At 42.6% G+C, this 1153433-nt stretch overlaps 6 protein-coding genes, 3 non-coding genes and 2 pseudogenes across 24 annotated transcripts; 2 read left to right on the plus strand and 9 right to left on the minus strand.

Moving 5' to 3' along the window:
* Positions 1-1669: 1669 nt before the first annotated feature.
* On the minus strand, positions 1670-66471 carry AASS (aminoadipate-semialdehyde synthase). 2 transcript variants are annotated; one of them, XM_075558614.1, is made up of 24 exons: positions 66308-66471; positions 52004-52228; positions 48687-48863; positions 41207-41291; positions 39517-39584; positions 39273-39419; positions 38022-38100; positions 37765-37892; positions 36355-36503; positions 33918-34040; positions 30194-30305; positions 21841-21900; positions 21604-21671; positions 19921-20042; positions 19633-19759; positions 16323-16433; positions 16118-16226; positions 15278-15418; positions 9222-9389; positions 8217-8312; positions 6599-6714; positions 5238-5326; positions 4403-4579; positions 1670-3607 (listed from the first exon to the last, which is right to left on the minus strand). In XM_075558614.1, the coding sequence occupies exons 2-24, from the start codon at positions 52211-52213 to the stop codon at positions 3489-3491; spliced, it is 2781 nt and encodes a 926-aa protein (XP_075414729.1). In that variant the 5' UTR covers positions 52214-52228; positions 66308-66471; the 3' UTR covers positions 1670-3488. The 2 variants fall into 2 exon arrangements, with proteins under 2 accessions (XP_075414729.1, XP_075414728.1); XM_075558613.1 differs by lacking the exon at positions 66308-66471 and having other exon boundaries at positions 52004-52243.
* A 94346-nt stretch (positions 66472-160817) lies between these two features.
* On the plus strand, positions 160818-160924 carry LOC142457492 (U6 spliceosomal RNA). Its single transcript, XR_012786220.1, has one exon. It is a non-coding gene; the product is annotated as a U6 spliceosomal RNA (small nuclear RNA).
* A 9118-nt stretch (positions 160925-170042) lies between these two features.
* On the minus strand, positions 170043-172316 carry FEZF1 (FEZ family zinc finger 1). The gene is made up of 4 exons (XM_075557374.1): positions 171528-172316; positions 171143-171277; positions 170805-170937; positions 170043-170398 (listed from the first exon to the last, which is right to left on the minus strand). Exons 1-4 carry the CDS (start codon positions 172314-172316, stop codon positions 170043-170045), a joined length of 1413 nt encoding a protein of 470 aa, XP_075413489.1.
* Positions 172317-194958: 22642 nt separating this feature from the next.
* CADPS2 (calcium dependent secretion activator 2) lies at positions 194959-715466 on the minus strand. 15 transcript variants are annotated; one of them, XM_075557691.1, is made up of 32 exons: positions 715125-715466; positions 576232-576345; positions 529755-530087; positions 512592-512672; positions 505703-505939; positions 495709-495830; positions 455190-455301; positions 423903-424042; positions 374736-374802; positions 364535-364643; positions 362412-362612; positions 357964-357972; positions 350051-350187; positions 348084-348271; positions 334549-334650; positions 325596-325659; positions 321514-321637; positions 319381-319401; positions 300921-301024; positions 298656-298664; positions 290595-290751; positions 273645-273786; positions 273400-273519; positions 268009-268164; positions 265508-265655; positions 264723-264737; positions 254994-255068; positions 242648-242731; positions 242507-242539; positions 227013-227120; positions 201169-201273; positions 194959-195239 (listed from the first exon to the last, which is right to left on the minus strand). In XM_075557691.1, the coding sequence occupies exons 1-32, from the start codon at positions 715464-715466 to the stop codon at positions 195069-195071; spliced, it is 3930 nt and encodes a 1309-aa protein (XP_075413806.1). In that variant the 3' UTR covers positions 194959-195068. The 15 variants fall into 15 exon arrangements, with proteins under 15 accessions (XP_075413806.1, XP_075413812.1, XP_075413808.1 ...); XM_075557697.1 differs by lacking the exon at positions 273400-273519; XM_075557693.1 differs by lacking the exon at positions 264723-264737.
* Positions 374048-374154, minus strand: LOC142457496 (U6 spliceosomal RNA). The gene has a single exon (XR_012786223.1). It is a non-coding gene; the product is annotated as a U6 spliceosomal RNA (small nuclear RNA).
* LOC142457511 (U6 spliceosomal RNA) lies at positions 408636-408741 on the minus strand. The gene has a single exon (XR_012786236.1). It is a non-coding gene; the product is annotated as a U6 spliceosomal RNA (small nuclear RNA).
* Positions 544035-545138, minus strand: RNF133 (ring finger protein 133). Its single transcript, XM_075558371.1, has one exon. It carries the CDS (start codon positions 545136-545138, stop codon positions 544035-544037), a length of 1104 nt encoding a protein of 367 aa, XP_075414486.1.
* On the minus strand, positions 547699-548610 carry RNF148 (ring finger protein 148). The gene has a single exon (XM_075557690.1). The coding sequence runs from the start codon at positions 548608-548610 to the stop codon at positions 547699-547701; it is 912 nt and encodes a 303-aa protein (XP_075413805.1).
* Positions 607944-608573, minus strand: LOC142456555 (U3 small nucleolar ribonucleoprotein IMP4 pseudogene; annotated as a pseudogene).
* LOC142457025 (thymosin beta-15A pseudogene) lies at positions 621343-621524 on the plus strand (annotated as a pseudogene).
* A 250468-nt stretch (positions 715467-965934) lies between the features above and the next one.
* On the minus strand, positions 965935-1064605 carry SLC13A1 (solute carrier family 13 member 1). Its single transcript, XM_075557375.1, has 15 exons — positions 1064507-1064605; positions 1039415-1039543; positions 1025019-1025155; positions 1022802-1022989; positions 1021980-1022037; positions 1021850-1021898; positions 1004131-1004282; positions 989788-989907; positions 986154-986252; positions 984871-984972; positions 978283-978389; positions 972889-972998; positions 970333-970494; positions 968381-968518; positions 965935-966072 (listed from the first exon to the last, which is right to left on the minus strand). The coding sequence occupies exons 1-15, from the start codon at positions 1064603-1064605 to the stop codon at positions 965935-965937; spliced, it is 1788 nt and encodes a 595-aa protein (XP_075413490.1).
* Between the last annotated feature and the right edge of the window lie 88828 nt (positions 1064606-1153433).

Here is a 1153433-nt window from a genome sequence, read left to right on the forward strand (position 1 = left end):
AACTCAACAGCAATGGACTCCTGTTTCTTTAGGGAGCAGATGCATATCTGGTCTGGGCGGCATGATATGGAAAAACCTCAGTAACCTTTACATCAACCTCAGGCCAAAAATACGTTCTATAAAAAAAACGGAAGACCTGATGCTTTTTATTTATGGTATTAGCAAGGAATATTGAAAGTGTCATGGACTGCCAAAAGAGCAACTAAACCCATCTTCAAGAAAGTACAGTTGGAATGCTCCTTCGGAAGGAGGATGGCAAGACTTGTACTTTGAACACACTATCAGGAGAGACCAGTCCCTGGAGATGGCTATCATGCTTGCTGACGGCCTGTGAATAAGAGGAAGACACCCAGCATGGATTGGCACAGTGGCTGAAAAAATAGGCACAATTGTGAAGATGAAACAGGACCAGGCAATGTTTTGTTCTTTGTACATAGTGTCGCTATGACTTAGAGCCAATTCAACCACATCCCAAAACAATCGTCAGCTATTCCTCAATCAATTGGATAGCCATCTTGTGAGGTAGTTTTCCTCATTTTATGTCGAAGGAAACCATATCCTGTCGTACCAGTCTTACTGCCTCTCAGAGAAGAGCTTTTAAATGTCTCAGTTGTCTAGAAAAAGGGCCTGGGATAGTAGTCTTCGGAGACACACAGATCAGTTAGCATAATTTTACTTAGACAAAAGACAGTGTTCTACTTTACAATCCTATTTTAGTGAGTAGCACACTGGGTCTTAAACGCTGTCAGCAATCTCCGAAGGTGCTAGTATTGGTTTCTCCCGGTCCCGTGGAAAAAAGAATAATGGGAGTGGGAAGGGGTGGACATGAAAGCATACCTTATACTTATGGAGAATGGAACATCACTCTTCACAAGCCTGGTACTGGAAGAACTTGATGGTGTCCATCTTCTACTACTGACTACTCAGAAAGGGATCACATCTGAAGGTCCTCGGTAAAGTGGGGGAAAATGTGCAAAAGAACCCCAAAACAAAAGACACCACACTTACTGGTCTGATAGAGACTGGTGGGACCCAAAAGTAGTCCCTTACCCTCTAGGCCTGGAATTAACATCGCCTCCATGTTAGTACATCAGCCATTCAAGATCAGAATGGCAGCATTTACCCAGGGGTGAAGTATGAATTATTGAATGTAAAACTATGATTTGCTCAGTAAGTCCTCAACAAATTTACAATAAAAATTTGGGAGTTTGGAGGTTGTTGGTTTGTTTTTTAAGCATCTAGGACATAGAAAACTAGAAAAGGCCAACATTGTTGTCTGGAATAGGCTGAAGAAGTAGAAAGAGATCTGACAGATGTAAGTATGATGTCAAGATCTACAAACTGTGACTTGAGGGTCAAACCTGCCCACCTTTTACTTTTGAGAAATAAAGTTTTATTTGAACACCGTCCTGGCCATTGGCTCACGTATTAATTGTGCGATGGCTGCTTTCCCACTCAAAGACAGAAAGGAAGAGCTTCGCAGGAGACCTGTTGGCCCCCAGTCCACAGCGTTTACTCTCTGGCCCATCACAGACAAAGTGTGCTAGCTCTTTAGCCAGTGGGTTCAAAGCACCAACCTTTCAGTTAGCAGCTCCACGTATAACCCACGATGCCACCAAGACTCCGTCCAGCCCACAAGGAGGAACAACAACAGATTAGGTGTCATCATTTTTATATAACAACTTGGGACAGAATTCATAGTACACAATTGATACACTTGAAGCATACAATCCAATAGTGTCCCGTATATGCCCAGAGCTGTACCTCTATTACCGTCATCAACCTAACACATTTTCATCACCACACACAGAAACTCGATCCCACTCGGGGTCCCTCCCTATTTTCGCTCGGCCCTCCAGGCATCAAATCCAGTCCAAACCCACCACGTAGCTCTGTCCTGTCGCTACAGATTCACCTTCCCCGGACATGTCACGTGATTGAAATCATACAACACGGGGTCTTTTTGACTCGCTTCTATGTTAGAAGGTTCAACCCTGGTGCAGCATGGGTCACATTTCTTCTTATTGTCACATAGCACTCCACGGCACGCTTATAGCATGTTTTCTTTATTCACTTGTTGGGGGAAGGCCACTGGGGCGGGCCTTGGGACTATTATGAATCTGCTGCTACGAATATTTGTGTACAAGTTGTTGGTGGGAAGACATTTTCAGTGAGCAGCATTGCTAGGTTATATGATACAGGTAGGGTGAACCTTTTGAGAGACACCCAGACAGTGTTTCCCAAAAGGGCTCTATCACTTACATTCCCGCTCCCAGTAAACTATTTTTTTACCTGCCAACCTGTCTTTGTATGTGGTCATCTGGGTTGGTGTGAAGTGGTACCTCACCGTGGGTTCATTTTGCATCTCCCTGATAGTTAATAATGTTGGGGGCGTTTTTATTTAAGGTTCTCATTGATTATTTGTCAATCTGTTTGAGAGATACGGCTCTTCAGATCCTTTGCCAATTTCTTAACGTTTCACGGATACTTCTTATGAGGAAATCTCCTTCTAGCCCTGGTTTCTCTGGTGCTTTGATCAAAGTGGTTGCCACCTAGTCTAGTCTGACTCGGGATGCCCCAGTGTTTTGCAGAAGACGACAGGCCGAAGGGTAGTCGATGACTGTGATCCATCGCTCATAAGTCGACTGCCAGGGCTTCCTTCTGAGATGCCTCTGGATAGACAGAAACCTTCAGCCTTTCAGTGAGAAACCAAGCGCTCCCCAGGGACTCCTTTTTAGCATGAAGGGGGTTGCGTGTTGCCAGATGCTTATTCTGCATCACTTGCTGTGCAGTGTAATTTAAAGCCATTCCCTTTTCCGAACAAGAAGTGATATTTACTAAATAAATCATAGCTTTCCAACTTTGCAAGGCATCGTTGCAAGCACTTGTAGATAGATAAACTAAAGGGATCTAAAAGTACAAAAATACAGCTGTGTAAGGACATTCTTCTGCCTCAACAGGTAAACTTCACTGGCTGATTATACCTGGTGGCGTGCTCAGGTGAGCGTTACGCTGCTAATCGTAAACCCATTGGTTCAAATCCACCAGCGGCACCGAGGGTAACATAGGAGACTGTGTCAACGTAAAGGTTTACCCCGCTTACCCTCAGAAACCCCATTGGGTCGCTATGAGTCGAAGTCGACTCCATGGCAGTGGATTTGGTTTGGTTTGTGCTTTCTTTCTTGTCTAAAAAATTCTTATGAGAAAAGGGTGGCACAATAAATTAGCAAATAGCATCATCATGATCACTTTTACAAACATGTGAAAAAATACATGGTAGAATTAATAAAGTGCTCTGGTAGTTACGGACATCTCCTTTTCCAAACGTTTTCATATTAAAATAAAACTATCTTAAAAAATATCACCACATCAGTTTAATCAACATATACTGTGCCTTTGCACTTTCAAACCGCATATTAGCGAGCATATCTGTCACAGGAATGTTCGGGGCCAGGCTGCCTGTCGGATAAATCAAAGGTGACTTCCAGTCACGCCTGGATAGTGCTCTGCGTAGTGTAGATGACACCTTCCGCTTGAATACGCTTGAGGATGGGTTCATAGATCGCCTTTGAAAAGGGCCCTATCAGGCCTTTGGCTTGAATTTCACCTGGAAGAAAATTAAGCTGCAATTACTATTTTAAAAGTAGTGTGAAAAGTTCATTTCCACAGCAAGACTCACCACGCAGAGGCCACCACTCCAGAAATAAAACCCGGAGCCAGGGAACTGCGGACAGCCCGGGCATTTAAAAATAGCTGCTTCCATGACCCCTACGAAATGATGACTTAATCACTACTCTGTATGCGAAGGGGATGGATTTTAGATCAAAAGCACAGCTGGAGTGGCAAAATTTGTGCAATTAACCCCATTCGCTGTGGCTAACACCGCCAGAAGAGAAAGTAGGCAAGGACAGCTGGTCTACCTGGCTAGCAGAGAGTGGTTTTGTTCTCCTATGCTTTTTCCAGAAAGGCACACCACTCAGGGGATGAATGAAACCAATCTGATTATTTGGGGGCTGGCGCCTGATGGTGCTGGTGGCTGAGATCTTAAATATGGGTGCTGTGCCTCCAGGCCACCAGGACCCCATCCCCCCTCCCTTCTTGACTCACTAACTCAATAGGCGGCTGACTGTGTCCCAGGTTGGCAGGTATATTCTGGAAGGTGTGCCTTTTCCTTCGTTCACTCATATATGCTTTGATGTCTCCTGCTTCCCTCTTGTTTCCACAAGGGCTAAAGAGCATATTCCAATCAGGGGAAAGCTGGCTGCCTGTCTATGTGACTTCCCATCACACTGGTCCTGAATGCCATTGGTGTGTCTCTCAAGAGTCATCACTGGCCGCCCTGGCACTGAATGGCTGGGCGGTGAGACGGAGACAGACCCAGCCTCCAAACGGATGGACTTACCATCAAGCAACATCTTGGCTGCCATGGCCGTCGGTAACCCCACGGTTTTTGCCATGGCCGAAAAGCCATTGATGTCCCCATAAACCACAAGATCAAGGGTCTTGTTTTCTAAATGTCCCGAGGGGTGTCGGATCCCAAAGCTGTCTCTCATCACGATCATATCTCTCTCTCCGGGGCCTTAAAATAAACAAGACATTTTTAAATGCCCTGATCCTGACCGCTCCCACTGCGCATTTCATTTCCACCGCTCCTTTTGTCCCCACAAGTTTCCCTTCTCTTTAGCTAAGCTCATCTGGCCACTGTCTATATTGCTTGGTGTCCCCACACCGTATTCCCTGCCATCACTTGATGCCGACTGAGAGTGACTCTATAAACCGGACAGAACTGGCCCTGTGCGTTTCTGAGGCTGTAACTGTTTAAGGGAGTAGAAATCCCCAAAGACCGGGTGAAGTTATTAAGGCGACTGTAGTTCAGGGGATGTTCTTTGGCCTGGTGGTACCGTTACGGATAGGCTACTAACAGGCCCCTGCTGGCGAGACCACACACCATTCGCCCTAAAAAGCGTCAGCAGCATTCTCAAGAGCATTCCAAGTCAAAAATAAAACCAATGTTCTTGCTTTGTCAGTATCGTATCACCCAAGTTCATTCTTACTGATTCGTCTTCTTAGTCTCCCCTTGGGAACATTTGCACCAGTGTCATTCCCGGTGAGCATGCCTCTCCCCTTCTACTACTTAGCTCCAGCTGCCCCATCCCCTGCCTGCCCCAAGCTCACTCTCAGACGGCACTGCCTGCGTTCTAGGATTCTTCTTTAGGGATGCTTAGCCAGTCGCCTACCATAGGAGAGCTTCATAGCCAAATGCTTGGAAAGCGCGTCCACAATGGATTCTGCCCGGGGCACATGTTCATCCCCAAGTAAGCCCAACCTGAGAAGCACAAAGATGACTGTGTTAGTTCAAGTCTTGCCCATTCTCACTTGGGAAGCAGAAAGGGGTTCCTTAGAAGTTTGTCTTCAAGGGGCAGAATTCACAAGGTGATAATCCAAATGGGAGGACTCCCTGAAATTGAACATCTCACAATACTATCAAAATCCTTTACCCTTAGAATCACTCCGGGTCTCGGCCGCGATGCCTGGAGCAGAGCGGAGCGTTGTCAGGGAGAGTTGCTGTGCAGCTTTCGTGTGAGGTTCATTTATGGGTCAATGGTCTCACATGAAGGACAGCAGCACAACACGGCCTGGCCTTGTCTGGCTAATAGGTTTCCACCGTGCCATGAGAAAGAATATACGGAAGTACAAAGAGAAGACTCCGAGAATCTCGTGGGCTGCTTGTTAGTTGCTGTCTAGTTGATTCCAACTCATGGCGATCCCGTGTGTGCAGAGTAGAACTGTACCCCATCGGGTTCACAAGGCTGTGACCTTCCAAAAGCAGAGGTGCAGACCTTACTTCCAAGGCATTCTGGGTGGGTTTGAACCACCAACCTTTTGCTTCAGCACTTAAACATGTGTGGCACACAGGGACTCCTGACTCTCCTATAACACCACCACCCCAAGCCCACTACCAGTCAGGGAATGGCCCTGTATGGTGGAAGCAAACCACCTCATCGGGGTTTTCGCGGCTACATGTCTTCGTGGCAGCAGGCTGCCTCGTCCTCCTCCGGCAGACCAGCTGATGGATTCTAACCACAGATGTGTGGGTCAGCAGCCCAGTGCGTAACAACTGGAGCCACATGGGTTTCTCGAAGTTCCCATCATTGTTCTCTCACTGTGATGAAGTCAATTCCAACTCATAGTGACCACCCAGGACTGAGCATAACTGTCTTTTAGGGCATCTTTCCCCTGTGGAGCGGCGGGTGGGTCTGAATCGCTTGTCCTTGCGGTTAGCATCTCAAGCTGAAACCACCAGAGCTCCTTCTGCATCTCTTACAGGGAGCCAAAAATGCCCTTTCACTGCATTTAAGTGGTAGTGCTTCAAAACTAGCATTTCCCAGATTATAACGGCCATACGATCTCTCTCTTTACTTCTTACCGCCAAATGAATGTGGTGGATAGTCATCTCTCTAACCAGATCAATATTGGAGCAGTCAGTTCATCCAAGGCAAATTTAAAGGGTTTCTACCTTGACCCTTCCTTAGAGAAAAAGGACTAGAGAGCCATCACTCCTTGATTTCGCTCTAAATTCCCCCACGTCGGCTCCTACCCTTCAATGGCCTCAAGCTGGATCTGGTCTCCGCCTAGTTTTTGATGGACTGCTTCCTTAAGCTCGTCATACTTGGAGGAGGGTGGAATCCCCACCAGGTCACAGAAGAGTTCTTTCTGGTTGGGGAGATAAAACGTAAATTAGAATGTGTTCCCATTAAGATGCTGAACCTCAAATGGCATTTCAAATGGGAAATAATGAATCAGAAACAGCCAACGGCCACACGTTCACACAGAGGTGCACGCACGCGCACTAACAGGTGCCTGGTGCTGCAGCAATGAAAGAGCCCTAGCATCAGCTGGCGCTAGACAGAATGCTGCCTCATGCACCAGGACATTGCCCCCTTTTCTGTGCCCTGTCCACCACTTCTTGCACCCAATCTCCTCCACCTAGCAGCAGTCCATTTTGGGTGCGGACCAAGTGAAAGAGATGTATTGTTCTGGTTGCTAGCAGCAACCAGAGTCCCTTTGAAGATGAGATGAAAATAGTCTTGCAGATAATAAAATGATCAAAGTAAGAAGACATTTTTGAAATGGTCAGAGCTTTTTTTCCACTTTCCAAAGAAGACTTGTTCCTGGCACCCATGGGAGGCATTCCGTTTTAGACCCAGGACGGCAGGCATAGCCATCCAGTCGGTTGCCTGTTGATATCGATCAGGTTTTGCTGGAACTCAGTCGTGCCCCGTTTCCATATTATTATCTACAGCTGTTTCTCGCTGCGGTGGCAGAGTTGAAGAGTGTGACGGACACATTGTCTGGCTCCTAAAGTCCAACATATGTATCATCCAGTCTTTACAAACGTGTTCACGATCCCTGTTCCAGACTGCAGCCACTATGCCACAAGGGCCACCTCTAAGCAGGCCCGCCCCAAACAAGTCTCACTCTAGAAATATTCACTCCTGTCCATCAAGGAAACAGAGGTGGGAAAAGCTCTCAAATACACAGAAAACTGGATTCATTGGCAACTGGCCAGCAAGAGTACCATGTTTCTCTGGGGGATTTAATGAGGATCAACAATATCAGTTCTTTATGCCTTCGGATACATTTCTAGCATTCCTATCAAAATCTGAATGCATGTTGAATGAGAAGCTAGGAATAACTTAATTCCTGGTCATTTATTAAAGTTCTTAGACTTAGTTCCAAGCTTCCAAAGTCCCTTCCAACCCCCAAACTCTAAGATTTTGGTGCACTAAATCAAGATAGGGGCATGAACTTCATACCTAAAAATTCAAATTACTGAAGGTTATAAATGGCACAGTGAGAGAACTGACGGAATGAGGGGGTTGAGGTTGCAGTTCTGTGGTATCCCCAGCATCCCTCCAAACTGATCACCTGTAGGAGGTTTAAAAGATGACTGGCTGAGGCCAGAGTTCAATACAGAGAGAGAGGCCATCTATTCCCAGGGCCAAGGAGCAATCAGAGGGCCACAGTGAACAGGCTGGGGGTCGGCCTCTCTGTCCTATCCATCCTCCGACGAGGAGGAAGCTCCCCATCTGTAGCTGTGGGGACTCGATTTCCCTCCCTGCACATCGGCTATCAGGTGGGTTCCTTAGCTGAGGCCCAGCAGTGTTGCTTTGAAGGTTCACAGGTTTCTACAGGGCAGCAGGCAAGTCACTCACCCAGCTGAGAGGCTTGGCCTCGGGTCGGAGAGCAGGAAAGGGGTCTCGGTTTAGAAGGCCCAGTTTGATAAATCCATTCAGGACTTTGGCATATCCCTGAAATAAAGATCAATAAGCAGTACATTTAAGTTTCCTTTGGCAAAGAAAGCAAAACATCGAGTTTTGTTTGGAAAGAGGTTTTTATCGCCATCACTAATTTTTTTTAAATGTGCTGAAAATGAAGTCACTTGTAGCGCATGTATGCATGTAACCCCCTTGGGGCTCAGACCGTATTGCCAGTGCCGTGCAATCACACTGGTTTATGTAAGAGGCACAGGAAACTTTGGTCTTGTCTGACTGTTGTTGGGATGCACAGGAGTGCGATTTCCTGGCATCATAGGGGCAAATTTCTTCCTGTATTATATGTACGGTCCATTGAGCAGAGTATTTTTTAATAGTCTTCTCTCTTAAAGTGGAGAAGGTGTTTCTGAGACTAGCCCCACAAATCACATTATCACCTCTTATTGGTTAAGAGTCACCATCCTAATTCTTCTGGGGGTTCTCCCAACTCCACAGATGAGAAGGACAGAAGTGGGAATCGGAGAAGTTTTCCTAAAATGGAGATCTGATCATGTCACCACGCTGATAAAATGTCCTCCTGTGTCAGCTGGTGAGGTCACTTGCCCCCAAATCCTACTAAACCCGAAGCCGGGCTTCTACCTGACACCTACTTTTCTCTTCTTTTTAATAATTTTATTCAGGCTCATACAACTCTTATCACAACCCATACATACATCAATTGTGTAAAGCACATTTGTACATTCATTGCCTTGACCCCTATTTTTCATGAGTCGATAAATCCCCCTTTTTGCATGTCCTTTCTAAGTCTCCAATACGTTCAACAAAGTCTGAGAAAACAGGTTTCAGCCTTGTTTTATCATCTTAGTTGCTTTCGATTATTACCCAAAAAGTCCTGTGAATCTGTCCACGCAGGCAATGTAACTGATCAAAAACACAGCTACTTACGTTGTATCTCAGTGTCCCCCGCAGCAAAGTGTGAGCAGACGAAATGCCGTAAATCTCAGCGTATTTCGTACTGTCCCGGTTGGGGTACCCTTCCAAATTTAGTCCTGGGAAATAATTCATGGACGTAACTGCATCAAGGAAGGACAAGCCCCCTTCGACGTTCACCACCTGAGGAGCATTGGAAAAGCACAGGTGGGTGTTAGAGGTGACTTTCTGTCTGGAAAAAAAAAGTTGTGCCGTGTGAACTTGTTTGGGAATTAGCAATTTCTGAATCATGTCCCATGAGAGTTTGGTGCCCAGACATTGAAAGTACTGTGGGCTGCCAGAAGAACAGAGAAGTATAGCCAGAATGCTCCTGAGAAGCGAGGACAGTGAGACCCCACCCCACGTGCTTTGGACACGTTCAGGAGAGACCAGTCCCTGGAAAAGGACATCCTGCTTGGTCAAGTAGAGGGGCGGTGAAAAGAGGCGGACCAACACGGAGATGGATTGACGTAGTGGCTGGAACAATGGACAGAACAGACTGAACGTAACAACAATTGTGAGGCTCTTGTTCTGTTGTACGTCGAGTCCAGATGAGTCAGAATAGATGGGACGGCATCTAACAACCCAAGTTTGGTTGCTGTTTCCTTCCTTTCTAAGTAATAAGCAAAAAGCAACAGATACTCCTTTCCATGGCTTCTCCACTCAAAAAGCAACAGCCTCCTCTTCCATTTCTTGAGCCCCTTCCTAAGGTCACATGCCAGTCTTGGGCATTTCATTCACATGGATAACACTTATTGTGCTCTTACGAAGTGCTAGGGATGACAAAAATTGTGGCGTGCATATGAGACTGTTACAATTCCTATCTCGTTGGCTGAAAGCATAGTTTACCAAATGTCTACAAGTGCCTGAACCTGGGCTAGAGAGTAACTGCTCATAGATAGCCACGACTCCGACACCCACAGATATGTGTTTTTGATGGTGGGGAATCTCTCTTCACAACGGCACCAAGCCATGAGCCTGCTCAAATGAGTGCTGCCTGGCTCTTACTACAGGTGACAACTTCAACGTGGATTCTCTAGCGTTATTGACTTACCTTCCTAGCATGCCTCTCATCCACACACGTGCATCATACACACCCAAAACAGAGTGAAGCCTTTCTTTTTTCCCTTTAGTTTTTGCTGAAGGACTACGCTTTCTCTTAGCTGGGATAGTTTATGATCGTGTTTGGATCACAAAATGTTCAAGGCAAACTTCCGGCTGTCACGTTGATGCCTAGAGAACCTACAGTACCCTGGGTTACAACGTCGGGTCTAGAACATTCGCTGGGGCTGCTGGTAGAAGTGGAGTCTGTCTTGGTCGCCCTCTACTGGAGAGGAATCCCTGGTGGCACAGCAGTTAAGCACTTGGTTGCTAACTTAAGGTCAGCAGCATGAACCTACCAGCCTGGAGAAAAAGGTGCGGCATCTCTTTCCAGGAAGATGGCAGTCTTAGAAACCCTCTGGGCTGTTCTGTTCTGTCCTGTGGGGTCGCTATGGCTTGGAATTGACTCCATGGGGCACAACCAGGGAACCGCCCCAGGACGGACTCAGAATGGCCTTGGAATCCCCCACAAGAATCGGGGGCCCCATGTAGTGATTCCTAGAGCTCATCAGGAGGCGGGGCCCCACATAGGCCTCAGTGGAGCAGAGAATGGAATTATATTTCCATCTGACTCAAGAACCAAAGGGGAGGGGCTGCATGAATTGCCCGGTGGTAGTCTTCCTGTAAAATGGACCTGTACACGGTGGCAAGCCCCTCTAAAATGCCCCAAGAATCTGCAGGGGGGGGGCGCGTTTTTTTGTTTAATTTTCTGGTGAAACTCTTCTAGCCTGCTCAGGAAACATCTCCAAAGAGGTGAGTTCTTCATAATTTTTTGAAAGAAAATTTTGTTTCTTTGTTTCCCTACCATTTTATCGGGGGTTCATACAACTCATCACAATCCATCCATCCATCCATTGTGTCGAGCACATTTGTACATTTATTGCCATTGTCATTCTCAAAACATTTGTTTTCTACTTGAGCCCTTGGTATCAGCTCATGTTTTTCCCTCCTTGCCCACACCCTCATGAACCCTTGATAATTTATAAATTATTATTATTTTGTCATGTCTTACACTGTCCAAAGTCTCTCTTCACCCACTTTTCTGTTGTCCGTCCCCCAGGGAAGAGGTTATACATACATCCTTGTAACCAGTTTCCCCCTTCCACCCCATTGTCCCTCTACCCTTCTGGCATTGCCACTCTCACCACTGGCCCTGAAGGGATCATTTGCCCTGGATTCCCTGTGTTTCCAGTTCCTATCTGTGCCAGTGTACATCCTCTGGTCTAGCCAGATTTGTAAGGTGGAATTGGGATCATGATAGTGGGGGGTAGGAAGCATTAAAGAACTAGAGGAAAATGAAAATTTCTTCAATCCACAGGATTCTAAACATTTTTATTAGCCTACAAAAAAGGCAAATAGGAAACCCTGGTGCCATAGTGATTATAGACAACTTATAGAAAATTCAGAAATTATAAAAATCTTACTTAAGAAAAAATAGAGTGTTATGCCAGCCAGAGCACCCATGAAACAATTCTGTGGGCACTTGATTTCTCTGAAGCAATCCAATCAAGAGCCAATTCCAACAAACACCGCCCTCTTTAATGACAGCCCATTTTCATGATACCAGTAAGGCCCACCTTGTCGGAAATCACATTCCCAGCCAGTAGCTGGTGACGAAATGCAGTCTGGGCCAGCTTCTCCACCACGAACCAACGTGAAAGTTGCCCTCAACTCAAAAGGAAAACGTTCCCGGAACTCTCTTCATTGTCGGAGCTCCAAAGCTATGAGCAGGGCCTTTTTATTTTTTTCAGGCAATTTCAGAGCTCAATTTTTTAGTTTATCTGTTTACTGTTAATTTACTGGGCGCTTCTGGAGTTTTGCAGCCAGAAGTGAGATGAAAAGATAATGGCGTTTTGAAAGGAAGTCAAGACTCGAGCTCAGTGTCCTTTTGCTCTTTGTCTTTTTAGAAGGTTCCGCCCTGGCGGCAGAGTGGAGTGCTCCTAGAGCTACAGGGCAGCCGTTCAAGACCACCAGCCACTCCAGGGGAAAGACAAGGCTTTCTACTCCCATGAAGAGTGACAGTCAGAAAAGTGGGTAAGGGAGACGTCAGACAGTGTAAGATATGACAATACATTAATAATTTATAAATGATCAAGGGTTCATAAGGGAGGGGGAACAGAGAGGGAGGGGAAAAATGAGGAGCGGATACCAAGGGCTCAAGTAGAAAGCAAATGTTTTGAGATTAACGAGGGCAACACATGTACACATGTGCTTGAGACAAGGGATGTGTTTATGGATTGTGATTAGAGTTGTACGAGTCCCCAATAAAGTGATTTTTTTTAAAAAAAGAGTGGCAGTCTGGGAAACTCAGAGGCAGTTCTACCCTGCCCGATAGGGTCAGTGAGTGTGTGTGTGTGTTTATGTTGGCCTTAACGCTTTCCACACTCACCTCACTTCTGAGACCCATGACAATGGTAAAATTGTATTTGCCTACTTGAAGGCCAGGAATATTTTTAGAGAAAATTTCAATAGATCTCACCATCTTCTGGCACGCTATCGACCATAAATCAATCAGTGGAATGGTCAGGATTCATTTAAAGAGGCAGAGAGCTGGCCTGACCCCAAATTACCGGATCATCGCCATCATCTGCTATCAGCAGGGCAGCATGCATGTTGGGAACTCAGGGCCACTGGGTAGCAATTCAGATTGGTGTTGCTCAGTGGGGTCCCACAGGGTTCACTATGGAGCCTTGTGAAGCTTATTGTCTTATTGGGGACTTGGATGAAAACTGAAAAACCTATCTCATCTATTTTGCAGAGAACACACTCCCACCCCCACCCCAACAATGCTCACATCTAAGTCCTACTCTCAGCGGTGAGCGTGTCTCGGACCTTGTTCCCCAGCTCTTTCCCCACAACTCGTTCCCAGATGTCTCCCAGCAGTTGAGAATTAATCGTTGCCACATGCGTGAGAACCCATAGCCAAAATCATCAAGACCAGCTGGAGAGTTGAACAGGAAGAGATGTAACATCAGAAGTATCTAGACCAGCGATTCTCAGCCAATATTTCTGTTCTTTCTGCTACATCCCCCTGTCCCCTCCTCCCCCACTGTACTGGCAGTGAGGAGGACAGCGACAAACTAAGGAGCCAGGGCAGTGTAATGGTTAAGCGCTGAACTGCTAATTGAAAGGCTGGAGGTTCAAATCCGCCTTATCGCCATAAGGCGGAAAGATCTGGGATCTGCTCCTGTAAAGATTCCTGCCGAGAAAATAGGGAGCTTAAGGCGCCATGTGCAGTCTCCCGCATGGGCTCCCGGCTGACTCAGCATGTTCCGCTGGGGGAGGGCTGAGCGGGATGATAGGACATGACTGAAGCTCCGCCCACCACTCTCAGATGCCACCTATGTGAGGAAGCAAGCCACCACCCATGGAGAGACCAAATGTGAGAGACGAACAAGGCCCGTTCTTCAAAGATGTGGAAGAAAAGTTAAACTTGCAAGGAATCGGCATTAAAGTTTGAAAACGTCGCAAGCAGACCGCATGCACTCTCACCGAGTAGATTCCAGCTCATAATGGCCTGCAGGATGGAGAAGAATGGTTTCCAAGGGTGTGAGGTATCACAGAAGCAGGCCGCCTCTCATGAAGCAGCCGGTGGGTTCAAACCACTGACCTTTCAGCCAAGGTGCCCCTAGGGCTCTTGAGCACCAGTGGTTGAAAGTCACAGCAAGGACACAGGAGCATGAGGCGTGTCCTGATGCACTGGTCCCATCTAATTGCTGGAGAAGGTTAAGCCTCCTACTTGAAGCAGAAGCCAAAGAGGTCACCTCGACTCTTTTTATGATGCTGTGAAATCGTGAAGGTCAACGGGGGCATGGAGAGCAGAGAGACAAGAATATAAGAGAGGGTTTTATGAAGTTTAACAATTTGCCTCGGGAGACAGACAGATGCACTCGGATTACTGAGTGAAGAACACGGCGCCGGAAAGTGCTCAGAACAGACAGTCCAAGTGTGGGAGTACAGAGAAAAGCGTCGTGAGTGGGGGCTGGAGTGGCCAGGAAAGGCTCCACTCACAAGAGGAAACTTGAGCAGGACCTTGAAAAAAGTATCATTCTTGTGAAGCAAAGCTTCCCGTTTTCTCTCGCTGTCCTCCAGTGTCAGGGAGATGCAAAACAGCACTCTGGTGACAAAAGGAGTTCAGGAGAAAAGGGGAAAACTTCAAACTCAACCAACACAGCCTGTGCTGCCTGGAAAGAACCTCTTGCTTCCCCTGAAGTCTTGTCTCCATTCATTCCTGCGGGGAGCTAACATGTTCTGGAGGCTCGGGATGTGCCCCACATGCTGTCGGGCAAGTGGGAAGCCAAGCAACCCCACTGAGCTACATTGCAGGAGCCCTGCAAGGCGGGTATCATGGTGCACGCATCCAGGCTCGGAGTGCAAATGCAGAGAGTGAAACGATTCCTTCCGGCCCTCCCAGCTATCAATGACAGGGCTGGAACGCATAGCCAGGTCCAGCAGCCATCCAATCCTGTGCTCCTCTGTCATATACGCTCCCTGCTGTTTTACTCTTTCGCTGTTATCATTTTCCTTTTTCATTTATGCATCCTCCTGAAAGTAAGTATCTTGCCCAAATTGAAGCAACCGTTGGCGCCTTGCCCGAAACACAGCAGACAGTTTATGTTTGTCAAGAAGAAATAAGTTGAAAGTTGACCCGTATCTAAATATGTCAGCAAGTCGATTCCGACTGGCGGTGACCCATACATTACAGAGTGAGGTTTCCGCCATGGAGAAGCGAATTTCCAGTTGCAGAAGCAATGAAGCAAGCAAGATCAGAGACTTTGCTGGGTTCGGGGAGGATCCTTCTTAAGGGAAGAGAAAACATGACCGTGGGAAATCCTCAGGGGGGAAAGTCACAGTGAGACAAGCTGCCTAACCACCAAAGGGAGCGCGCATGCCCAGCAGGTCTGTCTCTAGAGCTGGAGCTATTCCCTCACCTTTCCATTGAGCAGGTAGGTGGCAGATTGCATCATGTTCATTAGAACGCCCACTGGGCTCCAGCTAAATTTGTATCGCAAAGGATTGTTGGAATGTTCAGGGGCTGGAAGTCCACCGCAAAAGGAAATATACGATTCAATCTGGAAAAGAAGGAATCAATATATTAGGGGGATGCGTTATGATACAGTGACAAAGATGAACTGAACTCGCTGGTTTTTCATCGCTTTCATTGACTAAGGCTGTCGAACATCACCCTGTCTATGAGGAGGCTTCTAGGAGTTTGTGGAAAAATGGAATTGAAAGATAATGAAATTTCTCCACAAACTCTTTGAAGCCCACCTCCTACCATTTATTTAAGTCATAGGTGGTTATGTACATGTTTATTTCAGTATTGACACAGGTTTTCTATTCAGTTAAAATCCAACCGCCAGGTCAATTCTGTTTGGTCAGTTACTACTTCTGGGTTCAAATGATACAATTTCCAAGAAATTCAAATGATTCATTCGATTCATCAGATTTACCATACTCCATGGTTTTTTTCTCACATGCAAAGGACACTTTGTACACCAATAATTAATACAATTTTCAATCTTAGAGAATCTCCAAGGACACCTGAAATCTTTTATTAAGCCAACAAATCGTAGTACCATCTACTTCTCTAAAAAGCGGCTATTGCTGAAGGCTTGGGTATTGTTCGACTGCAAATAATTCTGTGGCCACAGAATTTTACCTGGAATTTCTAACATCCTCCAAAATACCAGAAGTATTATTTCACGTACGCCATCACCTGAACCCCTCAATATTTCCTTAATGGGCTTTTGGGTCTGAGGTGGGCTTACCGCGGCTCCAACTTCTTTAGCCTTGTCTATTGTTTCCATTGCCAACATATGGTCAAGGCCAGGGTCCAAACCCAGTTCACCAATGAGTGTGATGCCGGCTTCTTCCACACTGCCACGGATGGAAAGAGGAAGGAGGAACAGTGAATGTGAACAGAAAACCAACGCCATGGGGCCACTTTCTTGGTTGAAAAAGATGGACGCATACCTCTTTTCCAGTTCCTTGAGCGGGGGTGTAATGTAGCTCGCAGTGACCATGTTAACTTTGCTTGCAATGCATGCCTTGGCCACCAGAGGATGCAATACATAAGGCAGCAAGCTTAAACCAAGGAAGAACATAGTCAGAAACTTTTCTTGTCAACCCGACCTCCCAGCACACTTGGAATTGTACTACAGCACTGCTCTGCTAAAATTACTATTTCAGTAATGATCAATGACTCCTTATGGGCCACAGAAACCAAAAGTCATTTTGCTACATTTACAGCTCTTGTCAGTGACTTCAACTAACCTTGTCAGTGACTTCAACTAACCTTCCCTAATGACCTGCATAAATGATGTATGTGAACCGAAGAAGCTATTGTGATCGCCCTTTTACATACGGTCTTTACTTCTCTCCCCACGCCTGCCGCCTGGAATGCCCGTTACACCCAGCTACCCTTAAGAAGTGCCTGCAATGGTATCGCCTCCAGGAAATTTCCCCAGGCTCCCGGAGAGCCAGCTCTTCTTCGACTGCATGTACCCCGCGGTTTCTCTAGAGCACTGTACGCAACTTCTCCCGTGCTCCCTCATATGTCTAGGCTCCCCTATGTTGGGTCCCCCGTGTGAGGTCAGTTCTTTCCAGCTTCACACCTCTACACAAGGCCACCAGGACGGGCAACACGGCCCCTGGGCCAACATCGGAGAGGCCCTGGCAAGGTCTTGAGAAGGGGAAAGGTTGGTTACGACCGCGGCTGTCAAAATGCCTTAAAGAATCTACATGGTGAGCAAAACAATGACGCTGCTGTGAAATAGAAACCAAATTTGACGTGGCTTCTAAGTATATGGTCCTGGTATTTTAAACCGGTGCCGGGACAACACAATCGCATGCAAAAATCATTTCCGTAGATGTCATTATTGCTGAGTGTAACCACATGCTAGGCAGGGAATAGCAAAAGCTGACGACCGCATGGCAGCCTTCAAGTTCTGTTAACTGGTTGTTTATTTGGTAATGTAATCTATGCAGAACTCCACTGCAAAAAACCTCTAGGTATAAACTTGTAAACCTTTCTCACTGTGCATGTCAAATGTATCCTGCATAATTGATTTTTGGTTTCACAACCTGTGCACACATTCTTCCTGATGTCAACTGAGCGGAGTAATACTACTTAGATTTAATATTGTGTAGAATTAAATTGTGTACATGGCTTCTCTGTATTAGAGCTCCTAAAAAAGTTCTTGATCTCTTTGCCTCTGGCTTTGTTAGCCAAAACAAACACATTTTTTTAATGACTGCCAGATTTGGTAGCTTTTTTGAAAGAACGCTAAAGTATGAGATGGCATCATTTTGACGGTCAGATGGAAATTTTTTTAAATTACATTTTTCACCTTGAAAATATGACAGATGAAAAGTTTGCCTGATAATACGCCACACACAGACTGAGAGGGTTCGAGCAGTGGGGTTTTTGTGAGAAAGGGATTGAATTTCTCAAGTCTTATTTGTGCATTTGATGTAGTGAGCACTCAGTGGGACACAAATCGTTGGCTTAGCTAAGGTTTGGGCTCCCGCCAAATGGGTCTGGATGTCAGAAATGTGGAAAGCATGTGTAAAATGCAAATGAAACTGACAAAGAACCTCATCAAACTTAATTCCATGCAATTTCTACTTTACTTTTAAATCACCAAAAACTGAAATTGGAAAATTTCAAAGAGATTTGGACGCGTGCTAGTTTTATCAACAACCTTTTCCTGGGAAATGCACTCTTGACTCGATTTACTTTGAATTTCTCTCCCTGTTATTGTGTTTACATCAAAACATCCCTACTCCAACTCAAAAAAATAAAGTAAGAAGCCTGCTCTCTGGTGCTGAGAAGCGACATCAGCCCGATGCTGCATCGGAAAGAAATCAACGGAGGAAAAATAAACATAGAAGAGACTTAGCTCATGCCAAATCAGGCTGCAGGCTGCCACTGTGCTAGCTATTAAAATTTGCATATTAACAGACTATTCTCTCTGTCCATTATCTTTTCAAAGTTTGCTTCTGATGTAGTTCCAAATGTGTTATGTTGTTTTATTTTTGCTTTATTCTTTTTAACACAAGTTTTGTTTTAATCAGGTAGGAAACTTGAGCATTAACTTAAGAGCCCGGGGTTGCGGCCATATCACTGCCTGACACACATATTTAAATATTTAGATCTTTGCTGGCTAAAAATTAAGGTGCATCAACTTTGTATACACTGAGTAACATCTTAAGTGTCCAGGGCGAGACTGTATTTAAAGACCTCCAGACAGAAAGTTCCATGTGTCCGTGTCATCAGAGTCAGCTTTCCTTGTATATGCGACTCTCAGTCTGTCGGGTCGGAACTTGCTCCAAGGCTGTCTTTGGAATCACAGTTTACTAGGAAAGTGATTCAATGATTACCGAGTGAGCAGGTACCTTTCTCTCTCCTCTCTTGGAAAAAATGTTCTCTAAGAATTAATAACTGCTCTCATCACTTTGATCTTTCAAATCAAGTTTCAAAACCAGCCATAAATAGCTCTGCCTCAAGACCGTGGACCTTATTTTTTATTGGACAGTAACAGACGCAATATATTAAGAGTTGTCCCTCTGATAACGCAGGAAGAGTCTAAATATGAAAGAAACCGAGGTCCTGTTTCAGTTCGGCTTCAATGGTCCAAAAGGATACCATGGCCACCACAATGTGTTACAGCCCACCCGTCCCACCGTGAGGCGCACACTCAACGGAAAGGTCCACCAAGAGAGTTACATTCAAAACACTCATGGCAACACCTTCACAACAGCCCGAGCAGAAGACAGCCTAAACATCCAGGCATGGTGACAGGAATAAACGATGGTACCCTCAAATGAGGCCATACATGAAGGAGTAGAAATGAATAGACCAAGCTGACAGACAGTCACAATGAGGGGAGGAAGACAAAATCCAGGACATGCTCAATTGTTCCAACGATGCAGTTTTAAATAAGCACACTAAACTAACCTATGTGTTGTTAGGAGCCAAGATGGTGTTGCCTCTTCTTCAGGAAGAGGTATTAGTGAGTGGAAGGGACCACAGGAAGGGTGGCCAGAGTAATATGAATATTCTGCTTCTTGATTTCGATGTTGGCTCCGCAATGTTCAAAATATTCAAGATGTCAAAATTCATCCAACTATACACAGCTAGGAACTTTGATGTACAACATTTCTTTGTGCAGACTGGAGTTATACATTTACTTCAAGAGAAAGAGGAGAAGAAAGGAGGGCAAAGGAGGAGAAAAACAGCCACAACCAAAAGCAGGGCACTCATTCCTTGGCAGGTACTGACCTGATGACCAGATCCTGCGCTGCCACCAAGGAGGCCAACTTCTCGGGCTGTTTACCAATGTCCACACAGACAGAGTGAATATCATACTTCTTACTTAGCTTTTCCATTTGATTCTTCATGTCAGAGCCTATGTCAAGAATTTCAAAAGTCCGTTTTTAAGATTCCCAGGCACTCGTCGGAGATCTTAGCATCTCCAAGGACAAACGTTGCCAATTTAGAAGCCCGCCAGTCATCACAGATTCATGTGCTATGGAATTCATAGTTTTGGTTCTGTTGGGGTTTCTTTACCTATTGTGATTTCAATGTTGCTGTCTCTCCGCAGGTATTCCAATACGGGCTCTGAGACGTAGCCAGTGCCAAGAAGCAATACCTTCTTCTTGGTGCCCATTGAAACCGACTGAGCACGTTCCCTATGGGGAAAAAAAGTGGGGTGGGGGGAGAAAAGGGAAAGAAACTAATTTAATCTTGGAAAGAAAGACTCTAGCTGCCTTGCAAACAAAATAAAGCCTAGACATCGAAGCAAAGAATTTTCCACATTGCTAACAATACAAGCCTCAATGGGTCTTCCCTACACCAACATTCTTCAGTCATTATTTTGTGTTTGTAGAATGAAGAGCAGAGGAGTCATCAGCTGAGCTGTTATGTCCGTAGACCTTCAAGATGTCCTAATGCTACTCAAGTGGTGCGGGTGCTGAGCCACTCCTAATGGTTCACTCATAACTGACTCACTTGCTCCTTTGGAGGGACACGATTCCAATCATGGAAGGAGCTCTACATTCAAAACCTTATTTACTCTGCACAATAATCGGAGGATATCCTTATCAACCCACATTAAAAAATGATCTTGCCATTTATCTCTAGGGTCATTAGAGGATAGCTGGAAACATAACTAAGTTCATAAATTCCACTGATTATACATAGAAAACTAGAGGCTTGTCCCAAGGGAAGATTGTGATTCTTGATCAGCTACTCTGTAGAATTTGTATCTTCCTGATGATTCAATCCTGTGTCTTTCTCGGAAACAAGGACTAAATCTTAACCACCTTCATAAGCCCATTAAGTGCCCAGTACATTTTGTCCTGAATATGGATCATTCTCATTAAATATCTTTTGAATCTTATCCCAGTTATGTTGCCAACATGTAATTACGGAAGTATCCCGCTACCAAGGTGTTAACAGATTCTGCTGTTAGCATGTTTAGGCCATAATAAAACCAAAACCGTACTCACTCACTGCCCTGAGTTGGTGCGGACTCACGGTGATCCTACAGGCCAGGCCAGAACTGCCTGAGAGTTTCCAAAACTATCACTCTTGATGGGAGTAGAAAGCCCATCTTTCTCCAGTGGAACGGCTGGGGATTTGAATTGCTGACCTTTCGGATCACAGCCCCAATTTGTTTTTACAAAGACTCTAGCTTCCCTGAAGACAAACTAAGGCACCGAAGCAACAACTTTTCCACTCCACTCCCAGGGCTCCTTTCTAGGCCATGATAATACTTTTTATTAATTATAAATGGAGGGAAATTTTATATATATACAAAAAATGTGCCTGCCACTCTTCCATCTACAACACACATACATATTGCTGTTTGCAGAGCAAGAATGCACAATTGGTATCAGCCAGCCTCAGAGTTTGGCTTTCTATGTATATAATCTAGACCTACTTGATTATCAACATGTTCATACTGGATAAAGCTAGTATCAAGAATGGACGAAGTGCCCTCTCAAAGCCAAACTCGCTGCCAGCAAGTTGATTGCGACCCATAGCAACCCTCTAAGGCGCCTATGGGTTCCCAAGGCTGTAAATCGTTACGGGAGCAGAAAGTCTTATCTTTCTCCCCTGGAGTAGCTGGTGGGCTCCAACTGCTGACATTGCAGTTGACAGCATAACTCGTAACCCGTTACGCCACCAGGGATGCTTTCAAATACAAGGTGTACATAATAAGTAAATAAGATTGGAACAATACTTAACCTGCTCTCTCGGAGTTTCTGGATATATTTATACTTATCAGTCAATGTACCATTGGATGCGATCACTGCCTAAATGTGTACAAACACAAGACATTTTAGTATTCACAGTTTAATCCAACAGGCATGAGCTCCTGAACTGATAGAGAAGGGAAGACCAAGAGCAAGGGAAGGGAGGTGAGGGAGGGAGAATGCCGCCTGCAAATCACCTTCTTGGAAAGGAATTCTGTTCAGAACTTACGTCTCGCACTACAGCAGAAAAATGTTGGTTTTCTAGTGGCTGTGTCGCATCTGATAATATCTGGAAAGAAAATGAGGTTGGTAAGGGGTCAATGGTATGGTGGAGAAGGTTTTTGTGTGTGTTTGTATCTATAGTACAACGTTAGTCAAAGGAAAAATATCATTTGGGCCATGCCTTTCTTAAGATCGCTGAATATAATAAACATTTGGTAGTGAAGCATTCGACTAGAAATCAACCCTGCTCCTACGTGTCATTTCCGCACCAGCTCTAATTTTAGAACTGATATTTGACGACAAATATCTTTGCTTGATGGAAACAAAAAGTGTATCCTTTCAGACACATAACACCCCAAACTTTATAGCCATCGACTTCTATGAGTGCTTCCTATCCCTTTCCAAAGGTTCTGGCTCTGGCTGTCTATTGAGAGGAGACGGGGAGTCTTCCAAACACCCAATCTTCAGTTCATGTCGGGGAGAAGGAGTGTCTCTTACAGGTCAATATCGGGTGCACCTATACGCAGATCAACAAAACTGGTAGGCAAAGTGACATCACCAAGTAGACTACAAAGTCATCCGCCACGGAACAACAACAACAAAATATTCTAGTGTCTTCCAGTTATCTCTCAAGAATGAGTCATATGGCCAACCACAAAATTCACAATTCACAGCTCTCATATAAACACTGCAGCACCTGTCTTGTTCTTCTCCTTCCAGTGCGCCCAGCCCTTGTACAAGCCGCAAAAGGGTACAGGCCAGTCAGTATGGTTGTTCCTGGCGGACAGGAATAGGCTAATTTTAAGATAAGGTCTAGAGCATTCATTCAACTAAGAAAGTACAAAACATATGAGCTGCTTATTACCAAAGACTATTAGAAAAAATTTTTTAAACTTTCATGTACTAAAGCACAAGAAACCTAGGCTATGCTTATGATAGCAGTTTTAAAATATCTGTAAGCAAGGTCATTCTTTGGGAAATGCATGGAATTGACACAGGTCTTGTCCTCAGGCTGCTGCTTTTTCCCAGTCACCTTTGGGACAGGTCCTTTCTGAAGCAGACTCTTCTAGCTCCAGGACAGAAGCCATTGGGGTTGTATGTTACAATCAGTCAGTTCCAACTCACAGTCATCCTACATACAACTGAACAAAGCACTGACCCATGCAACACCATCTTCAGATTTATTCCTGTGTGTAAGGCCACTGTTGCAGCCACGGCGTCAACCCACCCCATTGATGGTCTACCTCTTTATTTCTGGTTGGCCCTCCATATTTTGTTTTGTTTTGCTTTTGTTTTTCATTGGTGTGGTTTTTTTTCCAAGCAAGCCGTACTTCTCCAGGGGTTGGTCCCTACTGCTGATAGGGCCAAAGCACATGAAACAAAGTGTCAACATCCTCCCTTCCAATGTGCATTCTGAGTGTGCTTTTTCCAACACAGATTTTGTTCACCCCTCTGGCAGTCCATGGTATATTTAATAATATTCGCCAGCACTATAATTCAAAGGTATCCATTCTTCTTCAGTCTTATTCGTTGTTTACCTGTCAAAGGCATATGAGGTGATTAAAACTACCATGACTTAGGTCAGGTACATCTTAGTCCTCAAAGGAACATCTTTACTCTTTAACATTTTAAAGAGATGTTTCACAACAGATCTGCCCAATTCAATATTTTATTTCTTCTATGGACATTGATTGTAGATCTAAGTTTTTTACATGCCTTAGCAATTTCAGCCTTTTCTCCATTTCTTGCGATGTTGTTGTCTATTGGTTCAGTTGTGAGGATGCTTTTTTAGTTTAAAGTATAATTTGCACTACAATCTCAGAATATTTGTTCAGTATACAAATTAAGTATGCTGAAAGGATACAATGGTGGCACACACCTTTGTTGCCTTTGAACCACACAAGATGCATGTGAGCACAAGTCAGTGTTGTACAATTCATTGCAATGTTATCTCTCACTTGTTATGATCCACACAAAGCCACAAATGCCTTTGAGCAGTCAGTGAAATACAAGTAAACAGTTTCCGCTATTCTCTGCTTTCTGCCAAGATCCAGCTCATGTCAGCAATGATAAACCTTGTTCTGTTACACACGAGCTCTTTAAAGCATTGACAGAGCAAGGATGCCCCTTCAGGATTAAGATGCACCTGACCCAAACCATGACAGTTTCAGTCAGCTCAGATTCATGTGAGGGTTGGACATTGAACAAGGAAGACCTGAAGTAGAATTGACACACTTGAATTATGGTGCTAGTGAAGACGATGTAAAGTACCATGGACTGTCAGAACAAGACACAAATCTGCCTCAGAAGATGTACAGCCACAATGCTCCTTCGAAGTGAGGATGTGAGACCATCTAACGTACTTTGGCATGTAATCAGGCGAGATCAGTCTCTGGAAAAGGAGTTCATGCTTGGTAAAGTAGGTCAGTGAAAAAGGAACAGGGTCAAGGGCATGGGCTAACAACAATGGGCTCAAACATAATAATTGTGAAGAAGGCAGAGGGTCGGGCAATGTTTGGTTCTGTGAGGGTCACTATGAGTCAGACTCACTAGGTCGCTATGAGTTGGAATGGACTTGACAGCACCTAACAAACAACAGCAATATCCTCTTCTGGATCCTGCTAAATTTCTGGCCATTCTTGACTGATATACTGCTAAGAGAGTTGTTGGTTTTCTTTAATTGCCTTCAGCAAAATGTGACTTGAGTATTGTATGAATGATACTGTCGAATCGTTTCCAGTCTGTTGAATCAATTGTCTTTGGAGTGAGCACAAATATGGATCTCTTCCAGGTAGTTGGCCAGGTCAGTTCTGAATTTCTTGTTCTAGACCACTGAAACCCCCCAGTGCTGCACTGTCTGTTTAAATATCTCATCTTAAACGCTGGCACTTCCTGGAGCCTTGGTTTTTTTTTGGTCTTTTTCTATCGATACATAAGTTCTTGATCAAATGCTGCCTCTTGAGATGTCTGTACTTCCATCTTCTTTTGATGCTTTCGGAGTCATTCCATTCTTTGTTCATTGAACCTTTCAATGACAACGCAGGGCTTGACTTTTCCTTAAGTTCGTTGAGCTTGAGGAATGCAGATTGTGCTCAACCCTTTTGGTCTTCTAACTCAAGTTCTTGGTACATTTCATCGTGATACTTTGTCTTCCTGAGATTCCCTTTGAACTCTTCTGCCCAGCTTCTTTATGTCATTATTTCTTCCTTCCGTTTTAGCTACTCTATGTTCAAGGGCAAATTTCAGAGTCTCTCCTGACATGGTCTTCTCTTTATTTCCTGTCTTTTCGGTGACCATGTTTCCTTTATGCCTGATGCCCCTGATGCAATGACTCATCAGATCTTTAGCCCTCAGTGTTCAATAAATCAAATCTATTCTCGAAGTGGTCTCTAAAATAAGAAAGGTATACTGAAAGTAATATTTCTCTCTCCTGGACGGTTTTTCATTTTCTTGAGCTTCAACATGAATTTGTTTGTGTATGAGCAATCAATGGTGTTGTAATGTGGAGTGAAATGTCTCAATGTGGCGCTTCTACCCAAGTCTCTGTAACTCCCATCCGATGATTAGGCGGGATTATGCAAACAGGGCATGTATCACCCTAATAGAGCCATCTCTAAGGCAGCAGTAGAGAAGAGAGAAACTAGGGAGATCTTGGAAATGCATGTTCAAGATCTCTGTCTGGAGCGGCAGTGGCAAAGGCCACTGAGACCAGATGTTTCACAGGCTGTGTGGCACAGAGACTCAAAGGAGCAGCATGGAGACTATGGGGCCCCTTCTCTTTCTCTGGCTCAAGACCGTGGAACTGTGGGACAGAGTGATAGAGGTGTTGGCTTCTTGGCCATGGAGGCAAAGGGTCCAGGACCGCATGGATGAGAGATGAAACCCAGAGAGTTAGCTGCAGGCAGAGGAGAACAATGACTGTCCGCCGATCCGAACTTGTGAAAACCTATTGACTTCCCCAATAATCCCTTAATTATGAGTACTGTCTGGGAGTTTTGTGTGGCCATGGCAATGAATTATCAAACCGAGCACAGATGTAGAGCGGTGGGAGAGGCACCGTTGGTGTCCAAATAGGCAAAGAAGGACAGGCCGTGGAGGTCAGCTAGGTCCACCTCCAGCGCCACTGACTGCAGATCTGTTCTGCAGTCAGTGCCTGGCCTTGTTCTGCCTGGCGCTGTAGAGGTTCTCCACACTCTCTTACCATTGATGTAGTCAACTTAATTCTTATCTCTTCTCTCCACTGAGGCCCGCCAGTGACAATCACTGTCTATGTTGTGGGAAAAGAAGACTGGCCGTGAGTAAGTTGGGGAGCTTGCAAAACTCGATCCCGTGACTCCTGGCATTGTTTCAATACCAAGCCCATATTTTCCAACTGCTGGTCCTTCTTTGCTCCTAACATTTGTATGCCAAACATGATTAATTATCAAGGCATCTCGATTACACGTTTGATCCATCTCAGACTGCAAACGTTGGCAAAAATCATCCAATTCCTTCATCCTTGGCATCAGTTAATACAGAGGCCATCAGTCGGTGATACAACGAAGTGCTCATTTCAAGTGGCATGTGATGAAACAACGGAATGCGTGGGTGTCTTTTTACTCTGTGCTCCTTATCTCTAGTACCTCCCTTCATGTGGACTTCCCCTCTCTCTTCCTTCCACTGATGCCCATCTAAAACACAAGTCTTCTGTAGTGACTTATTTAAAATACTTTCGTAGCTTTTCATTGGCTTCACAGTATTGGCCTGCAGGAGCCACTCTACAGGCTGGATCTGCCGCTCTAATCTCAACTGTCCCTTCAGTTTCCTGCCCCAGACGTCAGTACCTTTAAGAACCTGGAGAGCCCTCCCTGGGCCAGTCTTTATCCTATATCCAATGCACCTATATCCCATCTGGACGCCTCGTACGGAATTTACTCTCCCTGGTTGATCACCCAAAGAACTCTTCCTTATCCTAAGAAGACACAGCTAAAGAGCTACCTCGTCAGTAAAGCCTTTGCCCCAAACTGGCCCCAACAGCTGGCAGGTAGGTATTACGCTTGGCATCTTACGCTGTGACTGCCACGTGAAAAGATGGTAAACAGTCGATAATTGGATACAGATAAAAACTGGACATATAGGTGTTGAAGTCGTTTGAATCAAATTAATTTTTCCCTAGAACATTGAACTATTGCCCCGAGTCCACGTAAAGGAAGGCAAACAGAGAAAACAACAAAAGGCTGCTCAATTCCAGCTTCCTCCCGGCTGCTCTCGCTGGAACTCGACCACCGGAAGAACTGCCAGCTCCTGGAACATATGGTCTGTCTTGTATATGACACCTCTGAGGGCTCATCGCGATTCTCCAAAGTAATTAGTCAAGCCATTAAGACCGTTTTGTGACATGGTCCCAACAAACTTAGCATCACTCAACTGGATATGACAAGAGATTCTGCCTGGGGTCCACCCCCACATTTGTCATGCTGTTCAAAATACCACAGATGGTCTTTTAAATAACCATGCAAATGTGCCAACCCCCCACAGCTATCACAAGGCAAATCCTTCACTTCTTTCAAAAAACCCTCCCAGCTCTTACCAGCAAGGCGAGATCCTCCTTCCCTAACTGTAGCGGAACCTTTCTGGTGAGTGCCACGGCCACCTTTGGGGGCATCCCACACCTCTCTCATGCCCTTCCTGGATCCCACGCTTCTCAATTGGGCCTTACTTCATCCTTACCTGCATTTTGCCGCAAGAGACCTACAGTAAATACTTACTGAATTCCCCCTGAAACAACCTGCTAGATTGGTGGCAGTGAGAGAGCTCATGTCCTGAAATGCTGTGAGATTGGTTTGAAACTCACAGTTAGAGAAAAAAAAAAGTTATTAAGGAAAAAAAAGGCAGGATATATACTTTTAACTATCGTTTCTATCCAGTTACCAGGAAAAAAGTAAAAGCCATATACTGAGCTTGTCGGTGGTGGGCAAGCACGCCTATATCAAGACTATTACATAGAGAAATAGAGACCGTCATCAATCTTTACAAATGCCCAGTGCCTAAAAATACCCTTAAGAGATCATTGTGATCAGTCCCCACCACTAATGCCTGAAAAAAACATTATACTGTCGTCAAGAACAACAACAAAAATGAACCATTTCTGGAATGAGGCCAAATCCCCAGGTACTTAAGCAACACTGTCTGTCTCAGGACTGACCCCCCTAACCCCTCCCCCCCACACACACACACAAAACTCTCACAACTCACTGTTTCTCCCTGTGACCTTGTCACATGCCCTAAAGTTCTTTCGAATGGTCTTATGAAGGTCAAAGCACTATTCTGCTGTAGATGAGCCTGTCTCATCCGACACAAAGATGTTAAGAATAATCCTCCCGGTTCTGGATGGGCTTTTGTCCCTCATCCCTCAAATGTGTGCGGTCAATCCTAACTCCTAGGCATGTGTTTATGATTGCATTTGGGAATGTGGTATCTTTGTTAAGATAATTAGGCAGGATTCGTGTGGGGTGTGTTTTCAATCTCCCTTAAGATCTAAAAGTGACTAAACAGGAAAGTAAGCTGAGAAGGGGGTGCAGGAAACCAGGAATGGGGTGTCATAGCTGACCTCCTCTGGCTTCCTCAGTGCCAGGCCTCCCCCCTTCTTTACCTATTCTGACAGGGACCATTCCTCCTATGCTGCTCTGTATCTATGCGGGTCCCCTCAATGGTTGAATGGCCACACAGAACTCCATACAAAGTAACAGTGCCAGAAACCCAGGGGCAGTTCTACCCTGCCCTCTAGGGTGAATCAGAATTGACCTGCTACTAGTAAGTTTGCGTTGGGGTTATTAGGAAAGTGAATAGGTCACTGCTAGCCAGGATCCACACACAATAAGGATTCCGTCATTGGCTTCTTCAGTCGAAAGTCAAGTGTCTCTTGGCTCATAGTCACGTGGTCCCTTGGCCTTTAGTTCCACGGGCCGGGAAGCCAGCCTCATGTCACTGTGTGCCACCCTTCCATCGTTTGGGGCCAGATAAGAAGTTGTTCACAGTCTCAGTGCTGCTCCTCTGAGTGTCTGTGACACAATCTTGGTGCGTCTGGTCTCCGAGGCCTCTGCCACTTCAGACGGAGATCTTGAATGTGCTCTTCCAAGATCTCCTGGGTTACTTTCTTCTCAACAGTCAGTGGGGTGGGACGGAAAACGGACCAACTCTCTCTTTCAACATTATGCACACTCTATTTGCATAGCCCCACCCAATCATTTGGTGGAAGTTACAAAGACGTGGGTCAAGAGTCATATTATGAAATTTTATTCCAGCACAGGGGTTAAGATCAATGCCGAGACACATGAGGATTTCTATGGAGTTAGAAAGCAGAAGTGAAGAAACAAGGATGTTACTTGTTTCTTGAAAGAGGAAGCCATCCCCTAAAGTCAGCACCCTGAATTTGGACTTCTAGGGAACTACAATAATTGGTTTGTTTACCCGCCCTCTGTGTGGTATTTCTATTATAGTGACACTGGATAACTTAAGACAATTCACAATGAGTAAAAGAGGACAAGACATAAAGTCTATTTCTAGTCTATCAAAGCAACGAGGCCCTGCATCATAATCCCGGAAGAAGCAAAAACGCAGCTTTGATGACTAGGTTGCTCTTGACCCAAACCATCAACTGTCTTTCCAATTGCCTAATATGCTTATAAAAGGTAGGCCAAGAAAAAAGGAAAACAGAAGAGTTGATGCGTTCAAATTGTGGTCGCATTGAACAACATTGACTATACTGTGAACGGCCAAATGAGGGAAGCTACAAATGAAGAAGACTAGGGCCAGGACTTATATCTTTAGAATCACTGCCACAGGAGACAGCAATCAGAGCAGGCTATGAACACAGGGAAACATTGAAGTAAGAAGTGTGTGTGAAGAAAATGGAACGAATAACAAAATAATTCATAAGTCAAGTGCTGATCATAAAAAATACCTGATCTCAACATAAACCATCATTCAGCTAACCATTAATGGCTACAATCCACTATCATTTTCTAGATTTCTGATTTTTCAAATCTGCTCATCACAGCACAGTAAGAATGGCCCAATATGAATTGACCTAGGTAGCAGGGAAAATTAAAAAAATGAAAATCCCACCCTGCTAGTTAAGAATATTCTTCATAAAATAAGAGAGGAAAGGTAATTGCAATTAAACCGAGTTAGCCACGTGTTCACATTCCCAGGAGACAATAAACAGAAGTTATACAATAAAAGAGTAAGTACGTTAGGGAAGAGTTGGCATTTTATTTTACAACAGATTTCTGAGATGCATTAGACCAGAGCATTCATGAGATTACCCCCCAACTCAACTTAAAGCCGCAGAGTTGCTGTGATGCCACCATGTTGCTTACCATTTCTTCAACGTAAGGGTAAAGCATATCCCCAAAACACTCAGTAGCTTCAATTGGAAGCTGTGCAGGCAAATTGTCAATTGAACACATCAGAATCCCAGAGCCTTCCACACTAGGAAAAGCAATAAACTTTATTCAGATATGCAAAATTATATTTGTAAGCTCTAACTTTTCTATATGTCGATTCCATTATCTTTGTCTCACTCACATTTGGAATTCTATACAAAGCATATAAGAAAAGAGACAAAACTTTAAAATCAAAATGCATTCATTTATCAAACCATCTTAAACACTGTATGTGTACCTCAAAAAAGGCACTTCAAGAGCTACATTAGAGGCAAGGGTAGGAGACTTTGTCTCAAGTATTTGGGACATGCCAGGAGTGACCAGTTTCTGGGGAAGGACATCATTCTAGGTAAAGTAGAAGGACAGTGAAAAAGAGGAAGGCCCTCAACAGGATGGACTGGCACAGTGGCTGCAACAATGGGCTCAAGGAGGGTGCAGGGCCGGGCAGTGTTTTGTTCTGTTGTGCACAGGGTTGCTATGAGTTGGAGCTGACTCGATGGCACCCAACAACCACAGCATCTGACAGTATGGTGCTTAAAGAGAGACAGGATAATATCTAACCACATCCAGGGAAATCCAGTCATTACAACTAGTATTCATATTTATGCATCCACCATTAAAACTAGGTGAGATCGTTAAAGTTTATTGTGCCAACCTGGCCAATAAACACATGTGGGGTTAATTGAAAGGAAGAGAGATAAATGGCTTAGTGAGCCTCGCCTTTCTAGTTCTCTAGTCTCTTGCTCTTTGATGGTCAGACCAGGGTGCAGCTGCCTTAGCCAGTTCCCTGCTTTAGCTGGCAAGGATCACTTCCTGCAAGACATCCCTGAGAAGCCACATGGACCTACCACAATGCAGCCCTGGGTGCTGGAGCACCCGTGTGGAGACCCTTGCCAGTGCTGAGATGCTTACACATTCACTGATTTGGCTTTCCTCCTGCAGTTGGCTATCATTGCATGTGTTTTGTGAGATGGAGGAGGATTTTGTGGATTGGTGTCGGACATATGGGCTATTGTTGGACTTGTGAGCTTGGGCAGCACTGGGTTGGGATGTTTTCTTGATGTGCATTTACCCTTTATATAAAACTCTCTTACACATATGAGTTTGTGTGGATTTGTTTCTCTAATGTACCCAGACTAACACACTAGGGATGAAGAAATTGGAGCATTCTGCCAATGCCTTCAGTCTGAAATTGATCAAATATGCAACCAAGATGCATTGAAATTATTGGTGATTGGGATGCAAAAAATATATATAAGCAAAGAGGAAGGAACAGTAGTTGGAAAGTCTGGACTTGGTGATAGAAATTAAGTTGGAGTTCACGTGATAGTATTTTCAAAGCCAATGACTTGTTCATAGCAAATACCTCTTTTCAAAAACACAAAAGGTGACTATACACATGGAACACACAGAAATCGAATTGACTGCAGCTGTGAGACGAGACAACGGAGACACTTCATATCAGGAGCCAAAATCAGACCAGGGCCAACTGTGGAGCAGACCATTTGTTTTTCATATGCAAGTCGAAGCTGAAGAAGATTAAAACAAGTCTACAGGAACCAAAATATGACCTTGAGTCTCTCCCACCTGAATGTGGAGAACATCTCAAGAACAGAAGTGATGCATTTAACACTAATGACAAAACACCTGATGGGCTGGAGAAGACATCAGGAACATCACACATGAAGAAAGCAATGATCCTTAAAAAGAAGAGCTCAAAGTGTCTGTCGGAAGAAACTCTGAAACTTGCCCTTCATCCCAGAGGAGCCAGGGAAGGGATGATGAAGTCAAAGTACTGAACAGAAAATGTCAAAGGCAGCACAAGGAGACAAAGTAAAGTATTACGATAAAATGGCAAAGATTTAGGGATAGGAAACCAAAAAAAAAAAAAAGAAAACACTCAGCGTATCTTAACCCGAAAGAAAGCTTTGAATTGCAATCTTGAAAGATTTCTATGGGCAAAATATTGAACAACGCAGGAAGCCTCAAAAGAAGGTGCAAAGACTACACAGTCACTGTGCCTAAAAGAACCAGTCAACAGTCAACCAAGAACCAGCTGGAAGAAAAGAGTAAGCCCAAGCTGCACAGAAGGCGTTCGCCAACAGCGAGGCTCCAGGACGTGATGGCACACCTACTGAGATGCTTCACCAGCTGACGAAGCACTGGAAGCACTCACTCATCTATGCCGGGACATTTGGAAGACTCCTGCTTGGCAACGGCCTGAAAACAAAAGTTCTGCGATATCATTTACATCACACGCAAGTAAGATTTTGCTGAAGATCATCCAAGGGCTGCCGTAGCAATACGTTGACAGGGGGCTGCCAGAGATTCTAGCTAGGTACAGAAGAGGACGTGGGAATAGAGATCTCATTGCTGATGTCAGGTGGCTTGGTGAAAAATAGAGAATACCAGAAAGATGGTTACTTGTACTTTATTGACTATAAAAGTAATTTTGCCTGGGTGGACCATAACAAACTATGGATAGCTTTGAGAAGAATAGAAATTCCAGAACATTTCATTTCACTCGTGCAGAACTTTTATATGGATCAAGAAGCAGTTGTGAGAACAGAACAGAGGAATCCTACGTGTTTGAAACTCTGGGGATGTATACCCTCACCATCCTTATCCTGGATGCTAAACAAATGATCAGAGAGGACGGTTTATACGAAGAAGAATGTTGCATCAGGACTGGAGGAAGGCTTACTCACAACCTGCCACATGTAGGTGGCTCTTGCTTGCTGAGAGTGAGGAGGACTTGAAGCTCTTGCTGATGAAGATCAAATACGGCAGCCTGGACAACAACTCAATGGAAATAAGACCAAAATTCTCACAACTGCACCATGACACGTGGAGAAAAGATTGGCGATGCCAAGGATTTTGTCTTGCTTGGATCTACAGTCAACGGTCATGGAAGTACTGGTCAAGAGAGCAAACAATGGCATAGCACTGGGGAAATCTGCTTCACAAGCCCTCTTTAAAGTGCCGTGAAACGAGCAGGTTGCTTTGAGAACTATGCTAAGCTGACCCGAACCATATTTTCAATCTCCTCATCTGCACGTGAACATTGAAAATCGAGTAAGGAAGACCAAAGAATCAATGCAATTGAATTGTGGTGCTGATGAAGAGTGCTGCAGGTACCATGGACCACCAAAGAACACACGAGTCTGCCATGGAAGAAGTGGAGCCAGAATGCCCCTGTGGCGCAAGTAGAGGGAGACTTCATCTCCCGTGCTTCGGGCGTGTATCGGGGGAGATCAGTCTCTGGGAAAGGACAGCATGCTCAGTAAAGTGGAGCAGCAACAACACAGAGGACGGCCCCTGATGAGGTGGACTGACACGGTGGCTGCACCAATGCGCCCAACCATAAGAACAATTGTGAGGAGGAGGTGGCACCGGTTGGTGTTTGTTCTCCTGCACAGAGGGTCACTGTGAGTTAGAACCGGTTCAAAGGCACCCAGCAACAACAAGGCATGGGGATGTAAAGATTTGAATATGCATGTGGTTTTGCTACCAGAGTTTTCAAACATATTTGAGCACCACTTCCTAAATTTGCACAGCCTTGGTAAGATGTGAAATAGTACTTATATGAGTATATCGTGGTAAGTAATTGATATGGTATTACGCATCTCTAGCTAACAACTTCAGCCAGTTAACTCACCTGTCATGAGTAATATGTTGGTCTGCATCATACATGCAAAAGGGGTGATCTATGGTTGTGCATTCAGTCATAAACTCTATAGATCCTCCCGTGTCTGCCGAGATGTCACATATTGCCACAAATCTGAAAATAAAATCAATACTTAGCCGAGAGCATGAGATTCTAAAGTTTTCAAAAGTCTACAACAGAATAAAAATGGGACTCCTTTCAATTTGGAAGCTAAATATTTTCCTGGCCCTTAGCTTCTTTTCCCTAACAGCCCATAGTTCAAACCATTGTATCCTTCTGAGAGACAAGTTGTAATGACATACGTTTTATTCTCCTCTAGCAAAACTACATAAACAAAAATGGAAAATCATTTCACTAGGGAGATCATGGGAACAGGCTAGGTATAATTAGCCCTGCTTTCCATCTCTAAATAACTTATGAAGGTTTGGTTACTCCACCTCCACCTTGTTTTTAATACAATAAAATGTCACATCGGGACACTAAAATCTCTAGAATTATGAATAAAATTATTATCAGCCCTTCACTCAAAAACCACTGGAGGCTGATCACAAGTTTCTTTCTCAGTCTCTAATTACCACTTGCCTTTATAAACCCGGGAAGCCAAAGGGTCGGAAGTTTGAACCCACCAGCCGCTCTGTGGCAACCGCTGTGGCCGCTTCTGCGAGGGTTCCAGCCTCAGAAACCCCAGGGCAGCTCTACTCTGTGAACTGTGGGTCAGATCAACTTCATTATAAGGGGTCTACACACAGCCTATACTATAACCAAATTGCCCCTCTTACTGGGTCTTAAATGGTGCCTTTGTGACCCTACACTTTACCAAGCACCATTCCCACCACCTGAACTTCTGCTTTTCTTCCACTCCACCTATCTAAATCCTTCATGGATTTACTGGATCCCATGTTCCCACGGTCTTCTGAACTCTCTGAGACGGTTGGTTCTATAACACCACCTTTGCATTTTTAGGCTGCCTCGTGGCTTTGGCTTATGTTCTGTGTGAATGTCTTTTCCCTCACTACATCCTGAAGGCTGCAACCATGTATTTTACTTTTCCCAGTCCTTTAGCTTAGCAAAAGGGCCCTGGTGGAATAGTGGTTACGCATTGGGCTACAATCAACCTAAAGTTCAGCAGTTCAAAACCACCAGCTACGCCTCAGGAGAAAGGGCTTTATACTCCCATAAACAGTTACAGTCCCAGAAACTCAAGGGCAGTCCTACCTTGGTCTATAAGGTCACCATGACTCAGCATCGACTGGATGGCAGTGGGTTTGAGGGGTTTGGTTTGGTTTGGTGGAGGGAGGGAGGGTGCTAGCTTAGAGCTGGCCGTGTAGACCAGGAAGTCCACAAATATTGATTGGTTAATTAATTCAACACTCAATAAATATTGGCTTCTCTATTTATATCAGGCAATATACTAGGTGCCTGTGACCCAAATAAAAAGAGGCCCCTGAACTTAAGACAATTTCATTCTAGTAGGAGGGGGAGAGAACTCAGTGATTAAGACTTTCAGGCGGGGTAGGGGGTGGCGGGTGTTAATAAAACAAAGCAATAGGATAGAGAGGCAGGTGGAGTTGGAGAAGCAATAAGAGGTCTCTCTGAAGGAGATGATGCTGGTGAAGGTGGCATGCGTGCGACATGTAGAATCCCAGAAGATAAGAGAATTTCAATAAGGAGGCAGGTTCACTGTGTCGGTGCTGCCAAGAGGTCCCATAAGTAAAGGACAGCCAGTCGTGAACAAACACCATCTGTGGCGTGGGGGGGCATGACACTGGGCCTCTCAGAATGGACGCTGCACACCAACAAAACACTGCCTTCCTCTAGCTGTTTAATGCTCTCCACCCCCCACCACCACCAATCATGACCCCAGTTCCACCTTAGAAATCCGGCTAAACCAGAGCATGTACACTGGTACAGATGAGAGTGCTCAACCCATGGAATCCAGGACAGTGACAGATAACCCCTCGGGAACAACAATGGAACAGCAATCCCCTGAGCACAGGGGACGGTGGGTGGAGAAAGTGGAAACTGATGACAATGCTCAATGTACACCTCCCTCCCCCACCAACAACCCAGGGTGATAAACTACAGAAACATGGGTGAAGGGAGATAGTAGACCGTGTAAGTATGAAAATAATCATTTATAATTTATCAAAGGTTCACAAGGGTGGGAAGGGAGGGGAAGTGGGGCGGGGGGGATGAAGGGATGAAGAGCTGATGCCAAGGGCTCAAGTAGGAAGAAAATGTTTTGAAAAAGATGATGGCAACATATCCCAAATGTGCTTGACACAATGGATGGATGTATGGATTGTTGTAAGAGCTGTCACACACACACACACACACACACACACACACACAACCCTTGCAATCAAATGATTTTTTTTTAAGGCGCTGCAAGTAGAAACGGCCATCATTGAAGATTGGAAGTCCTTACTTGTGTGGCAGGGAGGGGCAGCCTTCAACGGCAACGTCTGTGGACTTGACAGGAGCCAGGAGAGTCTGCGCATCCTTCGGGGTTAGCAGACGGGGGGAGTTTTGTTCCCAGTAGATGCCATTAATCAGACAAGTTGTATAAGGTGCAACCTGGAAAGCAGTTCCAAATGGAACGCGCGTCAGAGGCCGTCTTTCGAAGCCAAGACGCTAGACAACCACCCAGATCTTGGTGAAGTTTCCCCCTGACAGAGACGTGTCTGAATATGGATCTCTTAACTGCACCACCAAGGACAAGGAAAGGAGAGTCCAGTGACCCAGCACTGTGCCTACGTCAACCACAGGAGGGCATGGTCTACATCAAGCTAGCTCCATGTCTCTGAGCTCTGTTTTCCTTACCTGCCCGATGGGGATAATACGTACCCCACTCCTCAAAGGGAGGCTGTGAAGATTAAATCAGATAACATCTGTCAGATCCATAGAGACAAATGCTACAGACATGCATACAAGGTAACTAGGTCATTAGTACGTTTGAGAATGCATCCAATCACCCATAAATAGTTCTCTGACTGGGGAAAGGGACGGGGTGGAAATTTACTGGCTCCAAAATGTTTTAATTATACTAGCTTCATCGCCGATGCATCTCAAAGGATCTCCAGCTACAGATCAGAGTCTCCTCCAGAACATGCATCCCATGCTATCTTTCCTAACGGAATCCCCCACATGCTCTGGTGGTCACACATATTTAAAACTATGTCCAACATTCCTTTTCATGGTAAATGCATGCATTTCTGTTTCTGAGTCCTGCTTGGCTGTCTGGTTGGGGAAGGGCTGATGCAGGCCCAATGGCTACAGAACCCGACAACACACTGGGATGCACGGAAGACGGTGTCCGTGTGTCCCCAGCAGAGGGATTGAACATCCAGGATGCAGCTCTGCCTTCCTTCAGGCAGGCGTCTGCTTCGAGACAGCCCCGCCACTTCACCCTGGCCCCCTAGAACCAGTCGTGCGGAGTTCAAGCTGCTGGCCGAGGTCAGGCTTCTATTGGTAAGTAGCCTATGTTCAGATAAAATTTTATTGACACTGTGCTTTGCCAATATGGCCAACCCGTGCAGGGTCAATATGGAAAAACAAACACCCCGGAGAAAAGTGGTGCGGAAGCTACGAAGCACATGCAGAACTGAGGCAGAAAACAAGACCGCAGAGCAGATGGCAAATGGGTAGCAATGTCCCAAACCATGAAGGAAAGGTCTCTTGAACAAGAAAAGCCAATGAATCCTATGGGCGATACCCACAGGCTCAGGACAAGTCAGGATGGGAAGCTAATTTAAAATGGGCTCATTTGTAACTTCTCTCCTGGAGAAGATCCTAACAAAAGCAACCAAGTCAGCAGCTGAGCATGATCCTCACTCACCTCAGTATTGAAACGACTTATGTAGCGATCAGGATATTTGTCGTATTCTACGGGATCATATACACCATCTGTTTTCCTGACAAGATGATGATGGCGACTTAACACCGTCCCATACACTTTCCTGAGGTCTTGCGGAGGAGAAAGAAAGCAGGAAAGTGGCTGACAAAATGATAAAGCTTTGCGGTGATAAAATATTATAACACGCAGACTGTTAACCACAAGAAAGCATCCCCTCACTCCCTCCTTCCCTCTGATACCTCCAGTTTGGGAAACTTCTTTTAATTCATGAGGCTCCACATATTCACAAGGTAGTTCGTTGAATATTTCTTGGGCTCCCTATAAATAATGTATCGGTAGAAATCGAAAAGTCAACAGGAGGGAATCAATATGGTCTCCTACGAAGATTCCTGCTTATTTTCCCTGCAATCACGTGCTCCGCTTGTCTGACCACCAAGACTATGAACGACATGGATGAAATTCCCGCCCGCAATCTGCAGGCCAGCTTTCATTTCTGTTTCAAGAACACTCACTCGGAGGGGTCAATTGATCTTCTAACATAAGTTATGTAGCATCACAACAAGATCGTGGGTTCTATTTTCTCATTTTTTGTTTATGTATGCATGTATGTATGTATGTATATTGCCCCACTGGATAAATTAATGCTAGTAGGCAATCCCTCAATGCAATACAAATAGGGTCGCTATGAGCTGGGGTTGACCCGATGGCAGTGGGCTTATATGTCAAAATATTTTGTTTTCGCTGACAAAAAAATCGATTTTACAAGCTTCTCTGGGGGGACCCAATATGTATGCTCAAAACCATCCCCAAAGAAAGGATTCATTCCAATCTGGAAGGGAAGGCTCTTCATAGTATCTTATTGGCAAAACTCTCCGTTAGAAGCTTTGAATGTTTCACCCTTGCAGTCCTGCCAAGTTTGTGGACATCCCAGTGGTGGAGGTAAAACAGATCGCCCCAGGAAAGACCTTCATGCCAACTCAAACACAGTGATCCCTCTCAAACTACAGAAAAAAAAGTCAAGCTTCGAAAAACCAGCTAAAATCAAGTTTAAAATCTTGGAATCACTTCCTTCACTATGAGAAAGTTGCATAGGTAAGAAAAGTGACAAACAATAGAAACCGCGGGGGAAGGGAACCTGGCCGGTGTAAGATATGAAAATAATAATAATTTATAATTTATCAAGGGGCCACCAGGGTGGAGGGGGAGGTAGAGGGGCCAACAAAAAGGAGCTGACACCAAGGGCTCAATAGAAAAGAAATGTCTAGAAAATGATGACAACACATGTACAAATGCGTTCGATACAATCGATGCAGGGACTGTTACAAGAGCTGTAAAAGCCCTCAACAAAAAGTAAAAAAAGGAAAAAAAAAAAGTTGAATGCCCACCAGAGAAAAGCGGAGCTCTGGGATGCCTCCCAAAATGCCCACCTCCTTTGGGATGGCTTCAGAGTCTCCAGCTATTTTACAGAGAATGAGGCAGGTGGAATTTACCTTCGATACGTTACCAGTCCCTGTGAACACAAATGTTAAGGGCCCTATCGACTTTGGCATCAAACCCAAAGCTATCTCGTAGCCAGCATCTCGGACAGCTTGCACAGCCTGACTGCTGTTTCTGTAGTTGTGAGCCATGCCAATGTGCTGGAAGCAAGCACACAAGTCCAAGTTAGTCTACCAGCTGAGACACTGTCAGATTCTAAAAGCATGGCATGAATAATAGTAATAATAAACCTCTTACCATAAAAGGTGTATGATGTCCCAGAGCAAGGAGCCTTACCCCCATTCCGTGTAAAATGTTGATCATCCCTATGACAGAATCAGACAGACAACAGAAAGGCCATTAGTTGACAGGAGCTGAGGCTGTTGGAACTGTCCATTGTTCAGCCTGCGTGGCGCTCTGAGAAATCACAGACCACAGCATCTCAGATCTGGAAGGGGCCTGAATCCCCTCCTTAAGGACCTTCCCTCCTCGTTCTCCCATCAGTTGTACCTACTCAGCTGCAGCCCCTCCTCTGTCTAAGCTTCTCCCTTCCCTGCTCCATATTCCATCCCTGCCTGCCTGCCCATGAAGCCTCTTGAAGGATTCCCTTCACAATCCCTTTCTATGGGTCCATTCTTATCAACATGTTCATATGCTCGTTGTTCCCAAGCCTAAAACACATCTGTAGAAATAAAATTGAAGTCACTGCTAACCGTAGGTCACCCCCACCAGAAACGCTCTCATCTCAACATTCCTGATCTGAACACCTTCAATTTATATTTCTGTGGGTTCCCCATCCTCTGCCCTTTCCTAACACATTGATCCTCCTCAGGATCGTGCCCCACACCCTATTCGCTTCCATCTCTACTTTTCTGGTCTCTCCAACGTATCTCTGCCAGTCCTAAATTTCAAATCCTGCAAGACTGCAAATTTACATCCCCAACATCGATTTCAGTCTTTGCGATTTGTCTTTTGATTTCAAGATCAAACCAGTCACCTCACAGTCTCCAATTGAATGCCCTCCAGGTTGTAAGACCTCAGCATCCATCCCACCCTTAGTTTTTGGAGGACATAGCCTTGCCACCCCGGCCAAGGGTTGTGTCTTAAATCTACTTTTGAAGGAATATTTTATAAAGGATAAAATGCACCATGCAGGTAAGTCTCCGACTTATGATGGGTGGGATGTCTCAACAGGACTAAAGGAGCACCGAGTTGGGCTGCTCAAACTTTCCTGAGCAAACAATTCACCCCAGAATCCTGTAAAATGCAAACTCTGCTTTAGGAGGTCTGGAGTGGGATCTGGGATTCTGCAGAGTAAAAAAAAATGTGCTCATTGAGACAAAGCCCATCTGAGTTGGGTGTTTTCCCCCCAATACTCTAGCGCTGGTTCTTTCTAGATTACTATTCACTGCTACCCTTGTGCCTTTTTAACTTTTAATCCCTCTTTTCCCTGCCTGTTGTTCCTCACTGCCTCATCAACAAATGGAGCTCTGCTTCTAGACATCCAGGAGACTTAGTGGCAGAGTGGGTTACACGTTTGAACCCTTTAGCCTCCCCCAGAGAAAAAGATGCCCCCGGAAAGACTGACAGCCTTGAGAACCCTAGGGAGCAGTTCCACTGTGTCTTACGTATGGAGTCACTATGAGTTGGAATCCACTCGATGGCGGTGGGTGTGATTAGTTTGGGATTCTAGCCTTCCAAGCTAGCTACATAAGATAGCAAGATTTAAAGCCTCATGGCCTGTCCATTGTCATCTTCTTTTTAATGTTTTTGAAATATATGTTTTCCAATGAATTATCTGACTCCATGCCTCTGATGATGTCTCACCCTTAATCCTGCTCTGTACTCATTTCTATTGGTAGGAATGAACAGTCCCATCTCCCTACCCTGAGAAAACAAAAGCAAATGGTTACTCCACAGGCAGAAGTAAACACCCTGGCACACCTACCTGAGACGCCGGCCCATTGTCCAAATGCCACTACCCGTGTTCCCTTATCATCCACCATTTTCTCGTAATCAATAAGACGAATTTCCTGAAGAGAGGATCAACGTATCATCAAATCAGACCCACCAAGCTTGGTGTCAATGAGTAAAAACCCATATGATTGCTATGACTGGAATTATGTCCCCCAAAAGTAAGTGTTGTAGCTATTAATCTCTGTCTGTGGCTCTCACCTCATTTGGGATTGGGTTGTCTTTGTTAAGTGAATGAGGCAGGGTTGGTGCAGGGTGTATTTTGCGATAACCTCTTTTGAGATAGGAGAGTAGGCAAAAGCAGCAGCTCTGAGATGGGGGCAGAGATGCCAAGCCACGTGAAACCCATCTAGAAAGAAAAATTTCAGAGAGATGGGGTGCTCCTCCAGAGACAACAGAAAGACGCCTTCCCCTAAAGCCACTCTGATGAGTTCAGACTTCTAGTCTCCTAGGACGGTGAGGAAATAAATGTTTCTGAAAGCCATCCACTTGTGGCATTTCTGTTACAGAAGCACTAAATAAGGCAACGAGCAAGCAACTGCTTCACGTTTGTTTTTTCCTCCTACAAGCTATATCTTCTCATACTAACGTGTTACTATGAGCAGTCCATGAACTCTGCAGACAATGTCAGGTCACAGCCAATTCCAGGAATCACTGAGCAAATAAGATAAATGAAGATTCCTAGCAAGATGCCAAATACACTTGGATAGACAGATATCATCACTGGCCAACACACATTTTGATGCCTCAAATGTTAGATTTGTTTCTGAGTATATCTGACATGCTGATTCAAAAAATGGGGTCAGTTTTCCCCTATCAGCTCTAGTTTTTGAGAATCAAAACATATGCTATATACTTCTTTCTCCCTGGTGATCAGACCAGTGTGCTGCTGCTTGAGCTAGTCCTTTGTATCAGGTGTGTGCTGCACTACCGATGGGCCCAGCCAACTTGTGGACTGTTTCACTGTGCCTGCATCACTAGAGCTGGAGACTCCGTGGGGGCCTGCTTCACTATGCTCCCATGCTACGGGTTGTTGCTACCCCACCCTACCCTCTGCTGCCAGCAAGTAGACTTGCCTGAGGGCAGATGCTTCCTTGACCTTGAAATAGCAGCTGGCAGTTGAAGAAAATTCACTATATTCGCTCTTCCACGAAAGTGACTTGAACTGAGCTTTCTGCATTACTCTGTGGACTAGTTAGCTGTTGCATTCCTTCTCTCTATATAAACTATCCTTTCATAGATATGTAATCATAAGTGTCCTGGTTTTGTTTCTCTACAGAACCCTGCCTAACACTGTGTCAGTGAGTTTCTTATGTTTGGGTGGTGGGGTAGCTGTTTTGAGTTAGTTTTCCTGAGACAGAGGAAGTGCACCCTGGCTTTATTATGTAAAGTAGTTAATGCTGTACTAAATATTTAAGTTAAGGCACGCTTCACATTGTATCTTTGATCCAAAGATATAGTTGAACAGTGCAAATTACATGAACTTGGAGTTTTCCCCAAGGATCCTTTCACCTTTATTAGGAACTGAATAGCAGGCAGTTCCAATTTGTTATCTTTAAGAGGGATCAGAAATTAGGGTGCTGTGCAGCAGACAAAGCGCCTTGATGCTCTAGTGGGTTATGTGCTTGACTGCCAACCACAAGGTCAGCTCTTCAGGTCCACCAGTTGCTCTGCAAGCGAAAGATGAGATTTCCAGCTGCCATGGAGATTCACAGCCTCGGCAAAGCACAGAATAGTCTCCATCCTGTCCTAGAGGGTCGCTATGAGTCCTAATAGACTGGTGGTTAGTGGGTTTGATGTAATAAACAGAGAGAGATTCAAATGTTCTGAAACCCAAAATTGGTCTTTCAGAGTTCAAACTCCCTTACTAAAATGAAAACGGTCCAGGTTCATTATAAGATGGTATAACTTCTCCACCTGTATACAGAAAGTCATAAAAGTTAGAATTTTTCTTATAAAGAAGCTTGGATTCAACCTCACCTGTGAAACAACATGAATTATCTATTGATTTCTAGTTTGGAAACGTTTCTTGCAAAAGTGGAATAGGGAAAAAAATTAGTTCCTCAAAATATTTATGGAAATCGCTACAAAGTCTTACATTTTCAGCTGTTAAATTTCCCTCACACCTTCCATAAGTGTGTCTTTTCCATTTTAGTTTGTCTATTCTCATTCTTCTCAGGCTATGGTCTGGCTTTGCAGTGTCCGACTTGTAGTCTCTGTATATATCGCACCACCTCACAAATCCCCTAGGAGAACGCACTGCTATCTCATCAACTGAAGCGCTTTCCAGACGGTGGAAGGCTGCCCCTCAAGGGACTGCCGGGTTCCAACCACTGACCTGAGGCGTGGCAGCTCAATGTGCAAACAACTAGCCACCAAGCTTCCCTTGGAAGACCCTTAATATCTCATCCTTTTTCAAATATCCCTCCTCTAGTTTGTCTTCACCTGGAATTTGTGACTCTGAATTCATCTCCAACTTAAAAGGAGGGGATACGTGAATAAATTAGTATCATTCGATAGCTGAAAATACGGTGGAACACCATATCGAAGAAACTAGAGCTGATGAGGTCTAGCCAACGTCATGTTCAGAATCCGCACCTCGAGTAACCCCAGGGCAGGCCTACAAACCAAGACACCAAGAAAAGAAATGGTTTGTGGTTGGGCGGTGTAGTTAGTGAAATAAAAAACGTTGAATCTTCTGCCCTCAGACTTTTTTATGTCCTTCGAGACCATTCACCAGCAATGACCACCTCCCTCCTGCATCGGCATCCGTGACGCTGACCCCACTCTCTGCCTGAACAAGCCAAGGGCTCGTCCCCCTTATGATCAGCAGCGCTCTGTCCCTCTCGTCTTTACACAGAGCTCTCCCTCTCTTGCTCTGTCTCACTCGTGACTGCCTCAGTTTACCTCTCTCTCTCCAGTTAAACTGCTGCAAAAAGTAGCACAAGCTTCCTCTTCATGTCCTCCGCTACAGCCTCACCCTTCCTTTTTCCTTGGGAAACTTCTCCCAGCTCTCCTCTCTCAGGATGCCTTGATTAAATTCATGTTTAAAAGCAATTGAAACATTGTAATGATTAAAGGTTTTTAAAGTCATTTGATTTCCTCAAGGGCCAGACCGTTTTTACTATGGGCACGAATTTAACGATGTTATTTAATATCCATGGAACTCGGAGTAATTGGGTACAAAATGCTGCCAAAAAGCAATCCTGCCGGGTCTGTTGTTATTAATTTTCTTGCAATGAACAAAAGTTCACTTAACAAAAATGTTCTAAGATACTTTTAAAGAGCTTATTTGCTTAAGGTGAAACGTTCTCCTTACAAGATGATTTTCATTAATTACTTTTCAAATGTGTTCTTCAGAAACACAGCAAATTAACTCCAGTCCAGGTCTGGTGTACTTGAGACTAATATAAATGTATGCTATATTGCTATAGAAAATATATTTTCCTGCATGGTGAGCTCCCCTACCGACCCCTTGACTTTCAGCTTCTAGTCTAGCTTCTAGTGCTCCGGCATCCTCAAAATAAGACTGTGACCTTGGACGTCCTCTCTTCCTAGTCTGCATTCTCTCACTACTTTATGATTTCGCTCAGTCTCGTGGCTTTCAATATTATCTAGTCTCTAACAATTCCAATCTCTAGCTCAAGCCACCACGCTGAGATACAGATTCATGTCCAACAGTCGTCCACTCGGCATCCTCCCTCCAAGGCTAAATGGGCAAATCAAACTCAACAGGCCCCAAACTCAACTTTCCACCTTCCTATGCATGCCTGCTCTTCACGCATGCCCAACTCAATCTAGGCCAGTACCTTCTTTCCAGTTGCTTAGGCCCACACACTGGAATCTGCCCCGATTCTTCCCTTTTGCTCATAATCCACATGTATTCTACCGAGGCGTTCCACAGGACCCAATATCGGAAGACACTCGGGATTCAAATGGCAACTGCAGTGTGATGAATTACTTAATATGCCTCATGGAGCCATTGCTTTGTAACGTTCACCACAAATGGGAGGTGCTTGTAGCCCACCAAGGGGACTGGATAACTTTCTAATAACACCAGTCAATTAGATTCATGGCATCCTTGTAGGGGGTGAGACCATGCAAATAAGAAGTACAGAACCCTATCAAGGGAATTGGTCCATTTTGCCTACCTGCTAGGCCTAAAATGAGCCCTCCCAAAGGTGGAAAGGGGATCTCACAGTCACCAAAAGAAAAAGAAAAAAACGGCCAGGAATGGAGATCAACCTCTGGGCCCAGATTTCTACACTGAGAACATCCTGGACAGAGGAACGAGACAGAGAGAGCGGTAATGCTTGCCCAGACAGTTAGAGATAGCAAGACATGATGGTAGACAACACAACAGTTGAATCAGCCAGACGGGAAAGCGGGGTGCCTTTGGGTAGACTTGCTGGGAGGGTGAGGCATATCTGTGTACCTGGTGGAGTCAGAGTTGCCAAACCAGAGAGGTAGAACTGAACACCTTTGGGCTAAAGCTTTCTGGTGTCGTGGGTGCTCTTGGCTAATCAACAGAGCAGAAAAAGAATGTGTAATACTGATCCAAGCAGGGCAGAAGCCAAGAAGCTAAGAGGCCAAGGGTCAGAGAGAAAGATGCACCTGGAGACAATGCAGAACAGAGGCTGTCCTGGACAAAGCACTGTCCCCTGGATGGTTTTCCATCTTGGAATGGAATCTGTGATACCCTAATCCACTCCATCACCTGCAGTATGATGTATGCGTTCCGTGAGGCCAGTGCAATGAATGATCAAAGCCAGCAGAGACGTCTCCTGTCCTAGAGAGGAAGCCCAAGGGAGAACTGGTAAAAAAGGTAGGAGGATGGAGGCATGTCTGACCTCCAGGTATAAGAATCCACTTGGGCTGTTGACCTTAATTTCTCTTCCCCCTCTTCTTTGTCAAGTTAAAGGAGGCCAAAGGCTCCCTTTTTCTGTTTCCATCCCCCCACCACAGCCTCCATTCCCACAAGCTTGGTGCAAGCTACCACCTGTGGCCCGGGGTCCACCCTAACCCAGTAGACTAAGCCTCTTCTAAACCATGTCATCCCTCCCTTTGATCCCCAGGGTGGGCAGAATGGATTCTTCTTTGTCGTTGTGGGAAAATATCCACATATAACACAACCTTTGCCACTTTAACCATGTTTCAGTGCACAATTCAGTGGCGTAGAGCTATGTAGCAGTGCTATGCATACATCAGGGCGACAACGTCTCTTCAAGATGCCAGAAACCCTTCAATCACAACTCCCCATTTCCTCCTCATCCCGGGAAGCCACTAACAATCAACTTTTGTCTTTGTAACTGCTTCCAAGTAAGCCTTTCGGAGCATCAGCTACCTTCCATTCAAAAGATGCTCACCCTCGGGACCACTATTCCTCCGCTTGACATGCTTTTGACCAGATGAAAGGGGCTTGGTCCTTCACCTCCTTCAAATCTTCTCCATGAGGCTGTCCGTCTCTGGCCACCTGATGCAAACCAGTATCCTCTCTTTGCCCACTGCCCAGCATGCCTTCTCTTCATCTGTATCTATTATTTCCATTACGTCTCTCAACAAGGAAAGGACACAATGTAGGACTATCCCATCGGTCTCAAGTAGAATGAAAACTCGGTGAAGACAGAAATATCTCGGCATCTCACCTCCCATGCCCTGAACAGAGCTAGCCACCTTGCGGGCACTTATTGGAAGAATCATCTAAACTTTAAACGGCTACTGGTCTTTCCATAGTATTTGTTTCCCAGGCAGTACTTTTTTCCCCATTACGGATATTGCTATGAAAATGGTTTGCAGGCTAGTTCTGGTACCACTGAGCTGTGCAAACTCAGCTAAAGTGTTTTATGTCTCTGGCCCCTGTAGTGGGTGATATGGTCCTTACAGTTCTTTTGGAGCTTTGGTTGTACAGTGGAATAAGCCATGGGCTGCTAACCACAAGGTTAGTATTCAACCCACCAGCAGAACTCTGTGAGACAAAGAAGAGGCTATGTGTTCTCATAAAGATTGAGTCCTTTTTTTTTTTCGTCTTCTTAAAAAATCATTTTATTGGGGGCTCGTACAACTCTTATCACAATCCATACATGCATCCATCATGTCAAGCACATTTGTACATTTGCTGCCCTCATTCTCAACACATTTGCTCTCTACTTAAGCTCTTGATATCAGCCCATTTTCCCCTCCCTCTCCCATCCTCCCGGCCTCACAAACCCTTGATAATTTATAAATTATTATTTCTTGATGTTTTACATTGTCCAATGTCTCCCTTCACCCACTTTTCTGTTGTCCATCCCCCAGAGAGGAGGTTATATGTAGATCATTGTGATCGGTCCCCGCTTGCTCCCCCACATTCCCCTTATCCTCTTGGTATCGCTATTCTCACTATTGGTCCTGAGGGGTTTGTCTGTCCTGGATTCCCTGTTTTCCAGCGCTTATCTGTACCAGTGTACATCCTCTGGTTTAGCTGGATTTGTAAGACAGAATTGGGGGATAGCAGGGGAGAGGAAGCATTAAAAAATTAGAGGAAAGTTGTATGTTTTATCGGTGCTATATACTGCACCCTGACTGGCTTTTCTCCTCCCCATGACCCTTCTGTAAGGGGATATCCAGTTGCCTACAGAGAGGCTTTGGGTCTCCACTCTGCACTCCCCCTCATTCACAATGCTATGATTTTTGCTTTTTGATGCCTGATACCTGATCCCATCCACACCTCATGACCACACAGGCTGGTGTGCTTCTTCCATGTGGGTTTTGTTGCTTCTCAGCTAGATGGCCACTTGTATATCTTCAAGCCTTTAAGACCCCAGATGCTGTATCTTTTGAAAGCTGGCACCACCAGCTTTCTTCACCATATTTGCTTATGCACCCGCTTTGTCTTTAGCAAACGTGTCAGGAAGGTGAGTATCACGGAATGACAGTTTAATAGAACAAAACATTCTTGCATTGAGGGAGTACTTAAGTAGAGGCCCAGTGTCCCTCTGCTACCTTAATACTAAACCTATAATATATGCACAAGTCTCAAAAATGCAATGGTGCCATTCTACTCTGCCCCGTTAAGGTCACTGTGAGTGAGACTTGACACAATGGCAGTGGGTCAGGCTCTAAAATTTTAATTGGTTGTTAACAGAGAAATTGGTTTTATAGATTGATGGTCCTTTGGTAGAGGGAAAGCACTGATCATTTTTTTCATCTAAGAATATACAAGGACTGGAATATGCTTGGCGCCTCTCATTGCAAACTCTGGATTTGCGTAGCTGGGATGCTCTCAGGAGCAACAGAACTCTTCTGGCACCGACTTGACCACTTTTCCAAGGGGCGTGAACAGTGGAATATATTTCCCCGATGGTGAAAGAAAACTAAAGCTCCAGGAGAGTTAAAAAGCAATAACTATATGAGTCAAAAGCAATCTTATGTGTATATTATGTCACCAAAATTTACCAATATTGATCACAAATTACCTGTTTTAGAACCTCGTCCAACAAGCCCATATTGGCCTCTTGTGCCTTTATCGTGTGAGAGAAGAAGGCATAGGTCTTCCTGGGTATTAATTTTTCTTCTGGGGGTCTCTTAACTCCCAAAATCAGACATGCTTCAGAAATGTCTTCCTGAAGGATACCACCAGCTTGGACATATTCCTGGAAACATAATTTCAATGGAAGTTTATTCTCCTCATTTTCTAGATTTCTGTTTTCTTCAAGAAGAAAAGGCATAACCTTCAGAGGGGATGAAAATTCTGTACAGATTAAAACAAACACTCCTAATGCTTTTACTTGCTAGTAAGGTAATCTATCATCCTTGAGGTTTGAATATATTTTAGCACAAATTCATAATTAAGATCAGTGCAGCTTGATCATAACCAGGAGCACGAGTAACGCTATGCTTGCGAGGTGTACATTTTGTACCAACAATGCACTGAAAGGTCAGTTGCTAAGTAGCGATTCACTGCTCAGTTACATTAATGAGAGAGACTTCAGTCTCTTTGCTATCTTTTTTTGCATTCAGATATGATATGATGCTTCAGACAAATGGAGAAATCTTGTTGGGAGGATAATGACAAGAGAAAGCTTCAGAATGTAATAAAATATCCAAAATATAATGGAATTTGAAGCCTTTTCATATTCAATCTGGTCTCTCTGAACTACTGGAGGGATGAAAAGAGCAAATGGCTGGCATACAAAACTCTTTAAAAGCCTTGATTCTACCAAATCCCCTAATTCTACATTTGAAAGGCTAATTGCAGACTTCCAATTAGAGTTTTCATCTGAATCAAAGTGAGTTACACTGAGGTTACTCAGATCATTTGTACTTGCAAAAATACTGACCCTAGATATCTTTGCAGTAAGACTTCAGGTTTAATTTAGCAGTTTTACATGTGGATCATGACGACACCTGGGTTACAGCATTAAGGTTTCTAGGTCATGATGATATCTGGATTATACCATTAAGTAATTTTAACCAAAATACTGATAGTTCAGGCAGGGGTGAAAAAGGCATAAAATATACCAAGATCCCTACTGTACAAGAATTTACAGAATATTGTACATTATTGTCCAAAATATTGTAAAGAAGCCAGCATTGTAGTAAAACAAGGAAGAATTGAATGATCACTAGAATCTAAGGGATGTAGAAGTTGAATGAACACTGAAATTCATCCCTGGGTGGGATGGTCAAGGACATGTTGAAGTTCTGATTTCCCTAAAACACAGAACAGCAGTTGGGTAGACAGAGACGGGAAGTCCACAGTGGTAGCATCAGTGAGAGGCACTAAAAGCACGTACACAAATTTGGAGGCAGGAAAGGAGATATCCTGCACAATTTCAGGTTGGAGAAGGAGACTAAACATCATCCTGGAATCCAAGGGTAGTATGAATTTCATTGAGTAATAAATAAGAGGAATAGCTATAACCTTTGATACTTATTTTGAAACCACTATGAGTATTGCTAAAGTCTCTGCATGAGTTGTTTCCTTCTCATTAGACTCCCACGCTTGCTTCTGTTGGGACCCCCATGTTATCAGAGGGAACCTTGAGGCTTATGAATTTGCTCAGATTGGGCAGGCAATGCATGGACGCAAGAGGTGGCCATCTTCGGGTTTCGAATAATGGGTGGCTTGATCAGGACAGAATGGAAAGAGCATCAGTGGGACAGTTGGGAAGAAGTAAGATAAATCGAGTTAGAAGGTACAAGTGGATGGGATGTACTGTTAAGGTAGGAATTTGTATGTCCTACTGGTCTGGCTTCTTTGAAAATTGTCCATTTACTTATTTTAGAATTGCCACCAATACAATGGAATACTTACATACCCCTCAATAGAAAAATAACAGAACGAGGACTTTGGAGGGCTGCACACAGGGGCTGACAAGGACAGCTCCCAGGAATAAGCTCTGCTAAGAGCAGCATTCCCTGGAGACAGGTATGGAGCTCTGTTTACCACAGTCTTCCCAATACCAGGTTGCATTAAATCGGCACTAGCAAACATTTTCAGAACCCTGTTGGTGTATTCACCTGACCACAAGGTCAGGAGTTCGAAACCACCAGCCACTCTAAGGGAGAAAGAGGCTTTCTACTCCCATAAAGATTTATAGCCTTGAAATCCACAAGGGACAATTCTACTCTGTCCCCTAGGGTCACTGATGTGTTGGAATCGACTGAGGGGAGTGAGTTTGGTTTTAAGAGTTTGAGTAAACAGTTACTTTGCTAAGATGTTCTTTCAATTTTCACAGACTGGCTCTTCTAATTCCCACGTATCCTTCAAGTTGTCGCTTAGTGTGTTTTAGGTAAAGGTTTGCCTGGAAAATTGGGTTTTTGACAGACTAATTTGAATACAGATGATTCCATGGCATTTGTTAGAATCTTCACAGTGTGTCAGTGTTCTCCTTATTTCCTTTGTTCTGTTCCCTGCCTTGCTGTCTCATCTTTGCTACCATTGACCATTTGGTTTCGTAGAGTTGCCTGTTGAAGGGAGCACTTTACTCATGGGTATTTTTAAGCCAATCTCTTATTTGGCTGAAAACTGACCTCCAGATGGGCTTCAATGCCAAGGTCAAAGGGTATCTCTGTGTAATGATCTCAGGGGTTCCTCTAGAATCTATCAGTCCAGAAAGGCCAAGCCATTTTTTTAGAAATTTGTCGTTCAGTCTACATTTTCTCCCAGTTTATCTAGAACCTTCTATTGAGGCCCTAATCAGAAATATCCTCAGGGGTACCCAGGCACCACTGTCTAGTTCTTCTAGTCTCTGGTTAGAAGAGGCCATGGTCCATGGGCTCCTTTGGACCCATTTCTTCCTTAAATCTTTGGTTTCCATGTGGGACCAATAGCTGTATCCTAGCTGGCCAGGCATAAGCTTTTCAGAAGGCAGATGATACTCACCAAACATGGATACAGGACATTATCTTTATAAACTACATTATGCCAGTGAACTAAGTTCTGCCCTGGGACCAGGGTCCTAATGGTGAAGGCATGTCTGACCCCTGCCTTGTAGTAATAGGGAGGCCAGAGAAAGTCAGATACGACCAGTCTACCACACCGTTGACTACAATGGCTATATATGCAGTGCCCACCAAGGGGCGCTACTCACAGATGCCTTCCTTTACACATATATGCACACACCTATCTAACTACTTAGCCCACACACATGCATTTTGGTCATTGTTACAGACGTGGCCAAAGTGGATGTGCTATCACATTGACCCAGAGTGTCCCCTTTCCTCCGGATTTCATGGAGCCTTTTACCTTGGTCCAGACCCACATGTGTGAAAACTCAGAAGTATTTACCTGATCGTGAATGGCCCGTCGGTTTGAAGGCTGGATTAGGACCTTGTAGCCCAGATTGGTGATGCTTTTGATGTGTCTGGGGGCGAGTGGAGCCCGTCTCTCCCAGGCGTTCACATCCTCTCGCCGGAGGGCCACCACTGCTTTGTGGGTAAGGCCTCGGGCGAGGCTGAATCCCCACCTGCCACGTGTGGTCTTGGGGACTCGCAGCATCTTCAAGCCTGGTGACTGTGAAAGCAACATCAAGGCAGGATGGGGAGAGAGGCCCTGCAAGCCAGTTCTGGTCTCTTTAGAAATCTGTTGTAAAATTCAGCCAACTCAAACATGAGCAGATGCAGCATAGAGGAGGGGAAAATGTTCAGGAAGTGCTGTGTCACTCACAGAAACCCAACCTAGCGCATGCCGTTCCAGAGAAGCACAAGCTGAGTTTTTATGCGACACTAACCAACATGTACTCAGCTACCGCTGTTTTTTCAGCTGTTTCTATCAAATATATATTCAGCCCAACAGTCTTAAAAACCTAATCTTCGACACAAAACCAGGGGAATGACAAAAGGCGGCCCATTCAGATGAGTGCTAATTTTGATAGCAGAAAGTTTTGACAATATAAATCAGTGGTTCTCAACCTGTGGCTTGCGACCCCTTCACAGGGGTCGCCCAATTCAGAATAGCAGCAAAAGTAGCAACGAAAATAATGTTATGGTTGGGGGTCACCACCACATGAGGAACTGTATGGAAGGGTGGCTGCGTTAGGAAGGTTGAGAACCGCTGACATAAATGCTCAGAAGATTCTTCACACTCCAGCGATACCCTCTGTCCAGCCTCATCTCTGACTGCCCTCGAAGCCCAGTGCTGCTCAGTGATCCGTGACCCAGTGCTGGTCGGTGACAAAAAGTGCACAGACACAGGAAGTGAGCGTGTATATGGAAAACAGTAACAGCGCTTGTTTTTAAACATGGGAATAGAGATACCCTACGATACTCTTTACTCGGTATATACCCTACCCCCCGCCCCCAAATTAAAGAATAAGACATGAACAGATACCATATATACTTGTGTATAGGCTGAGTTTTTCAGAACTTTTTTAATGCAGTCTTTGTGGTAAAATTAGGTGCCTCGGCTGATATTCGGGTCGACTTCTACTCGAGTATATCCGGTATATGCCACCTATGTTTATCCCAGAAATTCCTATAGTAGCCAAACAACCTCCACCACAGCGAAAAAGAAACCCCCTTTGGAGAAACAGATAAGGAAACTCTGCTACCTACACACATGGAATATTACTCATCTTCTAAAAATAATCATGAGACTGTCAAATACTTCATGACTGACAAACTTGGAAGACGTTACACTCCACAAAATTGGCCGAACTCATAAAGAAATATCTCATGGTAAAGGAAACGGCAGTAAGAAGGCCAGGGGCAGTGGGGAAGGGGCTCGGAGAAGAAGGGAGAGATGGGAGAGGAGGGGAGGAGGGGCGAGGGTGGGAGTAAGAAAAGAGGAAAAGCCACAGAGGACAGGGGGTGGGGAGTTTGACGGGAATATTGTCACTGTCCAGACGTTGTTCTTTGTATTATACTCCACAAAAGGAAAATAATTTTCTAAAATAAAATTTAAATTAAAAAAGAATGTTTAAACAAAACAAAAAGAGAAAGAGAGAGAAGGGCCACAGGCTTAAAAAAACACGCCCAGTTGTCTTGCCCATCAGATCTAAACACTGGTCTGAGTGGGTATAAAAGGAGGACACATAAGATAGCAACTAACCTCAATTTTTTGTGGGACACACGAGCTAGTTTCAAAGAAACAAGCAAACTAAAAGTGAGCCTTTGGGCACCTTTATACCTCCCGATCCTTTGTCTAACCATTAGTCATGGCATTTTGCAAAAGCGTCATCTTGCTTGGATCCACAATCAGCGCTTAGGGAAGCAGCTGCCACGAGATCAAACGGCACGTTGCACCAAGTCAAAACGCGGCACGTCTTTCGGCCTCTTTAAAGGGGTTGAAGGGCAAGGATGTGACTTTGAAGAATAAGGTGCACCTGATACAAGCCGTGGTACTTTCACGAGAAGAAGAATCATGGAAGAAGAATCAATTCATCTGGATGATGGTGCTGGCGAAGAAGGTGGAAAATATAATGCAGCCAAAAGAACAAAACAAACTGGCCTCTGAAGTACAGGGGCAGCGGAAAACAGAAAGACCGTCAACAAGATAGACTGACACCGTGGGCTCAAGCAGAAGAACAGCTGTGAGGATGGAGCTGACCGAGCAGTGTTTCCTTCCGTTGTCGCTCTGGGTCAGAACCCATCGGTACTCAATAGATTGGAAATTTGGGAAAGCAAAGCAAGCTAACAAACGCACCGGGTCTCTCCTCGGGGTTGTTAGGAGGTTGCGAAGCACTGCCCTAAAAGTCACTCTGTCCCCAAACAAACCCCACTGCAACCCCTGTGCCACACAGCCTCATCCTCGCCATTGCTCACACATCTTCATCCTTTCCATTGCTCCACCCCCAGAAGTTCCCTCCTCCTGCTTTCTCCCTCTACCGCCTCCTGCGACATTCCACTGAAATGCCAAGCTGCCTAAACCAGTTCTCTAACTACTGTTCCAGATGAACAGATTCCCACTCATTGACTCCATCGAGAAATATTTCCAAATGACTTAGGATCGGCCCAACAGAGAGTAAACTTCTCATGCATTTCCAAAGCATAAGCATCGTGCCTTTTCATAACCTGTGGGATATATATCTCCCACCAATATTTTCAGCCTCTCAGTTTTGTGGGGAAAGCTACTCTTCCACTTAGAGTGCATGCTGACACCGACACAGAAACCTGTATAGCTGCATGAATCTAAAGAAGCAGGGCTCACCCCACCACGCAATTGGATCAAAGTCTATGTTGCCTCAAAATCTTGCTTCCTTTATTTCAGCATGTTTTTCTTTAACAAAAGAGACCCTGGTGGTGTAGTGGTTATGTGTTGGGTGGCAAACCGCAAGGTCAGCAGTTCAAAACCAGCCACTCCATGGGAGAAAGAGGAGGCTTGAACAGTGATGGCCTCAGAAACCCACAGAGGCAGTTCTACCCTGAATTTAAGGTCACTGTGAGTCAGGATCAGCTCGATGGCAGTGAGAGTTTGGCTTCGTTAACAACAACAACAAAATCTCCAAGTAGAAATTTAGTCATTAAAAGGTTAAATTAGTAGCCTGTCTCTTGATGTTCCCTTAGACCAGTGGTCCTCAACCTTCCTAATGCCACGACCCTTTGATACAGTTCCTCATGTGGTGCTGACCCCCCCTACAACCATAACATTATTTTTGTTTCCAGTTCATAACTGTAATTTTACTACTGTTATAAATAGGGCGACCCCTGTGAAAGGGTCATTCAACCCCCAAAAGGGTCACAACCCACAGGTTGAGAACCACTGCCTTAGACTTTGGTCCTGGGCTCCCAGGTCCACCAACTCATTCCTTGAAGGTATTTGGTAATATCTAAAGAGTTTTTTATAACTTTGTCCCTTGTGTGTGCAACCATATTCAGGGATATAGCTGCAGTAATGGTAAAAAAGACATACACAAACATCCAGGGGGAAATATATATATATATATATATATATTCATGGGTGTCCTCCCTCTCTGCCTCCCACACCTGTCCTGTTCGGTCTTCTAGCCTATCTGCACCACTCCTCTAGGATGGTAGGTGTAACAGTATTTGCCTCTGTTGCCTATAAATCTCACAAACTTCCCGGGTGCCTCCATCATTTTCCATCAACCTCCCTCTGAAGGTGCAGTAGTACCTTCTCCTGCACTCGGGCCAACCTGAGTGACTTCGCATCTTTTTCGAAATCTCCTCCCAATCCCGGTTGACATACAGCAAAATGTTATGGGACATATTCCTGTCATATCTGACCCAAACTGGCAGTCACCACTGTGCTGTCAGCGGAGTTTTCAAGGGCTGATTTTTCAGAAGCGGATCCCTGTGGGATATAAAAAAGGCTTTTCCCCACCTTCGTCTCCCCCAAAGATATGCCAAACATTAGAGGCTATCTGCTAGCACATGGTGGGAAGTCAGATGCTTAGAGATAGTCTCCCTGAAGGAATCTGGTCCAGTGTAGGTGGGGCTCATACCATATTGATAAGGATAGTAATTGTTTCCATGGAGAGCCAGAGAACAGGTCAAACCTGCTCAGGGACATCCAAAGTTAGGCTGCCACCCTGAATCTAGGATCTGCCCATCTTGTCACATGTGTGCCCCAATCCCTCCCCTTCTTATTGCGTGTATATCCCTAGACCATCCCCTCCCATTACTGTATTACCTATAGTACAACCCCTTCCTGTGACATATGTATTTAATTAAGGGACTTGCATGTCTCACAAATATATATAAGCCTTGGTTGGCAATAAAGAGTTTTCTCTCCCGGTCCTCTCTCCCCACTCCTTGCTCCCCTGTCTCCTCTCCCCTTGTTGTCCTTCCCCTCTCCCTCTCTCCTGTTCTCTCCCCTGCCCTCTTGGCCCATGCTGTTCGTAGACCTGGCTGTTGAGATCATGGCCGTTCAGGAGGTGAGCATGCTACCATGAACTGTGTCTGACTCCATTATTTCAATCTCTCTTCTATCTCTCATGTTCTCTATTACTTTATTATAATCTTTACTTATTATTGTTGTACAATTGTGCCTACTGGACCTGTATTGATTGTTAGGGGATGGCTCCCCTGACACATCCCCAAGCTTTTCTTTGGAGGTACTTGTGGGTAGACTTGAACTTCCAACTCTGGAGGTAGCAGCTGAGCACATTTATCATTTGCACCACGCAGGAGAGGTTTGAACAAACAGTTTAGCATGCAGATAACATTTCTTTGGGCTGACCAACTCCTTGCCATCCTACATATTGAATTTCTAGGACACCTCGCAGTAGGCTCTGAGAACAGAGCAAACAGGAAGGGATCGGGCTCAGAAGGCACTGGGAAGAAGGGGAGCAAAACAAGAAAGAGGTACACCCAGCAAGCAAGCTCCCTGATCACTAGGGAGTTCACAGTGACTTAACTCTTGGCCAAATATCAACAATACACTCATGGCTATCTTCCCTGTGTGTCTCCAAGCGTGTAACTCTTTATGGGAGTAGAAAGCCTCATCGCTCTCCTGAGGAGCAGCTGGTGGTTTCAAACCGCTGAACAACCACGTGATTAGTAGCCCAACTTGTACCCATCATGCTCTGATAAGCATTTCAGTTCAAAACAAAATAATCACCCTGACTATATTTGCTTTACTTAGTTTTGTTTTAAAGGAGCATTCATCACATACCCAACTCCCTAGCATTCCATGTTTCTCCACGCCAATGAAAAAACTGTAATATCCCAAGAACACAAATCTGTTTCTAAATAAAACCAAGTCCGAAGGCAGCGCCAGCTGGATCTGTATCCACTCTGTGTTCTGAGAATAAATTCTTAGCACAAGAGAGAAGTTCGGCAATGTAATCCTTCTCACTCCTGAGCAAGCCCTCCTCTCCGCATAAGCTCACTGCCATTGAGGCTATTCCATGAATCACGGTGACCCCACAGGACAGAATATACTGTCCCTTGGGAGCCCAAGGCTGTCGATCTTTACAGGCAGGGCCAGAAAGCCACGTCTTTCTCCTGGAGAATGACTGACAGTTCCAAACTACTGGCCTTACGGCTAGCTGCCCAGACCATAAGCTCCTCCTCCTCCTCCTCCCCTCCTCTCCTCCTCCTCCTCCCCCTCCTCCTCCTCCTACTCCTCTGCACAAACTGGATTTATAACCATAACTTCTCCCTCTCCCCCTCAGTGACTATCCCTCCCCTCGGCCTCGCTGCCCCCTCGCCTTGGGGGTCAAAGAGTCACAGCTCTGTGAACCGTGCAGAGACACATTTGCAAAGACAGATTTTCTAGACTCTAGATTCTAGAGGAAGGAAGGAAGCATAGGGGTTAGATTCCTCCGCATTTCCTTTAGGGATTCGCGTTGGCTTTTACTGGTTATAGGAGGGGAATTCTGAAATCACAGTTTCTGTTTCGTTTTCACAGGAGTGTGACCCTGGCTACCACTGATTGGATGTCATCCACCCAGCACTAGACAGACGGGCCTTCCCGGCCTCCTGGCAACAATCTTGGAGGAACGTGCTGTGGCATGCTTATCTCCAATTTACAGATGAGGAAACTGACCCAGCCTCTATCCAACTTAGGCTGCTGGCCACAAAACAGGATTCCTGGGTGAGTGTTTAAATAACACCAGGATTTCCTTTATCAAAGCTCACCGGTTCCGTGTGTCTATCTGGGATGAATGGTGATGGTAGCGGCTCACCACAGGAGGGAATCAGAGGCATTTGACATCGGCTGTCACGGTCACAGCCAATGCCTGGCTTCCCCACCCAGTAAAGGTGCCCCCTCTCAAACCCAGCCTTGTGCTTCACCAAAGGCCATTTCTGTGCCCCTGCCAAGGTAACCTCTACCTGGAGTTTAAGCAAGAGATGCTAGGGAGATAGACTCAATTGAGAGCAGGTATTTGCATATTAGTAACTACTTTAATCTTGAAACGTGACCTTAGCAGAGAACTTTTCAGATCCACTATTCATTTGATTGTAAGGTCACAAAGAAATACCCAGCGGGGAGGACTGTCTGAATTGTAACCAGGTAGGGCATTCCCTGAATTGCTCGCAGTAGGACACTCCCTGTACCTGGTCACTCGTGGACATGCCGAAGTCAAACAAGCCTGGATCCTGTCGTCTTTTCAATATCAGGACATCAACCAGGTGGGTATTTCAGACTTCAGTAAATTAGACTGGAGGCTGATGGCTTATCCAACGACTCCAGTGAGGCTTCTCGGCACTTCTGAGTGCCGATCTCAACCTCCACAAGATGGACCGAGCAAACTCAAGAGGAGAAAGGGGCGAGGGGAGAGAAAATGGTCACTAGAGGGTCACTGTGAGTTACAATGGCCTCAGTGACAGGGAGGTTGAGCTTACAAGATAGAAAGGAGAGTGGTCAGCAGGCAGGAGTGGGACACGGGCCCTTGACAAAAGCCAGTCAGTCCTTCCTTCCACCAAAGCAAGGTCTGTGCGTCAAATGTCACAACAATGCAATTTAAAAGAGTTTTTTTTCTTCATGTGTTTTATTACGCAAGAACAGCGCAAAGGTAGACATGCTGACTTGGGTAGAAGTGGACAGGAATTTGGACTGTCTCCAAACAGTACTGTCCTGGACAGTACCTGGTCTGCTAAAAGAACAAACTGATGTGTCTTGGGAGAAGAACGGCCAGAGTGCTGCTTGGAGACAAGGATGGCAAGACTTCACCTCATGTACTTGAGATGTGTTATTAGGAGAGACAGTCCCCGAGGGGCAGGGAAGGAGAGGAAGGCCCTCTGGGAGATGGTCTGTGACATAGTGGCTGGAACAATGGGCTGAGGCCGAGGGACAATTGTAAGGATGAGTTTCGCTCTGTTGTGCACAGGGTCGCTATGGGCCGGGCACCTACCAACAATAACTAAATGCCCTGGGGTATGTCCCTGTGTTGCCGACAGATGTCCTGAGACAGGAAGGTGATACGAGGTGCACCCTTTCAACAGTAAACGTCAACACATGGTCGCACCTGAACGTTTTCCCTCTCAAAGGAAGAAGGGCTTCACAAGCCACTTAAGGAAACACCGCTCGGCCCTGCACCATTCTCCTACTTTTTCTTATGTTTGAGACCATCTTGGGTCTCGATCCATCTCATCAAGGACCTTCCTGGTTTTTTTTACTGGTGTCATTCTCCAGAGACTGGTTTCTCCTAAAGACGTGTCCAGAATACGTGAGACGAAGCCTTACTATTGTCTTTTCTGAGGAGCGGGCTGGCTGAACTTCTTCCAAGACAGATTTTCTTCCTTGTCAGATTCACAGCCACCGAGACAATTTCGACCCTTAATCACTTATTGGACAGATCAGAACTGCCTTTATGGGTTTCCGAGGCTATTTAAGCATAAAAGCTGAAGGGAAAATATGTGATTATAACAGGTGTCGATGAATAAATAACTACAGAAATCTTAACACTTCGTTCAGCACGGTACGGGGACAGAAAGGCTCATCTTCCTCTAAGGAGTTGGAACTGCTGAATTGCCGGTCCGCCACAGCCCAGGTCGTTTGTTCTAGCAGTCCACGACATATTCGATATTCTTCACCAGCACCATAACTCAAAGGCACCTACTTGGTTGTGGCCCACCCCATTCATAGTCCACCACATGACAATGATAATACATATAAGAGAATCAAGAGGGAAATCCTGCTTCAATGGTCTTGGTATTTTCTATCTCTTTCTAGAGGAATTAGGAAGAAAGGCTGTAAGAGAGAGAGAGACAGCTCAGTCTACTTTGAAAACCCCACCATCTTCCTATAGTCACTGAGTGCATATACCACCTAAAAAAAACAAAGCAGACTTAGTGAAGTATCTTTCAATTAGATTATAGCTGATGAAAAGTCACCCTCAGGCCAAAGGCACACATGCATTTGGGGATGTCTTTTTGGATGGTGGCCAGACTGATCTCTTGAACAACTAGACATGTTAACTTCATAGGAGCTAGTTACTCATCTCAAGGACGGCTCCCTGGCAGTGTCATGGTTACGTGCTGGGCTGCTGGATGCAAGGACAGAAGTTTGAAACCACCAGCCACTGCAAATGAGAAAGATGAGGATTTCTTCTCCCATAAAGATTTATCATCTTAGAAATCCATAGAGTTCTACCCTGCCCTATACAGTCCCTAGGAATCGGAATCAACTTGATGGCAGTGAGTTTTAAGTTGGTTACTCATATTGAGCATGTGTAGCTTCTATTATTTAAATGAAAATATAATAAAAGCCGAAATAGAATCAGTTGCCAATTAATTCTGGGTGGGGTGCTGTTGACCTTCCTTAACTTACACATGGGAGAAAGATGAGGCTTTCTATTCCATAGAGAGGTAGGCTCAGTAATCCACAGGGCAGTTCTACCCTGTCCTAAGGGGACATTGTGATTCAGCATGGACTCCATGACAGTGGATTTAACTTACAGTATATCTTTTATAGACTCTTGATATGCATAACAGGGTGTAAGGTATTTGGGAACTGGATAAAGCAGCAGCAGTCCATTTCCTTGCCCACTTTTGTAATGAGGTTTAACAGGATGAAGTATCAGTATGTAATTCGATGTAATGAAATCATTGGTTATGACTCGGTGTTAGGGTCAGAATGGACCTATGAGAGCATCATCTAAAACCTGATGCCAAAAATTGGGTATTCGAAGGTCCAGAGAAATAAATGATTGTCTAGATTTCATAAAAAGCATTTCCCAAGCCCCTAATAATAAGCCGTAATTGCTCGCTGCTCGTGTGGGTACATCTTTAAAGTTCGACATGGCTTGGCTTTCACAAATACTGTTTATATGGCATCTATGTCAATAACCAGTGGGATTAATGTGTGTAGTTTCCAAGAGTGACGATGGAGGGCGCATGAGCACAGCTGAGATCTTCCGAGAGCTGTTATTTCTCCATCACACACCAACGGTCCTCTTTCTTCAACCCTTCCTTCCCATAGCATCAGTCTCGCTGGAAAAGCTTGGAAGCTCACAAACCACATAACCGACTCAGAAGGATGCACTGCTCAAAGGGAAAAAGTGGCTTCTCCTAATTTCTTCCTAACTACTTGCTTCCATGAAGAATGTAGGAATTCATTTTGGAACAGATGAGCATGGCAAAATGTTCCATCCCAGCCCCCCAACGTTAGGAATGGGATCCTGTATTTTAGGCCTTTCACATAACTCCTCTACAACCTAATGTAATGATTCCAACCATCAAGACCATCAAGCCACCGGAGAATATTTCTCAAGGTCAACTAATCAGGCTTATGAAGGGGCTTCAAAAAGTCCATGGAAAAGTTCTCTCATTTTATTTTTTCCACCAGCTCTTGGAAGCCCCCTCATATCCACTTGGGTTAACTATTAAGGGACAGGGATGGTTAAAGTATGCTTGAGTTAAGTTCATAATGAAGAAAACAAGTTAATCAACAACGAGTGCAAATGATTTCCACCTACCTTTGCAGTACGTTCAACTGAATAAAAAATTAATGAAGTTTTCCCAACACATATCGGAAGCCCTCTAGTATTAAAACAAAAACCAAGAAGCCTGGCATCTGTCAGTTATCCCAAGTAGCTCCCTGGCTCTGGGTCTTGGCCCACACTACTTATTTGATATCCAGACCACAGGCCCAGAGAGACTCAAGAGTTCCAGAATTCACAGAACACGTGGTGAGATGGCTTGAAACGAATTCAAATGCCTCCTAACCCCAAGGCTTGCCAGAACATGGCTTGAGAATGTAGCAACACAGGACTTCATGCTTTCGCTTCTTGTTGCATCTTGTTCGTTCTTCTAGTGATCCCGTGATACCAAGGGCACATGAGGGAGGGGGGAAAGGAGAGGGAGGGGGAAAAAAAAAGAGGACCCGATGCAAGGGGCTTAAGTGGAGAGCAAATGCTTTGAGAATGATTGGGGCAGGGAATGTATGGATGTGCTTTATACAATTGATGTATGTATATGTATGGATTGTGATAAGAGTTGTATGAGTCCCTAATAAAATGTAAAAAAAGAAGAGGAGAAAAAATGATTAGGGCAAAGACTGTACAGATGTGCTTTATACAATTGATGTATGTATATGTATGAACTGTGATAAGAATTGTATGAGCCCCTAATAAATTGTTAAAAAAAAAAAACTTCACTGAATTCTTAGCCAGACAGGAAAGGAGGAAAGAATAAGGCTTTGGGGGACGGGTGATTATTGTCATTAGATTATCTAGTCTAAGAAGGTGCCTATCTGCTCAAGAGCATCATCCACTCAAAGTCATCCAAAGATGTGAAGCCCATGACCTTCCTGATCAGGAGCCCAAGTATTTTGTTTCACTGAAAGGGAACACGAAAACTGGTCCGAAATACTTCTCCAGTCGCTTGTGTGTCACTTTTTGAAAGTGTCAATCAATGGAGGTGGGGATCATCCTTTATTCAGCTCTGTATTCCCAGTCAGGAGCCCTGGTGGCACAGTGGATTACACGTTGGGTTACACGTTGGGTTACACGTTGGGTTGACACCCCCAAGGTCAGAGATGCACACCCACCACCAGGGCCTCCACCCTCTACCAAGTGTATAGATGTAAGCTCTCTCACTCACACACACACACACACACACACACACACACTGCCATCCTGTTGATGCCAACTCACAGCAACCCAACTGGATGGTACCTAACAACAACCACAATAACAACAGTTGCTGAGGAGAAAGATGGGCCTTTCTGCTCCCATGAGGATTTGTTGTCACAGTCGTGGTTGGTGTTAAGTGCCGGCGACTCATTGTACAACAGACTGGGGCACCGGCCGGTCCTGTGCCATCTTCACAATGTTCTTATGTTTGATAAAAGCCTTGGAATCCTGAGGAAACCGTTGTACTCTGCCCTGCAGGGCCGCTCTGAGTGGGAACCGGCTCCGTGGCAGTAGGTGGTCTCCCCAGTGACTGGCACACAGTAAAACCTCAATACAACAGAATAATTAGTGAGCAAATTAAGCCCCAGGACTGTGGCAGAGAAAATAAAAATGGCACACAGATGAGGAGAGGGCTCATGTCCCTCATAAAAGATGAGGCGTCTACCCAGACCTCAGAAGACCTTTCCATGTCAGGAAACACAGCAGAACATGGTGCGACGGCCAGCTCTGGAACCTGGCTCCTTTGCTTGAATTCAGTTTTCTCATAAAGACCGGAAGATAATCGTAAAGTCTCATTGTGCTTAACATTCTGATTCAGCACAGGAATGACTTGGGCAATGTGGGGTTACAAGAACACTCCCAAACCGAACTCACTGCCATCCAGTGGACACCAACTCAGAGAGCCTATAGGACAGGGTGGAACTGTCCCCTGGGGGGTTCTGAGACTCTGACACTTTACCTCATCTTTCTCCCCGTGGCTTCCAAATGCTATCTTCCTAGTTAACAGCCTAGTGTGTGACCCACGCCACCACCGGGGCTCCTGTGGATGGCAAGAGCAGCATTCATTTCCAACCATTTATGTCCGACAGTACTGAACAGGGACACAAAGCCCCCAAATCCACTGTGGAGGGAGGATGGGCCTTCGCCTGCACTACCCACAGTGCCAGGAGCTCTGGGAGGAGCGTGCCTGTACAAGACGGGCCAGCACTGGGCTGCGACCTCCCAGAGGAAGACGATGCCATCTACTCTTGCCAAGAGATACAGTCGCAGAGACCCGTCATTGGGTCCCTACGAATCGACATTCAGACCTCAGACCCCTGAAGTCTTATTAAGTGACCTTGGCCTGTAACTGAATCTCTCTGTGACTCATCTGCAAAACAGGAACCATATGAGTATCTATGACACTTTCACTGAATTCACCCTGTGGTACACTGAAAGCACTCAGGAAATGCTAATGAGGAAAGGCTTCCAACCTGCCCCAAGGCTGACCAAAGCCCCAGCCACTCACTCAGCCCCCGCAATCCTGTCCTCTCACATTGTGGAAAAAGTCCAACTTGATGTCTCCTTCCCATTTTCCTGGAAAAATAGTTACAGCCCAATAAGCCCTCACTTCAATTTTGTCCTTTCGGCAAGGATGTTCAAGATGAAGGCATACTTTCCTTAGTGTCTTTCCTCCAGCTTCCTCGGACTGTGACCATTTTTATATTGCTTTTCCTTAGGCGCCCTGGTGGCATAGTGGGTTAAGGGTTGGAGTGCTAATCTTAACCATGGTCAGTAGTTTGAAACCACCAGCTACTCCTAGGGAGAAAGATGAGGCTTTCCAGTAATACCCACAGGGCAGGTCTACTCTGTCCTAGAAAGTTGGGATGAGTCAGAAGTCAATGGCCATGAATTTGAGGGGGGTTTGTTTGTTCCCCATACCTTAAAACTGGTTGCATGTTCAATTCGGTGAAAATGGTGGTAGGGTTTTGGGCTCATTCCCAAACCAGAGTTTCCATGACTGTGAATTGCATAGATTTTTTTCATAGGATGACCTAGGAAATTTCCTGTTTGTAATTTTGTTTCTATGGGAATATTAATAAAAGAATATTTGGAATTTCCAAAAACTATTTTTAAAAAATGAGTACCTGCACACCAAAGCTCATCCAAACACTTGAACCAACATCTGTCCGCTTTAAATACAGTATTATGGCACTTTAAGCAAGCGTAGGCCTGCTACCCACAAGTCGGAGGGTCAAACCCACCAGCCGCTCCATCGAATAGAGATGAAACTGTCTCCTCTGATAAAAATGTGCAGCCTCAGAAACCCCGTTTATGAATGTTTGTCAACTCGATGGCAGAGAGGTTTGGGTCTTTTGGTTGAGGAGTACTTTAATTACAAATAAACTACATTTCCGATCATTTTGTCACTTTAAGACCGGAGGACTGGGGCTTAGGGAAAACATTCGGAAACGTTGGCCCCTGAATTCGCTTTGCAAAGAGGCTCAAAGGGTTGCGAAGGTCAGAAGGTTATGGGGAAAAGTGTGGGGGGGAGGGCAAGTGACAAAACACACACAAAGCGCCACCCCTGGTGGGAAAAAATATGTAAGGCATTCCAACGTGGCCACCCTCTGACTCCAGGACCCTTCACCCAGCCCTGAGCACAGCAAAGTGGTTCACCCCTACCCCTTCCTCACCTTCCAACCGCTTACGCTGTCGCCCGACGTGGAGCCAATCCGGTCTCCCTTCTGGGACGTACTCCACCCCCACCCTGCCCCAGGCCCCCCAGCAGAGCGGGGGTCTACCCCGCGCCCGCTTCCTCTCCGCGTCCTGGCAGCTTTGCAGGCGGCCTCGAGCTCGGAGCCCGAGACGGGGATGGACGCGACGTTTCTGCACACTTGAACCCAGCAGCAGCCGCTGCGGCGAGGTCACTTTAACCAGAGGTGCGCCCGCCACGGCGCCCGCGGCCGGGCTGGGGACCCGGTGGGGGATTCGGCCGGCTGGGGCGTCACCCCGACATTTCCAACTACCCCAAAGGCCATGCAATCCAGCCCCCGCCGTGCCCGTCCGCCAGCGTCACCACCAACCGCCTGCTCCCCGACCAGCACCCCGAGCCCCCGCCACCCAGAGAGGAAAGAACTCCCATGTGCAGTCGGCTCCGGCCCGAGGCAGCGCGCCCGCGAGCCGGCGGGAGCCCTCCGGAGCCCAGGCCTGCGGGGCCCGCCCGGCCAGCGCGGCTGCGGGGACGGGCGGGGCAGCGAGCCGAGGCCGCGCCCGTGCCGCCCGCCGCCCGCACCCAGCCCGGCCCAGCGGCCTCGCAGCGCATCCTGCCCGGCCCGGGTCCCGCTCACCTAGACCTCCGCGCGGCGCCCAGCCGTCCCGGCGAGGCCAGCTCCGAGTTCCCGGCCCAAATTGGGATGGGGCCGCGCTGGAGTGGGTGTTTGCCCAACTTGTGAGGACGTCAGGCCCCTCCGTCCCGCAGCCAATCGGTGGCCGCCCTTCGGGAACAACCTTCTCGGTGGCCAATCGGCGGCGCTGCCAGGTGCTGGCTCGAGCCCTGCCCCGGCTCCGCCCCCCGAAAAGGCTGCTGCTCCCTCTGGCCCTCCGACCTGCTGAACTCCAGTGGGCCATCACCTCCTCCCAGGACAGTTATTGACCCGGTTTGTCCCGGTAGGAGAGGAGGCGGGGCGCAGAAGGACGTCACGGCTAACTAGATGAGCCTATGCCAAACGTCCGTGGGAAAATTCCATTTTCGGCCAATTCCAATTACTCCACGAACTTTTTGAAGTTCCTCTTTACTGGAAGAAAGGATAGCGCTTGCATGTCACTTCACTTAAGTTACAATCTTTCCCACGTGTTCCACAGCCTGTGAAGTGAACCAGGTGACAGCTTTCCAGGTGAGCCAACTGAGACCATGTGGAGGTAAGAACAATGCAGCCACAGAAAGCACTTGAAGAGTCCATGGTGCACCTGGCAAAGTCCGGCGCTCTCAGGAGAACCGACTAATAACCCGAGTCTCTAGGACACAGAGGCACAGGGGGAGATGCAGTTTATACAGAGCCGCTCTGAGACCACAGCCACCCTATAGGGCAGAATAGAATTGGCCCCGCCCCGTCGGTTTCAGAGGCTATAAATCTTTAAGAGAGTGGAAGAATGCTCGTGGTCTCGAGTTAGCAGTTAGCTGACCTTGCAGTGATTGGCCCAACTCACCCTTCGTCCTAGGGGTGTAATGAGTTCGGATCTACTCAATGGCAGTGAGTTGAGCTGAGCCACAAGATCATAACACAAAATGAAATGTACTCTGCTTACGTACACACACTCATCCACATGCCACCCTCTCTGGGACCCTTTCCACTGAACAAGGACATTAAAGAAAAACATAGGCACACATGCAGACACGTTGCTGCTGAAATTCCCCATGGAGCCGATTGCAATGTACGAAGACCCTATGTGAAAACTACAGTCTCTGAAACCCACCAGGCAGTTCTACCCTGTCCTGTGGGGTCGCTAAGAGTTGGAATTGACTCGAGGGCAGTGAGTCTAGTTTGGGTTTTATGTGTAAGGGTCGAACTGACCCCTAGGTCTTCTTGGCTTTAGTCTTTACCAATCACCAGACCTCTTCGATGCCTTTGCATCTCTGCCTGAAGGCTGTCTGCCATCAAGAGTAATCAGACCACCCCACTCCAAGTATGGCTCACTCCGTTCTAATAAGGACCATAGATTGCTCCCCTGACAAAGAGTTTGGGGACACCTATGGTCAAGCCAGCTCAGAGATGACCAAGGTTAGGCCACCCTCTGAACTCTAGAACTGGCCCATCTTGTTATATAGGTACCTTCCTGTTCTATATATGCAGCCAGCATGTCCCCGTCGTGTTACGTGTCTGCATGATGTGACTTGCCTAGCCCAGGATTATATAAGCCACGTGGGAGAATACATTCTCACACTCTGTGGTCATAGATTCCATGGGAGAGGTGAGCACTTGCATGTCTTGTCCGATGTCTCTTTAATCTACCTCTCAATACACAACTAGGGAGGACCTATTGCTTGTAGAGGCCCCACACAGGGGAGAGCTTTTAAAATGTTTTCTCATCTGGGAATCTCAGTAAAGTTGTGTACTTTCTCCTCTAGGAAAGTTGTTGCGGGGAAAAAAAGAACAGAAAATTGTTGAAGAGTCTAGACTGGCATGTATGTATGCAATTGCCAGATAGGGTTACTAGACATTTTTCTAGTAACAGGGAAAAAAATAAAGAATGCCCTCAACAAGATAAATTGGCACAGTGGCTGCAACAATGGGATCTCCACAAAAGACACACTACCCTGTCCTGTGTCATCCTCACAATTGTCTTGTACAGGACAGGGTAGTGTGTCTTTTGTACCTAGAGTCGCAGTGCTTGGCAGCACCTACAGTCAACAACAAGCCACAATTAAAAGTTCTAGGTGGAGACAGTAACACCTTGGGAGACTATGATGGTGCTGTCAGGAAAGTTTTAAACTAGCAATCACGAGTTTGGTGGTTCAAACCCAGCAGTTGCTCCAGAGGAGACTGAGGATTTATAACCTCCGAAACCACCCTGTACCGGGTCACGATGAATTGGAATCAATCCAATGGCAATGTTGTTGACTTTTTTCAGTTAGATGAATGAAGCAGAGCAAACAAATCTGTAGTTTGCTTCTGACTATTCACAACATTTACAGATACTTCCTAAAATTGTGTGTGTGTGTGTGTGTGTGTGTGTTGGGTTCCAATGTTCTAAATGTGTCAAAGTCTTTTGCCTTCCCTTGAGAGGTGAGTATGGTGTGGCTAACCAGGACAGTTTCCCTCCCCATCATACCTACTTACTAAGATTCTACCAAAGTTTTTTTTATTAAAAAGAACCCCAAGACTTTACCAGCTTCAATTATACGTCATTGTATTTTTTATACGATAATTGTATTTTATGGAGTGGGTGAAACGTAGAACACTATACTCACAGAAGCAACCTTGGGACATATAGATATTGGCATCTTCTCCCTGAAAGATGATCCATCTCATATGCTCAAACCAAGGAAGAAATCCCAACATTCCTCCCCTCACCCTCTTCTGAATGAACGTTGAAAAAGAGGAGATGCTTACCTTGAAGGACCGAGCACAGATCGCGGGGAAGAAGAGCATGGGCATTGAGCAAACCTCAAACACATTGCGTCTTACAGCACAAATTCTAAGCATTGGGCTAACAGAAGGCTATGGGTAACACTGAACGCCCAAAATCCATTTGCAGAGTCTCCATGGAATTCCTGACATGCGAATGGTCTTGTGCTCAGCAGAGTGCAGTGGAAAGTGGATCATCTACGCCCCGAACAGTCTCTCCGAGGGGCTTACCCGGGCGTGTCCTCATTGGAGGCTGCCATGCTGGGGTTGCACAGTCATGAGTCTTGCCCAGACTTTCTTGGCTAGAAGGAGCTGGATGGGCCTTTTTTAGAGCTCTTTTGCCTAACATAACGCACCTGTCTCAATTATGGTCCCTTTCTCCAGCTTCTGTGGTTCTACCTGTAACTGTGATGTGTTGATCTGCCACAAGTCATGCTTTTGTGACATTTTTCCTTTGTTCCCTGTCCCAATGTCCTGTTCAAGTCTCTATTATCTCTACACACCATTATGGTCTCTTGTCAATGGTCTCCCTCATCCAGATGTTTTGTCTTTGTCTTCTATTTTGCTTTTTAAGACTTAACAAATTTCCCCCTTAAATTATATATGAAGGAGCACTGACGGTGTAGTGGTTGTTAATTAAGCTGCTGACATAAGGTCAGCAGTTCAAAACAACCAGCTGCCCCTCCAGAGAAACACAAGGCTCCCTGCTCCTACCTAGAGTTTCAGTCTGAAAAACCTACAGGAGCAGTGCACCATGTCCTGTAAGCTTGTTATGAGTCGGAATGCCTGGAAGGCAGTCAGTGAGAGCCAATTATATCTGAGATTTGGGGTCCCTTATGAACCCTAAAACAAGTGTAATTTTCAGGGAGGTGGAAAGTGATCTTGGTGAAGCTGTTGGGTAAGTTTAGGACTGCTAACCTTAAGGTGGGCAGTTCAAATGCCCAAGTCATTCCTTGGAAGAAAGATGAGATTGTCTGCTCTCATGAAGATTTGCAGTCCCGTAAACCCTGCATAGGTCTCTATGAGGCAGAATCAACTGAGTGAGAGTTGGTTTCGGTTTGGTTTTTTGGGGGGTGGGACACAGTCTGGGTTTAGAAGATAATGAGTCAGGACCTTAAATTTCTACCCACAGCCTGGGTCAGGCATTGAACCAGGTCAACCTTTTAAGATTAGCCATTTCCCTATAAAGAAGGCTGGGGGGTGGGGGTTGTTTTTCATTTGTTTTTGCAGTGGAAGGCATAGTGATAATAACTCATTAACGTCAAGTTGATTCTGACTCAGAGCAACCTTGTAGAACAGAGTAGAACTGCCCCTGTGGATTTCCTAGACTGTTAATCATTACAGGAGTAGAAAGCTTCTTTTTCCCCCCTGTGAAGCAGTTGGTGGTTTCAAACTGCTGACCTTGAAGCTAGCAGTCCAATGTGTAACCACTACACCACCAGCTCCTCTGTGAGAAATAGTCGCTCTTGTTGTTAGGTGCCATCCAGTTGGTTCCCACCCATAGCAACCCCATGCACAAGAGAGCAAACCACTGCACTGTCCGGCACCACCCTCGTCATTGTTCTTATGTTTGGGCCATTGGTGCAGCCACTGTGTCAATCCATCTCGCTGAGGGCTTTCCCGTTTTCGCTGCCCCTCCAGTTTACAAAGTATGATGTCCTTCTCCAGGGACTTATCTCTGGATAAATAACAATATTTCCAGAGCATGTAAGACAAAGTCTAGCTACCCTTGCCTCTCAGAAGCACGCTGGCTATACTTCTCTGGAGGCAGGTAGCAGGCCATGGTACTTTCACTGTTCTTCTCCAGCCTCACAATTCAAACGCACGGGGTCTCCTTCGGCCTTCTTTATTCAACATCCAGCTTTCACATGCACTTCCGGTAACGGAGAATACCATGTCCTGGGTCAGGCTCAGGAAAAGCGGGAGCTTGGAAAAATACTCTGCATAAACTCACAGTAGGAGACAGAAAGGAATGTGAAGAAAGTATCCCTAAAAGCGAGTTGAGAATTGACTCTAGGGATGACCCAGTGAGTGCCATCTGAATGGCTCCTCAGGAACAAAGGCCAGGGAGATGGAAAGGGCCAGAAAAGAACATCAAAGAATGCTGTCCACGCCAGATAGCGATATGTGGGACACCAGACCATAACAGATAACAAGCTTTTCAGTTCTTATCATTTTAGTATCTTATCATCAGAATGGATTGGACAGCAATGCATTTCTTGGTTAAAGTCCATAGAGCAAAGCAAGGGTACAAATGTCAAAAGCCAAGGGTTGACTCAATAACCAGAGGAATACCTTGGCCCAAGTGCATACAAGGGTGCCAGCCAGCATCTGTGCTGTTTTACAGACACAGCTAAGAAAATCTCCCCTGGAAGAAAGTAAATGCTTAAATTGCTGACACAGACGACATTCACTGCCTTGATCCCTGCCAGACCTTAGAGGACAGGAGAGAACTGCCCCCGTGAGTTTCCTAGACTGTAATTCTTTTTTCCCCTATCACTTTATTTATATTACTGTGTTTAAGTTACATGGGACAAAGAAAGACTACCAAGCAATTCTGCCCCTGTCAGGAAAACCTTCCAATCCAAACAACACCAACACATGGTGACAGATAACTGGGAATGGTGATGTGTCTGGGTCAAGACTGACAAAGAAGAATGGGTACTTGGTTCATCTCCAACAAGATTACCGCCCAGTGCCCAGCACAGGCCATGAGCACACTGGACCTTCTGCGCAGGGCACAAATTCAGATTTCTTTCCTGAAGCCAGCAAATCAGGTGAAAGAACTGATTTTTTTTAAGGATGTAAAATGAAGCCCAAATATAAGTTTTAAAACCATGTTCTTGACATTGTTTTCCTTTCAAAATTTATGTGAAATACACTGATCTTCACTCTATAGTGCAGGTTTTTTTTCTTCACTTAGCCCACAGATCAGACTATTCTGCCTCAGATGTAAACAGAAAGAAAGAAGTTAACGACATCTGCATAATAGTCTCCCTACACATTGCTTTGGAAGGAGGAGGAGGAGGAGGAGGCTATGTAAGTAGACTTTTGTTTGCAGTGAAAGAACTGGGAGAAGAGGGTCTTTATCTCTTTTTCTTCAGCAGTTATCAGAAGGTACCTGCTCCTCAAAGGCCCTCCGTGGACGGAGAGCCGGCCCCCTTGCATGGCCCGCTGTCTCCCTGCCAGCTCGCAGGCCCAGACCCGTGTGCTGCTGCCCTTCTCGCTGCTTGCAGCTCGCCCCCCACCGCTGCCCGTGGGCATGGCCCGGTCTTGCCCGGTCTCCCTGCACGGCAGGTTGACTAACTTATCAAGAAGAAATACTCCGCCAGTGGCACCCGTGAAGCAAGTGCTGATGAGTTCTGAGCTTTTAGGTAGAGATTGTATCGCATTTGTGCAACCACACAGGCAGCACCACCAACACTGTCAAGGAACATCCGGCCCGTTTCCGTGGTTAACGTTCTAAACACCTGGAGGGGCTGTGAGGTTCGCTGTCCCCTCCTTTCCTGTAAATCGTTACAGGAGTAGAAAGCCTCATCTTTTTCCGGAGGAACGGCGGGTGGTTTCCACTCCTGCCTTTTCGGTCAGCGGCCCAACGGGTAACCCCTACGCCACCAGGGCCGCCCTCAAACGCCGAAGCTGTATCCAAACAAGAGCTGAGACGTAGACCCCTCGAAGTCCGGCGCTTTTTGGTCCGTGTCTTTGGAATCCAATGGTGTTCATGACCTGCCCGGCGCCTGCTGCGGTCAATCATTTCTGGGGAGAAAGCAGATGGGGGCTGTCATCTTAAGAGATCTGAATGAAGAGTAGGAAAAACAAGGGTCAAGGATGGGCTATATGGATGTACAACTCTTCTTGATAAAATAGAACTATTGAATTGTATGATATGTGCATTATGTCCCAATAAAACTTTTTTTTAAAAAGAATGGAGTAACTAGGGAGTTGGGGTGGGGGCAGGAACTGAGGGGCTGAAAGCCAGGGACTAAGGGAGAGTTTTCTCCTGATGATGAAAACTCTCGTGTGGAGGCACACTTGGGGGCCCCACTAGTCTTAATCAACTGATGGTGCATAGTAGTGGTTCCTGAATGGAGAGGGTTCATCCCCTTCTGTGGGAAACAGAAAGATTTCCCCCAAGTTGTCTCCCCCAAATATATGCCAAACTTAGCTGCTTGCTACAAGTGGCAAATGACTATACACTTGGAGGTCAACAGAAGTAAGTAAGGGGTTATTCTCCCTAAGGGTTATCAGCCATCCAGAGCAAGCAGTCACCACTGTTCATCCCACAACTTCTGATAGGGATAGTGGTAGATTGTTTCCCTGAAGGAGAGCCCAGGGAGGTCAAGGCCACTCAAGGGTGACCAAGGTTAGGCCGCCATCATGAATCTAGGGTCCGCCCTTCTTGTCACATGTATACCTTTAGTTCCACCCCTTCCTGTCATGTGTACACTCCTAGCTCATCCCCTTCCTGTTACATTTATGCCCATTGTATCTCCCCCTCCTACTGCTTGTATTGCCTATTGTACAGCCCCTTCCTGTGACGTGTGTGGGTACTTGTAATCCCGCCCCCTAAAGAGATAGGTAAACCTTGGTGGGCAATAAACGTCTCTCTCCTGAGCTCTTTCCCCTGGGCCCTCTCAGCCCATGCTGTGCTCCGAACCTGGCTGGGAAGATCATGGCCTTCCAGGAGGTGAGCATGCTACCATGAAATGTGTCTGAGTTCGTTATTTTCTTCTCTCTCTCATATCCCTCTCACGCTCTATGACTTTATTGTAATCTTTATATATCTCAACTGTACAATTGCGCCTATTGAACCCCTTTTTAGTTGGGAGGGGCTGCCCTTCCCCCCACCCTTCCTCATTCTCCCACAAAGCTGCAGCCATCCCTTTACCGTCCAATGAGTAAATTCAAGGTCAGCTGCCTTCCTTTTGAACCTTGTAGGCGTCAAGCTTTGATCAACCCTGGGGAAGCTGTGTGTGGGGTGTGCTATAATTTATTGGGGTTTATCTCAGATGTGTATGTCATTGGGGACCACCTTCTTGAATTTGTGTTATATGTTTTTTCTGTTTTTGGTATATGTAACCCAGGATTGATGAGTCTATAGGGACAGCAAGTAGAATGGGGGTTATGAGGGTTTGGGGGGAGGGGTGGGGGAGAAGAGGTAAAGCGGTGGGGGTGAGGGTGGAGAGGTAAAAGGGAGCTGATGTCAAGGAGTCCAGGAAGGAAAAGACTGTTTGGAAACTGATTGTGGCAGCAATTGCACAATCCTGCTTAATGTGATTGAAGTATGGAATGACATGATGATAATGTATTAACTCCCAACAGATAAATAATAAGAAAACATCCTGTGGTTTATCCTGAAGCATAAATTATATTACTGTTATAGAGTAATAGAGAGGAATATGCAAAAATGTGGGTGAAACTCTGAGGTAACGTGGGGTTGTTGAACAATATGGAAGAAAAGAGGCTGTTTGATCCAATGAGGTAACACTAAGCCAACTGGTTGCCCTCCAGTCGATTCCGATTCCTAGGGACCCCAATGTCTGTCTCTTGTTCTTCTTTGTAGATGCCATGGTGTCGCTTCCAACGCACAGCGACCCTGTGTACACAACAGGATGAAGCACTGCCAGGCCTGCGCCGTCTTCACAATTGTTCCCATGCTGGAGTCCACACTTGCAGCACTGTGTCCGTCCGTCTCACTAAGGACCTGCCTCTGTTTCGCAGCTCCTCCACTTCGCCAAGCAGGATGTCCTTCTCCAGGGACTAGCCTCCCCTGACAACATCTCCAAGGTACGTGAGATAAAGTCTGACCATCTCTGGTAGTTACATATTCTGGTGTCAAGGGGGTACTTGGGAGGATTAAGAGTGAAGGGGTAGAGTCTATTCTGGCAATCGAGTCATAGCCAATGAGGCCTCTGCATGGGCATGGCCTTCTGAGTATCCTGGGAACTCCTGTGTTTCCTCCTTGGAGGTGGGAGAGTCTCTCTCTGCTCACTACCTGAGAGATGCTCTACTGACAAGACACATGGCACTATGCTGATAGACCCCGTTCTCTGAGAACTGGATAAGCCATGTGAAGACCCCTGCCAGCACTCAGTACTTACAACACCACTGGATCCACAAGACTTCCACCCCACTGGCCTATGATCTTCTTGCATTTGGCATCATTGCACGTGTTTCATTTGAGTCTGAAGAGGATTTTTTTTATTGGTATCAGATATATGGGCTAATCAGATTGGTATCAGATATGTGGGCTAATTGGTATCAGATTTATGGACTTGATCTGGACTGGGCTGGGATGTTTTCTCAATATACAATTGCTCTTGTATCTAGACCTCTTTCTTATACACATATGCGTGTTTATGAATTTGTTTCTCTAATCAATACAGACTAATACACCATCCTTACCTCTTAGGAGCACTCTGGCCATACTTCTTCCAGACAGACTTGTTTGTCTTTTGGGAAGTCCGTGATACTTTCAGTGTTCTTTACTAGCACCCACAATTCAAATGCATAGATTTGTCTTCCGTCTTCCTTATTCCATGTCCAACTTTTATATGCATGTGAGCGGTGTCAATGATGAAGCCCTTGACGACTACCTGAGACATTTGTGGTTTGCACTCACCCCTGGGCACCTCCGAAGAGAGGTCTGGGCATCTGGGTCTCCGAGGTCACAGCCTGAAAATCCCTATGGAGTGTAGTTCTACAAGCACTGCTACTTTGAGCCTCTGAGAACCTTTTCCGAGATGCACCATCTCCTCTTGCATAAGAAACACAGAGGTTGACCAGTCTCTTCAATATCTTGGCTAATGATCAAAATAAGGGGGGCAATCCTAGACTTTCACCAGTCCTCCTTAAGTCAAATCTGACTCGTGGCGACCCTGTCAGATTTGGCTGTCTTCTTTGCCTTTTATTTTATTCCAACTCATAGCGAACCTACACAACAGAGCAGATCTGTCTCGGTGGGGTTCCAAGATAGTAGCTCCTTATGGGAATAGAAAACCACATCTTTCTCCCAAGGAGCTGACCTTAGAGCTTCAATTCTGAGCCCTAGGTTTGCAGAAGGCTATTGATAATGGTTATAGGAGCCCTGGTGACATATTGGTTATTTGCTGGGCTGTGATCCACAAGATCAGCAGTTCAAAACCACCAACTTGTCCCAGGAAGAAAAATGAAGTTTTATACTCTCATTGCCAGTTACAGTCGTGGAAACTCACAGGGGCAGTTCTACCCTGTCCTATAGGGTCTCTATGAGTCAGCATCAACTAGATGGCAGTGAGTTTGGTTTGGTTTTTGGTTTATGGAGAACTGTGAAAGCCCAAACTCCATGTGCAGTCCCTTCATGTGGATGAAGCCACCATTGAATTCCTTCTGAATCAACCAGGACCTTGACCATAGATCATTGTCTCCAGGCAGAGTAGATTAGAAAGTGGGCTACTATCACTCCCACTAACCAGCTGAGGGAGGGGCAACCTCTCTTGGGGGCTTGCCTGGGTTTGGTGCTGCTGGAAATCACCTTACAGAGGTCAAAAAGCCAAGCCTGACTGCCAGGGTCAGAGGACCCTTGGGCTATCTTGTAAACTCTGGGGCATACTATAGGAGAGGGTATGCCCCCCAAAAAAGGGAGTTTTTTCTCAAAGCTATGTGTTTAAATTATTTTATAAAACAACCTTATAGCCTTCAAAGTACTCTCCATTATTCAATACCTTTGTCAAATCTGTGATTCCATTCTTGGAAACATTTTTCAAACTCACCTGTTTGGATGGCAGACAGCACCACCTTTGTCTTTTTTCTTCAGCTCTTCTATGTCATCCAATTGCTGTCCTTTCCTAGTCTTCTTCATTCTCAGAAACATAAAGAAGTCATGCGGAGTGAGGTCAGGTGAATAAGGTGCATGGGGCAAGAGAGGCATGCTGGTTTTGCCCCAAAAATGGCACACGGAGTTGGCTTCGTGAGCAGGTGCACTGTCGTGGTGGCAAAGCCAGTTGTCCTCCTGCCACAAATCAGATCTTTTGTGTCACCCACTGTTGTGTAATCTTTTCAGAACCTCTACATAGGAAGCTTGATTAACAGTCTGACCTGGTGGCACAAACTCTAAACTCTCCTCTCACATCAAAAAATGAGCACTGTTGTTTGTTTTGGGGGGGTAACCCCTTCGTATATGTCCCAATCATGGTCCCATTCCCATTTCTGTAGTCACACATGCTACTGTGGTGTATTGATCTACCTCAGTCATGCTTCTGTGGCAGTTTCCTTTGTCCTCCCATGCCCTATTTCAGTGGCCATGTCTCTCTTTGTAAACCCTTAGACACCATTATGACCCATGCTAATGGTCTCCCTCGTGCAGGTGATCTGTCTTTGTCCTGTTTAAGACTTCATGAATGCTCTCCTTAATTTCTATCTGTGTTTCAGGGTCCCTTCAGTGCCCTAAAACATATGTCAGAGTAGAACTGTGCTCCATAGGAATTTCAATGTCTTTTTTTCATAGAACACCAGACCTGTCTTCTGAGGTGCCTCTGAGTGAACCTGGACTGCCAACCTCTCAGTTACCAGCTGAACACATTCATCATAAGACTAACCAAAAGCTTCACAGAGAGCTCTGAATTCAGTTGGAGATATATTTGCACATAAGCCATTAGATTTTACTACTGAGCTGTGCCTTCTAGTGACTATGGTTTTAGAGAAACAATTTTTATCTGCAATCTCATTTTAAATAAAGAAGAAGAAGAAAAAGAAAGAATGAAAGAAAGTTGTTTTAATCACTTGATCGCTCAGACGTCTGTCACAATTCAAGGCACTACATTGTCTAGGCTAACAGAAAGCCTATCTGAAAACTGGCAAAAAAAAGAAGACAGATCCCTGCATTTTTCCCCCCGAGATAATGTCATAGCTACACTATAAACAGATATGGAGTGTGGAGAAGAGGAGGTGCGTAGAAGGAGATGTTAGCTCCATGAATTTTAATTTGAGATACTTACGTTAGAAACCCAGATAAAGATGTGGTTAGTAGGTGACATCAAATTGTTTCCGACTCAGAGAGACCCTATGTACAACAGAACGAAACACCACCAGGTCCTTCCTCAGCCTCACAACTGTTGCAGTCACTGTCTCACTCCATCTCATCTAAAGCCTTCCACTTGTTTGCTGTTTCTAGAAAGATGTCTATTAAGTGTATATGGCAATGACATACATACCTGTCCACTCCTCCTTTCTGTGAGCCCATAGCTGAGCCACCTGTATACAGCTGGTGCTCAACCCAAGTGCTAGAATGCAGAAGAGGCTCAGTAAATATTCTGATGGATGAGTCAGCAAATCAGATGGAGGGACTTACTCAACATCTGGTAATCAATCCAGAAACGTCATCGCCTAGGCTGAAGCGTGACTGTGGACTTGGCAAATCCCCGAGACAAGCATTCTGGTGCGTGGAACCCTGACATCTAGAATCCCTGGTTTCCTGGTACTGTCTCATTGGCTTCCTAAGGTTGTCCAAACATGACCTTCTGCTGGATTTTCTGCATTGCCCAAGCATGGCCTTCTTTGGCCTATCAACTCACACTGCCAACCCTTGCTGTCACTCTTTGATGTTCAAATGGCAACCACTTCCTCTGTCAATTTCCCCTGGCTACTGTGTTCTATTTACCGAGCTGTAGCTGCACCATCACTTGCAGCTGCATCCCAATCCCCATGGCTGCCCTCAACTGGCCACTCTCAGCTGGGTGTCCCTTCTGTGGCATATCAGTCAATGTTTCAGCAAGAAAGAAATGACAAAGGTAAAGGGTAATGAAAGTGTTATCTATAGAAGGTTTAGAAAAAGTTGCTGTAATTTAAAATGTATGTTGAGACACCCAGAGACCAGCCGTAGTTGCGATTCTTGCCGACCCCCAGACTGAAGTGACAAGAATGGGGAATAGTGTTCTCTGGGGCAAGGAGCCTTGGTGGCATAGTGTGTGATGCATCAAGGTCAGCAGTTTGAAACCATGAGCTTCTCAATGAGGAGACAGATGAAGTCTTCTGCTCCCATAAAGATTTCTAGTATCGACACCGGGAGGGTGGAGGGAGGGTGGGCTGGAAAGGGGGAACCGATTTACAGGGATCTACATGTGACCTCCCTGGGGAATGGACAAGAGAAAAGTGGGTGAAGGGAGATGTTGGACAGGGAAAGATATGACAAAATAATAATTTATAAATTATCAAGGGCTCATGAGAGAGGGGAAGCGGGGAGGGAAGGGGAAAATGAGGAGCTGATACCAGGGGCTTAAGTGTAGAGCAAACGTTTTGAGAATGATGAGGGTAATGAATGTACAAATGTGCTTTACACAATTGATGTATGGATGGATTGTGGTAAGAGTTGTATGAGCCCCTAATAAAATGATTTAAAAAGATTTCCAGTCTCAGAAACCCAACCTCATTCTCTTCCCACCATCCAATACCTTGCTACTACCTCTGTTTGGTCCAACTGGAATCCCGAAGACAAGAGAACCCTAATCATGGAATTCACAGGGGTCAGTGTCTCACGTGACACAGAATAAAAGGCAGGGCATGGATCAGGGCAAAGGGATGAACACATGGAGAATAACCATCACCATCCATCTGCCTCTGCCCTTCCATATCCACTCTTGACTTTGCCAGGATGAAGACCTTTACCCACAAGGGAAACACAGGTCCCCATCAGTCATAACATCATTGTTAAGAGATGTCAGTGTGATCGTGTTTCCCACTGGGATGGAAGTTACAGCCACTCATTGTGCTCTTAGTGAAAGGAAAAAGGCAATTCATCAATTTAAAATTAGCCACCAAACACTCTCACTCTCCTAAAGTTGATTCTGACCCTATAGTACAGAGACTATAAATCTTTACCAAATCAGACAGTTTCATCTCCTGCGGAGCAAATACTGAGTTTGAACTACCAACCTTTCAGTTTGCAGCCCAATGCCTAACCCACAGGGCATGAGGTCTCCTTAGTTGGTCGCTAGCCCTCAATTAATAACAATCGCTTGCTGCTTTCATCACTCATTCCCTTACCCTCTACCACCACCTTGACTGAACAGGCCTCTTTACTGGGTAGAATTACACAGACCTTTCAACTCTGAGTTCTCGCTTGTCCTGAATTTATTGAGTGATTACAGCTTTCCACCGACTTCAAGTGGGAATTCTAGACGAGTCTGCAGATCATCTAGACTGGTCCACACCACCCTACCTTCCATCTAACTGCAGCAATGACAACTAAATGCCACAGCTCTCTGATCTCTCACCAATGTGTCCTCTACATGAACTGGTGCCTGCGCCCTTCAATGATAACGTGAGTATTGGGATGTTACTGCACTGCACTGATTCTTGGTTTCCCACTTCCTTCAGAAATAAACTCACCCATGCATCAGTCGGGATCTCAGCAGGAAAGGGGTAACCCATTCAAGGGTCTCTTTCACCCTTTCCTTCCTTGTGCCAAACTTTTTTTTTTAAGGAGCTCTGGTGGTCTAGTGGTTCTAGGTTGGGTTGCTAACCACAAGGTCAGCCGTTCAAAACCACCAGCTGAGACTTTCTGCTCTTTTAGTAAGTTACAGTCTCTGAAAACCACAGGGGAAGATCTGGCCTGTCCTATAGGGTCACTATGAGCCATAGTAGACTTGATGGCTTTGAGTTGGGTTGGTTTGGGTTATGGTTATACCAACTTTGGCCAGCGTACATCATTGACCCAATGCAACCAAAATTTTTAGAACAATTCCTGGGAATGCAATCCATAGAGGACAACTTCCTAGGAGCACAGAGCAAAGCAAAGGATTCTGGGTTATGGATCTGAATGAGCACTCAAAATTAACCAAAATACGTGTCCAAATTGACATTAAGAACTTCTTTTCTAATTTATATCAATATTAAATAATTCCTAGATGATAATATTTGACGTTGAGAAGGCTTTAAAATCTTCTTTACATTGTAAGAATGGCTCTGAGAACAAAAAACAAGCTCACTGTCCTGGAATCAACTCTGACTCATAGCCTGTAGATCTGGTCATGTAAGAGGTTATCTGAACTTGACTCTGTTAGGCACTCTGTTGAAGAGTCCTGGGGCCACACTCTCTGAATTTAAGAGAGGGCAGATTGTTCAAAAAATGCTAATATGCCTCAAGATTATTTTTCCCTTGGAGTTTTAATGAATTTGGGTAATTTGCTAATAGAATTTTATTAAGATGTAATTTATCGGTTTGGAACCTAACTCATTAAAAATTGTCTGAACTAATTATAACTGGCAATATTCCCAAGTAACCCTGTACATGTTTGCTGACATCATTGATTTCAAGCACACAAAATTACCCGAGTATGTGCAGACTTGTCTCACACACTGTCACTAATGAATGCTCAAGTTTTACCCTTGGAGTAGGAGTCTGCCCTAAGAGTCATACTCTTCTCTTGGTTGAATTTTGGGGCCCCGTCTTGATGGCAGGCAAAACCAGAAATCACAAGCATGCATGATTCCTGCAAAGAACCAGGAGACCAGAAAACCCTAAAGGATGATTATGGATGGTGTGTTATGCCGGGTTGACTAGAGAAGCACATCCAGAGACTATTCATATATGTGTAAGAAAGAGCGTTATAGCAAGAAACAGTTATGTGTCACAAAACATCCCATCCCTTGTGGATAGGAGCCCACCCTGTAGCCACCAGACCACCAGGGACCCTTTTTAAAAATGTTTGGCATATGGAAGAAAAAGGGTGAAAGAGACCCTTTGAATGCGCCTTTTCCTGCTGAGATCCTGACTGCTATCGGTACCCATTTCTAAGACAGGAAACTCACATAGTTGAGTGCATGGAATTAGGACTTCCAACTCAACTCCATAAGTTCGGTGCTAGGTCCCTCTTCAGACTCAGAGTCATGTGCAATGTTGCAGACTGCTGGAAGATCACAGCCTGATGAGTGCAAAGTCATGTGGATCCAATGGTGGTGGCTCTGGCAGCAATCAGGGCCTGCCAGCAGGAAGGGGGAAGCAGAGAGAGAAGGGGAGGTTCCCAGTGTCCTCTTTATGAGAAGACCACGCCCACAAGGAGGCACCATCAGGCTGTGACCTGACTGGCAGGTTGACTACCACCCCTACACTTTGCTATATTTTCCAGTTGACATGAAATTATGTAGCTACCACAGGTGGTAATGGGTTTCAGTGGGGAGCTTCTAAGAGCTCTGTGGCTGGTGAATAGAACTTATATTTAACTTCACCCTTGCCTGGATGAAGACCTTTAGACTCCAACACAAAGGTGGTGTAGTGGTTTCAGATTGGGGCTGCTAACCATCAGGTCACCAGTTCAAAGTTCCCAGCCATTCCTCAGGAGAAAGATGGGGCCTTCTACACCCTTAAATAGTTGCAGTCTTGGAAACTCAGAGGGGCAGTTCTACCCTATCCTGGAGGGTCCTTTGAGTCAGTATTGACTCAGCGCTAGTGAGTGAAGTTTTTGTTTTCTGATGAGTGCACTATAGAATGGAAGGGAGGGAGGGAGGGAGGCTTGGAAAAATGGAATGTTGGAGCAGACACATGAATGCTATGATTGGAGGACTTCTGTGAGCATCAAGACAGGAGCTTTTTTTCTCCTTCCTTCCTTCCTTCTTTTTTTTTTTTAACATTTTTTAGGGACTCATACAACTCTTATCACAATCCATACATACATCAATTGTGTAAAGCACATCTGTACATTCTTTGCCCTCATCATTTTCAAAGCATTTGCTCTCCACTTAAGCCCTTTGCATCAGGTCCTCATTTTTCCCCTCCCTCCCCGCTCTCCCTCCTTCCTGAGCCCTTAATTTATAAATTATTATTTTGTCATATCTTGTCCTGTCCGACGTCTCCCTTCACCCACTTTTCTGTTGTCCATCCCCCAGGGAGGAGGTCACATGTAGATCCTTGTAATCCGTTCCCTCTTTCCAACCCACTCTCCCTCTACCCTCCCAGTATCTCCACTCACACCACTTGTCCTGAAGGGATCATCCACAGGAGCTGGAGGCATGGGGAATCCAAGACAGGATCTTATTGAGGGTCAACATCAGGGCCTCGGAACTCAGCTCAATGCCATCTGGTCAATGCCAATGAAAGCTTCATAGTCACAGTCTCACTAAGTTCATAGCAGAGACATCAGGAATAAAGGTACTCTGATCACAGGACGTCTGGAGTTCCTTCACGTAGACCAGCAGTTCTCAACCTGTAGGTCGCGACCCCTTTGGGGAGGTCAAACGACCTTTTCACAGGGGTTACTTGAGTCCTAATAGTAGCGAAATGACAGTTATGAAGTAGCAATGAAAATAATTTTATGGTTGGGCGGGGGGAGGGGGGAGTCACCCCACCATGAGGAACTGTATTAAAGGGTCACAGACTTAGGAAGGTTGAGAACCACTGATGGAGACAATGCTCTAGAAATACACCAAAGATTTTCCCTAAATATTTTTATTAACGGTTTCTTTGTACTCTAAAGTGAAAGCTAGAAATCATTCATTTTAATGGAAACAGAGAGACTATCTCAAAGCTGGTGCTCTATCCAGGTAGGCGATGGATAAGATACCCAGATTCCCAAATTCACCCCACTGCCATGTAATCCATTCCAGCTCCCAGCACACCTAGAGTTGCCAAGGCGGTAAATCTTTCTGGAAGCAGACAGCCTTTCTCCTGTGGGCTTGCTTGCAGTTCGAAATCCAAAACCTAAGCCACAGTGTCACCAGGGTAAGAGGATATTGTGTACATTTCACAGCGGCCACACCTGCCCTCTCTGGCTACACAATGGAGAGGAATCCTGCTTCACGTCTGCTTTCTTTACCTACTGACATCAGCCGTTCCTCCCTCCACAATCCCCATATGCTGCTGGGTTCGGTCAGCTGAGAGTTTATTAGGGAAGTTAACAGGTAACCCCAGCCAGGAGAAGAAAACAGCAAGGGTAGAGTCTTTGAACCACACAGTGCCTCTCCTTAGCCAACAGCCAAGTCGCTCTGCCTCCCTCCCCTCTCTTCCCTACAACCCCAGAAAACTGAGGATGAGCTTTCTAGTCCTGTGGTCTTTTGGCCTCTGGTCTCCATGGGCCAAGCCGTCTGCCCACTGCTCGGCCTCACAGTCTCATCGGCTCAGTGGAGCTCCTCTGCTCTGTCTTTTGGGCTCTGTCTCTTGGCCTCAGGTGCCTCTGGTCTGGACTGCTGACACTTGAGGTAGGGATTTCAGACCTCCGAGTACTGCACTGGCTCCTCTTCTTTGAGGGTCCTGGGGACTCTCTCTGCTCCTCTTTCTGAAGTGTCTCACTGGCATAGTCAGGGGAGGGACCCAGCTCCTCTATCAGTGTTCCACACGCCCTATCAGCACTAGCCCGTCCAATCATTTGGTGGAGGTTATGTAACTGAGACTTGGATAGAAGAGACCTGTGAAGAAATTTCACTTCACCACAGATGCATATACATACACACACCCTCCCCTCCAAAAGAAAAGTCTTTCTCTTAGTCATCTCTGTTTCATAACTGGTTGCCTGGCAGCCATCCAGTTGCACAAGACAAAAACAAAACACATGCACAAAAAAAACAAACCCTGGGCAAAACTTCTGATTCCTTAAGCTCACTGCATTCAGTTCCACTCTGCTTCACATCAACTTGATAGGACAGGGTAGAACTGCCCCCGGGTGTCCGAGACTGAGCCGCTCCCGAGCAGACAGCCTTGTCTTCCTCCCGAGGAGCAGTCGATGTTTGCAAGCAAGCCGCCCAGTGAGTAGCTGGGACACCCTCAGGCCTCCTCCTCGATTCCTCAAGTACAAGAAGATAGAGAGCCTGTGATACAATAGCCAAAGACTGAAAGGGTGGAGGCAGACATGTGACCTGAGGCGATTTCCACTTTTTTTTTTCATTCTGGAAACTTGCTGAGATATTGTATTAAGTAGGCGAGCATGAAATTTGGGAGACCCCCTCTAACTTCTCCAAAGTAACTAGCTCCTGCCTGGCACGGCTGTCTCGCCTGTGGTCACCATCCTCTTTGCCAGTCATCGGTCAGGCCAAGCTCCTGCTGGCCTCGGACCCTCTTTCCTGTCCCACCCAAACACCTCTCCCCCTTCATCTTGCACCTCCCTTGCCCAGACACTGCCCCACGCCCATTTTATTGGTCACTGCTCATTTCCCTTGTTACAATATCAGCCTAGGAAGATTGGAGCCCCCTCTATTATCTTATGTATGAGATCCCTAGCACATAGCACGTAGAAGGCACTCAAGACACATTCATTAAACATATGAATTAATGAGTAGATGGATGTATTCATGTCGTTGTTGTTGGGTGCCCTTAAGTTTTGACTTTTAGCAACAGAGTGACACACTGCCCCATCCTGCGCCACCCCATTGTCAAAGCCACTCTGTCAGTCCATCTTATCCAGGACCTTCCTTCCCCTTCTCCCTGCCCCTCTATTTTACCAAGCAGGATGTCCTTCTCCAGGGACCGGTCTCTCCTGACAACATGGCCAAAGCATATGAGACAAGTCTTATCATCCATGCTGTACTGCTTCCATCACAGATGTGTTTGTTCTTTTGGCAGTCCCTGGTACTTTCAATATTCTTTGCCAGCACCATAATTTAGATGCATCAGTTCTTCTTCAGTCTTCCTTATTCAATCTCCAACCCACATACTATTAGAAGACTGAAAATATGGCTTTGGTCAGGCACGCCTTAGTCCTCTGTGTTAGTCAGGGTTGACTAGAGAAACAAGTACACATATGTATCTAAGAAAGAGCCTTATAGAAAGAGTAATTATATATTAAGAAAACATCCCAGTCCAGTCCAGATCAAGTCAATAAGTCCAATATTAGCCCATATGTCTGTTACCAATCTGGGGACTCCTCTCCAGACTCATGCAACACAGGCAATGAAGCAGAATCCGGGAAGATCACAGGCCAGTGGGTGGAAAGCCTTGAGGATCCAGTGGGGATGGAGCATCTTACGCTGGCTCCTCCAGCTTCAGGGCTCTGGCTCTATCAGCACAGCTCTGAGTGGTGTGTTAACAGGAATGTGTCACAGGGAATGTCTATGTGTCCCACCTCCAGTGAGCTATTTATCTCTGTAGCACCTCCAAATAAGGTCATCAAGCTGCGACCTGTTTGACAGGCTAGACTCCACCCCTTGGCAAATTGACAGATTATATAACTGCCACATCCTCAAAGTAATCTCCTTGCTTTTCAACATCTGGAAGAAGTTTCATGTAGTAGACTTACCCAATGCAATGCATTTTTTGATCTCTTGACTGCTGGGTTCCATGTGCATTGATTGTGGACCCAAGCAAGATAAAATATTCGACAACTTCAATCTTTTCTCCATTTATCATGATGTTACATGATGTCCAGTTGTGAGGATTTGGGTCTTCTTTACATTAAGTAGCAACCCATACTGAGGGCTGCAATTCTGATCTTCATCAGCAAGTGCTTCAAGTCCTAATCACTTTCAGCAAGTAAAGTTGTGTCATCTGCATATCACTGGTTGTCAATAAGCCTTCCTCCGATCCTGATGCTGCATCCTTCTTTATATAATCCAGGTTCTCTGATTATCTTCTCAGCATACAGATTGAATAAGTTGGGTGAGAGAATACAACCCTGATGTGCACCTTTTCTCATTTTCAACCATGCAGTATGCCCTTATTCTGTTCACACGCCACTTCTTGATTCGTGAACAAGTTCCACATAAGCACAATGAAGTGTCTGGAATGCCCATTCTTTTCAAGGCTATCCATAGTTTGTTAGGAACACTCAGACAAATGCCTTGGCATAGTCAATAAAATACAAACATTTTTCTGATATCCTCTGCTTTGAGCTAAGATTCATCTGACATCAACAATGACAGCTTTTGTTCTATGTCTTCTGAATTCAGCTTGGACCTCTGGAAGATCCCTGTCAATGTACTACAGTCACCATTGTTGGATAATCTTCAGCAACATTTTACTTGCATGTGATATTAATGATACTGTTCTATAATTTGAACATTCTGTTGAGTCACTTTTCTTAGGAATGGGTACCAATATGGGTCTCTTCCAGTCAGTTGGGCAGGTAGCTTCAAAATTTGTTGGCAGATGAGTGTGTGCAACTCCTTAACTCCCCAGAATCCTGCAATGTGAGAAACGGCATATTCAGGTCGAAGGGTTTTATGAGAACCATTAAACTTACTTAGTTTCACTTCACTGTAAATCCCCTCATGTTTAATAAGATTCTGTGTTAGGCTGGGTTGTCTAGAGAAACAAGACCAGTGACACTCTATGTGCATAAGATTGGGCTTTACATTAAGAAGGTATCCCGGTCCAGTCCCCTTGAAGTCCATGGGCCTGATGCTGCTCAGAGCCCTCTTCAGACTCAGACTCACGTTGCCAAAGGTCAGTGACACATGAAGGTGAGATGCAGGGAGCACGCTTGCCAGGAAGTGCAGAATCTTAGGGGTTCGAGGTCAGTGGAAACATGGCATGTTGCCCACGCTCTCTGGGTCAGGTGGCCCAGACAGGGCGCCCTTGGAGGCAGACACAGAATGTCAGTAAGCAGGAAGGATGAGGAGGCAGAAAGAGAGAGAGGGACCATAGGTCCCCAGTGTCTCTCTTATAAAAAGGCTACACCTCGTAGGATAGATGATCTGAAAGTGACCTGATTGACTAGACTCCACCCCTCCACAGGTGCAAGTGACACAACATCAAGCTACCACAGACTCCTACCACTAGTTTCATCTTTAGAGGCTAGGGACTGGAACTACCTTTGTCTTGTGTCCGCAGATCGCCCCCTGGCGGTCAGGCTGGGCACTCCATTCTCAGGATATATACTGGTATCCAATGACATTTTCCCCTTCGTTTAATCTTGAGACATTTTCCCCTTCATTTCCCTTTCTTTAAAAGGGACATCTTACTGACAAGGATACTAGGAGGGAGGAAACTGGGTTACAGCATATAACAACTAATCCAAATTGGGGAGACAACAACTTTTCCTCCACTGTTTTGACTTGTCATCATATTCTCTCTCCCACGTCACTAAATAACTTGTATACCGTTTCTCTTCCCTCAAACCCCAGTCACTGTCCTCCTCCTTTTCCTCTCTGACCCCGTCATCCAACTGACAGCCATGCTTTCTATGACACGGAAAAGCGAATCGCCGTCAGCTTGTGTGCCTTTGACTCGTGCGTGGCCTCATTTCCTTCCACATCCAGCTCTATGTCAGTGCTGCTGATTCTTGCTTCCAGAACATCTGCATCCATCGGCTTCCCTCCACCTCACCTCATCCCCTCTATCCAGGAACCTCTGCCCTTCACTCGGGTATTGCCATAGCCTCACAATGGAGCTCCGTTCCCCCCGTGGTATTTATTGATTCCACACAGTGGCCAGAATTTAGAACGTACACCAGCTTCTGTTACTCTGCTGAACAAAATTAGCTTGTCTTCCTCCTTAGAGGGAAAGCTAATGACTTTGCCTTGCCTAGTAAGGCTGCCAGGAGCCCTGGTTGTTAAGTGTTGGACCACTAACCTTGAGGTTAGCAGTTCAAAACAAGTCAGTACTTCCAAAGGAGAAAGATGTGGCTTTCCCCTCCCGTAAAGAGTTACAGCCTCAGAAACTCACAGGAGCAGTTCTAGTCTGTCTTCCAAGGTGACTTTGAGTCATACTTGATTCAATGGAAGTGATTTTGCTTTTTTGTTTGTTTGTTTTAATTTTTTAATTAATTATTTTTTTATTAGGGGCTCATACAACTCTTATCACAATCTATACCTACATCAATTGTGTAAAGCACATTTGTGCATTCATTGCCCTCATCATTCTCAAAACTTTTGCTCTCTACTTAAGCCCCTGGCATCAGCTCCTCATTTTTCCCCTCCCTCCCTGCACCCCCCTCTTGAACCCTTGATAATTTATTATTTTGTCCTATCTTGCCCTATCCGACGTCTCCCTTCACCCACTTTTCTGTTGTCCATCCCCCAGGGAGGAGGTCTCATGTAGATCCTTGTAATTGGTTCCCCCTTTCCAACCCACCTTCCCTCTACGTTCCCAGTATCAACACTCACACTACTGGTCCTGAAGGGATCATCCTCCCTGGATTCCCCGTGTTTCCAGTTCCTATCTGCACCAGTGTACATCCTCTGGTCTAGCCAGACTTGCAAGGTAGAATTGGGATCATGATAGTGGGGTGGTGGGGTGGGGAGAAGCATTTAGGAACTAGAGGAAAGCTGTATTTTTCATTGTTGCTACATCACACCCTGTCAGGTTCGTCTCCTCAGTGAATTTGGTTTTGAGTAAGGCTATCTGTGGTAAGAGCTGACTCTCTCTCTCTGTCTCTCACACACACACACACACACACACACACCCACACACTATGGAGTCTACGAGCATCTGTCAAACTTATCACATGTCGGGGTCTCTTCCCATGCTTTTCTTTTGCCAGAAAAGATCTCCCCTAAAATGTTTGCACAGAACTCTGCTCTCACTCTGATGGATTATCTCCTCACCACTTGTTACCATCTGAAAGGATTTGCTTATCCATTACCTAATGGCGTAATGGCTGCATGTTGGGCTGAGATCCACAAAGTCAGCAGTCCCAAACCACCAGCCACTCCTTGGAAGAAAGACAGAGATTTCTACTCCAGTAAAAAGTGACAGTCTCAGAAAATCAGGGGTCCTTCTACCCTGCCCCATAGGGGGTGCTGTGAGTCAGCATCAAATGAATCACAGTGCGTTTGGTTGAGTTTTATCGTGTATCACTAGGCTATCAGATCCACATAGTAGAAACCTTCTCTATCTTGCTCACCATTTTATTTCCATTTCTAAAAAAAAAAACCTGTGCTCAATAGCTATTTCCCCCAAATAATGAAGAACATAGACAGAGCCCAATATTTCTATAGAGTGGAATATTCGTATCACTTGAACCGATTCCCACAGAGATGGAAATGCTAATCAGAAAATAGGATTCTTAAAACCCTCACTCAACTCCTGACTCAAATTGACAGAAATGCTGTCCATTTTTGAATCAAGGTGTCTGGAGTAACAGAATTAATGAGTAGGCAGACAGCAATTTATTTTTCAATAACATAGCTGTGCATTTGTACAATTTGAGAAATCTGATATTCATAATTTATCTGCTCCACGGGCCATTACATTTTACTGACTGCCAAACAGAGGAGCAACTTGGCAGGGGACAGGTCCATCTTAAAATTGTCAGTGGTTCCAAGCTGACTGTCTTTTTCTCATGGTCACTTTGGGGTGATGCAAGAATTCCTTCACTTGGACGGAAAATTTCTCAATTGAATTTCATCAAAATTTAACATGCTTGCTCTTTGAAACCTTAAGAAAATGAAATGACAAGCTTAAGTTGGAAGATAATGTTTGGAGATCACATATATGATAAAAGAACTATTGCTTGCTAGGATATCTATATAAAGAACTCTTAGGATTTAGTAGCTAATATACACACCAAGTATTTAAATGGACAAAAGATTTAAACACACATTTCACCAAAATAGATACATGGATAGAAATAAACACAATATCACTAGTCATGGGGGAAATTCAAATTAAACCACAATGATATACCACTAAACACACAGAAAAATTACAAAACTAAGACACACATGTGTTTGTTGATGTTGTGTGTGTATATATACATTTCTGTAACTTGTAAAATACCAACCCTTCTCCTCCGCGCCCTAAGAGATGCAGGAATCTGACAGACAGAAGTCAAAGCATTACATTATCACTGACACACAGCTACAAATGTCCATGTTTGGGTCACAGAATCTATTTCAATTCCTCGAGTTGCCCAGTCCTCAAGCCACCAGGGGTCGCAGATTGATGTGAGGGACCTAGGAAGGGAACAAAGCAGGCACTTACGACTTCAAGGCACAAGAAGCAAGCTAGCAGTGTATGGTGGCCTCAAGCCAACCCCCTAATTTTCTCTCCGTGGGTCTCCTTACTCCCTAACTGCAAAGGATTACCAGCCCATTTGTTGGCGCTGTTTAGAGGCGTCCCGGCTCATAGCAGCCCTATGACCTACACCAATGTCACCTCATAATCATTCGGCACTGGAGCCCGTTGTTGCAGCCACTGTGTCCATCCATCTTGCTGAGGGCCGTCCTCCTGTTTGGGATGAGTAGCTAATTGACAGTGTCCTTCTACTGAGACTGATACGAGGGAAGTCTCGACATCCTCAAGTCGAGGGAGCTGTCTAGCGGGACTTCCTCCACGACAGACTTGTTTGTTCTTCTGGCAGTCCGTGGTCCTTTCGTCATTCTTCAACAACCCCATGATGCAAATACAGCCTTGCTTCCTTATTCGTTGTCCAATTTCCATGTGCATAGGAGGCAATGGAAGAACACGTTTAATATTCTTCAACAACACCGTGCCCCAGGCTCCAAGATCAATTTCAGACAACCTATTAAGGAAAGGAAAGAGATCTCCCCCTATCTGCCATGTTGGCAGGGGAGGGTCACCGTTCAGGCTCCATTTATGCCTCCCATAATTCTATTTATTTCTTTTGCACTAAGGGTTCTAAGATAATGAGTACTTCTATAGCAACAAAAGTCTGACAATAATCATTACCTTGATTCTCATATTTTCAAAGAAATATCTTCAATGGAAACCCTAGCAGAAGTCTCAGCACTGCCTACACCATAGTGGCTACAAGGAGAACAGTCTTTCAATCCACTTTCTTAACAACATCCTTGATCAATTTTCCTGGAAAGGAAAGGACTCTACACTAGATTAGATGATCTTTCCTTTCTTCTTTATCTTTTTAGTTGTATAGCTTGTTATTAGCAATTAAAATATGCAGTCGCTTTTGAATAATACAGGTAATAAATGTCTTCCATAGAGATATAGATTCTGCCTCTGATGCTATTTTAATGGAGTCATAGTTTGAAACGTCCACCCAGAATGTTCCTCTGCTTAAAATTACTAAAAGTGTGAAAGCAGAAACTATGCACCTCCATTTTAGAAAGGAGTACAGACTATTTCAGCTACAATAAATATGGTTCCGGTAGACTTCAAAGGTCTGTTATTGCTGCATCTTTTCCTATCAACCTCCTATCTCTTATGCAAGACTATTTGGGGGACCACCTCTCTTTCTGTCTCTGAAACCAGAAAGCATCTTGTAACGAAGTAAAATTCAACAAGGACTCTACTCTCATCAAGCAGTCCTGGAAGGGCAGTGGGGGGCAAGCTGTCAATGGCTGGGAGCCAGAAAGCTGGGGTGGGGCTGTCTGCTTCCATGCAGTTGACAACCTTGGAAACCCCATGAGGTCCTTCGACTCTGTCCTGCAGTCTCTATGAGACAGGATCCAATCCAGATCTCAGATCTGGGGTTCTATACTTATTAGCCACAAGAATGTGTTCTAGGGCTGGGACTTGAGCTCTAGCCATTTTGAGCATCCAAAGCTCCCAGACTCCAGCAGCTAAGGATTCGTAAGGGCTCAGCTGGACTGGGCCCCTGGGTAAGACAGAGGGGGAACTCCTGACAATGCAGAGCTTCCATGAACTCAGTATATATGTATGTAAGTCCCAAGTGTCTTCCCTAAACGTTTCTACCTTGGCTTCCCTGGGTCTAATTTCTCAATGAAATATGAAGGTTTCAATTGGACATCCCCTTATGGAAGGGTCACAAGGAAGAAATGAGTCAGTTAAGGTACAGTAGAGCACTGATGAAACATACAACTTTCCTCTAGTTCTTTAATGCTTTCTCCCCCTACTATCATGACCCCAATTCTACCTTACAAATCTGGCTAGACCAAAGCATGTACACGGGTACAGATAAGAGCTCAGGGAATTCAGGACAGAGAAACCCTTCAGGGCCAATGAGAGTAGAGATACCAAGGGGGTAATAGTTAGGTGAGGGAGAAAGGGGGAACTGACCACAGTGACCTAAAAAAATTTTTTTTAGAACTGATCACATGAAAAAAAATTGCCAAGGGTTCCTGAGGGAGGGAGCCAGACATGGCCAGGGGTGGAATGAGAAGCTGATATCAACAGCTCAAGTAGAAAGAAAATGTTTTGAAAATGATGATGACAGAGGCTCATTACTAAAATCTATAACACTTCCATGACCTGCAAAAAGAGGGAAACAGTTAACCCCCTAAGGAAATGGGCAAAAGAACTGAAAAGAACTTTCACTAGAGAAGAGAACCATATGGCCAACAAGCATATGAGAAAGTGCTCCTGGTCATTAGTGTGATCACAAGGTGTTGAAGGGATCAGGTAGCAGACAATAATAATTTATAAATTATCGAGGGTTCATGAGGGAGTGAGAAGCAGGGAGGGAGGGGGGAAATGAGCTGATTCTAAGGGTTCAAGTAGAAACCAAATGTTTTGAGAATGAGGAGGGCAACAAATGTACGAATGTGCTTGACACAATGGATGGATGTATGGATTGTGGTAAGAATTGTACAAGCCCCCAATAAAATGATTTGGAAACAAAAGAAGATGATAATGGCAACATATGTGCAAATGTGCTTAATACAATGGATGGACGTATGGATTGTGATAAAGAACTATAAAAGCTCCAAATAAAATGATTTATTTTTTAAAAAGAAGAAATATTCATGTTTCTTCCATTTTTTTCCTGTAACTTGTAATTATAGCTTCTTTTTGTAATTATGGATTTAAGGAGACAAAAAAATATTGTCCCTCTCTTCCCTACCCTGACACAGGAATATGATAGGTGGAAATCAAAGCACTACATTATCACCGATAAAAGCTAGAATTGAAGAATGTGACAGAGGTTCCGAGTCAATGGACTTCCTAAGACTTTTCCCCAGGATGGAATTTACCCACAGGCAGCGCTGGGCACTATCACCACTTCTGCAGAGTCAGCAGAACCTACACAGGAGTTGCATGTTTGGTTGAGGAACCATTGTGGAGATGCTGCCAGTTGCCAAGTATGGCTACCCTCATTATACATTCCAACATGGCAGAAATGCCAGAGGAAGGTTCAGGATCCCAATCGACCAAATTTCCATCGATCACCTGACCTGATGGTATAGTGAGTCAAAGTGATCTTTGAGTCTCTGCAGAAATTGGCATCCGTTTCACAGAAGCAAAGGGAACTGATGATGAGTTTGGAAGAAAGGAGCATTGGACATCGGAGGAGAGACCAGAAGGGATGAGCTGATCACCTAGGAGAATCGGAATGAGGAAGACTGAAGAAAAGTGGCAGAGGCCTCGCTGAGAAGAATTTGAGCTTTGTGTCCAACCACATTGTAGAAATAGGACCAAGTCACACCTTCGTTTTAGCACAGGAAGATCTGAAAAGGAAAAAAGTTCTCAACAGGTGGAGCCCAAAATATTCAACTGTTCCTTTGGATCGACAGAGGGTGCATGGCTATAACAGTAAATTCATAGGTATTTACCTTCACTGCAATATGTCCACGAATATGGTGGAGCATACAGGCATCAAAGTTCTGTAAACTTCTTCGATATAAGCAGAAACCAGGAGTGAATGAGTCACTGGGTTTGAGAGCTCAGGATCATGGTCTTGGGGGATGTCAAGAGCAATTGATATAACATAGTTCATGAAGACTATGTTCTTCCCTATACTTTGGTCAATAGTGACTGGGGTCTACAAAGCTCTTGAACAACCAGCAAAATTACAACTATTGGTCTCTCACTTTACACAGGAAAGACGAGTGATGACAATCAAAGACACACGGAAACAACGAAGTCAAGGGACTAATGGACCACATGACTATCAGTAGTCACAGCCCTGAGACTAGAAGAACTGGATGGTGCCCACCACTACTATCAACAATTCTAAAAAAGATCACATTAAGAAATCATGGACACAGTGGGAGAACAATGTAGTTGAAAACTCAAAACCACACTTTCAGGTCAGATTAAGACTGGTAGAGGCTATGGCCTTAAGTCGACCTTCAGGTCTAGAATTGACATCATTTCCATGGCTCAATTTTCAGCCAAATGAGGTTTAAAAGAAGTGTAACCCTAGTGAGGTACACACACCCTAGAATAATCAACCATTTCTGATCACAAAGGCAGTATTTAATCAAGGACACAGTTCCGAAGGGTAAAGAAAGGAACCAGGAGACACAGGGAGGAAGTTGGGAAAGTGAAGCTGCTTTGAAACAATTGTAATGGATGAGATGAAATGCATATGAGTTGTTGAATTTAAGGTTGATTGTCTGCTCTGTAAACCTTTCATCAATTCATGATACAAATTTGAAGAGAAAGATAAATACCTCACCAATGAGATAAGTATATCCTTCTCCATGGGAAGGAAGAAGGAAGGAGCAGGGAGAACTTAGAAGTCTTCCTTCTATGTTTCTCTCCTTGGAATGAAATGAAAATACCCTCCCCCCAACTTCCTAAGAAAACACAAGAAATACAGGTAAGTGCTCCCGCCACATGCAGCCTCACTTATTCACACCCCAGCGGAGTGTGCATTCTACACACCGTACCACAGAATTTCCTTGAGGAATTTCTTGAAGAACCAGGTCATTTTTATCAAACGATTGAATTGATATCCCTCCTGGGATTCATTGTAATTAGTGTAATGGAAAAACAAACAAACAAACAAACAAACAAAACATTTAAACTCACAATTGTAAACCATGGACACACACAAGTTAGAGCTTCTAGTGGATATTTTCGAAAAATGTCTCTGAACTCCTGCTCTTTTGACACAGAATGACCCACCCCATCAATCATTAACGAGGAACTCTTCTCGTGGCCTTTTAGTTTGCAAAGGCTTGCCCTCACACATTCCATGAGACATGCTTCCCTCCATGAGATGGTCCTCTAGAGCCAGAACTAGAGTTCAAGGAGATTGGACAGACCAGCCTAGAATTGAAAATCCAACCGATGAAAATGCTCCAACCAAACCCAGGGGTCAATGTGTACGTAAGATTGCAGAGCACACTCTCCTCAATAAATTCTGCATGGAGTAAAAGGGTGGCCGGAGGTCAGCTCCTGATTGTGCAAACATTCTAGGTTGACGACAGAGCGATGACACTGCGTGTGTACCACCTGGTGTGTAAAACTAAGGAAAGGGGAGATGTGAACACAATTTCATTGCAAACATCTGGAACGCTTAATCCAGGTTAGAAGATCTGAGGAGCTGGCAGTGGGAAGTTGGCAATGGAGAAGGCTAGAGTCCCTTTTTCTTCCCCAACAGTTTTATTGGCATATAATTCAAATATTATGCAACATAATATTTCAATCACTTCAAGAAGAGTTGTAGAATCATCACCACGATCAGTTTTAGACCATTTTCTTCTTCCATGTACACATTGTTATTAGCTCTCCATTTCCCCCCAACCTCCCCTGCCATACCATCAAGGGACCATTCATCCGGTTAATGTCACTGCAGATTTACTTCTCCTGGATTTCACAGACCCTCCCCCCCGAAAAAAAAAACACTTAAAAATAAATAAATAACAATAACAAAGTGAAACAGATAAAAATGTCAATCAAAAAGAAAGCAGATGTTAAAGACTAGATCAAATTTAAATGGATCATAAGGGAGATCAAATGATAGGGTGCTGAATTTTAATCGAACTGCTTCTGCAACAGTCTACTTTCCAATGCATTCTGGACGACATTGAGGCTATTCATATACCTAGTTCATGGTCAAAGGGGATTCACTAGGGACTTCCCTAATGAATAGGTGGGAAAAGAGACCAAATAATATGATATGACATTTTGATCTAACTATGTCTGCTATAACCAATTTTATGATGCTCTCTGTCTGATAACAAGGCTATTTACAAGCCTCATCCATGATCAGAGGAACTTACCGAAGGCTTCATCCATTTGTGGACTCTGCAAACGGAGTCGGGGGCTTCCACTGTCATCTATAGCCTTCAGCAAACCAGCTGTGCACAATTTTAACATTGATGCCATCCCTCCTTTTTAAATTATATTATTTACAATCCTTGGATCACACAGGCTGGTGGACTTAGTTGACTCCTCACTTAGATGGCTGCTTGTTTGAAAACAAGTCTTTAAGACCTCAAACACGGTCCTTTCCGGTAGTTAGGAACCATCTGGCTTCTCCACCATACTTTGCTATTGCACCCATACCTTCAGTGATCTCTTCATGAGAACAAGGGCCATGTCATAAGAACTAATTATTCTTAGATTGGGGCTAGAGTTAAATTCAAGCCTCAAACCCATTCATGCAAATATGCTTACATATGTCTCTGGTTCACCTTAGAGACATCATTGTCTTTGTGTGTTAGAGGACATTACAATGATCCCCCTGGGGAATCATTTCCACTGCTACCAAGTCAATGTTGACTCATGGCCACCCTATAAGCAGGGAAAATTGTTCCTATGAGTCTCTGCACCTACAAATCTTCACAGGAGTAGAAAGCCTCATCCTTCCTGTGGTAGTTACATAATCTGGTGTCAAATTGAGGATTCAGAGTGAAGGGGTGGATTCTAGCCTATCAGTCAAGTCATAGCCAATCACGCTTCTGTGTGGGCATGGTCTTCCCTGAGGATTCTGGGAACTCCTGTATTCTTTCCTGGAGGTGAGAGACACTTTCTCTCTCTGCTCACTTTCTGGGAGACATCCTGTGGAGAAGACCCATGGAGAGAGGCTGATAGAGCCAGCATTCTGGAGTCAGAGGAGCCATGTGGAGACCCCTGACAGTGCTGAGAAAGATGCTCACAATATCACTGGATCCACAAGACTTCCCGCCCACTGGCCTGTGATATTCCTGCATTCAGCATCATTGCATGTGTATTGTGAGTCTGAAGAGGACATTATAGATTAATATCAAACATATGGGCTAATATTGAACTTAGGGACTTGATCTGGAATGGGTTGGGATGTTGTCTTAATATTCAACTGATCTTGTATATAAAGCTCTTTCTGGTACACATATGAGTCTCCCTGGGTTTGTTTCTCCAGTCTACCTGGACTAATGCACCTCCCCTCCAGTGCTGGCTGGGGACTTTGAACTGCTCACCTTGCAGTTAGCAGCCCAACGTGGAACCACTACACATGGATAGTATCATTAGTTTATCCAATAGTATAGGATTTGAAACACGGCTGAGAAGAAGATTATACGAACATAGGCCAGCTATGGACCGGAGTATATGAATTGTTGACATACAGATTAAATTCCTAAGAGAATGGAGACTATCTCACATAAAACAAGGGTTGATGATAGGACACATCTTCCAATACTATTCATCCTCAACAGCAGAGCCATGACTACTGGATTACTATATGCCATAATGAAGCAAGAAGGGCATTAAAATAGTAAGTCTATGATAGTTCCAGGTCACCATCCATTGGAGATCCTCAAGACAAGAGATCAAATCAAAATCCAAAGCCTGTCCGTTCCATGCCTGTGGTTTAGCAGTCATCAGCTTCTCCTCATATTTGCACAAGTCTTTTAAAGTTCTTTTTAAATCTTTTAAAGTTTTCCTACACTACCCAAGTCATGATATACTCAATTGTCTCATAGGCATTGAATAAAGAAGACTGTAGGAGAATCAATGTATTTAGATTGTGATGCTTAACTAAAAGACCCAAAACAAAAACATATTGCAGAGAATAATGGGGGTCGGAGCAGAGATCCCAAACCATCTGTAAACAATGGGACATCCCCTCCCTCACAGAAGGGTCACAAGGAAGGGATGAGTTAACCAGGGTGCAGTATAGCACCAATGCAACACACAATATTCCTCTGGTTCTTTGAGGTTTCCTCACCCCCTACTATCATGACCCCAGTCCTACCTTTAAGTTCTGGCTAGTCTGGAGCATACACACTGCTACAGATAAGAGCTCACGACACACAGAATCCAGGTCAGATAAATCCCTCAGGAACAGAAATGGGGGTAGAGATACCATGAGCGGGAAGTGAGGAGAGAAGGGGGAGAAAGGGGAAACCAATCACAATAACCTCCTGCCCCCCCCCGCCCCTGCCAAGGGCATGAACAACAGAAACGTGGATGAAGGAGACAGCGGTCAGTGTAAGATATGAACATAATAATAATTTATAATTTATCAAGGGGTTACAAGAGTGGGAGGGAGGGATCTGTATGATATGTCAATACTATATCAAGAAAAGCACGGGGGAGGGGCCGGGGGGAAGAACTCAAACTTGACCAGTGGTTATAGTAGGTGAAGGGGAAAGGGTTGTTGCTTAGAGGGCATTGAGTTTATGTCAACGGTGGTAGAATAATTTAGCAAAAGAATATCAAAAATGGTTGTACAGCACGAAGAGTATAATCAATGACACTGAATTATACAAGCAGAAAGTGTGGGATTTGGAAAAATAAAAGAAAAGGGGAAAAAATGAAAGAACGAGAGTGGGGCTCAATGGGGGTGGAGATATATTTTGACGTCAGCAGCACCCTAGGGGAGTGATGTGCGCTGGGAGTCTCCAGCAATGGTCTGCTTTGCTGCCCTCAAGGACCCGGGGAACTTTAAAGCATTGTCATTGCCCAAACCAAGCCAATAATCCTCTCTCAGGACTGGATCTGGGCTTTGGCTTTGTTTGTTTTCATTATAACTATCATTTTAAGAAAAAAAAATTTTTGCTTCCAATTAACACTCAATTTTAAAATACTATTTAGGAATGTATCTTCAGAGAACCTGCTGTTACTATTACCCAAAGGTGTGCTTGTTCCTAGTTGCTGGTCAGTCCATAACAATTTATAGCGCCTCCCATGCAATTACTGAGTTTTCATGGTTGTGACCTTTTGAGAGCAAATTGCCAAACCTGTCTCCAAAGGCACCACTTGGTGGGTTTGAGCTGCCAACCTCGGGGTTGGTAGTCCAGCACTTAGGCATTCGCACTCACCTGGGACTCAACATCCAAAGTAGAAAAAGAAATCTTGAATGTATTTTTTTTAAAGATCTGGTGTGTATTTAGTGTTTAAAAGGACTTTAAGCTGTTTATTGCTGGCATACGCAAGACTCTTCTTATAGTTAGGTTCTCTTAAGTTGGTTCTGACGCTTATTGACCTGTACAACAGAATGAAACACTGACCGGTCCTGCACCATCCTCACAATTGTTCCTATGTTTGAGCCCATTATTGCAGCCACTGTGTCCGTCCACCTTATTGCAGGTCTGCCTCTGTTTCCCTGACCCTCTACTTTACTAAGTGTGATTTCCAGGAACTGAGCTCTTCGGATGACAAGTCCCAAGTACGTGAATCAAAGTCTCACCATCCTTACTTCTAAGGAGCAAGAGAGGTGATTATTATTAATTTTTTTGGCTAATGATTAGTATAGAAAAACACTGGAAAAAGTCCAGCCATTTTGCTCAGTTAAAGCAGCTCAGCTTCCTTTTTCATGAAGGATGGTGGTCAGATTCAGCAATAGTCTCGCCTAGACATTACGATGTTGTATTTTGATGTTATTTCTGTTCCCTTCTCCCCTTGAAAATAACTTGTCGAGATATAGACTGCTTCTGATTGGCAATCCAAACAGAGGACAAGACATGGCTAACCATTAGTTGCTATTGATGGTGGGCTGCCAATCCAAATGTTTGCATAAAACTCAACTTCACCAAAGGGGAAGAATTGCCCCCAGTGGGTGGAAAGTCTTGTGGGTCCAGCCTATGATGTCTTGCATTCAGTATCATTGCATGTGTTGCATGAGTCTGAAGAATCTATGGACTCATATTGGGCATATGGGCTAATATCAGATTTAAGAACTTTATCTGTACAGGGCTGGGATAGTTCCCCAATATACAATTGCTCTTTTAATAAAGCTTTCTTTTATTGTGTCAACCTGGCCAATAGGTGCATATGGGATTAATGAAGTCTCAATTTGATTAGAGGGCAAAGAGATAAATGGCTTGCTGAGCCCAGCCTCTCTTTCTCTTGCTTTCTGGGGATCAGACCAGTGTGCAGCTGCCTGAGCAAGTTCTCTGCCTCAACTTGTGAGCGATACTGCCTTTGGGACATCCAACCTGTGGATCCTGTTGCTAGAGCTTCAGGTTCCTTCGAGACCCGCTTCGCCACACTGCTGGTGTATACATCACTTGAGCTTGGGACTGTTGAATCCTGTCATCTGGCTGACTGTTGGTAACCAGCCCAGCTGTTTGCTGCCTGTGGTCCGACTGCCTGCATTGCTCTATGGAAGACTCAGCTGTCTGCTTCCTTGACCTTAGACGAGCAGCCCTTGTGAACTGAAGGACTTCCAGTATATTAACTGTTTCATAGAAGTGAGTGGAACTGAGCTCTCTGTACCGCTGCGTAGACTAATTAGCTGTTATATTACTTCATGATACACACACGCACACACACATGTCCTGGTTTTGTTTCTCTAGAGAACCCTGTCTAACACAACATATATGAGTGTCTATGATGTTTCTCGAGTCCAGCCAAATCAACACAAAGCTCTTCAATAAGATGGATTGACACCATAGCTGTAACAATGGACTCAAACACAGGAACAATTTGGAAGATGGTGTAAAATTGCTAGTGTTGCATTCTACTGTACATAGGGTTGTTGTGAGTCAGAACCTAACAACAATAACAAGTGTCCATTCATGAGCAAGATTTCTTTCGTGTCTTAAGAGGTTGGCTCTCAGCGGCCAAACGCTTGGGGCTGCACACCTGTAATCAGGATATTTCTCCCTGTATTTCTCTTGAGAATACCTTCTGTCTGAAGGGATCACACAGGCATTCACAAGGTTGGTGCTCCCTTCTGTTTGAAAGGCGAGTGTAAACTCAACACTGAGTTTGATAGTCTTGGCCATCTCATTCGGATTGTAAGATTTCTGGAAGAAAGGTCACTGGCTCCTTGGTCACACCAAGTCTCTCAACCACAGAGATCCGGACACGAGTGAAGTTATCCTTTGACTCCTTCCACAGGGCTCCAGCACATGTAAGGGGAATGAAACGCACCCCATTTTCTTTCTGCTTGAGGTGGGAGCTTGCACAGATAAACTCGTGCAGTCTTTCATCACACAAATGGCTGAGGGTTTACTAGCCAAGAGACAGGGGGGAGGGGGTGAACTCATCCAGAGGTGTTTTGAACCATAGGAGACCTGCTTCCCCAAAGCCCAACTTCACGTTCACTCTGATTCATAGCAACCCTGTAGGGCGGGTGGAAAGTCCCTGTGGGTTCTGAAGCTGTAAATCTTCATGGGAGTAGAACGTGTCATCTTTCTCCATCAAGGAGGCTGGTGGTTCTGGGCCACCAACAGGCAACGCACTTCACCATCTTGCAAACCTATGGGGCAGCTCTCCTATGCACCACATGGGGACATCAAGAGTCAGAATGGATTCGGGGGCAACTATCAGCAACAATATAATTTACATTATCACAAGAGTGCATGACATTCAAAGCTTGAATAGCTCTGGTTAGAACTCAGAGACACCTTAACCTGAATCCTCATTATTCCCTCACTCAACCCAGGTGTTAATATTTTTGAATCTCCTAAATTGATGATAATATTCAGTCAAGCATGGGAGCGAGGGCTTTAGAAATATCTGGTCCAGTGGAATCAATCCCATTGGTTTACTTCCCTTCTTAATATTGGAGTGAATAAATAAAAGAATGAGTGATTTATTGATATTACTGCATCATTGATATTATTGAACCAATATGTTGGTGGTATCTTGATGCATTTTTTTCTTGTACTAGTTATTCTATCAGCTGCAGAACTTTCCATTTTAAAAAAGCACAAACTTGTCAGGTAGAGTCAGCATTGAGCCACGCAGCTCCCAGCACCCTCCTCTGCTCATTTGCCCTTTATGGCTTCCAAGATGGAACCAATTTTGAATGAGAAGATGCACAGATCAGGCCTGATGGCCCCTAAGAGATTCAGTGAGAAGGAAGCTGAGCCCAGGACAATGGTGGAGCGACAGCACCAATTGTTGATTCAGACTTTGACCTGAGAGAGAGCCCAGCTCACCGCCATTGAGGCAAGCACACTCATAGTGACCGTATCAGACAAGATAGAACCGTCTCGTGAGTGCCTGAGCCGGTAGCTGTTTACAGGAGTATCAAGCCCCATCTCTCTCCTGTGGAGGAGCTGGTGGTTTCCAATGGATGACCTTTGGGGTCAACCAAACTCGTAACCACTCTGTCACCATGGCTTCCCTATGAAAGAGAAAGATACTTCATATTTTAAAAAGCCACTGTTATTAGTTGGTCTAAATATGCTTACTTCATTGTTATATTTTTTATAGTTTCAGTTTTATATTTAGCAGCTGAGTCATCTTCTAAGGAACCACTATAAGTTCTGACAAGCCAGCTATGTCAAGAACGTGCTTTGAATACAGATGGTGGCTAGCCTACCTCGAGGACCCCAAACTGGCACTTCAACAAAATGCATCCGGGAGCATCCTGTCCTCAGTGATGATTCCACCCCATTTGCAGAGGAAGATCTGCCTTGTGAACAATTTCCAAAGGTTCAGATTTTTGCAAGTGTGTTTTAAATGCGACAAAACTTTCTAAGAAGCCAAATGCATCCATATAGAAAGGCATTTCGTAATACAGCATTATATAAAACGTTATGTAATGTAGACGATGCCAAGGTTTGGTCTATAGGTAAGTTGTGACCTTTAAGAAATCTAACATTCCCAGTTCCCAGCCACTGTGTGTGTGAGTAGCATGTTCCGCTTATTCCCCTTTGTCTGTGCGCCAGAGCGCGGGCCTCCAGGCGCTTAATTCCATGTTATTTGGTATTATATGATCTCACGTTACAGAGAATGCGAGTCTCACTTGATATTGTTTTCCTTTTGTGATGTCTGCATAAGAATCGCAGGCTACAGTGAGAAACCAAGGAACACTGTTAGTTCGGTAGTTACAAACTGGGCCTCTAACTGAAAGGTTAATGATTCGTAGCCAGCAACTGTTGAGAGAGAGAGAGAGACAGACCCCGATGTTTCCGTAAAGATGGCAAGGTTGGAAACCTTGGGGGGCAGTTCCACTCTGTCCTGTGGAGACGCTATGCGTCAGCATCAAATCAGTGGAGAGAGCTTGTATTCTTTGTTGGTAAGAAATCCATGGACAGTTTAAATGGGGGCGCGTTTCCCTGACAGTTGGGCATAGGCTGCAATTCAGAGATTTGCCACTGGGTGGCAACAAATTTTATCTTTTAAGGTCGATTTTCATTTGAACTGGAAGCTGAGCACACAGCTGTAAAGCAAATATTTACGTTACGGGGAGTTAGTCAAGAGCTAAGCATTTTAATCGGGGAAAACACACCCTAATCCCCAAGTCAATGCTAAAAATCAACATTCTTGCACCACATGTTTGTAACTGAAGAAACCAAATACGTGTATAAGTGAACAGGGCAATTCAAAAGTGCTGACTCAGAGTAAATAGTATGTAACAACACCAACAAATGTTTAAACTTGAAATGAGATTAACCCAAAGGGAAACCGTTCAAATGGGTAAGTCACAATAAACTCTCAGAACCTGGCAGTACAAAGGCACAGAAAGCAAACAGAAATAAGTTCTAATTCCATGAATTCAGGCTAGAAACTCTCTGTAACTTACAGATCATCACCTATTTTCATAGACAATCTGCTTGGAAAGCTCATGTTGGTGTTTCCTACCTTGGTGAGTTCCCGGAGCCCGGCATGGTCTGGGAAGTCGTCTTTGGATTTCCATGCCAAGGTGGCCGCCTCCTGAAGACAGTAACCGCCATCAGCCCCTGCTTCTATTTCCACTTCCCTTGGCTGATCACATGGTCAGATCGACACGCCATCTAACGCTGTGCTGCTGACCATCAGCAGCTTGTCCATCGTCGCCTGTCCTCTAGAGAATGGAGAAAAGGGAAAGTAGGGTGCTGGACCCCAGAAGGGACACAGGTGCAAGGCCTTTCTCATGGGAGAAGAGTAGGAATTTGTCCTTCTGTTTCTCTAGTTCCCCCCTTTTGTTCTTCAAATTCATACTTAGGAGTATATGTGCAGTGGATTCGGAAGTTATCCTATATAGTTAGTGGTCAGTGATTCTCACATTTCAATGCACTGATAGAACCACGTGGGTGCTTGATGAACATTGGATCTTGAAGCCCCATCCCAGGAGTTCTATTGCTGAAGGAACCGCCCCCAACTCACTGCCCTCCAGTCGATGCTGACTCATAGCAACCCTATAGGAACCTATAGCAGAACTGCCCCTGTGGGTTTCTGAGACTGTAACTCTTTACTTGAGTAGAAAGACCCATTTTTCTCTGGCAGAACAGTTCATGGTTTCGAACTGCTGACCTCGCAGTTAGCAGCCCAGTCTGTTACTGCCACCACCAGGTGACACAGTTAGGTGCATGATTACTAGCCAGAAGGTTCATGGTTTGACCCTACCCAGAAATGCCTCAGAAAAAAAAAAGGCCTGATAAGCTACCTCTGAAAGATCAGAGCCTTGAAAACCCCACTGAATTCTACTCTGTAACAGCCGGGGTCATGATTCACCAATTCCACAGCTATGGGTTTGGATTGGGGGCTTTAGGGGGAGAGGATGCTGTTTTCAAGCGAAGTCCACTAAAGAGGAAGGGGATCGCGGGTGACAACACACACCACATAAAAGATGCAAGGATGGGTGGGCTGATTGAAAACCAGGAGGGTAGAGGTTAGACCATTCAGAAAAGAATGCTCATCCCTAACAGCCAGGCAGAGATGAGCCACTGCCTTGAAATAGCATCAGACGTAGCAAACACAACTGAGCAGAGAAGGAAGATGTGCAGAGGGTGACCACGAGCCAGTGAGAAACTACCACGGCAACCACATGTCATGACGGACATTGAAGGAGTATTACATTGGCAATTGCTTACAGGTTAAGACACTCACCAGTGCGATCTCTATTACTGTGAGTGTTTTAATCTATAAATCTCATAATACTTGTCTATATATAATTAATACAACTACTAGTCAAGCTTACTCACTAGTCACTAGTGCCAAATATATTTTTAAATGGAAGTCTTCCCCCCCTCCCCAAACTTTTAGAGTCTGGAATTGATCAAATATGCGATCATGATTGCTGATAATTACTAGTGATTGGAATGAGAAAGTTGGTAACAAAGAAGAAGACTCAGTAGTTGGAAAATATGACCTTGTTGATAGAAATGATGCTGGAATGGTGTAGAACATTGCAAGACCAGTGATTTCTTCATTGCAAATACCTCATTTTCAACAACATAAATGGAAACCACAGATGTAGACGTCACTGAATGGAATGTACAGGAATCAACAAGACTACATATGTGGAAAATATGATGCAGAAGCTCAATCTCATTACCCAAAACAAGATTGGGGAACATACTATCAGTTGTTCTTATTCAAGTTCAAGTTGAAGCTGCAGAATATTAATAGAAATCCAGGAAAACCAGGGTATGACCTTGAGTATATCCCACCTGAATTAAGAGACTGACTTAAGAGCAGATTTCATATACTTAGCACTAATGACCAGGGAGCAGACAAGTTATCAAATGTCATCAAGGACATAAAACGTGAAGAAAAAAATATCATTAAGAAGACAAGGAAAAAGAGAACAAAAAAGTAAGTCAGAAGAGATTCTGCTATTGTCTGTAAAGTAGCTAAACATGAGCAGAGGCATAGCAAAATGAACGGAAGAAATAATCAAATCAATGAGTTGAACAGACAATTTCAAAGGGCTGCTCAAGAAGACAAAGTAAAATATTATAATTAAATGGGCAAATGTCTGAAGTTAGGAGACCCAAAGGGAAGAATGCACTCATCTTTCCTCAAGCTAAAAGAACTAAAGAAAAACTTCTACTCTAGAGTTGCAGTATTGAAGGATTCTATGAACAAAAAAGTTGAACAACATAGGAAGCAACAAAATTAGATATAAGGAACACACAGAGTCATTGTACCAAAAAGAACTGGTAAATATTTAACTATCTCGGGAACTGATAGTATTGAGGGAAATTCAAACTAGGCCAGGGATGCCGATGAAAAGCAAGAGTTCCGGAATTGAGGAAATCTCAATTGAGATAAGTCAACAACAGATGAAATGTTGGAAGGGCTCCCTCATCTATGCCAAGTAATTTCAAAGAGCTACCCGGTCAACTGACTGCAAGAGCTCAGCCTCTGTGCCCGGTTGAAAGAAATGAGGTTATGCAAAATATGGAAATTATCAAACACTATCAGTAACATCCTATGTCAATAAAGTCAGGCTGAAGACAATTTTAAAAAGTGCTTGCAGCAGGACAGCAATAATAACTGCCTTAACTTCCAGGTGGATTCGGGAAAGGCAAGAAGGGTACACTGCGGAAATTGAGAGCACTAAGAAGATGCTTCCCTGGGTCTTATTGACCATGGAAAGGTCTCCAACTCTGTGGATCATAACAAAACATGGATCGCATTGCTAAGCTGGGAAATTTCAGAACACTTAACTATGCTCAGTCAGAACTTGTACGCAGCCGAGGAGTAATTGTTCAGAACAAGGAGAGTCTACCTGGTTTAAAATGAGGAAATCTGTGCACCATCTCTTCACCACACTTAGCCAATCTAGCAAATAATCTGAGGCGCTAGACTACATGAAGAACAGGGCATCGAGATTGGACGAAGGCTAGTTAACACCCTGCAATACACAGCTGGCACAACCTTGCTTGCCGAAAATGATAAAGACGTGAAGTACTTAGTGATGAAGAGCTGAGACGACAGCCTCCCATACTGGTCACATTTTGATATAAACCAAAAACTCTCACAACTGGACGGATGTTGCTGACATCATGACAGATGGAGGAAAGATTGAAGGTGTCGAGTTTTCATTTTACTTGAATCCACAATCAATGCCTCTGACAGGCAAGACTTTTAAAGTATTAGCGAGCAAAGCTACCATTTTGAAGACTACGATGTCCCTGACGCAAGCCAAACGGTTGTCCATCCCCTCACATGCATGTGAAAGCTAGAAAATACATAGAAAGACTGAAGGGGAATTTATGCCTTTCAACTGTGGTGTCTGTGATGTGTTGAACACACCACAGACTGCCAGAAAAATGAGCAAACCTATGTTGAAAGAAGTAGAGTCATATGCTTCTTAGAAGCTAGGATGGCAAGACTTGGTGTGGGCAGTTGTGGGGGAGGTCAGAGGTCAGTCCTGGGAGAAGGACTTCATGCTTGGTAAAGCATAGGATTAGCAAAACAGCCAATAAATGCGATGGGTGCGACACTGGGATCAGGCACAGCAATGATTATGAGGAAGGTGCGGGACCGGGCAGTGTGTCCTTGTGTGCATACAGTTCATATGAGTCATGACTGATGCATTGGCAACTAACAAGAACAATATTTTTGAGGGTTTTAAAAAATCTTTTTTATTGTATTTCCAGTGAAAAGTTACCCAGCAAATGAGGTTCTCATTCGACAAATTCTATACAAACTGGGCAGTGACATTGTTCCATTTTTCCCCCAATGACTTTTGTTTTGTTTTAAATCATTTTATTGGGGGCTCATACAGCTCTTGTCGCAATCCATACATACATCCAGTGTGTCAAACACATTTGTATTTTTCTTGCCATCATCCTTTTCAAAACATTTTCTTTCTATTTGCATCCTTGGTATCAGCTCCTCATCTTTTTCTCCCCTCCCTTATGAACACTTGATAATTTATAATTATTTTTCCATGTCTTACTCTGACCAATGTATCCCTTCACCCACTTTTCTGTTGTCCGTCCCCCTGGAAGGGGGTTATATGTAAATCATTGTGATGGGTCCCCCCTTCTCCCCCACCTTCCCCTTCCCTTTCCCCTCCTGTTATGCTACTCTCATTATTGGTCCTGAGGGGTTGATCTGTTCTGGATTCCTGTGTTTCCAGCTCTTATCTGTACCCGTGTAAATGTTCTAGTCTAGGTGGATTTGTAAGGTAGAATTAGGGTCATGATAGTGGGGGTGGGGGGTAGCGAAGCATTAAAGAACTGAAGGAAGATTGTATGTTTCATGCACCCTGACTGGCTCATCTCTTCCTTGTGACCCTCTGTAAGGGGATGTCCAATTGTCTACAGATGGAATGACAAGGAGGGTGTAGGCTGCCTGGTAAGGCTTGATCAAGGGCAATGTAACCGAGGGAAATTACTGAAACCCAAATATAATGGTAGGACAAGAGGAAAGTAAAAGAAAATAGAGGAAAATACTAAGAAGCAAAGGGCACATATAGAGGTCTAAATATAGGCATGTACATATGTAAATATATTTTATATAATGATAGGGAAATAGATCTATGTGCATATATTTATATGTTAAGTGTTAAGGTAGCTGATGGACATATTGGGCCTCTACTCAAGTACTCCCTCAACGCAACAACACTGGGTTCAAATAACCTGGCATTCATGATGCTTAGTTTCCCAACATGATAGCTGAAGACAAAATGGGTGCACAAGCAAATGTGGTGAAGAAAACTAATGGTGCCTGGCTAACCAAAGATATAGGGTCTTGAAAGCTTGAAGATAAACAAGCAGCCACATGGAAGTCCACATGGAAGAAGCACAATAGCCTGTGTGATCAAGAAGCCCACATGGAAGAAGCACACTGTGTGATCATGAGGTATTGATGGGATCAGGTATCAAGCATCAAAGATCCAGAACAAAAAATCATATCGATGTGAATGAGGGGGGATGGAGACTCAACAACAATATTTAGATCTTCAATCCAACGAAGGCTAAAAAACATGGGTGCTGTCAATGAATTTTAAAATATTAAAATTAGATGGGATTAAGATTGAGTGGTCTTTTAGTACTAGAATGAACAGAACCGAGTGTATCGCACACATACCCATCCCCGTGGAGACCAGTGGGATAAAGTCCTCAGACAACTTGATAGGATGGCTCTAGTTTGTGTAATTTGAAACAGTAATATTTGTTGTACATTTTATGTGCCAAGTGCTACTGTCAGGGCTTCACATGTACGCACCCATCTCTATATCTTAACCCTTTTGCATGTGATACGTTATTTAATACTGTCTGTCTCAAGTGACACAATGTTGACCCTTTATATTTATATATTTATTTTAAATAATTTTATTGGGGGCTCATATAACTCTTATCACATCCATCCATCCATCCATTGTTTCAAGCACATTTGTACATTCCTTGCCATAATCATTTCCAAAACATTTTCTTTCTACTTCGTATTGGCTCCTCATTCTCTCCCCACCCCCGCCTTCCTCCTTCATGAATCCTTGATAATTTATAAATTATTATTATTTTGTCAAGTCTTACACTGACTGATGTCTCCCCTCACCCACTTTCCTGTTGTCCGTCACCCTGGGAGGAGATTATATGTAGATCATTGGGATCAGATCCCCCTTTCTCCTCCCACCTTCCCCTTCCCCTCCTGGTATCACTACTCTCATTCACAATGTTGATCCTTTTTGACAAAATAAAACTGTTCAATAAGGCTTTCTAGCCTGGAATCTCGACATGAGCAGGTCGCCAGGTTCTTTCTTCCAAGAGGAAGCATGGGTTCACGCCATCCACCCTTCGGAAACAGCTGGGTGTTTTACTATCGCACCACCAGAACCGCTCCATGATTTCATACCCCAAAGCCCACTGCCAACGAACTGATTCTGACTTACAGCAACTCAGAGCCAATTCCTATCCATAGCTCTATAGACTTCCAGGACATTGAGGTTAGCAGCCCCATGCTTACACAGTACTTCCACCCGAGTTACTTAATCTATTGCATAAACTCAGACATATTCAACCTACTGCCACCAAGTCAATTCCAACTAAGCATCACCCTGTAAGACAGAGTAGAAATTCTCCTGTGGATTTCTGAGGCTATAAATATTTAAGCGAACAGAAAGCCTCCTCTTTCTCATGCCGATCAGCTGGTGGGTTTGAACTACCAATTTATGATTAGCAGCCCAGTATGTAACCCACTACACTACCAGAGATCCTTTTATTTAATACCAGTAATCCATTCCTTGATCAATGCCCTGCAGGTATCTTCCTAGTCCCTCTTCAATCATAACCTGTTTGGAGGACGTTGCTGAAGGTCACAGTGGGGGTAGGTTCACACTCTAAAACATTTTAATGACGAGTGGAAACTCAAAGCCCAAGGGTAGCCAACCGGACACCCCTTGCTGAGGGGTTGTAGGGAGGAGATGAACCAGGCAGGGTGCAGGGTAGCAACGATGAAACATATAACTTTCCTCTAGTTCTTGAATGCTTCCTCTCCCCCACTATCATGATCCCAATACTACCTTGTAAATCTGTCTAGACCAGAGGATGTACATAGGTACAGATAGCAACTGGAAACACAGGGAATCCAGGACAGATGACTCCTCCAGGACCAGTGGTGAGAGTGGCAATTCCTGGAGGGTGGAGAGAATGTGGGGTAGATAGTGGGAACTGATTACAGGAATCTGCATATAGCCTCCTCCCTGGGGGAGGGACAGCAGAGAAGAGGGGAAGGGGAGACGTCAGACAGTGTAATATATGATGAAATAATAAAAATTTATGAGTGATGAAGGGTTCATGAGGTAGGGGGGAGTGGGGAGGGAGGGGGAAAATGAGCCGCAGATATTAAGGGCTCAAGGAGAAGGCAAATGTTTTGAGAATGATGATGGCACCAGATGTACATATGTTCTTGACACGATGTATGTATGTATGGATTGAGATAAGAATTGTACGAGCCCCCAATAAAATGATTTAAAAAAAACATTTTAATGACGGCCCAAGTTTGACACAGCTTGAACTGGTTCTTTCTACCTCCCTGCCTTTGTTATGAGGAGCACTGGTGACGTAGTGATTCTACTGTAATAGTTGGTGTAGTGGGTGGACTGTGATCCGCATGGTCAGCAGTTTGAAACCACCAGCAGCTCCCTGGGAGAAAGACGGGGCTCTCTACTCCAAGAGGTCACCATGAGTCAACATTGAGTGATGGTAGTGAGTTCGAGCCCCTGTTATTTTTAAAAAATATTTTATTAGGGGCTCATACAACTCTTATCACAATCCATACATACATCAATTGTGTAAAGCACATCTATACATTCATTGCCCTCATCATTTTCAAAGTATTTGCTCTCCACTTAAGCCCTTTGCATCAGGTCCTCTTTTTTCCCCTCCCTCCCCACTCCCCCTCCTTCATGAGCCCTTGATAATTTATAAATTATTTTGTCATATCTTGCTCTGTCCGATGTCTCCCTTCTCCCCTTTTTCTGTTATCTGTCGCCCAGGGAGGAGGTCACATGTAGATCCTTGTAATCGATTCCCCCTTTCCAACCCACTCTCCCTCCACTCTCCCAGCATCGCCCCTCACACCCCTGGTCCTAAAGGTATCATCCGCCCTGGATTCCTTGTGTTTCCAGCTCCTATCTGCACCAATGTACTTCCTCTGGTCTAGTCAGACTTACAAGGTAGAATTCGGATCATGATAGCGTGGGGGGGGGGCGGGGGGAGGAGGAAGCATTTAGGAACTAAAGAAAAGCTGTATTCTTCATCAGTGCTACGTTGCACCCTGACTGACTCATCTCCTCCCCTATATCCCTCTGCAAGCGGATCTCCAGCGGCCAACAAATGGGTCGAGCCCCTGTTATAAGAACGTTAATTCAGCACTAAGCAAATGAACAACACAAACTTATTGAGTGGACACATATCACCAGTAGGATGTGATCCTAATAAAGCCATCGTCTGAGAGTCAGCTCCAAGTCACAGCAATCTGACAGGGGAGCATCCTGGTTGGACTTCATCCAGGACACATTTGGTGGTTCTTCTCGCGGTCCACTAGCAATATTTGTTTTCTATGCCATAATTCAAATACATCATTTCTTCTCCAATCTTCTTTAGTCACGGTCCAATCCCCCATGCACATGAGGCGGACGAAAATGCTATGACTTGGATCAGAAGCACGCCAGTCCTCAAAGAGCCATCTTTAGTCTTTATCCCTTTAAAAGCGTAAACAGGTTTGCCCGCGCCATCCATGGTTTGATTTCTAGACCGCTAGTTCCATGAGCATTGAACACAGATTCCAGTAAAATTAGATTTTGACAACTTCAATCTTTTCTCTGTTTATCACGATGTCCATTGGTCTTTGATCTTTATCAGCAAATGCTTCCAGTCCTTCCTTGCTTTGAGCCATCAAGGTTTTATCATATGCATTCTCCGGTGGTAAATAAAAGCCTTCCTCCAGTCTTGAGGCTCAACTCTTCTTCATGAAGTGCAGCTTCTAAGGTAATTTGCTCAGCATGCTAATTGAATAACTATGGTGAAAGAATAAGACCCCGACATACAACTCCCTGATTTAAACCATTTTAAACCATTCCCATGTCCTGTTTGCATGATTGCCTGTTGGTTTGTGGGCCGGTTCCACGTGAGCACAATAAAATGTCCTGGGACCCTCGTTCTTCACAATGTTAATGGCAGTTTGTTATGATCCACATCGTTGAGTATGCTTGCATAATCATAAAAGACAAGTGCACACTTTTCTGGCATTCTCTGCTTTCAGCCAAGATCTGTCTGACATGAGTTTTCGTAGCCCTCATGCTACCGCCTCTTCTGACATCAGGTGACATTTCTGGCAGATCCCTGTTAACGAACTTCTGCTACCATCTTTGAACTATCATCAGCAAAATTCTACTTGCATGTGATATTAATGGTATTACTAGATAATCCCCTCCCATTCTGATGGGTCACCTTTCTTTGGCATGAGCACAGATATGAATCTTCTCCTGGTGGCTGACCGAATAGCTAGCTATCTTCCAAATGTCTTGATGTAGACTAGTGAATTTTTCCAGAGCCGCATCAATTTTTCAGAGCCTTGTTTTCACTAATACTTTCAGTGAGACTTGGATTGTTGCTTCAATATCGTCAGTGCTTGGTCATATGGTACCTCTCGCAGTGGTCGGATGTCGACACTTGCTCGTAGTTCATTGACGGCGTGTCTCTTCCCGCTTCTTTTGATGGTGCTTCAACCATTCAACATTTTACTAAAGAATCCTTCAACGTGATAACTCAAAGAACTGAAGTTTTCATTACATTCTTTTGGCTCAAGATATGCCCAACATGTTCTTCCTTCTTGGTTTTCTAACTCCAGCTCTGCACTTTTCAATATAACACCTTCCTTTACCTTCTCCAGTGACCCTTAGAAAGAGATGTCGGTTTCGTTTCTTTACTTCAGCTTATTTTCCAGGGACGCTAGCTACCCCACATTCAAGAGTGTGTTTCAGAGTCTCTTCTGGCACCATCTTTATGCTTTCTTTCTTTCTTGTCTTCTTAATGACCTTTTGCTTTCTTTATGTATGATCGATCTTCTTGATGCAAGCCCAGCTCATATGGTGTTCAGTCATTCGTGTATGATGTGTCAAACCTTTTCTTGAGATGGCTTCTAAATTCAGAAGGAATATATTCAAAGTCATATTTTGGCTTTTCTGCGTGTGGTTCAGTGGCCTTCATCTCAAACGGGATGTTGCATTTGTGCAATTGATGTTCATAATCAGCTCCTGGTGTTATTTTGGCTGATGATACTGACCTTCTATGATGTCTACTCCCACAGATATAGTTAATTTCATTCCTGTGTATTAGTCTCTGTTTATGTTGTTGGAAAAAGACAGCATGAAATCTCCAGTATAATTTCTATCACCAAAGTCATATTTTCAAACAACGGATCCTTCCTCTTTATTTCCAGTGTTCACATTCCACCCATCACTAATGATCAATGTATCCTGAGTGCATATTTGATCAATTTCAGACAGAAGATGTGGGAAACATGCCTCAATTTCTTCATCACTACATTTAGTCATTGGTGTGTAAATTTTAATTATAGTTGTGTTTGCTGATCTTTCTTGTAGGCATATAGATATTACCCTATCAAAGACACCATTGCACTTTGATATAAATCTCAAAATTTCTTTTGAAGATGAATGTAATCCCATTTCCCTGAATTTATCATTCCCCACATAGTAAACCCTATGATTATGAAATTTAAAGTGACCAACTTGGGCATTCCTTTCTATTTTTGACAACTTCCAACTTTCCTGGCTTTATACTTCATCCACTCTGCATTCCAACTATGAATGGATATTGGAAGCTGGGTTTTTGAACTTTGAGTCATGCCCCATCAGCAAGCGAAGGTCCTGAAAGCGTTGGTCTAGTCCCATTATTAGCAATCAATCGAGTTTGGATAGGCCTCTTGACCACAGGTGTACTGTGAGTGCCTCCCATCTACCAGCCTGACATCAGACCATGGGCCTCTGCTACTCTGAAAGTTGTTAGTAGCTAAGCTCTCAGAAGAAAACGGTTTCTTTTCCCTGATCGCTTATTATTGGCCTAGAAGCAAGGCTGAGCTCCACAGATGACTCTGCTGGTATTTGAAACACTGGCGGCATAGCATCCAGTGTCACGGGAGCAGGCGACCCATCACAATGCAGCAAACTGGCAGACAAGTAGGGCCTGACCTGGGCAGATCCAGGGGATTTCTTATATTCTCTAAGCCTCAGCTTCCCATCTGCAAAATAAAGCTCACGACATATTCCACATTTGGGCCATTGTTAGCGTTAAATGACCTAAATCTTCTAAACATCAGCACGAAGCCTGACAAAGACAAAGTATTTGGTGCGGAGTATAATGGAAATTATTTCATCTTGTACTTAAATATGCTGTTGTCCGTATCCTGATCATGGTAGATTTTAGTTATAGTTCAAGAACACCTGGTACAAGTATACAAAATGTTAAAAGTGCTATTTTCAACCTTATCTTTTGTACTACAAAAATAATTTATTAAATATTTCATGGAAAACCATTTGGGGCTTTAATTTTTTCACTCACTGTTTCTCAACATGCTAGAAAGTGTCATGCCATTGAGTATGAAGTCGTGGAATTTCCTTCACACTGTTCTCAGGAATTGTTACCTAGGAGAACTGATGAAAATCAGAATCATGCATCTTTCTTATCAAATCTCACTGCTAACTCCATCTCTGATGGTTAATCACATTAAGGACAAAAGTGGATCATTATATTTCGACCTTTAAATGGCACGATCTTTTTATTTTAAAAGTATTACTTACTCAGATGGCAGCTGAGTGCCCAGAGGCCTCTGCCACTTGTGGCAATTTCTTCTACAGGACATTTTCTTCCCTGTCGTGCAAGAGAGTAGACCGGGTACTGGAATGCCCAACAAAGCCACACAACTTTGACGGAAATAGAAAACTCGGTCAAGGACAAAGTCAAAATTGTTAAATGGCATTACGAGCCAGCATCATCCTCCTCAGTACAACAAAGTTTGTGGAACTGTTGTCGTCAAAGTTAAGGACTGAAAGTTCCGCTTGGATGAAGACCATTGCCATTCGGTGAAAATGAACATGAGAAAATTTCAGGAGGATTAAAATTCCTCGTGTAAGTCAATCAGCTTATCAGCCCAAAATGCTGTATCTCAAGTTGTTTTTAAAAAATAGGATTTATATTTCCAGTTAAGACTTCAAATGGCAAATGCGACAAAAAAAAATCAAGGTTTAAATCAGGAGCTGTCAAACACCACATTATAGTTAACCGCGGAGTCGATTTTTTAAAGCATTGGTCATCCATACAGAGGACTCTAACTTAACTGAGGGCTCAAAGGGGGCATATCCCACCAGGAAACTGAGGGTTAGGGGAAGCAGCCTTTTCCTACAAGGATAATAAATCACAAACTCCTACTCTACTCTTATTTGTCCTGTGTTTGAGTTCTATCTAATCTATTTTGTGAAAATGATCCCTCCAAAGAAAACTCTGACATGTTCATCTGCATTGACCAAAGTGACTGAACACTGCGGTCTTTCAAATTAAGGACTCACTCTGGTCTCCACCTGGGTTTCGTATGGTCTCCACTAAACAGTACATGTGGACACAACTGTTCTGGCTACTTCTGCAAATTGGCCACGGCTCGTCTGGTCTGAGTGACCTATCTCTATCTCAAAGCAGCACAAGGAATAAAAGCAAATGGAAACATGTGGGTTCATATAACCCAGGGGAAACGATAGGGATGACTTAAAGAAAACTGAATCAAAGTGCCTTAAGAAGCTTCTTTGGGCCACCCCTCCTTTCTCTGTCTCTCTGTGAGGCGGCTGCTTTCCCTCGTTCCTTGTCTCCAGATGGAGGAGAGTATGGCCACTACACATTTATGGCTTTGTGGTGTCATGTGGATATGAGTCATACACTCATTTTAGGGCCAATTTTGGAAATTATAATTGGCTCAAGTCAGATCTCAAACTCCTCACTCTCTTACACGTGTTCAGCAGGTCCACCCCAAGGTGAGCGGAGATGCCTTACAGCCTGGTTGCTATTGCCATCATCCACCAGTCCATTTGTCATCCTGGGATGGCTTAGGAGGTACTTTGATGGCCTCTGAGCCACTGGTATTTCAAATATCTCCAAGGTTCATTGGAGATTAGAAAGGCCAGCCTATCTACTTTCAAAACAAAGCCCAGGAAAACGTTATGTGTGACAATGGAACATTTTCCTCCCCTGTTGCTTTGGATACCTCCGCAGGAGCGGCCATTGCTGGAGGAGGAAGGAGGACAACATCCGTTGTGAAACAGAACATGAGGGTGAGGGAGAATCGGTGCAATGGACTGACAGTGGACTCAACCATGCTACCGACTGTCAGGATAGTGCGGGACCTGGGAACGTTTGCACTGTTGCACACAAGGTTGCCGTGGGTCAGAGTCAACTCAAGGGCAGCTGAAAATTAGAATTTGCATTGGCATCAGTAATATTGCTCAGAATCTGCAAAACAAGCCCGTCTGGGGTGTCTACTTTAAGGGACCTGAGTTCCCCAAATCCATGACAAAAGAAAGTAGGATCACCAGACTGGAAACACCATGGATTTGGTGAACCACGGAAGAGAAAGGTAGGGCATCAAAAACAGTCCATGAGGAAGATGCATACGGGAAGTCCCTTGTTCTCAGTCTTTGGTCATGACACTGATGGAAAAACTCCTGAAAATGATTCTTGAAGGAGATAAGTGAAATTCATATGGAAATTTCCCTGAGTGTTTCCTGTATTAACCTATTTTGAATTGGTACTGTGGAGCTAGACACATCTTTTATTAAAAGCGTAGATGGAAGCATAAATATTATTCGTAGTATCTGCATAGTGAGATGATAGATGACTTTCCCAGAAGTGCATGCAAATTAAATTAACATTTGGAATGAAGTTCTTCTTTTTCAAAAGAATCCCACACAATCTACTATGTTCCCCCTGCTGGGAGTGCTAATTTATTTTTTCTTAACTACAAAACCATGAGAAAAGATGTCGAATGATTGGGCTTTCTATTTATTAATTCCCTTCCTTGATTCTAAGATTCTTAAACAACAACTATGCATCCAGGGCTACAGTATTTTCTATCTATTTAATGTAATGTCAGACAATATGTTTCATAGTATAAAGAAAATTCATTTGGAGTGTTACACAGTTTACCTCCCAGTATAAAACATCAAAAATGAAGCAGTTACAATCATTTATCAAAAATTCCAAAGACTGGGTGGAATTCTTTCTGCCACAGCATGGACAGACAGAGTAACAGTCATGTTCCAACTACTTTATTTAGAAGTTACATATTCAAATAGACTATTTGTTGTTAATGGTGGTTGCTAGATAACTTTCCCCTCTCTTTGTAGTAGCTCACATTTTAGGGCTCAAAACACGGCTCTGCTGTGACAGGCTGGTCATAGCATGACAACTCCACACACGTAAAGTCTTCATTGGCTGATTTGCTCTGGTTTCTGTGTTTCACCAGCAGTTTTGCACTATTTTCTTTGTCACTCCTTAAGAGGTGTCCTATGTAATAAAGCATACTTTTTAGTCAAACTCAGTCTCTATCTTTTCATGATGTTGTTCAATCTAGTCTCACTTATTGTAACGCATATTATTTCACTATAGAACCCTGATTAATATAGTGGTAAGTTTATGATAGCTGGGGATGGGGAGCGGGGAGGAAGTGGGTGGGCATCAGGTTCTCAATGTTTGTAGAAAGTAGAAGAAAGGAGAAGAATGTCTGGATCAGGTAACTGGCAGCACTGGCCTCAGGGAAGTTCTTAGTTCAGAACAGAACTAAGCAGTGAGGCAGACTCTCAGAGAGGGTTAGAGTATTTACACTAAGTAAACTCAGTCTGTGTCTACATAATACCAAACAATTGAAATGTCAAGACCAAAAGAAAAAAGGAGTCAGAGAGAAAGAAAGGGTAATAACCAGTTGAGTTTTTCTGTCTAAATGTTTCATTTTTAATTGAATGCTAACTTAACTTTTGCTTTCAAAATGTAGATGTCAAACCAACTGTAAAATATATTTGAAATGCTATACACCCACAATGAATCATGAAGAGTCTGTGAAACATCTTATAGCATGGAAGAGTCTGGAAGCTATTACACTGAGTGAAATCAGTCAATCACAAAAGGACAACTACCACATGGTTCTACCATCATAGAAAGCCATGAACAGTTGTACACACTGAAAGAAGTGCTCTTTGACAGCTCCCAGGGGTGGGAGGGGAATCACTTTCTAGATAGGAAAGACTTGTTATTTTTGGTAACCAGAAAGGCCACACCAAAATATGGGTGAAATCTGAACAATTTGATCAAGGTTAATGAAGACACTAAGACGTACCCAAGAAAAAGAGAGAACCACAATAAATGATATACAGAAACCTATACATTTTTGCAACAAAAGTAACAACTAAAAACATATGTGTGGTTACACATGTAGAAAAGTCCTCTGCAACAGAGTTGATTCTGATTCAACAGCAAGCCTACGAAGGGTATCTGAGACTAAAGCATTACAAGAGTATCCCAATCTTTCTGCTGGATCTAGACCACTCACTTTGTGGTTAGCAGCCCAACGCTTATTCCACCATGCAGCTATGTATGCATTTAGAGGAAGGCACATGTGAAGCATACATGTGCATGCTTAGGTGTATCCAGGCATAAGCGCATGCACGCCGGGGTCTACTCCATTTATATCCATAGCTATAATACAGTACATAATGGGCGCAGTTACAAAGATTTTCTAGACATACCCAAGCAACTTGCAGGGTTGATTTACTGGGCTAAAAGGCTTTGGACCACAACCCTGTGAGATAACTTAGTCAATTGGCGTAACATAGTTCTTAAAGTTAATGTTCTATATCCCAGTTTGGTGAGTAGCATCTGAGGTCGAGAAAGCTTCTGAGTGGCTGTCTAAGATTTGACTATTGGTGTCTACTGGTATAGAGCGAAAGCACATGTAGAAAATAAAATATGAAAAGAAGAAACTAGTCCACAGCACTAAAGACGGCACAAACCACAACTTCTTTTAACCCAAGACCAGAAGCATGAGGTGGAGCCCAGCTAGTGCTACAAAGAACTGACAGAATGAAATAGAAATGTAGTGCCAAATTCCAAGTCCTCTAAAAAGGGCAGACCTACTGGACACTCACAGACCAGAGGCATTCCCTAAGACTAGCCCTCTAAGATACTCTTTGGTGCTCACGTCACTCCTGGAGGTAACTTTTTATCCAAATACTAATGGCTTATAAAATAACAGTGCTGCTTACAAGCATTGTGTTCTTTAAACAATCAACCCCATGAGGCCAAATGGTCAACCTTTACCCCAAAGCAGAGATGAGAGGGTAATAAGGGGAAGGGAGACTAGATCAATGGAATCAGAAGGAACAGAATGGAAATGAGAACAAGGACACGCTGTGGAAAATGGAACCAAAGGCACAGATTACTTTGTAATACATATTGAATGGGAACCTACGTCTCCATTGAAATCATCTTTGGAATGAGGACCTAAGTTGTGGTGCACATGTTCACCTCAATTACAAAAAAAAAAGCCCCACCTGTTTTCAAATAAAGTATGATGGAAATTATTTCATGATTTCCTTTGTCACTAAAAAAGGCAAACAAAAATGATGTTTATAAGTGCCACGTAACTGAGAATAGAGTGAAAAATGGCGCTAAAACAATAGAGTGAAAAATGGCGCTAAAACATGGAGACAAGAGGTTTGGTTGAAAAGAACAGCTCGTTGCACAAGGCACAACTCTCAAGAAGTAACAAAGTTACAAATAAGCAGCTGGCGGGTCACTAGCAGCCCAACAATAGCAGCAGTCCAAGGAAAACAAAAATCAGGACGGTAAGTACTAAAACCCAAAACTATGTATCCCTGGGACTTCCAATGAGGTCATATCCCTAAACCTCCAAACAAAAGACCTAAACCCCCTGAGAGGACTGAAGGGGGATCAGCAGCCTCGGCAGCTACTCTCTTTCCTTCCGTACTACACGCGGCTCTGTCACTGCCACACGATTCCCAAACTGGGCTGCGAACCGCAGGGTCAGCAGCTGAAACCCGTCAGCGGCTCTGCCTGAGAGAGATGAGGCATTCTCCTCCCATAAAGAGCTTATAGATGTATGTGTGACCTTGCATAAATACAGAATATTTTCAGAAAAGATACATTGTAAAGTCTCAAAATGGTTCTTAGAGGTTTAAGAAGAGTACATGGGTGTAGGGAAAAATGTTAACCTCTTTAGAGTTGATTTGGGGGGGGGGGGTAGAGGGAGGCAGTAAAAGATGGGTATTAATGTGATACTGGATCCATAACAAAATAATGTCCACCACACACATCCACACTGTGACGCAGAACAGCGTGAATCTCGGTGACCCGTGCAGCTTATAAACATGGACATTGTCAGTACCATCACATCTAGAGTGTCATTTAACTCTCTACCCATGTGGTTCTGCTTCTTTTTCATGTCAACTGGAGGTGTTGGCTCCTTCAGACAAAGTCTCGATATTTGGGGGAATAAAGCCAAAGGAGGAGACGGATGGAAATGTTCAGTTCTCAAAGTGTATCTCTTTGGGCCGCAACCCATCAGACAGAGCTGGACCCTTATTCAGCCCACGTGCGCCTCGCTCCAGTCAACGTGAGACTTTATTGAAAAATCTAGTGGAAGTTTTACAAAACAGGCTATTTTACAACCTCTCATAGAGAAAGAGGATTCATGTGGCGGGGGGGAGTGAGTTTCTGCAACTACTTCACTTAAAAATAATAAGTCTATGAAAACATTATCCACATCTAGAGACTCTTATTACTTTTACGGATAACTTAAGAACCTGTCTCGACAGGTACCATCTGCTTTTGTCACTTTACTCTTTGTCTCTGCCAACATCACTTGGTGTTTTTATTTTTTAGTTTTAAAAGCCCCTGAAAACCTTGAAACTCAATCGTCTTTCCTACATGATTCTGGGGTGAACAAACACGTATTGTTCAACTATTCCATAATAAGGCTCAGAAACTTTAATAATGCGTCCGGCACACTGACAATGCTGTCAACGCTTTATTCTGGTTCTGAACACACAGGCAGCGGAAACTCTGTTGTCTGGGCTTCTCGGTACTCTTTCAGAAATCTCTTTTTCAATTAATCGGGTCCCTCATAGAATCTCCCGCACTTCACCAAGAGGTTTCATTTCTTGAGATGGCTACTCACACAGAATGCTTTTCACGGGCAAATTGGGCTCTGACACAAAACAAATTTTCCAATAAATTCAAGTTTCTTAGAAATGTATGTGTTGCATTATTTTCAAGTGAGAGTTCACTTCTCTCATGGAAAACTGCTGAATGTGAAGATGCTGTTGAAAACACTATTAAAACAAAACAAAATACTTCAATATTTCAGCATAGTCCCAGTATGGCTGGCACACATGTGACGCTGGCAGAAGAATCTAAATATATGCCCTGTTCTCAGAATCAGCCCTGCATGGTTACCATCGTACTTAAGAGTACATTCTGAATACATAGAACAATTCCTTGAAATTATTAATTCTTCCAGTTTCCCAGAAAGTCCTTATTGTTATTTTTATTATATTGTCATTGTTATTATTATTGTACTGCAAATAAAACTTCTCAAGGTCTATCATAGAGCCCCAAGCCCCTGATGGTGCAGTGCTTATCCATTGAGCTGCTAACCCCAAGGTCCCCAGTTCAAAACCACTTCTCGGGAGAAGAGATGCAGCTTTCTACTCACCTAAAGAATTACAGTCTTGGAAACCCACACGCACAAATATACGGAGGTCACAATGAGTCAGCATCAACTCGATGGCAGTGAGTTTGGTTTTTGATTTTGAAACTTGTTCGGATGGAAGTTCTCACTTATCTACAGCATACACAGAACGAGACCACTTTTTTTCTTTCTGGAGGATATACGTGTAAGGAAAGCTGACGTCGTAGAATGGTGGAAGTAAATACTGGATGGAGGGAAAGCCCTTGAACCTGAGGAGGGCCTCCTGGGAGAAAGCATATGAATTAGGATAAAGGGTTGAACGAAACAGGATGCACATTATCAAGGCAAGAAGGCTACCGACCTCCTCACCAATGAGAGTCAAAAGTCGAATCACTAGGGCAACCCGATTTCCCTGTTCTCAATATCATCACATGTGCACCGGGAGCAGAAGCCAAGGTTTCTTTCACATAAAAAAAATGAGCGTACTGATGAAGTTATTAACTCAGTAATCGAGATGCATTGATAATTGAATGCAAAGGAGACACTGATACAAAGTATTATGTCTTACCTTTCGGCAGATGTGCTACGTGCAATGTTTGTGCTATGTACGATCATTCTCCTATCTTTTTCTTTTGGTGACTACCATTAAACGGTAAATGGTTGGAACAGGTGTGTTTAAATGTGCCCTGAAACTCTGAACTACTACAAATAGGCTTTCTCTTGGAAACAGAGAGCGTGCTGTTCAAACAATAACTCGCTGTCGTGGAGTTGACTCCGCCTGACAGTGTCACGCTAGGACCGAGCAGAACTGCCCCTTGGGGTTTCCAAGGCTGTAGGTCTTCGTGGGAGCACAGAGTTTCATCCATCTCCCTAGGAGGGGCTGGTGAGTTTGAACTGCTAACCTTGCAGGTAGCAGTCTATTGCATAACCACGATGTCATGAGGGTTCCAGGACCCTAGGTGGACACTTAAAATATATGACAAGCTTTAATGAAGTTACAATACCACATCGCTAGTTTGACTGAATGAATATTCTCTTAATGGTGAATATTTTTGCAGAAAATTAGGTTCCTGCTTGGCAAATTTTACTCGTATTGTTCTGTGACCTTGACTACTGTCTCCCCACTGAGTCAGCACTCCCACTGCTTCTGCCTGACTGTCCCGTTTCCAGCTTCTCGGACGCACTGAACCTTCTCGTCGCTGCTGTAGGATAAAAGTTGCCCATTGGGCTTCTGATGGGTGATTTTTTAAAGATGCCCAATAGTCAGGGAGGAGACTGTTTATTTGGTGAGTCTATCTCAGGTTTGCTGAAAGGTCACCTACAGGAGTAGTTCCAGTTGCGAGTGTAAAGGGGGTCTTTCGGGGCAACAGTCAGTTCCTCTCATCCCAGCTGGTCCAGCAAGTGTGGCATTTCTACAAAGACTCTTACCGTTTTGTTCTACAATTTCTCTCATTCTGGCTAGGACCATCGTGGTAGTTCCTGGCCAGATGAAGATGGGGTATCCAGATACCACTGGGTTCTTCTAGACTTAAGGGAAGACCAATTGTTTGATAATTTTCTCACTGTCCTTGAGTCAATTCCAACTCACAGCGACCTTACAGGGTCTATGGCTCTCCATGGGGCAGCGTAGAACTGCACCTGTAGGTTTCTGAGACTATAACTCTTTATGGGAGTAGAAAGCCCTGTCTTTCTCCTGAGGAGCAGCTGGTAGCTTAGAACTACTAACTTTGGGGTTAGCATCCCAATGTGTAACCACTATGCCACCAGGGCTTCCAGTTCATCCTTGGGAGTCATAGTTTTCCTCCATAAAGGCTCTTCCAGTTGATACGCTTTCCTAGAAGTAACCGGTTGTTGTTAGTTGCCGTTGAGAAGATCCAGACTCAGGGTAACAGTCAAAGTAGAACACAGGCAGGTCTTTCTTTCTAGGTGCCTTTGAATGCCTTTGAACTGCCCACCTTTTGGCTAGTCCTGCAGGACTTAGACATTGGGACCATCTAAGCACTCCTTCTTAACAGCTTGATCAAGTAAGCAGTGTGGTTTGCTGCAACATAGATGGTTCTTCCCTTTTTCCTGGTTTTTAACACCTTCAAATCGCTCACTGGTGACTTCTAACACCACACCACACAGTGCAGGGACGCAATACAATGTCTGGTTCCGAGCCCCTACAAGCACTTGCTCTCCTGAATATGTTATCAGCATTACTTCTGCCATCCAATTAGGTCCATCCCAATTCCTGATTTCCGTTCTCCTTCTGATAAAGCTAATTGGTAACAATTAAATCTCACCAGCAGGGTCACTCCATCTTATTTAAAAATACGCCATCCCCACATCCCTACAGGTACTGGATGCTGTTCCGTAAAGCACTCTCAAGCACGAGGTGACTTTGCAGGACAGCATGAAGCTTCCATCTGTCTGCCCTTCTGTGTTCAGTAGCCGCTGTCATTGGGTTTCAGCCAGCTAACAAGACAATAGATCGCTGTCCTTATTAGGTAGTGCTGTTGGCGGTACAGCAACCCATGTATGTGGGCAAGGCTGAGAAGAAGGCAAGTGAGCAGAATTCGCGGTCACTCAGCAAGCCTGTGAGGAATGTTATTTAGATGTTGGCACAAGGCGCTGTCCTACGAGCAGCCTAGCCATGGCTCGGCGTCTGCACTGTTCACATTGAACTCTCTCTCCAATAGCTGTTTTATATGTTTGGCCTTTGGCCCTGTCCTCCCTCCAGGCTGCCAGCTTCTTCCCAGCAGGAAATCTGGTGGGAATGCCTTCGATCCCTCCGGGGCCTGGGGATCTTCCTGGAGCAGTAGGTAATCAATAAGGACTTGTTAGGCTAATTTGAATGCCACTCCTGTTTGTCAACAGTGCACAGCTATATACTGCATCGCTTGATAGAGTGCTTCAGTTGTTCCCCATGAGGCCTGGTGTCTTAGTTATCTAGTGCATCCCATGGAAATATTACAAGTGTGCGGATCTGGAAAATCCAAATGAATGTTTCCCCATGCCATCAAGCTCGTTCCAACTCAGAGAGACCCCGTAGGGTTTCCAAGCCTGTAGGCCTCATTTCTACCCTAGAAAGTCGTGGGTAGGGGGAGGGGGAGGGTTGAACCATTGAACTTGGAGCATGCTTCACAAAGGGCAAATCTTTCCTTCCGCGTCTCCTCACTGGACCTCAGGTGCACACACCGCATTAATCCGAGTGACTCTCTGGGGTGCTTGGAGACACTGTGTCCTTATGACACTTCCCCACATTCTGAGACACAGTGAGTACACTGAGACCACAGCTGTTTCTGTTAAGACTAGATTAGCCCCAAGGAATTGTTTGTGCTTATGGCAATTCTATCCCCATGTTATTGTTACACTACGCGTGCTATGCTCACTTGTCTCATTACTATATAAAACTGGACGTTGGAAATAAAATTTGCCTGGGATCATCAGTCCACTGGCCACTCTCTTTCTTCAGGTCGCCACTCCAGCAGGTTCACACTGCTGGACGGTCATGAATCATTACCCTAAACTCCACAGAGGCTTTCATGATCTGCACCTACATAGGGGTTTTCATCATCTGCACCTAAAAGCTTCGCTTTTACTTATTAGTTGTTCATGTGTTGGTTTTAATGCTACAGTAAATGACTGTGGCGTCACCATCCAACAGGACCCTTGAACCAATGACCATCCGCCCCTCCTCCCTGTGCGTCTCGCCCACCCCAGACCCCTGCCACACTCTTGGGAACTTTTGTTCATTCATCATTTCCTTTGGAAAGCAACTGTTTTTCACTTATTTAATAATAGTTGTATTAAACTTATATGTATTTGTTAATAATGCTTATTATTGCTTCGATGTTTTAAAAGTCGATTTTAACGGTCTCTGTCTACAGTCAAGATGTCACATTTCATAGCTGGAAACGGAGTGTTTAAATGCACACAAAACTCAATCATGGAGAACTTTTTCAGTTATCATCGGATTCCTAAGGTTAACCCATCTGGGTATATGTAGTTCTGGGCATTCCTCTTTATCATGGACTTTCTTTGTTCTATTTTAAAGATGATGTGTTAATGCTTCACTGCACGAAGGTCTCATCACCCGCTGCTAGAAATGCACCCATAAACACTGGCTTTTTAAAAAAATGTTCTTAATCCAAATCTGAAAATTTGACTCAGGGAATACATAGGCTGTCAGAAATAGGGGAGGGCACAAACTCAGAGGAGGCACAAATGGACAAGTGGGATACATTAAAGATAAAGCACTTATGTACACAGAAAGAATTCTCCAAGAGAGTAATAAGAGAGACCACAGAATGGGAAGACATCTTTAGCAATGACACCTCAGACAGAGGCCTTATTACTAAAATCTACAATACTCTGCTAAACAGTTGTCTCCTGAGGAGGTGAGTAAAGGACCTAACAGGAGTTTCTCAAGGGCAGAAATCCAAATGGCCAATAAACGCATGAGAAAATGTTCCAGATCCCTCACCATAAGAGAAATGCAAATTAAAAAAAACTATGGCATACCACCTAACACCCTCAAAGATAGCCCAATTCAAATAATCAGAGTAACAAGCATTAGAGGGGCTGTAGAGAGATAGGAACTCTCATCCACTGCTGGTGGACCTGTTGGTATGTACAGCCATTATGGAAATTGATTTGGCAATATCTAAAACAGATGGAAATTGAGCTACCACATGACCCAGCAATCCCCCTACTGGGTTTAAACCCCGAAGAAATAAGGAACAAACCACGGTCAGACATCTGTGTTCCCATGTTGATCTCAGCGCAGTTTACAATCACAGGGAGTTGGAAACAACCCAAATTTCCATCAACAGACGAATGGATTAAAACACTGTGGTACTTACATACAACGGAGTATTATGCATTCCTAAAAAGCAGTGATGAATGCATGAAGCACATCACCGCATGGGAAGAACTGGAGGAAATTATGCTAAGAGAAGTAAGCCAAACACAAAAGGACAAGTACAACAAGAGCCCACCGAGGCAAGCTCAAAAATGCAAAAGGGGCCTAGGGAAAAGGTTACTTTATACATACATTCCTGAGGTGAGGTCCAGATAATATGGCCAGGGCCAGACGAAACCCAGGGATGCATAAAAGGAAGGGGAAACAAAGACATGGGTGGCCGGGGGCACAGGACACTACCCCACCCAAGGGGGGGGTGTTGTCTATATCTCCCCAGGGAAAGAGGGACCAGACTTCAACGCAGTGCTCCAACGCAACATACTGGCATGAAGGAGGAAACCAATAGAGAGGCCCGAGGGCCCCATTACCAACTACATGGACAGCCACGCTTCCCCCCAGAAGAATTCATTTCAGAGGACAGCACTGAAGCTACCGTTCAGGGAGAGGGACATGTCTTATCAGAGCACAAGGGAGCAAACAAAGGGGAAGGGAAAAAGAGGGAAGCACATCCTGGCCCACCAAGCCCGGAGGACAATATTTCTGATCCGAGCAGCCAATGCAAAGAGAGGACCATAGGGCCGGCCCCACCACAAGACACAACATCCCTCACTGACCCATAGCACCATGGGGGACAACACTGGAGACACACTGTGGGAATTGTGCCCGATCTGATCCCACCATACCGAGGCAAAACACTAAAGGCATACAACAGAACTACAAGGGGAGTAGAGCAATGAATTCCCCTGGGAACACCAAAAATAGTCTGTGTGGCCAGGGCACAGCGCCCCATCAGACTCTACTGGAAAACACTCATAAGGGTAAGCAAATAGACCTTGAAATATTTGTAGGAATTTTTTTTATTCGTTGGCTATTTTGTTTTTTTGTTGTTGTTGAAGTTCTTGTTTTATTTTCTATTGTTGCTTTGTTTTGCTCAGTCTTGTCTTTATGCGTATTATTATCACTGCATGTCCATCTGGATAAGATAGGCGGGATAAACAAGCCAGAGGAGAAAACAACAGGATGACACTTCCAGGGGGTACATGGAAGAGGGGAAGGCAGGGGAAAGGAAGTGGGTATTAACAAACCCAGAGACAAGGGAACAAGTGACTGAAAAATCAATGGCGAGGAGGGTATAGGAGGTCTGGTAGGGCTTGATCAAGACTTGATCAAGGGCAATGTAACTGAGAGGAATTACTGAAACCCAAATGAAGGCTGAGTATGATAATGGGACAAGAGGAGAGTTAAAGGAAATAGAGGAAAGAACTAGGAGGCAAAGGGGATTTATAGATATCTAAAAATAGGTATGTACATATACAAACATATATATGATGATGGAGAAGTAGATCAATGTACATATATTTATAGGTTTAGTATTAAGGAAGCAGATGAACATTGGGGCTCTATTCAAGTACTCCCTCAAGACAAGAACACTTTGTTCTAATAATCCAGCATTCTGAGATGCTCACCTTCCTTATATGATCACTGAAGACAAAGCAGGTGCATAAGCAAATGTGGTGAAGAAAGCTGATGGTGCCCAGCATCAAAAGATATAGTATCTGGGTTCAAGGCTTGAAGATAAACAAGGGGCCATCTAGCTCAGAAACAACAAAGCCCACATGGAAGAAGCACACCAGTCTGTATGATCAGGAGGTGTCGACGGGATCAGGTATCAAGTATAAAATATCCAGAACAAAATATCATGTCAGAGCAAAGCTTACTTGTGCTCAACTCCCAGTTGTATCTGTTTATGTGAGGGGTGGTGGTGGAGCTGGAGTGTGGAGTGGAGGCGCAGGCCAATCTGTGGGCAATTTGGACATCCCCTTACAGAAGGGTCACCAGGAGAAGACAGGCCAGTCAGGAAGCAGTAGAGCAAAGATGAAACATACACTTTTCCTCTGGTTCTTTAATGCTTCTCACCCCCACTATCATGACCCTAATTCTACTTTACAAATCTGGCTAAACCTGAGAATGTACATGGGTACAGATAAGAGCTGGAAACACAGGGACTACAGAACAGATAAACTCCTCAGATGCAATATTAAGAGCAGATATCCCAGGAGCGGAAGGGAAAGGTGGAAGGAAGAAGGGGGATCCGATCACAATGATCTACCTGTACCCCCCTCCCAGGGGGATGTACAACAGACAAGGGGGTAAAGGGAGACATCTGATAGTGCAAGACATGGAGAAATAATAATAATTTATAAACTATCAAGGGTTCATATGGGAGGGAGGGAGGGAGGGGAAGGGAAGGGAGGGAAAACTGAGGAGCTGATACCAAGGACTCAAGTAGTAAGAAAATGTTTTGAGAATGATGATGGCAACAAATGTACAAATGTGCTTGACACAAGGGATGTATGTATGGATTGTGATAAGAGTTGTACGAGCCCCAATAAAATGGGTTTTTTTACGTTCTTAGTCATCCCTTAAAAATGTTTTGAATTCCCATCTCTTTTCCGCTCTCCTCTTCCACAATGCACTCATTTCCTGTGCCCAGTGCCTTGTCCGTGCCTGCCTATTTCTCTCCCAACACACGTGAATCCTTGTGAATCCTTGAAGTAGCTTTCCTCTAGGAGGAAGCATGCCTCTTTTTCTAGAAATCCCAAACAGAGACGTTCACAATGCCTTTCACATAATGCTGCATCTGAACAGACCCTGTGCCCCCCCCCCACCCCGTGGTCTTGTGGGTCTCTTCAGCCCACCTGAGCCTTCCACCAGGTGAGCTCTGTGTAAAGACGCATTTGGCTGGGCATAAAGAAATCTCCTGTGGTCTCAAAAGCACATCCCTTGGAGAATAAAGGACCAAGCTGCTGGGTATAATGAAAATCAAGTATTAAACCTCAGCCATGCAGGCACTTCCCACACCTGGAACAACAGCCGATGCTTTGGAGAGACAATGGCAGAAAATGAATCTCATGTGTATTCCAGATGGTTCTAAAGGATCACAGACAAAAACACACACAGAAGTCTCCACCCCCTTCTCAGAGCAACCCTGCGCTGAATGTCCTCAGGCTCTCAGCTAAACATGAAGGGCTAATCGACAACCTCTTCACTTGATATGGGACACACTGTCCATCGGCTCCCAAGTTGTCTGTGAAAGGGAAATGACCTTGAAGGAAAGAATCGCAGCTACCTATTTAGATTGTCCTGACTCCTTAGAGGATGGCATGACCCAGAGACGACCCCTCACATAAACGGATACAACTGGGAGTTGAGCACAAGTAAGCTTTGCTTCCCAGTGGCCAGTGGGGTTGCACGGGAGAGTGACACCCCCCACCCCCTAACCCCACTCCCACCAAGGGATCAGCAGTGGTGGACGGCATGTCACCTGGCAGGCCCTGCGAGAACACAGTCCCACCATTCACCACAGCTTTTAAAAGAGCAAATATTTTCTATTCATTCCCAAGAAAATTATGTTTGTGAGACTAGAAAATTGTGTGGATGCAAATTCTCCAACCTAGTAATTATCTCTGATCCATTTCAATAAGCAAAGGTTTGGGGGAATTATTCATGTATGAATCATTTTCCCTACTTTTGTATTTGCAGAATAGATTGAAACCATCTGAATAAGAGACCTTCAACTCCTATTAACATTTTTTTGCAAGCAGTTGGAGGCCCTTCAGAAATTAAAAAACAAACATTGATAAATCAATGAACGAAAACGTCATTTCATTTCACCTTGGGCTCAGCCACCCACGGCAGAGCTTCTAGCCGTCCTTGGGTATATGTCTCCGGAGCTGACCCAGCCTGCTGCCAGGTGGGCAGGTGGAGAGGGGGTGGGGGGCTCTGCAGCAGAAGGAAGGGAGCTACCTTAAAAAGGGGAGACAATACAGAAGGGAAAACAAAGGGACTCCTTGGGCTGGATTGGAGCGTTCAAGTGGAAGAAGTGGCTGTGGCCAAGGAATTAGAATGCCAAGAGAGCTAGAAGCCCCAGAGGCCACTGGGGTGAAGGGGTGTGTGTGTGTCTACACTCAAGGGGCACATGCTGGTTCTCCCACCTGAAGAGATGGGTGTTCCCCAAGGATTGTAGGATAACAGGGATCACCAGTTAGAGACAGCAGATCATCAGTGCACCACAATGAAAGCTGAAGAGCTTTGATGTCAAAACAGACCTTGGCTAAAAGTGTAGCCCCGCTTCTTAGTTCGTGCGTGGCCTTGCCTTGCCTTGGGTAAGGCAAAATTGGAACGGGAGTTGCCACCCGTTGATTCTGACTCATGGAGACTCTGTACGTACACCGTGGAGCTGCTCCATGGGGTTTGGGGAGCAGAGGGCCAGGCCTTGCTTCCAAGTGCCTCCGCATGGATTCAGACCATTAGCCTTTCGGTGTGTAGCAGAGCCTGTCGCATCAACTAGGGACTCCAAGGCAAAGCTATCTGCTCTCCCAAATGGGGGTGAGAGGAAAACAACTCATGGAGTGGTCGAGGGGCTCCAATAAAACCATCTCTCCAAAGAACCCAAAAGGAGCCCTGGTAGCTTAGTGGTTAGGCTTTGGGCTGCGACCTACAAAGCCAACAGTTTGAAACTGGTAGCGCTCCTCAGAACAAAGACAGAGATTTCTACTCTTGTAAAGAGTTACCCTGGTCTAAGGGGAAAGAGCTGTTGCTTAGGGGGTCATGGAGTCAATGGTGATAGAATAATTTGGAAAAGGCTATCGATGGGGATTGTACAACACCAAGGGTGTAATCAATGGCACTGAATGATACAAGTAGAAGTTGTCAAATTGCAGAATTTTTTTGCCACAATTAGAAAAAAGATAATAACATGAATAATGAGTACAAGGAAGAAGTAAATGTTCTAGAATTGAATATGGTGACAATTGTACAACTCTTCGTGATAGGGTTGAGTCACTGAATTGTATAGCATGTGGATGAAGTGCTAATGAAACTTTCTAAAACAGTTGCCGTCTCAGGAACACCCCGGGCCAGTGTTCACCTGTCCTAGATGGCCGCGATGGGTTGGCATGGACTTGATGGCAGTGAGTTTGGTTTTTTGGTTTATCCAAAGTATCCAGTGTGCTGTAAGGTTAAGGATAACTGTTAGGCACTATCCTCATTAACATCAGTAGCATCATTCCTATTTTGGGAAAATGAGATCTCTATTGGAGATCCCTCCATCCTGTATGGCACACAGCCAGGACGATAGAAGGAATTCAACTGTCAGCAATATTAGAAAACTAGGACTTGAGCCTGTTTGCAAACTGTACTTGAGTTTCCAAGCTGTACCTTTCATGAAATAAAGCATTGTACATTCCTCATCAAAATGTCCCTAGGGCACAATAAACGTCACCTCTTGAAAGGACAAAGAACAAACATGGGTGACCTCCAGCTTAAGTTTTTCTCAACATGTTCTGGGAGGGTGGAGGGATTAGCTCAAGTCTAGAATAAAAAGTGGGTTAGCTCCAACCCTAAAGGCAAATCCATGCAGAGAGCACACAGTCCTGGCTGCCTCCGCTGGGAACCATCTCCCTGGGGCGAAGTAGGGCAGCTCCAGATTGTCGCAGACGGGGATGTGCTGTCTCTATCTGACTTTATGGGACCGAGGCACCCACGCACCATGGAGTTACTCAATTTCAGTTCGGCAAGTCCAGTTTTCTCTTTATTGAAGGAATGAGGAAATTCAAAGGAAACGGCATGCTCGTTTTTGAAATAAGCTACTTAAAAGTCAAGGAAGCCAGGTTTATGTTACCTGTTTAAGGAGGTGGCTGTGTGAGGCACAAGGAAGCTTAATGATCTTCAGATGGGGCATCTGAGGTCGAAGCCCCACTCCCTCCTTTGTAAGAAAGGGGAAGCATCTGACTTACATAAGCCAGAGGTTCCCACCCAGTTCCTATTCCAAATTCACTACCATTGAGTTGATTCCAACCCAGGGTGACCCTACAGGACAGGGGAGAACTGCCCCCTGTGGGTTTAGACATGATAACTTTTAATATGAAATCATTTTATTGGGGGCTCTTACAGATAACAATCCATAAATCAATTCTATCAAGCAAACTTGTACATATGTTGCCTTCATCATTTTCAAAACATTATCTTTCTACTTGAGCCCTTTGATATCAGCTCCTCTTTTTTTCTCCCTCCATCTCCCACCCTACCACCCTTGTAAACCTTTAATAAATGATATATTATAATTATTATTATTTTATAGAGGTTATAACTCTCTAAAGGAGGGTAGAAAACCCCATCTTTCTCTCTCAGAGTGGCTGGTGGTTTCGAACTGCTGACCTTATGGTTAGCAGCCCAATGTCCTGGATCCTGCATTAGCCACATTTTAAATACTAAGCCAAGGAGTCAACTCCAACTCACACGTGTCAGAGCAGAAGTGTGTCCCACAGGGTCTTCAATGTACAATATCTCAGTAGATCTCCAGAGATCTCTTTCGAGGCACTTCTGGGACGACTTTAAACTCCAGCCTTACAATTAGCAGCCGAGGTCTTGAGGTCTTTAACGCCTACACCACCAGAGTTTCCACTTTATATCGCGGTTTCTTCTCACGCCTCCTACCCCCTCCATCTAGCTTCTCCTCCACTAAAAACCTGCCAAAAGTTTCCTACTTTTTGAACAACAGTTCTGCATCGCCCTGATTTATACTTAGGTGTGAACTTATATCAATCTTTTCCTCTAATTGACTACAAAATGGTTTAAGGCATAATTTTTTCTATTTGTACTCCCAAATTATTTCACAATACATGTGATCCAATCATGTACTCCACAGAATTATACACAATGATCAAGTGATATTTATTCCAGGTATGTAAAGCTAGTTGGACAGGTTAAAGAGAAAAAAATGTACATGACTATATCCATTGAAAGGACCACGGGCTGTCAAAAGAGCAAACAGTTCTGTCTTGGAAGAAGTGCAGCCAGAGGGCTCATTGGAAGTTAAGATGACAAAACTTAGTCTCGCGCACTTTGGGCAGGGTATCAGGAGAAACCAGGCCTTGGGAAAGGATATCATGTTTGGTAAGTAGAGGGGCAGCACACACAAACACACACACAAAACAAAATAAAAAGAGAGAGAGAGAGAGAGAGAGAGAGCTTGAAGGCCTTAGACAAGATGAATAGACACAGTAGCTCCAACTACGGGTTCAAACACGAGAACGAGGTGAGGAAGGCACAGCCCCGGGCAGTGGTGTGTGCTGTGTACATGAGTCACTATGGGTCGGAACCAATTCAATGGTCCTAACAAAAACAACTTCTCAATGACCGCAGAAAAAGCCCTTGGCAATGTTCTACACCCATTCATGCTTCTACATCCCCCAAGAAAATCTCTCAGCAAACTAGGTAGAGGAGCACGTCTGCAATTGGATCATTAACACCTGTAGAGCAGCTACGGCGCGCCTCATAATTAATGTTCAGGTAGTGTTTCCCCTAAGACTCAGACAGGGCAGGGAAGTCCTCTCTCTCCACGAGTCTTCAGCATCACCCTGGAAACCCTCGCGTGTGTGACAAGAACAGAAAAGAAGCAAAAAGCTATGCACACTGGAAAGGGAGAAATAAAACATTCTTTATTCAGAAATATCATTATCTAGAGAAAAAAATGTCTAGGAAACAAAAAACAAACAAACAACCAAGCCAATTGCTTTCATTTAAATCAGCAACGAACAAATGTAATTTAAGTTTTAAAAAAATTAAACAGCAACCATAAAAGGAACTGAGTAGCTATAAACTAACCAAGCATTTATGGAATTTGGAGGTACAAAGCTATAAAACATTGAGAAATTTGTGATGAAAGAGGTTTAAATAAAGGAAAAGATATTTGGGTTGATGATTGAATACAATCCAGGAGTTGCCAGGGGTGGGGGTGGGGTGGGAGTGCGGGGTTAGAATGGTAAATGAATTCTGCAACCACAAGAGGAGATGTTTCAGAGGGCGAAACTGTCCTTGATCGTCCTGTAAAGGGGACACAAGGCGTCCATATCCGCTTCTGGGCATTTTGGTGGAGCAACCTCAGCGACAGGAGCCCCAGCGTTCGGGCTGTTCTCATTTTGGCTCCCCTCCCCGTTCCCTTATTTGGAAGACTTCTGGGGACGGGGGTTCCCCCACACCCTACAGTCCAGGACCGTCAGAACCCAGAAACAGGAAGAGAAGAGCCCTTCAGAGGAGACCTTCGAGGTGAGAGCCGAGGAGGTCAAATGACCAAGGAAGAGACCCCAGAAAGGGCAAAAGAAGACCACAAGGCAACAAGGCCAAAACCAAGGGGAAGAATAAGCAGCTGCCAAATACAGGGCCAGACAAGAGCCTGGTGACCAGTGCCCACATACATCCCCACCCTCCTGGATCTGCCTCAACGAAAGTCCTTCCTCGTTGTCTTGAGCAAACTTAGGGGCGAATGACTTGACTGGTGCTGCCCTGCTGGGCCCTGTGCGGGCTCCTGCCCTTCCAGGCTCCTGCAGCCTGCTGCCAAGATGTGGCTCGGTCAAGAGCTGGAGAAGCAGAAGCCTTGTCAGTTGGTAATTCGGTGCACAGAATTCCTTGGACGAAGCACCAAGACCTTAATTTTGTTTCATCTTTTATTCCAAGGAACCATTGGGGGAAATCTCAACAGAGAGCCTGGGGGTGGGGCTGAGAGGGTGAGTAGGCTGGAAGGCTGGAGGACGTGTGAATTTTGGCCTTGAATGAACACAAACATGCCTGGCTATCTCCTTTTGTCACCGTGTGGGCATGGGTATCAGGGGAGGAAGCAGAGTGGAGTAAAGAGGAGGGCTTCGGATTCCGTGCTGTGAAAAATGCCTCGTTTGTCTGGAAGGTGCTGGGGACCTGGTGTCAGATAAAAGAAGCTGCCCATCTAAATGTGACAGATGCAAACAGCTCCCCTGGTTCTGCAGAACAAGCTGAGGGTCCATGTTAATGGTTCTGTCCCCTTGAACTAGATTTGTGGTAGGAGGAGGGCAGTGAGTACAGAGAAAGGGGGCCATGGGCATGGGAGCCCCTCAGAGCCCAAGGGGAATTTCTCAGTAAGTATTTGAAATAGAAGAGACCCAAACATGGTGGGGTGGGGGACCCAGAAATAAATAAATAGCAATGTCTGTTCATTTTCCCAAAGTTTCTTAACAGAGTCTTAGGATTCCCAGGGGGAAAATGCAGACAGTGGCAAGAAAATCTAGCTGTAGTACAGATGAAACGACTTTCTTGAAACACGTGTGGGGCAAAGTGTTGACCTACGTAACTTGGGAGGTGGGAAGAATCTGTGAGTCTTAAAGCCAAAGGAACTGCCCGTAAGCACTGTCAACTATTCTAGTTGACTTAGTTCATCCAGCAGGATTATGCCTTAACAACTCTGAAACCTCTATCCAGGAATAGTGGATGATGGTGGGAACCAGAAAAGACTTGGGTGGTCCATGTGGTACTTGATTTACATTTGAGATCTCGCCGTTAATTCAGGTTGGGCTTACTATTTATATCGATGTATACCTAGAGAAACATTCATAGATATACATATGTACACGAGTTAGTACATTTGCATCCTATGTTAACTGAGGGCCTAAAAGTGATGAAATCTTAGTAGCAACAAGCACAGCTAGAGACCAAATCTTGAATTCAAAAATCATTTTCCAATAACAGGAATCCGGTCCTTAAGAGAAATTATCGATTCCAGGACTAAGGTAGAAAACATATAGTGTGAGTCTAGAGCATCTTGTAGTGTCAATATGTAAGAAAATGCTTAAACAAAAATGCAGTAACACAAAACGGAGGAGGGCTTCAATAATGATTGTACAACATGAAGAGTATAATCAATGGCAGTGAACCATACATGCAGAATAGTCTTTTGCTGTGTATATTTTTTGAGTGTTTTGCTGTGTATATTTTTGCCACAATTAGAAAAAAATGTTCAAGTATAACAATGAGTACAAGGAAGAAGAAAATGTACTAGAGTTGAATGTGGTGATAATTGTACAATTCTTTTTGATATGATTGAATTATTGAATTGCATGACATATGGATGAAGTGCTAATAAAACTATTAAATATAAACGTGTACAGGAGCTAACTGAAAGAGAACCCAGTAGCCCAAGTTGAAATAACTTGAGCCACAAGGTAAAGTAGCAAAATAAATGGCAATGAATTCACACCCAAACCCACTGCCATTGAGTTGGTTCCATACCATAACTACTCCTCAGGATAGAGGAGAAATGGCAAGCGTTCCTAAGGTTAAAACACTTTACGGAAGCCAAATGTCGCCTCTTTCTCTAGCTGAGTACTTTAACCACTGCAGCCCACGAGACCTGGGACAGGTAGATTTTATGTCAAATTGCCCTTGTGTTAAGAGTAGAGTCCAATCTTTCCATTAGGTCACAAGCTGATGATGTCTCTTGGAAACTTTATGAGAGACCTATTTATTTATTTTTTATGAGTCAAAGCATAACTTTCATATGTCCAGGTAATATTTTGAACAACAACTGTCCAAAGACTTAATTGTATTCATGAGGGATTGAGATAGACACAGGGGAAGGCGTTTAAAGTGAAACCAAGGGAAAGGTATGCACCACAGTTGTATCATTTCACTACATGTATTAAATTTGCACGCTGAGCACATAATCTGAGAAGCTGGAATGTAGGAAGAAGAACTCAGCCGTAGGATACTTGCACTGCAAAGAACTTGGACCATTTCCTCATTAAGATCAAAGACTATCGCCTTCCCTATGGGTTACACTTGAACATAAAATAATTGCCCCTCCCCCATGCACACACTTACAACTGGACCAATAAGCACTATCATGATAAGTACAGAAAATATTTAAGTTGTAAAGGATTTCACTGTACTTGGATCCCCAATCGATGCCCAAGGAAGCAGCACTCAAACAGAATAACGATGCACTGCATTGAAAAAATCTGCTGTGAAATATTGTTGTAGAGTGTTAAAAGCAAAGATGTCCATTTTGAGGACTAAGGTTCACTTGACCCAAGAGAGGGTGCTTTCCACCACGTGTAGGCATGGGAAGAACTCTGGGGCATAGGGGTCACCTGCTAGGTTGCTAACTGAAAAGTCAGCAGTTTAAAACCATCACTGCTCTGTGGGGGAGAGATGAGGCTTTCTGTTCTTTTTATTTATTGTTTTGCTTGTCAACACTTTATTTATTTTTAATTTAATCATTTTATTAGGCACTCATACAACTCTTATCACAATCCATACATACATCAGTTGTGTCAAGCACATCTGTACTGTTGCCCTCATTATTCTCAAAACATTTGCTCTCCACCCAAGCCCCTGGCATCAGCTCCTCATTTTCCCCTCCCTCCCCACTCCCCACTCCCTCATGAGCCTTGGTAATTTAGACATTATTATTTTGTCATATCTTGCCCTGTCCGACGTCTCCCTTCACCCACTTTTCTGTTGTCCGTCTCCCAGGGAGGAGGTTATATGTAGATCCTTGTAATCAGTTTCCCCCTTTTCAACCCACCCTCCCTCCACTCTCCCACTATCGCCACTCATACCACTGGTCCTGAAGGGATCATCTGCCCTGGATTCCCTGTGTTTCCAGTTCCTATCTGTACCAGTGTACATCCTCTCATCTAGCCAGATTTGTAACATAGAATTGGGATCATGATAGTGGGTGGGGAAGGCTGCATTTAGGAACTAGAGGAAACTTGTATGTTTCATCACTGCTACATTGCATCCTGACTTGCGTGTCTCCTCCCTGAGACCCTTCTGTAAGGGGATGTCCAGTGGCCTACAGATGAGCTTTGGGTCTCCACTCCACACACCCCCACCTTATTCACAATGATATGATTTTTCACTCTGATGATGCCTGATACCTGATCCCTTCAATACCTTGTGATTGCACAGGCTGGTGTGTTTGTTTCATGTGGGCTTTGTTGCTTTTAAGCTAAATGGCCACTTATTTACCTTCAAGCCTTTAAAACCCCAGATGCTATATCTTTTGATAGCCAGGCACAATCAGCTTTCTTCACCACATTTGCTTATGCACTCACTTTGTCTTCAGCAATTGTATCGGGAAGGTGAGCATCAGAGAATGCCAACTTAATAGAAGAAAGTATTCTTGCATTGAAAGAGTACTTGAGCGGAGGCCCAATGTCCTTCTGCTACCTTAATACTAAACCTATAAATAAATGCACATAGATTTATTTCCCCATCCTCATATATAAATATATTTACATATGTACATGCCTTTATTTAGACCTCTATAAATTCCCTTTGCCTCTTAGCTCTTTCCTCTATTTCCTTTGACTTTCCTCTTGTCCCACTATCATGTTCAGTCTTCATTTGGGTTTCAGTAATTCCTCTTGGTTATATTACCCTTGATCATGCCCTACCAGGCCTCCTACACCCTCCTCACCACCAATTTGGATCACTTGTTGTTCCCTCGTCCATGGGTTTCTTAACACCACTACCTTTCCCCCCACCTCCTCCTCTCCCATGTCCCCCCAGAACTGTCAGTCCCATTGTTTTCTCCTCCGAATTGTTCATCCAGCCTACCTTATTTAGACAAACCTGCGAAGATAATAGCATGCACAAAAACAAGACAGAGCAAAACCAAGCAAAAATCTACAACAAACCAATAACAACAAAACAAAACAAGAAAGAAAAGCTTGTAGTTAGTTCAAGGACTTTGTTGGGAGCGACCCTTTTATAAGAGACTCCTTCGCTCTTTCTTGGCCCCTTCACCATCCTGCTTGCTGAGGCTCTGGGCCTGCCTCTAGGGGTGGCCCATGTGGGCCACCTGACGCTAAGCTCTGTCAATGCCCTGCCATGTTTGCACTGACCTTGGATCCACAGAACTCCGCATGCCCTGGCCTGCTCTTCCTGCTTCCTGCTCCACCTTTCTGCATCCTCAGCCTGCAGCAACATGGTTCTGTAGAGAGCTCCAGTTAGCATCGGGCCCATGCACATAGTTGGACTGGGCTGGGACGACGTCTTGATAAAAGGTAACTTCTTGATATAAAGCTCTTTCTTATACATATGTGATTGTCACCGGTTTTGTTTCTCTAGGCAACCCAGTGTAACACACATCCTAATGAGTCTAAGTGGATATAAAAATTACCAAATAAATAAATGAGTGGGGGAGAAGAGACGTCACCTATACACTAGACTGACAGCGTATTTAAATAGATAATCCACCTTCCTGGAGGCAGACCCTAACTCTCCACTCTGGGTCTGCACACAGTGACTTTTCCCCAAAGAATATAGCATGGGAAGAATGAAAAGGGGAGTAACTTTACAGTGGGGTAGGGTGGGGACCAGGTAGACTATCTCACCCAGGAGATGAAAGTAAATGTCAACAACAACAACACGACATATTAATAACAGAAGGTATGCTTGATGTAATCTGATGAAAATGGTCCTTTAGCTCTGTGATTTTGCTCCCCCAAACCCTGAACTCAAGTCTAATCATGGAAGAACAATAGACATATTCCCAAATGGGATCAATCTGCAAGATGTCTGATTGCGACACCTCAAAAATATCAAGGTCATCCAAAACAAGGGAAGTCTAAGATCTTATAAAAGTCCAAGGGAAGACATGATAGCTACATATGACTATATTATCCTGGATGGGAACTTGGAGCAGGAAAAAAAATGCATTAGGTAAAAACTAAGGTGCTCTGAATAAAATTCGGACTTCTATTAATCATGAAAACCCAATATTGGTTCATTCATTGTGACAAAACTTCCATAAACTCACCAACTAGAAGAATTACGTGTGGTGTGTCTGATAACTCTCAGAGCTAGCTTCATGATTTTCTGTAAATCTGAAATTGAAAGTTTACTAGCAAACACAATGAGCTGTGTGTACCCTTAGCCATTCAAAGGAACCCAAGACTTGGCTTGAATTCTGTCATTGGCTGGTTTGTTATTCTTCTCTAGTTGTGCAGTATGCAGCAAACGACCTGACCTTCCCATCCCGGTTTCTTCATTTGTGACATGGGGACAATAAAATGTCTCCATTTTAAAAATGCTTGCCTTTTATATGCAGACTCTGTATTCCAAAGCTAAAGCAACATGAAGCTGTCTGTTCCTGTAAAGATTTGCAATCTCAGAAACCTTGTACAGGGTTGCTATGAATTGAGTTTAAATCAACTCAGTGACAGTGGATTTATTTTATTTGTTTGCTTGTTTTTTGTATATATGCAAACTCTTTAGCCCAGAGTCAAGGACACAGTAAATATCGTGTAACTATTAGCTGATTACTGGGGTAGTGGTGTGTACTTCAGTATTGCATTCATTAAATTAAAAACTGAAATTTACTGAGACCTCAAAAGCTATAAGGATTACCATAGATCAAACCATGTACTGGTAAGTCAGCTAGGAAAACTGTTATTCTTTCTAAGCATAGATTGCCTGATTGGCAATGAATAGACACAATATATTTACCATAGTTTCACATAAATCAATGTTGTTCAAAGCCATTATCACGAAGAACCTTAACTCAGGTATACATTGGTGTGGTGCTGGTGCTGGCTAGGTGCCATTGAGCTAGTTCCAACTCATAGCAGCCCAAGGTGCAAGAGTATGAAACGCCTCCTGGTTCTGAACCATCCCCACACTGTCGTTCTTATGTTGGATCCCATTGTTGTGCCACTGTGTCAACCCTCTTATCCAGAATAAGTCCTCCTCTATTTTGCTGATGTTCTGTTTTGCTAAGCAGGATGTTACACTCAAGGGAATGGTCCTTCCTAACAGCAAATCACCCAGAGTGGACAGATTTCAACAGGGTTTCCCAATAAGGCAGACTAGGGAAAAGAGCCAGAAGATCTGCTCCTAAAACAGCTTATGGATGTTGAATCTAGGATTGTTCTATAACTTTCTCCACTTTTGTGAACAGAAACCATGGTGGCAAAATTGCTACGCTCTTGGAGGCTAACTGAAAGGGCAGCCGATGTGGGACCACTGGCCACTCCACAGAAGATAAGGCCTGGGAATCTGTTTTTACAAAAGATTATTCCCTAGGAAGGCCTAAAGGGTAGTTCACCTCTACCTGCATTAGCCAGAATCTACTTGACAGCCCACAACAATATTGTTAGAGTGCAGTTAATCACTCACCTTGTCTGTTGGGTTTTTAACACTTTGAAAGTTGCATCTATCTGCTCAGAGATAAACTTATATTGTTCTTGCTTAATTCCAATGGAAAGTTCTACGGTGGCGCTGTGGATTAGGCTGCTAACTGCAAAACTGGAGGTTCAAACTTCTCAGTGGCTCTGTGAGAGGCAGGGCCTGTTTCTCTGCCCCTTAAAGAGTACAGCCTTGGAGATCCGATATGATTGCTGGGAGTTGGAAATAATAGCGAACACCAACAGACTTCTTATTTGGATTTACCAGAGATCTCCGAGGACTCCTCCAGTCCAATCCTATTTCTTATATTTTAAGAGAATAACTGAGGCTTCAGTACAACCTGCTCATCCTTCAAGACTCAATTTTAAAACATCATTTTATTGGAGCTCATACAACTCTTATCACAATCCATGCATCCATTCATTGCGGAAAGCACACTTATACATTCGTTGCCCTCATCATTCTTAAAATTTGCTTTCTGCTTGGGTTCCTAGAATCAGCTCATTTTCCTTTTCCCCCTTCCCCTCCCTCCCTCCTCTCCCCTCCTTCATAACCCTTAATAATTTATAAATTATTATTTTATCTAATCTTACACTGCCCGGCGTCTCCCTTCACTCACTTTTCTGTTGCCCATCCCCAAGAGAGGAGGTTATATGTAGATCCTTTTGATTGGTTCCCCCTTTCTACCCTTCCTTCCCTCCCGGTATCGCTACACTCACCACTGGTCCTGAAGGTATCATCTGTCCTGGATTCCCTGTGTTTCCAGTTCCCATCTGTACCACTGCACATCCTCTGGTCTAACCAGGTTTGCAAGGTAGAATTGGGATCATGATAGTTGGAGGGGGGGCAGCGTTTAAGAAGTAGAGGAAGATTGTGAGTTTCATTGTTGCTACACTGAACCCTGAGTGACTCATCTCCTCCCTGCTACCCCTCTGTAAGGGATGTCCAGTTGCAAGACTCAATTTTTAAACCCTTTTACCAAGTTTGACTTTTTTTTTCTCCCCGCTTTGTTCAAATATGTACTTGAGTGCTTGCTTTGGGGTAGGCCTCTAGGTGGAGTCTGAAGTCTCGGTGAGAAACAGAACCTGATCTCTGCCTTGCAGGCGGGAATCAGAGGCATAGACAACAGCAATGCAGCAGGACCGGTGCTGTGCTAGCCCTGTGCAGGGTGCTGTGCCACGAGGAAGAAGAAAGGGCGCCTTGTCCATGCGAGCAGAGAGAAGCAAGGGGGCTGGCAGTCAGAGAAAGCTTCATGCAAGCTAAGTGAGAATGAAGCAGATTTGCGTGCTCAGCAATAAAAGGGTCGTGCTTTGGATGGTCCTGAGATCATGGCTGGTCATAAAGAAGACTAGTTAAGGCGGTGCGTAGTGCCAATGCTAACTAGGCTCAAGACAGGGGAGTTTCCATTCAAATGATCAGTGGTAGGGAAATAAGGGAGGGGATGAAGGAGGTCTGGCTGCAGATAACTATCCGAACATTCCCTCCACAAGGGACTTTCTGTCTCCCAGCCTCTAGATGTTGTATGTGGGGCTGTGATGAACCAGAGTCAAGTCAGGGCACCGCACAGCAACCTGAAGGCACAACAGCCTTACATGGGGAACCAGTCTTGGGAAGGCTATGGATGGCAGCGGGAGCCCAAAACCCATTCAAAGGGTTCACACATGAATCCCCTCTGACCAGAGACCAGGGATGTGATAGTCCTGCTATCCTGCAGAGTGCAGCACTATTGGATTTTCTTTTGCTCTTCTTGGTATGAAATCTAGGATGTGTAGAGCTGTGGAGACAGCAAGTGCATTGATGGTTTCTTGGGGGATGTGCCAGGGAAGGGGGGCGGGGCAATGACAATGGGTAGAAGGTAAATGTTCTGAGGTTGAGTATTGTGGAAATGCTTGTACGGTTCTTATTCATATGATTGAACTGCGGAATGTATGATATGTGAAATAAATCCATATCAAACTTTAACAAAAATAATGACAGCCTAAACAGCTATTTTGATTAAAAGTTACGAAAAGTATGTGTTGTGCATCCTAACCTATACTTGAGGATACACTTCCACATTAGTGTTGAGTATGTCTTCAGCCAATCACTTTTGACATCAAAGAAGAGCAGCTTCGCCAAAGAAGTCAGTAAGAGCACAGGGAGCAGACTGATGCCAGATGATTACCAAGGAACCACAAGAGAGGCAGAATTTCCACCGCCTTGGACAAGGAGAATTTCCACCGCCTTTCCCTACAGCTGATGCCTTTTAGACTTCTGGCCTTCCAGGCTGTGAGAAAATAAATTTCTGTTTGTTAAGATCACCCACTGTGGTGTTTCACTAAGAAACCAAGACATATCATATAGTGAGACTAATTCTAAATAAATTCATGCCCTTGGCAATTCCCCTCTGAAATGTCTGTTTTGCACGCTATGCTTTAATCTGATCCTCGGCAGCACTCCCCGAGGATGATGTGTATAAACTGACACTTCCTCTGCTCTGGTCTTGCTTCCAAATACTACCAGGTGACCTCCTAAGGCTGTTGTCCAAGTGAGCTGTGGATAGCAATGTAGCCAGTAGCCAACGGTGGCAGTTACAGATTAAGTCAACTCCTGGCTAGGGGTGCAGTTAAACCTGTCAATCAAGTCAGAGCTTGATGCCACCTCCTTGATGTTATAAGTCTTCTATATAAGAGCAAGGAGAACAGAGAAGGTCTCTCTCTTTCACTTGGCCTTCTTCTTTGCTGGGACTTCACTGGGACACTTTGTCTACATCCAGGAGCAGGCCCATGTGGGCTACCCAATCCTGAGAAGTGTGGGCACACCACCATAATCCCACCGACCTTTGGGTCCATAGGACTCTGCACCCACCAGCTTGTGATCTTCTTCGTCCCAGTTCACCACGCATACTGGCACGTGGCCATAGGAATCAGAGAGGAACTTATGCACTAGCACCCCACTTATGGACTGGAACTGAGCATGCTGGCATGTCTTCCTGATACATAAGTACTTCTTAATATAAAGCTCTTTCTCCCACATCGATGTGTGTCACGGGATTTGTTTTCTCTAGAAAACCCATGCTAACCCACCAACTCACAAAAGTCTAGATTCTAGAGTTTAGTGAAGGAGGAGAGTTAGAAGGCAGGGAGCCAAAAGGAAATCAAGAGATCATTGTAATATCATGTAACTATCTGGGAACCAGGAAACGGAGGGGACCTGAAATTTGTTGGAAACTGGGTGGAGGCAGGCAGAGAGTAAAAGAAAGGCAGCAGCACAAAAGACCTTGACAGAGAAGACTGTGCGGCCACCCTTGGCCCTTGGAGCCCAGAGAACGAGTGTAAACAGAACTGGTTAAGAGGGCTGTGAAGGGAGGATGTGGATGACAGCTGGCTGGAGAAGGAGGTCAGAGGCAAGCATCCTCCCACCCATCCGAAAGAGCAGCAAGGGGCCAGCAGCAACAAGAGCCCAGAAAATGTAACAAGAGCCCAGAAAATGTAACAAGAGCCCAGAAAATGGCATAAATGACCCATGATCAACAAACAGGTAGAAGCAATTCAAGTTCAAGGGTAATTTTTAAAAAGACTTTAGATCCTTTTTTAATCTGTCATATTACACAAGTGTAAGGGTGATATTTGATGCTGTATAGAGTGCAGGGAAGTTTACACACACAGTGTTGATGAGAGGGGGAATGGGGAAAAGATTTCTTAAAAGCAATGTATATATTTAAAGTATGAGCAATTATGCATAAAGGAGCCTGGTGGCCTAGTGGTTATGAGTCGGGCTGCTAACCAGGTCAGCACTTCAAAACCACTGGCTGCTTCACAGGAGAAAGAGGACTCTTTCTGGTCCCATAGGAGTTACAAATCATAGTCTCAGAAAACCACAGAGGCAGTTCCACTGTGTCCTACAGGATCTCTAGGAGTCGGCCATCACCTCGATGGCAGCAACTTTGGTTTGGGGTTTATATAATAAATGTACAAGTTTCAGTGTCTATGAGGAACCGCAAAACTACATGGAAAAGTAGAATGAAAAGATAACGTGATGCGATTGCTGAAGACAAAATGGGTGCATAAGCAAATATGGTGAAGAAAGCTGATGGTGCCTACCTATTAAAAGATATAGTGTCTGGGGTCTTAAAGGCTTGAAGATAATCAAGTGGCCATCTACCTGGGAAGCAACCAAGCCCACATGGAAGAAACGCATTAGCCTGTGTGATCCTGAGGTGTCAACAGGCCCTGGTATCAGGCATCAGAAGACCCAAAAGAAATAATCATCTCAATGCAAACAAGGGGAATGCTTGGTGGAGACCCAAAGACGATCTTTGACAAGCAGACATCCCCTCACAGAAGGATCAAAAGTAAGGGGCAAGCCAGCCTGGGTGCAGTGTAGCGCCAATTAAACACACAACCTTCCTCTAGTTCTTTAACGCTTCCCCCCTTCCCCCACTATCATGACCCAGTTCTACATTACAAATCCGGCTAGACCAGAGCACATACATGGGTACAGATAAGAGCTCTCGACACTCACAATCCAGGACAGATAAACCCCTCAGGAACAATAATGAAAGTAGTGATACCATCAGGGTAGGGGGAAGGTGGGAACAGAAATGGAGAACTGATCACAATGATTGATGTATAACATCCCCCCGCCCCCAGGGTGATGAACAACAGAAACATGGGTGAAGGGAGACAGCGGATGGTGTAAGATATGAAAATAATAATAATTTCTAATTTATCAAGGGTTCATGATGGTAGGAGGGTGGAGAGGGAGAGAAAAAAAGAAGAGCTGATACCAAAAACTCAGGTGGAAAAAAATGTTTTGGAGATATTGATGGCAACATATGTAAAGTATGCTTAATACAACTGAATGATAGATTGTTAGATCCCCCCCCCAGTAAAATGATTAATATAAAAGGGGGAAAAGATATAGTGTCTGGGGTCTTAGATAAAGTGTCTGGGGTCTTAAAGGCTTGAAGGTAAACAAGTGGCCATCTAGCTCTGAAGTAACAAAGCCCACGTGGAAGAAACACACCAGCCTGTGTGATCACGAGGTGCCAAAGGGATCAGTTATCAGGCATCAAAGAACAAAAAGTCATATCATGTGAATGAGGGGGAGTGTGAAGTGGGGACCCAAAGCCCATCTGTAAGCAACTGGACATCCCCTTACAGAAGGGTCGTGGGGAGGAGAGGAACCAGTCAGGGTGCAGTGTAGCAATGATGAAACGTACACCTTTCTTCTAGTTCCTAAATGCTTCCTCCCCACCCACTACCATGATCCCAATTCTACCTTACAAATCTGGCTAGGCAAGAGGAAGTACACTGGTACAGGTAGGAACTGGAAACACAGGGAATCCAGGGCAGATGATCCCTTCAGGACCAGTGGTGAGAGTGGCAATACCAAGAGGGTGGAGGGAGGGTGGGTTGAAAAGGGGGAACTGGTTACAAGGATCTACATATAACCTCCTCCCTGGGGGATGGACAACAGAAAAGTGGGTGAAGGGAGATGTTGAACAGGGCAAGACATGACAAAATAATAATGGGTAAATTATCAAGGGTTCATAAGGGAGGGGTAGTTGGGAAGGAGTGGAAAATTGAGGAGCTGATGCCGAGGGTTTAAGTGGAGAGGAAATGTTTTGAGAATGATGAGGGCAATGAATGTACAAATGTGCTTTACACAATTGATGTATGTCCAGATTGTGATAAGAGTTGTATAAGCCCCTAATAAAATGATTAAAAAAACAAAACAAGGGAAAATGTTTTTAAAAGGATGATGGCAACATATGTACAAATGTGCTTGACATGATAGATATATGGATTGCTTTAAGAACTGCAAAAGCCCCCAATAAAATGATTTTTAAAAACTTTTAAAGTTCATGGAAAAATAGAATTACAGATAATAAAAATTTCTGTGAAAAAAACCCACAATGTAGGTTTGAGCCTAAATGTGATAGTAGCTCTTTACATGTGTACATTACAATATGGTTCACTGTTAGACACATATTTATTAATGATCAATAAAAAGTCCAACCATTGAAAAATAAATAAAAAGAATAGGTAAGGTGATTTTTCCATGAACCCTTTGAAGCCCCCGTGTGTGTATGTGTGTGTGTATGTGTGTATGCTGAAAGCTCAATGACATGAACAAACGGCAGCAGAGCATGTCAGTTAATCGAGAGGAGCAGGGAATAAGAAAACCGAGATTTTACTGGACACACACTCAGCTCTAAGGGCTGGGAAGGCTGGATAGATCCCTCAAGAGTAAGCAGGGTCGGAGATGAGGCACACATACTGAACCATCAGTCCGAGCCAGAGAAGAAATAAAACATCTCAACAGACCCATAACTGGTACAGTGATGGAATCAGCAATCCAAATATAGAAAGCCTAGGACCAGATGGTCTCACTGTTTAAAGAATTTAAAGGATTTAAAGAATCAACACTACCTGCTTTCCAATTTAGCCCCAAACACAACCCATTCTAAGAGGCCAGCACCACCTTGAGATCAAAGCCCAACGAAGACAGAGCAAAAATACAAAGCTGCTCACCAACAGTCTTTAACAATATAGACCCAGTGATCCTCAGAAAACTCCGTACAAACTCACCAACCCACCAGTACAGTAGAGCTTGGGACCTCAACACTAATCCGTTCTAGAAGGAGCGTCGAGATACGATACAGTCCCGTAAAAAGTAACTGAAAATAGATTAATCCATTCTTGACCACCAAGTTTTTACCCTAACCTTGCCTTTTTATACAAAACATGACACAGAAATGTTAAAATAAATAAGTCCAGCATGAAAGAATATAATAAGAAACACAACACTAAAAAAAAAAAAAGTCTTTAACAGCTACAGTCTGGCCCGTACCTTGAGACGGATGAGGCTCTGGATCTGTGGACACGATGTGGAGAGGAGGATGGAGAGAGAGTCGTTGTTTGGAAGGGGAATCCCTTCCATAAAATCAACTGGTGGCTGCTTTTCAGGAATTATTTCCCTTCTTTTCCTTTTTCACTAGGACCTGCTGGCTTTCTCTAAAATCATAACAATAAATTAATAAATGAAAATCTATCTAATGTGGTCTGCTGTTGGCATTTCCTTAACTGTTTTCTAAAAGGGTTTACTGTACTAAATTATCAACAATCCTGATAACATGGTTAACCAGTTTCTTATCGTGATGATTTTTTTAAAAACCTCTTTCTTAGGACCCAGGTTTTTTTAAAAAAAGAAACAACAGTACAAAAAGCCACAAAAACTAAGAAAATTACAGCAAAACGCTTGCAACACAGCCAAAAAAGTTTTCAACAACGCGTACTAACAACGCCGACTACGGCCAAACAACCGAAACACGATCTGCTTTTGTTTACAAGAATCACGTGCGTCGGGTTGGATTCCGCTGTTTTGTTCGTGCTCCGATGCAAAATGTTCTCAACATTTCTCGTGGAAATTCAATTATGTCGAGTACTGATGTGGTCGAGTACGGGGGTTCTACTGTATTCATGTCTGACTTTAGGGTTCAGTCTTGAAAGTATCTGATAAAAGCATGCTGGATGGTAGGTGTTGTGTAAGATAAAAACTTGTTGTATCCCCTTTGGCCTCTAATAGCTTCTTATTATCTGAGGATAAACAAGTCCCAAGCTTACGGTTGCCTGTGGACATCCAACTTGCTGTGTTACTTGAGTACATTTGCAGTCAATTTATGTTAGAAAGTTCGCCGGTGAAGCTATATTGCTCACTGTTCTACATTCAGGTTCACTCTCAGATTGGATTTTGTGGTTGAACTGAGTGGGTGGCTTGGCTGGAAAGCTTCTCCAGGCTGAAGTCACTGCAGCTGTGCACTGTAAACAGATGATTAAGCCTTAATGGTTCTCTGTGAGTCAGCGCAAAACCCAAAATCACTTCTTAGTAGAAATCTTGGCCCTATAAAAAGGTGTCTCTCCAATGGTCCCTGTGCTATTGTGATGTAGTGATCTATTTCGGCACATGACCTAGTCAGGTGCCTCGGTTTTCAGAATGGATTTTCAAGGCCTTTTTCATTGATTTAACGAACAACATGTGCTCCGGGTTATGCTCTGTGAAGTTACTGAGGCTACAAATTTATTAAATCTCAGGAGATGCCGAGCCAATTTGAAGAACTCACTAAAATACTATCCAACTGCCATTGCTAATGGAGTTCAACTCACGATGGTGCCTGCGTGCAGGGCAGAAATGCTCAGTAGGGTTTGTAACACGATTAACTTACCGAAGCAGATGGCCTGGCACCTCAAGGTGGGCTACAATCCAACTACCTATTAAAAATGGTGAATCAGATGACGTAATCAAACTGCTTTACCATTCAGCAATTGTTTCTACAAACAGCATTTTTCCTACAGGCCTAGCTGAGCAATGCCATGCAATGTTATGAGAAGCCATTTTTAAGAGTTAGATACAATAAGAACTATGTACAATAAGGAACAAAATTTTTTTCAGTTTTATGAACATGTAATTCACATATTATACAATTCTATAGGTTAAACCTATTCAAAAGAGCTGTATAATCATAACCACAATCAATTTTAGACAATGTTCTTCATTCTGGTACTCGTTATGATGAGCGGCAACTTTCCCCGGCACAACCCAAAGAAACTATTCATCCCGTTCGTCTTTATAGATTTACCAATCTTGGATCTCATATAAAGAAAAACAGACAAACACACACATACACACCCCAAACCCTCAACCCAAGAAAAATAACATAGTAAAACAGAAAAGCCCCAAAAGAAAGCAGAAAATTATTTTAAAAATTAGAACACATTTAAAATGGGTCAAAAGGAAGAAAAACATGACAGGGTTAAATTTTCAAAGGAGAGGCTTCACTGCATCTTCTTGGTGCCTTCCAAAGGAACACTCCCTGAACAAGTGTCTGCCTCCTCCCATTGGTGGTGGCGGTGGTTCTTAGGTGTCTTTGAGTGGATTTCACGAAGCACCCTCAACCGACAGAGTACGACGGCCTGGTGGCCTTGTGTTCTTATGGCCAATCTACTAAACCAATCTTCACAGTAAGTAGTCTGTTTTCTTCCTAGACAAGGAAGACAAACCAAGCCCATTAGTATAGAGTCAATTACAAGGCATAGTGACCATTGAAAACATACTAGAAATGCCCCACAGGGTTTCTAAGGATCTCAGGCTTAACTGAAGCAGACAGCCACACCTTTCTCCCGAGTGGCTGGTGGCAAGCACTTCACTACTACTGCACTGTCAGTAGTCCTTGCCAGGTCTGCCTCTCAAAGTGCAAACACAGCTTGTGTCTCCGTGCTGGTGAACTAAGAAGGTCTTGATACACTAGTTCCAATCCAGGCTTGATTTCACCTGTCCTGCCTTCATTTCCCCACTGCCTTCAGCTCCTCACCTGTTCATCGTGGCTTCATTTTCTTACTAGAGTTGTCTGTGTTAGTAAACTCACCGCCATCGGGTTCTTTATGACTGCCAGAGACTATATAGGGCAGGGCAGAGTTGCTTCTGGGGGGTTCCCAGGCCGTAAGTCTTTACAGGAGTGGAAGGCTGCCTCCTCTTTCTTCCAGAGAAAAGCTGATGGTTTCAAACTGCTGACCTTGAGGGTAGCAGCCCAAACATGTAAGCTACTTATACTCATCTGCAATAAGGAGAAATAATATTTGAGGTTCTTCAAGGAAAGTTTCTAGAGTGTTTCCTGATAAGAGTGTTTCCAAATGAGTAGTTGAGAACATTTCAGCTTCAAAATGAAATCATTGCCAAGGAGTTCCACTCTGATGATCCTTGTGTATCAATTTTTCAGAGGTAGATCACCAAGGTCTCGCCCATTCATAAAGAATCCTCCCTGGTCAGTATACCAGCAATTCAGGGCTGGGCTCCAAAGGATTATAGTAAAAAAACAGATGAGCTAGAGTTTATTAGAAAAAGAAAATTAGTCACAAGAACCAAATATCAGCTTCCATTTATCTCAGAGACTGCACCACCATGTATTTTAAAATGCCTTCCACAATTTCTTCTATGACCTTTACAGTTACATTGTTTTCCTGTAAATCATTCATTCTTTTGGAATTCACCTTGTTCAAACTGTAAGGTATGAGTTCAACTTGATTTGACTTAATAGATACTCAATTGCCATACTATCCCTTAATACTATGATTCATCATTTTCCTGGAGAATCTACACGGTCTCGGAGATTAGTTATCTTGTTTTTCTTTTTAAATTAATCACCAGCTTTAATTTTCTAAAATTATTTTCTTTCTAAACTTTAGTGTTTGGTTCATTTTTGAGTTCTTGACTCAAATCCTAAATTAATATCTATCTAGATTATTGTAAAAAATTTAGACTAGGAGCTTTCCTCTGAACTATGATTTAACTATAATCTATTGGCTCCAAAAGCAGGCGATTTTCCTATACTGCTTCCATTAATGAGACTTACAAGGTATCTAACAATATATATTTGAAATCATACTGTATCAGGCATGCATATACATGGGCAAAGGGCACAGTGGGGAGGGATGGCAGGAGGATACGTCCTTCCAGCTGAGTCCAGAGCTAAATTGGCGAAAAAGAGCTTGGCCTTGGCATGAAACCACGAAAAGGCTGGGGGCAGCTGTGGCCACAAGAAGAGAGACTCGAGTGACATGTCTCCATCTACGAGTCTACCACCTCTGGTTGAAGGCCAGATAGGCTCCTTTCTGAAACTTACTATTCCTAAAGTCCTAGGGAAGACTGCAGTCTCCTGTGTCCTTGTCCGAGTGAGATAGTGGGGAGAGACATCAGATAGAACCCTTGTTTGTCCTAGGGATGTTTTGCTGACTGAGCCAAAAGCTGGGAGGACCACCACACGATACACTATTCAGTGTGGTCCAAAGCAATTTACCTCTTATCCAACAGATATGGCTGGGCTGGTTCCTCACCCAATTGACCGTCTTCAAGTTGGACCAGCCGACTTTCTCCAACCCATCCAATCAATGGCTTCTACACTATTGTTTCATCAACCTCCAAGACACTGGGAGAACTCCAGTTTACAGATGAGGAGACTGTGCTCCAGAGAAGACAGGAGACTGTCTGGATTGCACAGTTAAGTAAGTGGTGACATCAGGATTCACATGCAGCATCAGAAGAGACTGGAGGGTTCTGCTCTCCCTGAAGGGAAGAGAGATCACCTTCCTTGCTTTTCCACACACCCAAATTCTAGTGCTTGCTTTTCCAAATCCCCCCAGGCTCCAGCCTTGCTCATCACCGTATTCACTCACTCTTCTCTGCACTCTGTATTGATACTGTAATCGCGATTCTAATTATGGTCCTACACATCCTTCAAAATCATGCATTAGTGGTCTCCCTGTAATTAGTCTATAGGTTCCCTGAGAGGCGGGACTATGCTTTCTTCTTTCTTTGTTTTTCCCACCATCTCTAACATAATGCTAAGCAATAAATACTTGTTTGACTCGTGTTAAAAAAAAAAAGAATGAATGAAAAAGACCAAAAAGGGAGGGAGGGGGAAAAAAAAGAGAACCTGATGCAAAGGGCTTAAGTGGAGAGCAAATGCTTTGAGAATGATTGGGGCAGGGAATGTGCGGATGTGCTTTATACAATTGATGTATGTATATGTATGGATTGTGATAAGAGTTGTATGAGCCCCTAATAAATTGTTTTTTAAAAAAACACCAAAAGGGTTAATAGAGCAGTCTAATGCATCTCCTAATTACATTGCTTTAAATTTTGTGTTCTTCATTTCTTGGTTTTATTGATCATATTATCAATGAGTTTCTTAACTGTCTCTTAAGAGGTTCAGACAGTGTTCATTCTTCAGCGATCTGCCTTTTTAGTCAAACAAATTGTTTTTAAGAACTGTCGAAAAAAAGAATTATCCATGTTTTTCATGTAAAGTAATTCATTTGTTTTTCTTATGGCTTGGTTACATTGTTTATCACTATTTTTCTGTTAATAGTGCTCACAAGCATTTATCGTTTCAACTCTACTATTATAAATGGTCTAACCCAGTGGTTCGCAACCTTCCTCATGCTGCAACCCTTTCAGACAGTTCTTCATGTGGTGGTGACCCCAACCATAACATTATTTTCGTTGCTAATTCATAACTGTAATTTTGCTACTGTGATGAATCCTTATGTAAATATCTGATATGCAGGATGTATTTTCATTATTACAAATTGAACATAATTAAAGCATAGTGATGAATCACAAAAACAATACGTAATTCTATATTGTGAAATATTTATTTCTAATGACAAATAAATGAAATGTTGTCTTGAAGCACGGTGTAGCATGGGTAACATTCTTCACACTGGGTACTCATATGTAGGCCTATCTGCATGTGGGCGGACCCGCCTAGAGACAGGTAGAGGAGTGGTGCCTCGGTGCCTAAGACCATGGGAAATATATGTTTTCCCATGGTCTTAGGCGACCCTGTGAAAGAGGCAGTCAATCCCCAAGGGGGTCGCGACCCACAGGTTGAGAACCACTGGTAACAGATGCCTTCGGAACCCGTGGCAAGGAAACTGTGAGGTTCACCGCTAGCAGAGGATTTGCTGTGTCAGCTGGAAAGTACATAGACAAATTTACTAGATAACAATACTAGACAATGCTTTCCAGCACACTAACAGGCGCCTTTACCATCAGGATGGCATAGGTGTTCTGAATGCTCCATAGATTCACCCTTTTGCTACTGTAAGACTTTGTTTTCCCAATTTTGTTTCGACAATTATGAAGTTGGCCAAGCATGTTTCATATGAATGAAAAGTCATTGGGTTTCCTACCCAGTGTAGTCTCCTTTCAAGGGTTGGCCCATGTGTTAGTCTGGGTACTTTAGAGAAACAAATCCACAGAAACTCATGTATAAGAGAGAGTTTTATATAAAGTTTAAGTGCACATCAAGAAAACATCCCAACCCAGTGACGCCCAAGCCCACAAGTCCAACATTAACCCATTAACCCATATGTCCAACACCAATCCACAAAGTACTCCTCCATCTCACAAAACAGACGCAGTGATGCCGACTGCAGGACGAAAGCCGAGTCAGTGACTGGGTAGGCATCTCAGTGCTGGCAGGGGTCTCCACACATGTGCTCCAGCATCCAGGGCTGCATTGGGGTAGATCCATGCGGCTTCTCCTTGGGGAAGTCAGCCTTGCCAGCTGAAGCAGGGAACTGCTAAGGCAGCTGCACCCTGGTGCAACCATCAGAAAACAAGAGACTCAAGAACTCAAAAGGTGAGGCTCAGTGAGCCATTTATCCCTCCACGCTTCAGTTAAAACCAGATGTGTTTATCAACCAGGTTGGCACAATCAACTAACTACCTCAGCCCATTTCTCTATTAGTTGTATTTTGTCACTTCTTTTGATTTGTAGTTTTCCTTTTATATTGTGGACCACTAGCCAATTATGTGTGGAGCATTTTAATAATTATTCGTGCTTCAGACATCATCTTCCAGTTAGTTAGGAGTTGAATATTCTTCCCATCTCCGTCCCCCAATGCCCCCCGCACCCCCCAAGCATACTGAGGTCCTCATCTCACTGTCTTAGAATGTGACCTTGGGTGGAAAGTAAAGGTTTCCCTTTCTATTGTTAATGAAATAATGCCAGGGTGGGGTGGTTCCTAAACCTCATTCCTTCTGTGTATGTTTTAAAGGTGAAACCTGTCCAAAAGGGAAGAGGCCCTTTGAGGAATTAGATGCAAATCCAGGAATGGCAAGCAGTGACCAGTGCTCGAGACAATGAAGGAACTCCCCGAGAGCTGGCGCCCTGATTTGGACTTCCGCCTTCTGAAACCCAGAGAGACAATAGATTGGTATTTCCCCTAAAGCCATCCATTGGTGGTGCTTTTGTTATAACAGCACTAGGTAGCTAAGATACCACCTATAGTATATATATTTTTAATCTCTGTGGTGTGTTCTGATAGGCAGAAGCTCTTAATTTTATCCAAGTACTTATCCAAGAGCCCTGATGGTGTAAGGATTACACATTGGGCTGTGATCCACAAGGTCAGGAGTTCCAAACCACCAGTTTGATCTGCCAGTGAGAGATGAGACTGTCTACTTCTGCCAAGTTTTAACGTCTCATAACCCTCAAAGGGCACTTCTACTATCACCATGAATCATCTCAGATGACAGCAGTGAGTTTGGTTTTATTTTGGAGTACTTATCAAACTTTTCCTTTATATTTTTAGTTTTTTTAATGCTTTTCTATAGACCCTTACCCCAAAGGTTTTGAGGGTTTTTTTAATTTAAAAACTATTTTAATGTCTTTTCTTTACATATGGCTTGCCTTTTAAGGAATAAGTCTCGTTCATCAGGAAAGAATTCTTGTGTGTGGCATGAGTTAGGGATACAATATTTTTTTTTGCACCTGCCAATCCTTGGACTCTGCACCATTATTTACTGCCATTTTTTGGCTCAGCAATCTCTTGTGGAAGATCAAGGATTGCGAGCTTCACTATAAATTACAACTCAAAGTAAAGAAAACCAAAATCTTCATAACTGGACCTATGTGTACATCATGATAAATGGGAAAAGAATGAATTTGTGAAGGATTTCATCTTGCTTGGATCCATAATCAATGCTCAGGCAATCAGCAATCAAGAGATTAATTAACACTTGCATGGGGCACAAGTCCTCTCTAGAGTGTTGAAAGTATGAATGTTACTTTGTGGACTGAGCACCCAGGTCATGCATGGTATTTTCAATTGTTTCATATGTATGTGTCAGTTTGATATTGAATAAGGAAGACCAAATAAGAATAGATTACTATATACACTCGAGTATAAACCAACCCGAATATCAGCCAAGGTACCTAATTTTACCAAAAAAACGGCATTTTAAAATGTGCTGAAAACCTTGGCTTATGCAAAAATATATATGGTGATTTAAATTGCAGTGCTAGCAAACAATATTGAAAGTGTCATAGGTTGCCAAAAGAACAAATAAGCCTGTCTTGGAAGAAGTATAGCCAGAATGCTCCTCTGGAAGAAGAGTGGCTAGACTTTATCTCATGTATTTTGAGCATGTTATCAGGAGAGACCAAAAACCTAAACTCACTGCCATCGAGTCAATCCTGACTCATAGCCACTCTATAGGTCAGGTTACATCTGCCCCTGTGGGTTTCTGAGCCTGTAACTCTTTATGGGAGCAGAAAGCCTCATCTTTCTCCTATGGAGTAGCTTATGTCTTTGAACTGCAGACCTTGTGGTTTGCAACCCAACTCCTAAGGAGACCAGCACCCAAGGAGACCAGTTCCTGGAAAAGGACATCATGTTGGCTAAAGTAGTGGAGCAGATTGACACTGCAGCTACAACAATGGGCTTAATTCATCATTTTATTGGGAGCTCTTACAGATATCATAACATTCTATAGTTCAAGCACATCAAGCAGTACTGTACAATTGCTACCACAATCAGTTCCAAAACAGTTTCTTTCTTCTTGAACTCCTTGATATAAGCTCCCCTTTACCCCCTCCCTCCCCTACCCTACCACCCAGGAACTCTTTTTTCTTTTTTTTGCCCTATCTTACATGATCCAATACATCCATTCACATACAATTCTGTTGTTTGATCCAATCGAGTGCGGATATACGGTCATCAGTGCTCTCAGCTCCCTATTCCTCCTTACACCACCACCCCGCTCCTCCGCTACCCCCAGGGAACCGTTACACCTGTAACCACTTCTGAAGGGCTGTCTATCTTGACTTTCATGTATGGAACAATCTTAAATATACAAATGAACATATGCAAATCTAACATGGTTAATGAGGTAAGACAAAAACCATAATAGTAAGGGGAAGAGATACAAAAGAACTATAGGTTAATTATGTGCTTCATCAGTGCTATACTGCACCTTGGGTTTTTCATCCCTTTTGTGCGGCCCTTCTGAGATGGACTTACAGGTGGGTTTTGGGTCTTCACTATATCCATGCCTCTTCACATCAATTTGGTTGCTTGTTTTGGAACTTCTGATATCTCTTCCCATTGACACTTCATGATCACAGGACTGGTGTGCTTCTTCCATGTCAGCTTTGTTGCTTCCCTGATAGATGGCTGCTTGCTTAAATACAAGCTTTTAAGACCCAGACACTATCTCTTTTTTTTCACTATATCTTTTAATAGCCAGGCACCATCAGCTTTTTTCACCACCTTTACTTATGCACCCATGTTGTCTTCAGCAATCATGTCAGAAAAGTGAATGCCAAACAATGCCACATTATTAGAACAAACCACAGAGCAACAATTTTTCAGATGGCTCAGGACTGGGCAGTGTTTATTTCTATTGTGCATAGGGTCTCTCTGAGTTGGAACTGACTGGAAGGCACCTATCAACAATCTGTTTTGCCATAAATCAAATTGGTTTATATCCAAAAATTTGTTTCTGGGCTCTCATTTTTCTATTTGTCTGTCTCAGCACCTCTTTAGTGCAGGAAGAAAGCACACGAGGTATTTCTAGTAGAACTAGATTAAAGCATACATTAGATAGTCTGAAAAACTTTGTAAGAGTTATCAGGGCAAAAAGAAGTAATGAAAGACTTGCACTAGGCTTCATGTCCACATTACAGTCAATCCTACTGCTCAGGACCCTGTTAGAAACTACCGCTAGCATCGCAGTCACCAACGTGACATAGACACCGAGTCTATATTCTCTATCAACTCAAAGCCCACACATAGTGACCCTACAGGACAGGGTAGAGCTGCCCCTGTGAGTTTCTGGGACAGAAACCCTTTACCGGAGTAGAAAGCTCCATCTTTCTCCTGTGGAGTGACTGACGGTTTCAAACTACTAAGCTCCTGGCTACCAGCCTAATGCATAACCCAGCACGCCAACCAAGTTATACATTGACACTAGGACTACCGACCAAACTGAGAGCCATGGAGCTGATTCCAACACACGGTGACCCGTGTGTTATAGAGGAGAGCTGCTTCATAGGGCTTCCTAGGCTATTTTCTTGCTGCACTACTGGGTGGCTTCAAACCATACAAATTAGTAGTCAAGCCCGAACCGTCTGTGCCACCGAGGTATCTTAAAAAGCCCAAACCAAACCCAGGGCCCCCACTGCTCCACAGGAAATTGATGTAAAGGTCTACAGCCTTGGGAATCCTGTGGGACAGTTCTACTCTATCCTATAGGGCTATTATTCCACCACGTCTCTGTCGGATGCATTTGGATCATGGTGCTTTGGAAGAATATTGAAAGTACCATGGACCGCCAAAAGGACACAAAACTCTGTCTTGGAAGAAGTACCGCCGAGTGCTCCTTAGAGACAAGATGGTTAGAATGTGTCCCGCATTCTTCAGACATGTTGTCAGGGCAGACCAGGCCAGTCCCTGGAGAAGGACATTGTGTTTGGTAAAGGGGTGGGCCAGCAGAACAAAGAGGAAGACCTTCAACGAGATGGGCTGACACAGTGGCTGCAACAATGGAGTCAGCTTAGGAACAATTGTGAGGATGGCGCTGGACCAGGCAGTGTGTCAGCCTGTTGCGTATTGGGTCAGAACAGACTCCATGACTCCTAACAACGATAGCATAGGGCTCCTATTGGTCAGAATTAACTAGACAGCAATGGGACTGATAATGTACAGTTAAAAAACAAACAAACTCACATACAGAATCCAGAAACAGGAATGGGAGTAGCGATACCAGGAGTGTGGGGGAAGATGGGGAGAGAAGGGCGAGAAGGGGGAACTGATTGCAATGATCACATAACACACACACCTACACACACACACACACACACACACACACACTAACCCAGGGGGACGAACAACAGAAACTGTGGGGGAAGGGAAACAGCAGTAAGTGTAAGATATGAAAATAATCACAATTTATAATTTATCAAGGGGTCACAGGGATGGGAGAGGGGAGAGAGGGGAAAAAGGAGAAGCTGATACTAAGGACTCAAATGAAAGTAAAGGTGTAGAAAATAATGATGGCAACATATGTACAAATATGCTTTGTACAATTGATGTATGGATTGTTATAAGAGCTATAAGAGCCCCCAATAAAACAATTTTTAATAAAAATAAATTTTAAAGAAACCCAGGCACGTGCTCACTTCAGCAGCACATATACTAGAATTGGAACGATACAGAGAAGTTTGGCATGACCCCTGCACAAGGATGACACGCAAATTCGTGAAGCGTTCCATATGAAAAAAAAAGGAAAGAAACCCAGGCATGCAAAGAATTAAAGCAATATAACATATAATATGTAGAACAAAGAGGCAATATAAACAGATCCCCAGATGACAGATGTGATTATTCAGAGACTATAAAATAGCTATCAGTAGATTATTAACGAATTTAAAGGAAATAGACATACTGGGAAATTTCAGCAGATCAAAATTGAAACTATGAAAGAAGAATAAATGAGAATTTCAGACGTAAAAAATATAAAATCTGAAACAAAATACTTGACTGGATAGGCCTGCTAGCATATTGGGCATTACAGATGAAAAATTCAGTAAACTTTAGGAAAGGTCAATATTTTTTACTCTCTGTCAGTAATGGAGTGGACCACGAATTGGATGAAATCAAACGGTTCCATCAGAACTTCTATTGGCACTAGGACCTCAGAGGCAGGTATATCGTCCTTGGATATATACTAATGTCTTGGGTTAGAAACATTTTTGTTGTATCCATCAGGAAGTGATCCTGTGCATTGTATGAAGTTTACTAGCATTGCTAACCCCTCCGTATTTGCCACTGGCCTCACCCTCTCAATTGGGACAATAAATATGCTGTTGTTGTTGTTGTTGTTGTTAGATGTCATCGAGTTGGCTATGACCCATGGTGACCTTATGCACAACACAATGGAACTCGGCCCGGTCCTGCACCATCCTCACAACTGTTCCTGAGCCCATTGGTGCAGCCACTGGGTCAACCCATCTTCTCACGGGCCTTCCTCTCTGTCTCTGCCCCTCCACTTCACCAAACATCATGTCCTTCTCCAGGGCGGGTCGCTCCTGACAACATGGCCAAAGTATGTAAGTCAAAGTCTTGCCATCCTTGTCTCTAAGAAGCACCCCGCTGTACTTCTTCCAAGACCGGTTCCAAGACAGGTTTGTCCTTTAGTACTCCACCAGACTCCCAGTGTTCTACTCTAGCACCACAATTAAAACGCATCAATCCTTCAAGTCTTGGTCTTGCAAAATTCCACCATTAACCTCCAGCTCCATTTCCATCACCAAGCGCACATTTTCTGAGGACTTTTCCTTCTTTCTGGTTTCCAACGTTTGCATTTCAATCACCAAGAATTTGCCATGCCCCTTGATGGCATGTTTGATCAGTTTCAGACTGAAGTAATTGGTAGAATTCTTCAATTTCTTCATCACTAGGTTTTGTAGTTGGTGCGTGAATTTGAATAATAGTTTATTGATTGGATTTCCTTGAAGGTGGATAGATACAATCCTATCACGGACAGCCTTGTACTTCATGATTGGTTTTGTAATGCCCTGTTGACAATGAACGCCACACCATTTCTCTTGATTGTGTTATTGCCAGCCATAGTAAATATTACGATTTTCTGATTCAAAATGGCCAGTACCAATCCATTTCAGCTCACTGATGCCTAGGGTAGTGATTTTTATGTGTCCAATATCATGTTTAACTAATTCCAAATTGCCTAAATTCTTATTTCGTACAGTCCACGTTTCAATCATTAGCAGCATTTTGCAGCTGTTTTTCCTTACCTGGAGTCGTGCCCCATCAGCAAGGGAAGATCCCCAAGGCTCCACTCCCACCGGCTTTACGGACTCACATCACCATGGTCCACGCCACTCTGAGAATCAGCTCCTTGTCGGTCACATGTTGCGTGCCGGCCAACCGGAGGGACCCATCTACCAGCACCATCTCTGACAATGCTCTGCTTCCATTCATCAGGCTCTCAGTCCCTGACGGTGCTTTGGAGCTCCGCAAAGGTTTGCAGCAGCTCCTTCCTGTGAAATGGGGGGCAGAGTCCTTCACTGTAGTCTGTTTTCAGTCTGGAAGCTCCGCTGACCTGCTCCCTCTGGGTGACCCGCCTGGCATCTGAAATACCAGTGACCTAGCTTCTCGAATCGCAGCACACACGTCAACACAGTATGACAAATGACAGATAAGTGGTGCATCCTCTTGTCTGTAGACATTGCCAAATGTGCCTGAGGGGAGGGGGCGGGGAATTGATGCCCTAATAGGAAAATCATTGCTCTAAATCAGTGGTTCTCAACCTTCCTCATGCTGCGACCCTTTAATACAGTTTCTCGTGTTGTGGTGACTCCCCCAACCATACAATTATTTTCGTTGCTACTTCATGACTGTCATTTTGCTACTGCTATGAATCGGGCAACCCCCGTGAAAGGGTCATTCAACCCCCAAAGGGGTCATGACCCACAGGTTGAGAACCGCTGCCCTAAATGACTAGATCACTTAGTTCCAAGCTAGCCTGAAAGTGCTCTTGTTATATGAACCCAGAGCAGTCTGTATAGATTTTTAAATAAGCGAATCCCCAGCTCAAATATAAATTCCAGGAGGACAAAACAATATAGGTCTTGTTCCCTCTTGCTTCCCCAGCATCTCAGCAGGTGGCTGGTGCCTTGCACAGTGAATGAATGAGTGCTAGGCTTTGGCTCTACTTTTAGGGAAGGCCTGCTGTACATGTCAGACTAGACACAAAGTGACTGCAGAATACTGAGGTCGTTTCCTTTTCATGAGTTGCCCTTAAATCAGCCCCATACCTCTGTAGTATGTTTGTTCCTTCTTCCCTGAAGGAAGGGGACCAGCATGCATTTCCTCTTGTCAGTGGTTCTCTGCTTTTCAAGAGACTCGCCAAGCCATGGATTCTCGTCCTTTATACTATACAATTATTAGAAGATATCTTTTACGCCTCTGAAAAGTCCTATCCCCCTTCGCAGTCCAAGTCCTTCTTCAGACTTCATAATAGATCAGAATATTGAACGCTTTCTCTTAAAATGGCATGAATCCTGAAATAAGACTCACTCAGTCCCTGCTCTTGAGTCCAGTTTAAGCCATAGCAACTTTACAGAACAGGGTGGAGCTGCCCTTGTGGGTTTCCGAGACTGTAACCCTTGACAGGCAGGTATAGAAAACCTTGTCTTTCTCTCTCACAGAGATGCTGATGCTTTCTAATTGCTGACCTGAACTAATTCTAATTGCAGACACATAGCATAAGAGAACCAGGTAGCATGGGAATGTAATTTACGCTTTAAGCTGATAAGACTGTGAGTGTTTGGGAGGGGAAATGTGTGTGTGTGTGTGTGTGTGTATGAAAAGATACAATTGACTGCAAAAGATATTTAACTTTTTTTTTTGTTTGGGGAAATTTCAAATTTCATCAAAATTGTTCCAAATATATAATGTGCTCTCGTGGGCCATCCATTATGGTACATAGTCATAATTGTTTGATTGGTGTCTTTTCCAGTATTTTTGACATTTAACAGGTCGATCGGCATCTAATGCACACAGCATACGATTCAGGGGTTCAATCATCTTAAGAGTGGATGCACAGACACCATCACAATCGTTTTAGAGCATGTTCTTCATTCCTGTCCTCGTTGGTGTTATCTCCCGATTCCCCCTAATGTCCCCATCCCCCACTCCCTGGGCACAACCCCAAGAAACCATTAATTCCCTTGCTCTCTCTGGAAATGGCACCTAAAAACAATAATTACAGTTTAACTCCTACGTTTTCTCTTACTTTCCCTCCCTCATTCTGTCTTGTTCTCTGCCTTTACAATTTAGTTGTTGAAGAAATTGAGTGTCTTGTCCTAGAGATAGGCCTAAAATCTACTTTTTCCTGAACTTAAAAAAGTTAAATCCCCCCCCATCAAATATTTATGTAAGCAAGGTACGCTTGTGGGATAGTTTACTCTCTCCAATTCTGGTTCAGATTTAAGTGGTAAATTGCATTTCTATGTTGGGTGGTGGAAAGACATCCTTCTTGGTTAGTGTGCCCATACTTCACTTGTTCACACAACACACACATACACACACACACACACACACCTATATGATTGTTACCAAGAAGTGGTGAAATAAACAAAAGCTCTGTCTTTTGATTTGTGGTGGATTCTAGCTCCTGGTAAGAACTGAAACATAATGCTTTCTCTCCCACTCCCAAACCTTTGTACCGATGAGCCAGATTTGTTTGTTTGACAGCAAAATATTAATCCTGGAGACTTTTATTGGCAGAATTTTATTTCATCTTGACTTAGTAACTTAATCTCCATAAGACCAATAGCAACATGCTTTCATTTGACACCAATGTCATTTCAAACTTGAACAGAAAATGGACATGGTCATTTATGATAACTTCATGCCCATTTGGGTGCCTGATGAATTGTGACTTTTTCTCAAAGTTTGTTATGGACATCATGTCACAGGCCCAGGAGAGAAATATAATCAGAGCGATGGTCTTTCCTATCAAGGTCTTTTAAACCCAAGGTTTCCTCCTTTTCTCCATCACATGGTGAATAACGTAGGCTGGCTTGAATTGTCAATTTACTTAACATCAAAAATACACCAATGGTGTTGATTAGTATTTGGTTTTAGTCTGTCTGGAAGCTGGAAGAGACACATGTATTAATTCTTAGAAGTGATGGGATTTATAACCAGGCAACACTGGCTTACAAACAATTTGAAAATGCTACCTTTTTTTTCCCCGTTCTAATTAACCAAGACAATGATATAACTTCTTGTGTGGAAGTAGTCAGTTCTTTTGGCAAATTCATAGCCACAGGCACTGTTTTGGCTGGTTCCTAATTATTTTTTCTTTGGCCAATCCAACCACTTCATATTATTTCCCAGTGAGATTTTGATTAGCCGTTCATTTTCACGCTTTAATAAATGCAAGGTAAGTAAGTAAGTATAATAGAAAGTAGACTAGAGGTTATCAGGGGGTGGGCGAGTGGGGAGCAGAAAGGATTGCTTACTGGGGAAAGAGTTTGTGTTTGGAAAGCTCTGGAAACACACAGTGAAGACAGTTAGACCCCAGGAATGCAGTTCCTGCCACCTGAATTACGCATTTAAAAATGGTTAACATGGTGAATTACATTGGATATGTCACAAATTTACCACAATTTTCAAAGGTGGTAACCAAATTCACTCTGATAAAAAGTGACCTCTTCACATCAGAAGGGGAACGAAAGTTTCATCCATTCCAAGTCTTTAGAAAGTAATGAACAAGTTCTTTCTGCCTCCGTCTTGAATGTTCTTATCATAGATGTTGCATATTGCAGATTTTGTGATGAAAACTTTACAAAGCGGGTTCAGTTCTCACAGTCAACTCTGGAGCTCCAACCAAATTATGATTCTGATCCCAGATAACAGCCACTAACATAAAAGCGTGAATCTTTCCAACAGGTAAGCAGCCGTGGGTATACCTGTATTGCTCATTGATATTGGATTCATTGTGCCTTATGGATAAATGTCTTCCACATTTGGGAAGAAGCAACATTCCATTAAAAACTCACGATGCTTCAAATCTGACCAGAAGGTCCCTTCTTTGGTAAACCCCCTCAGGACTGCTTCTGTTGAGTATTAAACGCGGATATCTCACATGTTACAATAACTTGTTCTCAAACTAAAATTACAGAAAACCTGAAGGAACGGTGGCCTTAAGGAAGAGATGGTGGGAACCGATCATTTGGGTTATGTGCCCAACTAAAACAGGAAGGAATCGACTACTGACATTAGTGTTTCTGTTCAATATTCTGATGAACATACATCAATAAGCAGATGGAGAGAAAATGTCTTGTCACTTTATAAAGACGTGTAACGGGTAAATCCTAAGACCCCGGTGGGTCAGTGACTGTGAAATTGGTCCCTGCAGCTCTCCTGGCCATCTTTCTCAGTATGAAAAATGCATTCCAACAGAAAGAGCGGAACATAAACCCTCTCTGCAGATAATCTACACACTGGCACTCCTCACAAGAGATGGGAAAATTTGTTGGTTAATTTCTGGTAAAAAAGAAGGTGGAATTGGACCAGGCCAATCCAATAAGACTTGTGTACACACACACAAATATTAGCTGTTCGCACAGACAAATTAGCTATTTGAGGAAAACACCCCCTTCCTATGTGTATTGAAGGAGAATTGTTAAAGTCTTCCACAGACTATTAGCTAAGTGTCCCTCTTCACTTAACCCTTAAGCTCCTACTGTCTTTAAGGAGGTCCTCCTGGATGTTTAGTAAGCTCTAACAGCTTGCCATAAATCAAAGTTCACCCATAGCTCCCCTCCTGACAAGTAGTTCTCTTGAGTGCTTAGTTTTAGAGAATTGCCTTTTGGCCTCCCTACTTGATCACCATCGCTCCAGACTATTCAAACCTGGGAGCAGACAGACAACCTGTGTGTGTGTGTGTGTGTGTGTGTGTGTGTGTGTGTGTGTGTGTGTGTGTGTTCGCGTGAACACTGCACCACCCCCACCATCCCAAACCACAAATGTTACACAAAGCTATCCTATCCCAGATTGCAAGGACAGAGCCTCTCCGTTTACTTTTTTCTTTTTGTGGGGAGGCGATTGCTGGTTGTTTGATGTGGCCATAAGCCTGGTCTCCCCTCCCAGGAGAGACTTAGCGCATTTCCCCCCTCTAAGTCCAAGCCCTGGAAAATGGGGTTTAAAGGCTGGAAAGACACTTCCTTGCAGGAGTATTTTCCCGGCTTCTCCAACAGTGTAGAACAGGACGCACTGCACGTTGAAAGCCTAGAAGAATCACATCCTGGGGCTTGTGAGTGGGAAATAAGTTCAAATTCAAGAAGTAAAACGATTTTCTGCCCTTCCATTAGGTGTCCATTATAGTGACCCCCGATCTTACTCTACCTACTTAAAAGAAAAGGGGGGAAAGACAATGGCTTTCAAGGTCTGGCCAGCCACTGCTAAAAAAGCAGTTACCCTTAAATTCCTTGGGCATTCCCGAGGGCGGCGGTGAGTGAGCAAGACGACCAGGTCTGAGAGAAGCGGCACATCTTGGGCACCCGAATTCAGAATCCACCCAGCTGGGGAGACCTAAGCCCTCCTCCGCGTTCCGAAGTCGCGTCTAACTCAGCTCTGGTCGCAGCAAGGGACTGCATGGGGCCCAGGGCGTCCAGGGAAAGAGAAAGGACAGGATTGGAAAGAACCACAGCTAGGTGAGCCTTTAGAGCCTGAGGACAAAGAGCGCGCGCAGGACTGGCGTCCTGGGACTAAGCAGACGGACTCCCACTGCGACACCTTCCAGCATTCAGAAGGTCCCTGGGGACTGAGTGCTCCCCGCCTACCCCGGACCCCCGTTCCCGGCCTCCCCACCTCTCTCCCAGGCAAAAAAGAGCTTGACCTGGGGATTCCCGACCACCCATCCCTCCCTCCGCTCCCGCGTTGACACAGCTGGGGCCGCCTGCCACCCGGGCCACAAAGTGGCCCTCTGGGTCACCGCTCTCGGAGCTCTGGGCCCTCAGGGCTCCCCCGCTTGGAAACTCCCAGGAAATTGACGCAGCGCCCCAGACTCTTCGGTCGCCCGGGCCGCCCTGCCTCCCGGCCCGGCACCCGCTGCCTGGGCGCCCGCCCGCCAGACGCACAGCTTTCACCGAGTCCGCCGCGCCTCTCCCGCACCGGTCCCCGCGCTCCGAGAGCACGGAAGGGACAGGCAGGCCCCGCTCTCCAGAGCCCGCAACGGTGGCTGCGCGCCCGTTCTCTCGCCGGCTGGCCTGGGCGGCAGCGCCAGGGCAGAGAAGGGAGCCGTGACGCTGGCACCCGGCGGACCGGGCGGCTGAGACCTTGGCGGGTCCGGGACCCCTGCGGCCCGCTTCCCCAGGCCTCCCTCTCCCTCCCGAGGAGGCCCCGCGGCCGCCGCCGACGGGGCTGGGCTGGGAGCTTGTCTGGCAGCTTCTACTGAGCAGCTAATAGTATAACAACCGGGCTTTGATAAATCTGAACTAATTACCCCTCTTAATTAAAGTCTTTAGCAGTTGTTTCACTGTTTTGGCAAGAAAACAGGGAGAGACGTGTAGTTGGGAAACACCCGAGCCTGAACTCACAGCGGAGCTGCTGATTAACACTTGAAGCATTTCAAGGGCCTGGCACCCGCCACCGTTTGATTTTCATCCATGCTTCCCCCTTGAATGGAAGTATCTTCAGCCATAAACACACATGCACTTTTAAACACACGGCTCCCACTGCCAGCTGCGCACAAGTCAGTTTTTGTGCTTTCAGGAGGCAAACAATAGATGGCCTGCTAGGCGGTGTCTGCAGAGCCCACCTGTGTGAGGATGCATGTTACACATGGTCCCAGACATGCTGTTCCCACGGACTTGCTCCCTACAGCCTGGAAGGCCAGAGACCCGCTTCAGTTAGAAAACCCTGGCCCCTTTCTGGCTCAGAACTTGGACTGCCTCTCTCAACTTTGCCCCAAGTCCTAATTATGTAGAGGCTCTTTCTTCGCTCTGAGTGAATCTTACAGATCAGGCGCCTTCCGTCTTACTTGTTTCGGAATTGAACATAAAAAAATAAAACAGCGAGCGATGGTGGTCTCGGGCTGAATAATAGGAACCGAGTCCAGATATTTGTGGATTAAATAAGCATGTTCCAAGTTTTTATTTCCAACAGTTAATGAATCCGTTTCCACGTGCAAGAATCAAAACCAAACTTCGAATAATCCATCCATACGGAACAGCTCTCCGCTAGTGTGCATGTGTGTGCGCGCGTGTGCTCACGAGGTTGACGTGTGCCTTTGCCGGTACACACCGCTGTGTGTGTGTGTGTGTTTGTGTGTGTGCATAACATACACACTCTGGAGTTAAGAGGACATGTTCCTTATCAACAGGCTCCTGGAGACTGCAGGATCAACACAATGGAAATATATACAAGAATAAAATTAAAAACTGTGCAGCATTCCCGGGTAGGATAATACAGATCTCAATAAATACAGCAGAAATAAGTTTTTTAAAAAACAAAATGAAACATCATCTCTCCACCCTAGATGAAAAGTCTCTTCAAATGAAGCAACGACAACAACAGAAACAAAACCAGAAAACAACCAACCCCCAGCCCCAATTTTCTCAGAATTGCCAATGCCTATATAGAATATAATACACAAAAACCATTCAGCAGGTGCATGCAAAGTGGCGAGAGGCCAGGGGGGGGCTTGGAGGTTTCAGGTTGGCCCTACAGAGTGCGGCCTAGCATGCCCTGGGGTCCGCAGATGAGCTGGGGCGGGGAGGCTCAGCTCTTGTCTGCCCTGCCGAGACCTCCAGTGGGGGCTCCCGGCTGGGACTGGGTGGGGGAGAGCCTTGGCCTCAACCACTAGCGACCCTGGTGGAGGCCGGGTTGCAGGGGTCCGGCGGGTGGCAGCGGCGGCGGCAGAGGCGGCAGAGGTGCAGGAGGAGGCTGCTGGAGCGAGGGCGGCGGGTCGGGACCCTGCTCCCCAGCGGTCGGGCGGGCCAGCCCCAGGCCGCTGTCATGCAGTTTGCGGACGTGCTTCTTGAGGTCAAAGTTCCTGCAGAAGCCTTTGCCGCACGTGGGGCAGGTGAAGGGCTTCTTGTCGTTGTGGGTGTGCATGTGGAAGGTGAGGTTGTAAACCTGGTGGAACGCCTTGTTGCAGATATTGCACTTGAACTGCTTCTCGCCGCTGTGGGTCAACTTGTGGTTTTTGTAATTCCCTGCAATATACAAACCACAGGGGCGCGGGGCTGAACGGGGAGCTGGAAAACTCCAGCGAGGGGGTGGGAAACAGAGCCGCCCGCCCCGACGCCTGCGGCCGCTCATTCCCCCAGTTAAAGTTTTCAGCGTCCGCCAGGCCCGTCTTGCCTTCAGATTTATTCAAAACACCACGAGTTATTCACTCGTTTATCTTAAACGAGAAGTTGCTAGTAAAGGGAAATACTCCCGTGCTATACGACGCACGCGGGGCTTTTCTCTGAAAAGAACCCGCCTCTGCGGGTAAAGGGTTCAAAGACAACAAAGGCGCCCAATATTCAGCAGCACTTCAGAACTGTTGGGCGAAAATAATTACCAGGGCGGTCCGCCGAGCACGGGCAGGGGCAACATGGTTCTGGGGGACGATACCTTTCTGATGAAATCCTTTGCCACAGAATTCGCACACAAACGGCTTGTAGCCTGCGTGTATTCTGGTGTGCGTGTTTAACGTGGAGCTCCTGTTAAAGGCTTTGCCACACTGGTTGCACTTGTGGGGTTTTTCCTAAGCAGGAGGAAGGGAAAAAGCAGAGAAGAGCAGTTAGGCTGTTGGGTTTGGGATTCCTGCAAGCTTAAGCTCACTACACACTCGCCAAGCTCTGACTGGGGACAAAGGCAGAGCATCGCCCGGCTTTGACCCCAGTCGCTCCCGGGACAAACTTCATGCATAGGGTCAGGCAGGCAGGAGACCTGGAAAGAGAGGAACACACCTGGGTGTGGATGATCTTGTGTCTGCACAGGGTGCTGGCCTGCCGGAAGCCCTTTCCACACACTTTGCAAACGAAGGGTCGGGCTCCCGTGTGCACCGGCATGTGGCGGGTTAAGTTATAGTGCGCGTTAAAGACCTTCAAGTTAAACACACGTAGAACAAGTTAACCGAACTGGCACTTGCATCTCAAACCCGGCCAGGGGTGGGGGAGAGGGGAGCCCGATCACACGTGCGTGCTGCAAGTCAAGTAAAACCAAACCAAACCAAAATCAAACTCGGCCCGGAGGAAAAAAGGAAGGGAAAGGAGGAGGTTAGAAGGAATGGACAGGACGGGGCGCGGGAAGAAAGGGGCGCGGGGAGGCAGCTCCCTTCCGCAGCGTACTTGCCTTTCCACACACTTCGCAAGTGAACACTTTGGGCTTGGCGTTGGGGGAGACGCGGCTGAACTCGGAGGTTTTGAAAGCGATCTTCTCCGACAGAAGCTGGGCGCTTTCTTTCATGTAGTGCTGCAGCTGCGCCTGCGACAGGTCTTTGAAAGCTACGCCCGAGGGGTACTTCTCCACCGCCGGGACCACCAGTTTATTCCTTTCGGCTAAATACGTTTTTGGCTGCGGGTGCAAAGGGGAACTGAGGAAGTAGGAGGCCACCGGGTGGATGTTGACGCCGGCGGCCGGGTGGCACGGGCTGTCGCCTCGGTTCAGGTAGCACATGGCGCCCATGGCGTGGAAGAAAGAGTGGTTGACCACGCGCGGCCTTACCAGCTTGTACTGCGGCAGCGGCAGCGCGTCGCGAGCCAGGTCGCCCTTGAGATGCAGCGCGCAGTTGAGCAGGTCGCTGCAGCTGAACGCGGGCGCCGCGGGCGCCGCCGGAGCCTCCAGGCTCGCCTTCCGCGGCTCGGCGCCGGTCACTCCGGCCTTGGGACTCGCGTCGTACGCCACGGGAACGAAGGGGATCATGCAGGGGATTGGCGAGTTGAGATGCAGAGAGTGCTTGGGGTCCCCTTTGGGCACGGCTCCCTGCAGGAAGTGGGGGACGGGCAGGGCCTTGGGCTCGGGGGTGCGCGCCATGATTCGTTCGATGGAAAAAGCCAAAGGTTTGGAGGTACTCATCATGTTGCTTCGGGCCGGCGCGGTCGCTAACATTTTGGTGGTCGGGTCGTGGCAGCTACTGTCCATGTCTGAGTCGCCCGCGTCCTTCCGCCCGGGCCGAGCTGCCGCGTCGCTGCCTCCTTCCCTCCTCGTCACAGACCTGCGGAGAGGGGGACGGGCACCATCACCACCAGCAGCCTCCTCCTCCTCCGCCCCAGCATCACCAGCCGAACCTGCCTGCCCAGCCCAATGGACTCCTGCCAGCCCATGACTCGGGGACAATCACTACTTATTTCTATCAATAGAAAGTGTTGTGTCAATAACGCAGCCAAGACCTCGCCAATCGTTAACTTCCAAGAGGAGAAGGTAAACTAGATAATTGCTCAATTCGCTTCCAACAGTCAACAGGAAAACTTTTTTTTCCTCTCCGCAGTCAGTGCCTACTTTTCATTGGTGAGCGAGGTGCCCCCGCCCAGAAGAGGCGGGGGCGCTCTGGGCCGCGCCCCGCGCCCTCCCCCTCCTCCGCGCTCCCACTCTGCGGCGGCGGGCGCACTCCCGGCTCCCCACCCCTCACCCCACTCCCACCCCACCCCCTCCTGGCTTTTTCCCTCTGTCTTTTTAATTCCCAATCTGCTTAACCAGGCTTTAGAGGCCAAGCAAATCTGAGATCAATTTTCTCGTTTAACTCTAAGTGACATCATCTAAAATCATTGCGCACGGGCTAAATAAGGAAACGGAGCCTAATTCGGGGGCAAACGCCAGGCTATATTTATCAAACGGCAGGCTCCCGAGGGCCGCTGCCGGGGAACCTCCGACAGCGGGCTTGGAGATTCCCCGGGTGGTTCCGTCCGGCCCGGGCCCATTCTGGACCGCCTTCGCCGCCGCCTTCCCTCCCTCAGTGGCGGAAGGCTGCGCGCACGCGGGGTGCGCAGTTCTGGGGGCTCCTCTGCTTGAACCGGATCTGGACTCTTGGAAGACGCCAGCAGGTAACTGGCCTCCTCCAAACGCCCTGAAGAATTAAAGGCTTTGGGAGGCTTGTTAAGTGTTGGTGGGTTTGCAATGCTTGTCGCAATAGGCCTGGGAAAGACGCGGGTACAAAGTTAAGGAATAAGCGGTGTCACACCAAAAGAAACCTGGGCTCAGACCGGACCCCACCCCCGAGACACACAAGCATCCGCGCGCGCGCGTGCGCGTGCTCCCCTGACTTTCCTTTGAGAGCCGGGAAAGAGCATTTGCCTCTACCTGCGCTCAACTAGACCTCTCTCGGAGCGAAAAGAACAGGGAACGGCACTTGTTGATCCCCAACCCGACCCAACGGCTGCCGGGGACCCCAGTCTAAGAAGCAGCGCAGACGACCGCCAGGGTGGCTGTGCTCCACGAGGTGGCGACCACGGCGAGCAGGGCCACCCAGCGGCGTGGGAGTCGCTGGCGGCGCGGCGTTTCCCCAGCTCTGGGGCGCGCGGAGACCTGGCTCCCGCAGCGTTCGGAGCCTGGCACCCTCGGGGCGGGCCCCTCGGCCCCGATCCCCTGGGCGAACCGTGGAGCGCCGGAGCGTTCGGAAAGGTCGCGAGTGGCACCGATCGGGCTAAGCGGGTGCCCGGCGCGGGGGTGGGCACGGCGTGGCGCGCTCCCGGAGCGGCTGCAGTTCAGGCTCACCTGCCGTGGTGCAGCCCGATGCCCGGCTGCGACCGCACAGAACCGAGTCCCGGGACCGGTCATGCACTGGGGGCCGCGCGCGGCGGCCACGAACCCGCGCAGGGAGGCCCAAGGAGCGCGCAGCACTGTGAGGCGAGGGCCCTGCGGCCTGGCGGCGCCGGTGGGTGGTGGCTGCCAGCAGTCGACCAGGGTGCCATCTGTCTGGTGAGTTACCCAGAGTGGGTGCGCGTAGCGTAGGAGGTGGTGTGTGCGGGAGTTGGCGGAAGCGTGAGGTGGGGGATCCCATTCCTACGAAAGTCCCGGGAAGGCTGGGGAGCTGGAGGCCGCATGTTCCCGGCTAGTAAGTCGGGGGTTTATGCGCCCCTATGAGATTCCAGCCAAAGACACCACAGTCGACTCCAAGCAGAGGAAATTGGCTTCTTCACCCCGCCGGCCTGCCCTTGGCCAGCTAGGAAGCCAAACAGATCCCTGAGCTCCACGCTGGCTTTCTGTAAAGCCTTGCTTCCTAGGCCCTGCGAGGCCAAAGGGTTGGAAACGGAGAGCGCCCGGGCTGGGCCAGAGCCTGGGGCCCCCCGCGGGGACGGCTGCCTGCCGAGTGCTGGTGGGGGACACCACTTGCGGAGGAAGTAGCGGGTGGGGTGTGGTGTGGAGGCGAGAGTCTTGCTGAAAGTGGAGGTTGGGCACTGGATCAGTTGGAGGGAAAGCGTAGAAAGTGCCGGCCTTAGAAGCCAGGCCTGGGAGCCCTTCCTCAGGTCTCTGGGTGGCTTCGCCCAGAGAAGAGGGTGGAGAAGCGCAGCCTGCGAGCTTCCCAGCCCAAGGTCAGGAAGAGGCGCTCCAACCCCGGGAAGCGCTTCCCGGAGTCCTTGGTTGGGGCGCAGCCACCTGGGGCTCGCGGAGACTGGAAACGTCCTCTCCTTTTGCTGTTCGGGCCTTGGGGCTGGGCTCTCCTCCCCGACTCAGACAAAGGGCAGGGGACCAGCCTGACTTGGGGGGTGTGGTGGGGGGGACCTGGGTCCCACGACAGATGGGTCTCTGTTAAGACTTTAATTGCTGCCTTTTGGGGCAGATCAGGTTCCCCTTCCTACCTGCCGCCTCCCAACCTCGAAAAATCCCATCGCTGTTGGACTCCTCCGGCACATGGCCAGGGTTAGAGGAAATGCCCAGCCGCGCAGACCCGCAGGGCCGCGGAGGATTTGGCACGCCCAGCTGACTTTGCACAACTCACCCACCTCCGGAGCGCTACCTGGCTACCTGCGTTCTCATCTGAATGCCACCAGCTTGTTTTCTGCTCCTAGTTTGTCCCTCCCTCCCTCGAAGGCGAAAGAGCCTTTATTTGACCTGGGTAAATTTCTTCTAGATTGACCCGAACCTGAAAAAGGAGCATTATTGGCTAAGGGGTGTGCTTGGTCGGTATAGTTAACATTTCAACTGCTTACTTTTCACTGGTCTTTTCGGGATTTGCCTTTTTGACAAGTGTTTGGAAGTCAAAATCTGTTGTCATTTGAGTAGCGCACACTTAGCAAAGCAGCAATTATGCCTTGAGCCCCCTAATCCCGTCAACCGAAAAGCTGCGTTATAAACCCGGGTCTCCATAATCCAACATGTGTTTATTTCAACGTAATATTTTTCACTCAAACCTAGTCCCCCCCCAAAAAGTGTTCATTTTGTCTTAAAATACACAATGTAATGCAGCGGTTGCAAGCGTGTTGCCAAGCCATCTCAGGTGTTCCCTCTCCTTGGTTTACAAACACATTTTACAAAATACAACCAGAACAACAACACGGTATTGAGTGCAGAGACTATTTGGAGTTTTTAGAAAGGTCTAAAAATAATCACTTAAAATTATTTCATTTGCTTAAAAATATGACAGGGAAGCCTTGTTTGTTCGGTTAATGTCAAGAAGAGGAACCTGGTTATATCATTTCCTTTGAATTCCCACCCTCCTGGGGAAGATGGGGGATGGGTGGGAGAGAGCAATGATAAAGTCTTCCCAACCACAGGAAGTCAGCATTTCCTTGCCCACCTTTAAGTCATGGTCCAAGGCCAATTTGAAGTGTCTGGTTTTGCTTTGCGCTCCGCATCCTGGAGGAAGGACAGCAGCTCTTGACATGCGGAGACTAGACACCAGACTCTAGGTTAGAAGCTTTGCATGGATGGACAAGAGTCCTGTTCCTCTCAGATAAATTCAAATCCTCTTAGGAAAACTGCTCTTCTCTTTGCCGAGAAGGTCCAAGTTTGGTTTCGGTGCTTTGTCAACTTTTGAAATATGTCACCTAAAGCTATTTTATTCACATCCTTGTTGCAGACAAATGCAGCTTCTCATCCAGAAGATTATTACAACAGGAAATAACCCGAATCAAACCCATTGCCAGACTCTGACTCAGGGGACCCCATAGCAAAACACCCAAGTGTCTCACAGGCTTCTAAGAGTGTCAACCTTTAGGGAAGCGACCTGCCACACTTTTCTCCCATGGAGCAGTGGATAGGTTAGCACTGCTTGCTGACCTTTCGGCGAGCAGCTGAGTGCTTAACCAGTCAGTCACCAAGGAAGGCATCTTTAATCCACAATCTTCCAACATTCTTAATAAACTACCAAATACTGTTAATGTTTTGGGATGCAGGGAAACAAAAGCAAGGAATAGATTGGAAAACCTTATCATTTCTTGCACCCTACTGTCAAGTGCATACATTTGACCTCAATCATGATTTTAGGGGTGTAAGGCCTTTTCTAAATACCTGACTCCCACCCCTTCAGCAAGAGCATTGGCTCTCTCGCTTGCGCTTGCTCTCTCTCTCTCTCTCTCTCACTCTCTCTCTGTCTCTCTCCTCTGCTTATTAGCTGCTATGGAGCTAAGAAGGGAGACTTGATATTCCTCCACGCTATTAGGTCAGTTCTGACACATAGATACCCTAGGTGCAGTGGAATGGGACAATACCCAGTCCTGCTGTATCCTCACAATTGTTACTATTTAAGCCCATTGTGTGAATTCATCCCATTGAGGGTCCAGAGGCTTAGCCAGGGGGAACAAGGGGTCCCTGCTCCCAGTGCAAGTCCAAGGCCCTTCCGTGAACTTCCTCCTCCACTAGTCATGGCTTGACACACTGAAGCAGCTGATGATGGGGAGGCTTTCCTGCTGACAATCAGTCTCCCCACCAATTCTTCCTTGAGGATGGGGCTTAGGCAAATGTGCAGATTGCCCATGGGTGCTCATTTCTCTCCCTGGGACTGAGAATGTCTTCCTCTCTTCCATTGCCCCTCTACTTTACCAAGCTTGTTGTCCTTCCCCAGGGACTGGTCTTTCTTGGTAACATAGCCAAAGTCCATTAGAAAAAATCTTGCGATTCTCACTTCTAAGGACTATCCCAGCGACTCTTCTTTCCAGACAGATCTTTTGGTTTTAGCCGTCCATGGTATAGTCAGTACTATTCAATTCTTTGGTCTTCCTCATGTATTGCAGAGCTTTGCCCTGCTCAGATGGCGATTGGAAACACCAGACCTCGGGTCAGGTGCACCTTAGCCTTCAGAGTGACTGTTTTTTATCTTACAGAGTTTAAAGAGGACTTTGGCAGCAGGTTTGTCCAATGCAGAGCATCCATTGATTTTCTAACTTCTGCTTCCACGAGTGTTCATTATGGGTCTAAGTACAATGAAACCCTTTGATCTTCTCTCCATTTTCTGTGTTGTCAGGCTTTCTGTTTTCTTTATGTGGAGATGGAGTGTCTAATGATCTTCATTGGTAAGAGCTTCAAGTTCTCTTTGTTGACCGCAAGTGAGGTTGGCTTACCTGCATCTTGAAGGTTGTTGATAAGCCTCCTTACAATCCAGATTCTGTATTATTCTTCATAAACATGCAGAGTGAATAAGTATGGCGAAAAGATATAGCCCTGATATCCACATTTCCTAATTCTATATACCTTTCCTAATTTCCCATGTCATATCTCCTTGTTCTGTTCAAACAACTGCCTCTTGGTCTATATACAGGTTCCACATGAGCTCAATGAAGTATTCTAGCATTCCCATTATGCCCATTGATACCCATACTTTATTATGACCCACAGAGTCAAATGCCGTTGCATCAGCAATAAAGCACAGGCAGAGATCTTTCTGGCATTGTCTGCTTTCAGCTGACGTCCGTCTGATCTCAACACTCATGTCCCTCCTTCCATCTCTCTTCTAAATCCAGCTTGAATTTCAAGCAGTCCCTGTCAATGTACTACTGGGGCCATTTTAAAATTCGATTCATTAGAATTTTACTTGCATGTTATAGTAACGATAAACCAAAAATATTCACTGCCACGGAGTTGATGTCAATGCAGAGAGACCCTAGGGGACAGGGTTGAACTATCCCTGTGAATTTCCGAGACTGTAACTCTTTATGGGAAGAGATCTTTCTCTCAGATGGGAATCATATGGTTCAATATTTTTTGTACTGTGTTGGATTCCGTGTGTGTATTTGTGTGTGTGTTTGTGTGTGTGTGTATAATGGGCAAAAATGTGAATCTCCTCCAGTCACTTGGCCAGATAACTATCTTCCAAAATGCTTGGCATAGCTGGGTGAACCGCCAGCATTACATCTATGCATGGGAACATTCCAATTCCATGGATTCCTCCTGAAGTCTTGTTTGTCACCGGTCCTCATTGGTGATTGGAAATCTTCCCTCATTGCCATTGGCTCTTGATTATAGCCTACTTCCTGAAAGGGCTGAATGTCAGCCAACTTGGGTTTTTGTTTTGTTTTTTTTAGTGACTGTGTATCCCACCCCTACCCCCATTTTCTTTGGATGCTTCCTATGTCATGTAATTTTTTTTGTCCATAGAATTCGTCAATATTACAACTCGAAGCTTAACTATTTTCTTCAGTTCTTTCAGCTTAAGAAATGCCAGGTGTGTTTTGTTTTCCCTCTTTGGTTTCCAAACTCCAGGCCTTTACACATTTCACGCTAAAACTTTTGCTTTGGCTCCTCTAGGGTCAAGATCAAGTTTCAGAGTCTTTTTTGACATGCATCTCATCTTTGTTTTCTTTCTGGTCTTCTTAATGATATTTTGTTTCTTTTTGTATGATGTCCTTTATGTCTGGTCCCTTGATCCTGAGTGCTCAGTGCATCGAATCTATTCACGTGATGGTTGCCAAATCCAGGTGGGCTATCCTGAAGGCCATATTTTGTTTCTCGTAGACTTTTTTTTATAGCTTTCTTCTGCTTCAACTTGAACTTGCATAGGGAGGAGAAAATCATCCCACAGCTGGTCCCTGGCCTTGCTCTGACAGATGATTAAGGTTCTCTGTCACCTCTTTCCATCAATGTCATCTGTTTTGTTTCTGTGTATTCGATCTGGTGATTATCTGCGTAGTGTAATCACCCCTTTAAAAAAAGCATTTCCAATGAATAGATCATCGGTCTTGCCACAGTCTGTCATGTGATATCCAGCATCATTTCTATCACCAGAACCATATTTCCCAAAGGCTGATTCTTCTTCCTTGTTGCCAATGATCACATTTCAATCAATAATTATCAATACATCTTGATTGCATGTTTGAGTGATTTTAGGCTGCAGAAGTTGGGAAAAGGTCTTTAGTTGCTTCCACGTGGGCATTAGTGATTGGATGGTAAATCTGAATATTCGCATTAGATGGTCTTCATTCTAAGTGTATGCATATGATTCTATCACTGGCAGCATTTTATTTCTGGAGAGGTCTTTTATTGTTCCTTTGGTGGATGAACACGACACAGATCCTCTTTGATTTGTCATTCTGCGCAAAGTACACCTATGACTGTCCATTTCAAAATGGTCAATACAAATCCATTTCAGCCCTCTAAGGTTTAGGATGTTGACCTTTATGCATTCCATTTCACGTTTGTCAACTCAGTTTTCTAGAGTCATACTTAGGGCATTCTATATTAATGGAGATTGGTCATGGATTCTTCTCTTTTTGAATTGTGTCCCTTCAGCAAACGAAGGTCCTTCCAAAGCTGGTTGATCCCACTTTGAAAAGGAGCACTTACCCTGTGGTACTTTGAGTGTCTTCAAACTTGAGAGCTCATCTCCTGGCACTATGTCAGACAGTATCCCATTGCTATATTCGGAAGGCGTTCACTGGCCAATTTTCTAAAGAAGGGGAAAAGGAAGACATGTTTATTCTGACTAAGCCCCTCCCTCACAGGCATTCTTGGCCTTCTATACTTGCTTCTATTTAATAGCACTGTTTAAGACAACTTAGTTTCCTTCTAGAGGAGGAAAAACATCTCTAAATTCCTCTGGCTTTGTTCATATGCTTTATCTTTGGTCTTTTGATGTGTGATGGAAGCAGGATCCTGGTGGTCCACGAGATCACAAATTGGGCAGTAGTTCAAACCCACCAGCAGCTCAGCAGGAGAAAGGCAAGGCTTTCTGTTCCAGTATCAGTTCACAGCTTCCAAACCCCACAGGGACAGCACTTCTCTGTTACAGTGCCTATGAGCTGGACCGGACTAGGTGGCAGTGAGTGGGTGAGTGGAGGTTTAAGGAGAGTCTCCTGGACTATTTTAGATTAATGAACATACACAGTGCCAAGAACTTTCAAGCATATAAACAAGCCTGGGGGGTGTGTGTCAAGTTCAGTTTTAAGGCTACTACTATGAGGCTAGCACCAGACAGGGCAGTGTTTCATTTTGTTGTACAAAGGGTCGCTATGGGTCAGAGCTGACTCAAAGGCACCTAACGACAACAACACTGTACTTTTAAGTAGTTTGGGACTTGGTAAAAACAAACCATCATTCTTGTTAATTTTGTACAGCTGATGTTGTGATGTGAGATGGGGGTGTGAGTGAGTGTGTGTGTGTGTGTGTGCCTCCTTTCTCAACTTCTATTTCCTTGAAGTTTGGATTGGTGTGAGCCCCAGTGAAACAACAACTCCCCAAACAACATTTACACATCAAATCCCTTTGTAAAAACCTACACATCAGAGCTGTGTCAGAGCCTGCAGGAGAGAGAGAGAGAGAGAGAGAGAGAGAGAGAGAGAGAGAGAGAGAGAGAGAGGCAGAGAGGCGTGAGCCAGCTGGTCTCTGCCCTTCCACTAACGCAGGGCTTCTCTCCCGGTTCCCACAGGCCTATCAAGGTGTGCTCCCTGGAGACTCTGGGCTGGACTTTATGGAAGAAGTCTTTTTATACACCAGCAAGTCGGTTTCACCAACTCACAGGAGCTCCTTAGACGTCAAGTCACGAATCCCAGCAAAGTTTTGCTTGCAAATCACTGTGGCTAGGAGACACCCCCACCCCCAAATATCTGGCCTCCAGTGACAAAAGAAGCCTGTTGGCTCAACTGACGGATGTTTCAGCAACCCCAATACTTTTGAAATGTCTGTGGGGGTGTGTACAAAATAAAAACCATTTCCAGCACACAGCGCGACTCATTCCTTGATACGATCCGCCAGAGTTGAAGTGCTTTGGATTTGATTTTCCAGCTTTATTCCTTAAGTAATCCATGAAAGAAAAGTACATCCTAAAAATCCCACAAACAGCAATGAATGAGTTTAGACCGAAGGAGCAGTAGGCGAGCTAGATGGCCATCCTTGAGGCAGGCGGAGATCCTAAGACCGGGTGGTAAAGAGAAGAATCCAGGGACCTTAGGCAGTTCGGTGGCTCTCCAGCGGGAGGCTCCGGGCCACCCAGCTGTTGTCAGCCCTCCAGCTCTCCAGGGCCACTGCCTCTGAGTCCCCAGGTCCTGGCCTCAGAGCGGGAGTGCGTGTTCCAGCCTCTGGGAGTCCAAGCGGAGGCGCCCAGCCCTTCAGCTTGGGAGCATGGGAGCGGGGCCATTGAAACCTCAACCCTCAGAGAACCCGGAAAGCCCCAAACGCTCCCAGCCAGGTCTCCGCTTTGGGACCGTAGCTCCCAAGTCCTCGGGATCGTGGTGACCATGCTGAGGGCAGCCAGGTGCTCTGGGGCTGCCTTGGAGGGTCCCCAGGGCGGTGGCTTCAGGGATTAAGTGGGAGCTGGGACGGAGTCCCCATCACCAGGTCACCAGCCCTAGCTCCAGCCCCCACCCCACAGGCTAGCCAGCTGTTCCCTTGTGGTCCCTTCCAGCCCCGTCCCAGAGGGTCCTTCCTGGGGCAGCAGCAGACTGCTCCCAGGCCCTCTGGACCGCCACCACCCAGTGTGCGACCTCCTCCCCCCACCCCACCCCAGCAGCGCCAACGCCTTCCTCCCCAGTACCCATCCCGCCTTCCCCCTCCCCCCGCCAGCCCCCCCTTGTCCCCCACCGCTGACTGGGATGTCGGGGAGGGCGCAGAGGGCTTGGGAAGGGCGCATAGACGCGGTTTTCAGAGCCCAGCGAACAGATGGCGGAGAGCTCCGGTTGGGAAAGTTTTGAATAGAACAGTCGCTAATAGTCTTGCTTTGGCGACTCCGTTTAATCTAGATGTCAGTGCCGGCAAACAGGTCGTTGAGGTGGCAAGTTGAAGAATGGGTCGGCGCTTCCTTTCCCTTTGCCTGCCATTCCGAAAAACACGCTTTCTTAAACCAGGGGAAGGGGAGCCCTCCTGCAACGGGTTTTGTGCTCCTCCCCGCTTCCAGCGGACCCATCCCTTTGAAGACCTTGGGCCTGGGCCTCCAGGTGGCCGCTGTAAGGACCGGCCAGGGGGACGCAGAGAGGTCCTGCCTAGAGGGGTTTCCGCACGCCCCACCCCGCCATCTCCTCTCCCATGTCTCCTGTCACTACCGTCCCTGCCTGCTCCCTGCCAAGGCCCGCACCCTTCTAACCGAGGAGGATCCTCAGAGGCCAGTTCTGTCGCAGCCACTGCCGGCTGCCACCCCACTGCCCACCGGCCCCATGCCCGGCCTGCCCCGGGACTGGTAGGGTCGCCCGCTCCTCGCCCCTCCCCTCCTCGGGCTCCCAGCACTTCCAGTTGGAGGCCCCCACCCCACCCCCTGCCCCGGCGCTTCCCGGGAATTTCCAGAGCAGCCACGGTAGCCGGGTCCCCACGGCACCAGCACTCGGGAAATTAACTCACTTCTTACAGCTCAATTCCACTCTTCCCTTCTTAGAACGTAAAAAGAACAAAACCACAAGTCCATGCCAACCCGTAGGGACCCTAGAACTCTGCATGAGAGTAGAAAGCCTGGTTTAACCTCCCCCGCTTCCCCCCACGGAGCGGCGGGTGGTTTCGAACTCAGACCCCTGGCTGTACAGTGAACAGCGCACCGCGGCCCACGACGCCCCCAGGGCTCCTCGTAGACCGCAGGTCGGCCGACTGGGAACCGAGTCCCGGCGAACCTTTGTCGCCGCCTCCCAGCTGAACTTCGCTGAGCAGCGAGGCCGCCCTCGGCGTTGCCCTTCAGTCTCGCCGAGGCGGCGGCGGCTGGGAACCTCTGGAAACGTCCAGCGCCCCCTCCCAGCCCCAGTCAGTGGAGGCGGTAACTGGGGGCCAGCGCCCCGCGGCCTGCGGAGACCCCAGGGGCCGGCCGGCTGACGTCACGCGGCCCCGCCGAGGTGGAGGGGGGCGAGGGCCGCTGGGGTCGCGGGAGAAAACGGGAAGCCCCGATGGGGCTGTGCAGCCTAGCCAGTGCGGATGGGGTCCTTTCCTGGCGTTCGCGGAGGGGGGCGGCCACCAGCCTCCTCCGCCTAACCCTGTGATTCACAGCTTCTCAGAAATTTACATAATACAGGAGCGTAGCTGTAAACCTAAAAGGACAAAAATAATAATTCCACAGCCCAGATTCCATGTTCGCACCATGGGGCTGGATCTGTTCCCAGTGCTGGCACACGAACCGATTTCCCAGCCCTTTTCCTCTCGACGGAGAAGAGCTGAAATTTCCCTCGGCGGCTGGAAGAAGAGGGAAAGCGAGAGGAATCTTTTTAAGGGAAGAGAACGCAAAACGGCCTTTTCCGATGTTGATTTCGAGGCTGAGGCTCACAAGTGGACAGAGGATTTTTTATAATGAAGAGGCTGGCCGGCTTCAGAAGGCGGCTCAGCCTTGCTAATAACGGGTCCCTCCAGTTCCAAAGGATCTACCCCTCCCCCTTTTGTGTGATAGGCAGCAACGTTTTGTTGCAAAAGCAAAGATTTCAGCCTAAAAGTCCAGCGTGCTCTTTCCCTGAATGCCCGACGGCCACACCATTTACCGGCTGAAAGCAGAAGCCCCCGCTTGCTGTCAGCCTGGCTCAGGCTTTCCGTTCAAACTACCAGATGGAAAAAATAGGAGCCTGGAGGTGAGACAGACACGTGGTTGCCTGTCGAATGACATCCACTTCCCCGTCAAATTCGGGAGTCCCACGTGTGCTGGTTAAATCATTCGCCAAGCCAGGTGGCAGGGATTTGTGGGGCCCTGGGCTCCTCTTCTTTCAGTGAGGGGGTCCACATGGTCCTCCAGGGTCACTGGCCACTCGTTATGGAGGGAAGAGAGGGGATGCAGGGGTGCAGTGAGGTGCTAGAAATCAGACCTTATGAATGCAGGGCCTGGATGCTCCACCGAAGACTTCACATCACTGTTATCTCCGCTGCCCTTTTCTCTGCAAAGTCCTGTCTCAAAGTTGGCTATAGTCTCTGTCATTCAATGGGACCCTTCAGGGTTTGCAGTTGTTTTAAATTTGTTTCTAGAAGTTTTCTTTCAAACCTTTGAGGCAGAATCTGATGGTAAATGTCTACCTATCCAGAGGTATGCCCTGCCATTCTGCCACTTCATGCCACTTCATGCCCACATGCTGCCACCACAAAGGGTCAGCCAGTAGCCTCTCACTCCTGCTCGGCCTTTTGCACCCATTTTAAAGGCTGGATGAGTAGATTTTCCTGGGGAATCGAGAAAAACCTTTCACTTTTTCTAAGGATCCTCGGTGCTAGACATTCTGAGGGCTTGAATAAACCAAGCCAGTGCTCTGGGACCTGTGAGCCAGGACCCCTGGCCTGGGGAAAGCCACCCAGCTGGGGGATTTCTCATTCATGGGGATGGATGGCGATAACAGAGGAGACTTCCATGTGTGCCATTTTTTTCTTGTTATGTTTTGTTTCTGATTCTTTTTTCCAAAACGGGGATAAACCAAAGTTCCTTTCCTTCCTGGAAAGCACTGAGATTGAAAAGAGATTTTTAGATGCAACGACTTTAACAACAAAAACCTGTCACCTTAATAAAAGAAGAAAGTTCGAGATGAACTTTTTCAAAGTATTTTTCTGACAATTCTATCTTTTAAAAAACCCCACAAAAACAAAACCCTTGTCCAACAATCTAATCTCATTCCAGGTGTACACATGGATGTTAAAATGCACATAGGAATCACATTTGTTAAATTATTCTTCACAACCTCAAGAAATCCCTTGGTCCTTGGAGGCCTGCTGATCCACACTGAGTCCTGAGCTCCCTTGGGGGGGGGGGGGGTACACCTTCCTTCCAGATTCACTAGTTAGCTTTTCACCAAAAAAAAAAAAAAGTTTCTCAAAAATCAGTCTGGTCAAAGCAGATGCCACTTCGAAGAAGCAGTTACATGCTTCAAAAATGAATCAACCTGCCAGAGAAAGAATACTCCACACGAAGTGACAAAAACAAAACCAACCACCCCCCCCCAAAAAAAAAGAAAAAAAAACCAACCTGGAGCTCCAAGGAAGGACATTGAATGAGCTTCTTCAAGACAGCAACTTTGAAGTGTGTTAGAAAAAAGAAAGAACAAAATTCCAAAAAGGATGACCCGCCTTCCAGCAGGGTGGACCTAACAAAAGCCTGACCTCCCCGTCTGCTCTCAGCTGGTCTTTCTATGTCCCCCCTCCACTGCTTGAGAGGCACTCCTGTTGCGTTCTGACCTTTCCCTCTGTGACCCCTTCTTTAAAGAAACTTTATCCTCCTCCCAGGATCTCATCTCTACCCTACAATTCATTTTGCTTTCTTGGTATAAAAATAAAAAATCCTAAAGATTTCTTCTCTACCCAAGCATACCCATAGGGTAATGCTAAAAGACAAACCAGAATCGATTTAAGGCAGGCAAGACAACAAGTGGACAGACAGGTCTATTGCAATTTTCACCCAAGGTAAGTTTTGGGATGCACGCACGTGTGTGTGTGTGTGTGTGTGTGTAATTTATATGTCAGTCAGACTCCCACAGTCACTGTGTTTCTGATAGCTCTTGTGCTTGAACTCAGCTCTTACTTGGTCTCTGATGGGAGAACCCCGGATCCTAGGGCAAGGCAGAGTGGAAGGGATCCGGGATAATTCTACAACATGCTGTTTTCCCATGGCTCTCGTGTAAGCACCCAAACACTATTATGAACACAGGCCTGGCTGAAGCTGGAAGCTTGGGGAGATCAGATAGCTCCTGGGCCTGGGCTGGGATTAGGTGCTCCATATTTGGTACCCAGAAAGCTGCCTGCTGATTACTTTTAAGGAATGATGAGAAAAGGTGACACGCTTCAGGGGTTTTATGTGTGTGTGTGTATGCCTCTGTGGTGTGTGTGTGTGTGTGTGTGTCCTCAGTTCCAGCCACATGCCAAATGTGGGGTGTGCTGTCTTCCCCAAGTGTCCAGTTGCTGCCTCCCCAAGAACTGCACAAGGACGCAGCATTGCCAGCGTGCAGGGTGAGGGACCCTTTGCCAGGAGTGGTCCATGCTCCAGGTTTCCTGGCAGCCTAGCAATGCTGTCACTTCAGCACCCCACCATCCCCCCAGCCACCAGGGCTGACTCTCACTGTGGCCAAGGCACCCCAGTGCTAGCTCAGGGCAGTCTCTGAAGCTGCTCTGTGAGTTCTACTCCCTGGGTGTCAGTGACTAGGCTGGGACTCAGGACACTGCCCTGGGGCGGCCCTCTGGCACACTGGGAACCATGAATGCAAGTCTCTTAGATGCTGCCCATTGGCCAAGGGCAGAGGTGAGGTACTCCTTGTTTTACCCTGGCCAGCATCATCCCTTGTGTGGGCTTATTGGCACTGTCCTGTCAGCGCCTTTTCTAGCTGGGAGGCGCCGGTCCTTTCTGGAACTTGGAGTGGGTTTGCCTCACACACTCTCTGCCCCTGGCTGCCCGGACATTGTTGGCCAGGCCACTAATAGGCCAGGGGCAGGGCTGTGGGGTAGGAGGACCCTGTGCACAGCCCAAGGAGACGGGCTGATGGAGGGGAAGCTGGAGGCAGAGGCAGCCCCCGCCCCCATAATGCTTTGGAATCCATCGCACCTTTAAGACACAGGCAAGAATGACCCTCGCTGACAACACACCCTTCCTTAGTCAAGGCCCATTTTACAGATGGGACAGATGGGCTCAGAACCCGCTGGAGGCCCCAGAGCTCACACAGTCTGGGCAGCACCAAGCTGTGCTCACTCTGCAGCCCCTGCCTTCCACCCCCCCTCACCCCCCAAGCTGGTGACAGGTGCAGCCTTTCTGGTGGGGCCTTTAACCCAGGGGAACCTTTCTCAGGGGTAACGGATGGGCTCTGTCTGCCCTCAGCCGGCTCACCACCCCCCCCCATGGCCCCCGCTCCTGTGACTGGTGGAGGCAGGCTGGAGCGCAAGGCAGCTCAGCCACCCGAAGAGTCAGACTTCATCATCAGCCCCGCTCCACTCCCGCACCCCATCTTCCAACCTGGTCCCCAGAGCTCCCAGGCCGGCGACTCCACTCTTCTGCTGTGAATGCGGGGCTACTCATGTCGCTAGTTGTAGGTGCTTCCAACTGCCCGGCCAGCAGGACTTGGGGGACAGGCGAGCCCTCCCCAGCTGGTCTCTGCGCACAGCCTTCCACATTCTGCACAAAACCAGGGGTGGGGAGCAGGGGAGCAAGAGGGTCACGGCTGGTTGTGGGGCTCCAGTGCAGGAAGCAAGCGCGTGCGCCTGGGGTCCCTGCCTGCAGCCAGGTGACTCTTCCCCAGATCGCCAAGGGGCTTCCAACAGTCATCCCCTTGAAGCACCCGGGAGCGGTCAAGTCCACCTTCTGCCGCTCAGCTTTCACTGGCCCCAGGGACCCGGAGGGACCTGCGCCCCCCCAGCCCGGGTCCCCCGCTGCTGCGGCCTCAGTACAAGGCGGTGGGGCTGGCCCATCCATGATCAGGGAGCCGCCTCCTTCCCGCTCCCACGCACCGTCTAGAAGCTCCCAGACCTTCTCGTCCTGGTTTGTGGTTGCGAGCCCAGGGGCGCAGGAGCTGGCGCTAGCCTTCGCTGTCCCTCTGGGCCAGGCCTTGAGTCTGTGGGACCGGGTTGGAGCCCAGGACTCTTACTGACTGCCAAAGGAGTCGGAAATCTCTTCTCTGGAGCGAGGGACAATGAACAAGACGGAAAGGGAATTCAAGTGGAAAAATCCGTGATTGCAGAAAATGGCCCACAGCTGGAGCTGGGTGGTGTGCAAGCAGCTTTTGTGTGGCTCTTTCCTTTCTGGGAAAATACATTATAGCTAATAATGATGATGGTGATGATGATAATCATTTTACACCCAGAAGCGAGTGCCCCTTCTAGACGGATTATTGAACACATCCGCTCTGGCTGGACGTTGGGCAGTGTTATTGTTTCCTGACACAGACACCTCACTGTCCGAAGAAAATGCACCCCCACCCCTGCCCCAAGGCACCCTGTTTTTCCCCTAAACCATGTAGAGCCATTTATTTTTATTCTAAATGTTGTTTATTGTGTTGTTATTGAAAATACACACAGCAAAACACACTACGTCAACAGCTTCTACTTCCACAGTCGCTGCACATACAAGTTAGTGACATGACCAATGGCTTTTGAGTGGGGCAAGTATTCTCACCTCCTTTTCTGAGTTGGACCCCCCTTCATTGACATAAGCCCATTGCCCCTTCAGGTTCTTCTGAGTGGTATCAATTTGATCCCATATGTTTAATTCTTAAGACTTGAGTATGATGTTCAAAGCAGATCTTTTAAAAAACGATTGTTGGCTTTTAAGAAAACATAAGGGGATAGTTTGGTTTATGTTTCACTTTAAAAATTATCTCAGGGCAATAGTCTCAGCTCATCCATCTTCCATGGCTCTAGAAAGTCTAGTGACCATGAGCATTTCATATTCCATTCTACACTCTGATCAGGATTCCTCTATGCCAGCGGTTCTCAACCTGTGGGTCACGATCCCTTTCACAGAGGTCCCCGATTCATAACAGTAGCAAAATTACAGTTATAAAGTAGCAATGAAAAGGGGTCACCACAACATGAGTAACTGTATTAGGTCATGACATTGGGAGGGTTGAGAACCACTGCTCTATGTGATCTTTGATCAAAATGTGCAGTTACAGTAGCCGGGCACCATCCAGTTCTGATCTTAGACAAAAGTGACAATTGCTTGTAAAAGCAATTAGACACACATTCCATACCCCTTTTCGACTCCTCTATTGATCCAGGTGACTAGAGACCAATTGTACATGAGATGGCACTTGTTTGCACGTTTTTTTGTAATAGTTTTTAAAAATTATTTTATTAGGGGCTCATACAACTCTTATCACAATCCATACATACATCATCAATTGTGTGAAGCACATTTGTACATTCATTGCCCTCGTCATTCTCAAAACATTTGCTCTCCACTTAAGCCCCTGGTATCAGCTCATTTTTCCCCTCCCTTCCCGCTCCCCCCTCCCTCATGAACCCTTGATAATTTATAAATTATTATTTTGTCATATCTTGCCCTGTCTGACATCTCCCTTCACCTACTTTTCTGTTGTCCATCCCCCAGGGAGGAGGTCACCATGTAGATCCTTGGAATCGGTTCCCCCTATCCAACCCACCCCCGTCTACGTTCCCAGTATCACCACTCACACCACTGGTCCTGAAGGGATCGTCTGCCTTGGATTCCCTGTGTTTCCAGTTCCTATCTGTACCAGTGTCCAATCTCTGGTCTAGCCAGATTTGCAAGGTAAAATTGGGATCATGATGGGGGGGTGGGGAGGAAGGAAGTATTTAGGAACTAGAGGAAAGTTGTATTTTTCATCATTACTACATCGCACCCTGTCTGATTCGTCTCCTCCCCGAGACTCCTCTGCAAGGGGATTTCCAGTGGCCTACAAATGGGCTTTGGGTCTCCACGCCGCACTAGCCCCCTGGTTCATTATGGTAAGATTTTTTGTTCTGATGATGCCTGATACCTGATATCTTGAACACCTCGTGATCACACGGGCTGGTGTGTTTCTTCCATGTGGGCTTTGTTGCTTCACGGCTAGATGGCCACTTCACGTTTTACCTTCAAGTTTTTAAGACCTCAGTCGCTATATCTTTTGATAACCAGGCACCATCAGCTTTCTCCACCACATTTGCTTATGCACCCGCTTTGTCTTCAGTGGTTATGTCAGAAAGGTGAGCACCATAGAATGCCAATTTAATAGAAGAAAGCATTCTTGCACTGAAGGAATACTTGAGTGAAGGTCTAATGTCCTTCTGCTACCTTAATACTAAACTTATAAATATATGCACATGGATCTATTTTCCCATCCTCATATATATATTTGCATATATACATGTCATTATCTAGACCTCTATAAATGCCCTTTGCCTCCCAGCTCTTTCCTCTATTTCCCTCAACTTTCCTCCTGTCCCACTATCATGCTCAGTCCCCACTGGGGTTTCAGCAATTCTTCTTTGTTACATTACCCTTGATCATGCTCAACCAGGCCTCCCACCCCCTCCTCACCACCAATTTGGATCACTTGTTGTTCCCTTATCCCTGGGTTTATTATCACTTCCTTTCCCCCACCTCCCCCTCTCCCATGTCTCCCTGGAACTGTAGGTCTTGTTGATTTCTCTTCCAGATTGTTCATCCAGCCTATCTGGTTTAGACAGTGTTTGCAAGTTTTTAAGACCCTAGGTGCTACACACAGAATGAGGAGATAGAACAGAAACACTAAACACATTGTTAGACCAATTAAACTGGGCAATCTCATGAACCCAGGACCCTAAATCTCCAAACCACGGAACCAAATCCCATGAGGTGTTTGGTTGCACACAAAACGCCCCAGGAGCTAATTTTTGTTGTTGTTGTAAATATAATCTTCACCCAGTTTTTACCAATTCAACTCTTTACAGGTATACATCTTACTGCCAGCAAGTATAATAATCTGTGGTGCAGTCCTACCCTTAATCCATGGGATGTTTCCAGCATCATGAATTCCCATTCCCTCCTTTTCCTCCCACCTCTGGTAGCAACAACAAACTTTTATATCTATATATTTTCTCTTTTTAATAAAATTGAACTCATTAATATTTCTCCTTTTATGATTGGTCTATTTATTCACTCAGCATAATGCCTTCAAGTGCCACCCATCCTGTGGCACTTCATTTCCCTTTCTAGCTAAAACGTCTTCCATTGCATGTCTGGGCAACATTTTTATCATCCAGTCATCTGTTGATAGGCATTTAGGTTGATGCCACAGTTGGGCGACTATAACTGACGCCGCAATAAACACTGGTGTCTAAGTCTCTGAGTTGATGCTTTCGAGTGTTTGGCGTTTTCCATAATGAAGGTTCCAGTTTCCTTTCCCACAAGTAACAGGCAAGAGTTCCAATTTCCCCGCTCTTCTGGCTAGCAGTTATTTATCTTTTAATCATAGCCCTCCTAATGGGAAGATAACGGTATCTCCAATCGTTTTGATTGGCTTCTCTCAGATGACTGCTAACACTGAGCATCTATGTGTTTGGGAGCCATCTGAATGTTCTCTTTGGTGAAATGCCTACTCCAGTTCTTTGCTAATGATTGTTTTTGTTGTTAACTTATTGAAGATTGTATATACACACATACACGGAAACCATATGCCTTACAATCTCATAACACACATATTTACACACACACACATGCAATTAGATTGTAAGGTATGTGGTTTCAGAGAAACACACACCAAGTCAGTGGATTCCTCTTCGCTTTTTTTGCTAAGGATTTTTAATGAGCAAAATTATGTTCTTTAGGAGGTCCCATGCCTTTGTCGCTTGTTGCCTGTGCTTTTGTGATTACATTATATAATCCATGGTTGAAATCTAGGCCTGAAAGTGTTGCCCGTTTGTTCTTTTAAGAATTTTACGGGTTTTGCTTACACATTTAGGTCCTTAACCCGTTTTGAATGTGTTTTTGTGTAGGCTACCACAGTGTTGGTGTGCTTGTTTTGAGCCAGAAATGATTTTCTCTTCAAAAATTTTGCAAGACACATTAGGTTTTCAACTAAATTCCTTAAAAACAAACAAACAAAAACCTACCAAAAAAATGCCACGCAAACTTTTAAAGATTAACAACACATAAAACTTGGCTTCTTTTCATAAGCAGATGATTTGACTTTCATCCTAAGAGTCTCAGACACCAATGATTAAGCCATTTCAAAATATTTAAGCCATTTCAAAATATTTGCTGATATTTTTCTGTGCAAACTGTCCACCCCTGCCCCCTTGCCCCTGCCAAATGACTTTTCACCCCGGGAGAAAGAATTGGAAGGTCCAAGAAGTTGTTCCACTTCTAATGTTTCCAAACTTGAATCTGTCTAAACTCAGGGGTACTTCCATTTGCTTTGTATTAACGTACTGCGTTTGGAAATTATTTTTGAATGAATGCAGAAGCATAACCCGCCAGCATGATTTCAGAAAAAGAACAATACAAATTCATCGAGCAAATGTCAGGCCCAATACTATTATCTTTCAAAATTCTAGCAGGAAAAAATAACGAATGGTAACGCATACAAGTGAAACAACACGGAAAGGCAAACCCATCCCCATCATGCCGACTCTACACGAGAGGACAGACTGGGCCCCTGAAGAGTTTCAGGATTGTGCATCTTCCTGTAAACAGCCTGCCACTTCTTTCTTCCGCAGCACTACCGGTTAGCTTGAATGACTGCCCCTTTCAGTTAGCAGCTACTTGCTTAGCCACCGTATCTAAAAAGCTTCATAGTAACTAATCACATCAATGCTTATTTCTCAAGAACTAAGAGAGTTTGTGATTCGTTCCCCTTACTCACTCTTCTTGTTGGGTGTCTGGTCTGAACCCTGGGACCCGGACTCTGCCCCCAGCCCTCTCTCAGGCTCTCAATCACTGCTGTTGGAGCCCAGGTAGGATAGCCACTGTGTCAACTCATTTTTTGAGAGTCTTCCTGTTTTCCGATTACCCTCAATTCCATCAGTCATGATGTTTTTCTCCAGGCACTGTTCTCCCTTAAAAAAATTCTTTTATTGATTTTTTAACAATTTCACTGACATACAATTCACATCGTTCAAGAGTTCAATAACATTCGTAAAAGTTGTGCAACCATCTCCTCTCCCAATTCCAGGATATTTTCTCTTCCTTGGACTCCTTGTTAGCTCACCACTTACTGCTCACCCCCCTGCCATGTCCCTTTGAAACGATGAATTCCGTTGTCGCTCTAGTTTCACCTATGCTGGGTTTCACACACAGAAAAACATACAGAACCAAAACACAGCACAGCACAAACAGCCCAAGAGCAACGGCAGAATGAAAGGAAGCCAAAGCTCAGTTGCGAACAGGGCTGAACATATTAGAACACAGGGAAAGGTGTCATCATGTGACCTGTGACTGCAGCGACCCAACCTCCGAAGCACTCCCAGAGCAAGAAGGTCCATCTGAGGCTGAATCTGAATGGGGAAACTGTGGATCAGTTTTGGGCTTCCAGTGTCATCCAGAGCCTTCTAAAGCAGTCTTCAGAATTTAGCCTCTAATACAGTTATCCCCTTGGGCACTTGTTCTTAATAACACGCTTAAAGCACGTGAGATGAAATCTCATCCTTTCAGCTTCTGAGTATTTTCGCTGTACTTCGTCCAGAACAGACTTTTACATCCCTTTGGAGGTTCCTGGTATACAGCCAGTAGTCTTTGCCAACACCCTAATTCAGACGCATATATTTTGTAATTTGATCTTCCTTATTCATTGTCCAGCTTTTGCAAGGAAAATCACCCCTTGGGTCAGGTGCCACCTTAGTCCTCACAGTGACAAGTTTGCATTTTAACGTTTTAAAGAGCTCTTTTAGAGATTTGTCTAATGTCATCTGCCATTTGATTTCTAGATGGCTGCTCATTGCTGACTGAATTATTCATGTTCAATAAAGATGCACACTATGTGACTACGTAGTCAAAATTCCCCACCTTTATGGAAACATTGTAACTCTTTTACCAAACGTGTGTTTACTAGAAGGAGCTTGGCTATGTAGTGTATACATTGGGCTGCTAACTGAATGGTTGGCGGTTTGAACTCACCAGTCGCTCAGCAGGGCAATGAAGAGGCAGTCTGTTTCCAGAAAGACCTCAGAAACACTATGGGGAAGTTCCATCCTGTCCTGTAGGATCACTAAGGGTCAGAATTGAGTTAACAGCACTGGGTTTAGTTTTTGGGTTTGTACAGTAAGTAAAAAATTTTTTTACCCATTCGAATGAGACAGAACTAAATAAAACAAGACAGACAAACAAAAATAACACCAGAGAGGCAGCTAGTTGGGCTCTTTGAACCATGGAAAATGGCCCTGGCTGCCTCGAAATAGATACAAGTCTAAGAAATACAGAAGTGGTCATGATCCAATAGATCTTTATTGCCTGCAAGCTGTTACACGTAGAAGAATGTAGTTTGTCGATGGCAGCATACTCACTACCCAACACCTTGGGATTGCGTACATTTGGAAGAAGGTATGCTCAGGAGGGAACAAGACACAAGCCCATCGGCAAGTCTAGTCTACATTTGGGTGTGGCTCTCCTTGAAGGCCAGAAATACATCCGCAGACCCACTCAGAGTACTGAGAACCAAGGCTAAAGTTTTACACACATTCCAACAATGGCAAATTAACGACGAAACAAAGCTTGCACATACATTAGAAACTGGAAGGCGCACACCATCGGAACAAGGATATACGATACAGGTGGCCGAGTGATCGGAAGTGGGTTCTTCTCACAAGGTTGTTCTATGAGGAATACGGGTCTCGTTTTACACACAGGACGGTACATGGGTGTGACTATAGGGGCGAACAAACTGGAAAGAAAGGAGATCCAACCCTGTTCAGGTTCCAGGAGCAGAGAGCGCGAAAGCTCAGTTTAGGTGAAGCCACACAAAGGAGAGTGACCTTATCCAAGCAAAACAAGCCCCAAATATACACAAAACCCCCCAAAAACAAATGAAAAACTTGGCATTTCCCACATGGCTTCTAGGTTTCATTTTTAAAACATGGGTTGAAATACAAGCTTTTACATTTGGCCAAAACCAAAAAACGGAACTATGAGGACAGGGGATAACATCCGCGAGCTCAAGGTCCCCCTCCACACGGTGCTGATCATCCTTCTTCTTCATCACTGTCTTTCATCGTAATGCCCTGAAGGCCGCCTCCTTCCGACACCGAGGCCGTGGCCTCCTCTACGGTCAATCGTCTGTGAAGAGTGTCGTATGTCTTACTGTTCAGTGTTCCTTCCAACACACCCTGCAGTCGGAAATCCCTATAGGTTTTCTGGGGAGAGGAGAGAATTTCTTTAGATAACGTAGATTGACATATGTCCAGAGATAGGCCGAATATGAATGTGCATGCACTCAGTTGGCTGGTCAAAATGGCGGCATTTGTCTCAATGATCTACCACTAGATTCAGGTGCCTGGCAGTCATCCTGGTGGAATGTTTCTAGGGAGAGAGGGGACCTTGCATAGCACTCTTCAAACACTGGGACGGAATCAAATTATGGCTATCAGGTGACAAATCAGGAAACCCCCCACCTCTAACTATTGCATAGAATTCACTATTTGAATAACCCAAAGCATAAAATACAGGCATATGTGCATTTTTTGTGTGCAAAAGCTGCTTAGTTTTTCTATTGAAGAGTCTTTCCTTTATATGGAAAATCGATTACATTTAAAAATATATATTATTTTAGGGGGAGATATGTGGGAAGTAAAGGCTCTAAGCTTATTCTCAATAAGATAAATTCCCACTCGTAGTATCTGTAAGCATTATAATATTTTATTTATATGGACTACTGGGTAACTGGCGATGCTGTGGCTTAAGCCCTGGGTTTCTAACTACTGAGGGAGCAGTTCCAATCCACCAGCATCTCCGTGGGAGAACGACAAGACTGGGTATTCCTATAAAGAGGTACAATCTCGCTGCCCCATATACAGTCACTCTGAGTTGGTGTTGACTCCATGGCAGTGCGGGTTAGGCTCAAAGGTCTCTATGAGTTTTGATCTTTCCATTAGAGATTCTGTTGGCATGTGACATGCCAAACTCTGACAAAAAGCTCCCACAGATGGGTACGTAAACACATGTTTGCATGTAGAGTCTACATGTTTGCATTGTAGACACAGGTTTATATGAGATACTCTGAGGTATTATTTGTCAACTACTAAAAAGATCTTGTTTCCATCTTGGTTTAGAAAAATAAAAGCAACAGCAAAAACATGCCCACAAAACACAAAGTCCCATGGCACTTCAGAGTTGTACCTTTTGCCTCATAATCACTTAAAATTTATATATATATATACAAGGTTTTCAATGACTAGATAAACCTTAGGTCTTTATTACTAATTCTTAAGTTGGAGAGGGGAAAAAAATCTCAAATTAGATAAATAAGGAAACAAAGAATAAACGAAAGTATCCATTCTGTGGAGGCCCTGCTAAGACCTTATCTGCCAATATTCTTCTACAGTGAAGATTGAGAATTGTGAATCGTGGATACCAGTGAACTGGCACAAACGTGCCAGCACTTCTCCATTTGCCAGTTCTGTTCTCAATGTTTGTGGGTAGCCATTTGGTTTGCTTGCATTTAAAATAGGTGGTGTTGAGGCGGGGGAGGGGAGGGGGGAGTCACAGAAGAAGACAGAAAGATGGTCCTTCATGGTCCAATCTCACAACTCCCATAACTGGAGCTGGACATTCAACAGGGAAACGTCATGGGGAGATGTCTGATCTGAAGGTGCTTTCTCCTGAGATAGAAAGTGCTAATGCAGAGCATTTTAATCCCCTCAATAAACACACCTGTCCTTCATGAACAGACGGGTGGGAAAAAGTCCAACCACCATGAGGGACTGGGAGCAGTGGTGATTTCCACATTTTTATCTTTCTTTTGCCTTCAACCTTATAATGGCGCATGGAGAATCAGTTCAACTTTTAGAAGTGGTATGTTAACAGTAGGATGAAGGAAGAACAATATATATGTATATGTATTTGGAAAATAATTTGCTAGAAATAAAATTCATAGTGGTGAATTAACAGTATTTGGGGTCGTGCCCATTACTTGCTCCAAATAAATGGAATGCTGAGGAACACCGTACGGCCATCTTTAACAAGCGGAATTTAGGGGAAGAGTTATTTCTTCCCCTTAAAAAATCAAAAGTACAATCATGGAAATTTTAACAATTTATTTTATGGCACGCACGTCCCACCACCCCCACACTCTCTCTCCACACTGTTACGTGTCTGAGGAGGAAGGTGGCACGGGCTCACACGATGATTTGCGCCAGAGTCCGCGAGGCAGCTCTGCAAAGTGCATCTAGTAACTGCGTAGAGATTTGCGATCGAGCTTAGAACAGTCTTGTAGTTAGACCACAAGCATATCAAGTGTATCAAATAATAGATGCTGCCTCTGAGATATACATACTGACTCAGTGAGTCAGACGTTCCTGTTTTGGGGGAATGCCTTTCCTTAGCCACAGTTCAATGATGAACACATTGTCCAGGGCCGATTTGCATGGTGGATTTCAAGTCCTGGAAGGTTTCTAATTTCCATGCCATTAGAACTCTGCTTCCTGAGTTTATGTCAAGCAGCAACCAGTGATGTGAGCCTCAGGGCAGGGGTCCCGACAGATACCTTTCTCTCTTCAGAACTTAAAGAAACGTGATCGAAATGAAGATATCTTCTGTAACTGCCACAAAGGCTGCTTATTTACTGTCAGGGGTTCAATTCTGACTCATAGTGACCAATTAGGGCAGGGTGGAACTGCCTCCTGTGGGTTTCTGAGACTTCCCATCTTTAGGGGAGTAGCAAACCTCATCTTTCTCCCGCAGAGTGGTAGGTGGTCTTGAACTGTTGAACTTGTTGTTAGCAGCCCAAAACACAACCATTTACATCAAGGGTCCTTCTAAGTCTTTATAAAAGAGCCTGCCAGAGGGCAATGCCCTTTTTTTTTTTTTTTTGTTCTCTGAACAAAAGAGGCAGTGGGTTGGTTTGTTTTGGGTGCTGATGAGTTGATCAGACGCCTAGAGATATTGTGTGTCACAGAGCAGAACTGCCTGACGGGGGTTTTCTTAGTTCCCTTTACGGAAACAGACCTTCAGGTCTTTCTTGTGCAGAGCTGTTGGGTGAGATCAAACTCCCAACCTTTCTCTTAGCAGCGAGAGCTTAACCAATATGGCACCAGGGCTCCGGAGCCACAGAATTCCCTTTAAATATCAGAGGGTCACTATAGAGAACAGCCATGCTTACCCTTCCCCTCCCCAAATAAATCATTCTGAGGTCAAAACTTCACCAGAAGCGTCATTGTCTTAACTCTCCCTTGGAAAGCTTACAGGCACTTTTTTTTTTTTTGTGCACCAGGAATGAACCATTGAGTGTCTATGTGTATTGATGGCACAAAGTTGTTGGTCATATAAATCTGGATGGCATCTGGGTCTCCATGGACATGGAAGAATGGCAACCAAAGCCTTGTGAATGGTAAGCACGCCATGCTACAGGTGAGGCGTTTGCCTCTTTGGTAAGTGCCCCCTGGCCACCTCCAGGCCAAGGCTGAGTGACTTGGATGGAAGTACATTGCAGCCTTCACAGTTCCATAGAGGTGCTGCTCAGGGGCTTCCTACACTCAAGGGAAAATGATCATTATGAACAAAGCCACCCAGCATTTGAAGAACGATGATTCGACATAAGAAATTTGTTAAAAGGCTGTTTCTATTCTAAGAAGAAGAAAATAAATTATTAGAACATTAATTTATTACATTACTGCGATTTTAACTGTGAAAAACAATCCTTTTAAATGATTCACAAGTATCTTATGATTCGATTAAATGCCCAAGAACACTTTGGCTGAGCTTGGAGGCCAGAGTGTGCCAGTTAAAACCTGGGCCAAGACATATTTATGAAATCCAATTTCATGTTTCTCAGTCATGACTACAATGAGAAATATATTAAAACTAGAAAATGGGATTGGCTTAGGGGGCCAATGGAAATAGCATGGTCTAACTTATAAGCATATTTTTTTTATACAACATTCACTAATGCTTGGTTCACTGTGGTGACATGTGGAAAAGTAGTGGACTAATATTTTTAAAAATGCGGATAGCTATTCTAAAAACGAAGAGCTTTGACCAGGGTACCTGATAGCACAGTGGTTAAACCATCAGCTGCTAACCAAAAGGTCTGCAGTTCAAAGGCATCGGTGCTCCACAAGAGAAAGATGCAGCAGTCTGCTTTGGAAAAGATGACAGCCGTGGGCACTCGTGGTGGCCGTTCTACCTGACCCTGTGAGGCCCATTAGGAGTCATACTAGAGGCCCAGGGGTTTGGCTTTTGGGTTTAAGAGCTTTAATAACATATCACTATTAACATCAGTTGACTCAACATGCAATTTTTCATATTTTGAATGCAGTGGATCTTACTTTGAAAACGTGGCTGGACCTAAGGGTAACCAGGTGACCATTAGTCACAGCTCAGACTGCAACCTTATCACACGTATATATTTAGGAGGCTAGCACAGCTTATCCCGAGTCCCTTTTATGAAAAACAAACTTCATTTGACAGCTCTTCAAGTCACATTTGTAGAAACAAGGAAGAAGCAACACAGAAACCAAGCTCAATGAGAATGCATCGTTTTGTGGTTTCAGTTTCTTTGTAAAATAAATAGCACCTGGTAAGAAATGGTTGGGATCAAAGGTATTCTGTCCATTGAAATATTCTGTGTAGTTGTAGTATTAAAAGTTATCGGTGGCTATAATTCTACTTGCTATTTATGGATAATCATGATTGCTATTCTTGCGACACCCTGGGTCTAATGCTGTGTTTCAGTGGATTTGCTCGTTTCTAGCTTCAGAATGGCACTTTGCTACTCGCGGGCCTTTCTAACCTGTGATGACTTGTATGTCTATGGCACCGAAGACTACGCGCTCTCACCTGACTGGAGAAACAAAGGGAATTATGGGAACTATTTTACTGTGGAGAGAAACATTCTTTTGATGATATAATACAGTGCCTGCTTGCCATCTGGCAGTGAGTCAAGTTTGACTCATAGTGGCCACACAGGGCAGGGTAGGGGGATAGAACCGCTCCTGGGGATTCTGAGGCTGCACAGCTTTCCAGGAGGATGGGGAATCCTCGTCTTTGTCCAGAGGAGTGACCGGTGGCTTCTAACTGCTGCCCTGGCCACATGTCCCCCACGACACTCCTAGGTCTCAGCATTCCCAGGTGTCACATCTTCTGGATGGCTTGTGGCTTGGTCTCACCCTTTTAATTTAGTAAGTGTGGGGAGGGGACCAATAATGTGCATTTTCTACATGTTTCCAGGTGATGCTGGTGTTTGACCATGAAAGACACACTAAGAACTAGTGTGTGTGTGTGTGTGTGTGTGTGTGTGTACATGTATATACCTACATATACACCACTACTTGATAAAGCTGATCAAAATGAAAGTAAGGATCCTGTGTTACAAATAACAGCTGACATTCAGATCTATCCAGTCCTCAGGTAGAATCTGTCTTGAGAATTGGGTCTATTTAGGGTGAATGTGCCCCCAGTGTAATCTATACATATGAAATATTACTTTGAATGAATATATAGTTATAAAGCCTTTCCTCACTCAATACAACATAAAGATATTGCCTTTTCTCTTGAAAGGCAAAAGGCAAAATAGCATTGGGTGGGGCAGGGGGCTACTGATAAGGCTTCTGAGTCAGTAGTTTGGAATGGTCTCTGATACTCAGATTGATTATATCTCACATGCAAGAGAGTATGCTTGCCATAAACTGAGGCAGTTAAAAATTCATATAGTAAATAACTGAATCCCTTCTACATGCAAAAGCAGTTCAAAAAAGCCCTGTAAGCATGCATGATCCTATCCACCTGAAATAGGTGCATTGTGGAAAACAACAACATTTCTATCATTCTTGGGGGCCTACTACAATCAGGTGCATGGGCGATAGTGTATAGACCTTATCTCAAGGTGTGCTCCCTTGCCAGGTACACGTTTGAAATTCGTGAAATGCAAAGATAGAATGTTGCGGTCATTTAATACTGTAGCTACAACAGAAAGAAACAACCCCAAACCATGGCTGGTCAGCCAAGCCAAGGAGCACAACGCTGTCTTCACCCCCAGCCGCGCCAAATACAGTTTGCTTGCGTCTCCAGAGCTTGCCACCATTCTTCGTAGCTTGGTGGGCAAGTCACATCCCAAGACATTTTGTTTACCTTCACAATCTTGATGAGTGTCTTCAGTTGGTAAATATGAAGCTGGAGGTCTAATCTCTCTGCCAGCCATGCGCAAATGACTCTCATGGACGTGCTGTACCATTGCTGGAGAGAAGGGAGGGGGTGGGAAGGAGGAGAACAAAAAGGAAAAACAACACACAGAAAACCACCTCTGCAGTCTTCGTTGGGCAGATTTGGTAATGAGAGGGTAATGAAACACTCAGCAGTGACCGCAGATCAGCACTTGAAGTCAATAGTGCTGCAATTTCCTGCTCACAGAACTCTCTGTTTGCCTAAGTCGACCTAGACTGTTCTTTACATGAATTAGCATCCCAGGCTTGCAGCTGTAACATATTCATGGGAAACAGTGTTTTTGCACTTTGCAGCCAGTGACCTGCTTTGTAATTTCTAGGTAACAATGGGTATTAAATACATGTTAGGGGGCTGAATGACCTGCCAAACAGCAGGACAAAATGGGAGAATTATTTTCAAAGCACAATTTCCTATTAACCTGCTTGTTGTGTGGCAATCAAAGATGCCTTATGGCACGAGGCATTCGTCGATTCGCAGGAATAAAAATTTAAAGGTACCATGGCTAAAACAGAACAAAACAAAAATCCCCACCCCCTCCAGGCTCACAAAAGGCTGCTCCCTCATCAGACCTTTACCTACTGTTCTTAAGTATTTACCAAAGTGTCCTATGTATTTATTTTTAATGTTTATGGATTGATTTTTTACCAAGATGTTTTAAATGGAAGTAATAATAAAGATTTATTGAGATCTTAGGAGGGAACTCTTCAAACTGTAATTCTTCTGGTTTCTAAGGATTCCAAAAGTGAGGCCAACGGATGAAAAGGGCCCTTTTTCTTTGGCAGCTATTTGTGTTTGCACTGTGCGTTCTGAGTCTCCTGAGGGAAAAGCTGAAATTCTTCTCTCTTGCAATGAATGTTATGCTGGCCATCGGAGAGGAGGGCACTGTGTTGTGATACTCAAAAGAGGACAGTCTGTCACTCGTGGAGGCATTTCCAGAGATGCAGGGACTGTGTGCTGGAGAGACAAGGCTCAGGTAGCAGCATGACAATAATATCACCAGTTCACACAACTGTGAGAAAGAACCAAGTCTAGAAAGCCCTTAGGAAATGAAGTTGCTCCTTGAAAGAGAGGCAGCACTTGCGCCTTGTTCGTACACAAAGCGACAATACAGATCACCCCCCCACACAAGCATGTGATGTTTCCAGGCACTCAAAAACAGGAAGGACAAACAACAACCCCAACTACCCGAACACCCCATGTGTCCATCCCTCCCTGTTGCCCAACAGAAAACTCAACTTCCAGGAACCATTTCTAGTGAATCAGGTCTGAAATTCTTCCTGGCTTGATTTTATTCGTACCATCCTAATAAACTTGAGTGTAATAAAGAGATGGTATTTTCTGTATAAGTGGAAAAGAAATTAGTTTCACATTTCTTGTCCCACAATTTTCTATTCATGTATTAGCAGGCTGAACATACGTGCAAGAAATGAGATAAACCAGTTAGCAGGGCTGACTGATTTACAAAACAGCGCATCCCGGGGCAGATGAGAACGTCAAGCTTTTGAAAGGCAGGCTTTTGAAAAACTGCAGAGGTTTACAATATGTTGCTCATGGACCTAACTTTGCTCCTTTATGAATGAATACTTTTTCCAGGATGTGTTAAAAGTATCAGAATTGATGAGTTTTCTAAAGTGAGACGCCACTGAGACCAAACAGCTAGCTACTGAATCCGACACTCGTGCTGATCAGTTAAATCACAAAATCCCTCACAGGCTCTTAAGCTTTTGCCATGACTTAAATTCTGTATTCCAAATTTAGAAAAAAAAATTGCAGTTTCACCTTGCTGAGCTCAATTTTACAACAGGAAAAAAACCCCACAGGGATTTGTGGTCAGGCATGTGGATTTTGCCTTTGACCACTCTCTGGGTCATATGAAAGCTACAATGTGGGCCTTCAAGTGACAGTCTTTCTGAACGAGATGATGGAGTTTTCTTTGGGGCCGAGGAGGAAGACAACACTGTCGCATAAGATGCTAGCTAGGTCATCTGTTAGATTGTACGGTTATGCTACACACAGATGGTAAAGCTATGAATTTACTGGAAAGAAGAGTCCTTTCAATGACTCCATATATACATGTATACATACATATAAATATAATTTTGTCCTTAAAATTTCCTTCCACGCTTTAAAGGTAATTTAATTTCTTCTCACTGCAACATTTAAATGACACCAGTGATTAACGGATGATCAAGAGGACAACAAACATAACACGGACACTATTAACATGACGCCAAGAGGATACTTTCAGAGAAAAATCATTGGGGACTCAAATGATCTAAAGGCAATGACAGAGTCCAGGCATGAGGCACGAGAAGTACCACTGACTAAAATGCAGAGGCTTACTTTGAATTCAAGCAAGTCATTCAATATGAAAAACCCTACATGACAAAAAAAAAAATCTCCATTTTTAGGTGATTCTTTCAGCAGAATCAAGGAAATACTGGAAGGAGAGCAGGAGCTTTGCTTCACTCCGCTCAGTTTATGCTGCTACCAGCTAGCTATGTAGGGCTAGCAAACCCAACCCAAACCCACCCCCAAAACAAACAAGAAGAGAGACAGAGAAATCCTGCTAGGACAGCTTCTTTCTGGAACCTGGTGACACACACGCCACCACGCATCAAGCAGAAAGCTTGCACTTTCCTATTCCGAATGCTATCCGACTGCTGTGTCTTTTAGGTGCCACGCCTTATCCGTCCCAGTTTTTCATCAAGAGATGAAAGCAAAACAAAAACAGCCAGAGATGGGCAGGCCTCATTGTCCCCATGCCCCCTTAACAAGCACCATTTAAAAAGGGGGAAAGCGCAGTGCATTTGAAATGGGCATGAACGATGGATCGGTTCCTTTTGGAAAAGCGAATTTCTTGAAACAGCCTAGGTGTCCCTTCACAGTTCCCCGGACAGGGGGGGGGGGGGGGCTGCAGCCGCTCGGTGGGCGCCCCGGGACCGTTCCTTCCTGGCTTTGGGCGCACAGGCACAAAGCGCCGCCGCGAGCCAGCCGCATCCAGTGGACGTCTTTCCCCCTCTCCCTGCCTACAGCACTCCACAGCAGCCGCCTGCCGCTTTACCACCGCCACGAAATACGTGGTCTTTTCTTTTCGTGGTTCATTCAACTCCTGTAAGGGCATGCGTTACTCCGTTCATTTTCCCGAGCCAGCTCCTTGAGAGCACAAATAAAAGAGAAGGCAAGGCTCGGGCTGACTCTGAGAGACCCCTGTATTTATTCGCACGGATTGTGCATGACTGTAGACTGGTAAATCACATTAGCAGCCCGTCTCCCCATCAAGCTGCTACTTGCTTTCCAGCCCTGGGAAGGTTCAACAAATCAACAGGAGCACGGAAAACAGAACATCAGTCTAATCTAGTGTTTAAGGTGCAGTTTTCAAACCCAATCTAAGAAGATCTTTAGAGCAAGCAACAAGCCGAAGGGCCCAGAAGGTGGTATTGACAATGAAGGAGTGTTGAAATATTGAGAAGCGCAGCACTTGTGCATTTTTTAATAACAAGAGGGTCAACAAGGACACAGCTCCCTCAGTGCCAGGAGGTGCCACTGACTATGAAAATTGCCACACCGCCGCTCTGAGGCTCGCAGTTCATCAGCCCCCTTCAACACCCTGAGCCCCCTCAGAGGACCTTTAGTCTTGAATTAACAAACCGAAGCAATGAAAGAGGGTGCGGGCTGAATGGCTGGCATTGATCCCCAACCGTGTCAGCTCTGCTACAGGCCTTGCGAAACTCTCGCCATTGTCAATGGAAATTGACAAACCTCCTCTCCGAAATAGCGCAGCTGAGCTGCCTGCTCCGCAGCTGGAAAGGGCTCGGCGCTGGGGCTGGGAGTGCTCACAATGGAGCAAGCATGAGCTCTTTGTCAGGCCCAGACGGGGCAATTTTCTAACAAGGATTAAAGTTGTTCCTCCGCGGTGCTGCTGAAAAGAGATTTAGCAACATACCGTGCTTTCTTTGCAAGTTAAAGAGAAGTAGTTAAGGAATTTCAGGCTGCCGCTGATGAGGGGCAATGCAAAACAAATATATGAAATAGTCACAATTCCCCATCCGGCCTAATGTATGACATTTTGAGGATGATTCCATTAAATATAACACTTCTCGCCTGAAAACAAGCACTTCATGGTTATTTTGGAAGTTTTATTAAAAGACGACGCCGCCGAAGAAGAAAGTCCAGCTGCTGGCCGCATGCAATGAGGTCTCAATGCGGACTGATGCACAATGCCCGGAGCCCCTCAGCCGCTGAGGTGCCTAAATCTGGATCCCGGACGCCCCAGGGCTGAGCTATGGGGCTGTCACAAGCGAATGCATTCTGCCAGCAGGCCTTTCCTGCTGATGGTGCCAAGGCTCAAACAGCCCCTTGGCAGGAGAACTGATGGGTGATAGATTTTCTACCCAAACTGTTAACTTTTTGTTACTAAGAATGAGGGCCACTAGTTAAGCTCTTTGCGTCTCTCTGGAGTTCTGCTTCACTCGGCAGGGGCCCACTGCAACCCAAACCCAAACAAAAGAAGCCAAAACAACCCCAAAGCCAATAAATGGTACATCTTTTTAGGACCAAGACCGGGAAGGGCTACATTTGCAGTGCTTGAATGCTAACTTCTTTCGGCGTTTATTTCAACAGCAGCCTTCGGCAAGCCCGCCCCTTTGCGCTGTTAGGTTGAATTGAATGAGCAGACCATTTCCAGTTTCAAACACAGAAAGTTTGGGTAAGCTTGATAGACATAAGTCAGTGCTCAGCAGGATAAAATAGCTTTGGCGAGGGAGGAGACATTGTGAAACGTCAATGTCCTGCCATTTCCCCTGGGCTTATCCACCATCAAAGAGAGACACTTGGTCTTGGAGCAGGTGTTTGACACCGGTACAGCCCTGAGCTCACTAAATTCACGGCACCCATTTCACTCGCTTACTGTTCCCAAATGCCAGAATGCAGATTTTATGCCGACTGGCAATGGGATGCATTGAACCGAGTTTCCCCTCTCTAGTCAGGCATCCCACGGAAATGATCACACTTGTGTCCAAAAACAGATTTAGGAAGCACAAGCATTTTGAACATCTAAGAGTGTGTTTGCTGGTCTGAGATGGTATCAGGGCTACATGTAGGGAGCCCCTGAAGTCAGCATGTTAATGCTTGAAAATACAGCAAGTGTTCAAACCTATACCCATCAGCATTCTCAGCTAGCCCCAAAGCCGTTCACGGTGGAGAGACTCTCAAGTAGACAGGGCAGGCGGGCTGGCTCTCCGTCCACACACCAGAGAATGTGAATGCAGAAAGAAGCGGGAAGGCAGGTGGTGCTGGTCTGCCTCACGATTAACTCTTTGCTGGACTGAGCCCTTGATGTGTGTAAGCACCTGTTTTCTCGTCTGTCAGATGAGGGCTAGATGATGAATCTCGCTTAAAAAAATTTTTTTTAATCTCGCTTTTAAAGAACAAGAATCTATGCTCTACAGCAATGCAACAAGTTTGGCAGAGACGAAGAGAGTCGTGGATCTTGCAAACATGAACTGAAAGGAAAGGCAAATTGTCATTCGTTTCTTTCCACATGGGTTTTACATGCAGCACTATTCTTCCAGAGTAAGGCAAATGCATACCTGGAGTTCTAGAACTTTCTAATGTATCTTTTTGGCTTTTCAAAATGGATTCCTTTTGTCTCTTGATGAAATAGATACATACTATAAAAATGAAACCATACATTATCACAGAGAACGAATACATTTACAATGAAGGTGCCATTTATTCTATTCCTCTCATTATTGTGCTGAATTCTGTTGATACAAAAATCAGCAAAATTCTTGATCCTTCATGGGGATCTCAAGGGGTCAATTAAAATTTCACTGATTTCTTACAACCACCTGGATGAGGTAGGTTTTATTTTGCCAGAGTGGAAACTGAGTTCAATATGTAGATAACAGTTTAGAATCTAAACTTGAGATTAAGGTTAAGCAATCATTTAATCAAGGTTATATAAAGAGTGGCAGGTTTTTCCATTTCCACTTAAAAAAATAGCCTGGGCTTCTTTTCTTTCAGCAACATTTCTGAGTCATGAAGGGTGGTGATGTTTTTTGCCAGTGCATCACTCGTCCCTGTTAGCTACTGGCCCTCCTCCTCCCACACGGTTGTAGGCAACATGGGAGATGTTTATTAATCGTTTCAAATAAGTCATCCACATTTACAAAAACCAGAGATATTGACTATCCCTTTGGTATATTCTTTGAGGACCCAGAGCCTCGGTTAGGATAACTGTCAAACGGCTGCTAGGTTCTGCATCTCTTACTTGCCCCCCTTCCTTAGATTCTTTGTATGGTTGCTTCAAGCCATAATACGGAGCCCGGGTGGCATAGTGGGTTATACAGTAGGCAAAACCAGTGACTCAGGTCCACCAGCTGCTCCTTAGAAAAGGTCAGGCTATCAGATCCTACAAAGCAGTGGTTCTCAACTCCCCTTGTGCCGCTATACTTTCATACAGTTCCTCATGTGGTGGCAACCCCAATCATAACATTATTTTCATTGCTACTTCATCACTGTCATTTTGCTACTGTTCTGCATTGGGTGACCCTTGTGAAAGGGTCGTTCGCCCCCTCCTCCCCCAGTTGAGAATGCTGCTATGAAGATTTAAAGCTTTAGAATCCCTTAGAAGCAGTTTTAGTCTATCTTATAAGGTCGCCATGAGTTGCAATCGATTCTACAGCAGTGTTGCCTTTTTTCCCCTTCTCTTTTCTTAACTCCTTAATGCTTAAGAATATTGGAAAGGATGTCACTATAACCAAGCAATACTGCCACCAAGTTGGTTTCAACTCCCAGAACTGCTTCACATTGTAAATTGTAATAGAAGCAAACAGCCTCCCCTTTCTCCTGCGGAGTAACTGATGCATTTGAATCACTGACCTGGGCTTAGCAGCCCAACTGGGGATCCACCAGGACTCCTTGGTTCATCCATAACCCCAAACCAAATTCACTGCTATCTAATCCATTCTGACGCATAGTGACCCTGCAGGACAGGGGGGAACTGCCACTGTGGGTTTCCAGGGCTGTGAATCTTTATGGGGAGGAGAGAGCATCATTCTGCTCCCTTGGAGCAGCTGGCGGTTTTGAACTGCTGACCTTGTGGTTAGCAGCCCAATGTGTAACCATTATGCTACCAAGGTGCCTCTTGGTTCAACCACAGAGAAACTCAATCTGTATACATAACTTTGTTTATTATTTCTCTAAACCACAGTCCAGAGAAAAACCTGAGTCATGTCCTTTTTCTTCTGTGTTCAAGAAGTTCATTTACAGGAGCAGTTTTAATTGGTTAACTCTATGAATGAGTCTACAAATGACTGCTCAGAAGCACTATGATGTCAGCTAAAAAAGAGAAAATGTCAATGGTGTACAGGAGGATTGGTGTACAGGAGGTGCTTAAAAATGCTTGTTAAATTCTGGGAAGAAAAAAACTTATCTTTGTAGTTCCATATTTTTCCTTTGAAAAAAAAAATGCCCAGACCAGTTAATGGATTTTCAGATGAATTGGATTCTCTTCTGTTATGTAACAGGATAAACCTGTTGCTGTCAAGTGAATTTTTCAAAAATCGTTTTATTGGGGGCTCATACAACTCTTATCACAATCCATACATACATCAATTGTGTAAAGCACATTTGTACATTCGTTGCCCTCATCATTCTCAAAACATTTGTTCTCCGCTTAAGCCCTTGGCATCAGCTCATATTCCCCCTCCCTCCCTGCTGTCCCCTCCCTCCCTGCTGTCCCCTCCCTCATGAACCCTTGATACTTTATAAATTATTATTTTGTCATATCTTACACTGTCCGACATCTCCCATCACCCACTTTTCTGTTGTCCGTCTCCCAAGGAGGAGGTTATATGTAGATCCTTATAATCAGTTCCCCCTTTCCACTCCACCCTGCCTTCACCCTCCCAGTATCACCACTCTTGGCACTGGTCCTAAAGGGATCATCCATCCTGGATTCCCTGTGTTTCCAGTTCCTATCTGTACCCGAGTACATCCTCTAGTCTAGCCAGATTTGTAAGGTAGAATTGGGATCATGATAATGGGGGTGGAGGGGGAGGGGAGAGGAAGCATTCAAGAACTAGAGGAAAGTTGTATGCTTCCTCGTTGGTACACTGCACCCTGACTGGCTCGTCTCCTTCCAGAGACTTTTCTGTAAGGGGATATCCAGGCTTTCAAGTAAATTCTCACTCATAGCGACCTTACAGCATGAAGGAGAACGGCCTCACTGGGTTTCCAAGGCTGTACTGTGTGGAAGCAGATCGCCCCATCTTTCTCCTCCGAGGTGGCTGGTTGGCGAGTTCTAACTTTCAGTTAGCCACTAAGCACACTGACCATTGGAAACTGCCCGGCCTGTTTTCTGTGCACTGCGACTTCACTAACCCATGTTTTCTTTCATTCCCCAAATGTCTTAAAAGTAATGTTAGACTAACTAACTTCTCTGCTACACAGAGACATGAAACTAGATTTTTCTATGGCATTCATTGTCAGGTAGGCAAGTACCCCTTATTCAATACATCTTCTCCTGTACTAAGAACACAAGTGGTGGCAACATGAATGTTTCAGATCATCTGTTGTCCCCCCCCCCACACCCCCACACCTCCAAATGACTGGGTTGCTATTTTTCTTGAAATAGCCCATGGATGGTTTGGCGGAGCTGAGTGGTCAACTCAGGTGTGGTCCTCATGATTGGGAATGCTACATGAGACCTTTTCAAATGGCCAGATTCACTTTGAATGCTGGATAAAAAAATTCTTGGTCCGGAAGTCATGCCAAGCCAATAATAAGGGGAAATAAAACCTTCAAGACTCATGGATCTGCTATTGAGTGACATGTGTTATTTTGCAGATGAACCCTATGTACGGGAATAAGAAGCTACCAGGTCTTCCTGCATCACTTTCCTTATTAAAATGGAGAGCAACACTTCCAAAATGCCTTCGCAACAATCCTGTAAGGACTGAAGAACATGGTTAGTTTCCTTCCTCCTCGGTGACTCAGGGTCTACCCCATCCCTCAGGTACCATTTTCAGCAAACTGAATACCTGGAAGCTGCAACTCTGTAGCCCTAGTTTCTGGGTGTTAGCTCCTCTCTCTGGACTCTGTTCTCAGCTTTACTTCCCTCACAGATTCACAGAAGCCCTTAAGATTCGATTCAACTATCAGCTCTGCTATGAAGTGAAGGGGTGGAATCAAGCATGTCCATATTCTATGCTTCTAGAATGTGTGCTCCAAACCACCCCAAACCGACTGCTATTGAGGTGACCTGATTCCTTGCAATCCTCTCGAGGGTTTCCATGACTGTAAATCTTTAAGGAAACAGCCTCATCTGATTCCAATGAAATGACTGGTGGGCTTGAACCACCTACCTGGCAGTTAGCAGTCCAACCCTTCCTAGTATTCCTGTCTACAGAAACATGGTGCATTCTCTAGAAGAACCCCTGATCAAAAGGGAGAAAATGTAGAACAGAATTTCAAATTCTCATGGACTCCAGACTTTCTGGAGCCAGAGGCTGCACACATCTCTGAAACTGTGGCCCCGATATAATCCTTAGGTATTAAATAAAATATATCCCCTAAATTCTTCTTAAAACCAAATAATAGTTTAGTTGCATTAGTTAAACATGTCTGCCTTGTGCACCCTGCTCTTTTATAAACTATCTGCTGCATGGGACCAACGTGGTAAGGGCAACTTGAAAGACCAGCCAGGAGTGTTGGGGGCAGTGATGTCATGGCAACGAGGAGGGGCAAGGCAGCAAAGCGGGGTAAGAAATGCTGCTTAACCAAGGAAGCAATTAAGGACACTGAATTGTACATGGGGAAATGGTTAAATGGGTCTATCTGTTGCTTTGCATAGTCTCACTACCACCCACAACAACCTGCTTCAATAAGTCATGATTCTCAGCAGCAGTCAGAAACCGAGTCTGGTTTTTATTGATATTTTACCTCTTAGTATGTCTGGCACCTAGAATGCAGTGCATACTTATATTTGTTGAAGGATTGAGTGCTTCTAAAATCTAGGTGTTAACAATACCATGTGCATATATAATGTGTCGGATACATAACTGTATATGTGTACATAAACACTCACACAGACACAAAGGGGCTTCAGATAGTTTGTGGGAAAATGGGACAAAGATAATGAACTGTTTTCTATGAACGTTTTGAAGTCCTTTTGTATGGTAGCAGGACAGCGTCTCAGTAGAAAGAGACAGAGAGCAATATCGGATTCCTGATTGACTGGATCACACGTTCCACTGAAAGAAAATCACTGCTACAGATGGGAAAGTTGTAGCCATCACAGAAGAGTAAGCGGTTGCACGTGGCTGGAAAGATCTACTGCAGAAATAACATGCATGTTCAAAGATGGCAGGCTAATACGACTGTCGGTGACACAGGAATAAAGGAGAGAGAACAGGAAATGTAGAATTTTATACACTTGTAAGGTGTACAAAAGCAGGATAACACGAGACTTGCTCAGATGCCTGCGTGCCAGTTTTGGGACTGTCTCTGTACAAGCTCTCATCGCTGTGGAGAGCTAGCTCAGCAGCACACCCTCAGGGGGGTTGGTACCCGCTCGGTGGGGCTCCCAGCGGCATCAGTGGTGCTTTGGCTGGGCAGTGCTGGCTGTGCCTTCTCACCCTTAAGCAACATGTCCTGGGCATCTTCTACTTGTTGGCTTGTAGGCTTTTAAAGGAAAGGCTGGAAAATCGAATTACTGTGTCAATGCCAGCTTCTCTCTGAGGGAACACGAGCTCTCCTGGGCCCAGCTTTTGAGCAGAAAACCTAGGAGGGTGGAGAGCGATGGCGTGCACGCCACTCCTGAGCACAGCCGTGCCGTTACAGCTCAAGAGCTGTCACTCTGGCTGCAACTCTGGGCAAGTTCCAAACCATCCATGTGAGAAAAATAAAAGGGAGGGAGGTGAAAAAGAAATGCATTTTCTGGATAAGCACTCATCTCTAAATTAAAAGAGATTTTTAAATTTTCTATAGGATTTGTATTTGGAAAAACCATTTCAGTTATATATTTTTTAATCCTGCAGATTGGAAAGAAAGGGGACTTGTTTTTCATGGAAGGCAACAACTGTCTCAAAAAGACGTGGGTAGAAAGCAGGCCATCGGGCTGTGAGCTCTCTTAGCAAGTGGGTGAGCTCTTCTTTAACCTGGTATCGCCGTGCTCCTCACAGTGTGCAGCTTTTAGGACATGCCAAGTATTGGTTGGAGGAACACATGATTAAATACAGGAGTTTCCATTTCCTGTTGGAATCAGGAGTCCCCGAGTCAAGGCAATTGAGCTATCTAGTGATGATGGAGGGAGACCTGGTGGTGTAGTGGTTCAAGTTGGGTTGCAGTCTAACTTGTAGGGTCAGCAGTTCGAAACCACAGGAGAAAGTTGTGACTCTGTACACCTATGAACAGTGACAGTCTCAGAAACTCACAGGGCTGGGACTACCCTGTCCTACAGGGTCGCTGCGAGTTGGCATTGACTTGATGGCAGTCAGTTAAACAACAACAACAAAACGACAGGGGACAAAACCAAGGCCTATTCTCTCAATCCCAACATACGCCTCCACGCCTCGCCCACAGTAATGAACGGCGTGCCTATGTTATATAGACAGCAGGCATCCAAAATGCCAGCCCAGCGAACAGTCCCCGCCGAGAAACACACGTTATTTGCGTATCAGGGAGGCAGCAAACTAGAGGAAGAGCAGCAACGATGGGGAACGTATGGGAACAGGCTTCTAAAGGCGCAGTGAGCCACCAGTCTGAGCGCAGGGTGTGTGAGAATGCAGAGGTCCGAATAGGGCTGGAAAGAATCTTGTTCAGCCACATTCAAACACCCTATCCGACTCCCGACTCTAAACCCGGGCATGACGAAGAACACTTTGCGAGGTTTCAAAGGACGGTCACAAAGATGATTACAGGGCTAGAAACGGGGCTCACGGAGAGAAGTTCAACAAATAGGGATTATTTATCCCGCGGTAGACAGGGATGACAGGCGCCTTAATAACAGTCTTCATATACAGGAAGGATTCTTCCCTAGAGGATACGGAGGACCTGGGTTTTTTGTTCTCCGTGGATTTGAAAAGCAGTGTGAAGAATTGTGGCGAGGTCGGGGTAGAACTGAGCGTGCTTTCAAACAAAGCCCTTTGCCTGTGTGAAGCCTGTCAGTGAGGTAGGTGGGGTCTGCCTCCCCGCCTGGGGCTGGCCTGAGCCCCTGGGGGTTTAGGTGTTGGCATGCGGCTAGGAAAAGGTGCTTTTCCGTGCCCTCCTCACACTGCGCTCAATCGGCACGTCCAATGCCCAGCTTTGCCATCATAGCTGCCTTTTAACCAATTTCTTTTGGTCAAACATCTGGACGGGGAAGCAGCGCCCTGGCTGTCATGGCTGAAGTCATTTCTGAGTGGTGCCACCCCTGCCCAGGGGGCTGCCAGGAAGGCTGCCCGTGGGGGAGGCTGCAGGGAGCGGAGCAAGCACCCAAAGTGGAAAATAGCTTCAAGGCTAAGGTGTGCTTGTCATTTGCTGTTGGGACCAGGGCTGAAGAGAAGGAAGAGGAGGAGGGGGAGGAGGGGGAGGAGGAAGAAGAGGAGGAGGAGGAAGAAGAAGAGGAGGAGGAGGAGGAGGAAGAAGAGGAGGAGGAGTCCGCTGTCACATCTGTGAAAACACAGCACTGGTCAACCGCTCCCTCGCTCCACTTGCCAGAGCGCTGGCCTCCCAGGAAGCCAATCTCCTTCTCCTGGGCTTTCCCATTAATAAGTCACTGGCGACCAGTGGCAGCGCAGGCATGCCTTGGAGCGCGCTCACCGTGGAGACAGCCCAGGCGAGGAGTCAGAATTTCCAGACCGTCTTAAAGGTGGACGATGGCAGTCTGGAATTCACAGGCAAGAACTTCCCCAGATGCTCAGCGCAAGGCTCTGGAATCATTACTGCGGATCTTTGATCCAAACACTCAGGAGACCAGGCAAGGGCTCTAATTTCTTCAGGCAAAGTCACTGTTGCTGCCTTAGGGGTGGGTGACTCACAAGCGTGCATTTGAATTACTGGGTGTTTGGGAAAATGTCTCACTTTCAATGAAAGTTTTTCCACCCTCCACGCATCAAAGACAACTTTGCCGGTGCGAAGAGAGCTTGGGGGATCCACAATCTGCTCCTCCCCCAATTCAAGCAGAGAAACCTCTGATCAGTTAGCATGTGGGATTTCCACCCCCCAACCCCCAAACCTCTTTCTTTTTTTATTTTTAACATTCGGAGCACAATTAAAGGTGAGCTAAGGCGCTGGTGAACCTGAGTACTGCTCAGCTTTTGAATTGCTTCTCTCCTTCCCAGTTCTTTTAAATGGCTTTCCATGGCAGGGACATTTTTCTTAATTAGTCACAGCTAATTAGTGTTCTGGCATAGACAAGTAATCAGAAATGTCAGAGCTGCAAGGCTACCTCTCCCTAATCCTCTGATAATAATTTAGCCTCCTGGGAGGGCCCCAAGCTGCGGTAAGTAGTGACTGACAATAAGGCAAAATTAGGTGGGCAGCACACCATTAGGATGGAAAAAGAAAAAGCACTACCGAAGCCTGCTGAGCACCATCAGGCAACTAACTGCATCGCCAGATGAGGTGCCTGTTTAAGCCGGTATTGTTAATTAGCTGATTCTACCAGACCTGCCCCATATGTCCAGGTGCCTCATGCAAAGATGTGTCTTTCTGGGCATGGGCCAAATGACAATTGTGCTCCGTGATCACATTTCAAGAATCTAAGCAAGAAGCCCCCCTCGCATAGTTCTCGCGAATCCTTTTGAATTATCAAAGAAAAAGAAGATCAACAAGCTCCTGTACCGCACCTCTCCTGGTGGAGCTTCTTTTAGGCAATTAGGCATGCCGATCTCAAGTTTCGTAGGTTTTAGTTCACCCCCAGCTTAGATTCAGATGGGGGCCCCTGGCCTCCCCGCACCGCGTCTCGACTTGCCACAGGTATTTTGGCATATACCGTACATCAAACGTGTAAACGCTTACACTTACAAATAATAACTGAACATTAAAATAAGGATTATTAACGAAAAATGAACCAGACAGCTGTAATTTGAGAACAGAGGTCTTAAAGAGAAACATTAAACTTGGAGGGGGGGGGTGGGTAAAGAGCCAAGAGTCAGCTTTGTATTGCCGTTACTGAGACACACAGAACACTATAGAGGCCAGGCTTGCCCACCGACTCTTAAAGGCAGTCAAACCACCTCCGTGGATGCAGGCACGCCTGTAGCCACCCTGCGGGTAAAAGGAGAATGCTTTCTCTGCACAATGGAAAAAGAAGAAGAAGAAAGGTTACCATCTGGAAAACAATGTGCTAGAGGATCTAAATAACCGGTGTGGAACCCCGAGAGGAATGCGGTGCGCTCCTCTGGCACGCATCCAAAGATCAGTCACACTCAACAACCAATCTCTCTTTAGTCCTAAAGGAGCCCTGGCAGCGTAGTGGCGGCGTGTTGGGCTGTTAACTGCCAGGTCAGTGGTTTGAAACTACCAGCTGCTTTGCTGGGGGAAAAGGAAGTGTTCTACCTCCACACAGATGTGTAGCCTCTGAACTGCACAGGGGCAGTCTGACTCTTCGCTAGGGGTCGCTGTGAGTTGGATTTCACTTGGTGGTGGTTGTTTGGAGTGGTAGATCTTTTGTACAAAATGAGGATGCCTCAAATGACTGCACACGCCAGCAGGGAATTTAAAACAACTATCCTGCTGGATGGGAGAGATACCAGGCATTCTACGCCTGTAAAATATCCCAGTCTTGGAAACTCACAGGAGTTCCTCCTTGCCCTATTGGGTTGCTATGAGTTAGAATCGACTTGGTGGTGTGAGGGTTTTTAGGTCCTGTTTTACTGGGAGAAGAGAAAAACAATGCTTATGATGTTGGGATAACATTAACATTTAATTTTAATGGGAGAATTACAGTTGGGCAGGAGGGGCTATCAGTGCATGCTTTACTCATGAGTACTTTTTATATGGAAACGAAACCACAAGAAAACATAGGAAGTACTCTGAAACGGGAATCCACAATATTATGCTGTCCCCAGAGTACCTGTCCAGTCATCTGAAAGCAAAAAGGATCGTTGAGAAGGGGTAAATTGACATTAAAAACATTGAGAGTCGCTTATGGGAGAGGCTGTCCATAATTGAAAGACCAGAAGACCATACAGACCAAAAACATAAGATAGCCAGGGGAGTCTGCTTCCATCTGAATGGATTCTAACCCACAATCCTAATAAAGGAGGCTGGTAGTAAATGCAGACAGTTTCTGTGATTATTAGGCTTTGTGTCCACTTGGCCTGGCCGAGATTCTCTGTGGTTTGGCAGTGAGCCCTCCCCCACCACGAGGTCACAGTGTGATGACTTCTCCTTGAGGGTGTGGCTTATTTTGCTATCTACAAGAGAGATGCTGCCGAGAAGAGCTGATTCTGCTTCTTTTCTGCCCGCCTCCCGGCAGGGATCCAACATATAGGCTCCTGGACGACACCTGCAGCTGGTGATCCTGGGAGTTGTCCTCGGCCTGCAATAGTATCTGATCTACTGATCCCTTTCTCAATTCACCAGCCTCTAATCTCCTGGTATCCTAGGCCCTGGGTGCCCTGGAGTCAGGAAAAGCCTTCAGTCCAATACCTGACAATCAAACTGCTTAATCATGTCCAGAAGGGCATTAGCTGTTTTTCTTGGTATAGACTTTCCTTTTTACACACACACTCACACACACGTAAAGTTGTAGAACTCTTGTACAAAATGAGACACATAGATCACTAATGTTATATGTCAATATACACACATATATGTATATATGTATCACTAATTTAATGTATCAATATACACACATATATATGTATATATGCATCGCTAATTTTATGTATCACTATACACACATATATGTATATATGTTTCGCTAATTTTGCATCTCTAGGAAACCTTGCCTAACATGCTCGTCAGGACTTCTTGCTCGGTGGAGTCAGTGAAAAGGAGGAGGCCCTCAACAAGATGCATTGACACTGTGGCTGCAACAGTGGGCTGAAGCGTCGGAACAACAGTGAGGATGGCACAGACTGGGCAGCGTTTCCTTCTATTGTGCACCAGGTAGCTATGGGTCAAAACTGGGACTGTGGATATTTACGGGTGCAGAAAGCCTCATCTTTCTTTGGCAGAGAGATTGGTGGGTTTGAACGGCGGATCTTGCTGCTAAACACCTCAACACATAACCCACTATACCATGAAAGCTTACTGCAAGTTGAAACTTGCAAATAATTACGACATGATTACACTACTTTCAAATGAGAAATAGTAAGTCAGAGGAAGGGTGGCTTCAAAGCTTGAACTGTCTGTGGGGGGAAAGGCCACAAAGCTCCAGTGAGATTTCAGGATCATATTTTGCTATCAGAATTTCCATAAGTCAAATATGGAGAAAGAGTAGCTTTTAATACAGCTTTCTACTTCGCGGGCAAATGGCTTTTCCTCAAAAGGTGAGTAGTGGCTTGAAAAACTGCCCACCTATTAGTGGGCACTTCTAGCAGAGTGCTGGTGGGCCGTGGGGCCGTATTGACCCTACAGATATGGGTTTGGCTTTTTTCGTGGAAACCCTGTCTGACAGGGTTGCTATGAGTTGGCACTGACTCAATGGCAGTCAGTTTGGGTTTTTGCTTCTGGTAGACCTAGAACCCTATTGGCCCTGTGGGTTAGGTGCAGGGCTGCGAACCACAAAGTCTGTGGTTCAAACTCGCCAACTGCTCCTTGGGAGAAAACTCAGGCTGTCTGCTCCAATAACGAGCTACGCTCCAAAGCCCTATAGTGCATAGGGTTTAAGACTAAGAATTGACTTGATGGTGAAAATTTTATTATTATTATTGGTTTATGGAAGAGTTTCTGGTGAATCTTCCTGGGTGATGCGTTTTCCTCTAATGACACTGGAAAACTGTTCCTAAATGAGATGGATTAACCCTACCATGAGGCATGCCTTAGCTATTTGATTTGATGAACTTTGCTCTAAAAATCTCCAAACTCATTGCCATCAAGCCGATTCCTATTCACAGCGACCCTGTAGAACAGGGTAGAACTGGCCCCCTGGGTTTCCGAGAGGGTAACTCTTTACGAGAGTAGGAAGCCTCCTGTTTGTCCTGAGGATCAGGTGGTGGCTTCAAACCGCTGACCTTGCAGTCAGCAGCCCACCGTGTACACACTAGGCCACCAGGGCTCCTCAAAGTATGCACGAGGTGAGAAAAATGTTCTGGCAGATACACTTATCCATGTTTTGATTCCAAATATTCTTGGTAAAGCAACCTTATAAGCCAGTAACTCTTTAAATAAATCAGGAAGAGCAGTGTTGCTGTTCTAAATGATGGATAAACTCCTGCATCAAGACGTGCTGGGATTGGCAAGAAATCCGAAACAAGAGGCATTTGAAGCGTCCTCCACCCCATCCTCTCCTGATGTGGGAGTCAGAGGCAATGGGTGCGGTGGTTTTATTTAGAGAAGTCGGTTCACTTGAAGGAGCTTGAATGGTATAGTGGTCTGATAATGACAACGTCAGTGGGGGGAGAAAGATGAGGCTTTTTGCTCTGTGCAGATCAACAACTTTGGAAATCCTAGGTGGAGTGTCCTGAGTTGGAATCAGTTTGATTGCGGTGCCTAGTCCCTGGACCACTGCCATTTTCCCAAGTTTGCTCCTCTCAGCTACTGAACCCAGTCATATATTTTGGATTGGTTTGACTCAGAATATTTCATTTGGAGTTTCTTTACTGCGGGGATGGGGAAGGGGAGGGAGAGAGGGAGGGAGAAAGAGAGAGAGAAAGAAAGAAATCAAGATCTTGTGAAAAGTCTTGAGAAATTAATCCCTTCTAAAACACTGTTTGGATGAATATAACTGATTATTATTTAAAGAATTACTTTTAATTTTACCAGACATCATAACAGTATTAAAATAAAAAAAACACAGGAGTTGAGCTGAAACGCAACAATTAAACGTTCAATCAGCTTATAACACAAGAGAAGGTTTAATCTGCATGATTTACCAATTAAGTTCTGCACCCTGATGTGTCAGCGGCAACATGAGAGCAGAGACAGGCTTGCTTTAAAGGACTGGAGATGGGCAGGGTTCAGTCAATGCACAATCGGTTCTTTCGAGAAGGGTGTCTCTTCCGAAAGTAAGTCGTGCTCTGGCCAGCCCTGAGGAGCCTTGGCATTGCAACATCCGCTGACATCAGGAAGCAACCACGGGCAGTTCCTACAAGCATTCCTGGCCATGACAGTTTTGATTGTGTCTGAAGGACCACTGCTTTCCAGCACTGAGGTCCCGCCTTCTCTCCTGAACCAGAGGCACCTGAGTGTCGCGGTGGCTCCTGCTCGGTGGCCTGACCCTGGAAAAGAGGGCAGCCAGCTTGTCTGGTTGGCATACTAACACCCTGAGCTGAGTTGATTTACATTCATGGTGATTCTCAGCGTGTGTGTGTGTGCGTGTCTGGGTATCTGAGTGGCCGGTCCCTCGGGGGAGTCCAGTGCTTACCTGTTTGTGTCACCAGGGAACTCTTGGTCGGCGTGAACAACAGAGCACAGGAATGAGAGAATCTTCGCCGTGCTTTGTTATCGGGAATCCTTTAGATTTCTCTTCCCAATACGTTTTGTCTTTCCTTCCTTTTTTTTTTTAAGGAGAAGAGCAAGTGTAATCTGTGGATGACAAGCTTGTGGTGTGCACACGAGACCATGTGCGGGGCACGGAGCCTTGGTGTCAAATGGCCTGTGGTCACTGGAAGCACTCTGCACAGATACAGGGCATAGGGACACCAAACACGTTCTCAGACTCTGGTTTCAGACCCACGGTGATGGGGACACAGGTGCCACATGACCTAGTTAATTCTCTTACTTGGACTCCCACGTCAGTGTTCCCATCTGCTGAACTTGCCCTGGCCTCCCCGGGGAGGGCGCCCTGCTTCTACGGGGCCACCACACAAACTCTTCAGAGTTGCTACCCTGAGGTGTGGGATGCGTCACGCAATCAAACCTATCGTTTCTGTCACCGTCGCACAAGGTAAAAGGAAAAGAAAAATTGATTTTGAACCTGGAAGGGACTTCAGAAACCATCTGGAGTTCTGCGCCAGCATCTTCAGTGTCAGTAACTAAACTGAGATGTACATTGTTCTCACTTCTTGAAACTCACTCTGCGTTCAGCATTTACCAGCAAAATCACGTTGGTGGTGTTAGGGCTGATGCACAGTGACTCTCTATACCACGGTCTCAGACACTGCCTGGTCCTGTGTCATCCTCACGATGGCTCTTACGTTTGAGGTCATCCCGGCAGCCACGGTGCCAATCCGTGTTGCTGAAGGACCTTCTCTTTTTCGCTGCCCCCCTTCACTTTACCAAGCATGACGTCCTCCTCCAGGGGCTGGTCTCCCCTGAGAACATGCGCAAAGTACGAAGTCTGGCTATCCTTGACCACTCTGGCTATACTCTTACAGACAGATTTGTCTTATCTATTAGCAGTCTATGGTGCTTCCAAGATCCTTTGCCTGCACCATAATCTAGATCATAGATACCTTCAAAGAGAAGTATCAAAATGTTTCTCGGCCTACCCTCCCATCTAGGCCAATGTACTCATGCTGTGAGTATTTCCAGCTCTCTAACGTTTCCCTAAGGAGCCTGAGTAGTGCAGTGGGTTCCATAGTGGTTCTCTAACCTAAAGGTTGGCAGTTCAAACCCATCGGCTGCTACTTGGAAGATGAGGCTATCTGAGGAAGAATTCTGTGCCCTTGGATTTACACATCAAAATAGCAGTTTTGGCTTCCTCCAGGGACTCCAATCCTGTTTTTCATCATGTGTTTTGAGGACAGAAAGAAGTCTGAAGGAGAAAAAAATCAGGGCTGTACAGTGGATGGGCTAAGATTTCCTAGTTAGAGTCTCATAAGACAGCCCTTGCTCCCTCCAAGAATGAGTAGGTGCATTGTTGGGAAAGAAAACAATTCGGCAGCACAACTCTATTGGTATTTTTCTCACCAACACATTTTCCATTTTCCTAAAACTGTCTTCTTTAATTAGCCCCTGTGACCATCTGTGTTTTGTGAGATAATCTACCAAGATTACCTGCGAGAGATCCCAAAATGAGTTGCCATCACCTCCTGAGCTGACCTGCCTTGAATGGCAGACCCCCTTGGAAAGCACTGTTTTGACCGAACGTTTGTTTCTGAAAGCACTCGAATGAGCCAAGTGTGTGACGGAGGGGACTTTTCTGTAGCCATCCATCGATCTCAGAGACATGCTCACACACATTTGGTTTGGAATAAACCCGTGCACGCACGACCTGGGACCCTTAGCGCGGTACTTCTGGATTCACGTGCGTCTCTTTTCTGAATGGGAGCTTCCTGCGCTTTCAACGAGTGATGAAACAGAAAGGAGAGCATCTGGCCCAGCAGGCTGGAGGTGATGCAGGCAGCACCGTTCTGGGACTTGGAGGTGCCCTGGGCTTAGTAGTGCTGCAGGCTGTAACTATTATGAATGACTGACTGCTTTAAATGATTGGCCATGTGCCTGGCTTGCACCGAGTCAACACCCTTACACGATGCACAGCACGGATTTGACATCCTTTGATTACACTTTTTAAAAGTTACTTGTTTTCAGTCCAAAATTTCTCTTAGGGTCAAGTGTCTCACATGGAGTGAAGTGCGATGTTCTGGTATTTGCCCTCATAGTATTATTATTGCTCTGATTTTCACAGGGTACCATGAGTCTTAGTTCAAGAGTTGGTAGAAAATCTAGGATCATCCTTTGTCTGACCTCTCTGAGAGTACAAATTTTAGACATTTTTTCCTTCTAGGTTCTGTAGGGCTTCCTTCTGCTGTGAAGAGTTTCAAACTCTGAAATTCACAAGCGACAGTTCCACCCTGTCCTAAGGGTCTCTAAGAGCTGTCGTTAACTTGATGGTACCGAGTTTTGAGTCTGAGTTAAGAAACTTACTCATGGCGGTTGGAACTAGCAGTATAAGAATCTCAGGAAGCAGGGACATGGCACGTGGCTGTTCAGATGTACTGCTAACTCTGAGGACGAATGTTCTTGTCCCTCTAGGTGATTCTTACAGCACCAGGCACAAATCTAGGGCACTTGTGTGTGTGTGTGTGTGCGTGTGTGTAGTCAGTGGCATAACTTTGTGGTAGTTACATACTCTTGGGTCAACATGAGGATATTAAGAATGAATGGGGTGGATTCTGGCCTGATGCCTCCTTGTGGGTGTGGCCTTCTTGTGAGGATTCTGGGAGCTTCCTCTCTTCCTTCCTGGAGGCAGGGCACACACTCTCTCTGCTTCACATTCCTGTTGACAAGATGCATGGAGCCAAGCTGATGGCAGCCAGAGCCCTGGAGATGCGACAAGCAGCACTAGATCCACAAGATTTTCCACCACTAGCCTGTGATCTTCCTGCATTCAGCTTCACTGTGAGTGACTATGTGACTCTGAAGAGGAATTAATGGACTAGTATTTGACTTATGGGCTAGCATCGGACATGTGAGCTTGATTTGAACTGGACTGGGATATTTTCTCAATATACAATTACTCTTTGATATAAAGTTCTCTTTTACACACGAGTGTCTCTAGATTTGTTTCTCTAGTAACCTGGAATAACACACTATTTAAAGCAAATTTTAGATTATTTAATCACAAAAACCAATTAAGATGGTTCATTGACCAAACGTTTCAGAGGCAACAACCACCACAAAGGAAGAGCGAGGTCACCAGCTTTTCCACAGCTTCATGTGGAATGGGGCACCTGCCTGGTGTGAATGGTAAACCCACAGCAGCTCCAAGGTTGGTGGTTTGAATCTACTCAGAGGTGTCTTGGAGTAGCTTGGTGATCTACTTCTGCAAGATTGTCCATGGTCATAATCTGACAAGACAATGATACCACTTGTCTGCTGGTTTGTCGTACTGTGGTTGCTAGTATGTTGCCACTGCGATGCTGGAAGGTCTGTCACCGGTAATCCAAACACCAGCAGAGTCAACTACAGTGAACAAGGTTCAGTGGAGCTTCTAGACTAACCGACTACAAAGAGGAATTAAGCGGTTCACGTCAAAGGAATTAGCCACTGAAAACCTTATGGATAACAATGTGAGATACTGGAAAACCTCATGAATATCAGTAGAACATTGTACGGCTAGATTGCTCCTTAGAAGCAAGGATGGTAAGACTGTTTCTCATGTACTTCGGACATGCTGCTAGGAGAGACGAGGCCCCGGACAAGACATCATGCTTGCTCAAGGAAAACACGAACGAAAACGTGGGAGACTTTCAAGGAGCCACTCTCATTGCTGCAGCGATGGGCTCAAGCACACAAATGATTGTGAGGACGGCGTGGGATAGGGCAGAGTTTCCTTCTGCTGTGCACAGGGCCACTGTGAGTAGGAACTACCTGGGCGGCACCTGACAATGCCACCAACAGCAGCAACGTCCTACATCTGACCTGGATGAGTTGAGACTGGGGTCTCGGAAGCTTGTGAGTAGCGAAAGGTTAACTGTTGGTCTCTACCTGTCCTGAGCCAAGAAAAGAAAGTCAACAATGTAGGAAGATAATTAGTTCAAAGAATTCATGGACTTCCTGAACCTCGCCTTCATGGCCCTAAGACAAGAAGAACTACATCCATGGTGCTTGGCTACCCTGCTGATTGCTCTGAAAGAAATCCCTATAAGAAGTCCAGGACAGAGTGGGAGGAAGATGAGGAACAAAACTTAAAATCATGAAAAAGATGAGCTATACTGGTCTGACAGAGACTGGTGGAACTCTGGAGACTATGACCCTTAGCTGGCTGTCCTGTAAGCCTGGAGCTGAACTCACCCTTATGTCTCAACTTTCAGTTCAAAAGCAGGTGACCATCACCACCACCAGGGAGATGGGCATTCCTTAGAACCATGGGAGATCAGAAGGGCACCGTTTGCCCATGGTGTTAGCTCAGGCTACAGGAAGGGACAGGAAAGAAAGGTGACTGGAAACCATAAACACAGGGAGGGGGTGGTGTGGGAAGAGCACTCTACCTTGTGGGGACTGCAATCCATGTCACAAAACAAAATGTGTATTAATCGTTGAATGGGAAACCAATCTGCTCTGCCAATGTTCACCCAAATAACCATTAAAAATTTAAAAAGGCATTGGAAACTCAGTGGGGCACAGCTGTGCTCCAAAACACGTGGGATTGCCATGAGTCAGAGTGACCTGATGACCTTGGCTTGATACACGCTCTTGCTAAAATGAAGTGAATATGATCTAAGTAAAAAACAAACAAACATATTCTTCTAAAGCATCGGTTCTCAACCCGTGGGTCGCAACCCCTTTGGGGGTCAAACAACCCCATTCGCTGGGGTTGCCCGGAACTGTATGAAAGGGTCGTGGCATTAGGAAGGTGAAAACCACCGCTCTAAATGTAATACGTCCTCCTACTGCATGGCTAGACACCGGAGTCCCCTATCTGGTTTGCTCAGAACCACTAAGGGTTAACTCCCTGTGCTCTGCATCGGGAAATACTCTAATTGGCATAGCAAAAGTTTACCGTGATATCTAAATAAAACTGTTGTCGTCCATCTTTTATGTATAATAGGCTAAGGTTGCTAACAGTATTTATCGGGTCACTTTTTCAACCGTTTCTCGGCACCTAACAATATTATTTTAAGCCGCAGCCAAGTGCATTTCCAATAATTATATAATGTTTCTCGGTAATGATCTGTTTCTTAAGATACACATTCTACTTTACCTTTCAACACATACTTGATAACCTCTCATTTACTTGCTGTAATTGAGGCAAATTCAGTCTTGGCTAATTAGGGGCTCTTAGTAGCCCCTTCATACACATTATTCTTGATGACAGATCAATCGAATTAGGGTCTACTTTTTACTTTTAATTATAGCCACGGAAGTGTGCAACTTAAAAATATTAGTCCGTCCGAGGGCATGACAGCTATGTCACAGATAAGAAGTCCAGTGTTCTGGTGTGACTCTACCAAGTGACCAAGACTTCATGACAACACCTGGAAGGCTGCTTGTCTGGGGCTTCTTTGCGAGGCAAACCTACAGCCAGGTCCCACACGCAGGCACTGAAAACAACACATAGGTAATCAGGAAAATTAAACCAGCCCATCTTTTTAACGTGCCTCTCCTTGGATTTCCACCACAAAGCTCTGTTTGCTCTTGGTACCACATACAGACAGACATCTTCAGTTGAAAAGTTTGGGGAGGGAAGGGGCATCGCAGGGGGGAAATACCTTGGGGTGGAATAAATTCTGCTTTGGTGCACGAATGGCCATACTTTGCAGGCACTGAGACAGTTGAAGCTGGTAAGTGCATACACCGAGTCTACCTACAGCTGTCTACTTTGAAAATAGCTCTTTATTTTTCCTCCACAAAGTATGCGATTTCACTCGAAAAGAAACATGAGAAGAACATCCACTAAACTTTCCCTTTCTGCTCAACATGTTCGAAGATCATCACATAAGCAAAAAAAAGAAGTAAATGAAAACTTGGAAGGGAAACATATGCTTGTAAATTCAGAGCACTTCCAAACGGAAGCAGAAGTTGCTAATATGGTTTCTGTATTTTGTAAAAGAGCCAGCTGGGTGGATGATAATTTTCCTACCCCTGCAGGGCATCAAAGCTTTTAGGAAATCATTCTTTTCACACATATTAACACTTAGCTTATTAAAACAGATGATACTTTTATTGTAAAGCATCCCGGCTAGAGGCTGGAAACATCAAGCAGGAAAGAGAGGATTGATTTTGGCCACCCAATCTTACACGCGGTGAGCACTGACATGGCAGGCCACGGCGGGGCGCCGGGGATGACGTCGCGGGACCTCCTGAAACTGCCACAGCTGAAGTGTCACCCCGAGGCCCGTGAATTGCTGTTATGAAAACATTTGCAGTAACTTGCATAATTAAATGAAACTGCCAGGAATGCATTTCTAAAAAACGCAGGGAAGACGTACACAAATAAACACACTTCAAAGACAAATATTTCGTTCCACAGACAGCATTGTGCTGAATTATGCAAAGTTGTCACCGGCAAAGTGCCATTCACTTTGAATGGACTGTTAAGCTACTGTAAGTGGGTGACAGCATTGTAATTTAAATGGACTGCTCTCTTAGTCGCTTCTACAGACACTCCATAAATGAAACTTGAACATGGTGGCATCGGCAAGCCACAAGCCTCCATTCCTATGGGGTTCTCGGGCCTAAGTCAAGGCTTCCCTGCTGGGAGAGCTGTCATCGTGTATTTGTTAACACATACCATCCCTGGACATCAAGGGGAAATGCTCAGTAACAGGAGAGTGGCAGAGATTTGGCTGTGCCGAAGCTTACTTCTTTGTCCAACTGAAGACAATGACATTGACTTAAACAAACAAACACAGCAAAACACGTTTTCCGGGTAGGGGACAAGTCCCCTCTAGTCAGATTCTGCGTGTGAAATTCTGCAAAGGGAAGCGGAATGGCACTGTCCACGGTGGTACAATGATGAGCATCTTGCATCTCAGGAGGGTTTTGAACTGCTCATTCGCAACGGTGACAATTTTGCACGGAGGAAAGGAAGCCAATTAAGCTTCTCTCAACAGTCAAAGACTTAGAACGCTTATCAACTATATAGTATAGGAGAAAAATACCAAAAAATAAAAGGCCAAGAAAAAAGAGTGTTCTTTGCAAACATATCATAAAAATGCAACTTTCCCCCGTTGAGGGGCATGCCTTGGGAGAGAGTAGTTACTTACATCGAACAACTTTTCTATGTACATTTCCTCGTTGACTTTCTCTCGAAGAATATCTTGGTTTTGCCGAACAAACATAATGTATGTGTCTGCCAAGTCCATCCCGGGTTTCTGTTGAGAAATTGGGGAGAGAGTAAGACAACCTTGACCAAGGTTTTGTTTATTTATTTTTACAACAGTTTTATTGACTGACCAAGGCTTTAGAGATGTTATTGTATCCCAAGCCTGGCAAATCACTCACTGTGTCATTTTCAAAAAGACGTGTAAAATCCGCTCAAGACCAAATCAACCATGAGTAGCTAAAGTACATTCCATGACCAAACCAATCACATCGTATACTACGGGTGGCCACGACTCGAGGCCAAGTGTTATTCAAATGATTAGAAATAAGAAATAGGTGGTGGGAGTTGGGTGTTGAAGACCAATCTGCCAAGCAGTATAAATAGACACATTGAAAAAAAAATCCCTCCATGTGGGACAGGGCAAAGTACTGGGGAAGTCTGATGAGTGGTTTACGTTGTTGAATACAAATGTAATGACATGAAATGTAAGTGCTCACCTTATTCACAATAAAAAGTTAGACAATACCCCCCCTCACGTATGATGGATATTTCCTAATTACAAATACGCTGTCTGAGATAAAGCCGGAAGATGAGTCTCCTAGGTTGGAGACTCTCAAAGGAGAGTGAGTCAACACTCGTGATGTGGATGGAGCAAAGGTTTCAGGACCTCGATTTGCTGATAAGGCACAGTTCAGAATGAGAAAATACACACCAAAAAGGAAGACTCTCAATGAAATAGATTGATAGTGGTTAAAAAAAAGTTAATATAATAAAACAAAAAGTTCACATCTTTCACGTAGGGAAATTAAGTATTCTGTGGGTGGCCACTGTTGTTCCCCATTTGTAGCGATCAATACAACCTAAGGATTGATTGCATCTTAGAAGAGCAATAAAACCCTGATGACTTATTCTCAACACAGAATCAACGTGGAGATTAGGTAATTTCCAAGGGTATGTACTTCGTTCGAAGTGGGATTCCACCCAGTGGCACTGCGGAAGAATGGCCTGGTGACCTTCTGTAAGGTTACAGCCATGAAAACTCCATGGGGCACAGTTCTGTGTTCAAATTGATGAGACGATCATGGATCTGTTTTGGGTGATGGTGGAGCTTGTTGGGTAATTAATACCATGAACCCTCCTTGCTATATATATATTTTAAAAATATTTTATTGGGAGCTCTTACATATATCTTAACATTCCATCAATCACATAAAACAGTACTGTACAATTGCTACCACAGTCGATTTCAAAACATTTTCTTTCTTTTTTTACATAGATGGCATATAATATTTAAAAATACCATTCAACAATGTACTATTTAAGGTTAAGTATAATATGAGGGGATTTTTTAAAGTGTAGAAAAAAATGAATTAAAATATAATGGCATCTTCCCACTTTCCCCCCGCTTCTTTTTTTAAAAATAATTTTATTAGGGACTCATACACCACCCATCTCGATCCATACATACATTAATTGTGCAAAGCACATTTGTACATTCGTTGCCCTCATCATTCTCAAAACCTTTGCTCACCTCCTTGCTATATTGTTGTCAGGCACCAGCAAGTGGGTTCCCAGCCATAGTGACCTTATGTACAACAGAACCAAACACTGTCCTGCAGTAGGCACAGCCTTCACCGCTGCAAGTTTCAGCCCATTGGTGCAGACACCATGCCAACTTACTCAGGGTCTTCTCCTCATAGCAACATGTTCAAAGTTGTTGTGACAAATTCTCACGATGCATCTAAGGAGCATACTGGTTGTACTTCTTCCAAGACAGATTTCTCCATACATTTTCATTGGAGAATTGTCTTTCTGAAGCAGACCGCCAGGTCCTTGTACCTAGTCTTAATCTGAAAGTGCCACTGAAAACTGTTGGTGATTCTGCTGGTGTTTGAAATACCAGTGTCCTAGCAACACACAAAGCATCAGTATAACAGACTGAAAGACACTGGCGGGTTCTTTACCATAGACTCTACAAACTCAATATTAGGAAGGAGTAAGCATTTTTCTGAGCGCATGCTAAAGAGTTTTTACTCCTACACTTAAGAGGGGGTTTCAAAATGTTCATGGAAAAAATTTCAAGATCTTTTATTTTATTTTTCCCCATGAACATTTGAAGCTCCTTTGTATTTTTAGTTATTTCTTGGGTTTCATGCAGCTGAACTAGTTAATGAAAATGCCTGGTGCCATAATCAATCCCCAAGTTTGATTCAAAACTTGTATTGAGTTATTATACCAGCGATGGCTTCCTTACGAACAAAATAGTTGAACTGATGCCCAAATAAACCAGTGTCTTGCATAATTTCCATATTTATAAATTGCACTCACAATGCAGATCAATGAACTCATTAGTTAATGTTTTAAGGAAACCAGGTGAGAAGGACTGTGGATCACTCTTAGTCTTCTTAGGACTTCTGGAAGAAACCATCAAGCTCTTCATCTGAGCAGAGCTGAGGTAGAGGATGCAGAGGGGCAAAGTCTTCTTAAATGAAGCAATAAAACTCTTGCCATTCTTTGAGGGCGGGCATACCTTCTATCCCATGATGAAAATGCCCACCACTTAAGCAGTGGGCAGCATGGGCAATAGGGTTTCTCATTTATTCTCTTTTGAAAATTTTGAGTTTTCCAACTCATGTGTTTATCTTACAGGAAAGTAGCTATCACATATATTCAAGCATCCTCCCCAGGCTAGCCCTGGTGTAACACCAAGTAGTTTACATTTGAAACTACTGTACAGATGCTCTTTCTGCAAGAGCGTGCACACAATATGGAAGAAATACATTCCAGACCTGGTGGAAGCAGATTACTGAAAGGATTCCCTCATTGTGGTGTGACAATGCTGAGTGTCTACGAAACCGCACCAGGGAACTACAGATTTCTGTATTAGTTCCCAATAAAATGGTTTTAGGAAAAAAATCTAGATTTTCTTTTGCAGTGGGGGAGCTTACATCTTTTTACACGAAGAGCCAAAGTCATGTGCACGAAGACTCATAACTTAAGGAAAACTAATTGAAAAGTATTTCTCTCCGTGCCTTTAAAGTTTTGTTAAAACACCGAAAAGGAGAACTTTCAGATAACATGCTGCCAAACAACGAAAACGGCATGAGGACAATGTCCTACACATAATACCCAGGCGGGTCAGCATCTGAGCTTCCGGCAAGTGCCTGGAAACCGATGTGAACATCTGTACTACAAGGCAGCTCAGCAGAGAGCTGGAGAACAGACACACGAGTGTTCTTCACCAAGTCTCTCCATCCCAAACCCATGCTTTTGCTGTCTTTCAAAGGGAATGATGCTTAGACCTTTAATCCTGTCAGTCATTTGGCCTGAGTCGGGGAGGGGTCGGGGCAGGGTGCTATGTTCTGGGCACAAGGGTTGGGAAATGAGAACTCACAACTCTTGCTATCTACTGGCTAAAGACGTCAAGGTCACTCTCCCACCACCCACCCCTATTTTATTTGATCACATTCAACGTAGCACTGCAGGTCAAGAACCATTACCCAGAGAGAAATGATTCTTGATCATCTATAACTAACAATTGCTTCCCAGTTTAAGTTCCAAGAAAGCAAGGTATTGTCCTGACCAGTCAACCCATGGGATCTCACACTGAAATCTGGAAACTGAGCAAATTCTACTGCTTTCTGAAGTAAGCAAGCACACATCTCTGGACGGGATATGAGGGGAAGCTCATTCAGGTTGATTTGAAGAAATGAAAGATTTCTTTGTCTCCTTACACTCCCCTCTATTGAAGAAGGAAAAAAAAAAAGATGCTACTACTCCCCCTTTGACAAATGTAGACCCTCTTTCCTAGAAAACAAACCCGAGTTTTTACATTTCTCATTAGCATTTGCTCTTCCTTTATCTTTGAGCTGTTTACCTATTCCTGAAACTGTGACATATGGGAATTTCACACCTAGTGAATAGATTTTCCCGTAGCTTTTGGCACGAGACGTTAATCATTAAAAGAATATACACAAGTTAGAGGGGCTGCCACAGCTGGGGACATCTACCAATTAGAATCGTACTTCTTTAAAACACTTTAGCCTTCCTTTACTGGACGAAGGGTAATTATCTCTGGTAAATTGCTGAAAAAGATGTCATTTTCCTTTTAAACAGTTTCTGCTCACAGTACAGATGTGTTTGGATAAAAGACATTATCGCTGGCTCGGTGCGCCTGGGTGCTAAGGAAGACTCAGTTTCAAGGCAGAGACATTTACACACTTGGAAAGTCTCTGCGTCTAAGTATTAATAAATGGTATCTTCTTAGGAAAATGAAACACCAAGTTTCTTCTCTTCCTCGCTCCTTGGCTTGCTTGCTCTCTCTCCTGGCACATCAATAGCACAGAGAGGAAATACCTACCGCAGGGGCCCCTTTCAACCTTAGCAAAAGATCAAAACTCCGGCAGAGTTCTGGCCCTGAATACAGTACTCTGGAAAGCTGCACCCGGAAATCTTTCTAAAAGTCTAAATCTTTTCTAAAAGATCCAAACACAGAGCACAATTTAATTCATGAAGCATAGGGACCAAGAAAGAAAACAACAGAACCCCATAGGCAAATTCAACATATTAAGCATCCAGTAAGCCACAGTCTGGGCGGGAGAATCCATTTCCCCCCATCCCCACACTCTACTTAAACTGCCGAGAGCTCCCCCTGCTCAGGACTCTGTACCTCCTCATCTTACTTGCTAGGGCTCCCTTCTAGATAAGGTAGCTCCTGCATGATTTCTGATTCCCAAAGGAAGCCACGCACACATCAGGAAAGGAAGTGATTTCAGGTGCATCCCTGACCCCGGCTACAGAAGTAATCATATACTCCAGGGAGGGACTGAGTTTCAGTAAGGTGCACACGCCGGCACTTTTTTTTTCAAGGGTTAATCACTAGTTAACCTAGAGAGATGAAGGTGCTGTTAAAAAAAAAGAGGGGGGAAAATTCCTTGTTAATTATATGCTGCCAGTGCTCTTACTTCCTGCCACTACCCCTAATCCCACAGGTGCAAGCCTTCCCTCTCCCCATTCATGGGCAGGTGGGTGCAGCAGGAGTGATTTCTCACAGCTACAGACAGAGGTTCAGAAGCCACCGCTTAACCTCCTATTGGAGGTTAACGGTACCCGGGGAAAACATTGTCATGGTGACTACTTAACAAGGAGACAAATTTTTAAATATCTTGCTCCAGCCTCCAAGATGAACTCGAAGTCGCACCATAACTGACTTCATTTCCTAGGGCCCATTGAGCAACGCGGAGAAGCTGGCCTTGGAGAAAGCAGCGAGCCGACCTTCCCCGAGCTAGGCGGAATCACCCTCACCTCCACACTTTGTCCAGGGGTGCCTGCATCTGGTCATTCGCTACCTTTTGAGGAGGGGTGGGGTGGGAGGGGAGGGAAACAACAACTAAGGAACGGGTCCTGTAAGAATGAAAAATAAAGCCCACCTTCATAAACTTGACATTGCAGTCGAAACCATTTCTCTCCCGGCTCTGGTATGGAGCTTCATTCATGGTTTCTAACAGATCATCTGGGACTGTACACACCGTCCTACAAGCACATCCTTCATCCTAAGGTTCCAAAGAACCCCCCCGCCCCCGCACCTGCCTTTTACCTCTCCATATATATCTCTGGAATTATTCTGCTTCAATGTCTGCATTTTTTTTTGCCTTTGAGTAAAAGTGTTTTTAAAGCCTCAAAAGCATTTGGAAAGGTTTAAGTAAATCAGGGTTTCAAAAAGTTTTGCGAGGGAAATATTCCATTACCTTTTAATTCTATTTTCCCAGGAACTTTTTAAAGCCCGCATGCCTGTTCTCCGATATTTTAAAAAGTGAGCGGTGCCTTCAGTATGGGCGCAAAACTGCTTTGCCAGGCTTTAGACGAAGTAGAAAAGTGATGCTGCATTTTCACACGCAGACACAAAAACTAAAAGAAGTGGAAATACACAGAGCTGGCGATTTCAAACTACGTTTGCAAACATATTTTGGAAGCCTGGGGATGGGGGCGGGGGAAGACTTATTCTTAAAAGGAGAGGGGATATAAATAACAAGAACGTCCTCCCAAGATTATGGTCACTTTGTTAAACAATGGCTGAAAAGACGAGCAGGGTCCTTCAGAAAAGTGTGAGCCTATTATTCAAGCTGTTGCAGTGGCAAGTGTTCAGAACTCCCCAGAGAAGGGTCCGTGTGTTCTCACCCCAAATGAGAGTGAAAATACTTCACATGACAGATCACGGCACCCAGGTCTTCCGAGAAACCTCGTACCGCATGCACCCTGTGTGTCTTCGGTATGTGCAGTTCGTCCTCAGTACGGGCTAGTGTCTCACTCGTCCAGAGTTCTTGTTCCGTCAAAGAGGGACCAGTTTCCCGTAAGTTTAGCTGGGGAAGGACACTTCCCCACGGCCATCCTACCACAGTGTATGGTAGCAGAATCTGCTACAATCCAGCCCCTCCCCAGAACTTAGGAAGACACACTGTCTTCATTCTTAGCATTTGCGTGAACGTTTCCTATGATTTCTTCCAGGCAGGGACATAACCTATGTCTTCAGAGGTCCAGAAATAGTTGAGAGAAGCGTTTGTATGTCCTCCTGTCATGGAATTAGTTTTCCAATAGGGATGGCTGTTTTGAATTTTAAAAGGAACACTGAATTATAGCTTATTAACTCGACATATTTCAAGAAAAGAGGCAAGCTGATATTCATCTGAGATTTATAGACTGCTTTTCAACTTCCTGTGTTGTATTTATTTGACATTAGGTACATCCAGTTCCTATCTTTTTTTGGGGGGTTGGGGCATTTCTAAGCAACAAGAAAACTGGTCACCAGCATTTCAGAATTCAGAGGCACCGCTGCTGACACAGTCACATAAAACAAGGAGTGTGCTGACATGGATATCATATGGGAGACCATCTGGGGGAGCTATCAAGAGCTTATGGAAAAGTGGCGTTACAAGACAATGGCTTCCCCCCACACACGTTGAGAAGTATCCAAAGCCCCCTCACTGGATTCTTCTCATGAGTGTTAATCATAACGAGGACCAAGGCGATTCAAGGGCAGGTTGCAACAATATCCACTGACCCTTCCCTCTTCTACTTACAGTTGCACGGCCGCACATTTTGCAAATGGCACTGCCAGCTCGAGGACAATGACCATAATATTCTGCAGGGATTGTTTTAACGGAGCTGATGAGCTTTAGAATGCCTGGGACCGGACTCAGTCCGCTTTGGAGCCTTTCAGATGGGACTTAAGTGAAACCTGAGGATGCTCAGATGCCACCCGTCAGGGGCGGTCCAAGGCATTGCCTGTAGCAGAGAGAAGAGCCAGGGAAGGAAAACAAAGGAATCAGTAGGAGAGAAGAAAAACACTCCGGGAAGCCCAGTGCGGCACCCTCCCTGCTACTGGAAGGCAGGCTCCTCATCTGGACCTGGCGCATCACGCTCTCCAGGTGAACGCGTCCCAGTAGGCAGGTGCTCTGTGGCCCATGCTCCACTTGGCTCTCATTGTGACGTAAAGCCCCGAGTCTTCAGGTGGCCTCATGGAAGGCACAAACAAGAGCAGGTACAACTGAGCCAAAAAGCAAGGAGGGAAAATACACCAGACTCTGGCTGCCTTTTAAAGCCACCATGAACACATACAAGGTACTTAATAGTCTAAACTAAGAAAAACACAAAGAAGGGGAAAAAAGGAAAGGTTTCCACAGAGGATAAGGCAAATATATTTATTTTTCTTTTTGGTTTGGAAATTGGGTACATTCTGGAGGAGGGAGTGGTAATGGCCGAGGAATGCATAGAAGCCGGAAGGATCACTCTAAGTAGAAGGCACAAATAATCCCATTTATTTCCATGCATGCGACACTCATGCCAAGTACTTTCCTGCTGGTCCTCAGAAGTAGCTCAGGTGGGGAGACGGGCGCAAGGGGTTCTATTATCCTCATCATGCAGGTTAGATGGCTCGAAGGGGATAAAGGTGGGATTATTGGCATAGAGCTGGATTGAGTCCATTTTGGGGGGATTTGGAGGAACAGAAATGACTGGCAAACATCATTCTAAAGACGTACATATGAAGAGGTATCGTTATAGTGAGAGGATATGAGAAAGCTAAGCCTTGTGCATCTTCCTCTGAGGACAGGCCTCCAGGTTAGGCCCTGCGACCAGGCAGGTCATCGATGGGAGAAGCCTCTCCTTTGTTGCTCCTCAGCAGATGGAGTCACAGGCATCCTTACCTGTCCCACAGGTACCCTTAGCTATGGTACCTCAGTGTCCAGCAGAGTGTATGTGTGACGTTAACAAGAACAGTTTCAACAGACATTGCATGCGTGCACGCAAACGCACGTTGGGGCCCAAACACTCTAGAACTAATGTGACCCAAAGACTAAACATTTTAGAATTAAAATCCTGTAATCACATCTTTTCAGGATGTCATCTCTCAAATGGTGGTCTAACTGTTGCTATAATAGATACATTAAGCTCGTTACCAATTCACTCGCTTATTCATATTCATTTTTTAGAGTATTGCCTTCTACGGATTTCAGTTTTGCTTCCAACTGGATTTGAATCAGTTCCTAGTTCTGCCTCCTGGATGCAGATTCAGACGGCTCCTCCTTCCAGTGATACTCTTTACACACTGGAGACCTCTCTTCCTTCTTCCACTTGCCCTCCTTTCCGGGGTAACATTCCGTTTCTCTGCTTGTCTTCCCAGGTCCTTATTTCCAGGTTCCCTGGCTGCTCCAGCACGGGAGGAGGATGTGTTGTTTTAAAGAAGTACAGATGTGATTTGTCCACATTAATAGCGGGCCAGATGATTTGTCCACATTAATAGCGGGACAGATGATTATCTTCTCGCCTCTACTGTCGACAACAACAATATATAGTAATGACTAATATTTGTTGCAGGAGCCCTGGTGGCGTAGTGGGTCACTCTTGGGCTCCTAAGCAGTCGTAAGGTCAACAGTTGAACTTCACCTAGGGACAGGGATCAGGCTATGCCCTCCCCTACAGGGTTAGTGCCTCACACACCCTAGGGAGCTGATCTACCCCGTCCTAGATAGACTTACCTTGACGGCATGCATTTTAACATTTGAACCCTGATGCCATTACAGAAGCCTGGCAAAGGGCCTACCATGGTCATAATATGTCTGTTAAGAGGTATAATTATATGTTTCCATTTGGTCGATTAAAAAAGGTCACCGAGATTGAGCAGCCATGCAGCATGAATCCAACACGGCCGCCTGGCTCCTGAGTCGAGTTTATATCCCGCCATTGTTCTGCGTCCATAGGACCCCGCCATGTTCTGCATTCTACCCTGTTTTTTTTAAAGCAGGCATCTCACATGATCATGTTATGACAATGTGATTTTTCACATTTTTAAACCATGCATTGTGAATCATCTACATTTTCTTTATAGGTAGGTAATCCTTTGTCTTTTTAGTTCTAATATAGGATATTTTACATTTATTATTAATTTATTTGTAAAATAGGTGGAGGTTTACAATTAATACAGTATTTTTAACCCTAGCCGCTTTGCTTTGTTTGGGACCTAGTGTTGCAGTCTCTAACTCGAAGGTGAACGTCTCCATCCTGGCCTTGCTAATATTCCAGCTTCAGGTCTGAGTTACCTTGTTCTAAGAGGTGACATGAGTCAAAGATTGCCTTTTGGCTACCTTCTATGCCTCATTACCATCACATCTTTTATTCCAGGGTTTTTGAGCACCTTGTTAGCATGCTTGTCACTATAAGATGCTCCAGATTCATCTTGTGTATCTCCTGTCACGATCCTAGGATCCTAGAACTAACCGATTCTTCAAGGCATTCCTTTGGTTGGAGATTAGAGATCAAGATCTAGGTGCACTTATTGCTACTGGAGTGTCATTGCTTTGAGGCCTTCTCAGCTAAGTCTGCAGTAACATGCCGTGCATGTGTGGATGCTGAGCTATGCATTACTGTCATGGTTAGCTGTTGTTGAATCAGCTCTGACACATGGTGATCTCACCAATAACAGGAGAAAACACTGTTGGGTCCTGCACCATCTTCACAATTGCTGGTATTTTAGAATGATTATTATCGCTGTTATGTCAGTTTAGTTCATTGAGGGTTTTCTTCATTTTCACCAGAGATGTCGTCTTTTTCTAGGAATTAGACCTCTGAAGAGAAGCCCTGGTGCATAGTGGTTATGTGTTGGGCTGCAAACTGGAAGGTCATCAGTTTGAGACCACCAGCTGCTCCAAAGGAGAAAGATAGGACTTTCTACTCCTGTAAAGAGTTGGTCTAGGACTCTCACAGGGGCAGTTTTATTAAATCCTATAGGGAGGCTACGAGCCAACATCGACTCAATGGCAGTGAGTGAGTCTCTTCTGAGGATGTGTACAAAGTAAACGAAAGGAAGTCTTGCCAGAAATGCTCCTCGGGTACATTCTGGCCTTACTTCCTCCAAAACGGACTTGCTCATTCTTTTGGCAGTTTGTTAGATTCAGTATTTACTCTGGCAGCACAATCTAAAAGTGCATCATTGTTTCTTTGATCCTCCCTTTTCAGCTTCTGGGCTTCACATGCCTACGAGGCAACTGAACAGGCTATGGCTTGGGGCAGTAGTGTCTTGTCACGACAGTGGAATCTTTGCTTTCTAACACTTTTGAGGAGCCTTTTGCTATGACTTTGCCCATTGAAATATGCTGCTTGATTTCCTGCCTGCTGCTTCCTCCCACGGACACTGACTGTTGACCCAAGTAGAGAAAATCCCCGACAGCTTCCATTCTTTGCCGTTTACGATGGTGCTGTCTATAGGTTCAGTCGTAAGGATGCTCATTTCCTTTATGTTCAGATGCCATCTGTACACAAGGCTCGGTGCACTCTTTTACCTTCAGCAGAAAGTTCTATGCATAAATGTAAGTGCACACGTGTAGGCACGCAGCGATAACATTTCTCTATGGAACCGCCTCAAGCTTTACCAAGCTAAAGATGCGTTCACACGAACGCCTCCAGTTTGAATCCATTACCACGCACATCGCGCCAGAGCCTTCTCCCCTTGCTCGTTTTTAACCTCAGCAGTGTGAACAGGGGCTACCACTGTTGCCACCTACACAGTTAATTGTTCAGTCTCAGTAAGCTGAACTGTGATTTCGGAATCGTTAGCCCGTGGGACGCAAGATGATCCAGGAGAAGACATGCTTGGGTGTCCTTCTTTTTGCCTCTGGTCTTTGACGCCGCTCGCTCCCAGAGTTCCTTACAGCAGCACCCGCTGCTGCCTCTCTCCCCAGGGAGGGCATTTCATACAGCTGCAACCCAGGTAGTTCTTTCTCTTACAGTTTCCTTTCCATCCTGGATTCCCATGCCTCTGAATTTATATATTCATTTTCAAGCTGTACAGATTAAGGCAGTGCCCGGTACTGCAAGCTTCTATAGGTTGCCAAAATAAATTGTTATGCGTCTGCATAATCCTAAGAAGGCGCTCACTGTCCTAACAAATCTCCAATCGTTCACCAATTCCACCCTCCCTGACCAGGAGCTCCTCCTGCTTACCATCCTTATGGTTCTGTCTTTTTCCATATGCAATATAAAAGGAATCAAACGGCATGTAGTCCTTTCCCTTAGAAGAATTCCTTTAATAGCTATCCATGTCTTTGCATGGCCTGATAGCCTATTCCTTTTTCTTTTTCTCTGAATAGTATTTCGTGGTGGCTGTACCACTGTTTATTCAGTCACCTAGATAAGAATATATAAGTTGCTCTCAGCATTTTGTAATTCTGGATAGCATGCATGTGAAGATATTAGTCCAGAGTAGGCCGAAAGAGTTAAGCACTTGACTATGAGCCCAAACACTGGCGGTTCAGGCCTGCCCGGGGGCGCCTTGGAAGACAAGCTGGCGATCTGCATGGGGCAGAACACAGTACGGAACGCCCTCTGAGATGGTTAGAGTTCTACTCAGCACACGGGGTCACCATGAGTGAGAGTGGACTCAGGGATGCCAAACAACCGCAGTCACGGGACTAAAGCTCCTAGGAACATGTGCATGCTGGTTTTGGTATGAATATATGTTTTCAAACAGTTGGGTAACTATCTAGCGGCCTAATTTCTGAGTCATGCTAGAAAATGCCCATCGAAGAGTAATCAAGAAGTCAACTATATGAATATTTGCGAGTTCCTCCCATTCTCCCTCATGTACCATTGAGCATGTGTCCAGTCAAGTATCTACTCATAGATCACTGTCACTGCAGGGTTACTACACAATGGTATTTACCTCTTTTATTTGACTTTAACCCTTGCACTCCTCCTAGCATCTTCCCTGCCTCCATCGGTTTTGGTCTACTTTCCTCATATTATAGATTGCTTTACCTTCATCGCAGTTACATTGAGAGGATATTTGTACATGGGTATTTACCTTTGCTGCATGTATATCCATGAAGGAGAATGTGCGCAGAGAAAGAAACATTATGAAGACTGGAGGCAATCAGTGGATGGACATAGGGGTTCAGGGTCATCATCTCAGGGCATGACAAGGTCAACAGACATGACACAGTCCACAAAGATAATGCTCTACATCCTACTTTGGTCAATAACAACTGAGGTCATAAAAGCTCATGAGTGGCCGTCGAGGTACAACTATTGGTCTCTCACTGTCTAGAGGAAAGAAGAGTGCTGGGAATTGATGACAACTGGAAACAATTAGGGCAATGGACTCATGAACCATGTAAATAGTTTCCAGACCACTGAGATGAGAAGTATATGGTGTCCAACTACCACTACCAACTGCTCTTCATGTGGACTGATTGTTAGATGAACCGTCACCAATCCCACTCCTTGACTGTGTTCCTATTTCTATCCCTCCTCCACTTCCCTTCTCCTTCAGCCATCTGAACTTGTTCTTAGGTCAAAGCTGACCTTTCCTGTCCAATTATTCTAACATAGGGGTGAGTTCACTTATAGACCTGAAGGGTGACTAAGGGCCACAGTGTTATAGTCCCACACATCTCACTCCAACAAGGAAGACACCCAAACATCTTTCTCCACATTTCTCTCCCACTCTCTCCAGGACCTTCCAACGTGATCCTTTTTCAGAGCAGCTGTCCATGGTAGCCGCACACCATCTAGCTCTTCTAGTCTCAGGGCTGTGGAGACTGACGTCTGCTCTATAGCAGTTGTCATGATGAAGCAACAATTGACCTTGGCCATTCTTAGAAGATGGACATTTTAGGATATGAAATGCAGTTTCATTTAGCATGAATTAAATATATATAATTTACCGGTGGGTTTAGTGAAGAAACTAGCAATGCTTGATCTAGAAATAACATTTCCTCAGACAACGCCTCCCTATGACAGATACAATACCTCTCGAGAGGACTAATTGTATAGTAATCGCCATCATGTATTTGAAGGGCTAGCATGCAGAAGAGGGATTAGAACCAGGATTCATGGGTAGAATTCACAGAGGTGCAGACTTCTAATTCAATAGCAAGCTGCCTTATGGTAAGTTGTACGTGTTGAGTCTACAAACACTGAAAAAATTAGAGAGGAGCGGAATGTGTGGGAGGAATATTAGAGGAGAAGGGTCTCTATTGAGATGCAGAGTCAGTGAATCCTTTGTTTTCTTTGGTCTCTTCTCACTTTGGGACTTTATGAGCCTCAGCTCTGATAAAGTGGCAAAGGAAAAATTTCCAAAATGCTAAGAGCAGGAATAAGTATGGTTCCCTTTCCATCTATAACGAGAAACATAAACAAAACTACGTACTTCATGAAAGAAGTGTCTCACAGTCCAGCACAGTTCAGATGTCTCCAGATTACTCTTTTTACGTTAGGTATACAAATCTCCTCCCCAAACTCTCCTTCTCTTTCCTGATGCTGCTCGGTGGGACTACCCACGTGTTGACTGTTGTCATTAGCTCGGGTTGGGTTGGCTCCCAGTCATGGGCCCCCCATGTACAATGGACAGAATGCGGCCCGGCCCTACATCATCTTCACCAACACTTGTATACCCATGTTTCAGCCATTGTTGGGGCCACTGTGAAACGTGAGTGATTTCCAACCCAGGGGACACGTCTTCTAGCATGGTATTCTAGTGTGATTCTGTGGTTTGTATTGGCTAATTTTCAGAAGTGAATTGCCAGGCCTTTCTTTGTAGGCTGCCTTCAAGTGACACAGATATCTGCCCAGTATGGGTGACCCCTGGATATTTGAAATACTGGCGGCATAACTTCTGACAGTAGAGCAATGTGCAAGCCATCACAGTATGATGGACAGACATACAGAGAGGTGGTGGATAGATACGATTAGTTGGGTCTACTGGTTGGCATGAAGCCTCTGGCCCTAGGCACGGGTCTGGCGTATGAAGGTTTCTTGGGAAGCATTTGCTAAAGAGGCCTTTGTTCCAAGGAAGCCCACCCAAAGGCAGGAACGTCTAAGTACCCTCTGAGATGTTTGCTCATTTATAGCCACCACAGCAATACATTTGGGACTATCTGGTATAGAGTAAAAATATGGTTACGTGATTTGAAAAGAGAGAGAGAGAGAAAGGGAGAGAGGGAGAGAGAGGCAGGCAGGCAGGCAGGCATCTACAACAGACACCCAAGCCATGCCTGTATTCCAACCCCCCCGCAGCCAGGATGTTGACCTGGAGAAGTCCCTCCTGCAGGCACTGTGTCAGCCAGAGCCGGCAATGGTTCACATCACCTCCAATCAGGAGTTTCAGGTGTTCGGAATTGTGCTTTGATCTTTTGAAAAACGATGCAGGTGCCAAAATGTACAATGAAATGAAACACCTCAGGCACCATTCAGATATGCGATGGTAGATTTTACAGCGCAAATGAAATTGCTCTGATGACCAACTTAAAAACACAACAACACTGCTCTAACTTGTTGATTGCATTTTCACGTGAATGATCGCTCGCAGTCCAGTACGCTTTGGAAAGCCCCCTTCTCTTGCCTTTTGAAACAAATTTGCAGGTTAGGAACGATTTTCCAAGACCTCTGGGGAAAACCGAATGTTCAAGTAGATGAAGGGTATTGATTTATAACACGTTAGTATTTAGAAGAGCTGTGTTCTGACTTCGCGTGCCCATCTTTATTGTTATTTTAACTCCTGCAAGAGACCTGTTACAGCTTCGCTATCGTGGGAGGGTGTGTGGGAGTCTTGTCTCGGCAGAGCGTGAAGCACTTTCTACCCCATCCCAGAGTGCGATAACCACGCTCTGCAACAGGGCGACAACGCACTCCCCTCTGAAAGTGACCTGCCTAAAGGAGCGCTCACAAGTCACAACGGCAAAAGAAGTCCTCTGCCATCACCTTGCCAAGCCTTGTTATGACGGTTAAGTGCTCGCTTAAAGAAAATAAACTTCTCCCTAAGGAAATGGCACCAGTTGAAAGATGTGAAGCAAACCCGGGGTAAACGGTAATTATGAGGGAAGCCAAAAAAAGAGAAACGGGATTTACTATGGTTTTTTTAAAAAAGTAGATTAAAAAAATACTTACGGGAACATCAACATATTTGGCAGCTGCTTTCACCTTGTGTGAGAAAGAGAGAGACAACGATGAGACTTGTTTTCCTACCTGGTGGCGAGTCAACAGCAGGTGCGGCTGGCATAGGGCGCACGCGCCCATGCACGTACTCACCGTGAATGACAGAATGGACGAAAAGAATGTGCCTTCGTCGTACCTCGACAGCTTCGACAGCACGCCTTCCAGCACTGAAACAAACTACAACGTGGGCACAGTGAGGATTCAGAGCACCACTGGGCACGCCCACCATCTCTGAGCTGACTCGGTCCTCGGTCCAGACACCCACGATGAATAAACTGACAGCCCGGGCTGACCTCTCATGACTACTAACTACCTCACTTTCTAAGACCCGCCTGAAGGCCTCTTCCCATGCTTGTACATAACGGAAACCGTTTTTGAAATGAAAAAAAAAAACAACCCAACCAATGTGTAATAAGAGTCTCCTCATGATAGAGGTGAGATAAAACCATTGATGTCCACTCTAAATCCAGGAGACAGTCCCTGAGAAAACATGTCCAAGTTCAACAGAGCTGCTTGGAAAGCAGGCTAGTTAGGTTCTTCATCAAATAAATCCCTTTCCAGACCTCTTGCTTAGATGTCACCCCATTTTTTCCCTGCCACATCTACATAAGAGGTTGAACAAAAGACAAGATAATAAAAGGTAAGTGTTAAATTGGGGGCTGTTGGCACACGCTAATTAACAAGGACCTGCCAAGGAGTTCTAGGTGGGATGTACAGAGGGGAGCAAAATCATCCCTGCTCTGGAAGCACCTGGAACGCAACGGAAGAGTACAGCCACTGTCGAGGGAAGAACCCCAGCCTGAGAATCCACATCCACATCCCCAGACCACGGTCCTCAGGCCTCAGCTCCTCCAGGGGTCAAATCAAGTAAGGTCGGGGAAGGGAGCTCAAATCTGTTATCATTTCCAAAATCCTCTGTGCCCAAGGAATAAAACACAAGGAGACGGTACACGATAACACATGGTAGTGAATTTGATTTCATTGAGTGGTACCAGCTTCTGGTCCGGCACGCAGGTAAAAGGAGCTGAGACGTTAATAAGGTTACACCGCCCGCCCGACATCTTTCCTCTTTAGAACAAAATAATATGCGCTGTTGACAAATTATCCTTTCCCACAGGGAGAATACTGACAGGTTTTTTAAATACGAAAAGGGAAATTAACAAAGGCTGGTTTTTGTTCACATAGCAGCTTCTTCAACAAAGTGATAATAGTTCCAGGGACACAGCTTATTGGTCTCTGGTGACCTGCGAACGCACGGGGCGGGCACAGGAGATCACCTTTTCTCTATGGCTGATCAATTACTGCAAAATAGTTTATGCAAAAGAAACAAAAGCTTCCCTATGGGTTTCACCATCACATCATTTGCCACATGATGTAAGAACACAGAAACAAAATCGGGTAAACTGCTGACTAAAGTTGTATCTTTTAAGGCAGTGCTGGTGGTTATGCTGAGGGACACAGACAGAAAGGAAACAAACAAACAACCCCCAAGTAAACAGTACCCTCAAATCCCCTAAACACAAAAGGACAAATTGCTCACAATCGAAAGTCCATTGAGCGCCTTTCTTCCTGCCCACTAGGATTTCTGAACCCGTCCTGACTGGTTGGCTCCACTTGATGTGGCGCACAGAGACCCAGAAGACAAATTCTCTAGGGCCGTGTCAGACCAGGGGAAGGGAATTCCAAACTTAATGGCCCTCAGTGGAAAATGCTTCGTCTCTTGTAACTCAAACCTTGAGAGCAGGGTGTGCTGGGTGATCTCATTTGCCGTGCGGAGAGCGACAATCTCTATGGTTACCAGCCTCCTAGAGCCATGGAAGGCTCTAGCCCAGAACCTGGCTCTTGGTGCCTTCTATGGAGTGTGTGTGTGCACCCGTGAGTGATACGGAGGGAGCAGGTGGGTGAGGGCAGTCACCCAACACGGCTGGACTTAGTAGACCTGAGCTCAAGTGGCAACCATGCTCTCTCTGAGAGCCTGCAACCAAGCCACTTAGTTTTCCTAGCGTCTGCCTGAGGAGTCCTGGTGGAACAGTGGTTAAATGTTTGGTTGCTAATGGACTGGTAGGAGGGTCAAATTTCAGCAGGTGCCCTGAACAGTACCCTGCTTCCGTCAAGGTTACAGGCTAAGCAGCTCAAAGGACAGGTCTCCTCTGCTCTATGGGCTGCGATGAGTTGGAATATGGACTGGATGGGTACACAGCCACCACCTAGGGGTACCCATCCGAAACACAGGGAAAGTACTGACACCCCTTGTCCCTTTCAAGGATGGGCGGAAGGTTGGTGGAGATGGATCATGCCAAAAGATGTTGAAAGTGCCAATACAGTACAGGAAAGACATGGGAAGAATTAATACTATTGGTGTGATTAGTGAAAGTTCTGTTCCCAAAGCCTAAATCCGATAAATCTCTCGTTAGTAGGGGCAGCCTTACAGGATTGTTTACTGAAAAGGCATAAATAGTAAGTCTGGCCACAAACGAAGGGGGTCTGATTAAAATGACCGGATCTACTTGTATATAAGCCAAGTTTTCCAGCACATTTTGAACGCAGTTTTTGCTAGAATTAGGTGCCTCAGCACATATTCAGGTTGGCTTATTCTTGAATATATACGGCATGTTTTTTTGAGGGAGACACCCCCTTATCCCCTGCTCTTGCTCATGTTCAGGCTTTATGTCAGAAGACACCACAAAATCTCATCGGTGTTAAGGTCATTTCGTTGGCTGACAGCAGAGGCAGAAAGAGTGGACCACGGAGGGTCTGGCTCTAGAGTCCATGTTCTTTACCACTTCGCTATGGGGCTGAGCTGTTCTAAGGATGGAATGAGTGATACATGCTACGGGCCTGGTCTCTAACAAGTGCGCAAGAAACACTCTTTCGGTATCACTGTTACAGAACATCTACATGGAAGGGGCCGTAACACAAGTCTAAGTCTTAGATTCTGCCCTCAGGGAACAAAGGAATGGCGGGGGTGAGGGGCAGGCATGCATACAACTGATCAAGACTCAAAGTCAGTCTTTGTGAAGTGCCAGAAGTGTAGATGGACAGACAGTGAAAACTGAACCTGAAAGGGGGAAAGACTGGCTGGTTGGAAGAGAGACTTAGGCCAGCTTCACCTGCCACCTGACCCAAGAGCTGCGACGCAGATGGCAGAAGCAGAGCGGGGAATGCGCACAGGGCAGAGTGAGAGGCTTGTCTTCCTCTTTAATGTACAATGGAACCCTGGGCTCTTGGGGAGCAAGTCCCATGCGTGCCCTGTGGCCTATGCCCACCCCCTCATATCCTTTGCCTCCGCTTTCACAAGAGGAGAGCGTCTCTCCTTGTGTTCTTCTCTACCCCAGATGGTCCCTGGGGTGGCGTGATCCACAGGGACTCCTGCTGCTTACACTGCGAACAGCACTGTCTCCCCCGCCCCAGGGACTGAGCAGCCCAGCCATGTGGTTCCTACAGGAAGGTTTGCTTTGCAAGCCGGGCCCACGTGGCAGAAGAGCTTCCTTTAAAAAAAAAAAAAAAAAGCTTACGAGTGAGTGTCAAGCTTGACTAATCATAAAATGCTTTCCACCTGGTTTGTAATTGCACAAAACAGCACGGTTCCAAAGATATCCGGTTGAATGTGGGGTTTCGTTGCTATGTCTGTAACTGCTTCCTGTGAACTTTCTCCACACAGCCTGGGGAGTAGATAAATACTTATGGGTCTGCCTTGGCTCTCTCTTCTCCTGAGGGCATCAGGCTGGAGTGAAACACTATAGCCTCCTTGTTTCCCTGGTCTTTGCTGCGGATGCCATTTACTGGGTCTGTTTGAAAAATATTTAACACCTAAAGTCTACCTGGATAATTACCGACTGGAGCTCACGGTGCAGACTCTTGATGGAATCCACGATGGGAGAACTCTGAAAGACTCCGTCAGAAGGGAGCATGGAGTGTGGCACAAGGGCTGATGAATTTCAACAGGACACGAGGGTCCTCCTAACGGGAGGAATCGAATTCTGAGAAGCGATGGGAGGACTCCAGCTGTCGGTGGATGGGTTCAAAACCGGAACCTCCTGCTGCTGTGACATTTCGCGTGTCAGCAAGGGCTTGCTGTGCCATTTACACGGAAGAGTCAATGAGAGCAATGCCCGTAGAAGACATATTCATCCATGAGGATGGCTGATCATGAGGGTTAGCGACATTGTATGCAAAATACAGGCTTCTGTGAAACTAGCTTTTTGATGATTTAGCCGATGGTTTATTTTATAAGATCTGTAACCCGCCACTTATCTGTCAGTCGGTCATTCTGTGGTGGCTTGTGCGGTACTGTGGTGCTGGAAGAGATATCACTGGTGTTTCAAAGGCCAGCAGGGTCACTCAAAGGGAACGGGTCTCAGTAGCGCTTCCAGGCTGACTACAACTACAAGGAAGCAACAGGATGCCCACTTCTGAGGCATTAGCCACTGGAAACTCTAGGCACAGCAGTGGAACCTTGCCAAATACTGAAAACCTCCTGAGTGTCAGAACACTGTCAGAAGATGGGCCCTTCAGGTCAGAAGGCACTCACAAATATCACTGAAGAGGAGCTGCCTTCTCTACGTGCAGTGGGCTATCATGACGTGGATGGAGTAAAGCCTTTGGGTCACTGGGTAAGCAAGAACTAAGAAGAATCGATGGATTTGGATCGGGATGCTGGTGAAGAATCTTGTTACATCCCGTGGACTGCTAAATGAACAAACCTGTCCAGGAAGAAGTACCCCAGAAGGCTCCTTAGAAAGCAAGGATGGAAAGACTTGGTCTCATGCACTTTGGATATGTCATCAGGAGAGGCCAGTGTCAGGAAAAGGACATCATGTTTTGGAAAGCAGAGAGGCAGTGAAAAAGAAGAAAGCTCCTGAGGAGATGGATCGACCCAGCAGCCGCAACAATGGGCTCGAATCAAACTATTGTAAGAACGGCGCAGGACTGGACGATGTTCTGTTCTGTTGTGTGTAGGGGGCCTGTGAGTCAGAACCAATTCGACGGCACCTGACCACACAAGCACAACAAGATTTTAAACTAGTGCTGTTAAAAAGCCACGTGGAACCAGAGCGGTCCATGAATCAGAATGCTGATGTGATGAGACCCAATACAACGGTCTCGTTCCCATCCTTTTGTCTCCATCTTTGAAACACTTCTTGGAAGCTTTGTTCCAGCAACTCCTACAAGGGCCCCTCCGCAGTGAGCACCCAGGAACTCCAGGGAAGAGTGACCAAGCAGCTTCATTCGGACTGTTGTTTCATGATGCGTCCTAACAAGACTCATAGCTCAGAGGCTGGCAAATTCTCCACATTGTCTTCTCCCATTGTTCTTTCTTCCTTTGCCCCACAGATGAATGGACCTGTCTTGTTTCATATGCCCTTTCCCTGAAGCTTGTTAAGAGGGTGTGTGATTCTTTTGAGCATATGTTTGGGTTTGAACAAGTGCCTTCTGAATAGATGGCCTTGGTCCAAACAAGCAAATGAAGTCAAATTAATTTCCCTAGGCTGGTTAGGAGCGATTTTAATTATGCCGTACAGGCAGCGAGGTGCATGTAGAATCTGAACCTCTTCCTGTCTTATTCATAAGAGCAACTCAAGGGGAATATTTCAGATTTCAAGTTACTAAAGGAAAGGATGGGGGAGAGGATGAGGGAGGGAGACAAGGGAAAAGAAGGGGGATGGGAGAGAAGAGGAGTTATGGAGTGAGAATATGAATGCATTTGAGAGAGTGTATGTTCTTACCTGAATTCCTCTTGCAATATTGTCATCCTCTTTTAATTCATACCCCGAATTTGCTAAATCTCCAATATGCGAGCATTCCTTATGGGATGATCATTGCTTTCTTGGTCACTGCCCTCGCCAATTCTTAATGTCAGGACTCCCAGGCTTTCCTCCACAACCTTACCACTACACACACTGAACTCCATTCTCACCTACCCAGCTTAGAGCTTGCTCTACCTGACTGCTTGCTCATGCTGTGCCCACAGCACGCACCTGTGTGTGAAAGAAGCACACATGTACCAAAGAAGGGCACATAGGACAATCCACATAGAAAGAGAACATGAGCCGACTGGAAGGTGAAGCTTCCCCTCATTTCCTGCATCGTGTTTGGTGTAGTGTAATGGAAGCGAACAGACTTCGGAGCCTGTGGCGTGGCTGCTAGTGACCACGTGGTCTTGGATCTCCATGTTGTCTTGAACAGGGTGACTGGGCTCTAAGTCTCCTCAAGCAGAGTAGCTTGGCTATTATGGGTGTTATATTTGGGGTTGTGGCCTAAGAAAGGGTTGAAGAACTTCTAAGATTGTTTAAGATACATGTGACCAGGGTTGTTGTCCTACGCTAGCCCTCTATGTCATGAGACCTAGTCAAATGATGGAGAGTCTCCGCGGAGTCCAAATGGAAATGTATGCAAGGTCTTTCGCTGGTCTTGTTTGGGCCCAATATCCCTGATTTTTGGATGGGGACACTGGCTTGTACAAGGGGCCCAGAACTAATGTTAACAAACAGGACAAGAGCCTGGCTCTTCTGGCTCTCCCAAACATCAAGCAATTTAATCACTTTTAATATAAACTCATCACCAAACCAAAATCACCACCAAGCTGGCAGTTACCCTATAGGGCAGGGTAGAACTGCCCCATGAGTTTCCGAGACAGGAACTCATTATGGGGATAGAAAGCCCTGTCTTTTCCCAGTTAATCAGGCATTTCTTATACCTTTTCCTTGGCAAGAATTACAGCTCCTTCTGGCAATACCCCCCCCCCTCAAAATGCCTGCAGTCCCATTATTGTTTTCCTTTGTCCTTCAAAGGATGCCTCCCATTTCTGCCAGAGGGAATGTAGCCCCATGGCCTCAACCTGTCCATGGCAGCCACTGAGAGAGAATGACTTCCAACTGTTGAACCTAAACTCCACACTGCTAATGGGAGCTCCACTCCTTCCTCTGAACTCCAGACTCGAACATCTGAACGTCCCCTGAACGTCCCCTTCACCCCCTTTACCTAAGAGGTCTCAGAGGCAGTTTCAACTCCACAAGTCCAGTCATGACCCGGTGGTCTTTCTCTCCACACCTGGTCCCCTGCATCGGTGAAGGGCTCCTCCTTCCAGCCTGTGGCCCAGGCCACAGACCGAGGAACAACCCTCAGTGGCTGTTCTGGCCCAGGATGGCTAACACCTGCTCACTGTAGCACTCTGAGAGCTGTCGCAGGAGTCTACCCAAGAGCAGTGCACCCGTCTCCCTCCCATGTCCTTCCCTGCATGGACTTTCTTTTCCTTCAAATCGATTAGGCCGTCAGGTGATCACCTCCAAATGCAAGTCAGATGGACCCCCAGCTCCAGCTTTCGCTACCCAGCCCCCTTCAGTGACTCCCCTGGCTCTCAGGATGAAGGCGCCCCCCATCCTTGGCACACTAGCATCCTTAGCAGAGTGGCCTCCACACCCTTGCAGCAGGCACCTGCACTTTTCCCTGATGAAATGCTCCTCTCGTCTCCATTCTCCTGGAGCGTTCGTGCATCCTTGGGAACTCAGCTCAAGTTTTACTCCCCGGAGAATGTTCTTCTTTTTCTCCCTGACTTGCGTACCACCTCCACTGTTGGCTCTTCTCTGGGGCACAGCTGCCTGGGTGTAAGCTGACCTTTCCCTCTGTGCCTCCTCGGGGGGCGGCAAGCTCCCTGTGTGTGTGGGGGGGGACCTTATCGGTTTTGCTCATCACCATAGCCCCACATGAAGCGCCCGGCCACGTCCGGAGTCTGCAGCTGTATGACGCTTGGGGACCTTCAGTTTCCATCCTCCCTGGGCGACTGTTATTTTATCATTCGGGTCCCGTGAACTGTCTGCTGGTCCATGTTTCAGGTCATGGACAGAACAGAACCACAGCAGGTTTCACTGAAACTTAGTTCCATCGTCTCTGACTGCCTCCCATGCAGCGAATGCTCCCCGAGACAAAGAAGCAAGCACAGGGGAAAGTGGACAGGAAGACACACTCAAAGCCCTGGGAGTTCGTCTGGAGGGAAGGCTGCTTGGAGAGGAGGAGACAAGAAGATGAGCTTCTCGGGTGATGGAGAGGAGAGGAGGAAATAGCTCTGCAGGCTTGTGGGCAGACACAGAGGTGCGAATGAATGATAGTGAGACCATTAGCATTCTGGAGTGACCACAGCACAAGCTGAGCTCGCTGGAGAGGCACGTAAAGAGATGGGAAGGTGATCCTACAAAGCCTTCTCTCCTGGGCCAGAATTCCATGGACTGTATCCTAAGGAACACTGTTCTCTTCCTGCCAGTTACTACTAGGAATTCTGGAATAACAGTTCCCAGGGAGGGTGCTGTGTGTGGGGTGTGCACTCTCAAATACTGCATCGCCAGGGCCCTCAAGGAACCTGTTGATGCGCTGCTTGCTGAGTTGATGGCAAGCCACAGGTACCCTACAGGACGCCGTGGAACTGCCCCAGAGGGCTTCCCAGACTAATTGTTAAGGGAGCTGTCCACCACATCTTTTCCCAGGGTGGATTTGAACTGTTGATTTGCGAGTGAACAGCTGAATGTCACAAGGACTCCTTTCAGATTCCCCCAAAGTCGCCAGCAATCTTTTTTCCATGGGACAACAGCCAAACTTCCGGTATACCTCAGGTTTGACTGGCAGCAAGGACTCAGACGGCTGAAACCAAGCACAACATGAGAGGACCAGGCTGGTCCTTCAGAAAGTTTATTCTGGGAAGAGTAAACCGGCGGAAGGGGAGACGTGGTAGGAGACCACAAAGGTATGGATTCTGGCATAGTGGCTCCCCATCTGAAGGGGGCCTGGTGTCCTAGAGGCTATGCATTGGGCTGCTAACCATAAGGCTGGCAGCGGCTCTGAGGCAATAAGATAAGGCTTTCCACTTTCGTCGAAAGCTACCGTCTTGGAAACGCACAGCGGGGAGCTCTACCCTGCCCTACAGGGTCACTGTGATTTGGCATTGATTGAATGCCAGTGGGATTGTTTGTTTGTTTTTGTGGTTGAGCATGGGGCTCCTAACCACAGGTAGCAATCCTAAACCACCAGCTGCTCCAATGTAGAAAGAGGAGGCTTTCCACCCGGTCAAGTCTTACAGTCTTCAAAATCCACAGGGGTGGTTTTGCCCTGCACTGGAGGTCACGGCGAGTTGGCATTGACTCGATGGCTGTGAGAGTCGAGAGGGGGATCTGGAAGAGGGTTTCCTCGACGAGTGAAATGGAGCAGGAGGTCGACTCTTGTGTGAGGAGTCTGCGAGGCTCCAAGGATGTTGAGGCTCCTGGGGATGTGAGGTTTCCCGAGAGCATAAGGACCGCTGACGGAGGTAGCTCATACACAATAGGGAGCAAGGACCACGTGTTTTCTGAAACTGAACTTGTGGAGATGGGCAGGAATCCGTCAAACAAAGGGGTTTTTTGGACACAGCAACAGGGCACAGGTGAAACTACTAATACGTATTATTGAAGATTACCTATGTTAATCCCTGTCAAGCGTTTGGGGAGTGGTGGCCGGCAGAGGGTATGAACTACTTAAGTGTCAAGTGAAGGTGTGGTTCTCACTGCTGCTGTCATCGCCTGTAAAAGCCTTATTGCCAGTGTCTCCTGTCTTTCACCACGAGGCCAATGTCTGCAAAATGTCCTGCTAACATAATGCTCCAGTACTTGACTGCCAAGGGAAAGGTTGATGGTTCAGACCCACCCAGCACCTCGGTAGGACAAAGCCCTGATGGTCTGCTCCTGTGAAGATTGCAGCCAGAAAACCCCCATGGGCAGTTGACACCATCACACTGGGTTTCTGAGTGTCAGAATCGACTCACTGCCATCGAAGGTCATCAAGTGCAAACACTCCTTTAAGGGGAGGCGACTGGGACACAGAGAGCTTCAACATCTTGCTCACTGTCACAGAGGCAGGGGCGGAGCCAGGATTTGAATCCAGGCGGCACTGTCTGAAGCTGGGCTCTGAACACATTGCTTCTCAGGCACAGGGCTGCGAGCCAACAGCATGCAGATGAAAACCAGGCATGGGAAAATCACAAGACTGAAGATAAAATTCCCAGGAACGCCAGATTTTTGGCTTCTTGATGGAGAGGGAAGGATTCAGAGAAAGCAGGCCAAGTCCTTTCCGAAGCAGGACAAAGTATGTGCAGGGAAGACCTACTGGAGAGTAAGCCACAAAGTACTGCTTCCAAACCACGGACACCGCTGTTAAATCAAAGTACCCAAAGGGGGAGTTACTGTTTCTCCACAGACCCTCCTTCTGGGTCTGTGTGCTTCCGAAGGTGGCTCCCCATCTTGGACCCCTCCTCAAAGGATTCCGCACTCTTCAGTTTGGGCCATGCCAACGTGCAAGTGATGGCATTTGAGGGACTCAAGTCTTATTCTTGTTAAGTGTACTTTGAGTTGGGGGAAGCCAAAGGAAGCTGCGGGGCAAGCTCAGAGTATAGGCTGGATGGTGTAAGATTTCTCAACACAAATCTGGTGGGAGAGCATTTGCTACCCTTGGAGAGTGGGCAGGTATGTTGTCACGGTGGAAAACAATTCCTCCATAGAGCTGTGCTTGCATTTTTCTCACCAATGCAATTTTCAATTTTCTTAGAACTTCTTAATAGGCACCCCTGATTGTCCTGTCATTTGAGAAAATCTATTAAGATTGGTCCTTTGGGATCCCCCAAACATAGATCCCATTACCTTCTGAGCTGACCTCTCTGCCTTGAATGTAACTGGCCCAGCAGATCCCTCTACAAGCACAGTCATGATTGGATCATTTTTTCTGAATGCACCCTAGTGAGACTAAGGTAAGTGGATCACTGACAGAACTTGTCTGCAGCTGGCTACTTCTGTCTGAACCCGTTTTGTTTGGAATCAACCCCGGACACAAGAGCTGGAACCCTAGTAGTAACCGTTTTGACTCACCTTTGTATGTTTGAATGCTAAATGAGACTCAGCCTTGGCTCATTTTAATATTATTTGTATAGAAATGTGGGCTTAAGCAAGGGTTTTATTGAAGGAGGGTAGAAGAGAGGAAGTACAGAGAAGGAAATGCAACTTGCTTCTTATCGAAATGTAGCAAGTATGTTTATTAATATGTGCAGAACAATTAAGACAGAAGAAATACTTAAGGCTTTCGGCTCCTGTAAGATTTATGTCCTTGGAGGCCTATACAGGGGTCCTAGGAGTCAGAAGTGACTGGAAGGAAGTGAGCTTATGTTTCATTTACCACTTCCTTCCTGTAAAAGAGTAAACTTGTTTACATTTTATCATTATTACAAATAATGTGACAAATATCTATCACCATCTATCCATCCATCCATCCATCCATCCATCCATCCATCCATCCATCCATCCATCCATCCATCCAATGCTTCTTTCTGCAGTGTGAAAACCGTAAGAAGAATGATTGGATGAAAAAAGTACTCAGGTTACTGATGTAGTTCTCAGCTATCTTCCCATAAAACAATTTATGCTTCCTTATAAAGGAGGGCGGTATATCCAACCTGACCTTTTCTAAAATAGTTGTTAGTTTAAACATGCCTATTGTCATGTGTCAGACAAAATGGTTCACTATTGCAATTTCATTTTACATTCTTAGGTCACAATGAGATTTAACATTTTACATGCTTGTTGACCATTTCTGGGTGTTTTTTTTAACTATTCTTTTGTCTGTTTCATCAAACTGAGGCTTTTAAAAATTTTGGTTGCATAGATTCTTGAGATGGTTCTATGAAGCCTGAATGGGGGTCCATGAATCCAGCCTCATGAGACGAAGAGCTGTATTGCTCCTATGAAGTCACCCCTTGTAGGACATCTAGGCCCCTCTCTCCCCACTCACTTTAAGCTTCTGGTGCTCTGGAGTTCTGACAGGATGCCTTTCCCTCTTGCCCCCTGGCCTCAAATGCAAATCAGGGCTGCAGGAACACCTCAGTGGAGTTCATTTTCTAGCCTCTTCTAACGGGTACACCCATTTAACTTCCCTCCATATTTCTAGAATCAAAGGCCACAGCTTTTGTCAAAGATATTTCAAGCATCAAATAGGAAGTCGTGGGGCTGCTTCTGCATCCTGAGAACCTCAGAGATCACTCTGTCTGCTGTCTTGGTCAGTGCTAGAGCTCCGGGGCTGTCCCCCCAACTAAGACCAGCAGTCACTCAACTCCATTCTTGGAGTGAACCCCAATAGGAAGAGACCATGAGTGTGATGTAATTGTCACAGCGAAGATACTGTTATTTCAAAGGGGGCAACAGCTGCAGGAAAAGCACAACCAATAAAAACAAACAAATAAAACCATTTGAAAAAAGCTCGTTGATCAAGAATGTTCAGAATATTCCTTTTGCCTCACACTTTTTCATACAATGGGATATTTTCTTGAAACTACAATTTCTCTCTTTTAGAAATGTAAGATGGGCATTTCTAGAAAATCCCCAATAGGAAATTATTTTAGAATTGAATTAAGAAGGGTGAACAAAGAATACATTACCTTGGAAACCAGTTGTGAGATGATCTCTTTGACTGTGTTGTCAATCAGATCGTCTATCTTGGCATGGTACTGTTGCTAGACAGCAGAGGACACAGAGGCGTTAGCTGACACAGACACACAACTTTTGCCACAAGCCACAAATGTGCTAAGGCTGCTAGTTATGATAGATATCCGATTTACTGAAAATGATCATTTTCAGCAGTGGGAGAACAAAACCTTAAAAATCATCTATCCAATCAGCACTTCTTACATTGCCGCTTGAACATTTTCCCATGTGCACTATTGAGTTAAGCAGCTAATGGGTTATTACGGAGATGAATTGAGTTCTTATTCTTATTCAGGCAGAGGAATGTGAAGGATACTTTTTGTCTTCTCCTCTATAATTAAGGTGGCCGTGGATTTTTTTTTCTTTTTCTTTTTCTAAAAGGGTTGGTTTAGCTGGAGAAGCAAAAAGACTAGAAAAAGATTTAATTAATACAGCATTTCATGTCTGACAACTCTCATTCATAAGTTATTTAAAATGTGCTTTAGAAATAAAACGAGCCCCCAATTGTTCATTCTAAAAGGACCTTTTTGTCAGCACAGGGAGCAGCAGTTTATGCAGGTCCTACAATATGCTCAAGCAAGGGCAAAATTAAAATTTCACCAACAAAGGGTACTGGATGGTAACAGATTAATAGGCCATAAAAGATATAATGAAACAACACGCACTCTATAGTGTTATCCCTGCTTCCTCATGAAAAAGACGCCTTTAAATAAATACACACACAAAAAAAGATTTAAAATAAACCTGAAAGCCTCCCCTGTTATTTTTTTGTTGTTGTTGCTTTCTTTAGCGGTTACTAGAGAGTCCCATTCTTAAATTAGCAGGAGCTTGGGCTTTTACGGCAGTGTGTGCAGGTTCATCCATTTAAACAATAATTCTTCTGTTAGAAGCATTTATGTGACAGCAGATTGTCCCCAATAGCCACTTCACAGGAAATGTGACTTTTAAAGACTAACCCTAGCTTGAGGGTTCAAGGCTTCGTGGGCAGCACACATAACGCACAGAGGAAGCGAACAGAGGTCAATATAAACATCAGACCAACCTAACAGCTGCTGGTTGAGTGGTTGCCTAAGATGTAAGTTTTTGAAAGCTATTTTTTCCCCCTCTCCCGAAAATATGTCTCAGAGTTTCCATGCCACAAAGCACCACCTCGGATCTGCTGTGGAACACACAAGGATGACTCTGCTCCCTGGGATCTGGTATTCCAAGTGGTCCGCATCTGCCTGCACACTATGGGACAGAAGCACGTTTTGGAGCGGAGGAGTTCCTTTCTCGCTTGGTGCTGGGTATGTGTGGCATGTCAGGAGGGCTAAAATTGCCCACACATTTATACACGGTGGCATGGTCTTTACTTGCTGGGCTGCGATCTGCAAGTTCAGCAGTTCGAAGCCCCCAGCCACTCTGCATGATGGGAGTTAACAGTTACAGTGTCAGAAACAAACAGGGAGACATTTCTGCCCTTTCCTGTAGGCTAGCTGTGTGTCTGGCTGTGAGCGTGAGTTTTGTCTACATGTAGTGGTTTCTGGCTGTGTATTTTACTGGTCTTACTGGTCTCCTTTTGGAGTCCCTATTGATACTCAGGTTTGGACTCCCCACTCCCAGGGACAAATGTAATAGAAACACCAAGATGGGTTTAATGCCCCAGAGCTGACCCTTTTGCAAGAACATGAAGACAAGGAAAAAGAGGGAGGACATCAAGAATGTGGGGGGAAAGCCTGTGAACTAGCGGGGCTAACTCTTCATCGCTCTGAGCCAGCTCCTCACAGGAGCATGATTCCAAGACTAGCAGGACAATTGGTCCCCAGGCTGCAGGGCTGGCCCTTCACAGTCACCAATGAAAGGGCCACTCAGATACCGTGTGCCTCAGACTGACTGGGCGGGGCAGGGGCTTATGTAAATGAACCTGCCTTGGTCCAAGTTGGCCAGCTCTTTTCCTAACCTTCTGCCTCCATATTCAGCATCTGGGCAGCCAGTGGAATTCAACGCCAGGCTGGGGGCGCTTCTTGGGGCAGATTATGGAAGGGAGGTTGGAAGTGGGCCTCAAGCTTCACACTTCCTCCTGACTGTGGGTGGGAGGTGGTCAGGGCTTCCAGACCTCCACAGACTTTCTGATGTGTCTGGTACCCTCAACATTTAGCTCCACTTGCCATTTGTTGGATTTTTAGAGACAAAACGCCATCAGAAGAAATAATATGGCATCCACACGGCAAACTTTTAGAATGGAGATCCAAAAAATCCAACCTCTCTGCCCTAGCAAATTCTGGCAATTTCTTTTTCTTTCTTTCTTTCTTTCTTTCTTTCTTTCTTTCTTTCTTTCTTTCTTTCTTTCTTTCTCTCTCTCTCTCTCTCTCTCTCTCTCTCTCTCTCTCTCTCTCTCTCTTTCGTCCTTCCTTCTTTCTTTCTCTTCCTTCATTTCTTCTTCTTTTTCTTCTTCTTCAATCAATCATTTTGTTGGGGGGCTCGTACAAATCTTATAACAATCCATCATTCAATTGTATTTAGCACACTTGTACATATGTTGTCATCAACATTTCCAAAACATTTTGGTCCCTTGCCTCCCTTCACCCACATTTCTGGTATGTGTCCCCCTGGGGGGATGGGCTATATATCAAAACTTCTAAAGGGTTCCCCTTTTCCCCCTTTCCCCCCAACTCCCTGCATCAAATGGGGCCACTGAACCCCAAACAAACAACTATTTAAATATGAATGGAGGGTAGGAGTGGAGACTTAAAGCCCATCTGTAGACAAATGGATGTCCCCTCACGGAAGGGTCACAAGGAAGGAAGAGCCAGCCAGGGTGCAGTATAGCACCAAACAAAACACACAGCACTCCTCTAGTCCTTTAATGCTTCCTCCCCCAACTATTATGACCCCAATTTTACCTTACAAATCCAGTTAGACCAGAGCTCTGGACACACAGAATCCAGGTCGGATAAAACGCTCAGGATCCATCATGAGTGTAGCAATACCAGGAGCGGAAGAGGAAGTTGGGGAAGAAGGAGGAGAACTGCGAACCGATCGCAATGATCGATGTACAACTACCATCCCCAACCAGGGGACAAACCAGAGAAATATGGGTGAAGGGAGACAGCGGATGCGGTAAAATATGAAAATAATTTATAAATTAGCAAGGGTTCAAGAGGTTGGGGGGGTAGGGGAAGGAGGGGGAAAATGGAGTTGATATTAAGGGCTCAAGTGAAAGAGTTTTGGAAATGAAGATGGCAACATACATACAAATGTGCTTGATACAATTGATGTACGGATTGTTGTAAGAGCCCCCAATAAAATGATTTAAAAATGAAAAAAGGAGGTCTTGATATGGTGTCTCTTGCAAGGCAGAGAACATCAATGAGCCTATCACTCACTCCCTGCCATTGAAGCAATTCAGCCTCACTGGACCCTACAGGACGGGTTGCACTGTTACTGTTGGCTTTCTGAGACTGTAACTTTTTATGGGAGTAGAAAGCCTTATCTTTCTCCTGAGGAGAGGCTGGAGGTTTCGAACTGCTGACCATGCAGTAGGAGGCCTTGAATTCTCCTGTAATGCACAACCTGTAGACTTCAGCTCTCTTTGATAGTTGAGCTAGCAATAAATAGAGAGGGAAGGCAAGAGCGAGAGAAATAGGAAATACAGAGACAAACGAAACATAAAAAGAAAGACAAAAAGCATGAATCTTAAATGCGCAATGGAACTTCACAAAGTGTGTGGAAAAAATGGAATGATAGGGGGATATTTTCTATGAGCTTTTTGAAGTCCAAAGGTCAGGAGGTTTGTTGGATTTTTATCATATAGGGTTTTGCTAGTGTCAATTCATGTATACATGTTTACATCTGATAGACATGACATCACAAATTGTCTGGACCTTCCAGAATTGGCACTTGATGCACAGTTTAAGTAGCACTGTAGTCTGGAAGGATGTGGCTGAGAGGTGGGGGAGTGGCTAAGGATACATATTTTATGTATTCTTTTGTGTAAAGAGAGTAATCCACAGAGATGACATAGCAGGAAGTTAGCTAGAGAAGGTTATGTATCAGGAGTTTCCTGCTAGCTTTTAGACACAAATATTCAGATCGCAAATGCACAAGAAAGGAATCTATGTGCACAGAAACTTGCATTACTTAAACCAAAATGGATAGGTGATCCCCCCACCCCCTCACCCCCACGGGCATTAAAAGACTGCATTCCTACTACAAATGCATAGCATTTATTGTTACTTCTTGTTCCCCTCATTACAAATTGGCACCATTCTTTTCAGAACTGGTGGAGTGGCCACAGGTTTGGGTTGTTAACGAACTGCAAGGTCAGCAGTTCAAAACCACCAGTTACTCTTCTCCTCCGGAGAACGGTGAGGCTTTCTAACTCCCAGAAAGAGTTAGTCTTGGAAACTCACAGGGCCCATTCTACTCCGTTCTCCAGGGTTGCTACGAGTCGGCACTGACTGGATGGCAAGGAGTTTGGTTTGGGTTTATCAGAAGAGCATCAAGTTGGATCTCAAGACTTGGTTTCCCCCTGGGCTTGGGAAGGTTCCAGGCTGTTGTTAGCTAATTTTCTCCCACTGTTTCCCGAAAAAGGAAAGCAGATTTCTGTGCAGCTTGGTACACCAGCAGATGGAGAAGGAGGGGACTTCTGAGAGCAGGCACCGCTGCCCAATTCCGATCTTGACCTCCCTGTGCGGAGGGCAGGAGAACCCTTTCCCCTGATTGACAATGCAAGCAGGACTCAGAGAAGCTAGCGGCACCCAGCATCCTGAGAAGAGCCTGATCCCTCTCTTTGGGGTGGATTAGAAAGGGATTGGAAAGGTAGCTCTGGAAATGGTGGTATTCCCCTTGAATTGAGTACAAATCCCACACAATAAGGCCCCCTAGGTTGCCGCATTAACGTACTTTCCTCCCCAAGGGACTGGAGTCTGGATGAAGTGGCTCTCCTTCCAGGAGGTGAACGTCAGCAGCCCATGCAGTCATGTGCTTTTCTGCAGTGATCAGTAACGAGGAGTCTGAGCCCGTGCTCAACATCTGTCCCTGAGGGATTGGCCTGAGCTTGCTGACCTCATTGCACACAGCTGTCACAGGAGCGACCATTCAGTCCCTAATCACCCAGAAACACTGTTCCTTCCGGCTGCTGCAGAATGAGTTTGCACCCCAGTGTGCCACATAACAAGGACAAGGGATTCCTAGTTTAGGAAGCCAGAGGGGCTGTGGCATTGTGGGTAGGAAGTGCAGAAGGTTTAACTCAGCAATGGCAGTGTAGCGCAGATTTCGGAGCAGTAATTTAAAAAAAAATTACATTAGAGAAAAATGGACCACCACTGGATGAAACGTTGTAGTAGACATTTTGTGTGATTCCAGATGGTCTAATAATCCGGTTTTTTCACTCCCAACCAATTGATGTGATGCATTCTGTAGACCAGGATCCGGGATGTGTTGGTTTGCTTGTGCATGCAAAATAGTTTGTGATTCACAACAATTCCCAAACTCTGTGTGTGTGTGCACATCTGTGTGCATGTATGTGGTGGTGGTGGGGATAGGGGAGGGAGGGAGAGAGAGAGAGAGAGAGAGAAGAGAAGAGGAGAGGAGAGTGAGAGAGGGAAGGGGAGGGGAGGGGTGGGAGAGACCTGTGCAATTAAGTGGTGATATTTATAGGAGAGAAAAAAAATGTAAAAAATTTTGCTTTTGCATTGAAATTCTTGTTTATCGCATTCTTCAGTGTTACTAATGGGTTTTACACCTGCGCATTGTGAACTGTATTAATTGTGTAAAAGTTGTGAGGAACTAATTGTGAGAAGGTACAGGTGCAGACATAATGAACAGTAGCAGATGACTCTTCCAAACCATGCATCAACGAATGCAAAGACTCATTTGAAAACGCAACAGTGTTTTGTCAGTTGTGCCCGTGGCGACTTCTCTGTTCATAAGTCCTCCCGGGGGCTGCTTCTCACAGGTGAGGACTTTTAAAGCGGTGACAACAAATTATTCAGTCATTCATTCCACAAATATTTACTAAGTGTTTATTGTGTGCCTGGTACCAAAGTGTATACTAACCTAAGAACACATGGACAAACTCAGTATGAATTGAAAGAGGCAAGATTACAGCAGAAGAAAATGGATGGGCGAAGGTAGGTGCTGAAGATAATATTCTCAAGCAGATAATCAAAGGCGTACATCTGGCTCTAGGAAAACCTGAGCAAGTAGACCAGAGGCATTGGTTAGTAACTAAGCCAGCTGCCAACTCAGGCAGGTAATTAGAGATAATAAATCATGTTTTAAGTGATCAGGGAATGATAATTACCGAACATTCTACAGCACGTGTCAGTTAATATATGTGGGAGGTTGTGTGCAGTGGTGTTAGAGATACATTTTTCCCTGAATTATTCAAAGAGTAAAGTAAAATAGTACATATATACCACAAAGCATATGATTATAAATTATAGTCTAATAGCTGAAGTCTATATTTGGGCCAAATTAAGTTTGAAATATTCACGACTAGTGGGCCATCTCATTCCCTTTCAGCATTTAAGTCCTTGTGTTTCTAAGAGCATTGTTACCCAGTTGAGTGTCCTTGAGACCGACTTCATGATGTCAACTGCGAGACTTGTCGGGACCTGGCTAACACACTTGTGGAGAACAAGGATATTTGGCTTTCCCGAGGGTATCCTCTCACCACTGTGGTTTGCACACACAGGGTTGCAGACATGTGTCTCTGGAGTTCTGGGGTGGGGCCCTCAAGAGCTCCTTCTGTGGGGGATCGACGAGGTTCACGGCACACCCTAAGTGGGCAGAATGACTATACCCCATCGGGCACTTGCATCCATTGAACTCAAAATGGGGTTGTTCCCCTGGTGGTGTAGTGGTTACGCATTGGGGTACTAACCGCAAGGTTAGCAGTTCAAAACCACCAGCCACAGCGACTCCATGGGGGAAAGAGGAGGCTGTCTATCTCCATAAAGAGTTAGTTTCAGGACCCCACAGGGGCAGTTCTACCCCATCCGACGTGGTCACTTGAAGTTGGAATCCAACCCACTGGCAGTGAGTTTTATGTGAAGGGATCTTGAGTGTAGCCTGTTGTGCTAAGTATTTAGGGGTATCATGATAGATTCTGTGTCTCATCTGAAATCTCACTGTCAATTCTTCTGATGCGGATGAAGGAAGGAAACTGGTGGCACAGTGGTTAAGCATTTTGTTGTTAACCAAAGGAAGGGTGGGCAGCTTGAACCCACAGCAGCTCTATGGGAGAAAGACATGGCTGTCTGTTTCTTTATTTAATTTTAAGAAATCATTTTATTGGGGGTTCTTACAGCCCTTTTTTTCTTTTCTTTTTTTACATTTTATTAGGGGCTCATACAAGTCTTATCACAATCCACAGATATACATACATCAATTGTATAAAGCACATCCATACATTCTTTGCCCTAATCACTCTCAAAGCATTTGCTCTCCACTTAAGCCCTCTGCATCAGGCCCTCTTTTTCCCCCCTCCCTCTCTGCTTCCCCCTCCCTCATGAGCCCTTGATAATCCAGATTGTTATTTTGTCATATCTTGCCCTATCCGGAGTCTCCCTTCCCCCACTTCTCTGCCGTCCATCTCCCAGGGAGGAGGTCACATGTGGATCCTTTTAATCAGTTCCCCCTTTCCAACCCACTCACCCTCCACTCTCCCAGCATAGTCCCTCACACCCCTGGTCCTGAAGGTATCGTCCACCCTGTATTCCCTGTGCCTCCAGCTCCAATATGCACCAGTGTACAACCTCTGCCCTATCCAGTCCTGCAAGGTAGAATTCGGATCATGGTAGTTGGGGGGAGGAAGCATCCAGGATCTGGGGGAAAGCTGTGTTCTTCATCGGTACTACATCGCACGATGACTGACCCGTCTCCTCTCCTCAACCCCTCTGTGAGGGGATCTCCAGTGGTCGACACTTGGGCCTCGAGTCTCCACTCTGCACTTCCCCTTTCATTCACTATGGTATACACACACACACACACACACACACATACATATATATACACACACATATATTCTTTTTTTTTTTTTTGCATGATGCCTTATACCTGGTCCCTTTGGCACCTCGTGATCGCACCGGCTGGGGTGCTTCTTCCATGTGGGCTTTATTGCTTCTGAACTAGATGGCTGCCTGTTCACCTTCAAGCCTTTAAGACCCCAGACACTATTTCTTTCGATAGCCGGGCACCATCAGCTTTCTTTGCCACATTTGCTTATGCACCCGTTTGTCTTTGGCGATCGTATCATGGAGGTGTGCAGCCAATGATATGATTTTTTGTTCTTTGATGCCTGATAACTGATCCCTTTGGGACCACGCGATCACACAGGTTGTTACAGCCCTTTCTTATCACAGTCCATCCATCCATTGTGTCAAGTACATTTGGACATATGTTGCCATCATCATTTTCAAAACATTTTCTTTCTACTTGAGCCCTTGGTATCAGCTTAATTTCCCCCTTCTCCCACCTACCCTCCCTCATGAACCCTTGATATTTTATAACTTTTTTTTGACGTCTTACACTGACCGCTGTCTCCCTTCGCCCACTTTTTTTGCTGTTCATCCCTCTGGGAGGGGATTATATGTAGATCATTGTGATTGGTTCCCACTTTCTCCCCCTACCTTCCTCTTACCCTCCTGATATCACTACCCTCTTTATTGGTCCTGAGGGGTTTATCTTTCCTGGATTCCCTGTGTTTCCAGCTCTTATCTGTACCAGTGTACATGCTCTGGTCTGGCCAGATTTGCAAGGTAGAATTGGGGTCATGATAGTGGGGGGGGGGGTAAGTATTAAAGAACTAGAGGAAAGTTTTATGTTTCATCAGGGCTATACTGCACCCTGACTGGCTAGTCTCTTCCTTGTGACCCTTCTGTAAGGGGATGTCCAATTGTTTACAGATGGGCGTGGGTCTCCAATCTGGCCTCCCTATCATTCACATCGATATGATTTTTTTGTTCTGGGTCTTTGATGCCTGATACCTGATCCCATTGATGCCTCGTGATCACACAGGTTGGTGTGCTTCTTCCATGTGGGCTCTGTGGCTTTCTTACTGCTCTTATAACAATCCTTACATCATGCCAGACATGGAAACTCTATGTGACTATTTAAATCTGCTCTTTAGGGTCATTATGAGTCAGAATGGAGTGGATGGCAATGGGTTTGCTTTCTTTAGGAATAATGAGAGTATGCAAAGATATGCTACATATGTAGGCCTCTTGAAAATAATTTATTTACAGTTTGGTTTTACTAGTTTTAGCCTAGAAATCATACAGGTAAGGGGGTTCTTACAGTGGCATGATGGGGACATGTTGGCACTAGACAGAAGTGGAGTGATTGCACCACCGTGGTGGTGGCGCCAATGGCCACTGAGCTGTTCTCTTTAAATGGTTAAGTTCATGGTAGGGGGATGTCCTCACAGTAAACCATTAGTGAATCATACGGGTAGTTTGTGGAGTCTGCGACACTACGGGGAAGACATGATGTAAGGGGAAATGATTTATGCACATTTCTGTGATCCTTGGGTAACTGCTAGGTTAAGGTAAGCTTATGTAGAGAGAAGCCAAACACCTGAAAAAAGGATATAACTGATTTTAGAAGATGAAAATGGGAAAAGGACATTTACAAAAAATAATAATTAAAATAATAATAATCATGGACATTTACACAAAAATAAAAGAGATGAGACTTACCCACTGACTACCAAACTGGATCATGCCATGGGGGGGGGGGGACGATGAAGGGGAATGCGAGGGAACATAAAGAAACGAGAAAACAAAAGTAATTACAATGGGGGAAAGGCAACAAAATGTCACGCTAAACAGATTGTCTAAAAAAACAGATGCACTTCCACTCAATCAGCACTGTTCGCAAAATTAAAACATGGCTGGAGTAAGAGAAAATTTTGATTTTGAACCACAACAAAACCCAAATAGATATATAAATGTGTGTGTATGTATGTAGGTATCAATGAAAATAATGGCTTACTCATTAAAAGGTGTCAGGCTTTGTTTCGGATTATCTTTCTATGTCTTCTTTTAAAAAAAAAGAGAGAATGTTTGTGTAAACTATCGAAGTCATGTGCTATTTGTACGTGTGACTTGCCTTCAGAGATGCAAACGCTGGTTACTCCAGATTTGTCTAAACAAAGGAGATAGCTTTCTAATTTGCTTGTCAAACACAAGCTTTATGTAAACCCTTGACATTTAAGCTGTTGAAAGGTATATATGGAATCCAACGACCCCTTCTTCAAGGTTAGGCCCTCTTCACGTTATAGAAAAAATAAAGAAAAGAAAAAAATTGGCCCCATTTGAAGGAAAGCAAGGAAAAGGACCAAACCACTTGGGGTTGGAGAACTTGGGTTTTCCTTCAGCCCCCCGCTGTCATGTGAGCCCTTCTGGAAACAGCACCCTCCTTGTGGCAGGGCAGCCTGGGCTGCGTGTCCATCTCCGAGCCCGCAGAGGGGCGCTTCACTTACCTCCTGCCCTCCATCCAGAGCACAGAGCTTGGTGCTTTGCTTTTTGGCATCAACGAGCACATTGAACATCGTGCAGACGGAGGCTGGGATGCGCAAGTCAGTTGTTCGGCTTGCCTTCTGCAGCTTGAGTTCAAAGGCAGTTCTTGTTCTAGTCATGAAAACATTTTCATTAGTCCTGAAGGCATTTTCACACGTGTCCCACCTGATTTGTTCCATTGAAACAAACACTACACATGTGACATCAAACATGCAGAGGAGGAGTGAGCCGGGTGGCAGGACTTGGGAGCAAGGACCCTGTGAGGTGCTTCTCCTAAGGGGTGACGTCAGAAAGATCAGGCTTATGGGTGATATGTCATTGGGAATCCAACTTTCTGCAGGTATCCAGATCAGCTCTACTCAAATGAAGCCCAGTCTTCCAGATTCCAGGGAAAACGCCAGAGTCTCATTTAAAATGGCGAGGTTAAGTTTCAAGTAGACCAACCATATGCTTCTCTGCATGAACGTCGAACAAATTCTCGGTGTATGAGGACTTGCCTAAATGAAACCACCCCAACCAACCCAACCAATCCAAGACACAGACAAACCAAAATAATCACTACCAGGATGTGTTGCAAACTCTACACCATTTTGCCAGGAATGTGTAGCCCAGAAAGTGTAACTCCTCTGGGTCACTCTGAGTCTATTTATTTTCAAATACCCAAATTAGGTTTTTGAAAGAAACTCCAGAACCCGTGTTTTGGAATGGATTTTGTTAAAGCTTTTAAAGAATAATCACAGCTTGGAAACATCAGAATCTCATATGACAGACAGGATTTAGAAGAACATCACTATAGAATCAAGTCCGCATTCTTGCTTTATGAGACCGTTAAATATTATCCTAGAGATAGAGGTTTCTGAAAGAATCTGAGGGTTATTTGATTATTCCAACCTGTCCGTGTAATTCAAATGCTCTGGGCCACAACGTTCATACATGTATCATGAGCAGGGCCGATGGAAACACAAAAACAAGGTTTGGCCAATTAGGGGGTAAGGTTGAAATTTAGAAGCACTCTTGACATATAATCCTCATGACTAGACCAACAGGTAACATCATGATAAATGGAGAAAAGAAATCAAGAAAATCCTTGAGGTTGTCAGGGATTTCATATTGCTTGGATCCACAATCAGTGTTCATGAACACAGCAGTCAAGAGATCCAAAGGCGCGTTACGTTAGGTAAATCTGCTGCACCAGACCTCGTGAGAGTATTGAAAAGCAAGGATGTTACTTGGAGAACTTAGGTGTACCTGACCCAAGGCATGGTATTTTTGATGGTCTCCTATTCATGTGAAAGTTGGAGCCTGAATAAGTAAGACCGAAGGCAGACGAAGAATCGGTGCTTTTGAACAACGGTGCCAGCCAAGAACATTGAAGATACGAAGGCTTTGCTCAAAGGACAAGCCAATCTGCCTCGGGAGAAGTAGGGTCAGAATGCTTCTGAGAGTCGCGCATGGCAAGACTCTGTCTCATATACCTTGGACATGTCGTCAGGGGAGACCAGGCCCTGGAGGAAGACATCATGCGTGCTGTGTAGAAGGGCAGTGACAACGAGGAAGGCCCTTCAGAGGGAGAGTGACAGGAGGGCTGCCCTATTGAGCTCCAGCAGGGAAATGATGGCGAGGAGAGCAGTGGACGGTGCAGTGATTTGTGCCATTGTGCTTGGAGTCACTATGAGTTGGAATTGACTGGATGACACCCAACAACAACAACACGGGACTAGAGGGTCATTCTTTAGGCTGCTAACCACAAAGTCAGGAGTTTGAAGCCACCAGCTGCTCCTCATGAGAAAGGTGAGGCTTTTTACTTCCATCAAAACTGACAGTCTCAGATGCCCACAGGGACAGTCCTAAGCCTGACCTTCAGGGTTGCTGGGAGTCACAAATGACTTCATAGTAGCGAGTTTGTGTTGTTCTTTTTAATTAAAAACCAAAAACCGGTTGGAATAACCCACAGGCTCAATACCCATTTCTGGCTATAGGATCTACAGACTGTAGACGGGTGCTTGGGGGGCTGCTCTAAGGTGGGGAGAAGTACCAGCAAACAGTGGGAAATCCCTGAACAAGAGACAGCCAGGAGCGTCTTTGGAGCCTGCCGTGCCACTTCGCAGCACACAGACACAATGCATCATGTATAAAGCCCTTAACAGATCTTTCCCATATGGCTCACGAGGTATCCCCTTGGGATGTGGAAGCACAGTATTCCCACAGAGAAAACAGTCAGCGCAACAGAAAGGACTCATCTGGGCATGGGTGGCATTGCTGAGAGCATTCCTTGGGCGACCTGGAACAACACATCTGGCCAAGGCCGAACCTCCCATCACCTCCCTGGGTCCTCCGGATTTAGGTCAGAGAGCTAAATGGAGTGCGATTCTAGGATCCTTCCATAGGTCGCAGTTATGCAAGTCACTAAAGCGGGATCGTGGGCGTGGGCCTATCAAGCAGCAACTTGAACAACCACGTCTACCTTTTCACACAGGCTTCAATCATATCGCTGGCCATCAGCTTTAGTCTTTGCTCCAAGTGGTGGGCAAATTCTTGTTCTGGCCAGTGGAGGTCAAAGACAAACATCTGCAGGGCGTCCAGTTTCCAGAAGAGGTCTTCGGATGTTGCTGAGCCATTGCTAGAAGGAAAAACAAAAAGGGTGTGTGTGTGTGTGTGTGGGGTGAACATCATGAACTTCCACTGCAGACTCTGTGGGTGACCCACCCATCGTCAGCTCTCTTTTCAGACCAGTTGCCCACTGCTAAAAAGGACCACCACAATGTTTGCCTATAAGAGCAAAACTCAAGGTTTTGTACACTTTGCAGGTCTCCAGTAGAAGGGTAAGGGTCTCGACATTCCCTCTGCCCGGCTTAAATTGTGTTTATTGTAATGAAGCTGCCTTCCGCTGGCTCTCCCTCTGGTTGAGCTGACAAGGATTCGATTTGGGTGGGTGGGGGGGTGTCATTTTAACTGTAGCCTACTCATCTTTGCTTCACAAAGGAAGCGATGATCTGTCTAGAGATGCAGAGAAGGATGCTTCATGGGGGTCAGTGAGTCATTACCCTTGGTCTTCCACTCACGCAAATGTACCCCCATCCTCATGGTGACATCTGTGTATCGATCTACAGGTGTGTGCTATAGAACACAACTCACAACTCACTGCCATTGAGTCACGCCCTACCATAGCGACCCTATAGGACAGAGTAGAGCTGCTTCCTGCAGGTTTCCTACACAGCGACTCTTCACAGGAGTAGAAAGTCACAGTTTCCACCTGACATACAACGCCAGGCCCTTCCGTGTCTCACTTATTGGTACAGGTAGAACAGGCAAAGGGCATGAACGTTGACATCAAGAAGCTTGGCTAGGAAACAAGTTTTGTTCCTCTCTTGAACTGGTTTGCCTTTTCTAGTTCACAAGGAAAACCCAGCTCATGGCGGGGGCTGGCCTGACATCACAGACAACGCCCAGGGTGCTCGGGCGTGGGGACACATCATGTGTGCGTGGTCCTTCCAGCTCACTAGGGGCCCACCACTCACTATGAAGTTACTATGAGGCCAAAATACCTCTCACGGACAGGATTTTCACCCCGTTATGAAGGTCATTTGTACACGAGTACATATAATAGCTAGATAAAAGGCTAATGTGATCATGTCCCGTTATACATGTATATAATCCAATAGAGAAATGCTTTGAAAGCAAAATATTTCGACCTAATTGCTCAAAGCCAGAGTAACAACAAGGCTGCCATGCGACTATCTGGCCTCGGCTGCTTAAAATCCACCCTCTCCCCACTGCTGTCACGCGGACTCTGACTTAGAGCGGTCCTGAGGGACAGGCTCACACTGGCCCCTCGGCTCACCAGGGCTGTACATCTTTCAGGAGGCAGACTGCTTCATATTGCTCCCGAGAAGTGGATGGTGTGTTGGACCTGCCCATGCTTTGTGTGGCAGTGGAATGTTGTTCGTGCGATCACTTTGCCACCAGCACCCCTGGCTTGACATATGTTTTACATATGTTAACTTAAAGTTTTCATGTTTAGTTTGTGCCAAAAAAAGAGAGAAGGGATCATGAGAGCGCAATTTTGTTACAAGAGCAAAGCTGCAAAGCTTTCATAAAAAAATCATATTTTGTTTTACTTATATAGAGTAACCATATTGTTTCACTGAGCATGTCTTCATTAAACAGTGTCAGAAAAATCCCCTCTTGCTGACTGATGAGAACCTTTATTTCTGACCCCCAGCCTCTGCCTCAGCATTGCAGCTCAACCACCAAGCGCCGGAGCTCTTCTCTGCCCACTCCGCTGGTAATTCCAGCCGCGTCTAGCCAAGACGTCCTCAGAGTTATGATCCCCAGGGACCAATCACAGCAAAGCACAGAGAACTCTTTACTCACATCCCATCTCCTAATCTTAATACTCAGCTAATAAGCAATTACTATAATATATAGAAAATCAGATGTACAGGTATGTAAAAGAGCCAGACAATGCCATGCTGATGTAGCTCTGAAAAATAATGTAAAAAAAAAAACAAAAAACCTTCTCTTTTCTGGAATAAGTAGAATAAAAAGAAGAGGCAAAACGGAACCTGGAATCCCCCTACAGGCATCCAGAGTGTGCTGTTTTGGAGAGGAGATATGTTTTAAGACTTGGTTGGCAGAGGAGTAAATCTGCTTCTTACAATTCATATTTTACTTTGGACAAATAGAAGTGGATTGACGATTGGAAATTAGTATGTATTCTTAAATGCCACAACTCAACAGTAATAACAAACCCCCTAGCAGCACAAAATCTCAACTAGTAAAGGGAAAGCTCACTTAAAAATGGACTTTTTCAGTACCAGGGGCAATTAACTACTTATAGTGAATAAGAATCTGGTTTCCCTCCATCCTGTAATGGTATGGCGAGATTCTGACTGATCAGTGTGCTTAACGAGGACTATAAATATATAGGATGACAAAGGCTTGTTATAGTACATAATGACCCACAGCTAAAGGTACTGTTAGCAGACTGAAGACGTTAAATGTGAGTAATGAACTTGGTGGTGCTCCCCTCACAATGCCAAAAGGAAGTTTAACTTGCTGGCATTTGCTTCTGCAGCTCACATACCCAGAAATGTCTGGGATTGTGGAACTAGCTCATTATCTTTTAATTCCAGTTTTCTTTGAAATGTTTTACTCCAGCAAAGCGTTACAGTCTCAGAAAGTCGCAGGGCTGTTCTGCCCTGCCCTGAAGGGTCTCTGTGAGTCAGCATCGCATCGACTTCATAGGAGAATGTATGAAGCATGTTAAGAAGGGTCCCCCACATCTCTCCCTGCAGTAGCATCTTCTTTCTGGGCATTTCAGCTCCAAAGGCACAAGCCAGGGAGACAAGCTTCCCGCTGGCAAACAATGAAGAGACTGGGATAGTCCCACAAGTGTGTGGAAGCCCCCTCGCAAATTAGTAAGCAGGGATGTAATTTCAAACACTCTCACACTACTACTATGACTACTATCATTTTTTTTTAATCAGAAGATGTGTTCATAAATTTCTTCTATTTGTGAATTGGATTTTTTGGTTGCTATTTAATGTTTAATAACCAAATATCTTTGCAAAGAACAATTTCACGTATACCATACTATTTTGAGCAATCTGGGCACTTTGACAAAGGGTTGGTAGTGGTGGCAGGCAAGGAGAATGGTGACTAACTTATAACACGTGCATTTTAATTGCCCGTGGTGGTGACAATACAAGTGCTCTATTTATACAAATAAAAGTGACTGAGTCGCAATTCCCTAAGAGGCAGATCACTGGAAAAGAAAGGAGCCTCCAAATACACAGGGAGTCAGAGTTTCCACCCACTGGAAAGGGCTGGCAACGACCAAACCCCCGGTTTCACAGGAGAACTCACCCCAGGGCCTTGCTCAAAATAAAGGGTGCTCAATGCATGAGGGGTGGGGAAGAAAGGGATGCCATTTTAAAATGGTCCGAGTGAAGAAGTACAACGATATCATGAGTTTGTTGCATGCCAGCCACCAAAGCAAGCCCATGTGGCACAGAAGAACTGCCCCAGAGGGTTTCCCAGGCGGTAGGTAACCTGTACAGGAGCAACGCCAGTTCTGGTGGGTTCGAGTAGCTGGCCTTTGAGTTCACAGTTGGGGGCCTAATTGTTGGACCACCAGGGCTCATGATACACTTTTCCACTGCTGCTGAGTCAATTCTGACTCATAACGACCCTATAGGACAGTGAGTAATTTTAAAAATAAACTTCCCCAGGCTGTCAGCGTTTGCAGAAAGAGACTGCCTTTAGCCTTCTTCTGCTGAGTGGCTGGTGGGTTTGAACTGTCAGCCTTTCCGTTAGCAACCCAACGCTTTGCTCCCTGCGCCACCAGGGCTCCATCAGAAGCTTAGGGGGACTGTTTTACATGCTAGCTCATTCGTGGGCACACAGAGACCACACTCTACACTACACTATTATGGGCCAGAGGCCTTTCCCTGTAAGAAAAAGACTGACCTGGAACATCTCAATCCGTTCTTGGCACACTGATGGTGTTTAACTTGCTATCTTGTAAATTACAGTTATCTTTCTTGATCATTTCTTCTCTGTCTTCTTTTTTTCCAAGTATGCATGCTTGGCTAGGCTAGATTAGGCAGTTCTTGGTTAGTTTAGGGGAAAAGATGCTGGGTCAAGTGAGGACAGAAGGGGGGGCACTGGAGTCAAATAAAGCAAATTCAAATCTGACTTCTAGCAGGTTCCGCAACTCCTTTTGTGCCTTAGTTTCTTTATCTGTAAAATGGGATGGAATGGGCCTTCACTCACAAGGTTGTTATGTGGAGTCTACTAAATAAGGAACTTGGCCTGCGCCCCAAGCACGGCTCTTCTAATTATTTGTCCTCTCTGGTTTCATATGAAATCAGTGCAAAGCATGTGACTCCTCAGCTGAGTTTTTCCCACCGGGAAACTCAGCCCACTCCTGAGTTCGCCTGAGTGTGTGAGGCTTGGTCTTTTGAAAGCTATGCGCTATGAGAATGACTGATGATGGAGAGAACAATCATGTATAACAATAAGGCTGATCATCATGTATTGAGAACCTAGGCTCTTCCAGGCAAATTCCCCACGTTGCTTCTTTCCAACCCCTAGAAAGACTTTAAAATCCGGTATTATAACCATCTTTGAGTTGAGTGAAGCTGAGGTTTACAGAGGAAGGACCATTAAGAAGCCAATGGTGGGCCCTGAATTCAGGATTGGTGGACTTCAAAGGGCAGGCCCTTTCCACGCCAGTGACCATTAGCTTCTGAACCTGCAACCAGCAGGCTCATGGCCACGGGCTACCCGTTGTACCTACTGGTGTCTGAGCAGAACAAAAGAACAACTTCTTAGCGCTGTGACATAAAGAACCCCACCTTCTCTGCAAATTGAAATCACGCTTCTTTACAGCGGAGACTAGGGTGACAATGGGAACAGAATATATTACTCAAACTCTTCTTACAATGGCTTCACACGTGCTCAAGATGAGTTCTGTCGGCAGTGACAAAGCTAGAGGGCCTACACATTCTACAAACTTTGCTTACCACACCAACTGGCTGATTATGAAGAGCTGGTCCATTGGGGTAGAATCTAAAACCTGGGCCACAAAATGACCCTTGCCCCATTGGTTGCACACGGATGATACCAGCACAGTGTCATTATGACTATTAATTTTAAAATCTACATCATTTATCATAGATCTACTAAGCTTAGCTTCAGAGCTTCAAAAACTCAAGCGATTAAAAGCCAAACATAGTATTCCTCTGAATGATAAATGGCATGCATTCTTAAACACAACTGCACAGAGCGCAGCCCAGGCCATGCACTAGCTAACAGTCACACCACCAGTTAATAAGTGAGGGATACACACGTGGACTCATATAAAGAAGCCATCCATGTGGGAGTAGAAAGGCTAGGAATCTGCGGGAGATTAAGAGGCAGACTTGGAACTTTTGGAAGAGCTACATTGGGAAGACTGTTGGCGATATTCCTGTAGAGAGACAAACAGGGTGGGAAGGGACCGCCGTAAGCAATAACTGAAGACGGCCAGGGGCAACATCTTCAGGTCAGGGGTGAAGAGGTGGGTGCTCGCTGGACACGAGGCAAGATACCTACTTGACCGGCTGCCACGTCTCTTGCTCAAAGCCTCTGTGAATTGACTGGGCGATGGAAGATTCCATGAGATCCACGTAGCGGACAACCAAGGGCACAAAGATTTCTTGCAAGTGTTTGTGAAATTTTCCATTACACAAAAGTGCTGAAATAGCCAAGCAGAAACAGCGTCTGTCAGAAGGGATATGATTTTTCAGGCATTTGGAAAACAGGGGTGTCAACGTGTTTCCTGAGAGTCGACACAAGCGAGTAGCTTGCAACTCCTGGCAAACCCACCACGTGGGGAGTACAGCGGGCTCCCTACGTCTTCAATGCCGTGAACTTTCAAAAGTTGCTCACAGGCCCTTTGGTACGAAAGCCCTCAGGGAGGGCTACAACAGTCAGTAGTCAAGAACTTAATCCTTTGTGCCTCCCAGGACTGCCCTGACACCGAAGAACGAACAGGATATAAAAGATGATGGATCTTGCTCCCTATCCCAGGGAAATGTATCAAGGAGTATATATGACTCCCCTCTCCCTATAACAGTGGGCACACACACAGGCCTCTTAGGTGTTCTTGCAGGCAGATGCTTCTATTGCCTAAGAGCACTAAACCCGAAGGATAGGACTGCTTCCTGGAGATACAACGGTGCTCCTGGTCCCCCTGAAGGTCTAGGGACATGTGCATGCAGTAATTCAACAGAGTTAGAATCTGAGTCAGGAGCCCTCCTGGAGCAATGGCTGCTAACGGAAAGGTTTCCTTTGAACCCCCTCGGTGGCTCTGTGAGTCAAAGTCCGGGCCATCTGCTTCCATGAAGAGCACAGCCTAGACAATTCGATGAAGCAGTTCTACTCTGTCACACGGGTCCGTACGAGCACCCAACAGAACCAGCATAATAACAGGAACCACAACCTCTCTACTACACTTAATGATGAGCCCTGGTGGCAGGGTGGCTGTGAGCTGGACTGCAAACCTCAAGTTCTGCACCTTGAACCCCCCAGCTGCTCTGTGGGAGAAAGAGGAGGCTTTCTATTCCCATCATGAGTTAGCCTCAGGAACCCACAATGGCAGTTCTGCCCTGGCCTGTAGGGTTGCCACGAATCAGAATTGATCTGATGGCAATGAGTTTGGTTTTGGGCTTCAGCTTGATCACTTCTAAGCGATATACCTGGTTCATCCACAGGGCTGTGACCATGGCTTTGCCTGCTCCAATTTGTGATTTTGTTGTTGTTGTTATTTGTGAGTTTTCTTCTTAGTCATCTATGCCTCTATATCTGTGCTGCAGAACAGCACACTGTATGTAATTCCGAAACTTCTGTTGTCTTTAATGAATTGTAGTATGGAACATGTTAGTAATACAGTTGTAAGAACCTTAGAGTCCATGTCCCTGGGCCAGACATGAAGACCGCAAGGCATGGGACATCCCTGTCCCTCCCAGCCAGGATGGCTGCTTTCTATGCAGAATACTCAGCAGCCTTGCTAGCAAACCATCAGAAGTCAGTCTGCCAAGAAATAATATAGACTCTTTAGGAAAATACGAAGTGGTGCTAAGCATTATGCTAGCCATGAAAGTATGTGTAGTGGGAGTTGAGTGAGGGAAACACAGCCTGAAGGGAGGTCTGACTTGTAGGGCAGGGAAGGAGAGTGCACTTAGTTACTGAATATAATGGGAAGCAGTATTTTAAAACATTTTTTCTTTTAAAGTATAGAAGTGACATGATAGGGTCTCTGGCTGCCCTACAGAAAACAGAGAAGTGGCCAGTGTGAAATCAGAGAGGAAAATTAGTCCGCAGTCCTCTGCGGTGGCAGACCAAGCAAAGGGTGGCTGGCAGGCTGGATGAGGGTGGCAGAGGTGGTAGAGAGAAGTCTTCCAAGATCTCATTCTTGTTCATAAATTTGGCTGGCTGCACAATGCTGGAAACTAGGCTTACAGTTTCTAAACGGAATGCCTAGCAACCTCAATAGGCCAAATTTCCACATTCTTTTCTTCAGAGCAAAAAAATACCTAGAAAATTTACACCACGTTTTAAAACGTTGGCCAAGTACGCGGTGTTTACCACCACAGTAGTGTGTGCATGAGGAGACTCTCCGTGGGTTACTTTACAGGTGTGACCCTGGAATCTGTCCCGTCTGGAAAACTCTAGACACCTGAAAACGGAGGGAGAAGTAATAATACAGAGGACAGCACAATGTTGATTTCAGGGTTTCCCCCCTTTTTCTGTGGTTAAATCATCTTTCCTAGCTTATCTATATGAGAAAAGATTTCCCATTACCATAGGGATGGCGAGGATGCTTCAAGACAAACGTCTTATTGAGGAGGCTAATGTTCTCTTAATGACGTTTTCATTAGCACACAAAGAGGGGCCTTGTTTATCACCTGGGATTAAACCACAGAGCTGGAAGGTGCTACAGAGCACGCAATCCCGCTTCTGTTGCCCAGTGCCATCTGAAGAAGAGTGGGAGACATTAAGGACGAGATCTTCTCCCTGAAGCCATCTAAACAATCGCGGTAGGCAAATTAAAACAAAGTCTCCCTATAGATAAATATAAAGCAGCCTGGATTGGCTGGGCCCCTGCTTAGGAACCATTCCCATGCTTGTCCCTGTCTCCCATCGTCGTCGTAAGCATTTCTGGGGGCCAAGCACCGTACTAAGCATCTTATTTCCTCCTTCAATCAGCACAACAACCTGATGAGGAAAGATGCCTGTTTTTGCCAACTTTACCACGAAGGAAATGGAGGCACAGAGAATTTAGGGCACTTGTCCATTAGGCAGGAGTATAAAATCAGAGTCCCTACACATCATCCCTCTGGTATACAACACTGTCATTCTATACATTACAAAATTCATCATCCCTTTGCCTGATTTCTGTTTATCCATCCATCTATCCAGCCATCCATCCCCCAGCATATTTTAAGAACCCGAGATGTAGAAGGTTGATTAGGTGTGATGAGTATTGAAAAGACAGATACATTACAGCATATCTTTGATGAATTCTGTTTTTAGATTTGCACTTGTAATAAACTCATAATGGGAAAAAGCCAAGAGGATGAGCAAAACACTGAACTGAACAGGAGATCACCCTGTATAATATTCAGGGTGCTTATAATACAATCTTTAATGAGAGCTGGGCGGTTCTATGTTGCCAACTTGTAAGTTCCTGTATTTAGGTCTAAGGAAGCCTGGTAGTGCAGCAGGTTAAGCATTGAGCTATTAACTACAAGGTCAGTGGTTTAAACCCACCTGCTGCTCTGCAAGAGAAAAATTAGGTAGTTTGCTCCCATTGAGGTTGATAGTCTGGGAAACCCTACGGAGCAGCCCTATTCCCGCCTATGTGTCAGAATTCACATGCAGGCAATATATTTGTTTTTAATGAAAGATGTGGTATTATAACTATACCAAACTGACACATGGTTTATGTAACAACTTAACATACATACAAAGGAACTGTCTATTTCATAAATACTACTTTTATTGTACATTTAGAGGCTAGTTGTGCTGGCTATTAAACCATGCTTAACAAACAAATAAAAACTTGACTGCAAACTGACAAAATTGTCAGGCCCATTCTGACTCAGAGCAACCCTATAGGACAGGGTCGAGCTGCCCCGGCAGGTTTCAGAGATTGAATCTCTTTATGAGAGTAGAAAGCCACATCTTCCTCCAGCAGAGAAACTGGTGGTTTTGAACTGTTGACCTTGCAGTTATTAGCCCTACTTGTGACCCACTATGCATCCAGGGCTCCTAACCATGGTTGGATTGTGAAAATGAAGAAGCATATGACCAGAAACACATTCTAATTTGATATTAAATGTTAGGATGATTCTAAGATGAAGTAGAAGTTGACTTAAATGTATCCTTAGCAAAAATTCATCTAGTTACATATCAATAGATCAATAGGTATATTGATAAATAATTTATTATCTTTCTATATAAACCTGCTACTCCTCTCGAGTTGCCATCCTAGGAGTAAAAGAGATCGCTCACCTGCGTATCACTATAGTAACCAGGGAGTGTGCCATAGAGCCTTCATTGCTTCCTCTAGCTAAGTGGCTTATAGGGTACATTTTACATCTCCACTATCTCTTGAATACATCCCCTCGGCCTCCTGGGCCTCTCTTCACCACCACTGCTGCTAGCTTAGTTCAAGCCTTCTCATCTCCCTCTTTGAATACAATCCCTTAGCAGGTTGATCAGTCCCTAATTTTCCCTCTGCTAATACGCCAATCCACTTCCTCAAAACTGCAAGCAGCGGGGCTTGTTAATACATCAAAATGATTACATCCTTCCTAAAGATTTTAAGCCATCAGTGGATCATTGAACATCATCTGGTACCCAAGTTGACTTTTAAAAGCTGCCTTATCTAACAGCTGTTCCTCTATCCTGGGTGCTCATCTACCTTTTGACCCTGGAGAAATAGCTGTCTTACGAATGTTCTGGCATAGACAGGTGAGCGCCTCCGGCACCTGGATCAGCCTGCTGACACATTTCAGTTGATATCCTGTGAACTCCCAGAGCCTTGTTTTACTCTCTTGCCTTCAGTGCAGCTTGGAGTTCTTCCTTAAACACCATTGGCTCTTTACCTCCTTGAAATGGGTGAACAGTGAACAATTGTTTTTGACTGTGATTCTCGGAATTCCTTTTTTAAATGCTTCCTGCATCATTCAATAGTTTGCCCTGAGAACCTCCCAGTATTGCAACTCGAGGCTTGAATGCGTTCTTTAGTTCTTTCGTCTTTAGAAATGCTGAGTGGTCTTCTCTTTCAGTTCTATAGCTCTAGGTCATTGGACATTTCGTTATAATCTTTGACTCGGTCTTCTTGAGCTGACCTCTGACATGCTCTGTTCAGCTCTGCCACTGCATCATTTCCTCGGGTTATTTTTTCTTTTCTATATTAAAACAACAAGTTTCAAAATCTTCGGACATCCATTTTGGTCGTTTCTTCCTTTTTAATGACCTTTTTTGCTTTCTTCGTGTCTGATGTTCCAGATGCCATTCCATAAACCTGTCAAAGTCGTTACTGTTCAATGTGTCCGATCTGCTTTTGGGATCCAGATGGGATATAATCAAGGTTGTATTTTAGCTCTCATTGACTTGTTTTACTTTTCCTTAGGAATAGCAGTGAAGGTCGGTGAGATACAGTGCTAGAAGACGAGGTCCTCGGCCAGAAGGCACGCAAACACAACTGAGGAGGAGCAGCTTGCTCAAAATGTCGTTGACTGTAACGAAGTGGATGGAGTCAAGCTGCTGGGAATTTCATTTGCTTATGGGGCATGACTCCACAAATGGGAAGAAATAGCTTCAAACATTAACCATTGGAACATGGGATTCATGAAGTATGAACCTAGGAAAGCTGGAAGTTGTCAAAAATTAAATGGCCTAAGATTGCTATTATAAAGATAATCCAACAAACTCAGCCAGTACAGATGGATGAGTCTTACATCAACAGGCAGCTGGCAACAGAAATTCAAGGCAGATTTAGAAGAGGGTGTGGACTGAGGAATATCACTGCTGGTATCAAATGAATCTTGGCTGAAAGCAGAGAATACCAGAAATATTTCCTTGTGCTTTATTGACTACTCAAAGGCATTATACTGTGTGGATTGTAACAAGCTATTGATAACCATAGGGATGGGAATTTCAGAGCACTTCACTGTGTTTATGTGGAACCTGAGTCAATGAGGTCAAGAGGTGGCCGATGGAACACCGTATGGTGTACAATGAGGAAAGGTGTAGGCCCTGGTTGCATTCTTCAACCATATTTATCTAATTTGTATACTGAACAAATAATCAAATAATCCAAGAAGTTGGACTATATGAAGAAAAATGCATCATCAAGATCGGAAGAAAGCCTGTTACACACCCTGTGAGATGCAGATGATACCACCTTGCTTACTGAAAGTGAGGTGGAGTTGAAGCCCTGTCTGTCAAAGATCAGGGACTGCAGTATGACTTACTTCTCAGTGTAAAGGAAATCAGAGTCCTCACAACTGGACCAGTAGGCAACATCGGGAGCAGCATGATAAATGGAAACGATTGAAGTGGGTAAGGATTTCATGTTGCTTGAATCAGTTAATGCTCATGGAATCAATGAATACATTGCAGTGGGAAAATCTGTTGCACACTACCTCTTTAAAGAGTTGACGAGGGAATGTGTCACTTCGAGGATTCAGGTTCACCTGACCCAAACCGTGGTATTTCAACCACCTCACATGCATGTGAAAGTTGGCCAAAGAATCAGGAAGACTGAAGAAGAGTGGATGCCTCTGAATTATGGTGTTTGTAAAGAAAATTGCAAGTATTGTGGATAGCCCAAAGAGCAAATAAATCTCTCTTGGAAGAAGTACAGCTCACTTGCTCCTTAGAAGTGAAGATGGGGAGATTTTGTGCCACGTGTTTTAAATGTAGCAATGGCGGTGATTATGGTGCTGGCTTGGGCAATGTTGCAATCTGTTGTTTTTTATGGGAGCTATGAGAAGCAACCAGCTCCAGGTCATCTAATGACAGTTTCTTCCCGCTTCTACCTAAACCTGCATAGGAGCAACTGATGGTCTGTTGCATAGTCAGTTCCTGGTCTTGTTTTGGATGATGATACTGAGCTTCTCCATTCTCTCTTCCCACAGATGTAGTCAATTTGATGCCTATGTATTCCATCTGGTGGGGTCCACAAATACAGCCACCATTTATGTTGCAATGCAAGCGTGGGTCTTGCAAAATTCTATCCCTAGTCTTTCTATCACCAAGGCCATATTTTCCAACCACTGATTCTTATTTTGTTTCCACCTTTTGCGTTCTCATCATCAGTTGTTATCAAGCCATTTTGATGGCAGCTTTGCTCAATTTCAGACTAAAGAAGTTGGTACAATTGTTTAATTTCTTCACCATGGGCTTGAGGGTTTGATGGACAAATCCAAATGGTCATTTTATTAACTGATCTTTACTTTAGGCATATGGATATTGTTCTATCACTGATAGTTCTGCATCGAGAGACAGACTTTAAATTGTCCTTTTTAATGGTGGATGTGATGTCATTACATTTGCCATTGCTAGCACAGTAAACCACCAATATGCGCTTTTAGATATTCTGCCTCGGACTCTCCTGATTGTCTGCCCCAAATATTATTTGGTATCTCTCAGTTCCTGCTCCAATTATACCATCCTAGCTTCTCCTTCATTGTCCCGTGGTACAGCCATCTTGACTTTGTGAGTTTGGTTGAATTCCTGGTCCGGACTGTCTCTTTCCCACTGAAATCTCTGTTACTTTTACTTTCAGTAGACTGTGATGTTGTTCTAAGACAAATTTATGCCCTCAAATAATCGTGTTAGGAGGAAATCTATTTTTGACCCATATATCCAAACTCAGGGTGCTGAAGTTCTCCTGTCTACAATGATTGGTTACTTTATTGTTTTATTGGTGTGGCAAAGTGAAGGCTTTCTCTGGTCAGTCACTACCCTGGATAGCAAATTATCCCAATGGACAGAATTAGGAGAAAAAGAGAGACTTCTTGTATTTCTTAAGAATGCTGTAAGTCCTAAACTCTGGAAAATGTTTCCTCTTATTCCAGCTGAAATTTCTCTCATATTTAAAAAGTCAAATGATAAATGTACTTTCCAATGTTTTAGAAAACGAGTTGTTTTACTTCTTTGGTAATTAGTGACTGGAAGGGAAAGAGAGGAAGCGGGGAAGAGTATATACAGAGGATCCATGAAGGAAAAGCACATGCCACAGCAGGAAATAACAGGACAGAGAAAAATCCCGTTTCCAAAGACAAGTCTATGGCAATGTGTGGCACCCTGCACTTGTCTATGTAAATGTATGCTCCTTTTCTCAGTTGCCCATATGCCAGTTTGCACCCCCCTCCTATCAGACATTGGCAAAAGCCTTCTTAATATGTAGCCTCAGGCACTGAGTGAGTGCTTCTGTCTTCTCCATATGGTTTAATAAGATAGGTCACGATTCAAGGTGGCCACCTGTCCGAATGAAGCCTTTACATAATCCACTGGAAGAGGTTCCCTCACATCACAGCCTCATTTAAGAAGACCTGTGATACCTGGTCTGAGGTCCGGGACGAGGAAGAACTGCTCACAAGTGTCACAGTGGGTTATAAGAACATCAATTGGATGGCTAACTATGACTTTGCTGATCAAGTAATAATTTTCTCCTTCAAAGATTTCAGGTTTCCAAATACCAATTTTGAACATAGTGAAAATAACGAAGCATTGATGGGAGCCAGTTCTCCCATGCAATTTGAATCAGCATAAAGGGCAGCAAGAGGCTTTTTATAAAAGCTAAGCACTAGAGATGCAAATGAGTCTAATTATTTTGAACAGCCCAATAATTAACAAATTAGTGTTGATTCTTAACATACCAAAAAATCTTACATTTGCCAAAGTACTTGTGATTGGCCCTTAATGAAAAGATTGCAACAGCAAATTTAATCTCTGATCCAATTAATAACAATTACAGATACAGGAATCACGGAGCAAAATGAGGTACAAATAAGTGGAAGAGTTCATGACTGTTTTTGTGGTAAAAAGATGCTGGTGACTCCTGAACCTATCGAATCCAATTTTACATTGCCCTGTCTTCTTCCAATTAGTCAGTGGGTTACTGGGAGGGGGATTTTTTTTTAACCCTAAATTTCTAATTAGGCATTTACAAAGGAAATAAGTAATCCAGGACCAGAAGAATAAACAAATAACAACAATAGCTTTAAGACAAAAGACATTATCATAAGACAACCTTCTAGGAGGGATTACAAAGGGGATCCGTCTTCAAAAACACAAACATAGTGGGTTAAGATTAAAAAATAATTCAAGAGGTCACTCCCCTTGCTGACGAGCTAATATAGGATGGGTCCCTTTCACAGAAGATAGGATTTGGTCATCAGGCGAAAAGTCAGGAAGATTGCAGCCTAGACCCACAACATGTTAAAGGAAAACAAATGAAACACACCCAAGCCCTCTACTTTGTCCCTGTGCCCTGCTCCCCTGGCTAGGAAAAGGGACCAGCCTAGAACCCAGCAGTTATGTAGCTGCGTTGTAGATGTCTCCTGATTGAAGACATCTCAATAAAACCCTCTGTGCGTGGAGGGAGACGTCGGACAGTGTAAGATATGACAAAATCATCATTTATAAATTACCAAGGGCTCATGAGGGAGGAGGGAGCGGGGAGGGAAGGGAAAAATGAGGCGTTGATGCCAGGAGTTTAGGTGGAGAGCAATGTTTTGAGAATGATGAGGGCAACGAATATACAAATGTGCTTTACACAATTGATGTATATATGGATTGTGATAAGAGTTGTATGAGCCCCCAATAATATGATTTAAAAGAAAAACAACCCAACTGTCTCAGGTCAACTCTGAAATCTATTGGATTTGATTCTCTTCTTAATTGCAAACTTGATAGTCAAGTTTATAAAGCTTGGTAATACACAATTTATTCCTTTGCTAACATAATAATGTTCTAAATCACACCCAACTCCCCTCTTCCCTGTGGGCCCTTGTTAAACAACAAACTCAGGGAAGAACTGCTCCCCAGGGATTCCAGGGCTGTGACCTTCGGAGATGTCTCCCGAAGAGCCTCTGGGTGGGTTTAGTTCGCTAACCCTTGGGCCAGCTGTCAAGCACTGAACTTTGTCACCCACTCTCAGACTCTGCATGTGTGTGTTTGCATGTGTCTATACATATATAAATAGGAATCATATATACATATGCACACCTAAAGCACATACACACACAAACATAGATACACACTCACACACACACACATAGAGAAAGTGACCAGGAAAGAGAGAAAGAGCATAAATTTTATATTTCTTTTTGAGCAACAACTGCAAGTGTAAAACTAATCTAAAGTGTCATACCACATTGCCCAGGACTGAGTCCTACCTCGAGGCTGGTTAGTAGTCTGCAGGTCTATATCCTCCGTTAGATTTTACACCTCCCAACAGCAAGAATGGCTTCCTATTTACCCAGGGATCGGCCAGGGGCCTAGGCTACGCCATCTGTACGCATTCAGCACTCACTTTTCGTAGGGGGAAACCCCCTCAATTCACCAGAGCTTTGGGCCAAGGTATAGCAGGCCCTGTCTAGTTGCTCCCAGGCCGCCCTTGCGATGAGTTAATAACCAAGCGAAATGCAGAGGCCCTTCATTGTCCTCTCGTTACACATCCTCCGGCTCTTTGGGGTGACTGCTGCCATCCTTGTCCCCATTGGCAGGAACAATCGGGCACAGCTGTAGCATGATCCAGAGCCCTCCTGTGTGGACGCTGCGCATTCTGGCCTTCAGGTGTTCCTGGTGCCCCTGCAAGCCTGCGATGGGCACGCAGGTACTCAGGCATGGATTATTTTCTGGAAACACTACCTGCGAGCAACACGCACAAAGCTGACTGAAAAATGATATTCATGAAGTCAAGCATGAGCTAGGTGGCAATCAACTGGGGCAAAAAGCAGCACCCCAAAATACGGGCGAGGCCACCCTTCCATGTTCACTTATCTGCACTGGCTGCTCAAATGCGTCCCGACACACTATTCGGAATTCTGTCTGCTCTGGGGCCTGGAGTCCAACCCATGTTCTCATTTTCACGGTCACCGCATCCCTCGTCAAAGGACCTGTCTACAACCCGAAGCAGCCTCTGGGCCTGTCTGTCACGGAGAAGCTGGATCCTGCCGCCTCTGTCCCCGGCACATGCGACCCCAGCACCACTGAGGCACAGCTCATTTACACACATGAGGCAGGAGGACACGCAGGTGTCAGCGCTCCCTATTTCAAAGCTTGAAGATTAACCTCATAGACAACGTAGTGACCCGAAGATTCTTTCATTTGAAATAAAGCTGGAAAAAAAAATCACCTCGGATTCAGCCTCAGTGTGAGCAGAACCCAGCGGGACTTCCACCTCTTCATTTCTTAATGAGTTTTTTGATAATGAGAGGTGACTCTGCCAGTCACTCTGGGCTCTATTATGGCTAATTTGACTCCACTTCACCCTCCTTGTTAATTATTAACACTAGCCTTTTTATCCTCCTGAGACCGCATTCCAATTTCTCCCCCTTCCCCTTTTTCGATTTTTATGAGCCCATCTTTCTGAAGGTGAAAGTCTTGGAGAATAGGTTTTCACTTAGTGGAGAGGCCGGACATTTATTGTTCGATTAGGCAGCGACGCTGTGACATTGATTATATAAGCACGGGTGTTCTTCGGGATGGCTTTAATGTGCTAGCAATGTGAAAGGGCTGTTAATTAAAGAAGCAGCACCATGGTATTTTTCACTGGGGAATGTGTTCCCAGTGGAACGGTCATTTGCCACTTGCTAGCATAGCCACAGATTAAAAGGTGACTTAGCTAGCTCCGAGGGTGTGCCTTTCAGGAGCGCGGAAAGAAATTATTGGTGCCACTGGAGATGGCTCTCATTTGTCAGAAGCGGCCACTGCCCGCCTCTGGTCTCGACAGGACCACGGGGGCAAGTAGCAGGCAGAGCAGCCTCTACCTGAACCAGCAGTGCAGCCCGCAGAATCGCGCAACCCGCATGCTTCATTAGGAAGGCATCTTATTCCCCCTCAATTTTAATAGATCTTCTCTTCCAAACAGATTCCTTAGATACCATTTAAAGTGGTCGCCCATCTCATTACCCCTCCTGTTAGGGGCGGGGGTGCGTGGGAGGGGCAGGCTGGTAGGAGCTGCCTGGCGGTCTCTTTCGGATGGTCGGGAATCCTGGAGCCTGACTTTGTTTTCATCATCAGTCTTGCTCTGGGAATCGGTGATGGCGGCTGTGAGGGGCGGGAGGTTGGGGACGGTTGCTAAAATTGTGGTGCAGCTGGTACTCTTCCCTCGGGGACAACCAGGCTTCATCTCCAAGGGCACTCAGCACTCAGACTCACTTTCAGGATGGCGAGGGGGAAGAAAAGCCGTATATCACTAACGAAAATAGAAATGGAAACGTCTGGCTTGAATCCTGGTCCTAACGATCAGTTCAGTCCACAGAGCTGTTATCAGAGATGTTCTGTACGCCATCTGCAAAGACAATATCTTTCTGTCTGTCTATCATCTATCTATCTATCTATCTATCTATCTATCTATCTATCTATCTATCTATCTATCTATCTATCTATCTAATTTATCTATCTATACTGTGTTATATGTTTGTCCTTGGTCACTTTTGTACTTTGTAACCAAATCTCTTCCCAAGGTCCTGTTTTCAGTTTTGTTTTGTTTTCGTCTGCGTTTCCCTCTGAGGTGAAATGAAAAGTTCAGGGATTGTCACGCTTTTCTTCAAAACACCGTATGGCTCTGTAAAGGCTCTCAGGACCTGCGTGTGTTCCTGTGGACCCAGACTGAGCCCGAGGCCAAGCGACCAGGTTCCAGTTCGCCTCCGTCACCAATTCCCTGTCGGCAAGCCCGGCCCAGGCTCACCCCCTCTCAGGGATTTAGTTTCCTCAGCTGGAAAATGAAGAGGTTGGTCTGAGAACCCTCCCACTTTCCAAAAGAGAAATGCTGATTTAAAAAAAAATCATTTTGAGAAGGATGAGGGTAACAAATGTACAAATATGCGCTATACAATTGATGTATATATGGATTGTGATAAGAGTTGTATGAGCTCCCACTTAAAAAATATTTAAAATGCAAAAAAAATAAAAACATAAATTTTCCATACATGATAAAAGAAAGATGGCTGACATGGGTATGAATGCCTTTGAAGTAGTCATTAAAAAAAATCAGCTACAAAGTTTTCAAGCCACAAAAGAGGTACAAATTCTAACATATGCCTCCATTAGTTTGAGGGGTTATGGTAACTTTTGAAATTTTGGAGGTGTCAATGTTAATATGCAACATTGATATCAGTTAGGGACAACTACTTCAAGTCCATATATAATTAGCGGTTCACCAAATCGTAAGTAATACCAACCAACCACCACCAGGTCAATTCTGACTGACAGTCAGACCCTCCATTCCTGTTCAGCAACGTGCCTCCCTTCCAAGGATCGACCACCTTCAAGCTTTCTAGTCCTACCAACTCTGTCTACTTAAAGCTGCAATTAATTGGGATTTGGACCATTAACTATAATTAAGTCAGTGGGTCAAAAGCTGCCGTGTCATGGGAGCAATGTAGGGGAGACAAAAGCAGTAGAATTTCTTTGTGTTTCCGTACGCTTCACAAAATTACAATTTGGGAGCAACTAAGTCATTGAATTCACCAGATCGCTGTGTGAATAATTAGGGAATTTAAGAAACCACGCACATAATTACCCACAAGTTTCTGCGTTATCGTCAAGGATGACATTAATGGCTTGAAAAAGTATGTTTTACCCACTGCTGAGGTATGACGCAATGATCTTGGCTTTGGATAGTAACGTAGGTTTGGGATGAAAGTTTCCCCGTTCAACTTCAATTCCCCAGACCACACTGTACTCCCAACACCGAGAGGAAATTATGGCACTAGGGAACTTTTCGACTTAACTCCCCACATCGAGGAGCTGTTTTTCTCGGAAATAATTGATGTTTTCTAAAATTTCTTAATCGTGGCAACAGCAACACCCAAATCTAGACTCCTTCCCCAAACTGACAGCTCTCAAAAGAGATCAGGCAGAAATGTTTCGGTTTTGAGAGTCCTGCACCGAATGGAACAAAACAACAATTCTCTAGGCAATGCCCCTCAGGTGGCAGAAAGCAGGATAAACAGGGAAAACCCTTTTGAAGGAAATGTTTACAAGCATCTCTGAACATGACATTTCTGCTGTCCTGGCCCTGTTCTCCTGAAATAATCCAGATTTGCTGAGCTCTCTCCATAAAAATAAACACATTCCAATAAATTTGTGGTCGCAGAGGTTCCTCAGGAACACTTCTGAATAATCTACAAAATGTCCTGCTTCCTTCTATGAATAAATTATAGCATGTTAGCTAACAGTCTTCATTAACTGCTTGACGATGAGTGTTAGTAGCTGCATCTTTGAATAAGCCCCCGGGTGACCCCACATATGGCTGACTCATGAGTTTTCATGCAAATAGAAAAATAAGTATTAGAAATTACCCTACCCTGTTAATTCTCATTTGAGGACTTAATACATAATAATGTGCATTTATGCTCTGGCAGTGGATTTATTGTTAGACAGTTGTCTTTTAAGATAACATTAAACCTGATTTGTGGTTTCTTAGCTTGAACATGAATGGTGATGAGACACTAAGAAAAGAAAGTTCATTTAACATGTGCTAGCTGGCAGAAGAAAAACAAATCAGGCTCCCAAACTCGCTGGAGGCATGTTGCAGAGTGAATAACTCATGGATGGATATTGAGGATATTGAAGGGGGAGGGAGGGAGGTCCAGGACCTTGGGGAAGGCAAGCACTGTGGTTGAATCAGAAGTAGAAATTGCAGTTATGTCCCTTGGCTTTATAAAAGCCTCTTTTGGAAAGGAAATATAAATGGATGGAAGATTGAATAAGATGCCTTAAAGAATCATGATGGAACTTTTGAGAAATGAGTAATTATGATATTGTTTAGTTAGCATCTGTCCCATGGGAGGTGTTATCTGTTTCAATCTTCACCACTCAAGACATGCTTTTGTTGTGTGCAATCAAGTCCAAGTTCGTAGCTGCTTTATAGGACAGAGTGGAATTGACCCATAGGGGGACATTGCCACACCTTTCTCCCGTGGTGCAGTTGGTGTAACTTCCGATTAGTAGCAGATAACTTAACGAATGTGCTGCCAAGAAGTCCTATGGGTATGTTAATTACCCTTCCTTCATGGCTGAGGAAGCCCAAGCTTAGCCTGGTTAAGCTCTTGTCAAAGGACAACCAGTAAGTGACAGTGACAGACATAATATCAATATAACATAAATGTCTGGTATCAAGACCCATGCTGTCAGTTCCTGTCATCCAGTGCTCTCATCTTAGACCGGAGATTCTAACATGGTGTTGTTCTCAGAGAGTCTGCAGGGAATCCAATATTACACTCTGTTGTATATGTATGTGATTGTCTCCATAAAATCACAGTGGTTTTCTCAGATTCCAAGTGGCAAACAACCCAAGGAAGGTAAGAAACAACGAGGGGACCAGAATGGTGAACAAAACCACTACAATACTTAGAAAACAGATCCAAGTACAAACATGGACGTAGGCTTAAAACCCGGGCATAATGGCTACGCCTGGGCAGGAAAGGACAAGGGTGTTCACGCTTGGCATGTGTGAAGAGGATGCCTGGGGTTCTTGGGGACACATACCAGCTCTGAGCTGGGTGAGACAGCACAGAAGGAAGGCATCTTTCCCGAGGCTCTCAGTGAGATGAGGTACGCAGGTCACATCCCGAGCACCAAGTTCTCTACATCTTCTCAGAACGCAGCGTCACACTGTACCTCTGTAGTGACAGTGGCCCTGAGCAATGAAGGGGCGTCTATTCAGAGGGTGACAATATGAACGGCAATGGGCTTGAATAGCCGGCCAGGTGAGGCAGAGCTGAAAGACCTGGGAATGTGGGTGGCAGAAGAAGGCTGCTGCATTGATGGACAGAGAGGTGGAACTGAAGGTAAGGAAGAGGCAGAGTTAACTTGGACTACACTGGGAAGAATTTTAGAGAGTAGAAAACTAGCAACCCCATGACCACAACAAGGGTTGAGGCAAAACTCTTTGGTTACTAAAGTAGTGCCTATTGGATAGGTTTAAAAAGAAAAAGACCCTGGAATCTGTATGTTAAAAATTTCCCCAATAATCCTGCTGTAAAACTGTATTGGTTGCTGGAACAAAAGTTACCAGAATAGTTTAAAAAATAATGCATTAAGGGTAAACTTTATATTATCCTCAATTGGTAAATGGTGAATTATAAAACCTTCTACCCCCCAATTCACTGCAGTTGAGACCACTCTGAATCACAGTGATCGGAACCACAGCAACCTTATAGGACAGAGCCTCTGTGGGTTTGCAAGACTTTCAATGTTGACAGAAGCGGAAAGCTTCCTCTTCCTCAATCAGAGTGGCTGGTGGGTACGAGTGGCTGACCGCGTGGTTAACAAGCGGCCCAATGCATAACCACTATGCTACCAGGCCCATACCACCAAAACCCCACATTATTATTATTATATGCAGAAATCAAACCTCTCTGTGGCAAGAGCGTGCACTGGTAGCCTTAGCAAAGCATGATTCTAGAAGGATGATACATTTCTACTGAGTCTTTCTGAGATAAGTCCTCTTAAGTCCTTTAGAAAGGATGACCATTGAAGCTGATCTGCTGTGAGGATGTGGAGGTACAATGAGAAGGAAGTCTATGTTATCAGTGCTCAGGTGGGAGGGTTGGAATAAGAGGAGGCGCAGAAGTCAGCGAGCAGTGTGGAGACATCAATGTTCTTCTCCACACGCTGGCCTGATATCATCACGGTGGTGGAGCATTAACGTGGCCAGGCAAGTTGAGCTTTGTGCGGGATAATCAAAGTTCAAGGCAGAGGGAGAGAGGTGGTTTGCGGGGGGGTGGGGGGGTCCATGGTAAAAGAAAAAAAGAGAAGCAAGCAATTGCAAGCAAAGACACACACAAAATACCTCCCCAAACAAAGGCTGTTGCCATTGAGTTGAATTCAACTCAAAGTGACCCTAGAGGCTACCAGTTTTCTAAGACTGTACAATTTTTCCAGGAGCACCTCACCACATCTTTTGGTGGGTTTGAGCCACCAGGCTTTTGGCCAGCAGACCAACATTTAACTGTCAGGCCACCAAGGCTACTGGGCCAGTAGTCAAAAGCCAATCCAATCTCATGGTCATTGAAATGGTTTGAACTTTTACTGACCCTCTCCGGCAGAGTAGAGCTGCTCCTGTGGGTTTAAGAGTGAAGGACGCTTCATCTTTCTCCGAGGAACACTGTGGCGTTTGAACTGGTGACCCTGAAGTTAGTACCCCACTTGTAAGTCACTATACCACCAGGGTCAATTAATACACATCCCATATACCACGTCCTTGCCCCGACCCCTTTATATGGTAAAGACAATGCAAATGCTTACTGTCATTTCTCAGGAAATTATTAAGCAGTTGGAAAAGAGGAAAACTATCCCAGGAGTCTTGTGGTTGTGCCTCCAGTGCAGTGTTCATATCCACTGTGAAGAGAGCCCAAAATTTCTCTGCATGCTCAGCCAGTAAGTCAGGCCACCAGGCAAATGCCTGCACAAGGAGTAGGGGGGACATGAAATAGAAATAGACAGCTTGTTAGAGACAGCAAAACACCAAACAAACCCCAAAACCACAAAAACAGTGACACTCAAAAAACATTGAATAACCTGTTTCAGCTTCATAAAAAGTACCAGCAATAGGAGTGTGATATTTTTAATGGGTGAGGGGGAAAAAAGATCTATAGACATACGTGTTTTTCAGTAATAAAAATTTGGGTTTGATGAATAGAATATCGAACAAAATGGAACAAATACGTAAAATAGCACTTACTGCTTTACAAGAGAAATACTCACGTACGCTAAATCTAGAACATTTGAAAAATACATGAACCAAAACTAAAGGAAAAGAGAAAAATCCTCATACTGGATTATGAAGCTAGTGACTGTGACTGCTTCAGTCTATTTACTATTCATATTTCATTTTCTACATTTAGAAGCAGGAGACACCTGGCATTATGTATGCTATGCAATATTTAATTATTAACAATTCCTTAATACCCCCTTCTATAAACGTAGAATGTAATTCTCCTTCTACTAAAGTAGCTGTTTCCAGATTTTTGCCAGTGTCAATCTTAGTGTGTCTAAACACCTATTCACATAAATGTTTGAATATAATATTGACTACATTTTTGGATAAACACCTAGACAATTCTGGATTAAAGCACAGCAGAAGGTTCTTCAGAGACACTGGGTGGTACCAATGGCTAACATGCTACCCTGTTAGCCACAAGGCTAGAAGTTCAAGACCACTCAGATATGCCTCTCAGAAGAAAGGCCTGCTGATCCACCTCCCCAAAACCAGCCGTCGGAAACTCAGTGCAGCGCCGTCCGAGGCTGACACACGCGAGACTGCCATGAGTCAGATGGCTACTGACTCTGGAATAAGCTCTCTAGATGTTGCCAATTGTTCTCCAGAAAAATCATTTGGTTCTCTACTTTCTCCATCTATCCACCAACCCCTGCACATTAAAAAATATAAATCAGAACATAGTAGTTCCTAGCTCAAATGCTCTCTCTCTTTTTAAGCTTCTCAAATCACTCAGGTTGAAATCAAAGTCCTTCAGTGACGTAGAGAGCTCCACATGGCCTCCTGGCTCCAGGTCTCCCAAGCACAGAGGTGTCCCCTGACCCTCTGGTGCCAGATGGGCCACTCTAGAGAGCCCCTCTGACACCCGGCCACTTGATTTCCCTATTTACCCTTTGGTCCCCAGCTAGGTACTCTTTGGACCTCCCTGGCTTTTCATCACAGGGCTGGAGCTCTGCATCCAGCTCAGAGATGCTCGGAAGAAAGGCCTGCACGTCTATCTTCCCCAAACTACGCAGCACAGCCCTACTCTGACACACACGCCGTTTATTGACCCGACGGCAACTCACAGCTGCGGAAGAGGCTTTCAGTAATGGCAATATTGGTTTTTAAGAATCTCTGTGGTTTGGATGAGAGAAAATGCTTAGCTCTTGAGAGTAATGTACTGTTCTTCCAAGCAGTGTAGAGTTCTCTGGCTTTAAGATCAGTTTTCTTTCAAGTTTGCATTCATTAATTACAAACGAGTTTGAACTTTTCATTGTTGTTTTTTCCATGTTTTTTTTGTTTTGTTTTGTTGATGTTGTTCTTGTTTCTCAGGGCCACTTTGATCATTTCTTTTGTTGTTGTAAACTGCATTTTAGGCTGATTTTCCAGTTTTCTATTGAGTTGCTGTTGGTTATGATACCATTTCATAAACACTCAAAATCACACATCTCTGTGATTCAGCTAGTTGTGGTTTCTTCCCATTTGAAATTCTTGGTTAAGGGGAAAAACAAAACAAGATTCACCCCCCCTAGGGCTAGAGAAGTCTACATGTAATTTCAAGAGCTCTCTAGGAACATTTGAGATGCATGTTTGCACAACTTAATTTAGTTTCTTCGGAAACGAACTAGATTTCACACACAGCTCAAAGCAGAAGAACTGGGATTCGGACACAGAGTATTTTCTGAAATATGCTGGCCCTAAAATGGTGGACATTTGCAATGACAATGAGGAATGAGACCATAAAAAACAAAATCACTCCCAACAGAACAAATTAGTGGATGGTAAACAGAGGCACACCTTGGATGAGGGGACCGTGGTATAGTACAGATATTGGGGACATTTTGATGAGCGAGTTGAATTGCTCTGCCCATTCCTTATACAAATGTGGCCCCCAAACCCCTCTGTAAATGGTATGCTCTATGCCCGTTGAGCTTTTTGCCTCCACAAGCACTATTATCTCTGAATGCTTTTTTGGTTAAATGTTCCCTAACTAGGTCAAGGAAAAGCAATACCAGCTCACATCCCAACCCCCACTCCCAAGTAAAACCAAATTAAAACTAAAATAGCACACAGGATCCAAGCACACATCTGTTGCACCTATCTTTGGAGCTGACAGAGTAAGACGAAAAACAGAGTCCTCACTCTGTGCAGAGCAGGATAGAAAGCCTAGCAAGAATGCAGGTCTGCGGAGAGAGGCATTTTCAAAGTCTCACTTCCAGGTGTCAGTCAATACCTTTGCAAAGGTTAAAATTACAAAGATAACAGTCACGTTAGGCCAGGATTGTCTCAGGTCTCTGAAGCCTCCACAGCTCTTTTTAAAAGTTAACTTGAGAAGCAGAGCCATAGTGAGGCGCGATGTCAGATGGGCTGTATTGTGCTTTATAAAAATGGGTCCAGGGGGGCAAGATGCAGCCAGGAACTCTAGACTTTCATTACGTCTTGCAGGAGGGTATGATCATAACGCCTATTGCTTTTCTTCTGACGTGACTCCCGGGAAAGACAAGTCCATCTCTGATGAATGCCCATGGCTTCCCAGGGAGGACTAGAGAAACGTTGAGGGAATGCTGTCTTTGAAAATGAAAGCACACGTCTCAGGCTGATGTCCGGAGACACTCTGACCCTCCTTTTCTCACTACTCCATTGGGGGCAGTTGACTCACTTTGAGCTGTTGGTGATAAAAGAGTTTGTGTAATGTTCTTTGTCGGGCACCACTACATGGGAGAGGGCTGCGATTCAGTAACACGAAAGGTCTGAATTCATCTATAGCAGTGGGTCTCAACCTGTGCGTCGTGACTTCTTTAGGGGTCGAATGACCCTTTCACAGGGTCATTCATAACAGTAGCAAAATTACAGTGATGAAGTAGTAACAAAAATAATTTTATGGCTAGGGGGTCACCACACATGAGGAACTGTATGAAAGGGTTGCGGCATTCACAAAGTTGAGAACCACTGAGCTATAGGGTGTTGATCAAAACTTCTAATTTACTGGGTTCAAGTAATCCTGGCTTGAATGGTAGGCAGCAGGTGATGCGTGATTTGCTTAAGAGAAACACAGACAATGACATTTGATTGCAAGCCCGTTGCAATCAAAGCTAGATCTGTATCTGCCCCTTGTACAGTGAGAAGAATGTATGTGGCAGGTTGACTCTTCTGGGAGAGCCTACACCGATGACTGAGGTCTGTCAAAACAAACACTGAACCCCTGAGGAGTCGTGAGTTTTTGCACTTCAGCGATGAACCCTGGGTGACTGATCAAATCGGTTCCCTGGGTTGATTTCCATCTCCTCCTCTGCAAACAGGCAAGAACAGGACATGGCTTAGCTCCTCTAGGGTTGTTGTGAGAGTCAATGAATATGAAAATGTCTGTTGGACAGCTGTGATAAACTAATATCACTATCAGGAATTACAAAAACTCACTGAAATGCACCCAGATTCTATAGTGTGAGAGTTACGTGACATAAAAATAATAATCATGTCCTTGTGAATGAGAGGGAGTAGAGTGGAGACCCAAAGCCCATCCGTAGGCAATTGGAAATCCCCTTACAGAAGGGTTGCAGGGAGGAGATTAGCCAGTCAGGGTGCAGTATAGCACCGACGAAACATGCAACTTTACCCTAGCTCTTGAATGCTACCCCCCTCCAATATCATGACCCCAATCCTACCTTACAAATCTGGCTAGACCAGAGCATGTCCACAGGTACAGATAAGAGCTGGGAACACAGGGAATCCAGAACAGATAACCCCCTCAGGGCCAGTATTGAGAGTAGCCAAACCAGGAGGGTAAGGGGACGGTGTGGGGAGAAAGGGGGAACCAATCACAATGATTCCCTACCAGATGGGTGGACAAAAGAATAGTAGGAGACATCAGTCAGTGTAAGACATGAAAATTTTTTTAATAAATTATCAAGGGTTCATGAGGGAGGGAGGGAAAAAAATGAGAAGCTGATACCAAGGGCTCAAGTAGAATGAAAATATTTTGAAAATGATGATGGCAACAAATGTACAAATGTGCTTGACACAATGGATGATTATATGGATTGTGTGATAAGAGTTGCACAAGCCCCCAATAAAATGATTTAAAAAAATAATGTGCACCATGAATTGAATTTTTTTCTATGTGTCAAGTACTGTTGTAAAGACTTCAACTCTATTGTTTTATTGAATTCCCCAACAATCCTTTAAGGTAAGTAGTACCTCCCAGATATTAAACAGGTTACCCAAAGTCATATAGCTGGTAGGTAACAGAGATGATTTGAAACCAGGTCAGCTGGGTTAGAGTCTGGAAACCAAGCCCTGGACGTATTACCTGGCAGCCCTCTTTAAAAAGGAGAGGACTTTGGAATGTTCCTGGGGGAGCCCTTCCCACCATGAGCCCTTTGAAGGTTCCCTGATGATGCTTCTTCAGCTATCACTCCACTGTTCCTCCTCTAGCTTCGTCCCTGCCACTAGGATAGGCTGATTTCTCAGTCTTTTCTCATTTCTTGAGACTTCAGGCTTCCGATTACATCTACTCTCAAAATATAGTAAAACATTAACACAAACAAAGGGAAGCGATGACATCATTGATCAAAAACACAGCGACTGGTACTTTGTAATATATGATATGCTTCTTTTCTCCTGAAGACAAAAGTGATTTGTAATCCTACATTTTGTAGAGGATTCTGAAAGTCCTGTAGATAACTATGTGCATATGGAAGGGTATCTCCAGCCCCATCACACGCGCGCGTGTACACACACACACACACACACACACACACACACACACACACATACCTCACTAGAACCAGGCCGAGAGGGCACATTCTAGAAATATTCCAACTACTATGAGAAGTCAGTAGAATGGCCTGGAACCTTCAGGGGGACACTGAACTACTGTCCAACTAATCAGAAGTCTTTCTACACCTGATTTGATTCATGCAATTAATATTCTAATGAGGTTCTTAACGTAATATAAATATTGAAGTAACCAAATGAGTTGAGGACCTGGGAAGCCTTTAGAGCATGGGTTGCTATGTAATACTCCAAAAATTAGGGAATGACTTCGCAAATCTTCTTGGGAGGGCATTTATGCTCAGGAAGTTCTCTGAGAGTTGCTGCTACAACGCAATTCCACCTACTTTCTGGTCACCCACTTCCAAAGTGAGGGGCATTTCTTGGCCCCAGTCTAGGTTAACTCTTAGTCTACCCACTTAAAAGGCTTAAAAGTATTGGCTCACCTTCCTGGCCATACAGATAAAAATAATAGGTAACTAAGAATAGTCCAACCATTGAGATTATGGAAATATAGTTAACAGTAGAGATAAAAAAAAGGTCTTATATAACTGTGCATTAAGATGCTTCTCAAAGGGTAGCTAGGAGACAAGCCAGCCAGGGTGCAATGTAGTAACGATAAAACATACAATTTTCCTCTAGTTCTTGAATGCTTCCTTCCCACCCCCCCTCCCCCCATCATCACTATCATGATCCCAATTCCACCTTACAAATCCGGTTAGACCTAAGGATGTACACTGGTACAGATAGGAACTGGAAACACAGGGAATCCAGGACAGATGACCCGTTCTGGACCAGTGGTGAGAGTGGTGATACCGGGAGTGTGGAGGGAAGGTGGGGTAGAAAGGGGGAACCGATTACAAGAATCTATATATAGCCTCCTCCATGGGGGACAGACATGAGAAAAGTGGGTGAAGGGCGATGTCGAACAGTTTAAGGTATGACAAAATAATAATGATTTATAAATTATTAAGGGTTCATGAGGGAGGGGGGAAATGAGGAGCTGATGATACCAAGGGCTCAAGTAAAAGCAAATGTTTTGAGAATGATGATGGCAACAAATGTACAAATGTGCTTGATACAATGGATATATGTATGGAAGGTGATAAGAGTTGTACAAGTTCCCAATAAAATGATTAAAGTAAAAAAAGAGTGAAAGAAATGGGGGAGCGGAGTCAACCTTTCTCTTTATGTTAAAATCCACCATAACCTGGCTCAAGGACTGATGTTTGCAAGAGTGTATCCATGTGGCACCTCCCTCTTCTGGCTCTGTTGTAGACAGCAGCTTGGGATAGAGCCAGCTGAAGAGTGGGTGTGTCCAGCGCTTCCAGTGAACTGAGCGAGCGAGGTATCCGTTCAAAAGACCCAAACCCACTGCCATTGAGCTGATTTTGAGCCAATGTGAGCCTACAGGACAGAGTAGAACTTCCCCGGGGGGGGGGGGGAGGGAATCAAAGGCTGTAAATCTTTACAGAAGCGGACTGCCCCATCTTTCTTTATCTTGTAGAATGGCTGGCGGGTTCAACCCTGACTTTGTAATTTGACACGAGCACTTAATCACTGTGCCACCACATTACTCCCACAATGCCCTTCTTTAGTCACTACCCCAGTTACTACTCAGGTGGACACCATTACTTTTTAGGCCTGAAAATAAGATTTGGCTGCAATAAGAGGCAACCCAGTGCGGTGTTGTGTGAGCTGTGATCACCTTCACTGTGCTGCCTCAGTCCCCTGGCTGGTACCCCCAGTGCGCCATCCATGCTAGCAGAGCCCCAGGATGGCCCAAGGGAGACAGAGCCCAGCATTTCCATCCCAAACCAGGTGGCAGAACCGGAGCCAGGTGGCACTCTGTCCTTGTCTACTGAAATTGGAAGCGTTACTATGGTATCCAGGAAAGCGTTCTGGCCTGGAGGGTCGCTGAAGTCTTCTCTTAGCTATTAGCTAGCTGTGTACCTGGGGCAAGTCACTAGGATCTCATCGAAAGCCCGTGGCTTCCCCATCACACACCCCGACACCTGTGGGCTTCGTCGGTGTGAGTGGCCTCTGGGTGGACAGCTGTCAGAACTGGCAGGGTCTAGCCAGCTGGATGTGAGGTCAGTCTTCCTGATTGCCTGGCAAGGCACTTAAATGACCTTCCTGAGGAGAAAACGCAGAGATTCTGAAGACAAGCGTAGGAGGATAGAGTCAGCGGTCTTCTGTGGGAAGGCAGGACTGTCTTCGAAGTAGGTACTGTCAAAGACCTGAAGGGCATGAGACCTGCTGAACTAGGAAACTGCTAGCCGCTAGAGGCAACCCCGTGCCCTGGGAAGGAAACTGCCATCCTGGAGAGAAGTAGAGTGACAATAACAGGAGTTGGCCCGTGGGAGGCACTTGAGGCAGATACTTCAACCCCCACCCAAGGAGCAGAGCCTGGTGCTCTTGCATGGAGGACAGAAACTTCAGTGGGAGGACTAACAGCAGCCAAGGGCAGTCCGCCCATGCGGTCTGAAATCTGGGCAGCAACCAGCCTGATTCACTCCGCAGTATTGTTCAGAGAAAATATTAGACCTTGTGGTTCAGAAGAAGAAGTGGAAAAGCCACAAGCCAATCCCCACGTCCCCAATGCCCTGCAGTTCTATTGATTTAGCTGGCCAGGAGCCATGCGGCAGCGACCACCCAGTGACCACACGGCAGGTATGGCGAAGACTATCCTGAGCAAAGAGGTTCTGAGTCTTCGAAGTCCAGGGAAAGGCACCAAGTCAGCTTAAAATGAGTGAGAAGCAGTGTACGTAGAATGGATCCCATCTTACTGTCACAGAGGAGAATTACAGAAAAACAGTGGAAACAATTTTACCTACCTCTCTTCCCTGAAGGGGTCCAAGAGTTTGGAAGCATTGTGAAATGGGAAAAATGCCACAGGGTTACAAATTATTTCTTTAAAATGAGGTCCTTATAAGATACTGTGTCTCATTGTATGCTACTGTGATTTTTTTTAATGTTATAGCCATTCTGTTCAAGAATGTCAACTGTACTTTTGCAGACTAGCAAACGAGTGAGAGCTATGTTTGTCAGGGGCACTTCTGTGACGGTGTGGTATTCACAGCTTGTTGGGGTCACCGAGACGGTAGAACTGCCGCAGGTGAACTTTCAGAAGTGGCAGACCTCTCTCCTGCGATGCAGCTGGGGGGAGAGGGTGGGGCTCGAACTGCCAACCCTTGGGCTAGTGGTCAAACCATCTGTAATGCGTAGAGTACAGGGACATTAAGTGCTCCTTTTACAAAACTCTATAGGCCTATGCAGTGTACCCGCCTGGCTAAATTATAAAGTGTAATTGGATGACCAACCAGAACCTTTCTTTAACCCAAGAAGACCCAATACTCCGGTGGTAACATCTTTTAACAAAAGACAAAGACAAAACCTACATACACTTTAACATATAATCGTGTTCATTGTAACACAGCAGCGATACTAGCTTGCAGGGGATGGGGTGGGGCGCGCAACAACAAAACAACCTCCTGGGAATTCATTTCAAATCACTGAAGCAGCTGTTTCTTCAGTTTAAAATAAAATATCTATAACAAGTTCACACATGACAGATGCAAGGTAAAAGCTAGATTCCACAGTGTGAGCTAAAAGCAGATGTTTTGAATGATCATATTTATAACCAGATACAATCAATCTTAGTTACTTAGATTAAGGTTTTATGGATATACTTTTTTTTTCCCAAGGAGCGGTTTGAAATGTAGTTCCTATTGTTTCTTGAATTTCTGAGAACTAAGCTTCGTTCAATAATATTCTATGAATTCACCTGCAGCTGATTCCGGTTCATTGCAGGTGCTTCCTTTGGGATCAGAGGTTGTCAGAGCACCGGAATTCATCTGACCCACTTAATTATACATGTTTCTGCTATGCAAAGAATCCAAAACTCGTGTTTTTATAAAAAATAACCCTGGCTAGTAGAGTAAGACTATGAAGTCTGAGATTCAACAACTAGCCGGTAAAAATTTAGCCCAGGCTTCTAGTAAGGGCTAGTATATGATTATACTTTAAACAACGATAGACCATGTAGGTTTAATAAAGCTGTAAAGATGGAGTGAGAGACTAGAATCAGAAACCGCACGATTAGGCACATCTTCTCTGATTTTGCTGCTGCACGGTGTTACCTTGTCCTTCACCATCGTTTCCCAACTCAGGCGACTGGGGCATGGGGGCGAGCAAGGGATTTCCATCAGAAGGTGGGCTTTCTGTGTCACCTTTCTGTCTTACTAGTTGCTTGTCCTTGGAGCCGATCGCCCTCACACCCCCAGCCCCTGTCCCTGCCCTGGCACGTCAAGGTTTCACCCAGCGCTGCTATTGTTAGGAATAAAAATGATCACATTACACAAGAGGGTTCCAAAAAGTGTGTGGGAAAATGGACAGAAAAGATAAAGAACAACATTCCACGAGCTCATCAGTCTCTTTGTATAAGTGTGTATCCATAGTGAATTCTGTGAAAGCCTGTGTGTGTGTGTGTGTGTTAAAACCTATAAAGACGGTGACTTTCTATATACATTAAAACCTGGGAAAGCTGGAAACAGTGGAAGGCAGAGCCTGTCAGAGAAGGAGAATTCATGTATTTTCCACTAAATTGAGTAACAGGTCAGCCACAAGGCTCCTGGAAAAAACTTCACTGTCATCAGATCACTTACAACTCACAATGACCCTAGAGGACAGGATAGAGCTGTCCCTGTGGGTTTCCAAGACTAGAACTCTTTAGGGGAGTTGAAAGCTTCATCTTTCTCCCCAGGAGCTGCTGGTGGTTTCGAACCGCTGACCTTGCAGATAGTAGCCTAATGTGTAACCACGGAGCCACCAGGGCTCCCATGCAAAGAGTGCACCCTGCCAAAGGCATGGCGTGGGTGAGACCGGATAAAACAAGAGAGTCCTCCTGGGTCTCTGCTCTCGCAGGCTTCGCTGCACTTGCTTTGGAAGCATTCCAGTCGTTTCCATAGGTTCTCAGCTTTCTACAGGGACACGGCCAGCAGTGTATCAAAGACTCTACTCAAGCCCCCTCTTCCGGGCTGCTCCCCCCCGGGGAAAGCTAAGTCTCCCCGGCAGCAGTATCCCATCAAGAGAGCCGTCACCTCAGAGTGATGCTCTTCGTTCTGCTGTAAGACTTCGATGCACAGCTCGGCTAGACGGAGGGCCTCTTCTAGCTTTCGCGCGGGACTTGCTTGGTTCATGGTCTCTGTAGTGAAAAACAACAGCACAATAACATTACCTTGAAACCCAAAGCAAACTTCATTCCGAGAGCCCACGATGGGACCAGAATGTTGAGACAGAACAAGAGAGGATGCTTTGGAGAAATCAGAGATGCACGAAAGCCACATGAACCCATTCTTTCAAAACACAAAACCCAACCCAGCCCAGCTCCCCAGATTGCAGAAAGTGTCTCCCTCACAAAGCCGTCGCAGTGACCCGCAAGTGCTTTGCCATTTAACATATAAGAAATAACAGGTGCAAGCAGCATACTAGCTGCTCAATTTCTGCAACAAACATGTTATCATTCTGCTCAAGGTCAGGAACACAAAGAGCGCAGATACCACAGTCTTTTGCGTTCCTCTGCATTGTATTCTCCATACAATACCATTCTCGCCAGATGAGACATCCGTGGCATTCACAAAACCCAGGGTTCTTTTTGTTGCTATTTAAAATCCCAGCCTCAAATGTCTATAGTTCGTGTTGATCTTAAATTCAAAAAGTACAAAGTCACCCCAAACAACTCTGGCAGCCTGCAATTAACTGATCTCCTCCCTTCAGCTCCTGCCCACCTTCCTCCTCCAACAAGCACGGGGTGCTTCGCAGCTGAAGGTCCTTTTCAGCGTGAAGTAACAACTGCTATAGAAAAGGCCAAGCCCCACTGAGAGTAAGTGCAGCTACCTGAGATGCAGCACCAGAGAAGGCAAAGGAGATGGCGCGCACACTGGCAGCATTTGGTACCCTCTGAGGATGGTACATTTCAAATGTATACGTGGGAACCACCGGAGGCGGGGGGGAGGGTCCTGTTTAAATGTGGGTTTGGATTCAGTATCTCAGGGGTAGAAGGGTGAATTCTCGGCAGGGGGTGCAAGGGCTCCAAAGTCCCGCTTTCAAAGCTGAATGTGGAGAATAGAATTTCCAATAAGGACATTGCAGATACATATCCCCTTCGACTCTCAGGCTCGCTCCTTTTCTCCATCTAAGGAGATTGTACTTGGGACATGTTATCCTGATAGACCATTCCCTGCAGAAGGACTTCATGCCTGGTCAAGCTGAGGGGCAGGAAGATCTTGACAAGGTGGACAGACCCGGTGGCTGTAACAAGGGGCTCGGGCATAAGGACAATGGCGAGGGTGGTGCAGCACCAGGCAGTGCTTTCCTCTGCGGTCACAGTCACGAGGAGCCGGGACGGACTCTATGACACCTAGCAACCACAACTGGCACCAAAGAGTCCAATGCGCACAACCACAAAGAGGTTGTCAGGAAGAGCTCTTTCTTTGAAACCTAAGGAACCAGTTTTCTTTCGGTAGCAGATCCTGCATTCCCGCCCCCCCCCCACCCATGACACACACACACACACACACACACACACACTCTTCTCATTGAAATGTCTGCACTGAATGGGGAAGCGCCTTCTCCTTTGATCCTATTGTAATCCGTTCTCTCCACCGTCTGTCTGACAGTGCGCTCTCCTGTGGTGGCTGCCATGTGGCTAGGGTGCTGGACGCTGTACCATTGGTCTTTCAAACACCGTCAGGATCACGGGTGGTGGAAAGGTCACCATGGAGTTTCCAGACTGAAACAAGCAAGCCAGACTCCGGTGGTGTTCTTTCAAAGTTCAGCCTGATAGAATGATAGAAGATTAGTCCCTAGAAGGAAGGTCCTCAAGATGCACAGACCCTGTGGCTGCCACAATGAACTTGAACATATCCACGTGCCTGCAGATGGCTTAGACTTGCATACAGGGTCACTGGCCACTTGGTGTCAACTAACAACAAATTTGTTTCCAAGGACACACCCTGATGCAATGGAAGAGTCCATGATGTTTGGAGTGTGGGCACCCAACATTTATTACAGGCTTACTATGGAGGCAGGGCAAGGGAATATAGGTGAAGATTTGCACAAAGAACACGTGGAGCCCTAACATCATCTCATTCTGGGGACTACATTTCCCAGAACCCCCTGCTGCCCTAGGGGAGCCTTTAAAAAAGTTTGGGGTAACAAAAACTTGGCAAGACTGTAAATTCGTACGGAGGAGTCCACCTCATCTTACTCCTGAGAAATGATTGGGGGGTTCCAACCTCTGACCTTGTGGTTGGTCGCTCAGTATGTATCTGACTATGTCTCCTAAGCACATGATGTTTGGTCAAGTTGAGGGGCAGCATAGAAGAGGAAGGGCCTTCACGAGATGCACTGGCACAGTGGCTGCAGCAGAGGGCTCACACTGGACAATTATGAGGATGGCGCAGGAGGGGCAGTGTTTCCCTGTGCTGTAAAAAGGGTGGCTAGGTGTCAGAACTGACCTGTCAGCACCTACCACCAACAGCAACTGACATCAATGAGTACCACGTGTCACGAGCTGGTCAGACACCACAAAACTGAGCGCGCTTGTGGTGGACTTCCTGGGTGAAGTAAGGAGAAACGTAAGACAAGACGTTGATTGTAGACAACTCAGAATTCAAAGAATTGTAGCTGGAGGGAAGCTTAGACACAAGCGATCAAGTATTCCATTGGTTTCATAAACCTCGGTCCCGTCCTCACACAGGGGAGAGTCAGGTGGCTCAGGTTATTGCATTGCAGCCTGCTGTACTTGGGGGTAGCTCTACCTACTATTGTCTGCATCAGACAGAGAAAGCTGACAAGTTTGGAAACAAGGTAAAGCAAATGGACCAGTGATGCTGGGATGCAGGGGAGACTGCGGAACACAGATGCTTTGGGGTGGACCTTGGGGAAGTGTAAGCCTGGAGCACGCTCCCAAAACAACCTGAGTGAAAAGCGAAGGCTGCTCTAGAAAAAAGGCAAAGGTACCACAGGAGTGTAGGGTGCACTTCCAGTGGACGGTGATGAGGGCAATGGGTATAAACTTGAACCTGTAGGGTGAGCCTACCAAGTGTCAGGTAGTCGCTAGCACTGTCCATATTGATTCTCCTAACAACTGCAAGTTGTATGGTTTTATAATTCATATGCTCACAGGTGCTTGGATAGATGAAACACAACAGCTATGAAGTGGCAGAGGTGAGACTTGATCTTACTGGAGGTGTTTAACTGTACTTGCCTAGATTGGCAAACATTGATGAATGTTATGTTCCTAAATTATTATTATTTCCTCTAAATTATTACAGAAAAGTTTTGGAAAATTCTACTCAAAGTAATTTCCGACTCTCAAGAGGTTAGCATTTACCTTTACTAATTTCTCTATTTTTAGATTGGGGGTCTTAGACTGGAAGTTCTTAGGGTTTAAGGATCGACTTGGAGTGGGGTAGGGAGGTTCTTCAGCCTGTATAACTATATGCCCAGTTTCACGTGTAGTGGAAGTTTTGGAGGGAGAAGGATCGGGGCTTTTCACCTACAAAACCAAACAAATTCTGAAGCAGATGATCTCCAAGCTTCCTTCCAGCTAAGAGATTCTGAAGTTCCTATTAATTTAAGGCTCTGCCTTCTGGATAATACAGTTTTCACTGTGTTTGTATAAGCTTATGTCATGTGTTATTCAGAAGGAAAAGGAGCACAACAGTTTACCTTTTATTAGGGAAGAGCAAATTAATTTTCCTATATAGTACATGATTTGCTGAATCTTTACTACTATTTGCTGCTTAGGGATTCATGACCCCAATTTGCAAATTAGGAAAGAGGCGTAGGGGTTAAAAAGGATATCCAAAATGACACAGGAAGGCTGAGATGAGATTGAAAATCCTACCGCTGGTGTCATATAATGACTCGAGTTCTATTAATTTTCAGTTACCTGTAACAGGAGTTACATATATTATGGGTATGTATAATAAACATGAGAGGGCTGAAAAACATCCATTATCTTGCAGTTCAATTTTTCTACAAGCGTTTGGAAGTCTACACACACACACACACACACACACACACACTGTTACACGCTGCTGAGACCCTGACAGTTTCCAGCGTGACTCTATAGGACTGAGCAGAAGTGCCCTGTAAGGTTTAACAGGATATCCATAAGGCACCGTGTCTTTCTCCCACAGTACACTTGGTGGATTCGAACTGCCAATCTTCTTAGCAATTTAACTATGTTGCTACTCGGGCTATGTAAATCTACTTGAATAGCTAAAAGTTTGAGGAGTTTGAAAAGTCCCCATTTCTGTAGCCACCAGACTGTAATAACGGGGGGTGGAAATTACAGGGACCCCCAAGCACATTTCTGGTTCACTGGGATTGTGTCGAACCAGCTTTTACAGGTGTCATACACTCTGAGCACCCTTTGTTCCCAAGAAACTTAAAAGCCGTCAAAACCATTTTAGTCTTCCTAGATTAAATCTCCTGCAAGGACCGAAACTGTACTTGAGCATAATGACCACTCTCATACTTTTAATAAATAGTATTTTGATCAAGTACATGCCATCTCTGCTTATCCCCCATTTGATTACGGCCAAGAAGTTTAATGCATTTTCTAGTCACTCTCGATTAGCTCACAAGGTTATCAACAGCTCCATTAAAAATCTGAACACGGAATAGTTCAGAATTTTTCCTTAAAATGTTCTCTCTCTCTCTCTTTGGTTGTCGCAACCTTGCCACAGCGTCGCAGATGTCTCTAGATTCTTCAAGCTTCACACCCGGTTGCTGACTGTTGTAATACATTTCAAACAGTGACATTTAAAACAAATATGCCTACAGTAGCAAGGCTTCCCAGTGAATTTCAATGTGTCGCTCCTGGCGATGATCCCTTGCCTTGGTGGAACATTTCTTACTTTCCTATGATAACACTTCTTGCTCCCCAAAGCAACTCCTCTGGGGGATCCCTCTGCACTTCGGAGAAGTGAGCCCACTGTGAGAGAGGTGGGGAGGTGGAAAGGTGTAAGAGGGAGGGCTCCTTTGCTGGGGTAGCTTTCACTGGCCTCCACCTGCCTTAAGGGAGCCCTGTGCTCTCCCAGCCGACTCTCTTAAGTGCCTCCTTTCTTGCCACTTCCCGCCTAAGTCTCTTGCAGTGGAGGCACCGGTGAGCACGGCAAAGGCTGTAGCAGGTTTGGGCATAAGACTTGTCTAATCACGTCAGTTCGTAGACGACACATCTGACCATCATTAGTAGACCAGCGGCACCATCAATACAAGGGAGTTCAGTAATAAAGTCAGACAGGGAGCGGATGCAATGCTCTGAACTGACTAAGAACGAGGATGTGTCAGCAGGAGGCGATCAATTGCTAAGGAGGGTCTTCAGACTGGCATTCTCTTGGAGGGCATCCTGAGCTCAGGTGCCTTTAGGTCAGAGACAGAATCTGTGCAACTTGGAAGCTTCACCCTTTGCCCCTCTTCCCAAACAGGAAAGAGCTCACGATGGTGTTAGACGCAATAGTTCAATAGTCGCAGCCCATGCTGCGGGGTTCCCAGACTGTAACTTTCCAGGAGCAGAAGGCCTCGCCAGCTCCCCTTGGGGTGGTCAGTGATTTCGAACCACTGGCCTTGCAGATTGCAGCTCAGTGCGTAACTCCTATGCTAGCAGAGCTTCTCTGAAGGCCAGCGAAAATGAATTGACTAAGAGTCCCTGGATACACAGTCAGGTTTGGTTCTCCACCACTCCCGGTTTGCAGTCCCTGGATATGATTCCACAAACGCTCACTAGGTGGAAGAGGCTATGCTAGTGACACAACATGATGAGGAACATGATGGTATTTCTGCCTTCGGAGAATGTGTGCAATATCTTTTCCAAACCCAGTGATAGGGCAGGGGTGCTTACATGCCATCCGTTTTGATCAATATGAGGAAGTTTCGTAATAAAGCCAGACAGGGAGTGAATTAAATGCACTCAGCATACATGAACGGGGTAAGGGATAGGATGTGTCAGCAGAAGGCTTTCAATGGCCCCAGGGGGTTCTTCAGAATGAATTTTTTCTTGGGCGGGGTGGCGGTGGTGAGGATTTTAGGTCAGAGAAAGAATGAATCTAACATGGAAGTCTTCCCTCATGTCCTTTTCCTCTAATGGAAATAATTCACTTATTCTTTGGTTGCTTCTTCCTCCCCCTAACAAAAATACAGATAGTCAGGGGTAGTAGGGGAGCAGGGGTGAACAGACCTGAGATGAGAAACATGAATGAATTCAGAAGGGACTCTATGGATAACGGCCGGTCCTGCAAACCAGAAAGGAAGTGAGAGGAATGACTCTGTCCAGGGAAGGGAGTTAAAGGAAGAGCCATGGGTTGAGAGTCACAGGGAGCTCAGCAACTCAGGGCACTCCAGAGCCCCACACAGGGAGGCTGCACCTTGTGAGGTTCAGAAGAACAAGGATATTGCACCGAGGTCAAAGCTTCTCATTGTTTCCCACTTGTAATCCCCAAGGTTATTAAGAGGCAAACACTGCCAGCCTCCTTTGTGGTCTGTTGTTTGGTCCCTGCCCTTGAATTTCAACTGACAGTGACCCTACATGTAGCAAACGAAACACGGTCTGGTCCTGGGCCGTCCTTACAATAGCAGGCTTATCTGAGTCCGCTGTTACAGGCAGTGTATCAGGCCATGTTGTGAACCCCTTGGTCACAACCCTCTACATCAGGCATGATGACCTCCTCTAGGGACTGCTCCCTCCTAATCACATGTCCAAAATGATGACGTCTCACCCTCTTCGCTTCTCAGGGGCATCCTGGCTGCAATTCTGTGGTCTCCTGTTAGTGAGATTTTGCTGTACTCAGACCCAGATGAGCAGGGAGTGAAAATGAGCTCTCGATTTCCCTTCTCAGTCATTTACCCCAAAGAAAGCACTGACGGACTGTGTCTTCCTCCCATCCCGCCCCAGCTGAAGTACTACGAGGTAAAAGAAGATTACATTTTCAAAAGAAGACCCTGAACGAGATGGGTTGGCACAGTGGCCGCACCAGTGAGTTCAAGCATAGTAATGGTGCAGGGCCAGGCCGTGCCTGCCTTCTGCTGTACGCAGGGTCGGTACGTGTTACAACCTATCCAATGGCACCGGCCATCAACAGTACACGCACATAAACAATGCTATGGGGCACAGAGTAAATCCGTTTCCCTTGGAGATCAGAAAAGACTTCAGCTGAGCCATCCCCTCCTTGTTGGATGCCTCTGTGTATTCACAAATCCCTTCATACCCGCCTACCTGGCTCAGGGAATTTTCACCTGCTCCCCGGTAAAGAGGTGGCATGGAAGGAATGGCTGTGGGCAGTCAAAGGCATTCTCAGAGGGAAAGGAAAGTGCCAGAATGAAGGAGGACGCTAGCCTAGCCCGAAACACACACCGAATGCACCCAGCTGTTTTTCGTGGGCCCCTTTTTCACTTGTCATAGGCATGCGTCATCTGAATCTTCACTCGTCTGGGCTCACCCTTCTTCTTCTTGGACTTGACCCATTCAGAATGACGACCAGGTTGGAAAGTCCAACTGCTTTGGCCCATGCTTCGGTTCCAGGCAGAGAAAGTGTTGGACGCGGGAACAGAATGGTGCCAGAGCTCAGGACCACTGAGCTCCAGGGAGGGATAATCCTGGCCAGATCTCAGTCTGCAGAGGCCCTACTCTTCCCAGGAGGGAAGGTGGGGTGGGGTGGGAAATCAGATACTTTCTCCCACATGAAACAAAACAACCCCTCCCCCCACAGCTACCACTGGCTACAGAACTCTGGTTTAGATGAGTCTGCAGAACCCTTTGGGGTTAAGAGCCTAGAGGGAAGAGTCGAACTTGCTGGCTAAGAGGATTGACTCACACTCTGGAGAGGGATGTTTGCAAGACTCAATTCCCCGAAGGTCATCCGTCCTGATATTTGCCCTCCTGCCTGTCACAGCCCCCAAATCTGATTATCAGTTAATGCACGAGAATGCTGCATCATTGACTCCCTCTTGGCTCAAGAGGTTCTGCAGGCAGTCCCACCAGCGCCGGCATGCACCTTGTTCTCTTCAGTGCCTGGTGTCTCTTCAGTCTAGCCCAGTGGCTCCCCGCTTCAGCAGACATCAGAATCACCCAGAGGACGTGTTCAAACACAGGCTGCTTTCGCATTTATCTGCTGAGTTTCTGAGTCCCTAGGCCTGCAGCCAGGTCCAGGACTTTGCATTTCTAACAAGGTCCCCTGGTGGGACTGAGGCCACTGGCTAGGGAATGTACTTTTAGAACTACTCCTGTTTACGAAAATCAAGACAGAAACCATAGCGACTGGCATCAGAATGGACTCAATGGCAGGTGTTTTTTGGGGGGGTGGTGAAAGTGGGGGTGGGTTACCTGAAATGAGACATATTTACATAAGCCTCATTTTAAATAAGAGATGATATATATATATATACATACACACATACATACATATATAAGTAGATAGATAGATTTGCAGAAACTAAACACATTGTGATCCTATGTACAAGGCCTAGGGAAGCACCCAGTGCTCACTGAGCAGGAAGAGTGGCTTGTGCCCACCAGTCAGTCTGCGGGAGAAAGGGGCGGTACTTTGTTTCTATATAGATTGCAGTCTGGGGACCCCTCTGGGGCAGTCCCACTTTATTCTGTAGGGCCACTTGGTATCTTTTGTTGCTTACAGATTTGATCAGAAATAACAAATCCGGGGTGTTATAGCCTCCCCACAACCGTTAAAAATCCACGAGGCTACCAAGTCCACAGTTGTTTGGAAACAAGAGGTCTGTGGCCTCCTAATTCCTGGGCTCCCTTAGGGACCGACTCATCTAATGACCCTGTCATTTCAAGCAACTGTTCCAGGTAATATCTCCTTGGAATTACCCATGCTAATGATACGGTGTTTTGGAATAATTGTCCTGTGGCCACAGGCACATTAACGACTTTACCTCGATTATCTTTCGCATCAATAAATCCGCTTCCAAACCAATGGCCAGCGGTGGTGCCAAGGCGCAGCCAGAATGGGTCCAAACTGAGCAATCTGTGTCAGTCTGCAATATGCAATGACCCTTGAGGGACAGGCCATAAGAGGCAGGACCATACAAGTAAAAACTGTCTGTGACTCTAGGCGAGGCTTTCTTTAGGAGGAATACAGAAGCCTACTTCCCTCTTAAGAGCTTTCAAGTAAGGAATGGGGATGAGAGGTAACAAAGGAAACATTACAAGCATCTGCACACAAACATTTAATACTTGGCTTCCCATTGCTACCGGTTTTGAGAAGCGATTTGACTTCCCAGAGCCAAGAGACATATGTGTCTGCCTTGGTTTGAGTTTCATCGGTGAAGCTGAGAAGCCTGAGTTTTTACGTGGCAATTTCCAGAACGTCTGGCTGCAAGAAGCTAGGGAGACTGGGTAAAGAATGCCTTTCATATGAGCTGCCTGGTTTTGTTTTTATCTTCTCTAGGTAACTCTGGATAAAATAATGTGGTCAGAATCTAATGACAACATCGAATTTTGCCACCAGTAATCCTGCTCGCCAATTGCCTCATACAGTTCTTTCTAAAGACTGGTCTTCAGGCAGGCCATGCATATCTGGATGGGCACACACACACACACACACACACACACACACACACACACACTCCATAGCGTAAATTAAGTGGGCCTTTCCCCGAGTTCACTGTTATTAAATAAATGTCCTATCCATTTCTCTTCAGTATAATTCAGACTTGGAGATCATCTTAATAAATCACAACAGTAACGATTGCCATGCCATCATTTGATTATTATATCATTAAGGCCTATCGTGGAGCAGTGTGGCACAGTGGTTCCAGTTGGGCTGCCACCCACAAGGTCAGCAGTTTGAAGCCACCTGCTGCTCTGTGGGAGTTACAGTCTTGGAAACCCACAGGGGTAGTTGGACCCTGCCCTCTAGGGTGGCTATGAGTCAGAATCGGTGTGCTGGGAACAAGGAGGGCTAGAGCATCTTTAGAGCATCCTGGCGGGACCATATTAAAGCTGTTACAGGTTAAGCCTGGCTCCAAGGAAGAGCAGCCCTGAGAATCTGCTCCTATAAAGATTTCTACCCAGGAAACCCCTCTGAGCAGCTCCAAGGTGCCCAGTAGAGTGCCTACGATTCCCCAGGGACTCAACAGCACAGGCAACATGGCATCTTTCATTGTCTGCTCATTGCTTCCATTTATCTGGCCCAGCCTTTCCATCGTCCACTCTTACGTGTTTCCTGCCTAAAGGAATGCGTATCGTCACCACAGGTACCTTCTCAGATCCTCTCAGGTTTTACTACTTGTGAGGAGAGAAGCTGCTTAGGAACCCTGGGGTGGGGGTGGGAGGGGTTGTAAGTGGCAAGGCAGGGGCCCCTGAGATGCTGGGGTGCAGGGGTCTGTGTCGGACTCCAGAGGCATGCCAGCTGGGAGGCCAGCGGCAGGAGAAAGCAGATGTCTCCTGGAGAGAGGAAACCGCCTTGGGTGTTTGAGAATAGGAAAGACTTTCAGCCTTGGGTGCTAAGAAACTTCTCCAAGGATCTTGGTGTCTACACGGACATCTCTGTTTGCTCTGGCACAGAACATCTGCAAAAGCAGCCAACACACACATTAGTAGGAAACACATATCTGAGACGAAGGTTCTGCAAGAGTCTCGGGCTGGGTAAGCACGGAGCCCAGGTGTAGAACACAGGGCTGTGAGAGGTATCATCTGAGTCTTCCTCTGGCTTTAATGCCCTGGGCCAGCAGGCAGCTGGGAGTCTGTGTGTATTCACTGAGGCCCCAGGCAGGGCTATTTCACAGGTTTCCTCTATGGAGAAGAAAACCTGGCTTTAAAGAAAGGTTCAATTGGACCTCTTAGTTTTGTTCTGGAAGCTACAAGGCTGCTTTTGTACAGCAGACGACCAGGAACCTCCCTGCATTTCTAAAGCGATTTCATCTGTACAGGCTTTGTGTTTACAAACCCTGCTGAGAAAGAAAGAGCTAGGATTCTGTCAGTTTGCATTACTCCGGTCTTGTCCAATTGGAAAAGACTTTTGTCTGCACCTGAACTACTCGGATTAACAAGGTGCTGCAGGAGACAGGCTGTTATACATCACCTGGTTTACCTGTTGACACGTGTTAGTAAATATAAAAGGCGGGGGTCATCCATCAGTTGCTTTCAAAGCCTAGCTTTGGAGAACGACTAATTCTACAAAACCGTTAGTGAAAGAAAGGATGCTTATCATCTCAAGTGAATCCCACTCCCCACAGAAGAGGAACAAACAAATGAACAAAACACCCATCACATGCATGACACATTGTCCAGGGAGCTGAGCAAGCTGTCATCCTGCTGGAGGCCTTTGTGTGGAACATTCGTGATAACATCCCCATGCATCTTCGGAGCAAGGAGGCGAGAGTCTAGTAGGAGCTGCTCAGAGAGCTACAGACTTTGACCTAGGGACGAAACTCCCAGCTGGGAGCCTGTCAAAGGAGGCAGCAGAAAAACGACTTTCTCAGGTTTAGATTTTTTAAAAATATGTTTCCTTTTCTTTTGGGTCTTCTACAAATAGGCGCCGTCAAAGTGACTGTACGAATGACAGTGTCAATCATGTACTTACCTAATTAAGGACATGATTACATGTAATAGTACTTACAACACACATGCTCCCTCTCCACATGAAGGATTTTTAAAGATGACAATTATTCAGTAAAGACTTTTTTTTACAATTGGCTACATACTTTTTCTTTTTAAGAAATTGTAATAAATCATTTTATTTGGGGCTCTTACAGCCTTTATAATAATCCATACATCCATTGTATCTAGTACATATGATGCCATCATCATTTCCAAAACATTTTCTTTCTACTTGAGCCCTGGTAGCAGGCTCTTCTTTTTTCTTCTCCTACCCTCATGAACCCTAGATAATTTATAAATTGTTTTTATTTTCATATTTTACACCATCCACTGTCTCTCTTCACCCATGTTTCTGCTGTCTGTCCCTCTTGGTCGGGGCAGGGCGGTATTGTACATCAACCATTGATATCGGTTCCCCCTTTCTCACCCTACCTTCCCCCTATCTTCATGGCATCACTACTGTCATTTTTGGTCCTGAGGGGGTTATCTGTCCTGGCTTCTCTGTGTTGAAAGCTCTTATCTGTACCAGTGTACATGCTCTGGTCTGGCCAGATTTTTAAGACAGTGGTGGTGGTGGTGGGGGGGGGTGTGGGGGGAGCATGAAGAACTAGAGGAATGTTGTGCTTTATCAGTGCTATACTGCACCGTGGCTGGCCCATCCCTTCCTTGTGACCCTTCTGTGAGCGGATGTCCAATTTTCTACAGATTGACTTTGGTTTTCCACTCTGACCCCCTTAGTTCACATCAAAATGGTTGTTTGTTTTGGGTCTTCTGATGCCTGATCTTGTCGGCATCTTGTGATCACACAGGTTGGTATGCTTCTTCCATGTGGACCTTGATGCTTCTCTGCTAGATAGCTGCTTATTTACCTTCAAACCTTTAAGACCCCAGGTGCTGTATCTTGTAATACCCAGGCACCATCAGCTTTCCTCACCACATTAGTTTATGCACCAATTTTGTCTTCAGAGGTTATGAGAACAAAGGGTTCTTGTGTTAAGGGAGGATTTGAGTAGCGGCCCAATGTCTGTTACCTTAATACTTAGCCTATAAATATATGTACATAGACCTAGATCCCTATTGATATATATTAATATATTTACATATGTGCACGCTTATGTTTATACTTCTGAAAAATGTCTTTTGCCTCCTAGTTCTTTCCTCTATTTCCTTTCCCTTTCCTCCTGTCCCACTATCATGTTCAACCTTCATTTGGCTCTCTGTACTTCCTCTCGGCTACATTACACTTGATTGAATCCCACCAGGCATTCTATGCTCTCAGTTTTAGATGTCTTATTAAAGAAATTTTTTGAAAGGTGGTAAGATAATTTTTCCAGGCCCCAATGGAATCTGGTGTATTTTCAATTAAGTCTACCCAATGCCTTATCTTGTGGTCACTTGATCTTATTTCATGCATCTTATTATTACTTCTGAACATTCCCCGTGAATCAAGACAACACATAGAACATCCGCAGCACCTCTCTGGTGTGTGTGAAGCAGTTCCCCCACCTCCCCTCTTACAATCAAAGTCCATGTAGAAGATGAAGTAACTAAAATGGGGTGTGCCATGTTTTATAAGGAAATGAAAATTGTTTCGACAAGAGATAATAAATAAAAATTGGAGAATAATTCAGAGCAGAAAAATCTCCATGGCGGGCTGCTACAATAGAGAAGGGAGCCCTGGTGGCATCATGGGTTACACGCTGTGCTGCTAATCCCAAGGTCATCAGTTCAAACCCACCAGTAGCTCTGAGGGAGACAGACGATGCTTTCTGCTCCCAAAAAGACTAGCCATGTCCACAGCGAATTAGCATGATTTATAAAAGTACTTAAAAAGGCAGACAGTCTGAATACCTTTGTGTGCACACATTCAATAGACGGGTTAATTGCACGACTGGGTAGTGGTGTGAAGCACAGCCAACAAAATAAAGTATGGTGCTAAGAACAGGTGCATGTGAGTGGTTTCAATGACTGTTTCCATCGACTGATGCTAGATGACAGAATCAAAGTCATTTCTCAGACTCAGGTTAAAAAAAACCCTTATCTTTTTAATAATGTAAACACTATATTGGCCATTGGAAAACACCTAGACCTCGTACATAGTGCAGTAACAATTTTCAATTTGGTACCTCTCCACATGACCCCAACTAGTACAACTCAAACAAATATACATATGAGTACATGTGTGTATGCATACATAAACACATATACACACTCATAGACATTTACACACACAATGAGTATACATGTGTGTATGTATTTATATATATATATAATCTCCCTATTGTTCTGCAGATTAAATATACTAGCAGATTTACATAATGTCCTCAAATGTCCTACAGAAAAAGATAGTCATTCTCTGCTGTAGAGCCAGCTTGTATCCATGTGCCTTTGTTCTCAACTAGGAGGTGACGGAGAGCAGAAATAGTCACAGACTTTTGAGTCTCCGGCCTGGTTCCCAGCACCCCAACGACAACGGCCGCACAAAGCAGAGGGGAAATTGTTGCGCTACCTGTTAGATTATTCAAGGGGGAAGAGACTCAGCTTTGTAGGCACACACTTTGTGAAGTGTTGTAAGTGCTCAAGGGGAGCCAAAAGTTCATGCCTGTTATTTAGACATCTCAATTCACACACGATAAAAATCATACCTAGAAAAACTTCACTCAAATTTACAGAGACCCACAAATTTCTGAAGAGCAACACTGGTCATCTTAGATATATTAGGAAGACGCTCTACACTGATCACCCAGAGTCATGCTCATACCTGTGTCGTTTCCACTCGGCTCCTGGGCATGCTACAGAACACACGTGTCCTCAAGCAGAACAGCTTTTATTTATTTCTCTATCTACCTATTTATTTATTATTGATCAGTGCGCTCTGACAATGGAGTGCCAAATTAAAATGCCACCCAGATAGCAAACATCTCTTAATGACATAAGAACCTGAAGTAAGCGAGCTCCCTGGCCCTCTGGGAATGCATCTCTAGCCTGTGCAACTGAACCTCTGCAGAGGAGCGTACTGGGGTTAGACCCAGGAACCTGGCAACCAAGGGCCCAGAAATGTTCTCATCACACACACACACACACACGCACCGCCGGTCAATCTGGGCCTCTACTTGTTGAGGCGTCTCCACTGGCAGCTCAGATACCAAGTTCACAGAAGATGGCAAGTCAAAGGCAAGCTCTAGTGAGCAGTCATCATCTTAAATAACAACTGGGTCCACAGTTGTTCAGAGAAAGCATAACCAGCTATCACATTTATTACTGCCCTTCAGGACCTTCTTTGAGTTCAAGGACAAATGGTTTCTTGTTTAAAAATAATCACTGATTTGCATCAACGAGGTGTGTGATTTTTTAAAGAAAGGTGTTATTAGGAAAATGAAATTCCATTGCTGTGTAGACTAGAGTTTACACAAAGAGGATCGCAGGCTTCCATCAACAGTGCAGTCAGAGACAGAGCTAAACCCAAGGGGGAAACGGGTTGGTTTTGCAGAAGTGCAAATCCAACATTTCTGAATCAGCCATCAAAAGGAAACCCAGCAAACTCAACTGAATGGCATTATTTTATAACCTCCCTTCTGCTCCAAAAGTCTCTTTCTAGAAATTTAAAGTGTTCAAAATGACTTTTCTGTTTTCGTGAAACACAGGCAAATAACTCCTGAGAAAGGACAGAGGCCATCAGTAAGCTCATGTTGTATTGCATCCAATCAAACGTTTGAAAATCTCTTTGTAAATATGTCCAACCAAAGGAAAATTTCAAAGTTCCCGACGATGAAGAAAACAAACCAGACCTGAATGAACTGCTGAATTATAGAGGCAATGAAGTCAGGTGAGATTACTGGGCCTTGTTAACAACATCGCTTTCCCTACCTCCTGGCCTCATTGATCCTTGTGATAAGGACAGGGAGTTCCAATATAATTTTTCCAATCTTGTTATTTTCAAGTGCTTAGCTTTTGCCCTGGTTAATCATTCATACGCTGGTTTGAATGGTGTTTGTACACCAATTTACAGATACTCTTTCTGCCATCCACAGCTGGATAACTCTCTGCTCTAAACTCTCCTATTTATTCAACCAATCTTTCTTCAGGACACCATATTCCTCAGCACTGGGGATAAATGAATTTATTGGAAGACAAAAATCTCTGCCCTGGCCCAGTATATGAGTTTTGATCAAAAGGAAGGAAATTGTGGAAAGGAACTTGAAATTTTTATTGAAAACCTGACATCTTAGACACACTGAGACACTGAGACTGAAGAGTCTCCCCCAACTATTACCTGGAAACAAGTTTTAAACCTCAGTCAAAACGAGCACACAAAGTCAACTTTCAACAAGACAATGGCCTAGCTCCATAAACAAAGATTCCCTGCTTTGAGCACTGCATCATTTGAGAGAAATATATATATATATCCTGTCAACATGATGACAGTAACTTTAAAAACCAGACGAGAACTTTAAGAATAGAGAGGCAAGTCCATTATGGTAAAACCAAATGGCCAGAGACAAGAATTCAACCACCCATGTAAAGTGTATCAAAGGTGTCAGTGTGTTGAACAAGCAAGAACTATTGATTAGGTGTATGCTTTGTTGTACATATTTTACACACACACACACACACACACACCACTTGGTCTTCATAGAGCTAACATCTAGAACAACATTTAAAGTAGATGTTAAGTGCTATGGAGAAGAATAAAGCTTGAGAAGAAGAGGGAGGTTCTCAGTTATGGGGCCGGAGCGTGCAGATTTTAAGTCCCTTTAATAATTGATACCCTAAGGTCTAATGTGAAGCTCTGGTGGCATAGTGGTTACATGTTGGGCTGTGATCTGCACGGCCAGCGGTTCAAAACGACTAGCTGCTCCAAGGGAGAAAGATTGGGCTTTCTAGTCCCGCAAACATTGACAGGGTTGGAGCCCCACAGAGGTCACTCTGGGGCAGTGTTGACTCTGTGGCAGCATGGAAGTAAGTGCAAAGATTCTGATGATGTAGTCCAGCCCTTGCTGTTCCCTATGGTCTCGCCACCCTTCAGCTTCCTTGGCTTCTGAGTCCTGGAATCGTGGCTTGAGCAAAGTGGCAAGAGTTAAATGCCCACCAATTTTCAAGACCAAGTAGTTAAAAAAGACTATCTCATGAATATATTTTGAGATGATAACATTGTGAATATAATCCCATGCCATAAAAGAAATTTGATCTATTACTTCGTGTAATGCCTGGGAAACAAGTTCCCTGTATGGCAATAGAGAGTGCTAGTCATCTCATTGAGTTTGACTCGTGGCAACTTTAAAGGACCTGCCCTATCGAGTTTCCAAAGCATCTGGCACATCCTCCTGGGGAGCAGTTGGTGGTTTTGAATTTCTGACTTTTGGGTTAACAGCCTCTCTTGTGCTTTTACCAGGGCAGCTCAGTAGGTAGCCACTGGGTTCTGAGTTCCCAATAAATAGCTACTTTCATGACCAGAGAAAAGCTATCTGAGCTCTCTGCTTTCAGCTGTCTAAGAAGAAATGAATCATAATAGTAGTTACTGCAAAGGGTCATTGAGAGGAATAAGTGAGCTTAAGCGATGGGTTGAGGTGTTTATCCTAAAAGGCCACTACTTCCTGGGGGACAGACTTGGGGACAGGGTGACCAGTGAGAATGTGAAAGGGGCATAGTACCTGGGATACGGCAGCAGGTCTCACCTCTGCTGCACTTGATAGTACCAGCATAACCTTGAGTGGGCTGCTAGCTTCTCCCCAAAATCACCTTTTACAGAAAGCCCTGGACTTGTACAGGTTGCTAACTCCTCCTCGACATTAGCTCTCCTAAAAAAAAAAAAAATCTACTTTGTAGAGTTCTTCAAGGAGTTAGTGAAGGAGTGGCAAACTAATTGGTTCAGATCTTTTCCCCCATAAATGTCTTCTTTTTATCCCCTAAAGTGCACTTAACAAACATTGTAGGTGTGTTCTTTCTCCGTTCCTGGCCCTGAGTGTTCTGTTGCTGGCATTTTCTTGGGTCAAAGCCTGGAACAGAATTGAGGGGGTAAATACCGAAAAGAAAAATAAATAGCGTCACCCTTAATGGATGATTTGTTACCAGCACTACTCCCCCGCCCTCCGCCCCCAAGTAAATGTGTCTATATCCTTGTGTTCACAGTTTGACTAACTTGAGAAAACTAGAAATCAGAAGGCTCTTCACTTGTCTATTGCATAATTATTATTATTTTATGGAATGAACTAATCTCTCTGGAGTGCTGAGTGCCCACATGATGTCAACAGCTACAGGACTGGATGCTTGGGACCAGGCAGGGAGAAGTCAGGAAAGAAACTGCCTACAAGGGGAAGTGGAGATGCAGCACATAAACAGGTCATGGCACAGCCAGCTACACTGATTACCCCTGGGTTCAGTAGTACAAGAAAACAGTCATGGATCCCTGAAAAATTCAGACACCCAAAGAATGCCATCCTTGCGAATTCCCCAGAAAGGAACAGGAAGGATAACCTCTGCCCATTCCTGTGATTAACAACTTTCCAAAGTTAGGGACAGGTTACTTTGTATTTAATAGCATTTATGCTTTTTGCTCTCATATTACACTCCGAAGTAGAAAAGGAAGACGGCCTCTTGCCTAGTTGTGAGAGCCCTTCAAATATGGGCGACATCTTCCGAATAAGATCAGTGCCCATGTTTCAACGACAATGGTGAACATTAATACGGCCCCAGGTTTCTGCTTTGAATCCATAGAAAAAATGGTGCTGAGACTTCACAGGAGTAAATGGCCTATATTTTCCACATAAAGCATTAACAATTGTCCTGGTTAAATCCAAGTATTTTCAGTACTGTAGTGAACAATTATCTAATTAACACGCACTCTGATGAGGAAAGCGCTAGTCATCATATCAAAACATCACATCACCACATTAGAAATGCTGGCACGTGCATGCACAGGCAGTAATTACCTGCTTCCTTTTCGGCTGGGCCTAAAATATAAGAAAAGAGAATTTAAGAGCAAAAGCAAGGCTTTGTTGTTACACAATGCAGAAGGTCAGTGAAAGGGGGAAAAATGCAGTTTAGGACCTATTTCTAATCTAATTTTCATTTAGTTCTTGGTCTGGCCCTGAGCATAAAGCAAAACACACTTTACTTTTTAAGGTAGGTAGGTAGGTAGATAGACAGACAGACAGCTAGATAAATCAATGGAACAAAAAGCCAAGAAGGTTTTCTCATCCAATGAGCAACCACTTAATTTTGCAAAAATGAACGAGCTTGGTCTTCCTGCTGGTCTGGGAGTCTAGGAGCTGTCTTCTAGAACAATCTCATGATACACTGGGGACACAAGAGAAGTGAGTCAGAAAGGAAGAGGCCGGAGAGCTTGCCTGCTTGCTTTCCGTGGCCCCTACTGCAGGCCTTGTCTGACACAGACTTGTTTTTGGAAATAACCTAGAGGATTGGGTGACACTTTCTTAGACCAGGTGAACATTTTCACCCAGTTACTTAATCCAAGATACCCAATGGCTGTGAATGAACAAAAGCCCTTTATTTTTTTTACCCCGTATGGCATTGGACCCAAACACAAAAGAAAGAAAAGAAATAGAGAGAGGAATAAACAAAGACATATATGCATATTCTTTCAGTATTCTTAGTAAAGGTAACAATGAGAAATATTAAGTAAGATAGTTAAGAATGACTTTATGAAACATTTTATATATTTATCATTTTTAAAGGTAGGGTCTATAATATTTGTACAGAAGAATATTATAGTCCACAGACCTTATATTTCTCTTTAGTCAGATTTGAAAGATCTTATTATCTATTTTTTATTTTTTATAAATTTTTCCAATCTGTGTCTGCAGCACCAAGAAGTCCCCCAAACATGAACATTAGGTACATAAGCATTCAAGTTGTGGAAACCAAGCCGTGTGTTCCTCCCCTCCCCCAAACGGTCTACTGTAGACCACTTTTGCTTTAACACAACGTGATATCATAATTAATGATGTTAAACTGGTAACTAAGGAGGTTTCATGTTGTTACTCTTGTGATATAATATTGGTTGCTATAGTGACGAGATGGCTTTTTTGTTAATCACTCAGGAGGTTGGTTATCTCATGCTTGTTAGACAGCTTGACCAGATTTGGAGAGGAAAAAAAAAAAAAGGAATGATCACCCAGCCAATTAGTGTCTTTTCATTAGCCAAATTTGGTCGCAGCGTCTTAACATCAACCAATGCACATCTTTATAACCCACTCGGTGCAACTTCACATGCAAAATGACAAAACTCTCCTCTTCGGACGGACGATTTCATGTTCATGTTGAGACACAGGCACCTGACAGTCACTGCGAACTTTCCCTTGCCTACGTTAAGGTGAGGCGCGGCACCTACCAAAGCCAGGTCCATAAAATCCCGAGAAAAGCCTTTCAGGCCTTTCCTGGTACTCGGCGTTATGTCTAAGGATCGTTGCGCCAAAGTCCACCATCTGACTTTGCCACAAACTGTAATCTCCTGATCTCGGAACATCTCAAATATCATTTTCCTTAATGAATAAAACCTGGGATAGTGGGGGGAAATGCACAGTCCTCTCAAGAGATCTCATCTTTCAAATGCATCAACCTATGGCAAGCAATTAAAAGCGGCAGGAAGTTCTCGCTCTTTATTTCAGCCCTCGCCGTAATCAACAAGTTTCCACCTCACAAGGGACACCGCCGAACGAACGGGAGAGAAAATCCCATCACATGCACAGGGCTACTGGGCAGGAAAGAATACAGGGCCCCTCGTTTAAATGTGAGCCGGACTTACAGTAATGTCAAAAAATACAACCCAGGAAAACACCTCTTGGTTTCTTGAAAACTCAAAATAAGAACAAAGGACAACTTGGGCACAGAGCCTGGGTCTTTCATTCAAGCCCAGTCCCAGGAGGCATATTAAAGCAATGAATAGGGCAAAGCGCTCCGTGCACCAGCTGAGATTTTAATGAGCCATTTCCTTCTGCCGCCGGCCAGGTTTGTTCGCAAGGGGAAGGACTTCTCACAGCAAATGCAGTTAACAGGCACCGTGGGCGCCCACTGCTCCTTCGGCAATGGCTCGGCGCACTGACCTTCGACTTGGGCATATTCTGTGAGTCTGGTGTAATTGATCAAGGCGGCCTTCTCCAGGCACCTTCGGACCACTCTCTTCACTTCTTCCGCGGGTACCGGAGCGGCGATGTCTTTCATCAAAACCTGCCGCGTTGGAAGCAAAAGGGAACATACCGTCAACCTAAATATGAAGCAGAAAGGGTACAAATGGTCCCAGGTCTTCCTGGTATCAAAGTGGCCTGGGGCGGGGGTGGGGGCATGTGGCAATAATGGGGCCCCACTGGCCCCTTCCCCCTCTAATCCTCCCTTCTTGGCTCCTCCCACCTAAGCCGCATTGATGCACACCAGCAGGCCGAGCATCTTTCGGGTGACTGCCCCTGTCCCCCAGGGGCTCTGGACACCATTGGAGCAGCTGGCTCAGAACAGGATTACCGTCCTTGGGAAGCGTCATCAACACGCCCCCAATTGAAAAGCCTCATCTCCGTGGAGCCATACACAAAAATCCCACCAAGAATAAGCTTCCTTTTGGAGCTTTAAAGCAACCAGTTCCTACTCTGATGAAGTAAACTTTTTTTTTTTTAAACAATTTATTGGGGCTGATACAATTCTTTTCACAGTTCATACATATACATACATCAATTGTATAAAGCACATCTGTACAGTCTTTGCCCTAATCATTTTTTTCTCTTTTCTTTTACATTTTATTAGGGACTCAAAGAACTCTTACCACAATCCATACATATACATACATCAATTGTATAAAGCACATCCGTACATTCCCTGCCCCAATCATTCTCAAGGCATTTGCTCTCCACTTAAGCCCCTTGCATCAGGTCCTCTTCCCCCCCCCTCCCCTTTCCCCCCTCCCTCATATGCCCTTGGTAATTTATACCTCGTTATTTTGTCATATCTTGCCCTATCCGGAGTCTCCCTTCCCCCCTTCTCTGCTGTCCCTCTCCCAGGGAAGAGGTCACATGTGGATCCTTGTAATCAGTTCCCCCTTTCCAACCCACTCACCCTCCACTCTCCCAGCATCGTCCCTCACACCCTTGGTCCTGAAGGTATCATCAACCCTGGATTCCCTGTACCTCCAACCCTCATATGTACCAGTGTACAGCCTCTGTCCTATCCAGCCCTGCAAGGTAGAATTCGGATCATGGTAGTTGGGGGGAGGAAGCATCCGAGCGGGATATCTGGACCATTTGCATCATTTCTGCTTGATGTTTATTTGACAGCCTTTTCTCTTCTGATACGCGGATGTCTTAAGACACAGAGAAAGGGTGCGTCTCTGTCTTGGTGAAGTAAATGCCTGTGGAGCAGCACATGGGAATACACAGAAACTCCTGAATGGGGTGGAAAAAACCCAACTGACTCCTCTTTGGCAAGAGTCAAGTACCCAGGACTCAAACTAACGATGCTGCTCATTTTCCTTAAAACGTTCTCAGCAATAAAACTGCACACATTAAGTTTGAGCCCAATTATTCAAAGTTGCATTTCTCCACATATTTTCCACACGTTGCTTTGCTTTCACTTAAGTTAGAACATAGATGGTAGGCTGTTAACATAGAACAGGCCAGTCTTTTAAAGTGCTCTGGCTGTTGTGCCAGCCTTCTATCTCAAAGACCACGCAAGCAGCTAGTTCTCTAGTTGAGGCGTTCTTGCTACAGTCTCTCGATTCCTGCTTCGGCACTCAGGGTTTCTACAGTCACTCCCCCAGACACCCACGATCCTTGACAACATTTTAATTTTGTTAGGCCAGGTTTTCTTTTCTCCACCCACCCCCTCTGATAGAAGCAAAACATCATTCTAGTCTTTTTCATGCACCTATTTGAAAAATGAACATTTTGATAGGTATTTGATATTTTCATTTGAACCGCGTTAGACCCATTATTCCTCAGGCGAATCCTCATCCTCGCACACAGGCATGAGACAGGTACTGCTACATTTGGCGGGGGCGGGTGGGACTTACTTTTAAACTTAAGAGAACACTGTTCCATATGCCGACCTACGGACTCTATTAACAGCCCCCCTCTGCCGTGACAACGTTTCTAAAGAACAGTCATTAATATCAGAATGTGTGTGTCGGATGCAGAGGTGAGTGATGGAAACAGTGAGCTCAAACGTGAGAGCAAGGGTGGAGGTGGAGTGGGACGCGGCAGAGCTATCTCCTGCTCTAGTGGGGTCATTGCGAGGTGGAGGCATGTAATATCATCGAAGGGCAGGTAATAACACCGTTTCATATTATGTCGGAGCTGGGCCTCTCCTTTGGAGCAGGGGGAATTAGGTCCCCTTTCTCCCTAAAGGCAGGAGCGAGCTGGCAAGTGCCTACAAGAAACAAAATCTGCTTCATATTTCCATCCATGGCCACCCAGGGCACCAAGGAAGACTGTATCTTCTCAGGGGTAAGTGAAGAGACAGAAAGATGAGCATGTGGCCCTTCACGCTTGCCACATCAGCAGGAGAGGCAATTCGTCACTAGAACTGGGACCAAGGTCATTGCTCGACCCTGCCACCTGATAATGCAAGGCATGCCGGGCATCTCCGCTGTGAATGGCCACCCCCTCCCTGCTGGACAGGAGGGGCTCCATCATGGGCATCGGGCACGTCCAGGCAGCACATGGTCCCTATGGTAGGACTCGGTTCCCAAAAGTAAGTGACCTTTGAGAACATGATTTTAGTCCTGGCACCATAATGAACAAGGTGACATGTACATTTTGAATCCCCTCCATTACTGTATGTAGTTTGAATGCTAGAAAAACTGTAACACACCAGGACTAGTTTCTTATGTGTGTTAACATTAGCTGCTCCACAAATATTTACTTCCCTGAGACAAAGACGCTTGATTTCTCCCTGTCTTCATACGTCGTAGTACTTTTTGTCAGATCCCAATATGTAAAAGTTTAATTCATCAGATAGAAACCCCGGTTTCTTCAATGCTCCCAAAGGAAGCTTATTCTAAGTGGGATTTTTGTTAAAGTATTGAAGTGTTTGGCTCCACGGAGGTGAGGCGTTTCAATTGGGGCGTGCAAGACAAACTCTGTTGATGACTCGTCCCAAGGACTGTAATCGTGATCTGAAACAATTGTAACACAGATCATTACTGAAATATTTCTACCAGGGAGTACACGGTGATCTTGGGTAAAGCAGGCGAGCTATATGTCATGGAAGGATCTCATTTTAATCATCGGTTCTAGCCTTCATCTTTCAAATCTTTGAATCACATACACAGAGATGGAATATCTCAATGACATTTTTTCCCATTTTGCTTTTAATTGAGGCGGGCCAGTAAACAATGTAATAACTGAAATTAACGCTGCAGGAAAGTAGACCAAAGCAGGCGATCAAAGTCAATAAATCAAGGCTAGAATAACCAAAGTATGACTTACAATGAATGCCTAGATTTTTTTTCAGTTTGCTAAGGAACAAAAGCCCACTTACATCATTTAACCACTAGCATTCATGCAGGACAGGAATTGTTTTATAGAAAGATGTAATAGGCATTTTTTTATTTACAGTTACTGTCACAAAAACAGGAGTGGAGAATACACATTCATCAAAAAAATATTCTTAGCATGGATATGAAACCTTGGGTGTTTTTGTTTGTTTTTTGTTTAACTTATGCTTTGGGGAAAGTGAGTTTTTACAATTCTTTTATTCATTTAAGGCAGCACACAAACTAGGCCAAACTGAAACAACACAGGAGATGAACTGTGAATGAAAGAGATGGTATGCTTGTGGATATGAATATTGCCTTTATAGGCAAGGAAAGGGGGATAATAAAAGACAACTGTGATGTCTGAGAAGCAGAGATAATTATTGGTGATTGCAGAAGCACAAGGGAACTGTGCTATTTCATGAGGCGGGAAGGAGACAGGAGAAAAACGGGGTGCTACCAGAAAGACCCTGCAGCTCATGATGGAGGCCAACGCCAGGCTCTGGGAGACGGGCGAAAGGCATCTTGGTTAAGGGAAAGTCTGTGTGTGGCTGGAAAAGGTGAAGGATTATTGAAGGCCTGGGGGGAGCAGATCTCGCCGCCCACTTCAATACCTAAAGCACACAACAGCGAAGAACACAGCATTTACAAAGTAAGGTTCGAACATACCCTTTCAAGTAAGGAAAGTGTAGCTTTCAGAGCACCTTCCGGCCGTCCAAAGGGAAAACAGTATCTTTAAGAACAAAAAGAAAAACACAAGACGTGACGTTAATTAAACACTCAACAGCAAGGCAGCGAAATACTTTCTTCTCTTATGAGGTGGCATTTTTAAAGAGCACAGTGAGAGGTTACAATAGTATCAACTCATCCTGGAAGCTTTTGTAGCTGCTATCAAGTTCAGTCCGTAAGTGTTGGACTGCTACCCTCAAGGTAGGTAGTTCAAACCCACCAGCTATTCCATGAGCAAAAGATAAGGTGCGCTGCTCCTGTCGAGACTGACACCCTTAGGAAACCTACACAGGGTCGAGCAGAGTCACATTGACTCCATGGCTGTCAGAAAATAGAGTGCAGTTTCCCTAGTTCTGTGCGCAAAGGGTCTAAAACAATAAAGGGATAAACAGTGATGGGACAGGCTCTAAAGTTTTGAAGATGCAGATCCTAAATGGAAAAAAAAAAAAACCCTAAAAAAGTTCCAAGTGGTACGCGAGTAAACCCAAACCCAAGTCACCGCCATCGAATCAATTCCAGCTCATGGTGATGCTACAGAACAGACCTGTCCGCTTCGGATTTGAGAGACCGGAAATCGTGATGGAAGCAGACAGCCTCATCTTTCTCTTGCAGAGTGACTAGTGGGTTCAAACCGCTCACCATGTGGTTTGCAGCCCAACATGTAATCCCCTATGCTACGATTCCTCCATAGTTTCCTCTTTGATATCTAAGGTCTCAGATCAAATGATTTCCATTTTCTCCTCTCTGTGTCTAATTTAAGCTGGACACGTATGCCACCCACAAAAATGAAGTTCTGGACCCTCTGCCTGGACATTCGCTGGCCTCCTGTGGTATCCAACACGCATCCTCCTGTCTTTCTCATCCTGTGTAGAACTGCTGCTGGAGGGGAGCAGACCTCCAAGACAGTGAGTGCTATTCTCTTTGGGGGGCGTGGGCCATCAAGCCTTTCTTCTTCGAGCTAGAGGGATGGGAGATTTCTACCTCTGACCTTGCAGTTGGCGGCCAAGTGCGTATCCAGCGCAACACCAGCACTCCCTTGTATTTGAGGGATACACAATATTATACTGGTAATGAGTTACCATGTGGTGGGAACAAGCTCATTGCTCTTTAGAAGAGAGATGACCCCTCTCCTTGCTGGAGTGTTGGAGGCATTGTCTGGTAAGTGTTGGGCCACTAACAGCGAGGTCAGCGGTTCAAACCCACCAGCCACTCTGGAGATAGATGAGGCTATCTGTTCCCATAATTATTGATAACCTCAGAAGTCCTATATAAAAGGGGCGGTAGGAGGCAGAATTGACTAAATTGCAGGAGGGATCCTTCAGGTCACCCTCCTCTTAAAGAGGACAAAATGGCAAGGCTAGAGCTTGAGTCTGTTGAGCCAGGCTCTGCAACATTCTGAATCTTCATCCTTTGGCTGCTAAGCAGCCTGTCACTTCGCCCTGACCTTACAAAGCTCGAAATAAAATGCCGAAACAAATAGACTTATTTCCATGCTCTTTTCCATGATTCAGGACCCAAATGTTTTGGGCATTTTGTCAGACATGATTGACACTGGACATTTTTCTTTCACGGCTATTAATGCTTCCCTACCAACACCCATATTTAGGCTCAATTTGTTGTAAGGGACCAAATTTTAAAGGGTGTGTGTGTGAAGATTTCTAATTCCCAAGCAGTAAGTGAATTGACATGAGGATTGTATTTTGGTTTCATGAAATCCTCATCATTCGCAGATACATCATTCATTCATCAGAATTTCGTTGCTCAAATTTGTCCTCAGCATAGTGTGTTTATTATTTTACTGACTGTCAAATCTTCCCTTTGCTTAATCTTGCCTCCACACAATCTGTCAATCTCTCTCTACTCTCCATTTGGCAAAAAAAAAAAAAAAAAAAAGAGCCACATCCAATTTATTTTGCTAGGAGTTTTCCTGAGTAATGGTGCTTTGTTTAGAGCACTAGCAAATTAGCAAAGTGGCTTTAATCATCTTGTACACCATCAACCTTAATCCACGGTTAAATACAACACAAATTGGGTTCTTGTAGTCCCCACCCAGTTTAAATCTTTTCAGTGGATTTGCATAATCCACCCATTGTCTTTCCCATTGTTTATTCCCATTAACCTGCGGGTGACACATATTGTGAATGGAATGTTACTGATCCCTAGATTACATTTAGCATTTCAGGACTTGGAGACCCCACTGGGTATGTTCTGAATTAGCATCAGCTGCTCAAGACGTGTAAATAATTCAGCACATTTACTGTGTCCACGTAATCCTGAATCAATAAAGTACAGAAATGACTACACAGATCCTTAATTAATCTTCACAAAACACATTTTAAAGGAAAGAGATCTTTCTGTTCTGCCTTTCAGGATAAATATTTTGGGTTTTTACCAAATTGCCAACTCTATAATGGCAAAGTGGAAAGCATTTCCCTGTCCAATGAAATTCAGCCAAGTTTAACACCTCAGCTCAGTCGACTGAAGTCACCCCAATTTGGCAAACTGATTACACAGAAAGATAGAGTTTATAAAGATGAGCCCTAAAATTAAGCCCCCTTTCCCCTACTAACTTTTAGAGTTTTATTTTTTAATCAAAGGTTTACTTGCACTGACTACAAAAATATTTTTCTAAATGTCTTTTGATAGAAAAATGTAACTCTCCTGTGCATGTCCTATTCCTTCAAGCATTTTTCTGCCTTCCAGAAAAAAAAACAACATAAAGTTTTCAACTTTTAGTTGATTTTTTGGTACTTACAATTTCACATTTCTTAATCACATGATAATAGCTCTATGCTCTACCTTTTTTTCAGTTTTAGAAATTCTTAGGAACTTCCCAAATGAAAGAGTAGCATGCTTAAAACATTTTTTTTCCCTCTTAAACATTTTACTGATTTGGTAGCTCATCTGTTTGCCCAAAGTTTGTTAGTTTGAATCCACCCCGTGGCCCCATGGAAGAACTGCCTGGTATTCTGTTTCTATTAAGATCACAGCCAGGAAAGTCCCGTAGAATCGCCATGAATTGGAATCATCTCTACAACAATGGGATTGGCTATTTTTTTTAAGAGACACGGAATGATCTACACATATTTAAAGTATAACCACTGGCTTACTTTTTGTCATATATCTTAGTTTGTGTTTCCTAGAAATTTAAATCAGAAGAATAATAGTTTGCAGTGCTGTGAAAGATTCAGTCTGGCTCTCCCAGCCATATATCATCTTTGTAGCCACTACCAAATGACTCAGCAGGGTTATGCAGAGGGGAGATGCTCGTGGCCCACCAGGGGGATTGGACAGCCTCCTGATCATGTAATTAAGGCGCATGGCACCTAACTTGGGGCTGTTTAGGCTTGCTGGGCCTAAAAGATGGCATTCAGTGGTGGCAAGGTGTGTTTCAGGACCATCAAGGAAGAAGTAGCTAGGAGTGGAGCCTGTTCCTCGACCTGAGAGAAGGTACTGACACTCCTTGATCCACAAGGGAAGGAGAAGTGGTGTCAGCTGAGCCAGGGTGTCAGAGGGCAGAAGGCTTCCAGCTCCACTGCTCCACTGCTTCCAGGCATTTGGTGAAGGTAAGTCTGCAAATCACGGGAGTTAGAGTTTAGAACCTGCAGACTGAGGCTTACTGAAGAACAGGGTGACCTGGGCATGTAACCAGCACAGTTTAAAGAGCTTTTTAACATTTGCCTGGGTAGAGTTCTGGCTAAGTGCTTTCAGGGCGGAGAGGTGGAGGGGCCCGTGGAGTGTCTTTGAGTGCAGCCAAGAGAAGACTGTCCTGATCGAAGAACTCTATCTGGAGGATTCCTGGACCTGAACTGTAACCTGTTACTTCCGTAATAAATATCACAACTGGGAGTATTATTTGCGAGTTCTCTTGGCCAGTGCAATGACTCGCTGAGGCCAGCAGAGAAGCAGAGTGTGTCTGGGGAGCGGCAGTTGGGGTTGGTATAAGAACCAGTAAAAAGGTGGGAGGGTGGAGCCAAGCTTGACAGCCACCTCATAGGAACCGACCCTGGGTTGCAGATGCTAGTGATTTTCCTTCCCCTACCTCCATCTGAAGTTAGGAGTCCATGACACCTCCATCTGTACAAGTATGTATAATTTATCTAATTGCTTTTATTCAGCCTACTTGTTTGGTTATTCATTCATGCTGTTGCATGTATCAACAATTCACATATTTTATTACTGAATAATATTCCATGAATGCAGTGCAAGTTTTACCATTTCCCAGTCGTTGATAGGACATTTGGCTTGTTTTCTGATCTTGGCTGCTATGAATATTCATGTGAACTCTTTTGTTTTCCATGGGGAAATGGCTGAGTCACTGTTGATAGATATTAGATTCTTTTTCTTTTTACTGTGAACTAGGCGAAAGTTGACAGAGCAGATCATCTGTTTTATCTTCATCAATTCATACACATTTTGTTTCAATTCACTCATTATCATCCCTTCAAGGAACCATCACTTCTTCCCAGCGCTTCCCATCTCCATCCTGTCTGCTTTCCTCACCCGCTGAACTTCCTCTCTGAGTAAATGCCCCCCTTTGGATCTGGAATGATTCATTATTTCAACATAGGGGTGACACATTCTGGACTTCAAGGTAACTTGGGGCCATCTCTCAGGGCTTCACTAGTCTCTCTTTGAGAAATTAGTAAGCCTTTCTTTTACGATTTTGAATTTTGTTCTACCATTTTCTCTCACGCCATCCTCGAACTTCTATTGTGCTCCCTTTCAGAGAAGTTGGCAGTAGTCATTGGGCATGATGTAGCTCTTCTGGTCTCTGTATTGTGGATATGAGATTTTCTTTAAGGAATATGTTTAAGATACAAACGATTTCCCCTAATAAACAGAACTGCTAGAAGTTGCGATGGCAGTGGATTTGGCTGTTTTCCTTTTTGTTATAGAGAATGCCAGGTTACCTATTTCATGCTGCTTGAAGAATTTATCAATAGGCATGCGCATTAATTGAGCACCATTGCTTCTCCATCTTCTTGTTTTCTTTCCAGTGTTGCCTTTGGATGGTGCGCATCTTTAACTTTTCACACTGTCTTCTAGTAACAGTGGAAACCCATCAGAGGTGATTTCCATCTTTCCCCAAGTTGGCCTTTGTCACGTTTTACCCTCCATTTTATTTCTGTACATTGTAAATCTGACACTGCACTACTATGACTTGTCTTAAGCAGCCAACACTCTTAAAGAGATGAAAATGATAGGAAACGTCTTTTCTTTTCACCCATTTTCTCCAATTCCATCCTCATTAGTGTTTGGGGTAAATCTGTTTCTTCCTTCAAGTGTTACTTTCTTTTAGCCTGAACAACTTCCTTTGATATTTTTTTATAGTTTAGGCTGGTGGATGATGCAGTTTGGCTTTTGCATGACTGACAACATTTTAATTTTGTTTGCTTTTGGAAGAATTCTAGATTTATAGATTTCTGTTGCCATCACTTCAATAAACGAAAGACACTGCTCCCCTATCTTCTTCCTTGTGATGGGAAATTGATTATTCTTCTCTTTGCACCTTGATAGGTAGCATTCTTTGCCTCTGGCAGTTCAGAAGGCCTATTCATTGCTAGTTTCAGCCAAATTCATTGTCACGTGCCATGCATTATTTTTCCCTGTGTGCGTGTGTGCTCCAAATTACTTGTATGTGGAGGTTTAGAGTTTTCATCAAAATTTTCATCTGTTACCTCTTTAAATATTTTTCCACGTCTCCGCTTTCTTTTTTTCCTTTAAGAACTTCTTAAGGCAGATAAGGGGCTGCTTTGAGTGTTCCAACAGCTTACTGGTCTTGTCCTAATTTTTCTTTTCCTTCTTCTTTTGTAGTTTCATTTTGGTCAGCTCCTGATGATATGTCTCCAAATTCAGGCTGCTTTCTTGTGCAGTCTCTAATTTTCTGCTAATCCCAACGAATGTGTTTCTAGAATTTCTGTTTGTATCTTTTTTTTTTTTTTACACTTGATATCACTTTGGTGGCACACTGGTTAAGCGCTCAGCTGCTAACCCCAAGGTTGGTGGTTTGAGCCTACCATGTGCTCCTCATAAGGAAATGCCTAGAGCTCTGCTCCTGTAAAGCTTCTAGGTTAGGAGACCAGAAGGAAACGTTCCATTCTGGCTTTGAGGGTCAGGAGGAAATCTTGGGGTCATGTCTGACCACCTTCGGCTATACACAGGAAAAAAGAGACTCCAACTCCACACGGCCCAAGGCCAACTGGCACTTCTTTTTGACACGAATCCTTCCTCCCTTGCAAGGTTCTTTACTTCTCCACTGCGCTCAATAACCCACGGCAAAGATCAGGAGTACTCAAAGACAATACTCAAGATGACCGGCGGCCTATCAGAGTAGGCGACAGGTTACCACAAGCCAGGGGCAGAAAACATTAAGGACATGGACATTAGTTCACAGCAGCTCATCTTCTTAGCCATCAGCCAACTCTTTCTGGGCCATCTGTTGGCCTCTGCCTCTAGGGGCCAGGAAGCCCACCTGTTCTTTCGCCTCACTGCCCCATGCTCTCAGTAGCTCAGCTACTCTGCTCTGTGGCCTCTGCCACTTCCCACAGGGTTCTTCTGTCCTGATAGTCCCAGGCTTCTTCTGTTCCTGTTTCTGAGATGCCGCTCTAGTTCCCAATGGAATGGAAAATCTGACCAATCCCTGAGCTAGTGTCCGCTACACCTTATTTGCATGGTCCCATGCAATCACGTGATGGGAGTTAAAGATCAATTAATAGAATGGTCCTAAGCAATTAATTTCACTTCGTCTCAGGTTATTCTGAGTTGGAATCGTCGCAAAGGCACACAACAGCCACTTAACATATTTCCTCCAGCTTCTTGGACACATGATGTAACAATACTTCTTTTAATATTCTTGTCTAGGGATTCGCTCCTCGTTCCTCAGGCAGTGTTGAGTAGGTGGTTTTTAAAATCTTCTTGGGTCATATTGTTCTTAGTTTTTGTCTGCTTTATATTGATTCATTTTACACGACTGAGCTTTGTTCTAAGATGCATGTGTTTGGGAATAACTTGACATAGTTCATCCATCGTTGCTGTGAGGTCCTGTCAAGTTGACTCTGACTATAGTTGGTTGTGAGTCATGGGGACCCTGTAAGTGCAACACTGTAAGGGAACACTTCCCGTCCTGCGCCAGCTCACAATCGTTGCTAAGTCTGAGCCCACTGTTGCAGCCACTGTGCCAACAATCCCTTTTCCCATGACTGAGGCAAAACTTTCTGAAGTACTCTACCTGATGCCTGTGGATTAGAAGTTTCCCATGCTGACCAGTTAGAACTGGAACTATTTTTGCACCTGCATTAGCATTGGAGATTTTCATTACCATTGGAGATTTTCCTCTCAATTGTTTTTTTAAAGATAATTTTATTGGGGGTTCTTACAGTTCTTATAACAATCCATACATCTCAACTGGCTCTTTAGCTGACTTTTAACAGTGCCTTCAATCCATTCCCTGAAAAATCCAGCAGGGTGCTCCTTTTTCTCTCTTCTGAAATCTGCAAACTCTGACTGCTCTGGCCAGTTTGACCTCCTGGCTCCTACCCCTCCCGTCAGGGAGTCCAGTGGGCTCAAATCAGTGTCCTTTTCCTTGTGCCACAGATGAGGGGGAATCGTACCAAGCAGTCAGCTAGACCTTATGTAATCTGTCTCAGACTTAATGTTTTGAAAACTCTGATTCTACATATTGTTGTGCCCTCCCCCTTTTAATGACCATTTCTCTGAAGCCCAAACATACTTTCGGAATCCCTTATCCTTCTAATATGTTTGTACCATCTTTCTAGGTTAGATTAAAACTCACCATCTGTATTATATTACATAACTGTTCTTCATATCAGCGACACAGAAGGGTCTCTGATCACTCACTTTCTCAATATATTTTAAAACCACATATATAGCAACAGTTTAAGGCAGCCAGAGTGCTCAAACAGATAAATAGCCAGTCCTCTCTCCCTCCCCTGAGGGGACCATTAGCTGAGTTTACTGTTCAGTAAATCCATATAGAATTGTTCCAAACCACATGCATGCAAATATCAGACACGGTGTAAGATGGCATTCTGACATGGTGTCCTTTTATGTAGACCAGTAATAGGAGGGAGACTGAAGAAAATGCACTAGGACGTTATTTTTAACATTAGATTCTGTTGAACTACCTATAAAAAGAGAAAAATATATAAACTATAGATATCCTTCTCTCTGCAATTATTTCTTATTACTAGGCATTAAGATTTATTGAACAAGGAACAGCATTGTGTACCAGGGCTCTTGTTTTCAAATATGCGAATGCAGAAATAAGGATGAGACAATGTACAGTCAGTCTATGGGACTAAGAAAGCACGACTTATGGTCAATTCCTACTTGTCTTTTAACGCAGGGTTTCAAAGCAGCTCTGTCCTGCTCACAAAGTGAAAGAAGACAGACTGCAACTTTTACAAGTCCTCTAAAATCATGGGAAGAATTACAGGTCAAAGCCCTGGAATGGGAGACTCTGAAGAGGTGTGGCAAGCTCTTTCCGGAGGCCAAGCTTGACTTAGAGAGCAATGCTGGCAAGACGGTGGAAAGTCACAAACGTTCAAGGCAGTGTGGTCAGCCATTGCGTTAGGCCGTCACTGGAGCTGGGGAAATAAGCCATGCAGAGAAGGCAAGCGCAAAGGGCAAGCCCACGTACACTGAAGTAGCCATCACAGGGCGAAGGGATTTCCTAAGCAAGTCGTGGAAGCTGAGTGCCAGGCTTGGGATCAGACCACAGACAGCCTTTAATGTGCGCATGGTGAATTTGGAGCAAGCCCTGCAGGCTAGGGGGCACGTTTCTGAGAGAAGGCATCATGGACCCCGTGTAGGGCCTGGGAGCATGGGGAGAAGAAAATCAAATGCTCACGTGAACGAACAGAATCTATACCTGAAATGGCTCAGCTGATTTTCCAAAAGGAAAGAGAGTCTCTCTTTTATCTCCTCAAACCTTTCTTTTTCTTCCATCGAAACCGTTCCAATTCCATCAGGCCTACGGGGGAGAAAAAGCCACAACCAGTTAATTTATATGAATATACCATTTATAAGCTTCTATGCTTTGTGGCTGCTGTTAGGTGCCTTTGTGTTCGTTACCACACGTGGGGCCCCTGCGTACAACACAAGGAAACCCTGTTAGGTCTTGCACCGACATCACAATTGATAGAGCACACTATTCCTAGTACTTGAGTTTAATGCCAGGTTGGCACCGCTGTAACGACTTATATTAATTAGCGTCACACTTGTTTACCCTAAAAACAAAACAGGACAAAAATCCCAACCAAATATTTAGGTTAAGGAAAATAAAGAGATTGCTAAGACGTATATATGTTATGTTTGTAGAGAAATTCTATTGGAGATCTTTACAGCCATTTGCTTTATACTTTGACCTGAAATGAAAGGAACAAATTTATTCTCTTTTAGACAGCCTTCAAGGTAAGAGATTACAATAAATATTCCCAGATCCTGGAAAACACTGGCTAGCCCTTGAAAATGGAACGGCAGCGGAAACATTTAACCAACTGAACGGATATCCCCTGAATGGAAATATTATGAAAGAGCACACGGAATGCAAGCTAAACTGTCTGAACTACTTCTCTCCCAAATAAAAATATCGCGAATATGAAACTGGTGATTTAATTTTCTTATAGGAGACATATCGAAATTTTGGCTAAATTTTGATTTTTCTACTCTACTATTTTTAGTATAGCTTTGTAAGCATATAAAGAGAGATAAATATTTGAGTAAAAACATAAATAGAGTGAGACTATGTATATTTCAAGACTTTAAGGCTTAACTGAATATTGTTATGGAATCAATGGAAGTTTCCATTTTGGTTTTGAACAGTAACTATGAAGAATTTGCAGAACCTTTTACTAAGGTTAAAGTTAAAAATGTAAAATACACCGAATAAAGTATGATACTTTTTATCATTTAAAATATACATCTAGTTATAATAGCACTTATCTAAAATTCTGAATGTATAAATTTTAATTGTTTCTGTGAGCACATTAATCTCATATTCATTTCAAAACCTGTTTATTTGCTTCAGCCACAAATGAGTCTTTTGCATTAAATGATAATAATTATTTCTTCCCTGACTAGCTTATTTCTCTGAAGATTACCTTTGAATTCCCAAAGGCTTATGTATGTTTCATTCCAATTTACTAAGTTTTAATGTAAAAGAGGTGGAAACAAGGATTATAAACAACAAAGAAAAACAAATGCTTAAAATAACATTGTCAACAAGATTTTATTTGATGCTCCCAATTATACACATAAACACACATATTTGTATATGTGTGCATATATATATATCTTTGATACTTGTTAACTAGTCAATTAGAATCAAAGCAATTAATTTTAAAGTTATACTTGAATCACACTGACACGAAGACCTTATTCATGTCAAAGCATCATTAAATCTGAGAAATTTTCTTCAATATACAGTAAGTAATTTGTTACTTCAAAACTTGTGTATTGACAGAATTCATACTTTGATAACGTTTCTCATAATTATACTACGTTCCCAAATTTGGAAGTATCATTTATTCTGACTTGAGGTCAGAATAATGCATTCATCATTCCCATTCTATCACAAAGTATTTTGAATATTAGCTGCTGAAAAATACATGGTAAAATACTGTCCTTTCTAATCCCGCCGGGTTTAAAAAGAGGCATTCTACAAGCATTATCTTGAACAAAAAAAAGAAGAAGAAGAAGAGCACGGGGAATGGAGTGGATCTCTTGGCCTCCGATTCCAACACTGACCTCCTCAACCCCGAATGGAGAGCTGTGACACCATAGCTGGCAGAGGCCAGGGAGAAGCAGGGGCAGGGAAGGGGAAGCGGCACAGGCGGTAGACCAAAGACGGCTGCAAAGCAGTGAGGGGACTTACTGGTCTGGGAATCAAGAAAGATGCAGGCCTGGGGCAGGAAGCTTGCAGGCAAGGGATGTGGCTGCAGGCATTTGTCTGCGGAGCTAGGTTTGCTCCAGCTGAGTGTCTTCAGATGGAGGTTTACTGGGAAGAGGGATGCCTCTCCAGGCAAAATAAACTCGGAAATCGTTGCCATCCGGTTGATGCCAACCCAGAGGGACCTGTTTGTTCGGGCGGAGTAGAACTGGCCCTGTGGGTTTCCAAGACGGTGAAGTTGATGGCCTCAAGCTGCTGAGCTTTCCCGTTACCAGTGTGTCACCCACCACACCACCAGACCTGCGCACACAGGAAGGACAGGCAGAGACAAGAGAGTTTTGCACCCCTGAACAGAGCAGGGCAGAGGCCCTGGGGCTAAGAGGCCGAGCTTCAGAGAGGCACACCTGCAGGCATGACTGAGAAGAGGCTGTCCTGATGGAAGAAGTGTAGCTTGACCACTCCTGATCCTGAATTGTAACCGGTTACTTGTCTAAGAACCCTCTTCACGGTGACTCCTGGCTGTGAATTCCGTATGGCCACCCTGCAACCAATTACTCAGCCTAGCAGAGAAAGAGGGAGTGGCGTCAGAACTTGGTAAAAAGTTGGATGGAGAAGGCTTGTCTATTTTCTGCCTCAAAGGACTTGGCCTTGGGTGGATGCTGCCGGCAATTCTCCCTTCTTGCGCAGTCAGAGGTGGCGGGATACCCTCCTCATCCTAGTGAAGAGCCACTGGTTTATGTTGCTCAAGCAGGTCTGCCATGCAGGAGTCTCTGTTCCTGGAAATTCTGTCTTATCTCTAGGATTCTTTCTATCACCAAGGCCATATTTCTCAACTGCAGATCCTTCTAACTTTTTTCATTCCAACTACAAGCAATTATCAATAAATCTTGATGAAACGTTTGATCCATTTCAGACTGTAGAAGTTGGTAATAAAAAAACACCCTTCAATTTCTTCATCGTTTTCATTTGTGGTTTAAGAGGAAATTTGGAACAAGAGCCATGTGCACTGGTCTTCTCTCTAGTCAAATGGACATCATCCTGTGCCCAGCAGCCTGGCATTTCAGGAAAGATCTTGAAACAATCTTCTTGGCGGTCCTCATCAAATTTGTCACCCCGGCACAGGAAAATGGCCAATGCCAGGCTATTTGAGCGCACTCATACCAACCCATGGTACGCAGTCCATGCCATTGTTGCACAGCACCCAGATCCATCCTTCCCATAGTGCTCTGCAGCAGCTTATTCTCATTGTGCCTCGCCCCACCAGCACACGAGGGTCCCGAAAACTCTCTTCCAGCCACAGCAAGAAGAGACGGCAGCTCTTCTCTATTCAGATATCGGGTGCCTTCTGATGGGAAGGGAAGCCTGGTGGTGCAGTGGGTTAAGCACTCCGCTGCTAACCACAGAGTTGGCAATTCAAACTGTCAGCTGCTGAGTGGAAGAGAGATGAGGTTGCCCATTCCCGCCAAGCTTTCTAGATGCAGAAACCCAACAGAGGAGTTTGACTCTACCCGGTAGGGTCACTACGATTCAGAATGTAGGTCAGTGGGTTGGCTGTCCAGCGTGAGGGGCTGCATGATATCAGACAATGGTCTGCTGCTTTCCAGGAGGTTTTCCCAGGCCAGTTTTTTCCAGGAGTACACTGCCAAGCCCTCTTTCCAGGTCAGGAAGCACCAGCACAACTTGTCCACCACAGTTGACCCTACAGGTATCCGAAACACTACTGGCATGGCTCCCAGAATCACCAAAACATGCAAGATGCCCAGTACAACAAGCTGACAGTTGAGTGGTAGAATAATATTAATGTGGCATAAATGATTTGGGCTCTCTTAATCATCTAACCGTGGGGAATACATGAAGTTTGTGCAAAACAGAAAGAGGAAAATCTTATCGAAGAAAAATTGCATATGATTCATCTAGGCCCCGCCCCAGGGAAGATGAGCATGTAGTTGCCATTGTAGTGCTTTGTGATGCAGTGCGCTTTAACTTTGAAGGGAAGCTTGCTTTCCCAAGGTAGCACTGATCCGAATATGCATCCGGGCTAGCAATCCAACTTCGGTGTTAAAATGTGGCTTTTAGAAAGTGCAATATAAAGGGATCAACTTTATATTTTGAATGTTAAACTGGGTGTAAACTCTATAGCTACTAATTAAATATCAAAGTTGCTCTGAGACAAGAAGGGTATCTCATGTTATCCAGATCGAATTCTATCTCTCTCTTTCTCCTGGGCTTCGTATTTGCTGAAGTTACATGAGTTTAACAACAAAACCATACACCATAACTGTGCTCTTTGTACAAGGCACAAACGGATCCTAAAACAGTTTTATAAAAGAAACAATTCTGGTAGTTACAGATCCAATCAAATAAGGTGGAACATGGGATTTTCTTCTGGGATTATATAACCAACCCTTGAACACCAAGCCCAGTTGTGTCGATGTTCCTTATTAGTCAATTAAGTTACTTCACCTAGCATTTTACTGGTAGCGAATGAATACTGCAGGACCGCCCATGGCGATTGTCTCAAACTCTGTCATCTGCCGGACAACCTAGAAACGTGATGCTGGATACGCCCTTGCCATGAGCATTGCTAGGCAGCAATGGACTGCCTGGTCCAGGGTAGGTGGAAGAACATTGTTCAGTGAAGTCCAGTAGGGTTGATTAGGTAGATTCCTTCTTATTTGAAACCATTCCTTTGTTCCAACCCTGCTCCCCTCTACCACTGAGGTGGGTTTGCTGGGCTGGACAAGTGGGTGATCAGCTGTAAGCAGTCGTTTGTAAGCAATGTGTGGGCAAAGGCACGGTCCGTGGTGCCTGCAAGTCTCTTCAGGGGCGGTGCTTCCCCAACCTTTGCGGTGTGGAATACAGGGCGTCCTACATTCTCGCTTCCGGAGAGAAAGAGCCAGAAGGAGAGAGACACCTGGAGGGTGGTAGTTCTGAATTGCCAATTCTGCCAGCAGCACAGCAGGTAAAAGCCACTTTGCACTTCATGTATTTCCCACCAATATCCATTTGTGAACAGAGAGGAGAGGAGAGGCCGGCACAGCGTGAGAATCTGAAAGGACGGGAGGGGCAGAGGGAGAAGACAATAATCTCTTCTTTTCTTGGTTTCCTAAGCTCTAACACCTCCTATTGTTCTGATCTAATCGATCTGTCATTGGGATGGTCCCACATCACATAGGCTGTGTCCCTTTCGTCCCTCTGTCACTTGAAGTATGCAGGTGGAGAAATTAATTCTCCACTCCTCAAATTTTCCCGCCAACTTTTTAAAGATCCACTCCCACCCCACCCGGGCATTGACAGTGAGATGGAAGAAACAAATGTTCCATGAGAAAAATATTTGGAAGACGAAATTTCAAACGCCGATTTCTCTCTCTCTCTCTCTCTCTCTCTCTCTCTCTCTCTCTCTCTCTCTCTCTCTCTCTCTCTCTCTCTCTCCTGGTCCTTGCCTTATTGGTATTTCTTACTTTTTTCTATTGGCTTTGGAGGAATTTAAGAAGAGCAGACAGAGTATTTAGACAGAAACCAATAGTCTCACTATCAAGATCCAGTGTCTTGGTGAGCTAGTTTTTATCTCAGGGTGATAATGAACAGGCCAAGGATGGAAGGTGTTTGATAACGTGTCTCTCTTGGGACCTGGCAATAGACCCAAACACCTTGGGCTAAACTACACGAAAAACCCACTGCACAACAAAATACAAGTAAGAAAGAAGAGCCTTGAGGTGGGTGCCTAGAGTTCTGAAATATGAACCCCACCCTCTGCCTTTGCAGAATACATGATTATCTTTAAAGAAACACCCCCCCCCCAAATATGCCATTAAAGGATGAGCTATATACATCATAATTCAGGCTAAAGAATTCAGATTAATCAAGGCTAGAAATAAAAATTTCAGATCAACGTCTCCTCCAGAAATGATGCTATTGTGTAAAAATCCTTCCAAGCTTCTTCCTATACATTTATAGACATATTATACATTCTGGCTCACAGCCTGCTTCTATGACTTAATGAACATTCGCTCACATCATCCAAATATTCTAACCCATGCTTTTCAGTGGAAGTATAGTTCCTTATATATTTCATATGTATTTATATAAACCTCCAATGATAAAAATTTATTTTCCCAAATTTAAAAAACATTTTTAGCATAAAATAGTTTCACAGTAACTAACTGTATACTTTTTATTTTTAGCCTATCTTGTCACCTTAAGATACATTCCTGGTGGTGGAATTGTTAGAGAAAACAGTGTGCTAATTTTAGGCAGTCATCAGACAGTAAAATATTGTTTTGGGAAGTACAAGATAACTCACGGTCCCCCCCACAGTGCAAAGAATTATTAGTTTCCCTGTCACCTCATCAGCCTTGGCTTCTGTCACTCATTGCAATTATTTTCCATGTTAGACATAAAAACACTATCCTGTTGTTTTAGCATGTTAAAAAAATTTTAAGGGCATGTAATGACACACACTTTGGGCATGCCATGAGGAGCGGCAAACCCTGGAAAAGGACAGCGTGCTTAGTAAAGTAGGAAAAACTCCAATCTCTGCCCTCACACTGACCCCTGAGGATGACAAAGATAAAATTATAATGCTGACGTCTAGATAAAAGCACAAGAACCAGTTGCTGACCTAGTTGGGAGCAGCATGGGAGGATTTGGTTGAGAAAGATACTTGGACTGAGAGGTGAGAGATGACTCAACTCAGTGTCCTTGACTTGAGTCTGACTCACAGAGACCCAACAGGATGGAGCGGAACTGCCTCGGAGGCTGTAAATCTCAACGGGCGCAGGAAGCCTCGCATGCTCCATTGATTCGAGTCTGGCAAACCGTGGGGAGCAGCTCTACTCTACCACGAGGGCATGACGACTTGAAACCAACTGGCTGGCACCCCCAACAGTGCCACCATTCTCTCTCCCTCCTGCCCTGTACAATTAATGACCCAACCACCTCAAAGGGGAGCGCTCCATGTGCTTGCCACCCACTCCTCCTCCACTGTGTATCTATCCTCACCGAGGAAGCCGGCAAACACACTCTCGTTCCTATCTCTCCAGCCTGAGTTCAAAGGCACTGGGATGTATTGCTTGGGCTCTGAAAGGCACTCCGATTCATTCTTTCTAGGTCTGTCCAAATAATCTTTCCAGAATGCAAATCTGGTGATATGTTCAGTTGCCAGCAGAAGTGCATAAGGTGGAATTGGATTGTCAAGCAAAGCACAAAATAACTATATGAGACTTCAGCTATGAGTACATATAATACAAATAAATAGCCCAATAAATAAATAGAGGGTAAGAGACAAGATCCTGAAGAATGACTTCATGCTTGGGTACAGCAGAAGGGCCAGGGGGAAAAAGAAGTAAGCTCCTTAATGAGATAGACTGACAGAGCAGCAGCTCCAAGATGAGATGGGGCATGCCATGATAGCGAGGCTGGTGTAGGATCTGGCAGGGTTTTGCCTGATTGTGCATAGGTACATAGGTTGCACAAAGCATCTAACAACAACAGAACATCATATCATGTTGTCAAAATGAGATTACACATTGCGTTTTTAAAAATCTCGAGTAGGTCAGACTAGATGGAGGTCTACCTCAAGACCAAGAAATCGTTCCCCGTCCTAACTCTAGATGCCAAAAATGTCTGCCTGGAGTCAAGTTTATAAAAACAAGTAATGCCACAGGTGTAGTGCTGTTTTTCCTGCTTGCTGTTCAATTGATATATTCTAGCATATACTGAAGCACTGCCTTTTTCGGGTTTCTTCCTGGGTGCCGGACCTTTATTTACTAAGATCTTCCCTTCACTGGTCCATAAAAGGGTTTGAGTTGCTCACCGTGAATGAACGGTGTTGCCATGGATTGAATTGTCCCTTGATACCTGTGTTAACTTGGCAAGGCTATCATTCTCAATGGTTGGGCAGTTATGTAACGATGTGGTTTAGCAATCACATAACGATGCAATCAACCCCCGTGAAGTGATCTAATGTGATCATCCTTATTTGCAATGCATTGTAAACCCTGACTTTTATTAAGTGTTCCTGAGGCAGGACTAAGCTACCTTAGTCTTATGGTTGTGTCCTTATTCAGGTCATAGCCCTGTCCTCATAAAAGAAGAGTTTCTCGGGCATGTAACCTACAACTTTTTTTTTTGCAGGAGATGACAGGATAGTGAAGCTTCAGAGTTAGGGACGTGGGTACCAAAAACTAGAAGCTAGAGAATGTCTTTTGGACCTGGGGTCCTTGAGCTGAGGACCTCTTAGTCTCAGGGAAAGGGAAAAGATTGAGGTCAAGAACATGGAGCCTTCAAGGGCTGGTGAGTCCATGGCTGTTGAAAGGAGAGTAGGGTCTTCCCACAGACCTGCCAGAGAGAGAAGGCCTTTCCCTTGGAGCTGGTTTCCAGCCTCCTAAACTGTGAGAGACCACGTATATTTACGTCTGTCAAGGCCACCCACCTATAGTACGTGACAGCAGCCACAGATTGGTGTCAAAAGAAGAGGATCAGCCTACTGACTGAGCCTGTGTCAGAGTCTGAAGACCCACTTTTCTTGAAAGATAGGCTCTTTGGTTCTGCTCTAGGTGATGCCTTTGCTGGGCTCACGGCAGACCCACTGTGTTTTCCAGCCACTCTGGGAAGGGGAGGTGACTTCAGAACATCTCCATAGCTCCCGCTCATGATCACAGACAGTAGGGGAAGTGAGATCTCCCAGGCCCACCTCTTTGTGTGTAACTTGTCTGCTGTGCTCTGATCTAATGCTGCCCATCCCTCCCATTCATGCGATCAGTCTTTTATTAAACACTCTCTGAAGCTTATGACACAAGGACCTGATATACCAAAATAAAAACAAAAAACCAAACCAACCGCTTGACATGTAGGCATCTCATCATTACGAGGAGCTTGTTTCATCTGCTCATTTACCCACAGCAGGCAGCACTCCTATCCCTCACTCTGCACGAGGGGACACTGAGCTCAGGCTAGGACCACAGCTCCGAGCCAGTAAGCTCATACGTGGACGCTCCAGCGCAGAAGCACAGAAGCTCTGTCTCTGGACTCAGAGCTGCTTCCAACACAACGAACAGGCTCCCTCTCTAGCACATCCCCCTATCTTTTCTGTAGTTGCCTTTGATAAGACACACTCTCTCGCTTCAAAATGGACTAGTCATTGGGTGGGCTAGGTGCTATCATTGGAAGGTTGACAGAGCCTGATTCAGACGGATTTTGGGGGCGGAGCTGTAGTTTCAGGGAGAATCCAAATGGAGCCCTCAGCACATATTTCAGTGAAGACACCCGTCTCTTCTGCCTCTCAACACCCGTCACACCTAGGAAGCATCCTTGAGTGATACAAATGATTAAGCGCTCCACTACTCACTGCATGGTTGGCTTTGCAAACCCACTCAGTGGACCTTAGGTCTAGGGAGCTGCTTCCAAAAGATCTGCTTAAAAATCCGAAGAAGCAGTTCTATTCTGTACGCACGCAGTCACTGTGAACCGGAATCAACTGGAGTGGGTGCAACAAATAACACTCCATAGGTAGATTACCGTAAATCCGTGGCCGCGCAAGGATAACTTCGCTTTGGCATTTGACTGGCTTTCCTTACCAACTTGTCTCACAAAGAAAATCTCTAGTGTCATGATTTGAGTAGTGTTGATATGCTTCCATTCCCTAGGACGCACATTCAAGGCCAGGATGAAGGAGTGCTATTAAAACTCAACATACTTATCTGCGGGCTGTCTCTAAAATCGGAGACATGGTCCAATGGCCAAGGCAGCAGGGATTGCCTTAGCTCCGACCTGGATCACGTCTGTACTCTGCACTTGAAAGACAAGGCCCTTTGTCAGGCGGGTAGGGCTCTTACGGTGGCTGAAGATGGTGGCTCCACCGATGATGCACATTAAACCAGGACACCGAAGCCATTCTGTGAGGCTGCTTCAGTGTTTTCCACCCTCCGCGTGACTTACAAACCTAAGATGTCACGAGGTGTCAACACAGAACTTTACCCTGCCATGCATTGTCTGTGCAAGTCTCTCTTCTTCGCCAAGCCAGTGGCTATGTTGTTCCCTGGGTGTGCGTGGCGTTCCTCCTGCAGGGGTGCGTCTGTTTCTGTCCCTGACTCACGTCTTCCCTTTCTTTTCCTCTCTGTTCCTCAGGCTTTGTACCGGCCAGACGTTTTCTGTTTAACTCTATTCTTTTATGTCTGAAATGCACAGAGAGCTATTCAGTGGGAAACACGGAGAAGGACGCACACCGGAGACGTTTCCAATCCAGGCGACACCGTTGTCCTTCACGGACGGCAGTGACAACAAAAGGCAGCCTTTTCATTTCCCCTGTTGAGTTGCTGGCAGGGGAGCTCAGAGAATGAGCACATAACTTTCTGAGTGTGCATCGTGACGGACGTCAAAATTACCATACAATGAAGGACTCTGAAAACACTGGAAGAAAAGTGTGCCAAGACACCGCCGCGTTTTTCGGGGGATGGAAACCTGTGTAAACATCAGACGCCCACACAGCGCATGAGGAGTGTGTTTTACAAGAGCACGGTGATACGCACATTGAGCCGGTTCTGTTTCCTATCATGGAGCCTGGCCCCGGGAGCCGTTTGAACCTTTCACTGCAAGAGGCAGACCTGGTAAGCTGCTTCTGTCAACACTATAGCCTAGAAAAACCTCTGGGGGCATGTGTAGCTAGTTATTTCCAATCAAAAGCAACTGCCCTGCCATTGAGTCGATTCCAACTCATAGCAACTTTGTCAGATAGGGTAGAATTGCTTTTGTGAGTTTCTGAGACTGTGACTTGCTAAGGGACTAGAAAGTCTCGTCTTTCTCCTGCAGGGAGGCTGGTGGTTTTGAACTGCCGACCTTTCGGTTAGCAGCCTGATGAGTAACCATTACATCATCAGGGTGCCCTGGCATGGATTTATTAGAAGTTGAAAACTGGCTGGCCAGCACCTAACACCACCACCACCACCACCACCACCACCACCAGCGTTATAGCTCTACCCATCTACTTTCTTACTTTCGCAACTTCTGTCCTCATGTGATATGATTTTTTCCAAAGGGAGTATGTTAGGAGCATCCTAATAATCTACAGTGACAAGGTGTTTGATCGTGATTCACTAGTTGGACATTAGTATTTACTCCACTTTTAAAGATGAAAACTCTTGAGATGAAGACAGGTTGATTTACTTAGGATGGTTCACTTAACACATCGCAGAGCTGGGATTCAGGGTGCTGTTGTTTGAAAGACTATCAAGGTCCTTAAAAACTGACACAGCACCTCTCTCTGCACAACAGAACCGCACACGGTGCCGACCTGGGTCTTCCCAGTTGTTGCTATCTTTAAATGCACTGTGGCATCAAATGCATCAATCCATGTGGCTGAGGGTCTTCCTCCTTTTCACGGACTCTACAGAGCACGCTGTCCTCCCCCTGGGACTGGTTCTTCCTGATGACACATCCAAGGCACGGGACACAAAGTCTCACCATCCTCCCGTCTAAGAGAAACGTGAAGGGTACAATGGAGAGAGAAAACTTAACCTGGCAGTAGGTTGTATCTAAAACATCGAGGAGAAGGGTGAGTCTAAAATGCATAGGCCATTAAAAGAAGTGGTATTAACCCACAGAAAGAAGGAAATCTCTTCTTTCGTTCATTGCGTATTTATTGGACTTTGCGCCAGGCACTCTGCTAGGAGTGGAAAGAGGTCCTGGAGACAATGAACTTGATTTTATACAAGCAAGGACTTTCAAGGTACCAGTTGTGAGAAGAAATCTGTGGTTTAGTGGGAGGAGCCATGGTGACTGGTGGGCGGGGTGTTAGACTGCTCCGTGGAAGGTGGGTACATTGGGTCAGCGGCTCTACTATGGACAAAGAGAGGGTAGTAAGAGAGGGTAGTCTGCGTTAATAAGAACTGCCAGCCTTTGAAACCCCATAGAGTTCTACTCTATCTTACAGGATCTCTACGAGTTGGAATCAAGCAAAATGGCAGGAGATTTGACGGATTCTGAAGGTTTGGTGAAGAACTCAGGGGGAAGAATTGGTATCTAGAGAGGTCAGAGTTGAGGCTGTGGAAGGCGACAAAAGGACCAAGGTAAAGACACTCTCAGAAACTACACACCAACTTCAAGGTCAGAGGTGGCAATGACATCACACTACTCTTAGGTGTTGGGAAGATCAGAAACTTTGTGCCAAAGACGGTCGTGGGGAAAATAGGGCATGAACCTAGAAAGTTTGGGTCGGTCATTAAGCAGCAGTTTTAGAAGTGTGGGGTTTTGACTTTTCAAAGAGATCTGGAAGGTGAAACCCAAGAACAGTCTGCAGAATTATAAAATCCTATCAGGCAGACCCTCACAAGAAGCCTGACGAGGAAGCGTGGAGCTGGAGGACAATTGGAAGACCGTGTGAGAGAAGTCTGGTTCCAAAGACGAGGAGAACAATGGAATGGAGGCTCGACCAAGTGACAAAACTGAAGAAACTGAAAGGTGGTTAGTTTGAGTCAGCTGCTATGGGCAGTTCTGAACATCCGTGAGTCTCAGTGCTTGGCACTTAATTGCCCCTACAATTAATTGATAACTTATTAAGAGAAGCAGCATGATCAAGTCTTTCTTTTCATGGGGGAGCTGAGATGCAAACAGATCAAGAAATGTGTATAATATCACACAGTTAATAAAAACCACCTGGGGCTGGTGGGATCCACTGAGCACGATGCTCTTTTTTATTTTTTGAGGCTAGAGGAGGCCCCGGGAGTTTTGTGGGAATCAAAGAAAGATGGGCAAAGAAGGACAGAAGGAGTAATGATAGAAGGAAGGTCAAAGGAAATGGAATCAAGGGTCCTTCCTTTATGGGAACAGACCTAACAAAGGTTCCCTGGAGAACAGGGAGGGAGAGCGGCACGTAGGGATTTTTAAAGTTCAGAAATGCAGTTTGATGTGTGTGTCGGGGGGGGGGGGGGGGAGGGCTAATCAGGCAATTTTTGGAAAAGCAGGCGGTGAGACAGTGGTGGAAAGTACTAGAAGCAGAGCTGAAGGACAGTGAGCACTTGTTCTTTACATGTAGATTAGGGGTGGGTCTCAGGGGAGATGCCACATTAACTCCGTAACTTGTCGGAGTTTACTCCACTGTGCAAAGCAGGAATCATTAGGTCTACGAAAAAATCCCTTAACAAACCCCACCCAGGCACATACATGCATCCAAATACAAATACATATTGACACTTAAGCTGTGCAGAGCCCAGAACCAGGTGGCATAAAACCCTGAAAAGGCAGTTTCTCATTTCAGTTACTCTCTCCGCACTCTCTTTCAAGTGGCTTTAATGGCAGAAAAAAAGAAAAACAAAAAAGCAAAAACGTTCGTGCAGCTCACCTAAATCAACAGCATATTGATGTACATTTTTCCTTTGTGCAATTTTTCCCTCCCCCTTGCGAGATGGGTTTGCTATTTAAAATCTGTTACTAGGTGATAATGGCAAAGCGCATTTTTTCCCTCCCCTTCTCTCTTCCCGAGTCAGCCCTCCAAATTTCACTGCGTTTGCAAGTAAAAGTACCTGTTGCCGTGCACATGCGAGGCACAGAAGGCAAAGCTGTAATGGAGCAGGGTCGGGTCAACGACAGCACCGTTTTCTGAATGTTCCATCAGTTCTGTAAGGTAACAGATGTGTCTGTGACAGCCTCGCACACCGTAGCGTGCGCAGTACTCATCTAACACAAACACCTGGCCGGGGCTGAACCAACCCTGCAAAAGAAAAAAAATAGCGTTCTGTGCCAAGATTTGCTGTGTGCGGGCACTTTCAGACACTGTCAACGACGGCCGCAATGGCGGTCTTTGCGCCTTTTCTAGCACATGCCACGTTATTTTCAGAAATGCTCCTAACCGACGTGAAACTCGGGAAAACCGGCCACCTCACATGAGTTTTGCTGTCCGGCCACAGCAAGGCGTGGGTAACTTGCTAGTCTTTGCCGTCCTTCAGCTGAGGCAAACGTGTTCACAGTGCCGAAGTTGTGCAGGACAAAGAGTGACATTCAAAGCAGTCCCAGACAGACCTCTTTATGAGTCAATGAAAAAGAACATGCCAAAGAGATGCTACCGTCAAAATTGCTTTGTAACCAAAGGTGTTTTAGAAAACAAACACATAAAAAATGTCCCTTCTCCTTGCAGCTGTCTCCGTGTATACTTTGGTGCCTTAAATCTCTGGGCCGTTTGCCTCATTCGGTTTGTCCATCTGTGCCCAGTAAGGCAGAGTTCCTATGCTACAGCAGCAGAGGTTGGTCCTTCTGATGGGAGATGCTCAGGTGGTCGTTCAGGGGCATGTGTGAATCAGTGGGGCGGCCGGTGTGGATGACCCCTGGGGGACAGCGTTAGACTTCAATTGGGCTGGAAAAGTGTTTCTCCACATGCTGTGGATTTATATGGATTCATCAGAGCCATGATAAAGAAAGGAGAATGCGATGTTGAATTCTAGCAGGATCCGGTTCTAACCATCTAATGGCATGGACCACCATAGGCATGGAATAGTAGAGAATCTCCAAATGGATTGGTGAAGCGCCAGTGTGATCCTGGCAATGGACCTTGTCTCATCTCTTTCTGTCTATTCAAACACCTCATCCTGACATAGAAACCTCACCTTAGAGAGAACGCAGCACACAGGATTTGTTGGCTTAGAGAGCTACATCCCTATATCCCCAGGTAGCAAGCATCTCTTCTAAATACTTATGAGTAATATGTTTGTACTAAGTTTCAGCAACAGTTTCAATTTGTAACGGGTAGAAATTTAGCCACATGACTTATTATGCTGGGAGAGGAATGGAAGTTATTTTCTAAGGGATGGATGAGGCCAAAGCTTGGCTCTGTGGCTGTGAGGACCCGATGGCCTAGTTGATTCTGACTCCCTGCGTGTCAGAGAAGAAACGTGGTCCATTGGGTTTTCAATGACGGATTTTTCAGAAGGGGCTCTCCAGGCATTTCTTTCCAGGTGCCGGTGGGTGGACTCAAACTGCTGATCGTTCAGTTTAGCATCTGAGCTTGTTCTCAGCTTGCATTGCCCAGGAATACCTTAACCATCAGCCCCATTCATTTCCCCCATCCAGAAAGTTGTCCTTCTAGGAACAAGACAGGAGTCTGTGCCATGAGTCTCTGGTAAGCAGAATCCAAGCCTTAAAATGTCTGTTCAGGTCGTAGTGAATCTCATCACAGAGGTTTTATTCTCTCTCTCTCTCTCTCTCTCTCTCTCTCTCTCTCTCTCTCTCTCCATCAAAGCCTTCTGTTTTCCTTCGGTGCTTCTCTCGAAGGACAAGCTCAGCGTCTCTTTGTGTCTGTTCTACTGACTACTGAGTGGCACAGCAGTGGTCCTCAAGTGCCTAATTTTAAAATTGGGAAGCCATTGATTGGAATCTTTTATCCCTAGCTCCAACTACAGTTATTAAATGAATCGGGGTAAAATGTCACTTCGTTACAAGCATTTCTCACTCTCTGACATCTTTTCTTCCAGCCTATGGGGCACCGACTTGTACTCACCAAGCAAGAATAGGAATCATTCAGTCTGTGACCCAGAGTCTGTCTCTGTAGTATTCTGAAAAGGAAGGCGTGGTCCAGCTTGCAGGGATTCGCAGAAATAAACTCATCCATACCGTGCTTCTGAAAGCGATCGCCATCTGTAAAACCACAGGGGCATGCATGTATTCATTTTTCTGGCTTAGCCAGTGAACAGATCCAATTTTTGAGGGGCATGCAATTTCTCATACGATAAAAACACAACCAAATCAAACAAAACATCCCAAACGCACTGTCATCGGGTCACGGCTGTCTCATAGTGACCTTACAGGATAGGGTAGAACTGTCCCTGTGGGCTTCCAAGAGTGTATCTTTACCAGACCCCAAAACTCTTTCTCCCATGGATAATGCAGCTTATTACTAAAAATGAATACATTGTGTTATATTAACTGGCTGACGGTCCGTTCTGTTGTACATAGATAAGGTCGCTGTGGGATGGATCCGACTCCAGGACACTGAACAAAGAGTAAAACAAAAACGACAACTGTTGTAGCCTAGATAAAAAATGATAGGGGGGAAAAAACTCCTCCCGCAATCATGTGGGATAAAGGAACTTTGTTTTCATTCAAAGCTACTTCTAATGTGCATCACAGGAAGGCTTTTTATTTTCAAAACTGATGGAAAGCTGACGCATTGCAAGTATATATTGACCAAGAGAACTGACTGGAAAAGGATCCAAGTCTATTCATAAACGTAGAAAAAAGAGAAATAAAAAGCAAGCAAGCAAGCAATGGTGGCGAGCAGCCTGCTTGCCAAATGGCAAACTAGGGCAGAAATGAGCACGCACAATCAGCTGGATCATTTCCAGTCTCTCTTTTGCAAGGCGCCTTTAATGGGACCAACCTTAATGCAGAAAGGGCGACGAGCGCTCTCAGGCTTCAAGTTTCAGAGAGATGAAAAGGGAAGCATCATGTTTGTGCACATATGCAGACAAAGCGCAACGCCCCAAATGGCCCTTCAACCAAAGGCCCAACTTCATTGTTCTTTACAGATTGGGTCTTTCAACGCCTGTAGACCCTGCGGGTTTATCAAAAGGCAAGCTTTTATGATGGCTTTCATTAATGGGAGGTTTTTGTCAGCGTCTTCCATGTGAATTAGTTACTAAGTATAGATGGAAAAAGCCACACACTGCCCACAAGGAGTGCTGGGGTGTTACAACATTAGCTCTGTTAGAAATGTAGCGTCTATTGGGGCAAGCGATCAAAATGAAAGTGGGCCCCTTACAATGGAGCCAGAGTTTCCATTGTCGCTGGAAATTCCCAGATAGAGCGCATATCGGGCATGAGCAGAAAAGCCGGGTTGCACATGCCAGTTTCTAAAGCGTACATTGTGCGACGCTAAAATTGCTAAGGCAAGGAGGCCCGTTTATTGATTAAACTCAATTATAGAATCAGGCTCATAATAAAACTCAATATTGATCTGTGGACATGATGCTAACATCATCAGTCACATTTAGGTATTAAGGCCCAGATCCTATTGATCCATGTCAAGTTCAACTTTCAGCCATATCTGTGGATGGAAGAACTATATAATTCAAGCTGAAGGGCCCAAAGCATCACGTTTCTCTTAAGAAGAGATACACCATCTAACTTAGCTCACCACGGACAGATCTCAAAAGGTGAATGCAGCAAGTGTGCAGGAAAAGTCAGCCCAGTGATGAGAGGAGGTCTGGGATGGTGGCCCACGGAATTAGGGTGGAGCTAGCCCTTTCCGTGTAATAATTACTTACTTACGTGATTCAATACACTCCACGTGGCAAATTGATATTAATTGGATGACTAAAACCCTGAACTGTTTTTCCTGAACCGGGAAGGAGACAATCTGACTTCTCCTTTATTTTATTCTTTTGCCTGATATTGTTTTCTTAATACAAAGAGAAATATATAGCAATGGAAAAATCATCTCAAATGAGTAGGCAGAAAATGTAAGACACGAGCTTGCCCCAATGTGAATATTTGTTTGTCTTCTAAAGAATTTATCTCAGAACCTTCATTTCTCCATGTTTTTCTGAGTAAGAAAAAAATCCCTTTGGATACCACCTTTATGAAATTTAAACAACTACTTTTCTAAAACATCTGCTGAATTTTATTCATTACTTCTCTCACCAGAAAAGGTCATAACAAGAAGTTAAAAATAACGCCTGCTAATCACTGATCTGTGGAGAGCAGGATATATATATATATATATATACACACACACACACACACACACATATATAATAAATTCCAGAGGGGGTGGAATTTACACTCTCCGTTTACTATAAAGGTTTGTAGAAATACATTTTTCTTTCAAAATAATTTTTTAATGAAATACACAAGCAAGCAGATGAGGCTATAATTTCTATAGTTAAGTCACAATTGAACAAAGATAGTCCCTTAGGATGTACCTCCTTCATGCACTGTAGGTCTAAACCATTGTGTCTAATGTTGGGGCAAGCCTTTCCTAATCAGACACAGAAGTGGAAAATAACTTTTCCAACCGTTACCATTAGTGATGAAAAATATTCATAGTATCAATTGAAATCATAAAACATAGATCTGCATTATCAGGGGGAAAAAGCAGACAAATAAGCCACTGAAAGTTTTATTTAAAATGCCAGTAATCTCTCTGGGGCAGTAATCTCATAAAAAGGAAAGGTAATCTTAGGAATGAGTTGTCTCATCTTTAAATTAAGGGTGGTAAAGGCCAAACATTTTGACTTCTTGCTTTCTAGGGCAGGTAATATAATTAAAAACACTTTTGTACAGAAATATACTCTCACGAGTCAAGATTAGTCACTGGTTTTGATCAATTTAGGAAGAGACAAAAAACATCAACCATTTTGATAGCCCTGTGAGAGATTATTAATGTTAAAATTCACCCATGTACTAAAATAAGTGAGGGACATCTTTTCTCAGAGCATCCTTTTGAAATAACACCTCCCTTCTTAATTCTTAGGGCCATCATCTGGATCAAGTGAAAAACATACCTTACACATCAAAATACAACTAAATCCAAGTCTTGGAGCATTATTTTAAAATTGGGTTGTACTCAGCCACCTTAGTTAATGCTGTTGTTAACACAAAATTATGGTGACTGGTTTTAAATAAAAAATGATTCACGGTGCTATGTAAGCTTGTCTTATGAAACGATGTAAGGAAATTATCAAAACAAACCGTCAAGATGTGTGCTTAAACAACGTACTGCAAAACTGTCATAAATTGTGATGATTAACCTATGGACTAACTACAGATGTGGGACATGGTAATTGAGCATCCTGGCAGAGTTACTATGGTAACAGTTGGATATATGCTCCAGCGTCTTAGGTGGTACTGTCACCAGGTGTGGTAACAGCTGATGGAATAAAACCTAAATTGAGAACGACTGCAATTTGCCTATAGATCTGAGAAGTTAGAGAGGCTTTATTCAACTGGAACCTGAAATTGTAAACTTTGCATTTAGGGGCCTGGGTCCTGGGAGACAAGAGGGAGGAATGAGTAGGTTGTGGGTATCAATTTGAACAGTCAACAAGGACTGGTAAATCACTCACATGAGCAGCCATGCTAGGACTAATAGCAAGCTGGGAGGCTTGTGGAGGGGGGTTAGTTAGTGGGTATTGTCCATAGCCCTCTGTGTTTAAGAACCCAAGTCCCAGGGGAAATGTCAAAGTTCGAGATCAGAATATGAGATGAGATGAGAGAAAGGAAAACAACAACAAGAACAAGAACAACAACTTAGCCATTAGGTTTCCTCTTCTTTTGCACCTAACTCTGATATTTTGTCATTTTGCTGTAGTTACTGAGAGATTGAGGATACAAAGAAGGGGGCAACAAAAGTTTGGGGAGAGAAACAGGAAGACCCTGAGAGGGGAAGAGGGGGTGGGTTGTCATTCATCAGTACTCTGAGTCCACTCAGCACCCAGGGCTGGGTCTTACAAGGTTGAAAGAGAAAGTGCTGCTAGGTAACAGCCCATCTTGTCCTCTGGAAAATGCTGAGTTGATCCCTGCAGCAAATGACGCTCCTGAAAGGCAATCATGAGACGAGACACCAGACCGCTGCCCTTGGGTCAGTTCCAACTTCGGGAGCTTCGATGAGGCTCATGCTGCACTGGGCCCCATTGGGTTTTCCCAGAAATGGATAGCCACGCCCCTTCTTTCCAAGTGCTTCTGAGTGGGTTTGTCCAGCTTTCAGCTTAGTAGTCACAAGCCAAACCCCCAGTTTGTGTGACCCGAGGGCACCATTGAAACACGGAAACCTGTTTTTAAGCAGTTTTGTGTTAGCGTGTGCCAGGAGCAATATCTACTATTTATCCACACCTCATTAAACTCTTATTTCAGTGCAAGCTCTCACTGAACTTGAAAATTGACAGGATTTTAAAAGTGATAAAATTTTTCACCTTTCCTGTTATACCACATGAAGCCTTTAAAATATTTAATTTTTTAAAAAATTTGCACATATCAACCTCACTTCTTATATATATGTTCTATGCACTCTTATGTTATGATGTGGAAACACTGATAGTGTTAACACAGGGGCTATTCACACCTCTGTTCTGATCCCAGATAACATCTTCCCTCATATGTATTAAATTGCTGGAACACTGGATGTAGTGACTTACACAGCTTACTTTTCACAGAAATTACATGTAAGTCATATTTTCCCATGTTCAAATTTTAATCACCAGGCAGAAACTGAGATCCAAGAGTGACCAAAGCAAACCAGTATTCAATATTTATCTGAAGTAGTATTTTCCATGTAAACTAAGACAAACACTTTTCCTAAGAAGTATGAACACTTGCCCTTATTAGATCAGTCAAGAAGAGAAATTCACCAAATTACATTTTAGCAAATAGCCCCAGTCTAAGGGTTTTCAAAAACATCTGGCTTAACATAAAGAGATCAATTCTTTGATTCACTCTTGATATGAATTTATTATGGGAAGTTCAGCTACTCCTCTTTTTCTACTGCATCATCACATTATTGTATTCTGTTACATACATGAAAAAAGAAAACAACACAAACCTTTCTGACTCATGAGGCCCCAGTAGCGCAGAGTAGAACTGCCAAAGGACTCCCCAGGCTGTGCATCTCTACGGGCACAGACAACCATATCTATCGCCCACAGAGAGGCTGGTAAATTTGAATCGCTGGCCATTGGTTGGTAGGGGAACGCTTTAATGGTGGTATCACCAGGGTGCCTTTATTACATACCTAAATGAGAGAAAACTGAGTGGGGAGAGGATCCCAACACCCAAGATGCTTGTATAAACTTTTGGTGGGAGACAAAAAAAAAAAGGCAGTTTAACTAAACAATGTGCATGTGGGGTGGTGGTGGGGGGGGAGGCAGGGAGCCCCGAGGGCGGGGTGGTCACACATAGGGTTGCAGTCATCAACCACCAGTGGCTCCGAGGGAGAAAGAGGAGGCTTTCTACTCCCATGAGGTGTTACAGTCGCAGAATCTACCTTCTACCATGTCCAACAGGGTTCGCTAGGAGTCAGCATCAACTCCATGGCAGTGAGGTGTTTGTTGTTGTTGTTCACACAAAAGGCAGAAAAACCCCATTTAAAAAACCAAGCTCACTGGCATGGAGTCAAGTGCAGCTCATAGCAACCCTGTTGGACAGAGCCGACCTGTCCTGTGGGATTTGTAGGCGGGAATCTCCCTGGGAGTAGAGATTGTCACCTTTTTCTCTCATGGAAGGGTTGGTGGGCTCTATCCACTGACTTTCTGGGCGCAGCTTCTACCCCCGTAGTTCACACTATTTCCTTAGCATGTCTAGATATTTGGACAGTCCAAGAGTATGTTCTTCTATGAGAGGAATGCAATCATTTGTTTCCTTGCAATGAATAAAGAGTTGATATAACTGACTCTGAACCCAAATGTTAGGGGTTGGAAACCACTCAGACGTATTTTCAAGGAAAGATCGGCGGTATACTGCTGAAAATCCAAAAAAAAAAAATTTTAAACTCCCTGCCTTCATGAATCAGTGCTGCGGGTTTCTGAGACAGTAAGCTGTTTATGGGAGTAGAAAGCCCAATCTTTCTCCTGTGGAGCTGCTGGTGGTTTCGAACTACCAACCATAGAGATCACAGCCCAAGGCATAGCCACTATTGAAAATGCTATGGAGTATAATTCTCCTCTGATAAGCATGGGTCACTATGACTCTGAGTTGACCCAGCAGCAATCGGTGTTTTGTATCGTAAGAAAGGTGGTCATTAAAGAAGTTAAAGGAGCCTTGGTGGTATGTTGAGTTATAAACAAGTGTGGGGGAAGTTGAGGCTTTCCACTCTCTCTCGTAAGGATTCATTATCTCAGAAACCCACAGAGGGCTGCTCTTTTCTGTACCATAAGCACACTGCAAGGCTCTTCCAAAGTCTCTCGAGCTCTCCCCAAACAACCTTTCTGTGCACACGCCTGGTAAGAAGGTGTGTTATCTGTGAGTCAGTGTGAATACAACTCCTCGCCGTGGCATCCTGCTGTGCATAACATGAGCCCTCTGAGAGGTGGGAGGAGGAATCTCATTCTCAGCAAGAGCTGGAGGGAAGCCCAGTGGACCTCCCAGATCTGGAAGACAGCTGGGGCATCAGAGGAGCAGCAGCAGACTCCGGGGCCAGGGCAGGGAACAGAGTGGGGGACTTCCCAACCCGCGGAGCACGTAAAGCCCAGTGCTTTCGTACTCGCGGCTGGCTTGTAGATCAGGCCTTTGGGCACTTAATTTGGGAAGATGGGCTTACTGGTGCACCGAAGTGGAGCTGAGTGCCTTTGAGATGAGGCATAATCAGATGGGGTACCTCTGGGCCCTTAATTCAGGGACCTGGGTTTGCTGACCCAGGGAGCTTTGGCAGAACAGCTTTGGGCTGGCTTAGAGCAGAGTGGCATGTCCCTTTGAAAATTTATTAGCCGACTGCAAAGAACTGCATCAGGACATAGTGCAACCAACTCAACCCTGAGCATTTCTCATGGGTATTACAACTTGTTACATTGTTTCATAATAAAAAAAAAACACCCTTTAATCGTGGATTTTGTCTGTGAAGTCTGGGCCGTCACTGACATGGCTATTAGAACCTAACGTAACGACTATGAATGAAGGCATTAAAGGTGCTATGGTGAGAATCGACTACATGGTGGTGAGTTTGCTTTGTTTCTAATAAGTCAGAGTTTATAAAATTATTGTTTTGTTCTGGGTGTCCCTAATATTCAACAGGCTTAGTTTGAAAAATGAACCTTTCTTTTCAGTTGTTAATACTTATTTGAAACTTTGAGATACGGAGGGAAAAAAGCAGCAATGGTGCTGTTAGGCGCGGTCAAGTCAGTTCTGACCCCCAGCGACCCTGTGTGCAGCAGAAGGAGATCCTGCCGGTCCTGTGCCAGCCTCACACGGGTGGTTATGGTGCAGCCCTTCGGGGTAGGCACTGTGTCAATCCACCTTCCTCTTTTTCCCTGTCTCTACTTCACCAAGACAATGCCCATCCAAGGAAACAGATTCTCTGTGCATATTTTAGATGTAATTCTAAACACATTACAAATGATATTTTTCCTTACATGGTAAAAACAATGTGACATATATAGACTTTAACATTTTTTTCATTTAACATATACTGTGCATTGCTTGTAAGCTGTTCCAATATGTTTAGTCATGATTTCTAATGTCTCCATAGATATTTAGAGTGTTCTCACTTCTCAGTGGTTATAAAGATACATTTCGCTCTGCAAGCAGTACAGCTCAGCTAATCTAAATACTCTTGGTTTAGTTAAGAAGTAGGAGAATTTGAATAGGAAGTAGGAGACTGAAACTATAAACAACCATCACGATCTTCTTTCAAATATCATATCATTTCAAAAATGTTCACACAGAGGCAAAATAACAACAACCAAACCCCAAATATGAAATACTCACCTTTTCCAGCTAGAGGTCAGCAAAGAAATGCGAAGCAAAGGGCATGTCAATGGGTTGGGGCACACTCATTTACATAAGTTCCATTCATTGTCTTTTCTCAGTTTCTGCTAATGACTCTTAAAGTTATTTTCCCACGAGGTGGTCAGGAATGAAGGTAAAGCGATGAGGCATAAGATTAAAAAGGGAGAAAAATGCTAAGGGCAGAACTACTACCGGTATCATTAGAATTCTCACGCTGAAGCGCTGGAAGCTTTTCTTTCTTCCTGCCTTTCTCTCTTTCTTTACTTCTCCGTCTCCTTACTCTGATTTTCTTTAATAGGAGTGGTAAAATACCAGGTGTCTGTTCTAATTGCAAACTTTACTTATAGACTGAAATGCAAAAAAGGTGTGACTACAACTGAACCTCAGGTGGCCTAGAAAGTTCCCTTTCATTTTGTTGATCTAGATTGATAACAAATCACAAGAAAAAATTTTTTTAATAGATTATACAGCTATCCAACTCAATTGCTTATTTAGATTTCTTCTCATTTAAATGTCTTAGTATGCTAGGCCAGTGGTTCTTTAGGACCACACACAAGACAGCTGATATCCATGAGCTCACAAGATAACAAAATAAATGATTAGAAATGGAAATAAAATAATATCAGTCAATAACTGGAGGTAAATATGACAATACTATGCAAGACCTATGCACTGAAAAATGCAAACACACTCTAAGGAAAACATTAAAGCTGGTCTAAAGAAATGGAGGGAATGCGATTCACCTGGATTGGAAGTTGAATTATTATTATTAAGATGTAAATTTCTCATGATTTTTGACAAACAGGTTTTTATATTCAAGGTAAGCCAAATCAAAATTGCATCAGGGGATAGAAAAATAATCCTACAACTGACGGAGGAAAACAAATCTACAATTGGTAGGGAACAAAAGTTAAATCATCTTTGAAAAAGAGGGACCAATATGGAGGACTTGATGATGCCTTACTATAAGATTTATAAAGCTACAATAATGTAGAGACTGTGGTAGTCATGTCACGATGGACAAATTAACTGAAGGAACAGAAAGACGAGCTCAGAAGTAAACCCATCTATTCATGGCCAACTGGTTATTACAAGAAGCAAGGGCAATTTAGAACACACTATTTTCAATTCCTGGTCCTAGAACAATGTTGGTCAGATGATAGTCGTGGACACTGATGTATAATTAATAACAACCTCGCAAAACAAACAAACAGAAAAACCTAAACCTATAATGAATGTAAAATCTAAAATATAAAAGCCAAAATGAAGAAATTCCAGGAGATCTTACTGACTTTGAATTATGCAAAGAGTTTTAAGATAAAATACCAAAAGCACAATTTCTAATAGAAAATCCAATATAATATGGATTTCAGCAAATTTAAGAATTTCCAAGTTTTGAATGACACTACTGAGAGATGAAAAAATGAACTACAAACAAGAGAAAAATAACTGCAAGTCACATATCTCATAAATGACTCTTATATGGGGATTCTATAAGAATGTTTCAAAACTCTAATAATAAAAAACATTCAAAATTTGTAAATATTTGAGCAGACAGGCAATAAAGAAGCTATAATGGATAAATACATGAAAATAGTACTTCCTTGCAATAGCCAATTGGAAAATACAGTGAAAAATAGTTAATTAGAAAATATAATGAAAAAATAAGACACACCAACTACAAAGCTTTGCATTGCATTGAAATCAGCTTCTAAAATATGTGGATGAAAAAATCTGGCGAAAAGATTAAAATGGCAATGAGTTGGAAGCTAACTTGTAGATGGAGAGACCGTTCATTATTAGAGTTGGGATAATGAGGTATCATGTGGGCAGGGTGCTGGGGCGTTCTAGGTTTCCATTACTGGGGGAGCAAACAGTGAAAGGCCCATGGCAGTAAGGAGGCAAACAAAGCAAATACACACGTCCCAGAGTCGGCAGCAAACAGAAGGAGGTTAGATGAGCACACATATAAACAAGGGTGGATTTTAAAAAGAGCCGAGTGACAAAAATTCAGCAGAACAGACTAAGAAAAATATTTCAGTTAAGTGGACACTAAACGCATACATGAAAATCGCCAATTTGCAAGATGGAGATAAGAGATTTACATCGAGCATTAACATAAGTGATTTACATGAACTACTGCAGAATCCCTTCTTATGGGAAGAGGGTGACAGGAAGGGGCAGAGGGTGGCCTATGAAGATGGAAGAAGAATTAAGTTAAAAAAATATATGTCAGGGACAGGGGCTGGGAAGAGATTTAACCAGAATGTAAGCTGCCACGTAGGCTGGGCTATTTACAAAGCTCCGGGCAGTGCTGAAGAGGACTTAGTGTCTGGGAGAAAGAGACGCAAGTAACACGACCCTTAAGTGGTAGAGAAGCAGGGATATGGGTGTACTGAGATGGAACTGCCCCAAGTGAGCTTTCCAGGATGCTTTGCACTATAGTGTCCTGCGGGAGAATATCCGACAAGGTAATAAGCTCCCACTGCGCCATGAACCGGGTATGTAAGCATAAGGTCAAGAATTCAAAGGTATCTGGAGCTGAGACAAGCAGGACACAGAGTATGTGGATTTCAGTGCCAGCAGCCATAGTGGTTCTACAGATTCGCTGCTGTTATGGTGTGTTGCTGAGTGGATTCCAATTCACAAACCCAAGAGGACAACGTAGAACTTCCTTACAGGGCCTCGTAGGCAGAAACCTTTATGAGAGTGTATCATGGGGTCTTTTCTTCCAGGGAGTCCCTGGGTGAGTCCCAAGCAGTCTTGGCTTTAACCATTGCACCACCAGGGTTCCTTAAGCAATGCATACTCACAGACAGTGAATGCACCAATCAGCTGGGTTATGTCCTAGGCCATTACGGACAAAGAACAGCCTTGGATCAAACGCTACATATAAAACAATGCTATGAATATATGAAATTTCGCTGTCACTTCATTGACCCTGGGGTTTTGAATGGATTGAATTTAACCTGTGAGTAACTGTGTTAATTTGAATTAAGAGAGAGCTTTTGACAACATGAATAATAAGGATCAATCTGTTCAAGTATAGAGACATAAAAGCCTATTTATATAAACTGGAGTTCTGATGAAAATTTATATCTGCTATAGATGTATGTGGGAGGTGGAGGGGAGGGGCACAAAAAGTGGGAGTTAAAACACACAGCATCACATGCTCTTGAACCATTTAACCTCTCCAGATGATAACACTACGAATTTCAAAGCAAGAAGAGGAAAAATTTAAATCAAGTTCTCTATTTAAATGGACGCTCCTCCTAAGTAATTTTCACTGTGATTTAAAAAAAATGTTTAAAATAAGATAACCCGTAGAAACGAATTGTGGTTTCTCATAGAGAACAGAGATCAAAGATGAGTTCTTAGTTCACCTTTAATTACTCGGCTCGAGGTGCCTGTGCTTAGGATGCCAAGATGCAATATTGAAGGGTGTGCTAAAAAAAGAGAGCGCAGTCAGCGGATGGAGGAAGCGAGCGCAAGACAATAATGCATGTCAAGATGTTGCTCTCCTGGAGAAGAGTCTTCAGAGTCAAGGGGGTTGAATAGAAAGCTGAGATTTGAGCTTTAAAGTTAAGGACAAACTAATATGTCACAGGAGAAACCAGAAAACCTTTACAAAGAGTTTAATGTGCTAAAATATTTGATTTAGTGGTGATTAAATCTGTACTAGAAAATTTCCTCATGATTACTTTATAATGTTGTTATTAATAGCTATTAAAGTAAAATGAAAAATATTATTCTTACTTATTAGCATAAAGAAATTGACAAAGCCGTTAAGGCACTTTGGAAAAAGAAAGTTGGTTGTCTAGTTCTTTCTACCAATTCAGTAACAGGAGAAGGTTCTAGTACCTTCTGATTGAATTAGATTAGTTTTAGAAAATGACAACTCCCACTTTGGGTGTCCTGGAATCCTATCAGAGCCAGTTTGAGTTGCCAACATCCCCCCACCTTTCAGCTCTCCAGTTCTATACAAGCCAAACTCAATGCCACCAAGTCAATTCCGACTCAGAGTGACCCTCCAGGCCCCTGTGGGTCTCTGAAATGTGGTAACTCTTTAGGGGCCTAGAAAGCCTTGTCCTTCTCCCTTCTGTATGACACATAAGTTCACATTGCAGGAGGTTCAAATGAATTTTCTTTTGATGTATTTGGAGCATTTTCTTAAATGTGCTTGGTGTTCTCAGAGCCACCTGATGTTTGTCGAATACAAGTCTAGACGCCATCGGCATCTCTCACTCCAGATTTGTGTGAAACAGCGTTAGATAAATGATTCAACAGTTATTAACAGCAACTATTTTTATTCAATTATGAATCAGTTAATGATGTAAACTACGATACGGAACAAATTTGCCTCAGATAATTTTATATCTTATTAGGTTTATTAATTGATAATCAAATTATTTTTACACATAACTTACAAAGTTGAGCATCTGCATGGATAGTCCCTCCTTTTGGATTCAGCTTCTGGGTTTGAATGGCAGGAACGGGTTTGTACGATTGACCCGTAGCCCTATACATGGCTTGAACCCACAGCGTCCGGTCCTGCTCATCATCACTGGCAAACAGGACAGTGTCTCCTTCTTTCACAGCGTTAAAGAACATTCGACCCCCCTGAAGGCCTGTGGAGGGAGAAAGACATGATGAAAAACTGACACCAGGGCGGGTTTTAGTCCCATTCACTGGCTGCTCTCACGGGATGGGATGGAGCTAATGTCTCTAGCACAAGGCTTGTAGTTAGGATCAAACCCCAGGCTAGAAGGGAAACGGTAACACAAATGTTTGAACGTTGACGTCATTTAGAACTTAGAACTCGCTGGGCGAAATGAACAGCCCAGGACGCAGTCATGTTCATCCAGGTGGGTAAACACGGTCCATGGAAGGATATGTCAGTGTGCGATACTTCAGGCCACAGAAGGAAGTGTGGTCTGTTGACACATTTCCCATTCTAGACACAGAATGGAAACATGGGATTGACTTTGGCATAAATGGAAATACAGGAAGGCACAAGGATACCTCGCATTATGTGTTTTTATAGCATATCTTTCGTAAGATTTTTTCACAGTAAAGTGAAGTGACCAACTAAGGGGTGTGGTCACATCATATTTACTAATCTCTCCCTCTTGTTTTTCTTTCCCAAGTAAGCAGATTTTAATAACTAATAAATCAAAATGTTCTGATACATGGCCAAATATAGAAATCAATTCTTAGCTTCTGACTGTAAAAAAGAATAGGAAAGTTAAAGAAGATAACGAACACAGAAACATGTAGCTTTTATGAGCCAATGCAAACCAAAGCAGTTTTCAAAAGCAGTTCTACCAGTTCATACTCCCACGTGCAATAAGAGTTCTCAAAGTTCATCTTGTTAGCATTTGATAGTTGGGGATTTCTTAACTTTAGTTAATTCAGGTAGGTGTATAAAACACCATTTACTTCTCACTTATCGGTATGGGTAGGTTCCAATCACCAAGTTATTACACAAATTTAGTGTTACATGAAAACAGAGGCTGATCACATCAGATCACAAAATGGAAGATGATTATAACTGAAAAACCAACGAGACGCATGACCCAACCAAACTGACTCATGGCCTTAACCACGACAGTGTTACTTTCACCGCAACATTTGTTACCGCCCGATTTCTGTCACAATGTCCAAAATCGTTGGTTTTCTACCATCACAAATGTGAAGTGTTGAACAATGAACGAGTCAATGAGTGAGCAGCAGGGCTGTTTCCATGGATTTGAGCTCAGCTCACATGAATGTCAGACAGAACTGTGCTCTGTAGGGCTTTCCAGAAAGGATTTTTCTGAAGCAGAACACCAATACTTTCTTCTGACAGGCTGCTGTCTCCCTATATTACTTTCTTTGATTTCTAGATATTAATGGATTTATCCATTCACTCACTACTTTGTGGTATATCAGGTGTGTAGTACAATAACCAGTATTACTATGGAGGGAGGCATAGAAGTATGAGAATAAGTTATTGGCAAGAATAATGTTTATGGCTGAGTGAGAGTTGTTGAGTCACTTCTGACTCATAATGAATGACCACATGTAATAAAACTACCCCAGATGGTTTTCCAAGTTGCAGTCTTTACGGAACCAGATCTCCAGTCATTTTCTTCAGAGTAGCATTGGGTGGGTTAGAACCTCCAACTTTTTGCTTCCAAACCAAGCACTTGACTGTTGCAGGGCCAGAGGTCCTTAGAGTAGCAGAACACCTGAGCATCCATTTGCCATTTCCCCCCATGTTTGTATCGGGTGTACTTTTCTGCTTCTCAGTGAAGAAGTATCTCTCAGCACTGCTACTATGTCTCATGCAATTTTTTCGATCACAGTAACTCTTCTATCTCACATTCTTTTATAAAGAAACAGAAGTAATGAGTTGTGGCTAATTTTATCTCATGCAGTCTTGGGTGGGTATGTATGTGAAAGATGCATGTACCCTGTTCATGGAGCGAAGGTTGAGACGTACCACAGATTCGCGGTATTAAAGGAACCACATACACGCAGCGGGCAAAGTGCTTCAAGGCAGAAGTACCTGAGTGGGGATCTGTATAATCCACAGTGTATCCTTCCAGCTGCATTAGTTCCTGTGGCTCCGACTTTTTTTCTCTATAGCTGCACATAGCAAACGTGTATTGGCTCACCTGTGGGGGGAACAATTGTTGTTGATGATACCTCCACTTTAGAAAATGTACCCTTCCCTTCATTAAAAGCTTCTTTTACCAAACATTAAAAAAAATACATATAAGTTATTGCTGAACTTAAGCATTTTTCAAAATCTTGTCCAAACTGAAAGCTATGATCATTTCTCAGCTTCCAGGGCCTATCACTCAACATTTCCTCAGTCCAGGATCCACTAGCCTTTTAAAAAGAATCCCATGAATAGGCATTCATCCTAAAAATAATCTTGTGAGTTATTAGGTTAAAGAAAGATAAACAGATTTTTTTGATTCTCAGGTTACTTACAGTCTGCCACATGCTCCCACAGAGTAAATAGCATTCTCAAACTTCATGGCATCTTATTTAAAAGCATATTTATTCTTAAACTGTGGCTAAACTGGAGGTAAAAACCCATCAATAAAAGTTGGGGATTTATTAACCCATATAACAAGGCCCACAGGAAATGTCAGGGTGGAGTATGGGTTAGGCAGTCAATGACTTAATATCACCAAGATTTGTTCTTACAATTCTGCTTCTCTTCGGGGATTTGTGACAGTTCCCCATTGATCTTTCACGGGGCTGGGACAATAGTGGCATTAGTTCCTTTGGCAGCTCCCTGGCTGCGACGGCTTGGGCCATCGGGACATATTTGGGCAAATAATTGTGGCCAACTGGTGAGAGTACCATTTTTAATCTAGTTTGGGTCAAGAGCTCACAATGGTGGTAAACAACACGAAATAATAGCCTCTCAGAATTCCCCTTCCCTCCCTGACACACACACACACACACACACACACACAGAGAGAGAGAGAGAGAGAGAGAGAGAGAGAGAGAGAGAGAGAGAGAGAGAGAGAGAGAGAGAGAGAGAGAGAGAAACAGGGAGTGTTGTTCCCAGAACAAGATAGTTGGTGGACTAATAAATACATAAATTGCAAAATATCCAAGAACATGGGTTGCATGAAAAACAGATGAATTCGTGTCAATTATTTCCCCTATTCTTTCTTAAAAATGAGATGGAACCAATAATGCCTTTTAATAAACAAAGATTTCTTAAAGAAGACATTTATTACATGGGTGAACACCATGAAGCAAGTGCAAAGGCAGAGGTCGAGAGAAGATGCTTGGAATGCACAGGCATCGAAGATTTACATCCAGAACACACCAAGCCTATAAATCAGTCAAGAAGACCCAGAAAACACACTAGAAAAGTGGGTATGCAACAGGCCACTCTCGCTTTTCTTTTAGCATCTGTTTTCCTATGGACTCTATGTGGATTGGCCCAGAGGCTGCAACAGTAAGGCTGGGACTTAGGAAGAACCACAAGGATGATGTGACTGCTATACCTCCTCTACTCTGCTGTCAGGACGCACCCACTTCGCAAAGCTCAGCTAGCAGACAGGCAGAAATGAACACGGTCAATCCAATGTTCTGTCCCCACAGTCAAATACATGCAGTGAGTGCAGTCAGATGGACAGGGAGGATGATTCTTCTGGCTACAAGGATGTGGTTCTCTGGACTCAGAGACATGATAAATCATTTTGAAATGGTTTTCTTTTATTTAACTTCAGAAAAATGGTAGAATCTAATTTGCTCGTCAGTGGAAAGAATATTAAAAGTTGCCTTTATGATAAATTTCTGCATCTTTGGGGCATCTAACTCAGAAGTTCAAAAACAATAATAACACAGCAATTTTAGATACAGAACAACCAGTGTGGCTGCCTTCAAGAGCTTTTATGTATGCGAAGCAGGCTTGTCTGTGTATATAGCTATGTAAAATGCTAATAAAAAAGAGTATTCCTGGAAACCCATTCTAATTCTCAAATAAACAACTGTCATTCATAGATAAATCGGGAGAGGAAAACACAAGCAGCTCATTAAGAAAGATATAGTTCATAAAACTGCACATCATGTTCAATAATTATTCATCCTTGTACGTCACGCTTGTAAATATTTTTTATCAGTTGTTTGCTACTGATCATTGCACCTATACTTCAGCATTAGAATTTCTTTTTAAATACCTCTAAGTATTTGGTTACAGGGAATCATGTTTTAATTTCAATTTTATAGATTCAAAAGACAGTAGATAAATGTAGAGAGTGATCCAGACGCTGCTGAAGGCTAACGCTTATTTCTTAAGGATACAATTCTTCTGAGTTAGAACAGTGGAGACAAGGGTTCTTTGGGTCTCTGTCTTCTTTCTCTGAGGCATATCTGCTTCTTGCTCAGTTCCTCTATCTTTATGACCATGCTGGACTTGGCTGTTTGCTCTACATGAGTGGTTCTCAACCTTCCTAGTGCCGTGAGCCTTTAATAAAGTTGCTCATGTTGTGGTGACCCCCCCTACCATACAATTATTTTCATTGCTAATTTTGAAAGGGTCGTTTGATTCCTAAAGGGTCGCAGCCCACAGGCTGAGAATCGCTGCTCTACGTGGTATTCCTGGCAAAGTAAGCACAGTAACTGCGTGTGCCAAAGAGGTTTGTTACCTGCATAAGTCAGTGAACAGGAAGCACAGAAGAGAAGAAAAATGAGAGATGCCTCTCCTACCCTGTTTCTAAATGAACATTACTGTGGATCTATAATTCAGGTCTTTTAAGATTAAGAAGTAGATTTATCTCTAAAAGTCTTTACATAAGTTATTCACAAGTTCATGTTAGCATGTGTTAAAAGTATCCAAACTCGGTATATGAGGAGGTACCCACCCCCCAATATGGACACCCCAAAGCTGATTTAACTTGTTTTACAAAACAACTTTATCACCTTCAAAGCACTCTCCCTTACACTAATACATTTGTCAATTCTGCAATTCCATTCTTGGAAACATTCCTCAAATTCATCTGTTTGGATGGCTGACAGTACCTCCCATGTTTCTCTTCTTCACCTCTTCTATGTCATCAAATCACTGTCCTTTCATGTTCCTCATCCTTCACAGAAACAAGAAGTTGCACGGAGTGAGGTCAGGTGAGTCAGGTGCATGGGGCAAGAGAATCGTGTTGTTTTTTTCCCCCAAACTGCCACACTGAGGTGGCTGCATGAGCGGATGCATTCTAGTGGTGACAAAACAAGTCCCCAGTCTACCATAAATCAGGCCCTTTTTGTTGCCCACTGTTACGCAATCATTTCAGAACCTATAAATAGAAAGCTTGATAACAGTCGGACTTTGTGGAATGAACTCCAAATGCACTATGCCCTTCACATCAAAAAAAGCAAATGAGCATCATCTTGATCTTTGATTTTGCTTGATGAGCTGTATTTTTGGGCAAGGAGATCATGGCATCTCCCACTAGCTTGACTGATGTTTAGCTTCAGGGTCATTAAACAGCACCATGTCTCCTTACCAGTCATGACCTTGGGAAAAAAGTCTGGGTTGATTCAGAGCTGTTCTTTCAAAGCGTGGCATGTTTCCACTCGATGCTATTTTTCCTGGTCGGTCAGAACCTGAGGCACAAATTTTGCAGTGACTCTTCTCATTCCCAAATCTTCCATTAAAATTTGCTTAACCAAAAAAAAAAAATCTGAACTGAGCTCCAAGCTAGTCCAGATAACTTCCCCATCACTTCAATGGTCTGTCATCGGTCTTCAAGCACAGGTGCACACATTTTGTCAACACTTTCATCCGTTTGTGCAGTTGAAGAACATCCAGAATGAGATTGGTCATCAATTGACATTTCACCTTTTTTGAAACAAGAAAACCACTGGTACACGTGCGTTTTCCCCATAGTGCTGTCCTTGTAAGCTGTGTTCAACGTCACAACAGTTTCTGAGGCATTTTTCCCAAGCAGGAAACAAAATCTCACAGCCGCATGTTGTTCTCTTTAATCAGCCATCACACACACAAAAAACGAAGTTCAAGCAAAACTGCTTGATGGAAACATTCACTGTGACCAGAGAGAACATCCCCAGGTGACGCCACTGGGTGTACTCACTCAGGAGTTGCTGGATGCTCCCTGATCTGGATAAATTTGTACTATGAAGGCTCCACCTAGTGGAGCTCTTTTCTGTTTTAGTCTTGGAGGGGGTACTTCTCGTAAGTATCCCACCTAACATTTTAAAGATCCATTTCCATTTAAGACCTAGTCTAAAAAATTGGTTGTTCAAAACAAATTGTTCGGTGCCACTGAGTTGGTTCTAAATCAAGGGACCTGACGTGCAGCAGAACACAACGCTGCCCAGTGCAGTGCCGTCCTCACAGCTGTTCTTATGGCTGAGCCCATTGTTGCAGCCACTGTGCCCATCCATCTTGCCAGGGGCTCTCCTCTCTCCTACTGCCCCTCTACTTTACCAAGCATGATGCTCTTCTCCAGGGAATGGTCTGTCCTAGCAACCTGACCAAAAATGCGTGGGAGGAAGTCTTGCCATCTTTGCCTGTAGGAATCATTCTGTGTGTACAACTACTACTTATATATGCACAATGTTACTGCTTCCATTACAGATGGTTTCCTTTATGTTAACTTGAGAAACAGGTTAAGTTGCTGCTTTGTTTGTTTTTAAGTGCCATGTTTCAATCTAGCTTTTAATGATATGATTATTCCGTCACATGCTGAATACATACAACTTTAAGTACTGATTTTACCAGTCTTTAAAATACTTCTTAAAAAAACCCAACAAAACCTCACCTTTAGAGGAATCTCCCAATATCCAGAGTCATGGCCATCTAAATCATAATACATTCAAAAGGGTTTTCAATTTTATTTTGTAAGTCTCTTAATATTATTTTAATGCCTTAAAAAAACAATCAATAGACCCCGGATCCCAGCTCTCTGAGCCTGGAGCCCGAAGGAAGAGCACAGATGGACAGGTAACAAAATACCAACGACTCACAAAGCTGTCGCTGCCTATGAGGAAACCTGATCCAGGTGACAAGGGAAAGTAAGTGAAATTTGGCTTTTGGCCTACACTGGCTTCTGAGCGCCCCACTCTGTAACACTGCCTTTCCAACTCACCGATGCCTGGTTCGATTTTCACAAAATGACAGCACCTTTCACCCTTCTTTTTGATTCCTCTGGCACCCATAAGAGTTCTTAAAAGTTTACCAGTTGTTGGTCTTGCTAAACCACAGTCCCGTGGCCTGCCTAACCAGAAACCCGAGGCACACATTCAGATGAGTCAGTCTGAAGTGTGCAAACACCTTATAGCGATAAGCTAGCAAGCCAGTACCCACACCAGCCTAATCTGGAGAACAAGCACCTTGAAGATTGGAAAAGGAAAAATCAAAGGCCTTCCAATGTTAGTTGGCATTAATCATTACAACATGCTGCTGGAAGACTAATCAGGGGACCAAGTCTCATGCTGTTCCGTGTGTCCCCAGTTGGAGGCAGTCTTGTGGATCCCCCTCTGCCACATGCCAGATTCTTGGGCTGGAAGGAGATAGCGGTGGGGGCATGATCTGTCTCCATTTTTCAGCCTAGTATTTATTCAGTTTCACTCACAAGCTTATTAGAGTCATGAATGAACAACAGCTTCGATATTTGCCTTGACTGCAACTAAATATCCCATTCGAGGGAAAAGATCGAGTAATGGTAACTCATGTCCTTTACCAAATCTACTCTTAATTACTCCATAAGAAACGACTGTGCCCAGGCCTAAGGGGATACAACCTAACTTTAATCTGTGCATAGCGTTAAATCTGACTTTGACTATCACTACTTTTGACAGGTCACCTTAACCTAAGTTTCTGGGGTCCCATGGGGGTCTACATCTGGCGTGGGAAACCTCCCACTTTGTTCTCAGTTTTCAACTTGTTCAACACCTGTCTGTGTCCACACATGTAAATGCTAACTAGGAGTTTTTAGCAACTGCGGCATTCAGCTCGAATGCTGTGTTCCTAGTGACGGATCATGCGAACAGCTGGCAGCTTTAACAACTGCTGCCGCCTAATTTCAGCAGAAGATTAAGGCTTAACGCAAATCTGCGGTGGGAAATGTTCTTGGTGGAGGCCAAAGGTGCCGATAGAATTATTTCTTTAAAAAAGAAGAGAAAATAAAATCCCAGACTTTAATTTAATCAGGAGAAATGAATAGATTTCATGATTATGCTAGGCTTGAGGGGAATATATATTTATTGACTATCTCGACCAAATGGCATAAAAATATATGTACCAATCAATGTACAAATTAAAGAAAGAAAAGACAGTCTTTTTAATCTCAATGCTGAGGGCTTTGCAAACGCTCATGCATCTTGAGAGTCACACGGTTTCTACTTTCGGTATGGACCACGCGTACATGGGCTTACCAGAAAGATCCTTACCTTCTTGGCACACACTCACACATGGTAGAGGAGGTAAGGAGATGAACAAAACACGGACAAAGAAGGGCATCTGAATGATAAATGAAGACTCTAAAATGTGCAACTGGGTAATGTGCCAAGGAGAGCGATGGAGGCTGTTTGAGGTTTGGTAGACAGGAGAGACGTCTTGGAGAAGGTGACACAGAAGGTGCTACCTCCAAGAGAAAGGCAGAACCAACCAACCCTGGGACGCATGAGGCCAGCAGAACACCCAGAATGCCTCTCTAGTCAATGCTGACCAACGTGGACCCCGCACTGTGAGAGAAGCCGTCTCCAGGGCATCCCAGGGGGTTAGACTATTGCAGAAGTGAGTAGACTGAGGCGGGCCTTGCTTTGAGTTTAAAGTGGATTCTGAGAGTATCTGACTAACAGTTGCCTGTCGCATGTTTGCAGCGGGTATGGTTCACTCCGTGGCATGGTTGACTGTTTACATCCTGTGCCAACTCAGCTGATATTTAATTAACATGATGTCTTGATAGCCTGCTGTTGTTTGCAGCAACTTCGAGTCACGATTCTGACACATCCACAACAAGCAGGGAACACTTTGATACAGGGCCAAGTCGACGGAGACGTCTGTCTCCGTTTCCAGGGATGTCACAGTCAGCGACCTTCCAGGAATTCTTTCCGCCTCGGTGTGCCGGTCATTGCTTGAAGGCAGCAACACTGGCTTGGCCCTCATGGGGTGAACATCCACGGTGGTTGCTCCTGTGTCTGGTTTTCTTCGGGTCAACTGTGGTTGTGTGCATCCGTTTAATTGTAACAATATGGCAGAGGAAATAAGAGCTAACTGCCTAATCCTGGGTAAATCCCCTAGCCCTTCTGCGCATCACCTTTCCATCTGTACACCGAACATAACAATAGTGCCTACTCTCCTCAGTGGTAAAGAAGAGCATCTATTCAAAGCAAAGCAGCAATAATTAGGTGAGTGGTTCCGGAATTTCTGGATTTACCTCAGGATATGCAAGACGTGTGAGCATAAAGCCATTTGGACAGATGCTAGCAGAATAGAGACCAGTTTGGAGCAATCACAGATATACAGAGATCTCTATGGAATGAAACATATTGCAGTGGCCATAAATATTCTGTACCAACGATATCCTCCAAATCTAATAGTAAAACACTGAACAAGCACAAGAAAAATGAATCCTAACTTAGTATGATGGAAAGCATGTTCTTCAAAATCATCATTATTTCCATCTGGTTCGAATCCAAATGGTCTACATCAATAGATAACTATTTATCCACCTCTATAAATTAAGCCTCTGAGAAAACATAAGCATCCACTCTAAGATTTTTATCTAATTCAGAATCTAGACAGGACCCCCAATTGTTTTTACCTAGAAACTACACATCCCTCCATCGCAAGCAGTTCCTTTTTCCATCCTGACTCCAATTTCGATGCTTTTCTAAAAGAGTCTTTGAAAAGTCTGTTCACCTCAGCAGCTCCTCGAGTGTCCACTTCGAACAATGAGTGTGTAGCTGGCCAAAGCTGGCTTGCAATCAATTTTTATGAGCACAAATTCCAGGCTGATGGCTAGATTTCCAGCTATATCACTCGGATAATACACACTCACAAGTCGTGATGAGATTCACATTATCACCAGACCACTACTCTGCAGATGGCAGCTGCAGACACAGCAGGGGGACGCTGTCCTCCTTAGGAACAAGGACTCTTTCACCTTTCAATAATGCAGTCTGCAGGTATGGATCTACAAGCTGTGTGCAGACAGAATGAGGACCGTCTTTAAAAATACTAAGAAAAACCGCCCAGGGCCTCCCAATGGCTCATTCTTGCCGAATCTCCATATAGATCTCTGTTGAATTTGAAGTATGTGCATTCAATTTGTCTTCTTGTTACGGTTGGAATTGAAAGGAGGATTCAATTGTGTGTAAAACTTCACAAAGTAGAACACTGGCATGTGTGTCCCAACATTCTGGGGCATGGAAATTGTGTGTGTTTTGTAAAGATAGAACACTTAGAAACGACTTTAAAATTTAACATAGGAAACCACGAGCAGAATACCACAATCTGAATTCATTATAGCTTTGTCGTGTTTTTCTGAAATTTCAACTATAGAGTATATGTGAGTGCTCACTGTGGTTTAAACTAGATTTGCCTTTTAAAATGCCAAACACAATGTATAAGTGTGCTTTACACAACTGCTGTAGGTATGGATTGAGATAAGAGTTGTATGAGCCCCAATAAAATGATTTTAAAAATAATAAAAAATAGCTAAAATGCCAAACACATATTTTTGTTCTTAGGAAAACATTCTAGCTTCTCAAAGGCACAGTGGCCTTTACCAAAAGATGAACCCAATAACTTCCCAGAGTGTCCCTGTCCTTTCATTTCCAAACTTTCTTGTGAAACAGTAACTTATGATTTTGTAATGCTATTGCTAGAAAATTAGAGAAAAGGAATTGTCTTGGTCCTTCCTGGCAAAAGCACGAGGGGATCATTTTATAAGCAAGTCTAATTTTCATACTGAAACAATCAACTGAATCTAGTGTAGTCCACTCACTTACCAGGTGTTCAGTTATTCTTTACAACATCATGACTCTCATGAGCCCTGGGACGGGGGAGGGGGGGTGGTGGGAACCATAAGGTGGACAGTTCAAACCCAACAGCCAAGAGAAAGATGCTGCTTTCTGCTTCCGAAAAGATTGACAGCTTCAGAAACCTGCAGAGGCAGTTCTACCCTGTCCTATAGGGTTTCTCGGAGCTGGAACGGATGAAAGTAAGTGCCTGTCGGTGGCCTGTTGAACACTGCCAGTTACTAGGCTACACGCTCCCGTGCTCTCACACGGTTCCACCGGTTTACATTTCTGCTTACCCAACTTCCCAAGGAGTTTACGCTTACGATGCAATCATCACACCTTAATGCGATCATCAAGTTAAATCAGATTTGATATAAACACATGAACCATGAACAAGGAGCTGCATGCTTCGGAAAGAGTTGATAAAGGCAGATCACTAACAAACTGTTGTCAAGTGGGGAGTGGGAGAGTCAGCTACAGAAGATGGAAATGGCCTCAAATTGCTTAAATGACCTTTTAGTTTTTGTTCCACTGCATGTATTTTTTATGATTTTCATTATTTTTGAAAAACATGGCACGCTTCATGAATTTGCCTGTCATTCTTGCGCAGGGGCCATGCGAATCTTTTCTGTATCATTCTAATTTCAGTATATGTGCTGCTGAAGCGAGCATGTCTGCAGGCATTTTGTATGTGTGGTTTTGGAGGGTCACCCAGAGCCCCACGCAGGGGCCTTTGGTGATGTAAGTGTGGGCTCTCTATCAACAGATTGCTGAAGGGAACACATTCTTTCTCTGGTTCGTCGTTAAACCAGGCCTGCGTATATACACAGGGTTATGTATCTTTTATTAATTAGTTGACCAAATGTTGGTTTCAATCCTCTCAAAGTGACTTTGCAGCCAGGAGGGGGTTAAAGACCTCAATATTTCATATGGAAGTAAATGAATTTCCTTTACTTTCCATGAGGATACGCTACCATAATGGGGCATCAATAAAGTAATCGTATCCTACAGTGGACAGATGGATAAACTTTAAATGAATTAAGTATGTTATTTTGAAAGTTCTGCTTTAATTTCAAATGATATGGTCCACATAAACAAAAGCTCTTTTAGATTTCCAATGATTTTTAAAAGTATCATAGGGTACTGAAACCGAAATGCTTATAAATAACTTTAGAGTGTTTATGTAGCAATTAGTACATACATGTGCATGCGTGTGCATGTGTGCGCACACACACATTCTCTCTCTCTCTCACCTGGACAAGTACAAAGTAGCGCTTTTTCCACCGTTTCCAAACCTTCTGTCCAAGGGCGTACAGATACCTGGACAGAAAAAATAAACAAAAGGATATTTTACATGAAAAATGTTGCGGTACTGAGGCATCCAATTTCTTCCATAGGTATGTATTTCTGACACAGCCTGATCAAGCAAAGTTTAGTTCATTTGAAATCTGAAGGCAACATGCCGCTTCGGTGTTATGAAAGGACTGAGCTGATTCCAGGCTCCTGAAAGGGAATTGATTTATGTGGCTTATCAAGTTGTCAGTTCTTACCACAAATTGAGCCAAGTGGGAGTTAGAAAGGATAATCAGAGAACCAGTAGGGATTTTATTCTGACACACACTTCTTAGTAGAGGCAAGGACCGCACAGGGGAGGGCGGGACACTCAAATGCTTCTGCCCTGAGAAACCCAGGACAAGGGCGGGTGGCTTGAGAAGGGCTTGGCTGTAGAGTTGAGAACCCTGGGTGAAGGGTCACTGTCCGGCTGGGTGACCCTGTCGGATGACTGTACTGGTTTCAGCTTCTATTTCCTCAACTATAAAATGAAAGACTGGATTTTCTGATTCTGCCAGGCCCTGCTAGGCTCGTCACTGTGGGATCCACTTGCACCCGACTGCAAACTTTTTGAAGTGGGCAACCCCGTGGCGTAGTGGCTACGAGATGGGCTGCCTACTGAAGGTCAGCGGTGGGAAACCAGCAGCCGTGCCTCGGGAGAAAGGCAGGGCTTTCCACTCCTGTAGAGAGTCCCAGTCTCGTAACCCTCAGGGGGTAGCCCTGCCCTGTCCTGCAGGATTTCTGTGAACCAGCCTTGACCCCATGGTAGCGAGTGGCAGTGAGAGACCTCAGCTCACGATGAAGAGAGTTCTGTACAATTCTGCATAGATTTATCATGTTTTTGGCTTAATGTGTTTTTGCTACTGGTATCTGGAAACCTGCTTTGCTAGAAGTAACTGAAGAAGGTGGCATAGTGGGTTTTGAGTTGAGCTGTTAACTGCAAGGTCAGCAGTTCAAAGCCACCAGTCACCACGGGGGAGAAAAACGGCTTTCTACCCCTGTAAAGAGTGACAGTCATGGAAACTCACAGGGGCGGTTCTACCTTATTCTATAGCATCACTATGAGCTGGCATCAACTCGATGGCAGTGAGTGAGTGAATGAGAGAGCAAGAGGTAACTGAAAACTGAAATGATTATATAAGTCAATCATTAGAGAATGTTTTTTTCTTATTGAATACATAGATACACAGGCTTAAGTGCTAATAAAGAAAAATAAAGTTAAACCTGATCAAGTGATCGGGGGAGTTGTTTTACAATTATGCTCAAAACTGAACCGATGGACATACCCTACAAATGAAAACATTGTGAAAAGTTTGAAATGTGTGCAATGGAGGCCCAATCTGAAAGTTGAAGCAAGTTCAGTTTTCCAAGGGGTGCCGATGCATAATTCTGACCGATGAAAAGATCACTCCAAACATGGTGTACCAAGGGGCTTCCAGTCTCTACAGACCGTTCACAGCCTTTTAACCAAAAACCTAGCTAGAATGCTTCGTTTCCGCCTTACTCAAACAAGTGTATTTCAAACGATTTTTATATAAAGTGATTCCTTAGCAAAGCAAAGCTGAAATATGCTTTTGGTCTCCTTAAAAAAAGTTGTACGGGATGTTTGTTAAGTAGAGGTGCAATGAATGAGCATTCTTAACAGAGACCATCTCTCCACAGGAAGACCTGGAAATGCTTGTACACAGAAGCAGCCCTATGTCTCACCCTGAGGTTCATTTCAAGGTCAAAACCAGAGATTCTCATGAAGAGACACACATCCGTGGACACTCCGCGCAGTGTTATTCGCATGACTGAAATGTTGATCGTGAGCTGACTGTCCAGCAGGAGACCTGGCTGGATAAACGGTGTTGTGTCCGTTGAGAGCGTTACCGTGCTGTCACTAAACGGTGCTTTTGTGAAGAAAGACGCAGAGACTGTCACACCGTCTGATGCTGGATGAAAAGGGCAAGACTCGAGACCGCACAGCTGCTTAGCCATTTGGAATGTGTGAAGACAAATACACAAAATAAATATTTCAAAACGCTCATAATCTTGTCTTCGAGCGCCAGGTACGATGATGGCAGATTTAAGTACCCTTCTATATTCTTGGCATTTGCCAGATTTTTGGAACCAGGAAGAATGGCAAGATATTAAAACAATGACCCTCCTGTACTGGAGACTGTAACCCAAACCACCTCCATCCATGCTGTCTTCTTTTCTCTCGGAAATCATCCGCTAGACATGTTTGGGTTCCATCCTCTGAGCCCTGGTCCCAGATGGTCCGAGCCTGTGGATGGAACAGCAGGTTCATTTACCAAAGGACGGGCAGTGGTCTCGGCCACTACCGTTTGCAGCTGTTCACTATCTCCTCTCAAGGCTTCCTGATCACGCTTGACCCCGCCTTTGCCCTGGCCTCTAATTTCTTTCTACCGTCGGAGTGAGAGCTGTTTAGCCGTTCCCTGTCTTTCCGATATCATTTCCTCTCTTGAAGTGCACACCCCCATGCTCCTATTGCCGGGTTAGCAACAATGACCCCGGGGGCTGGATGCTGTGGACATGACGGATGCCCTTTATAACAGGACACAGTCGAGAAACACACCAAATGGCTGCCCAGGAGCCACAGAGGACATTTGGAATCACCTTTGCCTGTGACCACAGCCTGCTTCTCAGCTCCTTCAAAGTGTCTCATTTGGTAGGCTGCTGGGCATCTGGGTCACATGCAAGTGGCGAGTGAGGAGGGATGTGCAAACCATCAACACCACAAACAAGCCCAGGGTAAGACCTGCTGACAGTGAACTGCCCTGCACCAGACATAATACTGTCAGCTGCCACCTCGGTCCAAATGACAGCTCAGTATATTTCAGTGACACCGTTTGGCTTCCCGAAAGTCCAGAGGAAGCAGAGGATCGGGTAGATGCACATGTGTGAATGCAGAAATAGGTGGAAGAGGTTATAGGAAAGAGAGTAACAGGGACTATGGGGCTGGAGCACAGGTGAGACTTTACAGGTTGAGGCTCTGAAGCATTTGGGGCCCCTGTGTAACCAGAGAGAACGCCACCCAAGATATGCAAAAGAAGAGACAAGTGACCAAATGGAACTCTGGACGAAACAGGTCTCAAAAGCATGCAGCAGGTCTGCATTAGCCCAAAGACCCCAAGATTTCCATACAACATGCCCTATATGCTATTAATTGTATAAACTAATCTCTACCCTCCTAAAACTCTCCCTTTAGTCAGATTAAAACGAGGCAAAAATAGCCATCCATAAAACACAGTAAATAAGAATACAGTAAAATTACCTTCAAGAATATTTTTTGAGCAGAAGAATGGGTTCTGAGGGTAGCTATTAAATATTACTGTCTAGTTTCTTTTTTCATTGATATAGAAGCAGATGATGGATATAAAGACCACATTTGAGAGCACTGCTTAGACCAGTGAAAACCCCAAACTGAAAAAATCAATTTGAAAATCCAACAGTATGAAAACCTAACCCACAACCACTGAGTGGATCCCAGCACACAGTGACCCTATAGGACATGGTGAGCTCTGAGACTGTATATCGTGACTGGAGCAGAGAACCGCGTCTTTCTCCCTCAGAGTGACCGGTGGGCTCACACCAATGATCTGGTGGTTACAGCCCAACATGTAACCTGCTATGTGACCAGGGATCCTTAAAACATGATAAGGTTCCCATTAAGAATAATGTTCCCCAAATTAATAATGGCATAGATATTTTCTTACAATAAGATATTAATGAGAGAAAAAAAGGAGGCAGTCACGAAAACCAACCAACCCACCCATAAACACGTATGTCAAAAGGTAAATTTGTAGATAATATCTGGCCGGTGAGATGAAAGATAAATTTAATATTCTTATTTATTCTTTTTGCATTTCTACAATTGTTATAGCGAACACATCTTTTAAAAAATTGCTTATTAGACAATTAACACATAATTAAATTTAACTCTTTAGCTATATAGTGGGTTCAGTCATGTAACCCATAGCTATCACTATTAATACATCCCCAATTCCATTGCTTGTAAGATTCTCTTTTGCCCTCTTATAATTAATCTCTTGTTTATAACTTTTGGCCCTGGCAACCATTTATCGGCTACCTATTTCTTAGCTTTCCATGTATAGACTGCCTTAGAAGAGGAACTACACAGCATCTGGTTTAATATGTAAATCAGAGAAGGTGTGTATCGTAAGATTTTTGAGAGAGGCGGAGAGGATGCCCACTGGTGACTGCCATGCAATGGTATCAGAGGTCCCACTGGACAGGCAGGAATTCCTATCAGAGGGATGAGGTATACTGATGGTAAAATCTAGTCAGGAGGGGCCTACACATTCAGGAGAAGACAAGTGCATTCCTGTTGGCAGAAAAAGTGGGAGGACCAACTTCCTAGTGGGGAAAAATGACGAATAAAATTTTTAAAGACCCTATGGATGTAGTATGTTTGATAATGTGCACCTAAGAAGCCACCTTGGTCCGAGTTTCTGTACACCCCCTGGGTGTCAGGCTGTGTGCTATAGAACACTGCAGCATTGATCCCTGGATCCTCAAGTCATACAACGCACTTTGAAGGTCACACCAGAGGTATGCAAAGGCCACACCCGAGGGATGCGACATGGAAACCCCCACTATGTCCATTAGGCTCTACTTCAAACACACCTGTAACCTGAGGACTTAAGGCTAAAACTACATGGTGTCGGAAGAAGCAGAAGACAGTTATACCAAGAGTACTGAAGTGTAGGTAGGCTGAATAACATTTACTTACTACTTCAATGCCCTAGTTGATGCATTAAGATAGTCGATATTCTGGCAGACCCGTGACTGACAATGTCAGTGAATATTATTGTAAGTTTAGCATGACCACCAATCCCCACTCTTTGTGCAAATAACATCCAGTCACGTAAGGGTTTGTTTTGTATAAGTGAATAATCCAGCTATTACAATAAGTAGTTAACTTACACTTGTTCAATTTCCCTCTCTCAATCATATTTTAAACATTAGTGCCATGGGCTAATTGATGTCACCCTAACAGAAGGTCCTCACACTCCAGGGAGATGATGGTTAAGATGCTCTACTATACATTAACAAGGTAGTTGATATGGTGAGTCAGAAGAAGATAAAAACTGCAGATTCAGGAATGAATGTGGGGTTCCCACTTAAACCTAGCTCTAGTCTAAGAGCAATTCATCTTACAACACGGCCCTGCTCGACACGCCCTCAGGAAGGAAACGCAGAGGTTGTGGTGCTATAGCAAAGTGTGGTGAAGAAATTAGATGGTGCCCAGCTATCAGACACAAGAGGGCCTGGGGTCATAAAGGCTTGTTTCCAAACAAGCAGCCATCTAAGTGAGACATCAACTAAACACACATGTAAAAAGCACAATAACATCCTTGATCCAAGGACTGTAAATTTTATAATCCAAATCTGAAGGAGGGAATAGTATCAGAGCTTGAATTATGAGATTCTGGTGTGTAGAAGGCTATGGATGACAGAAGCCCAAAATATATTTGCAGGAACTTCACAGGGAATAAACCTCCAGTGATTTCCCTCCAACCATAAATGAGGGAAGGGAATAACTTGGGGATCAGACAGAGGGTACTGGAGAGACAACTCCAGTAGATTAAAATGACAAATCTGAAGTGAATGGTTAAAATCTTGTCACTTGATCTCCCCTCTGATACACTTTAGGCTTGATCTAGCTTTTAATATTTTCTGTGATGTTTTCCATATTGGGGTTTATTTCTGTGGTAGTTTGGCATTGTGGGCAGCCTTCTTGAATCTTTTCTGGGTTTTTCTATATGAAATCCAGGACAGATGAACCTATTGAGAAAATAACTAGAATAAGGTTTCTGGGGGGTATGGTAGGGGATGTGGGGGAATATGGGGGAGCTGATATCAAGGAGTTCAAGAAGGAAGAAAATGGTTTGAAATTGATTTTGGTGGCAATTAGACAATACTGCTTTCTGTGACTGAATTATGAATGGTATGGCATCCTGATTAACTCCTAATAAAATGGTTTGGAAAAACTCAAAAAGAACATGTGTGTATCAGGGTTGTATCCTTTCATCATACGACTCCAATCTGTAAGCCAAAAAAATAATCAACTTATTTGAGGAGGTGGAGTATCTGAAGAACTCGGCGTCAGGATTGGTGATGTGGTGGCCGAAGTGAAGAGGGGCTGAAGCACTTACTGACAAAGATCAAAGATTGCAGCATGCAGGTACCAATTATATCCCAACATAAAGACAGCCAACATTCTCAGAACTGGACCACTCACTATGCAATGTTGGTGTCAGGTGTCAGCGAGTTATTTCTGATTCACGGTAATACCACGTGCTGCACGGAACGCAACGCTGCCCAGTCCTGTGGCATCTCACAACTGCTATCACGTTGGAGCCTGTTGCTGCAGTCACTGCATCAGTCCATCGTGTTGAGGATTTTCCTCTTTGGTGCCGATTCTATACTAAGCATGATGTCCTTCTCCAGGGCCTTGTCCATCTTAAGGGCATGTCCAAAGTTCATGGAATGAAGTCTTGCCATCTTCGCCTCTAAGGAGTATGCTGGCTGTACTTTTAAGACATCTTTGCTTATTCTTCTGGAAACTCATGGTATATTCAATATTTTTTACCGACACATTGAATGCATCAATCTTTCTTAATTGTTCCTGATAAATGGAAAGAATATTGAAGTTGTCTAGGATTTCATTTTACTTGGATCCACAATCAATACCCATGGGAGCAGCTGTCAGGAAATCAAATATTTAGTGGTTCGGAAAGGGTGTGCAAGCTTGCCAGGGTCATGATTATGAACATCAATTAGATCAGCGTCATTCTGTAACAGGAGAGAGCATGGCACACTGGGCTCCGTGTACCTATGTGGCACTCAGTGGCCACAGCACTGATTCAACAGATCCTCGATAACCACTCACTTGTCATTTATGCCTGTGTCACAAAAAACAGAATATTAAAAACAAAATGCATTTGGATAGTTTCTTATTATTTGATTTCTGGACACATTGATTCCTTTATGCTTCTTGGATCTGCTTCTACCTCATACAGGCAAAGAATCGCCTCCAAGACTCGGCATCCAGGGGGAGTCCCCCGGCCACAATACTGTCCATCGACTGGTGGCTCTGCTCTGCTGCTCTGTCGTCCCGGAATGTGCTATAACCTGCGGAGCCGTGTGACTACATGTTTCTCAAGTGTATGGTGGACTCAAATGAAGAAGTTGTGTGTGTGTGTGCCCCTTGTGGTTTGAGGTTCTGTAAATCAGACTTGCCAAATACCAAACTGGGGAACACACTGAATTGGAATTTATGTCACAATGTCTGATGTGATCCAATATAGTAAATATTTATCCCCCAGTGTGAGGGAAACAGTCTCCAAGCCCACCTTTCATTTTAAACAGGAAAGTAATCATTTTGGGGGGAGCACTCAACATTTTATTCACGGTCATCAATGTAAAGAGTATGGTTTTATAGGAAGTATTTTTTCCTTATCCTGGAACAAGTCTTTCCGTCACGACAGATACAGAGAGACAATGAAAGCGCATGTTTAAGGGCAGTTTGGGAGTCATCCATCAGAGGATCCTTACTCACCTGTCTTAGACTGCACCTGAGGTGCTGCTAGGACAGCTGGGGGGGGGCACATGTGCATGGGGAGCTTTTCTAATCAAGGTTACATTGCACCCAAGAATTATGATGAGCACGAGGATTAAAAATATTTGTTAAACATAAAAATATAAAACTACTATTTGCTTATATGTATCTCCAAGGACGGTTTCAGCTAACTATCACACCTTTTCATGAAAATATTTTCAGTTATCATTTAATGAGCGTATTTTAGATTGTTTTAAAAGAAACTGCTCAGGTACTACTTAAAATGTTTGCCTTTTGCCAACATAGCCCACCTTAACTAAGGTATTAAGAAGGTGTCCATTTGGAGCAAAATGTGTATCAGATTCACTTGAGAACCTTCTCTTCTTCTTCCATGGGCCGAGGTAACAAAGACACATGAAGCAGAAACCCATAGCTCAGATTCAGGCCCTTCAAGTACAGCCGGGGCCTCTGTGCTCTGAAATCAGCACAGACACACCAATCCTCTGAATACAGGAATCCCTCTGGTAAGGCTGGCTCTCAGTTTGTTGTGGAGAAAAAGCGAAGCCACTGCGTAACCTTATTTCATTCAGCCCTGAAGATTTCTTAGGTGTTGCTATCTATTCTTAGGTTCTGTACTATCCTCAAATATCAGAGACACTAGAAACTGAAATTTGAAGACCTTTCATTACATATTTAAAATCTGAGGGGGACTGGTAGACTTTGTAATATGCTTTTGGTAAATATAAACACACACACATATATCAAGAGTCATAAGATCAGAAGATAAAAATAATTTTGCTGATGACCCAAACCAAAGCCAAACTCACAGCCGTCAAGTGGATTCTGACCAGGCTTACTCGTTTTTGTGTGAGAGGGCATGGTCATACCTCAAGTACAGGGGCTGCCACTCACAAAGGGACTGCAGAGGGATCTTCTGTGTATCCCGAGGGACGCCTGGTCATTTGGGCATCTCCACATTTGTACTAAAACATGCACTACCTCTGTTATCAACACGAGCCTCCAGAGACAGATCCATTGACTTTATAGGACTCTTGTCCAATTAATAAAAATAAAATTTAATTTAACTTAAAAAAAGGAAGAGACCATACCTCACTTCTACAAGATCTCATTTCATTTCTTGACCCAAATCAGTTTTTTTATTAACTCTATCATCATGTTTTGTGACAAGACATGGAAATTATTTTTGAAATATGCATTGTTGTAGTATTAGCAACGTAGCTTTCAGCAACAGATGGAAAAAAGGAATTAGGCAGAAAAAACTGCCAGGAGAACAAAAATCAGCATAGTAAGTATGTAGCTATGCTGACTGGTTGGGTTTCTAAAGTATTTCTTTACACTATCACATGTTACCACTGAAGTACTTCTAAAATATCATAAATGCTTACTCTTACAAAACATGGCCCTTTGAATATTGACAAAAATAGATTTGTGCAGTTTCTCTTTTAAGCCAATACACACCTTCAAACCCTCAGAAATATATTTTACTAATTAACTAAACCACCTTCCTGATAAATACTATACCTTTCATGGCAATATAATCACAAACATTGGAGAACTTTCAAACATGCATTTTCTGATTAATTTCTAAAACGGAGATTTAGCTCATCTTCATTACACAAGCGTCCGAACTATATCTTATATTATTAATATTCTGGTTGTAGTACAAAGGCAATCCTATTTGCTAACTAGGCAACGTTTGGGATCAAAAACGATAAGATGACATCGAGAACTTGTTTATTTAGACACTTTTAAGGTACTTCCCCACACAGAGCTTGCTCAAAGAATGCCTTCGACACACACAACTTCTCCAAGCGCATTACTAAATATTGTTGTCGAGTTTCAATTAGACCAGAGGCATACAGTTCTCAAGGCAAGGAGAATATGACAATTTATTTGCACGGTGTCCATGCTGTGAGAGTTCATGGTTATACTTTATGATGAAAACTCACCACTAATGAATATTTGAAAAACATAATTGTAGGCAGAGTATGGGAATTATTTGGCATCTGAAAAGAAGAGGGCGAATCTTTGGCAGATGCCTTCTGAGTCTAGAAATACAACAATCAATCCACATCGTGAATGAACAAAGCTTTCCTTCCGACAAGCTTTCCTTTCTGCTTTCCAAAGAAAAACACTGAAAGAATATATATTAGAGAAATCAATATAGAGAGGAGCTTCACACTGGAAAGGGCTTTCTTAAAGAGAAACCTCAGTCAAGGTTGAAAGAGCAATTAATGCAGGCTCAAAAATCTGGGCCATTCTGATAGCGCTGGGTTAACATGTGGTAGAAGTAATCATCCACTTGTGAAAATGATTTTCGGTTCATTCTCAAACACCTTTCAGACACTCATGATCCCATTTAACTGACAACAATACAGGCTATCTGTGGGCACCATTGCATTTGAAGTGAAAACCAAGAGGAACCAAATGCCCTCAGGCACTTTCAGTCATCTCTGCAAGTTCTCTGTTGTCAGTCTAAAAGGAACCTGGCTTTCACGGCTTTCTTGCTTTTATTTAACCCTTGCCAGATTAAGCCTTTTTGTGTGTGTGTGTGGTGGTGGGGGATGGATGGTGACTTGTTTTCAACTAAAGATTAGAAAAGAAACAGACTCAGGGCAACATTGTGATGTGGACATTAAGAAGTAAATACTTCCTGGTGGGTTTGACTCTTCCCAAAGTCTCAGGTGAAGAGGACAAGGGATGGCGAACAAGGAAAGACATCTTAAAAAAAAAAAAAAAAACCCAAAACAAAACAAAACAGAGGTGTGGGCTGGGGAGATTTGGAGGGATATTATAATTGGAGAACATCCCAATAGTGCAGCCTGTACTGCTGGGCAGGAACCGCTCAACTGTGTGTGTGACAGACACAGGAGACAGAGGCCAAATGAAAATGATGTAGACTAACAGACTCATTTCTCAGTACCACATGTTGTAGCAGATTCAGCATAAATAACAACTGCCCTCCCTTGCTGAGCATTCCAACTTCCTACTTCCCGGTCTGTTAAATCTGAGTTAAAGTTCAGTATGGGTCAGTGTTGTGTGCTAAACACACAGCAGTCAAAGCTAAAGTTAAAGTCAAAGCTACCAACACAGTAACAACTACATGAAAGAATAAAAACTGGTTAGATCGGCCACAATCCATAATATGAATAGAGGCAAGCCACCAAGATGAGAATGCTTTAAAAAAAAGTTTTCACTGGGTCTCCACTCCATGCCACTGCCCCCTCCTCCAATTCACATTGGTTATGATTTTGTTTGGGGTCTTTGATGCCTGATACCTGATACCCTGGACACCTCGTGAATGCAAAGGCTGGTGTGCTTCTTCCATGTGGGCTTTGTTGCATCTCAGCTAGGTGGCTGCTTGTTTATCTCCAAGCCTTTTAAGACCCCAGACGCTATATCTTTTGATAGCTGGACACCATCAGCTTTCTTCACTACATTTGCTTATGCACTCATTTTGTCTTCAGCGATTGTATCAGGGAAGGGGAGCATCACAGAATTCTGGATTATTAGAACAAAGTGTTCTTGTGCTGAGGGAGTATTTGCGTTGAGGCCTCCTCTGCCCTTCTCTCCATTGATTTCAGTTCACTTGTTCCCTGGTTCCTGGGTTGGTTCCCCCCACCGGCTTTCTCCCATGTCCCCTTCTCCCATATTCCCCCCGGAAACATCGGTCCCATTCTCTCCTCTCCCAATTATTTATCCCGCTTATCTAATCCAGATAGACATGCAGAGACATTAATAAGCGCAAAAAGCAGCAAAGCCAAACAAAACAACAAAGGAAGTCAAAGTTAACAAAACAGTACCAACAACAAAACAAAAACGAAATAACAATAACAAAAAGAAACTCAGACAAAAATGGAGAAGTCTAGAAATAGCTCAAGGTCTGTTTGTTGGTCTTTACGAGTGTTTTCCAGTCGAGAGTGATGGGGTGCCACACTCTGTCTCCAAAGTCTATTTTGGTCTTCCCTGGGGATTTCATCACTTTGCTCCCTTACTGCTCGGTGCCATGCCCCCAGTGCAGCGGTTCTCCACCTGTGGGCTGCGGCCTCTTTTGGGGTCACAGGACCGTTTCACAGGGATCACTGGATTCCTTCCAGTAGGAAAATTGCAGTGAGGAAGTCACTGGATTCCTTCCAGTAGGAAAATTTCAGTGAGGAAGTAGCAAAGTAAATAATTTCTATGGTTGGGGAGTCACAGCAACATGAGGAACTGTAGGAAAGGGCCGTGGCATTAGGAAGGTGGAGAGCCTTAGTGTCTTGCCCTAGTATGATGGGGCACAATCCCCCCACTGTGTCTCCAGTGTTGTCCCCCACAGCGCTATGGTTCAGTGAGGGATGTCTTGTCTCGTGGTGGGGCCAGCCCTATGGTCCTTCTCAGTGCATTGTCTGTTCTGAGCAGGAGTATCATCCTCAGGGCTTGGTGGGCCAGGATGTGCTCCCCCCTTCTCCATCCCTCTTTGTATCTCCTGTGGGTATGCTTTAAAACCCTTCCCCACCCTGTGATATGGCATCAAGACCTACAACTGATGCCTAAATGCTAATAGATGCTCGTCGCTGCCGTCCAGTTGATTCTCACTCACAGCACCCATGGGGCACAGCAGAACTACCCCCTGGGTTCCCAAGGCTGTCACTCTTTACAGGGGCAGAAAGCCTCATCTTTCTCCTGAGGAGTGGCTGGTGGGCTTGAACTACTGACTTTGTGGTTAACAGCCCATCTCATAACCCACTACGCCACCGGAGTTCCTGAGTAACAGAAAACCCAGCTGAGAAACTACAGAAATAGTGCTATGTGAAGTAGTTTTACAAAGACTACTGGCACTCAAAGAACCCCACTGAAATCAGTTGTACAGAGAAAGCTCTTCTTAAAAAAAATGGCAATCATAACAACTCCCCCTGACTACCTTTATGGAAGGAGAATTGAAGTATTTGAATTACGGTGCTAGAGAAGAATATTGAAAGCATTGGAAGAAGTACAGCCAGAAAGCTCCCTAGAAGAAAGGATATGCGATTTCTCATGTACATTGAACATGTTATCAGGAGAAACTAGTCCCTGGAGAAGGACATTGGGTTGGGTAGGGTGGAGGTGCAGTGAGAGAGAAGCAGTCTTCGATAAGATGCGCTGACACAGTGGCTGCAATAATGGGCTCACAGGTAAGAACAATGGGGATGATGCGGCACGTGGCAGTGGTTCCCTGGGCTACACGCAGGGTCCCCGTGAGCCAGCATGAACTCAACAGCACTTAGCAACAGCAATTATGGGCACCATACTTCTATGCACAACTATAGAGATGTACACACGCTCTTCATACTACAAAACATTCAAGTCACATGTGCCCGCAACATGCCCACTTTGTAAACCGTTGACAATCTTCTAAAAACAAAAGAACTAGGAAGCAAATTTAGGTCTCAGTGTTTTCTCGGCTCTGTGTCTTGAGTCATCTGAATTCAAAGGGGGCTTCAGCAGGGAGGTAGAGAAACAAAGGTTTGGTGAGCGAAGGAATATGAGAAATTCTAAGCTAGAGAGGTTGGGGAGCTCAGGCTTTCTAAGATGTATGCCATGGGGCACAGAGCTGCAGAAGGTAGAGCGAACGGGTACCTGGTGTCCCTAGATCACAGGGTTCTGTTCTTGGAACATCTGGTAGGAGTGATGTTCTCCAGGATCCACCTTGGGAAATTAGTGGGACTAAATTACTGCTAATGAGTCTTCAAGCAATAAAATTACATGACTGAGTTTTTATATTCTGCTAGGAATGAAATAATATCCTAGCCGTAATTAAAATGTCTGCTTTACTGATAACATAATTTTACTAGGCATCTATGAAGATTTATATTTGAAACAAAGAATTTTTCTTTTTTTTTAAATGCAGATCATATTCTCCATGAAATACGTGGGATTCTTGAATATCTCCTGCCTAGGAATATTGCTTTTTGATGATAGTTAACCGAGAAAAATTTTGAGGGCTCAGAATTTCAGACAATGTCCATGTTCATCCCTAGAGTAACAGATCTTCATGGGACTTATTGCTAAAGATACTTAACGACTCCGTGATGGCCAGCACATCTCACAGCCACTTCTCCCGGTCCTTCCCTGTTTCTTCTGCCTCAACAGGCCTGCTCTCCTCAGGCGTGGTTTCAGTTCTAGGTTTTGTGATCCATCCAGACCTATGTCAGGAGGACTACGGAGTTCTGGTTCAAGACTCAAGGGACTAGCCGTAAGATTCCCTTGCTATTACTCCAGCTCTGTGCTCTATCTTGTCGTCAGGTATTCAATCCCTGCTCTATTCTTCTGATAAATTGCCCCATGAATGACCCGCTCAGCTCTTGTTCTCAACCCAAATGTCTCTGATGTCCTGTTCTTGAATGTCAGGCACAGTCCTTGGTCACATACCTTTCTGAGGGGACTCAAATCTCCATTGTGATTTTGTGCTGGTCTTTCTGGCTCACTCTGAATTCAAATACTCTTTTGTAAATAGACTTTCTTGGTTCTAGCTGCCCAGTTTGACTTCCTTGCTCTCTGTCCTATCCCAAGTCAGTCCTCTATCTTACAACTCACCCATCCCAGGAGGTCCAGTCCATGGATTCATTTGTTGAGCCCCACGTCTTCCACTCCACCCTGTCCTGATTCAGCCTCCCTGACAGCTTAGCAAGGTGCTGTTGAGATACTTCCAACTCACAGCACGGCGAGTTCCCCAGGCTGGACTCTTCAAGGGAGCAGATCACCAAGCCTCACTCCCACGGTGTCACTGGCTGGTTCAGCGGACTGCTGCCCTTTGGGACAGCAGCTGAGTGCTGACCTGATGCGCCATCAGGGCCATTCCCTTATGACCCAACATGTGGCTCTTTCTTCCAGTGGTGGCCCTGCCATGTCTTTAGGCATCATTTGATTTCTCTCTCTTTCCAGCAGAAGACTGAAATTGCCATGAAGGCATGCCAGTGAGTATTCACCTTTGTATTTCTGGCCCTCAGGGTTGTGCCTGTACCTGGTGACCTTCCAAACACTCTGGGGATGAATGAAGGGCTGCCCTGAGGTATGTCTTTAGACAGAATTACAATAGGAGAGTGGTACATCTCCAGTAAACATGCATCTACCACATCATAGTAAAACACCATTGGGTAGTTGTTGGATTTCCAGAAAATGGTTATTTATTTATTTATTTGATGCATTTACTTATACTGAGAGCATTCAACTAGCTTTAACAGTTGAACATTATCCTATACTGTAACTTCATATTGACGACTACAGCCTCGAGGAAGTAGGCAGTTGATGTTGAGAAAGCAGGCACGGAGAGTCAGGGCTGAAATAACAGAAAGTAAACAAAACTCAAAACGGATGCTGCCAAGCAGATTCCAACACTCATGGAGACCCCCCAGTGAAAGGGTCAAACTACTTGCTGTATCCATAGAGGTCATTAGGCCTTTCTAGCATGCTGTCTCCAGGTGGGTTCACACCAGAAAATTCTAAGTTTGCCATTAAGTTGTGCAAACTGTCTGCTCCTTCTCAAAAGGACCTATAACAGTGAAAGTGGGGCACTGAATAAGGAAGACAGACAACGGAAGAATCGAGGCATTTAAATTGTGATCCTGGTGAAGAATATTGAAAGGACCATGGACTGCTAAGAGGACAAACTAATCTGTCTCGGAAGAAGTACAAGGAGAAATATCCCTTAGCGGCAAGGATGGCGAGATTTCTTCATGCTCTGGCCATGTTGTCAGGAGAGACAAGTCCATGGCGGAGGGCATCAGGCTTGGTCAAGTGGAGGGGTGGGGAAAGAGGCAGGCCTTCAACAAGGTGGATGGGCACAGTGGCTGCAACAATGGATTTGTGAGGATGGTGCAGGGGTGGGCAGTGTTTCCTTGTGTTGTTCGTAACAGGGCCACTATCGGTCGGAATCCACTGGATGGCACCGAACAGCCACAATAGCAGTTTACCCGACACGGCATACTCAAGACTTTAAGGCAGCTAGTTCGAAGCCCTCCCAAGCTCACAGCACCACAAGGGCCTTTTCAATCACAATGGGATAGAAGAGGATAGTCCATATCCGAAGGCCTCAAAATGCGAAAAGATGTACAGTTCCCACTGGTAGGCTTCCCCCAACTAAACTTTCTGATGGCTAAAAATTGTGAGTGTTTAGGAAAGCCCAGTGACTCAATGGCACTTGCCTTTGCCTTATATTGGAAGGAACTGATTTAAGACAGAAGAGTCGCCAAAGTAGGAGAAAGGAGGCTCTTTCCGCTCGGAGCCCGCTTCCTACGCACAGGCTCCCCAGCCCTGGCTCAGGCAACGCTGCAAGGCCAGCCTCCCCCCAGAGACCTATGCAGGGGGCAGTGGAAAACAGGTATCCCTACGACAGCGCACCTGCCTGGGCTGCAGCCATATGCCCATGTTCTGCTTCAGTCCATCAGTTCTGTCCAAGAGGAAAGCAGACAGAAGTAGGAGTACAAGTGTCATGAAAGCTTTTTCACTAGGGAGGGGTGGGGTGGGAGCGAGGGGGTGTGCGAGAAGGTGCCTTCCTCTTACATCCTTTTAACATTCAGCTTCTGTGTGCCAGGCATGAATTTCATCTGTCAGTTTCACACTCACTGCTGTGGTGGTGGTGCCGACCACCTAGGCAGCCTAGGAGGACCGGGTGGAAGCCCCCTCTGCCCTGGCAGAACAGCCCCGGCGCTCCGTAGAGGCAAGCATGGCGCGATGCTGTCTTACCTCACTTTGGACATGCTGACGAGAGGGCAGTCCCTGGAGGAGAGCATGTTTGGTAAAGGGGCAGAGAAAACGAGGAAGACCCTCAGTGGGATGGAGTGACACAGTGGCTGTAACCATGGTCTCAAGCACAGGAATAAATTGCGAGGATGGTGCAGGGCTGGGCAGTGTTTCAGTCTGTTGAGCATAAGGTTGCTCTGGGCTGGAATCTACTGGAAGGCACCTAACAACAGCAACCACAGCGACATCTGTTCAACAGGCCCTGCAATGCTCGCCCTGACTGTAACGCTCGGAGTAGTTTGGATCACTCTGTGAGATGACGTGCGGAAAGGCATCACCTACGCCAAGGTATGCTCAGAACTGCTGTTGCTGCCGTTTACGGTAGCAGAACACCCAGAAGAAAACACGGCAATGCAACTTTTTGGAAAGAATCTTGGGAAAACAGGTGAGGTGGAAAGGGCAGTACTGTTTTCAACTTTTGTCTATTTAAAAACCCGAGACCAATCCCACCGTCACCAAGTCCGGCTCTGACTCAGAATGGTCCTGCATAGGGTTTTTGAGGCATATAATCTCATCTTTCTCTCCTGGAGCGGCTGATGGGCTTGAAACACCAACCTGGTGGTTAGCAAGGCTTACCCGACAGCGTCCCAGGGCTCCTTTGTACCTACTGAGGGTTTTAAATTTTTTTATTTTTAAAGAATTTCAAAATTGTAGGATAAAAAGGGAGTAACTTTTCGAAATGTAGTATGTTTATGACATCATGCAAGTTAATAACTGCTGTCAGCAGACATTGAGCACGTCATATCCAAGTGATATTTCAACATTGCACCTGTTTCCCAGCTACTGAATCATTTAAGTTCTGAAGAAATTGCTACTTGTCAATCAACTAAAAAGTCCCAGCAGAAACACAGTATCTATGGCGTGATGTTCCATTTCTTCCTTTGTTACATTTATTTACTTATTCAAAGCGCACCACAGAAGCAAGCCAAGGCAAGAAGGTCAGGTTGCACTAGGTTTGTGTACTTCCCTCCCTTCCTTCCTTTTCTGTTTTTCTTTCTGTCTTTGAGATCTGTAAGCCCGCCCTCACAGCTCTTCTGCTCCACGAGTGCGGCCCTCAAGGGAAAGTGACATCCAGATAATCAAGAGGAAGAAAACACAACCGAAGGAACTTTGACCTTCATGCCACATATTCACAATTTCAAGTCTTCGCTAATTATGGGAAACGCTGACCTTAGCAGGATCTTTTATTATCCACGTATCACTAAACCGTAAGGTTTTTCTGTACTAATTTGATAAAGTTTCCTGAGAGTTTTGATGTGTCCAAAATGAACTAGCGCTTCACCTATTTGTAACCTTTCCTTTATATATTAATATATATATATATATACATGTATATAACATTTAAAAAGTCTAGAAGATTACTTGAAATAGTACCACCTTCAGAACCTAGTTCCCAAGTTTGTACCCTCGATTTTCAGGTATGGCAGTGCCACCTACTGGTAAAACATAGCACTCCTTGTCTAAGAATTGTAAGAGTTTCTGAAGAAACTTGGGAAGGAGTTCTTTTTTACAGGCCACTTTCGAACAAACTCAAACCCCCCCAACTCGAAGTCCTCTGCGTTCCTTCTCTGTCTTTCCATTTTCCAAAGGCACATTTCTGTACAGAAATTCCACACCTTTCCCCCAAAGCTCAAATGCATTTGTTCCCCACAACTGCCCTAGCTTGACAGAATCACTTGGTAGAGGTACATGTCCACAGGCTACTGGGAATGCAAAGTAGAGGAACACAGAAGAAAGAAGGTAAGTCACACGGGTCTCGGATGCTTTGTTTGTTTGAATATAAAGCCACTGCTGATGAGTCATTTCCAATTCTAGCAACTCCATACGGCTTCCAATTGTGTAAATCTTGATGGAAGCTGCCTGCCTACCACATCTTTCTTGGGTGGACAGGTGGGTTGAGTGGCCACTGCCAAAGTTTCCAGTAGCAGTCACGGCTTAACCACTGAACCACTGGGGCTTCTTGGTGGGAGGGGAGTTGGGAGTATACTAGGACCCATTTTTAAAGCAGCAGGAAGCAGTGTAGCCCTAAGCTTTGGCATAAAGCATACCACTCTCATCTCAAAGCAGAGCTGGAGCCTACCTGAGGGCCTGCCTCTATTGACCTTCATAAAGAACCATGGAAACAGCAGTGACCCGAAGCATACGAAACAGTCAGCGCAAGGAAGAGAAAGGCCTGCGAATCTATTTCCTTCTCTTTTGGATGGGGCCCCATCGAAGTAGCAGCGAAGTTGAAAAGAAACTAGAGGTCTCCTTTTCAATAAAGAAGATCGGCGATTCCCCATTTCCCGCCTCCCACCCGGAAAGCAAAACCAGACTCTTAGTTACAGATCAATGTTCCATCTGCATTGCTGGGCGTGGACTCCGGTTCAACTGTTTGCAGCCGTCTATCTGCTTTACAGACTGACGCACAGATGAGGAGAAAGTGACCCTAAACCCCAAATGAACGGACAGTAATAGAAATAAACCTCAAATGTATTGCCTCCCCCCCCCTCCCGCCTTTGTTTTAGACTTAGAGAAAAAGGGGAAAGAAAGCAAACTCATTTCTGAGACTACAAAACCTATCTTTGACTTAATAGTCGTGAGAACAGAATGGTTTCTTTAGTCTCTTGGATGCCTGAAACAAGTGGACTGTGAATGAAAGACCGGAGAGGAGTCGATGTCCTGGGATGGATGCGTGGGTGAAGAATGCACAATGTGCCACGAACAGCCAGAGGAATGGACAGATCTGTCCAGCAGGACTGCTCCTTGGAAGGGAGGGCGGAGAGACTCTGCATCTTTTGAACTTTAGACATGGCATCCCGAGGGAACAAACCTTGGTACAGCGGAGGGCCCTCGCGAGATGGACCAACACAATGGCTGTGCCGGTGACAGCGACAGTTGTGAGGGTGGTAGAGGACTGCAGTGCCTCCTTCTGTGGGGCCGTAGGGTCGCTCTGAGTCAGCACCGACTGAGAAGGACCACGGTGCCAGGTGATGCCCTTATCCTCGTGGGCAAGCCTGTAGTAAACAATGGGAACTCTAGGGCAGGAGATAGGCTCACAATTAACATCGACATAAGGGAGAAAATACAAAACGGAAGCTCTTTGGAGGGGGGATTTTTAAAAATTGTTTTATTAGGAGCTCATACAACTCTTATCACAATCCATACATACAATCCATTGTGTAAAACACATTTGTACATTCATTGCCCTCATCATTCTCAAAACATTTGCTCTCCACTTAAGCCCCTGGCATCAGCTCCTCATTTCCCCACCTCCCTCACTGCTCCCCCCTCCTTCATGAGCCCTTGATAATTTATAAATTATTACTTTGTCATATCTTGCCCTGTCTGACATCTCCCTTCACCCACTTTTCTGCTGTCGGTCCCCCAGGGAGGAGGTCACATGTATATCTTTTTAATCGGTTCCCCCTTTCCAACCCACCCTCCCTCTACCCTCCCAATATCACCACTCACACCACTGGTCCTGAAGGGATCATCGCCCTGGATTCCCTGTGTTTCCAGTTCCTATCTGTACCAGTGTACATCCTCTGCTCTAGCCAGATTTGTAAGGTAGAATTGGGATCATGATAGTGGGGGAGGAGGAAGCATTTAGGAACTAGAGGAAATTTGTATGCTTCATCGTTGCTACACTGCACCCTGACTGGCTCTTCTCTTCCCCGAGACCCTTCTGTAAGGGGATGTCCAGTGGCCTACAAATGGGCTTTGGGTCTCCACTCTGCACTCCCCACCCCATTTACTATATGATTTTTTTGTTCTTTGATGCCTGCTACCTGATCCCTTTGACACCTCTTGATTGCACCGGCTGGTGTGTTTCTTCCATGTGGGCTTTGTTGCTTCTGAGCTACATGGCTGCTTGTTTACCTTCAAGGCTTTAAGACCCCAGACACTATATCTTTTGATAGCCGGGCACCATCAGCTTTCTTCATCACATTTGCTTATTCACCCACTTTGTTTTCAGCAGTTGTGTAGGGAAGGTGAGCATCATAGAATACCAATTTTTTTTCAGTCCAATCAACACAGGTGAGTAATCTTATTTTTCAGATAAAAATAAAATGTGTCCTAAAAAGTAGCAGCAAATAAGAGTATATCTTAGAGAACTTCTAGTAAACACTGAAATAAAAACAGCTGTCCAACTTACACATAAGTTAGCCTTATTTTCCTAGTATTCCAGCTATAATAAGTTGAACTATAAGGGAAAATTCTAGGGAAAATATTAAGCCTATAGTAGAGTGACATGATGGAATATATTCCATGTTGCATTTATCCTAAGAATGTATTCTTAAAATAACTGATCTTAGATTCTTAGTGCATTTAATCGTCATCTTTTGCTTTATAACAGGTTGCCCTGTCCTGCTCCCCCACACCCCCCTTTGGTTCAGAGTTCCAGGCTTTGTGCTTAGTATGGTAGGAAGATGATTTCATACAATACAATGATCTTCTATGTCCAGACAAGATTATTGATCAGGCCACAATAAATGCATTTTTAGCTAACTTCTGTTACTACTAAAATGGCAAAAAATCGGTTAAAGGACAAAAATAAACTACAAAAATCCTTAAGTACCAATGAACAATGTGCAGTGACAGTTTCTCTTCTGACTTTGCTACAAGGTGAACTTCAGTGCTGCCGTTAAGTATGAAGGAAGAGCCTTCAGCTACTTTTTCTAAGATACATTTATCTCAATACAAGTTTGACCTGCTTCTCTAGGGATATGGGGTCAGATCTTAGAGCAACAAGGTCCACCTTGGGCCACGACCACTCCGTGTACATGTAGCCCCTAGTGTCTCTGCCTGACTTATGGACAAGTCCTTCTTGCCCTGTGGTGTCGTGTATATTTGCCCTTACGTTGAACCACCTCAACTTGCACAGCTCCTCGGTCAAACATGCCCTCACTTGCGGCGCCTGCAGCTTTTATACCACGGAAGGGGACGCCAGCGCTTCCCTGCACCGAAAGCAAGGTTCCCAAACTTGGCTGCTCATTGAGATCACGTGGGGATCTGGTGAAAACACAGATTCCTGGAATGCTCCCCTTAGGGCCCTCGAACTTTTTAAACAGTGGGCCAGGTCACTGTCCCTCAAACCCGTTGGAGGGCTGGACTATAGTTTAAAAAAAACAAACCAACAAACAACTATGAACAAATTCTTATGCACACTGCACATATCTTATTTTGAAGTAAAAAACAAAACGGGGCAAAAACACCCGGCAGGCCTGATAAATGTCCTCAGCGGGTTGCATGTGGCCCATGGGCAATAGTTTGAGGACCCCACCCTGCCTTAGAGATTCTGGTTCAATAGCACATAGACCAAATAAAGGCCAGGGGTCTTTAATTTCACCAGATAATGGCCCCCACCCAACCCCCAAACTGACTGCCATCAAGTCCATGCCTCCTCATAGAGACCCTACAGAACCAGGTCAAATTGCCCCTGTGAGTTTCAGAGCCTAGCTGTTAAGGAGGGTAGAAAGCCCCGTCTTTCACCCGAGAAGAGGCTGGTGGTTTTGAACTGAAGACCTTGAGGACTGCAGCCTAACGGGGGTAACCACTGTGCCCCAAGGGATCCCTTCACCAGATGCTCAGGTGATTCCAAAGATCAGCCAAGTTTGGGAGCCTAGGTACCACTGCACTGCCACTGAGAGGATGCCGACTCAGAGCGACCCAATAGAACAGGGTAGAACTGCTTCTTGTGGATGTCAGAGACTGTAATTCTTTAGGGAAGTAGGAAGCCTTGTCTTTTCTGTGGAGTGGCTGGTGATTTCTAACTGCTGATCTTGTGGTTAGCAGCCCAGCACCTAACCGCTACACCACCAGAGCACCTCTTAAAGAAAAGCTAAAGAAATTATCTGAACCTGGTGGGTGGACGCACACATTCTTATACACATCGAGGAATAGAGATTGTGCAGAACCTGGGGGCTGCCCGTGTACTGGGAGTGTGCAAGGTATAACAGATGCTAGGTAAAAACATCGTACTTGGCTTTGAATGGAAACATTGACAGGCGGCCTTTCCCTGGATGGTGGGGGTTAAGGGAAAAGTTTTCATTTGGAGAAATGCCTGACCACAAAGGAAGGGGATCCTCATGAAGTTTCTGATCAAAGTTGCTTCTGGTGTCTGAGTCTGGCACACAGGATCACAACAGTAGCTAAACAGGTCACAGTCCCCAATCTAACCGCAAGCTTTAGTGGAAATGTCTTCTGCCTTCTATGATTGCCTCCTCTTTCGTCCTGTGTCTACTATTTTTCTGTCAGGTGTCCACGTAGTCAAAACAAACAACCACACAACGAGAAGCCACACAACGTCAAGGACGACCCCCAACAGAAGACCATGAGATGGGACCCACATGAGATCCTGACGATCGTACATGAAGGGCGGGAGAGAACGATGCCACGGCAGGGGAAACACCGGAAATCGGGTCCCAGACTCCGGGGCCAGTCACCTGAGCCTGAAGATTCTCCTTCCTCACTAAACTGCCCAAAGTTTAAAGTTCTTTCCTTAAGAAAAGCAGGAGGCTAGTCTAACGGTTTCCATTACTCTCAGGAACAGAGGAACACAGTGGCTAAAGAGATAATGTTCTAAATAAAGGTAGCCCTTACGCTAGATTCCACTTTGATGAACGCCCTAAACCTGGTCTCATTTGAGTCTTGGTTTTCTCCCTGTAGTTTGAGGTGATCTGGTTGGTTTACTGATGACTTCAGAGGACTTTTCTGGGGATCAAATTACAAAACGTGTCTAACGCCCTTATCACAAGTGTGCCAATTTTGCAGGCCTGGTCGCCTCATTCGTCCTCCAACTGTCGAATGCACAGAAAGTGGCCGAGAGGCCCTGACGCAGGCCAGGCATATTTTCACTTGACGGAAACTGTTCCCTTTGAAGGGCAGTGAGAAAAGTCAACAATCTTGAGGCCCGCCTCCTTCCAGAGCCAGGAGTGAGATTTCAGGAGCTCCACAAAGCGGATGATGACCTATTGTCGGTAGGTGAGGCAGACTCACGGCAACCTTAAGTAGAACAGAGCAAAAACACTGCCAGGCCTGCACCAGCCTCCCCGTTGTTTGAGCTCATTGCTGTAGCGACTGGGTTGACGTTTCTTGCTGTGGGCCTCCCTCCTTTTGGCTGACACCCCCACTCCTCCTTTTAAACCAAGAATGATAGTCTTTTACAGGAACTGACTGGTTCACCGAAAGTACATGAGACTGAGTTTCACCATCCTTGCTTTTTAAGGAGGAAACTAGTTGTACTTTTAAGACATTTGTTTCTTTTGTTTTTCCTGGCAGTCCATAATATATTTAATACTCTTTGACCACACCATAATTCAAATGCATCAATTCTCCTCTGGTCTTCCTTATTCATTGTCCAGCTTGAATTGTCCACCACATGAGGTTGGCTTAAGGTACACAATACAAATGTCTTTTCTCAAATTTTCACTTGACTCAGGTTTTTCCTTTGGAAAGAAAAACTAGCTGTTCTCACTCTTATGTACAATAATGGACCCCAAAATTAGCTTATTTGAAGTCTTTAGGCATAATCACTTTTAATGTATGAGAGAAACCTTTCCTAAGACACATAATCTCATGTCAAGTATATCTCATAATCCAACTACTGGAGTTATAATATTTTAACAGAGTAATTATTTCAAAATTCACTTTGGCCAGCACAATCCAGGTCTCTGTGTCCCACTTCAGCCTTTCTAATTTAGTCGGTTGGGTCTGAGAATTTGCATTTCTACTAAGTTCCTCGATGGTGCCGGCTCTACTGGTCTGCGGCTCGCACTTTGAGAGTTGCAGTTTGAATCCCTACTTCCGAAGGGTTGCCCTAGAAGCAGGGATACGAGACTCTGCCCCATGCATGTCCACGTGGTATGAACAAGGCCGTCTCCAGGGAAAGAAAGCATATTTGGTCGGTGGTGGGTCAGGGAACAGGAGGATGATCCGTCTGTGAGACGGGCTGGCAGGGTGCCTGCAACGATGGAGGCCAAGGCGAATATAATGGGAAGCTGAGTGCAGGGCCGGGCAGTGTTTTGTTCTGTTTTACCTGGGGGCCCCTATGAGTTTCGATGGCACCAAAGAAGCACGCCGTTTTAGAACTTAGAGGGAAAAAAAACCAAATCCCAAACCCAAACATATCTGTCTAGTAAACACGCTTTATCTGAAAGTATATAATCAAGTCGCTGTTCCTACAGTACAATGAACAAATAACTTCCCTGACAGAAATAGAAATAACTGTCCTCTTTCCTTCTTCCATTTGATCATAGTGCCCCCACGTGGATGAAATCATTACCAACAAGACAGGAAAACAGGACCGTTCTCTGAGGGATAAAAATCAATTCTAGCTCATAGCAACCTATAGGTCAGAGTAGAACTGCCCCATCCATTCCCATTGCTGTAAACTTCGTGGAGGCAAACTGCCACATCTTTATTCCGCAGATCGGTTACCGGGTTCAAACCACTAACCTTTAGCTTGGCAACAAAGTGCTTTAACCAGTACATCACCTGGGCTGCTCTTCACTAGGGGCATAGGGCTGTGTAAACGTATCCTTATATTTGTCTTGTCAGGCTTCCTACTTAACCTGTGCTTGTCTCAGGAATCATTCAGCATAGGTTTCTCTTCTCTCTCTCTCTCTCCCTCTCTCCCTCCCTCCCAGAAAATAACAAAAACAAAACCCTCCACCTTGTCCTCAGTAGTGGACCACTTAAACCTGAAATCTTTCAGCTTTACATTTCAATGCCGGTATCAAGCAGCACCGAAGACCAAGTACACTAAAGTGGACTCTGAAGAAAAATGAACAGAGAAACCAACATTTTCCTGTCACTATCACTTAGTGCCTCCAAGTTGTGATATTACAGTATGAATGATTCATTAAGGATTTAAACAGAAAACAAGTCATATTAAACAGAAGAGGCTCAATAGGTTTCAGGTAAACCCTTCCCCCACCTCCAATGTAGGATGCTGGCCATTGTCTACCTGTGACAGATCCTAGAGGCATTTTTGAAGAAAAGAAAAACATTTTTTGGTATAACTTAATAATTAAATCTTCATGGCATGGTCCATAGAAATGTATCCATTATTATCTGGTCCTATGACCCACTGAAGAAACTCACTTCCTGAATGTATTTTAGACTTTGACTTGTATAAAAGGAATCAATACGTTGCTGGGCCTTAGTGAATGCCACAAAAGTGAAACTACTGACATATAAAAATGGCGTGTGATATAAAGTCGCAGGCTGGGTACCAGCTGAATCTTTTCTTTGTCGTTTTCTTAGCTGCTGGTACGTGCTCTCTGCCTAGCTGCTCCCTATCCAAGAGCATTTTCCCATGTCCACCGTGTCCTTGACTTTCATCCTTTCCTGATTTCAGAAAAGGCTCATTTCTTTTAGTGTCTCCCACTTTTTGTCACTGCTCAAAGCAGCAAACCCATTGTGCCTGACTGAAGGACAGCAATTCAAAGGACAGACACGTCACTCAGTGGTGCCCAGCAATGCTACTGGCGGATGCTGCCAGGGGCTAATGGACACGTTTACCTCTTTGTTTTCCTTCGCTTTCTTAACACATCTTCCTCGCACAAAAGACCCAGGAAAGTCTCATGTTATTTCATGCCAATTAACAAATCGCTAACATGTCATGCTAATAATAATAAAAAAAGCAATTGACCTAAGTGGAAGGGCTAATTAAATGGAGTAAGATAATTAAACGATTCTCGATATGTAATCAAAAATTATGGCTGGAAGTGTTTCACAATGTTGTCTTTTTGTTTCCAAGTGCCTGCCTATCTGAAAAATTCTAATCACTGTATCCATATGCACAAAAGGTGGATCCAGTGCAGATGTTAATTTGTTACAGGACGGAAATCAGGTGTTCAATTACAAATAATGGGGTGGATGAGAGAGAGTCCAAGATTTCCATTTAGCCGCACACACGCATCTTAACCAGCAAATGATTGCAAAGCGTTCGCCCTGGAATTAGCTACTAACATGCACCCGAGGCACATCACCGTCCTCTCCTTGATTATGCTCATTATGTAATATTCACATCTCCAGTTTTGCGTGCTGTCTCCTTTGCCACTGATCCGGGAGCTGGAATATTTGGTCATCTAAATTCTATTTATGACACCTCAATCCTCTTTAAAAGGATGGCTTTCATTTTGATCCAAACTCTAAAGTACTTGAGCACTGAGAAATTTTGTTTCCTAATCTTACATTTAGACAATCAAAATCATTTGCTTTCCTAGTAAGGCAAATTCCTTGAACTGGCCACAGGAAAATATCTTAAACCTTCAACACGGAGTGCCTAGTTATACAATGTCTTCCAACACAGCATCTAAATGCATTTCAGCAAAGGAACTACATAAAAGAGATCAAGCATATTCACTTGGCTCAAAGGTATACAGAAGATTTATTTTTATATAATTTACTACAAACAGGCTTAAAGCATAGTCAGGTAGTGATATATTCACCATGTCAAACCTTGCTACTGCTGCAATTCTGAAAGGATGAATATTTTTAAGACGGATGTCAAAATATATGTCTTACATTCACTCCCACATAAAGCAAAAAACAACACATCCTACTGCCAAGGAGTCGATCCTAACTCAAAGAGACTCTGCAGGGCAGGGAACAACCACTCCTGTGAGTTTCCAAAACTGCAAATCTGCACTGGCATGAAAAGCTTCATCTTCACTCCCACAGAGCAGCTGGTGGTTTCAAACAGCTGACCTTGTGGTTAGCAGCCCAACACACAGCTCACAAGGGCCATCTTTGCCAATGCATTATTGCAGAACTCATTTGGTGTGCTTCTAGGACCTCCTGCCAGTTAACTGCAGGAAGCCCACAGAAAGGACCACGGGGTCAGATGGCAGTGTTATAACAGGGCAAATTAATGGGGACTTCGTTATTTTAAAAGAACACAGAAGGGGAAATTTAAAAATATAAACGTCATGACTTTTAACTCCTTATATAAATGTAGCTCGAAAAACCAAATGACAAAATATGTGACTCTCAAAGTTCACGTGATCAGAAGGGATCAATTGGTAAAGTAGGGGGTCTGTGGACAGGGGAAGGTGGACGGACCCTGTGGCTGCAGTGGGTCCGAACATAAGACTGAGTCCAAGGACGGCGCTGGACGGGGCAGGGTTTCATTTTGGTCCACGTGGGCAGTCACTCGGATTCAGAACTGACTCCCTGGCATCTCACGCCGACAGCAGTCTGGTCCCTCACTTATTACGGAAAAAACAGGCTGTTCCTGAATACGTGGCAACCTGGAGAGCCTCACAAATCACCGAATTTTCCCTCACACCGCACACCTAGGTAAATAATGAGCGCACACCTGTAACGGGCAGAAATCACAAAAGCATGTTAAAAAGTTCAAGGAAGGTGCACCTATGCACACGCTGGTCTTGTCCCATGGTAATTCCGGAAGGGGTTTTAGCTTCATTGACCTTCATTCCAGGAGCCTGGGTGATGCTGTCAGGTGAGTGTTGGAGTGCTAACTGCCAGGTCACTGGTTCAAGCCCACCAGCTGGGACAAAGATGGGGGTGTCAGCTTTAGAAAGACGTACAGTCTCTAAAACCCTACAAAGGGTTGCTATGAGTCTAAATGGACATCACGGCAATGAGTTTTACACCCACTCAACCATCCGGAATGTTTTCTGTGATCATATTTGCACAACAAAGACGGAAGACATGGCCAAGAAGTCGTCGATCCCGTTTAGTAATACCTCTCTCATTGGATAATGCACAATGACAACCCTAAGTTTGCTCTTGGTGACCAAACCTGAGAGTGGTGGAGTTTTCTGTAGCCGATTTGTACCCATGGATTCTGTGCTGAAAGAGCCCTGGTGACGTAGTAGTTATGCACTGGGCTTTGCTTTGCGGGGTTGACAGTTCAAAACCACTAGCAGCTCCACGGGAGGCAGACAGGACTTTCCACTCCTGTGCAGAGTTACAGTCTCGGAAACCCACAGGGGCAGCTCTACTCTGCCCCATAGGGTTGCTATGAGTCAGTACCCACTCAATGGCAGTGAGTTAGGTTTTGGTTTAGCACTGTGCTGAAGGGCTGCCACTCCAGGACACAGGCTGGTCGCATGTGAAGCCAGGTGGCAGGGCAGTAGAGGCACATACTTCCTGGCCTCACAAGGATCAGGCATCCTGTTGACGTTGACACATCTGTGCGACGCATGACCCCTCTGTGTCTAGAGCACTCATGCCCACATATGGTCCCTGTGCAGTTGGGGATTCAAAATGGACGGCGGGACAGCGTGATTGCAGCACTCCAGCCCTGCCCCACTAGAGTGCTTCTCCTGGGCTGGAGACAGACACCCTGCGGAGGGCTTTTCCTTGGGGTAGAAAAGCGATTTCTTTCTTTTTTTGCGGTTGGAGCAAAGCAGTTTTCAGAGCAGAGTGGGAATCCCGCTGCTTTAGAAATGGGAGGCTACACTGCTGGGGACCAAATCATGGTGTCAACAGGCACCAGGGTGAAGGCTTCCCCTGGAACCCACTGGGCGGGGAAACAAACAATAACAAACAAACCAACAAAACTCAAGTCATCAACCAGCGAAAACGATTGGCACACAGTGTGGAGACTGTGCAAAAAAACCCTCAAAACCGAAGTCCATGTCATCATGCTGATCCTGACTTACAGCAAAGGGCTTATGTGCTAGGCTGCTAACCACAAGGTCAGCAGTTTGAAACCACCAAGCTGATCAAGGAGGGAAAGATGAGGCTTTCTACTCCCATAGAGGTTTACACTCTTGGAAACCAACAGGGGCGTTTCTACTCAGTTCTTTATGGTCATCATGAGCGGAAGCTGTTGAACATGATGAAAGCAAGTATAGCATGTCTTACAGTACTGCATTCCTAAGTGATCTCTCTCAGGGGTGAGAGAGGAAGTGAGATCAATAGGTGCAAAATGGTGATGGTAGGGGCCCAATCTGGCTGAAGTTAGACTCTGAAGGTCTATCATTGAAATGCAAATAAGCAAAAATGGGATTTCTTTTTGCAGGGCATGGCATATTGAGTTCTACCACCGTGAGCATCCTACTCCCCACAAGCAGGCCTTCTTAACCCCAGACATCTGTTTGGTTCGCCTGGCTCCGGGTGGCATTCGTGTTTTGTAAACCTGCACTGCAGTATTGCCAAGAGGCTTTCGAGAACAAGCTCTGGAATCAAACACATTTGTGAAAAACCCTGGCTACTTACTAACTTTGGGACTGGGCAAGCTCCTTAACCTCTTGATGACTTAGTAATCCTACTGATAAATTGATATGACTGGAGCCATCGCATAGTATGGTAAGAATTAAATATGAAAATATTTTTTAAGGATTTAGGACTTGCATGAACATTGGCTTCTTTATTTTGTTGTTCGAGTATCGGAAGCCATCTGTTGCACCATTTTGCTAAAAGTTTCACAGATGAATACTCTAAAAAGGTAGTAGTCGACCAGCAGGTAGTAGATGCTCTATTAAAACACAGTACGGCTACTCGTAGGAACCTTTCCTGCGCGTTCCTATTACTGTTCAGAAAGAGCACACCTACTACAGGGACAGTGACCGTCCCTGACGAGAACCCCTGCATGTGCAAGGATTGACAAGCGTTCTATGTCACCCAGAGTACGTGTCAAATGTTAATGGTCCGAGTTGCAAGTTGATGGGATACAATATGGAGACTGACACTCGTAGAAGGGACTCACGTTTATTGGAGACCCTTAGAACTTACGTTTCAAAGTCACTGTACATCTTATTCTGACTTTTTGAACAACATTTGAGGGTAAGGGAGGATTACAAGAGCTAAGAGGAAACCCTGGGCTGGACCTCCCTCCTGGACCAGGAGGGGCACCTGAAACAGGACAGGCCCCCTTTGTAACGGAGTCTTTGCAAACACTGACTTTCCCATATTTAAATGAATCCCCGTAGAGTAGGGCAAATGTTCATCGGAGGAGGGAGGAAACGTTGAAATGGAGATGACTGTTAGGGAAGGTGAATATCTAAGAAGGCTTTCAAGAAGCATGTAGCGGTAGAATTATTTACCCAAGACACACACATGCAACGATGTGTTCTAGGTAGTAGCAGAAAAATAACTGCAAATGGTGAAATGCAAAGGGGAGAACAAAAGGCCCTGCTTCTGAGAGTTCAGATCACAATCCAGCAAGGGCATATGCTTAGAGAATAAAGAATATAACTTGTAAATGAGCAAGTCTTCATGAGGGAGGTAGGGGGGAAACGAGAAGCTGATACCAAGGGCTCAAGTAGAAAGAAAATGCTTTGAAAATGATGACAACAAATGTACAAATGTGCTGGACACAATGGATGAATTGTGATAAAAGTTGTATGTGTCCCCAATGAAATGATTTAAAAGAGAATAGTAAAATCCCACAATAAAATAAAATAAAATAATTGAATATGGAGACAATTGTTAAAAAAGAAGACCAATGAGAATGCAAGAAATATTCTTATTCTCTCTCCAATATGAGAGGGAATTAAAGATGAAACTAGGTGAGACATCATCCAAAGGACCGATATAAACAAAACAAACAAAGCAACAATCACATTCAACTGGCACATTCCTCCACAGGGGAAAACCATACAGAAATAACAAAGCAAACAAAATCAAAACCAGAATCGAAACAAAGCAACACTCAGAAATTACATAATAAAATGTCAACATTATTGAGAAAACAAAGAAAACCAAAAAATGAACTTAAATGTTGAACCCCAGAAGTTGGAAAACCACATCCCCAACACACCGAGGAAGACAAGAAGAAAGGACACAAAGATTTGAATAGAAATCAATGAACTATAGATATAAGCGGCACAACTAAGTGTTGGTCTTTTACAGAGCAGTAAGATAAAAAAGCAAAACAGACGGTTTTGAGAATAATGAAAATGAAAGAGAATGGTCTAAGGACAAATGAAATGAAGGAAAATGGATTGGGGAAAAAAAAAAAGGCAGATCTCTTAAAAACTAAAGCTTCTGGCCCTCTAGTGGAGCCAGACGATAGCAACGCTGCAGGACACAGTGGAGCTGCGTCCTCGGGTTCTGGAGGCTGTGAACGTGACTGCGAGCGGAAACCTTCATGTCTCTTGGGAGGAGCAGCTGGCTATTTGAACGTCTAATTTTGTGGCTGGCAGCTCAGCGCATAATCCACGACACACGGCTCCTTAGCTGTGGACAGGAAGAGGCTCTGCACTCACCACGCTCCAATAAAGAAAACAAAAGAAACATCACTTCCTTTGCATCCAGAAAGCAGGTGTTTGAAAGGTGCCTGATGAGAACTTTGAATGGATAGGTAGGGCAGGATTAGGACTGCAAATAGGAACAGTTAATCTGGAAAGCAACCAGGCCAAACTCAGTGCAATAGTGTCTCCCCGATCCCTGGTTTTACATGGTGGAGAACGGGTGGTCCACGATTGGACATCAACAACACCGATCACCAGAGCACAGTTTATGATGACTGAGACAATGTGGTGTTCCCCGTTTGGGCACTAGATGGACAAAGTGTGGAGATAACGATGGAATGCCAAGAAGTAGCAATTAGCAATAACTTACAAGTGTGTGTAACAACGCATAGAACTTTTAAATACTTAATATTTAATGTAAACTATAAGGAAATGGGCTATTTAAGACACAATTTGTCTAAGTCAAAAGGACACATACAATTGGCCTTTGAACAATCCTGGTGTATACTGCATGGGTCCACTGATACTAGGACTTTCTTTTCTCTTGTTAAATCATTTTATTGGGGGCTTACACAGCTCTCCTCAGAATTCACACATGCACCCATTGTGTCAAACACATTTGTACATTTGTTGCCATCATCATTTAAAAAACATTTTCTTTCTACTTGAGCCCTTGGTGTCAGCTCCTCTCCCTCCACCCCCTCTCCTGTACCCTCCCTCCCTCACCAATCCTTGATTATTTATAAATTTTTATTTTTTCAAGTCTTACACGGACTGATGTTTCCCTTCACCCACTTTTCTGTTGTTCATCCCCCAGGGAGGGGGTTATATAGAGATCGTGATTGGTTCTCCCTTTCTCTCCCCCACCTTCTCCTTCCCCTCCTGGTATCGCTACTCTCATTATTGGTCCTGAGGGGTTTATCTGACCTGGATTCCGTGTTTCCAGCTCTTAGCTGTACTCGTGTACATGCTCTGGTAGAACTGGGATCATGAGATTGGTGGGGAGGAAGCATTAAAGAACTAGAGCGGCGGTTCTCAACCTGTGGGTCGTGACCTCTTTGGGGGTGGTCTAAAGACCCTTTCATAGGGGTCGTGATGGTTATAGGAACCAAGACACCACTCCTCTGTCCATATCCTGGTGGGTAATACACACATGCATATATGCCCACATAAGGTGTCACCACAGCATGAGGACTGTATTAAAGGGCCTAGCATTAGGAAGGTTGAGAACCACTGAACTAGAGGAACGTATGCTTCATCGGCACTGTACTGCACCCTTACTGGCTTGTCTCTTCCTTGTGACCTTTCTGTAATGGATATCCAATTGTCTACAGATGGGTTTTGGGTCTCCACTCCACACTTCCCTCATTCACACTGATATGAATTTTTTGTTCTGGGTCTTTGATACCTGATACCTGATCCCATTGACACCTCATGATCGCAAAGGCCGGTGCGCTTCTTTCATGTGGACTTTGTTGTTTCTCAGCTAGATATCTGCTTGTTTATCTTCAAGCCCTTAAGACCCCAGCTGCTTTTATTAGATGGACACCATCAGCTTTCTTCCCTACATTGCTATGCGACCATTTTGTCTTCAGGAATTATATCAGGAAGGTGAGCATCACAGAATGCCAGGTTATTAGAGCAAAGTGTTCATGTGTTGTTGAGGGAGTACTGGAGTAGAGGCCCAATGTCTGTCTGATACCTTGATACTTAACATATAAATATATGTACATATATCTATTTTCCTGTCATTATAAACATATTTACATATGTACACGCTTGTATTTAGATTTCTGTAAATGCCCTTTTCCTCCTAGTTTTTTCCTTTCGTTCCTTTTAGTTTCCTCTTGTCCCACTGTGATGTTCGTCCTTCATTCAGGTTTCAGTAATTCCTCTCGATTACATAGTCCTTGATTAAGCCCTGCCAGGCATCCTAAGCCATTCTCACCATGGATTTTAGATCACTTGCTGTTCCCTTGTCCCTGGGTTTAACACCCACTTCCTTTTCCTGCCTCCCCTCTCCCATTCTCCAGAACCATAGGTCCTGTTGTTTTCTCCTCTGGATAGTTTATCTTGCCTATCTTATCTAGACACGCAGAGACAATAATAAGCACAAAAACAAGGCAGATCAAGACAAAACAACAAAGAAAACCAAACAAAACCAATGACAAAAGGAAGAAAAGCCTATAAATAGTTGCAGGTCTGTTTGTTGACCTTTAGGAGTGTTTTCCAGTCAAGTCTGATGGGGTACCATGTCCTGGCCCCAAAGTTTATTTTTGGTATTCCCCAGGGACTTCCAAAAATATGGACATTTCACAAATTTGCGTGTCATCCTAGCATGTCAGGGGACATGCTAATTTTCTCTGTATCATATTTGGATTTTATTTTCAATCAATATATCGAGCCCTTCTATAATCTTGGCACCGAAACTAAGGCCAACATGGGCCAAAGGATTGGTACCATACAAAAGTATTTTAGAGAAATGAAAAGCCAAAGAGTCACACAGAAATGAGAATGTACTTTCCTAAAGTCAGACTGCCTCCTGGCTCCCCTTCCCATAGACTCCTCTTCCCACGTGAGCCATCTCTGAGACAGCAAGACATCCTCTCCTCTTGCTCCTCGTCTTTAGCCTGTTCAAGGTGTGATAATCTTGTAAACAGAGGAGGCAGACTCGTGGTACCAATAAGCACAGTGCTGTAAATATGTCTCTTCTGTTTGATTTTCTTAGTAGTATCCTCTTTTCTTGAGCATACTTAATACAGTAGACAATATATATATATAGCACTTAAAATATGTGTTAATAGACTATTTCCATGTTTTGGGCAAGGCTTCCTTCCAGTAAAGAGTAGGTTATTAGAAATAAGCTTTTAGCCAGTCAGGTTATAACTAAATTTCAACTGTTTGGGGGAGGGAGGGTCGGTGCCCTTTCCCCTGATGTTGTTTAAGGGTCCACTGTGCCTACAAAGTGTTACATATTTTCTAAAGATACTAATAGGAATCAAGAATGCATATCAAATACAGTGCGTGCACAAAGCAGGAGCAGAATGAGAGATGAAATCAAGGATGAAAAGATAAAGAAGTGAAATGAAGCGGGGTTGGGTGGTGCGCATGAATGAGTAGTGCAGGTGTGGATCTCCTGTGCCTCAAACCCCAAGACACTAATAGCCAGTGGAGGAAATCCATCAGGAGGCTCTGAAACAAGTGGAAGTGTGTACGCATTCCAAAAGCTAAACACAAAAACACTTCTCGTTGTTTAACTCCTAAATGTAAACCCTATAATGGTTGAGACAAGCATGAGTTATGATTTTAATTTTATACAATAACACTTTGAAGGAGAAAGATGGGGCTTTCTACATCTATAAGGGGTTAAAATCTAAGCAATCCACAGGGGGCAACTCTAACCTGTCCAATGAGTCTGCATCAAGGTGATGGCAGTGAGTTGAGTTGGTCTGGTTGTGTCCTGGCATGTCCTTAATCTGGGTGAAAGAAATTTCATCTGATGATTTTACACCTAGTTAAAGGTATCTAAAGTCAAAGGAACTCTGGTGCCATCGTGGATTATGCTTTGGGCTGCTAACTGCAAAGTCAGCAGTTCAAAACCACCAGCCGCTTTCTACTCCTGTCAAGTTACAACATTGGAAACCCACAGGGGCAGTTCTACCCTGTCCTATTGGGTTGTTATGAATGGAATTGGTTTGATGACAGGGAGTGAAAGGTGTCTAAAATGTTTGAGGTCCCATTTGATAATGGGTTTCTTTCTTTTGGTAATAAATTTATTGTTTAAGCTTCTTTCAAGCCTATGTCTTTTTTTTGGGGGTTAATCTAGTTTAATCAACAAATTTTTAAAGATAGAATCAAGAATTTTAAGACTATTAATCACACCAATCAGGTGTCTTGTAGTCTCTGTGAAATTTGGAATTCATATATTATCCTGTAGTCATATGTTGACATCATTACTAATAAGAGAAGTAGAAGCCATGCCTGCAATTGGGGTAAATCCTGAAACAAATTAATGGGAGAAAAACCATTGCTCTAGTAATCTGAAAGTAACTTAGGAGTTCAACTTATTAGTTTTAAAACAACAATTCAAAAGTATGCTAACTTTTACAAGGCTCTAGACACCTCTTTCAAGTCCAATAATCCAAATCAAAAAATCCAATCATGCCAAATTAAAGAAACATTTACATTTTTGTGATTGTTAACCAGCCTTAACCATTGCTCACTGCAACAAATTCTGTTGTGGGCACGCTCCTAAGTTTGGAACTAAATCTGTATCGTAGCTCTTCTTACAAGGATTCAAACTAATTATTTCAGAATGAATTCAGAACGATGCATTTAATTAGTAATGTGTCTCCTGGCAATTAAGATTCTCCTGCTTCACTCAGCAATTAAAATGGCAAGGCATATTATTAAGGTCCCACAATTCTTCATACCTCTTCCTGACAATTACCATGGGAGACATTAAAGGCAAGATGGTAGCTGTGATCCACTCACTGAATATTTGATAGCACAAGATACACACTCTCCTCCTTGCCTAGTAATTTTTCATTTTACTCACAGTACCTATCAATCATTAATGCAATTTGTGCTCCGTTTCAGAAAGTTCAATTTTTTTCTTTTAGATAATTTATTACAATGATTGGTTTTGCAGAAATGGAACATGTAGGGATAATTTTAATTAAGAGATAATTTTTAACCCATTCATTCACGATACACTGTCAGAGGTCAGAGCGTTAAATGTGGGGAGATTGCGGCCTGCTGTTCAAAGGCTGGGACAGAGGACTGGGCCAAAGAAAGACAGGATTCCATTGGCATTGCCCTCTGGCCTCCTGCCAGGCAGCTCAGTCTTTGGCCCAGTGGAAGGAAGGGGTCCGTTCAAGGAAGGGGAAGGTTCGAAGCAGTTTACTCCTCACCTCTTTGGTTTCCTGTGGTATGAAAGGGCCCAGACGAAGCCAAACCCACTACCAATAAGCCTATTCCCATTGATGGGGACCCATACCGTGTCTGCAAAGCTTTGTAAGTCTTTGGGAACAGACAGCCGCATCTTTCTCCAACAGAGTGGCTCGTAGGTTCGAACCCCAGTTCTTGGATTAAGAACTCAACAAGCTTACCAGGCAGCACCACCAAGACTACTCAAAACCAGCGCAGCAGGCTGAAGCAGAGTGAGCGTGACTATTCCCTTAGGAGTATGCTCATGAGGAGGGCTGCCTGAGTTTTAGAAAACGCAAAGTCCCGTCCGTGGTATCCATGTGCTTGCTGTTGGGGTGGTGGTTGTTAAGTGCCACTGAGTTGTTCCAAGTCCTAGCAATCCTAGAGAGCACAGATCCAAACGCTGCCCAGTCCAGTGCCACCCGCCCCATTGTTGTGATGTGTGCAGCCCACTGGTCTGGATCCACGGTTACGATCCACAGAGTTGAATGCATTTTCATAGTCAATGAAACACAAACCAACATCTTCCTGATCGCCAACTGACATCAACAACGATAACCTGCATTGCCCATCCTCTTCTGAACCCAGCTTGAATGGCTGGCAGCTTCCTCTTTATGTTCTGCTACAATCCTTAAAAATTATTATCAGCAAAGTTTTACTTGCATGTGACATCAATGATATTGGTTGATACATTCTGTATTCTATGGGGTCTCCTATCTCTGGAATTGGCACAGATATGGATCTCTCCTAGTTAGGTGACCAGGTTGCTGTCTTCTTAATTTCTTTGTATAATGAGTGAATGCTTTTAGTTGTTCGGCTTTTTGAAATATTTTAATTGTTATTCCACTAATTCCTAGAACGTTATCTTTCATTCATGCCACCAGAGCATCTTGGACCTTTTCCTTCCATACCATTGGTTCTTAATCATATGCTGCCCCTTGAAACGGCTGAAAGGCAACCAGTTCTTTTTGGTAGAGTGACTCTGTGCATTCATCTTTTTTGAGGCTTCATGCATTGCTCAATACTTTGCTCATTGAATCCTTCAATAATCCTCTGTCTGTAGAAAAGTTACAGCAAGTGGACACTATCCGACTCATCAGGCTTCCCACAACCATTGTTTCATTCCCGTTGGACATCTGTTCATTGGGACTTCTGTCGTAGTTCATTCCCTCTTGTGTCTGGGACACAAGAAGCCTTTTAAGGAGTCTCTGGTTGGAGCAAACAGGAAGCCCACGAAGACTAGCTCTGAGATTGGGTGGTTGAAATTCCCTCAGAGGCCCCTCAAAGGAAAAGCCTGGTGACGCCCTTCTGAAAGTCACAGCCGTGCAAGCCCCACGGAGCCGTTCAACTCTGCACATGCGGGCCTCTGTGGATCAGAGTGGGCTCCACCGCATCGCACAAGAACAAGATGTCTCTTGTATTTTCTTGCTAACTATTTTCTCGTACAACTGAAAAACATCAAGGCCAAGAGAGATGAGATGACTTGTCCACGTTAGGGCCACAATTGGGACCAAAGAGGCAAGTCTTCTGGCTTTTCAATGAGAGCTTATTTGACGTGACCGATACTGTCCCTTCCTCCATGCTCTCCACTCTCCAGCCACATCTATCAGAGGGAAGTTATACACATAAAGACTTAAGAAAATGGCCACGCTTTTTTGACCTCCCACCATGCTTAGGCATAAACAAGCCCATGATTTACTTTACTAACTCAAGCGTTAGTATCCCCGAACTTCTCGATGTCATTCCTTTGCAATGACAATTACCGGACATATCTGTGGCCATCTCTAGGTTTTGTCAAAATGCTTTCAATGCGCAAAGTGAAACTTCACTTGTTACATCAACGCCTGTTAACGCACTGTGACCCAGTGTTCTTCGGTGAAGGCTGCTTCCGGGTAAGGGATCCGTCATGTAGGAAGACCTTCCAGAATCCTGGCAGAAGTTTTTGTGGAGGCTGTAAAAAGCAGCTTCTTTGAACCTAGGGACATCTCCAGGATGGGAAGGTCAACCTGCATTCTAAGTGTGTGCACACAGGTACAGGAATGCACACACAAGCACACGCTAAGTGTGTACACACACACTCTAAGTGTGTTCACACAGGTACAGGAATGCACACACAAGCACACGCTAAGTGTGTACACACACACTCTAAGTGTGTACACACAGGTACAGGAATACACACACAAGCACACGCTAAGTGTGTACACACACACACACTCTAAGTGTGTGCACACAGGTACAGGAATGCACACACAAGCACACGCTAGGTGTGTACACACAGGTACAGGAATACACACACAAGCAGACAGCTGTTGATGTTTGCGCCTCAACAGTTCGGGACAAATTCCGTATCTTTTATACTTATATTTTCCATGAACTTTTGGAAACCCGCCTGATGCTCGAAAGTGCTGCAGGCTTCCACACGTTCCAGGGGTGACCAGGCCTCCAAATAAACGTTATTTTGGGTAAGGACAAGCACAAAGCTGATTCTAGAAGGCACGTTAAAAACGAGGGCTTGATCAATTACAAATCAGATTTCATTGCGTTTTAGGTGAAGGTTTGGGTTCCTGGTCCGACACAAATGGTTCGGCGGCACTGGTTACATTCTTCCCCACACGTGAGCATTCACGTGATTTCGGTTATGGCCGTTTGGGAGAGATTCAATTTTTTTATGGGACGGGTCAGACCCATCCTTTTTGTAAGGTCTGGTCCCTCAAAGCAAATGACACCTTGGTATAGAGTTTTCTTCCCTTTGGTCAGCAGTCAGTACCCTAAATTACACAGGGTTTGATGTTGCTCTCTGGACTCACAGAGTTCTGTTTTCCTGACCGAGCAGGTATGCCCCCAGAGTTTCTTGGGGGCGGTATTCACAGAAGCAGAAAGCCAGGTTTTTCTCCTAAGTAACAAAGCTGCTTGATCCCCAGCCATTTGTGCTTGGCTTATGTAAGGGGGCTTCCAATTGTTGGTGGCAAAATCGAATGAAAATAAAAGATCTTTTCTGAAGAGGTCAACTCTCTGGAACGCTTCCTACTCTGAGTCACGATGAACTGCAGTTAGGAGATGCAGTTTGGTTTTTTGGGTATATCTTTTTGTTACGACATCTTCCTGGGTGGAAGGTACAGGGAAACACATGCAGGAGATATGGGGGAAACAGACAAACAAAACCGCTGAGCTATGGGAACTCACTCCCAGAATTGATCAGGTACTGTGCGGGGAGATATTTCTGGGAAAATCATTCACAGGGCAGAGATGTGGAATCCAGGGCTTGGAATCACTGAAATAGAATAGCTCTTGGATCACCAAGGAGGGAAATGGGCAAATCAGGCTTTAATGGATCTTGGAAAGGGGGGGGGGGATGTGGAAGAAGATTGATATAATGAGGAGGAAGAAGAAAAGTTGTCATTTAAAAAAAAAATGAGTAGCTGAATTTCCTCCCCCCCTGAACTAAATAAGAGACCTGGACTACTTGAAAACATGAACTCAAATGCTGATGGTCTACTGGAGTGGATGAAGTAGAGGGAGAGGTCACCATGAAAAAATTAATATATATATGTATGTTTATTAATTAGTGTCAGGGGTCTTAAAGGCTTGTCTCCAAACAAGTAGCCATCTAAGTGAGAAGTTCACATGGAAGAAACATACACCCTTATCAGTCATCGAAGGATTGTAAATCACATAATCCAAAGTCGAAGGAGGGAGGGACTAGTATATCTGAGCCTAAAAGTGTGAGGATCTGGTTTGCAGAAGGCGATGGACGACAGTGGGAGTTCCAGATCCATTTGTGGAACCACACAGGAAACGAGCCTCTGGCGACCTCTGTTCACCACTGAGGGATAGGATGGAATTGGTTTCTAAATCAAGTGCATCAGAGGGTTGAGTATAGGAGACCAAAGACAGACATGTGACTCAAACAGTGAAAGCATTGTAAGCAGATCCCCCCTAGGATGCATGCTGGACCTGATGTAGTTTCCAAAATTTTCTGTATTTTTGGTTTGTGTTGTTTTGTGTTTGTACATAGGAGGGTGTATCTCAGAGGTGTTAGCTCATAGGGGGTCATCCTCTTTAAGTTGTGTTATATGTTTTTCCATCTTTCAGAACATGAAACCCAGGATTGATGAACCTATAGAGACAGCAAGTAGAATACAGGTTTCAGGGTTTGGGGTATGGGGGTGGCGGCGGGGGAAAGAGGAGACAATGTCAGGGAGTCCATGCAGAAAAGAAATAGTTGGAAAGTGATTGTGAGAGCAAATTTACAATTCTGCTGGACATGGTTGAACTACAGAATGATTTGATATATATATTAATCCCAATTAATAATAAAATTTAAAAATAACCTTTGAAGAAAAAAATTCGTCTTCTTGGAGTATAATTCACATATTATACAATTCAATGGCTCAATCGCATTAAGAAGAATTGAAAAATCATCAGCACAATTTTGGAACCTTTTCTCTTTTCTTGATTTCTCTGTTCTTAGCTCCTTATCCCGACACCCCTCAACCCGCCCTGCCATACCCCCAAGAAACCATGAATCCAGTGACTGTCTATAGATTTACCTCCCCATGGCATTGATGGAGAGAAAACAACAAGACCATTCAGAGGACGCATTTCCTTTCTGACTAGAAAGGCCATCTCCACACCGAGGAAGATCCAGAAGCTTCCACAAGTAGAGCCACCACCACAACGGACAAAATGCCAAGGCCACCCACCCGGCACTGTCACTGCAGAAGATTTTTATGATCTGTGTATTTTTAGTGTATGTTTTGAAACATTTCTATCTGTAAGTTCATACATATTATTCCCAGTCACCAAAGATTCATACAAATAAAATTTATAAAGTTAGGGATAAAATACAATAATGAAAAAGTTAAATACCCCATTTTTTTAAATGGAAGTAAAAACCAATATACTTGACTTATGATGAAGTCATCAGAATGGTGCCAACCTGGGAGTTGGGGGTTACCTGTGCAAAGGTGCTTCAACAGGTTTATGGCAAAACTCCAGTATCATTGAAGTCCATTTTCCCACAGTTTTTGAAGCCCCTTCATTGATCTTCAGGAATGCAAACTGTGCTGGGGAGTTTCATAAGGCAAATTCAAATGACTAGTTACTAGCTGCATCCACTCCACCAATCCATGTATTAAGACAGTATGCACGACACAGTACAAAGAGAAATACAATATTTATAGAGCAGTAGTATTCAATCTTGCTAAAATGTAATCTTGCCAGTTTTTCACTGGGCCAAGCCTTCAGTTGCTATGTATCCAGTTGCTTGAGCATGTCTGATAGATTCTGCTCAGGATGGCCTCACATATTTGTGACTACTAATTTCCTTTTTCTTCTTTCTCCTTTTCAAGTGTAGACCTAATTTTTATTACACTATTTGTTTCTAAGTTTCACCTTATTTCGCTTTCCACCCCCTGCTGAGTACACAGTGTTTGAATTAGGAAACGGCAGTCATTTAATAAAAACCTGTGGCAGTGGTTTTGAATTGTAAGCTAATACTGTGACTTAGCCACTAGGCTATGCCCAAGGATAGTTCATCTGCTCAGACACACTTCTGTTTCGCAGCTGCACACACAGGCAGCGATGTCAATTCAAAAGATAGGTGTGTATCTTTTAATCATTCAAAATCCAGCCGGTAGTTCATTTAACCGATTCACCTAAGAATTAGTTATATTATATACATCAAGAGAATAAATTAATTTTTGTTTGGGGGTCAAATGTATGTCATGTGGTAATGCTCACTCTGTTTTTCAAATGATCAAATCATCATTATGTCTATTTCATCCTAATCAAATCTACCTTATCATTTGCTTGTAACTGGATCTGTTAGCTAATCTCTGGCAAAGAGTCATAGACTGACCAGTTCAGCAGAAACGCAGCCAGAAGTCAGATACATTTTATTTTCTATTTCAAAAAAGACCAAGTGGTTCAAGATCTTTGCCCAGTCCGAGGGAGATACAGCAGGTACCGGTGTGGCTGGGTCATCAGCAATCAATGAATGTTATCTCCTACCCAGTGGGGAGAGAGCAGGAGAGAGAACGAAACAAAACCAAACAGCAGAATGGGGGGAAAAAAGCAGTAATCAACAGCAATAAAAAAGAACTTAATAATGAAAAGGAAAAAAAATCCAAACTAAAGAGAGGGAAAGAAAAGAGAAAACCAAATCTCAAAACTAATACAAAGAAAAAGGGAGTGAGGAAGAGAAAAGAGAGACGAAAGGAAAGCAGAGATAGGAAGGATTAAACACACACACACGGAATAAAAGGAAACAAAGGGGAGAACTGTGGCAGGAGGGGAAACTGTAGGGAGCCGAGAACTCCTAGCCAGTCTTGGAGCTAGAAGCAGAGGAGTAGAAGGGTGGGACACCCAGGCCCAGCTGCAGTTGCTGCTGTTCTCGATGTTGTCTGGGCCCGGGGTACCTGATCTGGAAGTGGTCCCACAGGCTCAAGTCGGGATCTTGGTTCGGTAGGCACTCTTTTGGGCCCACAGAGTCACTCAGGGCAGGGTGCCAACTCAGAAGAGGTTTTTGCTCGCCCGGTCATTGTCACGGACAAGGCCTGGTGGAACTTCTCTGACAAAGTGGACCATGTCCACAGGCCTCCAGACACAGGGATGCCACACCAGGAGTCAGAGTAATGACTGTGTGCATCTGTGGGGCGGTGGTGGGGAGAGATCATGGTTGCTGAGTAGGTGAGGGTGAGGACTGGTCACCATCTGGTGGCGGTGTGGAGAACAAGGAAGGATCGACCTTTCTTGTCACCATCTACCAGGGTGCATTTGGATTATCATGATGCTGTTTCGATCTCATGCAGCTTGCAAAAGTTGAAGAGAGTCAGCTGACAATTCACCCATGTGTCTCTTCTCTTGTCACATTTGTTCGGTCTCATCTCCTAGCTGGTGTTTAATCTAGCTCTATAACTAGTCATCTGAAGCTCAGGGTGCGAGAGTTCACATCCACGTCTGTTCGTTTGGACTCCTGTGACTTTGCTGTAGAGGGAGTGTGTGCCAGGCCTGCCTCGTCTGCCCTGGTGCTGTATGGCTCTTCATCAACATTATGCACATTTCTGTGTTCCCCACTGTGCTTTATGTTTCTTAGACCTGTTTCAATCTCAGGTGCCTCCCACATTGAAAAGCCAGGATGGATGTTCATATGAATAAAGATGATGAACACAGCCATGTGTGCCATAAAATGAGAATAAATGACATGTATCAATTATGAAAGCTTAAAAGCTTGTGGGTAGTCATGCAAGGTACACCTATCGGTTTCTCTCTGTCCAGAAGAAGAGTGATGGAAATGGAAGACATATGGAAACAATTCATGTGATGGACTCAGGGACCATGCATACTTGTATCAAGCTGTCTGACTTTTAGACCAAAATAGCTAGATGGTGCTCAGCTACTGGTACCAGTCTCTCTGTAATGGGTCACAGTGTAAGATCCTGCATAAAGTGGGAGGGAAAAATTGTGAAACAAGACTCATATATAATGGAAGAGACTAGGCTTGTTGGTCAAACAGAGATTGGTAGAACCCCTGACTATGGCTTTTGGTCACCCTTCAGGTCTGAAACTGAACTTGCCCCTGGGGCTCAATTTTAAGCACAACTGTAGGCCGTGTATAGCCCCAGTGAGGTGTGCACACCTTAGAACAGTCAACAACTTGGGTCCAAGGGGACTGCCCTTGTCCCAGGACAAAGTTCTGCAGGATCAGGAAAGACTAGGGACTGGAAGGAGAAGGACTAGATGGGACGGGTGATGCCACATGGAGGGGACTCCAGTGGGTGAGATGAAAGGGTATGAATCCTTGAATGTGAAGCCTGATGATCTGCTCGTAGCAAACCTTCATTCAATTCTCAACACAGAGCAAAGAACCCCACATTTATGAAAGAATAATTATTTAAGGCTAGCACATCATAAATGAAGGGGTTTCAAGAAGTTCGTGGAAAGAATGGAGTTGGACGAGAATACACCTTTTCTTCTATTAATGACAATAAGACAGAGGCTATGTTCAAAAATCTGCTGAAAAAAAAAGAGACTTATTCCCCAAATGACTAAAACAGAATAGGTTTTATGACTAAAGCCTCAACGTATTTCAGAGTCTAGTTCTGCACAAGTACTCAGAAGATAAAAAAATCCATAATCCTCCCGCTTATTGTTTAATCCTCTTAACAACTCTATTTGTAAGAGGAGTTTGCCATATTTTAAAGGTAAATTAATCTTTTTTTAAAAGTTGGCACATCTCTTTTTCAATTATTCATGACTCATCAGTTAATTATTCATTGTAAGATGAATTATTGAAAGAACACGATCCAGTCCCAAAGCAAACCCTTATTAATCTACTATCAATCTACTACCTCTGCTATATTATTACTTTGGCATGTGAAAGAGTACTTATAATGAAAAAAAGGTTTTTTTAAATCTCTCTTCCTAAATGTAATTAAGAAGACTAAAGTCCATTTATGAAGCACTTCTGGCAAAGACAAATATAGCTAGACTGTGGGTAACAACACATTTTCCAGACCCACCGACACACAAGGTGAGAGTCAAAATACTTTACAGAGTGCTTGTCACACAGGCATGGAGAAACCACAAAAAGAGATGCCTGTGTTTACGCAGCCGTCCAGCCTCTTATCCCAGCAATATAGTCTGATAGCAGCACTGACGATTTTAATTTTGTTAGATTTTATTTGTTGATTTCCATATTTGTGCTAAAATAGCTTCTACTGAACAGTTATTTGGAATAACAATAGTTCAATAAAATATGATATTCTTATCTTAACTGTACTGCACAACATAGAACCATCTCATAGATACTTTTAACTCTAGAATTCCTTCCCTGGCATATCATAAGCGGCATATACCCAGATATATTGGAAATGCATGTTAGTATCTCTTTAACAGTGGCACATAATAATTTCAGTGTGAGTTTCTGAGCTTCGTAGATTTGATTGAGGAACTATGATGATCCATATTATTATTTTTATTTAGTTTTTATTTTATTGGGGGCTGTTACAGTTCTTTCACAATACATACATCTATCCACTGTGTCAAACACATCAGTGCATATATTGTCTTCACCTTTTTCAAAACATTTTTTTTCTCTACTTGAGTCTTTGGTATCAGCTCCTCACTTTTTCCCTGCCTCCCCAACCTTGCCCGCCCATGTCCCCTTGAGTAATTTAGAAATTATTCTTTTTGTTTTTCATGTCTTACATTGACCGCTGTGTCCTTTCACCCACTTTTCTGCAGTCTGTTCCTCTGGGAGGGGTACCATACATTGATTATTGTGATTGGTTTCCCCCTATCCCTCCCTTCCCTCCCCTTCCCCTCCTAGTATCACTGCTCCCCTTATTAGTACTGAGGGGTGTATCTGCTCTGGATTCCCTGTGTTGTGAGTTCTTACTATACCAGTGTACATGTTCTGGTCTAGCCAGATTTGTAAGATAGAATTGGGGTCATGATGGGGGGGGGGAGGGGGAGAGGAAGCATTAAAGAACTAGAGGAAGGTTGTGTGTTCAGTTGGTGCTACACTGCACCCTGACTGGTTCATCTCTTCCATGTGGCCCTTCTGACAGAGGGTGTCCAATTGACTACTGATGGGTTTTGGGTTTCCACACTGCCCTTCCCGTCATTGATATGATTTTTGTTTGTGTGTTTTGTTTTGGTCTGAACATGCTGAAAAGGATTAGTGCAGGGCGTTCTTTTCTGATGGGAGCTGAAGACTGCATCACTATCCCTGTGTCCTGGGACATTCTGGAAGCTGTGGGTGCCCACCAAGGTCGCTGTCAACACAAAGCCCCGTTTCTTCTTTGATAGTCATAAAGAGACTCAGTAAACCCCGATCAAGAAAGACCTGCAGATTCTAGAACATACCATGCTCTTTTACATTTCACTAGAATATACCTCTGTAGTCTCAAAAGCACCTTATTTTCAGATGCACCAAGCCGGCCATCATGAGCTCACAGTCCTCCAAGACTCAGGCTCTATCATGTGACTGCATTGTCCTTCCCCTCCTTTCCCTACCTGCTGCATCCATCCTTCAAGCTTCGGCTCAAAGACAAGTGTCTTGTGAGAATTTCACTGATTTGCTCCTGTCAAAACCAGGTGTTATTTCTCCTAGACCCACATTCCTCTCTGACTGCATGTATCAGTCAATATTACAATTATTAGTATCTACCCGCCTACCTCTTGAGTCATGACCAGCCAATTCCTTAAGAACCGTGTTGGTATTTCACTCCATACTTATCTGTTGGGTAAGTGAATGGTGAGCAGACGGATGGATGAAAGAAAGAACTGCAAGTAATAACTACCAAGACCTCCATTTGCAACATGTGCTAAGCCACAGATTTTTCTCTGCATTACTAAATGTATGATGCCATAAGTCGGTCAAATAAATTTCTTAGAAAACTCCTTTCTAAGAGCCTGGAGTCATTGGCTGGTACAACTGGTTAATAGGACATAAGGTAACTTGCTTCCATGAGCCCACCCTCCCTTCTTCTCGGAGATGCCTGCTCTCTCTCTGGCACACACTGCCCACTAGGATCAAAGCAGCATGATTCTTAGCTCCACTCCAACAGTAGTACATTTAGTTGAGTTGACCCCAGCTCATGGTAATTCTGTTTTCCTCACTACCTCTGTAGTGAAGGTTGACTAGAAAAACAAATCCAGAGACACTCATATGTATAAGAGAGAGCTTTATATCATAGAGAAATTGCATATTGAGAGAACATCCCAACCCAGTCCGGATCAAATTCATAAGTCAAATATTAGCCCACATGTCCAATACTAGTCTATAAATTCCTATTCAGACTCACGCAACACATGTAATGATGAGGAATACAGGAAGATCATAGGCTGGTGTGTACAAAGTCTTGTGGATCCATTGCTGGTGGAAGCATCTCACTGCTGACTCCTCTGGCTCTGAGTGTCTCTTTCACAGGAATGTGAAGCAGAGAGAGAGAGAGAGCATCCTGCCCTCAGGGAGGGAGTTCCCAGAATGCTCATGAGAAGGCCACACCCACAAGGATACATCATCAGGTTGTGATCTGATTGGCAGGCTAGACCTCACCCCATCTCTCTTAATACCCTCAAGTTGACATGAGATGATTTAACTACCATACTGACCATCCAAAGAACCCCCTGATCTTGCTGAATCCTCTGTTAACTGCCTCAAGGGTGGTTTGCCCCAAAGCAAGCCAAACTCTAGGTATGAGAATACTTTTTCGTAGACTTTGTTAAAAAAGAAAAGTGGTCACATTCTTTCCTAAAGGATGCAGACACCCCCATCATGAAACTTGGCTGTGATGAGCGAATGAGGCTGTGAAAGACTTGGAGTTCTGAACTCTAACGGAAGTCACTACCATCTAGTCTATGACGGGCTCTTCACAGTAGCAAACAGCCTCCTTTCTCCTGGGAGAAGCTGGTGGTTTCAAACTGCCGACCTTGTGGTTAGCAGCCCAATGTGTGACACATTAACCCCCCTCCCACCCCCACTTTTTTTTTTTTAAATTCAAGAGTTCAGATCTGTTTCTTTACAAGCTACAAAGAAAAAAGAACCTTGGCAGAGACGATGGTTGACTGTGTGCCATGGTGGCTGATCCCCAGGGAGGAACCCTGTACCTCTGGCTTCTCTGCTGACATTCCTTTCCTCCAGTATCGATTTCCTTCTCACACACGTGCTAGATGAATACTCATCTTCCTCCTGGCAAAACTCACACAGTCTTCTGGGCCGGAGCTTTCGGGAACTGCGTGTCATACTCTTTAAACCACTGCTGCATTCTGAAGTCCATTCCTTAACTTTTCTCCAGGCACCACTGTTCTTTATCAATATAAACAATGGGCAAAAGCAACACAACCCAAACCCCAAACCAACTCACTGCCAGCTAGTAGATGCTGAGTCACCATGACCCTGTAGGGCCCGGGAGAACTGCTCCTGTGAGTTTCCAAGACGACAAACTGTTGAGAGTAGAAAGCTCCATCTTTCTCTTGATGAGCAGATGGTGGCTTCAAACTGATGACCTTGCAGTTAGCAGCCCAACAGGTGACCACAACACCAACAGGGCTCCTTTACCAATACAAATACCCTGTTTCTCTGAAAATAAGACAGTGTCTTATATTAATTTTTGCTTCCAAACATGTACTCGGTCTTATTTTCAGGGGATGTCTTATTTTTCCATGAAGAAGACTATGGTACACATTTATTGTTTTATTAAAAGAGACCTCATACTTCCTGTCTTTTCCATCTGTGCTGCTGCCAACAGAGAGCTGTGTGGTGGCGCCTGCTGCTACGGTCCATAGTCCAGAGTTACAGCAGCTTCGGGGGCGCTTATTTTCGGGGAGGTCTTATTTTGGGGGGAATGCCTTATATTTCAGCGAGAGGCAAAACTCTAAGTAGGTTTTATTATCAGGGAATGTCTTATTTTCAGGGAAACAAGGTAGGTACCTATATTTATTAGCAGGTCAAGCATTATATGAATATATGTACTTGTATTTCAAGGCCCCTGTGGAATTAAACAGTAAAGAAATGAAGCAACCTAAATTTTCCACAAAAGTCCGATCTACCGACTGAACTGAAGGACATGCTACACGCCAGAGAAATGCAGTGATCCAGGAGAAAACATGGCCCGGTGCACACTCACCCACTGTGCTTCATGTGTGGTGGTTTATCCATCCGCACAGCCAGTTTGATTTTTAAGTCAGAATCCTGGCTGTTTTTCGGGACGATCATTCGGTGCAACTCGGTGGACTTGGAGCTGTTGGAGGTCGGGTACAAGATCACCTGTAGAGAGCAAAACAGACACAGTTCACTGCGCGACCACTCGAACTCACTGCCCTGAAGTCCCTTCTGACTCACGACCCTGTGGGGCAGAACAGAACGACGCCTGGGCTTCCCAAGACGATCACTCGTCACGGGAGCCTCAGATTTCTCCCACAGAAGGAGTGGTGGTTTCAAGCTGCTTAATTTGGGGGGAGCAGTCTAACATGTGACTTCTACATCATGGGGGCTTCTGCTCAGGGCATGATGCAGAGTGCCTGTGGACTGAGGTCTTTGCTGAGACTCTTCCTGTTTGAAACTAAGTTGTCAATCCTCCAGTACATCAAATCCACCAGTTGACTTCCTCCCCTCATAGTAGATAGGATTTTAATGCGGCACGTCCTTGAAAAATATGTTTTCATAGTGCCACAAAACGAGGTTTCTTGCTGCCATGATAAATCAATAGCCCAAAATATAAAAGGTGAATTGACAGTTGGAAAAATATTCAGTGCAGACTTAAAATTCTAAGAATACTCTAAATTCCTTATGGCAAAGAAACCTTGGAATCATAGAGAACATGCCTTTAAAACAAGTCATTTAGATCGATGGTGAGGAGGGCTTAGGATGCCTGGTGGAGCTTAATCAAGGGCAATGTCACCCAGAGAATTACTGAAACCCGCATGAAGGCTGCACATCATTCTGGGACAAGAGGAAACAAAAAGTAAATAGAAGAAAGAACTAGGGGCAAAGGTCATTTATAGAGGTCTAAATACAGGCTTATACATATGCAAATATATTTATATACAACTATAGGGAAATAGATCTATGTGCATATATTTATAAGTTAAGTATCAAGGTAGCAGATGGGCATTGGGCCTCAACTCAAGTACTCCCTCAATGCAGAACACTTTGTTCTAATAATCTGGCATTCTGTGATGCTCCCTCCCCTTCCCAGATACTATTGCTGAAGACAAAGTGGGTGTATAACAAATGTGGTGAAGAAAGCTGATGGTGTCCAGCTATCAAAAGATACAGCATCTGGGGTCTTAAAAGACTTGAAGATAAACAAGCAGCCATCTAGCTGAGATGCAACAAAGCCCACATGGAAGAAACGCACTAGCCTGTGTGATCATGAGATGCCCATAGGATCAGGTATCAGGCATCAAAGACCCAGATCAAAAAATCATATCAATCCCCTTACGGAAAGGTCATGGGGAAGATTTGAGCCAGTCAGGGTGAAGTGTAGCAACGATGAAACATACCACTTTCTTCTAGATCCTAAATGCTTCCCCCACCCCCACTATCATGATCCCAATTCTACCTTACAAATCCTGCTAGACCAGAGGATGTACACTGGTACAGATAGGAACTGGAAACACAGGGAATCCAGGGAGGATGATCCCTTCAGGACCACTGGTGAGCGTGGCGATACCGGGAGGGTGGTGGGAGGATGGGGTGGAAAGGGGGAACCGATTACAAGGATCTGCATATAACCTCCTCCCTGGGGGACGGACAACAGAAAAATGGTTGAAGGGAGATGCCAGACAGTGTAAGATATGGCAAATAATAATTTATAAATTATCAAGAGTTCATGAGGGAGGGGGGGAGCGGAGAAGAAGGGGGGAAAGATGAGCTGATACCAGGGGCTTAAGTGGAGAGCAAAAGTTTTGAGAATGATGAGGGCAATGAATGTATAAATGTGCTTTACACAATTGATGTCTGTATAGATTGTGATAAGAGTTGTGTGTTCCCCTAATAAAATGATTTAAAAAATCATATCAATGTGAATGAGGGGTAGTGAAGAGTGGAGACTCAAAACCCATTGTAGACAACTGGACATCCCCTTACAGAAGGGCTACGGGGAGGAGCCAAAACAGTCAGGGTGCAGTGTAGCACTGAGGAAACATACAACTTTCCTCCTTCTTTGATGCTTCCTCTCCCCCACTATCATGACCTCAGTTCTACCTTACAAATCTGGCTAGGCCAAAGCATGTATCCTGGTACATGTAAGAGCTCCAGGGAATCCAGGACAGATAAACCCCTTAGGACCAATAATGAAAATAGAGATACCAGGAGGGTAAGGGAAAGGTGGGGGGAGAAAGGGGGAACCCATCACAATGATCTATACATATAACTGCTTCCTAGGGGCAGAGGCAACAGAAAAGTGGGTGAAGGGAGACAGCGGTTTGGGTAAGACATGGGAAAAATTATAAATTATCATGGGTTCATGACGGAGGGAAGGTGGGGGAGGGGGAAATGAGGAGCTGATACCAAGGGCCCAAGTAGAAAGAAAAATGTTTTGAAAATGATGATGGCAACATATGTATAAATGTGCTTGACACAATGGATGTATGTATGGATTGTGAGAAGAGCTGTAAGAGCCCCCAATAAAATGCTTTATTAAAATACATTTTAAAAAGATTGTTTGGCAAGAACACTTTGTTCTAACAACCCAGCATTCTGTTATGTTCACTTTTCTGGCACAATTGGTGAAGAATGTGGATGGTGCCTGGCTATCAAAAGATATCACATCTGGGGTCTTAAAGGCTTGAAGTTAAACAAGCAGCCATCTAGCTGAGAAGCGACAAGCTCACACTGAAGAAGCACACCAGCCTGTGTGATCACGAGGTTTTGATGGGATCTGGTAACAGGAATCAGACAATCCAAAACAAACAAAGTTTATTGTTGAGAATGAGGGGATTTGGAGCCGAGACCCAAAACCCATCTATAGACAATAGAGATCCCCTCACAGAAGGGTCACCAGGAAGGGATGAATCAACCAGGGTGCTGTATAGCACCGATGAAACACACAATATTCCTCTGGGATCTTGAACCTTCCTTACCCCCCAATAGCATGAACCCCGACCTGCCTTTCTCTGTGGGCTAGCCCAGAACATGTGCACACATACAGATAATAGATAAGAGCTCACAACACACAGAATCCAGGAACAGGAATGTGAGTAGCCGGGGAGGAAGGGGGACCCGATGTCAATGACAGACCCCTAACCCCACCCACCGCCCTCAGGGGGCGTGAACAACAAAAATCATAGGAGAAGGGAGACAGCAGCCACTGTAATATACGAAAACAGTAAGAATTTATAATTTATCAAGGGGTCACGAGGTTGGCTGGGGGGAGTTGATACCAAGGGCTCTATAGAAAGTAAATGGTTAGAAAATAAAGATGGCAACATATGTAAAAATACGCTTGATACAATTGATGTATGGATTGTTATAAGAGCTGTAAGAACTCCCAATAAAATGATCTTTTAATTTAAAAAGCTTGAACCAATATGCTTCATATTTTAATTTTTTATCACAAAATATCATTAGTGGAAATCAAATCAGTTAGAAATGAAAAAGAAATGAAGATTTTTCTCTGGATTAGGTGTTTTTAAACTTTAACAATGATATTATAACGACTAAACAAAGTAAGCAATTCTAATAAAACTACCAAATTACCAAGTGATTATTTCACAACAGTACAGTTCTACCTTGGCCAACATAGAAATGAAAGCCTGGTGTTTGGATGTTCAGCGTTTCCCATATTTAGATGAAACGATGCACTTTTCCCCTTTTAATCACACATGAGACCATTCAGACACAGTACCTACGTGTGCGTGGGTACTTGACAAGGGCATGCAGTATATTCTGAAGGACAAGATAACTATATGAGGGGGTACCCCCCAAAATCCAATGCTCATTGCTTTCTTGAGGGATAGTGGATTTGGAGTTCATTCTATTAGGTCAGACTGTTAACCAAGCTATCTATTTAGAGGTTCTGGAAAGATTGCATAACAGTGTGACAAAAAAGGCCTGATTTGTAGCAAAAGGAGGGCTGGCTTTGCCACCACGAGAGTGCACCTGCTCAAGCAGCCATCTCTGCGTGCCAGTTTTGGGTAAACACCAGCATGCCTGTCGTGTCCCATGCACCTTACTCATCTAACCTCGCTCTGTGTGACTTCTTTTTGTTTTTGTGAATATAGGGGGCCTCTGAAAAGACAAATGATTGGACATGAAAGGACAGTGATTTGATGACATACAAGAGGAGAAGTAAAAACAAGGCAGGTGTTGTCAGCTATCCAAACAGATACATTTGAAAATTGTTTCCAAGAATCGAATTGCAGATTTTATATTAAGTGTAATGGAGAGTATTCTTAAGGTGATAAGGTTGTTTTGTAAAAATAAAAAAATCCTGTTTTTTTCGGGTACCCCTAATATACAATGCAGTACACTAGCACCACACCAGTCTTTATTTTAAAATTGTGTTTCCCAAAGTGGGTGATACTGGCCCCTGGAGGGCACCAGAACAATCCAAGGGGGCTACGAAAGCAGATCCCTACACTTCATCCGGAGTCTGGGTCGCCTAGTGGTTTATGCTTTGGGCTGCTAAATGCAAGGTTAGCAGCTTGAAACCAGCCGTAGCTCCCCTGGAGAAAAAGGAGGCCTTCTACCCTTTAAATCCTTACAGTCTCCTAAACCCACAGGGGCTCTACCTTGCTCTACTGAGTCATTAGAAGTTGCAATCAACTTGATGACAAGTGGGTCTGAATTTTTTTTTCTTTTTCAGTTTGACACTTTATCCTGGATTATGGGCTAAAACACTTTATTCTTAATTGATAATGGGTTGCTAGGGGCATGAGGCCAAAAAAAATGGGATTCTATGTTTTAAACTAACATGAAAGGTAAATAAGCCTGCAGTTGATATACTAATGGAAGAAACCTTAAAAAACTTAGGCATGCTAAAATAGTTTTCAAAGCATACTTAGCAACTAATTTTGACATGGTTGGGCCCCACCCCCACCCCACCCCTCGGGGGTGGGGAAACCCCTCATTTTTATGCATCAGTGGGAATACTATGGCTAAATCTTCAACAAGGTTCTCTTTCTTTCTAGGAAAGATAACATAGCCACACAAATTTCTCAAGCTCTCCTCAACTTGCCCGGTGTTTAACTCTCCAGGTCACCTTACAAGACACAGTACTCTCAGTCCAGTTTACCTCTACACACAGGAGACAGGAACACTCACGGGCAAATCAAATATCATCAGTGTTTTTTTTTAATCTGTCACCATTCTCTAGAATTAATTCTCTTAGTGCTAAAATGCCCAACAGAATACTTTATAGTTTCTTTGTTAAATGATAGTCAAGAATTGAGAATTTTTAGCTCAAACAAGGAAATAGCATGAAGATGATGAAAACAAATGGAGCTTTCTAGTCTCTGAGGCTGTAACTGCCATTTGTCTAAGAAGTCTTAAAATTTCACCTTCTTCTTTCTGACCCCCCTTAAACATCCTTTCAATGTCTCTATAAAAATCCTCATTGTTCCAATCTCTAAAAGTATTTTACCCACAGAGAATATTTACATCAAAAATTGGAAAATGTCTCATTGTCTAAATGCTAATGTTGGGTTACTGTGGTAGTTATACGGTCTCCTGTCAACTCGAAAGTGTTTAGAGGGAAGGGGTGGAGTTTAGCCTGTCAATCAGGTCACAGCTTGATTGGAGGGAAACTAAGACAAAGGGATCTCTGGAGGTCAGCCCCCATCCCCTCTGCTTTCAGCTTCCTGTTGACAAGCCAAGTGGAGAACACTCTCTGCTTCACCTTCCTGATGAGGAGCCACACCCAGAGAGTTGGAGGAGCCAAGTGGAGGGCTGAGATGTTTCCACCAGCATTGAATGCAAGACTTCATACCTATCGGTCTGTGATCTTCCTGCATTTGGCATTGTTGCTTGCTGTGTGAGTCTGAAGAGGAATTTATGAACTAGCAGTGGACACATGGGCTGATATCAGGCTTATGGACTTGATCTGGACTGGGCTGGGATGTTGTCTCAATATACAATTGTTCTTTGATATAAAGCTCTCTCTTACACATATATGAGTGTCTCTGGATTTGCTTTTCTACTCAACTAGGTCTAACACAGTTATTTAAACGAGGTCCCAGCAGAATTAATTGCAGGTTAGCTATAAATTAAGAATCACTACAATAGGAGATACCAGTTTCTGCAACATTTTAGCTTTTTTATGGTCATTTCTAGCTGAGGTCAGTGGAAAGATGCACTATTCAGCTCTGTCCAGGTGTAGAAGCCTTCGGGTGATCTTTGGCACTGGAGGTACAATGCACTGAAATATTTAACATGGCTCCTCTAGCCATCACCTTGTTACTCCTACCAAATTAATTACCTTTGTTTGCCTGATGGGTCTGGTAAGAAGAAGGTGGGAAATGCTGATTAGATTCTGTTTCCTTTCTGAGAGACCGTTAAAAGGTTTCATTGTGACTGCCACCTTCTGGGTATAAAATTAGCTATCTCAGAAGCTCCATGGGGGTAAATCTCACTCCAGCAAGCGAGAAGAGCCAGGGGTGGAGGAGGTCGATTGGACATTCTGGATCCAGGAGATAGTTTTGACATCGCAAAAAGCACCAAGAAGACAAGAAGTAGCAGAACTAGGAGTGAAAGCCTGATAGAGCTGTGCATTTCCCAGGCCGCAGATCAAACAAAACAGTGCTCTGGGCAGTTAATTGGGGGTGCGTGGGAGGGGGTGCGGAACCACAGAGCTATGTGGCATGCTCTTTGGGCATTTCCAGGCTGCCCTAACAGAGCTCTGCAACCTAGCCTGTGCAGGCAGAGGCCCGTAAGACTAGAATAGACATCACCGAGAGGCCACCCTGTGTGAGCATTCCAGAGGAGAAACTATCCTGACCGAACAATTGTCTCCTAAGCATTTCTTACCTGACTTGTAACCTGTGGACTTTCCAAATAAATCCTATCGTTGTGAGCACTACCTGAGCTCTGCGTGGCCACTGCAATGAATTATCCAACCCAGCCACAGAAGTACAGGGGACAGGATACAAGGGGATGAAAGCATGTCTGACCTCTGCCTTGGAACTTGGAGGTCAGACATGGCCTGTATGCATTCTATACGACAAGCCACATAAAGGTACAAAGGATATAGATGATGGAATAAATCCAGTCATTAAGCGAAAACAATCCAGGTCTGACCAAGGGAGGGCATTTAATATAGAGAATTGACTACATAGAGAAAAGAGAAGCCAAACAGATGATGGAAAATAAACCCAGAGAAACAAAATCAGAAAACTCTTTCACACCCTCCGGATTGGAGGAAAACTGCAAGAGGGGGGACTACCCGAGAGTGGACGATATTGTGCTCAATTATTGAAATGTTTTAATGCGCTTGCTGTTGCATTTAGTGGTACCCTAATTAATTCATCAGTACCCAACTTCACAAATACTTCACAATAAGTACTTACAGAATTTCATTTTTTTCTCTTGCATAACATGCAGTTCTATTTCAATGGGGCTTACTTCATGTTTCAGGAAGCGTGTCTAGTGTTAGTAAACACAATAATTAAACTACTCGACAAATGCACACATGCATGAATATTCTTCTGTACTCAGAGTCATGCATAAATTACCTCATAGCTCTGTACAACATAGTTTCTTTCTGAAGTGGCAATGCAGTCTGCGCTTTGCTCTTCGTTGCTCCAACCTTTCTCTATGAACTTCTGCTGCTTCCAGTCTATTTCTGTCCCCAACACTTTAAATGTCTTCTCAGCTAACATGACACTCACAGATGCAATGAGTTCTTATCTTAACTCTAAAGCCAATGTATCTTCATCATACTCAAATGTCAACATCACTTGTCATCTTTTCTAAGACGTAAAGAGAAGCACAAAATGGTTTGGGGTCTTTGTTTAACGTTCTGTCAAATTGAATACATGAGGTGAAGTAAAATTTAAGAATAAAATGTGAGACATGCACTCTGGATGTGTTTATGTGTGTAGAATAACACAGACTCAGAAGAAGCCTTTTAAAATAAATGTGTACTGGTTGGCACCTCTTTATTACTTTGCTTTTATTGAGATGCTTTGATTAAAGCCAATCCATACACATTTACCTGTATTTATCTGTATATATGTCTCATGAATTGAACTTTGTGAGTTATGAAGCCTCAACTTTCCAAGTTTTAAATTAGATTTCAATTGACATCTGGATTCCTGTTATGGGTAGAAAACTAGATGGTTCAAAATGGATTCAAGCCCTGGGTTAGGTTAAAAAAAATCAAGTTTTAAATTTATATATTTTTCTGGAGAACAAATAAACCTACAATGACAATAATTCCACTACAGGTTGGTAGTAAAACCACACAGACACATAGATCTGGTTCAACGCTAGCCCAAGTCTGAGTTGCATCAGTAATTCGTGATGGGCTCATGCGCATCTTCACGGAGGAGTCACCGCTACAATTGGGAGCCCTGAAAGAACACACGGCACTTACAAAGACTGAGAGATAAAGTACAAAGCATGGAGGCTGCTGGAACTGGATTGCTTTAACAGCCGCACAGCAGCAAGCACACAATTCTGGGCACACAATTCTGAGCACACAATTCTTACTGTTGCCCCAGGTTGGCGTCTCCCTCCTGCCCCGCCCCAAGCAGGGTTGTTTGCTTCCTTTCTTTGTCGTCAGAACCAATTCTCAGTCCATTTCCACGGCTTGCCTCCCAAGGATTCAAACAGTGTCAATGCTCATTACATCTTGATCATTGTTGGATTTGGTTCCAACTCACAGTGACCCTGTGTACAGCAACCTTGTGTGACACATGCCTGCCCGGACTTGAATTGTGTTGGGGCCCATGCTGCGGCCATTGTGTACTGTGTCAAGACGCCTTGTCTAGGGCCTTCCTTTTTTTTAAGGGACCTTCTATTTCACTGAGCATGATATTTTCTCCAGGGATGGTCCTTTCTGTAACATCCAAAGTCCATGAGATCAAGTCTCCCCATTTTCACTTTTAGTGGCATCCTGACTGTTTCCTCCAAAACAGATGTGTGCTTGCTCTTCTCACGGTCCACCGTCCTTTCAAAATTCTTTGTCAAGTTGTCCAGTCGCCCCTGTTTTTCTCAGCTTTCATAGGCATACGGGGTGATTGAAATACCGTGGCGTATAGCAGTCATACCTTAGTTTTCAAAGTGCAATAAAAGCAACACTCTCAAGAGGGTTATGCAGCACACACAGTCAATTTTCCATACCCTCAAATGCAGAAATGCAAAGAGCAATCTCCTACCTAGCTGAATGCATCCAGACAAGAGTCATCTGACTTAATTAGTGACCAGGTGCTCTCCTGTCCCAGAGATGAACTGGCCTTAAAAATATACCTTTAAGACAGAGGAAGAATAGACGGAAAATGCTATTATCTGGAATCGTGTTCAATTTGTGATTAAAAGGCCTTTTGCCTACAATCAGATGGCCTTGAGACAAAGGGAATTTTAAACAACTGTCTGTGGTAGCGTCTCTCCTGATAAGCATCTGTCTCTGAGAGAAACCTTGACTTTTTTGGGTTTGGCTGACATTTCTACATTTCTCATTCAGCCGGAAGAGCTTTTAATTTGGCAAAGATTCATAATGCTGGTTTTTTCTAAACCATTGAAGTACCTCCTTGAGAGCTTAGGACCTTGAAAAGGCATTGTGTTAGGAAAGGACTGACCAAATTTACTTCATGCCAATACCTATTTATTTAGCACATTAATAACTAGCAGGAATTTCCCCTCCAATATGAGCCACCATATTTTGAATGCACGGAAAAGATACAATCTGACACTGCCTTCGAAGAGACCTGCACCCTTCCTTAGTTGTCAGGGTTTCAGTAAATCTGAGGTGCTTAGCCTAAATCATTTCTCCTTTGATGTACTATCACTGCATCCCTCCCAGTTAGCTGAGACAGAACACCTGCTTAGTCTTCCTAACACAATGCTCTTCTGTGTGTGGAAAGATTAGCATTCAGTCTCTGGTCAGCCTCATTGTGGGGAGGCTAAACTCAGGCCTCTTTATTTCCTCAGCTGGAAAGAGACCCGGAATTTACAGTAAGGAGCTGATCAAACTCCCCATCCCTTACCAAATGTGTGCTTGGTCTGATAGAGAATCTGCATTCTCCTTCCTTCTGTGCAGAACATTGTTTATAAGGAGGGTTTTTCTCCCTCTCTGTCTGTCTCCTTTAAATGAACTTGAGTCTAACAAGAAAAAGTATCAGCTCAATCATACACATTTTCCTGGCATTATCTTGTAAAGAGATTAAAAGCTTTGTTTTTTGGCATGCTGAGGGGCAGGCAAGAGAGCAAGGGGAAGGGAAAGGTATGTAAATCATTCTCAAATATTTATGACATCTCTACTTAATCATTGATTCCCATGTGAAGAACACCAGGAATAAACTTAAGAGTGCTCTGAAGGAAAGGGGCTATTGGGTCTTATTCACTGTAACTACGTGGAGCAATTTAAAACAAAATCTTTAATTAGGCCATTCTTAACCATGGGTCCCCTGACATCTTTAGAGGAGACACTCAATAAGTATTTGCGGACTGGTTGAATGAAAGATTAGGTGGCTGGCTGGGTGCTTAAAGAAATTTAAAATTTAGGTTTAGGCAAATCTATAAATGACCCCAACATTGAGGTGGAAGGAGAAAAAAGCTTGGCAGCCAAAGTATTGACAAAAGTTGATACCAACAATAAGTACAGTAATAAATGCTAGACTTTGCATGTCATTGACCTGCCCAAATCCTCACTGCCATCTAGTCAATGCTGATTCAGAATGATCCCCTGTGGGTTTACAAGACTATAAGTGTTTATGGGAGCTGCTGCTGGTTTGAACGGCCAACCATATGGATTACAGCCCAATGTGTAACCTTTATGCCACTGGGACTCAATTGACCTTCAAGTCTCCAAAAATCTATGAAGCTTTCATCCTTCTTTCCTAGACTGTGGTAAGCAGAAACATGGCCTCCCACAGAAGGCCCCCATTCTAGGGAACATGCTACTTTACAGGGCTAGGTACAAAAGGTTTAACACGAGATTAGAGATGTTAATAAATTGATTTTTAAGATGGTCTCTCATTCTGGATGTGGGCCCAGTGTAATTGCCAGGGTCTTTAAATGTCACAAAAGGAGGTACAAGAGTCACTGCTAAAGGAAAATGATATAACAAGGATGTCATAAGCCACCAATGCCTTTGAAGGACTGGGGGTCAACATCCTGGCTTGTGGTCAACATCGACAACCTAGAAACAGAGCAGAGAAGCCTAAGAGTTAACCAACCCTGCTGACATATTGATTTTAATCCGGTGAGATTTATTTGGACTTCTGATATCAGTTTGTGTTGTGCTATTTTTAAATCACAGTTTATGGTAAATTGTTACAGGAGCATATAAAAGAGAAACAGGTTATCTTTGCAATTTCTTTTGTGAACCATGTGATTCAAAGGTCATTTTACACACCTGATGTGTACCATTCGTTATGTTTGATTACCTTATCAATTTTTCTTATTTTTTAGTTAAGGTTTACTTTTCTGGGTCTTGACACACTCCTCAGCTCATATGAAAGCCTCTGAGAATACTTTCCTTTCGCCCTATATTAGCTCACTGAGTTAAAATAATAAAAAAGTTTGGACTTTCCTTAAATCAAAATTCTTTCAAACGGATTAGCAATGAAGCTGTCTATTTTGGTTACTAGGCGATAGTTCACCAAGTATATGCTTCTAACAAATCGTAAGTTCCATAGAGTCAAATGATCAAGGGTTGCTTGCTTTCTCTCAGAGCTGCATTTTTCATGGGTAAATTAAGGACAATGGTCTTTATTCATCTTTGGATATTACTTTTATTGCTTGTAAGGTACTGATTTCCTATTTCTCCTTGAATGAAGCAATATACTCCGCCACAGCCACATCTGTGTCTTAACATTTCTCTAGACAGGAAGGCAATCATTACTATTCTTGATCTATTCCCCTCAGCCATCAATTATGAATAGCAGTAACCTTTACATTTCCTTACCGATACAGTTCCTATTAGGATACAGGGTAAGGCTAGCTCCACCGCTCCTGGTCTACTTACAATAATGCCTGGCATTGATGGAGAACCTTTCAACTGAGCATCTGTCTCAAAGTGCTTTGTGGAATTTAAATTAATTCTCACTTCATGTTTAAAAAGTAGGCATGACCCCCTGTTATGTAAATAATCTGACATCGAAGTTAAATGAATACATAAGGCAAATTGCTTCATGATAACAATAGACACTTTCCATTTTACATCCCCTCCACTCAGTGCAGTATCCCTTAATTATTTCACGGACATTAACATAATTCATTCCATTTTCTGCTAATGCTTTTGAATATCAAGTAGTATAAGAATCCCGAGGAAAAAAAAGAGTCCCGAATGTTGCATCCATTCCATTTCTTTCAATTCATAACACATTACACAATCAGCGGCCATATCCAATCTCCTCAGGCTTCCCTATTGTCACGGGGCAAAGGTCAGACATGCTTCCCCATCTGCATCTTTCTTTGCTCATTCGGAAATCAACTGCTCTTCCCATAACACTCTACATCTTCCCCGGGTTTGGTAATGCACTGCAATGGCTACACAGAACTGACAGGCAATACGCATCACGGAAGAGGCTTGTCAGGGGCGTTTAGAGGTGACCAACCACAAGGCAGGTTCAGTAAAGAGTAAGAATATTGTCATTGGTCCGCAGCAACACCTCCTCTGCCAGCAGCCAAGTTTCAGCTTCTCAGTCAAGTGGGCCAGGAAGCGTGCCTGTCGCTCTGCCTCATGGGCCCATAGTCTTGGTACCTCTCCTCTGTTCTGCTCCTTGGCTTTGCCTCTGGTCTCAACCTGGCTCCTTTGCTCCGTCCCCTAGTCTCCATCCCACAGTCTCGGGCGCCTCTTGTCTTGGCCTCCACCACTTCAGACAGAGACCTGGAATGCGCGCTTCTTCCTACGGTCCTGTGCTTTCTGTGTCTGAGGCGGCTCGTACCCACAGAAGAATGGCTTGGCTGGAGGTGTGCTTTAGTCTTTTTGCGGACCACATGCCTCAAAGGAAACAGGATGTGCCTTGGTTCACAGCCTCTCCTAAGGTCAGGACTTAGTCCCACCCGGATCCTGCCCATTCGTATAACACAGATCTCCCTCCAAAATGAGGTTATAGCCACAGGCATAGGGTTCAGAATTACGATACGGCTCATAAGGAGTTATGGGGAGAAGGGCCAAATGACTTAACTACAACTCAGATAGGGAGAATGGGAGGATGGAAAGCAGTGAGGAGCAGACAATGGCTCAGCAGGGCTAGCTGCAGCTTTAAACTGAAGAACCTGGAATGCATAACAACGGGTACATCTTTGGGATGGCCTAGCTGGCTTACAGGGCATCTCCGAACCTCACCATGCGTATTTAATGTGTGCTGGAGCAAAGGATCTGAGCAACGCGGCTTGATGAAGGGAAACAAGAACGCTTGCAACTGGATCAATGAGTAATCTCGTGATACATGGAGGAAACTTTGTCAAGAACAGCTGCCGAGGATGTCCTCTTACTTGGATCCACAATCGACTGTCACCGAGGAAGCGGTGAAGAGATCAAACGGCAAGCTGCACTGGGAACATCGGCCCCACGCGACCTCTTTAAAGTGTTAGAAATCAGGACATCACTTTGAGGCCTAAAGTGCTCCCGATCAAAACCATATGGACAACAAAGAGAGTGAGACCAAAGAACTGATGGCTTTTAATTAAAATTTTAGTGAGGAATGTTGAATATGCCATTAGACTACAGACAAATACTATATACACTCGCGGATAAGCCGAGTTCTTCAGCACATCTTTAATGAAGTTTTTGTAGTAATATTACCTGTTTCCCCCAAAATAAGACAGTGTCTTACATTAATTTTTGCTCCCAAAGAAGCGCTAGGTCTTATTTTCGGGAGATGTCTTATTTTTCCATGAAGAATATGGTACACATTTCTTGTTTTATTAAAAGAGACCTTGCACTTCCTGTCTACTCCAGCTGCGCTGCGGCCAACAGGGAGCAGCGCCTGCCGCTACGGTCCAGAATCTAGAGTTACGGTAGCTTCCAGGGCCTTATTCTCAGGGGGATGCCTTGTATTTCAGTGAGAGGCAAAAATGTAAGTAGGTCTTATTTTCAGGGGATGTCTTACTTTCAGGGAAACAGGGTAGGCGCCTCAGCTGATATTTGGGTCGGCTTATACTCGAGCATATATGGAAATTGTGCTGTACTAAGTACAGCTAGAATTCTCCTTTCAAGGGAGGATGGCGAGACTTAGTTGCATGTGCTGAGACATGTTATCAGGAAGTTCTAGTCCCTGGGAAAGAGTGATGTGGTTGGTCAGCACAAAAGGAGGAAAAACCTTAAGGAGAAGGATTGACGTAATATCTGCAACAATGAGCGCAAGTCCAGCAATGATTGTGGGCAAGGGGCAGGGCTGGTAGCCTTCCCTTCTATGAATCAGAACCAACGCTAAGGCCCCTAGCAAACTTCTTCCCCAATTCACCTACAGATTTAAAACAATCTCAAAACTGCACTGGGCTTTTCTGGAACCTGATAAACTGAACCTTATATTCATAGGGCAATGAAGGAGGCCCAGAAGAGCAAACACAACTTTAGAAAAGTTAAAAAAAAGAATTAGGAGAATATCACTAATCGAGTTAAAGTCTTATTTATCCTAAAATTGGTAGATTAGCCTTAGCATCAAGCTAAAAACATGTATCAGTAAGACAGAGTAGAAGGCCCAGAAGTAGATCTACAGATTAAGCAGTAATTGATTTTGAACAAAGTGCTATGGTAATTCAGTGGAGAAACTACAGGCTTTTGAATTGACAATGCTAGATGTTTCTTCCCATACCATCTTACTGGCAAGCAGGAAGCAATTCTCTGTACTATATTTTCTTTATTGACTAAATATATTTCCGTATATGCAAAATCCATCTGGTTTCTCACCCGCCTTAAGGTTAAGGAATTATTTTTCTCAGTAGGTCTTTCCTGAATATATTTTCCTTACATAAGAGCTATCTGCAGTTTCAAGTACTTCTAGGTTAACAGAAAAGATAGACCAGCTATATATTGGAAAGGTATTAGACTTAACAGGCCTGGGATAGCCTTTGTATATAAACTGCTTTGAAGGAAAAACCTGTAGAGGATCATTAAAGTACTCAGAGCTGAATGAAGGTACAACGGGAATAAACCAAACACATCCTATTGCTGAGAAGCAGAAGGAAAGACAGCACAATGGTGATTGTGAATGTACAGTTGGGAGAACGGTGGTGAACGTGCCTCTTACACATTTGTGTTGCTGGGCGGCTGGAGGCATGGTGACTATGAACTACCACACTGTACCTCTGCAGGAGACCCCAGGTGTGTAGCAGCTAAATCAGCAGTTCTCAACCTGTGGGTCGCGACCGCTTTGAGAGTCAAACGACCCTTCACAGGGGTCGCTTAAGGCCACCAGAAAAAACATATTTCCAATGGTCTTAGGAACCGAGATACCGCTCCTCTATCCATCTCCAAGCGGGTCTGCCCATATACAGATATACCCACATATGACTACCCAGCGTGAAGACTGATCTGGTACCCATGCTATACCATGCTACACCATGCGTCAAGACAATATTTCATTGATTTGTAATTCGAAATAAATATTTCACAATATATAATTACATATTTTTTGTGATTCATCACTATGCTTTAATTGTGTTCAACTTGTAATAATGACAGTACATTCTGCATATCAGATGTTTATAATTCATCACAGTAGCAAAATGACAGTTACAAAGTAGCAACGAAAATAACGTTATGGTTGGGGAGTCACCACCACATGAAGAACTGTCTGAAAGGCTCACTGCATCAGGAAGGTGCAGAACCGCTGCTCTAAATGAACCATCGACAGCCACTCACATCCATCAATCAGCCTTCTCTTCGTCGCTTTCAAAAGACTTTGAGTGACAGCCACAAGCTGAACCTTAAGGTGATCTTAAATGGAGCTAATTCCTACAAACTCAACTCTGTGTGTAAACCCTTTAGAGTTAAATGGACAAAATCACTAGCAAACAAAGAGGTCTCTCTCTCTCTCTCTCACACACACACACACACACACACACACACACACACACACACACACTTCTTACTTTAAAATCAAAGCTAACATCTAGCAGACAAATATGTTTTGGCAGCCGTACAGCTAGAATGATCCTTACACGCAAGGATGGCCAGGTCTTGTCTTAGGAACTTGGGACGCGTTTTGTCCAGGTACTTGGGATTAGTACCTGGAGGAGGATGTGGCCTATTAAGCATTTCCTATATTCCAGGTACTGGGCGATGCATTGAAACTATGATGTTACTCCTGACTTCAAAAAGCTCAGACTCACAAAAGAAGAGTAAAAACACATGCAAAAAGGGCAATTCGGCGGGCTCAGATGACACCGGAGCATAAGGAAGGGAAACTACTGGTATTAGGACCATCTTGAAAAGGCATGGAAAGGTCACAGGCAGACTGAGAGGAGAAACGGGATCCGTCTGTGCAAAGCTCCCGAGAAAGGAAAGACGTGTGCGGAGAAAACTGCGCACAGGTTAATACAGACTAGTATAGTCATGTTGGGGGCGGGGCTAAGAGTCTGCCTATTACTGGCACAAAGCAGATACAATTTGTTGGGAATTTCTTCTAATGTTGATGAGATACAGCCTCGGCTCACCAGTCAACTGGCTAGATTTGAAGGGAATGTGAAACAGGTACCTAAGAGCAAAGGTCAAACCCCAAACCAAACCCACCATCCGTGCGTCTATTCCAATGCGTCACAATCTTATAAAAGAGAGTAGAACTTCTGTGAAGCGGTTGAGATTATAACTCTCTATGCGAGCAGAGAGTCTCGCCTTTCTCTTACAGAGTGGCTGGTGAGTTTGATCTGCTGACTCTGAGGTTAGCAGCACAATACTTTGCCCAAGATACCGCTAGGGATCCTTGGATAAAATCAAACAGAAAACCAAACTCACTGCCAGAGTCAATCAATGCTGATTCACAAAGCCCCTTGGAGAGTAACAAAGTCTCTAATTGTTTATGGGAAGAGAAAGCCCAGTCTTGTTCCCAAGGAGCTCCTGGTGGTTTAGAACTGTGGACCATGTGGATCGCAGACCAATTCGTAACCACTACACCACCAGGGCATGTTAAAACTGTGTTTAGCTGAAAACTTTGTGCATCTGCCTCTATCTCAAATCGCATAGTGGGTTCTCAGATTGCAGCCACTGTGGAGGAAGCCTGTTTAAAACTTCTGCTGTGAGTCAGAATGGACCCCATGGCAGTGAGTTGGGCTCCTGCCCTCCCTCCTTTCGGTGGCAGAGAGGGAGAGAAGGAAGTGGGAAGAAAGAGTTCAGGTAAACTCACTAGGGACCCCCTGAACCACGGTCTCAAATCCCCTTTCAGAGCTGAAAGAACAGGCTTTCCTGCAGCCCTTCACAATGGGATTCATGAGTCCGCCACAATCCACTGCTACTAAAAATTATTTAGAAGGAATTTATTAACCATCTATGAATTATGTCTGGTCTTTTCCGGGTGAAATTTCACTATAATTTTATGAGTGAACTGCTTGTAATAGAAGATGGTGAAAGGAGGAAGACAGGCTTTTCTGCAATTTTTAGCTTCAGAAAAACAATACTGCTTATGAGAAAAACAAAGCAAACCCCCTGTGTAAGGTGAGCTGAATTAGAATCTACAACATACAATTGAACGTTCACTCCATTTTATGACAAATGGTATTAATTTACTAGCTAAATCAGCAGTCATCTAGTCCTGGATATACCAATAAAATTGGATATTGAAATTTTATTTTCTTTTGATTGTTAATCATTTATTGGGTACTCTTAGAGATATCATAACATTCCATAGTTCAATCACATCAAGCAGTGTTTGCTACTAACCACAGTTTCAAAACATTTTCTTTCTTCTTAAACTCATTGATATCAGCTCCCCTTAATCCCCTCCATCGCCCACCCTTCCCCCCAGAAACCCTTATTATTTTTCCCTATAATAGTAGTTTCTTTTTTGCCATTTCTTACACAATCCAATATACCCATTCACATACAATTCTGTTGTTTGATTCCACTGAGTAGGGTTATGCAGTCATTCATGCTATCAGCTCCCTATTCTCCCCTCCCCACTCCCCTTACTCCTGTACCCCCAGGGAACCATTACTCCTGTTACTGTTTCTGAAGGGTGATCTATCTTGGCTTTTGTGGACCAAACAATCTTAAATATACAAATGAACATATGCAAATCTAATACAATTAATGAGGTAAAACAAATAAAAAATATAATACCAAGGGGAGGAAATATTAAAAAAAACTAGAGGAGAGTTATGTTTTATAAGTGCTACACCACACCCTGGGTTTATCATTCCTTCCGTGTGAGAGGGACTGTCTAATTATCTTACAGATGGGTTTTAGTTCTACACTACTTCTATGTCTCTTCACATTGATTTGGTTGCTTGGTTTTGAAATTCTGATACTTCTTCGCACTGACACTTCATGGTCACAGGCTGGTGTGCTTCTTCCAGGTAGGCTTTTTGTTTCCCTGCTAGATGGCCACTTGTTTAACAACAAGCCTTTAAGACTATAGATGCTATATCTTTTAATAGCCTGGCACCTTAAGCTTTCTTCACCACATTTGGTTGTGCACCCATTTTGTCTTCAGCAACAGTGTCAGGAAGGTATCATACAATGTCACATTATTAGAAGAAATCATTCCTGTACAGGGGCAAGATTTAAGTAGAGGTCCAAAGTCCATCTGCTTCCTTGTTGCATTTGCATATATATATACACACACACATATATATTTTCACATATACACACACACATATAAATAAGTCCACATATATTTATATATACATATATTTTCATCTTTCCTTGTTTTTTCCCCATTATCATGTTTACCCATCATTTACCTCTCAGTCATTTCTCTAAATATAACTCAAGTGACCACACATGACCAGAAATGCTATACCCTCCTCACTATCAATTTTATAATATTTTCTATTCCCCTGACCCTGTCATTGTTGGCTCCCTGCTCATGCCGCCTCACCCCCGACTCCCTCCCATTTCCCTCAGGAACTGGTGGACCAGTGACTGTCTCTATCAGATTGCCTATCCCACCTGTCTTGTATAGATAAACATGAGAACAAGACAAAAAAACATGCAGAGTCACAAGACTAACAGGGATCCTGACATAGAGCAGCTGAACATCCCTCTGTTAAATAGAGAGAAGGGCATGTAATAAATCATCAGTCCAGTTCCCCTTTCTTGCAGAGCTGCATGTCCAGGGCCTGCTGCCCTAGCAAGTCAGATCCCCCTTTATCAGCATTTGTGTCTGAAAGGCGAGCATCCTAAACATCCCGTTGCTATTGTGGCCATAGGGGATGGAGCAGTCTAGTGTCCCCTCCCCCATTTCCCCTTCCTCAGTGACACCTTTAGACATTCAGTGTGGCCTCCTTGGGAGTAATTCCCAACCAGTTCAGATGGAGTGCCACGTGGTGGCCCCTGAGTCAGGAGTCTACAATCAAGATACTTCAGCGACTTCATGGCTTCGCTCCCATCACTGGTCTGTTGCGCATCCCTTTCGGTTTGTTCTCTGTGTGGGTCTGGTGCAGTGGATTAGGACTTGGGATGTGAACTAAAAATTTCTTTTAAATTGACAAAAAGAGGGCCTAGAATGATGGTTTCACCAACAGCTTCTCTAACGCCTTTCTTCTGGTTCAAACGTACATATAAAATGCTTATAAATTTCCTTCAATCCTAAAATATAAAATTTTCCAGCTGAAGGAAAGGAAATCTTAATGTGATGTTTATGAATTAACTCTATGGTTATTGGTGAACAACTGAGGATGGCTGAGCTATTTAATAAAATATATCACCCATTTCTGATATACTATTTTGCACAGAGAAATCAGGTGAGTGTCTAGGATAACTGCCTATAAAACAGACACTTGGGAACAAGCTTTAAATTCTACGAATCCTAGCTGGTTGTATAGGAGAGATAATCAGCGGGATGCAAGGGGACTTCGGGAAGCTTGTGGAAGAATGGAACTGAAAGATGATGGAATTTCCCAAGGCTCCTTTTGAAGCCCTTGCATAGGCTGCTTTTGACGGAACAAACAATATATATAGATATATAGATATAGATATATAGATATATATGAAATTTTCAGAAAACTCAAACCAACCAGACCTATGTAAATGAGAAAAAAGTACAAAGAATGTACTACAGTTAAGCAACGGGGGCAGCAACGAGGATCTCTGACTAACAAATTGGGAAGAATTCCGTTGGTGCAGTGCTGAAGCACTGAGGGGCTAACAGAAAGGTCTGTGGTTTGAACCCACCTGCCCATCACAGGGAGTCTCCTTCTGCCTAGGCAACGTGGGGGACCGTTCTCTGTCCTGGAAGGTTGGCCTGAGTCAAAATCAAAAGCAAAGGATGCTCGTGAATTAGAGCATCCATAGGTAACAGCAAGTCCCTGCTAGGGAAGATAGCTGTGTGAACAACAGGAAATGCCTTCTCTCTGGAGAAGCTTCAGAAACGAACAAAAATTGTGTGCCTCATCATGACTCCTCTGATGGATCTCCTTTGATTCAAAACAGCAGAGAAGATGACAAGGAAAAGGGCAAACCTACACACTGATCGTTGCCTGCTCCATTCAGATGTGCGAAGTGGCTGAGAAGGTAATACTGTAACACATTTTAACGGAACAATCAGCTCAGCCAGGCTAATTTATCTTAATATTTAGTATGTATCTGATGTTAACCACCACCTGCTGTGGCCACATAGCATTTACACATGCCAAGCATAATGCCTGTCACTTTGAATTACTGGGTTTGAGCATCTCTGTATTAAGAAACGCTGAGTAGAAGCATGGACACGCAAGAGGAAGAAACAATGGGGGTCAACTCTAAGACGAAAGGTTCCATTTCAAGACCAATACTCCTATCCCGGCAAATTCTGATTGGAGAGGGGAGCAAACCACGAGCCTTTTCCTGCTATTCAGAAACATTCTCTAATCCAATTAGGAAAAAGAGAAGGTCTTAGCCGCCAAGCACAGGCAGAGGAGTCGTGCTCTGCTCTGCTCAGTTTGCATCCCAGGTCCGAAGGGGGTAGAAGCGTCAGTCTCCCGCCATGTCTATCTGCGTGACGTGCCACTGAGGCCATGGACTCAGGCCTAAAGAACAAACTCCAGGTTGCTTTTCGAACAGCTGCCAGGAGGAAGGGCTTGATGAAAAGGGTCCTAAAACTGAAGATGTATTTCCAAAGAAAGCCTCCGAAATTTGTTTTGCATCAAGGACCTTTGCTCAGCAAAGTAAACCTAGAACTTTGCTAGGGAACAAGTAATCTCAAACTCTATGTTCCAAATAGATCGTCAATAGGACTAAGATTTAGGTCATCATACAGAAACTTTAGATAAGACTCATTTTTGAAGCTTTTTTTGGGTTCTTATTTCAGGCATGAAATTGGCTCAATTACTTGATGATAATTTTGAGGGTTTGCGTGGTCAGCTACTCACCTACCAGCACAGACCCATAACTGTTAAAAAAAATCAAAATAATAAACCAAGCACTATTCTACCCCCAGCTATTCCCTTCACATCTGGCAGAGGGCTGGCTACCAATTCAGATGAAAACGCTCCACATGCCACCTTTATGTCCACAATGAGGCATTTGTATCTGCCATCCGCACAAAGACGCTGTACGCTAAGCACTCACCAATGAACATGACCTTCAAATGCCTATGTTCACTTGAACCACACACTTACACATCTATACACTGTGGTCAGAACGGTTTCCTCTCTTATTCTGGTGAGTCACCAGTCCTCAGCCAGGCTGTATGTAAGTTTTTGGGGACAATATATATATATATATATATATCTAGTATTCTCAACATTAGAGGTACACATAAGATCACGTGGGGATTTTTGAACAATACTGCTTCCTGGGCCCACCCAGACTAACGAAAAGAAAATAACATAGGCCAAACTGGAATCTTCTTAAAAGGAGCCACCTTCCACCCCCACCCCTAACCCCTACCCCACCCACAGGAGGTTCTGATGTCCCCTGCTGGTGAAGCACATTGGCAGAGAGAAAGAACTACACTCATGCAGTTATGTGAAAGGCATCCTGTTTCCGTAAAGCGTTACAGCCTCAGAAACCCTGGGGAGCAGGTGCATTCCATGTACCTGTGAGATCCTGGTATGAATCCCATTCGGCCATGCTGTATTATACATGTGGCCGCATGCAGGCTTTGTCTAGAATATTGTGGAAAATGTACATGTATGTTCATAAAGGATATTGGTTTATAACTTTCTTTTGATATCTTTGTGTGGTTTCCATATTAGGGTTATGCTGGTGTTGTAGACAAAAGTTTGTAGTTCTCTTTCTACTACTTTCTAAAGGATTGATAGAATTCTCCAGGCAAACGGTCAATTCTAGAAAAGGAACCACGTGCTCTGGAGAACAATGAGTATTGTTCTGGTGCTGGGTAGAGTGCATGCGTGCCATGTGTGTGTGTGCGTGCGTGCGTGTGTGTGTGCGCGCGTAGGCTTCAAAAGCCTGGAAAGGTGCAATGGAAAGAAAATGGAATTTTCCCATTAACTTTTCAAAGCCCCTTTTATATGTCTGTCAGGACCTATGGGCCTGTGGTTTTAATTCAGCTCTTAATACAGTTGGTGGGTCTTCTTTTTAGATTGCCTATTAGTCCTTGAAAGTGATGTGTAGGAGTTCCCTACTGTTTTGAAGCTATGTGCAAGGTTTTCAGCAGCCACTTCCCTGAAAGTTGGGCAGCCAATGCCTTCTTCATTGTCTGTCCTTAGTCTGAAAACTCCCCTGAAACGGGTTCTTGGGGTGACCCAGCTGGCATTTGCAATACCAATGACATTGCTTCTAGCAACACACAAGCCACCACAGGATGACAAACTGACATATAAGTGGTGGGAAGAGGAAACTTTGAGAACAGAACAAGGGAATACTGCATGGTTTAAAATCAGAAGAGGTATGCATCAGGGTTGGATCATCTCAAAATATTTATTCAATCTGCAAGCTTAGCAAATTGTGGGAAACTAACCCTGAGGGAAAAATGACAAGGGGTATATTCCCTAACTTATGACAGAGGGAATCTGGAAAGCTAGTATTCCATGGTAGGAAAGCCACCACTTCGGTAAGTTAAAGTCCAAGTGAATTATCCTGCATTAAATACCATGATCACAGATTCTCCCTTAACAGCTATGCTGCCTTAAAGTGAGCACACAGGTGAGTCTATCTCCCTGTAGAAGCAGACATTCTTTTCTTTTTTTTAACCTAGGTCCCATTAATTAATTAATTAAAAATCGTTTTATTAGGGGCTCATACAACTCTTATCACAATCCATATGTACATCAATTGTGTAAAGCACATTTATACATTCATTGCCCTCATTATTCTCAAAACATTTGCTCTCCACTTAAGCCCCTAGCATTGGCTCCTCATTTTTCCCCTCCTTCCCCGCTACCTCCTCCCTCACGAACCCTTGATAATTTATAAATTATTATTTTGTCATATCTTGCCCTGTCCGACTTCTCCCTTTACCCACTTTTCTGTTGTCTGTCCACAAGGGAGGAGGTTACATATAGATCCTTATAATCGGGCCCCCCTTTTCAACTCCCCCTCCCTCTCTCCTCCCAGTATCGCCACTCACACCACTGGTCCTAAAGGGATCATCCGCCCTGTATTCCCTGTGTTTCTGGTTCCTATCTCTACCAGTGTCTATCCTCTGGTCTAGCAAGACTTGCCAGGTAGAATTTGTCTTGATAGTGGGGGGTGGGGGGGAAGCATTTAGGAACTACAGGAAAGTTGTATGTTTCATCGTTGCTACATTGCACCCTGTCTGGCTCATCTCCTTCCTGAGACCCCTCGGCAAGGGGATGTCCAGTGGCCGACAAATGGGCTCTGGGTCTCCACTCTGCACTCGTCCGCTCATTCACCGTGGGAAGATATTTTGTTCGGATGATGTCAAAGCAGACATTCTTGTTATCTCCTCCACGTGAGGCATCCATCGGCCCTCATGCCTTCCCCTCATGCAGGTACTGGATTTCCTTACTTAGGGACTTTACTGTGGTTACCACCCACCTTGTGATGTATGTAACTACTGAATATGTATGTCATACGGCTACCTATAAATTATCCCAAGACAGAAAGTCTCTCTCTCTCTCTCTCTCTGCCCAGACCCCAGGAGGTGAGCATGCTACCGTAAAATGTGTCTGACTCCTTTATTTTACTCTACCTTCTATGACTTTACTGTGATCTTTATATATTATAACCTTACAATTGTGCGTACAGGCTCCCCGGTTGTTAGAGGCTGGTTTACTCTGATAGCAAATCATCAGAGAAGCTGCCTTATTTGAAGAAGAATGTGGCATCAGGATTGGAAGGAAGCTTATTCAAAACGTGATATGCAGATGACACAACCTTGCCTGCTAAAAATGAGAACTTGAAACACTTGCTGATGAAGACCAAGGATGGCAGCCTTAAGAATGTCTTACAACTCAATGTCAAGAAGACCAACATCCTCACAACTGGACCAATCGGTAACATCATGATAAATGGAGAAAAGGTTGAGGTTTCAAGTATTTTGTCTTGCTTGGACTCACAAACAAGGTTCATGGAAGTAGCAGTCAAGAGATCAAAAGATGAGTTGCCTTAGTTAAATCTGCTGCACAAGACCTCTTTAGAGATGTTACTTTGAGAACTACGGTGCACCTGACCCAAGCCATGGTATTTTCCGTGCCCTCAGATGCATGTGAAATTTGGACATTGAATAAGGAAAACTGAAGAACTGATCCATTTGAATTGTGGTGCTGGAGAAGAATACTGAAAGTACCAAGGACTGCAAAAAAGGGCAAACATCTATGTTGGAAGAAGTGCAGGCAGGGCAGGGTGCTCCTTAGAGTCAAGGGTGTCAAGACTTCTTACAGACTTTGAACATGTTACCCAGAGAGACACGTCCCTGGAAAAAAACATGATGCTTGGTATAGTGGAGGGGCGGCGAAAACAGAGGACAGCCTCCAAGGTGATAGCTTGACACAGAATATAACAAAGGACCCAAGCATAGTGTGGTAGTCACCTACTCTGGTGTCAATTTGAGGATGAAGAGTATAGGAGTGAAGTCTAGCTTGTCAATGAGATTGTAGCCAATGAGGCCTCTGTGTGGGCATGGCCTTCTCCTGAGAATTCTGGGAAGTCCGGTATTTCCTCCTTGGAGGTGGGAGACTCTCTGCCACTCCCTGGGAGACATTGTAGCTGACAAGACACATGGACCTACCTTAGTGCCCCGAGCCAGACAAGCCACATGGATGCAACCAGATCTCTGAAGCCGGAGAAGCCACAGAGAGACCCTTGCCAGCACTGAGATGCTTACTACGTGATCATCCTGCATTTAGCGTCATTGCATGTGTTTCATGAGTCTGAAGAGGACTTTATAGATTGGTATCAGACATATGGGCTAATATCAGACTTATGGCCTTGGACTGGACTGAGTTGGGATGTTTTCTTAATGTAAATTTCCCTTTATATAAAACTCTATCGTATATACATAAGCATGCTTATGAATTTATTTCTTTAGTCTACCCAGACTCACACATACAGGAATTGTGAGCATGGTGCAGGACTGTGCAGTATTTCCTTCTTCTGTGTATAGGATTGCTATGGATTGGAGATGACTTGATAAGACCTAACAATAGCAAAACAACAACTGTTAACGTGAGTTGTCTCCTTATCTCGTGAACACCAGCATCTTTGCTGTTATTGCTCTCATAACACTCTGGGATTCCAATACTGCTGAATGTTGGGTTTCTTAATTGAATCCCGTATTTCTTTTTGCATGTGTTTCCTTTTTTCTTGAGACTTGGTAAGTTCAGTTATTTTGTCATCTAGTTCACTTATTTCATCTTCTATCTGTCCAACTCTCTGATTGTTTCTCTTGATTTTTCTAACCCAGTTGCTTTATCCTTTAGTTCCAATAATTCTATTTTTTAATATTTTCAAATTCATTGTAGCATCTTCCATTTTGTCCCTCCATTTGTGTCCTGATTTCCACTCGTGTGTTCTCTGTTTGCTTTTCAGTTTCTTTCAACACATTTAGCACTGTAGTTTGAAGAGTATTAATTCTCAGCAGTAGTCTGGTCTCCCCTCTCCCTTCTTTATTTTTCCTTTTGATTAGTCCTTCTCTTGTGAAGTTGTTTGTTTTACTACTTTGGTTGAGCGCAGGACATTTTGTTATCCTTTTTATAAACTTTTATAGTTTGTATTCTGTGTGAGTGGAAGATTTTCTGATTGAGCATTCTGGTGGTGGAATGGCTAATTATGGGGTTTCCAACCAAGAGGCTAGGATCCATACCCAAAAGCCACGCTGTGGGAGGAAGACGCCACCTAAGTGAGACTCACAGTGCTGACAGTCCCACCTAGCAGCCTCACAGGGCCACTATCAGTCAGAGTCTACCCAACACAGTGGGATTGGTATCTTCTCCTGAGAACCATCAGAGGGCACTCTCAACCTGAGTTGTTGCTTTTCGGTGCTAATTCAGGAGTTCTGGATGCCTGATGGTTGGAATTCAATATGAACTCATGAGAAGAGGGGGTTATGAGTCATTATCTCAAATGGAAGTGGTGGGGCTCCTGCGGCAAAGGCGGGGGCTCTCTAGATTGGTCCCCCATGGGTACCCCTGCACAGACTCCACCATGATGTCCCACTGTGGCCCTTAAGGTACCAGATCCCCCCTGGAACAGAACAACCCTGAGAACCAGTTCCAAGTGGGCTACACTGAAGGAGATGGATGTGTGGGACTTGGATCTCCCTTCAATTTCAATGGTGAGCCCTCTCTGGGAGGATGAAGGGATGGATCCTTATGAGGTGACCAGCACACCAGCTCATCAACTGTGTCCAGTCCTTCTTGTCACTATCGATGTTACCAAGCAGGCTGGCTCTGTATCAAGTCATCAGGATCTGCTCTGTTGATGAATTCTGACAGCTGGAATTAGTGTTTCCCAAAGTGGGTGATCCTGCCCCTACTTTTATCCTGGATTATGAGCTATAGTTCAAAAGCTTTTAATTGCTAAGGGTGAACTGAGTAATTTTTTTTCCTGAAAAGAAGATGCTAGAGCAAATAAGTTTGTGAGCCCATGTTTTAGACTAATTCTAGGCGACAGTGGAAGTCTATTCACACATATGCAATGTGGGTGGTTGGTGCAACAAACATCCACATGGGTCCAGTGCTTCACTGAGGTGAGTACAAATCATCTTCTGGGTGACCTGCAGCAGCTACAGGTTGACATTGGTGAGGACGATCAGACAACCACCTGCAGGAGGCCTTGGGCCCCTTCCCGAGCATCTGGAGCCACAGATGGCCGAGCAGCATCTCTGTGACTCTCTGCCTCACGCAAGACCTGCTTGATGATGAAGTCATGCTTGGAAATTCATGATGGAAAACTCTTATTCCCCTGAATTTGCTTGCGACACTCCTTCCGAGGATGTGATGTCTGAGGCCAAAGTGGGTTGCGTTGAATCAAATACTTCTCCACCTGCAACAAGTTTCTGAGAGGTCCTGGGCACAGCTGCGCCCCCTCTTCAACTAGCACCGTGGACAGAGAAAACATTCAATGCGTGTTCAGTGGTCGCCTTGTCACGACACCAGCCAGCACATTCCTTCAGTCTGAGCTGTTAGAAGGAGCACACTCCCTGCCATCGGGCCGATTCTGACACACGGCAACCCCTACGGAGCTGAGAACTGTCCCTGTGGGTTATTGAGACTGTAAATCTTCACCAGAACAGAAAGTCCCCTCTTTCTCTCAAAAGGGCAATATGAGTAGGTTTGAACCACAAACCTTGAGATAGCAGCCAAGCTTGTAAGCCTATGAAGCCACCAGAGCTCCTTGCTCCAAGGCGGGAACCCCATATTTAATTAAAGCCTCACACACTGTAATTAATTAAAAGTGAAAGGTCCTTCTACAAGCAGTTAATAACCACCATAGAACGTGATTAACAAGGCCATCCTTACCCGTCTCCCGTGACTCGGTGAAACTCCCATTTCCCCTTCAGTTCGCCTAAGTGCTCAGAATCGAGAAAGTCTTGGGAGTCGACAGAGAAGGAATCCATAAGGCTGCAGCAGTTCTTTCTTACTTTCCGTAAATGAAACAAATCAGCAAACAATAGAGAACGAATGAAAGAAATACTGTTTTGTGCAGCACAATGCAGTCGGAATCTATCAGAAATGAGACGGAAGCATTCACATGTAGCTTTCCGTGCGGACAGAAGCTCTCGCAGCACTGGGGTACATCCCCAGGCATGGAATTGCTGGGGCACTTGGTGAATTTATGTTTAATTTCCTCAAAGTGGCCAATTTGTTGGAAAAGGCCTCTTCTGAAGTGGCTAGATGGTTTTCCAGGACCACTAAGGAGTGAGGATTTCTGTTATTCTTGCCAGTGCTTCTTATTGTCAGCTTTTTTGGATTTTAGCCATGTTAGTAGGTGTACAGTGGAATCTTGTGGTATAAACCTATTTTTAAGTGCTGTGCGTCTTGTCTTAATTAAGAGAGCTTTATTTTGGCTACAATACAACTTTGTGATTGGAAAAACAAAACAAAACGAACAGACTTCACTTTAGCAGCTGGCAGAGCTTCCTGGTGCTGCCACACCAACAACAATACCACATGTGGGCACCTTTAAAGAACAGGAATGTATTGTCTCACCATCTGGGCGGAGAGGAGTCAGACTTCAAGGTTATACGCTGGCCACGCCTCTCAGGGCCAGACAGCCTGGGGGCTTCTTAGTGTCCTTGGCTTGTAGAAAAGCGCCCAGTCGCACAGTGATTCTGCGCTGGGTAAATAACTGCAGCGTCGGCTGTTGGAAGTGACCAGCCCCTCTGTGGGAGCAAGACTGGGCTTTTACCTCTTGTAAAGAAATACAGTCTAAGAAACTCTCCTGTCCTATAGAGATGTCAGATGATACATGGCTGTCTCCTTCAAATGCAAACAGAAACGACTCACTGTTTCTAATTATTAAAATCGACAAATACATGAAAATGATCATGGATCTCTTCTAACATGTGTGCCTAGCTACAGTCTAAGCACCCAAGGTCAATGCAGGGATGAAGACAACAAAGAAAGCCAGGAGTGAAGGACCAATGGCAGGAAGCAACAAGCTAAACACAAGATCAGTTTGGAGACAGGGAGGGAAGCCAGTGCACGGACAGGACAGCAAGAGTCCTGCAACTTCGCTGAGTGTTCAAATCCCCGGGAGGGTCTGCTACAACAGAGGGCGGGGGGGGGGGGCACAACCCCCAGATATTCAGATGTAGCAGATCTTGAGAAAGCCCACTGTCATCAAGTCAATTCTGACTCATGAAGACCTCACAGGGCAGAGTCCAACTGCCCCCGTGGGCTGGGCTCCCGAGATGGAACTCTTCATGAGCGTAGAGAGCCTCATCTTTCTACGGTGCAGCAGCTCGTGGGTTTGAATTGCTGACTTTATGGTTAGCAGCCCGACCTGGAACCCGCTACACCACTAGGGCCCAAAGGGCTGAGGCCAAAAATTTGTAGGTGTTTCGCATGCCGCTGTCCCAAGACTGCACATTCAGAACCCCCAGTGACTGTTCTATGCCTTCATAAGAGGTCTGATTTACCTCCCACCCCAAGTAGATTAATTCTCAGGACCTTTTAGAATAGAGTGATCTGATTTGATTTGGATTTTCCACTGATCACAGTGGCTGAAGGTTGCTCAATGGGAACAAGACAGTGACTAGGACACAAGCTGTAGTTGATGTGAGAAAGTGCTAATTCCATTGTGAATTCCAGTGCTAACTGCAGAGAGGTTACGGTGTGGATAGATTCTGGCTAAACTGAGGGAAAGCTGACAAAACTTGCAAACAGAGGAACGGAGAAAGAAGGGAGTGTGTAGGCCACTGGTTTGACAACTAACTGTCTTTTGGACTAGAAATCAACACTTCAGTTTTAAAATACCTACACATTCAGGATCTATGAATATACTTTTGTAAATGTCAAGTATGTCATTGGATATACAAATCTGGAGTTACAAGGTAAAAGAAAAATATCACAGATGTAGAAGTCATTAGTACCTGAAAGCTGTCTCCATCCATGCTCCCCACTGAGGGCATCACTACAGAGCAGCAGTTCTCAGCCTGGGCTGCTTTTTGCTCCCTCCAAGATCCCTAGGGATTTTTTGCAAATGCCTGGAGACAGACCTGCTTTGTTGTCTCACATGTGAAAGGGGCTGCTGGCAGGTTGCAAGTCAAGGGAATGGGGGTCATCTAATAGCTGGATGCCAAGGGTGCCGGTCAACCTCATTAAATGCACAGGCCAGTTCCAAACTCCAAAGAAGTTTCCTCTTCAAAATGTCAACATTGCTGAGGTTCAGAAAGCGTTGACGAGATATTCTTTTTAAATGTCTTTATCTCGTCAAGGGAGAAAAGACCCATGGAGGCCTTTTGCAAATCCACAATTGCCCGGGAAATATAGTACTTGCTAACCTAATTACAAAAAAATGCTTAATGTGCTACTTCACCAATGGAGACATGCATTAGAAAGAGCTCAGGACTCCATGACAGCAAGACACGTAGAACGGTTGCTGTAAAATACAGAAACATGGTTAGAATAAGAAAACATGGAAACCTTTAACAAGTTTCTATGAGAAACCTGCATGCACACACCAAACAATGCCTCTCCTCAGCCAGCAGCCAAGTCTCTCTTTGGTTCTCAGCCCCAAGCCACTCAAGTCCCTTGGCACTGCTTCCAGGAGCCAGGAAGCCTGCCTGCAGCTCTGCCTCACAGGCTCAGTCTTGGCAGGGTCCCCTGTTCGGTCTCGTGGTCTCTCCCTTGGCCTCTGGTTTCCATGTGGCCTGGCCCCTGTGGCCTCTGCCACTTCAGGTAGGGGTTCTGAATGTGTTCTGCTGGTGGCTCTTCTTCCTCGAGGGTCTCAGGAATTCGAACTGCTCTTGAGACAGCTCGCTGACATACCTAGGGGAATGGCACCCCGAAGTAACCACATTTCCTCTATCATTGTTCCACCAGTCCTGTGGCAAAAGAGCCCAATCGAGGAATTTGCCTCCACCACACCTACTCAACGTCTCTCCCAAGATACTCTGTCCTGGAAGCACACGCGTTTCTTAAAGGAGATCAATACAATGGGTTCAAAGAAAGATTACAAACACAAGGTTTTGTGTAATTGATGAACAGAGTGTTCAGACTGATCCGACTTAACTTTGAATTCAAATGAGCTAAAATTGGGCTGCCTGAAGCACGGCAGGGGCTGCTCGAAACTCACCCTTCCTAGTTCTTTATCTTCAAGGGCCAGGACCCCAGTGCTTTCTGTGAAGAGTTTCACTTTGACCACAGGACGAGGGTATGTCGTGGTGAAATCCCCTTGGGTTCCCCATCTGCAACGAAAGAGAAACACTTTCTTTTAAAATACAGCATCAATGCAGCCCCGCCCCCCTGTCCAATTGCTGTGTCTTCACAGAAGGCATGTTAAGCAAGACAGAGTCTTTTTTGACTCCATACGATTTTCATCTTTGCTTTGTTTCTGACAGATGGCACTGCTAAGGAGAAAAACAATAATAATAACGCTTCACAGCTGAGAAGAGAGATTCATCTGCTCGAAAATTTAGCAAGTTGGAGAACAATACAGAGGACACAGTTAGAATCTGGTCATGGTCAAGCCTTATAAACCTGGCTCTGGGAACCTATGAGTCATTCAAAGATAAATGACAATATTTTTGCCTAGCATAGGCATGCATATGTATCGGCGATGGGCAGTTGCTTTCTCAGAAAAATGGTTTTGCAGGCCAAAGGTTTTTGCCACAGCTCTTCCTGGAAAGTTTATCATATCCTTTTTATTTATTTATAAAATGTGGAGGTAATTATTTCCGTTCTATTACTTTATATGATTAAAAAAACCAAACACCTCCTGTCAAAAAGAAAGACATATGTATCATTAAAATATGAACGCTTCGCAGTTAATTTCCCAATACACTCTCTCCAGAATGGAATAACTCTGTCGACATCTGGCTTTTCAAATCATCATAACAAAATAACATGTTTTCTTGGCTTATCTTTTAATTAATAGCATTTCGTCTCTACCACACACCAATTCATTCTTGCTTATTTAAAAACCTTACTGACACACACCTGATATTAAAATATCACAGCAATTTTACTCATAACTCTGAGAGATTACAAGCCGTGAGACTCAGCACAGCATGAATAAAATGCTATTGAGCAATACACCACGTAAGGGAAAGGAAATATGAAATTTGAGAAATCCAGAATTCATCTTAGACTGGAGCCACCAAGTAGAAAATTCCAACTCTGCTATGCTGTTTGAGATAATAACAATAATAAAAAACCAAAATAATTTACATTGTCATGGCGGTACATAAACTATTTTATCTTGTAAGTCTTATTCCTAAAACTCGGCAAGTCGGAAAAGCCAGTGAACAGAAGTAACATAAAAATTGAACAAATCATTATCAGGCTGCCTTCCTCTCGTGTCACAGGAAGTAGACTACTGTAACGTGTGTACAGTAAAGCAAGGAAGCCATTGCAGTGACTGGAGAAACGAAATGATGGATATAGTCTGTTCGCTTGAAGCTGAAGTCCTGAGCCCGAGGGAAGAGAGAGATGCAATTAGTCTGGAAAAGCAACTAATTCCCCTAAAGAGGTGACCACATCGTCCTGACAATTTCACAGAATTAAGACAGTCTGAGGTAAAGCAGAGCTAAAACATGATTAAAAATAAAAGTAGATTCAGAACCCAAATGAGAGAGTTGAAGACATGGCATGGGGCCATGGGCTGAGCTCCTCCACCTACACAAGGGAGAAAGGAGACCCCAGCTTTGGAGATGTCAGTGGTGCCTGTCCTCTCTAATTTCCTTTATTCTGATGCCAACCTCCCCCCTCCCCCCCCAGACATTCCACTGCTCTCCTGGGTTCAGTCATCCATTGTGGAGACCACACAGCACTCAGACAATACTCCTGATCAGGCGGGTTTATGAGGGATGTTCACGCGTTTTCACAAGTCGGGATCCGAAAGCATTAGAAAGTCCTTTTGTCTCCAGCCGCTCTTCTTTGGTCTGACCAGGCCGACAGACATGCGTCTCTCTCTGTCCATGGCCTCTAGTCACTGGGTCCCTTGGCCTCTCCTCTGCCCAGGCAGGTATTACCAAGCTCCTTTAGTGCTGAAAAATGCCCAAGGGGACCCCATGCTGCAAGGCAGCCTGCTGCCTGAAGGCACTTGGCTTCGTGTCCCTCTGCCTCTGGCTGCTTCTCCGCCTCTGGCTGCTTCTTCACGGTCTCTGCGGCTTCTACTTTTCCACATAGGGACCCTGGATTAGCCTGGCTTTTTTCTGGGGCTCACGGGATTCTCTCTTCCTGCTTCTTGAGAGGGCTCAGTTTGTACAGAGCAAAGGGCACAGCCGACCAATCCTGGAGTTAGCGTCTTGTACATTCGGCTTCCATATTCCCGTTGGTCTCTTGGTGGGAGCTATGGAGACTATGGCTAGAGGGGCTACAGCAAGTAATTTCACTTTATAGCAGCAAAGACACATTCTCGTTTAGGAATGAAGTCAAGCCTTGAACAGGGTCAGGCAATCTGGGTAAAAACTCTGGAATAGATCCCCACGGCGTACCTTTCTTTCTTTTTGAAAAGGAAGATTTTTCTGACTTTACTTTATTGAGAGCATAGGAAAACGTAGGTTCTCATGTGCAACTTAGTGATGTGGATTACATGCTTTGAGGTGTACAGCCATTGACAGGCTCTCAGAACAAATCATTGTCTCCTAAGGTCTCCATCTACTCCTTCAAGTATGTATTGTCAAATATGTATAATCTTTCAACTATAGACGGGTGTTCAAACATACAGGCAGGCAGGCTGGTTTTAAGCAGACTTCAGGGGATGTTTTGGGGTTAAGGAGAAAAAGATTTGAAAACCATTCCAAATCATGTAAAACTGCTCAGAAATGGAGCGTGAACCTTGAAAAAGCCCAGAACCGAGACCGCTTTCCAACCATTAGCGTTGTGGGAACTTGGAGAATGCCTAGCAGACTAGGAATGGTGACAGTGGGACAGAACGCTTGGAGACATCAGGTGACTCTAACAAACAGAAGGACAGTCATTCATAAGGAAAGAGTTAGCTTAACTAGGTGGCAAGGCCTTAATGAATCTAGAGTCTGGAAGGAAACCTTGGCTTTCCATTCCTGAAACTAGTCTTCCAACGGCAACAGGAATGAGGTAACTATTTCAGAAATCCACCGGAATACTGCTTTCTGCAGTAACCCCAAGAATACAGAGCCCTCGGTCAGGGACGAGAGCAGGGAATGCCCACTGCCTGTGAAAGGAGAAGGTGTAAATAGTACACTGTAAGGCAGGACCAGCTTGACGGATGCCAACGTGGGCAGATCCCAACTGTAACAGGGCCAGGGAGCTAAGCTCTTCTCGACATTAAACAAGAGTTTGCACTTTTAAGGGGGGTGCAAAATCATAAATATGGTGATAAGTAATAGTCTTCATAAGCCCCAGCATTCCCGTGTGAAACGCAAACGGTGACACTTTGCTCATTTCTCCTGTAATGCTCAACAAAAGGACTCACTGCCATCGAATCAATTCTGACTCTGGTCACCCTGTAGGTGAGGTCGTGGGTCATGCGCTGGGCAGCGAATCAGATGGTCAGCAGTTGAAAATCACTGCCCCTCTGTTGGAGAAAGACCAGGCTTTCTGCTCTGGTAAAGGGTTACAGTCTTGGACACCCATGGGGGCAGTTCTACTTTGTCCCGGAGCATCGCAGTGACGATGCCCGTGAAAGTAAAAGTTAAATATTCATGAACTCGTACAGCTAGAAAATGTTTGTGCATTCCTAAGGAGTGAATTAAAGTCCATGTTCCTGAAATAAAAAAGGTGGGAGGGGGAACAAGAGAAGAAGGCTATTTTCATTGTTCATCGATATGTCTTGCTCCCTCCTTAATTGGCATGTTTAACCCTGAGGAAGGATATCAGTTATTATCTTCCTACTATATTTTTCTGTATTATATGATAAGAGAAAAGAATATATTACTCTTCCTGTCAATTTGCTTTGACTCAAAAGTCATTAGTTTCTTCTGCTTCTATGACTGTACTATTCATAAGGATTCATCCTTCCAATGTAAATCTGCCAACAAATAAAATATCTACAATGTACCAATAGTAGAACAGAACTCCCTGGTGACAATTTGGGAGTTCATCTACTGAATGGAACCAATGGCACTACGAATTCAGAATTTACTGTCAAATAAAGTGTACTGGAAACGTGTATGGGGAGCCAAAACAGAGGATGCTTTGTTCATCCGGTAAGTTAATTTCTGGGGAAATTATTCTAAGAAAAGTTTATAAACTACAATTGGCAAGGGCATGTAGAACAGCAAAAACCAATTAATTCAATCCCAATCTCTAATATTATGAAGATAGTTGCTCCTTATGCTGGTGTTTAGGAAGACAGTATAAACCATGCGTGACATAAAGTGAAGCAAAAAGGGACACAAAACAGAATGCATGCCTTTCAGGCACTCAAAACCCGATTGTATTGTGCGTGCCACACAGGATTTCACCTGCAACGAAAACCCTACTCTTTTGAAAGTTAAATTGTAATAGAAGATAGAAAACTATGAGCAGTCCCATGACTATATGCTGTCACCACCCCCGCCCCCATGCACTATCAAAGGACTTCAGAAAGCTTGTAATAAAAAGGAATCGAAAGATAATGGAATTTTCCCACAAACTTTCTGAAGTCACCTTGCATTCTTCACAGTTAGTGACCTCTCCTATACAGCCTCGGGTAGCAATTGGAGAACTAGATTGATAGCTAGAACATGAAAGGATGCTAAACATGTTTCAACATAGTTATTCGAAAGCATGTTGAAAATCATGACAGAAAGACAAGTTTTTCAAAGCCATTCGAGCCTGTGAAATCAAAATTCTTATTATGAGCACAGGTAACAGACGCTTTCATTTGAGAAGCTAAGAAAAAAGTAGGTTTGACCAAAAGTGTTAATCTGTAGTCAGCATCTGAGAAATTAAAAAAGGTATACATAACATCCAACATTACTTCATCTATCCAGCTAGCTCTGTTAGCGCCCAAATATTCTTTGATCCGTTCTGTTTTAAGAATGAAGGTATACTGATAGTCATTTCAAAATAAATAAATTAAAAAACGAAGGGTGATTATCTTGGTGATACTTATTACAAATTTGTCACAGTACGTTATTGTTTGACTCTTGCTGATGGCTGTTAAAAATGACTAGTTTTAAAACATTAGAAAGCCCATTCTATCGATTTGATTTTAAAACATTAGACAGCCAATTCTATCAACTGCACTTGTTCTACATCTACTCAAAGATTATACAAATATGAACATATATTTATTTCTAATGCCCCTGTGATTTAAACGTTCACTCTGTCTACAATTAATTCTCATGCCAAATGGTAATCTTACTTAATTTTCCAGTCGTCCAAATCTCATTCGGCTAAGAAGTCATCATTACAATACTATACTATTTAGACTTGTGCTTGGTTTTGAAATTTCCTTTTATGAGATCTCCCATCTGAGCTGTGCTGCAGCTGCTGTAATCATAGTAACTTTAGAGACACTATGCTGCTTGTTATAGCAAAGAGGGAATGGGCATTTTAAGCTTAAATTTTTTTCAGAAGAAAGGAGGGCTCTCACTTAATCAAATATTCCCTTTTAAAATATTCCTTTGTGATGCCTTAAAATGGTTTAATCTTTTATGGATGTCTCACACATTTACCGTTACAAATACTACAAGGCGTTTTAGACTTCAGTCCTCAAAGATCTGCTTCTCTTATACTGACAATTGCTGACATACTAGAGAGTCATGGGTTTTAAGATAGTTAAAGTTTATTGTGCCAACCTGGCCGATACACACATGTGGGATCAATAGAAGGGCGGAGATATAAATGGCGCAGTGAGCCTCACCTTTCTAGTTCTCAGGTCTCTTGATTTCTGATGGTCAGATCAGGGTGCAGCCCCCTACTTCAGCTGGCAAGGCTCACTTCCTGAAAGACATCCCTGAGGAGAAGCCACATGGACCTACCCCGATGCAGCCCTGGGTGCTGGAGCAGCCGTGTGGAGACCCCTGCCAGCGCTGAGATGCTTACACATTCACTGACTCGGCTTTCTACCTGCAGTCGGCATCATTTCATGTGCTTTGTGAGATGGAGGAAGACTTTGTGGATTACTGTCAGACATATAGGTTAATTTTGGACTTGTGGGCTTGGGCAGCACTGGGTTGGGATGTTTTCTTGACGTGCAGTTAACCTTTAGATAAAACTCTCTCTTATACATGAGTTTCTGTGGATCTGTTTCTCTAAAGTACTCAGACTAACAACAGTTTTAAAATGTTAAATACGAGATGTCTAAACTAGTATTAAACTCTTATTTTTGCTCAAATGATTGTTCTTGCTCTTTCATTTCCAAATCTAATGAAAGCTTTTAAAAATGTCTTTTTCATCAAATTAGCATTTATTCTATTACAGATATTGAGCCATTAAAACAATCAAATAACAATTACATATAATTCCAAAGACATCACTAAATTCTAACAGAAAATATTAAGGATTCAACCATTGAAATGTATTGAAATAATTGGATATAATTACTAATATTTCTCATGTTTTAGTAATTTATGCATCTAACAATGAAAGTAAAGTAACATATTTATTTAAGAATTTTTGCCTAAATAAAAGATTTTGGTCCCTGATTTGGGTATCTTTTGGAAAGCAAGATATCTGGGAGCACTGATTTAGGTATTTCATTGGGAAGTAGACAAAACAAAAGTACATTCCCCCCTTCCCCAACCCCTCCTTACACGTATCCTGCAATAGATGACAAGCAGGTCTGTGGTCCATTTCTGCTATCCTGTGGAAGAGTTTGCTGGGACAACCGAAGCTTGTTGGTATTAGGTGCAATGAAGTCAGTTCTGAGTCGTGCACAGTAAACGAAACAGTGCCCAATTGTGCACCATCCTTGTCAAATTCATGCTCAACAGTTATGGTTACCTTGGACTGATTTTATTTACTCCTACCTGGTGGAAAGGTAGATGGGTACCCTTCATGAGTACACTGAGACAGATAAAGAGGAATGTGGAGACCTGAGGAGGGGATGAAGGTGCTACACAGAAATGCATATGCAGCATCCTAACCACTACCAAGCAGTCTCCCACGGAGCCGAGTATTTTCTGGGAGAGGAGTGTCAAGGGAACCTTGCGCCTCACGGACTGAGGGTACACTGGTGTGTCCCTGTTCTGTGCATCCTCTTTCACCCGCATGAGTTCCCCAGGGCTTACTTCCATGATTAAAGCCTGTAGCCCTTGCCTTGTGTTTTGTCATCTTCCTATGAGTTACTGTCGTGCTCATGGGGCCACATCTACTTCAAGGACATTCTGAAACAGGCCTGTATGTAAAACAGGTCCATGCAGAAGTTGCGGTGTGCTGTCCAGGCAGTTCTGACTCACAGGATCTATGCACAGAAGAACCAAAGACAGCCCGGTCCGGCACCATCCTTCCAACTGTGGCGGTGTCAGTCCACTATTGGAGCCACTTTGTGAATTCATCTACTTGAGGGTCTTCTTTGCTGGCCAACTTTGCTTGCCAAGTGTGACGTCTTTTCCAGGACTGATCTTTCATGTTGACACGTCTGAAGTACAAGACAGTCTCTCCAACCCCACTTCTAAGTAGAATTCTGGCTGTTCTTCCTCCAAGACAAGATTTGTTTGTTTCTTTAGCAGCCCCTGGAACTTGTAGCATCTCTGACAACACCACAATTCAAAGGCTCCAGTCCATCAGCACCCTTTCTTATCTACTATGTTGTAACCTTCACATGCAGATGATATGACTGAAAATCTCATGATGTGAGTCCAGCACACCTTCATCTGCAAAGTAACATCCTTGGTCTTCAACCATTTAAAAAGGTCGTGCAGTTTGCACACATGTTTTGATTTCTTGACTGTTGTTTTTAGGAGCCTCGACTGTAGATCCAAGCAAGACAAAATGCTTGACACCTTTGACCTTTGTTTGTTGATCATGAGGTCATCTATTGGTCTACTTGTGATGATTTCTGGTTTTTTTAAATTTAAATGTTTTATTAGGATTTCTGTTTGTTTTACGCTGAATCGCCATCCATATTGGCAGCTGCAATCTCTGATTGTGTTATTTGTGTATCTCCGGTTGTTAATAGGTCTTCCTCCAGCCCAGTGCACATCTTTCTTCATATAGTACAGCTTCTCGGATTACTTGTTCAACGCCTGTATAGTACTATAGGGTGACTATTTTCTGAAATTGGTTCAACGGCATTGGGCATGGTTTGGTTTCGGTTGTCATTTCTTGTTAGTGTCTGTAGTAGTGGTATGATTTTTACTCCGTGGCTACCAAAAAACAAGGTGAATTTTTAAAATACTCAACTGAGATCTCAGAAGAATAAGAACCAGCTAGACAATATCTAAGCGAATGAGAAACCTCCCTTGGCTACGAGGGAAATGCAACAAAGGAAAAAGGGCAGTGAGGAGGGGCGGGAGTGGGAAAGAAAGAAGAGAGGGAGGAAGGGAGTGGGGACAAGTCTTAGTAAAGGTAGAGGGCCTTACATACTAAATTTATTGCAAGTTTGCATGTTACTTTCATAAAATTCCTTTAAAAAGATACGAGTTAAACGAGCCCCCAATAAAATGATTAAAAAATAATAGTGTAACATGCTGCACAGTTCAATGAAAGAAACATCATATCATTTGAAGTAACTAAAATGACATTTTTGGACTATGGGGAGGACCTTTCAGGGACTCCGAATGAACACAGATTCCTACTTTTAATTAAAAGGAAAAGACAAAGCAAAATCTTGGTCTGGAGTCCAACATGATGAAGACAGAAGAAACCCTGAGTGGGCATCCGACCCAGTAATCAGCAAAACGTTTGGGGATGGGGTGGGGCGGGGCGATGGGGAAAACATCACCGTCAGAGTCCTAGAAAGACCCTATGACTTCATCCTCATTCTCTTACGGGGGCTCTGCCCCTTCAGAGAGCGAGCTCCCATTTTGCCACGCTGAAGATTTGTCAAGCTTCAAGAATAATGGGATAAAATTATCCTCCAAAGTATGTATTTCTTTTAAGAAGCCCCATGCCATTAAAGCTCCATATCCAGAGTAGAGAGATCACATTACACTTGTACCATTTCCTTCTGGGGAAGTCTCGCAAGCATGTTAGCACAGAAGCAAGCTTCAGAAAGATAGAAGATGTAATCTCTCGCAAGCACTTTCCTTTCTCTCCCTTCGAGCAGGATCGTTCAAAGACATTAGCTTGAAGCATCGCATTTTAAAGAGAACAATTGGTCACATCTTGAATTACAATTTTACTTGGTCAAGACAGTCTAAAAAGAAAATTTTTTTTCTAAGACCGAAATCGAGGTTCTTAAGAACGTCTGCACCAAAGTAGAGGCACCATCACTGAGAAAGAGGCAAACTAGTTTAACTTTAAAGTATAAAGTTTTATTACGCCTCCACAAATCCCTAGGATGAGGTTCAAATCACAAAATGCAATGATTTATATACTGCAAGCGCCAATAATCAGGTCTGCTAGAGTCATTCACAGGAAACACTGGTCGGTGGTTTGAGAAACATGTAGTCGCCAGCTTCTGTGAAGATTATTGCCTTGGAAACCCGAGGGAGAGGTTCTACTGTCCCCTACAGAGGCCCTATGGGTTGGGATTCAATTGATGATGGTGAGTTTTATGATTCAATATTCCTGCTGCTTTGAACCCACCACGCGCTCCAGGAGAGAAAGATGTGGCAGCCTATATCCATAATGACTGATCCTCTGAGAAACCCGATTGCGGCAGTTGGACTCCTGTCTATATGGTCACTGAGAGTCAGAATGGACTTGATGGCGACAGCTTGGGTTTTCAGCGTGCAGTGAGTGATTCACTGAACTGTACCTTCCTATTCACCACGCCTCATTTCCTCCACCTTGAAGCTTTCCCACATGGAGAAAACAGCTATGTTCTGTAGTTACTGCCTGCTGGGCCCAACATTGTCCTACTCTGCTCCGAACGTTTGAGATGAAAGTAAAACTTGGGTGGGTTATATGAACCAGGAAAAAGAATCCTTTGAAGTATCATAGCATTAATGTATTACTTGTAAAGATCAAAGACCTTCCACATTTTAATCTATAGGATTCCAAAATATTAGATTATAACTATTCCTAGCTTTGATTCAGAGCAAACCAAACTCACTGCCATTGAATACCCTGGGGGATAGGGTCTTACTGTCCCTGTGAGTTTCTGAGACCGTAACTCTGTGGAGGGACGGAAAGCCTGGTCTTTTATCCGCAGGGCAGCAAATGGTTTCCAATGCTGACCTTGCACTTTGCAGCCCCACCTGAAGCCAACCTGCCACTAGGCCTTCTCCACCAGCGTGAACAGTGGAGTGTATGTCCACTAGAATGTGGGAGGGTCACACTTGACCATGTACCCACTGCCATCCATTCAGACTCACAGTGACCCCTGCACAGGGTTTTTGAGCCAGTGAATCACGACAGGGCAGCCACACTCATCTTCCTCCTGCAGAGCAAGGCTGATCTCACAGCCACACCAGGGCTTCCCCCAAGGAGTCTCTACCTGGAGAGAAGTTCAAGGAGTGCTCATATTCCTTGGGACCAGTCCTGTGGTGAGAAAAGGTCTTCCTTTACGCTTCTATAATTTGAAGACCTTGTGATTGCCAAGTAAGTTTCTGGCTTTGCATCTGCTTATAGGATTGTGCTTGGAAGGAAGCACATTTCAGCTGCTGAGCTCATCCAATGGTAAAAAAGAACACCCCCAAACAACTCCAGCTTGTCTTAGGGTAGTAACATGGGGATTTTAAAGGATGAAGTCTAGGCTGAATTATGGGCACAGATTTAATTCATTTCTCCTGGGAACTTCCTGTTGATTAAACTATTCCCTCCCCTCCCCCCTAAATGAAGGATTTTTGGGTGGAGTAGAGAGTCTTTCGATTGTCCAGAAAGAACAGGGAAATGATGTCTAAATGACACAAACCTCCCAGAAGGCAGGGAGACGGCTATTCCCGAGGGGGGTGAACACAGCTGGAAAGCCCCCTGCCTTTCAAGTAAGGGCCAAATGCTTCAAGTCGAAGCGGACGGACGACAGCAAGGTCTGCCAGGCAGGATGGCCAAGGGAGTTCACCGCTGGCACCACACTGCTGCTCGCTCCCAGGAGACTTGCTGTGGGGCTGCCAGTTACCAGCAGGTCCGCCCCCATTCTCGGAGACCATGCGTTATGGAAACCACACGGCCACTGTGGATTCTTGATGGCCGGTACCTCCTTTACAGACGTTTCCCGTGCACGAATGCACAGCACATCAGGGGCCCGCCTCTAACCGCTGCACACAGTGTTCAGCCAGTCACTCCGCCCCCTGCCTCGGCCGGCTGGCTGTGTGGTCTTATGTTTGCTACAGAGCAATTGCTGACCTTTGCGGTGCTTACAGACGCTGTCGGCCTGTTCAGCGTCCTGCAATCTGCGTAGGAAACATCCTTTGTTTCTTCCCAGGAGGTAGCTCTGGTTCCAGGTTCAGAGAGAGTCTCAGCGGGACAACCTCAGGCCCCCTTCAGTTTAAACTGGTCAGGAAGTCTGGTCTTCCGAACACCCGGAGTTCTGGTCCATGTTTCCTCCCATTCTATCAGGTCCATATTTTGTAGCCTGATCAGAACCATCAGTAAAGGGGGCCGAGCATCACTTAGTTCCTCTGACCTCTAGCTAATTGTGAGCTATCTTGGAACACAGCTGTTGCCCAGGCAGGCTTTGAAAATGCAAGGGCACTGAAACGTATCTTTAGAAAAACAGTTTTACATCCATGAGCTAATGAGAGCCTGGCTAGGTTTTTGAAAGGTTCTGAAAGGCAGGGCCAGGAGAGAGACAGGGCTTTCTACTCTTTTAACTAACTAGAGTCTCATAAATCCACAGCGGTCCCTCAGAGTCAGCACTGACTCGGTGGCAGTGAGTAAAAGGCAAGGACGGGAGCTCTGGTGGCACAGTGGTAATGTGGTGGGCTACTAACTGCAAGGTCAGCAGTTCAAAACCACCAGCTGCTCTGTGGGATAAAGACGAGGCTGTCTCCCATAAAGAGTGACAGTCTTGGAAACTTACAGGGCAGTTCTCTTCTGTCCTATAGGGTTGCTATGAATTGAAATCCTCATGAGGGCAATACTTTTGGTTTGGGAAAGGGCAGGACTTACAACTGGGTCCTTTCTAGCTCAAACCCCTGCTGATGTTTCACATTTCTTCTCAGATGCACTGAACCAGAATCTGGCTAAAATGATTCTGATTCAGTATATCTGGGGAGGGAATGCAATTTTTCACAGGGGGCTGAGCTAGAATGAGTCACTCTGCAGCTGGAGTAAAGGGTGGAGATCCCGGGTGCGGAATTTGTTTCTCCAACATTTACCCAGGTGGCCTGGGAGATCGTGCAATGAACAAGAGCTCTGCCGTCTGTGCTTCAACTGGTAGAGCCCCTGGGAAGGGCCCATCAGAAGTGGCCTTGGGTGGCACGAATCGCCAAGCACTCAACAACTCGCTGAAAGGTTGGTGGTTTGAAACCACCCAGGAGCCGCTTGGAAGACAGTGGTGGAAATCTACTACTGTTCAAAGGTCACAGCCACAAAAATCCTCAGGAGCAGTTCTACTCTGTGCGCACAGAGGTCATCGTGAGTCAGGAAGGGCTGTGAGGCAACAGGCAGGGCAATGGAGTGGAAAATGTGTCCATCACAGGCCTGCTGTGGGGAAGACAGGGGTGAGGGGGAACAAAGACTCTGGCCTCTTGGAATCCAGGCTTGTGGAAAGGGAAGGAGACGGAAGCATGTCATCAAACTGCAGAACTAGAAAAGTCACCTCTGACATCCTGCCTGCCTTTTAAGGCTGACATTTATTGCATCACCTTTCAATGTTCATGACCTGTCTAAGCTACGGCAGCTGCATGGCCCGCTCTAAGTACCCTTGTGCTCCGAATGTACCAGGGACACGCTAAAGTCTACAGAGAGGAATAAGGAGAAGATGTGGTGTAGTAGAATGATAATGGACTTGGGAATCAAAGAGGAGGTAAGTTCCAATTCTGGTTTCCCAGTCAAGGAAGCATGGCCATTCAGCTTTGTTGAAGATCAGTTTTCTGATCCAGCGAACAGAAACTCCTTGCACATTTCCCCCTCAAATGATTATTCAGAAGACACCTATCACGTCATCTGGAAAATTAGAAAGCAGACAAAATAAATGCTTGTTCCCAATCCCCTGAGTGCTGCCCCAATAGCAGGGTGTGGACCTGCAAAGGCCCAGGCCCTGCCTGCATTACCCAGCCAGTCTCCCTGAGGGAAAAGCCAACTTGGAGTATTCTCACTAGCCTATGGAAAGATGCGGAAAAGTGTTCTTTGAGTATGGTAGAAAACATCCTAAAACACCTAGGTTTTATCTAGCAGAGGTGAGGCGCAGCTTTTACTTGGCATTCTTCAGCTTCCCAAGTCCATCAGCACTGCATGAGCTCCAGAAAGTATGGCCAATGCGTCTTTGGCTTTGTGCGCTCTCCCCTTGGTGAATGCAAAGGGCAGCCGTGTTTGTGTAGTGATGGGGACCAATCTTGATGTAGGAAGCATTTGGGGGGAGTCGTGATAGCTAGCTCTCTGAGCTATCGTCTAAGGCAGATATGATCCACACATCACTACAGGTTCTTGTTTATAGGATTTTGAATCAAACTCCTCCTACTCCGTTGCCTTGGTCACAGCTGGGCTTACTTTGGTTGCTCTCATGCAGTGGTTCTCAACCTTCCTAATGCCGGGATCCTTTCATACAGTTCTGGTGACACTCCGCCACCCCACCCCCAACCATAACACTATTTTCGTTGCTACTTTGTAACTGTAATTTTGCTATTTTAATGAATCGCGATCCCTTTAGGGGTCGAACGACCCACAGGTTGAGAACCACTGCTTTTGAGTCACCTACCAGATGACCAGGTTTGGCACTGTGTATTGACAGTGTATTTTACTGCCCTTCGGCATGTACCATACTCCACCCACTGCCTTCCCACTGACGCACAGCACCCCTAACAGACATGGTAGCACGGCCCCAGGACTTTCCAAGACTGTAACTGTTTATGGGAGCAGAACACCTTGTCTTTCTCCTGCAGAGTGGCTGGTGGCCTTAAACCGTGGACCTTTTGGATCTCAGCCCAACAGGTAACCACTGTGTCGCCAAGGCTCCTGCAAAGTTTACCACAGGAAAATGATGGAGGGTCTGCCACCGGACTCATGAAATCATGGCCACACTGAACAACTGCACAGGTTTGGTATATCATCGCTCTAGGCCAGATTGTCAGGGACATGCACGTAAAAATGATGCAAAACTGTTCATGTCTTCAGAATAATAGTTTTAAAAATCAACCACAGTTCATAGTAGCTATTACATTAGTGAAGTCCCCTGGTACTGACAACCACCCCCGTATTTTAAAGTGAGGGTGAATGGGAGGCGCGAAGGTTAAGCGCTGGACTGCTAACCGAAAGACTCAGCAGCTCTGCAGGAGCAAGTTTTTGTGATCTGCATCCCTGAAGATTCCCAAACCAAGCAAGCCACACACAGGGACTCACTGCAACCCCACAGGTAGAAGAGAACTGCACCTAAGGTCTCCCAGCCCGGGCATCTTTATGTACATTCTATGCCAGCAGGTCCCCTCTTCTTTCTCCTTCCGAGCAGGGGATGGGTTCGAATCACAAACCTTTAGCAGTCCAATTCTTTACCCAGGGCACCACCAGGATTCCTTCCCTAAAGATGACACCCGACGAAATGTTACAGAGAAGTTCCGCTCTGTGACATGTGGTCATGATGAGTCAGAGTGACCATGGCACGCCTCACAACAGCAGTATTTTTAACATGATAAACTACCCCCATCAAGTCCGTTTAGTCACGCAGTGACTTACACATACAGGGTAGAAATGCCTCTAGGCAGTGGTTCTCAACCTGTGGGTCACGACACCTTTGGGGGTTAAATGATCTTTTCACAGGGGTTAGCTGATTCACAATAGTAGCAAAATCACAGTTATGAAGTAGCAATGAAAATCATTTTATGGTCGGGGGGGTCACCACAATGTGAGGAATCATTTTATGGTTGGGGGGGGGGTCACCACAACGTGAGGAATCATTTTATGGTTGGGGGGGGGTCACCACAACGTGAGGAACCATTTTATGGTTGTGGGGGGTCACTACAACATGAGGAATCATTTTATGGTTGGGGGGGTCACCACAACGTGAGGAACTGTATGAAAGGGTTGAAGCATTAGGAAGGCTGAAAACTGGTACTCTAGAGAATTCTGAGGCTGTACATCTGACGGGAGCAGAAGCCTCCTCTTTCTTCCACAAATGGTGCAAATGGTTCTGAAGCCTGACCTGCTTGTTGGAAGTCTGATTCAGAGCCCACTATGCACTATGGCTCCTGAAATGGTATTTTACCAAAAGTATCTTCACTCTATCACTGAGGTGACAAGGTACCAAGTTTTTCAATGCTGATGAACAATATGCGTGTGAATTTTAAATGTATTTACCTGAAAATACATTTTTTCTTACCCTGTTCTATAGCTCAAACAAGGAGTGAAATTTTCTTAGACAAAAATCCTTCATTGAGTAATAGGTGTCTTTTAAAAAATGCTTAAAGCTTTGTTTTATATTTTTCTGAGCTTAATTCATTTATTTTTAAGCCTTTGGGATCTAACCATCATTTTTCTGTTTGTCTTTTCTCCCCTGATGTTTTAAACTGAGGGTGCATGCCTCACCCTCTTGGTGTGTACGCATGATTGGGTGGTCCTCTGGACATGTCATTGCATCTGTACCTGATGACATAGAGATAAAATAAAAACAAAAACTCACTGCCAGCAAGTCAGTTCTGATGACTCACAGTGACCCTATAGGGCAGGGTATAAAAGTGGCCTTGGGCTTCCGAAGGTAACTCCAAAGGAGTCGAAAGTCCCACCTTTCTCCTGTGGAGGATCTGGTGGGTTGGAACCCAGCACGTTGTGGTTAGCAGCTCAGTGTATGATCTGCTACACCACCAGGGCTCTCTGAGCCAAAGTGTACAATTATAAACCAATACTGCCTATGAATTTCATGCTACATACCTACATAAGCAGTAATTATCATTTTTTTCTGTGACATGCTCCAATAGCTCTTTCATTCACTAAAAACTCTTCCCTGAAATAAATTAAAAAATGAACTCCTGAGGTAAAGTCTCTGTACATATTATAAAAGCAATTACAGGTTAGAAAACCATTTACCAGCCATTTCCCCGTCAAAACCACACGGATTGTAGGTTAGCTAAATAATGTATCTGATCAGCATTCAGCTCCGGAAGAGCTGAGAGACGGAACGACAGCTTTGTATTGTGGCAGAGGGCTTGCTGTATGCTTTTCCAACGGAAGCACAGGAAACTGTTGCAAAGGCAAACTTGGCATTTTAACATCTGTGTCTGCAAAGGAAGTAGCTTGCTGTTCGAAGATGCGATATGATTGGGTCCTTGGACCCTAAAAATTGAATTTGTTAATAGGGTCAGATGGAATTTAGTCTCCTAGTAAATATTTAATTATTTTGGAACTGAAGCTTTCTTTTTAAGATCCTGTCTTTCCGTATTACTGTCATGATGCCAGCTATCCCTTTGTGAGTTATTTAAAATACATAAAAGTTAGAAGCAAACAATGTGGGTAGAAAATTTTTAAGAGATCCCAATCACAGTTGTGTTTCTGGCCAAACAGAAATATTCTACCCTTCAAAAATCTCAACCTCTAACATAAAATTAGGAACATATTCATCTGTATGAAACATTTTTAAAAAGTATACTTTGACCTGGCATCTAATCTAAATAATAAAGCATGCTAAAATTTAAAAAAGAGCTATTCTACCTTTGTCACAAAGATATCCTTTTGACCCACTCCCCTGATCCCTACACAGGTGCATACTTTTAAAAATTAGAATACTACAGTAGCTTTAGGAATCTTTAAATGCCAGCTTGAATTTCTGAGTTCTTTCTCCCAGAACGTCCACGTGACTTAGAAAAGAGAGCTTAATAATGCTTGACAGTTTTGTTGCTGCACCGTTTCAGTGCTGCATTATTCTCAATTGGTAAAGAAAGATTTAGGTAGCAGAAAGTGCTTCTGAAAGTTGCTTAGCAGATCGTATTCAACTGTGCAGGGGACAGGAACTTGGTGACCATTTGTCCCCAGCTGCTAATAAAACCACTCAGGCTCATGGCAAATATTTCTCAAGCACGGGCAAGAGGAGGCTAGACGGTTCATGACGGCCTGGCTTGGTACAAATGGTGAACACATTGGGTTGTTTATTGAAAGGTTGGTCTGATGTACTGATCTACCTAGAGACACCTCATTTGAAAGACCTGATCATTTACTTCTAAAAACCAGCCTCGAACATCCTATGGAATGTAGTTTTCCTCAGATGCACATGGACGAGAGCAGGAGCCAGTCTTGCAGATGTGTCTAATGTTTGTGAGCCTGGATCTCAAAGAGATGAATTACTCTAACTGAGCATCAGTAATGGAGTTCTCAGAACACAAGTGTCACTTACGGGCGGTCAGGTGTTTCTGCAAGTGGGGGTCAGGGCGTGAGCCAACTCTTGGGGACAGGGTGATGAATGAAACTTGGATCTTCTCTCAGGTGGCTCACCATCGATGGGAGCAGCAGACCAGGACAGACACCATGCAGTGAAATGTAAGCAGTTCAGGGGAAGGAATGTCCACCGGCATTAAGGAAGAACCATATGAGGAGGAGATGAGGGGACGTTTCAGAGAAAAGGGTTCCAGTCTAAGCCTTTCAAGAAAAGTTAAGAGAGCTCTAGGTCAGAATGAAAGGCAGTCTGACTACAAGCATCAGACACAGGAGGTGAAAGCATGGGTTCCCTCTGGGCGTGGGGAAGCATGTGTGAGCAGAGGCCAAGCAGGGGAAATGGCCTGCACTGAAGAGGCTCCTTCCACAGTGAAACCGTTGCCACCACCGTGCTCATCACCCTCCAGCTTGGAAACATTTGGAGGCAAGAATCTCGGTTAGAAAGATGCTGGTGCTTGTGGCTGTGGGGAAAGCAGGAAGGAAGGGATCAGAGGCACACTTCACTTGGAAGGCCAAGGGACCTTCCTGAGCCGTGTTTAAGATGGGAATGACCGTCTCATACCTGCATTTTATAAATGAGACAAAAATAAAAGGGAAAAATGATGGTCAACTAGAGGGTCTTGAAAGAACCTTGCACTGGCAATGAAGATGTGACGGAAGATTTAATGGGCAGATTCAACAGGGAGACCAAGTGGACGATAGGGGTGGGCAAGAATTACAAATGTTCCGATTTGTGGCTAAAAAACCTTTCTGGAAACCCTAATTGCCAGCCTGTCAATCCTGATGCACAACACCGTAAGATAGAGTTGTGCAGATGTGTTTTCAAGGCTACAAATCTTCAAAGGAGTAAATAGCCTCATTTTTCTCCCAAAGAATGTCTCATGGATTCAAACTGTTGGCTCTGTAGTTAGCAACCCACTGTATAATCTACTATACTACCTGCACATCTTCCATTTACTGAGATGGTTGTAAGATATTCAAATGAGGAAATCCAGACTAAGGGAGAGCTCCGGCATCAGTCTGGATGTCTCAGCTGTTGGAAATTCTTTTAGCAACAGCCTTCCCCTGAAAGTGATTTCTTCCAATTCTTTTGGAACTACAGGCCCCATGTCGAAGTTGGTTTTAGAATAGAAAGTACTACATAAATTATGAAATATACATTACAGTAATGCCAAATAAATTATATCTAGATTTCTAATAACAGAGAGGGATTAGTGTTTTACTTTGAAATTCTTGCTCATCCCTGCCATATGGATAAATATTCCTGGACCAGATTAATTCACCTCCTTGTCATAGATCTCAATTAGTGTCAGCTGAGTGATGTGTCACTGTGTGACTTTGTGGATCTTTGGCTTTAAGGGAAGGATGTCTAGAAGACTCTGCCAGGCCACCACAGGTTACATCACAGCCAGAGGACAAAGCCAACCCAGGAATGCCAGAGCTAAGTAAAGGAACTAACCTCTTTGCAAATAGAAAGGGCAGCCCCCTGGAGCCCAGGCACCAAAGCCATGCTCAGCTTGCTGTAAACCAGCTTCCTCTTTCTAAAGAGCCCACCAACTGAGGGCAGGCAGCAAAGGTCACTGGCTAGGTTGGGGACCTTCTCTGAAAAACCAAGTCATTAAACATTCACAGTTATGCCCAAGAACATATTAATGATGAAATTTTAATGTAATCTTCAATCTGTCTGATTACGGAGAAAACAGATCCATCTGCCAGTAAATCTCATCACAAAAGTGACTAATCACATTAAGTCACGGATCTGCCCTGAGCCTTCCAGAAATACAACATTCACAAGTGCAGTGAGTTCGCAACAGAAATCAGGACCCTTATGCTAAATTATCTATAATTCGAATCCCACCTTTAGAAGGGTGCTTGCTTAGCTTACACAGACACCGCGTCCACCAAACCTTGCGGCGACATGAGTTCTGTAAGGCTTGGGCTTAGAATCATTTATGTCTGTCTTGGTCCTACTTCCTAGGTCACTCAATGATTAAAGCACTGAGAACAATACAGAGTGTCTCCCCTAGGGGAGAGGGAGGGAGGGAGGGAGAGAGAAAGAGCAGGGGGGAGGGAGGGGAGGGAGGGAGGGAAAGAGAAAGGGCAGGGGGGGAGGGAGGGAGGGAGGGAGAGAGAAAGGGCAGGGGGGAGGGAGGGAGGGGAGGGAGGGAGGGAGGGAAAGAGAAAGGGCAGGGGGGGAGGGAGGGAGGGAGAAAGGGCAGGGGGGGAGGGAGGGAGGGAGAAAGGGCAGGGGGAGGGAGGGAAAGAGAAAGGGCAGGGGGGGGAGGGAGGGAGGGAGAAAGGGCAGGGGGAGGGAGGGAGAGAGAAAGGGCAGGGGGGAGGGAGGGAGGGAGAAAGGGCAGGGGGGAGGGAGGGAAAGAGAAAGGGCAGGGGGGGGAGGGAGGGAGGGAGAAAGGACAGGAGGAGGGAGGGAGAGAGAAAGGGCAGGGGGGAGGGAGGGAGAGAGAAAGGGCAGGGGGGAGGGAGGGAGGGAGAAAGGGCAGGGGGGAGGGAGGGAGAGAGAAAGGGCAGGGGGGAGGGAGGGAGAGAGAAAGGGCAGGGGGGGAGGGAGGGAGGGAGAAAGGGCAGGGGGGAGGGAGGGAGAGAGAAAGGGCAGGGGGGGAGGGAGAGAGGGAGAAAGGGAAGGGGGAGGGAGGGAGAGAGAAAGGGCAGGGGGGAGGGAGAGAGAAAGGGCAGGGGGAGGGAGGGAGAGAGAAAGGGCAGGGGGGGAGGGAGGGAGGGAGAAAGGGCAGGGGGGAGGGAGGGAGAGAGAAAGGGCAGGGGGAGGGAGGGAGGGAGAAAGGGCAGGGGGGGGAGGGAGGGAGGGAGAAAGGGCAGGGGGGGGAGGGAGGGAGAAAGGGGAGGGGGAGGGAGGGAGAGAGAAAGGGCAGGGGGGAGGGAGGGAGAGAGAAAGGGCAGGGGGGAGGGAGGGAGGGAGGGAGGGAGAGAGAAAGGGCAGGGGGGAGGGTGGGAGGGAGGGAGGGAGAGAGAATGGGCAGGGGGGAGGGAGGGAGAGAGAAAGGGCAGGGGGGAGGGAGAGAGAAAGAGAGAGAGAGAGAGCATGAATGAGTAGGAGAATGGAGCAGCCCGAAGCACAGCCCTGTGCCTTAAATAAAAACCTGGATGTCTGAGTGCTTAGAAAGCACTGGCAGGTAAAATTGTTTGAATGTTGATGTCAATGTTGACCTACAGCTGATGGTTTTCATTTCAACAACAAAAAACACACAATGTTTCTTTAGGAACAGTATTTTCAGATGCCAGAGTGGATAGCTTAACTTTTTAAATCCTGAAAATAACCAGCTCACTGCCATCAACTGAGTCAACTGTGAATCCAAAGGACACTCGAGGACAGGAGAGAACTAACTGTCCTTGTAGTTTGGGGGCTGCACCTCTCTACAAGGAGCAGAGAAAGCCTCGTCGTTCTCCAGCGGAAAGGCTGGTAGGATTCCAACTGTTGACCTTGTTCAGCCCCACTGTGCCACCAAAGCACAAATAATACTAGAGTGAACCAGCACCGGTTCACCGCCCTCTGAGACTATACCTCATTTAAATGTTAACACGGTGTATTCAAATGAGAAGAACACAAACACACCTCAATCTCTACCATTTTGATAGAGCTATGTACAATTCATGTTTTTTTCCTCTGCCACGTGCAAATATTAAATTTTTGAACATTCTTAGGAGCCTTTGCCAAATTCAATATGGTCCAAATGTTGCCATCTGCCAGCGAAGCTATATTATGGCAAAGGAAGGAAAATTAAGCCTCAGAACAGTGAGAACTGCACAAACTTGCTCCAGGTAAAATTGTGCTATTTTACAAGCCAAAAGTCTTCGTGTTTTTTGCCAACCGAACCCATCTTGCGTCTTACGTAATAAGGAATTTAAGCCAGGGATACAAAAGTATTACTGTTCTCAGCATTGACTGGTCTCGCATTGCGTTCGTCACACACGTTTTCAGGGCAGCTTCTCTTAGAGGTCTTAAATCAACAGAGTCCTCTTTGAAGCAAAGACTAAAATAAAAATACAGTGGTCGCCCCAATCCTCTGAGAAATGTGTCAATTACCTTTGGAGCTTCATGTTCAAGTACTGTTTTTATTTGGATGATGCAGAGGTGCATTAAAAACAAACAAACAAACATTTGAAATTTATATTTGGATTACTCTTACTAAATTAACTTCAGGAAAAATATTGTGACCTATCATCTAGGTTTAGCACAGTTTTTACACTTATCTTTCTTCAAATTTCAAAAGGAAGGAGAAACTACCATGGACAATGGGATCTCATTCTTCAAAAGTTCCCAAATAATATTCAATTATCTAGATGATCTCTTTAAGTCTCCATTCTCTTCAAAATAGAAAAGCTTAGAAAGGGGCCCTGGTGGTGTCCTGAGTGACAGCTTGGGTTGCTCACTATAAGGTCAGTAGTTTGAAACCAGCAGTCACTCTTAGGGGAAAAGATGAGGCTTTCTGATCCTGAGGGTGTACAGCTCCAGAAACACTATGCTGTTGTGTGGGATCACTGTGAGTCAGATGGAACTTGATGGCAATGTGTTTGGGTTTTGATGTTGGAGAAAGGGGGATTTTTAAAACAAGGTTTTAAACATTCAGCTTGGGATCAGGCTTATCAAATAACAGTAACAACAAAAGGAACTAGAATATAGGAAAGCCACCGGCATGGATGCATTAATGAACGTGCCTTGTTGTGACAGTTGTGTGTTCTCAGATGGACACTGGCTTACAGCAACCCTGAGGGATGGAGTAGATCTCCCCACGGGGTGTCTCCAAGGCAGTCACCCATCTGGGAAGAGGATGGCAGTTGCTCTCGCCTGGGGCGGGCCACTGGGGGTTCTAATGGCTAACCTTCTGCCAGCAGGTTAGCACCTGCACCCCCAGGCGGTTTGAGCTGAAAGTCCACTTTACAAATAAGAGGCCCTGCTGCAGTTCCACATCCATAGATTAAAATTACATACCACACACAAATGAGAAGCACCACCAAGGTGAGAAATTGTGACCTATCATCTGGTCCTCTTCTTTTAACGGGGATTGCACTACTGGGACGTATGAGTTAGAAAGACAATAGCACGCATTTAAAATAACGTTCACTCGCAAAGAAAGTCCATATTCACCTTATTACAATCGTTGTGATTATATGTCATGATCAACTGAGAAAAATCATTACTACCACCTTATATAATCGTGTGTGTGGATGTATGTGTCTGTGTGTGTATGTTATACATAGACACACATGATTATATAAAGTGCTTTCAAAAATTATACACGCATACATACACACACACTCTGGTTATTACATGCAAATCTCTTTTCTATTAATATATATAAACCAGTCAACGTGAGTGACTATAACCATCGAGATACATAATACTACGTGGAATGAATGTCGCACTATCTTTAAGTTAAAACATGCTGTTAAAGAAGGCAGTCTGCCTGGATCAGCCTGGGTGCAAACCCTCCACAAGCTGACCTGGCTCTTTAAATGGCAGCCAGTTCCTGGGCTGAGGAGGGTTGGGGACGCCCCTCCTGGCTTGGTCCAGAGACCAGAGAGAGCTTGGCACTATGGGCTTCTTCTCCACTTGGTGTCCACATCTCCGGTCCCATTTGAACGCCCTGACTTACACAGTCTTCCAATTCCCTTCTCACTTCATTGGACCTGCAAAAGGTTCTCAGCTATGTGGATGCAGTCTTTCGTACAGGAGCAGTGAGTAAGCATCCTTCTTCCTTCTGCCGATCTATATGACACTCTTACCGGGCGCTCCTGGCTGAATTTCAATTCCCAAGTCCCAGAACAGGTCAGAGCTGAGTGTCCTGCACATAATATGGCGGCATTGCATCAACATGGACGGCCTGGACGCAAAGCGGCCATCCGGGTGTGCAGAGCGCGCTGCCATGGGAGGCGCTGACATCTTGACAGTTACATTTTGTTTGCGCAGATATAAATCTTCAACAACATCAACCGAGAGACAAAACCAATGTGGGTAATAAATATATGACAAGCAGAGCACTCTTCCTCCTCATTCCGGACACTTGGGCATTATTCATGTTGAAAACGATTTACTTTGGGATAAAACAAACTCTCAGATCTTAAAAAAATAAAGGCCATTGGCTGTCGTCTAACAAATAAGTATTAAATGACAACATGAATGCCCAAGACAAAATTTTCAGACAGGACTCAGGAGACAAAAACACTATTTGCCTCATCAAACAATGATCTTTCACGAGGGTCAGAGCACCCAATTGCTCCTTAGGGGTGGGTACCCCACTCAGGAAATTATCTCACTTTTAGTTAGAGATAAGGTTTAACTGAACTAGATAAACGGACATATGAGTAAAGAACTCTAAACGCAAGGACGTGCAGCAGAGGCTTATGAAAATTAGGGTGTATATGGGGTGAGGTAACAGCTATGTGTGTGTTAGCTGCCATCCAGTTCTTTGCGACTCATTGCGGCCCGGTGTGTAACAGAACCAAACACTACCTGGTCCTGCGCCGCCTGCCCATTGTTCCTATGTCTGAGCCTAATACATACGTCATCTCAATGAGTTCACAAAACAACCTTTGAAAGAAGTACTACTGTTCTCATTTTACCAACGAGGCTAGAGACTTGTGCTATTGAAGTAAGTAGTCATAACACAAGCCAACCCACGGCCAAGCTGGGATTGATATTCTGGTCAGGCTCTCTGTGCCTGAAAATCATGTGGTCTTGATATGTAATCACTCTGGAATGAACACTACGAAATACTGAAATTTTGAATGACTAGAAACTCTACTTTCTGGGTCTTTCGATGTATTTTTTTAACATTGAAATATTATAGATGCTGATCAGTTTTTAAAAAGTCAACTTTTGAACCAATGCACACTGAAAACTATTCTACTAGGTTTCTTGAAATTTCTCATCTTCATAACAATATCACCACACTGTATCAACTGATTGTTTGAGGGACGTGCATGTCATTACGTATGCAACCCCACTTTCTCTTGATAGTAACATTTGGAGCAGTTAGTGCTCTGGATGTGTGTGGAACGAAGCTTCTCTTAGATGTTTGATTTTTTTCTACTTGTGCTATTTGAAGATTGCTGACGTGGTCTGATAATGCCTGAAGGGATGAATGTGGATCTAGAGGAGGCCTCTAACTCCTTCTCTTTGAAGAAGAACTCAGAGTAAATGAATGCTATTCTGGTTGTCAGTGACAGGAGGGACCCGGTTTATGTATGAAAGGGAAGGAGGAGGCATCACTGCTGGGCTTCATCAACCCTGCATCAATCCAGAATTGGTATTCTGGCACTCAGAGGCAGCAGACCCTGTCCATCCTGGAGGAAGTGTTTTTGAATTAAAGAGTTAGAATGCCAAGGTTGTTTTGAGCAGTGTGGCATTGATAGGGCACCTCCTGAGAGAAGTGTCACGCTACAGTGCAGCCTGAGGTATCACTCTGGGATGTGGTTGTGGATGTCAGGTATAGCTCCTGAACTGCCAGACCAAGCACTAAAGTTAAGGGCACTGAAGCTAAGAATGGAGACATCCCTTCCAACAGTATGGGTTAAGCAGTTTATATCAGAAACAGCAACACAATATATCTAGGAGCAATTAATAGAGGCCTTTAACTTATAGCCTTAGTTTGGGTTTGAATACATGATATGACACAGAAAAGTGATCTTCAAAGTTATTCTGAGACTACCTAGAATTATTGATTGACAAAAGAGAATGTGAGAATTACTAAAGAATATCATTAACATCACATGCACGTAAAATCTTGCTGATGATTATTTAACAACTGCCAACAGTACATCAGGGAGCTGCCAGAAATTAAAGTTGGATTCAGTAAAGGATGTTACATCAGATAGTCCTTGCCTGAAAGCAGAAACCTAGAAAGATGTTTTCCTGACTGTACAAAGGTATATGATTGTGTGGATAATATAAAATTATGGAAAATATTATGAACAATGGTAATTCCAGAACATTTCATTGCTGAGTCTATACACAAACCAATGGGAAGTTGCTGCACAGAATAAGGGGATACCACATGATTGAAAATCAGGAAATATTTGTGTCAGTCTGTAGCTGAGCAAATCAACTGAGAAGGTGACTATATGAATAAAAACGTGCATCAGGATTGGAGGAAGGCTTGCTGAAAATTAAGAGGACTTGAAGCAAGGACCAATGGCCATTAAAGATGACAGCTTTCAGTATGGATTACTACTTAAAGTAAAATGAAAATTCTCATCACTGAGCCGACAGAGAGCATCATGAGACAAAGAAAAAATAATTCAGCATTCAAGGATTTAATTTTATGCTGATCCACAATCACTGCTCATGGAAGCTCAACAAAGAAACAAACAAAGCCAGACTCACGCCGTGAAAAGAATAACTACAGGCTTCTGGATCAACTGGAAGGATAGGAATATGATTTGAAATAAATTTTGATCTAAACAGTATTTTTTTTTATGAATCTGAAAATGTTACTAAATCCCTGAATCAAAAGAGCAAATACAAGGGAGCAAAACGAGAGACCAGGATCATAAACAAAGACAAGAATGGCTCCCTCTCTTAATGAGATCCTTAGTCTATGTCATACAGACCTGGAACTATCTTGTGGATTACACCTCGGAACTACATTCCCCAGAATCCCTTGTACCCCACAGCAAGGGGGAACAGAGCATGTTTGCATGGAAGTGCTGAGATCCGTCCCTTGGGAAGTCATGGCGTGCATGTGCAGGTGAAGCAGCCAGTATGTCTGTGGGTACTGAATGCAGCTTTCTTCCTTCTAGGATCCTCTAATAAAAACTTCCCACATTGCTGCTTTCTCTATTCAGAGAAAAACTTTTGGTAGCGACAAGAATTAAAGTCTGGTGACAAAACCAAACCAAACTCGCCGCCGTGGCCTGGATTCTGTGGGTGTCTGAAGCTTTAATCTTTGTGAGCACAGAAAGCCTCATCTTCCTCGTGCAGAGGGCCTTGTGGTCTTGAACTGCTGGCCTTGTGGTTAACAGCCCACCATGCTCACTATGCCACCAGGGGTGCCAGGCTCACAGATGCAGCAGCCAAGATATCACATAATGTGTTGCACTGGGAAAATGTGCTGCGGAAGTCCTCTTTAAATTATTCAAGAGCAAAAATGCTACTTTGATTTTTAAAGGTATGCCTTACCCAAGCCAAGCTATTTTCAATGGTCTCATACGCATGTGAAAACAGGACAACGAATATGGAACAATTCAGAACTAATGCATTTCAATTATGGTGTTGGCTAAGAATTCTTAGAATACCACAGACTGCAATAAGAACAAACAAATCTGTCCTGGAGGAAGTGAAGCTAGAATGTTCCTTGGAAGCTAGGTTGGCCAGACTTTGTCTCATGTACTTTGGATATGCTTTCAGGAGCGACCAGGCCCCGGGAAAAGACATCATGCCTGGTAAAGTAGAAGGGCAGAGAGAAAGCGGGAGATCTTGGACAACATGGACAGAAGGAGTGGCTGCACTAATGGGTTCAACAATCACAGTTGTGGGATAACGTATGACTAGGCAGTGTTTCTGCTGTGACAGGGTGACCATGAGTTGGTGTCTACTAGACAGCAATAAGCAATTACATCTAAAAGGATTTTTAAACATATATACACTCTTCACATAACTTTAAGTTGAAATCTAAAAATTTTAATCAGAGTTGACAAAATGTCTAATTTTCGTATATAATAAATACAGTCATTTAACAGAAAAAGTGATGTCACTCTTAAATGCATCCAATAGGATCTAAAACCATAGAACCAGTCCTACTATTCACCATTGGGTAAGCAAAACACAACAAAAAACCATGCATGATTCTGACAGAAATTGGGCATTATTCCTCCTTTCCTTAACTTTGTTTCCATTCCATTTCTCCCTCAGAACCTCCAAATTATATCTCACTATGTTTGAATGCATAAAGATATTTTATTGATGTGCCTATTCTAATTATCAGCATCAAATTTGCATATATATTTAGTATTTATTTCCTCTGACAATAAGTCCTCAAATGACTAAAAATTTCTTCTGCCTTGAGGTTTTATAATGACCACTGGTCATAATCAGTGGATCCCAAATAAATATATAATAATTTTGTCTTAGAAAGAAATACAAAAGTCAAAAAGTTATTTAGCTATGTATCAATTAATGAAATGCAGCTCTTAATGACAGTGCTGTATTTTCTAATTAATCCATGACCCACAGGTGAACATTGCTGAATGTGAGACCAAGACAGAGTTCAGCATAAATTTTAATACAGGTTTTTGCTTTTCTGTTATGAGACCTAAGACGAGTGTTGTTGGAGCTCTATGATAGCAATATCCCTCAATTTGCTTCCTCCTTTCCAACTTAAATATTCCCAAAACACACAGATTGAAAAGAAGGATCTATTTTTCAACCATGTAGCAGCTGAAATCTTGCCTATACTCATCACCAGTGTTTGTGAAAGTACAGAAGTAGAAGCTACTAAATTTGTGGTTTATATCATCTCAATCAATCACATTTTCTAAAAAGAATAGTGATATTATTAAATTTTCCCTTTGAATGGCGCCCTGGAGGTTCTTTCATGCCAGGATAAGAACCCCGTAAAACCCTAATTGGGAGAGAGGCACACCTTTCTTTGTAAAGTAGGAAATGGACATCTTTTAAAGGAATTGAGGAAAGCAGCTACATTCAGCAGGCCTTTTGTTGGACAGAAAATCTACTTATGAAAGTTAGGAATTCGAGTACAGATTCTATTTAAAAGTACATCTGGCCCTGCATATCCCTCAGAAAGTCACCTTGTTTACCCAGGTGGTCCCATGCCTCACTTGGAAAAGCGATGTGGCTGGCAGGCAGGGTTAGAAAATATCTGCAAGTGATTCTAGACTGGAGCTTTCAGGGAGCACATGCGAGCAAAGCCAGCCCTTTACTGTGAATAAATGGAAGCGAGATGGAAAAACCAGCACAGTCATATCCTGAGACCCACTGGGAGGCCATCTCCTCAGCCCAACATGCTCAAAAAGGAGAGAGAGTACTTTAATAAGATTAATAAGCACCCAATGTTGCTGGTGCTAGAAGTGAATCAGGAGAAATAATGTACAGCCCTGCATACTAAACGTTTTCAATTTACCCAGGCCAATTTACCTGCTCAGAGAATGCAATTCAAGCAAGAAGAAGATATGTGGGTTACATTATTAGACCAGTGGCTTCAGGGCAGAGGAAAGAGGGGATCCGAAGACTGCATCACCCCGAGACAAAGGGCTAGTGTTAGATGTCTCGGGCAGAAGCTCGCCAAAGTACATCAGAGCAGAGTTCTTTGTATTTATCGTGAAAGGACATTCGATGCGTTAGGCATTGGTTTTATCACTCAACTGGAATAACAATAATAAAATGGCTACAGGTATTCTGAAAACCCCTCAAAGAATGTAAGGCTAGTATTTGCGAGCTGTAAACCCACCACTGTTTTGTTGATAATCCTACAAGTTTTCTCCCAACCTCCCTCATTTCCTTTTCACCTGGAGCTCAATACTGCTCTCCACCCAGTCCCTGGAATGGAAGTCCCTGGAATGGAAGCACAACAGAACAAAGCTGCGGCTCGGAGCGGTGCTGTTCCCACAGTGGTTGCTATGTTTGAGCCCATGGTGGCCAATATGTCAATCCATTTTGTCGAGGGTGTTCTATTTCAGCGTCGCTTTGCTAAGCCCGAGGTCTTTTCCCAGGGACTGGTCTCTCCTGGTAACATATCTAACGTAGGTGAGACATAGTTTCACCATCCTCACTTCTAAGCAGTATTCTGACTTCTTCCAAGACCGCTTTGTTTGCTCTCTTGGTAGTCCATAATTCAAATGCATCCATTCTTCTCATTTCCTCCGCATGCACATGAGGTGATTTAAAATGCCATGGCTTGTGTCAAGGGCACTGAGTCCTCAAGGTGACATACACGCCTTTCAGTGCTTTAAGGAGATGTCGTGCAGCAGATTCACCCAATGCAACGTGTTATTGAGTTTCTTCACTGTTGCTTCCACTATCATTGATGGTGGGTCCAAGGAAGAAAAAAAATTCTGAACTTCAATATTTTTTCCATTTATCTTGATGTTACCTATTAATCCAGTTGTGAGGATTTTTGTTTTCTTAACACAGAATCACTGAATCATCATTCATAAGGAAGGTGGCAATCCTGGGACGTCATCAGCAAGGGCTTCCCGCCCGCTTCACTTTCAGCCAGCAAGGCTGTGTCATCAGCATAGTTCAGGTGGTTCGCAAGCTTTCCTCTGATCCAGATACAGCACTCTGCTACATACAATCCAGACTTCTGATGATTTGCTCCACATTCAGATTGACGAATTATGGTGAGAGAATGCAATCCTGATGGAAACCATGCCTTGGTTTAAAATCAAGAAAGGTGTGTGTCAGCTCCATCATATTTCTCGTCATTTAGATGCCAACAGCTACGTGTACCTACATTTTTCCTTTCACTAAGTGAACTTAATTATTTTCAAAGAGAACCCTAGAGAGAATTCAATGTGTGTACTTGGCCAATGTTTCTCAGTTTCTCTCGGCTTCATTTTGGTCTACACCAGCAGTATCTATCCTCCAGAAGAGATACATGATTAAAAAAAAACCAAAAAAAAAAAACCATTTGAATGGCTTCAGTGTTCCCCTTTCGTTCATTGAGAATCGCTTTCTGGTCGCTCGTGTCACATATTCTGTCCCCAGTCGACAAGAACAGCTGACTATTGAATCGTACTGCAAGTTATTCTGCCTTTGCTCCATTAAAACGAAAACAAATCTGTTGGGCTGGCTTCTCCTGGCTCACCTGTGACCTGTGTTTCAGCTCTCTCATCTGCTTGCTTTACCACCTTGTAACTATGATAAGCTGTTTATTTGTAGCTGCAGTATTTTTTCAATATATACATTTCTCCCCACAGATTCCTATACATCTGTCTCGAAATTGAAAGTTGAAGGCACCAGAGTTGATGATATTAATAATTTTCATGTGTTTTCTTGGGGTCAAAGTATGTTTCCACTTAATGACCTTGAATCTATGTGTATTTCTCTAACCACTCAGCCCTTCTGCTGTTCTTATTGCTCCTTGCCTTTCATTATTTTGAGTTGGCTGGGGAGCAGGGACCCGTTAATCTTCAAATAACTCTAATAATACAAGTATTGGATGAAGGATCAGGAGAGGGCAAGGCAAGTGCTGCTGACAGGTTAGCTTTAAGGACCTATTTCTTCGCTTTTATTTCCCGATCATACAGCTCTGTCTTGACCCTCTGTCAGATATCAGAAGCTCTTGTATTTGTTTAGACATTCAATGAATGTCCACATTACAGAGCCTCTCCCCACACCTGCATCTAAAGAGCCGCTGCTCTTGCCATCTGTGATGGCTAATGCCACCTGTCCCCTTGCGGAGTCTCCGATCACTGGTTTGGCAGACACTGTGCAAGCACCTGCCATTTGCTGATCTGATGTGAGCAGTCCATCCGTTGAAAGCCTTTTATGATGGGATGGCCTGTCTCTTGTAGAGAATTAAATACTCTGGGGCAAAGTTTGTGCTTGCTCAGCCCTTCTCTTTTTAACCACTCGACCTCTGGACAGTGTTTCTGTAGAAGTCTGTGGCCTCTCTCCTGACCTTAAGATTTCAGATCTGTCAGCCCTTGCAATCCTGTGCACCAGATAGAGCAAGATACATACATACATCAATTGTATAAAGCACATCTGTACATTCTTTGCCCTAATCATTTCCAACCCACTCACCCTCCACTCTCCCAGCATAGCCCCTCACACCCCTGGTCCTGAAGGTATCGTCCACCCTGGATTCCCTGTGCCTCCAGCTCCCACATGCACCAGTGTACAACCTCTGCCCTATCCAGTCCTGCAAGGTAGAATTCGGATCATGGTAGTTGGGGGAGGAAGCATCCAGGATCTGGGGGAAAGCTGTGTTCTTCATCGGTACTACATAGCACCCTGACTGACCCATCTCCTCTCCTAAACACCCCTCTATGAGGGTATCTCCAGTGGCTGACAAATGGGCCTTGGGTCTCCACTCTGCACTTCCCCCTTCATTCACTATGGTATATATACATATATATACATATACACACTATATATATATGTATATTCTTTTTTTTTGCATGATGCCTTATACCTGGTCCCTTTGGCACCTCGTGATCGCACTGGCTGGTGTGCTTCTTCCATGTGGGCTTTATTGCTTCTGAGCTAGATGGCCGCTTGTTCACCTTCAAGCCTTTAAGACCCCAGACACTATCTCTTTTGATAGCTGGGCACCATCAGCTTTCTTCGCCACATTTGCTTATGCACCCGTTTGTCTTCGGTGATCCTATCATGGAGATGTACAGCCAATGACATGATTTTTTGTTATTTGATGCCTGTTAACTGATCCCTTTGGGACCACTCGATCATACAGGCTGGTGTGTTCTTCCATGTGGGCTTTGTTGCTTCTGAGCTAGATGGCCGCTTGTTTATTTTCAAGCCTTTAAGATCCCAGTCACTATCTCTTTTGATAGCCGGGCACCATCAGCTTTCTTCACCACATTTACTTGTTCACCCACTTTGGCTTCAGCAGTTGTATCGGGAGAGTGAGCATCACAGAGTGCAAATTTAATAAAAGAAAGTATTCATGCATTGAGGGAGTGCCTGAGTAGAGACCCAAGGTCCTTCCGCCACCTTAATACTAAACCTATAAATATAGACACATAGATCTATTTCCCCATCCTCATATATATATTTGCATGTATATGTCTTTGTCTAGACCTCCACAAATGCCCCTTGATTGCCACAGGGACTAGGGAACAACATGGGACCCAAAGTGGTGGTGAGGGGGGAGTGGCAGGCCTGGTGGGGAATGATCAAGGGTAAGGTTGCGTAGAGAAGAGGTATAGCTGTAGCCCAGGTGGGGACGGAGCATGGTAGTGGGGCAGGAGGAAAGTCAAGGGAGATGGAGGAGGGAGCTGGGAGCCTTTGGTTTTGATTCACAAATGTGTCTCTTGTAAGCCCCTGCAACTGTGGGAGACATTTCCTAGAAGCACATTTCTCTTTTTTGTTCTATTTATAAATGTCTTTTATTCTACCCAGTGATGTTTGGCAAAGTGGGTTACATGTTGAACTGCTAACTGCAAGGTCAATAGTTTGAAATCACCAGCTGCTCTCCATAAGAAAAATGGCTTTTTCTACTTCCCTAGAGTTACAGTTTCGGTAACAAAGGGGGTGGTTCTATGTGTCCTACAGAATAGCTATGAACCCGCATTGACTCAATGTCAGTGAGTTTGTTTTGGATGCTGTTTCTTGCAGTTAGCAGTCTAGCACGTAACCCACTACACTACCAGGGCTCCTAGATGCTGTTTCTTATTAATCCAGGTCAGTGCTTTCCAACATCACCTTCTCTGTTTTGATGATTTTACCATGAGTCCATTAGCAAGAGCTGGCAAGTACATTTCTCTTGATAGACTATCTATGTGTGTTTCGCGGGAGAAACACGAGGTTTGCTGCTCTGTGAGGGATTTATAGCTTTAGGGTTGCTGAGTCAGCACCACCTCAATGGCTGTGTTCGTTGTTAGGGGCTACAGTATCAGTTCCGACTCATCCCAACCCTCTGTACAATGAAATGAAACCTTGATTGGCCCTTTGCTGTTTTCCATATTGTGTTTATGGTTTGAGCCCATTAGGGGTGTGTCAGTCCAGCTCGTCAAGGGCATTCCTCTTTTTCACTGGCCCTCCAATTTAGCAAGCGTGATGTCCTTCTCCAGGAACTGCTCTCTCTGGACAACATGTCCAAAGAACTTGAGTCTCATCACCATTGCCTCTAAGGAGCACTCTGGCCTTACTTCTTCCAGGATAGATTTCCTGTCCTGTGAGCAGTCCATGCTACTTTCAATCTTCTTTACTAGCACCACCGTCTCTTCTTGGTTCTTCCTTATTCAATGTCCAACTTTCATATGAGGCAAATGAAAATAACATGGCACAGGTCAGGAGCATTTCAGTCCTCAAAGTAACATCCGTACTCTGCAGGACTCAAAAATGGTCTTTTGTTGTAAATTTCCCCAATGTAATGCAATCCATCTTTCGATCTCTTGACTGCTGCTTCCATGAGCATTGACTGTGGATCCAAGCGAGACAAAATCCCTGACAACTTCCATCTTTTCTCCATTCATGATGATGTTACCCAGTGGTCCAGTTGTGAGGATTTTGGTCTTCTTGGCATTGAGTTGTAAGGCATGGTTAAGGCTGCCATCCTTGATCTTCATAAGCAAGTGCCTCAAGTCCTCACTTTTATTGATCATGGCTGGGTGATCTGAATATTGCAGGTTGTTAATAAATCTTCTTCCAATCCTGCTGTCACATTAGTCTGCTTAGAAGTCAGCTTGTCTGATGATTTGCTCAGCATACAAGCTGAACAAGCATGGTGGCAGGAAACAACCCTGGCACATACCTCTCCTGACTGTACCATTCTTTTGCAACTCTAGAGAACCAAGACCCAAACACTTGCACGTCATTCCCTTTTGGGTGGTATTCCTAGGGGTGTAAGGTAAAACGGAAAGACTGCCATGCCTGAAATGGTAAGAGAAAGGAAAAACAGCTAAGAAAGTATAGCAGCGAGTTTTCCATGCCTCGTTCACAGAGAACAAAACGTTTCCTGGTTCACTGAGAGGCTACAAAAACGACAGCTGGCAGAAACAAGAGAGTTTTCTTCCTGAGTACAAACCGCCGTCTTTCCACATTCTCCCCCTTACATTAAAAACAGAAAAATGCAAAACCAAACTCTAACAAATATAAAGAAGGCCTCGCCTCTACTCTTTAGAAATCAAGCCGGTCACGAGGTGCTAGGTCCCCAGTTCCCAGGCCTGCGTCAGCCTCACAGGCTGCTTCCACAGAGCTGCTGGCTGGAAGGCTGAGCTAGGGGCGTGAACAAGGCAGCGGCTAGAGATCCCCACTACATTTATTGGAAATGTGGACTAAATCAGGCGCTCTAATTCGTACCAGGCAGAAGGGTGGATTGATCTCCAACAAAGCACAAACTGTTGAAGCAATAACATTTAGAAAACGTGTCTCAGGCATCATTCCCAACGATAACGGGGAGGATGCGCCTCTGTCCTGCAGGGCAAGGCAGGCTCAAGCTGAAAGTCCCCACCTGGTTGAAAAGCTGCAGCGATCAGCACACAGGAGATAGAGTTTCTACTTTTTTAATGTTAATCCTGCTTCTTGAATGCAATGATGAATATAAATCTTTTAAGACCTTTCAGAAGTTAACTCACTGATCTGGAGGAAACACAGAAAGGCAATTTGAGCCAATTTCCCTGTGAGAAAAGCAACCCAGAGAGATTATCGTCGAGAGTTCTGGAGACATTGTAGGATTTTCCCTTTTCACTCCCAAGTATTAAAGATCATTTAAATCGTTCACTGGCATTTTACTATTACTAGAATTCCTAATGCTACGAGCACAATGTGAACGAAATGGGACACATTTTAGGCTATTGTTTGGGTATAAATATCCATGTCATGACCAAATACTGAAGGAGACAGTAGATCAAGATTTTCCAGAAATCATGCTGAGTGCACGAGAGACCGCATACTGTGTGCTATACATGGGACATCTGAAAGGAACTCAAGTTTCCGGGTGAGAAAGTAGATTCGCCTTTACCTGGAGATGCTGGTGGGAGCAAGAATAAACTGAAAATGGGCCCAAGAGAACTTTGGTTGCTGATAGAAGTGTTCCAAAAGCAAAATTCCACAACAGTTACATAACTGTATACATTTACGACAAATAATCCCATTCATCAGGGTTACATTTTGTGGCTTGCAAATTATACCTCAATGAAACGCAAAGAAAACGGAGATGATGACAAAGAAGGAGAAGAGGAGGAGGAGGAGGAGGAGGAAGCACAAGGAGGCAGAAGAGACGATTGCAGGCTGCAGATGTTCTCAGAGGAGTTGCCCTCTCTGGTGGGCAGATTAAATAACAAACACACGTTCCACGAAAGGGTTTGCCCAACAAGTGTCTGGGTCATTTTTCAGGAGTACCAAGACCATAGTTCTCTCCGCAAGGCACGGCAAGGCAGGACCTGGGGCTTGTATTTCATCGTTTCCCCACAGCTGAAGAGCAAGTGTTACCGTTGGATGCCAGTGAGTTGACTTTGACCTCTATCAGGCCTACGTGATAGCTGAATGTCTCATAGGGTTGCCTGGGCTAAAATCCTTACAGGAAAAGACAGCTGGGTCCTCTCTCTCCAGGAGCCCTGGATGGGTGTGCACAGCAGTCTTATGCAGCTGAGTTCTTAACCATTGTGCCACCAAGTCTCCTTCACATGGCCAATAGCACATGGCTAAGTGCTTCACACCACAAATTAGTACAGAAATACAAACAAATGGATCAGCCACTGCCTACCTACTCCATGAATATTTAAAAGCCAGATAATCAGGAATGTGGATGAGGGTATGGATAAATTGCTGGTGGAAATTCACAAAGTCATGAACACTTTCAAAAATGGTCTAGCAGTTTTTCATAAAGTCAAATCCAGCATTTCTATTCCTATTTATGTTGAACGCCCAAGAAAAAAAAGAGAAGTACATATGACATCATTAAAACTTGTACATGAATGTTCACTGCAGCATTATTTATAATAACCAAAAGAAGGACTTAATCAAATATCCATCAATTTAGGGATGGATAAACAATATATGGATTAGCTGAATTATGTAATATTGATCACCCAGAAAAGCAATGGAGCACTTAAGCATGCTGCAACATGAATAACTTTTTTAAAAAAAACTTTATCGTAATTAGATAAAGCTTACAGAACAGATCACAGGTTTACATCCAACAATTCATACACTTTCTGATTCAACTCCTTATTGCAATCCCTTTAACGAACCATTACAAACCTCACTTCCTACCTGTGTTCCGCTTCCACTCCTCCTCCTTTCCGAACCTCTGAACTTTATCCTTTGATCTCAAATGGGTCATTACTCAATTAAAAAATTATTGTGTATTAGTTGGAGGTTTCATAATATGAATGTCTTAAATAGATTATGCAAAGAAGGCCAAGTAGTATAGAATTCTGTACCCATGGAGCATTCAGACATACCCATATGGAGGATAGACTAGTGATTGCTCAGGACAGAGCAGATGCCAGGATTAGGCCCTGATAGCTCAGGAGTTTCTTTTCTTTCGTTCTTTCTTAAAAAGGAGTTTCTTTCTGAAGTGATGAAAATGTTCTAAAAATGGATTCTGGCAAGAGCTTCACAACTCAGTGAACATATTAAGCCCCCCCCCCCGCCCCCTCCTCCCCTGAGCTGCACACTTTAAATGGGTGAAATGTAAGCTAAGTTAAGCTTGTCCCGCTCAGGTGCTAGCAGAAGGACTGCGGGAAGGGTGGATGCGGGAAATCCGGAGTCTCCTCATTGCTGCTGTCTGCCCACTGACTCCATTGCCTTCCTGGGTTTCCTAACACGATCCTTCCCGAATGTGCCCTCCCCCTTCTGTTGATACCTCAACTAAGACTTCCGATTTGTGTCATGATACTGTAACTTTATTCAACTCTTTCTGTCTTACAGGTCTTAATATGTCAGTCGGTAGCTTTCCCCAAAGCACTAACGCTTACTTCCCAAGGTGATTTTTCAGATCAACTGGATTTTGCTTTGGGTCCCTTTTTATGTTTTGTTTTTAAGAGGTTGAGAATGCTTCACTCTGCCTACATTCCTCTGAATGTGTGTTTTACCTTTATCATTCTTGATGATTATGCAAGCAAACATTGGGTAATAACACATATAGGTTTATCTTATTGCTAGAAAACATGAGTTTTAAAATATACTCGATTAACTGACCTTTCACCTCTTGCTTCTCTTGGCTCAGGTCAAGAGGAGACTCGCCACTCACGACTGCCCCTGCCCACCTCTCTTGTCCTCTGGGGTCACACTGCCAGCAAGAAGCATTTGCTAGGCAGCCTTTCTTTAAAGCAAATATGCAAACCAAACCAAAGATCTCCCAGACTCCTAGGCCCTGTGACAGACAGCCTGCTTCCTGCTCGCTCACAACAGCATCTCTTCAAGGAGGGTTTCCCCTCATTATTTCTACTTCAGCACCCAACTCTCACCACTGCACACTTTGTTTGTGTCACTTGATGGGATCAAACAAGAGAACTGCATGTGAATAAATGTGTTGGATTGTGTAAGATATGGCAGAAAAACTATTACAGGGGACAAACAATAATAAGGGTTCCTGGGGGTAGAGTGGGGGAGGGAAGGGATGAAGGGAACTGCTGATATGAAGTGTTCAAGAAGAAAGAAAATGTTTTGGAATGATTGTGGTAGCGATTGTACAATACTGCTTGAGGTGATTGAATTATGGAATGTTAGATATTTTTCAGAGATCCAATTAAAATGATATTTTAAAAAGTTGGTGGGAACAGTCCATGATCTTTCCATCCATCTTCCAATGGGCTTTTTGAATTCTCCTCGTATTTGTCAGCTGGAATTAAACACAACAGCCTCAAATATTTGCTACGTCTAAGTCATAAAAACAAGTTCAATCAACTGAATCAACAGTACATTCTGACAATGCTTACTTGCTACTGAGATACAGCCATGGACAGAACAGGATTTTGTCAAGAGGTAGGCAAATGCAAATAAACAAATGATAAAACAGTTTGGTCCTAATTGGACATTCCCTCACAGATGGGTCACAAGTAAAGAACGAGCCAGCCAGGATGCAGCACAGCATTGGCGGAACACACAGCCGTCTTCTAGTTCTCTAATGCTTCCTCCTCCCCACTATCATGACCCCAGTTCAACCTTACAAACCCGGGTAGACTAGAACACGTGTACTGGAACAGATAGGAGCTCTTGACACACGGAATCCAGGACAGATAAATCCCTCAGGAATGGCAATGGGAGTAACAATACCATGAGGATAGGGGGAAAGTGGGGGGAGAAGAGGGAGAAACAGGGAACCGACTACAGCGGCACACAATTTCCCTCCTCCCCATGGGGACGAACAGCAATAATGTGGATGAAGGCAGACAGCGGTGGTGTAATATATGAAATTAACAATCATTTATAATTTATCAGGGGTCCATGAAGGGGAGGAGGGGCAGGGAGGCAAAAAAGGAGCTGATATCAAGGGCTCAAGCAGAAAGAAAATATTTAGAAAATGATTATGCCAACATATGTACAAATGTGCTTGACATAATTGATGTATGGATTGTTATAAGAGCTATAAGAGCTCCCAATAAGATGATTTATTAAAATTAAAAAAAAACCTGAAAAACACTCAGTCCAAGAATGAAAGAGCTTGCTTTAGATGGGGCTATCTATAGGGTAGGGCTTCTCAGAGGTAACGTTTGAAGCATGATGCCTGGTGCCAAGTTTCCAGCTCAGCAATACTGAGATTAAGTTGCTTCCGAGAGAAGCTGATTAGTGGTAGACAGGGGGACAGAAGATAAGAAGAGATCCCCTGTAATGAGATGCAGGTGGATGATATTTTCAATGTCAGGGGAAAGTTGGACCATGGATATGTTGGTAAAGAATACTTAAAGTACCATGACCTGCCAGCAGAACCAACACAGCTGTGAAAAGAAGTCCTGTTAGCATATCCCTTTGAAGTGACGCTCACGAGACTTCATCCTACCTACTTTAGACACGTGATCAGAAAGATCCGTCTCTAGAAAACACTGTGCTGGATAAAGTAGCGGGTCGGTGAAAAGGTAGCCCTCAAGGAGATGGCCTGTTAACATACTTGTCAGAACGGTCCTATCTAATAACAAAATAACAATGGTGCAGATTGAGCAAGACCACAGAGTTGGAACAAACCTCATGGTACCTAACAACAGACAGTGAGGCAGAGCATCAGGCAGAGTGAGCTGCTTGGGCTTCATCCTTTACAATCCGATAGTGCCCTGTGTCTACCTGACCTATTACCTTCCACCAACTCTGTCTCCTCGGTACAACCCACCCTCAGGCTCTGCTTGACCAAAGAAACCGGCAGGATCGTGCTCATCCTGACCTGCAGTGACTGGTCAGGTTCTTAACAGAGACTTCTCGAATAAGCAGGTCACCTACTTGATGGTGTGACAATGACTAATGACAATGCATAATGGCAGAAGGGAGCAAAGTGTTTTCTAAAGGCAGCACGGTGGCGCCATGGTTCGGCATGGGTTGCTAACCACAAGGTAGGTGGTTCAAACCCATCGAGCTTCTTCTCCAGAGAAAGAGGAGGCTGTCTACTCCCATGAAAATTTACACCTCAGAAACTCTTCACAGGGTCACAATGATCTGGAATCAACTTGATGGCGGTGGGTTTGAGGTTGAAAGGCAGTAAACATGTGAAGGTCAGGCAAGTTTCATAGTATTTCCTCAGGCTGGCCTGGTAATTTCTACCCCAGATGGTGATGTGGCCTGATTCTGAGCCCATTAAAAAGAACACCTTCCAAAGCTAAGGAAACTCATCCCTAGAATCTGAAATATAAAAACCACAGCAAAGAACAGCTTTCTCATTACAGCATGGTAGTCATGGACAGTTCCCTACGGAAAGCCTTCACACAGAATTGTGTTGAGTCCTGACACAAGTGTGGTACCTACGTGTGCCAGGTTCACAAAACCCCTGCGTTTTACATTACACAACACGTGTTTGCAAACCACACAGCCCCCTCTCCCGTTACGTTTCCTGAGTGTACTGTGCACAGTACATGCATATGCACACACTGCTGTCTGTGTCTCATGTGGAAAAAGCACAGCACTTACACGCAGAGAAGGAAAAGCTTTCGGGCTGCAATTCTAACCGCAGCACTGGGATCCTGCACTACCTTGTAAGTGATAGTTGGGAATCATAACACATGCTTTTCTTCCAGAGGATTTACATTTTATTGCTTAATTATTAGCTTCACATTTGCACGCTGCATTTTGTTTGTACTACAGAAAATAACAGGAATTCTGCTATGGTTCTAATTACAACATCATTATTCAGTAAGACACATGCTGATTCTGACACAGTTGAAACAGAGCTGGTCAAATAGCAGTTTCAGAGGGTCATACCATACAATTCTGTACATTAAAAAAATACATGTTTTTTGGGAAGGAGAAACAAAAAAAAATAACAATGCTGTATTTTTATCAAATGGCTTACTGTGGCCGCGAGGCTTCAGCCTGGTCTGTCTGCAGCTTTTCCCCTCCTTCGACTTCCATGGTGCAGTAAACGATTCGATTGGGAGCGACCGACTTCAAGCCTTGCACTTCCAATATAACAATCTAAGCAAAAAAACAACAATTTTTAAAAAGGTGAATTTGGCAACAGCTAGCGATATACAGAAAGGGTCGCATGGGCTGCAATGAGGATGGCTAATCGACGAGCTATCTAGTGGAACGAAAGGTTATTTCTTTTATCTTCTTACTAATCCACCTCTCTGCTGAGACGTGCACTGGTGGCACAGCAGGTTAAGCATCAGGCTGATAGATTCAAGGTAGGGAGGCTTACACCCACCAGCCATTAGGCCGCAGGAGAAACGGTGCTTCAGTCTGTTTCAGTAGAGATTCCCTAAGGAACAAGTCTACTTTGCCCTACAGGGTTACTCTGAGTCCAGATCAAAGCTGTGTCAGTGAGTCATCTGTTCACTGAAGGTGTACTAGGTAACATTTGAGCATGTGCAGTATCTGAAGAAATATGTCTGCCAGCTGTTAAGTGAACTCTCATAAAACAAAACCAAAACAAAAAGAAAAAACCAAATTGACTGCCATCAAGTTGATTCTGACTCAGATACCCTATATGGCAGCAGAGAACATGAGGGTATCTGTGTCTGTTCCCCTTTATCAGAGTAGAAAACCTCGTCTTTGTCCCATGGAGCTACTGGTGGTCTTGAACTGCTGATGCTGAGGTTAGCAGCCCAAAGCAGAATTCACTACATCATCAAGGTTCCTTTTTAAAATAAAAAATGAAGCTAAAGTCTCAAGAGAGAAGGTCTAGTGAATTAAGTGAAATTTAAATTGCTATCCTTAAACACTGCCAGAGTACTGCAGAATTATAAATGAAAAGCCCACGCAAGTAACAAAAGCACTCTAGGTGGAGTTCCTTATAAAGCAGTGGTTCTCAACCTGTGTGGGTTGTGACAGACCATCGGAAAACACATATTTCTGGTGGCCGTAGGAACCAAATTAACGCTCCTCTCTTTATCCCCTGGTGGATCCGCCCACATACAGATACGCCCACATGGGAGTACCCGGCGTGATAACATCATCACGCCAACCCCAACACATACACCCCATACAAATACAGGCATATGTGAAAGGGTTGGTGCCATAATGTACTTATGTAGACTAGTCACACGTGTAGAAAGCAGCTGCTATGTAGGAAGCAGCTACTGTGTAGGAAGCAGCTACTGTGTAGGAAGCAGCTACTGTGTAGGAAGCAGCACTATTGGTGGTAAAACCTCACTTCGTGAATTGTAATTACTGAGTAAATGTAAAATCATGAACTGTAAAATCAACCATTGCAAAAAAAAATATCTGTACCATGGGACATTAATCTGGATGCTGATTGATCTTTTTATATTCAGCTGTGGTTGATGTGAATACTGCCCCCTTGTGATAGTAACAGGTATGTAAAAAAAAAACCCACAGAATGGTAAATCATAGGAAACGTTAATGAACAGTACTGACTGAACTGTCATGTATCACCTCTTGTATCATTAAAGCTATTGTTATATATTAGTTTCATTAGCAAACCATCCATGACAATGGATCGTGTAGAGAAGAACGTTAAGAAAAGAAAATATAGTGAGGATTTTTTATAGTATGGTTTTACCTCAATAATTACAGCAAGAATTGAAAAAGCACAAGGTATTATTTGTTATGAAAGTCTATCAGCTGAATCTATGAAGCCACATAAACTACAATGCCAGTATGAGAGCAGGCATCCGAGCTTTGGCAGCAAGGATACCAATTATTTTAGAAGCAAAGCTGATGGACTCAAGAAAGCCAGACTTGACACCGGTGGCAAGTACCACAAACAAAACGTAGCAGCCATTGAAGCTTCATATTTGGTGGCACTCAGAATCACCAGAGCTATGAAACCTCACAGCACTGCTGAGGATTTACTGTTGCCAGTGGCCAAAGACATTGTGTGAGTTATGATCAGAGATGAATTTGTTACAAAATTGAGTGCAATTTCCTTATCTAACGACACTGTCCACAGAAGAATAGATGACGTCTGCTGATATTCCTGATCAGGTAATCCAGGAAATTAACTCTGCTCCACTTCCAATATTTAGCATACAGCTTGATGACTATACAGATGTTGCAAACTGTTCACAGTCACTGGTTTACGTGAGGTATATTAATGAGGGCGACTTTAAAGATGAGTTTCTTTTGTGCAAATCTCTTGAAACGATAACTACTGCACGTGATGTATTTGACACAGTTGGTTCATTTCTGAAAGAGCCTAACGTCTCCTGGGAAAAGTGTGTGTGTTTTCACAGATGGTGCTCTAGCTATGCTAGGATGTCGATCTGGATTTCAACATTTGGTAATGAACAAGTCACCAAAAGTCACCGAAACTCAGTGTGATTCATCAGAAATATTAGCAATGAAGATGCTGCCCCAGAGTTACAGTAATAAAAAGTGTCAGAAGTTCTGTCAATTTTGTAAAGGTGAGCACTTTAAATAGTCGATTGTTTTCATAACTTTGAAACTAGTTGGATGCGCCAAATAATGCTCTGCTATTTCACACAGAAGTGAGATGGAAGTTGAGAGGAAAAGTTTTAAAATATGTTTTAGAGCTTCGTAGATGAACTCAAATGTTTTTTTGACCAGAAAGCAAGACCGCAGTTTGAACCACATTTCAGCAATAAAAGTGGGCTGCAGGAAATACTTTACTTTGACATCTTTGCCATCTTGAATGAGTAAAATTGATCACTGTAAGGACCAAATGCAACATGCCTCGGTTTGTCTGAAAAGAGCTGATCATTCCAAATGAAACTTCAGCTTTGGCCAAAAAAACTGGATAAAAAATTTACATGTTGGCTATCTTATCAGCTTTCTTTGAGGAACATGACATTGAACCAGACAAAAGGAACACTTGCACATGCTTGCAGGTGAAATTTCATTATACTTTCCAAATCTACCTGACACCCCATTTGCACTTGCCAGAAGCCCATTCACAATCAAAGTTGAAGAAGTTCCCGAGACACCACCAGAGGAGTTCATTGAACTTATTAACAGTGATGTAGCGAGAACTGATTTTTCGGCAATGCCAGCTACAAATTCTGGATCAGGTGTTTGCAGTCATATCCTGTTCTGTTGAGACTGTGCTGCACCTTTTTCTTCCATTTCCAACAACTTCTCATTGTGAAACGGTTTTCCAGCTTGTTGGTTATCAAGTCTAAAGCAGAAGTAGACCTGTTGTGGAAGATGATCTTTGCTGTGCTCTTTCAAAGACTGTCTCAAGAATTTCTGATCTGGTGAGAAAGAAGCTATCTCAACCTTCACACTGCCGTTGGCTTTTTATGCACACTGCCCCCAAATGTAGCAATGTAGATTACTGCTGTCATATTAAAACGCTACACCATGCTTCAAGACAAAATTTCATTTATTGGTAATTAGAAAAAAAAAATTCACAATATATAATTACATATTGTTTTTGTGATTAATTACTATGCTTTATGTTCAATTTGTAACAATGAAAATACATCTTGTATATCAGAAATGTACATGATGATTCATAACAGTAGCAAAATTATAGTGATGAAGTAGCAACAAAAATAATTTTATGGTTGGGGGGGTCACCACAACATGAGGAACTGTATTAAAGGGTCATGGCATTGGGAAAGTTGAGAACTAATGATATAAAGTGATACAATGTTATGACTGGTATTCATTGTCACTATTGCATTTAACTCACTGATATCAATATACTCTATCATCAAAAAATTTCTGTAGCCTTGATTTTAATGATTATGACTACTTAACAAAAAATTTTCTTTATGGGCTGTTTGGGCATTGCATATCCTATTATCAAATCAATATAGAAAATATAATCTGTCACTAGACATTACAATGCTCCCTTGACAAACTCATTTCCTACCCTTTATTTAACACATTGGAATGGAGTAGAAAGGCTGGTATTGCCCTTTGTAGTTATAACTTCTTGGGGAAAGGGGTATAATGGATAGATAGAGAGATAGGTGGATGGATAGATAAAGCCTACCCACGGTCAACAAACAATTCAAACATCTGAGTGCTCTTATATAAGGTTTCTGAAGCTGCAATTCTGAATAGGAGTAGAAAGTCTCTTCTTTCTCCCATGGAATGTCTGATAGGGCTGAACTGTGGACCTTGAGGTTAGCAGCCCAAACTGTAATCCACTATGCTACCAGGTCTCCTTATATAGACAGATAGATGCTTTTAAAATAGTTTTGCTTTTTTGGGGGGAGGGGGTGGTTGTGAAGGTTTACATTTTGAAGTGTTTCCCAAAGTGGCAATGCCACCCCTGGTGGGGGTGGGGGCCTGGAGCGGTGCTGGAACCATCCAGGGGGTGCTGCAAAAGCAGATGCTGATACTTCGTCCTGGATGATGGGCTACAGCACAAAAAATTTAACTACCAGGGGAACCACTGAGTAATTCCCCCCCCCTGAAAAGTGGGTGGTAGGTCAAATAAGCCTGAGAACCTATAGTTTAAATAGTTGAGATTCCCATTCAACAATTTCCTCACAAAGGATCCATGCATTCTTCAGGATGCATGAACTTTCTCATTATTTGCATCTTGTTGTTCTGTTTCCATCCATCTAGTTTTCCTGTACCCCTATATTTCAATTTTGTTGTAAAGTAACCCTCGACCATTTTGTCTCCTATGTCATGTATTTTTTTACAGTGTGATTTTTATGTTTGCAAAAAAGTTTCCAATTTTAATATCCCACCTAGAATTAATATCTTCATTAAACACACCACAGTATAGAAGCTATTTGCTTAAATGTGTTTTCAAACAACACGTACACCAAGAACTTCTCTAAAACATCAAGATAATATAGGATGACTTTTTTCTATTGTACATGAATTTCTTTATTGAATTCATGTTGTATTTGGATAAAAAGATTAATAGTCTTCATGGTAAGTAGCTGCCCAAATCTCATCAATATTATTTACAGATGACATACTATATTATTAGAGTCACCATAAATTTTATATAGTCCTGAATCTTGAGGCAAGCAGTCTCTAATTTAAAAAAAAATCCATCTTAGACGAATTGATTTTCATCTCAACTCTGGCTCAAAAGAAGGTTTATGCATGTAAATAAAAATGCATGTTCTATTTTATTTATAAAAATATCAGAAACTATAAATTTGATTGCTCAAAATGAAAGGATCAAGCAAAACCATTTAGTCCTCAATCAGAGGTTCTGCTAACAGAAATGCAAATGCAAACACTGAATTAAAATAAGACAACTGAAAAGAGGAAGAGAATTAATGGAGAGTTAAGAGATGAGAAATAACATCTTTCACAGCTGCTCTAATATTCAGGGAAATTGGGGTGAAGTGCTCAATCGTGAGTAAGTAAAATAAGCAAACATACTCACACATTCTTAATGTCTGCAGGCTGTTAGTCATATTAAAAGCACTAGAGCCCTTACACAGCATAAAACTAACCGGAGTCCACACAAATGACATATGTAAGTCAATTTGTTAAAAGCCAACTGTGGGTATGCTGGACTCTATGACCTTCATGACACCTTTCTTAATTTGGTGATCAGAATCTTGATGATTTCGGCATTTGAAATGAGAATATTGTGCACCCCGATGTAAGGCTAGAGATCGGGAAGTCACTGCTCTTCATTCGGGGCACGGGTGCTCGTGTTGCATCTCCGTCACTGGTGTGCGCTTCCTAAGCAAAGAGCACGAGAGAAGAGAGCAAGCATCCGTGTTGGCACTATTTCTGCTACCTCCATGACAAGCTACGGCAAACGGGGCCTCCTAAAACACATGGCAGAGAAATATCACTCTGCTCCTCGGAACAATGCTCCCATCTGTGCGGGGAGTGTTTGCTCCTCCAGAATTGCCACTTTCCCAAGACGTAACTTCTGATATGACCGTAACCACACAATTCTAAAGATCTATATTCCAAAGTCAACTACAACTAAGAGACAGACAGCTAGTCTCTCATTAATGATAAAGACACCCTTGAATGACATGGAGTACCAAACCAAATAACTTTAGGTGACTGTTTCAGTCAGTTCCCATCAACACATGATAATGGGGCTATAGAAAATAAAATCAATCTACACCGCATCTTCCCTTTTCTGATCTCTTGGTGACTGATGTAAGAAGGGGTAAAAGAAACATTATCCTTAGAACAAAAAAAGAAAGAAGGCTTGCAAAAAAATAGAATAGTAGACCATATGCTTTTGACTAATGCCTGGGCCAGAGGTTCATTGTGAGGATATCATGGTGGGCAGAACGGGGACTACAGGGGGAGAGAGATTCCACTACACAGAGCAGACTTCTCCCATCAGACCTGCCTGCCTGACAGCATTGAAAATACTCAGGGAAGACATGGTACTCACGCCAATGATACTATCCGGCTTACAGCAGACAGACTCCCAGTTTCAGAGGTAGATATTTGCTTTTCTACGTGTATTTGCCTAGGGAGTATTTGAACATTTTGTGGATTAGTTTGTCTCTTGCTTTAATATTCTCCCTGAAGGCTTCTGAATGGAAAGCCCTAAAGATAATCTTGTCTAACTAACTGCTAGTCATCAAACACGGCAGTTCAGTAACCATGTATCAAATGACGTGTGCCAGGCTGTTTTAGGCTCTCTCCATCTGTAAACTCCCACCTAGTACCTACTTTCTAATAGGCCAAAGCAAATGGCAATGCACCTAATAAATAAACTATGTGCTAGGAATAGACGCCTTACTGTTGTCGTGGGTTACACGTAAGTTATATCTTGCTGCTCACTGCTAGATTAGTGCTTGAGACCAGTAGCAGCTCCATGGGAGAAAAAAACAGGTATTTTTGCTCCCATAAAGATCTGCTGCACTGAAAGACCACAGGCACCATTGTGTTCTGTCTTACGAGGTTGCTCGAAATCTGAATTGGCTCAATGGTAGTAAGTTGGGTTTTTTTTTTTCTTTCATGTTAGGAATAGGGTTGCTATGAATTGGAATCAGGTCATTGGCACAAAGCAACAATTCCCCGTCCCCCCGTGCCCACCCCTGAGGGGAATAAACAGCAGAAACATGGGTGAAGGGACACAGCACACTGGTGTAAGACATGAAAACAATAACAATTTATAAGTTATCAGGGGTCACAGGGGTGGGAGGGTGGGAAGGGAAGGGAAGGAGGAGCTGATCCCAAGGGCTCAAATAGAAAGCAAATGTTTAGAAAATGATGATGGCAGCAGATGTACAAAGATGCTTGAAACAATTGATGTTTGCAGTGTTATCAGAGCTGTAAGAGCCCCCAAGAAAATGTTCTTAAAATAGAAAAAGAAATGAAAAGGAAGGAAGACCCCAAAGAGATGGATAACAAAAAAATAAAAATGTTAGGTAAGAAATCATGAATTGGAGCCCACTCTAAAGTAGATGGTCTGATCCATGTTGTGGCAAAAACAAGTTTTGTAGTGGGCTGGGGATGTGGTGAGTAGAGGAAGGGATAGGCAGTCATTTTAAAAAGAAGAGAAAACGTGAGCAAAAGCTTTTCAAATCTGAATTATTTCCCTTACACACAGTCTTTGTAACTTGGAAAATTTCATTCTTTACTGTACCAACTGTAAGCCTGTGTAGTGCAATGTGAGAACTTGAACTTGCATCAAGTTCAGAGGTCCCTTAGTAGGCAAGCTGGGGTCTGAGGGTTGAGGACTGCAGTGAGCAAGGCTGCTGTGACAGGTGCTAAGGCTACGGGAGCCTGTGACCACCTGTCAGTTCTCTCAGCCATGGTAGGAAAAGCATTGTGCCGGGCACACTTAGTATGATTTCATTTGGTTGTTGAACAAATGAGTGTAAAAACCATCACACTCAAACCCGATGCTGTGAAACGGATTCGGACGCATGCAACTCCATGTGTTTCGGGGTACAACTGCACCAGAGGGTTTTCTTGGCGGTCATCTTTATAGACCTTGGGTTGCTAAACATTAGGGCCAGCAATTCAAACTCACCATTTTCTTTGTAGGAAAAAGAAGAGGCTCTCTGTCAGGGTCACTATGAGTCACATCAAAAAGGAGCCCTGGTGGTGTAGGGAGGTATGCACTGAGCTGTTTACCACAAGGTCAGGGGTTCAAACCTACCATATGCTCCTTGGTAAAAGACTGAGGTTGTCTACTGCTGTAAAGACTTGATAATGTCTTGGAAACCCCCTAGGGCAGCTCTACTGTATGGTCACTATGAATCAGAATTGACTTGATGGTAGTGAGTTTGGGTTTTGGATGAGTCAGTAGTGTGGGGTTTGGGAGTCTTTTTGAAAGTAGATTCACTGGGTCAACTGTCAACTGTTGGGCTAGTTGCCGGGACATATAACTCCGACTTAAAACACCTTGGGATCCAGAGATTAGGTTCATAATATGCTATGACAGAAGAATATTGGCCTTAAATAAGCATAACAATAGAGGACGCCAGATTAATTCTTAAATATGCAAGCTTCTTAGGCCATGCAAAATGAAGTTTCAGCTCAGATTCTCTTTCACAGACCAGCAATAAAGTACAGAATAACAATTCATTCTTCCACTTAAAATAGCGAATAACCAGCCTAATTTTGTTTTCAAGAGAATATAGAATTCCTAAGAAGCTAATCGTTTACAATGTTTATGAGTATTAAATAGCATAGAAAGGGGAAAATGTTTTCAACTGTTTTTAGGTCTGCATTTCTTAAATGAAGATTTTGAAATTTATGTTTCCTAAAGGTTGTAAATATAGAAATAATCGTAGATTAAGGTACCAGAAAAATGCTTCAAACTACAAAAACATGTTTTAAAAATATGATTAATGAATTTAAGCGCTACACATTGATAGAAAATTTGTATTGAAATTAAAATAGGTGACTTAGTTTTCTATAATGTATTTAAAATAAGTAAGTAAACAAGGGGGTTACCAATAGGAGAAACTGGGCTGGAACAATGATGAACTTCTATAGTAAAGAATGATACTCTTTCAAGTGAAGCCTCCTGAGTTTCTGAGGCTGGAGAGATGGTGGAGAAATCCCTAAGAAACCATTGTGACGTGGTGTAACTAGACGAATGAGGATTCGTTGGGGAGGTTGCCAGTGGATGTAAACACTCCTGAAGGACATGGAGAGGGATGGCGGATACACCAAGAATCAGGAGCTGTACGCTGTGAGATGTCTGCTGTTTTGCAGCATTGCCTTTCAGAGCTCCCCTCACCCACACAAAGGAGCTTCAAAGGTTCATGGGAAAATGGGATTGAAAGTTCCTGGAAGTTTGCACGTTTCTGAAGGCCTCAGATATAGGTGAATCGCGAAGAAATACAATCATGAGAAAGAGGGATCTCCTTTAAAATCTGACGTCAGCATCTTTGCTTTCCAAGGGTTTGGATAGAAAGGAACAAAACTGAATGTTTGAGGAACACAGTTTATAATCCTGGGCCTTTTTCTTTGTAAACATATTCACCGTGCCGATCCTTTTTGGGTGGGGGCGGGGCGGGAAGAATTCTATTTTCCTTTCCTTTATCTACAGTGCCTATGTTGTATATTATATTATTATGTATCATCGCTGGCCTATTTGATTGGATTCTGGGAAGATGAGCCTCTTAACGAAAGACATCGCAACAAGGGTTAACCAAAGAAGCCGAGAGCGCTTCCAACGTGCAGACCTCAGTGGGAGGTGTAAAGCCTGCTTCACACCAGAGGTGCTTTGTCACTGACTTCAGCAAGGCACTTACGCTGCTCTCCTCGTTGGCCCAAAGGAGACTTGCCTCAAAACTTGTATTATTTTATGGTGTTGTCCCAAAGGACAATTTGCATCTATTTGCATACCCCGCTGGATCCTCTAACAAGAGAAGAAAAATTCAACCCCATTCGGATTATGTTACATGCTTTATATTCTAACAGCCACCACAAAGGTCAGCAGAAATGACCTCCCAGCTCTGTTCCTGCTGTCGGAGCTGAGCACGGGAAGCGCGGCTTACCTCTAAGGTGAACGGCAGCACCACGTCGGACTTCGAGAGCTGAATCTCATTCTCATCGCCCATGTCCAAAAAGGCAGAATTCTGCGAGCGTTTCAATTTTTGCAATTTAAATTCTGGACCACCCTTCGATACCGGAAGACTTTCCAAATTGGCCATTAGCAAATTCACTGAAGACCGCAGCTCTTCTATGTACATAGTCTCCATTTCTTTTGCTATGAACTTGGGGAATCTTCTTTCCTTTAAAAGACGATTTAAAACAGAAAGCAATGTTACTCACACAAGTCACACGCCACTCATCAGAAAAGATTTTTCAAGTTGGAGAGACTAGCATGTCCCAGAAAGTGTGACAACCTCAGCAATGTAGATGCCGGGGGACACTGACTGAATGGGTTCCAACTCATCGCAACCCTATGCACACCCCAAAGAAACACGGCCCAGTTCCTGTACCTCGCTCACCGTCTTTGCTACCTTTCAGCCCAATGCTGCAGTCACATTAGACATGCCTCCAGATGGGACCTGTCCCCAAAGGAGGAAATCATGCCTGGCAAAGGGTCAGTGGAAAAGAGAAAGACCCTCTAGGAGATGGATTGACACAGTCACAGCAAGATATTGTATTTACCATAAATGTAGTCTCTAGGACTTAAACCTCTCAGAATTTGGCATTCTGATTGTGTTAGTCTGGATGGACTGGAGAAACAGATTCATGAGCCAGCATATGTGTATAAGGAAAAGTGGGGGAAGGGAGACTCCGGATAGGGCAAGATATGACAAAATAACAATCTGTGGATTATCAAGGACTCCTGAGGGAGGGGGGAGCGGGGATGGAGGGGGAAAAAAAAGAGGACCTGATGCAGAGGGCTTAAGTGGAGAGCAAATGCTTTGAGAGTGATTAGGGCAATGAATGTACGGATGTGCTTTATACAATTGATGTATGTATATGCATGGATTGTGATAAGAGTTGTATGAGCCCCTAATAAAATGTTTTAAAAAAAGAGGTTTATATACAAGAGCAATTGAATATTATGAAAACATCCCAGTCTAGTCCAGATCAAGGCCATAAGTCTGATATTAGCCCATATGTCTGATACCAATCTATAAAGTCCTCTTCAGACTCACTAAACACATGCAATGACATTGAGTGTAGGAAGATTCCAGGCCAGTGGGTGGGAAGGCTTGTGGATCCAATGGCATTGTAAGCATCTCAGCTCTGGCAGGGGTCTCCAGGTGGCTTCTCCAGCTCCCAGGGCTGCATCAGGGTAGGTCCATGTGGCTTCTCCTCGAGAGAGCCGAGAAAGAGTGTCTCCCACCTCCAAGGAGGAAATGCAGGAGTTCCCAGAATCCTCAGGAGAAGGCCATGCCAACACAGAGGCCTGATTGGCTATACAATGATTGGCAGGCTAGACTCCAGCCTTTCACTATTAATCCTCAAATTGACAGGAGATTAGATTATGTAACTACTACACCGATTTTATCTAGAGGTTCTTTTCTCTCTTACTGGAGTACACATTGCACAAAATGCACACTTCATGTGTTTCCACAATACTTTTATTTTGGAAGAGGTTTTTCCTCAAGGAGAAAACAAATAAAAATATGATTATATAAGTGTATAGGTGGAGTTTTGATGCTTGGGGTGACTGCTCTCTAAGATGTTCAGGAGCATGTGTTTGCCTGTTAAACCAGGAAAATAAAACCCACTGCCATCCAATCTATTCCAACTCCCAGCAACCTCATAGGAACCAGCAGAACTGCTCCAGTGGGTTTTTGAGAGTGTAAATCTTTATGGGAACATACAGCCTTTTCTTTCAGGGCTCCTCCTTTGTCTGGCAGGAAACCAAGATCTATCACTTTTCCATATGATAGATAGGCATGGTTGCGAGGGTACGGTTTGTAGAAATACACATTTAAATTCAAAAATGCATACTGGCAAATAGCAACATAGCCACAGGACTAAAATTAGCTCACCTCTCACTTTACATGAATAGGCTAAGTTCCTTTATGGCCAGAAGTTCAGCTTCTTACAAAAGGTTTGGAAAACTTTAGTTTGTTTTACCAAAAGGTCAATTTTTGCTAAAACTGGTGAGTAAAAAAGAAATTAGCAATCTGAATTTGGAAAATTTTAATTGTTCCATGAATGGTATGCATATTGCTGGAAATCTGGTTCTTATATCTCTACACCCAGGTTTATTTCTTTTACTCAATTGAGAGGGAAGTCCAACTATTGGCATTTAGAGCCATCCTGACAGAGAGACATCCCGAGAGACGACAACAGCAATTTTCACCCCACAACGAGCAAATGAGCACCCTCGGGTCTCACCTTTGGACTACTTTTCATTCATCTTTGTCAACCTGGCCCTTAGGGTTTTATTTTTAAAAAATTCTCCTAAAGGAAGAGAGTCTATAGTTTTGCGATGTCAGACGGGCATTGAAGGTACAAAACTGGCCGGTGATCAAAGTCTAACATCAGCACCTCTCAAATAACTACTTAGTGCTCCAGAAAATCACGCCTTTGCATCCTTCTAAATCCAGCCTCCGAGATCCACCTCTTAGTCTGGCTGGAACATCTCTAGGGTGTTCGTGTCAACCTACACGCATTCCCGACTGCTTGCACCAGATCCTTCATAGGACGGAGAGAACATCTGGCCCCACTTCATGAATTGGTCCCAGAGTCCCAGGCCAACTGTGCTTTGTTTCCTCTAATATAACCTTCCCATACTTCTCTAAATATAATTTACATATAATGAATATTAAAATAGCAACTGTCACAGGGGTGTTCAAGACAATGCCTACATGAATGATTCACTCTCCCATGGAAGATTCTTGCTTCTCTGTTTAACACGCCTTCTATCTACCTGGAGCCGGCCATCGCAGGACAGTAGCTATTGCAACCTTAAGGAAAACACACAACCCGCGGGGGCATAAATGGTTCACGCGCTTGGCTGCCAACCGCAAGTGGGGGTTCGCTTTCACCCAGAGGTACTGCAGAAGAAAAGCCTGGTGACTTGCTTCTGAAAAGCAGCGCCGCAATGACAACTGCTGCTTTGTTCCCAGCTGCGCAACGAGCTACTGTATTTCCAGTGTCATGTGTGCGGGGCCGCGTGTGCAGACTTCAAAGAGTTGGTGGGAGAATCCCATTCACTGTTCTCCATAATGTCATTGAAGTCCCTTTGTACGTGGGTGACCATGAGGGATCTTTAAAGATTCATGAGGAACGAAATCCTTTACGTTTTCATTCTGATTTCCTAAAAGCCGTCTGAAGCCCCTTACTGTAAGTATATGTCTACAGACACACGCGGTTTTCTGAATGGGTTTTGGGCTAGAAAGAAAGAATACTAGGTGACACAGTGAGTTACACACTGGGCTGCTAACTGCGAGGTTAGCAGTTTGAACCCACCAGCTTTCTTCAGGAGAAAGAGGTGGCTTTCTACTCCTGTAAGGATTGACAGTCTTGGAAACCCAGTCGGGCAGTTCTAGTCCGTCATATAGGCTTCCCATGAATCAGAATAGATGTGATGGCAATGAGAGACCACCTTAAAATTTGCCAGAACAAGAAAAAAACAACTCCAAATGTAGACCTCAGACACAAAGGTGTCACATGGGCGATGGCCGCAGAGGGATGACCTGGGAAAGGCGCAAATGACTGATTACTCTTGATTAAAGGTCTCTGTCAGTGGAGTTCCATGTCATTTTGTAGACTTTTTTTCTGGAAAACATTCAGCTAACGCGTTTGGCAAGCTATCTTGAAGGTTAAAGTTTAAAGCCAAATGGGAACTGAATCACTTTTCAGTCTAACACAGGAATCTTAACTTTGCCTAAAAACACTTTGCTTCCCAAACGCTCTTCAGACTAACTCTACTAAAAACCTGGTTCGTTCATTAACGATGAGTTCAATAAAATCTTCAGTGTTGGTTCATTTTGTATTTGCACAAGTCATGAGTTTCCCTTTTTATAAAGGATATTTTAGCAAAGCAAAGGCAGCCTGGGGGCTTCTTCCAAAAGTTCACTGGAAAATTCCATTACCTTTTGTATTCTATTTTCCCATCAACTTTTTTTAAAGTTGGGATTTAATGCATATAAGATATCCAAAAAATAACACATTTGTCCCTATTTTAATCCCATCAAGTGAATTGTACAACTGCTACCCCGATCAGCCTGCAATCATTCCTTGTCTACACGGGCCCGTCAACTTCTGGAAGCACCCGTATATATTGTATCCTTGAAAGTCTGAGCTCTCACTTTTGTCCTAATCCCTAAAATGACACTTTATGGAACGCCCAAAGTTATCATATAGGAAAATAAAGAAACAGCCAACCAATTCTTATTTGGCTTTAACTAAAAACACCCACTCCACTCTCCTCTTTCCAACAAGACACTGGCACGCATCATAAAAAATGAGTGTTTGATCAGATTGTTCACACTTTTCAGAGACTAGACTAATTTTTCTTTTCTGTATAGCTTTGAGGTTTACTGTCAGTATTTCATCAACATTTTTAGATTGCTTATGTTAGCTCTTACTTTGAGATGACAGAAACAATTGTCCATCAGGCAAGCACGTTGAATCTGATCTCTTCAACTTGAACCCCACTGGGGTCAGGGCAGGTCTAGTTGTTTAACAGAACAGAGCCCTTCCTATCGACCCTGCTTTATCTCACAGTCCCCCAATCTGACCCATCTTATTCTCCACTTTGCAGGGGAGAACAATTTTACTCAGCACCCTCTGGCAAGTAGAACGTTTGAACTACAGCACATGACCCAGGATAAAGTCTAAGTATCTGGCAGTCCCCTACCCCATCCCCCTAGTGGGCAGTTTTTCCACTTTGGGAAAGACAGGGTGAGGGGGACCAATTTAGTTCACTCTACAGCACAGCTGGCTGTAGCTCTACTCCCTTCTCAAGCTCACTGCCCCTGAGTGGATGCAGACTGACAGCAACCCTGTAGAGCAGGGCAGAACTGCCCTGTGGGTTTCTGAGCCTGTCCATCTTTAAGGGAGCAAAGAGCCTTCTCAGATAGGTGATTGCTTAGAATAAATCCAGGTTTGCCAGAAGATCACAAGGCATTCATTTATCATAGAAATATTTCTCAGTCCTCCCAGACCCAAGAAGCAACCTGCCAAAGCCAACCACATAACCTCTGACACTGAAAGTAACCTGCACATTCGGCCCAGCTCAATGAGACGGTCTCCTGATGGCGAAATGCTGGGTCTAGTCCTCAGGGAAGAAGTCTGGAGCACACGCTGCCTCTCTAAGCGCTCCCTGGAAACAGGGTTCATCCCTCCCTTCACTTTCTGTCTTTTTGTCATAAAGGCAAAAACTGTCTTTGGCTGTCTCTTGATTGGTGAAGGCAGGCACTAAAGGAGGTCTTTTTCAAAGCAAAGGGCGAAAGCAAACTTCCACAGACATGGGACATGCCATCAGGAGGGAGCCGTCCCCCGGAGAAGGACATTGGGCCCGGGAAAGTGGAGAGGCCTTGAAAAGGAGGAAGGCTCTCAGAGATGGATTGGTAGAGTGGCTACAGCCATGGGCGCAACCATGGCAAGTATCGTGAGGATGGTGCAGGCCCGCGGAATGCTTCATGTTGTGCACAGGGATGGAGGCTTTGAGTCAGCACCGCCAACTGCCATGCCTTCTCCTCTACTGTTCGTTTGAATAAGTTGGGAAATAAACACAGCATGGACATTCTTAAAGCTTATGTTGTATAACGGCACAAGTATGCATTTTCTCTGCAGAAGTGCACACACGAAAAAACACATTCAACTGTTACAGTCATTATTGGGGAGCCCCCCCCCTCAGTTCACAAATTATGCACTGATTTGGATGTGGGTGCCTGGCTGCAAGAATACAGAGACCCATCCCACTGTAAACTCAAGGCTTGTGCCCTTTACTGAATATATGTTATACCTCAACTAAAAAAATCCGAAATAGGGAGGATTCTGGAAAGGGAGAAGACCTACATGTTAAGTGTTCCAAGTGTCTGCTCAGCAGAAGAGAATAGTAGGAAATCTGATTCTCAGAACAATAAACAACATTATGATCAAACTACACTGAGAAGACTAAACATTTTATAATGTTGCAGGAAATTCATTCATCAAGCTACAGAAGAATAAAAAGATATAAGACAATTAAGTTCTATTTTCTGAACAAAAACAAGTATTATTAAAAAATCTCATGGTGTTTACTTGAAATCAAGTCTATTTATAGAAAGACAGTGAATTCACTAATTAAAAAAATCAATGCATTATTATATTGTATACATTATCTCCAAGGCTATGTACTGGATATTTCAAGTTATATTTTTCACCCATTTATGGAGTCATTAATTTAGATGTTAATTAGACACCATCATGTCTAGTGCTATCAGATGCTTTGGAGCATATTATATGACTGGAGGGAAGGACATTTTTCTTTCTGTTTATATTTTGCTTAGCACAATACTAAAATGTTTCTAAATACCCACATTTGATAAATTTGGGTATTGCTTTAAAGGAAAAGAAAAATCTACATGTTTTCTCAATCAATTGAGATCAGTGGTTCCCCCAAATGGGAAATGATCCAGCAAAAGTAAATACTTACACTTTATCATAGATTATAGGCTCTCATACAAAAGTTTTTAGTTGCCATGCTGAGTCATTTTTTTTGTTTGTTTTGTTTTCTGAGAAGGGGACAGCAGGTCAAGCCTGGGCCCCTAGGCATCAAATAAATCTTCTATGTGACTAGACTTGTGAAACAGCCCAGGATGTTCCATTTGGAGAATGTGCATTCAGATGATCTGGGGTTCAGAGCATAAATTAGCCTGGCTCACTGGACCTGTAAGATACTTCTTTCTCTCTGTGTTCACAAAGTCTGCGTGAACACAAGGCAAGCACTAGGGTCGTCCTTCAAAGTCAACAGTTTACCTTTGCCATTTTCTCTGCCAGCTGCAGTCGACCGTCAAGTTCCCTTCTGATCTGGGCTGCTTGTTCGTCGGCGTTATCCAGCTTGAAAGTAAAACAGAAAGCACACATCTGTGATTGCTTGATGACAGTCATCTGCCAACTTAAGCAAGTATTAAATGCCTTCAAAAATCTTGGTCGGCTTTCTTGGCCCCTCTAGGGAAAGGAACACACGATGTTGTTCAATGGGTAGGCCAGTTCAAGTCCTTATGCTTTATTTTATCCCTGCCCCCTCAACGACAACATCTAATCAGTCTCTAGACGGCAACAGCTCAGGTGAGCAAGAAATCTAATTATGACGACTTTTGTCCAACCTGGGCACAGGAACCGTTTCAGACCCAGCTTTCCTTGGGATAACATTTGACTGTCCTTGAACTATTCAGTCCACACTTCTGCCTGTCGAGCTGGTCTGAGTGTTCCCAGAGGCAGATGACTCCCTTGCTTGTGCATCTCTGGACTTTTTCCTTCTGGGGGCTTTAAGAGACTCCCTTCATTTTTGGAGCAAGTTTGCATTAATGCTAAACTGTAAAAAAATCCTATCTGATTGACTGCTAGAACATTCCATCAGATAAGTCTTCATCTATTCCTCACTCTGGTGCAAATAAGATTTCCACTGACAAGAAATCTATCCACACTTTTATAGACTGGCACCACATTAAGAATTCTATTTTTTGGTTTCTAGTTTGATTGAAAGAAAGAAAATCAGGCTTTTTAAAAAAAGATACTCTCCATTTTGATAGGAAATTATTTTTGCTTCTCTGCTGGAGTAATCCTTTAACTTGTTATACAACCTCTTCACCCTTTCCTCATACTTCCCTTTTCCCTGACAACTTTTAACACCTTCATTAGTTCATTATCAAGAGGTGAAATATGAAATCCCACAAGAATAATCTGTGGCCCTTACGGGAAATTCAAGTCAAGACTGGGTGTGGGTGGGGGGGAGTATGTCACAGAGAAGGTGGTTATACATCGGTTGCTGGGTAAACTGGGTGAAACAACCTCTCATTTTGAAAACACACTTAACAGTACTTATGCAGAACCCAAGGAGAGCATACACCTAGTACCAAGTTCCCAACTGGACACTGTGGACCTTGTTTCTGTACAGCCCCTGGTGAACTATGCCTTATGCAATAGACTACTGGCCCTTCAGACTCGTCTTTTCACACAAGAGGCCCACAAGAGCCTTCAAAGGCTACACCAGAAGGACTTATGAAAATCCCACTAAGTGAGCTAGGTTTTACTTCAAACTCTCCTGTAGCAGATTTAAGGATCCAACTTTCTTTCTTGAACTCAAGGCTGAAAGAGCCCAGTGTGTGAAGAAGCAGATGACCACTATCCTAAGGTTATGATATTGGTAGTCATTGGATTTGGTTCGGATATATTGCTTTGAGGGTGCCCAATGAATGGTGGCCTGTAACTACCATATATTTACTATTATAATGCTGTCCTTGCATTTTTACGACATGTATTAGTCAGGTAGATATGGTGTTTCCACTGTGAATGAGTGTTATAAAAGTTTGGCCCTATCCCTAGCCTCCATTGTTTATGTAAATGGTGTCTAAACACTTAAAAGTTTAATCTGTACAAGTCAACAATTTATGTATTGTAGTCTGAAAAGCCAGCCTATGCATGTGTAATATCCTTTTTATAATAGGTTTAAATCCCATACTATTGCCTTAAATTAATGCTATCAACATAATCACTTGATTTATAATGTTGTGTATCAGAATAATGTCTCCAAAGTGAACCAGAAACATGTATATACCATCGATACGTGAATGGATTTTGGACTCACACATGAAATTCCACAGTTGTTTCAGTTTTCATTATTTCCTTTTTTTAATTGAGGTTTTTATTGCTTTGTTTTGTCACTGTTGTTTTTCTGTTAATGTTTTACATGATTTTCTGTATATGAAATCTGGGATAGGTAAATTTCAAGTGACAGTAGCTGGATTACTAATTACCTAAGAGCGTGGCAGGGGATGCTGGATGGAAATGGGGAGCTAACAAGTATGAAAAGAATATGTCCTGAACTTGATTGTGGCCATGATTATACAACCCTTATTACTACTGAATGATTAAATTGCATAGGGTGTGAATTATATGCCAATAAAACAATTTTTAAAAATCATTTTATTGGGGCTCCTACAACTCTTATTACAACCCATACATACATCAATTGTGCAAAGCACATCTATCCATTTGTTGCCCTCATCGTTCCCAAATTTGCCTTCCGCCTGGGTTCCTGGAATCAGTTCCTAGTTTTCCTTTACCTACCCTCCCTCCCCTCTCCCCCTCCTTCACGAACCTTTAATAACTTATAGATTATTATTTTATCTATCTAACACTGCCCAGTGTGTCTCCTTCACCCACCTTTCCTTTGCCCATCTCCCAGAGAGGTTATATGTAGATCCCTGTGATCAGTTCCCCCTTTCTACCCCCTCTTCCCTCCCAGTATCGCCACTCTCACCATTGGTCCTGAGGGGTTCATCTGTCCTAGATTTCCTGTGTTTCCAGATCCCATCTGTACCACTGTGCATCCTCTGGTTAACCAGGTTTGCAAGGTAGAATTGGGATCATGATAGTTGGGGGTGGGACATTTAAGATCTAGAAGAAGGTTGTCAGTTTCATTATTGCTACACTGAACCCTGAGTGACTCATCTCCTCCCCACTACCTTTCTGAAAGGGATGTCCAGTTATCTACAGATGGGCATTGGGTCCCCATCATGCGCTCACCTCATTCACGATGATATGATCTCCCCACCTCCACCTTTGGTGCTTGAAACCTGGTCCCCTCGGCCCTTCATGATCACACATGTTGGTGTGCAGCTTCCGTGTGGGCTTTGTTGCTTCTGGGCTAGATGGCCGCTCATTTATTTTCAAGCCTTTAAGACCCCAGATGCTATATCTCTCGATAGCCGGGCACCACCAGTCTTCTTCACCACACTTACCTATGTACACATTCATCTTCAGCGTTTATGTGGGGAAGGTGATCACACAATGATGGTTTTTGTTCTTTGGTGTCTGCTACCTGATCCCTTCAACACCTCGTGTTCACTTAGGCTTGTGTGCTTCCTTTATGTGGGTTTTGTTGCATCAGAGCTAGATGGCCTCTTGTTTGCCTTCAAGCCTTTAAGACCCCAGATGCTATATCTTTTGATAGCTGGCACCATCAGCTTTCTTAACCACATTTGCTTATGTACACGTCTGTCTTCAGTGATAATGTCAGGAAGGTGGGCATCATGAAATGACTGTTTAGCTGAGCAAGGTGCTCTTGTATTGAGGGAATGCGCGCAAGGAAGTCCAATGTCCACCTGCTACCCTACTACTGAACCTATACATATATGCACATAGGTCTATTTTCCCCATAATCATAAATATATTTACATATGTATATGTCTGTATTTAGGCTTCTATGTATGCCCTTTGCCTCCTACTCCTTTCCTCTATTTCCTTATGCTTTCCTCCTGTCCCACTACCGTGTTCAGCCTTCATTCTGGTTTCAGTAATTCTTCTCAGTTACCTTGCCCTTGCCAGGGAGGGGATGAGAGGATTAGTAGGGAGTAACCAAAAATATTTTTTAAAAGATGATACTTTCTGCCTGTGTTAAGAGTCACAGTTTATTAAACTCAAAGGGTTTAAAGAGTCACTATGAGTCAGAATTGACTCAGTTAAAAAAAAGTCAAATGAGTTCTGCTGAGAGTCAGTACTGGTTGGGATGCAGAGGTGAACAAGACAGACAGGTTTGTTTGTTTGTTTGTTTGTTTTGGCTTTCCTTCACTCCCAACATCAAGAAGCCTGAACACAAGACAACACATCCATCCTTCGGTGCAGGTCAATGTAAAGATCAGATTAGAGTGGAGTACAATGTCAAACACCCAGCAGAACACAGGTAAACTTTGTTCAGCTGCTTAATGACTACGGGCGGACCATGGTCTACTCAAAGAGCAGCATTCAAAAGAAGAATAGACATAAACCAGGCCCACATGATGGCGGTGCCTTGGGGATTACATGGTGAGACAAGAAAAGGAACGGACCTTCCATCCGAAGACCCCAAAGGCTTGGCAGTGAGGGGCTTTGGAGGAATGAGATGCTACAAGAGATATGTAGGAGGTGGGCAAGGGACAGGGCGATTTCATATGCTACTACTAGGATTTATAAGGCATTTAGGGTGTTGGGAATTTGTTTTCATAGCGATTCTCATTGGGTTTAATGCCGTGGTGTGACCTGATCAGGAAAACTTGTGCTTAGAGAAGGAAAGATCATGTTGTCTTTGGCAGGACCAAATGGCTGAAGGTCACAGGAAAATACCAGTTTCTGGTTTCTGTGCTTGGTCTTAAAAGGGGGTGGAGTGGTGGGGGCAGGAAGTTCTGTTATAACCCTAAAAAATATTTAAGGTTAATTTAAAAAATCAAGCTCATTAAAAAAACTTTGTTCTTATACCTTCCTTTTAACTTTATGAACTATAATGAGTAATACCTGTTAAGCAAATCCTTGCTGTGAACGAACGAGTTTTCATACCATCTCAAGAAAATGAATATACTGTTAATTATAAATGAATGAAACTCTAATTCAACACTAAACAGAAACACGTCATCTTCACTGTGTCAAACGACCAAATGAATTAATGGAAAGACTAACGATTATGAAGGGAAAAAACACAGGACTAAGTGTCTCAGTGACTGAAATTACTTGTTATAGCTTATTAGCCAAAAGGGAGGGATAAGAACAATGTAAGTACAATTCTTCAAATACGCTAAATGTAATATGACCTATCTTTTTATATTTGAATAAGTGATCCTTAATATTTCTGCTTCTACAGGAAAACTGCAGAAATTGATATTTTAAACAGCTCATTTGATTCAGCAGGATTACAATTCCTCTCCTAGACTGAGAAATTACATTGACATTTATAACAGAAGAACATTGTTTCCCTTAAAACTTCATCAAAACTCTATTTTAGGTTGAATTGTTTGAATCATTTCTCAATTGTGCAAATGTTTTCTTTGTATGGGATTGTTTGCTACTACTTTCTAAAATATTAATACTATAATTGTATTTGTCTAGGAAAATAGATATAGGCAAAGAAAACCAGAGCGCTGCTGCACTAAACTGTTTTTAATAGCTTTTTCCTAGTAAGGCTAACATATCAGCGACTGAAAGGTTACCAACCTGCTAACAACCCCATATCACTGTATGAAATTACTAGAGTGTATTTCTAAACACATTTATTAAACAAGAGAAACAAATGTGATATGTATTTATATATGAGTGCAGATGTATATACATAGGTGTATATATGTGTCTATCTATCTATCTGTCTTTGTCTTTTCTGGATTATATAATTTCAGATAGAATCAAAAGATTTTAATCTGTGGGTGGAAAATCTGTTTAAGATCCCCTATTTTCTTTTAACATTTGTATATTTATTACCTTTGTTTGTAACCATTGTTTAACATTCAATTTATTTGACTAAGAGGTTAATATTTTATGAAAATTTAAAGGAGGATTTTAAATTGAGCAAATTCTAGGTTCACATGCAGTTGTAAGAAATACACAGTGGTCCATTGTATGCTTCACTCAATTTCCACCAACTGTTTTGCAAACCTACAGTGGAAAGTGTGAGGGTGCTCCAAAAAATTTGTGGGAGAATTCCAATAACTTTTGATTCCATTTTTCCATCAATTTTTGAAGTCCCCTTTTATAGCCAAGATATGGACTCCAACTGCTTCAATCACTGATTTCATTCAGATTTTCATAGTTTTAGAGGCACCTATTTGTGTGTACTATGCATATTGCTCTAAACATATGATCTATGGTCTATGTAGGCTCACGTATCCCATGCTGCCCTTCTATAACCAAACCCACATCCCTCCAACCAGTCCTTGCCTAGTTAATTTTAATCATGATGTGCCTCATTTTACACAAAATGCAAAATTCAACTGTGCCACGGAAAAACTGGATTTTCCTTTAATTTCATTATGAAACTAGAGATGCATGCCCACGAAAGGCAAGCATTTGTACACATCTGAGCACATCATGACAGGCTCCTTGAACTTTTTCTTAATTCAGATCAGCGGTTCTCAACCTGTGGGTCATCAGTGACCCTTTTGGGGGTCAAACGGCCCTTTAACATCCTTCACCTAAGATCATCGAAAACACTTAAATATTTCACAATATATAATTACATATTGTTTTGTGATTAATCACTATGCTTTAATTATGTTTAATTATCTTCAATTTGTAACAATGAAAATACATCTTGCATATCAGCTATTTACATTATGATTCATAACAGTAGCAAAATTATAGTTATGAAGTAGCAACGAAAATAATTTTATGGTTGGGGCATCACCACAACATGAGGAACTGTATGAAAGGGTCGTGGCATTAGGAAGGTTGAGAACCACGGATTTAGATGTTTTGGTATTCTCTTCCAAGCTGTCAACTTAACTCCCAGGTGCCCATCTATAGCTTGCCAGCATATCAATCTTACATTTCCAGCTGTCTACTTGCCATTTCCAATTGCAAGAAATAAGAACAGCAGCTTCGATTTAACAAGATCAAGAGAGAATTTTGATTTCTACTTCCCCACCCTAAATCTTTCTGAGTAATCCCATTTCAGATAAATGGAACCCCCTACTCGTCGAGCCCCAAACCCCAATGTCACCGCTCACTTCATTCTTCCCCTCACGCTCACACCTGGTCCACCGGAATCATGTCGAGTGCAGTCTGGAGCCACACAGCTGATGCCTAGACAGGCAAGGGTAGGAGAAAGCACCCCAGAATCTGTGCCTGGGGCGCATTAGAATGTCTCACCAGCTACTTGTAGGTGCATTACATTTTTGGCAAAATAATTCAAGGTATGTTATAATGTAGAGGAATCTCCTTCTTCTGAACCATCCATAAGCACACGCAGTTTGTGGAAATAACACAAGTAGCCAAGATGGATGAAATGCAGGTGTGGGGACTACATAAGACGTTGGTAACACCTTGAGCCTAGGCCTGAATGGGGTTGCTTGATTATACCAAGTGGGAGGTAGGTGGACTTTGGTATTGGTGGGAGAGACCAGAGGCAAATTTGCACCCAATGGGGCATTTTCATCTTTTAATTTCATGTTCTGTTACCTTTAATACCGAATCTGAACACTTTATGCGACGGTGGATTATTTACCGCACAGATACCCTTTCTTGGCACAGCTTACTTCCCAGGGCTGTCACAGAGGGTCATTCAGCCCTGCCAGTAACAGATGCCCAAAGACAGCCCAACTCTACGACGCCTCTAGTGTTTATGACACGGAACTTTTTACCTCTTTAATTACCAAAATATTTCACTGTCTTGACCAATACTTAGCAAAGATGCACTTTTATTTGCCTCTTGCTTCTTATACAGAGATGCCCATTTCCATATTCAGAATTTGCCAGGCCTGTCTGTTCTTCACCCAGGGTCTGGGAGTTGTCGAGTTGGAGCCAAATTGTATAGCAATGTGCCCCCCTGGTGCTCTAGGGAGCTGTTGGAGTACCATGGCTGATCCCTGATACTCACAGGGTGGGGTAACGCAAAGAGGAAAAGCAACACGATTCTTGGGGAATATTCGGGATCAGAGCTCCTATCCTCCCTCTGCTTCCCCTGCCTGAGTGGATTCCGTTTTGGGAATGGAAAACATGGAAAATGGCAGCCTCAGATCTATACTTCTTCCACTTTAAGACCAGAAGATTTGTTAAGCCTTTATAAAGGGACTCCAAGACATTGGCTCTTAACCTGTCAAACTGAAAGGGATACAAGGCACTTATTGGCTTTATATGCATTTTTGTCTCTATTTAATGAACAGCAATTAGTTACAAAGTTTGAGACCCTCAGGGACGACATACTTAAGAGAGAAAAAAACAAAATGCTAATGTAAAAAGAGAGTGATTAAGTACTGTGGCAATTCTCATGTGGAAGAGGCTTTTTTCCTGGTTGGAAGAGTGTAGTCCACTTAATGTCCTCAATTTTACCTCTCTGGGTTCTCATATCCATTACAATGGCTACACAGAACTCTGCAAACTTTAAATATCAAGGGTTTATGAAGGAAGTCAAGGAGAAATACACAGCGTTACGTTGTTTATCAGGACATGTTGCAAAGTTCTTTCAGGTCATCTAATAAATGCTCAAAGGGGCCTGCCAGTTAGCCTTAACCTCCAACCCGAAGGCGTTCAGCTTAAGTTCCATGGGATAGCAAACTCAGCTCCCTGAATTACGTGCCCGAGGTACCAACTCCAGGAAGTCTCAGGCTGAAGGCTCTCAGCTATACTTCCTTGGGCCAGCCAGCTCAGCTTTCTGAAGTAAGTGTCCAGGGGCATGCACTCCACTCTGCAAGGCAGCCTCCTGCACAAAAGTACTCAGTTTGTTCCATGGCTGGGAAGTCCGTCTCGCTTTCCCATGCTCTGGCTCCTAGGTCTGCTGCTCCCTCTTCTGCTGTTACAGCTGTCTCTGGATCCCGGACATTCACTGTGCAGAGGTCTCAGGTCCAGAGGACACGCTCCACTCCTGGCTCATGCTGGTAATAAGAATCCTCCCCCTCGCTTCCCATTTTATATGCAGCAGGATGGCATTGCAGGGAATTTTGTTCACAATCACCTACAGGTGAATGACATCACCATCTTGCCCCACTTTGTTACCGGGCCCACGCAGGGAGATGCCATTTGGGGGGAGTTAGAGACTTTAGTTAGAGGGTCAGATTGAACATGTCAAGGTCGCTGCAAGTGGTATCAAGATGGATTTGCCAAGATGGCCGATGAAACATGAACTTTGCAGAGGAAACACTGACGTGATTTTAAAAAGTCTTTTAGTTCTGACTCAAATCTCAAACCCTAGGCTCACCTGACCGTAATGAGCTTTTGTTTCATGAAACCAATTCTGGCCAACAAGCGATCAGCAGAGCTCCATTTCCTGGCTGTCCTTGTAAGAACTAGGAAGCTTGTGCTGGCCAACTGTCTCACTGTTTGAGAAAATTTGAAATTCAGTATAAACAACCTTATGATTACCCAGCAGCTTCATTTTGTACCTTGCAAGATCACTCTGCCAGTGTTTCCAAATCATCAAATGTTATCTATTTTAATTTACTAAATTTGATCATTTCTTTTAAAAAAGAATCTCTTCAGTAGTGATTTTCAATAGTACTCTTTAAGTGTGAATGCCTCTCTCTGATTACTCTCGTTGGTGGAGCCGGGTTATTTGTCCAATTAATGCCAATCACTAAACCAAAGGACACCCACAGCAACTGAGTCATAATAGCCCTGTGAGGTTTTGGACAGCGATTGTCACTCTAAGATTTGCTTTGCTATAATCTTTAAAGTGTTAAAGAGCAAAGATGTCACTTTGAGCACTAAGGTGTGCCTGACTCAAGCCAGAGATTTTCAGCTATCTCACATGCATGTGAAAGTTGGACAATGAATTAGGAAGACTAAAGAGGGGCTGATGCTTTTGAATTCTATCTGGTGAAGAATATTGAACATACAGTGGACTGCCAGAAGAACAAATCTACTTTGGGAGGAGTAGATCCACAATCCCCCTTAGAATTGAGGAAAGCATACCTTCAGCTCAAGCAGGTAGACATGTTATTGGGAGAGATCAGTCTCTGGAAAAGGCCATCGTGCTTGGTAAAAGAGAAGACGACCCTCAATGAAACTAATTGACACAGTGGATTTAATAATGGGCCTCAACCTAATAATCGTGAAGACAATCCAGGATCGGGCAGTGCTTCCTTCTACTTTACAGAGGCGCCCTAGGAGTGGAACCTTCTAAATGGTACCTGACAGCAACAATCTTCAGAGAAGCAACTGGTAGGTGGTTTTTCTCTTGTGGAGAGCTAGGTGGATTCGAACTACCAACATTTCAGTGAGCAGCCAAACACTTCACCATTGTGTCCCCAAGCTTCCTGAAATATTTTATTGTTTCAGCAAATTAATTTATTCATCAATAAATCTGTTAATCTTCTACCCTCGCTTGGATTATGAAGGTGTCATAAAGATAGAGGCTGATTCTACTGGACTGACTGATTGTTCCTGCACTGCCTATTTTTGTTGGCTCTGTACTTTCTGAGTCACAAACACAAACAGCTGGGTTTTGGCTGCAGTAGACTTCAGAGTGTCTAATTTTCTCTCTAGCAGAGGGCACACGTCAGCACACTGAGCTGACTTTTCTTCTCTGATCCAGCTCTCCATCTCCAACTGAAGGTCAAGTCTTTGATTTTTGTTAGCCTACACTGACCTCAAACTCATACTAAATTGCTCATCATTACCACCCACCCCTCAACATGGTTCTATGGTGGTTCTGCCTTCCTTGTTGATCAGGCTGAACTCTCAAGAGCTGCCATTACTCTATCTCTCCCACATCCCATCATAAGTTAGTATCACCATTTCCCTACTTATCACGATCATTGGTCATGACCCTACCCTATTTGAGAATTTATTGCTGTACAACTGGATTGCTGATTACCCTATTAAGTTTTTTCTTTTGCTCCTGCCACTGAAATATGACTCTTCTACTGACTTGAAATCATTCTCCTTATTACAATACATCTTTAACATGTCATCTCCCAGCACAAAATTTCCCAAAGTTCCCCATCACCAGACAGAATCAAGACCTACTATTATGTATTGGATTCATCTCTCGTGTGTACATATAGAATAGTGTTAGTTTATGTACCTTACTTGGGAAAACTGAGAAATCTACCACTCAAGTGATATTCTGTGTTCTTTGATTTGGTTGAAGAATAATTGTGGGGGAAAGTGGTGGGAGAAAGGGAGTAGAGAGTAAGGATTAAATATGAATGAATGAGAGTAAATGAATATAAACAATTAAGAAGGATGCTCAAACACCTTAGCCTATTATCTAGGTCCAGGGACATGGTGTAGCAATCTATATTCCTTGCCTCTAGTATAATTCCACTAGCTATAATAAAATAAAATTGGTCAAACCATTGTTTAGAAACCATTTTGCATTTTACCAATCATGTATTTTGCTTGTTTCTTCTGCCAGACATTATCTTCTTCCTTGCCTTTATTGTGCAGCTCAATCTCCAAGTCTTCAGAGGGAACCATCTCAATAAGTTATTCAGCAACAAAGAAGGTACTAGCTTATGACATATTGTTCATAGTTATTATGTTATTATTACAATTCTCTACTACTTCAAATTCCATGGTGAGCCCATTAGTGGATCATCCTATCCCAATAGGAATAATTCTCCTATCATTAGGATAGGAAATTCCTCTCCAATGGTGGGACCCAACAAGGAAGTCTCACTTTTATTATCAATACAAGGAATACATTCACCCGTGTAACAAAGGGTCTTGGGCCTTAACATACCCTTCAAAACGACACATTTTCTGCGATTCATTCTGATTTTATCCAAAAAAGAAAACTTCCAGTTTCCATTGAGAATTCATTGGTAATCTCTTACCACAGAAAGAACACAAGGAAATAAAGCTGTTTTCAAACTCTCAAGAGCAGAAATATATTTTCTAAGTCATGTAGAGAAGAATCAGGTAGTTTTCTGTACATGAAAGCAAAGCTTTTAATGAACTGCCTTATATCTACCTTGTAAATTATGTATGAAACCCTGACTCAGAAATAACAGTTCAGCCATAGATTCTTGTAGAACAGTTCTGAGACTCTTAAAAATGCATTTCCCTAAGCACAATTTCCTTTGAATACTTGAAAGAAGGGAGAAGATGAATGAGTTAATTAGATATAAAGTTACCCTATGTGAACTAAACTAAACTATATTAAATAATGGATCAAAATGTTCAAATGGAGAGCATAAGAAACTTAATCTCAAAAACAAAAGCCAAAGGGGTTCTAGAGCTTAGAGACTAAGCATGTATCTGCACGCATGTGTGTGGGTAAAATGTTAACTATAACTTGGTAAATTCTTTCATATATTTTCTGTAGTATTTTATTTGGTACTGATATTTAATATTCCTGACAATCATCATAAATAATACTCCCAGGAAATTATTTACTAAATATACTGAACCACAATGAAATAGTTGTATATTCACATAATCAATGAGAAAATGCTGAGACCGCGAGACGTTAGCATTAGATAACAACACAGACGTTACCCGTGACAGTACACAGTTTCCTAGAGTAGACTGGGAGTCCATAGGTAACAAGGGCTCATTTCTCCAGTACTTATTATATGTCATGAAATGTTTTGTGTTTTTTAGGTATCTCATTTAGAGCTCAGGAATGGGAGGAATATTCCCCACGAATGGGAAGTTAATTCTCAAAGGAATTATCCCCTTTTAAAGCACGGAGAGTTTTAAGCCACTTTCCCAGAGTCATACATATAACATGTGGTGGAATCAACGGTGCACAGTTGTACTCTGGAGTCAACATGACCACCTCACACTCCTGAATTATGCCTGTACTCAACCGCCTGCTCCTCGTATCATTCAACGTATGAATGCTTACCACGTTAAATCTACTGCGCAACTGAGAGAACAATTGCTGATGAAATATTTATCCTACATTCAGAACATTAGAAAGTCCTATGTAAAAGAGAACACTGTTCTATGTACAGTGCTCCTATGTAAAAACGGAACACTGCCTGGCCCTGCACTATCCTCACCATTGTTCGTGGGGCAGCCCCCGCAGGGTACGCCTCTGTTCTGCTGCCCCTCCACTTCGCCAAGCATGGTGTCCCTGTCAAAGGGCTGGTCTCTCCGGATAACATGTCCCAAGTACACAAGACCAAGTGTTGTCAATCTTGTTTCTACGGAGCATTCTGGCTGTACTCTTTCCCAAACAGAAATACCTCGAATATAACGAACAATAGCATAAGCATCTGTCAGCGGCTCTCATGCTGAGCGGATTTCGCTGGACCCTCCAGGCAAGGGCCAGGAAAGGAGCGTCCAGACAAAACAAGACTAGGGAAGAAGGCCGCATCTATTTTAAGAATCTGCCGATGGAATCTTTATGGTTCATAACACTCTATCCCTTAGCACTTGGTTCCATTTTGGTCAGTTAGTCAGGGGCTGGCTCTACAGCAGCTAACAGCAACAATATTTAAGGAAAAAGGAAGTGTTCTAAGACCTTTGTTAATATGTATTTTATACTAATGTATATATATTATAAAACACATATTACATCGACTCATATATGTGCATGCTTATATAGTATAGTATTATATTATACGATGCTTTCTTTGTGCCTGGCTTACCAGTATCAGACTCATGGCTGTGTGTGGTTTTGCACTTTGGGAAATTTATTTCATTAAAACACAGTGTCTTTTTCTTTTGGTAGATGATCCGAGTTTTCGCCTCTTTTTAAAAAGTCGTTTCAAAAGTGAAGGAAAAGGGTGGGGGCCCTGGTGGCGTCGCGGGTTACACACTGTGCAGCCAACTGAGCGACCAGCCGTCTGAGTCTGCCAGCTGCTGCACGGAAGAAAGATGAAGCTTCAGCTTTTGTAGACATTCACAGCCTCAGACACCCTAAGAGGCAGTTCTACTCTACCCTACAGGATCGCGATGAGTCAGAATGGACTCACTAGCAGTGGATGAAAGGATCAGAAAAAGGATGGTTGTGTACTCACGAAAATGCCTAATCATATTCAATTCTTTTAGCCCATTATTCAGGTCATAATATGTTACACCCTCTTTACTTTAGACTAGAAAAAAAATTAAATGCTCCTCTTACCCTAATCGCCTTAACAAAGAGCAGGACCAACTGATCATTATCTTAATGCGCTCTTACTTGTGTCATGGGCGGCAGCCAGTAATCCTAGAAATTCACAAAAAACGGGTAGAATGGGCTCTATTGTTAGTAACATTTAAAATGCCTTCTTAAACGGAGAAGTGTGTTTAAGCTTCTCCTAAGCTGTGTGACGAGCAGGGCTCTCATCTGTGCCTCTGAAGGCTCACCCAAGCCATGAACGCTGCACACAGCATGGGACTGAGCGAATCTGTGCTCAAAGGGTACAGCTTCCCGCCCAGTTTATTTGAGAAGTTAAATGCTACAGGGATTGTTTGACTCCGAGTTACAGACACCAAAGGATAGCGTGGTAATACAAGACAAATCTTTTATGCTGAGTTTTCAATACCACTGACTCAATTCCGACTCACAGCCAGCCTACATAAAGGGTCGGGGACTGCAGACCCTCTCAGGAGCTGACAACCTCATCATTCCCTGACAGAATGGCTGGTGGGTTTGAACTCCCACCTTGGCAGTCAGTCCAGCACTTTATCTGACAGCACCACCAGGGCCCCTGCGTGTCACTCTCGCCCACCCATGGTAAGATTTTAAACCAGGGAATCTGAAACTTTTCAACATGAGTAGGTTCAAAATGTCAGATTTTTGTTTGTTTATTAACTCTAAGCCTGCCTGGTTTCCCTTCTAATAATGTCACCATTCAACTGCCTATCTAACCTGTAGCTCCACCTGCCTTCCTGCTTCCCCGACTCAAACGCATGCCTCATGCAGCTACTTCCCCAGATAATGCCTGAGCTGCATGCTTATCTGTTGTCGCTTCATTGCCATAGCTGGTAAAATAATTGTCTCACACTTGGAGCATGACTGCAGTTGTCTCTCACCTGCTTCCCCTTTCTAATCCTACTTATTTTTGTTGTCGGATCAATATCACGTGTAGTCTGCTGATAAAATAAAAGAGGCATCAGGACGAGCATTAGAAAACATGATCGTGGTTTCCAAAGGTCCAATGTCCTATCCAGAAAGCACTTCTCGACTGTATCACGTTCCGTTTCCTAACGCTATTCCCTTACCAGCGGCACCGCATCTTCGATGGTGGGTTCTTGTATGTGGATTTGGCTGATTTTAAAATGTGCATTGTACTTTTTAGGGAAACCACTAAATAAAATAGCTTTACAAAAGGTATATGTGAGACACTAGAAGCAAACGAACACTGGAATCATACATGAAATGTGTAAGGACAACTAGAGAAGGTCCCAAGGAAAAAAGAAAGAAAAGAACGAACAAGAAATGCAAGGATAAAACAGATAAAAGTTACAGAGATTACCGAGTTGAATTAGATCAACCTTCACTTTAAATATGAATTGTCTAAGCATACCTGTTAAAATACAAAGACGATCAGAGCGGATTTAAAATACCACCTCTTTAAATTATATGTTGTCTCCAAGAGCTCCACGTCAAAGACTCAGGCTAAACCGTTTGGAAAAGGACAGCAAGAATGGGAGCACAACTTGAAGGATGTAATCAGTGTCACTGAAGATACACTTAGAAATAAAATGGTGTGTCTTTAACTGTGAATACTTTTACCAAAAAAAAAGGGCAGTAACAAGAATAAAGCATTACTTAAAAAATAAAGGTACTTAACAAATAAAGGTACAGCAACAGATAAATACATACCATCGAATTAAAGAAAGCTGGAATTTCTATATTAAAGACAAAGCAAACTTCAGAACAAAAAATAAAGAGAGGCACTCTAGTAACAGTAAAGGGATCAACTCTACAGGAAGATACAATAATACTAAATGTGTATGCACCTAACAACAGAGCACCAACATTAAAACTTCATTCTAAGTCATAGAGGATGGGCATCAGGGCATCTACACTGTGGCTCTAGAAGGCATCTAAATTTAAAACATTTCAGGTTAATAAATGTAAGCCCAAAGGTACATGGGAATACATTTTATGTCCGTGTAATAAGTCATACAGGGAAAATGGAGGCACAGTGGGTAAGAGCACTTGGTTGCTACTCTCCAGCAGTTCTAACCTCCCAATCACTGCAAGAGGAAAAAGAAGTGTTTATAAGCTTCACTGTGAACCCACAGTCCTGGAAATTCAGGGAGCAGTCAGTCTGAACACTACTCTACAAGGTCCCACTATCAGTTGGAAATGATTAGATGACAAGGGGAATACCTCGTTGATATTCCAAATACATATGCAATTACTCACTTAGAGATCTATCATCCTTATGAGTCTTTAGTATACGAAAAGAGATGCCTTATTTGCTCAGCTTAGTATTCCCAACACATAGTGAGATTCTTGACTTGGAATAAGAACTCAATGACTGTCTACGAATACCTAAATCTGAACTAAATGAAAAAATTATGTTCATTGGCAGTACCAGTAAGCTACTGTTTCATTAAAATAAAGAGCTGTATTTATCTTTTAAACTAGAAGGCTGAGGCTGCACACATTTATTCTCCAGTATTATTCAAACCACCACCTTATTTAATGACTCAGTGAAGAAATTAGCATATGTGTGAACTACTCACAGACCAAGGCAGTAGATGCCTTTACTATTAATAAATTCTGTGGCTTTGTGCATTTTAAATGGTCTACTAATTAGTAATGTAAAGCACCCGGAATGGATAGAATCTATAAATTAAGGCAAGAACATTTGTGGAAAGATTAATTTAAAATGTATGAACATTTCAGATATGTGATGCTTAATGGACACATACATTTTAAAAATGCCAGAATTTCATCAATTTAAATTGCATATCAGGGCATACTTAAATAATTTATACCTCCAAAGTAAGCAAACAAAATGCAAATATAGATAGAATACATTATTAGACTAATCATAACAGTCTAAAGATGAAAGTTCAGGAGCAAACATGAGATTTGTTCAATATGCCAAATGCATGACAAGAATAACCACTAAAAAAAGTATTGTATTGACTCTGTCATCTTTTTAGAGTTTAGTAATTATCTTCAGATATTTCTATCTGGATGGGATAGAGAACAAAATTTGAAATTTCAGTTACTGACACTCAGAAAACCAGCATCATTTCTTTATGAAAAATGATTCTGCCCTGAGAAATACCTGTTTATTAGAAGCTGCTGAGTTTCTTCAGATATCAGATCATTTTCATTTTACTATTCAGGACATGCTCCACCTAAGTCTAAGAGACACACAATTGATGTCCTAACATCGTGCACAGGGGAATAATTACATACTGGCCAAAAAAGTACTAATATTCTTCCCCTTCTATCAAAACTTATTTCAAAGTTTCCTCCAAATGTCAACTTTTGACATATTGAAATCCAAGTTCGTTCAACGGATGAGAAGAACACGTTCTTAGACGTAGAAACACTTGGCGTCTACTTTATGATCACACAGAGAAAGGAGGGCATGGGGATCAGAGGCCACGTACCTGACACGCATTGTACAGGAGCTGGTGCTCTACCTTTTTAATCCCTAAGATCTGCTGGAACATTTCATAGAGCTGCTCCTTGCTCAGAATAAGTTCCGACACAGCGCTCAGCGCCATTCTATTCGACTGCTTGCACAAGTCCTCTTCGCCCCGGGAAATGGCATCGTATTTTGCGATCCATGAGCTCAGCACCGTCTCTTTGCTCAGGCCGTCGATTTCTGGCAAACTCCGCACACGTTTCTCTATATTTTTCTTGAAGACTTCTCTGAAGTCATTCGCAGAGCAGCCTCCACTCTGCACCATCCTGGCCACCCGGTCACTCTTCAGAAAAACCTGGGAGGGAAAAGTCATCCACAATCAGACACTAACACTACATGCATGTTGTATTCCAGCTATGTGATTTCACCAAAGATTCTACACTCTACAACAATTCAAGGTGGTTTAGGACACATGGCAACCAAAGGCGGTGTGGAGGACCCCAATCTCTTCTTTACAATGTAGGAATGTTCAGGAGAGGCACTCTGCCATGGTGAGGAGCCTATAAGATCTGACCTTGACTCACAGGCCTCCCCACCTACAGGACAATAGACATCTCTGCAATGGAGTCCTGCATGAGTTCGTTGAGAAGGCATGAAACTAGTCAGAGCAGTAGTCATCAAGTTGATTCCCACGTACAAATCTTCATGCATGTCAGAGGAGAACTGTGGTCCCTGGGTTGTCTGAGGCTGGTGTTGGAAGAGCCCTAGACATCCTTCTGAGGGCCTCAGGGTGGGCTCAAACTACCAACGTTTCAGTTAGCAGCCAAGTGTGTTAATCGAGTGCTTCACCCAGGATAATAGAGGACTGAGACTGTGTGTGTGTGTGTGTGTGTGTGAGAGAGAGAGAGAGAGAGAGAGAGAGAGAGAGAGAGAGAGAGAGAGAGAGAGAGAGAGAGAGAGAGAGCCAACTTGGGAACTCAGCATATCAACAAGACGTCACCCTCTCAGAGTGCTTCAGAGCACCTTACATATTATCTCCTTCCCGGTGACCTCTTGCCCATCATCTCTTTCCCACACTCAGCAGTTGAGACAGAAAAGAGACTGACCAAGGTCACAGAGTGATGGGAGAGAAGAGACTACATCCCGGCCTTCCAAAAGCAACAGTGCTCCACTTATGCTTACGGTTCGCGCTACAACCCCCACTGCACCCCTACTCCGCACCCCTCCACCCTTATCTCTGCCAGAGACACGTCCTGCTGGGTGCTGGCCAACACCTGTGGAAATAAGTCAATGACCTTCTTGTGGGAACGTCACTGGACCGTACAGCTGAAGCCGGGTGGGGGTGAGGAAGCACCAGGGAACTAAAATGTGCTTTTGTTTCTCTATACCTCAGAGAGGAATGCTATTGGGACCTCTGAGTCTGCACCTATTGCCTTTCCCACTCACCTGCTCAGTTTCTGTTCCAAAGAAGCCACTGACTATTAGAACAAAGCCACAGTGAACGACCATGAAATACGAGGGTTACTCTCAGAGACGACCTATGCAAAGGGGCAAGTCGGCTCAGCTGTACAAATAAGACTTCAAAGAGATGCATTGTTCACATATTGCTGTGGAACTGAAGAAACCATGCATTGCTTCTTTGATTAAGAAGGCTTTTATACTGGTGAGAGAAACATTATCTGCTTGCCAAATCATTGTGGCTATCGCTGAGAGGGATCCCGGGAAGACTGCCAGCAGGTGTTCAGCCAGGAAAACGTTGAGAAAGTCCAAGGGCCCCACTTAGAGAAGATACATGAGTCTCTTAAAAAATGCCAAGTACAGTAGTGTCTAGTGATTCTCATCATGCCAGCTCTCCTTGGAGAAATAGTCATGCAGTTTTCCAAATCTATTCTTCAGCTGATATCAATTCTTGAAGCCAGGCAACAGGGACAGGTGTAGTCCAGTCCCCTGTCTCAAAGCCAGTGTTGCTTAGTGGCCTACTTTGCTGAAACTAGTCTGTGGATTCGCTGCTACACCAGGTTTGTCATCCAGAATCTCCGTCAGCTTACCTTTCCAGCCTGGTCAGCTACTACTCCCAGGAACAGACTTTCTGTTCCAGCACTCTCCACCTGTCCCTTCTCCCTTCCTTCTCCATTCCTTGTCCTGGTCAACTCGGGGCCCTGGCCTACGCTCCGAGCTGCGAACAGACAGCGAAGCCCCACACCATGGCTCTGCTGCCTTCGCAGGGCTTATCATAGAGGACACAGTCAACTCACTGCACAAACTACTCTCACTCGCAACTTGGTAAGTAGGACCCAGAGTTCCTGGTGCCAAGAGATTTTTAGAACCGGGAACTGAGCTAGCAGGAAGGTCACTGAGGCTTCCCTGAGGAGGTGAGCAGGGAGTTGAAGCTTGAGAGGAATTTGCTTGTCAAGGGGAGGAGGCAGCAGGCTCCGCAGGTGGTGGGAGCAGCCAGTGGAGCTGCGCCTGAAGAAGACCCTTTGGTTGGCACAAAACTCCAGTGGGAGGAGGATGGAGAGGGACGGGAACTCTGTTATTCCTCGAACCATGTTTGATTGTTAACCTCAGAGCAAACGATAGTAAGGGAGTCAGGTAATGAAATCTGCATTTTGACTGCTCACGGCAGATTGATGCCTTTAATCTTCGGTCCTCATCTCCCCAATGCGCTCTGTTTAGTAACCGCCTTCCTCCCATGCCTCAGTGCGGATAGAGGGAGATCACTGGAGGCTTAGCTTCTATACGGTTCCCACAAAGCAATCTTGGGCTCCCAGTGTCAGCCACAGCCTTCTGAACACTGGATCCTCACAATTTAGGCCCTGATACGAATCCTTCCTTTGACTTTGTTTTACAGTATATGATTTACAATCCTTTGGTGGCTCATGATGTATACTTCTTCCATGTGTTTTTGTTTGTTCCTAATAGGGTGCATCTCAGAGGTGGTGTGTCGTTGGAGGTCACCCTCTCATGAGGCTGTGTTACATATTTGTTTGTGTTCTGGTGTATGAAATCCAGGCTTGATGAACATATAGGGACAGCAAGTATGATAAGGGTTTTGGAAGGTGGGAGCTGGGGGGAGGTTACTGTGGTGATGGTGCAGTGAAAGGGAGACTGTCAAGGAGTACCTGGAGCAAAAGAATATTTGGAATCTGATTGTGGTAGTAATTGTGCAATTCTGCGTGATGTGATTGAATTATGAAATGAGGTCTCTCAATGAATAATGAATTTTTATTTTTTTTAATAATGAATTTTTAAAGGAAAGAAATAAAACAGCATTCTGAGAAGAGCTGAAGTTGACAAGAAGGGCATGACATATATCAGTGACCCTCACAGCCGTCAACATGAGCACCAGCCTCTTCCTGTCAGGGGCCCTGGTGACACCATGGTGAAGTGTTTGGCTGCAGACCACCAGAGTGACAGCCAGTGTGAGAGAAAACAAAACCCCAAACTGGCCAATCTGCTCCCATAAATGTTACAGCCTTCTAAAATGTAACAATTTATCGTTAGATCTCCCTTTTGACCCATTTTAAATTTGTTCTGCTTTTTTAAGTATCTTCTGCTTTCTTTTCTATTAAAGTTATTCTGTTTTATGTGGTTAGTGTTGTTGTTGTGTGTGTGTGTGTGTTTCATGTCTTTGCTGTATGTGCTTTCCTGTATAGGGAATCCGGGACAGGTAAATCTATAGAGATAGTAACTGGATTGATAATTTCCTAGGGGGTTGGGGGAATAGAGTCAATCACTATGAGTACTAGAAAAAAGAAAATGTTCTAAAGTTGACTGTGGTGATAACTGGGCAACTCTTCTTAATATGATTGAGGGTTCCTGATTAAATAATTATTTGATATGTGAATTATACCTCAATAAAACTATCAAAAATGGTGACAGCCGTGGAAGCCCTAAGTGGCACTTCTGCACTGTGCTGGAGCGTTGCTATGAGTCAAAATCCACTAGGCGACAAACAACATGGAGGGGTGAAAACACCCAAGTCAGCAAGACACGCAAACCGATGCTCTTCACCTTCAGCGTCGTGCACTCAGATTTGGGGAAGTATCACTAACAAAACAAACAAACTCACTGCCATCGAGTCAATTCCAGCTCACAGACCACCTACAGGACTGGGTTTCCGAAACTGCAGCCCCTTACGGGAGTCAAGAGCCTCTTCTTCCTCTGCTGTACCAATGCATCGCTCCTTCACGGGGTGGAGCGGTCAAAGACTTGGAGGATTGGAGTGAGTTCAGCAGATAAGAGTAGACTCCCTCCATAGCTTGATGCCTTTGCTTTATTCCGAGCCTCCTTAGCATGGCTCTGCAGCTTTGCATGCACGAAACACAGCTGGCCTCATGGAGGGGAGAGCGAGCCCCGTACGACACCTGCGTCCCTGTGTCCCTCCTGTGCCTATGGCTAAAAGGGTGAGCTTCGTGTTCACAGGGAAATGTTGGCTGACACCTCAAAGCCTTTGCAGTGTTTGCTACCACCAGAAACCCAGTTGCGAAAGAGAAGCAGTACATTCTGCAACCAGTTATTGACTTTGCACATTCATTTCCCTCCAGGCTGGTTTCTTGATTGGTGTGAGACAAACTCTTGCCCATTAAACTCTTCCCCAAATCAAGGTGCAAAAGAAGCATCAGACCGCAGAGCACATTTTCATACTGCATAGCACGTTCAGTGATTTAAAGTAACACAGGGCCCGTGCAGCGCATGACGTCCTTCACACACAACACTGGCAGCAGTCACTGTTACGTTCAAGGCTAAAGCATCAGAGCTAACTCGCGCAACCCAAGGTACAACCGAGAGAAGCACTACTCGGTCCTGCGCCATCCTTGCTCCCGCGGCTTCCTGTAGCCACAGGATCAGTCCGTCTCCTGAGAGTCTGCTTTTGTGCTGAGCCTCTACTTCCCCAAGTGTAAGGTCTTTATCCAGGGACGGGCCCCTCCTGGTAATTAATAAGCCAAACATATCTGAGACTACTCTTGCCAATTTTGCTTTGATGCCTTTCTCTTGTTGTAGTTGTCAGGGGTCATTTTTGGGAGGGGGGGGCGAGAGTGGGGCCTGGAAGGAAAGAGGCTCTGCTTAACCTTTTTCATTTCACTGATCCATGAAACCTGAAGGTTTGTAAACTACCGATTTAACTGCCTTCCCTGCCTGCTTGACTTAGCAAACGTGAAGGCATGACAACCTGAAACTGAACATTAGACAATCTTGTTTTAAGTTAAGGATGCTTCCAGGGGTTTGTTTTGGCTTTTTGTTGTTGTTGTTGTTGTTGTTGTTGTTGTGCAACCTGGGGAGTGGGTCTTCTCAAAGACCCTTCTGTCTCCATAATCTAAGCTCCTTGTATCAATTGCAAAGCCCTTCGAGTGAAAGGAAATCCCTGAACTGCTGAAGTGTTCTTGCTTTCTTTGTGGTAGGTCTCAAGATGAGCCGAGATCCAAATGAACCTAAACATGATCTGAAAGGTGTAAAACCAGTATTTTGAAAAAAATAAAGGCATAATCCACAAATAAGATGGTTCATTATCTTCTCAATATAATCAAGTTTTTGTACAGTTTCTAGTCGCTCAGAGCAGTAAAGCATTTAAGCTGCCTTTGTAGGTACTTTCCAACTCACTAATTAGCTCTAATCCTTAAAGCAATTGCAAATGTTCCTTAACCCCAAGGCTACAGAGCCTGACAAGGGGGAACTGACACAGGAAATGTGAATCTCCAAGGAAAAACTTGTAGAAGGGGGCTTCAAAGAGTTGGTGGGTGGGGAAATTGATATAAAATGATTTTTTTCGATGGACTTTTTGAAGCTGCTGCATACAGGCATATACACAAGCAAAGGAAGTACCACCTCTCCCAGCTGGCCCCTCTCCCTCTCCCTTTCCTATTCCATGTAAGAAAGAAAAGTTGGAAAGCTCCTGATTTGAGCAAGCTTATTACTCTGCCTAATTTATGAAGAAGAGATTTTTTTTGTCATTATAAAACACGAATTATAATTTTAGGGTCTTTTGGAATCCCTTAATATATAGTATTCCATGAACCTTATGATTAGTTTATGATGTACAGTAAACCAGAGACCTTTTATTGTCTTACAAAATTCACTGCCATTGAGTCAGTGCCGACCCATAGCAACTCACCAGGGCAAGGCAGAACTTTCCCTGTGGGCTGCTGCGATTAGCACTTGCCATGGGAGGAGGAGCCTCGTCTCGTTCCTGCCAAGGGGCTGGTGGTTGCCAACTGCTGACCTTGCTGTTCAGCAGCCGACCGCAGCCACTATGCACCCAGGCACGGTTCGATTGTGTGATTCCACTCACCTCGCCTTCCCCTCCTGTGCCACTCGCTCCTTCCAGCCATTCGCACTCTTATTTCTAACACAGGTGACAGGGTTGGTTGGGGAAATAAATGGGGAGGGGTGGGAGGCTGAATAAGAAGAACTGGAGAGTTCAAGCCAAGAGACATTGAAGTGTCCTGGGTCTGTTTTCTCATTTGCACTGGTCTCAAACTATGACTTGTTCCTCAACAAAAGTACATAACGAATTAACTTTTAGAAGCGTTTTGAGTGCTTTCACAAAACCGAAGTATCCAAAAGCATGATTGCTTTCCAGCATTTCCTTTTCTTTTAAAAATCGTTTTATTAGGGGCTCATACAACTCTTATCACAATCCATCCATACATCAATTGTGTAAAGCACACTTGTACATTCATTGCCCTCATCATTCTCAAAACAGCTGCTCTCCACTTAAGACCCTGGCATCAGCTCCTCTTTTTCTCCCCTCTCTCCCCACTCCCCCTCCCTCATGAGCCCTTGATAATTTATAAATTATTATTTTGTCATATCTTGCCCGTCCGACGTTTGCCTTCACCCACTTTTCTGTTGTCTGTCCCCCAGGGAGGAGGTCACATGCAGATCCTTGTAAGATCTTCAAACATATAGCAAACAATTATGGTAACCAGAAAAAGGTAGGTAGGCCGGTAAATAGATAGGGGCCAGTTGCAGATTTCGCAGTGAAATTGTACCCTCCTTGCTCAATAGCATTTCTCCCCATCAATCTAGTTTACCTTTTGTTCTCAGAGTAAAGAAGACATACACATTTGTCTATTGCAAAATAATATTACAGATAGATTGGGAAGCAATAAACACTGGTTCTTCTTCACAGACAATAAGTCGCAAGCAAGTTTTCTTCAGGATGGGACATGATGTGCCACTGTTGACACAGATGTTGGGGAAATGATCTACTTTTTAAAAGGTATTGCATTTCCCACAGTTCTACTAGGACCCTAGAGAATGTGTTACTCCCCCCACATCCTAGCCTTATAAACCATTAAGTCTCAGGACAGGAGATAGATTACCTACCCTGGATAAGCCCAGAGCCTACAGCAAAGAAAGCAAGCTCCAAAATGAAACAAACAAACAAAAGCTCTTGAAAGCAAATAAAGCTAAAGAGTAAACATTTTGTTAAATTACAGAAAAACGAATCCAAAACTTGTTGACTAAGTTTTCCTGCCATATAATAGCTCTCAATACATATTTCTTTAAATGAATTTCTTTGTTTATACCTTGTAGTTATTCATTTTTCCAGCAGATGGCAACTATGTGTGAAATAACATTATTCTTATAATCTCAGAATGTGATTTTCAGGATCAGAAGGGGCCTCAAAGGTTTAAATCCAATCACCCTTCTAAAGCACGTATTCCTCAGCAGCAACACCACCACCATTAAAAAGGCGTCCACACGGAATCAAATGCCTTTAGATAATAGGAACCCCACAGTAACTTGTCTGCAGGCAGGACCCACTCCTGCAGAGTTCTTTTTGTTCCAGTGGCAACTTCTAGTCCCGTGTCTTGGAATAACAAGGAAAATCTCAGTCCTTCCCAAGGCCATTCTTCAAGGGTTTGACAGCAGCGAGAGCTATTGTCTGTCTTTCAGGCTAAATATCCCTTACAGGACAAACTTGACAATCCCAGTGGCTCTCCTTGGCATTTCGTGTAGCGTTCCAGTAAGGCGCAGCTCAGCTGCTCAGCGCCTCTTGATCTTTCCCCAATTGTTCCTCTTCTTGGTGAGATCTTCCCTATTTAATATCGTACCTCTCCGTCATGGAGCTCCTTATCCTGTTTTCTGCATGAATTTCCCCCATAGCTTTTCTCCCAGTCCTTAACAAACTGCATGTTATGTTTTGCCCATCATCGCTTTCTGCCTCTAGAGAGTAAGACTTGTGAGGCTCAGAAGGTTTTGTGAGACAGACCGATGTTTTCTCAAGGTAATCAATATTTGCTGAGTGAAGAATAAATGAACACCAGTTATTCAAGGCAATTAGAGTTGCAAACTAGTTCTTTGCTCAGTCATGACACTAGAATGGACCCCAAATTTTTAAAACGTAAGTGTACCAGAACAGGACACCAAATGGGAAAACATTCTAGCATGGCCAATGCACTTCTAAAAACTTAATCTTCCTCTTCGAAAACAAGGGCTATGTGCACAATTCACAGCAATCAACTCTCTTGATCGGCACAGTGGGAAGCAATGATGCCCTGCTCAAAGATGGCGGTCAACTACATAGCTTTGAATGTGTGTCACGCTTCACACTATTGGTAGAAATTGATTCTCCTGTATCAGGTTCCTGAAAGAGCTAGGCATACCTCTTCCAACTCTCTCATGTGCAAGTCTTCCACAAGGGATCTGAACCTTCATTTTCCATTTCTGTACACCATATTTTACAAATATATGCCTGTTCCAGTTTCACTGCGCCGGCCCTGACTGAACTGGCTCAGACTGGTTAAAAGTTCTTCAGTGAACTAACGAGTAACCTGAGCATCAAGAAGATAATGATATTTTTAGTTATAACAGCACGGTTGCTATTAATGCAAAATGCCACTCACCTAGAGTTGACCCACTTACGTGCCTAATGGCTCACTTTGCATTTATTTTCAGATATGTTTGACAGAGACAAACTTATCGTCTCTCCATTCAGTATTTATGAGGGTAGTTTTATGTATCAAAGCCTAGAAATTTATAAAATTCCCTTCTGAATTTCATCTCTGGCCCACTTTTTCAGCATACTGAGATCTTATCTGAACTCATGTCTAAAATCCTTAAGTATGAGCCATACATATTTTAAGTAAAACATATCTCTTATTTTAGTAATATTATTTGTGTAGAGCTATTAGATTTATAATTACATTCATATATACCATTCCTATCTGAGGACAGCTGTCTGAAGCATACCCAACTAGAAATGAACCCATTTTCTAAGACAACAGAGGTTCTTAAACTTGGTGGCAGGGCATTAATCAGTTGGGGGACTTGTTCAAAGAGATGCTGAGCCCCCAAAGTTTCCGATTCAGTGGAGCTGCTGTATGACCTGGGGATTTATGTTTCTAAGCAGATTTCAAAAGATCCAGATGCAATGATCTTTAGGCCTACAAGTTATGCATGACTGCTCTGAAACAGAACACAATTGAAAACAGGACACACATGGAGGTCATCTGACATAAAAGCCCTTATTTTTTCAATTGGCAACTGTGCTTATGCCTAAATTAATCCATATATGTATGCTGTTACAAATTATTTATATGCTTTGTGCTTTTTAAACGTCAAGAGGAAGGCCATGACAGCCTATATTAAAGTCCCTCTCATTAGCTCATTGTTCCACAACTATCAATTCCTGAATCAGTACTTCCCAAATGGAAACATCCATTTCTACAGCTGTATTTTTTCTGCTCCATCTACACACCTTTACCTTTCACCACTTCCTGTACGCACATGGACCTCCCCTGAGGTGTCATTTCAAGCACCCTCCTGCTTACAATGCTGCTAATGGAGTTTCCCCCTTGTGCCCATTCATTCAAACACTCCGACTGGTCTACCGCTTTCCCCCGAATTCCTACAGTTGGGCTGTGATGGAACACGGCTCTGGAGGAGATCAAGAATGAAAGTGGCTATGTAGCTCAGAAGCAACAAAACCCAAATGGAAGAAGCACACCAGCCTGTGTGATCATGAAGTGTCGAAGGGATCAGATATCAGGCATCAAAGAACAAAAAATCTTATCACTGTGAATGAGGAGGCATGTGGAGTGGGGATCCAAAGCCCATCTGTAGGAAACTGGACATTCCCTTACAGAAGGGTCTCGGGGAGGAGATGAGCCAGTCAGGATGCAGTGTAGCAACAATGACACATACAACTTTCCTCTAGTTCCTAAAAGCTTCCTCCCCACTCCACTATCATTATCCTAATTCTACCTTACAAATCTGGCTAGACCAGAGGATGTACACTGGTACAGGTAGGAACTTGAAACACAGGGAATCCAGGGCAGATGATCCCTTCAGGACCAGTGGTGAGAGAGGCCATACTGAGAGGGTGGAGGGAAGGTGGGGTAGAAAGGGGAAACTGATCATAAGGATTTACATATAACTCTCTCCCTGGGGGGTGGACAACAGAAAAGTGGGTGAAGGGAGACTTTGGACAGTATAAGATATGACAAAATAATAATTTATAAAATTTCCAGGGTTCATGAGGGAAGGGTGACAGAAGGGAGGGGGAAAATGAGGAGCTGATACCAAAGGCTACTCAAGTAGAAAGCAAATTTTTTGAGAATGATGATGGCAACAAATGTACAAATGTGCATGACACAATGGATGTATGTTTGGATTGTGATAAGAGGTGTACGAGCCCCCAATAAAATGATTTAAAAAAGAAGAATGAAGAAGAGGACGAGGGATTGGATTCTCTAAGAGTTGCCAACCAGTTCTTCACAGTTCAGAAAAAGGTACATGCCTTTCTTCAACTTAGAAATGTAAAAAGTTCTGTTAACCCGCTACAGGAACTTAAGTCAAAGTTGGGTTAAGGTCACGGGCTGCGGTTTGAGTATAAGTTCAAATCTGCACATGTTGGCTGTTTAGTGACTTAGCCTGTCTACGCCTGTTTCCTCATCTAAAGTCTAGGAGTACTAATACTCCCTACATCTCAGAGTTCTTGTGAGGACTGAATGAGCTAGTAACTGTTCAGTGCATATTGCAGCCTCCTAGCATATCGAAACTACGATTATCGCTACCATACCTGCCACACCCACCCCATTCTCTGCTTCACACACGTGGACTCACACCACCCATCTGGCAGTGCACCGCCAGGCACGTTCATGATTTGCACTATCCAGGGACCTGAGATGACACTCGGTGCCTTGAAAGGAAGGTCTGGCGATTGACTTCTAGAAACCCAGCCTTTGAAAAGACTACAGAGCCCAGTTATATTCTGATACACATGGGGACACCGAGAGCCCACAGACAAATTTATGATTAAAGAGTTTATTACAGAAGTGAACAAGGTTGCAGTGCCCGTGAGAAACCCTCAGGGTAGTTGTTTGATGAGGACGTGTTTGTTACAAAGTTCTAATAAATGCCCAGAAGGGAATGCCACTGCTGTGAGCCTCAACCTGAAGGTCTTCAGCTCAAGTCTGGGGGTCACTAGCCCAGCTCCCGGAACTGCGTCCTAGAGGCACCCCACTCTAGTAAGCTTCCTTTGTATGAGCATGTCAACTACCTACTAAGCAGAAGAGGAAGAGGGGAGGGGTATGTGAAATTTTCATTTTATCAGAAAAAGCAAAATTATATAGCAAGAAGAAATAAAGAAACCCGTTACAACACTGGTACTCAGGGCAAAATAATTCCCTTATATTCATTCCCGTGCCATTGAGACACATATCTACATGTGCATCACTGTGTACAAAAGGCAGAGAGTCCAGGTAAAAGTCATCCACCAGAATAATAACTAACATTTGCCCTAGCAGTGCTGCTTCCAGGGCCTGGTTATTAGACTCCAAGTCAGCGTGGTTTATTGATCTGTTTACAATGCGCTGAAGACAGATTAAAATGACTGCTTTGTTCTGACATACAAGAAACAGCTGTGGAAGCCCTCGGTCCGTGGCCCAGTAAGCACGCGACAATGACAGCCTCCAAGGGAACCAACATAAACTTTCTTGCCTCCCCATACTTGCTATGAATTGAACTGCCCACCTCCCACCCCCCTGAACAGATAAGTTTAAGTCCTAACTCCTGTATCTGTGGATATGACCTGGCTTGGGGAAACAAGGTCTTCTTAAAAGAAAGGATCAGTTGACTCAGGCTAGGGTAGGGTGGGTCTTATGCTGATCCCTTTAAGTGGCATTTTATATAAAAAGGGGACAAATATGGGGACAGGGTCGTACACAGGGAAGACAGGCACTTTATGAATATACATCTCCAAGCCAATGCACACCAAAAGACACCAGGGCTACCAGACAAAGGAGGAGAGGAGGCTGGGTGTGTGGCTTCTTCCCTCCCCGCCTCCCCCTTCCACAGCAATCGGAGAGCACAGCCTCGGTGATGGTGTCAATTAGGAATTTCACCTCCCAGACAGGCAAGTAAATAAATTTGCTTTAAGATTACCCACTTTTGGGAGCTTTGTTTTGGCAGCCTAATTAAACATCAACTTAAATTTTAAACACACACACACACACACACACACACACACACAGGCACACTTCAAAAAGTTCTTAGGAAAACTCCATTATCTTTTTGTTCCATTTTTCATGAACTTTTTGCAGTCTCCCACCACTTAGCTATGCCAACCACCCCTTAATGAATGCCCATGGAGGGCAACCCCTCCTCCATGAGCTCCTAGCGGCCAAGTGAGGCTAGTCTGACAGTGGCAGGCTAATCTGGCTTAAGAAGTGATTCTCCTGCAGTGCTGCTCACAGTCATGGGTTCTTCCTCTTTAGCCGATCCCTCCCTCCCGCAGGGAATGGCTTTATGTCTCTCCTAAACCCAGTGCTCCTCACACAGAGACACTCACAAAATTCCTCATCAACGGGCCTCTCCCCGGAGTAACCCAACAATTCAAAGCACCGCTGGAGCTGGAAGGTCTCACACTCCTCGATAAAAGAATGCATGTTCAATGGAAATCATGAATGCTCTTGGGTTGCAATCAGAACTTAACCTTTTATTAAAGTAGTTTAGGATGAACATTTCCAACATGTGTTTCTCATTTTGAACGACTGAGAAAAACAGCCCGGTTTTTCATAGTACATCACAGTTGCATTATGAAGAAAGCATTTATCAGTGCCCATCCATGCATTCACCAAGCATGCGAATGCCTGGGACAGTGGTAGGCCCAGGCTTTCGGTGAATGAAACATCATGTCAAACTGTCTTAATAAGTTCTAATACTGTTACTTTTCATCTCAAATGAAGCAGCCCTTAGAGCACTGTGAAGGAACCCTGGTGGTACAAGAGATTATGTATTGGGCCAAAGGTTCGAATCCACCAGTCATTCCTTGGGAGAAAGATGAGGCTGTTTCCCCAAAGGCTCACAGTCTCAGAAACTCTGGCTAGAGTAGTTTGACCATGGCGTCCTTGTGAATCAGAATGGAGTTGATGGCCGCAGGCTCTTGGGGGTGTTGCAGTTTAAGTGCTGGGTAGCTGAAGCCTGGTGTCTCTAACCCCACTTCATTAGACTGTCTCCTCCAGAAAGAGTTACAGACTTGGGAGATGTGGGGAACAATTCCGCTCTGGCCTACAGAGTCACTAAGCGCTGACTAGCTTGCAGTGGGCTTCGGTTATCTCAAGCACCCTGGAATATTTTTACTTTTAAAAATGTAATGGTATAATGTAATACCATTACTTAAGGAGGACACGTGAAATAAATAGTCCAGGGATTCTTTCCACTGCATACATATATGGAATAGTTCACAATTATGATAAACAATATTGATCAGCAAAGCCACATTCGCTTGCAAAGCATGCTGGTACTACCCTCATTGTGTGAACTGTCTCAAGATAAAAGTCCACACACACACACAAATGCAAACATTTTCCAAACAATTCAGTAAAGCAATTACAACAATATATTATATTGTCAGTATACTATCAAAGGATAAAGTTCACTCTTTGCAGCACACACATAAAGTATAAAACGTTTTTAAGCATAATATTATAAGTAACATGCAACTTACTGACAATTTTCTCCTTCAGAGTCTAAAACATGTACAAAAACATTTAGGAAGAAAACCCCAAAACTTTGTGCTCTGTTTTTTTTTAAATGCCTGTGCACATAGAAATAAACATCTATACTCAGAGGTGTAACAGACCTGGACAAAAAAAATAATTTAGCAAAAGTCTATAAAGTATTAAAACTCTTGCTAGGCTTCCCCCCCCCCCCATCTTTGAGGCTTGATAAGCAATCTATCAAATTGAACAGAACAACAACAAAACGGACACAAAAGCCATACTTAGGACAGGCCAAATGGTTTGCCAGACTTGGCAAACCGGTTTAATCTACTTCCTCAAAGGTCCTCCTGTCAAGATGAAGGATGACCCTCTTCTACTTCTGAATTAAGCTGGCTGTCATTCCAAGTCCTCCGTTGCTCATTCAGGTGGGTCACTTTAGTGAATCTTCTTGCAGGAGGAAGTTCATTACTTGTCCCCAGGTCATTAGGCAGTAGGGACCCACGCAGTTCAGTCGACATCAGAACGTGCAAGGATTCTGCCCCATCTTCAACATCCACTTGAATTCCCAGAGCTTTAAGAATGTCACATTTGCACATGGGACACGTCCCGTGGTCTAGAATCCAAGGGTCAATGCAATTCTTATGGAAAAAATGATTACAAGTTAGAACACGAATTGTATCATTATGCTTATAGACTTCAAAGCAAATGACGCAAATATCTCCATTTGGTGTTATTTCCTTGTCCCCGTCTTTCAACACCTTGAGTTGGAGCTGGGCAAACGCTTTCCTGAGATGTGTTGCGAATTGCTGCCATCTCCTGTTCTGAACTCTTGCTACCCAAACTCTGTGGATCTGATAAAAGATGAAGTAGGCTAAGACAGCAGTTGTGGCAATGACAAAAGTCACAAAGTAGTGATTCATCCAGATGATGTGTTTCCTCCCCACCTCAATCATGGCTGTGACATGAACCCCCTTCCGAATCAAATGGAAGATTTCGGAGCCTTTCAAGTTGCCAATCATCACCACCACAAAGTCTTCAAAAGCCTGGTGAGACATGGGGAACATCTGATTGCCAGTTCCAGCAAAGTTATAGATGATTACACCTCTGGCTCCTTTCTCGACGGCCACCTTAATCTTCTGTGTGAATGTACAGCCTCCTCGTTCTACAAGTGCAAGCCAAGTCTGAATGCCCTTTGCCTGGCTGTAACTGGTATTGGGATGGCATGCATTTTGGGACTTTCCATCTGGTGGCACAATAATGCCTGACACTCTCTTCAGTGTGGAGCTTCTTCCGAATATACCCGTCTCTCCCAACTCGGACAACATGTGATTTCCAACATGGAAGGAAATGTTCATGTAAGCAGTCCAAATAGCATCGGCCCTGCAACAGTTTGGACTAAGAAGCCAAAGAAAACTGAATTTCACCAGCCAGGATACGGTATTCTTTCCTCCCATGCCAACCTTGAGTGCCCTCATCTCTCTCTTCGCCCAGCGACCGTAGAGCCCAGCCACCGTCCGAGGGTGACCTCCACATCTATTGGCAGGCACTCAGTTGCAAATGAAAAAAATCTTCGGGGTGAAAATCAGTTCCAATATCTTCCAACATGTTTTCATAAGGAGTTCTTGAAGATATCTTATGCGTTTCAGATGTTTTATTAGAGAGAGGAAAGAGATTAAACGAAAGCCCCAGTCTCCCTACTGAGTGTCCAGCTACTGCTTACTCTTGGGCCATGTGATTATGACATAAAAGAAAACACAGCCAATTGGATAAGAGCTTAGAGCCTGCAGGAAATGTATGGCCTTGCCTGTTTCAAGTGGTGTTACAGGTGATGTGATATGATTGACTAAGCTACATATACTGTCAGCAGTTATCATTTAAGTTAAAAATTAAATGTGACTTTCTTTCATATAAAATTCACGAACTGTCTGCCCGTCAAAGCCAGAAAGCACGAGTTAAGAGAGCCATGTGATTATTTTTTCTTCACTATGAATATATTTGCAACAAAATGGAAAGCTTTTGAAAAACAAATGATCATTTAAAAATTAGCACTCTGAGCGATGGGAGGTAAAAGCAATGCACTTAAGAGCTAATGATTTATAACATATTGAAGCACCTGTGTGTGTGTGTACGTGTGTGTGTACGTGTGTGTGTGTGTGTGTGTGTGTGTGAGAGAGAGAGAGAGAGAGAGAGAGAGAGAGAGAGAGAGAGAGAGAGAGAGAGAGGAGTTTCAAGAAGTTCCAGTTTTCATTATCTTTTCATTGCAGACCCGACATCTGTCCCTAATCGAACCCTATTTTGAGGGAAGAGGAGGAAGCAGGAAAATGACTAAATACAGCAATCAGCGGTCCTAAAGTCAGACCCAACTCACGGCCACTAGGAACAACTCCCCCTGGTCCCACGTCCATTGCAGGGCAGGCTGGTGATCAGGGACCGTGGGAGCCAGAGGGCTCTCACTGGTTGATTTTCAGCCCTAGATTTCCAGGTCTTTCTTCCTAATTGCATTTTTGATTCAACACAATTTTTTTTCTCAACAAGAATGCAACTGTTCATTCGAAACGCACAACAACAACTTCAAGGCTGTCACTTAAAGCTAGCCATTGTCAGCAGTGCAAATTGTGGTTCGTAATGGATTATTTTCTCAACGAAGTGTTTGCCACGCGCCCGGCACACCCCTAATGGAAGACCCCTCAGACACGTCAGCCCCGACTCTCTTTTCATTACACTGGTGACAACGGCACAGCATCGCTTCAGAGCCAAACAAAGCATTGCTACCCAGCACGGTCAGCCACTCCCCCGCCAAACACCTTGCTGAGGATCTATTTCAATGCTTCTTTTTCAGCAGCTGGGAAACCAGAGTCAAATATTTTGACCTTGAACATAAATGTCTCCGGCCTTGTATGGGTAGGTGCTGGGAGGAGGTTCTTTGTCTGGGTCTCATGGGGACTAAGGGATCTGTATAGCTTGTGAAATGCCAATCAGCAACTTTTGGGAGGAAAGGGAAAAGGGTCCCACTGGTGGAAAACAGAAGGGTAGGGGAAGGAAATCTATGTCAAACCTTCAATTCTCCATGATGGATTTTTCTTTCCAATAACCCCTCACTAATTTGCTTGTTTTCCACAAAGACCCCATTAAAAAAAAATCTATCAGAGAAGTGTATGGACTATGAAGTGCCACCTGGATTGGGAATGCATAGTTTACCATACCCATAAGAAGAGATTTTCAATAAAATACAACAAAAATCTAACTCGCTCGTTTTGTCATTAAGACACAAAGAGGCAAAAGATTTGAAAGAGCAATTGAACAAAATTTCAGCTCTGTTCTTTCATGGTTACCAAAATGCCTCCAATAGAGAAACACTCCCTACCATTTTGAGAAGAAAAGATAAGCATTCACTGGGACATTTCTAGCCAACGGAATGGATTCAACTAAGACTCTAAGAGTTTTTGAGAACAAAGGTGTATGTGCACGCATGCGTAAGCCTGTACTAGATGAGGCCATAATACTTTCAAATATTTTTAGTCAAATCTCCCAAACAACATCCATCTAAAGTAACTATTTAGAATACATTGAACACTAACTGGTCAGTAGTTTTGAAAAATTCTGGGTATTAGTAAAACTGATTACCAAGACTTACATTATAAAAACAGACCACAACTACTAGTATTTTTAAAAAAGAAACTTTGAAATACCATGACCTGTTCCTGTTGACATCAGGATCATAAACAATTCTAATTTGAAGATCGAAGTGAATATTGTTTTTTTTGCCACACACAGTACTCTTTTCTCAGGCCACAATGGCATAACAATGAAAAGCAATTCACAAAACCAGTTCAAGTAGCATGGACATGATATGGAGTTTTATTTTTAAAAACAAGACCAATTTCACCCTCTTTAGTACTTGGGTAGAGACGATCGGGTTGGATCTTCTCTCTATGGAAAGTACTATAAGAGAATTCACCTAATTTCAATTTTGGGGAAAACTCGGCAACATCTTGAGAAGATTCTCCGGGTGTCTTAAGTCTTCAGAATGTCGCACTTGCACATGGGGCATGTCCTATGGACTAGCAGCCAAGGGTCAATGCATGCCTTATGGAAGAAATGCTTGCAGTTTAAAATGCACACAACATCTTGGGGCTTGTAGGTGTCAAAGCAAACCACACAGTTGTCTTCATTGGGGTCTAGTTCCTTGTCACCTTCCTTGAGCACTCGCACTTGAAGCTGACTAATGGCTCTCCTCACGTCGGCCTTGATGGGTCTTCCCCGCCGGGTGGCAGAGTTGGGCACTCTGGGTCTCCACGCACAGTACAAGAAGAGGTAGGCAACGGAAGCCACCAGGAAGGTAAACAGAGACAGGACATAGTGGCTCAGCCAAGGCATATGCATTCTGCCCACTTCAATTATGATGGTCACGGACACACCTTTCTGAATCAAATGCAAAAGTTCCATGCCTTTCAAGTTGCCTATCATCACTGCGACTATGTTTTCTGTTCCCTGGTGGGACATGGGGAACACTTTGTTGCCGGTACCTGGATAGTTATAGATGATCACCCCATTTGCTCCCTTCTCTGCTGCCACGTTGATTTTGTGGGTGAACGTACAGCCTCCTCGTTCAATGAGGGCCAGCCAGGACTCTGCCTGTCCCGGCCTGCTGAAATTGGTCATAGGATTACAAGCATTCTGATTCCATCCTTCAGGAAGGGCCACTGCACCAGACACCCTTTCCAGGGGCGAATGATTCCCGAACACTCCACTCTCTCCTAATTCTGATACGATCCGATTGCCCACCTGGAAGGTTATATTCAGGTGGGCCGTCCAGATGGCTTTTCCTCTCGACTCAGGGAGGCTAAGTAGCAGAAAGATGCCGAGTCGCAGGAGTTGAGATGAACCACAACTATGAGCAGAAGGGGTAAGTCCAGGTAGGCTCATTTCTCCATTAGCCTACGACCTGACACGCCTGAGAAGCAAAATAATATCTACTGTAAAAGAAAGGAAAGAAGCTGGCTCCTACTCTTGGCAGTCGGTCATGAAATCACGCCAGTGGAAAATTCTAGGTGAGCCACAGATCTCTCGCTCCATCCAGTGTTCTTATGTTGGGGTAGCTTTAGCTTTCTTCTCAGGAAACAAAATAACAAGAGTTGCAATGAGTACAATGTGATTTCAAAAACAGTATGACTTCTTAATGGGGAAATTGTGACATCAGAAGTAGTTCAGCCAATCCAGGGGCTTATATTACTCCAGGAGTATGTTGTGTACTGAAATCCTATTGGTCAAAGGCTATGAGGCACTGACTCCTGGTCAGAAACTCTGGGATGATAACTAAATAGATCAGGTTTTGGGGGTCTTGATTCTCTGTCCTACTTCTAGATGGGTTTGAAAAAGCTATCCAGCTACTCCCCCACTGATTTACTCCCCATCCAGCAGAAGTAGAAATCATTCATGCACTAAAAAATGTCCCTGGCCACCGACCAGCATTGTGTACGGTCCAGGCCCCCAAAGATGCCATTGTTAGGAATTGGGAGTAACACATCGTCAATCTCTTCTTCCAGTAAATGCTTATCCAAGGCCTACTGATTTGGCACAAAGTGCCTACAAACTTTCCGTTTTGCTTATTATCTAGTGAGGGAAGGGAGTAAACCAACATCCACAAGCAAGTAACTGCAAATCCTCATGATAGGAACTGTGGAGGAAAGGACAGAGCCCGAGGGAAAAAGAGTAAATGAGAACAGAGGCTGAGTTTCGATTAGGAGACTGGTTTGCAACTTGAAGGTAAATCGATATTACTTAAACGTTTCGTGTGAAGGAGTTTCATATTCTGCTGAATCATGCACCTAGGCAAAGGTAACAGAAGTATGTACCAGGGCTGCTTGATCCAGCGGCTCAAAAAACCCTGTTCTTTTTATCTCTTCTTTCAGCCTGGATTAGTACGTCCGCTTTTCCTCTTAGGTTAGGACTGCAAGGTGGCTCGTGTCGTTCCACACAGGAAATACAGACATGAGGGCAAAAAAAGGAGCTTAATCCTCTCAAGTCATGTTTGAAGAGCAAGGACTCCCTTCCCATCCCCCGCAACCCTTTTTAAAACAAAGCACAAAGCAACTACACTTCCTTCAGTGTCTCTGGCTAGAACTGCTCACAAACCCATGGCTAATGTTTCTCTGGACACTGAAAGGTCATCACAGTGATTGACTTATAGATGCATCAAGGTCGAGCCAGTTGTAAAGAACCCGTTTCCTGGGTGAACACATGGTCAGAAGAGGGGGGAAGCGCATCGGTGTTCTACCACCAAGGAACGAGGGTATGAACCAGATGGTGAAAAGATAAATGAAATGCAGCTACAGACTCTAAATATCTCCAAAGGATAATGTTTAAATATCCGCACCAACAATAATCCTTCTACACAAGGTACTGATGCGACCAGACTTTGTGTTCAAGAAGATGCAACGTGGGCCTGCCCTGAAAGAGGCCATCATCTGGGTGAACAAGAGAGTTCTACACAAACTTAGCTGTAAGCAAGTATCTTCTCAGTTCTAGGTAACGAGTTGAAATTTCAAGCAGGTTATCTTTCTCATTAGGTTCTCGAAGGAGGGAATCAACAACCCCCGTCGCTCTATTATCCTTGGCACGACCTCTACTCTTAGAAATGTGAAACGCGCAATGATCTCCACCGTAATAGAAAAAACACAAAACCACTAAATATATTCACATTACTCTCCTCAGATAGCAACTCTGAGATATAAGGAATTCCAAAGAGGCTTCCAAAAATCACCCAAGTCAGAGATCCCTTGGAATTCACCAAACACTTTCCATTTGCATTTAAGCTAGAAAATGACAACCGCCTGGGTTTTCTATGAGGAATTGCATGAATCATAATGGGATTTGGGGCGCAACAGAAAACTGTCTCTTAAGTGGTTTACTGAGAACAGCAAAAAAGCAAATAGAGCTAATAATAAATCTCTTCTGAAAGCAACATCTTTATTTTTACAATAAAATGCTACTCTAAAATTTTATGACATTTGATTGCAAATTAGTAAACTCTCATGAACATTAATGTAGTCTTTTTCTCAATTTCTCTCATATTCTTTCATTTCTCCTAAATTACTCGTATATTTTCACAGACATAAATGCAACAAGTAAAGGGAAAACTGTATTTTTAAAATATACCATTACATTTTTCCCTCCTTGCCTTTCTAAATCCAGGGGAAAGAGTGCTGGGTGTGCAAAACAAAGAATATCACGCAGCTATAAACTAAGACTTCAGCTTCTTGTGACTTTAATGATCATGTTCTCCCACAAGAGCAATAAAGAGGACTAAAAGAGTGCGGAGAATACAATGTGGGGATAAGAGAGCACTGTGCGAGGTCTGCTAACTCGGCAACAAGTCCAAGTGAACCTGACTTTCTGAGGTAGGGTCCTCCTGGGAGATTGTAGTAGAGGAAGGTGATGGAGTCAGAGATAGAAGTAGGGCCAGAACAGGGAACACCAGAGAGCTCAACTCCAGGTCTTCAGAAGTTCCAGCAGGGCCGGCCAGCTCCTGGGAGGGAGCAGGCAGAGAGCACTGCAAAGGCCACGCAGCCACTGAGACCAGCGTCTCCTGAAGCGCATGCTTTCAAGGCAAAAAGCCCACTCGGCAGCAGAGAGATGGGCCTCGGAAAGGCCGGTTCACGATGGGACCCAGAGCCAAGTCTTGCTTATAAGTGACACTGTCTTCGTGACACTGGCCACAGTGGTTAAGCAATCAGCTGCTAATCAAAGGGTGAAAGGTTAGTGCATGCTAGCCATTACACAGTTGAATGTCTCGGCATATACTCAATAAAACACAAATAAACATCTTTCTGAGACCCTCTGCTTTCATTCCTTCCTCTATGTCCTTTTCTGAATCTGGCTTGAAATTCTGGAACTTCCCTGTCAATGTACTGCTCCCAAATATATTTGAATTACTTAATCTTAATTTTACTTGCAAATATTACTAAAGATATTGTTTATATTTCATACACTCTATCACTTTTATTTGGAATAGACATGTAAATGGGTGTCTTCTAGTTTGGTGTCCAGGTAACTGTGTCTTCCAATTTTCTTGGTATGTAACAGTGAGCACTTCCAGTATAGCCATGTGCCATTGCATGAAGATATTCCATGTCACATAACGCAGAATAAGAACTTATCAATTTACCTCAACCTCAATGAAAAATTATGGTGCGCCAGATACTGTGCTATTACAAAGATAAGATTAAAGTTTAATTTCAGCCATCAAAGAGAGTGATAAAGGAAACAATTTTTATTAAATTTTAGATAATTTTATCAGGGGCTCTTATAGCTCTTATAACATCAATTGTATAAAGTACATTTGTGCATATGTTGCTGCCTTCATTTTCTGAGCTTTTTCTTTCTGTGTGAGCTCTTGGTATCAGTTCCTCCTTTCCCCCTCCTTTCCCCATCCTTCCACCCTAGTGAACCCTTGATAAATTATAAATTATTATTTTCATATCATACACTGACTGCAGTCTCCCTTCACTCATGTTTCTGTTGTTCTTCCTCTTTGGGGGGTTATACAACAATCAGTTGTCCTTTTCTCCCATTCCTCTACGCCCACCTTCCCCTCACTCTCTTGGTATCGCTACTCCCATTTCTGCTCCTGATGGGTTTATCTGTACTGAATTGTGTGTGTCGAGAGCTCTTATCTGTACCAGCATACATGCTCTGGTCTGGCTAGATTTATAAGGCAGAGGTAGGGTCATGATATTGAGGGTGAGGAAGCCTCACGAAAGCAGAGGAATATTGCGTGTTTCTTTGGTGCCATACTGCACCCTGGCTGACTTGTCCCTTCCTTGAGACACTTCTATGAAAGTATGCCCAATCATCTACAGATGGATTTTGGGTCTCCACTCTGACCTCTTTCATTCTCAACAATATGATTATTTGTTTTGGGTTTTCTGATGCCTGTTACCTGATCCCATTGACATCTCGTGATTGCACAGGCTGGCGTGCTTCTTCCATGTGGGCTTGTTGCTTCTCTGCTAAATGGACGCTTATTTAACTTCAAGCCTTTAAGACCCCAGAACTATTAATAGCTAGGCACCAGCAGCTTTCTTCACCATATTTGCTTATGCACCCATTTTGTCTTCGGTGATCATGTTGGGAGGGTGAGAATCACAGAATGCCAAGCTCATAGAACAAAGTGTTCTTGCATCGAGGAAGGGCTAGAGTAGAGGCCGGGTCCATCCACTTCCTCAATATATTGCCATATAAATATATGTACATAGGCCAATACCTCTATTTTTATGAATTAATATAATTATATATGGACACAATTATGGTTCCACCTCTATCAATGGTTTTACTTTCTAAATCTTTCCTCTTCCCTTTTACCTTTCTCCTGCCCCACTATCATGCTGACTTTTTCACTTGCCTCTCAGTAATTCCTCTTGATAGATTACTGTGCTCCAACACTACCAGATTACCATCTATGCCCCAGGAAACAATTTTTAGAGGAGACTATATCAGCTGTTGCTATGGAACACACCATTGCAAAATGTCATCTGTTCTGATAACTCTACTCTGGGGGAGCCAACCTCACCAGGTCATTCTCAGTCTTCTGCAGGATAGAGCCCTTGCTCTTCCTCGCAAATTTTGGAATCAGCTTAGCAAGTACCCTAAGACAAAATGAGACATTTTACACAGGTGCTTAAGAGTAGGCTGGTAGCTGTGATACATTTACTAAGTAAATCTAGTTCTAATCCGCACCTTTACAGCAGTCTTCCCATTCAGCTACAATGTACAGCCTTCTTCTATCTACCTCCCTCCGTGATATTTTATAAGCTCTCCCCCCTGGGGCTTTGTAGTATTTAGTATGTAACTTAAAGGTACTTTCTAAGTTTACTTGTTTTTAAGAATGACTTTTCCCCTAATATCATTTCCCAGGAAGTTACTGCTGCTTTAATAGAAATGTTACTTTCTGTAAGTTTAGGTTTCTAATCAGAGACATTGCTGAAATTGTTCAAGGGAGCTTCATGAAGTTCGGGGGGGGGGGGGGGGATGATAATGGAATTTCTCCGTGAACTTCTGAACTCCACATGCATCGACTTCAATAGTTTGACTCTGGAACTTTCTAGGTAGACGTATTCTATCCATCAGTAAGCATAGTTTATCCCCCCCCCCCCCAATTGGTTCTCTTTTGCTTTTCTGGCTGACCTGACTGAAACTTCCATTACAATGCTGTGTTGGTCCGGGTAGACTAAAGAAACAAATCCAGGGAGACTCGTGTGTATAAGAAAGAGTTTTATCTCAGTTCAGATCAAGTCCAATATTAGCCAATTTATCCAATACTAGTCCATGAATTGCTCTTTAGATTCACATAGCCATGCAATAATGCTGAACACAGGAAGGTCACAGGCAAGTGGGTGGCAAGTCTTGTGGAACCAGTGGTGGTAGAAGCGTCCTGTACTGTCAGGGGCCTCCAAGTGGCTCCTCCAGCTCTCAGGGCTCTGGTTGTATCTGCGTAACTCCAGCTAGCTCCTTGTAAGTAATGTCTCCCAGGAGTGAGTGTGTGTCCCGCCTCTAGTGAGCTATTGATCTCCTTAGCACCTCCAAATGAGGTCATCAATTTGCGACTTTGATTGACTGGCTAAACTCCACACCTTCACTAAGTCTCAAATTGACAATAGATTATGTAACAACCACAAATACTAAATTATAGAAGTGATGGCAAGTAACCAAGTCATATCCCTGATCTTCTGGAGTCCTGATACGGTAGCCCTTCACAACCACCAGATGCTGCTCCATGGGAGAAAACTGGGAATCTCTACTCTTAAAACAAGGTACAGTCTTAGAACCCACAGAGACAGCTTTATCCTCTCCTACAGGATTACTAGGAGTTGACATTGAGTCTGTGACAGTGTGCTTCTTTGATCTCTGGATTTTCATCGAAAAGCTTTCAAATCCTCACTACTGTGATATTTTCTGCAAATTTATGATTGAGATCCAGACATTTTCTTTCCAGTGTTAGCCTGAGTTTTTTTTGCCTTAAACAGATGTTGACTTTTAATAAATGTCATTTCTGCATACATTAAAATGATCTTCTTTCCCTTCTAAATCTAAATGTGATAGAATATACCAATAGATTTTTCTAATACTGAATCACTCAATACACTCATGAGATAAACTATACTTCATCATAATGTACACCAAAATCATTTATGGATTTTTTTATGAAAGATTTTTCATCTGTGGAATGAGATGCAATTGAGATGTAAAATGAGAATAGTCTTTAATTTTCTGTTTTCAAATTTTTAATTTTAGTTTGTGCAAAGATAGATTAGCTTCATCAAATGAAACTTCCTATGTTTTTAATATCGGAAGCAATTCTTATAAATTAGAAGTTAACTTTTCCAGAAGGTCTTAAACAGTTGCGTTTAGAGGTTTGATGGAGGAGATTTGGTTATAGGGAAGTTGATTGCACCTTGGGCTTCTAACCACAAGTTCAGTGGTTCAAAACCACCAGAAGCAACTTGGGGAGAAAGATGAGGCTTTCTACTCCCGTGAAGAGTTACAGTCTCAGAACCTAAAGAGGGCAATTTTATTCCATCCTAGGGGGTTACTGTGAGTGAGAACTGACTCAATGGTAGTCAGGTATTTTTGAGGGAGATATTAATGGATAATAGTTTATTCAGATTTTCTTTCTATTTTTTCTTGAACTAATTTGGTTTCCAACAAAAGTAAAATATCTGTTTCAAATCTACTGGCATAAATGTGTTCAAAGAATTATGAGATAATTACTTATCGATAGTTGTTACACTGCATATTTCTACTGGTGTTTATTTGTACTTTTTCTTCTTCAACAATCTTATTAGCACAAGTCTCAGAGATCTTCTCATATAACTAAATTTCAGTTCTGTTTATTGTTTTGTCTCTTTGAACATTTCTACTTCATTCGGGCTTTTGTTTTTTAAATGTGTTATCTTTTTTTCAGTTTCTATGAATTTATTCTATGTGGTTATTATCTGTACATTGAATAGTCAGACTCAGATTTTAAATAGTTATGCCACCCAAAAGGAATATTCACAGCAAAGACTACAGCTGAGAATCAGAAACACAAGTTAAACACAATGAGACAAAAATCCCTTGCTTTTAACTTTGCCAGGTGGTTCCTCACTCTAGGTCTGTTATCTGGGTCAGTTACCCTAAATCTATGAGTTCCAACCCTCTCAAGAGGCTAGTACTATGAGACTGATGAATGAGGCACCGAGTTTATGATTCTGGGTGGAGCTGAGGAATCTATCTACTGATACTGCCTCCTCTTTGAGAATGACATTTGATACTTTGTTTCCTTGTTTGCGATGGGAACTGCTCCCATGAGGGTCTTGATCCCTTTTATCACATGTATGAGGGGCTGCCAAATATTCATGGAAATTGTTAATTTTACAATCCAATTTTCCACAAACTTTTTGGAACTCCCACTTACATTTGATGGCATCAATTCGATTCTGGCTCACGGGACAGAGAACGATCCCCAAAGAACTGTTTCCAACGCTGAACTCTTTCTCCTCTGGTGTGTCCAGGGCAGTGGTCGCAATCTGGGGTTCACGGCCCTTTGGGGGTCAAACGACCCTTTCACAGGAGTCGCCTACAACCATATCTCCAATGGTCTTAGGAATGGAGACACCACTCCTCTATCCGTCTCGAGGCCCGTCCGGCCATGTGCAGGGGATTTGAACTGCTGATTGCTTGCATAGGAACCAAGAGCTTCAACAACTGCCCCAGCAGGGCTCCTGCTTACTCAAAAAACCCAACTCACTCCCTTTGAGCCACTTCTGGCACATGACGACCTTGGATCTTATAGTAAACCTCTGAGCTTTGGTTTCGCATTGAATCCTAACCCTCAGTCACGGCAGACAAGCTTTACGCAGTGCCATGCAGGATCCCTCCTTGCGAGCTAACATGATCAGGCCAGCCTTTGTCTTCAGTTAGGACTGGTTATGTGGCACCTGTCTCCGGGGGTTGCTGCTGCCAGAGCCAGTCAGGAAGGATGGAGAAGTGAATCCACAGCCATGCACACATGACCGCACTTGACTCTTTTGTTCCTCACACAGGAGTTCTGTGCCTTGTCAGAAAAAAGTAGTTCATGTGGTTATGTTTACGCTGAAAAGATCCAGAAAATATTTTCTCCTCCTTATCCCTGCCGAGGACAACGCCAGGTATTCCAAGGATGCACCCCAGGACCATCTATGCGCCCCCCCCTGTAGCTGACACTCATGCTCCTCTACGTTTCCCTCCTTTGTACAGAGCCGTGAGTCCTCACTGGCCATGGCAAACACTCACACCTCTCATGTAGTCCACAGCAGAACAGCAGCAAATTGCCCAAATTTACGCCAAACATGCAAAAAATCTAACATAAGGACATGTTTGGCACCAGCAGGGCTTAAAATCACCCGCACTGACCCTAAGAGAAACATTAATAACTCCTTATGATTTTATTCTCACAGACTGTATTAAGAGCCATAAGCTTTCATCCACAATTCCGTACAAAATGCTCTGGAAATCTTTTTTTTTTTTTGTCCCCTCCATAAAATTTCAGCAAATGCATTTGGGGGCAAAACCTGACCTAAATCGATGTGAGTCTACTTATAACCGATTTAGTCTCGCAGTGTGCTTATTCGTACACATTGCTGCAGAAATCCTCATTTATCACAAGGACCGGCTCCAGGCTCTGCTGAAGCTCTCCCCTAACACGGAGTGAAGCCACTGTGTCACTTTCCTAAGGTCTAAACAGTTCCAAGTTCTGCAGCCAAGTTCTGAAATTTGGTTCCGATTTTTGGGTAAGAGATTTGTGGTTCTATCACCCTCATGCTCTGTGGTCTGGCTTACAGAACCCAAACTGCAGGCCACCTCAAAAACCAGTTGTCCAGCTTGCACAGGACAACAAAGCACAATCCCACGACCTATATACCACTGTCAGAAAGGCAGGAAAATTCCACCCACACACTTGGTTAACAGCCTGGAAAAACAGAGGGAAAGGCGGTTCCAGAAGGCAGCAAGAACCAAGACTGATCACATGGCTGGTTTCTCCTTCTTCCAGCTTGGTGTACAAGGTAACTCCGTGACAGAGGGGTCAAAGGTAGAAAGAACCAAGGATCAACTGTTCTGCTCCCGTGGTATAGGGGAATGGGGGACCCACAGTCACCCAGGATTTACCATGATTTTTACCAGAATCCTAAGGAAAGCAAATGGGATTGTGCCTCTATATGGACTGTGGACCTACTTTTCACTCTATTAGAATGGAAACTACAATATCCAGCATTGATAATCTCCTCAGCAGGTGTATATTATATCTAATTTTCAAACCACCAACACATTTTGCCACTTATGGGAACTATGTATACACTGAATTAGATGGCCAAGCCAAGATTCCTTTTGTAGTATTAAAAAACAACAACGAACCAAACAACAAAAAATAAAAACCCTTTCCCTAATATATCAATCCTGTGAATTTGTATTTTTGAATTCTGTTTATCACTGATCTTACAGCTCATTTTCAACATATCTGGCATCATCTGCCACTAATAAAATTATTTTGAGTTAATTTCCAAAATTGGCTTGTCAGAACCCAATTAGGAAGTTTTCTCCCGTTCTCAATGTGCTCTCACCAAACAAGCATGATGAGAGATGTGCAGTTGTGAGGCCCCCGTAGTCTGGCAACCTCCAAAATGTGTAAATTAAAGGTACAAAGACATAAGAAAAAAGCAGACTATAAATCATTCTAGTTGATAAGTTACTTAACTTTTTTAATAAACAAAAACATGATATGTATAAGACCACGTAGAAAACTTTATGAGAATTTGACACACTGACATTTAAAACAAATAAACCAGAAAAAAGTAGAAATCTTCACCCCCACAGCAATAAACACAGACTTCTTCATCAAATAATTGACTGCACATAATTTATAGACTATATTGCATAGATTCTCTACCTGGAAATTATCATAAGGACTAAATAAACTAACAATTCATTTTTATAACCCAAAGTTAATAGTTTAAATAAACTAGTGTCAAGGCTAGGGAGCGTATACCACAGGCTTCTCTGGTGGAAAAAATGTGTACAATATTTAACAACTAACATCTTTCCATCTCTTCCCTTTCCCTCTCCTCCCCTTTTAGCTGATGTGCCTTAAAAGACTGCCCCTCACAGCGGACAGAATCATTTTCCACATGCAGTAAAATTACAGAGCAGAAACTCCTGAAATAGTACTCAGTTATCTTAGCTCACCAGCATATAGCCCACAGCCTTCCCTTAAGGAGAACGCATTTTGTTCACAAAGGTGGAAAATTCATATGTGTAATTTACGGGATTGTCATTTTACAATGTCATCTTAATCTGACTACAGGAAACCAACAAGTGATGATGTCTATCTGCCTCAAACATCTTTTTACCTGGAAAAAAAATCAGTTGGAAAAGGAAGCTTGGAAGGAGAGGGAAAAAGGGGAATGAGGAAGGAGGAAGGGAGAAGGGAGAACTGGGAGGAAGGGTGGGGTTTAGGAAGGCCAATAGGATGTGACTCTGAAGGGAGGGGTGCAGTTCTCCAGGTAGGCAAAGGTGGCCAAAGCCTTCCATAAAGCGAACAGAGCCATGAAAACTGCTGCATAGATCACATTCAGGTAACAACAGGCTTCATTTTGTGGTTCTGCCCCGCGCCCCACTTACTAAACAGTTAAACGGGCATGAGGCAGTTGAGTTAAATAAGGGTATGGAAGTTGATCAGTGGAATAGGTTGTGTCTCCCAAAGGTAAGCAGGCATTCTAACCCCGTACTTGGGCAGGGGACCTGGTTTCAAAAGAAGGTCTGTGCCAGTATCGTTACTGAAGTTAACATGAAGTTACACTGGAGTACGCTGGATCCCAATCCAATTCGGCAGGTGGTTTTGCGAGAGATAATCAACACTGGATCTTGCTATAGTCAAAGTTAGCTAAATTTTAGTCCCACTCAGTTGAGTCATGAAAACCCCAACCTAAGGGTTCATTCTCCATTCGCTTTAGTGCCAAGTCTTCACAATCCTCACTTTTACTGTGGCGACCAACCTAGCAGGAGTATGGCCTTTCTAATGAGACACGAGAGGAGACTGGCACCCACCGGTGGCCTGTACATTCATTAACAAAAGGCTCCTCCCCAAATTACAGATTTCCCCAGGTTGTGTAAAACTGATCCTTTTCTCCATCATATTCCCCAAAGACCTGACAACTTACGTTGTAGTCATATTTCCTGGAGGCTGAATCTTTCCGCATAGTTCAGTGTATTCAGGAAACCCACTTCAAATGAATCCAAATGCTGAAACCAACTTGACTGCTGCCTGAAGGTTCATTATCAACAGCTAGAGATTTCTGCTATCATATTCTGCCTCTTTGAAAATGAGGGGAGGGGGAGATGAGACAGCGATCCATACAATAGGACGATGATGCTGGCAGATTTAGAGCTATTCTGCCACAAACCAAGGAACACCTGGGGGTGACCAGAAGCTGGTAGAGACAAGGAAGCCCCCCCCCCACCCCCTTACAGCCTTAGGAGAAAACACAGCTCTGATTTTCTTTGCAGATGACTGGCCTCCAAATTTGTGAGCAAGTAACGAACGGTCTCCTGTTGTGAGCCATCCAGGTGTGGTGCTTAGTTCCAGCACTCCAGAAAGTGGATACAGTGGTCTGGGGTAACAGTGCATAGAAACAGTGAGAACTTCTCTCCAACAACACAGATTCTACCTTGGAACGCTGATGCTTGTGTACAATAATCGCTATCACAATCATGTCATTAATGGAACTGTCAGGATTGCCATTTATAAGTACATGTGATTTGGGAGCCCTGGTGTGTAGTGGTTACGAGTTCGGCTGCGATCAATATGGTCAGTAGTTCGAAACTACCAGCAGCACGTCAGGAGAAAGACGGCTTTCTATGCCTGTAAACAGTTATAGTCTCTGAAAGAAATCCATAGGGGTTTGCTATGAGTCAGAAGTGACTTGATGATATTGAGTTTAGTTTTTTTTTTTTTGGTGCTTTGAAAGAAATACAGAAAAGGACCAAGGTGTAGATACCACCATGTTATATGGACTTACCACCTGCTTTACCCACTAAAACCAATGGCTGCAGGTATATACCAAAAGGGACCATCATACAGGGCTCTAGGGGGCCAGCTTGATGGATGGGGACACTTTTAAAGGTGAACATGCCAGAAGTCCTCGCATGTGAGCCATCCCCACAACTTGCTTCTTGCTGCAATTAGGTGCCACTGAGCACATTCTGACTTAAGGACCCAATAGGGCAGAGTAGTATTGACCCCTATGATTTCCTGGCTGTGATCTTTATGGACAGAGACCATCAGGCCTTTGTCACACGGAACAAGGGGGTGAAGTTAAACCCCCTTTTGCTGAGCAGCTAAGCACTTAACCGTTGTGCCACCAGAGTTCTTTCCTGAGTTTCGCAGATCACTCCAATCCCCACTCCCTTGGGCCATCGTTCGGTCGGACCACATTCACACCACAGCTACTACTGTGAGTGTACCAGAGCAGGCAATGAAGCCAACTTAGATAAGAGAAGCATCCTTGGCAGGGAGAATGCAATTGGCTGGTCTCTATTCTTTTTCCTTTACAACACGCTGAGCACGGAGGTTAAGTGTATTTCATACCTTACCTCTTGAAAGAACCCTTCACAGTTCCCACTATGTCACCCCTACCCCTAACACTCCCTGTCCAGGCTACACTATCAGCTCTGCATACACTCCCCCTGCAAAGAGGCAGCAAAGGGCCAATAACAATTTGTTTCCCTCTGTATCATAGGCATTTTTAGAACAGCCGAGATAAAAATCTCAGCATATTCAGAATTAAATATATTTCAACTGACTGAAGTAAAATCGCCAAAGTGGAAAATCTTCACTTACCGCTTCATCAACATTTTAGGGATTGAGAGGCCACAGGAGGAAGAATAATCACCTCTGCTGTCATTTATGGAGATTGAGGAAATTAAAACCTACGCAAACCAGCGCAAAGAGAAACGAACCTGCTCAAAAAAGGAAGGACCTTAGAAACATTGTGTCTGAATGAAACGCCCGGTGGCTGCCTCCTAATTTGGAGCCCTGGCTATTCCAATCCCACGTGCTTGGTGGATTCTGGCTCGATAGTTGAGTTGAAAGGAAGGTGTCAATCAGACCTCAGGAGGCATTCTACAGAAATGGTTTCAAAGATGCCACATGTACATTTGGGTTGAATGTGAAATGCAGAATCAGTAAATTAAATAACACTATTAGAGCTTCTAAATTTGATATCAGAAGACAAGCACAATATTTGAAAACAAAATCAAACACATATGATTGTTTTTGTTGTTGTTGCTAAAACACACTACCTCTTCTCACTTATTGACATGACGGAAGTACAAAGACTGGGCTGTTAGGTAAAAAAAAACAGTGTTATGTGAAAACGGAAGATGATTACATCAGATCACAAAAACAGAAGGCTACAATACTGCATAACTCTCAGATTACATCATTACATCATAATTGTCAAACCACTGGAAACCCTGACTCAGCTGGTGACATATAACTTAACCATCAGAGGTAATGTTACCCCTCACTTCACATCTCGGTATTCATTAAAATCGGATGCACATCTGAACAGATGAAATAGACATGTAGGAGTTTTTTCTTTTACCACTCATAAAGTTGTTTTAATTGAAAATAATTATCATAGAAATACGACTTACCAGGAATTATGTCCACTAACTGGTAGGTTTACTCTACGAGGGGACTACAGAAAGTTCATTGAAAACTTTCATTATCCATTAATTTCATTTTCCAGGAACTTTGAAGACTGCTCTTTTATAATTTTAAACACTTTTATTGGCACATATTCCACATACCACAATTCAATAGTTTAACCGTATAAAGAAAAGTTGAGCAATCATTCCCACAATACATTTTAGAACATTTTATTATTTTCACTGCTCCTTGTTGTTAGCTCCCCAACCTCCCTGCCACATTTCCATGAAACCATTAAGCCAGTGACTGTCTTAATAGATTCACCTATCCTGATTTCATGCAACAGAAAGTATTAAAAACAAGCTAACAAAAGAACCACAATAACAAAAGAGAGAAAAACTTCAATAGAAAAAAAAAGCAAGTCAAGGGAGAGGGAGGAAGGAGCTGGGAGTCAAGGGGCATTTATGGAGGTCTAGACAAAGACGTGTACATGCAAACATATCTATGAGGATGGGGAAATAGATGTAATTATCTACATTTAAAGGGTTAATATTAAGGTGGCGGAAGGGCCTTGGGCCTCTACTCAAGCACTCCCTCAATGCATGAATACTTTCGTTTATTAAATTGGTACTCTATGATGCTCACTCTCCCGACACAACTGCTGAAGCCAAAGTGGGTGAACAAGTAAATGTGGTGAAGAAAGCTGATGGTGCCCGGCTATCAAAAGAGACAGTGACTGGGGTCTTAAAGGCTTGAAGATAAACAGCGGCCATCTAGCTCAGAAGCAAAAAAGCCCACATGGAAGAAGCACACCAACCAGTGCGATCACGAGGTGCCAAAGGGACCAGGTATAAGGCATCATGCAAAAAAAAAAAAAAAAAGGAATGAATATGTGTGTGTGTGTGTGTGTGTATACCACATTGAATGAAGGGGGAAGTGCAGAGTGGAGACGCAAGGCCCAAGTGTCAGCCACTGGAGATCCCCTCATAGAGGGGTTCAGGAGAGGAGATGGGTCAGTCAGGGTGCAAGGTAGTACCGACGAAGAGCACAGCTTTCCCCCAGATCCTGGATGCTTCCTCCCCCCAACTACCATGATTCGAATTCTACCTTGCAGGGCTGGATAGGGCAGAGGTTGTACACTGGTACATATGAGGGCTGGAGGCACAGGGAATCCAGGGTGGATGATACCTTCAGGACCAAGGGTATGAGGGGCGATGCTGGGAGAGTGTAGGGTGAGTGGGTTGGAAAGGGGGAACTGATTACAGGGATCCACATGTGACCTCCTCCCAGGGAGAGGGACGGCAGAGAAGGGGGGGAAGGGAGACTCCGGATAGAGCAAGATATGACAAAATAACGATATATAAATTACAAAGGGCACATGAGGGAGGGGGGAGCGGGGAGGGAGGGGAAAAAATAAGAGGACCTGATGCAAAGGGCTTAAGTGGAGAGCAAATGCTTTGAGAATGATTGGGGTGGGGAATGTATGGATGTGCTTTATACAATTGATGTATGTATATGTATGGATTGTGATAAGAGTTGTATGAGTCCCTAATAAAATGTAAAAAAAGAAAAGGGGGGAAAAAAAGAAAGAAAGAAAAGAAAATGATTAGGGCAAAGAATGTACAGATGTGCTTTATACAATTGATGTATGTATATGTATGGACTATGATAAGAGTTGTATGAGCCCCTAATAAAATGTTTAAAAAAAAAAAAGAAAGCAAAAGGCAAAAGGGAGGTCCAAATATAAGGCATTACATTTTAACCCAGTTACATCTGCCATAATCCACTGTCCAACGCCCTCTGCATGACAGCACAGGTTATTCACATCCCTGATTTATGCTAAGAGGGAATTCCTTGCATGTTTAGTCCACGTGTATTTCCTTCACTTTTTAAAACACGAAAACAAGCTTTAAATAGTTCAAAAATGAGATCAAATAAGACATTACACTTTAACCTAACCACATCTACTAAAATCATCTCTAAGTAGATTTTGAAAATATTGTTAAACTCAAAATGCCATGTAGCAAGATAGTCTGTGAGGAGGTGGTCTGGATTCTTAAAAATGTCTTAACAGTAAATAAAGCTTATGGTATTAGGTAAATATGAAGACGATACTTCATAAAGAAATGGATATATGGAGGAACATTTGGAATCTTCATTTTACCCTAAAAAAAATCCACCTCTCAAAGTTTCTGAAATCGAATCAACCAGACTCTGATAACTACATGACTAAAAGATGATTGCCATGATATCACTTCTAACAGACAAGAATTATTATTGGCACAAATGCTATTGGGGTTGTACAACTGCAACAGCATTTTTTTAGTATGTCCAAATATTAGTGTGTTTCATGCGGCTCACCATAAAAATTACTACTTGAACTGTGCTAGGCAAGTTAGCATGTTTGATTTTCCATAGTTTGTACACTGTAATGTCAAGTTTGGTCTGTGTCTTCTGGATCACAGACCCACCAACAACCACTTACGGGGATAAGAGACAAACCCAACTCCCTGCCATCCAGTCAATTCCGATTTCTGGTAACTCTACCGGACAAAGTAGAACCGCCCCCGTGCGTTTCTGAGACTGTAAATCTTGACAAGAGTAGAAAGCCTCATCTTTCTCCCTTGGAGCTACTGGTGGTTTCAAACTGCTGACCTTGAAGCTAACAGCCCAGTGTGTACCCACTACTTGTCCACGTCCACGTCCACCAGCACCAGCACCACCCCACCCCTGGTTCCATTTTGTTCTACACTGGGTCACCATGAGTCAGGGAACTAACTCAAAGGCAATTCACAACAACAACAACATGGACATCATGTTCCGGCATACAACAACAACATAGACATCATGTTCCGGCAGGCGTCAGCATATTGAATGAAGCCTCTAGGTGAGCTCAATACATGAAGGAAAACTTTAAAAGGGGCCTGGCATTAGCTGGTCGGCAATTTTAAACACAAACTGTGCTGTACATCTGTCTGTCCCAGGGGATGACATACTCTTTGATCAGAGAGGCTTTGTCTCATTCATTATTCTGTTCCCAGATCATAGGGAGTAGCTTACTAGGTACATAAAGAAATGTTCATTTAATCGAGGAAGTTTGAAAATCAAATAAATTGATTGCTTGATTGAGACTATTCTACATTCCAAACCAAAAGACCCAAACAAACACAAACCCCCAAACCTTCCCCTTTGGGTTTCAGAGGCTGTAAATCTTGATGGGCGCAGAACGCCCCATCTTTCTCCCCCAGCTGGTGAGTTGGAGCCGCCCCTTTGAGGCTAGAAGACCCACACTCAGCTCCCTGCCCCACTCGGCTCCCTTTATTTAGGACACATTCTGTACTGGAGAAGTCATTAGCTTGTAATTAACAGAGTCCACCTTGATAGAAAGGACATGCACGGTGCCCAACAATGGCCGATACTTTGTGAGGAAAGAAATACTGCAGGAGCTAGGACCAACAGGCGCTCAGTCGGCACATGCAAGGTGCCAGGCAATTGAAACTCATTACCTGGTTTAATCATCTACCCTCCAGGGAGGTAGGTATGCTGTTAACGCTTTTTCACAGGTGAAGAAACTGAAGTCCAGGAAGGCTGTCTCTTGCAGTGGCCACATAGATGGGGGCCATTAGATCTGGGCGTCCATCTCAGATAGACACGAAAGGCATTCTTTGGGGCACCTGTCTCTGCTCCCCTTTCTTAATCTGTCCTTTGCGATGAAGCCTTTATGCTACAGACTGCTGAGTGTTTCTGTCGTGTGACCCACCAGACAGCAGTGATCCCATTCAGGCTAGTGCTTTTCGATGCATAAAATGACAGCCACAACTTAATCTACGGGAATGCAACGGGGACACTGAGTTCTTTTCTTTACAGGGGAAAGCAACTATACTGAAATACAGGCCTGCTAATAATTTCAAAATAAATCGTGCTCTAGCAACCTATGTGCCCCTTTAATAACTCATGAAATAACAAAATGTATCAAGGGTTTAAATGCCCTGTAGTTTTAGTGTAGTTTATCAACATATTTCAAAAGAGTCTGAATGTGATCTAACACAGCCCTGGTGACTTGGTGGGTTGTATGGTGGGCTGCCATCCTAAAGGTTAGAAGTTCAAAACCACTGTCTAATCCAAGTGGGGGGAAGGTGGGTTTATTCTCCAGTAGCATTACGGCCTCTGAAACCCACCGGAGCAGTTCTACTCTGTCCTACCGGCTGGCTATGAATCGGAATCGATTTGAAGGCAGTTGAGTGCTGAGAATACCTGTCTTCGTATCTGCGATAGAGCCACAAGGACTGCCGCACCGTGCCTCACTGACACCAGAATTCACCTGCAAAGGAAAACTCATCCTGGGGGTGCATTCGGGGACAAAAGCAAACGACGTTTTCCATATCGCAGAGTGTGCATTGAGGGGCCCACACTGTCCGCGTGTCTCTTGCAGTGCCACAGGAAAGCACGCCCTCCAGGGACCTCAGACGGCAACAACGGATAGAGGCAACCGGCTGGCTCAGTACCGCAATTAGGAAACATGCTCTCTGGCTGTGCGAACTCACTGTGACGTTCCCGGGAGCTTAAGCCTGTTGCCCTTGCGCGGGTTCTGACTCATAGCAACCCTCTGAGACGGGGAATTGCTAACCCACAGGGTCTCGCAAGCTGTGATCTTTATGGATCAGAACGCCATCTCCTCATCCCAGGGAAGGGTGGGTGAGTGCCAGCCAGTGACCTGCTGCTTAACAGCACCCATGCACCACCACAGCGCTCCTTTCCAGGGGGCTTGCTGCTGCTGCTGCTGCTGTTGCTTTTATGTGCCATCTAGTCGGTTCCAACTCAAGGGACCCTATGCAAACAGAATGAAACCCTGCCCAGTCCTGCAGCGCCCTTACAATTGCTCCTACACCGGAGTCCACTGTGACAGCCACTGTGCTCCTCCATCTTGTGGAGGCCCTTCCTCTCTTCTGTTGCTCCTTACCAGGCACGATGTTCCTCTCCAGAGACGGTCTCTCCTGATGACTCTGGTTAAGGAACGGTTGAAACAAGCCAGGTGCACCAGTGCTGCCAAGGATGCATTCTTTCCACTCAAGATCGCATCCTTGAAGCCAAGCTGGGGTGGAGGTAGGAACCACACACAGCTTTAAAAGTAAGACAGACACAGGCCTCTTGAATCCAGCCCACAGAGGAGATGCACAGGCTTGCGTCACACAAGAACACAATTTCAGCACCAGTGACTCCGTCAGAGAAATAGGCTGGTTCAGGAAAAACATGCAGGAATCGGACCACGGTCAGTCATGAAGACCTTCAGCTACAAAACAAGAAGCCCACCCAGCACAAGGTCTAGAATCTAGGGTGTCTAATGGGCTAGGTAATTAACTCTACATATTCAATGCAGTTACCTTAAGCTGGTAAGATATTTGTTTAAAGAGAAATAAATGGAACTACACAGCTTTGCAAGGAATAAGGCACTTAAAGTTAAAGAGCAATTCCTGACTAATGATCGCCCTTAGAAAAGGTGACCTGGGACCCACTGGGCTTTGCAGGCCCCTCCGGGAGCTGCTTGCCATGATTCTGCTCAGAAAGTCACTCTATACGTTTTTGCTTTCCTCCTGAGGGAGGACACGGTTTTTCTGACACGGGGCTTGGCTGTGGGGATCCCCCGTGGTGTCGTGGGTTACATATTGTGAGCTGCTGACCACCAGGGCAGTAGCTCCACCCCACCAGGGGCTAGACAGGAGGCAGAAGAAGCGGTCTACTCTTGTCAAGATGAAAAGGCTCCGAAACCCAAAGGCGTTCCAGTCTATCCTTTAGGGTCCCTGTGAGTGAGAATTGACTCAGTGGCAGTGAGTAAGGAGTTGCTGTTGTTGTCAGGTGCCATCAAGTCGGTCTTAGCCCATAGTGGTCCTAAGCAAACAGACTGAAACACGGCACAGGCCCGCCCCATCCTCAGAATTGTCCCTATGCCTGAGCGCATTGTTGCGGCCAGTGTGTCCATCGACTTGCTAATGGGCCCTCCTTTCTTTCACGGATGCTCTGTTTCGCCCAAGCATAATTTGCTCCTCCAGGGGCTGGTCTCCCCTAACATGCCCGAAGCATGTGAGATGAAGCCTCACCGCAGGTGCCTCTTAGGAGCTCTCTGACCTTTTTCGAAGACAGATTAGTGTTTCTTTAGCCACCCATGGTACTTTTAAAATTCTTCTCTGGCACCACAATTCAAATGCACCAGTTCTTCCTCAGCTTTCCTTACTCAGAGTCCAACTTCCACATGCATACGGGACACTTAAAATTCCACAGCTTGGGTCAGGCGCACCTTCGTCCTCAGAGTAACATCCTTGCTTTTCAGTACTCCTTAAAGGGTCTTGTGAAGCAGATTTACCTAGCACAACACATCTTTTGCTCTCTTGACTGCTGCTTCCATGAGCGTTCATTGTAGCTACAAGCAAGACAAAATCCTTGACGACTTCAACATGTTCTCCGTTTAATGAGATGTCACCTATTGGTCCAGTTACGTTTTGTTTTGTTTTAAATATTGTTGCAAACCAACTGGAAGGCTGCAATCCTTGAATTTCATGAGCAAGTCCCCCTCACTTTCAGCTCACAAGGTTGTGTTACCGGCATACAGCAGGTTGCTAACAAGACTTACTCCAATCCTGATGCTGACTTTTTCTTTCTATAATCCAGCATCGCTGATTATTTGTTCAACATGCAGATTGGACTCGTATGGTGAGAGCACACATTCCTGATGCACACCTTTCTGATATTAAATCACGCGTACTCCCTCGATCCACGAACAGATTCAGCAGGAGCACCATGAAATGGTTTGAATTCCTATTTTTCTTTAGGTTATCATGTGTTTATTATTATCGGCACAGTCGAACGCCTTGGTATAGTCAAAACCACGCAGGTAAACATCTTCTGGCCTCTGCTTTCAGCCATGATCTATCTGACATGAGCAATATCCCTTGTTCCATGGCCACTTTGGAATCTAGCTTGAACTTCTGGCAGCTTTCTGCCAATATCCTGCTACAGGCATTGTTAGATGATCTTCAGCAAAATTTAACTTGTACGTGATGTCAAGGATATTGGTATATAGTCTGAGCATTCTGTTGGGGCACCTTTCTTTGGTGCGCGTATGAATCTCTTTCAGTCAGTGGGCCAGGTAGCCGTCTTTCAAATGTCCTGGCACAGAAGAGCGAAGGGGCTTCCAGTGTTTATGCAGCCTGTTGAAACATTTCAATTGGTAATCCACCAATTCCTAGAGCCTTGTCTTTTGGCGAATGCTTTCAGTGCAGCTTGAATTTATTCCTTCTGCACCATTGCCTCTTACTCATATGCTATCTCCTTCAATGGCATAATGTCGGCCAGTTCTTTTTAGTAGTGACTCTGAGTATCCCTTCCATCTTCTTTTGATGCGTCCTGCCTCCTTCAGTATTTTGCCCATAGGATCTTTCAAGATGTACCTCAAAACTTGAATTTTTTTTCTTGAGTTCTTTCAGTTTCAGATATGCTGAGCATGTTTTGTTTTCGGTTTTTAAACTCTAGGTCTTTCCTCATTTTATTATAGTATTTTACTATGTCTTCTCTAGGTGCCCTTTGAAATGCTCTGTTCAGCTCGTTGACTTCATTATTTCTTCCATGTGCCCTAGCTACTCTAGGGTTAAGAGCAAGTGTCAGCGCCTCTTCTGACATCTCCTCTGATTCCTTCCCGTCATTCTCATGACCCTTGGATTCTTCATGAATGAGGTTCCGGAGGGCCTCCCTCAGCTCCTTAGGTCTTCTGTATTCATGTTCCATGCAACAAAGCTTGTTCTTGAGACATTCCTGAAACTCCTGTGGGCTCATTTTTTAATTTTCCTCAGCTTTAACCTGAATTTACATATGAGCAATTGATGGTTTGTTCCACAGTCAGTCCTCACCCTGGTTTTAGCTTTTGTAAAGCCTCTTCCCCAAGAGCCACTACATGTGTTTTCTGTGTATTCCATCTGGGTAAGTCTCTTTGTACAATCCCCGTTTGTGTTGTTGGAAACATGCTGCCAAGACGTATCAATAAATATTGGCAATTAGAACGCAAATGTAGGAAACCAGGAAGAAGGACTGGTGCTGGAAAATATGCTCTCGGCGATCAACATGACTCATTCATAGCAAATACCTTTTATCAACAACATAACCGGTGAGCGAGGAGGCGGTTTGACTAAAGTAGCAGAGGTTTTGATAAGAATTCCTTTCACAGGAAGTACAAGGAACCTGGGTGGTGGCAGACTCCGTTTGTGATCAGGTGCTAATGAGAAAATTAATGATTTGAAACTACCCAGAAGTTCCGTAGAAGAAAGGCCAAACTTTCTGCTTCTGTATGAATTACAACTGAGAAAACTCTACAGAGAAAATCTATTCTGTAACAGGTAGGGCAGCCATAAGCGGGAAATGACCGGATGGTAACCAACGGGTTCTGTACATTAAGAGAAAGTGTTGTAAACAGATAGGATTTGTGCAAACACATTCTGGATTGTGGTATCAGGCCTCAGCACTAAACTCAGCATGTTATATCTGGCCAGGCCCTATCATTCCACCATCTGATCCCCTAGCCCTTGCCAAAGCCATGGCTTAGCAAAGGCCACACTGAGGCCAACCAAATGAGCTTCTGGTGCATCACGGTTGCCTGGCCAGATGCAACAGGCTCTTGCAAGACTCTAGAAGCAGAAAGAGAGATGAGATGAAAAGTTAACTCTTTCTTCAAAACTTAGGAGAAGCAAGGGAAAGAAGGTGCTCAAGCGAGATCATTTCTGCATCTATTTCTAAGCAACAGAATCCCACAATCCACAGGTTACCCAGTCTTCAAAGCAACATGGGGGGACTCAAGAAGTTCTACAAAGCAGCATGGTGGGCAGCTGACACTGAGCAACTTAAAAGGGAATTTGAACCTCAGACAGTTTTCCAGACCTTGTAGCAGGATGGACTTACGATGCCATCCTTAGACCGTCATATGAGGGCTAATAGCAAAACGGAATACATATAATGTGATCTGCAGAACTCCAATTCTCATGACTGCTCACTTGATTTAAGCTACAAATGTGTGGACCTTTTTTAAAATCCCCTCCTGCCGTGGGCTGCCAATCTTTGTTTACTTGGTGATCCACCATCAAAACACAATGAGGAAGCGGGGAAAAACACCCCCAAATGGCCTTTTCATTGTATTATTTCCAAATTTTAAGGAGATTCTGATAGATCAAAGATCTCTCAGAATAAGTAAATATTTTTACTTCACAGTAAAATGCCATCAAGACATTGTCATCAAAATAGTGAAATGCTGATCTTTCCAACCCTTCACTCACTTTCAAATAGAAGACATCACTGTTGACGTAACCCTCAACTTTATTATGAACCATCATTACAGGAAACCAAGACTATCGTCACAAACCAACCAATGAACCCAAACAAAGCCAAACTCACTTCCATTGAGTGGCTGGTGGTTTAGAACTGCTAACCTGTAGACTGCGAACCAAATGTCACCCACTCCACCACCAGGGCACCTGAATCACTGAACAGCTGGACTTAATTTTTAAGTATGTATATTAACAGTTGATGTATCATCCCAAGAGAAGGTTTCGATTAAAGAAAAAAGAATAATTCCCCATGATTGCTAGCAGAAGAAGTTGGAATATATAAACCCAATTTCCTTGGGAGAAAGCAGACCTCTGAAATAAAGTTGTTTACTGTTATGGACTAGGAAGTTAAAGCGATATCAATTTATGCAAGCAAAAGCAAACATGAATATGTATACACATCAAAAATACCATGGCCTGAACCTTTGTTCCCAAATGGTATAGTTTCCAATCATGCTCCTTCTAAACATTCTGTACATTTTGGGGATGTGGGAGCCTGCAGAAAGAAGGTGGGAAAGGAAATGTGTAAAGCAACCAAGGAACATGCTGGATGAGCCTGTGTGACCAGAGGGAGCTTTAGTGCTCGTCTCCTCCCCACTACAGTGGGAGAGACAGAGGTCCAAACCAATGGCAAGAGTTCCACCCCAACATATGACACTGTGAAGGGGAACCCAAGCAACATAGCTACCCACGCAAGAGAGGTTGTTGTTGGAATGAGACGAGGGAGGGCGACATACAACACAGTCACTGTCACCAGTCTTTGTAAGTGGGGGTTAGTCTCTGCTTGTACTGTGAACATGGATTTCATTTTGCTACAACTGAATGTCCTAGGGATTATACGAGTTGTTATTGAAAACCCTTAATTATCCTGTCATGGTATCTGCTTGTATGTGACACACAGTACTCATAGCAAATACTTAATAACACTGCATAGATGTAGACACACCGAGACAAACAGAACACATACCTAAAAGGGCACTGCATACAAGCACACAGAGTCCAACCTGACCAAGACCCAGTAGAAAATACAAAAAACAAAAACATTTGCCTTAAAGAAAAATATGGTACCTAAAGGAATGTTTTAGTTACCTAATATGGAGAGAAGAATTATACCTTTGGGTCTCACGGAATCCCAAAGCATGAAAGAGAATTAAAGTAAACCAAATATCTGAAGATCCAACCAATATAAGAATAGAGATGACTCTTAATTGTCCACCGATAAACGAGCAAAGTGGAAAATGCTATGAAGAACAATCACTGCAGAAATAGCAAGTGTTGAGCTGAGAGAAAGGAAGGAAGAAAGAACGTCAAATAGACTCCGGGAGAATTTGTGTCCCTAGAGTGTGGAGACATATTTCCCTTTAATTGGTTATAAACATTTCATTAGGATTTCTCATATATATATTCTGTGGTCAGAAATGATCATACCAGCTAAAGGATTGTAAAGGTAATAAATGAGAAATTACTTCTGACAGCTTTTTAATAGTTGAAAACAGCACTATTTGGCAAATAGCATACAACACTGGGGGTAGGGGGTGGGGGATGGGATGCATTTCAAAAGATCTAAGAAGAGAACCACATAAACTACTAAGCTAGAAAAACCATGTAGTCATTAAATGCCATCGAGCCAGTTCCGATCCACTGTGACACTGATGTAAAGCAGAACAAACTCTACTCAGTGAGTAATGTCCCAAATCTGGACACCACTTGGAATGTCTCTCACAGGCAATCTGAATGCAGTCTCACACATCCACACTAGCTGGGAATACTAGCATCAGGGTAAAAATCCCTTGGTCACGCAGTTGGACCACCTCTTCAATGCTTCCTTCGTTTGCATCTAACTTCAATGGTTAGCGGGGCACCAGTTGTACTGAAGCATCTGGGGAGCTTTCCCAGCACCAATTCTAAGTGTCTGATTCCAGAAGTCTGGGACAGAGCCGTGGGACCTGTCTGCATCATGAGCTTTCCCAGAGATTTTGATGTACTGCTGGAGCCCAGTTCCAGCCACGATGAACTTGCCAGGCCATCCTGTCATCTTCAGCTGGTGAGCCAGTAAGTGAAATCCTACCTCTTGCATCCTATTTTAACCCCGAAACCACACACAACGCATAGCAAGGCTAACCTCTCTCCAGAGTAAACATCCCCACGCCCTTTCACACCCCACATGCCTACAATTGCCCACAGCTCTTATTTACTAGAGAGATTCACAATGTTCGTGGGAAAATGGAATGAAAAGATAATGGAATATTCTAGGAATGTGACGTCTGGGGAGAGCACAAATCCTCGTGCAATACAATGGGGCGTGTGTTCCTTCATCGGAGCTACGGTATTTTAATCGACACTTCCTAATGTGCCTTTTACTAAGCCTTGGCCACCGAACAACACGATGCTTCCTTTTTGTGGTCTGATTTTAAATCCACTAAATTTTAGAATCCACCACTGATTTGTCAGTTTGCTCTACTGCGGGGGCTCGTGTGTTGCTGTGATACTGGAAGCTACCTCCCTGGTATTTCAAATGCCAGCAGTGTCACCCAAGGTACAGACGTTCCAGTGGAGGGAGAGCAGTCCCTGGAGAACGACATCATGCTTGGTAAAGTGGAAGGGCATCTAAACGAGGAAGGCCCCCAACGAGATGCCCTGGCACATGGCTGCAACAAAGGCGCAGCACAGGAGCAATGACTGGCGAGGCTGGTGCAGGACCAGGCAGCATTTCCTGCTGTTGTGCTTTGAGTCGCTGTGGGTTGGAACTAACTGAATGGCCCCTAACAACAACATTTTGGGGATCATTTTAGATGTAAACAGGTATTACAAAGATAGTACTAAGAGGGCATGCATGTCATCCATCGGATTCCCAATATTATGACACGGCCACCCACGGCCACTGAGCCTATTTAGACTCTCAGTTGCCCTGAAGACAAGCAGAACTTCTCCGTAGGGTTGGTGCGCTCTAAATCTCTAGGCGAGCAGACTGAAGCTGAACTCACTATTCTTGCAGGGCCCCTTTATCTTCAGATCATGGTAGGTTCATCAAAACTAAAAACAGACTCACATTTCTTTAAAATGTGCCATCCATCCAACACACAGACTGCAGGTCCTTCTGTTCCGACATGATGTAAGTGCAGGGCCTTATATTTCATCTTGTAAGAACCAGGACAATACTGCATCTACTAAGAGTGTGGCTTTGATTCTTACAGAATGAAATGTACAAACCTGTGTTTGTTTGTCTGCTTTACAAGTGTCTGGAGTCCCATATTTTTAAAGGCAGGAACCCTAGGCGGCCATTGGGTAAGCAATGGGTAGCTAACTACAAGGTTAGCAGTTCAAGGCAGCAGCCACTCTCTGGGAGCAAGACGAGGCTAGTTGCTCCTATAAAGACTTACACACGTGGCAACCATCCGCTTAGGATCGGCATTATACACTGGGATCGCCTTGATGGCAACAACATGACTACAGTGGGTTTGGATTGGAACATCCGTTAAAATAATTGGAGGTAAGGTTCCGTTAAATAAAACATCCACAGTGGCCACTTGTTTCATATAATTCACTACTTGGAAAGGAAGGCTTCTCTTTACATCCCTTCAATTGAACAGAGCAATGCTTGGGGTCATGTAAACCTCCCCCAGTGACATTAGGAGCCTCTGACGCATACCACTAACAAATTACAGATTCAACCAGTTCTCTCTTCATTTGGCTACTCGGTTCTATTCTACACACACGGATTCCTGATTCACGAAGTTCTGACACATTTCCAACTCTGCATTTCTCTCTCTCTGTCTCTCTCTTTTCCCATCACTAGTTTAATAAATGCTTGCATGCTCTGGTCCTTCAGATGAAAGATTTACAGTAGCAGCACAATGGGAGAAATCCTTTCCACAGGGACTCAAGTGCTTCGGAAAAAGAAGGGAACTATCTCGACTTAACATGTAATGGCAACTCATTGAAGCAGGTAATGACCATGTGTGAACACGGTGCTCACAGGCAAGCCACAGAGAAGCCCAGATATCCCACAAAGCTAACTCAAGAGGAACAATAAGGTCGTGTGGGTAGCACCCTTCCTTCAAGAAAAAAAGGAAATTCAATCTATCCTCATGAAATTACTTACTGGCCTTAATGATTACACATCTAGGGAACAAGATGACACAAGATAGCAATTTACTATTGAAATCCTGATTAAAAAGAGTAATTTAGACATAAGGACCTGAAGATAATTCTACTTAGCTATATCAATCACTGCCAGGACAGTTTTCTAAACACTTCTCAGAAGATGTGAAAATGGCTACTTTCAGATTTTGTTCCTCTCTCAAAGCCAGGCTGTGGAGTTAAAGAATTTTAAGTTGCAAAATAGAACTGACAATGCTCTCAGAAAGGTTGTGTATTGACAGCTTTCCTGTCATTCTGCCGAGCGTCTTAGAAGTGGTGGCAGGGTGAGGGCAAGGCCCCAAGCAGCCCTCTTTACCTTACCTCATAGTAACTTCGCACTGCGTTGCAAAATGCCTCATCAGCTACGATTTGTGTCTCCCCGTTGAGGAAGGCCTGGAATCGTTCTTTTAGTAACTGCAATTGTTGCTTATTAAGCTGCGGGGAGAGAGAGAGAGAGAATTAGTTGATAAATGAGCTACCCCGCCCCCCAATATAATAATTCTTGGAAATCAGCTACGTTCAATACTGTACCACCATCACTGTAATACTTAAGAGTTATACCTGCCATGTGTACATGAGATGCAATACTTAGAATGCACCAACCCCCTGGCAAAGCAAGATTAGGACAAATAATTCTTATAACCCTGAATGCTGGTTCCGTTTGAATACTTCCAACAACTGCCTGCGTGCAAGAGAACTCTGGCTTTCAAGTAGACTTCATGGATGGATACGGGTGAAGGTGGCACAGCCTCGTGGATGTAACTGGCACCACTGAATTGCGCACAGGAACGGGGTCTGTGGGAACTATATTTTCACCGCAGCACAATGAAGGAAAAGGAAAAGACATACCATCCAACACTCTTCCCTCAAATGGGCTTCCCGGGATGACTTCCCAGCCTCTTTGCCCAGACAAGTGCAAAATCTAAACTTTAAATAAGAAACTAAGTGTGGCAGAATTGCCAGCTCTCCTGAACAGAGAAAGCAGAGAGGGCACGCACTCTTGAAGGGGACGGTGCCATGCTCGGCCCAAGACAAGAGGTAACAGGAAGCAAGGGCACAGAGAACAGAAAAGATCTCAAGGAAGGGCCCTCTGAAAAGAACAGCTGTTTGGGGTGCCATGAATAAACATAGGGACTGAGTGGAGACACTGGAAGCACCCATAAAAACGAGGCCGATCTAAGAGCTACCACAGACAACAGACAACAGCAGGGCAAAGTTGACGTCCTATAGCTTGCTGCGGGCTAGCTGTGAAACTAGGAAGAGCTTACAACCCTGGATCAATTACTACCAAGGATGCATGCAGTACGGGCAGTGATTGGCAACACGGTCCCCTACTAATCAACTACAAGCAGGTCTGGCTGGATAACGAGTCAGGGCGGGTGCAAAATGAACACGTGAAGCCCCTCGGTGGATTTCAAGACAACCAAAGCCTAACCAAAAAAGTTGTCCATCAATTCAGACCCACGGTGACCTCATGAACTGCTCCATGGGGTTCTTAAGGCAGTGGCTTTTCAGACATTAATCGCCAAGGCCACTCTGTGTAGGGATGCACGGATAACCTTTTGGCTAGCAGTGAAGTGCTTAAGCCATTGCACTGTCCAGGGGGCTCCAAGACAACAGCGGAATGTCAAACCCAGAACCGGACGGACCCTGTGCACTCGCATGGGCTCACACCCCGGATGTCCGCCCTGGTGGGAGGGCAGATGAGGGCTCTTGGGGCCGTTTCACCTCCTTGTCTGTTAAACGGAGAAGGAACGAGAATGTTTTTGAGATAAACCGACAAATCCTCAACTACATAAGGAACAGCCATCGGGCGATCCTTCCATTTTATTCGATGGGGATCAACCTCTATTAAAGAACTCAGGTCTGGCTCTGGATGCTACGCAGAGATGGGAAGCACCTGAAACATGCTGAGGATAAAATGATTAAAGGATTAGAAAGACGTAACAAACTGGTACGGCTGGGCTTTGAAAAGAAAGCTGACGGAGAAATAAGCTTAAATCTGCTCCAAAGCCTCACTCCAAAGTCATTCAAATAAATAGGAGGCGGGCTGGTGCAAAGCACAGGTCTGAGTTAGGAGTTTAACAAACGAGGCAGCTTGTGCAGGAGCCGCTGCTGGTAGGAACAGACTGATGCAGAAGGGCTCTGCTCTGCGCAGGCATGCAGGGAAAATGTCTTGCTTTGAATAGTGAGGAGAGGAGACGATCATCCCTTTTGCTTTCCTTTCTTTTATTTATTCCTTTTTGCCCCAAGGCCATCTCCTCTATTTTCAGGGAAGCTAAATGCAGCTGTTGAAACCCAGGAACTTTGCCATCATCGCTCTTTCCCTATTTCCGTGGCATGAAGAGAAACAAAGGACAGAGCAGAGACGTGTGTATGCACATGCGTGCCTGTGTGTGCACCAACAAAGCAAATTAAGTCCAGAAATCCAGCCTGTACACCTGGCTCACAAAAGGAAGCGGGAGGAAATTTGACTGCAATTTGAGAGAGGGAGGCAACTGAGAGCTCTGGATCGGCCAAGCCCTAAGACCCACCAAGAAGGGCCTCAACTTGCAACCCAAGCGCCCAGGGAAAATGCTGATGGAGACCGACAGGGACCCGGGAATGACAAGGAACTGGAGGGGACTTCAAAGATCACTTCCTTCACCTGATAAAGGAAAACCATTCAAAAATACAGCCTGTGGATTTCTTCATTCAAAGTCCTCGCCTTTAAGGCATTTTGTTCTTTTAAAAACCATTCCAACATGACTTCTGTGTAGTTTCCGACAGTTGTTACTAGTGTTCATATGTAGATGTTGTGACAGTGGGTTACGCCGTCGCAGTTACGATATGGGAAATTTCATGGATGGGAATCAAGAACAGTAGATCCAAGAAACACATCTTCCTGGAATTCCGCCCAAAGGAAACACTGTAGTCCATAAAACATGGCAAAGGTACCTGACTCAATGTCACGCTTTGGTATTTTTTTCTGAGAAAAAGACGGTGCAGTTGTATTTATGATGTGAAATGGCAGTAAATATTATACTGATGAAAATCAAAGTCTGCAGCCTTCTGTATGGATTGCAACACAAGGTACAGGAAACAAAAATCTTCACAACTTGGCCACTGGGCAACATCATGATAAACGGAGACAACAATTAATGTTGTCAAGGATTTCATCTTGCCTGGATCTACATCTGATGCTCATGGTAGGAGTCAATAAATCAAAAGACATATCACAGGAGACAGATCTACTGCACGAGACTTCATTCAAGTTTTACAGAGCAATGATGTCACTTTGAGAACTAAACACTTGCATCCGACCCAAATCATGGAATTTTCAATCACCTCATAGATAAGTGAAAGTTGACCCTTTACTAAAAGAATGCATTTGGATTTTGGTGTTGGCGAAGAATATTCAAAGTACTGTGGACTGCCAAGAGAATGAACAAATCTGCTTGGAAGAATTACAGCCAGAATGCTCCTTAGAAGTGAGTATTATGAGACACTGTCACCTGCACTCAATCCCTAGAAAAAGACATCGTAGGTGGCAAAGTAAAGCGTCGGTGAACCATAGGAAGACCTCGAATGAAATGGATCGATATAGTAGCTGTAATAAAGGGATCAAACTTTGCAACAACTGTCAGGATTTCATAGGACTTGACAGCAGTTTGCTCCCTTGTATGAGTTGGAATGGACTTATTGGAGCCTGCAGTAGTTACAAAATCTTGTGTCAACTTGAGGGTGTTAAGAGTGAAGGGGTGGAGTCTAGCCCGTCAATCAGGTCATGGCCTGATGATGCCTCCTTGTGGGCATGGCCTTCTCATGAGGATTCTGGGAACTTCCTCTCTTTTTCTGCCTTCATCTTTTTGTTGACTAGCCACTTTGAGCCATGCTGATGGCAGCCAGAGCCCAGAGATGCATCTACTGTCACTGGATCTACAAAACTTTGCACCCACCAGCCTGTGATCTTCCTGTATTTTGCATCGTTGCATGTGACTGCGTGCGCATAAAGGATTTGGGAGCTAGTAGTGGACTTATTGGCTAATATCAGACTTATGGACTAGATCTACACTGGGTGTTGGGATGTTTTCTTAATATGCAATTACTCTTTGATATAAAGTTCTGTCTTTCTTATACATATATGAATATCTTTGGATTTGCTTCTCTGGTCAACCTGACCTAACAGAGCACCTAACAACAAGATTGTGTGTTACACAGCTAGGCAATAAATGAATACTAAATCAGTGCAGAGGTGAGAGCTTTACTTCCACAAAGAAGAGGCAGAGGGAAGAAAAGGTAAATTAAATTTAAACTCAAATAGTGGTTATAAACCTATCAAAAAGTTTCCTAAAACACTATTTACATTCTAAGATGAAATGGAAGCACAAGTGTTTAAGTACCCAGGGGCTAACCAAAAGTAGGTGGTTCACTTTATGAGAATAGAAACTACTCCCATCTACTTCCACAGAGATGACAAGCAAGAACACCCTATGAGACGGGCTCTACTCTGTCACGCTGTATCACTATGAGTTGAAAATGACTTGATGCCATCCAACAATATCATAAAACTTAGCTGTATTGTACAGCTAGGCCAATGGAACAAAATCAAGCTCCATATCTTAAATCAGAAATATAATAGAAATGACCTGCCTTACTAACATGCTACCTTCCGGTCAATTATGACTCACAGTGATCCTATAAAGAAGGGCGGAACTGTCTCTGTGGCTTTCTGAGACTGTCACTCTCTATGGGAATAGAATGCCTCCTCTGTCTCCCGAGAAGCAGCCAGTGGTTTGGAACTGATGACCTTCCAGCCAGCAGCCACATTCCATGGCATCTCAAATCAATAGGAAAAGATGGCCTACCAAATAAATAATGCTAGAACAACTAAACAGCCATTTGGAGAAAAATTTAATTGGACCATATCCCTCACTTGGTTATAGTCCAAACAAACTGAAAATTGTAATGTGAAAAATTAAAACAAAAGACACCATGTATAGGAAAACATGGGAAGATTTACAATGAAAAAGATCTTTCAAGCCATGATTCAACACATCCACAAGTCCTATTTTTAATTGCAAAAACATTAAAAACAAATTTAACGTGGCAAAAATGTAAGTATCTGTTGTCTAACTTTCACATGTATATTTCACTGTAACTGTTCAAGCGCTTGAAGAAATCTTCCCATTTCCAGCATAAACTTTCCTAGTTCCCCTACACCCTGGACGCTCTCCATATTTCAGTCTGCTCCCCTCACCCCCCAAAATAGGGAATTGAATGTAAGTGTTTGAAAACGGTAAGATCCAGAAATGAAATTCATTACAACAGCAATGTGCCCTTGAAATTGAACTGAATAAAGGATCGCAATGCTCCCAGTACTGGTAGCGTAGCCAACAAGGAACACACGGAAGGACCAACTCCCACCTGAGCATCACTGGGCATTTCTTATTTCAATCTCAAAACAAATTCAGCTCACACTGCTGAATCATAGCACATTTATAAAACAACAAAAATGTCTAAAACTTCTTACATGTGTTTCATTAAGCTACAGTTCAGCTTGCTAGATTAATTTCAACCATTTTGCCAGTTGATCAAGTTGTTTTTGTTTTAAGAATTCTGACTCCACTGTCTGTGACCAAAGGGCTCTCCTGATTTTATTATACCCAATTCCTAATAAAATGTGCACCACTAGTAAGATGTGACCATTGTCTCCATCCAGGGTTCAGGGGGAAAAAATCTGGAAACATATACTCTTAGAATTTGAGCTGATCTACCAACTAACATTCTCTAGGTTCAGTTGATTTAATTATTATTCAGCCAATATTTTAGCTTTATCCCCATTTTGTGTGCAGACCTCTGAATTTGCTAGTGAATAAATCAAGTATTTTCAAATATAAAGTAATGAATTATCTAATGAAAAGGACTTTGTGTATGAAACAAAATTGCAGAAACTGCAGAAGAACATAAATTCCCTGGCAAATATCTAAACACAACCCAAGGCTTCTCCTTATAAACAGAATCTTTCAAGTACCAAGCAATACAACATCAAACGCCTAAATCCAGGATGGCCATGATAATTTGTCCATGACAGCAGTGCCGCGGGGAAATGCTAAGCTTTCAGATTCAAAGAGGTCTTATGTTTCTTAGATATTGCTTTTTTCTTTTCTTTCCTTTAACACACATGCTCAAATTAGATTCTAGCTTTTTCTTTCTAAGACTTGGATCATGAGAAGACTTATCCCAGAACTTAGACTAGGGCAGAAAACTGCCCAGCAAAGGCTGCTGTGCTGAGCCTGCCCTAACCTGCAGTCCCTGTCACCTGCGGTCTTGACACTCAGAGAGGGCTGTGCGACAGCCTGGCAAGTAAAGGAGGTCACAGCCAGACTCCATCAGGATGGTGAGTGATTAGTGGGGACCAAAATCTTCAGGATATGTAGTGTGAGGTGGTGCGTGTCCATATAAACTCTGAGAGAGGGAGAAAGACAAAACATTTTTTCCCCTAGAAGTTAAAAATTTTATTCCCAGATACAGACAAGCCCTAAAACACACTGAGCCAGAACATTAGTATCTGCTCCTTAAATACAGTAAAACATGCAGAGACGAAAGGATCAGATGTATGTTCTTTTCAATCCCTGTCAATGCTTTCACAGAAATCTACACAAAACCCCTGGGGCAAAATAATCAGCTCTAGCCATTTTCCGGAAACAACCCTGCTCCTCTAAGCCCAAATCAAAGTCAATGCCATCAAGTTGATGCTGACTCATAGTAACCCTACAGACAGGGTAGAAATGCCCCTGTGCATTTCTGAGACTATAACACTTTTTTTTAGCATTTTATTTTTTTTAATATTAAAATAATTTTATTGGGGGCTTGTACAATTCTTATCACAATCCATACATTCTTTGTGTCAAGCACATTTGTACATTTGTTGCCATCATCATTCTCAAAACATTTGCTTTCTACTTGAGCCCTTGGTATCAGCTCATTTCCCCCCTCCCTCTCCATCCCGCCCCCCTCATGAACCCTTGATAATTTTAAAATTCTTATCATTTTCTCATATCTTACATTGTCCAATGTTTACCTTTACCCAATTTTCTGTTGTCCATCCTCCAGGGAGGAGGTTATATGTAGATCCTTGTAATCAGTTTCCCTTTCCTACCCCACCTTCCTTCTACCCTCCAGGTATCGTCACTCTCACCACTGGTCCCGAAGGATCATCTATCCTGGATTCCCTGTGTTTCTAGTTCCTATCTGTTCTAAAGTGCATCCTCCGGTCTAAGACTGTAACTCTTTATGGGGGTAAAAGCCCCAACTTTTTCCCATGGAGTGGCTAGTGGTTTAGAACTGCTGATCTCCTGTTAGCGGCCGAAATGTAACCACTAAGTCAGAGACCTCTCAAAATTGTTGATCAGGACAGGGTAACACAAGGGCTCTGGTCATATCTCAAGCATTATAAGTGCAATGAGAAACACTGCTTTACTACCTTCCTATTCAAAGAGCTCCTGTCACCCTCTTAGCATCACAGATAACCCCCAGTATTTGGGACAATTAATAGGCCAATCTATGAGATCCAAGTCCTCTTACTTTGACACTGTGGAGTTACTTTGTTAAAGTCATGGAGATCGTGTTGTCTTAACTAGTGTTCTCTCTACTTTGCTCTAATATGCACTTGCAATAGCTACACAGAACTCACAGACAATACTCATGATTACAGAGTTGATTAAGGAACTTATCCGGTTGTAATGCAACTGAGAAATGCTCAGGATAGAGCTGCTTCTCAAGATATGTTAAAGTCCTTTCAGGACTGCTAATACAAAGCGGACTGGTACTCCATTGGAAGATGTAATCCAAAGGCATTCAAATCAAGTTCTGTGAGTCAGCAAGCCCAGCTCCCCTAACTAAGTGCTCAGAGGCACCCCGCTTCATATGCCAGCCCCCTGTCCCCAAACAGTTTTATTGGCTCCGTGGGCTGGGAAGTCCACCACTCTGTTTCATGCTCTAGCTCCTGGTTCTGCTGCTGCCCCTTTGCTGTCACAACAGTCATCAGGATCCAGGATCGTAGGTCCAGAGGACTGGCTCCACTCTGGGTTCTTGCTGGTAGTGAGCGCCTGTTTCCTGCTTCTCCAGGGGCTCATTATGTATGTAGCAAGATGGCCTTAGAGTGACTCTGGTTCGCACGTACTCATGGTTGAATCCTACCACCCCCTTCCCTCACATTCTCGCCCAGATCCAGCCAAGAAAGGGTTGTTTGGTGGAAGTTTGGGACATTGGCTAGGAAGAGCCATATTAAAGAATTCACTGCCCCTGCAGGGATGTGAGCAGAAGCGTAGATGGCTTCTAGGAAAGGACACATGGCCACTGAACAATGCTTTGTCCCTTTCTCTATATTCTCATTGGCCAGAACTAAATATGATAGCTGACAGTGCAGTATGGCCACTGGAACCCTGGACCCTCCCACAGCCATTCCTTGGGGGAGAAGTAAGCTGTATTACTGATCACTCTTCCCTGGGGTGGTTTATTGGGAATACAAGGCTGGACCAAATAGTAACTGATACAAATCTCAACAAGGTAACAAACCAGGAAAACATTCCATAATACAACTGTCCCTTCGTGATACATTTAGCTTAATTTATATCAACATATAGTACATACGCTTTCCAGATGTTACTACACACGAAAATCCTCTTTTCCAATGAACTAGCTCCAGTGGGCAGTATAGTTCAGAATCAAAGCATCTGAGGCAGACTGGAAATTCAGCCACTGGGAGGCTAGATTCTACAGTTCCACAGTGCTGGCAAGGGAGTGAAAGAGCGCCAACTTTGCTAAGTGATGAAACTTACTGCGGGGCAGATAGAGGATGGCAAGTTAGGTACACTCATCAGCTATTTCACTTGCTAATGTTTCCACTTACATTAGCTCTCAACCCTTGACAATATTACAAGCTATTAGAGCTTTGCCTTTGAGGAGCTAACAAATAAACAAAAGCTGTTTTGCAAAAAGTTGACATGTAACAAACTTACACCCTCAACATCCCAATCCTACGAGTATACTCAGAAGAAGTGAAGGCCAACGGCACAAACAGAATCCCAGTCATCAAAGTTCAATGCAGCACTTTGCACCAGAGATGAATAATCGCAGCATAAAGGTCCATCAGCTAATGAATGTATAAATAAAACATGGACTATAACTCGGTCACAGTGAGAAACGAAGTCCACTATTTGGGTAAACTTCAAAAGCCATATGCTCAGTGAAATAAGCCAGTCACAAAAGGACAAATACAAGATGATCTCACTTATATAATATAGAGAGACCAGATATTCTTACTGGTTGTCTTGGGTAGGAGGAAGGGTGAAAGAAGAGTTTTGTTTCACAGGTCTTGAGTCTTATGAATGGTGGTGGAACTGTTTGGAAAAGGAGAGTGATTAAGGATATACAACACGAAGCATAGAATGGATGCTGCTGAAGGGTCCATGTGGCAACCGCTGAATGGATGAAGGTTTGGTTGTACAAATTCTTACCACAATAAACAGAGGACAGGGATAAACAACTACTTGAAACCTGAAGGAACACAAAGCAAATAACCCAATCCAACAGCCTTAGCAATCCCCACAGCAATCAAGGGTTTCAGAGATGACTGCAGGGTGGAAACTTGAAAGGAAAAGAGCCTTTACAAACCCCGTTGTGAAGTTCTTGTTTCAAGCAGTGGTCCCTCCACACACATCATTAAAACCAAAAAACCAAACTCAGTGCTGTTGAGTCAATTCTGACTCCGAGAGACCCACAAGAGCAAGGTAGAACCACCTCTGAGAGTTTGTGGGACTTGAACTCTTTATGGGAGTAGAGAGCCTCATTTTTCTCCCCTAGAACTCCTGGTGGTTTCAAACAGCTGGCCTCTTGGTTAGCAGCCCAACACACAACCACGATGCCACCAGGAATCCTACACACACATCATTAGGGCCTGGCAAAATCAGTATGGATTCCCAAACAAAAATTCCTGGATGCCTTCTATAGAGAGCCAGACGGGAAACATGAAGTGGTCTGCACATGCACTGCCACCTCCAGCCCCGCGGCCTCAGAAGCAGAGCCCATCGCTAGAGGCAACGTTTTTAGGCAACGTTTCTAGGCAACGCTTCTCTATACGTAATCCTGGATCAAACTGATGGGATAGGTCTAAGTAGCTGAAAAGGAAACTGCTGAGCTTTGAAAACAGCATGATTTCCTCATGACCACATCCTTACAAGATGGACAGCTTAATACCCACTAGTAATGCTAGTTATGATTTATGGATAACTTACTATGCATTATGCATTTTGCTAAGCGCCTTATAGAAGGGATTATGTTTTTTATCATCCAAGGCGCTCTATGAGGTATGCTCCTTGTTTTAAGAATGAGGAGCTGGACACCCAGAGAAGTGACAAAAGTGGCCCAGTTCAGATAAAACATGGGCCGAGTCAGACAGATTGATAAGACTGCCTGTCCTATCAGCCACTAGCTACCCTGAGGAATTTTCCTCAAGCTCAAGACACATTCTTTACACTGGCGTTGACACATAAGGACCAGAGCGAACCATGTGATACGATCAGTTTGACATTAACTTTAAACTTCTAAGTTAACTTTAAAACATGGTTCTGTCATGTTGTCTCATGCCACTGTGAAACTGGCCCTGGCCTCTCCGTGAAATGCCTTGGCAAACCCTCTCCCAACTTTGAGACCACAACTGAGAAGAGACCTTTAAGAAATCTCCTTCTCCCGGCTCACTCCCTAATCAGTAGTGCATTCAGCGCTCCTTCTGTTCCTCTTGCATCTGCCCTGTACTTGTGTGTCTTCAAGATTCCTTAGGCAGCATGCCAGTCATTTCTCTCTCCATATATATATCTGGGTTCCCTGATATATAAGATTTCGCTTGAACCTTGTTTTCAGTGATGGCCAATTTAAGAGGACAGCATGTCGCTGTGGAATTTTGTTTTCTGTTTGGGAAAAATGCCACCCAAACTGTTGGGATGTTTAACAAAGCTTACAAGAACAGCACTATGGGGGAAAATCCAAGTGTACAAATGGTTTTCTCATTCCAAAAAAGGTGAAGTGTTGATTGATGGCAAACCTTGTTCTGGCTGGCTGTCAGCTTCCCAAACAGGTGAAAATGTCAACAAAATGCCTGCACTTGTGCTGGAAGACAGACGGCAGACCATGGAAGAGAAGGGGAAGTGATGTGGACTCTCTTGGTGCTTGCTTCAGTGAATGTCGATGGAAGACTTGGGAATGAGAAGGGTTGTGGCGAAACTTGTGCCTGGAGTTCTCAGGAACCAGCAAAGAGTGTGAGTGGAGACATGCTGTGCTTGGAGAGAACAGCTCTGAATCAACCCAGCCTTTGTTCTAAGGTCAATACTAATGGCGAGACCTGGTGTTACTCTTCTGATCCCCAAAGCAAAGGTCAATCAACTCAGCGGAAGACACCATTGTCACCTCACCCAAAATAATCTTGTCAAGTGAAATCAAAGATCCCATTTGTTTTTTGATGTGAGGGGGATAGTGCATTTGGAGTTTGTTCCGCCAGGTCAGACTGTTAATCAAGCTTTCTGTTTAGAGGTTCGGAAAGGATTGCATAACAATGTGTGACAATAACAAAAAAGGCCCGATTGTGGAAGACAGGGGGACTTGGTTTTGCCACCATCACAATGCATCCTCTCACCCGATTTTGCTCTGTAAGACTTCTTTTTGTTTCCGTGAATGGAAGAGGGACAGGAAATGACAGGGATTTAGTGACTTACAAGAGGTGAAGAAAAAAAAAATGAGGATGGTGCTATCAGCCGTCCAAACAAAGGAGTTGGAAAAACGTTTCCAAGAATGGAATCTCACATTTGACAAGTGTAGTAAGTGTAATGGAGAATACTTTAATGGTTATAGGGTTGTTTTATTAAAAAAAATTAAATACATAGCTGGGCGGGGGATTCCATTTTTTTGGTTACCCCTTGTGTGCCTCCTGACACAACCTGGTATTCCATGGTAGTTTCATATGCTGAAGCCATATTTGCAAGAAGCAGTGTTCATCACAGGATACCCGGACAGACTTCAAAGTGGGCAACCAAGTGACAATCTGAAAGTTGGAGCTAGCTGATTTGCTCCAATTCACAAAGGGTCTTCTCCCAACACGTACTCCGTGCTTTGGCACAGTTGCTTTTTGAAAGAAAACACGGTGACAGAAATTTCCACAGGAAGGCTCGAGGTCTCAAGCAAACATATTTTGTTAGGAAATAGTTTATCTACAAAGAAAGAGTAAACAGGGCGGAGGTAAGAGACTCTTTACTCGTCACCCCTATTAGCTCATTTCTCCGACATGAGTAGTGGCAGATCTCAAGGAGGGACGTCACGAAGGTCCACATGAAACTTTGCATTAAATAGTTCATTCTTTAACTTACAAGGTTGCCTTTCAACCAATTCATAGGGAAACAATAAACAGCTGTACACAATTGAAGTGCTTGTATATTAAGTCTTCTCCTAGAACTAGTTTAGTCCATGGCTAGTATATGGAATGTGGCTAAATCTAATCCATGTTTTCCGTGCATGCCAGTGGGTTTCCCGTAGGGATACCAAATTCCGTAAGGAAAGTCTGGCTATGAATCAATTTCAGACACACAATAAGTTCTTTAAAGTGTCTGTATGTTTATATATCTGAAATATATATTTATACAAATATGTGCAATGGGGTAACTGGGATATACTTTAAACCAAAAAAAAAAGATGAGGCAAAAATTTAAAACTTTTTTCCCCCTTGATTATTTAAAGCATCATTCAGCTTTAGCTTCTGGTCCACAATCTCTGTTACGTCCTGACACATCTTGCTCTTATTCTTTGGATGGCAACATGTTTCCCTGCCCTTAGTCAACCTCATCTCTTTCATATTGTCAGTTAAGGAGAACCAAGAAAGATTTCCACAGCAGAACACAACTCAGCTGAACCACATGAAAATTAGGCAAACAGATGAGCTCCAACCGAGAGACACAGTGGCTATTTTTAAGAATGAAGAATCAGAGAGTTTCTCAAAACTTGATCATCATAATCCCTTGAGAAGCTTATTAAAATTTCAGATACTTTAGCGAACTGGTTGTGCATTGGGTTGCTAACCGCAAGTTCAATAGTGCGAAATCACCAGCAGCTTCAAGGGAGAAAGACCATTCCACTCCCGTACAGAGTGACAGTCTTGGAAACCCACAGGAGCAGCTCTACACTATCCTACAGGGTCACTAGGAGTTGGAATGGCCTCAGTGACAGTGAGTCTGGTTTGTTTCTGAGACTCACTATTTCAAGATGTTGAAATGAGGGAGTATCCCAGAAAACGATACACTTTTAAAGTTCCCGAGAGAGTCTGATGTTCCACTGATTTTTAGAATTTGCTGTACATAGGAATCACTCCGTAAGAAATGAAAAGTAGGGAGAGAATCAGTGGATAGATTTAGATTCATCTACACTTCATAATGTTTAGCTGCAACACCAAGACTGTTATTGAATTGGTTGTTGAGAATGTAAGTTGCACAACACACAAATTGGACAGTTTCTACACACACAACGCAGGGACGATGGTGACATCCTTTGAGTTATGGGCCATTCTTACCCTTCTGTCTGAGTTGTTCTTCCCCCCAGAAGCACAAACTCACTGTTTCTGGGCTCCATTCTCACTCTGCTAGAGGCTGCTGTGGTCACTTTGACACCATTCCGAAGATCATACAAGCTCAAGACAGATTTTTGTTTTCTACTAGCTAAACGAATCTTTGATTTGAAGAAGAATTGAGGGCATAGATTCAGTTTAAGGTCTCAGAATTTAGATTTTTTTTTACCAACTTAAAATAGAGAGATAAGACATAAGACCCCAAACCCATGTTCCTATCAGGCTTTTACTGATGACAAAGACATGTAAGGCAGATATCTTCAGGTTCATGTAACTATGAAAGGTATGTGCATTTAAGAATCTTACATTCTGTCTGTTTGGAAGACTAAAAACATTTCTACGCAAAGAAAAGTTCTCATGAGACGCAATGATAAAGGTCATCATTTGGGGGCGCATTTTCCACAATTCGCTGCCAACAAGTCCAATCTGACTCAGCACAACCTGTAAGACAGGGTAGGCCTGCCTTTTGGGGTTTCTGCAATGTTAAATCTTTAGAGGAGCCAAAAGACTCCTCTCTCTTCCCTGGAGTGACTGGTACGTTCGAAACACTGAGGTTGCCTAACGCAGGTCAGCACAGAGCCCGCTACAGGCCGCCATGGCTCCTAGGCCACTAGAGAACTAAAACTCGGGACCTCTGAGTCTCATCCTTTGCTGCACCGAGGGGAAGAAGGAGTGTGGCATGAGTGACACTAACCACACAGTCTCCCTCATTGGCTCCGGAGCATCAGCCCTCACTTATCTGGATGAAGATGATCCCATGCGGTGACTACATCCAACTCACAAGCTCTGTTTTGTAACAGAACACTGGACCATATTATAGGATGTTCCAATAACCCACGTAAACATGGAAGGCTACTGCCACCCACAAGCACAAACAAGCCTGCAGAGACCGGAGAAACCACAGGATGGAGGAGGCCATTACAGGCTGCCATTCATGAGTGACAGGTATCTCACACACTGCCAGACGATGTGTTGGTCTAAGGAAAAATACTTGTGCATTCAACATATAGAAATAAAGGCTGACAAACAGGAAATCCCGTGTAATTCAGGCTGTAGCATAAGGATTCTTGTCCTAAACTACACAGGCTACTGGGATAGGCGCGTCCACCTGGTGTCTACTGACAAATATTGTCAGTCAACTGGATTTAGTAACTCTTCAATAGCATGCACAAGTATTATCATCAGCTCAATTTCTAGGAGAAAGGATTTAAAATGGCACAAGAGGTGTCCAAGAAATCTCAAAAAGGATCCAGGATGCTAAGAATTGAACAATTATCTGGGATAAGAACAAATACAGAAGAGGAAACCTTAAATATTTTTGGTGACAGATCTGATTTTTCTCATAATGTAAAGACAGTATTCTAATATTTGTTTCTAAGTCTGTTACATAAAATTCAAGGCACAAACCCTTGCTGGCTGCAGGCTGTTGTGAAGTTGCCTCAAGTTGGTTCAATTCATCTGACCCCAAATATGACCAAACAAAACACTGCCTGCTCCGGGGCCATCCTCACTATTGTCGCTGTTTGAGCCTGCATTGCAGCCACTCTGTCAGTTCAACGCTTTGAGAGTCTTCCACTCTTCCACTGACCACCTCCCTGTCCCAAGCACGAGGCCCTTCTTCAGACACTGAGGACACATCTACAACAGGAGGGGTGAGATAAAGTCTTGCCATCTTCACTTCTAAGCTGCATCCCGGCTGGACTTCTTACAAGACATATTTGTTCCACCTCTCAGCCTTCTACGGTACTTTCCACATGCTTCCTCGCCAACACTGCAATTCAATGGCACAATTCTTCCTTTGTCTCCCTTATTCGGTGTTCAGCTCCCGTGAATGTGAAGCTACTGTAACGCCATCAACTGAGTCAAGCACAACCTGGAGGCAAATCTATCCTGATTTTAAACTCTGTGCTATCCTTTTGTTCTGTTTTAAGCATTGCCTCTTGGTCTGTGCACAGTTCACAATTAGTGTTCTGAAATTCTTAATCTTCACAATGTAGGAAATTTCATGTAGTAGCTAAAAGGTCACAACAGAGGACACATTTTTACCACTCAGCGCCTTCCACGTGACAGTGCTGTGATGAGCACATCTTCCCAGGGTTCACTCACAGACTCTCCCTCTGCCTCCCAGTGTGACTGACCTCTACTTGAGGTTATTAGCATTTTTGCAGGGCCCCTTCTTTGTTAAAATTGAATAGATTTACAGCTAAATCCATCAGTCTCTTACAGTAGATAGCAGTTTAACATCCATTCATGAGGCTCACAGCCTGCTCCTATGAGAACAGGACATATCAAATAATAATTTTCCACATTGATTGGGAACAGAGCAGACAAGGTGAATGGAGCAGGAAAGGGAAAGGGAGGGGTAGCAGAGGGCTAGGGAGAGCAAAGAATAAGAAAGAGAGACCGGTGAGAGTGCAAACTCTGATGGTGAAATGATAACTTCACTTTCTAAGGGAGACCTCCCCAGAAAGTGACCGGAGGATGTGCTGGGAGCGGTTGGTGGGCACCATGGGGCCAGTTCCTACTCACAGCCATGCTCAGTACAACAGACAAGACCCTGCCCAGTTCTGTGCCATCCTCACCGCTTTTAAGTCCATTGTTTCCACCACCTTGTCAGTCCATCTCCTTGAGGATCATTCTCTTGTTCACTGATCCTCTATTTTACCAAGCGCGATGTCCTTTTCCAGGCGCTGGTCTCCCTGGATAATGTCTACAGGACATGAGACCGTCTTACCATCCTTGCTCCGAAGGGGCATTCTGGTTGTATGTATCTCAAGACAAGATCCACTGTTCTCTGACAGTCCTTAACACTTTCCGTATTCTTCACCAACACTATCATTCAAACACACCAACACTCCTGCAGGCCTCCTTAGTCACTGCCCACCTTTCACATGCATACACGAGATGACTGACCCTACCACGGCTCGAGTCATTGTGGAGTGACATCTTTGCTGCTGAACACTTGAGGAACACCAATGCTAAAGGTAATATCATATATTCTTTTATTTCACGAATTATGCTTCCGCGAACTGGGACCATGGATCCAAGTAAAAGGAAATTCCTGTAAACACCATTCTTTTCCTTGCCTACCACCATGCTATCTCTTGGTAGTCCAGTTATCCTTACAACGGGATTCAGTTTTTCCTCACATGGAGATGCAATCCCCAGTGAAGGCGGCAGTCTTCGATCTTCCTCACCAAGGGCTTTAAACCCTCCTGGCTTTCAGCAAGCAAGGTTGTGTGAGCTGAACAGAAAAACTCACTGCCATTGAGTAGTTGCCAACTCATCACTATGGTATGGGCCAGGGTGGAACTGCCCATGAGTTTCTGATAGCGCCCCTCTGTCTCAACAGGCTCTTAACGAGCCTTACTTCGATCCTGATGCTGAGTGCTTCTTCATTCTCCAGCTTCTCCTGCTGGGAGTAGCTCAAGTGGCTCAAGATTCCTGACATAAAAATATTACTTACCACTAAAAGTCACTAGTACCTGCAGACGTTGCTCGATAATACAAGCATGCCTTCTAATGAAAATCTGACTACCAGTTGCCGTCAAGTTGACTCAGGCTATTGGCGATGCCATTTTGATCAGAGGGAAGTTCCTCCACAAGGTTTTTGGAAGTAAGATGACCAAACCTTTTCCCCCAGGAACATTTGGGTAGATTGAGGGCCTCAAACAAAAAGGTTGCTGAGGGCCTTACAGAGAACTGACCCTTGAAAACTGTGGAGCAAATGTCCACCCTGATTTATTGATTTATTTATTTTACCTTCCACCCCAATTTATACAAGGTTTTCAACAGCAAATTTTAGTAGGGCATAATTAACTCTCATGTAACTTTATCAGGAAAAAATGATGCACTTGTATTACATACATATGAAGCACAGAAATGCATTCTAACATTACAAGGGGAGATCCAAAAGTTCATGAAAAAATCCCTTTATGTTTTCATTCTATTTCCCTAACAACTTTTCGAAGCTCCCTACTTTTGTTGTCTTGCACATCGCTTCGAATTATAACATCATCCTACCATTTTCTAAATACAGACAAACATGAACCTGGTCTCAACTTTCCTCTAAAAGGCTGCGTTGGAGTCCTGGTGGCGCAGTGGTTAGGGAGTGGAGCTGCTCACTTCAAGGTCACTGGGGTCAAATCACCAGCCACTCCAAGGAGACAAGGGAGCTTCCTGTTCCCAGAACAAGTTCCTGTCTCAGAAAGCCACAGGGGCAGTTCTCCCGTGCCCTACAGAGTCCCTAGGAGTCAGCATGGGCTCAAAGACACTGAATTGTTGTTTGTTTGTTTCTCTGTTGATATTCAATACAAGGTGGCTTCAGAAAGATTGTAGAAAAATCTGACTGTTTTACAATTCCATTTTTCCAGGAACATTTTGAAGTTTTCTCATGTCTATTTAACATCCAGCGAATTCAACACATATTCACTGAGAGCCTACTACCTATCAAGAATGGTGCTAAGGATGGGGACACAAAAAGAAATGTCTAACTTCAAATGACAGTTTCGCAATATTGTGGGAACACATCCTCGTTTCCTAGTACACTGCAAAATAAGGGAACACACTTTGAAAGGATTGTTCAAATGCAGTTCAGATGGAAGAAATCAATTGCTTCCCTTCTTGTGATCTGTCTTTATGAAACACTACACTTTAGCCAAAAGGCATGGCTGCCCAAAATTAAATGACTAATTTAAATCAAGCTCTGTTTTACATAAACACACAAAGGCTTTCACACACTGTGGATGCACTTACTCCCGCCCACCCACACCTGGGTTACATTTTTAATAGAGCAGCGCCTTCCAACCAATGTCCTATGGGTCATCGTTTAGTTAAACTTTTAGTAAGAATAATTCAGAAATTGAAACCAGGTGATGGTATCTGAACATTATCCCATCTCTGCCAACAGACTGGCTCAGCAGCATCCCCACCAAGAGTATCTGCATTCCGGCAGAAATCCCACTGCTCCCTGGCCACCAGGCTAAATCATCCAGTCAATAGGCTTCATTTAGTCACAGTGTGTATCATAAAAAAGGTCGGTGTTCCATATACCAGGTGGTGATGCCTGCCAGGAATGTACACAAACTACTGGAGAAAAATCTTGCCATCCCCGCGTCTAAGGGGCATTTGGGGTATACTTCTAAAGCAGAATTCTCATTGCCACCGAGTCTATGTCCACTCATGGCTCAGTGCAGGGCTGGGGAAAACTGCCCCAGTAAGTTTCTGAGACTCTAACTGTTTACAGGAGCAGAAAGGCCTCTCTTACTCCCGAGGAGCTACTGGTAGTTTCAAACTTGTCGCGGACTGAAAGGATAGCTTCCCAACATTTAACTGCAACATCTGTACTTCTAAAACAGATTTGTTTATTCTCCTGACAATCCACGTTCTATCCAATGTTTCTCAATCACCTCACAATTGGAGTCAATCAATGCTTCTTTACTCTTCCTTTTTCATTACCTGGTGTTGGCTGGCAAAAGAGGTGAGGGGAAATATTGTGGCTTGGGTTAGGCAGGTCTTGGTCCTCAGAGGGATATCTTTGCACAAGGTCAGCAATTTGATTTTTATGTAATCTATCCAGCAAGGTCCATATGTATAACTGTTATGCTATTTAAGAGGGTATTTGCAGTCAATAAGCCACTGGTTTTTCAAAATTCTACCACGTGATCTTGGGTGCATTTTTTAATCACCAAGGCCAGTTTCCAAACAATAAGCCTTCTTTGTTTCCAATTTCCACATTTCAATCACCAGTAATGATCCGTGTATTTTGATTGCATATTTGATGAATTTATAAAGCTTAAAGAATACCAATGACATTTGAATATATGGAGTATAACAAATTATAAATATCATTGCAAAGAATGAAAATTCAAGAACACTAAATTGTGCTCATGAAAAATCAGTACATCGATCAAGAGGCCATCACTGGAACAGAATAAAAGGATACCGCATGGCTTACAATCAAGAAAGGCTTGTGTCTGGGGTCTATTTTTCCATCAAACTTATTTAGTATGTATGCTGAGCAAATGATAGGAGAAACTGGACTGTATGAACAACCTGCGATATGCAGATGATACAATCTGGTTTGCTCAAATCTGAGAACACTTGAAGCACTTACCAGTGGATTTCAAAAACTACAGCTTTGAACATGGGTTATACCTCAAAATAAAGAAATTTAAAGACCTTCATAACTGGGCCAATCAGCAACATCGCTATAAATGGAGAAAAGACAGAAGCTCTCAATAATCTCATTTTGCTTGGACCCCAAATTCACACCCATGGAAACAGTAGTCATGAAATCACACAACATACTACACTGGGTAAGTCTGCTGTAAAAGATCTCTTTAACATTTAAAGAAGCAAAGATGTTACTTTGAGGACTAGGATCACCAAGTCCTAAGGCCTGCAATTTCAATGACCTAATATGCATGCAAAAGCTATGAAATCAGGAAAATCGGGAAGAATCAATGTCTTGGAATTATGGTATTGGCAAGGAATGCTTAGCATATCATGCACACCAAGAACAAATACATGTGTCTTGGAAGATGCTTCATGGAAGCATGATGTCCAGACTTCATCCTATATATTTGGGACATGTGTTCAGGAAGAACCGGTCCTCGGCGAAGGACACGGTGCATGGTAAAGTGGAGAGTCAAAGAAAAAGGCAAAGACCCTCAACAGGATGGACGGACCCAGTGGCTATAACAACCAGCTCAATCAGCAATGATGGCGATGATGGTGAAGTCTTTCTGTCGGACACAGGAACGTTATGAAATGGAACCCAAATGAAGGGAAGCCAACAGAACTACAATGGCTATCTCAGTCCTACAGTGCTCCATTTCATTTTAACACCTTCTAATTTTCCTTGATTCGTGTTTGTATTTTATGATTATTAAACATTACCAACTTCCACAAAGGTTTCAAGAAAACCATGCTGACACTGTCCCATGACACATTCATCACAAACATCAACCATCAGGAAGATTAAATGTCTTCAAGATTATTTCCATAGCTGGGTTACAGCCGGCCCATCTGAACTCAGTAAACTGTTCACAAAGGTCACGCAATTAATAGTGAAAGCCAAAAGATTTCACATAAATTGCAACACCATTAATTTTACCAATCACATGAAATTATCAACTTTTATGTGAGACCAGTGAAGCCAAGGATCCTGAAAAGAGGTCAGTCACTTAATTTTTTAAGAGAGACAAAGCTGTCAGATGACAGAGACAGCATTAAATAAAAAAGGTTATTAAATCAAAAGAATTTCCACTACACAGTAATGAATCACCTGGGCTGAAAATGGAGTTGCATTTGTAACAAAATGAAAGGCCCTGGAAAAGCAATGGCTGGAAGAGCAGTTTGTTTTGCAGCCAGGAGCCCAGCTCCTGCGGATGAAATCCTCAGAGCGCTGAAGCCATGAAACCAGAAAGACACTGGACGAGTGGGGTCGAGGTTTACGGTCTGCACTGGTAAGAACAGCTAAAGGCTTCAATACTAAGGGTTTATTTGGAAAACATTACAATCCAAGTAAAGCATTAAATTTCCTCTAAAGACGCTCCTAGGTAGAAGGTTCCCTGGATCCCCCATTAAATAGAGAATGTCATAAAATCCAACCTGCTACGTTCCCATCTGTTTTCAGATTTGATGTGAAGAAATGGGATCATTACATCACGTGCCACTGATTCCCGACACAGCACATCGATGGTACAGGAAAATGTTTAAATTTAAACAAGAGTTTATGAGGGAAAGAGTTGTGTCAATTTCATATGTCAACTTGGGTGGACTAGTCTCAGTGTTGGACCAAATACTAGTCTAGATTGTGTTATGAGGAATTTGCATATTAAATCAATCGGCCTTCAATAAAGATTACCTTATATGAAACAGATGGCTCTTAACTCATCAGCTGCAGGCCTTAAAAGCAAAAAAGGAGCTTTCTTGATGGAATAATCTACCTCCAGAATATTAATAATATCCCTCTTCTCCCCTACCACTTAGCCAATCAATCCAGGGATAAAAGATTAAGGGAATTTCTAACCTGCTACCTGGCCTCCAGATTTTGGACGGGCCAGCACCCACCATTACAACTGCCCCAATTCCTCAAAACCGATGATAGTGTTCATTCCCTCCCTTAAGTCCCTGCTCGCTCCCTCCCTCCCTTCCTCCCTCCCTTCCTGTCCATACATCCATCTTTCATCTTTGGTTCTGCTTCTTTAGAAAACCCTAAGACAGGTGAAAATTTAAAAATTGTAAATACTTTATTCTTACTTCACAGACTGTTGAAAAGAGACTGGCTTTGAAAGGTGGCTAAACTAATTAAAATGACATGCACTGACTGAATATATATATATATATTCCATACTGACATTTATGAAATCACAATAAAAATTCAAGTAGGAAAGTGGGGTTAAACCAGGCAATAGTGCTGTCCATTGGCAATGATATTTGTATTCTAATAGTGTAGCTGGATCAAGAGACAGTCATTTAACAAAGAACACGAAAATATTGCCTGGTTAAAACCAAGAAAGTTGTGCATCAAGCTTGTATCCTCTTGATCTATTTATTGAACTTGTGTACTGGACAAATAATCTGAGAAGTTGAACTATCTGAAGGAGAACCCAGCTTCAGGATTGAAGGGCTCATTCACAACCTGATACATGACATGACATGACCACGCTTGCTGAAAGTGAGGAGGAATTGAAACACTTGCTGATGAAGATCGGGGATGATTGCAGCCTTCAGTATATATTACAACACAATGTAAAGAAGAGCAAAATGCTTATGATTGAACCAATGTGTAACTAAATAAAAAAAACAGAAAGAACTGAAGTTGCCAAGGAGTTCATCTTGCTGGATCCACGATCGATGGTCATGGAGAGAGCAGTCGAGAGATCAGAAGATGTCATTGCATTGGGTAAATCTGCTGTACATGCTCTATCTAAAGCCTGACCCAAGCCCCAGGGTGTTTTAAATTGCCTCATATGAATGTGAAAGTTGGATACTAGAGAAAACCAATGCATTTGAATGATGGTGCTAGGGAAGAATATTTAAAATCCCATATGCTGTTGAAGGACAAATACCTCTGTCTCAGAAGAAGTACAGTTAGAACGCTCCCTAGAATCAAGGATGTTGAGACTTTTGTCTCAAGTACTTTGGACATGCTATTGGAGAGTTCAGTCCCTGGAGAAGGACATCATGCTTTGTAAAGAAGAAAGGCAGCAAAAAATAGGGCGACTCTTGACAAGCTGGACTGACACGATGGCGGCAACAATGGGCTCAGACATAAACAATTGTGAGACTGGAGCAGGGCCAGGCAGTGCGTCAATCTATTGTACATAGGGGAACGTTTCAAGGTGTGCTTAAAAATTGTCACTGATTTTAAAGTCTGGATATGAGAAAGTTCAATTGGATTTCAAATCCATTATTTTACACAAATGTATATATTATCTTTGTTAATAATAGAAAAAGAAGAGCTGTTAGATTCATGGAATAGTTGTACCCTTGTGCTTGCTTCTTTCCATGTCAGTGTCACATAGAGAGCCCAAGTCTTATAAATGATTAAGCATTTAACTAAAAGCCAAATGATTGGCAATTTGAATCAACTCAATTTTAGATGTCACTAACACATGTATCCTGTACAATTTACTAACGTTTGGAAATTTTAATAGTCTGAAAGATGACTGAACAATATGTGCGCAGTAGCATTCCTATTTGTAGACAATGTCAAAGACAATTTTTAAATCACTTCACAAGAAACTATTACATATTTGCTAATTAGAAGAAACAAAAAAATGATTTTATTAATTCAAAGAACAGAACATAAGTAGTCAATGCCGACATGGATGCTGCTTGCATAGGAGAGAATCAGTTTTAAAGATAACCGGGAAGTTGTGAATTGCTTAGCTAGGTCAGTCAGGGATAAAGTTAATGACCTGCAGAAGCGTGAGCTAATTTTATAAGGAGAAGTAATACTTTCTAAAAAAATCTTATCATCCCAGAATGCTAAATTTAAAAACAACCTTATTTGACAAAATAGCATTTGTAACCCAATATTTATTCTCATAAAAGTATCACATCGATTATTAGGAGCAAATGAAATTAAGAAGAGTTGAGCATGCTTCCTTATATTCTTTGTTTTTAACTTGCTTGCCATTTTTAGACACTCTTTTGTAATAGGCATCTTAGCAAGGAGCAAAGATGTCGCTTTGAGTATGAAGATGTACCTGACCTGAGCCATGGCATTTTCAAATGATTTAAATGCAAGCTATAGCTAGACAATGAATACGAGATAAAAATGGATGCTTTTGACTTTGTTTTGTGAAGAATGAAGAAATCTGCCTTCAAGTAGTAAAGTATTAATTCTCCTTAGATGTGAGGCTGAAGAGACCTCGTCTCCTGTACTTTGGAAATACTATGGAGTGACTCGTTTGGGCACAGAGAATGTTAGGCTTGGTAATGTAGAGGGCAGGTCAAAAAGAGGATGCTTCTGAACAAGATGAGCTGGCACAGTGGCTGCAAGAATGAACTCAAACACGAGGCTCAGTGCTTGTGAGGACAGAGAATGACTGGACACTGGCTTGTTATTCAGAGGGCAGCTACTAGTTAGGAACTACCTTGATGGTGCCAATGAAACCCCTTGTATTCTGGTTTTATTGTAATCACTTACACACGTATGTTATCACCCTCTGACCACGAAATTATAAATCCCCTTTACATGAGAACTTCCCATCCGAATTCATTTTCATATTACCCACGGGTTCTCAAATAAGCTCTCCCTGCTTTTAGAGTTATATAGCCATCTCACTAAACAAAGAAAACATCAGGCTGAAAATAAAGCACACATTTTAGAAGTAAACAGAATAGTAAAATAGAGTAAATTATTTGCAATGATTCATATTAAGGCTTATAAACATTGCTGTAGCACATAAATGTATATATACCTAGTTAGCCAGATGGCTGTAGGAGTTAACTATGGCTACAGAAGGCAAACACAAGCTCCTATTTTTGACAGAAGGAAGCAATTGCCTCTTCTACTTGATATAAAGGATCACGTTTGTGAAAAACAATAAATGTTTTTGAGATGCAATCTAAAAATGAAACCAAGAGCCTGGTTTAGCTGTAAACTACATGTACTTCAGTGTGTGCCTCTGGGAAGTGACCTACTACTTAAAATCAATGAAATTTTGCTACTTCTTCAAGGGGAAAATTACATCAAATAATCTCCATCTCTCTAAAAATAGTATATGAAGTCAGACATTTGGAGGCCCGGGCCATAGTGGCTGAACGCAAACGGAAGCTGTGACCTGCACTTTTACTGACCTTTCCTGAGCTGTGCTCGGTGCTGGTGCTTAACCTCCTTTCAGAATTAAAAGAACTGAGTTCATTCAAATATTTATTTTTCTATCATGAAAGCCTTTCGGATTAAGAACAAGGCAGTATCCGCAAACCACCTATACTTCTTAAATCAATTTTAATCAGCAGAGTTCTGGAGCATGGGGCGGGGCGGGGGGCAAGAAGCGCAAAGCACCGCGGCATTTAACGTACTACCCCCCACCCCGAAAAAAAGGAGAAATATCATTTTTCAGCCAAATATCTACTTAGAAGGAGAAATATCATTTTTCAGCCAAACCAAAAACTCTGTCTAATGACTTGCTCATTTCAGAAATAGCTTTATCAGTATGACTATTTTTAAATATATAAATTCTATGGACAATTATATAAATGTATATCAGGTTCCTATAAAAGGAAGAATAACAGTTCTCAGGCTCTGAAGACAACTTTAGAAATAGAGCAGGAAAACTTGCTATCATTCAGTAAAACCAAGAATTCACTCTCTTGTCTCAAAATCGAGAGGTGGGATCTCAAGGGTCTATATAAAGTCTTAGGAACCACACTGAAACCAGTGCAGAGCTTGCTCTGGTTGGCTCTGTTTACCTGACTGACATCTTTAGGCTCCTGGCTGAAAATTAGAGTGCAGCAATGCTGTGATGGCCCCGAATAACACTTATCTTATTTGTAAAATAGATGCCTGCACCAAAGAAAACGGCACGATTAAAGGCAAAAAAAAAAAAAAAAAAAACAACAAATGGGAGATTAAAATGTAAAGACCAAGGAAAAAATGAAAACACCATTTTAATAAATTTGGGGTTTTTTCCCTGATTTTTCAAAAGTACAAATAGAAAATGATCGCCTTGATCCATATCATCATGTAAATTACCTTGCAAATATAGATAACAAATAGCTAATGTTTCTAAATTCTCAAAAAGTACCCGTGTTTCACTGGGCAAAGGCTTTGAAAACTTCTGAAAATTGTGTAGTTAAATTTCATTAGACTATACAGTCACTGATTTATAGCGATCCTTGATGAGTGTAATGGATTACTAAACAATATTCAGAAATGAGAGTATAAGAATGCATAATTTCTTCTGCCTAAATCTTTGCTTTCAATCTAATTGTTATCATTTTTTTAAAAAGCCACTTATCTCCCTAATTTGATTTTAATATTACATTGCCTAATTCTATTCAAATCACATGGTAAAGGTTTTTTAAAGTTATCTAGCAAAGGGAAAAACAGAAATCTAAATAGGGTCAATAATTAAGCTAACAAATGAAAGAGCAGCTAAATACAGCTTATATAAATGTTCAAAAGACAATGCAGAGTTTCAGCAATCTGTAATTTTATAAGGATGTGCGTGTGTGTGTACATAAATAGCATATATGTATATATATGAAATGGCTCCAAAAAGTTCATACCAAATGGAATTAAAAGATAACAAGTTTCCCTTGAGTTTTTAAAAGCTCTCTCACTCATATGTACAAATAATTTTACATGTAAAATATGTATGTACAAATGATATACATTGGCATGTATAGATGCAAATACAGTTACCGTGAAAATTTATAATTAACTGCCTATTTAAGACAGAATTAAACATAGCAAGGAAATAAGTAACCATTAGCTTCAAGAAGAGCAAAAGAGAATTCAGGATAGATAAAACCTTCAGGAACAGTAGTGGGACTGGCGATATCATGAGAGTAGGGGAATGGGAGGGTTTGGGGGAAGGGAGAGAAAGGGTACAACAGAAAGGTGGGTGAAGGAAGACAGACAATGTAAGACACAAAATAACAATAATATATAATTGATCAAGGTTTCACATGGGTGAGAGGTTGGGGCAGGGAGGGACAAAAAGAGAAGCTGAAACCAAAGGCTCAAGTAGAAAAAAGATGTTTTGGAAATGTTGATAGAACCTATGTACAAGTGTGCTTATTAATTCCACTGAACGATGGATTGTCATAAGATTTGTAAGATCTCTCCAATAAAATGATAAAAAAGCAAAGGAATTAAAAAATAGTCATATTACACATCCATTCTATGTTTTGAGTATTTGCATATGGATTTACATTTAGAAAATAGATCATTGAGGAGCTATATTCCACTAAAAATTCATTTTTCCTGTTTAAAAGCTATATATTATATTATATATTATAATTTATTCATTCTTAGAAATTTCATTTAGTGTAAACAGACTTTTTAAAGACTCACAATAACAATAATAATAAGAAGAAAAAATTCTCAGCAGCAAAATTTTAGAGACTGGAACAAGAAGGTTAACTATCAACTGAATGAACAGAACCCAAGTAAACAAAATCTTCATCTGGCCACTGGGCTGGCCAAGTACTACCTCTGGGCTGTATCAAAGGATGCTTGAAATATGAAATACCTCGGGCATTGTGGGTAAAAGTGGGGATAGGAGGTGAAAACGAAAAGTCTAGTTGAAAGCTGTTTCTGAAACGTGTGCTTATACCTCCTGTCCCACACTACCCTGCTGATCATCCTTCCAGCCAATGGCTGAAGATTTCTCCTCTGAAACCGAGAGGGCCTGTGGCCTATGAAATGCAGATGCAATTGAAGCGGGAAGTGAAGACCTTCCTAAGTCCCGAGCTTTCCCCCTCCTCACCCCTGGAACACTGACAGTCACATGGAAGACTCTCCTCTGAGAAATCCAACCGAGCTACGATGAAAGGCTTACGACCAAGGTAAGTAAAAATGCATTGCTCCCAGGGTCCCACTTCACACCTGGATGGGTGTATTCCAAACAAAACATGCTTCACCAGTCCCTGTAACCAGGTAAGTCCCCTAGGTAAGTAATACACCCATCTTATGCTCATTTTCTCACTGCCATTAAGTCATCTCTGACTTGTAGCTTCCCTGGGGGTGCCCCAGATTGTCAATCTTGACAGCAGCAGGAAGCCCCCGAGACTCTGAGAGCCCCACTTTATTCTCGTTGGGATATGTCTTAAAAGGAAAAAAAAAAGTTCCATCAAAACAGTGGCTTCAGAGGCAGTCTGCTGGGGCAGGTAACTCAAGGCAGAGCAGTCTGCTCAGGTTATGAAGACTGTTTTCCATCTCCAAAGGGGTAATCTTTATAGATCTTGAAGAACACAGTAGAAACTGTATGGATGAAAAAAGAAAAAGAAAAAAACTCCAGGAAAGTTTCACTGAGATTTATTTCCATTATGACAATGCATCTATTCTTTTTCTAGCATAAAAGAGGCTAGTCCGTGCAAGAATTTCATTTTGAATCATTACCCCATCCACTCAGAGCTCTTTCAGACTTCCTTCCTTCCTCAAACTCAAAAAGCACGATTGAGTCCCTCGAGAAGATGTAGACTGTGGTTTTGAAGAGATGTAAATCAAAGACCTCAGAATTCTTCAGAGAAGGGCTGGAGAGATGATGTATATATGCATATAGATACACATCCATAACCTAACGTGGAGGATTTGTTAAGAAACAATGTTGTTGTTGCTATGTACTTTTTAGGTGGTTCTGACTCATAGTGACCTTGTATAAAATAAAACCCTGCCCAGTCCTGTGTCATCCTCAAAATTGCTCTGTTTGAGCCCATTCGTGCAGCCACTGTGTCAAGATCTTGTCAAAGATCTTCCCCTTTTTTGATGTCCTGCTAATTTACAAAGCACGATGCTCTTCTCCAGGGACTGGTCTCTCCTGACAACATGTTCAAAGTAGAGGAGATGGAGTCTCATCATCCTTACCTTTAAAGGGCAATTCTTCCAAGATAGATCTGTTTGTTCTTTTTTACCACCTCTAAAGTTCTTCAACACCATAATAATTTAAATGCATCAGTTTTCTTTGATCATCCTTATTCAATGTCCAACTTTCACATTCATATGAAGCAACTGAAACTAGCTTGGCTTGGGTCATGTGCACCTTAGTCTTCAAAGTAATGTCCTTGCTTTTCAACACTCTAAAGAGGTCTTGTGCAGCAAATTTACCCCAAGCTTTATGTTATTTAGTATCTCAACTGTTCCATCCGTGATCATTGACTGTGGATCCAAGCAAGATGAAATCCTGGGCAATTCCAATCTTTTCCTCTGCTTATCATGATGTTATCTACTGATCCAGTTATCAGGATATGGATCTTCTTTACATCAAGTTGTAATCTGGACTGCAGCAGCAATCCTTGATCATCATCAAGTGCTTCAAGCCCTCCTCACTTTCAGCAAGCAAGGTTGTGTCATCTGCACAGCACAGGTGGTTAATAAGCCTTCTTCTGACCCTGATGCTCCATTCTGGTTCATATAATCTAGCTTCTCTGATGATCTGCTTAACAGACACCTTTGAGTAAGTATGGTGAGAGGATACAGACATGTGCATTCCTTTTCTGATTTTGCCGTATGCATCATGTCCTTGTTCTCTTTACAGAAAGCTCTCTCTGCCAAATCACACATTAATAAGCTTCTTTATGTGTTGGGCTACTACCCACAAGCAGTTGAAAATCACCAGCATCTCTATGGAAAAAGGGGGAGGCTTTCTACTCTCATAAAGAGCTATAGTCTCACAAAGCCACAGGAGAACTTTTATTCAGTCTTATGGGGTTGCTATGAGATGGTTTCCACTCATTGGTGGTGAGTTATTGTTGAGAACATATAAATAGCTTTTGAATCTCTTTCCTCTAAAAACTGTATAACGATCATCAGAAAGGCAAAGAGATAAAAATCACAACAAATAGCAAAATGCAGTTTTGACTATATAAACTATATAAACAACAACAGACCCAACAGAAAAAAACCCCTATCACAATTATCTGAGAAATAAAAGATAAAAGCAGAAGACAAGAATATAAAACTATGAAAATGGACTATCCAGGTAAAAAATAGCAATTGAAAATTAGTAATAGAAGAGAGGAAGTAATCAGCAGAGATTTTCAGAGTTAAGAGTTCAAGAAATCCCCAGAACATAAAGGGGAGACAAGAAACAGAAAATCAAACTGGAAAGATAAATAAACTAGAGTGCTAACAGGGCAGTTCAAGACCAAACGAACTTAAATTCCAGAATGCAGAGAAAACTGGAAAACAAATCGTTGACATTCACTAAGAATGTGTCCTACAAGCAAAGGACCTCAATCTCTAGACTAACAAACCCGAGTTCCCCGCACCGTGGGTGAAAATAAACACCAACCACAGCACTTCACTGTAGAACAGATAATAGGAAGCAGCCTAGTTTCAGACTCTGCAATGGAAACTAAAACAAAGGAGAAAAGATTTCAAAATTTAAAGGAAAGCAATTTCTAATTTAGAAAGCTGTTTTGTGGGCAATTTTATAAATATTCCTCCTCTTCACTTTGTCTCCGGAGGTGCTTCATCAAAGTCAGATGTCTACCAAGGAGAAAAAGACAAGAAAATAAATGATCAACTACAGAGAGAAGAAGGAAATTATCAAAATGACAGTTGTGGTAGCGCAAGAAATCTACTCCTAAACCAAGATCAGAAGAAATCAGCTGACAATGGTAAAGGTGACAAATTCACTAACAGCAGGATAAGAAAGAGATGAAAGAAGCAGGGGAGTCCTAAGTCTCCCTGACGCTGTACAAATACATGTGAGGATAACACAAGAACACCATCATCTCCATTCAATAAGCACTATAGCCCAAACAGTCAAACCATAAGCTGTATCTTTGAGAAGGACAGTGTTTGTCCACTTTAATTCATTATGGTGGCATAGTGGTAATGTGTTGGCCTACTAACTTCAAGGCCAGCAGTTCAAAAACACCATTCACTCCTCAGGAGAAAAACAGGGCTTTCTACTCCCATAAAATGGGACAGTCTCAGAAGCCTGACAGGGTTGCTATGAGCTGGCATAGATTTCCAGTAGAGAGTTTTGGTTTCTTAGGTGCTTAGCCAAGATTCTATTGTGCATGGAGTCACCATGAGTTGGGCCAACTCTACCGCATTTGATAATAAACCCAATCCCATATCATTGTATCCTCATCAGCCATCATACATCTGCTAACTGTAAGAGGATATGTGCCAAATTATGTATTAATTGATTCAAATAGTACTTATACACTACCTACCTACTGCATGCCCAGAACTTATTTAGGACTTTTGAGAATATAGCTGAAAATAGAACAAATGGTCTTTACATTCTAGGGGGTCGGCAGAAATGCACAGAAGAAAATAAAGCTTTGCACAATGAAAAGCAAGAGACGGAGCTGAATTGTACTAAACAAATTAAGCAAGGTAGTGGGGTAGAGGGCGACTGCCAAGGATGCTATTTTAGGAAAGAAAGAATGTTTTAAGGATGTAAGACGGGAGACCAAAGTGAGAGAATAAGTTCTGCAAATATCAGTGTTCTGTAAAATAGAATATTCCAAATAGAGGAATGGGTCAAAAGCCACAGCCCAGAGAAGGAAATTATATATGTAGCCAAGACAGGCAGATATGCTACTAATGAGTTAAGCAATTCCTGCTAAACAATTTCATTTCCCTAAGCCTCATTCTCTCCATCTACAAGGTCTGGAGTCAATTAAACCAAAGCCAACACCGCTCCTGCTACTCCTGCCCCCATCCAGTAGGGTCACAATCAGATGGCGCACCAATTATGCTGTGCTCACTGACTCACACGCGGAGTCCCTCTCCTGACTCACTCACAAATAAGCGGACAGGCTTATTTGACAGTGCGATGGATTAGACCAACTGAACTGTACATGCTCTGGCATGTAATAGAAGTCAGGCGGTCCAAACAACGTGTTGGTCAGAGCAGGATTTAGAAGACTCACCGTGGTATTTTACCCCAGCGATATGTCCTGGATTGAGTTACAATTCCATCAAATCAGGGCTCCATATTTCTAATTCTAGGTTGTTGTTTTGTTTGTTTGTTTTAAAGTGGCAGACAGGATTTATTTTGATTTCTCCTAAAAAACCCCATAGCTCACAATGGATGGATAGATGGATTGTGATAGGAGCTGTAGGAGCCCCCCAATAAAATGATTTAAAAAAAAAACAACAACCCATAGCTACAAGTCCACGAGTATATAACAATGCCATTTTCTGTGCTGCAAGCCCAAGTCTCTGACCAATATACAGAGCTCAGTCAGCACCCACCAAGACCCTCTTGCGTGCAGTATGGATGTACGGGTGCCGGCGCCACTTAACGTCCGCGGTAGCCTCTTGTTCCAACGTTCCAACGTGCCCAGGCGAATCATGCACAACGTTAGCTCAAAGTGAGATCCAGCTTCAGTCAGCTCCACATTGTGGGGGTCCGCCTTCTTGCAGGTGTGGTGTCGGAACGAGATGTAGTCATCCTGGTTTGTAAAAGTGATGCTCCTGTGGCTGTCCTCTTCGGGGACAGGGAACAGGTACTTCAGAATGTCAGAGACCCGTTTCCCAGGCAGGAGGAGATACTGTGCATAATGAGGTGTGGGGCTTGGCTTCTGACACTGTGCCCAGGTCAGGGATGCCATGCCGCATGACAACGTTGCAAAGGGTGACGTGTGCAGTGGGGCCGAACAGCAGGTGGCCGATAAGGAGCCCCGCTGGCATGCCACGGTGCTCGTGAACCACCAGCAAGTCGGTTACTCTATTGGCTTTGCAGGCTCACACCAGCGTGCCCAGCTCCTGCCGGCCTTAGTTCATGCTCTGTGCACCTGGGAACATCAGCTTCAGTTCCTTCGCAAACATCTTGAGGCGGGAACTGGGATCTTGGGAGGTGGTGACCATGACCTTGGGGTCTTCAACCCCTGCCCATTGATATTCATTATCCGCATGGCTGGTTACCTCTTCACCACCAGCATCCTCGAACTCCAGGGACTCATGTAGCACTAGAGCCTCACTCAGTGGGAATCAGGCAGTTTTCTTTGAGCGCGCAGGAGTCGCTCCTTCTTCTCCTGGTAAGTTCACTACGCTTCCTCGCAGGTCTTGTGGTACAGGTACTCCCGGCACAGCATCCTGAGCGCCCCTTCCACGCGGGTTTCGGAACATGTGGCTAATTCAAGGTTTTTTTAAAAAAAATTCTACTCTGAGAGCATATACAACACTAGATAGTCTCTCCTGGCTGAAGACAACGGATTAAAATGGGCACAAGGAGCTAGTACTAGGCAGTCTAGGTGCCATACTGCTACCTATGTAAAAATATAATGAAGGAATAAACAAACCCTGGAAGGTAAGAGCGGACAGTCAGCACCCACAGTGATGCACAGAACAAGATAGACATCTAAATAAACACTGGCTGAGTGTATGGATGGACAATCAGTCATGGGTAGAAGGCAACAGAGCAGTTACACAATCAGGAGTCCGGGCATCTCATGCTCCCAGACGCTCCATCGGAATGACCATGGGAATGCCTTTTCCTCACTTCTCCATCTTCCTACAACACTCACTGCAATGACGGTGGATCAGGTCTATAGTAAAGTTGTCTATGGTGTTTCTATAGTATCTAAAGCCTATCTCAACTGTTAGGAACATAATACAGACCTAAGGTGTCATTGACAACTTACTATGGCCTTTATAGCCACAGTCCTCTATTTGTGACATACTATAATCCCAGCCTCTATCCCTGAGGCAATATTCCCATTTGGGTGGGAGCTAACAATTACACTCATAAGACAGGATCCAGAGAGGATATATTTTGAGGCCTCACCTTGCTAGAATGAGTGACTCAGCTCACTCTCTCCCTTTGTTTGTCTGGGGGTATGGGGTTTGCAGAAGACAAAAACCACAACTCCCTCAAAGCTATCTGTGACCTCCCCTTCCCAAAGCAGCCTTCACAGAACACTAGTGCTTTGCCACGGAGGAAAAAAGGATCAGAAGTTAACTACTGCCTGCAGACTGCTGGCCCCGAACCCTGGCAGATATTTTGACGTGAATCCCAGGGGACTTTCTGGTCAGGCTAAGCAAATACATAAGTCTTGCACTGAATTTTAGACCTTTCAGACAGTTCATTCTCTTGCTCTGGTGATTTACCAGCTTCTGCAGCCTTGTGTATGAGGAGGGTCTACCAGATGGACCTCTGAACTTGGGATTTGGTATTTACCAGCTTCCACAACCATTTGAGTTATTTCCTTGATAGTTTGTGAGTGTTCTGAGACTTGCAGTTAGCTATAAAACTTGGAGATGTGAGGTGATGCACTAAGGCAGTGGTTCTCAACCTTCCTAATGCCACGTCCCTTTTATACAGTTCCTCATGTTGTGATGACCCCCCAACCATAACATTATTTTTGTTACTACTTTATCACTGTCATTTTGATACTGGTAAGAATCAGGCGACCCCTGAGAAATGGGGGTTGTTAGACCCCAAAGGGGTCACGACCCACAGGTCAAGAACCAAGATACTAGGGGTTGAACATATTGGGTAAGAGAGTGGGAAAGCAGTTTGAAAAATCCAGACATTGGAGACTTCTTTCATCTCCACCTCATCAGGACTAGTCTTCTGGTGGTGACTGCTGTCTTCACAGTGGAAAAGACATACCACAAATAAGAAATGTCTTCAAGGTCACACAGAGCTGGCTAATGGTGGAGCTTGGATGCAGATGCTGGATCTGTCTGGACTCTGGCCTCCATTCCCTATTTCTTGTGTTGGTGAATAGAGATAGTAGTGTTCTGAACCAGGGTCATATCAATAGCGAATGGTTGTTAGCCAGCCATAATGTTAAACTAAGGCAATTTCATATAGATTTAAGAGTATTTTCACATCTATTACCAAAGTACTAATGGGCCCTTTGGTTCACTTGACCCAAAAAATTCTGATCATGACTGCTACCTGGTAGTAACATGCATGGTACTGAGGTTAAGGGTTGGGAACCAAAGAGGATTGCTACTTCCCCTTCCTTCTGATACCCAATAGATCCAGCCCAGAAAAGCATGCCCTTACTCACCAACGTAATTCTGAATAGCTCCTTGAGAAAAAGTGCTATCAAGGATGCATATTAGTGCAAGAGACAATAAATTCCAAACCAGTAAGGACTATTTCACAGGCACTTAAAATGACTTCACCGAATAGAGAACTATGGGAGACCACATCAGCAAATCAGGACATCACGGCTGACTGGATAAGATCCACCAGGTAACAGCTCAGGCAGTTGTGGCAGAGATGAAGGTGAAGGTCAGGTTTTACGACTTCACCTGCCACTTTCCAGGAATTGGGGGCACCATCGGGTACTCATCTGCTAGTCAAAAGGTTGGCAGTTAATGCTCATCCTGTGACTTCTTCAGGGAGCCTCTGTAAAGATTCCTGTACAGAAAGTTCTACTCCTCTCTATGGGATTGCAAGTCAATATCAAATCAATGTCACCTACCAAGTACAGCTATAACCACAACCACTGTGTTGGCACCTACCAACTACAGCTACAACCACCACCACAGTGTCCGCGACTCTGTATCCTGTCTTTACAATGGGGATCAGTAGTTTCTATTTCACAGGACTGATATAAGAAGAAAACAAACTCATAAAGAACACAAGGCAAATATAAGACAAAACTTATGATCTACCATATATACTCGAGTAGTAGCTGACCTGAATATAAGCTGAGTCACTTAATTTTACCACCAAAACCCCCCTGGGAAAACTAATTGACTCAAGTATAAGCCTAGGGTGGGAGATACAGCAGCTACTGGCAAATTTCAAAATAAAAATAGATACCGATAAAATTACATTAATTGAGGCATCAATAAATGCTTTTGAATATTTATTTCAAAGCAAAACAGTAAACTAGCTCTGTAAGTGGGAAAGAGGGTCAACAGAAACAATACGGTATCAACAATAACAATACAGGCTGCATTACTACACACACTGCATCACCGCATGTACACAACACAGCATGTATCGTTTGAGGCCAAATGCAGGTTGCCGATATTCCAGAATGCAATGACGTGACTGTTAGCATGGAACAACCTGTTTTAGGGCTCATAATATACAGGCTGCATTGTGTATGCACTGTTACTGCACACACAGCATTGCCACATCTGTATGGGAAGTGCTGACACAACACATGCAGTAACACAGTGCATTCACAACACACTTGTATTCAGCAATGCCTGGGTGGAGCAAGGGGGCGTGACCAAACACGGGTAAGACTGTGAAGGCTCTGTCATTGGTCACAGCCCTGGAGAAGAGCGGGAGAAGAGCGGCCACATCCCACATGCATCTGACAAGGATGTCGTGCGCCCCAGGTACCAGCACACAGAAGTGGGCAGATTATTTTCCAGTAAAGCACGGACAACACAGAAGCTGCCGGTGTGCGGAGAAAAGAAGAGCGGTGATATCAGGAGCCATCGGACCACCCACAGAGGCTGCAGATGCCCGCCGATGAGCGGGAGACCGGAGAACACCCGCACTGCACCGGAGAAGAGGTAAGTGGGAACGTCCCTCACTTGAGTATAAGCCGAGGGGGGGGGCGTTTCCAGCATAAAAAATATGCTCTCAAACCCGGCTTATACATGAGTATATATGGTGCTTAGTGAGAAGGCATTATTCCCTAAGCGATTTCAGAAAGCTCCATTTCTGAGCTTTATAATACAGAAGGCTTTTTGGTATAATCAGATATAAGGTTATTCGATTTAAGTAGATTCTTCTAGAAATTTTTACTGAAATGATTTAAAGATACATTTAACATGTCATTTTCTCTGTTTGTAAATTGTTTATTGATTGCTTCCGAGGGGGTTCGGCTAACCTAAAATTCATTTCTCATGTAATTCTTAAATGCTGCTGCTGCATGTCTGTGGTAGCTATATAATCTCATGTCAATTTGAGGATATTAAGAATGAAGGGGTGGAGTCTACCCTGTCAATCACATCACAGCCGATGATGCCTCATTGGGGGCATGGCCTTCTCATGGGGATTTTGGCTATTTCTCTCTCGGCTTCACCTTCTAGCTGAGGAGACACAGTCAGGAGCTGAAGGAACCACATGGAGATGCTTCCACCACTACTGGATCCACAAGACTTTCCACCCACCGGTCTGTGATCATCCTGCATGTGACATCATTTCATGTGCTGTGTGAGTCTGAGAAGAATTTATGGACTAGTATTGTACATATGACCTAATATTGGACTTAAGGGCTTCATATGGACTGGGCTGGGATGTTTTCCCAATATAAAATTGCTCTTTGATATAAAGCTCTCTCATACAAATAAATGAGTGTCTCTGGATTTGTTTCTCTGGCCAACCCAGACAAACACAATGCCATAGAGCTGATTCCAATCCCAGTGATCCTATGTGATGGAGTTGAACTGCCCCCAAAAGGGGCAGTTGGTCCATCCATTTCACAAGCTAGAAAACCTGGACTCAGAAATGAGGAAACTGCCTGTACTGATGTAGAGCTGTGATTCCAAAGTAAGGTGTGTGTAGTCTGAAAGCCTGTGGCTTCTAAATACTTTGCTACCATAACCCTTTATTTCCTAGGAGACGGTGCAGGTGCCAACCACAGTGCTTTACAGGAAAGTTAAGCTTCCTGGCTGGAGAGGGATTACTATATTATTATTTCCAAAGGTAAAGTCAATAGTCGAGCGAGAGAGTAAAAGGCATGCGGTTACAGCAACAAAGGCTTTAAGTTTTCCCAGTGGGCTTACCCATGGTGCCTTTCTCTCAATCCCTTACAAAGATCCCCTGACACTGTGCAGATAATTTTAGGAACTAATAAATTAGTCATTGACTGAGATTCCCAACAATGTGAAGGCAAGCAACTTTAATAGAAAATGACAGTGGAAGTTCTCAGTGAATTGAAAAAGCTCCCAGACTTTCCGTCTGTTCTTGAGATGGTAGATAAAGGGGGTGAAGAAAATCATTTCATAGACCTTTGATAATCTACTACTGAAAAAGTAAGGGTCACATGCCTGGATGTTTGCTGTGATTGGCCTGCTGGGGAAATGGTAAAGTCACCTTTCTTCTTGTTCATGATTCTAGAAAAACAAGTAAAGCCTAGGAGGCACAGATGTTACACAAGCTGTGGGTCTTATCTACAACTTTTAGTATCATCTATAGGCTATTGAAAATCACAATTGAATGTAGAGACATGTGAGCATTAAAGATAAGTGTGTCAATCAGAGTTCGAAGCAGAGACCTTCAAATGTCTGTGACCACTGACTGGCCAAGTGAGGCAAGCACCCGATGTCCATTAGTCATCAAAATAGAGTTGATATTGGCAAGCCCCAATCCAGGTGCCATGACTTTCCATCTTATCTTTGGAGTGCTTGAATAGCAGGGGTGAGGATACCAAGGAGCTCTAGTTTGCGACATCAGAAACACATGACAAAGTCATACCTGAGTCTAAGTGCAATCACCCTGTTTGGAAAACAGGGGGAAAATGTACTTCATTCATGTAAGTGCCATGGAAGATATTTAAGCCAAATTCCGGAGGCAGACAGATGTCAGTCTCATCCTATGACCAGGTAAAAGGGAAACCAGGAAGGTCTTAGAAATGCTGTGAGGTACCGCCCACTGGTCACCCCAAAGAGTTCTTTACAACAGTGTCAGTCACAAATGACGGTGCTCTTAAGGGAAAAAAAGATCAGAAAGCTTAAAAAATGACATGGAATGTTTTTTTTTTCAATTTTGCAGAGAGGAATAAAATTCATGCTATTTTTAAAGTTTCCTCCTGAATGTGAAGAAAACCATATTATACATAATTATAACAGTAATAACAGTTCCTCTGGAAGCCATATGTTTAGATTTATATACAAATATTTTCCTTCTTCTGCCATGTATTTCAATCCCGAATAGCCCAGAATTCCCATGCATGTACAGTTACAAGACAGCCCAGGAGACGTTTTCTATCCTAAGAAGAAAACACAAACGGGGAATGACAGCCAAGTTGCAAAGTACAGAGCTAGTGATGGAACATGTAGATAACCTAAAATCTAGCAGATGCTAAGTGCTGCTGTAAAAAACACACACACAGAAGAAGAAAAAGTCACAGCTTCCCTCAGTGTAATCTCTAGATTGTGGTAAGGCTTCTATTCAAACCATGCTGTTGCACTGGGCCCGTGCTTCGAGTGAGATACAGACTGCAGCCGCTTTGAGACTCCAGGAGTCACGGAGAAAGACTAGTCTAAGGAATGCGACACTCTGGGTTTGTATTAGTACCACCCTCCAGACCATTCTGCTTAGTGCTGTGATTAGCAGATAAGAAGACACACTTAGCTCTAATTCCCCTGCAAGTCCATGGTTTCAAAATTTGTCGTTAAAAATTAAGAGTCTAAATCTCACTTTTTCCCCGCTGGATGGGGACTTGGCAGCCTTTCTGCACACTCTAAATCCAAAGCATGGCAGAGTGAGCTGTCCCCTGGGAACGCAGCACTGTGTCTCGTCCCTCTCTCTGGCATTGTTCTGCAGCCTCAAGGAGACATCTGTACTGCAGTCTTGGGACTATTTCCTGAGCCCACCTTTCCCCCCACTCTCCCTCCATCATCTCAGATCCCCAACCCTTCGTCACAGAATGCCCTCATCCTCCTTCTCAATCATCCACGACACAACGGTTCTGGAAATGCCCTAGTCAACCCATTTGCTAAAAATCAATATTCCCAGCTCACCCATAACAAAAACCCTACTGAATCTTCCAAATGATAGGTTACAAATAATTATTGATGACTTAAACACCTTCGTGTCTCCCTCTCTTTGTTAGGCAAGGTCAAGATGGGATCATGTTGGCTTCATGGCAGGACAGGTGTGCATTGGAATCTGTTACCTGCCACTTGGAAAAGTAACTGAACTTCTTTGAGACTCAATTTTTCTAACCACAAGAAACAGAACCCTAAGATAAGCTGTGAACAACTGCTGTGTGGCTTAAATGGCCAATGGCCATATTCATGACAGCACTCTCTGGGATGAGGTACTAGTCCTAGCACGTGGCACATTTTACCTCACTTTTTAACTCATACAACCAATCCACGGCATTGGTAAAGGGGTAGAGTGCTAGGCTGTTAACCAAAAAGTCCATCCAGGTGAGAAAGATGTGATGGTGTACTCCAGGAAAGATTCAGAGCCTTGGGGACCACGGACAGTTTCCTACCTGCTCTACAGGATTGCTATCACTTGTGATTGACTTCACAACAATGGATTTGTTTCATTTGTTGGGCTTTTCTTCTCTGCATTTTGCCAACAAGGAGACTACGACAGGAGAGATGAGGTTAACTGCCCAGGCCTCGCAATCACTCACTGGCATTGAGTCAGTGCGGACTCATATCGGCCCCTTGTGGGTTTCTGAGACGGTAGCTGTTTATGGGAGTAAAAAGCCCAATCTTTCTCCACAGCAGCTACTGGTGGTTTTGAACTGCTGAACACGTGGGTCACAGACCAATGTGTAACCACCACATGGCCCAGGAATATCAGCTATAATTGATGGCAACCGAATTGGAATCCAAGTCCTGCTGCCGCACTGCCCACCTGGAGGACTCCTGTCTGTGAAGGCCTGCAGGCATGCTGAGTGATGCGAATTGCTTTTCATCTTTCCAACCCCATCTCCACCTTACTTCACAGGTGTGCAGGTTGTGAAATCCCTTAAAAATAAATAAGCTGTAAGACAATATCATATTGTCAGAAAGAAAATCTGTTTGTTTGTTGTCTTCCTTTTAATATGAAGTCCTACAAGGGTCCTTGAGCCACCAGGTTGTCGGTGCAAAGACACTCTGGAAGGCAGGTCTGGTGACTTATAAGGTCACTGCTTTGAGAACATCTAGAGAAGGGCATTCCCACTCTGTACTCAGTAGCTCAACTCAACGGCCACTAGTAATGCGTTCCCCTAGATCTAGAAGGAAGGATAGGAAAGAGGGACGGAGGAGGGAGGGAAGGAGAAAAGCTCATTCTAAGGGAAAAGAATCAGGTAGCTACCTTAGCCTAGGAACACCTTCAGGGATCCCTGGTGGTGCAGTGGTTATGAGTTTGGCTGCTATTTGCATGGTGGGCAGTTCAAAACCACCAGCAGCTCCTCCAGGGAAAGTCTGGGCTTTCTAGCCCTGTAACCAGTTACAGTCTCAGAAACTCACGAGGAGTTGCTGAGTCACCTTTGACTCGATGGCAGCGAGTTGAGTGGTTTTTGGTTTGAGGAGTGACTTAATCTCCTGAGGGGTGAATTCTACAGAAGACAGTACCTGCGACCCATGGAGGTTCCTGCAACCTTGGCTCAGCGTCCCAAACACAGTCCGTATTGGGCACACAGCAGTTTGTTTTGCCTGTTTACCACAGCGAGGCAGGAGACACTGCCCCAGGAAAGCACGCACAGGGATGAAGCACCTGGAAGGGTCTGAAGAGCACCAGGTGGCCAGTCTGCCTGCAGCATGCTGTCGGCATGGTGACCTGGGCAGTCCTGGACAGTACCCACAGCGTACGCAGGTGCCAAAACCAGCAGCTGAGCAGCATCAGCCTCTGTGCGGCAGGCACGCAGCTTCAGGGACCAAAGGTGAAACAGCAGCCTTGCGAAACCCACCACGTAGCCGTGGGGCAGGTCTCAGAAGTACAAGAAACACTCCCCGCTTCTCCTGAGCATCTACTCAGACACTTCCAGGTAAACTGAGTGACTGGAGGATGCTGGGAATTCGGAGGACATGCAGTGTGAGTTTGATCATGCTTGAGGCTCCATCCCAGGGAATGATTTAATGAGTTGGGGGCAGGACATAGGTGCCAGCATTTTACAGATGTTCCTCAGGGAATTCGAACCTACAGTCCCAAATGGAAAACACAGCCGTGCGCTGTTGCGGTCTGGGGAAACACACCTGCGGTTCTTTATCACATGCATGTCAGCAGTCATTAGAGGACAGTTAACTCTGCTGTAAATGTTGTACCTCTTAGGAAGAACACTGATAGCAAGAGGGAATGGGAGGGAAATGTTGGCTCTCCTACCACATTATCAAGGGGCGGTGTGTTTACCCACCCACTCACTAACTCAATACAGTTACGGAGCATCTGATTTAGCAAGCAGCCCAGGGAAAGAGTAAGGCATAAGACTCTTGCCCTTAAGAAGCTCCCTGTGGAGAAAAGAGGTGAGAACATGAACAAATAAAACACTGTGCAGTAAGTGCTGCGTACACACAGGATCAAACAGAAGCGGCGAGGAACGCCGCCTGAAACCAGGGTGAACGGAGTTTCATCAAAAGAACGGCCGAGATGAAGAGGAATCCGAGTCAGAGAGAAGGGTAAGAGTCACCTGGTCAAAGAGGCAGCAGATCATCACAGGGTGCCAAACCTCTTGCTAAGCTTCTGGAAAATTAAGTGCCATTAAAAGGCAGGGAGAGTCCAATGGTGGGGCCTGACGGTGATCAAAGTTATAAAAAGACCCAGCTAGCAAGGTTCAACTTGCTAGGAAAGGCAATGGGCCACTCTCAGTACCTGGGACAATGGGGTTGGCAAGCAGAGACGTGAGCTTCAGAGGGAAGGTGACCTGAAGCTGAGGAAGGATGGAGGAGAGGCAGGCAGGAAGATCATTTAGGAAGACTGTGCCATGAACGAGGTGAAGGGTCCTGAGGGATGGCGGCTGTTACTGTTAGGTGCTATTGACACAGAGGGATTGGTATGACAGAGAACCGCCCCATGGGGTTTCCATGGCCTGTCTTTATAGGAACAGATAACCAGGTCTTTTCCCCACAAAGCCACTGGGAAGACTTGAACCACCAACCTCTGAGTTAGCAGTTGAGTGCTTATGCATTGTACCACTAGCCCACCTCTTGGAACTGGATAGGGAAAGAGTTCCCAGGTACTCAGTCAAAGAATTGGTACTGAGCCAATTCACCTGACATGGGAGAGTGCAAAAAAGAAGGGCTTAGAGTGAAGCCAGGGTGACAAGCTGAAATCACTAGCAAAGAGGAGAATGGGAAAACAGACAGAATGCCAGGTGTGAGGAGGACAGAGCAACTGGGAAAAAATTGTACTAAATATTTAGGGAAATAAAAATGAATCCATCTTAACTGTATAATTACCCATGGAAATTGTATCATGTTTCTTTAAGAATGGTTTAATAATCAAAATGCTTTCAATACATTAGTCTAGTTGGATTAACATCTAGGAAATCACATCATGCTCATAGTACATGCTAAAGAGATGCTTGCCCATATTCAAGGTCTATTCTCAACATTAAATAAATCCTAGGACTGGAAACCAGGGTCGTTTGCATCACAGTGCTTACCACAAAAGCAGAAAGGTGTGGCTTTCCAAATAGTGGACACTCACGGCAGTCCCATTAGAAGCCAGGACAAAACAGCAATGCCACCGAATCACTTTTCACCTTTTGTCGTCATTATGAGGGGCTTTCAAGTCAACGCCAATGCCGACTCCTACAGACCCTAAGAGTAGAGTAGAGCTGCCTCCTAAGGCTGGTCTGCTGCAAGCTTCCCGGGAGGAGCCCCGGCAGCACAGCGGTGACAGAAAGACTGCAGTTGGAAACAATCACCCATCCACACGAAGAGATGGGGCTTTCTACTTCTGTAAACAGAGTCTTGGAAACTCACGGGGCAGCTCCACCCTGTCCTACAGGGTCACCATGAGTCGGCATCGACACAATGGCATTGAGTTTAGTTTTAGATTTTTAATCTTCCCATGGTCACCAGATCTTTCTCCCATGGAGCCACTGGGTGGCTGTGAACTGCTAACCACAAATGAATAACCACTGGACCAGCAAGGCTCCTACTTTCAATGTGAAAAACAAAAGGAATCCCAAGGGAATAAACTGAGGCAGCTATTGCTAGTAAGAGGGGTTCAAGAAAATCAACATAAGCAAGCTAAATTTTCCAAAGTCAAGAGATTTTCTGTAGAGTAAAATTATTGTTTTAATGTAATAGAAAAATTCCTGGGTAAAAGCAATCATGCACTGAAATAAAAAAAAAAACATCAATTAGGTCCACTCAATGCAAAGCCAAGCCCACTGCCAGAGAGTTGATTCTGACTCTTCGAGACCCTATGGTTTCTGAGGCAGATAGACTCGACTTTCTCCCAAGGAACAGCTGATGGATTTGAACCACCGACTTTGCCGTGAGCGATCCAATGCTTCCCTGACAGTGACACAGGACTCCTTAATTAGGCTCACCAAACCCAAAACACAGAAACAAAAACAAACTCACTGCCGCAGCGTTGATTCTCGACTCATAGCGACCCAACAGGGCAAAGGAGAACTACCACCTTTGGATTCCTGAGACTCACAATTTGTACAGTATCAGACAGCCTTATCTTTCTCTTGTGGAGTGGCTGGTGGATTTGAACTGCTCCCCTTGTGGTTAGTAGTTTCAATGGGAAACCCACCACACCATCAGAACTCCTTAATAAGGCTCTCAGAGCCTCTACAAAGGATTAAATAACTGGAGAAATATACATGCTTCTGGTTGGGAAGCTGGATACCATCACTTCGCAGATTTGATAGTTACTGCAAGTGCAGTGGCGACAGTGCATCTTGACACGTGAACAGGACAGCTGGCATAAACTAACCATCTCAAACTCGTTGCTGGGGTGTCACTTCTGATCCACGGTGACCCCATGGGCTCCAGAGTACCAATGCCCTCCAGAAGGCATGCAAGACTGAGACCTTTTAGAAGCAGGTTGTCACGTGCTTTCCCCCAAGTCCCTCTGGGTGGGTTCAAACCACCAACCTTTGCAGCTCAGTGTTGAACACTGTATACTACCCAGAGACCCCGTAACATGTGAAACGATAAGACAATGCATCGGCCATTGTCAGGAATGGGCTTTCCGGGTAGATGAATGTGGAGAAACATTAAGGATTCTGAGTGTACTCAACTTCTGTGGCTAAAGCAGATCCCAAAGCAAATGACAAGAGAAACTGGAAGAAAACTGTACCAGATGAAATAGGCACAGATTTAATAACTCTCCCAGAGTCTGAGCTCAAAACAAAGGACAATTCATAGGAGTCAACACACCGTTTCCAATTTTAAAAGCTCCAGGAAGGGAATGACAGCACCCTAAAGTAAAACCCTTCAGCTGATGAAATTAACAGATAGTTTTAAATTGAAATACTCCATGCTGGAGAAGACATGGTGATGTGGAAATGTTCAGCATTAATGGGGAGCATGAAAAGTGGCTGGCATTTCTGAAAAGCATAATGGCAGAACAAATGTTTGTGCATTCTTTCTATAATAACTGAAGCCTGAAACAATAACCAGTTCAGCAGTCAGCGTTCACTTAATGAAGGTTCTTAGTGACAGCACTGAATTATCAATGCGGGATTGCTGATATCAAACCAATGAAGACATCCCTGAGACCCGAAGGCTATCTAGGCTAACAAGAACGAGAAACACATCATCGTAACGCAGTTGTGGGTTGTGTTTCTAGCCATCGGGCTCACGGAACCCTCTGTGTGCATGTGTTAATGTCTGGGAAAGAAAGAAGAGTCGCCTTGGTGTTTATCACACCAAATACTGAGTTGCATAATTCATGCAATGGCCACACAGAACTCAGAGACAACAATTCCCATCAAAGGTCCCTAGAGGAACCTCTCTCCAAGTGAGATCCTGTGTCAACCCAGGGGTTGTCTATTAGCAGATCTTCAAGTCTTCGGGCAAGATGAGTGATAGGTCGGATTTGTCCAAAGTGGAGAAGTTTGACATATCAAAACTGAAGAAAATGATTATTAAAGGAAAAATATACACTCCCCCTCAAAGGAAACTATCCAGCAGGAGAAAGAATGTGCTCAAGCATCATCAGAGGGAGACAGCCTCCAAGAAATGAATTTCAACATTGCTTGAGTGTTGTCTTAGTTTGATAGGCTTCACTTTGTAGACCTCTGTGTTTGTAGAGATTTCAGGAAACCTCTGAGGGCTTCTTCTCCATCCTCTGGCTAAGAGGACAGAGGTGGCCAATGTTCCATCAATCTTAGTTTGGAAACTTCCCATTGGTGTGTAAATCTCACACGGCTGGTGCTGTCAACGATCCGCCATTTAAGAACTGTGAGTGTGTGGTACTTGCCTTCCCTCCAGGATAAGCCACTTTGAACCTTCTCCAATGGGTATCTCCATCACTCAAAAATCTTCATGAAATTGTATGCTTTTTCTGCTTCTCATGGTTAATTTTCATTGCTAATGTAGTCATAAAATAATCAATATAATCATTAAAAAAGAAGAGGTAATTGAGGAAGTTGACTAGTTACGGTGCAGGTGAGAAAAGTTCAGGATATAGTCGTGCAGTCAGGATATGTTACAAAGTTTTCTCAGGGATGCTAATAAATGCCCAAAGGGCACACCACTCTACTGTAAGCCTCGGGTCAAAGGCACTCAACTCCATGGGTCAGCAAATCCAGCTCCCCCAATTAAGTGCCCAGAGGGACGCCACTCTACAACCAGCCTCCTGCCCCAAAGCACTCAGCTTTACTTGCTCTGTGGACTGGGAAGTTCATCACTCTGTCTCATGCTCCGGCTCCTGGTCCTGCAGCTGCTTCTCTGCCACCGTTCTGATGTCACAGCTATCTCCTGGATCAAAGAAGTAATGAGATCCCCTGTCCAGCTTCTCAGAGGGCTCATTCTATATTCAACAGGATGGCAATTACAATGAATCCTGCTAAAAAGCACTCACAAGCAAATCCTATCAGTATCCCCCCCCACCTTTTCTTACACAGACCCATCGAAAAAAGGTGGTTTAGTGAGAAACAGTGACTAGAAGAGTCATATTATATAATTCAATGTCCTGCACCTGGACACAAAATGAGCAAACACATTCTGGAATAAGGATCCAAAAAGGGCTTCCTGAGAGAAATGTAAGCTAGGCATCAAACATTCCATCCATTCACACACATCCCACATAGGGTATAATGAGGAGACTTGCAGGTATCACTGCAGTTTCAGCGGCAAGGCTGGCCTGTCAAATACTTTCATGGAGCCTTCTTTTCTATTTGCAGCAAACTACTTTTCCAAGATTGGACTTCAAATTCTCATCCCACTTTCCTGGTGAGGCTTTCTTTAAATCACCTTTCCCATTTTAAAAGACTGAAGACAAGCTTGCGCTCCCTGGTTTCGCTCGCTGCTGTTGGGCATTCACATATTCCTGTACTCTGCTTGTTCTGCATGCTTTTTAGATGACAAATTTATGGCTGCTTGGTTTTCTACTTGTGCAAACCTTGTATAGTACAGGTCAAATCTGTTTGGTAATTACAGGCTACACAAGAAGAGCACGAGAGAGAGGGGGAGAGAGAGCGAGGAAGGAGAGGGAGAGCCAGAAAAATCAATGTACTTCACAAATGCTAAATCAAAGAATTGCAAGAATTCCGGACTGTAGAATAAAGAGAGGAGAAAAAATATACCTTTTCCACTTCAACCACTGCATACCACCATGTGTACTAATCTCTAAAAGCAGGTCGACATAATTGAAAATTTCTTTTAAAGTTAAAAAATTAGTTTGCTGAAACTTATTCAAGTTTTTTTCTAAAATAGCAAATGGATATGTAGACTCTGGAAATATGTACTAACTAGAAAAAAATACCCCAAGCCAATTTCCTTAAAGTGTAAAGAGGTATATAAATATATTTTGCTTTTTTATAAATGGAACAATATGTTAACACTGGCTTATATTTAGCTGTAAGAACCAGAACTGTTTCTAAGGAAAAGTTAGCTGTTTAAGACTCTTTGGCTTCTAGACCTGAAATTCCTCTTTGTTGAATATAAATTCAGCCCTTTTGGTTTAAGAAAAGCCTAGTTATATATTTTCTACCAAGCATGGTTTCATCCACTTGCCATAAACTTTGCAATAGAGTATACTGTTTATCAATCTGTCAGTCTGCTTTCACATTTTTTATCCTATTTTATATCAGATCATTTAGAAGACTATGCAGTGTCTGTTAGATCAGAAGTTTGGGTTGTTCCATTAATTTCTAGCTTAAATGGATTTTACTATTCAGGATTCATGGTTGTTTTTCCTTTGTGGCTATTACAGGTTGGATTATGACTCCCAGAAGGACATAACGAAGGCCTAACCTGGGTGAAGGTGACCCTCTTTGGAAACAAGGCCTTTGAAGATGGCCAACTAAACCTCACTGCCATGTGTCCATTCTGACTCACAGCGACTCGATAGGACAGAATAGAACTGCTCTTTTGGTTTTCCGAGACTGTAGCTATTTGCTGGAGTGGAAAGCCTCATCTTCCTCTTGACGAAAACTGCTGGTGGTTTCAAACTACCAACCTTGTTGTTTGCAGCCCAACCTGCAGCTCACTACATCATGGGGACTGCACATTGGCTACAGAACCCTGGACAAGGGCAAGGGTTCTTACCTGATCTCTCTGGTCTCTGCAACTCAGAATGTACTCCACAGTAGTGAGTGCAGGTGTTAACAGGTAAGCTAAACTGAGGTCATACTCCAGTATGGTGGATGCTAATTAACTGTCCTGATGAAGATGAGAAGTAGACTAGAGGCTGACAGAAGATAGCAATGCAGAGTTGCACTTCAAAGCTAAAGAATACCCGAGCTACCAGAAGCCAGAATCAGACTCCTAGCCTTCCAAAACTATGAGGAATTAAATATCTGCTGTGTAAAGCCACCAGTGTGTACTGTGCTGTCATGGAAGTTCTAAGAAACTGATACAACCTATTATATATATATATATGTAATACTAATAAGTATATGTATATGTGGGTATACGTGTACATATATGTATACACACAAATATACATGGCTAATGTTTACACATGTTTTTAACTGCTTCAAGGTCTAAATGTCTCATGGCTCATGTGCTTTATAATATTCAACTGAGCAGAGAATTCATGGTTTGCAATGGTTTATCCCATTCTGAATATTCATCCAAGGAACATTAAACAACTTCAAGGCCACTGTAGCGTACCTCCCAGTTATTTTACAAGCAGTCTTCGGGGAGGAAAGCCAAGAGGGTACATGTAGAATGCAGAATCCTGGGATGTCTTGTTACACGACTCTTTTTTTTTCTCACCCTTACGTATTGTTAGTCCAGGTAGACTAGAGAAATAACTTCAGAAACACTCATCTGTGCATAAGAAAGACCTTTGTACACAAGAGCAATTGAATATTGTAAAAAACATCCGAGCCTAGTCCAGATCAAATCCGTAAGTCTGATGTTAGCCCATATGTCCAATACCAATTTATAAATTCCTCTTCAGACTCACGCAACACATGCAATGATGCCTAATGCAGGAAGATCACTGGCCAGTGGGTGGAAAATCTTGTGGATCCAGTGGCAGTGGAAGCATTTAAGCTCTGGCAGGGGTCTCCACGTGGCTTCTTCAAGCTCCAGAGCTCTGGAGTAGCTACATGTGTCCGCTCACCAGAAATGTCTCATAGGGAGTGAGTGTGTGTCCCGCCTTGAGCAAGCTATTTATTTCCTAGTGCCTCCAAATAAGGTCAAGCTACAACTGGGTTGACAAGCTAACCTCTACCTCTTCCCTCTTTTTTGGAATTTTAATCATTTTATTGGGGGCTCATATGCAATTCTTATCACAATCCATACATCCATCCATTGTATGAAGAAAATATGTACATTTGCTGCCATCATCATTCTCAAAACATTTGCCTCCTACTTGAGCCCTTAATATCTGCTGCTCATTTTCCCCATCCCTCCCCTTCCCCCCCACCTCATGAACTCTTCATCATTCATAGATTATTATTATTTTGTCATATGTTACACTGTCCAACGTCTCTCCCTGCCTGCTTCTCTGATGCCCATCCTCCAGGGAGGAGGCTATACGTCGGGGGTCTTAAAAGCTAGAAGATAAGCAAGTGGCCATCTAGTTCAGAAGCAACAAAGCCCACCTGGAAGAAACACACCAGCCTGTGTGACCATAAGTTGTTGAAGGGATCAGGTATCAAACATCAAGAAACAAAATATCATATCATTGTAAATGTGGGTTAGTGCAGAGTGGAGACTCAAAGCCCATTGACAGGTAACCGGACACCCCCTTACTGAAGGGTTGTGGGGAGGAGATGAGCCAGTCAGGGTGCACGGTAGCAACGATGAAACATACAACTTTCCCCTTCACTCTTAAGTCTCAAATCGACAACAGATTATGTTACTATCAAACGTACTATTTCAAGACCCTCCCTACTGTACTCTCCTCCCTGTGAACTCAACTCCAAAGATACATGAAAGTCTTTTGGAGGAAACACCTGATTTAACAGGTTATTTCTAATGTAGATCCCTCTATTATCTGTGTTACATCAAGAGCCACTCAGTACTGAGGGGATCTTTTTTCTATCGGATCCCATCTGCTCCAGAACTTCTAGACATTCCTCAAAGGCTCGGGCCACTTGATGGCAGCCTTCCATGTTTTCTAGCAGTATTGCCAAGTATTCTTCATTTTTATGTATTTCTTAGCTATTTCAATCATTTTAAGAATAAAGAGCTATTTAACCTCAACTTATCTTGAAATTAGAAGTTAAAAAGAGAGAGGGTGATGATTAAGACTATCTAAATGTTTTTGCTTAATTTTATACTTCATGAATGCAATCATAATTTTTAAAGTACCCCTTTTTAAATTAATGATTTTGTTTGTTTATCCTATAAGATTCCACTACCTAATTTCTCACTTTTTCCCTTGATACTGGGTCTCATACCCACACCCCTTCCCTACTTAGCTCCCACAAAATGTTAAAAACCAGTCCTACAATTGAGAATATTTTGATTATTTTTCTTCGCACTTACAATTCTATAGATGCAAATACTTAAATACAACTACCTAGATCCATACAAGCAGTACACAGGGAGTCTTCAATCGCTGTAGTTTTGTTTTTGGTTGGTTTGCTGTTCAAAAGTAGAAGATTACAGTTTTTGGTAGCCTGCATATCTCATTCAGCTGTACATCTATGAAACTCGCCCCCAAATCTGCTGGTGGCACAGTGGTTAAGCCAACAGCTGCTAACAGTAAGGTTGAAATTCAAACCTCCCAGCGACTCCATGTTCTTCCTTAATGGCAAACTGTCTCTGTGAAGATTCATGGTCTTAGAACCCTTATGGGAAGTTCAGCATTTCCTACAGGGTCTCTGTGAGTCATCGTGGATTTGATGCCAGTGATTTGGAGGGGCGGGGGGGGGGTGATGGGGAAGATCTGGTAGAGAAGCTCTCATTGCGCAGTGGTTAAGCACCGGGGTACAAGAGAAACACACTAGGCAAGTGATGGGAGAGAGAGGTCTGTTTCTGTAAAGATAACTTTGGAATCCCCTGTGGGACAGTCATACTCCGTCCTATAGGGTAACAATATGAATTGGAATTGACTCAACTGCAATAGCTTTTTTTTGGGGGGGGGGAGGGGGATGGGGGATTGGTCATTGTTAATCTGGTATAACGCTAAAGTTGCTTGATTATAGTTTCCAATTTCAGTTTACTTGATACCCTTTACCAGAAAAAAAAAATTACTGTGTCCCTCCAGCAACCCAGCATCGTGTGTAGGTATCTATTTTACAACCCCGCTGGATCAGGCCAGGTTGTGGTATTGCCCGCTTTGAGAAACACAAGCTCTAGTCATTCTTTTAGGGGTTACAAATACGCCTTGCTGTGGCTTCACTGCAGCCCATCCTGAGAGCACACCATTTTCCACTATTGCAAATGATGCACCCCACATCATTCTTTAAAATGTGCTCATTTAGTGGTGCTTTTAGTCTCAGGGTGGAGTCCAGGCATGAGAAATCTGAACCAAAGGCAAACTGCATTTCATTTGAACAGCTTTGGGCACATCGGGTTGGTAGAAGTGATGGATAAGAAAACCTTTACCCCTCAGATTCATGGCAAAGTATTACAGCCATTTTAAAATTGCAATTGTTCTTTATTTTGCTCTTAAGTGAGCTGCCTAAGCACGTATTTACTCGTTATTCTATTCAGCTGCCACTTATTGCTAAGAAGATTTTCCATATTACTGTGAACTGTCATCTGTAGTAAATTTGTAAGCGCCCATCATTTTGATCTAGTGGCTCGATTTATTATCTCTCTTGTCATATACAAAAACGTCACAAAGTCAAACATTTTTATTTTTTTAATTACTGTTTGTGTTTGGAGTTTTATGGTCTCTCTGGCATTCAGACTTTTACTTTTGCACACTTAGGGTTTTGTCTCTTTTGTCCATGATTTTGTAGTATTACAGAAGGAGAGAACTCCTATTCATTTCCTTCTGCTGTGTGAATGCCATTTAATAATAATCATTTTACTTATGAATTGCCACATCATATTTTAAATTCTGTTCAACACAAAATATATTGCTAGATAGTCACTCCTGTCCCCTGAATTTATTTGGATATTCTTAATACAATATACTTGGATTGCAATGAACTTATAATAGTGTATTTAGAGAATATTCTGATTGGGTAAGCCAACCTCCCTCTCTGTAAACTTTGTTATTCTTGGGTACATATTCTCTCACATAAACTTTACAGTTATTTCATCCAATTTCGAAAATAACCCTGTCGAGAAAGGAAATGAAAAGGCTTAAAGTCTGTATATTTATTTTGAGAAACTTGATATTTGCACAATACTGAATCTTTTATCTAAGGACAAGAAATGTCAATCCATTTCTTCAAATGTGATTTTATATCATGAAATTTTCATTTTTTAAAAATGCAATCATATACCTTTACTGTTATCACTAAATATTATATAGTTTTGTCACTAATCAAAAAATAGTTATTTGCATGGTGAATAAAACTGAGGTGCCCTGCTATCAAAAGATATAGCATCTGGGGTCTTAAAAGCTTGACGATAAGCAACCAACCGTGTAGCTCAGAAGCAACAAAGCCCACCTGGAAGAAGCACACCAGCTTATGCGATCACAAGGTATCAAAGGGATCAGGGATCAGGTATCAGGCATAATCAGAATAAAATATCCTATCATTGTGAATAAGGGAGAGTGCAGAGTGGAGACCCAAAGCCCATCTGTAGGCAACTGGACATCCCCTTACGGGAGGTTCACAGTGGGGGAGGGGGGGTGGTCAGGGTGCAGTGTAGCAATGATGAAACACACAACTTTCCTCTAGTTCCTAAATGCTTCCTCCCCCCTCCCCCACTAACATGATCTCAAATCTACCTTACAAATCTGGCTAGACCAGAGGATGTACACTGGTACAGAGAGGAACTGGAAACACAGGGGATCCAGGACGGATGATCCCTTCAGGACCAGTGGTGAGAGTGGGGATACCAGGAGGGTGGAGGGAGGGTGGGGTAGAGAGGGGGAATGGACTACAAGCATTTACATATGACCTCCTCCCTGGGGACGGACAACAGAAAAGTGGGTGAAGGGAGACATCGGACAGTGTAAGATAGGACAAAATAATAATTTATACATTATCAAGGGCTCATGAGGGAGGGGGAAGCGGGGAAGGAGGGGGAAAATGAGGAGCTAATGCCAGGGGCTTAAGTGAAGAGCAAATGTTTTGAGAACGATGAGGGCAATGAATGTACAAATGTGCTTTACACAATTAATGTATGTATGGATTGTGGTAAGAGTTGTATGAGCCCTTCATAAAGTAAATTTTTAATAATTATTTGCATTTAATTTATAGAATATGTCACAATAAGGAACTACTAACTTTGGTATATTTACTATCTATCTACCAATGCCATTATATTCTTCTTGTGTGTGTGTGTGTGTGTGTGTGTGTGTGTTTGTGTATGTGTGTGTTGGGGGTTCATTGTGGAATTGCTGTAGTTGATTCTGACTCTTAGCAACTCTATAGGACAGGGCAGGATAGCTCCCAAATGGTTTTGAAGGCTGTCATCTTTACAGAAACACATTTTGGGTTAGCAGCTGAGCAATTAACCACAGAGATGCCTTCAGTTCTCATAGTAATTCATACAGTAGCATGCATACTCATACTCATGCAGATGCCTTATGTTATGCAGAACTGCTACAAAGGGTTCTTGTTGGGGGGGGGCTATAATCTCAAGGGAAGTATATTCCCATGTCTTTATTTTACAGTACCACTGGGTGTGTTCAAAGGCCAATCTTTGGGGTAGTAGATAGCACGAACTAAGCTTAAAAACGAATAAAAGCAAGACAACAAAACCCAAAGTCACTACCACTGAGTCAAATCCAACTTATAGTGACCTTACAGGACAGTACAGAATTGGCTCCTTTGGGCTTCTGAGGCTGTAAATCTTTACAGGAGCAGAAAACCTCAACTTTCACAGACAGAAATGCTGAAAGGTATGAATTACTGACTTTGCATTTAGCAGACCAATGAGTGACTCCCTCTCCCCACTAGGCTCCCTTTTGTGTCACATCCCCCAAATCTCAAACTCACGGCCAGCGACTGGATTCTGAGTCACAGGACAGAGTAGAATGGGCCCTGTGGGTTTCTGAGGCTGAAACTCTTTATAAGAATAGAAAGCCTCTACTGAGTTGCTAATGGTTTCAAGCTGTTGACCACGTGGATAGCAGTCCAATGCTTGACTTGCTTCATTTGCGTGCGTGTGTGTGTGTGTGTGTGTGTGTGTGTGTGTGTGTGGTATGTGTGCTGGGAGGGGAATTGAGGGATCATTTGAGGACAATGCATTTATGGTCATTCTCCTTGGGAATTGCTGGGTGGGTTCAGTTAGCAGCTAAGTGCTTAAATGTTGCAACACCAAGACACACACACACTCACACACACACTCACACACACACTCACACACACACACACTCACACACACACTCACACACACACACTCACACACACACTCACACACACACTCACACACACACTCACACACTCACACACACACTCACACACACACTCACGCTGTAGGTGCTATCCAATTAGTTCTAACTCATAATGGTCTTATGCACCATGAACAAAACGTTGCCTGGTCCCACATCATTCTCACCATTGCTATGTTTGAGCCCACTATTGTGGTCCCTGCGTCAGTCCATCTCCTTGATGGCCTTTTCTCACACATATGTAGAGGGCTTTTTCCATAATTACTTGGGGAGAAATGAGATCATCAATAAAATGTTTTGTTTAATATCCTCTTGCAATGACTCGGCTATTTTACTATTCTATTTGGTAAGATTCATTGCTGATAGTTCATCTTTGCCCATCGCAAGTCTTTTTCCTGGCCTACTTACTGTGCGGGCAGCATCTGGATTCTTGCATATCCTCAAATCACTTTCACTTGGGCAGGCAAATGATATAAGTCAGAGGAAGGATTCTTAGATTGTAGTCCATTTCTCTCAGGAGTGTGTGGATAGCCCTAAAATGGTTACTTTTAAGGGTCAACTTGGGCTCATTACAGTTGTCAGCTGTCTGCCCATACATTAATCTAGTTGCTGTCCTGAAATAATTAAATGTGATTAAATCTATTGGCCGGGAATGGAACGGATTACTTTCTAAATTTAATCTAACAGAACACACAGGTAGTCCCTGATTTATGATGGTGCTCCATTCGGAACACTCCACCATACGTCAGTTGTGATATGGTGAACACCTCACTTTTTGGGTTTTCATTAGTCTTGCTTTCTTCTTTCTATTTTTATAAACATGATATTAATATATTTTTAGAGGTTAGAAACATTACATATGAGGACGCTTCAAAATAAATTCATGGACAATTAGAATGAAAAGTTAATGGGATTTTTCCACAAATTCTTTGAAGCACCACTGTATACATATAAAAATAGATATTTTAATCTTTTATGCAAAACATACTACTAAGGTGTAAAAAATGTCAGGCAGTTGTATGTACAAGTTATCATAACTTGACCACTTTTTAAGTTGGGAGCTATCTGTAATGATCTTAAACCTAATATCGTTTAATGTAATCACCTTTCAGGAACAATCTAATGCGATATGATAATATGATCAATATGTTGAAAGAGGGTTTCTCTAGGATGGGTTCTACTTCTAGAATGTAAGTAGATATTTTGCTGGAAATCTCATTTTAACTCTTCTTCATTCTTTCTATCACTTAACCTTTGGACCTTGGACTAGCAGGAGGGAAGGGGTATCCAGCCTATCACCTAACTCACAGATTTTGGATTTACCAGTCCTGCATACTCCTGTGAGCACATTTTTTAAAGTAAATCTTCTTATACCTTACTCATGCACATTCAACGCACATCTCCACAGACTCTCAGGCAGTTCCTACTTGCATATGGAAGCTGCACCCATGCCGATATTCACTATATCATTGGAAGAGAATCTAGACACTTACCAGAGTCCGAGTACCCTCTGTATATTTAGATGAGAACTTGAAATTTCTCCAGAATAGGTCTAGAGGTGGAGTTTGCTCATCAAGTGACCTTAATAAGACCTTTTAATTTTTAGATCCAGCTCTTTCTTGAGCACAGAGCAGCTGTGTACAATTTATTGTAACTTGAACACTTTGTAAGTTGGGAGCTATGTGGAATGATCTTACATGACAGATCATGACAATACATCACAGTAGACAACAGGGGTTGTCTAGTCTGTAATTATCACCTTGGCTATTACTTGTTCCTTTGTTTTCACCTCCTTGAACTACAAAAGCTTTCATTTAGATCGATTCTCCAAGGCTCATTTTTACCCTTTGCAGTTTTTTATCTTTTAGTATTGTTTCTTCTGTGACCTGAGATACAACTTTAAAAACAAACAAAAAACCTTCACCTTCTGGGACACGAGATCAGGTCCTAGTACTGACCTCTTGCCTTTTATTTATGAATTAATGCAATTAAGATCATACTTCAAAATTTTAGGCACACTGGAGCCTCCTGATGGATTAAGTTTTGTTTGTTTGTTTTTAAACAGGTGCTCAGATGTGTCCTCGGCTATTTCAACCTTGCTTCGTGTTTGTTCCAATTTTTCTGCTTTTCTTCTCCCTGGCAACATGGATCATGGCATTTGCTGGTTCCGGTCGGATGATGCTTCTTCTCTAATATGGCTGCAGATTAGACTGCCCAGGAGAAGTCCTTTAAAATAATTACTGATGTTCGGAACCAATTAAATGAGAATCACTACTGGTACAGAGCCACCAGCTTTTATGTAAATTTCCCAGGTCAGGTCAAGCTTGAGGGGAAAAATGCTGCAAATCTATATTGCCTTGGGTAAATCTGCTGCACAAGGCCTCTCTAAAGCGTTCAGAAGCCAGGATGCTACCTTAGGGTTCAAGTGTGTCTGACATTTCCAATCGTCTCCCATGCAGGTGAAAGATGGGCACTGCTTTAGGACGACTGAAGAGGCATGGATGCCTTTGTATCGCTGTGATGGTGAATCGTACTGAAAGTACTATGGATTGCCAAAAGAACAGACAAGTCTGTCTTGGGGGAGAAATACTAGAAATCTCCATAGAAGCAAGAACGGAGGACTTCACCTCATGTATTCTGAACATGCTGATGAAGGATATTGTGCTTGGTACAATAAAGGGGCAGTGAAAAAGGCGGCGGCCCCAGGCAAGATTGGTTGACACAGTAGCTGCAACAAAAAGCGCAAACATGAGAACAACTGCCGGGATGGGCAGGACTGGGCACTGTTTCATTCTGTTGTGCACAGGGAGGCTATGAGTCAGAGCTGCCTCGCTGGCCTCTAACACCACCACCACCTCTATGAAGGGAGGCTGGTCCTCCAGTGAGACAGCGGGTAGCATCTCTGCCCTCAGATCGTTTCCCTCTTCGACTCAGGGGCCTGGATGATCTGGACCTGCCCTGTCACCTCCCTCTTGGCTTGTGGCTAGATCAGAGAGGTCTAGCACATCCTCCTTCGCTTAGGAAGCTGCAGATGCTGGATGTCCAGGTTTTTTTCCAGGACACTCCTATATCAAGCTCTTTACCCATTTTCTCTGGGAGGACCAAGTTAAATGCCCCACCATGTCTCTTTCTAGAAGCCCCTTCCCAAACAGTGTCTACCTCAGGTCATTTGCCTGTACTTCTTTCAGGCTCAGATGATCCAATTGGTTCAGTGCACGCTGTCTCTCTTAGGATGGATCTTATGGACTTCTGTTCCCCGTGGTTGCAGTCAACTTCTGAATTCACTTCTTTTCCTACTGGGATGGCCAAGTTGGCATGCACTGGTTACATGGCAGACAAGTTTATGGCAGATGCACCAATAATGAACAACAAAATGACAAGAGTGAAATTTAAAGGGGATGGAGAAGATTAAGCAGTCAAGAGGCTTTTTTACAATGACACGAGAAAATACCTGAATCAATCAAACTGACTGACAGAGATAGACAAGAGATCTGTGGTACATTTATAAAGTAGGAGATTTACACAGTAGGATGCTCACTAGAAACCAGTGCATAGGATGCGTATGTTTAGGAGTGGGTCTCTAAAAATTTCATGGGAAAATCCCATTATTTTTTCATTCCATTCTTCAACCAACTTTTTGAAGCCCCGTCCTATTCTTGCTATATTTGGTAACACTGGAAGATGTTGCTTGCAGTGAATCATAAAGAATTCATTTGAGTATATGGTGCCTGCTATTGTGACAAAGATATGACCTGATACTTGGAGATAATGTGTTAATAACACTGAAGTGCAAATTATTTATTAATTCTAAGATTTTGGTGTTTGAGGTAGAATTGGAGCTACTACGTTCAAAGTGCTCCCATTACTGGAGAATTCAGGAAGAGGGAATGAAGTATACTACCTTCTTTCTCAAGCTGGGCTGTGTCTGTTCAAAAGAGCACGTATGTTAAAGCCTACCCTGGAAGACAGAGAAAGGGTGCCTGCAGTGCTGACCTGGAGGTGGAAGACTTAGGACTGGGGCTGGACCATGGGCCCATCAGGGTTTCCCACCCACCCCTACAAGAAAGCAGGCTCTGGGAGAACAGGTCTCTGTGCTTCCCACCTCGAAATCCCCAGTGCCCAGAAAAGGCCAAGTACACAGCAACACAGATAAACATCTGTGTGGAGAAGGAATCTCCCTAAGAGTATGTCAGAGTCTTTAGAAAGCAGTGTTCTAGAGCCTTTCACACTACAAATAATCCCTGGGAGAATCATTTCAGAAAGCAGAAAAAAAACATTCGGCCCCAGGTCAGCTTCTGCTACTCCAGCTATCAGCTGAGTGATTTAAGAAAAAGCATCTAATTTCCCAGTATCTCCTAAGAATTGTATAAGGTTTTTCTCTCCTCATCCCACCTGCCTCCCAACCTCCCCAAACATGTGCACGAACGCATGCGAGCGCGCGCACACACACACACTGCTGAAAATGGAAGCCCTCCTGAGTTACGCCATTCGGAAGCTCCATAGGAAAGCATGAACTGTACATATATGTTCTTGGGCACTGCAGACCATCTAGCTGTTATTTATCAATCACACAATTTCTGGATGGGTCACTCTCTTGTCAGCTGACAATCTGATTTACGTCTCTGATCTCAGACACGCTCCAGTGCCACGTCCTACAGGCCAGCTGGTCTGAGGCTTATTCAAGTTTCGAGGGTCGTTGGTGTGGGCAGTTATGCCAGCTTTGTAGCCCCAATACGATGTACCTCCTTCTTACAGGCCACAGCCACGGTTTGCTCGCGTACTCCCCCCACCAACAGACCCCTAAAGACAAAACCCTCAACTCTTAGCAGTTAATCAAAGGACTGAGAGCAGTGGGTCTCGACCTTCCTAATGCTGCGACCCTTTAAGGCAGGTCCTCATATTGTGGTGACCCCCAACCTTAAAATGATTTTCATTGCTACTTCATAACTATAATTTTGCTACTGTTAGGAGTCATCATGTAAATATCTGATATGAAGGATATATTTTCACTGTTATAAATAAAAATAATTAAACATAATTAAAGCATAGTGATAAACCACAAAACAATTTGTAATTATATATTTTGAAATATTTATGTGCTTTCCAGTAGTCTTAGGAGACCCTTATGAAGGGTCGTTTGTCCCCCAAAGGGGTCACCACCCATAGACTGAGAACCACTGACCTAGAACAATGCCCAGCACCATAAAGGAAGGACACAGCAGTCAGTATGCACTGGTAAAGTATTTTCTAGAAAATCTGTCATTAGCTGGGGGTAGGGTGAGGGGGTTGAGAAGCACTTCTCAAGTGAGGCACAGCAAGACAACACACAAAGGTCCCACTACCAGTTTACAAAGCTGGAAAGGCATTTGCACCATACGTAGATCATGTAAGTCAATTCTGACTCCTAACACTCCTAGGGGCAGAGGAGAACTGTCCCACAGGGATGCCACTTATGGGAGGTGCCCTGAGGGGCACAATGGTGGCACGCTCAACTACTAACAAAGGCCGGCAGTGTGAACCCAGTAGCTGGTTTAGGGGAGACAGATATGGCAGTCTGTGCTCACACAACCTTGGGGGTCTGGCTTAAGAAGGCATGGTGCATTGACTAGTTCAGCGTCTCTTTACAACAGCGGTTCTCAACCTGGGGGTCGAATGATCCTTTCACAGGGGTCAACCGATTCCTAACAGTAGCAAAATTATAGTTATGCAGTAGCAATGGAAATAATTTTATGGTTGACGGGTCCCCACAACGTGAGGAACTGTATGTACAAAAAACCCCGAGAAACCAGGTGAAACAGATAAGGACGCTACTCCTGAAATCCTGAGTATCAAATGAAAACAATGGAGAATTAGATCAAGGACTTGACTGGACAAACAGATGAAACAAAAATGCCAAGTAACGATTAGAAATTGAGTAGTGGTGCTCAGCCAACTCAGGAGAAACAGCACGCCCATCTTGAGACCAGAGCAAGCAATAATCCTGGGTAAGGAGCGCAAGAAGGCCACTTCACAGAACACCTCGCAGGACAGAGACACAGGGAGGGTGAATCCGAAGTGGAGCGAAGTGAGTGTCATGCGAACCAGACTGCAGGAAGAAGGGCAAGAGCCTCAGGGCTTCTAGCAACCACCGAGCCGAGAGAGAGGTGGTGGGAAGCACCCTGGTCAGTTGGTTGAAGCCACACAAGGGAGAGGGTCTGTGGGATGTGTGGAGAGATAAAGTATCATCTGTGTCATCTGGCTCATGGAGAAACTGAGCTGTGTAAAGTCATGGACCATCAGGAATCTGCTGCTTGCATTTCCTGTGTACAGATGAACCCAGGCACGCTTGGCACAGAGAGCTAGCCTTGACACATGACCCAGGGGCCGCACCTCAGCCTGTGCACAACCTCCCCATCCCTCTAAACATTGTATTTTCCAAGAAAACAGGATCCTGGCCCCCTTTGCAGTCAGACCTTATATGTACCCCTTTACAGAGACTTCCTCTGCTCTGAATCTATCAAAATATTGCTTCACTTAAATTTTGACTAAACACTATCCTGCTCGGGCATCCTGTCATAACTCCATCCTGGCCTTTCTTGAATGAGGAGCTCCTCTGCTATGTGGTTGCCATCACTGCAGTAAGTCAATAGACCACACTTCATCAAACTACAGCTTGGTCCCTGGTGCTCTTAGGCTGTGGGGGATAGGGCATGAGCCAGTCCACAGTCCTCGGCTATAGGGGAAGAGCAATTCAGAATAGGAAGGGCAGATGGATGGACAGCTTGAAGAAGGCAATCAGTGCCAGTGGACACTACTTGTGGAACACTGCTGCAATGGTGTGCGTTCTGCTGTGGATATGGTCAGCCACAAAGAAAGTCTAAAGACAAACAAATCAACAGACAAGGGCTTGGGTAACGACCCTATCCATTATTGAGCTCACACTCAAGTAAGTCTTATACAATAAATCTGGTCTCCAAGATGTTACAAGGTTGCGCTTGGTCATTTGTCTTCATTCGGCTTTAAGGAGACAGTCTCTAGGAATCAGTGCTGAACTGATCACCAGGATTACGGAAAGGCCTGTTTCACCCAAAACATCATGCAAACCAGAAGGATGCAGAATGCCAACTGTAGCAGCCCGAGGAACATAAGGGTTAAACGTTTTAGTAACCCATTTTTTCATGTGTTAAAAATGAAAACTTACTCTTTCGGTGACCATTTCACCAAGGCCAACACAGTTCAAGAAAAGGTTAGCGGCTACTCTTGTCATCAAGTCCATTTGAACTCATAGAGGCCCGATGGGACAGAGCGGAAGCACGAGTTTCCAAGGCTGGAAGACTTGCCAGAGACAGAGTGCAGCATCTTTCTTTTACTCAGTCACAACTGGACTTCAACTGCCTTTCAATTCCCATCCAAGTGCTTTAATCATTGCGCCCCCTAGGTTCCTTGAATTAATCCTAAGGCCTCATAATTAGGAGTGAGGGTTCCTATTTAATTGTCTCAACTAGTTGATCTTGTTCAAGAAAGCAGTGGGGTGCTGGAGGGAGTAGGTGGGTGAGAAGGAACTTGCAGGGAATATCTGTAAAGGAATACAAAAAGCTCAGACATTTCTTGTGAACATCACAACCCAATCCCAGCCTGTTGCTGTGCTTATTAGTTGTCGTCGAGTTGATTGTGACTCATGGGGACTCCATCTTTTTACTCCCCTAGAGCTACAGGACAAAAAAAATCCCAGGCAAATTCTCTAAGAAATTAAGGTACACCTGCAAATGTCTACCAAAAAAAAAAAAAAGTCTACGTTCAACAAAAGCTTTCAAGGCAGACAAATCCAGAGATGACATGGAAAATACTGATAATCTGATCACACAAAACTGTGAGAAACAAAACAATTTAGAAAAGCAAAAATCTGCATGGAGCAATAGCTGCAATGCACAGAGAGAAAGAGGTTCCTCTACATGCAGAGTTCTTCGCGTGGTTATGCATCAGTAGACCACAGACAATGAACTACAAACGGTGCGTATCCATTTTCTTAGTTAAACAAAACAAAGTGGGAGGCTGAATGGAAAAACTGAAATGCTGTACCTTTAGTTCGAATAAGGATTCAAGCATTGGGCAAGTTTGGGGACAAGAGGAACACAGGTCCCTGCATCAAAGTCTGCAATGAAAACAATGCGATGACTAACAACAAAAACCAACCATCAGCTTCAGAATAGGTGCGTTTCTCCTCAAATGGGATTTCATTACAGTTTTGTTACCCCCCCCAAGATGGATCTTAACTTCTTCCACTAAAAAAAAATTAATGCAAAAAATTGGACTGGACTGAAGTCATAAGATATGTGAAATTTTGACTATCTAAACTGCAGATTATGTTTAATTGTGATTATAAAGACAAGAGAAATGAACTGAAAACATAAGAATAAGATTGAAATATCTGAAGGGCCATAAAAAGCAGCTGTTCTAGGGTATGAAACATCCAACTTGACTCATATAAAACTCTTTAATAATGCTTATGCCTAACACGTATCGCCCCCAGTCATTCTCCAAGGTCTAGCTAAAGATTAGCATCCAGGTTTGAAATCTGTTTTAAGACCGCTCTTAACCATTTGATAGCATGTGACTACACGTGCCTAATGGGTCTACCACTTGAAAATTCACAGAAAAATCCCAAGCCTTCTGTAGAACCAAGTTCCCCCAAGAGTCCAACCTTAAATCTTTTAGTGTGATATACAGTGAGCCTAGGGTGTATGTACATGTGCACAACTTGCCTTGTCATCTGAATAACTTCCTTAACAGTGTAACCTATGTTGACTAAAAGAATATGTAATTAGATCAATTCTATGAAAGGTGTGCCAACAAGGAGTGGTGAATGTGTTGTCAAAGAGTCAATTGGGAAGGTATGAGGTTCAGACATTGATGTCATTAAAGTCACAGTCGTCTATAAGGAATCACTATTAGGCCATCATTGCACTTGCTGATGAAGATCAAGGACTGCAGCTTCAATACAGATTTCAACTCAAGGTAAAGAGGACCACAACTCTCACAACTGGACAAATAGGTAACATTATGATAAATGGAGAAAAGGATGAAGTTGTCAAGGATTCCATCTTGCTTGGATCCATAATCAAGGCTCGTAGAAGGGACATTCAAGAGGTCAAAGACAAGTCATAGATCTGCTGCACAAAACCTCTTAAGGGCACTGAAGAGCAAGGAGAGTATTTTGAGGACTAAGTTGAGCCTGACCTAAGTCCTGGCAGTTCCGATTGGCTTGTATGCATGTAAAAGGCAACATGGGGCTGTATGGTGGACAAGGCGAGGTTTCCCAGGAACATTCTCAATGGACAACACTGGCTACCCTTGAAGAATTAGCAAGCATGTGGTCACGATGGGAAATTAAAAAAAAATTGAGTGCTGTTTTCCGGCTTTTTTTCCTTACCAATTTTATTTTAAACTGTTTTCCAAGATGCCCCTGTGATTGTTCTGCGCATTTTGAGAAAATATACCAGGATTCCTTTCTGAGCCGAGCGCCTTCTCTTGAATCTAATCGTCTCAGTGGATCCTCTGTGGATCATACGGGTAAATTTTAAGACTCATCTCCCGTTGAGATTTATTGCATAAAATGGCTTTCATCAGCGTGGGGTTTGCTTTAAAAACTTGATAAAAAGATAACCTTTTCCTAAACACTTCTGGCATCTATCAAATCCAAAGCTTGTTGAGGCTAAGATGTTTACTTAAGATCAAAAATGCCAAGCCATGTGCAATCTTAAACTTCAGTCGCTCTCACATGAACAGTCATTCTCTGGTCAAATTCCATTAGTTTCTGGGCTTCAGCTTGAGTTTCTTCATTCATTGACACTGATGATCTCTTTTGTGTCCCCTTTCGATCTTTTCTGACTTTCCTTGAAATACTTGATCCATGCAGGGCAGATTTCCAGTAAACTTGCCAAACTTCCATTATTTTGGAAATTATTCACTTTTGCTTTGTTAAAACTGGGATAGGAGCCCTGAGTCCCAAATCATTTTTTTTTGTGCTTTTTATAAAAAGTCTCATGATGCTTTGGTTTGTTTTTGAAGGCACACTGATGGCACGGAGACAAGTGCATTCCCCAGAGAACACGTCTTCCACTGGCTACAGAGGCCGGTTCAAACACATTTTGTTTGGACCAAACCTGCATGAACTAGAACCCTTGTGGCGATACTTTTTGACTCACCCACATAAATCCTCAGAATGTGTTGTGCTTGGGTAATTTTCGTTGTTGCTTCCCCACCCAAATGACGTCTTCAGTTGGTCCCAATCTGGGCAAAGTCAAGCACACGGTGAGCACTAGCAGCCTACCATTTAGTAGCAGCTGCTGGATTAGCAACAGCGCTTCAAACACAATCTGGAGAAGGACTATGCAGGATGCCTTCACCAAGCACATGGGGACTTATCAGCTCTCTCCCCATATTTATGCCATTGCTGTTTAATTATTCTAAGCAGAGCAGGACAGGAAGAAAGCATTTTCACAAAAACATTAGTCTAGCTTGGAAGTTTTCCAATGGCAGTGTAAAGTTTGAAATGGATGGGGGAGGACGAGAACCAGACTGAATCTAATTATAAACAACTTAATTATGAACACGCAACTGTTCACAAGTGAAGCTATCAGATCTGAGATGATCAAAGGGCTAAGTCACAGAAATAAACATATTTCTAGCTCCGTTGTGTCATTTACATACCATGCAAACTACCATGACTTAGATGCATCTCATTATTGTTCCAGATCACCACTGATAGCGAAAACACATTTTGCATTAACATTTGATGCCTCTGGAGAATGAAACCAAATAGCTCGCTCAGCCGGTAGACAACAGACCCATCTCTACATAACACATTTTCTCTCTGGTGTTGAATATTGAAAAGGAATCTCAAAACAATACGCAGACTTATGCTCTGCCGATCAAACTGCAATCTTGGACCAGACAAACTGCATTATGAAACATTGCCTTCAGTGATCAGAGGTGGTCACCATTCCTCTGATGACAAAATGTGTTTGAGAAAAACTAGTTGAGATAGTTAACGTTTATTGTGCCAACATGCCAATGAACACATGTGGGATTAATTGAAGGGTGGCGAGATAAATGGCTCTGTGAGCCTCGCCTTTCTTGTCTCTTGCTCTTCGACCGTCGGACCAGTGTGTGGCTGCCTTGCTTGTTCTGTGTCTCAATTTACAAGTTACGTTACCTGGGGGACACCTGTGTGTCACTCTAATTTGAGGTTCCTTAAGGACCTGTTTTGCCACACAATTGGAATGTACATCTCTTGAGCTGGGGACTGTCCGACTGACTGTTGATGACCTGCCTTGCTGTTTGCTGCCTGTGCCTGGACAGCCTGAATTGCTCTAGAGGACTACCTGGCAGCCCTCAAGACTTGAAGGACTGCCAGTGTCTCACAACTGTGTCATGGGAGTGAGTTGCAATGAGCCATTTGTACTGCTTTATAATTCAATTAACTGTTTATTTCTTATGTTATATATCTGTATAAATATAAATACATACATATATATATATATAATTACTAGTGTTCTGATTTTGTTTCTCTAGAGAACCCTATCTAACACACTAGTCCAGAAAAACAATCCTTTAGAAGGATTGAAAGAGGCAAGAGTCCATCTTCAAAGAGCACCCGTTGCAATCCTCAGAATAATTCGCTGCTGTTCTTGCTGAACACCATGGAGTCAATTCTGACTTGTCTCGGCCGTGAGCTCTACAGTAAAAGATCACCAGGTCTTGTCCCTGAGAAGATACCAGTGGGTTCAAATGCTGACCTATCACTTAGCAGTTCAGTATGCAGCCCTCACAACAACGGGGCTGCTTCAAAAGCATTTAGTAGTATAGAACGACAGGCTTGAAGTAAATGGAAGTGTTCGTTTTTCCAATGACCTATTTTTTTTTGTAAAGAAAGGGCAAATCATTTATTTTTGCAAGAGTAAGGTAAAGAAATTTGTGATATGGAGAACCTATGCAGGGTTCAGCTTAAAACAAGAATAGAGTGAACAACTAAAGGTAAACCATGCACTGCGCAGGCCTAGAAACGATTGCTGCCTCAGCATGTCATGGTCCCTCAATTTCTCGATCAGTGCACCATGGATAGGTTTTGCAAAGCTCTAGGTTACTACAGCACAAGTCATGATCTATACAGCCTAGCATATTTACAGCGTCCTTATTTAGAGCGTGCCGAATATCAAGAGATGTATGCTCATGATAGTCACTAAATGCTCAGCTGCTGTCTCTGCCATCTCACAACGACCCTATAAAACAGACTAGAAATTTTCTTCAGGTCTCTGAGACTGTAACCCTCACTGGAGACAACAACCTCATTTTCCTCCCAAGGGGCAGCTGTGGATACTGAATCACCAACCCTGCAGTTGGCAGCCCAACATCTAAGCCGTGTTATTAAGCCACCAGGACTCTGCACATTCTCTGAAAACCTCGCAGAGAAATACAGATTCATTCTATCAAGAGTTATTTCACAATAACCACTGTGGTCAATATGAGACTTAAGAATGAAAGGTAGATCTCAGTCTGTGATTCAGGTTGCAGCTTGATGACCTAATTTGGAGGCACTAAAGAGATAAATAGCTCGCTGGAAGCATGTGTTAGTCTGGGTGGACTAGAGAAACAAGTCCAGGGAGACACTCATGTATATAAGAAACAGCTTTATATATAAGAGCAATTGAATATTGAGAAAACATCCCAGCCCAGTCCAGATCAAGTCCATAAGTCTGATATTAGCCCAATGTCTGACAACAGTTGATAAAGTTCTCTTCAAACTCATGAAACACATGCAATAATGCCTAATGCAAGAAGATCACAAGCCAGAGGGTGGAGAGTCTTGTGGATCCAGTTGTGGTAGAAGCATCTCAGCGCTGGCAGGGGTCTCCACGTGGCTCCTCCAGGTCCCGGGCTCTTACTGCCATCAGCGTAGCCCCATGTGCTATGTCAGTAGAGTCTCTCAGGGGGTGAACATATGTCCTGCCTCCAGTGAGCTATTTATCTCCTTAGCACCTCCAAATGAGGTCAAGCTGTGACCTGATTGACAGGTTAAACTCCCCCCCTTCACTCTTAAATCTCAAATGAACAGATTATGTAACTACCACAAGGCAGGAAGGACACACACTCACTCCCTGTGGAACATTACTGATGACGAGCCTGATAGAACTATGCTGATGCAGCCAGCGCTCTGGACCCAGAGGAGTCTCATGGAGACCCCTGCCAGCGCTGAGAAGCTTCCACTGCCACTGGATCCACAAGACTTTCCACCCACTGGCCTGTGATCTTCCTGCATTTGGTGTCATTGCATGGGTACCTTGAGTCTGGAGATTGGCATCAGATATATGGGCTAATATCAGACTTATGGACTTGATCTGGACTAGACTGTGATGGTTTCTCAATATTCAATTGTTCTTATATATAATGTTCTTTCTTATCCACCTATGAGTGTCTCCCTAGTTTGGTTTCTCTGGTCTACCCAGACTAACACAACCACAAAGGCCCTTCTGTGCTTCATGATTTCCCACGTGTTCTCTAATTTCTCCTTTGACTCCCCCTGACCACCACTCTGTGGTCCATCCTTTCAAACGCCTGCCTACCCCCATCACTTCTGACCGCCAGTTTTGGACTGTTGGCCTTATCCAAAATTCTTGTTTTCACAATACCTTCAAAATGCCCATGAAATATACCTCTGGAAGTCTGTTAGGAGAGTGGACTCCTTCCCCAGTGGTGGGCAGGTCAGGATCTCCTAACCCGGACACAGGACATTCCATCACACATGGCCTTGTTCCCAATGAGTCCTGCTTTCTCAGCCTACTGGGCTTGCCCGCCCCACTTACGGCTGCCCTATGAACAGTGCAGTCCACGGCTTTAAATTGCACTACAAGCATTGGAAGCCTAAGTGCTTCATGGGCACTCACACTTCCTGTCCAGTAAAATGGATCAACTACGCCTCTGTCTGCACGTGACACCTTTAAGAATCATGAAACTTCTCTGATGACTCCCCACACGCCCCTTTGGTCCCTATACCTGCAATGCCCCATTGAAAAGGATATACTTTAAAAAATACAAGACTCTCCTTTATGATGAAAGCATAAATCTCCCATGTATGTGCTGTGGTTTGCTTGATTTTGGTCATTTTTGGCTGAGACTGAACGAGGGACCTGGGAGCTCGTGCTGAGAGGGGGACAGGAGTCCGAGGGAATGAGAGAACTGAGGAGAATGGGTTTATGAGATGAAAAAGAGGGACAGTTCTGGTGTCTTAACTTTGTAAGTCCCCTCTCATGAAGGGAAAGCCCTCTCCAATCATCTTTACTCATTCAATGAATAGACCCCTAGACCTCACTCCTGTTTCCTTTGGTAAATGGTAACCTTTCTGTTAGATCAGTGGTGCTCAACTTCCTTATGCCGTGACCCTTTCATACAGTTCCTCATGTGGTGGTGACCCCCAACCATACATTATTTTCATTGCTACCTCATCACTGCAATTTTGCTACTGTTAGGAATTGGGTGACCCCTGTGAAAGGGTCATTTGATCCCCACAGGGGTCAAGACCCACAAGTTGAGAACCGCCGTGCTAGATAAACCAAGGGGTTTGTAAGGAGGAGGCATTAGTGATTAAAATAAATACCCATAACTAAAAATAGAAGATAATGTCCATGAAAGTTCTCTAAACTTATGGTAAAGGCCTATCTGATGAGCTCTCTCCCGCTTTCCCTCGCCCATTATTAAAGTGATCAAAGGAATAACCAGGAGAGAGAAAAACAGGAAATTCTCTTTACTACAGACTATTTTACTATCTACATGGGAGTGACAAGACGCTCTCTTAAAATATTAAAAATTAATTTTTTTTAAACTAATTTAATTTAAAAAGTAATGAATTTAGAAAGGAAGTCCTTAATTTAGTATGCATTATATTAAAATCTCTTACCTAAAAGTCCCTTATAATAGAAAATAAAATTTCAAATGTCTAAAAAAAGCATGGTAAGAAAAAGTGCAACATCTTCTTGGAAATTCATGAAAGATATAACTTGAACAGAGAACCTGAATAAGCAGCGTAAGAGTTTTCATATTTCTATTATAGAGAAAATGAAAATATGAATATTTCAAATATTCTTCCAGCTACCCTGTAAATACCATTTCAATAGAAAGTCCAACATCTTAGAAGTTGACATTGAAACTCTAACTGATTTTCAAACAGGAATGAGAAATAGCAGATGTGCTCCAAGATCTTTTCACCTCAGGAGTCATCAGGCCCTTCCCCATCTCAGCACGATTTTCTTCCATTCCCTCTGCCTCATGGATTCAGCTTCTAGCTTGTGGTGGGGGCTGGCACCATCTCCCGCCCTGGATCTCGGCTCAATGAATGAGCCCCTCTTCTGACTCCCTTATCTACACTCGACATGCACACACAGATATATACAGACCTCACAGAGGCAGGTCTGTCTCCTACTTCTCCTACGGCACAGGCTTCACACAGTCTCCTCTGTGCTTTCAGATCACTGTTTGGCTCTCCCACTAGCACTGGAATTGGGATCTGCCCTGATGCTTACAGTCTTTTTGCTCTCAAGAAAATGCAGGGTGTGATCCCTAAAATGTGGCATCTCGCTTTTCACTATTACCCACAGTGTAAGCCTGCGTGGTTAGATGCATACCGGGCATATAGCTACAATGGAAAAGGCTGTGAGTTTTGTTAGTGGCCATGGCCCATGCTCCTGACTGCTGGAGACCCATCCTGATTGGCTATGAGTCAGATGGTTGGGATCCACAGGGTTTTTCATTGGTTGAATTTTAGAACTAGATCACCAGGCCGCTCTTCCTAGACCATTTTAGGCTGGAAGTACTGCTGAGACAGGTTTAGCATCACAGTTAAACACAAGCCACCAAAGGCAGATGGGTGGTGGCTGGTACTGGGTGCTAACACAAACATTAAACACGTAGCTGTGGAACAATTAACGCTAACGACCAGGAAAGGCATCTCAAACAGAAAGCAATAAGGGATCCCCTTCCGGTAATGAAAATACATGGGCTCAAAGCAGACTGTAATGACCATGATACTGATTAATCATAAATTGTGAGCAATCACCTTATTTTATCATTTCCTTATTCTGTTTTTCCATTTGCTAGAAAACTGTAACTGCTCTTTGAAATGAAAACAACTCCACTAAGATTTGCCAGTATTATATGTGTGGGGAGGAGGTTTAAGGAAACGGGTCTCTTCACTTCCCCCAACACTTCATTACTTTCCCCCCAATGTCTATAAACAGGAAGAAAGGACAGCGCTCCAAACATCAACAATTCTATTCCGGAATGCCCCAGGCCACACTAGGGAACTACAGCTCAGGGCTGTTTGAAGAAATCCACCTAATCCCATCTCCTGCTGCTTTAAAAGATGCAAATCTTCAGGGGAAAGTCAATATTGCCAGTGTTTGTTCTAAGAAGGATAATCGCAATTCAGGGGTCTTTGCCTTCCCTTCGCCCTGGGAGCATGTAGCTGAGCAACAGCAGCCGAGGAAGCAGGAAGGGCAGGCAAGACCTGGCGACTGTGGAATCCTACGTTGGTTCTGAAAGAACATGAGGTGGCTGTCACTGTGACACAGAGCTTTCACCCCCATGGAGTTTTCTCCCAGAGTTGTGTATGAAGCTGTGTCACCAGCCCTAAGTCACTGGACTGTCCACCACTAGGTGGTGGTCTTGTGGTTTAGTAGCTTAGGCCGCTGGGAGCCTTGGGTCTGGGGCTGGAAAAGGTTGCAGAAATCAGGCACTTTTCAAGTGACTCTTGAACATCACTGGTCTTAATTAAGGCAGCAGGATACTTCCTTAAGGATTAAGGACACTTGGTACAAGTATCAAGTGGTCCAAGCTATCAAGACATTGAAAAAAATAACCAAAATGACACACTTAAGTGAACTGTCCATGAGTTGTGCTTGGAAATGAGGAAGGAAGGAAGGAAGGAAGGAAGGAAGGAAGGAAGGAAGGAAGGAAGGAAGGAAGGAAGGCGGGAGGGAGGAAGGAAGGAGGGAGGAGGGAGGGAGGGAAGAAGGAAGGAAGGAAGGACAGAACAGTTCACAAAGATGTTATTGGTTTTCTACTGTGCATTTTAGATGCGGGTTTATCTGAGGGTGGCAATGGAGAAAGTATAAGTTCTTTCAGAGAAAGTATAAATTTCGGAGAAAGTATAAATGCTCACACTTAGGGCCTCCAGCTGTGAGTTTCACAAATGCTGTATTTTTAACCTCCTGTGGAATGGGACTTTCTACTGGGATCATTCAACCCTGTCCTCCAGGGTCACTGGGCTGGCACAGACCTGGGCAGTGTGAGAGAGTTACCCACAAGTGCTGAGGACTGCCAGGCTGTGTTTTCATCACTGTACATTTAAGGCGATCTTTTCTCCTTCAGAAAATGCCCTTTTCATATGAAAACACCTGCTACCTGAAGCCCTCCCTCTGCAAATGAATAACCGATCCTTGCAGAGCCACTGATCAGTTTAAAGGCAAACGCTCATTTCATGAACGACTTTTACATAAACTCTTTCTTCGCTGGCATTTAAGGAAATGTCAAGGACTTCTTTGATGACTGGAGGATGTGCTCTGAAGATGGTGAAGCCGACACCATGGAAGTCTTTCTAAAATACCTGGATCACCGCTGGGAATGCCCACGATGACCACTCCAGTTTATAACACACAGGTCCTCTGGTCGGACCGCATCAGAGGCGGTCAGCTTCTCTTGATCAAGTGAGTGTCCTGACAGGGTTCCAGTTCCGTGCTGGATCCTGCCTTGACGTCAACCACCATTTCCCCTTGGAATTCACTCCCCTGGCTACTGGGGCACTGGTCTTCACCTGCTCGTTATTGCTAATGCCGTGCTCTTGGAAACGGGAGATAAATCTGTGAGGGTCGCATGTGAAACAATGCATACACCCAATGGGCTTCATTACAATAAGATGCTCCGGTGACAAAATGGTTAAGGCCTCAGCTGCCAACACAGGAGCTGGCGGTTTAACCCCCCCCAGCGGCTCCTTCGAGAAAAGACCGGTGATCGGCTCTCATGAAATGGCCAGCCTTGCTCTGCTCTGTTGTTTCCATAGTGTCTCTATGAGTCCGGGTTGACTCAATGGTGTCTCACAACGACAGTCTTACCCAGAGTCCCTGGTGGGGGTATGGTTAGTGTGCTCAGCTGCTGACCAAAATAATGGAGGTTTGCATTCACCCGACCACCTAGAGACTAACCCCCAAACTCAGTTATTGGATGCCCAGTGGAACGCAGTTCTACTCAGAACCTGTTGCTCTGTCATATGCATTGTTTACTGCTGTTTCCATATTCTACAGTTTCTCTAGAGCAGGGGTCCTCAAACTATGGCCCGTGGGCCACATGTGGCCCACTGAGGACATTTATCTGGCCTGCCAGGTGTTTTTCCCGTTTGCTTTTTAACTTCAAAATATGTGCAGCGTGCATAGGAATTTGTTCATAGTTTTTTTAAAAAGTTTGAGGACCCCTGCTCTGGAGTCTACAAATCATTGCAATGGCCACACAGAATGCACAGGCAATATGAAAGAGGGTAGGATGGAAGTCAATAGGTTACAGTGCAGATGAGAAACACTCAGAGATTCAGCCAGGGCTGCTAATAAATGTCCAAAGCGCATGACATTCCACTGTAGGACTCAACCCAGAGGCATTCAGCTCATGCTCTGTGGGGAGCCGAACCCAGCTCCCTGAATTAAGTGCCCAGAAACACCTCTCACTTCAGGAAGTCTCAAACTGAAGGCTCCTCCCCATTAACTGCTCACAGGCACCCTCCTCCACAAGCCTGCCTCAGAGCGCTCAGCTTTCCTCGCTCTGGAGGCTGGGAAGTCCATCACACTGTTCCATGCTCTGCCTCCTGGTGCTGCTGCTGCTGTTCCTTGGATGTCACAGCTGTCTGCTTTTTTTGTCCCCCTGATTTTTAGAAATCATTTTATTGGGGGCTCGTAGAACTTACAGCGATCCATATATACGTCAACTGTGTAAAGCGCATTTGTGCATTCACTACCCACACCATTCTCACATTTCATCTCCACTTAAGCCCCTGGCATCAGCTCTTCATTTCCTACCCCCTCCCTGCTACCCCCTACCTCATGGACCCTTGATAATTTATAAATTATCATTATGTCATGTCTTACACTGTCCGACATCTCCCTTCACCCACTTTTCTCTTGTCTGTCCCCTAGGGAGGAGGTTATATGTAGATCCCTGTAATTGGCTCCCCCTTTCTACCTCACCCTCCCTCTACACACCTGGTATCACCACACTCACCACTGGTCCTGAAGGGATCATCTGTCCTGGATTCCCTGTGTTTCCAGTTCCTATCACCTTCCCGACACAATTGTTGAAGACAAAGTGGGTACATGAGCAAATGCGGTGAAGAAAGCCGATGGAGTCCTGCTATCAAAAGATATAGCATCAAGGGTCTTAAAGACTCAAATGGTAAACAAGCAGCCATCTAGCTCAGAAGCACATGGAAGGAGCACACAAAGGATCAGTTGTCAGGCATCAAAGAACAAAAAGTCATATCATTGTGTGATCACCTCCCCGATACGATCGCTGAAGACAAATGGGTGGTAGAGAAAGCGGATGGTGCTCACAGCTGTCTTCTTGATCAAGGACGCTGACTTGCACGGGGATCTTGTGGTCCAGGAGAGGCTCTACTCCTGACTCTTGCAGGGAATGAAATCCCCCTTCCTGCTTCTCAGAGGGCTCATTGTATACTCAGCAGGAAGCAATCCAATGAACCTTGCTCACAATTACTCAAGGTGAATATTATCGGTGTCTCCTCCTCCTCCCTAGCAGACCCATGCAGGAACAAGGTTGTTTGGTGGGGGTTAGAGATGAGAATTGCCCAGTGAACTAATTCCCTCTCCCTACAGAACAGATAACGCCACCACAAACGGGAGTCTGCTCAACGGCGGCACCTGTTGATTCTCTCAATCACAGGTGAATGAACTGTGATTTGTTTAATATCATTCCCATACTTGTCTTACCCTCCTTTGATGAACTACAAGTTTCTTGAAGGTAGAAGCTGCAAGATTCCTCCTGGTAATTCCATAGCTCCTTTCCCCTCGAGTGCCTTGATAAACGCCGAGAGACTATCCACATATTTGGTTGACATACTTTGTTGACTAGATAGTTTATGTAATTGAAAAATTACCCATCTTGTGGTATAGAGAGTTATATGCTGGGCTGCTAACCACATGATCAGCAGTTCAAAACCACCGGCTGCTTTGTGGAAGAAAGACAAAGCTTTCTAGTCTCATAAAGAATCACAGTCTCAGAAACCCAGGGTCAGGAGGCAGTGATGTTACCCATCAGCTACCAACCTGAGCTGTACTCACTGCTGGTGAGTCCAGGCTAACTCACAGCAAGCCAGTACAACCAGGACAGAGCTGTTGCTCTGAGTTTCTGAGACTCTAATTCTTTTTATTTACCTACTTTAACAGTTTTATTGGCATATAATTCACATAGTATACAATTCAATTGTTGAGTCACATCAAGAGTTGTACAATCATCCCCACAATCCATTTCATAATATTCTCTTCATTTTTGTATTCATTGATATCAATGCCTCCTTTAACCCAACCCCAACCCCCAACCCCTGACCTCTCCTGTCTTACCTCTAAAAACCTTTCATCCAGTCTCCAAAGGTTTACCTATCCTGGATTTCATATTCAGAAACACTAAAAAAAAGACATTAAAAGATAGAGAAAAACAACGGTAATGCTTTAAGGCAACAGAAAGGCCTGCCTGTGTCCCATGGAGCAGCTGATGGTTTTGATCTGCTGACCTTGTGGTTAGCAGTCCACCAGGTAACCACTACACTACCAGGGCTCCTCAATGAAATCATAGTCCTCCCATAATTCCCTTTCCGTTTACTCTGATAGGACACCACACACCCATCTTCCTGGGTTATGATCACCACTATTTTGACATACCCAAAGTCTCAGAGCCAGGACAGATGGCAGGGGCTCAGAACTGTGCAGTGCTGATGTGGACAACGATATGTATGCAGATGTTCCAGGAAGTGAGAGGGCCAGGAACGCAAACCTCTGAGGTTGTACCATCATTTCTGAAGGTAGAAATGGACGCTTCCAACCCTATTTACTTCAGCTTTGTCCTGTGGCAGAGCCAACAGGTATGGTGGATTTGTCCTGTGGCAGAGCCAACAGGTATGGTGGCTTTCACAGTGTCAGAAAGTATTCATAATGCAGGGGATTTGCAAAACCATCACCTTGCATTACAAGATAGACTGTGACATCAAATGCTCTTATTTCTGAGACTTAGAAGATTAGTGTTCTCTTGTGAGTGAATAAATCAGTTTGGGGATGATCTCAGCTCTGTATTGAAATAAAAGTGCTCAGAACTGGCAATAAGAAAATAATTTTCCCAGTGACATTTCCGCCCCTACTATTGCCTTCATCTGGAGGCTTCGTGGCACCGTGGTTATGCGTTGGGCTGTGATCCACATGGTCGGCAGTTCGGAACAACCAGAAGCTCCACAGGAGACAACTTGGGCTTTCTACTCCTGTACACAGTTAATCTCAGAAATTCACAGGTGTCACTGTGAGTCAGCATTGACTTGATAGCAGAGAGATTGCCTTCATTAAACTCATAAATAATACATCTAATACAATCTTCTGATTAGAACCTAAAGGCCAGTACCTGAAATTAACTGCTCAATTAATTCCATCTCTAGTAAGTTTCCTACACTGACGAGGCTAGCGAAGGGGTATACGACCTAAAAGCTGTTTACCACGGACTTAAATACCTTCATGTGTCTAGAAAAACTGATGATCCAGAATCCATAAACCCTGATCCTAATGATCCTAATGATGTTACCTTTTTTCCTGGCTGACCACGAAGTAGCCTGTGAAAGGTTCTAGTAGGAGAATTAGGACAATCTTAGAGAACTATCGGTTAAATGAACTATCAGTTACTTACTTAGGTTGTTAGCATAAGATCCACCACCTACCCCAGCCCCTCAACTACCCCATGAGTAATCATTCCCTATGGGATCATTGAAGCATATGCAAGTCTAGAAAGCCTGTGGGGTTGGTCTAATTGCTGAGAATGAGTGTTTTTCTGTGTTTTGGTTTTTACTGCCCTTAGCTTTCCTAACTGTCTTTTGTTTCTGTATGCTTTTTGGTATATGAAATCCAGGATGGATGACTCTATAGAGGCAGTAACTGGATTGATGGTCCAATGGCAGGGTGAGTCGGTGGAAATTGGGGAGCTAATATAACAAGGAGTACAAGAAAGAAGAAAATTGTCTAAAATTGATTGTGCTCATGAACTGTGACTCCTCTTGATATCACTGAACTACTAAACTGTATGACCTTTGGACTGTGTCCCAATAAAATGTTTATAAAAATAACAATAAAGATTGAAAATAAGCCTGTTTGGTTTGGTTTTATGGTTCCCCTGACACTTAACTATCTATAGTGACTGATAAGAAAGAGGCAGAATACGGCATGATGGTGCTACTATCAATGGATTGCCTCCCACTTCTAAATCCACCTTCACCGCCTGCCCTTACAGCGTTGCTGAGCATGGCAAGCCTTCCTCCCATGCAGTGAACCTGAGGTAAGCTTTGTCAGTAGAGGGTGCTGGAGGAGCAATGCAGGAGGAAGGCTGCCTTCTCTTCTGGCTCCGGAGGGGCCTGTGTTGCTCTTTCCTGGATGCACTTCACAGCTTGCGCCTCTGCCCTGACCCAGTGAACACCTCACTGTGGCCTCCCCGATGTGGACACTCTCCAGCCCAGACCCCACCGTGCTCAGTCCTGATGAGCAGGTTCCCATCACCGAATCGCTCAATGCAGCATCCACCAGACAGAGCCCACCTGCACCTGCTTCCTGTATGTCAGCTTCAACTCACCTGTGCTCTGGAAAGGAGTGGCATTCGTGCTTGCTGGGCTGCACAGGCTTGCTGGGACAACCCAGTAAACTTCTCTGTATGGAGTGGCTGCAACTACACCCTCCCCCCCTCCCATTGAGGTCTGAATCCAAGTTTGGGGGAAGAAACTGCTTTTTCCAACAGTGTTCCTTCACTGTGAGCTCTCTCTCGGACTCAGATACTGTTTGAGGGTGTGTTGTTACCCCTTTATGTTTAATCTACTGTCCTAGTTAATCATCCTTTATTAAACTTTTTGGTTGTTGTTCAAATCAGCGTGAGTTCTACCTCATGATTATACATTTACTGATTACAGGGGCAGTGAATTATTTAAGGTGGCTCTTCTGGCTGAAGTCTCTAACTCCCACCAAACAACATTTCCCTGCAGGAGTTTGGTAAGAAGGTAGGGGGAAAGATACTGATAGGATTCACCATGAGTAACTGTGAACAGGATTCACTGGATTGCCATCTGCTGTGTATAAAATGAGCCCTCTGAGAAGAAGGAAAGGGGATCTCATTACCACCACAATCCACGAGGGAAACATGTCATCTGGACCCTGAGTTCCTTGTGCAAAGAACCTTCTGGATCCAAAAGACAGCTGTGACATCAGAGGAGCAGGACCAGAACCAGGAGCCAGAGCATGGTACAGAGTTGGACATGCCAGCCCACAGAGCATGTAAAGCTGAATGCTTTGGGGCAGGAAGCTGACTTGTGAGGTCGGGAGCCTGTGGACACTTAATTGGGAGAGCTGAGTTTGTTGACCAATGGGATGGAGTGCAGTGCCTTCAGGCTGAGGCTTACAGGAGAAGGGTACCTCTGGGCACTTAATACAGGGAGCTGGCTTTACTGATCCAGGGAGCTTGAGCTAAAGGTCGTCTAGTTGAGGCTACAACAGAATAGTATTGGCCTCTGACAACCGTCAGGGTTTATAGAGTCTAACTTAAGGAGTAGAGCCTATTGTTTGAGCCAGAACACCACCCTGATGCACAATAATGGTGCAGTCTTGTATGCATGGGACCCTCATATTCTATGCTCATGTTTTTTTTATGACTTCAGCATTCTTGTAGTTTTAGGATAAAAATAAAATATAGTTCTTCAGAGTGAGAGTACAGACCTCTTGAATTTTCAGGTAGTTATTATTCTTAATCACCAAAACAACTACTGAGCAAGAGCAGGAGGTTCTCTGGTATAACATTAAGAAACTACTAAATATCTACAGCTCAACCGACAAAACATATTACCACCACTTTTGATGAGAGAAGATCCACACAGACAGTTAAAAGTGTGGCTTAGAGGCATGCGGAGAATAAGAGGTCAAACTGTCTACTCTCTGATCTAAACCCAGTTTCCATCATCATGTAACGCAAGCCAAATTCAGATAGTACCCTCGACATTTCTGAAGCCTCAGTATTTTCCATAATGATGTTCTGCCCAAGTCAAACAGGTACTGGGAGAATTTATGGAATTTGTATCTGAAATAAAACTGTGTTCGCTCACATACCAGTATGACACCGTTTTATCATATGGTATTATGAAAATTCTGAGAACATCAAACTAAAAAACTGCCTAATAGTAGCTGCTCACAATGGCATACCCCAGGTAAACATCTTGATTCAATCCAGCGATTATAAAGACCCAAGAAGAGACCATGGTAAGAAGCCATGCACTAAGGAGCTGTATGGGGACTGGAGGGCACTGGTGGTCTCTAGTGGTAGGACTGTCATTTTCCATGTAGAAGACGAGGTTTGAGTTCATACAAAGGCACCGTGGGGTCACAATCATGTGAGCGAGAGCGCAACATGAAGATTACCCAAGATCAAGATCGGGTGGTATTTTTCCCCATTGGTCATGAGGTCACCAGCTACAAACCCCAACATTGAATCCTCATTCACAATGGCCCAAGAGGGTGGTGGTGGGAGGAGGAAGGCATATATGATGAAATCTCCTAAGGGGAATATAAAACTCCTTCTGCCTCACTATTCTTAGGTACTGTATATACTTGAGTATAAGCCAACCCAAATTACAGCCCAGGCACCTAATTTTACAAAACTTAATTAAAAATGTGCGGAAAAACACGGCTTATGCGGGAGGATATACGGTATGTGGAACTAGGTGTCTACAACTTTACAAAAATGTCTTTACTTACTTTCATAGGGAAAGACACACATGCCTGTCTATACGCCCGAGACATGAACCCATGAACTGAATCTCTAGTTTTGCTTTGTCCAATCAGTTGTCAAGCTCTAAAGAAGCATATCCAAAATAGAATATTGCACATCAGAAAGTTACCATTGCCAAATTTTAGTAGGGACATAAATGGCTTGGGGACTAAGGTATGTTACATTCTACTTCCCCAAGTATGTGACATCAGGAAGTAAATATCTTTAGTCAAGGTTTTTCCCAAACATGTTGGGACCTAACGCCCTTTATTTATTTATTTATTACAGAATTAGGCTTATAAAATTGTGTGTATTGCTTCTAGAAATAATTGAGGAAGTGGCACTGCCGCCATTCCATACTCTCGAAGAAGTGGGAATACAGAGGCAGAATTCACCTGCTTACCCACAACCTCTGCCCACAGCGTCATCTGCATGTTGTCTGATCCCAGACCAGAGATGAGCTAGGTCTAGATCTGGAAGGTCACCTGCAGAGCTATCTTATGTCCTACAGCAGAGGTTGTCATTTCTAGACTCTCCATGAACTGGTTGTCTATCCTTATGGAGGAGTTTATGAGAGGGCACCAAAGTCACTGCCATCCAGTGAATTCCACTAATAGCAATCCTGCACAGGGCTCTCTGAGGCTGTAACTCTTTAGTGGAAAAGGGAAACTCCTTTTTCTCCCATGGAGTGGCAGGTGGGTTTGAACCACTGACCTGATGGCTAGAAGTCGAATGCTCCTCAAGAGCAGACATCAAAAAAGCTAAGTGCCATCAAGTCAATGATGACTCACAGCGACCCTTAGAGGACAGAGTAGAACTCCCCTGTGTGTATTTCCTAGACTATAAATGTTCATGGGAGTAGAAAAATGCTCTCTTTCTCCCTCAGAGTGGCTAGTGGTTTTGAACTGCTCACCTTTTGGATCACAGCCGAATATGGTGGCTAAGAATTCTCAAGCTTGCAAGTAAAAAAAAAAATCACCTGGATTAGTTTTAAAAATCAAATTCCCAGATTTTGTATTCAAAAGCCCATCCATTCATGTCTGATGGAGCATGGGGCAGCACCCCTGAGAGTGCCTTTTTAGCTAAGCACTTTAGAAGATTCCGAGTCAGGAGTCCATAGGTCATGCTTTGGAAAATACTGTATTAGACCCACTTCACTAATCCTATCCAGATGGCAGCTAACTTCAGCCAATGTGCTAAGCCAAATAAACCAACGCAGTGGCATCAATTTCAACCCATGTTGACCCGATAGGGCAGAGCAGGACTACCCAGGACTTTAAATCTTTATGGGAGTAGACAGTCTCATCTTTCTCTCATGCAGAAACTTGTGGGTTCCAACTTCTGACCTTGCAGTTAGCAGCTTAATGTGTAGCTCACGATGTCACCAGGGCATCACCTGTCAGTGTGCCCAGTGTTAGCCACGAGCATATACAATGTTCACATCAACTAGGAGTCAAAGCACAATCTCCCGGACGAATGGAGATGCACCATCTATGTCTTAGTCTGATAAACACATGAGCTAAGGAAATATTGTCTAATAAACAATAGCTATGTCGAATTCAGACAAGATAGACAAGTGAGCCGTCATTTCTCGAGCACAAGAAACACACCCAGGTGCCTTCAGTTAATTCTTCTGGTACAGCACACAGGCCACACCTCTGTCACCTAATTTACTGACTCCCTGCTGCTCTATCCTTATCAAGTCAGAGGTTGGTTATAAATCATCGTGGGATATGCTGGTGAAGACTTCACGTTTAGCATGACTGCTGGGGTCAAAAACGCAGGTAATACTAATAAGTTGCTCATTTACTTAATTTTGGATGTCTGAAATATGTTATATTTTTCTATATTATAATGTCATTTAGTTTCAAAGAAATTTGAACCATCCTCAAGTTAAGGAATAACTTTAAAGTTTAAAATAATAAACAGGTCAATATAAACTTGTAAGTCACTCATTTCTTGAACACCCACTTCTGCATATCACCATGATTAAATCTAAATATTTTGAAACAAAAAGGGTATTCGATACTGTAATGGCTAAAAAATATTCTCACGGTAACTTTTAAAAATCAAAGGATGTCTCTGAGTGTACCTAACAGAAATGCACAACATCGTTCCTGTGGAAATCTAACCTTCAGTGTCAGTACAGACAAAGAGAATCCTATTCCCATGTCTCCACCTTCCCTCCTTCTTCACCCTGTTCTGACTCCAACCATTGCTCCACTGCACTCTACTCCTCTGCCAGGTTCATCGTTGCTCACGAGTTCTACTTGGAATTGCAGCGGTTTCATAGGGACGCTATCGCGCTAACTCCTTTGAGGCACAGCACCTTTATCAGACATACTGGTGGACTCCTTTCTCTGGCCCTACGCCTCTCAGCCACATGGGTCCCTGAACCCCAAGCCTCCATGGAACAGGACGGCTGCCCCTCGTTCCTCCTCACATTCGCAGAGCTGCTCTTCCGCTCTGCCTCCTGCTCTTGGTGCTGAGGCCTTGGATCCCACTTCAGTAGGGGTCTCCTACAGGCTCTGTCGGTGGCTCGTCCTTGCTGGTCCTGGGATTTCTTGCTCCTGCTTCTGAGATGGCTCACTCTTACACTTACAGGAATGACAAATGCGACCAATCCCAGTGCCCTCTATCCCTTATTACACTCACTGGGTGGGAGTTACACAGAGCAGGGCTAAAAGAGCCATTTTACCAAATTAACTACCAAAATGCTCTCACAATGGATTAAAATGAGGACATCAACATATGTTTCATTGATTTCTTCACCAGACTAAAGTAGCTTTTTACATATAGAGAATAAGGATCTTTTGAAAATCATTTTATTGCATTATATATTGCTATGCAGGGCTTCACATCAGGCATAAAGATGTCTAAACAGTAGTAAGTCATCTTTCATAACATTATCTACACACAATACACCCTGGCTTTTCTTCCCTTTGATTTTGATTCCATTATTCTTGGTCCTTAATTAATCAGCGATTTCACTTGTTTTTCCTCCTATATATTTCCCTTTATGGAACATTGTATCCTGTAAGAACAGAGAATAAAAACTGATCCAGTGATCAATAAATAAAAGTCTCAAAGGACTACAGATTCTATTTGTACCAATGTCTTGCTGAAGTGCATTAATTTCCCATCCAGCAGATAGAAGACAGTGATAGAGCAACAGTGAGGGTATATAAATTGATTTGAAAAAAAAATTCTACAGATTTATCACTACATATGGATAAAACTAGAACTCAACCAAAGAAGTAGTATTTAGTACACTTAGTTAACTATAGTCTTCCAAGTGAGAGACCCAGTTGGACTGACGGCCAGGACAGTCACCATCTGCCAGTGGAGGGTTGTGTATTGTTAAGAAACTAAAAAAGCTTCCGTGGAGCATCCAGACTAAAATGGAGTAGGAAGAGGTCTTGATGGCCTACTTCCACAAATCAGCCAACAAAACTTTATGGAGTTTCAACCAATCATGGGAAGGAGCAGGGCCAGGCAACCTTCCATGTGTGCCTATGGGGTTGCCTTGAGTTGGAAGCCAATTCAAGGAGCAGCGTCACAACAGGTTTGGGACAAATGCCCCCAAACCTTGAGCTAACAAAAGCTAAAGCTAAAATGTCTAACATTCCCAACATTACTGTTGTCCAAGAAGGCAGCCGCTCTCTTATCAACGCCCCGCCCAACCCCACAAAAATCCCTCTGCTCTAAAAAAGACTTTTAAGCATGCGGAGTGCCAGGAGTAAGATCTTCTTCATCTTCACACTTTCTGAAACACCCAGCACATACTATGTTTTTGTTAAAAAATGCTTTAGTTCCCATTATATTGGAGGTATTCCTGTAGACTACAGGCTCAAGATAAAACCTAATTCTATTACTAATGCTATATCCAATTTTAAAGTAATTCTACTTTGATACTATGAAATTACAGAAGCAGCACTATTGTGTGTTAATACATACTAAAACACGTTGCATACTTTCAGTCGGTTCTCAGAGTACTGCTCACCAATTGTTCCTATTGACCCACAGCTAGGAATCAGATTCTTTTCACATTATATTCAAAACGGAACATGGCAGAAAAATTACAGTAATAGAACCAGGTCCTATTAGTTTCTATTCTTCCACCTCCTCCTTCATTCAATTAGGTCTTTATAGGTATGGAGGAAAAAAAATTTTTTAAGTTTAATGTCATTATTTCAGAGAAAAGTACCAAGTAATTATGTCTTTATCATAGGCCTCTTCTAACCCTCACTACAAAATGTAAGTCAATACCTGCACTTATGTTTTTCCTCTCTTCCCAGTCTCAATTTTTTAAAAAAATTGAAGTACAATCATGGAAAAGAACAAACATTTTAATTTTCTATCCAAATTCAACTTTTAGGTGTAATTATATGAACATTCTAGAGTGATTTTATTGCTTAATTATGCTAATTGTAATAATTACATTTAAATCTTTTGGTTGAAATGCTATTGTGGAATTATATAACTCATCCATTCAAACTGTTTATTACCATAAATGGAATCTTTATGTTTCCCTAGTCAAAAACCATTCAAAAGCATCATCACTTGTCAATCACCTTGTTTATTTATGCTATGGGCCATTCAAGTACAAAAATCTTCGTAAAGATGAAAGCGGATCATCATCAAGTTGAACTAACGTAAATGGGAATCCAGGAAGGCAGGGTCGGTGAAAGCCTGCCATGGGCGTTCTGACCACTCACGGCCCTGCAAGAACTGCACAACTACGAAGAAGAACCTAGATGTCACCTATACTTTTTAAGGTCTTCATTGGTTACACTGTTTTCTGTGCAGCATGAGACACCAAATATTGGAAAAAGCAATTAAAGAACAGATCGTGTCTTCTTTTTAACCTATGGGTGTGTTCGCTTCCACTATGCAGTCACATCTCATACATGATTAATGTTGAACAAAATGAGTATTTTTCATACAAAATAGTAACTAAGAGATGTCAAGGAAAGCTGTCAAGGAACCATGGACTGTGTGCGCCGGGTTTCACTCTTTTGTTCTTCCAGTTTTAGGTTCAGCAACACACGTGGGGTCAAGCAGGGGCAGTGTTGGTTATGTTACTTCCATTTTGCAACCTGACAAACGGGCAAAGACAAGTTGCCCTGGCCCGGTCTTCAGGAAAACATGCAGACTCTGCCCGACGCCAAGGTCCTTAAAGCGCACTAGCCTCGTCTGCCTTCCAACACGTGCCTCAGTAAGAATGGTTTAAGATAAAGGGGGCAAAAAGCATGCAGAAAATATTTGGGGAGCAATCACATGATCAACAAAATTTAAAGAGAAAATAAATGAATTAAACTTAAGCTAAGCTGAAGTTTACTTGTGTGACTTTACAGTTAGAAAAGGTTTGCACGTAAGCATTATTCTTTCGCTATCCGTATTCAATTGACATGCTGAGCGAGAACTCCGAGACTGGACTGTAGACAGCTGCTTCAGCACAAGTGAAATTAATCGGGTATCTGCCAAAGTTGTCGAGACCACTCTGAACACAGTGTCAGGGAACTTTCTTGAACTGTACGATCCCTGGGCTGTGCGGGCATGGCTATGTTTTCTTTTGTCACATAAAACCGTTTAGCCAGCTGGTGAATCTCTCTGAACCCGTCTATATGGTTACTTCCATTCAGTGAGAAAGGCTTTCCATCCCAGGAGTGTCTGGTCCTAAATGAACAGCTCTAGTAACCTTGACCTGATTTATAATAATCCCCCTTTCCAGCCAGGATTTAGTCATGTATGTAGATGAGGCTAATCTTAAACCAAATGCCACCAGACTTCAATAGTAAGGAGAATATACTATTTTATGGATGGTCTGGAAAGGGGTTCTCTCCTGACTTCATTTCAACACAAGCTGAACCAATTACACTCACAAGAGCGTCCACACTCCCTTCTGGATAATCAGTAAACATTTATACCAGGTTGGGGTATGTTTTGGGGGTTAAGTAGGATTTGGGTAACACAGGAGATCACGTCCTCTAAACCCATTCTAAAATATCCCTTCACTGACAGACCTTCTCGGAGTCCCTTTGCTTCTCCCTGAGTTTTCTGTAATACAAATACAGGACACCAACTTAAAGGTATTCAACGAACTAAGCAGATTAAAGGAAATTATTTGCCTCAGTCTGCAGCTCAAAGTGCTACCACGCAGGTAATTTATTCCCTTCTTAACAAAGTTTATTGGACATCAATGGAGGGAAACGAACCATCTGGTTTATATGCTATTATGACAAATTATGGGACAGACCTACAGGTGGTTCTAATGTGTTTAAATAATCATTATACATGCGCGCAGAATCTGAGATTCAAGCCCGAAAAGATTCCAGCTGCAAACAAGATGTAATCATTAATTTATGGCTTGGGTCACAGGGCAAGACAGTTCTGTCCAAGTTCCTGCATAGCTTTATTATTAATAACGTACATCAGGATGGCCATTAGCAAATTGACTGTATATAGTATGGAAAGATATGGTAGAGTGATTTTACTGAAAAACAAAAAACAAAAACCAGGCAACGTGATATCTAATTGTCTGATTTGCTCAACTACCTTATCCCCTCAGGCCTATGGCTCATAAAACTACCAGTCATTGTGTTTGTAAAAGTCTTGGAGGTCAAGCCTCTGTAGCACCTGATAGTTCCTTCTTGTCAGACAGCTAACAGGAAAAGCATTTGACATAAGTTGATTAGCTATCAAAACTGACCATCACTTAGAATTCTAACATTATTCTCTGCCTTGCTTGCAGGCAAGAAGCTAGAAAAATGCAGCAGAAATACGTTTGAAGGGAAATAAATAACAGCCATGGTTAATAATGAAAAAATATATTTTAAAACCATAGGGGATCCAAAGAATCCTTTGAAATTGACAAGTTTCATAAGAATAAATCTTTGCATTTCCATGAGATTCTGATAGAAAAATCATTATTTCCAAACTCAGAGTCATTGACATAAAAATAAAGCCAAATTTCCTTTTATCTCTCAGAAAGCAACTTCATGGAAATAATTTTGTTAAATAACTGATTTAAAAGATGAAGGAAACAGATAAAGTTCTATTTCTCAAAGGTTAAGTTCTCTTTTAAGAAACATTTTTGTTAAATCAAGTAGCATGTACCTTCAAAGTCAATTCTTAGCAAGTAAAACAACATATAATAGTCCGATCACACCAATTTTATTAATGCTTAATGACATTTTGTTTTAGAAACACACAACTTCTCAGATGCGCCTTCTATAAAACAAGTAGACTGCCTTCTAAGCTTAAGGTGGTAAATTGCATTATGTGTTTATAACGCTTAACCCAAGCTTAGCCTGGAAGTACATGATAAGTGACCATATCAGAAGTCCCATTACTGAAAAGGTAACAAAATTGGCTCATACGATTTTAAATTAGGTACACAGCATCCCTTCTCAAGTTCTTTCCCTCGCTAGGCACTTTTGCTACATAAGACTCTGTAGACAGAGCTTCTCAAACTTTAATGTGTATACAAATTTGTTGCAGATGTTGCTCAAATTCAGATTCTACTTCTGTAGGCGTGGGGCGGGGCTAGAGATGGACACTCTAAGGAGCATGGCAGATGCTGATGCTGCCTGCCATGGTCTGAGTAGCAAGTTTCTGGAGGTAGCTATAGACACTGATTAACTCCAACTAGACAGTTTGTGGAGGTTGCCAGAAACAGACTCAACTTAGAATTCCCTTCGATTTAAGAAAATGCAGTGACTCCCATGCGAGCTGGAACTTGATGGGTCTGTCCTGGTTTTCCAGGTTTTTCCTGCAGTTTTCCACCTGGAACAAGGTACACTTTTTTACTGCTCTCAGTGAAACATGTGAGTTTAACTTCTCTGGCAGGTTTCGGCCTTACAAAGATTCAGACTTTCACAGCTTCTACTGTATATGATGTGGCATTGGCCTAACTCCAAAACCAGGTCTCTGAAAAAGAGCCTCTCCTTGTTGGCTTTGCACCTACGATTCCACCCTCCTCTCCCTCTTCTGACCAGGATCCTCACCATCTACCCCAGAAGCTGAGTATCAGACTAGGGGAGAGGATGTTCCAAGCTTTTAAAAAGCTCTGTGGGGTCAGGGGTGCATTCTGCCACACGGTCTTCCTCAGAAATCCCTGTTCCACATCCAGACCTTCCGAACCAAGCCTGCTCAGAAACACTTACAAAGAGCGTGGACCTGTTTGTCATTTCTCCGTATCACCTTCAAAGTAGCTTCCGGCTGCTTGATCAGCAGCCAAATGACTTGCTCGGAGTTCCCAGATTCCTTCTAGGTTAACACTTATCAGTTCCTTTTCATATTGAAACGCATAATAAAACAAGGAGGACCATGAAACAACCCTGAGTGCTTACATGTGATGCATCATTTGATTCTCGCTTACAAGGTAAATATTTCCATCATCTCTATTTCACTGCTGCTGCTGCTATTTTTTGCTATTGAGCCGACTCTGACTCAGAGTAACCCTGGGTGCAACAGAACCAGGCTGTCTGGCTACTCACTTTGCTCGCAAAGATTCCTGTTTAATATTTAGATTGCGCCCATGGGACAGGCAAGAGAGGTCTTCTCATCTGTGTTTTAATTTCGCTGGACATTTTCACATGGGTAACAACCACTGGAGTTTGTTTTTCTTTGAACATCTATTACTTTGTCTTTTCTTTTAAAAAAATCATTTTCCTGGGGGCTCATACAGTTCTTATCACAATCCATACATATACATCGTGTCAAGCACATTTGCACATTTGTTGCCATCATCATAGTCAATGCATTTTCTTCTTTGTACGTGAACCTTTGAATTGGAACGGACTTGATAACACTGAAGAACAACTCCTTTTTCATGAGCCTCTATTTTCACAAACATGATGTTTTTCTCCAAGGAATGCTCCCTCCTGGTAATATGCCCAAAGTGTATGTGAAGTCTTGCCCTCTTTGTTTCTAAGAACCGTTTTGACTGTACTTCTTTCACGACAAATTTGTTTTTTCTTCTGGCAGTCCAGGATATATTCAGTATTTTTGGCCAGTACCATAAATTAAAGGCAATAATTCTTCTTTGGTCTTATTCATTGTCTAGCTTTCATAAAAATAAAAGGTGACTGAAAATATCGTGGCTTGAACAGGTGTACCTTAGAGTTCAGTGTCATGACATCTTTCTTTTATAACACATTCAAGAGGGTTGTTTGTTTTTTGCAGAATATCTGACTAATGGAATGTATCATTGCTGCTGCTTCAATAGACATCAATTGTGAGTCCAAATAAAATGAAATCCTTGACAGCTGCATTCTTTACCCTTGCATCTTGCTGTCAACTCATTGGTCTGATTGTGAGGATTTGGGTTTTCTTAATGTAGGTGACTTGGACATTTTTAAACTTCATCTTGATTTAAACTTTTATTCCACCTCTTTGTAGTTTTCATAATGGTTGTGCTGGGTATTATAATATAGCCATATATTTGTTAGAATAGTCTACTTGTATGACTATTTTAACACCATGAGTGAAATCTCATTTTTACTTTAGGTCCTTTTAGTCTCCCCCTTTTAAATATCACTGTCTGGAGTGTTATCTGATACTGTGATTTTTGTTTCAATATTAAGTGTGATTTAATATCATGAAGAACAGTAAACCTATCTCTGTTCTTTCGTTTTCTTCCTTTATACAGTTCTAAAATTTATAATGCAATATTTCTTTCTATTTAGGAACAATTCTTTAGCTAATCTTTAATTGCAAGTCGACTAGCAAAAATATCCTATTCATTTTTCTTCACTGGTATTACTTTTGATTTTACCTTCTTCCCTGAACAATAGTGTCACCCGTTACAGAATTTTCCTTTGACAATTCTGTTCTCTCAGCACTTAAAAAGATGCAGGTCGAGTCATGCTAGGCCGGGATCTCTTCCGTTGTCTCTGACCGATGGCAAACTCTGTCATTGAAGTCATTTATTCTCACTCCAACGGACCCTATACAACAGAGTAGAACTCTCTCTTTTTGTTTTTTTGAGGCTTCAATCTTTAAGGGAACAGAAAGTCTCCTATTTCTCCTTCTGAGCCCCTTTAAGTTCAAACAACTAACCTTGTGCTAAGCAACTCTAGGCCCAACCCAGGGATGCCACCAGGGATCTTGGAAATTCCCCGCTGCTATGTGTCCCAAGCCAGCTCACCTTCTCCTGACCACCTTTCAGAGCGCTCCCTTGGTTGTCTCTCGGCATGTTCCATGATTGGAAGGTGTACTCCTTAGAAAAGGGTAAGGAAGAAGGGATCGATGCTATGCTCTCTGGACCTAACATGTGAACATGTTTGTTTTCTTAATTAAAGCATACTTAAATTTTAGAATATATCTTCATATCTAAACCAACATGCTACAAAGTGCAGTCAGACACCAAAAATACGATGAAGGGGTTATGCTATACTTCCTCAGGAAGCAACAAGCCAGTAGAACCCAGTCCCAGGCCTTCAAATATGTTCAGTCTTTTCAGCCTGCAATCTGTAATAGCAGCTCCTAGGTCTTTTCTCTTGGTTATTAAAAAAACAAAACACAGCCCTTCACTTGTTCTACTCAGGTCAAATCTGCTCATCATATGTTAGGTGAGTTATAAACTTGGTGCTATATTCAATAAGGAATTCTAACATGCTGTATGCTTCATCCCATAAGAACATAGGAGAGAATCAAAGAGGAGATCTTAGAGATATCCTCCCTATCATACTGTGGAGGAAAAGATACTAAATCAACTTTGGTAACAAAGGAATGTGCTTTATAAAGAGGAAGTAAAAAAAAAAACCATGAACAGCATTATAGGACCAAACTCCTAGGTCTACAAAGTCATAATCAAAATAACTTTTTAATTATCCTATGGATTTAAGAAATGTTGATTATTCTACAGAATAAAGACTACTAAATAAACTGATAATACATTCAACATTCTTTCTTTTATATCACTTGAAAGGGTTCCACCTAAAAGTTGTGTTGGAAAAAAAATTGGTGGAGTTCCATAATGTCATAAATAGTCTGCTCCACCCTTTATTCACCCGAAGTCACTAGCTCACCTCATTTCTTGATTGTGTACCTTAGAGATATTTTAAAAAGAAAACTCGAAAGGATTCATTGAGGAAAACAAGGAGTGTAACAGAAGAGATGAAACCCCTATCTTTTAAAAGTTAATCATCTAAAGTATTCATAACAGCAATCTTCATTGGAGCCTCAAAGAGAGTTTTATATCTCAAAATTTGCAGTACATCATTCTGATCCATGTAAGGCTGGTACATTCAAACCCACACAAGAACAGCCACCTTTCCAAACATGTATCATATACTAAGAAAGGACAAACCGAAGACTTAGGTATCTATTAGATGAGATCTGCTACACCTCTATCCATTAAACTTCACAATGAACATGGTATACCAAAGGAGGTACAGGTAAGAACAATTCACCCCATTTCAAGGTGAGGAAACTTTAGCACAAAGAGGTTAATTGACTCGCCCACCATTCAAACCCAGGCAGACAGTTTCTCCAAGCACTACAATGCAGTGAGATACAGCTCCAGGACAGCGAAGGAGTATTTCTATTGTGAGATCAAGAGGCAAACTCAGAAGTTTACTGAATTCAGAAAACAAGGATTCTATTTTATGTGCATAAGGCCAAATAAGTAGCCTTGCACTCAGTAACGTTGCCACAGAAATAGCATGAAATCGATGAAAGCTTCTAATTCTCATCCTGCTAAAATCAAAGGAGGAACATTCCAGGGGTTTGAAAATTATACCTGCCAAGAAAAGCAATTCTGCATAATAATATTCAACAATCGTGAAATGAGCAGACACTAAGTCGCAAAATTGTCTGTAAAAATCAACTTCTCTATATACACAGTGCATTAGCGAAGGATAAATGTAAGAGATATTTTTCAGCAACTGTCGTTTTTACTTTACAGTGATAAAAAAATGACAACTGGAAACTATGTTGGGAGTGGGAAGGCTTCTTCCATTCTCTCTGTAGTAGGATTCACAGAAAACAAACAGTACCAGCAAACAGATTAATCATAAAGCAAACAATTGATAAACTGTGAAAGTAACAGCAGGTTAAAGATATTTCCAAGTCCAACTAAATATTCCCTTAAGTTTTAAGATAACCTTTTCCACTTAATTAAAAAAAATCATTTGCTGCTTCCTTTTGGTAAATTCTAGCTATAAAATCAGGACACTTAAAAAGATATTAAAATGCCATCATTAAAAGGCATTTTCAATGAACAACTCTAATTATAAAAATAAACAGAAAAGTCAGGGAAATAGAAAAATCCAAAATCAGAAAGCTTGTGTGTGTGTGTAGAAGTAAACATTTGAGGTTATTTTGTTGTCCTTGTTGTTGTTAGGTGCCATTGAGTCAGTTCTGACCATAGCAACTCCATGGGCGACAGGATGAATACTGGTCCTGTAAAGACTGACGATCTCAGAAAACTGTTCTGCACTGCCCCCCAGGATCGCTATGAGTTGAGATTGACTCAACAGCAGTGGGTTTGGGGCTGGAGGAGGTATTGCCATGGAAGTATTACAATGATCTATTAGAAAGTTGATCTCTTTTTCCTTCTTCCCCTTGAGGATGATCAACAGGGTCAACTATTAGCTCCTCTCTTTATTGCTAAATTTAAGCCAGGTCAAATGTCTCACCATTAAGCGAGATGTAAGGGACTCAGATTTCTAGTACACTATTATCTCAAGCAAGAAAATAGGAATGGCCATCACTGGCCTTGTTTATTATTGCTCTACCTCCCCTACATGTAAATATAACCTATGTCATTTGTATGGTATACAAAAGAAATATGCTAGTCTTCAAAAAAAGAATTATCTTCTATTACGAAGATTTCTCTTCAGAACTTACTATCATTTTTGTATATCATTGGGCAATTGAGAGAGAAAATTACTGTTTTAAAAGACAGGGCTCAGAGGTCTGAACATTACACACACAAATGTGGGGAGGAGCCAAGCAAAGGCTCTCAGGAAATGCTTTACATAGTGATTTTTGTTAAGGGCCAAGTCAATTTTGACGCAGAGCAACCTTATGCACAACGGAACAAAACACTGTCTGGTCATGTGCCATCATCACAATTGTTCCTATGCCTGACCCCATTATTGCAGCCACTGTGTCAGTCCATCTCTGTAAGGAGTTTCCTCTTTTCTGCCACACCCCCTACTTTACCAAACATGATGTCATTCTCCAAGGACTGGTCTCTCACGACAACTGTTCAAAGTACATGAGATGAAGTCTTGCCATACTTGCCTCTGAGAAGCACTCTGGCCTTACTTCTTCCAAGACAGACCAGACATAATGTACATGGTGTCCCTGGAAGTGCTACCAATAAAACTTTAAACACATGAACCTCATTCATAAATTCTCACCTCAGCCTGAACTGATGAAGAAAGTCAACATTGGAACTAGAGCAATCTGGCTGAAGATCAGAGTCTGTGATTGTGAGCGGAAGGAAGTGGTCACATGGTCACAAGGAGGCTGTCACATGGAACAAAAGCATACATGGTGATTACCAGGAAAGTTCTGTTCTCAAATATAGAAATCAGTGGCAGAAGTTAATAATGATTTATGTATTTTCCTTTCACAAGTCTGTCTAGAAAAAATGAAATACCAATCGAGAGTGAAAAGAAAATCCAAAAACCCAACCACCATTGAGTCAATTCTCACTCAGGTGGACCCTACAGAAGGCCCCCACAGGCTGTAAGTCTTTACTTGTTTAAATAGTCTTAACTGTCTCCTATGGAGCAGCTGATGGGATTGAACAGCTGACCTTGTGGTTGCCAATGCTACCCTTAATGGACAGTTCCCCCAGGGCTTCCTAAAGAAAGCTAGTATTTCAATCCTCCCCAAAGACTGTTCCCATTCTAATGAGAATGTGAATATAACCTAAATTATGCTATAAAATAATTCTGACATTACATATATATCTTTCAATACATGAATTTATTTTATTCACTCTAAAATAACTCAAAAATTCCAATGAGTATCTACTATGTGCCATACATTGATAAGGTAAACAGATGAAAAACCAGGTGCTACCTAGTAATGGGAGACAAAATAATTCCCATTGGCACACAGTATTAAACATGCACACCCGCAAAGAGGAAGGCTGGAGGTGCCATTTCATCCGCAGGCACTCTGGAAGAAAGGCCTGGCAGTCTCTACTCTAAAAAAAAATCACCCTCCGAAACCCTACAGAGCACAGCTCTGCCCTACAGTGGGGGCACTGTCAAAACCAAGACCCAACTCACTGCCATCGAGCCAATGCCAACTCATAGGGGCCCTACAGGACATAGCAGCGCTGCCCCTTTGGGGTTCCAAGACTGTAACTCTGAACTTTCTCCAGGAGAATAACTGGGGGTTTTGAACTGCTGAACTTGCAGTTAGCAGGCAAACGCTTAACCCCCTCTGCCACCAGGACTCTTGGGACACCATCATTCACAGTCTACAGGACAGCAACTGAATTTGGTATTTTGGATTATGTTTTTTAATTAGAGGTCAATGACAAAGCAAACATTTTTTCCTAATGTTATTTCTTAAAAAAAAATGTCTGCAGTTCACTTAAAAAGAACATTCCTTAGTCGGCAGAGTTACAGTTTGCAAAACCAGTCTTTAAGTAAAACAGATGCAGGGGGAAAAACCTCTCTTGCTAAGTAGATGAATGTAAACAGTATGTATAAAACAAGCCCATACCTCCATATAAATGTCCGCACATTAAAGTTCTAAACACTGTGAATTTCCAGTAGACTCATCAGATGGCAGCATCTGCTGCTGCATCACCTGTTCAAGAAAAGGTTCACGCATGCCTATCTAACCAACCATACCTGCCCAGAAGGCATTTCAATGTACTGAGATAGGTCCCCGCGTCTGACCTTTCATCCATGTCAGAGGGAGTAGAGCCTAAAGAGATGTCTTCTACCTAAATTACTTGGACCCACCAGGCTGGCCAAGTTCTATGGTTTCAGAGGTAAGCCTCAGATGTAAAAAATGAACAGATGTTAGAAAGTACTAGCACACACATATAAGCGCATTAAAAATACTTGGGTTCACTCAAAACCATGGCTAACAGAACCAAAAGAGCCGAGAAATCATTGCACACTAATGGGAATGAGCACAACATAGTGTGATCCATACAAGCACCACCCAAGTGCCCTTTCCCATGAAGTTAGGCAATGCTGGTGATGCAGTGCTTATGCGATAATTGCCAGGTCAGCAATTCAAAACTACCAGCCACTGTGCAGGGGCAAAAAGAGGCTTTCTACTCTCATAAAGAGTTAGTCTCTGAAACCCACGAGGGAAGATCTATCCTGTCCTATGGGGTCACTAGGAGTCGGAAGTGACTCAATGGCAGTGAGCCTGGTTTTGAATACTGGGACCATCACCTCTGTGGATGGCGCAGGACCAGGCAGTGTTTCGTTCTGTGGGATGTAGGGTCGCTATGGGTTGGAACGGGCTGGATGGCACATAGTGACGACAACACAGTGAGAATGAGACTGTTGCTGTTAAAAAGATGATGTAATTCTAATGAGACAATGTACTAATCTCCAATTCTGTTCCCCTTTCAGGCTTATGAATAAACACCATTCATTCTTCATATTTAATGTAGAAGAGCAATATAGCATGTTAACACTACTTGTTATGCAACAACAACAAAATTAAACAAGAAAAATAATCTAGAGGGGAGGAAAGAGACCCTTGAAATCCATGTATAATTACTAGGAACATTTTCCTCTCCCCTTCTGTCAGTACAAACTGACATGCAGTTGACGGGACAGCCGGAGTTGAACTGCTCCTTTGTGTTTCCAGAGCTGTAAATGTTTGTAGCCACAGACAGCCTCATCTTCCTCTTAGCAGTTAGCAACTCACTGCTTATCCTATAACACCACCCAAACTCGTTAGATTCCAATATTTGTATTTTTATTCTACCGAATTGTGGTCCTAGGAGATCACGTTTTAATGTCAACATCACAGACCACGATGAGATTCAAAAACATTACTATTTTATTAAATTAAAACAGCAGCAAGTTGTTTCCTTGCTTTTTGTTACTACTGAAGTTGCCCAGTTTTCCAGCAACCAAACCAAATGCGCTGCTGACTCATAGCAACCCTTTAGAGCAGGGTAGAGCGTCCTCTATGAATTTTCGAAAGGACGACTATTTACAAGAGTAGAAAGATTAGGCTTTTTCCTTTTTCCAGCTAAGGAAAGTAAAATGTTTTTGTGATCCAATTGAAAAATGAATTAAGGAATTCACAAGTAAATGCTAAATTTTAAGAGAAATTGTGAAGTAACTTTTCTTAAAATATAACATGAATGTATATTTATACTTTTAAATGCTCAAACTTGGTACAGTTTTCCTAAAGGAAAAAAAAGTACTTCCAAAGCAATAAGGATATATATATATATTTCTAGTTAATATCAAAAGAATCTTGATTAATTGGGATATTCATTTAACAATTGCTGCAATAATTCTAGAAACACCATTAAATTGATTTGATGAGCTTTGGGAAAGATTCAAAAGAGAAATGGATTTGAACTAGTTCATAATGAATAAATAAGTTTGAACTGGTGTGGAAAAACAGAACAAAACAAAAGAAGAAATCAGGCATGCAGAAATCAGAGAACAACTTAATAAACAAGCCTTGCTAGAGCAAACTTAAAAACTACTCCTGAGGTTGTGCCCTGGGCGATCAAGACAAAGCGAGGACTAGGAGAGCAGAGGTGATGCCGGAATAACGAGATCTGGTGAAATGATTAATGTAGAACAGCTACACAGGAAAGAACAAAGGATCAAAGTGTAAAACTTGAGAGATTACCAAAAGGAGGAATTGAAGAACCTTTTAGTACTAAAACAACAACAGAGAAAAGCCTTCAAAATAGTAATAAAAAATTAGTAAAGTGAAATCATAAAATATAGAAAGGAAACGGTTTCCGGAATCAGAAGAATACTCCGACTACAGAGAGGCAGAAAAACATTAACTGAGAGGAGACCAAGAAATCAGGCGGAAAGCATAGTTAAGAAATAAGTGTCAACAGCTAGGATGAGAAAATCAAAGGCACATGGAAGTAATTCATCTGACGTACTAAGGAACCACCTGAATCTCGTCCTCCAGAACCCTGAGACCAGAAGCAATAGATGGTGCCCCACTGTTCAGAAAGAGAGCACGTTAAAAGGTCTCGGATAGAGTGGGAGGAAATGTGGAACAAAACACAAAATAATTTAAAAGATTTACTGGTCTGAAGGAGATGGGTAGAACCTTGGAGATGACAACACTCAGGTCATTCTGCAAAACTATACCTGAACTCACCTGATGGCTCACTGTTCAGCCCAACAACACACAAGCCTGCAAGTTGAACGAGAACACTCCTGAGAACAGCCAACACGGGATTGAACGCGCAGCATTTGCACTAGGTTAGCGGTCAGAAAGCAGGACTGGATTGGAAAGAAAGACAACGGAGCAGGAGGAAATGCAAGGAGTGCGGTTGTATTGTGGGGATCATAATCAATGTCACAAAACAAATGCGTTTGAACAGTTGAATGGAAAATTGCTTTTTTTCTGTAACATTTCATGGAAATCACAGGTTTGGGGTTTTTTGTTTTGTTTTGTTTTCAAGGGAAGAACAGGTTAAGGCAGCTTTCTCTTTTTGCAGGTTACCTTTTCCAAAAAGCACAGCCCCGAGTCTTTATGACTATCCCACCTTGACAGTGCATAGGCAAACGGAAAACCAACAAATCCAGATTTCAAATGGTGGTCAGAGCGGATCACACAAAGGATGCGCAGCTGGCCCAGGGGCTGAAGGAATTAAGAAGACCAGGTTCATGTCTGGAGAAGCATCCCAACCGGAGGAAACAACAAGAGCACTGGCGGGGCCATGTCCCCATGTTGGAGGAACAGGAGGGACCCGTGGTGACTGGAAAACAGCAGGGCAGGCAGGTACTTGAATGCGATGAAGTCAGTGGGCAAGTAGGATAGACGACTACTCAGAAGTCACGGTCAAGAGCTCGGAAGTTGTGCTCAGTGAAATGGGAGGTATTGGAAGTTCTGAGCAGACCAGTGAAACACTAAATGGGCCTGCATCCTGAGCCAGAGGGTTTTCATCAGCTGACTGCTCACGAGGAGATTGCTAAGGCATTCTCCTGGGCACCTCTGAGTGGTGTGGACCTCCAACCACATGAAGTGCTCGCACCACTCTGGGGCTACCTGAGTCGGAGAAGGGGAACATGATCCACCTCCTCGAGCTGGCCCTACGGTGCTGTCTGTCTTGAGGGACAGCCAGTATCAACTGTGTGGAGGATATGCAATGAATCCCACCCTGCAGCCCCCGGCACATGTACCAGGAACCAGCAACAAGGCTCGGCCCTGGGGTAGGAGGTGCTTCTCCAGTTACACCACACGGCCATACACAGATCGCCTACGTGTCTCTAAGTGTGCCATGACATAGATTTGGAAACAAGCTCCTACAGGTAACCAACTCACGCCCTGCCATTAAGTCGGTTCTGATTCAAAGCAACCCTATGCGTTTCCTTTGGCTTTCCAAAGCTATAAATCATTTCAGAAGCAGAAGTCTACCCTATGCATTTCCTTTGGGATTCCTCAGCTATAAATCATTTCGGAAGCAGAAGTCTTAATTATCTAAGTTAGCAAGTCAGCCGTCACTTGAGAGGAAGAGGAATAAGAAATCCAGTGCGACATGATGACTTTTCACAAATCTTTGATTCGCTATAGAAAAGCAATCCCCCTAAGGAATGCAACGCTACGACTGACCTTTAGTTTTACCTTTTGTTTGCTAAATGGGAATGAGGATAAAGACAACCACTTTGAAGCTCCTTTCCTAGCTTATAATTTTAAGAAGTAATGTGGTTTTAATTAGCATTCATGTTCGGTTTTATTAAATGACTTCGAACTCAGATTGGAACATTTTATTCCCATTGCTGGCCAAGAATTTGAAATATCAATCACATGCAGACACGGGCATCCGCTCACCATGAATGTTTCATTTTGGTATATGTACACTTCCAACTCGGCAACCACTAGAAAGAGACAAATTAAATGTTTATGCTGCTGCTTTGCTATAATTAGCCTTGTTAACTTGTGGCCCGTTACGTCACCGTTTGTCTAATAGATGGTTACGAATTTGATCTGACTTTTATACAAGATAACCTATACTGTATAATTTCTACCACAAAATTATGCCTAAGCATAAAGAAGACCCTCCCCACACTCTTCCGAGGCTACTGTGATTTTATGTTAGAAAACGCAAACTGCCTCAGTGCAACAGCTTGCACAAAACTGAATTAAACATTCTCAAGCTAACATCTCAATTCAGAAAAGCGATTTTAAGAAGAGGTATAAAAATCAATAAGTATAATAAAAAACAGAATAAAATATATACTAAAAACATTTTGTGTTTGTAACATAGTGAAAGTAGTCTCTATTACGGGGAGAAAAAGGATCCAATATAAAAATCCCATCTGGGTCAGATGGCCACATTTCTCTGGGCCCATGGCCAGCATTACCAAATGCACAAGAGGTCACGTCAACATCACAATCGCTAGTTTCAGTCTGGGATGCATAGTCCCGGTCAGTTCTAGGAAGCAGGTAGTTTTATCTGACACTCTGTGATAGTTGCCCTGACGATCACCACCATCACAGGTTCCTCTTCCTTCACTGACCAAGAGAGGCCAGCTGAAGAGAAAGCCAGCACACACATTAAAATGAACCTTTACTTTTACTTTTTTAAAATCATTTTATTGAGGATCATACAAATCTTATCACTGTCCATACATACATCCATTGTGTCAAGCACATTCATACAATTGTTGCCATCATCATTCTCAAAACATTTTCTTTCTACTTGAGCCCTTGTTATCAGCTCCTCAGTTTTTCCCTCCCTCCCTCCCCCTTGATAATTTATAAATTATTTTTTCATGTCCTACACTGTCTGATGTCTCCCTTCACCCACTTTTCTGTTGTCTGTCCCTCAGGGAGGGGGTTATATGTAGATCATTGTGATCAGTCCCCACCTTCTCCTTACCCTCCTGGTATCACTACTCTTATTACTGGTCTCATTATTGATTTATCTGTCCTGTATTCCCTGTTTCCAGCTCTTATCTGTATCAGTGTACATCCTCTGGTCTAGCCAATTTTTAAGGTAGAATTTGAATCATGATAGGGGGTCAGGGGGGTGGAGGAAGCATTAAAGAACTAGAGGAAAGTTGAATGTTTGATTGATGTTATACTGTACCCTGACTGGCTAGTGACTCTTCTGTAAGGGGATGTCCAGTTGCCTACACATGGGCTCTGGGTCTCCACTCCCCATGCCCCCTCATTCACAATGATATAAGTTTTTGTTCTTTGATGCCTCATACCTGATCTCATTGACACCATGTGATCACACAGGCTGGTGTCCTTGTTCCATATGGGCTTTGTTGCTTCTGAGCTAGATGGTTGCTTGTTTATCTTCAAGCCTTTAAGACACCCCAGATGCTATGTATTTTGATAGCTGGACACTATCAGCTTTCTTCACCACATTTGCTTATGCACACATTTGTCTTCAGTGGCGATCATGTCAGGAAGGTGAGCATCATGGAATACCAGTTTAATAGAACAAAGTGTTCATGCATTGAGGGAGTACTTAAATAGAGGCCCAATGTCCATCTGCTACCGTAATACTAAACCTATAAATATATGCACATAGATCTATTTTCCCATCATCATATATAAATATATTTACATAGGTACATGCCTGTACTTCAACCTCTATAAATGTCCTTTGCCTCCTAGTTACTTCCACTATTTCCTTTGACTTCCCTCTTGTCCCACTATCACGTTCAGCCTTCATTTGGGTTTCAGTAATTCCTCTCGGTTACATTGCCCTTGATCAAAGCCTACCAGGTCTCTTATACCCTCCTCGCCATTGATTTTGGATCACTTGTTGTTCCCTTGTCCCTGGGTTTGTTAACACCCACTTCCTTTCCCCTGCCTCCCCCTCTCTCATCTTCCCCTGAACCGTAGGTCCCATTGTTTTCTCTTCCAGATTGTTTATCCCACCTCTCATATCTAGATAGGACTGCAGAGATAATAATATGCATAAAACACAAGATATAATAAAACAAAAGAAAACAAAATAGCAACAATAAATATAATCGACAACCAAAAAAAGAAAAGAGAAGCCTGTAAATAGTTCCAGCTCTGTTTGTTGACCTTTAGGAGAGCTTTCTGGTCGAGTCTGATGGGGTGTCCTGCCCTGGTCCCAACGTCTACTATAGGTATTCCCTGGGGGCTTTTTGCACTTACTGTTCCTTCCCCTTGCTGTTCTGTTGCACAACCTTGGTGTTTCACTGCAGTGTGGTGGGGTCATATCAGGCGCAATCCCTGCACTGTCTCCTGTGTTGTCCACTGTAGCGCTATGGGTCAGTGAGAGCTGTCGTGACTCGTAGTGGGGCTGGCCCTGTGGTCCTCTCTATGCTTTGGCTGTTGTGATCGGGAATATTGTCCTCAGGGTATGGTGGGCTAGGATGTGCTCCACTCTCTCTTCCTCACCCTTCATTTGCTCCTGTGTGCTCGGATCAGACACGTCCCTCTCCCTGAGCTTTGCTTCAGTGCTGTCCTCTGAATTGAATTCTTCTGTGGGGAGGCGGGGCTGTTCATGTAGTTGGGATTGGGGCTAGCCCCTCAGACCTCTTGCTCTTTACACTGAGTAAGAAACAGCTAGTGTTAACCCTGTGCCATCGTATCTAGGAAAGTAAGGCAGAGTGGAAGAGAATGGTAGGGGCTAAAAATATGGAGAAGAACCCCATTGCCTGCCCTGTCCAGATGGTTTCCTTGCTCCACCTCTTTGGTGCCATTGTTGGGTCCAAGTCTTTGGTACCCAGAGCAGAGCATGGGCTCAAGAGTGGCAGAGCCACACCAAGCTTCCCTATGAGAATACTGACAGACAGAAAGCAGAGCAATGCGGTCAGTCTGAGGGCAAATGACAGGAAGTTAATTAAAAACCCGAAACCCAACTCATTTCCACCAAATTTATTTAGACTCATAATACAACAGACTAACTCAAAATACAATCAACTGGGGATGTAGTGTCATCCCCAGTATCTCTCTTCTGCGTCACACCCAACTTTGCAGCTTTGTTCTGCCAGTTGTGAGCCAGCCCTGAACCCAGGTGAAAGAGCCTTGCCAATCTGAAGCCTTCATTTCCTCAACAACTCTGATGCAGAGTGTTAAAAAATAAAAATATTCATGACCCAACATACGTCAAATGGAAATCGTCAAATTCATTATTCTGAAGTCCAATACAGACAGGGCTTACAGTAAGATGTGCGAAAAAGAAACAGCAGCTTCCTATGTGGATTATAAGTATGCACCCCTAATGCCCCGTCTTCTTAAAACTGTAGGTTACCTTACTTCATAGAGAGTGTCGGCCTTATGCGTGCCCTGTCAAAAGTCTACCTGTGTGGGATTCAAAGTGAGAATAGCAATGATAAAGATTAGATGGGAACCTTCGGGGGCAATGAGCTTACGTTACTGCAGGTAAAGCAACTCAGAAAAGGAAAGTGCGCAACCCAAAGAATCTAATCGACGCCACTCACTTGTACATGCAGAAATTAGTGATTGGTGTTTTCTATGTATGTTCTCAAAACCAAAATGTATACTGTAAAACTGTGATGAATGTATGACCAATACCAAGCCCAATCCAGCCCAGGGCCTTCAGGTCGATTCGGACTGAGAGCTCCTACAGGGCAGGACAGAACTGTCCCTGTGGGTTCCAAGACTATGTGACTCTGTGCATGCGTAGAAAGCCCCATCTTTCTTTCATATGAACACTATATGGATTAAAATGGAAATTTGATAATGTAGAAGATGGTACATTTTACATAGTCTAGAAATCCAAAGACCATCATACCACAAAAGACAGCTGGAGCAAATAAATTCAGAGTAAATACAAAGAACGTGGACAAGAAACACTTGTCCACATTGTCTAGTATTATTGATCCAGGCAATGCTTGGGTGAGGACAATCCTGGTTTTGTTCTAAAACAATTGAAGGAAATAAGCTGGACAGCCTGGTAAGCCTTTCAGGAACCACAGGGAAGTGTCTTTAAAACAGAACTATAATCAGGAGAAAACACTTAAAAATGCGACTATTATACTTGGATGTGGGAAAAGGCACCAGGGAAAACAATGGCTCGATTTTATCTGACTGAGGTACTTAACAGATAGTGTTGATTTTCAAAATGAGTAAAGGACACCTGAAGTGGAGAATCAAAAGGCCTCATTGAAGGAGTACTACTTTCCATGACTTGGTCACCCTCCTTTCTGAATGAAAGATAGACCAAAAAGTGTGCGCTCATTAACTGCAGGCGGCATTTTTCTGTCCTACTGTAGGCTAGGTGTTGGGCTGCTAACCACAAGGTCAGTGGTTCAAGCCCACTAGCCAGCATATGGGAGAAAGATGAGGTTGTTTTCCCTTCTCAATATTTGCAGTCTTGGAAACTCTGTGTAGGGTGGTTACATGTTGAAATCGACTTGATGGCAGTGTGTCTGACTTGGGTTACTCTTATTAAGGTCACAGTGGGAGAAGCCTCTCCCATATGTCCTAAGTAACTTAAAGAAGGGACAAGAGAAAGAGAGCCACAGAATGCAACGACATAATATCTCTCCATCACCACAAAGAAAAAGCTATCGAAACAGCCTTGGTAAATTTCAAATGAGTGAAAAACATATATAATGTGTGTGTTCATACATAGACACACATGCATCTATATGGGGAGATGTATGTCTCCATATACATATATGTATCTATATCTAGTGCATATATAGATTTGTCTCTGTGTGTATATATATGCATATACATATAGACACAGAGAGACTACAATAAAGAGAGATTATTCATGGAAAAAAAGAGAGAGATTATAAATGGAAACAAGCCCGAGGCAGATTAGGCCGTCTCTAGCTTAAACTACGGGAGCCCCAGAGGAACAGGGTTTCAAGTGCTCAGATGTGAACTGAAAAGTCAGTAGCTGGCATCCCCCAACCGCTTTGTGGGAGGGAGACATGCAAGGTGGTGCTATGAGGATTGACAGCCGTAGACCACCCACGAGGTGGTTCTTATCTGTCTTACTGGGTTGTTTTGAATCAGAATCTTCTTTGGGGCAAGGAGTTTGGCTTGAGGGTTCTGGTAAACACAAACTTCTGTGGGCCCATTTAAGGCTGGAAGTTAAAGGAAGATTGAAGCAGAAAGCACCTAGGACCTTAGACACAGTAGTCCTAGGAAGTGGAGAAAATAAAGCTAAAGAGTGAATTTAGAAAACAAATTCCAATGTGAAAAGACAAGCAAGTGTAGGGTCAAGAAAATATGCTTTGGAAGAGACTAAAGACCCTTCAGATATCTAGCAATGCCCAGAGTTCGTACTCGAATATGCTGGTTCCAATTTAATATTCATTCTACCAACTGCATCCACCTGATAGCAAAGCCCCACTGAAAAGTCTGTATAATACAATGCAGCCTTATGGAGGCTGTAGAGGAGCTTTAATTGAGAGTCTGTGGTGTAGCTGTTATTCCTGGTCAATCACTACTCTACGGTAACTAAGAACTAAAGGAAATAATGTGCTGTAATTAAAGATGTTAATGAAAACATAAGAAGGCAAAAGGGAAGATAGCCGAGAGAGAGATTAAGGAGATGGCCATATTTTTGACAATCAAGGATAGAAGGGCAACACAAACCAAACTTCCTCTGAATACAGACATGTATCAGCTTGCTCTTGTGGATCACAAATGATCCCAAACTTAGAGGCTGACCATGGCCATGGTTTAGGCGATGATTCTTCAGACCGGCAATTTGAACAGCTAGGCAGCTCTTCTGCTGACTGGACTGGTTCATGTATGTGCTAGCTCATACTATTACTCGTCACCTGGAAGCTTAGTGGTTTTATCTAGGAGTGGCCATTAATACTTATAATCCTGTGAATCACCTGTCCAAAAGGGCTTATTTGGGCAGGCCCACGCTGTATGCAATCAGGTTCCTTGAGTTGGCTCATCTCTGAAAGTCAGTCACTGTCACCTGATTTTAGATCCCAGTATTTCTTTAGGTTTTCATACTGGTTCTCTAATGCTATAGCTTTTAGTTATTTTTCTTAGTGATTTAGGTTTTACTCCTTGACTATTTGCATGGTGTCTTTTCCCTGTAGTTGAGGCCCTAATCTTGCAACTACATCAAGGAGGTGGTTAATGTAGCCACTTCTTCTCACAGAGAGAAACAAGCTGCTATCAGAAAACCAGGCCATAGCCTAGGTAGCTACGGTGGGAGCTTTCTGGAAGCCCCAAGGTCAGGGGATGGCAAATCAAGAAGGTCTGCTTAACCACCCACATTAATGGAGATTGTACTACCACCAAGTGCTCCATACCCAAACATTACACACACACATACATACACACACACACTTCCTAAAGAGGGCTAAATGGATCAAAGGTTATCAGGAGAGATGGCATACAACTTGGTTGCAACCTTAGGTTTCTATAGCACCCTTCATTAAACACCATGCACATGAAAGAGATTTAAATCATTTGGCTGGTGATCTGGCATATTTATATATCCCATAACATGAAATCTTGAGCCAAATTGTGCCAGGAGACTAAACGGTGATGCTCTTTGGAGAGGAAAGCAGGCGGAAGAGACAGACACTGGTGCTTTGATAGAAAGGATGTGTTTTTAATGCCCTGCAAACAATGCATTTGTTTCTGTGCATTATGTGATGCACATTATGTGCATTATGTGATTTGTCTGCTAAAGTACCTTATTCTGAAATATTATGCTATCAAGCCAAATTATGACATGTGACAAGAGGAAAGAATACCACCATAAACCGAGCAGTTAGACAAAATAGACTTGGAAAGGCGTGACTTGAAATTCCACACTGATGTGAAGGCAAGTGTGAGGAAAAAGAAGCAGTAACACACAGCAGTGAGACAGTAAAGAGGACTAAGTGTGCAACCATGGACAGGCCAGATGAGTCCACAAGATGAAAGGGATCACCAAGAGCCGAAGGCTCAAAGGATTCTGGTCGAGGTGCAGCAAGTGTGGAAGGCACTGAGCAGAGAGAGCTGACGAAAGGCACACTGGCATTCAAGATGATTACCCTGAGTCTGAAAGGACACCAGGGACCCATCAGAGAAGGGAATCACAGCTGAATAAGGCAGGAATCTAGTTTCCAGGCAGCTGGGGCACCACGACGAGAGCAGGACCCCAAACAAGACCAAAGCAACGCCGATGTGTGGCCCTCTGCCCTCAGCCCTCAGCTCCCAGTGAGGCCCGACTTCTGATGGGGAGACTAGCTCCGGTGGGGCTAAGCCGGGCTCAGTGTCACAGATACAAGAGGAAGAGAGTGAGGGGAGCAAGAGGCCAATCCAGACATAATTAAATTGGACTTCACGACCATTAAAACTCACCTTCCAGAATGAGTGGTAAACATTTTCTTTGATAGCCTTGAAGTTTTTAAAAAAATATGCATCCTTTTTGGTCTTAACTCCAAAAAGTGATGCTCCGTGATATGTTAAAAAAAAACCAGCACACCGTATTAACAAAACAAACCTCTCACCTCCACACATTAATCACCTAGAGGGTATATATTTTATTTAGAAATGACTTTATTTCTAAGACCTTCCCTCTCACAGTGCATGCCACAATAAAGGTACAATAAAAGAAATGCTCAATAGTATTCGAGAAATTCTTAAAAAGTTATCAGGTACTATCACATGAATGCACACACCACATTTTAGAGACTGGTAGTAGGATAGAATGCAGTACCTAGTAACAAATTAAATACAAAACACCTCTTCTGGGATGCATCAATAGAAATATGTCCTAAGTTATAGCTTGTCTCCTGAGACTGCCATATGAGGCACACAATCGACTCCACCAAGATCAGTGCCAAAGCATTGCCGCTAGGGCTCTAGTGCATACATGTTGCTGATGGTTCAGACATGTAGCTAGTTCAGACATGGATGGATGGGTCCAAACATGTTTAAACATGTCTCTGCAATCAACATATAGCTTCAGAGAAATTCTCTCAGTAATACACTTGTCTAAGTATAGACTTCATAAAGGGCCTTAGTTTAAAAAAAAAGTGGCTTCCCAGGGTATCTGCTGAACCATTTTCATTCTAGGAAGAAAAGTGTACTCAGAAGGTTCTGTTGTATGGTGGTGGTGGTGGTGGTGGTGGTGGTGGTGGTGGTGGTGGTGGTGGTGGTGGTGGTGGTGGTGGTGGTGGTGGTGGTGGAGGTGATGGTGGTGGTGGTGTGGTGGTGGTGGTAGTGTGGTGGTGGTGGTGATGGTGGTGGTGGTGGTGGTGGTGGTGGTGGTGGTGGAGTTGGTGGAGGTGATGGTAGTAGTGGTGTGGTAGTGGTGGTGATGGTGGTGGTGATGGCGTGGTGATGGTGGTGGTGGTGTGGTGGTGGTGGTGGTGATGGTGTGGTGGTGGTGTAGTAGGTGGTGATGGTGGTGAGAGTGGTGGTGGTGGTAGTGTGGTGGTGGTGATGGCATGGTGATGGTGGTGTGGTGGTGGTTTGCTTATTTCTAAAGGGCTAATGTTGGTTTTCTTTGAAGGACTCAGAGTGTCATGGGAGCTGGACATTTTAAGAAAACTGAAAACCACATTGGGGAGAAAGCGGCCAGGGAAGGTGCACTGAGATAGTCAGTCATGACAATAAATCTGCTTTGACATTCAACCCTCCATGAGGCTTAGCGAGGACAGTCCTACTAGAATCCCACTGGGAAGCCTTACTCATTCCACCCACAGCTTTGATATCTCCCTGACAGACATTTTTGTCCCCCAAACCCAAAGAACATTGAAAAGGAAGAATCCGAGTGCTTCTGTGAGGCTAAAACAACCGTAAATCAAGAGCACCGAATTCTGTAGTGAAAGTTAGGCTAAATGGAAACACATTAGACAGACCAAATGGAGGATACGTTCAGAAACCATAAGGTCACAAGCTGATATTTCTGTTTAAGGAAGGTGTCTATTCTTTTGTAGCAATACTTTTTGACTTGCCCTCGTCTTCTACACCTTCAGCAGTAAAGAAACGGGACTGTGCGAGCGTTTCCTCTGCAGGGAGTCCGTGGCAAGGTTTTTAAGACGCTCATTAGAATGCAAGGTACTGTGTGGTAAGCATTACATCCTGTATATTCCACTTAGCCATATTAAAATTAAAGTGCTGAGGATGTGCAAATATTAAGTGATAAAGGTACTATAAAATCTAGAAAGCAAAGTTTATTCATCTCCACTCAAAGGAATAAAAAGATGTAAAACTGATTTAACAACCCTGCGCAAGAAAAATTGCTTCATCGCCTAGAAATATTGTACAGTCAATTGCAGCCAAAAGCCAAAGGCATGAAGCTCGCAAATACCAAGCAAATCATTGTAAATATCTTACAAATGCTGAGCATCTTGAAGGGTATGCTTTGTAAATCTCCAAAGTCAACTTTAGGTTGAGTCTAGTTAAATGCAAAATGGTCTAAAGGCAGGAAATCGAAGGCCAACAATAGGTGTTGAAATGCCACCTCGGAATCTTGAAATGTATTCAATATATTCAGCGGATCAGCCTGCGGCTTACTATAGAAATACAGGAATTGTGATAGAAGCTACAAAATAAAAGACTACGTTGGTTACTCCCCAAGTGTTTAAAACAAAAAAAAAAGACTGGTTGTCACTAACTCAATCCCAACTCATGGCGACCCCATGTGTTACAGGGTGGAACGGCTCCGCAAGGTGTGCTTGGCTGCCATCTTTCAGAACGCGGGTCACCAGGGCTTGATTCCACGGTGCTCTTGAGTGGGCTGGGGCCACCACGCTTTAGATTAGCAGGGGAAGGCAAATAGCTTTGTGCCTCTGACGTCCTTTCCTAAGTATTAAAACCCACCCAAATCCACTGCCATCAAGTTGACTCTGACCGCCAGCAACATGAAAGGACAGTGCAGAGGTTCCCTAGGGGTGCCAAAGCTGTCCCCTGGAGAGAGGCAGGGACTCACCTGGTGGGTGCCAACCACCGACCCTTTGGTTAGCGGCTGATCACGGCCAGTGCACCAGGAGCACCCTTCTCTCAGAAGGCCAACATTTTCAGGAAGGTACAGGCTAGTTATTTATATCTTGAAAAACTATAAGTACAAGTGCATAGTCCAAAACTGGGGTCCCAGGACCCTAAACGTAAAAGCACAAAGGCAGGTTATGTAACACAGGTACCCCAGTTTCCCATTCAGCAGAGCTTCCAGATGATAAACAAGAACTAGGCTGTTCGTTTCAGAGGAATGAGGCCCTGGAACCCTTAGGAACAGCAGCAGGGACTAATCCACACTAGACTTTGAAGACCTCAAGTGAGTCCTTCCCACTCACCTTCATATTCACTATTTCTCATTTAGTACAGCACCCATATCCAATCAAAACTTCCCTGAGATAAGCTCGCTTCAACCCTGATAGGTTTTCTTCCTCAATTATGCCTGCAGGCCTACATATTTTTCCCGTTCTATTGTCTTTGTTGTTTCCACTTTATTTCATTCTACCTGTTTACCAAATAAAAATAGCCAATCCATCTAAGCATTGTTTCTGGTTTATTAGACTCAGATCTATTGCACTTAACTGTAACAATAAGAGGTCAGAAGCAGTGGATGGTGAGGAAGGAGACATGACATCAGCCAGAGCTGGAAATGTGCACATAAAAGCTGAGGGCGGCATAAAGCAGGAAAAAGAGGGATCCTGGAAAATCCAGGGACGGCGCTGCGAACTCTTTTGAAGCAAGAACATGGAATGTGCTTTCCAGAGTCCCCAGCAGGTGAACAGAGAATTGCTAAACCCTTCCATGTTCTTCACCTAGTTTCCCTCTGCAGGCTAAAGAAAGGAATTCAGCCTCATTTGAGCTCCCTCACTACTTTCCTAAGCGTTCTAGAGACAAGTCTACAGTTCTAGCAGGGATGGGCTTCATAATCACATGGGCTGCCCACCAGTATACAGAAAGGCAAATCGAATGCACTCATGTTGATCAAAAGTCCGGAAAGCTTTATTTATTACTAAGGAGGTTAGCCCATCTGAAAATTCTTTGTCCACGAATGTCTGGGATAAGATTTTTTCCCCCCACTATCTTAAATTTGCTCAGTCAAAAATAATCAAAAAACAATTTCAATTTTGCAGAGTGAACCAAACTGGACTGATTTTAAAGCACACCCTGCAAATGACTTCCAACAGCCTATTTGCATTCTGAACATCAGAAATGCCATGCAGAGATTCCCAGGTCTTTCCTCTGGTGAAGGTGAAGCCCACTAACCCAGGTAGCTGCTGTGACTGGTATAACAGGAGCCTTTGATTTGAGTCTTGGTCTTTGAGGAGTTTTAAATTCAAAAGGCGAATGGCCTCTCACAGGAGCTCCTACAGGCCAGCAGAGGGAACCACCAATGTTACTGATGCTTTTTTAGCTCCTCACCAGACACGATGGAGCTAGGAGATGCCCGCCAAACCCATCTGCTCCCATGTGATCCTTTGCTGGTGCCTCAGTTTCAAGTCCTTGTAACCCAGTGTTTGTGTGTCGGTGTCAGGGAAGGGCTGAGCTCCACAGGGGGCCCACTGGCTGGTTCTTTAAAATCAGATACCTGGATATTTCTTCCAAGGACCCTTTATGTGGACTCCGGCTGCCATGGGGCCATCCTGAGTCAGTTACCTCTAATGATCCTGGTGCTGCCTAGCCATTGATGGGAGAAGTCTGCAGGACGCATGGTCAAGGGAAGGTGGGCACAGAGGGGCAGCAGGGAGGGCTATCAGTCAAGCATGCGTCGGATAGCCAGACACTTGGTTTTCATAGCCACCTCCATGTGCTAACTGGTACTACTTATCACGTGGTGGTCGTAGGTGTTGTTCGGTGTGACTAGTCAGTTCGGTCTCATAGCAACCCTGTGTACAAGACAAAACCCTGTCAGGTCCTGTGCCCTGCTCAGTTGTTGTTAGCTTGAGCCCATGGTTGCGACCATGTGTCAATCCATCTCATTCTATTGTTTGCTGCTCCTCTATTATTAATAAAAGCTACATATTAATGAGCACCGACTAAGGAAACCGATAATGCTTCCACACAGTAATTGAAACCTCACAACCATGTTAAGTGGTTACAATTCTTACTGTTACATTACAGAGAAGGAAACTGAGGCCTGAATCACGCCCCGTGGTCAAGGTTCTACGAAGTCTCAGAGCTGTAATTGGAACCCAAAATTCATTGCATCGCAAATCTTAATGAGAAGGGAGTCAATAAAAGTTCGTTTAAATATTGTGGAAAGACTCCTTAAAGAGCAAGTTGACAAATAATAGATGCTATATTCAAGGTAAACAAGTGATAAAAATGAAGAGGGAAAATGTCGTGCAAAATTGAGAAAAATTTTCCAGTCGTGGTTTCAATACGTGCCAGACATTGCTCTCTGAATAAACATGCCTCGCAATAAGCCAGCACCCCTGCCCTCCTGGAGCTTTCGTTAGGGAGTGGGAGGGGAGAAGTGGCTTATCTAATGTTCTGCATGCTGCTACGAGGGGATGGTGCAACAGAGGGAAATAAGACAGGGAAGGGGAATGGCACTTCTGGATCATCCCAGGTGGACTCAGGGGGTCAACACCAAGCAGGAAGTCCAGGAAAGGCCTCATGGACGTGAATCGCTATATACCAGATGAAGAGGTGACAGAGCAGCGCCTGGAGGAAAGGTCTTCAAGCTACAGTGCCAAGAGGACGACAGGGGCAGGAGGGAAGCATTCTGGCACATTCCAGGAACAGAGAAGAAGTGAGAGCAAGGAAGGAGGGAGTAGCAGGAGATGAGGTCATACATCCCCTGCAGGCAGGGTCTGGTCTTCACAGAGAAGCCACCTGACCTGTATTATAAGAGGCCCATGCTTTGGAGACCACATGTTGGGAATGAGGGGTAGGGTGGTGGGTGGAAGCTGGATGGAACGCATTTAGGAAGCTTGGACACAAACCCCACTTTAAAGCATGAAAATGTTGGAAGGTGCGTTAGAGATGTGCTTCATGCTAGAAAAATCAGGTGAGACTCCAATCATTGGAGATGGCCTTAAAGACAAGGCCTTCACCTTTGAGTTGGTGCTCTATGTGTTTGCTCTCTGGTTTTACGCCTTCAGCTGGCTGACTGAAAGGTGCATTTCCCAGGCTTCCTAGGTAGCTGCTCTGGATCCAGTAAGCTGATGAGAAGCCATCTCCATTGTTCTAGGTCCCTAGGGACAGCTCTCTCCATAGCTTCAGTGGTCTCTGGGTGGCCTTGGATCATGGTTCTGCTCTCACCAAGCAGCTCCTCAGCCACAGTTCCACTCCCACCAGGAAGCTCCCCTTCTGGGTTCCAGTAACACCAACTCTTTCCTAACAACAGCTCCTGGCTGTGAGGCCACGTCTATATTACATAACAGTTTGCTATTTGCTCTTCCAATATATTTGTAATTAGTTGCCTATATTAAATTCTCTGTTGAACCACCAAGTGTGGTTGTTTTCCTGACAAGATCTTAAAATATACCCCAAAAGGTTGAGAAATGCATCCATAGTAAATTGTGTGTTATATTAAAATCTTCAAGGGATGCACATATCATGCTGTACAGCGCACATCAAATCCTTTCCAGGGGAATCAGGTGTGAGGAGGGGGGAGACAGTAGGCAAGGAGGAAGGCCACATGGTGAAGATGGCAGAGACTGAGGAGGAGAGAGAGCACTTCGTGTGCACCGCTGCTGCAGCATTTGGCAAACATTCTCTATCGAGAGCCCAAGGGAAAGCATTCTGGTGCTTTCGGGGAGACTCTGGCAGAACCCCTCAGCACTATCCTTCTGAAGAGCCTGTTGCAATTGGCCACCACCCTCATGGCTCCCATAGCAGTGATCTAGGATCTGCCAGAAACGAAGATCTTGCTTTCAGTCTACTCAGTACCCACAGTAGACGTATGTTATCAATTCGACGTCAGAGGAGAGGAGGAAGATGAAGACAAGAGTCAGGAAGGAGGAACTGAGCCACTGAATCGTCAACACGGAGATGGTCTCCCCCTTTGGCTGCAGGACTTCCCCAAACGCGACGGGAGGCATCGTCTGCCAGGCTGACCTGGAACAGAGCGCGCTGCATGCCAGGCAAGGACTGAGGAGGCTTCCACGAGCAACCTCGGGCTAACACTTACTACTGTGGCCGATAAACAGTATGCACAAACAATGATAGCAAATCTCGTTTCGGATGTGTGCAGACAGCAAGAAGCTCCACAGAAAAACACTTATGGTTCAATTGTGCAGCGTAAGTGTTTGGGATGAAAGGGATACTGGATTGACATGAAAGCAGGGCTCTGGCACTACAGCTGTCAGACACCACTTCGTTTCATAGGAAAAGGGGCAGTGTCCTTGAAATGCGTTGTCTACAGAGGATCAGTACTGCATTCCTGTAAGGGCTGGGGTAAACCAGGCAATGTTTTCTGGTTTGACATACATGAAAATATGACCCTTACATATGTAACCTAGGAAAGGCTCCTGATTATTTAAAGACCCCTTTCCCTGCAGAGGAATGGTTTGTAGCGAAGTCTGACGACATCTTACTTGTGGCTTTAACCCCCATCTGCTGTAGCCTGGGAAGGCGGGGAGCGCGCATAGAGAGAAGCAAGCAGAACCTTACAGGACAGAAAAGGCAGCAGACTGGCATTGACTTTGCTAATTTCCTGGCAGTGCCAGGGGAGAAAAGAAGGAAATAGTCACTGAGAATGAGAATATATACACTCAGGGATTCATTGCACAATATAAATGTAGATACCTAGAGGAATGGAAGAATTGATAAGTGGGTAAAGGGAGGGAGGGAGGGAGGGATGGATGGATGGATGAGTCAATGGGAGGAGGCATGGATACATGAAAGAGTGTGTGGATGGATGGATAGAAGTTAAAACTTTGGCTATGGCCATACCTCTAAAAATGCATACTAAAATCAAATTCTAAATTATTGATAAAGGGCAGTTTAATTAATACTGCAAGAATAACCCCCCAAATTCTGAAACCATTAAGAAAATAGCTGCGACTCAAACCAGAATGATGGCAGGAATGCCCTTATGATTCAAAGTTCAGGGTGAGGTTCTGAAACAAGAAAGTGGCATGAGACTTAATGACTGGAATGTACAAAAACAACAGAAGCCAGGGAAGGAAACCCAGCATTTTAGAAATGGAAACCTAAAGTCCTTTAGATACAAAGTCCTGTGGGATACAGAGGAAGCACCCACACCTATCTGTCATGCTTTGCTATTCATAAACCTGGGCACAGGGTGGGGGTCCAGCTTCAATCAGCTTTTGGAAAATGTAATTGAAAGAAAATGGGGTTCTTGTACAAATTCTTTGAGGGACCCTCATGCTTCCATTGCCCAAGCATCTCCTCCATGAGCCTGTCCAAAATTAAATGCTTTATCTGCCTCTTGGTTGGCTGAATGCGATGGCTTCACTCCCATTCTGAATCTCTTGCCCTCCCGCATTCTTGTAACAGAGAGGCAGACTGTGCTCAGTACGGACCATACTCATATTCCCAGGCTTCCTTGCAGGTGGGTTTGCCAATGAGCTATGGAAAAGAGTTAGGAGGGAGCTCCTGTCCAGAATAAAGTCTACAGGCCTTGGTCCCCTGGTTCCCTGCTTTCTGTCTGCCTGGAACATAGATGCTTCACCTGCAGGGAGTTAGACCTTGAAAAGAAAAGACTTCCACTAAGGACACAGGAGCAGGACCCGGGGAGGAGGCTGCTTTCTAATGTAACAAGGAGCTACCATCCTAGCCTGGGTTTTTAGAGAGCAAGATAACGCCTGTCTTCCTTATCTAGTGCTGCCAAAGCAGAAATGCCACCGTGGGTGGCTTTAACCAACAGAACTTGATTTTCTCAGTTTAGGAGGCTAGAAGTCTGGATTTAGGGCGCCAGCTCCAGTGGAAGGCTGTCTCTCTCTTTTGGTTCTGGGGGAAGGTGCTTATTTCTTCATTGCCTGCTGATGGCCAAGGGGTGGAGCCTCTCCCCCTCTCCCCTTTTCTGCTTCTCTAGGTTTCCTCTTCCTCTCTTTATATTGCAAAGGTGATTGGCGTACAACATCCCACCCACCCCCACTGAGATGGCCTCTGAGCAAAATTATGGAAACCCATTCCCCAAATGGTATTATAACCACAGGTTTGGAGGTTAGGACTTACTGCCATCAAGTCAGTGCTGTTTCAGAGTGACTCGCTGTGGGTCTCTGAGACTACAACAGTTTATGGGAGTAGAAAGCCCAGTCTTTATCCCAAGGAACAGCTGGTGGTTTGGAACTGCTGGCCATGTGGATCAAAGCCCAATGCATAATCACTACACCCCAGGGCTTTTATTGGGGGGAGGGTTCACAATTCAACAGGCTTTCCCTTTCTGAGCCAACATACTCCTCCCTGGAGTCCCTTCAATTCCCTCCTTTTCCCATTTCTCATGTTGGTATCCTGAACCCCCACTAAGCACAGCAAGCGCCCAAGACCCAGCTCTAAAGCCTCTTCATGCACAGCAGGCTCTGGGAGCAGCCCATTCTGTTTCTTAAACATTTCTCACCACTCCTTTGTATCTTCACATTCAACGTCACCCCCTTCACTCATGGTCTTCGTTACCTACATGACAAAACATCACCGAACTATCTCCCCCAGAACACAGAGCCTCCAAAACTGGGTCACCCCAACTTCCTGGGTGCACATGCCTCCCTATGTAAAGGCCTCCCCAAAACGCCAACAGGAAGAGTTGGCTCTCAGCTTGCCTCATAAGAGCCAACTTATGGATCTTTTTATCAAACCAGGCCTAATAAACATTCAAAAGGGTATGTTAATGAATATAAATAAAACCGATAAATATGAAATAAGACAGTAAGAAACTATTGGTGTTGGATACACAAAAGTGTCTATCAAAGTCTTGATGGTGCACAGTAAATACTATAAACTTTTGTTAATAAATAAAATAAACCAATTTTTCAAAGAGGGTTTAAACATACTATCCGAGGGTGGCATGGCTGCAGAGAGAAGACATTTCTGTGCCTTCTTTCTAGCAGTATATGTCATTACACTTCTTCTAAAGGACAGACCTCTGGGAATTGCCCCTTAAGCATGCAAATGTTAACTGAAAAGGCGGAGCGTGTAGCCGCCAGCAGCTCCACCGGAAAAACCATGAGACGGTCTGCCTCTGCAGACATTTACCCAAAACAAAACCCCCCAAATTCATTGCCATCGAGCTGCTGTCCACTTGCTGACCCTGCAGACTGAGCAGAACTGCCCTGTGTGTTCCCGAGGCTTCCCCACCTGTCTCCCAAGGAGCAGCAGGTGCGGGCGAATGGCTTTCCTTCCAGATTGCACACCACCAGGGCAAGTGAGCCTTTACAGTCCTGGAAAATTCATGGAGAAATCTTACTCTGTCCTAGGAAGTGATTGAACACCAAGAAGTTTTGATCAAGAGAGTAATTTTAACGAGACAATAAAGAAGACCAAAAAAAAAACCACAATGGAAGCCTTTGGATTATGATGTTGGCCAAAAAATATTGAATTTACAATGGGCTGCTAGAAGAATAAACAAATCTGTCTTGGAGGAAGTACAGCCAGAAAGTCCCACAGAAGGTGAGACTTCCCATGTACTTTCAACCTGTTGTCAGGAAGGTCCAGTCCCTGGAGAAAGACTAACCATGTCTGATTAGTCAGCAAATAAGCGAATCCCCTCAACACGATGGCCTAAGGCCATGACTGTCATAGGGACTCAACAACAGCAATGACTGTGGAGATGGCAGGAGCCGGGCAGTGTTGTGTTCAGTAGCCCATAAACGCTTCTGTGAGTTGGAACCTGGCTGATGGCACATACCAGTGATGTCCATTGTTTGTTTCCATGGAGACAGCTCCAATGTGTGGTGACCTCATGCACAACAGAGCAAAACACTGCCTGCCCTGACTTCTGCATAAAACATTGCCCCCTTGGGCACCATCTTCACAATCTCCAGAGCCCACTGCTATAACCACAGTGTCGGTCCATCTTACGGACAGTTTGCCTTGAAATGTGTACAATCTTTCACTCGGTTATCCTCAAACCTATAGTTCAAACTCACTGCCATCGGGTGGATGGCGACTCTAGACCAACCCTAGAGGACAGAACAGAACTGCCCCCCATGAGCAACTTTGTAGCAGAATTTTAGAAGAGTTTCATAGAAAGCCTCCTCTTTCTTCCTTGGAGCAGCGGGTGGTTTCAAACTCCTGACATTGCAGTTAGCAGCCCAACATATAACCACTATGCCACTGGGACTCACTGGTTACCCTCAGTCTAGAAATACTGTGACATCTACTGCATTCATGAATGCATACTCGGCTGGTCATCGAGGCGGACACGTGAAGTACTACACGAGGGAAGGGTGGATAATAACCATTCAAACTCCTGGCATGGGGGCCCCACGTCGGTTTCCGCGACTGTAACTGTTTAGGGAGTAACAAGGCCGTCGTTCAGCCTCAGAGCTGCTGGTGGCTTCCTATGGCAGCCCCGTGTGTCACCACGACACCCAACAGACGTTCCCTGAAGGAAAACAGGGGAAGAAGAGATCTTTTAGGATAGGAAATATTCACAATGTCACGCTAAGTGAAAATTTGAAACAAACCAACAAAAACAAGAAATAAAATGAGAAACGGTGACTCAATGTTACTCTGCAGCATCAGTCCCTGGTCAGGTATGAAGCCACATCCCCTCTGTCTGTCCAGCTATGTCTGTACTTTCCAAATGCTTAACCACCAGCGGACATTATTTCTAGAAGCAGCAGAAGGATACCTACAGCAACCAGAGATTTACAAATCAGAAAGGACGGATAGTCAAAGCTGAAAGACACAGAGAAAAAGTTCAGGTTGCACTATTTGTTAAACTATGACAACTTGAAATAATCAGAATCAACGTGACTTTGGGGGAAGGGTAGAAAGGCCCGAAGACAAGGCCCGGTGGGCAAGCACTCAATGCAAAGCGGTCTCCATAGGGTTTAGACAGATTCCATTAGGGCTTGTGAGAACTCAGAATTCCAATTAGGAAGGCCAGGCATTTCAAGATTTCCTACTCCAACCACTTTCCATACATTCGTCATCAACTCACATTTTAGGAGAACGCTGTCCCAGTGTGAGTGTGGTTGAGAGGACTCACATCAGGGACGCGGAGGCCACACTCTGAGATGTACACCTGCTCTCCACTGCCTTTTCTAAGTAGCTCCTCTTTCCAGAACCCACTCAAGGTCCCCTAAGCTTCCTGTCCCACCTTTCACGTTGCTGTGGTCCTTGTGAGCCCACCCCAAAGAGCCCACAACTTAAAGCAGATGCCCCCCGCCCCCTGTTGTTTGGCGTTTTAAGAAAACTTCAGGGGATGATGTCCGCTGGGGAAATTCTTTTGGATACATGCATCTGCAGCCCTGGCGGCCTGGTGGTTATGTGTTGGGCTGCTAGCCCAAAGTTTAACAGTTCAAATCCACCAGCTGCTTCACAGAGAAAGACGAGGCTTTCTGCTCACATCAAGGAGAGCTCTCAGAAACCCCAGGGAGCCGTGCTACGCTGCCTTCCAGAATTACTATTAGTTGACATTGACCCCTGAGCCATGGGTGAGGACCCACACCTCCTGAGTTCAGTGCTATCTACGGAAACATTTGTAACTGAGAGCTCCTATGGCCCAAACAAATGCAAGGGGAAAAAACTAAAAATCGACCCTGGAGGAAGTCCCATCTAGACTGGTGACCATCTGGAATCTAAGGTCAAATGCAAACCCCACCACTTACCCTCAGTAGCATATTTGGTGGTTTGCTTGTAGTTTCAGCAAAATGGCAGAAACAGAAATCAGATGAGCTCAAACTTCTGAGGCACAAAAATGTCATTTAATCCTACTCATTTTTTTTAAATACCATACGTCTTATCATTTGCTTTTTAACCTTCCTGCTCTGAAGAATGACATCTCAGAACCTGGTAAACATTGAGATTTCAGGCACGTTGTGTAGAGCTGACATTCTTAAACCACACATTTTTGTGAAGATATTCAGGCCACCTGGTAGGTGTTCTCTGAACAGGGATATGGAAAACAGGGACATGGAAATCTGAAATTAGAGAAAGGACTAGGGGGTCTTGTGAGATCCTGGGCCAGAAAAAACGAAGTAAATTGTCCAGTCTGTAAGCAAATAGGCTGAAGAGAGCTGTCTTTAATGAAGATAAAAGAAGTCGCTTCATAACACACTGAAAGTGTTCTCACTGTCACGTACCTCACTCTTGGGGGGAAACAAATCACAGATGGCACTACCTGCTGAAACCATTCCAAATTGATATGGCCCGGGAGCAGGGCCTGTGGTTCACATGCTGTAAAAGGAAAATCCCGGTAAGTCCTGCCAAGAAGTGTCTAATGGAATTCAGGTCTTGCCCTGACCCCAGCACATACCACCTCACCCACTGCTTCCTAGAATCTAGTCCCCATTCCTCTTCCCCATTCTAAGTTTGCTCTTAAATCTGTTTAAAGATTTCCACTCGGCTGGGGCTACACTAATTGAAAAATTACACACTCGTTTACATTAAAGAGAAGTATCCCCTCCCCCAAATCTCACAAAAGTTCATAAATAGAACACGAGAGTCATGATATGTTTGCTGAATCTAGTTCTGATAATTAGATAGATGAGAAGCTCTTCATTTCTAATTAATATATTTAAGCTAAGTCCTCTTGGCAAAAACATAATTGTGTCATTGTCAATGAGCAACTCGGTGCTTGGGGGGCTCCTATTGTTTTTCTCCAAAACTTCCTTCTTCGGGCAAGTGTTCACACTTCACTGTTCCAAGGTCATTTTATTTTATTTAGTTTTAAGTCATTGTATCAGCATGTATTTCGCATATCATACAATTTAATCAGCTAATTGTTTTAAGGAGATTGTGCAATCATCACCTGCATCGATGTCTTAACATTTTCTTCTTGTACTGATTGTTGTTCGTCCCATTTCTCCCCAGCCGCCCCTGCCATGGTCCTAGGTAATTATTACTCCAGCTACTGTCTCTATAGACTTACTGATCCTGGATTTTACATAGAAAACCATACAAAATTTAAACAGAAAGCAGGAAAGCAAACCAACAAAAATTACTACACAAAATGTAAACACCTTGGTCGAAAAGAAATCAGAAAATATTAAAATCTGAAACAACTTTAAAATGGGTCCTACAGGGAGATCAAAGCATCAGGTTTTGCATCTAACTCCATCTACCACAATTGATTTACAATGCTGTCTGTCTGATCTCAAGGCCACTCACAACCCTGAACTACTTCTAGAGGGGATGCACCAGAGGCTCAATCCTTGTGTGGATCCTACAAAAGGATTTTGGGCTTCCACTGTCATCCCTAGCCTTCTGAAAACCAGATATTCACAGTATAAACTCTAATCCCAATCCCTCTTTCAGGTTTGGAGTTTATCATTTACAATCCTTGGAGCTCACAGCTAATGTGCTTCTTCCGTGTGGAGTTAGTTGACTTCCTGATTAAGAAGAGGGTATTACTAAGAGAACTCCATGGTATCCATCTGCTGATTACAGATTTCTGTTTATACATGTTTAGTTGAGATCAAACATAGGTGAGTGTGGACTGGCGCCCCCAAAGCAATTTTTTTTCATTTATAAATGTGCTAATAGACTCTACCATGTCTTCAAGGAGCTATTTCAGTGAAAGAAAAGTAAATCCCACCCTTTAACTCCCAGTCTCCACCACTCCTAAATTCACCAAGAACAAGAGAATTTCCGAGTTGATAGTTGCATGACTCTACCCAGGCTGAATGGCACCAGCAAGTGCCCAACAGAACTCAATTTTATTTTCATCACACACTAGAGCAGCAAACTTTTGAGACAGAAGAGGTAATCCTGTTCTTCCCAACAATTTAAAATTTAATTGAGAACCATATATGTATGCTTAGAAACAAATGAAATCACCCTTCTCTGAATAATATCCTTTAAAAAGCTTCCATTTTATTTCAGAGCCACATGTACCTACTAAAAGAGCTGCTTATGTCTCTGGAGCTGCAACTGGCCGGGGACCCCTGCACTAGAGCATCAAGGATGCAGACAGAAAACATGAAAACGTTTCCATCAAAACCAAGAGACGCTTCGACCTGCGAGAGATCCCAAAACATATCACATGCGCCTTCTTCAGAAAGAGCCTGTGAAGGGATTCAAACAGAGGGAGGGAGTCACTGAAGAACCAGGAGGAACAGATGCTGAATCAGCCTGCTGTGGGTATTACAACAAGATGACACTGCTACCCTCTAGGACAGCGCTTCTCATTGGACAGGGCACTGCATGGGCTGGAGATCCTGCTGGTACCTTCGGTCCACTCTGCCCTTTCCGCTTACCCGCTGTGCCTGATGAACCAAGTCACCCAGGTAGCTTTGCCATTCCGGAAGGTACCAGGCCAAAATCGGAGAGGAGAGAGGACTGGAGACATGAGGGGCCTCCCGAAGTTCATGGAAATAATGCACTATCTTGTGATTCAATTGTTCCATGATCTTTTTGAAGTCCCTCCTCTATCCCCTTGGCTCCCTCTTTGCCCTACACCATTCACGGAGTCCTGGTTCTTTTACGGAGATCCTCGCCCACAGCTCCCATCCCAACCTGCCCCAGGTCATATCGCTGTGCTTTTGCCCATTCAGGTTTTGGGATAGTAAGGACTTCCTACCCACTCATCCCTGAATGCTGTCTCATCCCTGACATGCCCCACCCCTTCCCGCCCCTCTGTGGATCTTCCCTAGGAGTCAGGCAGCTATTTTCTATGCATCCCACACTGATAACATCCCACCCCTACCCCTTTAATAAAAAATAGAAATAATTCTCTTGCAATCCAGAACATAAAGTGATCACTAGGTTCTATTATCCAAACCGGTGGTTCTCAAACTTCCTAATGGCGTGACCCTTTAAGACAGTTCCTCATGTTGTGGTGACCCCCCAACCATAAAATGATGTTTGTTGCTACTTCATAACTGTCATTTTGCTACTGTTATAAATTGGGCGACCCTTGTGAAAGGGTCGACTCCCAAAGGGGTCGAGACCCACAGGTTGAGAACCGCTGGTGTAAAGCACGCTACAGGGTTGTGCCATCAGCAGCCATCTTGATAAGTTATTGTTAAGTACCAACCAGTGATAATTTAATGCATCTCTTCTAACCAAAGTCTGTACTCTCACCAAACAATCTTTTCCTACATAGGTCTGGGCAAGAGGGTGGGATAAGGTACTGATAGAACTCACCCCTGAGTAACTGTGTACAGGATTCACTCCAGTACCACTATGCTGAGTATAAAATCAGCCCTCTGAAAAGCAGGAGGGAAAATCTCACTACCAGCTACAGCCAGGGTCCAAGCACATCCTCTAAACGCCAAGATCCCTGCACAGCGAACTTCCCAGCTGTAGAAGACAGCTGTGACATCAGAGAACAGCAGCAGAACCAGGAGCCAGAGCATGAAGCAGAGTGGTGAACTTACCAGCCTAAAGAGCAAGTGAAACTAAGTGGAGTGCGGTGCCTCTGGGTTCTTAATTTGGGGACCTGGGTGAGCTGAATGCCTTCAGGTTGAAGCTTTTGGTAGAGCCACATGCCCTGGGATGTTGGTTAGCAGCCTTGAAAGGACTTTGTAACATGTCCTGATGAACAATTTTATCTCGTGTTCCTCACTTCCATTTCAATCCACTAACTTCCTTAATCAACCCCAGAATCATGCCCGTTGTCCATGAGTGCCGCTGCAAAGGTTTACAGAATGTCAACCAAATGGCAAAGAGTGGTGTTCATGAAGGTCCGCAAGACCTTCTTGTAGACATCATCACAGTGCTTATGTCTGAAGCCACTGCTGCAGCCACTGTGTCAATTCAGCTCCAGAAAATAAGTGTCACTCTGCCGAAAAAAACTACTAAACGAACTGCAGGGATCTCAACGATGGTAACAGAACATACACTAAACGATCTACCTTGGGAAGGGATTTTTCAAATAGAAAAAAAAAGTCTGCGTGTGGTTGCTGTTATCAACAGTTTGAGACTTAACTATGTCTAAACCAGGAGCTGTGAAATTCGCTTAGTGTCTTTCTCAGAGCGACAAGATGCCTGCGACGGGTCCTCTGGAGGTAGAAGCAAGGAGGATAGAAGCAGCGCTCACAATGCCTGTCTTCTGTCACAGTCTCGCAGAACATAAGCAATGTGGCCACCTCTAGGTGCAAGGGAGGCAAGCCTCTCGCCTAGTGTTGGGAACGTTCTACTGAAAAGTAAGGGGATGCATATCATGTAGGCAATTAGCACTGTCGGGCACAAGGGTCCAGGCATAATGTCTATAGTTACAGGAACATGACATGAAGGTGTGAGTAGACTCTTTCACCACCATCCACCCCATCTGCTGGTTGTACTGTTTTGGCCTCTCTGTCTCTGCAATAATGGAAGCTGTCCCACCAGCATTTCGAATTGGTCACCCAGGGTGAACCAAGTTCAGTGGCGTTTCCAGACTGGAACAGATGAAGGAGAAAATTCTGGTGACTAATTCCCAAAATTAGCTAATGAATAGCTTGTGGATCAAACAGAACCCTGTCCACTTAGCTTGCATTGTGCCTGTCACCAGAAGGGATCAACCGCTGGAGGAAGGCATCATGTTTGCGAGCGCAGACAACCAGCAAGGACGAGGGAGACCCTCAGCCACACCAGCGCTGCAGCAATGGACTCACACACGCCAGTGCTGACGAGGATGACACAGGACGCAGCCACCTTCCATTCCGTCATAGTGTCAACCTAACAAAAGCTATCCTTCTGGCCTAAATTACAAAGTAATTATAGTTTGTATAGGCATTGAAGATCTGTGATAATAAAGACACAGTTGATGAGATAAACTAACCTAGGCAAATTAGCTTAGAGAAACGCAAGTTCCCTTCTTTCTCAAATAGAACTCTGAGTTGGCACGATGGCAGTGATATGGGAAGCTGCCAGGACCCTCGCCTGCTGCCTTGCTTTCCTCCAAGAACTCTGCCTCAACCGGGCTGCTCCTGTCTCTGTCCTGCCCACCAGCCTGGCAGGGGAAGGGGACAATGGAGGAAGGGAGTGCCCATTACCACTGAGATAAAATAACCTGCCTTCATCTCACCCTTTCATCAGATTATGTACCCCCATTAGCACTTAAAATTTGCTCTTTTCATTCCAAATACAATGAAAACAATTTAGACTAGAAAGTATCCAATGAAAGCCAAAGATTGATTAATTTTTTATTTGTTATTTGCTAATTCATTTTCTACACCTCAAATGCACCATGTTTGAAACTTATGCTATCGCTGATAATGTTAAACTCATATTTCGAAAAGAAAAACAATATACTCATACATACATATTAGGGGCCTTCAAAAAGTTTATGGAAAATGAAATGAAATATATTCAAAATGTTCCATAAAATTTTTGAACATGTATATAATGGATACACACATATACTTATGAACACACTCATATACATGGTATATACAAAAGGGCTTCAAAAGTTAATGGAAAATTCCATTATATTTTCATTCTGTTTTCACAACTCCTTGTTATATTTCATTCTGTTTTTCACAAACTCTTTGAAGCCCATATGCTATATATATGTTTGTGGGGAAAAATATATATATAATTTACATAGTATATATGTATAAGTCAGATAGTATATATATGTAATTTATATAGTACATATAAATAACTTTTGGAAGGCCATGCCAAGAGAGGCTCAGATGAAAACTGTCAAGTGGTAAAGGCACCAAGTAATATCTCAAGCTGTTCATCAGCCAATGTAAGAAAGGCTGAATTCAGCATATAAAATAGTTTAGGAAAGCCAACGTATGGAAAAAGTGAGTGTGAACTTAAATCTAAAATGCATTGCTAGTATATTTTCCCACAGGTAAAAAGTAATAAAAATTACATGAATAATGAATACCAAGAAGGAAGTATGTAAAAATTGACTGTGGTAATGACTGTCCAACTCTCCTTGATGTGACTGAACTATTGAATCGTATGATATGTGAAAGAGAGGCCAATAAAGCTATAAAATAAAATGAGTTGCTAGGGTCACCAATGTTGGGGTCACCTCCGTGTTGCTAAATCCAGTGAACATTTCTCCATCTACCATTGACTTGACCTCGACCTCTCAGCGGCACTTGTCATTATTTCTTGTCTTCTCTTAGCCTCGGGGCCACCGACCCATCCTAGTGTGGTTCTTCTACGTGCCCTTTGCCTGTGCAGCCTTCTCTCCTTTTAGATCCTTAAGACTTCCTCTGAGCTGGATTATTCTGACTTAAGTCAGCTTATTCAACCCCTTAGCTTCACTTACAATCCATATGTCACGCCTTAGATTTACCTCTGACGCCCAAGACTCCTTCCCCAGCTCCAAATAATTGTCTATTTAATCTGCATCATCCGAAGAACCAGAAACACATTTCATCTACTAGATTCCAGCTTTCTCTGTCAGAGCCTTTGCTGGATTAAATTGTGTTTCCCTATATCATTTCTCTTTTAAGTATATATGTTGTTGGTAAGTGCCGTTAAGTCACTTCCGCCTTCTAGGGTACCTATGACCAGAACAATGGACTGTCCGAACCTGAGCAAACTGTAGATCCTTGGTGTTTGAGAGCACTGTCACACTCACAGCATCCCTCCACCCCACTGGGTTTCTTCCCCATGTTCACTGACCTTCTACTTTCATATGTATGATGTCCTTCTCCAGGGACTGGTCACTTCTAATAACACCCAAAGTACGTGCGATGAAGTCTCTCCATCCTTGTTTCTAAGGAACAGTCTGGCAACACTTCTACGTCAGATTTATTCTTTTTTTAAATCATTTTATTGAGGGCTCGTACAACTCTTATCACAATTCATCCATACATCCATTGGGTCAAGAACATATGTACATTTGTTGCCATCATCGTTCTCAAAACATCCGCCTTCTGCCTGAGCCCTCTGCTGCTCTTTCCCCCTCCCTCCCCACCTCCCCCTACCTCACGAACCCCTCATCATTCATAAATTATTGTTTTGTCATATATTACACTGTCCTACGTCTCCCCCCGCCCTCTTCTCTGCTGTCCCTCTCCCAGGGAGGAGGCTATATGTAGATTCCTGTAATCAGTTCCCTCTTTCTACCCCACATTCTCTCCATCCTCCAGGCATCGCCACTCTCACCACTGGTCCTGGAGGAGTCATCTGTCCTGGATTTCCTGTGTTTCCAGTTGTTATCTGTACCAATGTACATCCTCTGGTCTAGCCAGATTAGTAAGGTAGAATTGGGATCATGATGGTAGGGGGGAGGAAGTATTTAAGAACTAGAGAAAAGTTATATGTTTCATCATTGCTACCCTGCACCCTACCAGGTTCATCTCCTCCCCACAACCCGTCAGTAAGGGGTGTCCGGTTGGCTATCATTGGGCTTGGAGTCTCCACTCTGCACTCACCCACATTTTCAATTATATGATTTTTTTGTTTCTTGATGCTTGACACCTGATCACTTCGACAGCTCGTGGTCACGCAGTCCACGGTATAGTCACCATTCTTTGCCCAGACCACAGTATATTCAATATTCTTTGTCAAACCAAAATTCAAAAGCACTGATTCTTCTTCCATCTTCCTTATTCATTGTCCAATGTTTTGCTTACATAGGTGGATATTGAGAGTACTATGGTTTGGGGCAAGTGAATCTCAGTCTTTAAGGAGACAACTTTGCTTTTTGATACTATAAACAGGTCTTTTGCAAGTCATTGCACAATGTGATTTGTCATTTGATTTCTTGAGTGCTTCTTCTATAGGGATTGATTGTGGATTCAAGTAAAAATAGAATCTTCAATAACTTCAGTCAGTATCTTCTCTTTTTATCATGATGTTATCTACTTGGTACATATTATATAACATTGTATATCATTTATAATTATATGTCATATGATACATTTCTTATATATAACATATATTTATACATTGTAAACATATTTAAGAAGGTGAAAAAGAAGCAAAAATAAGGTCCAAAGCCTACTATTTTGTGATTTAGTGATCAAACTCCATCTGTGAAAAATTCTCTATGACACTACTCACTGGAATCACATATCTACTTTTATTAATTATTTGGGAATGTTAGCCTCCCTTATGCTACAGTTGTTTCAACAATGGGCTCAACAGTACAAGAATAGTGACAAAAATATAGCTCATTCTGTTATACATCCAAACAGTTATACATCCAATCAGTTATACATCCAATCAGTTATACATACAATCATGGCAAGTCAACTCAATGAAATTACATCAATCTGCTATTGCCGCGGTATTTTCTAAAATAGTGACATGCAAACATTTTGTAGGCACAAAACTCTTCCTTTTACAAACAAAGCTTTCTTATAGCTGACTAAAATGGAAACAAATTCACGAGAGCCAAGCGTGACCTTTCGCATATCCCACTGGACCGTGAAGGGCATTTCAAGAACAGAAGTGAACACGAATGACCAAAGACCAGGAGAACTGTGGGGCCTTCAAGCGCATCATACACAAAGACAGGAAGCGGTCGTTAAAAACAGCAAAGAAAAGGCCAAAGCCAAAGAGGACTCGGGAAAATACTGACACTTGCTTTTAGAAACTGGAACATAGAGTAAAGCAGATAGAAGAATGATATAAAAGAGCTGAACAGATACGTTCAAAAGTCTGCTCAAGAAAACCAAATTAAGCATTAGGATGAAAGGTGCAAGGACCTGGGGTTAGAAAAGTAAACGGAAAGAACACAATTTGCATATCTCTAATCAAGCCTTGAGCTGAAATGTTCAATGATTCTATGAGTAAAAGTGGAATGAATGAGAAATCATCAAAAAAGGATAGAAAGAGTACATAGAGAATAGGCCCATATTCAATCACTGCAAGAGGTAGCAGATGATCAAGAAACGATGGCGCTGAAGAATGACACCACTGATCAGGAAAACCAGGCTCCAGAAACAGAGGGAAAACCAATGGTATGTTGTGACAAGCTGATGCCGTTTTGGAAGTGCTCCTGAGTCTGTACCAGGAAATTTAAGACAGCCCTCTTGCCTAAATAACTGAAAGAGATCACGATATGTGCCCCTTTGAAAGAAAAGTGACAAAACAAATTCATAAATTATAAAACAGTATCATGAATATCACATGAAAGTAAAACTTTGCTCAAGATCATTTTAAAATGGTTGCAGCAGAACATCGGTAGGGAGCTGCCAAAAGTTCAAGCCAGATTCCGAAGAGGGCCAGGAAGGAATGCTCTCATTGCAGATGTCTCATGGACCTTGGTATCTTGGCTGAGAGCAGAGAGTCTGAAAGACATTTATATGTGCTTATGGACTATGCAGAGGTCTATAATTGTGCAGTCATTATCAACGATGGGTGACACTGAGAAGACTGGAAATTTCGGAACACTTAATTGCATTCATATGTATTCCTATGAAACATGAACATAGACCAAGAAGCAGTCATTCAAACAGAACAAAGGGGCACTGGATGGATTAAATTAAAAAAGGGTGGATGCCAGGGAAGTATTATTATACCTTACTTATATCCAATCTGTACGATAAGAAATTCGACTAGCTGAAGAATGGGGCATCAGATTATATATGTCATATGTAGATGAGAAAGCCACACCTACTGAAAATGAAAACTGCTTGAAGTACTCACTGATAATTATTAAAAAATCACGGCTTTCAGTATGGATCAAACCTCAATGTAAAGAAAATAAAAATTCACACAACCTGACCAATGGAAATATTGTGACAAGAGAAAAAATATTTTCTTGCCAAGGATTTCATTCTATTTGAATCCACAATCAACACTTGTGGGAACAATGGTCAAGAGATCAAACAGCTATTGCACTTGGCAAATCTGCTGTACAAGATCCATTTAAATTGTTAAAGAGCAAATATCTCACTTTTGAAGACGCGGGTGCATCTGAACTACGTACACTGTGGTGTCTTGAGTTGCTTCACGTGTGCGACAGCTCGGCAGTCAATAAGGAAAACAACAGAAGAATCGATGCATTTGAATGGCGATGTTGGCAAAGACATCTTAAAAGTGCCAAAAGTCCCAGAAGCACAAACAAATCTGTTTTGGAATGAGAATATGCAGAATGCTCCTCAGAATCAAGGATGATAAGACTTCGTCTCATATTATTTGGATATATTATCAAGAGAGTCCAGTTCCTGGAAAAACAAACAAACAAACAAACAAACAAGTCCCATCCGGCTTGGTCGAGTAGAAGGTCAGCGAAACAGAGGAAGACCCTTGAGGAGGTGGATTGACCCCGTGGCCGCCACATTGGGCTCAAATCCATCAATGGTGAGGCTGGCACAGGACTGGGCAGTGCTTCGATTCGTTGTGTTGAACACAGGGTCTGTCTGAGTCAGAACTGACTGGACTGCACCTAATGCCAACTACAGCCACAAATCGTGTAAGTGAACCAAAGCATGATTGCCACAGCCTATTCTGTTCGGTGAAGGAAGTCATATATTGAATACAGGTGGCCTGAAGGCAATCTACTTTAGCCAATCAGTGTCCATCTAACAACATTATAGAAAGCTTTTAAAAAGGATCTACAAGAGACAAAGAGTTGATGTCAAAACAATTCTCCCTCACGCAACCCCCAAGGTCCGAGTTGGACCAGGCCCCTGGGGTTTTCCAGAAGTACATCTCCAAGCCTTTTTTTAGAGGTACACCTGTGTGACTCAAACATCCAACTTTTGTCCTAGGAGCCAGTTGGCTAGCAGCCAAGCACACTCACCACTTGTACCACACAAGGGCAAGGCTAAAGCAAATACAGAAGGACAAGAACAGGTTCTATCTCAATCTCCCTACCTGCCAGAGCCCCAGAAATATGCCAGGCTGATGGTTACGAAAATCATGGCTTAGAAATGTAGACTAGTGTTAGCTTCTTACTTATCAGAATTATTTTTAATACTATTCTACAGTTTTAAAATCCTGTTTGGCTAAAACAGTATTTTGAGTTTTAGATCTATGCCTAGAAAACCAAATTAAGGTTCTCTTAATAAGAATATATTTCTAAAAACTTGCTTTCCTGGTAGCAGAATATGTTTGTCCCAACTTCTGATAAAAGAGTTAAATAACACAGATCCCCAGAATTAAAACATGCAGCCACATTGTAAACAAACGATAAAAACCAGAGCTCAATCTGAGAGGAGAGTCCTCTGACTTCAGAATCCACTATGAAAACTGGGAGAGGGCACCGCTTAAAACACAGGGGCTCTGCCCTTCCTATCGAAAAAAGAAAAGCAAAAAGGAGACCATCAGGGGGAAATGTTGATCATGCCATGCTTTACCTGTCCCGGGATTCAGAATGTGAGCGCCCAACTGCTCAAAGTGTGGGCAGCCAAGTCCCTCCCTGCTGAGAACAACCTTTGGCAAACTTTCCCCAGACATATTCCAAGTCAACAAAACAGAGTCAATAAGCAAAGACAGGAGCCGAAAATAACAAAGAAACAAAAACAATAATTAAAGTGGAAAGAAGTGAAGATTACCCATATCAGGACTCGAGTATTTCAGGCTCCCTCATTAGAGATAAAACTAAAACAGTTGTATAATTGTTATCAGTAAGGAAAAAGTGTTTGTGACCACACATACATAAGTATGCATATGTATGTCTTTGTATATGTACATGCATGAGTTATGTATGAGTATATGTGTGGGTGTGCACTACAGACGTGTGTCCATATCTCCAATAAACTCCCCCAAAAGAAAGTAATTGTTTCAATGTTAAATATTGACAAAGTACATTACTTGGTGTATGCTCGTTTGCGCGCTCTCTCGTGCTCGCTCTCTCTCTCTCTCTCTCTCTCTCTCTCTCTCTCTCTCGCGCACACACACACACACACACACACACACACACACACATGGCTCTAAGGGAGTTACTTTTCACTGATTATATTCCTTGGACAAGATGGACAGAGTGACTGCAACGATGGGGTCAATCTAGCAACAGTCACAAGGATGAGCAGTGTTTTTAGGTGTTGAACTAACTTGACAGCCCCTAACAACAACTTTTATAGTTACAAATCTTAATTCTGCTAAAAGGCTACCATCAAAATTTAGATATCACATCATACTGGAAATTGTGTATGTGAAGTATCTAATTTATTGAGATACAAAATGTATTCAATAACAGATCAAGAAACATCAATAACAATGATTATTAAAATAATGCTGGTTATTAGCTACATAAAAACCCACCGTCGTTTAGGGAATGCTGACTCCAAATGGGACAGAATAGAACTCCTCGGGGTTCATGAGACTAACTTTTCCCCTAAGCTGACGGCTTCATTTTGCTCCTGAGGATCAGCTGGTGGGTTCAAACTGCCCACCTTGTGATTAGCAGCCCAATGCTTAACCAGTCATGCTATCAAGGATCCTTCATTAGCTACATATCACTGCAGATGCCACAACCCTGCATGGGATTTCCCAGACTCTACATCCTGATTGGAGCAGGCAGCCTCATGTTTACTTCCACAAAGTTGCTGGTGATTTTGAACTGCTGACCTTGTGGTTAGCAGCCCAACACCCAACTTACCAGCAGGGATCCTTTTACTAGTTGCATGACAATCTCTCAATCTTAAGGTCAGAATATGTACTAATATTCCATGGAAAACAATGCCAAGAAGAGTTTTGTGAGCAATAGTTTGTCAATAAAATGAGAAATTTACCACTAAAACAAACTTCACCACTTAAAATTTTAAACTATTTTTACAACTGGTTTTTAAAATAATGCTTCAGGGGAAAAATGAAGCCTGAAATGTGGACAATTAGAAGAAAACATGTAAAAGGTTTTATCATGTAACACAGACAGATGCCAAATTGCACCTAGAGGTAAATTCATAGCTTTATGTAGTTTCATTATTTCATTGAAGAGCAGAAAATGATGCCTCATAATGAAAAGGGACTCAATAAATAGCTGACTATTCATAAACGAATATCATTACTTTGGCTTAACAGCTTTGTACTAAAAGCATAATTTAATTTAAAAACATGGTTTTAGCAATTGTTTAGCTAATTGAAGAAATAAATAATGCTCTCTAATTTGTCATTCAAGAAGAGAAGTTGTTTGTCTCAGAGTATAAATAAAAAATGAGAAGTTATTAAGAGAAAGTCCAACAGAAGAATATGCAAAAGAAAAACAAACTGTTTTTTGAAATGAAACGGGCACATGGAATATAGACACATCTGGATCTGGCAGAAGAGAACATTTTGCTTGATGGATCGAAAAAGGGTTCATATGGATAAATACGAAAAACAAAAAAATCTCAGCAGAAAAATAAGAAAAGGATATTAGATCCTTCATGCACATATACACATTTGTGCTCTCCAATAAGAAAGGAGTAAATGAAATTCTGTCTCATCTCAGCTACTAACTTACCACAAATAGCCTTTAAATACCTGGCACCCTTGTGTCTGCAACATTGACATTGTAAAAATTCATCGCTAACTTGAGGAAGCTTTTAATGTGAAAATATTTAAATGAAGAAGTTTACAAAATGATGTGATCGTCTCCAGAAGCGGAGCAAAGCATCTCGGGAGGGTAGAGGCTCTCAAATGGAATCCAGCATTTCAAATCTACCAGTGGCCTCGGAAGAGCACAGGAGTTCCCCCAGCAGTCCTGCTAATGGGACCGTTCTGAAGACAGAAGCATTTCCAAACAATCTTGGATACATCATTGTTTGAAGGGGTTTAATGACTTTTAGCGAACAGTTATTTGGGCATGCCTTCCAAAGTTTAGTTTTTGTAAAAACCTTTATGTATTACTATTGCATTCTTCTCCCACATATGGCTAGAGTCTCCAGAATCTCTCAGTTCTACCTTGTCCAGGAGGGTCCCTCTGACTCAGAATGGACTCGGTGGCAGTGAGTTGGGAGTTTTGTTTGTAATCACACACGCGGATAAAACATGCCATCTCAGGAACATCTTGAAAGGTGTAGTGAAAAGCTTTCTTCAGTGGGACGGTACTTGGTATCAGCTCCACGTCTGAGATTTCACGGTCTTCTCCCTCATAGTTCACCTTGAACGCAAGTCACGCTTGCCTCTCTTTGTTTTCTGTGGTTAACGGAGGGATCGATCAGCGGTTTTAAAGTCAGGGAATCCGCTACACCTTTGCTAAATGAAATCACTTAAGCACCTTTGCATTGCATTGCATCGCCTGCGGGACTCCATCTCATTATGCCCCTCCTGCAAGAAGTCATTGCTCATTACAATCAGAGCTGGTTTCATTTTTTTCATAGGAATGAAGTTGTGAAAGTTAGGATTTCTGTCTACTTGACTGGGCTAAGATTCTCCCACGGGATGAATAGGGCAATGTAGCACCTCCTTAATCTATCCACACGCTTGATAACAACTTAGGGGGGTATCCTTGTGGGTGTGGACTAGACTTAGTATAGCCTCACAGTACTTGGAAGCTAGCTCACTTCTGCTGCTGGATCAAAATCTTGTGTCTCATTCCTCAACCTCTTGCTATATGACCTATGGATCCTTGGATTCATTCAGCTCTGTATCCACCAGCCTGTGACCTTCTGCTTCATCTTCCTGCTTCCTGATCATCGGGCCCTACAGCTATGTAGTCAATAAAAGTCTTCCAGCATCCCTGTGACCCACAGGCTTGAACTGGGCTGGACTTATCCACTTCGACAACTGTGTTCCATAAATATACACATATAAGTGTCACTGGTTTGTTTTTCTAGAGAGCCCAACCTAACACAGACATGAACCCCAGCATCACTTAATCCTTCTGAGTTCTCATTAGTTCAACTCGGTCCACTAAACTCAGTGCTGTGGTCTCATGATACCTTGCTGAGGGTTAGAAAAATCAGAGGGAACAACCAGCAATTTTCCCTGAGATACTGTTTAATGTCCAGTCCAAGGTCTTACTTTAATGTGTGGTTTACCATTCACTCCCCACAGAACTTTGCTGTCCATATTATTAAAAGCAGCAAACAACAGAATCCCTGCATTCTGTTTGCACCCTAATGTATCAAAGCCCAGGGAACACAAGGATAAGTGATCTCACCCTCATATATAAGTGGCCTTCTCGACTACCCATAGACATGCAAGAGAAAAGCACACACAAGGGAGCAAGGCATGTCATGGGCTTCCATGCTGCTCACTTGCCACCAGGGTTTGGAAATAAAAACCAAAACTCACTGCCATCAGACCATCACTGACTCCCAACAACCCCGTAGGATAGGGTAAATCTGCCCCTGTGAATTTCGAAGACTGCAACTGTTTACAGGAGTAGAAAGCCCCATCTGTCTTGCCTAGTGGTTTTGAACTGCTGACGTTGCAGTAAGCAGCCTGATGCTTAACCACTCACTCCTACATCACCAGGGAGCTCTTTTCTGGCAAGGCCCATTTTGATATGTATAATATCATTTGGGGGCCATACAAAAGCATCAGCTTAAAAATGAGCCTACGATATGTAGTCAAACATCGAAGGAGCTCACCAATCATGAGATGGCTGGGACTGCTTCTCTTTGGTGGGCAATTGATGGGAGCTGGTATCACTGATTTTTGGCATCCCCCAACCCTGCTGTACACCCACAGGTAACAGTATTTTCATGGCTTTCTTTAAAAGGGCGGTGTAAATCTTGAAGTGTCAAAACATGTTTGGCAACACTTATTTCCAAGGACGAGAAGGTTCTTCTTCCTGGCATTGAGATTATTTCCTCTATCCTAATCTTAATTGGAGACATTCTCTAAATAAGACACCTCCATGTGTGAAGTAGATTTTTACGAAGTTCTTATCCACCATCACAGGATCCTCTATCACTAACCTCAAGATTGGTGGTCCAAATCCATCAAGCAGCACTTGAGGATCAAGGCTTTGCCAACTGTTTCCATGAAGACCGCCACCAAGAAGCCCTAGGGAGCAGTTCTACTCTGAAACACACGGTGTTACTCTACGTTAGAACTGACTCAACAGCAATGGGTCATAGGCCGTGCATGGCATTAAGAGTAGCTCAGGCTACACTTGCGACTTTGGGTACAAAAATAGGGTAACAACACTCAGGTACAATGACTCATAGTGTAATCAAAGGTGAACTCGACACTTCTAACCCTGTAGTTCTTCACTCACTCACTCACTCACTCATCACTCACTCACTCACTTATTCACTCACTCACTCACAGTTCTTTTTCTGAGCTTGGGGTTCACCTAAACAGAAAATAAAAAAAATAGAAGAGACTATTATTTCCAAAGAGAGAGATTATATCCAAAAAGAGAGGTGTGTACCTGCACATGCTTGTAATGTAATATTCAGCCGGAGGAGTTTAATGGAGATTAGAACCGCTGTATAATAGTTTACCGAATGCTCGGTCCCCGTGCTGTTCTCCTCCAGATCAACGTTGCCCATGAAATGTACTGCCCTACCATCTGTAATTTCCCAGTGTTATTTGGACAGGAAAGTTACACGAGGCGGTAGAAGTCACCAAGGCAAGAAAGGATGAAATAGGCACAACCGCATGTGATTACAGTCGCAATGCCACAGCAGCACAAAGAACCTGGGTAAATGAGTCACACAGAATATCCTAGACACCATTTTCATCTTTCCAGTTCCCATGTCACTGCTTCTAGTTGAAAAAATTAAGAGTAAGCCCCTTAGCTACATATTAATTGGCTTTGGCTGAATTTAATTAAAAGCAACAACGAAGACTGAAGAGCAAGCAGTGACTAGAGGCCCACAGACTTCTGGCTAAACTCTTCACATTTTAATTCTTCTCCGACGGAGAGACAGTGATAAATGTGGACCTGCAGACTGGCAGGAAGCCGCCATTCTACAGGGGTGGACAGACTGTCCTTCCTGTGTGGTGGTGATTGTGGCTGGGCAGAGTGTCCCCTGCTTTTTAACCACCAAAAACCCCTTTGATTACTCATTTCCCCAACTCTCAGTGTCTTCCAAAGATCTGAAACAAAGGCCTATATTAACAACTGGTTGGCTCTGGTTTCACAGCCGGAAAAACAATGACTCATCTCACCTGCACCAATGCTCCCTCACTGCCATCCAGTCAAAGCCAACTCAGAGTGACCCACTGTGGGGTTCCCAGACTGTCAGTGCTCGGGGCAGTAGATAGCCCACCCAAGCTTTGTCTTGCAGAGCTGCGGGTGGTTTTGAACTGCAGCCCAACGTGGAACCACTAAACCCACAGGGCTCCTAAGCAATGCTCTGGAATCCTCCACCATTTATAGTCACGCTGTTCACAATGCAGTGATTAATGATTCAAAGGTAATCAAGGTAAATAAGCACTACAGGCTGGAGCACTATTCACTGATAGGCAGCTTGTGACGGCTGTTTGTACCCTACATTCAAGTCATGGACACACTCACTTGGGGGCAGGAGGGCACATGGAGCTGGCCACCTGGCACAGAGCTGGGATCACTGTGCCTGGTCCACGCTCACCCTCACTAACTCCAGTAAAACCAGCCGTAGTGGATCAGAAAGCCAGGCTGGCTAGAACTTCAATGCTATTAGACTTTCTCAAACAGCCCAAAGACATAGCCCCTTACTAGGTTTCTGCACTTTACCCTCTCCAAGTGAAAGGCAAAACAAACACTAAGATTCAGCTCTGGGACAAAGAAACCGAAGAGTCCCAGAGTCCCGGCAGGGTGGTTGAGGGACACAACTAATGAGAGATCTGAGAGGCCACGTAGGTCTCTTTCTGGGATTACTGTGTCCCTGACAAAATGAGGACCCTTTCAGATCTTGATTGCTGAGTTTCTGAATCTTAGAGACGGTGAGGAGTGAGTAAGCAGCGATATGCACTGCAAAGACAACAATTTAAGCTATTAAAGCCTTTTACTGGATGTATGACTACTTGGAGATAGAGAATAAAACTATACAATGGATTAGTGATTTTGCAATTATCCTGTTACTTCTTTTATATAACTATGATTCAAGACTTAAAGGGAACATTTTAACATTAATTATTGGCTGTGCATCAGATTCACATGAACATAGTGAAATTTCCACTTCGTTTTGTCCACAGAGGAAACTTTACCAAGAATTGGTCTGCCTCCCTTAAGCAAACAATGTGTTAAAATTTTCTTAAATGAAGGCTAACCGTGTGTGTATGGGGGAGGGTACTTCTGAAAAAGCTTTGGGTAAACACTTGGGTTGTATGAGCCTCCTTCTCAGAACAATATGAAAACCAGTCACCTGATCTAATCTGAGAGCTAGCTCTCAATGTCTAGCAAAGTATAAATTACCACAAGCATTCTACATATTTTGCATAGAATAATACCTGAGGGGACATCCAAAAGTTCCCAGAGAAATGACAATAAAGGCAATGGAATTTTCCATGAGGCTGTTGAAGCCCCTTCACTTGTGCAGTGTTTTGGGGTTGGTTTTTTTTCTTTCTTTTTTTGGTAGTTTGGAACGATTTGAGGGAATGGCTGGATGGGGTTAGATAGGTCTCCTCCCTAGTCCTGTGAATACGGCTACTTTCCAACTCAAACACCAGCACCTGATTGCCACAGAAGTCAGCCAGATTGGCACTATTTGAATAAGGGAAGGAGAGCTTCATTTATAAAACGTAACAAGTGTTCATGACACTATCAGTACCTTTGCAAAAGCTTTCCTAAGGATGATATTCCAAAAAAGAATAGTCTCTTATTTTCACCAGGCATTGTGTCTACCTTTTAAGACACTGAGGATAAGCTTACATGTCGTATGGCTGAACAAAATGGAGTCTACAAGATACCCATCATCGTCGTATGGTCACAAATCAATATATGTCAAACATCCCATGCACTTAATTTCAGAATAACCAAGTTGTAAGCTGCTAGTTCCTACAGTTTAGAGGATGCAGTGGGTGAATGATTCTGAACAGAGCGACTTAGAAAGTGTAGCATCGCCAAAGGTGAAGAAAACAAAGCAAACTCATGACCAGCAAGTCAATTCGGACCCACAGCGCCACTGTGGGACAGAACAGAACTGGCCCGGTGGGCTTCTGAGATTACAAATCTTTGCTGGAGCAGGAAGCAGAAGCTTTCTCCCAGAGAGCGGCTAGTGGATTCCAACTTCTAACTTTGGGGATACCAATCACCAGGGCTCCACAGGGTACACAAAAGGGACCTGGGGAATGGTGGCTTCAATCAAGCCAAGTTGCTCTAAGTCAATACGTGTCTGGATCTGAAAACACAGCCCAGGCAGCCTGCCTCCCTCCACAATGAGGAGTCTCCTAAAAGCAGTTGTTCTCAACCTGTGCATCACGACCCCTTTGGGGGGGTCTATCAACCCTTTCACAGGGGTTATCTGGTTCACAACAGTAGCAAAATTACAGTTATGAAGGAGCAATGAAAATAATTTTATGGTTGGGAGTCACAACATGAGGAAGTACATGAAAGGGTCCCGGCATTAGGAAGGTTGAGAACCACTGGCTTAAAGGCTCCCAAGGTCTCCCCACATCTAACCGTCAGTGATTCCAAGAACTACCCAGAGTTAGGTCACTTGGAAGGCTTGTGTGATTAGCTATCAGCAGAAGGGAATCATTCCATTGAATGACTGGTTCCAAACGGCGGTTCAGTTAGGGGGTGTTAGGGGATGGCGGGGTGAACTTGGCTCTCCAGTTGTATTTCAAGGCAATTCAAAGGCTCTCTGAATTTCCAACTAACAGCTCACAGGCTGAAGTTAACATTTCAGAAAACAAGTAAATGCCTGTGCACCTGTGCATGCCTTGGGCCAATCCCAATCTCTCTGGGTCTCTTCTTGAAAACGGAGGGGATTGTTAAGAGATTTCTGCAGAATCGTCCAGGGTCCGCGCTCTTTTTTTTTTTTTTTTAATGTCTGAGTCTCCACTGTATGCATTGACCCAATTAGAACAATTTACCTCTTTTCAGTTTGCCTGCTACAGAACATTTAGGCCCCTGGGGTCTTGTTTTAAAGCTAAAGTTGACGGCCATTTCACCTGAAACAAACTCCTTCCCCCCAGGAGGAGAGAGAGAAAGAAGGGAGGCGAAAGGGGAGGGAGAGAGAAAAGCAATGTTATGTAGTGATTATGCACTTGCCCTTTATTGTTTACTAGTACGCTTCATTGGGCCTCCTATTACTTACCCTGTAGAACAACTCTGCACAGCTGCATACCTCCTTCAGGTGGGGGCTTGAGGCCCTGGCTGTGTAAGAAACTGGTCCACGGAACTTTCTTTCTGATTCACAGTCCGCCCTAGGGAAAGACGTCTCTCTCTCTCTCTACCTGGCAAAGTGTGCAGGCTCCACCTGTTCCACTAGGCACACTCGGTTCAGACACTAGCGAACCCCCAGCTCCTGCCACACCTAGCCTGGCAGGGGCGCGCCAATGTTAGAAATGAAAGTTACAGGGAGTTGCATTCGAATCCAGCCATGCGGGTCTCAGAGATGGTGAACTGACAGCTCCTGGCAAACAGGGGCGGTGGGGGCCGGCGGACAACGTGCCCGCTGCCACCTGCCACGGGCGGGCTAAGGCGTCCTCTCCCCCGCACCGCACCCGGCCTTTGCCCTCCAACGTACCCCCAAGCACGATGCCCGGTTTGTGGCACAGGGCTGCGGACGGGAGCCCCGGAACCCGCCCGGGAGAAGCGGCAGCAGGAGGCGCCCGCTTTGGCGACTCACCTTCTGCTGCCTCCGGGCCATGTCGGTGGGCTGCTTGGCGTTGAAGGGGTACGCGATGCAGCGCACCACCAGGACGTAGAGCTGCAGGCGCAGCCGCCGCTCCTGCTCCTCGTCCAGCTGCCGCTCCGGCTCCTCTCGCCCCTCGCTCCGCACCGAGGGGCTCGGACTCCCCGGTCGGGCCGCGCCGCCTCCGCCGCCCGAGCGCCCCGCCGCGTCCCGCCGCCCTTCCCGAGCCGCGGCCGGCGGCGCTCGCTGCGAGCCGCCGGCCGCCACCAGCACCTCGCGGCTCTCCTCTTCCAGCCCGTCGTCCGACTCCTCGTCGCTGGAGGACGGGTCCAGCATGGTGCTGCTGGGGCGCGCGGCAGCCCGGCGGCGGCGGCGCCCGGGGGTCCCGGCGAGCGCGGGGCCGGCAATCCGGCCGCAGACCGAAAGGGAAAGTGGCCCGCGCTTTCCGGACACGTCGAGTTGGGGACTGGAGTGTTTGGAGCGCCAGGGCGCTGGGGGCGGCGGCGGCGGGAGCGGGAGGCGGGCCGGCCGCGCGGAGGGGGGCCGCCGACCGAGGGGCGGAGTTAGCGCCGCAGGGGGAGCCGCGCGCCCCGGCCCCGCCCGGCCCGGCCCGGCCCGGCCCGGCCGAGCCCCCGCGCCCGCCGGCGGAGGCGGAGCGGCCGGAGCGCCCCGCGCAGGTGGGGAACCTGTGGCGCCTCCAATGAGCAACACGTGGAAGTGGGTGTTGAGGCGCTGGGCGGCGGACTGCGCGTGCGCGCCGCTGGTGCCACCGGGACCCCAGGCCTGGGTGGACCCCCGCGCTGTTTGCCCAGGCGGGGAACGGGTTCGGCTGGCAGGGTTGTGGGCGCACCCCGGGGGCTGCTCAGGCTGCTGGGATCCCCCCCCACCCTCAAGCTCTTTGGCTCCTGCAAGCTGTCCCTGGGTTGGAGGGGGTGAGAGGGACCCCTGTCCCCTGGCTGGAAGGAGGGGGCCGCGTGGAGATCGCCAGGACTTGAGCCCGGCGCCCAGAGCGCGGACAAGTGGGACTGTAACCCTTCACCTCCAAATCCCGTTGGGGTGAGACTTTGAGCGAGTCCTGCTCCCTGCTCCGCGGTGATTTGACGCGCAGGCTGTAGCCCGGTGCTAAGCGTCAGGTGCGCGCTGGTCACAAAACAAACAACAAAATGACAAGGAGGCCCTCTTGGTAAACGGGCTTATTCCTGCAGACGCATGACCCATATCGGTTTTGTGTTTACGAAAAGACACGCTGATTCGGCTCCCACGGAGCCCGAGTGCTTTTCTGGGCTGGGAGGTGCTGGGCTCGCACCGGTTGGGTAGTGTCGCCTTTCTTCTGCAAACAGTGGCGCGCCCGCGCGGAGTCCGGCGCTGTTAGCACTTGGCGGAGCCCGCAGTGCGCTGGGTCACTGTTGGCACCCGCCTCCAGTGGGCGTCTGGTCGCGGCGCCTGGAGCCTGCCTTATCTGCGCAGGCTTCTCTGTCCCACTGCCAGGTCCACCGGAGTTTCCTTTTGTGGTTCTGTTTCTGGTGTCCTGAGCCCTGACAGGGGAGAGGGGCACAACAATGCTTTCCAGACCCTGGGGAGGGTGCAGCTGATGGGCTGGCAGGGAGGGGAGGACGCTCAGGGGAAGTAACAGCGGGCAAGTAAAACCAGCAGGGCCTCTGAGCTCATCACTCGCGGACCAAAATAGCCGGGTTAGCGGTTGCAGGCCAATCGCACAGTTAGGCACACAAGAGAGACGCCTGCTTTCCGCATTTCCTGACCTTCTCCCTAGATGGGGTAAAAGATAAGGAGGTACTTACTCCTGGGGAGCCTTGCCTATCTGTCAGTCCTTAATTGGTGCCCATGGAGCCAGCATCCTGCTTACATAAAAGGTGCTCTTTGCTGCCTGACTGCAGGCTAATGGCTGACTGCCAAAGGATACACATCTCAAACACTGATTTTTTTTAAACCCCAGCTTTATTTTGGGTCAGGCAAATAAATGATAATCATTCGCTGAATTCCTAATATTGGATGTTTACATAGCCCTTTACCCTGTGCAAAGTTTTCTGAGAGTGTTTCTCTGAAACAACATCAAAGTAACCTTCTGAGGCAAGTGCTTACTATTATCGCTACCATTATTCACGTGCTTTGAACCAGGGTTGCATGAAACCATCCACACACATTGTGGCATCTTTATCAGCCCCATTAAAGATAGGGAACCTGAGGATTAGCGAATCCTATTTTCTAAGAAGGTTACAGAACTAGCAACCAATGGAATCAGGACTCCTTATACTTGTCTAATTCAAAATTGGTTTTATTAATCTTGATAATTGATCATTTTCCTTGATAATCAGGGTATGAAATGGTTGATGTTTACTAAACAGCACTAAAATGACAACTAAAATGAGAGCTTCTAATTCTGGGACATACAAGTGCAATTTAAAGAAACCAGTTGGAACGACCTTCATTTCCTCTAATCAACGGGATATTTCTTTTTATTTTCAAGTTAGTTAATACCACTTGCTGTGCTAACTTATATTCCTTCTATTAAATGATATTGTCAAAACAAAAACACCCCTAACTTGAGGTTGGCATGGGGAAACATCCAATAGTTTTCAGAATATGTGTAGCGTTTTCTCCGTGAACAGAAAGTGGTTTAAGAGATGTGAATTAAAGAAATACCCAAAAGACAGCAAAGAGACTACTTAAGTGTTTGGTTAATTAGGTACATATCGGTTAAGAAACGACAAGCTGTAAAAACTGTGTTGGGTATAGTTAGAAGAGGAAAAAAAAGATTCAGTCCCTGACCTAAATAAACTTAACAGGGTAAGGAATAACATATGTAAAACCGTGGGATACTTAAAAAAGAAAATTGATGTTGGCATTGCAATCTGTGGATCAATCCAAATAACACAAGATATGACAAAACAGAGGAGAAACACCTTGTTTAGGAGAGAGGAAGAGTTGGAATAAGGGATGGCTTCTCAGCTTGATACTTATTATGAAGTATGATTCAGAGATCTTACAGTAAAGAGGCGGGAGATTTGCAAAGGCTTGACATCGTTTGCCATATTAGGTGGAATGCAAATAAGTGGTCATGCCTGGAGAGAAGGCACACAGGAGAGCCTGTTTGGCGAATGAGACAGAGAACAGACAGGCAAATTCAGGAATGGCCTTGGAAACCATGTCCTGAAAGAAAAAGAGGAGGAAGACACATTGATTTTTAAATACTTCAAGACATAATGTGATTTGTAACTCTTAAGAATTAAGCTCAAGCATTATAAGAAATAGAAACAATAGCCGATGCACTTTTAAAAGAAAGCTGGAAGCAGAGCAATAATGGATTGGATTTAAAACAGGAGACAAGAGTGGAGGAAATGGACAAAGGAATTAATAGAGCATGTATGCAGATCCTAGGCCTGGGATCAGAGGTGATCACCAGGGTAGAGAATTTGGGGAATGGATGGTAGATTAAATATGGGTTTAGCAAAGAGAAGCCCGTTTGGAGAAAGAGCAAGGCTCAGGAGGTTTCATGGAACACATCAGAGAGGTCCTAGAAGCAGTTGAAAATGCAAATTTGTTATAGAAGCCTGGATGCAGGAGTCATCGGCATGTTGGGAGCTGAAGCTACAGGTGTAGATGGGATGGTTCAGAAAGTATGTGTTGTGAGTGCCAAGGGGGCCAATGATATGTCTTGAAACCCTCCATACCTCTGAAACGAAGGGATTTTGTAGTTTTCAGTGCCATCGAGTTGGTTCCGACCCATAGCAACCCTATGCAAAATAGAACAAAACACTGCCCGGTAGCGCAATCCTCACAAATGTCCCTATGCTTGAGCCCATTGTTACAGCGACAGCATCAATACTTCTCATTGAGGGCCTTCCTCTACGTTACCCAACAGGATGTCCTTCTCCAGAAATTGGTCTCTTCTGACAACATGCCCAAAGCCAGAGGCTCGCCATCCTTGCCTCTAAGGAGCATTCTGACAGTCCTGCTTCCAAGACAGATTTGTTTGTTCTTTGGCTAGTCTATGGTACCTTCAGTGTTCTTTGCCAGTAGCGCAATTCAAATGCATCAGCCCTCCTCTGGCCTTCTTTACTCAATGTCCAACTTCCACAGGCACACGTTAAGGGATCTGTAGAAGAAAAGACAACCGACAGAACAGATCCATTTGTAAAGATGAATCACATCGAGTCATTTTAGTTAAAAATTCTATTTGTGTTTGTTAATGTTCATTCTGGATGTCTAGCTTAAACATGAACTCTTTCAGGTAATCAGAATATGAGGGTACTTGAATAAATAATATGCAGCATAAGATTAAAATTGTTTTGTAGTATTTCATATATGTACAGAATGTACTTGAACTCGCTCAATGATTCATTTTTACCTTTGTCAAGGTGCGGAGAAAAACAAATTGCAGTTATAATGAAACACCTCTAATGCTAAAGAAAGATGGGTGCGTAGGAATCAAGTAGATTATAAAATGTGTGTTGGCAATGATATGGAAACAGATTTGTGACCCGAATACCTACAGGTGGCCTGTTGCTTTCCGGCTGAGAATTGATTTGCGCGTTTGACTGAAAGGAAGCAACTAACTCTTTCAAGATATCAGTTCTGTCCTTCGTTCAGCCAACAAGCACTTTGGTGCCACCCACCCACACTAGGTTTGTGGTTCTCTGACTAGATACATATAATCAGTAAACGAGTCCCAGAGCGGTGACTGGAGGCTCACACAAGCACCGGGTGTGCTCACTTACAACAACATATGCTCTTGTGAAGTTGAAAGGAATTCACAAAAGATCCAGCGGGTATTTTGAAAAAGAGCATGCTGCTAACTGTGTTTCCTAGTTAGAAGCTAAAATTAGTTTACCACAGATTGAGGAGTCATTTTCAGACTTCATGGGAGGACTGGTATTGAAATATATGTGAGAAAAAAAAAAACCCTGTCCGTTTGCCAGGGCGGCTAATATGGAGTCATAGGTTTCCAAAAGTCAGATGAAAACAATAAACGTTTTCAAACTTCAAGTTGGCTCTTTGTAACCTTCCAGGCAATCATCCTGCTGGAGATCTCACCTAAGTCCCTTTGTTCTGCTTTGTGTGTTTTGTCACCTCCAGTTTGAATTCTGGAGTCCTAACAGAGAATTGTCCTGGGATCCCTCCTGGTACAGATCACGGGAGAAATAAATAGTGATGATGGTTAGCATGAATTGACCAGTAAATGAGCAGTCCACATTTACACACACACAAACACACACGTACACACATGACAAATACATGTATCATAATGCATGTAAAAAACTTAAAATATGCTTATACATATATCTGTATATATATGTTCTCAGTCAATTTCAGATATTTTGTTGTCAGTATAATAATGGACAGTGAGGTTCACTTTTAACTATAGAACTACTGAAAATATTGTAGATACGTTGTAAATGTCTCTGCATTGGGTTTTACACAGGGCAAATTTTGTAATCCTAAATTATTAGTTTTGAAACCATCAGACTAAAGAAACTTCCAAAAATATCTTCCTAAGGTCTTGAAGATTTCATAATTTTGCCTTTATCAGCGATTGGCTACAGAATGGGAAAGTTTGTTAGTTTTTGTCATTTGGGGAAATATCTAGGGAAAGAGGATACAAGTGAGCTGGGTGGTAAAGCTTAGGGAGGTCAGACAAGGTAGAAGCCACCTGACGTGTGTGTGCTCCAAGCATGATAAGGAAGAGAAAGGAATTAATGTAAGATACATTTGTGTCTAATGAGAACTAAGGTCTCCTAGAGAAGTAGATATTTAGTCTAGAATTGTAAAATGTTTATTATTTAAATATAAACATTGCCTCCTAATTGCTATATAAATGAGGTCAGATTTTTATGGGAGCAAATGAAAGCTAGAAATGGATACTAAAAATGTATTAAAAAATAGATTTTCTCTCTAGCTTTCATACTTTTTTACACTTACATTGATTTTGTTGTTAAACACATTTCGTACCCATCAATATCATTTATTGAGTGCCTATTCCATATTAAGCACTGAAGTAGAAAACTGTAAGGGGAGAATTGCATTGATTGGCTAGGAACTCAACGCATGACAGAAAGAGCTGTGAATTCTACTACTTCAAAAACGGCACCATTTCAACAATGGTGCTCAAGAAAACGAAACTATAGTGAGGTAGAGTTTTTCCTGATGGGAGGTTACTAAAAAGACAGGAATAAGGCTGTGCCTGCATTGTTGTAAGATGCCATCGATTGCGCCCCAATGTACAGTAGAAGGAAACATCCCTGTCCTGCGACATCCACACAATTGTACTTATGTTTGAGCCGAATGCCTTTATTAATCAATTGCTATTACTCTCACCAAATCAATAATTTTCAAACTTTTTGTTCTCAAGACTAATTTTCACTCTTAAAGAGTTAGTGAGGATATCAAAGAATTCTGTCTATGTAGGTTATACTCACAGGTATTTTTTCATATTTGAAAAAAATTAAGAAAATTCAGGAGTAGCTATTAGTAATATATTTTAAAATATTAGTATACTTATCACATAATACAAACAACAAATTTCAGTAAAAAACCAAAGCAAACAAACCACTATGCTTCCAAAATAAGCATTTAAATAAGGAGAATGACTTTGTTTTCCACCTTATAAGTCTCTTCAATATCTGATTTTTTAAAATCCCCTGGATTCTCACATCTGCATTTGCAGTCAATCTGCTGGAATGCGTTGTTGGAATGTATTGTTTTGATTGAAATAGATAAAGAAAGGCAATCTTCACAGAGATGTTCAGTTATTGAAATACTAAGGAGTATTTAGTTAATTATGCATAAATTATTTACTATATACTGCATATTTATAATACCTATTTTATTTATCATATATTTCTGCGTATAAATATATATATGTTTAATATATTTTATTATGTATAACCATATATAAATTATTTAATAACCTTTTAATATAATTGCTGATGGTCATATTTGCTGTTTTACCAAACACCCAGAAAATGATCATTTCTTAGGGTAGTTTCGTCATGGCAGTGCGGAATCTGCCACTAAAACAACAAACTTTTTTTACATTGTGATATTCAGCTATCACATCTAATACTTTGAATCTTTCACCCACGAATGATTTATTGGCCATTTGGAAAACATTGGTCCGTTGAGTTGTGTAGATCATCTAAATGTTGACACGTTTTATTAAACAGCATTAGAATTTCGCATTTGTCAATAACCACAAATCTCATCAGAAAAGTTTGGAAGTACTGGGGAGTCATCGAGCTCCTAGTTGCAGATACGTTTCACAGCTTTCTTTTCATTTGGTTTGTTCGGTGTCACCGCATTTCAATGGTGGCTCGGAAGCTCAGGTTTTATCATTGGCAACAAAAACTGCCGATTTTTTCCTCAAAATGGCAACCTTCTTGAACTCACTTAAAAAAATATATGGGAAATACACCAGTCTGAATACGTGTGACTTCTCTAGCCATTGTTCTCAGAATTAGGGATGGAATTCCACGGAAGAGAGGCGGATGCAGCTCCTGAGTCACACAGTTGCTTTCGCTCAGACAACCATGAAGTTCCCATTTGGTCCCAAAGAATATTTTTTAAAATGTATACCCACCGGTCCAGATTTCATAAAATTAATAACTTTTATTGTGCAATGAAGAACTTCCTTTTTTTAATGGTTTCTTTTCATTAAAAATTTTTAAATTGTGAACTAGGTGAAGCTTTAGAGAGCAAATCATCAGTTCAATAATGCATATGAATTTTGTTCCATCTCTTTCATTGCAATCCCTTCGATGTACCGTCATGTATCACAATTCCTTCCTGTTTCCTGTTTCCACACCTTCTTCTTTTCTAACCTTGCTGACCTTTGTCCTAGAGAAAATGATGGACTTTTGATTTTAAGTGGCTACTCTAAGGCATGCACATCTTACTGATGCTAGTCTTCTTCTTATTACAGATCTTTCTGTTATTGGGTTTAAAACTGAGATTAAGAAAACCCAAATTTTACCTACAACTGGGCCTGTAGGTAACATCATAATAAAATAGAAGATTGAAGTGGTCAAAGGTGTTGTCTTGCTTGAATCCACAACCAATGCTCACGGAAGAGATCAAAGCATTGCAATGGATAAATTGGATGCACAAGGCCTCTTTGACGTGCTCAAAAGCACACACGTTTCCTTGAGGACTACGGTATGCCTGGCCCAAGCTATGGTATTTTTGATCACCTCACATGCATGTGAAATTTGGACCTGGGATAAGGAGACAAGAAAGAGTTAATTCCAGATCTGCAGGGTAACGAAGGGCCATAACCTGGGGGGTCCACCAGTCTCTACTGAGCCAATAAGCTTACTCTTGTAATTTTGAATTGTGTTCCAAATATCCAAAACCTTCTCATGAGATCTGCTTCAGAATATTTCATGTTGGTAATTGGACATCACCTAATTCTTCAGATCTCAGAGTTGTGGAGACTGATGCTCCTCACTAGCCCTCTGGGCTAATTGTTTCCATGTAGCTTTCTATTTTTTTTAATCACTCTTTTCCCCTTTAGACTGGGAGAGACCAATACCTTAGATGGTTTCTCATAAGCTTTTAAAACACCAGGTGCTACTTAGCAATGTGGGATATATAGCACTGTCAATTATTATAGCAATTGATCTGGTGTCCCTGGAGTCTATGAACCTGAGTCCCCAGGCTCTGTGTCTCAATCCTTCAAGGTGTTTGGTTGTCTCAGAAGTTGTCATAATTTTGCCACCTGTATGCTCCACTACATTCATGGTTCTGTTGCAGCAAAGGTAACTATACATGTACAAACATTCTCTGTGAAATCTAAGTATGTATTCACGAGTATGCTCACACGCTCTCCCACACACCTGTTCAACTTGCACGTCTCTCCATGCACCTGTTCATTGAGAATATTTATTACAGGGCTGTGTACATAAATAGACACCTGTTGCCTTGCGCTCTGGCAAACCTACCAGCATCTTTGCCTTCCTCCACTCATTTTTGCCAACCTCCCTCTTTTTGTACCGCCTTCTCCGTCACCCAAATGAACACCTCATAAGGAAAATTCTTAAGTGAAACTAGTTTCTATTTGTGTAGTTTGCCTTTTTTGGTTGGATTTGTTCCTCCTGTGAGTGTGTGGCATGGCAGAGAAGAAAACAATGATGACTTCGGGGTACCCCTGAATAGTGCCTGGAAACAATGATGACTCCAGGGGACCCCCAATAGTGCCTTCGGGGGCCCTGCACTGCCTGGATCCAGGCTAAGGCAGCAACCGTTTTACCACCGATGCAAAAGTCAACCTGGTAAAAAAGACCAGGAACATGTCGGTATGGAAATACAAAGCTCCCCCTTGGCCTTGTTGTTTCCGTGTACCATCATGTTGGTTGCAATTCATAGTCACTCTGTGACCAGTAGAGGGAAGCACTGCCCAGTCCCATGCCACCCTCACAATTGTTCCTGTGTTAGAGCCCATTGAGGCAGCCATTGTGTCAGCCCCCGTTACTGAAGTCTTCTTTGCACTGGTCTCTCCTGAGGCGAAATCTTGCCATCCTTGCCTCCAAGGAGCACGGTACTTCTTCCCAAACAACGTTGTTCTTTTGGAAGTCCATGGCACCTGCAACACTCTCCACCACACCATCATTCAAAGGCAGCAGTTCTTTGTCAGTCTTCCTGATTCCATGGGCTCACATGCAGATGAGTGATTGAAAATGCCATAGCGTGGGTCAGGCGTATCTCAATCCTCAAAGCAACATGTTTCCTATTGAACACGTGGCAGAGGCTCTGTGTGTCAGATTTACCCAATGAAATGCTTTGTTTGATCTCTTCCATGAGCATTGATTGGAAGCAAGACAACATCTATGAACACTTCGGTCTTCTCGCCACGTGATCATGATGGGTCCAGTTGTGAGGATTTGGGTTTTCTTTACACTGAGTTGTAACCCACACTGAAGGCTGCAATCCTTGATCTTCTTCAGCAAGTGCTTCAAGTTCTCCTCAATTTCAGCAAACAGGGTTTTGTTATTTGCATATCACAGGTTGTTACCAAGCCTTTCTCCAATCCTGATGACACATTCTTCTTCATATAATCCAGCTTCTCTTATTATTTGCTCAGCAAATAGGTTTAATAAATATGGTGAAAGGATGAAACCTGTCCAAATTTTAAGCCATGCTTTACGCTCTTGTTCTGTTTTCACAACTGTCTCTTGACATGGGTACTGGATCCACATGAGCACAATGTAGTATTCTGAAATTCCTAATCTTTTCAAGGCTATCCATAAAGTATTATGGTCTGCAGAGTTAAGTGCCTTAGCATAGTCAGTAAAACACAAGTGGACATCTTTCCGCTATTGTCTGCTTGCAGCCAAGATCCATCTGACCCCAGCAATGACCTCCCTTGTTCCATATTCTCTTCTGAATCTGGCCTGAATCTCCGGCGGCTCCCTGTCCATGTACTGCTATAACATGTTGTGGGATGATCTTCACAAAATGTTACTTGACTGTGATATTAATAATAATGTTTGGTAATTTGAGATTTCTGTCTGGTCACCTATCTTTGCAATAGGTACAAATATGGATCTCTTCCAGTAAGTTGGCCAAGGAGCTGTCTTTCAAAGTTCCTGGCATAGATGAGTGAGTGCTTCCAGTATTTTCATCAGCTTGTTAAAACATTTCCATTTGTATGCCATCAATATTTGGGGCCTTATTCTTGGCTAATGCTTTCAGTTGAACTTGAAATTGCTTTTAGCTTGAACTTCTTCCTTCAGTACCATTAAGGGTAGCATAGTGGTTGATTATTGAGCTGCTACCTGAAAGGTCAGCAGTTTGAAACTTCTAGCCACTTTTCAGGAGAAAGAAGGGGCTTTCTACTCCAGTAAAGAGTTACAGTCTCTGCTGTGGGGTAAATAGTATTTTCTCCAAGTCACCTTTAAAGAAGTTATCTGATGGAACTCAGCAACGTACCCAAAGGTTATCCAGCTAATACGAGATAGAATAAATGTTTAAGTTCATTCTAACTGATTTCAAATAAAAAAAGAGTTACAGTCTCTGAAACATACAATGTGCAGTTCTACCCTGTCCTACTCAAAAATGGTTAGAGATTAATGAGACTTTCGCCACCTTGCAGACTTCTGAAAATGCCTTGTAAACACTGAAGACAGAGAGGTTAGCTCTGAAAGTTATGATGACTCTTTTTGGAGATTCTCAAAGGATACAAGATCATCCCTGGCTCAGATTAAGGAGAAGCTTTCAGAAAATTGAAGGTTGCCTTAGTAAGAAAAAAGCCATAAAGTTGTGTTGACGTGTTTTCTCCATCACAACATCACTCATGCTTCTTCTTCAAAGGCAGCAAAGGCTGCCTTGTGAGAATGTCTTTGGGGTATCCCATCTACCCTACACTCCTGATCTGGCCGATTCAGATTTCCATTTGTTCCCCAAACTCAAAGAACATTTTTTCCCAGCCAGTTTTACTAGGCACCAATCTAGATGTGCACCATTCGACAGTTTAATCCTATCAAGCAGTGTTGTTCAATTGCTACCAAAATCCGTTTCAAAACATTTCCGTCCTTCTTTAACTCCTTGATATCAGCTCCCCTTTAGTTTACACCCCACCTCCCCCTCCAGCTCCTCAGGGACCCTGATTCTAGTTGTTGCCCCTATAGAGTCACCCACCCTGGGTTTCATGTACCAAATAAACATAGAAAAACACATAACAGAGTAAAGGAGACTACAATGCTCTCTGATAACCAGTAACCAGGCTATTCCCATCCCTGACAACCTTATTAGAGTAAAATAATAAATCCGACTTGAACAATACAAACCTTGTTATTTGATCTCCCTTCTGATACACTTTGTATGTTAGGGTGGATCTCTGCTGTATTCTGTCATAGTTGGTAGCCTCCTTTACTCTCTGCTGTGTATTTTTCTATGTTTATTTGGTACCTGCTTCATTCCTATAGTGGGGGACTCAGGCAGTGTTTGCCCTTTGATGATTGACTAACTTCACTCTGCATAATGGGTTCTAGAACCCTCCATGACATGAGGGGTTTCATGGTTTCTTCATCACTGATTTTTGGGATGCATAGTATTCCAATATGTGTGTATACCAAACATTTTTTAAAATCCATTCTTCTATTGATGGGATTTGTGCTGTTTCCAACTTCTTGCTACTGTGAACTAGGCTGCAATGAAGATGGGAGGGCAGACGTCTGTTCGTGATCTGTCTCATTTTGGGGTGGTGTATGTCCAGCAATGGGACTGCTGGTCATATGCTATTTCTGTTACCAGCTGTTTCAGGAATCGCGACAGCACTTTCCACAGAGGCTGTATGTATCTACAAGCCCACAGCAGTGCGTAAGAGTTCCAAATGCCCCACACCCTCTGCAGCATGGGTTGATCTCTGTTTGTGTGTGCGTGTAATGGGACTCTGGTTGTGGGTGTCAGATGGGGTCGCATCATTATTTCGATGTGTGTGTCCCGGATGGCTAGTGAACGAGAGCATTTCCTTATGTGCTTGTTAGCCATGCAGGTGCTGCCCTTTGTCAATTGTCTAGGCGGGTTCTTTAACCCGCCTTTTAAGAGGATTATTTGTTTTTTCTGGTTGTAGGCTTGCAGTATTCTGAAGATTTTAGTAATTAGACTTTTGTCTATTATGTCACCGATAAATATCTTTTCCCAATCTCTGGGCTCTCGCTTTTCTTTTGGTGAAATCTATGGATGTACACAATTATTTATTAATATTTTTACCTTTATTGACTTATTTTTATTTATTATTAATTGAGAATTAGTATATATCATGTCATTCCATAATATAATGTTGGGAAGAATTGGACAATTGCTATTACAATCAGTTTCCAAACTTTCTTTTTCTTCCTGGACTCCTTGACATTGTCTCGCTTTTCCCACCACTACCTCCTTTTCCCACCCCCACCCCCGAAACCCTGATTCTACTAGCTGTCCCTATGGGTTCATCACTCCTGGGTTTCATATCCCCAAGCACATAAAAACAAATCACACAACTTCATGAGGGTGACCTCCAATGACGTAGCGCCTTTGATAGGTCAATCCATCCATATTGTCTCCATGGTGTACGTTTCCTGGCTCTCTCTCGTAGCCCACGTGTGTCCTGCACTAGGCCCCTGAGATTTGTCCCAATTAAAAAGTGAAAGATTTATGTATGAACTATGCTTCAGAGGAGCTGATAACAAGGGTTCAGGTAGAAAGAAAATGTTTTGAAAATGATGTATGTACAAATGTGTTGGATACAAATTGTGTTTGATTTGTATAAGAGCTGTATGTTCCCCAATAAAATAAACCAAAATAAATAAATTTTTATTTTACCTCTCATTTAAGGCCTTAAATGTGAACTTAAACCCAATGTTATTATTATGACTATATGAAATCTCTTTTGAGTTTTACTAAAAGACAAATGCCTACCTCCATCTAGAACTTGAAAATAAAAATACGCATGATATGGTTAACAGGGGAGCCCTGGAGATATACTGTATTATGAATTGGGTTGCTAATTGAAAGGTCAGCAACCGAGAACCACCAGCCACTCTGTGTAAGACAGATGCGGTTGCTCCCATACAGGCTGACAGACTTGGAAACCCACAGGGGAATTCCACCTGCCATACAGGGCACTGTGAATTGGAATCAAGGTAATGGCAGTGAATTTGGTTTGTTGGATGGTTAAAATTTTTGGAAATTTGTTTTTCTATTGATGTGGCAGTGTAGAAATAGCTTAGTTTTACCCAATCAGTTGCCAGTTTATATATTAAATACAGTTTAGAGTCAAAAGTGTATACGATGTAAAAACATGATTTTTCTTGTGAGAATATCTAGAATGTGTAAAATTCTGTGAGGTTAAATTCAGTATAAATATTGAATTCTTTCCATATAAAATTAATCTACATATTAAATTCTCTCTATATATATTACTTATAGCCAGCATCATATGTTTATATTTAACTCCACAGTAAATAACATGATAATAAAATCTACATGTTAAGAACCTCTTGGTTTACACACTTTCCGTAATTTAGTTGTGGGGGGAAATGAGTGAGAATCAGGTAAGACTGCGTGTGTGTGTGAGTGACAGATGCTCTTTTCCATAAGAAAGCCGTCCCCATCTTTGTCATCACACTCCTGACTTTACACACTTGCCAAAATTATGGTCAAAAAGAAATAAATCTGAAGATAGGAGACTCACTATGTATAACCATAGAGAGCACAGATGAACTGCAAGGATTCAAAACAAACTCGAAGACTCTTTGCAAACGGTGTCATATTCATGGACTCTCCGTTCAGACACCCAAATGCTAAAACCCACTGTCTCTGCGTTTGGATCAACACATGCTAAATTCCAATGCAGAGCAACACTTTGGACAGAGTAGAACTGCCCCGTGGGGTTTCCCAGACGTACGTCTTCACCACAGCACATTGCTGGGCTTTTTTCTCACACAAACCACCTACTCCGACCACTCACAGCAGCCCTAGAGGACAGAGAAGAATTGCCCCTGTGGCTAAAACATTTACCTTTCCTCCTTGGAATGGCTGGTGGTTTCAAACTGGTGACCTTGGGTTTAGCAGCACACTAGGGTTCACATGGCCAGCGTGTTGTTTAGTAATCGAGGGCTGAACTGCTGCTCCGCCTGTGTTTTCTAATTCATCCTTAATCAAGCCTTCATCATTCATCAAGGAATTTGGCCCATTGATTTTTCTGTAACTTCCTTAAACTGGCTATGTGTTTGACAGTAAACTGACAGGAAGTGCTTAGTTTTGAAAGATCTATACCCCAAATTTGAATAATATTAAAAAGTACAAATCCCCTACAAAAATAGAAGCACTACACAAGTAGAAAGAGGCTTTATGATCAATTATCCAGCTTCAGCAGACAGATCAGTTTAGGATTCAGTCGAGATTTCTCAGCCCTCTTTAAGAAGGGTAGCTCATGGCGAAGGTTCAATTTCTCAGCCCTCTTTAAGAAGGGTAGCTCATGGCTAAGGGTAGATTTCTCAGCCCTCTTTAAGAAGGGTAGCTCATGGCTAAGGTTAGATTTCTCAGCCCTCTTTAAGAAGGGTAGCTCATGGCTAAGGTTAGTGGGGAAGCTTCCATTTCTCAGTTCTCTACTTTTAAAGTAGTCTTTCAAGGCAAAGCCTAGAGGTTGTCAGTTCAAACTCATCAACCCACCAGAGGAGAAAGATGATGCTGTCTACTCCCATGAAGACTTACAGTTTCAGAAACTATGGAGAGTTTCGGGATCATGGGTTGAGCCTCAAGATCAGCGGTTAACCGCCACTCGCTTTGGGCAAGGAAGACAGGGCTTTCACTTCCTTGAAAGAGTTCGAGTCTGGGAAGTTCACGGGGCAGTTCTACCCGGCCCTATAAGGTTGCTGGGAGTCAGAATGGACTCGATGGCAGTGATTTTGGTTTGGTTTGAGTTAAGGAACCCTTCTACTGCCCTGCATGGTTGCTGTAAGTAAGAATGGTCTAGATTGGCAGTGACTTTCATGGTTTGATTTTGAAGGTGATACTTGGTGATGGCCCGGTGATTTGGGAGACACTAACACTCTTCTCCACTACGAGTTTCCTTTCACAAAGTCATGAATTTGTATAGCAATGGTGGCTGGGGTTTTTCCTTCTAAGGGCAATAGTTAATTTTGAAAGGAAAAAAATGACAAATCTCCATGTGTACCTTCATTTAACACACACACACACACACACACACACACACACGCACCCACACCGTGTTTCAATACGGCAATGGTTTTTCCTTGTGAAGGACTCCTCACAATATAGCAGCTTACTGAAGAGGCTTTCCCAAACCCCAAGTAATTTTTGTATGTTCAAATTCTACAAATATAGAAATATCCATAAGAGGGTGCTGTCCCTTTAACTTAATTTGGTCAGAAAGTTGCACGTTAATGTGGATGTGTGACGAAGGTAGCACAAAGACTGGGTTAGAGTTTGAATGGGCCGTATGCCACACAGCTGGCAGTGTGAGTCTAAGAAGAACCTTTACAGTAACTTATTTTTCATACATCTGCTAAGTTACCTATGCTCCAGCTTTAGGGGCGGGTGGAATCTAATTTCAACTGGTATTTTCAGATTAGAGTCCTTGCACACATCATTTAAAACAAACGAAGCAGTTGAATTACACACAGTATCAATCTCTACCAAGGTCAACAGTAATCTCTGCAAGTGCTTGGGAACGTCGGGTTGGAGGGAAATTAGATATGACATTGAATGCCAGCACTTCTTTGGAGATGCAGAATAATAAAGGAATGAACTCAACAATTATCTGTCCATAGTAAAATCATTTACCCAGCGAGAGAAAGGTAATTGAAGATATGCTAATTGTATTGTGTTTTCGGAGTTAGGGTGATGCAGTTAGGAGAAGTATATTTAATTTCCTGTTTAATTCTTAATCATACCCAGATTGAGTAAGGCGAGTGTTTGAGTGTGGCTCTTACAACGTTATGTGGAAGGAATAGGGACCATGATGTGCCATCTTGGGAATCCTTATCCATTATGATGATAAAGTTTCACAGATAACTTTGAGTGGAATGGTTGTCAATCTGCCTCATGAAGGAGCACTGCTGCCAGTGGAGATTGGTCAATGGAATCATTGATGATTGAACACCCCTCCCCAAGCTGCTCTTTGTGTGAAAGATGAAGTTACTTCAGAATCTCCATGGATGGGAGTGGGCTTGGCTTACAAAGTACCACAAACCAGATAATGTTATATAGCAGTATATGGGAAATTTGTAAAATGTAATGAATAAATGTACTAAGAAATTATCTGTTCAGGGTAAATGTCTGATAGCAAATATACAGATCATTAAAAAAAACTATAAAATGTTCTAAGATATGCATGTGATCAGATTTATAAAGGCATTTTTCCTTCTGAAATTTCAAGTAGTATTGTTAACCACTGTTGTAAAATAATCTATCAACATATTGCTCCCCCCCCATTAGATTATAAACCAAAAATTCCACAGCCAAGGTCATTGAATCAGGGCTAACTCTTAGCAGCCAAACAGGACAGACTGCTTCCAGTGGTTTCCAATGCTTTAAATCTTGATGTAATCAGACCGCCTCATCTTTCACCTGCAGGGCAGCTGATGGATTCAAACTACTGACCTTTCAGTTAGCAGCACAACAATTACATAAAACATTTACTTTAATGGTGCCTTCATACAGACTATTTTCTATGACACTGTTGCTCTATGTTCACAAAGGAAAAATAATTTTCAATACCTATGAAATATCTAATGAAGGGTAAGGAGGTCAGGAAGATAAACACTGTTTATCGGTTTTGTGTCTGTATTTATTTTGAAATTAAGACTAAGGACACCTGCTAGAAAAACAATACCTTATCGGGTGCTTCTGCAGAAATAAATAAGAAGGTCGAAGTCTCTGGAGAAACAGGGAAAGTTTCCAGCATCGTTCAAAGGACCATGAAGAATGCTAAGAAGGCAGCAACAAGTCGTGCCATTGTGGGAACCACTTCATACGCCGAATTCAGCTCTGATGTCTAAGAGCTCCTATGCGGCAGGCACTGCGTTTGTCCTCCCTGGTGGACCAGACATGTTAGGATGAAAGCAGATACTCATTGTAGAACCACACAATGCAGAGACGTTGCTAAGACGTTGAGGCACTGGGTCAGGGGAAGCATCACAGGGAAGTATGGCCTGGCCTGGCAGAGGGCTAAGGGTAGCAAGTGAAGCTTGGGCAGAGGACAATAGGGAGTTAAGAAGAATTTTCTACTACTTCAAATTTACCTGGAGTGAAAGTAGGATGGGTGAAGCTTCATATCAAATAATATTAGGCACATATTGTTAATAGGACTATGTTTGAGGATCTCAATACTATATATGATACATGCATATTTATATGTATAGACAGATATGTGTGTATATATATATATATATACACACATGTATATATATATATATATATATATATATATATACACACACACACAGCCCTTGTCGTGCAGTGGGTTTAGCATCGAGTTGCCAGCTGAATGGTGGGTGGTTCAAACCTACCAGCTGTGCTTGGGAAGAAAGACAGAGCAATTTGCTTCCATAAAGATTTACAACCCCAGGAACCCTATGGTATGGTTCTAATCTGTCCTATAGGGCTGTTATAACTTTGATTGACTTGTTGCCTTGGGTTCTCTTCACACCCATACAAACTACACACATACACAAGCACATACACAATGTAGTTCGAAGAGTATTGCTACTAGGGTTGAAGTTTGTCCACACATAGGTTCATTCCCAACAACATGTTTAAACATGTCTCTGCAATCAGTGGGGCCGCAAACAAGTTCTCTCCGGAATACATTGGTCTTCGTCTTGGTAGGCCACCTTCCAAAAACATTTCTGTTTCAAGGGGGGAAATTGGTATTGAGGTCAGGATTAATATCAGATTTCTGACCAACTCAATTGGATTCTGCTCAGACTATTGAACCTTGGCAACAAGTTTATAGGAACGTTGTCTCTCACCCAGAAAAACAACACCATTTAAGCAGATGGAGGCTCTTCCACAAAGGTTGGGAAGGTCTCAAAGATAAGCCACAGGAGGCAGACCAGCAACTTGCATCCACAAAGAAACTGACTGAAGCCCAGGAACTGGTGGAAGAAGACCTCAGAGTAGTCACTGATGAGATCGCTACTGAAACGGAGATCTCACATGGCTTGGTCTTTCAATATTCCGTGAACATCGAGGCCCAGTAGACTTTCACTGGGGGCCACGAGCACTGTTCGAAATCCAGCTAGGTAAACTCGCCGATCTTTCCATCGGTCTTTTAAGCAAGATTGAAGCTCATGAAGATAGTTTGCTGCAACTGATCTTAAACAGAGAGCCCTGGTGGTGATGGTGTTGGGTTAAGTGCTGGTTCTTAACTGTGAGGTCGGTGGTTCAAATCCACCAGTCTCTTTGTGGGAGAGACCTGAGTCTATCTGTTCCTGTAAAGATTTACAGCATCAGAGCCCCTTTGTAGTAATGGTCCCTAATATTTGAAGTGGACTCAAGGGAGTGGGGTTCAGGTTGTAACCTTAAACTGAGGTCAGTCTTAGATTTACCAGTATCACCCCAGGGGGCTGAGTTCAATCAAAACAGGCATTTCCGAGAAAATCTGCTTGGTTTCCTTGACACAAGGAGAAAAGGTTATGGTGACTAGCTTTTGAATTCCAAAGGGGTAACCTTGATCAATTTTCTTAAAGGACTAGAGGACAAGTATTGTGGCTTATTGGGAGGAAGTTGGGAGAAAACTGAAAATTGTGTTGGGGAGCAAAAAGCCAGGGAAGTTGTGCACAGGGATTTTTTCTTTCTTTCTAGATCACAACAAGGCATCTGCTTCTTCTTAGAAGTTGGGAAGGGCTGCGCTACTCGAATTTCCTTGGGAAATCTTCCCAATCTGCCTGACTACCCTGATCTTGCCCCATTAGATTTCTTTGTGTTCTCACAATTAAAAGACTGTTTAAAAGGAACACATCAGGCCAACACTACTGTCTTCGTGGCGTTCAAATCGAAGAGCACAGACTTCTGCGGGGAGAAGTGTTTGGGTGAAGGAAATCCCACCTTCAGAAGGGTATGCAGCTACATGGAGAATATGTCAATAAGCAATAACACTGTGTTATTTTTAGTAAACATTTCTATGGTTTAGTAGCAGAAGTTTGTCACACACACACACACACACACACACACACACACTTAGAAAGAAGGTGGATAGTTTTTGAAGGCCCTGAAGCAAGAAGGAGTTTGGTTTGTTTGAACCTCCTGAAAACAAGTCCTGAATAGCTGGAAGACAAAGAAATGAAGCTGGGCAGTGCAAAACCCATATGCCTTACTAATGGCTTTGGCCTTTATCATACTAAATAAAAACTAATGAAATTTAGAAGAAGTTTCCTTTATTCTTCTCAAGAATACACATTAATTGCTTCCCTAATTATAAACATACTTTGTGACTTTGTCAATTATGAACAGAGGATACTATGTGAACAGTGTTTACTTCATTCTCCCCGTCATGATCTGTATTAGGCACCAGAATTACACTTTCGTAATATGGTTACTCAGGTTATTCTGTAGATAATAAAAGAAGGGAATAACAGATAAAGGTAATCAAGATGGAGGGAAAAGAACAGCTAGACATAAAAGAGGTACAATCAAAATTAATATTTGAAGAAACAGATATTAGGAAATACTAGAAAATAATATTAAGAGTGGTTCCCAAATTTTTTTATGCAACTTTGGACTCTTTTATTAAAAAAAATAAAATAAAACCAGATTTCAAAAATGCCACTTTGGTCACGGTGTCTCCCTCATCACAGGAAATCTTGAGTAACTCATTCTCTTTTTCTCCTTTAAAAGGATATTTAAGAAACTCCTGTTAGTGTTAAATTCTTCCCATTTTTAACTTGTGCATCTGGAGCTAAGCCTATGAAGATCAAACCCTTGCTGTTGAGTCTGTCCCTGGAGACAGAACAGAAGCGTCCCATAGGATTGCCAAGGCCATAATCTTGACCATCGACAGCACTGGGTTTTGTTTGGGGTTCGTCTTTACAGAAACAAACTGTCGCAGCTTTCTCCAGCAGAGCTCTGGTGAATTTATAACTCTTCACCTTTGGGTAGCAGCTGAGCACTTCATCGCTGCATTAGAAGGTAGAGCAACGTTGTTGTTAACTTAAAACGCAACCTCACTGCCGTCCCGTCTAGTCCAACTCATAGGATCCTTTAGGCTAGAGTAGAATGACCTTGTTGTTTTCTGAGACTGTGAATGTCAGTGGGAGCAGAGTCTCATCTTTCTCCCATGTAGCAGGCAGTGGATTAGAACTATGAACCTTGTGACGAGCAGCCTAGTGTGTCATCACAGGGCTTATTAATGTTAAGAGCTTTGAAGTAGGTTCTGGGAGATACTGGTCCTATGTACAAGCGAGCAAAACATTGCTCTGTCCTGTGCCATGCTCATAATTGTTTGAGTCCGTTATGGTAGCTCCTGCATCAGCCCATCTTGTGGAGACTCTTCCTGTTTTTTGTTGACCTTCCACTTTACCAAGCATGATGTGCTTCTCCAGGTCTCCTGAACACATGTCAAAGTACATGAGACACAATCTCTTTACCAGGTTCAGCTATATGAAAAAGAACAGCTATGAGGATTGGAGCAGGGCTCATTAACAATATGCAATGCTCAGATGACATAATTTTACTTGCTGAAAGCAAAATGGTCTTGAAGTACTTATTGATGATGATCAAAGACAACAGCCTTCAGTTTGAATTAAAACTAAGGCATATTAAAAAAATAAAACCAACCCTGTACCAACAGACACTGTCATGATAAAAAGAAAAGGATTGGATGTGACTGGAGTTAGGTTTTACTTTGATCCCCAATTAATGTTCATGGAAATCAAACTCTATATTGAATTGACAAATCTACGGCACAAGACGTCTGTATCGTGTTAAAGAATAAGGCTGTCACTTTTATTATTAAGGTGAAACCGATCTCGTCCCACTTCTAAACTAAAATAATGAAATCACTATTATGAAAACCTACAGCAAAAATGAAAAATAATTTAAAAATAAAAAATATTTCAATACAAAGATTAATATACAATCCTTAATATGGCAATGACATCCAGAAATTCAATTATATTACTATCTCATATTAACTGGAGGCCAGACATGGTTCAGACATAGTAAGTTAACCATTGGGTTGCTGACCTCACAGTCAGCAGTTCAAATCCTCCTCAGGAGAGATGAAGTTTACAGCCTTAGGAACCCACATGGGCAGTTCTATTCTGTCCTATAGGATTGCTATGAGTCAGAATTGACTTGATGGCAGTGAATTTGTGTTTCAAATTGTTAAAAGATTTTAGCTGAGACAGATGGACTTTCATTCACCTAAAACACACAACAACAAAATCTGTTGGCTCATGAAGCTCTTACTACAATGAAGAATACTTCAGTAAAATGTATGGCTTCCAGATTGTTCATCCATTTTCTTATAATACGATGGTGTTCAAATATTAAAGTTTCATATTTTATCAGGTTAGTTTGGAGCTGAAATAATCCCTTATAGATACCACTAATTGCTTTCTCTCAGAAGTCACTGGAGCAGTTGTGGGCCCCAAGGCAGCCATCACTGATGCAAGGTGTGACAGGGAGTGCAAGGGAGGCGAATGAGCCATGGGGAGGGGAAGAGGGGTTTGGGAGGACATATGAATGCGGGAGCAGGGAGGGAGCACTGGAGTTGGTGGTGACTGAACGGCTCATTCTGGGGTGGGGCTGGGGGAATGCTGTAGGATGGATGTGGTGGTGATTATACAATTTCCCTTTTTATGTGCTTGAACATAGAACTATTCAGTTCTGTGATATGTAAATTACATGCCAATAAAACTTGAAATAAAAAATTAAAGAAAACAGAACACATGAAATAACATCTCTAATCCTCGATCCTCACTGTGGGTTGCTGGGAAGAACCAGAGAAAGAATGGCAGGCTGGAACAATTACCCACCTTCTCCAGAAGCAAACTCCAACCATGGCCCTAACCTGGACCCTACGTGAAGAAATGCGAGTGTGTTCAAGGTGAAGCATCTCACTGGGATGTATTTGGCATCGAGACGAATAGAGGAGGAGAAAGAGGCAGTGGATATTTTCTTCCCATCACACTGACCCAACCTTCATAACCAGATCCCTACTTGGTTGTTTATGAAATTACATGTATTATATAAAGAAAGCAAAGTTTTAACTGCAATAACAAATAGTGAGTTCATACAGAGTTTTGCTAACGAAGCACTCTAAGAATCAGTAATGATAGTATAGTACTGTAACTACATTCTTATTTTCTGTTAGAAATTGCCGAACTTTAGCTTGGATATAATTAGTTGGGCAAGCTGTCAAGCCAATTCTGACTCCTGGTAAAACGCCACGTATGAAGGGTGGAACCGTGTCAAGGGGTTCTCAAGGCTGTGGGTTTGCATGAATAATGGAGACACCTCGAGGTGGGTTTGAACCACCAACCTTCCAGGTAGCAGCTAACGACATATTTGTACTATCCAAATGACAGCTAGAAACAATCACGCTCCTTCTGTCTCATACTAGTCTACTGCTCTAAGCAGAAGTGCCGTATTTTACTTTGCACCCAAGAAGATCATTTAATTGCTTCCCTTATGATCGACACATTAGGCTGTGCTTCTGTTATTCATAACCTGAGAGTCCCATTTGAAATATACTGATTCAATTTAACAAAATATGCACAAGCCACCTATTATTATACACCAACTCTTATGGAAGCCACTGAAATACAGCATAAAATGCATTTCCATATGACTTTCAACATAAAGGGCTTTGAAAGTTATCACTTTATTTTATGTTTACCATTGTCTTTTGCAGAGGCACAGAGGAGCTGAAATGATTTGGTAGCATGTTTGAAAAGAGAACATTGTTGACTGTATGAATACAGGTGTGGTACAGCCTCGGTAGCCATTTGTCAAGGTTCTACCACTTAGTTAAGTGATAAAGCACTCCAAATATCCACAGATGATTAAAGCTGCAACAGACCCTTCTCTCTGAAGGGGAGTCAGGAGTTTGCATTTAGGTGGGGATTAATCTTGAAATAACATCAGAAAAATGGCTCATCTATAGGTGACACAACCAGGCAAGTCATACAGGACTTTATTACGACTATTATGATTTCACTTTATACTGTGCTTCTTCATTGTCCTTTGAGACCAAGATGAGAACGTACGCACCCAATGCATGAAATCAGGAAATATTTTCTTCTTTATATTTTTTAGACTTTCTGTAAGGACTGTGTTTCTCTTTGAGAGAATATATAAGAAATTACTAAAAGGATGACCTACTTCAAGGAATACAACATCTGTGAAATCTTCTCCAGCTTCCCTAGGAACTTAATTTCTCCCCTCTGTGATCATATTTTTCCCTAAGCCTGCGTGATAACAGTGACTGAATTGTATGTAACATGTTTTAAGTCTGCCCCAGAGTGAGTACTTCTAAGAATGAAAGCTTTTTATTAACACAATACACGGCACAAGGTAGGTGATAAAAAATATTCATTGGATAAAGCCTGAAATAGTACAGAAATGAAACCTAGCAAAATAATGATCCGATTTCGTTTTTCATCTACATCTAAACATTGTTTCAGTGATTCTAAGGAAAGAAGGAAATCCCCTTCGGAGTATTGCCTAGCAGACACTGATAGTAATTGCAGAGGGACACAAGATAATATTGCTGAACACTTAAACATGAGCATGGTTAGGAGAGAGTTTAGAGAACAGGCTTTAATGATAATGATTTCAACCAATGTTGCAGAAACAACTGATTATCTATAAAATAATAGTAACAATAATGAGCCTGTATTACCATGTCACATGTTACAGAAGAAATTAACATAAAACAAATGACAGAACTAAGTGCGAAAACTAAAATTAAAAAAGAAAACATAGGAGAGAATCTTTCTAATTTGGGGTATGCAGATATTTCTTACATTGGGTGCAAAGGTATGAAGCATAAAGGAAAAACAAAGGTGAATCGATTTTTGTCGAGATTAAAAATATCTATCTTAGAAAGACACTATTGAGAATTTGAAGAGAAGGGCTTCAGAATGGATGAAAGATTCGCAAGACATACATCAGTAAAAGGGAGAGAGTCTAGAACACATCATGAATTCATGCTACTTGTTAGGCACGCAGAGCACATACTCTCTGTGGGCGATGGGGGGAGCAACTGGTCTTCCTCTACTCGTGGGAATGGGAAGGGTTACCGCCACTTTGGAAAACTGTCTGGCAGTTTCTTACAGATGGCAACACCTAACTCAGCAATTTCACTCCTAGGTGTTGCTTTTGTACAAGAACAATGAAAAGAAAACTTAAGTTGACACAAATACTTGTATATGAATTTTCAGATCAGCTCTTTTCACAATAAGGAAAATCTGGAAGCTATCCCAAATGTTCACAACAAGTGAAAGGAGAGGGGGAAAAAAGATTGGTAAATTCATATAATGTAATATTGTTAATGTCATTGGATGCTATCATGTCCATTCCAACTCATAACTGCCCTATATACAACCAGGGTTAGTGATGGTCCTGTGCCACGCGTACATCATTCTTATGTGTCAGCCCATGTTTGCAGCCACCGTGACCCTCAGTCCCGGCAGAGTCTTCTCTGTTTTCACTGATGCCCCATGTCACCGAGCATGATGGTCTTCCCCCGGGCTTGGCTCCTCCTGATAATATGTTTGAAATACAAGAGACAAAGTCTTGCCATCATTCCTTCCAAGGAATAATCCAGCTGTACTTATTCCACAATAGACTTGTCCATTATTCCAGTAAACCATGATATTTCCAACACATGGGAATGAACTATAGATACAAGCAACATGGATGAATCTCAAAAATACCATGATTGGTTAAAGGATCCAGGCAGCACACACAGACATACATATAATACATATACTTTCACTTTATCAGATCTTAGAAAATGCAAAGACATTTAGTGCCAGATAGTAGATAAGTGGTTGACTAAGATCAGGGACTAGGAGAGATGGATTTCAAGGCATAGCTTGGCTTTAAGGAAATATGCCGTATCTTGAGTGTGGTGCTGTCTGTCAAAACCCTTCAAACTGCATGTTTTCTATGGTTGATGTTCACCATTTGTAAATTGTACATCAGTAAACTCGCTTAGCAATACTTATTGAACAGTGGGATGTACTCTGGTGGCTTGCATGTGGCTGTGAGGTTGGAAGGGATAAGACCATGTTTTGATTACCAGCAGAGTCCTTCATGGTGGACAGATGGTAACAGAGCTTTCAGAATAAGGAACGAGCAGGACGGAGGATTTGGTGATGCACTTGTAGCAACTTGACCAGTGAAAACCTTAGGGCCAGCAGTGGGACATGATCTGACAACGTGATGGAAGATGAGCGCCCCCCGCCCCACCCCTGCCAAGGTTGGAAGTCACCTGAAATATGTGTAGAAAGAACTTCCTCACCAGAGTAGGACAGATTTAATGATATGAACAGAGTCAAGCTTTGGGGCCGTCATTTGCTGATCAAGCACAATTCAAAATATAAAATACGCAGCTGCAAGCATCCCTTAATGACCAGAACATTGATGTCCAAACTATGAATCTATAAATTGGAATACATATGGATCAGTATCCTTGGTATTACTGAGCTGAAAGGGGCCAGTCTTGGGAATGATAAATCAAAAAGATAAGATGTGACATTCATCATAAAGAGTATTTCAGTTATTCAAATTTCTGCAGCAACAACTAATGCCAGAGAGGAAGATACTGCAGAATTTTTAGCAACTTTGGCAGTTTGAAATTGTTCAAGCATGCAGTAAAGATATGTTGGTAGTGACTGGCAACTGGAATACAAAATTTGGAAACACAGAAAAGCCTAGAGTGTCCTCCCCTTTGGGTTTTCTGAGCCAGGTCTCTACACATTTCATGATATACTATTTTACTTTCTCAAACTACCCTTTGACATCTGTTCAGATGTTTAAGCCATCTGTCTTCCTTTCAGTTAGTATATGGGGCCCCTGGTGATGCTGTGGGTTAGCTGTTGTGTTAGCAAGGTTAATGGTTCCAGCCCATTGGATACTTGGTGGGAAAAAAAAGAGACTGTGTTCCCATTAATATTTATAGTCTCATAAATCCTATATAGCATTGTTATCAGTTTGAATTGGCTCATTGCCAATGGGGAATAATTGCAGGAACATTCATGAGCAAGTATCAGTTTCATCTTTTATCTATTTTGGCCTCTTATTGTTTAGTGATGTTTTGATTTCTTCATGTATGATATCTTTGAAGACTATGTAAGATGTGCCTGACCCAAGACATGGAATTTTCAATCATCTTATATGCATGTGAAAGATGTACAATGAGTAAGGAAGGTGACAAGAGAACTGAAGTCCTTGAATTGTGGTGTTAGTGAAGAAGATGTGCTATACCTTGAACTGTCAGAAGGACAACCCAATCTATCTTGGGAGAATGGTCAGAATGTCCCTAGAAGTAAGGATGCGGAGGATTTCCCCCACATCTTTTGGACATGTTGTCAGGAGGGACCAGTCCCCGGAGTAAGACATCCTGCATAATAAGTAAAGGATGAGTTTTCAAAAGAGCAAACACCTTTTATGAGATGGATTGACACAGCTGCGGCGACAATAGTCTCAAACATGGCCATGGTTATAAGGACGGGGCAGGACCAGGAAGGGTTTTGTTCTGTTCTACACAGGAGTCCTCTGAGCCAGACTTGGTGCAAGGACACTGGACAGCAACAAGGTTGAGTAAAAACAACATCAAGTGCTTTCTGCCAGCCATGGATTGAAATCATCGACAGAAAATTAATGTTTCTCGGTCAGAGGGTGACATCTATTGTGCAAGAGAAATAAACTCATTAAACACTGGTCAAAAATAAACTTTCATTTGCGCTCTTTCAAAACATTTTCCAGAGAAAGGGAGGTGGCATAACCAACGATAGAAAGGTTTATCGTCTGTACTTTCAGACCAGATGAAAATAGTTCTCCTACCTCACACCTCCCTCTTCTGTCTTCCTGGGCATTTGTTTTCGTTCCTCCGGTCTGTTCCCCTCTTTCCCCCCTTGTCCACCAAAATTGATGTCTCGTTTCAGATAGTGCTGATTACATAAAGTGGTTCTTTCTTTCTTTTGTATAATTTGGCAAAGAATTTTCTAATGTAAAATTAAAATACTAGATAGTAGTATATAACATTGCATTGAAGCTATCCAAGGTACCAACAACAAAAAAATGAATTAAACATTTCATACACAGAACTCAGAGGAAGCACTCTGAAAGTCACAGTGATGTTTAAGTGCTTATAAAAGCTCATGAAATTCAGACCTAATTTAGTGCATCTCTGAGGAGACTGTTGCTGGTTTCTCCTTGCTTCCCCCTCACAGTTGGCACACTGGAATCTGCAAATAGGTTTTACTCCTCCAACCTCTGCATATGGAGTTTAAAAAGAACAGAGTTGATTTTAAGGGTCTTTTTTCCCCTGAAATAAACGCTCTTTTTACCCTGTAGTTCAGCCCAAAGTCATGATTAAGCTTTTTACCAGGGCCCTCTCTATTAGTCCCAGCTAGTTTAATTTTTTTCATCTGGAATATGTCAAGGGACCAATATTAAAAAATAACTACAATAAATATAGTCACATAAAATTCTTTGGTATTCTAGTAGAATTTAGAGATTGGGAGATGTTTCACCAAGAAGCATTGCCATACATAAATAAACCTTCCTCTCTCACACATAAAAATACACATATTCCATCCCCCCTTGCTCCCTCCCCCCCAACACACACACACACACAAACACACACACACACACACACACACACACTCATGAGCCTGACTCTAGGGGATGCAAAGGAGAGGAGGAGGGAGTTGTGGGACAGTAGGGGAAACATCAGTGTTAGTATTTACTGACCTAGAACCAATCTATTTCCAAATTCTGCATTGTTTATGAAGATATACTGTGCATAGGTATGCGGGAGAGTTTGCAGCATTTTAAATGTGGAGTAAAGAACGATAGATTAGCCTTTCCCATCCCCGTCAACAGTCTACTTGAATTCTAGAATGCGCACAGTCAGAGGATCACGTATTAAAACTAAAGACAGCCACCAACAATGCCAAGGACGGGTCGAGGACAGGCTGGAAACACACTTGCTTTGCTGCACCAAGCAGCCCACGAAGGATAAAAGCTCAGTCCTGACACACGTTACATGCTTCTTGTTAATATTGCCTGTTTTCAGGTGTTAAGCGATCTGGATATTGTCGCCCAAAGATATCTAAGTCCAAGGCCTCCCTCTATAAATCAAATTTTATTATTATTTGGAATTGAATATATCTATACTTAAAAGAAAATATCTCCTGCACGAACACTGAGATCCCAGTGCATTCAGTGGAGTTCAGCGTTGGAATGCTGAATGCTGGTTCAAACCCACCAGCCACTGCAGTGGGAACAGATGAGCTAGTTGTTCCGAAAAGATTTACCTCAGAAACTCTATGGAGACGTTCTATTTTGACCTGTTGGGTAGCAGTGAGTTTGAATTAATTACACAGAAGTTGGTTTAATAACAATAGCATTAGTAATAACAAGAGTGAATGTTTATCTCAGTAAGGCCAGGAGTCAGCTGCAAAGTTGCTTAAATACCGGTTCAGGCTGAAGCTGAAGAAAATTGAAGCAAGTCTGTCCATGAGAGACAAGAGAACCCCGGGGGCATAGTGGTGACCAGTTTGGCTCCAATCTGAAAGATCCACAGTTTAAAATCACTGGCTGCTCTGCCTGAGAAAGACTGCGCTTCCTGCTCCCATACACAGTTATGATCTTAGAAACTCGTGGGGTGGTTCAAGCCTGTCCTCTCCGGTCACTATGAGTCAGCACTGACTCGATGGCAGCGAGTGTGTTTTGAGTTGTATGAGAGCCAAAGTATAACTTGAATATATTACCCCACCTGGATTTAGAGACTCCTTCAAGAATGTATTTGATCCAATATATGCTAATGACTGGTCACAGATGAGTTATGGGTGAAGTCAAGAGCAGCATATATCACGAAAGCACAGAGTAATGAACAAGAGAGGAAAGGAAGAAAAGACAACAACAATTGTCAGAAGAGACTCTGAAGCTTGCTCTGGAAAGCTGAGCCATTAAAACAATAGGTAATATAATGAAGCTAGTGAAAGTAAACTGAAGATTTCAAAATGTGCATCAAGAAGACAAAGCAAACGAAGGAGGAGGAGGAGGAAGAGACCATGTAAAATACTTTAATGAAATGTGTAAAGACCTGGAGTGAGACAAACCAATAAGGAAGAAAATGGTGGGCATCTCTTAAGCTGAAAGAACTGAAAAATATATTAAGTCTTGAGTTGCAATATTAAAAGATTCTATGAGTAAAAAAAGGTAAACAACGGAGGACATATCAAGAGGACGTGGGACGAAGACACAGGCATCCTCTCATAAAGAACTGGCTGACCTTCATCCATTTGGGGAAGTAGCACGGACGTGACCAGGAACTGATGACACTGAACTTAGAACCCCAGAGTTCACTGAAAGAACTGAGTGACAAACGGCTCTAGGACTTGGCAGAACCCCAACTGAGATCCTGTAGCAAACAGAAGCAATGCTGAAAGCCCTCACTGGTCCAGCCGAGAAATTTGGAAGATAGCTACCTGATCCACTGCTTAGAAAATATCCATATGTGTATTCATTCCAAAGAAAGGTAATCCAACAGAATGCAGAAATTATCAAGCAATATAATGAAGACCACACACTAGTAAACTGTTGCTGAAGAGAATTAAAAAATGGTTACAGAAGCACATGGAACAGGAAACTGCCAGGAAGTCCGTCGAGATTCAGGAATGAGGCATGTCTTTGCTAATGTCAAATAGAGCTTGGCCCAAAGTGGAGAATGTAATGAAGCTGTGTACCTGCATTTCACTTACTATACAAAGGCATTTATCTCTGTGGATCATAACCATTACGAAGGATGGAAATTCAAGTACATTAAACTGTACTAATGCACAACCCGTACATAGACCAAGAGTCAGTCATTTATACAAACCAAGGGGCTACTTGTGCAGTTTAAAATCAGAAAGGGCTTATATGCACTGAAGGGGTTGCATAATACTTGTCTGAGCAGGGCAGAGGCCCAGGGGCTGCATGGCTGAGACCAAGGACCACAGAAAGATGTCTCTGCTGACCTGACTGAGGAAAGGCACTGCAAACAAATGAACTGTATCTTTAACATGTTTGATCCTGGCTTGTAACATTAACTTCCTTAACAAACTCCATGATCCTGAATATTATTCAGGAGTTATGTGTAGCCATTGCAAGGGATTACTGAACCCAGCAAAGAAATAACATGCTGGGGGTAGGTAGTTCATTTCACAATGAAATATGACCGTAGGAGAGTGGAGGCCTGCCTGATCTCTGCATCCGAGACATCCTTGGTGGGTGTGGATGTCGATTATGCTTCTCTCTGGTGAAGTCAGAAGAGAATCACATAGGGACTCCACGCCATTTCTTCGGTATGATCAGAGTGCTATCCAGTCACCACACTCATTCAATCTACCAGCTGAGCAAACACCGAGAAGCTGGACTGCATGAACAATGCGGCATCAGGACTGGAGGAAATTGTATTAGGAACCTGGCATTTGAAGCACTTCCTGATGAAGTACAAAGACGGTCGCTATTGCCAGGCGCCATCAAATCAGTCCTGCGACTCATAGCGACCCGATGTACAACAGGATGAGACGCTGCACGGTCCCGCGCCATACTCACACGTGTTATGTGTGGGTCCATTGTAGTTGCTGTGGTAACCCATCTTGTCAAAGTTCTTTCTTTTTTTTCACGGCCCACTACTTTTCCAAGTCTGGCGTCTTTCTCCAGGCACTGGTCTCTCTTGATAACATGATCAAAGTACCTGAGACCAAGTCTCACCACGCTTGCTTCAAGGATCATTCTAGGTGGATTTCTTATAAGACAGATTTATTGGTTCTTTTGGCAGTACACGGTACTCTCAGCATTCTTCACCAATACAATAATTTAAATACATTTATTCTTTTCTAGTCTTCCATATTTCATATCCAACTTTCATGGGGTGACAGAAAATACCTTGACTTGGGTCGGGCACACTTTAGACCTCAAAATAATCTTCTCATTTTTCCACACTCTAAAGAGATCATGGGAAGCAAATTGTCCAGTGATGGCTGCTTCTATGATCAAAGACTACAGCCTTCAATATAGATTGTACTTCAACATAAAAAATATCCTCATAACTGTACCACCATAAGCAAAATCATGAATGGGGGAAATGTTGACGTTATCAAGGATTTCATGTTACATAGATCCTCAATAAATGTTCATGTAAGCAGCAGTCAAGGAATCATCGGCAAATCTGCTGCAAAAGAAGTTTTGATTGGTTTTTGTATTTGGAGGGTCTGGTATTCATAGTCCACACACACAGCATCAGGAGGACAATAATAATGCATTGGGCAGGGGTGGCGGGGCTCACAGGTGGGTGAATCCAAGCTTTGTGGCACTCAGAAATAAAATGTGCCGACATCGCCTAGCTTGTGTTTGCTCTGGAGAGAGTGTTCTTTCATGCGCTGGCACTGCATTAAAAGTCCGCGCTTTCTACTTCGAAGCAGCAAAAGAAGTTTTGAAGTGTTACAAAGCAAAGACATGACCTTTGAGATCTAAGACCCATACTATTTTAAATCACCACGCGTGTATGTGAAGCCTGGGCAATATATAAGGAAGATGGAAGAGGAATACATGCACTGCAACTATGCTTTGGGGGAACAATATTTAAGACAGCATGGGTTGCAAGAACAACAAAGAGACCTGCCTCAGAAAAAGTACAAGGAGCATGCTTCTGAGAAGGCAGGGTCCCCAGACATTGTCTCGTGGACTTTGGAATGGTTACTAGAGGTCTAGTCCCTAGAGAAGGAAGTCATGTTTGGAAAGTTAGTTCAGTAAAAAGAGAGTATGGCCCTCAACATGATGTATTGACACAGTGGTTGCTATAATGGGCTCCGACCTAGCAAGGCTCATGTGAATGGCACAGGACAGAACTGTGCTTTGTTCTGTGATGCACGTCACTATGAGTTGGAATCCAGGGCACCTAACAACAGGCACAATATTAAAACCGTAAGCATTTCCATTTATATAAAGGGGAAATGCATATTATAGGCTAAGTCCTCTATACAGAACGTCACATATGTGTTCTTACTTGTTTCTCTCAGATCCCCAGGAATGGCTTCCGTTATTACGCCAGGTTTTAAGCAGAAGGAGTTTGCGGCTTGAAGATGAGTGACTCCTTCAAGGTTGCTCAGCTGGTCAGCAGCAGAATTGAAATGGGAATGCGGATGAGTCAACTGCAGAATGCAGCGTCTCTCTTTCTCTCTCTCTCTCTCTCTCTCTCTCTCTCTCTCTCTCTCTCTCTCTCTCTCTCTCTCTCTCTCTCTCTCTCTCTCTCTGTGTGTGTGTGTGTGTCTCTCTCTCTCTCTCAACTATGAAACACACACGGTTTCCAAGAGTCAGAACTAACACAGCACCAACTGTTTTGTGTTTTATTTCCTCCTCAAAGTAAGGAGGAACTGTGAATGACTTCAACAGAGTTATGTCTAAGTCTAGAATAAATCATGGCTCCTATGAGGAGCCCTGGTGGTATAGTGGTTACGTATGGGACTGCTAGCTGCAAGGTCAGCAGTTCGAAAGCAGAAGCTGCTTCGTGGGAGATGAAACTTGCTACTCATCTTTGAGTTCCAATGTCACAAGCCCACAGGGGCAGTTCTACCCTGTCTAATAGGGTCACTAGGAGTCCTGTCCATTAGCATCACTATGAGTCAGAATTAACTGGATGGCGGTGAGGTTTTGGTTCCAGAGCCTATGGCTTGTGTTTGTTTGTATCCCAGCTCAGCTACTCAACTAACTGGCTGATCTTAGGTAGAGTACTTGACTGCTCTGCCTCATTGTCTCCAGGTATAAAGTAGACTAATGATACTATGAATGAAATGTCCATATAAAACAACTCAAACTCATTGCCATTGAGTTGATTCCAACTTCTAGAATTGTCCCAGTGGGTTTCTGAGGCTATAAATCTCTACAGGGACTAAATGCCTCATTTTTCTCCCAAGGAGCAGCTCGTGGGATTGAAGTGCTGACCTTTTGGTTAACAATCCAAAATGTAGTTGACCCCACCACCAGATGTCCTTAACAATATTATGAATTAACAGCACAGTAAGCTGTTGAATCATGCCCAGATCCAGAGGGAATAAAAGCTGCGAATGGGATGATTTTATATTAGGGAGGTTACTCGGTTATCGCGTGGACTCAATATAATAAAAAATAATCATAATCAAAAATCTTAATAACAATAAAAAGTTGCCGCTGAGTCTATTCGAACTCATAATGAGCCCATATAGGTCAGAGAAGTACTGTGCTTCATAGGATTTTCAATGGTAACATTTTCAAAGATGCTCGTTGCTCTTAGGTGCTATTGAGTTGGTTTCAAACCCTGCATGGTCCTGAGCCATCCTGACCATTGTTCTTATATTCGAGCCCATGGTTCTAGTCATTGTGTCAATCCTTCTCATTGAGGACCCTCCTCTTTGCCATTGCCTCTCCTGGTGTCTCCTGCCAACATGCACCAAGTATATTAGAAGAAGTCTCACCATCCTTGTCTCTAAGGAGCATTCTGGTTGTATTTCTTCAAAGACAGAGCTGTTTAATCTTTTGACAGTCCATGGCGCTTTCCCAACACCATAGTTCAAATGCATCTATTTTTTTGGTCTCCCTTTTACAATGTCCAACTTTTACATGCAAATGAGCCCATTGAAATTACCCTGTCTTGGGTCAGGCTCACATTAGTCTTTAACGAAACATCCTTGCTTTGCAGTATTCTAAAGATGCCTTATGCAGCAGATTTGCCTAAAGCAAAGAGTTGTTTGATCTCGTGACCATTGCTTCCATGAGCATTGATTGTGGATCCAAGCAAGACAAAATATTTGACAACTTCAACATTTTCTCCATTTTATCATAATGTTACATATTGGCCCAGTTGTGAGGATTTGGGTTTTCTTTACAATGTAACCCATACTGAGGGCGACAATCCTTGATTTCATCAGCAAGTCCCTCACTTTCGTTCCACTTTCAGCAAGCAAGGTTGTGTTATCTACATATTGTAAATGGTTACTAAGCCTTCCTCCAATCCTGATGTCTTTTTCATATAATCCAGTCTCTGATTATTTGCTCATCATACAGATTGAGTAAGAGGATACAACCCCAATGCACACCTTTCCTGATTTTAAAACCCGAAGTATTCCCTTGCTCTGTTAGCATAACTGCTCTTTGATCCATGCACAGGTTGTTGTTGTTTTTAATCATTTTATTGTGGGCTCGTACAATTCTTATCACAATCCATACATACATCCATTGTGTCAAGAACATATGTACATTTGTTGCCATCATCATTCTCAAGACATTGCCTTCTACTTGAGCCCTTAATATCTGCTGTTCATTTCCCCCCTCCCTCCCCACACCCCCCTACCTCATGAGCCCTTCATCATTGATAAATTATTATTTTGTCATATATTACACTGTCTGACATCTCCCCCACCTTCTTCTCTGCTGTCCCTCCCCCAGGGAGGAGGCTGTACATAGATTCTTGTAATCAGTTCCCCCTTTCTACCCCACATTCCCTCCACCCTCCAGGCATCGCCACTCTCACCACTGGTCCTGAAGGAGTCATCTGTCCTGGATTCCCTGTGTTTCCAGCTGCTATCTGTCATGCTTTTGTGTGAGCACAATGAAGAGTTATGGAATTCCCATTCTTCTCAAGTCTGTCCATAGTTCATTATGATCCACACAGTCAAACACCATGGTATAGTCAATGAAATACAAGCCAACACCTTTTAGGATTCTCTGCTTTCAGCCAAGATCCATCTAACTTCAACCATGATAACCCTCGCTCCATGACATCTTTTGACTCCAGTCTGAACCTCTGGCAGCTCCCTGTTAATGCACTGCTGCAACCCTTATTGGATGATCTTCAGCAAACTTTTGCTTGCGTGTGACATCAATGATATTGTTTTATAATTTGAGCATTCTATTGAGTCGCCCTTCTTTTGAATGGGTACAAATACAGATTTCTTCCAGTCAGTTGGCCAAGGAGCTGTTTTCCAAATATCTTTCCCTACATAGAGAAGTAGGTGCTTCCAGGTCTCCATGAGCTTGTTGAAATGTTTCACTTATTATCCCATCATTTCCTGGAGCCTTGTTTCTGGTTAAAACTTTCAGTGCAGCTTGGGCATCTTCCTTTAGTACTTTTGGCTTTTGCTCGTGTGCTGCCTCTTGAAATGGCTGAATGTTGACGAGTTGTTTTGGGTGCAGGGACTCTATTCTTTGCATCTTCTTTTTATGTTTCCTGCATAATGCAATCTTTTTCTCATAGAATATTTCAATATCAATATTTTAATTTTTTTTAGTTCTTTCGAAACTAAAAGCTGAGTGTGCTTTTCCAAATTAGATGTAGTATTTAAAACTTGAACTTGAGCCCAAACTCTCGATTAGCAGCTAAATTTTTCCTACTACCCAGATACAACTCCTTACTTTGGGGCTATTTCATTCTCCTTTCTGTGACTCTTTCCTAATTTTTCTTTTACTTCCAGTGCTTATTTTAATATCTTTAGGACTGTTCTTTTTAAAAATAAGATCCCTAAAATCTCTTGACCAAAGTACAATGTTCTCTTTCTTGTATCCTTTTCTGCTTTTGAACTTTTCTTTCTTCATCTATAGGATTCATCTATTGAAAAGTTTTCTATTCTTAAATTGCCCTGGTCATGTACTGATGAAGCACTCAGCAACTAATCAAAGAGTCGACCGTTTGAAACTACCCCTCATTGCCATGGGGGGATATGCTCCCACCGAAATTATGACTCATAATACTCCTGGAGGCCATTCTATTCTGTCACATGAAATCAACATGAGTTGATGGCACCCAATACCCATTACTGTATTTACCCTTCCATGATTTTCTCTTCTGCACTTGAGTTTATTATAAGTTTTCTTTTCTAGTATCTTCTAAATCAGAGCATAACTCAGTGTGTGGATTTATCTTGCATCACACCTTGACCTTGATGTGGTGTTTCTGAGTTCTATAACTTTTTGTAGCATCAAATAAGAATCCTTTGTTTTTTTTTAATAATGTTCCTAAGTATTATAAAGTGACCTTTATGTTCTGGCTTTATTTTTTTTCCACTTTATGTTATCATTATAATTTACAAAGTTAAGTCAAAAAGTATTTCTACAAAATGATAGAAGCCTTTATTAAAAAAATAGTATCAAATGGTCAAGGAACGGTTTCTCAACACATCTCCCAAGTAAGTTGACATACTTGTCAGGGCCCTCCTTCCACCTCTCTTCCCCTCCTCCCAAGAACAATTTGCTCTTCCATTGACACCACAGCAAGTGGCAGTTCTGTCACCCTGAAGGACTTCAAAGAATGTTCCTTTTTGTGTTATTTGAATTTGGGGAATGAAAAGAAGTGTGAGGGGCAAGACCAGGACTTTGTGGTGCATGTGGGTAAGATGCTGCAAGGGAATGCTAGCAGGACAGTCCTGGCTACCCTGGTAGAAGGAGCACGTGCGTTGTCCGAATGGAAAAGACGTTCTTGTTGCAACTTCCCTGGCCTGGACTCACCAACGCAGTTCCTTCTTTCTTCTTCTTTCTGATGAGCGCCCTGTATCCTTTGAGAAAATCTACCAACCACAGCCAAAACACAGTCACCGTAGCCTTCTGACCCGACTTCTCTACCTTGAACTTAACTGATTCATCAGTCATTGTTTTAATTGTACCTTTTATATAAAGCTGAGGGAACTTGTCTGCAGTCATCCGGTGTTCAGAGCCATGTATAAGCTCACTTAAAAAATAAATTTGTGTTTGTATGAACTGGAGCCCTATTAGCAATATTTGTGACTTATCCTTGTATATAGCACATTTTTAACTTGGCAGTAGTTTGTACAGTTACTTCCCATTGGATATCATGAAGCTCAAAATGCTTAGCCATATTTCGACTGAAATCAATGACCACTATTGACTGGGAAAGACCAAGGGTCCATTAGAGCATGATAAATATTTCCATTATAAAAATTCATCATTATTTTAATTTCAGAATATAGTATCCTCAAAAAAGACTAGTTTTCTTGGAAACGTTTACATCTGAATTTCCACAATGGCCACAGGTTTAATGAAGTCTGGAGTCTAATCAGATAGAGAATCCACCTGAGTGCATCTATCCCGAGGAGCATGAATGGCCGTGTGGGTTGTGGATTGTAAGAAAGCACCCTCATTCAGAAGCCTGAAACAGTCATAATAAACACACAAGTCTAGTACAACCTCGTCTATGAATGAGATTCCTTAGATCTAAGCATGGGATTCCCTGGGCTACACAAGCAGTTAGTTGAGGGCTTGGCTACTGGCTACAAGGTTGGCTGGTCAAACCCATTCAGAGAGACTCAGAAGATAGGGCTGGTGTTCGGCTGCTGAAGGTCACAGCCTTGAACACCAGACAGGGCAGTTCTATTCAGAACACCTGGGCACGCAACTAACAGCAGCAGAACCGTGCACACACAGCTCTGTGCTCTGGCCCACAAAAGTCATCTCAGGGGTACACTTTGTTTCAGTCAACTTGTTCTGACTTTACTCAGCTGGTGTCAGAATGAACGGAAGTAATCAGATACGATTATTTGAATGCTTTGCCATGGAGCCCGGGGTATACTAAGATAAAATAACAAACTAATTTGATCTTTGGGTTTGCATGACACCTCAGGTACTACTGGCTGCCAGTAAACACTCTTATTTATCAGAGTTCAATTGCATTCCAAATTCCCCTCCTGTCTCCATGATTGAGTGCATCATTTTGAACCACCCTAGAAGAATATGAGATTAAATGGCATTTTAACTGCTAGGACATAATTTAGCTATTTCAATAAAAAATTTATACTTTTCTTTTTGTAAAAAAACAAACAACCTGATTCTTAATGATGGAATAAAGGGAAGCGCATATTTTAATTAAAAGAGCCATGTTCTCTATGCACAATTTGGCTGATTAGCACTGAAGAGGATACTACAAAATAGATGATTATGGCTTTTAGTCAAACTTCTTCTAATTAAACGTTGACTCAAAATCAGATGGCTTTGTTTGGACGTGACGAAGAGAATACTTCCATACACGTCTTGTTCCAGCCACGATTGATAAACGCTTACAATGCAGAGCCCAACGCAACCCGAGTGAGGAACTAACCATACATAAAACAAGATGAACCAGAATATTTTAAAACCAATGTAAAAAGTAGATTAGTAAGAAGTTCGAAATGCCTTTTGGATGAAAACTTCAAACATGCATCTCAATTGTTATGACGGCACAAAACATTTTGAGAAATTCCACAATTGAGCAAGAAATCATAAGCACCGTCTTTTGAGGGCCAGCCTGTTTTCTGTAATCAGGGGTTTGGAATGAGCTCCAGTGGGAGTACAGGGAGCTGCAATATTTCAGTACCTAATTTGCATCAGGTAATGACAGCCAGGCTCGGCCATCTCTAAAACAGAGCTAGACTGGCCAGTAAGAGTCTTGTTGGCTGGACTCCTTCTCTGGATTATATTGATAGCTTATCTTGATAGTGTCTACCTTTGTATTTCCAAGAACTTGAACTCTGGTGACATAATGGGTTACACGTTGGGCTGCTAACCTCAAAGTCTTCGGTTCTAAATCACCAACCGCTCCACTGGAGAAAGAGTAGTCTTTCTACTCCTGTGAAGACCTACTGTCTCAGAAACCCACAGGAACAGTCCTACCCTCTGACATAGGGTAGCTCTGCCTGGCAATCAACTCAATCGACAGTCCTGAGCTTGGTTTTGAGTTTTGGGTGGGACAAATTCTTAACTAATTTTTGGCTATCAATGGAAATGTTGGCACTTGTTATCTACCCAGAAAGGCCTGGTATCTCCTCTGAAATCTCAGCCTTTGTAAACCCTATGGAGCAGCTTCTGTTCTGGCAGACAGGGAGGTGGCCGTTGGTGAAAATCAACAACAATGAAACACCTTTGCTTTACCTCAATCTCTCTTTCTCCCTCAAGACAATTTTCCCTCCCTCACCACAATCTTTCTTTAAATATGTTGCTATTTCACTCAATCAGGTTTCAATTAACCAAGGGAGTCATTCGATCTCTTTGAGGCTAATTTCCTCACTGCAACTTTATACATTGATTTCAAAGTTTCTCTCCTAAGGTAAATGTGTTTTCCTTACTCCCACATCCTTGAGAGGCACTCACCGTAGTTCTGCTCTAAAAAAACCATCGACAACACTGAGCTGACCTGGTGTGGCACAGCCCTAGAGCAAGCTTTCAGCAACGACTGCTGATTGATTGGGAAACCTCATTAACGGAAGCTTTCATTCCAGTTCAACTGGTTTCTGAGAAAAGCTGTGTATCGGCAATTACAGAAATGGTTTCCATTTCCCTTTGCTGTTAAAGAACCTCGCAGAATTAAGCAATCAATGGCATTACCAAAATAATTACTACCTCTAGGATGGGAACATTCCAACTGATCCGGTGAATCATGACTCCACCTCTTGAGATTTACCTGGACTTGTGTAATCACTAGGCTATGAACATTTAGAATAGAAAGAAATCTGGTAACTTGAACTCTGACTGGAGAGCTATGCTATTGGGCTTCGCTTTCCCTGTACTTGTGTCCGGCAACTTGATTATGAGCGTGCTCACTGCTGCAGGTTCTGTTACTGTCATTGGCACCATGAGAGACACTCAAATGAACATGTACACTGGAAGCCTTTGTCTTGATTTCCATTGGGCTTGATTCCTCAGAAATTACTTTTGGAGGCAGCTCTGCTGAGCTCTGCTCCTTGATTTAATAAGGAATAATCACCTTTCTTAAAAGTTGGAAACTTGCAGATGTTAAGTTAGTTTGTGCTTCTTGCTTTGGAGGTATCTTCTTCTAAGTAAAATAACCTAGAAAATAAAGAGAAATAAACAGTATTATCTTCAAGTGGATTCTAATTTAGTAACCAAATATTATAATTCCCTAAGACATTCTAGCAAGATGCTCCTGTAATATCGTTACAAATTGCATCTGTAGATTTAGAAAGAAAATTCAGTTCTCTATTTTTTTATGTCAAGATATTATAGTTTGCTGTCAGATAACATATCACAGTTTTAAATAAGATGTGATTTCTTAATATTATTTTTGCATAATTATAGACTCTCCCTCAATTTGGTGTATTTTGGGCTGGAGTCTCAACTGCACCAGAGATGTTTCACAGAAAACAACTCTCGAGTTATGAAGGAAGAATGTAAACCCCTTCCTCTTCGGAGGTTGTACAAAGAGATAGTCTCAAACTGGGGAGACAATGACCACCGAGAGTTCTAAGAAGCCCGAGAGAGCATCCACTTCTGCCAATTACTAGATGTGTGAACTTAGTAAATGCACAGATCTGACTACTTGAGCCTGGATTGCCTCATGATATTCTCATACATATATTTTGTATTGCTGTTCCTGTAGATAACACTACAATATAACATGATATTTTAATAAAATATTATGGAGAAAACTTGAGAGAGTATTTGGTAAGTAGTAGTTATTGTCATCTACTTTTAAAAGGTTTTATAGCTTTCTGTTAAAAGGGCAATAAAACTGATCATTATAATTTTCTTGACACTATGCTGGACTACTGCTTGCCTTGTCAGTTTGTCCTACTGTGGTGAATCATAAGGTGCTACAATGCTGGAAGCTATGTCACTCGGTATTTCAAATGCTGCAGAGTCACCCAAAGTGAACAGATTTCAGTGGAGCTTCCAGCCTAAGAACAGACAACGAAGAAGGAACCAGCTGTCCACTTCAGAGAAAGTATCCCCTGAAGGCCTTAGGCCTAGCTCTGAAGCATTGTCAGATACTGAAGGTTTAATGAATGGGACATCATGTTGTTGGAGATCACACTGGAGGAGGGGCTCCTTGGATTGGCGGGCAACTCAAAAGGTGACGGAGGAGGAGCTGCTTTCTTGGCATGGAGTCAACCAGGGTGACACGAGGCAGGTAAAGCCTGTAGGAGTGGAGCTTTGGGGGTTTTCATTTGCTGATGGGGTCAAATGCAAGGCAAGGAGAAACAGCTGTACAAATCTGCAAATGATCAGAATTTGGAATGTGAAATGAATCTAGGAAAATTGAAAGTGATCAAAAGATGAAATGGATTGCATAAGAATAAACATCTTGGGCATCAGTGAGCTGAAATGGACTGCTATTAGCCCTTTTGAATCTGAAAATCAAATTGTTTACTATACTGGAAATGACACAGCCAAGAGGAATGGCTTGGCATTCGCTGCCAGAAAGGATTACTGAAAGGACAAACTGATCTGCTTTGGAAGAAGTACTGCCAGAGTGCTGCTTAGAAGCAAGGATGGTGAGAATTTTGCATACTTTGGACGTGTTGTCAGGAGACTCTAGTCCTTGGAGAAAGACATCATATTTGGTAGAGCGGAGGGGCGGCAAAGGTGGGGAAGGCCTCAAGGAGATGGAGCTACACTGTGGCTGCCACAGTGGACTGGAGCCGAGCACAGGGAAGCCTGTGAGGCTGGCACAGGACCGGGCAGTGGTTCATTCTCTGTTCACAGGGTTGCTACGGGTCAGATCCACTTGAGGACATCTAACAGCATCTCCATTCTCCCAGAAGCTGCTGGCCCAGAGCCTGTCCCTGGTCTGATTGCTTCCTGTTTTCCTCATGGGTCCTAATCTATTCCTAACCCAGCATCCTTAATGCACAAAAGCATCCAACCCATGTATGAGATCTGAAAAATAATTGATCAAAGTGTCTTTCGATCCTTCCGTTAAACAATGCTTCTTCTACACTTGCCAGCACGTAGTGCAGCATTGCTTTGACTCACAACCTAGCAGCTGATGGAACTATTGGTCCAATGGGAAATACATGAATAATAAGTATGAAGCGTGACACCCAGAAAGAACAATTTCTAAAGTTAAAGACCAAGGAAGTATGATTTGGCAACTGGAAGGACCTTTAAACCTCATCTTTTTCATTTCTCTCATTACCCAGGCTGCACTGCCTACTGAATGGGAACACTGATATCCACAGGTGTTAAATCATGTAATAATCTGGTCTGGAGGTTGCTGTGACCACAACAGTGGTGTCACTAGTATTCAGGTGTCGCCCCATGCGGTCTGTACCTCACTATGTCTCTCTGCCCCCCCGCCCATGGACCTACTTCCAGACGCATGCACAATCCTTACTACTGTTTATTACCCATCTTAATGAACAGTATGTAATAGCTACATTTCTAAATTGTTTAAACATAGTCTTTCCTAGCTTATATGAATATAGCAGCAAAATTGGTATGGTCTGTAAAATCTGTCAGCATTAGTAACAGTATTAGTCACTGCGTGGAAGCCCTTTTTCAGTTTTCTCCTTGTTTTCTTTAATAACTCTTACATTCTTTTTAAAATGCTTTTGACATAGCTCGATAAATACTAATTACTATAGTGTTGTAGCTAAAAATAACAGAAAATGTGACAAAATCAGGAAGTATAAAACCATTGGGCACAAGGAAAACAATAGTGCATGCTCATAGCACAGACAGACAAAGCCAAGAAACTTGAAATACCCTTGTAATATGAACAGCGTGCTAAAAAACAAACAAACCAAGAAACCTGTACCCCAGTTAAATTCATTGAGTCTATGCTGGCTAGTGGTGACCCTGTAGGACCTCATAGAAGCACCCCTGTGAGTCTCCTAAGCAGTAAATCTTTATGGAAAACAGAAAGCCTCCTCTTTCTCCCCAACATCAGCTGGTGGCTTAGAACTGCCAACCTTGTGGTTAGCAAGCAACTTGTAACCCACTATGCCACCAGGGCATGAGGTGTCCAAATGCAAATTAACATAGTGTACTTAAACTATTAATTTATCAAACTATCATAGTTTAATAGAGAGGCTTTTTAGGTCTATTGATACTTATAAAACTAAACTTATAAAAAACATTTTTATTGTTAAAACTACAGGGATCTTAAAAAAAAAAACCCTCACTGCCTTCGGGTCAGTACTGATTCATTGTGACCCTATAGGACAGAGTAGAACTGACCCTGTGAGTTTCTGAGACTGTAACATAGACAGTCCCGTCTTTCCCCAGAGGAACAATTGGTGGCTTTCAACTGCCAACCTTGCAGATCCAAGCCCAAGTGTGTTCACTATGCCATCAGGGCTGCCAAGCATCCTACAGGCAGTTTTTGCTGTGTTTCTGCTCACAGCCCGCCAACTCTGACAGTGTCACCAACTAGAGTCTGCAACCCTGCGGGCCCTGCTATAGGACCACACTCAGAAGCCCTCACATCCCTTCATAGGTTAGTCGCCGAGGCCTCCATGTTGTTCGGTTCACAGAACTTCAAGGGAAAGGAGAGAAATTGGAAAGTTTTCAAAACGATCTTGGGCCTTTCTTTCCCTACATGCTGTTCCTGAATTGTGCCTCCCCCAAATCCGTGCTTCAAATCCAAATGCCCATGGTTATAATGATCCTAATTGGGAATGGGTTATCTTTGTTCTGTGAGTAGAACAGGAAGAGTTTAGTGTGTGACTTGAGTCAATCTCTGACAAGCTACACAGTGAACAGATTAAGGAGGCAGAAATGGGAGATGACAGATGCTAAGCCACCTGGCGATCTCCAAGGAACCAGGAAACAAACTAGTGATAAGAACAGTCCCTCAAAGCCAACAGAGAGACGAAACCTTCCCTGAGAGCCAGGGCCTTGATTTCAGACATCTACTCTCCTAAATTGTGAGAAAATAAATTTCTGTTTGAAAAAGTCACCCAGTTGTGATATTTCTCCCATGGCAGCATTGGTTGACTAAGACATTTGCATACCCATTACCCTTGAGAGTGACCACATGGAGAGAGAACTGCCTTCTATGGTTCCCACGCCTAGGATCTCTATGGAAGCCCACTGCACATTTTCATCCTTGTGATTGGTGAGTTCAAACCATCAACTTTTGGATTTGTAGCCAGCGCTTAACTACTGAGCCACTGGGTGTCTCTGCACAGATTGTGAAAATAGTGAGCATTTGCTGAATATGTCTGTGCAACATGGATTTCCCCATCATCTGACAGCCGAAGCAATATTCACTGTGGGCATTTTTTACTACACAATAGGATAGACGGACTCTCCAAATCCATAGGTGGGTGACCCTGGGCTGGCCAATCAGAATCTCCCTTGTTACAATGCTTGGTTTTACAGAAAGGATTTCCTTTATAAAGGTTAGAATAAGACTAGTCCTAATGAGGCAGAGATTAAAAGATGTGCCCAATGTGTGATTCTTCTCAAATGCTGTACCACTTCATTATGACTAATATTACTCCTCTGAGTATAATCTCTCATACCTGGGTTGTGAAAGTCGCTGCAATGTCTCCCAGAACTCAAGAACCATGAAGGAAGTGGTTCACATAGTTGTGGAAGGTGTTAAGTACCAAAGCCAAAGTGCAGATATCCATATGGAAGATTCTGTTCAGCTCAAGAAGTTGGTGAGTCAGGTCAAGGTCTGGCTGCAACTCAAGTCTCAAATACTGGAGGTCAAGTAGGGGGAAGCCAGGCACAGGATCCATAAAAAGAGAGTAAAATGCTCAGAAGTGAAAGCTGGTCTCACTTGCTTAGCCAGTATGCTGGTGAGTATGCTAGGACTCACCCTTAAGATGGTTACCTGTGTCCTGGGTCAATAGTCCTACATCTGATTAATGTCTCCCACAAAGGGCTTAGCACTAGTTTCTGCGCATGCTCAGTTGGGAAGGGGAAGTGACAAAGGTGGTGTCTTGCCAATGTCTGGGGTTTTGATGAAGGTTTGCATTTCGCCTTCTATCGACCAGACCTCCAAGGAAACAGAGAGCTGTGACTTGCGTAAAGACCCCTTAGTAATGTAGGGCCTCAAAGTGTATCTTACTTTCGCCTTGCCGCATTACCAGCAGAACCTCCCTGAATTTGGTATTTCAGTCACAGGAGGAGAGGGCAGGATTGACAGTTCATCCCAAAATGGAGAAGTATGGCTACAAGGGTCATCTTAAAGTAATTAGCTGCATCACATTGTCCAAGAGAATTAATTTTAGAAATATGCTTAAATTGTTGAGAAAGGACAAGTATTCTTCCGCTGGATGCGATCAAAGAAGATGTTAATTGAGAGCTGCCGGGTACTTCTAAAACAGTCCTTAGGAGTGTGAAACGCAGAGGAAAGTAGGGCAAATTGGATGATGAGTCCTGAAGACGTTATCTGCATCCCCTGTAAGAAGTTATCTCTAGCCTCGGACTTTCCAATTACTGAAGGTTATACTTCTCCCAGCCCCCTTTCTTCTTCTTAAGTTGATTTGAGTGAGTTCATTGTCAGTTGGAAATTAAAACTATTTGAATGCAAAAAGACGAGATAGTATAGGAAGGAATGAAAAAGATTCAGTGATTAATTTGAAAAATACTCCCGTGTTATCAGTTATCTCCTGAGTGCAAGAGTAGAATTAAAGTGTCTATAAGACTTAATGGTACTCCTTCACCCCCACAGTCTTCATCTTTGACCATACACTGGCTATTATCACTCAGGGTTTCATGTTGCAGATTTGAATCATACATGAACAATAAACATGCCTGTTTTCTTTTCTTTAGTTTTGAATTGGGGTGAGCGTTTTTGGTAAATCGTTTCTTTTCAAATTAAGTAATTTAAATGTAACACCAAGATCTGATTGAGGATTTTCCTCCTTCTAATCCTACCTCTGATTAAAAAGTTAAAAACTTTTGAAAAGTAAGAATTAGCAAAAGAGTAAAAATAACCAACAAAACCATCTCCTGGAGAAAGGTCATTGTTAGGTGTGAAATATACATATTGTAAATAATTTTCCATGTAAATGGCTTATATTTTTGGTTGAACATATCACATGGCTTTACAGTTGTTTTTTTTTTGGGGGGGGGGCGGGTGACACTAGGGAATACTTTGCTGGGAATCTGTTTCCAAGTCAACAAAACATAATGGTAAAACCCAATTGCATCATTTAGGATTTTTGTTTCCAAACAATAGACTCTGACTCTAGTTTTATTAAGCAAACAAATAAATAATATATATGACCAGCACAGGTAATATGGATTGAATTGTGTTCTCCCCAAATATGTATTGAAACACTAACTCATATCCCTAGGGATATCCCAGTATTCCTATTTTAAGGAGTGAAGATCCAGCTACGGGGGAGGACAACAGTAGGTCATGGTCTACGGAGATGAAAAGATCACTTACATCATTGCCTGTAGCAAATGGAGAGTCTGCCTAATTGAAATCAAGGCTTTTGTAGAAAGAGTTGTCTGTTGTCGTAAGTCAACAATACAAAGAGAAGGTTGCTTCAAATTATAATGCAGAGCTTGAGGAAAGAAAATGACAAGGTCAGATTGTATGTTCTGGGTTCCAGGCCTGGTCAGAGAATCAGACAACTTCTATAACTTGTCTGAAAGGAATTTTTCTAATTTAGCTCATGCAGTAGAAAAGACAAAGACTCTATGATTCGACAAGCTATGAAATCTCCATCTTATTTGAATAAGAATATTGTTCAAGTCACTGAGTTGTATCCTTCCTTCCTTCATTCAATCAATCCAATTCATTCCGTCATTAAGGTCAACTCTACTTTGAGGAGGCAGCTTCCCCCCAGTCAGGATTTTGAGGGCCATCTAACTTGGGAGGACCATCTGCTGGTGCTACCTCAGACACAGTTTCATTACTCTTCATAAGGTTTTCAGTGATGGAGCTTTCAGAAGTCAACTGGCTCGCCATTATTCCTGGTCTTAGTCTGGGATCTCTGCTGAAACCTGTCCACCCCGGGTGATGCTGCTGGTGTTTGAAATACCAATGGCATTACTTCCAGCCTCATAGCAACAGGCAAAAACTATAATACAACAGACTGACAGATGAACAGTGGTAAAATATAATATTTGTAATTTATTTTTTCTTTGGCATCCGGATCTACTTTTTTCCACTCTAGCTTTTCGAGACTTGCAAGTCCCTGTTATTGTTGCTGCTGCTAAAGTGCCAGCAAGTTGGTGACCTCTGACCCATCACGACCTCTGACCCATAGTGACCTCTGACTATGAAGAAGGAATGGCTGTCCACTTCTGAGGAACTAACTGCTGAAAACCTTATGGATAGAATCGAAATATTGCAACTTCCTACTGTTATTTAAATGTATCTTTATGTTTATCTTTTGAAAATCATAAAATAGAATAATTTAATCGATATATCACACAATGCATAGAGGATGTTAAAATATAAGTACTGTCAAAATTCAACATATTTGAACAAAATATTAGCAATTGAATTTTCATGTTTCCAACGGAAGCACAAAATTCTAAATTAATAAAGTTAATTACATTAAGGATTTAAAAACTAATTAAAATACTTTTTTTAGAAGAACACAGGCTGCCAAAACATGAATTTAACCTGAATTCATTAACATTTTCTATCAAAAGTTCCTATAGCTTCTCTACAGGGTTATTTATTCATTTTGCAAGTGATTTTAGACTGTGCACTTGGCCTGGAACATGGAATTAAGTAAACAAAATTTTACTTTTTTTTCATATTTGCTTGCTATAAAGTAATTTTCAAACCAAGTTCTTTATATTCTGTTTTGTCCTATTAGGGCTGGGAATACAAACCACATTTCTGCTATGCTTACTGCCTCCCTGTTGGATTTTGAAATTAGAGAAATCTAAAGGGAAACTGGAAGTTGGGGAGTAAGAAGGACCATGCTCTTTCCGGCTTTTTTTTTTTTTAATAAAAAAAAGCATATGGATTACCTTTGTTATTTTCTGTATAGTACTGATAATGCAGATTGAAACGTTAAGTGACATTTCAGTTGGCACACAGATATTACAAAATTTGTGATGACAGTGTACGAATGCTAGACATTTGAGATGCACCCAAAAGATGTGTTTATTTTAAAAAACAATTTATTAGGGGCTCATACAACTCTTATCACAGTCCATACATATACATATATCAATTATATAAAGCACATCTGTACATTCTTTGCCCTAGTCATTTTCTTTTTTTTCCTCCTCTTTTCTTTTTTTTACATTTTATTAGGGACTCATACAACTCTTATTACAATCCATACATATACATACATCAATTGTATAAAGCACATCCATACATTCCCTGCCCCAATCATTCTCAAAGCATTTGCTCTCCACTTAAGCCCTTTGCATCAGGTCCTCTTTTTTTTTTCTTCCCCCCTCTCTCCGCTCCCTCATGTGCCCTTGGTAATTTATACATCGTTATTTTGTCATATCTTGCCCTATCCGGAGTCTCCCTTCCCCCCCTTCTCTGCCGTCCCTCTCCCTGGGAGGAGGTCACATGTGGATCCCTGTAATCAGTTCCCCCTTTCCAACCCACTCGACCTCCACTCTCCCAGCATCGCCCCTCACACCCTTGGTCCTGAAGGTATCATCCACCCTGGAGTCCCTGTGCCTCCAGCCCTCATATGTACCAGTGTACAACCTCTGCCCTATCCAGTCCTGCAAGGTAGAATTCAGATCATGGTAGTTGGGGGGAGGAAGCATACAGGATCTGGGGGAAAGCTGTGTTCTTCATCGGTACTACCTCGCACCCTAATTGACCCATCTCCTCTCCTAAACCCCTCTATGAGGGGATCTCCTGTGGCCGACACTTGGGCCTTGGGTCTCCACTCTGCACTTCCTCCTTCATTCAATATGGGATCATACAACTCTTATCACAATCCATACATTCGTCAATTGTGTAAAGCACACTTTTGCATTCATTGCTCTCATCATTTTCAAAACATTTGCTTTCCGCTTGGGCTCTTGGAATCAGCTCTGCAAGGGTCCATGAGAGAGTAGGGAGTGGGGAGGGAGGGGAAAAAATGAAAAATGAAAAAAGTTGTGTTTTTTAAACAAAACAAACAAAACTGAGTTCTCACTTATTATAACAATAATATAAGAATGATTAGTTCTGGTGACATGTCCTGGCCTGGTACCTGTCTTCAGCAGATCACTGTAGATCTGGATTCCGTAGCAAAGAGTGGTGGAGAAGTCAGGTGGTGCCCAGCCGTCAGGGGAAATATCATCTGGAGTCTAAGGGTTTGTCTCAAAACAAGCAGCCATTTACTTTAGGAGTCAACTAACTCCACCAGAAGCACACCAGACTGTGTGAGTCAAGGAGTGCAAACATTAAGATCCAAACTCAGAGAAGGGAATTGTATCAGTCCTTAAATGCTAAACACCCCATCTGTCGAATGCTATAAATCACAGTGGAAGCCCAAAGTCTGTTCACAGAGTCCCTACATGGATTGAGTCTGCCATGAATTCCCACTGCCCAAGACAAAGAATGTGAAGAGCCCCAAGACCAGATAGAGACATTGTAAAGAAGTTCTTAGCAACTCTACCTGGACTGGAATGTAAGACCTTGTCATTAGATCGTCTTTTAGAGATCCCATTTTCAATTTAACCTAATTTTTAAATATCATTTGCTTTTTCTTGGACTGTGACCTTTCACTCTTATATGATCATTGGCATTGGTGTGTGTGTGTGTCTATGTGTGTGTCTCTGTGTGGCTTTCTCCTCTTCCTTGGCCTGGTGTTATAGATTTTACTCTATTAGGGAGGCCAGGACTTTTGAAGACAGTAACTAACATAACAATGACCTGTGGGCATTGAAGGGGAGCGTGGGGAAAATGGGAGGTCAACAAAAGGGGTACAAGAAAATGTTATAAAGTTGATGGTGGTGATGATGATACAACTTTCTTACTATGGTCAAATTATTGAATTGTATGATGTGCTAATTATAGCTCAATAGAAATATTTTTTAAAATGAACTGAATGGATTTGCATACTTACTAGGTTAAACTCCAAACTCACATTTGAGATTTAGTGAGAGATTTTCAATATCCAATAGCATCGTGCATATTTTCACAAGTTGATTTATAAAATTCAACTTCCTCTCTTGGGCCTCCATCTTTCCTTTGTCCAGATCTTGGTCCACCCCAGAGCCTGGCCATGGAGAACTTGCCACCAGGAGAATCCTGTTGTTAGGGACAGTATGACAGGGGTTGTTTCTACCTTTGCTTTATCTCATAGAGCTTAATTTCTCCCTGAACACAACTTCCTTACAGTATGATCGAATGCTACTTAACCTCCTGCATATGACTCAGTAATAGAGTATAGGGTAGACCGATTATAAAAAAAACAAACAAAACAACAACACAAAATTTTTATTGGGTTCCATACAAAAGTTTACACGACAAACTGGTTTCCCACTCAGTAATTCATACAGAAATTGCCCCATGACATTGATTGCCATTCTCTCATGTGCCAGCCTTCTCCCCATGTCTACACTGGGCTCCTGATTCCCCTTCCTCTGTTTGCTTTCCCCTCCCTGCCTTCTCCACTTTGTGTTGGAGCAGATGTTGCTTTCTGGTCTCACATAGCTGATTGTGGTAAGGAGCACGTTCTTCATGGGTGCTTTTGTGGATTTCATGGATGGTGCTATTATTTGTTTGAGAGTAGCCTTTGGGAGGGGCATCAATTCCACAGGTCTCTTTTGTTTTCTTCCTCTTCCTTTCAGTATCACCTGAGCTACATACATACATACATCTATATATACATACATACACACATATGTATATATTCACTATGGAAATGGTCAATCAGTAGCAGTAGAAGTTGGCTCCACCACACCCAACTCTTGTAACCAGCCCTATTTTGCCCTCTCAGAGGGACAAGGAGCCAGTGGGTACCATTCTATTTTCAGGTATCTGAGTCTCAGCTTATTGTGGTCTCTTCTAGCACCAGGCCAGCAGTCATTCCTCAGTCTCCTAGTTTCTAATATTCTCAGCACAATGCCTTTATTACTTCAGCCCTCTGGGTGGGATCAGCTGACTGCAATTTCGACCTCCGAGATGCCTCAGTGTCTCCCCTTCTCTTCAATCCTCCAGTCCCTGTTAAACCAATTCTTCTATTAAATTCTTTGTTGAAATAACTGCTGTGAATTCTGCTTTTGTGGTTGAGAGGCGATGTCTTTCTTCGCAAACAAGAGCGATCTGGCTTACTTTAAAAATGGAGCAGACTTTCTCATAAGGACATTGGTATTTGCTGTGATCCAGAGAGAGGACGTGTTATCGGACTTTGGAAAGCGCTGGAAAGGACCCTGTAACTCGGGTTACTCTTTTTTTCTTTCTTTGGAGTTAGGTAATCGTCCATCTTCACTACACTTTCCTCATCTTTTCTCCCTCCCCTTTCACAGTCTCCCCATTTTCTCTGCTTTCCTATCGTGACCACCAGGCCTGGTGGCATAAGGGGTCATGCATCGGAATGCCAGTCACAAGGCAAGTGGTTCCAAGCTAACAGCTGCTCCACAGCAGAGAAATGAGGCTTTCGGTTCCCTGACAATATTGTTAGTTACTGCATACATGCTTTAGGTTGGTACTGACTCATAGCAATCCTATGAACAACGGGATGGAACAGGCCCTTGGCTCTGTGCCACCATCACAATCATTCCTATGGTTGTGCCCATTGTTGCTGCTGCTGTGTTAATCCAGCTTGTGGACGGTCGTCCTCTTTATTACCGCGTCTTTATTTCATAAGCCTGACATGTGTTTCTAGGAACGGTTCTCTACTGATAATATGTCCAAAGGCTGTGAGTTGAAATCTAGCCATGCTTGCTTCTTGAAAATCCCACATAGGGACACTAGAAATTGGAATCAACTCTATCGCAATGGATTTTTCTATCCCATCCTGACATCCTATTGACTTAGGTTCATTTGTCTTCAATTCAAGTGATGCCCACTAGTAAATATGAAATCCACTTCCAAATGATGGAGAACAGGGTCTGAGTGACTGCTGGTCCTACCCGCTTTACCCAGCACAAATCTGACTTTGGAAGTCCACCACTAGGGATGAGGAACAGGGTAAGAGTTCAGGATTCTGTGCTAAATGTACAGCTTAGGAGCTTTTAGTACATTTTTCAATTTTCTTTCATTAAAAGGATCAAAGCTTAAAATCTATTTGGAGGATATGTTTGAAGAATATTCATTTACACATAGTAATTATTAGAATACTTTAAAAAATTTGTCAAGTACATGTTCACTAATCAAAAATGATAAATATAGATGAGCCAAGTGAAAAATAAAAGAAATTGATATCACACAAACTCCTACCACACTGGCATATATTCACAAATTATATCTATTTATATTTTATATGCATACATGGTTTCTAAAAAATGTTTTTTCTATCAGCAATACTTTTGAATAACTTGAGATATCAGCAAACATGCTTTAGCACGGCCATTTTAAAGGACTATTCGGTACTCTTTGGAGGGCGTGGATTTCTCGAACTCAATCCTGGTTTTCGGTCATTTACGTTGTTTTTGTTGTTAGATGCCAGCTAGTTGGCTCTGACCCCTAGTGAAATGCTCCTTCACAACAGAAGGAATCACTGCATGGTCCGGCCCCTCCTTACAAGCTCATAACTGGTCCGATGCCTGAGCCCCCGATGCAGGCCCTGCATCAATCCATTCATCAAGGGCCTTTCTCTTTTCACTGCCCCTCCAATTTAAGTTGAGTCATTTGTAGCTTTTAAAAAATACTGATTTTTTTGCAGCTATCATTAATTATTTTCCCAGATGATATGTCTAGGAGAGGAATGATTTGACAATAAAGATAGATTTCAAGATATTTGTTACCTGTTTTAAAACTGTCCCCAAAGTTGTGAGACTTATCACCAAATTGCCAATAAGGCTTCCTTCATTAACCTCTCCCCATCAACATATGCGAATGACTGTTTTTCTTTTCCTGTATCCTCAACACAATTATTGTTACCAATAGTTAAAATATGACAATTTGGCAGGTAAGAAATAGTCTGATATCACATTTCTGTTTTAATTCATATTTTAGTCTAAAATATTTAATTGAAGAATTTTCATATGCAGTGGCTATAGTTTCTCTTTTGTGAATTACCCCTTTTCTGTTGAGTTGCTCTTTACCTGAGTAACTTACAACAGTTGAAGTGATTAAATTTCCATTTTGGGTTTTAGTACTTGATCTCTGAACTAATTAACTTTTAAAGCTTGTATTACCTTTTTTGGGATATACCACGTAGGTTTAAGCTAATTTCATTGGCCTACTCATCTTAATTTCCTAGTGTTTTAAATTTCTAGCACTGAGATCAATGCTCATTACCCTGACAAGAGTTAGATGTTAACCTGCTATAATTCTGGTCAAAAGCTAAAATAGAGTTCTCTTAATAAATAGCATTCAAAAATAATAAATTCATGAACAGAGAGTTGTCCTTAGTTATAAAACTAATTTACCTAATGTTCAATAAATGACAGACATTGGTAGGTTGGAAAGTTGTGTTGGTGAGTGATAATGATTTAAAAGATGGTTTATTCTGAGTACTATGTCTGGATTCTCACAAGAGGCTTCTGGAGATGAAATATTTCCATCGAAAGGGAGAGGAAAGTTCATGTAAAATACAGAAGCCCTGATGGCCCACCACTGGGAGGTCAGATGGGATAGCATTTAAGTGCTTGGCTAATAACCCAAAGATTGGCTTGTGGAACCTACTCCATGTCCATTACAGCCTGAGAAACCATATGGGGAAGTTCCACTCCGTCTTACAGGGGTGCTGAGTCAGGAGGGCTTGCAACTGCTCCCTCTTTAAGCTAATTCACTACCTCTACCTGGAGGCTACATTGTAGAAGTTCCATTAAACGTTAACTAGAGGAGGTGAAACAAACATACAAGTGGTAGCAAAGTAAAACCTGAGGAGAACGGAAATTTCACGTGAGCTCACCGTAGAAGGCTTCAACTGCAGGGAGGCGCCTTGAACCCGGGCAGTTGCTAAAAGCTTGTTGCAAATCTGTTCTTCACATAATTCACAGAGGGCAAATCAGTGGATTCGAATTTTTAGTTTCACGTTAAATGATATCAAAATAATTGAAATTTCTTTGCCCATATTCCATGTACACATATGCGAGATATTAGAAATAATAAAACCCAATAAAATTGGGGGGTGTCTTTGTAGGCAATAATCACCTGAAACGTTGATTATCTGGCATCATATACTTTCCCAATTCTGTCTTGGGGGGAACTTCAAAAGAATCATCATGTTTATGTTTGATAGGTAAGGCTTACCCTGTTACTGCCTGAAAGGAGGAACTTTAAAAGGTTCTGAATAGTTTTTATAGCTATAAGAATAACCTAACGAAACAAACTCATTTCAATCGGAATAAAGATCATCTGGGAAGGCCTGAGTGCGGTGGTGTCGGATGGGGACATGTGAGGACAGACTATAGGAAATAAATGGCCCTGCTCGATTAGAAAGGAACTTTGTCCATCGCTTGAGAATATGGTCGGTCATTTAATGTATCAGCAAGTTCTAAGTATCTTTCTATCTGTATATTCTTTGTGTGTGTGTTTTCTTTAAGCTTCTGTCACAAGTGGTTCATGTCAAGTATGACAGGTAAGTCCTAAGCAGGAAGAACAGTGGATGGACAGCACCACCTGCATATATCGCCCTTCTTTTAGGGGACAAATAAGCTTCCTAGGTTACCCCAATTCCACGTATTCCTGCTTTTCTACCAATGGTTGAAAGAGTACCACCCACTCACAGCTGCAAGGCAGTATGGGAAGGGAGTTTTCTCTGAGCACACTGAATTCACAAATGAAATGAATTTTGGACGGTGACCAAAGGCAGGGGATAGGAGAATGAATAGCAACTCGTGGCGTTGCCTCTCATATGCTGAGACATTTTGACAAAATGAAAGTGATTAGCAGAAACCCTCATAAGACTGTCTATATGGGAGAGTTCTGTTTTCTTTTACTTGGTTTGTTTTAATTTCCACTATACACATATTTACTAACTTAAAAATAATAACTTACTATTTTCATTATTCAGGAGCATTATCATTCTCCCTTCTATTTTGAGTAAGTAAGCAGTAGGAAAGCTAAGCAAATCACTGTCAGTTTGAGTCCTCTGAGAAGCAGTGCAGAGGAGATTAGAGATCCAAGCTATTTGTTGGGGAAACTTCCTGTGAAGGGCAAAGGGAAGACGGAACAGGGGATCATCGAAAGAGCTGTTCCTGCTTTGATACATAACTGACACCTGTGAAAACAGAAAGGGAAGGAAAGACGTTTCTATAAGAAGAAGCTCTGAGAGGCGTGGTCACTGTCACGAAGCGTGATTCTTCCGCATTGCCCAGCCCGAGCATTACAGTTACTCACTCATTGACCGTTGGTTTGGTAAGAGTGGTTTTTATGTGGATTCTGGGCGGGTAGATATACAGGATCGAGAGTTAGAGACCATCAGTCAACCACAAACATTCCAACGGAGTCTTACAAAAAAGAACTATGAGCCACGCATCTTCAATAGCCACCACGCTTGCTAAACGTCACCCAGTTAAGGAGCGTCAAAGCTACAATCCCATTTATCTTTTCAATCCTATAATATTAGAAATCTACACTATAATCTACTGATCTAAATAATGCTGAGGATGCTGTTGGTGGTGGTTTTTATATTGTGCAGAATATCTGTGGCATTAATTGCTGCAGAAAATGCCTTTTTTTAAAAAGTATGACCTCCATGGTGGGTAATGCGAAGACTAGTGCCCTAAGCAGCATTTCTGCAAACCGACCACAATTCTAGATAAAATGCATTTTTACAGCGTTCATATCTTCTTGTTATCTTTTTACTGCATCGATGAGTATAAACTAATTAGGTAAGTCATGCTGGGGACCAGAAATGGGACGGTTAGGAACGGTGACTATGACAAAACTTTGTCCGAGGTGGAGAGATGAATCTCCCGGGAAATGCATGAGCATATGGACCCCAGGTTCACGGCAGGGCATATATCTACTTCCTGCCTTATCTGAAAAAATACCAGGCAAAGAAATTGACTCCCAGTCGCCCAGATCATTGTCTTTCCAGCTTCCTGGTAGAAACAAACAAACAAACAAACAAACAAACAAAACATGTCATTGCAGCAAGTTACCAATCATCTAAGGCCTTAAACCCCAAAGCCAACAACAAACTGAAAAGAAGAGTGAAAAGTTCACAGTCACATCACACAACACATAAGAAAATAATATACCCTGAGGGTAAACACCAGAAATAAAGGACTCAGTTCCTAAATTATTAGAAACTGAAAATAAGATCACTCTGTAATATAGTTAAAGGGATTTTTTTAAACGGAAAAGTAAGATACTGAAAATAAAAATCAAATGGGAATTCTTATGGTGAAAATATAATAGTTGAGAAATAAGTAAACAAACACAGCTAGCCGTGGATGGATGCATTTAACAGCAGATTAGATATTCATAAAGAAAGAAGTACGTTAACTGTAGCTTAGAGTGAAGTAAAGGCCGTAAAGGTAGCACAGAGAGACAACTAACTAACTAGTTAAATAAATACGTCAATAGACAGAAAGAAGGAAGAGCATAAAAGCCAGGCTGTGCATATACAGTGTAAACTTAACACACATAATTGGAATTCTAGATGGAAAGAAAACGAGAATGGTTTCATGTTTGAAAAAGAAGAAATAGCGGAGACTTTCTCAGAACTCATGAAGGACACCAAGCCACAGATTCCGATGCACAACAAATCCCTGAGCAGAGCAAATAATAGAAAATTCACATAAAAATATAGTCTCATGGAACCAGAATGCCAAACACCAATCAACCAGTAGGGATAAGATTATGTACCAGGAAGCTTTCAAAACACTGTGGAAAATTCCAGTCGTTTTAAAATTCCACTTTTTTTTCTCTGTGAGTTTTTTAAAGCTCTCTCATGCTGCTATCATGAAACACTCTGATGCTTATTATTGCAAATAAAAGTAGATGAATTTTTCTTATTATTCCCTATAATAAAACCCACAGTCCCTATAATAAAACCAACTACTATCCAGTCAGTTCTGACCCGCATTGATCTTACAGGACAGGATTGTGGCAGTTACATAATCTCTGTGAACTTGTGAAAGGGGTGAAATCTAGCCTGTCAATCAGGTGGCTGCTTGATGACCTCATTTGGAGGTGTAAGGGAGATAAACAGCTGACCGCAGGCCAGATACACACGGACACTCTCTGCTTTGTCGTCCTGCTGGCAAGACACATGGAGCTACACTAGAGCCCTGGAGCTGGAGGAGCCACGTGGAAACCCCCTGCCAGCACTCAGATGCTTCCACTGCCAGTGGATCCACAAGTATTTCTACCCACTGGCCTGTGATCCTTCTGCATTCAGCATCGTTGCATGGCTGCGTCAGTCTGAAGAGGAATTTATGGACATATGTGCCAATGTTGGACTTATGGGCTTGATCTTCTGGACTGGGTTGGGAGGTTTTCTTACCACACTATTACTCTTTATATGGAGCTCTTTCTTATCCACACGTGAGTCTCTGGATTTGTTTCTCTAGTCAATCCTGACTAACCCAAGGGTAGAACTATACCAGTGGGTTCTTGAGACGTAACACGTTCCAGCAGCAGAAAGCTTCCTCCTTCGTCTTGGGAGTGGCTGGTGGTTCAAACGGCAGGTTGTGGTTAGCAGCTCAATTGATGCGCAAACCATGAAGCCGCGGGGCAACTCTACTTCGGAGCCTAAATGGAAAAATCCAGGTGGGGAGGTTTAACTGGACCAACTTTTCTTTCTAAACCCCTCTTTCCTGTTCCAGAACAGACCCCAACCAAAAACATTTTAAAAGGGAGATCTTAAGTCCTGATTGGCCATTCTACCCTCACCGTTTGGTTCTCAGGCTTCCCTCCTGTAACATTTCCAAAGTAGCAAGTCATCTTCGAAAGGAAAACTGGCAACCGATGTAAACTAGAGGCATGCCGTATGGGCAATAACTATATCGTTTACTGTTTTCAGATTTAATTAGCATTTAGTTTGACATAGTAATTATCAAATTTTTAAGTGTAACTTTCAAAAGTGATATTGGAACAAATATTGGAACTGTTGCCTTTGGGTTGATTCTGTCTCATGATGAGTGACTTCATAGGACACAGAACTGCCTTTTAGGGTTTCCATGACTGCAATCTTTATTCACACAGACTGTCTCCCATCGGAATACACGACTTCAAAACTCAGAATTTTTTGTCTTATTATATCAGGTATCTTGCTTTTGATTTTAGAACATCTAGCATATATATATATATATATATATATATATATATATATATATATATTTAAGTTGGAGAACTTAATAGAAGTCAAGTCTTCTTAAATTTTAAAAAATAGTATTTTAACATGAGGTTATGAGACAGAGGTCATTTCACTTATGATTTGTGTATCTTGCTTGAAGTAATGTATGTTTACTGGACATGGATAGCCTTATGTTGCTGCTATTACTAGTAACTAAAACTCAGCAATTAACCTGGGTCCTGAATATGTTATTTGCATATGATGACTCATGGAGTCCTGCTACTCAAGTAGGTAAAGGAGCTTTGGTGGCACAGTGGTTAAGTGCTCATAGCAGTTTGCAGCTCGCAGCTGCTCTGTAGGCAAAAGCTGTGCCAGTCTGCTTCCATCAAGATTGTGGTCCAGGAATCCCCGTGGGACAGTTTCATTCAGCCACGGAAGCCCTCGGAGTTTGCTACGAGTAAGAATCAACTTGTTAGTAGTTGGTTTCTTTTTGTCTTGTTTTGTTTTATTTAATTGGTAAAAATATTCACCGGATTTGTGAGAATCCCTCTTTGTGTACAGTAGTGCCTTTCCTCGTCAGGCTACGATTTAAGGTTAATTGGGAAGAACCCTTCAGAAATGAAGGGGAGAACGCTAGTATAACCTGAAGCATGTAATCAAAATTACAGAATTGTTCACGAAGAAATTGTTAAATTGATCTAGGTTCGGCTGTGTGTACTCTGAACAACAACAACAACAAATAAAATAAGAAATCAGTGATTCAGATCAAGATTAAAATCAAACTAAAATCTTGTGTCATGAAACTCAAGATTAAAAATAAATATCCCGGAACCCTAATGTAGGCATGGACTCTAAACTAATAATTTTAATAGATTAGCCCTTTCCTTGCACTTTAAGCTTAGCCTCAACTATAATAAGAAACATAGATTGAAGGTACCCTTTCATACATGGCTTTTGAATACAAGCGCCTTTCTCTCCATGCCTCACTAACCTAAAGATGGATTAAAAGATTTTCTCTAAAGTGCCTTGATTTGGAGGAAACTCAATGATTGTTTCCTTTCTGACATTACTTTGTGAAATTAGATTGGGACCTGCATTTCCCTGAAGAGCTCTACACCCACAAATGTTCCCAACTACGTGCCCTCACTCAGCCTTGAAGGGCCATCATGCAGAGCGAGGGTCCCACTGTTCCCAAATGCCAGGAATGACAGAATTACAGAGAATGAGTTTAAATTGAAAGAGAATAAGGTTATCTGGGGGAAAGAGTTTTTAAGAATTTATTGTTTGCCCCCTCTATTGTTGAGCAGCGTGGACCTGCTGAAGTCAGCGTACTTACTGTGTGCCAGGCTCTCTCCGGAACACGCTATCCTGTCACTCCATCCCTTCTTTGCACCAACACTGTGAGGCCCAGAGGCCCTTACTGCCTTCACTTCCAGTCAGAGAAAGAGAAAGGAGCCTTGTTGGGGCAGCGGTTCGGCACTCAAGTGCTACTCAGAAGAGCAGTTCAAATCTATCATTATCTCTGGGGGGAGAAGAGACTCTTTGGCTTAGCTCTATAAAGAGTCCCATCCACTGCCATCGGCGCTCTTATGGCTCGTGGAGGCTGGCTAGGACAGAGGAGAGGTAGGGTTTCCAAAATTGTAAAGCTTACTGAGCACAGACAGGGTCGTCTTTGTCATGGGGCAGCTCATGGGTTTAAACTGCCAACCTAGCACTTAGCGGCCCCAGGCTTGACCCACTGTGCCACCCGGGCTCCGTTTGTAAGGAGGACAACCTGGGAAGTCCTGTGAGGCAGGTCGAGAAGACCAAAAACAGATGGTATGTCTTCAACCAATTCTTTATTTGGTCTCTTAAATTGCGCTGTCTTCGTGCTTGACCTAAAAGCGCGAGTATCATAAGGCCCTGCATACTGAGCTGCAGTGTTGGAAAAGCAAGAGGGGACGTTCTGCTCTGCTCTCGAGGGTCACTCGATGGCAGTGAATTTAGTTTTGAAATGCTTTGACCGACTCCAACTTCTTTCATTCTTGATCTTTTAGATTTTACCTCCAGATCCCATCTTCTTATTCTTTCTCATTAATACTGCTTCTCTAAATCCTCTCTGCTGAATGTACATATTTAATCAAATGTCCCACAATATTTGAACTTCATCAGTTTAATCTCTTCAGGAGAGTTATATAGAGGAGAGAATTTGTCACTTCTGCTACCTAAAGTTGTACTTAAGTTTTGCATTGACAGCTAGCAGCAAATTTTTCAGTGATGTTTTATGTGTTTTTCTAGGCTAGTTAATGAATGTTCAACCACTGATAGAGAAACAATCAATTAAAAGGTATAGCAAGGAAACTGTGGTAATGGAAGTAAAATACAAGATGATACAATTCCTTATATTTAACTCATCCATCAAGGAATTAGTCTCTTCTTGCTTGTTAAAACAACAACAACAAAAAAAAACACTAATATCACTATCCTAGTGAAATACCAAGGGCTGTGATGAGCTGATGACCTTAGGTAACTTAATTTCTCATGAGACAGTTCAAGACTGTACTGCACTGCCTCCTAATACAAATCCTCATTTCCTGCTATCATTCGTGCTTTGTTTTTGCTTTATTTCCTGGCTACCATCTGTCACTGGGCTATGATCTCATCAGGCTTCCAAGCTCAGCTGAGTGGAGTCTTCTAGTAACCTCCATCCTGACAGCGCCTGACAAGGTAGAAATGGTGATGACCGCGATCGCAGGCACTTCGCACAGAGCCATCTCTGATGCAGCACTGCTTCTTTGGAGGTGATAGAGACTACTGAAAACCCTCCTTTCTCTCCGGTGAGTCCTCCTCACCTTTTATAGGTGCTTGGTCTTATGATGAAACATTTCGATTTTAGAGAACCAAGATTATGTGGTCAAGTGTGTGGCCTGGGTTCTCTGGAGAAGTAAAACCAGTGACACTTGTAGGTGTTTGTAGATAGAAAGAGGTTTACATCCAGGTAGAGCTCACACAGAAATGGATAAATTCGGTCCATTTCAAGTCTGTGGGCCAGATATAAGCTGGAGGTTTCTCTTGACTCCTGTAACTGCAGGAGCTGATGAGCAGGAAGCAGTTGAGGAAGCAGGAGGACCACAGGCTGGTGGAGGCAGAGTTGAATGAATCCTAGGTCAGCAGTCTACGGATCGTCAAGTGATATAGGTCAGCTCATGGGATCATCAAGTGATATAGTAAGATGAAGGATCCGGGTTCAGCAGTGGGAGTGAGCTGGCTTCTGTACAGTGTCAGTTTATACGTACTAAGAGTAGGTCATACACCAAGTGAAACATTCCTTAATTGTATCAAGACTGTGACCAGATTATCCTGCCCACAGCTGCTTCACAGGAGAACATGGAATTGACCACAATGTGTTAGATCATAGCATGGGAGAATCCTGATCCACCCAAATTGATGTAAAACCTAACTGTCATACCAGGTAAAACTGTAGCAATTGAGCTGTAGCAAAAGGAGCTGATACCGAGGGCTCAAATAAAAACTGTTTTGAAAATGATGATGACAACATATGAACAAATGTGCTCGACACATGGATGGATGGATGAATTGTGATAAGAGCGGTATGAGCCCCCAAGAAAATGATGAAAAACAAACAAAAACCACTCTACCAATTTTAAGTAACTATAGATAAAGCAGAGCATGCTAAGAAAATGGAAATTCCTGACGTTTTCCTATGCAGAATATCTTCTCCAGAACCACTAATGGGAATTTGAAAAAAAAAATGCAGGCATTGATCCCTCTCTCGGTTTCTTTAATCAAAATAACTAGATATTGTGGGTTGAAACCTATATTTTATAGAAGCATCACAGGTTATTCCTATATATTCATATTTGAATATGAACATGTTTTACTATATAGATGGCACCAAACTTCAGAAGCAGAGATACCAGAGAGGAATTATGACAAGTGATCCTTCAGGCCACTTCTTTTTTTTTTTTAAAGAGTTTAGGTTTTATGCTACTATGGATGTTCCAGGTGTAGAAAATGAAGCTGACACAACAACACATTGACTAAACCCCAAATAAATGTTTAATGTGTGTGGCATAAACATATCAGATGCCACTGCTTACTGGGTTGGCTTAGAATGAAATCCTGCCCAACTGGGGTGGCATTCCATACTGGATTGTCATATTCAAGTAAAACACAATATCATGTGTTTTCCTTGAGTTCAAATTTCTATCTCTCATCCCATCTGCCCAAAGTGACCATCAGTCTAAATTCCCTATCTACCATTCTCTTTTCTTATATATTTATAAGAAAAACGGGGCATGTTTGGGTTAATATTTGGGGACCTACTTTAAGGGGGTTCCTAGACCTACTGTAGCCCTTGTTCTGATTCTTTATGAAGCTTGGCGTGACTCCAGACCTAGAGGAGCTACATGGATGAACAGGAGGCTCGTCCCTGAGATGGACTCCAGGTTTTCTTCTCTTCCACAGTTTGCTTAGAGTAACCGGATAGACTCGATTTTTCCTTTCAGCCTCAGATCCCCAAGGAAGGACTTGGCACGAGAGACTTTGTTATTCAGTATCAGTAGAAGAAGAGGCCTCACCCCTCATAAATGTAAGGTCCTTTTACTCTTACTTTTTTTTAATCAAAATGTCTAAAGACCGTTGTTGTTCTTGGTAGGTGTCATTGAGCCCATTCCAATCCATAGCACCCTATCGACAGCAGAACCAAACACGGTCCCTCCTGCACCTTCCTCACAATTGTTCTTATATCGGAGCTCACGGTTGCAGCCGCTCTGGCAATCAGTATCTTGAGGGCCTTCCTCGTTTTTCTTGCCACTCCACTTTACCAAGCACGACTTCTTATCCAGTGACTGCTCTTTCCTGACAACATGTTCAAAGCATGTAACAGGACGTCTTACAATCCTTGCTTATAAGGAGCACTCTGGCCTTACTTCTTCCAGACAGATTTGCATGTCCTTTTAGCAGTCCATAGTACTTTCCATAATTTTTCCCAGCACAATTCATGCACGCATTCTTCCTTGATTCTCCTGATTCAATGTCCAACTGCCACATGTATGGAAAATACCATGGCTTGGGTCGAGTGCACCTTCATCTTCAAAGTTACATCTTCCCTTTTAGTACTTTAAATAGGCCTGGTGCTGTAGATTTATCCAATACAACTTGTCTTTTAATCTCTTGACTGCTGCTTGCATGAGCATTGATCATGGATCCAAGTAAGGTAATATCCTTGATAGCGTCAACCTTTTCTATATTTATCACTTGATCTACTGGTCCAGTTGTGAGGATTTTGCTCTTCTTTACATTGATTCCCAATCCATGTGTAAGGCTTCAATCCTTGAACCTCATCGGCAAGTGCCTCAGGACGCAACTCTTGTAAGCTTGTGTCAGCGACAGGTCCCAGGTTGTTGGTAGACCTTCCTCCAATCCTGAAGCCTCGTTCTTCTCACATAATCCAGCTACTTTGATTATTTATCATACAGATTGAACAAGTATGGTGCAAGGATACAACCCTGTCGCACCACTGTCCTGGTTTTAAAACATGCAGTATTCTATCTGAAGTGGGAACTAATCCGTCTGTCTTGTCTGTCGATTCTTAACCAGGAACTTCCACTAAAGCCTGCTCACATTGGGTGACACTGCTGGCATTGGAAACCCCAGTGACATTGCTTCGAATATCAGCACACAAGCCACCAAAGTTTGACACGCGGACAGACAGGTAGTGGTTCTAAAGAGTAAGTGGTTCTATTTCTGCTTTCTTCTAATAGTAAAAGAGGAAAACGGCAAAACCAGGAGGTGAATGTGTGGGAAAACATCATCTTGAGCATCAGCAAGTAACTATCTTCTACTGAGCACGCCTACTTAATAATTCTTGACACTTTGGAGTTTCCTTCTGCGGAATGGACGTGAACATAAGGCTCAGGTCTCACTAACTGCATATGATTCAATGAATACTCCTCCCCTTCTATCCTCTTAGAACCCTTAAGCAAACTGTGAAAACTAATGGAAATGGTTAAATAAATATAACTCAAACTATGCAACTTTATTAAGGCTATATTGAATTCTTTATCAAATATATGAGAAACAAGAAGAAAGAAAAAAATGATCAAGAATATAAGCTTCATTTAATGGTGAGTTTTGAAAACTCTTTTGAAATTCTTATTGGTTACAAGAAAGTAGCCTTTACTAAGTTTTTATATTTCTCCAACTCCCAAGATGGTATGTATGGTAAGCATGCTTTTTACATTTAAATTTGGTTTATACCCAGGCAGGCTTGTGAGCAAGTGAGGTGGCTTCAGCAAGTTCCATTTTCCCACAAGCTTCTGAAGGTTTCCTCATGTGCATGTGTCCATAAAACTTTTTTTGAGATTAGTAATGCACATGTGTCTTGCTATTAAACTAGAATCTGAAGAATTATGTTTCATAATTGGGGTGAGTTAGTACATAACATAATTTAGCACCAAAGTCACGGTGAAATTTATTGTTAAATCTTCACTAATCCAAAATTCAGGGCATTATTAACTGCAGCTCTGGAAACTTGGAACACAATTAAAGTAAAAGTTATGAGCCTGACAGAACAAATCAGGGCGAAGCAATCCGTCTTCTTGTCTCACCTTCTTGCTCTTCCCTCTTCCTTTCTTTTCCACTAACACAACTCACAATCTGGAAAGCCAGATGACTTCCCATTGATCAGTCCTGTTCAGGCATTATGACGTATCTCTTGGGAAAAATAAAATCAATGATTGTGACACCTCTTTTTATTTCCACACATCTCCTTAAACTCCTGACATTATAACCACAAACTGCCTGTTCCCCACAGACGTATCTATTTGTCACCCATGCACCTGACTTTAGCCTTATATGCAAGCCTATTGTTCTTGGTTTCTCTCGATGTTTCACTGCTTCCATCCCTGCTGGATGCAACCTTGTGGAGGTGTGCCCCGATCTTTTATGTCTTTATCTTCTCTGCTTCATCTTCATCAAAGACAGTACAAGTCTCACGGCCTTCTCTCACTTGCGTTACACGTTGTGTTCTCTATATTATTTCTACTTTACTGATAATGTTTAAACGAGTACGCGGACATTGTGCTTCTATATCAAGTAGTCTATTCTCATTATTCTCTTGGTGTTTGACAGTGCTGCGGACCGATCGACCCTGGCACAAGCACATTATTCTCAGTGCTCTCTCGATCTCTCCGTTTGCTCTTGAAGTTCCCTCAGTGCTGGCTTGGTTCCTGTTGAGTCCATTGAACTTGGTCATGACCCATCACAGAGCAACTCTTGTTTGCTTCAGATGCTAATTGCCTCTGAGGAGACCTCCTTAGACCTTATATTTCCAGGCATCTCCCACACTGAATTGCATCACTTTGATACCCTGTCTAATTTTGAAAACCCCATTTATACTCTCCACTGGAATTTCATTTGCTCTGTTTGTCCATGCCTTTCACGTCTCCCTACTTGGTCTGTGATCCCCAAACTCTATATTGTATTGAGTTCCTTCCCCCACTGTATTCTTATTTTCCTCCAACAGCATTAATTTAATCCATCCACCTTTTTATGCCCTAGCCTATTGTACTTACCTGGGGCTTAGTCAGTTTAGGCTCAAACGCATTTCATAAAACTTTATGATTATTTGTTAGAAATTTTTCAGAGAATTACAGATAAAGACAAAACCAGAATGATGTCTTCTCTACAGGAGTTAAAAACATAGAGGATAAGATAAGCGGACTTAAAACTTGTTGAGAAAATATTTTATTTAAAGTGACTGTCATTTCCCTGCTTAGGTGGAGATCAAAAGTCTGTCTGCACACGTTCTTACCTGTTCTGAAAAGAATCATCTCAACGGCTCTTTGTTGTAGATGTTATCCTGGGGGGAAAGTGATCATAAAAACTTAGTCACCTCTTCCTAGTCACCCCGATTTCAGAGATTAGGCCATTAGAAGAGGCCAGGAAAATGGGCTTAAGAGACAGTGTGTCCCCTGAGACCAACTAACTCCCGATATCAACCCAGTATTTTGAGAGCTCAACATTTTGGGACTTTTCCCATTGATGTGATTTCAACTACGGTTTTCTGGTTGGAAAGGACATAGGACGGTGAACTGGTGTATATTGTTGCTGACTTTATGGATGGCCTGTCCTGATTTGACCTTGCTTATGGATGCAGACTTCACAAGGTTCCAACTGGAATGAAGATTCTTCATGTCAAAAAACAATTGTCTCCTCAGAGCACTGGGTTGTTGCCAGTGAGCAGTATAGAAATTGGATACCTCAAATTGGGGGGATAATGGCATGAAGTAGCTGGTTTACAAACTTTCATAGGTGGGGGAATATATTCATAGGATTAAGGGGTAGATGTTACTTAACTGGAATTGTTAGGTTAAAGAATTGTGTACAGGTGCCAAGTTGGCAAGGGGAGGAATGAGATAGTTAAGGTTTGTTGTGCCAACCTGGCCGGTAAACACATGTGGGATCAAGAGAAGGGCGAAGAGATAAATGGCTCTGTGAGCCTCACCTTTTTAGTTCTCGGGCCTCTTGCTTTCTGATGGTCTAACCAAGATGCATCTACCTTAGCCAGTTCCCTGCTTCAGCTTGCAAGGCTCATTTGCTGCAAAACATCCCTGAGAAGTAGCCACATCGACCTACCCTGATGCAGTCATGGGTGCTAGAGCAGCCGCATGTAGACCCCTGCCCGTGCTGAGATACTTACAAGCTCACTGATTCAGCTTTCCTCCGGCAGGCGGTGTCATTTTGTGTGTTTTGTGAGATAGAGAAGGACTCTGTGGATTGGTGTCGGACCTATGGGATAATGTTGGACTTGTGGGCTTAGGCAGCACTGGCTTGGGATGTTTTCTTGATGTGCACTGACCCTTTAAATAAAACTCTGTCTTATACATATGGGTTTCTGTGGATTCGTTTCTTTAATGTACCCAGACTAACACAGATGTCCAGCCATTTTAATGGACTTGAGAATAAGAGATATCCAAAGATGAGGGATGACCAGAGTTAAGACTGAGAAAGTCCTGGGATGAATAGTAATGGATTGGTAATCCTAAAAGGACACCAAATATCTGTCATGAACGCATGGAAAGGAGGCATGAGTCTGATGTGCCAAGTTCAATGCCACGTCCCAGATGTTCACTCTTTACAGGAGTGTGTGTGGGTAGTATGAACACATACAGCTGCTGATAATGAGACACAAGGACATGGTGGGAACCCCCAGAAGTACCTCCCCACTACTTATATTAATGATGTTTACATCTGTTTGGTGCACTGGAAAATAACCAACTTCCTGTTACTAGACTTCACTTGTGGGTCCCAATTTCCTTGTGGTCCTCACTGACCTAGAATGTTATTGAGGAAGACAGAATCCAACATAGTGTCTGGCTGAAGCCAGACCGTCTGGATCAAGCCATGCTGCATAGTGGTATGCTTTTAAAACAATTGATGAGCCCATTGAGTGAGTGTACTCTAAGGATTTGTAAACTAGGGAGGCCAAGCTTTCCCGAAGGATACTCAGGATGTTCCGGGAATTGAAAAACCTGTGCTTCACTGCACTGGTAGACAATGGGAAGTTAAACATAAAAATGAAACCATTTCACGACATCAGAACTGTAAACAATTCACAGAAGGAAAGATAGCAGGAAACTAATGCTATGAGTTGAGGAAGTAGAGCTGAAAGTGGACTTTTTCTTCTTCGAATTTGTACTCAGGGGAGGAGGCTCCTACATAAGTATGCAAATGCTGTCTAACAAATTGCCACCAATGTAGTGACTTACGGCAGCAGTCCTCATTTGGGTCACAGTTCGGTAAGTCAGGGTCTCACATAGCTCAAGGTTTCTTGAGGCAGAAAGTAAGGGCTTGCCTGGCTATGCTCTGACCTGGAGGCTCCTAGGACAATCCTCTTCGCAGCTCATTCAGATTAACCCAGTTACTTGTAGCTGTAGGTCTGAGTTGCCTGCCTGCCTGCCTGCTTGCTGACTGTTGGCCGGAGGATTCTGCTCTGCTCCCCGACCAACTCATTTTCTTTCTCTCACGGTCCAAAGGTCCCATCCATCTTCAAAGCAGCAAGGACAGACAAGCTCCTTCTCATTCGTTTCTGATTTTAAAAAGGCTGTTTTCACAAGATCAGACCTACCTGGATAACCCAGGAGGGTCTCTATTTTAAGACAGACTAATTAGTAACCAACTTATCAAAGAATACTAGAAAAAAACACTTCCTTGTGTTTTATTGACTATACACGGATATTCGACTGTTCAGATCATAACAAACTAGGGATAGCCATGAGAGGAATGGGAATGTTCCAGAACACTTAATTCTGCTCATTCACACTCTGACCAACAGACAGCCATTAGAACAGAAGCAGGCAATACTTGCTGCAAGGCTTAAAATCAGGCAAAGGGTACATCAAGATTGCATCCTTGGTCAGACAATTTTTCTATTTCTCAATCCAGAAGCATTTATTGACCATCTCTTCGGCGCCTAGCTTCTTCTACTCCTTGGAAATGGAGGGACGAGAGGGTTTTAGTCCCCTGAGATCTCATCTTTCACCACTGGATTCAGAGTAGCTCTGAGCATTTAGATCCCCTGATACTCTGAACCTCTAGAAAATGGTTATTATGGAGGTAATAGGATGCTGTTGCTCTCTTCATTACTGTACTTTCCAAACTTTGGTAAAGCAAGTAAATCTTTGAGGAGGACATAATTAGGAGCTGATGAGCAGGCCAGCTAGTATAAAGTCATTCCAGTGTTCATTGACCCTAACAACTTGGGATTTTTTTTTTTAGTTCAGACATAGTACTGATGACCTTGGTTTAATATTTCAGTCAAGCAAAAAATAAAAAATAAAATAAAAATCCAATCTGCGTGAACACACAGCCAATCCATTTAATCCAGTTAATTCATTAAATTTAGAATCTCTGGCTAATTCTCATGTACTCAATAATTTTCCATGTTCTATCTAATCCAAAGGGTCCCTGGTGGGTCAGCATTTAATATGCTTGGTGGTGAACCCAAAGATCCATGGTTCAAATCCATCAGCCTCTCCATGGGAGAAAGATGTGGCAGTTGGCTTTCATCATGATTTAGAACTCTGGAATCCCATGAGGTCATTCTATTCTGTCCTATTTGGTCTCTGCAAGTTGAAATCAACATGATAGAGAGTGGGGTTTTTTGTTTGTTTGTTTGTTTGTTTTGCTTTTGATTACCTCATTCAACATCCTTAGATTCTACTGCCATGATTACTTACCAGATCGTGGCTCATGCAGATTGAAAGAATCATACAACCAATGTGCGTGCCACTTTCCCCAAGTCACACTCTGTGCACCACCTCCTGGGTTTTCAGTATGTTTCTAGGCAAGAGGCAAAGAAAGACTTTATGAAAGGCTCTTGGAAAACTGATGACAAGCTCTTTAGGCAAGGGGAAGGCAGCCTCCTCAGACCAGAAGAAAGACTGGCTTTCCTGGCAAAGGAAATGCAGCAGAATTTAGAGGTCCAAAGTCCCCAGCTCCTCTGGGGTTTCCCAGATGGTCCAATGTAGTTGTCCCTCTTTTCCAACTAATTTTGGAACTTGATCTTGAGAGAATCCATGAACACAATATGCACTGTAATTCATACACCCAAAGATTAGCCACTGGTTGTGGTTTTAAATAATAATAGTTTTTAAATTATCAATGGTTCATGGGGGAGGTGGGGGGAAAGGAGGGGAAAAAATGAGGAGCTGATACCAAGGGCTCAAGTAGAAAGCACTTGTTTGGAGAATGTTGATGGCGGCATGTGTACAAATGTGCTCGACACGATGGATGGATGTGTGTCTTGTGATGAGAGTTGTAGGAGCCCCCAATAAAACAATTTAAAAAGAAAAGAAACCTTAACCCTCTAGGTACAGGAGTTAAAGTTGTTTTTTCTAACGTTTTCTGGGCACTTACAGAAGTTTTCTGGTTCATTCCCCAGATTATAAGTGGAGGAATCTAACATTCTAAACGCATCCTTTTGTTTTTCCCATTCTTTTTCTTCAATTTAGAAATAAATAAGCAAGCAAGAAATTAATCACACAGGCCTACACTCTGTATTTCTACCCAAAGCCTGGCATTCTAAAAGCACTTGACACTATGTGACAAAGGCTAGTGTTAGGGTGGGGCTACCGGATCCACTGAGGGATCTGCCACAGGAACAATTGCAAGGATGGCACAGGACTGTGCAGTGTTTTGTACTGTTGTGCACAGGGCCTCTGTGGGCCAACTGACTCCACGGCACCCAACGACCACCACAACCTGATGGACACGACTGAGCTAAGTGGAGAGTAAATTCTTTCCTGGGAGACCAGGATCCTCTTGGTGGAGAAGGGACATTCTGAAAGCACAAACCAAGTCCACAGGGACTCCCTCCACAGCTGTTCGAGAATATAAATGCAGTCCTCAACCAATGCTGTCAAGTTAATTCTGACACTAAACGACCCCAAGGGACCAGAGCAGCACAGTCCCAGAGGATTTCCAAGACCATAAATCTTGGAGAAAGGGCCGGCTTCCTCATCTTGCTCCTGCAGAGCATTGGGTGGGCTCAATGCCAGCCTAGGGTCTAGTAGACAAAGGTTTTAACTACAGTGCCACCAGGGCTTTATAAATGCAACTATTAAATATCTATATGACAGTAGTCTGTCATTGAATATAAACGTGATAGACTACTGGCATCGTGTATAAGAGTCTTCTTTGAAAGCAAGACGAGAATGGAGCAGATCAGAAAGAAGGATGGGGGCTGACATGGGAAAAGGGAGTGGGAAACAGATGAGATGATTATAAGGTGCTGGGACGGTGAGAAGAGACAAACAAAAAGTGAAATTCCAGAGGCTCTACTTGGAAGGAAGACAGGCTTTCTGTGTACCCTGCAACGTGACCCAGAGTTCTACTGCATAGCAGTAAAAAACATTTCCTTACAGCCAGTGTAGGCCTGCAGTCCCTGGATGGACCCAAATGGCAAACACACTCAATACTAACCAAACGGTTGGCAGTTTTGAGTCCACCAAAAAGCAGTGTGGCAATAAGGGGAAAACTCCATCTCTGCAAACCCTGTGGTCCCAGTGCCGCCCTCGTGCACACAGCGTCACCATGAGCTGAAACAACTCGCCAGCACTTGGGGTTGCCGTTGCCTCTATGTTTTCCAATAACATCAATTTATCAATTATTTATAAAATTAATTCCTTCGATGTTTACAACCTTCTAAGAAAAATGGTGTGAACATATCAAACATCTCTGTTTGAATGAGAACCTACTCCATCTCGAGGAGTAAGTGAGTTCTGATGGGCAGGTAAAATTGGGATACCATGCAATACTATTGCTCTAATTATTTTAATTATCTATCCCATTTCCATTTTGACATTCGTATTGAAATGGCCATCACACGACCTTCCGGAAGGGAGGGGTCTCCATAGACTTGTGGATCCTCACAGGTCACAATTGTTTCCAGAACACTGAACGTTTGGAAGCTATTTTTCCCCAGCCTGGTATCAGGCTGATCAGGATGATATAAGACCATTATATCTAAGACAGTCTTTAGGGACTTCCCGTACCTCAGGTGTTGAGGTTTGGGGGATTTCATACAAAGCGTCCCCAGCCCTGGCAAATGCTCAACAAGCCTCTTTCTTGCCCCTCTCCCTAAACCCTGAGGGGTTTCTGGAAGTCTCCAAAATGAGCTTGGCAATTCTCGGCTAGACTTATGTCGGATGAGCCAGGGAGCGGAGCATCTGGCTTTAACTTCTGGTTTTCTGAAAATTTACTATAGGGAGTTTAATAATGACTCTGCTGAACTTCATTTCTATTTGTCAGTGTCAACCTCTTCTGTGGGAGTCTCAAGTTTACTTTCTGTAACCTGCTGGTTTTGTAGCAGAGCTAAAAATATAGAAGTACTTTCCAGGCTGTGGTGCCAGCTAATATCTTCAGGAAGTCAACCCTGATCTACATGTTCTTAAATACTCCACTCACCTCTCACTTAACTACCACGCTCACTCTGGTCAATCCACTCACTCTAAGGTTTTATAAAAAGAAACAATGAGAGTACATGACAACTTTCACCTGTCTTTGCAACTCAATGTATTATTTTTCTATTGCGGAAAAACAGGGAGGGCCTTGAATAGTAGGTTTGTGCTTAATCTGGTATTCAGTGGAATAGTAAGTTATGATAAAATGCTTGTAGCAATAAAATCACATTAAGATGTAATTTTAATTTTCCTGTGGCTTGAGAAGCCCCTTGAGTCTTTAAACAGGCCTGTATTTCTCCCAGGTAACCCTCCTTTTCTGGTGGAGTTTCCAGTGTCTCATATATCCAACCGTTGATCTTCCTGAGATAGAGGTGGTGCTTTATCTTTGAACCTGAAACTACTCCAGGGACAGGAGAGGAGCAACAAGAGCTAGGGGTACCTCCTGGCCTACAAGGAAGCTGGGCGGTACAAGTGGCTGTGATTGGTTGCTTTGAGCCCATCAGGAAGCTGGGAGGTACAAGTGGCTGTGATTGGTTGCTTTGAGCCCACGAGGAAGCTGGGTGGTACAAGTGGCTGTGATTGGTTGTTTTGAGCGTATGCAGTGGCTCTGTCCATGAAAGACCTGGCAGTCCACAAGAATTTTGACACGCCCCTGTGGACTAGGTTCCTAACATAGATGTGTCCATTTGGGTGGACTAGAGGAACAAATCCATGGACACACACATGTGTATAAGAAAGAGCTTTATATACAAGGGCAATTGTACATTGAGGAAACACCCCAACCCAGTCCAGTCCAAGGCCATAAGTCTATTAGTCCATATGCCTGATACCAATCTATGACTCAAAACACATGCAATGAAGCCAAATGCAGGATGATCACCAGTCAGTGGGTAGAAAGTCTTTGGGTCCAGTGGCATTGTAAGCATCTCAGCGCTGGCAGGGGCCTCTCTGTGGCTTCTCCAGCTTCAGAGGTCTGGTTGCCTCCATGTGACTTGCCAGCTGCAATGTCTCCTAGGGAGTGGCAGAAAGTCTCCCATCTCTAAAGAGGAAATACTGGAATTTCCCAGAAATCTCAGGAGAAGGTCATGCCCACACAGAGGCCTCATTGTTTATGATCTGATTGACAGACTAGACTCCACCCCTTCACTCTTAATCCTCAAATTGGCAAATGATTATATATCTACCACAACAGAAAAAAAAAAAGCAAGTCCAATTTGGTTTTAGTAATGACAGTTGAACCTATAGCATAACTAAATCTAGTGTCACAGGAAAAAAATAACACATCTTTACTATGTAATGCCTTCTGTAAAGAGCAACACACGATTATATAATGGCTTTAGTACAACAGAATGAAACACGGCCTGGTCCTCTGCCATTGTCACAGTAGTTCGTATGTTTGAACACATCAGTGGAACAACTGTATCAATCCATGTTGCTGAAGGTCTTCTTTTTAGCTACCGATCTACTTTACCAAGCAGAGTGTCCTTCTCCAGGGACTGGTGTCCCCTGACAACGTGTTCAACATAAATAAAGTATATGGAAGGCCAGCACGGAATGGGTCAGCTTTGCCTACCCCTGGGGTGCAAAGTGAACCATCGCAGAAGCAGGAATGGGGGATCTCACTACCACCAAGAAAGGAGAGGCACAAGGAGCGCATGTCCTTTTTACCTAAAGATCTCCATGAGAAAGGTAAGATAACCAATAGAGTGCTGGGGGAGGAAAGGGGATAAAGAAGATTGGAGGGTGGAGGCAGGTGGCAGAGGCCTGGGCAGAGATAGTGGCTTCCTGGCCCATGGAACTAGTAAAGGTAGATACTGCTGGGCAGAAGGCTGGTTTGCAGAGCAATCGGCTCTGGTGGCATTTAGCAGAGCTACAGGAGCTTTGTAATACTGGCCTGAGAGGGAAGAAAACAGCAGACCTCGTGACTGAGAGGCCAAGGACCAGAAAGAAGTCTACCTGTGAGCAGAACTGAGAAAAGGAGGTTCTGGGCAAATAATAGTTTCTGATTCTGATCCGGAAAGGTACCCTGATAACTTCCTAATAACCCCCTGCAATCCTCTGGTCTGTGAGTCCTGGGTTTCAACAGGTTATCAAACTCAGCAGAGAAATAGAGTGCTGGGCGAAGAAAGACGATAAAGAAGGTTGGAGGGTGGGGGCCTGGCTAACTTCTTCCTCGGAGCAATCCCTTAGGGCTGGCATGGAGTTGAATTCTCTTTCCGCTTTGTGCAGCTGCGGGAGGTCAGGCGTGGCCTTTACTCCATTCTTGCAAAAAGACAATCGCTTCTGACGGTGTAGTGTTTGCCTGCATGCCACTATGACCATGGAAATCCCTGTGACAGTGTACGGTTCTATTCTAAATTCTTATTTTCCCCATACTGGTTTCAAAATTCATTATTCTTGTTTTACTTGCCCACTTTCACTATGACTTATTTAACATGTTATTCAAATGGACTTTCTACAGCGAATGCACATGGAAACAAATAAAACTTGCAGTCAAAGAAGGCATTTACAAAACTAAATAGAGTCAAATTCAAAAAAACAAGTACATACATTACAGCAAAATATCAGCCCTCCAAGTGCCGCCCTTGTTCTATAGCACTGTAATCTGCGTTTGCAGCAGATGAGCCCCACACGGTAGTTGTTTGACTTCTTGACTGCTGAATTCATGAGCGTTGGTTGTGGAGGCAACCAAAATTAAACCCTTATCCACATCCATCTTTTCTCTCTTTAGCACGATGCTTTGTAAGGAGATACGAGATACTGATGATCGACAATGGGCTCAAATGTAACAACGCTGAGCATGGAGCAGGACCCAGCAGTGCTTTGTTCTCTCATGAACTGGGTTGCCCTGCATTAGAACCAACCGAACAACAACAACTAAGGATCAGAACCATGTTGGCAGATGGATTGTCAGGGATAGTGCAGCTCTAGTGTGTAATGTAGTTTCATTCTGATCCTGCCTGATCCACCACTCTGAAACAGATGGGAAAGGAGTTAATGACCTAAGCCATGCAAGTCCTAATTATTTGTTGTCTTTCCTCAATCTTCTTGCTTCAGAGCTAGATATTAGATAGTTAAAAAGCAACGACTTAATAAAAAACAAAACAATACGTGACACCAAGAGTAAAAAGCCGTGACATCATTGCAGTGTGAACTTGACATCAAAGTCAGGAGTAAACAGATTAAGCTCCAAAAGATATTGAACCTTAGTCAGGAAAACACCAAGCATCATGAAAGAGCAAGATGGAGAGAGAGTGGGTCATTTTACATGCAAATACAGATTTGTTTGATTTGGATGGTTTCTGATTACAGAGCACTCTTTCTAGGCCCCCGAAAAATTCTTGTTTAGAACCCAGAAAAGCATCAATAATGTGCTTTCAGTTGGAAAGGTGGGAGAATCTGCAGCCCAGAAAAGTGGAGCTGAACGGTGCTGCCTGCACAAATATGCACCTTGCGAGCGAATCTTACAGGAGCTTCCTACACAGCAGGGCTTAGAACTCACTCAGTCCTGTTCACCACCCTGCTGAGAATTTAGATTTCCACCCGAGAGACACAGAATCAGACAGGAGACATGTGAGGTTTTTCACTCCTGTAAAGACGTCTAGCCTCAGAAACACACAGGGATAGGTCTCCCCTGTCCCCTAGTGCTGCTATGAGTTGTAATCAACCTGATGGCAAGCCAGGTTTTCCCTTTCTTGTTTGTTTAAACTGAATCAGAATCCACATTCTAACAACATCCCCGTGTGCTTCTAATGGGGTAGAAATGCATATTCTCATAGGAATTGACACTAGAATGAATTCCTTCAAGGGTTTATCTTAGCCAGCGGGCCATCAAGAGTTTTCCATTGTATGAGCATGGAGTTGCCTTTATCTGGCACATGAGCAGGTTTTGAAGCACTTTCATTGTTCATGCATGTAGTCATGGTACTCGAGAGAAAGAGTGTCAACAGAAAGTGGCAGAAGAGGGTTATGACTAGAGGCCACCGCTCTTCTGTCAGTTTGTAGTATTGTGGTGGCTTACCTGTTGCTGTGATGGTGGAAGCTGTGCCACAGGTTCAGGCTGACTAAAAGGAGGACCTCTGAAAAATCAACCTTCAGGGACTGCAGTAGATTGTTGTCTGAACTGGTGTCTGACAATGAGGCCCTTGGATTGAAAAGCACTCAGACTCAGATGGGGAAGAGCTGCATCCTTATCGCGGAATTGATCTTTCTGATGCCTTTTGGTGGGGCTGAAGCAGTTTCTGGAACTTCATTTGCTGATGTGGCATAATTCAAAATTCGAAGAAATTGCTGCTAATGTAGATTAGTAATCAGAATATGGATTTTGTGAAATATGAATGTAGGGAAATTAGAAATAGTAAAAAATAAGATGGAATGCAAAAAGATTGCAATCCTAGATATTAATGAGTTGAAGTTGACTGGTATTGATAATTATGAATCACGCAATCATGTGCTCTGATATGATAGGGATGACAAATTGAAGAGGATTGGTATCTCACTCATTGTTAAAAAGAACATTTGAAGGTCTATTCTGAAGTGCGACACTGTCCATGATAGGACAATATCTGTACATACAAGAGAGATGAGCTGTTCATTCAAGGAGGAGGCGTTGAGATGGCTGCTATTCAAATTTACACACCAACTATTAATGTCAATTCTGAAGAAATTTAAGATTTTTATCAACTTCTGCAGCTTGAAATGGAATAAATATAAAATCAAGATGCATTGCTCATTACTGGTGAATATAAGGGTAAAGGTGAAATAAAAAAAAGAAAGCTCCATAGTTGGAAAATAGACCCTTGGTGATAGACATGGCACTAGCGATCATGTGATAGAATTGTCTAAGAAAAATGGCTTTGAAAATACTTTTCTTCAACAACATGATCATTGACTATATACATGGGTCTTACTGGATATAACACCCAGGACCTCAATTGATTATATCACTGCAAAGACAAGATGGACAAAGTCAATATTATCAATCAGAACAAGGCCAGATGCCGCCTGTGAAATTGTCTTCCACTGCTCATAAGAAAGTTTGAGTTGAACCTGAAGAAAATTTAAAATATGTACAAGAGCTACATTATGACTTTGAGTGTATTCCACCTGAATTTAAAGACCGTCTAATGAACAGATTTGATGCATTGATCACTAATGACTAAATACCAGATGAGTTGTGGGTATGTTATCAAAGCATCATACCTGAAGAAAGCAGGTCATTAAAATAAATCAGGACAGAAAAGAACAAAATGGATGTCAAAAGGGATTCAGACTTTGTCTTAAACATGGTGTTATTGTTAGATGCCATCCAAGCTGTTCTGATTCATAACAACTCTGCGTAGCACAGAAAGAAACACTGACAATCATTATGTTGGAGCACCTTCCTGACAGGCTTCCTGTGTTTCTTTCACTGCTTTGCCAAGGATCATTTCCTTTTCTAGAGACTGGCCTCTTGGGATAACATTTCCAAAATCCATGAGATGCATTCTCTTCATCCTCCCTTCTATGGAACATCCTGGCTGTACTTCTTCCAAGACAGAATTGTTTGTCTTCTGGCTGTCTACAGTACTCCCGGTACTTTTTCCAGATCATAATTAAGATGTATCAATTCTGTTGCTGTCTTCCTTATTCATTGTTCAATTTTCACATGCATATGAAATGACTGGCTCAAGTGCACCTTAATCTTCAATGTGACATCCTTGCTCTTCTGTACTTTACAGAGATCTTGTACAGCAGATTGACTCAATGCAGTGCAAAATTTGATTTTTTGACTGCTGCTTCCCTGAGCATTGACTGTGGATCCAAGCAAGGTGAAATCCTTGGAAAATTCAAACTCTTCTCCATTTATCATAAACTTTTTAATTGGTCCCACTGTTAGGATTTTGGTTTTCTTTAAACTGAGTTGTAATCCATACTGAAGTCTGCGGTCCTTGATCTTCATCAGCAAATGCCTCGAGTCATCTTCATTTTCAACCAGAAATGTTGTGGCATCAGGACAAATGATGTACTCACAAGTTGCTAATAAATCTTCTCCAATCCTGATGCCAATTTTGTCATCATATAATCCAGCTTCTTGGATTATTTGCTCAACATACATATTCAATATGCATGAAAAAATGAAAGAACCTTGTTGCCCACCTCTCCTGATTTTAACCCATACAGTATTGTCTTGCACTGTTTGTACATGTCTCTTGGTCCATGTACAGCTTACTCAGGAGCCACAGAGTGTTCTGGAACTCACATTCTTCTCAACGATACCCATGGTTTGTTAGGATCCACACAGTTGATTGCCTTTGTGTAATCAATAAAATACAAGTAACTATATTTTTGGTATTCCTAGCTTACTACCAAGATCCAACTGCCATTAGCAATGATATTCCTTATGCCACATCCTTTTTTGAATCCAACTTGAATTTATGGAAGCTCCATGGGGATGTATTGCTACAACCATTGCTTCAGGAAATTTTCCCTGCATGAGGTGTTTATTATATTGTTAAATAATTTCTGGATTTTGTTGTGGTGATTTCTTTGGAATAGGCATACATATGGTTCTCTCCCAGTCTGTTGATTGTCTTCTTAGTTGTTGTCTTAGAGGAGTGCTTGCTTAAAGTGCTTCATCAATTTGTTGAAACATTTCAATCAGTATTCTTTCCATTCTTGGAGTCTTGTTTTATATTGATGCTTGCAGTACATCTGAGCTTCTTTCTTCAGTATCTTTGGCTCTGGATCATATATCACTTCTTGAAGTGGTTGAATGTCGACCATTAAAATTTTTTTTTAAAATCTTAACCATTGACTATGTAAACAGAAAGGAAGAAATGCTGATGAAAAAGAGGTCCCCCACCCACCCCCACTCCAACCTTTTTAAGCCAACTGGAACCAGGGAGGGTGGGACAGAGAAGTAAAAGGTCCATGCTGCTTCAGACACCCTTAAGAAAAAGCAAAGGAATTTTGAAAAACCACAGACCCAGCACCTGAGCATGTTTTTAGCAACATGAAATGGAGCCAGTATCCCTGGGTTCACATCCTTTCTCACCATTAAGTAAGCGTGATTCTGAGCAAAATCCTTAACACTCTGGGCCTCAGCTTTCTCTCTTCTAAAGGAATGAGTCATTTCCATGTGTGACCCCAAAGGAAGGAGAAATACCAGTAGGCTGCAGTCACAAGGTAGATTTGAGATTGAGAGGGAAGGAACTTTAGATGTTAGAGCACCACTCCCCCTGAATCTTTGCCCTTGATTTTCTCCATCTTGAAAGGGAGGCTTATTAGGAAAAAGTTTTAGGAAAACTGAAAGCAACATTGCTAAGGTGAAGGGCAGGAAAGTGGCTCCCAGGAATATTTTTGTTGTTGTTTCGCTCATTCTCTGGAGGTAGCAGAGATTTCCCTGTGGGAATTTCATTGGGAAATTCCCAAAGAACCTTACGCCATCTACCCTACAACTCTGATGTTGCCCCTTAGGCTTATTTTGGTTCCAAAACTCAAAGAAAATTTCAAACGAACATAATTTAAGTCCATGCAGAAGGCCAAACTACTGTTTGAAGTAGCATATATTGAATGATTCTTCAAGGAAGGGACAGAGAGATGGAAACATCCCCTGCCGAAGTATTTAGACCTAGATGGACAATATGGTGAGCAACAATAGCTTCCCATTTTGATAGTTTTGTTTAATAAAGGTTTCTAGGAGACATAGCAATATTTTTATACTAAATGTTGTCTGTTTGATCCACTTTCATGCCTAATACAAAGACTAGAAGAAAAGGCAAATGTTCAACATTTGACTAAATGAAATTAGAGAAAGTATTTTAAACCTAAATTCACCCTCTACTAATCCTTGGAGCCCTGGTGGTTAGCCATTGGACTGTTAGCCGAAGGTCAGCAGTACAAACCCACCAACTACTCTGAGGGAGAAATGTGAGGCTGTCTATTCTCATAAATATTTAAAATTGGGGGAAAACATTTTGGGGCTAATATGAGCTGCAACTGACTAAATGATAAAGGGGTTGATCTGTGAATCGTTGGTTTAGTTTGCCCTTCCATCGCTGCCCTATTAATATTTAAAAATAAAAACTCAGTTTACTAATAGCCTTATCATGCATCCCCCAAAAAGTTTTAATTAACAAAAGTAACATAGCCACATTCCCACTTGTGTATAATTCCTCTTTATAACTTTCACAAGATAATTAGATGTAGGCCAATCACACACAACATGTAGGAGTATAATCATCAAATTAACAAAAGTAAGGCCTTATAATATCATCTTATCTCTTAACTTTTCATGTTTTAAAGGATTGCAGATGATTTAAACATTTACTATAAGAACATATCACCAAAAATCCAAAACAAAAACAAACAGCAGTTTGAATGCTTTCCTCTTCCACTACCAGCCTACAGCTTTAAACCATCCGAACCAGCAGCCCCATATAAAGGTGAATTATTAGAAGTTTTGAGTGGACAGTGTTTAAGAATTTATATGTGCTCTCTTTTAATTCTCTTAACATATTTCTTAAACAGTCTACTTAGCCATGATTTCGCTTCCTAATTGGGATGCCATTGCGCCAGTGAACAAAAGCCTTTATCAGATTATCAGATGTTTACTTTTACCACAGAAAGCACTGAAGATCTATTTTAATAATTCAATTTCACATTTTCTGATCAATTTTATATTCTTGGCCACACTCATTGGGGTCCTCCTTTATTCTTCTCTGCTGGGCCCCATGTTTTGACTTGGTTTCTCCCTTCTGCTTCAAATTCTGGTTCAAATGCTTCTAAATGTCTTTGGATATTATTTGTAGAAATTCTCTCCCTTCTCTTTACCATCTTCAATATCCTGTGCTTCCTTTTAGTTTATTCCTCTCTTCTGCCTGTTTCTTCATCCTTCTGTAGAGGAGGCGGGCAGAAGTGAACAGATATTCTACATGTTCTTCGGTTTCTGTAGAAAATGGAATATTTATATATTTAAATTGGCGCTTCCTTTCTGTTTTGTGAAACTGTTTCCATTCTATTTGAAATGGCTGCTTCCCTTTAGTCTCGGCTTTGCATCCCCTGTTGCTATGGAGAAAGAAATAAAAAGAGAAACTAGATAATGAAAATGAGGAAGAAGAAAAACAAGGAAAGGAAATTAAGAGGGATGGTGGAATGAATGGAGACAGTTAGAAGGAAGAGGCAACCTTTAAAGAGAGTTTAGGGAATAAACAAAACTTGTGTTCAAAGTGAGATCCAAGGGCTCTGATAAAATCTAGGTGGATGGATAGAACAGAGCCGATCATTAACTTTCCCATTCCGTTCTTGTTCTTTGTGGATTTTCCGTTTAGAATTTTAATCCTTCTCGGATTCATTGTTTTATCTTTCGGACTTCATTCTTTCAAAATTTGGATGAAAAACAAAAACAAAACCATCCTCCAAAAACTCTTTAGACATAAGTGTGTGTAACCCAAGTTGCCCCGGCTTGCCTCTGCTCATCTCCCCCACTATTCCCACCGCACCACGCACAGAAGCCTGTGTCCGCAGACTCGGGGAGGGGCATAAATGGCCTCCCCTCACAATACAGGCTGGGATACTGACCTACCGTTGTTGGACCTGCCAGGCCCCAGAGTTATGGAAGTGAACTCTCTCTCAATATATCTAAATGGAATTATTAGAAGTTTTGAGTGGGTCATGTTTAAGAATGTATATGTATTATATCTCTTAATGTTATATATACACACATATATTTATACATATTATATCTCTCTTTCTACACACGCACACATTGTAGTTGTTAGGTGAAATTGAGTTGGTTTTGACTCATAGCGTCCTATGTACAACAGAGTGAAATGCTGTCTAGTCCTGTCCTATCCTCACAATAGTTCTTATGTTTGTGTCCATCGATGTAGCCACCATGTCAATCCATCTTGTTGGAAAGTTTTCCTCCTTTTTGCTGTCCCACTACTTTAACAGCATCATGTCCTTCTCCAGAAACTGGTCTCTCATGACAATGTTTAAAGTATGCGAGAACTTTCGCCATTGTTGCTGCGAAGAAACATTTGGGCTTAACTTCTCCCAAGACAGATTTGTTTGCTCTTGGCCATCCATGGCGCTCCCAATACTCTTCACTGTAATTCTAATGCATTGATTCTTCCCCAGTCTTCCTTATTTGATGTCCAAGTTTCACACGTTTATGAGGCAATGGGAAATATCATAGCTTGGGTCAGATGCACCTTAATCCTCAAAGTAACATCCATAATTATCAACACATTTACCCAATGCAATGCCTCATTTGATCTCTTGACTATTGGTTCCTTGCATATTGATTGTAGATCCCACATTGATGTATATACACACACGTACACACACGCACACACACACACACACACACACATGCATTCTTCCTGGTTCTATTTCTCTAGGGAATAAAATCTAAGTGAGCCATCGTTTATACTTAGTTTTGGACTTTTTATTTTCTTTGGTGTCCAACCATGAAGGGTGAGTAAGAATCATAATCTCAGGGGCTCCATCAATCTCTCTTAGAGCAGCAAGCCTGGTCTCTGTTGATGATCCTGAGTTTTATATAATATACTCTTTTTTGAGCAAACAGTGTGCTTGCTATTTTCTCCTCTGAAATATTGTTTTCCTTACCCGTGTTCTTAATTTAAGTCAGAATTTCTCAAAATTTCTTGGTGACTCAGAGTTGATTTATCCAGTTTAAGAAGTATTCTTTGTTTCTTTCTCCTTTGTTCCTTGTCTCGGGTGCTTTTCCCCTGACACAGTCGAGCGAGCGCTTCCTGGCCCCTCAGCTCAAAGGAAGTGTCACTTCCTTAGGGAGAAGCTGCAGTGACTGCCAGTGGAGATGCATCCAGACCTTACTCTGTGTATAAATACAAGCTGTGTGCAAACACAAGGATTTTTTTTGCATGCTCTAAAGTTGTTTATACAAACAATTGACTGAAATAATGTTTTTCATCTAGACATGAATAATTTCCTCATGAGCTCTGTCTGACCTTAAGCTATAATCATTTTCTTTTTCTCATCCTTGACCTTCTTTGGGTACTGAGTTATAGTAGTCTTTTGTTCCACTAAGGTGAAGGTGATAAAATAACTTACAGAATATAATTCTAAAATATTGGTCATTTTTAAAGCATCCATAATTTTGGCCTAATTTTAAAAAGATAAACCCGGGCAGTATACTACAATATTCTTGCCATAATTTGGGGAAATATTAAATTTCTAGCTCAAAAATTATATCCAAACACCAGAGCAGAAACTAATCTCAGGTTTCATGTATAAAATATTTATATCTTGTGAAAAGAAAATTCCTTTCTCTCTTTTTCTCTCCCCTTCTCTGTCTCCATAATATTTTATTTGTGATATTCTTCTAAGAATGTGATTTGCCTCCCTAACTGATCAGCTCTCCAGACCCCTTAGGGTCTTGGAGATGATATGTGTTTCATGTGGCCCATCTTGTAGCCTGGGTAACTGTGTAGAAGGCCTGGGCCGTGCGACGATAGGGTGAACAATGACATCATTGTCACAACTCTCCTTAACCAGAGCTCTCTGCCTCCATCCTTACAGGGAGTGCAACCAGACATAAAAGAAAATTTTCTGCTATATCCCTGACTGCTATAAGCTCACAAGTACAAATAAATTCAGCACAGATAAGCTAACTCAATATTTAATGTGCTGAACAATCATCCACAGCTCATTGGTCAGTTTGTTGTATTGTGTGTTCCTATGATGCTAGAAGCTATGTCTACATATTAAAAGTAATAGTGGGGTCGAAACCCAGGAAGAAAGAGCTGGCAATCCACTTCTGAAGATTATTCCTGAATGCATAACGGATGTCAATAGAGCACAAGTCAACATGGGGATGGAGGGTGAGCCCTGGGATTAGAGGGTTCCCAAGGCACACAGTAGCCCCATGAAGGGACCCCCATATACCAATAATAGTGAAGAAGGTTCAGGTGGGGAGGAAATAATTTCTATTGTATATGGGCCAGCAGGAAAGCAAACCCATGATGGAAATTGATAGGGGAAAAGAGAAAAGTTATAGTTTGCTAAACTAGGCAGATGGCAAATTGCTTCTCTTTCCTTTTATCAGGGAAAAAGAAAGCGATGTTTAAGATTTTGACAGAAAAATTACTGAATGAATAAGATCTGACAGGTCTCGAACACTAGAGATGTCAATTCAGGCTTCAGTTAATATGAGAAAAATCGCCTCTATTTGATTATTATATTCAGAATCGTTTTGTGTTTGTGTTGGTGACTAGCGGATAAGCTGCAGTTGAACCCTTTTCTTCGTATAGGCAATCCCCGGATTATGAATGAGATGCTTACGTATGTCGAATTAGTAGGTACATCTGGAGAGGTACCTATAGTTCTTCTTTGAAGCATGAGGGGAGGGGGGAGTTGCTCCAGGGGTTCAGTGATTGAGGATTAATCTGCTGCCAACAGAAAGGTCGAGAGTTCGAATCCACCACCCACTTTTGGGAGAGCGATGCGGCAAGTATGCTTTTGTAAAGACTTAACAACTGTAGAAATCCTATGGGAGCAGTTTGTTAGGATTTAGAATTGACTCAACAGCAGTGGGTTGTTGTTTTTAGAGGGGGAAAAAAGAGAGAGAGATGACAGCCTTTTACAATGATTTCAAAGCTGTGGATGCAGCAAGTGCAGGTGATTGTGTTGAATTTGTTGAAAGCTGATGTTGCTTCATTTCAAATGCATTGTTGTGGTGAGGTGCCATTGAGCCGGTCCCTACATAGAGTGGCCCGATGTACAACATAAGCAACACTGCCTGGCCCTGCACCATCCTCACAGATGTTCTTATTTTGGGCGTATGTTGCAGCCAAGGTGCCAATCCATTTTGTCGAGGGTCTTCCTCTTTTTCACTAGTATGCCACTTTACCAAGTATGATCCCCATCTCCAGGGACTGGTCTGGCCTGGAAACACGGCCAAGGTTTCAAATTTACTTACCAGGAAAAGGCAAGAACAGTCTGACATTCATAGCCTGGAGACTTCCGGTATTAGCATTTCCCATATATACCTTTTGTCCTCCACCTCATTATTTGACCTTTCATATATGCAACTATGAAAGAGCCCTGAAGTGGAGGCATGTAGTAAGACTAATTGTCTGACACAGGTGTGAATGGAGACTTCCGATGCAGCATGTCCCTTTGCTTCTTCTACTTTCTGAAGACGTGCCCCGCTCCCACACCTTGAATGAAGCACGCTACAAAAGATGGGGATAAAAATGTTTTGTTCTAAAAACCAAAATGCTTGTAACTGATATGTGACAAAGCTCTGTGATTTGAGATTTGATAAGGACATTCCAATGGGGAATCCTAAAGAATGTTCCCGAAAAGCTGTTCGTGTGTGCTGTTTCCTTATGCTGAAAGGCTGTGATGGAATACAGATTAAACAACACTATGAAAAGTCTTCCTGTGACACACATAACACATGTGTAACTCAGTCCTTCTGTTTAATTTTTCCCCCTCTTTGCAGATGTTGGAGTGCATGGTATTGTATTAAGAGTTACTTCAATTTCAGCAACAATGAAAACCAACAATAACACTCTAGTTACGTGTTACTCATTGCTACAACCATAGTAAAAAGATCTACAATCTGATTATCCAGTGTACCAATGACTTATGTCTGGGACTAAAGAAATGCCAAGGTGCAAGGTGACAGTGACCCTGGCTATAGTGGCTAAAGTGATGTATCAACTTGAGTAAGTCATAATTTAGTCACTTGAAGTTATGCACGATGTGATTTGGCAGTTATGTAAAAGAGCAGTCATGCTCTGTATTGTGATCTGATATAGTCAGCCTTCATTTTGGCATTATGCATAAAGACGTGGTCTTTGGACACTAATTATGTTGAGAAGTGCGGAGTGGGCATGCTGGGATTACATATGAATCTTAAGAATGCTCTTCTTAAAAAATGCTCTTCACTACAGAACTATCAAACTGGAAAATAAAAATTGTATTTGTGAACCAGATGAGATTCAACAGAAAGACTATTTTTATATTGGCAAAGTATTTTCCTATAAATATGTATTTTATCTCATACTCTCTTTTTTTGGGTCAAAGACTGCATTTGATTTTACTCTTTGTTATATACACACATAGATGCTAGTTTTTCAAATAAAAACATATACACAGTGTCCCAAACTCCTAATGACACCAAACATGCATGAAATTATGAATTGATCAGAAGCTCATGAATAATATTGAAGTTAACAAAAAGAGTAATAAAAGTTGTATTGCTAATAAAATTCTGACTAAGAACATGCTTTCCATAGACACGACAGAAAAATATTAACATATGAAGAACTCATCAAATCAAAAATAAATAGCCTAGCATCTTGATAGAAAAAGAAACCAATGTACTGAACAGGCATTTTGAACTTACGTAATTAGCAAACATTTCAAAAAATGTTTATTCCAAACTCAAAACCAAAGTCACTGCCATTAAATCAATTCTGACTCATATAACTAAAGAAATATAATTAAAATAGAAGTGGTTTGACCATTTCATCTACCAAACCAGGGCATGTTTTTTAAGAAGACATGGTTGGGAAAGAACTGGTGAAAAGAGAACTTGCATAAGCTGTTAGAAGATTGAAAATTGGTGTAATATCTCTGAGCGGGGCAAGTGGTAGAAAAATACCGAAATTCTTAATAGAACGGATGCCCTTTGACCCTACCTTGTTACTTCTAGGAATTTAGCCGAAGAACAATCAGAAATGCACACAGATATTTACGCAAAGAGTTGCTCATCCTAACATGTTGATACAGATGAAGAAAAGCAACTCTCTAGCCACCATACGAAAAAGGTAAACAATGACAGCTATATGTGATGAGTTATTAATTTGTAGGGTCATTAACAGGATTCCTAGAATTTGGGATGGCACAAACGATTCATACACTCAGCTGTTAACTGGAAGGCACATGGTTTGTGTTCACCATCAGGTACTACACAAGAAGTACCTGGTGATTAACTTCTGAAAACCAGTGATGAAAACCCCGGTGGAACACAATTCCGCCCAGACACACGTGGGGACACCATGAATTGGAATCAACTCTATGTTAACGGGTTTGGTTATTTTGGGAGCAAGGTTGCTAAGAACAATCCTGAAGAATCCCTCTGGATAACCTCACCCATGAACGGCTGGTATAGGTGTGCCCTACTCCCCGAGGGAGAGACTTCAACCAAGGGCATCTTCCCACAGGGCTGGAGGGTCTGCTGGTGTCAATGAGACCCCTGGGATGCTTCCAGCACCCAGAAGTACCCTGGCTGGAGGCTGAGGGGTGATTGGGGATGGAGGGCCCTGTTCCTTCTAGAATTTTCCCTGATATGGGCACCCTATGTGCCTTAGAGCAGATCTGTGCAATGGCAAAGTTTTTAGGAGTGGGTCAGCAGGCCTTGCTAGTGAGGTGCCTCTGGGTGGGCTGGAACAGTCAACCTTTCAGTTAGCAGCCCAGCCTTTTAACCCTCTGCACCATCAAGGGTTGCCTAGCCTGCGCACATTTCCCCTTTCTCCCTAAAGTCTATTTTTCATGCATACCCTGGGGCTTTATGGAATTTCCCCTCAAACCTGGCAGTTGGGAGGAATAAGGAGATGGAACTATAGAGCTAGAAAAAAATCTATTTGTGTAACGGGGTTTTCTAGAATAATCATTTTTAGTATGGAAATGATGCTAGAAAGTGTTCAGAATATTAACATACAAGTGTGTAAAATTTTTTATTTGATATCAAATATATTTTATAAAACATAAAAGTACATTGACCTGTCTTTCACTAATCTATATTAAATATATTTTAAAAAAAGAAAAGAAAAAGCCCAAAGAACTGTAAGAGTGGAGATTTCAATGAAAATATGATAATTTGTCCCCAGAACTCTAAAAATAAGAATCATTTTTACATAAACTCATAATAAATAAAATACTTAATTATGACTAGAGCTTTTAAGTGAGTTTTCTTATTAAAAATTCAATTAGAGTTATTGAGTTTGTGTGTGTGGGGGGGGAGGTAAACAACAAAAAATATTCTGGATAAAAGTGGTTTTGTTTATCCCGGGAGCTAAATGCCTTCTAAAACTATATTTCTCTAGCTGTAAAAGTCCTTCAAAAAGGAAAAGGTTCCACCTGATCCTCACCAGATCGATCTCATGCTCTCATATTCTTAAACTGACAAGAGCCAACACAAGAGTGATTTCGTCGTTTGCGTTCTTTGGGAGGAGTGCTGAGGCGGCATGCAATGAATGGCTAAAAGCCTACACGCACGCTTGCGTCGGAGCTCTGACCCACTCAGAGGGTGTCGCAAAGAAGGCCTGGCATCTCGCTTCCAAAGTTCATGTCCCTGACAAGGTGGGAAAGCGCAGGTCTACTTTGAAACCCAAGGGGTCTCCCTCCCTGAGTCCGAATGGACTCATCATCAGCTGCTCGGGTTTTGCTTTGTCTTGATGACAGATTGAGCAGTGAAGATGAGTTTGCTTGAATAGAGTGAGAGAGAAGGTTCATCTTAGACTCAAAGATGACTCTGACGTGTGTTGTGCCCTCCAATTGGGAGCCTCCGGCCCGCCACCGCATATGTCCAGGTCGGTGAGCTTGGGTGGGCAAAGGGGAATGCTCCATGTTAATGCCCGCCTGGAGTGCGGGGTTTGGGAACGGCATATTCATAGTTCCTCACAAAGAGGGTCTTTTTTCCTACCTACAAGCCAACCTACCCTCTGACGTTTTGTGGCAGGAGGTCTTGGTGCATCAATGCTAGGCCCAGGCTTTTCTCCGAGAAAGGATCCTTGCCAGGTGAGAAATATCGTTGGGGTTCCATTTCGCTGTAACTTGTTACCGTTTTGAGGTGCTGTCGATCGGTATGACTAACGGCAACACGGTGTTAGCACAGAAGTAAACGCTGCCAGGTCTTGCGCCATCCTCACGATCGCTGTGATGTTTGAGCCCATGATTGACACAGGCTCCGTGTCGATCCTGCTCCTTGAGAGCCAGGCCTCTTTTTTCACGAGCCCTTCATGTGTCCTTTACCAGGAACAGGTCTCTCCTGGCATCGTGTCCAAAGCACATGAAATAAATCCATGCCGGCTTCTAAGGGGCATTCTAGCTATACTGCTTCCAAGGCAGACTTACTGGATCTCCTGGCAGCTGATGGTATATTCTGTGCCACTACAATATGCATTGTCCAACGTTTACATGCATATGAGGCAACTGAAGTCATCGTGGCTTGGGGTAGGTGCACATTAATTCTCAAAGTGACACCTTTTTTTATTCAATTCTTTAAGAAGCCTTTGCAGCAGATTAGCACAACACGGCAGTTGCTTGATTTCTTGACTGATGCTTATTTAAGTATGGATTGTGGATCTCAGTACAATCCTGACGTACACCTTTTCTGATTTTAATCCATTCAGTGTCCATTTGTTCTGTCCACATGTAGGCCCACGTACAGGTTCTGCATGAGCACAATAAATGTTCCAGAATTCCCATTCCTCTCCATGTTATCTGTAATTGTTTTATGATCCACACATCTGTATCTCCTGGCGTAGTCAATAAAACACAGGAAAACTTCTTTCTGGTATTTTCTGCTTTCAGCCAAGATCCATCTGACATTAATGATATGTCTTTTTCCATGTCCTCTGCAGAATTTGGCTTGGATATCTGGTACTTCGCTGGGTTATAACAGTTGGTGAATTATCTTCAGCAAAATTTTAATCACACGGATATTGTTACTGCTCAATAATTTTTACATTCTACTGGGTCACTTGTTTTCCTGGGTTTTGTTGTTGTTGCCGTTTTGCTTGCACAGAAGTGTCCATCTCTTCCTGTCGGTTGACCAGGTAGCTGTCTTTCAAATTTATTGACATAGATGAGTAGTGCTTCTCACACTGCATCAGCTTGTTGAAATAATTCAGTGGACATTCTGCCAGGTCTGGCCGCTTTGATCCACAATCGGCCTCTGGCCTTGTTTCTGGCTGCTGATATTGAGCTTCCCTCCTCTCTCTCCCTACAGACAGAATCCATTTGATTCCCGTGTATTCCATCTGAGCTGGTGATGTTCACATGTCTAGTTGCCATTTGTGTTGTTGCAAAAAGAGATTGACAAGTAGTCATCGGTCTCGTAAAATTCTATCATGCACTCCCAAGGTTCATTTCCATCACCTATGCCATAGATTCCAACTACTCTTCCTGCTTCATTTCCAATTTTCATATTCAAATTGCTAGCAATTATGACTGCATCTTCATTGTATGTTGCTCGATGTCAGATGGAGGAATTAGATGGAATTCTTCACATTTGACAGTTTGAAAACCAACAGCAGCAGCTCCTCAGGAGAAAGACTGAGCTTTTCATTCTGATGACGTTGGAGTCTCAGTTAGTCACAGGGGGCACTCGGAGTCAGCCTTCATCTATAGCAACGAGCTTGAGTTTTCTGAAGTTTACTTGTTGGTGTGTAAGTTTGAATCATAGCTGGACTTCTGTGGAGATAGTGATATTTTACTGTCACAGATAGCAGGAGACGTCAAGATAGATCTTGAAATGTTCTTTTTGACCATGAGCTTGACTCCGTTCCTCTTGAATGTGTCACACACACATAGGCAAAGAGTAAAAAGAGAGGGTTACAGATGTTTACAGTAGCGATCACTTTGCTGAGGGGGTCACAATTGTTTTGAACTTAAATTTTTCAGCTATTTTATATCTTTATAATTTTCCAAAATGTGCATATAATTATGATTTGCTTTTCTTCTTCTAAATCAATAAAATAATTGATATAAAGTTAAATCAAAAAATCTAAACAAAACTACAAGACATATAGTGAAGGCGTATCCCCCCAATTTCAGCTATTTTTCTTAAACTTCACCTCTCTCCAGCTACATGCCACTTTAAAGGATTGTTGGATAATAAAAGATAGATTTATAATTATTTATTTCATTTGAGCCAAAGAGAACATATCCCTCCCACACACCTTTACCATGCATTTTTTTATTAAAGATGTATCTTGGGTGTCCTTTCTCACCTCATAATTATGTGTTGGTGTCTTAGTTGTCAAATGCAACTATAACTGAAATACCATAATTGGATGATTTAAAAGAAAACCGAAGTTTATTTTCTCATACTTTAGGAGAATAGAAATCTGAATTCAGGGTGATGCTGGTGTTAGGGGAAGGCATGCTTTCTCTCGGTAGACTCTGGAGGACCGTCATTACATCTTTGAGCTGCTATTCCTGGGGGATCTCGATGGGGCTTGGCTTTTCTCTTACCTCTGTCTCTCTCTCTTTTGCTTATTTGTTTAAGGTAAGAATTTACAATGTATAGCTTAGGGGACTTAGTTCAGTCTATGATGGTCTTCCCTTTTACCCCAGCAACTCATATCCTTGTCACATGCAAAGCACATTCACCTATCATAGCTTCCCAAAGCCTTAAATTAAGTTCAAGGCAAAAATACCATCATCTGTGTCATCTAACATAATATGGGTGAGAGTTTAGACATTTTCATCCTGGGACAAAATTCTTTTTTAATATGTGAAATGTAAATATACACTATTGTTCATGCACCTATACAAGTCATGTTTCTCCAAAATACAGGGCAAGTAGAGGTACAATGTAGACATTTTCCAATACAAATGGAAGAATTGGAGAAGAACAAATGGTAGCAAGCACAAAAATAAAATAAATAATAAATATAAAAAATAATTTAAAAGGTAACAAGCACCAAGCCAGTTGCAAAATCAGAACAAATTAAATTAGCTCTCAAGGCTGAAAAATAGTCCTCTTTTCTCAGAAACCCCCGAGGTGACGCCCCATCTTCCAGGTTCTCAGGGCTGACTATTCTCTCAGGGGTTGGGGTGAAGGCCCAGTGGCAGTAGGCTTCAGCATCACCTGCCGGACCCACTGGGATGAAAATTTCATTCCCTCAGCTTTGGGAGCCTCCAATATCCTAATCCACCTGAGTGGTAACTACAGTTCTTTGACCCAGATCGGCCCCGTTTTCTACTTCTTGGGCATAGTAGCTCTTTCCCCCAGTTTTAGCTGCCACTCCTGTTTTGAGCACAAATTAATGACAGCTCCATATTTGGAACTGACTTGGTGAAAGCTGGGTGCTTTGAAACCTAGGAATTTATGTGCCATCCGTTCTGATCGAAGATCCCGGTCCCAGCCTTTGAAACCCGGAAAGCCTCCCTTCCAATGCTTTTTCTGATAATTTTGCAGATCCTGAAGCTGTTTTAACGATGGTCCTTTTCTTTTCTTGAAGCATAGCAGTGGTAGCTCCTTTGACCTCTATATTGTCTGTGAAATTTCAAGAGATAAACAGTAATCTTTTCTGCCTTTATTTCTCTAATCCCTTCCATCTAGGTTGACGAGTTTGGGGCTGTGGAAGTTCATTAGAAATACCAGCCACAGGCGTAATCTCCTTAGCAAAAGGTTGTTTAGACAGAACACATAATAGATATACGTTCTTAGCTTGTACAACAGAATTTTCTAAATCTTTAAGTTCAATCTTCCTTTCATAGAGTATTTTAAGTGGGTTCCGTTCTCTCCCAGTTTTCTGTAAGTGGCGAGAATTCCACAACTTACAGAACTCGGAAACCACCGAGGAAATGGCCCTCGGGGGGGGGGGGGGCGCTGGCAAGTCGGCCAGGAGGACTCTCTTTCTTGGCACCAAGTTGGGCTGTTGACTCGCAAGCGACAGAAGCTGGTGAATCAGGTCAGGCAATGAAATCCCAAGAACCACAGATTGGGCAGAGGCAATTCAGACGCAAGAGCGAGAGCAAGAGAGCAGATTTTGCCCAGGTTGCTCAGTGCCACCTACAGAGGGACAGAAATGTCTGCTGCAAGTGAAAGCAGGGCTCTCTTGGACTGGGACTCAGGTCGCCAAGACAGCTCTCCAAGCCCTGGGCCAGTTGTCTTTCAGGACAGTAACTGGCTTTTGTTGGTGGTGTTTATAACCAGGTGACTCAGCGTGAGTCTTCTGTGTGTGCTAGGTTAGGAAGGGCAGTCGTGTGTGTGTGTGTGTGTGTGTGTGTGTGTGTGTGTGTGTGTCTGTCGGGGGGTGGGGGATGTTGGGGCCACATCTAGCACTTTGATGGAGTTGTGGTTTTGCCTGCTGATATGAAAAGGTTAAGGAAAGGACATGTGGATCACTTGTGAGTATGTCAGGTGGACCAGTTCGACTGTCAGCCAGTCCTTGACCCAAGCTTCCTGTATGTCTCCATTAAGTAGGCAGCTGGTGGTTTGTCTATTAAGGGAATAGTTTAAAACAGGACGCTGGTTCCTGTTTGACCACAGATATCAAAGAAGATGGCTAATCTGCAGACCATACTCTCAAGGGAAGGGGGGATGGTGACTTAGTAACATTCTCTTTTAAGGGGGAGACTCCAGATACTGTTCAGCTGAATCCTGTCTCATTAGCACAACAGATAACTCACTCCAATGTGGACCCAGAGCTCCTGGTACAGAAGCTAGGGTTTATAGTGTGTCACATATTAAATGATGAACTGCACACCGTAGCCACCACACTGACTCTCTACGTGCATGTAACAGAAAGTTCTCCATGGACTTCAAGGTTCACAATTCTACCCTCTGAAAAGAAATGATCATTTTAAACTCCTTCTTTCTAGTTTTCCCAACTTTTGTTCATACCCTTTAGAGATTTGGGCAGGATTTATTTATGCAAACTTCTTAGTGTTGTATTATAATTATAATAAAATAAATGTATTATAACTGTAATAATATAATACAATCTTTATTGGATTATAAATTAATATAATTGTATTATAAACACATTATTATATAAAATACCTTATAAAGATAATACTGAAGGCACTATAAATATTCACATCAGGAAATAACACTTTGTCAGTCTTCCATGACCTTTCTACCACTTTCCAAAGATATCCATCTTTTTAAATAAAACACTTTACTCTTTTACATTTTCCTTTGCTCTCTTATTGTAAGGCTGTTGGCCAAGTGTTTTCGTTTTTCCCAATTTATTTTCTTTTCCTATCAGGCACTTCTTCCATGCATACAGTGGTTTCATCATCAATTTCCACTTCACTTTTCAGTGTTATATTTTTTGTATAAATAAATCTGTATACTTTTTATTTTTAGTTATTGTTGAATAAGATGAGTTTTACGTGCCAGAGAGATATGTGTGTGTGTGTGTGTGTGTGTGTGTGTGTGTGTGTGTGTGTGTGTGAGAGAGAGAGAGAGAGAGAGAGAGAGAGAGAGAGAGAGAGAGAGAGAGAGAGAGAGAGCAGGTACAATTCTCTGGGCTAGGAAAAATTTCATCTGGTTAATAGAGTAAGTCATTCAAGATTTGTATTTCTTTCTATTCTTTCCATTCTGCCATTCTACTTCTTAAATTTCTTAGTGTATATTAAAAAGATAAGAGGGGGCTTAGAAGCTTTGAAGGAAAATGGAAGGAAAGCTAATCGAACATTTCTACCAACTCTTTGAAGCCCCTCTGTATATATTCCTATTGCCATCCAGTGGGTCTCAACTTATCGTGACTCTAGAGCAGGGGTGTCAACCTGGTGGCCCACAGGCTGCATACAGCCCCTGAGGTAAATTTTTGTCACCCGTGATGCTCTAAAATAAAATGAAAATAGAAAAAAATTGTTATGAAGAAAATAGCACTTTGGGGAGATCGAGGCAATACTGCACACACAGTTCTCTCATTACATTTTATTTCAGAGCATCGTGGGTCACAAAAAAAAATTATCTTGGGGGCCCACATGCAGCCCACGGGCTGCTAGTTTGACACCACTGCTCTGTAGGATATCGTGAAACTGCCCCAGTGGGCTTCCTAGGACATAAGCGTTATGAAAGAAGATTGCCTACTCTCCTTCCTCAGCGATCCTGGGTGGGTTGGAACCACAGATCTTCGTGTTAGGAGCCCAGCACTTGAACCACTCTGCCAGCTGGGCTTCTCATAAAAGGCTTATGTTGTTGCTGAGCGCCATCTATTCCATTCCAACTCATAGTTACTCGAGATGACAAAGTAGAACCTCTCCATGGGGTCTTTTGACTGTGATCTTCATGGCAACTGATACTCAATTTTTCTCTCCAACAGTAACTGGTGAGACAGAACCACCAACCTCTTGGTTAATAACCAACTGGGCTCTACTGAGAAAGCCCATAGAAACTCAAAACTCACTGCCATCCCACAGTGATCCAGTCAGAGTTGAACTGCCCTGTGGGCTTCTGAGCCTATCTTTCTTTAAAACAAGCAAGCAAACAAATGCACTGCCAATGAGTTGATGCCATCCTAGTGACGGTATAGGCCAGGGTGTAACTGCTGCTGTGGATATCCAAGACATTAGCGGAGTGCCTCGTGGACTTGAACTGCTGACTTGTGGTTAGTAGTCTAGTGCATTACCCTACACTACCAGGGCTCCTTGGTTTGTTTGGGAGGTTTCTACAAGTAGTCTACGGACGTCCATTTATTTTGTTCATGTATTGATTTTTATAGGACTCTGCACACTGGTGGTCAGTGGTTCAATGGCTCAACTGAAAAGCAGAAGGTAAGTGGTTTGAACTCACTGACTGGTAGAAAGATGGGGCAGCTTTTAAAGCTTATAGCTGTGGGCATCCCAGGCAGTTTTCTTCTGCCCTGTGGAACCACTTTGAGTCAAAAACTCCATGTTGGGTTTTATGCTGTGAGCCAGGATTCTCAGAGACATGTTGGGTGTCACCTGGTTTCCAATTTTACTTTGTTGGAAATTTTCTTGTACTTTTTAGTCCTTCTTGACATATATTGATGTTTTATGATTAGAATTGTAACCCAATTTTCTCAGAGAAAGGTTTGATTATTGTTCCTCATTTTGATGTCTTGAGAAAGTTTGATAGAAAAGAAGGGAGCCGAGCATTTTTCCTCTGCCTTCTTAAATCAGATGCTTGACATTCTCCCCCTCAGGAAAATAGATATAAACATAGCTCTCATTATATATAAATGTTTACATTTATAAAATATATACATACCATATATGCTCGTGGGTAAGCCGAGTTTTTCAGCACATTTTCAATGCAGTTTTTGTGGTAAAATTAGGTGCCTTGGCTGATATTTGCGTCAGCTTATACTCGAGTATATACAGTATATATATTATTTATCTATTTATAGTATATATTTATAGTATGTATCACATATATATAAGAAAAAATTATTTCCATTTATGGGGGAATCTACTCTTATTATCTCCGGCTTGGGAGAATAGGGACTGAATTAGTTGGGAATAGTGAGAATAATCATTTTCTGATTGAAAGAATGAAAATATACCTGTTGTACGCTCCGAGATTTCTCCCGCTAGATGCTTGCACCACAGTGTGTAAAGGAATGGAGAAAATGGAATTGCAATGGTTCTATTTCGCTCACCTCTTTAAGAACCCTGATCTATCTCATTGCTATTATATTTTTATGGGTAAAAATTACCGTTGTTGGACAAGAATAGCCAAGTTGACAATCTCTGTCTCTAATGCCAAGTCAAGTTGGCCGCCTGGGTTTGAAGATGAAGTTTTAGTGAAACACAGTCACTTTTGTTCATTTATATATTATTTATGGCTGCTTTGAAGTTACAATGCCGGAGAAGAGCCATTGAAGCAGAGGTTGTATGGCCCAGAAAGGCTAAATAAAATATTTAATGTTTGACATTTTTCCAGGAAAAGTTCACTGGCCTTTGCTTTAGGACATTCATTTCCCAGCTCCATGTACCTCTAAGTCATTCGGGATACTTTAACAAAATGCAACTTCCTGGCTTGCAACCTTAAATGCACTGAGGCTGTAGTGGTCCTAGGACACTGCATTTTAAATACTTCAAGTAACTCCAATCCAGATCATCTTGAGCTGAACATTAAGATAGCAACTGGGAAATGGTAATCCACAAGAGGGAGAAGAGAAATCAATGGGTGGGTGAAGGATAAATTAGTGGGGAAGGGGGGCTGATTAACAGCTTATACTGTGGAGTACAACACTGATAATTGGAAATGTAAACCCCCCCCCCCCACACACACACAATTTACTTTAAAGCATGATTAGTTCGTAAGAGAGTTTAAATAATGCTAGATAGAATTTTCTTTCCCTTTCACAAAGTTAAAACCTGACCTCAGTGTCTTTGGTCTCTCCTGCAAAAGAGAAAATTCTCATCAGAAACTCTCCCTTTTATGTAAAACGAAAATGGATACATTTCCATTGGGATGTAGCACTCAAAATTTCTAAAAGAAAATTTCTCCAACTTATTAGGTTCTCTGATACCCTCTCAAGAGGCTGGGTAAGGTGATTCATATAACTCTATTATATGCCTTGGGATAATTAGTTTTAAAAGGTTATCTCTGTTCTTGAATGCTTTTCTAAAGGAAAGTATTCAGGCAAAACCAAGTAAAATGTGTGATTTAATTTGGTAACACACCCTTAACTAAGCATTACTGTAAGGTGAATTCAGTCAGGAGTCCCCTCTGCTTACAGCCCCAGAAAGGAAAGTATGGTTTAGCAAATACAGAGGTATCTCCTAGAATTTTGTATTTTCATTTTAAGTTTTAGGATTATCCTGCTTTGATCATCTGAAATGATTGGCCGGTATTGTCTAAATGCTATTTATAGTAAGACATTAGAGACTGGCCAAAGTTTGCTTTCGAGACAATGCTGTCACACGGGTCTTTGGAGGGATTGGGGGGCAGGCACTCAGATTTCTTTCTTTCCTATTTTCTTTCCTTTTTTTTGAAGCATCTTTTCTGTTGATTCTGATTTAATAATCTGGCTGTTTCCCATAAAATTCTTAATGTATGGAAAGTTTAAAATGTTGCACGTTCCACCATATCATTTTTCTTCAGTACTTAGAAAGAAGGTGGGCAGATTTGCTCCGCCATCATATTGTGGTTGCTCCTGATTTACTCTTCCTGCAGATCTTTGCCTCTGGTCGGAGAAGAGAGATGGTCGGGTTGGCATCTTCGCGGTCACTCCAGTTCCTTTCTTCCCACACTTGGCTTAGGGCCATGGGGACCTTCGGGAACGCTGTGCTACAATATCCAGTTCTTCCTTTACCCTTTTCCTGGCAGCCCAGGATGGACCACCCACCCTGTCTGTTTTGCACAGGAAGCTCCGTGGAGGCTGGAAATGGCAAAAGGTGGAGAACTGCCAGAGGAGAAAAACTCACACAGTTTCAATGGAAAGGAGCCGTAGAAAAGTGGTAATCTGCCCCCTGTCCACTGTGGAGAGTGTGTGAGACCGAGACAGACTAGGTAGTCCCAGATTTGCTGTCTATATCTATCTTGCCAATCTTATAAGTGTGATGTTGATGTGTAACACCACATCCTGGTAGCACAAAAGATAAAGGGTGAGTGTAGCCCCACAGGGAGAAGGGGCAAAAAAATGTTGAGACAATCTTATATCTGAGACCCAGGCACACAACATAGACCTTAGATTCAAGCCTGAAACCAGGACAAGAGGGGAAATTTATTACCACCGTTCTGTCACCATTCCAAGACGAGCAAGCATAGCTTGCAACAGGGAAGGAACGTTCAAGGATTTACAGCCTGTTGGCGGTGTTGGCAAACATTTCTATAAAGGGTCACATAGTAAATATGTAAGTCTCTGTCTGCTTCTGTCAAGATTGCAGCCCAAAAATATCTTGTGGAGAAGTTCTGCTCTGTAGGATATACGTCTGCCGGGGGCAAGAAGCCACTCAATAGCAACAAATATGGGTTTTGTGCAATGCTGCAATCTAGACTTTGCCCAAACTCTCAACCTGACATTTGGTTGGAGGACCTTCTAGCACCCCATTTTCTACTTAATTTTTAGGTTGTTATATTTAGGGTAGAAATTGGGAGAGAGTTGATTCCTTAATATGCCCCTCAGAGGGCAACCTTATTTCCAAGTTCTTGGAGTGGGCCTCATTCAAGTTTTCAAGTGCTGACAATATCGATGTGCCAATATTCTCAAGAAATGCCTACCTACACAGTCTATCTTTAAACTGTCAGAATGAAGGCTTGTGAAATTTATCTTTCTCGTTTTCTAATTTTAAACTCAAATCTTAAGAATATCTGCTTTCCTCGGCAAATCCAAGTTATTATTCTCAATTATTTGACTGTGTTTCAGTTACTTATATCTGACATATTTTCTTAGTTAAGTTATGCTTTATTATTAGTCTACCATTTATAAAGCTATATGTAAAGGATTATAATAAGGGCGTTAGCTTTTATCCATCCAATGAAGCCTGCCATTTTATTTTTTAATTGTATTATTATTTTTAATCATTTTATTGGGGGCTCATACAACTCTTATCACAATCCATTCATACATCAATTTTATAAAGAACATTTGTGCATTCATTACCCTCCTCATTCTCAAAACATTTGCTCTCCACATAAGCCCCTGGCATCAGCTCCTCATTTCTCCCTCCCTTCCCCCTCCCGCATGAACCCTTGATAATTTATACATTATTATTATTATTATTTTGTCATATCTTACACTGTCAGACCTTTCCCTTCACCCAATTTTCTCTTGTCCATTCCCCAGGCAGGAGTTTATATGTAGATTCCTGTAATCGGTTCCCCCTTTCTACCCCACTCTCTCTCCACCCTCCCAGTATGGCCACTCTCACCACTTGTCCTGAAGGGATCATCTATCCTGGATTCCTTGTGTTTTCAGTTCCTATCTTTACCAGTGTACATCCTCTAGTCTAGCCAGATTTGTAAGTTAGAATTGGGATCATGATAGTGTGTGGGGGGGAGCTGGGGGAGAGAAGCATTTAAGAACTAGAGGAAAGTTGTATGTTTGTTTCATCATTGCTACACTGCACCCTGACTGGCTCATCTCTTCCCCATGACCCTTCCATAAGGGGATGTCCAGTTGCCTACAGATGGGCTTTGGGTCCCTAATTCGCACACCCCCTCATTCACAATGATATCATTTTTTGTTCTTTGATGCCTTATATCTGATCCCTTTGACACCTCATGATCACACAGGCTAATGTGCTTCTTCCATTTGGGCTTTGTTGCTACTGAGCTAGATTGTCACTTGTTTACCTTAAAGTCTTTAAGACCCTAGATGCTACATCTTTTGATAGCCAGGCTCCATTGGCTTTCTTCACCACATTTGTTTATGCACCCGCTTTGTCTTCAGTGATTGTGTTGGGAAGGTGAGCATCATGGAATGCCAGCTTACTAGAACAAGGTGTTCTTGCATTGAGGGAGTACTTGATTGGAGAGTCTGCTATTTTAATATGTTATCCTAAAAAAATTGAAAAAATTTGGCCCTGCAATCAGGTTTATGCAATTATATCCTTGCCACCAAAATTGGCAAAAATTTAATTTACATTTAGGATCAATTTCTTAAACTTTTTAAAAAACAGAATCTACCACCCCAAAGAAACGTTGCTGTGGGCATTTGAGATGCAACTAACGTGCAGTGACCGAGTCTCAGGGTTCTATTAAAAGCTCAATGGAGAAAAGACAACGATATCTTTCCCTTTCCTGTTTGGTAGCATTTTTGGCATTATTCATCATTATATAAATAAAGTTTTCAAATACAGACTGTAAGTATATGTTCCTCTGGCTCCATAGAAATAAGTCCCCACAAATGATCACCTTCAATATATCTTTCTCAAATAAGAGTTGATCTGGATCTCTTCCCTAAAGTTGCGTTACAACTCCAAAATTACAATGAATAAGCTGTGATTATTTCACGGCTTCATGCAGCACACACCTTTATCCTTGGCTACTTTCTTTCTCTACTGTTTCCCCCTTTAAAAATATTTCATTTGCAAACCAACCAGACAAATTTTGAAAAGAACTTGCCACAATTTATAATAAAGGAAAGAGAAAAGTACGTCCAAATGCCATGAACAAAATATAACAGAAAGCTACTTGGAAAAGGGTGAGAAGATGTTGAGAATTCCAGGGTAAGGCATAGAATTTTATTTCAGTCCAAAATATGCATCACTCTGTCTTGATTCAGGCAAGAGAGAATCTTGACAGCTTTGATAGCAAGGAAACTAAGATTCATCAAAGTTGAACCTTTCCCGTGGCCTTTGGTTTAATTCTTTCTGTAAAAGGAATTTATGCCTGTGAAATGTTAGGCTCAATGCCTGATGAGCAATTTCAGAGAACCAGTCATGGCATTCCACATATTACTGACTTTAGAATAAACCTAGAAAATCCAAGTTTTTCCTTCAACCTCAGGCTTCAAACATACACTGAATGTGATCAACATTTCCCAACTTTGAAACTTGTTCAATTCTAACTCATGGAGACCATACATACAGTAGGAGGGCACATTGCAGGTTCCCATGCCATCCTCAGAGTTGTTAATATTTGAGTCCGTTGTTTAGCCACTGTGTGAATACATCTTTTTGGGTCTTCTTTTTGCTGCTCTTCTACTTTATGAAGCATAATGTCCTTCTCCAGAGATTAGACTGCTCTCTCCCAATAACAGTCCAAAGTATATGAGACAAAGTCTTGCAATCCTTGCCCCAAAGGAGCATTTTGGCTGTACTTATGACATGATAGAACTATCCCATACTAATATGATAAACTCCATAGATTTCTAAGATGATCTTATTATAAGACTTGAAAGAGTCTAGTGAAAAACCTGAATCTCACATTCAATTCAAAGGTTCTTCTCTTTTTATATTTTAGAATCAAGTTAGACTTTAAGGACGAAGAGGGGGGAAAGTGTATGCCTGTGTCTGTGTGTGGCTGGGTTGGAGGGAAGATAATTCTTTCACTTCTCTCCCACCCCACCCCCTTTTTCGCTTTACATATTGCTGAGTGGAAGATGAAGTAGAAGAAATTAAAAGGAAAAAGGCAGTTATCTTATTTGCCAATGGCTTTAGTAAGTTGACAATAGGTGCTCTGTGTTGGTGTAGGAGTCCAAACACAGGCAGGTCACGGTTTTCCAGACTTCCCAGAGGATTACTGGGCATTAGCATGGTTTGCTTAGGGGCAAGCCTTTTCCGGTTGAACTCCTCTTAGCTCTCTCACTATTGTAGAACATCCAGAGCCTCTTACTGTGTGCGTGCTTTGGAATGATTAGGAGACACCTAAGTCGTGTCACATACCAGAACTATGTGAAACTCTCAGGAAAAGCACTTCAATTACTAGGAAGAATATGCTCCTCAAGCTTCCCTAAGGTCGTTATAGTCTCAGCAACACACAGTAGGTTGACAGTCAACATTTATTGAATGCATGAGATTTCCAGACATTCTGAATTGCAAAGGTCCGTGTTGTTACATCCAATTTCATTCTCATCATTAACATTCATTGGATATCTCACATGAAAACAAACAAACATAGTTTTCTTATTTTCCTTCTCCTGTAGCTCAGCTCTGATTTTTATTATATCTATCCTCTTGCTATTAGGGTTATTCTGTTGACTCTTCTCTAATTGGTGTAAGTTTTGTGACAGCATATCATCCACAAGTCTCTCTTATTTTTTCATGTATGCATTTATTGCTATCAGCCTTCCTTTGATAAATGCCTTTGCTGTGTCCCACAGGTTTTGGTATGTTGTATTTTTGTTCTCATTGGTTTCTAGAAACTTCCTGATTTTATCTCTGATCTGGGTCAATACTGACTCCTTTTGCAATAGAGAATTGTTCATCCTCCAATTGTTTGCCCTTGCTTTCTTTACTGTCTTTCTGTTAATTGCCAGACTATGACACAGTGATCAGATAGAGATGCCTGTATAAACTCTATGTGCTTGAATTTATTTAAGTTCGACTTATGTCCCAGCATTTGGTCTATTTTAGAATATGTGCCATGTGGGATTGAAAAGAATGTGAATGTTTTTACATGTGGGTGGAAAGCTCTGAAAATATCTATCAAGTCAAGTCTTCCAATAGTGCTATTTATATCTGTAGGATCCTTGTTGAGTTTCTTTCCCAATGATCTGTCTTTTTAAGAGAGAGGTATATTAAAGTCACCAACTATAATTGTTGAGCCTGTGATTTCTTTTAGAGTGTTTGATTTACAAATTTTGCAGGTCTCTCATTAGGCACATATATGTTTGTTGTGCTCACCGGTTCTTGGTCTACTGCTCCCTTGAGCATTATATAGTGCCACTCCTTGTCTCTTGTTATGACCTGTATCTTGACGTCAATTTGGTCAGATATTAAGATCTTCACCCCTGCTTTATTTTTGCATTTCCATTTGCTTGCTATATTTCTCTCCAGCCTTTGATTCTCAACCTGTTTTTGTCTGCAAGCAAGGAGGGTGTGAGAGGGCTGTTAGGGATTCAGCAAGGGCAATGTAATTGTGAGAAATTACTGAAACCCAAAAGAAGGCTGAGCATGATAATGGGACAAGAGGAAAGTAAAAGGAAATAGAGGAAAGAACTAGGCAGCAAAGGGCATTTATATAAGTCTAAATACAGGCATGTATGTACATATGTAAATATATTTACATAGGATGGTGAGGAAATATATCTATGTGCATATATATAGATAGATATAGATATATATAGTATTAAGGCAGCAGATCGACATTGGACCTCCACTCAAGTACTTACTCAATGCTAATACACATTGTTCTATTAAATTGGCATTCCATGATGCACACCTTTCCAACACCATAACTGAAGACAAATGTATGCAAAAGCAAATGTGGTGAAGAAAGTTGATGGTGCCCAGCTATCAAAAGATATAGCATCTGGGGTCTTAAAGGCTTGCAGACGAACAAGAGGCCACCTAGCTCAGAAGCATCAAAGGCCACATGAGAGAAGCACACCAGCCCATGTGACCACGAGGTGTCAAAGGGATCAGGTATCAGGCATCAAAGAACAAAAACATCATATTATTGTAAATGAGGGTGAGCGCAGAGTGAAGACTCAAAGCCCATCGATAAGCAACTGGACTCTCCCTTACTGAAGGATTGTGGGGAGGAGATGAGCCAGTCAGGGTGCAGGGTAGCAACGATGAAACATATAACTTTTCTCAAATTCTTAAATGCTTCCTCCACCCCCCTCCCTCCACTATCATGATCCTAATTCCACTTTACAAATCTGACTAGACCAGACATGTACATTCATATAGATAGCAACTGGAAACACAGGGAATCCAGCACAGACGACCCCTTCAGGACCAGTGATGATAGAGGCGATGCCTAGAAGATAGAGGGAAAGGGGTGGAAAGGGGGAATAGATTACAAAAATCTACGTATAGCCTCCTCCCTGTGGGATGGACAACAGCAAAGGGGGGGAGACATTGGACAGTGTAAGATATAACAAAATAATAATAAATTATGAATTATGAAGGGTTCATGAGGGAGGGGGTAGGGGAGGGAAGGATTGGGAAAATGAGGAGCTGATATTAAGGGCTCAAGTAGAAGCAAATGTTTTGAGAATGATGATGGCAACAAATATACAAATGTGCTTGACACAATGGATATATGTATTGATTTTGATAAGAATTGTACAAGCCCCCAATAAAATGAATTTTTTAAATGAAAAAACAAATGAACAAAAAACAAAAACTCTATTGGGAAAACAGAAGTAAACAATCATTTTAATTATGAGACAGAGCTTACCTTTGGTGCTAGATTATCATTTCATTAGGGTTGTGCATTGCTATGATGTGGAGTGCTATACCATCAGTCTATCAAATGCCAGCAGTTATCCATGGTGGATTCTAGCCTAAGGCAAATGAGAAGGGCAACAGACTACTTCTAAAACTTAACTAGGTATTACCCATATCAAAATAGTGCTTCCTAGACTGCAAGAAGATGCAAGTGGATCAGGAACAGGGACTATTTGGTTTGACTAGGCATGAGATTGCCATGGGTCAGATTGACTAGACAGTAATTAAAAATTAAAATAGCAATATAGAACGCCTTGCTTTTGGTGTCACACTATTAGTTCTTTAAATGCAGCTCTCATTTTATATTCTGCATCTCCTTTTCCAAGTTATCTCTCTGGTGTTTTTGTTTGTTTGCTTTTTTAAAATCTATCCCTTGGGTTCCTCCCTCTTTCTTTTGGCTTAAGGTCTGCCATTAGTCAGCAGTGATGGAGCCCTGGTAACACTGCTGGATACATGTTGGACTGCTAACCTTAAGGTTGATGGTTCAATTTCACCAGTGGGAGAAAAATGGTGCTGTCAGCTCTCATAAAGTTGAGCATCCTCAGAAATCATATTGACTTACTGACAATTTTCCTTAGGCTTACGTACAAAAGAGAAGAACAGTCTTTTTCCTCTAGCTGCCTGAGATTTTAGTATGTTTAAGATCATATCTGGATAGAGGTACCAATGAAGTCACATCATTGATAATAAGAATACATATTTTACTGGTTCCTGTCATATGCTCAGCTTACAACCATTGAATTGATTCCAATTCACGGTGACCCTACAGGAGAGAATAGAATTGAAACCTACCTCTCTACCAGTCTCCTTCACATTACTGGGAGTTTCCAGGGGATGTACTGGTCTCTGGTTAGCTATCACAATGTTGATTTCTGTCCTTTTATTTCCAGTTTTTTCAATCCAGTCCTATTTCTACATGTCATAACTTTGCTCTTGAGACATTACTTCATCTGACAGCTTCCATTACACCTTTGACTAACGATGCTAAGGCTGCAGAGGGCACTGCAAAGAAGTGGGGAGGAATGCTTCATGCCCCTTTCTGTGTCAATAGTAGGTAGGTCCAAAACCATACTGCTGGGAGATCTCAAACGGCAAGCTGTTGGGTGAAAATGACCTTTTCCTGCTTAGTTTCCTCATACTCTTGCCCCCTGAATTTCAAATATGTATTCAAGTGATGACTGGACTGGGAGATCAACCAGAGAATTTCCATGGACCTCCAGGGACTAAACCTTTCTTTCTCAGGCAAGTTTGGGATGCCCGCCAATGGTTTTCTCTCAGGAGGGAACTCAGTTTCTAATGGGAAAGGGAGAATTTCAGTTTCTCAGATGTGTCCGATGTGTATAAAAGGTAAACAAGAATACATTTGTATTTAATTGCTGGAGATATTAAACTTTTTTTAGGAAAAATATCTTGCTAAGTCTTACAGCAGATGGAATGTGAGATCCTGGAGGCTTGGAAATTGATTGTTATCGAGGCGTTTTCTCCCTAAGAATTCATAATATTTATTTTATTGATTGTGGGTAAGGTTAGAAGGAAGGAAATGAGAGAGGACATGGGGAAAATGTGAAATGAAGCCCCACGAGAGAGGAAAAGGATATGAGAAGAGTTTGGGGGATTTTAGAGGCTGGAAAAGACTTCCACAGAACAGCTAAGGCATAGCCATAAGTTTTAGGTGGTAACTGTGGTAATGGTACTTTTATCCATTTGGGGGAAGTTTTAAGTTACCCCAGACTACAACATAAAGGATGATAGAAAGTGTAAGTCAATGTCAAGATGGTAAGAGGGGTTGGTTTTTTGGGGGGTGCCATCAAGTCAGTTCGGACTTAACAGCAATCTGGTGCACAACAGAATGAAACATTGCCTGGTTCTGCACCATTCTCACAGTTGTTCCTTGCTTGATATCAACCCAGATAACATCTAGCTTATATCTAGCTAGCTTGTATATAAAACTATCTAAGACTTGATCTGGGAATCCTTCCAGAAGGTTCATCCCACCCTGTGGTAAAATAGAGAAAAAGAGTCTAGTTAATGAAAATAATATTCAGTGGAGTGAACTAAAAAGTCAATACTTGGAGAGATAGCAAGGACAAATTTAAATTGGATAAGTAGCTTGATCTTCTAAGAAGAATATATGTCTTGATAAGTGGAAAGGAAATCATGGTTAAATTTTGAAACTGAGTTTTAAAAGAAGGAAGAAAATATTTGAAAGACCAAATAAGGAGCTAGATATTATCAGGTAAAGATCCAAAAACAATCTAGAGAAAGAAGACAAACTCTTTTTCTGACTGAAATTAGGAAATTGAGTGGAGGGCTTAACACTGGGGGGGTTGGGAAAATTCAGGGTATGAACCTGAAATTCTCCTGGGGAAAAGCTTGTGTAAATGTGAGAAAAAATTAGAAGTTCTGAGTGGGCAGTGGTCACCTTGATTTTGATTGGCTGTATTCTCTAGAATGTTCTTGGGATAAGACTGGAGAGGATTAAGGAGAGATGGGTAATCAAGAAAAGTCTGACCATCCTGACAATTGGAAAAGAGGGGAAAGGGCATGAGGGGGGCAGCGATAGATGGATAGTGGAATGAGAGAGAACGAGGGTTGTAGTTGTTGCTGAATTACGACTATTACACAGAGAATTCTTAAGGGTCGTGCTGTTCCAGCAGAACATCAGTGCAAGCGCCCCTTTGCTCTGCGTCCAGTGGACGGCGCCTCAGGCTACCTCATTCTTCAGCAGCTTGTTCTTTAGAAAAGTCCTCAAGGTGGGGCTGCTCAGCATCAGGGAAGTGGAATGAATTGAGGTTATAGAGTAGATGACAGCTTCCCAGGCCCAGAACGAGAACTCCTCAAAGAGCTGGCTAAAAACGGAGATGCTTAGGGTCAGAAAGTAGGAGCTGAAGAAAATAAGAAAGAAGGCAAGATTCTTGAGGGCCTTCGCGTGAGCTTTCATGCTGGAATTGCAGTGGCCTGAGCTGTGGTCTTGCATCTGTTTCAGGTGTTGCAACAAGGAGGTCAGAAGCAAAATGATGGTGGTCAGGAATAGGAGAAATGGAATAGACATCATTGCCATCTGATGAGGCCAAATGAAATGTCGTGCAAACGCATTAAATCGATCAAGTCCACTGTAGTTTCTGAAGGAACTCTCCAAGTAGATATTAAAATGCATGTAATATAAAACAGTTGAAGAAGGGATGGTGGTGACACAAGAAAGCAGTATAGAACCAAGCAACAGCCAAGGAACTGACCTTGGAATCCTCCACTTCAGCCAGAGGAGGAGGGGGTGTGTGAACGAAGAAATCTTGACGCAGTAGAAAACAGCCAGCAAACTGGTGATCCAAAATGTGGTAATATTAGTGCAATCCCAGATGATTTGTAAGTACCAAAATTCAAAATTATGATAGCAGTAGATGAAATAGTCACACAGAATGGAAAACCACTGTCGAAAAAAGTGGGAGGTGGCCAGAGCAGCAAGAATCAAGTCCAGGGGTGACAGTCTCTTGACCAGTATCCACTCCCTGCCTAGGACGGCAATGACTAAGCTGCTCTGTACAATGATGACCACAGACAGGATCACATAAACAATCATGAAGAAGAGAGAGAGTTGGATAAGCATGATCCTTCTGCCCCAAGAATCTTCTTGGAAAAAGATGGATTTCTTGCAGAGATTTCTGGGACAGAAACAGGTGCCTGATCCTAGCAATGCCTCCCTTATGCAGGATAATACCTCTTTCTGGATGCAAATTTTTTCCAGGTCATTTTTCACTTTTCCATTTGCCGATTTACATGATTTGCTTACATTTTGCATGCTGATATGCTGTCATTCCTGAATGGAGGGAAATGTTGTTTGCGTGTAGACTCTTAAAGGTAAGGAAATTTGATCATTCCCATAAAAATTATTATTTCACAATCGTATTGCTTTGTTCTGTTCTCTGAGTTGCCCTTAACTTCTCTCTCCATCTTCTTTAAATCATAACCTAAATCTATCAAACTAAAATTTGAGCCTCAGTAAAGATAAATCCAGTTGTGTCCTAGGTTGTGTTTGAATTTTGCTGAGTACTGTATCAATGCCACCTTCAGACACCGTGCCTCCTTATCTTCCGCAGCAGCTAGGTGAGAGGAAGCAACCAAATGGTGAAGGTATAGTAAAAGCGGTAGTGAAAAGTCTTCACAGGGAGACTGTACCCACAAAAGCGCTACAGCCCAAGACTTTCAATTACCATTGCAACTCCCACTACCGAATTCAGGTCACTGGCCTGACTGGTCTTTGGATTTCTCAACTGCTACACACCCCTTTGTGTATGCCCTGTGTTCTGGGTGTGACATCATTAGCTAGGGGGTTTTATTCAATCCAATTCTCCAGCATAATAAATCTTACAGACGCCTTTGCCCCCTAATCAGACATTTTTTCCTAATCACACAGTGATGTTTTTTGTCACTGTTCACTTTGCTGAAGACGAACCTGCTCTGACCCTGAAATCCTGCACATAAGTAGATAACTTTTTTCATCCTCGAGTTTACTCTCTTAGCAAGAAAACATGTCTATTTGTCTATCTATCTATCTATCTATCTATCTATCTATCTATCTATCTATCTATCTATCTATCATCTACCTACCGGTATATGTAATAAAACTATTTCTATTAGGGTTCCAGTTCGTACAAGTATTTTTAATTTGTTTATTCCAAACAAAATATGTTTAAACATGTCTGTGGTCCGTGGATGGCTACAGACAAGTTTTCTCAATAATACGCTTACCTTAGTCTCAGAATGACTTAAAAAGCAAACACACAATCAAAACAGTATTTTCCACGAGGATCTGCTGGGGCACTTAAATTCAAGACAGAAAAATCATCTTAATTAATTATGGCAATTGTTTGGGGGGATTCAAAGGCCAATCTTGATAACTATCAATAAACATAGCATCTGGGGCATTAGGCTTGTCTTAAGTCAAATAGTCATCTACGTGAGGTGACATGGAAGAAGCACACCATCTTTGTGATCCAAGGATCATAAACAATAAAATCCAAGACTGGTGGAGAGAATGGTATTAGAATTTAAATTCTGAGCACATAGTTTTCAGAAGACTGTGGATGGCAGTGAATGGCCAAAGCCATTGTCGGGTCCTCACATGGATGAAGCCTCCAGTGAATACTCTCTGATCCTCAAACAGGGATGTGAATAGCCTGACCATGAGACAGAGCGCCTTGAGAAGTAGACGAATGCAAATGTACGTAGGTTAAAATTTAACACCTTAACATTTGTTCTCCCTTTTGACTCATTTTAAATTTGTTCTAGTTTCTAATATTTTCTTTTTTTTCAATCGAGGTTTTCCTCTGTTTTATTTTGTTATTACATGTTTGGTTTTTTGTATGCTTTCTTTACATGAAATCCAGGATAGATAAGTCTATGTAGATAGTAACTGGATTAATATTTTATTATTCAATTTATAATGCCAGGGAGATTGGGCAGAAATTGGCAGTTAATAGTGAGTCCAGGGAAAAAATGCTCTCAGGTTTATTGTGGTATGACTCCACAACTTTTTACACTGTGTTTAAAGTACTGAATTGTGTGATATTTGAATTGTATGTCAATAAAATTTAAAACTTTAAAAAAGAGTTTATAGATCTAAATTGAGGCTATGTTGAAAAACAACAGCTTCACATTTTAATATTTTTGTTTGATAATTTCTATAGTTTTTCATGATTATGTTTTGATTTTCCTTTGGGTGGTATATTAAAGATTAGCATCAAGTACATAAAAAATTCTTAATAAATAATTGGCAAAAAGAAAGACTAGACAAATAAAATAGTGTAAAATTCAATAAATGGTATATGACAATTTCCAATAAATAACATAACGATATGCTTAACCCAACTAGTAACTTAGAGAAATGCCACTAAAAGAGAGAACTTTCATTTCATCATTTACATTAAAAAAGAGAGTTATAATTGGATAATGTTAACTTTAAGAAGAGATATCTGAAAATATATAATTCTTATAGGAATAAAAATTGATATAGTTACATTAGAAAACGCATTTGTGTTTAATAAGATAAAATAAACATTCTTTGCCTATAGTTATTTTACTTCTATGAAAATATTATAAACTCTTACCCACACATATAAATAAGACACTTCTACATATACTTATATCACAATTGGTTATGATACCAAAAGGCCTGCCACTCTCTAAATAATCATCAATTGGAATAGAAGATATAGTCACATCATAGCATAAGACCATGCATGCATATATTTTATTTTCTCAAACATTACTTCCTATATTTCTTCTGTATTGTCAGAACCAACATCTTTCTAACCCATCCAAATTAAACCATACCAAACTGAACCAATTGAAGCCAAGCCAAACCAAAATTAAAATTTAACCTATTGCCATCGCGTCAATTCTGACTCCTGTTGTTGTTTTTAGGTGCCATTGAGTTAATTTTGATCCTAGTGATCCCATACACAACCAAAATAAAACACTGTCTGGTCCTGTGTCATCAACAAAATTTCTGTTATGATTGAGCACATTGTTGAAGCAACAGTGTTAATCCATTTCCTTGAGGGCATCCCCCATCACCACCTTCTGCCTCTCTATTTTACCAAATATGATGTCCTTCACCAGGGACATCGCCCCTGATATCACGCCCAAACTATGGGAGATGAAGTCTTGCCATCCTACCTCAAAAATTTACTCTGGCTGTGCTTCTTCCAAGACAGAGTGATTTGTCCTTTTTTCTGTTAATGGTACTTTCAATATTTTCCTCCAGCACCACAATTCCAATGCAACAATTCTTCATTGGTCTTCTTTATTCAATGTCCAAATTTCACACGCTTATGAGGCATTCGAAAATGCCGTGGCTTGGGTCAGGCCCAACCAATGGTACACCCTTGTTTTCAATACTCTAAAGAGGTCTTGTGCAGCAGATTAACCTAATACAACTTGTGTTTTGATCTCTTAACTGCTGCTTCCAAGAGCATTCATTGTGGATTCAAGCAAGACAAAATCCTTGATGTCAACCTGTCCTCCATTTACTATAATGCTACGAATTGGTCCAGTTGTGAGGATTTTGGTCTTCTTGATATTAAATTGTCATCCAAGGTTGCAACTTCTGGCATTCTCTGCCAATGTACTACTGTAACTGTTGTTGTATGACCTGAGCAAATTTTATTGGCATATGATATCAATGATACCATTCTATAATTTGAGCATTCTGTTGAGTCACCTTTCTTTTGAATGGGTACAAATATAGATATTTTCCAGTCAGGTGACCCAGTTGCTATCTTCCACATTTCTTGGCACAGACGAATTGGTGTTTCCAGGGCTTCGTCAGCTGCTGAAACATTTCGATTGATACTCTGTCATTCCTGGATCCTTTGTTTTGCATAATGCTTTCAGGGCAACTTGAGTTTCTTCCTTCAGCACCATTGGCTCTTGCTCATAAGCTACTTCCTAAAATGTTGGAATGTCAAACAGTTCTTTTTGCTACAGTGGCTCTGTGTATCCATTCCCTCTTCTTTTGAAGCTTTCTCCGACAACATTCAATATTCTGCTTATATAATCTTGTAATATTACAATATGAGACTTAAATTTTTCTTGAGTTATTTCAGTTTGAGATATGCTGAACTTGTTCGTCCTTTTTAGTTTTCTAACTCTAGTTGGTTTCACATTTCCTTATAGTATTTTACTTTGTCTTCCCAAGCTGCCTTTTAAAAATTTCTAACAGTTCCTTGACTTTATTATTTTTTCCATTTACTTTAGTTATTCTATGATTAATAGCAAGTTTCAGAATCTCTTCTGATATCCACTTTAATCTCTTTCTTTTCTTGTCTTACTAGTAACTTTTACTAGTTTCGTGAATGGTAGTCTGGAAATTCTCCCACAGCTCACCAGGTCTTCTGTGATGTGTGTTCAGTGTGCCAAATCTGTTCTTGAGATGATCTCAAAATTCAGGTGGGATAGACTCAAGGTGATATGTTGACTCCCATGGACTTTTTTCCTTTTCTTCAGCTTTAACCTCAACTTGCATATGAGCAATTGGTGGTCTGTCTCACAAACAGTCCCTGGCCTGATTTTATCTGCTGATATTGAGTTTCTCCATAATTTCTTCCCAAAGATATAGTTAATTTGATTTCTATGTAGTCCATCTGGGGAAATCCCATGTGTACCTTCGGTGTTGTTGAAAAAACTATGAACAGGTCATTGGTCTTGTAAAATTCTATCATGCAATCTCCAGTTTTGTTTCAAATCTGTGCATGAGATTTGTAGTAGCTACTGACTCTGAAATGGAAAGTTGGTTCCTTCTTCATTTTCTGTTCTTAGTCTGGAAGCTCCACTGCAACCTGTTTACTTTTGGTGACCCTGCTGCATTTGAAATGCCAGTGACATCACTTCCAACATCACAGCAACACATTGGCCACTGTGGTACTACAAACAGACACACAAGTGGTAGATTCTAGCTCATAGCAACCCTATACAGGGTTCTTGTATTGGGCTGGGTTGTCTAGAGAAACTAAACTACTGACATTCATCTATGCACAAGAAAGAACTTTTTATCAGGAAGTAACTTTACATCAACAGGGCATCCCAGTCCAGTTCAAGTTCATAAGTCAGATACTAGCTGGGTCCTCTTCACGCTCACATAGCTGCAGGATGAGTATGCAGAAAGGTGAAGCGGGAAGCAGCGAGATCACAGGGCTTTGAGTGCAGAGTGGAGTAGGTCCAACTTTGGAGGAAACATTATGGGGCACCAACAGCTCTCAAGTCAGACATCCCTCATGGGTCTATCCTTGGAGGCAGGACCAGAGTCCCAGCAACAGGAAGGCAAATGGGCAAAGAGGAATTCCTCTATTAGATCTTGCATTTCACAAAATTCCACACCTCCAAGGAGGTGTTATCAAGCTACCACTTGATTGGCAGATTTGACTACACCCCTAACCAGGATTTGTGTCCAGTTGACATAAACATTAACCATCAAAGTCCCTAGAGATGTAAATCTTTATAGGAGCAGATGGAATCATCTTTGTCCTATGAAGCAATGGGGGGGTTTGAACATTCTACTTTGATGTTGCCAGTCCAACATTTACCTGACAGCACCACCCGGGCTCTTACTTGTTGGTCGTTGCCATTGAGTCAGCTCCAACCCCTGGTGACCCTGTGCACAACAGAATGAAACACTACCTGGTCTTTGGCCATCCTCACAGTTGTTCCTATGCTTTTACTAGAGGACCAGAAATGCCAACTTCTTAATTTACTGTCTCTCCTTACAGGTGGGTTTTAGGCCCCAGAATCAATTCTGTGCCCAGGGAAGCTGAGGAAAGATCTTTTTAAAAAGATTTTCCTCTCTGATAAGAAAAGAGCTACAAGTAGGAGAAATTCCCTCCTCTTGTCTTCTTGTGTTGGATGTATCCTGTGAGTGCCTGATGCTGAAGCTATTTTGATACCCTGAGTGAAAGGCACAGGGAAATTACAAAGAAATTAACTAAAGTCTGATATCATTGAAGGGTAAGTGATACTGGGATGATTTAACTGAAATTTTATTTAATGAGCACAACACGTCACTATGGCTTAAAATGCTTAAGAGACAGTGCACAGCATATTGGATAAAGAAGAGAGAGAGACAAAAATACTTAACTGACAATATATTTCCTCTGGAATCCAGGACAGAAAAGTGGTGACACCGGGAGGGTGGAGGGAAGGTGGGGTAGAAAGGGGGAACCAATTACAAGGGAGTGGTAGAATAAAGTTAGTTCTGTTCACCCAAGTTCCACAAATGATAAAATAATGACAATAATGATCCACAGATTTAATAAAATACCTACATTGAAAAGGGCAATAAATACATTTCTATATAAAATGTGTGTTCAGTCAAATAAAAAATATATAACAAGATAGAGAAAAGAAGATTTTGGAAAGTGCATATCTTGGGTATGGTTTCCCTCAGACAGCAAAGCAGATAGAATAAAGCACAAAGCGGATGTATAAGCAATGTGGTGAAGAAAGCTGATGATGCTCAGTTATCAAAAGATATAGCATCTGGGGTCTTAAAGGCTTGAAGGTAAATAAGTGGTCATCTAGCTCAGAAGCAACAAAGCCCACTTGGATAAGCACACCAGCCTGTGTGAACATGAAGGAGGTGTTGAAGGGATCAGGTATCAGGCATCAAAGAAAATCATATCATTGAGAATGAGGGGAAGTACAGGCTGGGGATCCAAAGCACATCTGTAGACAACTGGACATCCCCTTAAAGAAGGGGCACAGGAAAGAGACGGGCCAGTCAGGGTGTAGTGTAGCAATGATGAAACATACAACCTTCCTCTAGTTCTTAAATGTTTCTCTCTCTACTCCCCCTCTGCCCGCCCCCCACCCACTATCATGATCCCAATTTCACCTTACAAATCTGGCTAGACCAGAGGATGTACACTGGTACAGATAGGAACTGGAAACACAGGGAATCCAGGACAGATAAGTGGTGACACCGGGAGGGCGGAGGGAAGGTGGGGTAGAAAGGGGAACCAATTACAAGGGTCTACATATAGCCACCTCCTTGCGGGTCAGACAACAGAAAAGTGGGTGACTCGAGACATTGGACAGTGTAAGACATGACAAAATAATAATAATTTATAAATTATCAAGGGTTCATTGAGGGAGAGGAGAGTGGGGAGGGAGGGGGGGAAAATGAGTAACTGATACCAAGGGCTCAAGTAGAAAGCAAATGTTTTGAAAATGATGAAGGCAACAAATGTACAAATGTGCTTGACACAATGGATGTATGTATGGACTGTGATAAGAGTTGTATGTGCCACAATAAAATGATTTTTTAAATTAAAATGCATCAATTCTTTGGTCTTCCTTATTCAATGTTCAACTTTTCCATGCATTAAGGCAATCAGAAAAGCCATGACTTGGATCAGGAACACCTTAATCCTCAAAGTGCTTCCCTTGCTTTCAAAGAGGTCTTGTGCGCAGAGTTCCCAATGCAGTGCACTGTTTGATTGCTGACGGCCTCTTCCATGAATGTTGGTTGTAGCTGCAAGCAGCATGGAATCCTTGAAGAGTGCACTCTTTTCTCTGCTCATCTCGATGTTACTTATTGGTCTAAGGAAGATTTTTATTGTCCTTATATTGAGTTGCAATTCAATCTGAAAGCTGCAGTCCTCGATCTTCATCAGCAAGTGCTTCAAGTCCTCCTCATTTTCAGCAAGCAAGGTCGTGTCATCTGCAAATCACAGGTTGTTAATAAGCCTCCCTCCAGTCCTGATGCCACCTTCTTCTTCACAGAACCCAGATTCTCCAATTATTTACTCAGTATACCGATTGAATGGGTATGATGAAAAATACAGCCCCAACACATACCTTTCCTAATTCTCAACCAAACCGTATTCCCTTGCTTTGCTCAAATAACTGCCTGTTGGTCCCTGTCCACGTTCTGAATGAGCGCAATGAAGTGTCATGGAATTCCTATTCTTCTCAATGCTATTCCTTGTTGGTTGTGATCCACACACGTGAATGCCTTCGTGTAGTCAATAAGACACATGCCACATCTTTCTGGTATTCTCCATTTTGAGTGGAGATCGCTTTGATATTAGCAATGATATCCCCGAGCCCACCTCCTCTTATGAATCTGACCTGAATTCTTTTGGCACTTCCTTTATTGAACAATATTTTGCTCTGGGAATTTTCCAGTATTGAAGCTCAAGGCTTGAATGTTATTTTCTTCACTTCTTTCATCTTGGTATATCTGCCGGCTCTGCTCTTCCTTTTTGGTATTCTGGTCCCTGGTCTGTACTTTGTCTTCCTGAACTGCCCTTGGAAGGTTCCTGTTCAGTTCTTTGAGGTTATTATTTCTTTCATTTCCTTTAGCTGCTCAATAATCAAGAGCAAATTTCAGTCGCTCTTTTTCCCTCCACCTTGAACATCTTTTTTTATCTTCATATATGATGTTCTTTTTTTCATATATGATGTTATTCATGTCATCCCACAGTCATTAATGTTCAATGCCTCAAATATACTTTAGAGATGCTCTGGAAATTCAAGTGGGTATACTTAAAGGTCATATTTTGGCTCTCATAGACTTGTGTTATTTTCTTCAACTTCCATCTGACCTTATATGTGATTGATGCTCCATTCCCTGGTTTCATTTTGGCTACTGATATTGAGTTTCTCCATTGTATATTCCCACAGATGTAGTCACTGATGTCTGTATAGTCTGTCTGGCAAGGTCTATGTGTACAGTAGCTGCTTGTGCTATTGAGAAAAGTATTTGCAATAGGATAAGTCGTTGGTCTTGCAAAATTCTACCATGCAATCTATCACCAGTACTATGTTTTCCAACTATTGTTCCTTTTGTTTCCAAATTTTACATTCCAGTTGGCCATAATTATCAATGCATCTTGATTACATGTTTGATCAATTTCATCACTGGATTTAGTGGTGGGTATGTAAATTTGAATTATAGCTGTATTAACTGGATTTCCTTTTGTACATGTAGATATTACCATATCACAGACAAGATAACTGGATTTCCTTGTATACATATAGATATTACCATATCACAGACAAGATGACTGGATTTCCTTGTAGTTGTATAGAATTATCCTATCAGAGGCAAGAGGGATACCACTGAAGTATCAGATAAATTCTGAATGAATTCAGAGAACACTAAAACAATGTTTACCTGTGTACTATTGACTGTGTGGCCTTTGTGTGGATCATAAAGCATGAATACCAGTGAGAAGAATGGGAAATTTTTGGACCCAAGTTTTCTGCACTGAAAACCTTGTCAATCTAGAGGCAGATTGATGCCAAGACACATGAAGATCTCCAGAGAAGTCTGGGCCCACAGAAGTCGAAAGAAGATAAAGACCTTTTCCTAAGCTGAAGCGACATATAAAGGACTACTTCCCTTGGAGCTGGCCCCCTGAATTCAGACATCTGTCCCCATGAACAGGAAGAAAATCAATGTTGGCTAAGGCCACCACTTGTCATTATTTCTGTTACAACAGGGCGTGGTAAGGAGGATACACAGCTAAGTAACTGTTCCTAAAATCCAGGGACAAGGCATCCTTCCTCTTTTTATAAGTTATAAGGCAATGTTCTCTAACCTATGAATAAGGAACAATTTAGAGAGATAAGTTGGACAAAGCAGGCGGATAGCCTCTGGTGCCTCCGTTTTATATGCAGCTAGCTTAACTCTAACATACTTTCTTGTTCCAAGTCTCTATATTAGTCTTTTTGAGCATCTAAATCTCAAATCCTAACTTGCTTCTTTTCCTAAAGGAAAAGTCTTTGCTCCTTTTACATTGACCTCGTGCTATCCTTCTCTTTTGCTTTGACTTTAGAACTGCTATTAATGAGCAATGTGAGCTGATTCCAAGGGCCCAAGTGGAAAGCAAATGTTTTCAGAATGATGGGGGCAACAAATGTTGATATTTCTCTCTCCCATCATCTAGCTTAACACATATAACACAAAAACAGTTTTGCTTCTGCCAGCTATCTGAAATTTTAGAACATGTAAGGTTTCATCTGAGCGTGGAGGCTAATGAGACATCAATAGCAAGAATCTACATTTCACTGACTCCTGTCCTTGCTCTTTAAGCAGGATCCTGAACCTGTGCAACCCATCTCCCCACAAACTCCCAGCTATCCCCAGGAGTCTTCCACGGCCATTGTTCTTCTTTGGTCAGCTACCATGATGCTGACATATGGCTTTTCCTTTTGTCCTGCTCTGTCTCATGTTTGCTGGTTGTAACTTGGGCATCCAGTTGTTAATGTATATATCAATCGCCATGCCACCTGTAATTGTAGTTGAACCTAGGGCTTAGGAGATGTCAAGGTGGCATGGAGTATTGGTGAGAAGTAGAAAACAAAGGGTAGGTACCAAAGCATGCTGCTGAGGGATGCTGAATAGCACTCAATCTTGGGTGACAATGGCCTTTCAGTTTTCAGTTACATTGCATACACTTAACCCACTTAACTTCAAATATGAATTCAAGGAATGGCCAGAGGGGTAGCAAACCAGACTGGTAGACACAGACAACATCAGAATTTCCATTCCGCTCCAGAAACCAAGCCCTTATCAGTGAAGCACAAGATGCCTACATCGGCTTTTCCCTTAGAATGGGCTTCTCAGTAGGTCCCTCAGTCTTACAATGGCAGAGCCAGTATATCATTTCATCGCATATGTTCTATGTGTGTACAATGTAAATAGAATAACATTAGCTTGCTGACAAAAATATGTGTTCATAATCCCTGGTCCAAGGATTCCCTAAGAAATGAAGCTCTCTTTAGGACAAACACTCTGCTAGGTCTTGTGGCAGATTGGAACGGAGATCCTGCCGGCCTGGTGGTTTGCTGCAGTGGCTTCTTGTTAGGAATGTTCTCAACGCAGGGCTGCTCAGGGTCAGCAAAGTGGGATGCATACATCCGCAGTGCGGATGACAGACTCCCAGACCCAGACCCAGGACCTGTTTTCAAATGGAAAGCCGAGGATGGAGAGGGATACTGTCCAAAAAGAAGAGGCGAGGAAGTCAAAGAAGAAGGCAGGAGACCTGAGGGATGTAGAGGGAACATTCTGCTGGAGTTGCATGACCAGTGTCTGGTGTTGCATTTGTTCAATTTGTGTGTTGTGGCAGTGAGCCCACAAGCAAGGTGGTAGAGGCTAAGAACAGGCAAATAAAAGAGTCGGCATGATGTGTTCAGTCTTTCAGTCATAATGCTTTTTGCAGGGAAAATCCCTGTGGGGATCTGAAAGCAGATGCGATTCCTCGTGGCTGAAGGTATGGTTGTCATACAAGAAAGCAGCAGAAACCCAGCAACAGCCTCAAACTCTCTCCTTCAGTCAGAGGAACTTGAAATGAGGGAAAGAGAGACCGTGACACAGTAGAACACACACAGTAGAACTCCTTGTATTCTTACTAGTGTAATGTTATATAGAGCTTTTTAAATTGTGGTAAAAATACAAACAACACAACAGTCTCCCATTCTACAAGTTCGACTTGTGCAATTTCTTATTAGGAAATAAGGGTGTGGTCCCAGCGCTGCCTTTTTCAGGATACCAGTTCTTTTGGATGCAATTTTTTTTTCTCAGGCCATTTTTCACTTTTCTATTTTCCATGTGATTTGCATATGCTTTGCTTGCTGGCATGTGATCAGGCATAGATGGAAGGAAATAGTGTTTGAGTGTAGTTTCTTGAATGTCACATGATTAAACTATTTCCATAAAAGTCACAGTATCTTATAACTCTTAACAACCTAAACCAGAGGGGAAGGGAGACAGCAGTCAGGGTGAGATTTGAAAATTAACCATCTACAATCTATCAGGGGGCCACAAGTGTTGGGGTCTGGGGAGGAGGTCAGGAAAAAAGAGGATCTGACCCTAACAGCTCAATAGAAAGTAAATGGCTAGAAAAGAATGTTGGAATATATGTACGAATATGTCGGATATAATTGATGTATGGTTTGTAACAAGAGTTATAAGAGACACCAATAAAATGCTTTAAATTTTTCTTTTTCTCAGCCTGAGGTACCCTAACTTGTTTCTCTGCCTTCTTTACATCATATCCTTACCCTTTTAGCCTCACATTTGAACTCCAGAAATGGTCAATCCTTCATTGTTCAGTCATGTTCTGGGAAATAGTCTTATTCTGCTTGACCAACCTCAGAAAGCCATTCTTCTCCTCTCTCACAGAAATGGGAGTAGAAGCTACAGCCAATGGGTGAGATCAAACTGAAAATGAGAGCTTTCATAGGGAGGGTACAGTCACAATATTGCTAAACCCCAAACCTCCAACTTTTACTATCCCACCAATTCAGACCACTTTCCTAACTGGCCTTTGGAATGTCTCGCTCTGAAAAACTGCTATGTTCTCCCCACATACATTCCCTCCATTCCGGAAGTGGCATCCTCAGCTTTTGGACTTCTGTCACTTCCAATGCCTTGAGCATAAGCTTTATATATCATTGTTTTTTCCTAATTGTGTCATGAAGCTGGTTTTGCCAATGCTCACCTCACTGAAGATGAGCTTGCTCTGACCCTGAGAGCCCGCGCACAGGTGAATGAACTCTTCTCCATTCTAAGTTTTCCTTTTAGCAAGCAAGAATGCAATACATATTTATCATGTATTCATACATATACAATATATGGTATACACATGTCTGTATACAGGAGAAAGAAGATTAGCATCTGGGAAAAATATATATATATGAATAATTCATTAAAAATAACTTATTTCAAAGAGCAAAAAGCCAAAGAAACAGGAAAAGAAATCAGCACAGTACGTCATCAGGTTTTGGCTCTGGCACAACTTATAGCTGTCCTTTAATCTTATGTAAGTTTTACTTCATTTGGAAACAATTGAACCCACCCCTCCTCACAATTGTGCATCCTAATCACCTTCACTTGCGACATGCGCAGCTTTTAAATTATTTAAAAGATGTTCAGCCTTTTCTTGCACTAATTTAAAGCTAAGTAAGAACTGCACACATTGTTCCAATTTACACTAAAATTTAATGTAAAGATAGTAACTAAATTTGGTGATCAATTAGGAACTGTCTGTATTCACCTCACCATACGCTAATCAATAAAAGCACATAGAAGCCCAAAGACATGCTTAATCTCACTACAAGTCAGAGAAATGCAGACAAACATGAAAAAGCATTCTTAAATCCTTACACAGTGTTCTTTTGTCATGTTCTTCACATTAATAAACAAAAACAAAATAGATCAGGAAAATGTCAAGTTTGAGAGAAGTCTACATAAAAACCTTTATGTAATGCTCATTGAAATGTGAATTAATATAGCTACATTAATCAGTAAAATTAGTTATACCATATGTGACCAGTTTAATAAGTATTGATTGAAGTATAATAAATATAAGTAACAAGTTTTAATTGTATTTTTAAAATTAGTCATACAAGTATTTAACAAAATGAAAAGTACAAATACTTTATAGTCATTCTACTCATACTAATATTCAAGGAAATAATTTATGTCTGTTCATTTCATGACTGCTACCTGTAACAAGAATCATCATTTGAGCAATACTTAAACTTTGTCATAGTCACACGATAGAAACAGAACATTTAGACTTTTGTCTCCTACCCCATGATGGTTTCCTGCATTTTTTTTCCTTCTTGGCAGAACTTGTCACTTACTGAGGAAGGAAGAAATGCCAGACTCTATTTTCCTGTTTCCCTTTCAGGCTTGGTTTGGGCATGACAAGCAACTGTGGGTTCCAGGAACAGAGGAGAAGCCTGGCGAGGTCTTCTGTGAAAGACATGTAGGAACTGGGAGCCACTACGGCTGTTCTGTGACTCAGAAGAATGGAGGGGAAATTACCAAGAAGTCCACACAGAAGCTGGTGCCGTTGAATGCTAATGGATAGTGGAATGACTTAACTCCTAAGTTTTGTCTTACGAGCAGAATACACCCCTGTACCTTAAGCCACTTGGAGGCCTTGGGAATGAACATGTTTCTACATGTTTCTACATGTTCATGATGTCAGAAAAAGGGGGGAAAAGGGCGAGGTAGTATGAAGCCTGGTAATATTTTCATTCCTAAATAAACTTAAGGCTGTGCATTTTCTTTTCATAGACAATAAGAGAGTGATAATGCTAGCCAGGAAGGTTTAAGAAATATACTTATTACATGTGTTAAGAAATAGTGAATATATAAAATATATACATTTGCAACAAGTTGGAGCAAAAGTAGGTTTAGGGAAAGGGGTGGATGGTCCCGGCAAGCACAACAGTCAGAACAAAGAACAGCATACCCCTTGTCAGAGATGCACACGGAAGCCAAGCTCACTCCTCACAAGTCGAACTCAGTCAGAACTCATCGCAACCCTACATGGCAGGGGAGAACTGCCTCTTATTGGTTTCTAAGACTGTCCATCTCTACAGGAGCAGAAAGCCCCAGATTTCTCCCGTGGAGCAGCTGGAGATTTTGAACTGCTTGTCGTGTGATTAGCAACCCAGTGGACGATATCATGAAAGAAGCAGTGATTTGGAGGAAAAGGAGGCGACGGATATGAAAAACATGCCTTATCTCATATGATCTTTCTCGTCTACTTAAAAATAATGTTTAGGAAAGTTTTTGAATCATATAAATAAAGACATTTCAACTTCTCACCAAATTTGTAAAGGTACAGGACTCCCGGTCTCTGATGAGAGGAGCAGTTATGGAATGTTTGTGGAGTCAGGAGACGAGACTTAAAAAATGGAGAAAAGAAGGTGTGGGCCTTTGGGCGAAGGCTCAAACTGGCCAGATTCTATAACTGGCATTTTAACTAAGTATTTAGATTCCTCTCCCAAATGTCAGAGGTGCAAGTAATGATTGGACTACATTTTTAGGTTTGTTTACTGGTGTTAGTAAAATTATTTGGGATGACATCATCATATGAGTATAATCAAGAATTCAATTTTAATATTTCTTGCAAAGAGTGCACAGGAAAAAGCCAATTTGATTCACCCCAAGATGTTTCTTAGCATTCCATCCTCAGTAAAGATCTTAAGAAAGGTGAGATCCTAAGTTTGCATTGTTTTGAGATAGCATTCATTTGAGCCACTAAGTTGGTGGTCACTTGTTACAGCAACAGAAAACAAATGCACACACCAAGTCTAAAAAGTAGGAAACCAAAATCCAGTGATAGTTGATTTGCTATGTATGTAACATAAAAACTTGTTTTGCATTTAACCTGCATTTAGTGAATATGCCTGAACTTATCCACAGAAACCATGGTGACAGAAGAGACTAAGAGTGCTGCCCAAAACCATGAAGACAAAGGCAGGCAGCCTACTTAGGAGCTATTTGTCACATGCATGACTTTCACCTGAGAAGACTGGCAGACTCACAGTTGCCTTTGGTGTCATCTACAGTGCTTAAACACAGGAGCTGAGCCCTGAGTCTTGCTCCCATTATTTTCTCTCAATTGGGCTTTGCTTAAACAGAGTACCTGAGCCCTGAGTTTTGTCCCCATTATTTTTTCTCAATTGGGATGGGTGGTAGCCTGGCAACAGTATTTCTAAATGAACCCACATGATTTTAAAACAACTGACTTTGAGATCCACCGTTAGAATCACCCCTGTGGAGGAAATATCCTGAGTGGGTGGTGAGAATTACAACATAGCTGCATATACTTTTTTACCTTGAAAAACATCTGTAGAATGAAGTTGGCTCTTAATTTCGCAAACTGTTAGCAGTTGAAAGAATGACAGGAACATCCAGTTCTCCAGGAGTTTTTAATTGTTGTTGATTCATATTATGAAGATGCTTCTCCTCAAATACAGTCTACCGCCGAGTCCATTCATTCAATGAGATTTTTGCTGGTGCCTTCTTGGTTCTTTTTGGTACAACCAGAAACACTGGATCCACTGGCAATCCTGCGAAAGCCACCACTTTTCTATGAACAATAAATGGAATGTGTAAAATTGGTCCTCATTCCTTTCCAAGCATTCCCTAACTGCACGCATATTTTGGTTATGGTATGGTATCACAGTGTGCACACCAAGAGAACCAGTTAAAATACTGCCACTAGGGCATCAGCTCACACATAGACTTTATTTTTACCCAAAGGATAAACATGTCTCGGGAATCAGTAGGTGGCTGCAGACAAGTCCTCTCACTAATATACTTGTCTTCATCTCATTAGGATGTCTTTGGGAAAATGGATGTAATCAAAACTGCCTTCTGAGGAAACATGCTGGACCAGTGAAATTCAAGGCAGAGAGGTCAGATCAGAAGGTTATGGTGACGGTTCCAAAAGGGTAACCTTAATAAATCTTATCAATGACACAAGACAATCCCGGGGGCTTATTAGTGCTTTAGGGTACAAAAGAGACTCCCAAACTCAAATACAATGTAAGAAGAATATTTATTAAGTCTTAAACAGGGCAAGGAAAAGACAAAGACATACCATTGAGATGAGGGAGATCATTAGTACAAGCTCACAATGTTGTGTAAGGATTCTTAGCCACCCAGCCAATTGAGTAGGAGGACATGGATATTACAGGAAAATGTCACAAAATCATGATTGGCGGTGAATCAATAAAAACAGTTATAAGTAGGACTATGGAAAAGTAAACAGGACAATGATTGGGACATGCACATTATGTTAGACAGAAGAACTTACAAGATTGTTCCAGGGCCGTGGGTCCAAGGCAGTCAGGGTATCACTTCAGAGTATGACCCTGTCACACCATTATGGTGTTCGCCATGAAGGACACACCCAGGTAATTCCATACAGGAAACTGTCCCTCCCTGGGCTGGGTAGAGGTGGTGCTCGAGGGGGATTACACTTTTCAATGCACTCTTCCTGAGGGCAAGATTGGTCATATCCCTGATTAATAGTCACAGAAATTCATTGGCGTCTTAATCCATGTCAGGACTCTGCAGTTGGATTTCTGGCTTTCACTGTCATCCACAGCCTTCTGAAAACCGAGTGCTCAGGATTTAAGCTCTAGTACATTAGGAAGAAGTTTTCAGAAACAGAACACTGCATTGATGAATAAAGAGGCCAGGAACCTGGTGAGTTGTTTTTTGTTTGTTTGTTTGTTTCTATCATGAAAATGCACCTACTCATTCCTTGAGGGAAGAAAGGGCTGTCCTACAAGAATTTTCATTGGAAAATCATACCCCATGTGCCTTCAAGCCCTGATATTGCCCCATTCAGATATTTTTTTGTTTTGTTTGTTCTCAAAACTCAATGAACATTGAAAAAGTACACAATTTAAGTCCTCTGAAGTTACCCAAACTGCATTTTTGATGTGGTGTAAATTGCAGAGGAGATTGTTTGGGGAAGGGTTAGAGAGATGGAAAGATGGCCTTCAGAAGTGTGTAAAACTAGACGCAGGATATGTGGAGAATCAATAACCTTGCTTTTATTTTTTAAAAATTATCCCCAATGCAATAACCTTGCTTTCAAATGATCTTTTTTTCCGTTTTATAAAAGTATCTATGATTTTATAGCAGTACTTTCTGACTTACCTTCTTATATAAAATGGTGTGGTGGGCCCTGGCTTCTAAAGAAAACCTTCTTTAACACTTCTGCGAAGAACTGCACTCAGTATTCCACTTTCGTCTTCCATGTGATATCAATCCAGAGATAATTCCACTTTGGAGGAGTTTCAAGCCTACTTTGACTTCATGGGACAACATAAGCATCTGCTACGCTTGTAGCTCAGGCTCATTTCCCCAGGATATAGTTCCCTTCTGAGCAGGAGGGGGCCATCCACTATTTAATAGTGTGGGGGAAATGATCTCATCACTACTCTGCTCCTGACTCTAGGCTGAGCAGCCCATTGTGGATAGTTACCTCCCCCTTCATGCAGCTCCTTCCTTAATTGTGAATGGACAACCTTCTCCCACCGGTCTCTGGTGGAGTTGTTGTTTTGTTTTGCTTTCCCCCCTTTCCTTGGCATAATTTATTACAGATGATAATAAACAAACTAGCTAAATGTCCACTGGGGGAAAATCAATTTTAAAATACAAAATGTAGGTCAATAAATATCCAAAATATCCAAAATGCTGCTTTTCTCTTATAGATTAGCCAGTGACTTCCAACTGTTATTAAAATTTACCTATAAGACAAAGCAATGTAGGACTTGGTCTTAACCCACTGTTCTGACAACAGTTGAGTTTTTACATTAAAAAATTGCAAAAATTTCAACTAAAGAACAAATAAAACATTCCAACACAAGTGTACACTTTAACATTTTAGCTCCTGTCAACAAATAATGGCTGACTATCAATTTATGTTAGTCCCATGGTCCACAATGCATTTTTCACTTGAAACCCTTTAAAAATGATAATTCTTCTGTATAACCTGGGAGCCTCTCATGGGAATCAGTATACTCTCTTCTTGATGAAGACAACACGATGCAGATGATGCTTATTACCTGGGTAACCCTAAATGTGACACGCCGTGAAACACATTAAACTGCTTCTCCTTTTTTGGAGCTGTAAGGCCAACTATAAAGTGGTAAAGTCCATATTTTAACAGGATATTGGCTAAGGTAAAGTTTTAGCCCACAAGGTAGACTTTGACTTCAACACATGAAGTAAGATCCTTCATCAGGAGGCGGAGATCATCTTTTATGGAGTGCCCATCTACTTGGATGGCTCTGTACGCCAACCCTTGCTGCAGGCCTGCTGCTGTTTCTGCAGCGCTCCCCAGCAAGTACTCTCTGTAGGCTTGCAGACTAGATGAGCTGCTACTGTCATTAATCCTGTGACACTTTGACCCTTGTTTGAAGAACTGGAATCCAGCTCTCGCCTTGGGCACTGTATTTGTTCCTTTGACGCAATCCCGGGAATTTCTCTGCCATGGAATTTTAATGCCTTTGACTGTTCTTAATCCCAAATTGCTTTGGACAATTCTAGATTTGTCAAAGAGCAGTAGATTCAGATGTTTCCCAATTAGTGACACAGATTATCTTCCCTCAGCACTGTCACTTCATAGCACTTAGAACTGAAGTTTCCCATGTGTCAGTTCTTCCCAAATGGGCAGCATTTTTAACAATAACAAGTAGTCACCCAAAGGTGAGGTAGAGGGATCTTGGTGAGAGAGTATTTTATTTTTAATTCTGACCCTCAACTATGTGGCCTGCAGCATCACCCTGCCCCACTGCTTCTCATCTCATTCTCAAAAAAAATTAAAACACTAATGTACTTAGTTGCCAATCTGTGGAATGTATACATTATAGAAACCCTAGAAGCATGTGTTCCATCAACAGGAAAATTTCAAATTATTGGAAATCCAAGAAATATAATTTAAAACTAAAAAGAGGCTAATGTAAAGGCAAAATTCTAACCAAAATGAATATAGATTGCTACTGCCCATCAACAACAACAACAACAAAACCAACTAAGGTTCAGTTGACATACTAACTGCAAAAACGAACTTGTACATTACTGCAGTAGGTACTCCCTCTGTTCTTATCATTCGCATCAGGTACTATTCTGAATACCTAGAAACATTCTGACTCTCAAGAGGTAGAGAGTGTTGACGGGATACTCTAGAGAAACAAAACATATATGCATATAAAATCACATTCACACACAGCAAGAAGGAATATAACAGCTAATTAGTACATATAGCAGTACATACAGATGGCTCAGTTCAACTCACTTCTATAGAATAGTTAATATACTGGAAATCTTTCAACTCACGAGGCTGCTTGGTCCAAGGTTAAGGAAGCATCCAGCTGAGACTTCCCTAGGGCAATGCAGGCTGTCCAGTCATAGGGAGAAAATAGCAGGGTGGGTTACCAACAGTCAGCAGCTCAAGAGCTTAGTGAAGCAAGCCTGGATGGGATAGTGAACTCAAGCAATGCAAGCCTACAGGATCCGACAGCCTCAAGCTCAAACGATGCATGCATCAGCAGCATGATGAAGCAGGTCTCAAAGGAACCTCAAGTTCTAGTAACACGATTATTGGGTTGGCTGTCCCACAAGTAGTGTAGCTCACAAGTTGATGCAGAGAACTAGCAAAAGCAGCCATATGCTAGTCCAATCACCAGAGAGCAAGAGAGCCAGAAGCGGACCTTGCTGGACCATTTATCTCTTTGCCCTCCAATCAAACTGTGACCTTATTAATCCAATATGTTCCTATTGGCCAGGTTGTCACAATAAGCCTACCTATCACATAGACGCTTTAGCAATCTATACTACTGTGAAGGAGATGAAGCCTATCCCTCTTCTGTTAAGAGTCAGTTAACCTCTGAAATGTTTTATATACTTTGACTGCTTCTTCTGAGGACATAGTGTAAGTCCATGAGGCTGGGAGAAGTTAAGGAAGAGTGACAAACACACTCCTCAGAGACACACCTTCTGCCTTGTCTCAAGCAGTGGGTCTCACAGGGTGACCTGTGAATCAGCAGCATCAGCTGAGAGATGGTAAGAAATGTAAATTCTAGGGTCCCAATCCAGACCTAATGAATAAAAAATCTGCTGTGGGTAGGGCAGAACAACCCGATTTACAAGCAAACTTATGTAATTCTGATAGTCGAGGAAATTAGAAAGTCACTAATTTAATGCATATCATGTCTGGGTCCTTCGTGTATTGAGCTAACTTCTAAAACCTGTTGCCACTGAGTACACTCTGAGTCAAAGTAATCCTATGTGACAGAGTAGAACTACTTCACTGGGTTTTTGGAGGCTATAATCTTTGTTGGAGAAGATGCCACATCTTTCTCCCAAGGAGCAGCTGTTGGGTTCAAGTCACCGATCTTTTAGTTAGCAGCAGAGAGCTTTAACCTCTGTATCAAATGGCTTCCTTTGAGATGAGATTCTTGCTTTTATAAGTAACCCATAGCCATTACTCTGGATGTTCCAGTCATGAATATAGTTGTCTGATCCCCGTGGACAACACAGCTTAAGCCACAGTGAGACATTTTTTTAAAGATCATTTTATTGGGAGCTTTTATAGCTCTTATAACATTCCACACATCAATTTTATCAAGCATATTTGTATATATGTTGCCCTCATAAAAATTTTTAGTTACGTTCTATTTGAGCCCTTGTTATCAGCTCCTATTTTCCCCTCCTTGCCCACCATCATAATTTTTGACAAATTATAAATAATTATTTTCATATCTTATACCAACCTCTGTCTCTTTTCACCCACATTTCTGTTGTTCATCATCTTCTAGGGTTTGGGGATGTTATGCATTGATCATTGTGATTGGTTCCTCCTTCACCCCCCTATCATTCCCCTACCCTCCTGGTATTGTCATTCCCATTTATGTTCTGGAGAGATTTATCTGACCTGGATTCCATGTGTTGTGAGTTCTGTTCTGTACCAGTGTACATACTCTGACCTAGCAAGAACTGAAAGGGAAGAGTGGGGTCATGATAGTGGACAGTGAGAAAACCTCAAAGGACCAGAGAAAGACGTTGTGCTTCATCAGTGGATAAAGCTATGGAGAGAGGTATAAGCATAGATGTGTAGATATGTAAATATATTAATCCATAAAAATAGAGGTATTGGACTATGTACATATAATTATATGGTAATACATTGAGGAAGTGGCAGACTTTGGGCCTCTGCTCAAGCCCTCTCACAACACAAGAACGTTTTGTTCTAACAACCTGGCATTCTGTGATACTCACTCTCCCGACATGATCACTGCAGACAAATGGGTACATAAGAAAATGTGGTGAAGAAAGCTGATGGTGTCCAGCTATCAAAAGCTATAGCATCTGGGGTCTGAAAGGCTGGAAGTTAAAAAATCAGTCATCTAGCAGAAAGGCAGCAAGCCTACATGGAAGAAACACACCGGCCTGTGAGACCATGAGATGTTGACGGGACAAGGTAACAGGCATCAGAGGAACCGAAACAAACAAACAAAAAACGTATTGCTGAGAATGAGGTGGTTCAGACCAGAGACCCAAAACCCCTCTGTACCCCTCGCAGATTGCTATAGAACATCCCTTGCAGAAGGGTCACAAGGGAGGGATGAGTCCACCAGGGTGCAATATAGCACTGATGAGACTAATATATTGAAATGAAATTTTTAGAAATGGTGTCTCCTACTGTAGAAAACAAAACAAAAATTTTAAAAATTTGCTCTTATTTTCAGAAAATAAAATTTCCCTCCAAAGAGTGAATACCTTATGTTTCCCATCTGGGCTTAGAGAGATGTTTTGTTTTTTTTTTTAATTCTTACTTCATAAATCTCAAAATATTTAATCTTACTGCTACAGAATCACTTCCAAACAATAACAAGCCTGGAAACGGCATAGAACTTCCTCTGTGTGTTTGGGGGACTTATGGGGGTAGAAAGCCTCATTTGTCTCCCTCAGAGTGACTGGCAGTTTTGAGCAGCTGACCTTGTAGTTTTCAGGTCAAGTCATAACCCACTATGCCACCAGGAGTCTTCTCTTACTTCACAGCACATGGTTAAAAAGAATGAGAAATCATTGGGTTATGGAAGTAAATTTATACTTTATTAACTACTTTAACTTTTTTGTTGACTAGGTCAGTAACTTGTCAGGCATGGGTCCAAGAGTAGTGGTAATCCTTGTGAATGCTTTGGGAGGTCTCTGGACCAACCAAAGGATTATCATAGATAGAAAGGAGCAGTGGGAATTATAATAAAAAGAAGGCAAGAGAGCAGACAGAGAGGACGAGTTCCCAAACCCGTGTGATCTTGTCCCATCCCAGAATTCAGAGTTCTCGATACTACTCACTCTCAGGAAGGGAGCACCAAGGAGACAGATGTGATAGCAAAATGTGGTGAAGGAATTAGATGGTTCCTCATCTACCCAATAAAATAGCATCTAAGATCTTAAATGCTTGTCTCCAAACAAGCAGCCATCTAAGTGAGATGTCCACTAAATCCACATGGAAGAAACACACCATCATCAGTCACCAAAGGATTGTAAATTATACAATTTGAAGTCATAAGAGAGATTAGTATCAGAGCTTAAATAAAAATTGTGAGAATCCGTTTTACAAAAGGCTGTGGATGACAGTGCGAGCCCAAAATTCATTTGCCAGAATTACGTAGGAAATAAGCCTCTGGTAAACTCCTTCTCTCCACAATTTAGGGATGGGAAAAAGTGGTTACAAAAAAGTGCATTGGAGAGATGAGTATAGACCAGTGGTTCTCAACCTTCCAGATGCCATGAGCTTTTAATACAGCCCCTCATGTTGTGGTGATGTCCAAGCACAAAATTATTTTTGTTGCTACTTCATCACTGTAATTTTGATACTGTTATGAATCTAGAGACCCCTGTGAAAGGGTCCTTGAACCACCCCCCCAAAGGGGTCACGCCCCACAGGTTGAGAATCACTGGTGTAGATCACAGACATAAATCTGACTTGAACAGTTAAAGTTTTTGCCAGTTGATCCCCTCTCTGATGCATGTTGGACCTGATCTGGTTTTCAAGGTTTTCTGTATTTTTTTGATTTGTTCATATTAGGGTGCATTTCAGAGGTGTTATGTCATTGGAGGTCACCCACAGGAAGTTGTGTTACATGCTTTCTGGTGTTTTGGTATACGGAACCGAGGAGTGATAGACCTATAGGGACAGCAAGAACAGTAAGGGTTTCGAGAGAGTAGCTGTACAGTGAAGAGGGGTATAAAAGGGAACCAATGTCAAGGAGTCCAGGGAGAAAAAGAATGTTTGGAAACTGATTGTGGCAGCAATTGTGGTTGACATTATTCAACTATGGAATGATATGATATATGTATTAACTCCCAATTAATAATAATTTTTTAAAAAGTTCTCTCAATCTACTTTATAATTAATAATAATTTTTTAAAGTTCTCTCAATCCACTTTATAATTAATAATAATTTTTTTAAAGTTCTTTCAATCCACTTTAAAAAGTCAAGGATATTTCTACTGGAATGAAGACCCTGGAAATAATAAAGCTTAGAAGGAATACTTCTCTGCAGTAAAGATGCCACATACCATTACTCTGCTAGAAACCATCATCTTACACACAAGCATCAACTCACAAACACAAACAAAAAGAGAAATGCTCTCAATAATTACCCCAAGGTCAAGGGGGTAACCAAGAAAAGAAGAAAGGAAGGAAAAAAGAGAATACCAGTAGTTTAAACTACTTTAACAAAATCATACATATGTTTGTCAACTCCTTTCTTAAAAGTGTAGTGCTGATAAATTATCAAAGGAGTGATAAATGCCTTTGAATTAGATTATGCCAATTAAAAGCACAAGGATTTCAACATCATATAATATACATAGAAGAGACATACTGTATATACTCGTGTAAAGCCGAGTTTTTCAGCACAAAAATTTTGCTGAAAAATGGGTTCGCCTTATACACGGGTCAGTGGTACCCCAGCGAGGTGTAAAATTTCACAGGTGATTGCCGTTCTTCCGCTGTTCATTCAAAGCCCCACTGACACTGCAGGGTTTTGAATGTTTGTTTACTCACATCTAACCAATCAGAGCCATCCTATGATGTGGACCGCTCCAATTCTCAGAAGCACCCGTAGTGATTCACTTACACCGGCAGCTGAACTGGTAAGGATGTGTCTGTGGCTACGCTCTGTCTCTCCCCTCTGGTCTCTGTGTTAACGCACATCCTGCATTTCCCACCCTAGGCTTCTACTCGAGTCCGTTTCTCTAGTTTACCAGGTAATAATTAGGTACCCCAGCTGATACTCGGGTTGGCTAATATTCAAGTATATACGGATATTTTAAAAATATTTGCCTACATAAATTCCGTTTAGCTATGAAATTCATATATTCACTCTTCTTAGAAGCAAAAGCAATCCTATTTTTCCTTTTATCTCTATTTTGCAAGGTATTCAAATAAATAAATAATATTTAGCTTGAAATTGTTGAACACAAAGGTAAGAGAATTTCTCCCAGAAATATCAAGACTATGGAGGTCTGACAAGATGGGGACTGAATAGCACACATTAGAGGGAACCCATGAAAATCAATGCAGGAGAGCCAATGAGATGGGTACTCTACAATTCCAGGTCACAGGAAGAACATCATAAAAATTAGACACAGATCCACTAGGTTTTGAAGAGCTGTGGACTTTTGGCTTACCACTGTAGAGTCTGGCTGGGGCTTAGCCTTAGCCATGCTACAGTCTTGGCCAGGGATGGGCTACTTTGGCTGGCTCAAGGGCTTTATTTAAACACAACCATAACTTGCTGCCACCTTTGGGCATGGTTAAACCCCTCCAGCCCCATGGTTAGGTGATTGGGGTTCAGCAACTTTACTTTTTTTATCTCACTTTCTTTTTCCGCCCATTATCTCAGTGGACTCAGGTTTTTATCCCTCTTGTTCCCTCTTTCCCTCTTTTTCCCTTCACATACCACTGCTGGCCTGCAGACCACTCCCCTCCACCTAGGACAACTCTGCATGCCCTCCACCCAGCTGGGGGAGCTCTTGTCTACCAGCCCTCTGAGGCCTGACATGTGCTTGGGGAATTCCTGCCCACTTTCCAACATACTCTAAATGGCTGAAGGATCTCCCCTTCTAATGGCTGGGGAACTCCTGCCTGCCCTTTGTAGTGCTCCACTCGGATGGGGGAGCCTCTGGCTGCCTTCCACAGCACTCCATGTGGCTGGGGGATCCTCTGCCCATCCTCTGTGGCCAAACACATGGCTGAGCAAACTTCATTTCACTTTCCACAGTGCTTCCAGACATTCCAAGACAGCTCTGCCACCCCTCCCCAGTGCTCCATGCATCTGCAGGAACCTCTAACCAACCATTGCTGTGATCTTGCTGACTGGGACAATTGTGCCCAACATCTGCTGTGCTCTACACTAAAGTGGGCACACCCACATGGCCTCAGTGTCATTCCAGTTGCAGCATACACCCAGAAAGCCTTCTGAGGCTCTCCAAGCTGCTGTGGGCCATACTACCACGACTCCTTTGAGATCATCCAGTGTAGTGCTAACCTTGAGGCCCACAACCACCCAACCAGCATCCCTTGAGATGACCATCCAACATACCCTCCAAATAACAGAATACTAGTTGGATAGGTAAAGAGTAAAACCACAGTAGGATAAAGTGGTATCCTAAATTTCCCCCTACCACCCACCCAGTGCTATTAGATGTAGGTATTTTGAAAAAGCATTTCTATGAGTCTCCCAAGTGAGAGCCGAATTCTCTTTGACTCCCAGGCAAATGGCACTGAGCTCCTCTAAAACAACACACAAATAGTCCCAACAACCTCAACAAGAATAAGGACAATAACAAAAACCACAGGAGAAACAAAAGACAATGTAAGGGGAAGTCTTGAACCTAAAATTGTGCATAGAAGACGCAGATATTGGTCTTCCACAGACAGAAATTTTCAGGATGCTGCTTGGAGTCACACAGGATATGAGGAAAGCAAAATTAAAAAATGGATGAAATGATAGAGGAGACAAATGCCACCACGAAAGGAAAATACAAGATCTAAGGGATGAGATAGCAAAAATCACTAGCAAATTCACAAAATTTGCCAACAGACTTGAGGAAGCAGAGAATCACACCATTGACTGTAAGAGATTGCCAGGAAGACTTCGACAAACAGGAAAGGGAGTGAAATAAGATAATCAGAGAAGCTGAAGAAAACCTGAGAGTCATGTCTGATGCTATGAACAGGAACATAAGAATAATTGGTCTAACTGAACAAGACACAACAAAGTAGTCAATGGCAAATATAGTGACAGAATTCATAGAGAGGAAACTTCCCCAGCTTAATTAATAAAAACCAGTCAACCATTCAGGTGGCCAAAAGAATACCACTTGACTGAATCCCAAGAAGAAGTTATCAAGGCATATAATAGTTAAATTATCCAACTTCAATGAAAAGGAGAAAATCATAAGAGAAGCTAGGTAAAAACTAGCAGTCACATGCTCAGATCTACCAGCAGACACTGAAGAAATGGAGAGAGTGAAGTAACATATTCCAAAAATGTAAGAAAAATAACACAAAACCAAGAATACTCTATCTAGACAAATTATCTATCAAGATAGAGGAAGAAGTAAGAGTCTTCCCAGATAAGGAAAAACTCAAAGACTGCGTTAAAAGAAATGCAACCCTACAAAAGATCCTTGCCAACCCAGTATGGGCAGAACAACACTCACTGAGCCCAAACATGAGACTACCACATTGAACACCTCCAGCCAGAGGGCAACAAAGATAAAACAGCCCACAAAATAGCATTGGCTCAATGGTGGAAAGAAGGCAAGAATGAAACACACACACCAAACTGATAAGAAATGGAAGTAGGAAAATACCCAACACAAAAGGTACAAGATGATATCAAAAAGTCCACAGATGGCTGTATTAACCCTGAAATCGATGGACTGAATGCAGGCATTAAAAAGCAGAGGTTAGCAGATTGGTTTAGAAATCACAACTCGTCAATCTGTTGCCTAAAGGAAACACATCTTGAAATTTCAGACAAAAATAGGCTGAGAATCAAAAGCTGGAGAAAAACATACCAAAGAAATGGCAACTCAAAAAAAATCATGGGTTGCAGTGTTAATCTCAAACAAAATTGATCTCAAGGTATAAGCCATAACAAGAGATGAGAAGGACACTATATGATACTAAAGGGGACAGAAGATCATTAAACAATGAGCATAATAAATATACACACACCCAATGAGAGACCTGTGAAATTAATGAACCAAATGCTCTAACAGATGAAAAATAAATCACAGGTTCAACAATTATAGGAGGTATAATACACTGCTCCTTGGGATAGATAGATCACAGTGAAAGAAGCTTAACAAGGAGGTTGCAGTTCTAAAGATTATAATTAGACAACTTTACCATATTGATATTTTCTGAGCTCTCCACCCAAATACAAAAAAAAAATCACATTATTTTCAAGCCCACGTGGCACATACTGGAAGATAGACTACATGCTGGGACAAAAGTGGATTTTGTATAAATTCAAGCACATAAACATCATATAGACTTTTCCAACAACTATGCCATAAAGCTGGAATCAACAAAAGGATGATTACGAACAGAGGGCAAACAACTGGAGGATGAATAACTATTGCAAAAAGAATGGGTACATGTCCAGATCAGAGATGAAATTAGGAAGTTTGTAGACACCAATTAAAATGAGAATAGAAAGTACCCAAAACTCTGGGACACAGCAAAGACGGGTATCAGAGAAAGTCTGATAGCAATACGTGCACACATGGAAAACAAAGAGACTTATGATTGATATGCTGACACAAAACGTACAGCAATTAGAACCAAGGTAACAGGGCAATCATAGTAGTAGCAAAACAACAACAAAAGAAGAAATAATAAAAACCAGGGTTGAGATTCATGAGAGAGCAAACAAGAAAACTATGGGGGGAAATTAATACAGCTTAAAGTTGGTTCTTTGAAAGAATTAGCAGAATTGACAGACGGCTGGTGACAAATTTAACCAAAGGAAGGAACAAATTTCAATAGAAAGGATGAGGGATGAAACAGGAGACATTACCATGGACACTAATGAAATCAAAAGTATAATTACACAGTACTATGAAGGCCTGTATGCCAATGAAATCTACAACTTGGAACAAATGGAAAAATACTTGGAAAAATAATTCCTCCCTAGACTCTCCCTAATGGATGTCAAGAATCTCAACAGAGTCATAACAATACATGAAACAGACAAGGTTATCAAGGGATTACCAACAAAAAAAATCCCCAGGGCCAGGTGGCTTCACAGGATAATTCCACCAAGCATTCAAGAAAGAACTGATGCTACTGCTCTGCAAACTCTTCCAGAATATAGAAAAAAATGGCAACCTACCAAACTCTTTCTATGAAGCTAATATAACTCTAATAACTAAAGCGGGCAAAGATCCCACAAGAATTGAGAACTACACACCATTATTCCTAATGAATATTAATGTAGAAATCTTTAACAAAACACTAGCCAGCAGAGTACAAAAGAATATAAAAAATAATTCACCATGACCAAGTGGGATTTATACCAGGGATGCAGGGATGCTTCAACATACTATTAGAATGATTTCCACATTGACACGAAAAATTATGAGAACCATATGATAACATTGATAAATGCAGAAAAAGCATTTGAGAACATTTAACACTAATTACTGTTTAAGACACTCAAGAAGATAGGAATGGAAGAAAAACTCCTTAATATAATACAAACTATATATGAAAAACCAACAGCCAATGTGGTAGCTAATGGAGAAAAGACAAAAACAATCCCATTGAAAAGGGGGACCACACAAGTATGCTGCTTGTCCCCACTCTTAATTTAACATTGTACTGGAGGTCCTAGCTGACAACGTAAGGCAAAGAAAAGACATTAAAGGTATCCACCTGGTGAAACTATCATTATTCGAAGATGATATGATTTTATATATGGAAATTTCCAAAAGCTCCATGAGGGACGTACTGGAAGTGATAGAGGAATATTGCAGATTTGCAGGATGCAAGATCAACAAACTGAAGTCTATTGGACTGCTATACACATTGGACAAGACTACGGAAGAGGGGATCAAAATGTTAGTATCCTTCACGTTAACCAAACACAAATTGAAATATATTGTGATATACCTGACTAAAAAACATAAAATATTTGTAGGAGGAAAACTACAGAATATGATTATAAGAAACCAAGAGTGACCTCAACAAATAGAAGACTATCCCATACTCATTGAATAGAAAATTCAATATAGTGAAGATGCCAGTTCTGTCCAAAGTACTATATAAGTTTAATGCTATCCCAATATAAATACCACCATCTTTCTTGAAAGAACTGGAAAAACTAATTACCAGCTTCCTATGGGGACCGAAGAAGTCCAGAATTAATAGAGTACTCCTCAAGAAAAAGGACAGAGAGGGAGGACTTGCTTTACCTGAGTTTAGTCCCTGTTAGACAGCCACAGTGGTCAAAATAGTGTGCCATTGGTATAATGACAGATACTCAGGCCAATAGAAAAGAACTGAAAACTCAGAAATAAAATCATCAGCATACAGTCAACTGATCTTCGATAAGGGCCTCAAAAATATCAAATGGGAAGTGGATGCCCTCTTCAACAAGTGGTCCTAGAAAAATTAGATATCTACCTAGGGAAAAATGAAGCAAGACCCTTACCTCACTCCATGCTCAAGAATGAATTCAAGGTAGATCATAGACATTGAAGTAAAACCCAAAACTATTAGGGACATCAGTGAGGGATTTGGGACAAACCTGAGAACTTTGGTGCAGGGAATACATAGGCTATTGGAAATAGAAAATGACACAAACAAAGAGGAGGCACAAATTGACAAGTGGAATATATTAAAGACAAAATACCTGTGTACAGCAAAAGAATTCAACAAGAGAGTAATAAGAGAGCCCACAGACTGGGAAAGCATCTTTAGCAATGAGACATCAGAAAAATGCTTTATTTGTTAGTCTGGGTAGACTAGAGAAACAGATCCACAGAAACTCTTATATATATAAGAGAGAGTTTTATATAAAGTGTAAGTGTACATAATAAAAGCATCCCAACCCAGTGTTGTCCAAGACCATAAGTCCAACATTAGCCCATATGTCCGACACCAATCTACAAAGTTCTCCTCAATCTCACAAAACACACGCAATGACACCAACTGCAGGTGGAAAGCAAAAGCAGTGAGCATGTAAACATCCCAGTGCTGGCAGGTGTCTCCACAAGGCTGCTTCAACACCCAGAGATGCATCAGGGTAGATCCATGTGGCTTCTCCTCCAAGATATTTCACAGGAAGTGAGCCTTGCCAGCTGAAGCAGGGAACTGGCTAAGACAGCTGCACCCTTCTCTGACCATCAGAGAGGAAGAGACCTGAGAACAAGAAAGGCGAGACTGGCCGCGCCATTTATCTTTCTGCCCTTCAATTAATCCCACATGTGTTTATTGGCCAGATTGGCACAATACACCTTAACTATCTTACTATGCTATTTTACAATAAGGAAAAAACTAATTGCCCACTGAGGAGGTGGTAAAAGGACCCAAGAAGAGAAGTTTCCCAAGGGCAGAAATCTGAATGGCCAATAAACATATGAAAAAATGTTCCCAATCATTAGCCATAAGAGAAATACAAATTAAAACAACTATGAGATATCACCTAACACTATCAAAGATAGCCTGATTTAAAAAAAATCAGAAAGTAATTAGTGTTGGAGGTGCTTTGGTGAGATAGGAACTCTCGTTCACTGCAGGTGGACCTGTAGGTATGTACAGCCATTATGGAAATTGACTTGACGATATCTAAAACAGGTAGAAATCAAGCTACCATACAACCCAGCAATCCCCCTACTGGGAATATACCCAGAAAAGGCAAGAAACAAACCATATCCAGACATCTGTTCTCCAATCGCAAGGAGTTGGAACCAACCCAGACTTCCATCAACAGTTGAATGGATTAAAAAGCTGTGGTACTTACATATACATCCCTAAAAAGCAGTGATGAACACATGAAGCATATTGTTGCATGGGAATAATTGGAGGAAATTATGCTAAGTGAAGTAAGCCAAGCACAATTACAACATGAGTCCACTGGGTAAGCTTAAAAATAAAAAAAAAAAGGCATGAGGAAAAGCTACTATATACATACAGTCCTGGGGTGAGGTCTAGGTACTATGGCAGGGGCCAGACTCAATCCACAGATACATATGATGGCCAACTAAAAAGGAGGGGGTGAGGAGTTGAAAAAAATAGACATGGGTTGTGGGGGAATAGGGCACTAACCCACCAAAGGGGAGGGTATTGTTTATACCTCAACAGAAGAGGGAGAGTGGGACCAGACTTCAACCCAATGAGCCAGGACATGAATGCAACATACAGGCATGAAGAGGTCTGCAGGGTCAGTGCCCATCCCAACTACATGGACAACCCCCACCAATGCCCCCCACAAAAATGCACTTCAGAGGACAGCACTGAAGTTACAGCTAAGGGAGAGGGGCACGTTTGATCAGAGCACACGGGAGCAAATGAAGAGGGAAGGAGACAGAGTGGAACACACCCTGGCCCTCTAAACCGCAAGGATGATATTCCTGCACAGAGTAGCCAGTGCACAGAGAGGACCATAGGGCAGGCTCCACCATGAGACATGATGTCCCTCACTGACCCATAGTGTTACAGGGGACAACACTAAAGACGCAATGTAGCAATTGTGCCCGTTCTGACCCCACAATACCGTAGCAAAACACTGAGGGCATGTAACAGAGCAGTAAGGGGAGCAAAGAAAGGAAGTCCCTAGGAAATACCAAAAATAGACTTTGGGGCCAGAGCATGCCACCCCATCAGACTCAACCAGAAAACACGCATAGAGTCAACAAACTATTATAGGCTTTTATTTTTTTTGTCACTTTTTGTTGGTGGTGGTGCTGTTGTTTTGTTTTTGTAATTTTGGTTTGCTATGTCTTGATATTGTGCAGATTATGATTGTCTCTGTATGTGTCTCTAGATAAGATAGGCAGGATAAGCAGTCTGGAGGAGAAACAATGGGACTAATGGTTCCAGAGGAGACACAGGAGAGGGATACGTGGGGTAAAGGAAGGGGATAGTCAACCAACCCAGGGACAAGGGAACAACAATGAACTAAAATCAATGGGGAGAATTGTGTAAGATGCCTAGTGGGGCTTAATCAAGGGAAATGTGACAGGAGGAATTACTAAAACTAAAATGAAGGGTGGACATGATAGTGGAACAAAAGGGAAAGTAAAATGAAATAAAGGAAAGAACCAGGAGGCAAAGGAGACTTATAGATGTCTAAGTATAGGCAAGTACATATGTAAATATATTTATATATACTGATAGGGAAATATCTATGTATATATATTTACTGTATATGTTAAGTATTAAGGTAGTGCATGGATATTGGGCCACTACTCAAGGACTCCCTCAATGCAAGAACACTTTGTTCTAATAACCCAGTATTCTGTGATGCTTATCTTCCCAACACGATCACTGAAAGACAAAACACGTGCACAAGCAAATGTCATAAAGAAAGCTGATGATACATGGCTGTCAAAAGACTTGAAGATAAACAAGCACCCATCTAGCTGAGAAGTAACAAAGCCCATATGGAAGAAACACACCCAGCCTGTGTGATCATGAAGTGTCAATGGGATCAGGTATCATGCCTTAAAGATCCAGAACAAAAAATTATATTGATGTGAATAAGGAGGAAGGAGTGGAGACCCAAAACCCTTTTGTAGACAACTGGCCATCCCCTTACAGAAGGCTCACAAGGAAGAGACAAGCCAGTCAGGGTTCAGTATTGCACCAATGAAACATATGACTTTCCTCTAGTTCTTTTATACTTCCCCCCTTATCCCCACTATCATGACCCCAATTCTACCTTAGAAATCCAGTTAGTCCACAACATGTACATTGGTACAGATAAGAGCACAAAACACAGGAAATCCAGGACAGGTAAAACCCTTAGGTCCAATAAGAAGAGTAGAGGTTCCAGGAGGTTAAGGGGAAGGTGGGAGGAAAAAGAGGGAACTGATCACAATGATCTACATATAACCCCCTCCCAAGGGGACGAACAACAAAAAAGTAGTTGAAGGGAAACAGCGGTGGATGTAAGACATGAACATTTTTTTTTTTTTACAAATTATCAAGGATTCATGAGGGAGGGAGTGTGGCGCAGTGGGGAATAGGGCTGATACCAAGGGCTCAAGTAGAAAGAAAATGTTTTGAAAATGTTTGTGGCATCATAGGTACAAATGTACTCGACACCATGGATGTATGTATGGATTGTGATAAGAGCTGTAAAAGCTCCCAATAAAATGACTTTTTTTTTAAAAAGGAAAGCGATAGCAAGACTATTATAGTTATCATTGTTGTCATTTATTCATTCATTAAATATTTACCAAATATCTATTGTGAACAAAACTCTCCTCTAGTCCTTGGAGAAGTAGTGTGTTAAGTTTGAGATGGGCGTACTAAACATGAGTTGAACGGATTTTGAAATGGTAGCTCAAAAAGATAAAGCAATGTGTTATAATGAAATGGGCAAAGACCTGGATCAGGAAGTCAGAAAGGAATAATATGCTCAGCATATACCAACTTAATAGAGCTGAAAATGAACTTTAAGCCCCAAGTTGATAATTTGAAGGATTCTATGGGAAAATATCGAATGATGCAGGAAGCATAAAAATACATAGAAAAGAATACACAGACAAAGGAGGACTAAAGAGTCACTATATCAAAAAGAACTGATGAACTTTCAACCATTTCAAGATGTAGCAGAAGAAGCAACTGAAGGAATCGAAAGAAGTCCAAGCTTCACTGAAGGCATTAGTGATGACCACATTAAAGGGATTGACAGAATAGCAATAGAAATGTTTCAAGAAATTGATAAAGCATTTGAAGCACTACTCATCTGTGCCAAGAAATTTGGAAGACAGCTACCTGGCCAACCAACTGGAGGTGATCCATGTTTGTGTCCATTCCAAAGAAAGGTCTCCCAACAGAATGTGTTCAGTTATCTAACAATATCATTAATATCACCTGCAAATAAATTTTTGCTGAAGATAATTAAATAATAATTGTTGTAATACATGGACAGGGAGATACTAGAAACTGAAGCCGAGTTCTGAAGAAGATATGGAAGCATTGCTGAGTTCCATGGATCTTAATTAAAGGCAGAGAATAGTAGGAAAATGTTCACTGGTGTTTTACTGACCATGCAAAGTCATTCAATTGTGTAGATCATAACAGACATGCAGAACATTGAGAAGAATGGGAATCCCACATTTCATTGCGCTCATGAAGAGACTGTTTATAGACTAAAAGGCAGTCTTTCTATCAGAACAAGGGAATATTGTGTGATTTGAAATTGGGAAAGGTGTGTCAGGCTATATTCTTTCACAATATTTGTTAAATCTGTATATTTAGCAAATAATCTGAGAAGTAGGCATACATGAAGAAGAACTGGAGGAAGATTAATTAACAACCTACTATATACAAATGACACGACGACCTAGTTTACAGATGACAAAACCTTGCTTGCTGAAAGCACGGAGCACTTGAAGGACTTGCCGATGAAGATACCACCTTCAGCATGGATCACACCTCAATGTGAAGAAAATCAAAATCCTCACAACTGGACCAATAGATGACATCATGATAAATGGAGAAAAATTGAAGTTTTAAAGATTTCATCTTGTTTGGCTACAGTCAATGCATATGGAAGCAGGAGCCAAACAAATCAAACAACTATTGAATTGGGCAAATCTGCTGCAGATCTTTCTGAAGTGTTGAAGAGCTAGGATATCACCTTAAGGACTCAGATGTTCCTCGCCCAAACCATGATCTATTCAATTGCCTCATGTGGGTGTGAATGTTGGGCAATAAATTAGGAAGATTAAAGAAGAATTGATGCATTTGAATTGTGGTGTTGGTGAAGAATTTTGAAAGTGCCATTAACTGCTAGAAGAATAAACAAATGTGTTTGGGGTAAAGCACAGCCAGAATATTCCCTAGAAATCAGGATGGTGAAATTATGTTCAATTTGTAACAATAAAATATATCCTACATATCAGATATTTACATTATGATTCATAACAGTAGCAAAATTACATTTATGAAGTAGCAACAAAAATAATTTTATGGTTGGGGGTCACCACAACATGAGGAACTGTATTAAAGGATCGCATCATTAGGAAGATTTAGAACCACTGCTTTAAGGATGAGCTAGTATATGAGTCTGATTTTTTACCGATTAAAACCATTTTTGTATTTGATAAGGTGACCTACTTGAAAGAGAGAAACTGATTATGCAAAAGAAAAATGAAGAAAGCAAGATTGATTGACTCTGCTGGAGAGTTTTATCCTAGCAGCAATAATAAATACTAGGAGTAAATTATATGAGCTGGTTTACAGTATATAGAAGGGTTCTGGTAAACTGTAGTTCATCCCCCTGGGAGGGGGTTATATGTAGATCCTTGTGATGAATTCCCTCTTTCTCCCTACACCTTCCCCTTCTCCTGATATCTGCAGATATCTCTATTCTCATTATTGGTCCTGAGGGGTTTATGTGTTATGGATTCCCCCTGTGTTGCGGGGTCTTATCTGTAGCACTGTTCTAGTCTAGTCAGATTTGTAAGATAGAATTGAGGTCATGATAGTGTGTGTGTGTGTGGGAAGCATTAACGAATTAGAGAAAAGTTGTATATTTCATCAGTTCTATTCTGTGCCCTGAACGGCTTGTATCTTCCTTGTGACCCTTCTGTAAGGGGATGTCCAATTGTCTACAGATTCTGTGCACCCCCCATTCACATTGGTATGATTTTTCTTCTAGATTTTTGATGCCTGATCCCTTCGACATCTCATGATTACACAGGCTGGTGTGCTTCTGCCATATGGGCTTTGTTGCTTCTCAGCTAGATGGCTGCTTGCTTATCTTTAAGCCTTTAAGATCCCAGATGCTATATCTTTTGATAGCTAGGTACCATCAACTTTCTTTACCACATTTGCTTATGCGCCCATTTTGTCTTCAGTGATCCTGTTGGGAAGGTGAGAATCACAGAATGCCAGATTATTACAGCAAAATGTTCTTGCGTTCCGGAAGTACTTGAGTCAAGGCCCAATGTCCATCTGTTACCTTAATACTTAACATATAAATATATGTACATAGATATTTCCCTATCGTTATATATAAATATATTTACAAAAGTGCATGCCTGGTTTAGACCTCTATAAATTCCCTTTGCCTCCTAGTTCTTTCTTCTTTTTCCTTTTCCTTTCCTCTTGTCTCACTATCATGTTCGTCCTTCATTTGAGTTTCAGTAATTCCTCACTGTTACATTGATTTGGATTAAGTCCCACTAGGCATCCTATGCTCTTCTCTCCATTGAGTTTAGTATACTCGCTGTTCTCTTGTCCCTGGGTTGGTTGACAACCCTTCCCCTTCCTTTCTCCCCTGTCCCCCTTTCCCATGTTCTCCTGGAACTATCAGTCCTGTTGTTTTCTTCTCCGATTTGTTAATCCAGACTATTTTATCTAGATAGACATTCAGTGACATTAATAAGTGCAAAAAACAAAAACCCCACCACCACCAGCGACAACAAAAATAAAGCCAATGCCCAAAATAGGAAAAGCCTATAAATAGTTCCAGGTCTGTTTTTCTACCTTTACAAGTATTTTCCAGTAGAGTTTGATGGGGTGCCACACTCTGTCCCCAACATCTATTTTTGGTATTCCCAGGAGAGTTCTTTACTTTGTTCCCCTTGCTGCTCTGTTGCATGCCCTAGTATTTCACCCCCGTGTGATGGGGTCAAATGGGGCACAATTCCCACACTGTATCTCCAGTGCTGTCCCCATAGCAGTATGGTTCAGTGAGGGACGTTGTGTCTTGTTGGGCCAGCCGTATGGTCCTCTCTCTGCATTGTCTGCTCTGAGCAGTAATATTGTCCTTGGGGGTTGGTGGGCCAGGATGTAGTCCACTCACTCTCCTTCCCTCTTTGTTTGCTCCTGTTCTGATCAGAAGTGCTCCTCTCCCCAATCTATATAGGTTCAGTGCTGTCCTCTGAAGTGGACTCTTCTGGGCAGGGGGTGGGGGTGGTCCACAAAGTTGGGAGTGTGGCCAGCCCTTTAAAGTATTTTCTGTGTTGTTTCTGATTGCCAGTTGCTTTCCCTTCAGATTCAACTCACAGTGACCTTATGAATAACTGAATGAAATGTCTGGTCTGGTACGCTTGAGCCCATTGTTGCATCCACTGTGTCATTCCATCCAATTGTGGATCTTTCTCTTTTTCACTGTTTTACCAAGCGTGATGTCCTTCTTCAGAGAGTGGTCTTTTCTGGACAATCTAGCAAAGTCTGGCCACCCCAACTTCTAAGAACATCCTTCTTGCACTTACTCCAAGACAAATTTATTCATTCTTTTGGCAGTCCATGGTCTATTCTATATTCTTCCCCAATGTTTTAATCCAAATGAGTCAATTTTTCCATTTTCCCTATCCAACTTTCAAATTCATATAAGGCAATTAGAGAAATCATGCCTTGAGTCAGGCCACCCTTGTCATCAAAGTGACATTTTGATTTTTAAAGGCACATGTGTGCTGCTAAGTAGAGGCTTTTTAGAAATGTTGATTAATGTAAACTTAAGGTATGGAGGTTTTGATTTTTTTCCCTGAGATTCTTTAGATATTTAATAATTCCTTGGATTCCTTTTAAAGAAATCATACTTCAAACGTCATCTAATTTTAGTATTATTTGTCTAGAGAAACAGTTTTTCCTTCAATTGCCTTCTTTCCTGCCTCCCTTTCTTCCTTCCATGTAAGCTTTTCTTTTTTGATAGGTTTAGGAATTGTTTATTTATGTGAAAATCTAGACTCACTTGCTTCTCTTTATAGTGGGCTTCCCAGCTGTTTTCATAGCAGTGAGTGTCAAACTTATCATCCCAACTCAGGGATTTAAACAAAGTATATTCATACCATATGGTGGGGGCTTCAAATAGTTCATGGAAAAATGAAAAGATAATTTTTCCATGACTTTTTTGAAACTCCTTTGTATTAGACACAGAACCATCAGACAGCCTTTCCCACCATTATCCGTCATGGCTCATCTGTCCTGACTGGAGGACACAGAAATCTCTTTGGAAATGAAATATAACATCAGTAATGGGAAAAATCTATGTATTAGAATGTTATACTTTGCCAGGTACTTTCTTAATTGTTTTAATAAGTATTAAACAACCAGGTATTAAATACAACAACCCTATGAACTCGTAACTAACACTGTCCCTATTTTATTAATGAACAAGCTGCAGCACAGGCAGAATAGGCTGGGATCCTGGTTCCAGAACGCTTGCTCTTGCGTCTCCCACCCCATGACCTGCACCTGCCGAGGAAGACAGATGAAAGTTATCAGTGAGATGCCTGGCATCCCCACGCTCTTACCAAATGTATTCACATGGAAAATGAGCTTGAGGTGTAATAGCAGGGAGCATCCTAACAATACTCCTCAAATGTTGGATATTTGTGTTACTTTGACCTTCAAATCTAAGAGTGCTGCATTTCTGCACAAATTTCTTATATAAAAAGAATGTGGTAGAAAACCAAACAAATAAAACCCTAGTCCTACTATTTCAAACTAGTAAAATCAAGGACCTTATAAAACTTCCAATAAAATTGTGGAGACAAAATTTTCCAACTGTCCTTGCAATTTTTGGTTTGCATATAAATACTATAATATTTCTATTATTAGAGATAAAATGATGGATGTAGAGTCTATTTTAGTCTGTGCAGACTACATAAATTTAGTAACATATTTTGACTACCAGTTCGTACTGCATACATTTTTACTTATTTTGTATTCTCTCTCATTTATATATATGTATACACACACACACACACACACACAACTTAGTCTCTTATACCTTCCTTTAATCTTCTGGAGAAAGATATCAGATACAAATGAATTCAAATATTATCATAAGTATGATAAAGTCACATTCTGAAAAAACATACAATATTTTTATTTCAAAACTCCTTATTTTTCATAATGTAATAGAATAATAAAAACATATACACGTTTATCATCTATCTTTTTAGTGTTCTATGCCAAGAACTCTGCGAAGCATTAAAAAGCAAGGATGCTACTTTGAGGACGAAGCTACACCTGACCGAAGCCATGGTATTCTCCATTGCATCAAATGCATGTGAAATTTGGACATTGAATAAGGAAGATGAAAGGGGAATCGGTGTGTTTGAATTATAGTGCTGGCAGAGAATATTGAAATTACTGTGGATTGCTAAAGTAATCAATACATAGATCTTGAAAGAATGAATGTTCACAAGAAGCCAGAATGCTCCTTCGAATCAAGAATAATGAGACTTTATTTCACATTTTGTTTTGAACATTAACAGAAGTGACAGCCCCTGGAGAAAGACATCATGTTTGGTAAAGTAGAGGGGTGTTAAGAAAGAGGCGGCCCTAGACAAGATGGATTAGCACAGTGGCTGCAATGATGGGCTAAAACGGAACAATTGTGAGCCTGGTGCAGGACCAGACAGTGTTCACTCCATTGTATGTAGGGTTGCTAGGGGTCAAAATCAACTTGGTGGCACCTAACAACAACAGTAATATTTGTTGGAGATTCCCATTTAATACCTTTGCCCCACTATTGAAAATCAGATGACTGTAAGTGGGTGGGTTTTCTAGCCTGTTCCATTGGTCTGTGTACCTATTGTGTCAGTCCCAGGCTGTTTTAAAAGCTGTGGTTATTTGAAACACTTTAAAGTTGGTTAGTGAAAAGTATTCTGACTTTCTCTGCTTCTAAAGGAATTCTTTGCTTATTCCAGGTCTCTTCCCTCTCCATATGAATGTGGTTACTAGCTTTTCCATTTTTCTAAAGAATGAAGTTGGAATTTGGATCAGATTGTGTTATATTTATATACTGCTTTGGGTAGTATTAACATTTCCATGCTATTAAGCCTTATCAGGGGACATGTTTGCCATTCATGTAAGGCTCTTATAATTTCTTGTAATAGTAATCTGTAATTTTCCTTTTATAGGTGGTGTATCTTTTTGGTTAATGGTATTGATTTCTTGATGTCTTGTTCAGAGCACTCTTCTTTGACACACAAGAATCTCAATGATAATCTTGTATCCTGCACCATTATTGAATCCTTCAATTGTGTCCAACAATATCTTTGCACATGGCAAAATTCGGCAAGGCCAATGACTTCTTTATTGAAAAACTTTTTTTCAGAAACATAAATGGAAACTGTATATATGGATTTCAGCAGATGAAATGCCCAGAAATGAACTTGATAACATGTGTGCGAAGAGAAAATAGAGAAGCTTAAATTCCTCAACCAAAGGAAGGCCAGGAGCTGATGGGAAGATCATCAATGTCTCCATAGTAAAGTCAAATTAAAGTAGAAGAAATCAAAGAAAATCCACAAAAAAAAATACAACTTTGAGTCGATCCCAATTGAATTCAGAGAACATCTGAAAAGCAGATTTGACTCACTGAACATCGATGACACAAGACCTGACAAGCTGTGGGATGACATCAAAAAACATCATACATGAAGAAAGCTATTGTTAAAAAGATAGGGGGAGGGGGGGATGAAGACGAAAAAGAAAAGACTGATGTGGGTTTCAGAAGACTTTAAAATTAATGGAATAAACCATAAAGTAAAAAACTGAACAGAAATTTTCAAAGGGCAGATCAAAAACACAAAGAAAATTGTATAACGAAATGGGCTTCAATCCATAGCAACCCGATGCACAACTGGACAAAACACTGCATGGTCTTGTGCCCGTCTCACAATTGTTCCTGTGTCTGAATGCATTGATTTAGTCACTGTGTCAATCCATCTCCTTGAATGCCTTATTTTGTTGAACCTCAGCGACTGGTGTCTCCTGAAAATATGTCCAAAGTATGTAAGACAAAATCTTGCCATTCTTGCCTCTAAAGAACACTGTAGCCTTCCAAAACAGATGTTTGTCCCTTTAGCAGTCCATGGTACTTTGAATAGTCTTCTCCAGCACCACCATTGAAATGCATCTATTCTTTTTCAGTCTTCTTTATTCATTGTCCAACTTTCACATGAATAATGCAGCAGAGAATACCATGACTTGGATCAGGAAAATCTTAGTGTTCAAAGTAACATACTTGCTCTTCAGCACTCTAAAAAAGTCTTGTGCAGCAAATTTATCCAATGACATACATCTTTTGATCTCTTGGTTGCTGCTTCCATGAGTGCTGATTGTGGTTTCAATTAAGACAAAATCCTTGACAACTTCAATCTTTTTCCATTTACTGTGATGTTACCTATTGGTCCAATTGTGAGAATTTTGGTCTTCCTTATACTGAGTTGTAATCCAGAGTGAAGGCTGCAATCCTTGATCTTCATCAGCAAGGGTTTCAAGTCCTCCTCACTTTCAGCAAGCAAGATTGGGTCACCTGCAGCCTGCAGATTGCGAATAAACCTTCCTGCCATCCTGATGCTGCTCTCTTCTCCATATAATCCAGCTTCCCTGATGATTTGCTCAGCATAAAGATTAAACAAGTATGGTGAGAGGATATAACCTTGATGCACATCTTTCCTGATTTAATATCAGGAGTATTCATTTTTGTGTGTAACTGCAGAGAGTTATATACTCAGAAACCCACAGGGGCAAGTTCTACCTTGTTATAAAGGGTTGCTATGATTCAGAATCAACACAAAGGCAGAGAGAGAGAGAGAGAGAGAGAGAGAGAGAGAGAGAGAGAGAGAAATTAAAACAAAAATGAATTGAAAACAAATGTCACAACATTTTACTAATTCTTGTAGCCTTTATTCAACCTCTAGTCTTTGAAGATAAAATGCATGTTTTGTGCAGACATCACTGAAATTTTTACTTTCTGCTTTTTCTCACACGTTACAATCTCTATCTTCCTCCATTTGTCTGAAACCACTCACCGGAAACAACTCATGGACTGCCTTCTTGCTATTTTTATTACTCTCCTAATAACTTCATGAAGGAGCCCTGATGGAACAGTGGACTATGGAATAAATGATTAGCCATGACTCAATGAGCTATGAGCCTGTTCACTCATGTGAAGCTTTAAAATCTCAAAAACCTGAGGAAATAGTTTTACTTTGGCCTATAGACCACTATGAGTCAGAGTCGACTTGATGAGAATGGGTTGGGGATTTTTTAATGAGTACCTATTGTGTGGCAAGAGGAATCACATGCCGTGTGAACAGAGAATAGCCCAAGGAGCACTTTCATTAACACTGTATTGCTGTAGCATTCTCTGAAAGATAGAAAGGCTGTGAGTGCCAGTGATCAATAGGTAGAAGACGTACTTCATGCCAATATTTTTCAAATGAAAAATTTGAAGAAAATGATAAGTATGTGAAGACTTTTATAGAGGAGTGGAAACGGACACTGAAACAGATTGACGGGGTCCTTGAAGGTGGTGGATCTGCTACCTTGTATATAAGTTTACATACTGCTTCCCTGGGGCCAATTTTATGAAGAAATAAACACATTCTATCTTATTTAAGCCTATTGGTTCTTCTTATTATATTGGTTAAGTTGCTATTAGATGCAGCTGTGATTAATTCTCCCATAAATTATGTTTCAATGACCTTATCTGATAATTTACTCTAACTGTATTTATGGAACTAACTTAAGATTTCCTACACTTCACTGTTCTTACGCAGGGAGTCATATGCTCCAAATGAGTTAAATTATATTTTTCCTCTTAAAAATAATTTTTAGCAATTAATGTAACATTCTAATAATTTTGTAGGACAACTACCGTATATTATTTGCTTTGTCATACCAATCTAAGGGTTACTGCGTGCCTGATAATAAAGCAGTAACAACAACAAAGCGACTGATGAGGAAGGCAGAATAGTTGATGAATTTCTAATACATTGGGGAGGATATCATGAAAGAATAACATTGTTAAAAGTGGATAAAAATATGGCTTTTCTCCAATAGTAACTTGAAAAAGGCTGTGTGTTTTTTGTGTGGACTTTATCACGGGAGTGAGACCTATTGAAAAAGTAGTGTTTGTGTTCGTCTGCCTCAATCACAGTGTAGGCAGACTGCCTCCTTTAGAAGTGATTGCACTGCTATAGGTAGCAGGTCCACACGAAGGAACACAGTAATCAAGATTTAATAAGCTTGGGTCACAAAGCAGGGAAAGTCATGGAGATCGAGTGGGAAAGATGAACCCCACAGACCGGTTACCATGGAAACACAATAGGCTAAGGATCATTCCAAACCTCTGATAAATTTGTGTTTAGTATTAAATTCCACTTGGAAAAGAAAGAAAATGTAGTGCTGGAAATACCAAGATGTGGATGATGCTTTGCAACCCTTTTTAAAGTCAAGTAAGCCAGAGAATACTGATGCTTCCCAACAGGAATGGGAAGCCCACATGCCAATCCTTAGCTCATCAGATACAGAAATGTGCCCTTCCTCAAAAGGCATACTAGTGGAGCTTTTCATTCATTTTCTGCTACAGAAGATAAAAGAAAGCGTTATTAAATAGGCATCGCAAGCTATTTGAGTTGATTGATTTAAATCTATAATATAGACATGTGTTATCATTGTTAGGTGTCCTCTAGCCAGCTCAACTGAATATAATAGAATACATGTTGCTGGCTCTTGCTCCATCTTTACAGCCCCAGGCATGTTTGAGTCCATTCTTTATGTTTGGAATGGACTTGCATGTCACTAAGATTCCCAGTGTCCTTCAGTTTTCTTTTCCTCCTTTTGAAGCCACTCAGACCAATATTTAGATCTAAGGGGTAAGGAGGATAATTTTCTTTTTCTTTTCATGAAACAATTTTTCTGTTCTTTTTATTATTTCATGTTAAACCCTCCACTTTTCACTCCATCCCCCATTCCTTTTCACTCCCTCTTCCAACCCTTGTCCCTGGCCTCCTCATAGTCATCAAATTTTTGTTGATTGGTGTATAAACCACATTTCTTCTTCGCTGATAACACTGATGATATGAAATATTTATCTTTGTAAGATTGACTGCATATTCTAAGCACAGTGTTAGCTAGTTTTGCCCATGTCTTGCGGAGTTTAAGAGAGGTATCGTTGCTGTTTACTGATGCATACAGTTCTGTAGGTTGAAGTGGACCAGAACTTGTGTGTGCATTCTTCTGTATTTGGGTTTTCAATTGTTTCTGCAGTTTTGCTCCTGTGGAGGTCTGCAATAAACATAGGTGCACCGTGTCTGTTTCTGTTATATTCTAAATTTCTTGGGGTACATACTCCGTAGAGAGATGGCTAGATCATAAGTCACTTGGATTTGCCTTTGCTCAAGGATTTGCAGTTTCTTAAGGAAGCACCGTACTAATTTCCATAGTGGTCGTATAATTATATAGTACTACCAGCAATATAAAAATGTTTATAGCTCACCACAGCCTCACCAGCATTTGATATTTTCTGTTTCATTGTATTTTGCCAAGAGTGTCGGTATGAGGTCATTGTCAATTTGTATTACTGATTGCTAATCATTGTGAACATTTTTTCATATGGATCGTTTGCATTTTTCTTGTTAAGATATTGTAGTTTTCTATACATTTTGGAGATTAGACCTCTATCTGATGTATTGTTATTGAATATTTTTTCTCAATCTATAGGTTCTCTATTGACTCTTTTAGTGAATTTTTTTGTTGTGCATAAATGTTTAATTTTTAGTAGGTTCCCGTTACATATTTGCTTTTGTATAGTGTGGATATTTTTTCATTATGTTCAGTAACATGTTTATGCCTTGTTTTAGGGTGTATAAGTTGGTCCCTATTTTTTCTTTTCTTCAAAAAATTATGATTAATCGGGAGTTAATACATATATTGTATGATTCTATAGTTCAGTCATACCAAGAAGACTTGTACAATTGATACCATAATCAGTTTCCAAACATTTTTTTTCTTCCTGCCTTCTTTGTCTCCCTTTTACCCCTCAACACTGTACCCACCCCCCAAAAAACACTTATTCTACTTGCTGTCACTATAGGTTCATCAATCCTGACTTTCATATACTGAAATGCAGGAAGACACAACACAAGGTTCATGAGGGTGACCTACATTGACATAACACCTCTGAGATACACCCTCATATGAACACACAAAAACAAAACGGAAATACAGAAAATGTTGAAAACCAGATCAGGTCCAGCATGCATCAGAGGGGGGATCAACTGACAAAATGTTAACTGTTAAGTCAGACGAATGCCTTCTTTGATATTCTATCTCTCAAATGCACTCTGTTTAGTCAATGATGTTCTTGATAAATGTGTGATTTATATTTAGGCTTTTGATCCATATTGAGTTTGTTTCAGTTCAGGGTATGAGGTATGCTCTTGTTTCATTCTTTTGCTGAGGAAGGTCCAGTTTTTCCAGTACCATTTACTATGTTTTATTTCTTTATCCAAAATTAGATATCTCTAGGTACTTGGTTGTATTTCCAGATTTTCAATTCTCATCCACTGGTCTTCTTATTGATCATCATACCAGTACCAGGCTGTTTGGATTACCATGGCTATAGAGTATGTTTTAAGGTCTGAGAGTAAAAGGCCTCCTATTTGGGTTTTATTTGTATTAGTACTTTATTTATCCTCCATTTCATTCTTTTCCCTTTACAGTTGGCAATTAGTTTTCTCATTTCTTTGAAAAATGTTGGTAGGATTAGATCAGAATTGCCTTGAAGTTGTAAAGTGAGCTTGGTAATGTCAACATTGTCACAATATTTAATCTGCTTACCCAGGAATCTCGTAACTTGCTCTAATTGTGTAAGTTCCTTTCAGCTTCTTCAAGGAGTATTTTGTAGTTCTCTTTCAATAAAATTTTTGTTTCTCTAGTGAAATTGCCATGCTGCCAAATTTTGCACTTAGAGCAATTGCTTATTTAATCTCTGGTGTTTTCTAGATATAAGATTATGTTGTGTGCAAATAAAGAGACTTTTATTTATTCTGTGCCTCTTTTTCCTCTGTGGATACCCTTAATTTTTTGATGTCTTGTTTCTGGCTGAAACTTTCAGAACTGTATAAAATGAAAGCGATGATGAAGGGCAAACTTGCCTAATTCTGGTTGGAGGAGGAAATGATTTCTCTTCATTCAGTGAGAAGCAAGATATCGATTCACATATATGGTTTTAATATGTTGAGAAATTTCCCTTCTATACTTTTTTTGGTTGAGTTTTTTAAAATCAGGAATGGATGTTGAATTTTAGCAAATGTCTTTTCTGCATTCATTAATAAACTCATATTATGCTTCTCCTTTATTTAGATATATGATGAATTACACTGATTATCTAATATCAAACCATCCTTATGTATCTGGTAAGACTCCGACTTTATCATGGTTTATTAATTTTTGAAGCTCAATCAAATTCTGTTGGCTAGTATTTGACTGAAGATCTTGGCATCTATATTCATTAGAGATATTGGTTTGTAGTGATCAATTCTGGTGATTACAATTCATTTTAATGATCTGCCTGGTTTAGATATCAGAGTTGTAGTTGCTTCATAAAATTAGTTTGGTAGTATTGTATATTGTCCATTTGTATATTGTGGAATAGTTTATATAAAATTAATATTAAGTCTTCTCTATAGTTTGATAGAATTTCCCAATGAGATTATCTGGATGTGGACTTTTTGATGTTGGTAGGTTTGGGGGTTTTTTACTAGATTTTTACTCCCCATATTATATAGGATTATTGCATTTTCCTTCATCATTCTGTGGTAATTTAGGTAAATAATGCATTTCAGGAATTTATCCATTTCTTCTACTTTTTAAATATGTTGGAATACAACTTCTCATAATATTGTGTTATTATATTTTTCATCTCACTTGATTCTGTTGCAATAGTGTCTATTTTATTACTTATTCATAGAATTTGTTTCTTCTCATTATTACTCTCTGTTAGGCTTGCCAGTGGTTTATCAATTTTGTTAATCTTTTCAAAGAATCAACTTCTTGTTTCATTGATTTTTTTCCATAGTTTTTAAACTTCTCTGATTCATTTATTTCTTCCTTAATTTTTATGATTTCTTTTCTTCTAGAGTTTGATGGTTTGTTTTGCCGCATTCTTCCCATTGTAGCTGATGTGTTGTTTATTTTAATTCTTTCTGCCTTACTGATGTGTGCAGATATTGCTGTCTCTGAGCCTCTTATTGAGCTCATTATTTTTAGTCACTGTTTCTGTCTGTTCATCCTTCAGGGGGCTTCCTTTTTTTCTTTAACCCACTAACGAAGCCAGTATGATGTCTATCTCTAGGGATTGGTCCTCTTGATAATATATCTAAAGTAAATGAGACACAGTCCTGCCACCCTTACTTCTAAACAGCATTCTGTCTGTACTTCCTACAGGAGCAATTTGTTCATTCTTCTGGAGATCCATCATGTATTTAATATTCTCTGCTAACACCATAATTCATAATTCAAATACGTCAATTTTCCCTATCTTCCTTTTTCATTGGCTAGTTTGCCGGTTCACTTGAGGCAATTGGGAATACTATGGCTTGAGCCAACCTGTCTAGTCAAAGTGACCTGTGTGCGTTCAGGAGTTTAAAGAAGTCTTCTGTAGAGCCAATGCGACACGTAAACAGATGTATTGACTGCTGGTTCTGTGGCCATTGATTGATGATTCATATAAATGTATGCATCATTTAATCTATATTACTTAGAAAACAAAGAAGACATCATTTACTAGCATTGTACGTCTTTCCACTTTATTCCATTAGCACCCACTTCTCGCATCTTGTCTGTGTATAAGCTGCTGTGAAAAACTGCATTTCACTGAACCTTGGGTTTTTGAAAAGACATAATACAGAGCCAGGCAGAGGGCCTTTGGAGCAAAAAAAAATAGATTTCACAGAAGTCTTTTCACTCAGGCTCAACATTCAGCACAACACAATGACGATCTCTCAGATGCTTATTCCCAATACATTCATTCTTCTTTTTAAAAGTACTGTTTCCGGTGTAACTTTTGCACAGCAAAATGTGTTCCTATTGAATAATTTCTGAGAAGTGCATATATTTGCTCAGCATACAAATCTGTATGCTGAGTGAATAATCTGAAAAAATCAACTATATAAACAAGAATGCAACATGAAGATTAAGGACGGCTCATTAGCGACCTGCAATATGCAGATGACAGAAGAGTCCTTTGTGAAGCACACCTTAGTCCTCAAGGTGATGTTTCTGTTCCCCAACACTTTTAAACGTGATGAAGAGCAAAGACCACACCATTTGATATGGATTGAGGTATAAACGAAAACTAAACTCCTCACAAGGGAACCAATAAATAACATCATTGCAAGTGAAGGATGGATTGAAGCCGTCATGGATTTCATTTAACTTGGGCCCACAATCAAGTAGCCATATTTCCAACCTGCATGTATGGGACAAAGAGGAGGCTATCTACCCAGTAATGACTTACAGCCATAGAAACCCTCCAGAGCAATTCTACCCTGTCCTATTGGATCACTATGAGTCAGAGTTTATTCATGGCAGTTAATTTTGTTGTTTATTTGTTTATTGGTTTTGGATCTACCATTAACACTCATGAAAACAGTAATCAAGAAATTAAGTGACATATTGCATGGGCCAAATCTGCTACAAAAGACCTTTGAAAACACGTTTAAAAGTGTTGGGGAACAAAAATATCACCTTGAGGACTAAGGTGTGCTTCATCCACGCCATGGTATTTTCAATCACCTTATATGCAAAATTACTCAATTAAAAAGGAAGACTGGAGAAGACTTGAATTATTTGGGTGATAAAAAAGATGATTACTGAAATTGCCTTGGACTGCCAGAGAATAAATTTCTCTTGGAATAAGGTCCTCGGACTTGGTATGAGGAGAAGTCGGCCTGTGGTGAAGAACATCACGCTCGATTCAGTAGAGGGGCTGAAAAGAACATAGGAAGACTTTGGCTACAACACTGACTCAGACATAACAGCTTTGAGGATAGCACAAGGCTATGTTATGTCCTCTGGCACATGGAGTATACAAGTTGGAACGAACTGCAGGACACTGACCAACCAAAACAACATGCCATATATTCAATGCAATTGTTACATGGCTCATAATATGTTAATATTTTTATTATTTCCATTCTGGGACTTGCATTTCCATTAATCAAGTTTCTCTGCCTCTCCGTACCTTCTCATCTTTGCTTTATGGAGAATGTTCACTGGTTTCATGTTGATACTTGCTTATATATTTTAAAAAGGAAACGCAACACATATGTACATGATATTATTTATGCACAATTTTTTTTTATTAGCAGAAAGTTGACTTCAGGACTAGCTTCAATTCAGAGAATTTCTGAGTGACAGCCTTGAGGGCTCCTCTAGTCTCAGCTGGTTCAGTAAGTCATGAACATTTTAAGAACGTGAGCATTATTCTACATTTTCCTCCTATTCTATCAAGGCTTTGAGTGGTTAGGAGTGGTAGTTGGGAACCACATTGTCTTTCTAGTGCCAGGGTAGATGAGGCCACAGGCCACAGGCTATTACTCCTACAAACTAATTTCTTCTTGGACTTTATGGTTTCCTTCTGTCTGTTTTGCGCTGGATGAGAACGCAATGGTTGTATATTAGATGACTGCTTGCAACTTTAAGACCCCACATGCTACTCACCAAACTAGGATGTAAAACATAAACTTTTTTTCCAGTTGATTAAATTGTCCCAAGAGATTGTGTTAATTTATTTTTGTGTGTCCTCTCTGTGTTTGTTATATATGAATATATGGGCATAATATCTCTATACAGGCATACACATACGTGCCAAACAATGAAATGTAATCATAAATCTATGTTTTGGTTATTACTGAATAAAATATATTTATGCTTATATTATATACAACTGGGTTATGCTTGGCTATCCGCTACAAACACCTAGCATACTAAAGCAGACTCTAAGAAGGCAGGGATGGAGCTACTGCAGAAGGCACATTGACTGTGGCGAGTGTGTCAAGTGCATGAGTGATGATTAATAACTGTAAATGAGATGAGTGTGGAGGATCATGAAAACTTTGAGTATAGTCGTTTGTGTTATACTCTTTAAGAGTAAATGACCCTATTGACCTCAAGAGGCCATGAAGGCGTCATATGTTGTAGCTAATAGGGAAAAACGACTGATGCTAATTCATATTATTGAGTGCTTGCTGTATATTACATGCTGGATAGGTATTTTACAAACATTCGTTACCTCACCAGATCCATAAGGAACCATAAGAACACGTTATTATTGCCTTTATTTTATAGATATATTTAAATTAATATATTGTTATATATTTAATTAATTTATAATGTATCAGTCAACATAAGGGGATGAAATTTGCTATTAGCTCTGGTCTTTTGTGAGGCCTATGCTTTTTAAATAATTTCCTACAAAATTTCATTACTGTGTTTTGAATTTCAAGAGAGAAATATTATTTTAAACCCCATCCTAAAACCAAACTTACTTTATCAAGCCAATTATGACTCATGGTAACCTTATAACCCTGGAAGAACTTCTATGAGTTTCTGAGATGTAACTCTCTACAGATGTAGATGCGTTGTCTTCTATCTCAGAGTGGCTGGTGGTTTTGAACTGCTGACCTTGTAGTTAACAGACCAACTCGTAACTACAATGCCACCAGTATTCCTTAAACCCCATTAAGTAGGGTTTAAGATAATAAGGGATGAGTTGATCAAACCATATTGAGAGTAGCTAGATTCACTGACAACTTAGCATATGCCAAGCCAGGTATGAGAATTCTATAAATTATTATATTTAAATAGCACAAACATAAGAGAGTAATACTGTTTGCAGTGTAATATCACCAATATCTCTATTCAATCACAATGAAATTTAGATAAGTTTCATTCATCGACAGTTATAGTTTTAAGAGGATTTGACAGTCAGCAATTAGGTCTTCCTATGTCTAAGTCTTACTTTCTAAGTGAATGAAGAAGTAGGAGGAAAGGTGGAGGTGTGTATTTGGAGGTGTGTTTTGAAGGAGATTTGAGGGTGTCATGGTTATATGTGGGGCTGCTCACCACAAGGTCATCAGTGTGAAGTGACTCCACAGGAGAAAGATGGGGCCTCTTACAAAGATGACTGTACAATCCCATTCTAGGGGAGCGAATAACAGAATTGTAGGTGAGTGGACATGGTAGATGGTGTAAGATATGACCAAATAATAATAATTATTATTATTACTTATACTATAAGAATAAAGATTCATAGAGGCAGGGTGGAAGAAGGAGGGGGGAAAGGGGAGCTGATATCAAAGAGTTCAAGAAGAAAGAAAATGTTTTGAAAATGATGGTGGCAGCAATTGTACAATTATGCTTGAACTAGTTGAATTATGGATTGTTATAATATCTGTAAGAGCTCCCAATAAAATGTTGAAGAAGAAGAAGAAGAAGAAGAAGAAGAAGAAGAAGAAGAAGAAGAAGAAGAAGAAGATGACTTAGTCTTGGAAACCTACAAGTGAAGTTCTACCTTGTTCTACAGCGTCAGAATCAACTTGATGACAATGAATTTTATTTTGAGGGTTTTTTTTGTATGTATCTCAAGGTAAATAAATGAAATATATTTTTCTTCTTGATCTAGGGCCTACTACTTTATTAATTTGAGTAATAACCACAGATAATTTATGACCATGATCCAGTGTTCTGTATGTTTGTGATATGTGTAGGATTTCACCAGAATACTTTTTAATAATAATAAATTGGAAAATACTAATGTCATATTGGATAATTAGTAAATTAATATACCAACAGTTATCTTAAGTAAAATTATTTTAGGAGAATATTCAATGACATGAAAAAAGCATAGGTACTTTGGTCATGAAAGAATAAACTATACTTTATCATTCATCATACAACCCCATTTTCCAAATGTATATATTTAATAGATAGGAATATAAATCACACATACCAGTAAGTTGTTTCTGAAACACTGCAGTCCTATAGGATAGAGTAGAACTGCTCCTGTTGGTTTGAACTACCGACTAGTCAATTGCAGTCCAACATGCAACCCACGATGCCACCAGGTCTCCTCATGTGAGTGTCTATTTACAGCTTGGTATAATTCTATATGTCTATCGCTATATGTTTGCATAAATGAGGAACGTTTTATACGTTTCAATTAATTTATAATGCATCGGATAACCTCTATGGGATGAAATGAACTTTCAACTTTGATCTTTTATGAAAGCCTGCAAAGCCTGTGCTTTTCAAACAACTTTCTACAGACTTTTGTTACCCTATCTCACATCTGACATGGGGACAATTATTGTTTTAAATCCCATTGTTTTTGTTGTTAGCTGCCCTCGAGTCCCTTCCGACTCAGAGCGACCCATGCACAACGGAACAAGACACTGCCCGGCTCTGTGCCATCCTCACAGAGGGTCTTATGTTTGAGTCCATTGCTGCAGCCAGTGTCCATCCATCTCCTTCAAGGCCTTCCTCATTTTTGCTGCCCCTCCTCTTTGTCAAACACGGTGTCCTTCTCCAGGGACTGGTCTCTCCTGACAATTTGTCCTAAGTATGTGAGGCAAAGTCCCACAATCCTTGCTTCTAAGGAGTCTTCTGGCTACATTTTTTCTAAAGCAGAGTTGTCTGTTCTTTTGCCAGTTCCTGGGGCATTCAATATTTTTCACTACCACCATAATTCAGATACATCAATTCTTTTTGATTTTCCTTATTCAGTGTCTCTCACATGCATACGAGGCAACTGAAAGTACCAGGACTTGGGTCAACACACCTTTGTCCTCAAAGTAACCAAAGGAAAGTGCTGTTCTGCAACACTTTAAATGCCATCCGATGTACACAAACCCCATGTACACAGATATATTTATGTCATCTCAATATACACATAAGACTCTAGAAAGACTGAAAGGATGTATAACAAAATGTTTGTTGGGTTCATATCCGAGAGATGAATTTTAAATGATTTTAATTTTGTGTGTATGTGTTTTCCTGTGTATCCGACTGCGCAACATATTACTGTTAAAGATCTATTAGTGTTATAATATAAAAGAACAATATGTGTTTTTAGATCATTCAGGTATCTTAATCCATTCCAGAAAAAAATTATCAGCATACTTTAATAATATAGGTCTATCAAACTAATCAGAGCTTCTAAGTTGAGAAAACACTATTCATCTGTCTGTTTGCCACACTGTGGTGGCTTGTGCACTGAGTGCTGAAGGCTGCGCCCCCGGGTTCCCCTAGCAGGCTTACTCAGGAGAGATGAAGACAGACCGAAATGAAAGGACTGGCAATCCACAGCTGAAAATTCGCCAGTGAAATCCTACGGATTACAACAGACTATTCTCTGCTATGTAGCTGGAAAACCAAGCCCCTAACGTGGAAAGCAACGATGAATTCAAGCACACTGAGGACTGAGAAGGTGGCACAGGATCAGGGGATTTTCATCCTGTGTACATAAGCTGGAGCTGACCTGAGGGCCACTCACAAGAACAAGGTCATAAGGCAGGAGTGGAGGGCAATGACATTGTCATTATGAGAATGACAAATATTTTGAAGTTTTTAAGAAAGTTTTCAGAAAGACCTCACACATCTTATTTTTCTGATTGCTTTAGTTTTGATGATGTTAGTGTTTCTGAATTGCAGGGTTAAGAAGGGACAATCATGATCATGACATAGCTTAACTTTTTTACTGTCTACTGATGCAAATTGCAGGATTTACTTTTCCTGTGTGACTTCTTAAGTAACCCATTGGAATTGCTGCAAGATTTTGGCTCATAGGTTTTCCCTATTTTAAAAACACATGATCTAAAAATAAACCCATATTATTAGTAGTATATACACTACAGGCAAGGTTGTTTTGCAAATCATTGCGCTATAGTGGCAACTGTATTACAGGAGAGGAATATTCAATGAGAGAGTTTGAGGAGTAATGGAATAGCCTGTTCATTAAGGACATTAGTGTATTTCAGCTCTTCTTTGCACCAAGGTCATAAAATTACACTCTCAATATATAGCACTGCTCTTCAAATGACTCCAGATAGCTGAATTTTAGTGACTGGGAGACTTGTCCCAATTTTCAAGGAAATTTTAAAGTTGATCAATAAGTAGGTCAGTGACAAACATGCAATGATAATGGTCTTATATGCGATTTTACTTGGACGGAGAATACTTGACCTACAGTACAGACGTGTGCGCTGTTGGAGCTATAAATGATCTCCGAAGAGATTTTCCACCATGAGCCAGGATTGCATGCATGGAAACCTTGAAACTTTTCAGGATTTAGTCTCAAGACAGAGATATATCAAATGACCCACTTATTTTAATTATAGAATCAATTGAGGACTTTCATTTGATGATTGCTAATATTCTACAGACTCTCCAGCATTTATATTTGCGAGATTAAGAGGGAAGAGTTTTAATGTAGCAGTAATGATTAAATTATGTAGACAGTATCAAAAGAAGATGGAGGGAATTCACAAAGCCACCGTACCAAAGAGACTGATTGATGTACGACCAGTTCAAGAGGTAGCATATGACAAGAATCAGTAGTGCTGAAGGAAAAACCCAAGCTGAACTGGAAGTGTTAGTGAAAAACGAGGCTCCAGGGATCGGAGGGAGACTAGTTGAAATGTTTCACGAAGCTGATGAAGCCCTAGAACACACTCCCCAATGCCAAGAAATTTAGAAGACAGCTACCTGGCCAACTGACTACAAAATGTTCATAATATTACATGCAAGTAAATTTTGCTAAAGATAATTACATGTAAATGATTTTTCTGCCAGAAATTCTAGCTGGATTTAGAAGAGGGTGTTACATAAGAGTAAGCATTGCTTATGTAAGACGGATTTTGGCCTAAAGCAGAGACATTCCAGAAAGGTGTTTACTTGTGACTTTTATTGACTCTACAAAGACATTCAAGTGTGAGGTTCATAACAGAGTTAGGATAATATTGAGAAGCACTGAAATTCCGCAAGAGTTCATTCACTGTGCTGACACGGAAACTTTACATGGGCCAAGAGGCAGTCATGTGGACAGAATAGGTACACACTGCATGGTTTGAAATCAGGAAAGAAGAATACTTTCAACACACTTCTTCGATGTGTGCGCTGAGCAAATAACCCAATAAGCTGAACTACATGAAGAAGAACATGGCATCACTATTGAAGGAAGGCATATTAACCACCTGCGATATGCAGATGACATACCTGGTTTGCTGAAAACGATGACTTTAAATATTTGGTGATGGAGGTCAAGAATTGTAGCCTTCCGTCTGGATTACAACTCAGCATGAAAAAGAAGATGGAAGCCCTCAGAATGGAACCCACCGACAGCATCACGATAAAGGGATCTCCTTTTACGTGGATCTATAATCAATCATTTTAGAAAACACAGTCAAGAAATCAAGTGAAATATTGCAGTGTTCAAATCTGCTGCACGAAAACTCTATAAAGGGTTGAAGAGCAAGGGTGTCAACCTGAGGAAGAAACTGTGCCTGTTCAAGGTCATGATATTCTCAGTTACCTCATGCATCTGCGATATCGTGACAATGAAAAAAGAAGAAAAACAAAACAAACACCCATTACCACCAAGTTGATGACCTACAGTGACACTGCCCCCCTCCACTTCATGTGGGTTTCCAAGACTGAATTTATGGGAGTAGAAAGCCCCATCTTTCTCCCATGGAGCAGCTGGTGGTTTTGAACTGCTGTTCTTGTATAACTGCTATGCCACCAAGGCAGAAGAATGAAGAAGAACCAATGCATTTAAATGACGACATTGTCAAAGAAGATTAAACGTGTTGTGGACTACCAGCAGAACAAGCAAATGTGTCTTGGAAGAAGGACAGCTAGAATGCTCCTTGGAAGCAAGGATGATAAGACACTGGACACAGAGATCAGTCTCCGGAAAAGGACACCATGCTTGGTAAAGTAGAAGGCTGATGGAGAAGAGGAGGGTCCTCAATGAGATGGATTGACACAGTGGCTGCAGCAATGGACTCGAACATAACAATTGTGCAAGTGTTATGAGGGGCAGTGTTTCACTCTTTTGGTTATGGGTCACTGTGACTCAGATAATTGGCTAGTGTTTACGAGAGGCTGACCAAGAGTCCTGGCATTCAATGCACTATTGGTATGATTTTGTGTCCTAAGAAAAAGACATTATAGTTGGTAAAGTAGAGGGCCAGTGGAAGTGAGGGCACTTTCAATGACATAGATTGATATAATAGCCACAACAGTAGACCAAAATATATTAGAGGAAATAAGATGCAACAGAACTGGGCAATGTTTTCTTCTGTTATACATTAGGCTGCCATGAGTCACAGTTGACTTGACGGTCACTAACAACAGACACATCACTTAAGCTTTGGGGCTTTGGTTTCTCATTTCTTAATGGAGGTGGAGGAAAGGAAATGGCAGTTGAGACATTAGGTTTCTAAGCGACCCCTCAAATGTATCAGATGTTAATCTGATGTTCTTTGGATAATTAGGAAATGTCCAGAAGAAAGATGTCATGATTAAAGAAAAACCCAGTAAATATCTCATTTGAAGGTTAGGAAAATTGATCTGCGAAAAGATAATCTGTACGGGATTCCTATATTGAAATATATGCAGAGGAATCATCTGTTTGCTGGTGGGGCACAGGAAGATTTGCTGAGGAGCATAACCTGGTGCCTGGCAAAGTAGAGTGCCCAGCACCTAGTGTAAAGGGTTAAGTGCTTTTAAGCTAAAATGAAAAAAAAAAAAATTGGCTCCTTTGAAAAAAGTATACCTCAAACTAATAACAAAATAGACATGTGTAAAGTAGATTGCCTTCTAGTGTTGGAGGTATTTATGAGGCAAACAGAGAATCATTTTTTGGACATATTTTAGAAAATATTTTAAATGGGGTAAGAAATTGTGCAGTAGGCTGGAATATTATGAAATCCACCTAGATCACATATTTTAAGAAAGGAGGTAAGTAGGTTTTGTTAGCTAATTTATTGTTTTTATTTCCAGGTAATTTTATTTATCAAACTGTCTTCTTTGGTTAATGTTTTGTGGCCTGTTAAGCTTGTGACCTGGGTTGTTAGTGATAGAATGATGTACATGCACCTGCAAAGAAGACCAATTTGTATTATGGTGATTCAAATGCATGCACCAACTATTAATGCTAAAGGTGAACTTGAACATGGTGCCAACTTCTGGAGTCTGTAATTGATCAAACATGGAATAAATATGGACTGAAAATTACAAGTGTTTGGAATGTGAAAATTGAAAAGATAGGTAGTTGAAAATATGGACCTTGTGAGTGAAATTATGCAAGATATAGTGTTATAGAATTTTGAGGCCAATACATATTCAGTTGTAAATATCATTTCTCAACAATGTACATGATGAATATACTCATGGACTTCAAAGAAATCAAAAAAAGAAACTACATCTGTGAAAAGAGATAATGGAGAAGCTCAATCTCAACAGTCAGAACAAGGTCAAGGGTGACTGTGGAACAGATCTTCAATTTTTCATATGTGAGTTCAAGTTGAAGAGATGAAAATGAAAACTACTTCAGGAGGGCCAAAATATGGTCTTGAGTATCTTCGACCTGAATGTAGATTCCATCTCACAAATAAATTAATGTATGAACATGATTAAAGACCAGACAAGTGGGAAGACATCCAGGACAACATATGTGAATAAGTTTCATGAATAAACTTATTCATACATTAATTCACACAGTGATATGATCTTTTGTTTTTTGATGCCTGATAACTGATCCCTTCGGCACCTTCTGATCACACAGGCTGGTGTGCTTTTTCTATGTGGATTTTGTTACTTCTGAGCCAGATGGCCACTTGTTTAACTTCAAGCATTTAAGACCACAGATGCTATATCTTTTGATACCTGGGCACCATCAGCTTTCTTCACCACATTTGCTTATGCACCTGCTTTGTCTTCAGTGGTTGTGTCAGGAAGGTGAGCATCATAGAATGCCAATTTAATTGAAGAAAGAATTCTTATTGAGGGAGTACTTGAGTGGAGGCCCAATGTCCTTCTGCTACCTTAATACTAAACCTATAAATATATGCACATAGATCTATTTCCCCAGCCTCATATATAAATATATTTTCATATATACATGTATTTATCTAGACCTCTATAAATGTCCTTTGCCTCCCAGCTCTTTCCTCTATTTCCCTTGACTTTCTTCCTGCCCCACTATCATGCTCAGTCCCCACCAGGGTTTCAGCAATTCCTCTTTGTTACATTACCCTTGATCGTGCCCTACAAGGCCTCCCACGCCATCCTCACCACCAATTTGGATCACTTGTTGTTCCCGTGTCCCTCAGTTTGTTAACACCACTTCCTTTCCCCCCACCTCCCCCTCTCTCATGTTCTCCCGGAACTGTCGGTCCTGTTGCTTTCTCCTCCAGATTTTTCATCCAGCCTATCTTATTTAGACAGACCTGTGGAGATAATAACATACACATAATAACATGCACAAAAACAAGACAAAGCAAGACCAAATAACAATAGACAACAAAAACAACAAACCAATGACAAAAAAAAAAACACAAGAAAAGCTTGAAGTTAGTTCAAGGATCGTCTGTTGGCCTTTAGGAGTATTTACCAGTCCAGTCTGTTAGGGCACCACCGCCTGACCCCAAAGTCCACCTTCAGCATTCCTTGGAGACCTTACCATCCCATTCCCTTGCTGTTCTGTTGCACCCCCTTAGTGTTTTGCCTCAGTGTGGCGAGATCAGATCCATCAGCTCTTCCCACATCTGTGTGTTTTATCACTATTGATGTTGTTGAAAAATATTATTGTATTCATAATATTCTTACCAAATTTGATCACATCATCTCCAGCTTTGTTTTATCACCAAGGCCATAATTTTAAACTACCTAGTTTTGTTTCCAACTCTGTACTCCAATCAACAGTAATTGTCAGTGTATCTTGATTGCATGCTTGAGTAGTTTCTGACAAAACAAGCTAGTACAATTCTTCAGTTTCTTCATTACTGAATTTTATGGTTGTAAAATTTTGAATAGTAGTTGTATTAACTGGATTTGCTTGTAGGATTAGAGATATTATCCTATCACACACAGCATTGACATCTAACACAAAAGCATCAAAGCCCACATGGAAGAAGCACACCAGCTTGTGTGATCATGAGGTGTAGAAGGGACCAGGTATCCAACATCAAAGAACAAAAGATCATATCAATGGGTGCCCACTTTCCCAATGTAATCACTGAAAATAAATGTGTGCATAAGCAAATGTGGGGAATAAAGATGGTGCCTGGCTATCAAAAGATATAGCGTATAGGGTCTTAAAGGCTTGAGGATGAATAAGTGGCCATCTAGCTCAGAAGCAACAAAGCCCACCTGGAAGAAGCACACCAGCCTGTGTGACCATGAGGTGATGAAGGGATCAGGGATCAAACTACAAAAAACATGTCATTGTAAATGAGGGTGAGTGCAGAATGGAGACCCAAGCCCATCGGTAGGCAACTGGATACCCCCTTACTGAAGGGTTGTGGGGAGGAGATGAGCCAGTCAGGGTGCAGGGTAGCAATGATGAAACATACAACTTTCCTCTAGTTCCTAAATGCTTCCTTCTTGCCCACTATCATGATCCCAATTCTACCTTACAAATCTGGCTAGACCAGAGGATGTACATTGGTACAGATAGCAACTGGAAATATGGGGAATCCAGGACAGATGACCCATTCAGGATCAGTGGTGAGTTGGGGATTCCTGAAGGTTGGAGGGAAGGTGGGGTAGGAAGTGGGAACTGATTATAAGAATCAACATATAGCCTCCTCCCTGGGGGATAGGCAATAGAAGTGGGTGAAAGGAGATGTGGGACAGTGTAAGATATTACTAAATAATAATAATTTATGAATTATGAAGGGTTCATATTGGAGTGGGGAGTGGGGAGGGAGGGGGAAAATGAGGAGCTGATATTAAGGACTCAAGTAGAAAGCAAATGTTTTGAGAATGATGATGGCAACAAACGTACAAATGTGCTTGGCACAGTGGAGGTATATATGGATTGTGATAAGAATTGTACGAGTTCCCAATAAAATGATTTTAAAAAATAATAAAATCTGTTTAAAAAGATATATATTGAAATATATATATATATATATATATATATATATATATATATATATATATATATATATATATATATATATATATATATATATATATGGAGAGGGAAGAAGCCCAGAATTAGCAGAGAACTCCTCAAGAAGAAGGACACCATGGGAGGGCTTGCTTTACCTGACTTTGGCACATGCTATGCAGCCACAGTTCTCAAAACTGCATGGTATTGGTACAATGACAGATACTCAGACCAATGGAAAAGAACTGAAAACCCAGAAATAAAGTCATCAGCATACAGACAGCTGATCTTTGATAAGGGCCCCAAAAATATCAAATGGGAAGCCGATGCCCTCTTTAACAAGTGGTGCTGGAAAAAAAATGGATATCAACATGCAGAAAAATGAAGCAAGACTCTTATCTCACTCCATGCACAAGAATAAACTCAAGGTGGATCACAGACCTTGAAGTTAAACCCCAAACTATTAGGGCCACCAATGAGGGAATTGGGACCAACTTGAGAACTTTGGCACAGGGAATACACAGAAATAGGGAAGGACACACACACAGAGGAGGCACAAATTGACAAATGGGATATACTGAAGATAAAACACTTGTGTACATTGAAAGAATTCACCAAGAGAGTAAAAAAGAGAGTCCACAGACTGGGGAAAACATCTTTAGCAATGACACATCAGACAAAGGCCTTATTACTAAAATCTACAATACTCTGCTAGCTTCCAAAAAGAAAAAAAAAAACTAATAGCCCACTTGAGAGGTGGGCAAAGGACTTGAACAGAAGTGTCACAGGGGCAGAAATCCGAATGGCCAACAAACATATGAGAAAATGTTCCCAATCTTTAGCCATAAGAAAAATGCAAATTAAAACAACAATGAGGTACCACCTGACACCCTCAAAGGTAGCCCAATTAAAAAAATCAGAAAGCAACAAGTGTTGGAGGGGCTGTGGGGAGACAGGAACTCTCATCCAATGCTGGTGGACCTGTAAGTATGCACAGCCACTATGGAAATCAATCTGGCGATACCTAAAATAGATGGAAATTGAGTTACCATATGACCCAGCAATCCCCCGACTGGGCATATACCCAGAAGAGGCAAGAAACAAACGAAGGCCAGACATCTGTGCTCCAATGTTCATTGCGGCACAGTTCATAATTGCAAGGAGCTGGAAGCAACCCAAATTTCCATCAACTGACGATTGGATTAAAAAACTGTGGTATATACATACAATGGAGTACTACGCATCACTAAAAAGCAGTGATGAACGTATGAGGCACATAGCGGCATGGGAAGAACTGGAGGAAATCATGCTAAGCAAAGTAAGTCAGGCACAAAAGGACAAGTACAACATGAGCCAGCTGAGGTAAGTATTAAAAAAATGCAAAAGGGGAATAGGGAAAAAGCTACTATATACAAACATTTTGGGGGTGAGGACTATGGGGGTGAGGACTATGTAGTATGGGAGAGACCAGATGAAATCCAGGGATCCACATGGTAGACAACTGGGGAGGAGGTGAGGAAAGGAAATAAAAGGATGAATATAAAGAAGAAAAGGGGCACTAACCCACCCAAGGGGAGGGTACTGTTTATATCTCCACAGGGAAAGTGGGACCAGACTTCAACCCAGTGCTGCAAGTTGTGAATGCAACATTCCGGCGTGGAGTAGGGAACCAGTGGAGAGGTCTGGGAGGCTGGCCCCAGTACCAAAAATTAAGTGGATTCCCGCCCCTCCCCCGAGAACAATTTGTTTCAAAGGACGACGTTGATTCTGCAGCTCCGGGAGAGGGACATATCTGATCAGAGCACACGGGAGCAGATAAAAGGGAGGAGGAGAGAGTGGAGCACAGCTTGGCCCACCAGGCCATGAGGATGATGTTCCTGAGTAGAGCAGCCAGTCCACAGAAAGGACAACATGGCTGGCCCCACTGTGAGACATGATTCCCCTCACTGACCCATGGCGCGACAGGGTACAGCACCAGAGACACAGTGTGGGAATTGCTCCTGACCTGATCCCACCACACTGAGGCAAAGCACTGGGGGAGTGCAGCGGAAAAGCAAGGGAATGGAGTGGCAAGGTCCCCAGGGAATGCTGAAAATGGACTTTGGGGCCAGGGCATGGTGCCCCAACAGACTGGACTGGAAAACACTCCTAAAGGCCAACAAATGATCCTTGAGCTAACTACAAGCTTTTTTTCTTGATGTGTTTTGTTTTGTTCTTTGTCAGTGGTTTGTTGTTGTTTTGTTGTATACTTTTGCTTTGTTTTCCTCTGTCTTGTTTTTGTGCATGTTATTATCTCCACAGGTCTGTCTAAATAAGATAGACTGGATGAACTATCTGGAGGAAAAACAACAGGACCGACAGTTCCGGTGGGACTTGGGATAGGGGGAGGTGGGGGGTAAGGGAGTGGTATTAACTAACCCAGGGACAAGGGAACAACATGAGATCCAAAGTGGTAGTGAGGGGGGAGTGGCAGGCCTGGTAAGGAATGATCAAGGGTAAGGTAACATCAGAAGAGGTATAGCTATAACCCAGGTGGGGACGGAGCATGATAGTGGGACAGGAGGAAAATTAAGGGAAATAGAAGAAAGAGCTAGGAGGCAAAGGGCATTTATAGAGGTCTAGAAAAAGACATGTACATGCAAATATATATATGAGGATGGGAAATAGATCTATGTATCTATATTTATAGGTTTAGTATTAAGGTGGCAGAAGGACCTTGGGCCTCTACTCAAGCACTCCCTCAATGCATGAATACTTTCTTCTATTAAATTGGCATTCTATGATGCTCACCTTCCCAACACAATCACTGAAGACAAATGGGTGCATAAACAAATGTGGCGAAGAAAGGTGATGGTGCCCGGCTATCAAAAGAGATAGTGTCTGGGGTCTTAAAGGCTTGAGGTGAACAAGCGGCCATCTAGCTCAGAAGTAACAAAGCCCACATGGAAGAAACATACCAGCCAGTACGATCACGAGGTGTCGAAGGGACCAGGTATAAGGCATCATCAAAAAAAAAAATCTTACTCTAGTGAATAAAGGGGGAAGTGGAGACCCAAAGCCCACTTGTCGGCCACTGGAGATCCCCTCACAGAGGGGCCTAGAGAATGAGATGAGTCAGTCAGGGTGCGATCTAGCACCGATGAAGAATACAGCTTTCCCCCAGATCCTGGATGCTTCCTCCCCCCCAACTACCACGATCTGAATTCTACCTTGCAAAACTGGATAGAGCAGAGGTTGAACACTGGTGCAGATAGGAGCTGGAGGCACAGGGAATCCAGGGCAGATGATACCTTCAGGACCAGGGGTGTGAGGGGCAATACTGGGAGAGTAGAGGGTGAGTGGGTTGGAAAGGGGAAACCAATGACTAGGATCTACATGTGACCTCCTCCCTGGGGGATGGACAACAGAGAAGGGGTGAAGGGAGATGCCGGATAGGGCAAGATATGACAAAATAATAATGTATAAATTATCAAGAGCTCATGAGGGAGCAGGGAGCAGGGAGGGAGGGGAAAAAAGAGGACCTGATGCAAAGGGCTTAAGTGGAGAGCAAATGCTTCGAAAATGATTAGGGCAGGGAATGTACAGATGTGCTTTATACAATTGATGTATGTATATGTATGGATTGTGATAAGAATTGTATGAGTCCCTAATAAAATGTTTTTAAAAAAATAAAGAAAAGAAATTTGAAGAAAAAAACTGTGGAAAAAAAGAAAAATGAAAAAAAAGGGGGGAAGATGATCAATGAGACCAATCGATACAATGGCTTGTAATCAAGGTCTCGAACATAGGAATGATCGGGAGGATACTGAATGACTGGGCAGTGTTTCATTCTGTTGTATTTAGTGTGGCTTGATGTTACCTGACAACAACAACAAGTATGACTCAAAGGAAATCTCCCAATTTTGTTATCTTTAATATGTATAACCAGACCAGTTGCTATGCAGTCATCCTCCTGGATGCTTAGATAGGTACTTGCTGTTAAATAAACCCACAATCTCCCTCCTCTCCAACTCTGGAGATGAGTCTCTGTCTCTCGCTTGTCTGTCTGTCTTGTTTTCTTTCATTGAGCATGGCACTCCTAAGGGCCTGTTTGACTGTGGGTCTGGATCCCACATTCTTGTAAGATTGATAAACTACCTAATTGTTCAGTTTATTGTGGGGGCCTTTTAAAAGACACACATATCAAACTACATGCCACACCCTATGTATCACTTAAGGTCTTAATAGCTTACTGTTTGTTTACTTGCTATTATTATTTTTTTGTTGCAACTTCTTTTATGTAGTCAGATCCCTCCTTCTCATAAACATTCTAAATGGAGTATCTAGTATAATTTTGCAAGTAAAAATGATAATGATCATAGATTTTCTTCTTAACATAGAAATGCAGATGCTCCATTTAAGTAGAGGAGAGTTTGCCAGGAGCTTCTTCATTTCAACTTACTGTGCTTGAAATTGGTGTTCAAAGTTCCTGGTGTCTGATGTGCAATTTGATCAGCAAATGGGTGAAAGCTGTAAAAATGACAGAGAGAAATAATGGGGCTGAAACTAAGGGATAATTCACGGGGAAAGAGTACTTATAAATTGCACAAGATAGGCTGGCTCCTGAGTAATCCTACTGAGCACACCAACTTACTTGATGAGCAATTATGGGGTGGAAGATCAGTTAATTTGACATAGATTTTATCAGACTTTAAGCTGTCTCTCAATATATCTCTTGGAAAGGTCATATTTTCAATTTCTCCAGCAGGTGAAAGAAAAATTGCCTCTCATTAACTGAAGACATTTTTTTTCTCTTTGCTTTTGTGAAGGGCTGAAAGTTGGAGAATGAAGGAAGGTAAAAGACACTATTTCCTGGCTGTCTGAAGTAGAAGAAAATAGGATGAATAGATGAGTCCAGAAAAGATGGTGCATGTCCTGCCAAAACTAACGAGAGAGAGAGAGAGAGAGAGAGAGAGAGAGAGAGAGAGAGAGAGAGAGAGAGAGAGAGAGAGAGAGAGAGAGAGAGAGAGAGAAATTCTGAAAGCTACTTGAGCTAGGAAAGATATTTGCCACTTAAAAATACAATGTTCATCACGTTTTTTAAATATAGAAATTCATGCAGTGTGAAGTACCCAACAGATCACGCAGATGTGGCCAGTTGAGAAGAGCGTGTGTTGCGCTCTCTTTGAGCCGAGGGGACAGTCACCAATAGGCAGAATGGCTTCATTTCCTAAACTTCTGTGATTCTCATTTGATGAATGTGCCTTTCACAGAAATGAAAAGAGCTCTCACGAAAAAGGTTAATGGAAAAGTAAAATTCGTAAAGGTTTTGTGTGGGATTATTTTCATAACATTGTCATAGAACTTTCATTTTTCACTACGTATTAATTTAAAAGGTACAGTAAATAGGGTGGTAATTGAAAGGAACGGTATGAGTCAGACAAAGAAATGTTGAAACAAGTGAAGTGCTTGGTGAAAGGGAATGGTGTGTGGTGTTTTTAAAACGGAAATGTCAAAAGTTGATCTGTTTATATAATAAGCAAAATCATAATAAATGGTTTTTGCTTCGTGGGAAATTGCTTAAGCATGGAATATAAAAAGGTTTTTCTGGAAAAGAAATGTGATATTTAGAAAATTGTGTCATTGTATTAACTTTAACAGCTCAGAGCCAAGAGATTTGGCTTACAATGCATGCTTACCAGCAAAAAAACAAATAGAGATAAACAAAAAACCAGCCACTGGACAAAAGGAAAGAGGGGGACTTAGTGAAATAGAAGGTTGCTTCGTAAAGGAAGCTCTCCAGCATCTAAAGGACCCCGGCAACACTGGTGTGTTCTATTAATCTTCTTTCTCTGACCTTCTTACATGGACTCTGGCAAGCTGTTAATATTTTTTGGAAATTTGTCCAAACTCTAGGCTCACTAAGACATTAGAGAATGTCCTAATATTGCTTCTTGTGCTTTTTCACTGTTGCATTCAAGTCTGGATTTTTTTAAAAGAGATCTCTCACAAAGATATTGAGATGTTTAAATCCACTCTCAACTAGAAAGGATGGCTAAATGGGGAGGTAGCACATCAATGGACTCATCAGCGACCCAGAGATTAATCCTTCTGACATCTGGCAAGCAGCAAGGATTCCAGTGCTGGACTTGTGAAAATAACCTATTTGATTCTTCTTTTTATTTCCCTCCTGGAAGTGAAATTTTCACTTGTGAAAACTCAGAATGAGTATATCGATATGCAAAATGTGACTCTTGGGGTGGGGGATCCATTCTGTCTCTAGTCTCCTGCCTGCCATTTCTCCCAGGTTCCCCTCTGCTCTAGCTTTCAGCTATCCTTACAGACTCTGGTCTGATTCTGGATTCTGGAAAATGATTGACAGTCCCCCATGAGCAGACAGAGACATGTCCTGACTCTGCTTTCTCTGATTTCCTGTTTGTTCAGAATGAACCATCTCAAGATTCATATTCAATTACAGCTCCTGGTTTAAATTTAACATATGATTAAGAAAATAAAATCACTAACACACCAAAAACCCATCTCTACTATATTGAGGAAAAAAGAGGAAAGAGAAAAATTCTAATCACCCGTTTTCCTCTGAACACTGATTTGCTTAGTATTCGTTTGATGGAATTGGATAACACTATTGTAGCATCAGCCCTTGAAATGTTCTGGTAAACGGAATAATCTTTTTTACCCCAAAATTGATTTGAACTTTGAAATAGATATGTGGTATCCACTATGTCTTCTGAGGGACTGGAGCAAGAGGGACTAAGTAATAAAAGAAAATCCATCAGTACAACTGAAAATTAGTCAGCTTCGTTCTTTATTACCATGGCACTAATCCAGCTGTGATAAAATGTGGTTTCTGGTTTTATTTTCACTATTTACTGACATGAATGGAAGAAATGATGGTGTAAGAATGCTGATCACAAGATTTTGCAGTGCAGCTTGAGAAGAGAAAATTAAGGCTCCTGGTGAAATGTGTGAATGCCAGGAGTCCGAAATCCAAAAGGAAAGAACACACTTAAGATTTCCCAACCTGAAAAAACAGAAGAAAAAAGTGCAAGCCTGGGGTTGCAATATGGAAGCTTTCTGTGGGCAGACCACTGAAAAATGTAGGAAGCATCAAAACTGAGTATCTGAAATGTAAACCCCAAGTAATTCACAATGAGAAAGCTGTTAAAAATGAATCTTTAGAGAAAAAAAGAGAGAAAGAACATGCAGTTATCCCACTGGCCTGTGATCGTCTGCACTCGGCATCTTTGCATGAGTTTCCTGAGTCTGAAGGGGACGTTATAGATTGTTATCTCATATATGGGCCAATATGGGACTGATGGACTTGATATGAACTGGCTGGGATGTTTTCTTCATGGACAATTACTCTTTATATAGAGGTCTTTCTTATATATATATGAGTATCTATTAATTTGTTTCTCTAGTCAACCCAGACTAACACATTATGGTATCTTGGGGGTGAGGTACTAGAGAAACAAATCACGAAGATGGAGAGTGGATCTTTGTTTGACTTCTCCCTCATGGCAATGTTTCTTCTTTGGCTAGCCAGAGGTCAGATATTCCCATGTAGTTTACTGTGTTGTTTTCTGGAAAGGATATGAGAAATTAAAGTTTTGATTATTTTCTTTAGTTGTTGTTTTTGGTTATTCCCATTTGAAATGGTGAAAATGAATGTGATTAATGCATATTCTGAGCTCAGGGGGCAAAATCACTGGTTGAATTTCTCAGAGATGCTACTAAGTGAAAATGGTTGCCAGAAGGTCAAAATGGATGAGAGAAAGCTTGGATCTGGCTTGATTCTTTCAGAGGCCAAATCCCATATTTTATATCAATAGAATAGCTTAGATAAGGATTTAGATAAGCTAAATAAGGATTAAATTGGACTGTTTTAAGAACTGAGTTTAGTACCTGACTTCGATAGTTTATTGTGCCAACCTGGCCGATAAACACAAGTAGGATTAACTGAAGGGCAGAGGGATAAATGGCTCCGTGAGCTTCACCTTGCTTGTTCTGTGCCTCAGTTTAAAGGGGCACACTACCTGTGGGGTGCCTAGCCTGTGGACTGTGTCGCTGTAAGTTGAGGTCCCTTTAAGCCCACACGATTGGAATGTTCGTCTCTGGAGCTGGGGACCGACAGTTGATGACAGCTGAGGACCTGCCTTGCTGTTTGTTGCCTGGGTATATATAGCCCAGCTCTCTCTACAGAAAGGGACTGGCAACTGGCGGCTCTCAAGCCTTAAAGGACTGCTAGTGTCTCACTGCTTTATAATTTAACTGTTAATTTCTTATATTATCTATCTGTATATAATTTAATGGTTCATTTCTGGTATTATATATCTATCTTTATAAATATATTTATATATAATTACTAGCAATCTGGTTTGTCTCTCTAGAGAACCCTGTCTAACACACTGACTCTATTTATACTGATTTCTTCTGATTATTATTGTTGATATAAAGATTTATAGAAATGACCATGGGAAGTATGAAAATAGAGAGCTTGCAAGCCCACATGCCTTGAAACATTAAAATTTGATTTTTAAGTGAATTTAGGACATGTCTGCAAAGTCTCTGAAATTATAAGCCCCACCCAGTGCTTTGGAGTACTCAGGACATTTGTATTCTAAGAGACTTGCCTGAGGGCTTTTGACAGATTGAAGAAAAAGGAACTCTTTGGATTTTTGAATTTTGTACCTGTGGCTTTTGTAAGAAGCTGGAAAAAAATCTGGAACCATGAAGAAAACTCCTCTTTAGGACTGAACATTAAAGGGAGCCTGAAATGCTTGGTAGGTGACCACCCCTATCCACCTGATGAGTGGAAATGGGAGAAAAGCAGCAATAGAGAGATGGGTTGAGTCTGGCCACTGACTGCCATGGACCTGTTTTACAGGACCTAGAGGAGAAGATAAGAGCAGGTGGCTTGGTCTGAAGTTCATGACCTAGCACAGGGGGCTAGGCTTATTGAGAATATGTGATGGGACCATGGTCTACAGGCAAGCAATGGGCACCCTGGGGAGGCTAAGTGAGGCAGCCCACATTGAGTTGACCAAAACCCGACCAGTTGAAGAGATTTTTGAGCCAGTGAACTGGTAAATATTTCTGCAGACTTTATGGATGGCCTGTCCTGGATTGACTTTGCTTATGGATGCAGACTAACAAGGTTCCAACTGGAATGAAGATTCTTCATGTCAAAGAAAATGATGGTCTCCTCAGAGTGCTAGGTTGATGTAAGTGGGTAGTGTAGAAATTGGATACTCAAAATTGGGAGCAAAAAGTCATGAAGGGGTTGGCTTACCAACTTTCATAGGTAGGGGAATGTATTCATAGCATTATAAGATTAAGCTTTTACTTAACTGCAATTGTTAGACATAGGATATTTTTGTTTTGTTCATTTATAAAACATTCTGTTTAAATGAGGTTGGCACATATTGAATTGTATGCATTTTAGTTTTATCCTGTTAGGTACAGATATGATTTTATTATTGTTTGAAAAGTATATATGATTAAGAGTTGTGTGAATGTGTCAAAGTGACAAGGGGTGCTCTGTGGTAATTACATAATCTGTTGTCAGTTTGAGACAGCTTGGTGACCTCATTTGGAGGCACCAAAGAGATAAATAGCTCATTAGAGGTGGGACACACACACTCTCTCCCTGGAAGACACTACAGCTGACAAGAAACATGGAGCTACTTTAGTGTCCTGAACTGGAGGAACCACGTGGAGACACTTGCTAGCGCTGAGATGCTTATACCACCACTGGATCTATAAGGCTTTCCACTCGCTGGCCTGTAATCTTCCTGTGCTCTGGGTCATTGCATGTGTTTTGTGAATCTGAAGAGGACTTTATAGATTGGTATCAGACATATGGGCTAAAATAGAACGTACGGACTTGATCTGGTATGGGCTGTGATGTTTTCTTAAGGTACAATGACTCTTTATATAAATCTATTTCTTATACATATATGAGTGTCTATGAATTTGTTTCTCTAGTCAACCCAGACTAACATAGTCATTATACCAAAACAGACTTGATCAGTGTTCAGTGATTTCAGTTATTTTATTAGCATCTCGTCGAGAACTGCTGGTATTAATGTATGCAGTTCAAGCTGCATTAAGTGCAAAGATGAAAAGCAAAGTTATAGGATTCAATGGAATACCAATCAAGATCATTCAGCAAGCAGGTGCAAGACTAGAAGCACTTACTCATCTACATATAAAAAAATCTTCAAGTCAGCAATCTGGCCAACTGATTGGCAGAGCTTCATATTTGTGCCCATTCCAAATAAAAGTTGACCCAGTAGATTATGGAAAGCATCAAACAATATCATTGACATCACACACTATGACTTCATGCTGAAGAAAAGTGGTTACAACTATACATCTACAAGGAGCTGCTAGAATTCCAAGTGAGGTTCATTAAAGGACATTAAAGGTATATCCTTACTGATGTATATGGATTTGTCTGAGATCAGAGAATACCATAAATATGGTTACCTGTGTTTTATCGACTACACAAAAGCATTTGACTATATGGATTATAAGAAATTAGAGATAATATAAGATTAGGGATTCTGGAGCACTAGATTATGATCATGCCGGATTTATGTGACCAGTAGGAAATCATTCTAATAGAACAAGGTTATTGGATGAGATTTCTGGGAAATCTACTTAATAGAAGGAAGAACTCTAGTGCATATATTCTTTTGCCCATTGAGATAGTTAGTCTATTGTGCCAGCCTGGCCAATAAACACAAGTGGTATTAATTGAAGGGCAGAGAGATAAATGGCTTGGTGAGCCTTCCCTTTCTTGTCTCTCACTCTTTGATCATTGGACCAGTGTGTGGCTGCCTTGCTTGTTTTGTGCCTCAATTTACAGGCTACACTAACTGTGGGACACCTAGCCTGTGGACTGTGTTGCTGTTAGTTGAGGTCCATTTAAGACCACAAGATTGAAATTTACATCTCTTCAGCTGGGTACTGACAGTTGCTGACCTGCCTTGCTGTTTTGCTTCCTGGACTGAGATAGCCTAGCTCTCTCTACAGAGGACTACCTGGTGGCCCTCAAGACTTGAAGGACTGCCAGTATCTCACATCTCTCTCATGGGAGTGAGTTGCACCAAGCTATTTGTACTGCTTTATAATTTAACTATTCATTTCTTGTGTTATATCTATCTATCTAGCTAGCTAGCTAGCTAGCTAGCTAGCTATAATTTAATAGTTCATTTCCTGTGTTATATATATATATCTTTATAAATATATATAAAATTATCAGCAATCTGGTTTTATCTCTCTAGAGAAACCTGTCTAACACACCCATCCCTCTTCCTCTTTCCCCCTGCATGGAATGTGCATTTAAAGTTTAGGACTTCATTCTGACCTTCAGGCTGAAAGTTATTTGAAGGACAGTCAAGGGGAAAGGCTAAACACAATGTGTTGGTTTGGGTTGACTGGAGAAACAAATCAAAGGCACTCACATATGTGTAACAGAGAACTTCATATCAAGAAATAAGTATGCATCGAAACAACCTCCCAGCCCAGTCCAGATCAAGTTCATAAGTTTAATATTAGCCCATAAGTTCAATATTAGCCCATGAATCCCTCTTCAGACTCACACAGCACATGCAATGATGCTGAATTCAGGAAGATCACAGGCCTGTGGATAGAAAGTCTGGTGGGTCCAGTGGAGATAGAAACATCTCCAGGGCTCTGGGTGCCTCAGTATGGCTCCATCTGGCTTGTCTATAGGAAGATGAAAAACAGAGGGAGAGTGTGTATATCCCACCTCCAAGGAGGAAGAGAGGAGCACTCCCAGAATCCTCATGAGAAGACCATACTCTCAAGGAAGCATCAATCAGTCTGTGACCTGGCGTTCATGGCACGAAGTCATCAAGTCTCAGAACTACTTCTCCATTTGTCATGTTGCAAGAACAAACCAAACATTTCTATCACATTGAATGCACTTTTTTTTACACACAAACAAGTCTTGCTAGTCATTGTATTTGCATTACATAAAGTTGCTCCCAACATTGAATTATTGGACCATTGCTCCAAGGGGGAAAAACAGTATTGGATTTCCACTGTCCTCTGGTCACAGCATTTATCAACCAACCAATGTATCATCTTGACTTATATGTGCTTCTGTTTAAAGATACCTTATTTGTTATATATTGCTAATACATTAACATTGAATGCACAGCCAAGAACACTATAATTTATGGCTGAATGAAAATCATGTAAATCATGAGAGAACTTTCTTGTTCTTAGCAACAGCAGACAGCATATCAAGCCTACTCTCGGGGCTATATATATTAAACAGGGGCATCAGCAAGAAAAAGCATTGAAAAATGAGAAAAATATGGCATGAAGTAGATTGTGAGAAGGACGTTATTTATAGAATGAGAACTGAAGTAAGTGTCTATTTGTTCAACTTTGTGCGAGGACCCTGTGTGTCAGGTAAGGTAAGCTTTTTTGTTGTTGCTATTCTGCATGTTTCCCATGACTATGAAACCACTAAAAGTACTGATTTGGGGGTTTGCATTAGGCTGAGCTCCTTAGGGAAGCAAAACCAGTGGCACTTGTGTGTGTGCACAAACAGAAAGAGATTTACATCAAGAAATGGCTCACACAGTTGTAGCAGTGGGGAATTACTATCTAGTTCAAGTTCACGAGTCAGATGTGAGCTGAAGGCTTGTCCTGATGCCTAAAGCTGCAGGGACTGACAGATAGATGCAGTAGGTTGACCCTAGGCTGGTGGATGCCACGCTGAATGAATTTGATGATTCATTCTGCTTGCTGATGGCTCCTGGGATCAGCAATAGTACAGGAGCTTGATAAGCCAGATGCAGGATCCAAATCCAGCTGTCGAAGTGAGCTAGGTTCTGTGGAGTGTCAGTCTAACACAGTTGGCCACAGCTGGAAGGAAACTTCCTTCAAATGGATCAAACTGTGACCAAGTTAACAGTTAGGCGGCTCCACAGAAAATCCAACCATGGAGTTGATCGCAATGTTAGATCACATCATGGGAGCATCCTGGCCCACCCAAGTTGACATAGAACCTAACTGACACATTATTCATGGGATCCATAGACAATGTAGATTAACTATATTTGTTATTACAGTTAAGGCAGCTCATAATCAGAACGGGATCATTGTAGTTTATGTAGTCTATACTGCTTGATTTTAAGTATTAAACTATTCAATGGTAATATCTGATGTTTCCACTAGCATTTCGTATGCAAAGATCCTACTGCTCCACCCATCCTTCTCACAAAAGTACTTTCTTAATTTCTATTCTTAAACTCAGTGAAAGATACCACTATTCTCCTTAGGTATGTCAAGCAATGTCATCTTTACCTCCTTGGAGGCATTAATTCAACTTCCTTCTTATTAATTCTCAACTTGGTGACTGCCCTTTAAGCATGCTAATATGCAAAGGAACACTTTCGGTCCCTAGGATTTTTTAACCACATGTCATTCTATTAACATAAACTTTTAACAACTCCTTGTTACCTCCAAATTCTCCAAGCTCTTTGCCATCAAATCAATTATGACATATAACCACTCACAGCACGTGTAGAAAATGATGACAAACTCTCAGATAAATAAATGCGACTAGTTGCTCACAATGACCAGTCAGGGACTCTGATTATCCCACAACCACCACCAACTTTTAATTGCTCATAAAATATCTACTTATAACCGATTTGACCTATCCAATGTGCATGGAAAACTGCTTGGAACATTTTCTTGTTGGTTGTTAAGTATTATCAAGTAGGTTCCAACTCACCTTTCCAAACTTAATTCAAATGTTATCTTTTCTCTTGAAGTCTTCGCTTTCCTCCTAGATAAATTGGTCTATTTCCTTTGAAGATCCATTGACCCACGCTAATAATTTTGTACCACTTCACTGATTGTTTAAATTAACGTATATCTTTCTCTCTTACTAGGTGATTAGCTACCAGAAGTCTGAGATCATGTATAGTTTATCTTGTATGCCTCGAATATATTTAGAACAGTGCTTGATTCAGAATGGCACCAAATAAATATTAGCTGAACATTGCTTATTGATTTAAAACAGAATTCTTTAGGAAAATTGTCATAAAAAATAATAGGCCACATGTATAGATCTAGCATTAGAGAGGAGCTCTAGTGGGTAAGACACTGGACAGCTAGCTGCAAGGGCAACAGTTTGAAATCACCAGCTGCTCCATGGGAGAAAATTGAAGTTTTCTACTCCTGTACAGATTCACAGTGTTAGAAATCCACAAGGGCAGTTCTACCCCGTGTTTCAGAGTCGCCTTGAGTCAGAATTGAGTGGATGGCAGTGAATATTTTGCAGTGTTAGAAAATTTCCAAATTCAGCTTGTTTGAGCCCTTGGTGTTATGTACACATAAAAGCTTAAAAATATATATTTCCAACATTTCCAGCATCCTGATAATAGCCCCATAGTGTCTCTGTCTAAATGTTATATTTGGCATAGTCTTAAACAGTATTTGCTTTACCCCTCTGGTTATAGATGGAACTTAAAATGTTAAGGTTTAATTTTCTTAAAAAATATTTTATTGTAAATTGGTTGAAAGTTCACAAAGCAGATCATCAGTTCACATTCAATAATTCACACGTTTTGCTTAAGCTCATCCATTGAAATCCCTTCAGATGGATTGCCTGTGCAACATAACTTATCCCACTTCCTCCATGTGTTTCCTGTTTCTAGTCCTCCTGTTTCCTAACCCTGTGAACTGACTTTATCCTTAGGTAAATGCTATGCTTTGGACCTTAAAAAGGTGACTGTTCTAAAATGGGAGTAAGCTCGGTATCAGCTCTGAGGAACCTTAGTCTGGGGGTCCCACAGGTTTCTACTTGACAAGTACACCTTGTCTCTTTTATGATTTTGAGCTCTGTTCTACATTTGCTTCCACATTATCCCCATTAGCCACTCACCAAGTAGGATGTAGAACACTATCTTTGTATACTGTGTTGTACCAATGGACTTTGGTGACCTTAAATATTATGGCCCTGTGATGAGAGCTTACAAGAACTACCACATGGCAGCCCCCTATGAGACATGATGCCCCTCACTGACCCATAGCCCTACAGGGGACAATACCTGAGATACAGTGTGGGAATTGCACCTGATCTGATCCCACCACACCAAGGCAAAACACTAAAGGGGTGCAACAGAACAGCAAGGGAATGGAGCGGCGAGGTCCCCAGGGAATGCTGAAGGTGGGCTTTGGGGTCAGGGCATGATGCCCCAACAGACTGGACTGGAGAATACTCCTAAAGGCCAACAAATAATCCTTGAACTAACTACAAGCTTTTCTTTTTTATTATGTTGTTAGAGTTTTTTTTTTTTGGTGGGGTGTCATTGGTATGTTGTTGTTGTTGTTGTTGTTTGTTGTATATTGTTGCTTGGTTTTGCTCTGTCTTGTTTTTGTGCATGTTATTATCTCCGCAGGTCTGTCTAAATAAGATAGGCTAGATGAATAATCTGGAGGAGAAAACAATGGGACCTACAGTTCTGGGGGGACATGGGAGAGGGGGAAGTGGGGAGGGGGGAAGGTAGTAGTGTTAATAAACCTAGGACACGGGAACAACAAGTGATCCAAATTGGTGGTGAGGAGGGTGTAGGAGGTCTGGTAGGGCATGATCAAGGGTAATGTAACAAAGAGGAATTGCTGAAACCCTGGTGGAGACTGAGCATGATAGTGTGAAAGGAGGAAAGTCAAGGGAAATAGAGGAAAGAGCTGGGAGGCAAAGGGCATTTATAGAGGTCTAGATAAAGACATGTACATATGCAAATATACTTATATATGAGGATGGGGAAATAGATCTATGTGCATATATTTATAGGTTTAGTATTAAGGTAGCAGAAGGACATTGGGCCTCCACTCAAGTACTCCCTCAATGCAAGAACACTTTCTTCTATTAAATTGGCATTCTATGATGCTCACCTTCCCAACACAACTGCTGATGATAAAGCAGGTGTATAAACAAATGTGGTGAAGAAAGCTGATGGTGCCCAGCTATCAAAAAATATAGTGTCTGGGGTCTTAAAGGCTTGAAGGTAAGTAAGCGGCCATCTACCTCAGAAGCAACAAAGCCCAAATGGAAGAAGCACACCAGCCTGTATGATCACGAGGTGCCGAAGGGATCAGTTATCAGGCATCATCAGAACAAAAAAAATCTTACCATAGTAAATGAGTGGGGGGAGTGCAGAGTGAAAACACAAAGCCCATTTGTAGGCCACTGGATATCCCCTTACAGAAGAGTCTCGGGGAGGAGACAAGCCAGCCAGGGTATGATGCAACAACAATGAAAAATACAATTTTCCTCTAGTTCCTAAATGCTTTCTGCCCCCCCCCCCACTACCATGATCTGAATTCTACCTTGCAATTCTGACTAGAGCAGAGGATGTACACTGGTACAGATAGGAACTGTAAATACAGGGAATCCAGTGTTAATGATCCCTTCCGGACCAGTGGTGTGAGTGGCGATACTGGAAGGGCAGGGGGAGGGTGAGTTGGAAAGTGGGGACCGATTACAAGGATCTACATGTGACCTCCTCCCTGGAGGACAGACAACAGAAAAGTGGGTGAAGGGAGATATCTAACAGGGAAAGATATGACAAAATAATAATTTATACATTATCAAGAGTATGTGATGGAAGGGGGAGCAGGGAGGGAGGGGAAAAATGAGGACCTGATGCCAGGGGCTTAAGTGGAGAGCAAATGTTTTGAGAAGGATGAGGGCAATGAATATACAAATGTGTTTTACACAATTGATGTACGTATGGATTGTGATAAGAGTTCTATGAGCCCCTAATAAAATGATTTAAAAATAAAACTACCATACAAGATATGGAACTGCCTTGCAAGATATGGAACTGCCTTACAAGACACAGAACTTCATTGCAAGATGCTGAATTACATTCCACCTATGAACATAAGTGACTCCATTTTGAGAGAGGCTAAAAGGCCAGTAGAAATGTTGAATCACTGCAGAATCACTGAAAAGAAGCAAACCACCGACCAGGGCAACACCTAGAAGCTCCCCAGGAACATCTTGGGAACCCCGATAAGACCTTGGCGAAGGCCATCAAAGAGCCATTACGACCACCTAAAGGCCCTGGTAGAGAGACAGAACTCACAGAGCTAGGAACTAAAGAGGAGACAATAGCTCTTGCTCTCTCCAACTCTCCCCAGGTGAGTTCACGGATGAAGACAATGCCTAATGGGACTAAGAGCCAGTAACTGATAGGATGCTGAATTAATCTTGTTTTACCCTTATAACTAATGACTTAAGTTAACTTTAAGATTGTTAGATTGTTTGGTATGTGTTTGAAGTGAATAAACCGTGCCTTCAAAAATGTCAAAGAGCATGAAGCAATTATTGATCGTGTCCCTCGAGACACCCTGAGCTGCCAGGCTCAAGGACTCATTCCCTGTAAGCGTTTGCACACGTTTAATAACGTTGCCTGCTGTATGTACCGCCACATTGTGAATACATTGCCAGCAGGAATAAATAGACCTATACAGATATCTTCTGTTAAAACTTAACTATTTATAAATGTACTCCCACTCTATCTCTCACACTTGGTCAGCTTAAGTGTCTACCTGAGGAGCATCTACTCACAGACTGTCAGGTTGTAGAGTTGTGCGTATAACACAATTTGCCTCTGGTGCCTTTAACTCTTACGAACCTAAGTACCTTTCCCTGGCTCCATTAGTTTTTCTCGCATTGTTTATTGTATATTACCTTTCCCAGTGGTGCTGCTAGGTGAGTGTTGGACTGCGCACAGCTGCACAGCAGCTCAAAACCACCGATTGCTCTTGTTCCCACCAACAGAGGTTTCCATAAAGACTCACCACCCCGAACTCCCACCTAGATTTGCTGTGAGTTGGAATTGACTTAACAGCCGCTTTTCCTTTTGGTGTCGCCCAAATGAGCCCCACCCCCATAATATAATCATCAGAGGGTTTCTCTCAGTGTGAAAATTTATTTTTGCCTTTTTTACAATAGTGACAAGACTTTTTAACTACTTGGCTCTTGCTTTAAAAAACAGCGGCTCAGTTTTCATGAAGATTTACATGACCTTGTGTTAGGGTTCCCTAGAGAAATGAAACCAGGACACTTATGATTATATATACATACATACATACATACATACATATATGTGCTCGTTATATACACAACGAGAAGGAATATAACAGCTAATTAGTCTACACAGTGGTACAGAGGGTTCAGTTCAAATCACTTATGTGAAACAGTGAATATACTGGAAGTCTTTCAACTCACGTGGGTTCCTGGGTCCAAGGTCAAGGAAGCAGAAGCAGAGTCCTCCCTAGGTCAAGGCAAGCAGAGTTTCCCCATAGGCAACAAAGAGCAGGGTGGGTCACCAACAGCCAGTAGCTCAGGAGCTCAGCAAAGCAGGCTCAGATGAGAGATCGAGCACAAGCAATGCAAGGCAACAGAATACACCATCCTCAAGCTCAAGTGATGTATGCACCGGGAGCATGGTAACGCAGTTCTCAAAGGAGCCCCAGACACAAGCCACGGGCTGATCTGGACCACAGATTGAGGCAGAGAACTAGCTACAGCAGCAGGAACGTTCCAGCACACTCTGATCACCAGAGAGCAAGAGGGGGGGCATGCCTTGCAGAGCCATTTATCTCTTTGCCCTCCAATCAAACTGCAACCTGATTAACTCCACATGTTCCTATTGGCCAGGTTGGCACAATAAGCCTAACTATCACACATTGTCATTGGGTATTTGTGGTAGTTAGTTTATTATGCCAACCTGGCTGATAAATACATGTGGGGTTAATTGAAAGGAGGAGAGATAAATGGTTCAGTGAGCCTCACCTTTCTTGTTCTTGGGTCTCTTGCTTTCTGATGGTCAGACCATGGTGCAGCTGCCTTAGCCAGTTCCCTGCTTCAGCTAGCAAGGCTCACTTCCTGTAAGACACCCCCAAGGAGAAGTCACATGGACCTACCCCGATGCATCCCTGGGTGCTGGAGCAGCCGTGTGGAGACCCCTGCCAGTGCTGAGCTGTTTACACATTCACTGCCTCAGCTTTCCTCCTGCAGTCGGCATCATAGTGTGTGTTTTGTGAGATGGAGGAGGACTTTGTGGACTGGTGTTGGACATATGAGTTAATGTTGGACTTGCGGGCTTGGACAATTCTCTAATCTTACCCATGAGTTTCTGTGGATTTGTTTCTCCAAAGTACCCAGGCTAACCCAGTATCGAACGCTTCAACATTTTATAAAACCATTTGGCAATGCACTCCAAGAATGGTAATGATTCTGGAATGGTGCAAACGCAGAAAGGATTTATTAGATTTTACAAGCACCTGCTTTGTTGTTGTTTGAAATAAACTCAAATATTACTAAAGAACCCATATCTGTTTCAGTTCTACTCTTCCTTCTTTCATCGCTGCTCAGACCAACATGTAGGTGTAACGAGGAAAGACTTGGAGGGTCTTTTAGGGTGTGGCCCTTCTCTCTTAGTTGTATTAGTTTTAACTTTATTTATTTTGGTTTATACACATACATATTTTTCCTTTTGGTTTGTGGAATAGGATACTTACAAAGAAAAACATATTCTATGCAGTTGCACAACCAATGTCATCAAATCAAATCAGTCAAAGTATCCCATTAAAACCTCCATACATGTCCGGTTTTTCTCTCCTTTTTCCCCCACCCTCTTTCTTTGTCTCCATAGTTACTTGCCCCTGGCCTCTTCGCGTCTTTAAAGTGGTATCCTTTGGTGTGAAAACCATCCCTCTTTATTTTCCTTTATCATAATGACGTCATAAAACATTGTCCTTATGAGGTTGACTAATTCTGTTAAGCATAATGTTCTCTAATTTTGTCCGTGTCTTAAGGTGTTTAGTAGATTTGTTATTTTTTAATGATGTATAATAATCCATTATATGAATGTATCAGAGTTTGCTTAGCCATTCCTCTATAGTTGGAGTTACTTATCGTCGCCATCTTTTTGCAATGATAGCAATTGCTGCAATATACATAGTTGTGCATATGTCTGTGTTTTGATCTTTATTTCTTTAGAGTATGTACCTAGTACCGAAATTGCATCATCATAAGGTATCTGTATTTGCATTTGTTAAAGGAAGGTGCTACACTGATTTCCTTCGTGCTTGTACAATTCGACAACCTCACCAGCAAGGTCTCAGCCTTCCAATCTCTCCACATCCTTTCTAGCATTTATTATTGTCTATTTTTTAGAAATTTGCAAGTAGCATCAATGTGAGGTGGTGTCGCATTTTTGTTTCATTGTGTATTTCTCTCACTTTTCCTAATGAATACTTGTTGGCTACTGGGTTATCTTTAGTCAGTATTTATTCATGTCTGTGTCCATTTTTTGATGGGGGATTTATATTTTTCTAATTAAGGTGTGATAGTTTTCTATAGACTTTTGAAATAAGCTCTTTCTCTGATGTATAATTACTAAATATTTTATTTTATTTATTATTACTAAATATTTCTACTATGTAGAAATTTGCCATTATGTGGGGCAGTGTATGTATGCCTTGTATTAGGGCCCTTAATTTGTCCTTATTTTTTCATTGATGATCTTTATGGTCTGAGGGTTCAAAATTAGATGTTCAATCCATGTTGATTTATTTTTTGTACATGGTGCGAGATGTGGGCCTTGTTTCATTCTTTGGCAAGTGGAGAGGCAATCTTTCCAACACCATTTATTGAAAAGGCTGTCTCTTTCCCATTTAATGTGTTTTAATGCTGTTTCAAAGGCCACCTAAATGTAGGTACTTGGTTGTACCTGTGAGCACTCAAATCGAATCCCTTGGTCTTCATGTTAATCACTGTACCAGTAGCCAGCTATTACGTTGTACCAGTACCATGACTACGTGCTAAGTTTTAAAGTCTGGGAGTGATAGGTCTTCTATTTGTTTTTGTTACTTTAATACTGTTTTGTTTATCCTGGGTTTCTTCCCTTTCCATATAAAATTGGTGATTAGTTTTTCCATTTTTTTGAAGAATTGTGCTGAGATCACACTTAATTTATAAAGTATTTTTGACATTTTTACTTTTTAGTTTTCCTAACAAAAAGCATGGTACATTGCCCCATTTATGTAAATCTTATTAAGCTTCTTGTATAAGTGATTTATAGTATTCTTTGTATAAATATTTTGTTTCTCCGGTAAGATTTTATCTTAGATATTTTTCTCTTGTGTAGTTATTATAAATGATATTTATCTTTTAATTTGCTTTTCAATGTTATTGTTTTAATATATACAAATCCAATTGATTTCTGCTAATCTTATAGCCTGCTATGTAGCCAAATCTTGCAATTAGTTATAGCAATTTAAAAATGGAATTTTGGGAGTTTTTATATGTAGGACTATAACATCAGCAAATAAATAGAGTTTTGTTTTTTCTGTGTCAATGTGATTTAATATCTTTTTTATGTCATATGGCTCTGAATAAGATTTCTACCAAAAAACCAAACTTACACCTTGGACCTCAATCTACGAAGACTGAAGTTCAAAACCACCACTCCCAGACTTTAAAACTTAGCACATAGTCATGGTACTGGTACAACGTAATAGCTGGCTACTGGTACAGTGATTAACATGAAGACCAAGGGATTCGATTTGAGTGCTCACAGGTACAACCAAATACCTACATTTAGGTGGCCTTTGAAACAGCATTAAAACACATTAAATGGGAAACCAGGGGCTGGTTTCTGGAGCTGTAACTCTTTACAGGAGCAGAGCAACTGGTGGTTTTGAACTTCGGACTTTGTAGATTGAGGTCCAAGGTGTAATGATTACATCACCAGGGCTGCTAAAACTTCTAGGACCATGTTAAATAAGAGTAGCAATAAAGGCCAACTATGTCTGGTTCCCGTTCAAAGAGGAATGTTTCAATTTCTCTCCATTAAGTGAAGTGCTAGTCATTTATTTTGAATATATGGCCTTTATTTTGTTGAAGGATTTCCCTTCTATTCCTACTTTGTTAAATGCTGTTCTCAAAAATGGGTGTTGAATTTAATGAAATACCTTTTCTGCATTGACTGATATAATTATGTGGTTTTGCCTTTTTATTTTGTTTATGTGGTGAATTATAGCATTTGTTTATCTAACATTGAATCATCCTTCCATATCTGGTAACACTCACAATTGATTGTGATTTTAAAAAATATATGCTTTGTTGAATCTGCCATTTTAATGAAATACCTAGAAACAAATGAATCTCTCTTCTCCTCCTGAATTAAAAAAAAATAATTTTCAAGGAGTAACCTAAATACTCCTTATTAAGATAGAACACCTATATCTCTAAAGAACAAGAATGTTGATTATAGCAAGGGAGAAGTATTTATCATGTAGTTAATACCCTTGTAACTGATTTGCTATTAAATAAATATGAGGATATTGCTGACGTTCAACTGGCAGTTGTCATCAGATGTTAAAACACACTTTGATCCAGAAATTCCATTTCATATGACAAACAACATGTGCAAAAAGATATACACTAAAAAGCAGAGCAAGAACTAAAAGTTCTTCAATGTTGTTGCTGCTGTTAGATGCCATCCAGTTGGTTCCAATCTAGTGACCTTATATGCAACAGAAGGAAACACTGCCCCATCCTGTGCCAGCCTCATAATTATTCCTATGCTTGAGCACATGGTTACAGCCACGGGGTCACTGCATCTCCTCAAGAGGCTTGCTCATTTTCTCTGCCCCTCTACCAAACATGACATTATTCTCCAGGGCCTGGAGTCTGTCTTTCAATTTGTCGCACTGTGGTGGTTGTATGCAGCTGTGCTGCTGGAAGCTGTCTATGCCATTGGCGTTTTCAATGCCAGCAGGTTCACCCAATGTGAATATGCTTCAGTGAGCTTCCAAACTAAAAAGGGACAAGCTGTAAAGCTACAAAGATATATTGTGAAAAAGGATCAAGGTCCTAAACACTTGTCTCACAATAAATACTAATCAGAGGTTCTTGACCTTGTTTATATACACATGATGCATATATTTTATTTAAGATTTAGTTTTCTGTTATTTTATCAATACTACAAATCTGGAATGTATCATGTATACTAACAGTTATTTGTATCAGCTTCTGACACTAGATAATAACTCTCTTTAAGTCCAAGACTATACTTTGATTTTTAAATGCATTTAAGCATCTATATTGGTTTCCTATATATGGCAGGAAGCCCAAAGTATTTATTGATTAGACCGGAAATATTGATAATGGGTTTAGTATGTTTAGTCATCTTGACCTGTAGCAGGGTAGATTAAAAATTTAATAATTTATTTCTGTGCCTGCACATAAAAACTTAACATGTGCCACATTCTTATGCAATTGAGTGATCTTAGAAAGAGTTATTAGCTATTAACTGAATTTATAGAGTGTACTTTAAAATAAGCCTCTAGTCATATCCATAAAACTATAAAATAAAGATGGAATTCTCGCTGTAAAGCTTTATCATACAAGCCATCTAAGAGCCATTCATAAAAGCAAGTATTAAATATAATCACACATGTACACCTTGCTGGTACTCATCTAGTTTCGGAAGATGAATGAGTTTAATGTTCCTGAGATCTTAGTGTAGTTTTCTTGACATCCTGTCATTACTTTCTATTTTGTACAGCTACTGTTAATAATGCACTCAAATGTGAAATTTCTCAATAAAGAGTTGTTGAAGGCCTGAATGTGTAGGAGCCACCATTCATTGAGAGCTGATCATTGAAAATCAGTTAAGTCCTTTTGGGTTGGCCCTAAAAGAATTTATGTGTAAGAGGGAGTTGCCTGAACTTCTTGGCTTATGACAGTCCAGGGGAAAGGCTCCAGTGGCAGACATCTAAGGGAGGAAGCAGAGGAGAAGGACTAACGGAAAGTTAACAGAAGGAGGGTGACCGGTGACTGGTGTTTAGGAAAAATCAGTGCAGTGGAAAACTACCTCACTATGAAACTGTGAAAATGTGAGAGGTTGGTCATTCTGACCATCCGTGAAAAGAGCAAGGAGGCCGTGTGTGTCCTCTGTTGGTTCCATAAGGGAGGAGAATCTCCTCACCAGCCCAAAGAAGGATTGCCACTAGGCAAAGATCAGACGCGTCTCCACCGTCTACCTTTCTTTACCCTGGTGCCAATGGTTCCTCCCACGACCCTCATTTCCTGCCAGATTTAATAAATGTCTTGCAATGTTGTTGTTAGGTAGCACAGAGTCAGTGCTGACCCAGAGCAAACCTATGAGAACAGAACAAGCACAGCACAGTCCTCCGCCATTCTCACAATTGTTCCTATGCCTGAGCCCATTGATGCAGCCACGGTGTCAACCCATCTTGTCAAGGACCTTCCTCTTTTCCTTGACCCCTCCATTTGACCAAACATGATGCCCTTCCCCAGGGACTGGTCTCTTCCCCAAGGAAACGGCCCAAATACATTAAGACAAAGTCTTGCTGTCCTTGCCTCTTAAAAGCACTCTGGCCTTACTTCTTCCAACATAAATCTGTCTGTCCTTTGAGAAGTTGATAGCACTTTCGATATTCTTCTCCAGCCCCACAATCTTTTCCTTAGGAGGATGTGACTGGGATGCAGCTCCAACTCAGGAAGGTCTTCCCTCATGAGAGTCTGGACCTCCCAGACTCCTTCAATGTGAGCACAGAGAATTTGTCCGCATGTACTCTCTTCCCAGGTCTGTTTCCACAAATGCCCTGTTGATGGCCTGCTGCAGCTGTTGCTGGATGATGACCTTATTGATGTACAATATCAATCAGACTGCTTGACAACTTGCACATTCTGCTGGTCACCTTTCTATGGAACGCGTACAAATACGTGTCTCTTCCAGTCACTTGGCTAGTAGCTGTCTTACAAATTTCCTTGCCAGGATGAGGGAGTGTTTCCAGTGCTTCTGCTTTCTGAAACATTTCAGTAGGTATTCTGTCAATCCCTGGAGCCTTGTGTTTGGCTACTGCATTCAGGGCAATTTGAACTTCTTGCTTCAGCACCGTTGGTTCCTGTTCATATGCTCCCTCCTGAAATGGTGGGCTGTGACTAGTTCTTTTTGACACTAGGATTCTGTGTATTCTTTCCAACCTTTATTGATGCTTCCTGCATCATTCAATATCTTGCCAATCGAATCTTTAGAATTGAAATTTGAAGCTAGGATTTTTGCTTTAATTCTGTCAGTTTCTGATATGCTTATTATGTCCTTCCCTTTCGGTTTCCTCATTCGAGGTCTCTTACCTTTTGTTGCTTGGCTTTGTCCTTTGTTTCCTTGGGCTTCCCTTTGACATTTTGGGTCCAGCTCCTCAACCTCATTCTTTCTTCCACTCGTTTAAGCTGCTCTACAATTAATAGCAAGTTTCACCGTCTCTTCTGATATTCCCTTGGCTCTTCTCTTTCCTCCCTATCTTTTTCATGAGCTTTACTTTCATCACGCATGATGGTCTTGATGTCCTTCCGCAGCCCATCAGGTCTTCTGACATTAGTGTTCCATGCATCAAGTCTGTTCTTGAAAGGTCATAGTTCCCCTCCTGTGGACTTGTTTTAATTTTCTTCAGCTTTATCCTGGATATGAGAAGTTAAAGGGCTGTTCCATTGGAGGCCCCTGGTCATTGCAGGTTTGGTCTTAGCTTCGCCAGCATCTTCCCACAGAGGTAGTTAATTTGATTTTTGTGTATTCTATCTGGGGAAGTCCACATGTGTAGCTGAAAAAAAAAGTGTTTGCTATGAACAAGCAGTTGGTTTCACCAAATTCTATCATACGATCTCCAGCTTCATTTCTATCACCAAAGTCCACATTATTCAACTACTGCTCTTCCTTTGTTTCTAACTTATGAACTCAATCACCAAGAGTTATCAATGCATTCGATAGCATATTTGATCAACTTTGAACTGAAGTGGTTGATAGTTCTTGAATTTTTTCATCACTAGATTTTGTGGTTGGTGCATAAAGCTGGATAATATTTATATTGATTGGATATCCTTGAAGAGGGATAGGTATAATCTGATGGATAGCATTATACTTCATGATGGATTTAGCAAGATACTTTCTGACAAGGAATGCCACACAATTCCTCTTGAATGTCTTATAACTAGCATATTAAATAATGATTGTCTAATTCAAAATGGCCATTACCAGTCTAGGTAAGCTCACTAATGACTGGGATATTGATCTTCATGCATTCCATTTCTTTTTTGACCACTTCCAATTTTCCTAAATTCATACTTGACACATTCAAAGTTCCAGTCATTAGATTTTGCAGCTGTTCATCTTTACCTTGAACCATACCCCATCAGCAAATGAAGACCTCAAAGGCTTTGCTCAACTCATGTCACCAGGGTTGCCTCCACTCCAAGAATCCATCTTCTCTTCAGGCACATTTCCAGTGCCCCAGGCCGAGGGGGCCATTCTGCTGGCAGTAGCTCTGACAATGTTCTGCTTCCTTTGTTGGGTTTTCAGTATTTTAAATTGCTTCACCTAATGCATAAGGTTTTCAATGGCTTCTTCCTGTGAAGTGGGGAGTCAAGTTCTTCTTCACTGTCTCTTCTTAGACCGGAAGCTCCACTGAAACCTGTTCACTCTGGGTGACCCTGCTGACATTTGGAATGCCAGTCACATGGCTTCCAGCATCACAGCCGCACATAAGCCACCACAGCACGACAAACTGACAGACAAGTGGTGGATGTGAGACAATAGCCACACATAATTCACAAATGATACTCACAATGATGGGGGTGTAATGGGGAAGCTAACAGGTTACTACAAGTTAGGATCACAAGAAACTAAGGAGACATCATTGTTCCACAAAAACAATTCTCCTCAGCTGGAAATCAAGTTGCTCTCTAGCCTTGCTCTCTGATTTCTTGGTTGAGGAAGCCCAGCTGCTACTCCACCTTACTGTCTCATGACCCCCTTGCCCCTACCTCTGGTCTCAGGCCGTCTCCTTTGCTCTGTTAAATGGTCTCTGTGCTGTTGGCTCTGGGGCCTCTAGTTTTGGCCTCTACCACCACGGGCAGAGAGGGATCGGATGCTCTCCTGCAGTGGTTCTTTTTCCTTGAAGATCCTGGAAATTCTCACTTTCTGCTTTCTGAGATGTCAAAGGAATGTTCCACACACCTTATTTTCACAGTTCCACACCAGCATTTGGTGGAAATGACAGAGACATGATTAGAAGAGCCATATCAAGAAAATCCACTGTACCACACTCTCCTCTCTGAGAAAATCCCCAGGATGAAGAAATAATGCACTGGAGAGGGGACCGTGAGTGGTGATTCACAGGATTGGAATGATGAAGGAACATATGTGAACAGTATAGAAGGCCCAGAATAAGTGATGAGAACAGTCTTCAGAGGTTAAAGCTCTAATTGCTGGGAACAAGAAGTTACATGAACTACAGGCAATCATCGGATCATGAATGAGTTTCATTTCTAAGTCTGCCTTCAAGTTAAATGTGTATGTCAACCGGCATAGTTAGCCATGGTTTGTATCTTATATCAGTTAATAAAAGATTTACCTCATTAAAGAGTGTATACTTAGCATATCTTTTTACACATAAAAAGTTAAAGAAACACTTCTAGATGCACAAAACATCAACATCATGATACAATAAGAATGATAATGTTTGATGCACATCACAAAGTAGTACACGTTACACGTTGTTGTTACAAACCATTATATGCATCTAATTTTTATTTTTAAACAAAATAAGCTTCAAGAGAGTTGTCCATATCTGTGCATAAGTTTGTGTATGTGAGCTTGACATTTGTAACCCAGCAACTGTGAATTTCTTTCCCCGCCCCCTCAGAATCACAGACTAGATGCCTGTACATAAATGAAAAGACGGCAAGCTCAAACTTCCATGAATGAACTCGGCAAAGAAATACCACTATGTGCATATATTCATATGATGTTTTTCATTTAAAAATTAATTTGTTGCTCTGTTAAGAAGTCAAATGGGCACTCCGCTGTTCAGGAAAGTATGAACGCAGGTGAAGGTAAATGCTATCTGCAAAGCTACAGGTCACATTTCCTGCAGAAAATGTGCTTTCTAGGTTCTTCTAAAAAATTCTAACACCAGCACACACACACATCACATATCTGTGTGAGTGTGTGCCTTTTCCTTGTTTTGCCTCCAATGGAAAGAGGCAACGTTGATAATCCATGCTGAGTGCTCAGGGAACATTCTCCTCACGGTGTGAAAAGAACTGCTTTGAAAGCAACACTGTATTTTTTTTGTATTTTTCTTATTTAACCATCAGGCATTCCATGTTTCCTTGAACCATCAAAAATTTGATTTCAGACGGCAACTGACATTTTCTTATATTAAAAAAAAAAATCTTGAGTTGACAGGCATCCAACAGTAGGAGGGAAGGCTGGAGCTGACAGTTGCTTCCACGCTCAGGTTTTTAATTACAGAATCAGCATGCAAGCTTCTGAAGCCCGCTGGAGCTGGGAGCAAACATTGACTCGCTTTCAATCCAGTGCTGGAAATGTAACATGAAGAAGCATGGCGATTACTGGGTTTCAGTGGGACCATGGAGCGTACATATGACCATGAGTCTCAATTTCCTGAGAGAAAAGGCTATTCTTTTATCTATTTAGCTCCATCAGAAAATAGTGTTTTTTTTCTGTATAGTTAAAATTTTATAGCACTTGAATCTTTAGCATGTAATTTTAAACCATTTGCAATGCATATCTTTTGCATGTGTATTAGATAGCGTCACCTCTTCTTACACATAGCATGTGGAACAAAATATAAAATTCTCTAATGCAATCTGGATAAATGTCAATCATTACAGTGTTGCTGCTAATACAACTGTACCTTGTTTTTCTAATTTCTCTTCTTTTTCAGCATCAACGTTTAGCGCACCAGACCAATTGTCCTTCTTAAAAGGCTGTTTTCTTTCATTGAGGATACAGATGACCAAGCTTGTTAAGTACAAATATGTCAATATATGTGCATATCTACCTCTCAGCCATCGAGCAGATTCTGATTCCTTGGCACCCTGTCAGGTTGGGTGGAATTGTTCCTTTGGTTTCCATAGATTTTAGAGGCGCAGAGAACCCCATCTTTCTCCCATTGAGCGTCTGGAGAGTTCCCAACCCTGTCATTGAAGTTAGCAGCCCATGGTGCTCTACCTAGATCTGCTTCATAAATCAGTGGGCTTCTATCTGAGCCTTGAGAGACAGCTTGTATTTCCCCTGTGCATTCAAGCATTTTATTACCATTTTTGTCTGTTTACAAAATATTTATGGAACACAAAATATTTACAGAGCACCCATTGTGTTCATTGTATGAGCAAAATAATCCTAAATCCAAATATTTGGGGAAGCAGAGCATATGAGTTATAACATGTCTGTCGATGGCGTCCACATCAGATGTATCCAGAAGCTCCAGGTTTTTAAGGTGCTACTATGTTCTGCTGGATCCTGGGAGGCATAGTGGTTACATATTGGGCTGCTAACCTCAAGGTCAATAGTACAAACCCATCAACTGCCCTTTGGGATAAAGATGAGACATTCTATTACATAAAGATTGACGGTCTCAAAAACTCACAGGGGCAGTTCTACTCTCTCCTATAGAGTCACCAGGAGTCAGAATTGACTAGATGGCAGTGAGTTTGGGTGTATGTTCTGGTGTCTGGTGCTATACAAATGGATTTTAGGCTACTTGCTGATCTAATCCAGTGAGAGCCTCCTCAATTAGATAGCTTGCCATCTAATTCCAAATGATTACTCATGGAAAACTCTTTGGAACCTTGTTCTCCTCTCAAACACATGGGATCACCAGATCCAATGGACAGCCAGTAAACATCATATCTAAAGGGTGATGGCTGTCTTTTAAGCTTGTTTCCTCTGTCTAAGTTTATAGTCTCTAGATAAATGTGGGCAGACAAAATTCAGCGCAAATCTAGTCATTACAATCACATAAAAAACAGATAATTCGACACTACCATTTAGCCTAATATATGTACACATACATACACACACACATACAGAATTCCTATATCCTACAGTTTCCTCTGAGTCAATTTCCTCTGTTAGGTTGTTACAGAAACTACTGAATCCCAGCTCTGGGCATATTTCCCATTCATATATATTTTCAAATATCAATTTAGCAGATGATTGCGCTGCATGGTTGACACCACTTGAGCTAGGCTGATTGAAAAGATACAAGAGCTCTCATAAAGGTCCATTCCATGCAACTGTGTGCTAGTTTACTAAATCTCATTCCCGAGATGATCTCATTTTCACAGAATGTTGGGAGAAATATGATTTAAAATAATCTGGAAAACTAGTCAAACAAAATACAATATGTCAGGGACACATTTGTCCTCTAAATGGGCTAATCCAAACGACAGGATGTGAAAAGAGTACGTCATATTGTGATGTTTTAATGAAGCTATGAATCAACACCTTACACTTTATTGTTGAAAAAGCACTGTTTTAAGGCCATTTGTTAATGACAGTATTTTTAAAAATCTATCCACAGTTAACCTGACAGAGAAAACAGAGAAACATACTTAAGTCTCCCTTGAATTATAGATCAAATTGTGAAACTGTCAAAAATAATCTGGGACAGGAAAGACGTTGTCTAAGGTACTGAAAATGTATGTTCTGGGGAAGAAAGTAGTGAACTAGTTTCCACTTATTTCGATTCTCTTTTTCTTTAAAAAGTTTCTTATGAAAAAAATAGAAAGAATTTATTTTTAAAGTATCAGGAAATAAGAGTTACATTAGTTCCTTTTGACTAAAATGGGAAGTTTCAATGAAAGCATTATGCCTTTCCTTTCCAAAGTGCTTAGAAGCCTCAAGAAGTAGAAGTTTGAAACTTGGCATTAAATGAAATACCTACCTCCTTTATAAGAGTCTGAACTGAAATATATTTATTACTTGTCTTTATATTTTAAAAAATCACTTTATAAATTATTTTTCATACAGTTCATCTAATTTCTGATAAAATATTTGGAACTGTTCAGAGTAAAATTAAAATTACTTTATAGATTAAAAAGAGAAACATGGTCATAAGACCGAGGGTGTCCAAGATTTTTTCCAATGAACAATCGTGTCTTAGAATATTTATTTTTGCAAGGAAGACACAGCTCAGGTTAATAAATAGCAGTGTTTCAGAAAGGATCACAGCACTGAGCAGCCACGTTAGTGCCGAGAGCTTCCAACAGATGACCTCCATCAGAGAATGGACCAGCGTGGTCAGATAAACTGCCAGGGAGGTGTGGAGCCAGGAGTCTCAGAGCCTGCTGTCTTAGCCACTGAACTCCACTCTGCAATCACAAAACAGAGAAGAGGAATCAGAAACAGCATGCACAGGAGACCTGGAAACCTACGCCAAGAACTGAATGTTGTCATCTACTTAGGAGCAGGCTGCTGTTGTGAACGAAAAGCTTCAAACTCTAAAAATATAGGGGTCTTAATGCTATCAGTTTGCTCTACGTCAACTCTTTGCCTCAGGCTCCCCAACATGCACTAGGGCACAGACCCTATTTCATGGAGTTCTTTACGATACGTAATGAGGAACATTAAATTGTTTCTCAAAAGTCACAAGAAGTATACCCTGCAACCTATTTGACGTGTCATTTGAAATAGAACAAAATTTCACCTTGTTTCTTCCTCTACCCTTTAACACCTTTATTTATTTCTACTTAGCAGACATTAAATTAAGAGGAAATTTTTTACCTATATTCATTAAGACTCTGCCTAAAACACATTTTTAAAGCTATAATTTTTTAGGCATTAATGTGAACTATTAAAGAAAACAAATTGAAATAATGTATCCATTTATTTGAGTAATTAATATGATCCAAATATTGGGCTAGACCCTGAAATACAATAGTGTACAAGAGATGTGTGGTTCTTTCCCCTGAAAGTCTAATTGTTCATTTTAGGGTTGTTATTATTATTATTATATATTGTTCAGAGAATTCTCTCACCTCACCTCTCCTAAATTCTGTATTCAAGTCTGGTCTTTGCCCTTAAAGATTTTAGTTGGTAAAGATCGTGAATGATGTGCCCCTCAGGGCCTTCCCTTTGCCTCCTTTCCAACACCACTCTCTTTAAGGGCAACTGTTTGCAGGGTGGGCGGCCAAAGGGCCGTGGGCTTGAGAAACTGATGGGAGGTGCGATGGCACAGAGAACTGGGGTCCTCGCCATCTATTAGGAATGACAGAGACTAAAAGGCTCATGCTGAGAGTTTACATAATGACCAAGGTTTCCTGGAGTTACTAGTTTTCCAAATTGTGAGATATTCAGGAAATTACCAGCAGAGGTCCTGCTGTCCCTGGCAAGGTGACAAGGTCATACTTTGACTAAAATAGATTCTGTATGAATATTTTCAGGGAATATTTTGTTCAAGCTGATTTTCTGGGTCCATCTCCGCAGCATGCCTTAGCCTGAACGATTTCCAGCTACACACAGATTCATTAAAGACAGTGCAAACCTGCTGTTGGAAGGCTTGAAAGTATAAAGGGTATTCTAACCAGTTGCACCAAGGGGGAAAACTATGGTAAAATACATAAATGGACTTAGATTTTGAGTCTCTCTAGGAATCCAAGTGCTTTGTCTACTTATGCATGATCTCATGTGCCACTACCACCCCCCCAACATCCAAAGAACTATGGCTTAGTTACTATATTTACTTTCCTAGTGCTCCTGTAGCATACATCATCCCCATTCTTCTCAAGGTTACCCAAGTGTTGCTTTCCCTCAGGATTCTAATTCAATCAGGATGCTGAGCAAATCATCAGAGGAGCTGGACTGTATGAAAAAACATGAGGCATCAGGGTTGGAGGAAGGCTCGTTAACAACCCAAGCTCTGCAGGTGACACAACCTTGCTGGCTGAAAGCCAAGAGGACTTGAAGCACCTGCTGATGAAGACCGAAGACTGCAGCCTTCAGTGTGGATTACAACTCAATGTCAAGAAGACCAAGAGCCTCACCGGGCCGATAGGTAAGCTCATGATTAATGGAGAAAAGGCTGACGTGGTCCTAGATTTAATCTTTCTTGGATCCACAATCAATGCCCATGGAAACAGCAGTCAAGAGTTCAAAAGACATGTTGTATTAGATATATCTGCTAGACAAGACAACTTTAGAGTATTGAAAAGCAAGGATGTTACTTTGAAGACTAAGGTGCTGATGATCCTAGCCATGACATTTTGAATTGCCTCATATGCGTGTGAGAGTTGGACATTGAACAAAGAAGACCGGAGAGGAATCCATGCATTTGAATTGTGGTGCTGGAGAAGAACGCTGAAAGCACACGGACTGCTAAAAGGACAAATCTTGGAAGAAGTACGGCCAGAGTCCCCTTAAAGTCCAGTCTTATACACTTTGGACATGTTGTCATGAGAGACCACCCCTGAAGAAGGACATCATTTTGGTAAAGGAGAGGGGTCGTGAGAGAGGGGAAGGTTCTTGAGATGGATTGACACTGGCTGCAACAGTAGGCTCAAGCCTAGGAACAATGCTGAGGATGGTGCATCTGTCGTGCATGGTCCTTCTGTTGTGTGTATGGTCACTATGGGTCTGAACCAACTCAATGGCAACAGAACACCAACAACCATAACACGTCAAGATGTAAATGGTGGTTCTTGGGAGGAATGTATTCACAGATAATCAAACTGGTCAATCATAAATCACTTGAGAAGAATGCCAAAGAATCCCTACTCCAGAAGAGATGATTGCAATTTATAACCAAGTGTCTCTCAAACCTAAGTTGTAAGTCAGTCATCTCAAAACAAGTGTTCAACCTTTACCTTTCAAAGGACTTCAAGTTAAACCTGATCTTATCTATAATCAATCATCAATCCTGAAGGTCCATTGATTTTTCAGCTTTAGAAATATTTTTGGTTTAAGAATCTGGAAAAGTTTGTAAGCTAAGTTAGTTAACTCATCAATAGAAGCGGACTCCTGGTCTAACTGATGTTACTTTACTAAGGCTGATATCTCAGGTTTAACATCATACATGAGAAATCATCTAAAGCTCCAGAAGCACCTGGCAAGGTCAAAGTGAGTCCCGAGAGTATAGGAAAATTTTATAGCCGCTGAATCTGATCATCACAAACACTTCCATCTTTATTTTATTTATGAGTTGATTGTTGTCCAGTTCATTAGTAAACACCTTTGGAACTACCTCTGGCAAATTTTCACTTATAATCTGTGAGTCTTTCCAGAGTTCACGGACCAAGTTATCAATATTTAAGGCTATTCTGCCGGTGCTGGTTAAAACTGGGTTTCCCTGGGACCAACCCATGTGAGCATGTGGAAGTAAATCAGGGAAGTCAGGCTGGTAGACATCAACAAGGATTTCAAATTCTTCAGAAAATGTACAGGAGTCTAGTGGCACTTAGGAAAATCATTCACAGTGCTGTGTAATTCTGAGAGTACCCGCAGGGCCAAAGTAGTCTGAAAGAATCTTTGGCATAATTGGTGGGCTAAATTGAAAAGACATTTCAGTGTGATTGTGTTTGTGTGTGTGTGTGTGGTGTGTGTTTGGGAGGGGGTGATTTAGGGCAAGGGGGCCATTCACATAAAGCATTATCAGAGGATCAGGAAGGCAAAGGAAGGTGTACGGCAGTAGCACTGTGACTGTTTATTCTGTTTGAGTAATTTAGAGACAGTTTCCTGTAGGGGGACAATTTTACTGTCTTGATGTATTTTCCAGGTGCTCTGTCTCCCATAGCACTCTCTTCTTTTTCTTGCTCTAGTTCTCACAACACTCTACTTTCCAGATGGTTTTGCACTGGGCACATAATACACAGTCAGATCTCATGACTCTGAGGTTAGCCGTGAAAGTAGACATTTCAGATGAGAAATACTCAGGAGACCGTTGCTCAGTCAGGACATGTTCCGGAATTCTTTTAGGGCTGCTAACAAATGCCCAATGAGCATGCAACTCCACGGTACGCCTCTTTCCTAAGGGAACCAGCTCAAGCTCTGCTGGTCACCAAACCCAGCTCCTTGAATTCAATATTCAGGCACCCCATTCCAGTAAGCCTCAACCCCAAACCACTCAGCTTCAGGTTTATGGGTCAGCAAACCCAGATCCCCAACGTAAGTGCCCAGTCTCTTCAGCCTGCCTCTTGCACGATAGCACTCATCGTTACTTGCTCTGTGCACTGGGGGATTCACCTTCCTGTTTTAGGCTATGGCTCCTGGTTGTGCTTTTACTGCTCTTCTGCCAGTGCTCTGGCGGTCAAGCTATCTCTTGGATCAAGATTCACTGTGAGGAGATCATTGCTCCAGAGGATGCACACTCCACTCCTGCCCCTTACTGGTAGTAAACTACCTCTTGCTGTTTCTGAGATGGCTCACTCCATATCCAGCAGGATGACAGTCACTCACACCTGAATCCTAAAATACAGTCAGTAACTTCCCCCAATGTCTTACCCAGACCCATCAGAAAAATGAGGATCATTTGATGGGAGTAATAAAAGGTGGAGGTTCGAAAAGAAGCCTCAACACCAATGCCAATTAAAATCAGTATCCTAGTGGCACTGTTAATCTGGAAACCCAAAATTAATTTACAGAGATCAAAATAATCTCTAAGTAGCTATACTTATTTTTCCAAGCTATCTCAAACTAGGTCATGGCAAAGAGGCAAGGACACACATAATAAAGGACGCAAATGCTTGTTCATATAGTGAGCATGAGTCCCAGGAAGTGTCACCAATACTCCTTTCAATGGCGTGGAAGTCTAATTTGAGATATGTTGACTTTTTACTCAAATGATTTTCAAGAATTCATGGAGGTGAAGAGCCCAAAGTGGCTCAGAGGATCTGAGCTCTGGGGAATCAGAAAAGATCAAGTCCACCTCCAAAGTCCTGCTTCTGACAGGTAAGTGTCAGTGAAGACAATCTTGTATTCTGCTGGGAGTGAAAGAAAAGAGGCTTATGGAGACTTAGTAAGAGCTATATCTGGGCAGTGCTGGGTGAAAAATAACAATGCACTCGATTTTCAAACAGAGAGATCTTTCTGAACACAGAACATAGGAAAGGGGTGGGGCTAATTATTCATTTTTGATAAGATTAGATTCAGTTCAAAGTCGTTAAGATGATAGGTTGGCCACTTGCCTAGGGAAAAGTGAATTCAGACTTAGGTGTGAGATGACAGTTGGTTTGATTGCACTTGGTTATAGAATTACAGACATCTGTTTGTAATTGTAGTCAATTCTAGGAAAAAAATTGTTTATACATTTTCCACAAGTGGTTTACATCTTGATAGGTCCCAAATATTTATATCTTTAACATACACTCTTAAAGGGTTTATATCCGGACGTTTTGTTTCCTGGGAACCCCCATCAGTTTTAGTTTAACATGAGTGCTTCTAGTTGAAACACTTTGGTTTATAACTCTGAAAAGTAGAAAATATTACTGAGGAAAATTATGAAGCTATATAGTATAAAGTGACAGTAACCAAGACAGTATAATATTAGCATATAGATATATATGAATATCAATGAACAAAACCGAGTCCAGAAATAAATCCTTAACTAAAATGTGACAATACCAAATTAAGTCAATGGGGAAATATATTATTTTCAATAATTTATGGTTAGATTATTCGACATCTACAAATTCAAAAATGTTATCTTGAACCTTATGTCACACTCGACATAAAAAATAACTAAGTTAACTATAAACTAAAAGATAAGAGATGAAAGTAGTTGAGCTTAAAAATATTGTGTGACACAATTTGATAAAACATTTTTAGATTTGAAACTAAACATAAAAGAGAAAATTGATTAAATTGAGTTTCACAACAATGAGAAACTTTAGTGCTTCAAAGGAAGACTACAAGGAAATGAAAAATACAAGCAAATACCTCTTACAATTCAATCTGTATGCTCAGCAGATAACCCAAGGAACGGGACTATAGGAGGAAGAATTTTGTATCAGGATGAACAGCCTGTGATGTGCAGATGACATCCCTTACTCGCTGAAAGTGAGGGGGACTGAACACACTTGCTAATGAATATCCAGAATTGCAGCCTATCCATGTAAGGAAAACCAAAATCATAACCACTGGATCAATAGGGAACGTCAAGACATACAGGAAAGAGATTGGAGTTGTCAAATCTTTCTTCTTGTTTGAATCCATAAACAGTGCTCATGAAACAGCAGTGAAGAAAATAAATGATTTGCATTGGACAAGTTTGCTGCACAAGAACTCCTTAAAGTATTAAAGAGCAAGGACATCACTTTGAGGACCAAAGTGCACCCGATCCAAGCCCTGGTTTTTTCAAACTGAATAATGAGTTGAAAACGATTGGGGCAGAATTGACACATTTGAACTACGGTGTTAGCAAAGATTATCGAATGTACAAAGAATAAAAAATGTCTTGAAAGCAGACCATCCAGAAGGCTCTTTAAAAGTGAGGCTGGTGAGACTTTTTCACCTACCTTAGACATGCCGCCAGGAAAGGCCAGTCCCTGGGAAAAGATATCTTGTTTAGTAAAGTGAAAGGCTTGTGAAAAACAGAAGATGGTCAAGGAGAGAGATTGACTCTGCAGCTGCAGCAATGGCCTCACGCCTAACAAACGTGAGAATGGCACAGGACTGGGAAGTGCGCTTCCTTCAGAAATTTGTGACGAATAGGAATTCATTCCATCCATCCTATAACAATAACACAATATACAAACTATAACAACTGTTGACAAGAATGCGGAGAAACCAGAGCCCTCATGTATTACTTATGACAAGTTATAATGATAAATGGAATATAAAGTGGAAAACAGATTCATAAAAAGTTAAGCATATGTTTATTATAATATTTCACAAGTCCACTCAACACATCTTCCCAAGCATAATAAAAACAGATTGTACACATAAAACTTTTGTGACTATCCACAGTGGCATTATTTATAGTAAATCAAAGGTAAAAATATTCAAATTCCCATCATCTGATAAAATAATAGACTAAGTGTAATTTAAATTTAATAAAATACAGCCGAGCAATTATAAGGAATAACTACTGATATATGTTCCAACTATGGCTGAATTTCAAAACTACTATGCTATATTAAAGAAGCCGGATGCAAATTATGACATCTCCCATGATTCCATTTCTATAAGATGTCTAGGAAAGTTAAATATATAGACACAAAACAGGTTAGTGGTTGCCTGAAATGGATGGTGTGATTGGGGACTGATTACAGTGGAGAAAAGTCACAGTTTTGGAGGGATGAAAATTCCCTGAAACTTGATTATGTCGATATTTGTGCAAATAAACTAAATACATTGTGTAAATAAGTGAAATGAGTTGTGTAAATTGACTGAAATAATTGACATATGTTTAAAATAGGTAGATTTGATGGCATATGTAACATATTTTAACACATGTTTTATGGTCAACAAATCAGTACAATGTTAAAAAAACAACAGCTAAGAGGTGAGATGATAGAAGGTAAAGGGGTAGTTAGATAATTTTATATCAACTTGAAGGATGGTGTCTTGAAATATAATTGCTTCTACATATAAGCCTCTTTTTAATACATTATGATGTCACTGAATTTGCTTCACTAATCACCCACCCTAACACACAAGCATGTGGTTTTCATCTTTTTTGTGTGTGAATATTGATTTTTTTATTAATTTATCGGGGGCTTTTTCAACTCATCACAATCCATCCATCCATCCATTGTGTCAATCACATTTGTACATTTGTTGCCATCATCATTCTCAAAACATTTGCTTTCTACTTGATCCCTTGGTATCAGCTCCTCATTTTTCCTTGATAATTTATAAATTGTTATTTTGTTTTTTCACATTTATAGTGCATGATGTAATAAATATAATATTTTATAGTTAGATTAAGAACAAAGCAAAGAAAAACAACAACTATCAACATTTAAATATGATTTCAATTTAATAAGAAATAGTCAAAATCAATCTATTTGTAAAAGAAACAATTGTACTCTATAGATGAAGTTTAAGTGCCCTGTGCCCATACTCACAATCCCAGATCCATTTGCTACTGTCATCACGTTGTTGTGTACCTTGTTAATGAAGAGCATTGTAAAGGCATTTGTGCTGGACGTAGTTAGGTTAAAATGTAATATCTTACAATTTGACCTCTCTCTAGACCCATTGAAAAGTTGTTTCCATTAAAAAAAAAATAGTGCAGGGGAACTACATGTGGATTAAGTCCCTGGTGAATCCCCTCTGACCATGGACTAGGGATGTAAAGAGCCTTTCTATCATCCAGAATGAAGTCATTGGAAAGTAGATTATTGTAGATGCATTAAGGTTAAAATTTAACACCTTACCACTTGTTCTCCTTTTTGACTCATTTCAAATTTGTTCTAGTTTTTAATATTTTATGGTTTCTTTTCAACTAAGGTTTCCCTCTGTCTTGCCTTATTGTTGTTAGCATGTTGGGCTGGGTTGCCTAGAGAAACAAATCCATATGTGTGTACGAGAGAGCTTTGTATGAAGAAGTAGTTGTATATTGGGAAAAATCCCAATCCAGTCCCGAACAAGTCCATAAGTCAGATACAGGTCCATAAGTCAGCTACTAGTATACCGGTCCTTAAATCCCTCTGCAGACTCACGCAGCTAACTGCAACGATGCTGAGTGCAGGACGATCACAGACCAGTAGGTGCAATGTCTTGTGGATCCAAAGGTGGTGGAAGGATCACAGGGTGTCTTCAACAGGAAGGTGAAGGCAGTGAGAGAGAGCAGGTTCCCAGGATCCTCCTTATGGGAAGGTCACGCCCACAGGCTGTGACCCGATTGACTGGCAGACTCCTCCCTTACACTGTTATATCTTGAAGTGGACCTGAAAATGTGTAACTACCATAGTTAGTGAGTTAGTTCTTTAGAATGCTTTTTTTTTTCTTTTCGTATGTGGAATCCACGATAGGTTAATCCATAAGACAGCAACTTGATCTGTGGTTTCCTGGAGTTTGGCAGGGAATGTTTCAGGGAACTGGAGAGTTAATACTGAAGAGGGTGAGAAAAAATATTTTAAAATTGATTGTGGTGATGATTGTACAATTCTTAAGATCATGGAACTATTGAATTGTACGCTTTGTGAATTACATGTCAATAAAACCGTTTAAAAAATAATCAACATCTTCAACAATGTTGCAAACTTTGTCCAAGTAACTCCAGCGAATACACACACCTATATTTTTGTTTGTCTGCTCTCCCGAAAACAAACCGGAATATCAAAAACAAACAAACCCAAAGACAAGCCCTCAAAGAAAACAACAAAGGCAATTTTGTGGGTGGTTGTCTCTGGCAAGGTTTCAATTAGGGCAATATTTTACCCAGGAGGCTCCGTAAATTGTATCGACTGCAGGGAGAAGCAAGTAAGCAATGGCAGCACACTGTAAAGGTCTGGGTGATCAATCCCAGCTGAGGCCTGATGGATGGGTGCCAGGAAAAGGAAACCCCAGCTCCTGTGAAGGGAGCTTCCTTCTCATCGATACTTGGCTTGTAGGACAGTGAGTGTGATTAGAAACGCACAGAGAGATTTATTTGCAGACAATTGTTCTTTAAGCAACGGTCCTCCAATTTGTTAGGACAGGTGTTGTGACGGCAGGGATGAGAGCTGATTCTCATTCTGAAACAATTCTTCCCAGTGTCCATTAACTAGCTGAGAGGCTGGCTCAAAAATGCAGTTAGTTTTATTTATGCGATGCCTTCTGCCTTCAGGGTGCCTAAGAGAACATAACTCATACTATGTTTTCAAAGCAAGATGTTAAATAATCTTCTTCCACTTCAAAAAAAAAAAAGTGCCGGGGTGGGAGGGTTGGGACAGGGTATAAATTTGAAATGAAAAGATAGTCTAAGAAATTTGGTTCTGTGATATGGAGTTAGAAATCTAGCAACTCCATCATTGGATTTTATTAAAAAGAAGAAAGTTTTATCAGGATTGCTCTTCTATGGGCCAGCAGAAATTGCGTGCCCACAAAGTATGATCCTTTCTTTAGTGGCCTGAACCACATGGTGCTTTTGTAAAATGGGATCCACGAGCTATCAGTAAAGCAAGGAAGGGTCTGGGAAATCTTACTGAGATGGAATCCTCAATGCACACTGAGCGGCAGTCTGCCCGGGAAGAGAAACATCTTCCCTGTGAAGTCGTGGGAACATTTCTCATATGGAGTTAAAAGTAATCCATTGCCCAGTAAGTTTTGTTTTGAAAATCGGCAAGTCAGTCAACCTGTGGAGGAAGTCAGCTGCAACTGGAAGACCTCCTGCGTGCATGGTGGCTGTGGGCATGGGAGCTCTTACAGCCCCTGGGCTGCTTAGGGCAAGGGTGACGTAGGAGACTCTCATGGAGGGACTAGGGTGATTGCGGTAAAGGGAAATTTTATTCGGGGGTTGGGGTAGGTTTCTGTTTTAGTACTGATTGTAATAAAACAAAAACAAAATGAATAAAACCATGAATTTTATTCCATCACCCATGCAGCCATTCTTAAATAAATAGTTTTAGCCATTTTTTATGTTAAAATACAGTTTGTTTGCTTTTCTTTCAGGAACATAGAGGCAGGGACGGAAAGACTCTTGGTGTCCTTCAGATCCCCGATTGGTACATTTTTTGTGTGAGAGGGCGCGTGTGTGAGAGGGCGCGTGTGTGAGAGGGCGCGTGTGTGAGAGGGCGCGTGTGTGAGAGGGCGCGTGTGTGAGAGGGCGCGTGGAGAAGATGGAAGGAGAACTTGAGGGAGTTGTAATGACATTTGAATGTTGGCACTGGTGAATAGTATTTAAAATACTACGGACTGCCAAGAGAACATACGAATCTGCCGTGGAACAAGGATGGCCAGGATGCTCCTTAGACCCAAGGAGGGAGAGACTTTGTCTCATGGAATTCAGTCACGTAGTCAGAAGATACCAGTCCCTGGAAAGGACACCAGGCTTGGTAAAGTAGCAGGGCAGCGAAAAAGAGGAAGACATCCAACAAGATGGCTTGACACAATGGCTGGGCTCAAATAAACCATTGTGACGGTGGCACAAGATCAGGCTGTGTTTTGTTCTGTTGTAGATACGGTTGCTATGAGTCGGTACCAAGATGGTACCTAACAACATCATGTTGGTACTTATTTCTGCACGTCTGGGAGAAATCAGGCACGATTTCCTGGGACCCCGAAAGCATAATGTTGGGACTGCAGAAAGGGCACAAATCAGAGAGACCTTTATACCCCTAAACCAGTGGTTCTCAGCCTTCCTAAAGCCGTGACCCTTTCATACAGTTCCTCATGTTGTGGTGACCCTCCCAACCATAAAACGAGTTTCGTTGCTACTTCATAACTGTCATCTTGCTACTGTTATGATTTGGGTGACCCCTGGGAAGGGGTCGTTTGACCTCCCAAAGGGGTTGCGACCCACAGGTTGAGAACCTCTGCCGTAACCTTATTTACTTGAGTATTATTTTTGGAAGACATTTTTGAGTAAACCCCTTGGATAATCTTTAGTGGGTGTCTAGAATGAACTAAACTCAATGAAATTGTTTTGAAAACTACTTAAAGAGCTGTGAAAAAATTATATGTTTCAAAGAATTTCTGTTTTTGTGAATTGGGCAGACTCAGAGCACAGCAGTTCTCCTTTCAACAACTCAGACAGATTTGTTTCTTGCGGTTGATTGCAAGAAATTCTTAACTGTTGACCACAAGGTGACATCATTTATTCCACTCCTTTCATGTTTTTTCTATTTCCATTCCTCCTTTCTTCCTACCACTTATGCTTCTGAACTTTGTTTTGGGTAAATGCTTCCCTTTGGACCTCTAGCGCCTGGTTGCTCTAAGGGGGGGCTTGCCTCCCAAGTAGAACCCCTGTCAGACTTGTGTGGTTTTTCGACTGAAAACTGAGCCACGGGGGTGAGTTCATTTCGGCCCCTGAAGAGTGGTGACGTGTTCTGCCAGTTTCCACTCTAACCATCACCCTGGTCTTTGTATGACTCCCCTTTTTCACCCACCACATCCAGGATTAGTAGCCGAGCACCACCTCATTCTTCCAGTCTCAAAGTTATGGAGTCTGATATTTGTATGAGTTCATTGGACGAATTATCTTCATATATTTTTATTTTCATCCCTCCTCTTTTCTCAGAACTGGGAGAGATCCACAGCTGCACCTTAGGTAGCTGTTCACGAGCTTTGAAGACCCTGCAAGTACTCAGCGAAGTAAGATGTGGAGCATCATCTTTGTGAGCTACAGCATGCCAATTGGCCTTGGTACTTCAATAAGTGAGGCTTCTTTGTACTCAAGGACAAATATCCTCTGTCACACCTTTATGAATTTGGGGGCCTAGTACTACTTTGCATCCCACACCTATTCAGCTTGCATGATCTATCCGTGGATCCATCATAGATCACCACAGTGGAGAATGCTATATATGACATGTTTACCTCTGTTGTCTTTTACCCTGGCAAGTCTCCCAGTGTCTTCCCATCTCCATCTTTTTTTTTTTTTTTTGCTGCTCTTAACACTTTTTGTATACTAGTTAACATGTATCTAGGCTTCATATAGTAATTTAACTTTCTCCCACTCATGCTTGCTAACCATCCAAACATGTATTTAGTGTGATAGCTTTTTCTTTATTCTTTACAATAATGGTCTCATACAATATTTGTTCTTTCATCATGGACCTACTTCACAGAGCAGAGTATCCTCCATGGTGAAGAAAAGATAGAGGCAAGGATTTCATTTTGCTTGGACCCACAATTAATGCTCAGAGATCAATTCCCGGAGAAGGAGATTATTCTTGGTAAAGTAGTGGGTTAGCAGAAAAGAGGAAGACCTTAGACAGGATGTATTGACACAGAGGCTGCATCGATGGACTCAAACATAGGAACAATTGGCAGGATGGGACAGTGTTTCAATTGTTGTGCATAAAGTCTCTAGGAGTCAGCAATGACTTGGTGGTACCTAGCAACAGCAACATCAGTGTCCATCAGCTTCATTCATGTTCTCAGGTGTTTCACAGAATCACGTTTATTCTTCCACGTTGCATAGTATTTCATTATATGTATCATAGTATTTTTATCCATTCTTCCACGATAGGAATTTAAGTTATTCTCATCTTTTTGCTATTGTAAATCATGCTGTGGTGAACAGGAGTGTGCATATGTCTTTTCATGTTACAGTTCTTATTTCTCTGGGATATATATCAAATAGAATGATTGATGAACCATGTGTATTTCTATTTTCAAATTTTAAGGTAGTGTCAGACCATTTTCCACAGTGGTTAAACCATTTTACACCCCCACCAGAAACGTATAAGGGTTCTGATCGCTCCACCCTTTCACCAACATTTATTATTTTCTGTTGTTTTACTTCACTACTAATGCTGATGTAATGATATCTCATTGTATTTTGATTAGTACTAATGGTTAATGATTGTGAGCATTTCTTGGTATGTCTGTTGGCCCTTCAATGTGGTGGAACCCTTGTGGGACTGCTAAGTGTGTACTCGTTAGTATGCACAAGTAAGCACAACTTACCTTTGTGAATGCAGATTTTAATCTCTAAACCTGGCAGAGCTTCAAGTGAGTGACTCAGGCCCAAATTAAAATTCCATTCTGAATTAAATGGCAATTTTCACTTCTATTCTTCTAAAGAGGTAATTCATCCCTTTTGCCAAACTTTTACTACTTGCAACACAAAGAGAGCAAGAAGCAGGATATCTGACGTGGATGAGTCAGCATGGGGATGTTAGGCCTCAGCATCAACTCAATATCCTTCTGTGATCCAAACCTGCTATCTCTAACTGCACTCACCAGAACCTTTCAGCACTTTTCTGGTCTTAGTGAACCTATAACTTGATAGTCATAAACCTGCTACCTTAAAATGAGAGGCTTAAATATAGCCACGACTCAACTTATGTCTGACAGAATACCTGTTAAACAAATCTCAGGATGTAACAAGCGAATTTACTGTTGTGAAATGTTTAAGATTCTAAACAAGTCCCTGAAACTTTTTTTCGTACTTACCTCCTCCCTTGCTCCCGTCTTATCTTTGCATCTGCCTTTGGCTCTTTCTCGTGGTAAAAATTGCTCGCTTTCTCTGCAATTTGGAACACACTTCTGCAGCATCTTGTCTGTGTGCTTGTGCATCTTTACATTTAAAAAGTGTTTTACCTTTCCAATAAGCTATTTGTTTTTATCATCGTGTAATTGTAGTGTTTGCCTATAATTCTTGTGTATTGGGTAAGATGTCCCTGCCAGGTATCATCTCATTAGGTTGTCTTCATCTAATGAAGTAGGAGCCCGGTGGCATAGTGATTACATGTTGGGCTACTAACTCCCAGGTCAGCGTATTGAAACCACCAACCGCTTCCCTGGAAATAAGAGGAGGCTTTCTACTTCCATAAAGAGTTACAGTCTTGGGAACCCACAGGGGAAGTTCTAATCTGTCCTATAGGATTGCTACGAGTCAGAATTGACTCATGACAACAAGTTTGCTTTTCTAGTTTTATTTTTAGGCAATTGAGTGAAAAGAAAGCCAGGTGGTGTTCCAGGTTAGCCACTGGGGTGCTGACCACCAGGTGAGCAGTTGGAGCCACAGATGCTCTGGGAGAGAAAGATGAGAATGACTAAAACTCCACTGGTCACTCTGGGTCACAAGAGACTCGTGGCAGTGGGTTTGGTTTGGTTATTCCAGTGGCAATAATAACAGAATAATTTAATAGTTGTCTTTACCAAATAATAACTGTAAATACCAACAAATATCAATTGTACATATCAACAAATAAATTGGCTAACATCTCTAAGGTTCTCAGGAGAATACCTCAAAGTCATTCTTTTGTGGTAGTGAAATACTTTCAGAATTCTGGAAAGAAAAGAAGGAAGAATACTTGGTTTGAGTCTGAATGTGGGAGATAAAAGATGCTTGTTTATAAGAAGAACACTTTGAAGTGTAAGGAAAACATTTTTTTTAACCCTAAATCAATGGCAAAGCAGAACCAGGTGCAAGCTGTTGTTTTCAGACCTAGGAGATGTCAGAGTCTGTAAATATTTTTAAGTATTTTACCTTGAGCTGAGTACTAGCTTTCTTTGGAACAGGTACTTTGCCTTTGCTGGTGGTGGTAGTAGGGGGGTGTCCTAAACTCTCTTGCATATGAAACTTAATTCCTGAAGCCTTTGTTTTTCACAGATACTGATATTCTTGGAGAAAACTCTTCCCCCAGAGTCAGAGAGAGAGAGAGAGAGAGAGGAGGTGTGTGGGGGAAGGTCAGCCATCTTCCTGGAGGGCCATCAGTTGCCAGACTGCAGTGAGCCCTGCTCCCTGCTGTTAAGGACAATGGACAGGCCTGCTATTTGCTTCCTGTAGGTGGGGGTTGCACCCTACTGACAATGGTTCCTATGGAGATCCACAGACCAGGTCAAAGTTAAGCTTCCATCCTAAATCTAGGATGCCCATCTTGTCACATGTATATACCCAATCCCTCCTCTTCCTATTGTGTGTGTATGTCCCTAGACCACCCCCTCTCATTGATTTATAACCTGTAGTGCAACCCCTTCCTATGACTGTGTCTTTACCTGTAATTAGTGGGCTTGCATGTCCCCAAAGGTATATAGGTCTGGGTGAGCAATAGAGAGCTCTCTCCCTCTCTCTTGGCTCCTCCCTTGACCTCTCCTTGGCTCCCTCTCTTCCACTGTTCCCTTTTCCCTTGCCCTCCTTCCCTTCACCCTCTCTCCACATGGACCATCAAGGGGGCCTGAGCTGAGCATGCTACTATGAAATATGTCTGACTCCATTATTGCAATATCTCTTATCGTTCATGCTCTTGATGACTTTAATATGATATTTATATATCTCAACTGTACAATTGTGCTTACTGAACCCGTGATTAGTGATGGGGGGCTGGCACCTCCAATTCAAACCACAGAAGTGGAGTCTCAGGGGTTGTTCCTCTCTGAAAGAAGTGAATATAGAACCCAGAAATTTAAAGACAACATTCCTCTAGCCTCGACAAAACTATTATTAATTCGTCATTTTAAAATGGCGTAACTTGATCTTCATCTCATGGGTAAGCTTAGGCATATTGTGAAAAGCAGACCCCACCAAAGGATCATGGATATGTATGTAGATGGGTCATGTGTGTGTAGGTGGGTGAAGAGGGTTACCTGAAGGAAGACATAGAGTTCCCTTTTGTTCATGTTGTCATGGGAAGACTGACCTAGCTTATGATGGTCCACTAAATGATCGTACTCCATAAGAGATTTTCTGTGTGGTCTGTTGATATGTCAGTTTTAGACTCTTTGAGTTAAACAAACAAAAAAGCAAAAAAATAAAATTGTGCTGTTTTGTAAGCACTGTGTTTATACCATAATCACATTTCCACTAACATTTATTCATTTAGAAAATATCTTCACAAAATTATTCAGTCTAACTTAATAGTTATTATTAATCCATATTTGTATTTACCCAACCACCAAATAGTTTTTGAGTAATGATTTCATGTCAGAAACAGCCCTCCATAAGAGATGCATATTGTAAAGTGAATTTGGGTTGGAGAAACTGAAGGTAACAGAGGTGAAATAATTAGAAATTTCTCGAGGGTAGCAACACGAGTCGAGCATTGTTGGATTTTGAAGGAGAGTTTACTCTAGCAATATACACGTGTAAATTATAAGACCCAATGACTTTCATTATGAGGTGAATTTGAAGCTTGAAAATGTTTTATGCTGTTGTTGTTTTTAATGGGAATTAAGTTTTTCCTCTGAGTGGAGAGGCTAAGAACTAGGAAAATAATTGAATATCACTGACTTTCATCACTTTGAGAAGCACGGGATGCAGAAGAAAAAAACCAAGCCAGGTATATAATAATAGCAATTTGTATCACCCATGATGCACGTATAAGTCTGAGTCAGGCACGCCCCGGTCTTTAATTTGCATCTGCTGTGGATGATCGGGTGCACCTGCCCCAGGTGCTGTTACATTCTAAGTGTATTCCTCTGAGAGGCTCGCCATGTTCTGCTAGCCGTCCCATTTTTTTATAATGCCACTCTCACAAGAAAACGGTGGGAATGGAAATTATTTGAATAATGGCAGAAACAGTGAGAATGTAGGGTTATTGCTATCCTCTGAATGTGATTTAAATACATTTGAATTCAGTACAAATCATCACCTAATATAAGTGGCCCTGTTAATATTAAAACTTCACAATATTAATTCTGGATTCAACGGATTATTATTCTTTTAAGGATGACTGCCATGTTTCCTAAGCAGAGCATTAAATGGACCATTCTAGTGTTATGGAGGGTTGGAGAGAAAGCATCGCTCGAGAGAGGAGTCAAGATGAACTGGCAGTGGTTTAATGCATTACGTTCTGTGGTCCAAAGGCAGGCCCCTGCTCCCCAGAACCACTCAGAGATCCAGCTAAGCCACCACCATATCTAGACCAGGCTTCAGGATTTCCTACAGTAGGGGAAGGTAGAGATTGGAGACTGGTAGGAGGTTTGCAGCCCTCAGGTGGGAGGTCATGGGTCATTTCTACTCAGAGTACTTTGCCTATAACTAGTCATTTCACTTCAAGAACATTGGGGAGTTTAGCTTACTAGATCCCAATCAGGAAATAGGATACGGAGTATTTATTGAACAGAGTAGTAGTACTTAGAAACATAAATGGCACCTGAGAGTGAAAAGCAAACAGAATTGGTTGCCATTGAGTTTATTTTGACTCAGGGGCATCAGAATAGAATTGTGCTCCTGAGGAGTTTCAAGGACTGAATTTTTCAGAACCAGGGAATCAGGCCTTTGTTTAAAGAGACCTTTTGGTGAATTCAAACTGCCAAATGCTTGTTAGCTGCTAAGTGTTACCTATTTGTGCCACTCAGGAACTCCATCTGAGAGTAAACCCATTGGTCAGTTTGAATAGGTTCCAACTCGTGGTGACACCGTGTTTTACAGAGGAGAGCGGAACTCCATAGGGTTTTTTTTTTAATACTATGATATTTTGGGAAGAGAACACCAGACCTTTCTTTTGCAACGCCCCTGGGAAGATTCCAACCACCCACCTTCTGGGTAGTAGCTAAAGACAAAGCATTTGTGCCTCCTTGGACTCGACTCATTTGAGATGAGAAAGGATGGAATAAGAATGTGAATCAACAACCAGAACAAAACTCAATGCAAGTATACAAGGGCAGGGGCCCAGAGAATGGAAGCCCTCAATCAGACCGGAGTCTTTGTTCTGTAAAACACTTTTGAACTCAATTCCTGCAGTTTTCAGGTGTTTTACCTGTGACCTATGAGCCACAGTCACTGCGTCTCTGCCAGAAGAACATTTCAGAATTCTGAAGATGAAGCCTCAGAGTTACTGAGGATTTAAAAGTCAGCTATACTCTCATTGTTACCCGGCCTCATTGTCAAGTGGAAGACATGGTGTTCATGAACGGTTATTGTTCCCAGAGTGTAAAACAAAACAAAGTAAAATAGGATATTCTATAATAAGCAAAATTCCACTTAGCTCAGAATCAACCTGACAGCAGAGGGTTATAGATGTATGAAACTATCTTTCCACACTTCATTGACACCTCATCAAGAAACTGTTTCCTCACATGGTCAACTATAATAACTTCAGGAGTTATTAAAACAAGGAAGATGAACTGGCTTTCATGACCAGTGCCTTACACATGACATATTCTTTTGTAGTTATATTCAAGCATATGGTATTACAAGAACTCATGTTTCAGTAATAACGATTACATAGCTACTGCACAACAGTCTGCTTCTAAGATTCAAACTCACAAAGATGTTCAAAACACAAAGGCATTCGTTCATTCTGCTTAGTAAATTCCTTCACAAATTTTGATTTTAGTAAGTTCTAACCCATTTTAGTTTTGGGTAAAACTTTTCCTTGGGTTTTGTTTCAAGTATGAAAATATTTCTACCTATCTAGATAAAATTATTAAATATCTATTCAATATTAAAACTAGAATTCTTTCTCTGCTGAGAATTAGGTTCTTAGAATTCAGTGGCATGTCACAAAGTAGGAAGGAAGTGTATTATTGCTCGATAAAATTATCTCTCTTTTATAAATAGAAGAAAGGAAGAAGCTATACAATTTCAATGTTTTGTTTTTTATCGCTTAATCTTTCTGTATCTCATAATTAACAAAACAAGGGTAATTATGTTGTCACGTATTTCTAGAGCCTTGGACCAAAATGAATAATATAATATTGGTAAATTACTTTAAGAATCACAGATGAAAGGCATTGAGTAAGAATGTCGTTAACGAAATTGTGATTACAACACTCCCACATGGAAAACCTATGTATCTATATACGTACATGTTAAGGCAGCTAGCTACAAGATACAACTATTTTAAACAAATGAATCATAAAAATGTAAGATGTTATTAGTCAGTGAAAGTGAATATGGATGGAGAATTTTTTTTATTATCTTTACAATTTTCTTTAAAAGTGGTTTCAAAAGCTAAATTGGAATGATTAAAAAAATGTTTGAGACCCAGGAAAGAAGATACAGGTCAAAGTTTGTCCTTATTAGGGAATCTGTCATGTGAGGGTGGCAATTTTACAACTCAGTGGGTAAAAGTTAGACCATTTGATTAAAATTCCTGGGGCAATAGGTATATTTACAACAAAAAGAAAAAAATAATTTCCTATCATCAATATCTGCTCTGTAAACCATGACCTAATTCACATGGTTTTTTTAATGTACAAAAATATATTTCATGTGGAATTGAATTAAAGGTGTGTAAGTGTGTACAGATGCCAATGTAAAAACAAAACAAACATGTTCAACCAAAATTATAAGGAAAAAAAATTGTAATACAGAATTGTGAAAGGCTGTTCTTCAATAAAATGCAAATAACATGAACTGTAAAGCAAAATTAGATTATTTTGATGATGTATGAAGATTTAAAGCTAAGGCAAATTTAAGCTTATTTTGAAATGAGTAGTTTTATTAGAAAGAAAACAATGAACAAGGGGAAAGGCAGTCATTCATTAGGAGAAGATATACACAAGTCAGGTCACTGACAAAGATTTCAAACAAAATAACATAAACCAATATAAATCAGCAAGTAGAGAGAGATCAAAGAATACAATGTAAATATGAATGAGCAAAAGATATCAGGAACTTTATAGAATTTGGGGAAAATGTTAATTCTCATTAATAACCAGGAAAATGCAACTTGAAACCATGAAAAACTATTAACCAATCATCAGATTGAAAAATACTAACTGTTGCAAAAATAAGGGTAAATGAAAATTGTTAATATATTTAGTGGGAATTGGCATTAGCATAACTACTAGTGAGGACCATAGGGCAATAATGTAATAAAGGCGCAGATGTGCATATCACACTGGGTATCTCTCTGTACCACCTCTCACAGAGTCGCACCAAGGAGTCATTGATGAACCTTTTCATTGCAGTATTAATCATCATTTTCTACACTTATTAAAAGCAAATTATATATATAGCATTCTTACATACCTCAAAAATATAGGGTTCAAAGAAATGTGAAAAAAAGTCATGTAGTCAAGAATGCTACTCTTACTGAAAAGCAGAACAAATATAAAACAATATTTATCATGCACATGAGTATATTCCTAGGCAGTAAAGGTAGAAAATCATGAGCTGGCAGTGTGCACAGCTCCCTCTAAAAGGATGGTGATGACCTCTGGGAATACTGGGAAGCAGAGGGAAGAGGATTAAGGAGAAGGTCCTGCTGGGTACAGTTGTTCTTTTTATTCCCACCCGGTAAAGTGATAACCACATAAATACAATTTACAGACGATAAATAAATACCTGTGGAAAATGTAGGAGACTATTCTAACAAAGTTTACTTTGAAATTCCTAATTTATAAGCAGATAAACGATGTTTTACACGGATTCACTAGACAAACATGCCAAATAGCTCAGAATAGGGAGGCGATGATCATATGACTGAGACGGGTGTACAGCAGTCATGGGGTACCATGTGGTTATCTATATTCAAACTCAAACCAGCTGCCATCAAGTCGAGTCCAATGCACAGTGGCGAGGGCAGTAATTGGGCTCCACAGCTCCACGGGAGAAAGAGGAGGCTTCTGACCTAAAGCTGCACAATCTTAGAAACCCAAAGGGGCAGTTCTGTTGTTCTAGAGGTTGCTATGAGAGATCATCTATGTTAGAGATTCTCAAATAGTGGGGTGTTTTGTTTTTTGCTCCCAGGGGATATTTGACAATGACTGCCACACTGGGCAGGTGCTATGGCACCTCGAAGGCAGAGACCAGGAACACCCCTAAACACTCTACATTATGCTGCATGCCTTTCATAGCAAAGAATCCTCCGAACAAGACCCCACTGGGACTGCTGTGGAGAGACTCTGATCTAGATTGAAGGGAGGAGGACATTGAGACGGGCAAAGACGCCCTAGTCAGCTGGTTCTAGAAAGTGAGAGAATGTGCAACAAAAGGCAGGGCCTCCTGGAAAGAGAGATGTGAAGACCTGTGGAAGGCCTGGCTGTTTGGTTCCTCCCTTTGTTTGTATGGTCTGCCCCTAACAGCTGGGGGGATGGACACTTCTGTCCTTTTCACTACATTTTTAGGAACAGGTGAGTAGGGCAGAGGCCTGCAGAGGACAAACACTTTTGTCTATAGTGACTTAAAAAAAAACAAGAAAAGAGTTTCATTCAGAAAAGAGAAAACTAGAGACAAGTCTGAAAAGTCAAAAGAAAAGTAAGGCTTTGTCTCTCTTATCTCTGTGGCCTGTCTACCCTCAGATTAAAACAGGCAATTTGCAGTTACCAACATCCAGAAGAATGGTTTAATGGAGCTCTCCCAGGCCAGTTCTGACTCTTTGTGACCTTATAGGGAGAATGGAATTGCCCCTGTGGGTTTCTGAGATGCAAACTACTTAATGGACTAAAGAGCCTCTTTCTCCCGAGGAGTGGCTGGTGGTTTCAAACTGCTGACCTTGTAGTTCGCAGTTTCCAGTAAAACCAGATTAGGAGGACACTGGTAGAGTGTCTGACATAGTAGATGTACTTCTCCCTCATCTATCTGAACATTAATGAAAACTATTAAATAAAGCAAGGGAAGGCAGTGAACGTGCTTCAGTAAATAACAAAATGAGTGCAGAGAAAAACAATTTAAAAAACCCCACAATTGAGAGGATCATTAATAATCCACAGCCAATGGTATGAGTTTAAAAGATATTAAAGGCTAAACACTAAATTACATTTGGCCAATTTTGCATATTTTTCCATAGTTTATGCAAATAATAGCTGACATTATGTTAATCCAATAAGTTGTGACAACCTTGACTTAATCTTTACCAGGAGGGCAAGAGGAAAAACTGCTGAAAACGTGTTTCGAACTAAGCAGACCCACATTGACTCTGAATTAAATCATTAAGGGTTTTTTAGTTTCCACCTTTGGCAAATTGATGAGCTAAATATCTCACTTTAGGAAGAAGGTTAGAACTGAGTTTTGTGAACTCCTTGAAATAAAATGATTCTATCAAGCATGCATGAGACAAAACATGTGCATTGCTTGGAGCCATGATGCACACAACACAAGAGCACTCAGTAAAGGTGAGCTATTATTTCTATTAAATTTAGATTCAAATGCAACAGTGAGTCTAGTAAGTGTCCTGTGATAAAGCAACCAAAGAAAACCTAAGTACAGAGCTTTCCAGGTTCCTGATTGGGGCATCAGGAAGAAACACCTGGGGGTTATTGGTATGTGTGTGTGGGCGGTAGGGGAACCTACTCATGAAGAAAGCAGTCTTCTAAGACGTCCTGGACAGTAACAGCAATGTGCAAAGGTCCTTTCTTCTACAGGTGTCCAGCGAATGCCTTCAAGCAAGTCTTTTACAGTGCTTCCACAGCAAAAGAACAAGTGGCCAGAATCGGAACAGCAGTCTTTGAAAGAAAAACAATCAGTGGCACATACCATTCCCCAGCGGGAGCAGATGGGATGTCAGATTGCAGACCTGTGGAAACAGGGGCAGGATGATGTTGTGTGAACCACGTACAGAAGATGAACTGAGCATGGCATGGGAGCCTACAGACAGAGTAGCTTGGTCGAAAAGTACTTGCTTGCTGATAGAGAAGTTTAGTAATATAAGTCCAGCATGAAACCTATTAGAAAAAAATAAACAACAACAAAAAACCCAACTATAGGATTTCCTTAAAGGATGGAAAATCGGATCCAAACAAGTATATACCGTTCATGTATGAGAATGCATACTAAGTAAGAACCACAAAGAGCCTGGTAGCAATAAATGCAGTCTACATTTCGGATGAGTGACATATGCATATATGACATATGTATCATGCACAACAACAGAACAAACAATTCCCATTGTGCTAAAATCAGAAAAATCATTTAAAATGTTCAAATACGTGAGGACATTTTGATCTATCATTTTGCTGTATGAACTGCTAATTTTATTGCATTGTCCTAGAACACACACAAAATTGATTTGCTATGGTTTGCAGAGACTTGTTCTATGAAGCAGATCAATTTACTTTTAAAAAATCAAGGCAATAAGACTGTTACAAATACAGTAGTAGTTCAAATAATTAGAATCATGGTAAAAATGCTATTCTGATCATTTTGAAAAGTAAGATGAAAATCATTCATAATTGCATAAAAATTTGATTTCAAACATTAAAGAAACAGAACCAACAATTAAAATCTCATTTAGTAACCCCCAAAACTAGATGAATAGAATGATGTGAAGATATGTCATAAATCAAGTCAAGAAAAATGTTAATGGTAATATCTAGGTGAAAGGTACAAAGATGTTCATTTTAAAAATTCTTTCATCTTGGGAATACAGTTAAGAATTTTCATAAAATATTAAATAATAGTACTAGTCATGTAGCCAATTTCTATTGAACTTTTGAGTGAGGCTTTTATCAGATCTTTTCCAATTATACAAGAGTCTTACATCACTGATTGCAGAAATTCGACAAAGTGAGATAGAGACCCAACTCACCTAATGAGGCTAGTTTTATGTAAGTATAAAACTGGACAGACAAATAGAAAGAAAGCAATGCATAGCAATGGCTAATTTTTCATATGAATATTACATCCAAACACATAAAAATATTTTGTGGAATTCTGGTCAGGAAAGGGTTTCACTGATGAATATATACCATAAATATCAAGATGGGGGAAAAGCATGATTGCTGAAAGAAAAGACTGGCATATTTGACTATTTAAAAATTTATAAGTGGATTTGAAGAAAATCCACCTTGGAAAATTAAAGCACACACGTACACAACACAATAGAGCAATCATAAGAAGAAAAAGCAGCCATCTAAAGTTTAAAAGGCCATATTACTCGACGTCCACGGCCATCAAGTGAAATCCAACTTAGAGTGGCCCCAGAAGGGGTTTCTGAGATGACAGATCTTTATAGGATAGACAGTCCCTATTTCCCTCACAAGAAGTCCTAGAGAGCAATAAAAAGACAGTAGAAAATCAGAGAACATGAAAGAGTAGAACATTAGATAAAAACACGATAGAGTAGAAAATTAGGGGGAAAGATACACTAGAAAATTAAGAAAATTTACAGATAGGCATACAAGAGACTGAAGCTCCAAGGTCAAGTAAAGATAAGAGACGATCCACCTAATAAACCAGGAACACAACCTGAAGGTAAAATTTCTAGGAGGAAAATGAGAGTTCAAGTGTGCACTAGCGCTAAGTGTTGCCAAGACTTGAAAGTGGGAACTGTTGTATATTCGCTGACAGGAGCACAAATTAATACAGGCAACAAGTACGAAATATTCTTTAAAAATGGAAGTCACTACACTTTAGAATGGAAAGATTCCGCTTACACTGATGTTCCTTAGAAGGAACGCCCATGCACGCATGCAATGACCCATGCCCAAGGATGTCACTAAGAAAAATAACAAAGCTTAATTGTCCACCATTAAGAGAGTCAGTAAAAATGTGTTTTAATGCAAAATTTCATACAATGGCGTAATGAAAATGAATAAGCTAGACATATTTGTGTTAAAGTGTTCAATAAGAAAAAATACCTTGTAAAAATGTACCCACAAAATTATATATCATAAAACTTGTCAAAACACTCTAGAACACACTATCCATTTTATACATACACATAAATAGAGAAAAGTACTAAAATACGGATGATTTGGAATGATACCACATTCAGGGTAGCAATTACTTCTGGGGAAAGAGGCAGCAGCACTGAGTAAGACTTAAGCTGTTATATAATCTTTTATTTTTTCCTTATGCGAAAAATATGTGAAACTAATACCACACATTGTTATTCTTTTAAAAATTGTATGGTAAATCTATGGGATGACAACAATACTCAGGTATTGTCATGAGTGTTTTCTGTACTTTTTGTGCCTTGAAGCATTTCATAATTAACAATGGTTAAGATGATAGCTATCTATGGAATCGGTTGTGAAGACTATGAAGCTGACTCTTTAGAAAGACAATGTAGCGTCAAGGCAGTCTCAGTGTAGCCCCAGATTCCTGAACTTTAAATGGCCTGGTACTTCCCCCTCTCTGCCCTCACCCCACAGCGGCCATCCCATTTCTCTCCAATCTGCTATGTCATTCCAAGACATGCTTTGCCTAAGTGATATTTTATTATTGTTCTATGGGGGGTTTGTTACAGGGCATGGTAAGAAACAGTTCAGGAACTTCCCTATTATATTGGTGTCAGTAAGGATGGAGCCTTCTATATCACTGAAGTGAAAGGCACAATTCATGTGGAATATGTCTTACATGAACAACATTCACGTCTTTTCTAGATGTTTTCCTTCCCCACCCCTCACCCTAGACTTTTACAACTCCACGCAAAACATTCGATTTCCTTTATAATCTATGTGGTAATCTTTCATTCTCAAAGATCTTATAGAATCGCTTCTACTTCTAAAGTGAAATGTAGATAAAATGGTTTCCTCCAGAACACCATTGTTGACTGGTTTTCTTTGGAAGGTCATCCATATTTATTATAATGCTGTATTTTTTTAAGAACTACTAGGACTCAACATAGGGTCTTGTTTTTGGATATGGCTTTGTTTGGTGGGTTGAATCACCAGTCAGAAACTAACAGCTAATTCTAACATCGGAAGAGGGTGGTGAATGGGGCAACTGATTTTATAATTCTCCTGAGAATTTTTACACCTATTGTCAAGGAATTCAAAGGAATGATTGGGACAAAAGGATACTTTGAAACCATCACTTATTATACTCCTTCTGAGAGAATTAAAGGAAGGATTAGAAAATATCAACAAGAAATTTTTGGAAATTCTTACAATGTAGTAGCTGACATTTCTTGGAGAAGAATTACAAGTAATATTAATGATGATTTCTTTGATAATTTAGACATTGTCACTTTGCCTCTTAGGAAGCACTTAATCAGACTCTAATAAAAATGAACAATGTGAAAATTCCTTGAGAATATGTGATTATGATTTAATACATAGTTCAATTCTCATATAGACATTCTGAGTGCTTTTAAAAGGTACTTCATCAATCTTTTACATAGCAGAAATGAAAAATAGATGAATTGTGAAGAATAAAACCATGGAGAAGAAACAAAGTTCAATATTGCTCACACATGTGTGGAGAATATTTTATCCATCTCTTTAGTACCTGTAAGACCATATACCTCCAAGACCCCATCTACAAGGGCGTACCCAAATAAAACCAAATAAAAAATATTTTTTTCAAAGTTATGTATTTAATTTAAAAAATTAAAACAAACTTAACACCTTCAAAGTATTCTCCATTATACTTAACACATTCGTCAAATCTGTGATTACATTCTTGGAAACATTTTTCAAACTCATCTGTTTGGATGGCTGACAGCATCTCCCTTGTATTTTTCCTCACTTCTTCAACATCATCAAATTGTTGTTCTTTCATATCTTACTTCATTCAGGGAAACAAAAAAAAAGTCACAGGGAGCAAGGTGCATGGGACAAAAGAGGCATGCTATTTTGCCCAAAACTAGCGCACTGAGATAGCTGCCTGAGCAGGTGCATTGTCATGGTGGCAAAATCAGCCCCAGTCTGTCACATATCAGGCCTTTTTTTGTCGCACACTGTCACACAATCCTTTCACAACCTCTAAATAGAAAGCTTGATTAACAGTCTGAACTCCAAATGTGCTATCCCCCTAACATAATAAACAAAAACAAATGAACTTCTTCTTGATCCATGATTTCACCTGACGAGCTTTTCTTGGGCGAGGTGACCATGGCATGTTCCACTGGCTTGGCTGATATTTGCTTTCGGGGTTGTATGGATAGCCGCATGGCTCCTCACCAGTAATAATCTTGGGGAAAAATCCAAGTCGCTTTCCAGCTGTTCTTTCAAAGCACCGCATGTTTCCACTCGAGATTCTTTTATTGTTCGTCAGAACCTGTGTTAGACAGGGTTCTCTAGAGAAACAAAACCAGAACACTAATAATTTCAGATATGTATATATAGATATATATATCTATACAGATCCATAGATATATAACACAAGAAATACACAGTTAAATTATAAAGTAGTACACATGGCTCAGAGAAATGCATTCCCGTGAGACAGTTGTGAGACACTGGCAGTCCTTCAAGTCTTGAGGGCTGCCAGGTAGTCCTCTGTAGAGCAATTCAGGCTATTCAGCCACAGACAACAAACTGCAAGGCAGGTCACCAACAGTCAGCCAGATGACAGGGTCGGACAGTCCCCAGCTCAAGAGATGTAAATTCCAACGGTGTGGCGCAGCAGGTCTTGTAGGAACATCAAATTGCAGTGACACAGTCCATGGGTTAGGTGTCCCACAGGTAGTGTAGTTTGCAAATGGAGGCACAGAACAAGCAAGGCAGCCGCACACTGGTCTGATGATCAAAGATCAAGAGGCAAGTAAGGCGAGGCTGGCTGAGACTTTTTTCTCTCTGCCCTTCAATTAATCCCACATGTGCTTAATCGGCCAGGCTGGCACAATAAACTAACTACTTCAGCAGCCTGAGGCACAAATTTCACAGCGACCCTTCTCATTCCCAAATCTTCGATTAAAATTTGCTGAACCAAGCTCCAACATAATCCAGATAACTTCCCCATCTCTTCAATGGTCCATTGTCAGTCTTTGTGTACAATTACATGAATGTTATCTACATTTTTGTCCGCTTGGGAAGTTGAAAGAAGTCCAGAATGAGGTTTGTCATCAAGCGGCATTTCACCTTTTTTGAAATGAGAAAACAACTCCTATACTTGAATTTTTCCCTGTTGTGCTGTTCATGTGTTCAATATAACAACGGTTTCTGAGGTATTTTTCCTGAGCAGGCAACAAAATTTCACAGTCGCATGCTGTTTCTCTTAAATCGACATCACAAAAAATGAGCTTTGGGTGAAACTGCTTGTGTTAGTCTGAGTATCTTAGAGAAAGAAAACCACAGAAACTCATATGTATAAGAGAGAGTTTTATATAAAGGGTAAGTACACATCAAGAAAACATCCCAACACAGTGCTGCCAAGCCCACAAGTCCAACATAAACCCATTTGTCCGACACCAAGCCACAAAGTCCTTCTCCATCTCACAAAACATGCAATGACGCCAACTGCAGGAGGAAAGCCAAATCAGTGAATGTGTAAGCATCTCAACATTGGCAGGAGTCTCCACACGGCTGCTCCAGCACCCAGGGCTGCATCGGGGTAGGTCCATGTGGCTTCTCCTTGGGGATGTCTTACAGGAAGTGAGCCTTGCCAGCTGAAACAGGGAACTGGCTAAGGCAGCTGCACCCTGAGGCGACCATCACAAAGAAAGAGACCTGAGAACTAGAAAGGTGAAGCTCACCAAGCCATTTATCTCTCCACATTTCAATTAGTCCCCCATGCGTTTATCAGCCAGGTTGGCACAATAATCTTTAACTATCTCACCACTTTTATGAAAAAATTCACTGTGACCAGAGAGAACTTTCCCAGGTGATGCTGCTTTGTGCACTAACTCAGAGTGAGTTGCTGGATGTTTGCCTAGTGGGGAAAAAATACATACTGTGAAATCTCTGTCTGCTTTTTCATTATTTTAGGGGGGTAGAGAGGGTACCGCCTCATATCAACAGAGATTCTACTTTCATGCACGGCATCCAAATCTCCATCTCCATTATTCTTACCATAAATTACTATTTGTCATAGATGGCCCTAAAATTCTGTAGGAAACAAATATTTGTAACAAATACCACAAGTCTCTTGCAACTTAAAGGCATCATTGATGGCAAAGAAATTGTGTGGCCAGACTCCTATGCGACCTGAGACCTTAGGGATCTGGTCCAGTGAAGCAAAGCAAAGAAAAATGATTATAATTAGTGACTAAGAAGTAATGAAACCAAGAGGAATTACTGAAACCTGAATGAAGGTCAAACATGATAGTGGGACAAGAGGAAAGTAAAAGACTATAGAGGCAAGAACTAGGAAGCAAAGGACATTTATAGAGGTCAAAATATAGGTATGTACATATATAAATATATTTATATACAATGATAGGGAGCTAGAGCAACATACATATATTTATTTGTTAAGTATCAAAGTAGAAGACAGACAATGGACCTCTACTCAAGTATTCCCTCAATGCAAGAACAATCTGTCCTAATAACCTGGCATTCTGTGATGCTCACCTTCCTGACACGATCGCTGAAGACAAAATTGGGTGCACAGCAAATATGGTGAAGAAAAATGATGGTGCCAGGCTATCAAATGATATAGCATCTGGGGTCTTAAAGACTTGAAGATAAACAAGTGGCCATCTAGCTCAGAAGCAACAAAGCCCACATAGAAGAAGCACACCAGCCTGTGCGATCACAAGGTATAGATGGGATCAACTATCGGGCATCAAAAACCCAGAACAAAAATTCATATCAATGTGAATGAGGCGGAGTGCAGAGTGGAGATCCAAAGCCCATCTGTAGACAATCGGACATCCTCTTACAGAAGGGTCAGAAGCACTGGTTCTCAACCTATGGGTTGCGACCCCTTTGGGTGTCAAACGACCTTTTTATGGGGGTTGTCTGGTTCATAGCAGTAGCAAAATTACAGTTATGAAGTAGCAACAAAAATACTTTTATGGTTTGGGGGTCTCCACAACACAAACAACTGTATGAAAGAATTGTGGCATTAGGAAGATTGAGAACTACTGGTTCACAAGGAAGAGATGAGCCAGTCAGGGTGCAGTATAGCACTGATGAAAAATACAACTCTCCTCTAGCTTTTTAATGCTTCCTCCCACCCCACCCCCATCATAGCCCAAATTCTACCTTACAAATCTGGCTAGACCAGAGCATGTACATGGATACAGATAATACCTGGAAACACAGGGAATCCAGCACAGATAAACCCCTCAGGACCAATAATGAGACTAGTGATACCAGGAGGGGAAGGGGAAGGTGGGGGGAGAAAGGGGAAAGTGATCACAGTGATATATATATAACCCCCTCCCAGGGGGATGGACAACAGAAAGGTGAGTGAAGGGAGACATTGGTCAGTTTAAGACATGAAAAAATAATAATTTATAAATTATCAAGAGCTTGTGAGGAAGGGGAATAAAAAGGAGGCACTGTAGAGCACAATTTTTTGAAAATGATGATGGCAACAAATGTACAAATGTGCTTGACACAATGGATATATGAATGGATTATGATAAGAGCTGTATGAGCCCCCAATAAAATGATTTTAAAACTATACAAGCTGAGTGCCTTGGAAAATTTAGCAGACCTTCAAGCTTTCTACTATTCCTTTTAAATCTTTTTCTCCATCAAGATAGACAAAATAAAAACCCACGATCATTGAGTAAATATGACTTATAGTAATCCTAGAGGGCAGAGGAACTACTAGTCAGGATTTCTAAGACTAAATATTTATGTGAGCAGACAGCCAGATATTTTTCCCCCATTGAGTGGCTGGTTGGTTTGAACTGCTGATCAGCTAGCTAAGTTAGCAGTTCAATTCTTAACCGACTGCAACTTTACTCAGACAAAGGACATAAGTATGATACATTTTTACAAGCTTATATTTAAAGAGGAGATTACTTTAAAGAGAAACTTGTATGCATCTAGTGAATTCCAAGTCATAGAGATATTATAGAACAGAGTAGAATTACCTCTTAGGGTTTCTGAATATATAATTTCTAAGAGAGCAGACTGCCCAATTTTTTTCTCATACAGAGTACCCGATAGGTCCAAACCATCGATTTTCAGTCAGCAGCTGTCTGTTTAGCTATTCTGCCACCAGAGCTCTTCAAAATACACGGCTGTTTGCCTCCAAGTCTATTCTGACCCACAGTGGCTCCATGTGACAGAGTAGAACTGCCTCATAGGGCTTCTTGGCTGTGATCTCGATGGAGGCAGATAGTGAGGTCTTAGGGTTTGAATCGCCAGCCTTCCATTAGCAGCCAAGTTCTTTACTATTGCAACAATTCTCTATAACATAGAGAAAACGGCTCATCGGGTTTTTAAGTCTTCTTTGTAAGAAGCAAGCCATCACATCTTTCTACTTTGGAGAAGCTAGTGCATTCAAACCAAGCATTCAGCATGCCACCAAAGCTCTTTAAAGATGACCCTGGGTATGTTATTTCTGCAGCTTCCAACATTGCCATTCATTATGAGTTTTTCCTTCTGCCTGTTTTCACATTAAAAATTGTTGATTACTTTTTACAATTAAGGATTTCTTTTAAAGATAACTATTGACTCATGAGATATTGACATGGGTACAATTAAAATATATATAGAGCTCAAGTTCCATCATCACAAGGATCCCATACACATAAAGCAAAAACTGATTTTAAAAAATGTCACAGTTACAGGTAAATATTTAAAAATTGTTCTCTCAATAATGATAGAACAAAATCAGTTTGGATTAAAAAACATCTTTATTACAGAATGTAAAATAACTAGTTTGATGAAATTGACCCAATTTCCAATCTAAGAACATCTCAAAAGACACAGAATATTTATCAAAATAAAGTACCTCACTTATGCATATCAAAAGACTTAATTAGGAAAGTAAAATGAGAGTCCACAGATTACCAACAACACACATCACACAAGGGGCTAATTACCAACATAGACAGAACTCTATCACATCTCAATAATAAAATCACAAATGACCTAGACCAGAGGATGTATACTGGTACAGATAGGAACTGGAAAAACAGGGAATCCAGGACAGATTATCCCTTCAGGACCAGTGGTGAGAGTGGCGATAACAGGAGAGTGGAGGGAGGGTGGAGTGGAAAGGGGGAACCAATTGCAAGGATCTGCATGTAACCTCCTCCCTGGGGCATTGACAATGGAAAAATGAGTGAAGGGAGATGTCAGATGGCGCAGGATATGACAAGATAATAATTTATAAATTATCAAGGGTTTATGAGGGGGAGTGCAGGAATGAAGGGGAAAAATGGGGAGCTGATACCAAGGGGCTCAAATGGAAAGCAAAGGTTTTGAGAATGATGATGGCAACAAATGTACAAATGTGCTTGACACAGTGGATGCATGTGATAAGAGTTGTACGAGCCCCTAATGAAATGATTTTTTAAAAAGAAGTGGGGAAAAAGGCATGAACAGGCAGTTCACCAAAAATAAAGTACAAATGGCTAACAAACATATAAAAGAATGCTCAGCAATACTGAGGGCAGTACTGAAGATAAAGTCTGGGCATATAGATAGACCAGTCTGTCCTGCACAAATGGGAACAAACGAAGAGGGAAAGAGAGAAAGTGTATACTTCACCCTGGCACACCAGTCCCTGAGGACAATGCTCCTGCCAGGAGATGCTAGTTTGAAAGGAGGCGCTAGTTTGAGACATGATATCGCCTCCCTAAGCTACAACTCATTTTTAAAGTGACTTAACTATGGAAATGTATGATACATGAATATTACATGAATAAAACTACTAAAAGAAAAATTAAATTAAATTAAAATTGACTAATAGTTACCATAGATGAAGGAGGAAGAATTTTTCCTTAGGGGGCACTAAGTTTATGGTAATGTTGGTGAAAGAATTTGGAAAAGGATAGCAATAAATGGATGTACAATAAAAGGATAGCAATAAATGGAGTATAATCCAAGGCATTAAATTATACATGTAGAAGTTGTCAAATTGGAGAATGTTTTGTTTTGTATGTTTTTGCCACAGTTAAAAGAAATCACACTCATAACCATGAGGACAAGGAAGAAGAAAATGTTCTGAAATTGATTGTGGTGATGACTGTACAACTCTTCTTGATACTGAATGAACTACTGAATTGTGTGCTATATGGATAAAGTACCAATAAAATGGTTAAAATATGTATATTTATAGAGAGGATTTCTACTCTGTTAAAGAAGGCCTATTAAGTCCATAATAACTTCGTACTCAAAAAAGAAGAGTAGACTTATAAAACCCCAAGATTTTCTCATCCTTATAGTAAAATATATTAGACCTTCATTTGATGTTAATTGCCTTGGAATGAATTTCTTTCTGTAGCTCTTGTGTTTGAAGTCCTGTTCTGAGTACACACCACCCGCCCACTGCCACTGAGTCCATTCGAATTCATATGAGATGCAACTGTAGCAAGTGTCCCACGTGCTTTAAAGCCTGCTGGATATTACTGTGAGACTAAGACATACCTGATCGAAGCCATGGTGCTTTCAATTGCCTCACATGCATGCAAAAGCTAGACAATGAATAAGGACTGTCAAAGAAAAAGTGCTGTCTTTGAAACAGGGTGTTAATGAAGAATATTAAATAGCCAATGGACGACCATGTGAAAGTTGGACATTGAATGAAGAAGACTGAGGAAGAATCGATGTGTTCGAACTATGCTGCTGGAGAAATTGAAAATGCCATGGACTGCTAAAAGGACAAACCGATCTGTGTTGGAAGTATAGCCGGAATGCTCCTTAGAGGCAAGGATGGCAAGACTTTGTCTTACATACTTGGGACATGTTGTCAGGAGAGACCAGCAGCAAAGGAGAGGAAGGCGCTTGTTGTGAAGGTTTGACACTGTGGCTGAAACAATGGGAGAGCTTGTGAGGACCGTGCAGGATTGGGCAGCATTTCATTGGTTGTGCATAGGGCCTCTCTGTGGTGGAGACAACTCGATGGCACCTAACAACAACATGGAATGCTAGAAGAAAATTCAAATCAGTATTGAGAGAAGTACAGCCAGACTTAGAAGTGAGGGTAGTGAGACTGTATCTCACATACTTTGGACCAGCCCTGGAGAAAAACACCGTAAAAGGGAAATCCCAGGACAATTTTTAGGATGGTGTAGGATCAGGCAATTGAGGTGCGAGGACTCAGTCTATTTGACAGAACCTAACAGTCTTTACAGGGACAGACAGCTGTATATTTTCCCCACGGAGGGGCTGATAGCTATGAATGCTGACTCTTTGATTAACATTTACGGTCTTTCACTATCATACCACCAATAACCAAACCATCTGGCATTGATTCAATTCTGACTCAGTAAACTCTATATAAGGTTTTCAAAGCTGAAACACTTTATTTTTTTCTTTCAGAAAAGATAGCCTTGTCTTTTATCCAGAGCAGTGCCTGGTGTATTTGAACCACTAACCTTGTGGCTGGCAGTCCAATACTTATCTGACAGCACCAACAAGTGCTACGCAACCTGAAACACTGTATCTTCAATCAGTTCATTGAACAATGGCATAGAGAGTAATAAGTATAGATGCTCTAGTAATAAATCACGGTGTGGTATCTAGTTGTGGCATATCATTGCCGCACAAGGGCACTTTAATTTTGCATAAAGAGGCCCACAAATTTATTTTAATTTATCTGGGATGGGCTACAGGAAGGATTTGTGGATCTGAGTTAATATAATTCATCAACATGTGGTTCAGATAGTAAATAGATTTTTAAGTGCCCACTACTAAGACTGAGTCATGCACAGATTCAATCTTCTGTCTCCTCAAATAAATATTTATGGGCATGAACATAAAATTGAAGGATAAAACATTTCCTCATTTCTTTATAACTTTTTTAAAAGGATACTACTTTCAAAATATTTTTGAACTATTTCATTCGCTGAAGTGGGAGGATAAAGGGAATGGGCTAGAAAAAGATTACTTATATGTTTTCCTACCTATAGACCAAAATTAAAGAATCAAATTAGCAGTATTACTTATGATAAAGAAGCTAGTGACAAACATTTGAACAGAATCATCCTCTTTTTGAGAACTTCCAAAAAATTTTAAAAGAAGTGACAGTTTGAATTTACAGTATGGTGGCTATAGACCAAATGAGTAAAGTTGACTTTTGAGAAGTACATTGTAAAGATTATGAGACATCATTTGTACTGTATTCACTGAATAGGTCTTTCAGAAATACTTTTTAAATTATCATCGATGTGTGTATGAGTTGGAGTACCTGCCTATTTTCTTGAAGAGTATGCATTTCTTAGTGGTGATATACTGGTTGTCCTAAGTATTTTTTTTCTGGAGATCTGAAAGACAAATTGGGAAACAGCCACCCTTAACGATATAATACTCTATTTTCACCTTTTCCCCCTCTGAGTGCGGAAAGGGACGTGTGATAACAACCTAGAGACGGAGCAGAGAAAGCGTCATTAGAAAGGAAGTTTGAACATGCATCACCTTATCAGAGAAGCTACCATAGAAAATCATTTTCTGGGAATTTCCAATATAAAACTAGAATATGATTCATGGCTGTACACTGAAAATGCCATCTTCTTTTAAGCAAGGGAAAAAGAAAAAAATTTAGTTGTCTGATAATTCTGGGATGTTCTGAGAGTTTAGTTTTTCAGAAATAGTTAATAACCACTTGCCTAGCAGCACTCTCTCATTCAAGTAAGTTAAGATTTTGGTTGAAGTCATTTTGAATAAAAAGATCAATTTAGAAGAATTGGCATCTTTATAACATTGAGTCTGTGACGTCAGTAGGTTACTCCATTTATTTAGATCTTCCTTATTTTCTTTCTAAAGTCTGATCATTTTCTCCATAAAGGTCTTGCCTGTTTTAGGTACATTAATTCCTAATAATAATAATAATCTTTGAAAATGAATTTTCTGTTTGCTACTATTTTGTATAAATTAATTTACCTATGCTCATTTTGAATATAGAGACTTCATTAAACTAAAATATCTGGTGGATTATGTATATTGATAGTCAGCCCTTCCATCCTACTGTGTATGCTTTATGCTTACTTTTATTGTTTTATTCTATTACCTAAGGCTCCTGGCTAAATGGTTAAAGGAAGTGATGACAACAGACATGCTTTAAAAATGTTTTTCACAGAGAATGCTTTAACCTTTATTGGAAGAATTGTAACTAATATTTCAATATGTTCATAATATTATTTGGTTATCATTTCTTCTAGAGTCAGTTCAGCAAGTTATATTTTAGAATTTGCCTATTTCATTTTTGGTGCGAAGAATCACTTAATAGGGTGTTTCTAGCTGTAGTCCTACATTTTGTGAGGTAGTGTAAGTCCTAGCGTCTAAGGCTGTGTGAGTTTGTGGGTTGCATTTGGATTGTTGTTTGTTACATTCATGACTCAGGACTTAGGTGGGGTGATCTGGTTCCTTGCCTCACTGGTGCGTATGACTCCAACCGGCATCCTTTGTCTCCTTGGAAGTATCGCCTGCATATTAGCCATCATTTTAAATATCAGTTTTTACAAGAACTTTTGGTTTTAAGTTGTTTCCTGTTTAGACACACTACCAGTTCCCTGCTTAATTAAGGAAGGAAGGAGGCTGGGATTGAAGAACTAGGTGAGACCATATTTTGTACACCTAACATAGACTGTACCAACCAATGTGCCGTCAACCTGACTTCCATCAATGCCACACATGTGGTGACCCAGTTCCTGACTGAGGACATGCAGAAGATGTGTTCTCGTGCTGAATCATCATGAAGAAGCCAGGCAGCTGCTACCGCCTGTGTTGTTGCTGTGGTTGGGCGTCATCAGGCCGGCCCAACCCATAGGGACCTTTTACGCACAACAGAAAAAATCTCTCTCTCTCTCTCTCTCTCTCTCTCTCTCTCTCTCTCTCTCACACACACACACACACACACACACACACACACACACACACGGTCCTTCGCATCCTCACTATTGGTCCTATGGTGAGCCCATTGCGGCAGACATTATTGTAAATTATCTCCTTGATAGTCGTCTTCTTTTTCCCTGTCCCTCTGCTTTACCAAAGGAGCCCTAGTGGTGTCGTGGTTATGTGTTGGGCTGCAATTGGCCATCCAAAACCACCTCCAGCTCCGTGGAAGAAAGACTGGACTTTCTACTCCCTAAACCAGGGGTGGTAAACTCCATTAAAATGCGGGCCATTGGGTGCAACAGGCAAGATTCACGCGGGCACATCACATTTGCAGATGTTGTTAAATTGACATTTTGAAGTGAGGATCGAGGAATATAAATAATTAAAACACTATATAATTGCTTTTATTTAAACATTTATTTTATTTAATGTGTTTATAAAACTAAGCTTATTCTTTGTTACCCGAAACCTGCCAGTGCTTTCCTCCTACTAGTTTTCACTGACCTCTTATCTTGTGACCAGAAAGTATAACAAAGTAATTAATAAAAAAACACAAACTGCTGGACAGCTGACAAACGTGATGCACAATGGTAATGGCTTCCCTCTAAACACGTGAACTAGTCTGCCACTAGGTGTGACTCGTAACAGCACAACCCAGAGTGCTCTTTTGAACCTTTTCGCTACTGGGATCTGTCCACATTACGTGACACAGAGAGTGGCAGACGCATGGCTTCCAAATGTCGCTGGAACTGAGTGAGTTTATACCTGTCCACAGGCCCCCAGGAAAGGCCCGGGGCCACGTGCCTATTCATCTTCAGTAGTTAAAAGGTCAACGAAGGAATTGTGTGTAGTATTACCTCATCTCCCCATAGCGATATTTTCTTCATAACATTTTTTCTATTTTTGTTTTATTTCACAGCATCGCGGGCCACAAAAAATTACCTCGGGGGCCGCATGCGGCCTGCGGGCCACCAGTTTGACACCTCCACCATAAACAGTTACCTTCCCAGCGACCCACAGGGGTCGCTATCGTCAGCACTGATCAACGGCAGTGAGGTGGGTTTTTTGTTTGTTTTGTCTACTTTACCAAACATGATGTTCTTTTCCAGGGACTGGTCTCTTCTGACAACATTTCCAAAGTACTTAAGAGGGCGCCTCGCCAAGGCGCACTCTGGAAGCCATATTTCTTCCAAGACAGATTGGATTGTCCTTTTAGCAGTTCATGTTCTGCTTCAGATGCAGATGCAATTCAAATGCATCAATTCTTCAAACTTCTTTACTCCATGTCCAACTTTTCACATGCATATGTGGCAATTGAAAACACCCTGGCTTGGGTCAGGTGCACCTTAGCCCTCAAAGCAACAAGCTTGCTTTTCAACACTCTACAGAGGTCTTGTGCAACAGATTGACCCAATGTAACGTGTCATTTGGTCTTTCAACTAATGCTTCCATGACATTAATTGTGGATCCAGGCAAGACAAAATCCTTGACCTTTTCTCCATTTATCATAATGCTATCTGTCCCGATGTGAAGATTTTGATTTTCTTTACATTGAGTTGTGATGCATACTGAAGGCGGCAATCATCCTTGATCTTCATCAGTTAGTGCTTCAAGCCCTCCTCGATTGCAGACCCTGCACCTCTCAGGTTGTTAATAAGCCTTCCTCCAATCCTAGTGCCACAGCCTTTTCCATAAAAGCCAGCATATCTGATTATTTGCTCAGCATGCACATTCAACAGTGAGAGGATACAACTCAGACACACACTCCTCCAATGAAGTATTCCTTTGTTCTGTCCTCACCACTGCCTCTGGATGCATGTACAAGTTCCACATGAGCACTAGGCAGTGTTCTGGAAATTCCATTCATCTCAAGGTTACCCATAATTTGTTATGATCCAAATAGTGGAATGAATGCCTTTTCATAATCGAGAGAACACAAGTAAACATCTTTCCAGTATTCTCTGCTTTGATCCAAATTCCATCTGGCATCAGCAATGATATCCCTTGTTCCACACCCTCTTTTGAATCTGGCCTGAAACTCAGTCAGTTCCCTGTCATTGTACTATTGTAATGGTTATTCAACAGTCCCAGGAAAATTTTTACTTCCATACGATATCAGTGATGTTCTTCTATAATTTGAGCATCCTGTTGGGTCACCTTTCTTTGGAATGGGAAAGGATATGGATCTCTTCTAGTCAATTGGCCAAGTAGCTGTCTTCCAAATTTCCTGGCACACACGAGTGAGCGCTTCCAGTGCTTCGTAAGCTTGTTAAAACATCTCAGTGGGTATTTCATCAATTCCTGGAGACTTTCAACGCAACTTTAACTTCTTCCTGCAGCATCACTGGTTCTTGCTTATATGGTCACTGCTGACATGGTGGAATGCTGACTAGTTCTTTTTGGCAGTGACTCTGTATCATCTTCTTTTGAGGCTTCCTGCATCATTTAATATTTCATCCATGGAATCTTGCAATATTGGCACTCAAAGCTTTAATTTTTTTCTTGAGTTATTTCAGTTTAATGTATGCTGAGCATGTTCTGTCCTTGTGGTTTTCGAATCCTAGGCCTTTGCAGATTTCATTGTCATATTTTACTTTGTCTTTCTAAGCTATCCTTTGATATTTCCCGTTCAGCTCTTTGACTTCATCATTTTGTCTGTTTGCTTTAGTTACTCTATGATTAAAAGAAGACCGTAATAAAAGACACTAATTGGAAAACCTAACAAAAGGCCCCCAGATTCAGGGCGTGGGATCCATCTTGGTGACATGAGCCCTAGTGTTCTCCTGTGCTCGGCCAACCAAGCGATGATGTCTTCTCTCAGTTCCCACCCTTTTGAGTGTCCGTAGCCATGTGGAACAAATCTTGGGAGATTGAGATAACACTTTGTCCAAGTTCACTCTCTGGCCCTGGCTCCTGCACACTGCCTGTCTAACCCCTAGATTTTTGAACGTTGTGTCAGCAGTGTATTGTCTGATCTAATTTTCCAGGCTCCAAAACCACATACTCCATTTCCTTCATGATTGGTAAACTCTGTGAGACATTGTAGCGACCCTAAAGACATGATGTAGAACACTGATGGGAGGAGGAGGGACTAAAAACAGAGAAGAGGTATGGATTAGTGCCTCCTTTGGGAAACATTAAACATTTGGGACATTTTTAACACCCACTTCATAGGGACTAACCTGTGCTGATCCTTCATTGTTTATGAACCTCTAAATTTGCAATTGTATTATCTTGAAGTTGTTCTGATACTGTTATATTTTCTTTGGGATTTTCACATCTTAGTTATGTCCCTTTCTCATTTTTAATGTTCATTTAAATTTTTTTAGTTTCCTCATGAACCCTACCAAATAATAAGCTTTTTTTCAAATATTAAACTTTTGATGCTTAATACTCTGTGTGTCTTTGTTTTCTGTATTTCTGTGTATATAAATTTAATAATTTACTTTTGTGACTTATAAACTACTTACAATGAATACAAGGTTCTCTGGTTGTGCAGTGGGTTAAGCTCTGATTGTAATTGAAAAGTTGGTGGTTCAAAGCCACGGCCACTTTGTAGGAGAAAGATGAAGCGGCTGCCTCTCATGAAGATTTCCAGTCCCCAAATTTCACAGAGCAGTTCCACCCTGTCCAACATGGCTGGTATGAGACAGAATTAACTCTATGAAGGTGGGTGCAATGAAGACATTGATTTTTTTAAATAGTTTATTGGATTCACACATTATACAATTTAATAGTCCAATCATATTCAGAAGAGTTGTGCCTTCATCACCACCATCATTTTCAGACTCCTTTCTTTTCTTTTGTACCTGTGAGTTCCTGTGGTAGTTACATAATCTAGTGTCAAGGTTTGAAGGGGTGGAGTCTAGCCTGTCAAACAGGTCTCAGCTTGATGACCTCATTTGGAGATGCCACGGAGATAAATAGCTCACTGGAGGGCAGACCCTCTCTCTGCTTTGACTCTCTCTGCTTCATCTTGCTGAGAAGCCACATGGAACTTTGCTGATGGCAGAGAGAGTGTTGGAGCTGGAGGAGCCATGTGGAGACCCACACCAGCGCTGAGATGCTTCCACCATCACTGAACCCACAAGACTTTCCACCTACTGGCCTGTGATCTTCCTGCATTCTGCATCATTGCAACTGTTGTGTGTTTCTGCTAAGGAATTATAGACTAGTATCAGACATGTGGGCTAATATCAGACTCATAGGCTTGATCTGGATGGGGCTAAGTTGTTTTCTTAATATATAATTGTTCCTTTATATAAAACTCTTTCTTATACACATATGAGTGTCTCTGGATTTGTTTCTTTAGTCTACATGGACTAACACAGTGCCCCAGGTCCCCAACTTCTCTTTCAGGCCCCTAGGGAACTGTCTGTATTTTCTGGATTTCATATACAGAAAAATCATAAACAAACATACCCAAGACAGGAAGCAAACAAAAACCACAATAAAATCAACCATGACAAAACAAAAGAAAACTTCAATTGAAAAGAAAACAAAAACAACATCAAAAAATAAATAACTTTAAAATGGATCAAAGAGAGATCAAATGACAAGGGGCTACATTTTACCTTAACATCTGCCATGATTGACTTTACAATGCTCTCTGAGAGCTAGGCTATTCATAAGCCTGGACTATGATCAGAGGTGATGCACGGAAGTCTTATTCCATGTGGGGACCCCGCCAATGGATTTTGGGCTTCCACTTCCTCCATGCATCGCATGGATAAATCTGCTGCCCACGACTTCTCTAGCGTGTTGAAAAACAAGGATGGTATTTTCAGTCTCCTCGTCTGTGTACGAAAGCTGGTCAGTGACTAAGGAAGATGGATGAAGAGCCAATATGCTTGAGCCAATATGTTGAGCTATGGAAAGTGCCATAGCTTGCCAAAAGCACAGACAGATCTGTCTTTGCAAGTATGGCCAGAGTGGTCCTTAGGCAAGGATGGTGAAATTTATCTTACATACTTTGGACATGATGCCTGGAGAGACCAGTCATAGCTGGGACGTCATAGCTGGGAAAGCAGAGTGGCTGTGAAAGAGAGGCAGGCCCTCGAGGAGATGGGTTGGCACTGTGCCTGCAACAATGGACTCAAGCATGCCAACCATTGGGAAGATGGCCTAGGACCGGGTAATGTGTCGTTATATGTTGCAGAGTTGCTATGGAAACTGACTTGGTGGCATCTAAGACAACTGCCATCCACAGCCTCCTGTAAACCAGGTGGATATATGGGTTTTTAGCCTTATTTTCTAATACCATTTGAGCATTTATGCTAAATAGGATCTAAGCAGTGATTTCATAACAATGCAAATTTCATATTTCCAGCAATACCTCTGTATGAAGGTCAGGCTATCTACTTCTGAAAAATAAACATTGAAAATTCTACTGAGTTTAATTCTCTTTTGACACCCAAGTCAGGGTAGACTGGAAGACAACCTATTTTTTGTTTTCATTTGTTTTAAACATATAATTACATCAAGATTTTATTGAGACTTTTTCCTCCGTGCTTTCAGATTTTCTGTATGTTTAAGGTTTATCTCATACAGACAGCATACTGCTGGTTAAAAAAAATTCCTTTCTATAATTTTTTATTTTAACTGGCTATTTTAACCCTCTTGGTGGCACAGTAGTTGGGGCTGAGCGCTAACTGCAAGGTCAGCAGTTCAAACCACCATCTGCTCTGACAGAGAAGGGCCTTCTACTCCCATAAAGAGTTACAGTCTTGGAAATTTACAGGAGCAGTTCTACCCTGTGTGTAGAGTAACCATGAGTCGTTATGCACTTGACGGCAATGAGTTTAGTTGAGTTTAGTTACGTGCGCATTTTGAGCACTGGTGGGTTACCCACTGCGCTGCTAACTACAAGGTCAGCAGTTGGACTCTGCCAGCCCCTCTGTGGGAGAAAGACGAGGCTTTCTACTCTCCTTCTCGTGACCCAAATGGGGAAGCCCTACCTTGTCCCTTGGAGTCAGAATTGACACATGGCAGTGAGTTTGTCTTTTTTATATATATTCATCTTAGAAATTAGTATATTTACAATTATTGCTGTATTTTATGGGCTTTGTGTCCTGTTTTCCTTCCTTGTCTTTTTTTTAATTGATTGAGCACCCCCTTATAGTTCTTATTTTCTACTGCTAGTTTGAGAGTTAGATAGTGATGCTGCTATTCTTTTTAAAGTTACTTGAGAAACGATACCATGTAAATTTAAATGACCAAGTTAGTCACTAACTCTTCCCCCCTCCTGATTAACGCAACCATTTAAGGAAATGTTAAGTCTCTTCTGGGTTTACATGCTGTCCGGTACTTTACTAATAGCTGGTTTTACCCATATGCTTACCAATTTGTTTGATTGCCATTTCTTAGTCACTTTCTATCCTGTATTCTGAATAACTCTTTGGGATGTCTTCAAGTTCACAAACATACTTTTTAATCCCATTCAAGGAGTTTCTCATTAATTACTAGACTTTTCATTGCTAACATCTCTGTTGGCTGAATTGTCTCGTTCCTTTTCATGGTCACGAATCTTTCCTGTTTCCTCTTTCATTGCTGGCCTAACAACACTGCAATCAAAGCTGCTTCGAACGACGCTCACTGTTATCTTACCTTTTTATAGGTCAGAAGTCCCACAGAGGCCTCTCAGGAAGAGTTCAAGCGTTTATAGGGCTGTGTTCCTTACTGAAGGCTTTTAGGGAGAATCTTCTGATAGATTTACTCAGGTTGTTGCCCTTATTCAGGTCCGTGAAGTTGTACATCTGAGGTCCCTGTTTCATTGAAGGCCTTTAGCTTGGGGGTTGTTCTCAACTTCCAGAGACTTCCAGAGACTTCCACATCCATTGAGCTTTTGAAGCCCCATCTTTAAAAGGAGCCTTAGTAGTGGGTTACATGTTGGCCTTCTAACTGTAAGGTAAGTAGTTCAATTACACAAGCTGCTTCTTGGGAGAAATACGAGGTTTTCTACGCCAGTAGAGAGTTCAGTCTTAAAAACCCATAAGAGCAGTTTTACTTTCCTTTATAAGTTCACTAGGAGTGGGAATTGGGAGGGAGTCAGTCAGTAACATCTTTAAAGTCAATGTGGGTTGTCTCATGCCTTGAATCTCTCTGATTTCCCCTTCTGCCTCATCGCATTCCTTCTTGTGCTTTTAAGGGCTCATCACATTGGATGCACCTGGATGACTCACAATTAGATCCCTATTTTTAGGTGAATTAATTAGTTACCTTAATTATATCTGCCAAGTCTTTTCACAGCAGTCCTTAGATTAGTGTTTAGCTGAATAGCTGCTAGTTGTTGTTGTTAGTGCTGTCAAGGCAGTTCTGTCTCAGAGTGAGTTACAATGAAGCGAAACCTTTCCTGGTAATTCGCCATCCTTAATTGATGTTACATTTGAGCACATTGTTGTAGACACTGTCAATATAGCTCATGAAAGATCTTCCTTCTTTCTTGCTATCCTTCTACTTTAACAATCAGAATGTCCCTTTCCAGGGACTAATATCTCCTGATCACATGTCCAAATCACTTGCCATCTTTGCTTCTAGGGAGCATCCAGACTGTACTTCTTCCAAGACAGTTTAGTAAGCTCTCTGGCAGTCCATGATGCTGTCAGAATTCTTCACCAGCACCGTAATTCAAATGCATCATTTCTTCGTTGGTCTTTCTATTCCATCATGAACTATCACATGCATAGGCAGCAATGCAAACACCATTTCAGGTGCAGCTTAATCCTCAGACCAACATCCTTTCTCTTCCACACTTTCAAGAGAGTTTGTGCAGCACATTTACCCAATGCAATGAGTCCTTTGATTTCTTGACTGCTGTTTCCATGAGGGTTGGTTGTAGATTGCAGCAAGACAACTTTAATCTTTTCTCCATTTATCATGATGTTACCCTATTGGACAAGTTGTCTTCTTTATATTGAGTTGTAATCCTTATTGAAGGCTCTAGCCTTGACCTTCATCACCAAGAGTTTCAGGCCCTCCTCATTTTCAAGAAGAACCAGTGTCCTGAAGGAAGAAATCCAAGCTGTATTGAAGGCATTAGAAAGAAACAAGACCCAGGGAGACGAATAGAATGTCTCCACAGCTGGTGGAGCGCTGGCACACTGAATAAATCTGAAAAACCAAATTGACTGCCGTCAAGTTGATTCTGATTCATAGCAACCCTATAGGACAGGGACTGGAAAGCCTCATCTTTCTCCTGAGGAGTAGCTGGTGGTTTCAAACTGCTGACCTTGTAGTTTGCAGCCCAACAAGTAACCTCAATGCCACTAGGGCTCCTGACTAAATAAATAGCTGACATTTTCAGCATTCTGTCTACCGTACTTGCGGTTTATCTCATCGCCCTCCAATCAAGCTGTGACCTGATTAAACTCTGCCCACATGTTCCCATGGAAGCGTAGTTGGCAAAATAAACCTAAGTGTCACACTTTCAGTAGTATTATCTAGTAACAGTGTCACATTTAAAGACAGCATATGCGTTTAATACCCTCTTTTGTATTTTTAAATATTAAACTTCTTAATCTTATAGTTTGTAATTAATAATTATAGTATCTGGTATTTTCCACTTTGAGTTCTGCATCTTTTGGTTTATCTTGTACATTACATTTAACTTTGGTTGATGTTGTAAAATTTAATTAAAAACTGACATAGACATTTAATTTGAATAGCGTTTGAACCATAGGTTAATAGTGTGTTCTAAAATAAAATTTCAGAGTATTTTTGCCATTGTATTAGGAATCTAGTGCTGCTATAGGAGAAATTCTGCAATTGGATGGCTTTAGCAAACCGAACTTAGTCTCTCTGAGTTTAAGAGGCTGTGAGTCTGAATTCAGGACACAGGCCACAGCAGAAAGTTTTCTCTTTTACCTGTGAAGGAAGGTCCTTATCTCTTGTTAACATCTATGGGACTGGCTTTCTTTGGAGATCTCCATGGGTCTTAGAATTAATCTTCCCGTGGGCTGTCTGAGAGGTTCTCAGTACAGGGACCCTAAGTCCAGATGGTAGCCAGGTCTTTCCTCTGCTGGTTTCTTTCTACTTTTATTTCTTGCAAGCCAAAAATCAATGCTGGAAACATGCCAGGGGAATTCATCTTACATCAGAACAGGGCTCTATCCTGTAAGTAAGAAGGTTGCATTGCACTCTATCACACCCTGGGGATGATGACATAACTGCCAGATTACATCATTATATAACTGACAAACAACAGAGGATTGTGGCCCAGCTAAATTGATATATATTGAATCCGTGACAATCCCCTACATTGTTACGAGAACTTTAGGCCTGTAACTCAAGTCGTTAGGGATTTCAAAGGAGATTGTACCCTGTCCATCTAGTGCATGCCAAAATATGGATGTTTCCTAGATGCTTCCTCTATACAGTGGTCTGTTTTTGCAGCTCACACATTCACTGAGAACATCGTCCTGTGGAGTCCTACAGATGTAGGAGTTTCTCTCTAATTCCTAACCTGGTTGGGCGTGACTGTTTCCTGTCCCTTGGTTCTTTGTTGCTGCTGTGGTTGTTAGGTGCCACTGAGTTGGTCCCAGCCCCTAGTGACCTGATGCACAACAGAATGCAACCCTGCTCAGTCCTGCACCGTCCCTACCATTGTTCCTCTCCTTGAGCGCCTTGTTGCAGCCACAGTACCAATCCATCTCCTTGAGGGCCTGCCTCCTCTCTGCTGCCCCTCTATTTACCAAACGTGATGGCTCCTCGGACACCTCTCTTAATGAAAATTTCAAGATACCTAGGGATTATCGGTTGCGACTCTGTCCTTGAAACTTTAGATTCTTGTTCGTGTTCGATCTTGTCCTTTGAGGATTTCCATTATTTTCTTTCCCACCCAGTGATGTATGTCATGCGATGTTTGTGATTGTTGTGCTTCAAGATTTTTTTCGCTCTCTCTAAAACACTGGTTCTCAACCTGTGGGCCGCTACCCCTTTGGGGGTCGAACAACCCTTTCACAGGGGTCGCCTAAACTCATTGGAGAACAAATATTTCACAATGTATATTTACATATTGTTTTGTGATTAATCATGCTGCTTTCATTATGTTCAATTTGTAGCAATGAAAATATACTCTGCATATTAGATATTTGCATGATGCTTCATTGCAGCAGCAAAATGACAGTGATGAAGTGGCAACGAAAACAATGTGATGGTTGGGGGTCACCACAACACAAGGAACTGTATGAAAGGGTCGCGGCATGAGGAAGGTGGAGAACCACCGCTCTAAAGGATCCATACTGGAAGTCCCTGGGAGATGCAAACGGTTAAGTGGTGCTTCACACCCATTCCACCGCGGCACCTCGGGTGGCAGACCTGACGATCTTCTTCCCAAAGGTCACAGCCTGGCACACCCCCTGGAGCAGTTGCTCTGTCTGCACAGGGTCACCACAAATTGGACTCAACTGACAGCAGCTAGCAACAAACAAAGGTATTTATATGACCAGATGGTAAGAAATGAAAACTCTCTCTCTTTTAAACCACGCGTCTTATCTTTCTAGGAAATCATGATTTCCTCATTTGGAAGAAGCTTTAGATTTTGCTGCATTGATAGACTGCATTCATTTCTTTACTTCTGGATTCGTCGGCTGGTCTTGCCTCCCACTGGGAAGCTGTGCGGTTGATATTTCCATTCCTGGAACTTGCTTAGCAAATTCCTACTGAACTAATGAAGTGCTCTATTTCGGAAGAGCCTGGCTGAATGCATCCTGGAGAAACAACTTCAACCATTTTCCTGTCAGAAAAACTACGTCGACCCAGTTTGATTGCCCTCATGCGCTCACCTTTCCCTCTACCACAAATAAAACCATTTTATTTGGCAAAATCTGTATAGCAAGCAACATTTATAAGTAGTTTAATTAAATGAACCAGATTTCGAAATAATCGGGTATCATATTGTCTTATCCGACATTCACAGGAGATATATAATAATTTACCTAATCATAATGATCAACGACATGCAATGAAATATTGTAGATGTGTCGAGACCCAATTAATGTACTAGGAGATTGTTTCATCCATTGTAGCTAGTAAAGGTAAATTAGTAATAGTGATTGAATGTGTATTTCCCACCCACCCCCCCCTCCCCAGCCCTCACCAGACTGAAAGGAGAAGACAAAGGCTGGGTACAAGCAGAGTCAGGGGAGAAGAGCAGAGAGCCTCGAGGGAGGGGGAGCCTGACTTGTCTGTCGGATGGTGACAGTAGGAGGTCATTGGGGTGAGCGAAGGATACCCACATGGCAGAGGAGTCCTTGAGCACTTGCCTGAACAGACAGGAAGTAGGCACTTAGTGAAATTGCTACGATTATGGAGACAAGCTCCAATCCTAAATAAGATTCTGCAATTTGAAGTGACAACAGTTCCTTGTTAACCTTTCAGGGATGATCACCGTTAATAACAAAAACACCACCTACCGCGGAGAGGGCGGACAAAGATTCCTCTGAGCACTGCTGAGGGATGCCTTTTGGAAACTTTCAAAGACAGAATGAGATCCTCCAGCTAAAGGAGCTGTAGAACTTTGCTGTCAGAGTCAAATGTGACCCGGATGAGCTACGTCGTGTTTGAGATTTAGCCTGGCATGGACATGGAGCAGGAGAACTAAGTGGTCACTCAAACAAATTGTGACTGAGTACTATTTCCCCGGTATTTAGTGGCAGCTATTGGGAAGAACTCATTGAAATTATTCAAGTACACTGTGTGTATGTTGTTTCCCTCAGGGAAAAATTTACTCATTAGAATTTGAAAAGCTATTTCATTTTTGTCATAATGGAACCATTGTATCAAATCAGAAAGCAGTATTAAATTATATAACTATAAAAAAGCAAAAATGTAATAAATACTATAAGTAAAAATAAATGTATAATACAATGAAATAAAGGGTAAATATGATGTAACTTTACATGAAACAGCAATATTATATTTAAGGTTAAATTAGACAAGTGTGTTTGAACATTATTAAATTTTCACTGATTGCAAACATAGACATATGGTGACTGTGGAGAATGCTTCAGATATAACATTAAAAGAAAGGTCTTCATTCAAAGAAAACATGCATTTTAATTTCAAAAATAATGTTACAAGTTATTTTATTTTCCTAAAAGATCTAATATCTATACAAAGGTGTCAATAAAGATTAAAATGAACAAAGTATTTTTTAAACCTTGTCTTCCATTTTACGGGAACTTCTGTGTTCTAGTCTCTCAAACATTTCTTACTTGCATACATTGTTTTGTTCTCATTTCCTATTTTCCCTCTAACTTAATATAAAATGCCAATTTAAAATCCAAACCAGTTGTCATGGAAACAGTTCTGAGTCATGGTAACCCAGAACAAGGTTCACAAAATCTGTAAGTCTTCCTGGGGGCAGGTAGCCTCATCTTTCTCTCACAGAGTGGCAGGTGGCTTCGAACTGCTGAGCTTGTGGTTAGCAGTCCAATGGTTTCCCAAGAGTACTGCAGACCCTACTATTTGTCATATCCTGAGTGCTAGAGAGCATGGTCCTCACCCTAAGTTTCTTTGGATGCTCAAATTTGTTTGTTTTTTCCTCTTTGGCTGGTCAAGTATTTTTCTTTAACTCTTTATTCTTTGTTTCTGAACTTCCATTTCAATATTTATATAATAGTATAGTGCCTTTTCTGGCTCTATATATGCAATAATTTATTTACATTTTCTGTATTTCCTCTTGTAACATATCATATGAATTTCTAAAATAAGATATTTTAGCAAAGTTATTACATATAAACAGAATTGTGTTAATAGTTCAATAGAGTTTAGTTTTCCTGTTTATCTATACTGTGTCAGTAATCCAAATCATATCAAACCTTCACAAAATGCACTTCTTAGCACACTAAACTCATGAAGGTATGAATTATATTAAATTAATCGAGCCATGTGGTCAATGAGAAATGAATTCTTATCTATGAGTTTTCTGTAGTTTTTAGGTTAGAACTCAGCTATCCTATTAGTACTGCTTCCATTTTAATTTTGTATTATTTGTATGCTAAGAATGATATGAATGGGATATTTTTAAATTAGGGTATTCAGAGTGAATTTACATTAATGGTTTTCTCTGCACCAAGGCATGACTGACCAAGGCATACATTTTTTGTTATTTTTCCCCCTCAGAAAACTCCCTTTGAGAAATGACAGAAAATATTTCCCCAGATACTAATTAATTTAAATATTTCATCTCTTCCATCTAGTTTCCTAGGGAGTTTCTGAAATAAGAGAAAGTTTGAAAGGTTCAGCCGAAGCTATAGGATGAATCAAATGTTTTAATCTATTCAACGTGCAGATTGTAAATACATCTTAAAGGGAAGCAAGATGCACATGGTCCACAAGCAAATTCTGAATCCCAAAATTCTTGAGGAAAACATGTAGCATGTGATTGGGTTGTATCTCAAAGCAGTTATGGACTCTTGAGTTTTGATTGTGGGTCTCTCTGGACCACTGAAGCCACACCAGGTAGGATTTGAATGTCTTAGCAGTCATCCGGAGCCAAATTGTGCAGTGAATGTGCAATGGCTCCATCACTCACCAGAGGGTAGAGAGATGCTGCCGGTCATGGCAGGGTCGCATTATTCACTGCAGGCGCCCAAGCAGGATAAGTGTGGAGGTCAAACAGGGGTACAATCCAGGTGGACATGCCAAGCATCACCACAGCAACACCCACAATGTTCACACCAAGTCCAGCCTTAACCTTAACCAAGAAAAAGCAAAGAATTCAGTTTCTCAGGAAGAAAATCTACAAGATAATTGGAATAAGGTTGCAGAAGGCACATGCTAGATTTACACCATCTAATGATTAGAAAATATTACTCTTATTCCATAAACGCGGGGTCTTTTACTTTTAGTTTTTTTTTCTTGTTAAATCATTTTGTTGGGGGCTCATACAACTCTTATCACAATCCATCCATCCATCCATTGTGTCAAGCATGTTTGTACATTTGTTGCCATCATCATTTTCAAAACATTTTCTTTCTACTTGGTATCAGCTCATTTGTTCCCCCCCTCTTTCCCCCGCCCTTCCTCTCTCATGAGCCTTTGATAATTTATGTTGTTATTATTTTTCCATTTCTTATACTGACATACAATGTCTCCCTTCACCCACTTTACTGTTGCCCGTTCCCCTGGGAGAGGCTTATATATAGATTATTGTGATTGGTTCTCCTTTTCTCTTCCCACCTCCCCCTTCCCCTCCTGGTAGCGCTACTCTCATTATTGGTCCTGAGGGATTTATCTGCCCTGGGTTCCCTGTGTTTCCAGCTACAGACAAAAGAGAATCTGTACCCAACTGAACACCATTTAGGAGGGAAAACTCAGAGTGTTACATCTTAAGAACATACCGGAACAATTCTGATCGATAAAAAACTGCTGACCCTCCACTTTACCAAGCATGACATCCTTCCCCAGGGCTGTCCAGACAGCATGTCCAAAGTATATAAGATGGAGCTACGTCCTCCTTGCCTTGGGCCTATGCATACCAACTTCTCTGAATTTTCTTGCCTCTGTGCTGATCTGGTTTCGTTTAGAGATGGTCAATGAGGATGGTAATGACTAGAGTACTTCGAAGCCAGTGTTTCCTAATTTGCATTTTGTATGTTTGAGCCCATTTCTGTAGCCCATGTGTCAACCCATCTCATTAAAGCCCTTCCTCCTTTTTCACTGATCAGCAGCCATCTCAAGGAATTGGAAATTGAAGAAGTCCCAAATGTCCAACCCTTTCATGATGCTGTTTTTGTTGAGATGAGGTGCCAGGGAGACCATCCCCACCCACAGAGACCCTCTGTACAACAGAACAAAACACTGACTGGTTCTGCACCATCCTCACAATTGTGACGTTTGAGCCCATTGTTGAAGCCACGGTGTCAAGCCATCTCATTGAGGCCCTTCCTCGCTTTCGCTGTCCCTCTACTTTAACAAGCATGATGTCCTTCCCGTCAAAGGACATAGGACTAAGTCTCACTATCCTTGCTTGCAAGGAGCGCTTTGGCTGTATTTCTTCCAAGATGTTAGTCTTCTCCATTCCTGCCCTCTCACCCACCCACCCCACCCTGCCGCATTATCCCTGCCGTGTACATCTTCATAGGACTGGGTTCTGCACGGTGCTGTAGGGCCCCGCAGAGACTCAAAGAGGTTTGAGGAAATAGCTCACTAAGTGCTGTTCAGTCCAAAAACTGAAAGTGAATCAAGAGTAAGTCACATGCTTGGTCAAGAGGATGGGCTCCATTCCTGGATTTTACCAGTGAGATCACGCCCCCTGCTTCTTGGCTCATGTTGTATGCAGCAGGAAGGCATTTCAAGGAATCTTCTGATGATATATCTGTCATCTGGATCCAGCACGTTCAATGCACAGGGATCTTGGATCCAGAGGGCATACACCACTCCTGGCTCTGTTGCTAATGAGAACCTTCCTCCTGCTTCTCAAAGGGTTGTCTGGTGCCATACTGCCATTTTCTGCTGAACATAAGCATTCATCTTTCCTATGCCTTGGTTAGATGGATTCCCGATGTTGATATGCAAATCTAATTAATTATGTTGAGCTACTTCTTTCCTTCCCCCAGGGCATTACTGATCCCATTAATATCTTCGAATTTGCAACTATAAATTCAAATGCCACTTTCCCTCCTAGGTATACTCTCAAAAATTAACTCTATGGGAAATCACACACTGGACTTATGAAGCAGAATCTCAGTCCTGCCTTCCTGGGTGACTGGTTAGTACAGATCATAGGCTACCAAACTTATTTGGCCTACCCCCTCTCTTCAGAGAATTAAGATTACTCTGTGTACCCACGGCAATGGAAAATATTTGTTTGATAGCCTATCATGTGGAATAAAGTGTAGGCATCTGCCTTTGCAGCTCCTTGAATTTTTCCACTTTGACCACGAGGGGCAGTGACATCACCCACTTTGGGAAACACTGGTATATACAAAGAAAAAGAACTCAAGATCACACACACACACACACACACACACACACACACAATGCTTTCTCTGCTTACTCACCATGTCAATAACTTTGAGGTGTCCATATGAATAAACAATAGCATTGGGTGGGTTTGCTACAGGTAGGAGGAATGCAAATGAAGTACACAGAGTAGAAGGTATCAAAATGTAAAGAGGGTTCACGTGAATGGATTCAGCCTGTTGGAAAAGATAAAAGGGAAGCTGAGTAAAATTGAGAGTAGGCACCAAGCAGTAAAATTAGTGTATTTACTGTAATGAACTTCCCCAGAAACATGTGAAACCTTGAAGACAGAAAGCAAGACCTCTAAAAATGCAGTTTCTTCCCCAGAAAATAGCTTTTGTTCTTGTTTATATAGTTATTGGCCAAAAAAAACCCAAAAGCTCTATTGCTATTGAATTTTATTGCTATTGAATTTATCCCAACTCAAAGGAACTTGTAGGACAGCATAGAATGGGGTTTCTAAGGCCATAAATCTCTGTGGGAGCAGACGACAGCCTCATCCTTTTTCCTTTATAAGTTATATGCTACAGACACCAATTTAAGAATTATAACCTAATATTTTAGAAAATTAACCTTCATCCCGAGAACTAAATTGAACAATTGCAACCATTTGTTATTTACTTCTAAGTTGGGTGTGTAGACACATAGATACATATTCTTGCTGAGTGTGATGAAGTCAGCTCCTTCTCTATAGCAACTCATGTGACAAAATCGAATGTACCATGGCTTTTCTTGCCCATAATCTTTACAGAGGTAGATTGCAAGTCTTCTCTGACAGAGCTTCTGGGTTCAAATTGCCAACCTGTGGGTTAATCAGGTTTTCACTGTTGTAATGCCAAGGCTCATTATACACATGAATGAAGGGGCTGGGAAAAAATTCATGGAGAAATGCAACTAAAAGAGGATGGAAAATTTTCTTCTAAAAAATATGATCTTTATTAGCATCATTGACATAGCTTCTAACATTAATGAAAATTAAAAAATTATTTTCTATTCCAGTTGTCCATTAATTTTTTAAGCCCCTTGTGTGTGCATTATGTTATTGTGGAGATTAAATCAAGTTACACATATCCATATGTAAATACGTGTATGCATATACAAGTTTATGAAACGATTTTCACTAACTTTCTACGCTCTTTTCCACGAACTTTAAGAAGTGCCGGCTTATGTATCTTCATTTCAATGAGCTTTGGGAGGGAACCAGGGAGCTTACAGCAGAGATAAAAATCAAGCCCAAATAAATTTATAGTCAAAGCCATTCTCAAAGTTGGTAGCAGAACAGCCCCAAAGAATAATCTTTCTTAATTCAGCGTGTTGTTTTCCTATACCAAACGCATCGACTCCATAAGAACCATTTTTTACTTAACGATGTTTCCTGTACTAGCCAGCAAAAGTAAAATTTAAAAAGACAGAAAACATCTAGGTCAAAAAAACAAAGAAAGGAGCCCGTTTTTTCTCTGCTTCCAACATCTTTGCTTCTTCTGTTCCCTTTTTAAATCTTCCTCAGGCTGGTCGAGAATTGGGCTTAATATTTTTAAGCTTGAAACCGGAACTTTAAGCCTAGCTCTTCATTCACTTGTAAATCACTTCGATGAAGCACTTCCCGGAAAGCCAGGAATAACCTGCAGCCCAGGGACATATCCGTATGAGAGACCCCAAGTTGCCAGGAAACCCTGAACCTTAAGGCCTGGCACTTTCAATGGACTTTGCACGGCCCCCTCCCTTTTTTGCAAATGGAAACGCAGTGAGGCTCCAAAGTGGATGGTTCACTCCTCGCTAATCTGCTTAGACAGGGAAGGAAACAAGTTTCAGAAGTTAAGTTTTTCTAACAAATGAAAAAGCATCGGCGCCAATAAGGAGCAATTTTAAGTTTTGGTAGGAAGCCTATTCGGGTCACAAAGGACCCCACACAATACAATATAAGACCCAACGTGTCTAAGCCAATCCCTGCTCTGGATGAATAACGACAGGGCATACCTCGGATACTCACCAAAGGAGATAATATTGGGAGAAGGAGAGTTATGGTAGCTGGGTTGCTCGCTACCTCCGTTAAAGATGTAACGATCAAAGAAGTGATCAGGATGATCAGCCACGCAGGTAAGGAACCTAAAGGCGATAATTGATTTCCTATCCACTGGGAGAGCCCTGACACCTGAAAGATAAATTTGCAGCCTTTGTCAGTTGTCAATAATTTACTTTATCAGACAAAACTCCAACACATAAAAATTATCATCGCCTCTCAGAATGGTTTCTAAAATACCATCTTAATCTCATCGTTTTTGGGGGGTCTGGTGGATATGTGTGGCTCTGATAGGCTCAAACTCTCAGTCTTAACTTTGTATGACCAACATGCTTGAAGACATGTGAATAGTTCTCCTGAGCCATTTGAATTAAGAATTCATTTTGTTCAGTGAATACATGCGCATTTGACTGAAGCACACTGTGCTGTAGAATTAGAAAAGCAGTCCTTCTGAACTACAGCTCCCTACTCCTAAGTAATAATTTTTAACCCTTGTTATCTATTTGTAGATATCCATGGGACTTTAAACAGATGGTATAAAATAGGAATTAAAAGTAAGGAAAAATGTTTCATTACTTCTTGAAACTTCTTCATAGTTAGGCATTTATAGCGAGCCTTCAGAAGTATTCCAATAAGCTATTTTTAAATTTTCAATTTATACATAACTTCCTAACTTCCAGTTAAATGAGATAGAGACATGAGGCAAGAATTGGAGAGGAAATGAAAAAAAACAATGTGATAAGTCCTCCATATTGATTTAGGAGCTGGATCTTGAGAACTGTGTGAAAGAGGAGGTGTTATCCCTAGGTGAGCGTCTGACCGTGACGACAGTTACAGATTAGGAACTGACAGTGACTACAGTACGGGGCGCTCATGTTCAAAGACAATCAGAGACTGGCCAGGAGGTGAAGAGCTGAGTCACTGCTCTCAACCCATTCCTGACTCCAAGGTTTAGTTGGATATTTATTGACTGAACCCATTATAATTTGTACCAAATTTAAATAAATTAATAATCTCTGGATCTTTGGGAAAACAAAGAAACAGCTTCTAATGACAGATTTGTCCCTGACTGTATTGTTTCAGCTAAATGCTTTCATCTCATTGTTCAAAGGAAAGGGATTCTAAGAATTCCCCAGAGACCTGACTTTATGATTTCTCCAGCAAAGTAGGCCTTTCTCCCTGGTTCCCCCAATTCCGTCCCTGAAAGGAAATAGTTCATCAGGCTGTCTACTCCTTTTTATTTCCTTCCGTTTTGGTTGGTGACAGGCTTGGCCCATGTTTACAAAACCACAGTGAACGTTTGGCGCTTGAACCAGTCAGAGATTCTGAGGAGAGAAACCAGCTAAGCTCACCTCAATGTCAAACTTCCTAAGGATGCAAGTTGTTTACTCTAAGAAACCAGATCACATTACTGCCGAAATCATAGGAGAGAAAAGTAAAAGCATCTTTGTCTTTTATTTCTCCCGTCTATTTGGTATTCTACGAGGCAAGGCAGGCCTAAGAAGATGTTGTAAATGGCACTCAGAATTGAGACAATTTATAAGAATTATAGCTATTACTAAAATTCTCTTGCTGAAAGCTCCATGTCCAAATACTACAACAGAAAGTTGGCAGTAAAGTTAGGAAGAAAGAACAGGAGAAGCAAAAAGATGAGATAGGTACTGGAATTAAGGAGTCAAAATTTAACTTTCTAAAAGCCAAAGGACCAGACACTACACCTCCTTGCTTTCAAGTTTGACCACGTAGAGGAGGAAATGGAACAGGCATGGACTCTTAAGTGTTTCTCAAAAGGCTACAAATTCCAGAAATGAGAAGTTTTCAAATTAACCTAAGAGTAAAAAAATTAAAAGAAACTTTTTGAAAAGATATTTTTCTTCCAGAAACTGTACAAAAGACCAGGGCAATTCCAAAGTGCAAGCTGGCCCCTCCCCACCCAGATTGCAGACTTATAGCAACTGGGCAGATGTGTCACCCAAACAGCCAATTGTGTTCCTTGTTGTGTTTCCATTTCTTCCTAAAACGACGTACAACATCAACCGTGGTTATGCGAAATGCTGTCTGGATTTTACTCAATACACGTTTAGAAAATGCCTGTAGTGGGGACAGTATATCTCTTTTTCCTTCTTTAATATCAATAAGGCCATTGTATTTTGAAGAGAAATACAGAAGATGCTTAACTTCATAGAAATCTCTAAGACTCATTATACAAATTATTTTTATATGTGTGTGTTTTCTTACTAAGCTATTCTTCTAATGCAATTTCGTGGACTTAGACTTTTAATCTTCTTTGCTTTATTTCTTTTGTCATACTGGAGCACCATAAAAATGGCGTTTTGTACTTGCAGTCTGTGAAATGTAGTGAACTCTGAACTCAGCTCAGCTGTGTGCTACAGTCACTGATGGCCATTGAAAATGAAATCATTAAAATTATAGAATAAAGTTGAATGTGCCTAAATCCTAAGTGTCTCTGTGTTTTCTGTTGAATAGTCTTGTTAATTATTAAATATCCTAGACACGGAGTATTACCTCACAGCCATCTGCCAGGGCAAACCCTCCACCGACAAGAATGGCTATGTCCCAGGGCATGAATGACTGGAATTCTTTCCAAGTAATCAGTGGAGAGTAATCAAAAGCAACTGCAAAACAAAAGGCCTATAGTTACATATTGTTTAACAGCATGCCAAGACCCTCCTCCCCCAGCCCCTGGCTCCCAATGCAAAATCATACACATAATTTGTATTATTCCTATGTTGCTTTAAAGAAATGCTATAACTTGGGTAAAATCTCACATTTCGTGTTTTATAATAAATTTAGATAAGTTATAACATTGTCATTTATAACTCAGTCACCCTTTCCACTGTCCTTTTGCTTATGCTCTATGCAAAATTTTGTAATGTTCTATTGACTCTGACAGCATCAGGGTATTATTATAATTATTAAACTGAGAAAAAAAAAAGCCCACTGCCATTTACAGTAACCCTACATAGGTTGTATGACTCAACAGGAGCTGAAGGATAATCTTTCTCCCCCGGAATAGCCAGTGAATGTGAACTGCTGACCTTTCTATTTGCAGATCACTGGCGTCACACTACATCACACCCCCCAGGGCTCCTTATATTATAAGTACCATTCACTACGAATTATTTTTTTCACTTAATTAAAGCAAAGAAGACTTGAAACATTTACTGATGAAGATGAAAATGTATACTTCTCCATAAAGAAAGCAGACATCTTCACAACTGAACTGATAAGTCACATCATAATTAATGGAGAAAAGATTGAAGTTCCTAAGGATCTCATTTTATTTGGGCCCATAATCAATGATCATGGGTGCAGCAGTCAAGAGATCAAATAAATTATTTCATTGGGAAATTTCCCACAAAAGTCCTCTTCAAAGAGTAGAAATGTAAAGATTACACATTGAAAATTAAGAGGAACCTAATCTAAGATACAGTATTTTCAGTCCTCTCAGGAGCATGGGAGAGACGGGCAATGAGTAAGGAAGACAGACGAAGAACTGATGGATTTGGATCACAGGGCAGACAAAGAAGGATGAACATACTCTGCAGAGCCAGAAGAAGAATCAACAAAATCTGTTTGGGAGAAGTAGAACCAGATAGTTCTTAGGAGAGAGGAGGTTGAGACATCTTTGTACAGACTTTGAGCACATTTTCAGGAAAGGCGAGTCTCTGAGAAGGGACATCATGCTTGGTAGAGGCTATACTAAGATGAGGAACCCTCAGGAAGATGGATTGATACCATGGCTGCAATGGTGAGCGCAAACCCAGCCAACATGTTGAGCACAGGGCAGGACTGCACAGGGTGAAGGCTGTTGTACTGGGTACTGCTGAGTCAAAATTGACTTGGCAGCACCTGAAAGTCAACACCAACAACCATTTATTCCAGTCATGAAGATGGGTGTGATAGATTAATCAGGATTCCAGTTTTTTTTTAAGTTTCAAGTTCAGATGAAATTATTTAAGAATTACTGGTGAGACCCTTCAAACAATCAGTCATTGACATAAAGATTCCTTTTGGTACTTAGTTCCTTATCTCTTCACTCTTCTATTGAAAAAGAAATTTATCTATGAATACATTAAGTCCACTTAAGAGTGGGGTGCGATAGACAACCTTCTACATGCTGAGAATTCAAGATTACTAATAGCCTCTATCTTATAACCTTCCAAATAACCACAAGTCTATCCCGAACAATGACTAAACATTGCTGCCATCTTTCTTTTTTTTCAGGGGCTCATACAACTCTTTTCACAATCCACACATACATCAATTGTGTGAAGCACATTTGTACATTCATTGCCCTCATCATTCTCAAAACATTTGCTCTACACTTAAGTCCCTGGCATCAGGTCCTCTTTTTTTCCCCTCCCTCCCCGATACCCCTTCCCTCATGAACTCTTGACAATTTATAAATTATTTTGTCATATCTTTCCCTGTCCAACGTCTCCCTTCACCCACTTTTCTGTAGTCCATCCCCCAGGGAGGAGGTCACATGTATATTCTTTTAATCAGTTCCCCCTTTTCAACCCATCCTCCCTCTACCCTCCCAGTATCGCCACTTACACCACTGGTCCTGAAGGGATCATCTGCCCCGGATTTCCTGTGTTTCCAGTTCCTATCTGTACCAGTGTACACCCTCTGGTCTAGCCAGATTGGCAAGGTAGAATTCGGATCATGATAGTGGGGGAGTGGAGGAAGCATTTAGGAACTAGAGGAAAATGTATTTTTCATCATTGCTACATCGCACCCTGTCTGGCTCATCTCCTCCCAGAGACCCCTCTGCAAGGGGATCTCCAGTGGCCTACAAATGGGCTTTGGGTCTCCACTCCACATCCACACTCCCCTCCTCATTCGCTATGGTAAGATTTTTTGTTCTGATAATGCCTGATACATGATCCCTTCGACGCCTTGTGATTGCACCAGCTGGTGCGCTTCTTCCATGTGAGCTTTTTGCTTCTGAGCTAGATGGCCGCTTGTTTACCTTCAAGCCTTTAAGACACCTGACGCTATACCTTTTGATAGCTGGGCACCATCAGTTTTCTTCACCACATTTGCTTATGCATCTGTTTGTCTTCAGCGATCTTATCAGGGAGGTAAGACCACAATGATATGATTTGTTTGTTCTTTGATACCTGATAACTGATCCCTTCACCACCTTGTGATCACACAGGCTAGTGTGCTTCTTCCATGTGGGATTTGTTGCTTCTGAGCTATATGTCCGCTTGTTTAGCTTCAAGCCTTTAAAACTGCCAGCCACCATCAGCTTTCTTCACCACATTTGCTTATTCACCTGCTTTGTCTTCAGTGATTGTGTCGGGAAGGTGAGCATCATAGAATGCCAGTTTAATAGAAGAAAGTATTCTTGCATTGAGGGAGTATTTGAGTGGAGGCCCAATGTCCTTCTGCCACCATCTTTCTTCTTTGGATTAAGGCCAGATAAGTTGTTGAAGCTCACACATTTTCTGGGTTGTAATTCTCATGTAAAATTTAGCATATTGTAATACAGTAGTTGTACGTTTTATACCAATGTGAATGAGTCAATCATGGAGAACAACTGTTAAAGAATGGGAGGAGACAGAAGGGTGGTAGGGCAAGGCTTTTTCTGAGGAGAGGTACTCAGTTTCGAGGACCAGGGCAGCTAAAACCAAGCATCAGCTCTTCAATATTTGCCACAGTCAGGTTTTTGTAATAGTCATAATTCTGATGGCCTCTTATAAATATGAATTTATGCATCCCAACATGTCATTAAAACACACATTATAGCAATATTTGCATTATTCTAATATTGAGTATAGAACAAAAGGCATTCACTTGTACACTGTGCTGGTAATATTTGTCCATCTTAGAATTCTGATACATTAACCATTCATAGATTATGGTTCAGGGATCTAGGTAGACCAACCCAACTGCATAATTCCAAGATCTATTCTTGTGAAAGCCCCAGATGATTAAACACCATTTATCTGACATTGACAGAAGAATAGGACCAACCAAAACATATATAGGTTAAATATGTATGAATCTTATCTTTAAAAAAGTCTGCGCATATGTATGTACGTGTAGATGTATGTTTCTGAGGGCATGTGTGGAAAACTGTGCACGCTTCTTTCCCCATGTGCTGTAAATAGAATAGAAGCTCCCACTGACGATCTCTCTCTGCAGTGGTCAGGCATGTGTGACATTGACTGACCACTGTTGATGTGAGGTGTCTTCAGATAAGTGCAGACTTATCTAGCCCTGTGATCAATAGAACAAAGCACTGCCCAGTCTTATACCATACTGAGAGTTGTTGTTGTTTGAGCCCATTGTTGAACATCCTGTGTTCGTTCATCTCTTTGAGGATGTTCCTGTTTTTTCTTGACATCATACTTTACTAAGGATGATGCCCAATTCCAGGTTCTGGTCTCTCTAATAGCATGTAAAATGTATATGAGACTGAGACCCACTATCTCTGTTTTGATGAAATTTTTTGGCTGTAGTTCTTCTAAGATAGACTAGTTTGTTATTTTGGCAGTTCATGGTATATTTGATATTTTTCACAAAAACCATAATTCAAAGGCATCAATTCTTTTCCCAATGTTCCTTATTCATTCTTCAGCTTTCATATATGGGGTGATTGAAAATTACCATGGCCTGGGTCTTTAATGTGACATTTTTCCTTCTTAACACTTTAAAGAGGTAGGGTGGGGTAGAGGGGGGAACTGATTACATGGATCTACATATAACCTCCTTCCTGGAGGACAAACAACAGAAAAGTGAGTGAATGGAGATGTTGGACAGTGTAAGATATGACAAAATAATAATTTATAAATTATCAAGGGTTCATGAGGGAGGGGGGAGTGGGGAGAGAGGGAGAAAATTGAGGAGCTGATGCCAGGGGCTTATGTGGAGAGCAAATGTTTTGAGAATGATGAGGGTAACGAATGTGCAAGTGTGCTTTAAACAATTGATGTATGTATGGATTGTGATAAGAGTTGTATGAGCCCCCAATAAAATGCTTTTTAAAACAGAGGTACTTTCAAGAAATTTTCCCAGTTATATCTGTCATTTGATTTTTTCTTTCATTTAAAAAATTGTTTTCTTATTGGTTAAGGGGAAGTGTATGTTTCAGACCATTATATTTGTAGTCAACTTAAACTAATCATCAAATATCTGAATAGTTTCAATGTCCCATCCACCATAATAAAATTGACTCTATTTTGAAGGGACATTTCTTCCTTAATCCTACCGTGAGTGTGTCACAAACGGAGGGTCTTGTCTTCTGGCATTCTGTCAGAAACTCTTCTGTGGATATTCAGAAGGGTGTCTGTGGCTCCTCCTTCAGAAGTGGACCGTCTCTTCCTTCCTCATAGTCTTTCTTATTCTGGAATCTTTGCACTGCAATTTGTTCGCCACAAGTGGCCCTGCTGGTATTTGAAATACCGATGGCATCGTTTCCAGATTCATAGTAATACACATGTTACCGCAATTTGACAAATTGAGAGACGTGGTTGTCAGGACCACCGTGATGCTGTAAATAGTCTTTCCCTTGGCATTCCGAATCATTTGAGTCCTCAGTATTTACTGCCAAGGCCTCATCACATGATGATGATTTCGGAGTTCTTATTCCTGTGTCTCATTATGGCGGGAAGGATGTTCATCACTGGCCCAAGCAGTACCACCTGTGGGAAAGCCGTAACCGTGCAGCCTAAAGGGATCAGACCACCACTTCTGCAGAGGATTCCCCTTGTGGGTGCAGAACAGGTTCTGGCTGGAGAGGAGCTGCGGTGTCAAAAGGGCTCTGTCAGGCCACAAGGGCATGTCTGCAGAGCCATTCCTCCTGCTCGGAGTGCTAACTGAAACCAGTAGGGCAAAACTTTACCCTTCTGTCAAATTCATTCAGAAGTATAAATTATACTTAACCCGTTTCTCCTGTGGGTTTGGTTTTCGTCAGTCTCTTGGCCGGGATGACAAAGAACAGGAGTCCTATAACAAGGGCAGCAGTGGAATCTGTAGCAAAATGTGGGTACCTGGAGAAGGAAACATGAAGGCATTCGAGAGAAGAATAAAGAATTCATGTCAATGCCACATCAATGTAGCCTGTGACTAATACAGTAGGACTCCGGACCTCAACACTAATCCATTCTAGAAGGAGTGTTGCGAGATGCGAGGTCGTTGAGTTCTGAATCCATTTTTCCCACGAGACATGAAAGTGGATTAATCCATTCTCAACCACCAAGTTGTTAACCTACCCATGCCTTTGTATACAAAACATGACACAGAAATTACAAAGTAAATAAGTTCAGAGTTATTAACAACTACAGTGGTTAATAACCTTTGTTTATAACAAAGGTTATTAACAACTACATTATGGCCCATATCTTGAGACTGATGAGGATCTGGATCTGTGGACACGGATGTGGTGAGGAGGATGGAGAGAGTCATTGTTTGGAAGGGGAATCCCTTCCATAAAATCAACTGGTAGCTGCTTTTCAGGAGTTTTACCCCCCTTCTTTGCCATTTTTTTTTTTCATTAGGACCTGGCTGGCTTTCTCTAAAAATGTATCTGTCTAATGCGGTCTGCTGCTGATGCATCTTTAACTGTTTTCTAAAAGGGTTTCCTGAGTTCTCAGCGACAATATCGATCACACGGTTAACCAGTCCCTTATCACGATGCTTCTTTTCAAAACACTCTTTCTTTGTAGGACCCATGGTATTTTTAGTTGTGTTTTATCTAAAAGCGGTATAAAAATCCACAAAAACTAAGAAAATTATAGCAAAACACTTGGAACACAGCCGCAAACGTGTGCTAACAAAGCCAACCTACACCAAGTGACCGAAACATGAGCTGCCTTTGTTTACAAGAATCACGTGCACCGGGCTGGGTTCCGATGACTGCGTTTGAGCTCCGATGCAATATTTTCTTGACATTTCGCGTCAAAATCTGATTATGTTGAGGACTGATGCGGTCGAGTACTGGGGTTCTACTGTACATAAGTAGTAGTAGAGGGATAGCCTCATTTGCTTTGGAAAGTTCTCTAAAATCTATTGAATTCCACCAAAATTCCAATCTGAAAATCTCAGAAGTATGTCTTCATACATTTCTCCTTCTTTTCAATATCACATATACACATGGCTGCTACACTAGGTCAACTTGACAAACTTCCCTTTGGGGTAATGTTATTGGTCGATTGCAGCCCCCGTTAAGTCAATTGCTTTTTAAACATTAAATCCATAGCGAGTTGGGGATGGAGAAGTTACTAGAAAAGCCAAAGCCCCAGGTACTTGATTTGCAACACCCTCCTGTCTATCGACTCATGGCTGGACGTCTCTGTAGACTCTGCAATGTTTCTTGAAAACATTCTGAAATGGATGTTACGGACTCTGAAAATTCTTGAAAACCCTTGCATAAATGGTCAAAAAGAATTGATCTGTCTTACAAAATGCAACACCTGCTCCTGCAGTGACAGGCCTGCACCATTTCATACAAATGACATCAACCCATTCCAATCTTCACACCCTATGAAACTCAATCAAGAATATTAATTGCCGGAATATCTGGAAATGTTCATAAGTGATCGCTGTATAAATTAGGAGTGATTCTGGAACAGATGGGATCTGAGAACCAGCAGACTATTCTAGCAATGAAAACAAATTCCCAGAATCCTCAAGGCTGGCATGCACCTGGAGAGAAGAGGTAAGTGAAATGGGCAAACGTGATTAGTGCCGCATTTTAAGTCAGTGATATTAACTAATGCATCTTTCCAGCATGAAATGGAATGCATACTACCCTGAAGACCCCTCCTTGTCACTGGGCAATGTGCACACACTGCAGAGGCTCTGTGTTCTTGTAATTCACTTGAAAAGTCTTAAGAATCAAAGAGCTGCATTGTTTTCTCAGTCTGATCGTTGTTAGAGAAATCTCACTATCCTAAAGGTAGAAACATTTTCTTGGCTAAGTAAAAAGCTACTTTGCCACCCTTTATTCTATGAACCTGACTATTATCGATAATTTTACTGTTACTTATTTCCCGGCTTTTACATCTAATTTTAGGTTGGATGTTTGTTCCAGATTTGGTCAGGCATCATGTAACCTGATTTGTTTGATATGAAACGACATATTGAATTCAGTCCAGGTTTAAGCAGATGGACTGAAAACATTAGGTGGTAGCTATAAATCTTGATACTTCATCCTAGTTCTGGAAATTCTACACACATAAATCTCTACACAACAAATATATGTTGCAGAATATATACCTTAAGTAAAATCAAGTTGTCTATATGGAAATAATTCATTTTCTGATGACTTCCTAAATTATTTATTATTAATATTGTTATTATTTGTTTATTAGCAAATAAATTACATGGATATCTAAGTAACATAGATATTAACCTTATATAAATTGTATTTACTTTGGGTTTTCAGATTCCATTTCTATTTTAAATGAGATCCTCTGTTCCTTTTCCTGTTGTTTTTTTCTCAGAATTGTAAGTAACATGAACATCTGCCCAGAGCAAGATAACAGTTTTCCTACTACAAACAAATTATCTCTTGAATCAAATGTCCATCCCATATGGAATAGAAATTAGAAACTGATTATACTGAATTTCCTACTGGGGATTCTCCTTGCTTTTATTAAATTATCATCTGATTTATTTTAGTTCTTATATACTAGTCCTTTAAAATTACTCTTGTTAGCTTACTCACTTAAGTGGTAGGGCTGCAATGAGGGAAAAGGGAGGAGTTATTTTTATGTTGGTGTAGGTCATATTAAAGAGCCCTGGTGGTGCTGTCAGCTTAGACTACAAGGCCAGTGGTTCAAACCCACCAGCTACTCTGTGGGAGAAAGATGAGTCTGTCTTCCACCATAACGGTCACCCCAGAAACCCTGTGCAAGGCTGCTACAAGTTACAATCAATTGGACTGCAGTGGATAAAGTCTTATTACAAAATTACAAAGCACGCGTCAAACCGCCGAACAACTTTGGAGTTGACAAATTGGCTGGTGCTGTGTGTGAAGACCTTGTGGAATAAAAAGTGTTGCTGCTTCTAAAGAAACAAACAGTTTGGAAATCAGAGGGCGATCCTCCAAAAACATAGCATCATATTGCAAAACTTGACTTGTGTGGATGCAAAGAACCTGGCCTCAGTCTTTTTATCTTTATAAAACATGTTGGCAATGTCTCTAAGACCAGAAGGTTCTGATTCCGGAAGGGAGAAATTCCTTCATTCCAAGTGGGCAGAGTACAATTTTGGCTTCTGCCTAAAAATACATGAGTTTTTACTGGGGGTGTGAGGCAGGAAGCCCAAAGCAAAAATCTGTTGGATTTAGGAATCAGAATACTTCAGGCGAACACAGATTTGGAACACAAATCTCAAAACCAGATTATTTAGGTTGCGATGTAGGATGGCTCTTAATTTGGAAATGTATGGTACAGTCTCCCCCTCGCTTGAGATGACTCAGCTATGACTGTGCTATATCAGATACTGAGAGGAAAAATGAACTCTGACCCAGCTCCTAACATCGGATTTCAAAATCAACCGTATTACCCACCCAGTACTTCTTTATCTATAAAATACAGGCTGGGCTGGCTTTGCAGTGAACTAGTACAGAAAGGTACACACGAAGAGAAAAGGACAAGCAAATAGTCCTCAGCAGAAATCAAAAGATCAGGTTGCCAAAAATCACGGAATAATATCATATTACTAAGAATTACTGAATGGGAAATGCTTTGTAAAATAAGTGTCATACTTTTTGAAGCACTTGGCTTGATAGAATTTTTTTAATCATTTTATTGGGGGCTCATATAATACATAATACAATCCATACATATATCCGTTGTGTCAAGCACATTTGCACATTTGTTGCCATCATCATTCTCAAAACACTTGCTTTCTACTTGAACCCTTGGTATCAGCCCCTCATTTTCCCCTTCCCTCCCTACCCCCCATCCCTCATGAACCCTTGATAATTTATAAATTATTATTTTGTCATATCTTACATGATCTGACATCTCCCTTCACCCACTTTTATGTTATCCATCCCCCAGAGAGGAGGTTACAGTTAAATGTAGATCTTTGTAATCAGTTCCCCCTTTCTACACCACCTTCACTCCACCCTCCCGGTATCGCCACCCTCACCACTGGTTCTGAAGGGATCATCCATCCTGGATTCCCTGTGTTTCCAGTTCCTATCTGTACCAGTGTACATCTGTACCAGTGTCTAGCCAGATTTGTAAGGATCATGATAGTGGTGGGGAAAGCATTAAGAACTAGAGGAAATTTGTATGTTTCATCATTGCTATACTGCACCCTGACTGGCTTGGCTCTTTCCCACGACCCTTCTGTAAAGGGATGTACAGTTGACCACAGCTCAGCTGGGCTTTGGGTCTCCTCTCTGCACTCCCCCTCATTCACAATTATAAGATTTTTTGTTCCTTGATGCCCGATATCGGATCCCTTCAATACTTTCTGATCACACAGGCTGGTGTTTCTTCATGCGGGCATCGTTGCTTCTGAGCTAGATGGCCGCTTGCTTACCTTCAAGCCTTTAAGACCCCAGACACTATAGCTTTTGATAGCCGGGCACCATCAGCTTTCTTCACATTTTCCCATGCACCCAGCTATCCTCAGTAGGCTTGAGAGAATATTGAAATGGGCTTTTGATGATTTTGTTAGACTACCAGCTAGGTGGCAATACCTTTCAGTGCTGAGGCACGAGGCTAAAGATACTCTAAATCAGCATCAGACATATGGTGGTATTTTGCCCATAGCCAGGATTCACGATGGAAATAGAAGGTGGCACCACTCATTATTATCCCTAGCAAAATCTATACTTCCTAACTCAAGAATTTTAAGCTCAGCTTGTCCAGAAGTCCTTAGTTTCAAAGGATACATATAACCATTCCATTAAGTATGAAGCTAAGACTTTAGGCTTCTTATGTCTCTAAAGCAGTGATTCTCCACCTTCCTGATGCCGCGACCCTTTCATACAGTTCCTCACGTTGTGGTGGCCTCTCCCAATCATAACATTATTTTCATTGCTACTTTATCACTGTCATTTTGATGCTGTTATGAATCAGGTGATCCCTGTGAAAGGGTCATTTGACACCCAAAGGGGTCACGACCCACAGGTTGAGAGCAACTGCTCTAAAGCAATGAAGCAAGAAGAGAGTTACTGGATTCGTTGGTGTGATTGATCCTGATTACCAAGGAGGAATTAGATGGCTTCAACACAAAGATGGTAGGGCAAAACATGTCTGAATACAGGACATTTTCAGGACATCTCTTAATACCTTTTATGCCCTGTGATCAGTGGAAAACTACAACCTAATTCATTAAGGACTATGAAAAACTTAGACCCTTTAGGAATGAGGATTTGGGTCACCTCACCAAGAAAGAACCATAGTCAGCTTAGAACTTGAGTCAAACATGATCTTTAAGAACTATATTGTACCAAATGACCAAGCTCTCCTATGGGACCATGGTCCTAAGCATTCTAAGCAAACCAGTCCCGTGAGATGTTAGGTTATGTCTAGGAAGTGTCTGAAATTGTGACTCCTATGTGCTTTATTTTACATATGGATATAAGTGGCACACATAAACACGTATGTACATGTAACTATACACACATATATGCACCTATACACACATTTTCATATGGGCCTTCTCATATACCTATATCTTACATACTTCCTATACACATTTTAGTCATTATTATCATTGTAAAATTCTCTATATATGAGGCCTTCAAAAAGTTAATAGAGAAAATTCCATTAATTTCTCATTTCATTTTTCCACACACCTTCTTGAAGCCCCTTTTATTATTGCTTTGGAAAACTGTCCCTTAATCTTATGTACCTCTTTGTGTCATTTCCTTTGGTCAAGTTGTGCTGATTTTGCCCTTAATTCGGTATCATCTTTCCAATCACCAAATCTAACACAGGTCCACTGTCTGGAACGTGATATCCCTCTCCACCCCGATCCCTGGGTAACCATCCAGAAATGCTATTTTATGTATACATGCCTAGTCTTGTCTTTTTAGAACAGTGAGATCATATCATATTTGTCCTTTATATTATTGGGTCCTTTTTCTCAACATGATGATGTTTTCCAGATTTACCCACATTATAAAATACATGGAGAAGTCATCTCTCTTCATGATAGCTGCATAGTATTCCATTGTGGGCACATACTGCCATATTTTTTTTATCCATTCACATAGTGATTCACACTTAGGTTTCTTCCATCTTTTGCTAACGTGCATGATATTGAGATGTACAAGAGTGCGCCTCTAGGTCCCTGATATTTAGTCACAGCGTGGGTAACTATGGTCGTTCTGTTTGTGGTTTTACTTTATATATATATATAATATAAATTTGGATACATATATATATGAATCGAAATTTCTTTTCAAGATAATGGAAGAAACATTTCATAAAATATCTCAGATCCACTTAGGAAGCAGCCAGCAGCAAGGAGAAGGCAGACAAACAGAACACATACACTTACTCTGAGAAAAGCACAGACCAACCAGGAGCAAACCCAGGATCTCGGCTAAACCACAGCACAGCCATGAGAACAAAGAGGACTAGGGTCACAATTTCTTGATACCTGTGAAAAAATTCCAGTATGGTCATTTCTTATTTTCTTAGGATATTTGTAAAGCCTGCCCAAGCTATGAGGGGGTACCCTTGCCCCCAAATGATTTTTTCAAAGCAATATATTAATTTTTTTTTTTTTTACGAAACAACCTATCACCTTCAAAATACTCTCCACTGCACTTAATACATTTGTCAAACCTGTGATTCTGTTCTTGGAAACATTTTTCAAACTTATTTGTTTGGATGGCTGACAGCACCTCCCTCATTTTAATTTTTCTTCACCTCTTCTACTTCATCAAATTGCTTTCTGTCATGCCCCTCTTCATTTGTGGAAACATAAAGAATTCACGTGGAGTGAGTTCAGGTGAGTATGGTGTGTGTGTGGCAAGGGAAGCATGTTGTTGGGTTGTTTTGTTGTGTTTTTTTTTGCCAAAAACTTGCACGCTGGGATAGCTGCGTGAGCAGGTGCATTGTTGCGGTGGCAAAACCAGTCCCCTGTCTGCCACAAACCAGGCATTTTTTTTGTCTCACATTGTTACACAATCTTTTCAGAACCTCTAAATTAGTGGTTCTCAATTGGTGGGTCATGAACATTTTGGGGGCTGAACAACCATTTTACAGGGTCGCCTGATTCATGACAGTAGCAGAATTATAGTTATGAAGTAGCAATGAAAATAATTTTATGGTTGGGGGTCACCACAACATGAAGAACTGTATTAAAGGGTCATGGCATTAGGAAGGTTGAGAACCCCTGCTCTAAATAGAAAACATGGTTAACAGTCTTACCTGGTGGAATGAACTCCAAATGCACCATCCCCCTCACATAAACAAACAAACAAACAAACAAAACAAATAAGCATCGGCTTACTGGGGTGCCCCTCATATTTTGAGGGATCATTTTAGTAGATCTGACAACCGTAAAATGGAGAAGTTAATAGTTGGAGACTAGCAGTGCTTCTAGAAAAGTCCCCTATTCTTCTGTGGGCCCCTCAGCATCTTGTCAGTCTTCTGGTAATTTTTAGTTAGATGGTAGCATGTAGGTTGTCAGTCAAATTGTGTTTACAAAAGTTAGCACACTTGGGGTGTTTATTGAGTGTGATAAAGGCATTATGAATAATTATGTGCTGGCTTGCATTTAAACCATGCCTTGGAGTATAAGCACATTGGTGTAGGTGCGTGTCTGTGTCTTACCTTAATGGCCCCAGTTTTTTGTATTCTTGGTTAATCACTTCAGCACATGCTTTTTCTTTGGCTGTCTTGGTCTTGCCACATTTTACCATCTCCTTCACACTAAGAGAGAATAATCAAGCCCGTTAAGCAAAGTGCTCTTTCGGCGCTACTCTTCTTCATGGACGATATTTCGGTGCAAGTTTCATAAAACACAAATCTCAGACAACGGCAGTAATCCGTGCTTCGCACTTACCTGGCTACCTCCTGGGAACGTGCTTCCTACCTTGCTTTGTTTGTTCGCCGTTCAATACTCTATTTTTGTTCCCTATTTTCGAGAACACCATACACGGATCTCTTCATTGTCCATATCCTTTGGTCCCGCTGGAGCTTTTTTTCATGGACCACTCACCTCAGCTTTAATACTCGATTATGCACCATGCTGATGGTCGCTTGCTGCCTGCATTTCGATTTTATCCCGCTAGTTGGTAAATTGCATGAGGAAAGCAGCAGGGTTACAGAGTTTCTTCGGCCCGCTATTTCTACAACACCAGCAGATGTGGTGAATAGTTTGTTGCCTAACTGATTCACTAGTACCTTTGGAAAATTTATGGCACAGATCGGTGGTGGATCTGTCACTCCCCACACAACATGCGACACTAGAGTTATACACGAGGGCAGGAAATCACACACACGGATCATGAACAAAGCCCAAACTATGCGAATTCTCAGAAGAAAAACTGACACTGTTACATTTTTTTCCTTAAGTTCCTCAACCCCATATATCCTCCTTGAACTTACCAGATAATTTTTTCAGGTTATTTCCAACAATCACCATCAGTCTTTGCTGCTTATTTTACCTGAATTTCCACCTTCAAGGCCAAGGTCTTCAAAAAGTTTTGGTGTCTTTGAAATATTACTCTATCTAGATTAATAAATACCATAAGCAAATCTTCCAGGGGAAGAAATAAATGGGAAAGTTTCTATGGAGTAACTCATGGAATGTGTATGTATAACTCAATTTCAATATATGTTATAAACTGGCATCAAATGGATTCGTCTATAAAACTGCTGTTAAAATACCTGGGTAGTTTGAGGGGTGGCCAGAGGGTAGCTGTCCTGCAAAGATGTATTGCATGTATTTCCCTGTAATTCTGCTATTCAAACTTGTCCAGTAGGTTGCCCTGTAATGTCCTCAAACTATTCAATTTGCACATTGCACGAGTCACTCAAACACATACATCGGCCATTGAAAGGAATGAGATGGCTGCTTTGGCATTTCCCATTTCTTCTCTTGGGATGATTATTTATGAATCCAGAGCAGTGCTCCAGTGACACTTGAAAACGTTGAAGACCTTCGGCTTGGTGGTGGAAAAAGAAATGAGGCAGGATTCCCTTTCTATGATCCCAATTTAAAGGACGACTGCTGATCTGGGAATTTTACCAGTCACAGCAGAAATGCCAATAGAATCGGAGCCTGTAAACTAGCAGAGCGCTGTTCACAAAAGCAGCAAGTCTCTCCTTACGCATTCTTTTCTCCCCTGCTCAACTGCAGATGCACCTTGTCACTCTGCTTGGGGACAATAAACAGTTGAGTCCAAACCAAATTGGCTTTGCTGCAAATGAAGGTTAATGCCTTCTCAAAGGAGCTGATGAAGCATATGACAATACATCAGCCTCCCCATTTAAATAAATTCGGTGGCACTGATAGATGGGCTTCTCTTCCCAAGTATGTTGGGGTCATTTATAATGGGTGAGTGAACTGTGCTAACAGCCAACACACGAATCAGAATGTAAGAGTGCCTGCCAAGGGAGGGGGCTGATTATTTCTGCTGGTCAATCTGAATGCTCTGAAGGCGAACACCCTGGCCGACTGAAAGGCCACTGAAAAATTAGCTGGAGCATGAGGATGTGCCGTGTCTAACTAAGAGTGGACGGCCAGGGGACTGTTTAAGCATGCCACTGATCATGATTTATGGGCTTGGCCTAATGTATGCACTTCATGGGATTTTTTTTCACTCATAGAGATCATATTTGAATACATGGGTCCTTTAGCTTCATAATTTCCCCTTCTTACGTGGTTGCATACATAGTGCACAAGGCCATTCTATACAGCACTAAAGAGGAGCCAGCAGGGGACCTGGGACAGGACACTTTCTCCGTGGACTTGGGATTCCTCTCTCCTTGCATCCCCTGTGAAATCCAATAGGCCCCCGAAGGCTTGGATCCCCAGGGAAGGACACTTAGTATGCAGCTGGCCTCTCCCCACTGATGCCCACCTGCTGAAGTCAGTGGCACTCCACACATTGGCTTCAGCAGGAGGACTGCCGCATGCTGCTCCCACAATCTGGACAATTTTTTTTTAAGAATCACCACCATCTAGCTCCCCACTACTAGCAGAATTGAATGCCGTCTGGAGGAAACAATAGTCGGGAAGAGACACTGAGCAGGAAGAATGTCAACCCTTCCATGCCCAGGCTTCGGGAATGTGGCCACAGGTCCTGGAACCAACTAAGCACCCAAAATGTTTCACTTTGCAAAGGATGTGCTAATAGCTGACGGCAGCCTCTCTGGCTGTTTGAATCGGAAGTCCTTGCCATGATGGAAATAACAATCTTGTCAAAATGAACTTGAATGGTCCACTTTGCTTTGCTGTCAGAGAAACAAAAATCCTCCAGGTTGGACACAGAGCTGTTGTTTGTTTTTGGAAGACGATGGCTAAGGTTTAGGTTTTGCTGATGAGGCCGGGGTGATTTAAATGCTGACTCTCACCTAATCCTGTAACTCGTCGGTGCTCCAGAACCACCAGCCAATGGCATATTTCGGAATTCTCCTTAAATTCCGTATGCTGGACATTTCACTTACATCACTGCTTGCCAATAATCAGAACGACACCTTGGAGGTGACCTTACTGATGGCCTGATTTAGTTTTGTCACTTCACAGACACAGACGTTGAGACAGAGATTGGTCAGACCTTACACTAGACCATATACCTGGTCTTCCGGGAGCCACAAATTGAACCCCGGCTCCCAATTCTTAAGCCCTCCTCTTTTCACAGAGAGTTCTTTCCCATTTTTATTTGTTTTTGTTTTATCAAGTCAACCTATCAGATTTAGTGCTGCCACCAAGCACCATGCTATCACTGAAAGTAATTCAATCCATTGAGAAAAGGCTCTGTGTTAACTTGAATGGAAAGGCAAAACTTTCAAAACTGTCACTGGAACAAATGGGGCTGGAGCTTCATTGTAACCTGTTTCTCATGTCCGTATTCCCCGATTGCTTTAGCATTCATAGGAATGCCAGATGTGCCACAGTGAGATTCTAGCTTACCCTCAATCCATAACCTTTGTGGTGTGTGTTGGTTTTACATGTAAGAGTAATGCATAATTATGGTGTGCCTAGCAGGATCCCTGCGTAATTTGTTGAGAGATTGACACCTAAAATGCCAGACCAGTGGCCATCTAGTCTCTTCCAACTCCTGCAGACTCCATGTGTATCAGCACAGTAGAACTGTGTTCTGAGTGTTTTCAATGGCTGGTTTCTTAGAAGTAGGTTTCCAGGCCTTTCCTACTAGGTTTCTTTGAGTGGCCTCAAACCTCCAACCTCTCTCTTAGCAGCTAAGCTAACTGATCTGGTTAACATATAATATTTACTTACTTGAGTCCTAAGAAGAGCCACTGAAGCCATATCCAGGACAAGAGGAGAATAATGAGAGCAGCTGGGAAGGAAAGCATAAACCAGGACCCAAAGTTGATACACCGGCAATCGGGATAGCGCCTGGGGGAAAACACAGACAAGGGTTCACGGAAGGAGTGACAAGTACAAGCGGATGCAGTGGTACTCAGAGGCTGCTGGGCTATGTCCTTCCTGTGCCGCCAGGCTTGGAGGACTTTGTGAGATGTGCTCATCCCCTAGCGTCACCTTGCCGGTCTTGTCTTGACTCTGTAACTGCATGCTTATTGCTGCATTCCACAAAAAAAAAAAGAGGGCATATTTTGACTCTTGTTCACGTTATTCACTCTACACGGAAATACTTGGTAAAAAGAAACAAAACAAACAAATAGCCTAGCATTACACCTGAGATTCACTAAAAGTATAAGAAATGGATGTGCATGAAGGTGTGTGCTTTGCTATTATTACCTGACACTGCAGTCGTAGGGCGAGGAAAAGTGTATAGATGATTTAAGAATAGATGAAAATGAACTTAACTGGATGAAGGACTCTTCCCATTTCATACCAGAAGCTATCCAGGCCCGTATTGTCTGCCATGACTATTTCCCCTCTGCTCCTTCCTATTATAACAATTGCAACCATCTTCCCAAAAGTATGCTTCCCTATTCCTCTTAGTACTGGACAGTTGATTGAGATTTAATCAGCACAATTAAGGGTGGAGCAATAAAAACAATAAAATCACATGGCCAACATGGATTCTCCTGTCTTCCTCTTAACTACTTTCAGCTCTTTGTCTTACTATATTAACAAAACAAAAATGTAAGAGAGCCAACTCAGGGACAAGGGAACAACAAGTGATCCAAAATCTATGGAGAAGAGGGTATAGGAGGCCTGGTAGGACTTGATCAAAGGCAATGTAACCGAGAGGAATTACTGAAACCCAAATGGAGGCTGAGCATGATAGTGGGACAAGAGGGAAGTAAAGGAAATAGAGGAAAGCATTAGGAGGCAAAGGGCATTTATAGAGGTCTAAATACAGGAGTATATATTTGTAAATATATTTATATATGGTGATGGGGAAATAGATTTACGTGCATATATTCATAGGTTTAGTATTAAGGTAGCAGATGGACATTGGGCCTCTACTGAAGTACCCCCTCAATGCAATAAAATTTTGTTCTATTAAACTGGCATTCCAAGATGCTCACCTTTCCAACATGACCACTGAAGACAAAGCGGGTGTATAAGCAAATGTGGTGAAGAAAGCTGATGGTTCCAGGCTATGACAAGATATAGCATCTAGGGTCTTAAAGGCTTGAAGATAAACAAGTGGCCATCTAGATGAGAAGCAACATGGAAGAACCACATGGAAGAAGCACACCAGCCTCTGTGATCACGAGGTGTCAATGGGATCATGTATCAGGCATCAAAGTACAAAAATTAAATCAATATGAATGAGGGGGCGTGCAGAGTGGAAACTCAAAGCCCATCTGTAGGCATCTGGACATCCCCTTTCAGAAGGGTTGTGGGGAGGAGATGAGCCAGTCAGGGTGCAGAATAGCAATGATGAAATGTAAAACTTTCCTCAGGTTCTTCAATGCTTCCTACCCCACTCTGGCTAGATGAGAGGATATACACCAATACAGGTATGAACTGGAAACACAGGGAATCCAGGACAAATAAATCCCCCAGGACCAATAATGAGAGTAGTGATACCAAAAGAGGAAGGGGATCTACATATAACCTGCTCCCTAGAGGAGTGAAGTGGGCAAAGGGAGATGTTGGAAAGTATAAGACATGTCAAAATAATAATAATTTATAAATTATCAAGGGTTCGTGAAGGATGGGGTTGGGGAGGGAGGGGAAAATGAGGAGCTGATACCAAGGGCTCAAGTAGAAAGAAAATATTTTGAGAATGATGATGGCAACAAATGTATAAATATCCTCGACACAATGGATGTATGTATGGATTGTGATAAGAGTCGTACGAGCTCCCAATAAAATGATTTAACAAAGAAAAAATGTAAGAACATCAACTAAATGTAGAGTTCCATTTGTAACCTCACACTCAAGACTTCAAAACTATAGTCTGGATACAAAATAAATTTTCCTATAGTTATCTATTTTATGACCATTTAAAAATAATTGGAAATTTAAGAGGCGGTGATCTTTTACTCCCCCCTACTCTCCCAAAGCAGGAACACAAACCCCAAACTGGGTAACTTGGAAAATATACAGAAATAATAAAAACAATATCACTGTCATGACTTTTATAACCACAACATATGGATAACTCTACCAAAGTGGTAGTGTTCCTGCTCACCTTTCCTACAGGATCGCTGACGACAAATGGGTGCATAACCAAAAGTGCTGAAGAAAGCTGATGGTGCCCGGCTAATAAAAGATATAGGATCTGGGGTCTTAAAGGCTTGAAGATAAACAAGCAGACATCTAGCTCAGAAGCAACAAAGCCCACATGGAAGAAGCACACCAGCCTGTGTGGTCACGAGGTGCTGAAGGGATCAAGAATCAGGCATCAAAGACCCATGTCTGGATTGTGATAAGAGCTATATGAGCCCCAATGAAATGATATTATAAAGAAATGGTAGCATTGCAATGCTCATTCAAATCTCACTGTGCGTTTTATGACTTCAAATTGAGCGCCTAGATAAGTGAAATATTTCATGCTGGAGACATGCATTGACAGAAGTCAGATATACTGATTTGAGAGTAACCCTTATTGTATTTTAGGATGGTTTCTAAGTGATGACTCTGTATTGAATTATGTACCCAAAATATATTTTGAAGTCCTAAGTCCTGCCTTGGTTCACATGATCTTCTTGGGTGAAATAAGGCCTATCTTTGAAATTATTACAAGTTAAGGCATGCAGAAGTACTGTGGGTCTTAGTCCTAATTCTTTGTGAATGGTGTCTTGTAAAGGGGAGGGGATAAACAGAGAAAGAGGGAAAGAAGGAAGGAGAAAGAGGGGAGTGAGAAGGAGAGCGAGAGATGCCCCATGAAGAAACAGCAAGTTAATACCCAGGCTGATCCAGCCGTCAAAGGTAGAACACAGACATAGAGAAGTTCTTCACACACAGTCTTCAAGAGGACTTAACATGGTAAATGCCTGGATTTGGATTTCTAGTCTCCAGAATGTTAAGAAACTTCATTTACATTCTTTAAAATCACCTATTTGGGAGTGTTTTGTTGTGGCACCATTAGGAAACAAAGACTTTGGGTGAAACAAAAGACTTTTTGTTTTTTTTAGAAAATAATAATAGGTTTTCAAAACTCTAAATACCTAGAGTTTTCTACCAATTTGTTGGAACATCTAAAAATGTTCTGATCTTCCTGAGACCTCCAGTGCTCATTAACAACTTGAGAACAATTTTTATCTCCTTTGAAGAGATTCAAAGCTTAGCATACATGCTTATGTAATTAGAAGGTGACGATGGATAGATAAATAAGAAATGCTAGGAAATAAATTGGATGAGTGGAAAAGTGCTTTATCTTTTCCAAGATAAAGAGTCCAAGAGCCTCTACTGTGTGGCTTGCTGCTCTTTTAAATAAGATTTCGTCATGAGTTGGAAAAGAACAAGGGAAAGTCTTAAGTGTCGTTCTCCTCAACCAGGTAGCCTCGGAGCACCAGATGATCTCTTCCTCTGCTCACCCTAAAGGCATGTAGAAATGCTGCTTGCCTTTACCCCCAATCCATTTCCTACCATCTGTGGCTCCTACCTTGAAATCAGGCTCGGCATTCTCTCTGCACAGCACACTGGAGAGAAGCCGGTAAGGTTTGTTTGGCTCAAGAGTGACCCTTCAGAAATTTTTCTTTTGCTTTTGCCTAGAGGGACAGTTTCTTTAGAAAACTAGAAATTTACAAAAGCTAGGCTATGTTATTTATTTATCCCTCCTTCAGAAGTAAGCCAAATGGTAACCCAATGGAAGATGAAGTAGTGTAGGTCACAGCCGTATTACTAAGGCTGATTGCATAGAATAAATCATGGGAAAAATACCATATTATCAGGGAGTAGCTCTACGTCTACATTCCTTTTTCCTGCGTGGTATAAATGGCTAACACACCTTCAAGATGGTCCCAATGATAAGCACACCCAAAGTTCCAATCTACCTGTAAGCACCTCAAAGAAAAATTTGTCGGCCTGCTTCTGAAAACCGCAGTGGAGTACAGTTCTACTTTGACCCAGATGAGGCCATCGTGAGTCAGAGGCCTCTCAAAGGCAACTGGGACATAATGGAGAAGTGAAATGACTGCAAATGTCTGTTTAAAGCAAAGACAGAGTTCATTCATCTTGGACTGGGGGGAGGGGCACATTTAACTCTAGTGAATACCGTATCTCCTCAAGTATAAGCTGACCTGAATATCAGCCAAGTCACCCAATTCTACATGCAAAAAACTGCATTAAAAACGTGCTGGGAAAAAAAAAAACTCAGCTTATCTATGAGTCAGTATGGTACTTTTCTTACCCACGACGATATGCCTTGGCTTTCAATCCTGTGCTGGAACTTCTAGATGTTGGGGGTTAGTAGTGAATGAGGTGGACATTGTCCAGCTGCTGCTGAAGTTTACATTGAAAGAAGTCACAGGTCATCACTGGGTGGATCAGCATACACAAATAGTTTTAAATGTAGTGAAATTTCACTATGGGGAGGCGTACATTTTAGACTGTGGTCAGGGCAGCTGATATTCCAGATGACAGTTCAATGGGAAGAAGGAACCAATCGTGGGCAACACCGGAGCACAGCATCCCGCTGGAGGGAACAGCAAGGACAAAGGCCTCCAGGGACAAGTGGATCTGGCAGGCAGATGAATCAGACAGAAGGAGAGCGTGGCTGTGGATGGTGAGCTAAGGTCACAATGACATGAAATAAACGTGGAGGAAGTACGCAGGTGGAGCGGTGCCCGATCCTATATAATCTTATAGGTCTTTTTAAGAAATTAGGGTTCTATTGCAATGCAATAAGAAGTAATTAAAACCTAAGAAGTAAGTACATGGCATGATGAAATCTCTGGTGCACATTGAACACATGGCTGCTCAGGAGATTTCTCCAGAGTGACGTAAGAGGAGTGGAAGCCGGGGTGGGATAGGCAGGGCTGTACAAGGTCCCACAGGATTCTTGCTCCTTGTAGAACCTCTCACTTCCACTTGGGATTGAACCTGTAAACATGATTGCACAGGCAGGGACAGGCAGAAATTAAGGGATTTTTTTCAAAGCAATCAAAATTTCTATACTTTGGCTTTATGTTAGTCAATCAAAAGATACATCATTCTGTGTGGGCCTGACATAATTAGGCAAACCTTGAAAAGAAACTTTAGCTGCCATGAGTGAGAGGAATCGGGTAGCAAAGCCCCAAGGGCCCTTGTAAGGAGATTAATTGAATTGTGCATCTCAAAACGTGTGTATCGAAAGTCTAATTCCTGTACCTATAAATAAGATCCTGTTTGGAAAAGGGGATTATTTTGTTGTTCATCAGGTCACATTAGTGAAAGATGAGCCCTAAACCTAATCACCTCTGAGTTCTGAGAAGACCAGAACGGACACAGAAAGACTAAGGACAGAGGCAAGTAAATCCACAAGACTAAGCATGCCAAGTACTGGGGAGATCTACTGGAGGCAGAAAAAAAACAAAAAGCACCTCTCCCTGGAACCACACTCTGAATTTGGAATTCTAGTCTGTGAAAAAGATACAGTTCTCCTCTTTTAAGTCACACACATATGGATAGATGAGGTTTTATATTTCTGCCTTAGCAGTCTACCAAACAACAGACAATACATTTGTAACCCGGTCATATAACCAACGGAGTGGAATTCATGCACATCAGATGGCCTTGGAAAAGATCCCGAGCCTCTGAAACAATGACAATCCCAGCTAAGACCTTGATTTCTGTCCGGGGAAACACAGCTAATCTATGCCTACTACTCAACCAAAGGAAGCGACAAGGTAATAAATGAGTGTTCTTTTAAGTGGCTCACTTAATGGCCATTTATTATGTCGCATTAGAAGACCACTATCTGCGGGGGAAGTTATTAGAAGGCAAAGGTAATTTTGAAGGAGGGTATCGAGAAGAGTCTCTGCCAGCTGAGGTTTGGTGACAGTGAAGATGTAAAAGAAGAGTCAGACTCCAGATCTATGGAGTGGAAGATGAATATGTAATGTGGAAGATGAAGGAAAGGGGCCATTTATTGAAGGCCTGATTGACAGAGGATAGAAGTGTCACTGTGGGCAAGTGACTGCGATGTCACTTGCGTTTCCCTATCGTCATGTTGGGTAGGCAATTCGAAAAATTAGTTTGGAGTTCAGTAGAGTGTTGTGCTAGATTATAAAGTTGGTAGTTTCCCGAAAGGGCATGGTATTCTAGGCCATATAAATGGATGTAAAAACTTCAGGGAATAAATTAAAGTTCAGAATTGAAGAGGAGCTGGGAATACACCCTAGGGCATGCCATGTTTGAGAGGCCAAGCAGAAGTGTAGGAATGAAAAGATAAGCTAAGCAGATTTAACTTGGACAAAAATCCTATGTATGAGGAAAGCAATGCATTCTCATTTTCTATGAGAGGGAACTGAGTCTCGGGAGGTGAAGTTGAGGATCGAGGTCACAGATCATGCAGTCAGCAGGGTGCTGACTCCAGCAGTGTCTAACACGCGATCTTTTGTCACTAAAGTGTTCTCAACACCAGTACCCGGGTAAAACCAGGAAATTCCGTATGCATCGCAGAATACCCAGTACAAACTCTAGTATAAAGTTGAATTTTCAAATATTTTAGAGCAATATAAAAATAATTCCACTACAGCACAGTCATGATTTGACAAAGTATATGTGTGCGTCTCTGTTGTATCACTTAGGAAGATAATGCCACGGTCTCAAGTCTTTCATCCAATTATAGTACAATGAGTAACTTTAATATGAATGGCATATACAGATAAGCATTCAAAAGAATGATACCGTCACAAAAATGTACAGCCTTGGAACAGACTTTGGCCACTAGAGTTTGTAAAAGCAAGTATCGACATTAAATTTTGACCTTTTAAAATTATTTTTGAGTCAAAGCCCCATTCTAATTTGATATTGATGTGGTTTCAAGCTTTTCTTGGAATCCAGGGCTATCCATTAAAATTAGTAACGATTTGCAAAGAATCCCAAATATACTGTGGATTGGCAGAGGAATGAAAACATCTGGCGTGGAAGAAGTGTGGAGTCTTCCTCTCAGGAGGGACCAGAAGATGAAGAAGGACATCATGCTCGGCCTAATAGAGGGCCAGGAAAAACGAGGGAGACCCTCGGAGAGATGGACTTAGGCAGGGGTGCAACCAACAGACTCAAAAACAGAAATAACTGTGAGAATGGAAGAGACAAAGCATCCTTTTGTTCTGTCGTCTGCTGGGTCAATAGAAGCCACAACCTATTCAGCAGTACTGAACAACAACTGAGGAGCCAGGTGCGGGTTTCTAAGTAACAGCAGAAGTAGAAGCAGCAGCCACAGCATAGTATTTGTAAAAACAATTTACTACATCCTGGGTCCTCTGCAAAGCACCCCATGTGTCTTATGCCATTGAATCTTCACAATAATCTGATACATTTTAGCACCATCCTCATTTTACAGATGAGAAACCGCTGTTCATAGAAGCGAAGTTTATCAATTTCAGGCTTGAAATCTGAACAGCCACTGGGTCTAAACCCTTTCCTCTATGTATTTCTTCTATAGTACTTATCAGAGAGATGATTTCTAAGATATGCATATTTGCAGAGATGATTACAAGGAAAACAGTAACCCTTGAAGCAGATTATTGTGAGATAACTAATTGGCTTACATCCTCCTTCTATTATTAGCTAAGAAGAAAGAGTCAGAAGCTGTGTACCTCTAAATACAGCTCTCTTACCATTCTATGGTTTGTGCCTGTATAGTTATTTTTCAAAAATCATTTTATAGGGGGCTCATACAATTCTTATCACTATCCATACATCCATCCATTGTGTCAAGCGTATATGCACATTTGCTGTCATCATCATTCTCAAAACGTTTGCCTTCTACCCAAGCCCTTAATATCGCCTGCTCATTTTCCCCTTCCCTTCCCACTGCCCCTCCCTCATGAACCCTTCATAATTCATAAATTGTTATTATTTTGTCATATGTTACACTGTCCGACATCTCTCCCCACCCTCTTCTCTGTTGTTCATCCCCCAGGGAGGAGGCTATACGTAGATTCTTGTAATCAGTTCCCCCTTTCTACCCCACATTCTCTCCACCCTCCAGGCATCGCCACTCTCACCCCTGGTCCTAGAGGAGTCATCTGTCCTGAATTCCCTGTGTTTCCAGTTGCTCTCTGTACCAATGTACATCACATCCTCTAGTCTAGCCAGATTTGTAAGGTAGAATTGGGATCATGATAGTGGGGGGTGGGAGGAAATATTTAAGAACTAGAGGAAAGTTATATGTTTTATCATTGCTACCCTGCACCCTGATTGGCTCATCTCCTCCCCACAACCCTTTAGTAAGGGGGTGTACATTTGGCAACCGATGGGCTTTGAGTCTCCACTCTGCACTCACACATTTACAATGATATGATTTTTTTTGTTGCTTGATACCTGATCCCTTCGATAGCTTGTGGTCACCCAGGTCTGTTTCTTCCATGTGGGCTTTATTGACCACATAATTAGTAGCAGTGACAGCGCTAATCATTGATCACATAACTTTCTTCCCAGACTGCTTTGAACACCCATATATTTACAGGTAACACCCACAAATGGAATAGCATACTTTAATAATTAGCAAGCTAATAGATTTTGCTTGTGATTATTTTATTTCTTAGTTCAATAGATTTTTTGTGTTTAACCAATAGCTGTTGTATTTTTCAGCTGATAATGATACATCAAGAATATTCTATTATGAAAGCGATGGTGGCCTCTAATAATATGTTTTCAATAGCTATTTTAATAGCAAAATATCATTAAATTAACTAAATAATTCACAAGAATAATTAGCACTTCATTTATGTCTTGATACAGTTGAGCTAAATCAATGCTTATTGATCACTTACCTAAGCTCCTTATGGGCTAAAAAAATCGTGACAAATGATTCCATTTTCAAGCTCGCATTCATTCAGGAGTGCTAGTTGTGCATGTGTGTGTGAATAAGTCACATTTGCAGAAATGTGAGAATAGAGCTATAGAAGGAAAAGGAAATAGTGGTTAAGGAGTGACTAAGTTCCAAACAGTACAGAGCTGACACAAGAAAAGAAAATGGCTAACAGTGGGGTGGAACGTTAACAATCAGAAGAGATGGAATGTTTATTATTAATATCATTAAGACAGTATCAGATGAGCGGACATTAGAACATCGGACAAGCAAGATTTATCAAGTAGAGGAGACCAAAAAAAATCCTAATGAATTGAAGATTGCATGTGGAAGTGATGGAACAAAACATGTATTTCCAGAACTGTCTATTCAGAGGTCATTCAAGGCTAATGGCAAATTATAGGAGTACAGAGGGGAATTTTTAGAATTGAGATGTTACAACTATCAGATTCTAAGATTAAGAATATAATAAATATTTCAAACTTTAAATGTCCAAGTTAGATGGTTGGCTCAGTTTTTAAATTCTTATTCTGAATTTTTTAAATTTCCAGGTTAGCAAGTTTATTTTAGAAAAGCAAAGAAATAAAATTATAATATTTCCATAATCATATTGCTACTGTTGAGAAAACAGCCATTATTGACACGTTATGAATAAGAAAACTCCCTTTAAGCCAGGTTATGTAATCTTGGGTTTTCCTCTAAATTTCATTTTCATTATTTCAATTTTATTATAAGTAGAATTTAGTGCATTAAAATTTGAAGTCTATTTTAATAGAAAACAAACTATATCCTAGAAGTCTCCTTTTGTGTAAAATTAATGTTCCTCAAATAATTTACTCGACTTCAAAGCCTGTGATGCTAGAGATATCTTTTTTTTTAATTTGTTGAAGACCTCATGTGGTGTTTAATGTGAATTTACACTTGATTACAGTTTTGAACAAAACGATTTAATATTTAGCAGTACAAATAATCATTTTGGGATTATGATTTAATTTTATAAAACCTCAACATGAACTGAAGATGACTTAATATGTGCTTTCTGCATCAGTGATTTTCTTGCCTATTTAAGACTGGTTATGCAATAAGTCCTGTTCTGAGCTAGAATTATCTCCCTTTGTATTTATGGATTTTTAAAATTAAATACTTGTATTGGGGGCTCTTACATCTCTATCACAATCCATACATTCATCCAGTGTCTTATTCTGAAATTTAACCTTATAAATGATACATCAGTTTATGAGACTGGCAGCAAGGGAAAGGTTCCGTCTGACTAGCTACATGCCCAGCTTTGCAAATTGTTTTAAAGACAATCAATTAGGTGAACATGTTCATATTTTATAAAATGAAAATACAACAATAAATGTGGATACCCATGTAGTTTTTGTTACTACAGCCAGGCTTCTTCATGGAACTTTGTGAACATAGAGCCCTCACAAATGGTCACACACCAGTGAGGTATGAGGCTGCAGTGGAAAGAATTATGGGACTCTGCGTACCTGTCTTCATGATCAGGGTTAAGGTTAATGAGTAACTGCTGTCTTAAGAACATATTACACTCATCTAAACTTAATTGCAGAAAACCTAATGAGTTGTGGGATGATTATCAAGAATAACAGACATGAAGAAAACAAAAAAATCACTGAAAAGAAAGAAAAGGCCAAAAATGGATGCCAGAAGAGACCGCAGCTTGATCTTGAACATGAAGTAGCTCAATTGACAGGGAGAAATGATGACGTCACAGAGCTGACCAGAAAATCTCTAAGTGTGACTCAAGGAGACAAAGTACTATAATAAAATGTACTAAGTCTTAGAGTCAGAAAACCAGAAGGGAAGAATGTACTCAACATTTTTCAAGCTAAAAAAGTGGAAGAAAATAGTCAAACCTTGAATTGCAAAATTGAAAGATTCTATGTTGAACAAAATATGTTGTCCAATATGAAACAGGGAGATCAAAAGAAGACAGAAGGAATACACAGACTCGCTGCACCGAACAGTTGGTTGATGTTCAAGTATTTCAGGAGACAGTCTAAGATCAAGACCCAATAGTCATCTAAGGTGAACTGAAAGCATTGTGCAAAGTCAGGCTCCACGAAGCCCTGGACCATTACTTGAGTGATTTCAACAAAGAGATGCAGCCCTTTCAGGTGCTTAATTGTGTACGCCAACCAATTTGGAAGACAAGGACCTGGTCAACCAGCTGGAAGAGATCCAAATTCATGCCCATACTAAAGAAAGGTAATGCATTAGGATGTAGGAATGTTTGAACAAATGTTATTAAGTGTTTTAAGTAAAGTTTTGCTGAAGATATGAGGGAGATTTTTTTTAATCATGGGAAAATAGAAGTGAAAGATAATGGGAAATATCGATGAAATTTTTGGAGCCCCTCCATAATTGAAAAAAAAATGGTTTTAGCAGTACATCAACAGGGGATTGCCAGAAATTCATGCTGGATTCTAAAGAGAACTTGAACAAGAGATATGATATCAGATGGATCTCGGTTGGAAGCAGAGAATACTAGAACGATGTCTACTACTGTTTCATTGACCATTCAAAGACATTTGATTGTGTGGATCCTAATAAATTACTCATAACATGGCAGGCAGTGGGCATTGATGTACTCATGAGGTTTCTGTGCATAGACGTACTGCATTCACTCACGAAGAACAAGGGAATTCTGTCATTCCAAAACCAGAGAGGTGTGTGTCAGGTTGTATCCTTTCGGCAATATATTCAATCTGAGAGTAAATAACCCAAGAATCTGTGAATTTTTCATTGTTTTAATATATTTGTGTTTTGTTTAGAAAACTGGATGAAATCTTATTCCTAACAGATTTTATTTTTCACAATTTCAAGTAGAATTCAGAACAATAGATTGAAACATGTCAGCCCTCGATTGGTATTTGTTGATCATGTATAAATGAAGATCTTATATTTCCACTGGACACAGAGACTGTTCAAATTATCCTTGGGTAAAAAGGAGAACAAAAGGATATATACAAGTACCTATATGCATATGAGCAATGCATATGTCTATACAAACATATGCATAAACTCAGGGCTTTCCTTTCTGTAGTTCATTTGAAATTGCAACCTGGCATCTTTCACTAGGCCCCAGCGGCAGAAGGACATTGACTCACGGGTTTCATGCCCCTTTGGAGCTGGGAGAGACCCTAAAATGACAGCCTACAAATTGATCATTTAATAGCAATGTCAAAAGAAAAGGGGGCATTCTTGTAGCAGATTTGGGAATAAAGGGAGATTACGTTGCAACTCCAACCATCTGGACAAAAATATAAATTAATCAATAAATTAGTCTGTTTATCTATGTGATTTTAAGCATATGAATGAAACCCTTTCTAATGAAATGGAATGTGCTCAGCTCCATTATTGTCTCAATATGTTGTATTTTTTAAGATCAAAATCTAAAGAAATACTAAATATCGAGGTTAATGGATTTACACAGTGGACATCTAAAGAAACACTTATTAAAGATCTAGGTTATTTAGCAATACCAAATACATTTTTACGTGAGATTTCTCCCCCCCTTCTATTCCTGTTTTCCATTAAAAGGAGAATCTTCTTTGAATATGTTTCCAGTTTGCATATATTTCCTAATGTCAAAGAAACATTCAGTAAAAGAAAAATGCATCAATAAATTTCAAAGTACATTTTAAGCATTTCCTGAAGTAAAGGAGCCTTCCCCTTTCAGTAGAGAAAATAGATGATTAGATAATTAGAGAAAATGGTTACCAAACCCTTTTTCTCAAAGTTCTGCAATGCTTCCGATCTGTCATTACGTGTGGATTAAGGCTTGTGCAGGAAAGAAAAAGAGCAATAGGGATTACTCAAACTATATCCAGGGATTACATGGAGATGGCGGAAAATGATAATTCTCAAAATCCAACAAAGATAAGATAATAAGCATTCAATCTAAATGTTAGAAACAGAGATTTACAGGAAAGGGCTAAGATGTGAACTCTTGTTCCCTGGAAAATTCATGGGGAAAAAAAATACAAGACTAAGTTTCAGAAGGGGTCAAAGTACATTTCTTGTCTTGAGTTAAGGGATTTCAGAAATTCCTAATTTATAGACTAGATGTTTCCCGGAGTTTCTAAGTGGGTTGTTGGTTGTACACCGGGGTGTGTGTCTGTGTGTGTGTGTGTGTGTGTGTGTGTGTGTGTGTGTGTGTGTGTATACAGTCACAGAAATAATGAGCGCGTGGGAGCATGGGCAGTATTTTTCTCAAAATCATATACCAGTGTTCCACTGCAAACACAAGTTCCCATTCTCTCTAGAACAGAAATAAATGTTCCATGAGTCTTGGAGTTCTTAAAGAAGCTATCCATGCACAGCATTTTGCAAATAATTTCATAGTTAGACTCTGTGAATCTGCTTCCTAAATGTAGCTTTCTTATTTTTGTATTATATATTCTCTGTGAAGAAGACATGTGCTCTTCTAGTTCTTCATCATGTCTATCTGCTTGGAATTCTGACAATTCTCTGTCCTAATAGTACTTCACACTCCAGAGCAGGGGAAAGCCTACTTTCTCCCATAAGGATTTATAGTACTCCCTGAGACTAGTTTTACTCTGCCCTATCTGATTGCTGTCAGCAGGAATTAATTCTTGGCGGCAGGTGGATTAGAACTTGAAAATATACTTTGACTCTAAATTTGTAAAAGTGCAAACGTTCAAACTATTGTTTCGGTAGTTCCTAGAGCATGTCAACTACTTTAACATAATTACTCCATTTAATTTTTACACTCTATGAACTGTGACTGTTTTACAAATTGAAAAATTGAGTCTTTTTGAATTTTGTCTCCAAAATTTCTGTAATCTCAATCTAGGTTTATCATTCTTCAAAATTCAAATGCCACCCCAAAAATATTACATATAGGGCCCCTGTTAATAATTATCCATTTCACTTTAGCTAACCACCACTTACAATATTAGTTGCAATGAACAATATCTTTCCTGTTTGAGTTAGTGGCTAGTCATCAATCACCTCTCTAAACTGGCTTAGATGAGTAGTGACCTGTTGCTGGTGACTTTACTATGTCTCACATTTCCTAGGAGAGATTTCCCTAGACCTGTAGACGTCCTAATAGGAAGCAGAGAAGAGTTAAATCAGCATGGTCTCTCTATCCTTGGATTCTCTGTAACAGGTAAAAGTAATCACTGTAAGTTGTGTGCAATACATTTGCTAAATCCACAACCCAACACTTCACTTACGTATTGAAATGCTCGGCGAAGATCAAGTTGGTGGAGGTACCAGTGATTGTGGTCAGGCCACCGATCGTAGAAGAATAAGCAATACATAGGCACATAAGTTTGCACATCATGTGGTTTTTCCTTGTTCTGTATTTGCTTGTTGACACTGAGGTCTATGACATAAGAAATTGGTCAGTTAGAGCAGTTCCGGTCATAGCAAGCCATAATAGCATGTATCTTTCCATCATTTCTCTTTAGGAAATCTCACATATATTAAATTGATTTAATGCTCGATGATGTAGCAGATAATCTCCAGGCCATATTTCTCTTTCTGGATTCATATATCCAATGGCCAGTTCAACACAAATTGAATAAATCTTAAATAAAACTTCAACCAAATTCCTGTTTCCTTTTTCCAACTTCTCCAGGATCATCTTTATATATCAACGCATTCGCCATCTCCACAAGAACAATTAGTATATAGCAACATTCTTCTAAATTAAAATTATATTGAAAAGTTAAACTCACTCAATTCTTGAAGGACAATTATTACCGTCATTTGACGGATAAAAACAGAATGCGCTGAGTGGTTAGTGAATTGCCCAAGATCATCTAGCAGCTTTGAATACTGAAACCATGAAATCTTGCTGAAGAACTTATATTGCTAGCTACGATTGTATGATGCTGGTTTCCTTTGAAATTATTCTTTCCCTCCTTCCTCAAATCTTGTCAAATTTTTAAAAATATAACCAAGTGATCGTCAGTTTTCTTCATCATCATTGCAGACATTCTAGCATGTCACCTATATCTCTGGGTTACAGTAATTGTCTTTTTATAGGTCTTGTATCAATTCTTCCCTCTTCTAGACATATTCTGCACACAAGAAGTCTTTTTATTAAAAATGCATTGCATTGGGAAATGAATAAACCAAACAGAGGTTCTGTTTCATACCCATAAACAAATGGTTTGTGACATTGGCTCCAAAAGTTCTTTTTGAAAAGGGATGACAAGAAATAGATTGTTCCTCACTAAACACAATCGTGGTCTAGGAATGGCATTCAGCATGGTAGAGATCAGGTACGTACATGGATGGAACATTATCTTTCACTCTCTAAAGGTCAGCTCAAAGAGGCATCTACTCTTCACACAGAATCACTTACAAATATCTCCTTTGCCTTATGTTTTCTCTATAGAAATAACTTTATTTTGCTTAGGCATCATTCATTTCTGTTAATAACTTCACAAAATGGTTTATAAATAAAATGATTTTGAAACATACGTTAAAAAACTCTTACAAATGGGTTTACTTCATGAACTATACTCTGTGAAGTTTATGGAAAATACTTTTCAGTGCAAACCAGAATATACAAATTGGACATGACGACATGAATGATACAAATGGAAATGTATGAGATATATAGTTTCTCAGGGATACCCTCAAATTTTCAAAAATACAAATGAAAGCGAAGTTTCATATAAAAGTATACCTGCAAAAACATCCATGCATATGAATGTAAGCAATGATTGGAATGCATTTTCAGATATAATTATATATAAAATTATTACACATTTACCATGATTTATCCATCATGGCGTCCCCAGATGATTTTTCTCTATGTCTTTATGAACTTTAAAATGTAAACTAATCTTACTGCACATAGATTTATGTTTATGAAACTGTCACACATGCATGATTCATAGAAGCATTAAAATTAATGCTTTAATTAAAAAAGATCCTATAGAAGAATTCTGATCAAAAGGGAGAAATGTAGAATTGAATTTCAAATTCTCTCAGCATCCAGACTTTCTAGAGCTATGGAAGCTGGATGAACTACTACCCTGTGGTAATTTTAAATCTCAAAACCAAATCATAGTTTAACTTAAGTAGGAAAGAATGTCTTTCTGAGCACTGAGCTGTTGAAAATCTGTCTGTCCAGGATCAAAATGGAAAAGTCAACCCAAAAGATTAGATAAGTACTGTGGTAGTCTGGGTAGATTAGAGAAACACATTCATGAATATTCTTATGTGTATAAGAAGGAGCTTTATATCCAAGAGCAATTGAATATTGAGAAAACATCCTAGTCCAGTCCAGATCATGTCTGTAAGTCCAATATTAATCCATATGTCCAATACCAATCTATGAAGTCCTTTTCAAACTCACAAAACACATGCAATGATGCCAAATGCGGGAAGTTCACAGACCAATGGGTGGGTTATCTTGTGGATCCAGTGGTGCTGTAAGCATCTCAGCGCTGACAGTGACAAGGGCCCCCATGTGGCTTCTCCAGGTACAGAGATCTGGCTCCATCAGCCTCTCTCCATGTATCTTCTCCACAGGGAGATCTTGCAGGGAGTGAGCAGCAGAGAAAGTGTGTCTCTCGCCTCCAAGGAGGAAATCCAGGAGTTCCCAGAATCCTCAGGAGAAGGCCATGCCCACACAGAGGCTTTATTGGCTATGACCTGATTGACAGGCTAGACTCGGTCTACACAATTATTCCTGAAATTGACACCAGGTTATGTAACTACCCCAGATACCTTAGAGAGGGCAGTGAGTTAATGTTAAGGGAACAACTCAGAAAAAAAGATGAGCTGGTTATGCAATTCAAAGAATGTGATCATTTATACACAAGGAAACGGCACGTTCAAGCGACATGCTTCTGCTGCGTATAAGACCAATAACAACTCACATAAGATACGTCCCAAAATTCAGTAAGTTTATATTTTTCAGTGAGTGGTAATATGAATACATCCTGATCATGTAAGCAAAGGTGGTGAGATGGGGGAGGCGCTATTTGTGAATCCAGCTAGAAACACAAAACTCACCAAGTAAGTTCTGTTGTTATTTTTGTAGGAATCTTATCAATTGTAGGGTCTTTAGTGCAACACCCAGGAATTTTCATGACTCACCACCCTTGTCTATGTCTATCGTGTCAGCTCCTGAAGCAGTCACACTAAGTGGCACGCTGCTCTTCTCGTCTCCACAGCCTGTGCCTTTGCTCATGCTGCTTTTTCTGCCGAGAACTCAGTGCCTGCCTTTACCTGTCTATCTGCTACTCCTCCTTCGAAACAGCTCAAGCATGACATCCTTTAGGAACCTTATATGTTGGGTATTTTATATCTGACAATGCATTGAAGCATGTCACCGCTGGGCTGAACTTGTTGAAAGGATGAGTCTGACATGAAGGATAAATATTGAGGACCAGAGGGACAGTCATAGCAGACACAGAGCAAACGCATACAGCAGAAGCTTTCTTAAGAAAGCCTGGGAAGAACTACTAACGGTGCTGACTGTTGGAGCAGAAACTACACAAGACAGTGGGGAGTTCCAGGAATTGAGACTTATGCCCAGATGGCAATGATAACCCGAGGTCCAGAAGTCTGACCTAAAGCACAGGAGGATCTTAAATCGTTTGGGCAGACAATAAGAACAAAACGCACATGCTCTTGCAGATGTCAAGACTATACTTCTTCATAAAAAGAAGAAAAATGTGTTGTGTGCATTCTGAGTGTGTGTGTGCTGTCTTCTAAGAGTTTGGGGGACAAAAACAGTTCCAGAGAAAACAAATGGAGGAAGAGCAAAGGGTCTAAAGAGGTGAATTTAGAACTGATAAGGAATCAGGAACCAGGGGAAATTCCACGTGGTACATAAACAAAGGCCAGGGTCATGTATATACTATGGCATGAGAAAATGCTCTTACATGAACAGACAGGAAATTCAACATCCAAAAGTATGCGATTTTCAAATACAAACATGCACGTATAGTTCTAGAAGTAGGGCAGAAAGGGATTCTTTCAACATACTAAGACATGGCTATCATGAGACTGTCAGAGGAACCTTCAAACAAAAAAGTCCCTAGGGACGTTCTGTTATCTTTTACTTGAAACCCCCGCAGGGGTGTCTTTGCTTCCTTTTTGATATATTTTAAATATTCAATATTAATTAAAAAGATACCATAAGAAGAGTTATAGACTGTGACCGCAGACTGATCATTTCAGGTCATTTGGTTCAGTCAAGTTATTCATAAGAGGAAAATGAATCTCAAACGTAATATAACTGTATCTGAGTCCCCTCGCAATGGAAGGTCCCTTGCACTAGCTTGCCTATCAGCAGATAGGCTACTTATGGGATTTTTAAACTATGTCTGAGATGACATATAACTGTATTTTCTATTGCCTTTATTCTAATTCCAAATGATTGTGTTGTTATGGAATCCTAAATCTGTCATACATGAGTTATTCCAATTTATTCTAGGACTTCATATGTATGATTCCATTTCCACATTATTCAAATAAATGAAAACATTCTGACTAGGCCATTACCAAATGCAGAAACTTAGGACATAATCACCTTGCTGACATTCCAGAGCAAAAATCCTGCAAGCCCAGAGATAACTCACTTCTGCCACCTCGTGGCAGTGATGGCAGATTTCAGGGGCAAGTAACAAATTTCTCATTTGGGATGCTAAGCCAAGTAGTCTCCAAAGGAATGTGTGTACAAGGTGGTACATTGGGGTTGGTGTGGTATCAAAAGTTCAGGGTTTCTCTATATACATAAATAGCTATGCAACTCTCACTGAAAAAATCTAGCTACTTTTGACATTGATTTGCACATATATTAATAATAATCAGTATCTGATGACTGAGACTATCCCTTAAATTCTCATTAGTCAGCAGCATCACTACATTCCTACTGAGTTAAGTGATAGGAATTTAGCTTTCCTTCAGAGCTGCCTCCACTACACACAGGCGCCCTTCCTATTGCTCTATCATTCTCCTATTATTTCAGGGGCAGTTCGCTTGAGAGCTTGATCCACAGCCGAACAATACAGCACTCTGTAATTAGAGTTTTCTCTTCTTTCCCTCCACTGGATTTCATGACCACCTTACCTGATCCTCAGTTACTTAGTTTGCTAAGTATCTTACAATACATCAGGCTCAAATATGCCCTGGCTGTTTTAATCTCTCAGAACAATCAAATAAAAGAATACTGAATCTACATTGAATATTTGAACAATTCCATTGTCTAGGTGATATTTCTTCAGGGCCTTCCTGCCTGTCCTAAGTCGAGTAATTTATTCTCTGCATCTGCAAGGAGCTGTCTAGTCTTTGTGGAGTCTCATTTCATTAATTTGCCTGGATATTGATTTATAGATTAGAAATCCATGTTCCTGAGAAGCTTAAAGACATTTTCTATTGTCTCTGAGTTGTTAGTGGTGCTATCTAGAAGTCTGCAGCCATTCGTCTTTTTCATCCTATTTAAGGAATCATCAATCTTTGCCTACTGGGAAGCTTTTAAAGTCATTTTTGCTTCCTCAATATTTTGGAATCTCGCAGAAATAGTGGTCTCTGGGGTCTGCAGATAGATGTTGATGCTCGGTAGGCCTTTTTATTATGAAAACTATATTCTTCCATCATGGGATTTTTAAGGTGTTTTTTTTAAGTGTGTCCTATTTATTCAGTCTCTCATATTTTCCATCTTATTTTGTCAAGTCAAATTTCCACTTAAATCTTTTACATTGTTTCATGTTTACATGAGGGGGCTTCACTAAGTTAATAGAAGAGTGGAATTAAAAGAAAATGGAATTTTCCCACGAATCTTTAAGACGTTCCTTCATATTCCACATTTGTATTTCACATTTTGTCTTCTATTCAAGTTCTTTATTTTATTCCTTTATTGTCTTTTATTTTTATTCCTATTTCATTTCATTGCCTACCTCTTGACATATGTCAGTAGTAGTTTCTACCTTGTGTTTTTTGGCATCTTGCAGTTTCTGTTGTCTCTGAGTTGCTTTGGTCTTTTGAGCCCTTCCTGTGATGCTCAGGGTTTTGCTCAAGCATCTAGTAACTTTTGTCTGCTCATACGTCAGGTGGTCGGATGCTGCGCGCATGCGCCCTGCAATTTGGTATTGACTGTGGACTTCACTGTAATGCAACCCAATTTGGTCATTTTTAAAAACTCTCCCGTCCACACAAGGAGCTCTGTGAGCATTGTGGGTTATAGGTCGGGTTGCTAATTTCAAAGTCGGAGGTTCAAATCTTCCAGCTTCTCTGAGAGAGAAAGATGACGCTTTTGGCTCTTGTCAAGATGTTATCGGTTCAGAAATGCACAGATAGGATTCTGCTCTGTCTTATGGGGTGTCGGCCGAGATCCACTTGATAGCAGTGGTCTTGGTTGCGATTTTGATGTTATTTTTCTTCATCCTTATTGTGTGTGGGATGATTGCATGGCCCGGGAAGAACCAGCGGACCCCGCCTGCTTATTGCTGGAGTATGTTGGCCTGGCGTCCACAGCTAACGACAGCAGAAGGCCGGGGTCTCCGCACTCAGCATGCTCACTTTCATGCAACACTCCCTCCTGTTATCATGGGGCAACTTCCCGCCCCTTGAAGAGCACTGGCTCTCCCTCCCCTGTTTTGCTCTCTGGACAGAACACGTTTCTGGGGGTGGACAAAGAGCAGCTGTGTTCATGTGGAGCTGGGGAAGATATCCAGGGGTGGAGCTCCTACTTCAACCATGTTTCTGCATCCCACATTTCATCATTTTCAAACTGTTCCGAGCTTCTGCGATGTAAATTGGATTGTTTATTGGCTTCCCAAACAGCTAATTCAGGATGCAGCTTTGGAAAGATAACTGAGTCATTCTGTGCTTGGCCTTTTGCTACTCAGCTTTCAAAATAATTTTTGAGTCTATTTCTTTTTAAATTTTTCTATAATTGCAGTTGTATGACCTAAAGGGTCTATTGTGTTATTGTTCTAGTAGAAATTCGGGATGTAGTGGAGGAAAAGGGAGCGAGTCCGTTTGCCTTATATTATAGACAATCCAATATTTATCTTTTCACCTAAGAGAACCGCAAATCAATTAATGTTTACTAATAATTAATGCAAAGATTTACCCTGGAGTGTTCATGGTATGAGTGGTGGTGGGTGACATAGATAAAAAGGGATTCCCGGAGGCAGGTGGGGTCCACAGTGTATGCAGGTATGCACTGAGGTGGTTCCTTTGTTTGCCCTGGGCTTACAGAGGTTATATGTGCTTGGTTAGGTGATTATACTATCTATTTTGAATTAAACTAGCATGTAGCTTTAATTGATTTCTTTAAGCTAACAGTCTTTTGTAGATAAACTATAGAATGAAAATAGCATATAGATAAACAATATCTTTGGATATAGATCTTTTATAGAAAATATGATATATTTTCTATATGATATATATAGTAGGGCCCCTTCACCTCATCCATATATGTATTTTTCATGAAGATTTAGTAAATATTATTAGTTATTACCTGGGAAAAAAATTAAAATGATCTGTAAAGCTTCTTGAAATACGTTTTGAATCTACTATAAGGAGCCCCGGTGGCATTTTATTGTTGTTATTAGGTGCCCTTGGCTCGATTTTGATTCTTAGTGACCCTCTGGAGAACCGAGCAAAACACTGTCCAGTCCTGCACTACCTTCACAAATAGTCCTATGTTTGACCCCATTGTTGAAGCCACAGTATCAACCCATCTCCTTAAAGGCCTTCCCCTTATTCACAGACACTCCACTTTACCAACCATGATGTCCTCCTTCAGGGATTGCTCTCGTCCCACAACATGTCCCGAGTATATGAGATGAAGTCTCACCATCCTTACCTCTAAGGAGCATTCTGGCTGTACTTTTTCAAAGACGGAATAGTTCATCCTTTTGGCAGTCCATGCTAATTTGGATATTTTTCACCAGCATCATAATTCAAATGTATTGATTATTCTTCAGTCTTCCTTATTGAATGTTCAACTGTCATAGGCATATGAGATGATTGAAAATGCCATGACTTGTGCCAGGCGCACCTTAGTCCTCAAAGTAACAACCTTGCTTTTCAAAACCCTAAAGAGGTCTTGTGCAACAGATGCACCACAACTTGTGTTGCTAGTTTGTCATACTGTCATGGCTGGTGTGTTGCTGTGATTCTGGAAGCTATGTCACTGGTACTTTAAATACCAGCAGGGTCACCCAAAGTGAACAGGTTTCAGCCGAGGAATTAACCTTGTAAAACCCTATGGATAGCATCAACACATTGCCAGTGACTGAAAACTTGGTAGCATAGTGGGTTACAAGTTTTCCAACCAACCACAAAGTCGGCGGTTTGAGTCCACCAGCCTCTCCAAGGGAGAAAGATGAGTCTGTTTCTAGAAAGATTTAAAGCCTCAGGAGCTGTTCTACTCTACAGCATCACTATGAGTCAAAATAGACATCACGGCATTGGCTCTATATACTGCAGCTAATTAAAAGAGCCCTGGCGGTAGAGTGATTAAGTGCTTGCTTGGCTGTGAACTAGAAAACTGGTAGAAGACTGGTGATGGTGACTGGAGAGCAATCTTCACAAAGAACAATGTAGCAGTCTGCTTCTGTCAGAACTAGATCCTTGAAGACAGTTCTAGTTTGGCCTATAGGGTCATTGTGAGTTAGAATTGATTTGACAGCAAATGGTTTGTGATTTGGGGATAGTGAATGGTTAAGCCTCGGGATACCAGTGAATCCAATAAATACTATTACAATAAATTGAAAGCTATTTAAAAGCTACATTTCAGTACATAAAAACTCTACTTTTGTCAACAATGTTTTAAAAAATCATACTTATCCCAGTATTGTTTAATGAAATTGGTACTGGTTAATGTTAGTAGAAATTGACTCTATAATTTATTATGAAAAATAAATAAATATGCCATTACTACATACTAAATTGTGTCTTCCCAAAAGTTATTTTGACATCCTAATTATCTTATCTGTAATTAGGACCCTATTTTAACAATATACCTATTCCTCACTTACTGACTACCATATTATCTGATATTTCAAATGTATGGCAATAGTAAACAAATTATGATTTAAATGTTTACATGTTAATGAGGTGGTCAACATGGTGGCAATGGCTAGGAGAGGGCCTTGTCTTAAAGACAGTTTTTGAGTGGGTTCAGGGAAGTTGGGTCACACTGTCCTGTGCCCTCCACTCCCTTTTGCTGACAGGTACACTCAGTCCAGTTGACATGTGGGTGAGCTTCCATAGCTCAACCTCCTGGAAGCCACACAGGCAGCATCATACCAGGAGGCACTTATTTGGAGTTCTCAGCTCAGCTGTAGCCTGAATTTAGAGTCTTGCAACTCAAAATTTCTGCAGAAAGGAAAGGGAGGAAAGAAAGAGGCATGGGAGAGGGTGTTTGGAAGAAATGCATGTGAGTTTAATGACATCCCAAGGTAAGTCAAACTGGGCCACCTTACTGGGGCCAGGTGTTCATTTCAAGACCCTCCCAGGAAGAAGCCCCTGCCCCAATGACTCACCAGGTTCTGAAGGCAGAGCAGGGCCCAGAATGAATGCAGGGTTTGCAGAGTCTAATCTAGGAGTGAAACTCTAATCCATTACAAGAGGAGGATGAGGTGGTTAAGCTCTGGGTTCTTCAGCCTCATAACCAGGCTTTATCCAGCTTGGTTTCGTTCAAGACTTCTAATTCACAGAGGATTGATCCATAACTGAATTTATCATGGAGCCCTAATGGTGCCATGGTCTATGACTCATAACCCATGACACTGTCAGGTTAATAAAAGACAAGTAAACATCTTTGTGTTTCCCGCCATGATCCATCTGACATTAGCATTGGTTCCCCTTGTTCCATATGCTCTTCTGGATCCAGTCTGAATTTCTCGCCGCTCCTTGTCAAAGTCCCATTGCAAACATTGTTGGATGATTTTCAGCAAAATTTTACTTGTGAGTGATCTCAGTGATATTCCTCTATGATGTACACATTCTTTGAAATGGGATACAAATATGGATCTTTTCCAGTCAGTTGGCCAGGTAACTGTCTTCCAAACTGCTTGACTTAGGGCAAGTGCATCCAGTTCTCCATTAGCTTGTTGAGCCATTTCAATGGTTATTCTATTGATTCCTGGAGCCTTATTTTTGGCTGTCTTCAGTTCAGCTTGAACTAATTCCTTTGGTACCACTGGTTCTTGCTCATATACTACCTCTGGAATGGTGGAATGTCAATAGTTCTCTGTGATACAGTGACTCTGTGGTCTTTCTATCTTCTTTGGATGCTTCCTGCATCATTCAATATTTTACCCACAGAATCTTTCGACATTGCAACTTGAGGCTTGAATTTTTTCTTCTTGAGTTCTTTCTGTTGAGGATACACTGAATCTGTTCTTCCTTTCGGTTTTCTAACACTAGGTTTTCGCACATTTCATTATAATAGTTTGTCTTCTCCAGTTGCCCTTCGAAATTTTCTGTTCAGTTCTTTGACTCCATAATGTCTTCTGTTTGCTGAGATACTCAGTGATTAAGAATATGTTTCAGAGTTTCTTCTGATGTCCACGCTGATCTTTTCTTTCTTTCCTGTCCTTTTAATGACCTTTTACTTCCTTAATGTATGGAGTTCTTGATGCGTCCCCACAGCACATCAAGTCTTCTGGCACAAATGCTCAATGTGTCAAATCTGTTCTTGAGATGTTCTCAAATTCAGGTGGGATAAACTCAAGGTTTAATTTTGGCTCTTGTGAACTTGTTTTAAATTTTCATCAGCTTCAACCTGAACTTACATATGAGCTATTGGTGGTCTGTCCTACAATAAGCCTCTGGCCTGGTTTTATCTGCTGATATTGAGCTTCCCTATCATTTCTTCCAAAATATGTAGTCAATTTGATTTCTTTGTCTACTCTATGGAGAAATCCTCAATTGTGTTATTGAAAAAGGTATTTGTAATGAATAAATTGTTGGTCTGAAAAATTCTATCATGTGTTCTCAGTATTAATTTCTATCATCAAGACATTATTTTCCAACTACTAGAATTATTAGGCACAAAAATGAGATAAAGAAATCTATTTATTATTAATAAATCATAAAGGAATTAAAACATAAGTAAGGAAAGAGCAGCTATGAAAATTACTAGGAAAATATTAAATAGAGATCAATATAATTTACAGAAATTAAAATTATAATGGTTAGATGGATTAAACAACATAAGAGACATGGTTGAGGAGAGAATTAATAAATTAGAAGATAAATTTGATGAGATTACTCAGAGTGCAGTCCAGCAGGACACAGACAAGGAAAATAAGAGATATTAAGATGTCTGGAAGATTGAATAAGGAAGTTTAACAAGTTTTTAATTGAGACCTATTGGGAGAAAATAAAGATAACTAGACAGATGCAATTGGATATTAATGAATTATTTGGAAAATTCTCAGTAACCAATATTCATATTTAGGAGAAATACACACTTATGCCTACCAAAGTGAAACTCTAGAACACAGACACATGCACGGAGAAATATTTAAAGCAACAAAAAAAGAAAAGCTACCTGCAAGGAAATTGGTAATTTGACATATAATTGACTTTTCAATAGCAGAAATAGAAGAAAAGATGAAATAAATATCTCTCAAATACTAGAAAAACTATTTCTATGGCAACAGATACATATTACAAGGATTATAAAGACATTTCTATCAAACAAAATCTGAGAGATTGTGACTAAAATATCTTTAAAATATTAACCTTATAAAATAATATACAGCATGAGCAGAAATGGACTGATACTGGTCCTTTAGCCAGACAATTGTATGGTTACTATGCAGGGACTGACAAATTTAAGAGGAGTGACATGACATTTATCATCAAAAAGAACTTTTAAAGTCAACTTGAAGTACATTTCTGTCTATAAGATATTATCTACAAACCTACAAGGATGTCAAGTCAACACAACTATTATTCAAATTTATGCACCAACTACTAAAGCTAGTGATAAAGAAACTGAAAAATTCTTCCAATTTTTTTCAGTCTGAAATTGAGCAAACATGCAATCAAGATGCATTGGTAATTGATGGTGATTGGATTATGAAAGTTGGAAATAGGAGGGGTGCCCTAAAAAACTGGAATTTCCATCCCCAAAGCTATGTATTTAATTTTTTTTACAAAACAACCTCATTACCTTTAAGGTACTCTCCATTAACTAAGCACATTTGTTAAATTTGTGATTCCATTCTTGGAAACATTTTTCAAATTCATCTGTTTGGATGTCTGACAGCACCTTAACTCATTTTTTCCTTCACCTCTTCTGTCTTCAAATCACTGTCCTTATATGTTCCCCTTCATTTGAAGACACAAAAAGAAGTTGCACGGAGTGAGGCCAGGTGAGGCAGGTGCAGGTGTGTGGAGCAAGGGAGACATGCTGTTTTTGCCATAAATTGCCACACTGAGATGGCTCACAAATGTTGTATATAAGTACAACATCTTATTTACAACACTAGGAGCAGGTGCATTGTCATGGTGGCAAAACCAGTCCCATGTGCCACAAATCAGGTCATTTTTGTTGCACACTGTAGCACAATTTTTTCAGAACCTCTAAATAGAAAGCTTGATTAACAGTCTTGCCTGATGGGACAAACTCCAAAATGCACTATGCCCCTCACATCAAAAAAAACAAATGAGCATGTCTTGATCTTTTATTTCATTTGATGAGTTTTGGGGGCTGAGGTAACATCTTCCATTGGTTTGATTTATGTTTGCTTTCAGGGTCATAAGAATAGCACCATGTCTCATCACCTGTAATGACCCTGGGAAAAGTCTGGATCGCTCCAGAGCTGTTCTTTCAAAGCACAGCATGTTTCCACTTGATGCTGTTTCCTGGTCAGTTAGAAACCAAAGCACAAATTCCAGAGTGACCCCTCTCATTCCCAAAACTCCCATTAAAATTCACTGAACCTAGCTCCAAGATAATCCAGATAACTTCATCTCTTCAATAGTCTGTCATTAGTCTTCAAGCACAAGTGCACAAATTTTGTCTGACATTTTCATACGTTTGGGAAGTTGACAGACGTCCAAAAAGAGGTTTTTCGTCAATCAACAATTCACCCTTTTTGAAATGAGAAAACCATTCATACACTAGCACTGTCCTTGTAAGCTGTGTTCAACATCACTACAGTTACTGTTGCATTTTTCCCAAACAAGAAACAATATTTCACATCCTCACAGTTCTCATAAATCACCCATCACAAAAAACAAACAAAAAAACGAGGTTTAAGCGAAACTGCTTTTATGAAAAAATTCACTGTGACCAGAGAGAACCTTCGCAGGCAACACCACTGGGTTTTCTAATTCAGAGTGAGTTACTCAGCGCTCATCTAGTGGGAAAAATGCATACTACAAGAGCTCCAGCCTGCAGAACATTTTACCCATTTGGGGGTTGGGAAGTGGGGGGTGGGGTATTCCCTAATATAAAGAAAGCAAGAGTCCTTACAGCCGGACCAATAAAAAACACGATAATAAATGCAGATGAGTTTGAAATTGTCACGGATTTTATTTTACCTGATGCACAGCAGTGCTCAAAGCACTGTGCTCAAAGTCAATGGATCATATGACACTTCAGTGGGCTTATCTGCTACAAAATACCTCCTTAAAGAATTATAGGGCAAATATGTCACTTTTAGGTCTATGGGACACCTGACCCAAGCCAGCCTATTTTCAGTCAAATCATATGCATGCACCCGAACGCTGAACAATGAGTAAGTAAGCCACAGAAAATTGTTTGCATTTGAATTACAGTGTTGGTGAAAAATATTAAAAGTTTCATGTACTGCCAAAAATAAACAAATCTGTTGTCGAAGGAGACAAAATGCTTTGCTTGTCCTTAGACCCTTTGATGCTTCTTGGAAACAAAGATGGCAAGACTTTGTCTCAGATTATTTGGACATATTATCTAGAAGGAACAATACCAGTAAAAATAAATCATTTTTGGTAAAGTATAAGAGCAGCAAAAAAAAAGGGGAAAAAAAGAGGAATACTCTTAATGTGATGGACTGACCTAGTGGCTATAACAATGGACTCAACTGTAACAAAAATTGTGAGGATGGCACAGGAACTCGCAGTGATTTGCTTTGTTGTGCACGGGGTTATTAAGAGTCAGAAACAACTGGTGGAGCCTAGGACCAAAAATGAAAGAGTCCCTTCTTAGCCCAGACAGACCTCTATAAAATATTAAAGCCAGCCTCAGTGATGCAGAATTCATATCTGCAACTAGAATCTAATATAAAACACTCATTTTATTATTATTCAAATATTTCAGAGTTCATACACCTGTGTATATACAAAATATTTTATAATAAAATCATTTTTCAATTTGGAAGGCAAAATAAAATGCATTTATTAAGAAATACGGTTGAAATTTGCAGAGAAAATCGTTAACTGAGGATTGTAAGAAAACCATACTGTATTCAAATGAGTTATGTTGGTGGGTGGGGAGCTGTAGTGGCCTCGTGGTTACTAGTGGAGTTTCTAACCATGAGGTCAGCAGTTGGAAACCACCAACTGCTCCATGGGAGAAAGATGAGGCTTTCTACTCCCATGAATGAAGAGCTACAGTCTCGGAAATTCCCAGGGGAAGTTCTACTCTGTCCTATAGGGTCACTGTGAGTTGGAATCAACTCCATGACAGTTAGTTTGGTCTTGTTTGAGTATTTACAGGGGAAGGGAACAATTTGCAGTTTGATTCCTCTTTGGTCTCCACATTTTTTAGTACAACTTATTTTTCAAAGAAACTGTGAAGAATGATTGGTCTTCCAAATACCTCAATGAAACCTGATTAGCTGATTTTCTCACATAGTGCCAGTTTCTTTTAACATCTTCTTTATTTTTATCCATTTTTTTCTTCTTGAATTATATTTTCGTCTACTTTGGGGTAGTAAAGGGCAAATGGACTATCAGTGCTACAAGGAGGATTCAAGTTCTCATGCTCTTCTGCTGCTTAAAGAATCAGCACACTGTGTGCATATATTTATAGGTTTAGTACTAAGGTACCAGATGGACACTGGGCCTCCACTCAAGTACTCCCTCAATGCAAGAACACTTTGCTCTATTAAACAGGCATTCCATGATGTTCACCTTCCCGACATGATTGCTGAAGACAAATGGGTGCATAAGCAAATGTGGAAAAGAAAGCTAATGGTGCCTGACTATCAAAAGATATAGCGTCTGGGGTCTTAAAGGCTTGAAGATAAACAAGCAGCCATCAAGCTGAGAAGGAACCAAGCCCACATGGAAGAAGCACACCTGTGTGATCACAAGATGTCAAAGGGATCAGGTTTCAGGCATCAAAGAAGGAAAAGTGGGGAGTGCAGAATGGGGACCCAAAGGCCATTTGTGGACAACTGGATATCCCCTTACATAAGGGTCTGGCCGCTCAGGGGCCAGTGTAGTGATGAAACCTACAACTTTCCTCTAGCTCTTAAATGCTTCCTCCCCCCACTATCATGATCCCAATTCTACCTTACAAATCCAGCAGGATTCATGTACAGATAGGAAGTGGAAACACAGGGAATACAGGACAGATGAACCCTGCAGGTCCAGTGGTGAGAAGGGTGATACAGGGAGGGCAGAGGGAAGGTGAGGTAGAAAGGGGGAACTGATTACAAGGATCTACATATAATCTCCTCTCTGAAGGTCGGTCAACAGAAATGCGGGTGAAGGGAGACATTGGACAGTGTAAGATATGACAAAATAATAATGATTTGTAAATTATCAAGGGTTCATGAGAGAGGGGGAAATGGGGAGGGAGGGGAAAAACTGAGGAGCTGATGCCAGGAGCTCAGTTGGAAAACAGATGTTTTGTGAATGATGATGGCAACAAATGTGCAAATGTGCTTGACACAATGGATTGTGATAAGCGTTGTACAATCCCACAATGAAATGATCAAACAAACAAACAAAACAAAAAATCAGCACAGCCCTGATGAAGCCTCTGCTATGTTCTGGGCAGAGTGGTGGCATCCTTAATATGAGGCTCATCCAGGTACATTCTCACACTTTCCTGTTCACAATCCATGTTCCATTGCCTGGGATCTCACCATGATGCACTTTGTTTGATCACCTCCCTTATCCTCATCAATGCATTTGTTCCTGAAGAGCTATTTTTACCTGACTTAACCTACCCAAATAGTTTCACCTACCACAACAATGCACCTCAACCACGTGTTCTGAAGATAAAAACAAAAATCAATATCCCCCGTGGCTTTATGTAGGGTTTCTCAGTCTACAAATCTCATCTTCCTCCAGTGGAGTTGCTGGTGAATTTGAACCACCAACCTTACAATTAGAGTCCAATGCTTAGCCTACAGCAACACCAGGCTAAGCATTTTATCCTTGCACTAAAAAATAGTACTGTTCATAGCTCTGCTCTGTTTATATTTTGGACTTTGAATTTGTAGTTTTCTTCTGTTAAATGCCTCTCCTTGTCCACCCTTTGCATCCTCTAATGAATTCCTTAATTAAATAACATAGTTAAACATGTAACAGGTATAGAGGCCCTACCCTGCTCCAGGTGACGGAATGTTCTACAGGACCAAAAGGGTGAACCAAATGCACATCATCTGGGTGTATACGCACTCAGCCTTCCGGACACACAGGCCTTCCCCGCAGATCACAGTTAGACCTTTAAGCCCACCTTTCTCACCAGACTCGGTGCTGTCTGCACTAAGGAGTAGGTTTTGGCATCAAGAGACCTTTCTATAATGTCTGGGTCAACTTTGAGTCTGAAGTTGAAGGGCCTTTGGCTACAGTTTAGATATCATAACAGTAGATTATGCTTCCAAACAAAGAAGTTACTATCCATATATCCCAACGACAATCTTTCTGTTAAGACTTACTGATTTCAACCCAATTTTAAAGGACCACTTCTAAGGCACTCTTTCATAATTTGCCCGATAAACTGCTGCATTCTATGTTTTAAATGGACTCTTCTATCCCTAACGAGATAAATGCAGACTCAAACAAATACTGCATTTGAGTCAGTACTGATGCAGAGTGACCCTATAGAACAGGGTGGAACTGCCTCTGTGGGTTTCAGAGACTGAACTAAGGGAGTAGGACCCTGTCTTTCTCCCAGAGATAAATGCATATGTACATCTCAGTCTTGAGAACTCTTCATGTATAACGCAGCCAATGGCTGACAACATTGCTGTATTTGCTTTCTCTTTACATAGAAGCTGCTCATTCATTTTAGATTTCTATAACAAGTGTTGTGTTTTTGGAAGGATGATCAGCCCCCCCTCTTATCACACCATGGTTACTGGGGGTCTAGATTTGAAGGCAGCATTGTTTTTCTGGGGTTCCCAGATATATTGCTCCCAATGTGACCTTTAAAAAAATGGACCAATTTGGGAGAAATATCAAGGATTCCTCTACAGGGGTCCTGCTTCTTTGCTTTCACATCTAGAACAGCCACAACAGCACCTCCACGCTGGCCTTGAACCGTAGCAATTTGTAAATCCTGATTTGGATCTATTTAGTGGCAAGGGAAATCCTTAAAATAACTGAACTTGTTATGATTAGGAGTTTAAATTCATAACCAGGAAGAAATTAGGATGTTCCTGATAAAAATCAGCCCATTGGGTAACCAGCAAGCTTTTTAAGGAGAAAATGAAACAACGTTTTGGAGCTAGAAATATGTTGTTTAAAACTACAGCTGCTAACTGACATAAAAGAAGCAAACAATAATACTGATTTTCAGAGCATAAAATGTTTCTTATTATGGTATTAATTTCAGTCTATCCATAAAGGCTTAATAAATCATTGTACTATGTTTTTACCTTGGCAAGCAAAATACTTTATAAGTGAGGAAATAAGTAACACGGGTTTTCAAATGTACACTATCTAACTGATAACTGTATCGCTAATGTAATTTCATGTATAATTATTTAGAGTATATCAAATTCAATGTACCTTTCCCACTTCCGTCTTGTCTGAAATTTTGCCTTCATCTGTAGAGCATCTGAAAAATAAATTGACTCGGCTTATAATTTTGCACAAATGTAATTTGGAAATTCCTAATCAAACTGTCAATATTCTTTACCCTGGAACTGGCTTTGTTTTCTCTCTCCTCTCATTTATTTCATGTCCATTAACATTTTCTGCAAAACATTAAATAAAAGGGACATAATTTAAATAAGAGGTGTATCTCTGGGTGTATGCAAGCAAATAGAAGCAGGACTAGAAAAATGACGATAAATTCATCTTAACAGAGTGTTTTATAAACATACGTATCCACCCAACACTTGTCAGCACCTCAGAGCAGTACCTCAGAGTCAAAAACAGCCTCAGTAAAATCTGATGCTGTAACCCAACACAATGAAGGAATTAAAGATTGCTGATATTATGAAGAAAAATCATTACAAGATAGGATAGAGTAACCTGAAAGTAGACTGATAAAGACAAAAGAAAGAATTCCATTCGACTGGTGCAAGATGATAAAAAAAAAATCACTCTTCATCTTTTGCCAGAGAATACAAACCCAACCATTCATTAAAATTGAAGTATTTGTATAACAAAATTTTCTTACACAAACCAATCTCTCTGCAATTGAGTTGCTGCAGACTCATAATGACCAGATAGAACAGGGTAGTACTGCCCCTGTGGGTTTCTGAGACTGTAACTCTTTATTGGAGTCAAAAGCTTCACTATTTTGCCAGAGGAGCAGCTGGTGGTTTCATACTGCTGACCTTGCAGTTAGCAGCCCATGGAGTAACCACTAAGCCACCAGGGCTTTGTAAAGCATAAACTTTGGAAAGTATAGCAAGTATGCATAACTAGTTCATTCAAAAATTAGCCATGAGTTCTTGAGTTTAGCACTATTGCCCGAATGACTAGACCCCACGGTGGGCGTATAAATACATACCATCAAGTTCCAATCCAGGGTTGTTCGCTCCATTAGAATAAGTCATCTGAGTGGCCTCCACCTCTGCTTCAGCACTGATGATCTGCTGTGCCACAGCCTCCACGATGGGCATCACCATGGCAGCAGTGGAGGTGTTGCTAAGCCACATGGATAAGAAGGCAGTGCTGATCATGAACCCCAGTGTCAGCCTGAAAGGAGAGAGCCTTTACTGCAGAGCTGTGCTCTCTAGGTTAATTAGCTCTGTACTGTTTAATTTTAAAGGATGTTGTCTGTTGGGAATCTTCTTTTTTTAATTCAGAAAATGGAGGTTCACCTGGATAACAAACTCTACGTTTAGTCAAGGCCTTGTCAAAATCTACATGACCTAGAGAAGAGTGGAGTTCTTACGGGATTTATCATGCCAGGCAGAATAACAATCTTATTCAAAAAATACGAAAATAATTAGACTTAGAACTAAACTGCGGGGTGGTGCGTGGCATAATAAGTCATAACACGATGTCAATTTTAGAGTGTTCTTTAGAGATGAAATGGAGGTGTCATCAACTTTTGAATTTACATCATTATTCTTTTTCATTTTGGGCCATATATCTGTTTGACAATATGTATGCCAAAGTGGCACATGGATAAGGAGAGAGATTAATATTTCTAAATCCACCTTTTACTCATTCACTGAGATTTCCAAATATGTCAGAGCAAATTGTTAAAATCACTAGGTAAATGAGGTTTCAGGGTTCCCTGCATATTCTATTATGAATGCTCTCCTGAATCTTACATGCCTGCCTATTGTCAAGAACTGGATATATTGCATTGTTTTCCATGATAAATGGTGTAGTGCTTCTTCTTGAAAAACAACAAACTTGAGGCTATTAGATTTTAAACCTTGTCTATAAATGTCCAAAATCACACTTGGATAAAACTATGATGTTTCTCAAGTTTGGGTCCTCAGCAAAACCTTCAGAAGTACATCTGTCCTTATTGAACCCCAAATAAGTATCCCTGATTCCCTTTAAATATATGTCTAAAAACAAACAAACAACAAACAATTCCAGGCTACAGATGAAGCCTCAGATAAGGTCAATGTTTTCTACAGACAAAAAACACATAAATAAAAACTATTTTAGAAAGTGGTTGGATCCAAAACCATAATTCTTAAAAAGAGAACTAGAAGTACATGGAAGTCATTGACAGGACTTGAAAATCTACAAATAAACTAGTGAACCCAGGGTCAAGGGCAAGAGGCACATTTTCTATAGCAGCCCAACGGGTAGGGAACATTGCTGCATCTTAAGAGCGAAGAGCTCTCAGTAAACATAAGCTTAACATTTTTAAGAAGCAAAATGCATGTTGTCTCATCTGAGTCATTTTTTTTGTTTTGCTTTTGTCTTTAACAAAATGAGCCAGTTCTTGAATGATAAACACAGGTGAGGCTATCGTGTGGAAGGACTCCTAAAGTGAATTCTGTAGCCTTTTCCTATTTTCCAGGAAAGACAAGAAGGGAAAGATGGCCTAAGTATTTAAAAGCATAGCTCCATGGTGACCCTACGTGTTTTCTTGATCTCATATACATGTTCTTAACTACCAGTGGTCTACGCACACACAACCAACATCATGAATGAGGGAAAAAACAACACACGCCTTTCATTTCAGCGGGGACACTCAGTGGCACGAGTGAGTTCTCCTTGTGCAAATGAGTCTTCTTTGTGGCTGGTTTGCAAGAGCTGTTTTGTCAGAGGACAAAAGAAAATGTGTTCACCTTGGAATTTTCCTGCCCGCATTTGTTTTTTGTCAGTTATGTCTTTCTCTTTGGTTCTTAATATCCTCCCTGATGATCAAGGATGCTCTTGAACACGTCTTGAATGTGCAATGAGCCAAATAAACAAGATGGGAATGAAATCTACTCTGAAGTCTATCGCTCTTGTCTGGTGAGGTTCAAGGTTTTTCTCAGCTTTGCCTCTAAGCCGCATAACAGGTGTGAGAAGGGTGAGCACTCATTCTGATCTCCTATAATTAGAGCTGCAGTGAAAGTTGTAATTGTTGTTTTCCCTCCTATGACTCAAGCACACTTTACATCATTTTCATTTTTGCAGAAGGGGGGAAAGGTCATGAATTACATTGCAGTATGAATAATGTCCTAGGTGTGCATGACTGACTAGACTGTACTCTGCGCAAAGTGGTCTATTCACAATGCAAACTGGGAGCAGGGAACACGGTACTTACCATGCCGGATTCACACCCACCATCATCACCATTCTCAGAGCGATCCTCTTGTGTAAACTCCATTTTTCTATTGATGTTGCTAAACAGATGACTCCAATTAACAGTAGGTGGAAATCTTTGAAATAAGAAGATGCCACCTGAAATTACAATTAAACCCACGGTCATGTATGAGGGCGGTTGAATAACATGGTCCAAGAAAGCCATTACTATGCTGCTCTTAACTTTGACCTTCGACTATCTAATCGTCTCTTTTTGTTGAGAGAAATGTACGTGCGTTTGAAGGCAAATCTGAGGGTGCTTTACAGTCTTGCCCAGATAGAACAGCATCCAAAAACAAGCGTACAGAACAGAAGAGGATGCAAGATGCTCACTGGCTTTGAAATATAGCTGAATGACGCCGGGAAAGTGCCATTTCTGCCTTCATTTCTGCATCCGCTACCTGGAGTGAATCTATGTGTGTGCTTAGGGTGGAATGGAAGCGAGTGGAATGGAGGTTACTGTAGTTTTTGAAGAAATCCTGAGCCAAGCCTCAAACCACCCATGGAATGCTGCTAGCTGCATAAAGCGTGGTGAGACAGAAAGTCTATAGGAGAGGCCGGCGTGTTACGTCATTTTCAGCTGGCACTTTTCAGAGATTAAATGGTCACACTTTTGAGCCACCGTTACGACATTGCTTTCTGAAGTATGCTGGGTAAGAAAGAGCTTGCTCAAAGAGAGGGGTTGGTGTGCAAATATGTCTGTAAGAACCTAGAGTTTTGTGATGCTAACATTTTCTTTGTCGTAGTGCTTCTCACCACCTTGATGTTATGAATATTTATTACTCCCCCCGAAAAAAATTGTATGTGCTACCTCATGGGAAAAAGCCCTCTGGGGATTCAGTGGGCAAGTGCTGGGTGAAAGGTGCACCGGCTGCTCATCGGGAGAAAGATGTGGCTGCTGGTGTAAAAATGTGAGTCTTTTCCAACTCAGAGAGACCCTATTGGACAGAGTAGAATTGTCCCCCTTCCTTTTAGGATCCCCGAGTCTTTCTCCACTGGAGCTGCGGGGACTCAACCACCAGCCTTTGGGTCAGCAGCCCACTGCTTAACCATTAGGGCTCCTCCATAAAGATTTCAGCCTTGTAAACCCCAGGAGACAATTCAACTGTCTTCTAGGGTAGCTGAAGAAGGGATTCACTGGACGTAACAGTTTTTCACCCTTACAGGATTGGTATTCAATAGGGCTGACTTCGGGTAAAGGTTGGTTGGACTGTCACATGGTGATTATTGGTTCATCGGTGCCCTTATTGCCGGAGTGAAATGGTATCTTATTGCAGCTTTGATCTGCAATTCTCTAATCACTACTGGTCACAAACTTTTCTTCATGTAAGTGCTAGCTGCTAGGAGGTATTCCTTGGTGAAATGTCTGTGTATATCCTTTACCCGGTTTTTAATCGGATTGTTTGTCTTTGTGACATTGAGGTGTTGACCTTTTCTCTAAAAGTCAAGTGAGGAGACCCTTATCAGACGTGCCATGCCTAATCTCCACCCCAACTGGGTGGTTGTCTTGTTACTCTCTCGGAGAACTCTTCGTTCAGCAGGATTTCTAGGATTATGTACCACTTAGGTGATTCCTTTCTGCTGTTTACGTGTTTTTAATTGATCTCTTGGACATCTGTGTATATTAGCTATTGCTATTTCTTCCTCCAGAAAGGTTTCTGGCTCCTTATTTTGGAAGCTTGCTGGAACCCTTTGCTCCGGCTGCATCGTGTGATTTGATATTTTACCACAGTGAACTCCTTATTGTGTGTTTGTGTTGTGCTTCTATTTCATCTTGCGTTGCTATCTGTGCGTGACTGAGTGGGGCAGTGTGTGTGCACTGCAGCACTCGCCGTCTTTCCCAGGGGAATGGGGCAGCAGCTGCGTATGGGAGCATGATTCTCTGATTGCTGGTCTTTTGGGGTGGCTGAGAATATAGCTGGTGACTCTGGGGAGATGCTAACATTCCTTGCTTATCCACACTCTATGACTGTGTCATCTAAATTCGTATTAGCTCTAGTCCTTTCATATCACCTATGCATGCCCAGTAGGGCAAACCTGTCCTTGAAGAAGCAAGGCCAGGGCGATCTTTGGAAGCAAGGATGGAGAAACTTGGTCTTACATTCTGTGGGCAGGTTGTCAGGAGACACCAGTGCCCGGAGAAGGATGACAAGTTTGGTAAAGAAGAGGTGCAGTGAAAAAGAGGAAGGCCACCAAGAGGAGGAATTGTGACACTGTGACTACAACAATGGGCTCAAGCCTAGGCACAACTGTGGGATGGGGTAGGACTGGGAAGTGCTTTGGTCTGTTGTTCATGTATGTGGTCTCTATGGGCCAGAACCAACTCAACGGCACATAACAAGGAGCATGTCCGCTTCCTTTGTCTATTCTCCTGTTACAACCTTAACCATTTCTCACTTGGCTATTGTATGCTCGGGTCTTGTTTGATGGACATCAAAGTACTACTATAGCGTCCTTTCAAAAATGCAAATCTGATCATGTTACTGCGCTTTCTGTAAGCCTCAGAGCTTGGAGGTGATATAAATTGTTGACATTCTTGGTTGCTAGCTGATAGGTTGAAGCTTTGAATCTATCCAGAGGTTCTTGGAAGAAAGGCTTGGTTACTGAAAACCCAATGGCGCACAATTCTATTCTGACACCCAGGGGGTCTCCATGAGCTAGAATTAACTCAATGTCAACAAATATTTTGATGTTTAGAGAATCCTCCAGTGAACCTCGTGGTTTTCAGATCGAATTCAATCTTCTCAACGTGGCATACAAGACTCTTCTCTGCAGATTTCTCCACGTGTGCTTGCACCGCCCCACGGACTTCTCTGTATCCACACACCTTTCATGCAGCCTCCCTCTTGCTTTGGTTACTCCTCATCTCTGTTCCGGGGTCGACACAGTGATAATTCTTTCAAATGCCCTCTTTGACCGCAGGAGTCTGACTTAGCCGGGTCCTCTCTGCATTATAGCACATCTTCAGCTACATTAGTTATTATGTCCTTTCTTAACTATCTTTTCATTAGACTAGTTTCTGAAGGCAGGCACAAGTCCAATTTCATCACTGTAAGTAGAGACTTAGCACATGCGTAGACCCAGGGGATACTGCGCAATGACTAAATACCTACCCTCAGGAATTTACAGGTTCTACGTTGAAGAAAAATAAGTTAATAGAGTACAATAAAGTTCATAGGTACATGAGAGATACCTTTTTAAGGTACAGTTGAAGTTTAAAGAGTAAGTGAACAAATTTGCCGATGTTGTTATTGTCAGTGCCCTCAGGCGTAATGATCCTCTAAACAACAGAATGAAACACCACCCAGTCCTGTGCCATCCTCGCAATTGTTCTCATAGTTTCAGCCACTGGGTCAATCCATCTCGTTGAGAGCTCTCTCTCTCTCTCTCAACTGTTCTTCTACTTCACTAAGCGTGATGTCCTTTTCCAGGGACTGTTCTCTCCTGATAGCATGTCCAAAGTATATGAGAGAAAGTCTCAGCTTTTTTGCTGTGATCAAAATGGTTTGAAACCACCAGCCTCTCCTCTGGAGAACAATAGGACTCTCAACTCCCACAAACAGATAGTCTTGGAAACTCGTGGGGCTTTTCTGTCCTGCCCTATCGGGTTGCTACAGTTGGCATTGACTTAATGGTAGTGAATGAGTGGGATTTCTTTGTTTGTTTGATTTTTAAGAAAAAGGGAACAAATGTATTGGAACCCATATGGGAAACCCTAGAGGGGCTCAGCATACCCAGAAAAGGGTAACACCATTCACCGTACCCCCATGTCCCAGAGGGACTCCCTTTGAGCTGAGCCCCAAAGCCCCAGGACTGGCTGGGGGAGGGAAAGGAATGAATGAGTTTTAAGGAGCATTCTGGCTGTATTATTCCAGGGTGGTTTGTTTCCAAGATGATGAGCATTCATCCAATATGGGTTTGTTTGTGGTTTGGGGCAGTCCTTGGTACTTTCAATATTCTTTGGCAGCACCATATTTTAAACTCATAGATTCTTTTCTCTGTCTTCCTTATTCGAGGTCCAACTTTCACAAGCATGTGAGGCAATTGAGAAAAAATACATGCTTGGGTCAGGTACACTTTAGTCCTCAACATAACAACTTTTGCCTATATTAATTAGGAAAGTCTTCTGTAGAAGCTGATATATGAGGTAATTGTTGAAAAGTTCATGATATTTTCACTTTCTCCTGTCCTTATATCTTTTGCAAGTTTGTTCATGGAAACAAGCCCCACACAGCTACTTTCTCCATTATAATGAGAATTAAATGAGAGCACACATTAAAAAATAATTTAATGAGTACAAAGGACTATAGAAAGAGGCCATTACTAGTAAGTAAAAAAAAACATCAAAAGAAATCCAGAGCTGTAAGATGTCCTGTTTCAATCTCTTTAGTCATATGAGGTGCTGACTGTATTTCTTCAGTAAATGGTAAGATGGTAAATGTGTTAGACTTTGAGCACCATGTGGTCTAGAGCATGGCTACTCAAGTCTTCCACTGCAGCACAACTTCCATTGAACCATATGGAAATAAATGGCTAATACCTATGATCCCATAGAACTCTGTCTTGGGGAAAAAAGAACATCAGGTTATATTCAGCCATCAAGTGTGTAGCTTGCCAACCCCCTTAATAAACTATGCAAATAAACTATAATCTATGGTCCAAGTGCCTAAATAAAATTAGTTGCTAACACTAAGGAGGCATTTTTTACATTATATTTTCCACTGTATTTCCCAGTCTTTGAGCATTAACCACAAACAAATATGTTTGCTTTTAGGTTACTTGTATAGAAGATAATAAAATCAGGTGCAATTGGTTTGTAAATGACACAAATATAACTATTTCTGTGGCCAAATTGATGTGTCAAAATTCGTGCTGAATCTGAAATCCATTTACAAAGCTGAAGTAGTTATATTTCCGTCAGAATGGGATTGAATTTTAAAATATGGAATTTTACAGAGTACCTGTGCTCTTTTTTAATTAGGCAAGTCACCCAATTGGACAGCACTGCTCTAAGCAGAAGTTAAAGCTTACCTCACATCAAGTTAGCAAATTTAATGAAATGATGTTTTTAAAATGCTTCACAGGTTATAGTGCATATAATTATAAAGTTAATTTTCCTTTCTAATATTTATTAATGTTGTGTAACTAAATTCAATGATTCTACTTTTCAGATAAATTTGTCTCTCAGCTGATGTGATGAATTTGAACATTGTTTCTTCCACAAACCTTTGCTTCCCTTGGGCCTCCAGAACGAACGCTCTCCTGGTTTAATTCCTAGATGAACACACTTTCCCCTTCAGGTTCCTTTATTAGAAGAATCTTTTCTCAATGACCTCTTGCCATGTATGCAAGCACAGCTCACTTGTGTGTCTTTTACTTTGCATCTGCACTCATGTCTTATGTGATCCCATCTAGGCAATGCTATCAGAGCCATCGGGTCCGTTCTGACTCATATGATCTTAAGTGCAACTGAATGAAACAACAGCTAGTTGTGCATGATCCCCACAACTGTTGTTAAGTTTGAGGCCATTGTGTCCAATGATCTTGCCAGGAGTCTTCTCTTTTTCACTACCTTTCGACTCCACCAAGCATGTTGTTCTTTTCCAGGGACTGGTCTCTCCTGAAAACATTTCCAAAGTATGTGAGATGAAGTCTTCCCATCCTTGCTTCTAAAGAACATTCTGGATGTACTTCTAACAAGGTATATACATATTTATCCTTTTTGCAGTCAATGGTGCTTTCAATATTCCTTGACATCACCATAATTTAAATGTATTGATTCTTCTTTACTCCTCTTTACCCAAATTCCAACTCTCACATGCTTATGAGATAACTGGAAATGTCGCTGTGTGGGTCAGACACACCATAGTCCTCAGAAAGACATCTGTGCTCCACAACTCTTTAAAGAAATCTTATGCAGCAGATTTACCCAATGCAACGTATTGTTTAAGCTCTTACTACTGCTTCCATGTGCACTGATTGGGGACACAAGCAAGATGAAGTCTTTGACCACTTCAATCTTTTCCTTAGTCATCACAATATTACCTATTAGGTCAAATTGTTATGAATTTTGTCCTCTTTATTGAGTTTATATGAAGGCCGAAATCCTTGATCTTCATCAAGTATTTCAAGTCCTCCTCACTTCCAGCATGCAAGGTTGTATCATCTTCATATGAAAGCTTGTTAGTAAGCCTTCCTCCAACCATGATGCTGCATTCTTCTTCATATAGCCAGCTTCTCTGATGATTTGCTCAGCATACAGATTGAAAAAATACAGGGAGAGGATACATGATACACACTTCTTATGATTTTAAACTATGCAGTACTCCCTTCTTTTGTTTGTATGATTGCCTCTTGATCCAATTGCACAAGTTCCAAATGAGCACAAGGAAATGTTCTGGAATTTCCATTCTTCTTAAAGCTATTCAAAGTTGGTTATGATCTCCATACTCAAATGCCTTTGAATAATCAGTAAGACACAAATAAACATTTTTCTGGTATTTCCTACTGTAAACTAAGATCTCTCTGAGATCAGCAATGAGCATGAGCATCCATGTCATCTTCAGAAACTGGTTTGAATTTCTGGCAGCTCCCTATCAATGTACTGGTTCAAATGTTGTTGGACAATCTTCAGCAAAATTTTACTCGTATGTGATATTATTTACATTGTTCTATAATTTCTACATTCTGAGAGGTCACCTTTCTTTTTAATGGGTACAAATATGGATATCTTCCAGTCACTGGGCCAGGTAGCTAAGTCTCTCCACAGGCAGCAAGCAGAGGGGTGGGTCACCAACAGTCAGTAGCTTGGGAGCTTATCCAAGCAGGCCTGGATGGGATATAGAATACAAGCAATGCAAGGTGACAGGATCCCTCAACCTCAAGCTAAAGTGATGTACGTACCAGCAGCGCAGCAAAGCAGATCTCAAAGGAGCCTCAAATTCTACCAACACGATCCATGAGTTGGCTTGGCCCACGGGTAGTGTAATTCACAGGTTGAGGCAGAGAACTAGCAAAAGCAGCAGCATGCTACAGCAAGCTCTGATCACCAGAGATCAAGAGAGAGGTGGGTGGGCCTTGCAGAACCATTTGTCTCTTTGCCCTCCAATCAAACTGGGACCTGATTAATCCCACATGGTCTTATTGGCCAGGTTGGCACAATAAACATAACTATCAGAGTGCTGCTTGGACTTCTTCCTTCAATATCATTTGTTCTTTATCATAGGCTATCTCTTTAAATGGTTCTTTTTAAGATAGTGACTCTTTATTCCATCCATATATTTGATGCCATGCAGCTGTTGTATACATCCCTTGAGGTTGAGACTGTCAGATCATGTCACCCTGCATTGCTTGAGTTTGATATCCCATTTGAGTCTTCCTTGCTAAGCTCCCACCCTACTGTTTGCTGCCTGTAGCCAGACAGACTGCATTTCCCTAGGGAAGACTCAGCTCTCTGCTCCCTTGACCTTGGACCCAGCAGCCCTCAGGAGTTGAAGGACTTCTAGTATATTAACTATTCCATGGAAGTGAGTTGAACCGAGCCCTCTGAACTGCTGTGTGGACTAATTAGCTGTTATATTCTTTTATACTGTATAAATCTATCCATATATAATCATAAGTGTCCTGGTTTTGTTTCTCTAGAGAACCCTGCCTAACTCACACATAAATATTTACTGAAAGGCTGAGCCAATATATAATGTAACATCTCTTTATATATGTGTGTACCTTCACATTTATTAGGAGAATTAATATGTAACCATCTTTAATGATATAGGTGATACTTATTTGGGATACTTATATTGAAAAGACTCTAAATTTTAGCATTTCTGGTTAAATCCAACAGATAGGAAGAAAATTCAATAATAATTCAACTATGAAATATTCTCAGCAAAATATAGGTACTTAGCATTGACCTTATAGACAGAGTAGGGTTAAAATCATGCTACACCAAAAGATGGGTTAACAGGGCTCTGAATTTCAATGAGGACACTAGAGACATGTTTTCCTGTCAGTGATAGATTTAAGATTCTAAAATAATGCAATAGGCTGAAAAGATTGTCTTAATTGATTAAAGCAAACTTTAACTCTGGGTAATAAAAGTTCAATTGCCCTATCTGAAAAGATCACAACATTGAAAAACTTTTATTTTTCTAGCAAAGTCCAAAGGACTTTAGTTTGTTTGAAATTTCAGGTAAGCTAACTTTGTGACCCCCACTCAGCTGTCAATTGATCTTATTGTGGTGACTTGCATGTTGCTATTAGGCTAGAAGTTATACCACCAGTATTCCCAAGACCATCTGGGCCACTCGTGGTAAACGTGCTCCTATGAAAACTGCAAATTCAGACAAAAGTAAGAAGAAGAGTTAGATCACCTTTGAAAGATTAGTCAATGAAAATCATATGAATAGCAGTAGAACATGATCTATTATGGTCTTAGAAAACACACCCTCAGGTTGAAAGGCATTCTAGATATAATGGGGGAAGGGCTCCCTCCTCAAATGACACTCGACCCAAATGATGTGGACAGAGGAAAGCTTTCAGAACCTACTGTTGCTTATCAGGTTCAACTCAAAATGAGAAGAAACAGCTAAAAATATGATTAATCATATTATGTAATGCATGAACCACGAATCTAGAATCTAGGGGGGAAATGCTATCTATGACAGGATAATATCCGTATGCCTCAAGGAACACATATTATTACATTTAATCACTTTTGTTCATCAACTACTAAAGTCAATTATGTATAAACTGAAGAAGTCTACCAAATTCTTCAGTTTAAAGTTGATCACACTGCAGTCAAGATGTATTGATAATTACTGATTGAAATGCAAGACTTGGAAGTGAGGAAGGACCATAGGGATCAAACTGGATCCATTTGTGAGAAGAGATTATGGAGATCCGCAATACTGTCAGTCAAAACTGGACCAGACACTAACTGTGGAACCCAGCACCAATTTCTCAAGAAAGTGCAGGATGAAGCAGAAAAAATATTGAGACAAGTAAAAAAGAAGCCTAAATATGAACTTGTGTACATCCCCTCTGAATTTAGAGACCATCTGAAAAGAATAGGTTTGATGCATTATGCACTAATGACAAGATAGCACAGGACTTTGGGGGTGATATCAAGAATATCATATATGAAGAAAAAATAAAGAATCTGAAGAGAAATTTCAAAAGACAGCTCAGTAAGACAAAGTTAGGGACTAGAGCGAAATGTGCAACTACCTGGAGTTAGACAACTAAAAAGGAGTAACATGCCCAGCAAAACTCAAGCTGAAAATAAATGAATTGAAGAAAAAATTCAAGCCTTGAGTTGAAAAGAAATACTATGACTAAAATATTAAATGACTCATGAACTTCAAAGGAAGATGGAAAGAATACACAGCCATTTTACCAAAATTAACCACTAATGTCCATTTCAAGAGAAAGCATATGATCAAGAACCAATTGGATTGAAGGAAATCTAAACTACACTAAGGACTTGTGTGCAATAGATTTGATGGAATATCAATTGAAATAAGAATGCAAAATATTAAGCTACAGCACTGCAAATGTCCATTCATCTATTTGCAGAAATTTGGAAGACACTTGCCTGGACATTCGATACAACTGTTAAAAGGACAAACTAATCTGTATTGGAAGAAGTATGGCCAGAATGCTCCCTAGCGGTAAGGATGGCAAGGCATTGTCTCACATACTTTGCACATGTTATCAGAGGAGACTAGTCCCTGGAGAAGGACATCATGCTTGGTAAAGTGGAGGGACAGTGAAAAGAAGGAAGGCCTTCAAGGAGATGGATTGACACAGTGGCTGAAAAAAAAAATGGGCTTGGGCATAAGAACAATTGTGAAGATGGTGCAGACCAGGTGGTGTTTCCTCTGTTGGGCACATGCTCACTATGGGTTGAAACCAACACAATGGCACCGAACTGCATACCTAGATAACTGATTGAGAGAGATCCATATTTCTGCCCATCCCAAAGAAAACTGACCCAAACAGAACGCACTAATTATTTAACAATACAATTAATATCACCTGTAAATAGAAGTTTGTTGAGGATAATTTACCAATGGTGGCAGCAATACACGAACAAAGAACTATCAAACATTCAAGCTAGTTTCAGAAGAGGACATAGAATGGTATGAAGAGACCATAATGGGATGAAGAGTGACTGTAGCCAGAGGCCCCGATGAATTTTAGCTGAAAACAGAGACTGTCAGAATGATAGTTTCTTGCATTTTATTGAGTAGGTACAAGGAGCCCCGGGGGCATAGTGTTTCATGTTGGGCTGCTAACTGTGAGGTTAGCAGTTTGAAACCACCAGCCACTCTGCAGGAGAAAGAGAAGATTTCTACTCCCATAAAGAATGACAGATTCTGAAACTCACAGGGGCAGTTCTACCCTGTCCTAGAGGGTCACCATGAGTCAGAATTGACTTGATGGCAGTGAGTTTAGTTTTCTGCTCTATCGACTTTATAAAGGCATATGGTATGTATATCATACATAATAAAATATGGATATCATTGCAAAGGATGGGAATTGTAGAACAATCCGTTGTGCTTATGCAGAACCAATGTGAGTGTATGAAAGAATTATGCAACTTATGGATGGAATTCTTGATGGTAGGGAAAGGCTTAATGAGTGAAAGTGACTGAGTTTCAGACTTGGGTGTTTCTGAAGCATTCTCAGGAAAGGTCTCAATAAATTCTAGCGTCACAAGCAACCACTGCCCTTGGTCAATCTGACTCCTAGCAAGGACAGAGTAAAAATGTCCTACAGGGCTCCCCAGGGGGCACATTTTTATGGCTCCAGACTGCCACCCATCTCTCTGGTGGAGTGCTGGAGGATTCAAACTGTCAGCCTTGTAGTTGGTAGCACTTAACCAAATCATTCAAGACTCGTACAAATGTCCTTATAGGAGAATAACGCTCACACACATTCAGCACTTCCTTAATGATCTCATCTGCAAGAGATTTTGTAGAGTGGACCCTGTCCAGGGTGGGATAGGAGCCAAAGGTGGAATTAAAAAAATTTCACAACCAGTTCACTGTCCTAATGACTGTTTTAAGTTTTTTTTTTTAAAAGTAAACAAACCACCAAAGGGTACTTTATTATTTCAACATGATATCAAAATTTGTGATTTCCACATTAGGTGAGCACTCAACCTTAGAACCCTGGTTACAAGTGCCAGTTTAACGGCTGGTTCACTGAACTCAACAACAAACTAGGCATCGGTTCTGCAGAACTGGCACACACCAGCTGAATCCCATCCCTGGCTTGGGCCTAGAAATGTTCCTTCCGATTCTAAGAATTTCTGGCTGTGCAATTATTGTAGAGTGGATACCTATCAGACTCAGGATCTCTTGTGCAGGTATCTAGTTAGTTACTGAAGGTGACCTTTCTAGCCATAGCCCTTCCTTTTGTGATGTATTGTAAATTTGAGCCTCTGCACCTGTGGTTATAATCCCATTTTGGAAGAAGTTATCTGTTATGCTAGAAGTCCTGATGGCTTCGATGTGCAGCCCTGCCCTCCATCCATTGAAAATCAGCTGAAAATTACAAGGGAAAATTTTTCAAGAAGAAGGGTGCGGGGAAAGGACATAAAGCAAAGGTCACAAAGGTGACAAATGGACCTGGGCTCCAATATGGGAGAAAGCAATCTGGGTTCTCTCCCAAAGAGCATGGCTGTCAGAAAAGTTACATCTCCACCCACGTTATAAGATGGATGAGTCTGAAGCTGGCAACTGGACCCAGACAAATGACAGAAGTACAAAGGTGATCAATTACATGGACCATCACTGAGAGCCTGACGTCTTTCCTGAGAAGGTTTTGGCTGTGGTTTAGGCAGCTGTTGTGTGCTGGGTGACAAGAGACTCCATGGAGATAAATAGATAGTCTGGCTTCCATACATTTCATGCTCCTAATGGGAAACTGAACCCATTTTCTTCAGATAGGTCCCCATAGATTGTAGGGAGGTAAGACCTTTCTCCCAGCAGGGAGAAACTCGTCTCAGAAAGCACAAAATAAATTGCACATGGAAGTTAATGTGGCTTTATGTTTTGAAAAGGCGGGTTTTTCTGTAAAAGAAAACAGGAAAGCTTTTTCATCATTAAAACATAACAAGACAAAAATTGCTTTTCCTGCACTGTGAACAAATGGGGAGAACAAATACCAATGAACAGAGAGTTTTTATGCAAGACGTGAAAGAGGTTTTCCATTTATGGGAGAGTCAAGTGCCAGATAAGGGAGGGACGTGCATTTCTTTAGCTGCAGGTGTGACCCAAGAAGCTGCAGCCTGCATCTCGTCCCTGTCAGCAGGATGATGGCTCCCTTTGAAAACTCTTCGCAGACTTGGAATCACTGACAAATCGGACACCTGTGCACTGATGCTCACTACATCACTATTCCTAACAGTAAAAGGTAGATAAAATCCAAATACCTATCAATGAAAACATGTATATAACAACAAAGCGTAGATACACACAGTGGAAGATGGTTGTTACTTGATTCCAACTCATTACTGTGACCTTTCATCTGTATTTGTGACTTGCTCTTGTGTTGTAGATTTTTCTGTGTAGGGAACTGGTATGAGCAAGATTAGGGACACTGAGTAACTCGATTGATGACACAAGAGGAGAGTGAGGGCCCTGGGGAGTCAGCATCAGTGTGAATAAGAATGAGGAAAAGGTTCCCAAGTTGATTGTGTCCATAATTACATATCCCATTTTGATATGATTGAATTATTGAGTGGTAGGATATGTCCATGGTTGCTCAATAAAAATAAATAAAGATACATCTCAGGATCAAAACCGTTCTCTATATTAGTTTGGTTTAACAGGTCAATAAAGGTCAATGTAACTATTGGGTTAAAAAAAAAAAAGGTCTGACCTTTCAGAAGCAGCTCATAAAACCTGTCTTCCTAGGAACCTTGGGTGGGTTTAAACTTCTGGTTTTTGAACTAACAGTTGAACACTTAATTGTTCGCTCTGTCAGGGACTCTCAATGGAATATTAACTCTTTCATGAAGAGACAAGGAGGTCCTGGCACATGCCACATGGATGAAACTTAGACATATTGTGGTGAACTGAACCAAAAACTATCCCTCCACACTTCTCCTGGTCAGCATTGAACTCTAGTCTTCTGTATATAAACCATCAATATGTGAATGGATTTGAGGATTGCACTTAGTTCTGAGAACAATTATTTCTTATGACGTGAGCCTGCTTGAAGCTTTCCCTCCTGAAATGATCGCTGAAGATATGGGTGCTTCAGCAAAGAAAGTAGATGGTGCCTGGCTATCAAAAAGAATAGTGTGTGGGGTCTGACGGCTTGTCTTCAAACTAACAGCCAACTAAGCGAGGTGTCCACTAAGTCCACATGGAAGAAATACACTGGCCTGTGTGATCCAAGGGTGATAAATAATGAAAGGAGGGAATGGTGGCAGAGTTTAAATTGTGAATATCTTATTTGCAAAAGGCTATGGACGACGGTGTGAGCCCAAAATCCATTTGCTGGGTCCGTACATGGATTAATCCTCCAGAGAATCGCCTCTGGCCAAAATCAAGGGATATGACTAGCTTTGATATCAGATAAAAGTATTATAAACTCAATTATGACACATATAATTAGGTTAAAATGTAACACTTGATCATTTGATCTCCCTTTTAACTCATTTTAAATTTGTTCTAATTTGTAATGTTTCCTGCATTTTTCTTGATTAAAGTTATTTCTCTAGTTTATTTTGTTTCTTATTATCGGTCATTTATTTATTTGATTGTTAATTTTATGCTTTATTGTCATGTTTTCCAGTCTACAAAATCCAGGATAGGTAAATTGATAGATACAGTAAATGGATTCAGGGCTTATTGGGGAGAGAAGGATAGAGTGAAATGGGGAGTTAATGAGTACGAGGAAGAAAATGTCCTGGAGCTGGATGTAGTGCTGATTATGCAACCGCTTTTAATAGGACTGAACTATGGAAGTGTGTGATATATGAATTAATTGTCAACAAAACTATTTAGGGACAAAACCCTCTGATATTTACCTATTCTAGGTATTTTTGATGCAATATTTACATGCAATCTTTGTTCTTTTGTGATTGACTTATTAAGTATCTAGAAGGGGCTTAAGAAGCATTGTGTTTTCCATTTATGGGATTAGAAAATTTAGCAAAGAAATATCAGTGATAGAAAATATGGGTGATGTAATTGACCTCATTGAATTGAATGCGTGGAAAATGTGGAATGGGCAAATTCTGTATTTATATCTTTGCAATCATTTCAAACACACACATCAGCCCAATGCGGGTGGGGGTGTGTGGAATTTACCTGTGACAAACATTTCTAGGAGACTTACCATTTTTGAAGGCATGATCCCGAGCACGGGGAACATTAAAGCCGGCAGCATAGCTGTTACTGACAGAGGCAACGCCTCTGTGAGCCAGAATATGGCAACAACGAAGAGGGTGTACGCACATTCTGCTTCCTGCAAAGAATGAAAGCGAAACACAGGTGACGTCACGGTGCAGAGCTCAACCCCTGGGGGCAGGAGACCCGATGCCACGCTAGGGAAGAAGTGAGAAAGCCTCCGCTCCTTCGAGTTGGGCAAGAAGTGACCATTTCTCAGAACGTCTAAGAGCCAGGTTTCATAAACAGAAAAACAAGAGAGGGAGAAAGAAATTCTCCATCATGAAATTCCACTCACATTTCTTTCTAAGCAAATATCCATACATAACGTATCATCTGAGCCGACAGTAACACGCACTGATGTTTGTGCTTCTTTCACGTGGCCTCTAAAACCCAAAACCACGCTGCCACCAAGTTGATGCCAGCTCTCAGTGAGCCTACAGGACAAGGTGGAACTGCCCCTTTGAGTGTCTGAGAAAGTCCCCTAGACCATCGTAAGTCATCTATCAAGGCTAGCCTATCTGGATGGCTGCATTTTACTCTCATGCTGCTGAATCTCTGGGAAGTCTCCGTTGCATTTGAACCATTTACAAAACTTGTTTTCTATATTGAAAGAGCTCTTTTACGCCAGGTTTTGCCAGGGTAATACAATTTCTAGCTCTGCTGGTCTGTGTTTCCACATCTCACCCGAACCCCTAGACCTTGCTATTCACTAATGCAGTCTCTCTGCCCTCACTGGGAGTTTCTAAGAAATCCTCAGTAAACTGGGATTATGTCAGAGTTTTATTGTGCAGTCTTTTCAAAGACCAAAGAGGAAAGGTGCTTTGGTGTTTACAGATTATCCAGAATCTGCCTCCAAGCAGTGAAAGTGCCCCCACAACCCAGAAACTTGACTGAACCCGCAGGACTTGTTCTGTGGGGAAGGTGTGAATGCTGGCTGAGTTTCGAAAGCCAGTGGAGGACATAGACCCAGCCATGCATTTTCTCCCAGTGAGAACACATGCATACCCCAAAGTTCCTTCCATGATTTCATGTTTTCTCTCATACTGGAAAGAGCCCGGGATTCCTAGGTGAAATGTCTTCTTCTCTAGGATCTATTTCTCTGACATTTTGTCAATAAGAATTAAATAGTTCCTGTTAGTTGACATTTTCTTTAAAAGGCACTCGTGGTTTCTAGCAGTGGCTCATTTAAAAGCATTTGCAATGTTATAAAGTATTCCAAGCCAACGGAAAAGAATAAAATAAGCGCACGTGACACCTTATCCTATTTAGTAAACGTTGACATTTTACCCAATTTGCTTGAGATATTTTAATAAAGAAAACATTCCACATACAGTGAAAGCAGAGGGGCAGCAAAGCAGAGGAAGACCCTGGATGAGGTGGATGGACATGGCGGCTGCATCGATGGACTCAAACAGAAGCACGGTAGTGAGGATGGCTCCGGCCTGAGCAGTGCTGCCTTCTCTTGTACACCTGGCTCCTATGATTGTACATTAACTGTTCCACGGAAGTGAGTTAACATACGTCACCCCTCTCGATGGCACGTAACCACATACCAAAGACTGCGGAGTGCCCCTCCCTTATTTCCTCCTCTTCCTACCTGAACGATAACATCTGTCCACAGCATGAGATGTGTCCTTTGCATCCATGTGCGTGTCATCTAGCTACGTGTTGACATCAAAAAGGAACATGTGAGTTTAAAAATGAAATGATTTTTATATTCAAGGGTTTTTGTATTTCAAGTATATTACTGTTGGTAGATGCAGGCTTTGTGTTAATCCATTTTAAATTAACAGTATCTATTTTCATTATTTTCATTGTGCTGTAGGTGTTGTTAGGTCCCTTCATGTTGGGGCCAATTCGGAATGAAACACGGCCTGGCCCTATGACAACGTCATAATTGTTGTTGTGTTAGAACCCATTTTTGTAGCCATTATGTCAATCCATCTTGTCAAGGGCTCTCCAGTTTTTCCTCTGGAAACCCTCTACCTCACCAAATAATTGATACAGTATCACCAAATAATTGGCACAGTATCACCAAATAATTGACACAGTATCTTGCCCTCCTTGCTTTTGGCTATACTTCTTTTAAGGCAAATTTGTTTCCCCTTCCGGCAGTCCTTGGTTTTTTTAATATTCTCTGCCAGCATCATATTTAAATGCATCAGTTCTTCTTCAGCTTCTTAGTTCTTTGTCCAACTTTCACATTCCTCCGATCTAAATGAAAACAATATGACTTGGGCCAGGTACATCTGAGTCCTCAAAATGACGTTTCCTCTTAACACGTTAAAGAGGGCTTCTTTGGCAGCTAATTTGCTCCCTGCAATACATTCATCAATTGCATGACTATTTCCGTGAAGTTAGGTGGTGGGTCAAATAAACTGCAATCCTCAACGACTTCCATTGCTTCGTTCTTCGTCATATAGTTGTCTATTGGTCCGGGGTGAGGAATGTTTTTCTTTATGCTGAGTTGAAATCCATCCTGAAGGATAACATTTTTTATTTTTAGCAACCGTGCTTCAAGTCCTCCAACTTCCTCAATCAAGGTTGTGCCATCTGTGTATAAAAGGGTTTGTTGGAAGTTTTTTGTTTGTTTGCTCTTTTTTTTTAAATACTTTTATTGGGGGCTCTTACATCTCTTGTCACAATCCATACATTCCTCCAGTGTGTCAAGCACATTTGTACATATACCGCCATCATCATTTTCAAAGCATTCTCTTCCCACTTGAGCCCCTGATACTGTATAACAGGTTTTTAATAAGCCTTCCTCCAATAATGATGTCGAGTTCTTCTTTATTTAGTCCAGCTTCGCAGATTATTTGCTCAGCATACAGATTGAATAGGTATAGTAAAAGGATACAACCCAGATGCCTACATATTTTAAACCATGTTAAACCATGTAGTTATTCTCTTGTGCTGGTCAAAGGACTTCTTCTTAGTCAATGTACAGGTTCCACATAACAATGACATGTTCTGAAATTCCCTGTCTTTTCAACCCATAGGTTTTTTTTTAACGTTTCACCCAGTTGGATGCCTTTGAATAATCAATAAGACTCAAGTCTTAAAATACCTTTCTGATATCCTCTACTTTCGGTCAAGATCCATCTCGTGTCAGCAATAATATCCCTTGTGCCATGTCCTCTTCTGAATCCAACTCTAATTTCTGGCGCTCTCAGGCAATGTACTCCCGCAAATGATGTTCATTTATCTTCAGCGAAATTTTATTGAGATATGATATTAATGATGTTATTGTTGTTAGGTGTCGTCTAGTTGGTTCTGACCCATAGCAATCTGATGCACAACAGAACAGTCCTATGCCTCAGCCCATTGGTGCAGCCACTGTGTCTTGTCCAGGGCCGTCTTCCTTTTGCTGCCTCTCCACTTTATCAAGCATGACGTCCTTCTCCAGGAACTGGTCTCTCCTGACAACATATCTAAAGTATGTAAGAAGTCTTGCCACCCATGCATCTATGGAGCTCTCTGGATTTGCTTCTTGGTACAGTTTATGGTAGTTTCAACAGTTTTCTCCAGCGCCATGATTCAAATGCATCCATTCTTCATCAGTTTTCCTTAGTCAATGTCCGACTTTCACATGAGTATGGGTTAATGGAGAATACCAGGGTTTGGGTCAGGCCCAACTCTGTTCTCAAAATAACATTTTTGCTTTTTAATACTCTAAAGAGGTGCAACAGAGTTGCCTAATGTAGCTTGTCTTTTCATGTCTTGACTGCTGCTTCCATGAGAATTGATTGTGGATCCCAGCAAGACAAAATCCTTGACAACTTCAACCTTTTCTCCATCTATCTTGATGTTACCTACATTGAGTTGTAATCCATACCTAAGGCAGCAATCTGATCTTAATCAGGAAGTGATTCAATTTCTCCTTACGTTCAACAAGCAAGGTTGTGTCATCTGCATGCACAGGTTAATAAGCCTTCCTACTATCCGGATGCCACATTCTTCTTCATATAATCCAGCTTCTCCAATTTCTTGTTCCGCATACAGATTAAACAAATATAGTTAGAGGATACAACTCTGTTGCCTCTCTTTCCTGATTTTAAACCATGTAGTATGCCCTTGTTCTGTTCACACAATTGTCTCTTAGTCTGCATACAAATTCTGCAGAAGCAATATGAAGTGTTCTCGAATTCCCTTTCTTCTAAAGGTTATCCATAGTTTATTATGGACCACACAGTCAAATGCCTTTGTATGGTCAATTAAACACAAGTAAACATCTTTCTGTTATTCTCAACATTGAGCCAATATCCATCTGACATCAGCCATGATATCCCTTATTCCATGTCGTCTCTTCTGAAACCAACCCAAAACTCTGGCAGTTCCTTGTCAATATATTGTTGCCACAATTGTTGGGTAATCTTCAGCAAAACTTTACTTGCCTGTGATATCGATGAGATTGTTCTATGGTTTGAGCATTCTGTTGGGTCACCTTTCTTTGGAATAGACACAAATATGGATCTCTTCCAGATAATTGGCCAAGTAGCTGTCTTCCAAATTCCCTGGAATAGATGAGGGAGTGCTTCTTTTTGGTACAGTGACTCGGTCTAGTCCTTTCATCTTCTTTTAGGGCTTCCTGAATCATTACTTGTTTTTCCTACAGAATCTTTCAATATTGAAACTCAAGGTTTGAAATTTTCTTTACTTCTTCCAGCTTGAGATATTCTGAGCATGTTCTTCCTTTGTGGCTTTCTACCTCCAGGTTTTTATGCATTTTATTATTATACTTTATTTTATCTTTTTGAGCTCTCCTTGGAAATTTTATGATCAATTCTTTTATTTCAATATTTCTTCTATTTGCCTTAGCTACTCTGTACCAATCAAGAGTAAGTTTCTCTTCTTAACATCCACTTTGATCTTTCCTCTCACTCCTGTCTTTTAAATAACATTTTGCTTGCTTCGTGTATGATGTTCTTGATGTCATCCCAGAGCCTGTCAGGTCTTCTGCCTTAATGTTCAGTGTGTCAGAGTTTTTCTTGGGATATTTTCTAAGTTCGGGTGGCATATATTCAAGGTCATATTTTTAATTCTTTTGGACTTATTCTAGTTTTCTTCAACTTCAACCTGAACTTATATATGAATGATTGAATATCTGTTCCACAGTTAGACTCTCACCTCATTTTGACTGCTAATACTGAGTTTCTTCATGAACTCTTCCCACAGAAGTGGTCAATTTGATTCTGTTTGATGAGGTTCATTTGTACAATACTATTTCTGTTGACAAAAGGTATTTGCAGTGAAGAGTCATTGGCCCTGCAAAATTCTACCAATCTCCAGTTTCATTTCTAATGCCAAGGCTGCATTTTCCAACTCCTGATATTTCCTCTTTGTTTCTAACTCTTGCATTCCAATTGCCAATAATTATCCATGCTTCTTTATAGCAAGCGGTTTTGCTCAATTTCAGACTGAAGAAGTTGGTAGAATTCTTCAGTTTCTTCATCACAGATGATAGTGGTTGGTACATAAATTTGAATAATAGTTGTATTCACTGGATTTCCTTGTAGACTTAGAGATATTATTCTATCACAGACAGCATTGTATTTCAACGTCCATCTTGGAATATTCTGTTTGATAATGAATCTGACACTACTCACCTTCAATTTGATGTTCATCTAGAGTTAACTGTAGGATTGTGTGATTCAAAATAGCCATGACAAAATGCTGTATTGAATCCCAAATCGCATTAGTAAAACACTAATCTCTTACACATGGATCTTTGTGCATCCTATTTCATTTTTGAAGGCTTCTAAGATTCCCAGGTGCATGTTTTGGGCATCTGTGTTCTGATTAGCAATGGATGTTTGCAGTTCCTTCTCTTCATTTTGAGTTGTGCCCCACTCAGCCGTAAATGTAGGTCCTGAAACCACTGCTCCATTCATGCTATTATGGACAATCTACTTTAGGCAGCAGCACTTCCTTGATCATATTTTGAGTGCCTTCCAATCAAAGAAACTCAACTTCTCACACAATCATCTAAAACGGCTCTGGCACTGTTCAGAAAGTTTTCAGTGGGTAATTCCTTCCATCCTGATCTTTTAACTCAGCTGAAGCCTATTAGCCATGGTGATCCTAATAGTATTTAAAATACCAGTGACAAATCTTCCAGCATTTCAGCAACAAGGAAGACACAACATGACAAAGTGAAAAATGGCAATAAGTCACTGAATGCAATACATACTCAAACAAATATCAGACATCTTAGCAATAAGAATTTGGTAATAGGAAGAATAGACAAAATAATAGGAGAATATGCAATATGGTAGGCTTTAGGGGAATAGGTTTTTTCAAGGCTGAAAGTGAGAATGCTCATTTTCTGATAGCTCAATTTCATTTGCTAAATCATTTTTTTGGTTTTATTAAAAGATCATTTTATTGGGGGCTCTTACAACTCTTACATTAATCCATAGATCAATTGTATCAAGCATATTTATACATATATTGTCATCATTATTTTCTAAATATTTACTTTATATTGAGACTTTGGCATCAGCTCCTCTTTTTGCCCTCCTCTCTCACCCTCGTGACCCCTTGATAAATTATAAATGATTATTATTTTCATATCTTACACTGATAGCGGTCTCCCTTCCCCCACTGTTTCTGTTGTTCATCCCTCGGGGGGAGGGGGGTAGGTGTCAATCACTGCAATTGGTTCTCCCTTCCTCCCCTCCTCTACCCACCTTCTCCCTACCCTCTTGGTATCGATACTCCCATTCCTGTTCCTGGATTCCATGTGGCCTGAGCTCTTATCTCTTGTCTATACCTGTGCACATGCTCTGGTCTATCCTGAAGTGAAAGGCAAGACTGGGGTCATGACAGTGGGGGGTGAGAAAGCCTCAAGGGACCAGAGAAATATTGTTTGTTTCATTGGTGCCATACTGTGCCCTTGTTGACTCATCCCTCCCTTGTGACCCTTCTGTGAGGGAATGTCCCATTGTCTCCAGATGGGTTTGGGGTCTCTGCTATGACCCACCTCATTCTCAACAATATGGTTGGTTTGTTTGTTTGTTTGCTTGCTTGCTTCTGATGTCTGTTACCCACTCCTGCCAACACCTCATGATCACACAGGCTGGTGTGCTATATCTTTTGATAGCCGGGCACCATTTGCTTTCTTCACCACATTTAGCTTATGGAGTATAAACTAAATCATTCTTATGTGACCACTGTCTGGGTGGTCTTCAAGGTCTTGAGTTTTGGCATAAAGTCACCTTTGTTCACATAGTCCATAAAAATATCTCTCTACTGTGGGACATGGGGATTTGAGTCTGCCCTGCCTCCAGCAGGGCTTTTCCTGGTAAGTAATCACTTTCTGTAAACCTGCAGCTGGCCAACTCTTCCTTTTGTCTCTCAGCTCCCTCCATGTTTACAGGCATATTCAGAGTCACTGTCCTGGTCCAAGACAATTGGCGACTCAGACAGAAAATCAAAGCCATGGCCGACAGAAAAGAACAGCAGCAGCAAAACAACCTTAATCCCACAACCAGAGAGTAGATGCCAACTCAGAGCAGCCCCGCAGGGCAGGGCAGAACTGCCTCTGTAAATTTCTAAAACTGTAATTGTTTATGGGAGTAGGAAGCCCCATCTTTCTCCCTTGAAGTCACTGGTGGTTTTGAACTGCCAACCATGCAGATTGCTGATAGAGAAGAGAGATTTCTTGGTGGTTATCCTAAGGGTCAATAATCTTCATGTGAGGAAATCTGGTCAGTATGCATCTACCAGAAGAAATCCTGGTTCACGTGGACTGCTACGTGAGTACTGGGATGCCCCAAGTACACTAAGCATCACAGCATGGTTTTGTAAAAATGCACACCTTCATAGGTATAGGAAAGACGAAAAGGGAAGGGTGGAATTCAGGAAAAGGGCCACGGCTCTGAGGAGTTTGGCTGGGCAGTGTAAAAGACTGTGTCAATGCACTGCAGGGAGAACTACAGCTCCAAAAGAATGGGAGACAGGCAGGTGTGGAAATGAATGGGAGACAGGCAGGTGTTGGGCCGCAGGTGGCTTTCTGAGTAGCGAGTTCCACAGACCGAGTGAGCGGCTAGGCTTGCAAAAATGGAGGTGGGGGAGGAAGTTGATTTGGGAACAAGTGACAAACCAAAGTGCAGCATGCGATTGAAGAAGTCCGGATGTCTGCTCCTGACCTGCTCCCTTTCTCTCCTCCTCCCCTTCTCTGATTGCTCAGGGAGCAGCACTGCGGCAGTGCCTATGGCCAACACCAGTGAAGCTGAGCTTACCTCTCACCTCGCCCCTGCCAGGCGGGGAGTTATTTGATGCTGAAATGAAAGTGAGGTTGTTACAAGTGACTCCACCTTACGGTAGTGCCTACTTGCAACTCACAGCTTGGAGAAGCTCAGCTAGGCGAGGGTGAGAAGGCTAGAGAGAAGAGAGTATGAGCCCTGGGGAAAGATGTTTCAAAGCTAAACAGTTAAAAACAAAACAAAAAACCCTGGAGCCTAATTTGGGAAGCGATGTGTATGGATTTTGATGGGAGGAGTAAAATAACAGCCTTTGACAAACTCTGAAGCTGTCCCCCTCTGGGTTCTCCTGCTGTACCCCTGAAGGAAGGGCCCATCCAGAATTAGCCCGACCCCCACAATCGAAGGGAATACCACAGAAAATGAAAATAGCTTGTCTGGTGTGGGAAAGGAACTGACCCACCACACCACACCCAGAAAGAAGCTGAAACAAAGGAAGGAGGAAGAACAGAGTGGAGCACACCTGGGCCCCCCAAGCTCAGAGGACGATAGCCCGGCTTGAAAAGCCCATTGTACAGAGAGGACCATACAGCTGGCCACACGGCGAGATGCGACATCCTGCACCGACCCACGACCCTACACAGGACAGCACTTGAGACACAGTGGGGGCTGTGTGACTGAGCTGACCCCACCACACTGAGGCAAACACTGGGGGCGTGCAGTGGTGCTGCAGAGGCAGCAAAGCAAGGAGATCCTGAAGGAGTATAAAGGATGGACTTTGGGGCCAGGATGTAGCACCTCACCAGACTCATCTGGAAAACACTCCTAAAGGCCAAAAAACAGACCTCGAAGTACTAACAGAATTTTTTTTGCTGTCTTTTTGTTTTGTTTTTTCTTTCTTGTTCTCTTGTAAATTTCATATATCAGTGGCTTTTTTGTCTGCCAGCATGTCGGTGTTGCTGCTTTCGATGCCATGTTCTTATACGCCACTTGGGTGCTGTCAAAGCCATCTGCATTTGTATGCACATATTACTATATCAGCAGGTCCACTTAGATAAGATAGGCCGGACAAACAATGTGAGAAGAAAATAAAGGGACCAACAGTCCTGGAGGGACATGAGAGCCTGGGAGGTAGAGGAAGGGAGGAGGTGTTGGCCAACACAGGGACAAAGGAAAAGTGAGTGGAGGGAGGGGATGGGAGGACTGGTAGGGAGTGACCAAGGGCTAGGTAACTGAGAGGAATTACTGAAACCAGAATGAAGGCTGAACATGGTAGTGGGACGGGAGGAACGCATAAGGAAATAGAGGAAAGGAGTAGGAAGCAAAGGGCATACATAGAAGCCTAAATACAGACATGTACATATGTAAATATATTTATGATCATGGGGGAAATAGACCTATGTGCATATAATTATAAGTCAGTAGTAGGGTAGCAGGTGAACATCGGGCCTCCTTACGCACACTCCCTCAATGCAATAGCACCTTGCCTAGCTAAACGGTCATTCTATGATACCCACCTTCCCAATATGATCACTGAAGACAGATGTGCGTATAAGCAAATGTGGTGAAGAAAGCTGATGGTGCCCGGCTGTCAAAAAGATATAGCGTCTGAGGTCTTAAAGGCTTGAAGGCAAACAAGCGGCCATCTAGCTCAGAAGCAACACAGCCCACAGAGAAGAAGCACACAGCCTAAGTGAATACAAGGTATTGAATGGACCAGGTAGCAGACACCAAGGAACAAAAACCATCATTGTGTGATCACCTTCCTCACATAAACGCTGAAGACGAATGTGTGCATAAGTAAGTGTGGTGAAGAAGGCGAATGATGCCCAGCTATTGAGAGATATAGTGTCTGGGGACTTAAAGGCTTGAAAGTAAACAAGCGGCCATCTAGTCCAGAAACAACAAAGCCCACATGGAAGTAGCACACCAACATGTGTAATCATGAAGGGTCGAAGGGACCAGGTTTCAAACAACAAAGGCGGGGGGGGGGGGTAAATCACATCACCGTGAATGAGAGGTGTGCGTGATGGGGACCCAATGCCCATCTGTAAACAGCTGGCCACTCAGAGTTCAGTGTAGCAACAATGAAACTCAAAACCTTCCTCTAGTTCTTGAACACATCCCCCCGCCCCCGCCAATTATCATGATCCCAATTCTGCCTTGCAGACCTGGTTAGACCAGAGGATGCACAGCAGTGCAGTAGGGATCTGGAAAAACAGGGAATCTAAGATGGATGAACCCCTCAGGACCAGTGGTGGGGGTGGCAACACAGGGAGGGAAGGGGGTGTAGAAAGGGAGAACCGATCTCAGAGATCTACGTGTTACCCCCCTCTCTGGGGGATGGGCAATAGGAAGGTGGGTGAGGGGAGATGCCGGGCAGTGTAAGATAAAATAAAATAAAATAATAATTTATAAACTATTAAGGGTGCATGGAGGAGGGGGGAGAGGGAAAAAGGAAAATGAGCTGATTCCAGGAACCCATTGGAAGGCAAATTTTGAGAATGATGAGGGCAACGACTGTATAAGGGTGCTTTACTCAATTGATGTATATATGGATTGTGATAAGAGCTGTATGAGCCTCAATAAAATGATTTATTAAAAAAGAAAAGAAAGAAAGTGCCCTCCCCCTGTCACTTGGTACCTTCTACTAGTCCCTCAGGACTCTGGTTGTGGGAGAGGATGGGCTCAAATCACCCTCAGGTGAGAGCCCTGCAGAAGAACCGAGGCCCCTTGTGGAAGTTGAACGGCAAAAGCCACAGATCAACAAGTAGCACACTAGTCCTGGAAGATCACACTGTACCCCTTTGGGAACCTCGAAGCCGTTTCAAGGACCCACCCCCACCCCAACAGAAGTTGACATCCTTGGAGTGGAAGTCCCCAGGGGATTGCCCTTGACCACCTGTGTGGGAGAATTCCACCTGCAGGTGCAAGTGAGGATGGTGAAAGCAGTCCTGAGCAAGCACAGTGTCACCGGGAAAGCACTGCTTCCAGCCAACCCCTGCTAAGGAGGGTTCTAGCCTTCTACGGACCAAGAACGACCAGGAGTGGCACAGCGTTTCCTTAACAGCAAGTTTATTTAGAGAAGAAAGCAAGCTAGTCACCCTCACCCTATTTTCCCATAAACTAGGAGAGATCAGGGGTTTTATGCCCCGGAAGTCCAATGGGGAGGTTAGATATATCCATTATGGTCCAGGGGAAGGGTAAGATGTGCCTGTGGCTCTTTATGGGATTAGAAACCCCTTTCTTTCTCCTGATGAGTTGCCGATTGTTTCAAACGTCGGTCCTTGAGGACTGCAGCCCAGCACATACCCACGGCACCGCCACAGGGTAGATTTTGTCAGTGTGGAGGGCATGCGGTTCATCCTCAGGATGGTTTCCCTGCAAGGCTTGCCTGGCCTGGTTAGCTGAACTTATTTTGGGAGGCTGAGCATGCTTGTTGTGATCCTCGGTGAGCAGCTCTATTTTTCTCTGGCTTTATCGGCAGTATAATAGGCTTTTACTGTTCTTGGGTTTTCTGGGAGAGGGGGAAAAACTTGAAGAGCTTGAGATAGGGTGATTAACCCAATCTGACCATTTTCCCCCATGATAGGATTTTTAGGAGTTCTCTGTGGTTCTTAGAAGTTCTTGCTTGCTTTCTTGCAATTTTCCTTTGGATGGTTTCCAAAATAAGTTGGATGCTCCTGGTATTATTCTGTGCCTCCACACCTGTTAGAAACACAATGTGGTTGCTAGGAGCCTGACTGTTTTCTTTCCTAGCTACTGCCCATTAATGATACCACCTTAACAGCTGAAGAGGGTACTTTGTTTCCAGGTTGTGTACGTATACACTGAATTAATATTCTCCACTTGATCTCTAGGTTCTAGTATCATGGCTATAGCTGGACAGAACACAGACAACATCCATAAGGAAAGGGTTTATCAAGGAAGTGAAGAAGTTGTTATGCCTGTGAGCAATGCTCAGGGTTGAGTTATCAGGACATGTTACAAAATTCTGTCAAGTCAGCTACTAAACGCCCAAAAGGCATGCCACTCTGCCGTAAACCATAACCCAAAGGCAATCATTCAGCCTAGGCCCGCTGGGACAGCAAACCCAGCTCTCTCAGCGAAGTGTCTGCAGGCACCACAGTCCCGTAAGCCTCTTCCTGAAGGCATTCAGCTCCACTTCGATGGGTCAGCAAGTCCAACTTCCCCAATCAAATGTCCAAAGGCACCCCACTCGGCAACCTAGCCTCCTGACAACAGCCCTCAGTTTTACTTGCTCCGTGGGTTGTTCCAGGCTCTGGGTCCAAGTTCTGCTGCTGCTCTTCTGAGGGTACTGCTGTCACCTGGATCCAGGAGGGAGGCTCAGGGCAAAGGAAGCTCGGGTCCAGAGGATGATCTCCACTTCGGATGTTGCTGGCAATGTTATCCCTGCTCCTGCTTCTCATAGGGTTTTTTATTCGCAGCAACATGACTCTCCAGGGCATCCTGTTCATAATCACTCACAGATGAATCCTGTCAGTATCTTCCCCCCACCTTCCCACCAGACCTATGCAGGGAAAGGTCTTTTGGTGGGAGTTAGAGCCTTTGACTGGAAGAGCCCCATTAAATAATTGACTGCCTCTGCAGTATAGATGCTCCAATCACCACCTTACAGCAAGGATTGGTCACAACCAACCCCCCAAAAGTGCAGAGGCAGAGGAGCTGGGAACCAAGCAGACATAGTGGATTCGATAGAAAGGGGGGACAGTAGTGCCTATGTGGTCTGTAGGATTGTCAAAGGGGAAAGCATGTCAGTACAGTAAAGTGATTGGTGGCTGCTGTATAAAATTGCCCTGTGTGCTCAGGCCAATACCCAAGGCATCTGCCTCAGGAGCCTGCACAGTTAACGTACAGGAGCACAGCCCGTGACAGGCTACGTGCCAGTCCAGATAGACTAGAGAAACAAACCCACAGAAGCTCATCTGTGTATAAGAGAGAATTTTATATAAAGGGTAAGTGCACATTAAGGAAGCATCCCAATCCAGTCCAGATCAAACCCATAAGTCCGATATTAGCCCATATGTCCTATACCAATCTGTGAAGTCCTCTTCACACTCACAAAACACATGCAATGATGCCGAGTGCAGGATGATCACAGCCAGTGGTAGAAAGTCTTTGGGTCCAGTGGCGGTGTAAGCATCTCAGCACTGGCAGGAGTCTCCACGTGGTTTCCCCAGCTTCCACGGCTGAATCAAGGTAGGTCCAAGTGGCTTCTCAGGGATGTCTCGCAGGAAGTCAGCCTTGTGTCTTGTCAGTAGAGTGTCTCCAAGGGAATGAGTCGAAAGAGAGAAGTGTCTCCTGCCTCCAAGGAGGAAATACCAGAGTTTTCCCATAATCCTCAGGGAATGGCCATGCCCACAAAGGCCTCATTGGCTGTGACTTGATTGACAGACTGGACTCCACCCCTTCACTTTTAATCCTCTCAAGTCTCAAATGGACACCAGATTATGTAACTACCACAGACTGGCAGGCAGATTTTCAGGCAAAGGTTCCCTTGTGGGGTGGACCAAAGTGCTGCCTGAGGCATTAAGTTAATAAATAAGATCCCTGCTGGTGTTTTAGCCCATGGGCCAGACTGGAAGATGCCGGCAATCGTCCAACCACAAAGCCATCACAGGCTGTGGACACGTCTGCCCGAATTGTTGCCAGAGCAAAGCTGCCTGGTCCTCTGAAGACGTCGGACCTGTTGTGGAATTTCTGTGTTCTTCCTGCTGAGTTGTGACCCGTGCTGAAGGCTCCTCTTGATTTTCTTCCGCAAGTCCTTCAGTCTCTCTTTCAGCACACAACGCCTGTCATCTGTCCTCGAAACCTTGATGCCCCGTACACTTCCCATAGGCGAAGCCCAGGCGCTTGGCTGATTGACTCCACATGCAGACTGACTAAGGAGAGTGAACGGAGACACAGCGCTTCTTCGGGCAGTGTTTTGCTCTGCTGTACATAAGAGTGGCTATGATTCAGGACTGACTTGATGACACCCGACAACCACAACATCATTAAATGCCCCTGTTTTATTTTTTAATAAAAGACTGCCTTTGGGGGCAGGTTCCTCATGAGCACCGCGACGGGTTCTAAAATTCCCGTTCTTTGCAATGTCATTCAGTCTGTTATGCTCCCACGCAGTTGAATGCATTGTCATCAGCAATAACACACAAATAAGTATCATTGTGTTCTCTGCTTTCACCCAGTATTCATTTGACAGCAGCAAGGCTATCTATCTATAGATATGATATGGGTGTGGTCTTGAGTATGAATATAGATGTAGACATAGATAGACATACCATTGCTATATAAAACTCACTGCCACTGAGTCAATGATGACTCACCATGACCCCTTAGGGCCAAGGAGAAGCACTTCTGTGGGTAGCTGACACTGTAACTGTTTTATGGGAGTAGAAAGCCCGGTCTTTCTCCCTCATTTATCTATATAAGATATAGACCCAAGATAGATATGTGTATGCATATATAGACATACCTCTGTATACATATATGTGTGTGTGTACGTCTTTTTGTATGTATGTGTATCTTATACCAAATCTTCTTCTCATCACACTGGGTGTGCCTGGCACAGGTTTCTTTGATGAAAGAGCAGCATATGGTGGAAACTTGTGAAATGATTCGCTACTGATTAGGAAATAAACACAGGGCCATCCGCCCCCGCAGGACACTTGTTGCCGAGGTAGGAAAGGCAAATACAGCTATAAGGAAGCGATTGGAATAATAGCCTGCCCTTTCTCCCCACCTCCAAAATTCTGGCTGTCAAATTACCTTGGGAAGTGTGGTTGATTATATTTAAAAATCACCTTGGCTCCCTTTTAAATTATAGCTCCAACTGGAATCGCAATATAAATTAGGCTTTAAAATATAGGGTCTTTCACCCCTAACTCATTCCCTTTTTATAGCGGCACACTGACTGATAGGTAGGAAGCAGTGTGACTGATGAATTAACGCGTGCGGGTCCGAGATCCTCTCTCAGCACAGCTTGAGGAAATCAGCGCCGATGTGTGACCTTACGGGCTGCCATTGATTTTCTAAAGAGAACGTGAAGCAATTATGACAGGAGAAAACCATGCATTCTAACTCGGTGTGCTCCAAGAAGAACACTATTATAATCTGACAGAACCTGTGAAGGGCTGGGCGTGCTTCGTAATACACCTCCCCCTACCTCTGCAGAGGCTTCACAAGGCTCCCAATTCTAAGAATTCCCGAGCTTGAAATGCTCCTACATAGCCCCTTTCTGGGAGAGGGAGAGTAACAGGAGTCCACGTGTAAAGTGGAGGGACAATAACTAGCATCTCCTGTTAGCTTCGACACAAATAGGTGGTAGGGAAGAGACTATTGCACTCTGCCAATTACAGGAGCATTTTTAGCTCCTCCCTCTCATTCCACCTCCACACCCAACCAGGCACTACCATGTACTGTTTCCACACAGCCCCCACACAGGGAACTGGAAATAACCCCGGAACATCCAGCTCCTGACTGAGTAAGCAGCAGCATGGGAGCAGGGTGGAATCTGTGGAAGAGCGTTCTCAGAATCCCTGAGGAGCTGCAAGGTGCAGCTACCTGGCCTGGACAACAAGTGAATGTAAGGCAGTACACACGCACACACACACATTTCCACAAGGACTTTGTTAACTTTGCAGAGGAACGAATAGGCCACAGAGGAGAGTGGCCAAATCCCCTGGGCACCTTTTCCAAAATAGGTTAGTTAATTCCAGACAGGCATGGTAGCAAAACCCCCAATATCTCACAGGTTGAAACCAAGTTGGTTTCCTGTTCATACTCTACGCCCAGCCTGGCTGGTGTCTACTTCACTAACCTCATGCAATGTGTGCTTCTGTGGCCACAAATGCAGGAGAAACGTGTGACAAAACCTGAGGATCAGCTTGTAAAGGTCTCATAACCACCTCCTAGGTGATGCTACGTCTGAACTTGGGGGACAGACCTGTGTTCAAATTCCTGTTGCTCCTTTTGTGCATGCTGGGACTGGCCACATTTGGTTATGTCTGTTTCCCCATTTTAGACGGAGATCGCTTTGCCTTAATCAAATGGCTGTGTGGCTTAGAGTGGGCATTCCCAGATGGACGTATTGCCACCCAGCAAGGTTACAACATGCATCATGGAAGGCCAAGAGAGCTTCAGACACGTACCCTCGCTCAGCCCTTCCACATGCTCTTCTTCCCATGTGAAGGTCCTTCCTTGTACCACTGTCTCGCTTTATCGGCCTGTCCTTCCTACAAGAAGCAGGTGGGGTCCTGTATCCTTCTGCCATGCCGGAGCACACCGCCATCCATTCAGCACAGCCAGCAGTTCCCTACTGTGTGGCAGGCACTGTGTTTGCTGCTGAAGGGGACAGACATGACTTATGTTGCAGGCTCTCCATGTGTTTACAGTTGGGAAAGGAAGACAAAGAGAAACACCCTAAGAGGGACAGGCTAAAATGGAAGCAGAAGCACCCACAAAGCAATGAGAATGCCCCATTCGAATCACAGCCTGAGCTGCCCTTCCTAAGGACAGGCTGCCATGACAAAAGGCATTCCCTGGTCGGGGCCCCTGATGTGCTAAGGCAGAGGCATCCAGAATAGTTCTAGGCATTGTAGAGAATTCGGTAAAGAGGGAAATAAGACCACCAAGTAAAATGTCATTGTTGTTAAGTACCATCAAAGGGCTCCAAACCATGGGGACCCCAGGCACAACAGAACAAACTCCCCCCACCCCCAGGTGGTCGTGGTCCTGAGTCATCCTCACAAAACCGCTTCAGGGGAAGTAGCCACTAAACACCTGATGCATCTGCTTCAAGGGTCATATGGGAGGTGGCGATTGGGGCTTTGGGGCGGGTTGGCAGGATAAATCCAGGACAAAATGTTTCCGGTCCAATCATTTAAGTGTTTTTATTTAGGCTTTCTTTTTCTAAAGGGAGTCTTTGAAACGTTCTGATTGGGGCATTAAAAACAAACAAACAAACAGGACCAGCTTGCATTTTTTTAAAATATTACTGTGCTAGGAAAGATAGGAGAAAAGAAAATCCCATGGAAGGAGCCATGGAAGGAAGAGATGAGGATGGCCGGAAGGGAAGCTGTGGCAGATGGAGAAGGGAATGTGAGAGGGAGTTAGAACGCAAGGCAGCATAGTCTGCAGGGTGAGGCTTCCGGCTATTGCAAAATCAGGAAGGCAGGAAGCTCCAGGCCTGGGGACATAGAGAAGGGTCACAGCATGACCTGGGACTGTGTGGGCTGAGAGGAGCGGTGAGTCCGAAGACTGATGAATCCCTTGTGGAGTATCCACCTTTTAATTATGGTTTGTTAGCACAAATTGATTGGATTATTGGCATGTATTTATTTACAACCTTATTTTGTGATTAATGTTTATTTTACCATCGATTGCCTTGGCAGACACTCCACAAGCTGCTAGAAGGCAGAATGACTCATTTAAGCATCTCCTCTGTCCAGCGCCTCCACGAGAGGACAGCCGGACAGCCGGCTCCTGTGAAGATTACAGCCTAGGAAACCCGATGGGGCAGTTCTGCTTCGGCACACGGTGCCCCTGTGACCCAGAATCAACACGACAGCCCAAACAACAGGGTCACAAGGCTGGTAAGTCTCTGAGTCTGAATGAGAACTGATCACTTGAGCCCCTGAAAGTGGTTCACTGAAGAAAGAAAATGAACCTTCTTTGTAGATCCCGCGATTCACCTGGCACGATACTTGGGGCTCCAGTAAGTCCTCATAAAATATGTATGAAATAAAAATGTCACATTTGAATTTTATGGGTTTGCTCATCTACCACATTTTATTAGCATAATTTCTGTGTTTTGTATTTTTCCCCCTGTTTAGCATGATTTGCATGTCTTAAGTGGTTTTTTTCCCCTCCTAAAATTGTGCTCACTCTCCATCATATTGATGTTTTGAGGCATCTAAAATATTCTCTTTCCAAGCATTTTTAGCACTTTCTTCCTAACCTTCAACCCCTACATAATTTAAAATCATCTTGTTAAAACAAGATCAAGTGCGTCTTTTCATGTATTTAATTATTGAATTTGGCCCTTTAGCAAATTCCCTATGAAGCTTTAAAAAGGTTCTTGGAATTCCTCCCTCCCTTCTTTCACTTGTGAGCTTTTAAAACTCTCTCCCACTCATTTCCGTTTTCTTTGAAAGACTTCCCAACCCACTCCTTTCCTCTTTTCAGTAGGGCCCTTTATCCCACTTAAGTTTACATCTCTTTACCATCATTATAATTCTCCCACCTGTTTTTGTTTTGTTGGGTTTTGTTTGTTTGTTTGGGGGTTTAGGCCCTTAAGAGTCTTGGGCCTCTTCTTCTGTATCAGTGCTTTCTTGTTTTATGTTTTCTCTTCAAAGTTGAAAGCTTCAAATGAATATGCTTTGAAGGAAACGGGCAACATGACATGAAGCCCAGTTCTGCTGCCCCCTGCACCCTGCCAACTCTGCCTTCCAGCACACCAATCTCTTCCTGGTTGATGCTGCCATTCTGCTTTAGTTGCTCTTGGCTTCAAACCTGATCTAGAGAAAGCCAGAAGTACCCGAGAGAAGACTGAAACCTGGCCTTGGTTTTACAACTCTGCTAGTGGTTGATGCTCAATGTCCTTGCAGTTGCTTCTGCACCACTCTGGTCTGGAAAAGAATCCTGGTCAATAAGACTGACAGAAAAATGAGCAAACTAGATGCAGCAAGTCACACCTGGAAGAAATACATTCTGCAAGCGTGGAAACCTTGTTGGCTAATTGTTACTTCTTCTCAAATGCACCAAGCCTTCTTTATTTCATTATAATTTCATTCATGAAAATACATGGAAAATCCAAGATCTGGAAAACTTGGGGAAAGTACTGAGGACTGAGAAGAGCATAGAATAATGAAAAGTTAGATAGGAAAAAGAGCTGAGTTGCACAAAGGATATTGCTGGAAGGAGCTCTCTCTGCTGTTGCTGTTGCATAAGCAGTGGGCTGCCAACCACCAGGTCGGCTGTTCAAAACCAGCTGTATATCCTAAGAAAAGCCATTTTGTATTAAGCAAATATTCTGCACCAGGCCCTAGGTGCAACCACAGGCCTTATAACATTCTCAGAAAAAAACAAAATAGCCCCTTATCCTTAGAACTGGCATCAGACCAACCTGCACCAGGACGTTGTGCTTAACCGCCCAACCGCAAGATCTGCTTCTGTACCAGCTGGCTTGCACAGCTGCACAGGGCACTTGTTTGATTCGACCCTATCCAAACCTAAGTCTGTAAGCAAACGGGGCCAGTCGGCCAGACACCCTCTTTCTTTTAGGCGGCTGGTCGCTGCGCAGGTTCTTCTTCTTTTGTTAATAAACTCTTTTAATTCTTCCAATCTCTAATCTCAGTTGTTCTTATCTGGCCTATGTACAACACAGCAACAGCACCACAGAAGATGGATGAAGCTTTCTACTCCTGTAAAGATTCCGTCTTGGAAATACACAGGTGCAGTCCAACTCTGTCATATATGATCACTACCAGTAAAAAATGACTCCATTTTTTGTGGGGGTGAGGGACAGGTTTGCATAAATAGTCCAAACTGCAATACACAAAATTCACTGCCATCAAGTTGATTCCAAGTCACAGCAGCCCTGTAGAACAGAGGAGAACTGCCCCTGTGAGTGGCCAAGCCTGTCACTCTTTATGGGAGCAGAAACTTCAGTCCTGAGATGAGCAGCCCAACAGGGGACCACTCCACCCCCAGGGCTCCTTCAAACAGCCAAGGGCCCTTAATGGTCTTGTCGGAGAGTATTTAAGACATTTAAGAAATATCCTCCCCGCAGTGAGAAAAATGCAGTGTGATCCATTTCACTTAAGTGTCTGTGCAGATAGCAATTATGACAAGATTGTTCATGGCCCCTGCTGATTTCATTAGGGAGGGCTGAGAACCTTCATGCTTACACAGCAGATAAGCAGAGATGATTTCCAAGCTTTCCGTATAAGTGAGAAGAAAAGGAGTTCCGTTAAAGCAACATTTACACCAAAGGATTCGGCTGGAACGCTAGGTCGCACCATAACAATTGTGAGGATGGTGTCGCAGGGCGGCCGGGCAGCGCTTCATTCTGTGGTACTCAGTGAGAAGCACACATTTGCCAGCTTGTGGAAGCTATAAAGACACCAAACACTACACTGTAATTAAAAGCAGTGCATTAAGAGTTTTAGCTGTTTGTTGAAAACATATGTGCAGCCACATTTTAGCAAGAAATTTACTTTTTTTCTATCTCTTGCTAATCTGTACATTTGACACAATCGTAATAACTAATTCACAAGGAACGCATTTGTGACTTTGTTTGACTTAACTAGGTGGTGCAAGACATATTCGCCTCTATTGTGACGTGTCATTCGGACAATCCTAAGGTCTCTTCTGATAAACAACACTGAGATTAATATCGTTAATTGTTCTCATTTTGTATTTGAGGAACTTGAGGTTCAGAGAAATGGAACTCCACATAGACCACCCAGATGCTAGAGAGACTGAATTTGAACTCCCATTCTGTCGGAGCTTGGAATGTATGCATTGACAACGGATGGCTCTTCTACACTCTAGGAGCCCAGTTGGCATAGTGGTTACACATCGGGCTGTTAACCACAAAGTGGGCGGTTTGAAACTGCCAGCCAGCCTTCTACTGCTGTAAAGAGTTCCAGTTTTTGAAGCTCCCTGGGGCTCTTCTAGCCTGTCCTCTGGACTTGAAGGAGTGAGTTTGGTTTTGGTTTCCATGCTACTCAAGGTTTTTAAGCTAGAAGACGGCAAAGATTCTTACCACCAGGTTTGGACCTGTGAGAAAAGAAGCGGTGGACTGCCTGCGATACAGGTGCCATTTGCTGAGGGTCCCTGGGTCCTATTGAATAGAGCATACAACATGGAGCAACCATGGACAATCAAAAGGCTCACAAGAAGGTCTCCAAGAATAAAGAAGTAAACAACAATATGGCAGACAAGAAGGAAACCTAAACTAGCCAGAATCCAAACTATTGGACTAAACACTAGTTGGACCGCTTATCAGACTACACACCCCTGACCACACCAATAGCTACACCTCCCCCACTTCCCCAACCCAGCTCCACAATTGTATAAGCATCCAGCTAAGAGCCCAGAGAGTAGAGCTGCTGCCATTGACACGGAACAGAACTCGCCCTCCCTCCCTTGCTCTGGTTGGGAAGTCTTACCTGTTTTCCTTGACTCGCTTATGATATGTGAATGCCCATTACAATAAATTGGTTAAAAGATTTTTTGGCTTAAAAGGTGTTAGGCTCATGGAAGAACCTGGCGTGGTCACTGTGTGAAGCTGAGAGACTGCAAGGTCGCTGCTCCAGGGAGTGCATAAACCAAATGATTCCTAATTTCTGTCTTTGGCACTGTTATAAGGAGCTCAAGACACCTCTGTAAGCTGATTGTCTCTCCATGTCAATGTCCCTTTTCTTCCTACTTGTGCCCAAATTATTACTATGAACCATGGTATTTAGTTGGTATCTTAACATCATTAATTGGAAGAGACCTTGGGCAAATATGCTTGCCTCATTGATTAAAAAATCAAATAAAAGCTCAAATTTAATCCTGTTAAGACAGAGCAGAATCAGAATCCCCCCCCCCCTCTGGCAGCCAATAGGTTTGAACTGCCAACCATGGGATTAGCATTAACCCATTAAGCCAGCATGGCTCATTAGTAATTAAAACAGAACAAAACCACACACTTCCGTAGAGTTGATGCCACCACCTAACCACCCTATGGGACAGAGTAGAACTGCCTTGTGGGTTACTGAGGCTTTAAATCTTGAAGGGACCAGGCAGCCTCATCTTTCTCCCAAGGAGCAACTGATGAGACCGAGCCTCTCGCCTCGGGATTAGCAGCTCACTGTGTAATCCACTGCCACCGGGGTTATGAGAGTTTAATATGTAAATTGGGTAAAGCAGCTGGAAAAAGGCCTATAACCCATTTGTACTCTCTAAAGACAACCAACCCATGCTCTTTCCCTTTGAATACGAAATTAAAAATCACTTAGGGTCTCTCTGCATTGGTACCAGTTCTCTCTCTTTTTTCACTTGAGATCGAATTAAGGCAACAGCTACGAAACTGTGGAAGCAGCTCAATAACCAGAAGAAAAATGAAAAAAAATTAATAATTCACTATTTATTGGTTCTATATAAAAAAGCAATATTGATTTTGGGGGTTGTTTGGATTGAGTTTTCAATCACCGGGTCTTTAGAAGCATATGGTTGAGTGTAACCTGAAGGTTACAATCAATTGATTTGCATTCCTACTTAAGCCTTTATTTAGACCCTTTATCCACATTGTCTGAACAATAAGCCCTGCTTTCATTGAAAGCAATGGTTGAAATCACATTCTTTTAGTGTAATTACCATTTGATTCCATGATCAGTGTACACTAACGTAGTCACCCCCCACCCCAAACACACACACAAAGGAAATCATGTTATTATACAAGGAGGAAATATCTTCCTGTTAACATTGAATTATAGCAAATAAGTTGATAGGAGGTAAAGGGGAAAAAAAGCTCATCGAATGCACCTTGATGCCAGCCTCCTAGTTTCCACTCAGACAGAATGTTCTCGACATTGCACCGTGGACGCAAGGACTTCTGCAGTGTTTAGTTTCTTCTTGATGAATCATACTTTGAAACGGAAAGCATTGCTCTCAATTAATTTACTTGTTTTATTGTTCAAAGCATTTATGTAAATTTTCTCCAGAAATGACAAGATCATTTTAGGGCAGCCCACGTGACCTGTGGTCTTGCCAATGTTTCTTCCTTCTGCTATCAGCCCGATGGCACAGTTTTGCTAAGGACCCTTGGGCAACTTCAGGATTAACAAAGAAGAGATTGAAATTATTTTACATGGATTCACAATCAATGCTCATGCAAATTGCAGTCATGAAATTAGCAATTTCTTGCATTGGTTGGGCACAAATCTGCTGCTAAAAGCTCTTTCAAATGCCAACGAGCAAAGATGTCATTTTGGGGGACTCACATACACCTGACTCCAAATCGAAACCAAATCAATTCTACAATCATTGAGTCAATTCCAGCGCATATAAAACCACCAGATAGGACTTTTGGGATTGTAAATCCCTACAGAATCAGATAGTCACAGCTTTCTCTCTCAGTGGAGCTGGTGGGTTTGAACTGCTGACCTTATGATTAGCAGCTCAATATCACACACAGCCTGACCAAAGTCAAGGTATTTTCAACTATCTCATAATGTGAACACTGGACAACGGCTAAGGAAGACCATCACAAAAGTGATGCATTTAAATTACGGTGTTGATGAAGAATGTTGAAATGACCATGGACTACAAGAAGAACAAACAAATCTATCTCAAAAGACGTACACGCAGAATGCTCCTTGAAGTGAGGATGGTGAGACTTCATCTTACATATTTGTCATGCATGATTTCAGGAGGGATCAATCCCAGAAAAGGGGCATCATGCCTGGTCAAGTGGAGGGTCAGTGAGAAGAGGAAGGAAGAAGAATGAACACCAGGGATGGATGGACACCATTGTTGCCACGTGACTCAACCAATAGCGATGGCGAGGATGGAGCAGGACCAGGCAATGTTTCCTTGCGCTGTACCTAGATTGCGCCAAGCCAGAACCCACTCAGTGATACCTAACAATAACAATAATGAGTTGGTATCGATTTTAGGGTACGCAACATTTTATATAACAACCACTTTTTAACCCAAACCGGTATAATCTGAATGACTATTCACTGAGTCCATCAGTAAGAGACGGGGCCCCGTGAGGCGATGGGAACTGCACAAGCTCTCCACACACCTGGGGAGACGTGCTCCACCCTGCATCAGGCACCGCTCCACGTGCTTGATGAGCCTTTGTCCATCCTTACAAGAAGCCCATCACTACCCATCTGACACAGAAGACGTCGAATCACAGAGAGGTTCAGTCACTTGTCCAGCTCCCACAGCTTCTCGGTGGTAAATCGGACACTCAACGCCGAGAGCCCGGCTCCAGAGCCTGTGCGTTGTGTTCACTATGCGACACTCGCTTCGTTTGTGTGGTTTCCTAGAGGAGTGTCAGCTGGGCCTGGCACAGAGGTTGAAACTGCGCGCTGAATGTTTGCTGAATCACATAATCTTATCAGCGGATAGAGCATGCATCACATGGACTATTCTGACCCTGTGTGAGTGAAGGAGAACTGCTGCACCAGCCTTTCAAGGTTGTGACCTTTGGGAAGCAGGTTGCCAGGCCTGTCTTCGAAGAGATCTCTAGTTGACTTTGAACTGCCAGCCTGTCAGCTATTAGTGGGGCACCACCCAGGGATTCCTGGCAAAAATACAACCTCCAGGAGGCTCAGACCCAGACGAAGCCACAGAGTTTGGTTAATCTGGTGCTTGACCCTGGGGACGGGACCCCCCTCCCCCTCCCGACGCCCCAGTCTTTGCCTGAGCTCTTTTCCCTAGCAACCTATTGCTGCCTCATCTCAGAGGAAGGAAATGGACAACCCAGGAAATTCCCTGGCATTCAAGGACTCCAACAACAGGATCCTAAAGGTTGGGTTGCTGTCCTTCTTCCTCTCAGCCACATGGCAGGCAGAGACAGTCCCAATGGAATATACTAGTTATTTATTTTAGCTAGTCATGCTGACAATCCATCAAGATTAACAATTAAGAGAAGGGAGACTGGACCGAAAACAATGCACAGTCACCCTGACCTTACCACACTGAAGACCGAGCCCACTCAGCTGTAGCCAGGCAATTGAACAGCAACAAGAAAGGATCGTGGAAATGAATCAGGAAAGCCACCAGCCTTTTCCCCAGGTTCACTGACTTACCTTGGTGCCAAGATGAATGGGCAGGGGCAGGAAAATCAACAGGGTGAAAACTATTAGAAGAAGCCGGCGATAAACAAAAAGGTAACTGAGGAGGTTCATCGTGCCCTGCGAGGTACCTCTAGTCGTGGCTTCCTTAAAATAAGGCAGCTATTAAATAACCGGCCTGGATTAATATTTCTCCAGCCCATCATCTTCCCTCTCTGCCCCAGACTGACCAAGGTGAGTTAAAATTAAATCCCCCTTTTTATTGTTTTACTGTCACAATTAACACGCAGAGATAAGGCCAATGATATGGATGAGAAATCAAAGACCATTTGCTCCTATGGTTACCGCCTTGCCCTTGCATCCCTTGTTTATATTAATGGGAATTCAGACTGGACAAATCCACAAAAAGGCAAAATAATGAAGTTGGTTGAGTGTGCTGCTCGGTCTTGAGACACTTCTGTGGCTGTCCCCTGATTACCTGAGTCCTTAACTAGTTATCATACTGTGGTGTGGACACCTGGCTGCCTGTCTTGAACAAACACCGGTGCAGTAGGTAAACAGCTTCACTAGTAGAAAATCCAATGCTGGCAAGTGTGAAAGAGAAATGGTACCAATCATTGTCTCATTGCCATCCAGTCAATGCCAATCATACAGGACAGGGTAGAACTGCCCCTGAGTTTCTGAGACTGTATCTGTCTATGGGAGTAGAAAGCTCCATCAATCTCCCAGGGTGTTGGTTTAGAACAGTCAACTTTGAGGATTGCAGAACAAAGCGTAACCACCATGCCTCCGGGGCTCCAATAATTGTCTGGAGCTTCTCAAATAATACATATACTGGCAGCCTCGGTATGTGTGCTGAGCAGTTGGACTCAGAGAAGCGTTCTTACCAGGAAAGGGAGTTATGAGTCAGCATTGCCTCATTGGCGGTGAGTTTGGTTTTTCGGGAGTCAAGTTATCTCTGATGCTGAGAATCCTAGATCCTGATTCATGGAGACCCCACTGTGTCAGAGTAGAAAGCAAGGACTGTTTTTTTCCCAATGCAGATCACTAGAAATCCGTCTGAAAAGACTCTGGGTGGATTCGAACTTCCAATCTTCCTATGAGTAGCTGAGCACTTCTCTGTTTGAGCCAGGTGGGGTCTCTGGCATCCTGTGTTTTCCTAGGTTCCCTGTGGGCACCTTTCAATAGGAAAATCAGCCACTCTTAGGTAAACTCTCTCCTTTCGGCCCTCTGCAGGCTTATGGTGGTGGAGGGTGGTGGTCCTGACTGGATCATTATCAGAGTCTGCAGGGACATGGTCTATCAGGCCATCCACAAGGTGGGTGTACTGCACCGGTGTGGGGCTACTTCTCACAGTGACTGGGAGGATGACTTCACCAAGCCCCAGAGCTTGGGAACCTTTGTCTTGTTCTCTCGATTAATCTTTCGGTTTGTCAAGTAATTACCCACTAGACCTCAAGCACACAACCATCAATCACCCATTCCTCTGTATGAACAGTTGAACAAAAATTCTTGCCACCCTTCAATCCTTTCTGTTAACGTCTCCTGGCCGGCATCATTTCACTTCAAACTCCTACTTAGACCTCGCTTCTCATCCTCCATGAACCTAAATCTGTTTCCTGCTCCTGGCAAGGAACACCATTCTTCTCACAAGCACTTGCCGCACTATTGTTCAAGGAAATGTAAATGCATTTTCCCTGAAGGAAAGCACCTACATTTATAAGGATATGTCAGTCACATATAGTGACTCAGCAAAATCAGAATAGTAAACAGAAAAGAAAAACAGGGTGTGTGGGGGGAAACCCCCAAATCAGAAAGGTACTTTGTACCTTGAATTTCTCAGATGAAAAGGGGCCCGGGAGTAATTGTAAATACTAAGGGTGGGACTGAGAGGGCAAACATGCACAGGGAAAGGAGAAGGTAAACACAGTAAGTGGGGCTGAAAAATACACCAAGGGTGCCAAGTCACTGCAAGCCGCTGCAATGCCTACTTGTAGGGTGGTTTGCATGCATTTCTGTTATTTCTTGCTGGGATTTTCTTTGGTCTTTTTTTTAAACCACACATATACCACCACCACCACCACCACCATCACCACCATTTCTGTTCTCAGATTTTCTGAGGCCACCTGGTGAGGCCATTTGAGCTTTCCTTTCTCATCTTAAAAGATTTTATCGTGTGAGGTGACACCAGACATGAAAATGCATTTGGGGGACTCTCATGGAAACGAAGGCTCAGTGTGCAGGCAATCTGGCACTCACAGCCAGAGGCGCACCAAGGAGGAGCCCGTGGTATGTGACAGTGGCATGTGTCAGCACCTGCATTCCAGCCCCGTCTCCCTGCTTCTGTGGCCATTTCACACCACTTCCAGGCTGGCCGGGCCTCTCTGTGGTCTGCTCCATCTTCTGTGGATGCCACTTCATGCACATGGTTCTACCTTCCCTTTATGCCAGAGCGAACCTATTTCCCAAGGATCTTCTCTTCAGAGGGAAAAATAGCTGACAAATTAATTCACGTTGACCATGAATAGCTGATGTGAGCTAAAGCCAAAAAAAAAAAAACAAAAACAACCTGCAAGAGTCACTAGAGACTGAAGCTAATGGAACACGTTGGGGCCCCTTTTGAAAGGTGCATTGGAAGAGGTAACTAACCCGTTCTCATCTCTAAGACAGATGAGCCAGGGTTGTCCAATTCCACATCTTCTGAGCACAGGAAAAAACATACATTTTTTTTCTTGCTAGATCTCAGTGGTGCTATGTTTATCTAGCTTGCTAAGAATGAACCATATCTTTGAGTCACCATCGATTTATTCTCTTGAAAATATTTTCATTATAAAAATAAAATTGTTCATTCATTCATAATAACCTATTGTGGGTGAGGGCGCTTGTGCTCATTATCTCATTTAATTCTTAAAACTCAATATGTCATGTATTTACATGCACATTATTTTTATCACTGTTATTTGCATTGTCCACATTTGGAAACTAAAATTCAAAGAATAAAATGTCTCAACCAGTAAGTGATATAAAAGGATTCAGATCCAATTCCTTCTGGCTGCTGGACCAATATGTTTGCATCATGTCTACCCGGAAGCCCCAAATACCAAACCCACTGCCATTTAGTTGATTCCAACTTATACAACCTTAAGGAGCAGGAGGCTTGGTAGTACCAAGGTTATGAGTTAGGCTGATAACTTGAGGGTCAGTTGTTCGAAACTACCAGTGACGTGTGGGAGAAAGACAGGGATTTCTACTCCCATAACAAGTGATGGTCTCAGAAAATCACAAGATTCACCCTGTCCTCTACAGGGTCACTAGGAGTCGACATTGGCTCGATGTCAGTGAGTGATTTTTCGTTTGAACCATTTGCAGGAGTAGAAAGACCTGTTTTTCTCCCGCCAAGCAGCTGGCGACTTCGAACTGCTGGCCTTGCAGTTAGCAGCCAGTGAGTGACCATGACCCCATCATGTCTCGTTCTTTGAGGGGAGGAGCTAAGAATTTATTTCATTTGAATTCTTGGTGCTACTAACAACAAGCTGGTCTAATGGTGAATAGCTTTTTAAGCATGGATGGATAGATACATGGCAAAGCACTCAGCTCATTGCTTATATAGGATGGTTTATGGAAGCAGTTTCTTGCTAGAATACTTAGATGTGCAAAGTGATACGGCGTGACTCGTGAGAACTATGTGCTCCACTGCAAACGTACTCCATAGAGGGCTACTTATCAAAATTGAGCCCATTAAACAGGAAGGTTCCCAACTCCCATTTTTATTCTATTGGGCAGGGAATCTACATTTGGTCAAGCAGATGGCTTAGGTCCAGCTGGTTCGAGGACCACCCTGGATGGGAAGGCAATAATCAAGAAACTGTCCAGGTGAAGAGGTAGAAGCAGATTTGAGAAGACTCTATACAAAGGCAAGCCTCGTGGATGGATGTAGTTCAAAGACAGAGACAAGGACAGCACCTTGGACTCTATTCTGACTCTCAATGACCCCATAGGACAGAATAGAACTGTTGCTTTGGGTTTCTTAGTCTGTAAATATTTACGGGAACAAAGCACCTCATCTTTCGTCCTTGGAGAGATAGGTGAGTTCAAAGTACTGCCTTTGTGGTTAGTTACCCAGGGAGTGGCCCACTACTCCAAAGTCAGAGCCCATTGTTTGAGCTAGTCCCCATGTGGGTTCAAACCCCACTCCTGGTAGCATAATGTATTAGTCTGGGTACTTTAGAGAAACAAATCCACATTAACTCATGTATAAGAGAGTTTTTTATATAGGTTAAGTGTGCATCAAGAAAACATCCCAACCCAGTGCTGCCCAAAAGAAGCGACGTCAGAGGTGTCAGAAAAGTTACCACAGGGATAACTGGCTTGCGGCGGCCAAGCGTTCATAGCAACATCGCTTCTTTGGGGCAGCACTGGGTTGGGATGTTTTCTTGATACTCCCTTAACCTATATATAAAACTCTCTTATACATGAATTAATGTGGATTTGTTTCTCTAAAGTACCCAGACTAGTAATACAGCACCTAACAACTTCAATATTTCCTTTGTACACGTGGTGGAGTTTACGTACATGTCAGTTCCAGTCAATGGTCATTGTTGGGACCATCAGGTCAAGGAAGGTAAGTCAGACTCCCCATTGCACTAAAATTAGTATGATATATAATTAACCACAACTTGAATAATCATTACTCCAATGCCAGGAAGTAAATGGCTGGAGAGCCAAAAATTGAAGTGTGTTCTACAAGGCAGACAGCCTGACCGCTCATGAACTCAGAAGCAAAGCAAATGACAGAAAAGTGGGGACCGGACTTTAGGGGAAACTCCAGCTGCCAGTCTACCACAGCACTTGAGACCAGACATGACCACATGACCCTGCTCTGGAGTGGGGAGAATGACTTTGAGGTGGCCAAGCTCAGGCAAGTCTTCATCTTGAACCTGTGGGAGATGACAGGGGAAAATGCAAGTGGAGATGGCTGCCTGGCTGGCTGGCTGGCTGGCTGGCTGGATGGATGGATGACTGAAGGCCCAAGGAAGTAGAAAGGAGACAAAAGGAACCGCCAAAGTGTTTCGCTTACCTTTAGGAAGCCCTGGTGGCCTAGTGATTATGCATTGGACTAGTAACTACAAAGCCAGTAGTTTGAAATCACCAGCCACTCCGCAGAAGAAATGCAGGGCTTTCTACTTCCGTCATAAATGAGAAGCTCCAGAACTCACTGGGGCAGTTCTAGCCTGGCTCATAGAGTTGCTCTGAGTCTGCGTCCACTTGATGGCAGTGAGTTTGGTTGCTTGGTTTGGCAAAACAAATCTTTAGAAGCCCACTGCCCTGGGGGAATTCGGACTCCTAGAGACTAGCCCGTGGCTACGGATTTTGTGTGAGTAGGTAGGCCTATCTTTCTCCTGAAACTTTAGAACAGGGAGATTAAATAAAAGTACCCAGCTGCGAACTCCGCATTGAAGATTTGAGTGCACCTCAAGGTTTCGTAGAAGAATGGCATTATTTACTTCTGAAAACTCAAGCTTTGAAAGCCGCTGCATTCCACTAGGCACACAGGAGCCGTCATAGCCCAAGTCAACTCAACAGCAACTGGAAAAAATGTCCGGACCACCAACCGCTCTGCTCCTTTCTGTCCTGTCTCCCACTCCCCTCCTTATCAGGATGCCTGTTGTTGCTAGGTGCCAGCCAGCGGGTTCCAGCCCATAGCGACCCTGTATCCAAGAGAGTGAAATCCTGCCTCGACCTGTGCCAGCTCACAATTGTTTGAGCCTATTGTTGCAGCCACTGTGTCAACCCATCTCGCCGAGTCTTCTTCTTTTCCCGGCCCCTCCCCTTGACCGAGCATGATGAACTTTTACAGGAACTGGCCTCTCCTGATCTGTAGGTTTGTCAAACCGTATGTGTCTGTCAACATGTGTGTTCCTATGATGCTGAAAGCTACGTCACTGGTCCAAACGAGTAAATTTCAACAGAGCTTCCAAACTAGGAATAGACTACAAAGAGAAAATAGGCTGTCAACTTCCGAGGAAGTAGCCACTGAAAATCTTATGCACTGAAGCAGGACCAGGAGGGTAGCATGACCATAAGACGAAGGGGCTTCAAAAAGTTTATGGAAAATGGGATGAAAGGATAATAGAATTTTTCCATGAACTTTTTGACAACCCATTGTGTTCCAAACTTGACATGTATTACTGTGTTAATCTGCGTTGACTAGAGAAACAAATTCATAGACATTGATACGTATATAAGAAAAACTTTATATAAAAGAGTAATTGCATATTAAGAAAACATACCAGCCCAGTCCAGATCAAGTCCATAAGTCCGATATTAGCCCATTTGTCCAATACCAGTCTACAAATTCCTCTTCAGACTCATGCAACACACACAATGATGCTGGGTGCAGGAAGATCACAGGCCAGTGGGTGCAAAGTCTTGTGGATCCAGTGGTGGTAGAAGCATCTTAGCTCTGGTGTAGGTCTCCAAGTGGCTCCTCTGGCTCCAAGGCTCTGGCTGCTATCAGCATAGCTCCACATGTCTTGCAGGGAGAGAGGCAGCGAGAGTCTCTGTATCTGGTCTCCAGTGAGCTATTTATCTCTGCAGCACCTCCAAATGAGGTCATCAAGCTGTGCCATGATTGACAGGCTAAAGTCCACACCTTCACTCTTAATAGTCTGAAGGTGACATCAGATTATGTAACTATCACACCATCCTTACACGAATTGTCTGAGGATCTCAGAATCTTATGTGCAGCACATTAAGTCTACATCTCAGTGGGAAAACAGAATGGGTCTAAAGGCCTCTGGGAGTATGGTTATGATTCTTGAACTCATAGAAGCAAAAGTCAAGGATCTATGGAAGTATTATGCAATCCTCACTGTTCTACCTTCACTCTGCCTATTAGGTCAGAGGGATTCATATTCATAATTCACATTAGTCAGAAACTGCTTTAGGCTATTACTAAAGACAGGGGGTTAATGACACAAAAATCAAACCTAACCTATTGCCTTCCAGTCACCTCTGACTCACAGAGACCCTGTCGAACAGAGCAGAGTTTCTCTCTAGGGTTCCCAGAGCAAACTGCCTCATTTTTCTCCCTCAAAGAAACTGCTGGATTTGAACCAGCCAACCACCATTTCTTTCAGCAAGTGAGACTGGTGAGGTATACACGCCACCGTCCAACCTCCAGTCCATGTCATCTCAGTTCTAGTATTAATTCAGTGCCAATCACAGTCCAATGTCACCTTGTCTTCTATCTCATGAAGAAAAACAAACCCCGAGATTTCTCCCACCATTTCTGCCACAAAAGACATTGTCCTTTTTGGCTTGTAACATCTCCTAACTTAATGACAATCGGAAGATGAAATGTTTCCATCGTCCCTAATGGCGAATTCATTTTAAGTGTAATAAATGACATTGGCACAATCCAGGCTATAGTCACGTTGACCCGTCTCTCTTGGAAATGATTTTCTACAGGAGCGTGGAGTATTTCACAATATATTACTAGCACGAATGCAGGCAGCTAGCCAGCTGCCCTCTGGCAGTAATTTTCTGTTGGCAGAGCTACAGAATGTACTCACTTGCTCCTCTCCAATTGGCTTCTTTTATTATTTGGGCTTGGTGGCTTTGGGTTCAAAACCCCTACTTACAAATTGAATTCAATGTTGTCGAAAGGAAGCAAACATGTGCCGTGTGAATGTATAGGACCTAACAAGGAAAGACATGTCAACCTCTAGTCTGACAATGTAATCATGTGCATATTTGGTGGGGGGGGCTGTCTATTTTCTTTACTGGTATTCACAGAGCTTCATTTTCAGAGCTGTGTTGTTCTCTCAACTGATATCGTTGCACATTCGTTGAGACCTAAAGCAAAACTAACCCAGTTACATGGCATCCAATTAGATTCACAGCACCCCATGTGTGGCAGCACAGAAGTGCTTCTTGGGGCTTTCTTAGCTACAAGGATGCTGATCGCCGGACGAGTTTCAAGTGCCACACTGAGGGAGTGGTTGAGTGCAAGCCATTTGCACCATGGAGAGACCTCACAAGGGTACAGTCATCACTTAATAGATGTGTTTGGTCTCCATGAGCAAAAGATAGTAGTGAGGGTAGTTCAAACGCCAGGAAGTTTTGAAGGAGAGGTGGTTAATGAAATGGACCCTGGTGGAGAGCCTTCTAGTGAGTGAATTGACATGGTTAAAGACGTGCCTTCACAAGGGAGAGAGGCAGACGGCCAGAGCAGCAAAGACCAAGTAGCTTTGAAGAGCTACAGGAGGGCAATTATTTCAGACCATTCCACTATTTCACATAATAACCCTATTTTCCTAGACTGTAAAGCAGTTTATTATAAAATTTCCTGGCAAGGCCCTTTGCCTAATACAGTTTTCCATATTCTTCTGGAATCACGGTGCCTCTGATTTGGGCAGTCGGGGACTCAGGAAACATTGGTGACAAAGAGCCCATTCTTGTGCATCCTACTGTAGAATCGAATATTTGCCGGCTATCCCCCTCATTCCATATTTAGACACCCCCTCTCCTGTGTCCTACAAATAGTTCACAAGCTCAGGCTGCTAACTGAAAGGTCGGGGGTCTAACTATGCCCAGAGAGTCCTCAGAAGAAAGACCTGGCGATCAACTTCAGAAGCATCACCCACTAAAAGCCATGAGTAGCAACACTCCACTCGGGCGCCTATGGCATTGCCATCAGTTGAAGTTGAGCCCATGGCAAGGGGTGTGGAGTTTCTCCTGCGTTTGTTTGTTCATTTGTTTGTGTCTGTCACTCAGTCCTTAATCCCCTTCTGGAAAATGATTTCCGGAAGGCTGACCTCAATGATCCTCAAGGTATTGTCTTCAGTCCCACAGCATCATCCTTACCTGGGAACCTGTTCAAAATGTAAATCCCAGTCCCACCCTGGTGCTGAGAGGGGAGGGCAGAGAGAAGGCAGGGGCCAGTTTTTACAAGTCTTACAGGTGATGCAGTTATTGCTACAACTGGTTGCCTTCAAGTGGATTCTCACTAATGGCCAAGCCGTTCTAATAATTGAAGTCGCAGAAAACACTGCTCTTAATGCATCGTTGTTTGCAGTTTGGACCCGGGAAACCTGATATTAGAAATCGCCTGGCTGCTTCATGAACTGCCGCAAGAACTGGTACTCACTTTGCCGTTTGAGAATCCCCGTCAGGTGCCTGATTTAGACCAGTTACAAAGCTGCTTCCCTGGGCCATCTTGGATATACTCTGGTAAAATCACCTTTTCCGAGTAATTTGGAGTAATGCACTGATACTTTGAAGGATAGTCTGTCTTGAAGCTAGGGGCCACAGTGTAAATTCCACCTTCATCCTGAACTAAACTCAATTGAGTAACTGAGAATTTCCACCTAAACCAGATTCCAACACAACCCATTGACATAATAGGCCCTCAGGAAATCCAGCATATACACACAGCATGAAGGTTATGCTCAGGTGATTCTCTATGAAATGATTCATCTTCTTATAGAGTCAGGAGTGTGTTGTCATCACTTGGTAGGTGTTTTTTGTTTATTTGTTTTTGTAGGCATTGAGTTCAAGTGTTTCTCTGGATGGAATTCTCTGCCGTGTGCTTTTGCTAATTAGCTGGCAGCTACTGCTCATCCTGAGAATGTGCACTTTGAACTTGGGTGGGTGGCACAACTAGGCAAGACTCACTTGGGAGCAAGGGGGGTGGGGAATGAAGGAAAAAGGAGAACTATTGTACTAAGGGAGTCAAGGCAGGTTAGGGGGGGGGGATAGTCCTTTCAAGACATGATGCTGGGACAATTGTCTCAAGGGGAGAAAGAAGTGGTTGGTCCCTAGCATACATCATATATAAAATTTACTAAAAATGGATCAACATTCCACACCCAAGAGTTAGAACTACAAAAGTCTTAGGAAAACCTGGATGTAAATCTTTATGGCTTAGTATTAACAAATGGATTCTCATCTAAGACACCCAAAGTACAAGCAACCAAGAAATCATAGCAACCTGAATTTTAACAGAACGAATAACTTTCATACTTCAAAAGATATGCAAATAAAATGAAAAAAAAAGTCTACACAATGGGAAGAAACAGTTGCAAATCATATACCCAACAAGGGTTTGGTATCTTATAATATGTATAAAAAATCTATTACAACTTAAAATAAAATGATGAGTAACCCAATTTTTAAAATGAGTAAATGGTCTGAACAGACATCTCTCCAAAGAAGATATACAAAGGCTCAATATGCACTTAGAAAGATACTTAGGAGAATGTAAATCAATATGAAATACAGTGAGATACCAGTTCACATCCACAAAAAATAAGAAACATTCCATAGCAGGATGAGGATGAAGAGAGACTGCCTTCATCGTGATGGATGTGGATTGTAAAATGATGTCATCACTGTGGAAAGGAATTTTGCAGTTTCTCAAAAAGTCAAACATAGAGTTCCTAATCAGTTCAGCAAGTTCACACAGGTGTCTATCCTCCAAATTCAAACTCACAAATAAATTCTGACTCATGGCGACCCTACAGGCCAGGGCAGAACTGCTTCTGTGGTTTTAAGACTATAACTGGTTACAGGAGTAGACAGCCTCATCTTTCTCTCTCAGAGTGGCTGGTGGTTTTGAACTGCCAACTTCAGATGAGCAGCCCAGATGGAAAACATATGTTCATTTAAAAGAAAAATCTGTACAAATATTCACAGCAGCATTCTTCATAAGAACCCCAAGGTGGAAACAACAGAAATATCATAAACGATGAGGTAAACATGATGTGTTACATGAATACAATGGAATATTACCCTGTCATTAAAAGTAATGAAATACTGTTTCATGATGAAACATGGAAGAATCTTGAAAAAAAATTAAACTAGCTGCCGCCAATCCCTACACATTGCATAATTTCATTAATAGGGAATGCCCATAATGGAAAAATCCATACAGGCAGGAAGTTCCTAAGGGCTGAGAGATTAGTAGAATAGAGGTAACTGCTCAGAGACTCAGGGTTTGGGTGATGATAAAAATCATTCCGGATGGTGGAGATAGTTGCACAACTGTAACTCCTTGAAAACCCATGAACTGTACACTTTGCAAGGGTACACTGCACATTTTAATATATGATTTATTTTCTAACTTAAAAAAGCGAGGTTACTCGATACTAAATATTAAGTGTGAAAATGTTTGACAGAATAAGGTACCGTATTGGCAATTCTCAAACTTTCCATCTCAGGATCTTGCTCTATTCTACCTAAAAACTACTTGCTTATATTCACCATCTTAGGATTTACATTTGATTTAAAAATAATAACAAATCAGTATATAATAACATAAGTAACATTTTAATAAACATTTTTAAGTAATGAGAATAATAGTTCTTGCCAATGTCTTCAGAGATTGAAAACAGTTGGATCCTGAATTCAATCTTTTATTATTTTACGCATCAGGTAATTTCAGGAAAGCTTCACAGTATATTCTGAGAGAATGAGAATAAAAAAAGCAAAGAATGTCTTTGTATTTTTATGAAATTAGTTTTATCCCCACAGATCCTCTGAAAGGGTTCACAGTGGTCCCCGGTTCATACTTTAAGAACTGTGAAACTCCAAATATGAGACAAGTTATAGATTCAAGAAGACATTGATTTATGAGGAACGTAGAGAGTTAGGAGTGTCCATGAAACTGAATGTTAAAAAAAGGAATTTTTGTAACCAACGATGACTATCATTTAGTAAGAAATAGAGAAATCTTGGAATCCCACAGGGGCAGTTCTACTCTGTCTTTGAGTCAGAATTGACTCAACAGCAGTGAGTTTGAGGGAGAATATAGACTAATGTATATGATGATCCTTCTGTGTGGGTAGGAGTCAGAAATGACTCAATGGCACTTATCAAGTTATGATCATTACAAAATGATGTCATTTTGGAAGGAGTGAGGTAATCATATATTTATTATTTTCTTCTTCAAATCTTGTTGCTTTGGGGAATGAAAAGTGAAATCATCTTAATACTTACTTTACAACTTTCCTGGGCAAACTGTGACTTGTCCCATTGGGGAAAAAGCTGAAAGGTGAGTTAACTTAAAAATCACGAAAACTTTGAGTTTTGAAAGGCCAATGTAATTGTGTCTTCCAGATGACGCGTGGAAGTCTGAGTACGCAGCACCTGGGAGTGGGCCCTTGCGCTGGGGTAGGATGAGTCCTAATCCAAGGAGAGTGGTGGCCTTGCAAAAAGGTCAGAGACACAGAGACACACACTCGTGAAGACAGAGGCAGAGATCAGAGTGCTACTTCTACAAGCAGAGCACTGCCATGAGCCACCGGAGTCCAGAAGAGTCTTCTACGAGTCTTTAGGGAAGATGTGGAGACACAGGTAGCAATCCATGGAACTGCAGGTTCACGGATGAAAGAACTAAGAACCTGCCTCTGCAGTTGAGATCTTAAGCAAGTGAGGAGAGAAAAGTGGGAGAGAGAAACTGACCCCACCTAAGGGCCAGCACTCTGATTTTAGAGTTCAAAGTGGAGAGAGAATGAGTTTCTATTTGTTAAACCCATCCACTTGTCTTAATTTTGTGACAGAGCCCTAGAGAGTTATAACAACCCCCCTGAGAAGTAAATTAATGGTTAACACGGAGCATTTTACGCTATCTATACTTATTACATGTTTAAAGCACCCTACCTATGAAAACTTTTAGGCACTGAAAACTGTAGAACCGGGAAACAGACAAGATAAACATTCTGAGAAATAATCGGGTCATGGGGAGCATGTTTTAAGGGACAGGGTGATTGCTACTCGAAGCTAGAATGAGGAAATATGAGTGACCTGATTCGACCATGGAAAACTGGGGGGCCATAGGCATACATTTGGACCCTGAAAGGGTTTACTTCCAGTTATCCAGAATTCTGCTTTTTGAACTTTTTGTTTCCTAATAATGCTGACTTAATGAGAAAATGATTGATAATCATAAAGCATTTCATTGTGTTCAGAAAAATAAGATGCTCAGTTCAAACTCAAAATTTTTAGACTTCTTTTCTATGAAATGGATATGTTCTAAAATTTTACAAATTTAGAATAGCCATACAGAAAGAAGCATTTCAGACAGCTTTTTTTGGTTTTGTTTGACAATGCATGGATGTCTTGTTGTTGTTTTTTGTCTTGGGTGGGGGTTTGGAGGAGTATTTAGCCCTCCATAGTCATTTATTGGCTTAACAGTTAGGGGGTTGTTTACTTATTTAATCCTGTAAGGGCACATTCCTCTTGAAGTTCTTTTGTAATCATAACTTCTACAATCTCCCCTGTCTGGCCTTTAAGGAAAATTCGCAGGAAAAAATGGACTGCTGTTGATTCGTGACACATCTATCATGAATCTTGTCCACTCAGAAAGGGACTATGTAAATTCAGAAAGGGTGTGTCTCTTCGGGGAAGGTAGTGGCTCTGATCTGTCCTCACTCTGGCAGGCAGCAAATGTGGCCCTGCACCTGGTGGAGGTGCTTTGATTGACAAGCACAGCTTTCCTCCAGACCAAATACACACAGTGCAACACCCCTGGGTAGGCCAAAGGCCCCAGTGCCTGTTGGCGGTTTCTTCTCAGCTCCCACAGCTGCCTCAAGACCTTTGCTTGACAAGACAGAGCTCTTTCCTCTGGCCACTTGGATCGAGGCAATGAGACGCCTTTCTTTGCCTTCCATCTGGGTCCATGGGATGTGGGCATTCATTTCCTCTCGGAAGCAGTTATTGAATAAATAAGATCCCTCCAGCCCTGCACGGAGCTCTATCTTCATAGACTCCTTTCATCTATACACTTCTGCCTGGCCTCTGTTATACAGTTTGAGACATCGGCCCTTCACCTTTTGCTTCGACCAGTCTTGTAAAAGCAAGCAACCGAGTGTTCCAGACATCTCTGTGCTGTCATAAGGCATACACAAGGGACTCTGGATTTAACAGAACCAGCTTTACTTCGCTGCACACAACATATGTGTGTGTGTGTGTGTGTGTGTGTGTGTGTGTGTATATATATATACATATATATATATATATATATATATGGTTGTTCTTAGGTGCCATCAAATTGGTTCCAACTCATAGTGACGCTAGGTACAACCGATTGAAACACTGGTTCTACACCACCTCACAATTGTTCTTTTTTAAGCACATCGATGCAGCCACCATGTCAATCCTTCTTGTACATACACATGTACCACCACCACCACCCAAAAAACTCTCTAAACCCACTGCCAGTGAGTCCATTCTGACCCATAGAGATCCCAAAAGGAAACATTGAAAAACCCATAGATCTTCCACAGCTTTAAATCTTCATGGAAGCAAACTGCAACACCTTTAGCTCATAAAGCTGTTGCTGGGTTCAAACAACATAACTTAATCAAACATTCACTGTAGAGCCATTCGATGGACTGAGGCTCAGGTTGGGTGTCACTTACTTGCCCTTGGTTTTAATCTGCAGGTTGATTTTAGCCCATGTGATTTGGGGCAAGTTGATTAGTAACTTTGAAGTGACAGAGCTCTCTTGAGGATGTTGGAATATGTGTGGAAGCGGTGGTGTGTTTACTCCAAGAGATACAGAACCAGAGAGCACTGGTGCTGACCTAGCCCAGAGACAGGGGCCGTCCACCAACATCCTAATACCCAGCAGAGCCTGCCTGCCTGCCTCTGTGTCATCTGCTACTCCAAGAAAACAATGTCTTTGACCTCCCATAGCCCACCCTTGGCTCACTGTGCTTTGGCTACTCCCTGACCATGCCTTCCAACCCAGGACACAGCGTTTCTGCTGTGAACTCTTTACATTCCATTTCCTCTTTAGCTAGCCCACCTTTATTGCCCCCCAGAGTAACCTGGGTCTATCTCCATTGTTGCTGCTATTAGGGATCATCAAGTCAGTTCTGACTCATAGTGGCCCTGTTTACAATAGGGTAAAACAGCGCCCAGTCCTGCACACCATCCTCACAGCCATGGCTGTGTTTCAGCCCTCACTGGAGTCAATGCACATCATCCTCACAGCCATGGCTGTGTTTCAGCCCTCGCTGGAGTCACTGTGGCATCCCTGCTCTTTAGGATCCTCCTCTTTCTGCTGACCCTGCTTTACCAGGAGGCAGCCTGGTGGCCCAGGGTTATGTATTGAGTAGCTGCCTGCAAGGTCAGCAGTGTGAAACACCAGCCACTCCACAGGAGAAAGATAGGGTTTTCTACTCCCATAAAGAGTATAGTATTGGAAACTCATAGGGGTAGGTCTATCCTGTCCTGTAGGGTTGCTGTGAGTTTGGATCAAGATTATCCTACTTTCTTATGTACCTTTTACAGTTGTATCTTTAGTTTACTGTCCTTTCAAATTAAGGTGACCAGATTTTAACATTGATAAAGCGGGACACCATTGATAAAGCTCATCTCCTGGCAAAATAGCCACATGGCAGCCGAAAACCGTATACCCTAGCTTGTCGTGCATTCTTTCCAAAAATCAGGACTTTTAAAAATGCCGTGGGATGCAGGAAAAAGTGTTAAAAATCGGAACTGTCCCACCAAAAGTGGGATGTCTGGTCACCTTGTTTTAAATCCACCCTATTTAATTTCCAGGTCCCGTCATTTTCACCATCCTTCCTCACTCCATCATTGTGTGAGTCTGGGTAGACTAGAGAAACAAATCCACAGAAACTCATATATGTATGAGAGCTTTATATATATGATAAGAGTATCTCCAAAAAGCATCCCAACCCAGTGTTCTCCAAGCCCGTAAGTCCAACATTAGCCCACATGTCCGACGCCAATCTAGAAAGTCCTCCTCAATCTCACAAAACAGACGCAATAATGCTGAATGCAGGGGGGAAAGCCGAGTCAGCGAACATGTAAGCATCTCACCGCTGGCAGGGGTCTCCACACAGCTGCTCCAGCACCCAGGGCTGCATCGGGGTAGGTCCATGTGGCTTCTCCTCAGTGATGTCTTGCAAGAAGTGAGCCTTGCCAGCTAAAGCAGGAAACTGGCTAAGGCAGTTTCACCCTGGTCTGACCATCAGAGAGCAAGGCGAGGCGAGAACTAGAAAGGCGAGGCTCATGGAGTCATTTATCTCTCCGCCCTTCAATTAATCCCACATGTGTTTGTAGGCCAGGTTGGCACAATAAACCTTAACTATCTCAATCATCTTCAGCTTTTCCTTTCTGATAAACTGTTCAGTCTAGTTTTCAAGATTGCCTCATGGATTATTTTCGTAATATGGAAAGCATGTTTCAAATGTTGACTACCGCAGAGCTCCGGGGACCACTGGCTTTCAAGGGTAAGGTGGGATAACAGAACACACGCAAGAGAATGAGGTGGGCCCTCACCACAAGGGGAGAACTACCAGGAAGGAATGGGGTCACAGCAGTCAAGAACAGGAAGAATTCCAAGAAACTTAGTCCTTGGCTAATCCGTATGGAAGTCAGGAATGAGCTCGTGTGAGAACACTTTCCTGGGAATGTGGGAAGAAATACCAGACCCCAGTGGGCAATGATCCAGTGAGATCAGTGAGTGGGTGAACTGTGCTGTAAAGACGGGAGAGAAATGTATTTCGTCAGCTAAAAACAAGCACCACAGCTAGGGACACTGAAGGAGGGGACCCAATGAGAAGGCATGATTTAGAAGTGGGAAGGGATGTTTAAGGACAGGTAGGCCTGGTTCTGGTTTTGTTGAACTTACTTTTGAAATATCCGTGGACTACGTATCTATATGCATAAATACTTCAAGGTGATAATGAAGTCTATTTGGGGCGTTTTGTTGGCATTTCGCAATCTCTTTGAAGATAGGCTGCTCGTATTTCTTGGTTGATTTATAGATTGTAAGCTACAGGATCCATAAAACGTAACTTTGAGTAGTTAATATGCAAATGATTTTTAAAAGATAGATTCTTTATTCTTCAAAAATGCCTCTGAATCTTTATCCTTGTGCTCTTTCTCTTTCAAGTTTCGACAGCAAACACATTCGTGTTTGGGGCCCATCCGTGGCCTCCTTCCCAGCTGAATTTACCCTAGCCCATCTCCACGCCCTGGGATAACACTTTGTATCAACATCCTATGGCTGTTTAACCTTTATCTTACAAAGGTACTGTAACTGTCTCCTCTTTCTCTGTTTCTATTTCTGACTAACCTTTGACCATCTAATCTTGTCCTCGCTGCTTGCCTTTCCCCTCACCTGCAAGTGAGGAGGAAGAGACGCCCTATCTTATCTCTCTACTTCACCGCCTGCTTGCTTACCTGCCAAACCCGGGAGCCATTTCTCACTTCCTGTTTGCTGGGCTCCCCACCCCCACCCCATACAGTGTCAGATTGCCCAATAAGCAAAGTAAGCACTAGTTTACTTGTGTTAGTCTGATAAACTGTAGTGAACATTTTCACCTTTTGTTCTCTTCAAAGATTCTGCTTCTCGGTGTGGTAGACATCTGACAATATCGTGCAGTACCTTCCTATAGAACTGAAACATCTGCTTGAATTTACAGTTGACAGGGACAGGCTACCCAGTAAGCAAGGTAAGAATGGGCTCACTTGTGCTTATTTACTAATCAGTAGTGAACCATTTCACCTGGGTCCCCCAAATTTTTATTAATCCAGGTCTAAAAGACTATGGATTTGTAGTGTAGATTATGAAGAGATGATCTACCTCACAGTATTGGATACTTTAGACATTTCTGGAACATACTAACTTCTCAATAGATGCTGTTTCTGATTATGATCCTCCAAGAAAGGAAAACCAGTGTTTTCAAGGCACCCGAACCCTCGACTCGGTGGGAAAATTGGTGACTAGGGGAAGCCCGAGTTCTTTTGGCTTGTGCTGGGTGGCTGGGGACACCCAGGACTAGACACATTGGCAATAGATCGACCTGATAGATTGATGCCAAACAAGGTCAGTCTCTGGGGTGCAAACCCCAAGCAGATGTAGACTCTGTGGATAAACTGGTCTCATTTGCTTCATAGCTTCACGCAATCATCCAAACTCCTTCCCATGATTCTGACTCTAGAGCAACCATACAGGACAGAGTAGAACGGCCCCTTTGGGTTTCTGAGTTTAAATCTCTAAGGGGGTAGACAACGTCATCTTTCTAGTTGAAGAGCTAGTTGCTGGTGGCTTCAAATTGCAGGCTTTGTGGACAGCAGCCCAATGCATAACCCTGCAGGGTATCTTTACAGGAAGCTTATGAGCAGGATCATGGTAACTTGCTGGGGACTTTAGCTTTACCCTCACTGCACTGGTAATTGTGTCCTGCACTCTAATCCTGGCTAGCCCGTGGTTCATTCTACTTGTGGTTTTGAATACTTCGTACAGCCAGGCTCTGTCCTGAGGGTCAGGACACTGTGAGGGACAAGAGAGACACGGTTTTGTTTTCATTGAACTTACTTTTGAAATACTGATGAATCTGTATCGATATCTAACCGTAGAATTATAATTTTCCTCTTGCAAAGTTTCTAGTCATCTTTCCATTTATAACTTTACATCTAAACTTGAAATTAGGAAATAAAAAGTTATAGAATGTCAAAAAATAAACAGCATGGTAGTTTTTTATATGAATTAAAAAAAAATATTTATTTAGTGGACACAGAACAGTAAGCACAAAGTCTGACAGGATTTTCAAGGCCAGCAGGATTTGTTTCCTCCGGGCATGATCATTTTCCTTTTCCCTGAATCTGTGATTTCCAGTCTCTGGCACCTGAGTTGTAAATAGTATGAAATCTTTCCATCCCTCTGGAAGGTTCCAGATTTCTTGGAAGATTGAACCAGGTCTGTGTTTGTCTTTCTGCCCCCGCTCTCCCACCTCTCCCTGGGCTTGTGTTTTCTTTCTTTCCCCTTTGTGTTTCTAACTTTCTTTCATATAATAGCAAACTGTAAAATGGTTGGGCTTGAGTACTCTTATTTATAATGTCTAAATGGAGCGTGTGTTCATAATAGGGAAAGTGCACTGCATAGAACTTATTTCCCCTTCCATTTTCCTTGGGAACTTTATTTCTCCTCTGGATTTATGAATCTGGAGCTTACTTCTCATTGTTTGACTCGCTGTTTCTGCTGTGTACAATCCCCAACCTTCCCAGGCATTCCCTTCTCTTTCTGCAAGTCATCCTCTGTCTAAGGCAGCAGTTCTCAACCTGTGGGTCGCGACCCCTTAGGGACTCAAACAACCTTTTCACAGGGGTTGCCCAATTCATAACAATAACAAAATTACAGTTATGAAGTAGCAACAAAAATGATTTTATGGTTGTGGGGCGGTCATCACAACATGAACTGTATTAAAGGATCACAGCGTTAGGAAGGTTGAGGCCCACTGGTCTAAGGGATGTTTTCTCAGAGCCATTAGCTACACCCAGCCTTTCTGATACCTCTCTGCTCACAGTGTTCATATATATATAATTTATAATTATATACGTGATAAATCCGATATGTACATATATCAGATTTAAGGAATCCCCTGGTCACTTCTCTCAGGATAATTATAAATGAATTAAAAAGACACAGATGCCAATGGCAATGATATTATGATTATACAATGATTTCATATAAATCCAAAAACTCACTGCCAGGAAGTCTATGCTGATTCAGTAAACGTGCAAGACAAGAGAGAACTGCCCCTGGGAGTTTCTGAGACTGTAACCATTTACAGGAGTATAAATCCCCATCTTTCTTCCAAGGAGCTTCTGGTGCTGGTTTCAAACTGCAGACCTTTCAGATCAGAGCCTGGAACCCGACACCAGCAGGGATTCTAATAACGTATATAGTTATTACATATTATAAGGAGTTCTGGTAGTACAATGGATAAGTATTTAGCTGCTAACCAAAGAGTCAGAGGTTCAAGCCCACCAGCAGCTTTTCAGGACCAAAGGTGTGCCAATCTGCTCTGGAAAAAATGAGAGCTCAGGGAGGCTGATGGAGCAGCTCTGCTGTGTCCTTTCAGTGCCATATGAGTGAATTGACAAGACCACACGACAGCAGTACATATTATATGTTAACATACATGTGTGCACCTGGCTGTTGTATGCCGCTGATCACATTATGCAGTGTGTTGTTTATGTGTGTACCTTTTATGGTGCGCTGTCAAAACAGTTCCGACACGTAATCTGATAATACACAGTAGCCCTGCCCCCATCTCCTTTCCCAGTTTTGTTTTGTTTTCATCTTTAGCCTGTTGTTGGTTTATTTTTAGGTCATTTTATTGAGGACTCTAATAAGGTTCCACACATCAGCTGTATCAAGCATATTTGTACATATGTTGCCATCATCCTTTCCCAAACATTTTCTACTTGAGCCCTTGGTATCAGTTCCATTTTCCCCCCTTTCTCCCCCATTCTCCGTCCCTCATCAACCCCCTCCCAGTCTTTTTTAAAGCAGAGTGACTGGTGAGTTCTCTCCTGTATCTACCTGGTCCTCTTGACCATGTAATTTGATGCCAAGTTGTTTGTATCTAACATTATCCTGATTTCTTGAAAATGACCCCCTGCCATCTGTCTGAGCCAAAGTCTTCGTTGTGCCCCCTGGCACCAGGCTTTTGCTGCCTGTCCCCACCATCTCTGACAGGCTGGGTGCTCTTTCCTCCCTCCGGGGGGGAGGGGTGTGTGTGTGTGTGTGTGTGTGTGTGTGTGTGTGTGTGTGTGTGTGTGTACGCGTGCGTGCATATATTCTTCCTCTGGCTGAAATGCTTTCCCTCTTCTGTCCTGCCTGCTTGATTCTACAGATTAAAAAAGACAACCTCTCATAGGCTGCGTCCTGTTCGTAAGTCAAGGCTGCATACATGTGCGTGACAGGCAGAGTGACTTAAGGTCAGACCACCTTGCACTCAGGTATGGGCCTGGCCCTGGCTAGCTCTGGAACCACAGTTGAATTACAGAGCACTCAAACCCCTGGGCATAAACTAGGCCTAATCAAAGCCGGTTCTTCTCTCTTTGGCACCAGGCATAATGAAAGTGCCAGTACCTGCTTCATAGAGTCGGTGTGAGCATAAAATCCAAGAAGACACACAAAGTGGTCTGCATAGCCCCTGGTTATGTGCTTAATGCTCAATATTTGTTCTCAGCATGGATTCCCCAATAAGCAAACTAAGCTCGGGTTTACTTGTGCTTATTTACCAATATGCACGGCAAATAATTTCATGCACACATAAAGGGGAAAAACAGTGATGTGGTTCACTAGAGATTACTAAAGCAGTCCAAGTAAGCCTGTGTTTATGGGGTTGAAACAATAATCCTTGAGAACAATCCTTTTAAACCTGAGCCCATACTGGTCTATTTAGCTCATGCAGAATCTCTCCTGTCTCTGCATTTCTCCTGCACCATCAGCCCCATTCACTGCGGCACTCCGTGTTCTTATGATCTCAAAGGGGTAGCACTTGCCTCCTCCGTTCCACTATAGGCTCCTTGAGACTACCTACCACAAAGCCAACCACACAGTAGCCCTGCTGGATGATTGCATGCTGGATTTTACTGCTAGAAGTTGAAATAAAACCCTATCATGTGACTACAAGTGGGATCATAAGCGAGCCCTTCCTGAATCCTCCAAGATTTATTTAAGGGGGAAAGGTGTGTGCTGTAGCCCCCAACACAATATAAAAGGAAGCAATTCATGTTCTTGTTGGGCTCAGAAGGGAAGCCGTCCCTTATATCAAAAGTCCTGAACCTGGGCTGCAGTGTCAGGTGCAGAGAGAACTGCTCCCCTACATTCCTGAGAGGAGCACCCATGCAATAGCTTCCGGATTTCTGAATGTGAAATTTGATTTCACCCTGGAACTTCCTTTTCTGAATTTTAGTATGCTGTCAACACCTGTGATACAAAGCTGTTTCATAATTCTGACGAGAATTAAGAGCTTTCGCCACCTCTCATGACAAAGAGGCGAGGTTGATTCTAAAACATCCAGAAACAGTGAAGAATAAATGAAATCCACTTCATCCATTGGTTCTTTATCCTTCTTATGCAAGCTCCCACTGTTTACCTCTGCAGCATCTATAATTCCAGTTGCTTACAACTCCAATTAGAGAAACAAATTTGTTACCCAACGCTGTTGTGGGAGAGTGAATTATGGCAATAGCTACCTTTGAGGAACGAGCAAGTGCATTGTCAATGACGGGCAACATTTCCTGGTCTTTTTCTTCTGAGCCTACCTCTCTTTTGGGACTTTAGAGGGACAGTCTTAGCAGATTTTCTTAAAGGACACAGGACAAGCACAGGGACTTATTACGAAGAAGTTTTGAGAAGTGAAAACTGCTTTGGTGAGAAAAAGACCAGGAAATGATGCCCATCATTGACAATGCACTTGCTCGTTCCTCAAAGGTAGCAAGGGCCATCTTATGAGAGTTTGGTTGATAAACCATATTCTATCCACCTTACAGCCCTGATCCTCCCCCTCCAGACTTTCAATTTATTCCCAAATTCAAAGAACATGCCAAAGGACATGATTTGAATCCCTTGAGGGTGTCAGAACTGATGTTTTGACACAGTGTAAATTGAAGACCACAGAATTCTTTTGGGGGAAAAACTAGAAAAATTGTATAGATCTAGGTGGAAGGTACGTTGAGAAGCAATAGCTTCACATTTTTGATGTTTTTATTTGATAAAGGCTTCTATGGTTTTGTAACAGCACTTTTAATTTATCTTTGCACATCACCTCATATATTTCCCCAAGACACCTCTGAAGCTGTCACTCATTTCCTCCATGAAAAATGCACTTGTTCGGCTCCTTTCCACATGGACCACTGGCCCCTCCCACTAAACACTGGATTCCACCCTGCAAGGCCTTTGTATACCCCCAATATACTTAATCTGAAACTCCTTAATTCAAGGGCACCACTTTTTCTCAATAGCTCTCTCGATTGCTGTCCATACGATATGTCTGCTTTCCAAACACCTCATCCCTCTGCCTTTTCATCTTTTCTGTTTCCACGGGATCACACTGGAAGACACGTTACTCCATAGTGGGCCCCTCCAGTGCTGTTCCCCACTAGACCACACTCACTGCTTGAGAGAGCCTGGCATTTCAACACTGAATAATGCATTGCTAGACGTCTCTATTCCTTCGTTTCCGCCCTGAGGGCTACTGTAAAATCATATATCAGCTGGACAGGCCTGACCCTCTATGCAGAATAACGTATACATTTTCTCAGCTCTCTTCAACTTGCTGCTCTTTGGCGATTCATTTATCCAGCTTTTATTGATTTGCTTGTATCCTCCTTCCCCTGGGCCACACATAAACTGGAAGGTTGTGGGTTTTTTAACTGGATGTGTTTGCATTCAGTGCATTCTGTGTTGCTTTTAATTTAATTTCTAGCTTGTTCCTCATAACAGCACATACATATTACATGTGCATCTACTTGAAAAAAGGACATTGTTGCTGTTAGGTGATATCGGGTTGGTTCAGACTCATAGTGATGTTTTGCAGACGCTGATGCACATGATTGATTCAGCCTATAAAACATGACCACTCCGGTTGCTGTCAGGGTGATTTCAACTCATGAAAACCCCATGTGTTTCAGTTTAGAATTTGAATCCATAGGGTTTCCAATGGCTATACTCTTTCCTCAGAGGATGCCTGGATGGATTCCAACCATCAACCTTTCAATTAGTAATGAGGCACATAGCCATGTGTGTCATTTGGGACCTATTCAACCTGGAGACAAAGTTTTCTATTTTATATGCACTTGTTAATCCCATTCAAACTGTGTTCCCGAGATGCAAAACCATGTGACAACAAAACTCATTTTGTCTTTAATTAAGGATCCGGTATATTTAATTGAGTGAGCTTGCCTCATGTTCCCTCGCCCATAATACATGCTTCCCGCTAGTGGACAGAGTGAGAAAAACAGGTTCAAAAGTACACATGCTTGTTTGAACATGGGCCAGCAGGGAAACTGTGCAATCTCAAGCAAGCGATTTAATTGTTCTGTGCTTCTTTCTTGACTTTTTCTTTTCATTTTCATATTATGAGAAATGGGCACGATGAAACTAAGTGGAGTAAGTTTGCTGCAATTCAACAAATGAAAATTCAATGAACAAAGGCATGGGAAGTACCCGGTATCCTCCCAGCCCAGCAGAGCCACAAAAAGAATATCACACAGTGACTGAAATCATCATCCTTGCTCTTGCCGGAGGGTTTGCTCAACACAAAGAACGCAGTTGGCAAGCAACGTGTTCCCCTTCCTGAGATAGTTGCAATGAGCCAGGATAAGAGACAATGTTCCATCCGGATTACACCAGAGTTTAGCGGAATCCATTAATAATTATGCTGGGGCACTAGGCAGAAACTGACTCTGCTCTCTGCAAAGCAGAGTAGGTGACGGCCGTACCCATGGAAAATTCTGTCCTTAGGGAGTGGTTTTCAAAGGTTTCATTTCATAAATACATGCCCCTTCTTTTCTAACAAGGTTTAAAAACCATAACCGCTTAATAGCTGACCACAACTAAATATTGTCTTAGTGGTACTGTAGTCTAAACTGAAAAGCAGACCATCAACTCCAAAGCACCCAAGGCAGCAAGTGATGAATTTCCTGATCAGTCATGTAAGGTAGATATTTCTGCCATTATTCATAAATTATGTTGGCTAATGGGCCAAAACATCAATGATACAGGTGTCTGAATATGGTCAAAAAACAGCCATGCTCATAGTTTATTTTAAATTTATTTACCTGCTGTTTGTTTGCTTGCATCTAAGCTTTCTTTTTAAATTGCATGTCACCTTGATGGTGCAGAGCAATCCCCAAAAAGAACCGTTGCTGTGGGCTCTCCAGTTAGAATAGAAGCATGGGATGGGTTGATCCCAGTTCTGTGCCTTGATTCTAACCTACTTCTCCCATCCTGTTGCTGTAAGCACAAAACACAGTGATGGCTTAATAAATATTTGTTCATAGTTACCACCCAGTTAAGACTGGGGGGAAATCATGACATGTGTTGAGTATTAGAAAATTATCTGACTTGGTCAGCCTTGTTTCCTGTAGTCATTTTATTTCTTACACATTCAATGAATGGATCCATGAACCCCGTGGGTCTCCATGGACAGTGTTCCTCAAGGGATTGACATCTACAATGCCCAAAGTGAAAGGGGAACAAATGAGCATTTCCTCTTCGAAAGGCCCACTTCGGAGGGAGCCAAAAGGACATTTCATTTTAACCAGGACCAAGTGTGGGTTTTGAAAATTGCCCTCCCTCTACCTCCTACCCCCATTTTGTTCTGCCTCCAACCTCATCCCCATCAAAACAACAAAAAAAGATGACCAATGAATATCTTCTTTGTCTCCGTTCCTTTCTCAAATGATCCTTGCTCCTTAAAACATGGGGGAAATGCAGTCTCCCTCCCCCTCACCAGTGAAACCCGGGGGCTTAGTTCAGGCAGTCTATGAAGCTCGAGGCTTCCCATGAGAGGCAAGGTGGACAAGAATGACTGTGTTTGCATCCTAGCTTCCTGCAGAAATAGATCCAGCCTCTCTTATTGGTATTTGGTGTTGTCGGCCAAAACAAAATGCAGTTCTTCTATTTTCTTTTTAAATGAAGAAAAAATATATTTCCCCCCCTACTGTGTAGCTAAAACGATTGGTGAAATCAGTAAAAGCCAAGTTCTTAGAGGGGCTTTTACTTGTCCTAGAAATGAAATGATGGCCCGACATCAACAGCCTCTCTTCTGGTTTCCCTTATGACCAACTGGCCAGCTCCCAAGGATAAGGACTGATTTTAAAGGCATCCGCATCATTAGAAATACAGCCCAGAACTCACAGTACTCCTGGTAGCTGCTCAGCAGTTGAATGCCCCAATGCAATAATAATTCATAAAGAAAAGAACATCCAGACAGGTAATATTGAGACCAACAGAGAAACCTGGGAGAAATAAACAACCCACAGAGTCATCCACAGCCCTGAACTTTCTGTATGGGGCATTATAAATTCTCTATCGGTATACATGTCTACGGGCTCTCTTGAAGAGAGTCTAGACCATTGTTTTTGTTCTCGTTTTTTTTTTAAATCTTTATACCATCCACTCTTCACAGGCAAAGTATGAGACACAGGACACATAAGTGTATAATGAAAGGACATAAGACCTCATGCCCCAGGATAACCCTTAAAAGCCCCATCCACATCCTACTCCTAACCACCTCTACTTCCTCTTTCTGGCTTCTACTAAAATGTCACTTAAATCCCCAGCCAGGTTAGGTGCATTGCTATATTCTTTGAAATACTACATCCTTTCCTTCTGTACAACTTCCTGTAGAACCAGGGTTGTTATGACTCAGGTATTTAAAGTTTGTTCAATTGTTGTTAGTTGTCCAGCTGATTCTGATACAGAGATCCCATGTGTACGAGAGAGGAACTGCTCCATGGGGATTTATCAGCCTCAAGCTGGATCAGCAGGTCTCTAGGATTTTCTTCTAGAGTACTGCTGAGTGGATTTGAACCATCAAACTTTAGGTGAGCAGGTAGGTACAAACCAGTTGTTCTCCCCATCTCCCCAGTTGAGAGCCTCAGAATACCGGTGTAGTTTCTCCTTACCCACTTCTCACTCGGTTTTAGGTTCTCTCATTTGAACTCATGGGTGTTTTAGTGTATAATGTGTGGTAGGTCTGCAGGGTTATTTAATAAGTAGATTAAGATACATTAAACACAGAGAAAAACTTCAATTTAATTTTCTAGAATTTGGCAATGAATTTTATGCTGATGTCTTAGTATCAGCATCAGTTTTAACACTGAAGCATTTCACAAAAGTATTTTGATTAAAATTTTATAATGGTTGTTTGGGAGTTGCTCAAGATCATGATCTGGCCCTGGGATAGAAGTAGAATGGAGTCACTAACAAGCCTTCTGGCAAGGGTGAGTATCATTGCTGTTGGTCAGGCTTGGTAAACGCTGAAGAGCCATCTTCAGGAGACAAATCCATTGGCCTCTCTACCCACTGCTGTGGGTGATGGACAATCTTCTTCTGAATCAAGAAGAGCACGGACTCTCGTGATCCCAGATGGTTTTCATGGAGACTCTATTAAGAAGTTCACTCTAGAATGTCCTTAAACAGCTTATGAGGATTAGCCTCAGGACTGTTGTGGTAGTTACATAATCTGTTTTCAATTTGAGACTTAAGAGTGAAGGGGTGGAGGTTAGCTTGTTAATCAGGTTGCAGCTTGATGACCTCATTTGGAGGTCCTAAGGAGATAAATAGCTCATTGGAGGCAGGACACATGCTCACACCTTGTGAAACATTCCTGTTGACAAGACACATGGAACATCCATAGAGTTCTGGAGCTGGAGGAGCCATGTGGAGACCCCTGCCAGCACTGAGATGCTCCCACTGCCACTGGATCCACAAGACTTTCCACCCACTGGCCTGTGATCTTCTTGAATTCGGCATCATTGCATGTGTTGCATGAGTCTGAAGAGGAAGTTATAGATTAGTATTAGACATATGGGCTAATATCGGATTTATCAGCTTGATCTTGACTAGGCTGGGATGTTTTCTTAATGTAAAATTACTCTATCTAAAGCTCTTTCTTATACACATATGAATGTCTCTGGATTTGTTTCTCTAGCCCACCCAGAATAACACACTATATTGAGTGCCTATCGTGGAATGAATTTTGTCCTCCCAAAGCATATGTTAAAAGTCTAACACACATACTTGTGGTTGCAATTTATTCTAATGTAATCACCCCATGATGTGACTTTTGGTCATATGATCAGTCAGTTGAGGCCACACCACTGTAGGGAAGCTCCGAAACCAAATCACATCCGAGTCCTACAAAGAACCCTGCAGACCCGGAGAAGACATGGTGAACAGAGATGGTGTCCCAAATGGGGAAGACAAATGGCCCATGAGAGCCTCTACAAACCAAGGAGCACATAGGATTACCCACAGCTAACACACCAGCACTCTGACTTGGAGAGATGCCCTCCAGAACTTTCGACAATGAATTTCTGTTCCTCAAAACTTCGCAGATGCGGTGTTTGTATTGCAATAGCACGGGCTAACTAAGATAGGACTTTTGCCACGATTTGCCCTTTCCTACCAGTCTGCCGTTCACCTTCAGTCCTGTCCTGCTTCCTTTTTGTTCTTTCAACCTCACCCCTAGTCCTTCATTCTTTACAATAGATCACTCAGCAGAGTGGCTGTTATATAGTCAACATGAATGCCTATTTTGTAGGTGGGTATAATGTAGCCTTTTCTCAGTTAAGTTTCTGCTGCTAATGAAGGACGCTCGGAGACAAAGGAAATTTCCATTCCATTCCCTGTATCCTGGACCTTCCTTTGTTTAGTTTACACATGATGCCCCTCTGTGCCTTTCATGTAGTTTGTACATTTCACTGATGAGTTAAAGAAGCCACTAATCATATTTGTTTGTCGAAATTGATAAACAAATATTTCTTTGTCGAAATTGATAAACAATTTGTAACCTTGTTAACACTTTACACTCTGGGTAAGATTTTATGTTATTGCAGGGGCAGGATCTTAATCTGCCAAGACTGTTGCTAAAAGACAATACAAAAACCCCATAAGCAGGTGGCTATAAAGGAAAATTTTCAGCTGTCTATAAAGGATGAAAATTTATGTTTTTCTACAGTTCTGGAGACTGGAAGTCCAAAACAAGTCCTTCTTTGTCTCTTTGGGCCTCTGATAGCAGCAAGCAGCTCCTGGCATTCCTGGGTTGTAGATCTATCTGCCTCCTTCCTAGCATGACTTCTGTCTTCCTCCCTGTACTTGTTTGCTTTTTAGATACCACTACTCAGAAGGGATTAGCTTTAATACACACTTTATTTACACTTTATGATTTCACTAACATATATGGTTATCCAATTTTCAGTCAATGATAGAGGATTTGGGGCAATGGCATATCTCGTTGAAAGGCGTAATTCAATCTATTACAGACACCACAGTAAAAGGTGGGCATGGTCTCTGCCTTCACAGACCTGATCATTCATGAAGGGAGACAAACAAGTGATCAAAAACAAAATAATCAGTTACAAATTATGATGGGTACGCTTGTCCTATTGATAATGTATGGTCAGATGCACCAGAAATGTCCTATCAATTTCCTTTCCTGAAACAAAATTTAAATGACCTTGAACCTTCATCATGTTGCGGGGTCACTTCCTCTTCTCTAGGGCTGTATAGGATCCCCTAGAAGGCTTTCCAACGTGCCTAGGAAAGGGTAGAAACACTCTGCCTTCAAAAAAGAACAGCTGAAATTTCTGAGCTCACTATTCAAGCCTAGTTGGTCCAGGACGGACAGGCAGCTTGCTGCCTCCATAGCTCATGACCACTGACTCTTAGCTGAAGCAACATGTCTAGTTCCAATGGTCCAACCTTCTGAAGAAAACATGACAGAGTATTACTCGGTTGTTATGTGCTCAGGGGAAATGAAATAGATACTCCAGGTGTCCTGGTTATAGTTTTTGTTGTTGAAGGCAGCTCATGAGGAGATGTTGGAGCCTTGGCAGTGCTGTCCGATAAGCACGGCATTGCTAACCACAGCTTGGCAGTGCAAACCCACCAGCTACTCTGCAGGAGAAAGATGATGCTCTCATGCACATTTGCCAAGCCTCAGAAACCCTAGGTAAGAGCACTCTGGATTGGAATTAACTCGGTGACAGTAGTTTGGGGTGTTTTATTGTTTGTTTGCTTGGTTTTTCTTATAAGGATATAGTCTCTTTGTGAATACTCCAATCCCCCTCCATAAATCAGGGATCTCTACTCTTTTGATTGTGTCCTAATACCCCTTAGTGCCTAACTAGTAAAAACCCAATAGATATTTGTTGGATGAATGAATGAATGAATGAATGAACAAGCAGATTCCATTAATACCAACTTCTGAGAACAGTAAGCAAAGTCTTGTTCTTAACTAGCTCCCTCATAAGTCATGCCTAAACTTCACTGGAGTTTTAAAAATTCGTGACTGGTATGATTACATTATCTACTATTTGAGAATTCATTTTTACACCATTGAATGGTCAGATTTGGAAACTTTCCCTACCCACAGTGTCCTACAGCAGCATGAAACTGCCCCTTTCAGAGGCTGCTTCTGCTTCTCCAGGCTTGGGTTTCTCTGCTTCCTGACCCATCAATTGCCAGTGGGTTTCATCAGCGTCTGGCCTCCAGTCTGAACTGCCCTCCAGAGACTCATCAAGACCCTGTGTGAGCGCTGCAGGGAGACGGACAGTCTGCTGAAGGTCTTGTTTGCTCTCAGATCCTTGTTCCTGAAACTTCAATTATCGTGAGAGGTTTCCCTTTTGTTTCCTATGAAAATCTCTTTTTGTAACCCCAAGAAATAAAAGATAAATTTCAAATGAGAAGAGCATAATATTTTACAGGTGGCTGTTTTCTATAAGATGTATGCTGGCTAGAAGTTGCTTATGGAGCCAAGGTTGCTGGGCACCAGAGAAATGCCCTGTGCTTGCGAGGTGGGCAAAGTTCATTTCTAATCCTATCCCCCTTTGATCTCAGTAGCCCTCTTTTATGCATGGCATGGCATCCCCTTAAATGGGGGGGGGGGTTGTGATTCTAGCTCCTATACCTGTAAATCTAATGTAACCGCATTTCATGAGGCAACCTAATATAATCATAGCAGGCTAGAACCCAATCAGCCCGACTCACTGCCATTGAGACCCTGTGTGGGGTTTCTGTGGCTTTATAAAATGTTATAGGAACAGGCACTCATCTTTCTCCCATGGCGAAGCTGGTGGGTTTAGACCTCTGAATGTTTGGTTAGCTGTCCAGTGCTTAGGATGAATCCTAAACCGAATCACTTCTGAGTTACAAAAAGAGCAGCATAAACCCAAGGCTATGCGTGCATAGGGCCAGGAGAAGCAGGAGGACAAACACCGTGTGAGGATGCTCTACAAGTCAGGGGACCAGCGAATTCCCAGAATGACCAACAAAGAAGGAACAAGCACGCTGAGGTCCTGCCTTGGACTTTTAGCTTCTAGAACTAAGGGGGGGATAAAATGATGCCTGTGGTTTATAGGTGCTAGAAAATAAAGAACCCTTCCACCTGTTTGTAGTCTCACCTTGCCCACAGGGTCTTGGGGGTTCTTTCAAAATGCCTAGCTGAGGTTTGTGGTTTGCCACTAATCTGCCTGTTCTTTGCATCCTCATTCTACTCCCTCGTCTGCTCATTTATTCGTTCCATAAATACTTATTGAGTACCTGCTATGTGCAAGCCACTATCCTAGATGTTCAGGATACAAGAATAAGCAAGACAAGCATGCCTTGCCCTAAATGAATTGCACTTAGTGAGGGAGACTTGGACATGCCAGGTCAATTACCAGAGTTTCCTGAAAGAAACAAAATTAGTGGTTAGAAACACAATAATGAAAGGAAGGCTACTTTAAAAGGATCTAGTAGAACATTTTTTAATCCACAGGAGAAGGGGCTAGCAATGAAAATGGGAAGAAAAATATCCCATGAAGAATAAAGCTCCTACAGCAGATGTGTTGGGGGATCTGGAGGATGCTGGGCTTGGATGGGCAAGGACAACGGAGGGAGATAAGGCAGGAGGGCAGATGATGCAGTGCTTAGGTCTTAGATGTAGGGTGGCCAGTGGAGCTCCTCTATAAGCCAAGGAACCAAGGAATTCCCAGGACTCCCTACTAAGAAGAAACCAGCGGGCCAAGCATTAGGCTGCTAACCATAAGTTTGACCGTTCAAACCGACCAGCAATCCCCGGGAGAAAGATGAGGCTGTCTACTCCCATAAAGATTTACAGACTCAGAAACCCAAAGGAGCAGGTCCCTGTTGTCTTATAGGGTCCCTATGAGTCAGAGTCGACGTTTAACAGGAACTGCCTAATTTATTTCTGTTATTATTGTACTAGTAATTATGGTGCTAGTCATCTATGATTAAATTTTAAAAATCCAAAAACGCACTGACTTAAAACAATAGGCATTCACATGGAGACAGGTCAACTGAAGACTGCTTGATCAAGCATGGATTTCGCTGGGGAAATTTGAGCTCACTTCTCCACATATGCACGGGACAGCAGCTTCCTGAAGGGTGCATGACACACAATTACATGTTAAGTCATCTGTCTTTTCGATCAAGGCCAGGCATACATCCTGGGCAAAGAGTCAGGAACAAAATGACATCTAGCCATCATGAGTCCCAAGCAAGTCGCATGCCAAGCCCACATCGAAATATTTTTAAACAATAATTTAACCTACCATACCTACTATATAGTTCATAGTAACTTAATGAGCTACTTTGCTCAGGAATATTTACATTTTCTGAAGATTATTTAAAGCACATAATAATGAAGAAAATTAATGAAATTATCCGTAAATCATTGCACTAGATTAACAATAATTTCTCCTCATTCAGTAGTTCACTGTAAAGATGTCATCCCATCCCAATCTACATGTTTTGTACATTGAGATGTGAGTGCTTTAGCAGGTTTTCGCCAGAGGTCAAAATCGTATCTTCCTTCTAAAATAATTTTTCTAGAGTTCCTGAAGTTAAAAAAATGATTTCACTGATTGAGCTTGATGTAGGCCTTGCCATTCTTTCAGGAGTGATTTAAATATGCACAGGTCAACAAAAACAGAACTCAATCAATTGAATTGTCCTATGGACCAATCAGAGAACAGGGTGCTTAGGCAGCCTGTGAGGGATCCTTCCTTTGTATACTATGAAGCCAGCAGCTCAGACTCATGGCACAGAAGAGGAAAGGAAGGAGTGGAGAGCCATCCACATAGGCAATAACCATTAGAATCCGGGACACTCTCCCACTCTCTACAGGGGATGAGGATGCTAAAATTCATTATGGGCCAAAGCCTGATGAAGTCAACCCAGCCAAATTGTCTTCTTTCCACATCATCACGGCTTAAGGAGAAAAGGCTCCCACGTGCCAAAATCTGAGAGCAGTTCTTTGTGGCTGTCCTCATCCATACCCCAAAGCTTCAGCATCTCAGAGAAACCTGGGACCTTGTCTGGAGACTACAGAACTGCCCTCCCCTGACTGTGCTTACTGTGATAAAAGAGCAAACAGGACCTGGAGTGAACAAAATTGGCAAAGATAGTATTCGTGTTTTCATTCACAGGCCCTTAAGGACCTGTTTATCCCAGGGATGGAAATGAACTTGGTGTTATAAGATACTAAGCTGAATTCATTTTATAGTTGATCTCAGTAAAGATGCTATTAATTTTTATTCATTCCTAAACCAGAAGAATAGGGTGGGGTGGGGTGGGGAGCATAAATCAGCATCATGCTGCTTAAATTCTAATTATGTTCCAGGAAATAGCTTGCCTACTTAAAAATCCTTATCACTACATCCTCCTCACGCCCTCTTCCCCCACCAACCCTGCTGCCAAAGCGTTTTCAAACTGAAACAAAACAAAAGTTCTTTTATATTGAGAGGACAAAGACCAAACCAAAAAAAGACATCTTTGAAATGCCTGAGGTTCAAAATAACTATTTTCTGAGAAAACTAATTGATAGTTTCTGTTTTGGTCCGATGCCATATTTTTGTTTTCTTTATCCTTCCGGATCAGAAAATAGATATTGAGGTGTCATGTTAACTCGGGAATTACAACTAAAAAGGTGATTATGTGAGTATAATCAATTAAAGCATTCATGTGCAGACATGTATGTGTGTACGTGTATGCAAGTGTGTTTGGTCCAGGTGATGAGAGATGCCCATCCAGAGGTAAAGCTGCAGAAATACCCGAATGAGGAGCAGCTGGTGAGTCATCTCAAAGAGCTGAGGTCTTCTCGGGACAGTTTGAGGCCATGGAATATAGAGTCTGGGAAATTCCACAAGACCTAAAGGAATGGATATGTAATAGGAAGATTTTATGAATTAAATTAAAATGATTGTTCTGACCTTAAATAGATGTTGAAGGAAATTCTGTTGTAGTGAACTGAGGTTGAATTGGATCCTGATTCTTGGTGACCCCATACACAACAACATAAAACACTGCGCAGTCTTTTACCATTCCCATGATCAGAGAGGGAGCAGGCCATTGTGAGTTGTGTGTCATTTTTGGAAATAGATCACCAAGCCTTTACTCCAAGACCACGTTAGTCCAAAAGATCTTCTGAATCCAGTTCATAAAATGCAAGTGTCCATTTAGAGACAAGTGCATGAGATGCATTGGTTGAGAATCAAACCTGAGTCTTCCACATGGAAAGCAAGGATTCTACAGCAGAGCCCCCACTACGCCACACAGTAATGAAGGCCAAAGCAGATGGGAAAACCATCATTTCCATGAGCAATAATAATAAATTCCACACCCCTGCTCCTTGCTTATCTTATTTTTCCCTGTTGTCCTTGTCACTATCTAATGCACTATTTATTTATTGTCTGTCTTCCTCCTCTAGGATGTCAACTTGGAAAAGAGATGTGTTTTGTTTACTGCTGCATCTCCAGTGGACACAGTAGTCACACCATAAGAACCTGTTAAAATATTTGTAAAGTAGATGAATCCATATGATTTATGAGTGGAGATCTCCAGGAGACAACACAAAATTAATTATTGTTGCAGTTGCTAGGTGCTGCGGAGTTGGTTCTGACTCAAAGACACCCTATGGACAACAGAACGAAGGCTTTCCCGGTGCTGTGGCATCTTTGAAATTGTTATGTCTGAGCCCATGCCTTCAGTGCAAAATTGATTAGACTTTGGGATCCTTATGTATAATCACATCTATCCTATACCTTTAAAATGACCTGTGTCTGCCTCTCTTTCATCCTTCCTTTCAATTGTGATGGCAGTCAGCCTAAGAGGGAAAATTAAAGCACACACATTCTCATGTAGGGCCACTCGCTGAGATAGAGAATGAGAGCATCCCTTTGATCTATTTGTCTTGTAATGGCAAAGATACGATAGGTACCAGGTTAGTGGGTTATAAGCTGGACTGCTAAGCACAAGCTCAACAGTTTGAAATCACCAGCTACTTCCCAGGCTAAAGATGAGATTTTCTACACCACTGAAGATGTATAGTCTTGGAAAACTCACAGGGGCAGTTCCACCTTGTCCTATAACATGATTATGAATCTGAATCGGCACAAAGGCATTGAGTTTCAGTTAGCCCAGGCTAAACATTTATCACTTGCCTATCAGTTTGCCGTGCTGATAGATGTTGTTGTTGGCTTACATGCTGCTGTGTTGGCCTATTGTCATGCTGGAAGCTGTGCCATCGGTATTTCATATACCAGTGGAGTCACCACGCAGAAGGAATCAACTGCCCACTTCAGAGGAAGTGGCTGCTAAAAACCTTATGCATCGCATGGGAACATTGTCAGATACCGACAGCCTCAGGAACAGAAGCAAAACATTGTGGGAGATGGTGCTGGAGGATGGGCCCCGCGCGTCAGAAATGTGACTGAAGAAAATCTGCTTTCTCAAAGTGGAGTCGACCCTAGTAACATACATGGAGCAAAGCCTGTGACATGAAAGCCTTCAGGGTCTTCGTTTGCTGGTTAGTGACATACATGGAGCAAAGCCTGTGACATGAAAGCCTTCAGGGTCTTCACTTGCTGGCGAGGCCCAGACCGAAGTGAGAAGAAAGACCTGCAAAGTCTACCAATGATCAGAAATTGAAATGTACACAATTTGAATCTAGGATAATTGGGAGTCATCAAAAATTAAATGGCCTGCATGAAGATTGATATCCTAGGTGCTAGTGAGCTGAAATGGATTGGTATTAGCCATTTGAAGCCAGAAAATTATATGGTTTACTAGGCTAGGAATGCCACAGTCAAATGCAACGCAGTTGCACGCATTGTCAAAAAGTACATTTCCAGGTCTATCCTGAAGTACAATGATGTCTGTAAGAGAATAATATCTAAACCATAAAAGAAATACGATGAATGTAACTATTATTCAGATTCATGAACCAACCACAAATGATGGTGATAAAGAAATTGAAGACTACTTCCAAAGTCTTCAGTCAGAACTTGATCAAACATGCAATCAAGATTCATGGATAATGATTGGTGATTGGGATGTAAAAGTTGGAAACAAAGAGGAAAGAACAGTAGTTGGAAAATATGGACATGGTGATAGAAATGGAGCTGGAGATACATGACAGAACTGTGAAAGATCAATGACTCGTTCAAAGCAAATACCTTTTCAACAACACAAACAGTGGCTATGGACATGGACTTCTCCAGATGGAATACACAGACATCAAATGGACTACATCTCTTGGAAGAGAATATGGAGAAACTCAATGTCAGCATCTAAAACCAAGCCAGGTAATAACTGGATCGGACCATCAATTGCTCATATGTAAGTTCAGAGTAAAGCTAAAGAAAATTAAAACAGGTCCAAGAGAGCCAGAATATGACCTGGAGTAGCTCCCCTCTTAATCTTGAGAACATTTTTGGAACAGATTTAATGCATTGAACCCTAATGAGAGCAGACCTGATGGGACGAGGAAGGACATCAAGAACATGAATCACGAAGCAAGCAAAAGGTCATTAAAAAGATAACAAAGAAAGATGAGACTGAGGTGGACATCAGAAGAGCCTCTGAAAGTTGCTTATTCATGGAGTAGCTAAGGCAATTGCATGAAATTATGAAGTCAAAGAGCTGAACAGAAAATTTCAAAAAGCATGTAGAGAGGACTAAATAAAACATTATATTGAAATATGCAAAGATGTATAATTAGAAAACTAAAAAGGAAAAACACACTCAGCATATTTAAACTTAAAGAATTCAAGAAAAAATTCAAGTCTCAACTGCCAATATTGAAAGATTGTATGAGCAAAATATTGAATGATACAGGAAATGTCAAAAGAAGATGAAAAAATATGTCATCACTCTGTCATAAAGAACTGTTGCCATTCCACCATTTCAGGACATAGCATTTCAGTAAGAACCAATGATACTGGAAGAAGAACTTCAAGTGACACTGAAAGCATTAGCTATAAACAGGCTCTAGAAAATGATGGAATACCAATGGAAATGTTTTAACAAGCTGATGACGTGTGGGAAACTTACTAATATAGGCCAGGGAATTTATAAAATAACTACTTGGCCAACCGACTAGAAGAGACCCATATTTGTGTGCATTCCAAAGAAAGGAGACCCAACAGAAATCTCAAATAATAGAACATTATCATTGATATCACATTCAAGTAATAATTTGCTGAAGACCAAAAACTGATGTACCATTGCATCAGTACATGGACAGGGGACTGCCAAAGGTTCAGGCCAGATTCAGAAGAGGATGTGGAACAAGGGATATAATTGTTGAAATCAGGTGGATCTTGACTTAAAACAGAGACTACCAAAAAGATATTTACTTGTGTTTCATTGACTATGCAAAGGCAATCAACTGTGCGGATTATACCTAACTATGGACACCCTTGAGAAGAATGCAAATCCCACAACACTACATTGTGGTAATCCAGATCTTATACATGGATTAAGAGGCAGTTGTGTGAACAGAGCAAGGGAATCCTGCCTGGATTAAACTCAAGAAATGTGTGTGTCAGGGTTGTATCCTCTCACCATACTTTTTCAATCTGTATGCTGAGCAAATCATCGGAGAAGCTGGATTATATAAAGAAAAATGTGGCATCCGGATTGGAGGAAGCCTTCTGCACAACATGTAATATATAGATGACACAACCTTGCTTGTTGAAATTGAGGAAGACATGAAACACTTACTGATGACGATCAAGGATTGCAGGCTTTGGTGTGGATTACAACTTAATGTAAAGAAAACCAAAATCCTCACGCTGGACCAATAGGTAACATCATGGTAATTGGAGAAAAGATTGAAGTTGCCAAGGATTTTGTCTTGTTTCTAGCTGCCCATACCACCTACCTCCAGTTTTGTCATATTTGAAATCTCTTCATGAGTGCTTAGCAAGAGTTCTTTGTATTTTTTGTGCTGCTGTAACAGATATCATAGTTAACTTGCATAGATTTACATAGAATTAAAGAAAGCAACAGGACCAATGGTCCCAGAGGGACTTTGGGGAGAAGGAGGTGGGGGCAGGGAGCAGTGACAAAACAAGACCATAGACAGGAACAACCAAGTACTTGCAATCAACAACAAGGAGAACATAGAGATCTTGGGGGGTGTTGGAGCAACAGCAAGAGGAGGATTATTAAGCTGAGAGGAATTATAATAGCTGAGAGGAGTTATTAAGAGGCAGAAGAAGGGTGAGTGTGATGGTGGGTAGGAGGAAGGTAAAAGGAAACAAAGGAATGATCTAGGAAGCAAAGCTATGGACAGAGGTATAACCATAGGTATGTGCATCTGTATATACACTAATTCATAAAAATAGAGGTATTGGCCTATGTATATATATTTATATAACAATACACTGAAGCAGTGGACGACGGACTTTGGGCCTCTGCGCATGTTCTCCTTCACTGCAAAAACACTTTGTCCCAACAAATGGGCATTTGTGATGTTCACCCTCCCAGCACAATCACTGAAGACAAAATGGGTTCATAAGCAAATGTGGTGAAGAAACCTGATGGTGCCTGGCTATCAAAAGATATAGGGTCTAGGGTCTTAAAGGCTTGAAGTTAAATAAGCGACCATCTAGCAGAGAATCTATAAGCGTACATAGTAGAAGCATATCAGCCTGTATAATCATGAGATGTCACCAGGACTGGGTAACAGATATGAGAAGACTCATAACAAACAAACATTGTTGACAACGAGGGGGGTTGGAGCAGATACCCAAAGCCCATCTATAGACAATGGGACATCGCCTCACAGAGGGGTCACAGGGAAGGGATGAGTCAACCAGGGCACAGTAAAGCACCAATGAAACACACAAGATTCTTCTGGTCCCTTGAGGCTTCCTCACCCACCATAATCAGGACCCCAGGTCTTCCTTTCACAGGGAATTAGACCAGAGCATGTGCACAGATGCAGATAAAAGATAAGACTTCACAAAATGTGGAATCCAGGAACAGGAATGAGAATAGCGATACCAGAAGGTTAGGGAGAAGATGGCGAGAAGGGGAGAGGAAGGGGTACCGATCACAATGATCGACACATAACCATACACCACCACCTCCAAGGGGACAAACAACAGAAGCCATGGGGGAAGGGAGACAGCAGTCAGTGTAAGATATGAAAATAATAATTTCTAATTTATCAAAGGGCCATAAGGGTGGGGGGAGGAGTTGATACCAAAGGGTCAATAGAAAGTAAATGTCTATAAAAGAATAATGGCAACATATGTACAAATATGCTTGATACAATCATTTGTATGAAATGTTATGAATTGTAAGAACCCCCAATAAAATGATCTTTTAATAAAAAAATAAAATAATCACTAGCAATCAGCGATTCTCTAGATAGCTGGCTTGTTCTAGATTCATGTGAAACAAGAGGATTTTTCTGGGTACTCACATGTAGTCACAACTTGGCAAAGTAATAATTTTAGAATTCAACAAAACTCTTCTTAAACTATGGTTTTAAATAATTCTATTGCTGTCGTGTGTCATTAAGTCTACTGTTCTGAATATAAGACCATCTGAACGGCCCCACAGTGGTTCCTAAAGTGACATCTTTAGAGGAGCATGTCATCAGATCTTTTCTCCTGGAGAGCTGCTCAGTGGAGCTGAACCACCAACCTTTCCTCTAGCAGCTGAGTCTTTAGCCCACTGCATTGCCAGGGCCTCTTACCGACAGTTTTTCCAGATGTCCTTTAGAAAAGATAGGGGCTTTCCCTGAATTGAAGAAAAGGCTGAGAGGGCAGCCTGGTAATGGAGAAAAAGAGTTCTTAAACTAGAAATAAGAAGAATAGGAACAGATAAAAATTTGAGATGCGATGAGAAAGTGACCCTCTACTAGAAAATGGGGCTGGGGAAGAAGGGTTTGGAGAATTTTAAGTTAATGTCCGGGGAATGGATGGAGCAGTGGTGGTGGGGGAAGGGGGGATGGAATATTTTGACTTGTGTGAGTGCATGAGTAGTTGGATCATACGTTTAGTTAAGTTGAAGTAGATGCTGTTTTGTGATTTCAATTTGTCACTAATTTTCTAAGCGTTATTCATCAAGCTATACATATATTTGGCTGTGCTACCATCTCATAAGTTTGGGTTATATTCATATTGAGAATACCTAGGTACCTTCTAAATGTTGAAATCTAGGTACAGTTTGTCTACTCTATCTCTCTTATTTACCAATATCATAACTTGAAATAAAGTTACTTGTATCTCATAAATAATATAACACTTCCAGATATCAATAATAATAGCTAACTAGTATGGAACAAATGCTATGTGCTAGACCCTTTGTCTCCTTCCAGCCTCACAGCAAATAGGAGGGGCTACCAAAAGAAACCCAGCATTGTGTTGGGCAGAGCAGAGCTTTCATAGTAAGCACTCTGCCTGCTAAGCGAGCATCCAGCAACTCTGAGTTAGTGCACCGAACGGCATTGCCTGGGAAGGTTCACTCTGGTCACAGTGAATGTTTTCATAAAAGCAATTTCACTCACACCTCAATTTTTGTGATGGCCGATTTCAGGGAACAGTATGTGGCTGTGAAATTTTGTTTCTTGCTCAGAAACTGTTGTGATGTTGAACACAGCTTACAAGGACAGCGCTACGGAGAAAACTCTAGTGAATTGAGTGGTTTTCTCCTTTCAAAAAAGGTGAAGGGTCGATTGATGACAAACCCCATTCTGGATGTGTGTCAACTTCCTCAATGGATGAAAATGTCAACTCAAAATGTGTTTGGAACTCATCCATCAGGTCAGACTGTTAATCAGGTTTTCTATTTAGAAGTTCTGAAAAAATTGTATAGCAGTGTGTGACAAAAATAGGCCAGATTTATGGCATACAGGGGACTGGTTTTACCACCATGACAATGGCCCTGCTCACACAGTCATCTCAGTGCACCAGTTTTGGGCAAAAAAAACCCAGCATGCCTCTATTTCCCATGTACCTTACTCATCTGACCTTGCTCAATGCAACTTCTTTCTGTTTCTGCAAATGAAGAGAGACTCAAAAGGATAGCGATTTGGTGATGTAGAAGAGGTGAAGAAAGAAAAAACAACAAGGGAGAGGCTGTCAGCCATCCAAACAGATGAGTTTGAAAAATGTTTCCGAGGATGGAATCGCAGATTTGACAAGTGTTAGTGTAATGGAGAGTGCTCTGAAGGTGACAAGGTTCTTTTGTAAAATAATTTAAATAGATAGCTTTGAAAAATAAAATCCCCATTTTTTTAGATACCACCCTCATATACTGTTAGGGAGCATTAAAATAGGCTTTTCTAATTTAGGAGAGTATAGTTCATAGAAATTATATGAGAAATTATCGTAGGCATTCAGAAGTCTGAAATAATTTAACAAATTATGTGGGAAACTATATGAAAAAGTAAATGGGAAAGTCGGATACTTTAGTTGCTAGTTACTTACAAAAGAGATCATTTTACCATCAAAAGGAATAGAATTACATAGCTTATGTATATAGATAAAGCTTCAAACATACATACACTAAAACAAAATGTATTTTTAAACCGTCCAAAGAATTAGAATTATGTAGGTTATCAGATTGGCATAATAATTTACATTTTGTGCTATCTTCCTCCCTAAATTGATTTTCTTTTTTCTTATCATTTATCATGAATGACATTTTCACACGTAAAGAATTGTCTTCATATTAAATTCAGATTTGTCTACATAGTTAAATTCAGAATAATCCAAGCTAAGTGGCTAAATCTTGGAATAATGAAGTTGAAAGAATGAATTCTAGGGATGGACTAAGATTCCATAGAAATTTTGAGTATTGCTATTGAAAATTCACTCTCTTGACTGAGCCCACCAGGTTAATTATAGAGAATCAGAAAGGAAAAGCTCCATGCCTTGGAAACAGGGCAGAAAATTGATAAGCCCGAATCTGGCATTTTGTCACTCAAGTGAATATGATCAGGATGGTATAATTAGGCAAAACACTAATGTGACAGTCTCATAGGCAGGCACATTTCTCTGCCAGCGAACTGAAATGTCAAGCACCTGGAAGCCCAGACATGGCCAGTTTCAGCCAAGCAAGGCCATTTACTCGCCTGTGCTTTCCTTTGGCCAAACACATGTTCCTTGATGGTGGCAAGACCTTCTGACTATTTGTTCAAATCAATCCAAATGGACTCAGTTGTTCCTTTCATTTTTATTTGGTACCATCAAGTCGGTTCTGACCCAGAGCAACCCGGGATACAACAGAAGGGAACACCGGCCTGGCCTGTGCCATTGAGCCCATTGACGCAGCTATTGTGTCAAACCATCGCACTAAGGTTCTTCCCCCTTCGGACTGCTCATTTTCTTGACCAAGCACGAAGTCCCAGGACCTGGGATCTCCTGCTGCCTCAGAACACCTGAGATGCAGTCACAGTGTTCTCACCTCTAAGGAGCATCCTGGCAGCCCAGCGTACTTTCCAGTCTTCATTGACACTATAATTCAAGTACAGTAATTTGTATTTGCTGTTCTTTTGTCATTGACTAGCTTTCACATGGTTCAGATCATGCACATCTTAATCCTCAACATGACTTCTGTGCTCCTTAAAGAGATCTTTACCAGAAGATTTGCCCAATGCAGTAATACAACATTTGGTTGCTTGCCTACGGACTTTAAGGGCACAGTAGTATAGTAATGCTCGGCATGCTTTCCATTTTACTCAATGAACTTACCATAATTTGGAAGGGCAAAGGCAAAAAAAGAGAACTCAGTTGTGACCATCATTTTCAAAAGTTTTAATCCCCTGTCATGAAATGTTGTCTTATTTCTTCAGCTCTAAATAGTGTGTGTGTGTGTGTGTGTGTGTGTGTGTGTTTCTTCCTGTTGAGATTGGGATTTTCTCCTCAACTAGACAACCCCAGCCTCCTCTTATTGTCCCATAATTACTAGCTTGCAGAATATTCCTGGATTTTGTATCTAAGCCAAATTCAGGAGTGACCAAGGGTTGGTCCCCAACTATGTGATTCATGGGTGTGCTGGCACCTGGTATAACAAGCAACTAATTACTAAGCTTCCTCTTCTATTGTCCCCGAAGGTCCTGCCTTCTTTTTGCTTCAAAGACCAAATAAAATAACAGGGGAGGTCTGACCCATTGAGAAAACCACTTTGTTCTGGGGGTGGTGCTATTTTTACCTAGTTCTTCAAAGCCATCATAAGACACACACCTGCTAATCAGCAGTAAACAGCAAATAACACCAAATTCCCTGCACCCTTTACATAATGACCTCAAATAGGGAGTTTTACATTTTAATTCCCTAAGATTTATGTAAATTCAGAAGAAGAGACCCAAGTAAGCCTAGAATAGCTGGGGAAATATCGTTAGTCACACAGCAGTGATTCAATCTTGGCTGCAAATCAAGATCACTTGGAGGCCATGGGTCCTTCCCCCAATGGCCCTGATTTGGGTCTTGAGGATGACCCCGACTTCAGGATGTTTCCGAGCTTCCCAGCTGACTCCCCTGTGTAGCCATGATTCACATTTGCTGGTCGAATCCTTCAGTCAACAGGTGCTCAGTAGCTGAATCACTCCGTGTGATTCAATCACTTACTTGTCTGACTTAATTACTTTTTTTAAATTCTCAGAACAGTTGCTGAAAAGTACTGTCATGAGGCAAAAGACTGAATTTTTGTTGCAGTTAAAAATTAATCTGCGCTTATTTGAAAGACACAGGAAGGAGGCTCGGGTTTTCTTTCTTGCAATCCCTCTTAGCATTTATAGCGGTGATAAAAATGCCGTTCTCTTTTTTCTGACAACTAAGTAGGATCATCTTAATGGGTCAAAATAATGAATTCTGCCAATTATTTTAGTGTCGGAGGCACTTCTTAATACAGTAAGCAAGAGGTGATTCATCACTCAATTAGGCCCCTTATTCTGGAAGCACTGCCTTAAACCTTGACATTCAAGGGAATATAAGACAACAGGGAGCTGTGACTTTGTCTAGAATGCCGGGGAATTTTTGTCTAAGTGCAGAGGGTAGAGAATTTTATTTTTTAAAAAGGCTTATTCTATGAAAATTTCTATTCAAAAGATTAAAATGATATTTGAATGTTAAATGTTCCTAGAAAAGTCATCTTTTTTCCACCTCCAGGCATCTTATATTCATACCTAGAATCAAAGAATCTTATATAATTATTTTAATATCTGTATCCTATATTGATCCACACAATTAAAACCTCTCTTACAAAATGAGATTCAACATATAAAGCATATTTGCCCTAATTAAATTATATCTGTTCTCTGGGTTTTTCTTCAGCTTGAGATGTCTATTTGAGCTGGGTCCGGACCATGCAGCCGCCTCCCCCAGCTCTCCCAAAAGATAGCCTGCTAGACTGTGCGGCCCCTCTCCCCGGCCTCTCAAGGCCAGAGCTGGACTGTGCAGTCCCTGCCTCCAGCATTCCAAGGAGCGTCTCTCTCCAGGCCGGGTCTGTACAGCCCCTTTTCTTAGCATTCCAGGAAGTGGTTCTGAGAAAACCAAGATGATTTACTCACAGACCATATCTCGACTCAGACGCTGCAACTACAGTATCAGAAAGCCTCCTTCCCCTTATCAGTACATACATCCTTGGCTCAAGCCCTATATATATATCCCAGTGCCTCACTGCCAGGCGTGATTTCCCTGACCTAACTCATTGGGTCATGGAATCGCCAGGAGATCAAGATGTTCCTGTACCTTTATCTGCTCTCCTCTCCTTCCTGGGAGTTCTTTCCCTCAATAAAATCTTTCTCAACTTCACATTCCTGGCTGAATTCTACCTCTTCTCTGTGCCTCCATTTTCCACATCTTAATGTCATCCTTTGAATCTTTGAACCCCAAATAAGTTTGATAAAAGATTGAATGCTATAGTATAGTTCACAGGTGATGGAGACCTGCCTCAGCCTGTAATCAGTGTTTGGTCACTCAGGAATTAGTGACCTGTGTGGGTAATGTCGGAGAAAGAGCATTCTGGGGACCAGGCAATAATAGGGTTAAGGTTCTTTCCGTGTCTTTGGGGCCCAATTTTGTTTCTGATACTTAGGTCATATGAGCCCTGGTGGCACTTGGTTAAGAACTCAGGTGCTTACTGAAGGGTCAGAAGCTAGAACCCATTCCTGGTCCCATGAGAGAAAGGCCTGATGACTCAATCCCATCAAGGTAGCCTAGGAAACCTGACGGATCAAATGTACACAATCACATTGGATTGATATGACTTGGAAGTGACTCAATGGCGGTGGTAGTTATGTAACCTGTTGTCAATTTGAAATTTAAGAGTGGAGGGGTAGAGTTTAGCCTGTCAATCAGGCCATAGTTTAGCCTGTCAATCAGGCCTCATATGGAGTCACTAAAAAGATAAATAGTTCATTGGAGGCAGGACACATGCTCACTTCCTGAAAGACATTCTTGTTGACAAGCCACATGGAGATAGGCTGATGACAGCCAAAGCCTAGGAGCTGGAGGAGCCACGTGGAGACCCTTAACAAAGCTGAGATGCTTCCACCACCACTGGATCCACAAGACTTTCCACTCACTGGGCTTTGATCTTCCTGTATGCGGCATCATTTCATGGTTGCATGAGTCTAAAGATGAATTTATGGACTAGTATTGACAGATGGGGTAATATCAGACTTATGGACTTGATCTGGACTGGGCTGGGATATTTTCTCAATATACAATTGCTCTTTTACATAAAATTATCTCATACACATATGAGCATCTATGAATTTGTTTCTCCAGTCAACCCAGACTAACACAATAGATAACAACAACATCAACAATTCTAAGGTCAGGCAATCAACCAGTCATTGATTCAAATGTTGGCAACCTTACAGAGCTCTATGTCCCCAGCCTCTTTAGACCTCTGCTATGACTTTCAGGACCTTCTGTCTTATATCATAAGGAGCCCAGGTAGCGCAGTGGGTGATTTGGAGCTGCAAATGGAATCAACAAGCAGCTGGTGGGAGAAGGGTGAGGCTTGCTGCTTCTGTAAACATGCCCAGCCTTGAAGATGTTGGAAACCTCAGATGCTGCTGTGGGACTGCAGCACCACTTCGGACAGTGGTGCGGCACTTCCGTGAAAACTGGGAATAGAGACCCACACGGTTCAGCCATCCTTTAAAGTAGTAAGACCCCAAACAAGTAATAGTCCTAATGTGAACATACATATGCATACTTATGTTCATTGCAACACTATTCATAAGAGGAAGAAGATGGAAACAACCCAAATTCCCATCAGTTGAAGAATGGACACATAAACTTTGGTACAGACATACAATGAAATACGACACACGCCACTAAAGACTTAACGATGAAACTGCGAAGCCCCTCTTGACACGGATGGATTTGGAGGGCATTATGCTGAGTAAAAGAAATCAACCACAAAATGAAAAATATTGTATGAGACCACTAACATTAGAAAAAAATGAGATAAAGATTTCTTGTAGCAAAAGAAACTCTGATGGTCACCAGGTGTAAGAGAGAAAGGTAGGGAAGGGAAGCAGTAGGCTAGAAGGTAGATAGACATTGGCTAAAGGGAAAGAAAATAGTCTACCTGAAGGAGGAGGAGGCGAAGGAGACACCAGTAAAGAACAGACAAAATATTGGGAAGATTGATAAATTGTGTATATTAATGAATACAAATTGAGTATCTAAAATGTAATCCCCACCTGGTTCACCATGAAAAATAAATATAAATACTCACCCTTGGAATCCCAAAAGGGTAGTTCTACTCTGCCCTGTACGGTCGCTATGAAGTGGAATCCACTGGATGGCAGTGGATTGATTTTGGTCTTAGGTTACTGTTATGTGTGTCAGACATGAAGGCCCATATTAGATTAGAATGTTTCATTTTCCTAACTCTTTAATAGCATAACCCTTTCCTTACATGTTTGAATAAATGCTTTTGCTCTGCCTCCAAGTAGACCCTGTTATTATGACTACGTATAATAAACATGTTGCAGCTCAACACTGTGATCCCTTAGAGTGTTGGGGTCAGACATTTTAAAACGGTTTTGTTGAGTGGTTTTTAATGAAGTATTTTGTGAGTTTGTATTACAGTCCAGATGGTGATCAGGGTTGTGTCCTTTGAAAGGTTCACTGGGACTAAGGAGCCCCCTTCCAAGATGACTCGCTCATATGACTATTGACTGGAGGCCTCCATTGATGATAATTATTGGCAGGAGAACCTTGTTGTTTGTCACAAAGACGACTCCATAGAGTTGCTTGATGTCCGGATGGCATAAAACCTAAACTTCTCCCAGTGTGACGGATCAGAGAAAGAGAGAGAGAGAGAGAGAGAGAGAGAGAGAGAGAGAGAGAGAGAGAGAGAGAGAGAGAGAGATCAATCACAATGATGGTGACCTAGTCATTCACCATAAAATCCACCTTATGATCATACTGCTTTTTAGAAATAGTTATTAGGATCATCCTATACACAAGGGGGAGTTCATTAGGCCCAGTGGTTTAGAGGGAAGAATGCCAAAGAATGTAGGGATGTATTTTAAATCTACTACAGTAATTCAGATATCAATTCAGAAGTTAACATTTTCCCCAAGCAACATGAAGTACTTCCAGTGGCTGAAATGTGCTTGGAGATATACAGTGAATATTTTTTGGATGAATACGAATTCCCCAACCCTGCATTTTATTGACACAAAAATCCTAACGTCCTGGGCAATATTGCAGAAGGGAGACAGATTTGGGCATTACACCCAGTCTGTGATAGTAAGCTCTTCCTCCCTGTTTCTGCTCAGTGCTCTTTCCAGGCTTGCTGTTTTCCCCCTGAGAGGATGCTCTCCTCTCTCTACATCTCTGCTCCATCACAGATACCATCCTTCCTCGTGCGTGGCCCAAAGCTCTATTAACAGAAGGCTGCTGGGAGCAGCGCACTTTACTGAAGGTTTGGGAATTAAGAAATCAAATTACAAATCCACTTTCTTAGTTCTGAAAGCTCCCTGGCCTCCCTGCCACAGGAAAAATTCTCACGAATGTCCTTAGCCTTTAATGTTGGAGCCTGGTCACTACTCGCTCTCAACTTAGACTCTTTGTCCATCCGGTCCCTTCTCCCACCTAAGACCCTTCAAACCTCTGCCTCCACACATTAACTTCAGGGATCTGGTGACTTTAAAATGTTATAAAAAAAAATCCTCATTAGTCTTCACTCCAAATCCACATTAGGTCATTGGTACTATTACCATAAAACTACAGAGGCCCCTTAAAACTCTTGCTTAAACAATAATTTGCCAGTAAGTCCTTGTTTTCTTCTCTGTTCCACAAACCTATGTGGAAGCATCTAGTTCTTAAAAACAAAATGTTAACACTTCCCTCTTCCCATTCCAATGATAACCTCTTGAAGGCTGTGTCTACTTGCTTTGCCCAAGAATTTCTCCTAGGAATTAATATGAGATATCCCCCATAAAGAGCACCACTCATTTCTTATTGAATATACTCTTTTAAATGACTGATTTAATGAATAAGATCATTATTAAGTTGAAGAGCAATTGGACTTGTTGCCTCTTCTCCACATCATTGTGGCACGATTAACTGACATTTAAGTGGCTGCTTATATACCCCACGAGGAACCCTGGTGGCATAATGGTAACACCTTGGGCTGCTAACCACAAGGTCAGTAGTTCGAAACTAAGAACCACTTTATGGCAGAATGATGAGGCTTTCTACTTTCATGGAGAGTTACAGTCTCAGAAACTCACAGGGGCCAGTTCTACACTGTCTGAGAGTTAGCATCGACTCAATGGCAGTGAGTGTGATTCAGGCTCATGTGACCCAAAAAACACTAAAGCAATCTAAAGGTACTGACATCTTCTAACAAAGAAGGCATGGGGAGGGAAAACAAACAAGTACTTTGGAATTAAACAAGGAACCCTGGTGGCCCTGTGTGTTAGACGGTAAGCTGCTAACTCCAAGGTCTATGGTTCAAACCCAACAGCCACTCTAAGAAAGCAAGTTGAGGTTGTCTGCTCCGGAAAAGATGCAGAATCTGAAAAATCCTTTATAGAGGTTGTTCTGAGTGGGTTCTGGGAAAGAATACTGAAAGTACCAGGGACTACCAAAAGGACAAACAAATCGGTCTTGGGAAAAGTATGACCAGGATGTTTCTGAGAGGCAAGGATGTGAGACGTCATCTTCTGTATGTTGGACGTGCTGTCAGGAGAGACCAGTGCCTGGAGAAGGACGTCATGCTTGGTAAAGAGAAGGCGTAGGGAACAGACAGACCCTCAAAGAGATTAAGTGACACAGTGGCTACAACAGTGGGTACAAGCATGGGACCCCTTGTGCGGAAGACCCAGGACTGAGCAGTGTGCTGTTCTGTTAGGCATAGGGTGGCTATGGGTCAGAAGCAACTCAGTGTCACCTGCTGGGCGGTGGGCGATCTGAGTATATTTTGGTTGGAATTCAGCAGTACACTAGAGATAATGATCCATTATTTATGTGCCCTGTTGCCTGGGGGAATGGGGGAACAACTGGACAACATTATACAACTGAATAATCAGTGAATTGCTCTCCTTCCATTTCAGCATCCTTGGCCTCAGGCCTCGCTGGCACTTTGGCACTTTCCGATGGAAATTTTGTTCGTATCCTCTTTCTCTCCTTCCTTTTAAAAGTTATTGTACGTCCAGCATTCTCTTCCTTCAGGCATTTTGCTAGGCAGCATAAAAAATATCTTGCACTTAGGAACTCATTTTCATAATAGCTCCGTGGGTTTCCACATCACCCCCAGACAAGTATGATAGCTGCTGTCTTTGGAATCCTGACGCAGCTCATGATGCTGTATTTTAGTCGTGAGTGGAAATCAAGGAGGGAATAGGTTCGGAGCTGCTTGCCGCATCAGAGACGGCCTTCTCCATCAGCATCCCCATGCACTCACGTCCCTCGGGTCCAATGCCATCCACAGTTCAGACTTTCACGGATGGAACGGAACATGAAGAGCAGAAGCTCCACGGCCCTTTTGCAATTATCCCTAAGACCGGCTTAATTTTTGCTTTTGAAAAAAAAACCCTATTCTTTCAGAAAGCCTGCCTTTAAGGTCCAGGTTCCATAACCCCCTTATAAAAACAACTCCAAATGAGAGGCAGGTGCAGGTTGAGGATAAACTCTCTCTCTCTATGTCGCTGCCTCCGAGCCCCGCTGAGCAGAGCGCTGGCAAGTACTACAGCGTCAGCCGTCACCCGGAGACTTGTCTTAAGATGTCGAATAGTGAAGGCCTTCACTGAAAGTGCTCCCTTCTGCACAAGGGCAGCAAACTACACACACACCAAAATGAGGACTTGGGGGCAGATGGAGGTATGTGTTTATGTTCATACATATGTATTACACACCTAATCAAAGTTGGGAAAATAGACTGAGTTTAATAGACTGAGTTTGCTCAGCCCTCCCTCCTTGGAGGGGGCCAAATGAGATGCATTGCAGCTTATTTCAAGAGTTCCAGGTGTGCTCGAATAGCCTCAGATCCATTTCTGGGGCACATCCCAAAAGGCAAGGTTACATTCAGACACATGCTCTCTTTCCCGTCTCAGCAGGCAACCACCCAGACTTCAAATTGAGTTGCTCTTCTAAGTCCAGGCTTCTGCATTTCTTTCCCCACTGCAACTGCTACACAGAAGTCGGGATGAGACATATTTTTCCGTGTCCTCCTCTTATCACTCTTGTGAAATATTGGACTACAGATTCTGAAAGAGTGGCCCCGATCCCTCCTCAATGCTGAAATACCAGAAATGAAATTATAAACCGGAGGGAAAGGACTGTGGAGAGTAGCAAGGGCCTTTCCACGTCCTTGCCATGTGGCAGAGGATGACAGAGGAAGGAGGGAAGGAATGCCCACAGCTCAAAGACGGCAAAGGAAAGGGCAGTGTCCGGGGGAGCGTGCAGACAAGGCAGAACGACTCCTGGCGAGCCTGCCGTTTGACTGTGCGTGCCCGGGGAGAGGGTGCAGCGTCCCAGTTAACGTTCTCATCATGGACAGATGGCTCCCAAAGGAATGGCTTCCGTCTTTCCGGGTTAGGGAAAAATAACAATTAAAGAAGTCCCTGGGTTATTTAGAGAAATAAAATGGAAATGACCTCAAATTTCTGACTGTTAAATGAAAAAGCAAAACAAAACCAAGGCAACGACTTTCGCACCAAAAGGAACAGACTCTGTGGGCTGAGTCAGAAGGGGCTCAACAGCAGTGAGTCTCTGAGAAAGAGCTGGGGAAAGAAGGAGAAGCAACAGGCGAGGAGGGTGGCAGGTATTAACCTGGGTGAAGGGGCCTATAGGAACCCAGGACAGGGAGAAGAGAAATCAAGGGTGGCGGTAGGTAAACTACTGCGCGGGGTGGCGGGGGAGGGGAGAGAGTTGGTAAGTAGTTTAAACTGTTGCACACCAAACTGATGCACTAAAAAGTGAAATCCCCCTGGAATTCAGAAGCTATCCAATGACTTCAGAAGAACTGAGCAAAAATAAAGAATGTTCTCAGTTGTACTCATTATGGTGCCTTTTAGTAAAGAAAAAGTTCAGTAAAAACGCCATACTAACAGTATTCTTTTGTCAGCAATAAAATAAATATAGTTCTTGTGGGCGAAGACAAGGATAACAAACTGGCCAGGTTTATTTCTTCCAGGACCGAAAAGTTAGTGGCCATTCTGGGCCCTAGCTGAGAGGGAAGATGTGTTTGCTGATGCTTATGACATCTTAAATGTGAGGTGGGCAGATGAAATAGGTGATGTTTATAGGTAAGTAAATCCATTTTATTAAAGAAATAGACCATATTTTTATCAAATGGATAAAGAATTCCACACTTTTTATAAAATGCTTATTTCTTTTAAAATTAGGAAATATCTTAAACGATTTCTCTTTTAAGTTCATAATAAAAATATCTTTATCATGCATTGAGGGAGTGCTCAAGTAGAGGCCCAAGGTCCTTCCGCCACCTTAATACTTGACCTATAAATATAGACACATAGATCTATTTCCCCATCCTCCTATATATATTTTCATGTACATGTCTTTGTCTAGACCTCCATGAATGCCCTTTGACTCCTAGCTCTTTCCTCCATCTCCCTTGACTTTCCTCCTGCCCTACTACCATGCTTCATCGCCACCTGGGCTAGAGTATACCTCTTCTCTAAGCAACCTTACCCTTGATCATTTCCCACCATGCCTGTCACTCCCCCTTCTCTACCATTTGGGGTCCCATGTTTTTCCCTTGTCCCTGGGTTTGTTAACACCACTTCCTTACCCCCCATACCCCCCCACCCCAAGTCCCCCAGGAACTGTCGGTCCCATTGTTTTTCCTCCAGATAGTTCATCCAGCCTGTCCTATTCAGACAGACCTGTGGAGTCACTAACATGCACGAAAACAAGACAGAGGAAAACAAAGCAACAGTATACAACCAGACAACAAAACAACAAAAACAAACCACTGACAAAGAACAGAACAAAACAGTTCACAAGAGAAAAGCTTGTAGTTAGTTCAGGGATTGTTTGCTGGCCCTTAGGAGCGTTTTCCAGTCCAGTCTGTTGGGGCACCACGCCCCTTCTTTTATTAAATTGGAACTCTATGATGCTCACTCTCCCGACACAACGGCTGGAGCCAAAGTGGGTGAACAAGTAAATGTGGTGAAGAAAGCTGATGGTGCCCGGCTATCAAAAGAGATAGTGACTGGGGTCTTAAAGGCTTGAAGATAAACAAGCGGCCATCTAGCTCAGAAGCAACAAAGTCCACATGGAAGAACACACCAGCCTGTGTGATCGAGTGGTCCCAAAGGGATCAGTTACCAGGCATCAAAGAACAAAAAATCATATCATTGACTGCACACCTCCATGATAGGATCGCTGAAGACAAATGGGTGCATAAGCAAATGTGGTGAAGAAAGCGGATGATGCCCGGCTATCAAAAGAGATAGTGTCTGGGGTCTTAAAGGCTTGAAGGTGAACAAGCGGCCATCAAGCTCAGAAGCAAAAAAGCCCACATGGAAGAAGCACACCGGCCAGTGCGATCACGAGGTGCCAAGGGACCAGGTATAAGGCATCATGCAAAAAAAAAACAAAAACAACGATATAAGTGTGTGTATGTATGTGTATATATGTGTATATGTATATATATACCATATTAAATGAAGGGGGAAGTGCAGAGTGGAGACCCAAGGCCCAAATGTCGGCCAATGGAGATCCCCTCATACAGGGGTTTAGGAGAGGAGATGGGTTAATTAGGGTGCGAGGTAGTACCGATGAAGAACACAGCTTCCCCCCAGATCCTGGATGCTTCCTCCCCCCAACTACCATGATCCGAATTCTACCTTGCAGGCCTGGATAGGACAGAGGCTGTACACTGGTACATATGAGGACTGGAGATACAGGGAATCCAGGGTGGATGATACCTTCAGGACCAAGGGTGTGAGGGACGATGCTGGGAGAGTGGAGGGTGAGTGGGTTGGAAAGGGGGAACTGATTACAAGGATCCACATGTGACCTCTTCCCTGGGAGAGGGACAGCAGAGAAGGGGGGAAGGGAGACTCTGGATAGGGCAAGATATGACAAAATAACGATGTATAAATTACCAAGGGCACATGAGGGAGGGGGGAAAGGGGAGGGAGGGGAAAAAAAAAAGAGGACCTGATGCAAGGGGCTTAAGTGGAGAGCAAATGCCTTGAGAATGATTGGGGCAGGGAATGTATGGATGTGCTTTATACAATTGATGTATGTATATGTATGGATGGTGATAAGAGTTGTATGAGTCCCTAATAAAATGTAAAAAAAGAAAAGAGGAGAAAAAAATGATTAGGGCAAAGACTGTACAGATGTGCTTTATACAATTGATGTATGTATATGTATGAACTGTGATAAGAATTGTATGAGCCCCTAATAAATTGTTAAAATTAAAAAAAACGGTTAAAAAAAAATAAAAGAACTTTGTAACATTGTCCTGAAAAAAAAAGAGTTGTACGAGCCGCCAATAAAATGATTTATAAATATATATATATCTTTATCATTGGTGACATTTAAAATAAACACGAATATTTAAACAAATTGCAGAGATTGTCTCTGACAGTATGGTAAGGTAAACTCTTCTCAGATACAGCATTTCACTAGGTCTCACAATCCTCTTTCAGGCTGAGACAGAAAGGGTTTCAATTCACAAAGTGGAAAAGCTAAATTTCTTGTAAACATTTGTGTTGCTGTTAGGCCGTTTGTTTGATTTTCCTTTTCCTACATAGTATTAAATCATGCCAGGTAGATAGCTGCAACATTGTTTTTAAGAACTTAATTTCTTTATATCTTTTTTTCGGACTAATAAAATGCTTCAGTGCTCAGGACCTCAGTTTAAAATGCAATTTTCTTCCCCTCCCTGGTGCACCAGTGAGAAGACTAAGACCACAATGAGAGATGCAGCCATCCCTCACACTGGACAATGATTTCCAGGCCAGTACTTTACAAAACCTATTTCTACAAAGAGCAAAGCCCACCCCGTTTCTGTGGATGTGTCCTTGGAGCCTGTGGCTTGATGGCACGGCTTCTAGACTAGCTAGTGGCCCCACCTTCTAGTCTCGTCTCTGATTCTGGACTTCAGTTTGTTGTCATTGAGGTTAGTTGCTGTCGACTTGATTCCAGCTCTTGGAGACTCCCTGTGCACAGAGCAAAATTCCCCCATGAGAAGCGGAAGGCAGCATTCAGACCCTTAGGCCTCTATCTGGGTGGCACTTTAGTACTGAACTATTTGGGCCACTCAGAGTACAATGAGTTAACACTACACTGTCGTCGAATGAAAGGGTCGGACTAAAAGTGATCTCCAAAGCATCTTTCGGCTCACAGCTCTGTTGTATCAAGCGAGTGGATTAAGCAGTTCCGGCAACCGTCAGAAGGCCCATTTGGAAAAGCTTGCGGAAAAGAGAAAGGTTTTACCTGCCATTCCACTCGTGTTTGGCGGTGGGAGGGGACCACAGAAAACAAAACCCGAACCCCAACTAAATTTATGAGCAGCCAATAGACTACCAGTGAAACACGATTTAGAATAAACTTAGATCAGAGTAAAGAGGCAGCAGTGTGAAAAAATTTTACAGACTAAAGGAAATGGTGGGTCAGGCAAGAAAATGGGCAACTCAGAATCCTGCGTGCTGAAATGAATGACTTGCAAACTTCAATCGGAGTTAGGTTCATTTTTACCTTCCTACTTAAGGCTAAAGAAATGTATTTCACATACTTTAGCTGATTTAAGAGGTAAAAGATAACATTTTAAAAGACACTTCCGTTATTAAGGAAAGACGGTCACAAAGGAAATATTGTCCAGAAAGTCTGTAAAGAATAAGTTTAAATTTACTAGGAAGTCCGGGGGAGGCAATTTATCATCACAAACGATAAATTTACAACCTAAGCATTGTATTTGAATACGCCCTGTGCTCTCAACTTTCCCAATTAGAATATTTATATATGCAGAGTAAGACAAACAACCTCGAAATATGCCAAAAGAACCCGGCTGCATTCGTTAGTTAGATATATTTCTTTAAAGTGGCAACAAATCGAAAACAATAAGATATTACCCACAATCCTTTCAGTGGATTCATACCAACACAGAAGGGCTTGCAAGTATGTAAACCCTTGAAAAAACAAAAACATGTGTTTATTACACACACACACACACACACACAAAGAAGTCACTTGTAAAACAGTGATGCTTGAAGATATGCTACTTCGGTTTACTATTTTTTCTCACCATAATAATATTCCATCCTCTTTATACTGGTAGAAACCAGCTTCCCCACCCAGATTTCCTGGAAAATTTAATTCAGCCTTCAACACTCAGCTCCGACACTTCTTTCTGCTATTCCTTCCCCAACCAACTTCACAATCCAAGAAGGAGGAGGTGTTTGGATTTGGGTCCTGAATTGTTTATTGTTACAATCATACTATTGTAAAGTGCAGTAAAGGGATTTAACCTCAACCGAAAGATGCTGGTTCCCCCTCCCTTGTTGGATCTGTTTGGAAAGACTATTCCTTTCCTCTGTGCCTAATTAATGATTCAAAATTTCACCCTGACTGGTAAAACTGAGATGTTGCATTCCTATTGTGTGGTCTATCGCAATTCTTAGATGGCGAGTCTCTAGATACCAAGTCAAATGGATTACCATCACCTACAGAAACCAGCACAGCTTCTGTTACCAGCTGTGTGAGTTGTAGGAAGTTACTTAGCTTCACTGTGCTTTGGTTTCCTCACCAGTTAAATCCAAAGGTTAAGATAAAAATTATTGGAGTCTTGTTTTTTAAGCTTGTTCCTGGGGTTATTTGGTGTACTCATTCTCAAAATTGGCCCATGTCTAAGATGTAATGTTCCACTATATTTTCAGTTATTAAGTTATACTAATTTATTAATTAATCATCCTACTTTTAAATATGAAAATAATTCAGACTCACAAATTATAGGATAAGATGAAAAGATAGGAATATTTGTAAAAGAATTAGCTATTAAGGGACTTTCCAGGGAAGCTGTATATGCACTCGTGGTGGTTAGTTGGTTGCCAACTGAGCTGTCAATCATGAGTCAGTGGTTAGAACCCGCCCCTCACTCTAGAGCCTTTGAAAGAGTTAAATGTTTGGATACCCCCAAAGGGCAGTTCTTCTCTTCACTCTAAGGTCATTCTGAGTGAGAACTGATTGGCTGGCAGTGGGTTATCCTTTGCGGTATGGGTGTCAGTGCAACATGATCAGAGACTATAAAGCGGAGTCTTTGTGGCATCATGCACTACACAATGGCTGCTACCACAAGCCAGCATTTTGAAATCACCAGCCTCTCAAGGGGAGAAACATGAAGCTTTCTAGTCTTGTAAAAAGTTACAGCCTCAGGAGCCCACAGGGGCAGTTCTACCCTGTCCTATAGGGTTGCTATGAGTCAGAATTCACTTGATGGCAGTGGGTTATTTGGTTTACAAATTGGATACTGTAAATCCAGAACACAGCTTCAGAAAAGTTGCAGGGGAGGGGAGTTGAAAGGAGCATATATGGATGGCTTGAATGTAATTTAGAGGTCACAAAAGATTTCATAAATATTTTTATAAATACTTTGAAGAGCTCATGTTTTTTCTTTTTCAAATTTTGTAATAAATATTTTAGCATGGAGAGTTCATATGAAATATTTTAGAGGTGAGGTTGAATCCAAGGTTCTTTATAAGAAATGTTCTAACTTTTCTTTTAAGTTTTTCTGTGCACAAGTGGAAAATTTGTACCATCTTATAACAAGACTGGAACATTGCAATTTTGATAAAAGAGTTTGAACTCTGAAAGACCCATTTGGGGTTTCAGAACATTTGAATCTCTTATCTATTGTACCAAACTCACCACCAGTCAGCAAATGGTGACTCATAGTGGCCCTAGCAGAGAGCCGAGAACTTTTGTGAGTTTCTGAGGCTGTAAATCTTGGGAGCAAAACGTCTTTTTTTCTCTTGCAGAGCAGTTGGTGGCTCAAATCGCTGGCCTTGTGGTTATCAGTCAAACACATAACCCACTACAAAATCAGGGCTCCTCGTTTACTGTGCATAACTCTGATGCTGACCAATTTTTTTTAAATGTTTTATTAGGGGCTCATACAACTCTTATCACAGTCTATACATATACATACATCAATTGTATAAAGCACATCTGTACATTCTTTTCCCTAATCATTTTCTTTTCTTCCTTTTTTTTCCTTTTATTTTTTTACATTTTATTAGGGACTCATACAACTCTTATCACAATCCATACATATACATACATCAATTGTATAAAGCACATCCATACATTCCCCGCCCCAATCATTCTCAAAGCATTTGCTCTCCACTTAAGCCCTTTGCATCAGGTCCTCTTATTTTTTCCCCTCCCTCCCCGCTCCCCTCTCCCTCATGTGCCCTTTGTAATTTATACATCGTTATTTTGTCATATCTTGCTCTATCTGGAGTCTCCCTTCCCCCCCTTCTCTGCCGTCCCTCTCCCAGGGAGGAGGTCACATGTGGATCCCTGTAATCAGTTCCCCCTTTCCAACCCACTCACCCTACACTCTCCCAGCATCACCCCTCACACCCTTGGTCCTGAAGGTATCATCCACCCTGGATTCCCTGTGCCTCCAGCCCTCATATGTACCAGTGTACAGCCTCTGCCCTATCCAGCCCTGCAAGGTAGAATTCAGATCATGGTAGTTGGGGGGAGTAAGCATCCAGGATCTGTGAGAAAGCTGTGCTCTTCATCGGTACTACCTCGCACCCTGACTGACCCATCTCCTCTCCTAAACCCCTCTATGAGGGAATCTCCAGTGGCCGACACTTGGGCCTTGGGTCTCCACTCTGCACTTCCCCCTTCATTCAATATGGTATATATATATACATATATATATATATATATATATACACACACACACACACACACACACATATACACATATTCTTTTTTTTTTTTGCATGATGCCTTATACCTGGTCCCTTGGGCACCTCGTGATCGCACTGGCTGTTGTGCTTCTTCCATGTGGGCTTTTTGCTGACCAATTTTTAAGATAACAGATTGAAAATGATTGCTATTCAGTTCCTAGTAAATGTGAGGTAATATTTGGAGAAAATTCCAAGTTCAGGTAATTTGCGCTGTTTGAATATAGGGTTGGGTCAAAGGACACCGTGTGAAGAATGACTTGACCTAAATATTTAGTACACTAGCTGATTTAAATAAAGCCAGTGTGCATTTCCTCTATCTCAGGCTAGGTTACATTGCATGAAAATAATCTGGGTTTTTTATGGGTGAGCATCGGGAAGCACAGTGCAAAGCATATGTTCTGAATCTCAAAAATAGAGCTGATAGAGGAAAACTGGTACCATTTTAGAAATCGGCTGGTCAAATATCCCCAGGAAAAAGTCTACCATTGGCCAATGTAATAGCACTTACTTCATAGGACTGTTGTGATGAGTGTAGGTGTGTATACATGCACGTATATTTATGCATATACACTCATGTATATGCACATACATACAAAAAACACATTTATAGGTACACTTAATAGAGCAATGTTTAAAGCATTCCACTACCAAAGGAAAAGTCAGCAGTTCAAAATCACCAGTGATTCTCTAGGAGAAAGACATAACTGTGCATCCATAAAAATGTACAGCCTTGGGGACCCTGTGGAGCAGTTCTCTCTGTCCTACAGGGTCACTGTGAGTTGGAATACACTCATCAGCAGTGTTTGTTTTAAATATTTATATGTATCTGAGGAGTCCTCAAAACATTTATGGAAATATGTATTGCAAAAAGAGAAAAGAAGCATTAATTTAAAAATTTTTAACTCATACTAACTTCTAATTTTTCATACTAACTTCTTACAACACTCCTGAACAAGATGTAGTTTGAGGCACCAAGAAGATTAAGACATCAGTTAAAATAAACAAACAAAACACCCTATTAGAGTAATTTGAGCACTACTAAAATTGGAGGAAGAACAATCATCAGATCTATAATGAAGTTTGGGTGAAATCATTGATGCTTTATGAAAACTTAATGGAAACAATATCTCAAAGACATTTATAAATGGATGCCTCAGGAAGGACAAGACAAAGTTGAAAATGAAGCCTGCAGTGACAGACCATCCACATCATTTCAAGAAAATAATTCATCTCTTCTGTACTCTGATTGAAACACACTAACGATTAACAACAGAAAATATTAGACATCATAGCCATTTCAACTGATTCAACTTACACAATGATGACTAAAAAAAAAAATTGAGCAAAGTTTTGCTCAATGGATAGCAAAATGGCTACACCCAGATTAGCTACAGACAGGATTAGAATTTCCAATGGAAATGTTAAACAACTGGGATGAAGATTTGGAAGCATTTCTTGGGAAAAAAAAATGTAACAGAAGACAAAACATGGCTTTACCAGTATTCTCCTGAAGAGAAAGCACCAAGTAATGACCACTAGATGGGATGGGCCAGTCAAAGAAAGAGTTGATGGATCAAGAGCAAAGGTCCTGTTTTAGTCTGTGTAGATTAGAGAAACAAAATTCATAGACACTCATATGTGTGCAAGAGAGAACTTTATATACATGAGCAATTGAATATTGAGAAGACATCCCAGCCTAGTCCATATCAAGTCCATAAATCCTATATTATCCCATATGTCTGATAACAATCTATAAATTTCTCTTTAAACTCATGCAACATATGCAATGACACTCAATTCAGGAAGGTCACAGGCCAGTAGGTGGAAAGTCTTGTGGATCCAGTGGCAGTAGAAGCATCTCAGCGCTGGTGTGGGTCTCCATGTGACTCCTCCAGCTCTCAGGGCTCTGGCTGCATCAGCAGAGCTCAATGTGGCTTGTCATCAGGAATGTCTCGCAGGGAATGAGCATATATCCTGCCTCCAACAAGCTATTTATCTCCTAGTACCTCCAAATGTGGTCATCAAGCTGTGGCCTGATTGACCTGAAGACTAAACTCCACCCCTTCCCTCTTAAGTCTCAAATGGACAACAGATTGTGTAACTACCACAGGTCCTAACAACAGCTTTTGTTGTGGTGGTAGTTTTGACTACTCAAGTTATTTTTCAATTCAACAGTATTGTTGCCTTTCCAGACAGCCTAAAAATAATAACATATGCTTATGATGAAAGCATCTTGAAAAAGTTAACTAAAGTTTTAGCAGGAAATGTCTGGGAGAACTTCTCCAGAGCCCTCCTTCCACGTGATAATGAACCAGCTCTTCCTTGTCATCAAACACAGGCAATGTTGCAAGAGTTCCAATAGGAAATCATTAGGTAGTCACCATATAGGACCTTCTAAGGTCTTTTTGGTTCCCAATCTTAAGAAACGTTTTATAAATGCTCATTTTTCTTAAGTTAATAATATAAAAATTGACGTGATAAAATTTTGAAGACCCTGAGTTCTTTGTTTTCATTGTCATTGTTAGGTGCTGTCACGTTGGCCCCGACTCCTAGCGGCCCGTGTCCAGCAGAGTGAAACACTATTTGGTGAGGCACTGTCCTTGCTCTGGTGCTGTGCATGAGCCCATGATTGCAGCCACGTGTCAATCCATCTCGCCAGGGTTTCCTCTTTGTCCCTGCTCTGCCACTTTAGAGCTCAAGGTGCCCTTTTCCAGGGACAGGTCCTCTCCTGATGACGTTTTTGAAATACATGAGGTGACGTCTCACTGTACCTGCTACTAAGGAGCATTCTGGCTGCTGTTCTTCCGAGACAGATTTGTTCATTGTCTTGGTAGTCATTTACAACTGCATTTGGGTCTTGATGCAGTTTTGATTGAGAAATAAAATTTATTTAAAAAAATTTTATCTTCTGCTTTCAGTTTTCCATGAACTTTTTAAAGCACCCTCCTCATGCTTCCCAGGGGAGAAGGAGAATCCATCTCCACATCGGTCCAAGGCCAATTGCCACGAGGCGGAGGTAAGATATGCCTCCATCTTTCTTTACCCTTTTCTGACACCAACCTTTCTTCCCACAACACTCTGCTGCTTTGCTGAGTGGCGATGTCTGCACAGAACTCACGGACAACACTCACAATTGTGGGTGGGTGGGTTGATTAGAGAAGTTGACAGGTTACCACATGCCAGCATCAGAAAATAGTGAGGACACAGTCTTTGGTGTACAGCCAGGCCTCTCCTCAGCCAGCAGCCCCGTCTCTCTGTGTCTCCCAGGCGGTCACTTACACAGTCCTTTGGCCTCCTCACTGTCCTGCCTCCCGGGCTCAGGCCTCAGAGTCACAGTCTCTCTGCCCGGTCTCAGCATGCCTCCTTTGCTCTGTGCCATGGTCTCCACGGTAAGGTCCCTGGTGCCTCTGGTCTCAGGCTCTGCCATTTTAGACAGGGGTCTAAATGTGCTCCACACAGAGTTCTCCTTCCTTGGTAACCCCAGGAGTTATCTCCATTCCTCCTCCTGAGAAAGTTCTTTGACAGCCAGGGAATGGCAACTGAAAATGCCTCATCTCCACAATTAGTCTTTTATAGTCCTATTTGCATAGTCCCACCCAATCTGAGTTTCAGAGACAAGGGTAGAATAACCATGTTAAGAAATATCACTTCACCACACTACCTCATCCATAAAAGTCACTGCCATCGAGTTGATGCTGACTCGGAGCGACCCTGTAGGACAGAACTGCCCCTGTGAGCTGGCAGTTTTGAACTGCAGACCTTGTGGCTGACAGCTCAGAGTGTAACCACTACACTACCAGAGCTCCTTCATATGTACACATGTATTATATACATATTCACACACATACACATATATCTGTGTAATTATATATATTGAAAATTTGATGCACCTGAATTATGATTGTAGAGGATAATATTGAAAGTACCATGGATTGCCAGAAAAATGAACAAACAAGTCTCCCTTAGAAGAAGTACAGCCAGAATTATCCTTAGAAGTGACAGTGATACAAGACATGACAAAATAAGAATTTATAAATTATCAAGGGTTCATGAGGGAGGGAGGAGAGCAGAGGGAGGGGGTAAAATGAGGAGCTAATGCCACGGGCTTAAGTGGAGAGCAAATGTTTTGAGAATGATGAGGCAATGAATGTACAAATGTGCTTTACACAATGAATTAACCCAGCAGTATCTAAGAACTGTGTGTGTATGCATTGCTATATACAAGGTGAGCTTTACATAAATGTTTATTAAAATTATTGTTCATTTCTAATCAAAAGTACTAATTAAAGTACTAAAACAGACAGAACACAACACAATTGATTAAGAATCCGTCATTTCCTCATCATTATCACCTTGAGAGTCTAAGTGTCAATGGCTGTGAAATCTATTGCTGACTATTGTCCTCTTAGTATCTAAGATTACTGTCTGACACTAGAGTTTCCATGTCACCATAAGTGAATCTGGAATTATAAGCGTGAAATATTCTGTCTTTTTAAACATAATCAACTACTTGAGAGAATCACAGATGGTGTTTAAAACATGAGAGCCACAATAACACGTAACTTCAAAGGGAAATTTAACATTAAGAACAGAGATAAGAAAGAGAACATTTACACAGAAACTAATTTCTTACTTTGCTAGTAACTTTCTAAATTCCCATTATCAACTCTCAGAGCTATTTTTGATTTCTACAAAAAGTTTTTCCGTTTGTTCCATCAGAGCGTGTTGCTATGGAGATGACAAAGATAGCCGATTCACCAACAGGGACCACTTTCTAAACAATTAAATAAGCACAATACCTGCATTTATAATTATCATGAATAATACTAACCCACTGTGTTTAGTAGTGATATCTCAAAACCTCATGTTGCCAGACTGTGGTGGTTTGGCATCGCTATAGTGCTGGAAGTTACACATTGATATTCAAAGGTCAGCAGGGTCATTCATGGAGGAGAGTTTTCAGGTGGAGCTTCAGGGTGAAGACACATGAAGAAGGGTACTGATCCCCTTCTGAAAATTAGCAATGAAAACCTTATGGATCATGAGAGAACATTATCGAGATAATTTTCTCTCCAAACCAAAAGCCAACTCTTTGTCATTGAGTCGATGTCGACCATAGGACAGGGGATACCTGCCCTGTGTGCTTCTGAGACTGTGACTCTTTACAGAAAGAGAAAGTCCTGTCTTTCTCCTGAGCTGCTGATGGTTTTGAATGACCGGTTTTGCAGATCACAGCCCAGCACATCACCACTGTGCCACCAGGGCGCCTATGGACGTGCCATCAGAAGACATTCATAACCAGAGAGGAGATAGTGTTTGGTGAAGAAGAGGACCAGGGAGGGTAAGGAAGACCCCCACCAAGGTGGACTGACACAATGACTGATACAATGGTGAACTACAGCATGCTCATGATGATCAGCATGATACAGGGCTGAGCAAGCTTTTGGTCTGTTGTGTATTCAGTCACCCAGCAAGAGTTAACTCACCAGCAACTCACAGCAACATATTTCACAGTATTTTACAACTCAAAATATGATCATATCCGTTATGTCATTGTATCCACACAACCTCCAGTAACACAGAAAGGCGAGGTTCTGTTTTTCATTTTTTAAATGACTACATGGAAGTCCAGAGAGGTTAAGATGCCCATTGAAACACGGAAAATCAGAAGATGTGCCTCTCATATTGACTGTATCTCCCTAATTGTCGAGGCACAGTGCGATTTTCTGGTCAGATAATGAATTACAGTGTTCTGACATCTTCCTCTTCATCTTCCTCACTGTCATAGCTAATACTTTCAGACACTGTCCTAAGTGCTAGGGAAGTATCCTATTGATCACCTGGATTTAACTCAGGAAATCACAGCCATGGTGAACAGCAATGTGGAAAATTCAGCTGTCGTTGCCATAGATTTTCCTCAAGTGCTGACCCATAAATATTTTAAGAAAGAGAGTGAAAGAAAGATTTGTAGTAAAAGTATAAACCATTCTACTGTACCCTAAGCCCTATTTGTTTTATTCATTGCCTTATTTCTGACACCAACACAGTATCGAACTTGTAATAAACACCCAATAAATATTTGTTGAGTGCCAGATTTACTACAGTTAATAAATGCTTCTGACACAAAACCGATGAATAAGACATTCCAACTGCATCATAAAAGTACTATATGTGCATTGCTATAGCTCTAGGTCATGGAGAAAGAAAGTATTCTGTACGTATGCGATCAAAGTTACAAGTAATGCATGTGGTACCCAGATGTAATCTCTTTGGTTAGCCTACTTGTTTGGAAACTCAGTAGAGAAACATAACAGTTGGAGGAGATGGAGCAGAAGACACTAAGACAGAGTTCCCTGCCTAGAACTCCCCTTGTGTGGCTCAGAGATCAACAGCTGAGGAGGCCAGTTCTGGGGATGTAGACACAGAACCTAGACTCAGCATTCCAGGATGATTTTAGAATTCCCTCTCTGATTTTCAACCACGGAGAAGGCCATGGAACTTGCTGCGGTCTACCTCCTCCCTACCTTGGCAGGGTCAGTGGGCAGTGAGTGCCAGCCTCCTACCTTCTCCCCTAGTTATTCAACCTGCCAACATGGGAAATATTCCAATCCAGACTTTCTCCCAAGTGGAGCCCATGACTACACCCTTGTGAAGTACTGGCAGCCCTAGAAGCTTGAGTTCACTGCTGTCTGCAGATCCAAACCTTCATAGGTATACTCTCTTATGCATCCCCTCTCTTCCCCTTGTTGCCAGGGTGCAGCCCTAAGGGCCACCAGATGAAAACTCCTAGCTAATTTGAAAGGGGTCCAGACCCAGTAAGACAGGAGCACAACTTGAACATTCTGGTGGCTTCAAGACTAAGTTAAATTTGCAACTATTTTCTTTTGAGGAAGAAAATCACAGAACTCGTTTTTTTTCCCGCCAAGGGAAATGGAACCTAGCATTCCCTTGTTTCTCACCTACTCCCCCTCCTCTATCTAGGTGTCTGGTGGATAACGGGACATGGTTCCTTAGCAGGGTCACCTCCTGATTGGAAGTCCCTCCTCTCCCCCTACTGTAGTCCCCCACTCCAATTTCCTATTTCCACACTCGGGCCACACATAAAGAACAGATAGTATTGAGTTGTGCAGACACCCACAATAAAAGGGTCTTTGGTTATAAACACTGGGATAGTTAGGTTTTCAATGCCAACATGGTTCCCATAACATGCCCCATAAACATGCCCACGTAGGCAAACTTTAACCGATCAATCAGGTCACAGCTTGATTGGAGGGCAACTGAGATAAATGGCTTTCTGAAGCCAGCCTCCCTCTCTCTTTCCTCCTGGTGACTGGACCAGTGCACTGTTGTCTGTGCTTGTCCTTTACCTCAACTGTGGACTGCATTAACTGTTGTCCAAGCCAACAAATGGACATGTTACTGTGCCATGCATCGCTATAGCTTGAGACTCTATCGGGCCCTGCTTTACTGTGCTGCTGCACTACTGGCCTCCGCTTTGCCTCAAAATCTCATCTTCAAGCATTCTCCATTATTGCATGCAGTTGCTTGAGTCTGAAGAGGGATTTAGGGGCCAGTATCAGACTTACGGGCTTGATTTGGACTGGGTTGCGATGTTTTCTTGATATCCAATTACTCTTTGATATAAGCCTCTTTCTTATACATTTATGAGTATCCCTGGATTTGTTTCCCTAGTCAACCCGGTCTAACACAAATACAATAACAGATGGGCTGCACTCTCCCTATATAATACACAGGGTTGATAAGTGACTCTGGTAGATTTCTGGATACACTCCTCACCTACCTCAAGACCCTGCTGCCTCCACCTCAATAACACATACTCTCTTATAACCTACCAAGTAACAAGACATTTCTTCTAACCATCTTCTCCAATTCTTCAAAAATTACTATATGTAACAGGAAAGCTTCCTATGATTAACACCTTCCTTGAAACCTATGCCTGACACCTATATCCTATTCCTCCTTTCCACTCAAATATCACTCCTTCCTCATCTCCAGTATGATTTCCATTTCCCATCTGATCCTCCTCTAATCTAGAGTCAACCCCTCCCCTGGCCCCTACACAATGCAGACACCTACACATCATCTACAGCTCACCCACAATGCGGTGAAAACTATAGCCATTAGCAGCTACCACCAAAAAAATCAAGAGAGACAAAAGTCAAAAACTGAAGATTCCCAACCCCAATGGAATATACAGAAGAAGACCTTGAAGTGCCAGATGGAAAATACGGTTACAGCTTTACAAGAGATTAAGTAATAAATACATAAAACAGTTTTTTTAATGGAGCCACTAGAAACATCACACCCAAAGGAAATGCAGGAACTAAGAAATGACATGGCAGAAATTTAAAAAGAAAAAAAATACCAGATTTGACCAATTGAATGGAAGAAAGGGAAAACTGAATCGGTGAACTCAAAACCAACCAAGCAAAATTCAGCAAACAAGAGAAATAACGAAAGAAAAAGGCAAAAGAATCTGAGGAAATCCCAAGGATGATGTGAGATACCATGAACTGAAACAATATTTGAATTATTGGGATGCTTCAGCAGGAGGAAACATAAGTCTACAGATAAAATAGTATGGGAACTCTTGGAAGAAAATTCTCCCAATATCAGAAAGAAGGAGAGGACAACCATCCAGGAAACTGAGAACTTACCAAACAGATTAAATCCCCCAAAAGATAAAAAAGACATCAAACATATAGTAGCAAATTATCCAACTTCAAGGAGAGAATCATGAGAGCAGCTAAAGAGAAAGGCAATACATATAAAAGTAATAGATAAGGATAAGCTTAGACCTCTCTGCAGAGACCATGCAGCAAAGAAGGAATTGGAACAACATATTCTGAAAGTTGAAAGACAACAAAGCAATCCAGGAATCCTTTATCCAGCAAAGCTTTCCATCAAATTTGAGGGAGAAACAAAAGTTTTCTCAACTAAGGAAATATTTAGAGAATTTGTGAAAACAAAACCAAAATTACCAAACATACTATCCAGTTCTTTATGGGCAGAAAACCAACAAACACAGCACCTAAACATGAGAGCACCACAAGGTGCAACACCACCCAGAAACCGACACACTGAAAACAGCACCCAAAATATTACAGTAGAGAAACAAAGACACAAATAAATTCCTGTCACACACATACCAACCTATAAAAGGGGAAGAAATAAAAATACAAGTATTATGAGATGACAGGGAGAAATCTACATGTATATTTAATTACACTGAAAGTCAATGGACTAAATGCACCAACAAAAAAACAACAAAGGTAAACAGACTCCATTAGACAAGATCCATCAATCTGCTGCCTTTGAAAGACACATCTCAAATTCACAGACAAAAATAGATGAGACCCCAAGGATGGCTAAAAAATTACTGAGCTAGTGGCAATCAAAAAGAAAAAAAAATCAGGGTGGCAATATTAATCTACAACGAAATAGACTTCAAAGTACATGATATAAGAAGAGACAAAAATGGGCATTACATAATGCTAAAGGTATCAATAGACTAAGAATACAAACCATAATAAACATATATGCACTCAATGAAAGACCCTTGAACTTCATCAACCAAATCCTCAGAGATGAAAAGAGAAATCACCAGATCAACAACAATGATAGTAGGTGACTTTAATACACCACTTTCAAAGACAGATCAACAGATAAGAAACTCAATAAAGAAATGGAAGAGCTGACCAACACAAACAACTTGACCTCCTAGATATTTACATAGCTCTCCAACCAACAGCAAAAAATATACACTGTGGTAGTTACATAATCAGTTGTCATTTTGAGACTTATGAGTGAAGAGGTCGAGCTTACCAGTCAATCAGGTCACAGCTTGAAGATCTCATTTTGGAGTCACCAAGGAGAAGAATAGCTCATTTGAGGCAGGACATAGCCTCACCCCCTGGGAGAGATTGCAGCTGACAAGATACATGGAACTACCCTAGTGTCCTGAGCTGGAGATACCACGTGGAGATCCCTGCCAACACCGAGAGGCTTATAATGCCACTGGATCATCCATGCAAGATTTCCCAACCACTTTCCTGTAATCTTCTTGCATTCAGCATCATTGCATGTGTTGCATGAGTTGGGAGAGGGCTTTAATGATTGGGATCAGACAGATGGGCTAATAGTAGACTTATGGACTTGATCTGGACTGGGCTGGGATGTTTTCTCAATATTCAAGTACTCTTGACATAACCAAGGCACCACAAGGATGAACAATGCCAGACAGAAGCAGCCTGACAGGAAGAGAGAATGTGTTTCTACTGGCACACATGGCCGCAGAATCAGCTCATCTTGACACTGGGACAGAGAACACAACTCAGAGACTGTCTCCATTGCTGGGTTGATAGTTACTCTCCACCAACTGCCTTGCTTCTCTTCTGAGTGTCTCTCCCTCACTGGCACTGGCCCCTCTCCAAGAAGCCCCCTGATGGTGCCTGTGGGTCCTGGTTCTCCTTTCTCCTCACTCCCACCCTCTGCCCCATAGAAATTTTTCTTGTCTGTGTCCCATTCCCATAAGAAACCGCCAGCTGTGGAGAAGTAAGGAATTCATGTGAGCTGAGATTCCAAGCCCTGAAGATAGTTTATCAAGCAACACCCTGACTTTTTTGGCTTGCTAAGCTAAAAAAGAAACAGACAAAGTAAAGTAACGTAACTACCATCCAGTCCATTCTGACACTTTGCGAGCCCATAGGTCAATGGAGGTCTGCCCCTTTGGGCTTCCAAGACTGCGCCACTTTACAGGAGTAGAAAGCCCCGTCTGTCTTTCCCAGAGTGGTTTGTGGGATCAAACATTAGCCTTGAGGTTACCAGCCAATGCATAACCACTACGCCCACCAGGACGCCTCCTGAAACCCGCTGCAATAGCCCAGTTCTGCCCTACAGGATTGATAGGGCTAGGAATCGACTTCACATCAGTGAGCTTGATTTTGTGAATATGTGTGTTCCAATGTACCTCACTGGAATAACAAGAAACATAGAGATGACTTCTTGAAACATAATACCGACTCCTATTTCTCTTCCAATTATTTATTAAAATTCAGTTATGTTTCCCCTTTAGCCTGTATTGTACTTCCACCTGGGCATAACAGTAAAGGAAAGAGAACTATTAAACCCAATTAGGCAACCACCATTTCCACAATCAGTCTCATCATGGCACTGAAAAAAAAAAAAGCATTTTTATGGATGTGATTCCACCTTTTTAATAAGAGTATTTTCTGTAAGGGACTAACATACCTTTATAGACCCTCTCACAGTACTCTTCAGTGTGGTCCTCACAAATCCTATCACATCGGCACAGAGGCCGAAGCAACATGTGAAGACGTTACCGTCACCCAGTATTGGAAACTATCAGTGAGGAAGGTGCACTTATTTTGAGATTCTCCAATTTGTTCTTTTTTTATTTATTAAGGTAAAATTTCACACTTGCTTTCAGGACAACCTGCAAGTTTATTGTTTCTTGTTATAAGTTTAAATGCCAGGACTTTTTGGTTTGTTTATATAATAGGAACCCAGTCTTAGTGCAACAACCATTTCCAGGTGTTCTAAAAGGCACCCGAAGAAAGGAGCAGGTGTGTGTTGATTGAAACATGTATTCATTACATTTTACACTAGCACTGAATCTTTTCTCACGCCATCAGAATCATAGAATTTCAGCAATGGAAGTGACCTTTAAATTCCGTTAGTCTGATTTAATATCATGGTAAATTATGGCATGAACATAAAGAATTTTTAAAGAAAGGAGCTGAGACCCTAAAAGGACTTCATAAGAGCCAAGATCACACAAATTTATGACAGAGACTAGATTTCCGCTTCATTTCAATATTAATATTGTCCACAATAAAACAATACATGCAGATGATTTGAAGTGTCCATTCATATAAGGCTTATAACTAAGAATGGCAGTCCCCTATGATACTCTTGTCCTCTCTGATGTTCGCTTCCCAGAGGAAACAGTTTCCACGCTTTTAGTTTCAGGACTATGCCCCCTCTGTATTTCTATGGTTATTTCTTGAATTGTTGACAGTATCTGTTTGCTTCTTACACTTGGATATTCATTTATCCTCCCCTATTTCCTTAGTGGCAAAATTTCTCACTTAATCTGAGCATATTGCCATGTAGGTAAAAGATTTCATTTCACAGATTCCCTTGCAGTTACATATAGTCACATGAACAATCATATGACTCATTGAAGACTATTTTGGAAGTTTCTGAACAAACTAGAGTTGTTTTCAAGTTTCCTTACAATGATGGCGTGTAGGGATTTCATTTTCAGTAACAATGGACTTGGTAAATTACAATGGACCTGTCATTTAAAACAAATAGGAATGTTGGGCTTTCTTTTCTTTCTTTCTTTTTTTTTCTAGTTTGAAGGCATTGGAGAGATAACAAGACAAGAAAAAAACTTTCAGGACAATATGTCAGGAGAAGCAAACCCAGAGAGGTAAGTCCAACGTTTGGCATTGCTGTAGCTTTATTTCCACTATGGTGTGGTAAGAAACATGATATCCCCCAAAAGCATTTGAAGTGAGTTTCATGATGGAACTATTTATAAAATTGGGGCATGGTCATGGAAAAACAAAAATTAAAAGATGGAAAAAATTCCTAGGGAGATACAATTCCTATTAGAACTGAGTGGAACAAGTGGCAAGAGCAGTTGGACAAGATAGCTAGTTATGGAAACCTAGGAAAAGAGTAAATAACTGAGCCTAGAGAGATACATAAAAATCTATATGAAGATAATTTTTAAAAAGGTTACAGCAGGACCTTGAGAATGAACTTCCAGAAATCATGCTGTTTTCAGGAGAGGGCAAAGGATGAGGGACAGCATTGCTGATGCCAGCTGTACCTTGGGGAGAATCAGAGACTATCAGGACAATGTTTGCCTGTGTTTTATTGATTATGCATAGGCATTCAGCCTTAATAAAAATTATGCATACTATGTGAAGAAAGGGAATTCCAATAAGATGTAGTCATTCAAGCAGGATAAGGGGATTACTCATGGTATAAATCAGGATATCAGTTTTCACAGTAGTTACTCAATCTATATGATGAACAAATAATTTAAGAAATTAAACTAAGAGTTGTTTGAGTCCCTAATAAAATTTTTTTTAAAAGGTTGAAAAGTGAGGATACCACTTTAAGACTAAATGCGTCTGACCCAAGCCATGGTATTTTCAATCATCTCATATGCATATGAAAGTGGAACATCCAATAAGGAAGACAGAAGAACAGACTCATGTAAATGTTGGAGCTGGTGAAGAATATTGAAAATACCATCAACTGCCAAATGAATGAATCCTGTCTTAGAAGAAGTAGAGCCAGAATGCTCTTTAGAAGCAAGAATGGCGAGACTTCATTTGTTCTACTTTGGACATGTATCAGGAGAGCTCAGTCTTTGGAAAAGGACAGCATGTGTGGTAAAGTAAAGAGAAATGCCCTCAATTAGGTGGATTTGCACAGTGGCTGCAACAAACGTAACAACAATTTCGAGCATGGAGAAGGACCAAGTGGCGTTTCCTTCTGTTGTGTGTAAGGTCACTCTGAGACAGAGCTGCCTTGAGGGCCTTGAACAACAACAGTAATATATAATGATTGTGAACATTTTTCCATTGTTTTTTGGCTGCTCTGGGTGTCCTCTTTGGTGAAGGTTATGTTCTCATCCTTTGTTCATTTTGTGATTAGGTTATTTGTCTTTTTATTTCTTAATAGTGTATTATTTTTAATTGTTAATGGCACATAAATAATTTTAAAATATTTAACACAATAAATATCAAATTCAGTAATTATCAGGCAAATATTAAATAATAGGAAGCATATGATTCATAAGGGATAGAGAAAAGCACAATTAGAAAGTGAAGTGTGGGCATACATTAAGCAGGCAACTTATGGGGCTGAATAAAAACCCAGAGTACTTAACACTGTACTGTATTCATACTCAAACAAATCTTTTAAGGAAAGTAAGAAGCACTTTATTTTAAGTCAAGGTTTCATTTGCACTGTAATTGCAATTGCTACATTACATCAAGTCAATTTTTGATCGAAACAAACAAACCAGGAACACACAAACAAACCCCGAACCAGAAGTTCATGATCACTAGAACATTCTCTGTTTCATATAGTGTACTTTTAAAAAGCTTCCATTTAGCATCTAAAAGACATGATGAAATAGCTAATTTTGTCTTTGATGTTGCTATTGTATTATTTCCATAACAAAACAAAATTCCAAATTGCTAATGAACTGAATGGATGTTAACTTCTACAGGGACCTTGTAAGAAAGAAACATTCCTCATTAAATATTGAATATCGATTTAATGATAAAAAAAGAAATTAAACTATGTGGAGAATACAGATTTAGCATTTAAAGAAGACTCAGTAACAATCTACAATATGCAAATAACACTCTTGCTTGATGAAAGTGAATATTTGAATCATTCATTGATGAATATCAAAGACTTGAAACTTTTGTCCACTTATCCTAGTATTGTTCATTGGTCCAGTTATGAAGATTTTATGGATTACACCTCCACATAAAAAAATTGTCATAACTGGCCCAATGAGCAATAACAGGATAATTGGAGAAAAGTTTTAAGTTGTCAAAATGTATACATATGTAACAAGGAAGCAGATGGACTTGGACTTCTACTTAAATCTTGCCTCAGTACAATAACAGTTTGTTCTAATAACATGGCATTGTATGATACTCACCTCCCTGACACAATCACCGAAGACAAAATGGTTGCATAAGTAAATGTGGTGAAGAAAGATGATGGTGCCTGGCTAGCAAAAGAATATGGCATCTGGGGTCCTAAATGCTTCTAATTAGTCAAACAGCCATCTAGCAAGGAATAGGCAAAGCCCACGTGGAAGAAGTACACCAGCCTATGTGATCATGAGGTTTCTCCAGGAAGATGTATCAGAAATTCAAATACAAGCAACCAAATTAATGTGGAGGGGCGAGGATGCACCAGAGACCCAAAATCCACCTGCAGGGTCATTGGACAGTCCTTCTCAAAGGGGTCACATGGAACAGATGATAGATCCAGGGTGCAGTATGATACATAATTATCCTCTAGCTCTTTAAGATTTCCTCCTCTCACTATTAAGGGCTTTATGTGTTTTATGTCATCAATCATGTTAAATATGCATACATGCATTTGTATATTTAAGATTGCTCAGTACATGGAAGTCAATCTAGATAATCCCTCAGAGAGAGTGACAGGAGTAATGGTTCCCTGCCGATACAGGAAGAGAAGGGGAGTTAGGGAGCTTATAGCACTGATGATTGTATAATTCTTCCTGATGAGATTGAACAACAAAATTGTGTGTGAATGGATATATTGGAATGTGTACAATATGTCCATAGAAATACTATAAAATTTTTTCAATTTGTTTGATTCACAATCAATGTCCATGGAAACAGCAACCAAGAAATCAATGAAGTATTACATTGGGCAAGGTAATACTTCAAAAGACCTTTCAAAGGGGTTAAAAAGCAAAAATGTCATTTTGAGTACTATGGTGTGTCTGACCCCAGCCATGTTATTTTCAGTTGCTTCATATGCATCTGAAAGTTGTACAATGGATATGGAAGACAGAAGAATTAATTGATGGCTTTGCATTATGAAGTTGGCAAAGAATACTGAAAATGCCACGAATTTCCAGGAAAAAAATGGACCTTCTCTATCTGCTGAGAAGGTTGCTTCTTAATGAGACTTGATCTTAGTGACAGGAAGACTCCATCTCTGGAAAAGGACATCATCCTTGGTGGAGGGTCAGTGAAGAGAAGACAGAGCCTCAAGCATCTGGATGGACACAGGGGCTGCTGGAGTGGGCTGTGTAATAGCAATCATCGTGAAGCTAGGACAAGACCGGGCAGTGCTTTATTCTGCCAAAGCCACAACGGACTCAATACCTCCCAGCAACAACAGAGGGACAAATATAAAGTATGTAGTTCAGACCACATACAGACTCTACAATTCTCTTCTGAAAAGCTGAACAAAGTTTTTTTAACAGACTAACTGGGTCAGAGAGATAAAACATGGAAATCCAGAGGGGCAGAGATAAATTAAATATGGGCCAGTCCTTATAGGAACTTAAGCTAAACTTGAAATCTTCTTAATCCTTGACAAGATTAAAGTGACCCTAGCTGCTTAGCAACAGCAAAAGGAAATTCTTGGTAGAAAAAGTTTGCATCACCCAGATGGTCAAATTATATTTTCCATGTTCATATGTAAGCTATACACTGCATATAGCTGATATTGAATGCCAATAACAACCGAATAAAAAAACCAACAAAATAAACCCAAGACTCCTCAATATATCCAGAAAACATGATTAAAATATGAAAAAGCAACAAACAATAAAAACAAGAGCCAATAGAGACAGGTCCTAGGGGGTGGAAGGAGCAGGGGAGTTAGTAGCGTTATCACACACAGAGGATTCCAGTTACTTATAAGTTCAAGCCTCTGCCTTCTGTCTCATGGGCTTTCTATACTGTCATCATTTTCTGCATTCCTGGTATTGTCGTCTGCCTACCTCTAGTATACTCATTTTTCTCTTCAGTTACACCTGATGTGATGCTAACTTATCAACTGATATCTTAATACTTTGGACTGTTATAATCTCCCTTGGCTCTTTTTAGTGGTTATGAAATTCTTTTTAAAATTTTATTTTAATAAATCATTTTATTTGGGACATGTACAACTCTCATAACAATCCATATATCAATTGTATCAAGCACATTTGTACATATGTTTCCATCATCATTTCCAAAATATTTTCATTCTACTTGAGGCCTTGGTATCAGCTCCTCTTTTTTCAACCCTCCCTCCCCATTCTCCTACCTTCATGAACCTTTAATAATTTATAATTTGTTTTATTTTCATGTTTTACACTGTTTGCTGTCTCCCTTCACCCACGTTTCTGTTTTTCGCCTCCCTGGGGGAGGTAGAGTAGTACATTGATCATTGTGATGGGTTCCCCCTTTCTCCCCCAGTTTTAAAATTCTTTTGCTGATAGCCTCAAACCCCACCTTTGTGTTCTTGAACATGTTATCGACTGTAGAAACACTGGCGGGAAATCCACTTCTTTCTGAGTGGCACATTGTGGATTGGCAGGTTTGCTCACCTGCTTTCAGGATTTACAACTGCCTCAGCACCAAGTCATCCTTTAACTAGGTTTCATTCATGATGTTCGGGAAAATAACTAAAATTTTGTCAAGGAAACCAGTCCCTAACACATCATCACGGGTCCGTTAGGCACAATTGTACAGTGATAATAAGTAAAGATTATAGTAAAGTCATAGAGAGCATGAGAGATAGAAGAGAGATCAAAATAGTGGAGTCAGACACATTTCATGGTAACAATGCTCACCTCAGCCTCACGTGGTCCACATGGAGAGAGAGAGAGATTTATTGCTAACCAAGGCTTTTATATTCTCTGGGGACAGGTGAAGACATATGTCACAGGAAAGGATTGTGCTATAGGTGATCTAGGGGTTCATATGCTATTGGAAGAGGAGGGAATAAGGGTATACAAGTGACAAGATGGGCAGACCCTAGATTCATGATGGAGGCCTAGCTTTGGGTGTTCCTGAGCAGGTTTGACCTGTTTGTTCCCTGGCTCACTATAGAAACCATTATCAGTATGGTGTAAACATCACCTACAGGGACCAGACTGATGGCTGCCAGCCCTTAGGGAGAAGTAGCCCATTGTCCTTAACAGCAGGGCGTGGGCCCTACTTGTGGTGGGACCAGACAGTAGTCTGGCAACTGACTGCCTTCAGGGAGGATGTCTCTAAGCATCTGACCTCCCACCATCTGCTGGCAAATAGCCTCTAATATTTGGCATGGTTTTGGGGAGACCAAGCTGGTGAAAGTCTCTTTGAATTCCCACACAATTTCAGTGCCTGAAGACCGGTAGGTCAGATTGTTAGACTCACCAGTGGGAATTGCTTAGTATTCTTGGCGATAAAAACAAACAAAACCCCAGAACGTTAGGAATTGCCACTTCTCAGTACTCCATGCAATAACCAAGATTCTTCTTGTTACACTTCAGGATACTCATTCATTAGAAACTGATTTGTCCTCAGGTTTGTTGGAAGGAAATATGATAATATGTATAAGGATATTCATAAGAGGGACAAATTTCTATATTCTAAACTAGAATGGTGTCGAAACAAATCATGATATATCAAAAGATCAGAGTAAAAAACTTTAAAGTTATGTTACATAAGAATATTTAATGGCTTCGAAAAAATGGTCTACTATATCTTACTCACTGCTATCAAATTGATGCAAACTCATGCGAGCAACTGTATAGGATAGGAAGGGTCTGAGATTGTATCTGTTTACACGAGTCATTTTGAGCACTGAGGTGTGTCTGAACCAAGCCATGGTATTTTCAATTGCTTCATATTCACGTGAAAGTTCAACAATGGGTATGGACGACCTAAGATGAATTAATGCCTTTGAATTATGATTTTGGCAAAGACTATTGAATAGAGTAAGAATTGCTACGACAATGAACAAATCCATCTTTGTTCATCCAACAACTAAACTTGCAGTTGAGTCTAATGTGTAGCCAGTATACCAGCAGGGACCTTTCATATAGGATATTAAATTTTTTTTAATTGTAATTGTTTCATTTAAAAACTGGAAGAAAATTCTCTAATTGTGCTCATCTGAATTACAGGATATAGTTATATTTATTTCCTTCTGTGTGCTTTTTGATATTTTCTACCGCTTATGGTACAGTTATATTACATTTATAATAAGAAGACTATGTTATCACAGAAAACTAGGAATGAATTGTGAAAAGAAACACCAAGAATAACATAATCACTTTGATCTCCCTGGAAAAAATGAAATATAAAGAAAAAGCACCACCCCTGTACATATGCTTGTGTTATTTAATATAATAATTAGAAAATGCCAAGGAAAAACATGTAAATATATCAGAACAAAAGCAATCAGAATCTTTAAATATGGGATGGAAATGCCCAATTACCTTTCAAACAAACAAAATGTGCCTGTTGAATTTCATATTGTGACTAGAACAGATGTAATACTTATTATGTTGTTGGATTTTAAAATGACTCAATGCAGCATCTGGAACTTTGAAAACAATGTTAATTCAAATTAATTCGTGGGCACACATGTACTAAACATCAACTGGAAGGCATTAAAAATAAAAAATAAAATTGGGTTAGGTTAAATGATCTCATTTGTAGGTCTAAACATGCCTTGCACAGTCTCCTATGAATATCCATGAAACTGTTATTCAAAATAATTGTTAAGTACTCACTGTGTGCAAAGAATTATGCTAGTCCTTGTGGAAAGCACACATCTGTGGATTCTCTGCCCTGAAGACCCTTGGGATCTGGTAGGAAGAATAAACACAATTAATTATATGCAAAGCTCCCTGGGAGAAGCATAAACAATATTCTAGAAGAACGAAGAGGAGAGAAGTCTTTGCCTTTTTTTATTAGGAATCTGAACTCGGAAATGAGCTTCTCATCAGCCATGCTGGCTAATGATTCCTAATTGGAAATTATTAAGCAAACCTAATGCAGAAAGAAAGATGATGTAAAATTCGCAAAAGAGGTTGGAAATGGGAATAGAAATGAACAAAATGAGATGCCACTTGGAAAAAGAAGGCATGCCGACATCGGGAAAGTGCCATCATCATTTCAAACCGCAAGTCTCCAGGAGGCCGAAGCCCAGAGAGCAGCTGGGCTGCAAAGCTTACATACTAATGGTAACAAATTAGATGTGATTTAATATCGCAGCCCAAAGCCCTAACGTCAAGTATTCGGTGGGTGCAGGAGATGAAGAAGCCTTTGAGAATAATGTAAAAGGGTTACTTGCTCTGTGAAAGCACAGCTAGAAAAGAACATTCTGCTACCTCAGTAAAATGCGTAACAGCCACCTTCTAAGAACCACCTGGAAGCCACTGGCAAAAGATTAGAGCTCTTTACAGACTCATGAGCACGGTAAGCACCAACACTCAAGCAAAGATCTCACTTAAGTGAAAATAAAGTGTATGTTTATGTGCTGCGGAGAGAGAAATCCAAAACCCCCCTAAGTTCCATCATCTTGTATTGTTCCACATAAGACAATGGAAAAAAATTGCAGCATTGTTATTTAAGAAACTAAAACTTTATTAATTACTGGTCAAATTGGATTGCCATTGAGTAAATCAATTTAAGGGCTGAACACACCAAATGCACAGCCATTGAATCTGTTCCTGAAAAGGCATATATTTAAAAGAGTCCAAGTATGTACCGGGCGGGTCAAAGTCAGGAAACTACCAAAAACAAAACCTAGGTGGGACTGTCTTTCACTGCTGGTGCCTGAAACTATCTGGGAAAAGTTGGTGCCTGGTGTGTAGACAGCTATTTTTCTAAGCACTTCCAGGTTCATATTTCTGTTGCTTTTGTCACTTGCCACGGAGTTAACTCTGCCTCCTGGTAATAACGTGTGCAGAGCGCAGCAGCTCCGGAGCATTTCCACGCCGTGACTGGTGAGAAGCACGTCACCAGAGAACTTCTGGCAAGATAGCAGAGTAGGAAGCCAAGATAGCAGAGTAGGAAGCCAAGATAGCAGAGTAGGAAGCCAAGATAGCAGAGTAGGAAGCCAAGATAGCAGAGTAGGAAGCCCTCTACAGCAAGAAACCCAAGGAAACAGATAGATAATACGAGAACCGTGAGCTTCGAAAGAAAGGGTGAAGAAGTACATGGAATGCTGACTAGAAGAAGGAACTGAACAAAAATGGTGAACAAGGAAACAAGCAGAACAGAGAATTGCCAACGTGCCTGACTTGGCCCAGCCATTTTGCATTTTTGCATTCATCATTCCCATCAAGGAAGTCAGTGGGTAATTGGCTCTATTCAAGTAGGACTTCACCAACACTAGCACCAGCACCAGTAATTGGTCCCTAGAAAAGTAACATCTTGCCTTTATTTTGCACACCCTCCAAGTAACCAGAAGTGTGGTCCATCTCCCCCTCATCCACCCAGTGGCCTGGGACAAGCCCATCGACGCCCTTCCCACCCTCTCCCACCTGCACACAGACAACCCAGTTCAGCAGGAGATCAGTCATGCTCTTTAGGGACAAGTGCTTGATTGTTGCCATTCTTGTATGTGGAGGTATTCACTCTTTGGACAGCAGAATACTCAGTGCCACACCAGGTTCCCTAGCTCCCACAGAAATTCAGGGTGGGATGGGAACTCACATCGAAATAGTGGGATGGCAGAAATTACTTCTGGGACTCAATTTCCAGTCAGACCTGGTATCCTTAGCCAGCAGGTCTGAAAAATTCAAGAAAAAGGATATAATAAGAAGCTGGTGAGGGGGATGGGAGAAGAGAACAATTAGAATCTGTGAAAGAACAGCAAATAGGAATCCAGGGGTTTCCTTGGATTCTTTTTTTGTTAGAACTGGATAGCGCAGTGAAAGGGCAAAGGAGTAGGACTGAATCAATGGGAAACAGAATTAGCAAGAATGAAGACAAATTCTCAATACTAATGTGTTAGATGAACAATCAGGAGGGGAGAGAGAGAGAAATGAAGAAAACCTAAGAATTATGTGAGATATCATCAAGAAAAATAACCTTTGTGATTAGAATTCCAGAACAAGAAAGACAAAAAATAAAACACAGAGAAAATTATTGATGATTTATTGAAAGAAAACTCCCCTAGAATCATAAAAAAAATGAGAAGATAAACATTCAATGATTCCACAAACCTCAAACAGGATACATCCCCCAAAATTATGAAGACAAAATTATTAATTAAAATTTCTAAAACCAAAGACAAAGTAAGAATATTTAAAGCAGCTTGGGAAAAACAAAAACTTAGTTACAAACAAGAACCAGTGAGACTAAGATCTAATTTCTTGGCAGAAATCCTGCAGGCAAAAACTCAATTGGATGAACTATATAAAACTCTGAACAGCAACAACAAAAAATTACCAGTGAAAAATTTCTCCAAAAATGTTTCCTTCAAATCTGAAAGTAAGATTGGGGCATTTCCAGATAAATAGAAATAAAAGGAATGTATGAGAACCAGGCCAATCTTACAAGAAATACCTAAAGAATTTGTTCAGGCTGAGAACCAGCAACATTAGACAACACAAAACCCAAGGTTAACACACATGACATCACCCAAAAAGCAACTCAGATAGAGAAGTATCCCAAAGAAAATGAACCTTCAAGACTCAAAATAGGGAACCAGAGCTATCAATGGGCAAATGAGGATAAGAACAAAGCAAACAAAGGGTATAAACAGTGTAGTAGCCGTTTCCAAATGGACGGGAACATCTGACAGTTTTCAGATAGAAGATAAATTACAACTTAATTAAGAAGATAAATTACAGGTAATCAGAAAGAAAATTAATTAACTTCCTCAAAATTAAAAGAAAAACCACACATAAAGTTTTCGTAGATACTAAACAAATGGCGCTAGCAAAATTGATGTCCATTGAAACAGAACCCATATCTCACTACATATGAAAAATTAACTAGAGTTGGATTAATGACCTAAATGCAAAATAACACTATAAATACCACCAAAGGGGGAAAATGGGACAAATTTAGGGTATCTAATACATGACATAAGTGACTATAAAACATAACCAAAATGCACAAACAGCAGAGATAAACTAGATAACTGGGACATCTTAAACATTAGACATTTATGCACAAAAAAATTCACCCACAGGGCAACAAGGGGATCAATTAACTGGGGGAAAATTCAGTAAGGACACATCAGGCAAGGAACTAATTTCTAAAATTTATAGAAAACTTTAAGATCTCAACAATAAAAAGACCACTCATTCAATTAAAAACCAAAAAAGATACTTTACTAAGTTTCAAAAAAGAAACGTAAGCAGTTAACCAACACATGATGAAATGTTCATGACCATTAGTCATTAGAGAGATACATATCAAAGCAAAAACTAAGATAGAACCTCACCCCATCCTAAAGAGTAAAGATGTAAAACTAAACAACAAGTATTGGAGAGGATGTGAAGAGATTGGAACCCTCACAAGCTTCTGTTAAGATTGGGAAATGGTACAATCAGCACGAAAAAACAGTATGACAATTTATAAAATGGAAATAGAAACACTACATGGTCTATATCCCACTACATCTCACTACTAGATAGATAGATAGATAGATAGATAGATAGATAGATAGATAGATAGATAGATAGATAGATAGATAGATAGATATCTTAGAGAAATAAGAGCCTAACATAAATAGATCTATGCATATACATGTTCATTGCAGTTCTAGTCACAATAGCAAAAAGATGGAAACAACGTCAATATTCAGCAACACAAGAGTGAATGAACAAACCATGATACATACACAACGGAATACTAACCAGTGCTCACGAGTGGCAGTGAAGCTGTGAAATACTTCATCATGTGGATAAACCTGGAGAATATTCAATTCAATGAGGATACTAAGTCAGTGATAAGAAGATGAAGATTTTCTGAAACCACTATTATAAAAAGTCAAGAAAAGTTTTCACATCCAAAGGAGCATTTTTTAGTGGTTATCAAGGCTGGGAAGGGAAAAGATTCCATCACTAACTGGAGGGTAGACACATCAGCATGAGTGGAGGGGAAGGCAATATGCATAAGAGGAGGTCAGTGAAAACTGATCCACACAAAGGAAGATATTTGGAGGATCACAGCAGTTCAAATCAACAGAAGTAAATATTATGCATCTAATCCTGTAAGAACAATAGTAACAATAATCTCTGAATGGATACCTGAGAGGCGTGCATGGTGAATAGGTGTGGAAAGAAGAATGGGACCGTGCCCACAAACAGATTTAACTTTGACAGAAGACATGTTTTCATATGCTACAAATATATCCTCTACTACAGTAGAGCAGCCAGGGGACAAAGTCATGCAAACATATTAGACATACCCAAAGAGCACAGACCACAAAGCAAATGTTGTGCTGTTGTCCCCCACTGGGAAGTAGCGACAGGTCTTCAAAGCTCATGAGCAGGCCTCTAATGTGAAACGATTGGTCTCTCCCTGGGTGGAGAAAGTGAAAATCACCTGAAATCAGGGATTCCAGTGGGCCTCGTAATCTCTGCTTCCACAGTCTGAGATCACAGAGCTGGATCGCACCCCTATCATTACTGACTACAATGAAAGGGACTGCATTAGAAAGTCCTGACTAGAGTGGAAGAAAAATGCAAAATAAAAACCAAAATCATGGGGAAAATGCAATGCTTACTGGGCAGACAGGGGCTTATAAAACACCTGAGACCCTTGGTCACTCACCTGAGACCTTTGGTCATTCACCTGAGACCCCCGGTCACTCATCAGGACTGGAAGTGAGCTCACCCTTATGGCTACTTTTCATGCAAACAATAAACAGGTCTATAGAGTAGACAACAACATGAGAGAGGTACAGACTTCTTAGACTCATCAGTAATTCAAGATCAAAAGTGTAGGATTTTCCTTAGGAAAATGTTTAGAAGGCATGAAGTATTAGGGGGAAAAGAGGACTAGAAAGAGGAAACAGTGAGGGGGTTACTTGATATTACATTGTGGAGATTACAATCAATGACATAAAACAAATGATGTATGAATTATAGAAAGGAAAGCCGATCTACTCTGTAAACCTTACCCAATTCAGAATAGGAAATTTAAAGGAAAGAAAGAAAGAGGAGATCACTAGCACCATCTTTTGAGATGTCTCCTTGGGGTTCAAACCGCCTGCCTCTGGCTAGTAATTGAATACTTAACATTGAGCCCTACCCACGTTACCTTTATTCTTTAGCATGCCTATTACAGTATATACTCGTGCAGAAGCCAAATTTTTTCAGCACATTTTTAATGCAGTTTTTGTGGTAAAATTAGGTGCCTCGGCTGATAGTCGGGTGGGCTTGTATGCGAGGGTATACAGTATAGACCTACAATCCTTTATTGAGGCCCCCCTCGGTGTTGATTGGGAATAACTTTATATCTATAACCAAGTAAGGACAGGGAACTCGAGCAATCCATCTTCTTCAGTGAGGAAAAATATAATAAGCCTGTTCTGATCGTTATATGTGCAATATGTGTTGCTGTTGTTGTTAGAGACTATTGAGTCAGTTCAGACTTACAGTGACCCATGAGTGAACAACATAGCACCACAATGCTCGGTCCTGTGCCATTCGCAGTCAGTAAGCCCCTGTGTCCATCTATCTGGCTGAAGGTCTTCCTTATCGAGTATGCTGTCTTTCTCTGAGGACTGATCCCTCCCCATAACATAACCAGAATATGTGAGATGCTATGTCACTTAAACGAAGCAGTCTGGCTCATATTCAGTAGTCTTCATCAGTCCCGTAAGTCAAATGCATCCATTTTTCTTCGGTCTCCCTCATTCACTGTATAGTTTTTGTATGCATATGAAGTGGGACAGGTGCACTTTTGTCCTCAAAATTTGCCTCTTTTCTTTGAGCTCTGTTAAGAGGTCTTTGGGAGCAGATTGGCTCCGTGCAATGACATTAGTTTCTTGACTGCTCTTTCTTGGTGGCGATTGGGGCTACAAGTAAAATAACATCAGCACCAGTGTTAAGCGAGCATTTTCCAAGGATTTTGTTGTTATTTTGTTTTGCTTTTTAGTTCTTTCCCTGCTGGGTAGAGCTCTATACTCTTCTTTATACCACACTTGTTTACTTGCAAATTAATATGTGTCTAACTACTACATATTATACATGGAGGGAAGTTTAAATAGATACTTAAAGTTTAAACATGTTATGGTCATGCAACAATTATCATTGCAAAATTCTCTGATTAATATACTCAAACCAATATACACTAAATGTAAATAACCCACACAGCGTTTATGACTTCTTAAGAGAGAAATTAAGAAACCAAATTTGAGATAGTTTCTAGGTGTGGGAAAACCACGTACGTACAATAGGACACACAAAATCCCTTCATATATGTGCAGATCACCAAGGCTGGGACTGTGAACCACCAGGTGAATTCCACAGCTTCAACTCAATCCTTCCTTAAGCAGAATGTAGCCACACTTTGACCCCTGGGTGTCCCAAATATCACCCAGGTTTGACTCAGACTGGCATTTTAATGTCTTCTACACTACAAACTGAATTTCTACTTCTGTTATATAATGTCAATAATTCGGGGGTCCTCAAACTTTTTAAACAGGGGTCAGTTCACTGTCCCTCAGACCCGTTGGAGAGCCGGACTATAGCTTAAAAAAAACAGTGAACAAATTCCTATGCACACTGCACATAGCTTATTTTGAAGTAAAAGAACAAATGGGGCAAAAACACCCGGCGGGACGGATGAATGTCCTCAGTGGGCCGCATGTGGCCCACCAGCCATAAATAAGAATGAAATCATGCTCTAATTTTTAACCATTTTATAAGGTAAAAACTTCCTAGCCTTATGCCATTTCTATTATTATAAAGCAACATTTAATTAAAAAATAAAACTAACCAAAATATCTATCACCAATTTTAAAAACATAATTAAATCATTTTATTCTGGGCTTGTACAAATCTTATCACAATCCACACCTATATCATTGTGTCAAGCACTGTTGTACATTTATTTCCCTCATCATTCTCCGACCTGGGCCGGTTCACCCCTCCTTAGGCAACCTGGTGGCCCCCCGCTCCCGGGAGGTCACCATATTGATGCCGAACTTAGTGCGGACACCCGATCGGCATAGCGCACTGCAGCCCAGAACTCCTGGACTCAAGCGATCCTCCAGCCTCAGCCTCCCGAGTAGCTGGGACTACAGGCGCGCGCCACCACGCCCGGCCCCCTCATCATTCTCAAAACATTCGTTTTCTACTTGAACCCTTGGTATCAGCTCCTCCTCCCCCATGAACCCTTGATAATTTATAAATTATTATTATTTTGTCATATCTTACACCATCCGACATCTCCCTTCACCCACTTCTCTGCTGTCTGTCCCCCGGGCAGGAGGTTATCAGGACCAGTGGAGAGAGAGTTGATACCGGGAGGGTGGAGGGCAGGTGAGGGAGAAAGGGGAAACAGATTACAAGGATCTACATATAACCTCCTCCCTGGGGGACTGACAGTGGAGAAGTGGGTGCAGGGAGATGTCACCATTTATTTTTATGCAGACATACACCTGGAACCTAAATGAAGATACCTGACCAGATTATAAAATATGTGTAGTTATGACAGATGATTGTCTACTCCCAGATGTCAGGTCCCAGGGCATCTCGTTGACAAGAAGACCTTAATTCTGGATGTTAAGCTGAAGAGCAGAGGATAAGCACTTTCTTGAAACGATAGCATAGAAAAAAAATCACTACACAAATCAATCCAGCGAATTCTAGAAATGGGTAATTCCGTTAGTCAAGCAATACCGGAGGACAATGCCTTGTGATGAGCACCACAGAGCTGATGAGGCCGTCAACATGGGCATTCGGCCCAGGAGGGGTCAGACCTCTGGGGAACCGCAGATTCCTGTGTTGCCACATCTCGACCTCTCCCTGAACTGCCTGTCCAAATTTCCTGCATTCTCTATCTAAAACGTGAGTGCTTGCTTCTCTGTCCTTCTTGTGACACTAGCCGAATTCCTCCAGTTTTTAATTTTTATAAATTCTCACCATGATTTTGAGTTGGGTTTTCCCCTCCCCCCGTAACATTAGCCAAGAGTTTGAGCAGGATTCAGCATCTCATTTGTGAGTAACAATGTCACTTTCTGTAAAACAAGAACCCTCCGGGCATTAATACTCAGATGCTAGAGATGACTCTGCAGGCAGACTCCACTGGCCATTTTAATGACTGACTGTGTTCAGAAAAGACATAGGGGGTTTACTTTTTAACTTTATCTCAGACTGCTCTCAACTCTTAGGGAACAGCTGGCCACACTGTCATTGTTATGGCTGTGAGAGTTATCACGGTGGATCAGCTTATGACGAAGGCTGTACCGGATGCATGTCTGGCTTTTGAGGATTTTAAGCACATAGGCAACTAGAAAAGACGTCTTTGTTCTCAACCATTTGGAACTGAAGAAGTATACAATGACTCCTAACATCGGACTACGAAACAGTTGCAAAGGTAAATGAGGTGACATGGTGTTTTCTGAAAAACTGAGAAAGGTGGATCTCCTGGGCTACCCTCTCTACTGTTCACTGTTGGATTTAAGATCATGTGAATCCTATACAGCAAGCTCCAAAGGGAATTATTAATATTTTCCAGCTTTCTAAATTTCAGGAGCGAGGAAAGTCCCTGCGCCTGGATGGATACAAGGTGCTTTTGCCACTGGTGTCTGGAATCTACAGGCGGAAAAGGTTGTGGAGGTACAACATGTCTCTGGAGGTTTGTTCTTTACTTCAAGATAAACAGCCCAGAAATGTTTACTTTGATTTCAACCGATTCATTTTCCTCTGAAAAGGCACCAATCTTTACTAATGCAATCCTTACTCACAAGCTGCTCTATCCATTTTGCAGCCTCTACCCTGCTGAAATATAGATGTTCTCAGGGAGAACATTTTTCAGAAAATTTCTATAACCATTTAACGGGCAGTGTAGTCTTGTAACCAATATGAAATTAGCCATTTCTAGTCCCTAGAATAAAAAGTACAATTGAAGTTATGACACCATCCTATTGAAGTGGCTGGAGATCTTGGTAAACATCAGTCTTAGAGGCGACAGAACTAAGTAATAATATGGTGTGGAAAATAGGCTCAACTGAAAACCATGAGTCTGACAATCAGTCTTCATAGCTCTAAAGTCTTCCCTCCTCTGTGTGTTTTCCTTTCCCTTTCATTACAGGGGCGACAGCCACCAACCTTGTGAGATTTTACCTGTGGGGATTCTGCCATCATCCCCCATCAAATTTTAGGGGGATAATTTAAATGTACGTAAATACATAGCTAAGGACCCTTGGTGGTAGATTGTTTAAGAGCTAGGCTGCTAACCAAGGGTTTGTGGTTTGAGCTTACCAACCTCTGTGCATTCCGTAAATAGTCCAGCCTTGGAAACCCTATAGGGCCGTTCTACTTCACAGGATGACTGTGAACTAGAGTCTACTTGATGACAAGGGTGGCATTAAACAAAATCAAAACCTTTGTGGTTCAGGAGATTCAGCAACCCTATGGGGAAGTGGAGAACCATCTCATAGTGCTTTCAAGGCTATAAATCTTCCCAGAAGTAGATCGCCACAACTCTCTCCCATGAAGCAACGGCTGCCCTCTCAGCTGCCAGATGCATTTAACCATTAGGACACCAGGACTTCTTACTAGTAACATAACCAAGGTCTATTAAGGTGAAGAAGAATCTATAAGGTCTAGTAGAGTTCTTCGGTGTCAAGAGTTGTGAGTTCTTTGCCAGGCTCTGTGAGAAATTGGATAATATTTAAAGGTCATTTTTTCAAGCTAATTCCTTTATTGACAATATAAACATTATTTGACTAGATGAATCATTAATATATTCCAGAGCTTTAACATTTGTTAAATTGTGATCTCCTGAAATAAGGAAATGTCCTTTTCAAAATTTGACAAGGTAATATTTTTGTTCAGGACACGAATTGGTATTATAAACTGCTGGTCAATATACTCTGAAATAAGAAAATTAAATATAGGAATCTCTGATTTTTTTAATCACTAAAACAATCTATTTTTTTAATCACTAATAAAATACAGGAAATTTTGCTGAAAAATGAAGTTTAAATTAAGGGATCTGCATTAGCACCATTAAATGTTCTGGAATCACCATTTTCCACAATTTTTTCTTGTTTTTTTAAATAATCCACACAGGTGAGTACCTTTACATACTCAGTAGAACACAAGTAAGCACAAGTCTAGTGTCCTCTGCTCTCAGTCACAACCCAGCTGATGTCAGTAATGGTAGTTCTCATGTCATCTCTATTTCAAACCCAGCTTGACCTTCTGGTGGCTCCCTGCTGATGCAGTGCTACAGCCGTTGTTGGATGCTCCTCAGAAAAGATATATTTTATTTTTCACTTGAATGCAGTATCAATGATAATGCTCAATAATTTCTGAATTCTGTTCCTTGGAATAGGCACAAATACAAATCCCTTCAAGTCAATTCTTCCTATCTGAATCTCTTCAGTCAATTCTCTTCAAGTCAATCCAAATTAGCTTGCATAGACGAATAAGTATTTCAAGTGCTGTCATAATCTGTTGAAACATTTTGATGGGGATTCGATCACTTCCTGGAGCCTTGGTTTTTGAGATGTCGTCACTGCACCTTAGGCTTCTTCCTTCAGTGTCCTCGGTTCTTGATCAGATGGTGCCACTTGAAATAATTGACTGTCATCTATTTTGGGTACAGTTACTTTGGGTACTTCTCCCATCACCTTTTTGAGGTGTCCTGAATCTTCAAAATTTCCCCATAAATCCTCCAGTCATTCAGTTTGAAGCCTGAATATTTCTTCAGTTTATCCAACTTAAGTATTGCTGAGCTGAGGTCTGAGGGGTCAGCCCCAATCCCAACTACATGGACACCTGCCCCTCCTCCCAGAAGAATTGATGGCAGAGGACAGCACTGTAGCTGCAACTCAAGGAGAGGGACATGTCTGATCGGAGCACATGGGAGCAAATGAAGGGGGAGCAAATTGAAGAGAGAGTGGAGCACATCCTGTCTCACCAAGCCTTGAGGACGATATTCCTG

The sequence above is a fragment of the Tenrec ecaudatus genome, chromosome 9, assembly GCF_050624435.1.
Source record: "Tenrec ecaudatus isolate mTenEca1 chromosome 9, mTenEca1.hap1, whole genome shotgun sequence".
In the NCBI taxonomy this organism is placed as follows: Eukaryota; Metazoa; Chordata; class Mammalia; order Afrosoricida; family Tenrecidae; genus Tenrec; species Tenrec ecaudatus.

What these genes read in the sequence shown, in the direction of transcription:
- AASS (XM_075558613.1), bottom strand. Translation starts at nt 52,243, where the DNA reads ATGTTGCTTTCACAGTCACCAGGCTTGAAGATGCTGCGAGTCCCCAAG. An exon ending in CAACATATTACTCATGACAG is followed by an intron (nt 30,306 to 33,917) that starts GTGAGTTAACTG and finishes TGCTTTTCCTAG; the next exon opens with TGTGGAAGGCTCTGGGATTC. An exon ending in CAGCTTGAGGCCATTGAAGG is followed by an intron (nt 5,327 to 6,598) that starts GTAGGAGCCGAC and finishes TGTGCTTCTCAG; the next exon opens with GTTGGGCTTACTTGGGGATG.
- FEZF1 (XM_075557374.1), bottom strand. Translation starts at nt 172,316, where the DNA reads ATGGACAGTAGCTGCCACGACCCGACCACCAAAATGTTAGCGACCGCG. An exon ending in CTTGCGAAGTGTGTGGAAAG is followed by an intron (nt 171,278 to 171,527) that starts GCAAGTACGCTG and finishes TTTAACTTGAAG; the next exon opens with GTCTTTAACGCGCACTATAA. An exon ending in ACAAGATCATCCACACCCAG is followed by an intron (nt 170,938 to 171,142) that starts GTGTGTTCCTCT and finishes CCTCCTGCTTAG; the next exon opens with GAAAAACCCCACAAGTGCAA.
- RNF133 (XM_075558371.1), bottom strand. Translation starts at nt 545,138, where the DNA reads ATGGGAGGAAAGAATACCGTATCCTGGCTGGTGAAATTCAGTTTTCTT.
- RNF148 (XM_075557690.1), bottom strand. Translation starts at nt 548,610, where the DNA reads ATGAGCCTACCTGGACTTACCCCTTCTGCTCATAGTTGTGGTTCATCT.
- CADPS2 (XM_075557691.1), bottom strand. Translation starts at nt 715,466, where the DNA reads ATGCTGGACCCGTCCTCCAGCGACGAGGAGTCGGACGACGGGCTGGAA. An exon ending in ATGATTCCTATTCTTGCTTG is followed by an intron (nt 348,272 to 350,050) that starts GTGAGTACAAGT and finishes TTTCTTTTGCAG; the next exon opens with GGTTGGTTCAGCCCCGGCCA. An exon ending in CGTCCATTCTGTCATTCACG is followed by an intron (nt 242,540 to 242,647) that starts GTGAGTACGTGC and finishes TTCTCACACAAG; the next exon opens with GTGAAAGCAGCTGCCAAATA.
- SLC13A1 (XM_075557375.1), bottom strand. Translation starts at nt 1,064,605, where the DNA reads ATGAACCTCCTCAGTTACCTTTTTGTTTATCGCCGGCTTCTTCTAATA. An exon ending in CCATTCATCTTGGCACCAAG is followed by an intron (nt 1,039,544 to 1,064,506) that starts GTAAGTCAGTGA and finishes CATTCTTTGCAG; the next exon opens with GAAGCAGAATGTGCGTACAC. An exon ending in CAAACCCACAGGAGAAACGG is followed by an intron (nt 972,999 to 978,282) that starts GTTAAGTATAAT and finishes TTTGTTTTGCAG; the next exon opens with TTGCTTTTGATTACTCTCCA.